General features: G+C 42.4%; 7 protein-coding genes and 1 long non-coding RNA gene across 14 annotated transcripts; 6 read left to right on the top strand and 2 right to left on the bottom strand.

Annotated features, from left to right (window-relative positions):
- Window positions 1–14,011: 14,011 nt before the first annotated feature.
- On the top strand, window positions 14,012–72,213 carry CFAP69 (cilia and flagella associated protein 69). Of its 4 annotated transcripts, XM_006114447.4 has the most exons (23): window positions 14,012–14,301; window positions 23,168–23,230; window positions 24,047–24,109; window positions 24,992–25,101; window positions 28,163–28,239; window positions 29,569–29,667; window positions 35,049–35,198; window positions 35,316–35,493; window positions 37,117–37,240; window positions 38,621–38,669; window positions 38,794–38,915; window positions 39,459–39,675; window positions 41,355–41,519; window positions 43,962–44,080; window positions 45,796–45,914; window positions 48,396–48,477; window positions 49,100–49,292; window positions 53,900–54,037; window positions 56,878–56,954; window positions 57,380–57,577; window positions 61,246–61,332; window positions 63,044–63,148; window positions 72,017–72,213. In XM_006114447.4, exons 1-23 carry the CDS (start codon window positions 14,158–14,160, stop codon window positions 72,191–72,193), a joined length of 2,856 nt encoding a protein of 951 aa, XP_006114509.3. In that variant the 5' UTR covers window positions 14,012–14,157; the 3' UTR covers window positions 72,194–72,213. The 4 variants fall into 4 exon arrangements, with proteins under 4 accessions (XP_006114509.3, XP_075778517.1, XP_075778519.1 ...); XM_075922402.1 differs by lacking the exon at window positions 24,047–24,109 and having other exon boundaries at window positions 14,227–14,301; window positions 25,041–25,101; XM_075922403.1 differs by lacking the exon at window positions 14,012–14,301 and having other exon boundaries at window positions 23,166–23,230; window positions 25,041–25,101.
- A 16,619-nt stretch (window positions 72,214–88,832) lies between these two features.
- On the bottom strand, window positions 88,833–90,377 carry FAM237B (family with sequence similarity 237 member B). The gene is made up of 2 exons (XM_075919814.1): window positions 90,008–90,377; window positions 88,833–88,861 (listed from the first exon to the last, which is right to left on the bottom strand). Exons 1-2 carry the CDS (start codon window positions 90,375–90,377, stop codon window positions 88,833–88,835), a joined length of 399 nt encoding a protein of 132 aa, XP_075775929.1.
- A 29,099-nt stretch (window positions 90,378–119,476) lies between these two features.
- Window positions 119,477–148,796, top strand: GTPBP10 (GTP binding protein 10). The gene is made up of 10 exons (XM_075922400.1): window positions 119,477–119,634; window positions 120,038–120,231; window positions 120,335–120,426; window positions 122,758–122,902; window positions 130,909–130,982; window positions 131,718–131,770; window positions 138,051–138,158; window positions 138,609–138,686; window positions 142,281–142,404; window positions 148,219–148,796. Exons 1-10 carry the CDS (start codon window positions 119,605–119,607, stop codon window positions 148,419–148,421), a joined length of 1,101 nt encoding a protein of 366 aa, XP_075778515.1. The 5' UTR covers window positions 119,477–119,604; the 3' UTR covers window positions 148,422–148,796.
- A 607-nt stretch (window positions 148,797–149,403) lies between these two features.
- On the top strand, window positions 149,404–166,719 carry CLDN12 (claudin 12). Its single transcript, XM_075922401.1, is given in 5 exon segments — window positions 149,404–152,062; window positions 152,064–152,120; window positions 159,299–159,343; window positions 159,345–159,356; window positions 162,745–166,719. Coding segments are annotated over 5 exon segments (1,029 nt in total). The 5' UTR covers window positions 149,404–151,907; the 3' UTR covers window positions 163,505–166,719.
- Window positions 166,720–177,564: 10,845 nt separating this feature from the next.
- Window positions 177,565–215,252, top strand: LOC102445284 (pituitary tumor-transforming gene 1 protein-interacting protein-like). 2 transcript variants are annotated; one of them, XM_075922399.1, is made up of 7 exons: window positions 177,565–177,764; window positions 185,706–185,758; window positions 189,487–189,595; window positions 190,868–190,976; window positions 193,241–193,306; window positions 204,892–204,938; window positions 214,792–215,252. In XM_075922399.1, exons 1-7 carry the CDS (start codon window positions 177,680–177,682, stop codon window positions 214,839–214,841), a joined length of 519 nt encoding a protein of 172 aa, XP_075778514.1. In that variant the 5' UTR covers window positions 177,565–177,679; the 3' UTR covers window positions 214,842–215,252. The 2 variants fall into 2 exon arrangements, with proteins under 2 accessions (XP_075778514.1, XP_075778513.1); XM_075922398.1 differs by having other exon boundaries at window positions 177,569–177,764; window positions 193,238–193,306.
- Window positions 215,253–246,950: 31,698 nt separating this feature from the next.
- CDK14 (cyclin dependent kinase 14) lies at window positions 246,951–774,145 on the top strand. 3 transcript variants are annotated; one of them, XM_075922397.1, is made up of 15 exons: window positions 246,951–247,405; window positions 272,593–272,624; window positions 394,324–394,569; window positions 415,159–415,253; window positions 445,750–445,829; window positions 486,061–486,155; window positions 512,624–512,686; window positions 535,704–535,827; window positions 565,894–566,014; window positions 577,369–577,462; window positions 617,667–617,730; window positions 645,341–645,389; window positions 677,492–677,631; window positions 681,848–681,996; window positions 749,342–750,144. In XM_075922397.1, exons 1-14 carry the CDS (start codon window positions 247,321–247,323, stop codon window positions 681,961–681,963), a joined length of 1,404 nt encoding a protein of 467 aa, XP_075778512.1. In that variant the 5' UTR covers window positions 246,951–247,320; the 3' UTR covers window positions 681,964–681,996; window positions 749,342–750,144. The 3 variants fall into 3 exon arrangements, with proteins under 3 accessions (XP_075778512.1, XP_075778511.1, XP_014424717.1); XM_075922396.1 differs by lacking the exon at window positions 749,342–750,144 and adding an exon at window positions 769,890–774,145 and having other exon boundaries at window positions 246,952–247,405; XM_014569231.2 differs by lacking the exons at window positions 246,951–247,405; window positions 272,593–272,624; window positions 749,342–750,144 and adding exons at window positions 369,634–369,734; window positions 769,890–774,145.
- Window positions 774,146–809,448: 35,303 nt separating this feature from the next.
- Window positions 809,449–815,288, top strand: FZD1 (frizzled class receptor 1). The gene has a single exon (XM_014569258.2). The coding sequence runs from the start codon at window positions 810,232–810,234 to the stop codon at window positions 811,996–811,998; it is 1,767 nt and encodes a 588-aa protein (XP_014424744.2). The 5' UTR covers window positions 809,449–810,231; the 3' UTR covers window positions 811,999–815,288.
- Window positions 815,289–926,020: 110,732 nt separating this feature from the next.
- On the bottom strand, window positions 926,021–973,041 carry LOC142826842 (uncharacterized). Its single transcript, XR_012901105.1, has 3 exons — window positions 972,919–973,041; window positions 951,332–951,577; window positions 926,021–926,194 (listed from the first exon to the last, which is right to left on the bottom strand). It is a non-coding gene; the product is annotated as an uncharacterized LOC142826842 (long non-coding RNA).
- Window positions 973,042–1,111,730: the final 138,689 nt, after the last annotated feature.

Below are 1,111,730 nucleotides of genomic sequence, written 5' to 3'. Positions count from 1 at the left end.
TTCTGTATTGGAATTACAGTTATGACACATGAATTTCCCTGACTCTGTCTCACAACCTTAAGATCTTTTAATATATTTTCTTATATTTATATTAAACTTTTGGTTTTTATGGCTAGCATCTGTGGGAAATATTTTACTGTGAATTTGTAAGAAACAAACACAAATATTCCTATACTTCCGTATTTTAAAATGAGTTGATGATCCCATGAAATGGAAATTTCCCTCTAAAACTTGTAATTTTGGTTTCTGAATGTTGTTTCAAATGACTACGTTAGCATATTTTGTTCTTCTTTAAAGAATAGTCCAAAATTTTCTCATTTACACTTGTGCTGCTCCTATAGAAATCAGTGGAAGTTGTTTCCATACATCAGAATACACAGAATTTGGCTCTACTGTATATACCTTTCTGAATTGTTTTGTTTTTCCCTATTTTTGTAGCATTTTTTTTCATTCCTCACATTTTTGCAGTACTTTGCCAACATTGTCATAAATATCTGCAATATGACTCTGATTGATATAGCGTGAACTTAAGTACATGAAAATTCCCATTTACTTTACTGCCTACATTTGTAATGAACCCTATATTCATGCAATATGTTCTTAGAGCCAAATTCTGTAATTACTTACACCAGCATAAATCCAAAATGCCAATTGTTTTTAGTTTCATTACAAACTCAAGAACCCCAAAACAAATTTTTCAAGATTCATTATAGCCTTCAAACCTTTCAAACTTACTCTAGCCCATTTATGGTTTTGTCAGAATCGCTAGTAATCTGCAGTTTTACATAGTTTCCATCCATGTTCTGCTTTAGATGTAAGGTGTGTTCAAACTCAAAACCCAGACTGAAATTCCAGGCAGAGGACCTTCTAAAAACGACATACCTTAAAGTGAGACAAAGCGGGTTAAGTAACATTTTTTGTCTTTTGAAAACTCTCTCTCTAACCAAGAGAAGTTGGTCCAATAAAAGATATTACTTCATCCACATTATTTTTCTAATGTCCTAAGACTGAGAGGACTACAACAATACTGCATACAAAATAAATTGTTTACATGAACAAGCTAAACAATAAATAGCTCTCTTTACTATTCAGTGAGGGTACATTTACACAGCAGAATTATTTCGGAATAACATCAGTTATTCCAAAATAACAAAGAGCTTGTCTGTACTACAAGCTATTATTTTGAAATAATGGTGAGCTGGAGGACTTCTGACTCCGACCCTTATTTTACGAGGAGTAAAGAAAGTTGAAGGAAGTATTTGCCAAAAGCTAAATTAAGCTATTTCAGTTTAAGCTATGCAATTGATGTAGCTCAAGTTGCATAGCTTAATACAATTTTTAGTCTACTGTGTAGATGTGTCCTGACAGCCCACCAAAAGAAAATGGGGGTAAACAAATGGGATATATGGTGGGTTATGGGGAAATTCAACCAATTTTCTTGACATATTTTGAAAGACATATCATATCAAAAAAATTGTGGCGACTGAAAATTTTCAAAAATTTTCATATTGAAATAGTGGGGAAATTTCTCCCTCACCCGACTTTTAAATACCTCCTACTGGAAGCAGAAAGAAGAAGAATTCACTTCTTCTCACTGTTTTTATTTGTCCCCCTTTAAAATTAAAAATTTAAATTTAAAGCTTCTCTTCTCTCTTTTTTTTGCATTTTTTCAATTAAAAAACCAAGATTTTAAAATGACAGAAAGCAGTCTGTTTCTCTTTACAAAAATCTGCCTTTTCATCATTTAAAAAGAGGCAGAGAGTAAAACGGAAAAAATATCCAAATTATTTTTTTTCAATGAAATTTTTAATTTTGTTTAGAATAAAAAAGGAGGAAAAGTGAAAAATTTCAGATAAATTGAAACCTTGATTTTCTTTCCATTTTTTTTACAAAAAGAACAACACTTCAACTAACTAATCTAAGTTCTTTTTTGTAAAATTCATGTGCTGTGGACAGTCAGACGATTCATGCTGTACTATATAAATAACTCTCAGTTATTTTATTAAATGAATTAGGTATTAGGACATAGATACTACCAATATGATGGAAAGAGGGTTACTGTATTTAAGGGGAATAAGGCTTTTAGGTAAATATGAATAAGTGACAAATAGAACTCACGTTTATTCTGTTTGTGTACAGTTCATTCCAGAACAGAAAGCTTTGTATACCCCTCCATACCACTTAAAGTAAAGAAGGAAGATATAGATGTCTCCACACTACATGGAGACTTTGCAGGATTAAACATAGAAGTGGCTTAAATTTTCTGCATCAGGGAAATCAACACCTATACACTTAGGCCCAGATCCTCAATGGTAGGTGCTTACCTCTCTCTGAAATCAAAGGTGTTAGGTACTTAAATACTGTTGGGGATCCTAAGCGCATGTCCCAGTGTATAAGTATCTTTCCACACATATGTAATTCCATTGACTTCAAAAGATCTATTTACTTTCTTAGATTTACTCATGTCAGAAATGGCCCTTAAACCCTATTTTGAAGGCTTGTGCTGTCACCCTACACAGCAATGAATTTACCCCATGTGTGCAGAGGGTCACCAGCCATTATACCAAGCTGTAAAGAGGGGTAGATGAATTTCATCTCTATCAACCTACTTAGGTGCAAATTGCATATCTTATTTCGAATCTATTGAAATTTGGCGTGTCTACACAGTGCCCAATTTTGAAATAACGCGCTATTATGAGCCATCCCTTAACCCTCGTGCAATGAGGTTTACTGGGATGGCAAAATAGTGTACCCGTTAGTTCGAAAAATATTTTGAAATAACAGGCGGCTGGTGTAGACGCAGGGTAGCTATTTTCCAGATACCTCTGGTATCCCAAAATAGCCATGCAGTGTAGACATACCCTTAGTTACCCATACAAAATCCAATTACTGTGTTAGGAAGGATGAATTCTGCCCTAAGAAAACAGTGTAAGAAAACTTATACAGGAATTCATGAAGTCCTGAGGGCTGAGAATGTGGTAAATGTCATAAGCAAATTCTGCTCTCAGTTCTACTCCAATAGCCCTATTGAAATCACTGAATTTGCATGGGTGCAAATGAGCTAAAATGATTATTGATTGTGACTGTTACTATTTTAGTATTTAACATATTTGTATTGGTTTTATTAAAATATATAGAAATTTTAACTAAAATTAATCTTCCCTAGAACTTTCCATGTCTTATTTGATGTAGGAATATTTCTGTAGAACTAATACAGTATTAATATTCTTGCATTATTAAAATACAGTAGCAGCTGTGCATTGCCACCTTAGTTCATCTGTTCTATGGTGTGTGATGAACTATATTCATCCTCATTTCTATGCAAAAAGAAATACTTAATTCTACTTAAATCATACAGTGTAACAGACTGCTTAACATATAAAAAGTCATTAGAACATATCATGAATAAGTTTTTTCAGGAATATTTAAACTCATAGTAAATGTGGGCCACAAGATGTTTCTTAAGAAAATATTGTCATGGATTGATTTTTTTTGTCAAACTGTATGTATGGGAAATAACAGATATGTGCTTTTTGTTTTAAAATTACTTGAAAGTTGAAATACTAAAGTATGAAGAAATAGCTTATATTTTTGGATCAGCTAAAAGAAAAATTTTATGAAATATTTGTGCTACAAAAAGAATAATATACCCAGCTAACCTGTGTATTCATTTCTAACTGGAGCAATTTGTTGACTTAATATTAAATCTTTTGTAATTTATTTTATTGTAAAGATTGAGTCTATTTAGCAAGAGAAATAAATTGATTCTGAAAGTAAAATGACAAGGGCTTGAATAGCACATGTTCTGGATCAGATCCTGCCAACTTTTATTCTTGTAAACAAATCTTTCTTCATGTGATTAATGTCATTGATTTCTGTAGAACTGTTTCTACAAGGACATCTGTGAGTTCAGATTTACAGGATCAAGACCTAAAGCCAAAATTTTCAATGTTGGTTGCCTAAACTTAGGCACCTAAATCCGTATTTAGATATCTCCATTATTTAGGCATCTAAATATAGATTTAGATGCATAACTTCAGCAATCTATATTGAAAATGATGTATTTTATGCAACATTGTATTTACCATTTATTGATTGTAGGTATGTCTGTATAGTGTGTCCTATGGAGTACAAAAATAACTTCATGCTCTTCCTTACTATATGCCATAACAAAATACCACATAACATATAGTGCAAGTCTGCACACGTTATATCAGTAAATGCACATTTCTATGCAGTAAATAAGTGGAATGACATTTTGGAACATGTTCTTTGTTTTCTGCAGATGATTAAAATATTTGTTTTCCACAATGTTTATTATATAGTGCCATAAACATATTTCATATTTGTGGTTAATTTCACAGTGTAATTCTGTTAAACCGCTATTATATACAAAGTTGACAAAATCACCTTGTTGAAATTTAAATTTTTAACAGGTAAATTATTTTGAGATTCTGTTGTATTTTAAATTCTTTACTTAGTTTGTGACAATGTTACATTTACAGTGTACTGGTGCCATGTATGACTTTTGTTTCAACATTGTGTAGCATGTGATGTGCCAACATGAGACTGTGCAGCTGATAAATCAATTATAAAATATCTTACATGTTCAATGTGTAATTAGCTATAAATGCAGCCCTAATAGAATCAATGGGAAATAACAATTAAGGCAGCTGTTATTTATTCTCAAATAGCTATGAATTTCACAAAGTATTAATAAAGTTAGGAACCGGAGTTCTTCTAAGTCTAATAAAATAAAAAATCAGATAAACATTAGATAGATTTCTTCAAGGTGTTATTTTCAGTAGTTCAGGTAAATACATGCAATGATAGTGGAGGCATATGAATAGTTCTTTTCAAACTGTACCAGAGTACAGAAGTTTTGCTTTTATTGGGTGTTCATCAATGCTTCATTACATTGGGTGTAATTCTTATAAGTATTTCCTATAAACTTAATTAACTTCACAGTCCTCATAGTCTATTACTATATAATACTAGATTTCTACCTTTAAAATAGGGTGATACATTGAACAAGTGTAAACAATGATGTCCATAGTATTTGTATACTGTTTCTCATGCCTTGCTGACAATGTTTGAGTGAACATATTAGGAATCTGTTTTGTGCAATACTTACTTCGTGGTTCTCTCTGTCATTGTATATTCCAGCTTTGTCAATTACAGTTTGTGTTGTCTATCTGAACAGGGCTATTATAAATGACTGGCAGTGCTTTCACATATTTTTCCATAGGATCTGTTTTACAGCAGGATCAATAAAAACTTAATATTAAATATTTTGACTTGTTCTTAATTTAAGTTATTTTATTTTGTTTTTCTTTAAAATGCATTTGTGCTTTGATTAATATGGTTCTCTGGTAGAAGGCTGTGGGGGGCCTTAAAAATGCTTCTGTAGAGCACATTTGTTTCTTCTAGAACAGTGTTTCTTAAACTTTTTAAGATGGAGGAATACCAAACAAGATTTTTTTTTTATGAGAAACACCAAAGATTTTTTGTTGAGCCAAAAAAAAAAACCAAGGCTGGTGAAAAGTTATTGAACAACAACAACAAAAAGAAAAATAGGATCGGGGGAAAGTTATTGAGAAAAAAAAGGTCGCCTGCCCCTTTAAGGGCAGCCATTTTTAACTCTGTTCTCCGTGGCTCACCTCTGACTGCCTCGCGACACCCCGGTGTGCCGCAGAACACAGTTTAAGAAACACTGCTCTAGAATGAGCTGGATGACCGTTATTTTTTTAAAAACACACTGAGGGAGGCTGCCCCATACCTTATTAGAGAATATTTATGCTTCTTCTCTTCAAATTCTACACATTAAAGTTAGTAACCTAACTGCCACTGACATCAACAGTCACAATTTCACCTGTACACAAATGATTGAAATTGGCAAGTTTATGTTGCCTTATATAACTTATAATACAAAATCATCTCTTACAAACAATGAAATAGATTGTTCCATGTACAAAATTAGATTTTTATACTTCTTTCTAATTATACCTGGACTGTCTCACTGATTAAAATGTCACAATTGGTGTCTGGTTTTGCCTAGTTTGTTCAACTCCTGCACCATTTTCCAATACAGGCAGTCCCCAAGTTACGCGGATCCGACTTATGTCGGATCCGCAGTTACAAACGGGGTTTGCTCCCCGTCTCCCTGGTCTGCTCGTCTCCAGTATACCAGCAGACCAGGGAGACGGGGAGCAAAGCCGCAGAGGACCTGGGCGGTGGGACTGCGGTGCGTCTCGTTCCGCTGCCGGCGTCTCCCTGGTCTGCTGGGGAGGGGGGCGCAGCTAGTATGCCCCCCCCCCCCAGCAGACCAGGCTTTTCTCCGGACTCCTGTGGCAGAGCAGCTGGGGCGCTGCCGGTTGGTCCCGCAGCGCCGCTCTGGGCGCTACTGGACCAACCCGGCAGCACCCCAGCTGCTCTGCCCCAGGCGTCCTGATTCAGCCGCTGCTGAAACTGACCAGCGCTGACTACAGGAAGCCCGAGGCAGAGTTGCTCTGCCCCGGGCTTCCTGGAATCAGCCGCTGATCAGTTTCAGCAGCAGCTGACTTGGGGACGCCTGGGGTTCTTAAGTTGAATCTGTATGTTAGTCGGAACTGGTGGTCAGTTTCAGCAGCGGCTGAATCTGGACGCCAGTTCCGACTTACATACAGATTCAACTTAAGAACAAACCTACAGTCCCTATCTTGTACGTAATCCGGGGACTGCCTGTACATAATAGTGATTGCTTTTACAGGTTGGACTTCCCTGGTCTGGCAATCTCTGATGGTTCCTGGATCAGGGATTTTGCCAGAGCAGAAGAGGTAATTTCTGGCCCCCCTGCTACCACTCTCCCTCCCATCCCATCCCCCCACCGGGCTTCCTGGCTCCCCCACGTAGCCCAGCCGAGCCATAGGCCCAGCTTCCCACCCCCTCCCTTCTGAAACCATCTGGGCCGTGTGCTGCCTCCCCATTCCCCCACATTGCACCAGGCTTCCAGCCTCCACACGCCTTTCAGCACACCAGGACAATCTGAACCCGGAACAAAGGGTTATGTTGCCACACCAGAGAGTTCTTGTTTATGGAAGTGCAACCTGTATTTGTTATTTGCTTCATAATAGTATCTAGGGACCCTAGCTAGGATCAATGCCCCCTTATGCTAGATGCTTCACAAATATATAATGTATGATTGTGTGTGCCATGAAAGGAGACAAAGGACAGGAAGGAAATAAAGGCACAGAGGGGTAAAATCACTTGCTTAGCAAGGTCAATAGTAGGTTAGTAGCAGTGCTGGGCATAGACCTCTGATGCCCTATCTATTAGACTATACTACTTCTTGTTGCATTAGGCAATTTAAATTGAGCTTAGAAATAAAATTTACTGAAATGTCTTCTCTCAGAAGTGATTTTATGTGCAGTGATAACAAAAATTTCTCAGGGTCCACCATTGTAAAGTACTCAGAGGCATGTGGTGGGGGTTATTTAATATTTAGGAAGTTAATTAAAAGTTTCTGATGGAAAACACTATACGAAGGATAAGGATTATCAGTTTGCAGTGAAAGAGATGACTCTACCATATAAGATGGTTGTTTGGGATAGCATACTGTTCATAAAATGTGTGGTTTGCAGGGGAGGATGTTTGCCTAGTGCAACAGAATCTGTAGAGTCAGCCCTATACAATGTTGCTTTCATCCCATTTAAAAAAGCTTGATTCATGAAGAAGATGTAGTGAGAGCAAATGAACCATGTGGCAGTATGATCTTTGGAACACTTGACCACTAATGTCACATGACATAAGCTTATAAATTACAGAAAACATTTCCGAGTTTACATATGGTCTCTATGCATTTGTCAGTCAAATAACACGCAGTTAAAGCTATAAAATACCAGTGCAGTTTTGGTCTATTTCTGAAATTCAGAAAATTTAGTTCAGCATGTGTAACATGCACACTGGCTAAATGTGGTGTACTGTTCCATCTAGTGGCACTTAGGCCACTTACAGAGAGAATAATAAGTCTGCTCTACAGCCTTAGCTAAGTTTTAGCTCATGTGGTAGAGGCTCTGTCACTAAGTTCCAGAAGTCCAGAATTAACTGCCTGGACAACAATCCAAAAAATATATATAATCAGATTTATCCAAGGTTAAATCAGTTGCAAACCTGAAAACATTATCAAAATAATCTATATAAGGAAAACACGGTCAACATTGTTCAATAAGAAAAAAAAACACGAGTTAAAAGCTCAAATCCCATATAACAGCTAAAGAATTCATAGTGCAGCTGAGGGGTGATGGGTGTAAAATTGGCCTTTGCACACCTACAACCAGGTCCACCATTTTCTAGGCCATTCTCCTAAAATAATTTAGAGCAACTGCCAAGCTATGACTGCTAAGGAGGATCCCTTTGCAGCCCTGACCCTAGCCTAGAGATTCCTACCCAATGGTGAACAACCTGCAGCTCCAGGGCCACAAGCGGCCCATTGAGGTTCTGCATGTGGCCCCCAAGACATTTTGTTTACCTTTGCCCATAAGCAAGGTTGCTAGATTCTGTTAGTTTCTTTGCACATAGTTTTTTTTCCTGCCCATATTACTAAAATGACATACACCTAAAGCAAGGGCACATGAAATGAGATGTATGCTGATTGTACACAACATTGAATATGAGAGCCATGTATGCCCTCTGCATCCAATCAAAATGATGTTAGGGGGGTTCAATCAGCACACTCCGAAAATACCAGGTATGAGTTAGAGATGTTAAATTGCGTTTAATCAGCTAATCACGCAGTCGATGGAATGTCCATTGACTATTCGATTAGTTGATGAGGGGGGAACTGTACAGCCGTACTGGGGTTAGCTCCTAAAGCCAGAATCTTAATACATTTAAAATGCAGAGACGCGGCATCTGGGACCAGGCGCGAACCAGGACAGCTGATTCCTGACCTGCACCCAGTCCTCCCACTGTGCCTCTGCCTCCCCTTTCCCCCTGCAGAGACAGTGCTGGGGGGAACTGGCTTTTAAGATAAGTGGCTTTTAAGATAAGAAGATCCTATGATGAAATCTAGGAATTCATCTTACCAATGTCAGAGGGGAAGTACTGAGATTTGGGGGATGTGGAGAATCCAGGCTGGGAATTAGGGTTCTGCCTGCTACCAGACTTATTCCAGCACCTCTGAGTCTTGATCTCTGCTTCCCAGGAAATCTTTCACTCTGCTTCTTTAGCCCTTCCAGCTCTTGCTCTCAATTCCACATTTCCCCCTACTCCTGGGTATGCACAAGTTTACATAGGGGCAGCCTTAACAATATTTTCATTGTAGAGGTACTGGTGCCCCATACCCCTGTTCTGCCTTGGGAACTCCTGCCTTTTTTAATTGTAACAAGGAGGATGGCCCCTTTAAGAAACTTGTGGCACTCCATCCTGTCCTGTTAGCCCTACCTGCAGGGGCAGCCCGTGAGCCTTGGCAGACTAGGCAGTTGCCTAGGGTGCCGCCGGCCCAGGTGCCCGATGATGACGTCACGGGGCGCTGGGGCACCCCATCATTACGTCACAGCCATTGATGGCCGAGCAGGCGGGGGCGCCAATCGCACCTTCCGCCTAGGGCGCCAGCTGCCGCAGCTGGCCTCAGGCTGCTCCTGCCTACCTGGCCACACCTTTGCAGGATTTGATTTAAAAAGAAACAACCCCATAAACAGGGGACTGGTGGGGGAAGCAGAGCAGACAAAGTGGTCTGTGGTGAGTGAGGGGTTGTCAAGAAGCAGAGCCTGCAGCAAAGCCAGCCTCTGGATAAATAAGGGTATGTCTACATTGCAAAGAAAAATCCATGGTTGCTCCATGCCTGCCAGCTCAGGGTCATAGGGCTCTGGCTGTAGGGCTGTTTCAGCACCGTATAGATGTCTAGGCTCAGGACACCCTCCCACTGCAGTTTCCTACAGCCCAAATCCAGAAGTCTACACAGCAATGAAATAGAGAAGAGAGCCAAAGTTACATAAGAACGGCCATACTGGGTCATACCAAAGGTCCATCTAGCCCAGTATCCTGTCTACTGACAGGGGCCAATGCCAGATGCCCCAGAGGGAGTGAGCAGAACAGGGATTCTTCAAGCAATCTCTCTCCCACCATGCATTCCCAGCCCCTGACAGAGGCTAGGGACACCATTCCTACCCATCCTGGCTAATAGCCATTGATGGACCTAACATCCATGAATTTACCTAGTTCTTGCCTGAATCCTGTTAAAGTCCTAATATTCACACCAGCCTCTGACAAGGAATTCCACAGGTTGACTGTGCGCTGCATGAAAAAAAACTTCCTTTTGTTTCTTTCTTTCTTTGTTTGTTTGTTTGTTTGTTTGTTTTAAACCTGCTACCTATTAATTTCATTTGGTGACCCCTAGTTTTTACATTGTGGGAATAAGTAAATAACTTTTCCTTATTCACTTTTTCCACACTAGTCATGATTTTATGGACCTCTATCTTGTCCCCCTTTAGTCTCCTCTTTTCTAAAATGAAAAATCCCAGTCTCTTTAATCTCTCTTCATATGAGACCCATTCCAAACCCCTAATCATTTTGTAGCCTTTTTCTGAACCTTTTCCAATGCCAAGATATCTTTTTTGAGGTGATGTAACCACACCCGTATGGAATATTCAGGATGTGAGCATATCATGGTTTTATATAGAGGCAATAAGATATTCTCTGACTTATTCTCTATCCCTTTTTTACTGATTCCTAACATTTTGTTTGCTTTTTTGACTGCTTCTGCAAGTTGAGTGGATGTTATCAGAGAACTATCCACAATAACTCCAAGATCTCTCTCTTAAGTAGTTGTAGCTAAATTAGTCCCCCATCATATTGTATGTATAGTTGGGATTATTTTTTTTCCAGTGTGGATTACTTTACATTTATCAACATTAAATTTCATTTGCCATTTTGTTGTCCAATCACTTAGTTTTGTAAGATCTTTTTGAAGCTCTTCACAGTCTGCTTTGGTCTTAACTATTTTGAGCAGTTAGTATCATTTGCAAATTTTGTCACCTCAGTGTTTACCCCTTTCTCCAGATCATTTATAAATAGGTTGAATAGGATTGGTCCCAGTATGGACCCTTGGGGAACACCACTAGTTACCTCTCTCCATTCCTAAAACTTACCATTTATTTCTACCCTTTGTTTCCTGTCTTTTAACCAATTATCAGTCCATGAGAGGACTTTCCCTCTTATCCCATGACAGCTTGCTTTACTTAAGAGCCTTTGGTGAGGGACCTTGTCAAATGCTTTCTGGAAATCAAAGTACATTATATCCACTGGATCCCTCTTGTCCACATGTTTGTTGACCTCCTCAAAGAACTCTAGTAGATTAGTAAAATATAATTTCCCTTTACAGAAACTATGTTGATTTTTCCCCTACAAATTATTTTAATCTATGTGTCTGACAATTTTATTCTTTACTATAGTTTCAACTAATTTGCCCAGAACTGACATTAGACTTACCAGTCTGTAATTGCCAGGATCATCTCTAGATCCCTTTTTAAATAGTGATGTCACATTAGCTATCTTTCTAGTCATTAGGTACAGAAGCTGATTTAAAGGATAGGTTACAAAGCACAGTTAATAATTTCTACAATTTCACATTTGAGTTCTTTCAGAACTTTTGGGTGAATACCATCTGGTCCCAGTGACTTTTTACTGTTAAGTTTATCAATTTGTTCCAAAATCTCCTCTAATGACACCTCAGTCAGGGACAATTGCTCAGATTTGTCATCTAAAAAGAATGGCTTGTTATTTAGAAATAACTCTTGCTTATGAAGAGGAATAAGCTTATTTTGAAATAGTTATTTCAAGAGTTATTATTTCAAAATAACTTATATCAAAATAACCTGGTTATGTAGACATAGCCTTAATGTCTGTGGTTTAAAGGTTTTGATAAAAGTGTGTTTAGTGTAGGAAATATACACAACAGAACAGGGGTGTATGTTGGGTATGGGGAGGCTATTTCAGAATCTATCAACGCTTGTCTGCACAGCACAGTCTAGTGACCTGCATTCTACTTTTGCTGCTGCCACTGGCCTAGTAGTGACCTTGTATAAGTCACTTCACCTCTGTGCCTCAGATTCCCCATTTGTAAAATGGAGATAATGATACTGGCCTCCTTTGCACAGATTTTTTAAATGATTTTTAAAAACATAATAAGATCTAAGTATTATTGCTTCACAGAAACAGCTCCACATACAGACACTTTTTCCAGATTAACTACAGTCTTTTAAACTCACATTTTAAATTAATCAATAATAACTGTCAATTGTAGACAAGCCTGCAGAGTGTGGGAGGAGGAGGTTGATGTGTATAGGAGGCAAAAAGACAGACTGTGTGAAGGGAATGATGGGGGGTGAGGTGGGGCAGAGGGACATGCTGTGAGAGTGTTTCCATAGAGGATCATGTACAGGAAGGTTTGAGGGACACACTGTATAGGGATTATAGAACCATAGAATCATAGAATACTAGGACTGGAAGGGACCTCGAGAGGTCATCGAGTCCAGTCCCCTGCCCTCATGGCAGGACCAAATACTGTCTAGACCATCCCTGATAGACATTTATCTAACCTACTCTTAAATATCTCCAGAGATGGAGATTCCACAACCTCCCTGGGGAATTTATTCCAGTGTTTGACTACCCTGACAGTTAGGAACTTTTTCTAATTTCTATGGCAGTGATTGAGGGACACATTGGGAAGGGATTGTTGAGGGGAAAGGCAGATATATAAGAGAGGCAGAGGGATGTACTGTGAAGGGGTTGCCACAAGTATGGTGTGGAGAGGGACAATGTGACGAGGTTGTAGGAGGTGGGGGTTGGTATGCTGTGAGGGCTGTATTATGTGACGGGATTGATGTGTAAGACAGGGTGAGAGGGATAATGTGTAGGGGAGACAGATGGTTGCTGTGACAGTCTGTGCTCTTATGCTCATTCTTTGTACAAAATTTATCATAGACTTATAAAAAGTATATCTTGTGAGGTATCATTTGAAAACTCATGATCTGCTGAACATTATTGTCCTCATTAAATGTGTGGCAACATTCTATGTGCTATTATTAAAATTCTAATGTATAAGGCAGACTTCTTCCCCGGAAAAAAAGGCTAACCATTCTCTCAGCCAGGTGTCAGCATAATCAAACAATCACCTAGTTAAGCTGTCATTCTTTGACAGGAAGCATGAGGTGAGCAAAAAATTTACATCTTGGCAAAGAAACAGACTTGCTTTTGTCTGAACCCCAGCTGATGATTGTAGGAGAAAGAAAGAGCCTGAAGCACGGGACTGGTGTTTGAACCAAAGTAAGCAAGGGTTATACTATAAATAATAGACGGGCCATGTCAAAAGCAGATGTTTGCCTGCAAGTCAGTGTCTCTTGGCACTAGAACTGTTAGCACTGACAAAAGCAGGTGAAGTATGTAAATACATTCCACCAGGACAGTAGGACACCCAGCTCAATATATGATAAAATAGTTTGAAACAATAAGGCTGTGTCTAACCTACACCCCTCTGTCGGCAGAGGGATGTAAATTAGACGTTTCAAAAGTGCAAATGAAGCGGGGATTTAAATATCCTGTGTTTTATTTGCATAATCGTGTCATGGCGCTACTTTGAACAAGCGCCATTTCGAAACTGAAACCGTGGTTTAGAGGCGTTTTTTTCAACCACAGGGATCTTTTTTGAAAGATCTTGTACTTTCAAAAGTGTGTGGGGGGGTGTTGAGGTGTAGGGGGAGGAGGAAGGGACTGCTGCGAGTGAGGGGCATTGTCGGGGAAAGGGCGGTGGAAGCGAGCCGCGGAAGGACGAGGGGGGGCTGTCAGGGAAGAGGCTGAGGTGGGGGGGGAGGATGTGGTGTGAGGGAGGAGGTTGGGGGAGGACAATGGGACATGCTGTGAGCTAGGGAAGGGGCTGAAGTGTAAGGGGAGGAGTCCTGCTGTCTGGGAAGGGGGCTGAACTGCGCCCCCCCCCCCGTGCTGGCCCCTGAAGGGCGGGGCTGTTCTTGCTCCGATTTCCCCCGCGCTGCAGCTGCTCTGACTCCCTGGGGCTTCCGTACGCGGCTTCCCCCGCTGCCATGGGAACGGAGCGCGGCTTGTGTTGGTGGCGGCGCCGGAGGCAACTGCCCGGGTCTCGCACCGAGCCCGGCGCTCGCCGCAGCCATGTCCTCGCTGGCCGAGTCCCAAGTCGCCCCAGCCCCGGCCCCGGCCCCGGCCCCGACCCCAGGGCCAGCGCCGGGCCCTCCGGCCGACGGGGAGAAGCGCAGGTCGCTGCGGGCCAGGGACAGTGATCCCGGGAGCAGCCAGGTGAGCGAGCCCGGGTGTGAACTGCCCCGACTGTCCGGGCCGGGGGCCAAGCCCGGTCACTGGGGGAGGGAGGAATGATCCGCCCCGCCCGTCACTCCACTCCCCACCTCTGCCAGGCGTCTGCTGACCGGGCGCCACACTGGGGAGGGGCCCTTTGCAGCTGCCGGTAGGAAGCCCTGGGGCGGGGCAGGGCAGGGCAGAGCTGGCCGGTCTCTGGGCCTCTCCCTGCTGCCCCCTCAGTTGTGAGTCCTCCCTCTGCTGCTCCTGCTCGACTTCCCGGTCCCCCCACCCCCAGCAGCAGCAGCAGCAGGAAACTGACCCAGCCCATCCGTTTCACAGGTTCTGGCCAGCGCCTGGGAGAACCCACCGTCCCCTCGTGTGAGCAAGGGCGGGCCGAGGGGGGGCTCTCGGTGGAGGAGGCGGTGTTGCCTCCCTCTCTTTACAGTTGGTTTGTGTTTGAGAACTTGGGTTTTGCACAGATTACAGGGACAAGGTGACGGAAGGTTCCTGCTCGTCCTAAATGGACTTTTCAACTTAAAAAATAATCTGGTTGATATGGTGGTTGAAGTTCACATAAATTGGGTCAGTTCTTGTGCATCTGAATGATGTCTCACCAAACTGATTTCCTGCCACTTTAGGGGCCTGTAGTGCATGCTAGTTTAGTGTCATACAGCTACTAACACTTCAGTTACATCCAGGGGTAACTGGGTAGGGTTTACCAGCCTGTGATGGGCAAGGGGTCATATTAGTTGTCTTTTTTTGGCCTGGGTTTTGTTTTTGTAGTCTCTTCTGGCCTCAGATTCAATCAATTGCACACATACAAAATGGGAAATGATTGCCTTGGAAGTAATAGTTCAGAAAGAGCTGGGGGAGGGGGGGGTTAGGGGATCACAAACTAAACATGAGACAGTGATGTCACATTGTTCCAAACCAAAAAGGATATTCTTGGATGTGTAGCAGGTGAGGATGTAAAAGCCCTGTTAATCAGTAAACTGGTTAAACCAACTAAGCAGGATCTCACCAGTCCAGCTCCTGCTCCTAGCCCCTGTATTGGCTGCTGCTGGCTCTGACAGTTCCCAGCCTCAGCTGCACAGGGATGGCTGAAGCAGCCCTCCATCCATGGCAGGCTACAGGCTGGGGACTGCTCCCAAGGAACTGGTTACCTGTTCACATCCCTACTAGCAGGAGTGTTATAAATAAAATGTAAGAAGTAATTATTTCAATCTACACCAATCTGATTAGGTCTCATCTAGGGATGTTAACATATAGTTGAGTTAATAATTAACCAATAAGACTGGGTTTGTCGGTTAACCCTATCTACTACACACACTTTCCCCTGCTCTGGATGCATCAGAGGCAGCAAGGGTGGGAGGTGGGAGCTAATGCCGTGGGGAGCTGGCTTTTAGGACGGCTCCCCACGAGCACCCAGTCCCATAGAGCTGTCTGCCCCCTATCATCCCCACGTTACTGCCTCTGATAGAGAGGCAGCAGCGCAGAGGGTGAGCGGGGCAGGCAGGAGCCAGTACATGCGGGAGACAGGGGTGGGGAGACAGGCAGGTATCGGTGCTCAGGGGAACCCAGCTTAAAAGCCAGCTCCTCACAAGCACTGATTTCACAGAGCCAACTCCTCTTCCTCCCTGCACTGTATCAAAGGCAGAAGTACAGGGTGGGGGTCAACAGGCAGGATGCTGGTGCAGCCCCTGTCTGCGAGGAGCTTGCTCCCCCCACAGACAGGGGCTGTTGCCACAGAGCAGCCTCTGCCCATGGCAGGCCTGGGCTCACCAGACACAGAGGCAGCAGCAGGTGGGAGCTGGTGTGTGGGGACCTGGTGTTTCAACTGGCTCCCCTTGAAGACTGTCTCCCACCTGCCATCCCACGTTACAGCCTCTGATACAGATAAACAAAAATAATAGTATTTTTCAATACCTCTCATACTAGTATTGCAGTGCAATCTCTTTATTATGAAAGTGCAACTTACAAATGTATTTTTTACATAACTGAACTAAAAAACAAAACAATGTAGATTCTAAAGTTTTACAAGTCCACTCAGTCCTACTTCATGTTCAGTCAATTGCTAAGACAAAAAGTTTGTTTATCTTTACACAAGGCAATGCTGCCCACTTCTTATTTATAATGTTATATGAAAGTGAGAACAGGCACTTGTATGGCACTTTTGTAGCTGGCATTGCAAGATAAATACATGGCAGATAATGCTAAAAATTCACATGTCCCTTCATGGTTTGGTCTCCATTCCAGAGGATATGTTTCTATGCTGATGATACTCCTTTAAAAATGTGTTAATTAAGTTTGTGACTGAATTCCTTGCAGGAGAATTAAATGCCTTCTCTTCTGTTTTATCCACATTCTGCCATATATTTCATGTTCTAGAAGTCTCAAATGACCCAGCATACGCTGTCCAATTTAAGGACATTTTCATTACAGATTTGACAAAACACAAAGAAGGTATCAATGTGAGATATCTAAAGATAGCTATAACACTCAATCCGAAGTTTAAGAATCTGAAGTGTGTTCCAAGAATGTGAAGTTGAAACATGCTTTCAGAAGTCTTAAAAGAGCAATTCTCCAGTTGTGGAAACTATAGAATTCAAACTACCAAAAAATAAAATCAACTTTCTGTTGGTATCATCTGATCTTAGATTATGAAAATGAACATGCATTGATACATACTGTTTTGGATCATTATTGAGCAAACTCATCATCAGCATGGGCGCATGTCCTCTGGAATGGTGGTTGAAGCATGAAGGGACATATGAATCTTTTACACATCTGACACATATATATCTTACATTGCCTGCTACAACAATGCCATGTGATCACCTATTCTCACTTTCAGACGACATTGTAAATAAAAAGTGGACAGCATTAAATACTGCAAATGTAAACAAACTTTTTTGTCTGAGTAATTAGCTGAACAAAGGGTAGGAATGAGTGGCTTGTAGGCTCTAAAGTTTTACATTGTTTTGTTTTCAAATTCAGTTATTTTTGTACCTAAATCTACATTTGTAAGTTCAACTTTCATGATAAAAAGATTGTGCAATTGTACTTGTATTAGATGAATTGAAAAATGCTGTGGGGGGAGTTTACAATGCAAATATTTGTAATAAAAAATACATAGGAAGTGAGCACTGTACACTTTACATTTCTGTGTTTTGTAATTGAAATAAAATATACAAAAATGTAGAAAACATCCAAAATATTTAAATAAATGGTATTTTATTGTTTAACTGTGATTTAATTGTATAATTAACTGTGATTTATTTCTTAATTGCTTGACAGACCTAGTTCAGAAGTCTCAAAAGTAGTCGTCACCTTTGGGCTAACAATAATCATGAGACCTTTTAGATGAAAATTGGGATTACAATAAATGTCATTAGTGCAATGTTAGCATTAGTCTATGGGAGAGCTGACAGCCCACTCTTTCCAATAGTTGCCAGAGACTAAAACTCTTGGAGATTAAAAGCATTTGAACTAATTACAGAAATGCTCACCAAGGAGCTGATCTAAAGCCCAATGACGTCAATGGAAAGATTCCCATTAATTTAAATGGATCGGACTCTAAAGACATGAAACTAATAAAAAATAGCTGTTCAGTGATGGAGAATAAGAATGAGGCAACAAGTTAATTGTTGAATGATAGCCGTGAAGTGCAGCAAGACAGGTTGAAGAAGTGTTATGGGTAGAGGTTATGCAAACAGGAGTCTGGAACTCTTATCTAGACATCTATATGAAATCAGAAGAAAAGTAAGTTTTGGGGTTTTTTTAATTGTAAGGCATATTAATGTCATTTCAAAACCACTAGAGACTCAGTGCTTGTCTTCACTGCAGCCTAAATCGATGCTGCTGCACTCAGTTGAGAAGTATTGATTTCATGATGTCTGGTGTAGACACGTTAAGTCAGTGGGAGAGGGCTCTCTTGTCAATTGCAGTACTTCACCTCAAAAAGAAGCAGAAGCAATGTTGATGTGAGAGTGTCTTCTGCCGATGTAGCTCAGTATCTAAACTGCACTAAATCAATACTGTGTTGACTTATGTTATGTAACAAGTTGCAAGCAGTCCTGTGGCACCTTTGAGTATGTCTACACTACGTGCTTATTTCAGAATAAACCATTTAAGAATTATAACTCCCAAAATAGCTATTTTGAAATAGCTCATCCACACTACAAATGCCCATCGAAATAGCGCAGATTTATGTTGAAATAGTGTGTCAACACAGATTGGAGGCTGAATTGAGTTTAAAGCCCCTGGAATCACTCTGGGCAGGGCATCAGGACAGCAGTCACTTCCTCAAGCTCCTGCCTGAGGCTATCTGAGACTCATGCTTAAAGGGGTTCCCCTCTACAGCCATGTCTCAGATGTCACTTTTGCCTACTTGAAGGAACAGCAAACTTTTTGCACTGCATGCTCTGATTGCCCTTGTGGACGCCACAGCACTTCTTCCATGGAGCCGGACATGCTGCAAGGCACTCAACAGTTCTTAGACCTCATGCTGCACCTCCTGGCGCAGTTACTGCAGGGTGCCCACATGGCACCACAGGACCAGGATCAGAAGCTCACTCTGGAACGCCACCTACTCTTCCCTGCACACTGTGCACTTCCGCTTCTGGTGCCAGGAAACCAGTTCTGAATGGTGGGACTAGATCATATGGAGGAGTGGGATAACCAGCCATGGCTCCAGAGGTTTCGCATGCAAAGGGACACCTTCCTGGAGCCTTGCTACTGTCCACATGTGACTTCCTATTACCCACCAGAAGTGTGTTGCCATCACCATTAGGAAGCTCACCACACTGATCAGCTACTGCTCCGCTGGGAACCAGTTCGCCGTGGGGAGATCATCCATCGGGGCAATACTCATGCACGTATGACTTTCTTACTATTGTCTCAGCAGAGTCCTGAAGCACTTGAATGGGATTCCCTAGGGAAGGGAAGTGGACTGTCCCTCTCTGGAGGTTTTTCAGTCCCGCCTTCACAGAGCCCTGTAGGGGATAGGATACTTGGGGTTGTTCTTGCTGTGGGAAGGAGTTTAAGCTCGGGGAATTCCCAAGGGCTCTGGCAACCCTGTGATTCTCTATTTGTATCCTTCTACAGGTGATGAAGGCCATCAGCACCATCTTGCTGTGCAGGGTCGTCATCCTGGGTGATGTTGACCCCATCATCACCGGCTTTGCCACTATGGGCTTCCCCAACTGCAGGGGGAGCATTAATGGTACTCACATCTTCACCTGGGCCCCCTGACAACTGGACTTCTGATTACATCAATTGGAGGGGATACTTTTCAATCATGCTGCAGGCCCTCATGGACCATTGAGGCTGCTTCACCGACATTAAGATCAGATGGTAAGGGAAAGTGCATGATACCCACATATTCTGCAACTCCAGCCTCTACCAGAAGATGCACGCTGGCACTTTTTTCCCCGACCGCACCATCAGGGTCGGGGATGTGGACATGGCTATGTGCATTGTGGCCAACACAGCCTACACCTTGCTCCTGTAGCTAATGAAGCTCTAAATAGGACACCTGGACCCCATCAAAAAACGATTCAAAGCCAGGCTCAGCAGGTCTCGCATCGTGGTGGAGGCCATTTGAAGGGGAAGTTCCACTGTCTCGTCACCTGCCTGGACTTTGGAGAATGGAATGTTCCTCTGTGGTGTCGACCTACTGTGACCTACACAACCTGTGTGAAAACAAAGGGGAGATGTTCCTTCCAGGGTGAGGAGCAGAGGCCGAGCAATTGGCCAGGGTTTTTGAGCAGCTGTGCAGGCCCATCATGGGTTGTGTGCATCTGGGAGGCCCTGAGGAAATGTTTCAGCCAAGGTCATCTGTGACACACTCCCTTGGGCCTCCCCACAAGAGGCCTCTGCATTGCCCCTGTGTGCCTTACTTCCCCCGCTCCTCCCTTACTGCCTTCTCTTCCCACCTTCCTCTCCCTCTCCTACAGATACAATAAACTAGACTTCTTCATTTTAAAAAAATCAACTGTTTTCTTTTATTTGTGATAATATAACTAGGGAAAGAACTTGAGAGAAGAGAGGAAGGGGTGGGAGAGGGAAGGGAGAGCTCAGGGATGGGGCTAGGACTGGCACCTGCCTCAGGTGGTCCCACTGCCTCGTGTGCAGGGCCCTCAGAGGCCATGGAGAGGTTAGGGGGAGAAGCCGCAGAGGCAAGGGCAGGGTCAGAAACGGGTGGGGGGGGACTTGGGAAAGAGTAGGTGTGGAGGGCAGCTGCAGGACTGCTCAGTCATGGCAAGCATGCAGTCGACAGTAGCAGTGTATGCCATGCACATGTTCTGGGTCTGGTGGGATAGCTCCTGCCGGATGATGTGGTGCAGCTTCAAGTTGGAATCCCACTGCTGCTCCTGCTGCTCAATACACTGCTGCAGGGCATGCAGGCAGGTAACGTGTTCCCACTCCAGGTTATCGCAGGGTCATCTGCGGTGGCAGCTCTCGTGGTGTTGGGGGGCTGGTGCAGGAGGTGATGGACACGCCTTACTCACAGCTGGTCCAGCTGTGAAGAACAAACAGAAGGGCAGTGATCCCAGCAGACACTATGCCTGAAGCCTAGCCCTTATCTCTGAACCAACACCGAAAGGTCTCAGTTCAGACGATGGAGATGTGCTTTGAGCAAGGCAATCTGTGGCCTGGACAGTGCGCACTGTCCTGCAGGGGCACAGATGTCCCAGGGAGCCTAATTAGCCCCATGCCCTGGGGACAAGCAGACATGGGAAGCTGCCAACCAGGGCAGGAGCCTGCAGGCAGGAGGGGAGCAATGGGGTAGTTAGCCTTCCCTCTGTGCTGCACACACACTGGTCTGGCAGTGGTGGCATCCCACAGATAGCGGACTTCTGTCCCTTCCTGCTGGAAGAGGCAGGGGGAAGATGCTGGGGAAGGTGTGTGAGAGTGGCAGATACCACTTGCTGGGGAGAGTGCTGCTGGAGTTCCCTCCATTTTCTCCCCCCGGCAAGTTCCCATGCAAGGGTCTCGGTGTCCTCCACCTCACTGCGCTTGCTCCCTGCAGGAGCATGCGCCCCACACTGCCCACCACCTCTCCCTGCATGGGTCAAGGGAAAGTAATGGAACTCACCTGACGGACTTTATCCAAACCCTGGGTGACATCCTGGGAGGGGGGTACTAACTCCAGGGACAGAATGACCTTCTGGGTGGAAGGCATCATGTTCTGGCTGGCCTCGTCTTCCTCTACCATCTCCTCCTCAGCCTCCTGGTGTGCAGTCCTGCCCTCTGGGAGGCTGATGACAAGCATCTCCAGGCTGGAGTCCATGACAAGGGGTGGGGGAAAGGACCAACCCCCCTCTCAGGATGAGGTGCAGCTGCTCAAAGTAGCAGCAGGTCTGGGGTGCTGACCTGATCAGGAACTGCATTCCCTGGCCTTGGTGTAGGCCTGTCTCAGTTCTTTGATCTTCATGTGGTCCTTCTGGCACAGGCTTGCAGCCATCCAGCCATACACATCAGTGTTCATGCATCTGGTGCGGAGATCCTGGAGGTTAGTCTCCTTTCCCCTGACCTCACTGAAACCCAGAATCTCCACACCAGACCAGGGAGGGGCCCTCTTCTCCTGCCCCTGGGCAGGGGCTTCGGAGCTGGCTGCCAGCTCACTAGCAGTCCTTGGGGAATCAGTGGGAGGACTGGGGTCAGGCATTGCTGCACACAAGGGTGGTGCTGTGTGGCACAGGGCTATCAGGGCCTTCTTAGTGCCACAGATTGTTTCCTCTGTGGTTGCACCTTTAAAGCCTGCAGGGGAAGGGAAACTATAGAGTTCTGAGAGTGTGGACAGAGTGGCCACCAGGGAAACTGAGAAGCCCTAGAGGCCAATTATTTCAAAATAACCACAGCTGTGCCATCCACACACATTCTATTTCGAAATAGCTATTTCAAAATAGGTGTTATTCCTTTTGAAATTAGGGTTTTTTATTCCAGAATAAGAAGCCTGTTATTTTGAAATTAATTATTTCAAAATAACACTGCAGCGTAGACGTACCCACAATGACTAACATTTATTTCGCCATAAGCTTTCGTGGGTCAAAACCTCTTCATCAGTTTCATGGAGTGGAAATCACAGAGGCAGGGATATCTGTATAGCTAAATCTATATAGCTATGTAATATCTATTCTAGCATATCAAATGGAAGGGGTTACTGTCAAGCATAAAACCAGTGTTAACAATGCCAATTCAGTTAGAATGAATATGGCTTATTCCCAGCAGGTGGGCCGGGGGGGGGGGCGAAGGTGGGGAGAGAAGGGGAATGAATAGCAAGAGAGGGAAAATTGCCTTTGTAGTGAGAACCTTTCTAAGTCCTTCTTCAAATTACTACTGAATAAGAACTTAGAATGGTTATCTCACTACAAAGGCAATCTTTCTTCTCTTGATATTCAGTCCTACCCATCTACTGCTAGCAGTGAGCCATATCCATCCTAATTGAATTGGCGCTGTTAACACTGGTCCTACGCTTGATAGGATATGCTTCTTGTGATATGCTTGTGTGGTTTTTATACCCTAGCTCTGTGATTTCCACTTCATGCATCTGATGAAGTGGTTTTGACCCATGAAAGCTTATGCCCAAATAAATCTGTTTTAGTCTTGGTGACACAGGACTTCTCCATGTTTTTATAGATACAGACTAACACAACTACGCCTCTGAGACAAAACAAGTTGTGTACGTTACATCAACTTACCCTGCAATATAGATAAAGCCTGAGTCTCATGATCTGTGATATGAGCATCCCTCACTAGAATTATAGCCTCAAAGTCTAGGTCCCTATTTGTTCAGATTTAAGATGGTACAACTTTAGCATTTTTAAATATTGAAAAAATTAAGAACAGTATTTGTTTATAGGGCATTCAGTTGAAGTTTGTGGATCTTAATCGTGTCATAAAACTACTTGAAGATTCCAATTCAGTAAGTATAACATGAGGAAAAAGGCCTGTGTCACATTTTATACAGGTTATAATAAAACATATGTTTTAAATACACAAATAAAACTAGAATAGCCAGATATTGAATCCTAGTATTCGGGACTACAAATTCCCAAAGTGGAATATTTATTTTGTTAAAATTATAGTATATGTCTCGAAGATATTCAGTGTAAAGAAACTATGAATAAGAATTTATGTTAAATATTAATTCATATGTCTAAATGTGGATTTTACCAAAAATTGATGCAAATGTGTAGATTATAGAATCAATGTGGGTAAATGACACTGAGTCATTGTGCAAGTGACTGTCCAAGATGACAGCTTTAGATTGTGAAATCTACCACTATGAATCGTTAGAACATCTAGAATTATTTAAAGTTGTCAGCATGTATGCAATTGCTCATGTTAACTGCTAACATTTTTCTAGGGGCTTGAATTGGTGGAGGGAGAATGCTTATAAAGCTCAGGAGTCACTCAAGAAACAGCTCCCACTGTCCCACTCTGCTCCTCCCTCAGAGGGCATGCGGCTCCCAGCCCCCTGGGGGGGGGGGAAGGCCACGTGGCTCCAGCCCACCAAGTGTCAGGGAGGGCGGGAGGAGATAGGGCAGCTGAGGGAGGGGCTGTGAGACGCAGACTGACGTGATGACCTCACTCTGTCGTCCAACAGGAAACTTTTTTTTATATATGGAGAGAGATTTTTTTCCTCTTGAATTAGAACTCAAAAGGAAATAGACCAAGATTATTTAAGACACATTGCAACTTAACTTAAGTTTTTGGGTTTTTTTTATTTCTTTTTAAGAATAATGAGGAAAGACAGCTAGAAATTCTCAAGACAGTGGTGAAGCGGTATGAGAATGGGCTTGTATCCTTTTTTTCCCCCTCCTCTATGGAAACTATAGTACAAAATGGATGTGGTGTTTTATATTTTTTTTAAATATTTTGACTTTTCACAAAGTTGCCTATCATCAGCTATATTTCACATAGACGTATAGCTTTCCCTGATAGCAGCAGGGATTCATTTATATTTTAATCACTGTCTTATAGAAGGCCTATTCACACTTATCATTGCTAGAGTTGCTTGGATAAGAAATATTATTTGTATGTTTGGGACTACCTGTTTCAAAATAGCATAGAAAAAAATCTTTGTATGCAGTAACAGAAAAATTTAGATAAAAACCTTTTTACAAATTTAAATGTAATTTCAGCTTTTACAGATCACAGATGTGGTTCTACATACTATAACTATTAATATCTAAGAAAAGCAGATGAGAATAACAATGACTAGTGGGGCATAAGGTGATATTGAAATAAAACCAAGCCCAGATTAAGTAGTTGGATACTTTACATATATATTAACAGTACTAGTCTTATGCGACAAATATGTAGAAATTACTGGTGAGAGTGGGAATAAAGATTAGCTCACAATTTGTGTTTGGTTCACTTTCAAACTTGAGTGCCTAAAGTTAGGCATATAAACCCATATTTAGCTGTGCTTGTCAGGTTGTTTAGTGCTCTCAACTCCTAGTGAGCTCAATGAGCTCTGCAGCTCAAGTGCTTCACACATATGAAAATCAGGCCACTTATAGTTGCTGTACCTAAATAGAGATTTATGTGCCTAATTTTAGTTAGCCAAATCTGAAAGTATTGGATGAGTGTATTTCTTTCAGAAAATATAGTACAAGAAATAAAGTTTTTTCCCTCGTTCTCAGGAATTCTAATTTCCTTAACTATTGAACATTAAAAGCCTCTTAAGGATTTAGCACACATATTTAAAATTCTTAACCTCTGTGCAGAAAAAATTCAAGACCAAGAGGCTTTCATAGAACCTACGTGTGATATTCTTAAATTATGTGGGTAAGTATGTCTATCTTTAATAATAAATAGCACAGAGGACTTTTAAGTGCTATACAAATGTTAAATGATTTTCACAACATCTCTGTGAGATAAGCAGACAAACACTGGTTCCCCTTCTTTCCCTTTTATAAACTGATTTTCTTTAGGTATGATTGCTGTAGGTACACAAAGATGGTTTTTAGTAGTTCAGGGCCTATGAAACTACCTATTGCCTGTATTATAATTAATCTCTGGATGCCAGAAACCAGTATTCCCACTTGCCTGCAGTGCGGCATTATGGGACAGTTGGTCCCCAAGAGGTTAAATAATAAAGTAAAGGTGTGTTTTGCAATTTCAAAATGTTCTCCAGGTGAGTTAAAAATCTAAGGTGAACTAAGGGATTTATGAAGTGAAAACCTTAGGTTAACTTATTTGGAATTATACAAAAACTATTTGAGAGTTTTGTTTTGGTTTTCTCCTTTAAAATCTACTTTAGAATTTAACATTTATTTGTGAGGGCTTTTTAACATCTTCATTTCCATACTGCTCTTTAACTCTGATTTGCAAATAATTTAAAGTGTCATTCATTTCATGTTTGTCAGTATTTTCCTTTTTGGCATGGGAATTGCTGACATCATAATGATTATCCAGAAGATGTCCCTCTAGCTTTTTTGATGACTCATTTTCAACTGATAAACATAGCAGTCATTCAACATAATTAATTGTGCTGCTTTACTGCCCCACAGTGGTTAATGAGTGGATACATCATGGTATTTTCAGTTTCTTCTCTGTATGGAAGCAAAATGACAAAACTTTCCATTGAAGGTCCAAAAAATATAGTAATATTGGTTCAAGTGAGAAGTAAATTTTCACCTATTGTAGAGTTCAGAAATAATACTAGTTTCTTCAGTGAATGTATGGATGTGGTATTGGACCCCATTTCTTTGCTTTAAATTTTGTCTACTGGGAATGTGTCCACACATCACTGCTTTTTCAGTGGAGTGAAGTCTGTATTTGGAGTAAATATTACTTGGAAGTTCCTTCTACAGCTGGCCCTTCTCTTTTCCAACTTTCCACTCTTCTACCACTACCTTTATTTGTTTCCTTATCTTGCTCACACTTTTTTCTTTCTCCCCTTTTCTGTCTCTTTCTCCCCATTTGCCCCATTAATTTCTCCCTTCCTTTTCTCTGGCTCTGCTGATCTCAACAGGGGAGAAATGCCCTTTCCTAAGAGCATACAGCAAAGCTGTGCATGCACAATATCCTGAACAGAGCATAACATCCTAATATTTAGTTGGATTAGAGGGCAATTTCTGAGTATTTATGTACTTACATAACCTCCGTCCTCCCAGTATCAGAGTGAATTTATCTGAAGAATACCCCAATTAAAAGAGGTAATCTGACTCCAAGCAGCCTAAATAAAACTAATACAGGCAGTCCCCGACTTACGCGGATCCGACTTAAGTCGGATCCGCACTTACGAACGGGGCGAGAAAAGCTTCTCCCAGTCCCCCTGGTCTGCTGGGGGGGTCCAGCAAAGCCGCTGGACCTCCCCAGCAGACCAGGGACACCCGAGCAAAGCCGCCCAGGCGGCGGGAGTCCCGCTGCCTGGGCGGCTTTGCTCGTTTGCCCCGGAGCAAAGCCGCCCAGGCAGCGGGACTCCCCCCCACCTGGGCGGCTTTGCTCCTGTCCCCCTGGTCTGCTGGGGGGAGTCCCTCCCCAGCACACCAGGGAAACCTGAGCAAAGCCGCACAGGCGGAGGGACCCCGCCGCCCGTGTGGCTTTGCTCCTTTGCCCCCGAGCAAAGCCGCACAGGCGGCGGGATGCCACCTGTGCGGCTTTGCTCCTGTCTCCCTGGTGTGCTGGGGGGGGGTCTAGTAAAGCCGCTGGAACCCCCCAGCAGACCAGGGACACCCGAACAAAGCTGCCCAGGCGGCGGGAGTCCCGCTGCCTGGTTGGCTTTGCTTGTTTGCCCCGGAGCAAAGCCGCCCAGGCAGCGGGACTCCCGCCGCCTGGGTGGCTTTGCTCGGATGTCCCTGGTCTGCTGGGGGGTTCCAGCGGCTTTGCTGGACCCCCCCCCCCCCAGCACCTCAGGGAGACAGGAGCAAAGCCGCACAGGCAGCGGGGTCCCTCCGCCTGTGCGGCTTTGCTCGGGTCTCCCTGGTCTGCTGGGGGGGACTCCCCCCAGCACCCCAGGGAGACAGGAGCAAAGCCGCACGGGCAGCGGGGTCCCTCTGCCTGTGCGGCTTTGCTCTGGTCTCCCTGGTCTGCTGGGGGGGAGGGGGCGCAGCTAGTGCGCCTTCCCTCCCCCCCCCCCCCAGCAGACCAGGCTTTTGTTGCGGGACGCCTTGGGTAGAGCAGCTAGGGTGCTGCCGGGTTGGTCCTGTGGGAACCTACCGGGCAGTGCCCCAACTGTTCTGTCCCAGGCTCCAGATTCAGCAGCTGTTGAAACTGATCAAGCTGATTCCAGGAAGCTGGGGGCAGAGCAACTCTGCCTCTGACTTCCTGTAGTCAGCCCCTGGTCAGTTTCAGTGGTAGCAGCTGAATCTGGAGCCAGTTCCGACTTACATATGAATTCAACTTAAGAACAAACCTATATTCCCTATCTTGTACATAACCCGGGGACTGCCTGTAGTTCTATTTTTCTATATTCCTAGGGACAGGTTCTTTTTTTCCATTTGAGGTGAACCTGTCTATTGATGGCCTGCCTCTGGCATATGACTGATATCACTCTAGTTACTAAAATTAATCTTCCATACTTACATTAAATTTATTTGATGAGATTATTTCCTGATATACTTAATATGAATTACTACAATGATATTTGCAGCCATTTACTTCTACCTGCCAAAAATTTAGGTATTAGATCATAAAAGTAAATATCTTATTCTGAGAGCAGTGACATCAAAATAATGTGCTTGTCCTGGAAAAACTATCCTCATATTTGTGAAATTTCACAGGATAGAACATGAGTTTAATTTTCTATCAAATGTTGGCATCAACATGAACAGATTTTGATTAATCTGTTTTTCAGCTGTGTTTTAAGGATAGTTATAATAATTTGTTTGTTCCATCTTTACAGATTACCATTTTTAAAGAAGAAATTATCTGATGAAGTAAACTATACCCCAATTACTTTAGAATCAATTGCACAACTGGGTAAGTTTACATTGCTGTACTACAATATCATCCAGGATAATAAAAAATGCTCAATTATATTCTCAATTGAAGTTTAGAATGTATATGATTTTGTTAATGTATTTTTAATTACAAGTTCTTGCTACAGCCTGAGTCAGTCAATGTTCTGAATTTCCCAGCATTCAGAAGCATTCCTATTTTGCTAAGAACCTCATCTGGGCAGCTTTCAAAATAGTGGAGAATTCTAATTGGCTCATTATCCAATAAGGTTTCTTTCTTCCCAATGAGAGAGGCTACCCACCACAGGAAAACTCAAGATATACTCCAGTATTATACTAGTAGCCTGATCCACTGGCTGATTTTGTTTTGCTTTGAGAATCTTAATTATTACACATGAGCTTTTAAAAGAACACCACCACCACATGCTCTGTAAGTCAAGAGAGCATGGAATTTTGAATATCCAACAGAGATGGGAATAAAAAGAAGCATAGCGGATCAGCAGGTGGGAAGAATTAAGCAGTAGACAGATGGAGTAAAAGGCAGTGTATGATGGGTCAAACAAAAAGGAATATCCTTGTAACCTGTGAATAGAAAGTTCTCCTGCCTATAGGTCTTTATTTTCATCTGTCCAAACCAAGGAGTTAACAAAATAGATCTTCAGTCTCTATTTCAGACTCTCTTGGATAGTGCCTGCCCCAAAACTCATTGCAAAGTAGAGGACTGCAAAATTAAAAGAGAAAGCAAGTCAGTCTCTCTTGAGGAACGTACGCAAACTATCTCCACAGCATGGCTTTCACTAGTCTGATCTCTCCTTATTTTGTCGAAAACATACTTTTTATATGCGCCTCTTAAATCCCATTGTACCTCATCAGAAGCTAGGATTACTAATATGCCAACATGGTATCAGTTGCATTATTAGTAATTCTGTTTTCTTTATTTGGAGAGACACTGAAACCATTGAGCTCCATTCAGGAGAGAGGGGAGGTCCATCCCACCTTGATCAGGGAACTGCAGGCTTTGCCTGTAAAACAAAGGTCAACAGAGTAGGCTTCCTTATAAACCCCAGGCCGCTTTCCCAAGACTACTTCCTCTTCCTCTGTGCCAGTGAATCCTTTCTCTCCAGTATTTTTATAATCAAAGCCAGAAAAAGGTAATACCAGCCCAAGATGGTTACCCTCATAAAGCATGAACACATAGATAGACAGGCAGACAGACAAGGTGTAAACAATAAGGAAAGATGCACATTACTCAGTGTAGTACAAGGGGATGTAAGCAGGAGGATTCTAATGATATTTTTAAACTATTCTATCTTGTAAAGATTACAAATTAGAATTTGTCTGTTTCTTACAGGTTATTTGATGAGAGTGCCAGCCTCTCAAGTGAGGATACATATCTGTAAGTGTATCATTAGCTTTTACAACATAAAGCCAGCAAACAAACAACTTCCAGGTAAAACAGACTATTTTAAAGTCTTGCAAAAATGAAACAGTCAATGTATGCGATCTGTCATCTGCTTTAAAATGAGTCTTTGCCTTTAGCTTTATTGCAGTTAAGAATTTTTATTTGAGTAGATAAATAAATACCATAATTACCTTAATTACTGGACAATGTGCAGTTAATATAATTTAAATATCAGGTATACATCTCTATTGAAAAATGCTTTATTAAAAATGAAATTATGTGTATGCATTGAATGCAGCTATCTAATCTGGTAATATGTGCAAGATTAATTTAGTTAGATATTGTTTATTATAACATAATAGGGGGTTAGGTTGAAATGGTACAAATTAGTGTGAAGCGAGCAATAAGTATTTTGAAACATGGAGGATACAAGATAAGGAGTAGAAGGCTTTGGGCTGGAAGAATGAAAAAATGTAGAATTCTTGATTTGGCCATATAGCCTCTAGAGAAGTAGCATTATCTCCTCTACCTGGGTTTTGTGATTTAGAAAGCTTACAGCAATTGGCCATTTCTCTGCCATGTGGGAACTTCAGACACCAGTACCCTTTAGTCTGTCTTATTCTCTGCCACTTGCACATAATATATTGATCTTGAGTGGGCTTTAATACTTTGATCTCTTTTTCAGTTGTTGGGATTAGTGCATGGATGTTGAGTGGTATTGGTAATCTGTAATATATAGGATGTTGCACTGAATGATCTGGTGGTTCTTCTTCGAGTGATCCCCCGTGGGTACTCTGCTCATGGTGTTGGGCTCATCCTGGCACCATGGATTGGAGACTTGCATAGCCGTGCTCCGCTCATGCCATTCGCGCCTTTGATCTGTTGTGCGTGGTCCGGCTCCTGCACTGTTCCTTCCAACCACCCTCAGTCGCGGACAGAGCTCCATCTCTCCCTCAGAGTTTCTCCTTACCTTTAGTCTGTAAATAGTTAGTAGCATACCAAGTTTCATTTAGTCTTAGCTGTATTCTTGTTCACCGTTCATCTAAAACAAAAAAAAATTTACTCAACGGAAAATAGACTCTCCGTGAGAAATGCCTGGTTCCCCAAGCTTTAAGAAACGTACACTCTGCTGGGAGCCCATGCCAGTGTCAGACGGGCATGAGGCATGTATATGGTGCTTAGGAGAAGCACATGTACCACAACGGAGTCAGCACTGCTGTAAGCTAACAGCCAGAGCCCGTAAAGACTGTGAAAGATGGTTGAAAATGCTTATGTAAGCGGGGGAATGGTCCCGCTCTTGTGGGGAACTTTCCTGGCTTCTATACACCCCGGTGAAATGAAGCAGCGAAAGGATCTGAGTCCCCGCTCCCACTTCCTTTACCCCACGGCTCCCTGATCCTGAGGGCTCCCCCTCCACTCTCCTGAGTAGCAGAGCCCTTGAAACCCCAACAAGGCTGGGCCCAGGTTTCCTGGGGCTTAATCCCTGACCTTGTAGTCACTAGGGGCAGGAGTTAGGGTGTCCCCACTCCGAGGTGCTCTCTTTACACTGCAGGCCTTCTTGGCCCAGTGATCACTTCATAAGGTTCAAAGCAAATACAATTTATTAAACATCAACTGATTAAAGAGAATAGAATAAGAAACAATGAGAATGGTTAAATGAGAACACACAGCCCTGCTCTGTAGCACAGGGACATCAACACAGCAGCCTGCAGAGTGTAAGGACAGTTCACAGTCTCTTCCTTAGAAGCCCTGGATGTGCTGCAAGGGGCTGCAGGCTGGATACGCTTGCACTGGCAGTGACCACACAGCCTCAGTCTCTAAGTGGCCAGACCCCTCTCCCAGTCCAGAGCCTTTCCCCACACTTTGCAGGTCCCAGTAGCTCACCACATCCAGCTGCAGGCTGTGCTGCTTGACCAGTTCCAGCTCCTTGTGTTGTTCCTCTGTTCCTTTTGGCTTTCTGAGCACTGCCAGTCTGCTGCTCAACACAGGGTCTGCACTGCTTGGCCTGTCTGTGTCTGGTTCTGTCGCTGCAGGACTTCTTCTTGTACTCCTCTTTCAGCTCTCTGTCTTTGCAGGACCTCTTCTGCACACAGCTTGTTTGTTCAGAGACAGAGCCAGAACAATCCCCACTTACAACCTGTCAGTCAGGCTGAGCTGGAGTGTTGACTGCTTTCCATTGTCTCTGGGGTCTGTCAGTCTCATGAACCCTTCCCCTTCTGAAGCTGATAAACCAAAAAACTCCCACAGAGTTTTAGTAAGGGGTAACAGACCCCTTACACTTACAATGGATAAGGCATTACAGCCTGCTTATTTGCCTACCCTTGCGTGGCACAAGCGCAGTATTACTAACACTGAGCTGTCCCCACCAAAAAAGTCTAAACCGTCTCCAACCCGGTCTCTCCCAGGGGCTTTTAGTATCAGACAGGACATGAAAGATGGTCCAGGTACGTCAGGGACAGCTGCTGCAGGGTCTCGGCGGATGCTGGCCCCCAACAGAATAAAACCGCCACCTGCGGCGCCAAGAGTGCAGTTGCACATCAGCACCGGCAGCAGGAACATTCTCGCTGCCTGTGGCACCGGTGTTGCCGGCACTGCCAACATTTAAGCCGCAGACCACAACTTTGCCAGCGCCAGAGCAAGCACGCTCGGCACCGCACTCCACGGCACCACTGCAGAGGAATATCACGGCGACACCAAAGGAAGCTCTTGCACACATGACCGTGTATCTAGGGCTCGTTTCTCCTTCCCCAACTTTCTCTCCGGGGCCATCCCTCTCCCCCCAGTTATGTCACCGGCACCACAATTGAGCATACAACCCAATGTCCCCTGATCATTACTCCTGCTATAGGGAACCAAGATACAGAGAGAGGAGGCTGTCTCCCTCAGTCCCCATCTCCATGGTGTTCATTGCATTATTCACGATCACCTATCTAGTCACGAAGGCATCATTACTATACAAGGCATAGTAGTGTGTTATCTTCTTGGCACTCATCTCCAACACACTCAGAACAATACTATGGTCATTACCATAGGACATATTATGACCCTACTCATCATGATCAGACCTCACGATACTACAGGAGACGCACATATTGCTGTTCATCTCCGCATTCTTGACCCTTACCTCCAGAGCCTCGACGCGATCATTCACTGCTTCCAAGGGAAAGTAAACAGTTTGCTGCATTCCTAACTCTGGCTGAGAAGCGCAGGGAACAGACGAATCTGTACCTGCCCTAGCTGGGGGACATATACTGCTGCAGTGGCCATTTAGAGGTGCTTCTCCCCTGATCCCAAGCTGCTGCAGTGACAGTGGGCTGGGATAGTCCTCTTTCCCTGGGATAGCCTGTATACTGAACCACTCATCCCCAGTCTCACCCCAGAACAACTATTTAAATAAAGAAAAATAAAAACTGAGTTACTGACTCAAGCAACAGGGATCATATTTTGTGAAGTGTACTTATATATTTGAGAGAGTAAAACACAAGTTATTTGAGTTAAGGACCCAAGCAACACCAGGTAAATCTTCTAGTACTAAACAAGGGGAATTTTAACAGAATCTTGTCTCTTTTTTTTTTAAAGGGCCTTTCCTCCAAAATGTCATTTCTTTTAAAAACTGCTTACACTTAATTTTCTGTTACTTGATAAGTTGGAACATAAGAATATGAACTGTTCATCTCTATAGTCCAGTCCCAATCTACAGTACAAAAAGAACCACAGGAGCGATTTCTGTATGCATGGGCAAAGGAAAAAACAAATGTTGGCGATTCAAATTTACAGTCAACGTGACCTTAAGGAGTCATGTTAATCAAAGGGATTTGGTTGTGATAACTGATGGATAGGCTGTTTCCCACTCTGACACTTTGAGTGCTGAAGGTGGGAGCCTGCCAGAGACTTTAAAACACCCTGCCACTAAAGACTTCTATTTAAAAACTCCCCAACATCACAGATTTCCTGACGTTGGATGGTATGCTCTCACCACCCAAATTCAAAAACCCCTTTGAGAGCCCAGCAAGATGCATTTGGGAATTTCTTCCTGTGGAGTACGCTCAAGCTCTTTAACCTTCCCTCTGAGAAATCTCTAAAAATAAAAACCTGTAATTTCTTAATAGTTGATCTTGCAGTCTTGGACATGAGCATACCAAATTGCCTGCCTTTTGGGACACAGGAATCAGATCATGGTCTTAGGTGATTTTTATTAACAGAACAAAGAAAACATACTTGGTAAAACTTAGTTGGTTGCTAGATATTATAGAGCAACTGAAAAAAATAGAGATTAAAAACACAGAAAATTGCTTCCCTGGGATTCAGTTGAAAGTAACAGTGTGTGAGGTGAAGGGAGGCACATAGGCTCACAAAGAGAAGTCCAACAAACCCCAAAATAAAAAAAATAGCTTGTTCCAAGATTTAGTTCTTCCCTAGCATGGATATCACTATTTCCTGGCTCAGCCCATGCATGTCTTCCAGCTCTGCTCTGGTCACACAAAAGCTGTGTCTAGACCGGCCAGTTTTTCCAGAAAATCAGCCACTTTTCCAGAAAAACTTGCCAGCTGTCTACACTGGCTGCTTGAATTTCCGCAAAAGCACTGACGATCTCATGTAAGATTGTCAGTGTTCTTCTGGAAATACTATGCTGCTTCCGTTCGGGCAAAAGGGCCAGTGTAGACAGCCCAGATTTGTTTTCCGAAAAAAAGCCCCAATCGCGAAAAAAATGGCGATCGGGGCTTTTTTGCGGAAAAGCGCGTCTAGATTGGCACGGACGCTTTTCCGCAAAAAGTGCTTTTGTGGAAAAGTGTCCGTGCCAATCTAGACTCTTTTTTCCGAAAATGCTTTTAACGGAAAACTTTTCCGTTAAAAGCATTTCTGGAAAATCATGCCAGTCTAGATGTAGCCAAAGACTACAGCAGGAAGGTTCTGCTTCCAGTTCAAAAACCCACATTCTGTTTTCATTTCATCTCCTGACTTCCTGCTTCCGTGACGTTTCTGGAGACACTCTAGGACCCACTGTCTCTGGGTTTTAACCCTTACAGGCAATTTAGGTAACTGAATGGCTTTGACACCCTATTCGTCACATATGCTCTTCATGAATGGCAGTATGGTCTTGAGGATAGGCACAGGACTGGGCTTCAGGCAACTTGGATTTTGTTCCATGTCTGCCACTGACTTGCTGTGTCACTTTTCTGTTCCTCTGTTTCCTCTCCCATCTTTTGTCTGTTAAACTGCTAACTCTTTAGGTTAGGAATCACCTCTTACTATGTGTTTGTATAGCACCTACTACAATGAGGTCTTGATCTTGGTTAGAAGTTTTGCTTTGGATAATTTTCACTAAAATTACTAAAATTCATATTTCAACTCTTTTTTGAAGAAGACTAAATACTACATGCGATTATACATGTCTAAATATTTATAACTTTCAACTATTGTACATTCAGGTTTCCATGCCACAAGTGCAAACTATAAGATACAGATGGCTGAATTAGGAGGTTTAGCAGAAACCCTGGTTTTATCACTGGCATTAGTTGAAAATCAACTTGCTGAGAAGTTATGGGTACTTAAAGCCCTACAGCATCTCTCTGCGTCTGGTTAGTATGGTATATTCTTTTAACAATCTCATGATCTCAGATATGCTCCTTTTTATATACACCTAAAACCACTAGCAACCTGCAGGGAGTTGATTATTCAGACTTGCCTAATTCCAGGGGTAAATTGTAAACTTATGATGAAAGCCCAAGCAGCCAGCAGAATCTGTTCTCATCTAAATGATGCCGATCCCTCTGGACAGCTACTGTTCCGTTCATCAGATATCCTATGGAACTTATTAGAAAACACGTCAAAGGAAGAAGTTGTTAATCAGCTCAGTAATTTGGAATGTATATAGTAAGTACAATTAAACATTATAAAATCTGGTATTGCAATTTTAGAGCAATCTATGTAGTACTAAGATAATATGTTGCTGGGATCTGGCATGTTGTTTGTTACATAATGAGAGAAGAGATGAGGAATTCAGGTTATGCAGTTTATCAGTAATAGTTATAGGCCTGACCCTGGAGATGGAAAGGACTGCAAAATCGAGCCTTAAATTTATGCAAAATATTACTGTAATGGTAAAAAAATGAAGTACTATATAATTAGTAGTAAATAATCTTACTATATATTTTAGAAATATGAGTCTGTTTGTTCAAAAACTCCTCCTAAATGGTAAGAGCTAAGACCACCAAATTTGATATGCAGCTTCCTTTTATCTTAACATAAGGTTGTGTCAGGATAATGAGATGTGCCTGGAATTCGATTGTTTCTCATAAAATAGAAAGGGAGGGATCTGGTATGAGAGAGTTATATTGAAGGATGTACAGGGTGACAGTAAGGGGCCAGAGATGGGTATGGGAATACAGTAAAACTCCGATAGTCCGGCATGCAACTGTTCGGCACTCCCGATACTCCAGCATCAAAATGTCAAGCGCTCCTGACCAGCTGATTAAAAAGCCTGCCGCTCAGCACATGTGTTGACTGTAACCAGACGGAGCACAAGGTTGGTGGGGGGGAAGAAGGGGGGAGTGGGATTGTGTTACAGTATGGAGAAGAACGTTTTGCTTTAGCGAAGGGGAAAGGGGAGGGGAGAGGGAGGGAGATTGTGTCCTGGCCAGCTGTTAAGCCGTGCAGCTGTACCGGACCTCCTGATTCTCCGGCAAATCTGATAATCCGGCACCACCTAGGTCCAAAAGGTGCCGGATTGTCGGAAGTCTACTGTAGCTATAAACCCTTTTGGGGCAAGGTGGAGAAATGCATAACTATCTATTATATATTAGCGTTTGTCTGTGTGCATCTGTACCCCAGCTGGGGGACATGCACTCCTCCCCTAGCTGTGCCCACTGCACAACTATGGACAGTCACTTCTCACCTGGTCCCATGCTGCTGCAATGAGAGAGGACTGGGGTTGTTCTCTCCCCAGGGCAGCCTGCATACTGAACCCCTCCTTCCTAGCCCCACCTCTGAACAGTGATTTACATGAAGAAAAAATACTTATTTGAATTAAGGACCTGAGCAACACTGGACAAATCTAGTATGTTATAAAATGCAAGGCTGAGAATCAGTTCCTCAGCAACATTGCTCCATTAGTCAATGGAGTTGTGCTGATTTTCACTGAGGACTTGCCCCTTTGTTTTTAAAGGAAGTGTTTTAATTAGGCAGCTAGATGCAGTCAAGCATACCTTTGCTTGAGTAAATAGACATCTCTTTATACATGGAATTTAACACCTGTAAAATAAAAATGTGGTCCAGTGTGCTTATTTTAGCAGTTGATGCTTAAATTAGACTCACAGTGGTACATATAAAATTATCAGTTTTGAGAAAATCTTGGGAAGTTGTGGTGCTTGCAACTAACTGCATGCTAATCTAGACACTGAAAAGTCTGACATTTCAGTGGAATTTGCCTATTCTGGAGCTGCACATAAATAGAATATGAAAAGGAATATAAAACTCTGACTTTGATTTTCTTCTCAGTGCTTTGAAGGAAGTATTTGTGAACTTACTGTTACATGGTTTCCGTCACTATGATCGCCAGCTAAGAAACGACCTCTTAGTAATAGCCACACTCATAGCAGAAAATCCTGGAGCACCAATGATTGTGAGTATTCATACTTCTGAGCCTTATAGGCTGGTAACATGTTAACTACCCTGCTCTGTATGCACTGAATATAGTCCAGAGTTACCACATTTTAGAGATTTGGTGTATTGTTAAATTCAGTCTACTCTTTCTCACATGCTTGGCTATTTCTAGAGTTTTCCTTCCAGGAAGACTGTTTCTTTCTGCGGTTCCCTCTGCCTCAGAAGCACTCAAAACTTTAATACTGTTAGTTCTTGCCCAATAGCATAAAGATGATTTTATAGTGAGAAAATGAAAATAACTGCAAGGTTTAACAGAAGAATCCTGTTACTGGGAGCCTTATGTTGAAAACTGTACTCATCTGGAAAATGTAAGGAATATGTTTATTACAGTAAGTTGCCTCCAAAGTGATGTAGGCAACTTACCCACATCTCTGGGAATATTTCATAGGTTTTAAGAAAGAGCTATACAGTTCCTTCTTTTACTCTCTGTTTTAGATTTGGCATCCTAAATAGTGAATAGAATTGCAAACTTCCTTAAAACAAATAAAAACAAGTACTCCTGTTGCACCTTAGAGATGAACAAATGTATAGGATCATGAGCTTTTATGTGTAAAACCCACTTCATCAGATAAGTTGGAGTGGAAATAACAGAATCTAATATGTGTGTCTATATATAACAGCAAAAGCTCACAGAATGTGGGTTGGCCACCCCTACTGTAGAGGTCTCTTGATCTTAGCTGTTACTGTGGTCTAGGTTCCAGTGCATGGGACAGTGAACCACACTAGAGCTACGTCCACACTGCAGAGTTTTTGTACAAAAACTCATGGAACATCCACACTACAAGCGCGTTTTTGTGCAAGAAAAAATACAGTAGCTCGTCAGAAGACAGGACTTTTTGCGCAAGAGTTTGTACAAGGAATAGGGTGTTTTGCGCAAGAATTATTCCTCTTTCTATGAGGAATAAGCCTTTTTGTGCAAGAGCTCTTGTGCAAAAAGGCGTGTGGACGAACAACAGGGGTTTCTTAAAAGGCACAGATGCTCTGATGGCCATTCTGTGAATCTTTGCCACATTGGACCAGTGAATGCCAGTCTTTTAGGAATACAGAATTGCACACATTTGTGCAGAATGAGATATACATTTTGATTAATTGAACTCTTAAATTACCAGTTATCTTGTCTCCTATTTCAGTAAAATGCTAAACATACTGACAAATGAGAGTTGACATTTTGGTATATTGTCAGGAAAATATTAAAGCCTACAATTAAATTCGGGTAGAAATGTAGCCATGTTAGTCTGGTGCAGCTGAAACAAAAAACACAAAACACTGTCCTGTTTTTTGTTACAATGAAATTGTGAGCTATGATTTAACTAAAACATTTATTTTGTATGTTTGTTAGGAAAGTGGATTTACTAAGCAGTTAATACTGCTAGCAACATTTAGTGAAGGTAAGATGTCTTATATTCCACATGTGTAATATTTATTGGTTAAAATAAGTGTTTTTACTAATTATCATCTTTTGAATTGTTTGTGTACCTTTTGGTTGTAATTTGTCTATAATTTCCTTCCCAGTTAAAAGTCCTAATCCTCTGGTTAAAGGTCTTAAACTTACCTGCAGTTATGGAGACTTTGAGCTGAAAAAATTGCTGTTTAACGTGGTCACGGTCTTAGCAAAAGATCTGTGTACAGTACCGGTAAGTGTATCCAAATTGGTTGTGTAAATAAATGAGAGGATTATATTGGTCATAGCAATATCCTTTATTATCCTTGTTACTATGCTCATCTATAGGTGAGTAATTCATAATCTCACACTAGGTCTTAGCCTCAGACCTCATTGTTTGGAAACCAAAATGTAGACACTGTGTAGATTGAAGCATGGAGGGTTTATTATGCTAAGCAATTGATTACAATAGATTATATGGGGAGCCAATGGGCAGAGAGAACTCTGTGCCTTATCAGGAGCCAGAGCTTTGGCCCAGCAGGACAAGATAGTGGGGTGCCCCAAAGGGCAGGTAGGTGGGCTCCGTGGCATGACCACCACACCAGGGAATAGCCTAAGCGGACTACTGTGATCCAACCTGTCACAGATATGTTTTAAAAGCTTTAAGAAGGAAATTGCAAAGAGTTGAGTTTAAAACTATTTTAAAAATTATTTGACTCATCTCTTAGTTTTGTTTCATATTGACATGTAACATTTTTAAGCTTTTTCTGCATCTATTTATCTTTTGAATCTGCAGCTGCTAAATGAGGGGAAAGTGGTGCTGGCTTTGTTTCATTATGTAAAACCAAATGAAAAACCTGGTGTACATGACTGGTCTGCTGCCCAATATGAAGAATTACAACTTCATGCAATTGCTACCTTAGCTTCAGTAGCTCCATTGTTACTGGATGATTATATGACCTGCCAAGGGAATACTCGCCTCCTTATGTTTCTAGAATGGTGTGCAGGCCAAGGTGAGTTGACTTCAGACATCCATCCCAATTATACATCCTGGCCTAGAAAATACCATTCAACTATAAGACAGAAAAACTGTAAAGCTGATGAACATGGAATACAATTTTCAAAAACAGTATGTAGAAAATTCATCCATTTTCTGATGAGTTTTTTAAAAACATAAATGGGGTGAACAGTTGTACTGAAGAAAGTAAGCAACTGGTAACACTAATTCCCCTCATTGCACTGTTAGGGCATGTCTACATAGCAGATTTAAAGCTGAAATGAGCTACACAACTTGAGCTACATCAATTGTGTATCAATTTTAAGTCGAAATATTTCGGCATTTGGCACTTTCTATATAGCAGGAAGTCTGAGGAAGAGCACTCTTCCTCTGAATTTCCTTACTCCTCATAAAATGAGAGTTACAGGAGTCAGAATAAGAAGTCCTCCACTTCAACATTATGTCAAAATGACTGCTTGTAGTTTAAACACAGACTATGTTATTTCAGAATAAGGTCAGTTATTCCAAAATAACACTGCTGCGTAGATGTACCTTTAGGTGGCAGTACAATTTTCTTCACAACTCATCTAGTGCACTTTATAACTGGCCGACATTACTTTTTTTTATTCAATTTGGGGCGTTTCAAGCACAGAAATAAAGAAATTTTGTCAGATGAATATTTTATGGATCAGATAAGTATTCATTTAGTCTGGCAGTCTGTCTTTCCTCTTTTAACTCTCCTAGTGGAGCACAAATCTCTTTTGAAAATAGCTAGTAAGTAACTTAGGGTAACATCTACACAGCAACATTGTTTTGAAATAACTGGCGTTATTTTGAAATAACTTAGTCCGCGTCTACATAGCGGGCAGTTATTTTGAAATAATGTTCAAATACTGTCAAGCTGGAGGACTTCTTACTCCAACTCCTGTAACCCTCTATGGCTACGTCTAGACCACACACATTTTTTGAAAAAGCCTCTTTTGAAAAAGAGCATCTTGACTGCAATCAGTACTTTCGAAAAAGCAAGCTACTTTTTCGAAAGAGAGCACGCGGGCAGTCTGGATGCTGTCTTTCGAAAAAACACAGTTTGAATTACATAGCACCTTTTTTCGAAAGTGGGCATTTTTCCTTGTAAAACGAGGTTTTCCGTGGTTGACTAACCCGCCGCATTCTTTCAATTTACGGTCGAAAGAACACGGCGGCAGTCTAGACGCAGGTAAAGATTTTTCGAAAAAAGGCCACTTTTTTTGAAAAATCCTTGTAGTATAGACACACCCGTTGTATGAGGAGTAAGGGAAGTTAGAACACTCTTCCTCCATTTCAAAATGAGTGCTGTGTAGACGCTCCCTATTTCGAAATAAACTATTTCAAAATAAGCTATGCAATTGACACAGCTCAATTTGAGTAGCTTATTTTGAGTTAAGCCCTGCTGTGTAGATGCACTCTTACTGAGCTAATTAAATAATTGAAATAGTTAAAATACTCATTAAAACACACATTTGTTATGATGATAAAAATATAGTATTTTAAGATTTTGTATTAGAAGATAATTTTAAGCAAAAAGCCATTGTATAAGAAGTGGTTAGTTTTTTTTGTTTTGGTTTGAAACTTGGAATAATAGCAGTTGAAAGCACAGCTTTATTTTGAATTTACACTGAATTCCAACAGCAGATGTTCATTGTGATTTATCCACAGATCCGTTCTTTGGTCAAGGTAACTGTTTCCATGGGGCAGGTGGTCGCGGCAACAAACTTGCACAGATGCGTTACAGTCTGAGAGTCTTGAGACCTGTGGTGTCCCTTTGTGACGAAGCTGTGAACCTTGATCTTTGTGATCAGGGAGCAATTAACCAACTATTGGGTAAAGCACAATTTAATGTTGTGATATTTATCCAATATATAGTGTGTTCTTCTGTTGAAAATAATGTGTTTGGAATGTTGCACGTTAAGTGTGCAAAATTGAGAAAATTGTTTTCTCTAACTTCCTATTTTTTACCTTCTAGCTCATAAAATAGATGTACTCGTTTTTATACGTTTCTAATATTGATGTACAGTCCACATTATGCCAAATGGTACAGATACTAATTCATAGATATTAATAATGGAGGGTCTTAATCAATTAATAGCTTTGACGTTTATCTGAGATACCTCCCTTTCTGTATTTAAAAAAGGAATCAATCTTGTTCATAAAACATTTCTGTCTAAACATCAATCTTGTTCATAAAACATTCCTGATCAGCAAGATCTATCCAGATCCATCCATGTTCTTGTGCTTTAGTTTTTAATCCGTGTCTCCGACTGCTGAAAGAATTCAATATATAAAGTCACAAGTAGGGAAAATTTATGAAAACAATCAATGTAAACATTAATTGATTTAATTTGTTGTGACTTAAGCAGAAAAACAGAATACAACTGAACCTCCATACTATGGGTGTCCCTAGTTTGGGAACACCAATGGTACGGAGGAGGAAGCTGCTCTGCGTGCTACTGTTCCCCCGCCCTCCCAGCTGGGGAAAAGGCAGTGCACAGAGCCGCTTCCCCTGAGGTTTTTCCCCCCCACTCCCATAGTGGCAGGGGGCCGGTGCCTGGAAGGCAGCACCAAGTGTGCCTGGGAGTGGGGCAGTAGGTAAGCGCCCCATCCTCTCCTGCCTAGACCGTGCAGTGCCCTCTTTGACCCAATAAAATCTTTATTCTGTTATACTCTTTTCACAGGGTTCAAATGGTACTTCTGTAAAGTCAAGGGACATAATTTCTAAAGTGTAAGCGTATGATTGTTATTGTGGGATCCCAGTTATGGACCCCAGTGCACGGTACTGTACAAACATGCCGAAACCTGTTCTAGTCCATCTTAATTCTTTATCTTTTTTGGTGAGAGTACTCACAAGGGTATGCAGACTCATTTCATATAAGTCACTGAACAAATGTCCTATGGTAACTTTTTTGGCCAGAATTGAATTAATTGATTTAATGAATAATAACATCTTGTTCTTATATAGCATTTTTATCAGTAAATCTCAGAGTGCTTCACGGTTTAGGATTGAAAGATTGTGGATCCCATTACTTTTTTGTATGATTCAAACTCCTATATAATTTACATGCACGATTGTGACCCTGATCCTTGCCTCCTGAAATCAATGGTATATCTCCTATTGACTTGGATAGGAGTAGGGTCAGAAATGTGAACTAGGGCCATTTTAAAGTACTCTGGCAGAGAAGAGGGACCTTAAGATAAACATAGATGTAACTCACACTCACTTTCACTCCACTTTCTCTGCCAGAGTGGTATAAAAGCACCTTAATAGAAAAACAGAAGCAGTCCTTATGCATAAATCTTTTATCTGATAAATGTCACAGGAGAAGAATAAGGAAGAGAAATGCAGAGTAAAGCTGCTCTGGTTCTGTCCTTTTCTACACCTCAGACCACTTTCTAATTCAATATGTCAGATCTACTATACTGTACTATTTTTTACTTTTAATTTTTGTCAGTTGTGAAACCAGGAATTATTTACAGAGTTCTTTTTGTTTTGTTCTACTGCACTCCTAGAAGTTTTACTTTAAAAACAAACCCAAAATTGGAGGAATTGAAAGATGGCATGTGGAAGATAGGCAATGTCTTATAACAAAATCTATTTTGGAGACAAAGAGTTTGATGTCTTGGAATGAAACTAATCACACGGAAGTCAGTGGAAAAACACCCATTGCAGTGGAGCCAGGATTTTCCCCTTATTTTGGATATCAAATTGTGGGGGTTTTATTTATCCTCGGCTGATACTTAAAGTGGGCTTGTCTGCATGACGAGTTATCTTGTAGGAAGTAAGGATGTGACTCTGCTGCATACCAGGTTGCTGCATTCTAACTGGCTATATGGATACTGGAATGCTGCTAAGTGTTCTGTTTATTGTACACTAAGCTGTACTCTGACACTTTCTCTGCTCTGTAGCCACATGACAAGTACTGCACAGCGAGCTGGTATACTGTAGATTCATGTCTGCTGTACTGCTCAGTAGCTTGCTTTGTTGACAAACCTGTAGGTCCACTGGCTTTAGTCCAGAAGGCTACATAGTCTACCCCTTAATTTTCAATGTTAGCATCTGATTTTCATTCAGGAGTTCTACAGGTTATGTGAGCTTTTGTAAAACTCAATGGATAAATCTTGTACAGCACAAAGAAATTCTGTTAGACAATAAAATACTTTCATTGGAAAGTTTTATTATAAAAATATCAGCAAAAAAGTAACTGGGTATGATTATGTTTTTCTGTGTAAAATGGAACACTCATATTTTTACTTTGTCTGCTATTCCAGATATCTTAAAGCATTTAGCAAACAATTCTAAAGACAAAGAAGATGCCATTGTACTGGAAATTCAGACTGATATATTACTTATACTGTCTACTCTCTGTGAAAATGATCTTCATAGAAAGGTAATCCTACTGCATTATTTTGAGAGAAATGTAAAAATATATTTTTATTTTAATTACACTGTCATTTCTCTTCAAAGGTCAGTATTGTTTGTAGTTCACCGCTCATGAATCAAAGGTTCTCTGACAACTAGTTTCAGTGATGATGTATTTTACTTCTGTTATCTTACTCCTAGATCTTTTGAGTAGTTGAGTGAACCCAGCCTTGACCGTTTTGCATCATCGTGTAAATAAAGGAGTGAAATTAGCTTTATGATAGTGAAGAAATAATGAGATCAGAAGGACATTTAGGATCAAAAACTGAAAATCTATTTAGTCACTGTCAGGACTAATTCAGGGTATGTCTACACTACCCCGCTAGTTCGAACTAGCGGGGTAATGTATGCATACCGCACTTGCTAATGAAGCCCGGGATTTGAATTTCCCGGGCTTCATTAGCATAAGCGGGGAGCCGCCATTTTTAAATCCCCGCTGCTTCGAACCCCGTGTAGCGCGGCTACACGGGGCTCGAACTAGGTAGTTCGGACTAGGGTCCTATTCCGAACTACCGTTACTCCTCGTTTTCTACCGGACAGCCAGGTATTTGCGTCCTCTGTCTGGTAGAAAAATTCAGAAAATACCAGACATGTGCAATGTCTGGTATTTTCTGAATTTTCAGCTGGGCACTGGATGGAAGCCTGGCGGGGGTAGGGGAGCGAATGGGAGGCAGGGCTGCGATTGGGGTTGGGTGCCCTGTGGTCTCGTGCAAGAGCCGGGCGGGGCAGGGCAAGGGCAATGGCTGGGACTCCCAGCCACTCCCCCCACCAAGCTTCTGCACACAACCAGAGGCTCCCAGTACCAATCGCGGCCCCGCCTCCCAGCTGGGAGCCTCTGGTTGCGTGCAGAAGCCGGGCGGGGGAAGTTTCTCCCAGCCACTCCCCGCACCCCTGCCTGGCTTCTACTAGCAACTAGAGGGAGCGCCTGCAGGGGGCACGGCCTGTTGGACTCCAGCTGCGGCCAGTGGCTGCATGCTTCCCCCCCCCTTCCTCCAATCCCCCCTCCTCCCATCCAGTCCCCCGGCCCCCGACCTCCTCTCCCCCCCCCCCCCCGCTCTGCTTCCTGGCCCCTCTTTCTCCCGGCCAGCCCCCACGGCCACCGATCCCCTCCCCCGCCAGCCCCGCCTCCCGCCCACCAGCCGGTCCGTCCCCCCCCCCCCACGATCAAGTGTGTCTGGTAGTTTGGGGGGGGTCTACCTGGTAACCCTATTTGGAGATGGGGGAGCACGCAAAGTCTTCACCCACCCTGCGAGGAACCACATGTTCCTAGCAGGGCGGAGGAAACTTCATGCACTTCCTCCATCCCCAGACCCTAATTGGCCTGAAGGTGGGGGAGTGGCAGAGTGTCTGCGAGCTGAATCAACCCGCTTGCCAGGCTGGATCCAGCTTGCAGAGGCCCTTTTGCCCAAACCTGGTCTAGCAGCATTACCAACATTTGTATTACTTGCTGGGCTCTTAGAAAATGTGTAGGGGTAAATTAGAGCTAAATAACAGCACAGAACACTGAGAGCCAGAGCTAGTAACTGTAAACAAACTTTATAGGACCACAGGAAACTTGGCCACACCTATGATAAGTAGACATGTGGCTAATCAACATCATACCAGACCACTGATGTTGCCAGACCAGAGAGTGCTAGACAAGAGACATTCAACCTGTATTTGCTTTGACTAATGTCTTAACAGGAACTGTTTGGCTGTGAAGGAGTGGATATACTTATTCCATTAATGAAGATGGATCCAAATAAGTTATATAGCGGATTAGGTCATAACCGACTCCTTTTTAGCACTTTAGACAGTTTGTGGTAAGTGTGGAAATATTTTAACAACAGTAACTGTTAAAAGGAAGTCTTGTATTTTATGTTTGCAAGGTTGTTACTCTTCTCCTGACCTTTTACTTAAGGTGTTTAAACATTCAATATGCATTTGACTAAATCATAAAAAAATATTTTTGTACACAATTCATGCTAGATCTGGGGCTCAATCCTTGGTCCTAGGCCACCCACTTCCCCCTCCAACTCGACACAGGTGTAGTGTTGGGAATAAGAAGGAGTCATACCAGCGTGGGAGGTGAAGCACCTTTTGAACTCATCCTGCCCTCAACTACAGGGTACAAGTAGTATAGATTGAACTGTAAGCTGTTTCTGCCCCTAATCAACCCAGGTTTGAGGAACTAGAAAGGTGGTGGTGAGCTGTACTGAATAAAGATTGCATCACTGGTATGCAGAGATGTCCTTTAGGCACTGGTTTCAATCTTTAAATGATGCTATGAACTTGAGGAAGTAAAAAGTGGCTCTGTTTCCCCTGTTTCTGAGACTGGCTGAGGTCCAAATTAAGTTGTTCTAACCTACAGCAGCTGAAATAATTTGTACAATGTTGGGTTTGTTTTTTTCTGAAATGTACTTAAAATTAGTGGCTTCTTCAATCAATCAATCAATCAATCAATTTTTAACACATTTTTTTGTTACATGCAATATAAAGTTGATATATTTAAATGCAGTGATAAAGTGATGGGCAGGGGCGGACTGGCAATCAAAATAGGCCCGGGAAATGGGTTGAGAACGGCCCACTTTCCAACATCAAAGAATTTTTTAAAAATTTACTCTTTGACCCCAATTAGCCACACCCCTGACCCCTGTTAACTACACTCTGGACCCCCATTAGCCACACCCCGTGATTCCCATTAGCCAGGCCTCTGGAGGTAACACTCTTGGGGCAAGATGGACACATGACCAGAAGTAAAAGCTGTCATGTGACCCCTCTAAGGACTTTTCCCACCATCCTCCTACCAATAGGGATTAGTTTGGCTCCCACCACCAAACTCCCCTCATGCAACTATCCTGCAATTGCATTAACCCAATGTGTGTGACATTAACTTGGGGCGGAGAGACTGGGGGAAGTGTTCCCTCTAAGAGTTTCCTCCCGTGATCAGAATGAATTTTGTGCTGTGCACCAGTACTGAATTCATGTAGCTTCTTTGGATGTGCTACTGTGGCACCCAAGTTATTAATAAATATATTATAAACCTTTACCTTTTTCCTCCTCTGCCATGTCTCCTCCCCTTGCACCATCAGCTCCCCTGATGCCTGCTGTCCCCTAACCCCTCACCCTCCTCTGCTGTCCTGACTTGGACTCCTGCCCTTCTCACTGCCCTCAGCCCTCCTAAGACCCGCCCCCTTCCACCAGCCCTTCTCTCCCTGCTGTGCCCACTCCTCCAATAGCCTCACTCCCCCTCCTCATCCCCTCTCCAACACCTTCCTCTATACACCTGCCCTGCCTCTCTCCTCTGGTGCTGGTCCCTCCCCTGCAGGTGTCTGCCCTTTTGCTTCACCCCCAGAATCCCCTGGCACCTGCACCTTCCCTTACTCCTGCACACTCCTGGTGCCTCCCCCTTCCCCACTGCCTCTGCCCCCTTTGCCCTCTTTTTCCCTGATGCCCACCCCTCACCACCCTCATGCCCCTGTGCTCTCATACATGACTTGCTCCATCCCCATCTTCCTCTTGCCCATTTCTTCTTTCAAGCCTTATCCCAGCACCTCCCCCTCTCCTCTCCCAGCATCACCCTGTTCCTCCTCCCACTGATACCTCCCCTCCTGCCCTTTTCCTCATTGTCTCCACTTGGCCCCCTGGCATTTGTCTCTCCTCCACCCTGCCCCTTGGTGCCTTCCCCTTTCTTCTCCTGACCTGCCCCCTTCCCCTCAGCACAAGCCCCTTCCTCTCCCAGCCCTTCCTCCTATTTTCCCTCCCTCCCCACCTACCATCTACCTTCCAGTTTGTGGGGCTACAGTCAGTGATCGGGCCCCAGCTGTTTCCAGGGCTCCAGACCACGTGCCAGGCCTTGAGCTGGGCCGCGCGGTGCAACTCTGGGCTGAGCGCTTTTAAAGTCCCTGGCCATGACGTCACGCCATTCCCAGGCATCTTCCCTTTCACCTGTTGCATGGTTTTTGAGAACGTAATGTATGCCCTTCCTTGGCCCCACCCTTACCTGTACGTGGCCAATGTGCGGCGCAGGGGAATTTAACGTGCGGGGCTGCGGTACCCCGTCACAATCCCCCTCCTCCTCCAGCAGCCTCCAGTCAGCCGTTCGGAGGACGGTCCACCAGGAAATTCCTGGGCCAGTCCGCCCTGGTGATGGGTACTGTACCACTTTTCTGTTTCCCAGTAACCTTTCTATGATATAACAAATTATATTTTTATGCAACACAGTAAATTATCTGAGTATTTCCTGGGTTGTTGTATGGTGTGAAAGGTGTTATTTTTACTCATGGAAATTATTTCCATTTAAGGTGCTGTGTCATGGGGTGTTACATCTCAGAGGATTATTTTCTCGAAAAAGAGGGCATTTGTCTCCTTCTGGATTTGTTGGCGGTAAGTAGTATTATTCAAGAATAATACTAATGAAGATTGCATCACTGGTATGCAAAGATTAACAGATAGACAAATACCAACTTCTCCTTTTTTGTTATCACTTCCCCTGAAAGTATCACATCAGTATGCAATAATATGTGAACCCTAGAGAAGTTAATTCATTCATTCTAAGTACTGTACCTACATACCAGGACACATGGACATATCATACGAGTTTCTAATTTTATATTGTTTTTTAAAAAATTGTCAGTGTTTATTTAATTCAAATTCAAATGTATATTTTAATGAATTCTGAGCTATATTAATTTTTACATATATATAAAAAATACAGAAATTAAACACATGATTAAGTCTCATTGAAATCAATAAGGATATACTTAAGCATGTCCTTAACTGCTTTTTAGGGCCTTAAAAGGTACTTTATAAACACATGGACAGCATTTTACTACTGGCAACCCAAAGTTATGGACTCTTCACATACAAGAGCTTATGCAAGATTTGTGAAAGTAATCTTGGTTTTTTGAATAGTTTGGGCCATAGAATTTCTCTGTTTTAGCAATGAAGATGAAATTTCTTTGTGTTCTAAACACCTTGCAAATTGTTTCTCTTTTCCTTGATGAAGTTAAAACAAAAGAACATATGCAACCTAATTCTTGGAATATTGGTTGAATTTTGTGACAATCCTAAAACTGCTGCTCACATCAACGCCTGGCGAGGGAAAAAAGATCAGACCACAGCTCGCCTTTTAATACATTTATGGAAACAAGAAGAGTTGGAGCTAGGAGTCAAACATGATCAAAATGGAAGAATTGTTGGTAAGAGTTAGCAGACTTTAAACAATCCATATGCAGTTTCATTGAATAAAGTAGAAAATAATTAATTCTTCTAACAACTGAGTTTTTTCAAATTTCTGTGTCATTGCTTCTTCATCTAACCAAGTGCAAAATGTCTACACACACAGTTTCAGAGAGGTAGCCATGTTAGTCTATTTCAGCAAGAACAGCAAGGAGTTTGTTGGCACATTAAAAACTAACACATTTATTAGCATATTAGAGCATAAGTGCTCACAAAAGCTTATGCTCTAATACCCTAATAAATTTATTGTTTTATTTTAAGTTTTTTCAGTTAGAGTACATCTACTCTATGCTCTTATTTTGAAATAAGCTATTTTGGAATAACTCCCAGAATACTATGTTGAAATAGCACATCCACACTATAAATGTCCATCGAAATAGCACATCCACACAGATTGGAGACTGAATCGCATTTAAGGCCCCCCCGGAAGCACTCTGGGCAGGGCATCAGGACAGCAGTCACTTCCTGGAGCTGCTGCCTGAGGCTATCTGAGACTTGTGCTTAAAGGGGCTCCCCTCTACAGCCATGTTTCAAGCTCTTCACCTTTGCCTGCCTCCTCAAGGGACAGCAAACTCATCTCACGGCGTGTTCTGGTTGCCCTTGCAGACACCGCAGCACTCCAGCCATGGAGCTGGACTTGTTGCAGAGCACTCACCGGTTCTTACACCTCATGCAGCACCTCCTGGTGCAGTTACTGCATGCTGCCCATGTGTTACTGCAGGAACAGGACTCACAGTTCACTTCAGGGCACCTCCTCACCTCTCTCCACATGCTGCTCATGCAGCACAACTCCTCTCATCTTCTCCTGCACTCCCTCCTTCTGGTGCTGGGATGTCAGTTCCAACTGGTGGGACCAGATCATCATAGAGCAGTGGGAAAACCAGCACTGGCTCCAGAACTTTTCCATGCAGAAGGACACCTTCCTGGAACTGTGCGAGTGACTCGCCCCTGCCCTCCGAGGAAGGGACACCCACATCAGACCCACCATCCCTCTCCAGAAGTGGGTTGCTGTCGCACTTTGGAAGCTTACCATGCCAGACAGCTACCGCTCCATCGGGAGCCAGTTCAGTGTGGGGAGATAGACCGTCAGGGCCATGCTCATGCAGGTATGATTCACTCTCTGTTGTCCTAGGAGGGTGATGAACTACTGGAATGGGGTTCCTCGAGGGGGGGGGGGGAAATCACCATCCCTAGAGCTTTTGCACTCCCACCTTCACAAAGCCCTGAAGGGATGGGGTATGTTGGGGTTGGGGTTGGGCCTGTTGTGGGAAGGGGCTTGGGCTTGGGGAATTCCCGAAGGCTCTGGCAACCCTGTTATTCTATGTTTGTATCCTTCTACAGGTAATGAGGGCCATCAGTGCCATCCTGCTGCACAAGGTCATCATCCTAGGTGACATGGACCCAGTCATAGCTGGCTATGCCACCCCGGGCTTCCCCAGCTGTGGGACGGGGGCCATTGACAGCACACACGTCCCCATCCAGGTCCCCGACCACCGGTCCTCCAATTATATCAACCAGAATAATTATATCAACTACTTTTCAATAGTTCTGAAGGCCCTCACGGACCTTTGAGGCTAGTTCATCAACATCAACATCGGGTGGTTGGGCAAGGCGCACAATGCCCACATATTTTGCAACTCCAGCCTCTTCCAGAGGATGCACATCAGCACTTTTTTCCCCAACTGCACCATAAAGGTCATGGATGTGGACATGCCCATCTGCATCGTGGGGGACACAGCCTACCCTTTGCTCCCCTGGCTAATGAAGTCTTACACAAGATACCTGGACCCTACGAAGGAACATTTCAATGAGGCCGAGCAGCTTGCAGGGGCCTTTAAGCAGCTGCACACCACTGCCATCCGGCAGGCCCATCAGAGTGATGTGTGCATCCGGAAGGCCCTGTGGGAGATTTCAGACAAGTACATCTGTGACATTCTCCCCTGGGCCTCCCCACGAGGGGCTTCTGCATTGCCCCTCTGTGTCTTTCCTCCTCCATCCCTCCCTTCCCCTGCCCTCCCTTCCTACTTTCTCTACCTCCCCTCCCCTGCAGGCACAATAAACCACACTTTCTTTTGAAAGAATAAACTGTTTCTTTTTATTTGAGGTAAATATAACTTGGGAGGAACTGGAGAAAGAACCTGGGAGGGCAGAGGACGCATGAGGAGAGATTCAGGGCTGGGGCTGGGATTGGCGCCCGCTTCAGATGATCCCACCAGCTTGTGTGCTGGGCCCTTGGCAGACATGGGAGCAGAGCTAGGGGGAGAATCCGGAGGGGCAGGAGTGAGGTAAGAGCAGGAGTGGCAATCGGAACAGCAGTAGGAGTGGGGAGGGTGGGGGGGGGAGGAGGAGCTGCTGCACCACTCAATGGCAGCCACCAGGCACTTGGCGGCAACAGTATATACCGTACACATGCTCCAAGCCTTCTGTGACAACTTCTGCGAGGTGGTGCAGCACAGCTCCAGGTTGCCATCCAACACGCAGAGCACACAGGCAGACGATGTGTTCCCTCTCTAGATTTTCCCAGGGTCACTGGTGCCACTGGGTCTCATGGGGTCATGAAGATGGCATGGGAGGTGGTGGACACGCCTCACTCACATCTGGTCCAGTTGTGAAGAACAAGGGCAGCCATCCCAGGACACAGGGTGCATGAATCATAGCCCTAATGTGTGAGGCAACACAGAAAGGTCTCAGTTCAGACAAAGGCAATGTGCTTTGAGCAAGACCATCTGTGACCTAGACAGTGGGCTCTTTCCTGCAGGGACACAAATGTCCCAGGGAAGCCTTTCTACCCCCATGCTCTGGAGACAAGCAGGCATGGGAAGATACTGGCCAGGCTGGGAGCCTGCAAGTGGGAGAGGGGCGACAGGGCAGTTCGCCTTTCCTCTGTGCCGCACACACGCTGGATCTGACAGTGGCGGTGTTCCACAGGGAGAGGACTTCTACCCTCTGGAGGAGAGGGGCGTTGGCTGTTGGGGGAGGTGTGTGTGAGCAGCAGATGCTGCTTGCTGGGGAGGGTGCTCCTGGAGTCCCCTCCTCTTCCTTCCCCCAGCAAGTTCCCATGGAGGGGCGCAGTGTCCTCCACCTCGCCATGCTTCGGGAATGGATGCTGCCCAAGAGTGCAGGCATGAGCCTGTGTCATGTGCGGCACTGCTGTGTTTCCCTGACCCCATCCTCCTTAATGGTGGCTTGTGCTGGGAAGGTGTCCCACCACGAGTCAGGAGTAAGACAGGCCTTTCCAGAAACTCTGTGAGCAGGAGCGCAAGCTTCCTTTGTGACAGTCTCATATAGCTGGTTGCTATAGACTGGCACTCTGTGTGTACCCACATGCACAGGCTGCTATGAAATCCCCAGGTCGAGAAGGCCAAGTGAGGAGCACGCAGCCCCTCACAGCCCACCGTCTCCCCACGTGTGTCTAGGGAAAGTAATAGAACTCACTTGATGGGCCTTCCCCAGCTTCATCCAATCCCTAGGTGACATCTAGCGGGGAGGAGTACCGGCTACAGAGACAGGCTAACCTCCTGGCTGGCAGGCATCATCTCCTGGCTGGCCTCGTCTTCCTCCTCCTCCTCCCCGCTTCCCCTCCAGCCCAGAGTGCAAAACAAGGAGGGAGGGGGAAGGAACTGACCCCTCCCTCCCAGGATGTGGTGTAGCTGCTCATAATAGGGGCATGATTGGGGAGCGCCTCTGAGCAGGAGCTCGGGAACTATAACATTTTGATGAATGTGGACAGAGTGGCCACCAGCACAGCTGTGAGAAGCCCTGGAGGCCACTTATTTTGAAATAATCACAGCTGCCCTGTCTACCCACACCCTATTTCAAAATACCTGTTTTGAAATAGGCTTTATTCCTCGTGAAACAGAATAAGAAACCTGTTGTTTCAAAATCATTTCAAAATAATAGGCTTGCTGTTTAGATGTTCACCTCGCTGCTGAGTAGACATGGCCTTACAGACTAACACAGCTACTCCTCTGAGACACATAAAGTGTTCATTGTGTTACACAAGTTTGCCACTAGGTGGCATTTGCTTCATTATCTGGTAAAAACAAATTACTAATATTCTCAACTGTCCATTCCTTTGTAATGATTGACAGTTGAAGAGCTTCATTCTGCAGCTGTATAACAGCTGTGACCTTAAGGAGAGTTTTATGTTGTATTTCCAAGTATACTTGGAAGTGGGTTTTAGCTAATGCTGAGAGTTTTCTGCAAATAAGGTATATAGATAGCAAATGTGAAATAGTAAGAAAGCGAGAGTTTTATCGTCACAAGTAGTTATCAGTATTAATCAGCATTTCCTGTCCCAAATTCTGCCCTATTGCACACCAGATCAATTTCAGTTTTGTGTGGGTATACACTAAGTAAGATACCACTACCCCAGTTTTGGAGGAGGTGAGCAAGGATAAATAGTGAAATATACTGGTACAGTATATCGTATAGTATATAATAGTTGGCTAACATGAAGCCATAAAACCTATTTTTAAGAAATTATAAACGTTCCTGTATGTTTAATAACATGTAATCTGACACTTGCTAACATTTTGTTTGTTTGTGTGTTTTGTGAAATTACTAGACACAAAGAAACCTTTAGTTGGCAGCTTCCAGGAACAGCAAGAAGTGATCCCAATGCCTGCCAACTGTCCTAGCGTTGCTATCATGGAAGTATCTGAAAACATGAGGGCAAAAATTTATTCTATATTATGCAAGTTAGGTAAGAAGTACACATTGCTCCCCAATTTTCAAATTTGTCATCAAACTGAACTTCTTCACCAGAAGCACAGGAAGACTAGGTATCAGGGAAAAATAAGATAAGTTCTGGTATAGGCTTTCAGTGGAAAGTGTGGAGTCCCCCATCATTAGAAGCTTTTAAAAACAAGTTGGACAAAATACTTATTAGGGATGGTCTAGGTCAGGGATGGGCAATAATTGTTGATAGAGGGGCTACTCCCAAGATTTGGAAAGTGGTCGAGGGCCGCAATCTTCTATAGTATTAATGGAGGAGCTGTGGGGTCTGGGATGGAGGTTGGGTACAGAAGGGAGCTTGGGGTAAAGGATTGGGGTGCAGGAGGGAGAATGAAGTCTGGAAGGGAGTTTGGGTGAAGGAGTTGGTTGTGACTTAGGGCAGGGAACATGGGTGCAGGGTTCTGGGATAGGAGGGGATTGTGATCTCAGGCAGGAGATGGGGTACCAGATTGAGAGGGGGTATGGGTGCATATGAAGTAGCAGGGCAGGAGTGTGGGGCAGAGGGTTGGGGAAGGGAGGGGCTAAGGTGCCAGAGGCAGGCTGGTAAGTCTCCTGGTGAGAACCTGCCTCTGCAAGCCACCACTAAGGAGGATGGGGTCAGGGAAACACACAGCAGTGCTGCACACAACCCAGGCTCATGCCCACACTCCTGGGCAGCATCTGTTCCCAGGCAAGCGCAGTAAGGTGGAAGACACTGAGCCCCTGCATGAGAACCTGCTGGGAGAAGGAAGAGGCGGGGACTTAGCACTCTTCCCGGCAAGCTAAAGGCTTGCAGAGCTTAAAATGTTTCTGCTTGTTTGGCCATGTTCTTGAGGGGGTTCGAACTAGGGTGGTTAATGTAGGCAACCGAAGTTGCAAATGAAGCCCGGGATTTAAATATCCCGGGCTTCATTTGCATATTGCCGGGCACTGCCATTTTTAAAGCCCCGCTAGTTCGGACTCCGTGCCCGCAGCTACACACGGCACGGAGTAGGTAGTTCGGATTAGGCTTCCTATTCTGAACTACCGGTACTCCTCGTGGAACTTTAAACTAGCGGGGCTTTAAAAATGGCGGTGCCCGGCAATATGCAAATGAAGCCCGGGATATTTAAATCCCGGGCTTCATTTGCAACTTTGGTTGCCTACATTAACCACCCTAGTTCAAACTAGGGTGGTAGTGTAGACATACCCTGAGTGAGCAGGAGGGTTGTGCTTTGTGGCTACCTGTTATTCAAACAGGCAGCTCTCATTGGCCAGTGTTTGTCCAGAAACCAGCCCATGGCATTGTGCTGGGGGTGGGAGCAGCAGCTGAATCTTTCCCCCTCCTCTCCAGACTCAAAGAGAGAGCACCTTGCAGCCGCATTTCTGAACACCCTCCGGGGCAAGCAGGGGAGCCTGCCTGGGGCTCCCCACTGCCTCCATGGGCCAGATCCAGTGGCTTGGAGGGCTGGATCAGGCCCATGAGCCATATTTTGCCCAGGCCTGGTCTAGGTTTATTTGGTCCTGCCACAGCACAGGGGGTTGGACTTGATGACTTCTCAAGATTCCTGTCAACCCTATGTAATTATGATTCACACACACATCTATGTACTGCTTATGTAGTTCACATCACATGTGAGAAACAAATAACATGGAAATGGATTATACATAAATGGAAAGGTTTTTTTTTTTTTTTTTTTTTTTTTTTAACAGATTTAAAGCTCTGTGGCATATCTCTCAATGAATCTGTCATATATTGACTTTTCTGTCTGATATGGCAGATCCAAAAAAATGTAGTGATTAAGCTTTTCCTTTCCTGCCATGCTATATGTCATAAAATGCTTTAAAACTGTAAATGAGGTAAGACATGCTCTAATAAATATATACTACAATGCTAGGCTACAAGGTTAAGTCCATTAATAACTATTAGCCAGTATGGATAAGGAATAGTGTCCCTAGCCTTTGTTTGTCAGAGGGTGGAGATAGATGGCAAGAGAGAGATCGCTTGATCATTACCTGTTTGATTAATTCTCTCTGAGACACCTGGCATTGGCCACTGTCGGCAGACAGGGTACTGGGCTGGATGGGCCTTTGATCTGACCCAGGATGGCCGTTCTTATGTTCTAATGTGAAACTTATAATGAGATTTGAGTAAATATAATATCTGAACTATTCAGAATTATATTAATTGGGTATCATCCATGAACAAAAATGAGTTCAAAGTCCTAGTAGCTGTACATTACCTCCACCCTCTCTGTTTACATTTATTCTTATTAACATTTTATAAAATACTGGAGTCCTTCTGTCTGCACAACTGAGTTCAAGCATTAGAAGAGGCTCTCAGTACAAATCCTTGAAAGGAAAGTACCAAAAGCCCTGTAGTGTGACTCTTCTGTTGGCTACTTCTCAGCTAAATAGCTCTGCTCCTTCACAGTTCATCACTTTACTAGAGACACAGTTTTGTGCTTCTCAATAAGGAAACAAGGAATGAGCTATGTCTATCCCTTATGGAATCTGACATAGTTTAAATAGAGGACATTTGATTGCCACACAAAAATAGCAAAGACATAACATCAGCCGTGGCAGTACAGGTGATATGAAGGTTTTGTGGACACCCAGAAGTAAAGTATTAAAACAGAATGATTTCATTAAGGAGAAGTAGTTAGCTTATCACCAGAAGCCAGCACAAATAACTGACAAAATTAGAAAAGTATTTGGTGAAGACAGTATACACATTTGTGACATCACTTTTGCATTTGATAACATTTGTCACACTTAACATGTATTATTTTATGTTTTAAAATAAATCTGTCATTCGTATCTAGATAATAATTAACAATTCTTTCTTAGGTTTTGAAAGTTTGCCTGGTTTGTCTGCCAAGGATTTTGTCACACTTGCTGTCATACAGCGATATCTTGACTTTAAAGTAAGTATTTTTTTTAAAATGTCACAAATTCGGTTGCACACACACACAAAACAAATACAAGATAAAAAATGTGTTACAGCTGAAGAAATCCTTGATAATTGCAAATCAGATTTAACACACAATTGTCTAAAGTTTGTTTTTCTGATTTATTCTTCTTGAGAACCTGTGCACGTACACATTATGGAAACTTGTTATGCACCTACATAAGACAGTTTCATACCACAAAAGAGGGTGTGGCTGCAGATTCACACCTTTATTCAACTTTCAATTCTCTGAAGACAAGGGCTATGTAAGCACGCTGAAGAATAAAACTTAACAACAAAGAGAACAGGAAAGGATATGTGGATTGTATTTTGAATCACTGGAACTTTCATAACTAAACATCAGCCTTTTAAAAAATAGTCTCTGTGTGTTTTAACACAAAGGTTGGAGAAGTCTGGAGTGAAATATGTGCAGAGATAAAAGAAGAAAAGTTCAGACCAGTCACTCCAGATGAGGAAGCATTGAAAGTTATTTCAGAGGCATCAGAAAATGTTGGAAAGATGGTTTCCAATCTCCAGTCTGAAATGCTTGGAAGTCAGCAGCACCAAGAACTCCAAGAGGAAGAAAAGGTTTACTCCAAAGTAAGACATGAAGTATTTACACAAGAAAAGTCCTTTATTTCAATATACCATTATTTTGCTGACTACTTATATTAGTAAGTTTCTTTTGTTTAACAGAGTTGAAAGTCACATCTATTTTCATTAAGGTAGTCTCTTTAGATTTCATAAGTACTTAAAGTGAACTATTTTTTTAAAACTTAATTTTATTTCTCAAGTATTATATAACTTTGTAATTAACTAGCATTTCTCAAGTATTGTATAATTTTGAAATTATTTAATTAATGAAAGCAACAGCACTATGGAAGAAACAACTGTGTAAGGTATCACCACTGGTAGAATCAAAATAATAGTCATGCTACTATGTTTAAGTCTGTCTCTCGTTTTATGCACAAGAGATAAGGTCAAGATTATAATAACTGTAAAACAACCATCACAAATAGATCTCTTTCTCATAGTGAAATTGTAAGGACTGTATTTATATTTGCGGAGGTACAGTCTTCCAAAATTGAGTTGAAACATGATTAGTAGTAAAACTAATAGGCTATGTCTACACTGTCATGATTTTCCGAAAATGCTTTTAACGGAAATTTTTTCCCGTTAAAAGCATTTTCAGAAAAGCACGTCTAGAATGGCAGGATGCTTTTCCGCAAAAGCACTTTTTGCGGAAAAGCGTCCGTGGCCAATCTAGATGCGCTTTTCCACAAAAAAGCCCCGATCGCCATTTTCGCGATCGGGGCTTTTTTGTGGAAAACACTACTGTGCTGTCTACACTGGCCCTTTTGTGCAAAAGTCTTTCGGAAAAAGACTCTTGCCCAAGCGGGAGCAGCATAGTATTTCCGGAAAAGCACTGACGATCTTACATGAGATCGTCAGTGCTTTTCCGGAAATTCAAGCGGCCAGTGTAGACAGCTGGCAAATTTTTCTGCAAAAGCAGATGATTTTGCAGAAAAACTTGCCAGTCTAGACACAGCCATACAGTTTGGGATGAATAATGGATTTTTTTATATTTATTGGCAATTTCTGAATGTTTCAGTAATGTAAAAACAAAACATTACATTTCAACCCCCAAAAATTAGGGGTTGCTTTTATCTGTTTGCTTTTATCAAAATGCATGAAAAGATTCACAAAATGGTGGGAGGAAGTAAAGACAGAGGTGGTGCTTCCCTTATAAGTTTTAATCCAGTGGCCAGAGCACGCAATTGAAATAAATAAGACTAGGATTGCCAACTTTGAAATTATACAGAACCAAAAACCCCTACCCCACCTCTTCTCCAAGGCTCTGCCCCCATTCTGTCACCCCTCCATTATCCACTCTCCCTCACCCTCACTCACTCATTTTTGTAGAGCTGGAGCAAATGGTTGAATGCAGGAACAGGTGAAAGCATCAGCTGGAAGTTCAGGCTCTGGGCTGGAGATGAGAATGAGGGCTTTGGGGTGCAGGAGGTGACTTTGAGCTAGGGCTAATGGATTCAAAGTGTGGGAGTGGGTTCCAAGCTGGAGGCGCAGAAGGAGGATCAGGTGATGGAAAAGAATTTGAGTGCAGGAAGGGGCTTAGGGCAGAGGACTGGAATGCGGGCTTTCGGTGGCACTTTCCTTGGGCAGCTCCCTGTAAGCGGAGACTAGGGTTGCCAGATGGTTTCAACAAAAATACCAGACACACTTGACATTACATAACAATCTATATTCCATCTTATTTAGAAAATACCGGATATTTATATTTTCTCAATTTGTTTCCTGAACAGAAAGCTCAAATACTGAACTGTCCAGTTCAAAACCAGACACCTGGCAACCCTAGCGGTGACATGTCCTTTGGCTCCTAGGCAGAGGCATGGCCAACCAGTTCTGCTCACTGCCTCTACCTGCAGGCACTACTCCTGAAGCCCTCATCGGCCACACTTCCCATTCAATAGGAGATGTGGAGCCAGAGTTTGGAGTGGGGAGGTAGGGCAGCACATGGAGTTTCCATAGCTGTCCCTCTGCCTAGGAGCTAAGGAGTCATGTGGAGCCAGGCAGGGAGCCTGCCAGTCCCAACAACCAGACGTTTAATGGTCCAGTCAGCAGTGCCATCAGGATCCCTTTTTGACTCGGCGTTCCATTCCAAAACCAGACAACTGGCAACCCTTTGGGAGACCTTAGTTCAGCTCCTTTCTCCCATCAGTCAGAGGCTAGAACTGAACGCAGGACTCCCACATCGCAGATGAGTGCTCTGCTTACTGGGATAAAGTTTATAAGGGAAGCATCAGCACCACTGTTCCTTTTCCTGTTTTGAGAATCTTTTTTGCTTGCTTCTGTCAAAAGGCCTAAACATGAAAATGAACTTTTTTCAGACCAAAACCAAACATTTCACTACTTCAATCAAAATATTTTGGCTTTTTCAGTTCAGTTTAAACCATTTGGTGAACCAGACACAAATTCACAAAAAGTTTCGGTCACTATAGAAACTGCATTTTCTGGTGAATAAACTGTTTTTACTTGGGGGAAGGGAAAATTGGCCTAGTTCTAGCTTAAAGGGCCATCTCAGATGTTCCAAAGTTCTGTTGGCACTTTTCTTAAAGAAAACAGTTCTAGCCTATGTAGGTAGGGAGTTGTCTGTTTACATTTCATCTATGAGCTATGGTAATGCAATGTTTAGGTTATAAATTGAAATAAATCAGGAAATTTAAAATTAAGATAATCACAGTAAAAATTAATTCCCCAAAACAGTGCATATAATGTAAAAATGTTGACTACTTTATTATTAAATTTAAATATGTATCTGGCTGTCAACATTCAAAAAAAGAAAGTCCTGGGCCAGATCTTCAAAGAAAATGAAGGTTTGGTGGCCATGAGAGCCCCGACCCATTGAGTTGTATGTCTATTCTGGCAGCTTTTAGAATGTTTTTAATATGAGTATCTTAATTCAGGGCTTCAAAGGAGTTGGAACTGGATAAATATCCAAAAGTTAGATTGCTTTTCTGAACTTATGATCTGCTTCTAAGATCTGTCCTCCACGCATCACCTTCTTCCCCAAAAGGTCCTCTCTACTTGCCATTATTTTCTTCAAGAGAAGCAGTTCTTTGATACCCGTCCAGTATGTTCAAAAAGAGGACAGTAGAGGACCTCCCTCACCATCAACACTTCGATAATCTCAATTTCTCTCTTCCTCTCTATTCCTGAAGTAGGACAGACCTCTTCTCCTTTTTTCCTTTCCACTAGGAGGGACATGCAGCATTTTTCTTTTTCCTGTCTCCAGAAGGTCTTTCTATTTCTCTCATAATTATAATTTTCCCCTCCCTTTCTTATGTTTCCTCCCACCACAACTGATTGCATCTCTGTTACCTCTTCCATCCAGCTTTAAAGTAGGTAGGGTTGAATGAAGGATTTCTTCTTCCTTAGTCACAGAGTTGTGAGTCCCTTCATCTTGAAGGGCAGTGAAGAGTTGGTTTAACACAACAGAAGTGATGCGCCTTACCTTTATTAGGAAGTGAAAGAAGTACAACTTTCTCTAGCATTCTCCTCCAGTCAGTACTAGAGCAGCACTGATCCCACTCATCTTCCAAGGAAAGGAAATGTGGGAATAGACAGAAAGGAGGCAGCAAAATGACTGTGAATAGGTGGAAGCACTGAACGAGCATCAGGAACAAGGAATTTAATGCAGTTAATGAAAATACAGTGTGTTACATCTCTTCAAATCTCTTCTCACATTGTAGATTCAAGCTATCCAAAAGCAGAGACAAATGGTAAATAAATCCTGGGAAGATTTCTTAACTCGGACATCAAATTATGAGGCTTTAAAGGTAAGATATTTTGGGGGAAATTTATATTAGCAATGTTGTTATGTTATTGAACAATTCCAAGCAAGTTTAGTCAGTATTGACTATGAGGATATTACTGTAGAAATAACAGCTGGACTTAGACCCAATTGTAATAATGCATAATAGTAGGAAAAACTCAGTGTTTAGTACCCTTTTCTAGTACTTGAGAGACCCAGGTTAGTTTCTCTGTTCCACCACAGATTTATTGGGTGACCATAGGCAAGTCACTTATTTTGTCTGCCTGAAGTTCCCCACTTGTAAAATGGTGAGAATACATCCTTATTTTACATGGGTGTTGTAAAGATGAATTCATTAAAGATTGTGAAGAACTTTGAGATCTACTGATGAGAAGTTGTATGTAAGAACTGGGGGGAGGTATTATTTTTGTGCATAAACCATAACAGAAATACAGTTCTTTACTGAAAAGGTTTCTTGGCAGAACTATGCAATCACTACTAACCCTACTCCTGTGTGTGTGTGTGTGTGTGTGTGTGTGTGTGTGTGTGTGTGTGAGAGAGAGAGAGAGAGAGAGAGAGAGAGAGAGAGAGAGAGAGAGAGAGAGAGAGAGAGAGAGAGAGACTGCCAATTTAGTCATCTTTTTTTTAATAATAATAATTCCTCCCTTGTTTTTCCCACAGCAAATATATGAAGATAATTTAGGCTTGCTAATATGTTCTGATACCATTGTTATTGTGTATAGTATTTGCCTTTACGGGTTGAATCTAGAGGAGGACAACCAGACTAATTTGGAGACTGAAGGAAATTATTGACAATAAAATGAGTATACAGCCAAATCTGTTCATTCTTGAAAAGAGACACCTAAGGGAAAACCTGGCTTTGCTATAGGAGTACCTAGCAGGCATGTAGTTGAGAGCTAGACTGTGATCTGCTTAGTCTATGTGGCAAGGTATAACCTGCAGTCATGAATTGAATTGAAACTTAGCGAAGTATAAAAGTTGACTATAAAGAGATTTTTTTCACCTCCAGGCTCATTATCTAGTGGAGCATTCTGTTCAGTCAGAAATTGGCTGTGCATCAAGCCAGTCTATTCTGGAGAATGTCAGCCCACCATGAAAATACAGAGCTCAAAATAAAAACTTGCATTTTGAGAAAGTATTGAGTAGGTTTTGGGAAAGCATGGCTCTCATGAGTTTCCTGCCTCTTCAGCCCCTCAACTACTAATTATAAGTCTATGTTATATCCTTTTGGATCCTTTTCTCGTCCTCTGCTAAGCATAACTTTTACAACACACTTCCTCTGAGGTAGTCTGTAATATCATTTTTCTTTTCAGAGATGTGTAAACTGAGGTATAGCGGAGATAAAGGATTTGTGAAAGAGTACAGGATGAGTTGCTGAGCTATAAATAAAGTTCCGGAGTCTTGACTCCCACTTCCTATTCTGCCTGCTAGATCACACTCCTAAGACAGAGTACTAATGCCACACTTAATCTGTTCTGACTTTTTTTTTTTATCTCCTGGCTGCAGTAGCAAATTGTTTCATTTTCCAAATGATTTTAATTAATCAGCTTATTACAAACTTTACATTCCCCTTATTCATATTTTTGTCAAAAGTAAATAGAAATGACCTTTCATGGTTTATTTTTGTAATACTAATTGCATATTCGCTGTCTGATTGCATGAGGTACAGTGCTGATTCTCATAAAAATAAATTTTCTTTTACTAAATATCTTCAGAAAGCAAAAAGACTTCAGGAAAAATCTATAGCAGCTTCTAGAACAAAGTCAAGACCACAAAATGCAACACTCCACTCAACTGAAATTAAAGGCCTAAATACAACAGTAAGTAAAGTTTCCAAACATTCACCTTAACTCACAGCAACGAGCTAGTGGAAATAAAATAGTGTATTTTAGGTTCAAGAGTGAGTTAGTTATTTAGTTAGTTTTGTTTGTTTGTTAATGTTAGGCTCTCTGTCAGTTACAAAAGTGTGTTGATCTTAGTCTAGTCAATCTTTTATCTAATCTCCTCTTTTCCCAAGTTGCTTTAAGAAATGTCCTTGATGACCAGACAGACCCTAGCATCTGAGGTTAAAGCACTGTGCCTTTTATAGCAGAAAGATTTCTATTATAAATGAACATGTTTTGATGCCTTTGATGCTTCCGAAAAGGGTTTTTATCACAAAGGCCTTTTCCAGCACTGTGGCTTTTACCCCTTGAGGCTGCAGAGACCATGAAAGAGTCCTGAAAGCATTCTTGATGGATGCTACATTCCAGTCTTTTAGGTAGATGACTGCACAGAGCCTTACCCAGCATAGTTGGTAAGTACCACTTCAACCGCTATAACACGCCACATCCACACGCATCAAGAAAGTGAAATTGGTCAGAGCAGGTCTCTGTGATCTGAAGAAATTCAAGCATGTAGGTCCTACCATTTATGGGTCTATCTTTTAAAGGGAGTGCAGCAGTTAGGGTCCAGATACCCCAAGGGGAGAACAGGGATTTTGAACCCCAAAGAATAAGCACTTGAATCAACTGATTGTATACAATGTGCTTAAAAATATGCCAGGTAAGATCTTTTATGAATCCTTGCAGCATTCTGAGCTTGACAAAAACAAGAAGGAGTCTGGTGGCACCTTAAAGACTAACAGGCTTATTGGAGCATAAGCTTTTGTGCATAAAAAACACTTTGTCAGATACATGATGAAGTAGTTTTTACCCACAAAAGCTTATGCCCCAATAAACCTGTTAGTCCTTAAAGTGCCACAGAACTCGTTGTTTTTGCAGCTACAGACTAACTCAGTTACCCCTCTGAGACTGTACGTAACAGATAAGTGTACAAACTGTGGTTATGGATCTATGTGTATAGATGTATATACAATACTATGTTCATGTCCAATACTACAATTTCAAGTACATGTTATAGCAAGGAGGAAGAGGAGATGGCAGCTCCTGCCAAGCCAGTTTTTTACACAAAACTAACTTCAAGTATCTATCCATTGTCCAGTTAGAAAAAAGACTTTGGGAAATGGGAAAATACTGAAACAACTTGAAACTGAAAAGAAAAACCCAGGTTTGGAAAACAGGACTTGTACACGCTGCCATTTATGTCAGTCTAACTTATGTCAAAATTTTAAAAACAATGAATAGTCTAGCAGCACCTTAAAGACTAACAAAACATATAGATAGTATCATGAGCTTTCGTGGGCACAATCCACTTCTTCACATGAATGGCATTAATAAAGGTCCAGTTCCAAATAAATATGGGAAGGGAGGGGGAGAAGGAAAAAGGGGGAAAGAAATACAGAAGGCCCCTGATTTGCGATGGCCTGATTTACAATCCCCCACACTTACAACCTTTTCTGTAAGTGCAGAAGGGACCAAAATCCCATGACTTATATCCTCGGCCCCACATTTATAACGGCGTACAACGCCTTTCGTAAATGTGGACTTGAGTTACGACACCCCCGACTTGTGACGCTAACTCCAGAACCAATCGCGTCGCAAGTTGGGGGCAGCCTGCAGTCAATTACAGTGTTCATTCTACATGAAACTGATAGAGAAGGTGCAAATTGTTCTTAAGTACCCATTGTTTAATGTTTTAAGTCATTACGATGTGGAATATAGTGTGCTAGCTCAGTAATATCTTTGTTCATACCTTAGTGATGGGTCCCAAACCTGTAAATGAAGTTAAGTTCCAGGCTTCTCTGTGTATTTGGCTTGTGGAATTGGCCTGACACAACACAATGACTTTGAGATCCGTTAATGAGTGCTCCAGCAAGTTAAAATGTTCTCCAACAGATTTCTGTGTGTTGCCTTTTTGGATATCTGATTTGTGTCCATTAATTCTTTCCTGTAGAGACTGTCCAATTTGGTCAATATACATGGCAGAGGGGCATTGCTGGCATTTGATGACATAGATCATACTAGTGGTGTCACTCAGGGATGTTAATAAGCCACCCCTCTTAACAACAGAAGTTACACTGACCTGAGCACAGATGTGGAAAGCACTTTATTGACAGAAAAGTTACTCCTGACAACACAACTACTGCCTCTTGCAGAGGAGTTTTTTATTATGCTGGCAGAAGAGTTCTCTCCATTCAGTATCGAGCCTTTTCACCAGATGCACTGCTGCAGCGCAGCTGCATCAGTGTGTCATTGCCCCTGTCATGGATCACCATAATCAAAGAAAAAGGGAAAAATGAAAACCCTTAAAAAAGAAAGAATTTGAAGTGAAGGACATCTGGAAGCTCAGGGCCAGCACATAGGCTGGCTGTGGTCCATGAAAGGCTAGATTCTTAGCATACGCTCTGTCACAGAGAGAAACTGTTCAAAGGCAATAGATAGCTTATTTTAGAAAATCAAGTTTAGCTAATATAGAAATGTAAATCCTGAAGTTGTCTTTATTTTCTGTGTAACTTGTATGTGTTTGCTTTTCCTTACTATTTCATCTATGAATCAGTGCTTTTCTATTAAGTAAACTTTTTAATGGGGTTGGAAGAGACCTCAGGCAGTTATCTAGTCCAACCCCTCTGCTCAAAATAGGACCAACTCCAACTAAATCATCCCAGCCAGAGCTTTGTCAAGCCTGGCCTTGAAACCTCTAAGGATGAAGATTTCACCATCTCCCTAGACAGCCAATTCCAGTGCTTCACCACTTTCCTAGTGAAGTAGTGTTCCCTAATATCCAACCTAGACCTTCCCCACTGCAACTTGAGACCATTGCTTCTTGTTCTGTCATCTACCATCCCTGAGAATAGCCTGGCTCTATCCTCTTTGGTATGTGGAGGCTGCTATTAAATACCCCCTCCCCGCCATTCTTCTCTTCTGAAGACTAAGCCCAGTTCCCTCAGGCTCTTCTCATAAGTCATATTCCCCAATCTCCTAATCATTTTTGTTGCCCTCTGCTGGACATTCCAGTTTGTCCACAACCTTTCTGTTGTGGTGGTAAGTTTCACTACTTCAGGGGTGAGGAACCAGGGGGACGAAATTCCAAGTACCTGATAGATAAAAACAGATGATAGACTATTTAGGGGAAACTTGGAACCAGGAAAACTTTTGGGATCATCCCACAAACAGTAACTTAGCTAGTGGAATCCACAGGGAGACTTCTATTTGTAGATGGCTACTGGTGTCAGGGTGTTGAGCTATAGCAGTATATCATTAAGATACCCTAGTTTACAGGTCAGGCAGTGACAGAACCCATAATGTTGTGTATAACCAGTTTATTCATTTGCTTAGTCTTTGGAGTTCAGGTCCCCTCTTATCCCCTTGTGGTGTTTGTACTTTGATTATCATTGAAGAAATAATGAAAAATTTGGAGAGATCCAGACCTCGTGTCTCTGTCACTGGGAAGACCGATGTAGCTCTTAATGACACTGGTAAAAACTTCCTTACCAGTTATCCATTCCTTCACAGTTGTCCCATCTGATGTAGCTGAAGATAAAGTCTTTGGAAAAAGAAGGTTCATATTTAATCCAAGTCTGTTCCCTTTTCTTTATTATCTTCTGTGAGTGTACGTACACCTACGTTTTCTCAGAAGATTTCAGATGTTTTCAGGATCTTCTTGGTACCATGACAGAGAGTCTCAGTATCTTTAATTCTTGATAGTGCAGGAGAAGACTTGCTATGTAACATTTTGAAGCTGAGATAAAAAGAAAGTCACCATTTGAATCATGAAGGCAGTGCAGGACGTCTAGCTTCTGCTTCTATGTCTGTGGGATCCTGTTAAGCAGACAAGATGTAGCAAGTCCTGTAATGTAACTCTGATTATGTTTTTTGGACAAGTTGCCCCTGAATTGTAGAAAATCAGGGAGAGATGAGTCCATATACAAAACAGCTATAAATAAACATCATATTCATCAGCAATACTCAACATGAAAATTCTAAATTACACACACAGCTCATATTTGTGGAACAAGCTTTCCCCCTTGCACTCACTAGAATGCCCTCCAAGGTGAGCAGAGAGAGGAATCTAAGGGCATGTCTACACTAGGAAATAATTTTGAAATAAGTAAAATCGAAATAATAACTCCTGAAATAACAAAATCAAAATAGCACGTCCCTACTCCATACTGAGTGGAGCCAGGCTCGGGCTAGAGCCCCGGAAGCACTCTGGGGAGAGCACGTGTGCTTTCAGGGGCTCCTCTCTACAGCCGTGTCTCACATGCCCCTCCTCCACTGCCTCCCCACTTGTGGGACACCAAACAGATCCAATGTTTCTCTGGTTGCTGTTGCGAACACCACAGTGCTTACAACATGGAGCTGGAGCTGCTGCAAAGCAGTGCCTGGCTCACAGGCTTCATGCTGCGCTTCATTGTGTAGTTCATCCAGACTGTCCTCATGCTGCGCCAGCAGGATGATGACCAGCCTGGACCAGAGGCCCTCTTCACCCAGGTCCTGGCACTTCGGCTGCTGCAAATGCCCCTCCATCCCCTTGGCACCATCAAATGCTCTTTCTGACGGTGGGAGACCAGTTCAGAAAGGTGGGACTGAATCATCCTGCAGCAATGGGACAATCAACAGTGGCTACAGAACTTCTGCATGTAGAAGGCCACCTTCCTACCCTCAGGTGACAGGACATCCAATTGCAACCTGCCATCCCCGTGCAGAAGCATGTTGCCATTGTGCTGTGCCTGTGGAAGCTTGCCATGCCGGACAGCTACCGCTGAGTCAGGAACCAGTTCCGTGTGGAGAAATCCAGAGGCAGGGCCATGCACCTACAAGTAGTCAAGGCCATAAACCACATGCTGCTACAGATGGTTGTCACTCTGGGGAATGTCAAACAGCATTGTCAACAGTTTTGCTGCCATGGACTTCCCCAACTGCGGGGAGGCCATATACATAGCATGCACATCCCAATCCTGGCCCCCAACCACTGTGCCTTGGACTACATCAACAGGAAGGGGTACTTCTCCGTGGTGCTGCAAGCCCTTATGAACCACAAGGGATGCTTCACCAGCATTAACGTTGGCTGGTTGGGGAAGGTGCACAATGCCTGCATCTTCTGGAACTCCTGCCTCATCCGAAAGATGCGCACCTGCATTTTTTTCCTCTAACACACCATCCAAGTCGGGGAAGTGAACATGCCCATCTGCATCCTGAGCAACGTAGCCTACTCCTGGATCCCTGACTCATGAAGCCCTATAAAGGCAGCCTGGACCACAGCAAGGAGCACTTCAACGCCAAGCTAAGCAGATGCTGCATGGTGGTGGAGTGTGTGTTCAGCCTTTCCAGAGTCTCCTCACCTGCCTGGACCTCAGGAAGCACAATATCCCCTTCATGATGGTGGCCTGCTGTGTGCTCCACAACCTATGTGAGACCAAGGGGGAGACTTTCCTGCCAGGGTGGGGGGCAGAAGCTGAACAGCTGACCAGGGCATACAAGCAGCTGGACACCGGTGCTATTCGGTGAGCACATCAAGGGGATGTGCTCATGAGGGAGGCCTTGAGGGAGAGTTTCAGCCAAGACCAGCTGCAAAACTCTCCCCTGTACCTCTGTACAAGGGGCCCCTACATTCCCCCTGTATGGCTTTCTTTCTCCACCCTTCCCTTCGCACAACCCTAACCCCCCCCCCCCCCCGAACAAATAAAAAAAAAGTCTGTTTGGGGATATACAACAGGGGAGGGATGGGGTAAAGAACTTGGAATGGGGGAGGAGGGAAGAGAGGGGTTCTAGGATGGGGCTGGGAGTGGCGCCTGCCTCAGTCAGCTCAAGAGACTTCAGCTGCTCGAGAGGTCCCACCACCCCCTGCTCCAGAGCTCCGGTGGCCCCTGGGGGCGGGGGAGGTAGGCAGCAAAGCCGCAAGGGTGGGCAGGTGGCTGCTGCCCCACCCTATGCGCAAGGCCATGTGCTCCATCATCATCATGAGGGAGGAGCATATGCTGCCATGCCAGCTGGTCCCAGGTAGCCTTCCGCTGCCCCCGGTCAACCTGTTGCTCCTCCTGGTCAGTGGCATGCTCCCCATCAAGCCCCCAGATGAGGGACTGCAGGCAGGCCATCTGCTCATGCATCACGTCTTCCTGGGTGTGTTTCCTCCTGCGGATCCCATGGAGTCAGGTAGATGGCATGGGAAGTGGTGGATGTGCCATGATTGCAGCTCACCCAGCTGTGAAGAAAAGTTACAAGGGCAGTCATCCCAGGAGACATGAATGTGCATGGAGCCTGGCCCTAATCTCAGAGCCAACACTAAAGATCTTGGTTCAGACAATAGTGATGCGCTTCGAGCAAGGCCATTGGTTACGTAGACATCGGGCACTCTTCGGGTCACAGATGTCCCAGAGGAGCATCGCAACACCCACAGCCGGGGGACAAACAGGAATGGGAAGGTGCCAGCCAGGCGAGGAGCCTGTGCGCCGGAGGCGGGGATGGGGTGGTTTTGCTTCCTTCCTTGTACCACATATGCTAGGTCTGGCAGTAGTGGTGTCCCGCAGAGAGAGCTTCTATCCCTGCCCGCTGGAAAGGTGGGGGGGGGGGTGTTGGGGAATATGTGTGGGAGCGGTGGATCCCATGCGTGTGATCAGATTCCTCCACCTCATGGCACTTAATTGGGAGCGGATGCTGCCTGAATGCAGGCATGACCCTGTGCCGTGTGCAGCACTGCTGTGTGCTTCCATGACCCCAGCCTCCTTAGTGGTGGCTTGTCATGGGAAGATGTACCAGCATGGAGTCTGGAGGAAGGCAGGGCTCTCCAGGAATCTTATGAGAAGGACCAAAGGGTTCCTGTGTGAGAGCGTCATGGGGCTGAGTGCGCCAGACTGGCGCTCCATGTGCACCCATGTGCACAGGCTGTTCTGCAACACCCAGGCTGAGGAGGCTGAGCAAGGAGCACACAAGCCTGCCGCCTGCCCCCATGTGTAGATAGGGAAAGTTATAGAACTCATCTGAAGTGCCTTCCCAGGTTCATCCGATGACTGGGAGATATCCTGGGAGTGGGGGACTGGCTCCAGGGTAAGGAGCATGTCCTGGCTGGAGGGCATGGTCACCTGGCTGGCCGCCTCCTCCTTCTCCTCCTCGTCATCCTCCACAACCCATCTCCCCCCGCCCCCCGCATGTCCTGGCCAGACTCAACAACGACGGGAGGGGGAGGTGATTTCTCCCCTCCGCCCCAGGATGGCATCAAGCTGGTCATAGTAGTGTCACATGTTTGGTGCCACCCCAGAGCATCTGCTCTGCTCCCTGGCCTTGTTGTAGGCCTGCCAAAGCTCCTTGACTTTCATCCGGACCTGGTCGAGGGGCTGGATGTAGCTTTTGTTGGACAGGCTGGCAGCCATCCAGCCATACACGTCTGCATTGCACTTTCTGGTGCGGAGATCCTAGAGGTTGGTCTCCTCACCCTAGGCCTTGATGAGGTCAGGATCTCCGCACTGTCCAGGCCAGTGCTCTCCTGCGTCCCTGACCAGTGGCAGCTGAGAGTGCTGCGGGAGTGCTGGCAACCGTTGGGCGCTCCTAGGGAGCGCTGGGGTCTGCCATGGCTCTGTCAGCTGAGACTGTATGGCACAGGGCTGGCAAAGCTCTCCATGTGCCACAGCCCTTCTCCAGCAGACTGCTATTTTAAGCTCCGCAGGAGAAGGGGGAGCAGTGGAGCTGGCAGATTTGGCCAGAGTGGCCACAAGTGCAACTGTGAGAGGTCTCTGGAGGCCAATTATTTTGAATTAGCAGCATCGGATAGTCCACACTAATGCTATTTCAAAATAACCAGTCCTTTATTTCGAAATCACAGGCTGGGTAGTGTGAACGCTTCTCTTGTTATTTTGAAATGGGGGGAGAGTTATTCTGAAATAGCTCCCTAGTGTAGACCAAGACTCAGGTCGTTGTTATAGAAGGTCCATGTGAAAACAAATAGGGTCTCATGGCTCCATATATTGTTGGTTTTTTTAGTGGAGACCAAAGTTAGAATCTGCCATTCATACCTCATAATTCTGAGCTTTTCCTTGAGGTCTCCAGTCTAGGATAAGACTTCTAAGACTTTAACCTGTTCAGATGTAAAGAGGGCTAGTATAATGGGAAAACTGTCAGTCTCTCTTGATCTTTAGGTCTTCTTCATATCTTCTCTAGAAATCACTCCATGTCAAACTCTTGTCCCATCCTTTTTTTTCCCCTTCCCGGAATCTCTCACAAACTATTGAGTGTCTAATTTTTCTGGAGGCAATAAATGAGAGCAGTAGAAGAGTATCTGGGAAAGAGGTTCCAGTATAATTATTACTTTATTTGTACTAGTATAATTAATACTATTATTATTCTTAAGCACAATCAAGCCTGCCAGAGAGAGGCTTGCAAGGTGTTATGATGATTCACTAACATATATATGTAGAGATTTAGGGAATCGGTTGCAGAAGTATCTTAAAGTATAAACAATGGAAAATACTGTTCTCATCCTCTTTTACGATGCAGCCTAAGGAAGCCAGCTGACTAGTACACTACAATCCACATGTTTACTTCTTCACTAAAATACTTGCAGTTTATTTTCCTACATGTTTAAGATCAGACATAAAGGCTGAGAAGCATAATACATAAAGACAAGAAGCTGTTCAATCTGCGTTATTGGTGGAATCATTTTATATTGTTTAAAGAGTATCTTGAGAGAGGCTAGGAAACTTTCATAATGCATCGCCAGCTCCCAAGTAGCATTTTGAAAAGACAGGGCCTGTGATTTAACTCTCATTTCATTTTAAAGACTAATATGAATTTCAAGCCATTTGTTTTGTTTTCTAGACTGCATCTGGTCGCTTGGTAACTGTCGAAAGTACACCTTCTGAATTAACTGGAGGGCCTCTGGCTGACACAGACCTTGCGCTTAGAAAGCTCTCTGTTCGTGGAGGAGCCTTAAAAAAGATCAAAGGAGTCAAAGTGTTGTCTTCATTCAAAAAAAATTCAGTATCTGTAAAGTAAACATTATCCTGTGCTTTGTATTTTTCTTTTAGTTAATGTATGTCCAAACACTATTTGTAAGATATACTCTATTTTTATTTCTTTGGTGAAATATATAGAACTTGTGAGATTAATAGTTATAGATGAAAATATATTTTTGCTTTACAAAAAATAATGTGAACAGCTGGCTGACATGACTAAAGAATCCCATGCAGTGTGTGTTCCAGAGGTCCGTTGATCCTAATAATTTCTGAGCCATCTATGTTAGGCTTAGTTTATTCACAACTAAACAGCTGCATGTCCACTTGGTACCATAAGGTATACGCACTCCATCTGATGCTATTAAGGATCCTCTTCCTTGAGAATGTGGAACATAATATAAATATATTCAATTCTTCACTCTTACAGTAGGGCTCCCGAGGTTGTTTTAGTTTTTCCCCATTACCCTTGTGATGGCTCCACCAATCCATTTGGTCTCTTTCCCAGAACTAACCCCATTTGGAGTTCTCTCTAATTAGGTATTAGGGCTTCAGAAACCAGTTGTCCGTTTCCATGTGTAACTTTACCCACCAACTCTCTCATTCAAGTGAAGATACTGTAGAATATCCTGCTCCCCCATGTCTCACCGGCCTCCACTGGCCTTAGCCCATCAGTTCCTTCTCTGATGATTGCCCAAACTCTCCCTTGACAGGGAACTGTGCCCGTCTGACCCCAGCCACTGTGTAGAGACGCCCTCTAGCATCACTGGTCCTCTCCATGAGCAACAGTCCCTTTTATCTGAGATGACTTGAGCAAAGGTCAGTGTTTGGGATTCACTGTGTCCCTGATTGACCTTGCAGTTTGTAGCCATCCCAACGCTGCAGCATAAATTACATTACTACGTACAGTGTCTGTCTTGTCCACCCACAAACAAAACGGTCTCAGGAGAAATACAAACATGCACTATATAAAGGGCTAACAGAAATTAGAAAAACTTGTTACTTCTGTAGAATTTAGCCACAAACTAGTCCTTTTTGTAATTCCCAAGAAGAGGGATTTCTCTGTGTTTTGAATGGAAATAATTGATAGGGTGCTGTAGGCAAAAAATGAAGGCAGGCATTTGCTGAAGTATCCTACTTTTTGTGCAAAGAAAACTGAAAAGGAAATAATGACATAAAATCATACACCTACACTATTAATTATAATTAACCCTCTCTAAGAGCTTTCTACCTTCCATTGAAGTCAGTCACAGTTTCTCATATGGAGGGGCAGTAAGCATGAGCCCAAACGGTTACTTGGTAAGGCATGGTAGTTGTCTATAATTTTAGTGAAGAAGATTTGAGTTAAACCATGTCAATTTACAGAACCTGCAGGTCTGGCTCATTGCTGGTTGTTGGTGTTTAACATACATCTAGCTGGTTTATGCTTAGAAGGTTTTTTTCAAAGTTCCCCTTGCAGAAAATTTAGCCATGAAGCATTTCTTTGCTTTCTATATGCAAGAGTGACTGTATTTTAATCTTTATTACTTTGTGGAATTTATAAAGGAACTGAATGTAAGCAGCTCTGACATCTCTGATATACTGTCCTTGAGAAGTCAATGGAGATTGCAGATATCAGTAGTAGGCAGGCCACAGGACCAATCCAGACCACCCAGTGCTTTTGAGAAACTGTAAAATCTATTTACTTTTATCAGCATTATTATTGCAGTGTGAAAAATGTTCCTTTGGAGTCTGGACCTTGACTATACCTTGCTCAAGAAATTTGGACCTTGATAATAAATCATTGATTCCCCCTTGTGTATATGGTGTTGATTTAATAGAGTGTGTACCCTTTCAATAGGCTATCTGTTTAACATCTTGCATGTCAGTAAATGCCTTGTTCAGTCAATTCATATTGCTTTAATTTCATGTCTTTTCATGCATGATGCTGACTCCCAGAATAGTATGATGTGCAAGTAGAAATCCAGCTGCTGGGCTAACAGAAAAGCGTGCTTCCTTTTTCTTTTAAATAAATACTAGGGGGCTGTGCCCCTTCTCAATATGCTTGCCAACTCCCTTCTCTTGGGTTAGGTGTCTGGCTGAGGGAAGTGGGCAAGAGCAGGGTGGGGGCAGGAGCAGGCTGAAGATAGGTGTGTGGCCAGAGGGAGGAGACAGGAGCAGGCTGGTGGTGCGGGTCTTGGTGGAAGGAATGAGTGAGGGGGTGGGATGGGGGTCTCAGCAGGCCAGGCCCCTGAAGACAGGAGGGCTGAGGCTACAGCATGGTATCTCTGGCTCTTCCCACCACAGCTGCTGGGGAGGGCCTGAGGACATTCCCCCCCCTACTCCTCCCATTGACAGGGAGGGACTGGTCCCAGCTCTTCCCCTCCACACCAACTCCAGCTGCTGGGGAGGGCCCAGCCCCGCCTCTTCACTTCCCCCCCCCCCCCACACACACACACACCAGCCCCAGCTCTTCCTCTGCCCCACAGCTGCTGGGGAGGGACTGACCCTGAGGCCACCCTAGCCCTTCCTCCCCCCAGCCAGATACATGTACTGTGCTCAACCTGCACTAGTTAGCTGGATAAAAATGAGTGCACACTTCTAGTTTGTTTTTTTAAAACATGAGCACCTCATGCCCTGATGTTTACCTGCCAATTGCACTTTCCATTGTGCCTTTAGTGCAAATGTTCCCCTGTGTCGTCACTTAGGAATTATCAACAGAAGCTTTTAGTAGTTGCTCTCTGTGAGTGACGGTGCATATTGATTGCAGCTGTACAATGTGTGTGTGTGCCCAAGAACTTTCCCAGCAATACCACTAGACAGCACATGCGGTCCCATTCTCAGTGGCACTGCAACAAGTTTTAAGACAGGAGTGCTGAGCTGTGCTGCCTCCCTTAGTCCTGTCCACACCCAGCACTGCTCTATCCAGGAGCCACAGCTGAGGGTGACTGCGGAGCATCAAGGATGGAGCCTGTGGCTGGGACTGGCATCAGCAGAGCACCTGGGGCTGGGATCCTGAGATCCTGGGGCCAGCAGCAGAACTCCCAGGCACTGGGCCGATTACCAAGACGGACGGCCAGGACCCAGGGGCACAGGCTAGTGGCTTGGACCCTGACATGGGTCTAGGAGTGGAGACATCATGCCCAAAACCTCGGGGTCTTGTGGCACCCCCTTCACTTCTATTTCCCACACTTATGCCCATGCTCCTCTTGCTCTTAGACAAGGCAATAAAAGAGGCGTGTCTGCTGCCTCCCTCTCAGTTGTTCTCCGATGCCTGTGATAAGAGTTGAAGCCCCCCATATTATCTGTTTCAGTTAGCCAGTGTTGCAAAATTCCTTTAGTCTACATAGTTATAGACAGCAGTATTTAGTGCAGTATAATTAGTTATAGTATTTAGTATAGGTACTTGGTGGATTTTTTATGAAAAAAATATCCCCAGGTTTCAAGCTATGTGCAATGTGTAGGACAGTTTTTCCTGTTAACTGATAGGCACAAGAGCAGCATGATTTGCTTCACTGAGGCTATGTGAGGGAGAAATGCCCAATTTGTACCTCCTGCCCTCAAGACAAAAATAAAGAAGACGGATTTCTGCCTCAACATAGGTCTGTCACTCCTGCCTCAGGAAACAGGCAGAAATTCCATGAGATGCTGGTGGCAATTTCATCTTCTGACCCACCAAAAGTATCTAACAGAGTAACAAGAGGAGGCAGACGGTGACAATACAGATGTGGAAGACTGAAAATGGCTGATGCTACTCATGATTCTTAGCATCGCTGCCAATGTCCCACCACTTACACTGGTGCTTCTAGAGCAGGGCCACAAGCACAAACAGGTGAGGTCACATCAACATGCAGACCTGGAGTGACCAGCACCGAGTCCAGAACTTTTGCACGAAGGAAACCACATTTCTGGATCTTCGTGAGCAGCTTGCCCCAGTCTTCCAGTATCATAGAGCATGCATGAGGATGGCCATATCAAGTCCAAAAAAAGGGTTGGTATAGCAGTTTGGAAGCTGGCTACACCAGGCTGCTATAGGTCTGTTGCTAACCAATTAGATGTTGGAAAATCAACTATGGGTAAAGCAGTGATGGAGGTTTCCTGGGCAATCAGGTGTGTGATTTACCCAACAGTGATGAGCATAAACAATATCCTAGAAATAACATCTGGTTTTAAGAGAATGTGCTTTCTAAACTCTGCCAGGACCATTGATGGGACTCATCTATAATTCGCCCCTCCCTGGCAGTAAATGAGTATGTGAACCACAAAGGGTACTGCTCCATTACTATGCAGGCCCTTGTGCATCACAGAGGCCTTGTCTGGGTCAATGGGAGAATAGTAGATGTAAGAATGTGTTTATACAGCAATGTTTAAATGAGAAACTGTCACATCACACAATGAAATGGAGGGGTACGGTCACTGTAGATCACTGATTGTCATGATTCACAAATGCTTCTTACAGATAACATGACTATTAACATATGGGTTGGTTGTGAGGGTACTTGTGCATTTATGGTTTGATATACCGGGAAACTGTGTAGCTAGCTACCACTTGCCTATTGTGCCTTTGTGTGTGTGTGTGTGTGTGTGTGTGTGTGTGTGTGTGTGTGTGTGGTCAAAATACGCATTGTACGATGTGATGTAGTAATGAAAATAAACTCCCTTAATAAAATAAAAGCCTTTATTTGTATTACAAAAATAACAGTAATAAACCATGGCTCTTGGATAGCACCCTAGCTAAAATGGATTACATTTGTACATGGGCTGCATTTCCATTACCCCAGACAGTTAACTGTTTCCCCTTGGAATTAATATTATTCCCATATTAATAAAAATAAGCTTGGAGCCAGAAAGTTAGCAGGGTGACGTCTGTCTCTTCATCTGACTCTGTGGTAGACAGTGCCAAGATGGGGGCTGCCTTCAGATATGCAGCCAGGATCTGCTGCAGTTGCCATGGGGGTAAAGCCTCCTGGGGACTTGTTTCTGCACAAGAGTCATTGTGCTAGCCTGATTCAGCACATTCAAGCTCCCTGCCAATCCTACACTGGATTCAGTGGTTAGAGGGCAGCCATCCTGGCTGACCAGGCCATCATGAAGCACTGTTGGCTCTGTGCTTGGCACTGTATCCAGCACCCAGTCAAACAAACTTCTTGTAAAGGAGGCAGGATGATGATGAGTTCCCAGAGGTTCGGTTCTCATCCCTGGTTTTCTGATAGATGGCCTTGAGCCACTTAATCTACCCTCTGCAGTGGTCACCAGTCCAGTCAATCCCCAATGCTGCCAATGTTCTCACTGTCTCCTGGCATGCAGAGTAATTCCTGGTACAGGTTGGACCTCCCTAATCCAGCACCCTTGGGACCTGACTGGTCCCAAATGAGGGAGTTTGCCAGACCAGGGGAGGTCAATTTCACCCCCGTCTGCTGACAGACTCTGGGCTCTCCCGGGGTCCATCGGCAGACCAGACAGGACTTCCCTGCCCTCCACTGCTGGACTCCCAGCTCCACGACCAGCCCTGTGACCGCCGGAGCTGCTGCGGCCCCTGAGCCACTGGGTTTTGGCCACTTCAGGGCTGCTGGGGCAAGTAAGACTGCTGGGGCTCTGCTGCCTCAGGGCCAGCAGGGCTTTGCTAGTCCAAGGGCTCTCTGGTTCTGGAGACCAGACCAGAGAGGTGCAACCTGTACTCTTACGAAATCCAAACTTTTTGTTGGACTCACAAAATCTGGCTGTTCTCTTATGACCAAGAAGCAGAGCCTTTGGCAAAGGACTTTTTCAGGCCGATGGTCGGTGCAGATGCAGAAGGTTCACTGTGCTTGCATACAATGAAAAATGCCAAGCTGCTGCAGTTGAAAGAGGTGTGTGTGGGGAGGAGGGGATTGCTTCCATATCCTGGGAATTGAGTAGGTATCCCTGGGACAAAGAGCACCACCCCATGGGATTGTGGGATAGCACTGATGGATTCTCAAAGCCAGAGTCCAAGCTGCATCCACACTGCAAAACAATGGACCTAGGCTCAAACCCGCCCATCCTGCAAGATCCTGGGGCCCAGGCCTACACTGAGTCAGATAGAACTGGAGCAGGCAGGATTGAGCTCAAGACTGAGTCTGAGCCTGGACTTAGACTACAGTGTAGACATAACACTAGACCATGAAACAATGTGTGATGGGGTGTACGTGGCCCCAGGGCCTCCTGCTGGAGGCCTCATGTTCCTACCACAACCTGCTCCAAAAAGGGAACAACAGAGGTGAGTCCTCCAAGCAGCCTAGAGAGGCTGCAGGGAAGCAAGCAATTGGGGCCTAGCAGGCACATATAAAAAAAGCTAGAGAAGTTCAGTTGTTACCTGTAGTCAGAGATGCAAGGTTAATAGTCCTGGCTGGCTGAAGGCACTGAAGTACCAGGGATAGAGTAGTTGCTGGAAAGAATTGGGAGAGCAAGGAGCACCTGGCTAAGCTGGAATACAGAGCCTTGAGGTAAGGGTGAAGATAAAGGGGACATTTGGGAAGTATCCCAGGGAACAGTAGCAACAACAGCTGCAGCAGGCTTAAAGAGAAGCAGCTGGCAGCTGCTTTACATAGGGTCCATGGGTTGCAGCCTGTGGGAGTGGGTGACCTTGGGTCCCTCAGCTCAGGCCTACACTGGCCACAGGCAGAGTGTCCTATCTCCGGAGAAAGAGATTCCCTGTCCTGGAGACAGAGGCTGAAGATCCTGATGAAGGTCAGCATTTGTAGATGCTGATACGCCTCTAGAAGGAGATAATGTGGTAATGACTGTGGGGTGCATTGAGCAGCAAACCGGTGGATTAGAAAGGAATCGAGAGCTCCTGTGGGGTGGTGCTGTAAACAGACACCCTGGCTAAGTCTAAACTGGCATGATTTTCCGCAAATGCTTTTAACGGAAAAGTTTTCCGTTAAAAGCATTTGCAGAAATGAGCATCTAGATTGGCACGGACGCTTTTCCGCAAAACCACCTTTTGCAGAAAAGCGTCCGTGCCAATCTAAACGCGCTTTTGCACAAAAAAGCCCCGATCACTATTTTCGCAATCAGGGCTTTTTTGCGCAAAACAAATCTGAGCTGTCTACACTGGCCCTTTTGCGCAAAAGCTTTGTGCAAAAGGACTTTTTCCCGAATGGGAGCAGCATAGTATTTCCGCAAGAAGCACTGATTTCAGACAGTAGGAAGTCAGTGTTCTTGCGGAAATTAAAATGGCCAGTGTAGACAGCTGGCAAGTTTTTCCGCAAAAGCACTTGCTTTTGCGGAAAACTAGCCAGTCTAGACACAGCCCCTATGTTCTCAGCCCCAGCACCCAGATCACAGTTCTGAATTTCTGCAGTCAGAATACTGTCCCTGACGAGACCCAATCTAAGCTTTAATCTCCCATAGATGTAACCAGGGGGCTGACAGATTTGCCTGGTCCCTGGGTAAGGGGGACAGTTCTGTGCTCCTGGAAGTGGTGAGGACACAGGCAGAAGAGGTAGGGATGGGGGCAGCCCTTCCTCAGAGCTGCCTGAAGCGCCCCACACTGTGCCGTGTCTCCCTCAACCCCAGACAGCGTGCCACAGAGGGTGCCACATGGCTCTCCAGGGGCAATTTAAAGGGCTCCGGGCTCCAGCCACCGGCACTCCCGAAGCAGCTGGGACTTCCAGGCTCTTTTGAATGACTGGGTCCCAGGGCCACCACCCCCTGTTGATGGGCCTGGACATAGCTCTACATCTTCCTCAAGACAAAACCCATTAGCTGTTTGTGTGTATCCACACCCTCCTAACAACCATCTAATATGTACTAGATGGGCTGAGAATTTAATGTATATTTCTATAAACCCAATATGTCTACTATCAAGAGAGTAAAGTTACCAGCACATCACTTTGGAGTGATACTTCACCATTCACGTTCCTCAAATACCCCTTCTCGAGGTAGGTTAGCAAGTCTCTGAGTCTTTCAGGACATTTAATCACCTCCTTTGATCTTCTCCGTGTCAGTCTTTTATTAGAGCCTCAGTTGTTCTCTTGTTCTTTTAACATTTTCTCCTTTGTCTGTGATGCTAAATGATCAGTTGGTTGGGAAATGCCAAAGGCCACAGTCTGTCAATATTTTGGTACTTTCTAGGATTAGTCTTAGATCCCTTTTGATTACATTGAAATATGTAGCCCAGACAGCCTGAGGGACACACAACCTTGGATGCAGCTGTTCTTCAATGGTATCCTTTTGGCCCTAAGCACTAGAGGGTTGTTCCTCAGGTTCACCAGGATTAAGAGATCAGTGGCCCTTCTGTCAAAATAATATTTCTGCTTCCACTTCTGATGTTTCTTGTATTTTCCATATGGTTTCATTGTTCTGAGATTTCAGCAAATTATCAGTTTTCTGTAAATTAAATCTGATCCTTCGTCCCATTAGCAGCTGAACTGAAGAAAAGCCATTCTGCAGAGGTGTACTTCAAAAAGATAATAAAGCTGTATACAAATAACCCCTGCGAACAAAATATTTTTCATACAGTTCCTTGCTGTGCAAATAGACCTTTCCACAAGCCATGTGATTGAAGGTAATTTTGCATTTGATGTTCAGTAATGAAAATCCCAAAATCTATGGTAAATTGCCTAAAATCTGTAATGGAAAATTCTGGCCCCCTATTGCTGAATAGTTCATCTGGCTGGAGAAGATTCCCTTCATGCGGTCTATCACTGATTTACTACTAGTACTGTGCAGTGTGCAAATTTCTGGATACAGAGAAGAATCCTTTGATTGCCAGGTAAATAGTGAGTGCCAACCTTCTCATACCTCCTTGTGGAACTGGATGAAGTCTCAGTGGCTCTGCCTTGTACTGTGGCTTGTATTTCAGTTATGAAAAGCCATTTCCTACCACATTAGTGATGTCATGATTGATCATGCACAATACAGCACCTCTCATGCTCTCTCATTTTTACTTCTCAGTTCCTAAGTAACCTTCATGGGTCTTCTGTAACATTTGTTTTTGGAGGCAGACTGGAGTGACTCTCCATCACAATAAATTCATGTCTGCAATTCTAATAGTCTCTTTTACTTGGATGGCAGCTGTTTAATTCTTCAGACCATCCTTTAATTATCACTTCTCTAAGGATCCCCATTGATTGATTTTCCTCCATTTCCTCTCCTATTCGCCGCAGTTTCCTATTAGCTATAGGACTTGACGTTACCATCAGAATATCTCTCTCTAAAGACTTCGGTTCCATAGGGGAAGTCACTGCTCTGGAAAATGCATCTGCAATGACCATTAATTTACTAGGCATGTTGGTTACAACCAAATCATACTTTCCCCACGTTTATAACAGTTTCCCAAAGACAACAGAATTTGGGGCCATGCTGTCACCCAAATCTTCATCACCAGCTATACATGGTCTTCCCCATAGCAATAGTTACCATAGCAAGTAGCTCCACTTTTTTATTTGACCTTACCAAAGTCACAAGTTGCACTCATTTTTCCCCTTAATTCTGTGTCCATATTGCTATACAATGTCATTAATTTTTTTGTATTCATGTAAAATTTTATGTTTCAGAAGTCTCATTCATTTGGCACGCAACGTTTCTCGATTTGAGTCAGTATTTTATTTTACATCATGCATTTACCTTCTTCAGACTTAAAGTTGTTAGAAATATTCAGTGCTTCCTCCCCTACAACATGCAAAAATTGATTTCACTTTATCACTTTTCTCCTCTGCCCCCAAGGCTGCTAAATACAATTCAAAATCTCTGTTGGAATTTTTCAGATATTCTGATTGTAACGTCAAGTGCTTTAGAGATAGATATTTTGATTGTAACATCAAGTGCTCTTCAACATTGCCTGACAATTGCAGACTGGAAGGAGGTTGCCATTTTGGGCTCAACCACCCCCGTCAAGCAACTGCTGTGCTCATAAAGTACATATAAAAGCCTTTGTTCTTCTCTGTTTGCTGTTCCACAGAATTCCCCTTGCTTCTGCTTTCAGCTACAAACCCCAGGATTTAACTTCAAATGACTATTGTTTCCTTCTTGTTCAGCACATCTGACACCCTATAATGATCTTGGGATTATTAAACAACAAACCAATGAATGAGGGATAACTTTTAATAAACCAAACCAGAGAGCTGAACTGCTGTACACAATAACTAAGTGGTGTTTTCAACCCTATCTTTTAGGGCAAGGCCAGCTTTAGGCTGATTCGCCCGATTTCCCCCGAATCAGGCCCCACGCCTAAGAGGACCCCACACCCTAAAGCCAGATGGCCCCGGGCCCTAAACCCGGAAGCATGCTGGCGTGCCGGGTGTGCTGCTGGAGGGGGTGTTGGCCCCGGAGGAGGAGCACGGGGGTTTCTGTGCGCCGCTGGATGGGGAGTCGGCCCCTGGGTTTGGCTGGAACCTAGCCAGTAGCTGGGAATTTAAAGGGGCTGTGAGTTGTTTCTTTGTGTGCTGCATTTTTTTTTTTTTTTTTTTTTTGTCAACAAAAAAATCCCGGCTGCCGGGGCCCCGTCAAAATGGTTCGAATTGAGCCCCACACCTGTTTTAGGGCACAGCTCAAAATTCTTATATCCCTTATGAGGGAGTATTTCTAAATTATACTCTTCCAAAAACATTATCTCTACACAGGGTGAAGGGTGATTCAGATGGAGAGCTGGGATGTGATGTATTGGATTTTAAGATGAACATACAGAACAATGTTGCACCCGCGGTTGTGTATTTGCCCCAAATTGTGTATGAAGTGGGCCAAGTGAGGTGTCTATTGAAAGGTGATGCTTTGCTGATTCTGCTTATACCATTCATGTCCCTGTATGATTTTTGTATTGGACGTTGTGAGTCTTGGCTATATACTTGTATTTCAAAAGCTTGCTTCTGGGAAATATTAACAGGCGTCGCCAACCTATTGTGCAAGGTTACTCAAGTGAACAGCTGTACTTCATTGACAATAGACCATAAGGGAGCAATTCACTTCGAAGGAATTTCCCTGTGAAACATGCAGCCCAGCGGGCAGGTCAAGGTGGTTTGACTAAAAAGAACATGGACAGGTGACTTGCTCATGTGACAAATTCCATTTTGGGAGGTACCTTCACACGGGGAGAACAATGGCATTCTGCCCACATAGGCAAGGCTATTAAAAAAAAAAAAACCCTAGAGGATTGGGCCAGATCTCACAGATCACTTTGGAAGTAGTCCAGACTGAAGCAAATTCAGGATGGGTGCACCCTGGGATCTAGATTGTAGTATTGCATGTTTGCAAGTGCCTCCAGTAAATCTCACCACTCGCTTATTGTAAAGGGTCTTTACAAACATGCATTAAGAATTGTCTCCACACCATCCTGCAGGTTACTCACCTGATGGCTATGTTGTATGTATGCTAGTTCCTTTGAAATTTCAGTGCCAGGGTGTGGGATAGTTACCAAAATATGGTAGCCATTCTAAAAGTTTGTCCTTTTCATCTGAGTAGAAGTTGACTTCAAACAGTCTGAAGGCTTAAGACAGGGGTGGGGAACCCATGGGCTCCAGCGGGGGTAGTAGCCCCTCCCCCTAGGTTTGAACCCCTGGATTTCTTACTTGAAGTCTGCTTAAAGCTGTATGCCCTGGCTCCAGAGGCAATTCTTAAATGCAAGGAGAGTTTGAGCTGCTTGCAGCTTTGCCTTTGGGGCAGGGAGTTTCTTTAAAGTAACACTGAAGGAGGCAGGTGATTAAGAAGGACAAAAGGCTGGTCTGTCAAATAATTGAAGGATCATTAGATCATCATGAAAACATTGCTAGGTACTTAGGAGGGGAAGGGCAGAATAGGAATGAGTGTTGTGCTGCTGGAATTTGTATTTGAATCACTGCTGTTAAATTTATATATAAAAAAAAAACAATGAGTGGTGTTGTTGCACCTGAGAGGCTAACAAAAAAACTGCTCTTACACTTGTGAATGTTCTTGAAAAAGGGGTGAACAGTGATTAATCTGAAGCTGACTGACTGCAAAGAGTTACAAAGGAATCTCACAAAACTGGGTGATTGGTCAACAAAAAGGCAGATGGAATTCAGTGTTGATAAGTGCAAAGTAATGCACATGGAAAAATATAATACCATATTGCCTCTGTACAAAGTCATTATATGCCCACATCTTGAATACTGCATGCAGATTTGGTCACCCCATCTAAAAAAGATATATTGGATTATTCCATCTGACGAAGTGGGTCTTTGCCCACGAAAGCTTATGCTCCTACACTTCAGTTAGTCTATAAGGTGCCACAGGACTCCTCGTCGCTTTTGCAGATTCAGACTACCCCTCTGATACTTGGATTTGGAAAAGATACAGAAAGGGCAACAGAAATTATTAGGGGTGAGGAACAGTTTCCCTATGAGGAGGGATTAACAAGACTGGGACTTTTCAGCTTGGAAAAGAAATGACTAATAGGTGCGAGGTGTTAGAGGTCTAGAAAATCAAGAATGGTGTGGAAAACTAGAACATGGCAATGTTATTCATTCCTTTGCCAACATAACACAAGAAGCTGACCCAATTACATTTATAGGCAGCGAATTTTAAAACAAACAAAACACACGTTTCTCCTTTTTTCACAGCCAATTTGCAGAACTCTTTGCCAGGAGATGGCGGAAAGGCTCAAATCATAACAGGGTTCCAACAAGAACAAAATAAATTCAAGAAGGTTAGGTCCATTAATGGCTACTAGCCAGAATGGGCAGGGATGGTATCCCTAGCTTCTGTTTGCCAGAAGCTGGGAATGGGCGACAGGGGATGGATCATGATGATTGCCTCTTTTGTTTGTTCCTTCTGAAGAACCTGGCAATGACCACTGTTGGAAGACAGGATACAGGACTAGAAGGACCTTTAGTCTGACCCAGTAGGGCCATTCTGACATTCTTATATAGAGATGAAATGTATCTGTAACCCACTAGACCCTCCCCCCCCCCCCCACACCCTTTCCAGAGCTGAGATAGAGCCCAGGAGTCCCGATGGGGTCTCTCTCTCCACAGAGCTAGTATCAAAGTTAAAACATAGCCTTAAAATTGTAATGTAACTACTAAGTTATCTACCAAAAAAGTAGAGTTTTCCAGTGCCTTAGTAGCCCCTCAATAGAGATGATGTGTGGGGGAGGACAGATGGAGTTGGCTTCTCTCCCCACATTTGATGCTTGGCTTGTATTGAGCATGCTCAGTAGCACTGCTGATGCCTCTGTCCTCGGTCCTCCCCCCCCCCCCCCCCCCCCCCCCCGTGCTCTCATTGTCTTCTCCCGACACACCACGGCATGCACAGGTTGCTTCCCCCCCCCCCCCCCCGCATCAAAATCGGAAATGCTGCCCCTGGGGGAGCCTCAGGCTCAGAGACTGGATGCAGCCACTGGCTTGCCTGGATCCAGTCCCGGAGGCTCAGCATTGGGGAGCCCGTGCTGGTGCTCCAGCCTCCCAGCCACCCACCCACAGGGCTGGAACGCACACAGTCTACTAGCCTGCCCCCTCCCCCCCAGGCTCTGGTGTGTGAGGGGAAGGTGGGATGTGCCTTTTTTTCTTCTTCTTAGTCAGGGGCTTCTCACTTTGCTTCTCATTTGTGTGTGGCCTCCAACTGATTTTTTTCTGTCAGCATCTTCCCAACCCAAAAAAGGCTCCCTACTCCTGGCTTACAATTTCACAAAAACATATCCTCCCTTGCATCTAGCACAGGCCTGGGCAAAATACCCTCCACGGGCCAGATTCAACCTGCCAAGCTGCCAGATCTAGGCCTCAGATGTAGCGGGGAGTCTCAGGCAGACTGCCTGCCTGCCTGCCCTCACCCACCCACACACACACACTGCTGAGGGAAGCTATTGCTGGGTTCTCTTTGAACAGCTGTGAGCCTTCACATGCTGCTCCCGCCCCCAGCACTATCCCATTGGCTAACCCTAAGTTTCAGCCAATGGAACAGGCAGCATGCAAAGCACTCTTATTCCTGTCCTCAGGTTTGTAGCTGTTCAAAAACCACATGGTCCCTCAGTGGGGATGGGGACAGGGACAGGGAAAGGCAGGCAGGGAGTCTGCTTGAGAAGGCTGCTGGCTAGGAGTCAAACAGGTAAGTCTCCCAGCCAGAGCCAGCCTCTGGCTCCCCAACCATTTGCCCTTCCACCCCACATAACCCAAACCCTCTGCCCCATATTCCTGCCAGATCTTGCACCCCAACCCCCTGCTGGAGGTCACAACCCAAACCCCTGCACCCCAGTTCCCTGCCCCAAGTCACAATCCCCTCCTGCCCTAGGTCACACCCCAAGCTCCTCGTGCACCCTAGTCCTCTGTCCGAGGTCACAATCCAAACTTCTACAGTCTAGTCTCTTAACCCAGATCACAACTGCCTCCTTCACCCAAACTCCCTTCCAGACCCCACACCCTCTCCTGCACCCCAGTGCCTTACTGCAAGCTCCCTTCTGCACCCAACCTCCATTCCAGACACCACATTTCCTCCATTAGAACAGAAGATCAGCCATATTGGGTCAGACCAAAGGTCCATCTAGCCCAGTATCCTGTCTTCCGACAGTGGCCAATGCCAGATGCCCCAGAGGGAGTTAACAGAACAGGTTATCATCAAGTGATCCCTCTCCTGTCATCCATTTCCAGCCTCTGACAAACAGAGACTAGGGACATCATTCCTACCCACCCTGGCTAATAGCCATTGATGGACCTAAGCTCTATGAATGTATCTAGCTCTTTTTTTTGGACCCTGTTAAAGTCCTGGTCTTCATAACATCCTCTGGCGAGGAGTTCCACAGGTTGACTGCACTTCATAAAGAAAAAATTCCTTTTGTTTGTTTTAAACCTGCTATCTATTAACTTCATTTGGTGACCCTTAAGTTATGGGAACAAGTAAATTACTTTTTCTTATTCACTTTTTCCACACCAGTCATAATTTTATAGACTTCTATCTTGTCCCCCTTTAGTCTCCTCTTTTGTAAGCTGAAAAATCCCAGTCTTTTTAATCTCTCTTTATATGCAACCTGTTCCAAACCCCTTATCATTTGTGTTGCCCTTTTCTGAACCTTTTCTAATGCCAAGATATCTTTTATTGAGATGAGGCAACCACACCTGTATGCAGTATTCAAGATGTGGGTGTACTATGGTTTTACATAGTGGCAATAAGATATTCTCTATCCCTTTTTAAACGATTCCTAACGTTCCATAACATTGATATGGAAGAATGGAGCCTTTGACCATTTTCCAAATTCTTGGAGTGGCAAAATAAAAATTGATTGCCCACCCCTAATCTACCATATGGACTGTTATCCTCTCCTAGCACAAGAAGGCCCTTTTAAGAAGACTGTAAATTTGAAACCAGTGTTAGAGGATTTGGGGAAGGCTTCTGGATATTTTCCCCTTCAGGCAGGGGAATCTTTGTCAAATTCCTATCCCAGTGAAATCCCACTTGTTTTCCTTATGCCCCATAGTATCTTTGGGGTTGTGCTGATACAAGTCTCAGCCTGCAGCAGTGCAGAAAGGTGGCAATGCTGTACCGTGCCGCCCTTATGTCTCCACTGCTGCTGGTGGCAGCTCTGCTTTATGAGCTGGATGCCTTGCCAGTAGCCACCACTCTCTCACCACCCAATTCTGAAGGCTTTGCCATTGTCTAAAGCAGCAGAGGAATAAAGGTGGCAATACCGTATCATGCCACTACTGCTTCTGCATAATATTTAACATTTGCTCGGGAGGGTTGGCTCCTAGGAAGGGGGGTTAAGGCACATTTTTGAGAGTCTATAGCCCCTACCAAGCCCCCTCTACCTCTCCTGAAAAGGGCTAGATCTTGATTTTAATATTCTCCCATGAATTGCACAGCTCCAGGTGCAGGCCAGAAAATTAGTGGTGACTAAGAATCACAGTTCATTACCAAGTTCCCATTGCTTGGGAAGAAAGCAGTAGTAGGTTATTGCTTCCTCTTTGCCAGCCCTCCTGTGGTGGTTGGTTTCTTGTAGTGGAGACAAGACTCTTTCCATTCTCCACTCATGCCTGTCTACCTGAGGCAGCTCTCCCACATAGCCCAAGAGTGGGGATATATTGCACCCTTTATACATCCGCATGGATGCATAGAGCACCTGCTAATATTACACAAAAATGTAACTGGCCCTTTTTATATTACATATGTACTGTATTTGTGACTAATCAAATACACAGATGTCCACGAGTGACTATTAATCAGTGCTTGTTGCATAGAAAAATATTTTAATTAAACTATAACCAAGACCAAGGCTGCGCAAGACACTACATCAAGCATAATCTCTCCCTTTGTGTTGATATTGGCATTTTTTGCAGCTCTTAACATGAAATCCATTTCATGTGCAAGCAACTGTATAAAATAATGCTTGTTGCCATTGCACTCTGTTTAATGTATAAAAATATATTGGGTTTCCATTGCAGTTAGCATTTTAAAAAAGAATCATTTAAAAGATGAGTGTCTACAAAAATATAAGACTAGTTTAAACAGGTTTACCTGAGAGAACACAGATATTGACTCAAAATACATAAAGCATTCACACTTGCAGTGGGGGAAAGGCAACATTGGCACATTTTAAAGAAACAGGAACATATTGGTAACACACATCTGAAGTACTTATCACATATCAAATGCTTGTACAGCATAAAGAAAAAAATCTCGAAGCCCATCAAAGGAACAGTGCTCAAGCATCTAAAGGTACAAGCTGTACTTTGACAGGCTACTTTCCTTCAGTTTGATGTCACCTTGCTGAGGTATCTTCATTTTTCTCCCATTTTGGCCTAAAACTGATGTTTTGAGAAATCTGATCCTGCAAGATTGAAAAAGAAAGTTTGTTGTTATCCATGCAATCTGTTTAGGAATGCTAGGGTTATGTGACTTTATTTTGTCCTATGTGTGCATCATGCTTAATCTCAACCTCCTCCTTCTTTTTTAAATCTACTGGGGTTAAGCTATGTTTGAACCCTTCTTCTCATAACCAGACCCTTACCTTGTTTTAAGTTATGCCAAGACAATGGGATGTGCTTGGAATTTGATTGTTTTTCATAAAATGGAAAGGGAGAGGTCTGGTAGGAGGGAGTTATACTGTAGAATGACTACAGAGAAGAAGCAAGTGGCCAGAGAAGGGGACCAGGACATCTATAGCCCCATTGGATCAGCAGAGGTGGAGAAAGGGACAGAGATCTACTATATATTTCAGAGAGTTTGTGTGTCTGTACCCCAGCCAGGGTACATGCGCCTCTCCCTTGGCTATGCCCACTGCAGCGACCATGCCCAAACACTTCTCACTTGGCCCCAAGCTACTGCGGTGAGAGAGGGCTGGGGTTGTCCTCTCTCCCAGCAGCAGCCTGTGTACTGAACCCCTGCTCCTCAACCCCACTTCAGAACAATGATTTAAATGAAGAAAAAATAAAACTTGTTTGAGTTAAGGACCCGAGACACACTGGCTACATCTTCTAGTTTGCACTATAAATGTAAAAACTTAAAAAACAACAAATAGTCCTGCAGCACATTAGAGACTAACAAAACATGTAGATGGTATCATGAGCTTTCCTGGGCAGAACCCACTTCTTCAGATGAATAGAGTTAAGGGGTCCAGCTATTTATTTTACAACCTGCACTCCTTAACGCCATTCATCTGAAGAAGTGCACTGTGCCCACAAAAAGCTCATGATACCATCTACATTTTTGTTAGTCTCTAAGATTCTGCAGGACTATTCGTTTAAGTTTTTTCAGTTCCAGACTAACATGGCTACCCCTCTGAAACTTTAAATGTAAAAAGAGACATATGTAAATTATCATGATCAAATCCTTTGCATCCTTTAGTTAATGTAAGATGAGCAGAAAACTAGAGATAGTTGTATTGAATTGTCTGAAAATAGACAATTGAAGAATGGAACAATATTATGGATTAAGGGCTAGCACCGAATAGGTTAGTATTGTACATTAAAGTTACCTTGAGGATATGTGGGAAAATAGTTGGGGGATAGTAATTGTCTTCGGCCCATTCCATGGGACCTTGAAAGCACACAGTCTACATACATATCCCAAAAGTTCTGGGCTAAGTCATTGAAGAGTTCATTATGCTTCGCCTTAGGTGATTCTTTTAGGAACATCATGAAATCCCAGAGAGCAATGATAGCATCAGCTATCTTGAGTTTCTTCATTTCCACCAGCCTGTGAGAGGAGATCTCCCAGCATTGATGGTCAATCTCATCCAGACTTGCAGGAGGTTCTTTCTGATATTCTGGATTGGCATAAACCAAATTCACTATCAATATACAGCCCAATTGAAGGTACCACCTTCTTCTACATACAGAGTCCATGCTTCACACTGGTACCTAAAAAGGGACATAAAAACAATGACTCTCCCCTTCTCTAATCCTTTCTCGGATGTCTTTAAAAATATCTGAGATGATTTATCAATTGTCAAATGCAGTTTTCATTTCCAAAGCACTAGTATATATATTAACCAATGAATCTTTGCAATATGTTTGTGAAGCAGCTGAGTAGTAACTCCATTCCAGATGGAAAAATTGAGATTTAAAAAAAAAAGTTAATTTACTTGCCACTAGTCCCAAACTATGCTGGCCTCGGCGCTGGTTTTAGAACCCAGGAGCTCTTACATTTAAGACTCCGGTGTTTAGGCCACCTTTCCACTCTGCTAGTATTCCCTGTAATCTGAGTGCTTGAGTGGCCAGTCAGGAGAGGTTCAAATCCTTAGGAGAATTCCCACAGCAGACCAAATGTGTTTGTACTGGTGGTGCACACCTGCACATGCCTTGGTGCATGTAACAAAATTTATTCTGCACATGGGTGAGAAAAAAATTAGAGGGAACATTGGTAGCAACCCTGTAGTCACGACAATTGCAACACTGCAGAGTATGCAGCTGTTATGAGCTCATCTACACTAGTAAAATTCTGACTCTGCTGGTGCAGATCTGCTCAGAATAACTACTCATGCTAAACCATCTGTTCCTCCTTGTCTTTAGATGTGACACTGAGTACATTTCCCAGACCTGAAGAAGAATTCTGTGTAGCTCAAGGTTTCTTTCTTTCACTAACAGAAGTTGGTCCAATAAAAGATATAATTCATTCACTTTGTCTCTCACAACAGCACAATAGCTAAAACACCTGAGCCCTTTCAACCACTTCCACTATGGGTACCATTGACTGAGCTACACTGATGGAAAATTACAAGGCTGAATGTTCTCACTATAGATATACCTAAGAAAGCAGCTGAGCTGGGAGACTGAAGACCTGGAGCCATGATGTACCTTGTAAATAGGAAGAACACTGTTGATGTGCTTCACTACATAATATATTGTTTTTGTGTCTTTAATTGCTGATTATTAGTATAGTCAAACCCAAATCAAGCACATTTTCACAATAAATCTGTTCTACTCTGATGCAACTTTTATTTTAATTCAATAATTATTCTCTCTACATATGTCCAGTGCATGAAAAGTGGTGCCCTAAAACAATTTGTGCAATCAGATTAATTATGTCTTATCGGCCTAATCCAAATCTCACTGAAGTCAATGAGAGCCTTTCTATTTTTTGGACAGGATATGTCATCTCTCCCTCAGGGGTTAGAGCTGTCTTCCCTATTTGAACCCAAGAGTCACAGACCTCAGAACTTTAACATGAAGTATTGGAAAACACCCATGTGTAAAAGTATTAAATAGCTATTGTTCTTTCAGGGATATGCAAAGTATCAGCTGCCTAACCATTTGGGGAACGATTAGCATTCAGTCAAGAGACCCATACTTACTATTCCTTTATTAATTGCTTGAAGAAGTCACTCTCTCAAATGCAGCTAGCTAGCCTACTCTCACAATACAAAGGCAGATCTGCAGGTTGGCATTAAGGTTGAGCTGTTCATGATGTCTCTGCAGACTAAACTTACATTCTCATTATTTGGATAGCACAGTAATTAAATATGTCTGTGAGAGCAGTGTCTTGAAAGAGCCTTTCATTGTAGTTCTCAAACAGCAGTGGCAAAACAGAGCATCTGCTTTCTATATCCAGCACTGCCACAGATTCACTATGGGACGTCTACACTGCAGCATTATTTTGAAATAATTAGCGCTATTCCGAAATAACTTAGTCTGTGTCTACACAGCAGGCAGCTATTTCAAAATAGTGTCAAAATACTGTCAAACTGGAGACTTCTTACTCGGACTCCTCTAACCCTCATTTAATGAGGAAGAGGGCTCTATTTTGAAATAAGTGCTGTGTAGAGGCTCCCTACTTCAAAATAAGCTATTTTGAAATAAGATACAATTGGTGTAGCTCAATTTGTGTAGCTATTTTCAAATTAAACCCTACAGTGTAGATGCACCCTTAGGGTACGTCTAGACTACAGGCTTTTGTTGACAGAAGTTTTGTTGACAGATACTGTCAACAAAGCTTCTGTCGACAAAGAGCGTCTAGACTACATCCAGTCCTGTCGACAAAGCCGCTTTATCAACATGACAGTGTAAACGCAAAGGACAGTGTAGATGCAATAATGCCTTCTGTCGACAGAACTCTGTCGACAAAAGGAGTTATTCCTTGTAGAATGAGGTTTACAGCCGTCGACAAAACTGCTGAGTTCTGTCAACGTTATGTCAACAGAACTCAGCAGCAGTGTAGATGCAGGTATAGTTTTGTTGACAAAAGTCCACTTTTGTCGACAAAGCCCTGTAGTCTAGACACACCCTTACTGACCTTTGAGGTCACAACCTAGCTGAGCCTATTTCTTTTTCTTTAACAATCTGTATATAATATGGTATAATAATATGAAGCTACTTTACAGGATTGTTAGAAGAATTAATGTTTTTAAAGCACTTTGCGAGCCTTGCAGAAAGGCATTACATACTGTTTTTATAAGGGTCAGAAAGCAACAGCAGCTTCTCTTGGAGAGTGTGTTGGCCCAGAATGCAACTTTGGCTACGTCTAAACTGCAGCAATGCTGCTTCCTAGGACAACATCCGCTTTTCCGGAAAAAAATTTTGGAAAAGTGGATGCACTCTTTCACCATCCCTGTAAACCTCATTCTATGAGACATAAGGGATGTGTCAAAAGAGCAGATTTTTCCAAAATTTGATGCCGTGTAGTTGCGCCACATTTTGGAAAAGCGTCTTTTGAAAGAAAAACAGAAAAAGATACACAAATTGTGATTCGCATTTTGCATATCTTTTTCTGATTTTTCTTTGTAGTGTAAACATAGCCTTTGTCACTGATTTCCAGCTTATGGGTAACAGTGTTAAGCATCTGATGAAGTGGGTCTTTGCCCATGAAAGTTTATACTCCAATAAATCTGTTAGTCTATAAGGTACCACAGGACTTCTCATTGTTTAAGCACCAGCTGGTTACACTTGGAATGCAGCAGCCTAGAATGGCTTCAGCTGTAATACCAAAATTAAAAACTTAAAAAGAAGCAAAAGACAGAGAACTGTTTCAAACCCAGCAGCGGCAATAAGACTGGCAAAACATCCTTTTGACACTTCAGTCCCAAGACCATTCTCAAACGTTTAGCTCTAACTCAGGGATCATTGACACTTCCCCTGTCATGATGCTTGCTGTTCTTTAGTGGATTGTATGTTTTTCTTAGCCACTCCTCCCACAATGCCAGGAGGCTGGAGACAATAGAGATACATAAATAAGATGAGGAAAAAGATGATAGTAAAGTTCAAAAACATTTTTCCCTCATTTTGGGGTGTCACCTAAATTCCACCCTGCATATTTATCTGTTGCAGCATTTATATCCACACTTTTCACCACAGTCAGATAGTCCTTTACCAATTCTTAAAGTAAAAACAGCAAAGAAATATGTGAGCTACCAACTTTGAGTAGTGTCCTCTAAATGCAAAATTAGGAATTTGGACCAAAAAGAGTTTTGCCCTGGGTCCCGGGAATTTGATGTCTCTCCCAACCAGTTTTCTTCCAACCAGAATGATTTTGTGGGCCAATAATAACAACAGCAACACATTTTTCAAAATGCTTGCAACTAATCCCTGATTCACTCTAACTACATATATATGAGCTGGGTAGCTACTAATATTGATTCTAATTCTGTTCTAAACCTTCCTTTTGGTACTGGTTAGAGGTCAGTTGATTATATTTTCTTCTGCAGATTTGTAAGCATGTGTTCAAGTTCCTCTGAATGTTTCTGTTCTTGCCTGTATTATTAGAAAGCAGTATTCAATAAAACAGCAAGGATGGAAGTATGTATCTTCCTCACTTTCCCTTCACTAGTACAGTAAGACATGTCAGTGCCATGGTTATAAAGTAGTAAATCAACAGCTTTAAAAGAAAACAGCTGCCAAAAACTGAAAACAAAAATTGCAAAAGTAAATTGCCATTTGAATCCCCAAACCAGGCACAAACTACTCATGACTGGGACTTGACAAGTCATATGCCAACAACTGCCACTATTTCAGCAGATTAGTTTTATGAAGGCAATACTTTAAGTAACAAAGTGAAATACTTACAGGGTTACTGTGGTGAGAATAATTACTCTGCGTCGTGAAACTGGAGTGACCAGCCACTTGTAGAAAAGGAAATAAAGTCCTGAACTGGTTGCTGGAGTCCAGGAGACTGAAGAGGCTGCTGCTCTAGGGAAGTTGAAATTGCACTGCACCAAACCTAGGAAGACACTGATGCTGATAAAACAGCAACAGCAGAAGCATTCTCTCCAGCCAGTGGAAAAGGAGAGGAGAGGGGGGTATTGATCTGAAAGTCCCGCCCCTATGTACATCACCTTCTCTGAATCAGTCTGGCCCAAATCCCTGTTCCCTTGTCCCATTCAGAATGTGTGTAAGGTGTGGGTGGAGTTGGACAGAGATGCAAACTAAAAATGTAACTGGTCACATCTCTCCAAATCATTAATGTGCAGGAAGGCTCTCCCCTGAATACTAACTTCAACCTGCCAAGATAGTTTCAATACTGCAATTCCCTCAGTCCTCTGGGTAGATTCTGTCCTGTTCTGTGTTCCCAGTGTGAGGACTTGACATTTTAAAGGGTCACACTTTCCTGTTATTTGAGATACTCAGAACATGTACTGCTTTCCCTATCCACTCTCCAGGTTAGTGCATTAAACTTATTATCCTTACTGGTAATTTAGCCCCAGTCAGATGGAAAACCACATCTTTAATAGTGACAAGGAGTCCTGTGGCACCTTATAGACTAACAGATGTATTGGAGCATAAGCTTTCGTGGGCAAAGACCCACTTCATCAGATGCATGTAGTGGAAATTCCGATGAAGTGGGTCTTTGCCCATGAAAGCTTATGCTCCAATACATCTGTTAGCCTATAAGGTGCCACAGGACTCCTTGTCACTTTTGCAGATCCAGACTAATACGGCTACCCCTCTGATACTTCACATCTTTAATGTACCTTCTACTATCCTGTATGTCCATGTGCGTGTGCACACACACACACACAAAACAAGACGAGACTTCAGATTTATGGAAAATGGGCTTTTCACCTGGGACACAGACCCCAGTAAAATTTGAGATTAATTATTAGAGAATTCCCCTGATTTGGGGTAATGTTATAGCACTTTTAAAAGTCTCTAGTTTCTCCCTCTGGTAATTTAAATTCTTTTCTGTATATGATTCAAAGGAATACTTACAATCTCATTCTCACTCATATGTTGCTACAGGCCCTGAATCCGCTCCAGAAAATTGGAACAGAAACCAGGGCTGCTGGCACAAAACAAGGCACAAGTTTATTGGGGAGGCAAACCAGCTACCCCAGTTTTTAATTAAGCCTTGTTGATGTTGCTTTTGCTTCTTTACTAGTGATATCTTATTGCTCAAAGATGGTTATTTTGTAATAGCTAGTACACATGTTTCACATTACATATTTTGTAAGGTGGTAAGGATTTGGTGCAATGGGTGTTTTAGTGTCTTCTATATTAGCTTCTGTTGCTATGCCCACTCTGGAATAAGTCAGAGTAGAAAAGCAGTTTGACTCACATGTGCACTGGAAAGCATTCCATTTCCATAGCAGGAGAGACTTCTGAAGCTTAAACTTTGTATTAGCTCTTCTGACATGAGTCAAAGCTCTTCACTCATATGACTACTACAGCATGCATGACAACATAGGCCACATTATAGTCATTGTCATAACAGGAATCAGCTGCATCACTCAAAACAGGCAGTGTCACTGCGCTGCCAATGAAGGGGACTACACACGTAGTAATCATCGAGGGAGGCAAATGCTCAATCCCCTCCCCCATACCAACATACTTAAAACTTTATGTACTTCCATGCCTCTTCCTTCCTAGTGGTAGGAAGGATTCTGTTGGATTCTTCCTGTTCAGTTCTTGGTGCTGTCCCAACTGATAGTCTTATAAAAGCACAAGACTGAGAGTCAGGAGATACAAATTCTATTTCCAGCTGTGGCTTTCCTGTGTGAGTATGTGCAAGTCAGTTAGCAACACTTCAGTCTGCACATTAGTAATGTGAGGCTAATAATATTATCTTAACTCACAAGAAGGTTGTAATTAATTAATGCCTGTAAGTGCTTTGAGCCCCTTAGATGGAAAATACATTGTTAAAGCAAGGACTATTGTTTCCAGTGTCCATAAGTCCATTCCTGAAGTCACTTTACTTTTTACAAGCTTATTAATCCTCTTCCTCCCCACAACATTTAACATTGCTGAGGCATTTTTAGCCTGCAAGTATTACGGTGGAGCAGCAGGACAAGAGCACTGATTGTTTATTCTTGGACACAGCCAGCCAGAATGAGCTGGACAACTTGCAAGAACAGTCAGCAGAAGCCCGAGCAGAGATGCCTCAGCTGCAGGAGTTGGTAGAGGAGTTGCTGTTCTATACCATGAGAACACTTTCAGAAGATGAGGGTGAGGACACTGCAGCAATGAGTATAATAAAGACAGGGCAGGAAGAAAAAGACAAAATGAGCAGAGAGGTAAGAAGGACTGAAGGGAGATTCATGACTGAGTCAATGTTTATAATAGGTAGAGCACCTGTGGGTTTTACACAGCACTATAGTGATGATAATATGTCTACACTTGCATCCTCTTTCGAGAGAGAGATGCAAATGAAGACATTCGAAATTGCAAATGAAGCCAGGATTTAAATATCCTGTGCTTCATTTGCATATTCATTTTATGGCGCTATTTTGAAATAGCGCTATTTCAAAATAACCTCGTCTTAACAATGTCTGTTATTTCGAGAGAAAACCCTTCTCTCAAAATAACCCTTATTCCTCATACAATAAGGTTTACCAGTTATTTCAAGAGAAGGGTTTTATCTTGAAATAACTTCATCTTAACAGCGTCTGTTATTTCGAAATAGCGCTATGTCAAAATAGCGCTATAACACGAATATGCAAATGAAGCACAGGATATTTAAATCCTGGCTTCATTTGCAATTTCGAATGTCTTCATTTCCATCCCTTTCTCGAAAGAGGGTACAAGTGTAGACATACCCAAAGTTTCTTCTACAAGATATGTGCAAGCCAAATCCTGGTCTAAATGAAGTCAATGGAAAACTGAGAGTGGCCTGGCTTCTGGAGTCCCATGTTCAAATCCTGTCACATCAATAAAAGTGAATTTTGTGGTGGCTTCTTCCAGCTCTGTCTTTTAAAAATTCCACTGCAAGAATTTCTTAAGAGAGCGCCTGAAGTAAAAATAGCTAAACTATTAGGATACATCTACACTGCGTAGCTATTTCGGGATACCAGAGGTATCCTGAAACAGCTACCCCGCATCTACACAAGCTGCCTGTTTTTTCAAAATATTTTTTGAAATAACAGGTGCACTATTTTGCCATCCCAGTAGACTTTGTTACACGAGGGTTAAGGGATAGCTCAAAATAGCGCATTATTTCAAAATTTGGTGCTGTGTAATGTGCCATTTTTCAAAATAAGCTATTTCGAAATAGATGCGAAATAAGATATGCAATTTCAGCTATGCAAAAATTGCATATCCTATTTCAAATTTAGGGTGCTGAGTAGACACATACTTAGACCTTCACTTTCATAGGCACTAAGTTTGCCCTCAAGTTTTTATAGTGAAACATTCAATAACAGCTTCCTATTTTGAGCCTAGTTACTCTAAAGCATTTTACACCTTAGATAATATTCACAGCTGTTAACTTAACAAAAACACAGGTATTCTGGATTTCACCTGGTTGAAAGCTATTCAGAGATAAGCAAATTACTAAAGAATCTGTTCTAGCAAGTGTAATACAAGGTAGCTGTTTGAGGTTCTGAATCTGCAAGGCCTATTCTGCCTTATAGCCATAGCCCCACTCTTGAGAAAAATGCCATAGAATTTTAAATTATTATTGGTGAATTGTTGGTATTATTAATATGATGTGTCATCTGAGATACAGCATTGCCCTCGCAGTTGACTCCAACACCATGCTAGCGCACTGGCTCAGTAAAGAATTAGAAAGAAAGGTCCACCTATGAAAAGTATATCTATGTAAAGTAATGCACATTGGAAAAATAATCCCAACTATCCATATGATGGGGACTAATTTAGCTATAACTACTCAAGAGAGAGATGCTGGAGTCACTGTGGATAGTTCTCTAAAAACATCCACTCAGTGTGCAGCAGCAGTCAAGAAATGTTAGGAATCAGTAAAAAAGGGATAGAGAATAAGACAGAGAATATCTTATTGCTTCTATATAAAACCATGGTATGTCCATATCTTGAATATTGCATAAAGATGTGGTCACCTCATCTCAAAAAGATATATTGGTATTGGAAAAGGTTCAGAAAAAGGCAACAAAAATGATTAGGGGATTGGAACAGGTTCCATATGAAGAGAGATTAAAAAGACTGTAACTTTTCATCTTATAAAGGAGAAGACTATGGATATGTCTACACTACATGACTCCGTCAACAGAGATGAGCTTTGTAGACATACCAAAATGAAGTGGGATGATCAGCTGTTTGTCGGCACAGCACGGCAGCCATTTTAATGTAAATGAATCGGTGATTATTTAAATTGCCGCTTCATTTTGCTATGTCTACAAAGCTTATCTACATGGCTCCGTCGACAGAGCCATGTAGTATAGACATACCCTAAGAGCGATATGATAGTGGGCTATAAAATCATGACTGGTATGGAAAAAGTGAATAAGGAAAAGTTATTTACTTGTTCCCACAATGTAAGAACTAGGGATCACCAAATGAAATTAATAGATAGCAGGTTTAAAACAAACAACAGGAAGATTTTCTTCATACAGAGCACTGTCAACCTGTGGAACTCCATGACAGACGATATTGATTACCTACTGAAACACAAACACCTCTTCTCACAACATGTACTTTTTTGTTCTCTTTTGTCTAAATATTATGCCAGTCAACCTTTGCATAGTTTGTGAGATTTGGCATATTCATGGCACAAAATTCTATGACTGCCCTGATCAATCTTGACACATGATATGTTCAGTCTTGGATTATGTGCTACATATAATTTATACTCCAATGCATCTGATGAAGTGGGTCTATGCCTACAAAAGCTTATGCCCAAATAAGTCTGTTTGGGTATGTCTACACTTGCTCCCTATCTCGAGATAGGGATGCAAATGTAGTGTACCGAAATTGCTAATGAAGCACGGGATTTAAATATCCCACGCTTAATTAGCATAATCGCGTCCGTCCGCCATTTTGAAAATGCATTATTGCAAAATAAAACTCCCCGTGTAGCAGCGTTATTTTGAGAGAAAACCTTTTTCTCGAAATAACTGTTACTCCTCATACAATGAGGTTTAATAGTTATTTCGAGAGAAGGGTTTTCTCTTGAAATAACACTGCTACACGGGGCGTTTTATTTCGCAATAATGCGATTTCAAAATGGCGGCCGGAAGCAATTATGCTAATTAAGCGTGGGATATTTAAATCCCGCGCTTCATTAGCAATTTCAGTACACTACATTTGCATCCCCATCTCGAGATAGGGAGCAAGTGTAGACATACCCTTAGTCTTTAAGTGTCACAGGACTCCTTGTTCTTTTTGCAGGTAAATATAACTTTTAAAATTATATCTATTCTCTTTTTGAATCTGAGGCTATGGCTACACTGCCCATTTTTTGTGGGAAAGCATATATGCAAATCACACTCGCATTTGCATATCTTCTCACAATTCTTTTTGTGGAAGAGGTTTTGCTGAGAAAAGGCCCCATGTAGACGGGGCCAAATGTCAGAAAAAAAAACCTTTTTCGCAAGACCCCTTATTCCTTATAAATCGAGGTTTACGGGGTTTTGCGAAAAGGTGTATTTTTTTTACATTTGGCCCTGTCTACACAGGGCCTTTTATCAGCAAAACCTCTTCCACAAAAAGAATCGGAAGAAGATATGCAAATGTGAGTGCGATTTGCATATTCTCTTCCGCAAAAAAAGGCAGTGTAGACATAGCCCCAGTCTCTGGCACAGCTATCACTCAACAGATTAAGATCATAATTACACTCATTCAATTTTTACAGATATTACTTTATATAGGCTTTTATATATTAATTATAATTTATAGAGCACCACAACATACACAGTCTTGATAGGTATAAAATAAATTAGATAATGAAGAGTCCCTGCCCCCAAAGAAGTTCCTGTCTCTAAGTGCATGGTTTGAAAAAAAAACCAAGATGAGTATATAGTAAGATTTGTTCTTAGAATTTCAGAATATACACTGGTGAAATATGACAGGAGACATGGTCTGTTTTTTCATGTGGAAATGTGATCAAACTGCTGTCATCCATACAAAATTTACAATACCAGAGACATAAATCCAAATATGCTTTGAAGCTGATGATACTCAAAACAACTCTATCTATCTATCTATCAACAGCCTTTAAAGCATTAGTAGATGGACAATTATTTCCTTTGCATCTAAAAAGTAAAAAGAACCTAATTGGGCCAGAACAGCTATATGAAGAAAAACAGCCAGAGGATGGGTACACAGAGACTTGATGTGAACCTATTGTGAGCTTTTTGAATACTCAGCTTTTTGAAGAATTAAAAGAAGCAAAATTCTCATGAGGTGCAATTACCTCTTGAAAGCATAAAACAGATCTTAGAGTATTAGAGAAATTGTCCATGCAACCCTACCAGCCATAATGATGAAACTCAAAACCATCTCTTTCCTAACAACAATAAAAGGAAAGGGGAATACACTGTATAAAAAGTCATCCCTAACAATGAGCTTAGATGTTCTTTCTAAATTTAGGATCAAACAGTATCTTTCTTGGATACATGCAGGCCTCACTTGAAAATGTCTGCAGATCTCTGCATTTCTAAAACAATTCATTCTGTTTACTTTTTTTACTATAAAATTATAAAATTATGTTGCCTCTGTGGAGTCAGTTTCCAGATCAGTACTTCTGCCCACGAAAGCTCATCATCTAATAAACCATCTTGTTAGTCTTTAAAGTGCTACATTGTCCTGCATTTTGCTTCTGCCATACACAGATGCTGTTTAGGCTAAAATATTGGCCATACCAAAGATATAGTTCTTTAAGAATAATTTTGCCTACCATATATTTAATCTACCTCACTGGGCTTCCTAGTTTTTCCTTGATGGAGACAATAGATGTGTATTAGGAGCTTATGTAATGCTAGCCAGAGGCAATTTTGTATCATAAATCACCTTTTAAATTTTACTCCATACTATTTTTGTTGTTGTTATGACTAGATTAGAAGTTACCAAACTGAGAGAGATAATCTATGCTATGTTTATTTATACAGGGGCGAGGATGCAGTTAGCTCTGGCAGGCTACCAGTGGATTTACTTACCTGAGTGTCCACAGGCATGGCAGCTTGCGGCACCCAGTGCCCACAGTTCACCATTGCCAGCCAATGGGAACTGCAGGAAGCAGTGTGGGCTGGGTCATCACTTCCCACAGCTCCCATTGGCCAGGAATGATGAACCGCAGACACTATGAGATGTGAGCAGCCATGCCAGCAGGCACGCAGGTAAACAGTGACGGCCTACCAGTGGCTAACCCTCGCAAGCCACGGCAGGCCCATGGGCCAGAAGTTCCCAACCCTAATTTATACAGTACTATTTTTAACCTATTTTAATTACTCTTGCTCAGAGTTCTTTGCATTAATATTTCCATGTGTATATAAAATGGTACCACCCAATCAGGCAGCATACAATTAGGCACAATAGGCTTAATGTTCACAGACGTATAGGCATCTAAAAATGCAGAGCCTTGTGGTACTTTCAAAAGCACTTAAGCAAGTTAGGTGCTTAACTTCTATTGAAATCAATGGGAGTTAAGTGCCTGTTTCATACAGGTGCTTTCATAAATTCCACGAAGTGACAATCTCATCTTCAGTTGCCTAAATACCTATGAAAAACTGGCTTAATGGACCAAATCCAATGGCCATTGAAGTTAACAGAAACTCTTCCATTTACTTCAATGGGCATTGACTTAGGCCATAAATCATTTTTTCATTATACATTTAATACATTCATTTTATTACCTATTCTCTACTTTTCTCTTGCCATATGAATTCTTACTATAGTATGATATGCTCTTGTTAATCCTAAATTCAGACCTTTCCAGAAAAGCATCTAAAGAAATTAGAGTGCTAGGGAATGAGCTTTTCCTTTGTAAACTAACTCTCCCAAATAGAGAGGAGTACACTTCTGCTATTTCTAAGATTCTGCTTCACCAATATCTTAATTCTTTTAGGTAATTATTTATGTAAAAATTCTTTAGTAAGAAAACAACCCTGAAAATATTGTTATTGTTTTTATATTAGAGACTCTTGCCTCTAAGGGTGTGTCTACACAGCAAAGTTATTTCGGAATAACAGCTGTTATTCCGAAATAACTATGCAAGTGTCTACATAGCAATTCTGTTATTTCAAAATAATTTCAAAATAATGGATGGCTTATTCCAACTTCTGTAAACCTCATTCTACGAAGAATAATGCCTATTCCAAAATAGCTATTTCAAAATAAGGCATGTGTAGACACTCCACTTCTATTTCGAAATAACCCCTCACCAGAGCCATTCAAAGTTATTCCTCCTGGGGCTCTAAATTGAAATAGCACGTCTACATTAGAGAAGCCTGCCTCGGACGAATTTTGAGGCTTCTCTTCAGTATAGATGTGCTATTTCAAAATAAGCCATTTCGGAATAACTCTTCCAGAATAGCTTATTCCGAAATAACTGTGCAGTGTAGACATAGCTTAATATAAGGATACCAAATATTCCCTCCACCATCAGTCTAATGCCATGTTTCTTGCTCTATTATTGTCTGTTTTCATAACAAAGGATATTTTTATCAAGTTTTCTTACATGTCATCTGTTGTCCTCCTTTCTGTCTTCTACCAGATAGTATGGTATCGAGGGCTTGTCTAGAAAATACACCTTATTGACACCTGTACAAAATGTCCAGACCACTTCAACCTTTTTCTTTAAATCATTATTTCTATAGGTCAATGGCCTATCCTTTCTACTTCATCCTGTCAGCAGAGACCAAGATTTTTTTTTTTTTTTGGTGTAATGCATTATTCTCTGTTAGAGGGTTCTTGAATTTGCCAAGTTTTCTGTTTGTTTGCTTGTTTGTTTTGGAGGGTCATGATTGGTTGGATCTGCATGGAGTGTTCCACATTAAATTCCATCTCATTTTGCATTCTCTGAGAATGCTAATATTGAACACAGTCATTTCTCTAACTCGGGGTGGGAACCTTTTTTGGGTCAAGGACTGCTGATCCACAGAAAAAATAGTCGGGGGCCACACACAAGTGAGAAGCAAAAAAACAAAAGCAAACCTTCACTGATGTGGCCCTCAACTGAAAAGGAGACACTCCCCACATTCCCTTCACACACCAGAGCCTTAGGGAGCCCAGCTGAGTAGATTGTGTGTGCTCCACTGTAGGATAGTGGGGGGCGGGTGCTGGAGGGCCAGTGTGGGCTCCCTAATGTTGGGGGGGCATGAGCCTCGGGGGCAAGATCAAGGCAAGCTGGGGGCTGCATCCAGCCCACAGTCCTGAGGTTCCCCACCCCTGCTCTAACTACTTCACTCAGTTTCCCAAAGTACCACGTGGTTCTTATGTTCCAGCACCTATGGCTAGTTTTAGTTTTAGCTGTTAGGAGTTCTTGTTTCAGGCGAGGAACTCCTCCACAGATATGGTGCCCACCCTTCATACCTCTATTGTGTCTCAACTCCAACACTTAACTGACAGAGAGGCTCTCTAATCGAGATAGACTATTTTACCAGTTGTTTTTATAACTGACTTTTTACAGAGATAGGTAGTTGGTCTGACTCAGAACCATAGATCCACAGCTCTTCATTCAATATATTCAGCTCTTCATTCAATATATACCGTAGTGTTTCCTCATCCACCAGCCCAAGGACACACCTACCGGTAGTAGCTTCAGATGCAAAAGATTTGAAAGGTTAATTTTGAACTCTAATTCCCCTTCACACAATTATCTGCATTTGACAATCAAGTCCTAAGGATTTATTAACTATGACAATTTGCCATCTGCAAATTAAGGCCCCTTCTTGCAATGGGCTCCACTCAGGTAGACCCCAGTACCTACACAAACCATCATTAGCTGAAGTGGAGATCTAAGCATGCACAGGGGTCTGCCTGCATCAGTGCTGGATTAAGACATAAGCTAACTAAGTTACAATTTGAGGCCTCTGAAAAAGAAAAAAAAACCTGACAATGTCAAATATTATCAAAATCAGTTGATAAAAAAGGAGATATGGGGAAAAGATTGTCTCTAAACACACACATTTTTGTTCAACTATAAGCATATACACATCTGGCTACACATAACCTTACCCTTCAGTAATTGTTCATTACTGACAGGCGAGAGGCCAGGGGTGATGAATTTAGTATTTCCATAGTATTTATAAGTCTGTTATCAGTCTCCAAAGGCAGAATTGTGTTGGTCAGCTGTTACTCACAACATTCTGACTGTGCCTTCATAAGTTACATAAGTAAATAGTCTTACTGATGACAAAAATTGGAAAAATGTAAGGTTGGAGATGGCAGTCTTGTGAAGAGATCCTGTCAAGTTTATATTTGTATGGGACTCATCCTAGGAGCGATGTCATGTATATATAGGGTCCCCCTTAGGGAGTAATACCCAGAAGGCCACCATTTTTTGTTTACGGTCTGGCACATTTAGTCATATATTGCCTTCACTCCTGTTTTTCTTCATTTTCTTAAGTGTTAGTTGTTCTTTCATCTTTTGAGCTATACATATGCACAAATGTGTACTTTAGTATACACTGTGTTTTTTCATGTGCTATCCATGCTTCACATGATTAAGTATGCAAGTGATCATATTATGGTTTTGGGTAAAGTAGATCTTGAGAGGATAAATTTGTGTTGATTTCCTTCTGTCAGTTTCAGGAACCCTTACTGTATTTTTATAGTATGGCAAAAGAAAAACACCAACAATTCATAGTTTCACAGCAAAAATTTAATCGGAATAAACATTGTAAATATATTTATCTATAATCTGGATAAACAGTCTATTTCCCTAACAAAATTAATCAAACATTTTTCATTTATTCAGATGAAAAGGATAATTTTTCTTACTCATAATGTAATATATATATATATATATATATATATATATATATACTCTGTTTTCCTGTGAGAACATGAAGCTTTCATATTTATATATTGTGTCCTTTCTGTGATAATAATAAATTCATTTTTTAAGGTCTGGGGCTTCTTACACTTGATGTAGCTTGGGGCCTCAGAATGTCGTATCTGCTGAAGGACAGAATTCTATAGTATTCTGCTCAGGGATCTCAAAGCTTGCATCAAAGATCAGAGCAAACGTGAATGCAGTTTCACATCTCTAAGGTATATATTATCAAATCAAATTTTATTCCACTTTTTTAGGGAGCATTTAAAGGTGAAATCCTTTGGGAAATTACAGAAAGTAGATGATGTCCCCCCTCCTCCCACCTGGACTTCAAATGCTATACAGTCTGGTGCCAGGATAGAAGTGGGGAGGGGGAGTGTTCCATACTGCTCTGTTTATGGAATCAGCCCTGAAATTAGGGGACAGATTCTTCCTCAGATTCTTTCAGTCAGCAGGAAGGCTTGAAATAGTTTTAACTTGATAATACTGTGCTCTCCAATCATGATATTGCTATTACGTATGTCAACCAGGAAGTGCTTCAAAAGATCAAAATGAGTTTTCCAGACTGGCCTGAAAGAAAGGAAAACATAACTCTTTTAAATGAATATAAGCCCCTTATATAACTGATCAGAATTAAGGCTAAATGAAACATTTTTCACTCAATTTTTTCCAATATTTGTAATTTTCTACTACATTAATTTGAACTGCTCCACTGATTATTTAATTGCCATACCAGTTAAAGTAGCTCCATCTAGTGAAGCCTTATCATACTGCAATGCACATGCTTCCCATCAGTTAATTCTATTTTTCTGTAAAATAAATACTTTACAAAAATAATTAAGGCAATAGATTAATCACAGTTAAATCACAAGATTAAATCAACAAATAATCACAATTTAAAAATCTATATTTTCAGATACATTGATTTAAATCACAGCACAAAGTACAAAGTGTACAGTGCTCACTTCATATAATTATTTTGATTACAAATATTTGCACAGCAATAATGTTAAAAAGAAATATTTTTAAATTCACCTCATACAAGTGCAATTTCTTTATTCTGAAAGTGCAACTTACAAATGTAATTTTTTGTTACATAACTGCACTCAAAAATAAAAGAATATATTACTTTAGAGCCCATAAATTCACTCAGTCCTCTTTCTTGTTTTGCCAGTCTCTAAGGGTACGTCTACACAGCAGCATTATTTCAGAATAACTGGTGTTATTCTGAAATAACATACTGACATTACTCTGAAATAACATAGTCCATGTCTAGACTCAAGGGCTACGTCTACACTGGCCCCTTTTCCGGAAGGGGCATGTAAATTTCACTAGTCGTCGTAGGGAAATCCGCGGGGGATTTAAATATCCCCCGCGGCATTTAAATAAAAATGTCCGCCGCTTTTTTCCGGCTTTTAAAAAAGCCGGAAAAGAGCGTCTAGACTGGCCCCGATCCTCCGGAAAAAGTGCCCTTTTCCGGAGGCTCTTATTCTTACTTTGAAGTAAGAATAAGAGCCTCCGGAAAAGGGCACTTTTTCCGGAGGATCGGGGCCAGTCTAGACGCTCTTTTCCGGCTTTTTTAAAAGCCGGAAAAAAGCGGCGGACATTTTTATTTAAATGCCGCGGGGGATATTTAAATCCCCCGCGGATTTCCCTACGACGACTAGTGAAATTTACATGCCCCTTCCGGAAAAGGGGCCAGTGTAGACGTAGCCAAGCAGTTATTTCAACATAACATCGACATAATGTCAAGCTGGGAAGACTTCTTACTCCAACTCCTGTAATCTTATGGTATGAGCATTAAGGGAAGTCGGAGGAAGAATGCTCTATTTTGAAATAAGTGATTTGTAGACATGCCCAAATACAAAATAATTGCAATTTAAGTTAGGCAATTAATATAGCTCAAGTTGCATAGCTTATTTCAAGTTTATCGCTGCTGTGTAGACAGACTCTAAAAGAAACAAGTTTGTTTACATGTATTATTTACATCATTAAAAAGTGAGAACAGACATTTGCATAGCACTTTTGTAGTTAGCATTGACAGATATGCTAAATATTTGTATGTCCCTTCATGTTTTGGCCACTATTTCAAATGACATGTTTCCATGCTGATGAAGCTCATTTTAAAAAATGTGTTAAATTTGTGACTGAACTCCTTGGCAGAGAATTGTAGATCTCTAGCTCTGTTTTACCCACATTCTGACATATATTTCATGCTATGGCAGTCTCAGACAATGAACTACCACATGCTGTTCATTTTAAAAACATATTAATTGCAGATTTGACAAAACGCAAAGAAGGTATCAATGTGAGATTTCTAAAGATAGCTACAGCATTCAACCCAAAATTTAAGAATCTGAAGTGTCTTCCAAAATCTGGGACAGTCAAAGTATGGACCATGCTTTCAGAAATCTTAAAAAGCAACATTCCAATGCAGAAACTACAGAACCTGGACCACTGAAAAAGAAAATCAGCCTTCTTCTGATAGGATCTGACTCAGATGATGACCATGAACATGCATCAGTCTGCACTACTTTGTATAGTTATCACATCAGTTTGAATTATTTTAAAACTCTAATAGCCATATGCGTGATTCCACAACTGAATTCTGTTGTATGATTACACATCTTACTATTTTAAATCTGTTATGTAAATAGGACTCACTGCAGATAAAAATTGAATCAATGGACTATCAATAACCAGTGCATCACAGATTAGCAGTGTGTGACATCAAGAAAAGAATGGTGGTGTTCTACAATCAAGTTTGACACTTAGCACACCCACTGTTTGGAAAATCCACTGTATAACTCAACACCCAAATCAAATTAAGAGAGGATGACAACTACACCATCAGTATGTTGCTAATGAAACAGGCTGTTTTTCTATTTTCTATTTCTGTTTTCAATGATAGATAGACAGACAGTAGAGGTTATGTCTACACTGCTGGTGGGAGGGTTGGAAAAAGGTATGCAAATTGCGAACCGCAATTTGTGAACCTTCTTCCGATTATTTTTTTGGAAGAGGCTTTTCTAACATTTGGCCCATCTACATTGGGCCAAATGTCAAAAAAACCTCCTCTTTCAGAAGGGCCCTTATTCCTCATAAAATGAGGAATATAGAGCTGCTGAAAGAGAAAAAATTTTTCGGAAGAGCAGATGCATCCCCTGTAGTGTAGACATAGCCAAATAGATGCTTTGAGATACATACCAGCAATCTTAATATCTCTTTATTATAAAGACTTCGGCAATGAAGACCCCAATCAATAGCTCTTTCCAAAGGCAATGGTTTAATAAGTAATCTAATTCATGTTCTTACAAATTTTCTCAATGCTGAACTAGTGCTAGAATCAATGGTATTGATTCTAATGAGCACCATCAAAACTCATTGACTTAAGCTGCACTGAAGATTCACATTATCCTGTTTCCCATCTTTCACCTTGATGTTATACAGCTTGAATGAATGTGGTATGTACCTCTCAACTGGTCTGTAGATGTATTTATCTTCCTGCTGGAAATCAATGGATATTGAGGGTAACCAGTGATAGAAATGTAGCCGTGTTAGTCTGGGGTAGCTGAAGCAAAATGCAGGACAATGTAGCACTTTAAAGATTAACAAGATGGTTTATTAGATGATGAGCTTTCGTGGGCCAGACCCACTTCCTCAGATCAAATAGTGGAAGAAAGTAGTCACAACCATATATACCAAAGGATACAATTAAAAAAATGAACAAATATGAAAAGGACAAATCACATTGCAGAACAGGAGGGGGATGCGGGGGGGGGGAGGAAGGAAGGTAAGTGTCTGTGAATTGGTGATATTAGAGGTAGGGAGAGTGGGATGTTTGTGAGTTAATGGTATTAGAGGTGATAATTGGGGAAACTATCTTGGTAATGGGTGAGATAGTTCAAGTGTTTGTTGAGTCCTTTTTGGAAAGTGTCGAATTTTAACATGAATGACAGTTCAGAGGATTCCCTTTCAAGTGCAGATGTAAAAGGTCTTTGTAGCAGAATGCAGGTGGTTAAGTCATTGAGAGAGTGTCCTTTCTGGTTAAAATGGCAAGAAACTGTTTTCTCTTTGTGATCTTGTCTGATATCTGTTTTGTGGGCATTAATCCTTTGGCGAAGTGTCTGAGATGTTTGTCCAATGTACATAGCAGACGGACACTTTCGGCACATGATAGCATAGATTATATTTCTGGATGCTCAGGAATATGTGTTCTTGATCTTATAACTCACTTGGTTAGGTCCAATAATGGTATCAGCAGAATGAATATGTGGACAAAGCTGGCAACGGGGTTTGTTGCAAGGGAAGGTACCAGGGTTGGTATTAGTGTGGTATGTCCTGTGGTGGTTGGTAAGAATCATCTTGAGGTTAGGTGGTTGTCTGTAGGAGACTATGGGTCTGTCTCCCAGAGCCTCTTTGAGTATGGTATCCTGTTCCAGTATAGGCTGTAGTTTATTGATAATGTGTTGGACAGGTTTAAGTTGGGGGTTGTAGGTGATGACAAGTGGTGTTCTATTGTTGGTTTTCTTGGGTCTGTCTTGAAGTAGATGGTTTCTAGGTATTCGTCTGGCTCTTTCAATTTGCTTTTTTATTTCTCTGGGTGGGTAGTTGAGGTTTATAAATGCTTGGTAGAGATCCTGAAGCTTCTGGTCTCTGTCAGTGGGATTAGAGCAGATGCGGTTGTATCGAAGGGCTTGGCTATAGACGATGGATTGTGTGGTGTGTTCTGGATGGGAGCTGGAAGCATGTAGGTAACTGTATGAGTCGGTGGGTTTTCTGTAGAGAGTGGTGTCTAATTTTCCATTGTTGATTTGTACTGTGGTGTCCAGGAAGTGGATCTCTCGTGTAGAATGGTCCAGGCTGAGGTTGATGGTGGGGTGTAGGTTGTTGAAATCTCTGTGGAATATCTCCAGTGTTTCTTGGCCATGCGTCCAGATCATAAAGATGTCATCGATGTACCGTAGGTAGAGGAGGGGTGAAAGGGGACGGGAGTTGAGGAAACGTTGTTCTAGGTCAGCCATAAAGATGTTAGCATACTGTGGGGCCATGCGTGTGCCCATGGCTGTGCCGCTGATCTGGAGGTATAAGTTGTTCTCAAACTGGAAATAATTGTGGGTGAGAACAAAGTTACATAGGTCTGCTATCAGGTTGGCAGTAGTGTCCTCTGGGATAGTGTTTCTAATTGCTTGTAATCCGTCTTCATGTGGGATGTTGGTATATAGAGCTTCTACATCCATGGTGGCAAGGATGGTATTATTGGGGAGGTTATCGATGTTTTGTAGTTTCCTTAGGAAGTAATGTCTCAGAGATAGCTGGGGGTATTGGTTACGAAGGGTTTGAGAAGAGTGTCTACATAGCTGGATAGACCAGTAGTGAGCGTGCCAATACCAGAGATGATGGGACGTCCGGGGTGCCCAGGTTTATGGATCTTGGGAAGTAGATAGAACAATCCTGGTCGGGGGTCAGAAGGTGATTCTGTGAGGATTTGTTCCCGAGTAGCTGTGGGGAGGCTTTTAAGGAGACAGTGTAGTTTCTTTTGGTAGTCCAAGGTGGGATCAGAGGGGAGAGGTTTGTAAAATGTGGTGTTTGAGAGTTGTCTGGTTGCCTCCTGGTTATAGTCGGCCTTATTCATAATGACCACAGCACCCCCTTTGTCAGCTGGTTTGATTACAATGTCCAGGTTGTTTTTGAGACTCTGGATGGCATGGTGTTCAGCGCGGCTAAGATTGTGTGTCGCTTGTTGTCGTTTGCGAATAATGTCAGTCTGTGCGTTGTTGCGGAAGCTGTGTATATAGAAATCCAGATTGTAATTCCGACCGTCAGGGGGAGTCCATATAGAATTATTTTTCCTTTGGTGTTGATAGGGGGGATCTGGTAGGTCAGACTGATGTTCAGTGGTGGTTTGGAAATATTCTCGGAGACGGAGGCGGCGAAAAAAAGCCTCAAGGTCACCACAAAATTGTATCCAGTTTGTGGGGGATGTGGGGCAGAAAGAGAGACCCCGGGACAAGACAGACTCTTCTGCTGGATTGAGTTTGTAGCTGGAGAGGTTAACAATATTATCCGGTGGGTTGAGGCAGTTGCTGTTGTAGCCAGTGGTATGGAGCAGGTTAGAAAATTTATTGTCTTTTCTTTGTTGTAGGGAATAGAAGTGTTTATAGTAGATTTCTTGTCTGGTGGAACAAAAGTCTTGCAAGGTGTCAGTTGGTGTGGATGTTTGTCTTGAGATGAGATGATCTAAGTTAGAAATGTCATTCTTGATGGTTTTCAGGATTTTACTTTATAAAGCCTGCTAGTAATTTAGGGTATCTCTACCCAAAATAGCTTATTTCAAAATAGCGTGTCTACACAGCTAATGCCCATCACAATAGCGCTGAGCTATTTCAAAACTGAGAGTCCACACGCTTTGGAGCCTGAATCGCATTTAAGCCCCCCGCCCCTCCGGAAGCACTTCAGGCTAGGGATGTAAGTGACTAATCAACTAGTTAAATATCCCGATCCGATTATCTGATAGTCAACACACTAGTCAACTACAGGACAATGTAGCACTTTAAAGACTAACAAGATGGTTTATTAGATGATGAGCTTTCGTGGGCCAGACCCACTTCCTCAGATCAAATAGTGGAAGAAAATAGTCACAACCATATATACCAAAGGATACAATTAAAAAAAATGAACAAATATGAAAAGGACAAATCACATTGCAGAACAGGAGGGGGATGAAAGGGGGGGGGGGAAGGAAGGAAGGTAAGTGTCTGTGAATTGATGATATTAGAGGTAGGGAGAGTGGGATGTTTGTGAGTTAATGGTATTAGAGGTGATAATTGGGGAAACTATCTTGGTAATGGGTGAGATAGTTCAAATGTTTGTTAAGTCCTTGTTGGAAAGTGTCAAATTTTAACATGAATGACAGTTCAGAGGATTCCCTTTCAAGTGCAGATGTAAAAGGTCTTTGTAGCAGAATGCAGGTGGTTAAGTCATTGAGGGTATGTCTACACTACCCCGCTAGTTCGAACTAGCGGGGTAATGTATGCATACCGCACTTGCTAATGAAGCCCGGGATTTGAATTTCCCGGGCTTCATTAGCATAAGCGGGGAGCCGCCATTTTTAAATCCCCGCTGCTTCGAACCCCGTGTAGCGCGGCTACACGGGGCTCGAACTAGGTAGTTCGGACTAGGGTCCTATTCCGAACTACCGGTACTCCTCGTGAAACGAGGTGTACCGGTAGTTCGGAATAGGCACCCTAGTCCGAACTACCTAGTTCGAGCCCCGTGTAGCCGCGCTACACGGGGTTCGAAGCAGCGGGGATTTAAAAATGGCGGCTCCCCGCTTATGCTAATGAAGCCCGGGAAATTCAAATCCCGGGCTTCATTAGCAAGTGCGGTATGCATACATTACCCTCCTAGTTCGAACTAGGAGGGTAGTGTAGACATACCCTGAGAGAGTGTCCTTTCTGGTTAAAATGGCAAGAAACTGTTTTCTCTTTGTGATCTTGTCTGATATCTGTTTTGTGGGCATTAATCCTTTGGCGAAGTGTCTGAGATGTTTGTCCAATGTACATAGCAGACGGACACTTTCGGCACATGATAGCATAGATTATATTTCTGGATGTGCAGGAATATGTGTTCTTGATCTTATAACTCACTTGGTTAGGTCCAATAATGATATCAGCAGAATGAATATGTGGACACAGCTGGCAACGGGGTTTGTCCTTTTCATATTTGTTCATTTTTTTTAATTGTATCCTTTGGTATATATGGTTGTGACTACTTTCTTCCACTATTTGATCTGAGGAAGTGGGTCTGGCCCACGAAAGCTCATCATCTAATAAACCATCTTGTTAGTCTTTAAAGTGCTACATTGTCCTGCATTTTGCTTCAACTACCCCAGACTAACACGGCTACATTTCTATCACTAGTCAACTAGTCCCTGACTCCAGGCTCCATGCGGCACTTCTGCTTTGAAATCACAAGAGCCCCCGTTGGGCACTCTTGTACATTTCAAAGGCGGAATGCAGAAGTCCTCATCAACTAATTGAATAGTTGATGGGAATCCTATCGACTATTTAATTAGTTAATTATTCAAAATTTAACTTCCCTACTTCAGGCAGGGCATCAGGACAGCAGTTACTTCCTGGAGCTGCTGACTAAGGCTATCTGAGGCTCATGCTTAAAGACCCCCCTCCCCGCCCTCTCCCCGTATAGCTTTATCTCAGGCTCCTTTCTTTTGCCCACCTACTTAAGGGACAGCAAACCCATTCCACTGTATGCTCTGTTTGGCCTCATGGACACTGCAACACTTCTGCCATGGAGCCAGATCTGCTGGAAAATAGTTACCAGCTCCTGGATCTCATGATGCACCTCCTGGTGCAGTTTTTTCAGGCTGCTCTTGTGGCACTGCAGAATCTGGATCTGCAACTCCCTGTGAGGTACCTCCTCCACTTCTTTCCACGTGCTGCTCATGCAGCACAGTCCTTCCCACCATCCCCTGCACACTATGCACCACAGCTTCTGGCAACTGGACACCAATTCCAGCTGGTGGGACTGGATCATCATGGAGCGGTGGAACAACCAGCAGTGGCTCCAGAATTTCCACATGTGGAAGGATACCTTCCTGGAGCTGGCCAAGAGGCTTGCCCCTCAGGTGATGGGACACCCACTTGCAGCTCGCCATCCCCCTTCAGAAGTGGGTTGCCATCACAGTGTGGAGGCTTGGCCGCTGGACAGTTACCATTTCATTGGGAACCAGTCTGATGCGGGGAGATCGACTGTCGGGGCCATGGTCATGCAGGTATGGCTCTTTTACTATGTTACTGGGAGGGAGGTGGGACTGCTGGAATGGGGTTCCTTGGGGGGAAGGGGTTGGTGGTGATGGAAACTCCCTCCCTGGGAGTTTCAGTCTTGCCTTCACAAAGCCCTGCCAGGGAATGGGCCAAGCTGGGGGTTGGTGTAAGGGGGTAGGATGGTTGGGCTCAGGGATCTCCCCAGGGCCCTGGCCACCCAGTGATTCTGTTTGTCTCCTTCCCCAGGCAGCGAGGGTCATCAACATCATCCTGCTGTGCCTGCTCAGCCTCCTGGGCAACGTGGACCCCACCATGGGCTTCCCCAACAGCAGAGGGGCCATTGATGGCATCCCATTCCCATCCGGACACCCAACCACTAGGCATCCAATTACATTAACCACAAAGGGTACTTTTCTATGATCCTACAGACCGTCATGGACCACCAGGGCCACTTCACGCACATTAATGTCAGGTGGTCAGGGAAGGTGCACAACACCTGCATCTTCCGCAACTCCAGCCTATTCCAGAAGCTGCACGCTGGCACATTTTTCCCTGACTGCACCATCAGGGTTGGGGACATGGACATGCCAACGTGCATAGCAGGGGATGAAGCCTACGCCTTGCTCCCCTGGCTTATGAAGCCCTACACTGGACACCTGGACCCCACAAAGGGACGTTTCAATGGCAGGCTCAGCAGGGCTTGCAGAAAGGAAGGTTCCGCTGATTCCTCACCTGGCTGGACCTCAGTGAGCAGAATGTCCCACAAGTGGTGTCAGCCTGCTGTGTCCTGCACATTATATGTGAAAATAAGGGGGAGACATACCTGTCAGTGTGGGGGGCAGAGGCCAAGCAGCTCACCAGGGCCTTTGAGCAACTGCGCACAGCTGCCATCCAGCAGGCCCATCAGGGGGCTGTGCATATCCAAGAGGCCCTGAGAGAGAGTTTCACATAAGGACAACTAAGAGACTCTCCCCTGGGCCTCTCCACAAGGGGCCTTTGCCGTGCCTCAGTCTGCTTTTCCTCTTTCACCCTCCCTTTCCTTCCTCTCCCCTTCCTCCCCTCTCCACCTCTGATAAAATAAACCATACCTTTTGTTTTCAAGAAATACACCTTTTTTTTTTAATTTGGGGTAAATGTAACTGGGGAAGGACTGGGAACAGAACCTGAGAGGTGGCAGGTGGAAGAGAGGGGAGGAGAAGCTCAGGGATGGAGCTGGGACTGGCGCCTGCCTCAGGCGGTTCCATCACCTCTTGTGCAGGGCCCTCAGCAGCCACATAGGAGCAGGGGGAAAAGCCAGAGGAGCAGGAGTGGGAGTGGAAGCGGGAGGGCGGCTGCTGAACCACTCTATGGCAGCAACCATGTGGTCCACAACAGCTGTGTATGCCACGCACATGCTGCGGGCCTCTTGGGCCAGCTCCCGCTAGGCGTTGTGGTGCAGCTCCTGGTCCGCTTCCCAGTGCTGGTTCTGCCGGTCCAGAGAGCACTGGAGGTTATGTAGGGAGGCCACGTGCTCCCGCTCCAGATCCTCACGGGTTCATCTGAGGAGGTGGCTCCCACAGTGTCGGGAGGCTGGTGTGGGAGGTGTTGCAGGCGCCTCTCCCACAGCTGGTCCAGCTGTGAAATACAAAGAGAAGGGCAGTCATCCCAAGAGATACTGTGCCATTTGCCAGAGAGGGTGTTACTGGGGTCCCCCTCCACTTCCTTTTCCTCCCAGCAGGTTCCCATAGCAGGGGATTGGTGTCCTCCACCTTGCCATGCTTGCCCAGGAGCAACTACTGCCACGAGAGTGCAGGCCTGACCATGTGCTGTGCATGGCACTAGTGTGTGTGTGTGTGTGTGTGTGTGTGTGTGTGTGTGTGTGTGTGTGTGTGTGTGTGTGTGTGTGTGTGTGTCCAGGACCCCAGCCTCCTTAGTGGTGGCTTATGGTGGGAGGGTGTCCCACCATGGAGTTGGGAGTAAGGCAGGCCTCTCCAGAAACCCTGCAAGCAGGAGAACAAGGATCCTTGAGGCAGTCTCATTGGGGCTGTGTGCTCCAGACTGGTGCTCCACGTGCGGAGGCTGCTGCACAATGCCCAGGCTGAGTGAAGAGCTCACAGCCCCTCACCACCTGCTGCCTCCCTCCATGTGTCTAGGAACAGTCATGGTGATCACCTGATGGGCCTTCCCCGGCTTCATCTGATTTCTGGGTGGTAACTAGGGATGTGAACAATTAGTGAACTATCCGATAAGTAAATGCTTATCAGATAGTCAACACAATAGTCGACTAGTCACTCTCCCCTCCACCCCCCATTCCCCGCTTGCTGCCTCTATCAGAAAGAGGCAGCAAGGCGGGGGAAAGTGGAGGGGGAGCTTCAAAGTGGCAGCACTGTGTGGAGTCCAGAGCCAGACCCTGGGCTCTACACAGTGTTGCTGCTTTGAAATGCTGTGTACAGCCGGGGGCCAGCTGGGGACTGCCCCGCTGACCCTGGGCTCCATGCGGCACTGCCACTTTGAAACACCATGTGAAGCCTGATGGCGTTCTCCCCATGGCATTTCAAAGCAGCAGCACCGCACGGAGCCTGGGGTCAGAGGGGGACTGCTTGAGTCCCCCAATGGCCCTGTGTTCCCTGCAGCACTTTCACCTTTGAAGCACTTTGGTATTTTACCTCCTTTGTATTTTAGCTCCTGGGTGCAGCTGTGGTCCAGGCTTTATGCCAGCCAGCTATAGACATCAGCGTTCCTGCACCTGGTGCAGAGACTCTGGAGGTTCACCTCATCTGCCCAGATCTCTATGAGATCCAGGATCTGCACACGAGTCCAGGATGGGACCTGCCTTCTCTACCCCCGGGCAGGGGCTTCAGAGCTGGCTGGAGCTGTGCTCACAGCCATAGGGGGCTCAGATTGAACACTGTGGTCTGCCATGGCAGCAGGGTAGACAGGGGCTGCCCTAGACTAGCTGCCAGCAACTGGCGCCCTAGGCGAACCATGCAATCGCCCCCCCCCTCCGCCTATCCCAAGGGCAGATATCGACTGAGGGTTTTGGTTCTGTGCTGGGGATGGAGTTCTGTGGCTGGGGGCTTGGGGGCTGGGGATGGAGTTCTGTGGCTGGGGTTTGGGGATGGAGTTCTGCGGCTGGTGACCGAGGGGCCAGGGGCTTGGGGATGGAGTTGGAGTTTTGGGGCTTGGGGCCGGGGCCCAGGGGGCTAGGGATGGAGTTCTGTGGCTGGGGGGATGGGAGCCAGGGGGTTGGGGATGGAGTTGGAGTTTGGGGCCTGGAGAAAGGGAACAGGGTGAGAGACTCCCCTGCACCCACCTCCTCCCAAGATCCCACCCCCCCAGAGAGAAGCCGGCATGCGCCTCTCCTGGGGCAACCCTCTCTCCTGCAGAGCAGGGGAAACCCCCCGCGTGTTCCTCCTCTCCCGGGGCTGACCCTCCTTCTCCTGTGGGGCAGAGGAAACCCGCCTGCATTCCTCCTCCCCTGGGGCCGACCCTGCGCGCTGCCTCTCCCAGGACTTACCTCCCTCCTGGCCGCAGGGAAGCCGTGCTCCAGGAAAGGCATGGGAAATGGAAGGGGCAGGGTTTGGAATTTGGCGCCCCATGCAACTTGGCACCCTATAGGCACGGGCCGCCCCTGAGGGTAGACAGAGCTGGGCACTGCTGTGTGGCACAGTGCAAGCTGGGCCTGCTGTATACCCCACTCTGTTTCCCCTGAGGCTACAACTTTAAAGCCTGCAGGGGAAGGTGAACTATAGAGTCCTAATGAGTGTAGTCAGAGTGGCCAGCAGGGCACCCTGGAGGCCACTTATTCTGAAATAACTATAACTGCCCCATCTACACACACCCTATTTTGAAATAACTATTTCCAAGTAGGCGTTATTCCTCATAAAATGAGGGTTACAGATTTTGGAAAAAGATGCATGTTATTTTGAAATTGTTTCAGAATAATGGGTTTTCTGTATAGACACCCACCTAGTTATTTCAAAATAACACAAGTTATTTCAAAATAATGCTGCTGGGTAGCCATGCCCCTAGCAAGCAACTTCAAGGATAAATATATCTATAGACTATGACATTGGTACTAGCAATTGCCATGCTGACTCAACATCCTGAAAATCAAACCTGAAAGAAGAGATGCCAGAGTAATGAGACTACTCATTAGAGTGTAATGACGTACAAGTAAAGAACATGGACTATAGTAAGTCATGCATTATCATTAACAAAGGTACTTCCCATTAGGAGAATGTGCCTTGTACAATGTGGTCTAACAATGTTCCCTCGCTGTTGTGTAAAGAACATTTGTAAGTTCTACAGAAGACTCCATTATACATTAAAGCACATACAGTATTTGTAGGAATTACAACTTTTAACTGAGCTGTACAGTTCTTGGGCAACAAACCGCAGTCAAATCAGGCAAATGCTTATCAGTATAATCAAGGGTTTTTCTCAGGTTTTTTCCATGTATATAGGTGAATGACACTAGATCAGAAAAATGAATGAATGAATGAACAAACAGAGGAATGAAGTTTCAGGCCTTCTAAAAATGCTGTTAAGTTCTTGGCTATGATGCTGAAGGGTGAAAAGCATTATATATTATGGGCATTACGGACTCTCATTCAGCCATTGTATTCATTCATCCTATCCATCAACAGAGAGCAAGGACAGTCCGTGAAGATTTCTCCTGTATCCTTAGAATAGTGATAGAAATGTAGCCGTGTTAGTCTGGTGCAGCTGAAACAAAAAAAAGGACTATGTAGCACTTTACAGACTAACAAGATGGTTTAATAGGTGATGAGCTTTCGTGGGCCAGACCCACTTCCTCAGATCAAATAGTGGATCTGAGGAAGTGGGTCTGGCCCACGAAAGCTCATCACCTATTAAACCATCTTGTTAGTCTGTAAAGTGCTACATAGTCCTGTGTTTTGTTCCATGTACCCTTGTCACTACAGCACTGAAGCTATAGCTACTTCCATAGACATCGCCGGGCAATTGCACCACCTGCAGGAGAAAGCCTCGGGGGCACTTTTACCACCGCATTGCTCCTCCCCCGCGCCCATACGACCCCGCCCTCGGGGGCGGGCTGCGCCGCACGTTGGCGCCTCTCTAGGCAGGGACAGCGCCGTGACGTCAGCACCTAAACTCGCGCACCGTACTCCTGTCTCTAGGTCCCGGCTGCGGTTGGGCCCCTGGCAGCGCGATGGGGGGGAGTCGCGCGCTGCTGCGGAAGGTTCGCGCGCCCGGTGGCGGCTGGGGGAGGGGGCAGCAGGTGCCCGTGTGAGCCCGGGGCCTGCTCCCGTTGCGAGCATGCGCCGCCTCTAGCGAGGGGGGGGGGCAGGGTCGGGTCGGGTCGGGTCGTGGCCGTTGCCCTGGGCTGAGAGGCCGCGCTCGTTGGGGCCCCGCTCCTCAGTCGCGCCGGGTGGCTCCCGTCGTGCTGCCCCGCCGGGCTCACAAACCCGCACGGCGCCTGCTCGCGGGCCGGGGCGAGCCGCAGCCTCTTCCCTCACCGCGTGTCCTGGGGCAGCCGGGCGGCGGTTCCCTGCCCCTGGGTGGGCGGGATGCTGGGGCTCGGGCGCTCGCCGGGGGGGGGGGGTTACCCACGAAGCCCCGTGTAACGCTCCTTGTGTTCTTAGTATGGCGGCTTCATGGATAGTCTCAGGATCTACGTGAAAGGAGGAACTGGTGGAATGGGGCATCCTCGCTTGGGTGGCGAAGGAGGGAGAGGCGGAGACGTCTGGCTTGTCGCCCAGGAAAAGACTACCTTAAAGAGAATTAAAGACCAATGTCCCCATAAGCGGTTTGTAGCCGGAGTAGGAGCCCCCAGTAGGTAAGGGTGTATTTTGTCCTGATTGTTCTTGTTGAGCACCTTTCACCTGGAAGGAAAAACAACGCCTGGTAGGAGTTTTTAAACAGTCTCTAACTTTTTCTAGTGTTCGTGCACTGAAAGGTGAAAAAGGAAGAGATTGTGAAGTTGCGGTGCCTCCGGGAATTTCAGTTCTTTCCTGTGATGGGGAAAAGATTGGTAAGGGATTGATTTGTTCAGACAAGTGTGCCGAGTCTTAATCACATGTGAGAATTCTGATGATGGAGGTTGCTTGATCATAACTTCTATCACTAGCTACAATGCTAGGATCATGTTCTCCCAATGAGATTTGAAACCGTGGTCCCCCAGCCTTTTTATGCGTGAGATCACTTTTAAAATTTAAGGGCAACCCAAGATCTACCCTGTCCCTTCCCCAAGATTCCACCTGGCTCACTACACACAAATCTCTGCTGTCACTCGCCTGCCCCCACCCTTACTCACTTTTACTGGGGTGAGGTGAAAGGGTGTAGGAGGTGGTATATGTGCTAGCTATGGGTGGGTGGGGGGTCAAAGATGGGTCAGGTGTTTGAGGTGCAGGAAGGGGTTTGGGGTGTTGTTTCTGAGAGGGGACTTAAGTTGGGGTGGGGATTTGAGGTTCTGGGAGGGTATGTCAGGCTGAGTCACAGGCTTGTGATGCAGGAGGGGATATGGGGTGCTGGTTGGAGAGTCAGAGTGGGGGTGCTGGCTCTGGAGGTTAGGTTAAGAAAGGGGTGCTTACCACCTGCATATCTAGGTCAGCAGAGGGTCTGAGGCAGGCTAGCTGCCTGCTCTGGCCCCATGCTAGAGCCCTGCACATGTACAAATGTCTACTTATGGACCTACATCAGTATCTGCTGATCCACAGGGCTTTTCTCCCAGGAGATGCTGTGGTCAAAGGAGAGAAGTGTGGTGCTGCCGCTCTCAAGAGCCAGAAACCGGTTCCAGCAGCTCCTCTCCCCAGCCTCACTGCTAGTGTGACTTTACGACCCCTGAACAAGAGATGCAGCTGGCAGTGAGGCTGGGGGACGGTACAGCTGTATGTCAGGGAGGAGCTGCCAACGCAGAGTACTGGCTCCTGGGAGCAGTGCAACATGTTTCTTGCCTTCAGCCACAGCATCTGCAGATCAGTGGATAGACATTTGTATCTGCATAGTGCTCTACATGCCACTCCTGGAGCCAACAAGCCCCTGTGGCCCTTGAGTTGGGGGTATGTGGCTCCATGTGCTGCCCCTCTCTGCTGGCACCATCTTTGACAGCTCCCGTTGGCTTCAGTTTCCTGCTCCTGGCCAATGAGAGAGCTATGGGGTATGATGTTTGCAAATAGGAGCAGTGCACTGAGACACCTTCTTCCTTCTCTGCCTTCCCACCTCCACTCTGCCCTACCATCTGTCTTCTTCTATACACTCTGGTCCAGACTGACTGCTCCTGGGAATGTAGTTGCAGTGTAGGACTGGGAGATTCCTCAGGAATAGTTAATAAATGTTAACTTGTCCACTTTGTAATTTAGTTATTTGAACAATAACACTGGCCAGATTTCAACATTTCAGGGTTTTACCCAAGATAATGATTTAAAAAAAATATGTTTAAGGTTTGTATCTAGATCTCACAAATTGTACAGATTATCAGGGTCATTGATGGAGTCTTACACTCTCTCAACCTGTAATCTTGAAATTACAGAGCACTCTTTCATAGTTTTCAGAATTTTTTTTTAATTAAAAAGTGATTTTTACTTTGGTTAAGTCTTAAGCAGGTTTAAAGCATGATACAGGTCAGGTGGTGTGTGCAAATTTTTTATACATTATATTTTTATGTTAATGTTTTTTAACTGCAGTTCTAAATTATAGTAATAATTGGTGGAGGCATCACAGCAGGGATCATATTGGAAGTACCTATAACATCTAATGAATTTGGTGATCATAACCAGGCTCGACAAATAATGCAATCTACTCGCATTGCAACCCACCCAGAAGAGCTGGGTTTGGGCGATCTGTGCATGCGCAGATCGCCGGACAGCGCAGCTGGCAAGCAGGGCTCACCGCGGTTTGGAGAGCCCTGATTATAACAGACTATGTGTTTTAATTAATAAGCTATTATAAGCTGTGACTAAAAATCTCCAACCAATTGATGTGCACAGCTTTTCTTGACTTAACCCACTTCCAGATAAAAAAAATCAATATGACCATGTTGAGCACTTAAAGTAATACTTTGGGAGATAAGTTATATTGAGCTTACATGTGATTAGTGTAACTAACAAATATGTGATTCCAAAAAGAAAGTGGGAACTACCATTTTGACCATAATGTGTTTTCCTTTTCCAGTAATAATAATTCCAAAGAGAAGCTCTGCCTAATGTAATTATTTGATTGTAGGAGTTGAAATTTTGTTGCAAGACATCTGATTCTCAACAAAGACACCTGTAACAGTCTAAGTTCATACAGAAGCTAGTGCAAATTCTCCACTTTTCACTGACAGAGTCTGTGGTGTTTGAGAATCTCTGATTTTATTTTTCAGGAGAACTTAATAAAGCAGGAGACAGAATACTGGTAGCTCGTGGAGGACTGGGTGGCTGTTTGGTTACAAATTTCTTGCCTTTGAAAGGCCAGATACAAACAGTTCATCTTGATTTCAAACTTATAGCAGATGTTGGCTTAGTTGGGTGAGTACTGAAGTCTTGGTATTTGTGAATTGAACATCTAGAAGTATAATTAAATTAGTGTATTACGAATGAAGGGAGAAGGGGAATACATGTGAATGAAATTCTGACTTTTTTTTTTTTTTTTTTAAATCAGGAGTGGTCCTTAAACTCTTGATTTTTGCTGATAAAGTGAATTTATAATCTAAATGGATTACTTGTAAGAAGCCTACCATTCATTCAACCACATCAGGCCATTGGTTTGAATTCAATTGAGCGTGACAATGACATCATAAGACTATTCAGTAGTATATGTGAAATGATTGGGAATCTCAAGCCAAGGCCTGATGATTGGTAGTTGTATTACAAACACTGCCATTATAAGCCAAGTACTGGCACAAGTGGGTCTCTTTAATGTTTGTTCTTTGGCACTGCTATCAAAACTGAGTATGAGTCTGTTCTTTCAGAGAAGCATCGTAACATATTATTAAGGGAATAGGGAAAAGCTTGAGCTATGGTCCTTCAATTTCACTTGAGTCTAGTACCTTTCACTATTACCAATAAAAAGAAAATAAATGTAATTGATTTAGGAAATCAAAAGAAAAGCATCTAATGCCCTAAATCAGGCAAACACACTTTATTAAGAACTCACTGGTTATTTGGTTTTTTTTTTGTTTTTTTTTACATATTTTGTGCCCAGTGAGTTGCTTTTAGTTTTTATGGGTGTGTATAATGAGCAAAAAGGTCTTAGAGGGTAACTTAAAAATAAATAAATGAGGGTCCTGTAGCACAGGGGATGGGGAACCTAATGCCCGGGGATAGCTTTTGGCTTGCCTGGATCTGGACTTCGGGGCTTACACTCAGCTTTGGGGAGCCCATGCTGGTACTCTAGCCGTTGTCTCCCTCCCCCTGCCATTTTCTGTGGGGTTGAAGCACACAAAATACACTTGCCTGGGCCCCCGTAGTCTCTGGTGGGTGAGGGGAATGTCATTCTCCTTCTCAGTCAGGGGCCAGTGACTGACATTTCTGTGGGTCAATTACTCTCCCCAAAAAAGGTTCCCCACACTTGCTGTTGCACCTTTCATACATTTTTTTTGTAGTTGAGTATCATTAGCTTTTGTGGGCACAACCCATTTCTTCAGATGAGTAATGAGCAAAATACTTCTAGATCAGAGGTCAGCAGCATACGGGACACATGCCGTAAGTGGCATGCAAGATGATTTTTTTGTGGCATGCACAGCATGGTGTAGGGCAGTGGTCCCCAAGCTTTCGTGGCTGCCGGCCGTCTGGGGGCAGGGCCACTCATGCGCCGCGCTTCCAGGGGTTGGGCCACGCATGTACCGTGCGCCTGGGGGTGGGAGCTACTCATGTGCCCTGAGCCCAGGGCCGGCACCGCGCATGTGCTGCACGCAGGGGGTAGGGGCCGCCCTGAGCCTGGGGCCGGCACTGCACATGTGCCACGCGCCAGGGGCGGGGCCAGCCCAGATGTTTCGGCGGGTGCACATAAATGCCCTGGCAGGCGCCATGGCAGGAACCACTGGTGTAGGGAATGGGTGGCATTACCCTGTGCTGGGCTCCACATCCTTGAGGCATGCAGCTCCCAGATGCTAAGAGATTAACACTCCACTCTCCCCGCCACAGGCTCTTGCTCCTGCTTGAGGAGGGGGCAGGGCTGGGGCTGCTCCGCAGATCAAGATGGTGCAGTTAGTCACACGCTGCTGCTGCCTCCGAGGGGTGCCAGGGCCCAGGCTAAGATCTGGCTTCTCCCTGTGGGTGGGAAGATCCTTCCCTAGTGCCCTGCTGCTCCCAGTCAGAGCCTGGAAAAAGCCCTGGGCAGCTCCAGACTCTGACTGCCCCAGCCCCGGAGCTGCAGTCTGCAGGTGAGGGGTAAGCCCCATGCAAAGGGCTGGGCCAAGCAGGAAAGTGACTACCCCCAACCCTCCTCACCCCAGAGTTGCTCCCAGGTGGCTGCGAGTCCCCGCACTACTTCCCTGCTGGTGTGTGTGCTGGGGGCACAGGGATATGGGCTTAGGAGGGGGGTGAAGGAGGATGTGGAGTCAGGATGGGAGAGGCAGGTGAAAGTTAAATCTTGGCATACCACTTCTGAAAGGTTGCCCACCCCTGTTGTAGATGGAAATGTGCCTGTCTGTTTACTTCCAAGTTGTCAAACATCCAGTGTAAAGTTGATATTTTGCTCCCATCTCAGGGGTTGTGATGTTACAAAACATGGTTGCTTAGCTCCAGTCCTATGCATATGAATAACTACACACACATGCAAGGAGTCACACTGAGCCTGTAAGATTCCTTATGTGCATAATTCTTTCCAGAGTGTTATGTGAGAAATTTAACTATTGGTTGGTTTGGGTTACCTCACATCTAATACCATTGGCTGCCAGTGCCACAATCTTTTAAAAATATTGTTCTCATTATTTATGTGAAGATAAAAAAACCACCAGATTCTTATAATATTTGGGACAGAAAAAATCTCTGACAAATTATATGTTGTAAATAATAGGAAGTGGCTATGTGTATCTGTCACTCTCCAGGCTGCAAAATATCAGGTGCCACAGTAACATATAAATTTATTTCACCCTTTGAGAGTACAATTTAAAAACTAAAAACAATTTTAAAAGCTTTTTTTCCTAATCTATTTTTTTCTTTTGTTCCTAGTTTGAACAATACAAATGCACTTGTTAGTTTAATTTCAGTTTGTAATCTGAGGTTAGTTTCAGGCTGTCATGTACTGACACAATGCTACAATGTGCTGTAATGGAATGTATGTTAAGATGCCAAAATAATTTTTTAAAGGTTTTAAGTTTTGTAAAAGCTTTTTCTTTTTATTTTTTTTTAACAAATCCTAAATTTCAGTTCATATTTGAGCTGCCAGGGTTTAAAAAAAAATAATAGAAAGAATCATTATTAATGAAGAAGATTGTTTCCTAGACCAGATTGAGTCAACCTCTGATATCCTGTTAGTGCGTGTACTTTGATGTTTTGAGTGTGTTGTTTTTACTTCAGTACATACACAAGTGCTTTGCTATTAGATCAGACCAAGAAATCTTATTGTCTTGAGAGAGGATCATCTGGACTAGATACAGATTGTGAGGCAAAAAAGAGGTTGAATTTGAGCTTCAAAGAGAAACATTGAGTCTTGATGGAAATAAAATACTTCCTTGAAGAAATAGAAATAACATTCTGAATTGACATCTTCCATCTTCAGAGAGCATTAAATTACCTCTAGTAACATTCCTATTATAAAAAAGTCATTGTTTCTTCAATTGTGAGGAATGAAACCTCTAAAATATCAGATTTTTATTAGTGTTTCTCCTACTGTTTAATAGTTTTATTTTTAATGATTTATGTTGAAATTTACATGGTGTTTTCTTCAACTAGTCACAAACAATAATGCATTAGTGCAGGGGTTCCCAAACTTTTTGTCACGGGGACCAGTAAATCCATTCACGAGCTTTGAGAGGACCGGTAACATTCGTTTGCATATTCATTAAGCAAATGATGAATATGCAAATAAGTTGTTTCTGGTCCTCCCAAAGCCTCCAGTGCCAGCTTTAGCAAAGCTTTTGATATGGCCACCCACAATATTCTTACCAGCAAGTTAAGAGAATATAGATTGGATAAATGGACTGTAAGATGGATAGAAAGCTGGCTACATCAGGGTTTCCCAAACTTTTACTTGAGTTGGAACCTGTTTTTTTTTTCTTTGTTTGTTTTTCTTCTAGTACTGTTTTTTGCAGCCCAAAAATATAAAAGCACTGCTTCCAGCCAGCAGAACCGGAGTAATCCAATAAAACCCTGCACCACCACATCGTGTACTGAAAAGGGGTTCATTTATTTTCAGAAAGCCGACACCATCTTTGGAATTTTTTTATCCATATTCTCATTCTGGATGGTGAATGCACCAGGTTCTCTCCATTCTGACACATTGTAGTGCCTTTAAACCTCATTGTCAGCAGTGGGGGTATTTAAAAGGCACTGTTTTTACATTTTTATTCAGGATCTGTGTGCGCCCTGATCAGTCCCGCTGACTGATGCTCCCCCCCCCCGGCCAGCCGATTCTCTCCCGATCTCCCCTGGCAAGCTCTGCTACCCCCACCAGCCCTGCTTCTGCCGGTCGGTCCTCCCCACCCCCACCCATTTTTCCTGGCTAGCCCCACTGCTCCCGCCCCCCCCAGCCAGCCCTGCTTCCGCCGGCTGGTTCCCCCCCTCTCCCTGGCAATCTGCTCCAGCCAGCCCCACTGCCCCCGCCAGCCATTTCTCCCTCCCCCCCGATCTCTCCTGGCCAACCCCACTGTCCCCAGCCCCCCAGCCAGCCCTGCTTCCCCGGCGGTTCGCCCCCCTCCCCCCGGCCAGCCCCACTGCCCCAACCCTGCTTCCCTGCAGCCCATATCCACCCCGCGGCCAGCAATAAGAACTCATCTGGTAACCCTCACTACGCCTCTGCTGGGAGCCTGAAACATCCAGCTGCATCCGCCCAGCCTAGCCGAGGGCTTGAGGGACCCGGTGCTGCACGGGCAGTCCAGGAGCCCAGAATGCCCTTGCAGCCACGCTGAGACCGGCCCATAGTTTGGGAAACACTGCATTACTGGATGATAAAGAAAAATGGCCCTCTGGATTAGTAGGCTGCAAGACAAAAGTTCAGTTTAATCCCAGGTCTAAACTACTCCCCACAGATACCTAACCTTTGTGCATTTTTATCAGGAGGTGTTTTTCTTTTTTTTTAATATGTAATTAGGTACTTATTCATCAGTTACTAGTGTAGTAAAATATAGTGCAGTGTGATGAACTGTAAATTTGTAAATGAACATCCCTTATCAGTTCCTTCTTCTGTTGAGTAACAGGGAACCAGAATTGTGTTCTGTTCCTGGCACCTTGCTTGAAGTTTTGATTTTGAGTAAGACACCTGTTTTGTGACTCCATTTAATCATCAGAAAAATGAGACAGTAATATTTTTTTAATTAAAGGCACTGTAAGTTCAAAATAGCTATTATGAGAAGGGTTATTTTTAACCCTTTAAATGTGGATCTATTCTGTAAAATATGTAAGTAAAAATGGTGTTAAAGAAAACTAACGTTTCCAGCCAAGATGACACTTAACGAAATTTGCAGATGATGATGGGAGGGAAAGGGTTGCAAGCATTTTAAAGGACAGGATTAGAATTAAAAATGATCTTGATATACTTGGAGAACTGGTCTGAAATCAACAAGATGAGTCAACTTGGAAGAGACAAGTGCAAAGTAGTATGTTTAGGAAGGAAAAACTATATGTACACATTCAAAATAGAATAACTGGCTAAGCAGTGTTTTGAATCTCAGACTGAATATAATCAACAATGTGATGCTGTTGGGACAATGGGATACAGTCGCGGGGAGTGTTTTATTCAAGACGTGGCGGTTAATTGTTTTTGTATACTCTTGCAAGGCCTCAGCTGGAGTACAGTGTCCCACTTTAATCAACACATCTTAAGAAAGATGTGTACCAATTGGAGAGAGTCCAGAGAAGAGCAGTAAAAATGCCAAGAGGCATAGAAAACATGAGGAAAGGTTGAAAGAATTGGGTCTGGTTAGCTTAGAAAAGAGAAGGCTGAGTCAACAGTCTTGGGACATGTAAAAGATTGTTATAAAGAGAGTGGTGATAAAATATTCTCCAAGTCCACCAGGAAATAATTGACTTAATTTACACCATTTGAGAGCTTTGTTCAGAAAATCTTTCTAAGGATTGCTAAGTGCCAGAGCAGGTAATTGCCTAGAGTAGTGTTTCTCAACCTTCTTTTATAAAGTACCCCTTTAAAAATATATATATATGTATATAAGTACCCCCCAGCCCTCCCCAACCCAATGCACTCACCCAAGCACCTGCAGCCCCCACCACTCTAACCCAATACCCTCCTCCTCCTGCAGAGCCTGACACCCCCAACCTCCCTGCTATAACCCAGTGCCGCTCCCCTCTCCCAGAGCGAGGCACTGGATGTATAGTAACCCTACCTTTGAAGTGCCTGTTCCCACCGCCTGGCCCTGCCTCAGCGGCTTGTCTGCAGGGAGAAAGTGGCCAGCCAGCGCTGGGCTCGCTGCTTGGGGCTGTGTGCTCCCACCTCAGCCCGGCGGCGGCCCCCTAGCCACGCCTGGGGGAAACTGCCTTCCCCCTCGCTATAAAACTGACACGGGGCAGTGTCCTTTGGAGCAAAGCTTATTGTGCCACCTCACCGCCTTTTAGCTCCTTTCCGCAGTGCCATGGGGAAGAGGCAATGGGAATGTGTTGTACTGATCTGCTGGTGGGGATGTGGGGGTTCAGCCGCCCTCCCCGCTGGCGAACTCCAAGTAGGCTGCTGGAGAGGAAACGAACTAGAAGAGGCAGCTGTGGAAGTGATTTTTTTTTCTCTCCCCCTCCCCCCAAACCTACCCCCCCACTTGGAACTGTCACCGGAGCTGCAGCCACATGCTTTTTCACACCAGTGTTGGGGCGCGTGCACAGAGCGGCTGTTAACATCCGGGCGTAGCACTGAACATTCACTTTGACAGGCACGTGCCGCCTCCCCCTCCCCGATCTCCTTTGCTAGGCAAAATCCCGGACGTTTTGTGCCAAATTTCACTTTTCTTGATGTACCCCAGACTTCTCTCGCGTACCCCTAAGGGTACGTGTACCACTGGTTGAGAAACACTGGCCTAGAGAATCCGCATCATTGGAGGAGTTTTAAGAGCAGGTTAGACCAATATCAGCAATGGTCTAGGAATCCTTAATACTATGGCAGATAAGAGGAATGGACTAGATCAGGCCTAGACAAAATACGGCCCACAGGCCGGATCTGGCCCACCAAGCCACCAGATCTGGCCCGCAGAGGCAGTGGGGAGCCCCAGGCAGGCTCCACAGCTTTCCCTGCAGCCCAGGGCTGCAGCGCTCTGTTTCTGTTTTAAAACTGGAGAGGTGGCCGGGGGGGGGGTGAGTTTTAGGAGCTGCTCCACCCCTAGCACATTCCCATTGACCGGTTTCTGGCAGAAACCACCCAATGGGAGCTGCTTGTTAGAATAATGCGCAGCTACGAAGAATCATGCCCCCTCTCCTGGGCTCAGTTATTCATGAAGCACATGGCCAGGCAGGCAGGTTGGCTGGCTGGAACATTTTAAGTCGGCAGGCAGGCAGGCTCGTTTAGCAGCTGGCAAGTAAATCTCTTGGCCACAGCCTGCTTCTGTCAGCCCAGCCCTTTCCTGCCCCAACTCTCTGCCCCCTCACTCAACACACCTAAACCCTCTGTCCCCCTCGTACACCTATACCCCCTTCCCGATCTGGCACCCAGTCTTCTGCCCTAGGTCACAACTGCCTGCTTCATCCCAGCTTCCTCCCAGACTCCAGTTTCCCTCCTGCATCCCAATCTCTTACCTCAAGCTCCCTTCTGTCCCAACCTCCATTCCAGACCCTGCATCTCCTCCATTAAAATCTTGGAGTGGCCCCCCATCAATTATTGCCCAGCTCTGGACTAGATCATGTCTAGAGGCCATTTGCAGCCCTATATCTGATTTCTAGGAGTAGGGCCCCATTGCATTAGGTGCTGTGTAAGAACATACAAAAAGTTCTTGCCCCAAAGGATTTAAGGGCTTGTATAAACTACAAAGGTCAACCCTCCAGAGGTATGTCTTCTTGCATTTGATTTAACGGTTCTAGTATAGACCCCCAAATCAAATACTGAGAGCAGCCCCTGCCAGTATCCTGTACTCCTCATTCTGTGAGGAGTACGGGATGCAAAGGGGAGTTTGTGCTCCCTTCAGCATCCTGCAATATAGATGCTATGGCAGCTCATTTTAAGGTAGGCTGAATCCAGCTATACATTTTGCATAGGTGGATGGCATATTTTAAGACCAGGCTAACAGTCTAAATGGTTTTGATTTTGGGTAACCAGAGGAAGATTCCCTTTCGATTGTCAGAAGCACAGAAAAAAATAGATGATATATTTACCAGCTTTGTTCAGTTAACAGTAACTGATAAGCAAGTGTGACGTGTGTAAATTCTAACTTTCCTTTCAGATTTCCAAATGCAGGAAAATCCTCATTGCTAAGCAAGATTTCTCATGCCAAACCTCAGATTGCAGATTACCCTTGTAAGTACAAACTGCGTTATTTTTTCACTGCTATAACATTACTTGAACATAAAGCCTCTCCTGTGGCTTGACTGAAAAACTTTTCTAAAAGAACTGAAGAATAGGAGCTGTCTACTGTTGCTGGGCTACAGATGTAATTACCTACAAAATGTCAGTCTCTTTGCCTTTATCTCAGTTCTTTCCCAACTCATAGAGATAGCAGTAAAGACATTGAGTTCCATTACTGTGGCTGTCTGTTCCTGTCACTTCTGTTTTCACATGAATATTCTGTGTTTTCACATGAAGTTCCGTGACCCTGTCATGCTTTAGACTTAGAAAGAGACCAGAACTACAGAGATTTGTTCTTGGTTGTTAGTTTTGAGAGCTCAGTATCCTAAGGGAAACGGTGGGGATGAAAAGCAAAAATGGAAGCAGTGACTGATGTATGCTCAACATGGTTGGGGGGGGGGGGGGTAAAAGCAATGAGGGAAAAATTGCTAGTATTGGCCTTATTTTCAACAGTAATCTTATTTTTCAAAAAAGGGATTGGTTGGTATTTATTAAGGTTCATATGTGTTACTGAGGATCAGAAAGAACTATAGTATAACTTCATGTCCTTATATAAACATAAAGGAAATGTTCTAAAGGAAGGCATGAGAGGAATTAGGTCCAATAGATAAGGAAATGCATGAAGATTTTAAAATTTTAAGCACTGTGTGTTGAAAGTGACTCTATTTTCTTCTGGTGTCTGTCCAGTCACAACAGTAAAACCTGAACTGGGAAAGATCATGTATCCAGATTACAAGCAGGTTGGTACTGAAAAGTAATTTAATTTGTTTGGATATTATGGCTAGTTACATTCATGTCACTACGGTCTTTCATCTTCTACATCTTAATCCTGAGTCATACTTTCAAACGTCTATTTTCTTAGCTTAAGGATATTACTGCAGTATTTTCTATGCCAATAATTATGGCATAAAAATGGTTCCTACTTCTGTTTTCCTTAACAGAAGGAACCAGGTTTCTGTGGTAGTAGATTAATTAATCACCTAAACGTTGTTTGCTTTCTTCTGTATCTTGTTTCACATTTAGCAAATGAGTTTCTCTAAATTATTTAATATAGTATTTAAAAAAAAAACGGAATTTGGCATGAAACAACACTGCAACTTTTTTTGTCATCAAAGCTAATTCAAAATGGTCATAGATTTCTAGAACTAAGAAAACTCTGGCTTGAGAATTGCTCTATTTTATCTCCAAAACTTGAGTTAGCTGTGCAGTAACTTGGCATATGATTTCTGTTTCGTGATTAGGGGAAGCAGAAAAGTGGGCACATGATTTGAATGAAAATCATTCTGAGAATAAACTGAATTCCTTAAACAGTAGAAGCATGTGAGTTTCATTTGTTTTTAATGCTGAAGTAATCATTTCACATGTTTCCAGCATTCATTCCCAGACAAAAACATTACTGATGTGACACAGATTTTGCACAGAGTTCACCTACAGTTAAAAAAAACACCTTTGAATTACATAAAATAATTCAACCTTTGAATAATTGTCCTGGAAATATGAAGACCCACAGTTCTAAAATACAAGGGAGAATTTTTGTAATGTGTAGATTTTTGTAACAATTTAATAGGCAACTTAGGAAAAATACCCTTTATAAACCAGTGAACTAAGAGTTTCAGAGCAAGGTCATCATCTGAGTAACGAAACACCTTTGTGTGTTTAGTTTTTTGTATGTTACAGAAAACTATTACATTACATTGATTTCATGTCATTATCCTGTCAGTGCAGGAGGAAAAAATTACTGTGTGCACCTACTTCATATTTCCATCTCTCCAGTCTCTTTCCCTGGTCTTTAATTCTGTATTCTGATCTCAAATGTGTTAACTTCGGTTTGATGTGAAGGTCCCATTGTGCAATCCCAATTACTTCAGGGTTCTGTGCCGCTTGATTCTAATGCAGGATCAGGCCCCATGTTCATGTAGAACATTGACAGATTTTGCTTTTGCAAGTGTGAATCTTTGGTGTAAAAATTATGGAGACAGTATTTATGCTTGTCCTTCCATTATTAAAGATGTTCATCAAAGATTTCTGATGACTTAACCACAACAGCAAATTTCTCAGGTGTGAAAAGAAAGAGCTTTTTTTTTCCCCTTTCAAAAACAGAAAAAACCAAGACTCAGCAGTAGCACTTTATTCTTTGTTTAAATTGAATGTTACTACCATGAATTGAATGAGAACTTAAATATGGTACTTCTGTATCAGCTGTTTCTCTCTGGCAGCTGACATCAACACGTCACTGTTAAAGGGTTGGAAAAATTAAAATACATATTTTTAGTAATTAATCACTTCATGCCTCTTCAAAAATGATCTTTGTTAATATGAGCAAATATATAGCATGTCTATTTTGTTTCCTACTTTCAAAGTAGTTGATACAAATAGAATTAACTGATAAATTGCCCTTGACATTTCAACATATGAGTTTTTGGTATGTTATTTTAGTGTCTAAGGTTCACAAGTAATGTGTCCTGTGAGGAGCAGAGAATTCCTGTGCACCCACCAACGCCTACTGACTTCATGAGGGTGAGGCGCACTATGCCAGGATCAAGAATTAAATGACACCCCAGTGCCATGTGTAATTTCTTGGGTTTTTATTAAATAGTAGAATACTAAAGATTTATCTACAGTTTATTGTTTTTGTTTGTTTTGTTTGTTTGTTTGAGGAAATACAGGAAAAGCAAAGAATTTTGATTTTTCAGGTCAAACTGTTGCATTACATGAAAAATAAATTAAGGTTTTTGCTCCATGGTTGCTTCAGTTTTAAACGAAATTTGTTTTAGGGATGTGTCCCAGTCCCTGGAAGCAGCTCCTCACCTGTAGCCTACCGGGTACCCGCTCTGCAGTTTTTAAGCCAGCGCCCCTCGTGGACCAGTTCCCACCCACCACCCCACACTGTTGCCTCTGATGTAGAAGCAGCAGCGCAGGATGACGGGGCTCATTGGGGCTGGGAGCTCATTGTCTGACCACCCACCCTTTGGGGGGGGGAGGGAGACGGGCACTGAATAATCATGTAAGAATTTTAGTGGTTATACAATTATTGAAATGATTTCTAACACTTCTAATGTTAATACTTTTTTTGTTTGTTCATGGAAATTGTTAATTTATATATAGCTGGGAGATGGCGATTTTAAATGGGCAACTAAATATAGTTAGTTTTTAGTCCCTAGCTGTCAGCCGACGGTCAGGGCAGTGAGTCCCTTATGACCAGCTGAAGTTCTTTTAAATTGTGCTTGGTTCTGTTACAGCAACTGAAGGAGTCAGGTTAAAGCTTAAACAGTTACTATTTTATTGTTACAGGGTAAACTTAGTTGTTAAATGCTACTACTGTGTTACAGATAACATAGCCACTACAAAGGACAGGACAGAAATTACACTAATAAGTCACTTATAGGTACCATGCAACCCTTTTGGTTCTCTGAGCTCTTATTAAATGCATGCAAAATAGACACCTAGCAGGTATATATTCTCACCCCTGCGTTCCAGACTTGGCGTGGCCAGCGTCTTTCTCTCAATCCCTCGGGAAGAAGTAGGGCGAGGTTGGGCGTCCCACAGACCTCGGGAGACAATCAATAAGATAAGATAAGATAACGAGCCTTGTGGATAAGGGAGAAGTGGTGGATGTCATATACCTAGACTTTAGTAAGGCATTTGATACGGTCTCGCATGATATTCTTATTGATAAACTAGGCAAATATAACTTAGATAGGGCCACGATAAGGTGGGTGCATAATTGGCTGGATAACCGTAGTCAGAGAGTTGTTGTTAACGGTTCTAAATCCTGCTGGAAAGGGATAGCAAGTGGAGTTCCTCAAGGGTCTGTTTTGGGACCCGTACTGTTCAATATCTTCATCAATGATGTAGATATTGGGATAGAGAGTACGCTTATTAAGTTTGCAGATGATACCAAACTGGGTGGGGTTGCAACTTCTTTGGAGGATAGGGACATAATTCAAAATGACCTTAGCAAGTTAGAGAAATGGTCAGAGGTAAACAGGATGAGGTTTAATAAAGAGAAATGCAAAGTGCTCCACTTAGGAAGGAACAATCAGTTCCATACATACAAGATGGGAAGCGACTGTCTAGGAAGGAGCATGGCGGAAAGGGATCTAGGGGTCATAGTGGACCACAAGTTGAATATGAGTCAACAGTGTGATGCTGTTGCAAAAAAAGCAAATATGATTTTAGGTTGTATCAACAGGTGTGTTGTAAGCAAAACTCGTGAAGTCATTCTGCCGCTCTACTCTGCACTAGTTAGGCCTCAGCTGGAGTACTGTGTCCAGTTCTGGGCGCCACATTTCAAGAAAGATGTGGAGAAATTGGAAAGGGTACAGAGAAGAGCGACAAGAATGATTAAAGGTTTAGAGAACATGACCTATGAAGCCAGGCTTCATGAACTGGGCTTGTTTAGTTTGGAAAAAAGAAGATTAAGGGGGGACATGATAGCGGTTTTCAAATATCTAAAAGGGTGTCACAAGGAGGAAGGAGAAAATTTGTTCCTCTTGGTTTCTGAGGACAGGACAAGGAGTAATGGGCTTAAAGTGCAGCAGGGGAGGTTTAGATTGGACAATAGGAAAAAATTCCTAACTGTCAGGGTGGTGAAATATTGGAATAAATTGCCAAGGGAGGTGGTGGAATCTCCCTCTCTGGAGATATTTAAGAACAGGTTAGATAGACATCTGTCAGGGATGGTGTAGACGGAGCGTGGTCCTGTCTTGAGGGCGGGGGGCTGGATTCGATGACCTCTCGAGGTCCCTTCCAGTCCTATTATTCTATGATTCTATGAATACCTGCCAGCAGGTATAGATGATTGGAGCTCAAATGGGGTGGGCTGCTGAACCTCTTTTATACCCCTTGGGTCATGTAGGCTTCTTCCTGGTCTCAAGTGGCCAATTAGGAAAAATGGCTTTGAACACCAAGTTTCCCACGAAGGGTGCAAAGCATAATTTACACCTGGGAAAAATGCAGACAATGGGCACCTCTGGTATGTGATGGGCGAAGATTCCTCTCCTGGGACAGTGCAGGCCTGTCAATTACTGGTACTAGCCATCAGGGCGACGGGAGGCCCCGGGTCGTCAGCTAGCCCATTTACTGTCTGGTTTCTGTTTATGGTAGAGTCAGGGACAGGCAGCACACCTGCGTTCCCAGGGCATCAAAGGCTGACTGCCTTTCTCTTGCTCTCTGGGGGCGGGGGGACAAGATGGGGTTCGTGGAAAACCAAGATGGGGTTTGTGTCTGGCTACACTAGCATATTGTTATTTTTTAAAATAGTTTATGAAATGAACATTATAAAGCAAATAAATCTGGCAGGCCCAGATTTTCAGGGTATACAGACATTCATTTTATCTGCATAAATTTGGACTACCCTATCCTGGTTACTGAAAATCCCATAGAATATCTGTACATAATATTGGGAGAGTCATAGGGATGAATAGAGAAGAGCAAAAATTTACCCTTCCATGGACATGCACAATCCTCAGTAGGAATTGTGGACGCATCTAAAGGCAAAACTTGAATTGGCACATTAAATTGGCAACTTTAATAATTTAGAGAAGAAATCAAAACAAGATAACCTTTTGCTGCAAATAACATATGTTTTTAATCCTGCAAAGGAGCTAATCTGCCAGGAATTAGTAACTTACTTTCAATGGCACATCCTCTATCAAATGGATAACACCACATTCCCAGGGGTGACTTTTTTTCCTACAATGTCAGTTATCAGTTGCCAGCAAGAGCTTCTTCTTTGCTTGTGTAAGTAACTTGGTTTAATTGATAGGGTGGAAACGTATAAAAGTAGGGTGCGGTAGTGCTATGCTAATAGCCCAAACTCCATCATACTGGAGAATAGCTTTTTCCTGTACAGTTACTTTCCATGGATTGTTTAGTGGATGTCGTTAACACTCTCTAGCCTTTGAATGTATTTCCATGTTTTTTTAGATGCAGAATCCTGAAGCGGGGTCTGGCATATTTAGCAAACACCTACTAGCCAGAGGCCAGTATAAAGGTGAATGTGGGTGGCAGTCCCCAGCAAGATATTGGGGCAACTTAATAGAAAACCTAGTCATCAGTTGCTGGGAAAGGTAAGAGTACAGGGATTCCTACCAGGTCCTGGCTCTGGACTCTTGTTAGATATTTGTCCTTTATATCAGCCTCTGGTTGGTAGGTGTCAGATATGTTTGAAGCCCTAGATTGCTGAGAATTAGTAAATGTATACAGCAGAACCCAGTTTGCCAGATCAGATCATCAAAAACCTGGGAAAACCAGAGAGTGGGAAAGTGCAGTGCTGCAACACCATCTAACAACCTCTGGAAAGATCACAGTAGGAATTGTGATGCATCTAAAGGCAAAATGTGAATTGGCACATTAAATTGGCAACTTTAATAATTTAGAGAAGAAATCAAAGCAAGATAGCTTTTTGTGGCAAATAACACGTTTTTAATCCTGAAAAGGAGCTAATCTGCCAGGAATTAGTAATTTATTTTCAATGGCACATCCTCTACCACATGGATAACACCACATTCCCAGGAATGACTTTTTTTTCTTGTACAATGTCAGTTATCAGATACCAGCAATCAAATTCTTATTTGCTTGTGTAAGTAACCTGGTTTAATTGATAGGGCGGAAACGTATAAAAGTAGAGTGCGGTAGTGCCATGCTAACAGCCCAAACTCCATCATACTGGAGAATAGTTGCTGGATCTGGTTAGCTGGTTGTCCCACGAACATGAAAAGCTGGGCAATGGAGGGTCAGATGAATGGGGTTCTATTGTAGATTGCTCAACCCCAGGAATGCTGCTTCAGGAGAACAGCCAAAATGTATATAGCCCTTTGCTAAGCAGACTCCTGATGACAGTGAGCTGGTTCTCCCCACTTGTGACAATTCTTAGGAATAAGTAGCTATAAAAGAAGATCCTAATAACATAGGCACTCCCAGAATACGTTTGTTTGTTCTTGTATGTGGTTATTTGAGGTGTTGATTTTTAAATTACTGTACCATTTTTCTCTGACAAATCTTCATTTAACTTCCTAGATCTCAGTAGCTGATCTCCCAGGTTTGATTGAAGGTGCACATGCAAACAGAGGAATGGGGCACAAATTCCTTAAGCACATCGAAAGAACCAAACAGCTTCTCTTTGTTGTAAGTAAATACTGTAATTTAAATAACCTGTTAATTTTAGTTTTTTATTCTATTTAGCTTTACATTTACTATCCTGTAAACATAAATTCCTAAGGTTTTATTGCAGCTGGCTTTCAGAGAGAATACTGTTCATAATTGTCATGTATTATTTTACTCTAGATTCTATTGTAAGCAGAATGTAAATATACCACTGATGGATGTTATGTTGATGAAGGCCATAGAGATACCTAAATAAATCAGCGGTTTTTATAAAGATTGCCTCTGACTCAATAGCAAGCAATGATTCCTAGCACAGCTCAGATGTTAGGTAGCCGTTGTGCAACAAGATCCCCTTAAAAGAGACCAAAAAGCCATTCTTAGACTTGAGATATTCTGAAAAATGGTAGTGTTTGAGTGGTGGGGTGTGGGTTTTTAAAATCATGCATTTTCTATAACACTAATTCATTTTAGGTTGATGTCTCTGGATTTCGGCTATCTTCAAAAACTCGATTCAGAACAGCTTTTGAAACTATATTGCTTCTAACACAGGTAACTTCCCTTTAAAAGTTGTCTCTAATACTGTGTAGATGTGAAGAAAGAAAAGTTAACATGTTTAAGATGACTTTAGTAGATTACAGGCAGTCCCCGGGTTACGTACAAGATAGGGACTGTAGGTCTGTTCTTAAGTTGAATTTGTATGTAAGTCGGAATTGGTGTCCAGATTCAGCCGCTGCTGAAACTAACCAGCGGCTGACTACAGGAAGCCCGAGGCAGAGTTTCTCTGCCTCAGGTGTCCTGGAATCAGCCGCTGATCAGTTTCAACAGCAGCTGAATCTGGACGCCTGGGACAGAGGAGCTGGGGCGCTGCCGGGTAGGTCCCCGCAGTGCCGCACCTCGGCGCTACTGGACCAACCCAGCAGCACCCCAGCTGCTCTGCCCCACGCGTCCTGATTCAGCCGCTGCTGAAACTGACCAGCAGCGGCTGAATCAGGACGCCTGGGGCAGAGCAGCTGGGGTGCTGCCAGGTTGGTCCAGTAGCGCCGAGGAGCGGCGCTGCGGGACCAACCGGCAGCGCCCCAGCTGCTCTACCACAGGCGTCCGCGAGAAAAGCCAGGTCTGCTGGGGGGGGAGGGTGCACTAGCTGTGCATCCCCCCTTCCCCCCCAGCAGACCAGGGAGACGCGGACGGCGGGACAGAGACGCGCCGCGGTTCCGCCACCCGCATCCTCCGCGGCTTTGCTCCGTGTCTCCCTGGTCTGCTGGGGAGGGGAGCTGGGGGAGGGAGACATGGAGCAAAGCCGCGGAGGACCCAGGCAGCGGGACCGCGGCGCATCTGGGCGGTCCCGCCGCCCGCATCCTCCGCGGCTTTGCTCTGCGTCTCCCTGGTCTGTTGGGGGGCAGCTGGGCCCCTCCTCCCCCCCAGAAGACGAGGGAGACGCGGAGCAGCTTTTCTCGCCCTGGAGGACGCGAGAAAAGCTTCATTCGTAAGTATGGATCCGATATAAGTCGGATCCGCGTAACCTGGGGACTGCCTGTAAATTATAGATAGAGGATCCAGTGTGGTTGATTGCTAGTAAAAAGAATTAATCTTAAAAGGCTTGGAACTTTCTAGATTTATTTAAGGCAGATGACAAAATTTTAGACAGTTGTTTCCTCATTAATTTTTGCTGCATTGGTAAGGAGATGCTCCTGAAGATCAAGCTATCTGCTAAATCCCTGGCTTGAGCTCTATCCAAACCATGAAGTAACTGAAGTAAATGTATGTGACCAATATAGTGCCATAGTGCAGATTCTTCCTACATCAACAGGAAGGAGGCTTTCCATTGACATAGTTAGTCCACCTTTCTAAGAGGTGGCATCTAGGTCAACAAAATAATTCTTTTGTTGACCAAGCTGCACCTACGCCATGGACTAGGTCAGCCTAACTATGATGCACTGGATGTGAAACCTTTTTTCACAGCCCTGAATGATGTAACTAGGTCGATCTCTAATTTTTAAGAGTAGACACAGCCTGAGACTCAGGAGTTTAATGAGATACCAGTCTTCAACTTTGCAAAATCCCATTGCCTTCTGGGAGCCATATGCAGAGTCTTAAGGCCTATCCTGCATTCTTCAATTATCCCCACTTTATTAAAATAGCCAGCAGCGGCTATATATATATTTTTTTAGATGGAGTTGAGTTTTCAATCACTTTCACTAACCCCTGTTTTCTGTGTCTTCTAATATTTTTTTTCTGTTTCATCTTATTCTAGTGTCCAATGATTCACTGTTGGGGATGATAGTTTGATATAAGAACTCCTGTGATTATATGTCATGACACTTAAGAGTCATAATCTGTCCAATTTCATATCCTAAAAATGTTGTTGCTTAAAGCTTTGTCTCAGAAGAGGTTGAGTCTTCATAGCACAATTGGCTTGAGTTATAACTAGAATGTTACCCCCTAACTCCACTCCTTTACTCACATACATCTAGCTCAAATTAAGTGGTGCTTAAGCTCAAAATAACTACTTTATCAGGGGGGTAGGTTGAAGCTCTACTGATGTTGGGAAAAGACTTAATTGGGCCTAAGCACCAGGATCAAAAGGGCCCTAAGCTCAGGATCTCCACCTATACCATGTCTTTATCACCAGCTATAAGTCAAATATGAAGGACACTACAGGGTACCTGGTCTAACAAATACCAGCTTTAGTCAATACTCTGCCAAAACTAATAGAACTGGCAAACAAAATAGAAAATCCAGTTGTCAAAAACAAAGCAGTGGCATGAAGCCAGAACCCAAAATACAGGTAACAAAACTGGGCCAGTACAATGAGGAAGGGATCATCCCACCATGCTCTTGATGGTCAGAGACAAGGTAGAAAGATGCCACAAGAACAGGAGGCATATTAAGAGGGAACTCAGGATAGCACGTCACTCGTAGCTCTCAGACAGGCAGTGGAGGGGGCAGTTGATTGTCTTCTCTTTTTGACTTGTCATGTGTAGAATGTGAACAAGGAAGGCAAATGACAAGCTTGTGAGTATGCCTCAAGAATCTGACTTCCTTAGCCCTAGACCTAGATAAAAATATACTCTGTGCCTGTTACCATTACTGGGTGTGGGAAACTGGGTAACTCCACCACTTGAGAGTCAGTCATTCAGTGTCTGTGTCTCTCTCTTGCTTTCTCTCTCTAATCCCTCCATAATAGGCAAGCAACCAGGCCCCTGCCTCTGGTGTCCTATTGAGCCGACAGCATTTCTTAACTGCCTGAAGGGGTCACAGTCAAGCTGCTGCTCCAGCCCTGCAGAATTGCAGAGAGCCCTTGCCCCTTATGCCCAGCGACAAGAGGGCTTATATTAGGCTCAGGAGATCCCACTTTTCTTGCCCTTTCTTTTCCCACCTTTCCTGAGTATAATGACAGAGGGGCTGACAACAGCCTCAGAGGAAAAATCAAAATGGTGGGCGCAAAAACTCTGATGCCCCTTCTCCAATAGTGATGCTTGAGCTAATAATGCAGGAGGGGATACAACCCATCAATTACAGCAATTCACCCAATTACTCTAACTCCAATGGGCTGTGTCTACATGGTGCAGCAGCAGCATACACTGTTGGATGTGCATTCTAATGTACACTCATGTGTTTCACACTTTCTGGCCTGTGTAGACCATGCTGGGCCAAAAAGCATGCAACATATTGGTGTGCATTAGAATTCATGCCTGAACAGTGTATACCACTATACCGCAAGGACAAGCCCAGTTTAGAAGGTAAGTAGGCTAGCTTGAGTGCAATAATTTAAGTATACCAAGTCAAGCTGTGAAGATAAGTCTTGAGAGGTTTCTGACCAGTAACTTCAGGAAATAAGTAGATGTGTCTATGTGATAATATAGATGTGACTAAAAAGAACAAATCTGTCATTCCCCCTTGCAAAAGAAAGAATTGCAGTTGTACAGGCTGCATATGTACAGTAAATGCATTTAAATGACATTCTCAATGATAAATACTACTTCTGTTAAGCAGAGTGAATTCATCAGCCTTGAGCACATTGGTAGATTTCAGTGCTGTAATAAATACTAATTCTTCAGACAGTTACACAAATGAAAGAGGAAAACATAAAACCAGAAAAAATGTTTTGAAGTTCAAACAAAAGCAAACTCACTTTGTTTTAAGGAGCTGGAGTTATATAAAGAAGAGCTTCGGACAAAGCCTGCACTTCTTGCTGTTAATAAAATGGATTTGCCTAATGCACAAAATAGCTTGAATGAACTTATGAAACAACTACAGAATCCTCAAGGTAAACTCATCTAATGCATAGTAGCCTCTTATTTATAATAAATAGATTATATTTTGTAAATATTTATAGACGTATATATTACTTGATGATATGCTGAACTACAGGCAGTCCCTGGGTTATATACAAGATAGGGACTGTAGGTTTGTTCTTAAGTTGAATTTTTATGCAAGTCGGAACTGGTGTCCAGATTCAGCCGCTGTTGAAACTGACCAGCGGCTGACTACAGGAAGCCCGAGCAGAGCTGCTCTGCCCCGGGCTTCCTGGAATCAGCCGCTGATCAGTTTCAACAGCGGCTGACTTGGGGATGCCTGGGGCAGAGCAGCTGGGGTGCTGCCGGGTTGGTCCAGTAGTGCCGAGGAGCGGCGCTGCTGGACCAACCCGGCAGCGCCCCAGCTACTCTACCCCAGGCATCAGCGAGAAAAGCCTGGTCTGCTGGGGGGGCGCAGGCATTCCTCGCCACGGAGGACGCGGGCGGTCCCGCCACCCCTGTCCTCTGCGGCAAGAAAAGCCGCTCCGCGTCTCCCTGGTTTGCTGAGGGTCCCCCGTCCCCCCCGCAGCAGACCCCAGAGACGCGGAGCTAAGCCACGGAGGATGCGGGCGGCGGGACTGGCCCCGACGCCCACGTTCTCCGTGGCTTTGCTCTGCGTCTCCCGGGTCTGCTAGGGGGCCCCGCCCAGCAGACCAGGGAGACGCGGAGCGGCTTTTCTTGCCATGGCTTTGATCCGCGTCTCCCTGGTCTGCTCGGGGGTTCCCTCAGCAGCCCGGGGAGATGCGGAGCGGCTTTTCTCGGCGCGGAGGACGCGGGCGGCGGGACCGCGGCACGTCTGGGCGGTCCTGCCGCCTGTGTCCTCCGCACCGAGAAAAGCCCCGTTTGTATGTAGGGATCCAACGTAAGTCAGATCCACGTAAGTCGGGGACTGCCTGTATACAATAAGCAGAGATGGTATTCATTTTTACCTGAAATTTATTTAGAAAGTTTGAGGCCTCCCGCTTTCCTCTTTTTTGGCTGATTGCTCTTTGCAGTACACATTTCTAAACTCTAGGATCCTGACTGACGTAAGTAAGAACTCTCAAGTTTCACAAAAGGGTGGGTATACACTACACAATTTATATGAAAACTTCATTTATAAAAGGTCAATAATTGTAAAGTGCGATTCTGGTGGCTGGAGGGGTTAGATTGGGATTGATCAATCAGGGCAAACAGCAGAGCAGATAATTCCTAAAATTGGTGCTTATTCTAATAATTAGATTCAACAAGCCAGCATCTTACCCAGAATCCAAAAACAATATTCAGTTAAAACAATCCAGCCATAGGCTGCCACCCAGACACCCAAGTCAGATATGGTGAGGATTACTGAAAATGTCAGCATAAATTTTTACCAGTACCAAAAGATCAGACACATTTCTCATTAGTCCAATTACTATTTCAAATCTTACCCAAGTACATGCTTTGAAAAAAGAGTGATTATGGTTAAAAGATCATTATGCATACAGATGTGAGTAAATTTCTTATGTAAACTTCATTATAAAGATGGTGAGCTGTTGAGTGGCCGAATATTCTTTCAAAATCAGTTCCATAGGTTATAATTCAATTAGCTATCCATGTAGAGTCTCTCTAAATTTTCATGAGAAATAGCAGGGTAATACAAACTGGTGTTAGAGAACTCAGTCTAGTGACTCAAGCTTAAGCAAGTCTGAGATGAAAACATCAGGCCCTAGAGTTCTTTCTAAAACAGCTTCTACAATACTTTGTTTACTCAGAAGCCAAAAACATAGTTCCCTTAAAGGAAGTCAGTCTTTGCTTCCACCTAGACAACCAAGTCAGTATGATGACTATTAAAATATTGTTCATCATATGAAAAGTTCTACCAATCCCAAAGGATTGAACATATTAGCTGTCAGATCAATGAATACCAGTTCTTGCCCAAATAAATGCTTACAGCCAATTCTTACTAACTGAACTAAGATTTATTAAAAAAGAAAAAGTATTGCTTAAGAGATTATTATACAGACATGGATAGAGTTCTGAGGTCAGTTTCAGAGTAAAGCTGGTGAGCTGCTGAGTTGCAAAGAGTACTTTCAGAATTAGTCCAAAGATTCAGTCTGATGTTCAATATCTGGGTGACCCAGAATAAAGCTGGAGACCTCAGTCTCATAGCTCTGGCTTCCCCCGATGAAGCATAAGCAGATTTGTGATGATGGGATCATGTCCCAAAAACCCTGAATACATTTTTTCAAACAGCTTCATAACTATGTGCAGTCCTTGGGTGAACAGTAGTGTCTTTGACGTAACCTCCTGTTTCTTAAACATCACTGATAATTAGCAACATTGATTAAAGTAAGGCAATTGCCTATTTCCCACCGTTTGTACATGGTTTGCTTCAAAGAGAAATCAAGGCAGAGATATCACTATATTTAAACGAGTTAGTCTGTATAGCATAAACTTAAAAAACAACAAATGGTCTGGTAGCACTTTATAGACTAACAGAACATGTAAATGGTGGTATTAGTTTTCGTGAGCACAGCCCACTTCTTCAAATGTGGGTAAACTCTGGTCATCTGAGGAAGTGGACTGTGCCCACGAAAGCTCATGATACCATCTACACTATATTTAGAGTTCATTAAAATGTTAGTATCTCCTTTTGATTGCTGAATTAACAGTATACAGTGATAGAGGTTAACGATGTAATCAAATAGTTCCTAACTATATATGTAAACACAAACATCTATTAATATATTTCTAAAGATTGACTCTGGACCTTTTAGCCTGCTAATTTTGTAGCCCTTTCTGGCTCTGTGTCACAATAGGCTATTAGTTGCTTTAATGAGCATGAGGCCATCCAAAGATACATCCAAAGTTTACTAAAAACTTCAAAGAGAAGTATGGACAAAGCTATTTCATCCAAGTTTCAGCTAAATGTTAATATTCCCGTTTGAATTGTGAATCATATAGAACATAGTAACTGATGGGACGTAAGGATGCTATATTATATTGATTACATGATTAGTTGATAAGGGCTGCTCTGCAGAGCCGCAGTGGGGGTTGCACCGGGAGCTGGCTCAAGTTGGGACTGAGCAGTGGGACCCACCCACGCTGCAGCTCTGCATTTGAAATGTAGTAAAAGCTGCTGAGCTCTTACTACACTTAAAATGCAGAGTCGCAGCATCCTGGACCAGCGCAAGTCGGGACTGTTCAGTCCCAGCTCGCACTTGGTCCAGCAGCCTATTCGCAGCAGCCAGCCCTGTCTGCCGGCAACAGGTACTGCTTGGCGGCAGCAGTCCCTGTCCCCAGGGTGCCAGCTCCCCGCTAATAGAGGCAGCAGGGATGGGGGCAGGCAACACCACAAAGACAGTGCTTGGGGGGAACTGTCTTTTAAGCCGGCTCTCACCAGCTCCTGTCCCCCTCCACCCTTGCTGCCTTTCATAGAGGCAGCGGGAGGGGGGAGAGAGCAAGTAGTCTATACTCCACTGTTTATGGGGTAGTGGACTACTTGATAACATCCCTAATAGGATGAAAAGCTTATCATCTGCAAACTAACCTGGCTATGCTGCCAACATCTAACAAAGATATAGGTAAACATACACGTATAGTTGCAGTCTTCTGACTCTTAAATTATAAAAGTTTACATTTCAGAGTTCTAGTGTCTCTAACAATGCTTTATTAGCTCACAATAAGGAATGGCCCTAATTACCACTTTCATGTTTTTCTAATGTCTTTAAAAGTTGAATTTGAATCTCACATCCTGCTAGTTGCTTAACACTTTCTTGCTCAGTATCACATACTGGCTCCACTGATGTCCATGGTGAAACTCCCATGGACCTCAGTTAGGCCAAGATTTCATCCTAAATCTTTTCAATATGAGATCATAAATTTGTCCAGTCAGCTGTTGTCTCAGTACTATAAAGCCCACTACACAAGTTAGCTCACTTGGGACATACGTAGTGGGCAAAAGTACTATAGGTTGAAACTCTCTTCACCAGGATGGTCTGGCAACATCCGTGGTCCAGCATGGACCATTGAATCCCAGTGGAGGGCCAGTGGCAAGAGTCCCTCAGCAAGCTGATAGTGGTGCCATCCAGCACGTGACAGCATGTCTGCCCAGTGGGGTTGGGAGAGACACGTGGTTGCCTGGCGGGTCCCGGAGCCACGGCAACGATGGCTGCCCAGTGGGTTCATCATAGCAGCAGGACCAGCAAAAGGTGGGGCATTGGCTAGGAGGCCTGCGGGTTGGGCCGTAGGGGGAGGCTGGGAGCAGGGGGTCCAGAAATTACCTTCCCTGGTCCAGCAAAATCTCTCATCCAGGACCAGTCAGGCCTGAGGGTGCCAGACGAGGGAGGTCCAACCTATAGTAAATTCACAATTGTGATAATTCTGAGTTGACAAGCAGATGTTGGAAATTGAATAAATCTTATTAGATCATCTAATTAATTATTTAAAGTAAAGATTAAAGCTAGTCTGTTCCTACATTTTAGGGATCATATTCTAGGGTTGAATAATAGTGTCCGATGGTTTTGGTGTTAGAATAGGCAAAAATCTCAGGACAACAAGACAAGCTGAGATCCTCATCCCATGTCCAGTCCTTTTAGGCTGGAGCAGAGTTGGGCAAGATACAGCCTGTGGACCAGATACAGCCTGCCAAGCTTTATAATCTGGCCTGCATTCTGCTCTTGTGGCAGGGAGCAGCACCACTTAAAGCGGTTGGCTGCTCCCTGTGGCTCTCTACACTGCAGGAAGTGGGGAGGCTTCACACACTGGCCCCATCACCAGTAAAATCTCTCAGCTCCCATTGGCTGGAAACTGGAAAGATTTTGCTAGGGGCAGAGGTAACACTTGAAGCCTCTCCCCCTTCCTCTTCCAATGCAAAGAGCCACATGAAACAGAGTAATCTAGGGCTGCTGGCAGGCAGGGAAGCCTGCCTGAGAATGCTGCTGGCTACTTAGGTAAGTGCCTCCCTGCCAGAGCCTGCTTCTGGCACCCCATTCCCTCCCAGGCCCTGCACTCCTCTTCCAGGCTAGACTCTTCTCAACCCTTAGCCAGCCTGGATCCCACACACTAATGCCTGCCCCATGTCACTCCCCCCTCCTTCACCTAACTCCCTCTCAGACCCCTGAGCCTCTCCTGCACCCCAACCCGTTAACCCAAGTGCCCTTCTATACCCAACCTCTATCCCGGATCCCACACCAACTCCATAGAAAAGTGCAGCCCTTGACCACTTTCCGATATCTTGGAGTGGTGTCCCTTCCATCAAAAATTAGTGTTCACCCTTAGACTGGAGGAACAGCCTGGAAAATGCCTTAAAGCCCTGGTTCCAGGTGGGGAAGAATTCCACAAGCATATTAGAAGAGAGTAAGGTTGTCTGAGGGCCACTTTCCAGACCCTGACATGGAGGAGTCATCAGGAATGGTGCTGAAGAGATTCTGGGCAACCTGAGGGAGGCTGTTGTATTTGCGGTAGACCCCCACAACTGTCTGAATTATAGAAGAATTGCTCTAGCATCAGAATTGAGGAAGGAACGCTCACACACAAGTTCTGTGCCTTCTCTGAGAGGTGCAGGCTGTAATCTCAATTTCTGAGTGCAAGAGAATTATAATACAAAAATAAAACTGCTATTGCAAATATTTCTGTTCTGAAACGGTCTCTTTGAAATCATTAAAATAAATTTTGAAAGACTGCAAATTTAGTCCCAGTATAAAAGGATATTATGGTATTTTATTTTCTAAAATACAACTAAAGTCCCAATTAGGCAAATTTTTATCAGCACCTTATGGTATTGTAAAATATTGTGTAGTAACTATAAATATGTTCCATTTCAGACTCTTTACATTTAGTGGAGAAAGAGATGCTTCCACAGAGTACCATAGACTTTAAAGATATTATCCCGGTGTCGGCACATACAGGAGAAGGAATAGAGGAGCTAAAAACCTGCATAAGAAAATCATTAGATGAAGAAGCAGAGAAGGAGAAAGAAGAATATCAGAAAGAGAAACTTCGTATTTTACAGACTTCAGAAGTATAACATAATTAAAGGAGATAATCAGTTTTTGGATATTTACTCACTGTTTGTGGACATCTGAGTGGATGCTAAATGTGTGGTTTTCTCAAGAACACAGTCCTCATGAGATTGAACTTGACTTCATAGTTCTGACTCTATTCTACTATCAATTGAACCTTCTTATTTCGAAAGCAAATCTGGAATCCTGTCTTTCACACATTACAAGAAATGGGACACAATAAGGAAATTGTTGTTTAGCTGTGTGAAATGAATAGTATTCTTCAGTTATTTAGTACGTTTTCTAAAACAAATATGTAATTTCTTCATATGGGGGGGGTAGGTATTGTTTATTACTTACCTACACGCACTAAAGCTATAAAGGAAAGTGCTTGAAATTGGGATTTTGCTTGGGAATATACTGTTTTACATGCTCAGTCTATTATCATAAGGAACACGGTAAATTGTGAAATGCTTTTTTCTTAACTTTTAGCTTTAAAAGACTAGTGTAGGACAAAGGTTCCCAGCCTGTTATCCGTGGACCCCTGGTGGAACTCCCTGCACCTGGAATGTTTAAAAATAAGGATTGTGGGCCCAATCTTCACTTCTTCTTTTTTTCTCTCCCCTCAGGGAGGTTTAATAGATCGAAAAGGGGTCCATATGCTCAAATAGGTTGGGAACCACTGGTGTAGGATAACAGCTATGCTTATGTGGCCATCAACAAACTGGCCAATTTGTGGTTTCCTGTTTTTAATCACTTAGACCATCTGTTTTGTTTAACCAATTTCAGCTGCCAAAAGTACTCTGTGATAGATGGATTTTATCTTTTTTGAAGGTTTTTCAACAAACATGAAATGAAGCTATAAGTATTTGGGTCTTTTATTTTTGCTCTAGGCTTCCCTTTTTTTCTCCTACTGCACAGATTCTCTGTGGCCTCTGGGTGTAGGAGAGTTAAGGAACTTTTTATACTTTGATTCTATGCTTTGACTACCACTCTAGTTGAGTGGGGAGCAGCTGTGGTGATGTTCTAAACTCAGCCACCTGGTAAAAATTGAAGGGCCTGACTGTTGTGTTTCTGTAGGAGCCTGTCAGTATATCAGTTGGAGATTCTGCACTAGGAAAAATTTTTTGAGTATGTAGTTGTGAAAACTTTCTAATGTTTGGGGGCTACGGTTTTGTGGAGCAGAGAATCTGTCCTGCACTTTGCAGTTATTCAGGAAGCAGTCAGGATTTACTGCTGAAGTGTCCTCACAGGTCTCTGGCTCCGTTGATGATGAAAACCAAAAGGCTGCTTGTGCTCAGTGACGTGTGCTGTGTCGACCTGTGCACTTAGTCTCCACAGCAGACCCCAAGAGAGCCCCCAAAGACCACAAACCAGATAAGGATCGAAGGTGCCCGGCCAGGTTTATTGTTAAGCAAAGTACAGTAATAGTTGTCAGTAGACTCTACTGAACCACTGCACATATGTACCCTGTAACAATGGACTGACTCAATCAGTGGGAAATTTCCCCTGCCCCCTTGGTCATACAAAGACTGTCCCCCCCAAAAACATCACTTTATATACTGGTACAAACAAATCACCCATCACTACTGATGTATCAGATTGCCATCCTCTGCCTTTGTCAGGTTACCACTCTCTGACACTACTTAGATACCACCCATGACCCTGTACCTCGTAGTCATGATTATCTCTGTCCATCATGCTATCGTTTTAGATCCTTTCCTGAACGTGGGTCTGTATCTGTGAGGAGTGGGTACCAAGGTCTTTTTTAATGTGTTAGTGATACCATGTGCTTTATGACCAGTACCAGTTATTGTTCTGCAGTCTGTACCTAGTACTAATTAGTGTTTTGTGCACTCAGCCCTTTCCTGCCAAGTTCTGTGAGTAGGGGCCTGCCTCTTGTTCACAGCTTAGCTTTACTCTGTTAGCCATGTTTTGTCCATTGTTAGCTGGACAGCAGAACAGGCCTCTGATACACGGACTTTTGTTTTATGGTTTCATCTTACTATATTGCCTGCTCACAGAAGTAGAGGAAAGCTTGGGACCTAGGATGATAATCTACTCCTCTGAAAAGGAAGATAAAGTAAAATGACCAAGATCACACAAGTACTTGCTCCACATTCCTGCACTTAATTGTGAAACATACTTTTTCTCCTTTTACTTAGATGTCCAGTCTGCCCACTTTTAAGCAGAGTGAGCATCCTGCTTGGAAAAAATACTGTGCATGTATGAGGGGAATTAGCTTAGTACTCAAAACCTGGAAAAATAACTTGTACTCCTTCATTGTACAATGTCATCCGTTTCAAATATCCATTACCATGTTTCCAAAGGCAAAATTAATACTTTATATTGATTTATAGAATATTTTACTAGTATATAAATGTAAACAATTACTGGGAAGAAAACCTTAATTCCTCACTGTTATAAAATTCTTTTATAGTCTGATAAACTTCATTAATTACATTTCTTCATTATTGGAGTAGGCTAATGTTTTCAACAGGAGCAGAACACAATGCAGCACAGACTCATTACACTTCACTGCAGGATACAGAATACTCTTTTTACAAGCCGACCTTACAAGCTTATTCAGACATGACAGTCTACTTGTGGAACTCCTTTCCAGAGGATGTTGTGAAGACCAGGACTTTAACAAGGTCAAAAAAATAATTAGATAAATTCATGGAGGCTAGCCACTGATGGACAATCAACCAGCATAGGCAGGAATAGTGTCCCTACCCTCTGTTTGTCAGAAGCTGAGAATATGCAATGGGATGGATCACATGATGATTCCCTGTTCTGTTCATTCCCTCTGGGGTACCTGGCATTGACCATTGTCAGAAGACAGGATCTTGGGCTAGATGGACCTTTGGTCTGTTCATATCTTCTTACTAGAAGATCTGCCTGATTCTTGGTTTTGTTTTTTCATTTAAATCATTGTTCTGGAGGAGGCTGAGGATGAAGGGATCAGTATGCAGGCTACTCTGGAAAGAGAAGACAACCCCAGCCCTCTTTCACCATAGCAGGATGGGGCCAAGTAAAAAGTGCCTCTCCATTGCCAATGCAGTTGCTGTGGGCACTGTTGGGGGTGGGGGGACATTTCCTCTGCCTAGGGCACAGACAGACACACAAAGAGACAAACTCTCTGAAATATATAGTAGATAGTGGTCCCTTTCTCCCCCCTGCCCCTTCCTGGCACAATGGAGTTCTAGCTATCCCAGTCCCCATCTCTGGCCCCTCGCTGTCCCTCTGATCATTCTACAGAATAACTGTTCCTCCTACAAGGTCCTTCCTTTTCTGTTTTATGAAATACATTCAAATTCCAGGCACATCCCATTATCCTCACACAACCAAATCCTTACCTTGCTTTGTTATGATAGGAGGAAGCTGCATATCAAATGTGGTCCTCACTGTTACTGTTTAGGAGTTCTTGAGCAGATGGACTTGGACAGATAGACAGATGCACATTTCTAAAACATTGTAAGATGACTGGGTACCATACAAGGGTGTGAACAATGGCCATTCAAAGCCATATTCTCATCAGCCATTTGGACCTTATTTATGTCATACAGTGGGATGTGGCTGAGACCTTTAACATACACCCACAAAATCCAGTTACTTATTTAGTCACTGAGGAGGGAGCTGAAAGGAGCACACACACATTGAGCATATGATCCATGTAATTCAACTAACTGTAGCATTTATAGGATCTCTCATTTTAAGTAAAGGTTAATAATGTAACATCCAGGGGCTACGTCTACACTGGCACGTTCTCACACAAACTCTTTTGCGGAAGACTTCTGCAAAAAGTCTTCCAAAAGAGAGCGTCTACACTGGCATGTGCTTTTGCGCAAGATCATCCATGCCAGTGTAGATGCTCTCTTGCGCAAGAAAGAGCTGATGGCCATTTTAACCATAAGGCTTTCTTGCACAAGAAATTCATGTTGCCTGTCTACACTGGCCTCTTGCGCAAGAACAGTTGCGCAAAAGGGCTTATTCCTGAGCAGGAGCATCAGAGTTCTGGCGCAAGAAGCCCTGATTTCATACATTAGAACATCAGTTTACTTGTGCAAGAACACGCGGCAGCCAGTGTAGACAGGCAGCAAGTTTTTGCACAAGAGCATCCGCTTTTGCACAAGATTGCGCCAGTGTAGAGACAGCCCCATTGTTTTATTGAACTCACTAAGGAAGGGGGAAAAGAATATATCTTCTCTGGGTTTTCATTAACATTTTCAAACAAAGAACTCACGAGTTTCCTGGTATCACTTCATCTCAATATTAGTTCAGTTGTTACTTATAAGTGCTGTATATAAGAAATTAAAGCAGAAGCTGTAATTCATTTCTCAATTTAAGTGCCTAAAGACTTTTTCCATCCTGGTGGCATGAGAAGTGGTAGTTTCCCCTGGAAGTGTGGTCAGCCCATCATTTTTCCTTTCATCTTAAAGAAGGGAAGAGACCCTTGGGATAGCAGGTTTAGGAAGGGGATACTTGAGGGAATGTCTGTGCTACTAGGGCTACACAGGTAGAGCTATGCTGCCAGAACCTGAACTGTAGAGGCAGTCAACAGTGACTGAAGGGGTTTTCTGTCAATGCAGGAATGAATACACCTCTACGAGCAATGGTCACCAGCTTGATGGAAGCATTTTTCCACTGATTAAGTTGTATCTGTATTGGGAGTTAGTTTGGTATGGTTATGTTACTCAATGTATTTTTCACACTCCTGAGCAAGGTAGCTATGTGGACCTGAATTGTAAGTGTAGACCAGGCCTGAGATATAGCAGACCAATACATTAGAAGATCAAGATTTTTTTAATCCATCCCTGTTGCAATTCTTGTTTCACATTTCAAAACTTTGGAAACAGTCCAACAGTAACCTTCCCTTGTTTTTTCTTTTATTCCCAAACTAGATTTACCTGGTGTTGCTCGGGTCCTTACCTCCATTTTTGTTTTTCTTCATTTAAGTCATTGCTCTGGGGTACAGTTGGGGATGAAAGGTTCAGAATGCAACCTGCCCCAGGAAGAGAGGACTATCCCAGCCCCTCCCAGCTGTCCCCATTCTGGCCCCTTGCTGCTCCCTTGTGGTCATCACACAGTATAATTGTCCCTGCTAGCAGTGCCCTTCCTTTCCATTTTATTAGAAACAGTCACATTCCAGGTAAACCCCATTGTCCTGGCACAATCAAACCCTTACCTTGCTTTATGCTATAAGAGGAAGCTGCATACCAAATTTGATGGTCCTAGCTGTTACAGTTTAGGGAGAAATTCTTGAACAGACTGAGAGACACACAAACTCTCTCAAATATATAGTAGATTTAGGTACAAGTGTGGGTGTGTGTATTCACTTGAAAAAATAAACTTCCCTTTCTTTGAAACCTGGAAGGGGTAAGGATTCTTCAGCCCATACAAGACACCACCTTGCTCCCTTGCTTCTGCATTTCTTCTCCCATCTCATCTCCAGCATGTAGACTTACTGAGCCTGCCCCATGCAAACATAAGTGGATTACAAATGACTCTGAGCCCTCGTTGGACCTATTCCAAAACCAAACAAAAAACCCACTATCCTGGATAACCGTGAGCAACTCACGTCAGCTCCTCATGCCTCAGTTTCTCCATCTCTAAAATTGGGATAACAGTTCCCAATACTGTTCTGTAAAATGCTTGAAATTCAGTGATGGTAGAAATTGGGTATTATGTATTAATATTATACAATGCTCAGAAAACAAACTACTGTAAACTTCTTGGGGGAAGCAATGCTGACAATTCCTATGATTCTAATGTGTTTGTGATTTTTGTTGTTGGTATGTTTTTAAGCACCCTTAATCCCAGGCCAGGTCCACACCACCGTCCTCCTCCCCTTGTCCCCAGCTCCAGGCCAGCCCACCCTCCAGAACCAGATCTTGGCAACACCAGGTAAATCTTCTAGTGGGACTATATGAGAATCTCAAGTTTTTTAAGTTTTCTTAAGTAAATGTCTAGCATTCTTCTGGTTCTAATGGAATGTATGAAAACTTGGCCCTTTGAAGATCACCATCAAGACAAATAAGAAAGTCCTCTCCACATTTATTATTATTTTATTTTACATCTGATTATTTTAAAACCAGTCTCATAATTTTGGGAGACATATTTCATTATTTTTTCATTTTGGAGGTTAATGATACTGACAAGGAACTCTGAGAAGCATTTATAGTTATATAATTAACATTTGCATAGGTTTGTGTTCCAATCAGTGTGTTTTGTCTGCCTGTTAGAGCCCTTGCCTGTTAGCAAAAGATGGTGATTGACTGCAGGGCTTGACTACATTAACACCACATTGGCATAGCAGAAATAAGCTGCAGGAGCCGATTTTGAAGGATGTTGCATAGGAAATATTTCCAAGAGGGAATCCTGGGAATTGTAGTCTTGGAAACCAAGATAAATGATATATCGGGGAGAAGGAGGACTACAATCCCAGAAGCCTTTGAGCACTTCTGGGAAAGGCCACGACTTCCTGAAAGACCGAGAAGGGAATAGCAGCAACACCAGCCACCACAGCGCAGTGTTTGCGAATTAAGAGCTGCGTGCCTAGGAAAGGGGTATGTGCTTAGGAATGTTGTTGTTGTACAGCCATTGCCCTGTACTGCTTTCTAGCCTTTTCCCTTCAGGATGGCGTGGATTTCAGTGTGGAGAGGTGATGAAAACCCACCATTGCATAGCTGCAGGGGGTAGAGAAGCAGCGCAGGACTGATGTATGTATATTTCTATAGCATGGAATGAGCGCTCAGTTTTCTAGAGCGCCTGAGAGAATCGAGCTCTTTCCTTAGTATTCGGTGTTCGTGTTCAAGTGTCATTAGAATGCGGGGGCTGGGGGTGGGGAGGGGGCTAAGAATCAGAGTGAAATGGTTTTGATGATAATTATGTCCTGATTCACATTCTAACCCACGCAGGGCTGCCATTTGTAGGGGTTGGTCGTAGGCTGTTTGACAACAGTTCCTTCGTCTTTTCATTAGTCACAAGAGGCACTTGCATTTGCTTTGGTATACTCCAAATATACTCAAGTTTAGCCTGGGCTCTCGGTAGAGCCATATTGCAAGATTCCAGGTTTCTTAATCTTGTTGACTTTTAGTTTGTAAAATAAATTGTTTTGGTAAATGAGATGGTAGGTACGGTTGTTAAATATCACTCTAATGTATTCTAGCATTAATGAAAGGTCTGTGGGCTAGTGAACTAGTGTGCTTGCTGTATTTTTAACCATAACTCAATGCAATTTTGGGTTCAACTAGTATAATAATTACACTTACCACAATCTTGAAAATGCTGTAAAGACTTTTCTTGAAATCTACTAATTTTAGGTCTCTCTCTCTCTCTAAATCTGTATTGTATTAAGCTTCTCTGAATGTGATTTGTTTATAAGCTTTTGCAAAAGTTGGGGCTGTGTAGTTTTATCTTTTCCTCTTTTAGCAATTCTGTGATGCATAGACATAATGTATCCTACTAAGAAAATGCAGACATCCTGGGTGAATAACTATGGAGATAGGACTTGGGAATTGAGCAGATTATATACTATTAATTGAATAATGCATCTGTAGAGCCCTGCAAATTTGTGGGTATCCACTTTATAGCCACAGGTTTCTGCTAGGGATGTGAAAGTGTAACTGTGTACATGGTTAACCAATGAGCCTGGTAGAATGTATTGGCTAGTCATGTGTAGGTATTATCTCTATCCTGAACTCCAGAGGTTCTCCAACTTTTTCATTCCACAGACCTCAATAGAAGAGAAAGATCCTCTCACGGACTTTCCTGCGGGAGGATGCTGGCGATGAGGTAAGGAAAGTCCATGGGAGGATCTTTCTCTTCTGTTGTGGTCTATGGAATGAAAAAGTTGGAGGACCTCTAGAGTTCAGGATAGAGATAATACCTACACATGACTAGCCAATATATTTTACCAGCTCTCCTAAAAATCAGTTCTCCTTCCTCTTCCCACTTCATTTATGCCCTTTCACCCAGAGAAATCCCATAGATTTGGAAGAGGGAGAAATCCCCAAAGATAGATAGGAAAATTTGTGCATATTCTTTTAGATTCTTGTTGTCCTCAGTGACTCTAAGCCCTGACGGGCTAAATTCAAACTAGGAACCAGCCGCTGAAACAGCATAGCAACTTAAAATTTATTGATCATTCAGTTTTCAGAATGGAGAGAGGTAACTAGTGGCATCCCCCAAGGGTCAGTACTGGGACTAGGGATTTAATATTGTAGTTGATAAACCAATAAGCAAAAGCTTATAGATTAATGCTATAGATGATACACTTCCCCTCCTCCCCCCACCAGTAAATTTTTTAGCAGGCTGGCCATCCCAGCTTGCAACGGGTCCAGGACTTACCCTGGCTGTGGTTCTGCGCTTAAAGTATTACAGGGTGTCCCTGCTATAAATCACCCCGATATACATCCATCTGCACTAAAGTCATTGACGCTTGTAGGAACTAATGCATTATAAGTCCTCCCATTCCCCACTTTTAAGTCACACAAAAAAAAACTGTACAAATGGAAGTCAGCCTCAGGAAAAAAATTCCCCACTTTAAGTTGTTTCGCCATAATTCCAAGGCAAGGATGGCCTGTATTAGAAGGTAGGCGGGCAGGCAGCCTGGCTCAGTTCCGGCTCACGCCTGATCCAAGAGATTGCCCCACCCCCAGGCGGACTGCTGTCACCCCTGTATCAGAAGCAGTAGCACAGGGTGACAGGCAGCCACTCTGCAAGGGGAGCTGATTTTTAAACTGGCTCCCCTCATGGACCAGCTCCTGCCTGGCATCCTGAGATTCAGAGGCAGCAGCGCAGTGTGGCAGGGTGCTCCTCAGAAGAGGGGCTGGATTGCACTGGATGCTAGCACCACCACAAGGGACTCTAGAATAATGGAGTAACCGATAAGAATTCATGAGGTTACTCAACTATTCTGTTAACCAATATTCAACATCCTTAACTGGGACCAATCCTATTCAACATATTTTATAAATTATCTGGGGAAAGGGATAAATGATGAGGTGGCAAAATTTGCAGATGATACTAAACTGCTCAAAACAGTTAAGACCAAAGTGGACTATGAAGAGCTTCAAAAGGCTCTCACAAAACTAGGTGATTGGGCAACAAAATGTCAAATTAATTTTAATGTTGATAAATGCAAAGTAATGCACATTGGGGAAAAAAATAATCCCAACTATACACACACAATGATTGGGACTAATTTAGCTATAACCACTCAAGAGAAAGATATTGGAGTCATTGTGGATAGTTCTCTGAAAACAACCACTGAATGTGCAGCAGCAGTGAAAAAAGCACAGAATTTTAGGAATCGTTTAAAAAGTGATACAGAATAAGACAGAGACTATCTTACTGCTTCTGTATAAATCCATGGTACGCCCACATCTTGAATACTGCGTGCAGATGTGGGTGCCTCATCTCCAAAAATATATACTGACATTTGAAAAAGATTCAGAAAAGGGCAACAAAAATTATTAGGGGTTTGGAACAGGTGCCATATAAAAAAGAGGAGACTTAAGGGGGATGATAAAGGCCTATAAAATCATGACAGGCATGGAGAAAGTCAATAAGAAAAAGTTATTTACTAGTTCCCATTGGGGATGTAAGTGACTAGTCGACTACCTGATTAGCATATGCTGATTCAGTAGTCAAGTAGTGACTGGACTAGTTGCTTCCCCACCCCTGCTACCTCTATCAGAGAAAGGCAGCAAGGGGGAGGGGAGCACGAGCCAGTGCTGTGGGAAGCTGGCTTAAAAGCCGGTTCTCCCCAGCACCATCTCTGCGGGGTGGGGGCAGGAGAGGCAGAGGACAGCGAGGGGACCGGGCGCGAGCTGGGAATCAGCTGTCCTGGCTCGTGCCCAGTCCCAGACACTGTGCCTCTACTTTTTAAATGTATTAAGAGCCACCAGCTGCAGCATCTAGGACCAGGCGCAAACTGAGACAGCTGATTGCCAGCTAGCGCCCGGTCCCAGACACTGCGCCTCTGCTCTTGTATTAAGAACCGTCTGTATTAATGTATTAAGAGTTGTCAGTTTGCCCTCTGCAGTTTCCCCCTTTATCAATTAATCAAGTAGTTGATGGAAATTGTATCGACTAATCAATTAGCTGATTAAACGCACTTTAACATCCCTAGTTCCGATAATATAAGAACTAGAGGTTACCAAATTAAATTAATAGGTAACAAATAATAAGAAATTTTTCTTCACGCAGCACACAGTCAACCTGTGGAACTCCTTGCCAGAGGATGTTGTGAAGACCAGGACTTTAACAGGGTTCAAAAAAGAACTAGGTAAATTCATTGAGATTTGGTCCATCAATACTTATTAGCCAGGATGGGTAGGAATGGTGTCCCTACCCTCTGTTTGTCAGAGGCTGGAAATGGGTGACAGGAGAGGGATCACTTGATTACCTATTGTGTTCATTCTCTCTCTGGAGCATCTGGGGCCACTGCCAGAAAACAAGATACTGAGCTAGATGGACCTTTGATCTCACCCAGTATGGCCATTCTTACGTTACAGAGATGTTCAGATTCTACGTTCCTTGTAACAGGGTCTGGGAACTTCCCCAGCAACACAGGTCTCTTCTGCTGAGACACTGTGAGGCCAGGCAGGGGATTAATTATCCTTGGCTCAAAGAAGGAAGGGGTAGAGACATGGGTGGTTCTGTAAGGGACCAGGAGAAATCTTAGGCCCTATGTTGTTTTATTTAAGTTAGCAATAAAGGCAAATCCCAAGAAGATAGTTTGCACTATATGCCAAGTACGTATTGGAGCAGGGTTGGCACTTCCCTGCTTGCAGCCATTTCAGAATTTCCGTATTAATGCTGCAGCTTGAATTCCATGAAAGAAAATGTGCAATTGGCTGTTTCCTCACATTGTTCTCTTTTCTAGATTGAACAGCACGTCTTTACTGCTCTCAAGAGCCGCCAGGGTTTCTCCATATTTGATACACTTTTTGGTAAGTATGTTTTAGCAGTTCTTGTGCAAGCAGCTCACCTCTGGACCGTATTAGTAATTGAAGCCACATTCTGCCGAGCAATATTTGTTACATAGGGTGAACTGCCATTGTCTGTGATTAGAGATGACTGCCGGACACCACAAAGTAAAGGAGAGAAGTGGTCTTTAGTAACCAGAGAAAGAACAGCATTACTTCCTTATCTGAGTGGTTTAACTGTACCTCCATAAAGAGAGGGAAAAAATCAGCCTCTTTCTACCATGAACACTGCTTTCCCTGCCATTATCTGCATAATGAAGTGCATATTATTGATATGACAGCCAGGATGGGAGTCCATGTACCTCAGTTTCTGCTCCTGTTCTAAACATAAGACCATATTTCTTCCCCTATTGTTGGAGAGCCAGAAGAAAGGCTGTGAGCAATCCAATTTGAGAAAGTTTGGGTAAGTCACTCTCAAGGGCATAGTTTCAGAACGGCATGGGGGCAGCAGCCATGCGCTCCCGGGTGCGGCTTGCTTTTCATCTCATTTCCCAGACTATCAGGGAGTGAGGGGAAAGTACTTGAAGTCCATGAATGCTTCTCACAGAATGCAGTACTTTCCCTTCAATCCCTAATAGTCCAGGAAATAGGATGTAAAGCAAGCTATATCCCAGAGTGCATGGTTGCTGCCTCCACTACCATCCCGAAACTCCGCCCTTGGTCACTCTGTGACAGTAAATTCTCTGTGTGCTGTCAATATTTGTCCTGCCTGAATATTCGATCATATGAAGAATAAAGTCATTTCCGTTCTGGATATTTTCCCCCATGGTAAGGTTTTTGAATAAATTGTGTAGCCTTCATGCAAAAGTGCAGATTGAGAATCCTGGAGACCTCTCCTCAGCTGCAGAACTATAGCAGGTGACAGAGCCTAGTCATGTTACTCATTGCAATGCAGCTAGTTCAGATACTGTTGTGAGAAATACAGTGTAATAATCTGAAGAACAGAAGTTTGAGCTTCTGCTGCACATAGTATAAGAGAGACCACCCACAGAGTTGAGAGGATGGCTGACAGTGCCTGTTTAGCAAAGAAAATTTGTATAGCAACGTGGATCCCAAAGCTCACATTCTGCCGTTCATAGCAACACCACAATTAAGGACAGGAAGGTGGGAGGGAAAGGACTGTGTTCAGTTGAAATCACAAGACACTAAAGTGTAGGTACCTCGATTGAAAAATTGGTACCATGTTTTAGCTAGCAACCTTCCAAATGTGAACAGGGATAGGGGAGCATGAATGACAACAAATGGTCCGACCCTCGGTCTTACATCTCACCCAAAAGACTGGCCAGTCTTTGTCCTTTCTGCTATAAAGGACAATGAGGAAAATGCTCAGTGCTCTCTGTTCTCAGATTTGGAGAGCCCCACACTCCATTAAGAGTCAAACTAAGCAGTGCTGGCTCTGGGTGAAGCTGGGCCCTGCATTAATCTATAAGGCCTGTCCCAGCTCCCACTGAAGTCAATAGAAATCTTTCCTCTGATTTCAGCAGGTCCTGGAGCAGCTCCTATGCAGGGAAGGTTTTATAGTGAGGCCCAAAGGACATATCAGTGGTTTGTTGTTGGGGACCTGGGAGAGAGTGTGCAGGTAATAAGGAGAAGAGTGCCTATAAAGTCAATTAGTCACTTGCCTCTAATGCCATGATACCGCATATTTCCAAACCTGTTCCCAATCACCCTGTCTTCAGATGCCAAAATCCTCTTATTCCCCTTTTCCACCACCTGCAGTACCAATAGGAAAGGTGTTTTGTAACTACATCAGAACTCGTTGCCCTGGGCATCTATCTAGTTTAGCTGATGGCTTTTCCTAAAGCTACTTTCCATAGTAGCTGAATGCTGTTTTGCAGGCACAGTAGACCCTTAGAGGGGCTCTAATGTGTATGTGTGTGTGGTGTTATTGTGGCCACAGCAGAGTTGGAAATAACTATTGTGTCACTGTTTCCTTTAACATCATCATTAGCATATGAATAGAAGTATGAATGGATAAGAGGTTGGGTGCATCTAGACTGGCAAGATTTTGTGCAAAAGCATTTGCTTTTGCGCAAAAACTTGCCAGCTGTCTATACTGTCCGCTTGAATTTGTTCAATAGCACTGACTTTGTAATGTATAAAATCAGTGCTTCTTGCGCAAATACTTTCACGCTCCCGCTCGGGGAAAAAGCCCTCTTGCGCAAGAATAGTTGCGCAAGAGGGCCGGTGTAGACAGAGAAGAATTGTTTTGCACAAAAAAACCCGGATGGCTAAAATGGCGATCGGGGTTTTCTTGCGCAAAATCGCGTCTAGACTGGCCACGGATGCTTTTGCGCAAAAGCATCCTTGCCAATCTAGACACTCTTTTGCGGAAATACTTTTAACGGAAAAACTTTTCCGTTAAAAGTATTTCTGCAAAATCATGCCAGTCTAGACACAGCCGTTGTGTTTACCCCAGAAAGTGTGTTCCCTGTAACATCCACAAGTAGCTGCAATTTGTATTAAGGTAGCATATGAGGCACATATCCAGCAAAGACGTTGTTAGCTGTTTCTCAAAACATATCTCAGGAATCTTGATATACAACTTAAAGTTGTTTCTAAAGTTACAGACTAATATGGCTACCCCTCTGAGAATCTTGATATAATTTGTCTATTCTAATTCTTGCACACCAGGAAGATGATGATAAAATTACTTCAGAATTAATTGCTTCATGTGAGAGAACTTGTATCCTGTTTACCATCTGCATTTCCACGAATTCCACTAAGCCCTGGGCTGTTGCTACACTTCAAAGGCAGAGGTGCCCTTATCATCTAATCGAATAGTCGATGCAAATTGCATCGACTATTCGATTAGCCAGTTAATCTAAATTTAACATGAGCATCCATAAGTCGAATTTAGTAAATTCAAAATAATTTCCTAGTGTAGACATGGCATTAGTCTATACACTAAAATCAGATTCCAAGCCCTAATAGGAAAGGGTTATCACTGTTTGGCAGCACAGCTCTCTGGAGTTATCTGTTTGGTGGAGTTCTTGTTGGTTTGGTTATTCAGGGGGCTAACATTGAGATATAGAAGAAGTGAGTTTTAAGGAAGGATTGTTAATAATTTAATTCTTGAAAAAAAATTTACTGCTAATATATCAAAGTCTCAGTCTCCATTGCCTTGCACTTCATGTCAACATTTGGGCCTGGGCAATGTGTATGTAAAAATCTACTGAATCAAAATAGTAGTCTTTTACACCAACTTTGCATTCCTTCTACACTAGTATAAATGATTCCACATAGTGAATGCATGGCTACAGAGCAGTAAGTCCTGGGGTTTTCTTTTCTGCTATGTTAAAATGTTCCTTCTAAGCTTCTTCCCTTCTGAATCCATCTCTTTTTATCACAGGGAGTGTTTTCTGTGGGCCAGGATGGGCTGCCGGGATGTTCATGCAGCGACAGTACTGGCCTTCCTCAGTGGAACAGCCTCAGTAGCAGGACTCTTTGCTGCGGTTTTACTGCCTAACTGGAGACTGATGAGACTGCACACCTTCAATAAAAATGAAAAGAATCTGACTGTTTACACTGGACTCTGGATTAAGTGTGCACGCTTTGATGGAAGCAAAGACTGTGTGATATATGACACAGAGTGGTACACAGCAGTCGATCAGCTGGATTTACGGGTGCTCCAGTTTGCGCTCCCCTGTAGCATGCTAACTGCTGTCTCGGCTCTGCTGCTGTGTTTGATCGGCATGTGTAATACCGCCTTTGTGTCAAGTGTACCGAACATCAAACTTGCTAAATGTCTTGTAAATAGTCCAGGCTGCCACCTTGTGGCTGGTCTGTTGTTTCTACTTGCATGTGCCATTTGTCTCACACCAGCAATCTGGGTAATTTTTTATAACAACTACCTAAACAAAAAATATGAGCCAGTTTTTACTTTTGATATTTCAGTGTATATTACCATTGCCAGTGCAGGAGGCCTGTTTTTCACTTCAGTTCTGTTATTTCTGTGGTATTGTGCATGCAAAACCTTACCGTCCCCATTCTGGCAGCCCCTCTATTCCCATTCTTCCAGTATGCACAGCTATTCCTCCCAGCCCTATTCTGCAAGATCTCGGCTCTCCGCCATTGAAATTGACATTCCTGTAGTAACACATGCTTCTTAAAAAAAACAAACCATGTTTCAAAAGTCAAATGTTTATTCTGGCTCAAACCTGGGAAATTGCAGGCCTGATTCTCTGCTGCTTTGCCCCACGTTTAATTGTTTATACCGCTGCAAAGTGGGTGTAATATATTCCCAAATCAGACTGTACAAGGTGGAAGACTGTAGAGAATTGGGTCCATAATATTTTAAGTCTGTTACTTTTTAAAGTATTTCTGACCAATCTCCTCTTCTTTGAATTTACTGCTGGAAAATATTGACTGCTGCTAATGCTGTAATGACATATCACTGGTCAAAAAATCATTTTACAGAGACTTTTTAGTACATCCACTCCTCCTGCTTATTCAAACCAAAGGCGTTTTCAACTTCTTTACTGATTTGATGAGCTATTCCTAGGTTCCCATCCTGCAATAAGAATAATATAAATAGACCCAATCCACCATGTATTAAGGACAATAGATCTTTTTGTGGGATGCAGTTTCCATTGCAGGATGGCAAACTCAAAAGAATATGATCTGCTCGTTGGAGCAGGAAGATGAGTAGGAAATGGGCTTCAAAACCTTGCATATAGTTTTGGATATGATCTGTGAAAACAGTATTTGACAAACTAAGTCAGTCTTGTTACAATGTTCTTTTTTTTGCACTATCCGTAAACAAAGCCCATCTGCTAATGTACTTGAAATGCAATTTTAGGGTCAAATTATCTTTACTCTCAAAGTAAAAATCAGAGATTATTTAAAAAATCAGTCCAACTAATGGTCCTTGCTCCTATTGCTAAATCTCAGAAATTGAAATTTTTCCCTGCTCTTCTTCACTGCATTTTCATTCCATTCAGTAGATTTTGGTCAATTATGAATCTCATTAGATTTTTCCATTTTATGTTTTATGTAAAAATATGACTTGTAATTTAAACACTTTTGTTTAAAATTTGAATACTGCATTATAAAGGCCGTCAAGTAGAACAGACCTAACAGGAAAATTGCATTAGCATTATTCTGTTCTGGAGAGGAATGTCCTCCAGTTTTCAAATGTATTCCATAAACCTTGAACAGTTTTACAGAAAATTCAACGCAGTTTGCTTATTATAAACAGGCCTCTTTGGGAATCAGATTGTAACCCTGTGGGGAAAGATTAATCGTTCTGGATGTCATGTTTATATATTAATGAAAACAAGCTTCTGTATTTTTAGAGACAATGTAAATGGGATTTTTTTTAAGCAAAGGTTATCGGACTTTTCAGGATATGTCTTATTTATTTACAAATTAGTATTTCATCTTTCTGGCCCTTGGTTTCAGTATCTCTTCCCTCTTCAACTATTTTTTTAAACTCAAGTTAGTTTCTATACTCCCTTTTGACGAGAAGTTACCATCCTCCTAAAATGAGATTCCCTAGTTGCCCAAAAGTAGACATGTAGCTTAAGATTTTTTTAAAGGACCCTAATTTGAGAAATGTTAAATGACTCTTCCTGTTCATGAAGTACTAGCACACACCCAATGAAAAATCAAGGTTTCTGTATTTGAAAATCACTAGTTGCATCTGAAAATCCTGGCCTCACACAGTGAAGTGCAATATTCTCCATACAGACATTTCTGACTGTGTATTTCTGATCGGTTTAAATCCTTTCATGTTTGAACTGTGGTTCCAGTCTGAAAAGTGACTTTGTATTAGTGAAACTGTGGCGTTTCCTGTATATTTGTGTGTCATTAACTCCAAAGCAAATTTGCTCCCTTTGCAGTTTATAAATTGGGGGAGGGGGAGTTGTTTCTAATTCCTTGCCTTGTAAACATAACCTGGGATTTGAGAGTCAAGTTGGGCTCATTTTTTCCTGTGTAGTAGCACTAGTAATAACTATTGCACAGGGCAACTGATACCCTCCCAGGAACTTTATTTCAAGCGGTAGTGCATTGAGGAGTACTACAACCTTTCCTCTTAGACCCCAGATTAAGTCTGCAAGCAGGGAGTTAGAATAGCTATCATTTTACTTTTAACTAGCAAACATTTTATATGGCATCACAATACACAAGAATTCCACTGAGCCATTCCTACACAGTTATTTTTGAGAGTGGAACTATGCCTTATGATCTTTCCAAAGATGACTGTAATTTTTGTTTTGGCTATTCATGCTGCCATCTGTTTAGTCTGAGTCACTATAGCAAGGGAAAAACTGGTTGGAAGCCTACCCTCTACCTTACTCCTGAGGCTACATCTATACTGCAACGCTATTCCGGGATACTGCAGTATCCCAAAATAGCTATCCCGTGTCTTAACAGCAAGCCTGTTATTTCAGGCTCGCTATTCCAACGTCCCTGTAAATCGCATTCCACAAGGAACAAAGGACATTTCAGAATAGTGCTCTATTTTGAAATTTGGTGCTGTGTAGACATAAGCATAATTATAACATAAGCTATTTTGAAATAAGATCAAAATAAGATACACAATTTGCGTAGGTCAAATTGCGTATCTTATTTCGAACTACAGTGCAGTGTAAATAAAGCCTGAATGATCTGAGTTTGCCAGTAAACATTCCTCAACCATGGCCAATGTCTTTTCTGCCTCTAGAGCCTGAACTTCAAGGTCCCACATGCTTTCTTATTACCTGCAACTCCTATTGACTTGACAAAGAATTGAGGGTGGACAGCTTCTGTAAGAGTTCAACACCATCTAATAAGGTTCTTATTCTGTAAAGAGGTTTTTCAATGGAAAGCAAATGCATCTGGTATTGTGTTCCATAGAGGTAAAACTGGTGGATTTTTTGGTTTTTGGCAGAAGTTTTGGATTTTGAATTAGATTTTCTGCATGAAAGGCCTTATTAGCATAAACTGCTAATGAAACCTTGTTTTGAAAATAGCATCTTTCTTAAACGCTGAGAGAGGCCTGAGCTGTGATGCTTGTGTATCCCAAAGTTTGTGTGTTTCAGATCGGGTTTCAATACAGGTCATCTCTGTTTAAAGATATTATGTTGCATCACGTTTAGTTCATAAGAGTACTGCACGATTATCTAATAAGGAATATTAACGTGAGTTGCAAAACATGTGCCAAGTTAAAATGATTGAGTGATGTGCTGTACTTCTCTTTGTTTATGAAAATCTTGTATTTTTCCAACTAGAATTCCAGTCTGACTTTCAGTAATGTTTAATTATGGTGGAGGTTATTTTATGTAAAACAAAAAATATGTATTTTTAATAAAAAGTGTTTACCCATAGATGTGGTTTATTTGATAAATTTTTATATAAAAAAATGAAAATTGCACCATACATTTAAAAAAAAAAAGCAATTTACATGATCTTCCATTGGTCTTTGACTTTGTCAGAAAACCTTTGAACTGTTTTAATCGACTCCAAATGTATCATCTGTTGCATTCCTTGGATCCACTAATTGTGTCCAAAAAAATTCCATCAGATTTCTTCTTCCTATTGTTGGCTCTGTCAACTTCCAAAACTTTGATATTTATTAATATTTCCTTTTATCAGAAAAATAAAAGAAATTATAGCAAGGATCATTCTTTCCTTTTCTAAGAAGGGAATGTATAGTTTGGATATAGATATACTGCCTCTTTCATAATTTCCTTTTGACTATGAAGATGGTTTTTCTCCCTCCATTTTGCTAATGGCCTCATTTCTACCTAGAGTGGAAAGAGAACACTCTTTGAAGAGCAACCAGCATAATGTCCCACTCCCCATGAAAGCATCCTGCCATATTTTGTCAGAGGTGCAAAGGGTTTGGGGCCTTATCTGATTCCTCTAAGCTTAGATGAGCAGGTGAGCGAGAATGTTGGAAACCTCTTCTTTCACTTCTAGCTCCCTCTGTTCCTTTGCCCCTTCCTCTTGGACAAGAACCAGATCACAGTGGTCCATGCACTTGTCACCTCTAGACTGGATTACTGGGACTCAGTGTATTTAAATCTGTATTAACTCTGTTTCAGATACCAGTTTATGACGTTGGTCCTACTCTATGAACAAACGGAATCAGATTCCAGCTGTTTTAAAAACCATGAGTGGGATTCATAAAAGGGCTGAGGCTGAGCATCTCCCTGCCTATCTTTTAGGCATCTAATATTCAAGAGCAAGACTGTGAGTCGCAAAACCAAGTTGGGTGCTTTGGTTCCCGGTACACTGAATGGGGAGTGAGATGCCTTAAAATGTGATTTAGGGTGTGTCTAGACTAACTAGTTTTGTCGACAAAAGTGGACTTTTGTCGACAAAACAATACCAGCATCTACACTACCGCGGAGTTCTGTTGACATAACGGCGACAGAACTCCGCGGTTTTGTCGACGCTGGTATACCTCATTTTACGAGGCATAACACTTTCTGTCGACAGAACTCTGTCGACAGAAGGTGTTATTGCCTGTAACACTGCGTCCAGACTACGGAGTTCTGTCGACAAAGCAGCTTGCTTTGTCGACAGAACTCCATGTGTCTGGACGCAAATTGTCGACGGAAGTTTTGTCGACAGTATCTGTCGACAAAACTTCCGTCGACAAAACGCGGTAGTCTAGACGTACCCATAGAAAGCTTGCATACAAGGCAGGGAGCCTACTCTAGGTGTTCTTTCATTAAAATTGAAAGAATTGAAGAATTAGAATTGAGTCTTATGATATCCCATATAAACAGCCCATGATTGTTTGCAATAAGGTAATATGTTATAGTCCCAGCTTTTCTAAATAGAAAAAGGAGTGTGGGTTCTACACCATAACACCAGAGACAAACAGCACCAAAAAATTACCGAGCTTCTATTGTGTCTCAGAAGCAGAATACAATGAAAGCCAGAAAATCTATTTCTGCTATTCATCTAAAGATTTTATACTGCTGCTAATCACCATAGTATTTGAGCATCTTCCACAAAAATCCACATAAGTGAACTCCTTATGTGACTTCTTATAATTTCTGGTTCTTCTCCCTTTTTGGGGTAAAACTTCTGATTTGGATGTTTGAGAATGGGGAGCAATGGTTGTTACGGTTGCTCAGGCAGGATTTGTTTGTTATGAGTTTATATTTATTTCATGGGTCTTCAGGGTGTCAGTATTGTGTCTTTCTTGCTATTGCTTGCTTGTATTCTCCCTTTTGAAGAGGGAAGTTTTGTAGCACTGCCAAGAAGTGGCAAGAACCTGGATTCACCTGATTTCTGGAACTCCATTCCACAGGCGGATTCCATTGACTGGAAATGCTTTGTTGTAAGTGTTGTGTTCTGCCTTGTTCCACAAGAGTGCACCTGTCCTGATGGCTCAGACTCAGATTTGGGAAGTCTCAACAGAAGTACATAGGTACTTCAACCCCAGATTTAGATGCATAAATTGCAGTTCTGGCTACACAAAACTCCCGCCAAACTTTATAGGCACTTAAATTCCTTTAGATGCTTATCTTTTCAGTGTAAAATTACTCTTGGCACCTAAGTTTTCGCCTCTGGGTATGCATACTGCTAATTCACTTTAAGCTTCTGGGTATCCATCTCCCTCCAAGCCCTAGTGTCATCCACAAATCAGAAGAAGACCAGCATTCAACTGCCTGGTGTATGTGGGGGCTCCTACTAGATCAGGTCCCATTCAAAATCAAGCTACAGCAGCAGGTGCCCCACCTTATAACTTTGAAGCCTGTGGTTGGAGCACTCCTCTGAGACTTAGGAAACCCACGTTCAGTCATCCCTCCTTGCTTGATAGGGAGAAAGGATTTTGAGAGGGGTCTCTCACCTGTCAAGAGCACGCTGCCATCACTGAGCTCTGATGTGGGGATATTAATGCGGGGCTCTCTGTCTCCTCTGTTGAAGCTGCACTACTGTGTACAAATAATGAAAGAACAGCTGGTGATGGGGCACTAGATGAGGGGGGCTCTAAGTTATGACAGATAATTATTTCCCAGGTGGCTGGGTCTTGCCCACAATCTCTAGAATTTTGTTCTGGGTCAGCCTGGCACAGATGTTGGGATTTTTCACCTTCCTCTGCGGCATGGGTCACTTCCAAGTTTAAACTAGTATAAATGGTAGATTATTTGTAACTTGAAGTCTTTAAATCATATTTGAGGACTCCAGTAACTCAGCCAGAGGTTAGGTGTCCATTACAGGAGTGGGTGGGTGAGGGTCTGTGGCCTGCAATGTGCAGGTCAGATTAGATGACTGTGATGGCCTCTTTGACCTTCAAGTCTAGAAAGTCTTACAACTGTAAGTTACATAACTACATTTTACTGATAGGCTACGTCTAGACTGGCATGAATTTCCGAAAATGCTTTTAACGGAAAAGTTTTCCGTTAAAAGCATTTTCGGAAAAGCACGTCTAGATTGGCAGAATGCTTTTCCGCAAGCACTTTTTGTGGAAAAGCGTCCGTGGCCAATCTAGATGCGGTTTTCCGCAAAAAAGCCCCAATCGCCATTTTCGCAATCGGGGCTTTTTTCAGAAAACAGTACTATGCTGTCTACACTGGCCCTTTTGCGCAAAAGTCTTTCGGAAAAAGACTTTGCCCGAACGGGAGCAGCATAGTATTTCCGGAAAAGCACTGATGATTTTACAGGAGATCGTCAGTGCTTTTCCGGAAATTCAAGCGGCCAGTGTAGACAGCTAGCAAGTTTTTCTGCAAAATCATTTGATTTTGTGGAAAAACTTGCCAATCTAGACACAGCCATATTGTCTGCCTGGCAAGGGCATCCAAACGGCATCTCTAAATTCCCAAAGCCCTATCATTGCAGAATCATCCTCCAAATACTGAATGGCAGTGTAGAATGCCATAGGAGCCGTTGCTTCTCAGGACAGTAGCTTTCTGTTTCAGGTAACTCTGTTAGGATTGTACTGCCAACATTGAGAGCTGTGATCATGATAATAGACAAAACGTTTCTTTCTCTTTTTTTAACGTCTGTAGAAATGTGTGATGTAGGCTATTGTCATGGTCAGGATGATAGAATACATGGTCCAGTGATGTGCTCTGTGATGATGAATCCAATGTTCCTATATAAAATTACAAATTTTGCTTTGCACACAAGAGAAAACAATGCTAATGATTTTTCTGCCGTGATCGGTGTATGTGTATGGAACTATGCTACATAAAATGGCAGATAACTACAAACAAATACTATTTATTGGCTGGATAAAAGTAATACAGCCAGGTTTCCTATTACAAAACTGTTGGACAAAAGCACAAACCTAACCTTTCATCCAGGGATCTGGAAGCTTTAAAATTGGCATTTAATAATTAGACACATTGTCTGGGCAAGTCAAAAAATGTCCAGCAAGAGTCACTGAGCCCCCTCTGGCATTTATTCATGCAGCATATTGCATATCAGAAAATCCATTATTGTTTTTTCTTTGAAATATTAGAGAGGACTAAATAGTAGCATCTATTTATATGCTGCCAATTTTAACTGAAACGTGAGTTTTAAAGCACTTGACTTGTCATTTTAAGCTACATTATCATAACCATAAATCTCACCATAATATACTGTAATGTAATTGAGAGGTGAAATTCAATACAATGAACCATTCTGCTGAACAATGCACTTGGCAGTTGTAACTGATAGGTACCTTTTATTTCACTACTAAACACTTTCTTTAGATCTTGTAGGAAATTCTTGCCATGACTTGTATGTGTTACAGGAGTTGTAACACTCCAAAAGTGTTCCCCAAGAGGTGGAGCACACCCTCTTGTTGATAAGGCAAAAAAATTTTTTTTTAATTTTGCCTAAATGGCTCTAAAAGCACTGTATAAATATTTACCTAGGTACATTTAAAAAGTCATATTTACTCAACAGATTCTAACTAACCTATTTGGAATACAATGGGGGAAAATTCATCTCTTTTTTAACATCAATGATTATACCAGGGATGAATTTATCCCAGTAAGTTTATAGTAAAATTATAAAACCTATAATAAAACTAATTATACTACTTCCTAATTATACTCCCATGTCCTGATGCTGTAAATATATGTTAAATTTCACTGCTCCCAGTTGTAAACCTTTGCAAGACTGGGGATTAGCTGTATTGTTCAGAATATCCAGATACCCCACTATGACAGAATGAATCTCTTTATTCACACGCTACACACTTACAATAATCTTTGTACAAAATATGCCTTGTGAGGTATCATTTGAAAACTACTAACTCACTGGTCAATAATATCATGATGAAATGCATGTAGCAGGTTTATGTGGAAAGTTATGAACATGAGCTGAAATCATGACTAACGTGTGCTTACTAGGCAAGTCTGGAGTGGGTAAACTGCCAGGGTTGATCGGCAATCATCATCAAGTAGCCATTCTTTGTTACAGAAACAGATCTGCAATCTAGGAAATGACAGCATGGAATCTTTTTCACCTCCAGACTTTGTCTCTAGGCTCACAGTTGGAATTAACACAGTCAACAGGTTATCTAGAAGTAACCCTCAAGAAAATGCTTTTCCAAAAGACGATATAAAGCAGTGATGGGCAGTCTGCAGCCCATGAACCTCACGCAGCCTATCATGGTACTATACAGGACATGATACATTTTGTTTACCATTGCTTGCATGCAAGGTTGCCAGATTCCGCTGGTTTCTGCCCACATACGTTTTTTTCCCACCGATATTATTAAAGAGACATGCTTGTAAAGCAAGTGAACATGAAGTAGGGTGTGTGCTGATTGCACATAACATTGGTTGTGAGCGCAGTGCATTCCCTCTGCATCTAATCAAAGTGCTGCTATGGTTCAATCGGCATACCCCACAAATTCTAAGTGCGCAAGCACAGTTAGCAAAACTAACCTATCCCGGGAGACCACCTTGGTTATGACAATCTTGCAGCCCACAGAGATGAAGGAGGGTCATTCATGAGGCCTACTCACTAGCCTAGGTTGCCTATTGCTGATCTAAAATTAAGGGCAAAAACACTCAAGGCATCCCCATCCATCCCTTGCCTTTTCATCTAAGATGACAAAGGAAACAGTTGTTGAACTTTGGGAACAGATTCTGGCCTGAGAGCTTGATCAGAAAAGTTATTTGAAACATGCAATAAGGGATTTCCCTTTCAATCAAGTCTAGTTTGTTAAGTTTTAATACTAAGATGTATTTTGTTTTTATTTCTCTTGTAATCTCTTCTGACTGTAATGCCCTATACTAGTCCTCACTTAAAACCTATCTTCCTGTAGCTAAATAAACTGGTTTTATTATTTAACTGCAACTAATCCAGTGCTGTGAATTGTCTGGGTAACTCAATGTAACATAACAGTTTGTTGTATGTTGATCCTTATAAGAACAATAGACCTTATATATCTGGCTTGTCCAGAGGCCTGGACAGTGCAGAACACATTTTTTTTAGGGGAAAGGAGGAAATTCAAGGCTAGGAGTGTGTTGGGATCATCCTGCAGATAGTAACCAAGGCTACTGGAAGCAAGAGTGTGGCTGATGTGCTGTTAACAAGCTGCTGGGGTCAGAGCTGCTGGACACTCAGCCCAAGTTGGAAGCTACTGGTGTAAAGCATTGTGAGGCACACCACCTTGCAGAGCATGAGTGATACCCCTCATTGGTCTGGTTTGCACCTTGGAGTATTATGTCCACCTCATATTATTTGGACCCCCAATAAAATCAAGAGCCCTTGTGGAAAGATGATTGCTTTCTTAAGACAGTAGAATAGGAACCAGGAGTTTTGGATTCTATTCTCTGTTCTGCCAGAGACCTTCTGAATAACCCTGGGAAATCACATAAACTCCATGCTGCAGTTTTCCTGTTTGTAAAATGAGGTTATTAGTACTTTTCAGCTGCCCAAGGGTATTGTAAGATCCATTGTTAAAAATTAGCAGGTTAGAATTGCACCTTCTTACTCAGCAGATAGGCTCCCTGTATATATGCAGTCTTATCTACTAACAAAAGGCCCCAACTCAGCAAGACACATGAGTATGTGAGTACACCATCTATTGACTTCAGTGAAGCAACTCATATACTTAAGTACCATGTTGAACAGACACTGTCAAAAAGGAGTATTTAACCAAAAAACAGTCCTGTGATCCCTGCAGAACCAGTACAACATAGACAAAGAAACAAAGAACAGTAACCTGGATTCTGTTCAGTTTAGTTTATTATTAACTGTGTTGTTTACTAAAGTTCCAATCAGATGTACCAGTGGAAACACACTGAAGGTGATGGTGTTACACACTATTATTGAAGGAATCAATTTGAAAATAATAAGGCTGCATAACAGATGACCTAACTTGACCTTTAGAACCTTACTACTGGTATTAATGCAGAAAAACGGGAATACTTACCCGTAACTGTCAGAGCACAGGCTGAGTTTACCTGGCTGACAATTATAAAATCATATCACTAGTATTTTACAAGGAAATTTTGAGAAAATACTAAACTAGACCTGGTTAAAAATCTGAATGTTTTCTGATGATTTTTTTTTTTTGAAGGAGAGGGTTGTTCGCTATTCATCTTATCATCTTCTTACATCTTTTATTGGTTCCAAATACTGTTTCTTGGGAAGGGATCATATCTTTCCAGTCCATTTTACCCAGGATTTATAATGATTGAGGGAGCAGTTACCCAATCAGAAAAAAAAAGAGTATTCATATTTATAGCTATGGCTATTGTAACAGAATTACAGCAATTGTTCATAAATCATATTTACATTTTGGCTCCCTAGTAGAATAGATCAGAAGAGCCAAATTATTACAATGTTTCCATATAACTTTCAAGCAATTCTCTTATTTCAAGTTTTCCACTTCAGCCATAACTTGTTGCACCATTTGAAAGCCATTTTCTTTAGGACTAATGTGATAAAAGCAATTCAGGGAAAAGACATAATTTCCAAATTGTAATTTGAGCTGTCTCATAGAAGGCATTCTTCACTGCATACATAAAGCTATCTGACATGCTGCATGTAAGAATTAGCTAGATGACTCCTGTTCTGCTTCAGACATATTTCAGTACATGTAATGGAAACTCAAGCTACTGGACGCAAGTTTTGAGACAAATCCAAGAACGTGTTCCAGGTATTCAAGCGATAATATCCTTTTGTACAGAATTTATAAAATTGTGTGCTTTACTTCTAACCAAAGCCATCTATAACACATAGAGGACTTTAGATTTTTTTAAAGCCTAATGATGATATTCCTGCCTATTTCCAGTCTCAGTGCCTGTTGCCTAACACTTCTGAGAATCTGGGCCTACGCCTTTCTCCTCCTTTCTCATATCCTGCTTCTTCCATTTCATTCCTCATACTAAGAAAGGTGAACTGTGCATCTTCTTTTTTTCCTCACCCATCCTTCCATGTGTCTGGAAAGTTTGGCAGTACAGACACAAAATCTCTTTTTGGTCTATGTTTGTACAGTGCCTACTAAATGGGGTCTATAATAATAATACTGTGCCAACCTGAGCATACAAAATTCATGAGTTTGGCCTCAAAATGATATATATATTTGAAAAAGTCTTGTGTCCTTTTTATTTGTCTTCTGTTTTCTGAGCCTTTGTGATGGACTCACTTCACGTTTTCAAGCTTTTCTCCACAACCATACAACTAGAATTTTTAATGTAAATGAAAGTAGGGATGTTAAATATAGGTGAATTGAATAGTTGAGTATCCTCATGAATTCTTATTGGTTAGTCAACTATTCTATAGTCCCTGGAGGCAGAGCCAGCAGCTAGTGTGCTCCGACCCCATTCCCAAGGAGCCTCCTGCCACCCTGTGCTGGTCTGTGAGCTCACGGACTGGCTGCTTTTTGCCTCATGCTGCTGCCTCTAATATGAGCCAGGCAGGCAGCCCAGCTCCTAATACACTTTAAATGCAGAGCTGCAGCAGGGGCAGGTCCCAGACCTGGCATGAGCCAGGACTTAGCTGAGCTGCTGGCCAGCCTGCTAAAAAATGTACTGGGGGAGGGGGCAAATGTGTGTAATTTATAGCATTAACCTATAAGCTTTTGCTTATCAGTTAATCAACTACACTATTACATGCCTAAATGAAAGCTGAGGTACTCATGAAATCACTTGATTCCAGTGGCTGGGGCTTTAAGAAAACTACCAAATATTACATATCAGAGGGGTAGCCGTGTTAGTCTGGATCTGCAAAAGTGACAAGGAGTCCTGTAGCACCTTATTTACTACCAGATGTATTGGAGCATAAGCTTTTGTGGGCAAAGACCCACTTCATCAGATGCATGTGACGGAATATTACAAGATTCACTATAAAATTACAAAAATTGGCAACACGTCTTCCTTAACCTTCTCTTCCCTATTGCCCCTCTGCCCTCCACCCTGCCATTATTGGTCTGAAAAGCCAGAAGGCCTAACTGCTGGCTGTTTTACTAGAGTTGACTAGTAAAAAGGACACTAATTTTTGCTCGGTCCGTGTTATTTGTAGGGCTGTCTTATAAAACATGGGGGCCACTTAGCTTCAGATTGCATACATCCAAAAAATGGCTGTTGATAAAATATTGGATCATCCTCTATGACCAATTAAATGGGGGCAAGCAGGGGAAAGAGGGGGGAGGGCTGCTCTAGCCACCACTGGTTAACTAAGGGTACATCTACACAACAGGACAAATGTCAAATTAAGATACTCAACTTCAGCTACATCAATTGTGTAGCTGAAGTCGAAATAGCTTAATTCAGCTTTTGGTGCAGTCTACATAGCAAGAAGTGAAAGGAAAAACACTCTTCCTTCGACTTCCCTTATTCCTTGTCAAAGGAGGGATACATGAGTCATAGTAAGAAGTCTGCCAGCTTGACATTATTTTGAAATAACTGCTGCTGTGTAGATATAGCCCATCATTGGTAAACATCATCCGATAAGGACTCTGGAATTACTCAGAAAAAATGGTTCAGCAAAGTAATCATATTAGCTGCTGTTTTGTTGTAACTGGAATTGATTGCATCCCACTACATTACTAACTCTAGCATCAGCATTACTCAAACTTCAACCTAATGTCCCATTAAGGGCCAACTAACTAGCATTTAAAGCACCACTTTACTTGAGCTAGAGATTTTTGTATATGGACTGAAGTTGAGTTAGAGGTAACACAAATTGTGCTGAAAGGAAATATATCCTTTGTTGCACCGTGAAGAAAGAGTCTCCTGCTACAAAAGGTTGGTTTGTGGGGCTCTCTACTTAGCAGTCCCTTTCCTACATTTCTCTACAGGAAGCCACTCCTAGTTCGCAGGCCAGCAGAGTACTGAAGACAGCTGAAAGGCAGCAGCTTGTCTCTAAAGATTCCCCTTTTATCAATCTGAAATCCCAGCTGCTCTTGGACACATGACCATAAACCAATAAGTGTGCTGGGATTTTTGTGGGTTTCTTTTTGTATGGGGGGGGGGGAGGCAAATATGGCTTGGTTGTTCAGGACAGGTTCATAAGAACATTGAGCATAAGGTTTAATTGGTTAAGTAATAAAACAGGATTTTACATCCCTAGCAATACCTTAAGGCTACGTCTATACTGCAGGCTTCTTGCGCAAGAACTGTTTTGCACAAGTGTTCTTGTACAAAAGCGCATACACACTGCCATGTGCTTTTGCATAAAGGATGTGCTTTTGTGCAACAGCGTCCATAGCAGTGTGGACGCTCTCTTGCGCAAGAAAGCTCTGATGGCTATTTTAGCCATAGGGGTTTCTTGCACAAGAAACATCTGTTGCCCGTCTGCACTACCTTCTTGCGCAAGAGGGCTTATTCCTTGTGGGGAAAGAAATAACTCTTGCGCAAAAAGCCCTCTTTTCTGATGTTTTACTGTAAATTTACTTGCGAAAAAAACACAGGTGCAGTGTAGTCGCTCTGCAAGTTTTTACTGCCGTGTAGTCATAGTCTTCCTCCAGCTAACTTGTTAAGCAAAGACAAGCCCAAAGGCGCGATGAGCGGACATGCCAGGAAGGGGTCGCAGAAGAGGGGGCCACAGGGCCTGGTGAGTGAGCCATTATGTGAGAAGGGGTAGCAGCATGGGGGAGGGCAGACACACCACAGGGCAGAAGAGGCTGGAACAGCCCCACAGCTGCCCGCCAGCCGCCATGCGTTTGGAGCCGGTGATGCAGGCGGGTACCGGCCCGAGGCAGTCTCCTGCCACTGCCGGCCGGGAGGAGGCAGCAGAGCCGCTGGCTGCCGCTAGTGGCCGCTGGTCCCGGCTCGGCAGCTCGCAGGGCGCCTGCTCGGGAGGCGGCGGGGGCTGCGGTTCCCGGCACGCCCTGCAAGGGGGCGGCGCTCGGACCGCGGCCCCTCAGTGAGCGCAGCGCCCGGGCCGGCGGGATGGAGACTGTGCGGCTCTGCGCGCTCTGGCTGCCCGGCCTGGCCCTCGTCCGCCCGGGGACGGGAGCGGGCCCGCGAGAGCCGGGTGAGGAAGGGCGGGGCCGTGGCGGGGTCGGGGCGGCGGGGCTCTGCGGGAGGGAAGGGGCGCGGCTGGGCTGTGGGGGGCGCAGAGGTTGCTGCCCCACGTGCTCTGGTGCACGTAGACCAGGCTGCGCTTCCTGCCCCCGGGCTGCGCGGCCCCGCCTGGCTGCGGGGCGCAGGGCGGAATAAGGAAACATCCGCCCGCGGGGGGTCAGTGCAGACCCGTCCGACACTCCCGCAGGCAGCGTGTCCCCCGCCCCCGAGGGTGCCGGGCGTGAGAGACCCGAAGGGGCGCGCCACAGAAAGAACAGGAACTGCGCTGGTCAGGGGGCTCCTTTGTGTTTCCCCCCGGGGGGAACTGCGGGGCCAGGATTTCGGGTTCTCCCGAGAGCCCGTCAACACTGCGAAGTTAAGTTGATCGAAGTTAGGGTTCAAAGCTTAAGTCCCCCCCCCCCCCATGCCCGAACTCCATAGCTGAAGAAGGGCCTTTCACCAGTCCGCCCTGGCTAGGGGGGAAAAGGAAGTGGAGATTGGCTCTCCAGCTGCACGCTCTGTTTGGGGCTGACAACCCAGCCCTTCGGTCCCAAATAGGGTGTTCCCTCTAATTTTATCCATCCATGTGTGGAATAAATCTGATGTGCACCCTGGCATGTGTCCAGATATACATGCTGCTGGTTGCTGCCAGCTGTGGGCACTCTCATAATCAGCTGGGAGGCATTTGAATTTGTTCCAAGTGCACAACTTACAGGGAACACTGGACTCCACCTGTCAGCAACCCACATGGTTAAGTTGATGGAAGCGCACCTAGTTAGAATTAGGGATGTAAGCAAGTAGTCAAGTGAGGTACTCTACTACTTCCCCCTCCCCCCCAACTCCCTTGCTGCCTCTGGATGGGGAGGGGAGGGAAGGCAGCTTAAAAGCTGGTTTCCCCGTCCATGGGGTTGCCACTCCTCCCCCACCTCCTCTATCAGAGGCAGTAGGATAGGGGAGATAGGGCAGGCTGCTGCGAAGCAGCCCCTGCCTGTGGTGGGCAGCCCCTGCCTGCAGTCAGCCCTGACCGCTGCTAACAGCGGTTGCTGGAATCGGGGTGAGCTGGGACGAAGCAATCCTGGCTTACTTTGGCCCAGGATGCTGCACCCTTGCATTTTAAATGTAGTCTGAGCCTGGCAGCTCATACTTCATTTAAAATGCAGAGCCATAGTGCGGGTGGCTCCTGGAGCTCTTGTGAGCCAGGACTGCTCACAAGCTAACTCTGGGAGCTACCCCCTCCACAACTCTGGAGAGTGACTATATAAATTGTATTGACTACACAGCCAGATAATCATAATTTAACATCCTTAGAATATGTACCACAGACAGGGAGTGTGATATGGACATGAACCACCACAGCAATTACTGTGACAGCTGTAGGTTGACCTAACTTAAGTCAACTTAAATTAGTAGGTCTTGTGTTGGCCTAACCTTGTAGTGTAAAACAAGCCTCAGCCTGCGGGACTTAGTACAGCGCTATTATTGTGGGATGGAGTTGTGCTTTGGGAAAGCTATGCTAGACAAATATAATGACTGCCCCCAAGAGATTAGTGGTAGAGTCACAGATGTCGGAGTCTTAACTAAAATCCTCCTGCCATTCATTCTTCTTGTAGTAAGTTTGGTGAAACAGCAGTGTTTACAAAAAAATTGTAAACATTATTTCTGTTTGGTCTCTATAGCTGAGGGATGGTTGAGATGTTTTGGATTGATGGACTGATGCCATACTAATTATCTTGTGGGCACTGCAACTGTTAGGCCACTAAAGGCTCTTGGTAAAAATATTTTCAACTTTAATAGCCATTAACATGTTAAGAAAATGTTTTATTATGGATAGTTTTTTTTTTAAGTACTGTAGATTGTAAGAAATACATTATAATTAATATTCAGGTTTCTGTCTGTGCAGGCCATCTCTCTTCCACAATGATTTCTCCATTAAAAGACTATTACATGTGCTCACTCCCCCCATCACCACCACCACTGCTCACATATTGTAACAAGAAACCTTTTTTTATTCTGCTACCAAAATATTTCAGATTACCCAACAGGAGCCAAAGCAGCTAACATCTCTGTAAAATAGTGTACTCTGAAAATGCAAATCTGACTCTAAACATTGATTACTTGCCCTGTAAGAATTATGTGCACTTGCTGTATTCAGCTCTTTATTTCCTTTTAGACCATGTCTATATGAGGGGTAAAGGTTTATTTTTAACACACAATAAAACCTTAGAGAGCTTTTCTGTGTACAAGAATTATACAGCTTTAACCTTGCTGGTATAGTTACAGTGGTACAACCCACTAGTGTGGATGCATTAGTAGTATAAGGATGCTTACTATCATGGCATCTTAATCCTGTATGAGATTCATAGTTTCCAAGACCAGACAGGAACACAGGCCATAGAACATCCCCAAAATAATTCCTAGAGCATATATTTTAGAAAACATCCAGCTAGGATTTAAAACTAGAGATGGAGAATCCACCATTACCCGTGGTAAATTGTCCCAATCGTTTATTACTCATTCTGTTAAAAGTGTGCACCTTATTTCCTTAGGGAAGTAAAAAAACATTTTAAAGTAACCATTAAAATTCTATGTGGTTACACACAATGCGGACTCTGTGGTCAAGCTTTATACTACAAAGCTTGCAATCTGGGGTGGCAGCCTGTTCCCAAGAGCGGGGCCGGTAGGTGGCGCATGCTGGAAGATGAGTTTAAGCAGAACCAATAAGTTGATGCGTATCAGTCAAATTCTTAAATGGCTAATTTCCTGTCTGAATTTGTCTAGTTGTAACTTCCTTTGTTGTTCCTTTCTCTTCTAGATTGAAGAGCCACTTATTAAATGAAACTTATAAGTTGTACATTGTAAATATTGGGTACATGTGGATACTCAGTGCTTCTTTTGTGACAGTACTGCCCAGTAGCAGTACCGGCACCTCCAGTCAGAGCTTACCTGGAAAGAATGGAGCATACCGGCACCTCTGTACGCATATGTCCAACAGTTGGCTGGGCTGCATGTCTTAAAGGGGCCATTGCTCTTAAAAAGGCAATGCTGGCCCCATCCCAGCATGCTTTTCTTTTTCTTAACTTTTCCCCTGGAGTACTGGCACTTTTTTTTTTTTAAACAACAAAAAAACCCACTGTGGGTACTTATTAGGGATGTAAACTCCCAGTTAATCAGTTAACCGGTTAAACCTTAGGTTTACTTAATGTTTAATCAGTTAACTGACTAAACGGGATCCCAGGCAGGGGCCTGCTCCAGCCCCACGCTGTGGATGGCCACGCCTGGGCCTGTGGTGGAGAGGCGCTGCGGTAGACAAGAGCATCACCTGTCTGTGGAGGGCCCTCTGTAGGGCTTGATTATACATTGTAATCAAGTCACTGCCTGACCTCAATAATATACTGGGCTAGATGGAACTTTGGTCTGACCCAGTAGGGCCATTCTGATGTTCTTTTTGTTAAGATAAATAAATTGAGCTCTTTGAGTCTTACTACAAGGCATTTTTTTCTAATACCTCAGTCATTCTCATGGCTCTTCTCTGAACCCTCTTCAGTTTATCAACATCCTTTCTAAGGATGTTACATTTAGATTAATCAACTAATCAAATAGTTGATGAAATTTGCATCGATTATTTGATAAGGGCGCTTCCACCTTTGAAATGTAGCAAGAGCCCTGCCAGCTCTTGCTACATTTCAAAGGTAGAAGCACTGTGGGGAGCACAGCTGGTGGGGGACTCAAGTAGTCCCCCCCCCCCCCAACCCTGCACTCCCCGCTTTTGAAATTTACAAGAGCCTTCCTGGCTATTGAACATTTCAAAACCAGGGAGTGTGGGGCCAGCAGGTGCTGCTTGAGTCCCCAGCTGCCCACAGGCTCCCCACAGCACTTCTGCTTATGAAATGGAGCAAGAGCCCTGTTCTGGCTACATTCCCAATGTGAAAGTGCCACCAGTTTGCCGCTGCACCCCTGCCCCTTCTCCCCATGGAGACTGCTGGGGGGAACCGGGTTTTAAGCTGGCTCCCTCCAGCACTGGATCCTGCTCCTCCCCACTGCTGCTTCTCTTTGGTAGAGGCAGCAGGGGAGGGGGAAGCCACTAGTCGCTTACATCCCTAATAGTTTTTGAACTGCGGGCACCATAACTGGACACAGTATCCAGCAGCAATTATACTGTGACAGATAGCCTCTCTACTGGGGTGTTAAAATGTGTGTATTCAGGTAAACTTGTAACTGCTGAAAAATTCAGTGGTTGCATGTGTACATTAGGGATATAATAGTGTAGTCGATTAACCAATAAGCAAAAGCTTATAGGTTAATGCTATTGACTACACGCGTTCTCCCTTCCCCCGCACACCCCTCAAATTGCCAGTAAATTTTTTAGCAAGCTGGCCAGCAGCCCGGCTCAGTCCTGGCTTGCACCAGGTCCAGGAGCAAACCCCGCTGCAGCTCTGTGTTAAGTTGTATTCTGAGCCAAGCGGGCAGGCAGCCTGGCTCAGTTCTGGTTTGTGCCAGGTATGAGAGCTCAGTGCCCGCCTCCCGCCCCGCCTCCCTCCCCGGTCAGGGGCTGCTATATCAGAGGCAGCAGCATGGAGTTACACGGGGCTCCTTGGGAGTGTGGCAGGAGTGCACTGGCTGCCAGCCCTGCCCCCGGGAACTATAGAATAGTCAAATAACTGATAAGAATTCATGAGGTTAATCAACTATTCAGTTAATCAATATTTAACATCCCTAGTGTACATGCAGGCTCCTGTGGAACCACCTATCCCACCCCCATGCTACTGCCTCTGGGGGCAGGCGGCTCGGCGGGGGGAGGCATGCACTCTGTGGGAGCTGTATGTGCAGGGAGCAGCCTTAACAGTCTGACCTGCCTCATGCTGCCTGCTTCACCCTGTATTAGAGGCAGCGGCGTGAGGGGGCAGGCAGTTCCTAAGGAGCTGGTGCTCATAGGGAGCCAATTTAACCCCTCCATCCCTTCTCCCCATTGCAGCCTTTGATAAAGGGTGGGGGATGCTGTGTATAACTGTGAAGGTTAACCGATGTGCCCAGGCTCATCGGTTAACCGTTTACACATATACGCAGTCACATGCCTACTCTTTACTCCTACCCAAGAGTCCCTGGTTCTTGCATTCCAGGATGACATTAGCTCACTTAGCCACAGTATGACATTGCACCTCATGTTCGGCTGATTATCCACCACACCCCCTGAATTTTTTCCACACACACCTCTTCCCAGGATAAAGTCCACCTTCATGTAAGTGTGGCCTGCCTTCTTTGTACATCAATATAGCTACATTTAACCATATTAAAACACATTCAATTGCATCCAATTTATCAAGTGATCCAGATCATTCTGATTCAAGGACTTGATGTTACCATTATTTACCACTAGCTATCAAGCACCTCTATACTGATACAGCTGTTCCCCAGTATTGATATAATCAGGGTTTGACAAATAATGGAAAACCCGACTTGCCCCCCCCACCCAAAAAGTGTTTTTTTAATGGCATAAATTCCTAATAAGAATAAGAACAGTAATTACTAATAAGTTAATAAATATCACCCAAGTTATTAATAAATATCTTATAAACCTCTACTTTTCCCCTCTGCTGCCATGTCTCCTCCCCTTGCTCCATCGGCTCGCCTGGTGCCTGCTGCCCCCCAGCCCCTCACCCTCCTCTGCTGTCCTGACTCCTGCCCTTCTCACTGCCCTCAGCCTTCCTGAGACCTGCCCCCTTCCACCAGCCCATCTCTCCCCCCTGTGCCCACTCCTCCAGTAGCCCCACTCTGATCATGTGAGCTACCCCTCCTCATCCCCTCTCCTAACACCTCTCTACACACCTGCTCTGCCTCTCTCCTCTGGTGCTGGTCCCTCCCCTGCAGGTGTCTGCCCCTCTGCTTCACCCCCAGAATTCCCTGGCACCTGCACCTTCCTTTACCCCTGCACCCTCCCGGTGCCTCCCCCTTCCCTCACTGCCCCTGCCCTCTTTGCCCTCTTTTTCCCTGATACCCACCCCTTCACCACCCTCATGCCCCGTGCCCTCACACATGCCTTGGTCCATCCTTGCCTTCCTCATGCCCACCCCTTCTTTCAAGCCTTCTCCCAGCACCTTGCCCTCCCCCCTCTAACCCTAATTCCCTTATCCTCTCCTCTCCCAGCATCACCCTGTCCCCCCTCCCACTGACACCTCCCCTCCTGCCCTTTTCCTCATTGTCTGCACTTAGCCCCCTGGCATTTGTCTCTCCTGCACCCCTGTCCCTTGGTGCCTTCCCCTTTCCTTTTCTTTTTCTCCTGACCTCTCCCCTCCCCTCAACACAAGCCCATTCTCCATATTTCTTCCCTTCCCTTCCTTTCCCTCCCCACAGCACAGCACCGCCCCAGCCTCTCCCCTACCTGGTTTCTACCTTCCACTTTGCGGGGCTGCCGGAGCCTTTTTTAATCCGATGGTCGCTGGCCGTGACGTCAGGATGCCATGTCACACCAGCGTCCTGGCGTCTGCCGGCGTCCCGCCCTCTGGCTCCCGCCGGAGCTGCATGCAGGGAGCCTGGCGCTGAGAATCGCCGCACTTCCCCCTCCCCGGCAGCGCTCTGCTCCTTCACCGGCCAGAAGTTCAGAGGGGGCCGCGCCGACTGTAGTGCGGGCTTTGGTCAGCCCGTCACAACGGCCCACCGGGCCAGTCCACCCCTGCACTCGCCAGCTGGTGAAATCTGCTCACTGCGGGCGAGTGTAGACCTACTTCAAAGTAGGAATAAGAGATCCTCCGGAAAAGGGCTTTTTTCCGGAGGATCGGGGCCAGTGTAGACGCTCTTTTCTGGCTTTTCTAAAAGCCGGAAAAAAGCGGCGGACATTTTTATTTAAATGCCGCGGGGGATATTTAAATCCCCCGCGGATTTCCCTATTACGACCTGTAAAATTAGCATGCCCCTTTCGGAAAAGGGGCCAATGTAGATGTAGCCAAGTTGAAAAGCAGCTGTCAATGCAGTAGAATGATCATGGAACAATGGAATTGGGAAACCTGTCTCATATGATGCTGCCTGCCCTGTGTGACATTGCAAACCCTTCCCAAAGCTCCCTGTAGCCAGTTGCATAGTGGGATAGCTACCACAGTGCACTGTTCTCTGCGCTATTGCAAGAGTTGCTAATGTGAATGCACTTCACCATCATAAAGGGCACAGTGTGGACACATTACAGTGGATTCCCTGCAGTGCTCTGTGAGCAGCACTGTACCTCTGCCAGTGTAGACATACAATGGTGGATGACCTAGGCTAATGAGTAGGCGTTGTGAGTGGTCGTCTTTCATTTCAGTGGGCTGCAAGATTTTCTTAACCAAGATGACCTCCCAGGATAGGATATTTTTGCTAGCTGCGCTTGTATACCCAGAATTTGTGGGCTGTGCCAATTGAACCAGAGCATCATATGATTAGGTGCAGAGGGAGTGCATGGCTCTCATGGTCGTTGTTGTGTGAAGTCAGCACATATCTCACTTCACATGCATGTCACTTTAGTAATACCAATAGGAAAAAACGATGTGGATGAAAACCAGTGGAATCTGGCAACTCTGCTTGTGGACAATAGTGAACAAAATATCTTGTGGGCCACACACAAGTCTAGTGGCCTGCATGCAGCCTACAGGTTACGCACCACTACCTTAGAGAGCACAGTCCTCTTTCACTGATCTTCCTTTTGCAGATTAGAGCCAGACATGGGTATAATTTTTCCTAAACAGAGTGGAGGTGAAATTGAGTTCAATGTTCTTTTACTTATTAAAATACTATTGGAAATGAAAGCTTTGATTTAAAATAATGAAGCAGACTTCTATGAATGTATTTTATAGACGAGCTTAATGTTTATGTAGACATGTAATTTTAAAATATTATTTGACGCTATTGATTAAAAATATATTTGTATATATATATTTTTATATTCTAGCATGCTCTGATTTCTCCTTGAAGTCCTGTGAAGAATGTCTAAAAAATGTTTCAGTAAGTTTTGGCATCTTTTTACTATTTTGGGGTCAGAATCTGGTGATGCTTATATGTAAGAAGATGGTGCTGAAATATCTTACCACAGCTAACTCTTTCACAGTACTGCATAGGCGGGAGAGTGGGGGGTGAGCCAGGGAAGGCGATAGCAAAACAGTGGAAGTCATTAGAAAGTGTAATGCTGCTTGGAGTAGCTCATGCCTGTACTTATACCTCAGAGCAGACTGTCAAAAACAGTACAGACATCCCAAATTGGTGATGCGTTCTGTAATTAGATTTCACCATCCCAGTAACAAATGTGAATTCCCGGATCATTATATCGATATAACTGTAGAGACACAAGCAGTCCCCTTAGGCTCTCCAATCTATCTTGCTATCCAGGTGAATTGAACTTGGTGATAAATGGTCACTTAAACCAAAAAAATCACAAAATGTTCAGGTCCAAAGAGACCTGTTACTTACTCTGGATTAATTGGTACCCTAGTTCTTACACCTAAGACACCACCTCTAGCCAAGCTTGTAATAAACTATGTGAAAATTCTAAATACAGAGACAGTAATACAAAGTGGCAGCCAGCTCCTGAGGAGCTGGATAAGAGGCTGTTTGTAACCATTTAAATGGTCATCCTGTTATATCCCTACATATTTTCTTATAAAAAGGAAAGCAGACATCAGTGAGATGAATGCATTCAGTAACTTACAAGCATTTATAGAGTCTAAACTTAAAATACTATATTATAAGACTTGTGCCTATTTTGAACAATACTAAGATACAGGTGAGCTGGTTTGGTTCACAGCCATGAGTTTGCCAGTTCTTAGCTGAAGCGACAGATTTGGCAGTTAGCACTTGCTCTGCCAGCATCATAGAAATCATTCCTTGTTTATACACCTAATGAAAAACAATAATTCCTACAATTTCTTCTAAAACTTCATTTCACTAGGAAAAAAAACCCCCTGTCTTATGTTCTCCCACATGTTACTTTGTTGTGATGGCTCATTTCTTTTAGTCCCAATTAGCCTTGTGACAGCAAATTTTAAAAAAGCATATTTCATCATCTTGATTTGCTCTGTACTGATACATAGTTGCTCACTTGTGCAAGTTTCTTCATGAGGTTGATAGATTTCCACTCCATATGGCTAAATGCAATGCCTTGCATGGTGTCAAGTATCTTGCATCTGAGGAAGTGGGTCTTTGCCCATGAAAACTTATGCTCCAACACTTTGGTTGGTTTATAAGGTACCATAGGACTCCTCACCGCTTTTGCAGATTCAGACTAACACAGCTACCCCTCTGATAGTTGCTCACTGTTTATATTGCTAGTCTTCCACTAGCTCAGGACGGGACTAGCAAAGCAATAAATACAGGTGCGCAGGAGAAGGGAAATGTGATTTATCTAGGATGAGCTTGTAACGATAGATGAATTCCCTTATTGCTGACTTGGCTATGTACAGGAAGCTTTTTTTAATGTTTTCTTTTGAATATATGCTGCTTGTAAATACTAACACATTAATAGGTATATTCCTCACATGTGTGCACACACTCTTTCCATTAACACGTGAAAACTACTCAAGTGCATTAAGAAGAAAAGAAACTCACAGGGGTGTGTACACCAGGAGAAATGTAGCTATGCTATATCTTCAAAATCTATCAAACTATTGATAGCGTACATACTTTCTTTGATGACAAAATAATGGATGATGCAGTGAGACTGTCTCAGTAACAACAGCTCTGACCTTGGTGAGATGAGTTTAGACTTGACTGAGCCAATTCATGTGTTCATAAAAAATAAAAGCAGGACTAAGCCTTTAGCATTTATGTATGCAACGTAAAGGTGTTAGATCACTGGAAATTATTTTTTTTTAATTGATGAGATAGAAAAATACCTAGTTAGTCATTTCAGTAGTAGATGTCAGCAGAAAATGAAAATAAACATTTGGGGAATATATGATAAAAAATTTCTACTAAATCTTATGGCTGGTTTACACTAGGCAATATTTATGTCATTTCTATACGACAGCCATCCTCCCACAGATGTAAGTGCTCTACTACACTGACATCAGAACTCCACCTCCACAAGAGGTATAAGGCTTATGTCTGTAGTTGGGTGATGCAGTGTCTACATAGACAGTTCATCGGCTGTCTTGTCAGTTTCACAACAGGAGCTGTGAAATTGTCAGGAAAGCCGGGCAGCTGCCCTCTGCTTCACTGGAGAGCTGAGTTGGGGTAAGAAGCCCAGCAGCTCCTGCAAAAGTGTTAACAATACATGGACTTTCTGAGAGTTTTAAGATGATGGTGGGATTGAGACAATTAACTGTGCTGAGTCCACTTCTCTTCATCTGAATAGTTAGTTAATTTAATAAGAGAACCAAGCTAACACACGCTGATGATCTGGCTTGTTTGTCTGACAGCAAAGAGGAATTGGTAAATAGTGTATCAGAGTGGGCATCTATGATTGAAAGTGTTAACAAAATTGAAGTTGTGCGTGTAGGAAAGATAGTGGAAGAGCTGTTGATTGAAGTTACAAGAGAGAAGCTAGTCATAAGAATGCGTAGCTTGGAAATATTTAGAGTCATTGGGGAAAAAAATGGATTTGAAAAGAACAATCCATTATGCATGGTTGACATTGGGAAAAGCTGCTAGGGATAGTGTAGGTAGAATCTTGCACAGGTAAAAAGTTTTTTATCTGTGGATGCAAATGTCCACAGATACATAAAGCAAATATCTGCAGAGGAGCAGGGCTCTAGTGACGACAAGCAAGACCACGGCCAGTGTCTGGGACAAGAACCACAGCAGCATATCAGGTTGTCGTTCACAGGAGCCAGCACCCAGCCTGAACTCTTCTGGCATGGCTATACTACCCCAGCCCTGCCCACTGTAGCAGGCACCAATCTTATTGGCAGCTATCCCTGGTCATGCTACTGTGTGTAAATGACTCCTGGAAAATAGACTATTTACCACAGTGTTGAAGTGATGCTGCCACCAGGGACAGTTGCAGGGTGTCTCTTACCTTAAATGCATGGCTATGGCATTTTGGCCTTTGAGAACCTGGATGCTGGCCAGGGCAGAAACTTAGAATGGGGTCAAGTTAAGACCACGTGGACAGCTGAAGGGAGCAGAAACGCTCCACTTGCAGTGGACAGGATGCCAATGGGGTCGGGGACACAGGACAGGGGCTGCTTTTGGCTCGTCTCCTTAGGGGAAGAGGGGAAATGGAGGTGGAATCAAGGAGTGGCCAGGACCTCTGTCCCATCCTCCACAACTTTAAGGAAGAGTTTGTATCCTGGTCTAGTCTCTATTTGGGTCTCATTTTGGGTTTAGTGTATAAGTGATGATGTTAATCTTTGATTTACAGCACATCAGGCAAGATGATCTAGTGGTAAGTTCTGGTGTTGAATTCTAAGAGTTTGATGTAAATATTAGATCATTCTGTACTTGAAGAGTAAGCGCTACAATTATGGGGAGGATATTATTTTTCACATGCAACTTCACTATTTGAAAGTTTGTTCTAAGTATGAAACTCAGTTTATCCCTAACTATAGAACTGTGACTGACCGGGGCTTCTGTAATTTATGTAGGATTTCATCCTTCAAGATCAGAGGACATAGCATTTATACTCACTTAATTTGAAATTCTGACCATGGAGGAGACTGTAGTATTGGGGCCCTTTACAGCAAATAGATGTCATCTGGTCAGTAGTTGTAATATGTCTTTGTTTCTTTCCTGTGCAGTGTCTTTGGTGTAATACAAACAACACTTGTATGGACTACCCTGTGAGAAGTATTCTTCCATCATCTTCACTATGTTCACTTTACAATGCTCGATGGGGTGTTTGCTGGAGTAAGTTCAAATTGTATTTTGAATACAACAGATGTGGTTAGTCATTCAGACTATACAATAATGTTGGATTTTATTCAAGAATTAAGTTGACTGCCATGTAGTATTTATTATGATTTAAGTATGTTCCACCTAAGGAACATCATCGTGGGTGAGATTCACTGCCTGAGATCCTTAGGAACAGCCTCCTGAAGTACAGAGTAGTGTTTTAGTAACCACATCAGCCCCTTGGACAGCTAGAGGGCTTTTTCTTCCAACTCTACAGTTGACATAGGATGACATACGTGCCCTTCTTCACCTTGGGTGAAGGGGTTAGCACAATAGAAACACGTTGCCTCTCTCATGACTGTCTCCTTAACATGCACAGAAGGCAGCCAAGGGTTGGTTCTATACCAGTACTTCCACTAGCACAAATGCATGCAGAAAGTTCAAGAGCGTATATGAATGATTCATGCTGAGGCTGGAGGTTTGTGGTCCTCTGGGTGCTGAAGAGATTCATTTGAGTTTCCTGTCTTAGAGGAGAGGATGGCTATTGAGTGGAATGACTTCCATTTATTCAGAATCTGAATGTTACCATTTTATATTATATTAGAAAATGGTGAATGATATATATTCCTTACTTATTAGAAAACTTTGTTTTTACCTGTGATTTGTGTCAAGCTCTATCTGGATGCACAAATACAGCATTAACATTTTTGTATTAAAATACTACGTTATGTGTGGTGAATATATAAGGAAACAGTTGATTTAAAAACTTAAATGTTTTCCTTTTAACTGAGTTACTAAAGAATTGAGGTATTATCTGTAGTCCATTTATTGATTTGGGGTTATAATGTTCTTCAGGTTTGCCCCTTCCCAAACAACACCTGAAATGGTGCCTCTAATCATAGTGTATGAAAAAAATTAGGAGCAAGCTTCCATTGCTGTGTGAACATCTGAGATAAGCGTGTGCTTTTATGTACAAGAGTAATATGGAGAATTAAAAAGAAGAGGTTAACAAAGGATTAGAAAAGAAACTTATCTTATCAATCTGGTGGATGGTAATTTTTGATTGTGTGTCAGTGGCGGAGTTCTCATGTGAAGCACTTCAAGGTGTTGCTTTAGCAGGTATTTTACTAAAACTACTTTAACAGTACTGCATAAAAAACCAAAGGTGAAACTGAGAATGGCCAAAACATTCATTAGGAGAAGTGGGGAGAAGACCAATCCAAATGATTGCTGCTCAAATCTTACAAGTTTAGTTTTATGTATATTCATGTTATATTTGTTTTACAGTGAATTTTGAGGTCTTCATCATTTCAATAGCTGTAATAGCAGGACTCATCCTGCTGTCCATTGCTGTCTGTTGCTGTTACTGTTGCTACTGCAGAAAGCGTTCAAGGGGGTAAATATATTTTTCTTCTTTCTTGGTCCTACCTAGTCCACCTAGAAATTTAATTTGGAAGTAAATCAAATTCAGTATTTATTGGTTAAGAGATGTAAACATTTATATACTCCAGTCTGGTAATTTTTAATCACATCTTCCTGGTGAGAAAGTAAATGAAGAAAAGAGCGTGTTCATAGTTATTTATACATGTTTAAAACGGGTGAGGAACCTCAGGCCTGGGGCTGAATGTGGCCCCTGGCTTGCCAGCATCTGGCCCCCGAGGCTCTGGGCTCCTCTCACCTCAGCATTGAGGAGCCTGCAGTGACACTTCAGCCCACCCCCACTGCCCCCCATTTCATGTGGGACTGGAGCACATGAAATCTACTAGCCTGGGCCCCCCTAGCTTCTGGTGCAAAGGGATTGTGGGGAGTGTCTCCTTCTCCACATCAATGGAGGTTGTCTATTTTGGGTTTTTTGTTTTTTCTTCTCAGTTATGTGTGGTCTCTGACTGATTTTTCTGTGGGTCAGTGATCCCCAATACAAAAAAAGGTTCCCCACCCCTGGTTTAAAAAAAAAATCACACACAGAGTACAGATGTGTTTTCAAACTTAACAGTCATCTTACCAGGAATTTTTTCCAAAAACTAGTCATAGAATCATAGAATATTAGAACTGGAATGGACCTTGAGAGGTCATGGAGTACAGTCCCCTGCCCTCACGGTCTGCCTACGCAGTGCCAAATTAAAAAAAATCTGTCGCAGCAAGTCTCAGAGCCTGGATCAACTAGCTTGGGCTTGAACTATATGGTGGAAAATAGCTGTGTAGACATATGGGCTTAAAGCCCAGGCTTCCACCTGATCTTTAATGTCTTTGTGGCTACATGGCTATTTTTACTTTATTTTTAACCCCATACTACAAGATTTGTGACCCAATTCAGTTGACCCACACTCTGAGACTGGCTACTCTGGCATGGGTTTTTTGGACAGTAAGATGTACCCAAAATGTCAATAGGATACGGGTGGTGTGGGACTGGCAGGCTACCTATCTGGCTCGGTGTGGCTCCCTGGAAGGGGCAGCATGTACTTGCTACTCCCCGGACCCCATATCCTCAACATGCTGAATAACAAAGCTTTTTCCAATATATATTTCCATTTTGTTCTCTTTTATTAAATATGAGACATGTAACAATAGTAGGTTTAAAAAAAAAAACCTGTGGAAACGTGACTTGACAGTTGATTGTGTCCTTTATCAAACTGCTGAGTTCAGACCGCCCCTTATGATCTATGTATGGCATGTCATATATACGTTTGTATCATGCGTATGTGTGGCACAGCTTATACTGCAGCATGCGGTGATTATCCTGTCCTAGCCACTGGATGTCACTATTGCTCTGCTTAAGTGCTGATGTAAATGCACAAGTGGTACTGTTTGTCTTCACATCTCAAACAACATGTATTAAGTAGGGATGTTAACCAGTTAACCAATAAGCTGATGTTACTTGTTAAAGGCTGCCCTCCTGGAGCTGGCAGGTAGGCTCAGTCCCAGCACGTACTGGGTTCCAGCAGCTGGCCCTGCTCTCAGGCTACCCCCACTGCGGCTCTGAGTTTGAGCTTAGCCGAGCATGCGTGCTGGGACTGAGTCTGCCTGCTGGCTCCAAATTTAAATGCAGTGCTGCTGCAGAGACATCCTGGGAGCAGGGCCAGTTGCCAGGATCCGGCGTATGTCAGGACTGAGTCTGCTGCCAGCTTCAAGTTCAAATGCAGAGCCGCAGTGGGCTGTAGTACATCCCTGGGCTAAATTAATGGTTAACTGTGTAACCAGTAGGCTATTTAACAGTTACATGGGTACCATTTTAAACTATTTTGAACATCCCTAGCGTTGAGGCCTGTGAATGTTTCTGATTAACATTAGTTTTGTGAGGTAATTATTGTGACAAAAGTATACATTTACTAATTCTTTGTGCCCCAAAGGAGTTGAGATAAATTAAGTCATAATGAGAACAAAAAGAGAAATAAAATATCGCTTGTCCTCCATTGGCTTTAAAAGTTTTGTTGTTCATATATGGTATTACAGGTTTAGTAGAAAAGTGTACAAGTACTGCAAAACCAAAATAATTTTAGGATAAAGGGAAAATGCTGCTAGCTTAACGTAATTGAGTCAAGTACAACTGTAAAGGCTGTAAATCAGGGACGATTAAAGCATTTTCTGAAAAATAATCAACGGCTTTTTCTTGAACAGAAAAACTCTCTTGATTGCTGTCTTCCCTCCCTATCTTTCTAGTAGACCAGATGAAGAGGAAGAAAGACTTTCCAGAGATCGAGAGGAGAAACGAATGCAGTCTCTTCAGCGGTGGGTTTTGGAAATACACTTTTTGATAGAATTTTTATTATGCAAAGTAGTAACCTTAGCTCCAAGGGCGGAGGTCGACAACCTATGGTTCACAAGCCTGATGTGGCTCTTTTGGAGCTTCAGCTCAGTTCTTCCTAGCTCACCTTGCAGCAGGGAGCCAGCACTACAACTGTACGGCACCTCAAGATTGGAATGCCAGCGTCCTCTTCCTGTAGTGAAGGGAGGGCAGTGGCGGGAGAACCCCAAGCCTCCCCGCTGGATCTGGCACCAGAGAACAAGTAGAGACAAAAATGGCTCTGTGTACTACTGTTTTCCTTCCCTGGCTAGGGTGGGGGAGGGGGCAGACGGGGACCAGCCTCGCAGGGATGCATTTCCTGGAGGCTTCCTCTTTGCTTCCGTTGGCCAGAATCTGGCAAATGGGAGCAGTGAGAGGCCATGTTATATGGTGCCTGTGTGAAAGCAAGCAGCTGGGCCCCAACGCCTCATGCCCAGACCCCGCTCCCGCACCTCCCTCATTCACCACCCCTCTGAATCCCCACACCTGCAGTCCAGGATGCAGGGTCTGGGAGGGGGCAGGAGTGCAGGAGGAGGTGCAGGGGGTTGGGTTGGGTTGTGCCAGGGAAACGCACACAGACGGGAAGGCTCCCGGCATAACTGGTACTAGGACCCAGGAAATGATGTTCAACTGCAGACTCTCTGCAGAGCACAGACACAGCCTCCTTCAACTGAGCAGCTCTGTGCTTGAAGAAATGAGAAGGAGTTGTGACCTGAGGGGGAATATAGGAGGGCTGCAGTGTCTGGGAAGGTGTATGGGGGCTGGAACAGGGGTGCAGAAGGTTTGGGTTACATGGGGTAGAGGGGCAGAGGGTTGGAGGAGGGAGGAAAGCTGAGGTGCCAGAGACAGGCTTTGGCTGGGAGAACTTACCTGGGTCCTAGCCAGCAGTCCATCAGGCTCCTTAGCCAGGGTCCCTGCCTTCCAGCCCCTGTACTGTTCAGGGGAGCTTCAGGAGCCATGTTTACTGCTCTGAACTGAATGCTGTCAGGAGGGAAGGGCATTTCACATGCTGCCTGGCCTGCAAACAGGCAGCTTCTATTGGCCAGAAACCAGCCAATGGAAGTTACTGGGGGCCAGGGCAGCATGAGAAGTCTCTCTTCCCTCACTTCAGGCTTTCAGCATTCAGAGAGACACATATGGCCCTGCAGCCGGCTTCACTGAGTGCCGAGCAGGGGCGAGGCAGGCAGGGAGCCATCTGGGGCTCTCATGGGCCAGATCTGGCAGGTTGGTGGGCCAGATCTGGCCCTCAGATGATATTTTGCCCAGCCCTGATCCTCAAAAGGAGAGCCCCGGCTCTCCCCATTCTCTGCTCTAGAACCTTAAAAGGTGTGCAGAAGTGTGACTTTCATTCAGTTTCTAAGAGCATAGGAAAATGGAAGGTGGAAGATATTGTCAGGATGCTTAAGGTTCAGCAGACCTGGGGGGAAAACTGGGCTGCCTTAATGGGGAAACTGTAGCTGCTGCTGAGTAGACACTGCTTGCTAGGTCTATGATTTCCCCATGATTCCTCAATCCCCTCCTCCATACCTCTCATTCCCATATTCCCTACACCTTCTCTATTGCACCCCCTTCCATCCCCATTGTCTTACATGCACGCATGCATGCACACGCGTGCGTCTTACACAGCAACACACAGAGACAGGAAGGCTCCCGGCATAACTGGTACTAGGACCCAGGAGATGATGTTCAACTGCAGACTCTCTGCAGAGCGCAGACACAGCCTCCTTCAGCTGAGCAGCTCTGTGCTTGAAGAAATGAATGGGCAATGGCAAGTTAACCCTGTGCGCCCCCCACATGCCTCATTTTTTTGAGGGGGCAACCTCCAAGAAACAGCACCCTTGGTTGTTCTGCCCTTTACTCCCACATGGCTTTCCTTGGGTTCCATGCCATTTTCTGTAGGGAAACACAGAAATTCTGCAGGGGAGGGAGGAAAGAGGGAGGAGGCATTTCGTGTGGGTGTGCAGGCATGCAGGTTTCCCCCCAGGAGTAAATAGGTGCAACCTTAGCTATGGAGTGATTGCTGTCACTCCATAATGTATCCTAGTGCCTCCTGCTATTCAAAGTACATGCAACTTTATTTTCTTAAAATGTGCGATTGAGTTCTTAATGGAAACTGAGGAAATAATGTGCTAAATCCCAGAATTGCTCAGTGCCAGGTCACAGTTCACTAATTGGTTTTGAAAACGAAGGGGAAAGGAGAGGAAAATTATAGAAAATGACATCGTGTATTTACTACAGAATCTGCTCACATAATTTCTATGCAGGAACTTTCAGGGTTGATGAACCCACATTTTACTGTGAAAGTGAAATAAATATACTGCTCTACAGAGCACTAGTATGATGTAGTTCTGTTAATGATAAAAGCGTGTGATCAAAGGGCATTGTGTGATTCTGGGACTTTTCAGTGAACTAAATGGAGGTATCTTCCAATTGACTTTGAAAACCAAGCAAATTAAATCTTTTGAACATTCTTCCCTTTACTATTCTATCCCATTGTTTCAAGAGCTCTTTGTGGGTTCTTTTGTTTTCTTTCGATCTAAATTCTGCATGTTTTTATTTATTTATATGTGCATTGCTATTTAATTGTTAGACTAAAAAGTACTGTAAGAATTCCTAACTTCAAGGATTCAGGAAAAAAAAAGGTGTAAAGACTTCTTTAAAATCTGATCATGCAGTAATGTTTCCACTGACCTTTCCCTGGGCAGCTGTGGGTTAAATCTGCCTTACTTTATGTTTCTATTAACTTCTGATAACATTTTCTAAAACTGTTATTCACCAACACATGTTGCAAAGGAAGAGAGATTTTCAGTATTCCCAAATAAGTAGACTCCTTATCTACTTATCGGGGAGGCTTCACTGCAGCATCTGCAATATAAAGCTTATTTAAGCTTTATACTGCAGAGCCTGTAACACATGTAACAGCCAGGATTTGTAGCGGTTACATGATTATATTTTTAAACAACTTTTTACATTCCTAGTTGTAACATGCATTGTCGAAGGGTGGGCAGAATATTTAGACCATCAACATGACTATATAACAAGCAGAGAAAGTTTTAGGATTTGATTTTTAGGATTTACAAGTGTGCTGTGTGTTTTGCGATAGAAATAAAAACCAAAAGGGCATTTTTGAAGAATATAACTGGGTTAATTATTAGTGGAAGAGAGAGAGAGACAGATCTGATGCTATTAATAGTAGTCGTTGGACAGCTGAGAACTTAGAGATAATGTCAGCTATGCTGTATTTTTAATACAGTACATGAATTTCCAAATTGGGCTCTGTAATGCTTCCTCAAACTGGTACGTATATCCTATAATTTTACTAGAAGCATATAATTTTAGATCTGACCTCTGTAAAATTAAGATGGCTGTGAATGCATGATGATTGTCAGAGAACAATGACTGACTCTGTCCTACCACCCTATCTGAATCTTTTCTTTTTCTTAAATTTCACTTTTGTGGTACTCAGCTTGACTCTCACCAGTCACATGAAAACATCTAGGTTGCACCCCTTTCCTAAAGCTAATTAAACGTTTAGTTATTCAGGTAACCTTCAATTAAAAACTTGTCTGTGGGGCTTATCCACTTGACGTGGCTTGGGGGGGAATCTGCAGAAATGCACCAGAAAAAATGGAGAGATCGTTTCTTCAGAGTTTGCTGGTTTCTCAGTCTGTTGAGATACAAGTGCAAAATGTACTAGAATTTTGTGCCACTGCACAAGGCATAATTTGTGCAGAATTTCATTTTCATAATTTAAATCACTTGTCAGGAAGACTTGATTTAATCATGGTTTTCTACGTAAGTGCATTCTTGTTGGTTATCATCACCTTAATACATATTCTTCACAAATCAGATATAGGTTTCATTTTTAAAATATACACACTTTATTTTTAAACAGTGATTTATTTTGAAAACTTTTCAGATTAGTTTTACAGCTATATCTAAAAATGAATGATTGTTTGGTTATTTCATATACCAAAGGTAATTGAAGCAAATATTTATGAAGTCATTGAGAGGTGAACTGTCTCCAGTTGAACAGGTTAATCATTAATATTTGGAGGATTTTCTTGCCATGCTGTATTAGAAGGAGAACATCACCAGACAGACAATTAAATTGTTTAATTTAATTAAAACAACATTATATACTCTGCATTTTTCTTTAACAGTAAATATAATATTTTAACAAAACAAGCATATCAATTTTCAAATTTAGTTAAACATTCAAGTTTTTTAAAATCAGGTTTATTTTTGTTAAAATTGTGGTTAACTAAAACAGTTAAATGAAATATTTTTTAAACAAATTAAATAGATTTCGTCAGCCAGGTCAACATGAAAAACTTAAAATATTGGCTAACTCAGTCATCTTACCTTCATTTTCCTGTTTGTTCACAATCTGGAAAAGAAAAACAGGCTTTGCTGCTTTTTTTCAGGTCCCAGACTATTTCAGTTTGGAATGATTTTAGTCCAAAAGAAGAAAATCTTCTGTTGGTATAGAAAGAGCTTACTGCTGTTAAGTGAGATTATCACTTCAAACTGTCTCTGAATCCAAGTTGCTTAAGTGACTTCCACCAGTTCACTGGAATGACTTTCTTTAAAACATCATCAGCAAAAAATATTTTTTTGAATAGTTCACCCTTAGCACTGAAATCTATTATACTGTAGTTGGCATTCTGGAGGGATGATTGCTGGATGCCTGTGTCATAGACAACTCCTCTTCTTTGGCAGTTTTTCACGATTTTGTTCATAAATTGTCTTCAGACTAGGTCACTTATTGGTATAGTACTCAAAATAGTCCACTACCAATTTCCATCACCCATCTTGTGGGAGAGTTAGCTTGGGTTCCTCCCACTCTTTTCAGAGCAGCTGCCTCAAAGTGATTCTTATGGAAGTATTTAGCAATTTCAGCAACATTAGTCTTCATTTCTGGAAGTCTTTGGCTAGGAGGTGCATCAAATTAGCACTGCAACTGTATGTCGTTAGCTTGGGACTCTCTCCTAAATTTCTTCTAATCTTGGATACATTTGCAGCATTGCCTGTGACCAAGCTATGTATTAGACATTTGAATTTTTCACAGCTTTTGCACTGTGTATTAGACATTTGAATTTGTATAGCTTTTACTGCTACTTCTTGTAAGTATTGTAGTGTGTGTGCATTTCCTGATGTATCAGTTGTTTCTATAAGAAAGACATTGCCTTCTTTCGTTGTCACACTAGCATAGATCGTTCTGGAGTTGGCTCCAACCATCAAGACTCAGGTTAACAATTTTACCCTCTATGGAGTTTTTGCACACTGCTCAATTTCTCTTTCTTACACTTTATCCAACAGTTTGCCTTCGACATCAGCTCTGTTGAATGGATGGTATCCCGGGTCTTAATGACTGAACCATGTTAATAAAGTGTGGGTTCTCAGTCCTATGGAAAGGAGAGTTTGTTGCATAAACAAACTGAAATATTTTTTCATCAATTACCTCTTTTTGTAATCTGCTGGTTCCTATCACAAACTTCTCTATGGCTGTTTCTGTATGATGGAGATTTTTTTGCTACAAGTAATATACTGTGGCAGTGTGACATACTGAAACACTATCATTGTCCGATAACTCTGAAACTATAGAAAATGATGATGATCTTGAAGGTGGATAGTCTTCAGAATCCTGTATGTTGAGGATGGATTCTCCTCAACAAAATAAGTCAATGCAGTTGTTATTACAGTACAGCTCATTTAGTATTATTCATTCCATTCATTGACACTCTACTACTTTAAAGGTGAAAATTGTAAAAGAAAGATCTGCCTATTTCAGCTATTTACAACTGCATAAAAATGATAGTACCATAGAGTAACAACTATATTTTTGTATCAAACATAAAAATTCAAGAATAGTCCTGAAGGAAGACAGGCAGTCCTTATGAAAGAAGTATGGAATAAAAAAATTTAACATCCTGAAGAACCTGCATGTTCATACATGTTGCTTTCATCCTCTTCAACACAGCTTCCTTCTTAGAAGGAACACTTCTCATGTTGTTGTTTCATTTATGCAACCAGGCCTTGCATTTCTTTGTTGCATTGTTTGCATTTTTCTCACATGCCTGTTTTACCCACAGATAGAGGGACTTAAAATATTCCCAAACTGGCTTTCTTTTATGGCATGTTGCCATTATAGGTTTTCTCTCCTAGTGAGAGACTGGTATGGTAGATCTCAAATCAGAGAAGGCTACACTCAGAAAGACCTCAAGACTTCTGGAACGTACTGCTCAGTTTCACTTTTGTTTCTACTGCCTGTCCTTCCCTTCTCAAATTTATCTCCAGACTTCTTCTCCATGTCCAGGTCTATTCTGTCCTCAATAATCTTCTGTTCATTGAACTTTTTTGAAACTTTGCAGTTTTAGAGGAAGATAAGGGATTATTGACTCTGTGTACACAATTTTGCAGAGAGACAATAGAGTTCTATATATTTATTTAAAAACACTTTTGCTGTTAACCAGCATGTTATCTCTGGAGACCTAAATCCAGCGTTTGAGAACTGCAAAACTAAGCATCTCTAGTATCTTCTAGATTGAGCACTGAATCCCAGTGGCTAGACAGAAGGATTAATCTAAATCTATACAGAAGCCTCTGAAACCCCATAAAATGGGGTCCCTAATCCATGAACTATTGGAAGTCACGTACAGAACTTTCCTTAAACATTCCGTGAGTATATTGTCTCATACTATAGAATTAGAATTTATAAACCCTATTCCATGATGAGCTATTTTTTGAGCTATAATGTATCTTAAGTAAAGCTATCTTTAGGTAGGCTTTTTCCTCTAAAAGAATTTTTATCAAAATCAGATTTAAATAAAAAATTATTATTTTTTTTAAAATCATTGATTTTTATTCACCCTAAAGCAGCCCAGCATGGAGGGGAGCGGGGGACTGTTTGGAGGTGGGCCTTGGCTGCCCCAGCCTGGCTGGGCTGCTGGTTAACTGCTCACCAGGTAGGCAACTCCCAGCAAGGGTCATGCTTACTGGGTGACTGGTTAAACCTTTATGTCCCTAGTTCACACCGTGACCCCCAGCAGGACAGTATTGAAGCTGCATGGAGCTGAGCCTGTGGCTGAACTCTTAGGGGAGAGGGTGTGGGTGTGTGTGGCCCCACTGCTAGGCTCTGGGGGATGCGTTGCCGAGGGCACTGAAAGCCAGAACTGGTGGCTATAAAAGTTTATGGGACTGCGGGAAACATGGCCACACCTATGATAAGTGGACATGTGGCTAACTAAAACTCATGCTGAACCACAGATGTTGCTGGACTACAGAGGTTCAACCTGTAGTAATTTATTTGTGGGCTTTTTAAAGACAGTGCTTCATACTGCCCTAATGCCCTTCTGAGGTAAGGTGATTATCTATTTTGCAGATGGGAAATGGGGACTCTTAGCACAGGGAGATTAAAGTCAAGTGTCTAGCAATATGGATGTTCAATTTGAGATGCCATGGGCCTTATTTTCTCTAGAGTATTCAGCATTTTATAATGCTTTATATGTTCAGAGCAGAGCGAAGTGCTCAGCATTTCTGTATATTGTGTCCCAAATGTCTAGAGGTGAACACTCAGAAAATTAAGAAGATACAATTTGTGACCACGGGTGAAAAGTTTAGTTTGTGACTTGCCAAGTATTACATAGAACTCTGGCAGAAGCAGATAAAATCCAGATTGCACGAGTAGTATTCAGCTGTTTTCATGTGATTGACCTTTCCTCTTCTTGCAATCCCTGGTCTCATTTGCTGCACAGCTTTAAGTATGCACAGCAAACGATGTAGAGTTCCAACATACAACAGTGTCATTCACTGTTTCATTCCCTGGGCACTGGCTGTCCTATGCAATGAATGAGGCAGGAATTTTGTAGAAAAAATTAGTATGCGATTATATAATTAAACCCTATAGCATAATGAATATTCATCAAGAGGAAGTAAGGTTGCCCAGGCAACCATTTTTAATGTGGCTTTTAAAGTAATTTATTACATTTTTTAAAAAGAGCAAACTGGAAAAAATATTCACACGGCACGATGGGGCGGAAGGAGTCAATCTAGGTCATTACCAGCTTTCTACAACTTGAATTAATGTTTTAGCTGGGAGCGGAAAGTGGCTGTCTGTCATCTATGTGGAGACTCAGAATTCCTGGTTTCACTTCCAGGTTCCGGAGCAATGTATGTTCTAGGGATTACAGATCCTGTTCCCCACCTCATCCCTCCTGGTTACTTCTATGCTTAAAGGTCTAGAGAACATGACCTATGAGGGAAGGCTGAACGAATTGGGTTTGTTTAGTTTAGAGAAGAGAAGATTGAGGGGGGGACATGATAGCACTTGTCAGATATCTAAAAGGGTGTCATAAGGAGGAGGGAGAAAACTTGTTCATCTTGGCCTCTGGGGATAGAACAAGAAGCAATGGTCTTAAACTGCAGCAAGAGAGGTTTAGGTTGGACATTAGGAAAAAGTTCCTAACTGTCAGGGTAATCAAACACTGGAATAAATTGCCCAGGGAGGTTGTGGAATCTTCGGGTACGTCTAGACTACATGCCTCTGTCGCCAGAGGCATGTAGATTAGGCTACCAGACATAGGAAAATGAAGCGGCGATTTAAATAATCGCCGCTTCATTTAAATTTACATGGCTGCTGCGCTGAGCCGACAAACAGCTGATCAGCTGTTTGTCGGCTCAGCGCGGTAGTCTGGACGCGCGGGTGTCGACATCAAAGGCATTTGTCGACCACCCAGGTATGCCTCCTGGGATGAGGTATACCTGGGTGGTCGACAAATGCCTTTGATGTCGACACCCGCGCGTCCAGACTACCGCGCTGAGCCGACAAACAGCTGATCAGCTGTTTGTCGGCTCAGCGCAGCAGCCATGTAAATTTAAATGAAGCGGCGATTATTTAAATCGCCGCTTCATTTTCCTATGTCTGGTAGCCTAATCTACATGCCTCTGGCGACAGAGACATGTAGTCTAGACGTACTCTTCATCTCTGGAGATATTTAAGAGTAGGTTAGATAAATGTCTATCAGGGATGGTCTAGACCCGTGGTCCCCAACACGGTGCCCACGGGCGCCATGGCGCCCGTGGGGGCATTTCAATGCGCCCGCCAGGTGCTCGGGGCTGGCCTGGCCCCGGGCACATGGCGCACGGGCGCTTGCGGGGGGAGCACGCTTGGCGGGGGGAGCGCCGGGCGCGCGGCACTCGGTGGGGGGGGGCAGGGGCGGGCGCCGGCCCCGGGCACGTGGCGGTGGGGAGCGCCAGCCCCGGGCGCGCGGCGGGGGGGAGCGCCGGCCCCGGGCGCGCGGCACTCGGTGGGAGGGGGGAGCGCCGGGCGCGCGGCACTCAGCGGGAGGGGGGGAGCGCCGGGCGCGGGCGCACGGCACTCGGCGGGGGGGTGGGGGGGGAGCGCCGGGCGCGCGGCACTCGGCGGGAGGGGGGGAGTGCGCGGCACTCGGCGGGAGGGGGAGAGCGCCGGCCCCAGGCGCGCGGCACTCGGTGGGGGGGGAGCACCGGCCCCGGGCGCGCGGCCCTTGGAGGGGGCCCTGCCCCCGGGCGCGTGGCTATGGGGGGGCCCCGCCCCCGGGCGCGCAGCTGGGGGGAGCGAGCGGCAAGGGGGGGCCGCCCTCGGGCATGTGTCAAGGGAGGGCCCGCCCCCGGGCGCGCTAGTGTCCCCGCCCGCTGGCGCCCGGCGGGCAAACGGCCAAGCCCCCTGGCGCCCGACAGCCTCAAAAGGTTGGGGACCACTGGTCTAGACAGTATTTGGTCCTGCCATGAGGGCAGGGGACTGGACTCGATGACCTCTCGAGGTCCCTTCCATTCCTAGTATTCTGTGATTCTTTTCCCTCTCCCCGACCTTCTCATGCTTCTGCATTCCTGTTATACTAACTACTTTTCCTTGTTGCCTGGGCCCCAGCAGTCAAATCAGTCAGTCTTTCTGTTTTGAGTTCCAGTGCTTGGTGCTTCTGGAAAGAGAAGTTGCAGGGAAAGTCTAGCTCAGCCCTGTGGTTCTGGGGGAGAGCTTATCGGGTTGCTCTTGGCAGTGGTACACATGCAGTCTGGTTGGCACAAAGGAACTTTATTGTAGAGTTTGCTCAGTGCTGATATACTCTTTGGGGGATTTGTCAAGCTACAATAAGCCTTACAGAGCATGTGTGAACAGTTTGGGTAGATTGTGGGAGGAATAGTAAAAAAAGTTCACACCTGGAGGTAGGACAGCTCCCCTTTACCAAATTTTTAGTCTCAGCTCCAAAGTGAGCTTTTTAGTAAAACAGTTGTTAGATTATTTTAAGAATGGCAAAATAATTTATATTTCCCCTAAATTTGTTCTTAGACATGGCAACATTATTTCCACCAAAACTCCTTCCTCCCCCAGTCTTTTTCCATTCCCCACCCCAGAAAAATCAGCCTGAGACAGACTGGTGGCATGCAAAATCTCAGCTTGAATTGTTAGAGTGCTAATGTTATTGACAGCTGAAAACAGGGTCTTATAATTGAAGCTGATAGGCAACATTAACTAGCGATTTTGCCACCAGTGCTACCTCTGATGATGTAATAGTTTTAGCAGGTCTCAGTTTTTTTTACACTCTCTATTGTTTTTTTTAACTAAGACATTATGTGAAGACATCTTAATGTGCCAAACAAACATTAATAAAGGTAGCCTCAAAACATTGCTGGGACACAAGCGGTAGAAGATAGGAGAGCTGATACGTTCTGTCTTGTATATGGGAAGATGAACAGAGGTTTGGCTTGTCATATAAGCAGGCATATATAGAGACCAGGAATAAACTCCTGATCTACTTATTCCCAGTTCATTTTTACCCACAGGCCAGCCTGCCTTGTCTTTTAGCTATATTTTCCTCTATGTAAATATCTCTCCTTGAAGCTTAAGAAATTATATATTGACTTAGTTCGAACTTTGAGGTAATGTCTGCAATTGCAGATTCCAGTGCTCAGCTCAGTAATGATACTGAGTACAAGAAACAGTTCTGGCAGCACACTTATCAACCCCATGTATGTGTGCGCACTGTTAATAAACCCTGCTCCCCTGTACAAATATTACTACAGGAGAAAGATTAGCAATAGTATGATGGTACCAGCATCAGATTCACAAGACTAGTAAAGACCTGCTAACGTAAAATTTCTTCTTGTTGATTTGTGATGTTGAATTGGCATTTTGTGGGATGTAGTATGATATGAATTTTGCAACTACATTCCCTGCTGGGCAGCATAGTGACATTTATGAGATGTTCCCTGGATGTAATTAAGGCAGTGTGTTTTCAGTTTCCTTGCTTGTCGGTATGATCCTAATTGGTGGCTTGATTTGTTAATGGGGAATGATAGTGAGTTTTAGAACTTTGGAGTTGTAAGCTTTAGAAATAAGAATATTCTAATGATTGCAGTGTTCTTAAAAACAAAACAAAAAATACTGGTCCTAATACTCAAATGTAATTGTTTGTTACATCTTGCTTATAAAATATCTTGAAACAATCTAAAATATAAACATTTTCCTGATATTTATTAATAATCTTTGCAGGAAACATGAAAGAAAAATGAAACATGATGAGATACGCAAGAAATATGGTATGTATGCTAATCTTACTAGAATATCTGAATAAATTCTCCTCTTCTCTCTGCTCACTCTCTAAATAGGTGTATTCCATCATATTGGTAATGGATATGGAGCCTTTCACCTCAGGATCTTTAGTGTAGGTTAATAGTGGTTGAAAAGTCGCTACCATTTGACTGTTCAGTGGCTTAAGTAAAATAGACTGGCTGGCCTTAGTCCAGTTTCATATGGAGTGATAATTAGAATCCTTATTAGCATTCACAGCAGGAAAACAAGGATTAAATGGAGATTTTGGAGCCTGAGGTATGTTCATTTCTGCAGTTGCTCTAAAATAGATTTGTGGCACAGTAGTGAAGTATGAGGGAGTTTTGCACTACCGTTGCCTGTGTTGTGCTTCTTATTAAAAGACTTCATTATTCAGAGCATTCAGTCTTAGCCCTTTTCACTTTTTATTTGTTCATCAGGCTGCTGGTGCAATGTATCCAAATATATACAATAAAAAGATTTACAAGTTGAACCTCTCTAGTTTGGCACTCTCTGATCTGGCAATATCCGAGATCCGGCATGATTTTAGTTAGCTGCATGTCCACTTACCATGGGTGTGGCCAAGGTCTTGAAGTCCCATCAAGTTTGTTCACAGCCACCAGTCCTGGCTCTCAGTGTTCTTTTCTGTTATTTAGCTCTAATTTACCCCTAAATGTCTTCTAAGAGCCCAGCAAGCTGTGGAAGTGTTGGTTATGCTGCTAGACAGTATTGACCTCCTGTGGTCTGGCACATTTTCTGGTTCAGCGCTGGTCAGGTCCCGAGGGTGCTGGATTAGAGAGGACCAACCTGTATTGTGTTTTTTATAATGTTAATTACACCAGTGTCAAAAATAATTATTTTGTATTTAGACCTCTGACCAGCCATTTTAATTTCCAAGTTTCTTGTTTAATTGATTGGCAAGGGATGGGAATGTCTTCATTATTCTGCAACAAGTCCACTGGCTGATGCAGGAGTGTTTTAGATGAGCACTAAAAGGAATTTCATGGAAATAAAGGAAGCTTGCAATAACTGGGCTGCTTAGAGAACCTCAAGAGTAGAAGGAGGGAAAATTGTTATAGAAGCTATGCAGATATTAAGTGGATGTAATGATGTATAACATGACTAATCTTGGCCTTCAAATTTCTGTTCAGTTTTAAAATATTTGTTTGAATTACATGGGGGAGGGGTATAAAAAGATTTATATCAGTGCATTTTGTTTGAAGATCAACTCCTCCCTTCTAACTTCTTGGTGCTTTATTTTGCACACTTGATGGGTTAAATCCTGTGGGGATACTTAGCTTCCTATTATAGCCAATAAAACACTCTGCACTGAAGTCAGTGGAACTACTCAAGTGCTTGAAGTTGAGCATTTGCTTAAATACTTTGCTAGGTCTTGTCAGAATGCTTAGTGCCTTGCAGGATTGAGCCTTATAATCATTTGTATTCTGGCTATAAATCTACCAAGCTCACTTGCATGTCAATGTGTCACCCTGCTCCCTCTGAAGTCAATAGCTCTGTCATTGACTTCGGTGGGAGCACATTTCAGCCCTCAGTGTGCAAGTGTAAACCTTGACTTCTAATAAAATCATTAGATATATGCTTTTTTTTGCATACTTTAACTATTGTCACACAATAGATTAACAATTCAATTTGGAAACTTCAAAATTAACCTTTTTGTAAAATTGATTTATTTGCAAAGTAAGTTTCATCTGTTCATCTTCAGACAACACTAACTTATGTTATCAAACCATATGCAATTTCTCATAATTAATGACTTGCTCAAAAGAGGCACCAACCTGGATTATGAAGATATGTGTGGTTAAAGAGGACGTGATTGAAAGGAGAAATGTTCTATTCAATTTCTTGAAATCCTTAAGTAACATGAAATGACTCCTACATGAAACTCTTTATTTTGAAATAAACAAATCCAGAATAGTTCAGTACAAATGCTACAGTAAAAGTACAAATGCTAATTCTCATCTTTGAATTACTAATTCTCATTTTAAAATGTGGTTATAAAAATAATTACACGCGACATAAGACAGGTCTTCAGCACAACCTTGAATCTTCTACATCTGTCTTCATTTTTAGCTGTCTAATAAATACAGTCCCATAAAAATTGCTGCAGAAAATTATGGCGACACTAGATTATTTTTGCTGCCTCTTACACATTACAGAGGGGATTCACTGTTAAGTAGGCTAAGATGAGTGGCAGAATGACAATGGCTTTGTTAACCTGACTCTGTAAATTAAGATGATCATGCCTGAAATGTCAGCCCTTGGTTGGCTTTAAGGGAATGCCTTTTTCCATTTTACCCACCAGCTTTTCTTACCCCATTTAAATGGTAATTACACATTTATAATGCATTGCAGGTGTCGTTCACTTCAGCCATAGTCCTTTGGGAGCACTGGAAGCAATAGAGCTTTAGTAATGGGGAATACTCATTTTGAATTGTTTTTGTTGCAAAATTTGTCACTCTTTTTAATTTGCTCACGTATACGAATGAAGTATGATTATTCAAATTATATGTTGATGGTTTAACAACCTTTAAAATAGAATGTAGAGTATTTCTCCGCTTGTATTGCATACAATGAAACTATGATTTAACAGCTAATATGGAGGCAATAATTACACATTTAATATAGCATTAGTAAGATGCTGCTTTACTGTCTGTACTTTTGGATTTTTGCTTGGTTATAATGGAAGGATCCTACCTCTCCAAGGTAATAAAGAATGTCCTTTGTCCTCAGTTACACACAGTAATTTCTCTTCATGATTTGGGTTCCCATGTTCCTTGTTTCCTCTTAAATTCTGCAAAGACATTTGATAGTCATTCTAATGCTCCATAATCCTACTTCTGTGCTTTGATTTTACATAAGGCATTTATGTTTTAAAAGTTTATTGCAGTAAATAGCTATACTGGCCTACATGGGTTTAGTGATCTGAATGCAAAACATTTGAATCACTTCTAAGTCCTCTGGTTTTATAAATGTTGTTATACTTACTTTATTAGCTTGTAATTCAGGAGTTGAGAGCCAATTGACTATTTTTTGTGTTGAATGAATGAGAAAAGTGTGCCTAGACTAAAAAAAGAAGATGGGGAACTATATAGCAAGCCCCACATCCAATCTAGTACAATTAGTTTTCAGTGTGTACACCAGGGGTGGACAAAAATTTTTGATGGGGTGGGGGGTACTTCAAGATTTTGAAAAGTGATTGAGGGCTGCACTCTTCCATGATATTAATGGAGGAGGTGCGGGGTCTGGGATGGAGGTTAGGTGCAGGAGGAAGTTTGGGTGAAGGAGGCCATTGTGACCTGGGGCACCGGACTGGGCTAGAGGGAGTTGAATTGTGACCTAGGGCAGGGAATTGAAGTACAGAAGGGGGTGCAGAGATTTGGGTTATGAGCTAGGGCAGGAGGGGACTGTGATCTGGGGCAGGAGATTGGGGTGCCGGATCTGGGAGAGGATATGGGTGCAGGAGGGGGGCAGAGGATTTGGGTATGTGGAGGTGGGGGGCAGAAGGGTAAGGAAGGGAGGGACAGGGGTGCCAGAGGTAGGCTCTGCCAGGAGACTTACCAGCCAACAGCCTCTCTGTCTGATCCGCCCCTGCACACGCTGTAGCCATGTGCTCTGGAGCCCCTTGTACTTCATGTCTGTTTGTTGTTGAAACAGGAAGCTCCCACTGGCTAGTTTCTGGCCAGAAACCGGGCAGTGGGATTGTGCTGGGGGCAGGAGCAGCTCCTAAAACTTCCTCCCCTCCCTTCTGGACTCTCAGTTTTTAAAGAAAAAAAACCCCAAAGCCACCTTTTCTGAGTGGTGCGCAGGTGGGGCGAGGCAAGCGGGGATCTTGCCTGGGGCTCCCCACAGCATCCGTGGGCCAGATCCAGTGGCTTGGCAGGCCAGATACGGCCTGCGGGCCATATTTTGCCCAGGTCTGGTGTACACACTATTTGAAGTATAAATCATTGCATTTGTGAAAGGTTAGGATCCATTCTGGCTGACTAGGATACCAATATAACACATTAACCCAACACATAACAGCAGTGAATACTAGTGAGACAGCTAAGCTAGTAGGACATTTACATTTGTCTTGCCAGTTTCCATATGTTGAGGCCTTGTATTTTCATCATGTTTGAAGAAAGATATTTAATTCTGACAACTTAAGATATCCAGGAACACTTAAGCAAAGTTGAGTAAACCAACTAACAAATTAAACTGATTGCAAAATATTAAGCCAGAATAAACTACAATAGACAGATGAGTCAATCTGCTTTTTTACAAGCCTGTTGTTCATGACCAAGTTTAGAAGTGACCTGAGTCAGCCTTTAAAATGAGTTTCAGGAGTCTTGTCTAACAGGTGTGTACTCGGAACTTCAAAGTCCAAAGCAAGAATTAGATTTTTCACATCTACCTCAGAAGGAAAATCACCAAAAGTAAAGAAGCCCCTTGTGCCTACCAAAGGACAGTGAGTGAGCTCTAGCTGAATTCAGCTATGTGATGACTTTTAGCTCTAGATCCTTCCACCTTTGAGCCACAACAGCCAAGACATGGCAGCTGACTGTGGCCTATCACCATCCCTACCGTTTTGGCCATCCTCTGGTGGTTCCCCAGATCTTTGTGTTCATCCATTACATATGTCAAGTCTCCTTTTCCGCTAAGAGCCAATACAAGCTACCTAATGCTGTCCCTTGGTCTCTTTTTCTAGTGATTTTTCAGTTTGCGTTCTCCGATAAGAAAAAGGAAGAAACCAAAATTGTTGGGGTGTGAGGTGTGGCACATAGGGGTGGGATGAATAGAAACAAAGGATGGGAGGTTGAGAACAAGGCATATACATATATCCATACTACATTCACTGATTATTTTGGTAAATTTTAGGAATGCATCATGGTAACTGTTTAAGCATGAGCTTATCGGTTATTGTAATGGTTACGTGCCTGCTCCTGGAGCAGGGAGCAAGGCCGGAAGCTGGCTTAAAAGCAGGCTCCCAGCACTCACTAGCTCCCTAAGAGCACGGTATCAGGTGGGAGCTGGCTGCTGCCTTGTGCTGCAGGCTCTGCAACATAAAGCTTATACTGCAGAGCCCGCAGCGCGCACACTGGCTGTCACCCCTGCTCCTGGGGAGCCAGCTGTGCTGCGAGCTCTGCAGAACCTGCAGCATGTAACCTGTAAGACTTGTAATGGTTACCTAATTAACTGCTTTTTAACATCCCTAGTAAATGTCATGCTCATAGGCTAAGTTCCCTATTAGCTGCACGACTGCATAGCTGTTTTCTGAACTCTGCTCAGAAGTTCAAAGCTCCCGTGCAGGCATGGTGAGGCATGGTCTTAGTGAGGCATGGTCGTCTCACTAAGCAAGCAGCTAAAGAGAGCTGCTTTGTGTTTAAACACATTTAAAAGGCAGAGCCGCATTGGGGTTAGCTCCCTGGGCTGGGAGCTAACCCTACTGTGGCTCCCCTGCTTATCAACTAGTCAATGGAAATTCTATCAACTAGTCAGTTAGTTGATTAAACTAAATATAACATCCCTACCATCTTGTGACACATTATTTCTCATTGGAAGGAAGGCATGCTGTTTCAGCTATGCATCCCTCCTCTCCAGGAGGTTAAGGTAAAGGGAAACTTCTTCACTCATTTCAGGAGCCTTTGTTCTTGGTGCTGTGAAATTAAAATTTCTGCCTGAAATCAGGCGGGCTTGTGACCTGTAATAGCCACACTTGACGGACCTGAAGGTTTATATCTGAAATATTTAGTTACCCCAAGATTTAGTATCCTTCTTGGATAAAAAGTATTGAAATGAAAACAAGTTAAAACTAGTTACAAAATATTAATAATTTGTGGAAATTACACTATGATATTAAGACTAATAATTTAGTAAAACTAAAACATATCACTAACAAGCATCTGCAGTAACAGTGGTAATTATAATTATTCTATGCTTCTTTTAAAATTGTCATGTAAATTATATATTTTAAATTAATCTTATGAAAGAAAGATGCTAAGATTTTGCCAGGCAAAGTTTAACACCGAGAGATATGCAAGATATAGGAAATAAAGAGATTCTATATTCCTTTCAGGAGAAAAATAAGAGCTCATATTTTTAGTTGCAGCAATTGTCACATCCAGTTTCCCACTGGCTAGGGCAACTAGTCAAGATGGGAACCCTTTTGATTAGCATAAGATTTTTTTTTTTTTATGAAGGCTTCAAAGGATTTTATTTCATCAGAAAGACCCTTTCATCCCAAAGTTCATTTTGTCACTGATTCTTTCTTCACTATAAGAAAGGGCTTTAGAACTTAGGTTCTCAAAATTCTATGTGGAATCTAATCAGTGAAGAGAATTTATAGTCTACTTGGTGAAAGGTGTAAAATAAATGGTCATGTCTAGGATTGTTACCTCTTTATATAGCCAAATATTGTATTAAGCTAGCTAATTTATTTATTAAATAGGTACTGCCTACAATAGGTATACATACAGAATGGTTTTTTTAAAAGCCAACCTCTCTACATTCAACATGTCATTAATTGAAGCCTTTTCACGTTTGCATCAGGGTATGATAATAGCTATAATTTACTCTTCTGCTTGTAATTGGAAAGGATATATAGCATTGCAGATTATTCTACTGATAGGTTTAGCATATAATAAATTTTCTGAATTAACTTCCAGAGGGATTACTGATGTAAAAAAAAGACGTACTCATTTTATAAAGATATGCACATTATTGTGTGCATGTATATGGCAATCTTAAATTTTACTGATTCATTGTCAGGCTGCCAAAATTGATGATGATTAACCCTGATGAATTAATGGAAAGTCTACTCCAGATTCTGAATATACATTATTGTATAATAAGATAAATCTGCCATTTGTTTATGGAAAATGTCTGTCAAATAAATTGATCTAAAATAGTAAGATAAGAACATAAGAACCCCCATACTGGGTCAGACCAAAGGTCCGTCTAGCCCAGTATCCTGTCTGCAGACAGTGGCCAATACCAGATGCCCCAAAGGGAGGGAGCCCAACATAATCACATAATCCTCATGTGATCACTCTCCTATCACCCAATTACAGACAAACAGAGGCTAGGGGCACCATTCCTACCCATCCTGGTTAATAGCCATTGATGGACCTAACCTCCATGAATCTATCTAGCTCTTTTTTTGAACCCTATTAAAGTCCTAGTCTTTACTACATCCTTTGGCAAGGAGTTCCACAGGTTGACTGTGCTCTGAGTGAAGAAAAACTTTATTTGTTTTAAACCTGCTGCCTATTGATTTTATTTGGTGACCCCTAGTTCTTATATTGTGGGAATAAGTAAATAACTTTACCTTATTCACTTTTTCCACACCAGTCATGATTTCATATCATATCCCCCCTTAAACTTCACTTTTCTAAGCTGAAAAGTCCAAGTCTTTTTAATCTCTCTTCATAAGGGACCCATTCCAAACCCATAATCATTTTTGTTGCCCTTTTCTGAACCTTTTCCAATGCCAGTATATCTTTTTTTGAGATGAGGTGACCACATCTATACTCCGTATTCAAGAAGTGAGCTATCAAGAAGTGGTTTTATATAGAGACAATAAGGTATTTTCTGTCTTCTTCTCTATCCCTTTTTTACTGATTCCTAACATTCTGTTTGCTTTTTTGACTGCCGCTGCACACTGAGTGGATGTTTTCAGAGAACTATCCACAAGGATTCCAAAATCTCTCTTGAATAGTTGTAGCTAAATTAGTCCCCATCATTGGGATTATTTTTTCCAATATGCATTACTTTACATTTATCAACATTAAATTTAATTTGCCATTTTGTTGCCCAATCACTTGCATTTTCATATATTGGTCTAAGGATAGAAAGCTATTAAATAAGTTATATACAACAAGTATACAAGATCTTTGTTTTATACAGGGTTTAACAGAGATTGGGGAAAAAATCTAGTTTTAATCCATTAATAACAGGGATATATATCAAATTCATTAGATCTCATACATTCCTACCATTTATAAGAGATTTTTTTGCATTGTACTGTTAGGTTTTAAAAGCTTTGAATGATCTTGCCAATGATTCTAGCAATTTTCATATTTATTGTATTGTTCTAACACCTATAAACAGGGATCGCCGAACCACGGCGAGCCCTGCTCGCCATCCGCACTGTCCCGCGATCTGCACATGCGCAGATCGCCCGAACCCAGCTCTTCCAGGTTGCAATCTACTCGCCACGAGCAAGTAGATTGCATTATTTGTCGAGCCCTGCCTATAAACCATATTATTACAATGTAAACATCTGTAAAGTGTAAATATTTGCATATCTGATTGTAGCTGAAAGGTTTTGTGGTCCAGGAAATAAATGAGGCTCCCTTCCTTGTAGGGATGTTGCCTCACTAATGTACATTAATTACCTTCATGCATTAGGGAACAAGTAGTCCGAAAGTGTTGTTTTGATCACATTTCAGCCTCCTGAAATACCAAACATTCTGTTGCCAGGGCTTGAAAATGTATTGGCTTTTAACCCAAGAAACTGACTAATACTGTCTTGCCTGGCAATTTGATACATTAGTCATTGGACTGTGCCTAAACTGTACTTGTGACTAGTACCCCATTTGCTTTTGTGCTTTAGCTAGAGAAGTGAAGGCTCAGAACCTACACCTTGAAACACGCATGCATACTCTCTCTGCCTAGAATCTGCTGGTGACAATGTGGAGGTTGGGCATGGTACAATCTTCTTTTTTTCCCCCTTCCGTGGCACGATCTGTTATGAAGAGGGGAATGTAGTGAAAACCCCATTTCCCTGACACTTGCCTAATATAAAGCAGCTAAGAAAGGCGGTGCTTCAGATTTTCCAGGCATCACTTGCCAAAGCCAGTATGAAAGATAGCAAAAGCCCTTTTGCTCCTTTACAGCAAGGTTCTGCCATTGGGCCCCTTTATCTTTAGTGTACTCTTCTGGCTAGTGAATATCTAGTAAGTTTCTCAAGGTCTTGTTGAATACCTCTGTATGGAATGAGGATTATTACTGAATTAAGCTTTATAGAAGATGTTCACAGGTACTAATTCAGTATAATTCAGTGTCTTTGCAGTACTTTGTGGCCATATTCTGGTTTTATGAAAAATCTTTGAATGCACACAGTGTGACCTGGGTTGGATGATACCTTCATTCCTGTCTCCAGAAGTTTCAGTGAGTTTGCAGCTGATCTGTATTTGTGCTGAGAGGACATTGGCTGGTATCACAGAGTTACTACATATCACTGATTGAACTTGACAGGTTTTTGCTCAAGAGTGAAACAGAATTAAGCCAGCATGATGACCTCCCACCTTTTTGAAAGGCTAGTCCTTTTACAGCAAAGTTGAATTTATTGGCAGAGCATTTTGAAACTGCATCTGCTTAGCCATCTCCACACTTAGTCTTTGATAAAGAATTGCCAAATTAGTACCATGTCCTTCAGAAATGCAAAATACTATTTCTCTTTGTTGACTTTTATAAAGAAATCCTTATCTCTTGTATGTTAAACTTAACTCTTCATGTGAAATTCATGACTTTTGGCTGAGAAATAAAATGGCTTAACACTTTTTCTTATTTCCTACTAGATATGAGTAGTTGTATTATATACTTTAAGATCATCATCGAATGAAGTGGGTTTTACCCACGAAAGCTCATGATACTGTATAGTTTTGTTAGTCTGTAAGGTGCCACAGGACTATTCATTGTTTTTTAAGACTAAGATTCTTTTTTTTTTTTTTTTAATTCTGCGTTTGTACAGCACCTAGCACAATTCCTGGTCTGTAACTAGGTCTCCTATGTGATATGGTAATATAAATAATACTAAATGCTGTCATTTTTTTTCTCCAGGTCTCCTTCAGGATTCTGATCATCCTTATAGTAGATTTGAGAATGAATGAAAACAGACAGTGCTGAGCCTCATCATCAAACGCTAAGATTTCAGGATAAATGAGCACTTTTATTTTGCTTTTCAGTGGTCTTCAGGCTTTTTTTTTTTTAAGTTTTCAGACAGTAAAATTAAGTGCACAGTTATTTACTAAAATATGTATTTTTAAAATCTGGCATATTTACCTTTTAGAACTAACTTTTTTATGAATACTTTGGTTTTTGAAATGTTTGCCAATTGGGCTCTCATTAACTGTAAAATATCACCATTCCTCTTTTATTAAGGTTTTTTTTTTGGAATCTGATTTAAATTGTTAGCTTCCTAATCATGTATTTGAACCTATTATCTTAGCTCACCTATCTCTCTCAAAAAATAAAATTTAATTCCTCTGTTCGCATGTTCCTGAATAAAGATTTTCTTTCTATATCTGTTGTATGCAAATGGGGGCAAGAGTAAAGGATGTGTCTGATACTAATGTGGTCTTGGTGTTACAATGAATAATAATTAGTGTACAAATTCTTTAATATCAAAATAATATGTAAAGTTTTTAAATATGCAAAATAGGATTTTTGAGTAGCATAGTCTGATGTAGAAATGTTAGTTTATTACCAGGATATGTCCTTGATTTGAAATGCATGCAAAATCTGAATATGTATAGAAAGTTTGAGAGGTAATATTAGGCTGTTTAAAATACTTTTTTCCCTGAACAGTTTCTAAATTAAAAATACTGTATAATGCCAAAATAGCATCCATTTAACAGGCATAATTTCATACTTTTCACCATTGAGCATTTTTGTGGGAAATTTTCATAATGCATTGAGCTCTGTCATTTTCCTGGGTTGGTGTGGATTTTCATTTTGTTTCTCTTCATACATAAATGCTTTCAGTGAGCATCTTAAATAATTTGCTGACATGATGCAGCATGCAAAGGTTCATTATTTTTTCCTCTTTCATATTTAATGTGAATTTCCAATTCTACATAGTTGGAATTTACTGTATCTACCTTCTGCAGAATACATTTACAGCACTGAAGGCCTTTATATGTTTTAATCAACCCTGCTAGAGGAGAACTCTAAACATCTTGAATTCAGCTATCTGTTGTTTTTGTTCCTAGAGAGGTCTTCTGAGATTTAAAAAAACATCTTAAGGAAATGATCAAATTCAAGGTTTGGTTAGGAAAAAGGAATTCAATTTTGCTTTTTCTGGTCCTCTGATTTAAAAGAAAATCTAACACGATGTGCATACAGTATAAAGTGGATATAGCTTTAGTATGGTCAGGTGAATTGTTATTCTGTGCTGTATCAAATTGCTTGCATACACTCTCGCTAGTAATTAGATTGTCACTCCTCTCACACTAGCTTCTGTTTTCATTCCTTGGTTTTCCTTTTGAGAATATTTTTCCTCATATTAGATATTTTATAAAAATGAGCAACTACCAGTTTTTTAATCCCTGGTATAATTGAAGACATTATGTAATTCTGGAATGGTATGTCTTTTATTTGCTTGGAACTCATGAAACTAGGCACAATGGAGTGAGCACTGCTTTTTCAGCTGTCTACTGTTCTCAAGTCCAACATACTATTCATATGTCTGAAGAATAATCTCATGTGCTAAGAGTGAGTTGCTAGTGTGGAAATAAAGCATGGTGATGGTTTTCCCAAGAGATGCCTTCTGTAAAGATGATGGAGGTCTGCCTGCCAACTCTCAGCCCAAATAGTGACATTTGTGACTTAATAGAAAGCATTTTTTACACCTGCTACGATGTGTGAAAAGCTGTCATGACCTCTAACAAAAGGGGGAAAGCTGTCAGTCTGACTTAAGGAATTTGTATTGGGTGAAGAAGCAAAATATTTTGAGCATATGGGAATAATATTTTTTGCTAACATGGTTTTAAATATAGAGTAGAATAGCTCTGTTATCTTTCCATTTAAACACTGGTTTTGTAGGTCTTTTGCCAGTATTACAGGCATTAAGAAAATACTGGAATCTGTATAATCAATTTCTTAGCATATATTGTATATGCACCTTTTTCAGTGTGAAACAGTAAATGAGGCATAAAAATATGTAAAGTGTTAACATTTGAGACTGAAGATTTAGCAAGATATAATCCTGCTTCCATTGAAATCAAAGGTAAACTTCTGCTGTCTTCAGTAAGAACAGTATTAGACTGTGGTATCTCAAAAACCTAATACAAAAAGAGCTTCTCAAAATACTTCCCTATTACTGTTTTGGGAAAGACTCTGTTATACAAAACAACTCAGTATTTTAGCAGTGTGTGCGCTATTTTTTATTTCGGTGTTCTATATTAAATGAAAAATGCTGGTTTTATCTTTAGACTGAAGGTTGACAGTCCTTGAATTTTAATTTCACTCCAAGTAATTGAGTGAAATAGCATTAGACAGATGTAATGTAACATCTTTCTTTGTCAGTGCTCAGGTGTGCGCTAGTCTGCTTTGTTCATTTTCAATAATGAGATTCCCTTCCCCCACATTCTGTGGACAAAGCAAACACAATGAAGGTAGCGTAAATAAACAAATTGAAAGGGAACAGAGTAACCACGCCTATGTCTGATAAACTGAGTTTACATTGTTGATGATTTTTACTACAGATTTGCACAATCTCTCTTTTCCCTTACTTCAACAGATACTGTCAAAATTAGGACGAAAGCTAGGGAGGTACTATTTAGTTTTATAAAAAACTAAAAAAAACTCATTTCTTTTAAAAATGCCTTGCAGCATTAAACTTCTAAAATAACCAGAATTAGAAATAATGGAGACTGAGCTAATTTAATTTCCTAAGAAAAATTAATGAACAGCCTAAATATAGAAAAGTAAAATAAACAGTTTTTAATTATATTTTAACACAGTTCTTATTAATTTATTGAATCATACTACCAGATTCTTTTAAAATTTACCCTCACAATAAGGTGAGGAAGGGGTACAGTTATTTACATACTATGTGCTGCTCTTTAAAAGTCAAAGACTGGGGGGTGACTGACCTCTAAAAGTTTAAATGATCAAACTGCAGTGCACATGTGTGTCTTCGCATATCTGAATGTTATGTGGTTGCATCTCCATGCTTGTTTTAAGCCTGCACAGTAGCTCTCTTGCACCAGTGATATCTGCACTCCGTTTTCATCCATTACTCTTTCAGCAGCTCTCCCACAAACTTTCAGTCCCTCCAGCAAACTGTCTGAATCCTTGACTTCTTACTCCAGCTTAACACTGAGGCTTTCCTCTTCACAGAGCAACTGCTCTACGGAGTCAAATGGGGTAGCATATATTGCATGTGTGTATGTTCCCATTATAACAAAATGCACTTAAGCGTTAAGCCGCCATCACCTTGCATTTTAGACACAGATCAATAGCACCAAATTAACCTTCCTAGATGAGGGAGTAGTGGGTGAGAGAGTGACTATAGCCTTCCTTTTCAGCGACTATTCTGAATGATTGGGTTTATTTCACCTCACTTCTTGTTATACAGCCGCTGTTGTAACTATCTGGCACTTGGTCATAAACCAAAGTGTTGTGTTGAATTACAATGTTCAGCAGAATTGTCTGTCTTCCATCTGGTCTTGTAGATAATTATACTAAATAGTGGTAGACTAAGAAATAAAAAATTATAATGGTAGTATATATTTCCAGCAAAACAGGCAAAGCTTTGAGGGAAAATACTATCAGAAATAATAAATGCGATTCATTGCTTTTAACTTTTTTTCCACTGTTAGTCTGCTTTCTGTCACTCCCATGGAATATTGTCAGTCTTAGAAAACAGAAAAGACAAACATGATGGGGAAACAAAGCTTGTGTGTAATAGCAATAAGGAATATGTTGAAAGAAAACAAATGTGAAAAGCGACCTGTATTTCTATAAGCAAAGTTTGTTTGAATTGCTTGGTTGGATAAAATGTTCAAGAACAGCTTACTTGAACTAGCTGTTTTGCTTCTTAAAATATGTAAGCTTTTCTGAAATGTACATGGACATCAGGGGCTGGGAATCTTTAGTATAATTTAACTTGAGATATATGAAAATCTAAGTCTTTAGAGTACTATTTCAGTAGAAGTGCTTGTCTCCTTCACAGGGACTTTCATAGCACACAGAATAAAACTAATAAAGCAAGAGAACACGAGACTAGCAGAAGCAAAATGTAATCATAAAACCATACTATCAATCCCTTCACCTAGCTGCCAGCTCCTTTCCACATCACCTTCCCTAAATGCCTGCAGAAGAAATAAAAGATGGATTGTGCAGCTTGCCCTAAAAGTTGTGATCCTAGCTGGGGAGGAGGCAAGAGAAATAGTTCCTCCATGAATATGTTGTCATGCCTCTGCCTGCATATTTAAAGAAAAGGACTGCACCTGTTTCAAAATTGGCTGGGGTTTGGATGGGGAGGGGGAAGGAAGAGCTTCAGGGAACTATCTCCCAAATCAGAGCTTTAAAAATTTAAAAACCTCACCTTAAATTCCATGTAATTGAAACTAAAAGTCTGAAATAAGATTTTGCATTAGCCAGTTACTTTCCTGTGCAGCCTCTGTGGAGAAGGAACCATGCTGATTTGAAAATGTCATAATGAGATGCAGTCACAGGGTAAGTGTTAAAACAAAACTTCACCCTGGGACAAAAAGCACTTATGCTGCTGGGTACACAAAGAGACAGACTTGGAATTCTGGATAGAAGTTCCACCCAGACTGCCTGTACAGAAATATGTGAGTACTCAGTTTTTGTAAGAGGGAACAGGATCTCAGCAGTTTGGAGAGCTAAACTCTAGTTCTGAGAAGAAGCATTGCCAGCCAGGCTCTTCTAAGATTAGGTTGTCCTTAATGGAGTAAGGTTACTGAATGCTAAGATCTTGTTGGTTTACTTGACTTAAATGAAAGTTTAATAGATTTTCAAACCCAGACATTGGCAGTATAGCCAATCCATAGGTTTTGAAGAGATCTGCAGGGCCTTTAAAGAAAAGCAGACACGATTACCTGATATTTAGAGTGAAGTGCTCTGAGAGGAAGAGTAGAGGGTTAAAAAGACTGAGTCACTCAGATAATGATGTTGACTACATTGTGTGTGTCCTTGAAGGGGCAAGTTATGAAACGATCTCTTTAAACTGTCGTGGCTGTGTCTAGACTGGCCACTTGAATTTCCACAAGAACACTGACGATCTCATGTAAGAAATCAGTGCTTCTTGCGGAAATACTATGCTGCTCCCGTTTGGGCAAAAGTCCTTTTGTGCAAAAGGGCTAGTGTAGACAGCTCAGATTTGTTTTGCGCAAAAAAGCCCCGATTGCAAAAATGGCAATCGGGGCTTTTTTGCACAAAAGCGCGTCTAGATTGGCACGGACGCTTTTCCACAAAAAGTGCTTTTGCGGAGAAGCATCCGTGCCAATCTAGACACTCTTTTCCGCAAATGCTTTTAACGGAAAACTTTTCCGTTAAGCATTTGCGGAAAATTATGCCAGTCTAGACGTAGCCTTGTGCATTTTGGACAAGATGTGATTAGCATCCTCTTCTCCCACCCAGAAACAGTACGGCACATTACTGCAATATCCACCGCAAAGCAAGACAATAGAAATCATTAACAGCTGACTCTTCTCCCCTCCCACCCACCTCGTTGGTTGTTCTTTTCTTCTTCTCCTTGAACCGTTGAATCCTGCTTTTACATTCTGGCTACGTCTACATTGGCAAGATTTTGCACAAATACTTTTAACTCAAGAGTTTTTGCGTTAAAGTATTTGTGGAAGAGAGCGTCTAAATTGGCATGTGCTTTTGCGCAAAAGCATCTGTGCCAGTGTAGACGCTCTCTTGCGCAAGAAATCTCCGATGGCCATTTTAACCATAGGGTTTTCTTGCACAAGAAATTCATGTTGCCTGTCTACACTGACAGGGAGCAGCCACAGGACTCTCAGAATGGCCCCCCTGCCCCGGGGTAGCAAGAGCCGCACACCAGCCTGGTCACCTGGAGAAATCGTGACCCTGCTTGAATTGTGGGGTGAGGAGTCACTGCTCCAGGAACCTCGGGCAGAGAGGTACAGTGCCATGTCCCTGAAAGAGTAAGGCCCCCAGTCCGGACCATGGAACAGGTCCGGGCAAAGGTGAAGGAGCTCTATCAGGAATATGTGATGGTGATGGAGTGGAGGGGATACTCGGGCAGGACCCAACACCAGCCCCTACTATAAGGAGCTCCACCACATCCGTGGGTTGGGGGAACCCTCTTCCCCCTCCATCATGGTCTGGAGAATGATCTCCATAAATGATCTGGAGAAAGGGGTAAGCAGTGAGGTGGTAAAGTTTGCAGATGATACAAAACTGTTCAGGATAGTCAAGACAGAAGCAGACTGTGAGGGACTCCAAGAAGATCTCACCAAATGGAGTGATGGGGCAACAAAATGGCAAATGAAATTTAATGTGAATAAGTGTAAAGTAATGCACATCGGGAAAAATAAACCCAACTATAGGTACAGTATGATGGGGGCTAATTTGGCTATGACAAAGACATCTCGGAGTTATTGTGGATCGTTCTCTGAAAATTTCCATACCGTGTGCAGTGTCGGTCAAAAAGACAAATAGGATGCTAGGAATTATTACGAAAGGGATAGAAAATAAGACATAGAATATCTTACTGCCCCTGTATAAAACTATGGTACACCCACATCTTGAACACCGTGTACAGATGAGATCTCTTTACCTCAAAAAAGATATTTTGGTCTTGGAAAGGGTTCAAAAAAGGGCAACTACAATGATTAGGGGGTTTGGAACGAGTCCCATATGAAGAGAGGCTAAAGCGACTAGGACTTTTCAGTTTAGAAAAGAGGAGACTGAGGGGGGATATGATAGAGGTCTATAAAATCATGAGTGGTGTGAAGAGGGCAGATAAAGAAAAGTTATTTATTAGTTCCCATAATAGAAGAACTAGAGGACACCAAATGAAATTAATGGGTAACAGGTTTAAAACTAATAAAAGAACATTCTTCTTCACCCAGCGTGTAGTCAACCTGTGGAACTCCTTGCCAGAGGAGGCTGTGAAGGCTAGGACTATAACAGTTTAAAGAGAAGCTAGATAATTTCATGGAGGTTAGGTCCATAAAAGGCTATTAACCAGAGGATAGAAATGGTGTCCCTGGCCTCTGTCAGTCAGAGGCTGGAGAGGGATGGCAGGAGACAAATCGTTTGATCATTGTCTTCGGTCCACCCTCTCTGGGGCACCTGGTGCTGGCCACTGTCAGCAGACAGGCTACTGGGCTAGATGGAACTTTGGTCTGACCCAGTACGGCCGTTCTTATGTTCTTATGTGGTCAACTCCAGCCTAGAGCAGCCAGTAGTCCAGTGCCAGGACACTGTCCCGAGGGTCAGGTCGGGCCCACAGTGGAGGTTGATGATGACTAGGACAGCAAGACCATCTCCTTGTCCCTGGAGCCAGTCCCTGCCAGCCTGGACATCTCCCAGGCCTCTGAGGAGGCTTGGGAGGGATCTTCAGGTACGTGCACGCTCGCTCGCACGCGCACGCACCCATACCCATACACACAGTGGGGGAGGTGGGTGCATGGTGGGCTGGAGGGCACAGTGTCATGCAGGCTGCTACACCAGCACATGCTGCTGCAGTCTGAGCATGTGCAATCACGTGCAGCAGAAAGGTGTGGGAACATGGCCACAGCAGCCAGCCCCTCCACATGCCCAGTAGCTTGCTGCCAGCCTCATGTGTGGCCACACTAGTTCCGCCCCCAGGGGGACGGGAGGGCGCACACAGCTGCAAGCAGGCTAGCCACAAGGCCCCAGCATGACACCACACACACCCGGAGTGCTGCACACAGCACACGGGCATGCCTGCACGTTTGAGGGAGCAGCTGTTCTCACACACTCACCAGAGCGAGCTGCAGCTGTGTGTGCACCCCCAGAGAGGGGCAGGCTGCACACGGCTCCTCTGCTGCTCATCAGGGGGTCCTACTCTGACCACACACTTCCTTTGCCTGCCTGGCCATGGTGTGTGTGCGGGGGGAGGGAGGGGCAGCACGGTCCTCTGGCCACCTGTGAGACAGGGCGTGCTGTGCAGGTCACACATGTCCTTGCACCCGGGACATCCCCCTCCTGTGGGCCACGGACTGATGCGGTCTCTGCTCCCACAGGAGGGCACAGCCACAGGGAATGTGTGTGCAGGGAGGACTGACCTCTTGTATCTTCTCCACAGCCAGACCAGCAGGGACAGAGGGCCATGCCATGCCACCAGAGCCACCTGCCAGAGCCCAGGGGAGCCTCAGATGAGCCAGGCTGGGGAGAAGCCGATGCACCAGCACATTGGGATGATGCACGACATCCATGCCACCCTGTCGCGCTCGCTGAACGCTGACCTTGAGTGGTGGCAGCAGGTCTGGAGTGATCTCATGGCGGGCTCTGTTCAGGCGGGCATTAAAAATGTCCTTGCTTGGATCCAGCTGGCCGGTGTAGGGGTGCATTAGCCAGGGCATGAGTGGGTAGGCCATGTCCTACACCAGAAACTCCTGGCGGGGGAAAAAGGTGCCTGCCTCCAGCTGGGCACACAGGCTGGAGTTCCTGAAAACGCGAGCATCATGAGCCCTGCCCGACCACCCCATGTAATGTTCGTGAAGTGGCCCCATGGTCCATCAAGGCCTGCAGGACTACAGAGAAGTATCAGTATCCCTTTCAGTTGACAAACTGGGCTGCTCGATGTTCCCGGACCTGGATGGGGATATGAGTGCAGTTGGTTGTTCCCGCACAGTTGGGGAACCCCAGGACAGCAAAGCCGCCCATGGTGGCCTCTAGGTCATGAAGCCAGATGACTCTGCACAGCAGCAGGGAGCTGATGGCTTGGATGACCTGCAGAAGGAGAGACAGAAACATAGAAAACAGAGATTGAGAGAGGGGTTGTGTGCTCCCAGTGGGATGTGGCCGGTCCCACCCTGAAGGAGCCCTCCACTGTGAACCTGTGACTGCCCCCTCCCCCCAAACAGGCCAGTGTGTGGGTGAGAAGGCACCAGGCCCTGGGGCCAGGGATTTTCCCCCACCCCCAGTCCACTGTGTACAGTCCCCAGCCCCCCTGTCCTGAGGGTCCCCCTTATGCAACACCTCCCCTCCTCCCATGCAGGGGCTGCATCTCCTTACCTGCATCAGGATGGCCCCAACAGTGGACCTCCTCACCCCAAACTGGTGTGCCACTAGTGTGTTTCCACAGCGCGATAGTGACCCGCTTCTGGAGTGGGATGGCGGGCCGCAGGTGGGTGTCACATCATTGGAGGGCAGGGGCAAGCCAGGCATAGAGATCCTGGAAGGTGGCCTTTCTCATGTGGAAGTTCTGCACCCATTGCTGATTGCCCCACTGCTCCATGACCAGCCGGTCCCACCGGTCTGAGCTTGTCTCCAGCCATCAGAATCTTCTGGGTATGGTGGGCTGGGGCAGCCGGAGCGGAGCACCTGCAGCCAGACAGGCGGATCAAGAAGATCTCGGGGTCCACCTCCAGCTGGATGAGGACCCCTGCTTGAAGCAGACACTGTGGGGAGTGCAGCATAGCCCTGGGGATCCCTCGCATGCCCGGGGGCAGCTCCAGCTCCATAGCACAGGGCAGAGTAGTGAAACGCTGTGTTGTCCCCAAAAAAGCAAAGGGCAAACACAGCAGGCACTGCTGAAGCTTAGCTTTGCCAAAGAGGCTAGCAAGCAGGCAGCAGAAACAGAGAAACAGCTATCCAGGAGGGTCCCTTTAAGCACGTGTCCCTGGAGGGCTCCGGCAACAGCACTCAAGAGCAACTGATGACCTCTAGCCCCGCTAGAACCAGTTCCGGGTGGCTTTATATGTGGGAGAGCATCCAATAGCGTGGATGCTCTCTTGCACAAAAGCGATGCATTTTGAGGTGTGGACACATTTTTGTGCAAAAAGTTTGTGCACAGAAACTGTTGTGAAAAAGCCTTCTTCCCCCAAAACCCTGCAATGTAGATGAAGCCTTATATGTGTAGGCAAAGCTTTAGTTCATTTTGAAAGCCTGTGGTTAAGGAAGCCTGCTCACTTTTCATTTCTTGTCATTTTCACCTTGGACTTAGCAGACCTTGTGCACTATCTCCAGCAAGTTGCAAAGCCATGTTCTGCCAAAGCTGGAAACTGTCACAGGGCTACAACCAGTTAACATGAGCTAGTCACAGGGAGAAGGGGGTGACTAAGAGGACTAAGCAGCGTTAAAAAGACTTCCTCCTGGAGGCTGAGAAATTAACTGAGAGTTAAAGGAAATGTCAGCCAAACCATAGATGTCTCAGGGCAGGGTGGTGTGGGTATGAGTGGGGTCTATAGGAAGTTGATATGCAGAAGTGAATGAATGTGTATAGTCCGGTTATTGGTTTCGAGCTGTTTTTCTGTGAAGTGTTTTTGTTCCAACAAATAATTTTAAAAGCCTGTCTGGTCACCGCATACCACTGCTGTTCCTCTGGCAGAATAAGGGCAGGATGGAGTTGCAAGGTCAGGACACATGTCAGGCCTGGTGATAGTTGACAAACAGGCTTCCAGCCAGAACCTGGTGTGAAAGTGGAACCACCGGATGATTCTATCCTGGGAGACAGCTGACTATTAGAAGACTGGGAGGGGAAGCTCTCAAAAAAGAAAGGGAGAGGTCACAGTTGCAGTTAGCCCAAGAATTGTGGCAAAATCTCTGTGAAGATGTACATTCACTAAGGGCTATCAGACTTTTCCTAACATTGTTTGCTGTGCTTCCAGCTAATAGGCAACCTCTTGTCTGAATGGGATGAAAAGGCAAACCAAGAATTTTTCTGTCCCTACGCGCTCCCCCCCCCCAGTGATTGACTTTGTCCGCTTTCTGTATCTTACTTTATTGTGTTAAAACATACACAGATTCAATGCTTACTTGGTTCTCAAAGTGACTTTGCTTTCTAATGCCTATTTATCTGCCAAGCAAGTACTTGACTTGGAATGACAGCTCAAAAGCTCTGCCCTCTGTTGCCTTTTCTGTTGAGAGATAATTTCCATATCAGCAAGAGAAAAAGTCAGCGCAACAATATATGCTGATGGTTCCAGCATTCAATCATGAGAATGAGAAACTTCCCAAACTGCTGTAATTCATCAGGTCTAGACTTGCCTTCAATCTTTGTTCTTATTCCCTTAGGCACTCAAGGGGAAATCAGTACTATTAACAGACCTTTTTTAAATTTTACAATGAGAAAAAGTGAAGTTTTCAATTGTAGCTCTTCTTTAAACCACAGTAATCAGATTTCCTGTTTATAGAGATCTGTCCAAAGAGCGAGCTGTTCAACCCACAGTGCATCTATTATAACAAACTACAAGGAAGTTGAAAGAGTAGATGACAATATGCCCTTGACATGGTAGGCCAAAAAAAAAAGTGCTTTGAACCTACAAAGTACTGCCCATTGGGACAATGAGAGTTAAAGGTGTGCCTTGCAGGATGAGGTGGCAATAATATTTTTTAAAAAAATACAGACTAACTCTTTATTATGCTTCTCCCTCACTCTTGCCCACCTGCCACAAGCCATCATTTGTCCCTTTCCATTTTCCCTCTAATGTACAACTGGCTCTTTGCCTGTATTTACCTAACCTAGACTTTACCTCTCCTCCAACCCTTAATTGTTCTTTCCTGCTCCAAGCTGATCCTGTATTCTTCGCTCAGACTCAACCACTCTGGGTATGTCAACACTACCCCGCTAGTTCGAACTAGCAGGGTAATGTAGGCATACCGCACTTGCAAATGAAGCCCGGGATTTGAATTTCTCAGGCTTCATTTGCATAAGCGGGGCGCCGCCATTTTTAAAACCCCGCTGGTTCGAACCCCGTGCAGCGCGGCTACACGGGGCACGAACTAGGTAGTTCGAACTAGGCTTCCTAGTTCGAACTACCGTTACTCCTCATTCCACGAGGAGTAACGGTAGTTCGAACTAGGAAGCCTAGTTTGAACTACCTAGCTCGTGCCCCGTGTAGCCGCGCTGCACGGGGTTCGAACCAGCGGGGTTTTAAAAATGGCGGCGCCCCGCTTATGCAAATGAAGCCCGGGAAATTCAAATCCCGGGTTTCATTTGCAAGTGCAGTATGCCTACATTACCCTCCTAGTTCGAACTAGGAGGGTAGTGTAGACATACCCTCTGATATTTCAGATCTATTCTAAAGTTGCAGTAGGTTTAGAAGCCGGCTAACTAGTTTATTCAAATTTCTCACATGTAGGGGGAATGTTCTTGGGTCAAAAGCACCCCGGAGTGACCTGGAGAAGCCCGAGAGCTTAGAAGAGAATAGAGTGCCTGTCCACAATTAAAATTTGCAAACTTCACCTTTCCTCATCTTGCTTCTCCTCTATCTAGTCTTTATCATTTCCAGTCCCCAGCCGACATTTACAACCTTCGGAGACTGAATTCTCTCCGCTCCCTGTTTAGTTGCTTTACCATGCTGTCCTGTGTTTCCTATCCCCATTGGTGAAACATTATTTGATTTTGTATGTGTTGTTTCTTCTTCTAGTAGTGTCCTTATGGATGCTTTATTTGAGTTTCCCACGAGATTCTCAAGCTTTGAATCAGAGACTTTCAGTTAGCACTTTCCATTTGGCCCTGTGTTGCTTCATACTGGATACATATGTAGCCCAAGGTCTAGTGTGTTTCAGCGGCAGCCCTGGGAACTACAAGTTGAGGACTAAAAACTGCAGCATGTTGGGAGAACTTCCTGGTTCCTGCCAGGATGTGCCCTCTGCCCCCTGCAGGGGCTGCTGAACTGTGATCCTGTTTTATGTTTTTTACAGAATAAAGCCTGTTCCTGGTGGTTTGTCTGAGTGGGTCTCGTCTGAGGTCATACACACACAATATACACAATGCAGAGCACACCAAGCAGCCTCAGGCCTAGCCTCCCACAAGGCTTCCCCTATGCTGAATAACCGCACACTGGGATAGCGAACAGGAGGGGTTACACATAGCTATAAAGAGATGGGGAGTGAACCGCCCCTCAGCTCCCTTTTTAACATCCTCAGCCTGAAATGGAGCCATAGTGTGTCCACCTTGAACATGCCTTGGCTTTTCTAATATTTCTATAATGGTTAAGAGTAATGAAGGAACTATTTTACTCATTGAGGAGACATATTCTCCATTCAAGGCATCACCTTTACTGACACATTCCCACTGGCTATTGCCAGCTTCATTAAGGGCAGTTGCTACTTAGAACAGATTAACACGTAGAATCACAGAACTGGAAGGGACCACTAGAGGTCATCAAGTCCAGTTCCATGCACTCATGATAGGACCAAGCTCCATCTAGATCATCCCCAACAGGTATTTGTCTAATCTCTTAAAACTCTCCAGTGACAGAGATTCCATAACCTCCTTAGTCAATTTATTCCAGTGATGAACCACCCCTGAAAAGATGTTTTTCCCTAATGTCCAACCTAAACCTTCCTTGCCACTATTTAAGCCCGTTGCTTCTTGTCCTATCATCCGAGGTTAGGAGAATAATTTTTCTCCCTCTTCATAACATTTTAGGTACTTGACAACTTGACATGATCACAGCTTTCAGATCTTCTTTTCCAGACTAAACAAACTCAGTTCTTTCTATCTTCCCTCATAGGTCATGTTTTCTTGACCTTTAATCACTTTTACTGCTGTTCTCTGAACTTTCTCCAATTTGTCCACATCTTTCTTGAAATGTAGCTCCCAGAACTGGACACAATACTCCAACTGAGGCCAAATCCATGCAGAGTAGAATAGAAGAACGACTTTCTCATGTTTTGCTTACAACGCTCCTGCTAATTCATCCCAGAATGTTTGTTTTTTATGCAACACTGTTAAACTGCAGTGTTGACTCATAGTTAGCTTGTGGTCCACATATATTATTGTATTTCTAGATTAAAGGGACTCCTGTTTGTGCTGTAATTAAACAGTTTGATACTTTAACACTTCCTTGGGCTGACCCTCTCATCTTGTTAGAGAATAAGGACTATTCAAACTTGGAATGACTGTTTAAAAACACCAGCAGGAGGTGGGGGAGGAGAGGACAGCATTGTAACTATGGGACGAAAGGAATACCCAACCCAAACTCTTTTCTCTGGTGGCTGGCATAAAAGCTTCTCTACTAATTCTATAGTAGTGAAGGATCCTTCTGAGACCAAGTATGTTGGCATTAGGACTGTTTTGTTCTGGGGCTGCAATGCAAAGGGACCACGTTGCAGAATCTGTTGCTTAATCCTTAATTGTGAATTTCATAGCTTTGTGGATTGCTCTGAAAATCTTAACTTTTTAACGCTGCTTTTGGTGTGCAATTTCCTTTAAGTAATTTTAGTTACCTACCATGAATGTATATAATTAGCATAAAAATCCTAATCACCTAATTAGAATGTGTAATGATATTCTAAAAATCATTATTAAACATTGTGAAGAAGTGTTTTAAAAAGCCCTCTCTGATAATCACAAGACATGGTAGAGAAGGAGGGGAGAAATGATGTAATAAATCTTTATGCATGGTACTTCTTAAACCAAACTTCAAAAATTACCGTCAATGCGTGAAGTTAATTGCTATATTTGGGAAATTATCAGAATATAATTTTTTAAAAATATCTATAGAGGAATGTTATCAATCTCATTTTTCAGATTGGAACTTTAAATGAATGCATGAAAAATAAAGAAAATTTAGGACTTTGCATATCACTTCCCCCACAAGACATACTTAAAATAAATTTAGATCCTTTATTGAATTCTATTAAGAGTAGACTTAATATAGTAGGTGTTATCTTTTACTTTCACATGGGGAAGAAGTCATAACATTAAATAATGTCTCCAGTATTTTATATGTCTCAAGATTTGAACTCTCAAATACTGGATTCCTATTACTGAAGAATGAATGCAGTGTTTAAAAACCTTACTGTATATAGGGGGAATGTACAAAATGAAATTTGACAGATAACTTGCCTATAAATTAAGGAGAGTTTTACGTCCATAACATTGAGGCAGTTTTTACCTTTCACCTTTTTGTGTACTGTTTTGTCTTGCATTGAGAGAAAATATGCAGCTGGGTCTCATTATTTAGTAGTGGTGTTTTTGTTCTAGTTACTTCTATAGAACATACACTGTACTAGAAGTTTGAACGACTGGTGCAAAGACAGTATCTGCCCCCAAAGGGTTTACAATTTATATAGTTACCATATGGAAAGTCAGTGACTACAATTCATTCTATGGAAAGTTCCATCTACAATTAAAATTACCGTATTTTCCGGCATATAGGGTGACTGGGCGTATAAGACGACCCCCTATCTTTTTAATTAAAAGATAGGGTTTCATCTTATACCCCAGCGCCCCTCCGCCTCCTTTGCTCCCAGTGTCCCTGGTCTGCTGGAGATGGTCCCCATCAGCTTTGAAAGCCTCGGGGGAAGCCGGCGGCGGGGCATCCCAGGCGCGCATGGGCTGCCCCCCCGCCGGAGCCCCTCTGCGGCTTTGAAAGCCTCGGGGGAAGCCGGCGGCGGGGCATCCCAGGCGCGCCTGGGATGCCCCGCCGCCGGCTTCCCCCGAGGCTTTCAAAGCCGCAGAGGGGCTCCGGCGGCGGGGCATCCCAGGCGCGCCTGGGATGTATACCGGCGTACAAGACGACCCCCGATTTTTGGGGGATGTTTTTTTAACATCAGACGTCGTCTTGTACGCCGGAATATACGGTATGGTCCCTGGACAGGAGCACAATTTCAGGACTACTCACTAAATCCTGCAGTGGATCTTTCCCTGAGGCTAATGGAAGGTAAGAACATAGGAACGGTTGTACTGGGTCAGACCAAAGGTCCATTTAGCCCAGTAGCCTGTCTGCCGACAGTGGCCAGCACCAGGTGCCCCAGAGGGGGTGGACTGAAGAGATTTGTCTCATGTCATCCATCTCCAGCCTCTGACAAACAGAGACCAGGGACACCATTTATATCCCCTGGTTAATAACCTTTTATGGACCTAACCTCCATGAAATTATCTAGTTCTCTTTAAACTTTGTTATAGTCCTAGCCTTCACAGCCTCCTCTGGCAAGGAGTTCCACAGGTTGACTACGCACTGTGTGAAGAAGAACTTTCTTTTATTAGTTTTAAACCTGCTACCCATTAATTTCATTTGGTGTCCTCTAGTTCTTCTATTTAGGGAACTAATAAATAACTTTTCTTTATTGGCCCTCTCCACACCACTCATGATTTTATATACCTCTATCATATCCCCCCTCAATCTCCTCTTTTCTAAACTGAAAAGTCTTAGTCGCTTTAGCCTCTCTTCATATGGGACTCGTTCCAAACCTCTAATCATTTTACTTGCCCTTTTCTGAACCCTTTCCAAGGCCAAAATATCTTTTTTGAGGTGAGGAGACCACATCTGTACACAGTATTCAAGATGTGGGCTTACCATAGTTTTATACAGGGGCAGTAAGATATTCTGCGTCTTATTTTCTATCCCTTTCTTAATAATTCCTAACTTCCTATTTGCCTTTTTGACCGCTGCTGCACACTGTGTGGAAGTTTTCAGAGAACTATCCACGATAACTCCAAGATCTCTTTCCTGATTTGTCGTAGCCAAATTAGCCCCCATCATACTGTACATATAGTTGGGTTTTTTTTTTCCCAATGTGCGTTACTTTACACTTATCCACATTAAATTTCATCTGCCATTTTGTTGCCCAATCACTTAGTTTGGTGAGATCTTTTTGAAGTTCTTCACAGTCTGCTTCTGTCTTGACTATCTTAAACAGTTTAGTATCATCCGCAAGCTTTACCACCTCACTGCTTACCCCTTTCTCCAGATCATTTATGAATAAGTTGAACAGGATTGGTCCCAGGACTGACCCTTGGAGGACACCACTAGTTACCCCTCTCCACTCTGAAAATTTACCATTTATTCTTACCCTTTGTTTCTTGTCTTTTAACCACTTCTCAGTACATGAAAGGACCTTCCCTCTTATCCCATGACAATGTAATTTACATAAGAGCCTTCGGTGAGAGACCTTGTCAAAGGCTTTCTGAAAATCTAAGTATACTATATCTACTAGAACCCCTTTGTCTTCATGTTTGTTAACACCTTCAAAGAACTCTAACAGATTAGTAAGACATGATTTCCCTTTACAGAAACCATGTTAACTTTTGCCTAACAAATTATGTTCTTCTACGTGCCTGACAATTTTCTTCTTTACTATTGTTTCGACAATAGTAAAGGTTGTACACGGATGCTGCTGTTTGTATTTTTCATCACTTAAGTGGCATGTTGTTGTGAGCACCTTCACTTTTATTGCCTCCCATTCCTCGCCTTTGTTTTCCATTGCCCTTCCCTGTCTTTGTTCGCCTTACTTCTTTTTACTTGCATCAACCCCCAGTTTCCACCACCACCTGCCTTTAGTCTTACCTTTTACTTATTGCCACTTGCTAAAATGAGGAGTCCTTTGGCATCTTAAAGACTAATTCATTTATTTGGACATAAGCTTCATGGGCTCACCTGCCACAGTGGGTTTTTACCCATGAAAGCTTATGCCCAGCTAAATCTGTTAATCTTTAATATACCACAGGATTCCTCCATTGTTTTTACAGACACTGCATTAACCTAACTACATCAGCTTAAAAAACAGTGAGTAGTCTAGCAGCACCTTAAAGACTAACAAAACATGTAGATGGTAACATGAGTTTTCGTGGGCACAACCCACTTCTTCAGATGACCCACGACAGCTCATGATACCATGTATGTGTTTTGTTAGTCTTTAAGGTGCTGCTAGACTATTTGTTGTTTTTTTAAGTTTTTCCAGTTACAAACTAACTCAGCTGCCCCTCTGAGCTTTTTGTACATCAACTTAAGCACTATACCTGTGGTGGAGGTGGAGCTGGTGGAGTGGGCAACTTATAGTGGTGAAAACAGCCTTAGTTGGAAATAAGCTACATTATGTTGACGTAACTCTGGAGCATAGGCTGGGCCTTCCCAGTTTTTTCTTTGAAAACCTCATTTGTCTTTAGCTGAAGCAAAACAGCAGACCTTAAATGTGAAGTCATCTTTGTTGTTACTACCTGAATCTACCTGAAGACATTTTATTCCTGTTAAACCTCAAGTGATGGCTATTTCATCACAAAGACTGCATATGTTAATAAAATAAGTCCTCCCGCTAACATTTGGACTCACTCCAGCAGGATACAAGTGCCATCAATAGAGTGTCTGAACTGGATGCCAATTTAAAGCCTACTTTGACTTCAGCTCATATTTTTATAAAACATTATTCATTAGCATTTGCTTCTGGCTCAGATTCCTGGTTTGGAAGGGCAGTTCTACTCAGGGCAATGCAATGTGGGCTGGGGTGGGGAAGAGCAGTGAAGGCCAGAAGCCCCTCAATGGAAATATTGGAGGGGAGGAAACATACATCAGCTCTCCCAATGTTTTCCTCCCCCATAATATCTAGCAGAGGTACGAGTGGTATGTGGCTGTGTTTCTGCTTGCACATGCATGTGTCGGGGCAGGAAACAGAGGCAAGAATGGGACCCAGTAGAAGCTGCCGGAGCCCCTGGGATTAGACCAGCCATTGGGGAGCAGCTTTCTCCAAATTTTCTCTCATCCAACTGACCATCGTGTCTGAATTGGCTGGAGCTGCTGCACAGCAGCGATACAGTGTATGACTATAGCAGCCTGGGAGAAATGGCTGTTCAGGTGACTCTTGAGTTACCAGACCAGTCAGGCTTACCCTTCAGCCAGTACAGGACCCAGCAGAGACGCAAAGCCTGGGGCACGTGCACCAACCACAGGGATGCAGTGGGTGGACTGGGCATTGGGACCCAATTGGCAGCCTGGGGTACGTCTGGCTAGCATTCACCCTGGTTATTGCGATTACTCATTCATGCCCAGCATTCTCAGACAGAGCGCAGAGAAAAAAACCCCTACACCATTAAACATGCAGAGGACCATAGGAAGGACACAACCACTCAAAACAATGCTGCAAACTTCTCACTTCTCTTTTTTACAAGTGCAATGGAGACTTTATAGAAAGAAAATCCTGTTGTGACTTTTAAGAGTAAAAATCATTTTTTTACAGTACTGGGAAACTGTCTGTAGTGAAAGCAATTATTTTAAGTGACTGAAAGTGTCTGAGTACAGGTTTTAAGAAAGAAACTGGTCTCAAGGGGTTTACAGGCTCAGTATCTTAATATGGTGCTTAATACATTTAGATTTTACCATGCACCTCAGTCATCCTCTTTCTTTGGCTCTACAATATCTTTTCAAATAATTCCTATCTCCCACCTGCTTCACAGATAACTTGTGGTTAATCACCATGAATGGGATCTACATGTGCAGGACTTGAAGAAGAATCAGTAACGGCAATTCTTCGAGATGTCTGCACACATAGTAGCCATGACCTGCCCTCCTTTACCCCAGCTTGGGATCTTATCATACAGATTCTAGGAAGTGAAGGAACTAAGTGGCGGTTAGAATTGACGGAGACCAGGGAGCGTGGACACGAAGAGTTCATGCATGACCCCTGCTAGATGCTGTTAGTGAAAATGTGTTTTATTGTTTGGGTTTTGTCATTTTGGGGACATTAAAACTTCAATGTGAAAATTTCCACATAATCAAAAATTCCTTTTTGTTGAAAAAAATTCCATTCATCCTTCACTCACTCAAGATTTAAAAGCCCCCAACTGTTTCTTGTGGTAAGCCACTTCTTTTTCACTCTTTCATTGTCTGTCCTCTGCCAGTATAAGTATATACCCATCCTTCTCCTCTGCTTGAGACCCCCTCTATTTATTCTGTTGTCATCACAGTAGGGATGGGATCATTTATGGGTATGTGTGACAGAAATCGGCTGCCTGTGGGCCTTCTCTATGTTCTAACAGGTGAGAAATTAAGAATGAAAAGTCCCTAAAATGTGAGGATGCTCCTTAGGACAGAGTAGCCTCCATGAGCAGATGTGCACAACATTATAAAGGATCTTGCTGAGTCTAATTGGAATGGAGTAACAAGTGGGCTTAGTTTCCCTCCTATGGGATCTTTGGGCTCTACATGCAATTAGAAAAGCTTGTTGTGAGCTCAGGGAGCTGCAGTGTTAGCAGGGGCCTTATTTAGAAGCATTTTGCTCAGAAACACTTTTCTGAAAGATATTTTACTTAGGGAAACATTCCTCAGAGCTTTTTCCTGAAGTAAAGGAACTTATTGATGGTCTACTATTTTTGATGAGTCTTAAATATATATTCCGGTTTTGGCTGATTGGGAGTGCATGGGGATTTGCACAAAATAAACACTTTAGCACATAACAATCTTATCCTTGGAACGGCCTAAATAATCTTCTTACTATGCTCCCACTATATTAAGTTGGCCACATTGCACATTCTAACTGTTATCATCTATGCAAAGAAAAAAGCTTTAAATATGAGGGGAACCTTGCATAGAAATGATAGGTGACTTCAATTGCCCCAGCTTAGGCTATTCATATGTGGTTGTTTTCTTCCCAATTTTAACAGTTTTAAAGTTTGGCATTTCCTGTCTTTTAAGCTTGATTTCATGAAAGTTATTTTTGTTTTCATTTAATTTCCTTGTTTTGGAGGGTCTTTTTAGGATGAAAAATAAAAAGCAAAAGGAAATCGGGGAGCTATTTAGTTTGGTGACGACTCCCTTTCTCGGTCTTTGCCAGGTAAGCTTATAAGTTCCTTAAACTGGAAGTATCTGGCTTGTGCCTCTACTAATGCACTTTAGCTAGATCAATTTATCCACGCACTTTACTGTTGACCTAAGTTAAAGGGCTTACTTAATGCAAGGCCTCATGTAATAGGAATAATAAAATGCTGATCTAGCTGAAGTATTTTGGTCTTTGTATCTTTACACTAAATAAACATTGTTCAATAAAAACCTTGTTTAGCTAATTTCCTCTACTACTATAAGTTTAGTATTTTAACAGTTATATTTTTAGTCTTAGTCATGTAATAATTGTTTGAAATGTAATTAATAAGACTTTTGAAGCACAGGTAAATTACTAGAAAAATTTTAGGAATATGCTATTTAAATATATTTTTAAGTTTTAAACAAAGTAAACTGAACCAACTGTGTATTTTTTAAGCCAAATACGCAGCTGATGGAAACAGGCATGTCTCCCTAGTAATCAATGACTATGTGCATCTTCAGGACCATGATGAATCTGATCCAATATTTAATTAAACTAAGCCTTTTGGGTAATTAAATTTGGTGAGAGTGTTTGGACTATGTGAGGCTGGTCGAAAGATGCTGATTGTGCTCCCCTTAAAGTTAATGGGAATTAGGTCCGGATTCTAGATGCCCCTGTCTGACAATCACTACATCATATAGATAGATTATACAGGGAATTTCAGAGCCAAGTTATAATGTCTTGTTAGTAGTTTTTATATGAATGAAGTAACATTTCATACTACGATCTCTAAATATTGGTTTAAATATGAGGAATCTCAACAACCATGAACGTAAGATGCATAATTTTAATTTGTCAAAGATTTGATTTTAGAATGATGGAATATGTCACTTGATATCATTCATTCGAATGTGAGTGCAATCTGCCCTGACTTGTTTCATGCTATTTTGTATGAATGACAATCTGCAAAGATAACTTGCATTGTGACCTGTATTTTGATAGCACCACTTTAGGGCAAATTTTCACAGCACTGAGCTGAAGTCACTTTTCACAAGTCCTTTAATTAACCCATGTGCCAAGATTCAGTCACGTATTTAGAACAAAATAGACTTAGGCTTTTTTTTCCATGAGTATTACAAGGGGCTCTTTCTTAATCATGCATTGAATTTATTATTTTAATCAAGGTAGGTAATTTGGTTAATGCCTGTTTTTATATATGTTCAGGTGATAATTATATTGTGCAGCTTCTTCCTGCCCAACTTCTCTAAGATACAGCTATTGCTCTCCTTCCTCAAAGATAAAACTGAGGTCTTTAGACCCTCTTCATCTTGATTGCTGCAACTTCCTTTGCTCTGGCCTTAACAAAAATGCCCTGCATATCATTAAAAATGCTGTTGTCAACATCATTTTCCTGCCTTGTCATGCTGACCCTTTCACCTTCCTCTTTGCCTCCCTCCACTAGCTCCCCATTCTCCATCGCCTCAAACACAAAACTACTTTTCCTTTTTAAGGCTTTTCACTGTTTAGATCAGTGTTTCTTAAACTGTGTTCCGCGGCACGAGATAGTCGGAGATGTGCCACAGAAAACAACAGAATTCAAAATGGCTGCCCTTAAAGGGGCAGGCGACTTTTTTTTTTTTTTTGCTCACCAAAAAATCCTTGGTATTCATCATTAAAAAAAATATTGTTTGGTGTTCCTCGGTCTGAAAAAGTTTAAGAAACACTGGTTTCGATCTATCATCTCTTAGAGTCCGTTGAGCCATCAGCCCCTGCTTATGGTCTGCCAAAAGTGATGTCAGCCTTTGGTACCCTCTGTTCAATTTTCTTTATAACACTTCTCCCTTTTCTCCCCTGGTGGTGTTGTTGCCTGGAACGAGCTCCCCATAAGAATTGTGTATTTCTTAAGCCAAATACCATTGCATTATCAGCCTTAAAATTCATCTCTGCTATGAGGCCTACAAAACACTTGGGTAGATAAGTTGGTGTGTTGTGCCTGCTGCTTATGACTCATCTCTCTGCTCATGTATGCTCACATGTCTGTTTTACAAATGTAATCTTTGTGGGATGAGGACCATCTTTTTGTTATCTGTTTATATGCTGTTTAGCACAATGAGGCCTTGATCACTAAGTGGAGCCTTTAGGTGTGACCACAATGCAAATAATAAATAACCTTAGTGAATCCTGTTACGGGGGGATTTTTCAGCACTGGTTTTTGCCGGATACTCTACATACAAGTTCAGAGCCTCATTTGGTCTTCAATGCCACATTTGAAATTTTTGTGCTGTTCAGTTTTTTATAGTGCTTTGTTACCACAGTGATCAGAGCTATATAAAACTCTTAAAGTGTCTTATCCAAGCCTTCCCCAAAGCAAAGATTGGCATGTGGGATGAATTATTTTAAAATAGTTTAAGTACTAATTTTTGTGATAGAGATAACTGTAAAGTGCAGTAACTTCAGCAGACCACAAAATATCCATCCTAAAGAGCTAAGTCCAGACTTCTGCGTGTGAAAGCTGAACAGTGCAGTTGCCCACTCTGTCCTACAAGCTGTGGTTCTCGTGACTGTAGCACCTAAACATCATGAAATTCAGCCCCTGTGTAGAGAGTGGGCATGAGACCTGTGCAACCGTGATGTCACACTTAAGCCCTGTCCAGTCAGCTTCACCTTATGGCCTCAATCGCAAGGTTCTGAGCACCTCTGATGGGAATTAAGGGTGCTTAATCGCTCAAAGGATCCAGCATTATATGCTGGTCTTCTAACATCCTTTCAGGAACACTTGCATGTGCATAACTACTTAGAATACACAAATTAAACTACACTTTTGATGGCTAAGTAGTCAAGTATAGATGACTAGTAACAACAATACAATAAGTACCCATCATTCAATATATATGAGAAGATGATATGATTCACAAATGCTTGTTAATGCATTGAAATGGATCATCTTCCATCTGCTTGCAATTTTATTTATCAAGTTCATTATCCAGGTATTTATTGAGCATTTCGGTGACCTTAGAACATTCTACCACAATGGTTGAGGTCATTTCAACCATGTAGTGCCTATCTATAAAAAAGGAAATAAGAACAACCCAGGAAACTACAGACCAGTCAGTTTTACTTCTGTGCCAGAAAAGATAATGGAGTAAGTAATTAAGGAATCCATCTGCAAACATCTGAAAGATAATAAGGTGATAGGTAACAGCCAGCATGGATTTGTAAAGAACAAATCATGTCAAACCAATCTGATAGCTTTCTTTGATGGGATAACAAGTCTTGTGGATAAAGGAGAAGCAGTGGACATGGTATACCTAGACTTTAGTAAGGTATTTGACATAGTCTTGCATGACCTTCCTATCAATAAACTCGGGAAATGCAACCTAGATGGGGCTACTATAACGTGGGTGTATAACTGGCTGGATAACCATTCTCAGAGAGTAGTTATTAATGGTTCACAATCATGCTGGAAGGGCATAACAAGTGGGGTTCTGTAAGGGTCTCTTTTGGGACTGGTTCTGTTAAATATCTTCAGTGATTTAGATGACGGCATAGATAGTATGATTATTAAGTTTGCAGATGATACTAAGATGGGAGGGCATTGCAAGTGTTTTGGAGATAAGGCCAAAATGATCTGGACAAACTAGATAAATGGTCTGAGGTAAACAGGATGGAGTTTAATAAAGACAAATGCAAAGTACTCAATTTAGGAAGGAACAATCAGTTTCGCACATACAGAATGGGAAGTGATTGTGTGGAAAGGAGTACTGCAGAGAGGAATCTAGGGGTCATAGTGGACCACAAGCTAAATATGAGTTAACAGCGTGACACTGTTGAAAAAGAAAGCAAACGTGATTCTGGGATGCATTAACAGGAGTGCTGTGAGCAAGACATGAGAAGTCAGTATTCCGGTCTACTCTGTGCTGGATTAGGCCTCAGTTGGAGTATTGTGTCCTTTCTGGGCACCACATTTCAAGAAAGATGTGGAGAAATTGGGGAAGATCCAGAGAAGAGCAACAAAAGTGATTAAAAGTCCAGAAAACATGACCTATGAGGGAAGACTGAAAGAATTGGGTTTGTTTAGTTTAGAGAAGAGAAGACTGAGGGGGGATGTGATAGCAGTTTTCAAGTATTTAAAAGGGTGTTACACGGAGGAGGGGAAAAAATTGTTCTCCTTGGCCTCTGAGGATAGGACAAGAAGCAATGGGATTAAATTGCATCAAGGGAAGTTTAAGTTGGCTATTAGGAAAAATGTCCTAATTGTCAGGGTGGTTAAACGCTTGAATAAATTGCATGGGGGAGTTGTGGAAACTCCATCACTGGAGATATTTAAGAGCAGGTTAGACAGACACCTGTCACAGATGATCTAGATAGTGGGTGGTCCTGCCATGAGGGCAGGAGGACTGGATTTGACGACCTCTTGAGGCCCCTTCCAGTTCTATGATTTTATGATTTCACAGCAATGCTAGTTTCTCTTTTACTGGTGCTTTATGAGGACAGCACAAGAAAATTAGCTGGTTAGATTTTTCACTTATTTCACAGGAACAACAATCAGCTTTAATGTGATGTTGCTAGGTAGCCAAATAACCTTAAATTGGAAAGTATCTCAGCACACAAATTCCTGCAAACCTAATATACTTATATTTCCTCAGCAGAGCCATTGAAATTACATAACTTTCACTGTAACATGTGATGTTAAAGCTTTGGGATTATACTTTAAATACTTCTGTTAATTCAGTAGTCTGAAGTAGGTAGATTTATGACATAGTCATTAATTTTCCTTTACTCGCTACAATTTTATTTCTTGTCAGGGGTGGATATAGGACAGGGCGAGTGGTGCGGCTGCCCCAGGCCCCGTGCTTCAAGAAGCCCTGCGCATGCGCGTGGCGCCACCGCGCATGCGCTGTGTCAAAGGGGGGCCCCGCGAAATTGTGCTGCCCTGGGCCCCGCAAAATCATCATCTGCCCCTGTTTCTTGTCATACTGGTTCCGAAGGCTGGGCTCTCCTTGCCTCTGTCTCAGCCAAAAAGGATAGAAACTACAGGTGCCTATGTAATGCCTGAGACCTCTGGAGCTTAGTAAACGACTTCCTATTGCTTGAGCTAAAAGCCAGCTGGCTCTCAGCTAAGGCTGTAGAGCAACCTTATTCTCTCTCACTGTAAGAGGTCTATGTGCCACCACATGGGACGGTGAACCCTAATCACTAGGTATGTGGATTATACCTAGGTATGAAAGGGACACCTGCCTATTCTAGGAAAACAACCTAAAGATATACAAATTATAACAGAGATAATAAGACTGCCTCTGAGGCTATTTAGGTTACAATGCTGAAGGATATGGTAAGCACAAGGTAAGATATAAGGGGTCTATATAAATTAGTTAGCAAAAGAACTGACCACTAGAGGGTACTGCAGAGAGACAAAAGTTCACAGATTGCTCAGATAGAGAGGTCACTTTAAAGGATGGTGTTTGCTAGCCAGGAAAGCCAAACAATACCATCTACATGTTTTGTTAGTCTATAAAGTGCTACCAGACCATTTGTTGTTTTTTTTCTGTAACAGACTAACTTGGCTACCCCCTGAAGCTTTCTTCCCTACGTGGTAGCCTTTTCTCATTAACACGTTGCCTACTAAGCCACAGCACAGGATCTAAATAAAGCTGTAATCAGGCTTGAGAGGATCTGCAATTAACTTCCTAGTTAGCTTTCTCGTCTGTGCTCCAATTATCAGCAGGGATGCACAATTCATAAATAAGATTCACCCTTTGTCCTGGGTTGTTAAATATCATTACTTCATAAGGAGGGCCAACAAATCTGAGTCTGATGGCTCTCCTCTGTTTTATGGGTACTTTCACAGGACCAGATGCACTCTCCTTCCACTTCTGCCAAAGTTTAATTTTTTGTCTATAATGTGTTTTGCTAACAGAGCTTAAAGGTCATATCCTGAAGGCTTTGGCTCAGTTTGTGCAGTCAGAGCCCAACCTCCTCTTCACAAAATGAGCAGTCGTCTTAGATTAAATCCTACAAAAGGACACAGGGAAAGTGAGACTCTTAATAAGGGCTAGTAGCATTTTCGCATCAATCCTAATCCAGGGAGGATCAGTCATGATTGCCAAGTACCAGCTCCTGGCATCTAGCCCTGCTCTCCCAGCAATGCAATCTTTCCAAGGTGAGCCAAGTGGCTTAAAAGAGAATTTCCTCAGCAGGGGAAAAAGGAGATTTGTGACATTACTCTGGACTGTCAGGTAGAGGCCCAGAGCCCATGACTTCTGCATCCATAAGCCTGTCCTTCTGGAGAGTGATTTCTTACTCTTCTTTACCCTCCCTTCATCCCCAGACAGCCTCCTGCTAACCTTGAATAACCACCCCAGAGCACAATGATTCATCCACACAACACTCAAAGGCATTGGATCAACTAGTTCTTGAGTGCCATGCTTTTTGCTTGGTTAAGCACAGTTTAAGTTTTGAAATTCAGCTGGTGTAAATTCAAATAACCTAAGCACATCTCTTTTCAGAGATCGCAAAGCAAAATCACTGTTGCTCTCTATAATGGGGTAGTAGTGACGATGGCACTGAGGCGCCAAAGCACATAAAACTAAATCCCACTGTACTTGGACATCTGGCAAATTCTCTTATCCCCAAGCCAGTGTAATTCTCTGCATTCCAGCTTGGAGATCAGGTTTTCCTCATTTCCCTATTCCCCAACGAGTAAGGAGTAGTGTCTGCATGCCCCTCAAATGTGGGATATTGACTCCTCCATGCCCATTACTGGCCTGGTGATGGTTTATATCAATCCCCATCAAACGGATGATACTAAAATAAATAAAAGGAAAACCGCACTCATATGCCCTCGTAAATAACACAACTGATTTCTTTCTTCAGCACACAGCATGTGTCTGGCACAAAAGTTGGAGTTTCCCAGTCTCCAGCCCTGAGTACAAATCCCAGAATGGTTTGGCCAAAGAACTGGTTTCTCACCACGCTGGATCATCCTTAAATTTGCAGAATGATGCAGATTCTCATGACTGCAGGGACAGAGTACAGGTGAATTCTTCCCTTGCTGGTCTAGGGATAAGGACTAGTTTTCTAATTGCTTTTTCCTTATGTTTTGATGTTAGGAGGTTAATACTGGGTGTTGTGTTTTAAACAAGCTGCCTGGCAAAAATTCTCATTGTCCAGAGTCCATTTTGTCAACAAGCTAAACCTCTGTAGACACTTTTGGATAAAGGGTTCAAAGATAAATGCTGGGATTTATTGAAAGTGTAAGAATGCTGATGTGCTTCATCATTTAGTGCACATTGGTAATCTCTTTGAGGCTGTACTGTATGTTGCAATGTTTAAATATGCAAAGCTGAGCCAACAGATCAGGTGCTACAAGAAAATAAAACTGTTACCATTGTAATAGCTGCATCACTGTGGCTTGTTAATTTCACACTTCCGCTTTTTGGCTTTCCTGAACCGAGGCAATAGAAATGGATGGGGGGAGGGAACTGACCTCATCAAAGTCAAGAAGGTGCTTGCAGATTTCAGAGCTCAATGGGTTTTCTTCAGCTTTGGTGCCCTTGGTAACAGGAAAGGGGTGGGGAGAAGGAGCACGTGGGAAGACATATGGACAAAGGTGCTAAATACTTATGCTTTCTTTTCCTTCCAGCAAAAACCACCAAGGGAAGTGACCTAACATATACAAATCTGTCTCCTAGTATTCAGGCAAAGCTCCCATTGATTTAAAACAATGGGGGTTTACCTGAATAAGGACTGCAAAATGTAAAACCCAGAGCAGTGGATACAAGATAAAAAGAACTGAACTATAAGCATTACAAAAACAACTAACGCCACGCTGTCTTTTTTTCCCCTTCTTTACCTGGAACTCAAAAGAGCAATTAGTCTTTTGTGTTGATTGTTTTGTCCAAAACTAAGTCTTTAAGCACAAGGCAATAGATCATACATGATCCCTCAAGTTTCAGGTGAACAAAGCATTACAGTCACATTCCTATGGGCTTTCTGTACAGCCAGCTGACTCAGGGCATGTCTATACTAGGAAATTATTTTGAAATAAATAATAACCCCTGAGATAACTATTTTGAAATAAGCTTATTCCTCTTCGCAAGCAGGAGTTAATATTTAAAAATAACAAGCCCATTATTTCAATCACAGGTGTGGTAGTGTGGATGCTTGCCTTGTTATTTCGAAATAAAGAAAGTTATATCAAAATAACACCCCAGTGTAGACATACCCTCAGAGGTTGATTTATAGCATCCTAAGCAGACACAATAAGTTGACGGCCAATAGAGCGATTGTTGCAACATCATATCGAAGATAAGCCCGTAGACTTAGAAACGCCTAGGCTCCCCTACTGCAATGTGCTCTACCCGGCTTTAATTATACAAGGGCACTTGAAGATATAGCTAGTGTAGAATGCAATTGCACATGGCCAATCAGCAAGTTTATATTTTGCCTGTACTCTTTCATCTGCACTGGTGCTCTTCCACCTCTGAGTGAAACTGAATCACTAGTTGTAATACACAAGACCATAAATAGCATAACATTAGCACCTATAGACCTCAATCAGGGATCAGAGCCCAAATTGTGCTAGGAGCTGTGTGCACCAGATGTCACATTCACTGTACTCGTATTACAGAACTACAAGTAAACTAGGGTGAAATTCTACTTTAAGTAATGATCCATGGATAACATCCAGAGCAAGAATGCCCACTGATATCAATGGGAAGTTGGAATAAAGATCAAGGGAATAATCTGGCCTTTATCTAGTAACTAAACTTGTGGTTATTATTAAGTACTTTACTGTCACATTCAGCATCAGAGGGAAGTTTGGCAACTTTTGCCCACTCCTATTGACACCCTTTCTCCCTCTTCCTACCTTATGCTTGTATCTCTGTTTCTCTCTTTTCCTTGCCTTTTTGTCTCTTCTTCTTTCTTCTCTTTGCATTTTCCAGTTTCCACCCCCATTCCATCTGCTAATGTGACCAACAATTAAATAACTGACATTGAAGTGCTATTTTAGTTGGCACTCCAAAGAAATTAAAAGGCAACAAGAGGATTCCTGCCTCTGAGTGATATTGTTTCAGGCTGTCTGCAGACTCTGGTTTGTCTGCTGAGAGAAATTGATCAGCATTACTAGTATACTTGATGCTGTAGTTATACTTGTGTAACTCCCGATTGAACGAGTCTGTTTTAGAATAACAACTGTTATTTTTTTGTTTAGTTAATGTCATTTCCATATTCTAAACAGAAAAGAAAAACCACTATTATAATAAATGGTATCATTATTGTTGTAGTAATGCTGATAAATATCCTTGCAGGGGCGGCCTGTCCATATATGCAAACTAGGCAGTTGCCTAGGGCGCCAAGTTAAATGGGGCACCAAATGGTGGCGCAATATCATTGAGGGGTTTGGAGGTGGGGGTGCCGATTGCATGGTTCACCTAGGGTGCCAGTTGCTGGCAGCTTGTCTAGGGCGCCCCTGTCCTTATGCAGACAAGCCTTCAGAAAGACAACGCTGTGCTGTTTACTCTTGGTTCACATGAGCACTAAAGTATGTCCTTTTAAAGTGAAAGCTAATATTCTGTACAATTTGTATATTTCCTAAGGACCACACAAATACATGATATATGTCGGCTCTTACTGATAGGCCATTTGCTTAACACCTTTGGTCTATGTGCATGTTGCAGAAGACTATTCCCATTCCCAAAACTTGGCAGTTGCAGACGGTCTATGCCCCAAGTGTCTTGTGCCTTTTAAATTGCATTAGCTAATGAGATATGAAACATTCCTTAATATCTGGATAATACCTGTAAAATTATGCTAGTTAGCCCTATTATAATAGTTAACCTTGATTAGACGATGTGTGTTACAATACAACTTGCTCTGTCTACACTGTTTAAAAAGTGTTAAACTATGTTAGCTAACATGACTGTTTCTTTTTATTCACCTTTGAGTCTAGCCAAGACCTTTTGATTGACCAAAAAAGATCATTATGTTAGCTCAACTGAGTTAACCTGACATAGTCAAGAAGCTCTCAACATTCATTGATGTTCAGGCTAACACATCTGAAGCTGTGTTATCTGTCTGTGTTTTAAAATCTGGGGGAGTGGAAAGGGAAGCTTATTTTTGGACTGAAGAGTCAGTGTGCCTTATCCATAGTACCTTTTAAACATTAGTTAATAGGTGTTAGGTAGCATTACACATTTAAAATGTAATCTAGACAAGGTCTAGAAGACTCTCAACTCCCTCCTCTGTTAGTCTAGAAGGTGCCACAGGACTCCTTGCTGCTAACTCCCTCTTTGACTCCTACACCAATTGTATTTCCAGAATGCCGAAGTTAACTGTCCTTAGTGTGCAGATAACAGGCATTGGACACAAAGCATACTGAGTGGTGAGCTCTTACTCTAAAATTGACTCCAATTAAGCTTCAACTCCCTTGCCTGTGTCAGCACTGCAAACCACTGCTGTTTGAACTCTTGATTACTTGGCATTCACCCTCTCCTGGCTTAATTCCCCTTTGTGTATGTGCTCTAGACCACAGTTCAGTAGGATGGTGCTGCTGTAGTAGTCCTAATGAGTAATATGTATTTGTTGCCAATTCAATCCTTACCAAATGCAACAGTGACATACTGATGGGCACCCCACAATAATTAGCAGCTGGAAATCTACAAATTGTTTTGTTTTGGATTTAATGTACAGTTCAGTGATGTTCTTCATCTTTGCCTACGGTGGTAAACTCAGTGGCTGTGTCTACACTGGGCCACTTATTCCAGAAAATCAGCCACTTTTCCGGAATAAGCTGCGAGCTGTCTACACTGGCCCTTGAATTTCCGGAAAAGCAACGATGCTCTACTGTACAAAATCAGCCGCTATTCCGGAAAAACTATTCTGCTCCCACTCGGGCATAAGTCCTTATTCTGGAACACTGTTCCGGAAAAGGGCCAGCGTAGACAGCCCAGTAGTCTTTTCTGGAAAAAAGCCCGGATCGCGAAAATGATGCTCGGGGCTCTTTTCCGGAAAAGCGCGTCTACATTGGCCACAGACGCTTTTCTGGAAAAGGGCTTTTCCGGAAAAGCAGCCTGCCAATGTAGACGCTCCTTTTCCGGAAAAAACTTAAAACGGAATAGTATTCCGTTTTAAGCAGTTCCGGAAATTCATGCCACTGTAGACGTAGCCAGTCTCTTACTTATGGTATGCCCTGTTAGAAGTCACTGGGAGGAAGGTCAACACAAACCCCCAGCAAGCCAGAGGGCCCCCTCCAGCCTCTACCAGCACCTTAGGAGGTGAGATGAACCACAGGCCCGTGTGAGGAAATCCAGGAGCCTCCTCTCCTCAGCAAGGCTCCTCGATGTAGTCACCCTCCTGTCCTCATCACCTCCCCCACCTGTGCCCATTATCCTGCCCCCCGTCCCGCGCCCATCAGCCTGACCCCAGGAACCTCCCCCCATTATCCTGCCCCTCCCCCCCATGTGCGGCCGCGCCCGCCCCAGCCGGCCAGCCCCCGCGCTCGCTATCCGGGCCGGGCTCCGTGGGCCAATCAGCGAGGCGGGCGCGGGCGCAGGCGGGGGCGGCGCGGCTCGGCGCGGGGTGGCCGGGCGGGGGAGGGCGGCGCGGCAGAGGCTGCTGGAGTTGCCGCTTGGCTGGGAGCTGGCGGGGACGCGGCTGCCGCTGCTGCGCTAACCCGGGCGGGTCCGAGCAGCCGGCGGCGCCCGGGCAGGGCTGCTCTTCCCCCGCAGCCGCTCCGTTGCTTCCCAGCCTGCGACCCGCCAGGGCTGGCTCCGCAGCCCCGGGGGAGGCGATGAGCCCGCCCCGGGCACCGCGCACCGCTCCCTGCCAGGCGGCGTGAGCAGCAGCAGCAGCGGCGGCGAAGGGGGTCCGGGAGCCGAGGGACGGACGCCAGGCGCTTGGGCGCCTCTGCCCCCGCGCGGGGCTCGCCGTGCCATGCTGGACGCGCAGTCCGCCGAGAAAAGCAGCGGCAGGATGAAAAAGTTGCGGAGAACTTTGTCGGAGAGTTTCAGCCGAATTGGTGAGTCGGGTCCGCGCACGGCGGCCTCCCCTGCGTCCCCCGCCGCCCTGGGGGCAGCCTGCTACCCACGGGCACGGGGCACCCGCCTGCTGCGAGGTGACACCTGGAGCGGGGCTGTGCTCGCCTCCCACGGAGTTGAGGCAAAGTGGGGGCCCTTCGTCCCTAAGGAGTCACAACTGAGAACTCCAGTCCTCCTTGTGCACTGAATCTGTGTGTGGGGGGGGGGGAGGCGGAAGGTATCCGAGGCAGGGGACCCCCTGGCTGAGGTAATCCCTTTATAGACTCAACTTCAGTTGGTGGACGAGACCAGTTTGGGAGCTACACAGAGCGTCTCAGTTGGTCCAATAAAAGATTCCCCGCCTTCTTTTTCTAACAGCCCTGATGGTGTGGAGAGGGCTGATAAAGAAAAGTTATTTATTAGTTCCCATAATAGAAGAACTAGAGGACACCAAATGAAATTAATGGGGAGCAGGTTTAAAACTAATAAAAGGAAGGTCGTCTTCACACAGCGTGTTGTCAACCTGTGGAACTCCTTGCCAGAGGAGGCGGTGAAGGCTAGGACTATAATAGAGTTTAAAGAGAAGCTGGATAAATTCATGGAGGTTAGGTCCATATTAGCCAGGGGATAAAATGGTGTCCTTGGCCTCTGTTTGTCAGAGGCTGGAGAGGGATGGTAGGAGACAAATCACTTGATCATTGTCTTCGGTCAACCCTCTCTGGGGTACCTGGTGCTGGCCACTGTCGGTAGACAGGATACTGGGCTAGATGGACCTTTGGTCTGACCCAGTACGGCCGTTCTTATGTTCTTATGTCCCAGGCTAAGACAACAATATCCATAAGGGAGAGATGTCTGACTAGTAAGTGAGCAGAGCTGGGAGGGGTTTGTGGGGTTAATCCTGGCATCACTTGTCTGTCTCCTTACAATATACTGAGGATGTCTTGTAACATAAGTGACAAAAGGAAGTGGTATGGACCTGGTAGCATTACTTTCTGATACCTAGAGGATCCTATTTAGTTATGAGTGTTAGCTTTCTTGTACCTCCTTGTCTCAGCCTGCCTCATGCCATCTTTCTTCACAGGCCTCATGTCTCCTAATTTCTCTTTCCTTCTGCTTTAATTTTATTAGCTCTGTAAATATATGATTTAGTTCTGCAAAGTAATTTGGGATGTAGTTTATCTGACACTAAACTGTACTTGTGCTTGGTAAGTAAATACTCTTTCTGCCTGTCTACCTATTATATTAGTGCAATTGTGCTTTACAAAACTGAAAAACTATAGCACTCTTACCATATTTAAAAACAAATCGTACAGATGTTTGTAAGCTAACAGAAGTTTCTCAGTAATATGTGAAACTCAGACGCTATAGCATGAACTTGCATTTGAATTGACTGAAAATTAATACAATTGAAATCGACAAGTCTGCTTTGAATGCCACACTCAGAGATCTAGCTAAAAATTACTTTTAACTTTTGTACAATAGGTAAAAATGTTTTTTAAAAATAAAACACCAGACAGCATCTCTTTCATGCTGAGGCATAAGTTTGGAAAGCAGATGATGATAGCTGAGCAGTGATAGTTATGACAGACAGACCTCTTTTGTCTAGCCTTCTCCTTGCTAAATCCTGTCAGTTCTCTTACTGATGTAAAACGTTTTGAGGTAGCATGTTACACTTTGTACTTGCTGACCTTAGGTGGGATTATCAAAATTTCTTTTTGGCATCAAGTTATTTTGCCTTAAAAATTTACTGATTTTCTTGGAACTCTTTTTCTTTGTTCTCTGTACTTTAAATTTTTTTTATTCACAACGTTTTATATTTTTTGCACAATGCATAAAAACAACACAGGCATGTTGGGACAAAATAGAAAGGCGAAGGGACAAAAGAAAACTAAACTAGCTTGATTTTAAGGACTAACAAGAAAATATTTTACCAATATATTAGAAGCCAGAGGAAGATGAAGGACAGGGGTAGGTCTCTTACTCAATAAGGAGAGAGACAGTGATCGAAAGGAATAAATAGCCAAGGGTTGAATGCCTTTTATCAATAACTGGATGACTGATACAGTGAACATCAGTTTACATTAAGTAGGATCTGTGACTACAACAGGATCTGTGACAACAGCGAAAGAATAAATGAAATATGTAGGCAAGTTGGATACCTTTAAATAAGTACTGGATGATAAAATACATTGAATTCTTAAGGAACTTTCTGAAGACCTCTCTAATACATTAAAGATTTATGTTTGAGAGCTCATGGAAGGCTAGGCGAGATCTGAGAAGACTGGAAAAGGGTACCATATTTACCCTTTTATTAAAAAGGGGAATAAGGACAACCTTGGGAATTCTAGACCTGTCTACTTAATATTGGTACCCAGAAAGACAGTTGAGTCAATAACGAACTTGTAAAAACCTACAAGATAATAGTGATAACTAACATGAACTTGTCAAGAACATATCTCATCAAACCAAGATAGCGTAATAAGCCTTGTTATGCAGAGTGGGGGAATCAGTAAATGTGCGATCTCGACTTTAGTAAGCTTTTGGATATTGGCCTGTATGATTGTGTTTCAAACTGGGGAAATATAGGCTAGACAAACCTACTATAAGGTGAGTGCACAACTGGTTGGAAAATTGTACTCCAAGAGCAGTTATCAATATTTGAATCAAGCTGGCAGGGCATATGAAGTGGGCGCTAAACCAGTGGTCATCAACCTTAGGTTGGGATCTACTGGTAGATCTTGGAGCCTCTGACAGCCTCCCAACCAAGCCTGTCAGGATCACCTATCAAGTGCCAGCACTTCAGCTTCCCCTCTCAGCACTGCTGTGCTGCTCCTGTCCTCTGACTGGGAGCTGCCCCCCACCCCCGGGAGGCTCCTGCTTGCTATGCATGGCATGGGAAGAAGAGGTGAAGGTGCTGATATAAGAGTGCCCTTCCTCCACCCTGTACCTCATCTCCACAGAGTGGAAGGGGGCAGGGATGGAGAGAGTTTGCCGGCTACTTTTAGGAGTATTGTGGGCCCAGAGCTGGGGTGAGTCTGCCTTAGCCACCTCATCACCACCCAGAAGCCACCTCTGATAGACTTTGCCCAGTTGGAGCCCGCATTCTTAACCCCAGCCATGAATCCCTCCTACACCCCAAATGCCTGCCCTATCCCTGAGACCCCCTGCACCCAAACTCCCTCTGAGCCTGCACCCTGAATTCCTTGCTGCAACTGAACTCCTTGCCCCAGGCTCAGCTCAGAGCCCCTCCCACGCTCCAAATCCTTTATCTCAGGACCATAGTCTGCATCCCTCTCCCTTGCACCCCAATTCTCTGCCCCAAGCCTCATAAAAGTGAGTGAGGATGGGGGAGGAGGATGGAGTGAGCCAGGGCAGGGCCCCAAAGAAGGAATGGGAAGGAGGTGGGGCAAGAGTGTTTTGGTTTGAGGTAGATCCTGGATCGCACTTATATTAAAAAAGTGATCTCACGTTTTAAAAGGTTGGAAACTGCTGCTCTAAACCTTTCCAGATTACTGTCCCCCTTTCAAAAGTCTGATCTGTCTTGCATACCTCAGTTTCACCTCACTTAAAAACCACTTGCTTACAAAATCAGACCTAGCATACAAAGTACCATAGAACACTGATACTGAAAATTTGCTTACTTTCTTATTTTTACCTTCTAATTATACAATTAATCAATTTGAATATAAATATTATACTTATTTCAGTGTATAGTATATAGAGACGGATAGACAAATCGTTACCTGTATGAAAATGTATTTTGTACTGACACTGCTCATGCTTTTTATGTAGCCTGTTGTAAAACCAGACAAAAAAATTAGATGAGTTGATAAGCTTCAGAGGGGTAGCCATGTTAGTCTATAATGGAAAAAACTTTAAAAAACAAAGAATAGTTCTGCAGCACTTTAGAGACTAACAAAAAAAGTAGATGGTATCATGAGCTTTCATGGGCACAACCATTTCTTCAGATGAATGGAGTTTAAGGGGTCCAAGTTCTAAATAAATATCTGAGGAAGAGAGGGGATGGGGTGGGAAAAGAAAGGAGGAAAAAAATGTGAAAAGAATAGTCAGAGTTTCCATGATAAATGAAGCTGCTAGAGAAGGTTCCAGAAGAACTCTTCAGTACCTGGTGTTTGGCCTTTTATGTCATTAGGATGTGGATTGTAGCGGGTAATCCAGTTATGGTGTTTGTTTAAACCTCTGTTGTAGGCATCAAACTTGTAAATGAGCTTAAACTCTGCAGCTTCTCTTTCAAGCTGTTTTTTGACATTAGCTTGTAATAATATGAAAACTTTGAGATCCATGAATGAGTACCTGGGCAAGTTAAAATGTTCTCCCACAGGTTTCTGTATTCCCTTTTTGAATATCTAATTTGTGTCCATTAATTCTTTGTCACAGAGAGACCATCCACTTTGGCCAATATACATGTCAGAGGCGCATTGCTGGCTCTTGATGGCATAGATCACATTGGTGGATATACAGTTATATAGCTTTTGATGTGGTGGTTTATGTGATTAGGTCCTGTGATAATGTTGCTTGTATAGATGTGTTGACAGAGTTGGTTCCAGAGTTTATGGCAGGCGTGGGTTCCTGGATGAGTAGGATGGAAGTGTGCTATGTGGTTGCTGGAAATAAATTGTTTGAGATTAGGGGTTATCTGTAGGCAAGAATTGGCCTGTCTCCAAAGCCGGTGAGAATGAGGGGTCGTTTCCAGGATAGGCTGTAGATGGTTGATAATGCATTGGAGAGGTTTAAGTTGGGGGCTGTAGGTGATGACAAGTGGAGTTCTGTTGTTTTCTTTGTAGGGCCTATCTTAAAGAAGTTGATGTCTGGGTACTTGTCTGGCTCTGTCAATCTGTGTTTTCGCTTCTCCACGTAGGTATTTTAGTTTTAAGAATGCTTGATATAGATCCTGTAAGTGTTTGTCTCTGTGGAATTGGAGCAAATCCGGTTGTATCTTAGGGGCTGGCTATAAAAAATTGGTTGGGAAATGTGTCTTAGATGTAAGCTAGAGGCATGTGGGTAAGTGTAACTGTCAGTAGGTTTCCGATTTAAGTGGTGGAAATGTGGCAGTCATGTAATTGTATTGTAGTATCAAGGAAGTGGGTCTCTTGTATGGACTGGTCCAGTCTTAGGTTGATGGTGGGGTGGACATTATTGAAATCCCTGTGGAATTCTTCCAGTGTCTCCTTCCCGTGGGTCCATATGATGTCCTCAATGTAGCATAAGTAGAGTTAGAGGACGAGAGCTGAGGAGGTGTTGTTTGAGGCTAGCCATAAAGATGTTGGCATATTGTGAGGCCATGCGGGTGCTTATAGCTGTGCCACTGTCTTGAATATATCAGTTGTCCCCAAATTGGAAACAGTTGTGTGTATGAGGACAAAGTTGCAGAGCTCTGTAACTAGGTGTGCAGTGGCATCATCAGGCATGGTGTTCCTGACAGCCAGTAATCCATCATCACGTGGAATGCTGGTGTAAAGAGCTTCGACGTCCATGGTGATCAGGATCTTTCAGGAAGATTACTGATGATCTGTAGCTTCCTCAGGAAGTCGGTAGATGAGTTGATGTACCCCCTTGAAGATCTGAGTGCTCCCAAGGGTACTCAGACCCCTGATTGACAGCCATTGCTGTAGGGATCCAGCCTAGGTCTGGCTCTATTCAATAGCTTCATAAATGATTTGTCAAATGGTGCATAGAGTACACTTATGGAGTTTGCAAATGATACCATGCTGGGAAATGTAGCAAGCACTTTGAAGGATAGAACTAGGATTCAAAATGGTCTTCACAAATTGGAGATATGATCTGAAATAAATGGATGAAAATCATTAAGAACAAATACAAAGTACTAATCAACTGCACAAATACAAAACAGGAAATCACTGCCTAGGATGGAATATTGCAGAAAAGGATCTGGAGTTAAAGTGGACCACAAACTAAATGTGTCAGCAATGTAATACTGTTACTAAAATGCAAATAGCATTCTAGGATGTGTTAGCAGGAGTGTTGCAAGCAAGGCAAAAGATGTAATTCTTCTGTTCAACTCAACACTGATAAGGCCTCAGCTTGAATATTATTTCTAGTTCTGGGAACCATACTTCAGTAAAAGGGGTAGACAAATGGGAGAAAGTCCAAAAGAAGCCACAAAAATGATTAAAGGCCTCAAACGTGACCTGTGAAGAAAACTTGGGAAAATTGGCTTTTTTATTTTTTGTGGAGGAGAGTTAGGGAGGACATGACAAGAGTCTTCAAGGTTCCTATAAAGAGGAGGTTGAAAAATTGTTCACTTAATAACTGAGGATAGAACAAGAAGCAGTGGACTGAAATTGCAGCAAGGCAAATTCAGGTTAGATGTTAGGAAAAACTTCCTCTGTTGGTTAAGCATTGGCACAAATTGCCTAGGGAGGTTGTGCAATCTCTGTTGAAGGTTTTTAAGAACTAGTTAGACAAACACCTGTCAGGCATGGTCTAGATCAGTTCTCAAAGTAAGGGATGAGCCTTCTAAGGAAGGCATGAGCTATATGCCCTTTTTGTTTTTGTTTTAAAAGCTCTGGCTGTCAGCCCTGGGTGGCTGGGGCTCATGCGAAAGGGCCATGTATAACCAGGTGGAAATAAAGGAAACAACTGGAGCCCAACTTCCCTGAGGCTGACAGCTGGATCCCTGCCACCAGGGCAGTTTTCTAACCCCCTCCCTTCTAACCCAATCCCTCACCTGGAGATATGGGGGTTCTGGCAGTCAGTCATGGGGTGGCAGCAGCAGCTCAGAAGCAAGGGTGGCAACGGAATGCAAGTCAACTATGGGAAGTGATTTTGACAAATCATTTTTGACATTGAATCCCTTACTACTTTGCTGCTGCTGGCACATCCGTGTTTTCAGAGTTAGGTAACTGGTCAGTGGCTGTTTGTTTCTGCTCTGCCTTGAGAGCCGAGCGGTTTCATATGTACTTAGGGGAGGGAGGTAAATGACGACAGACATGGAGACAATGATCTAGATCAGTGTTTCTGAACCAGTGGTGTGAGTACCCTTGGGGTACTCAAAGTCAATACAACTGAAATTTGGAAAAAACTGAATTTTTGTTTAGTTTTACAGCACTTTATTATTTTTGTACTTTTTACACCCAAAAATTTCATCGCCTGCCCAGCTACTATTAAGTTGTTTAAACAAATGTGTTGCAATGGTAGAAAAACATTTTGTGTGTCTGAAAACTGTAGGTACTGGGGGTACTTATAATTTTTTGAAAAAGGGGTACTTTATAAAAAAAAAGATTGAGAAACTCTGATCTAGATAATACTGGGGCTTTGTCTACACGTAACATTTTAAAGTGCAGCCATGGCTGCACTTTAAACTGAAAGTCTGGCCACAGTTTGAGTGCTGGAAGTCTCCCAATGCTTCATGTAAATGACCTCTGCAAGGGGAGTGTAACAGTGCTGTGAGCACGGCTCCTAGTGCTGTAGCCTGGCTCCTAGTGTTGTAACTTGCTGTGCTTGTGTGTGCGTATGTGTGTTTTCACACTCCTGAGCCAGAAAGTTAGTTTTGTAAAGTGCCAGTGTAGACTTGGCCTTAACCTTGCCTGAGTACAGGGAATTAGACTAGATTTCAGTCCTACATTTCTGTAAGTATTTTTTCTGTGGTGTCTGAATCAACTAGTATCTCATTTTTAATCCTACAAACAGCATAAAAGTAGTCACTGATTGCAGCCAAAGGGGGAGTAATGCAACTTTGGAGGCATGCAAAGGTGTGTGTATTCTCCCATAATTCAGAGCTGCTGAGTACCCAAGTGGCCTTGGTTGCTCTCAATTATGCTGTTGCCAATGGCACTGAATAGCAGCCTCGGATCCCTGGGTGCAGTCAGACCTAATTGCCTTCCTAATGCCTCTTACCGAGCTGTAAATATGGGAGTAGGGGCAGAGCCATTATGCTCTTCATTATGCACTGTCCCACCAGAGTATTCTCACAGTGATCTGATCCTGTTATGACTGTCTATGCCAGTTGTAAAGTTGCTTTGTGTCTGTAGTGTAATGTGAAGTGGCCTGAATGTAGAAGAAAATGTAGCATGTCATGTAGAGTCAAATCATGAGTACTACAATTATGTCAAGAGCACACTATACAGTATATTAGTGGTGTAATTTTTTTGTGTCATAACATACCCTAATTTTTAAGAGCTGTAGGCTTTTAAGTAGAAGAAAGCAACTGAATCCAGACAACTTTCCTTTGTCTTCCTATAACTTTCATATTTATAAAGGAGAAAATGCTGCCAGGATGACTGTTACGTTCCAAATCTGGAGCAGATATTTACATCCCTGTGTAAAAAAAAAAAAAAACAAAAAAAAAAACACCCACCTTGTATTCCTGCATGAAAATTGAGTTTAATCACTCATGTCCTGGGCTAGTAATGTGCTTTTTAAAAGCAGAATTATGTATTTGGTAGACCAGATCAATCAGGTAGACAGTTGTTAAAATATATAACATCGAAGATTTGTTTTTTAAGAAATCAAGACAAGTTTGTTTTTTTTCAAATGGATGTCTAAAGTAAAGCTCTTCAATAAGTATTTGCAGGATCAGAGATTTAAGCCTTGGTTTAACTTAGTCTATTGTGAGAAGTCCCATTGACTCAGGACTGGGTGCAAGGGGGATAATTTCCAAAGATTTTACTCCCACTGAAGTCTTCTGAATGTCAGGCAAACGTGCTGTGACTTGGGTCTAAGCCCTGTTACTTTACAGCAGTGGTCTCCAACCTTTTTAAGCATGAGATCTTTTTGAATTTAAGTGCAACTCAGGGTCTACCTCAAACCCTTGCCCTGCCTCCTTCCTGACCCTTCCCTGAGGCCCCACCTCTGCTCACTCCATCCTCACTCACTTTTATCAGGCTGGGGGCAGAGGATTGGGATGCGGGGGAGGGAGATGTGGACTCTGATCTTAGGCTAAATGATTTGGAGTGTGGGAGCCCAGGGCAGTTGAGGTGCAGAAGGGGTGCAAGGTGAAGGCTCTGGGAGGGAGTTTGGGTACAGAGGGACTCAGGGCTAGGGCAGGAGTTTGGGGTGCAGGAGGGGTTCAGGACTGGGTCCAGGGTCCAGAATGCAGGCTCCATGTAGGCCCTGTTTAGCACATGTGGCTTCTGGGTGGTGGTGCAGGGGACTACAGCAGGCTCACCCCTACTCTGGCCCTGCATCACTTCCAAAAGCAGCCAGCAAACTCTCTCCATCCCTGCCCCTCCCCCCGCTCTATGGAGATGGGGTATAGGGTGAGGGAGGGGCACTCTGAAATCAGCACCCTCCTCTTCTTCCTGTGTCCTGCACAGTAAGCAAGAGGCACCCAGCAGGAGTGGGAGGGTGGGGGAGAGAGCAGCTCCAAGGCAGAGGGCAGGAGCAGCCCGTCAGTGCTGAGAGGGGCAGATGAAGTACCTGCACTTGACAGCCTCTCAGTTAAACCTGTCAGGATCACTTGTCAAAGGCTCCAAGAGTCGTTCCCTATCTACTGGTTGGTGACCACTGCTTTACAGTGTGACACAGCTCAAGCTATACACCCCAGTCAGTCTGTTTGGTGTGGAATGGACATCTTAACACAACCGTTAGACCCCGGGTCCAGCAATTGTAAGCTCAGGTTAACAGTGGAATGCAGACAAACCCATTGAGCTGATCCAGAGCTCACTGAATTCAGTAGAAAGACCACACCTGAGTTCACTGGGGTTTGGATCAGGCCTTATGTAAGACATAAAATGTAGAATTTTTGAAAATCTTGGTCCAAGTAAATTAAATATAGAAAAACCCAAGTCTATTTATAAAATGCTTTGGCAACAGTAATGGGTATTATAAGGACAGTGACTACTTGTACGATGATGCACATATATTGATTCATCAGCATGAGGGGCAGTTTCATAACTTACTCTAAAACCCTGTCTTTTCTTCATGTAATGGAGACTTGGACTGCCACACAGAGGCTTGAATTACATCTGTTTTGGAGTTTGTACCTACTGCTTTTTCCATACTCTTAAGCATAAGATGTAATACAACTTTATTTCCATTTCTCTTTCGGTAATATCTAAAAGGATCCTTGGGTTCCCTAGGGTGGTGTGGCCTGAATATTGATGCAGAAGTTGCTATGTGTTGTTTAAAGTAGTACAGTGTATGCCACAGGGTAGAAGTACATTTCAGTAATTCAGTTAAAATCCAAACGTTGCTAGTGAAATTGTTCCACATGCAGCTGGTCTGAAATTTTGGCCTTCTGACCAATCGTAGCATTTACAGCAAAGACATTCTAATATCGCAGTGTGAGGTTTTGTCACTCCTGTATGATCCATAGCCATACAGGAAAAAAAAACCCTCTATGTATAAATAACTTTAATCGACATACCGGGAAATTCAAAGTTTAAGACTAATATTCTTAACTCATATTTTGAGGCTTGGAAGAGGAAAGCAAAACAGCTCTTGAAGAAGCCTTAACAGTTAGTTTTTTTTATGGCTTTTGTTGTTTGTGGGCTTTATACTTTTTTCAGGCAATATGGTATTTTCTGGTGATATAAAATTGGTAATATATTCATTTTTATCTAATCTGGGGGGTTCTTCATTGTCGAACTCGTCAGCTCCTGCAACATAGGCTGAATTCCTGATATGGCATATCTATTATAAAGGACACTTTTCCTCTCTCCCTCCCCCCCCCACCACCACTGTAGCTTCTTCATGGGCTCTGGATGTTGGTTTTGGGTAACAGGGTTATATGGGTAATAGCATGGTGGATGTAGCTGTGTGAAAAGTTATAAAACGTTTGAACCCAGGAGTTAATTACACATACCATAATCCCCTAAAGCTGTGAAAGCATAATACAGGGGTGGGCAATAACTTTTGCCTGGGGGCCACTTGAAAAATTTTTGAAGTAGCCCATGACCAGGAATGGGAAGGGCCTAAATGGGAAGGGGTGGGGGAGCCCCTTTGTTTCCCCTTCCCACTAGGCACCCATGCCCTGGAAGAGGCTTGGCACACTCCCCCACCTCCAAGCCAATCAAGGCCTGGGGGCAGGGGCGCATGGGAAGTCTCCTCCTGCACTGCAAGGAGCATGGGGCACTTGGAAGTGTTGCGGGCTCCTCACAGAGCCGGGGCGGGGTGAAGGAAGCTTCACACAGCTCCCCCGCCCCCAGGTCCTGATTGGTCTGGGGATGAGGGAGCATGCAAAGTCTCTTCCACCCTCCCCACTCCCTCCCCCCTGCCCTGTGAGCAGCACCTGGCGCTTCAAAGCGCCACGTGTTCCTGGCAGGGCGGGAGGAGGCTTTGCATGATCCCTCACCCCCAGGCCAATTAAGACCTCGGGGCGGGGGAGCGCACGAAACCACCTCTGCACTACCTCCGCCCTATGAGCACCCCGGCATAATGCATAGTTATTCTTAGAAAATTAGTATCCTACCGAAAGCTTTTTTCTTTAATAGACCTTATTAGTATAGGTCTAACTACTCTCCAGAAATTAGTCACCAGACAAAATGTTTCTATACTATAAAGCCGTAATTCAGTTATCAGAGAGAGTTTGTCATATCAAGCATCCCTGGTTGATAAGAGCTATGTATATAAATTTGAGGCCCTCATTTACTGATGTTAGTATGTGTAACAACACAACCAAGTCCCTCGAATCTTGGGGGGAGTGGCAGGTGAGGGTGTCTTTACGGCAGGGGTGGGCAATAATTTTTGCAGGGGGGCCACTTCACGAATTGGGGAAGTGGTTGCAGGCTGCCCCTAAAAGGGCAAGGTCTCAGGCGGAAAGGAGTTCTTCCCTCTAGCTGAGGCCTGCCCCAGCAGGGGGAGGAGACTTTGTGTGCTCCTCCACCCCCAGGCTCTGATTGGCGTGGGAAAGCATGTCAAGTCTTTGCCCCCTGCCCTGCCAGGACTGTGCAGAGCCTAGAGGGAACTGCTATCTCTTTTGAACAGCTGACAGTTGCCTCTGGTGCTGTGTGCCCCTGCTGCTGCGCGCCCCTGGCGGGGGAGGAGAATTCGTGCATTCCCTCCTCCCCCAGGTTTGGATTGGCCTGGGGGTGGGGAATAGGCAGGGTGGCCGTGGGCCAAATCAAACAGCTTGGTGGACCAGATTCGGGCTGTGGACACTCTTTTGCCCACCCCTGCTTTAAGGTATCTGTGTATTTTTTCCCAATTGTATTGTTGACGTAGTGCTTTGCAGTGTGCAAAAAATGCTAAGCAGGACTCAGTTGCTGCCCAGACAAAAAACTGTAAATTTATTCATACAACTGATTTCATTTTAAGTAAGAGACCCTGATCCTGGGGTGTGGCAGAGCTCTGCTTGGTGAACCTGATGAGGTATGGACCCTTAAAACTATCTTGATGGTCCCCTGAACACATCCAGGGACAGCTTCAGACCCTTCACAAGTCAGAGTCGTCTCAGAAGCTATTGTATGAGCTGGGATCTTTGCAACCTAGTGTACTGTACTTCAGTCACTGCCTCTGGGGATTAGCAAGAGTTGGCATAGATCTGGCTTTTCCCACCATCTGTAGCTATACTCTGGCCCATGGTCTCTAGCATACCTGGTCTTGACTAATTATTTCATTGTACTGAGAAACATCTAATGCCAAAGTATCCTTTTCTGAACTTTCATCCAACAAGAACTGTCATTTGTAGTGTACTAGAGTGAAACCTTTGTTTTCTGGCACTCTGTTAACCAGAAAACTTTAACTGGCATTGCCCCTAGCCACAATACTGTCACATCTTCAGGTGCACAGGCCTGGCTTGGTTTACCGTGATTGGCTTAGTACTTCTTAAAGAGATTAACAATTTTTTATTTAACTCAAAATAGAAATGAGCAGGGCTCAACAAATTCTGGAAAACCCTACTCACCAGACAAAAAAGGGACTCGCCACTCTCCCCCCCTAGGTGTTTTTTTAATGGCATAAATTCCTAATAAGAACTGTAATTACTAATACGTTCTTAATAAATATCACCCAAGTTATTAATAAATATTTTATAAATTTCTACCTTTGCCCTCTGCTGCCATGTCTCCTCCCCTTGCTCCATCAGCTCCCCTGGTGCCTGCTGCCCCCCAACCCCTCACCCTCCTCTGCTGTCCTGACTCCTGCCCTTCTCACTGCCCTCAGCCCTCCTGAGACCTGTCCCCCTCCACCAGCCCTTCTCTCCCCCCCGTGCCCACTCCTCCAGTAGCCCCACTCTGAGCTACCCCTCAATCCCCTCTCCTAACACCTCCCTCTACACACCTGCCCTGCCTCTCTCCTGTGAGGCTGGTCCCTCCCCTGCAGGTGTCTTCCCTTCTGCTTCACCCCCAGAATCTCCTGGCACCTGCATCCTCCTGGTTCCTCCCCCTTCCCTCACTGCCCCTGCCCCCTTTGCCCACTTTTCCCCTGATACCCACCCCCTTTGCCCTGTGCCCTCACACATGCCTTGCTTCATCCCCACCTTCCTCATGCCCACCCCTTCTTTCAAGCCTTCTCCCAGCACCTTCCCTTCCTCCCTCTAGCCCCCAGTGCTGTTACCCTCTCCTCTCGCAGCATCACCCTGTTCCCCCCTCCCACTGTCATCTCCCCTCCTTCCCTTTTCTTCATTATCTGCACTTGGCCCCCTGGGATTTGTCTCTCCTGCACCCTTGTCCGTTGGTGCCTTCCCCTTTCTTCTTCTTCTTCTCCTGACCTCCTCCCCTCCCCTCAGCACAAGCCCCTTCCCCATCTATTCCCCTCTCCTCCCCACAGCCCATCCCAGCCGCTTCCCCTCCCCCAGGGCCAAGCAACCCCCCCCCCCTTTTTGTTGTCTTTTACACATTTGCATTTTGCAATGTGTTTTTTGTTTTCATTTTTGTCCCAGCATTTTAGCCCTATAAGAACATAAGAACGGCCGTACTGGGTCACACCAAAGGTCCATCTAGCCCAGTATCCTGTCTACCGACAGTGGCCAGCACCAGGTGCCCCAGAGAGGGTGGACCGAAGACAATGATCAAGTGATTTGTCTCCTGCCATCCCTCTCCAGCCTCTGACAAACAGAGGCCAAGGACACCATTTTATCCCCTGGTTAATAGCCTTTTATGAACCTAACCTCCATGAAATTATCTAGCTTCTCTTTAAACTCTATTATAGTCCTAGGCTTCACAGCCTCTACTGGCAAGGAGTTCCACAGGTTGACTACACGCTGTGTGAAGAACTACTTTCTTTTATTAGTTTTAAACCTGCTACCCATTAATTTCATTTGGTGTCCTCTAGTTCTTCTATTTAGGGAACTAATAAATAACTTTTCTTTATCGGCCCTCTCCACACCACGCATGATTTTATAGATCTCTATCGTATCCCCCTTCAGTCTCCTCTTTTCTCAACTGAAAAGTCCCAGTCGCTTTAACCTCTCCAAACCCGTTTCAAACCCCTAATCATTTTAGTTGCCCTTTTCTGAACCCTTTCCAAGGCCAAAATATCTTTTTTGAGGTGAGGAGACCACATCTGTACACAGTATTCAAGATGTGGGTGTACCATAGTTTTATACAGGAGCAGTAAGATATTCTGGGTCTTATTTTCTATCCCTTTCTTAATAATTCCTAGTATCCTATTTGCCTTTTTGACTGCCGCTGCACACTGTGTGGAAGTTTTCAGAGAACTGTCCACGATAACTCCAAGATCTCTTTCCTGATTTGTCATAGCCAAATTAGCCCCCATCATAGTGTACGTATAGTTGGGGTTATTTTTCCCAATGTGCATTACTTTACACTTATCCACATTAAATTTCATTTGCCATTTTGTTGCTCAATCACTTAGTTTGGTGAGATCTTCTTGGAGTCCCTCACAGTCTGCTTCTGTCTTGACTATCCTAAACAGTTTTGTATCATCTGCAAACTTTACTACCTCACTGCTTGCCCCTTTCTCCAGATAATTTATGAATAAGTTGAAAAGGATTGGTCCCAGGACTGACCCTTGGGGTACACCACTAGTTACCCCTCTCCAATCTGAAAATTTGCCATTTATTCCTACCCTTTGTTTCCTGTCTTTTAACCAGTTCTCAATCCAAGAAAGGACCCTCCCTCTTATCCCATGGCCATGTAATTTACACAAGAGCCTTTGGTGAGGGACCTTGTCAAAGGCTTTCTGAAAATCCAAGTATACTATATCTACTGGATCCCCCCTTGTCCGCATGTTTGTTAACCCCTTCAAAGAACTCTAACAGATTAGTAAGACAGGATTTTCCTTTACAGAAACCATGTTGACTGTTGTCCAATAAATTATGTTCTTCTACATGCTTCACAATTTTATTCTTTACTATTGTTTCGACTAATTTGCCCGGTACTGAAGTTAGACTTACCGGTCTGTAATTGCCAGGATCGCCTCTAGAGCCCTTTTTAAATATTGGTGTCACGTTGGCTACCTTCCAGTCATTAGGTACGGAAGCCGATTTAAAGGATAGATTACAAACCACAGATAATAGCTCAGCAATTTCCCATTTGAGTTCTTTTAGAACCCTTGGGTGAATGCCATCCGGTCCCAGAGATTTGTTAACATTAAGTTTTTCTATTTGTTCCAAAACCTCCTCTAATGACACTTCAATCCAGGACAGTTCCTCAGATTCATCATCCACAAGGGACGGGGGCTTGGGCTGTGGCAGGACTATAAATAGCAAATAGCATTTTCATTTATTTTTTTCCATAAAGGCAAAGGTGCTTCAAGTGAACTCCCCCTTTCACTCGCTGCTGGGTCACAGCAGCCTTTGCCCTGTCCTGTCCAGCCCCTCCCTATGGACAAGCACCCCTCACTCCCAACCCACAGGGGAAACAGGGTGCAGGGACAGCACAGAGCCAGAGGGGTGCAGGGAACAGTGCGGGGGGGGGGGGGGGGACAGGTGTGGCGTGGGGAACAGGAGGCACAGAGGCGGAGGGATGCAGGGATTGGGGGGAGCAGTGTGCAGGGTGTGGTGGAGGCATGGGGAATGGGATGCGGGGAACGGGAGGGGCGGTGGGATCGGGGTCTAGGAGCAGTGCAGGAAACGGGCAGCACAGAGCTGGGGCGGGGGTGCAGGGTGCAAGGGCGACGCAGAGTCAGAGGGAGAGCAGGGGATCCAGGATGCAGGGGCGACGTGGGGAATGGGCGGCGGGAGCCAGATGGGGCACTGGGTGGGTGCAGCGAGCCAGGCGGTCGGCTGGTAGCGGGGGCTGGGGCTGTGGCAGGACTCAAGCTGGTGGGGCAGGCCCTGGGTCTGTTGCGCACCGCAGCCAGCTGCTGGGGACACGCAGCCAGAGCTGAGCTGCCACGGCCCTTTAAAATCAGCGTGGCCACGTCACGGCAGCATCCTGGCATTTGCTGGCGCCCTGCCTCCTCGTGCCACAGCTGCACGCAGGCAGCCCGGCGCTAAGAATCGCTGTGATTCCTTCTCCCCGGCAGCACTCTGCTCCTCCGCCGGATTGGATGGGGCCACGCCGCCTGTAGTGCGGGCTTTAGCCAGCCCATTACAATGGCGCACCAGGCCAGTCCGCCCCTGCACTCGCCAGCTGGCAAAATCTACTTGCCGCGGGCGAATGTATTTGTCGAGCCCTGAAATGAGACACTAACTGCCTCACACTACAAAATTATCAATATTAAAAACTTTAGTTTTACTATTATTGTCCATTGGTTTTTCCTAGGTTGATGGGATCTTCAGATAACTGGAATTTTTAGATAACCGGAACGCCCTAATCCCCAAGTGTGCTGGATAACACAGGTTTTACTGTAATAGATAGTGTAGATCAGTGGTATATTGAAAAGTGCATACTGTTTGTGTTGAACTCAGTATTCTTAAAATGGTAGCACAACTACTACTTGTTACTCAATGCAAAAGTTCTGAATTCGCTGCCTAGTCAGTCTGCAATATCAGAAACCTATCTGTAGAAAGGACATCCTGTTTATAAAATTTGTTATAAATACCAAAATGATTGTGATATTCTTCATGATAGTCTAAGAAATTTAAATAATTAAATAACACTTAGTTTCTTTAAAGCAGTGTTTCCCAATTTTATTTGGCTGAGGAACCCTTTTCAGCTTTTCAAGGAACCCCTAGGTTTGTCAAGCAAAAAAAAAAAAGGGGGGGGGGAGAGGGACCCACCAATTCATGAAAATCCCCACCAATGCATGAAAATCACATTCCTTCCCCAAGACCCCCCACCTCCCTTCTTTGAGGCCTCATTCGCTCTGTTCCCCATCTCTCCATCACTTGCTATTCCCAGCCCTTATATACTCTCACTAGGTTGAGACAGGAGGTGTGGTGTGGGAATGAGGGATTTGGGTGTGGGAAGGGGTGAGGAGTGCAAGCTCTGGGAGGGAATTTGGATGCAGGAGAAGGGGATGTTGGCTTGGGGAGGGGGCTCCAGGCTCGGGAGTGTTGGGCTCAGGTAGAAGGTTGGGATGTGAGGGTGCAGGAGTTTGGGCTGGATACGTGAGGGACTCAGGGCAAGGAGGCTGTGAGTATGATGGGCTCAGGACACAGATTTGTGATGTGTGGATGGTGCAGGAGAGTTGTGGCAGAAGACTGAGGATGTGGAGATGCAGGAGTTTGGGGATGTAAGAGGCTCAGGACAGGGGGTTCCAGTGTATGATAGGCTCAGATTTGGGGTCAGGTGGTGCAGGAGAGTTATGATGCTGCAGTGAGATGGGGGTTTGGCCCCAATTGGGGGCTTGTTGGTCTGGCTTCATTTTTAAATAAAATATTATGTCAAACTCAAAAGGTTTTAGCATGGTCTTTATTTATGAGAGGGGTGAGGAACCTGTTTTGAGTCAAGGGTCACTGACACACAGAAAAGTCAGTTGGGGCCACACAAGTGAGATGCAAAAAAAAAAAAAAAAAACAACCCTCCCAAAAACCCCAAGCCTCACTAATGTGGTCCCAAAGGTGCTGGTGGGGGCAGGGGACAGAGTGAAAGTGGGTGCTGGGGCTGGGGAGAGGATGCTGCTGGGTGGAAGGATGCTGGCTCAGGTGGTGGGGTGCTGGGGCAAGGTGCTGGGGTTGGCAAGTGGTGAGGTGCTGGGGTCAGGGACATGGTCCTGCTGGGCACTAGGGTGACTGGCAAGGTGCTGGGGCCAGGGCGGTGCTGAGTCCTGGGGTGTGAGGCAGGGTGCTGGGGCCAGGGACAGGGTAGTGCTAGGTGCTAGGGTGGATGGCAAGGCTGCCAAGGAGCGAGATAGGGATGGGGTGCAGGATCTGGGAGGGAGGTGGGGGTGGAAGGGAGCAAGGTCTGGGTGGTAGGTAGGGTGCAGAAGCAGGCTGGATGTAGGGTGTCTGGTCAGGGGAAGGGAGCAGGAGCATATTGGGGGTAGGGTGTCTGGCTACGAGGGAGGGTGCAAGGAGGGGAGTTGGGTAGGAGTTGGACTTCCCTGATCTGGCACCCTCTGGACCTGACTGGTTCCAGATGAGGTATTTTTGGACCAGGAGAGGTCATTTCAGGGTTCCTGGTTTCCTTGCTCCCCACTAGGCTTCTTTGCACCTCTATCTCCTGCAACCCAACTGAGCTGCCCACCCTCACTGGTTCCCTGCACCTCCCCCAAAACCATCCCCCACAATCCAAGGGAGTGCAGCACCAGTTCCCTGCAGCCCCTCACAGCCCAGCTGTGAGCTGCCCATCTGTTCTGTATGCCCTCCCCCATCCACCTCAGCCCAGCTGAGCCCTGCACTGGTTCCCTGCATGCCTCCCCCACAACACAGCTGAACCCCGTTTCCCTGCACTTCCCCCAAGCCCCACAAAACTGCTGAGCCAAGCGCTGATTCCCTGCCCCTTCCTCCCCTTGAGTCTAGCCCCGGTTCCCAGCACCTCCCTCCTCCTGCAGCCAAACTGAGCTCTGAGCTCCACACACACACCCCCACCCCACAGCCCAGCCCAGCTCCCCGGACCTCCCCACTCTGCAGCCCAGCTGAGCTCAATTTCCCTGCACCTTCCCCCAAACCATGCAGACATGCTGAGCCAGTGCTGATACCCTGCCCCCCTCCCTACCTCCCTCCCCTTGGCTGTGTCTACACTGGTGCGATTTTGCACCAAAGCGGCCACTCTTGCACAAAAACTGGCTTCCTGTCTACACTGGCCGTGTGTTCTTGCGCAGGCAACTGATGTTCTCACGTATGAAATCAGGGCTTCTTGCACAAGAACTATGATGCTCCCACTCAGGAATAAGCCCTTTTGCGCAACTGTTCTTGTGCAAGAGGCCACTGTGGACAGGCAACATGAATTTAGCCCTATGGCTAAAATGGCTATTGGCACTTTCTTGGGCAAGAGAGCATCCACACTGCCATAGATGCACTTGTGCAAAAGCACAGCTTGCACATGGCAGTGTGGATGTGTTCTTGCGCAAGATGTTCTTGCACAAGAAACCGCCAGTGTACACATAGCCTTTGAGTTTCCTCGTGTGAGCAAAATGAATTTTGTGTTGTGCACCAGTACTGAGTTCATGTGGATTGTTTGGATGTGCCACTGTGGCACCCAAGTTATTAATAAATATTTTTAAACCTTTACCTTTTCCCTCTGCTGCCATGTCTCCTCCCCTTGTTCCCTCAGCTCCCCTGGTGCCTGCTGCCCCCCAACTCAACACCCACCTCTGCTGTCCTGACTCCTGCCCTTCTCACTGCCCTCAGTCCTCCTGCAACCTGCCCTGCTCCACCAGCCCTTCTCTCCTCCCTGTGCCCACTCCTCCAGTAGCCCCACTCTGATCATGTGAGCTACCTCTCCTCATCCCCTCGCCTTACACCTCCCTCTACAAACCTGCCCTGCATCTCTCCTTTGGTGCTGGTCCCTCCCCTGCAGGTGTCTGCCCTTCTGCTTCACCCCCAGAATCCCCTGGCATTTGCACCTTCTCTTACTCCTGCACCCTCCTGTTGCCTCCCTCTTCCCTCACTGCCCCTATCCCCTTTGCCCTCTTTCTCCATGATGCCCACCCCCTCACCATCCTCTGTCCCCATTCCCCTCATGCTCCTGTGTCCTCACACATGACTTTCTCCATCCTGGCCTTCCTCATGCCCACTCCTTTCAAGCATTCTCCCAGTACCTCCTCCTCCCCACTTTAGTCACCAATGCCCTTACCCTCTTCCCTCCCAGCATCACCCTGTCTCCCTTCCACTGACACCTCCCCTCCTGCCTTTTTCCTCATTGTTTGCACTTGGTCCCCTGGCATTTGTCTCTCCTCTGCCCTGTCCTTTTGGTGCCTTCCCCTCTCTTCCCTCTCTCCCCTTCCCCTCCGCACAAGCCCCTTCCTCTCCCAGCCCTTCCCCTACCTTCTGCCTTCCCCTTTGCGGGGCTGGAGTCTGTGTGCTCCGTCCCTGGACTCTGAACCTGAAACTCAGCCACATGGCGCAATGCAGCGTCCAGCAGTTTTAAAATCCTGGGCTGTGACGTTATGTCACGCCCGGGCGTCTCCTGCCCATCGGTTTGAACAAGCCGCGCAGGACAACAGCAACCAGCAAGGGGGAACTCAGTGAAGGTTGCGCACAGCAGGGATGGAACAGGGATGGGGGAGAGATGCTCTGGGGCCGGGGTGGGAGGACGCGTCGGGGGGGCCGGGGCCCGCTTCAGCTCCAAATATTGGTGGAGCATGGGCACCATGAGCCCACACAACTCACCGCCCATGCCTCTGCTGGCTAGCTGGCTCTCTGAAAGATAGAGGGAGCAGGGGAGTGTTGGCTCCTCGCGGAACCCCTAGTTTTGCTTCGCGGAACCCCAGGGTTCCCTGGAGCACCAATTGGGAAACACTGCTTTAAAGAAATAGATTTCTACTGACATTTTTGTAGCTGTCTTTGGCTTGGCAATCTAATTTGACCCTCCGAAGAAAGTTGTAGTTCCTTGGTTTGATGAGGAAAACATGGAGTCTACTTAAATTTAATCACTAAACATTATGCTAATTAGTTGTTTAAAAGAATCAAGCCAAATCACTGTGCCATTAGTATTTTAACATACTATGAAGATTGATGATTGATTATGCATCAACATGAAATAACTGTAAGATGAATAAATTATTAATTAAAGGCAGCACTTAAAGTAAGGGGTTGATCCCAAGGCATTGAGCCAGCTTGCATAAAGGGGCAAACTCTGCATAGTCTTGTTAAAACTGTTATTCCCAGATTTAGACCACTCTAAGCACTGATTAAAGGTATATTTTTGAAGAAATTTGTCAGTTATACATATCAAGTTCTTTTAAAACAAATAATTTAAAGACATCTGCTAATGCTAGTGTATTTAGTCTAGCACCAAAACTTGTGTTTTAAGAGGATTGTTCAATTCATTCTATTTGATTTGTTTTCTTATGCTCCTATTCTGGTTTCCAGATGGAAGAAATGAAAGAAAACATTATATGTTTTCCGTAATAAAAATGTCCGTTGTAATTCTGAGCAGTTAGTGTATCTGATTATTAAATTCACATTACTATAAATCTTATCACTTCAGCTGATAAGAATTCACATAGCTCACATGCCTTAGATAGTGACAAGTGAATTTGTAAACTATTTGCATTTTTGTTTTTAGAACCATCTTATTGTTTTAAAAAAGTACCATAGTGATGAGGTAGTAACATAATTTGTAAGTACCATATATGGTTGTATGAAGTTTGCATTTTTAGTGGACCTTCAGATTGGCCATTTTATAATCTGGTCAGATTAGGGTTGCCAACTTTCTAATTGCACAAAACCAGACTCCCGTGTCCTGGTCCTGCCCTGCTCCTTCCCTGAGGCCTTGCCCCCAGTCCTACCTTTTTTCCAAGGCCCCACGCCTGTTTGTTCCATCTCCTTTCCCTTTTGTCACTTGCTCTGCCCCACACTCATGCACTCTCTTGGCTAGGGTGGGGGTTGAGGTGCGGGAGGGAGCTTGCAGTGAGGACTCTGGCCCAGTGACTTACTTCACGGGGGCACCTGGAAGTGGCCAGCATGTCCAACTCCTAGGTGAAAGGGCCAACGGGTTCTGGTGCTGCCTGTCCCCGTGCAATTTTAATTTGCTATGATTCCCAGCCTGTGGGAGCTGCAGGGGTGGCACCAGCAGGTGCAGGCAGTACATTGATCCCATCCTGTGCCTAGAAGCTGGACATGTCTGTCCTAGCTCCATGTGGCTCCCAGAAATGGCAAACAACCTGACGTTTAGTGGCCTTTTTAACTGGGTGTTCTGGTTGAAAATCAGATGGCAGGCAACCCTATTCCAGATAACTCTTTGCTCATTACAATTTCTCTCTCACACTGAGATTTGTCAGGAGTTTTAGTTTTGCTGGCTAGGAAAATTTTCATATGTTGATTTCTCTGTATAACAATTTTTAAATATCCATTTTAGCCAAAGTTAAAATATAATTAAAGGTACAACAATATAAAAAATACAGCATAACACATGCAACAGAATTATTGTCACTTACCAACCTGTGATTTGATTATGAGAATTGTAACATTTGGTATTGTTGTTCAAGCCCCAGCACCTGGAATCTCATAATTGCATGTGAGTTTGAATTCATTTTGTCAAGTTTTTTTTCCTTTCTTCAGTCCTTAACTTGATTTCAATAAAAATACATTTGATACACAATATTACTCAGCAAATAATTAGTTTAAATTCTAGATAAGGTCTTGTTAACAAGATCTACATTTAGATGGCTCTTTTCAGGCCAGAAGTAAAACCTGTCCCTGGGCAATGAACTTTCAGTGTAAAGGCAAACAAAACACAAGATCTCTGGGCTTTCTCCTCACTGGGAAAAATTGGATTGGTAATTCACTGCCAGTGAAGAAATGGTAAAAACTGTAGTAGAGGCAAAGCAGTGGTGGTGTATTGTCTGTCAATGTACAGTTTGGATCTCCCTGTATGGCACTGGATGAGGGATTTTGCTGGACCACAGAAGGTCATATCTAGGGATGTCATGTGTAGTCAAGTATATGGTTAACCGCTAAGCCTGGGTTTATTGGTTAATCTCGTTGACTACACTCATTCTCTTCCCCCTCCTCCACCCCTCCGCCCCCATAAGGAAGGGGAGCACTGGGAGCTGATGCCTGTGCCCATGAGATGGCTTTAAGCAGGCTCTCCACGAGCAGTGGATCTGCCTCTGTCCCCTCCCTCCCCCCCCGCCACCCTTGCACTGCTGCCTCTGATAGAGAGGCAGCAGGTGAGCAGGGTAGGCTGGAGCCGATACACATGGGGAGCTAGTTTTCAAGCCGGCTTTCTATGCCTGTCGGCTCTGCGGACCAGCCTGTCCCCCCGCTTGCTGCCTCCTACAGATAGGATTGCCAGGTGTCCAGTATTGGCCTGGACAGTCCGGTATCTGCAGCCTTCGTCCAGTTAAAAAAAAAAAAAAGCGAGGAGTGTGGAGCGCTGGGATTTAAGGGCGCAGTGACCCTTTTTTTCTCAACTTTGGTTCTCCCCCTTATTTTCTCAACCAGTTTTCCCTCCCTCATGTTCAGTATTTTTTTGGGAAAGTATCTGGCAACCCTACCTACAGAGGGTGGGGAAAGAGGCAGGAGCTAGTGGTAGGGGCAGCTAGCTTAAAAGGCAGCAGTGTAGGGGGCAGAGAAAGCGGCTGCGAAGCAGCCTGTGTCTGCGGAGGGTCCGAGCTCCCCAGGGACAGAGGCTACTCCCGTATCCTATGAAGCGGCCTCCATCTGTGGGGAGCTTGGACCCCAGCACAGAAAGGGGCTGCCTCGGTATAAGCGCCAGGACTGCAGGGCGGCAGGCAGCCGGACTGAGGGGAGCTGGCTTTTAAACTGGTTCCCCTCGTGGATCGGCTCCATCTGGGAGAGAGGCCGGAGAGTACTGGTTGCCTGCCCCACCCCTTGGAGACTACTGAATAGTTGTGTAACCACTAAGATTTAATTCAGGTATGCAACTATTCAATTACACAATAGCTAACCTCCCTTGTCATATCTGACCTTCCTGCTACCAGCCCCCCATCTTTGGACCGGACCAGCTGCAGGCCCTGCTGCTCTGCTGGTCTCTGCCCTTCCTTGTCTGCCCTGCTGCGGCACTCCCAAACTCCTGGCTGTGGGAGCTGGGCTCCTTGCCCTGCTGCCAGCTTGCTGCCCATAGCCCTGCCAGCCCACTGGGCTCCTAGGCACCAGCCTGCTATCAGGAATCTCTGGTTGCTAGACCAGAGAGTCTGAATTTATAGAGATTCAACATGTAGTAGTAAAATGCCTGAGCTCTATATAAGCTGAAACTTCCACTTTTAATATCTCCAATAGATAAGATTTGTGGGTCACATTTTCACCAGAGAAGCAAGACCTAAGAGGAGATGACCTGAGGGAATAACTTTGAGGAAAGTGAGCAATAAGTAGAGGAAGAGAGAGGATGATTATTCCAGGTGTGGGGGCAGCATAACCTCTACAATTCTTGCTTTTCAGCTGCTAACTGTAAATGTGTAAGCCAGTGTAAAAATAGTTCAATCAGCAGTCCTATGGCTTGGTTAGTTTTAACTGTTCAGGGCAGTCACAAAAGAGCAAACTCATGAGCGTGAAGTGGTTTTTTATTAATTACAGAACATAATTTCTTGATGAAGTGACCATAGTAGGTTCATACATTAAATATATCCTTTATCCTGCAGGCTGATGTAATGCCAGTAGTGAATTGAAGAAATTAACGTTGTTTACATTTCAGTGCAGGTATCCAGTACTCAATGAAGCACTTGAAATGGATTAGCCTCTGTCAGAGCTGCAAATCTGCTTGCAACACTTTTTCCGCTGTGCCTTACTGCTTCACACTCCAGATCTCTCTTCTATCTTGACTTTACCTTTAGCCAATAGGATGTTTGCATACAATAAGCATGAACGTATGTGAGGTCTATGCTGTCAACTTAAAATAAACCATAGAGTATAATGAGCACTGGTTACAATGCATGTTCTGTTGTACTGGAAATGTTGAGTTCTATATGAACTGAAGATATTGTGGTGTATGAGATCTGGTTTACTCAGGGACTTTTGCCGTTAACTCAGACTCTCCTTGAAGTGTTTTCATGCTCAATGGGAATTTAAAAGTAAAGAATTATAGACTCCTATTTTCTTTAACTTGAGAGGACAGTTTGATTTACATATTTATGAAACCTATTTCTCAGATACATGCTGTGCAATACTCCATTCGATTTACAGTTTCATATTTTTTATTGTAAAATTGTTATTCAGGCCAGTCTATTCCTTCCAGTTACTACAGGAAAAGGTTTCTCTATTTTTCTCTTTATTCTTGGGTTTAATTGTTTTATACTCATTGAAAGGCATGACATAATGATTGTCTCCTCCCCCCCCCCCCTTTTTTTTTTAAAGCCTTGAAGAAAGAAGATAGCAGCCTTGATGAGGTAGGCTAAATATCTTTGTACCTTAATGAAGATCTGTTTAATTGCTATAGAGTTCTTGCTAAAGTTAAAAGTAACTTTATCATATTAGTGTGTGTGTGTGTGTGTGTGTGTATACATTCATATAATCTGAGAATCTTTTCAGCTCTCTAGTGACTATCAGATGAGTTTTTTACAGAAGACCTTAACTGAATGTTTGTTTCTATAAACCCCTTTTATACTAAGTACTGCATTATGATATGTAGAGGGAAAATGCTTTAAAGAACTGAGCCTGCTTTTCATAATAAACAGTAAGTGTATATTTGTATGCAAGCTATAAATGGAATATTTTTGTGACCGATCATGTCATACAAGATGGTGCCCTTTTGGGGTCTCTTTACTGGTTAGATAAGTAGAGACCTGAAGCTATGATCAGTCTTGGTTTAGAAAATTATTCACAGATCAGTTTCTGCATCAGAGGAGCCAAAGTTAAATAGTATAGGGCACAAAACATATAATGTGTTTTAAGACTTTCTGAATTTGCAAGGCAAGTGCAGAACCATGGCAATTTGTGATGCCTGCTTGTGGTGAAAATGGGGTTTAGACCTTGCTATCCTGGACCATGGGACTTATCAACATGATAAATTGCTGGTAATGTAATCAATGATTAAGCAAATTGTTGTTTTACATTTCCTTTTAACCATGTAGGTGGAAATGAATAGCAACATCTCTTATTTTCCAGAAAATATTCTTACTGTTTGTATCTTCTTTTGTATTGTATTCAGAGCTATCCAAGCCTTTACTATCTTGTTATAGCAGAGGAAGCGGTTCTGTGTTTGATTTGAACTGAAGGTACTACACTCTTAATGGCCTGATCCTGAAATAAAAGAGGGAGCAGGAGGTGCTTGGCATTTCATGGGTTCAGACTTCATCTCCTCCTAAATCAGAGCCAAATGTAGGTGCTGGAACATGGGATGCAACTGGGGTGCTGCTGCTGCATTCCCTTTGAAGTGGTTTCCATGATATACAGAATTTACAATTTGGTTCACTATATCTTGGCACTCCCACTATACAAATTGTTCCAGCCAACCTAGTGCCAGATTTCTTTTATCCATTTTGCTCAGGTTTTGTGCCATAAATACGTGTAACTTAAATGGCGCCGAAGATGCAACAGTTTTAAAAACATAGTTCTGGCGCGGGCAGTCCCATCCGCAGCGGCTGTCCAGATAGTGCTAGAACCATGGTGTCCAACCAGTTCTGAAGCAGTAGCCACTATAGTGGCTGCTGCTATAGCGAACTAGCCACATTCAACTGGACAAATAGCTATCTCTGGCTAGTGGCTAGTGTGTTGGACACCATGGTGCTAGAACATGGATCACCTGTGCATTGCAGATAGTTTGCTGATAAGTATGGTGGCTAAACATGAGCTGTATCTATACAACAAGCTAGGGGTTTGATTCACACCTTGTGTAGACACATTCTCCCTAGCTATTATCTCAGCTAGCCAAGGTAAAAATAATAGTAGCTTAGCCAAGATAGGTTTGTGGCCAAGATAGTAAATACTACACTATCTGCACCCTGAGTTGCTAGCACATGTCCGGCTCCTGCAGCTCTCGGAATGTTCTTAGTATGCTAGCTCAGTTGAGAGCTATCACAAGAATGTCTGTACAAGCCGGGAACCACTTCCCTAGCTCATAGTATGGATGCCGGCGGAATTTTCCATTATACTGGAAATCTGGCACATTTTGCTGCTTTGCTTCTGGTCTCTGCAGGAGGTTGAATTGTTTGTAATAAAATTGACAGGATGTTTTTGTTTTTAAATGTAGTCCACATAATAAAGAAGAGAATGTTTTATAAATAACTTGTCTTAAACTAAGACTTGAGTTTGGAAGGAACAAAATCCACCTAACCGTGAAGCACTTTGAAATTTCACAGAAAGACAATTGCACATATCACCTGTGGAGGATACCTCATTTGCCACTCAGCAGTGTCTCTTGTGTCCTGGGTTTCCATTTGTACAAATGGGACAGTTTTTGCACATGAAACTCACACTGAATTTAACAGTAGCAAGAGTAATATTTTTTAAGAGGTCTTTATGGGCGCATGGCTGATTCAGTTCATGAATTGCTGCAGTATCAGCAAGACAAGACTCAGGGGGAGTAAAATAAATGAGAATCTGTCTTTGTCTCCAGTGTCTACAGAAGAGGCAGGCCTGATATAATTGTTAGTTCCTGTCCCTTCCTTATTTTGGGGTGATGTTTTTGCAGACGAAACAAGTCTATGCATCTAGTTAATCGTAGGGTTATAAGAGGTCATCTAGTCAAGTCCCCTGTACTCCTGTAGGGCTGTTATTTAGACCAGTGTTTCTCAACCTTTTTTTAATAAAGTACCCCTTTCTCCCCCCCAAAAAAGTTATAAGTATCCCCAGTACCTATAATTTTCAGGTACACAATTTTTTTCTACCATTGCAACACATTTGTTTAAACAGTTTAATTGTAGCTGGGCGGGCGATGAAATTTTTTGGTGTAAAAAGTACAAAAATAATAAAGCACTGTAAAAGTTATAACATTCAGTTTTCTCCAAATTTCAGTTGATGTACCCTCCCAGACGTCTCTTGAGTCCCCCCAAGGGTTGAGAAACACTGATCTAGACCAGTGTTTCTTAAACTGTTTAGGACCGTGGGACACCAAACAATCTTTTTTTTTTTTTTTTTTTTTTTTTTAAATGCAGAACACTGGGAGAAAATTACTGAGCAAAAGCAAAAAAATCCCAAAAACCATCGCAGCCCCTTTAATTGCCACTTGTTGTCCCAACTGAGCTTCTGTCTCCACGGGTGGGAGAGGGAGTTAAGAGGCCACAGTACATATCCGACTGTCTCGTGGCACATTGGTGTGCCGTGGCGCACACAGTTTAAGAAACACTGATCTAGGCTGTTCCCGATAGGTATTTGTCTCACCCAGTCTTAAAATCTCCAGTGATGATTTCACAACCTTCTTAACCCCCTGTTGTGATGTTTTTCCTAATGTCCAACCTAAACCTCCTTCGTAGCTATATAGGTTTATTGTTTTTTGCCCTATTTTCAGAGATTAAGAACAGTTTTTCTCCTTTCTCCTTGTGACAACCTATTATGTACTCAAGTTGTTATTAACTGTTAGCATGAAAGTAATTCTCTTTAGGCTAAACACCACAGCTTCTATCAGCGACCTACCCTAAAAATAAATAAAAAGAAGATACATGGCACAGCCTAATGTGAGGGAAGAGAGGAATTACAACTTTCACTAAGTTGTGTATAAAACCATGTTTAGCCACAACTGTATACCTTGTAACAATGACCTGTTTTTCTGAGAGAGCTAATACTTCAAGCAAGAGCATCAGCGCAATCAACAATCTTAAAAAGCTGCCCCAATAAAATCTCAAATACAGGTTTTGAAACGAGTCTTTTGATTTTTGTCAACACCACCATTCTCTGGCTAATGGGGACAGTACTGATACTGCCAAAGGGATATAACACAACATCTTCCAGTTCGTTCTCTGGAATGTGGGAGACAGAGCACTGAAACAGAAAATATAGTTAACATGAACCATTCTCTTAGCCTTGTGTGGGATCGAGATATTCCTTTCCAGCCTTCCATAATGTCCTCTAGCAAAATCAGGATAGTGAAGACCTTAAAATTTCAAGAGTAAAGTATCCACTTAAGTCTGTCTTTTCATATCCTCATGGAGAATTCCTTTTGCAGCTCACTTGAAAAATTGCTTGTTACAGGCTCACAGCCAAGTCAGTGGCCACATGTTGTACGTAGACTTGAGAGCTAGCTTGATCTTTTGTCTTTTGAGACTGAAGGGGAAAAATACTCAATAGATTCTCTGCTGTTCTACATTTGGATACAGTAGCTCAGCTCCATAGAATACTGTGGGAAACTTCTCTCCTTTGAAGAAAAAACTGCTAAAATTATATGAAATATAATTGCTTTCTGTGGGATAGGAAATACATTGCTCTAATGAATTAAGACCAAGGACAGCAAAGTCTATGAATGCCTTTTGTGTGTGTGTCTTGATGCATAGATTAAATTTCATATCTGGGAAACAGAAAATGTGTTCTAGTTTTTTTTGGAAGCCTTTTGGTACTGTTTCTAGTGCAGGTAGGTCTCTCCATAGGCACATATATTATAATGTAGGCCTGAAATAAAGTTACAGAAAAATTCTGCAGGATTTGTCATTTTTGTTTTGTAACTGAACTCTTCTTGTTACTGTTGAGACACAGTTTTTATTTTTTTAAATTTTCTGACCACGATAGGGCAGATGTTGCTCATGTTGGCATCAGTACATCAAAGCACGTAAACTCCTGTGTAACGTTAAATGTGGGCTCACAAGAAGTCTATGGACCTATCTTCTGGCTTTCTTGTGTGAGTGTTGGTATTGGCCCTATGTTTGTCATGGCTCAGTAATGCTCATAATACATCCAAGTATTGAATTGACCTTGCAATGAAAATACTGTAACTCAGTGTTTCTCAAACTGTGCTCTGCGGAGCCCTAGGGTTCTGCGAGACATCTCCAGGGGCTCCATGAGGCTGACAAACTGGAAACATTGATAGGTACAACACATGCAATCAGTGGACTGCTGGGGCGCCGCATAAGTTTTTACGCATGTAAAGGGCTACGGAGCCCAAAAAGTTTAAGAACCGCTGCTGTAACTTATTTTATATTGCCCTGTATCTCCGATTCCCCCCCAACAATAACTACCACGTATATATCATGTATAAACTAAACATTTCTGTTAAGCTTCTGCCAGTTCCTTTTGATATTCAGATCTCAAGTCCATTTAGAAGTTCTTTGGCTGTGGATTTAGAAATCTGTTCTTTCAGACACCTGATCCAAAGACTGTTGAAGTGCATGCAAAGACTCTATTGGTGCCATTGGGTTTGGATTAAGCACTTAGTCATTTTAAATTTCATTTGGATTATGTCAAGTATCAGAGGGGTAGCCGTGTTAGTCTGGATCTGCAAAAACCACCAAGGAGTCCTGTACCACCTTATAGACTAACAGATGTATTGGAGCATAAGCTTTCGTGGGCAAGTGGGTCTTTGCCCACGAAAGCTTATGCTCCAATACGTCTGTTAGTCTAAGGTGCTACAGGACTCCTTGTTGCATTTGGATTATGGTTATCTAGCTTTCTAGTTTTATTGGTGGACAAGGAGTCAGACATTTGATTTCATAGCATCATCTTGCTTCTCAAAATGCCATTTCTTCTTGCCCAGGCTCTCGCACACCCAGAAAGAGGGTGGCAAAGTAGTTGAAGGTACAGTGTCCTCTCTGTGAAATCCACCTGAAGTAAAGAAAGGGAATTGCTCTTCTGTTTTATCGCAGGTTTGGTATTGAGACTTCATTATTATCCTGCTGTTTGTCTGCTCCGTACTCTTGTTTACAAACTTCATTGCATATCTTACTATTTTATATTGTCATCTCAAAGCAGACAGACCCATCTGAGAGTGTCTTACGTGAAAAGAAGTGGTAGTCATGGCTATTTCTAGCCTGAACTTCAGTGGTTTTCTATTTACTAGTAAAGAAATCTTCTACATACTCTGTTTAACAAATTTTGGTCCTAAGTTTCTAGACAGAAAGGACCACTGTGATCTAGTTTGACTTCCTGTGAAGCATAGGCTGTAGAATTTCACTCAGGGCTCATTTAGACTACCCAGAAGATTTGAAAGAGGATATGCAAATTCCATAGGATATTCCGATCTCACTTTAGAAAGCGGAGCTCTTTTTCAGCGACCCCCCCTTTTTCGAAAAGCCATGTAAACCTTATTTTTTGAGAAAAAGTGGCTTTTCGAAAAGGGGGGTTGCCAAGAAACCTCGTCTTGATTACTTTAACTTTCGAAGATCCACTTTTGAAAGTGAGATCGGAAGAAGATATACACATTCCCGTGGAATTTGCATATTCTCTTTTGAATCTTCCACATAGTCTAGATGAGCCCTCACTTTCTGCAGCAGTGGGAATTTTCTTCCTTACCATAAAAGTGAATGCTGCCCTGAACAACATGTGTTCCAGAAAGGCAGCCAGTATTGCTTAAACACTCCTGCAATAGTGATGAATTCATCACATCTCTTGGTAACCTAGTTCCAGTGCTAAATTACTTTCATGACAGTACTTTATTCTAGTTTGAGTTTTTTCAAACTTAAACCCCCACTTACTGGATATTGTTGTTCCTCTATCTTCTGGATTAGAACCTCTTAATGAGACATGTTTTGTTTTTGTACAGAGTGTAAACTGGAAGGCTCTTCATTTTATTTGACAAGTTAGATAATCATAGAGAACGTAATGAGAGTAAATTAAGAGTCTTGTTTAATACATAAAAATATATTAGCCCAAAACATTTAGTGAAAAACTTTCTATGGCACTTCTGTATTCAGGGAATAAATCTACATGCTTCCCACATAACTGCATCTACTAAAGGAGCTAAGGAAGCCCAGAAACCTAAATATTTTAGAGAGAACCTGTTAAAGAGATTAGAGATATTAATTACCCTTGTTAGAGGCCAAACTTATAGGAAGTTTCCTTTTCTTAAAGGGCAAATAAAATATAATTAACTGATGGAAGGTGGTAAGCAAGCATGTTACAAACCTTTTTGGGAGGAAGAGGGTCATTTGAGTTGTTTGATTTGGTGGGAGTGGGCAATAGTGAATATTAAATGAGAGTCTCTATCTCAGAAAAGAAGTCCGGATAAAAGTTGATAAAATATGGGTAGTGGCTTATGAGAAAAAGTTGAAGTCCCATTTAATTACATCACATGAAAGCAGACAACTAAGTATTGACAAGTGCTTATATACAAAGGCAAGGAGTCTAAATACTAAGATGGGTGAACTTGAGTGCCTGGTACTAAATAAAGACATGAATGTAATAGGAATCGAAGAAACTTGGTGGAATGACAATAATTAATGGACAGTGTAGTACCACTGAAATATATAAGAATGATAGAGTAGCTCACACTGGTGGGGGAATGGCACTAGAAGTGAAAGAGGAGAGTCAAATATAGTTTAAAACAGAAAACAAAAAACCTAGAATCTGTGTGTCTAGAAATTCATGCTTGCATCAATAAGAGTACGTGGGTAGGAATATAGTATTGAACACCTGACCAGGAAGATGATGGTGAAATGCTCAGGGAGATCAGAGAGGCTACAAAAACAGAAAATCCAATAATAATGGGGGATTTTGAATACAGGTTGAACCCCTCTGTTTATTACAGGTTGAACCTCTCTACTATGGCAACATCTGTGGTCGGTCATGATTTTAGTTAGCCCGATGTCCACTTAACATGAGTGTGGCCAAGTTTCCCTGTGGTCCCATAAAGTTTGTTTATGGCCACCAGTCCTGGCTCTGTAGTGTATGTCGTTAACATCTAATTTACCCATACTGTCTTTTCAAAGCAGTGGAAGAGTGGTAATGCTGTTAGACAGTATTGACCTTCGGTGGTTCAGCAAATTCTCCGGTTCAGTACTGTTCAGGTCCAGAGGGTGCCGGACTAGAGAGGTTCAACCTTTATCTGTACGTTGATTAAGGCACATGTCTCCTCAGGATGGGATGCAGAGATAAAATTTCTTAACACCCATTAGCGACTACTTTTAGGAGCAGGTAGTCCTGGAAACCAAAAGGGAAGAGGGAGTTCCTGACTTAGAAATAAAGTGGAACATAGGATCTGGTCCAAAAGGTAAAAACATCTGAAGTGCTCTGTAAAAGCAATCATAATGAAATTAAATCAGACTTCCTGGTAAGAAAAAATATTAAAGAAACTTACCACAGTATTATTTAACTTCAAATAGGGGACATGTAGAAAAATGAGGAAACTAGTTAAATGGAACATAAAAGAAACAGTCACGTGGATAAAATGCTTGCAAGCTGTATGGAAACTATTTAAAAATACCATAAAAGAGGCTCAAATTAAATGTATACCTTCAAATAAAAAACAGACATAATAAAAGAACAAAAAAATGCCACCATGGGTAAACAGCAGAGTAAAAGAGGTGGTTAAAGACAACGGCATCTTTTTGAAAAAACTGGCAACAAAGGAGGATCTGTGATTTGAATGAAGGAGGTAAGGCAATCAACTGGCTATCTAAAGTGTTAGTACACAAATACGAGAAGTCTGGGAAACAAACAGGAAGAATTAGAAGCGCTGGCCCAGTCAAAGAACTGTGATTTGATTGGAATAACAGACTTGATGAGATGACTTGCATGACTGAAGCACTGTCATGAAAGGGTATAAACTGTTTAGGCAGAACAAGGCTTTCTTCAGACAACTGAGAAGCTTCCAGATCACAGGCCCTGGTTCTCATGGGGAACTTTAGTCACCCTGACATCTGTTGGGACACCAATACAGCAAGTGGTTGGGGATAACTTCTTGGTACAGGTGCTGAAGGAACCAACCAGGGGCCATGCAGCTTGATCTGCTTCTCACAAACAGGGAGGAACTAGAAGTAGAGGTCGGTGACAACCTAGGAAGCAGTGATCATGAGATGATAGATTTCAGGATCCTGAGGAAAGGAGAGTAGCAAAATACACACCCTGGACTTCAGAAAAGCAGACTTTGACTCCCTCAGAGAACTGATGGGCAGGATTCCCTGGGCATTTGCAGGATGGATCAACCTGCTTGGCAGGCCAAATCCGGCCCGCGGAGGCCCTTTTGCCCATCCCTGGTCTACATGGAGCAACTGTGGCCTTTCAGTGACTTATGGACCGGACATTACAACCTCACCATCAATACGTGGTAGCCCATATAGACAATGTAGTGAGAGAGAGCCAGACGTGGTCAGAACATCTTCAACATCTAGAGGCTGTGCTGTGGACTTTGGGGGGAAACTGGACTCCCAGCTAACCTCAGCAAATGCCATCTGGGGAGATGCGAACTGACGTACCTTTGCTACACTGTTGGACAAGAGACCCTATTCCTGCTGATCGACAAGATGCAGGCTTAAAGCCCTCACAACTAAGAAATAAGTCAATTTTTGGGATTGCCAGGTTACTATTGCAGCTTTGTGCCAGATTTTGTGACACTTGCTCACTTATCCGACCGGACTAAGAACTCAAGCCCAGAAAGGTTTAATGGTTGGCTGAGTGTGAGAGAACCTTTCAAGCCCTCAAAGACCATTTTAAACTAAGGCCTCAGTTTTTTTCACCTGGATTTTTCGAGGCTTTTCGTTTTACAGACTACTGCATATGAGTGGGACTAGGGGCCGTGCTGGCCTAGGAGGCAAAAGGAGAAGAACATTAGGTCCTCTGTATGAGCAGGAAATTATTTCCATGAGTGCAAAAGTAATCCACGGTGGAGAAGGAGCCCTAGCGGTAAAATCGGCAGTTGACGAATTGAGATTACCTGCTGTGTAACCCATTCCAACTGGTCACTGAGATGGCTGCATAGCATGAAGGATACCAGTGTGAGGATCATGAGGTGCCACTTATTGCTGCAGCTCTACAACTTGAGCATGGCTCATCAGCCAGATAGAGCACATGCTAATGTGGACAAGGGGGGAGGACCCAACACCGGAATCTTCACCAGATACGCTCCATCACACACCTTCCCCCTTAAGTGGGTATCAACCCTGTGCTGGGCTTGAAGGGGTTAACCTGGACCAGCTGGCTTAGAAGGCCCTACCCCCTATAGCACTGCTGGGCATGCTTTAATTGGAGGCTGACTATAAAAGCCTCTGGAGCTGCTCAGTTAGGGCTGATTGCCTCAGGGGGAAGAGGTGCTGCAGGAACTCCAGGGGAAGAAGCACAGCCAGTCCAATCGGTGGCAGCCAGGCCAAGAGGGGCTGCAGTGGATAAGATCTAGGTAGGAAGTAGCCCAGGGCAGGGAAATGCTCCCTGAGAGCTTGGTGTGTTGTAGTAGGATTCCCTGCTAAACTAGCAATGGGCTGCACGATTGATAACAGGGCCTTGGGTTGGGACCAGGTAAGAGGGAGAGCCTGGGTCGTCCTACCCACTTCGTCAGAAACCCACCGTGCGGGGGAGCATTGTCTACTATACATTGACTGTGGCCACTACCCTGATCCTGGACAGAGGGAGGCAGGGAGGAAATGGACTTGCGGCCATTGGGTCATACTACCCTGACCCCAGAGAGGTTGTATATTGACTGAGTTCATTGGACCATACTACCTTGAACACCAGGCATTGCATATTAACTCTGGCTACTAGGCCATACTACTGTAGACGCAGGTTGCACTGCATAAACTCTGTGGCTGTTTGGCGACTCTACCTGGAGAGGAAGTTCGAGGGTTTTCAGAGGGCCTGTCCCTATCCTTGCCAGCTGGCGGGCAAGGTGCCCCTCAACAAACCTCATCAGATTCCTTTTGGCCCAATCCTCCAATCAATCTAGCTCACACTGGGCCCTATCACTTTCCTCCAGCGTATCGACCTCCCTATCATCTTAGTGTTATCTGTGTACTTGCTGATGATGCAATCCATCCCATCATCCAGATCATTAACGAAGAGATTGAAGAAAATCAGCTCCAGGGCTGATCTCTGGAGCACTCTGCTTGACACTGGCTGTCAAGTAGATGTTGAGCCATTGATTGATAGCCATTGAGCCTGACCATCTAGGCAGCTCTTTAGCCCATTCATCCAATCCATACTACTTTAACTTTCTGGCAAGAATGCTTTGGGAGACTGTATCCAGCGGCTCTTTATTAAATTCAAGGCATATCAGTTTCCAACAGTTTCCCCAAATCCACTGAGCTAGTTACCTCATCATAGAAGGCAAGACAAATAAGTTTTCCAAAAGTTGCAGTTCAGCAGTATTTAAACAGATTAACTAACTACTGTTTGGTTTCTTACCTAGCTTCCCATGCATGCCGGTCTCCTTGCTTGTTTCTTAGTTTATGGCCACTCCAAGACAGCCATCTTGAAGTATGTCATCAAACATGGACCTTTATTTGTGTGTGACTGTTACATAATGTTTAAATATTTCCATGTGGATGGGTCTCTTGCTTTGTGTGCATTTTTGTGCAAGGCATTAAAATGGGTGGTAGTTCTTGTGTTAAACCACGATGAGTGAGAGAGGACTTCCAGGATTGAAATATTTCTTGAGCAGAGCACAGGTCCAGCTAGCCTGAGGACCCTTTGTAGAAGTGCTTTTTCATCTTTCCAGCTTCCTTTACTGAAAAGCAAACAATCAAACACCCAATGCTACATTTCCTTAGCATTGTCCTGCAAGGCTTTGGGGACTCCAGATGATTTATCCAGGAACCAATAATGTCTTCTGCCAAAAGCTGCAGAGAGAACCCAACTATGGATTGAACCTCTGTAGTCTGGCATCCTTGGGACCTGACTGGTTCTGAACTAGAGAATTTTCCAGACCATAAGAGGTCAATATTGTCTAGCAGCATTATCAACACTTCCCCTGCTTACTGGGTTGTTACAGGACATTTGGGTGTAAACTAGAGCTAAGTATCAGCACAGAACACAGAGAGCTAGGTTTGGTGGCTGTAAACAAACTTTATGGAACCATGGGAAACTTGGCCACACCCATGAAAATTCAGGATGACTGATGTTTCTGGGCCAGAGAGTTCTGGATTAGAGTTTCAACCTGTACTGGATTTTACAAACTGGCGAACATCCAGCTTCAATATTATGTTTTTAAAAAAGGCCCTGTTGAAGAGAGCTGCTTCAGTATTAGAGAGGAAGCTAACAGTTCTTTCCATCTTTGACTCCTAGATTTTGCCTGTAAGAGGTATTAACTTATACTTTCATTGTCCGCCTTCCCATTCTTTCTGAGGTGTTGAGCGAATCTGCCATCTTTCAAATTTATTTTCTTAGAGTTCCTGCCACAAGCCCTTTTTAGGGGTGGGTGGGTGTAAGCGCAAGTAGGAAGTTAGCTAAATGTTGGGATTTATATTGATTTATTCCAGCCTAAAGTCATTGCAGATACCTAGTTTAGACATGGGTGGGGCCTCATTTTTGGGAGACTGCTTTAGGGAGATAAATGGGTCAGCACGCTGGGGGAAACAAAATGTCTGTACTAGTTCATATTGGGGAACGCCAAGGGAACCATTTGCAATGGGTAAGATAACTATGGATAAGGTAAGTTGTGAATGTAAAGATTAGGTAAAGAGTAAGTTGTGCTTGAACAGCTTCTGTTGTACAGAGATTGGTTCTGACAAAGTAACCAAGCTAGTTCCAATATACAGAAAATGTGATGTGTAAAGTTACATAAAGGAGGAGGCTTCCTGTGTAACTTTGGGTACATGGTGTACTCTGTGCCCAACCCATACAGTTGAGCATGAGCAACTCAAATGTAATTTTGATTGTATGGTAATAAATGAAACTGAGTTATGAGACAGGAATCAAACTGAGTTCTCGTGTGGAGGAAAACTGAATGGAAGAGGTCTCAGGGGAACCTAAATACACTGATACAGTGACTCAGATCTGCATGTTCGGAGCAGATAATATTTGCACCTGGGGGTTGAAACACCCAAATTGAAAGGATTAAATACAGCATAAGGAAGTGAGTACTATGCTGGAAAACTGGGCTCACTCTAAGGATGGGCCTTAGATTCCCTAAAGAAGTATGAGAGGGAGTCTGACAGAGTAAAAAAGGAACTCCATAGAATGGTATTAAAAATGCTGGGAAAGGACAGCCAAGGTCTGTTAAATGCCAATAATATATTAAAAAATAGGACCTATTGGCAGCAATAAAAAAGTATCAATTTTTTTATCCTAAGGCAAAGAAAGCTCAAATCAAGGCAGCTGTTTCATGAGATTCCTGGCTAAAACTTGACAAACAAAATGTACCACCTTAAGGAATAAATAGAAAAGGCATAAAAAGGAAATTAAAGGTGGAAGGAGAAACAAAATAAATGGTGAAAAAATTCTGAAAGGTCAAGGAGAAAAGTTACCTATTTGCATAAATCCAAAGTAAAGAACAGACATCCTTCAAGAATAGTACTGAATGGGTACATTGCAGGCAAAATATACTAAATTAAAAGTATAAATCCTAAAACCTTTAAAAAATATAGAGCCACTGAAAAAGTTTGGCTAAATATTTCATTTAAAATACTTTTTTTAACTTAAAAAAAAAAGTAAGAAATTAAAGAAAAGCGTTTGTACACACAAACCTTGAAAAGCTTGGAAGGAATAAAACAGTTGGGAGGCTGTAAAATATTGAAGTGTAGAAAAAATACTTGGTTTAATAAAACCCAGTATGGTAGCGTAACTCCATTTGGTGCAGTAATGTCTGGTATACCCTTAGTTACAAAACCAATTATAAGTGCAGACCAAGTAATGACTACCACCAATATATACTTCCCCCACCCCTGCTTCCAAAACCAATACATCTTCTAGGAAGGAAATGGGTCCTTGATAAAAATGTCTGTAATAATCAATTGTGCTGGTTGCTGCAGGTTGAAAAACAGTTTAGTTGAAATTATTGGACTATGGACAACTTAGTCAAAACCAATAAAATAAAATAGGGATTTCTATATGGCTTGACTGCTTCCAAATGAATTAGTAAACACACAATAATTAAGAGCATTATAATAAATAATATTATCAAACAGATTGTAAGCAAAAGGTAAACACCTACTAACTTTAAGTGTGTGTACACACACACACACACACTTAAAGTTAGTTATATATATAAAGTTAGTTTTATTTATATATATATACACACACACACACACACACACACAATTTTTTGTTAATAAAAAGAATCCTAAACTAAAAACTGGTCCCAATTTAAAATTAAAACCTATTAAAATGTTATACAAAAATGTTCAGTTTGTCATTATATTTTACCAACTGGCTTTTATCTAAAAAACTGAACAGTAACAGTTTAATTACATTTTACTAAATTGTAAACAACTTTCTAAATAAAAACGTGTGCTTTAAAATACATAAAACTGCTGAAGTGAGTAAGAAATGATACTAAAAAGTTAATAGAATTGGCACAAATATGGAACTGTTAAAATTAGCATAGTTTTACAACATAGTAACACAGATATGCTGTGAGAACATAAACTAGGGTTGCCAGGTGTCCGGTATTGACCCGGACAGTCCGGTATTTTTGGCTCCTGTCTGGCTAAAATTTTTTTTAGAAAATACCGGACACTTAAAATGATGAGTATTTTCTGATTTCCTTCCCCCCCCTCCCCCCCTCCCGGTAAGGGGGTGAAAATACCAGACTGTCTGGGTAAATACCAGACACTTGGCAACCCTACACACAGTCAGCATTCAGGCCCAGCCCCCTCTCCTCGCCCCCTGCCACTTACCTGGTTCTGCAGGGGAGTTGTCTGGCCCGGAGCAGGGAGGGAGGCAAGATGGCCACTGGCTGCTGGCAGCTTGTTAGGAGTGGCAGAGCCTGGACCCTCCTGTTCTTAAAGGGGCCATGATGTTTTTTAATTTTTTTGCTTAACTCAGTCCTTCTCCCTCTCCTCTCCCCCCCCCCCCCCCCAACTTTGGTCCTTTCCCCTTTTTTTCAACAAATTTTTTTCCCTTTTTTTTGTGGGGTTTGGGGGGGGGGTGTTAAACCATCTGGCAACCCTAACATAAACAGGCATTTCAGCAAAAGGACTGCACCTGTTAAATAAGCAAAACTAAGAATTCATTAACAAAGCTTTGTTGACTGTGTATAATCTGCATAATATTCTCAATGATTGCCTCTTCTGTTCCTTCTGAAACACCTGGCATTGCCACTATCTGAAGATGACATAACTGGCCTAGATTAATGATTGATCTGACCAAGTATGGCCATGCTGACATTATGATGATTTTGCTTTTAAAAACATTTGGTATAAAAACATTGAGTTAAATAATGTTGTATGTAAACACATGCTGTACAAATAAAAGTAGCCTTAAACATAAAAAATAAAATTTGTCCTCTTATCACCGTAATTATTTTAAAATGTAATACAAAAAAGACACCAGTTGGTGCATAATAATAATGACGGTGATGATACTCCAAAACCAAATAACTAAATGTAAAACCACAGCAGCCTATACGGTGCACACTTTTGTTTTCCTTCTTAAATACTAAAGCAAGACAATTCAAGGTCTAAAAAAATTTCACAGACGTATAGTTGTTTGCTGGTGGACACTTACTTGTGTAGGTATATATCTTAGAGAGGATTGCCAACATGCAGGTTCATTCTGAGGAAATAGCTCCAAATTTCATTGTACAGTTCAGATGTTGGGAGCTGGCAAAGTAAAAACAGTCTATGCTAATAATGTTATGAGGTAGCTAAAAAAGATATTTTTAAATATTAAACCCAGACCTAAGCTCTCTTTCACACTTGAGTTTTCTGTGACAATAAATGAATAAAAATGATACAAAATATAATTTTGATTTTTCATGTTAAAGGCAAAACAAGCTTTTGGTATATATCACAAGGATGTAATTTTACATAGAGAGGTATGCTTGCACCCCATAATCTATACTGTAAGCATAATAGTAGTAGTAATTCTCAATGGACAAGGTAACTGTGAATAAGATAAGATGGGAGCGTAAATAAGGTGTGCATGGGTACTGTGTGCTGTACAGGGTTTGGTAACCAAGCCAATTCCAAAACGTGGTACAATCTCCAGTAAATACAGTGTGATGTATAAAGTTTGGTATAAGGGATGAAGTTTGCTGTGTAACTTTAGGATGTGTGGTATAGCCCTTACTCACCCACTACACTTGTGGCTGAACAACTCTGCATAGGAGCCGCGAACCACCCAGAAGAGATTGTGATATTGTTGCCTTAGTTTTTTATTTTGTGAAGATTAGAGTGCAAGCTTAGCTCGATCTACTCAGTTGCCCCCCTGACGTCAGAAGTCCTTCTGATTATGTAAAGTTAACACCAATGGGACCACTCAGTACAGAAAGTTAAGCATGATTGTAAATCTCTGTAAAATCAGGGATTTGTAGAATGATACTTAGTGCTTTTTTATCATTCATTGCTGTCCAGTTTAACTTTGTGTGGTGGTTGCTAAGAAAAAAAAAAAAAGAAATAGTCAGTTAGAGTCTGGATGGAAAAGCTGGCTAGTGATATGCCTGTTAATGTGCCAGTTAGGGATGTTAACCAGTAAGCACACTGGTAAGTATGAAGCGTACCAGTATGCTTTCCAGTTAATCAGCTTTTGCTAAGTTACTCCACCAGCGGCCAGGTCTGGCTATGGCAGGGCTGGCAGGCCAGGTGATGGGAACATGGCTGTAATGGATTTGGGCAACAAGGTTAAAATGGTTAACCAGTTTAAAACGGTTGTCATTAAATCAGTTAATCATTTTAACATACATAGTCATATTGTAATAAATATTTTTGTGTTATAAGAAATCCCTTACATAATTTTCTTTCAAATAGTCTTACTGTTTAGGAGGGGAAAGTTTTCTAGATATCCTTCTGCTCTGCGTTACTTTAAATAATGTTCAGACATTTTTTAAGTCACTCTATTTAAATGCTGCTTTCCCGTCAAAGTGATGTTACTTGTACCATTCAAGAGAAAGTATTACAAAGATCTGGAGAAGGACAGAGAAGTATGGATGTACTTTATTCTCTGTTTGTAGGTGGAGTAAAAACACATTTTTGCTAACACTCATCTTTTAGGCAACAGATAAATGGTAAATTTCTTTACTATTTATGGAGATTTGTTTATAAATGGATGTATACTTTTAAACATACTTAACAGTATTTCAAATATTTACAGCAATATTTAAAAGCATTTCCAGTGAAATAAATTTGTATAAAATACTTTCAAATCTGAGGGGATGGTGAAGTCCCAGCAACCGGGTGGCTGTGGAAACTGAACAGAAAAAGGGGGGGAAGGAGCTGGTGGAGGCCCCCTTAAGTAGCTGTTGAATAAACATGGGGTGTTAAGGCTGAATTCTCCAACCTGACATTGAGCGTGGGTAATGGGGGCCAACTAAAGAAGATAAAACTGTCAGTTCCCAGAGACAAAAAAAAAAAAGTTTCCTGATTTCAATTTCCCCTGAAATCCGTTGGTACTGCCACCACCAAGTGTACAAACGTCCTTTTCCAGGGAAGAAATCATTTGGAATCTCTTCCCTGAGGGCAAACCCCCAACCTCCTTTCTCCAAGGAGTTGGAAAAAGCAAACCATAACACCCTTGCAGAGAAAACGTGGGCTCTCTCTGGTAAGGTGTCTGCAGCCAGGCATGTAAGTTTAAGGAAACAAAAGATCAACCAGTGCCAATTAACACAACAAAAAAACCCCACTTTTTATTATTAAAACAAGACTGTCGTTGCAAGCATAGTAAATGGCTTGGTTTTAAAAAGCCATGAATTGAGACACAGGTCAGGGATTCTCCTGAGATTAATTCTTGGTTACAGGAGAGAGAGGAAAAAAAAGAACAATTAACCAGCTCAGACATAATTTTCCAACCCCCCCAACAACTAAAACAATAAACCTTATGAACTACCTAAACTTTTTCCCTAATCACACATTCTGATGAACCCAGGGAATCTCTTTTGGAAGAGCTCATTTCTGCCCTCTGCTCCTGGAGAAGATCTCTCTCTCTCTCTCTGGTGTGCAACAGTCTCCTTTGTTCTTCTTTACCAGCATTTCATTGGTTCAATGCCCAAAATGCCCTCTCTTCAGATGCAAAATACCTTAAGGTTAGCTTAAACCTTTCCTCGCTCTCCAGGTAAGTTTAGGCTTTCCTCTGCAGCTTCCATTCATGACATGGGGTACCTGCTCGGTACATTTCTATCTGCCAGGTAGTCCCAGACATCTAATAATATAAATATCAAGTGTCGCCTATCCTTTCCGTATAGCTGGACAACTGGGACACTGGGTGAGCTACTTCCTGCTGGCCCACCCACATGCACAGGAACAGAAGTAATGGTCCCATACAGTCTTTACACTCTCCTGTTCATGACATAGGTGGCAAATCAGAGGCTACCCATACTCCCCCACACTGGTGAGCAGCAAGAGGCACAATCTCTGGCTCTGACTGATCAGTGCATCTCTTCTAGTGTTGCATAGGCCAAGAGAAGCACTGGAGAGAAGAGAAGCATGAAGACAGGAAAGAGAGCATAGAGAAGGGGAAAAGTGGATGAAGATGCCCTCAGGGGAGGGGAAGTGACAGATTGCTAATTATTTATAGACGAGCCAAGAGATGATTTATAGATGCATAAATGCTGCTTTCCCCCAAAGAACTTAGAAGAAAACACACCAACAAAGGAGTAGAAGAGATGGTGGTTGGTGGTTTTTTCCCCCCAATCACTTGCATTATCTTCCTTTCCAGCTTTTTTAAATCCATAAATTAAATAGTATTTTATAATTACACTTCCCCTGTAACTCTTGTTGATTCATCCAATTTCTTTTGACTACTTCTTTGTTCTGGTTTTATTTAACCCTCTAATTAACCATTCCTTATAAGAATATCCCTTATTTACCAACTTAATTTTCTGTGCATTGCTTGCAAATGGGGCCATAGGGACAATTGCTTTAAGCTGTGTTTTGCTTTTGTGTTTTTTTTCTTGAAGCATGGTTCTGAAAGCACCTTTTTTGTCTGAATAATGAAATTCTGTTTCTTAGCAGATGAGTTCTTTGAGGGAAGAGTTCTTTGAAGGAAGAGACTGTATTGCTGTGTTTGAACAGTGCAGCTTACTTTAGGCAAATAAATGAATACATAGTATAAAATTGGAGCAAACAGCTATATTACTGTACTTTGCCACTGTTTTGGGGAGGAAGGGCTAATCAGATATTGCTACATTTTAGTTGTAATTTTTAACATGTTTGGTGCCTGCAGTTTACATGTTTTCACTGTTAATGTGTTATGCCTGAGTTAAATTACTAGAATATAGCTGCACAAAACATTTTATTACAGGCAATTGTGTGTTTGATACAAAAAAGTTGTGTAGCATGTACAGTACGCTTGATGCAGTGAAGTTGAGTTTAAGTTCCTATTTTTTGTGTGCATTGGTGGTATGAGTGTATTGTTGGTTTTTATCTGAAAAGTGAACAGATTTCTTTATTATGGAAAAACCATTTCTAGATGAAAGTATTATTGCTTTCCATGTATCATATTAAAATATTGATGGGGGGCTGCTGCGTTTGAATTACATACAGCAAAGATGTTTTTTAATATATTGGTGTTTCATGCACGGCTATTGTTAAGAATGTCAGCATATCCAGTATAAATCAACATTTGCCTGAGCTAATAACTCAGCTATGAAAATTAGCTTTGACTAGAAATATGGCACCGTTCAATTTGAAAGGAAATTTTATATTAGTTTAGAAAATATGGGGAGCAAGAGGCAATTTAGTTCTGCTATTTTGAATTTATAATATGTAGCCCCCACCCAGAAAATATTAAATGAATATTTGCAAAATGTGTTTGACTAAAGGGCTGACCCAATATCATCAGCTCAGCACATGAAACTAATGCATTTGAGTAACTTAACAGAAAAAATAATAGTTTGCGTTTTGTCATAAGAACAGTATGCACATACTTCTATAGACCATGCACCATTTTCTCTCACAAATGTAATAAGTCTGAGGGATACTGTGTTAGTATGTAATTTCAAAAGAAGTAGTCGCTGTGGCACCTTAGACTAACAAATATATAGGATCATGAGTTTTCATGAGTAAAACCCACTTCATCAATTCGTCTGAAATGGATTTTACTCTCGAAAGCTCGTGATCCTATATATTGGTTAGTCTCTTATGGTGTCACAGGACTACAAATGTAGTTTTCAGCATGTGGCTGCATTGCATACACAGTACCCAGCACTGGAGAGCTCTGCAATAGATGAAGTTAGTCACATTGCCAAGAGAGCCTAGAATAGCTCCTATAGAGCCATTGCCACTTATAGTGTAATTATTAATAGGGATTTTAATAGTTGCATACAATAGGTGCCAACCCCCCACAACTCCTGTCATTAAAATCAGCCAGTTGAAGGGCTTCTCAGCTCAGAGGATTGGCCCCTAACGTGGCGGGGAACACGAGGGAGGGGATTTGTCTATACGTGCACAATAACTCCAATATCAAGGTATTCCGTGAAGATATATTTCTCTATATCTTGTGTATAAAGATGACAGTGAGGCCCTAAAATACGTGGGCCACATCCTCAGTGCATGTAAATTAAGGTATGCTTCAATAAAACTATGATATTCATATACCACACTGTGCTTCCATATGAAATATATTTCTCTGGTTTTCAAACCTTGCATCAGGCAACACTAACAGTAGGAAATTCAGCTTTTGAAAGCAGTACATCAAAATAATGAGTAAGGATTAATCCTTCAAAGTACGCAACACTTATGATAGACCTCTCCTTTTGCTGTTTTCAGGATTCTAAAGTAGATTCCCAGAATTAGCTGACACAGCTTTTATGAATGAAAACTGTATTTTGCTATTAATGTCAAATGGAAAATAGTGTCAAATAATGTTTAACTGTTAGTTTCGTTTTAGTAAGCTATGCACAATTGCTCTTTAATATTGTATATGTATTTTAACAGGAACAGCATACATTTTTACTTATTTATGGTAAAAACTGCAACTGTTGCAAATTCATGTGTATATAGTTGTATTTGGAGATGATACGTGACTACAATGCTTGTCTTTCAAAAAGATTTTGTGTTTTTATATTTTGCGATTTACTGGTAAAATAATATGTATTTGGGTTAGAATTAAGGTTCTTGGATTGTGATTAAAATAGGAATTTATCTTGTAACATAATAGCAGACCAGAATCTGTGCAGTGGTCAGAGTGCTAACTTACTGAATGTCAGAAAAATTGTTTAAATCAGGAGCGGGGAAAAAATACAGTTCGTGGGCTGGATGTGGCCCGCCAACATCCTGCAGTCCAGTGGTAGTCTCAGGCAGGCAGGCTCCCTTTTTGCAGTCCCTCTGCATACCACTCAAAGCAGCCAGCCGTAGGAGCCACATGCTGTTTGCATGCCACGTGACTGGTGGTGGGGTGGGAGAGCTTTGCATGCTCCCAAATTCTTGCAGTTGCCCTTCACCAGAAATTGTCCATCCCTGGTTAAAATCACAGTAAATTGTAATAGTCCCAAAGTTCTGAACACCAGATTTACAAACTGACCAGTCCACTTAGCTTCAACTTACAAACTTCAGCTAAGAAATGTCTACACAGCAGGGCTAAAGACGAAATATACTATGCAACTTCAACTAGGTCAATCATGTATGTTAAATTGAAATAGCTTATTTCGGCTTTTGGTGTTGTCTACACTGCAGGAAGTCCGAGGAAGAGCACTCTTCCTTCGACTTCCCTTACTACTCATAAAATGGGAGTTACAGGAGCTGGAGTTAGAAGTTCTCTAGCTTGACATTATTTCAACATGGTTGAAATAACTGCTTATAGTGTAGATGCAGACAATGTTAATTTGGAATAATGTCAGTTATTCCAAAATAATACTGCTGAGTAGACATAGCCCAAGTGAGGATGTGATAGAGGTCTATAACATCATGACTGGTGTGAAAAAAGTGAATAAGGAAAAGTTATTTACTTGTACCCATAAGAACTAAGGGTCATCAAATGAAATTAATAGGTAGCAGGTTTAAAACAAACAAAAGGAAGAAGTTCTTCATGCAGCACACAGTCAGCTTGTGGAACTTCTTGCCAGAGGATGTTGTGAAGACCAGGACTTTAACAGGGTTTGAAAAAGCAGATTAGGTCCATCAATGGCTATTAGTCAGCGTGGGTAGGAATGGTGTCCCAAGCCTCTGTTTGTCAGAGGCTGGAAATGTATGACAAGAGGGATCAATTGATGATTACTGGTTCTGTTCACTCTCTCTGGGGCATCTGACGTTGGCCACTGTTGGAAGGAAGATACTAGGCCAGATGGACCTTTGGTCTGACCCAGTCTGGCCATTCTTATGTTCAATCACACACCTCATTTGGAACTGGGAGTATGTACTCAGGCAGTGGCAGAGATCCCCTCCTCCCAAAGAGCAAATTCAGTATAGTACTGTGTAAATGTAAACTACTAAAAAAAATTGAGGAGGCTCTATGGCAGAGAAACACAGGAGAATCCTTCAAGACCTTGCAAATAAGGAGGCTCCCTTGACTAAAGAGGTACTGATAGAGAGCTCTGTTGGTAAATTACTTGGTTAGGGTTGACTGGAGCTAAAAAGAGTCCATGATAAGTATCTGGATTACCCTCTCCCTATTGCAAAATGAAACTTCAAGATGCTATTTCTGAAGTATGTTAATCATGAATTTCACTTCATTCCATGTGATTCCAGTTGTAAAGTATCTTGATGGCTAATAATCATTCTTGCAACAAATCAGTTAGGGTAGTATTTTATCCTCATTTTGCAGATGGGAGTTGTGGCACAGAGTTATTTGAGACTTACATAAAGTCAAACAAAGTTTGTGACAGAGCTGGAAATTGAACTGAAATATCCTGAGTCTCTCCAGTGCATCAATCACAACATCACCCTTCCCATTTTGTTGAAATGTGAAGAAGTTTCAGACTTTGGTATCTGGTATGAGTGGTGGGGGGAGAGCTATGCAGCATTTAAAAGAAATACAAAATTGTGGTACATATAATGTGATTAAAAACACCAAAAATAACAGATTGTTCAAAGAATCGGGGACTCGGACATTAAATTCCCTGACAACATTAATGTTATGGCACAGTCCCAGGCTCGTAGGAGGATCAGTAATTTATTTTAACTTTGTCTATCATCCAAAGCTTGTATTTTCAAAGAGGTAATTCTCTGTTTAAGAATCTCAGTAGATCTTGAGGGATGAGTAGCAAGAATTCTCCTTTATCTACAGATAGCTCCTTACTTCACGTGCATGATTTAAATTCTTCCTTCTCTATTTCAATATTTCTTTCAATAATTTAATGAGAAAGATGATTAGGTTTGAAAGACCTTCCCTGGACTGTATTAATACAGTCATTGGTATATTATGTTGTCTGAATTCACTATTAAATAGTTACATGTCACATGGGTGATTACACATGAGAGTAACTTCCATGTCAATGGGAGTTACAAATATTGAGGGGGAGAAACACCTTTGGCAGGCAGGAAATTTCTTCTCATGCTTCCTTAAAATCTAAATAAAAGGAACTGGTTTCCATTTAAAAATCAATGGGAAAATAAGTGGATGTTCATTTGACTCCTCATTCTTTATTCTAAAAGACATGGAATATCACCACTTTGGCAACGTACACACTAAAACAAAACCTGCTGTCAAGTCTTGCCAGCTGTGAAAATATGGAAAGAGGGATTGGTGATAATGTGTTGGGAAGAACTACCTGGTCTTCCCACCTCATCAAAAATCAATAGATAAACCTGGACCAGAAATGGAGTCAAGCGCACAGTCCTAGTATCAATACTACTCCTGGCTTTTTCAAAGATAAATGGTGATAGATTCCCAGCTATCAGTAAAAGTAGATTTCATGTTGGGTTTTTTTTGGTAAGATTCATGCCCATGTCTGCTTTCTCATCTAATACCAGTTGCAGGTGTACAAACTACTTGTAGAGAGCCATCAGAGCAAAGGGGGTATATTTGGACTTTCAAGTGTCAGCATTTCCTAGTTCGAGGTGATTCAAGCATAAGGATTTGATTTCCTGCCATACAGTGTTTCCTCTGGGCAGAAAATAAATGTGAGGGAAGAAAACTAATTTGTTGTTAAAATGGGACATTTAAACTGATGATTTTGTCTTGACACATCTCTGTCTTTTGTTTTTCTCTCTCCCTCTGCTGGGAACAATCCTTTGAGAAGCTTTACCGTCTCCCATAACTTCATGTAAATGGAATCTAATTTTTTTTCTGCATGTATTCAAGGCTGATTGTGTCAGTTCTTGGAGCAAGTGCTTCCATAAAAATAAAATTTCAGATCCACAGGCCAGTGGGGTATTTGACAATTTGTACAAGCACAAGCCTCCTTTGTGTATGTTGTAGAGGTTATCGGAAAGTAGAATGTTAGTGAGCAACCCTGCGGGCATTTGTATTTTTTCAAAGTACAGTAGTTTGGAAAATCAAGAGGTGAATATGCTAGCATTTTAGATTTATTCCAATATGTGCGTATGAAGAGGAAAAGCACAGAATTGGGGGGGGGGGGGTCTAATAACACTTTTTTCCCCATTTAAATACAGATATTTTCTCCAAACAAAGAGAGGTTGTAGCAGTTGGCAAAATCGTATGACTTTATTTTATTCCTGTTAAGTGTGCCAAGTATATTGACAGTATAGCACTCTGTTCTTGTGTAATTTTGAAATGGGTCTGGGAATAGGTGCAGAGAGCTAACTGCATGTGGAGAGGGGAGGTCAGGGCTCTCCTCACTCTATCATTTTTGAGACTATTAGCTGTTGGGAGCAATCTTATATATTCCAAAAGGAAAAGATTTACAGGATTCCACTCTGGAAATGGACCACACCTTTGGATTTGGGAACCATCCCATTGTTCCTTTCAGTTTTGTGGCAGAATGTTAATAAGGGTCTCTTTCAAGTTCCCTTAAGCATGTGACTTGATACTTCACATTTCTGAATGTAAATTCTGCATATAGATGTGCAAAAGCCATGTTTTACTTTACCTGCTGTCTAGCGTGTTGTTTTTTCCTTTCAGTGTGTAACAGCTGTGGTAGGGATTGAACGGATGCGCTCTCAGCTGCTCGTTCAGCATGCAGGACAACATATTGGAAGGACCATTTCCATAAGTGGAGGGGACAGTGGAGAAATGCACAGAGATTGGAGTAAGAGGGTAGCCTGGCAACACTAGCAGAGTGAAGGGACCGGTGGAAAGGAATAAGAGATGTAGGCTATGGTGAGTAGCACAGGGTTGAATGGTAGTACTTTATAGAGAAAAGCAACATACATGCTGCAACAAAACCTGTTGCCAAGTCCTACCAGCTGTGAAAATAATGGAAAAAGGGGATAGTGACAGCTTGTTGGGAGAACTACCTGGTCTTCCCATCTCATCAAAGATCAGTATATGTCACATGCTTGAGGGAATTTGAAAGAACCCCTTATTAACATTCTGCCACAAAACTGAAAGGAACAGTGAGATGATTCCCAACTACAAAGATGTCAATTCCCAGAGTGGAATCCTGCAGACCTTTCCCTTTTGGCATAGATAAAGCAGTACACTCTTCCACTCTCATTCAAGTCATGGTGTGTGGCACAGTCTTACCTGGATTTTGGAAAGAAACCTGCTCTCTGCCTGCAAGTTTATTCCATATCGATAAACAGACTTGCAGGATCTGGGCCAGAGGTTGCTGTCTGTCACGAATGGGTCCCCAAGGGCATGGTCAGCCAGGGCTGGATTTAGGGATAGGTGACCGCATGGAGTTCTGTTCTTGGGAGGTGCCAGACTCGGTGGTGTTTTTTTTTTTTTTTTTTTTTTTTATGCAACACCTGAAACATTTTTCCTTTTTTGCTATGTGCATTTTTTCGCTAACCTTTCTAGAGTGTTCTGGACCTCTGTAGACTCTTATGACAGGGATAAAGTATGCATCAAAACTGTGAAATGGGCTACAAATGAAATAAAAAAATAGTTATTCAAAATCTTAACAAATGGGTGGTGGTGGTGGAGCTGAAAACTCTCCTTGCTTGTGATGTCATTTGGTATAGGGGTCCTGTGTACCAAAAAATTGCTGTGAGGAAAGTGCTTGGCTTATTATTCTTTTAATCCTTTTATGTAAGTTTGGATTCCTAACATATAATACATTGAGCTCATTGCCTTTATGAAGAAGAAAGGAAAAAATTGGGAACATTTGATATTTTTGTTCAAATCATGGAATTGTAAATCCTGTTTATCCCAATGCCGTTTGTACTGTCCTAATCTGAAAATATTTGAAATACAAAAATACTTTTCCATATATACTGTCAAGAAGACCGTTCAGTCCCATAACCACTTTGTGTGTATTAGAGGCTTCCTGAAACTCATAGTAGTCTTTCAAATCAAACTGATCAGTCTCTATTTTAGATTCAAAGTGTAATATATTAGGCAGCATTCTCAGATGAGATGCTTACAGACCTCAGAAGACCCTTTCAAAATACTGTAAGTACTTTTCTCCTAGCACTGACTGTAAATGTTGATGCTATATTCCTAGTCCCTGGCCTTGTGTGTTTAGACAACTAAGCAGAGCAGGCAAATGGTGGAATGAGATGACAAAAAGGAGAGAGCGAGAGCGCGCAGTTATGCATTTTAGATACTGAGGCGAATCCCAGTAAGTAATCCTGAATGAGCTGCTCTTTGCTGGAGCTGTGTCAATCCATAGCAGCTGCTTGCTTTGACCTCCGAAACATTTGTGCTTGATTGATTTGATGATAATATGGTTTTAGTGTTGAGGTTGGAATATGTATTGAGCACCTGATAGAAATACATTACAAATGTACACAGCTGCATTCTAGCATCTGATATGAGCAGAATTGAGATGAATGGGATATATTCCAAATGAGATTACAGGAGGCATCCTTTTGCTAATAAGAGAGCAGACAAGTCACATTTGTAGGAAGATGGTACACAAACCTTAATTCATTGGCAGGGTGATTACGGCTTTGCTTTATTAATGGTGGCTATGTTGGACTGACTAAATATCAATGCTGAAATGTATGGATCAGGTTTCTTTTACAAAGATGCATGTGTGTGCCCTTACAGTCCTAATTTATGTGGACTGTTGCTGTTGCACATGTAGTTGCTTTAATTTCACAGATATGACAAATTGTAACTGTCTAATGATCACTCAGGCAAATTCTCAACTGTGTAACCCACAACTTACTGAATTATATCCTTTCCAGGTGACAGGAGTCTGTTACAAGTATCTAAATAAATTACTACTTTAGATCAGGAGGAAAAGTGTGACCCTTAGAATCATAGGGTTTCAAGGAGCTGGAAGGGTCATTTAATTTAACCATTTGCTAATATGCAGGATGTATTGTGTCTAAATGTGCCAGACAGATAACTATTCTGCCTCCTTTTGGAAACCTCCAGTGAAGATGCTTCCATATCCTGCGACAGTCTACTGTTGTCCTACTCAGGGCCATCCCCAGGGGGACTTAAGGATGGCCCTGTCCTGCCTCTTTCCGCTCCTGCTCTGCCGCTTCCCCCCAATACCTTGCCCACTTGTAATGGAGGGAGCCCTGCTGAAATGCCCATGGCAACCGCCTTAAGCCATCTTACGGATGGCACAGCTCTATTCCTAAGGATGTTAACAAACATGTATTTTTGTAAATGTGTAACTGCTGAATTTTTCAGCAGTTACATGTTGATGCACAGAAGGCGAGAGAGCTCCTGGTGCATACTGGCTCCGGCCTGCCCCTTGTGCTGCTGCCTCAGAGAGGCAGTGGGGGAAAGGGGTGCAAGTGGCTCTGTGGAAGACAACATGCCCGGGAGCCAGCTTCGGAGCCAGCTGCCCATGGGCACCGCCCCCCCCCCTTGCCTGTAATGCAAAGGCAGAAAGGGGAGTTACGTGCAACCATTAGGACTAACTGGTGAGCCCAGGCTTATTGATTAATTGAGTCAATGGGTACACGCGAACATCCCTACTCTGTTCCTACTGTTCTTACAATTAGGAAGCCTTTCTTGAGACTTAATCTAAATCTACTATGATGTAGCTTGAACTATTGCCTGCCCTGTCGGACAAGATCTTTTCTTCATCTTTTTGTTGGGAGCTTTAAGTATTTGAAGACTGTTACCATACCCTACCCCCCCCCCCCCCCGCGCCCCCAAGTTCCTCTTTTCTAAACTACACACAGACAGTTCTTTCAGTTTTCGCTTGTATAGCTGTATTCCATCCCTTTGGTCACTGTTGCTTGCTTCTAAATTAGGAATGTGACTAGTTGCTTCCACTCCTTGTTACCTTTTTCATAGAGGCAGCAAGGCCGGGGGAGGAGGGAGCAGGAGTTAGTGCTGGGGGGAGCCAGCTTAAAATCTGTTTCTTCCCAGCACCATCTCCGCGGGGAACAGGGGAGGTAGAGGCACACTGGGAAACAGTGTGAGCAGGGACTGAAGCAGTCTCCGCTCACACTGCTTTTGCTGTGATTCTGCTTTTGAAATACACAAGAGCCCTGGGAGGCATCTTGTACATTTCAAAGGCTCAGGGTGGCAGGGCATGGCCAGTCCCTTGCTGGCCCCAGGCTCCCTGCAGTGCTTCCGCTTTTGAACTGTAGAAAAAGCCCAGAAGGGCTCTTGCTACAGTTCAAAGGTAGAGGCACTCTTCTAGACTAATCAAATAGTTAATGGAAATCCCATAAACTATTTGATGTAGTTAATCTAAATTTAACATCCCTACTCTTAACCCATTCCAGTTTTTCTACATTCCTTTTACATGTTGGAGACCAAAACTGGGCACGGTATTCAGCCTAGACAGGCCTCAGAATAGAGCAACTACTATTGCTTCCCGCTATGCTCTGTTAATGCAACCTAAAATTGCATTTGCTTTTTTTCCCCCAACAGTATTGCATTACTGACTCATGTTGAGGCTGTGATCATAGTTCCCACTAAGGTACGCGCCTGCATTGCTGCGCACAAAAAATTCTTCCCCTGCCCATCTCCTGTGGAGAGCTGCACAGCAGCACTTGTGCGGCAGGTGGCTGCTCTGGTGAGCGGGGCTGGCTGAGACGGAATGGTGAGGTTGCTACTGGGGGGCGGGGCTCAGACCTGCCATAGCCACGTGGCAGGGGGGCCAGGGCCTTTTCCGGTGGCTAGGGCCAGGAATGGGACCTGCTACATGGTGGAGGAGGGAGGAATTTCTGCTCTGGTGGCTGGGGGTGTGAGTGTGAGACAATAAATTGGGTGCCACTGGTGGCAGACATCCAAACCAGCGCACATGACCTCCGTATTGGTGCACAAGCCAAAACTCACTCTGCTCGTGGTTGGAAAATCTTAGAGGGAACACTGGCTGCGATCTACCACAACTCCTAAATCCTTTTCAGTAGTGCTGCTGCCAAGCCAGTTACAATCATTCTGGATTTGCACATTTGATTTTTCTTTGTCTCGGTTGAATTTCATTTTGTTGTTTATAACCCAACTCTCTCCAGTGTATTGAGATCTTCTGAATTTGAGCTCTATCCTCCAATGTATTGGCAGCCCTCCTTAGTTTTGTCTCGTTTGTAAACTTGATCATTATGCTCTCTATAAATGACATGCAAGTATCAAGAAGATAACACAGGATCCTGAACAGATCCCTGTGCAACCCCAGCTGAGAACTCTCTCAAATCTGATGACATTCCATTAATGGTTACTCTTTGTTTGCAGTTATTTAACCACTCGTGTATCTACTTAAAGCAGGCTTGTTGAGCCAGCATTTCTCCAGCATATTTATCAGCATGTCATTTGGAACAGTCAGAAACCTTGCTGCCATCAAGGTATATTATGTGCACTGCATTCTCCTTATTGACCAAATTAGTTACCCTGTCAAAGAATCTTGCATGGTGTGGAGTATCAGAGGGGTAGCCATGTTAGTCTGAATCTGCAAAAGCGGCGAGGAGTCCTGTGGCACTTTATGCATATGATGAAGTGGGTCTTTGCCCACGAAAGCTTATGCTCCAACACTTCGGTTAGTCTATAAGGTGCCACAGGACTCCTCGCCGCTGCTGTCAAAGAAGGGAATGATGTTGGTTTGGCACGATTTGTTCTTTGTAAATCAATGATGCCTGGTAGTGATTACACCCTCATCCTCCAGGTATTCCTTATTCAGGAGGTGTGTTATTTTTTATTTTGATTTTTGAAAATAAATTATCCTGATTTAATCTCATTTTAGTTGATATACATTAGGCATTTTAGATGGCATGTAATTGAATAGTCCTGTAACCACATGAAATTTTAGTGCTCTTTGACCCCACTCCTGGGAAGCCCCCTGCCGCTCCGTGTTGCTCTCTATCTGAGACTACAGCACAGGTTGGCAGCAGCTCTTGGTGGGGCGCGTGGTTCCGTGCTCCCCATGGACAGAGGCTGCTCTGTAGCAGCAACCCATATCTGGAGGATGGGGTCAAAGCTCCCCTCAGATGATGGCTGCTCCATGGGATCCTGGAGCTGCCTTTGTCCATGGCGAACCTGGGTTGACCTGGACAGAGGCTGCTTCATGACAGCCTTCTTTGCCTCCTCCATCATGCTGTTGTCTCTGGGGGTGGTGGTCAGGTGGCACTATGTGACTGGTGCTGGTGGGGAACGGGCTTTTAAACTGGCTTCCCCCCCAGCTCTGGCTCCCGCCTGCCCCGTTTCCCTACTGTCTCTGTAGGAGGCAGCAAGGGGAGGGAGCAGGCGGGTCCACAGAGCTGGCACATGTGGCGAATCTGCTTGAAAGCTGGCTCCCTGTGCGTATTAGCTCCCATCTACCCTTTCACCCTCTGCGCTGCTGCCTCTCTATTGTAGACAGCAGTGCAGTGGTGGGAGAGGGCAGATGGATTTGGTGCTCATGGAGAGCTGGCTTATAAACCAGCTCTTCATGGGCACCCCACTTTCCCCACCCCCTCGCTGCCTCTGATACAGAAGTAGCAAAGGGGTACTGTGTGTAATTGACAAAATTAGCTGTTAAGCCCAGGCTTATTGGTTAATTGTGTTGTCTACACATTGACATCCCTAATATAAATAGTAAATTCAGAGCACAAACATGGGTTGCAGTTACATAAATGGTGAGGGAAAATTACATATAGAACATAGGCCCATTGATGGCCAATTTGGTGTATTTTTTTTTTCTTGTCCAATATAATAAAATTGTACCTAATTATTCTATTTAATGACAGGTAACAGCATGGGGAACTATCTTTTCAGTAACAACTAGTTGGTAGCAATAAATGAGACAGTATGGAGGCTTTTCTGCCCTTAGCATTCGCCTGCCATTTCAACTATATTGAAGGTGGGGGTCTGTGCTACCTGGCAGTCTTAAACTAGCTTACTGTCATGTTTCATGGTGAAAGGCAGCACTTTATTGAAACTGTATAGTGGTATTAGAAATGTGTGAATTCTATTTGTGCTGTGTATTTGTGTGTGTCTGCATCTGTTTGCATACTAAATTAATAGAATTTTATATGCTAGAACTAAAAATAAAGTTGACTTTTCAAATTTCTCTCACCTTTTGCTTGTTTGTAATAGAAGGCATAGCAAATTGAATTAATGGAAGCTGTCTGTCAGGGCTGCCTTTGACACAGCCTACTTAAACAAATCTAAGTTAAGGATGCATTACTTACTTCTGAGCACTTGATAGATATGAAAGGCATTGGTTTCAGGGCAGAAGTAAGATGTAACATTTTCCTTCTAGAAATCATCTACTAAATGATGATTTAGTGTTTTGGATCTGCATGGGGAGGTTTGGCACATCAGTTGAACTTGATGGAATTAGTACATTATTCTGGACTTGACTTTTGAAAATAAATTGCCCTGATTCATCTAATTTTAGTTCATATAAATATTAAATTCAGAGCACAAACATGGGGTGTAGTTACATAAATGGTGAGGGAAAAGAATGAGGAAACTTGGTGTAATCTTCCAGTCTCTGATTTATCAGTTGACACACTGCTACTGAGTTATTTAAAAAAAATTATACCCTATTAAAGCAATTCATTTGGGTATTGAAGGGACCAGCATTACATTAATTGTGTTACAGTTGTTCTTAATTTTATTGAGTTTGCATAATACATTAGTTTGAACGTAAGAACTGTCATACTGGGTCAGACCAAAGGTCCATCTAGCTCTGTGTTTCAAAGATGGTCATTGCTAGATGCCCCAAAGGGAGTGAACAGAATGGGTAATCATCCATGTCCAGCCTTTGACAGACAGAGGCTAGGGAAACAATTCCTACCCATCCTGGCTAATAGCCATTGATGGACCTAACCTCTATGAATTTATCTAGTTCTTTTTTGAACCCTTCAGGCGTTCCACAGGTTGATGGTGAGCAGTGTGAAGAAAAACTTCTTTTTTTTTTTTTTAAATAAATATACTTGCTATCTATTCATTTTGTTTGGTGACCCCCTAGTTCTTATATTATGGGAACAAGTAAACAACTTTTCCTTATTTACTTTTTCCACATCAGTCATGATTTTGTAGGCCTCTGCCATATCTCCTCTTTGACTTTTCAGCTTAGAAAATAGGAGACTAAGTCTTTTTAATCTCTCTTCATATGGGATCTGTTCCACTCCCCTAATAATTTTTATTGCCCTTTTCTGAACCTTTTCCAGTGCCAGTATATCTTTTTTGAGATGTGGTGACCAGATCTGTACACAGTATTCAAGATGTGGGCATACCATAGTTTTATACAGAGGCAATAAGCTGTTCTCTATCTTATTCTCTCTCCCTTTTTTACTGATTCCTAACATTGCTTGCTTTTTTGACTGCTGCTGCACATTGAGTGGATGTTTTCAGAGAACTATCCACAAAGAGTTCAAGATTTCTCTTGAGTAGTTGTAGCTAAATTAGTCCCCGTCATATTGTATGTATAGCTGGGATTATTTTTTCCAATATGTATTACTTTACATTTACCAGCATTAAATTTCATTTCCCACTTTGTTGCCCAATCACTTAGGTTTGTGAGGTCTTTTTGAAGCTCTTCACAGTCTGCTTTGGTCTTAACTATTTGGAGTAGTTTAATATCATCTGCAAATTTTTCCACCTCACTGTTTACCCCTTTCTTCAGATAATTTATTAATAGGTTGAATAGGATTTGTCCAAATATGGACCCTTGGGACACTTGTTAATTCTCTCCATTCTGAAAACTTACTATTCATTTTCTTCCACTATTTGATCTGAGGAAGTGGGTCTGGCCCACAAAAGCTCATCTCCTAATAAACCATCTTGTTAGTCTTTATAGTGCTACATAGTCCTGTTTTTTGTTTCAGCTACGCCAGACTAACACGGCTACATTTCTATCACCATTCATTCTTTGTTTCCTGTCTTTGAACCAGTTATCAATCCATGAAAGGACCTTCCCTTTTATCCCATGACCCCTTACTTTACTTTACAAGCCTTTGTTGAAGGACCTTGTCAAAGGCTTTCTGGAAATCTAACAGATGTATTGCATGCATCTGACAAAGTGGGTCTTTGCCCACGAAAGCTCATACTCCAATATATCTGTTAGTCTATAAGGTGCCACAGGACTCCTTGTCGCTTTTGCAGATCTAGACTAACACGACTACCCCTCTGATACTGGAAATCTAAGTATACTACATCCATTGGATCCCCCTTGTCTACCTGATTGTTGACCCCTTCAAAGAACTCCAGAAGATTAGTAAGGCATGTTTTCCCTTTATAGAACCGTGTTGACTTTCCCTCAACAAATTATATTCATCTATGTGTCTGACAATTTTATTCTTCACTATAGTTTCAACTAATTTGCCTGGTGCTGATGTTAGACTTACGGGTCTGTAATTGTCAGGATCACCTCTAGAGCCCTCTTTAAATATTGGTGCCACATTAAACCTAATGACTAGAAGATAGCTAAACGTTGATTTAAAGCATAGGTTACAAACCGGAGGCAATAGTTCTACAATTTCATATTTGAGTTTTTTCAGAACTCTTGAGTGAATGCCATCTGGTCCCAGTGACTTGTTACTGTTAAGTTTATCAATTTATTCCAAAACCTCCTCTAATGACACTTTAATCTGGGACAATTCCTCAAATTTGTCACTGGGGGGGAGGGGGGGAAGCTCAAGTTTGGGAATCTCCCTGACACCCTCAGCTGTGAGAAGACTGGAGCAAAGAATTCATTTACTTGCTCTGAATTACTTCATTGTTTTTGAGTGCTCCTTTTGTATCTTGATCGTCCAGGGGCCCACTGGGTGTTTTGCAGGCTTTCTGCTTCTGGTGTACTTAAACATTTTGCTATTACTTTTTGGAGTTTCTGGCTAGCTGTTCTTCAAACTCCTTTTTGGCTTTTCTTATTATATCTTTACAGTTAGTTTGACAGAACTTACAAACCTTTCCATTTTCCTCACTAGGATTTAACTTCCCCTTTTTAAAATTCCTTTTTTTTTTTTCACTGCTTCTTTTACTTGGTTGTTACGCCACAGTGGCATTTCTTTGGTTCTTTTACTGTGTTTTTGTTTTTTTTTAAATTTGGGATATACTTTTAAGTTGGGCCTCTATAATGGTGTCTTTGAAAAGTTTCCATGTAGCATGAAGGGATTTTACTTTTGTTGCGGTACCTTTTAATTTTTGTTTAACCTCATCATTTTTGTGTAGTTTTGTGAAATTAAATGCATAGCTCTGTTCTAGAGATGTTAACAAATGTTTGTTTTTTTGGTCATCTGTTTTGAACTGGAAGTTTTTAGGATTGTACATATATCAAAAGATAATTAACTTATCACTTCAGGTTCTTATAATTAAAAGATTATTATAATATCTTTTGTGCTCCTATTATCTACTGTTGTGTTACAAGAAATGTACTTAGAACAAGAGCAGTACCTGAAGTATAAAAAGTGTTGATTTTTAAGGGCACAGTGGTGCACTAATTTTATAAACAATGGAAAGGAATGTAAATGCAAACAGTGGAATGTACAGATCTGGAAATGAAACACTTAATTTGCTTTGTTTTATAACTAAAGGATATTGCTTAACCTAGAAGCTATAAGAGATCTACCATAAAAGGATTGAAGAATGCTAGAGAACTGGTGAATTTTATATTGATCTTGTGTGTGATGTATGCAATTGGTTGATTTGTATGGGTTCATCCATTCTCCCCCTGCTCCCCCCCCCCAAAGTTTTATTTCATGTTGGTTTTGTATCTCTTGAGGTTTGCCTTTACTTCAGAAATAATTAAATTCAGAGTAGGTATGTAAAATCCCATTTAATTGGTTAACCGATTAAAGGGGAGGGTGGGAGAGTGGCCTAGTCCTAGTCAGTGGCCCCTGCCTGTGGGGTGCCCAAGCCCCATTGCAGGTAGGGGCTGCTCCAGCCCAGCTAAAGCAGCCCCTGTCTGTGGCTACCCTCAGCCCTGCCCTGCTGGGCTGCAGCAGCCTTAGTCCCCAGCAGGCAGTGAGCTGCTCCAGACACCACCCGTTAGCCTTAACCTGTAAGCCTCACCATGAGTAATGCTTACTGGCTTAACATTCACATTGCTAATTCACAGCACATCTTAGTCTAAGCTATGATATCTGTGAAACAGAATTAGGATGCTTGCCACCTACAACACAAAATTCATTCAGGCTTCATTCTGAAGTTTTTGATGAGGGTTCAGAGATTTCTTGATCAATTGAAGTTTGAGTTTTCAGGTTGCTGATGGATTCCGAGACCAATTAATTTTGGGCTGACTTTGCAACTTTCACAAAGCTCTAGCCATACACATCCCATTATCTCAAAGCATTATGGCCTCAGGTCTGGGCAATGTGTTTTGGAAGTGTAAATGTGTAATGTAATGTTCTGGAGTTGTCACATGCAGGTTAATTGAAGGTACTTTTGAAATCTGTTCAGTATATCTACTGAGTACATTTGTGTGCATGTTTATGTACAGATAGATGATGCTAATAGATACAAAATTAGAACTGAATAGTATGCTGGGATTCTGCTAGTTTATAGCAATATACTTAAGATGTTCATATATGGTGTATATTTCCTTGCAGATGGCGAGTTTAAATTACTTAGCATAACCTATTTTTTTTCCTGTTGTAATGGCTATTGGAATGTTAATTTTTCAGCATTGAAGTTGGAAGTATTTTTTGTGTGTGAGCACTTGAGTATCTAATAAAAATCTGTGTAAATGTCTTTCCAACTTAAGCATCCTTTACAAATGACTGTAAAAACAAGCATTCAACTCGTATCCTATATTCATTTTTACTCCCTTTAGTGCTTATAAACACGTGGAAAGTTTGGTGTTTGCCTGTAATAGCGTATGAAACTCTCCTTATGAAGGACAAGAATATAAATAGGACCCTTCATTGCTCTGAATGTGGTGCTAGTGGAAACTATGCCCACTGATCAGCATTTGAGGAATATTGTCTACCTCAGGGAAGAAATGAATTACCGTTGAATATATAGCTTTATCACCAGGTAGTAAATAGTTTTTATATGGTAGTAAAAGGATATAATGGTTAGCAAATGTACACTTTTTCCTTTTTATCAAGTGTATTGTAGGTTTATACTTTTGGCGACACATTGTTAATTACTTCAGTAAAAATTCAAACATGAAGGTGTGGATTATTTTCCCATAAATTTAAGGATTCAATATGTGCAAATGACCATAATATCCTACGGCAGTTTATTTAAAAGCAGAAGAATTGGCAACAAAATTCCTTGCTGCAAATGGGATATTCTGTTTGTGCTTTATAAGATGTTTGTGCTCTGAAGCTGGTCCCCACCCCTCTCTGGCTTTTCTTAAAGCCACCCATCTATGGCTTGTGATCACAATGGCAGTTCGGCTGAGTGGTTCTGTTTTCCCCAGTGCCCCCTTGCCTGTACATGAGATGACACTCAGCGGGGAGAGAGCTTGGCACCAGAGAATATATGAGTTTGTAAAACATAGTCTGGATCTAATTTAACGCACTTGACATCCTGTTTGATTGAGCTGTTTTTGTTAAGATTAGTGATTTTATGCCAGTCGATCAGATTATATTTTCCCATTCCTTGGTACTGCTGAAATGGTCAGGGAATTAGCAAAGCTTGTTTGAAGAAGTCAGCATCATGTGGCTATGGAATTTGTTTCCTGTATGCTGCATTGCAGTCATACCATCTCAGGTTAAAGATAGATCTTTTATGAAGCATAGTGAACTAGAGTGTTTGCTGTGCTAAAGATTTAGAAAGTCTTGTCTAATTTTAGTGTTAGACTATTACTGTATATTTTTAAATAGACAATTAATTCTCTGCTTAAATGCTTGGGTTTTCATCTCATTTTGTTGAATAGTTCTCCACTTAATTGAAATATTAAACTTTAGCAAAGGAAATGATGCAATAAAAAAGTGCAATCATTTTTACAAGAGGAAGTAAGTCAGAAATAAATTTGCTTATGCTTTTTTTATACCGATAAAGCTTTCTGATTGTTAATCTGATATTAAACAAATGCAAGCTGTCTTCTAAATTGTCTTCAGTATTTTTAAAAGTAGTGCTATAATAAGACATAAGGAATAAGTAATATATGGGAAGCGACATTTTTGTCAATTTGAAGAGTATTGTATAACTGTATATAGGCAGTCAACAGAGATCTGTGGTGTTTTTGCTTTGGTATTAGGATTGTGGCTTCTGGCCATATTCTGTGATGGAGTGAAAGAGACTCTTGTTTGCTTTACTTCTGTAAGAATGAACACTTGGCTAGTAAATGTAGTGTTTGCTTTAATCCTTTTTTACCCAAAAGATGGACAGCAGTTCAGTTTTTTTATTACATTGGTAAATAAAGACTGTTGCATTTTTGTTGCCTAATGGCAACAGGCCTGAGTTGCCCCTCACTAGCTTACACATTTGAAAATCCCACCCTTAAGCTAAAACTAGATCAATAGGACTACTTTCCAAGTGACCTTCGTCTTATTGGGGGAGGGGGGAGGAAGAAGGTTTGTCTCTTTTCATGAGCATGCTATTCTTTGTTTTGCTAACAAAGGAAATATGTAAGTTTAGTTTGAAAGCACCATTATCTGCAAAAACATTAACATTCTGGCATGCCTAGTGAAGTATCCTGAAGCTGCACCAAACCCACACTGGCACATTAAAGCATTGCCACAGCTGTACTTTAAACTGAGCAGTGAAGATAAAGTCTAAGTAATTTAGCAATATACCCTATTGTCATCAGTGGCATGTGTGCATCTAAGGGTATGCCTGCACTAGAAAACCATCCCTCCCCCACTCCCCGCAAATCTTGGAGCCAAGGTCGGTGGACTTGGGCTTCTTCTGTGGGGCCACAAAGGAGTGTCTGGGAACCCAGGCTCCAGCCCAAGCCCAAATGCTTGTACTGATGTTTTAGTCCTATAGTAGGAGTCCCACAAGTCTGAGTGAGTTGACCTGGGCTCTGAGAATCACTGCCTTCAGTCTTTATTTTAAGTATTGATGTGCCCTGAGACATGTAAGCATTTTTGAAGATTTCATCCTCAGACCCCAATCCCAAATTAGGTTCAGATCCATTGTGGCCTCAGTGTGGCTCTGTGCTGATGCGATGGTCCTGTTCTAGATTGGGAATCAGTCTTGTTCTAATTGCCCATCTCCTTTAATGTACGTGTTGTGTAACACATTTTGTGTAGCTGTTCTTCACAGTTCCTCTTCTTTTAAATAGCTAATATGAGAAAATAGTTGAGAATACAGTGACAAATGTTGTGTTATATATAATGGAAGATTTGTCACTATACTGTCAACTACTCTTTTTCATCTCTGCTCAGGTAATGCGACATTGTTTAACTGTTTCTACAAAGCATGTGTCTACTTTGCATAATGGAATGAATCCAGGCTGAGAGCCCATAGCAAACAGCTTGAGGTCTTTAAAATGGTATATTAGAGAACTGCGGGATGCATTACTTACTACCATACAAGGTAATTTAAAAAAAAAGTTGACTGCCCTAGTATCTCACAATCTTCTTGTTCTGTATTTTCATTTTGCTCCCTCCCACCCTAAGCGTTCATAACAATCTCACTTCCCTCTCAAATGCCTTTTGTTCTCCCCTCTCCTCACTACACATCTGGTCCTCCTGTTATTTTTCCCCTCAGCTTGATAGTTTCATTTTTTAAAGCTGTATTCCACAAAGTACATAATTAAGCAATAAGACACGACAGGGTATGAATAGTATTGGGTTAATTGACACAGAGAGAGAAACCAAAGGAAAACTGCAGAGAGAAAATAACCAGCTGGCACTCAATAGGTATATAATTTGCAAGCCATTTAAAGGGAAGCTAATCCAGGGGGTGGAATTTTACGTTTTAAAATGATGACAAAACCAGTGCTACAATTGGATGTTGCCACTTAGATCTCTCTTTTTACTTAGAACTGGGCAGCATTATTATTGCTGCTGCTCTTCACTACTAACAATACAGTCTAGAATGATTCTATCAGTTTGCTACCAGAATAGCTCTTACACTACAGCTTTGATTGCTGTGCGGCTGCAGATTCATTTCAAGGGAAGATGTATCTGTATGTACATCGCATGATCTGCTGACTAAAAATGTGTCAATAATAAAATTCTGTTGCAACCCTAAGATTATACAGCTATATAAGTCTCTCTTTTCCTTTAATCAAATTCTGTCAAAATTGAGTTTTGGCAATTGAAGGGAGTGGGCAAATATAAACTTTTCTTTTGTAAAAGAGCAGATGGGGAGCAGTATGGTTAGGTGTTCAGAGCAAATGTAAAGAGATTCCAGAGGAAGCAATTTGCAGAGAAAAACATGTTCTATTGCTCCTATTGAACCCAGGAAGTTCCTGTTGAACTTCCTGTTCTTGCGTGCCACCTATAGGTACTTTTATCTGGCAATTATTTACATATATATGGCTGTTGAACACTCTTTTAACAGGGAACAGTGATTAGTGTAGCTTGTTTATATAAAAATAAAAAGCCTCAGTTTTCCTGAATAGCAGTTGGATAAATCCCAGATATATCAGCTTCTCAACAAAGAAACCACTTTCTACTTAAAATTTCCTCTCCCCAGGGATCTCGAGAGAGAGATCTTGCTTGCTCACTCAAATTGCTTAATTGACAGGTTTCTTCTAGCCTTCTATGTTTGAAATGTGTAAAAATCCTCTGAGTTCCACACTCTGCTACTGGTTCACCTGGCATTGAGAGTCTGGGTTATTCATGTCATGTTATTTCTTAACTCCAGGTGGCTCCTTGTTCTGTGTATACACTTTCTTGGGAGATACTCAGCTTAATGGATAAGACCTCTTTCCCAACAGTATTTTATGTCAGGAGTGGTGCATTGGCTTCAGTATGACTTTTCTCCTCTTAGGCTAAGTCCTACTCACCTTTCTGATTCATAATAGAGAAGTAAAATTCTGCCCTCTTCCTTGGAGCTGGCCCTCAGGGAGCTTCTGTTTGATCAGGGTGGGGGAGGCAGAAGAGGGGCCACTGATGTTGGGGTGTTCCCTTCTCTCCACGTCTGTACCCCCATCTCCACAGAGAGCATGGTGGGGGCCTTGAATAAGCGGGTAGGGAAGGAGATGGGACAAGGGTATTTGGGTTTGCGGTAGATCCTGGCTTGACTTAAATTGGAAAAGTGATCTTGTGCTTAAAGTTGGAGACCGCTGCCTTAGACCTTGAGAGAAATCTAATATATAAAGGAGAATGTTTGTATGTTTGTGAGCTAATAACTTGGACACTATAAAAGCTACCGCGACCAAACTTTGCATGGGATAACCTGTTTTCCAGGAGAAGATTTTAAGGGACTGTGGGATGGAAGAGATGAAAGACCAACACCTCTCCCTGGGGCTGCACAGAGCTTGGCAGTGTGGGGAGAAGAGGCTTCCTGGGGAAGCGGGGGGGCCAGTCACTCACTAAGGCTGGCAGAGGGACAAGGAAGCGGAGGGCAGGCTCAGGTGCCAGCGGCAGGCACGTAGCTCCTTCACCCTCTCTCCCCTTAGGCTTTTCATCTGTTATATCAATTGTCAACTTCTAGTTCAACGATGTATACTGACAAAGTGAAAGGACAGTCACTTAAAGTAGCTGGAATTGATTTGGAGACATCTTGCTTTTCACATGGCCAACTCTGTTGCATGTTGAAGAGTTGGAAGTGGAAAAAATGTGTACATATTTGTTAAGAATAACAAAACAAAATACGGTTTACAATGAAATTTTTGATAACATGTAAAATTTGTGGTTTTATACTTTTTTAATATATTTTAATCACTATAGAACTCAGTGCAACTTTTCTACCATTCAAAAAATGATAATGGACTACTGTTTTTCTAAATTTTGTTCCTCCACTTTCCCAAGAAATGCTGGGTAACTACCGCTAGTTTATTTATAAAGATGAATGAATAAATAATGAAAAATTACTGAATCATCTTTTCAGGTAGGGCTAAAGTAGGATTATATTGTATTTCTTCAATAGCATTATAATGATCTCTTTGGAGTTTAAAATATAGGCCTCTGTAATAAACAAGCAATAATAATAAAAAATATTGACTTTTTTTCTTCTATAGCACCTGTTCTACCCAGTTATTGGCAATGATCCTTTTAAAAATGCTATTCTTCCTTCAGTTTCTTCCCTCTTCATTAACATTGAAGTGACTTTAATATAGACTGCTACAAAAGTGCCTCTCCTTTCCCCTTCTTGATCTATTAAAATCATAGATGTAGTGTCATATTTATGACTGGTGGTGGCTGTATGACATGAGTTGACATGACATGAACTTATCTTGCATATGCATAGTTACAAGACTTATTTACCCAATGTTTTGATTGAGCGTGCAAATGCTGGTACACAAACTCCACTGTAAATCCCTATTACAGCAATGTGCATATAGATTAGTCCATATGATAGTGACATGGTATTCATCATGGTGATTTGTAAGTTTTCTTCCTTTAATATTCCACTCTTCATTAGTTACCATTGTAAATTCTGATATAGTGGCTAGAGTAATTGATAGTAAGTCTGAGTTCCTGGCTACTAGGTATGTCAAAATGCTTGTAATTAAGAAACCGTGTAACTGCTGAAAATTGCAGTGCTTACCTGAATATATGTGGGGTGCTAGACAGCTCCCCAGGAGCTGGCTTTTAAGACCAGCTTCTCATGCACACCAGGAGCCTGTATTTAACCATGAATGTTAACCAATGAGCCCAAGTTCATCGGTTAACAGTGTACTTAATTACACTGTCACATCCCTACTGGATATCAGTCCTATCTCTGCCACTGACATATGTCACTAAGCAAATCACAGATCGGCTGTGTACTTAAAGAAGAGGAGAAATAAAGAGCTTTCTTAACAGTATTTTTGCCTTTGTACAGATGTAATCTTAATGGGCAACATCAGACTTAATTACAGTTTTTGTAAGATGACTGAGACGATCTATATAGAAGGACACCTTAGTCAGACAATTAGATATTCAATCCTACCACTTCAGGTAATTTTTTTACCTCCCTCTCCAAAAACCTCTTCCTCACTACAGAACACATGTAGCCTCTAGTTTGACTTTTCTTCAATAAATTCTTCCTGTTAAAGCTCACTTGCCAGTTCTGAATGTACTATGTATGTAACTTAACTGATTGTTTTATATTCGTTTTGCTAGCCTTAAGCTCTCTGGTAGGTTTACTGGTCTGTCAGTCTTAAATGTTTGTATGCTACTTCAGCTTTTAAGTTCATAAGGCTAATTTGTCTTTTTTCCTCCATCGTTTGTATTAGTGCACCTTTCAGTTTTAATTGGCTTTTACCAGTTTGCCCCAGCATTGTTCTGAAAAGATGCACATTTCTCACTTGTTTTTGCCCATCCCCTCAATTTTGCACTGGCCTGTGAACCCAGAAAAAGATTTGTTCTTTATTTCTCCCATTACTTAATAGCTCCTATTGCCACTAGCGTAATCTCAAGCTTTATTGAAATGGTTCTTCTTTTTTAGCCAGCGGTGGTGATGGGAGTTCTTTCTTCACTCTGTTCTCATGTGGTTCATTTTGTTTAGAATCACTTTCACCTTCTGGTTCCCATGCCTTTAACAATGTGTGCGGTGTTTTTGTTCATAGCACTGTAGGGGAAATATTTACATCTCAAAGAAATGTATTTTTTCACTGAATTCATTTAAAAAACCATAAAACTGTTTGCTCTCTTATTAGGTTTTGAGCTTGATATTGTAAAAAAGGAAAAGCGCATATGAGCCCTCTTTCAAGCCACTATGCATAGGTTAAATCCATTCGAGTGGCATAAAAGCTGACTACAAAAAAGGTGATTCCGGGGTCAGAGCAAATGATATTAAGGGAGCTACAGTCATTAGTAGCAAATGTAACAATCAAAATAAGTTTAACCTGAGCAAATACAAAGTTACATGTATAGGGTGCTAGAATCTGTATCACAGATATTCAATTAAATTAAAGCGGAGCCAACTGGGAAGCACTAAAGCTGAAAGTGAGCTAAGGAGATTGGATGGGCCACATATAATACAAATGTATGTGTTATGGCTATAATAAATAAATATTTGGGTTGTGTACACAGATGACATCACAAAACACTTGGTAAAAGAATCTCTACAATACATGATTCCACCTGGGAGCTCTTCTAATGGACAGATTTTGACAAACTGGAGAAAAATAATTTGAGCAGTAAAACTATTAAAATTCTGGAGGTAAATTATCCAAATGACTGATTTTTTTTTTCATTCTTTATTGACCATTCAAAAAAATTGAAAAAATGTTTTGGATCCATTCAAGTTTCAGTGAAGCAAAATATAAAACAAAGGGTTATTCTGGGTCATATATCTATTTCTAATCTGAGGGTAACCACATCTGTTAAAGTGGTTTTTACCCACAAAAGCTTATGCCCAAATAAATCTGTTAGTCTTTAAGGTGCTACAGGACTCCTTGTTGATTTTTACAGATATTTCAGTTGACCCAAAATGAAGGTTTGTTTTCTGTTTGGGTACTTCTGAATGTTTTCTAAATTTAATTTTTCAAACAAACTGAAGAAGGTTTTGAAATGGAAAATGTTAAGCTACTAACTATCTAGACCAGGGGTGGGCAATAATTTTTGATGGGGGGGCACTCCCAAGATTTTGGAAAGTGGTTGAGGGCTGCACTCTTCCATGGTATTAATGGAAGAGATGTAGGGTCTGTGGGTGCAGAAGGGAGCTTGGGGTAAAGGATTGGGGTGCAAGAGGGAGACTGGTGTCTGGGAGGGAATTTGGGTGAAGGAGGTGGTTGTGACCTAGGGCAGGGACCTGGGGTGCGGGTTCTGGGATGTGACTTAGGGTAAGAGGGAATTGTGATCTTGGGCAGATGGGGTGCCAGATCTGAGGAGGTATGGGTGCATGTGGAATAGCAGAGCAGGAGTGTGGGACATAAGGTTGGGGAAGGGAGGGGCTGAGGTGCCAGAGGCAGGTTCTCATCAGGAGACTTACCAGCTTGCCTGCCTGCAGAGCTAAAGGCATGCAGAGCTTAAAATGTTTCTGCCACCTCGGCCATGTGCTTGAGTGAGTGAGCAGGAGAGTTTTGCTTTGTGGCTGCCTGTTATTCAAACAGGCAGCTCTCATTGGCCAGTGTCTGTCCAGAAACTGGCCAATGGGCTTGTGCTGAGGATGGAAGTAGCGTCTCAATCTTCCCCCTCCCTCCAGACTCAGAGAGAGTGTGCTGCAGCCACGTTTCTGAGCAGCGTGTTGGACTGCGGAGTAATCAGGGGAGTTTGCCTAGGGCTCCCCTCTGCCTCCCTGGACCATATCTGGCCCGCGGGCCATATTTTGTCCAGGCCTGATCTATATTGCTTCAAAAATGGAATTTTCAAAAGCAATTTGTTAAAATAAATATAAATCCATGAAACATGTTGGTTACCTACTTTGAGCAATTTAAAATATAGTTGAAAAATTTCACTAAGCACTAGCTAGAAGGATGGACTTACAATGGTCTAACTACATCTCCCATGATGAACTACAGCTGCCTCTTTGTGAAGGAAGGCAATGCATCCTAGTAATACAATGAATGTGGGTGCCTTACAGGACATAAAATCCAGTTGAGAGGCCTGCCAATAGAAGAGAAATGGGGACATTGAAGACACTAAAATATACGAGGAACCATATTGGCATATCTATATCAAAATTTGTGTGTGTGTCAGGGGTGTTCTGGGGTTCTTTACCAAAACTAGAAAACCTGTGTTTCATACTTGGAGATGATTTTTCCATAGAAAAAGACCAACATTTTCCACTGAAAGCAAATACTTCCAGCAAAAGAAATAATTTTGTTGAAAGCCCAATTTTCTCAGAACAGCTTGGACAGATTTTTTTTTTAAACCAACCATAGTTAAGTGTGTCTCAGACTAGGTCTATAGTAGAAAGGAAAGTCTGAAAAAGATACACAAATTGTGAACTGCAATTTGTGTATCTTTTTCCGCTTTTCTTTCAAAAGAGGCTTTTCTGAAATTTGGTATGTCTACATGGTGCCAATTTTTGGGAAAAAAACCTTCTCTTTTGAGCCATCCCTTCTTCCTTGTGAAACAAGGTTTACAGGAATGGCGAAAGAACATGTTCATTTTTCTGAAATATTTTTGGGAAAAGTGGACACATTCCACAGACACAGCATAGCTTTTCCGTGATACCTCCAGTATCCCAGAAACGAGCTGCAGTCTAGACGTAGCCTCAGAGGGCTAGCCATGTCAGTCAGTAAATTTAAAAATGAGTAGTCCCGTGGCACCTTGGAGACTAACAATATAGCTATATCATCTAAAGAGCTTTTGTGGGCAAAATCCACTTCAGATGAGTTTATGTGGAGAACATTTTTTTTGCCACTCAAGCTCATCTGAAGAAGTGGGTTTTCTCCAAGGTGCCACAGGACTACGGGGCATATTTGCAGAAGCACCTAGGCATCTAACGTATTAGTGTGCTTTTAATAATCTCTTTAGGCACCTATCTGCACCTTACACCTTAAAACAGGGCTACTTAACATGCAGCCTGTGGGTGGGAGCCAAAATAAAAAGTAGTCAATATAATGGCCTTCTGTTGATATGAATTTTAGTAGGTAAATTCCTGGACTGTTATTACTCATTAAAAGTGCTGTCATATGGGTAGAAATCAGGTAAAATATTGCATTTTATCCATATCCGGAGAACTGACTTAAATGGGGCCTGTGTGTTGTGTAGTCTTGCCTTAATCTTTGTATTCATGCCCATCAGTGTGAAAGAAGCTATTTGCATATATTTGCATATATATTTGCATGTATATGCAACCTTTTATGTTGTGGCCCTCGGCATATCCTTTTAGTATCATTGTGGCCCCTGGGACTTCCAAAGTTGAGTAGCCCTGCCTTAAAAAATCAGCCTCTAAATCTGTAAGTGTGAATCAAAGGAGCAAGGTGAGTGAGGTAATATGTTTTATTGGACCAACTTCTGTTGAGAGGAAGTTAGGATGACAGAAGAAATAAGATCAAGTTAAAAAGAGGTAAATTTAGCCTGAATGTCAGGAAAAACATGCCAATGCTGTGATGTATTAGTCTGTGGAATATCTCCCAAGGGATATGTGCAAGTCTTGTAATGTGACATGTAAACCTATACTAGAGGAAAGCAGTAGAAAATACTCGCTTCTAATAAATTGCTGTATCCAATCTCTTTATTTTGGACCTAAAAAACTAATCAGCAGTTCTGCTTTAAAAAAATGTGATGGTTGCCTCATTCTTCAAAATGCCTCATTCTTCATTTTTATTCAAATGCAAGTAATCCAAGAAGATTATCTCCATAAGTAACATATTTATTTATTTTTGCTGGGTACTCTTTTCCCCTGCTAGACTTATAATAATTTCAGCTCAATAAGATTTTTACCAGAAAGCAAGAAGGGAGAGAACCCCCAAACGGGTTGGTCATTTAAAAAAATATTAACTGTATTATCATACAATTATAGTGTGTGTGTGTGTGTGTGTGTGTGTGTGTGTGTGTGTAATTTTTCTACCCTTTGTCTTTAGATGCAATTTTATATTGGGCCAAATGTTTACTTGAAATAATGTGATGAGGCCCAGTTTCCATTTAAAACAAATATTACTGTAGCACTTCATACAGTAATTTTCTGTTGCTACAAAAATATATTTATAGTGCACTTTTGAGATAAGTTGGGTGCTTTACTAAGTAAAACAGTGCTGTTGCTTTTTTCTCTTAGAATTGTAGATATATGCAAGACAAATTATTTTTTTCATTTTAATTTACTCTTAAAAAATCTAGTATACTCAGACACCATAACTTTTAACTTTGATCAGTGCATGTGTTTGCTAGTGGCGTTCAGTTTTGGTGGACATCTTGTCTAGATTTTTAACCATTTTTTGAGGATTACTCTGTCAATATTTTTAATATTCTTCATTGGTACTAGAGAGAGAGAGAATGAAATGGGCAGCAGGATCTTTTCCCACTCTAACAAAATCAATAAATAACAGCATTTTACTTTGAAAACTTTCTTTAGGTTCATTTAAATTTTTAGAAGTAAAGTGCAACAAACACTTTGTAATAAATCCTAGATGGAGTTAATTGTGTAGTCCCCTTACTAAAGGACCTCTGACTTTTACTGCGAGGATCCTTTGTGCTGCAATCTAGCCTTAGAGACTACAACTCCCATGAGCCCTTGGGGAAAAGGAGAGAAGGTGGCTCTTCCAGGCATGGAGAGAGAGAGTTAGTAGTTTTTCATTTGGAGAGAGGAGCCAGGCTACTAGTGGCATGCCTTTTCCAGGCCAGGAGCTATTATATCGCAGCTAGAGCCTGTTACTGAGAGCCTGCTGGGGCTTGGATCTAGGCTGATTCAGGGGCTGTTGATTGTCCCCAGAGGCAGAGACTCTGGCTGTGCCTGTGGCTGAGAAGGGCCTGCATAAACCTACATAGGAGGTAACTGTAAGAAACTGGGCTCTTTTGGGAAAGTGCTGCTTGGGATAGAGCACAGAAATTAGACTGACTCTGGGTCCAAAGAGAGAGAGAGAGAGTAACCAGCCCAGTGAACCAGAGTTGCTGGCATTTGGTGGGGCCATCTCTGGTGGTAGAGGGATATTGCAGCTGGCTGATCAGATTGGACACTCACACTCACACTCACACTCACACTCACACTCACACTCACACTCACACTCACACTCACACTCACAACCTGCACAGCGCTGTCTCCACTCCAGCTGCAGACCTTCAAGCACGCTCATGCAAGCGTTTGGGACTCTGAATCCAAAGGAGTGCATACTCTGGGGTGGGATAAATGATGGCAGTGTAAATGCCAGATAGATAAGTTTCCTTTCTTTCTATGTACTTTAATTTATTTTATTCACTTTTAATCTGTTAAACCCTGTTTCTTTAAATTAAGTAAAGGTGTGTTAATTCTGATGTAATAAATTAGCTATATATTATGTATAATTGTTGTCTTGGAGTTAGATCCGGATTATTGCTGGAATAATTTTATTCCTGGAAGCTCCCATGAGACACCATCAAGTGTGTACAAGGCCAGCCAGTTGGAGGCACTATCACTGAATATTCTTTAGAAACAAGTGACTACGCAAGGGGGTAGATAGGGAATTCCCAACTAAGCAACATCACCACTGGGATACTCAAGATCTCCTTGTATGTTAAATAAAAATATCTGGTGCCTGGGCGCACACATGAGTGTGACTTGCTCCTGAGTAACCCAGGGAGGAAAAAGGGGATTATAATTGCATTTACAGAGATGAAAATAAGAGCGATCTTTTTTCTCTGTATGTATAGGAAGAGAGCTTTATATAAAACGTTTAAAGCCTTGAAGCATTTTTCCATGGTATAACAAATATTTATGGGTATACAAATACTTCATGACTTGATATTAGGAGTCGTGTCCAATACCATTAAAGTCAATGGCAGAGACTTTTCTTGGCCTTGACCGTGACTTGACCCCCTTAAATGCAGTTTTTGTTGAATTCAGGTGTGCTACCACTGCATATATGTGATAGGTTTCTAGCCTGAATTTGCTTCACCAGGGAACAACCACGGAAAGTGATCTTGTCCTGGAATACCTAAGTAGCAAAAACTCCCCATTAACTGCAGTGGGAATCTTATGTCTGAAAGTACAAAAGGCATCACAGAGCGCTCAGCAAAGCCTCCTTGGATCAGATCAGATCATATGTCATATGATCTGAGGAAGTGGGTCTGGCCCACGAAAGTTCATCACGTATTAAACCATCTTGTTAATCTTTAAAGTGCTACATAGTTTTTTGTTTTGTTATAGGCCCATATGTTAGGGGAAACTGTTTCCTGAGCTCGCATATTAATTCCTCCTGAAAACCTATTATGTTGTGATGCTGAGATCATGTCTACATTGAGAGATGAGATCAAATTTATTAAGGTGTGTTTATAGCACCCAGTTTTGTAAAGTCGAAGTTGCATGTCCCCACTGTGCGCAAGAATTTGATGTAGTTTGAAGTAACGCGTCCCCAGTAGGGTGGCCACCATTGACTCTGATGCCTGCATCCCTTGATATTTTGGGTTATGCTCCCAGTGCAATCTGGAACCAAAACTGTGCAGCTGGTGGTTCTGGGTACATGTAGTCAGCATCCCATTATGCATTCATCTCCCCTGTCGTCCTCTGCTTGAGAGCAACTACAAATAGTCTATTTGTGACCTTTCTTCCCCTGGTTATCCACGCAGATGTCATGGAAGAATAAGCATGAAAACCATTGTGGATCCCAATGAGCATCAAAGTATTATGATAATGATATTTACTGTGGTGCGCCTACTGCTGGAGTATATCCAAAGGATATCCAAGGTCTGTCGGAATGAGTATGAATTTCAGGAGGCCATGAACATACTCTTCTGCGAAGCACTTGAGTTGAGTGGCAAACGCTGTGGGCATTTGATCCTATTAACACAATGGAACACTGGCTCTGATGTCATTAGCAAGCACAAAACTGGTGGGACCATATTGTGATACAAGTATGGGATGGTCAGCAGTGGCTGCAAAACGTCTGCATAGGTAAAGACACTTTTATGGAAGTTTGTGAATTGCTTTTCCCCATCCTGCAGCACGGGAGTGCCAGGATGAAACCACTTCGACAGCGAAGAAGTATACCGCAATTGCCCTCTGGAAGCTTGCAACAGCAGACAACTACTGGTCAGCTGCAAATCAGTTTGGAATGGGAAATCTACAGTGGGGGCTGTTGTGATCTAAGTAGCGAAGGCAATCAACACAATTCTGCTACTGATAGGGATGTGATAGTGTACATTAAGGATTTTAAATTGTGGTTAATTGACTAGTCGAGTAGTCGATAAAATTTCCATCGACTGCTGGACTAGTCGATAGGCACTTCTGCATTTCTACTGGGGCTCTTATACATTTCAAAGGAGGAATGCAGAACTCTGTGTGCAGCCTGGGGGCCCACGGGAAGTCCTGCTGACTCCAGGCTGCACACCATGATCCATAGTCCCCGCCCCCTCCCCCCCATTGCTAGTGTGTGGAGTGCTGGTGGTGGGGTTGCCTAGCCCAACGAGACCCACCGAGATAGCTGCCTGGTCCCTTCCCCTTCTTGTCCTCTCCCCATAGGCTTCTGTTCTCTGAGGGAAGGATGGTGAGGAGGAGTGGGGGAAGAAGCAGTGGGGAAGGAATGGGGAAGGGAGGAATTAGGGGAAAGGGATGGAGAAGAGAAGGGGATGAGGAATTGGGGGCAGGGAGCAGGAGTCTGGTGTCCCCTCAGCAGCAGCTGGGCCTCTCTGGTTAAGAAGGCCCATCTAACCCTCACCCTGACATGTCCAGCTGTAGGGAAGCAGGACTCATCCAATGAGCCCCCTACACCTAGACCCCTACTGCCGCAGCAAGCTGCACCTGGACCCCCTATCCTATGAAGTTCTACTTCTCCAGCACCCTGACCTCACACCAAACCTCATCTCCCCCTGACTCCTCCACTGAGCTCAACCAGAATCCCATTGCCCTTATACCAGAACCCCTCAACGAGCCCCTGTGTATCCAGATCTCCCACTGAGCCACCCATACCTAGACTGATTTTTAAAAAAGCAAATAAACTTAATTGTCCCATTCCTCAGTTTCTCCATCTGAAAAAAGGATAATAATAATACTTGCCTGCATCACAGGAGTTTGTGTAAATTCATTAGTTTTAGTTAGTTTTGATGTTATCAGATGAAAAGTGCTGAGAAGTGCAGTTTTGCAAAGTGGGTGTGTGGTTGTGGTGGTTTTTTTTACAATTTCAAAATCTTTCTGCTTTATTCATGCAGTAGCCACTGCTCCTGGGTTACAGGAGAATTTCAATGTGGGACTTTATGGGATGATGACAACTCCCCTTGTGTGATACTGGAGCAATTTGCCAGAAGAGGTAGAGGGTAGTGAGTTAGGGAGGTTTAAATAGCAGTTAGGAAGCTAATTGAGTAATTGATGGAATTTCCATTGACTGCATGATTAGTTGATAAGGGGCTTCACTGTAGCTCTGCTTTTTAAATGTAATAAGACCTGCCAGGCTCTTACTACATTTAAAAAGCAGAGCTGCAGTGGTCTGGGCCCTGGCTCACAACAGGTACTCAGCTGTCCCGGCTCATACCGGATCCCAGACATGGCGCCTCTGCTTGCTTACTTGGCAGCTTTTGCTATTTTTAAAAATGCTTTTTGCATTTAAAGATTTAAAGAATTTAAAATTGCCTTGGCCTGGCAGCTCTTAATTTGAAAATGCTGCGCCTCTGCTTTTTAAATGCAATAAGCTTGGTCCTTGCCCGTGCTGTTTCCCCTGCTGTGCCTCTCCCGTCCCTGGCCTCCTCTCAGAGACGGTTCTGGGGGGAACTGCCTCTGGCTCCTCCCCCCTCCCCCTTGCTGCCTTTGACAGAGGCAACAAGTGGGGAGGGAGGGAAGCAACTAGTCTAGTAGTGACTCAGCTAGGCTTATCAGACTAGGCACTTACATCCCTACTAGTGAAAGCAGGGCTCTACCTGGCTTCCCCATCATCACTTCCCAAAGGGCTAGACCTAGATTCAGGTAGGCCAACCAGCGTTATGCTGTGTGTGTGTGCTGCAGGGAGAGCTGGGTCATTTGTGGCAGCAGGTAACCTGTGCTGGCCTGCTTAGTGGGATTGGGGAGAACAATAAATGGCCAGGAGGAATGGATCCCCCCTCCACATGGGCCAGACGAGCCCTTCAGAGCTTTCCCACAGATAAGCAGTGGCCTGAGCTGGTGCATTTTTTAAATTTCAAATTCTGTGATTGTCAGGGCAGGAAGAGTGCTTGGTTGGGGAGGGCAGTGATCTTGAGTGGTGGGAGCTTGGAGAGAAGGGATGTGGAGTAAAGAAAGGGGCTGCACAGGGAGGAGGGAAGTCGTGGCAAGAAAGATAAGTTTTTGGTAGAATCAGTCTCAACTGTTTTCACTGGTTGGGAGATTACCTTTGCCTTCATCTCTGGGGATATTGGGTCTCCCAGTCTGATACATAAATACTGTCATGCTGCCTCGGGGGGACGTTTTACATTCTTGGTTCTGTGAGCCGCATGAGTGTGTTGTGCTTAAAGTAGCAGCCAGCCAATATTTTATTGGCATGTCCCTTGGCAATTCTTATTCATTGTTTCAACCGCAGAAGCAATCACCTCAGACAATCAACATAGGAAGCGCTCAACTTGTTTGTGTGAAAAAGTGAAAATTAGGTAGCAACTTTTGCAGTTTGATTCTAGTCATTTTCTTCTTGTCAGGTGACAATGCCAGCTGTGGGCGAGGTCTCACACCTTGTTTGATTGTGTGGAAAGGACAGAGATTTCTCACTTTACTTTAACTGGTGCTTGCCATTCTGTGTTCCTGAGGATCAGTGAGAGGAGTTTGGGGCATTTTGCAAGCTGCCTGCATGTCAGCTATGAGGGTATATAATAAACCTGACTGATGTCTTATTACCAAATGTAGTGCTGTTGATTAAATACCTTCTGCATGTCTGGCACATGGAACAAAACATGCTCTATTTTATTAAGAAATTACAGAACAGTGGAAGGTTTTTCAAAAATAATTTGCTTGGTTTCAGGGATTTGATAGGAAGGGGACAAGCATGTGGTGAGCAAGGACACAGGATGTGCAGGGAAGGGGGTGGGGCTTGGGCAGGGAAGCTGCCTCCCCAAATGGAAGCTTCACCAACCTGTCCGTGGTTAGACCTCAGAGAAAGCAACAATTCCCGTTATTGTGGCAGCCTCCTGTGTGCTCCATAATATCTGAGAGAATAAGGGGGAAAGTTTTATATAGCAGGGTAGGGGGCTGAGGCAGAGCACCTAGCCAGTAATGATGAGCAGTCAGACACTACGGTAATAAAGAGAGCACAGTGCGGGGCACTGCAAATTAGAGAGGCTTTGAAAGATAGCTTTTTGAATAGGCAGATTTGAGAGTCATACATGTTGCTTTTAATGAGATGCTCCTGCATTCAGTGTGCTTGCCTGAAAACCCTGTAAATCCCCTTCAACACAAGCAGTAGAGACTGATGTTCAGAAATTGTGTGTTTATTTAGGGAGTGCAGCAGTCCAAGGTGGGAGCTGTGGGAGTGATGGTGGTAGTTGCAGTTAGAACAGCCTTTTGCCTCCCGACACATCGCTGAGGGTTGAGTGTGAGGCTCTCCTTGACTTGTCCCCTCTGCCACCATCTGTGTTCCAGGGCCTCTGGGCGAGGAGCCTAGGGGACTTGGTGAGGAGGCAGTGTTGGTCTGCAAGGGCTGGAGGGAGTGTCTGTGCACGTAAGCATCCTGAAAAGCTGGTGTGATGTCAGCTAGGGGTGTAAAGGTTTAACTTGTTAACTGGTAAGGATTGCCTTACATGTTACTAGATTAACAGGTTAACCAGTGCCTGGCTGGAGCAGCCCTCCACCCACGGCATACCAAGGGTCGGGGGCTGGCTCTCTGCGCCACAGGAGGCACTCCAGTTTGGCAAGGTAGGAACAGCTGCTCACCCGCACCACTGTGTGGTAGGCATGGCCAGAGCAGACCAAAGGTGAAGGGATGCTCCAGCGCCCTCCCACTTGCAGCATAGCGGGCAGTTAACTGGTTAAACCTATAGCTTAACCGGGTAACAATTTACACGGGATTTTACATCTCTATGTTCCATCACACTTGCCATGGACAACAAGACTTTCTCCTGGTTCCTCGCTTCCAGTTCCCCGAACGCCCTCCTGTCCTCTCATGCATTTTCTCCAACAGTGTATTTTCTACTCACTTTAGCATACCTTGTCCAAGTGGGCAGATAGCGTTTGCTCCTTGAATAAGTCATCCCTATTTTGTGACTGCTTCCACAAAATTGCCAGAAAACTGCCCTGATTTTGAAAATAAACTACATTTTTATCTGACCAGGAGCATGGTAGGGGCTCTCATAAAGCCCAGCTGAACTGTGCACCTGAAATGCAAATATGCTGCATGAGCATCTAGCGTCCCTCATTTCACCATGTGAAAATGATCCATAGCAACCTTGATGACACTTCACAAGTCTTTGTGCCTGTGACACGAGGGACATCGTTTGCCTCATGATCTTTGAGCTGGAGCTCGCAAGTTGCAGAATGCTTATTGATACCTGGCAATCCAGTCTCAAACTAAAACATCTGTGGGCTGGTCAATGGAAACAATTCCCCTGAACCAAGCCATTGTGTGTGGATGGCTTCTGTACAAAATAGAATTTTGGTGCTGTAGGCACAAAATCTGAAAGGCAAAATGCTTTCCATGTGGAGTAAAAAGACATCACTATAATGGCTTATTTGTATGATTTATATTTACTATTTGTTTTATTATGTTCATAAAGCCATATCCAGTAATTTTGGCATTTTTATTCTGAATATACTGAGAACAGATGTTCAACTATAAATCATATTTATTCATATAGCCTATTTAATATTGCACCTTACTGTGGTACACAGACATACGGTATCCTTATAACTGCTAACAATTACTCTAATGAAAATTATGACGTGATATGATTTATATATTGACAGATATTCTAGTGTGCTCTGAATGTATAAGTGGGTCTTATACACAGATCCAGGACCTAATAAACTGAATTAATATCTTGTTTTTCTACTCACATTCAGACAATAGTACACTCAATGCTTTGATAGTTTTCAATGGCAATGATTTGCACTGAGATAAATGCTCCATTATGTAAGCACAGTTTGAAATTAGGCCACTTAACGAAACTGTGTGTTGGACTATCTGCTTAAAATATATTGTGCATGATATTGTTGATACAAAAAAGAAAAGTGGTATTCAGTGCCTAATGAATTATACAAAACCCGAGTTAAACTGTTTCAGGAAAGATGGTAAGGTGATACTTTCGTGCAGGAAAAACTAAGAAGTGTTTAAAATGTAACCTAACACTTCAGGAAAAAATATTTTGTTTATATGTTTTATGAAGTCCTATTAAATTATCATTAGCTTGTGGTTTCCTTAATATTAATCTTCCATCTCCTGAACTTCAGATCATATCACTTGAAATATTGTTCGGGAGAGTTTTTAATGTTCTTTGTATGGTAAAGATTTTTATTTAATCCAAAATTTCTTTCAGCTAAGTGTGCCATTTTAAGCAGGTTCTCAGTTTCCTATTTTCATTGTGTCCACTTTTGGTGAATAGTTTCAACTAGTAAAGCTCTGAATGGATAGGACTCTGCTCTCTGAGGGGCCATTTCTTCCTACATTCTGTTGCAGGGATTATGATCCTCTGGGTTATTCTTATGATCAATTCCTGGGAGTAAATTCTCTGGCTTGAGAGATGGCATCCTTGACAAAGGTCTCATGCCTGTTGAGCTTGGTTGGTCACTTGTCCATCAGAATTAAAGTTTGGTGAGCTACAGAGCATGGTGCAAGATCTATTCCTTTGATGAAGTTTCTTATTGTATTAGTAAGGAATGAGGCCTTTGTTACAGAGTATAAGTTTTTGTTATGTTTTTGCCAGGAAGAGACATGAAAAACAGATTGTGTGCACTAAACCTAACCTGAAGCTCAAACTCAAGTTGTCTAGACCAGGTGACTCTCTCTCCCTAACTAGCTAAAATAACTTCTAGATTATAACCATTAATACTGTCTGTCTATGGATTACCTGAGTAAATCCTTTTCAGAAGTGACCATGATAGCTGATGTACAAGTGTTAAAAGGTGTTGTTTTTTCAGTGTCCATTATTATACCCTTCTTTTGTATCTAGCCCTAATCTGGTTTGCTGATCATCTAGATGTAATAGCTAAATTTACTGATGGAGATGTTAGAGGGATTACATTTCTGACCTTTCACATAAAATTCAAAACTTCCACCTCCTTCTTAGGAACTCTTAACAGATCTTAATTCCCATCTATATCTCTCTTCCTTCCTTTCATTGCCTGAATATCATTTTATATATCGGCTTCTTCCATCTCTTTTTTCTGTTCTCATCTTTGTGTTTTTCTTGCTGCTGCCTCCTTTTATTGGAATATTGTTCTTATTAACAACATATGTCATGATCTCCTGTTTTCCCTCTCCAAAGATCCATACATACTTGTTGCCTATTTCATTGTAGCCAAAGTTATCTGTCACTCTTTTTATATTCTATCATATTTGTGCCCTTTTGGTTATCCTGTTGTATCACCTGGTGTTGACTTGTGGGACTTCATAAATAAGAAATATAATTAAAACATCCCTTTTGTGTTTGAGCAATAGCAATAGGTTAGGTAAGTGTCAAGTCTGTGAAGTTGATATCTGCTCTGTGCACAAGAACAAATTAATCCACTGGGATACTGGCCACTTCCACTGGGTAAAATTTAAACAGAAAAATCCTAGCTTGCCAGCTGTGCAACTGAAAAGCAGCTGGAGTGCTAGAGGAAAACATTTGGCAAGGCTGGAGGATGGCAAAGGGACCTGCGAATCAGCCATGAATGTAAACATTTGCCTAGTTTAAATGATTAAGAGCAGTACTTCTGTAGCTTGCTTATTAACGGATTAGGGAAGATGGGATCTAGCTTTTTAACCCTCATCGCTGGTATGGCAAGAAGAATATTTAGGCATATAGTACATTTGTGCCTTCTGTCAGGCTGTCTTCAGGGACTCAAAGTATGAGTACCAACCTCAGGGCAGACCATTCGGAAGCAGGGCACAATCTCCCAAATCTATATTTCACCAACCAACTGCCAACTATAAACTCCTCAGGCACTATCACAGCCTTAATATGGAGTCAGAGATAGTCCTCTTGGGTACTCCAGTCTGCCTTGCCTACCTTTGTGACAGATGGTCCCTTACACTGAAAATCACAGCATTATTCAGGTTACTCCAGCCACTTACCCCAAGTCATTTGTGCCTTAGATCTTTGCATTTTTGTATAGGCTACAAATGCTCAGATTAATTAAATAGGACAAGGAAATTAGTTATTGATAAGTTTAAAGCAGGTAAACATAGATAAACAAATGAATTAGTCTTCAGTTTCAAAAGGTAATATAAATGTCTGTAATAAGCAAGCTCTTTATGTCCATGAACCAAAGTGAAGCAGCTAGAGATCGCTTGTTTTATGCCTAAAAACCCTGTACTATGAAGCAGCATAGAGGCGTAATTGTAGGTGTTCTTCTCCCCCCCCCCCCCCCCCCCCCCCCCGTTTAGGGACTTCTGTTTCCCTCTTCAAATGTGCTCTGAGCTGCAGACTGAACTGATGAGAGGAATCCATCTCTTTTTGGGGAAAAGAGCAGAACAACATATTCTTTTGATCTTTGTTGTTCCCAAATAGTCCATTTGGTGTCAGCTTTTCTTGTTGGGCAGGACTTAACCCCTTTTGGCTGCAGATCTGTACTGCAAACTAGATAACGCCTCTCTCCTGTCTTATGGTAATAGTGCTCAAATTCAGGTTGACCCTCTCTAGTCCAGCACCCTTGGGAGCTGACCAATACCAAACTAGATAATTTGCCAGATCACGGGAAGTCAGTATTGTCTAGCAGCATTAGCAACACTTCCGCTGCTTACAGGGCTCTTAGAAGACATTTAATTAGAGCTAAGTAACAGCACAGAACACTGAGAGCCAGGACTGGTGGCTATAAACCAACTTTATGCGACTGTTGGAAACTTGGCCACACCCATTGTAAGTGGATATCTGACTAATTAAAATTATGCCACACCACACATGTTGCCAGATCAGACAGTGCCAAACTAGGTTCAACCTGTGTTACTTTACAGCATGGTATATGGATATGTGAGGTTAATGTGTGCAGCAGCTCTCAAGCATGCAATAAAGTCTTAATGCTAAATACAGTCTTATTACTGTAATACTCATGATAAACACACACACAGAGTTTCCAACTTGAGCAGTTCACAGCCTGCTGGCATGCATGTCACATTGAGTGTCTGGATGTAGCTGTAGCTGTGATCCCAGCAGCCTATCAGCAACACTCCATTCACACTCTGATTTCTACCAGCCTTCTTTACTACTTGCAGAGTGACGCAAGCACATCTCTAGTCCTGAATATTCCACAAAAATGTGTTCTGCACAGACTTTACCTTTCCTGGAGATTTTCGGTCAGGTGTGTCAAACTTGAAGCCTACTGAGGGCCGCACAAACGAAAACTGGCTGCTTTCCGAGTCACATGGTTTGACCAAAAAAGACATATTTATTGATATAAAATTAATATACATTTTGTGATTTTATTTGGGAATAAATAAAAGCCAAAATATTAACAAAATAACCCCTTCCTCTACCCCAGAGCCAGGCACTCCCATACCCCTGGTATAACCCAATCCTCCTCCACTCCCCCAGAGCCAGGCCCCCCAACCTAATGCCTCCCCTTTCTGCCCCCCCCCCCCGAGCCAGGTTGCCTCCTTTTGTGTGAAAAAACCCTGTTCCCTGTCCCCCCACACCTTTTTGTGCAAGAACCCTTGTGAAAAAAGGAGTTATTCCTTGTAGAAAGAGGAATACTTATTGTGCAAAAACCTCTGCTCTTTTGATTTTTTTTGCGCAAAAATGTACTTGAGGTGTGGACGCTCTTCGAGTTTTTGTGGAAAAATGGCCATTTTTCTGCAAAAACTCTGAAGTGTAGACATAACCTGAGGGTGGGAGGATGGAATATGGAGGAGCAGTGGGGCTGGGGGTCATGTGAAGGGGCAAAGCAGGATGAAGTTAGAGGGATAGCACTTGGTGGGCAGCAGAGGTTATAAATAACAGGCAGCCACCTAATACCTGCCTGCACTCACCAGCCATCACAGCTCCCAGTGTACAGCCAGTGCTACCTGAGAATGGGGTGTGGGTGTGGTCCCACTGGACAAGGGCTAGCATGTAGCGGGGCCTGTGCTGATGGACCAATAAGGGGCTCTGCCTCCTGCAGTTTTGCCCTGCCACCAGCCTTGTACACCTACCCCCAGCATGGGCCATAGGATTCCCCCTCTCACTGCTGGTGGGCAGACATATGGTGAGAAGGGATCGAGCCAGCACCAGCGCACCCCCCAGTACTAATGAGGTGGGAGATCTCTCTATGTGCCCGTTTTTAAGGAAGGACACCTCCCGGATGGCTTAAATACACGATAGTCCTTCATCTGTGGTGACCAGATGTCCCAATTTTAAAAGTTGATTTCAGCAGTGAAGGAGACTTGGAGCCTCGTGGTGACAGTGGCTCCATGTTGTTGTTGGCTAAAATGCAGATGGATCTGTTCCTACTCCCCTTTCCACTTAACAGGTGATTGCAAATCAACGCTGACAACTGGCTAGAGGAGTCAGCTTGTCCTTTGTCTTTGAGAAATGAGTTTACCCACTCCTCAGGCATCTTAGTAAACACATTGTCATGATTTCAGCTTAGGTTCATAGCCCTTATACGTTTAGTACATAATATTTTTGTAATGCATCAGTGTGTTTGTTTTTTAAATACCACCACATATTTTGCACACAAATTATATTAGTGTGTAGCATTTGAATATGGGTGCTTTTGGTCTGAGATGGAAATAAAAGGAGAAAAAGGATGGGGAAAAAGGAGAAAATAGGAATGGAAACAAAGGTGAGGGGGAAATAGAAGTCAAGACATGCAAAGGTGTCTGAGGTAATAAGTACTTTTATTTATATAACTTGCCTTCCATTCATTGTGTTTCTAGAGGGAGATTGCATAATTTCAAGCCGTGTATATAATTTAGCTGGGGAAACAAAGAATGCACAAACAAAATGACTGGAAAGTGAAAGGCATAGGGAAGATGCTGCATTTCTCTTTATTCTCCTGACCTTGACCTGCTTCATGTTCATAGTTAGATCAAACAAAATGATCAAAATATGGTCATGAATTTATATCTGAGTTTTCATTTTTCACATGGTTAATAGAAAACATGACTTTTAAAGAATATTATATAAAACAGGTAAATAAACTTTGAAGGATTTTTGCAGGGAAAACTTAGCTCTCTGGGTTATATGCTGCTGTGCAGGTGGTTTGAAGTCACACTACCTACTGCAATCTAAAACAACCACTTAAATAAATGGAAAGGAATGAATGCCTAGCTTCTTGTGTTCAACATACGTCGTGCATGTGAATTGTTGTGCTCCATTTTAACTAAATATCCTTGATAATCAATCCCCATACCAAAAGACCAAGTGACTAGGTGCTTGCCTTCAAAATGATACATTCTTTCGGGAAGCTTGGAGAAGAGTCCTATTCATAATTAGAGCTTGAAATTACCCATGGAAGGCGGGGGGCAGGGCATATTATATGTTGGGTGGTGGAAACACAGTTGCTTGTCAGACCCCTCAAATGTGCACGTGCTAGTTAATTCAACCTACTGTTGTCTTGGTTCACTGATTATCCTTTGGAGCCTCTAGCATCATAGAATAGCTAGGTGATTGTTGATCAGTGTCAGAGCTGTGTTTTTGTACAGCTAATTAAGTTGCAACAAAAGCTGTTTCATATTACAACCCAAAAAAGTCAAGTCTTTGTACTTTTAGCAATAGCTTGATCCTTTAATATAGTCAAAATAACTTAATTAAGATTATTCCACACAGAATCATAAAACACTCCAACTAATTTCTGTGTTTGACCAGGCTTCATAATGTCAAAAGTGTTAATATTATAAATGGAACCAAGTTGAGTAACACAGTAATTTCACTCTTTATTCTACTCCATTCTGTCTTGTGAAGATGATCCCTGTGAAATTATTCACTTCATTGTACTGGGCAGTCTTTAGAAAGAGTTCTCTTCATTTGGTAAGCATTTTCTGTATATGATGTATCAAACATCCTACTGTAGTTACTGTAGTAGTAAGCTTTAAAAAAACCTTTATGCCCCAGTTTGGAACCCTTTGTTTTGCTGGATATTAAAAAAAAAAAAATTCTAGAAGAATGTAGCTGCATCATCCACTTTGTACTGAATGAAGTTTCCTTCATCAAGAAAAGGATTAACACTTTGGCTTTGGAATATTTTTTCTTGTTAGGCTATAAATGATGTTTTGTTGGATGATAAAAGTGAAATTACAATACATTTTTCCATCAAAAGATGCTTCTAAATCTTGTATCCAGTTTTGGAGTTTTAGTTGGCATTGAGTGTTCTTAAATGAAAAATACATCAACAAAAAGTTAGATGAGTTGATAAATGGAAATTTCTTACAGGAAATATTTAAAACAAAATCTGTCCAAAAATTGTTTGGTTCCAAAATGAGAATTTTTCTGTGGAAAACCTTGAATTAAAATTTTAATTTTAAATTTGCGTAAGTCAAAATGCCTATATAACTAAAAATATTGCTACAAAAGATTGATTTTTATTTTATTTTTTTTGCTTTGCATTGACATCTCTCCATGAAAAAACTTGGATTAGAAAAATATTATTCAGTTGGAAAACTTTGGACTAGCTCTACATCCAGATGAGGTAGTTTGTCTGATTTTTTTTTTTTTTTTTTTTTTAAATTCACATTTTAAAACCAGTTGACTCTGGACCCGATTTTCAAAAAGGTCTCCAGTTCAGGCACCTTAGTTCCTGAGCCAATAACTCTTACAAGTAACTTTTGAATATTGTTGCTTGGCATTTACAGTAATTGTTGTCCCTAAGTGTTTGTGCATTTAAATTGTATGCCTTACTTATGTTAGAATGATAATGTCCAGAAATGTCAAGTATGAAGTCTTTTTTCAAACATAGGGCCTAGTTGTTTGGAAAACGTATAGGTCTGGGCACAGAAAGAAAATTCCATTTCATGGAGGATTTTTATATATTAAAAATAATTTTAAATTCCAATTTGGAACAAAACAGAAAAGTTCTCCATAGAAAGGTTTGAAGCCCCTGTTCCAGCTCAGCCCCCGCTTCTCAGTGGGTTGTTCTGGAGCCATTAACTTTGGAAGTCCAGGGAATCTGGGCTTCCAAAGAATGGGATCATGGGAAGGTCCAGAATCTTGGCTCCCCATCATCTCCTCAGGCTAGCCACCAAGGAGTAAGGAGGGCAAACTATTAAAACAGTAGGCAGAATTATGATGGAAATCTGCTTGGCAGACAGATTTCAAAATCTCTCAATATCCTGCCTGGGTTCCATTGGAACTTTGTTGAAATCAACCTGTCTTCTTAGGCTGTTTTGATTTTGACTAACTGGGAAACTCCATCAAAAATATGTTGTCAATTTTTTTCAAACAGTTGTAATTCAGAGTAAGAAGAATCCACAACCATTGATTTATATGTTCATTAAAACAGCTATTAACCCTTTATGTTAAAGGTACATTTATAAATACAGTAAAACTCCGATGGTCCGGCATCTGACGGTCCGGCACTCCTGATGGTCCGGCACCATCAGGAACCCAGAAGTGCTCCGGGCAGCCGGACCATTGGAGCTGCTCTGCCCCCAGCTTCCCCGATTCAGCCACTGCTAAAACTGACCAGAGCTGAATCAAGGAAGCAGGGGGCAGAACAGCTGGAGTGCTGCTGGGTAGGTCCAGTAGCGCTGCCCCTCAGGGCTGCGGGACCAACCTGGCAGCACCCCAGCTGTCCCGGATTCAGCTGCTGCTGAAATTGACCAGCGGCTGACTCCAGGAAGCCGGAGACAGAGCTGCTCTGCCCCGGGCTTCCTGGAATCAGCCGCTGGTCAGTTTCAGCAGCAGCTGACTTGGGTACACCTGGGCCAGAGCAGCTGGGGTGCTGCTGGATTGGTCCCCGCAGCGCCATGGTTTGGCGCTACCAGACCAACCCAGCAGTGCCCCAGCTGCTCTGGCCCAGGCGTCCCGATTCAGCCACTGCTGAAACTGACCAGGGCTGACTCCAGGAAGCCCGGGGCAGAGCAGCTCTGTCTCTGGCTTCCTGGAGTCAGCCCTGGTCAGTTTCTGCAGCGGCTGACTTGGGGGCACCTGGGGCAGAGAAGCTGGGGTGCTGCCGGGTTGGTCCAGTAGCGCCGAGGAGCAGTGCTGCGGGACCAACCCGTCAGTACCCCAGCTGCTCTGCCCCATGCGTCCCCAAGAGCAGCTGGGGTGCTGCCAGGTTGGTCTCGCAGCGCCAAGGGTCGGTGCTACCGGACCAACCCGGCAGCACTCCAGCTGCTCTGCTGCAGGCGTCCCCGATTCAGCAGCTGAAACTGACCAGCAGTGGCTGAATCAGGGACTCCTGGGGCAGAGCCGGACTATCAGAAGAGGGAGCTATGAGGGGGTCTGGGGTAGCATCTCCCCACCCCAGAGCCCTCATAGCTCCCCCTTCTGATAATCCGGCACCCCCGGGTCCTAAAGGTGCCGGATTATCGGAAGTTTACTGTAGTTTCTAACCTGTGATGCATTTCTGTTTTGAAACCTGGACACATCTGATGTAGTGTTTGATAGGAGCAAAATCTTCAGTACTTTTTGAATAGTGTCTGTGGGAGTGCCTCTTCAAGGGCACATGCCTTTGGTAAGAGATTTTCAGTAGTAGTGCCTATTTGGCATGCACAAATACTCTATATATCCTTGTGCCCTGCTGTATATGTGTGGTAAATCATCTGCAGTTCCTTCTGAACTGCTTTGGACTGAGAGCATTCAGCATACCTGCTTTAGTTAGCCAGGTTTTGCTTCTAGCCTGTTGTTTAGTTTGGTTGTGATTTATTTTCTATTAAAGGGTCTTCATGTATTTCCCTCATCTTCCCGCACCACTCTGTTCTGGAAAGGTTTTTCCTCCATTTGAGGAGGTATACTAGGATCACTGGGATTGAAGAATTGCCTCACATGCTTGGAAGTCTCTTCTAGTCAATGATGGACACAGTGCATCCATTTCCTGGGGGGGAGACTCATCAATCTGAATTTCTGCTCAGCCCTTAAGAGTAGGGCTAGGAAGAACCAAGAAATTAGACTGAAACATGATGTGATGATGAATATGTTGTCTTTACCCTGCTTCTGAACCCCTCCATATTCCACTCCACTACATCAGGTTCCAAGTGAGTATACAGCCCTATTTACCTCAGCACTGTGTTCACCAAGACTTCTGACTGAAAAGATGTCTTAAGGCTCTGGGAAGGTCTAAGAGAAAAGGAATTCTAGTTCTGTTCAGAGCCTTTTAAAATAATCTTCTCTGTCCTCTCACAAGTTGATTATGACTGAGCTCTGAGATCCTGGACTGGGTACCGTTAAGCCTCCAGACTCCTCTGGAATCAGTAGTGCTTCTAAGACACTTGAGTTTGTCTAACATGGTTAGAAGCATGCTTTGGTATGGTCAAAACATGACCAGGACAGCAGAAACATTAGTACCAACTATTTCTATCTTCCTCCAAAACCTTTGGTACCCAACATTGTGATTCCTTTGGTACTACAGAATTCGGAGCATCCCCTTCAGCCTATGCTCTCTTGCAGTCAACATTGTAGGTACTGATGCAAGAAATTTACCTGAGCTATATTCTACCTTGGTACCTGTTTGTGTCAGATAAACCAGAAACTGTCAGTATCAAGATTAACACGGTCCCCAGAATTATATTTCAATGTCACCTGATTCATTACTATTTCTATTGTCGCTCCCATTTTGGATGATAACCTTTCTTTTGATTTTCACATTTTGGTGCAAGATTTCCCTTCCAATCAGTATTGAGGCACTATGGTGGGTATTGCAAGCCTCACACTGGGACAGAAAAGGTTAAAAGACTATACCGGGCCCAACTTGCCTCACCCCTTCCACACTGCAGAGCATTCTCCAACTGGAGACTAAGTTGAAAAGGGAGCAACTCACCTTAGAAAGAAGAGACTGGGGAGCTGTGCAGACTTACCTTGCAGGCTTCCTGAGACACCAAAGACTATATGCTGGTATATTGGGACCCTGGGACCTCCTACCAGCAACAATCTTCACGAGCCCATAGACTTTCTTGAAGGGATTGTTGGGGTAGTCATTCTCTCCATCCTTCTGTTCCTCTTCTCTTCATCAGGAAGAAACCTTTGAGAAGCAAGAGGCCAGGACACAAAAGGAGGCCATCTTGCAGACAAATGTCTTCTAGTCTTCCCCAAATGATACCATGGTTCTGCCCCTGCATTTTCTGGTCAATTAAAACAGTTTCAGAAACCCATGAAATAGCAGATTCTTTGCAGGTATGCCTTGAGGTCAGTGTGTCATGGCACAAGCTCTTGGTTATTTTACCAATGGCATGTTCTGCTTGAATTCCCTTGCTCATTAAGACGACCCTCTGCATCCTGGCAAAATTATTTGGCAGACCCTGGGAATAGTACTACCATGCATGGTACTACCCGTGATAATGTGTTGTCTCAGTCAAGGGCTCCTAACCCTCACCTAACTCCTTAGTCTTTAAAGTTGTAAATTGTCACTAAGAATGGCAACGCACTAAACCTATCTTCTATAAAAAAAAGAACTACTGTGCCAAAGTTTTTGACATTTTTGGCCGTGAGTTACTCGTCTATGACCCTTCAGTTTAGGATTGCAAATTACTAAATTCTTGTTGCAAAATAGTCGTGCCAGTTGTTCCAAATTCATCTAGTTTATTCAGCATTTTCCAGCAGAACATTCTAGCAGACAGTAAGTTGCTGGCTAGAAGGCCTTTATAAGCCTCCCTAGATGCTTGTTCCATTTCCATAACAATAGTAGTAATTAATTATTGTATTCATTAATACAGTGATTTTTATTAGGTATAAGAAGTAGGATTTAAGTGATTGCAAGTAATAGCAGACAGATCAAAATAAGTTACAAAGCAAAATAAAACAAAACACACCAGCGAAGTTAGTGAATACTCTATGGGACCTGTTGTATACAGCTTTTTACCCTAATAGCAGGTCTCACAAGCCAGGCAGCCTCCCACCTTGGGCCAGGTCCCTCCCTCTATTCGTTCTTAAATGTTTCCAGCAGTCATTTTAGGTGGTAACAGAGGGTCTCTTGCATCTGGCAGCAGCCACTCCTATGTTTGGATCTATGCTTTTATATAGATTTTTACCTGATGTGGGAATCCTTTGTGTTCAGTTAAACGCGTCCCACCTTGAGTGGAAAAATACTGTCCAAAATGGTTTTCAGCATGAGGTGGACTTTGTAGGATCAACCATAGTCCAGGCTCACAGGAGAAGCAAGACTGTTCACAGCTCATTGTCCCAAATACTGGGCCATTAATGACTCTCACTTAGGCAGTCTAGATCCAGTGAAGAGGTAAATGTTCATATTTCTGACTTCAAATACGGGAATTCTCAGGGTGGATGTATTTTGTTATGAATCTGCTGATATACAACCTCCTCCTAGGGTGTTAGCTTATACCATAATGGATCTTTCAACTTCTGTGGCATTACTCAAACACAGTGGTGATGCTGAGATTTGCAAAACTGCATATTGAACTTAGACATGGGCCTTCTACAACATTATGTAGTCATCCATTCTTTTAGACCAGACACAATGCTTAGTCTTGTCTTCAGTCTTGTACTCTCGGAGAGAGGCTACTTTGAAGAAGTCAGAGAGCTTATTCACATTGTGCAATAACTGGAGTTTTGAGATCTGTCCGTAGAGATGCTTCATTATCTGCCCTCCTTTCTTCTGCTTCACTGCAAAGTCCCATAGAAGAAACTCTGAAGAAGAAACTTGAGGTTGCGGAAAATGAAAACATCTTTTTCTAATGGAAGTCACATGAGGCACATGCTCACTTCAAGTGGAGCATGCAGAGTGACTTACATCTCGAAGAATTCCAGTTACTCCTCTCCTTTGATTGTCCTTGCTCATTGTAAGAAGTTAGTATTTTTGGTAATCCCCAATCTCAGCACACCCCGTTCTAAGAGTCATTCCTTTGAAACGATAATCAAAGACAGTACTCTACTGTGCATCTATTCCAATAGCAATATTCCCATTGATATTTAGGAGCTTACTACTTTTTTCATCCTTCAAAGGGGGTGAGGAAGAGATGAAATGTAATGCACTCAACAGAAAACAAACCATCAAAATGTAGATGCACTCTTAAATGTTACTTTTCAGTAAATGGATCAGTAGCTAATCCTTTTAATAGATTCTTCCATAAACTACAGGGTGTGTATTGTCTTTAAATTGCACACAAGTGTGAACAAAAGGTAGAGAGCATTTCCCAAGTGTGAGGGTTTTGCCCAGTAGTAGCTAGAATAGAGCATAATAATGAGAAACCTTAAAAATGTGATAGGCTGTGAGTTGTTTTAAGCTATGATTTTTATGGGTATGTCTCAGGTTTTTTTTTTTAACTTTAATCAATGAAAGGGAGTAGAGTGATGAACAATGCGTTGTGGAAAGTATTTTGAGTATCTAGGAAATATATCTTTATACTTTTGTTCTTGGAATGCGGTAGCCACATATAAAGTAGCATGGAGCTGGGTGCTAAAATAGAACATTCTTTTATAATCTCCTCACTATCAGTGCTTACTCTTGAAGACTGCAGTCATTTACTTGACTAGTGGAACCCTGTATTGGTTTAAATTCTTACTGGTTTAAAATGAACACTATGCTATTTATGAAGATATCGATGATGGACCAAAATGCAGCAAAGAGGCTAACATCGGACATATCTCTTGCTTTAGTTCCTGCTATTCAAATGGTCTGTCTCTCTGAATTGCTCACCAAGGTTGTGCTAATACCCCCTCATTAAAAATGTCTTGTGGTAGTAGCCCTCCTCTCAGCTCAATATATCAATTTCTTGCACTTATTTTTCGGATGTTAAAAACATACGAAATGGGACTAGCTTGGTGGCGATATAAAGTGCTGCAATAAGAATAGGAGTGATGGTCTCAATTATAAGTCATATGAGACCCTGGAGTCATTTGAGATGAATTTCTATTTGTCTTACTCTCAGATACTATTACGCTTTGTAAATCAATTGGGTGTATTAATCGTCTCGCCTATTGCCAGTGTTTTGTGACTGAAGTCAGTATATTAAAAATTGCTTTTCTGGCTGGCATTACTAATCATGGAGATATAATATGTACATTCAAATTAGTCACTATATAGTTAAACTGCTACCTGCAGATGAAAAGCCCTATCAGGACTACACTAAATTTTTGACGTTTCACTGTTGGTGTTGGTGTTTCACTGGGTCACAGTGTTGAAAATTTTAGGCATGTATTGAGTTAATTTGTAACGCCTCTCTATAGACTTGAATGTATCTGTTCAGATGCAGGTGGCCATTACATTTTTCCATTTTCACTTGTTTTTTTACAATATAGTTTTAGATGCCTGCAGTGGTTGGTCACTCTTTTTGCCTGAGCAAATAGAGAAATCTCTGAAAAATATGTTGTATAGTGTGTCTGAATGCATGCATTCACCTACTAATATAAGAAATCAGACAAATTAAATTTCAATTAAGTATAATTCCCTTCTTCTAACATCCATATAAAAACAAATTTCACTAAGTTTTTTTTATTGCTAAGTTATTATCCGACTCTTCAAGAGGTTTATAACAGAAACACAGGCAGACCATTGGATAGCAGCTACTGGAAAAACGACTGAGCATTGACCTAAGATGATTATCTTTCTTTGAGAGCTCTGAGAATATTATGATACATTTGCTCTTAACAGTGTTCCAAAATTATAGCACAAATGAATTCTTAGAATTTAATGTACTGTAAATGTTTCTATAGCAATGGCTACTACTGGATCAGCAGCAATTCAGCATTCAGTAAAATGCAAGAATTTGAAGTATTTTAATGCAGTGAGGTCTCCTGTGCTCCCTTTTTACAAACAATCTTAAATAATAAGCAGTGGGTGAAAGAAAAGGAGAGAATGGGAGGAGGGAGGAGATGCTAGACGAATGATGGTATAAACGTGGCCTGAAATGTGTATTTACTAGAAATCTTTTAGTAATAATGATCTGAAACTGTTTAATCAAGAAAAATTCAGACTGTTTAGAAGAAAACTTCAAAACCCTAGGGCCGTTGATTCCATTGAGTGAAACACATTATGGAGTAAGTGAAGGAATTGCTGTTACTGGAACTCATCAAATTGAACGATTTAATATAGTTTGTGTAGAAGGACAGGGTTAAATAGAAATATGGTTTGGTTTTCTGTAGAAAGCACTGGAGTGGAACTCAGGAGTTCTGGCTTTTGTTTCTGCTCTGCTCCACACTTCCTGTTTTGGACCCTGCGTGAGCTGGGACTGAGCCAGCATGGCTCAGTCCCGGCTCATGCTCATGCCAGGTCCAGGAACTACCCTCACTGCAGCTCTGCAGTTTAAAGGTAGTAGGAGCTGGGCTGCCTGCCTGCCTGGCTCTTACTACATTTAAACTGCAGTGCCTCAGCAGAGGGTAGCTCCTGGACCTGGTGAGAGCCAGGACTGAGCCTTCCTCCCTTATTGACTAATTGTGTAGGCAATAGAAATTCTATCAACTACATAATTAGCTAATTACTCACTTCCTAGCATCCCTACTGCTAATACTATAGAGAATCTCTGCTAGTTGTTGCATTCTGAATTACTTTGTTACAAACTCTACTCAGAAAGACAGTTGATAATTATCTGGCAAAGCCATTTTCCACACAGTGAATGTTGCCAACACTTGCACTTATGCAACCCCCATATCTTCCTTCCAAGTCCTGGAGAAGGAGAGCAATAAAAATATTGTGTTTTAGTCCTCTGCTTTAACATGTAGTTCTCTTGTTCTTAAGCATGTTCATTGTCCGCACATTGGTTAAAATAGTGGTGTGCTTACACTTAGGTGAGGAGGGATAGCTCAGTGGTTTGAGCATTGGCCTGATAAACCTAGGGTTGTTAGTTCAATCCTTGAGGGGGCCATTTAGGGATCTGGGGCAAATCTGTCAGGCATGGTACTTGGTCCTGCCCTGAGGGTAGGGGACTGGGCTCAACAACCTCTCATGGTTCCTTCCAGTTCTATATAGAGGTACAGGCAGTCCCCAGGTTACATGGATCCGACTTACATCAGATCCCTACTTACAAACAGGGTGAGGCAACCCCGCACTAGCTGCTTCCCCCCAGCAGACTAGGGAGACGCGAAGCTAGCGTGCCCCCCCCCCTCCAGCAGACCAGGGAGGCTTTTCTCAGCAGACACCTCAGCTTGAGAATAAAGGACTGAGGGAAGTGAGGTGTGGGAGAATAAAACTGAGCTCTGGAGAAATGTTTGGCTAGAGTTTCCCCTACAATATGTACCAGTTCAGACTTACATACAAATTCAACTTAAGAACAAACCTACAGTCCCTATCTTGTACGTAACCCGGGGACTGCCTGTATATCTCCATGTATTAAATTGTTTTCCCCAGAAAAGCATTCTTCTCCACATGTGAATTAGGGATTTAAAATTCCAGTTAAAAAGTTAACTTGTTAAAGGTAATATTTAACCACTTAACTATGATTCCCTGGTAGGGGGCTGTTTAGTTCCTTTTTCTTTATTATATTAATACAGTTGGTAGTATTTCAGTATGATCATGTTAACTTTAAAAAGTTAAATAATTTGCCAAAAAATAAATGTCTGAATTTAGGGCTTGATCCAAGTTCACTGAAACTGATGATAGACTTTCTACTGATTTTTGTGGGCTATTAAATCATGCCTTATTGCTTCTGTAATATTAGATAAAAACTGAATATTCCACATTTGTGACATACTTACAGCTAAAAAATGAGAATTTGGTTTTACTTGTCAACATTGTACAGTACCTTTTATTGCTTTGGTTTTCTGTACCGCTGCTTATGCATCCATGATCCAGTTTACTGGTGCATACCTCTAGATATGGCTTCAAAAAGAGATTCTAGTTTATTTGCTTCGTTTACTTCTGTATGTTTATGCATCTGAGATTTTCCGCTTAATGTATATTTTACTGTGACTTAATGGTTTAAATACATTATGCATAAGATATGTCAATAAAATATTTAACCTGATGTTGGGTTTCCCTTTCTCATATTGTGTGTACAACATATTAGAGTATGTTATTGAAATGTGGAAATGTTCATTCCTTTAATTAGATTTTTTTTATATCGTGATGCAATGAGGGTCTGGTAAAAGAATATGGGTTTGATAAAGGGTATGCTTAATGTTGTTTATATTACCTGGGTGTGGAATGAAAAGCAGCAATTAAAAAATGTAAATGGAAAATGACCCTAGGGATGCATTTGATGGATGTTATTGTTAGGCTATATAGTGGAGGCGTATTACATAATTAAATATCTAATGGTAGTTTGCCCTCTGTGCTGTCAAAAGTTGAGCTTGAGTGGAATATAGTTAACAGAAATATGTGATGATACCAAATATAACACGTTCACTCTGACACGTATATTCTTACCCTTGGTATTACACATAGACTAATCAGTACCCTTTTTTCTAGTAATCTACCTCCACATACCTCAAAGCCTAGGTAACTCTTTAAATTTCGGTTGAGCTACTGTAGGAAATGGCAGTGTGCAGAGCTTGCATCACATTCTGCGTTGTGGTTTGGAAGTCTGCCTCATTCATTGTCTGATAGATACCTGCTAATAAGATGATATTCTGACTATAGTAGTGTAGGCCAAGAATGTATTTCAGATGTTTGTACAGGCTGCCCTCAACTTGACACAATCGGCTCCGGGGATAGCGTCACAAGTTGGGGGCATCGTAACTTGAGCCCACATTTGACAGGCATCGTACACTGTCATAAATGCGCGGCCGAGGACATAAGTTGGGGTATTTAGCCCCTTCCGCACTTACGGAAAAGGTCGTAAGTGTGGAGGTGTGTGTGTGTGTGTGTGTCATAAATTGGGCCGTCGTAAAGCAGGAGCCTTTCTAGTAACATGCTATAAAAAGGTTCTTAGTGAGGCAACGTTAAGCTACACTTCAGTTTTTAAAGATGGGTTTGAATGGGGTAACCTTCATTTGCCAGATTTTTAAATATATAGCCAGTATATAGGCCTGTCAAAAATTCATGATGGGATTATTTTAGTTTTTGCGCTGGTTCAGGGCAGAAACCTATCAAAAGGGAAATAGATATGGATCTTTATTGGAGCTGGTATTACATTATGTCCTGTGTAGTGAAATCCTAGACACCTCCTTCTTCCACTTGTTTGATATCCTATTTTTTCTGACACCCCTTTCTTCCTCATGTACATGGAAAGTCAGAAATTTGACAGGGCTGCTGTAGTTCTGCTGCATTGCAGGAGGGACCAGGCTCATGGACAGAACAGGGCAAAGGGGGCAATTAGCCCGAGGCCTGGATTTTCAAGGGGGCCCAGAGATCCTGATTGCTGCTGCTACCACTGGGACAGTGGTAATGGCTGGAGCCTCAGGCCCCTTTGAATTGCTGGGGAAGGGGCAGCTGTGGTCTGGGTGGCCCCTTGGCCATGTCCTTTCCACCTGAGGCCCCGCCCCTTCTGAGGCACAGAGCTAGCCTCTTCTCTCACCTTGCCCTGGGCACCACTGTTGGGGGGACTTGGTAGGAAGCAGAGGAGCCATGCAAAGAGACTTGTTAGCCTGTGTGGATTGCAACGTCAAGTTCTCTCTAGCAGGCTGTTCCCAGGATATATGGGGGTAGACCAGAGAAATTGAATCTGGAGTAACTGATGGATCTATCAATTGCTCAGATTGACTGCACTAAAAGGCCTCTCAGAGAGATGTAACTGCCTGTGTCCATAGGCCAGGGGTAGACAATAATTTTTTAAAGGGGGGGGGCACTTCAAAAATTTGTCGAAGCAACTGTGGGCCAACCCAGAAAGGGTGGGGCCTCAGGCAGAAGGGGAAGGACATTTGAATAGCAGGAGTTGAAAGGGCTCACGCCTCCCCTGTGGCTCCCAGGCAACGTGTTAGCGGGGAGCAGGAGCTGCGAGCCCTTTCAACTCCTGCTATTAAAAGTGCTCGCCTCTTAGCAGCGGCTGGAAGGCAGGAGCATTTTAAATAGAAGCAGCTGAAAGGGCTTGCAGCTCATGGTCCTGCCGCTAACGCGTTGTCTGGGAGCTGCCAGGGAGGTGCAACCTCTTTCAGCGCCTGTTATTTAAAGAGCTTGCCCCTGCCGGGTGACTGCTACTGGTAATTATGGTTGACTACCCCCTTAAAATGGTAAGAAGCTGTTCTCACTTGTCTTTCAGGATAGAGACTGTGAATGGCTAGCTAACTACAAAAGCAGCTTCTCTTCTCTTGGTATTCACACCTCCAGATCAGCTACTAGAAGTAGGCCTCATCCTCCCTGATTGGATCCACCTCGTCATCTCTAGCCTGATCCTGGCCTGCATATTTATACCTGCCTCTGGAAATTTCCACTACATGCATCTGACGAAGTGGGTCTTTGCCCACGAAAGCTTATGCTCCAACACTTCGGTTAGTCTCTAAGGTGCCACAGAACTCCTCGCTGTTATTAAAATGGTAAAGCTGTTTCTGAAAATGTTGCTTTCCCATGACAGCAGCCCCTGTCTGTGGGGGGTCCAGCTCCCCACTGGAACCCCTGTGGACAGGGGCTGCTTTGCAGCAGCCTCCCCTATCCACATCCCCCCCCCCGCCGCCTCTGATAGAGGCAGTGTGTGTGTGTGTGGGGAGGGGGGGAGAATCAGGTGGTACCCCAGAGATGGTGCTGGGGAGAACTAGCTTTTAAGCTGGCTTCCCCTAACACCGGGTCCTGTTCGCCCCCTCCCCTGCTGCTGCGGGGGGCAGGGGAGGCAGAGCAAGGAAAGTGGTGTGAGCGGGGACTGTTGCAGTCCCTGCTCGTGCTGTTTCCCTGCCGTGCCTCTGCCTTCCTGTTCCCTGTGAAGATGGTGCTGGGGAACGGACTTTTAAGCCAGCTCCCCCCAGCACCTGCTCCCTGCCCCCTTGCTACCTCTCTGATAGAGGCAGCAAGGGGAGGGGGAGCAGCTAATCAAGTCATTCAACTATCTGATAAGCTTATGCTTATTGGATAGTTGACTAGTCACTTACATCCCTTCTCCCAATGAGTCGGCTTCCATGGAGTCACCTTACCTCCCCCCTGCTGCTAATACAAAGGCAGCAGCACAGGGAGAGGAGCAGGCATCTCCACAGGAGCTAGTGCTTGTGTGGAACCTGGCTCCTGCCTGCCCTCTCCCCCAAGCAGCTGCTTCTGTATCAGAGGCAGCTGTGTGGGGGCAGGGCCGTGGCTCCCCAGGAGCTGGTGCTCACGGAGAGCCTGCTTAGAAGTCAGGTCCTCATGACACTGACTCCTGCCTACTCCCCCCTTCCGTTGCCAGGTGTCCGGTATTGACCCAGACAGTCTGGTATTTTTGCCGCCTCTGCGGTAAAAAATTTCACCTAAAATGTCTGGTATTTTCTGATTTTTTTTTTCCCCCCCTGCCAGGAGGCGAAAATACTGGACACCTGGAAACCCTACACACACTCAGCAACGGGGCCCAGCCCCCGAATCCTCCCCCTTCCCTCCCGACCCACCGAGCTCTCTTTTGGCTTGATCAAGAAAACAAGATGGCTGCTGGCAAAAAGCTTCAAAGGCTTTTCTTAAAGGGGCCATGCTGTTTTGTTTTGTTTTTATTTATTTATTTAGCTTAACTCTCGCAGTCTTTTTGCTCAACATCTTTGGTCTCCCCCCCCTTTTTTTTCTCAACAGATTTTTTTCCCTGGTGTTTTTTGGCGGGGGGCGGGAGGGCGGAAGGTGTTTGGTATTTTGGTATTTTTAGTTAAACCATCTAACAACCCTACCTGGCATTGGCCACTGTTGAAAGACAGGATACTGTGCTGGATGGACCTTTGATCTGACCCATTATGGCCATTATGTTCTTAAGTAATAAGACATTTGTAAGTGGTAATTTTGTTTTATGAGTGGCCTCACAGTATTGAGATGAACTTTTATTCTTGCCTAGAAATTCAGTGCCTCTATTTTTATTTATTTGGTAACCATTCATTCTTTTAAAATATTCCATCATTGTTCTTTATCTTATTATACATGCAAACCCTTAATGTAAAAAGCTATAAAAGGATTACAAATTTTTTATTGTCAGTCAGTATTTGTCAAAATAATGGTTGTTTCCATGCACATGCCAGGATAACTCTTGCATAAATTTTCCGACAAAGAAAGCCCGGGCTATGTGAGGATTGCATCTTAAGAGCTATCAAACTGCTTTTCAGCAGAACTTTTTTGGTGGCATTTGCCCTGTAGCATTTCAAAGGCACACTTCAGTTTTTTTTTAATTTTAATATGATTTTTAGATATTCCCATGCAATATCAGAATAAATGTAAAATGCTGTTTTAATCTTCATTGCTCAATAAACCAATATTTAATTTTGGCTGTAATTCTGAAAAGGGATCCTTACATGCAGACTTTTGCTACCCTAAAAGATAAGGGCCCTTGTTTGTGGATCCCTTTGCAAGCCTGCACTCTGTTGTTTTGGAGCCATCTAAGAATTTGGAAGGGAGATGCTAAAGTAAAGCCTACTCAGTGTTGTGTGGTGTGAGAGGCATTTTCTATGCTCTTTGACAGGATAAGTGGCTTGTTGCTAAACTGGTGGTTGACGACGATATACTATAATTTAACATTGGATTATATACTTAGTGTGAGAATAACAATATATTGAATGATATTCTACTTACTAAAATAACATTCTGTGGCACCATTCAGACTAACAGATTTATTAGGGCATAAACTTTCATGGGTAAATCCACTTTGTCAAGTGGATTGGGCTCACTCCCAGCAGCTAATGAATGTATGAATACTATGAGAGGGAAAACTGCCTTTGTAGTAAGAGAGCCATTCTAAATCCTCATTTAGTCCTAATTTGATTGTATTAAATTTGGAAATTTATTTAAAAATTGTCAGAGATGGAGAATACACCATGACCTTTGGTAAATTGTTCCAGTGGTTAATTGCACTCACCATTAACATATACCATGCATACTTTAATTCTAGTCTGAATTTGTGTAGCTTTCAACTTCCACTCTTTGGATTATCAGTATCCATCTTTGCCAGACTGTAGAACCCATTATTAAACATTAAATTACTAAATGGTATATTTTCAAATACTTAAATCCAGGGATAGTCTATTTTTTGTCAAACTCCAAATTTCTTGGTTAGGTATAGGTGAGATCCAGACTCCAGAGAAAATAATAAAAATAGTAGTAAGTAAAATGTCAGGGTCTATTCAAAAGCATCTGCCGGTCTGGGTTTGGCCCACAGTTCACCTGCTGACTACCATGGATGTTAAATGGTGGTTATCTGGATAATTGTGTAGTCGATACAATTTGTATTGACTACACGATTAGTCGATAACGGCCACTCTACAGAGCTGCAGTGAGGATATCTCCAGAAGCTGGCTTAGGCCAGCCCTGAGCAGCCCTGGCTTGTGTCGACTCCAAGAGCTGCCTGCACTGCAGCTCTGAATTTTAAAAGGCATTTTTAAAACAGAAGTGTTGCAGCAAGTAATCCTGGGTGAGCGGGGACTGCTTGAGTCCCTGCTCGTCATGGATTCCTGCTGCACTGCCTGTTCCTTTGGGACACTTGCTACATTTAAAACGCAGAGGCACAGCAGTTAGACTGGCGTGAGTAGGGACTCAAGCAGTCCCTGCTTGTGCCATTTCCTGCTGAGCCTCTGCCTCCTCTGCCCCGTGGCCTTTTAAGCCTGCTTCCGCCCTGCACTGGCTCCTGCTTCCTTCCCTTGCTGCTTGTAACAGAGGCAACAATGCAGGAGGAGTGACTAGTTGACTTGACTACCTGATAAGCCTATGCTCATTAGGTAGTTGACTAGTTGCTTACATCCCTATTGACTACCCCTGTTTAATCTGTCTCCGTTTTTTTGGAAACCTTCCCAGTATATCCACATTCTTCTTGAATTGGGTCCAGTTCTTGATGTCCACAGTATTCCAGCAGCGGTCATCAATGACTAAAACAGAGGTACAGTAACCTCTCTACTTCTCCTGGAGGTTTCCATTAAGTCATTGTGTCTACAAACCTTATTAGTAGCAATTTGTATTTCTTTCTAGGTCATTGATAAAATGCTCTCTAATGTAGGGACAAGAACTGATCCTTTCAGGACCTCCTAAGAAACACACCCGTTCTATGATTTGGCAGTGAGTCCTATTTTAACAAAGCCTGGCTCACGGGTGTACTGTGCTGAGCATAGGCAATTGGTGAAAATATTCCTGGGGGAGATTGGGTTTGCAGAGTGGGGGCAGGTCACCAGGCCTGTACAGCTGAAGCCCTGTTCTGGGATTGGTGTCAAGGCATGTATGTGTAGAACGGTGGGTTGCTGTCTTTATCCTGGCTGATACAGAATGATGGCTCAGCAGGGCTTGGAGAGCGAGCTCCTCCTGTAATCGTCACTTCTGCTAATGGGAGCTGGGCATGATTCCCCATGTCAGCCCATTGGCTCTCACAACTAAAAGGCTTGACCCTGTGAAACTCCTTATGAAGGGAAGAATCCCACTATCTTCAAAGGGGCCCTACCCTGTTAGGAAAATAGGGTCAAACGTGTTAATTAAAAAACCCTTGAAGATAAAGATCTAGTTCTTATTTTAAGCATCTGGATTATCAGTTCTACCTTCTGATGTTTTGGATAACACCACGAGGCCTGGAACATTTTTCTTTCATTCCTCCTAAAAAACTGAAATATTTAACACCAAGTGCTTCATACGTGAGGCTGCTCTTAACGTCATGAAGCTGAGATCAAACACAAGTCAGAGCAACTTGGCAGCAGTGTCCTTGTCATTTGTTTGCCACTCTGTGTGCTTTGACATTACATTAAAAACTAAAATGTGGGCTACCAAAGGAGTTAGGAGATAAAGCCGCTTTTTTCGGGGGGGGGGGAGGGAGAGTGTGGGGTGATCTTGTGGCATAGCAGAGCTACGGGAGGTGATGGGGGTAGGGTTGCCAGGACAGTCTGGTATTTGAGCTTTCTGTCCAGGAAACAAATTGAGAAAATACAGGACATAAATGTCTAGTATTTTCTAATTAAGTTTTTATTATCATCATGAGTATCAGTACGTAGTCGCGTATTGCCTGGCTGGTAGACATGCTCACACTGCGTGAGTGTGTCTACCAACCACAGTACGCAACTACACAGTGCGGGGCAGGGGCGAGGTTGGGGTGGGATGGAATCCCTGCGTCCGGGTCAGCCCTGCTCCCTGGCGGCCGCTTCCTGCCGGCCGGTCCCCCGATTTCTCCTGGCCAGCCTCACTCCCCTCAACCTCTTCCACCCCTCATCTGAGATCAGGTGTGTCCGATATTTTTTTTAACCATCTGGTAACCCTAGATGGAACCTTATTGGAGGTGTGAGAGCAGAGGTACTGATGCCGATGGGGCTGAGCCGATACCCTTGAAGATGCAGATGCCACCAGCCCAGCTTGCAACTTCCCCACAGCATAGCTCTGGCATCCTGCCAGCCCTTATGGGAGTTGTAATGCAGCCTGCCAGGAGGCTGGACTCCTTGACTCTGTGCAAGTCCTGCAGTGTGTATATGTGCATGGGGCAGCCCAGAGTGGAGCTGGCAAGCAGAGAGCATGCTGGGTTTATTTCCCGGTGCCAGAGCAATGCTCTGGAGTTCTCAAACTCTATCCTTCTGTGGCAGAGAAAGATTTGAGGCAGCTGAGCCACCCTGTGCTGGAGCTGTTCAGATTAGAGCTATGGTAAATACTTTCAAATCTGGGGAGCCCCAGTGCCCCTTTCCATGTTGATGAAACCTCAAGCCCTGGCACCTTCTCCATACCATGTGGTTGAAGCCCAGAATTCCGCTGCTCTGGAGGGCAGGAGCCCTGAGCCCCACCATTCTGCCACAAGGTAGAAGCTCCAAGCTCCCCACTCCAAGAAGATCTTTCCCTACCTCATGCTGGGCCTTTGAATGTTTACAGCACGTTCGTGGGTGCGTGGGAGGCTCCAGAAAATAACTGAAGAAATTAAGTCCAGGTTGAGACCACTTGCTGACCAATGCTGTCAAACTGTTTCTTTGCAGCTCCCTGCCTCACTGTATTCATCTGTCGTCTGTGTTCTTATGCTTGGATTGTAAGCTGTTTGAGTCTAGGAAAGTCATCTTGTTCTGGTTGTACAGCTGCTGGCACCACGATTTGTGATCCTGGGTACTGTATGTACCGCTACCCGCTATTACTAATACCTGGGTTAAATAAGTAGATATTTTAGCAAATGGTAAATTCAGGATTCTTAAGACACTATTTATGCATGCAACAATTGTAAGTTTATTTTTTATTTTTTTTACAAATGTGAAATAATTTAGTATTGGGTCTCAGTTTTGCACTGCCTTTGTGTTCATGGAAATTAAACCCTTCAATTTCTGCTCTCTACCCTTTGTGAAGTCACTGCCCCATTGTGGGAAGTGAGATAAAGTAGCTTTTCCTCTCAGTTCTTCTAAGACAAACTAAGAGCTGTATATAGTGTTGGATCAAGCTAAGGAAATAGACAGACTAATATATTCATTTTTATAGCAAGGGTGGAATCTATGGGAGGTTCATCATATGTTGTTGTTTATGTAACTTAAGGTCTTTTTGTGGTGTGTGAAAATAATCCTGCATCACACCAGTCTTTAATAAAAAGTGGCTCACTCTTTTGAAAGAATTTATAAAAGAGATTACTTTAGTGTGGATTCTGATGATCAAAGTTAGAGTGCTGTAAACAGTGTAAACACAAAGGCAGCCATACATCAGTATAGTGCTGTATTGCTGTATCATATTTTAGCTGCACAGCAATTTGATGCAATGCGTATTTTTAGATTTTATTTTGAGTTTGGGAATTCTGAAATATGCTGCTGAAAGATATTTGGTGTAGATATAATATGCATTTCCTATTATGCGATGCAGTTTGAAATATGTAGTCCTGCACAAAAGTTTCGAGAGGTCTTGGTAGGGCCATTAGGGTAGATATAATATGCATTTCCTATTATGCGATGCAGTTTGAAATATGTAGTCCTGCACAAAAGTTTCGAGAGGTCTTGGTAGGGCCATTAGGGTAACTGTTAAGGGCATCGATTTATTCTTTGGTCATTTACTTGCATCAGCATCTTATCTCTAACGCCTAACTCTTTCAGGCCTCAGCCTTGTGTTTTAGCTTTTTACTTAGATATCCAATGTACAATTATCCCTTTTAACTGCTGGTCAGTCTTAAACTATAGAAGTATAGAAATAACTCTTCTTAGCATACAATGATTGTATATGACACAACATGTTAGTTATTTATAATATCACTCAATAAATGAATAATAAACTAAAATAATTGGATCCCAAGTATTGACCTGGGAACTTTTTTCCAGCTTAGATGTTTGGAAATGAAAAATGAACAAAACAGCAACAAAATTGACATGGACATCATAGTTCTATAAATAGTTGCAAAATCCAGCTATTCAGGGTAGTGAAATCCTGACCCTTCTGAAGTTAATGGGATTTTTTGCTGTTAACTTAAGTGGAACTCTCTGCTCTATGGAAACTATTGAGAAAATTTTCCCATGATTTGTAGAATCTTCATTTCTTGCCAGTTCTCATATGACAGAAAATGCTTACCCGGGTGGAGGAGATATTGAGATTTTGCCAGGTTAATCGGTTGCCATTATTCCTAAATATGTACAAATTGCATGGAGAGAGATCATTCTGCTGGAGATCTGATTTTGTTATATTGTGAGCACAGGTTGTACTACAGTGTATAGTTTTAGTCTTTCTAGTGATTTCTTAAAAAATAAAGTGTCAGTGACTATACCTTGAAAAAGACTTGGGCATCGACTGGTTTTCCCTGTTGCATGAATATTGTTATGCAACAAGATGCCTATTTTTAATTATTAAAATCACACTAACAGAATCTTCTTTGAGTGATTGTTCCTGTGCATTCAAATGAGGTGTGCGCGCTTTGCATGCATGGTTTCCAGAGCGTTTTTTCCCCAGCGGTACCCATCGGGCTGGCAGGTCGTCCCCTCGACTGGCGCCGCTATACAGGAGCATAAGGACCCCTGCTGACGCTCCCCCTCCTCACTTCCTTCTTACCGCCTGTGACTGTTGTTGGAGCTTCTCTGTTCTTGTGACAGATCCCAGTGAGAGTTAATTGTTTGCCCGTTGGCAGTTTTCCAGTCATAGTTTTCCAAGTAGTTAGCTAGTTTTGCAGTTCGTTCTCTCTCCCCTCCAGGGCAGGGGGATGCCAGGCCCGCATGGCTTTAAACCCTGTCCCACGCTAAGCCAATGCCAAGAGGAGACCTCCATGACTCTTGTCTAAAGTGTCTGGGAGAGTCTCATCTCACTGACTCCTGTAAGATCTGCAGGAGTTTTAAGCCTATCACTAAGCGATGAGAGATTCCCGCTTCAAACTACTACTTATGGAGTTGGCTCTCCAACCGGCACCATCCCGCGAGGTTGAGGTGCACAGTGCACCGGTGTCAGTGTGGGACACTCAGCCAGGACTTTTCCGTACTGTGGCGCTGAGGACCTTGGTACCGAGGCACTGGTCTCAGTTGCTGGCACTTAAGAGGAGGAAAGAGGTTAGGGGCAGATCACCTGGCCGCAAGACCCATGGCAGCCGGCACCACCCTCAATCTCTGCACCCAGACTCCCCTGCGACAGCGGTGCGCAGAGCAGAAGAGAGGGCCCTTGGAGTGGTCAGAGCCTGGGGCCAATCCCTGTCCACCACCCATCCACCCCGGAGACCTTCGAGGCAGCACAGGAGCTCATTGAGCTAACTGCTTCGCCTCCGTCGCCTCCGCATCCTACAGAGTTTTTGCCTGCAGCACTGGGGGCTAGGGCAGCACTGATAGCGGCGACCATGTCAGTGGCCTGGTCAGCACCGTTTGCGATGGCACCACCCCAGATCCAGCAGGTTGTGGTGGCTGGCATGCACCGTCTGTTGCTGCCCCGTACCAGAGCTCCCGCCTTCCGCCGGCACCACCTGTTGTGGCAATACTGCCTAAATCGGCACTAGCACCGCCGATGATCTCTGCTCCCAGTCCGGTGCAGCAGGTTCCCAGTATTGGCGCTCTGACACCGTTGTTGATGTCGCTGCGAAGGCAATCCTATGCTGGGAAGTAGGAATCCACGGAGAGGTACAGGCCACGTCACCTCTCCAAGCTGCCGTCGATGGCGCCGCATCAGACTACTCTTCGGAGTCGGAGCCAGAGTCATTGTGTTCCGTGGCATCGCCCAGGGTTTCTTCCCGGCACCGTTCCCGTTCTCGGCACCGCCCCGGTACTGCTGAATTCCAGCAGACTTGGCCCCTGCAGGCTCAGCCACTCTGGTCTTTCTGGACACCATTGACCTATCACCAGTGGCAGGGGCTGATGCCACCATTGTGTGGGTCTAGCATCTCTTATCGAAGGAGCATTCCTTCTGCTTCGGTTTCAAGACCCCCTGATGTCTAGGGTGGGCAGCCCGCAGAGGCAGGAGATGCCCGAGAAAACAGCCCCAACAGTGAACCCACTGCCTGCCTGTGTAGAGCCGCCTCAAGCCATCCAGTCTCCAGAGGTGTTGGATGACCCTGAACTTGTTCGTGAGTCCCCTTCACCCTCTCCTGACGAAGCCCTGGCAGAACCGGCACCGTCCATGCCATCAATGGATGCCAGGGCACACCAGGAGCTGCTCCACAAACTGGCAGCAAATTTGGGGGTTCAAGCGGAGCCAGTGGCCGAGGACACCGACCCTATGGTGGACATCCTCAATGCAGATGCCCCTGCTAAGCTGGCTGTCTCTTGGAACAAGACTGTGGCTAAGATCAGAAATACCTTTTGGCAGACCCCGGCTTCTATAACTTTCACTCTCAAGGGGGTGGAGAAGAGGTGCTTCGTTCCTCAGTCTGGGCATGAGCACCTCTACTCCCACCCGGTTCCAGTTTCCTTGGTGGTGCAGGCGACCACTCAAAAGAAGAGGCAGGGGCAACCTGGGCCTACACTGAAATCCAGGGACCCCAAGCGCCTTTACCTTATGGGGCTTAAGGTCTATGCCACAGGCGGTGTCCAGTTGCTCATCGCTAATCAGCAAGCAATGCTGAGCCGCTACGCTTACAACATGTGGCAGGCAATGGCCAAGTTCCGGGACAGGTTGCCCCCAGATTCCAGACAGGAGTTTGCGGCTGTGACCACGGAGGGGAGAACCATAGCACGTACGGCCCTGCAAGCAGCACTGGACACTGGATTCTGCTGCCTGTACAATGGCCTCCAGTGTGGTCATGCATAGAGGCGCATGGCTCCAGGTTTCGGGGATTCCTCCGGACATGCCGACCACAATTCAGGACCTGCCGTTCCATGAGAAATCCCTCTTCTCCACATACTGACTCGAGGCTTCATAGCCTAAAGGACACGAGGGCCATGCTCAGATCACTGGGCATTCATACGCCAGCCCCCCAGAGGAGGCAGCTCCCTGCTAGGCAGTCGGGAAGGTCGCAGTTTCAGCCTTCCCAGCAGGACCAATGGAGGTGCCGGCCTCGAAACCTGAGTAGGGGGTGAGTAGTGTCGCAGGGGCTCCTTCATGCATTCGGCGTTGGTGCCCTCGGGGCGACTCAGACAGAGGCGCTGGCTCACCTTTCCCACCCAGCAAGTTAAGCAGCCATTTTGAAGGAGCGCCTGAGGATCCTTTACCAGCTCCCGGAAACATCCTTACCTTTGGGGACAGGCTGTCTCATTTTTCCTGGGCCTGGGCCCTCATCACTTCGAACAAGTGGGTGCTAGGCCTGCTAAGGATGGGTTACTCCATCCCTTTTCTGGATTTGCCCCCTTCCCTCCCTCCTTCCCAGTCCCTCTTAAGGGACCCCTTTCACGAGGTTCTCCTCCGTCAGGAGGTCCTCTCACTCATTGAAAAAGCAGTGGTAGAGAGAGTTGTGCCTCATTTGGAGGGCAGGAGTTTTTTTTTCTTATTATTTTATTATCCCCAAGCCGAAGGATAGGAAGGCCTATCTTAGATCTCAAAAACCTCAACTAGGTAATAAAGCAAACGAGGTTCAGGATGGTGACGCTGACCTCCATTATTCCAGCCTTAGAGATAGAGGACTGGTACGCAGCCCTCAATTTTAAAGGACGCTTATTTTCATGTGGCCATACGGCCAAGTCACCGAAGGTTCCTCTGGTTCTTGGTGGCTCAGAGCCACTTCCAGTTTACAGTGCTTCCCTTTGGGCTCTCCACCGCCCCCAGAGTGTTTACAAAATGTATGGCTGTGATGGCAGCATACCTCAGAAGTCATGGAGTCCCAAATTTTTCCGTACCTGGATGGACTGGCTCATCGGGGGCCGGTCCAGGGATCAGGTGCTAGCCCATATAACATTTACAAGATCCCTCTTCAGGGAACTGAGACTACTGATAAACAAGGAGAAATCTCTGTTAACTCCTTCTCAGGACACAGAATTTGTGGGAGCTTATATAGACGCCACAAGGGGAAGGGCGTACCTCCCCATGGCCAGATTCCAAACTATGGCGACCGTGGTGCACGAACCTATGCTGTCCCCGCTTACAACGGCTCGGACCTGCATGAAGCTTCTCGGACATATGGCGGCCTGCACATATGTCATTCGCCATGCCAGGTTGAAGCTCAGACCTCTACAAGCCTGGTTGGCAAGGTCTTTCAGCCAGGCCAGAGCTCATTGGGCCTCCGTCCTGTCATTGCCTCAGGAAGTGGTGGACTCCTTGCAGTGGTAGTCTCGAGAGGAGGAAGTGTGCAAAGGGGTTTCCTTCCTGGCCAAGGTTCCCTCAGTCAGACTGATAACCAGTGCTTCGGATGAGGGGTGGGGAATACATATGGCACACCATAGGACACAAGGGTTGTGGGTCCCTCACGAGAGGGACTTGCATATCAACGTCAGGGAATCGAGGGCTATCAGGAGGGCGTGCAAGGACATCCTAGCCCATCCCGCAGGGAAATCCGTGTCGGTGCTGCTGGACAACATGGTGGCTATGTTGTATATAAACAAACGGGGGCGCGGGGAAGGGCTCACTCATCTTCTTTGTCAGGAAGCTATTCTCCTTTGGGAGTTCAGCATAGCCCACAACATTCACCTCCAGGCAGTGTATATGCCAGGCCGCAAGAATATGCTGGCGGACACGCTAAGCCAATCCTTCAGGGCTCATGAACGGCGCCTGAAGGATGCTTCCAGAGGTGGGATCGTCCCCAGGTGGACCTGTTCGCCACAGAAGCAAACAAGAAGTGCCCCCATTATTTCTCATTCCTGGGCCTGGGGACGGAGTCCAGAGGGGACGCCCTGATCATAGATTGGCCTCGGGGCCTGCTGTGTGTATTCCCCCCATTTCCCATTGTTTCCAGGGTCCTAGCCAAGACACAGCAATGCAGGTCCCAGGTCATCCTGCTAGCTCCGGACTGGCCCAGGCAGTTCTGGTATCCCATCCTGCTGGAGATGGTGCAGGACAAGCCACGGCCTCTCCCTCCCACTCAGGATCTGGTCACTCAAGCCTGGAATGGAGGTCTCCAGTACCACCCAAACGTCAGACTCTTCCACCTTACAGCCTGGCTTATCCATGCTTGACAGAGCCAGAGCTGGCTTGTTCCGAGGTTGTGCAGGTGGTTCTGTTGGGGAGCAGAAATCTGGCTACCAGGTTGTCCTGTGTAGCCAAATGGAAGAGGTTTTTCCTATAGGCAGTCAGTAGGGAGCTAGACCCTTGTTCGTCCCCGGTACCGGTTATCCTCAACTACCTCTTTGATCTGCATCAAGTGGATCTGCATCTCTGCCTCTTCAGTTAGGCTCCATTTGTTGGCCATGTTGACCTTCCACCTTGGGGTTGGCAGCAGATCCCTTTTTTTATCAACCATGTTAAGAGGTTCCTCAAGGGTCTAGATAGGTTGTTTCTTCACGTGAGGGCACCTGTGCCTCAGTGGGACCTTAATCTGATGCTTACTTAGCTTGTGTCCCCCGTTTGAGCCCTTAGCCACGTGCTCGCTTAAATGCCTGTCGCTTAAGGTGGCCTTCATAGTAGCTATAATCTTGGCGTGGATGGTGTCTGAGCTCAGGGCTTTGCCGGTAGGACCCCTGTATTTGGTGTTCTCCACGGATAGGGTCAGGCTGCATCCGCACCCAGCCTTCCTCCTGAAGGTAGTCTTCTCGTTCTACATGTCCCAAGACATTTATTTACCTGTTTTCTTTCCAAAGCCCCGCCGCTCCCCTAAGGAGCAGGTCTTACATTCACTGTACACAAAAAGGGCGTTAGTGCCTCGTTCTGTCTATGTAAAAGGCTTTCACAAATCATCTCAGTTGTTTATTTCTTTTGTGGAAAGAATGAAGGGGTTGCCAGTATCAGCCCAAAGACTGCCCTTTTAGGTTTCTTCGTGTATCCGGGAGTGTTATATTCTGGCACATAGGGAGCCGCCCCATGTTAAGGCACACTCCACTAGAGCTCAGATTCCTTAACAGCCTTTGTGGCACGGGTTCCAATAGTTGAAATTTGTAGAGTGGCCACGTGGTCCTCTGTTCATATGTTTATGGTGCACTGTGCGATTACCCAGCAGGCCAGGAGTGGGGCTGCTTTGGGTTCCGCAGTTCTCAGTTCAGTTCTGTAAACCCAGGAAAAAAAAAGAAAGAGTGAGTTAATATATTTAGAGATGACATAAATACCTCAGATGAGTTGTTTTGTTGTGTTAAATAAAATGTATGATTAGTTTGGTTATAACCAGGGAGTTGTGTTTTCTTAGGAGCGTATCTCTGACCCTGCCTCTGTATGGTTTCAGCTCGGGAGTCACCTCATTCGAATGCACATGAGCAATCACTCAAAGAAAAGACAGTTACGTATCTGAAACTACTATTCTTCAAGATGTGTTGCTCATGTCCATTTGATTTCCCCCCCCCACCTGCCCTTCGCTGGAGTCTCCGTCAAGAAGGAACTGAGGACGGGGAGCTCTGGCAGGGGTACTTATGCTCTGCTATAGGGGCACCACTCCAGGGGATGACCTGCCGGCCCAATGGGAACAGCTGGGGGAAAAATGCTTCGGAAACCGTGAGCGCAGTGCGCATGCACCTCATTCAAATGGACATGAGCAACACATCTCGAAGAACAAGAGTTACAGGTAAGTAACCATTTTTTCTTGAATATATTTTTAATCGCTCAATGTATGTAATATTTAGGTAGGTCATATTGGAAACTTGATAAGTCATATAGTTTGAGGGGCGTTTTAACTGCTAAAAGGACAGATAAGTAAACATTCTTAAGCAGTAAAAGCTAACTCATTAAGGGGTAAAATCTTCCATAATATCTACAGCTGTTGATGGCTTGAGAGTGAGAATTTATGTAGTTTGATGGCATGGGAAGAAGTATAGCTGAATTCAAGGGGAACCATATGTGGAAAGCCTACCCCTCTTGGTGGAAGAAGTGGTGCAAATAGAGCTAATGTATCTATCCATGGGTCAGGGACACAAGCAAGGTGGAAGGATCTGCAGTCTGAAGACTACAGGGGCAGCAGTCAGTACTTTCCCTATGGAGTTCCCTTGCACTGAGGCACCATGCTAGTAGAGGGATAGGTTTATCCAATGGCTTTCTGTGGAGCTTTTGAAAATGGGGATGAAATTCACGCTAAGAGGAAAAACTAAGGCCTTAAATTCATCTCTTCCTGCCAAAGTATAGTAGAATCTCAGCATTACAAACACCAGAGTTGTGAACTGACTAGTCAACCGCACACCTCATTTGGAACCAGAAGTATGCAATCAGGCAGCAGGTAAGACTAGAATACTATGTTAAACATAAATTATTAAAAAAATAAAGTGAAAGTCTTAAAAGATTCGATCAAGTAAAGAATCTGTTTCTGTGCTTGTTTCATTTAAATGAAGATGGCTAAAAGCAGCATTTTTCTTCTGTATAACAATTTCAAATCTGCATGAAGTCAATAAGGAATTGAATGTTTTGTTCAGAGCACTTCAGAGTTGCAAACAACCTCCATTCTGAAGGTGTACATAACTGAGGTTCCATTGTAAGACCCATTTTTAACCTGATCGCCATCTCAATCACATCCCCTTCTCCATGATAGCCTGGGAACATAGGTATTTAGTACACATGCAAGCTGGATCAACTCCCAGAACCCAGTGCTCTTTGTTGAAAATGTGCTTCTGCCACCAGTGAATGCAACCGAAGATTGTCACTTTCTCTCAAAAGCTGTGATAAAACAGAAAGGAAAAAAATCTTTAAGGTACAAGGGACTCAGATCATACAGGGCTTTACAGATCAAAACTGATACTTGGAATTGAACCCTGGAATTGATCAGAAGCTAGTGCAATCTTTGTATTACAGCTGTGATATGTGCCTTGAGGGACCTACTGTTATATAATCAAGGGAGTGTATTTCACTGAAGTTTAAGTGGCTTTTTAATGTAGACTAAGTAGAGCACATTACACTAATCTATGGGTAATCTAATAGGGAGGTGACCAAACTATCACAAGGTCCTTATTCTAAAGAGAGCAACTTTCTGTGTGTGCGTGTGTGTGGGTGGGTGGCAGTATTGTGCCATGTTGTGTACTTATATCATCTATACTAATACATTGGGTCTCCTTCCGTGTGTGTGTGTGTATAGAGGGAGGAGAAGCACTTTCAGCTACTGCTGATATACGATCATACCAGAACAACCAAGGAACCTATAATTTTCCAAAATGGGGTGTTTTTTTAAAAGTGTGCTTTCTTAACTCAGAAATAGATATTCTGCCTTTTCTTCTCTTTCCCCTCTAGCATCAAATCTGTTTTAGCTGCCATCTTGCTCTCATCAGACTTACCAAAATGAGACCTATCTTGAGGCAGATGTCTTTGACAGATGTGGCATGCATTTTTAAAGAACTGACAAAATATTACACGTTTTTGAGAGAGTTTGTCCTCCCTCCACAAACTCCCTTTAACCTGGGGCAAATGGGATCCAAGCTGCAATCTGAAAGGTTACGAGGCCAGGTCCACACTACAGGGGAAGGTCTGCGTATGGTACAGATTTCCAGCTATGTGTAAACCATAAATGGGGAAGGCTCTGCCTTAAGCTGAGCTTTGATGCCATTCTCACAGTGAGAAGTTGATGGGAGAAATGCTTCCATTGACTTCTCTTACTCCTTGCGATGAGGGGGGCACTCTGTTTCATTAAGCAGGTCTTTACTGGACCTGCTACATGGAATGTTGAAAGATTGACCGCTGCAGCGTTAATCTTCTCGCAAGGTGAGATGTGGCCTTAGTTTTAGTCCCAAATCTTTCAATGAATGCTGTTGTTACTTCTGTTCACTTCACAACCCTTTTTATTGACCAGGGTCTTAATTGTCTCCCTAAAGTAGAGTTATTTCATTCACCCATTTTACAAATAAGGTAGTTTAGCAGGTAAACAAATCTATAAGTAAAACTGGGAATAGAACTCTTTTTTTCTAACACAACAGATCAAAGTGTAATTGTGTTTAGAAATGTGGATAGTGTGGAGATTGTTTTATTGTATATTAAGTGTTTTTATTTTGGTTAGTGGGTGAATAGAGGTAGCTGCTCCTTCATAAAATGTAGGAAGAGGACTGAGAGCAGTGTGTGGGTGACTTTGAAAACACCAGCAAACGGGAAAAGTTTGTGTAAGGTCCAAAAAGGCCAGTACTTAATGTAAAGTGTATCTTTGCTAAAAGCAAGCTTTGTTCTCTGAGGTGTAATATTCGCACTCAGGGAAGGCTGTGTGCTCCTTGCTGCTGCTAATGAGCGGTAGTGCCTGACACTTGGAGCTCTTGAGTTTGATGTTTAGTAGCTCGTGCATGGGATGATTTTATTGACTCATTTTCCAGGTTCTACATCACAAACTCATCATTTTTTAAAGAGCTACCAAGGGTATGGAATGAGTGAGATCTCTTAATTCAGGGATGGGGAATATTTTTTGGGTTGGGGACTGCCAACAAGTGAGAAGAATTTAAAAAAAAAAAAAACCTTACTGATGTGGCCCCTGATTGAAAAGGAGAATGACACTCCCTACATTCCCCTCACACACCAGAGCCTGGAGATTGGGGGGCAGGCTAGTAGATTCTGTGTGCTCCATCCCCATGGGGGATGGTAGGGGGACTGGAGCACCAGCACAGGCTCCCCAGTGCTGGGGGGGAACCCTGAACCTCAGGGGCTAGCTCTAGACAAGCTGGGAGCCCCATCTGGTTCCCAGCCTCAGGTTCCCTACCCCTGTCTAACTGGTTTATAGGCACAAATTTTGTATCAGATAAAATATCTATATAGTTCTTTAAACACTTGACCTGAAAATTTACTCCTTAGCTACATATTGAGGAGCTCAAAATGGTTAGTTATGCTATAGCTGTATCTCAGTAAATTTCTTCCAAAGCTGATCGTCTTGGACAGTGAAATAAAGATAATTGATTTGGTCTGTGAAAATGTTTTTGATTACACATAAATCCTCTTTTGGAGATTTATGGTGACCAATATGGAAGAGATTCCAAAGGCAAACACTTGTTCAAAGTTAGACTAGAAACAGATCAAATGGTTTTGCAATGTGGATCGGGTTAGCTCTATAATGTACAACCTGTTCCTAATTTGACATCTATCTCACAGAATTGTGAAGATAATGTAACTTTAATTTTGTAACCACAATAACTTACATTGATGCTTAGAATCTTTTTATTTTTAAAATCACAGTTCTGAGAGTCTCTTCCTATTACATTGAAATATGGAAAGAAAGCAGCTAGTGTGAACATCAGAGCTTTCATATGGATACCTTTAAAATGAGAACCAAGGGGGAAAATGAAATCTAGAACATGTCATTAAATAAGAGACTCTAATTTCAATGTACAACATATTTAAACTTTGCTAAGGTGCTGCACCTGAACCTTTATTACTGTGCCAAGGTCATTTGTAGCTGGACTTTCTTCTTTCATCCACTCAAATGGTATGGGCATTTTTGAAATGCAGCGTAACTGGGATTAGTCCCAGCTTGAGATCGACTGTAAGACTTGATGTACTTTGAACATAAAAATGTTCAGTGAGATGATCTTGCTTTGTTAGCGAGTATATCAGTTGATATATTGAGATATTGCTCATCCTAAAGAAGATGGGGTTTCTAATCTGGAGCTGTAGGTTTGACAAAATGGATGAAAATTAATTGGCTACATGATCTGATGCCTATTGCTTCTGTCTGCCTAAGAAGAGAAGATGCATTTAATTTTACTACTGTAAGGTATCTTTTTAGTATTTCAGAAAATAGTTTCTTTGACAGAGACATGATGCATAAATATCTTTTACCCAAGTATTTTAGACCATGTTGGTCTGCATTGAACTTTAATAATTGTCCTCATTCTAGTTCTATCACATTTCCTTTTACTTGTTGAAACTGTTTTTGGCTCTCCCTAAGGAGAATAGGCTAGTAACATCAAGGCTTGTCTGTCTGACATTCTTTCTACAATCCTGAATGAAAGATGTTAGGTGAGTATTAAAATGGGCTTCCTTTCTACTTTCCTAAGTGTGTTGGCCAGCTCTGCTAGCCAGACAGACCTTATGGTTAACAATCCACTCCCACTGAGACAGATACATCATGATAGTATCATACAGAAGTATTAATAATCACACAAGAGCATTCTGTTTTTGTCATGTGATCTTACTTAACATGCACATTTTTAAAAAATATTGTAATAAAATGATGTTGCTGTGTGTTCATTTTCCTGTGTATGCTTGTTTGTTTTGTGTGCTATATTTGTGTTGCTTTTTATTTATAAGCATATTTGGAAGAAGTGAGAATTTATGCAGGAATTTTCAGTCTTCAGTAACTCAGTATAACCATTTACAACTGACTTCTTAGAAATATGTGCAGTTGGGTTCATCTTGTATTCTTAAAGAATCATTGTTCTTTACATACATTAGTCCTGTATAAAGTCAAACCTTAAAATACGTTGTGGAGAGCTATAAAAACAGTATTTAGGTGTCTCTGGTACCATAGCCTAGGCATATAATTTCAAAAACATTTTGATTTGTCGTCTTACAAAACAAAATGTATTGGTCCATGCAGAATTGCTCCATAAACTGTAATACGTTTTAAAAAGTCTGTATTTAAGAGTTTAATAGGTATTTGAATTGAGTACTACAATGAGTTAGTTTACTTAAAAATGAAGTGCATCACACAGAGATGCAGGTGGTATGGTTTCGTTCAACTATTTGTTTGAGAGGTAAGCTTTACAGCATGGTGTATTCAGTTGGGATATTAACAAAAGTTTAGTTTTGTAAATGTGTAACTACTAAAATTTTCACTGGTTACATATTTGCATGTAGGGTAGAGGCAGCAGCACGCATGGAGGGGAGGGATAGGTGGCTCTGTGGGAGCTGGTTTATAATATTATATATGGAGATATACCATCTCATAGAGCTGGAAGGGACCTTGAGACGTCATTGAGACCAACCCCCTGCCCTCACAGCAGGACCAAATACCATCCCTAACAGATTTGCCCCAGATTCCTAAATGTGAGTTGAACTCACAACTCTGGGTTTAGGAGGCCAATACCCAAACCCCTGAGCTATCCCTCCCTCCTAAAAGTTCCTACCTTCTCCCCTCCCCGCACTGCTGCCTCTGTGGGAGTTAGTGGGGGGGCAGGGGGAGGTGTCTTTGTGGGAATGGGCATGCTTAAAAGCCAGCTACGCATGTGAACTTGCTCCCACCTGCCCCCTTTCCTGAGCTGCTGCCTCTGAGTCAGGCAGCAGCATGGTGGGGGCAGGAGGCTTTGTAGGAGTTGACAGATGCAGTGGGGGAGAGAGGCAGTTCCACGAGAGCCAGCATGTGCAGGGAGCCAGCTTAAGCAGGTTCCCCAAGCACACTAGCTCCCACCTCTCCCATCTGCTGCCTCAGATACAGAGACAGCCTGGTGGAGGGAGGTACATGTAACTGTGTGGGTTAACGGATGAGCCGAGGCTTATTGGTTGATGTGTACTTGTGTACGTAGTTAACAACCCTAGTATTCAGAATAACTTTTCACACAATCAGATGAAAAATATTCTCTCTTCATTTATCTCTCTGCTCCCAGATGGAGAAGAGCCTGATTTATCCTGACTTCTAACAATACACCTGACAATATATTGTTAGAAGCTAGGAGAAAGTAGGCTCTTACCTATATGGGTGCAGAGAGACCATAACTGATCCAGATTGAAGGAAAAAGCAATGGTACTCAGAACGATTTCAAATCCTGGGAGAGAATATGGTGAGAAGAGTAAAGACCAGTCTAGCCCATATGATACAGAACATTTATCACAAACTAAATCAGAGCTGTATATAGTATGAACTCACAGAAGCAGAATTGTGATATTTTCTTTCAGTCCCTTTCCTAATGACACCTTATATTCTATTACGTTTTTTTGTGCTGCCACTGCACATTGACGAAGTGTTTACAGAGAACTATCCACAATGACTCCCAGATCATTCTTGAGTGTTAACTAATTTAGATCTCATTATTTTGTATGTACAGTTAGGATTATGCTTTCCAATGTGCATTACTTTGCATTTATCACTATTTGAATTTTATCTTTCATTTTGTTCCTCAGTTTTTTGAGATTTCTTTGTAATTCTTTGCAGTGTGCTTTGGACTAGACTATTTAAAGCAATTTTGTACTGTTCACAAATGTTGTCACTGTCCACCCTTTCCATATACAGTACTTTACAAATATGTTGAACAGCACTGGTCCTAATACAGGTTTCTGGGGAACACTGCAATTTATCTCTCTCCATTCTGAAAATGAACTCTTCATTTCCACCCTTTGTTTTCTGTCTTTTAACCATGTAATGATCTGAGAGAACTTTCCTTCTTATCCCATGGCAGCTTACTTTGCTTGAGAGCCTTTGGTAAGGGAACTTGTCAAAAGTTTTCTGAAACTCCAAATAAATGATTATCCACTGAATTACCCTTGTCTCTGTGTGTTGTCCCCCTCAAATAATTCTAATAAAGTGGTGAAAAATTACTTCCTTTTTAAAACACCTGAATTAAATTGTGTTAATCTGTTTATCTGATTATTTTGTTCTTTACTGTAGTTTCAACAAGTTTTCCTGGTACTGAAGTAGGCTTACCAGCCTGTAATTGCAAGGGTGGCCTCTGAAGCCTTATTAAAAAAATTGGTATGACGTAAGCTATCTCCAGTCACTTGATACAGAAGCTGATTTAAATGATAGGGTATATACCACAGTTAGTACTTCTGCAGCTTCTTATTTGAGTTCCTTCAGAACTCTTGGTGTAAGTATCATGTGGTCCTGGTGACTTGTTGTTGTTTAATTTATCATGTAGTATTTATTAATTCATAACTGTTTACTCTGAGATAAAGCTGCCTGTAATATCTGCTGGGTTTGCCACTGGCAGACAAGTTACTTGCACCATTTCAACAAAACATGCTTTTCAAATGCTATTTATTCATAAAAACTATAAAAAATAAAAAAGCGGCTCTCAAAACAGTCCTTCCCTGTTTGCTACAATTCTTTCAAATTTCATTTTTGATTTCTCATTTTATATATCTGTCATGTATTTGACATTGTCCTTTTTTTCCTCTCTTGGTTCCCAACCTCCTTTCTCTTTTTCTTTGAAAATCTGTGCCTCTTTCTTTGTGTCTAATTCCTGCTCTCTTTGCACTCCCTCGAGTGCATTTCTCCTATTATATCACCCATATTGTGCTCTCCCCCCATACCATTCTCTCCTTTCATCTTGCCCTCTATACTTCTTCTGATCAACCATTTTCTGCCTAATATTCAAGCTAATATGCTTACTCTTGGTCCTCATCCATCTCTTTCCGTTCACCTGGCCAGAATTTTTGCAGTCTCCTCATTGCTCCTCCTTTTCCCCCTTATCTCCCTTTACACATTTTTTTGGGGGCATCTCTCTCTCTTTTTTTTTTTTTTTTTTTTTTTTTTTTTTTTTGGTCTCTGGAACAGTAAGTGTGTGATGTCACATGGGATTTCTGAGGCTGTTTTACTGAAAAGCTGGTCAACCCAACTGTCTGAAAGTTTTGTTTCCATGCTCAGAGAGCAAGGTGTAGAAATGACTGTGTCCACTGTCAGTGCTTTCTTCACATTATTTCTGGTCATTTCTTCAGTCTGGTGTTCCGTGAGACAAATTACTCATACTTTACTGGATCAAGACCTTTAAGATTAAAGAGGCTTGCAGTCTCTAACCTAGTGTTTTTATATTTATTTATTTATTTATTTATTTATTTGAGAGTGTTTCTGTCTGTCTGTTGAAGAGCTCCTCCTAAACAGTAAAAGCTTAGGACCACCAGATTTGGTATACAGATTCCTCTTATCATAACTTAAGGGTTTGATTGTGCCAGGAAAATGGGATGTGCCTAGAATGGCATTGCTTCTCCTAAAACCATACAGAAAAGAAACAATCACCAGGCAGGTGAAAGAGGCTAGTAGGGGCATGCCTCCGTCAACCCTTCCCCGTGTTGGACTGTCCTAGCCCCAAGCCTTCCCCTCTCTCCTGCTCTCTTTAGGGAGAGCAGAGGGGGGCTGAAGCCCCACCCCCAGATTTGCACAGCGACATTGCTGGTTGTTGGCCTTGGCCAGGGAGCAAGGGGAAGTGCACAGTTTGCTGCATTCCTCACTCTGGCTGGGCAGCACAGGGGAGAGATGAGTTGTGCAGTTTGCTCTTACTCCCTGACAAGGGCAGGAAGGGGAAAAGCAAGCTTCTCTGGTATGACTCTTGTGGAAGTGGGCAAGCTTTACCTTCCCTCTCTCTGCTATCCAGGGCCCCTCTTCATCCCTGCATCCATACGTCCCCTGACTTGAGAGCCCCTCCTTAAGAGCACGAGAAACACCTGGTGAGTGTGCTGGAACAAAGATAAATGTAATGCATTTTTCTTCCATAGACTTACAATTTCCAATTGCTGTACTAACCTAGTGTTTATTTTACCCCCTTCTCTTATAACTTCATCAATTGCTGGTCTCTGATTTCCTTTGTGTCTGGTCTGGTTGTTTAGGGGGAAACGTTTTTTGTGTTTCCTACCAGCTTTTCTTTCTTCACACACAATAGCCCTGAAAGATGATATGCTGTAAAGAAGACAAAGCTAACAAACTCAAAAGTGATACAGCATGGAATTGGTAACTGGGGTTAGGAAGTGGATGGAAAGAGCAGCGTATGATAATGGCATAACATCATTCACACTTTCTGATGGTCATTGCAGCTGCTAGTGCTGGACAAAATTATTTAGCTCAACACATCTAAGCATTTATTTAATAAGCAATTGGGCATATGTTTGTCTAATTGTACTCAGTGGGACTTGGGAACACGTAGGGAGTTTAAACATGTTCTTAAGCCTTTTCTTGAGAGTGGGGATGAACCTGGGACTCTGCACTAAGTACTTTGCTGAATTCAGTGGGACTGTGTGGAGTGTAAATCAGGGCTGAATTCAGACCATTAGTTGTCCTGCATGTTCTGGTGTCCTGTGATAATTTCTGCCCATACTTGAGTGAAGCAGATAAGTTATTTTGTGAATTCATCAAGCCACCTAGGGTGAGTTGCATTTTATCCTCTTCCTTTCTTTTGGCTTTCACCTATTAGTAATCCCTTTCCTCAGTCAATCCAGGATGCTATGTCTTATCTCCTGGCAGGGGAGATTTCCTTGAAGTCAGTACCAAGCACAGACCCATTGACCAGTAGGGGTTGCTACGAGAGCATTGCATACAGAGGAATTTGCTTCCTCCTTTTTGAGATACCGTGGTCGATGTGCCTTGCCCACGCTGACCTCTTTTCCCATGTACCACGCCCAGGCTCAGTAAGGCTCAGCAGTGAGTTGAGCATAGATGCTCTGCTGCTTAGTATTCTTTGAAGGTATTTTGTATGTTCTTTATTATTTAATAAGGCTGGTAATTGTAAAGCTGTAATCACTTGCTCATATTTGGGTAGTTGCATACTTTGGAAGTGTTTAGTTTGATATTTAATTTTACTATGGTACATGAGAAAAGAGGTCTGCATAGGCTAGGCACACCAGCTAAATATAAATACATTAAGTTGAGCCATAGTATCCCTAGGGTTCATTTCCAGATGCCCTTATATTACTGTTTTAATATCATTTGTCACTAGGATGCTTACTGGTTTCCTTCCGTACTGGGGAAATAATTGAATTGGGCATGACTAGTGGCATTCCTTGGATTAAATTTTTTTTGAGTGTATTCCCACAAAATCATCATTAGGTATTTTTGGCTCCAGTTCCGTTGAAAGAGCACTACATTGTAAATCAATATCTGTTCAAAAAGACACTGCTGTAAATTGCCTAGACAGCATATGCATGGTTACTTTGGCTGCAATGCTGCTGCAGAGCCTGGGTAGTCTGCTTGCCTGGGAACTCCACAGGCAAGTCCATCCTATTTTTTTTAAATATCTTTTCAGAAGGAGCATTGTATTGCTCACGAAAATTTGAACAGAGAATTATTCTGCTCTGTGTTGACTGTACTTTTTATATTGCGCTCTACTGGGATTTTCCTGCCTTTAGGGATTGCTTTGTTTTCTGCTTTAGATTTCCCCCTTTCTTAGCTGTAGTACATCCGTACCATTTCAGCTTGTTAACGCAGAAAGATGTGAATTCAGTTGCTGAATGAGCCCAGCCTGACTGCAAACACTAACATTGCTAGAGATATGCTTAAGAGTTGCAGGTGAATCTGACCTGAACCTGATAACAGCAAAACGGTAAGATGGTGTTTGTTTTGAAATACAGGATTAACTGAGTACTGGGCTCCCTTGTTAAACCTGAGTTCTAGTTATCACATGCTTTCAACTTGAGCAGGATTCATTCTGTGCATGTCAGTGGTGGGGTTTTTTGAATGCTGAAAATCTAGACAGATGAATGTAGTGGTTAGCTTGGAATGCCACATGAGGCTGCCCAGCATACAGCCTTGTGAGACTCCTTAAATATTGCTTTGTGGTTTCTAAATATCAGTAAAAAGGGGTGTGTGTGTGTGTGTGTGTGTGTGTGTGTGTGTGTGTGTGTGTGTGTGTGTGTGTGTGTAAAATATATATTTTGCTACTGCTCAATTTATCTTTCAAACAACCTTATTTATTATACTATAAAGAGGACACTAGAGACAATTTTGCTGGTATATGCTTGGCTGATTGCCCTCTGGGACAAGTGAGTGAAGGACGTGACCAGCCACTTCTCATTTTTGCAAACAAGTATCTGCCTCCTGATAGATCTGAATGGAATATGTCTTTAATAAATTAGAGATTTGCTTAATGTAGGAAAAGATAACATGTACCATCTTGAAATATGTGTTATGTGACGTACCTTCTGGACTTATTAGCCATTTGGTTGTTTTATTTTCATGTTTAGAAAGTAATTTAGTCATTGTCAGTGGTCATTCTTGAATAGCTGGTGTAGAAGTGTATTCGCAGCATTTTAGATCTCAGTAGACTATTGCAGCATGTATGGAAGCTTGGGGCAGCAGCATGTTCATTTAAAAAAAAAAACCCACTTGGTCATGAGCAGTATAAGACACAAGGATAACAACATAGCCATAACACGGCATAGCAATTTGAAATATTGTTGGTGATACTAATTGACAGGTAGTAATTTGAGTTCTGCATCAAACCAGAGACTTACTTTTAACTGAAATGTAATTCAATTAAAATGTTTTTCTGTTGTAGAGTATATTTTAGTCAGTGAATGAGGGCAGCTAGAAAAGCAATGATACAGTAAAGAAATATATTTATTACAATTAGATAATGTGACAAACTGAATTTCATTTTACCAGAAATGTGCCTGCCATTTGAATGTTGCGTAAAAGTAATGCGGTTAAAATTAGTAGAAATACAGTACATGGTTGCAAAATTAGTACTGTAATAATTTGATGGTAAAGCATAGTTTTAATATCTACTCGATCTTTAGGTTTGTAGCAATTATAATTAAGGGATATGTGTGTCTGGGGTTGAGTCAAGTTAGGCCTGTATGTTTATTTTATAAATGTTTAATTGCTTAACCTTATTTTCTGTGAGTGGCTGTTCTTAAAAATATTCTTTTAACATTCTCTTCTCAGTGCACTATGTTATTACACCTGTATTAAATGTGAGTGATGTAAACTACCTGTTACACACTGTGTATTCAAACTCCAATGTATATCTTACAGGGATCAGAAACAATTGTCTTTGGTCAGGTAGGATAAACTCATGCATTTCTAGTCAAAGAATTACTTCAGTTGCAAGCTGATGTTGACTGATATATTTTTTTCCCCTGGCTTGTTTACCATTCTAAGCATAAGAAATGCACCACAAGTTTCCTTTTGCCTGTGATAGATTGAATGTTCTGAGTGTGTGTGTGTTTCCTTTCAGTATGTTGGAGTGAAAGTCTGGAAAATCTAGAGAAGGGCTTAGATTTTTTTTTCTTTGAGCAAAGGGTAAAGGAGGTGTACCAACTCTCTGAAGAGTGGCTCTGTTTCTACAGTTCCTAAACTTATCTGTTGCACATAACGTTTAGAGGCACAAGGTGCATGAGAGAATACCTTTTATTGGACTGACTTCTGTTGATGAGACACAAGCTTTAGCGCTTACTTCACCCACCTTGTCTCTCTAAATAGCACTCACACAGTTTTTCAGATTTTCCTTTAAAAAACAAACAAACCTTGTTCATTATATTCTCAGATAAAAAATGTAACCAGCAATTCTGGTCAGTTACCATTTGTAAAAGTTTTCTCCTCTTGGACTCTGAAGAGTTTACTCTCGAGATTAAGAATGAAATCAAGGGCATTTTAGACCTTTTTTATATGAAATTATTTGTGGTAATTTTCTTAAATTGTTGGTTAATTAATGTAGATTCCAAATTAACACAAACACAGGAGAAATCTGGAGAAAGCAAGTTAGGAGACATATTAACATATTTGAGCAGGGTTGAAAGGAGAGAGAGCACCGAATGTTTCATAAAGATTATCCGCCCGTTCTCAGTGTGTGGCTCCATTACATAGCTACAACCCATTTGTCACACTGAGATGTATACATTGGAGGGTACCTCTTCAGGTTCCCTCGTTTCTAAGCTTCTTAGAAAAAACAGGACCCTGTGGATTATCAGAGGATAATGTTAATCTTCTAATTAGCTGAGGTAAGAATAGTAAAGAGAACTGTTTCCTCACCTTGATTTTTTTCTGGGTGGGTGGGGGGGGAAAAAGGGGGAAGAGCAGAAATTTTTTCAGATTTTTTTGATTCCTCAGAATCCAAATAGAGAGAACTTGAAAAAATTAGAACATAGATGATTTAAAGTTTCCTTAGAATACACCAGGAACCATTCAGAAGGCCTGAAACTCAACAAGGAAAATACTCAAGACAGCCATAATCCCAATTCACCCTTCTGGGTAAACCCTGATAAACTTTTACAAAAAACTCTTTAGAATACAATGTCTCTAATCTGTGGGCTGCCGAGATAAAAAGCAAAATATGTGTGAAGCTTCTTGGAAAGTGGACATGCAAGTTGCCTCCCATTCAAGTAAGTTTCCCACTATTAGAAGACAATTTTTGTTTCCATGAAGCCCTAATAGATGAGAACTGATAGTACTGTAAAAATGCTTTTGATTACTCTGCAATACAAATATCCAAAATCACACTCAGCCTTCTGTGGCTCAGACAACTGCTAGTATGAGTCACAAAGCTTTAGTGGAGTTCACTATTGCAGGTGTCATCAAGGAAAATCCTTGCTTGGACAGTGAGCCTCCTGCATAGTGTAGCATGTGACACATGTTTTGTCAGCAAGTGTGGCCAGCAGCAATTTGTCAAGCAGGCCCTGTGATGACAACATCCTAAATCGATTAGCTTTGCAAACTATAAGATAGTAACAGTCCCCATCTAAAAATTTAAACCTTCTTGAATGCCTTGAATTATACCCTAAAGAACCTGGCAGTCGTCCTCCCTCCTCCTCCCCCTCAAAAAAAAAATCCTTGAGTACTTCTCAGAGATCCTGACCAATATAGTCAGACCTTTCTTCATTCAAGAAAGTACTTGCAAGACAAGAAGAGATTGAGGTTGAGTTCCAGGCTATGCCATGTTGACTTAGTGTACTTGGTTTGATTAACAATTATTCTCCTAAAAATTTGAGTGCATACCATACCATAGTGGTTGGTATTTTATCCAGACTGAACAGTCCCTACAAGATTTCTGGAAAGAAAAATGAGAGCATTTGGTTTATCTGATGAAATCATTAGAACATGACAAAGTCTGTGATGCTTAGGAACTGCCCCCAAAGTCTATTACTGTACTTGAGGAAGATTTAACACTTGGTTTAAATTCTGAAGTCTCATGTGTCTTGTTTCGGGAATTAGACTTCCTTTAGGTGGGGTCTAGATTGTGTTAGAAAAATGCTGAAAGCCAGTATCTTTTTTCAGTTCAATTAAAAGGTTTTCTATTATAAAGTCAGTTTCATTATCTCCAGAGGGATGTTTTATTGATTAGATAGCTTGCTATCTTCCATTCCCCCTCCCCTCAATTTATATTTGAACAGTGACCCCCTTGTATGTTGTGAAAGGCTTCCTTTGAATATATAGTTTCTATTTCCTTTCTTTACATTGTGATAAATATTTGGCTTTTCATTCACAGTTTCTTGTGTGTGTATGTATTATGGCCTTGGGGGCAAGTTTATCAAAAAATTTCCAAGTTTTTCTGTTTCAATTCTAGATGACTAACAAGGAGAATGACAAAGTGCACATAGAATCATAGAACTGGAAGAGTCCTCAGAAGGTCATCAAGTCCAGCCCCCTGCTCTAGGCAGGACCAATTCCAACTAAATCAACCCGGCCAGGGCTTTGTCAAGCTAAGACTTAAACACCTCTAGGGCCGGAGACTCCACTACTTCCCTAGGTAACCCATTCCAGTGCTTCACCACCCTCCTAGTGAAATAGTTTTTCCTAATATCCAACTTGAGACCATTGCTCCTTGTTCTGCCATCTGTCACTACTGAGAACAGCCTCTCTCCATCCTCTTTGGAACCTCCCTTCAGGAAGTTGAAGGCTGCTATCAAATCCCCCCTCACTCTTCGCTTCTGCAGACTAAACAGACCCAAGTCCCTCAGCCTCTCCTCATAAGTCATATGCTCTAGCCCCCTAATCATTTTGGTTGCCCTCCGCTGGACCCTCTCCAATGCGTCCACATCCTTTTTTGTTGTGGGGGGCCCAGAACTGGACACAATACTCCAGATGTGGCCTCACCAAAGCCGAATAAAGGGGAATGATGACATCTCTGGATCTGCTGGCAATGCTCCTCTTAATGCAACCTAATATGCCATTAGCCTTCTTGGCTACAAGGGCACACTGTTGATTCATATTTCGCTTCTCATCCACTGTAATCCCCAGGTCCTTTTCTGCAGAACTACTTCTTATCTGGTTGATCCCCAGCTTGTAACTATGCTTGGGATTCTTCCGTCCCAAGTGCAGGACTCTACACTTGTCTTTGTTGAACCTCATCAGATTTCTTGTGGCCCAATCCTCCAATTTGTCTAAGTCATTCTGTACCCTATCTCTGCCCTTAAGCGTATCTACCTCTCCCACCAGCTTAGTGTCATCCGCAAACTTGCTGAAGGTGCAATCCATCCCCTCATCCAGATCATTAATAAAGATATTGAACAAAACCGATCCTAGACCCGAACCTTTGGGGCACTCCGCTAGAAACCAACCGCCATCCTGACATCGAGCCATTGATCACTACCCGCTGGGCCCGGCCTTCTAGCCATCTTTCTATCCATCTTACCGTCCATTTATCCATCCACAATCCCTTAACTTGCTGGCAAGAATATTGTGGGAGACTGTATCAAAAGCCTTGCTAAAGTCAAGGTATATAACATCCACTGACTTCCCCATGTCCACCGAGCCAGTTACCTCATCATAGAAGCTAATCAGATTGGTCAGGCACGACTTGCCCTTTGTGAATCCATGCTGACTATTCCTAATCACTTTCCTCTCATCCAAGTGCTTCAATATGGATTCCTTAAGGATCCCTTCCATGATTTTTCCAGGAACTGAGGTAAGACTGATCGGCCTATAGTTCCCTGGATCATCCTTCTTCCCTTTTTTGAAGATGGGCACTACGTTTGCCTTTTTCCAGTCATCCGGGATTTCTCCCGATCTCCACGACTTTTCAAAGATAATAGCCAAAGGCTCCACAATGACATTTGCCAACTCCCTCAGTACCCTCGGATGCACTAAGTCCAGACCCATGGATTTATGTATGTTTAGCTTTTCTAAATAGTTCCTAACCTGTTCTTTACCCACCACAGGCTGTCCATCTTCATCCTATCTTGCGTCACTTGGCGCAGAAGTCCAGGAGCCGACCTTGTCCGTGAATACAGAGGCAAAGAAAGCATTGAGTACTTCAGCTTTCCCCACATCATCTGTCACTAGGTTACCTCCTTCATTCATTAGGGGCCGCACACCCTCTCTGATCACCTTCTTCTTGTTAACATGCCTGTAGAAACCTTTCTTGTTATCCTTCACATCCTTAGCCAGTCGCAATTCCATTTGCGCTTTCGCCTTCCCGATAACCCCCCGGCATTCTCGAGCTATACCTTTAAATTCCTCCCTGGTCATTTGTCCAAGTTTCCACTCTTTGTAAGCTTCCTTTTTGTGCTTAAGTTCACCAAGGATTTCCCCTGTAAGCCAATCTGGTCTCCTACCATGTTTGCCTCTCTTGCTACGCGTCGGGATGGTTTCTTTCTGTGCCTTCAATTAGGCTTCTTTAAAATACTGCCAGCTGTCTTGGACTCCTTTCTCCTTCATGTTAACATCCCAGGGGATTCTGCCCATCAGGTCTCTGAGGGAGTCAAAATCTGCTTTTTTGAAGTCCAAGGTGTGTATTTTACTACTCTCTTTTCTTCCTTTGGTCAGGATCCTGAAATCTACCATCTCATGATCACTGCTTCCCAGGTTGTCACCCACCTATTAGTTCCTCCCTGTTTGTGAGCAGAAAGTCAAGCTGTCGGATCCTTCAGCACCTGTGTCAAGAAGTTATCCCCAACATTCTCCAAAAACTCCCTGGATTGCCTGTGTACTGCCGTATAGGTTTCCCAGCAGATATCAGGGCCTGCGATCTGGCAGCTTCGCTCAGTTGTCCGAAGAAAGCCTCATCTACCTCATCCACCTGATTCGGTGGCCTGTAGCAAACACCAACCACAACATCAATGCTGTTGTTTGCTCCTTTAAACTTAACCCATAGACTCTCAACAGGTTTTTCTCCCTCTTTCTACTGGAGTTCAGACCAATTGTAGTGCTCTTACATATAGTGCAACTCCTCCTTCTTTTCTCCCCTGCCTGTTGTTCCTGAACAGTCTCTACTCTTCCATGACAGCGCTCCAGTCATGTGGGTCATCCCACCAAGTCTCTGTTATCCCACTTAAATCATATTTCTTGGTCTGGGCCAGGGCATCCAGTTCTTCCTGTTTGTTGCCCGGGCTTCTCGCATTAGTGTACAAACACTTCAGGTAACCAGTTGATCGTCCTATCTTCTCCATTCGAAACATGGGTCCTCCTTTCTTGCCCCTTCCTCTTTGCATTTCTTCCCGGTATCCGACTTTCCCGACATGCATATCACATTGTCTTAAAATAATACATCAGGGAAACTAAAGACGACAGATTAGCTTTTTTCACAGAGATAATTTAAGCCACGATATTCATGTCTGCAAAACCACTGAATTTGTGGAAGGGGACTTGGGTAGCCCAACACTTGACAGGCAAGAAGCTCTGTCCATATAGGTGAAAATAATTCTAGAAGTGCAGTGATGATCTTTTGAATGGATAGAAAAAGTTTTCAGACTGTTGTGTTCAGTCCATGCTTTCTCATGTCCATATAAACAAAATATTTCTGCCTTAGTATATGCATCCTTTTGGTTCTGAGTTCTGGCACCAGTGGGCTGGAGTACAAGTTTGACCTCAACTTTTTAGGTCTTTTCATTTTTGGTATTGAATTGTGAGTTTCCTTTGAACATACTATCAGCTCTGCATTGACCTAGTAAATTTGCAGAAGCAGGATAAGTGCTAATTAGCTGTATTCATGGTGACACTTATCAGAAGAGAGCCTTGGTTATCTTGCTCTGTAGTTCAGCTTACTACTTCTAAGCACACGTAAAACCTGCTAACTCATTCTAATGACTGAGACCCCTTCTGGGAAAAAAAAATCTGTAATGTGTAATAGAGATGAAACCTGTAGGAATTTATAGAAATCTATAAGAATTATTTTAGCGATCTATAAAATATCATGCAAAATTAAACCCCTTCTATAAGCTTTGGAACCATTCTGTATAATTATTTGGTACATGTATATTTTTCTCTTATAATTCCGTAGGGTGATTTTTTTTTTTTTTTTTAATTCTGTGAATGTCTGTCCTTTTCCTATTAAATTCTAGAGGACTTTTCTTATATGGGATTCAACAAGTACCACAGTAATAAAAAGAAGCATAATGCACCACATTTTTTGTGAATTGTCCGTTTAATTTATTACAAAATTTACAATAACATAATGAATATTTAATTTGAAAATATGAATTGTATAATGAGGCCACACTATATTTCTCTCTACATTTTTTTTGTTTAAAAACTGGGAAGACTCAGCTAGTTTTTTTAGCAATATACAAAATGGGTATAAAGTATGGATTGGCTAAGTCTGGTTGTACAGTATTGCTCAATAGCACTTCTGAAAAACATTTACGAATAAGTGTTTTGGTGCTGGGTAATGGCTGCAGAAGATCATTTAGGGAGAGCAAAAAGAGAAATCCTGGACTGCCTCATGGCACACCGGTGTGCCACGGAACACAGTTTAAGAAACACTGGTGTAAGCAGATGAACAGCAACATAACTAACACACACAGCGGGGCACAGGCTATCCAATAAATTTCTGGAATGCATTGGAGACAACTTTCTGTTTCAGAAGGTTGAAAAAGCTACGAGAGGAGAAGCTGTTCTGGATTTGGTTTTAACAAATAGGGAGGAACTAATAGTTGAGAACTTGAAAGTGGAAGACAGTATAGGGGACAGTGATTATGAAATAATATAGTTCATGATCTTAAGGAAAGGTAGAAGGGAGACCAGCACAATTGAGGTAATGGATTTCAGGAAGGCAGATTTTGATAAGCTCAGAGAACTTGTAGGTAAGGTCCCATGGGAAGCAAGACTGAAGGGAAAAACAACTGAGGAGAGTTGGAAGTATTTCAAAGGGACGTTGTTAAGGGCCCAAAAGCAAACAATTCCGCTGTGTAGGAAAGATAGAAAATATGGCAAAAGACCAGCTTGGCTTAACAAGGAGATCTTGCATGATCTCAAAATAAAAAAGGAGTCCTATAAAAAATGGAAAGTAGGACAAATAACAAAGGATGAATATAGGCAAGCAACACGGGAATGCAGGGGCAAGATTAGAAAGGCAAAGGCACAAAATGAGATCAAACTAGCTACAGGCATAAAGGGAAACAAGAAGACCTTTTATAAATACATTAGAAGCAAGAGGAAGACCAAGGACAGGGTAGGCCCACTGCTTAGTGAGGAGGGAGAAGCAGTAACAGGAAACTTGGAAATGGCAGAGATGCTCAATGACTTCTTTGTTTCGGTCTTCACCGAGAAGTCTGGAGGTGTGCCTAACGTAGTGAATACAAGCAGAGAGAGGGTAAGTTTAGAAGAACAAGTTAAAAATCACTTAGGAAAGTTAGATGTCAGCAAGTCACCAGGTCCTGATGAAATGCATCCCAGGATACTCAAGGAGCTGATAGAGGAGGTATCTGAGCCTTTAGCTATGATCTTTGAAAAATCATGGAAGACAGGGGAGATACCAGAAGACTGGAAAAGGGCAAATATTGTGCCCATCTATAAAAAGGGGAATAAGAACAACCCAGGAAACTACAGACCGGTCAGTTTAACGTCTGTCCCAGGGAAGATAATGGAGCAGGTAATTAAGGAAATCATATGCAAACACTTGGAAGGTAATAAAGTGATAGGGAATAGCCAGCATGGGTTTGTGAAGAACAAGTCATGCCAAACTAATCTGATAGCTTTCTTTGATAGGATAACGAGCCTTGTGGATAAGGGAGAAGCAGTGGATGTCATATACCTAGACTTTAGTAAGGCATTTGATACAGTCTCGCATGATATTCTTATTGATAAACTAGGCAATTATAACTTAGATAGGGCCACGATAAGGTGGGTGCATAATTGGCTGGATAACCGTAGTCAGAGAGTTGTTGTTAACGGTTCTAAATCCTGCTGGAAAGGGATAACAAGTGGAGTTCCGCAAGGGTCTGTTTTGGGACCCGTACTGTTCAATATCTTCATCAATGATGTAGATATTGGGATAGAGAGTACGCTTATTAAGTTTGCAGATGATACCAAATTGGGTGGGGTTGCAACTTCTTTGGAGGATAGGGACATAATTCAAAATGACCTTAGCAAGTTAGAGAAATGGTCAGAGGTAAACAGGATGAGGTTTAATAAAGAGAAATGCAAAGTGCTCCACTTAGGAAGGAACAATGAGTTCCATACATACAAGATGAGAAGCGACTGTCTCGGAAGGAGCATGGCGGAAAGGGATCTAGGGGTCATAGTAGACCACAAGTTGAATATGAGTCAACAGTGTGATGCTGTTGCAAAAAAAGCAAATATGATTCTAGGTTGTATCAACAGGTGTGTTGTAAGCAAAACTTGTGAAGTCATTCTGCCGCTCTACTCTGCGCTAGTTAGGCCTCAGCTGGAGTACTGTGTCCAGTTCTGGGCGCCACATTTCAAGAAAGATGTGGAGAAATTGGAAAGGGTACAGAGAAGAGCGACAAGAATGATTAAAGGTCTAGAGAACATGACCTATGAATCCAGGCTTCATGAACTGGGCTTGTTTAGTTTGGAAAAAAGAAGATTAAGGGGGGACATGATAGCGGTTTTCAAATATCTAAAAGGGTGTCACAAGGAGGAAGGAGAAAATTTGTTCCTCTTGGTTTCTGAGGACAGGACAAGGAGTAATGGGCTTAAAGTGCAGCAAGGGAGGTTTAGATTGGACATTAGGAAAAAATTCCTAACTGTCAGGGTGGTCAAATATTGGAATAAATTGCCAAGGGAGGTGGTGGAATCTTCCTCTCTGGAGATATTTAAGAACAGGTTAGATAGACATCTGTCAGGGATGGTGTAGATGGAGCTTGGTCCTGCCTTGAGGGCGGGGGGCTGGACTCGATGACCTCTCGAGGTCCCTTCCAGTCCTATGATTCTGATTGTATAAGCATTGGGAATTAACCAAGCCCATATTTTTTACTATGTAATTGTGACACCTGAAGTAGCATGACTACATTGCACATGGCTAGGATAATGGACTCTAAGGAGAGCTGGGTAAAATATTTTCAGTGATCCCAGAGCTTCATTGAACACCCTCAGTTTTAGATTTTTAGATTTAAACTAGGTTCACTGACTTCGGCTGCCAGTTTGTTCACATTTTGCATGGAATTAGCATGAATCTATTCATTGAAAGCTGGTGACTTTGAAAGGTTTTTAGCTTGGAATTTTGAGGTTTGTTAGAAGGTAGAATACTCTTAGAGCAGACTCAGGAGTTTGGGATGTCAACTTGCATGTTAACTTCTGTAAAGAAAATCCCCTTGAGTTCCTTACAGCTGAAGTTCTAGATTTTTCTTTGGAATTAGCACAGTAATCCACCATAATAAGTATTTCCAAAGAAACAATTTAGGAGGCATCACTGTCTTCTAACTCTTCTTTTTCAAATAGATAATTTTATTGGAAATTAAAACTGCAAATATACCATTTTAAGCCATTTGCAGAGGTAACTTCATGTCATTACAAGCTATGCTTATTCATGGTGAGTTCTCCTGTTACAGCCACCATTTCAAATCTTTCCTTTTTTACATCTTTTGTATTAAAGATAAACTGCCAGTGTTGTCATACTCTGCATAATCTCAGATGCTATAGTTTCACTATGATGTCTAGCAGAATCCTTATTTATGGTGGGGTGTGTAAAGTAGTTGCAGGAAATTCTGCTTTTTAGTGTAGTAAATCAAACACTGATAAGGCAATTGTATGGTTTTTTTTTCCAGGCACCCCTTTTTGCTTTCACAATTAATGCAGAAACAGAAATCTGCAGAAGCTTCTGGAAAATTCTGTTTTTCTTTTCATTCCAAATATGAAGCATATTACATCCAGGTCACTAATTTGACACCCCAGATTAGAGAATGGTCATTTATTTAAAAAAATTGAACTATTTTATGCATGTATGAGACTCAACACATCCAGGGATACCTTTCCTTTAATTTTTTTGTGCAGCTACAGCTAAATTCTTAAACTCTGTGCTCATTTTCTGATCAGAAGATGAATTTCCTGGTATGAAAACCAACTGAAAAGGCAATGGTATATGATGCCGTTTCAAAGGAGCTAAGTTGGGTTAGAAAAGTTTCAGATCTTAGAATTGTATTCAAGCCTGAGAATAAATGACCTTTTTAGTCCTTTTTCCATCCTAGCTTTGATATAGTCTCTTTTAGCTATTTCAGGAAGCCTCATCAAAGTTCAATCACATCTTTTCCTAGCTCTTCAATGCGCATGCATGCTTTCTCTCTCTCTCTCTCTCTCTCTCTCTCCCTCTTTTTTTTTTTTTTTTTTAAGGTAATTTTCAGAATGTAGGCACCATCTTTTTCTTAGCAGAACATTCAAGGTTTCCTGATGGAATGCACTAATATAGTTGTAAACTTTCTCTAGGATCAGTCTTCTCCCCTGTCATCTTAAATATTTACTTGAAGTCATTTAGGAGAAAATGGTTGAGAAACTTTCATCTTATCTGTATGACCCAGTTAGCAACATTTCTTACCTGTCTTTCTGCTTGCCAAATCAGGGCTGGGATGAAAGGCAGTGACTAACGCCGAACCGTGACACAATGGAGGTGATGTCTGCGGGAGGAGGGAAACACATGGAAGATGTAACAAGTACTACAAGAGTCTGCCCCCAGGTTGTCAATCCTGCGCATCCATGGGTTGTCCTTGACACCTCATTCCTACTGAACATACAGATAGTGACAATCCTAAGAATGATTTCTTATGCTTGTGAAGCCAGAAGATTGGGTCCCATCTATTAAACAAAGACCTGGCCATAGTGGTCAGGCTAGACAACTGCACATCATTGCAGCAAAGAATGAGTACTCCAGCATTAAGAGCATCAGTTAACACAGAACAACACAGTTAACACAGGAAGCTGCCTCAGCAACAGCTGTTGACAGCTCTGATGCTCAGTTCTCCATAGAATATCTGGTCAAATCCAAGGTCTCAGTTTAATATTAAAGCCCTCCTCAAGGAACTGCTCCAACATAGCTTAGGGAACACTGCTTTCATTGTGTCATTGACCTCCCTTCAAAGCGATGCTCCTGAGGAATTGTAAAGATGCTGACCGCAGTGGGGAGAGGAGGAGAGATGGCTTTCTGGGCAACAGAGCTAATACTTTTGGAAACATTATCTGGACAAGATAAAAAAATTTACTATCTTTTTAGCTTGCACCAAAAAAATCAAAAAAGAGAGGAAGAGGACAAGAATAAAGCGAAGGCATGAAGGACGAGATAATAGTAGGAAAGGAAGCTGCATGTAGGAAAATATAATCTTTTGTTTGGGTTTACTGAATCACCAGTAATTATCTTGTTTGGTGAAATGTTCTGATGTTGTCAACACTAGGTTTTGGTATTGGGTAACTAATAAACCATAGGAGGGCTCTGACCTGTGGCCATGCTTTTATCTACATTTTCAATTGGGAGTTGCCATTGGCCATAAAGATAAGGATACAGGATTTTATAAATAAAGGATCCAGTTCAATGGGAGATTTTCCTGAGCAAATGGTTCAGGAATGGGCATTGAACTAATCAAGTTGAGTATGTTTTAATCTCTTTATGTTGCACCAGAGGGACCCAGGGCTGCTGGGGTGGGGTGGGAGGGGGGCGGCAACTGGCTTGGGCCTCAGCAATTTAAAAGCACCCAGAGTGCCCAGTTGCCACTGCTAGAAAGGCAGCAGATGCAGCCCCAAGCCCTTTAAATGGTTGCTGGGGCCCTAGACAGCACAAAGGGCTGGTTAGGGGAGGCTAGCTGCTGCCCTGCCCCTTCTGCCTGAAGTCCCATCACTTCTGGGAGCACGCAGGAAAGAGGGCCCTGAAAGTCTCTGTGTATCCCTGGAGGTATCGTATCACCTGATGGTGAATGTGAAGGAATGGAGCGGTATGTACAGTGACTGGGATTTTTGAAGGAACCTAAGGGATTTTGTCACTCAAATCTCACTGACAATAACTGTGTATCTAATTGCCATTGATGCCTTTTTAAAATCTCCTTACATTGTGGTTATTTTCAGAATTCCTGCAAAAATAAGCACTGTTCTGTTAACACCCTTAAATGAGAGCATAGCTTCTCCAGTACCAGATGCTGTGTATTTAATGTCTATTCCTTTTAACCGTTTCATGATCGTAAGGGAGGCTTGGAGGAGAGAATATAAAATCTTTAAACTCTGAAAGATTTATAATGAAATTAATAATTTAACTGCTATAAAAGCATTAATAATGCATTAATGGAAGAAAGCTGTAGAAATCTGAATCATATTTGCACATGTAGTCATCTGTTGGAGCAGGAGGTTGAGTAGACAACACTTTTTTTGTTGAGAAAGTGATTAAAAATACACTTTAAAACATTCTTTATTTTTAAATGCTGTTCATATGGTTACAGACAAGAGTACAGACTGCAGATTCTAATGGGTCACTCAGCAATGTGGGATAGATGCTCTTCTTTGTTTTCTGTTACACATTTGCAATGCTATTGTATACGCAGCATGTACACTGAACTGGCTTAATTCCAGCTATTGAAACTACACATACTTTGAAATGACAGTGAACTTGAGGTACTGAGATCTACCTAATTTTAATAATGCTTAGTGCTTGCAAAGTTTGGCACATTTTCAAAGTGCTCTCCAAATGTCATTTAAACCTTGCACCAACTTTGAGAGAGATACAGTATTATCTAACTTTATAAATGAGGATTCAAAATTTGTCCAAGGCCACAAGGCAAAAAGGAACCAATAATTCCTGGCTCCCTGTCCTGTGCTTTGATTCACTGAACAGCACTAATGTTTAGACACTGCATTAGAAGAATAAATGTATGCATGAAACTTATCTTGATGGCTCAGCCAAAAAAACCCTGAAATCAAGGGCTAAACACCTGCTGTTAACAGTACATGTAAAATCTCCAAATGTTATATACATGTACATGAAAAGCTGTTATAATCCAATATCATTTAACAATACATTAATATCACTTAGAAAATTCCTGAAAATGACTGTTTCATAAAGGAGTTACTGAAATAATTATAAAAAAAAATCTGTGGGAAGTAATCACTAAAATTCAAAGAGGAGGCTAAGAAATCTACTGTGTCAGCAGCAATGTAGTGATTATGAGCAGGTTCCTTTCTCAACCTATTCTACAACTGCAGTTCATGCACTAATGTGAAACGTACTCACTTTCTAGAAGGCTGATTTTATTAAGAAAAAGAACAATAACACAAATATCAGCACAAAACTGGTTCCTCAGTTTGGCTGATCCCAGGATTCCTACTTCAGGACTACTCAGCTGACTCACTGCATACTCTTGCCCACAGAGGCCACATCCCATCTTCATTACTGATAAGTAGGATAATGAGCAACCTGTCTCCGTGATGCAGTGGAGCCCACTTAATTTTTTCCCCCACTAGAATCAGCACTTTCTTGGAGGACTATTTCAGGTGAAAATTGAGTATTAATGTATGAGCTTCCAGCTCAAAAGTTTTTGTATTTGTAGTCTTTATGGCAATGACATTGGATGTTAAAAGCAGCCTTTATTCCAAAAAGAGGCCATTCATTACAAGAGTAAGCTTTTCATGTGCAGATAGAACAAACCAAAAGTAGCTTCTTTGTCAGTTACATCTGTGAAGCATATGCATAGTAAAGATTATATGATTAGTCAGATCCCTACTGCAAGTCTTCAAAATTTGTCTTTGGTTGTGTGTTTAACAGGTTGCTGCACCCTACTACTATCATTTTATTTAAATAGCACCTAGAATAAGATTTATCACTGTAATGAGCAGCTTACCATATGAATGTCCAACTTACAGACAAGGGAGTGAAGAAAGGAAGCAGCACAAAATTGTTTATTAGTTTCAAAATCAGAATTCTCCTTCTCACCTCCCACCCGCCCCTCTCCTCTCCCCCCGTAGCGACCTCATGTACCCTTTTCTGATAGAAATTCTGTTTTCTTCCCTTTGGTTTTTCGTTAATGGTAATTTTTGTCTTACAAAGTTTTCCACCCAAGTTAATTCTATCCCATGTTTCCCTTCATCTCTTATCCATGCACTTGCTGAATACTTCCAGCCACCCATACCCATAATTTTTCTTATTTTAGTGCCAATAGTAAAATATCTGCTTTACCCTTCAAGTGTAATCAACCTCTGTCAAACAACCCGATAATTTTTCCTGTCCTTTCTCTCCACACGGTGTCCCCGACTTGTTTCCATGCCTTCCTCCGAACAGTTAGTCCCTTTTCTCCACAAACAATCCACGGAGGCAGCTGCTGTTGCCAACAGAGACTCCTGGGCAAGTGACTATGTCCTCTTTTGCTGCCTTCCAGGGGAGCTGGAGAATTGAGAGCTGCCTTCAAGAGTTGCTAATAGGACTACTTCTGTTTGTGACCATATGTAGCTGCAGTTTTGCTGGTCTTGCAAAAACGAGTGGCTTAAGATCTATTTGAACAAAACTGATTTACAGTCCTTCAGAAACTATCCTAAACTGTATTCTATCAGAAAAGGTCCAAATCCAGTACTTACACTAAAGTGCATTAATTATTTTATTTTGCCTTTAATACTGGTTTTGAAATTTGTTAGTGCTATCCTTCTACCTAGCTATAAAAATGCCTATTGTGAGGATCCTAGGGCAATTCTTCAATCCTTCAGGATCTATATGCCTGTCCATGATAGAAAGTATAGCTCCTTGCCATTGTTCAAGCCCTGCTCATCACAATACATCTCAGTGCTTGTGACAGAGCTATTAACAAACCTCAAAGGAAGAAGCATAGGCTCCCTGGGCAAAAGCAGTTGGAATCTCAACCAACATCCTCGGAGTCCTCCACCTCAAAGTGAGTTTTGACTGGCTGGTTAAGGAGCCCACAGAACATTCTTCCTGCCATCTCATGCTGAAAAACCCTACCCATCCCTTAGTCTTACCTTTTCTGCAGCACCCAAAAATCAATAAACTTCCAATAGAAGGGATATCATCTAGGATGGATACGTCATCCATGTCTTCTGCTTCCCCATCCCTCTTGCAGGTCACTTCTCATGAGAGTCCATTATGCTAGGTAGTTAACCATCTTTGTGGTATAGACGCCATAGTGCCTATGCCTGTGCATATAAGAGGCAAAGGCTTCTACTCTTGCTACTTCCTAATGCCAAAGAAAAAGGGAGGCTGGAAACCCATACTGGACCAGCGTATCAAGGCATAGAAGTTCCAAGATGGCCACCCTCTAATGATGATTCCAGAGAAAGGAAATTTGGTTTTCATCCCACAACCTCTCAGGCATGTATTTCTACATTTGTTACCTCAGATTCATGCTAGGCCAAGACCATTACTTATACAAATACTCCTTTTTGGCCTCTTGTTGCGTCCCCCTTTTTATCCCTCCATGGTATTCTCCAATGTCCTCTTGGGCAGTGGTGGATCAGATACACTCTAAGGGTTTATCCTTACCTTGATGATTGCCTTCTCAGGGCAAGTTCTTTTGCCGAAGCTCAGCAAGTTACCCAGACTGCTGAATCCCTTCCAGAATCTGGGCCTACAAATCAATGTGCAAAAGTCAACAATAATATTACAAAGACTAGAATTCACAGGAGCTGACCTTGACTCCATCTGTTGAAGGCACTCTTCCATCACAGATTCCTTAGCCTCCCCATGCTGTTAGACAGTACGGTCCAGCCTACATATTTCAACCAGACACTGCTTCCAACCTCCTGTGTCATATGGTCCAGGGCACATCAGTGATGCCTTCCTACACAAGAGATGTCTGCAAGCTTGGTTCAGTTTGATTTACGGGCCAAACAGACATAATAAATTATTGATGCCCACCAAGGTCAAGTAATCTTTTAACTAGTAGAAAGACCTAGTGAATCTATGTCTGGAAATCCCATTTGTTTGGCCTCCCCCATCATTACTCCATTACCATTGCATTCAGAGCCAGATTAAGGGTGGAAGGTAGCTGGGCAGCTGCCCGGAGCGCCAACCTGTGGGGGGCGCCTGATGGAAGTGGTAAGGGGTGCCGTGTGCCTGGGGGCGTGGCTGCGCATGCGCCGTGTGCCTGCTGCCCGGGGTGCAACTATGACTCTGTCTGGCACTGATTGCATCCCTCATAGCTGAGATGGTAAGGCTGCTGATTTGTTAAAATCTTTCTGGAATGAATTTAAAAGGTTAGCATCTAATAGAATCCGTTCAAATTCATCCATAAGAATTCTATGGTAAACCTGGAGACCTTTAGTCTTATTACTTAGACCATCCCAGTCAAAGTTTAAGTAGACCTCATGTCAGGATCAGGCCTGGGTCCTTCCTTTGTAACTTCCCAGCAAGTTGACGAGTCCCTTGTCCCAGTATGACCTCCCCCAAGGAAGAATAGGCAGTGTGTATTGTTGCTTTGAAGCTACTCTATTTCTAGTGGTGTACCCAGGTAAGCTAGCTGCATTTATTCACATAAGACAATTAGCCGATAATCATTATAGCAGAGATAATTAAGTTGAAGACAATATAGTTATTAGTTTCCCATAGTATCTTACTTCTTTGATCTTAAGTTTAGCTGTCAGTCCTCAGTCATAATGGAAAACAATTAAGACATGCATAGTTGTTAAACTTCTAACAAGAAATAGATAACATGGACAAATACACTTAGAATCTACCCTTGATCTCCAGCTACAAATAAATGGGTTGATTGCTGTGTAGTACATCTCTTTGAAATTCCCATACAAGTAGATTGTCCTGATTACATTTCAATGCCTTTTGTTAAGTTGTTATGGGTCATACCAAAACAGACCAGTCTGTCAGTTTCATACTCATGCATGTAGATACTCTTGTAACAATGGAATGCATCTCCTTTACCAAGAACATAGATAGATAAATTATCAAAGGGACATTCAGAACCATGATGGTATTAACTGACTCCACGGATTTTAAGTGTATTAAAATAGTCCTAGATATGGAGCTAGTTGTTGAGTGAGCATTGTAGGCTGGATCCTCATTCTTTCTAAGCACTCAGTCCTCTACGGTGCTGAGTGCTTACGCATGTATTTACTTTTAAACTCATATATGATTCTGTTGACTTCAGTTGGATTTTTCACATGCTTAAAATTTAAGCACATGTCTAAGCACTTTGCTGAAAGACATCCAGTTTAGGGATGTGAATGACTAGTTGACTATCGAGTAGGCAAAAGCTTATTGAATAGTTGACACATTAATTGACTAGTCACTTCCCGCCCCCCCTTGCTACCTCTATCAAGAAAGGCAGCAAAGGGATGGGAAGAAGATGGGGTGCTTCAAAGTGGCAGTGCTGGAGACCCCAGACTCCATGCGGCACTGCAGTTTTGAAATGCCATATGGAGCCTGATGCTGGGCTACCTGTGGTGTTTAAAGCAGCAGTGCCACATAGAGCCTGGGGCAGCTTGAGTCTCCCCGGCTCCATGTGGTGCTGCTGCTTTGAAATGCCGCAGGGAACATGGAGCCAGCAAGGGACTGTTTGAGTCCCGCTGGCCCTGTGCTCCCCCACAGTGCTTTTGCCTTTGAAGTGTAGCAACAGCCCTGGGGCTGTTGCTGTACTTCAAAGGCGGAGGCGCCCTTATCGGCTAATCGACTAGTCGATGCAAATTTCATCAACTATTTGATTAGCCAATTAATCTAAATTTAACATCCCTAATCCAGATGCTGAGCACCTTCAAGGGTTAAGTTCTGAGTGGCATTTGCAGTATTTCAGCCTGTGGTAATCCCAAAGAGGTGGAAAGCTGGTTCCACACAAAAGCATAGTGTGTCCCATGCTTTGGCATGTGAAGAGATGTGTCCAGAATGAGTGTTCCAGGTACATTTGTGGGTGAAACAGCGAATTTGCAGGTCTGTAGAAACTTCCTAACTTCAGCTAGGACGGTTCTAACACTCCTCTAATTTTTGCAGGGTTGGGGGGTGGGGCATGACCGAGCTAGTCCCAGAAATAAGACAGAAGGGTGCTGAACAGCCGTGTTTGGGGGGCCCTGTTTTCATCCCCCCAGTCTTCTGGGTACTATTGTTGCACCTTAATATTCAGTTCAATATGTTTCTACAACATGGGTCAGCAAGTGTGCAAATCAGAGGGCTTAATCTGTTAGCTCTAAAATCTGGTGGACATTCAATATAATTGTCCATTTTTAAGCCCTTTTTTTTTCCTGACAGCCTGGCTCTGACTATAGTAATTCTTTAAATTTTATTGGAAAAAATAACAAATTTGGATACTAAAAGTATCATGAAGTTACTTTTTTAGTTTGTTTTAAATCTATGAAATATACTGAGTTTAAATGGGTGAATATTTTATTTCACTATGGAAATCTGCTCTCCTCCACTTTTTTTAAAAAGTAAAGAAAAATATGCCCATGCAGACAGGGTCTGGAGCAAGACTGATTCCTTTGCTAAGGATTTCAGGTTGCAGACCAGTCTTTTGCCCATCACTCTCTTCTCCCCTCTTTCTTTGGTTCTCTACTGTACAAATCTCTCAATAGAGAGCTGAAAGCAGGGAGAAGTGCCTGGCTGAGGAATGTACATCTTCTGATTCTTTTAATCCTTTTTTTCCACTTGTTTACCTTTTGGATGAATAAGCAATAAGGGCATGTCTACACAGCGGGGCAAAAGTCGAATTCAGATACGCAACTTCGGCTACGTCAATTGTGCAGCTGAAGTAAGAGAGCTTATTTTTGCTTTTGGCACTATCTACACAGCAGGAAGTCGAAGGAAGGGCACTCTTCCTTTGTCTTCCTGTACTCATAAAATGAAGGTACAGGAGTCGGAGTAAGAAGTCCTCCATCTTGACATTATTTTGAAATAATGGCTTGTTGCGTAGACGTTCATTTTGTTATTTCTAAATAATGCTGTTTTGTAGACGTATCCTAGGAGAGGTTTGGGAGCATTGTTTTGAATTACTTTAATCAGCTGCTGGCTACATGTCATCATTGGAAGTTTCCAGCAGGGGCCATCCCTCGTGGGACCTGCCAAAGGAGCTGCAATTAGCAGACAGGGAGACTGCCACACAGATTCAGTATAAGTATGATTGAAGGGATGAGAAGAGAGGTAAAGGGAGACAGTCCTGTAACCCCGTGTGGGCACTCACCCTAGCCTTGTTAAAGGCAACTAAATGGAAGAAATATTTTTTTAAAGTTGACACACAGTTGACTTACTGCTTGTATTTCAGTGATAAATTGAAGCAAAATATAACCATTCTGCTAATGCATTAGTCTGAATGCCGATTGTGTATTTAACAGTTTAATGCCTTACTAAGTACAGTTTGTAAGATCAAAATTTCTTAAGCTTTTTCATAGTGAGAACCACACTTAATACGACAAGAAGTCTTGTGGCACCTTATAGACTAACAGATTTATGAGAGCATAAGCTTTCGTGGGCAAAGACCCACTTTGTCAGATGCATCTGATCACACAGGAAATCTGTAACTGAGCTGAAACTGAGCCCTTATCTTCTAAGACCCCAGTTTGATATCTTAAATACAAGATCATAATTTTTCTGTAATGCAAATAAGCTCTTGGAAGTAAGGCAGAGACCACCACTGAAGGTCTGTTGACCTCAATCTGAGACTCTCTGAGTTGGATTACTTGGTCCAAAACCAAAGCATGTATTTGTGCCTGCTTTTTGAGCAACCAAAAATATAAGAAATATATAAAGAAATGAAACAAGTATTTCTTAATGCTATGTAAGAAAAAGACTACTACTATTTTCAAATCTGACTTTTGAGTTTGTCTCTCACTGTAGTGTGGTACAGTACCAGACATCATCTGCTTGCCTCTTAGATAAAATGAAGGCTTTTTCCACTGCAGGTGACACCTCTCCCAAAACAGTACATAATGCCATACAGAGATCTCATGTAGGCAATTGCTCAGTACAGACATTTCAAAATTTAGACTTTGAAAAGGGTAGATTTTAGTCCTAAATTGGCTTTTTCTGTCAGGAGATAGGGAAGAATGTATGTGTGTTGCTTGGTAGAAAGCATCCCTTTTTAGATTTCCATGAAGAAAACAGTTCAAGAAGAAGACCCACACCCTTTGGAAAATGAAGTATTCTGGCATATGAAAAGTTAGGAATAGAAAGTTCTCTGGGTCCCTCAAATGCTCTCAGATTTCAGAAAACTTCAGTATCCTGTAGCCAATAGTCACTTGATAGGCATGAATAACACTTATTAGTTAATTATATGTGCACAGAAAGGAGAAAATATACCTACTGTAATTAAATTTTCTAGATAAATATATTTGAAGAGTCTAGATGTTTGACAGAACTAGTGAGTGATGTACTCTGTTCAGCGTCTGAGTCCAAGGTTCTTCTACTGGAAAGGGGCACCTTTGAAAGAGATATTTGCTCTGAATTTCCATTCATTTCCTAAGCTGCAAATCCTTTAAGAAGGGGGCCACTTGGAGAAAATTTTGACGTTGGGTTTTGTAACATGGATATACTGCATAGACCACCAGATGGTAATCTCACTGGGTAAATTTTAACCTAGTCCAGATTCAAATTAGTGACCTAGAGATGGAGTGTCCCCTGAGACATCCAATTTGAAACTATTACCATTACTGCTTGACACACAATCGATGGCAGCAGATGTGCTGCCAGTGTATTTTCTGTAGGTAATATGTTTTTAACCCACATTAGAGCATGACACTGGGCAGTGGTTTCTTCAATGTAACATGCAAGCATAACTCCATGTAAGGCAGATGCTGTAATCACTGCATCATTACTTGCGTGATACTTGCTGAATTGTAAATATTTAAGTTGAATTGCTGATAGTGGATCTTTAACAATTTCATTCAGACACTGATATTTTAGAAGCTTTATTTTGTATTAATTAGTTTGTATTATCCCTTAGAAGCTGGGACTTTTTTCCCTTTATTGATTTTTATTTTTCTCCACATGGAGAAAGCAGGAATGGCATCAAAATTTAACATTTTTTATCTCAGCTTCAACTTGTGCATTCATTGTGTCAAATATCTTGGTCTGTGCACCAGCATCACTGATTTTGGTATGTGTCAAGAAAGAACAATGTTAGCTGGGGTGTGTGTGCGGTGGGCGGGGGGCACTGGCATGGTGGTAGGGGGAACAGAAATGCATTTTCAAAGGGATGGACACTTAACTTCTAAACAAACTAATGTATTAAGTGTTGAGGTAGTAACAATATACCAAAGTAGCTATTAAGACAAATCCTGGCCATAAATTTGTATGTAGCTTACGATGAATAGACACTGCTCCTATTCTTCAGTACCAGCAACAAGTTTTCAAAATGATCAAGTTTTAGTCTATTGTCTTTTTAAGTAAGAAATAAAATGTGGACTCTTGTAATCCCTATATTGGAATATCTATCATGTATCTTTAATTAGAGTTAAACCTGTCTCTGCTGGACAGTGTACCTAATATTTAATTATGAAGGCAGTCGTTTGAACCAGTGTTTGTTCTTGGTGATTATGGAGAAATGTTGTGATCTTCAAGGATATGATTTTTTTTGTTCTTTATTGTATCCTCTATTTTGGCATGAAGGCATTACTGTCAGTGAACAATCGAAGTAAATTGGATTTCAAGCAACCAAAGCATAAAGGGAACTGTGAAGAATGATTTGCCATTGGAAAATGTTTACTTGCATTGATAGCAGAGTTACAACTATGAGGGAGGCACCTCTCTCAACCATATCTAAAGCAGATGTTTGGTTTGATGCCCAATTTGTCATGCATCAGCAAGTTTTCAAAGTACCACCAGTAAGACTGCTGCAAGCACTTGCTTAACTGTGCATGTCTATAGTCCCATTGATACTAAATCAGTATTGCCATCCCAAACATTTAAAACATTTCACAAGATATTTCAAAAATACGTTTTGGTTTATTTTTCTGAGCTTTTGGGTTTTTAAGCTTTTAAAGTGTACTAGGATTCCATTTTCAAGATTTTATTTGCAACCGGAAGGGGTAGAAAATTGCCCTTTAAAAAAACAGCTGTGTTATGTATTTACATGAGTATAGGGTTGCCAGGTGTCCGGTTTTGAACCGGACAGTACAGTATTTGAGCTTTCTGTTCAGGAAACAAATTGAGAAAATATAAATTAGAAAATAGAAATGCCCAGTATTTTCTAAATAAGATGTAATGTAGATTGTGATGTAATATCAAGTGTGTCTGGCATTTTTGTTGAAACCATTTGGACACCCTACATGAGTACGAGAACTGGGCTTTGAGGAAAACCACAACATTTTGGGAGACTTGTTGTAAAATCATGAGAGTTGGCAACCTGGAATCACAGTAGTGCTCCAGGAGTGGGTAAAAAGATATGAATTTGCCTAAATATTTGCGGGATCTGGGCCTCCAGTCACAAACATAGGTAAAATAGTTCAACCCTGTGGCAAGAACAAATGAGAACTGTGATCTTTGTGCTTTAGCATGTCATCAAGCTGCGATTTCTCGTGTTTCAGTACTTGGGTATTGATTTACTAATTTGATTTTTCTGAGGCATATGGTGCTTATGATGACACTGCAGAGGCATTACTTTTAAAAATAAAACAATTATATACTGGTTTTGAATCTTTGTAGTACAGCATAAAAGTATGTATGTAAACTGGTATAATTTATTTAGGTTTGCTCTCATCCAGTTTTAAACAAACGGAAATTGATAGTGTTTGCAGGTATCAATGACTGCATTGTAGGATGAAGTGGATTGGCACTATTACAAAGAATAGTTTGCAGAATTTTAGATAAAATAAACTTTTTGAGATATTTATTCTGAATTTGTCATTTTATCATTCTACAAACCATATGTTACTTCCTCCTTCTTGTCCATCCCACCTTTTTCTGTACCATTTAAGTAGTACAAATACGTGCCTGTGTATTGGATACACTTATTTGTGTATCTGCCTGTGTGTTCGTGCATGCATGTGTGTGTAAAACTGCACATTTTATAAAACTTCAGTTTTTAAATTGTTTTTTACAGTTTAAATTGAATCTCTTCTAATTGCAGGCGTATAATTACATTCAGTGCATGTAATTTGTTTTCTTTCAGATATGTGTCACAAAGATGTCTACACGGAACTGCCAGGGAATGGACTCAGTGATCAAACCCCTAGATACAATTCCCGAGGACAAAAAAGTCAGAGTTCAGAGGACACAGAGCAGTTTTGATCCATTTGAGAAACCAACTAGTCAAGTGAAGAGGGTCCATTCAGAGAATAATGCTTGCATTAACTTCAAAACTTCATCAGCAGGGAAAGAATCTCCTAAAGTCAGACGACATTCTAGTCCTAGCTCTGTAAGTACATAAGGCTATATTATCCATGTGGTTACCAGTTTCTACACCAGATGCATAAATATGTTCTTTTGTTGTGTAAATGAATTTCAACACTTCTGAAAGTGTTCTTCTTAGATTAAAATTAATATATTTATTAAAAATGCCCTTTACTTTTGCTGTTAAAATCTAATTTATATTTCACTGTTATGCTATGTTTAATCTGACATTTCTCTCAGCTCTTGGGCAGTTAGTTTCACTCATTTATGGACAGTGTCTAATCAATTGCATTTTTAGGGTCTCAACTTCAAATATAATACTAGAAAAGTTATTTTCTGTGGAACTTCATACAGCCTCCAGAAGCAGTGTAGAAACGTATTTTGATCTTGGGTTTTATAAAGTTGTATTTCTCTTGAACAAGAATCTTGGACCAATTTTGCTGTTATTTCTGCTTTTGTAAAATCCTTTTATTTAAAACGGAATATAAGTGAAATTAAGTTTACAGTTTTCTGACACAGCCATACTGCATGTGGAAAAATGAAAGGACATTTATCAATACAGTATCATGTTTGTTTTCTCTGGCTAGTCTAATATTTTGAAAGTAGGTAGATAAATAAAATGTCATGTCTTTCATGAATAGTGCCCGAATAGATGTCCCACAAGAGACCTTAGCGAATTATTGAATGATTCTATCTTTTTACTGTAGCAGAATAAATCCATAAAAGTGTGACCTTTGAGATAATGATTACAGATTCAAGGAGAATGCAAAGAACCCTTCAAAAGTTAGTTGGCATGAAAGTGATTTTAAAGGTTGATTCTTTTCTCCTGTGCCTTCTGGATCAGAAAGAATTTTGAGAACATTCTGTTTCAATGAAGAAATGTCAAAATTCTTTTTTCTAGAGCTGAGCTTTGTTTAACCCATGTGAATTTAACCGATAAGAATTCGTCGTGAGGGGACTGTACTTTGTGGGAAAGGTTACATTTTAAAAAGAACTTTCAAGAGCAAAAATATTTTTGCTTTCCCAACTTGGTGTCATGTTATATAGCCTCTGTCACAGAAGTCTCCTGCATGTTCCAAATCAATCCATAACAAGGAGTTCTTCTTAGTGTCTGCTTATTGGCAATAATTGCTATCGCTATCGCATTGTTTAATGTTTTTAGCATAGAATGGAGCTACATAGTTATTCTTTACCCTTTTTGTAAATGTACAGTTTCTTTTTCTTGTAGGAGTCAGTTGAGGCTTTTTACATACTCTAATCAGAACTATGTAAAATAAAAGGTGGGTTTATTTGTACACAGTAGCATTGTTATTAAAGGATATTCAGGGGACACAAAACCAATATCAAGAGGCAAAGTTTAAGGTAATTATAACTGAAGGCCCTACCATTCCTGATTTGAACGCAATGGCATAATTCTTCTCTGGGAGCAGTACTGGGCCTTAAAACACTTCAGGATTAAATGAACTTTCTTCGCACTGTTTCTACATGGAAAAAAAAAAATTGTGTATATATATGTGTGTGTGTGTGTGTGTGTGTGTGTGTGTGTGTGTGTGTGTGTGTGTGTGTGAGTGAGAGAGATATTGATATTGATATTGATATTGATTTGACCCTTTTAATCTCTACCCTAGACTCACCATCTCTCTTCATAACTTCCTTGGTGTAAATGTCATTTGGCTCTTCTGAAGGATTTATGGACCCCCAGTTTCTCTCATATTCACAGAAATGAAAGATAAACTACACATTATCATCGTGCTCTTCTATCTCTCTGCTGCCGGATTGTTTCCTAAAATATATACTGGTATTCTGTGTATTGTTCTGCTAGTTTCAAAATTTGCTAGCAATGGGACTTCCTTAGGAGAGTTTCTAGTCTAATTTTATTCCTAGGAAGCTTTCATAGAATCATTGAATCCCAGGGTTGGAAGAGACCTCAGGAGAAAACTGAATCCAACATCCTGTCCAAAGCAGGACCAGTCCCAACTAAATCAACCCAGCCAGGGCTTTTTCAAGTCGGGACTTAAAAACCTCTAAGGACAGAGATTCCATCACCTCCCTAGGGTAACCCATTCCAGTCGTTCACCACCCTCCTAGTGAAATAGTTTTTCCCACTATCCAACCTAGACCTCCCCCACTGTAACTTGAGACCATTGCTCCTTGTTCTGCCATCCATCACAACTGAGTAGAGCCTCTCTCCATCCTGTTTGGAACCTCCCTTCAAGATATTGAAAGCTGCTATCAAATCCCCTCCCTCACTCTTGTGCAGGCTAAACAAGCCCAAATCCCTCAGCCTCTCCTTGTAGGTAACATGCTCCAGCCCCTAATCATTTTGATTGCCCTCCACTGGACCCTCTCTGATGCGTCCATATCCTTCCTGTAGTGGGGGACCCAGAACTGGACACAGTACTCCAGATGTGGTCTCACCAGTGCCAAATGAAGCAGAATAATAATTTCTCTAGATCTGCTGGTAATGCTCCGCCAAATAAACCCTAATATGCCATTAGCTTTCTTGGCTACAAGGGCACACTGTTAACTTATATCCAGCCTCTCATCCACTGTTATCCCCAGGTCCTTTTCTGTTGAACTGCTGCTTAGCCATTCTGTCCCCAGCCTGTAGCAGTGCTTAGGATTCTTCCATCCCAAGTGCAGGACTCTCACTTTTCCTCGTTGAACCTCATCAGATTTATTTTGGCCCAGTGCTCTAATTTGTCTAAGTCACTCTGGACCCTATCCCTACCCTCCAACATATCTACCTCTTCCCCCTGGCTTAGTGTCATCTGCAAACTTGCTAAGGGTTCAATCCATCCCCTCATCCAGGTCATTAAGATGTTGAACAAAACCAGCCCTAGAACTGATCTTTGGAGCGCACTGCTTGAAACCAACCGCCAACCAGACAGAGCTGTTGATCACTACCCGACAATCTAGCTAGTTTTATATCCACCTTACAGTCCATTTATCCAGTCCATACTTCCTTAAGTTGCTGGCAAGAATATTGTGGACGATCGTATCAAAAGCTTTGCTAAAGTCAAGGTATATCACATCCACTGACTTCCCCATGTCAAGAGAGCCAGTTATCTTATCATAAAAGCAATCGGGTTGATCAGGCATGACTTGCCCTTGGTGAATCCATGTTGACTATTCCTGATCACTTTCTCCTCTTGCAAGTGTCTCAAAATGGATTCCTTGAGGATCCCCTCCATGATTTTTCCAGGGACTGAGGTGAGGCTGACTGGTCTATAGTTTCCTGGATTGTCCTTCTTTGCTTTTTTTTTTTTTTTTTTTTTTTTTTTTAAAGATGGGCATTATATTTGCCTTTTTCCTTTGCCTAATATAAATCTAAATTTTCTGTTTTCACATTGCTTCTCTCACATTACATGTCTTGTAACTATCTAAATAATGCCTGTTTGTACTGAGTGTTTACTGCCTTCAGATATTTGTGGCTTTCTACCATATACAGGCCATCCTCACTATAAGTCCAAGATACTTAAGTTCCAAAAACTTGGACTTATGGCAAGAAAAACTTAAAGCGAGGAATTTTTTACATCCATTTGCACAAATTGGGCGCTTTTGCATGACTTAAGAGCAGGGAATAGGAGGACTTATAACTCATCAATTCATACAGGCATCTACAACATTCGAGTGGAACAGATGTATAGCGGGAATGCTCTGTTCTCACTATATTAGTTGTCTAAACTTGCGGGATATTATCTTTTTCAAGTATATCAAAGTTGTCTTCTCTCCTATTACATTGGAAATTTGCATTTAATTTGTTTGCCACATAAATTTTAAATATATTTCAGAATTATTGGTTTTCAGGTATTTCCTGCCTACTAAATTTGTTTGACTCATGTTTCTGCAACTATATTAAATGGCATTTTTCTAAGTTTCAGGTCATCTTGTCTAGATCCCTTTGTATTATTTCCACATGCATTTTGCCCCAACTGAGAGTAGTAGGTTTTTGTTTTCCAAGTACTCTGATATGATGTTTATGAATATTTACTTTGACAGGCTTGCAGGCTTGTATTTCCTACTTGTTCAAACTTTTGTTCTTTATTTTCTTGCTAAAGACACACAGAAAAGAAATTCCATTTTTTAAAAAGATGTTAAAGCTTAGTAACCCCACTGTATTGGTTTTACACATTTCCATTTATTAATGGCACCACTTCTCTCTAGTAAGTCCTTCCCTTTCCCCAGTTTTTATTTAGAAAGTCCCTTTCCTTACCTTTCATTGTCTCCTCCCATTGCCTTTATTCCCACTTGCTAACAGCTAATTCTGCTTATTGTTATTTGGCTGCCCCCCCTCCATTTTTCTATTTTCATATTTTTGATCAGACCTTACATATTACACTGGTGGCTACTTGTTCTTTTTTCAGAAGACCTATAACATACTGTGACTTGAAAGACAGTCTTTCAAGTACCCCAATCCCAAACTGTTTAGGGCTGTATAGTGTCGCGAGAATCACAGGTCCGATGATGCATATCCAAGGGGGGAAGGACAGAACCAGGTGGACAGTTTTATCAAATACAAAATATTTATTTATGACAGTGGTGAATTTATAGTATTTATTCTAAGATTTTTAATAGACTGTGTTAATAATGAATTTACAGTATTTATTATATTTATTCTATGATTTCTAGTTAAACATGTCAGATATAAGGATGGGAATGGCAAGGGGAATAGTCTCTAATCTTAAAATATCCAGCTACACTAATTAAATAACAGTGATAACTACAAACTCTCTGTACTACCCAAAAACAACTACAACACTAAGCTTATACAACAAGGAAAAATCAAATCATACATACCAACTTACACAGCACACGGAACATTTCACAGATATCGGTTCGGTTGCGAAGGCCTTGGTTACGCCCGAGAGTCAGGGGAGGTGGCTGGTCGGTTGATCAGGCCGGCAGCGCTTTGAAGTATACGGGAAGGCACATGCACGGTGGTACGTGTGTTGCGAAGACCTCCTAGAGCGAACTGTGCGATGGGTATTTATCCCCAAATCTGCACATTGCTTTCCCGCGCTTGCATATTACCATATATAGCCCAATGGTCACCAAGTAGGGGGGGTCTGTGTCCCAGGGGCTGGGCCGAAACTGTGCAGGTTTCATGCGACCAGGTATGCTCCGCAGTTCTCACGCCAAGGTGACAGGTGGGAGAGTCTGAGGCTATTTTCCCCTTTTCACACCTTCCCTTTTTCTAAAGGCAATGGTATGCAGGAAGGGTGCGGCCGGTTTCTCTCGAGGAGTACTGCAGCCCACTATAGCAAGAGCGGCCTGGCCAAACTTTTTTACTGGGGGGCAGTTTCTTTTCTCTAACATATAGGTCATAACCAGGACCTTGAATTTTGCCTGGAAATCTGGAAGCCAGTGCAGCTGTGGGAGCACTGGCATAATGTGCGCTATATAGTGAGTATTATTTAGGACTTGAGCAGTCACATTCTGGACTGGTTGAAGTTTCCAAAGACTCTTGAAAGGCAGCCCCACACAGAACACATTGCAGTAGTCCAATCAGGATGCGACAAAACCGTGAATCACTATGGTCAGGTCATTCTTACTCAAGAATGGTCATAGCTGGTGGATTAGTCAAAGCTGCCCAAAAGCACTTGTGGCTACCAAGGAAACCTGATTCTCAAATGATAAAGGATCCAGGAGGACTCCCAAGCTGTGCGCTTGTTCCTTCAGGGGGCGTGCAACCCCGTCCAGAATAGGGATATTAATTTTCATTTAATCAGCTAATCGAGTAGTTGATGGAATTTCTGTTGACTACTTCATTAGTTGATAAGGGGAGGAAATTGCAGAGCAGCGGTGGGATTAGTTCCTGGCCTCCGGAGCTAACCCTGCTGCATATCGCCTATCGCCTTTCAAATGTAACAGCCGCCACAGGCTCTTACTACATGTAACAGGGGACCGTGTGCGAGCTGGGAATCAGCTGCCCCAGCTCATGCCTGATCCCAGATGATGTGCCTCTGCTTTAAAAGCATTTAAAAGGAGCGGTGAAGCCTGGTCCCCCTCTGCACCTCAGCTTCCACTGCCCCCCCCCCTCGTGGAGACAGTGCTGGGGGGCACCAGCTCCTGTTCTCCCCCTCGCCTCCCGTTGCTGCCTCTGATAGAGGCAGCAAGGGGCGGGGGGAAACAACTAGTTGGGTATTTCTGTCCATTAGCTGGGAGCTTACTTTCCAGTGCAGGTAGACAGTACTAAAAATAGCAGTGTGGCCATGACGACTCAGACTAGCCATTTGCGTACATATCTAGAGCGCAGCTGATGTCTAGCCTGAGCTGTTGTCTGTTTGTTTCAGCCCCCCTGCTATTATTAGGATGCTACCTTGAGCAGAGCTAGCTAGCATGTCTGTCTCTGTTCCGAAAAGCACACTCTATCTCCTGTGTAGACATAGTGTTATCTAGATTAAATCTCCTTGCAGCTAGAAAATTTATTTATTCAGATAGATACTGAATCTTGTATTTGAGTAAGATTTCTAGCCGAGGAGACTGATTAATCAATGTTAATCAAAGAGCATCAGACAGACATCAGGTATTCTAGGCTTCCATTACTCCTTTGGACATGACAAATCTGTGTTAAAAGTATGCATGTAGCTAGCTAGTAAATTCATTGTCCAACAGTTGAGGACAACCCGAAACCTTAATATGGACCAAACATAAAGGGACACTGTCAACTTGTCCCTTTTATGTTTGGCCCGTATTAAGGTTTCGAGTTGTCCTGAACTGTTGAATGTAACTTGTTTTGGAAAATGAATTGAAAGTAATCCAGTAGTGCACGTACCTCAAGAGTTCCACTGCTAATTTCTCTAATTGTTCAGTTATAGTAATACTAAGTATATGGGTCAGGTACTTTATATGAAATAATTTTTGTATTTCTTCCTTTAAAACATTGCTCTGGAGATGAGCAGTTCAGTATGCAGGCTGCCCCAGGGAGAGAGGACAACCCTAGCCCTCTGTCAATGTAGCAGCTTGGGACCATATGACAAGTGCCCGTTTCATGGCAGCTGCAGCTGCATCCAGCACAGTTGGAGGAGAGGTGCATGTAGGGTTGCCAGATGGTTGAAACTAAAATACCGAACACCCCCCACCCCACAAAAAAAATCGTTGAAGGGGGAAAAAATTCTGTTGGGGGAGGGGAAGGGGTGGAGAGACCAAAGCTGTTGAGGGAAAAAAAATTAAAATAAAACAGCATGTCCCCTTTAAGAGTGAGTGCAGGGATGGGAACAGGGGAGAGGTTGAGCACTAAGACCCAGGGGAAGCATGCTTCCCCTTGGTCGGCAGTCATCTTGTGTTGGCAGCCTTGTGGAACCAGGTAACCATGGGGGCTGGGGGTGTTGGGAGTTGGGGAGCGGGGAGGCCGGGCGCTGAGTGTAGGGTTGCTAGGTACCCAGCATTTTCACCTCCTTGCTGGAGAAAAAAAAACAGAAAATACCGGACATTTTAGGTGTCTGGTATTCTCTGAATTTTTTTTACCAGACAGGAGGCGAAAATACCGGACTGTCCGGGTGAATACCGTAAACCTGGCAACTCTAGTTGCATTCTCCCCCCACCCCTGCTGAGACAGACAGACACACACAAACTCTCTCAAATAATATATATTTATCCATTTCTATATCCCGGCTGCCTCAATAGGGTAATACCTGTCTCAGTCCCCATCTCTGGCTTCTTGCTGCCTCCTTTTGGTCATTATACAATATAACTATTCTTCCTAGCAGACCCTTCCCTTTAGTTTTGAGAAACAGTTGCATTCTAGACACATGCCATCGTCTTGGCACAAACAAGACTCACAGATGGAGAGAAACACAATCACTCTCAAATACGAAACAATAATTGGAACAATATATAAAACATTTTCAAAGAGGGGTGTGACTTTTTTTTTCCAAGTTGGTGCCATTTCTTTAATTATTCCAGTAACCTGAACAAGCTGCTGAGTTGCCATAAAAACTTTGAATGCAGTGAGTGACAGGAGTATTACACTTGATGCTGAAAATGAGTCCTCTTCCTTCAAGGTATGTCTACACTAGCCCCTTAGTTCCAACTAGGGTGGCTGAGGGCGACCAAAATTGCTAATGAAGCGCAGGACTTAAATATCCCATGCTTGATTAGCATATTCTTGGCCGGTCGCCATTTTGGAAACTGACTAACCCAAAGTAACTGCCCGCGTCTATGCACAGCAGAGAAGCGGGATTCCGAGAGAAACCCCTTAGTTCGAATTAACTGTTAAAGGGGTTTATCTCGGAATCCCGCTTCTCTGCCATGTATAGATGCGGGCAGTTACTTCAGGCTACTCAGTTTCCAAAATGGCGACCGGCCGGGAATATGCTAATCAAGCGTGGGATATTTAAATCCCGCGCTTCATTAGCAATTTCGGTCGCTCTCATTAGCCTCCCTAGTTGGAACTAGGGGGCTAGTGTAGATGTACCCTCAGGTTTCTTATAGCCCCCATTGAATAGCAGAAAAAAGCAGACCAGTTAGGCAAGTTGTGGTATTTAACTAAATTTCTTTGCTGACTCTATTCAGCCTTGTTGCTTTCACATAGGGCATATCTAAACTACGCTAGTCTTTCGAAAGAGAATATGCAAATTCAGTGCGAATTTGCATATCTTCTTTCGAGGTCACTTTTGAAAGTGGCACTTTCGAAAATGAAATTAAGATGTGGGTCTGTCAGTGAACTTTCCCGTTTGTCAACAAGCCACTTTTCTTTAAAAAATGAGGTTTACGCGGCTTGTTGACAAACAGGAGGGTTTGCCAACAAAACTGCATCTTAATTACTTTCACTTTCGAAAGTGCTGCTTTTGAAAGTGAGCTCGAAAAAAGATATGCAAATTCCCATGGAATTTGCATATCCTCTTTCAAAAGTCTAGCATAGTCTAGATACGTCCATATTGTATATTGAAGCATAGGCATGCAACTGATTCTCAGAGTACAGCCTGCCCAATCTGGAGTATGGGATACAGCTGTCATCCACTGATACTTTGTTAGGACCTGAGACACAATTTCAAATTGTTCAAAATGGTCAGTAGAAGCATCCAAAATTGTAAAATGAAGGTCAGATCAGCAGTCTTGGGAACATACAATATAATGCAATGTTTAATTTATACAATCCTGCTTTGAAAAGAGATCTCAGTCCTGTTTTATTATTTGACAGCCAAATTTGAGATCCAGGCTGTTTAGACAAGTGCCCTTGATTATATTTTCCCCTTTCCTACCATGAAGTATTATTTACTTTGATAGATATTGAAGTATATTCATATTGAACTAGCTGGTGACTGTTTTTTGGTTTAGCTAATCACTTTCTGTGGACATCCTATAATGTTTGTGTCATTGATCTGTTAATTAGAATGCATTTGCAAAATTGTAGACATATCTATTTGTATGCAGGCCTGTTGTAGCAATGTTAATCTCAAATTATTAGTGAGACCAGATGAGTGAGGTAATGCATAAGAGCTTGAGGTCTATGTAAACTTCTCTCACCAACAGAAGCTGATCCAGTAAAAGATATTACATCAACCACCTTGTTACTGCATATTTAGTTCATCAATCAAATTTTTCAAAAAAGAAATGTATCAAAATACTAATTTTCTGGCACCTTGTCGTTAATGGAAAGTTTCTAATTGTAATAATTTCTTCATTTGTATCTAAATTGAATTTAAAAAAAAGTATAAGGAGCAGTAACATGCAGCTGCATGGGCCTCCAGTAATCCTGTTCCTTCTGGAATGCCTTGGCATCTGAGCTAGGGATGTGAACGGTTAACCAATAATGGTTAACTGGTGGGTGCTGGAATTGCTCCAGCCCCATGATAGGGGAGAGAGGTCATGGGCATGGGCATGCTGCAGACAGGGGCTGCTTTAGTGGTCCAGAGGTCCCCCCTCCCGCCCATTCCTGTCTTGCCTGCAGGCTGCTTTGTGGGACTGCAGCCAAGAAAGGCAAATCCCAGCACTTCTGTTCCTGTCTCCTGCCTCACAAATCTGCCCTCCACATGTTAGCAATTGCAGAATAAGAGCAACTTTTTGCTAGCAACCAAGTTGTTGCTAATAAGCAGAATCTACTGGATTTAAAATGTTTAAAGTTTTTTCTGAATGTAGAAATATCTGCTGCCTGGGCAGGTTTCCATTTCGTATTTCAATCTGTGTTATTTTGTTATAAAAATACATGCAGTTAAAGCTCATGAATGTAGACCTGTGGTTAGTAAGGGCTAAAGACTTTGATCAACTGTTTAGGGCAAGTAACCTTCAGTTGCTGTTGCTAAATGCAGCTTGAACCCTTAAATTCCTACCATTCAGATGCATGTGGAGCAGCACCCTTGCTGTGTCTCAATCCCATCAGGCCAGCCTTCCCGCTAGTCAGCTGTGGAGGCTGGGGAACTTGAGTTTTGTGTGTGAGGTGTCCCTTCCTAGCTGAATTGAGAGTTGGCCTGGATGGTAGTCCTGAAATGGGACAGGGTGAGATGGTTTTTGATCCAAAGATCTTCCTAAATACTTTGCAGTGTTTGGGAAAGGAGAGGAAAAGAAACACCTAAAAAGACTGCCCAGTTCCCTTGCAGGAGCCCGAGTAGTGAGTTGTCTTTGATCTCAACAGCCATGAATTTGTACACATGTATTGCAACATGGATGGAGATATTCATAGGATATCTTGGAGGTGGGGTGTGGGGATTTGAAGACCTCATCTGCAGCTGCAGTTTGGGCACAGGATTCTCCTTGCACCCCTCATGCCCTGAGTTCAACTGTCCTCAAGACTGGTCAGCACTGAGCATAAGAGGCTTATTGGTTTGGCCACACTTACGTTTCACTTTATGCCTTATAGCCAGCTGTGCTTCGGGTTTGATCCTAAGCTATTTTACTCTAGCAGGTAATAGGATCTGTTCTCTCCACAAACATGCAGCTCCCAAGAGTCTGTGTGCGGTTTGGTAATGAAAGCTTTGCCGGTATCTTATTGGAAGATATTCTCTCCTATGATAGAAAGTAGTCCCTGAGTTGTAGTAAAGGACTATCTCTTGACTTGTTTTTTTACTTTCAGATTTTTCTTACAATGGATTCAGTGTATAGCAAAACAGATCTTCGTTTTGGATTTTAAATAATTTACAATGGAACTGTGAACATAATATTTTCCCCTTGAGAATAATTTCATATTGAAGTTTAATATCCTGTTGTTAAAAAAATCTATTTAAAACTTAGGCTCAGGAGTGAGATGGTAAAGTGTGACATTCACAAGCTGTTTTGTGGTTATGAAAAATGCATGAGTACATAACCCACACAGCTTGCATAAGAACAGTCAGGTGCCTATGGATGTAATTTTCCATTAAAGCTGTCTTTACCAAATTCTTGAGAATTTCTCAATTCTTGAGAATTTCTAAAAACTGGTGTTCGTATGCGAGTGTAATGCCAACACATATCACAGGATTCCAGTTTATCTAAATGCTTTACAGTGTATGCAAATGAAGTGGTCATTTGAAATTAGGTCCAATGACCCTGCTAACACTCGTTTAAAACAGAGTCTCCTACCTCCCACAATTGTGGAGGGTTTTTTTTTTGCATTTCCATTTTTTATAATTCCCTCCTATGAGCCTGAAATGCCAATTTCTCCCATTGTCACTTCGTCAATTTGGCATACTCTTTCCTCTCCCCCTTATTAATAGGGTTCTTGCACTCTGCTGATCTTGAGAGAGACTCACCTCATGTTGTCTTAAATCCATTTAATCTAAATCAGGGCCATTGTCATTGAATGGTTTTACCATTTGGTCTCTCATTTATATCTTCTGCAGTCTCTAAGTGTAGGTTGAGTGTACTAGTATGCTTTGAATGGAAGAAGACCCTTATTTTTCACTAGTTGAGTTATTTATTAGGTGACTCTTCAGAATTATTAGCCTCCCCAAGCCTTGGGTTGAAGAGCCTATACAAGTATACCCATATAGCCCAAGGAAGCATCCTTTGTCCCTTTAAGTAATTGCTTTTGCACCCAAACTCTAAACCATGTCTTAAAATACAAAAAGGACTGAAGTCACATCATTTGCCAGTGAAGGGGAGAGAGGTCCATACTCAGGTTTAAGATGCTGAGGAGTCTGTCTATACAGCAACATAATTTAGGTATATAGGAAAACTATGCCAAAAGAAATTTAAACATTCAAGCAGACTAACTAAACCACCAGTCTTCGTTTCCTGAAAGAGGGAAATAAATCTTCATGTCCTCTGATCAGCTCATTTATTCTCCCAGGCAACATGATCTGTCATTATCCACAGTTAAGACTGTGTCAATAATAGGGATGTTAAAATGCGCTTGCGTCCCTAATCGAATAGTTGTTAGATTTTTGTCAACTATTAAATTAGTCCACAGTTGCAAGCAGTTGCTGCACTCAGTTTGGCTTCCGCTGATTGACCCCTCTTCCTTGGGTGTCTTTTTCATTTATGACACCACAGACATACATCTCATACACACACAGCTGTGGCTCTGCACTGTAAAGCCCATGGAAGCCAGTGCGCGAAGTCGCTAGCTTGGCCCCCATTCTGTGGGTCTCTTTTCATTCATGACAATGTGTGTGAGGTATGATGAATGAAGTCACCCGCGCAACAGGAGCCAAGCTAGCCACTTGGCGTGCTGGCTTCCCTGGCCTTTACAATGCAGAGCCGCAGCTGTGCGTGTATGAGGGGTGTATATGTGTGTGGTGTCATGAATGAAAAAGACACCCACGGAAGAGGGGCTGAGCTAGCAACTTTGTGCACCAGCTTCCTTGGGTTTTACAATGCAGAGCCTCCGCGGGGTGGGAGGGAGCAACTAGTTGATAGTATTAATTGATAAGCTCCTGTTCATCAATTAGTTGACTATTCTATTGGATACTAACATCCCTAATCAATACTTGGGAAATATAGTGGGATGTATGCCTTCATATTTTCTCTCTTCACCCACTGTGACTCCCTTCAGGGGAAATCTCTCCAGGGTCCTGATGCAGTGACCTCTGGCCCATCATTGGTTATCATTTTCCTGGCACTGCTTGGAGGTGGAAGCAGGTACTGCACTGCTGTAGTCTTCAAGGGAAGAATCCTTTTGGAGACTGAAGGAGAATATCTGTGCCCAGCCTATGTACCGGATTTCAGTACTGGCCGTTGGCTGGTGCATGGCCACTAGGCCACTGGTCAATGAAGCAGTAGTGTTGGAACCAGTGGGATTTTCCCCCAACACTTTTCTTTCATCTGCTTATACTTTGTGGTATCTGAGACACAAGCCTTTGTTTCTTCTTATCTGTTCCAGACCCTGACAGGTGTTGAATCAGGGACCGATGTCCCTGAAATGGCTCCAGTGGATGTGTGCAGGTTGAGAAAGAGAAGGCAGCCCTTCCTCCTGTGTAGGCTTCTTCCTCATCATCTCAGGATGAGGTTTTTGCAGACCGTAGTAGCCCCCCGACAGATGATTTCAGATACTGAAAAGGGCCACAACAAACTTGGGGCTGGAAATTAAGGAACTAGAGGAATCTGCACACAGTGTAGGTGACATCCTGGCTGAAGCGGCTTTCTCCAAAAATGAGATTTGTAATGGGTCAGCACCACTATCAATTCACCAAGTTCACAAACAAGCTGCTCGGCTTTGCCTCAAACTGTTGGGTCATATGGTGGCATGTGACTATGTGATTCAGTATGCAAGGATGTGCCTGAGACCCTCACCAACGTAGCATCATTCTACTCTTTTGACCACACACAACTTGTACACGATACTCATGAGTCCGCTGCCCATCCTCACTTTGCTGACTTGGTAGAGACACCCATCTTCCTTAATGAAAGGATTATCTTTTGTCATCTGTTAGTGACCTTAATTTTGGTCACATTAGACCTGGGTTAGGAGTTCACCTTGACAATCTCAGGGCCTAGAAGAACTTTTCTTGTGTACAAAAATAAATGAACTCAGAACAGTATGTTTAGCTTTCCAAGTGTCCCTCCCAGATCCTAGGCAGGGTGGTGCAGGTCTTGATGGCCAACACTGATAATGAAAGATCTTGTTTAAAACCTGCTTTCATTATCACATACCTAATTCATCTAAGCATTTGTTATTGATTAACTTCCATACACTGTTCGAAATTGTTAAAAATATATATTTTTTCTATTCAGATCATGCTACTTCTCTCTCCATACCTGTTACTGTTTCTTACTGCTTCTTATACCTGATGAGCGGATTCACTGTGATTAAGAATGAGATGGCTTTGCCTCTTAAGTACATTAAGTATTTTCCAGTTTCATAGAATAATTTTAGCTCTGAAAGTAGTCTTCTGGGACTTTTGGGCTCAGTAGTAGGTTTCTTGAAGAAACTTTCATTACACCGTAGTCAAGGGGTCTCCTCATACATTTAAAGTTAAATATGTATGCATCTTACCATGATGTAGGGCCCTAACTCTCATCCTTCATGCTAAAAAAGCAGCTTATCGATTTCTCTAGACCCCTTGTGAAAAATACTTCATACTAAGGATGTAAGCGAGTAGTTGACTAGTTGACTAACTGGTAAGCCTAGACAGCAGCCCCTGTCCACAGCAGCCAGGGTTTGCCATGGGCAGAGGCTGCTTCGGCAGCAGACGGGATGCTTTGGCCGGGCAGGCATCCCGGCTCAGTCTTCACTTGCGCCAGGTCCGCTGGAGGTCTGTAGTTTAAACGTAGTAAGAGCTGGGCGGGCGGGCCTGATTCCTACTATATTTAACCTGCAGAGCCACAGCAGGGGTAGGTCCCATGAGCTGGGACTCAGCACTTCTTCCTTTATTGACTAATTCTGTAGTTGATACAAATTCTATTGACTCTGCAATTAATGAATTACCCACCTCTTAACATCCTTACTTAAATGCATAGAAAATGTATGTACAAAGAAGGACCAGATAAGGCAGAGTGGTCCCATTTTTTATTCAGCGTGGATCATCCTGTCCATAAATGAGATGAAACAAGCAATTGTGATTTCAAGCAGCCAAGAGTATCTTTTTATACGCAAACTGCAGCTTCTGTACTTCATCATTCTTAAAATCCCTTCCAGTAAATATGCAAACAATGTCCTTGGCACCAGGCCTGAGGCATGATCAGAGTATTAGAGCAGTGCTGACTACTTGCCGTTTAATCTGCGTAGGTCAGAGATTGTTAGCACTCAACCCACTGGTGCTCAGTCTTTGCCATTGGCTCAGTCTGCTTCTGCATATAGTTCCCATATAAGATTTTCATACCAGTTTTGGTGTGGTGCCAACATGCACCCCTGATCCACCCCTCTTCTTGTGAATTTACTTTCTGATGGTTCCAATGCAACCTGGATTTGATTCCAATTGCTAATATTTTGTACAGCTTCTATTTGCTGCATGTGTGATTGTTCAAATTTAAAAATCCCTGTATCTGTTGTCAGCATGTATGGTCGGGTCTTTCTGTACTTCTCTCCTGTTGGTGTGGGAGAAAACAAAACTAGTATCATTCAAATACATTTTTCTTAGGAATTTCTTAGGGATATAGTACATAGTTTCTAAGCATTGTTAAGATGTAGGGGCATCTTCAGGTGACTTCTGTAAGGTGACTTTGGATGACTTCGGAGCTGCCGCTTCCTCCCATTGCATGCTGAAAAATGTTTCCTTTTATGTCCTATTCCTCATCTGCTCTCAAAGCTTTTATATAGATGGGAAAAGCTCTCTTGTTCCCATCTCCTTCAGTTTTCACTCGGATTCCCAAGTAAAACTGGAAGTATGCTTTTGTGTACTTTGTCTCAATACTTAGTACTTCTGGTTAGCAATCCACAGATGAGCAGGAAATAGTTTTCTAGCATTTTTCCCTGTTACTCTGCTGACAAAATGACCACATCTTACTTCATTCAAAATGTGGTCACTTCTGACATTGTGGTGGGTTTTCTAGCATGGTCAGGCAGCCAAGAGTATCTTCTTATGAGTAAGCTATAGCTTCTGTACTTCAGAAACTCAGCATGAGATCAGAGATGTACAGTTTAGACACAGCTCTCTTTATATATAACAATATGGCGTCCGAGTATGCCCTCAGTATGTGAGAAACCCCTCATAATGGCAGCCCTCTGGTGAATACTTTTAAAGAGACTATACCGCAATATACTTCTACATTAAGATAGAATAACAGGAAAAGAGAGAGAACGACGAGAGATCTTAGGGTAATGATGCTAGAAGTGTTTTTCTGAACAGAAAGTTTCCTCTAGTAGGAATGACTGAAGCTGTCTACATACAGAAGGGCTCAGGTCAGTGTCAGTGGAACTATTCACGTGTTTAAAGTTAGGCATGTTAATGGCTTCTGATTGGAAGATGCACTTGTTATGAAATTATGATTTTATAGATAAGACAGCACTGTCCTTTTAATAATTTTTCTAATTAGTTTTAAATGTGAACAGGAAAATGACTTCAGGCCAAATTCAGCCCTCATAGTAACATCACATGTTTTTTGTAGTACTGTAATTTATGCTTGAGAGGGATTGAAATCAGCCTCCACACATATGTTCAAAATCACTTATGTTCTGTCATCATCCAGAATGCCTGTGGTTTCTTATCTGCATGTTCTTTGTTCATGTCAAAACCATAATTTTGACGAAAAAAAATCATTTTTTGAGCATCTGAAAGCTGTGGATTGAACAAACTGTTTTAAGGTCTTTAGTTTTTTTGTATACAGTACTGTTAACTTTCATAATGGTTGTGTTTCACTGTAATAGTCAAAGGCTAATTTTAAATATGGGCATGAGTGGCCCTTTCAATAGTCTAGGTCCGTAGCTGTGGATTTTGCTTTTTAAAGTATTGTAGAAATATATATATATGAAATTGGATGCACTGAAAGGAGAGAACACCCCAATTTTGTGTATGCAGTACTGTACTTATATACAAATGTTTGGGATTTTAGATTTTACATGGCATTTCATATTTACACTCTATATAACGATGTTTTACAAAAAATTAATATCAAGAATTATTTTCATTCTTTAGAAGATCAATCTCTGTAGCAATTTCAGCCCAGATGTTGCAGTATTATGCTACTGAATAAGAACCAGAAAATTAAACTGATTGGTATACTGTACTTTCCCAGATGAGTGAAATACAAAAAGTTACCATGTGAAATAAATTAGCATTCATTTTATTTTCATGTATAATAACAACTGCTAGCATCAGCAATTGGTGGGTTTTTTTTAAACATTAATTGTGCATGCTGTATGTGTCAATATCACTTATCTGAGTTCTAAAGCAGAAGCAAGTTCTGGTGGTATTATAAAACAAAAAAATCCCAAAACAACACAAGTAAATCTCAACATGAAAATAGGAAAACTACATATAAGAATGCACAGTAAACCAGCTTCACTATATCTGAGCTAATAATGAAAATCTAATGATTGAGGAACGTTTTTTGAAGGTTTTGCAAATCTTCAACATTAGAGACTATTTTCTCCCTACTGTCAAACTCAGATTCATGCCTATTGGTAATGGCTTCCTGGTAAGTAACCTGATAGCAGATGAACCTTGTCTGATGAATGGATCTTCTTCCAGTGTTGTCAAAGGGTTGCCAGGTGTTGCTTAGGGTTTCCCTTTCCCCTTAGCTATATCAGGAAGCAGCACTGAATAGTTTACTGGTGCTTTAACACTGACAGAGCTTCCAGACTCCGTTGAAGGCTGGGGTTGCCAACCCTCCCTGTTTTGCCTGGAGTGTCTCAGAATTGGGCTTGATTTCTGAGAGACTCCAGATGCCAAACCGTAAGATTGGCTGCCAAAACTCTGGTGGTGTAGCAGGCCAGAGGCACATTCCCTCGTTGGCCCCCACGATGCTCCTGGAAATGAACTCCTTGTCATGTCCCTCGCTGTGGCCAAGGGGAGCTGTGGGGGTGGTGCCTGCAAGCAGGGGCAGGATGTGGGGGGGGCCTTTCCACCACTGTCTAGGGGCTGGAGGGGCATGCTGGCCACTTCTGGGAGTGGTGTGGGTTCAAGGCAGGCAGAGAGCCTACCTTATCCTGCTGCGGTGCCAACTGGATCTCAAGCTGAATTTCCCAGAGCCTACAGCTCCTCCTTCCTTAGCCCTAAACCCCTTCCCAGAGCCCGCAACCCACAGAGCCCTGATCCTCCACCCTCGCAACTTCCTCCCAGAACCTTTACCCCCTCCTGCATCTCACCCCAGGCCCAATCCAGAGCCAACTCCACAACCTCATGGTCCATACTAATGAAAGTGTGGGAGAGTAAGCGACAAAGGGAGGGAGGATGTAATAGTTGGGGCAGGGCCATGGAGAAGGAGTGGGGCAGGGCTATGGCCTTTCAGAAGGGCTGTGCAAGGGTTTTTGAGTTTGTGTAATTAGTTGGTGATCCTAAATTCAACTGTCTCAGTGAAAGCATACAGTGGTAGCCATTGCATTGCCTGCTAACCATTCCCCTCATCCCTCCCCCCAGTTAAAAAACATGGAAACTTTGTTTAAAGAAGAAAATTCCAAAAATGTTATGTTAATTCATATGAACTGATATATTTTGATGAAAACTCACTGCATTGAATACTTCAGCTACCTTTTCTAGTACCACTCAGTAGGGCCTGATCCTGCAAACACTACAGGCATGCATAAATGCCTGTGAATAGACTCATGTGCACAAGTGCTAGGAGTTCCAGAAAATGTGCTTACATACTAGAGCAGCAGTAGGATTGCATGGGAAGAACTTCAATAATTGAATAAAGCAGTATTCCACAATTCCTGGATAATGGCAGGCTAATTTAATATATTGATATAGTGTGTAGAAAGTACATCAGTTTCCTTTTTTCTTTATGTAGTTTCAGTTCTCTAAACAGAACCAGTTTGGGTTCATTAAAGTTTTATGTTCAGTTTTTCACTGGAAGCTGCTGGAAATGTCTTGGAAGAATGTTTTTGTTGTCTTTGATAGTATGAGAGGCAGACAGATACTTACTTATTTATTTACTACTTAGTACTGTGGTAGCAGCCAGGAAGTCCATCAAGGATCAAGATTTCATCATGCTAGGCACTGTACAGACAAGGTACAAAGGTGACAGTCCTTGCTCCAGAGCAGTTAATGGGATTCTACAGTACTGCACTCTTCTATCAAAACCAGCTAGTTAAGAAGCCCTCACTCCTTCCTCCTCCAAGATCATGACTAGAGAAGGAAAAAAGGAAGCAATCTAACAAGGGGCCAAAGGTTTTCTGTCCCTGCTGGCCCCAACATAGACTCCTCATTCTGACCTTGGCGGGGGGAGAAGAGAAATTTAGGGTGAATTTTAAAAAAAATCCTCTAAAAGATTCCTAATACTTTTTCATCATATGTGGAGTAATTGTAAAGAGACATCTGTCAAATTACTGCTGGTTGAGAATTTTTGCATATGTTTTCACCCCAGTGATGAAGGGAGCAGGAATAGTTTAATAATCTCACTTTCTCACTCATTCCAACCCCGTCCCCCTTTTTTGTATTGGAAAGATACAAGAGGAAGGGAGAGGATGGAACCCAGAATGAATCCCAGACTGAAAATCAAAAATAAATTGAAAATTTCTGCAAAAACAAAAAGTGGTTCCTTCAATCAGAAATGTTTATACCACACTGCAACCTCATTTATGCTGAAACATATACACATACATTGTTCCACCTATGTATCAGAGATGCATGTCTGCAAAGAGACACACAATACTATATACATGTATTTTTTCAAAGACTATTGTACTGAAGTAATGAAGATTGTGATAAACTATTGTTAGGAATTCTCCTGATGAGTAGACTCTGTCCAACAAAACGAAGATTAACAGTGCAAATTTACAAGATGGAGCCTTCTACATACTTTACCTTATTGTCAGCACTTCCAAATTAATCATTTTCAAGTATACTTTTAAAGGTGCAGTATGAAACCTACTCTTCACAGCTCTAGTTATTGTCAGTTTTGTTAGGTTTGTGTAAAAGCTTGGGGCAGATTCCCAGCCGTTGCTAAAGCCAATGAGGCTATGTCTGTTTGCACTAGCTGAAAATCTGACCCTTATTTTTTTCACGGAAAAAAGTACTGTAATTAGCTTAATTCAATTATAGAAACCCAAACAGCAATCACTAAGAATACAAATTATAAAAAAGCCATACTGCATGCATATGCCATTAACAGGTATACTTTAATTGTGTGTGCAAACCTGAGAAGTTAGGATGAATCAGAAGTGAAATTCATTCTGAGAGCATATTCCTTCAGATATTTAGATCTTCCTGGGGGTGCTCTGGGACTAAGTGCCACTTTTTTACACCTTTTCATGTAAGCAGGCATATGCAATCACCTTGCCTATTTTATAGAGCAGATTAAAATCTTGAATGACAGTTTTGTATGCCAAAAGGGGGAAACAAGCCTCCTTTTTGACTAAGAACAAAATATTTTTGATGACTCCACTGACACAATAATATGGTTGAAATAGGTAACTACCATCTGGAGTGCTGAATAAAATTTATTTGAGCAGCCTGTTAAACTACATTAGCTCTGCTAGATTCTTACACAGATTCTTACTGTTCTTAAAAAAAACAAAAACAAAAAAACAAAAAAAAAAACCCAAAACAAAACAGATATCACATCAGTTTCTGTAATATTGCTCAGTCTTACATGGTTGAAATCAAAGCAATTAATTTTGGTGTTAATACTGAAAGTTCCATCCTTTATTTTTGTTTAGCCTACAAGCCCCAAGTTTGGAAAAGCAGACTCTTATGAAAAACTGGAAAAACTAGGGGAAGGATCATATGCCACAGTGTACAAAGGGAAAAGCAAGTAAGTGGGTTTATTATTATTAAATATGGGGAAAGGGTTGGCAAATTTTTTCTATACCTGGGCCCTGATTCTGTAACTGGATGCACAGTCCATGCATTCATGTGCAATGCCATTGACTGGTCTAAGTGTCCTGATCTCAGTAAAGTTTTGAACATAAGATGCTATAGTACCTCTGTGCAGGTCATATTGATATAACTCTGCATTATTACTTTCTTAAATGGGATCTCAGAATCTTGTACACTTTGTTATACAGTATCAGTCAATGATTTACTCTTCAGTATTTTCTCAATATACACATGAAAAATCCATCCTTCCTCCCAAGTATTTCAGCTTGTTAGTTAAAATCATTTGGGAAAGCTTTCATCTGATTTGATGTCTTCTGAGTTGCTTATAATAATGGCAAACCTATAGTGTAGATTTATTTTTGTTTTACCTCTGTACTTCTTTTTGGGGGCTAAAAGAGTATACAGGCAGTCCCCGACTTACGCGGATCTGACTTCCGCACTTACGAACGGGGCTTTCTCGCCCCGGAGCTCACAAGCAGCGGTCCGCCACCTCGACCTCCGGGGTGAGAGAAGCTGCTCCCGGTGTCCCTGGTCTGCTGGAGACGGTCCCCAGCAGACCAGGGACACCAGGAGTAAAGCCGCAGCGGCGGCGGTCCCGCGCCAGAGCAAAGCCTCAGAGGCGCGGCACCCTGCCGCTGCGGCTTTGCTTCCCGTGTCCCTGGTCTGCTGGGGGGCGGGGGGGGGGGGGGGGGCGCAGCTAGTGTGGCCCCCCCCCCCCAGCAGACCAGGTTTTTGTTGTGGACCCTGGGGCAGAGCAGCTGGGGCGCTGCCGGTTGGTCCTGCAGCGCCGCTCTGGGCACTACTGGACCAACCCGGCAGCACCCCAGCTGCTCTGCCCCAGGCGTCCTGATTCAGCCGCTGCTGGTCAGTTTCAGCAACGGCTGAATCAGGATGCCTGGGGCAGAGCAGCTGGGGTGCTGCTGGGTTGGTCCAGTAGCGCTGAGGAGCGGTGCTACTGAAGCAACCCAGCAGCAACCCAGCAGCACCCCAGTTGCTCTGCCCTGGGCTTCCTGGAATCAGCTGCTGATCAGTTTCAGCAGCAGCTGACTTGGGGACTTGGGGTTCTTAAGTTGAATCTGTATGTAAGTCAGAACTGGCGGTCAGTTTCAGCAGCGGCTGAATCTGGACGCCATTTCCGACTTACATACAGATTCAACTTAAGAACAAACCTACAGTCCCTATCTTGTACGTAACCCGGGGACTGCCTGTAATGTGGACTGACATACTTTTGCGCTGTTGTCAGTTCATTCATAAAAGCAGCAGATTACTACAGTTGCTCAGACATACAATATACAAAGCCGTGTCCAAAACCCGAGGTTATATTCACCCAGATAATATTTACTCATCTCTCTATATATTAAAAAAAAGTTTTTCCTGACGCACGACTGAATTTCGCAGCCAGAGAGAGAGAGGGTTTGGCAAGCGTAGTGAGCACAGGGGCACAGCCCCCTAGTTTATTTAAATATAAACTATTACATGATATTTAAAGCTACAGATAGGAGAGAGAATGTCCTTGGGCAGGGAATTTTTACTTTGATTGTGAAATAGTCTGTAGCCAAATAATGCTCAAAGCCTTTGAATTCTCCCATTATAACCACTTTTTTATGAGTTGTTCCAGTCTATTTTTTGTCAGGGATCATGTCTTAGCCTGAAGTAGTGCATTAATTTACTCTAGTCTGTATAAATGAATTGTAATCCTACTACTAATAAAGCAGCTCTTTGAAGGGCCTGGTACACTTGGGCACCTCTGAGAAGAAGCTTGTTCCAATGTGTCATGGAGAAAGGACACTTTGGGCTTGTTTACGCAGAGCAGCACTGTGCTACAGAAGTATTATTTCTAAAGCATACCAACTTAAACCGCGCTAAATTGATGCAAACTAGGGAACTTTTAATTCACTCCAACAAGTCTAGGTGGATCATTTATTACACAACAGTCAGATGTGCGTTAGAAATCACCCCCTGCCTGTGAGCATTGCTACTCCCTGCAACCAAGCCCTTAGTGTTTCCCATCAGAGAAAAGCCTCAATTTTGTTCTATTGAGACCAAAAAAAGACTACCGAAAGGAAGAAGATATCATGTATGCTAACATCGTAATGCCTACTTTAATGGAATACGTAAGTACTGCAAAATTAATCTTGCAGTGAATAGAAACGTTTTTGTAGAGAATGAAATGAGGCTAATGTCATACCTCAGTAGCTAAACTAACAGGAACAAAACTTTATACTGGCATGAGTAGCAAAGTCCTTAGCATTATCTCTAAATATAAAGAAAGTGTGCACGTAGCAATTATGTCACAAAGGCTAGCCTCAGTAACACACACAGTTTTTTCTTCTGCATCAGGCTGTAGAAATTTTGCTTTATTCATTCAATCTTATTGCAGTCTAAAGACATAACAAAAGATCTAATTGTCATTCCAGGAAATGCAGTTACTCTATATTGCTGTTTAATTACATTTTGTAATCAGTACCAGACATGTTAGTAGTGGTTTCTCCATCATCACCAGCAAATTACTAATATGTTTGAATTCCAGAATCAGTAGCATGAATGTTAAATTGAACTTGTTAGTGATTATATCAAACTTAAAATAATTTTGTTTAGATTTGGCATTTCCCTACTTTCAAATGCTTGGCTTTGCAACCTAAAGTTGCCCTTTTAACCTTAAAACTGCCACCTTCTTCATTCAACTTGAGCACTGAATGAAGCTCGTGTTCTGTTGAAAAATCGTAAAAGGTCACATATATAAAGTCTATATAATAATGCACTGGACCAGGGCTATACTGGCATTTCCTAATTTGAGTGCTCAGCTTTGCAATCTGAAATCCATTCTTTAAGGTAATTTTTTAAAATGAGATTTCTTAGGTGTGTTTTCTAAAAGAGAAACATTAAAGTTGTATATAGTTGGAAAACCCTTGTGATGAGGAGTCTACTCCTCAAAAGGCTGAAAGGGGTTAAGATGGCCACATGGGCCAATGAACTTTACTGGCTGCACTTGGAGAAGGAGCCAGGACAAGGGAATTAATTGGGAGGAGGCTCAGCTAGATAGAAACAGGAAAGCCCAAGATCTCGCACCAGAAGGGGCCTGCAGGGAAGTAGGCTGCAGTCACTTCCTAGGAGGAAGGAGATGCATTGGGGCAAGAAGGTAGCCCACAGTCCCACTCTGAGAGGCGGCAGTTGTGAGGCTGGTGGATAGGGTTGCCAGGTGTCCAATATTGGCCCCAACAGTCTGGTATTTCCACCTTCTGTCTGGTAAAAACCAGAAAATACCGGACACCTAAAATGTCCAGTATTTTCTGATTTTCGCCGCCCCCTCCCCAGCCAGGAGGCGAAAATTACAGACACCTGGCAACCCTGTGACACACTCAGCAACTGGGCCCAGCTCCCGGCCTCCCTCTCCAGCCCCCTGACACTCCCAGCCCCCCGCACTCCTTGGTTACCTGGTTCTTCAAGGAAGCTAAGTTCTGGCTTGAACAAGAACACAAAATGGTCTCCAGCAAGAAGCCTGAAGACCAAGGGGAAGCAATGCCTTCCCTGGGTCTTAGTGCTCAACAGCTCCTCTGTTCCTATCCCTATTTTGACTCTTCACTCACTCTGAAAGGGACCATGCTGTTTTATTATTTATTTATTTATTTTTGCTTAAGTCTTGGTGTTCCTTTTTTTTTTCCTCAACAACTTTGGTTCCCCTCCCCCCTTTTTTCCCCCTCCTCTGAACTTTTTCCCTGTTTTTTTTGGGGGGGAGGGGTTTTGGTATTTTTGGTTCAACCATCTGGCAACCCTACTGGGGACCATAGGGGGAGGGGGAGAGGTAGGAAAGGACTCAGAGAAAAAGTAGTAAGGTAAGACAGTGCAGGCCGTGGGTGCAGCCCAGAGTAGAGGGAAGACCCAGGTTCCCCTACCAGCACTGGGGACAAAGCATAGGGGACAGCAGACTGCAAGGGAAAGACTGTTACATCAACCCTGAAAGAGGAATATATATGGTGACTCAGCTTGAGACTACAGTCCCTAGAGTGAGAGGGGCCACAAGGCAACACAGGATGGGTGAAGACACTGCCAGAGGAGGGTGCACTTTCCTTTTGCCCTATTTGTGCCATGTGATGTCCCCAGAGTGGGGTATGGATCTCTGGTGGCCTCCATTCCTTTGGCTGCCGCATAATGTCGGTTGCTGCTGTGTTGGATCTTCAGAAGTGTCATAAGGACAGTATGGCCGTTTTTATGAGTCAGACCAAAGGTTCATCTAGCCCAGTATCCTGCCTGCCAGCAGTGGCCAATACCAGATGCCCCAGCAGGAAGGAATAAAACAGGTCATTCTCACATGAACCCTGTCCTGTCAACCATTTCCAGACAAACATTTCTTTACAACGTCCTCTGGCAAGGAGTTCCAGAGGTTGCCTATGCGCTGAGTGAAGAAAAACTTCTTTTTGTTTCTTTTAAACCTGCTGCCTATTAATTTAATTTGGTGACCCCTAGTTCTTATATTGTGGGAATAAGTAAATAACTTTTCCTTATTCACTTTTTCCACCGCAGTCATGATTTCCACACCAGTCATCTCCCCCCTTAGATTCCTCTTTTGTAAGCTGAAAAGTCCCAGTTTTTTAAAATCTTTCTTCATATGAGACCCGTTCCAAACCCTTAATCATTTTGTTGCCCTTTTCTGGACCTTTTTCAATGCCAATATATCTTTTTTGAGATGAGGCGACCATATCTGTATGCAAGATGTGGGCGTACCATGGTTTTATACAGAGGCAATAAGAATATAGTGTGAGTAGAAATGGTTGAAAAACTGCAAGATTTTCCTATAGAAACCTTCATGTGGGAGTGGTGTTTGAAACATTTGGGAATTCAAAATTTAAGTGCTGGTGCCTATGTGTATTCCTTTGTGGGCATATATGTGCACCACACTCCTGAAGCCAGGGAATTCTCTGTTGGTCTTTGCATGTGCCTTTGGTTGGAAACATGAGAACAAAGATATAAAGTATGGACCAGACTGACCCCTCTCCTGTTCCTTCTTAGCCCCATATAGCCTGGGTCGGAACCTCCAGTTATCTGGAGCATCTGTTGCTTCATTCTTTGATCTGTCAACATTTCAGAGATTGCCTTTAATGCTTTTATGCACCATTTGTACTAGTTTAGGATGTTTTAAATTGTTTTTGTCAGATTCTTCCCCTGCTAGTTACTCAAGATTTCAAAAACTATATGTTTTGCCTCCATTCCTCTTCAGTCAATTGCAGTCATCAGTGCTGCTTGTGCTGCTTCAGGAAGGCATACATCATGGCAAGGTAGATATTTTCCTCTTTCCCTAGCCTTCCCCAGAGGTGCAACAACTCTGGTTTAAAGATACTTCATAGAGAAGGTGAGGAGGCTGCAGTTGGACCCAAGCTTTTAGATTTTCCCAAAGGTGAGCATGAATTGACAATGTGTGCCTCCCACCACCGTGATTGACAGTGGTGCAAGGAAACCTATACTCATAGCCCCACCACACTCCCCGTTGTGATCTTGCTGGCAAGGCAAAAAAGCCTTTGCAGGTATAAAAGCCAGTCACCCTCGAAGTCTGCTTTGAAGATCACCAACACTGCTCTGTCTAAATTGAGCAAAGCTACTTGTTCAGCTCCTACAGTCTTAGTATGTCCTAAGTCCCAGATGTCCATAAATGTTTTATTAGTTCCAGATCTTTTACTGGCATATTGGCATCAGCTGAGGCAAAACACCAGGATCTGTCAGTTATAGCAGAGGGTCCACCATGGATGGTACTGTTCTCTCATACACCATCAACACATGACATCTCTGCTCCTACTCAGCACAAGCAAATCAAACTCATCATACTCTAGGGAGGACAGAGACTTAAACTATGCCAGAGCATGTTTTTGCTTTTTTTTAAATCCTTAGTTTCTCACTTAATTTCTCACTAAGGAGATTTTGACTTCTCCAGAGGATGTTGCCCATGACAGAAGTGCTTTTCCTCAGTTGGTACTGCTGTTGGGTCTTGACTCAGTTTTCTCTTCCTTGGGAGAATATGAACTACTCAAAGACTAATAGTCTACTCCTCCAAGAAATTCTAAGCCCCTGGTACCCATTTCAATATCTTCCCTCAGTCCATGTGTTGGGACTTCCACAACTCCTTCCAGCTCTCTGGCCATACTGGGGAACATGGGACCCATAAGCTAGATATTCAAGGCTGATATATTCTGCTAAGGAGTCACTCCTCCATTCCCCTCTGAAGGAACAGACCCAGTTGAAGAGGAAGATTACAAACTAGTTCTGCTGGTACTGACAAAATTGTGGTTTTTTTTTTTGATGAAGCAGTCACTCTGATAGCTCTATCCCTTCAAAATGACCATAAACAGTTCCAAGAATTATTGCCCCATGTGGCAGATGAATTGCAGAGCTTTCAGGTTGGGGGGGGGGGGGGAGAGCGGGAGGGGAGAGGAGGAAGAACTAGGACCTCCAAGACACACACTTGGATATCCTGTGAACCAATGGAATAGATTGACTAACACGTCTAGTTAACAAAGCTATTGTAGTACCTGTTAGAGCAGACTAGCATACACCGGCCACATATGCTCTTACCTCACAGAGGGCAAAGAAACATGATGTAAATTTAATTCCATCCAAAGGACCAGAATTTCTCTTTACCCATCCTTCGCTAAGCTTTCAAGTCATCTAGGCTGCCAGTGAGAGGTCTAGAGGACATAATCTAAAATCCACTCCTCCTGACAAGGATGTCAAGTGCCTAGCCTTATTGGGAAGAAAGGTCTTCACATCTACAAGCCTTCAGTTTGGGAGGAGCCTGCAGCCTTTTCCTCCTCACCCCTGCATGGACTCAGGGTGAGGCTCCACTTGCCCCTTACACAGTGCAGTAGCCAGGCATGCCCCAGAAACACATCGGGGCCTGCCCCTTCATGCCTGGTGCCCCAAGAAAGTGAGAGGAACAAAGTCTCTCACATATGCCCATTTTGATCCAGGTGTGGAGTGAGCTCGCTTATGCCAATAGGATCCAAGCGTGAAGGGGCTTAATGTGCGGTTGTGTGGGTGGCTCAGGTTTCAGAGGGTTCTGGGAAGGGGAGAAGTGGAGGATTACTTAAGTTGCAAACATGTCACTTAGTTTTATGAGTAAAGCATCCATAAATGGAAGGAATAGTGAATATGGAATCTGTGGTACATTTTACAGCTGGTGCTGTCTCTTGACAATATGAAACTATGGAAACTCTTTTTAAAAGAGCCTATGGACAAATGAGGAACCCACAGCACTAGTTAATACTCACTGGGTTATAATTATTCCAAATCAAATGTTACAGAACTTCTCCAAAACCACCACGGACACACTCTTCTTCAGCTTTAATCACACAAGTTTTCTTTTACCGTATTTAATTTTTAATTAAATTGTATATTGTTTATATTCTATTACATGTTCTATGTTTGTCTAACATAGGATGTAAGCTTTTCAAGACAGGGACCATTTCTTTTTTTAATCTTTATGAAGTGTTATATGAAATGATGCCCTTTTAAATACTCCATTTTATCTTTGATTAATTCACAGCGAATCATTTTCTAATATGAGCTCCCTTGTCACCACGTTGGTACACTGTAGAATGGCACAGGGTTTTATTCCAAACCTATGTGCTTTTTTAAAATGTTCCAGTACACGTGTCTTGCTAGAGAACAATCTATAATGATTCCTGCGCCAGTAACTTAGTGCTTTATCCGTTGAACAAAAACTTGACTTAGTGATGTATGTGGTTCTCACTTACGCGTTCCTAATTCAAGTTTGTTCCATTCCCTGGTTTAAAAAAAGCAATGCTGTAGCTCATGGACCTTTTAAAATCTGTGAAGAATCATCTTCCCATCTGTTGTTTCATTTCAAAATCCAGTGTTTTTCCATTAGAAAAGAAGCCTGCTTGCTCTTTCATCTGTGTATCACATTGCACTGTTTCACACATTCACACACAAGTTGTTGGGGATCCTGTCTCAGTGCCAATTTAAATTACTGCATGGGTCATAAAGTGAATGTGTTCATGTCTGTTTGAGAGATGAACTTTTTAAACCTCCAGTTCAAGAAAAAGGGCTTTATAAATTCATGGATGATCGGTGCATTAAAGGCTATTACCCAAGATGGTCAGGAATACAACCCCAAGTTTTGGAAAAACACCATATCTCTGATCCTCAGAAATCTGGAGGGGAAGATGGGTGGATCATTTCAACTGCCTTGTTCTGTACACTCTCCCCCTCCCCCCCCCCGCCCTCCCCAAGCTCTGAAGTTAGCCACTGTTTGAGACAGGATGCTGGACTAGAGGGGCTATTAATCTGACCAGTTTGTCAGAGTTTTTTGGTTACCCAAAGATCAAAGGAGCACTTCAGGTTCAAGAGGCTGAAACTGGAGTGGCTGGTGTTGATGGAGGATATTGATATAATACAGGAGGCCTCGGACTTGCGATGCAATCTGTTCCAGGGAAGCATCTCAAGTCGGGGACGTCGTAACTCGAATCCTCATTTAAGATAAGTGCCGTCGTAAATGCGGGCCAAGGACGTAAGTCGGGGTTTTTTGGCCCCTTCTGCACATAAAAAAATGGTAGTAAGTACAGGGGTTGGAACTTGGATGGTCGCAAGTCAGGGGCCTCCTGTATGAATCACTGAAACGTGGTTGAATGATGATAATCAATGGAACACAGTAATACCAGGGCACAACATTTGTAGGAATGATAGAGGACATCATGCTGTAGGGGAGAGTGCCATTATATGTGAAATAAAGCATACAATCAAATCTAGGAAAAACCTTCAATCAATCCATCAATCTGTACCACGAGATCTCTATGCTTGAATCATTAGAGTATAATAGGAATATATTACCAGCCACCTGACAATGGTGACCATGATTCTGAAATGCTTAGGAAGATTAGAGAGGGTACAGAAACAAAAAACAGAACAGTAATGGGGATTTCAATTATACACAAATTGCCTGAGAACATTACCTCAGGTTGAGATGCAGAGACATAATTTCTAGACCCATTAGTGACTGCTTCTTGGAGTAGCTAGTCATGGAAACCACAAAGGGAGAGGAAATTCTTGATTTAGTCATAAGTGGAACCCAAGATCAAGTCCAAGAGGTGAATATGGCAGAACCACTCAGTAATAGTGAGCATAATGTAATGTAAATACAACATTCCTATAAGGGAGGGAAATACTAAAGAAAGCCACCATGCTAGCATTTAACTTCAAGGAGAATTACACAGAAAATGAGGCTAATTAAAAATTAAAAGAAACCTCGCAAGAATGAAATGACTACAAGCAGCATGGCAATTTTTAAAGAAACACCCCCCATAGAGGCTCAAACTTAAAATGCAGTAAGAGGACCAAAAACTTCACATGGCTAAACAAAGTAAAAGAGGCAATTGGGACAAAGACATTTTTTAAAAATTGGAAGTAAAATCCTAATGAGGAAGCTGAAAAGTCATAAACTCTGGCAGCTCAAGTACAAAAGTATAATGAGGATGGCCAAAAGAGCGTTTGAAGATCAACTAATAAGAGAATTAATTAAGAATTAATAGCAAAAAATATTTTTTAAATCCCTCAAAAGTAGAAAACTGCCTATAAGTAGGGGTACTGTAAGATCAAGGTGTTAAAGGAACATCCAAGAAAGGTAAAGTCATTGTGAAGAAGCTAAAGGAATTATTTGCATTTAGTTTCAAATGATGTAAGGGTAATCCCCACATCTAAGCCATTCTTTTGAGATGGCATATCTGAGGAACTGTTCTACACTGAGGTGTCAGTAGAGTAGATTTTGGAGCAAATTTATAAATTAAGCATTACTGGTCGCAAGGGTCAGATGGTTTTCACATAAGAATTTTGAAGGAACTTGGATATGAAATTTCAGAATACAAATTGCAATATGTAATACTCAATATAAATGAGTCTCTATGCCTAATGACTGGCGAATAACTAATGTGACGCTAATTTTTTAAAAATGGCTTGAGAGGTGATCCTGATACTATGGGCAAGTAATCTTAACTTCAGTACCACACAAAATGGTTGAAACTACAGCAAAGAAAATAATTATTAGATACATAGATGAACACAATATGTTGAGGAAAAGTCAGCATGGCTTTTGTAATGGGGAATCATGCTTTAGAAGTCTATTAGCATTCATTGAGTAGGTCAACAAACATGTAGAGAAGTGTGATCTAGTGGATATAGTAGATTCAGACTTTCAGAAGGCCTTTGACAAGGTCACTCATCATATATTCTTAAGCAAAATAGGCATTCATGGAATAAGAGGAAGGCCCTCTCATGGATCAATAACCTTTTTAATGGAAGGAAACCAAAATAGGTATAAATGGTTTAGCTTTCAAGGTGGAAAGAGATAAATTGCAGAGTCCTTCAAGAATCAGTTCTGGGACAGTGCTGTTCAACATATTCATAAGTGATCTGGAAGAAGGGGTGGCAGCCTATGGACAACATAAAATTACTCAAAATAAGTTGAGTAGAAGATCTCTCAAAACTGCAAAATAAATGCATAATAATGCACATTGTCCTGTATTTTAATCAATGATTTGGATAATGCTGTAGAATACACTTATGAAGTTTATGGATGATCCCAAGCTGGGAGACAGGTTGCAAGTGCTTTGGAGGATAGGATTAAAACTAAATATGATCTGGACAACCAAAAAATCGGAAGTAATGGGATGACATTCAATAAGGATAAATGTAATGTATTCCACTTAAGAAGGAATGATCGCTTGCACACTTACAAATGGGAAATGACCATCTAGGAAGGAGGAAAGGGAACAGGGATAACAAGCTAAATATGGATCAACAATGTAACACTTGCCAAAAAAATCATTCTGGGATGTATTAATAGGAGCAATGTAGGCATGACTAATAATTAATTCTTTCACACTATTCTGTGCTGATTAAGTCTCAACTGGAGTATTGTGTCCAGTTTTGGGTGCCACATTTTTTGAAAGAGCTGGACAAATTGGAGAAAGTCCAGAGAAGAGCAACACAAATGATGAAAGATCTAATAAAAGGTGCTTGAAGATGGAAAAATTTGGATTGATTTAGTTAGGAGAAGACTAAGAGGGGACAAGTTTCCAGATGTGTAAAGAATAGTTGCATGGAAGAGGCAGGCAAATTTTCATGTGAGGATAGGACAAGAAGCAATGGGTTTAAATTCCAGCAAGGACAGTTTAGGTTGGACGTGAGGAAAAACTTCCAAACTGTCGGGGTAGTCAAGCACTGGAATAAATTGCCTATGGAAGAGGTAGAACTTTGTCACTTAAGAGCAGATTAGAAAAATACCTGTCAGGGATGGTCTAGATAATTCTGCCATGAGTGTAGGAAATTGGGCTAGATCACACCTCAAGGTCTTTTCCAGTCCTACTATTAATTGAGTCTATACATATGAAATGTGGGGTCTAGATTAAGTGTTACACTCAAGAATGAGATCTTGAAGTCACTGTAGACAGTTCTTTGAAAACATCCACTCAATGTGCAGCAGCCATCAAAAAAGCTAACAATGTTAGGAACCATTAGGAAAAGGATAGATAATAAGAAAAAAATATAATAACTCTAAATAAATACATGGTACATCCACACCTTGAATACTGCATGCACCTTCTATGAAAACTCAAAAAAACCCCAAAAAACCCACCAACACTGAGATTTGGACAAAAAGCACAAAACACAGTAAGGATTAGGAGGGTGGTATACTTTCCAGATGAGGAGAGTATACAAAAACCCGAGCATTCAGCTTAGAAAAGAGAATGAAGAATATGCTAGAGGTCTGTAAAGTCATGAACGTTGTGGAGACAGTGAATTAAGGATATATTGTTTACCCTTCACATAACAAATGAACCAGGACTCACCCAAGGAAATTTGAGGCATCAGTTTTAAAACAAATATAAGGAAGTTCTTCTTCACACAATGTATAGTCAACCTGTTGAACTAATTGACAATGGATTTTGTGCATGCCAAAAGTATACTTATGTTCAAAAAAGTGTTAGATAAGTTCATGGAGGATAGGTCCATTAGTAGTCATTAGCTAAGATGGTTAGGAAGGCTTTGGGTGTCCCTAAATTTCCAACTTCTAGAAGCTGGGACTGAATGAGCAGGGGACGGGTCATACAGTGTTACACACATGAGCAGCCTCTGGATTACTCCCTATAAAACTTTTTCAAGATCAAGGCTTACATTTAGTGGTGTGGGTAATGCACATTAAGGGGTCTATGTGAAAAGGACAGGGGCATGTGAAAGATGACCCCCCAGATTATGGGGCCATGCCACAGAGGGAATAACAGTGTGGTCAATAATAACAGAAGATAGGCAAAGTTGAGAAGATGTAGGAGGAACATGGAATTATAGGTGCACTAACATTGGCCCTCCTTCCTACTCTACAGGTCATTAGTTTAGCTCAGTTAGTCATTACCTTACAAGCATGTTCAACTTTATGGAAAGTTAAAACATTCTTTAGAGATAGAGTAAAGTCAATTTTTGCTGTTTTCATATCTTACCTTGGCTGAGGACTGATTTTGGGTTAAAATGATAATGCTGAAAAAGATTTTCTCCATTTCTATGATGGTTAGTCTAGAGATTTAGTTGAAGACTAAGATCACTATTCAGTGAATTGGCAGATGCTCAGTGGATCCTTAAGTGAGCTATTTTGTAGTTAAATTTCAAAGCAAGTGATGTGCTAGGCTTCAGCCATGTGACTCCCTTAACTTTTATTAAAAGTTGAATGCCTAAATTGGCCAAACTCTTCAAAAACTTGCTTTCAAAATAAGCATTCAAGCTGCTTTTCTCTCAGTATTCCTCTGATAAGCACAGAATAGCAGGTGCAATAGCCATCACTTTGAATAATCATCTGACTGGTTATGTATAAAATACGTTGGTTGCTATCAAAAAGTTACTTAACTGCCATTATGTGGTGATTGTTGGTACATCATACCATGTCCTTTTAGAGCAGCTGTTAAAATGGATCTTCAGCAATAACAACAGGGGTGGGAGGGAACAGGGAGAGGAACAACATTTTTGAGGCTAGGAGGAAATTTGGGAAATGTATAGTATGTCATTTGACTCTTCAGGAAATTAGTGAAGATTATGCTTTACATCTGTCAGTAAGACCCAATCTAATATTGGAGTTGCATTTGTCTTCTGTTGTGCTCTCATACTGCTTCTGTTACAGTTGCACAGCATTTTCCAGCAAAGATGTCTATAGCAAGAGGCTCTGAAATGACAATTGTAATTAAAATGTGATCAAAGACTATAGGTGTGGCAGTATTCATGAATGTGGCTGCTTGTACTAAGTTTCAGATTGCTCTCTCGAGTAGAGTGAATGTTGCTTAACTATAACAAAAGAAGTCATGCCATTTGTTCCATCTCTACTCTCCATATTTTCATTTTATTTTTGCTGCTTCTTACTTGATCCTTCCCCTACCCATTCTTTCATATTTTTAAAACATAAAATTCTCCCCACTTTTCAAGTCCTCAGACCAATATTATCATTTTTATTTTTAACCCAATTCCTCCTTGTCTCCCCCACTACCTTTTGAAAAACCTCCCCAGGTATTTCCATGTACCTCTTTTGTCATCTTAAGGAAAGTCCCAGTCCTCTTTGCTTCTCTCCAAGCTAACTGCTGCAGTGATTCTCAGACTCTGGGTTAGGACCCCAAAATAAGTCATGACCCCATTTTAATGGGGTCACCAGGCTAGTTTAGACTTTGATATGGCTTGCAGCCAAAGCTGAAGCCTGAGCCCTACTACCAGAGGTCAAAACCCATGGGTTTCAGCTGTGGGTGGTGGGGCTTGGGTTATGTGCTCTGCCTGGAGCTGAAGCCTGGAAGCTTCGGCTATAACCCCCTGTCTGTCAGGAGCAGTGGGGCTCAGGTGGGCTTAGACTTCAGTCACCCCTCCTGGGGTTATGTAGTAATTTTTGTTAGAAGAGGGTCATTGTGCAGTAGAGTTTTGAGAAGACCTGACTTAGTCATCCCTGTGTATCTCTTGTCACAATAAAAATTCTCCAGTCCCAATCACTTTTCTTTCACTGAGCTACAGCTGCTTCTGGGATCCCCTTTCCTTGGATGAACCCCAGCCTTCAGGTTCTCAGCTGTTCATCAGACTTTTCGCAGGCTCCCCTCTGCACTCTGTCCTCTTTCTTTTCCCATTTTCCAGTGCAAATCATTCTAATATCCATCCTCTCTGTAGTCTCCATCTTGAACTCTGTGTGAGTGGATCCTGCGCCTATGAGGAGAACTACTGCTTTTAAGGCTCCTCTGATACTCACCTATAAACTTCAATGGGGGTTGCTGAAAACACAGCATAACTAAAAATCAGATCAGTTAGCTAGGGCTAATTTTAGGCACTATTTTTTTCCAAATTTTGACTGGAGTATTGTTCACTTTCCAAGTTTCCCCATGTTGCTTGTTAAAACAATTTCCTTTCACCTCCTCTCCCTTTTAAATTCTTACCCTGCTTCTAAAATGCTGAGGGGGAATTAAAGACTCACAATTTGCAAATCTACATACTGTATCAGAGTACAAAATTAACTCATACCATCCCTTCACTAAAATTTGTGGCAGCATGCATACTAAATTGGCAAGTAAATAAAGCTATGCTCATATTTGTAACATGGAATTTGCAGCAGGTTCAGTGAGGTCAGACCTGTACTTCCTGCTAAAACACATTACTTCAGTGCCCAGAAGGGGATAGTAACTCAGCAACATGAGATTTTGTGCTAGTTTGGATGACTGATTTCTCCTTCCCTAACTAGATACTGTTGGTCCAAGGTCACAAAGGATTGAGAGGCATCTGTAAGGAAGAGAATTAACAGACACATAAGCTAGCTTGCTGTTAAGCAGGTTGACATACCTACCTGCTTGGGAGGATAATTACTTTTTGCAGAAATGGCAGAACGGCCAGTTATTGCTCAATTAGCCTTATTATAAGTAGGTCAATATATTTGGCTGAGTTTATATCTTTGTCTTCACACTCAGAGCTGGAGATTCCTGTCCTTGAAATTCACTACTTACTTTTTGTCTCCACTAATTAACTTAGTGTTTTCTGTATAAAGTCCTGTCTGGAAGCCTGCTTACCCCGTGCTTTTGGTTGGAATCTAAATTAGGGATCATAGAATAATAGGACTGGAAGGGACCTCAAGAGGTCATCGAGTCCAGCCCCCCGCCTTCAAGGCAGGACCAAGCTCCGTCTACACCATCCCTGACAGATGTCTATCTAACCTGTTCTTAAATATCTCCAGAGAGGGAGATTCCACCACCTCCCTTGGCAATTTATTCCAATATTTGACCACCCTGACAGTTAGGAATTTTTTCCTAATGTCCAATCTAAGCCTCCCCTGCTGCACTTTAAGCCCATTACTCCTTGTCCTGTCCTCAGAAACCAAGAGGAACAAATGTTCTCCTTCCTCCTTGTGACACCCTTTTAGATATTTGAAAACCGCTATCATGTCACCCCTTAATCTTCTTTTTTCCAAACTAAACAAGCCCAGTTCATGAAGCCTGGCTTCATAGGTCATGTTCTCTAAACCTTTAATCATTCTTGGATGTAAGTGACTAATCGACTATCTGATAAGCATAAGCTTACGGAGTAGTCTAATAGACGTAAGCAAGAAGAGAGGGGAAGCAACTAGTTGAATCACTATCAGAGAGAAGCATCAAGAGGGGGAGCAGGAGCTGGTGCTGGGGGTAGCCATCTTAAAAGCTGGTTTCCTCCTGCACCGTGTGTCTGCAGGTGACAGGGGAGGCAGAGGCACAGGGGAAACGGCGTGAGTGGGGACTGAAGCAGTACCTGCTCGCTCCGGTTCCAACTACTGCATTTCTGTTTTTGAAATGTACAAGAGCCCTGTGGATTCAAGCAGTCCCCCAATGAGCCCATGCTCCTTGTGGCTTTTCATGGGGCTCCTGTACATTTCAAAGGCTGAAGCGGCTGCAGTGGGAACATGGAGGAGCAGGGGACTGCTTGAGTCCCCTGCTCACCCTGTGGTGCTTTTACTTTTAAAGCAGAAGCCCATGGGCTCTTGCTACATTTCAAAGGCTGAAGAGCTGTAGTTCCCCGCTGCTTTTCTGCCCTTTAAATGTAGTAAGGGCTGCAGGTGGCTCTTAGCCTTTTAAATGTAGTATCAACTACTCAATTAGCTGAACAACGAGAAGTCCTGTGGCACCTCATAGACTAACAGATTTATTGGAGCATAAGCTTTTGTGGACAAAGACCCACTTCGCCAGATGCATGATTCAGATTCATGCAGATTCAGATTAACATGGCTACCCTTCTGATACTCAATTAGCTGATTAATTGAAATTTAACATCTCTACTTTAAGTTGAACATTTCTAAAAATAGCCTGTCATATGTGGCTAATAGATCTGCTGATACAGGTTGAACTTCTCTAGTTCAGCACCCTTGGGACTTGACCAGTGCCAAACCAGAGAATTTGTCAGATCACAGAAGGTCAATATTGTCTAGCAGCATTACCAACACTTCCACTGCTCATTGGGCTCTTAGAAGACATTTAGGGGTAAATTAGAGCTAAATAACAGGACAGAACACTGAGAGCCAGGACTGGTGGGGGGACCACAGCAAACTTGGCCACATCTATGGTAAGTGGACATTTGGCTAACTAAAATCATGCCAGATAATGGATGTTGCTGGATCAGTGTGTGCCAGAGGTAGAGAGGTTCAACCTGTAATACCATAGAAGAATGATGCAGGTGTCATCCCCTCTGTGTGACTAATGCTGTGAACATTTGTCATTTTGGCTTCTAATCAGATAAGTTAAATTTACTGAAAACAACAAAGATATGTTGTGTTTTAGCTGAAGAAAGCAAGGACCAGTAAGATTAAACTAGCTTCTGTAAGCAAGTTCACTTTCACCATCTTGTCTATATCCTCATGTTTCCTTCCCTGAGTTCCCTTTAGCGTTCAAGTACACACTGCATTTTCTTCACGTCTTCTTTGTTCAGTTAGTATTAGACACAACATAAGTATAAATTTGTCACAGGCGCTTAAGGCCCGTTAGCTGTCATTTGGACTTCAGCCCCTGAAGAAACCTAAATAATGTTTTGAAAAGTATTAACTTGATTGTATTTAACAGGAAATAAACGTTAGCAAAGCATGTGCTTTTTCTGCTCTCTTCCTCTGCAATCTACATAAATGGAAATTTTAGAGGAGGCTATCTTACTTTTGAAAATATGGCTCTGTTCTTGCCAGTATTGACTCTTCTCTACTCTGGGGTAGATACATAATTTGTTGGGCTGGGTAAATAGTATCTTATTAGACCAATGACAGACATTTGCTATAAAGCTATAAATGACCCCGGATCAGTCAATATAAATGTGCCCTAGTCATGTCCCTTTAAAGGTAGAATGCTGCCCATTCTGCAGAAAATGCTTAAAGAAGACTTGGGGAGGAGTAGCCTTACTTTGCTCTCTGTTGACATATTTGTGACTGCTGTAGAATTTCCTCTTCTGTGCAGTCAACCTTCATTTACTGGCCGGGGGATTGAAAATCAAGTTTCTGCCTGAACAACATGATCTGTAGCTGCAGTTTGCTGTCCTGTCTCGCATCTTTAGATGTACATTTTGGAGAATCCCACTGGTATGCCCCTGGCTCCTGCATCTGTCCTGAACAAACAACCTAACCATGGATGCCTCTATCCAGATCCTGGTGTTGTTTTGCCTGTATTTCTAAGTCACAGAAAACCGGGCTGGGGGGAGGGGGATGACATCTAATGTGAAAGATGTCTGCTGGTAGAATCTCTCAAGAAGTAGTTGGAGAGCTACTGGAGGAGGTGGCTAGACTGAGGAGCATTCATGCCCACAAGGAATTCCTCACCAGTATTCCTGTGTAGACATTCAACGATGTGGAAGCTATCCCTCTACAAAGAACTATTGTCACATCACCAGGGGAGGAGGAGATGGCTCCATCACAGGGAAGACACTTGCCACTGGTTACTTCTGGCAGCAGGTAATGTCCTAACGGTAGTGGTGAACTGTTATGCTGCTTTGCTAACGAGTTGAGGAATCTCCCCCTAAGATGGAGAAGCAGAAGACATGTACCCCCAGGGCTAGGAGATCTGCAGACACCACTCTGAGGAATCACTGAGTAGCTGTGGTTAGAAACTCTTCTGAGGGGGATGGAGGCATCTGTCTGTCACTCTGATGTGGCAGGAGGTATGCTGCTTGCCAGAGGGCCATATCTGAACACGGAGGGATTGTCTAGGATCATCCAGCTCTCTGAGTACTACAACCCCATGCTACTCATTCAAGTGGGCTCTAATAATACTTCAAGGTATGACCCTCAGCAGATAAGAAGTAATTACAGAGCTCTGGGAGTATGGAGGAAGGAATATGGAGCAGGCAGTTTTCTCTTTGATCCTTCTGGTCAAGGGTAGAAGCCCAGGCAAGGACAGGTGCATCCTGGAGGTGTGAGTGCCTTGTTGTGAAAATGGTGTTGCCAGGAGGGCTTTGGCTTCCTTGACTGTGGGTTGCTGTTCCATGGAGAAGCACTGCTAAGCAGAGATGGGGTCCACTATTGAAGAACAACAACATATTTGGATACAGACTTGTAAAGAGAAGCTAGTGAGGAGGGCTTTAAACTAGGTTCAGCAGGGGCAGGTGACCAAAGCCCACAAGTAAGTAAAAAACACGGCGACTGTGAGAAATTGGGGGGAGCATGGGTTGTAATAGCAGGAAAAAAGACTGAATTGGTTGGGGAGAATTAAATTGGTATCTATCTTCTCACATTACTATACAGAGATCTATGGGTAATATGCAGGAAGGACTCATAATGCTAGTAAATAAACACAACTATGACATAGTTGGCACCACAGAGACTTAGTACACATTACTGGAATATTAGTATAGAAGGGTGCAGGTTGGGCAGGGAGAAAAGGGAGGAGGTATGTATTTAAAAAGTACACCCTTAGACTGAGCTTGAGATGGAAATAGATGAGTAAGGATAAAAGGGGTAAAAAACAAGGATTATATAATGATAGGGGTCCACTTCAGACTACCTAACCAGGGAGAAGTGGCGAATGCGGCTTTTTTTTTTTTTAAACAAACAAAAGCACAGGACTTAGTCGTGAAGAGGGACTTTAACTATCCAGACATCTGCTGGGAAAACAAAACAGCAGGGCACAGATTAGCCAAAAAGCTCTTGGAATGCATTGGAGACAATTTTGTTATTACTCCAGAAGTTGGAAAAAGCTTCTAGGGGACAGGCTGTTCCTAGTTGTCAAAAGTAAAATCTTGGAGGAATTGGCTGAGAATTGGTAAGTGGAAGACAGCTTGGGTGAATGTGACCATGAAATGATAAGTTCACAATTCTAAAGAATGGTGGGAGGGAGAACAGAAAAATAAGACAATAGACTTCAAGAAGGCAGATTTTAGCAAACTCAGGGAGTTGGTAGGTAAGATCCCATGGAAAGCAAGTCTAAAAATGGGGGAAAAACAACTGAAGACAGCAGTTTTTCAGAGACATTTTTAAGGGTAGAAGAGTAAACTATTCCACTGCACAGGAAAGATAGGAGTTGTGACCAGAGACCACCCTGGCTTACTGAGGATATCTTGAATGATCTAAAAAGTCCAAAAAGAGTCCTACAAATATAGAAACTAGGTCAAATTACAATGGATGAATATAAACAAGTAACACAAGTATATAGGGGCAAAATTAGAAAAATCAAGGCAGAAAATGAGCTCAAACTAGCTACTGTCATAAAGGGTAACAAGTAAATATTCTACTAATACATTAGAAGCAAGAAGGAGACAGACCGGGTAGGCCCATTACTAAACTAAGAGGGAAAAAATAATAACAGAAAATGTGAAAATGGCAGAGGTGCTTAATGACTTCGATTTTCACCAAGAAGGTTGGAGGAAATTTGGACACCTAATATGCTGAATGCCATTGAAAATGAGGTTTAAAAGTTAAAATAATAGAACAAGTTAAATATTACTTTCCCAAATTGCATGTCTTCGGGCCACCAAGGCTTAATGAAATGCATTATAGAATATTCAAGGAACTGACTGAGGAGATCTGAGCCATTAGCTATAATCTTTGAAAAGTCATAGAAGATGGGAGAGATTCCAGAAGAGTGGGAAAGGGTAAATATAGCACCCATCTGTAAAAAAGAAAATAAGGATCTTGATTGTGCACTAAATTACAGACAAGTCAGCTTAACTTCTTCTGTAGCAGGGAAGACAGTGGAGCAAATCATTAAGGAATCAATTTGCAAACATCTAGGAAAGAGTATGGTGATAGGTATGAGTAAGTATGGATTTTTCAAGAACAAATTGTGTCAAATCAACCTGATAGCTTTCTTTGGCAGGGTAACAAGCTTTGTAGATGGGAGAAGTGGTAGATGTGTATCTAGACTTCAGTAAGGCTTTCAATAGTCTCATATAACCTCATTAACAAACTAGGAAAATAAAACCTAAATGGAGCTAGGATAAGGTGGAGTCAAAAGTAGTTAGATAACTGTTCCCAGAGAATAGTTATCCGTGGTTTACAGTCATACTGGAAGGGCATAATAAGGTGTCAGGGGAGGTTATGAAGGGATCTGATCTGGGTGTGGTCTTGTTCAATGTTTTCATCAATGATTTAGAAAACCACCCTGCTTATGCAGTTGATAAAGTTTAACCGTTATCTATATTGTTTCACCATCTAGCTGCCTATGCTTATTTTTCGTATGTTGTGGGAGACTCTGGTACTCAAACAATACATCATCTTCCCCATGCACACTAATACTCAGTCTGCTTTTCAATTTTGTGGTGTTATCATTGAGGTTACTTGTTCTTGTTTTTGAACTCATATTTTTCCTTGTGTTCTACTGAATTCACATCATCCTTTTCCCTCCTAGTCAGCTTTCTTGGCGCGCACGTGTGTGTGTGTGAGAGTGAGTGAGTGAGAGAAAGAGACTGCAATTCCTGTGGGCTTTGGTTGCTGGATATACCATGTCTTCCCTGTCATACTTCCCACCCTCAGCTTTGATCTGTAGCTAGTCAAGGTAGAATTTTCACTTGTACCAACATGGTATTTTGTATCATTTTGCTCCTGAGTGTCCACTTTACCTGCAGCAGCTTAATTTACACATCTTAAGCTTATTTTTAATGGCTTTTTCCTTTTAGTTTTGTTTTCGAATTTAGAATGCTCACCGTGTTGATCAGGTACCTTTGTATTTTCCAAGAGGAGAACCTGGTTCAGTGTCTAGGGGTTCCTCTTAATAGTACCACATAGGCCAAGAGGCAATGTTTCCCCACACTCAAATACTGACATTCTGTATAGCAAATGAGAACTTGAATTAAAATTGAAAGGGGATCAAGCCTTTCTTTTGGAAAACACCACAATCAATTAAGCAGGTGCTCATAATCCAACCCAGTTCCATAATGCATTGAACAGTGTCCTTTGCAACAGTTTCCAATCTTGTGGTGGGGAAAGTTCAGCCATTGAATGTCCCTTCTGCAAATCACTCCTCTCTCTCCACTTTACCATATTGATGACTGACTGTCTTTAGTCGGCAAAGGTGCTTTAATTTGAGTTCGCCTCCCACTCTCTGGGGTCAAGGACTTGGGCAGAGCCTACACAACAAGTAAGAAAACCTGTTCCAATCCTTTTTTTCATTAGGGTTGCCAAATCCTATCCTTTACTTAGGAAGTACAGTTTAATTGAGGGTAAACTCTCAATCAGGGCATGCTAAGGATGGTTCTGCTACCCTTTTATTCACACAATAAAGGTAACAACATTTCACTGTCCCTTCACTTGACTCCAAAGCAGCTTGTAACCTCAAACCAGCCAAAATTTATCTTAGGCAGCACAGCTTGGTTGTCTGAATACGTAGGCAGAGTAGGTATGCTTGTTCAAATATGCTCTGGTCCTGAGTTTTTCCCTCCCCACCATCTCACCTTTAGATGTCAGACCCTGGTTACATCTTGATAATTCTTGCCAGTAGGGTAAGCTCTTTTGTGGTTTATGTTTTTGCAAAGCTCAGCTTTGTGTCTACAAAAATAATTAGTTTTGAACCATTCCCACTGTGATTTAAATATCTTCTGAGACATTTTTTTCCTGTACTTTGCACTAAACTAGTGTTCTGCTGTAAGTGAATCAGGAATCTATTTACATTATAAGGTAGTTGAGAAATTAATATAAAGGCCAGATGTTAGCATTACCAGTCATCTAGTCTGATCTCCTGCATAGTTTGTATGGGTGGGGGGTTATATTAAATTGTACTGCTGTTGTGATGTGTTTTTAAGTTACATCAAGGGCTCCTAGAACACATGGATAAATGCCTTTTTTTAAAAGCCTGTGTATTAATATAAATAAATATTTTATCAAACTCCATTGATTTCTAGTTGAACTAGAGCAAATTTTTTAAAAAGATTTTTATTTGATAGATAAGTGATGGAGAATTTGACACTTACAGTGCTAAGCATTGAAAGGCACTCCACATACTGTTTTCTTCTGCCTAAAAACTTAAAGAATTGTTCAGAATTGAGGATTCTAAGTAAAGGATATCAGAATTGTGTTGAATGTATGCAGCGTGTATACAGAATGGAAAGCGACTATTTTGGAAGGAGTACTGCAGAAAGGGATGTAGGGGTCATAGTAGACCACAAGCTAAATATGAGTCAACAGTGTGATGCTGTTGCAAAAAAATCAAACTTGATTCTGGGATGCATTAACAGGAATGTTGTGAGCAAGACATGAGAAGTCATTCTTCCGCTCTACTCTGCGGTGATTAGTCCTCAGTTGGAGTATTGTGTCTAGTTCTGGGCACCACATTTCAAGGAGGATGTGGAGAAATTGGAGAAGATCCAGAGAAGAGCAACAAGAATGATTAAAGAGCTAGAGTACATGACTTATGAAGGAAAACTGAAAAAAAACTGGGCTTGTTTAGTTTGGAAAGGAGAAAACAGAGGGGACATGATAGCGGTCTTCAGGTATCTTAAAAGGGTGTCACAATAAAGAGGGAGAAAAATTATTCTCCTTTGCCTCTGAGGATAGGACAGGAAGCAATGGGCTTAAACTGTAGCAAGGGAGGTTTAGGTTGGACATTAGGAAAAATTTCCTAACTGTCAGGATGATTAAACACTGGAATAAGTTGTGTAAGTAGGTTGTAGAATCTCCGTCTCTGGAGATATTTAAGAGCAGATTAGATAGATATCTCTCAGGGATGGTCTACATGGTACTGGGTCCTGCTGTGAGAGCAGTGGACTGGACTTGATGACCTCTCAGGATCCCTTCCAGTTCTAGTGTTCTATGATTCTAAGATAAGCTTCATTCCTTTAATGCATCTTTTTTTCCACACAGTGGTAAGCCACTGGCAGGCCCACACCACTTTGTTCAATTAACTTATTTGTAACTATGGATCCTCACAAATCCCATTGGCTGTAGTTCACCATTTCAAGCCAATGGGAACTGTGAGGCTGTGTAGCTACAGACACGTTAAGTAAACAGTGCAGCATGGGCTTATCCTGACGGCCCTGTGACCCAGGTTTGGAAAAGCACTGCTACAATCAGTTTCTCAAAATCCAAATTGCATTGCTGCAATAAATAGTGTGTAATTATGTGTCTATGTATGTATAAATGTAAATGACGTCGGGTAAATTTGAACCTGGGACCTCTGGAACTTAGTGTAAAGTCTCTACAGCTTGAGCTATAAAATTAACTGGCTCTCAGCTTAGGCTGTAGAGTTCACTCATTCTTATCTCTCACTGTAAGTGGTCTAAGTGCCACTACATGGGACAGTGAACCACGTGCACTAGGTTTGTGGGTTACATAAGCACTTAGACAAAACTGTTGTTGGCGCACTATATGTTGCATTTCTATGTATTAAAAATAATGAGCACTTTTCATCAATAACTCTTAGAGCACTTGGCAAAAGTGGATAAGCATTAATATCCCCATGATGTAACTGGCAAAGTGGGTTCCAGCCCACAAAAGCTTAGGTCCAAATAAATTTGTTGGTCTTTAAGGTGTCTCAGGACTCCTTATTGGTTTTGCTGATACACACTAACACGGCTATCCCCCTGAGACATATCCGCATTGTAAAGGTGAGGAAACTGAGGCACGGAATGACTATGACTTGCCCAAAATCATCCTGAGATGCAGTGGTAGAGCTAGAACAGAAACCAGGTGTTTTGTGTTGTAATTACAATAACAGTGATCATGGTAATAAGAAATATGTGCAGGTTTAGGGGAAAGAATAAACGCTAAGCCTCATCTACCCTTGTGGCAGCATGTATAATACAGGCAGTACACATGTAACTACATGCCATGTGAAAGGCTGGAAGCATTTGCTCGTCACTGTGGTGTGCAGCAGTGAAAGGCTGTGGCAAGGTAGAAGGGTGGAGGCTCCTGCAGCAGGAAGGCACTGCTTGGGCTTAAAAGAGAGACATATTAGGTGCACACCATAAGTTTGACATGTAGGGTGTTCCATTGTACTTCCCTAAGCTGTGCTTCACCAACTGCACTGCTGCTTATATCTGTGCTAGCTGAATGTGTAATGTCTATATTGTGTAGACATGCTGTATGGAGTCCCCAAACTAGATGCCATTGTACACCAATGTATTTTCCAGTTGAGTGACATAGCCCCATTTAATATATGAGAAGGTACTATGCCAGTCCAAAAAAGTGACACCCCCAGATCCACTCTGGAACCTTCATATCTACATAGTGTTTTTGCAGGCTCCTAAGGGACATAGACGCATGGCAAGGAACACTGCCTTCTGTTCTTTTCTGTGCTCCTTATCCCAGTTTCATGCTGCTTTTCTCCCCTCTGCTAACGCGTGGCCTTTACTTTCAGGGATAAATTCTTTCTTTATCTGTGTGCGTATTCCAAAATATATTAATAGAATATTTGCCATTTCTAGAACCATAGTTGTCCATATGACTTGTGACTTTTGTACCTATTTTGAGGAGGGGTTTTATTTAATCTTTACTTGTACATATTCTACATCCACTTTAAATAATCTGTTAATGTCTTCTGGACATCTTTATTTTAAACAGAATACTTAGTCAACACTTTGACACATCCATGTAATGCACTTTTCACTGGCACGACACATCAAACTGCAAACTTCTCTGTTTTCTTAATCTTAGAAACTGTTAGTAATTAATATTTTTTCAGTAATTAAGTATTAGAGAGCAGTTGAGTGCACACTAGGGATGTAAAATTCTGGTAATTGTGCAAACATGTAACTGCTGAAAAACTCAACAGTTACACGGTTACATGCACCCTTAGCCAGCTCCCTTGTTTTTATACATCATGTCTGATAGAGAAGCAGCAGCGCAGGGCGGCATCGGTTCCCCAGGAGCTGGTGTGTGCTGGGAGCTGGCTTTTAAGCAGCAGCACAGGGTGACAGGTGACTCCCCCGGAGTGGAGCGGGAACCTGTGTGAACATTAAAAAATAAGCCCAGGCTTATCAGTTAACCATTTACACTGTTATACTTTCACATCCCTATATGTGTTTGTGTTTATAAAATATTAGTTATGCTTAAAGTAAATGTCTTAACCGAAGGGTGTTGGCCTGGAGGTACATCATCTTTCACTCGGTTCATGAACCCAGGCGGTGGCTTTGCTCGGGTGTCCCTGGTCTGCTGGGGGGGGGGGGGGTCCAGCGGCTTTGCTGGACCCCCCCAGCAGACCAGGGAGACAGGAGCAAAGCCACATGGGCGGCGGGGTCCCTCCGCCTGTGCGGCTTTGCTCTGGTCTCCCTGGTGTGCTGGGGGGGACTCCCCCCAGAACCCCAGGGAGACAGGAGCAAAGCCGCATGGGCAGCGGGGTCCCTCCGCCTGTGCGGCTTTGCTCAGGTCTCCCTGGTCTGCTGGGGGGGTGAGGGGGCGCAGCCCCCCCCCCCAGCAGACCAGGCTAGTGCGCCCCCCCTCCCCCAGCAGACCAGGCTTTTGTTGCGGGACGCCTCAGGTAGAGCAGCTGGGGTGCTGCCGGGTTGGTCCGGGGGGGACCTACTCGGCAGCGCCCCAGCTGTTCTGTCCCAGGCTCCAGATTCAGCAGCTGTTGAAACTGATCAGGCTGATTCCCGGAAGCTGGGGGCAGAGCAACTCTGCCTCCGGCTTCCTGTAGTCAGCCCCTGGTCAGTTTCAGTGGCAGCAGCTGGATCTGGAGCCAGTTCCGACTTACATACAAATTCAACTTAAGAACCTATAGTCCCTATCTTGTATGTAACCCGGGGACAGCCTGTATTTTAGCTGTGCAAAAATGAATATTCTAAATGTATGATGTCTCATGGAAGCCTTAGGTATTTTATCAAGAGAATCATAATAAACAGCCACTCCAGAAAATAGTCCCAGATTTATTGAGGGACTTGATTTCTGATCTTTTAAACAAAGTAACTACAGGTAGATCTCTTTTTTTTTTTTTGAGAACTATAAGTAAAAATATTATAGAAGCTGAAAAGGGATATCGGCAGGTTCACATTGTGCTGTTGAATATTTAACAGGAAGAAATACATCATTAGTAGAAATGGCAAAGTTACAAGTAACTTTTTTTTTTTTTGGAGAAACTTGGTTGGGCTTTGGACATCTGTTTGTGAAACTGCTATTAACTACAGAATATGTTTTGTTGAATATGAGGGATTTATTTTGTCCTGGGAGTTATATATTTATGTAAATGAACTACTATGTATCTATTGTAATTCAAATTTGTATACAAATTCTCTGAGATATGAGAGTAGTATCAGAAATTAGAAAACTGTTCAGATGTCATCTGCTGACTTGTCTTTCAAAGTCTGTAGTTGCTCGAGCTTTAAACTGAGTTTCAACTCTAGCCAACAATAAAATTGTTCATAAAATAAACAGATTGAAATCCTAGTGGTGGCTTTTACATAAATTGAACCTATTGGTATATTTAGAACATTTTTTTACATTTAAATACAAAGAACTTGTGAAAATAAATAGTATTCCATTCTTACCTTTTGTTCCCTAGATATGCATTATCCATATTATACCAAAAAAAACCTAATTAGTCCTCAATTGCTTTGTATTCATTAGAATTAGGTTGGTAATTATGCATGCTTAGAGCATTAAATTGTTTCTAATCTCTGACATTTTCCCCATAAACAGTCATGTTTTCTCCATATAATTCATTTGGGTCTTTTTGGCATAACAGTCTGTTTGGAAACTGTTGTGTAATATATATATTTTATTAGGATTTTTTAAACATCTGGTTCAAATACTTTGAAGCTCACTTATATTTTTAGAATATGCCCAGTTTATTATGTGTCATATACATTTACATACGCACACAGCTCTTTTACACCTTTCATGCAAAGTGTGCTATAAACAGTTTACAATAAAAATCCAGAACTGGTAATTTTAAAACAGTAAATAAAAGTAGAAATTGAGTTTAGCCTCTTCAAAATTCTCCTGAGTCTAAATATTGTCTCCATCAGTTACTAGTGACAACCGGTGGGCCACAGTAAAGAAAGACCCTATATAAAAATTAATTCGGATGGTGATTAGAGATGGTAAGAAGATCTGCAGCTTATCTCAAGGAATTTTTGGAGATGGGGAAGAGGCGGCAGACACAAAACCTATTTAGAAAGGAAGGAATAAGATCATGCAGTGATTTTATAATCAATGTTTTCCTTAATAGGAACCCATGAAGCAATTAGCAATGTGGATGGGAGATGCTCAGATAAGTGAACTATCCTTAGCTTGATTGGGGAGAAAAGTGACCAGAGTTGTGGTATAAATAATCCTTTAGAAGATGCAGGGACACCATCTTCTTGTCAGATTGCCTAAAGATTCTCTGCATAGCATTATTTCCCACTTATCTTCAATAATGATGATGATAATAACAATTAATAGTAATTCAGTATTTAATGTAATAAACAGAAGAAGATACAATTGTGGAAGACAAAGATTAAGCCATTCATTCTGGTATTATTGTAAAGCATGATCTGACTGCCTTCTAAATAAATGCATGGGCAGATTTTAATAGGCTGGGGAGCTAATTTTCAGCATGACTGTTTTCTTCAGCATTGATTGCAAGGATTCTGGGACAGCCACATCTGCACTTCTGACAAGGCATGACAAGGCTGAGATTGCCTCAGTGGAAACAGCTGGAAAAAGAAAATATATCCAGTTATCACTGTTAACTGATGATAATTCACCTTCTATTGCCCCAAAATACGCATTTAAGGAAGAGAATGAATTAAAGTGTAAGAGCTTTTAGCAATCCAATAATTAATTGGAACAAGATCAGATGAAAATTGTTTTTTGAAAGGTAAGAGGCTGGTATCTTCAGAACAAAAGCTGGATATTGCAATCCTGAGCAACCAAGCATTCAGGATGAGTTGAATCATTTCAGTAGCATTAATAGTTGCCCAAAGGTCTACCAAAGCAAATGACACATCATACAAAATGCTAATAACTATGTTTCTCCCCTCAGATTGCCTCTTCGGTTGCAAATTAAGAACACTAAAAATTCATCAATGTTAATTATATCATTTTTTCTACTTCCATTGCTAGTCGGTGATAAAATTAATGGAATGGGTAGGGCTAAAAAAAGAACATAATTTATTTAATATACCCCCTTGCTAATGCTTTCTCTCCCTATTTACCAGTCTTTGTCTCTTGTTGCTTTTCCCCCACTGTCCCATCTCCTCCACTTTACTAGTAAAACCAGCCTCCATATCTCATTTGTCTGCTTCTCATACTGCCTTCCACATTGCTGTCTAGAAATGGAACACCTCTCCTGGCATAGGTGTGCAAAACTTTCACACTCTTCTCATTGAAACCCCTTCAGAAGAATCATTTTCCTGCACCAGCTAAATGAAAGTAATTAATTTAATAATCTACTGTTCTAATTTAATTTATGTAATTAAACTAGTAATTTGTTTGGAGGATGGCACGGTTTAAGGACAGTGAAAATGAAGGGAAAAAAAGACAAACCAGTATGAAACGCATAGGCCATGTGTCTGAGCTTGCCACTTCTACTTGTATCTCATGTTCCTCTGCCATGCCCTACTTCTGTCTTTGTCTCTTCAGATTTTAACCTCCTTTAGGGCAGAGACTGTTGTCTTCAAAAAAAGACACCGGGCACATTTCGTTACCACAATCTAAATACAAAGAAATGTCAGACATTAATAATTGGAACCCGCTACTGAACACTCCAATTAACTTAGTCCAACGAAAGTTTCCATTGATGACTAGGGACTGGGATGCGTGGGCTACCTTAAAAGGGGCCTGAGCCTTTTTAAGGTGCCTTGGGTTTTGTATGTTTGTACAATTCCTAGCACGTGGGGACCAAGGTAGTTGATGCCTTTAGGTGCACTCTCAATATACATGTTAAATTCAACTAATAAATAGAAGAACAAAAATACAGTAGTAATCACTGTCATTAAAGATTTTTAAAAAATAACACCTGCGGGCGGAGCTGAATTGATGGTTTAGATTAGATGTATGTGTCATCTTGCTGCAAAATTCAGAACAACATATTCTAAGGCTCAGTGCAATAAGTTGCCTCCTCAACTTCTAGAGCATGAAAGCTCTGTCACTCTCCTGTGTTCTTCAGCTGCAAAATTGAATTTTCTTGTAGAAAATTGTAACAATGATCCTGTTTACCAATGGCACAATCCCATTTTAGGTAAGCTGGCCACAACTATTCTTTTCAGACTCAGGGACTCTTAAAGTTTTAATGCAGGAGGATGCTTTTGAGGAGATGGGTGTCGAAGATGGTGTTGGTCATCCGACCAGACTTCATCTGGATAAACTGCCTGAGCAGACTGGGCAGTTTAGGCAGAAATTTCATTTAAATGTTAAATGCTGGAAACTTATTCAGTTTAATAGAGCTGAAAAGAAACAGACATCTGTTGTGAGACTCGATCCTGGGAGCACGTTATTTTAAACCCTATAAATGCCTTTATAATAAAAAAACTAGGCGGGGCAGTGTCCTCAAGAACATATTTTAGGGAACAGTCTTGCGTTAAGGGGAAATGGGCAGAATGATGTAACAGATATTTTCCACCTCAAATTTCCATGATTCTTGGAAAGTAATAATTGTGGGGCATCATTCAGGGAGAAGAGAACAATAAATAGAGAGATGGGCATACCATGTGTGGAATGATTGATTGAAGTTCTGTTTGGATTTAATGATCAAAGAAATAAACCATATTTTTACAATACGACGCTTTCTTTAAACAAAGCCTCCAGTCTAGTGCCGTGTTAGAAAGGAAACAGAGCCTGACTCATAGAAAGCTGAGATCACTTCTTGGATTACATGAATGTGAATATTTAAAGCTGAGGCTATGAAGTGTTTCTTACTGTGCTGTGAATGAATCACTGACACTGACAGGGAGAAACTAAATAATACATGATAGGAAATAAACCCTGTTATACGAATATTCATTATTTTACCTAATTTTGTGTTTCTCATTTTTGTCTTCCTTCCCCTTTACTCCTCCCTCTCCTTTCTCCCTCCCAGGGTAAATGGGAAGTTGGTGGCATTGAAGGTGATTAGGTTACAAGAGGAGGAAGGAACTCCATTTACAGCTATCAGGGAAGGTATGCATTCGTGTTTAATGATTATTCATGTTTTTTTAATTGCATTGCACTCATTCTCTTCAATGCCATACTATACTGAATAGCTTGAGATTTTAAACTATATGATTATTTCCCCTGTAGGTAGGAGACGGCTGTGATACTTTAAAAATCAAAACCTCCCTACAATGTGGGAGTTCATGTTTAATAAAACAAATCTGTGCCTCTGAGGTTTGGCTTGTCTGAGAACTGCTTTTGGGTACGAGTGACATACTAAGTAGAGTGTGTTTTTTGGGGGAGGGGTGGGGAGGTGCAGCTATTACTGGTACAGGTTGGACCTCTCAGAGCCAGGACTCCCTCATCTGGCAGCATCGGACAACAGGTATTCCTGGACCAGGGAGTCCTGGCTGGGAGCCCCAGTGGCAAGAGGGCTGGTGGCTCAGAGCCCTCTGGGGCTGGGACCATTGCTGGAGCCCTGGTAGCGCAGCAGAGGTTGCGGCAGCCCCAGTAGCAGGGCTGGGGACGTAGCAGCTGTAGCAGCTCCAACAGCTGGGCTGGGGCTGGAGACGAGGAAGCCCCAGTAGCCAGGTCTGGGGGGCCGGGCCATAGCAAAGTGGCAGCATAGTAGGGAGGGCGACTGGTGCTGGCAATAGGGAGGAATGGCAGTCTGGGGAGCCGGTATCAGGGGACCTCCTCTGGTCCAGCAAATTCCCTCCTTCAGACCCAACCTGTGTGATATGTTGGGGAAATTTTCTTGTTGTGAATCAGCACCTAAATAAGATGGAGTTCACTTTTTGCTTTGATGTGGCCATGCTCATATAGAACACATGTCTGCATTTGTTTTGTCTGCGAGAGATATGTAGGTTCAGGGACAAATATAGAAAGCTCCATAAAAACAAGATTCATTATTATCTTTTTAAAAGAACTGGCTGTTTATGCTTTTGGTTTGTCTGGCTCCCCACATATCTCTGGACTGCCTGGCTTAAGAATGACTCTCTTCTTCCTGAGAGTCAGAGGTCTGTCTCATGCTTTCTGCTTGGCTGCTACAAGTTCCTTTGCAGAAGTTGCTTTGCGTGCCTTTTTTAAATGGGCCTGCTCTGTCCGGGCTTCAGCTTTCTGCCCAGGGCCCCAAGGATTCTAATGTTGGCCCTGATATCTGGTTTATTTTGGCAAATCCCCTGAAATCTGTTTTTGGCCCCCTCCAGAACACCCCAGACCCCTAGCTGAGAACAGCTGATCTAAAGTAGTCTTGGAACTCGGGTCTGGGTCTGCACTGAGTTATAGTATATCAGTTAAGAGTGTGACTTTAACCAATATGAGTTGAAAGGTGCCTTTTACATGTGTAACTTGCTTTCCTTCACAAGACGGAATAAGTTATACTGATATGAGCATTTATACTGGTAAACTGTGAGGTGTGTTGCAACTTTAATTATATTCCTATATATATTTAAAGCAGGAAACCTTTCTGGGATAGAGGAGCCCCACTATCAGCCTGACTTGAAATACTTACTCTAAAGCCGCTATCTAACAATTCATGTACTCATGCATAAGGCTTGAAGAGTGAGCACTTGCCTGATTTTAATGGGACTTCCTACATGGTTCAAATTATGTGTGTTTTTGAAGTGCTCTTCTTTAAATGGCAGTCTTTACTGGGACCTCATCCAAAGCCCCTTTAAGTCAATAGGACTATTCCTATTTTCTATGCAGTAGAACAGTGGTCCCCAACCTTTAGAGGCTTCCGGGCGCCCGGGGGTGGGGCCACTCACATGCCGGACGCCCGGGGCGGGACCGCGCGTCCGGGGGCATGCCAGGGGACGGGGATGCCCTTGCACCCGATGCCGGTGCCAGCATGTGCCCCAGGGCTGGGGCTGGGGCTACCCGAGCACCTTGTGCCGTGGGCCTGGGGCTGGGGCCGCCCGAGTCCTGCGCACCCGGCACCGTTGCGTGTTGCGTGCCTGGGGCCGGCGCCTCCCATGCGTGGGGCCGGCCCAGGTTGTCGGCGGGCGCGCACAAATGCCCCAGCGGGCGCCATGGCGGGGACCATTGCAGTAGAACCTTATACAGGGTTGTGGAAGCCATTGGCACGTGATGGAAATCAATTTCTGTAGTTCTTGTGTGACGTGGAAGCTATGCATGGGAGGGGGCAGGGAGAAGGAATTCATTTTTTAATTTTGGGGTAAATGCAAACTTTAGCTAAGACCAAGAAAAGGATAGAAAAATACATTGAAAAATCTAACTGAAGATGATGTTTTCAGGATTGAGGCAGAACTATACTAGGCACATATAGTTTTAGTTATAGTAATACAAATGGAAGGTAGAATAAATACTTGATATTAAACTCTTGGAGAGGCCTGATATACTGAAGAGTAAAATGTGAAAAGGCTGGGAGGCTGAGCTACTTAAACCTTCTTAAAGAGGGGTTTTTTTTTTCTTCATCTCCATCTGCTGATTAAAGAGTGCAGCCCTACAATTCAGACTGGATTGCAGGAGGTAGAAAGCTACAATTTAGAGATGAGGTCAAATTCTAATTTCAGTTTTTATCCATATAGTAGTGTTGATCTAATCAAGCCAAAAATGTGTTTCATGAGCCAAAGGAATGCATGCAGGCATACAAGTTATACACACTGACTTTGTTCCAGAGCTTTTCATAATGTAGATACCGGTTGGTTTTTATTCTTGCCGACTCATGCTCTATTTTCTAATTTTACATCAGTGTATCAAATTCAGGCAAAAATCCAGCAATTTATAAATTAAAACTAGTATAAATTAATTGTTTAACATTTCTTATGACTCATCCTGCAGAGCTGTGGGGGAAAATAAAATTCCTGCATTGTGTTCTTTCTGTTGGAGATGTTGTGTGATGCTAATTAAGGGGAAGTCACAGACTGAAATCTTGAACAGTACTCATGCTGAGGAAATTTTGTAGTTGGCTTGTGTGTAGAGAAGCATATTGTTGCCATTGTGACAGCAACAGAATGAGACTCAAAGGAAAACAAGGGAACTGGGAAAAAAGATTGAATTAAGAAATACACCAAAATACAGCATTTGAAAAACAGGGACATATGATTGGGGAAGAAAAATAATTTAGACAAAAAGGGAAGAGAGCAGAGTAAAAAACAATAAATATAACAGAGAAACAAAAAAAAAAACATAAAAAAGCAGGGAGTGGTAATTATAATTTTTGTCATGTCCCTGAAAACTTCATTGAAAACAGGTTGCTGAGAGAGTAATTTTGTAGACAAAACACATTTCTATACGTCTCTTTCTCTTTCCCATTCTGACACAGAGGTACATTTGCATGAAAACAGGATCATGTCTGCAAGAGCTATCTGTTCTTGCTGTCTGGTTGCCTCTTGAAGTCATAATGCCAAATTCAGAAGTGACTCTAACTTGCACGTTCTGTTTTCCCTGCCCTGTCTTATGCTGCTTTACAATTGCAGACATGAAAATTGCTGGGTCCCTGTCACCTCTGAAATTAGCTCAAAACTGATTTAATTTGCTTCCCAGAAGCCTGAAGAGAGGATTTGAAGAAAAGCAGCTCCAAAAGGATGCAAGTAGTGAGGTCAAATAAGCTACCCCTTTAACCTGCATCATTTGCCTGAGTACATGGCATGTGAATTACATCAACTCACCTCTCTCATCCCCTCTGAATTTGGCCTACAGTATTCTGTTTCACACAAGTGCCCAGTGAATGATTTACTTATTTTCATATAAAAGCAGTGTTATCCAATGTATATTTCTCAGTGTTAAATGTGGCTCAGACTTTTTCAATATAGCAATTGCTGCATGGAAGTATTGATATCAATAGGCTCCTCAAAGAAGATCATATTAAAATCACTACAGCCAATGTTATAGTTTACCAGCTCAACCTTTATCTCCTATGGAAGAGCCATTTAATTTCCTGTAATATGCTTAACTGAACCTCCTGTCTCCTAGATTAGCTGTTGAATTGTGAAATGGAAACTGTTTCTAGAAATAATTTTTCTTGATCATTCCACAATTGTTACCTTACTGGGTATCTGCATAAGTGAAGTTCTTTATGATCAATATGAAAGCATTTTTGCAGATCTTTTTTCCTATGTAGTTGGGTAGACAAACCTTTCTAAGGCTAATGACCAGGTTACTTTGTGAAGTTAATTCATTTACTATAAAGTTCCTTTCTTTGGCATGCTTTTAAAATTATTTAATCTCCATGATGGCCATCTCTCATGGCATATGATATTGCTTGTCTTTTTTTCCCCCATAAATTACCCATCTCTATCTCTAGTGTCATCAACTTTGCTGTATTTAACTTAATTGATTATTCTTAATTAAGCACAATCTTGGTATTTCCTGAGCTATATCTTTCCAAACATCAAGAAAGCAGAGATAACACTTAAGCAATTCTTATGACACATCAGTTTTTATAGTTAAATCACTTCTGTTTAATCCTGAAAGATGCATTTATCTAATTTCCATCTAGCTTTGGTTACTCAATTTTTTTCTTTATTTTAATTTTTTGTATAATATATAATTTAGATAATTATATAGGGCAAGGGCTGTGTTTACCTAAATGTAGGTTGCATAGTATAATGGGTCCCCAGCCCAGAAGGGGATCCTCAGTTGCTACTGCATTACAAAACACTTCACCTAAGAAATGTTCTACCATTGACACTGCACTTCAAGATCACAGTGAACTTAGCATAAGTATAGTAAGTATCTGTTATGGGTTACAGGTATGAGTAATTATGTAAATTTGTATTTTTTTGATTTACATGAGTGAAAATATTCTACTGCAAATAGAAAGGAAAAATTTAAAACCGAATACACAGGTAGGAGTTCAAATATATGGTCTCATTTATGACTCCTTCCACTTTTTTCCTCAGAGGTGTAAATCAACCATTTGATCTACAGATGTGTTAAAAAAGCTAAAAATAGCAAAAATACAAAATGTATTTTTTTGTAAAGAATTTAAATATACATTTTATTGTCTTTTGTTTGACATATTAGCCCGTTTTTCAGTCAAGAAAGTTAGAGACAATGGCAAAAAATATTTCACTTTCATCCATAGTGTGAGTGTCCTCCAAAAAAGTAAAAGTTTAAAAGCTTAGAGATTGCCGGGAGAAATGTCCAAGTCCCATATCATGCCACAAACCACACACAATGCCTGTTCTTTGAACTTGGAAAGTTCAAGCATACAAAATAATTCTCCAGCAGACTTCTTTCTCTGGAGAATTGATGTCAGATAGCAACTAAACAGAAAACACACCATTTAATAGTGTTCTGGTTTTCTACAGAAATAATGTATTATTTCATTGTATGTTCAGTTATCGGATACACAGTTTTATAACAATGCTGGTAAAATAACAATCAGATTGTAAGCATCTAAACTAGAGGACAATATGTAACAGCCAGTATGAATTTGTCAATAAAAAAACATGTCAAACCACAATTTAATTTCCTCCTTTGGTAAGGTTATTGACCTAAGGGATGGGGGAGAGGATGCTATAGGCAAGATGTACCTTGATTTTAATAATGGTTTTGACACAGGTCTACATCTCATTCTCATAAGCAAATGAGAGAAATGGGTCTAAATGAAATTACTATAAGATGAGTGCAAAACTGGTTGAAAGAATAGTTATCAATAATTTGCTGTCAAACTGGGAGGGTTCTATAAGGATCTGCTCTGTATCCAGTACTATTCAATGTACAGATGGAACCTCTCTCCTCCAGCAATATCTGTGGTCTGGCATGATTTTAGTTAGCTGGATGTCCAATTATCATGGGAGTGACCTGGACAGATTAGAGGATTGGGCCAAAAGAAATCTGATGAGGTTCAACAAGGACAAGTGCAGAGTCCTGCACTTGGGATGGAAGAATCCCAAGCATTGTTACAGGCTGGGGACTGACTGGCTAAGTAGCAGTTCTGCAGAAAAGGACCTGGGGATAACAGTGGATTAGAAGCTGGATATGAGTCTACAGTGTGCCCTTGTAGCCAAGAAGGCTAATGGCATATTAGGGTGCATAAGGAGGAGCATTTCCACCAGATCTAGAGAAGTGATTATTCTCCTTTATTTGGCTCTGGTGAGGCCACATTTGGAGTATTGTGTCCAGTACTGGAGTGCAGGACCTACGAGGAGAGACTGAGGGATTTGGATTTATTTAGTCTGCAGAAGAGAAGAGTTGGGTGGGGAGAGGGGATTTGATAGCAGCCTTCAACTTCCTGAAGGGAGGTTCCAAAGAGGATGGAGAAAGGCTGTTCACAGTATTGATGGATGGCAGAACAAGGAGCAATGGTCTCAAGTTATTGGCAGAAGTCTATAGAACAACTATTTCACTAGGAGGGTGGTGAAGCACTGGAACGGGTTACTTAGGGAGGCGGTGGAATCTCCATTCCCAGAGGTTTTTTAAGTCTCGGCTTGACAAAGCCCTGGCTGGGTTCATTTAGTTGGGATTGGTCCTGCCTTGGGCAGGGGGCTGGACTTGATGAGGTCTCTTCCAGCTCTGATTCTATTATTCTAAGTTTCCCACAGTCCCATAAAGTTTGTTTACAGCTGCCAGTCCTGGCTCTGTGTTCTGTGCTATTAGTTAGCTCTAATTTACCCCTAAATGTCTTCTAAGAGCCCAGTATGCATTACCCTAAGTAATGACCTCCCGTGGTCTAGCAAATTTGCTGTCATTCTGAAGTCCATTAATAGAAGTTTTGTAGGTAAAACATAGGACTTATGGGGTCTTTTCTACTCAGTGCTGGCAAGGCCTGAGGTGTACTATGTCCGGTTTTGTACACCCCATCTTCTTTAAAGCAAGGGCACATTGAAGAGCTTCTGAAAGACAGACAGACGACGAACGATTTAGAAAACCTGACCATGAAACCAGGTTGTTAAAACTTGGGCTTGTTTACCACTTGAGCAAAGATGACTTGAGGTAGGGGAGGATAACCTGGTAAATGTTCATATTTTTGAAGGGCTGGTAGAGAGAGGATAGTGAATAATTGCTCTACTAAAGGTAGAACCAGAAATAATTGGTAGAATCTTTTAGCAAAGAAGATTTAGGTTAGATATCAGGAAAAACTTTTTAAGGGTATGTCTACACTACAGTGTTATTTCAAAATAGCTTATTTCAAAATAACGCGTCTACACAATATTGTAACACACTCCCAGTATTACAGATGTAATAGCATTTTGCTATTTCGAAATAGCACGTGCACACTGAGTGGACTCTGAATCGCATTTAAGGCTGGCTGGAACCAGTTCCAGCAGGGCACTACATCACGACTTACTGTGTGGTGCTGCTGTCTGAGGCTATCTGTGGTCTGTGCTTAAAGGGACACCCGCTCCCCTCCTCTCCCCCCAGACAGCCAGTTCTCAGGTTTCCCTGCTTGCTTGTCTACCACGATGAGGGAGAGCAAAGCGTTTTCTCTGTGCATGCTCTCACTTGGGACACCACAGTATTCTGCAGCATAGAGCCAGAGTGCCCCTCTGGTGCTTCTCTTGGACGTGTTGCTGTGAGCCTGGCTGCACTTTCTGTAGACTGCCATCCGGGAGGTCCATCGGGGGGCTTTCAGTATCCAGGAGGCTCTGCGGGAGAGCTTTCACCCTGAGGAGCACTAATAGCCTCCCTGATCTGCCCCACTGGGGTCTTGTGCCTCATTTCTCTCTCACGTTCTTCCACTTACCCCTCCCTAACGTCAAATAAAATACTTGTACTTTCATGAACACAAACTCTCTTTATTTAACAAAACTGGGAAGTGGGGAATGAAACTCTGGGGAGACTGGGGAAAAGATGCGGGAAAGGGGAGGGGAAACCTGGGAGGAGGGAGCTGGAAGGGGGAAAGAAGGGGAAGGGGAAGCTCAGGGTTGGGGGAGTCTTGCCAGACCAACTTGATTGTTATGCACACCTGCTTCTGGGTTCGCATGTGGCCTTTGGTGGCCAGGCTGGCAGCTATCCTGCCATAGAAGGTCACATTCCTCCATCTAGTGCGGAGATCATGGATGTTGACTCCCCCCCCCCCCCCCCCCCCCCAAAACCTGAATAAGGTCCATGATCTCCAGCCTGCACCAGGAAGGCGCCCGCCTTCTCTGGGCCCTGGTAGGCTCCTGGGAGCTGGCAGACTGCTCCTGGGGAGCGGTGGAGGGCTGGCTGCCAGTGGCTTGCTGGCTCATGTTTTGGGGCCTCTGGGTCGGGGCAGTGACTGGAGCTGGCATAGGCACTGTGGACAGAGTCTACCCCTTTAAGGGCTCTGGGTTGAGGCTGGAGTGGCCAACAGGGCACCCTGGGAAGGCTGGAGGCCCCCTATTTCGATATGTGTCTACACAGCACTTATTTTGAAATAGCTATTTTGAATTTGGCGTTATTCCTCATAGAATGAGGTTTACCAAATTTGAAATAAGCGCTCCGCTATTTCCATTTAATTTCGAAATAACAGTTTGGCTGTTTAGATGCTAGTAAAATTATTTCAAAATAACCGAGGTGTAGACATACCCTAACAGAACAGGTAAGTGCTGGAATAGGCTTCCAAGGAAAGTTGTGGAATCCCCATCTTTGGAGATTAAGAACAGGTTGGGCAAATACCATTGTGGGGTCTCCTAAATATACTTTGTAAAAAGCGACAAGGAGTCCTGTGGCACCTTATAGACTAACAGATGTATTGGAGCATAAGCTTTCATGGGCAAAGACCCACTTCATCAGATGCATGTGGTGGAAATTTCCAGAGGTAGGTATAAATATACAGGGCAGAACAAGGCTACAGACAATGATAGATGTGCAGGCAGATGCATAGGCAGCTAGTTATATGGGCTCGTGGTGCCTATGCTCCAGCAATATTCAGAGCTGGGGGCCCTGCTCCGCTAATATTTGGTCTCTCCCCCAGCCCTGGAGTGTCCCTGCCAGAATGAAAGCTGCTCGTGCTCGGTGTGCTGAAACACCGTGCAACAGCTGAGAGGGGAGATGCCAGGGCGTGGCGTGGCGTGACGTCACGGCCTGGGACTTTAAAACAACGCAGCCCAGCTCCAGGCCCAGCAAGTGGTCTGGAGCCCCGGAAGCAGCTGGGGCCCAATCACAGACTCCAGCGCTGCAAACTGGAAGGAAGAAGGTGGAGTGGGGTGGGAAGGGGGAAAATAGGAGGAAGGGGTGGGAGAGGAAGGGGCTTGTGCTGTGTGCAGGTCAGGAGAAGAAATGGGAAGGTACCAAGGGACAGGTTGGAGGAGATACAAATGCCAGGCACCCAAGTGGAGACTGAGAAAAAGGGCAGGAGGGGAGGTGTGAGTGGGGACAGGGTGATGTTAGGAGAGGATAAGGGCATTGAGGGCTGGAGGGGGAGGTGCTGGGAGAAGGCTTGAGAGAAGGGGTGGGCATGAGGAACGTGGGGATGGAGCAATCGTGTGAGGGCTCTAACTCAGGAACCAATCCATGCAACAAACCTCAGTGCCAACTGTATCGCTCATATCTACACCAGCGACACCATCACAGGACCTAACCGGATCAGCCATACCATCACTGGTTCATTCCCCTGCACATCTACCAATATAATATACGCCATCATGTGCCAGCAATGCCCCTCTGCTATATACATTGACCAAACTGGACAGTCTCTATGTAAAAGAATAAATGGACGCAAGTCAGATATTAGTAATAGCAATATACAAAAACCTGTAGGAGGACACTTCAGTCTCCCTGGACACACAGTAGCAGATTTAAAGGTAGCCATCCTGCAGCAAAAAAACCCTTCAAGACAAGACTTTAAAGAGAAACTGCTGAGCTACAGTTCATCTGCAAATTTGACACCATCAGTTTAGGATTAAACAGACTGTGAAGAACAAGTACAAAAGCAATTTCTCCTCTCTTGGTGTTCACACCTCCACATCAGCTGCTAGAAGTGGGCCTCACCCTCCCTGACTGAATTTAACTTCGTTATCTGTAGCCTTATTCTGGCCTGCATATTTATACCTCCCTCTGGAAATTTCTGACAAACGTAAGAACATAAGAATGACCGTACTTGGTCAGACCAAAGGTCCATCTAGCCTAATAGCCTGTCTGCCGACAGTGGCCAGCACCAGGTGCCCCGGAGGGGGTGGACCGAAGACAATGATCAAGCAGTTTCTCATACCATCCATCTCCAGCCTCTGACAAACAGAAGCGAGGGACACCATTTCTATCCTCTGGCTAATAGCCTTTTATGGACCTAATCTCCATGAAATTATCTAGCTTCTCTTTAAACTCTGTTATAGTCCTAGCCTTCACAACCTCCTCTGGCAAGGAGTTCCACAGGTTGACTACGCGTTGTGTGAAGAAGAACTTTCTTTTATTAGTTTTAAACCTGCTACCCATTAATTTAATTTGGTGTGTCCTAGTTCTTCTATTATGAGAACTAATAAATAACTTTTCTTTATTCACCCTCTCCACACCACTCATGATTTTACAGTACACTTCCGATAATCCGGAACCTATGGGATTTAGGTGGTGCCAGATTATCAAATATGCCGGACTATCAGGAGGTACTATAAGCAGGTTATATATATATATATATATATATATATATATATATATATATATATATATATATACTGTATACATTATACATTATATAAAATGTTCTTAACCCTTTATTGTACATACTGTATACAGTATATTGTAATGTTTATTTTTTTAAAGCCTTTTTTACCTTTTTTGCTCAGTTCAGCTGCTGCCGCTGTAACCTTGTGACTCTTTTTTTGCCGAAGCTCACTCACTAGGCTCTTGCCATTTTGATGCCGGACTATCAGGAGTGCCGGACTATTGGATGCTGGACTATTGGAGTTTTACTGTATATACCTCTATCATATTCCCCCCTCAGACTCCTCTTTTCTAAACTGAAAAGTCCCCATCGCTTTAGCCTCTCTTCATATGGGACCCGTTCCAAACCCCTAATCATTTTAGTTGCCCTTTTCTGAACCCTTTCCAAGGCCTAAATATCTTTTTTTGAGGTGAGGAGACCACATCTGTACACAGTATTCAAGATGTGGGCTTACCATAGTTTTATACAGGGGCAGTAAGATATTCTGGGTCTTATTTTCTATCCCTTAATAATTCCTAACATCCTATTTGCCTTTTTGACCACCGCTGCACACTGTGTGGAAGTTTTCAGAGAACTATCTACGATAACTCCAAGATCTCTTTCCTGATTTGTCGTAGCCAAATTAGTCCCCATCATACTGTACGTATAGTTGGGGTTATTTTTTCCAATGTACACTGATGCGCATTAAATTTCATTTGCCATTTTGTTGCCCAATCACTTAGTTTGGTGAGATCTTTTTGAAGTTCTTCAGTCTGCTTCTGTCTTGACTATCTTAAACAGGTTAGTATCATCCACAAACTTTACCTCACTGCTTACCCCTTTCTCCAGATCATTTATGAATAAGTTGAACAGGACTGACCCTTGGGGGACACCACTAGTTACCCCTCTCCATTCTGAAAATTTACCGTATTCCTACCCTTTGTTTCCTATCTTTTAACCAGTTTTCAATCCATGAAAGGACCTTCCCTCTTATCCCATGACCATGTAATTTACACATGAGCCTTTGGTGAGGGACCTTGTCAAAGGCTTTCTGAAAATCTAAGTATATCTACTGGATCCCCCTTGTCTGTGGGTCTTTGCCCACGAAAGCTTATGCTCCAATACAACTGTTAGTCTGTAAGGTGCCACATGACTCCTTGTCGCTTTTTGCAGATCCAGACTAACACGGCTACCCCTCTGATAGTAAATATACTTTGTTCTGCCTCAGCGAATCAGTGAAATTCACACACATTCAAAGTATTTAGATATTGCCAAACCTACATTTTTAACTGGGAAAAATATTTGGTAAAAAAATATTTTGCCCAACTTTCCCTTCATAATTTCTATTCTCCCTCCCTCCCCCCCCCTAATTTCTTCCATCTGTACTTCCTTCTGCACCACTGCAGGTTTTTGCAATATCTGTCCTTGATTTTTGTTCTGAAGTGTGTGACCAATGGACACTACTGAAGTGACTGGCTGAAACAGGCAGTTGCTAAGCCGAGTATTTTGTCTGGCTGAGGAAAATGGTTGCCTCTCTTGCCATCAGTTGGCCAGTTTATGTGTCTCCTCTCTGTCTATGCTTCCAATCCTTCTTGGATGCATTGCAGAGGACACTGTACCATCATGTAGCACGGCTTCCAGTTTTCCAAGCTATGCTGTGCTGTTTCCAGTGTGCTGATGAAATGGTACAGCCTCGCTTCAGTTTGCTAGAAGTCCTGGAGAGTGGTGCACAGAGAATTAGTTTAACACTCCATTCTAGGCTTCTTGCTGTTCATAGGCCCAGTGCAGCATTCGTGTTTGTCTCCAAGAGCATCTACGATGTTTTGAATCCTTTGGGCTGTGGATGCAAGATGATGATATTTCCCTTAAAAACTATAACCTGCATTTTAAACAAACTCAGCTGCGAACTGTTTAATCAGAGAAACTCAGATACGGCAAATGTCTGAACCTTGTTTTTCTCCAAATTCTCATACCTAAATCTACTTCTCTCAATATATATTTTTCTCCCCAGAATATCTTACCCACTGATTGACTAGAGAGTACATACCAATTTAATCTTTAATGCTTTTTAAAGTGAAAGCTGTGACCTTCCTTTGGCATGTGTTGGTGCAGCTCAGGAAAGACAAGAATGTGTTGAGATTTTTTTTAAGTGCTCTTTAACATCTTTTCAGTGTCAGGAATCTTCTCCTCATCCTCTCTCACTTTAAAATATGATAATCCTTTTGCAGACAGTCCTGCTTCCTTTGGAGGAGATATTCTGGTTTCTTTTATATGCATTTTGAATATAGGGTTGCCAGATACTTTCACAAAAAATCCCAAACATGGTGGGGAAAAAAATTGGTTGGAAAAAACCTCTAAAATTTGGGAGACCAAACTTGTTAAGCAAAAAAAAAAAAAAAACCAACCATCGGAGACCGAACTTGTTGAGGGGAAAAAAGAAGTCCCTGCGCCTTTAAATTTCCCCTTTTCCCCTGCTAGCTGCATCAGGGGAAGAATGTTCCCACCAGTCTTCCGTCCAGGAAAAACAGAAAACACCAGACATTTTACATTTTTTTTTTTTACCGGACAGAAGATGCGATTACCGGATTGTCCAGGTGAAAACTGGACACCTGGCAATACTATTTGAATATGCTGTATATGGAATCTTGTGCTCATTGCAATTGTAGCACATTACAGATTGGTTAACTCAGGACACCATTAACATCTGTCTCTCCTCCCTCTAGAATGCCAAATAACCTCATGATTTTGGCCCAAATTGGAATTCTAAGTGTTGCTAATTGATTTTTTTGTTTGTTTGTTTTCTGTTGTCTTACTGTAGCCATCTGTGTTAGACAAGTGTAGCGTTTTCTCTTATTTTCATTCAATATAAACATCTGAACTGTTCCTTCAACCTTGATTTTGTTGAAATAGCTTTCATCAGCCCTTTAATTTGGTATCTCTCACCCCTTGTGCTATACAGCATGGAGGGGAGAAAAAATTATGGAAAAGCTGCCGTTGAAGCACATGGACCAAAAAGACAGTTTATGTAGAGCGGTCCCTCCCTAGTGTCCTGGCCACAAACCTAAAAATGTGCGTGGTCCCTAATTGGTGTGTGTGTGTGTGTGTGTGTGTGTGTGTGTGTGTGTGTGTGTGTGTGTGTGTGTGAGAGGGGAAGAGGCATTCTAAGCAATGTTCAGATTTAGCCGCCTTATATACTGGCTAAAGCCTACATAAAATTAGAGGACATGTCCATTCTGCTGAGAATCAGCATTAGCTTTCCTCTCTGTGACCCAGCCTTCTTTTGAGGGACTATAGCAGCGTTTCTCAGTGAGAGTTGGGACCACTTTGGGGTCAGAATGGTCCCAACCCTGTTTTAATGGTGTCACCAGGGCTGGCTTAGACTTGCTGTGTCTTGGGGTCCAAGTCCCACTGCCTGGGGCCAAAGCCCTAGGTTTTAGCCTTGGATAGCATGGCTCAAGTTACAGGCTATTTGCCTGAGGCTGAAGTCCTTGGGCCTGGGTTTTTCTCCCGCTTCCAACCTGGGGTGGTGGGATTTGGGTGGCTCAGGCTTCAGTGTCTCTGCTGGGGGTCATGTAGTAACTTTTGTTGTCAGATGGGCATCGCAGTGCAATGAAGTTTGAGAACTCTTGGCCTAGAGGATGCAGGTGCTGGCGGGAAGTAGATTGTAACAGATGAAAGTCCAACCGTGCTCTTGTTGCTTGGACTGGAAGAGAATACTGAGGGGGAGACCACCTGATCAACCACTACAGGAATTCTTGTGCATCCAGCCATTATGCAGCAGGCTTAGGTCTTGACACCACCCAGCGTGCAAAGCTTTTAGTGGTATATAACAATGTCCCCTAATCTTAGGGGGGCCTCCAAGCTAGTGTTCCTTTGCTGTGTCTATTACGTGTGAAAATATTCTGAGCAACAGTACAGGCAGTCCCCGACTTACGCGGATCCGACTTATGTCGGATCCGCACTTACGAACGGGGCTTTTCTCGCCCCGGAGCTCGTGGGCGGCGGGACCGCCCAGAGCGCAGCGGTCCCGCCACCGCGTCCTCCGGGGCAAGAAAAGCTCCTCCGGGTCTCCCTGGTGTGCTGGGGGAAACTCCCCCAGCACAGCAGGGAGACAGGAGCAAAGCCGCAGAGGCACGGGACTCCGCCGCCTGTGCGGCTTTGCTCCGGCTCAACCTGGTCTGCTGGGGGAGGGGGCGCAGCTAGTGCGCCCTCCCCTCCCCCCCCCCCCCCAGCAGACCAGGCTTTTGTTGTGGACACCTGGGGTAGAGCAGCTGGGGTGCTGCCGGGTTGGTCCGGGGGGGGACCTACTCGGCAGCGCCCCAGCTGTTCTGTCCCAGGCTCCAGATTCAGCCGCTGTTGAAACTGATCAGTGGCTGATTCCAGGAAGCTGGGGGCAGAGCAACTCTGCCTCGGGCTTCCTGTAGTCAGCCGCTGGTCAGTTTCAGCAGCAGCGGCTGAATCTGGAGCCAGTTCCGAGTTACGTACAAATTCAACTTAAGAACAAACCTATAGTCCCTATCTCGTACATAACCTGGGGACTGCCTGTATAGCTAACTCTCTATTCAGAGCAGTGATTGTGCACTGACAGTATCAGAGGTAGTATTAATCTTTGTCACACTCTCTGAATGCTTTTTTTTGTTCTCTGTCTTGTACCCTGAGCTTCCATAGCATCTGAACAATATGGCAATTCAACTTTTGCACTAGTTGACTTAGCTTTTAGCTTTTTCATAATCCGTTTACGTATGTTAAAAGATAACAGGCAATAGTTGTGTGTCAACAGAACTTAGAATTTGTTAAAGACAGTCAAATGTCAAAATCTGAGCACAAAAGAAGGCTGCTTTCCGGGCACAAACTCTCTAACCCCTATTTTTTTTTTAAGTAATCTGTGGCGACTGAATACTAAGCACAGCTGGAATCCTGAGCTGCTGAAAAGAATGCAGTAAACACTGATTTGTATGTAAATTTAAAATATTGTCTAGGAGCCTTCTTTTTCATTACCACAATGCACAGTGCATGAAAGGCTGGCAAATGAGATATTTATAAGGCACGGTATTCCGAATGATTTAAAGAGATATGTTACTATTGGGCATCATACACATGTTTGTTTGTATTAAAAAATGTACATGGCCAAATCTTTCCTAAAGGTCACATACTAGCCTAATATTAACACAGAGAACATCTGATATTAAGGGGGGTTGAAGTATGTGGTTGCAAGGAAGTAAATGACACTTTCTATGCTGTATATGAGATTAAATTTATAGCCAAACTGAAGTGACAGCTGAAGACTCAGGTATCCAAAACCGAAAACCTTCCCTATGCTTAGTGTTTACTTTCTAACTACAGGCCTTATTCATAAAGAAGTAACTGGAGTATTTTCATACATATTTTGCATTCTTCATGGAAGCTCTGAAATAAGTCTCCCTCCTGCATATTTCATATGTGAGCTGTTCAACAATGGAGCATAACACACTGAGTTTGTCAGACATGGGTATAGCAATGAAGACAGGTTGTGTATATGTGTTGTTTGATGTCTCAAAGAAGCATGCATTCTTTTGTTGTAGTCCTTGCCTGTTGCTGCATTGTCATTTTTGCTTTTGCATTAATTACAAAGCATGCAAACTACATTATCCCTTTAAAAACTGCAAAAAGTGGAACTAGTTTCTTCATTATGAGCGCAGTCTAGAGTTAAGAGCACCACCATGTGCTGAGCACAGTCAATGATGATCCTGTTCTGAACCCGGGACACTGTTCTATCTTAATAACTACATTAAACACCTCTTATATAAAAGAATGAATCTGCTTCACAGAAAAAAGGGCTATGCTTTCCAGAATTAGGCTTTTGATTATCAGGAAGGCAGGAAACCCAGAAGCAGATAAGTCCATTCCTATTTCTGCTGTAGGTTTTGCAACCATTTTTTCTGTCTTCTAGTGGTAAAGAACCAGCTTTGTTTGCTTGTGTTATCTATTCTTTAATTTCAGTATTTTTGAGGAGATCAGTGTGTGTTCTGGTTCTCAAATGTAAATAAAATGATTTGGATGGTGTTTGTGGTAGTCTGCTGCTTTGTCCTGGTAATCATGGGATTTAGAGCAACATGACACCTTAGAAGTCACACCACTAGCTCATCTTATCAGAAGAAGCAGCCATTTGTAGTTCAAACAGTGAAAAGGCTATTGGAAACAGATCTTCCCTTAAAGTCAAGGCTAAACACTGTGGCTACGTCTACATTGGCAAGATTTTGCGCAAATACTCTTTAATGCAAGAGTTTTGGCGTTAGAGTATTTGCACTAGAGAACATCTACACTGGCTGAAGCAAAATGCAGGACAATGTAGCACTTTAAAGACTAACAAGATGGTTTATTAGATGATGAGCTTTCGTGGGCCAGACCCACTTCCTCAGATCAAATAGTGGAAGAAAGTAGTCACAACCATATATACCAAAGGATACAATTAAAAAAAATGAACAAATATGAAAAGGACAAATCACATTGCAGAACAGGAGCTACATTGTCCTGCATTTTGCTTCAGCTACCCCAGACTAACACGGCTACATCTCTATCACTAATCTACACTGGCATGTGCTTTTGCACAAGAGATGTGCTTTTGCGCAAAAGCATCCGTGCCAGTGTAGACGCTCTCTTACACAAGAAAGCTCCGATGGTCATTTTAATCATCGGGCTTTCTTGCGCAAGAAATTCATGTTGCCTGACTATACTGGCCTCTTGTGCAAGAACACTTGTGCAAGAGGGCTTATTCCTGAGTGGGAGTGTCATAGTTCTTGCGCAAAAAGCACTGATTTCATACATTAGAACGTCAGTTCTTGCACAAGAACTCGCAGCCAGTGTAGACAGGCGACTTTTAATAAAATTTCCCCTATAAATCAACATGCTGACAGAGTTTTATTTAACCATTTTTTTTAGAAAAAGCTGTTTTTTTTTAATGGAAAAATGTTAATTCAAAAATTTCACATAGTTTTGTTAAAGAAAATATGTGGATGATTGATTTTTGGTGGCAGACTGTATGAAATTAGTATTTAATGGATAAATTATAAAAATGCTTACAATTGATGCCCTTGTTGGCAATCAGTAGAGAGTCAGATGGACTGAAAGTTCATGCAGATTGACATATCTCCAAGTCTGAGAGAAAATCACCCTTAAAACTAAAACACATTGGCAAGGTGGTGTGAAGAACTTCTGATACTTCTCCAGATAATCTAGCCTTCATGTATTTATGATCTGGAAGACTTTTTTTTTCTTAGGCAATGAAATGTTTCTCAGGAAAATTTACTTTGGATTGTGAAACAGACATGTTTGAAATCCTGGCTTCACAGCAAGATTTCTGACAAGAATTAACAACTGAATCATTCACTTGAGGCTTTGTTCAGAAGAGAGGCCTATTTACATCATCAAAAATGCATGATTTCACAAGGCAACAGAAAGGCCGGAGTTTGTCATTTTGATTCACAAACAAAATTCAAGCCATCAGTATTGATGTATGCAGGCATGCTGCTGGCTCTTAGGTTTGCTGACAGAAAGAAGGATAAATATCTGAGATTTGAGGGCAATGCATGGTTTCCTTTCAAAGCCTGACCAAATCATAGGGATCATGGGGGCAGAATCCTCACTGCCCTAGAAGGTTGGATGTCTTCCTTAAAGATGTCTATTTCAGAAGTACGGAGTAAAAGTCTGTGGCAACAATATCTGCCACTGAAGTCCATGGGTTGCAGGTGCTTCATCAAGACTTTTTTTGTCTTTATAGTGAACTTAAAGAGCATAAGAGTGTATCCTTTAACATATGGCACCTTAAAGACTAATACATTTATTTAGGCATAAGCTTTTGTGGGCTGGAGCCCACTTCATCAGCTGCATCTGGCAAAGTGGGCCCTTTTCTAGAGAACCTGGCAAAATAAGAAATTAACAAGATCATGAGCTTCCCAAATATTGTGGGTGATACAATGAGAACACCATATTTCATGATTGATTAATGATGTTAGTCATGCTGAAGGGTGGTGATTTCAGGAGAAGCTATGACCATCTTGAAGTTCTTGAAAAAATTTCCAGGTGATGAGATTCAACACACTTATAAAACTATGTCAAGATACCATTGAAGGTTGCTTACCACATTCACAGTTTCTCCAGGTATGGTGAGGCCATCTTAATCTATGGGATAACCCTGCAAGACTATGATGCAGCTCTTAAAGCTGGTTGCTAGTGATGTGCTGCACATGAAATAATCCTGAATAAATCAAAGTATGACTTCAACAAAGCCACCGGATTTTATGCGCTTACTTTTTCTGCCACAGGAATATGACCCGATGAGAAAAAGGTCAAAGCAATTAAGACCACAACAAGGACTTTTGGATGCTAAGGAAGTTGTCCTCTGCCAGCATGTCTACATTCTGTGCATGCTACTTCAGAGATTTCTCAACAATAACTGTGCCTCTGCAGTAACTTATTAAACAAGGAATATCACATCCTTGTCTGGTACATGTCAGAGAACACTGGATAAAAATCAAAGAACTGATTAAATTCCAGATGAGTGGTGGATTTCAATCCAGATCTGCATATTGAAATAGTGCGTGGTACTAGCACCACAGAGCTTCTTGCTTAATGAACATGCATACAAGTCCATTAGGTTTTGTCATGAAAGCAGAAGCCTGGTACTTTAAAAGGAATTGTTAGCCATAGTATAGAGAAGACCTATGAATACTACTAGTTACATGTATGTGGGCTCATTCCTGCACTGTGATGATCAGGTACTTCAGAAGCCTTTATACCAGCTTCTGAGGATACTTAACAGTCTGATAACATTCAAAATAAACATGTTGAAAATCTTCACAAATAAACACCTCTCTGAAGTTTTTACCACATTTCCTAGGGGGGGAAAAGTACCCTGGTAGAAGATACAATATGTAAAATGTCAAGAATAACAGTTTCTTGTGGGAGAAGGTTAGGAAGAGATTGAACATTGGATTTACATTCACAGAATCATAGAATAATAGGGCTGGAAGTGACCTCAGGAGGTCATCGAGTCCAACCCCCTTGCCCAAAGCAGGACCAATGTTAACTAAATCATCACAGCCAGGGCTACTCCACATGTGGCCTCACCAGTGCCAAATAAAGGGGAATAATAACTTCTCTAGAACTGGTGGATATGCTCCTCCTTATGCACTCTAATATGCCATTAGCCTTCTTGGCAACAAGGACACACAGTTGATTCATATCCAGCTTCTCATCCACTGTAATCCCCAGGCCAGTTGGTCGCCAGCCTGTAACAGTGCTTGGGATTCTTCTGTTCCAAGAGCTAAACTGAATTGGGGATTTATAGGTGTGGGACGTGGTGACTGACAACAGTTGGTAGGGTGAGAGGAAAAGTAGAAGGAAAATATCGAGAAAGGAAACAGGGAGTAGAAGTGAGATGTTAATAGGAAGTTCAGGGTGGAAGTTCAGGGTGGGAGGAAACAAGTCAGAATGGAGATGGCAGAAAATGGGCAGCTAAAATCTAGCAGAATGACCGAGGTTGGGAGATAAACAGAGCTGAAAGCAAGAGGAATCCTGAAACTCACAGGACAGAAGACAGGGCATTCTAGAAACAATTTAGAGTGGGAAGAAAGAAGCCACAAGGGGATGAGAGTGCCAGTGTTTGGAAAGAAATGAGAGGTACTAGGGAGATAGGAGGGAAACAGCTGGTGGAGGTGGAACTGGCAAAAAGAAATTGTAACGGCCAGAAACTCATCCAAGAAGGGAGAAGAGGCGAGGGTTAACTAGTGGTGGATTAGAAGAAACTACAAGTCACTAAAGAAATTCTACTGTGCAAGTAGGCAAATGAGGCATTCTAAAGTTTTGCCAATTCTTGCAGTTCTATCTTGAATATCATTCTATTGAGCTTTCATGGTTACAGAAAGCATGACAGGTGCACCCTAGAGTGGTTGGAAAAAAAATATGAAAGTTTCCTGTTAGAAAATGAGATTTTGCTAAAAATGAAAATTTTCACTGAAATAGTAGCAATCTCTATGAAAATGTTTTGATTTTCTCCCCCCTCTTATATTGGAAAAAATAATTTTAAATGTGTATGATTGGTGCTAATCTGAACTGATTTTGAAATAATGTTTATGTAAAGAAATGCTACCATTAGGGAAACTTCAGCTTTACAAAGGTACTTTCCAAAATCTATAATAAATCCAAATGTATCTGAATTATCCAAAATGCAGGTTTTAGTTAGTATAGAAACAGACAATTTCTTAACTTCTTATAATTCTGTTCCTAAAAGTTTGTTGACATGTCTATGGAAGACATTTCTGAAATTACCAGTAATCTGAGTAGTCCAATGCTTCTGATCTCATTAGCAGTGAGCAATGAAATAAAGATTTAAGCACTTAAATGGAAGATTTAATGATACCTCTTTGTCGCCCTATGATTACTAGCAAAAATTAACAGCCAACCGTCTTACATTGTCAGCCTAGTGGAGTCCTTTAAATCAATTTGTGTGCTTCATTAGTGCACTGTAGATCAAACCCCAATATTTTGATTACAGTTCCAGAAAAGTAGAAATAGAAGCACATTATTTTCTTACAACAAAACAATAGGATATCTTAAAGCAGACCAATAAAAGCCATGGCATTTTGTAACCTAAAACCTGGGTTTAGAATCGATATTGTTCAAATGCAATTTTATTTCTTCTCTAGGGCTTCCAGAGGCCTTTATGAGAAACATTATTAGCCTTTTTTACCTCAGTAGGTGCAGTATAAAGTAGAGATGGACCATGGAAAACATGGGTTTTTCTACACTAAAAGGTTCAGTAATATATCCCCTTTTGAGGATTCTGTTTGTTATAAAGAATATTTTTAATTGTATTTCATTTCTAAAACTTTTGAGTAGCCCATTTAAAAATATTTATTTGAACCCTGTATGTCTGGCATCCCTATGACTTGCATTTAACAAACAACCAATTTTAAATTAATGAAGTATAGTAGGGATCTCTGCTTAACAACCCCCCCTTCAAAGAAACCTCCCATATCACAAGTCTGTCAAACCTTCCTTAAATGCACTGTGCCCTGAATTTTTAACAAATGTTGTATTTATCCACATTTGTGAAACTACATTAAGGGACCCAAAAGACTCACTCAGGATTGGGATCCCATTGTGCTAAGCACTGTAAAGACACATAATGAGACAGACTTGCTCTAAGGTGCTTCATCTGAGAATTGTCAGTCTGTGAATTCTTCCTCAGCTTGACTTTTATGTAAGAGCAATGCGACTGTGAAACTTTTACTTGGGATCATTGATTCATATATATGGAACAAACCCGGTAATCTCTCATTCACCAGAGTCTTTGAAATAGAAAGATGAAATTCTATAGAAGTATGTTGATTGAGGTGTACTGAAGCTCCCTTTTCACAAATGTCCCACCTTCTTGAGGCCTTTCTTCTGTTTCTAGGTCCTTTTGTCCTCCAAATCTCATTTATGCCCTTTCCTGCATACCCTGTTCTTCCTACAGACTGTTTATTTCCTCCCACTTGCTTCCTGTCTTCTGAATCCCCAACTACGAAACTGGTAATTCCGCACCAATGGTTATATGTGAATGTTGAATCCAAATGTTTCTTTAAAAATGCCTGCTTCCTGGAAATCTTGACAAAACTGAAAAAGTTTAAATTGGAAAATTTCTTCAAAAATGTTGTCGAACCATCCTGTCCAATAAAAAAATAAACTTTTTTGGGGGGAAGGGAAACAAATCTTCCATTTTGTCAAAAAGTCATTTTACATTCAATTGCAATGGAAATATTTTTCACCAGCTTTACTTTAGCTGCTATTTGCAGTCAGGATTCTAAATATTATGTTCATTTCACTGGTGTTCTTAATATTTCTCTTTTTTACTTTGTGATGTATATTTTCTTGACTTGAGTATTTTGATTCACTGAATTAAATAGAAAACCTAGCAAAGAGTTTTTCTTTTTATACAGTGAATATATTATGATATACTGTGTTTCCCATTATTAGATAGCCTTTTCAATTACTTATAACATTGCAAAACTTTAGGTTGAAATTGTCTATGCTGGGTGTCTGCATCAAGTGGACCTTTTTGTAAAATTTTGGCTAAAAACAGTTCATCTATTTTTGAGAATGAATTGTGGGAAAAATATGTTGAATGAGGCAGGGTCCTGGGGGGGAATACTATGTGATCCTGTATTTTAAAGACTGTCTGGTAATTAAAGTTGAGTGGATAATTGTTGTTGCTGCTGTTCAGTGACTGAACTGAACAATTGACAAAAAATTGTTTCACTTCATGTTGAGTGATACATTTTATTCAATGTGAAACATAGTTTCATTTCAAGTTTTTTAATCATTTATTATAAAATTGCAGTAAAATTCAAATCAAAGGCTTGTGTAATCAAAAAAAATTTAACTTAAACTATCAAAAAGGAACATTACAGATTTTTTTCAGATTTTTTTTGACTGAAGCAATTCAGCAGATTTGACCCACATTTACAATTTTTTTTGTCAAACCTAATCACGATTTCCTGGCAAAAGTACACAAAATATTTCATCTAGCTCTAATCATGCAGAAGGGTGCCAGTGCCAAATACAGATTACACGGGAAATCTTAATTTTGGCATTGCTTAACTTTTGAGTGCTTGACTTTGTTACTTCAATAATATTCTTTTGACTTAGTTTTTGTGTGTATACATTTATTACATGAATAGTAAAATAGTTGAATGTCATAATACAGGTATTGTAATCAGAATATAGCTACAGTACAGTTATAGTTTTCATACGTGTAATTACTACTGTTGGAAGCTTCACTTAATACCAGAATTATTTATTGTAGTTTTAAAATTCTGGTCATTAATTACATGGTAAGTATATTGTGATTACTCTGCAGTTATACTTTTAAATACATATTTATATCTAAATTGTATAACTAGAAGTTTAACATAATGGTTAGTGGTGCTGTAAGACAGGCTTGGGAAGCAGGCTGCGGATGGTGCTTTAGCACTCCGGTTTTGCACTCAGCTTTCTTGCACCCAGGTTTTGCACCCAGCCCTGCTGTCGACCACTTGCTGGTTTCACCAACCCCGAGTCCTAGGTGGGGTCCTACTAGGCCTCTCAGTTTCTATTGACCTCATCAGCTTCACCATTTCCAGGATTCTATTGGCTTCATGGGCGCCATCAGCCTTCATGGGCTCTCCCCAGGGTCTAGGCCACCAGTCCTGGAAGCTCTGCGACCCAGAGTCCCACTATTAACCCCAGGGCTTTGCTCCTGGCTTTGGCTTAGGCCTTAGCAGCTGTCCCTAGTTGTGGGCTCAGCCTGGGGTCAGCGAGGGGCTACTGTTGCCAACTCTCCCAGATTGGATGTCATTGCCATGAATAGCATGTGGCCAGTCCAGGAGAGTTGGCAACCATTAGAGGGGCATGAACAGTGTCCCCACCTTAAAAATAGTTCCAGCGCCATTGCGGTAAGAAAAACAAAATCTAATTTAGTACAGTGTAATGGATAGGAGACGTGTCTATTCTCCGCTTTTGCTCCGAGTTACTCTGTTGCCTTGACTAATTCACTTAATCTGAGATCCTCAGCATTGCAAGCCTACTTCCCCTCCCCCAGCACCCCAGCAGCCTTCTGCTGAGTGGAATCCTCAGGCCCATGCTGGGCACCTGTGTTCCCTATACAGTGCATGGAAACAGGCATTGAAGAAAAGCATGCTCAGAAACCAGGAAGCTGAGCAGGGAGCTTAATAGAGTAGCCAGTAGTGAAATGCTGGGGAGAGGTCTGGGAAGATGGGCTGGAAGATAAGAGGCTCAGTCCTCAAAGTAGCTGACCTGGTAAGTCTGGTTTGCAAGTAATAAATAAAGGTATGTCTACACTACAAAGTTAATTCGAACTAACAGACGTTAGTTCGAATTAACTTTCATAGGCGCTACACTAGCGCTCCGCTAGTTCGAACTTAATTCGAACTAGCGGAGCGCTTAGTTCGAACTAGGTAAACCTCATTCTACGAGGACTAAGCCTAGTTCGAACTTACTAGTTCGAATTAAGGGCTGTGTAGCCCCTTAATTCGAACTAGTGGGAGGCTAGCCCTCCCCAGCTTTCCCTGGTGGCCACTCTGGCCAACACCAGGGAAACTCTATTGCCCCCCTCCTGGCCCCGGATCCCTTAAAGGGGCACGGGCTGGCTACAATGCCTGTGCCAGATGCAAGCCTGCCAGCACCCAGCTAGCAGACCCTGCACCTGGCATGGCTCGAGCCAGCCACCCGATGCCTTCCAGCCCTCCCCCTCTTCCCGGGACCAGGCTGGCGGCTCCCGGGAGCTTGCCCAGGACCGCAAGAGGCGGGCACCCGCCTGGTCTAGTGCGGACATCTTGGACCTCATCCACGACCTCCGCACTAGGCACAGGAAAGTGGCCGTCTATGGCAGGAGAGCTGCCAGCCTGGCCACCCAGGAGCAGGTGTGCATGAAAATCAAGGTGGTCCACTGAGACCCCCGACCCTGAGCCCTGAGCTTACAATGGCCGTACTGGGTCAGACCAAACGTCCTTCTAGCCCAGTAGCCTGTCTGCTGACAGCGGCCAACCCTAGGGACCCTGGAGGGGATGGACCGACAACAATGACCAAGCCATTTGTCTCGTGCCATCCGTCTCCAGCCTTCCACAAACTTTGGGCAGGGACACCACTCCTACCCCCTGGCTAATAGCACTCCATGGACCCAACCTCCATGACTTTATCTCACTTCTCTTTAAACTCTGTTCTAGTTCTAGGCTTCACAGCCTCCTGCAGCAAGGAGTTCCACAGGTTGACTCTTTGCTTTGTGAAGAAGAACTTTCTGTTACTAGTTTGAAGCCTGCTACCCATTCCTTTCCTTTGGTGTCCTCTAGTCCTTCTATTATGGGAACTAATGAAGAACTTTTCTTGATGCACGCTCTCCACCCCACTCATGCTTTTATAGACCTCTATCCTATCCCTCCTCAGTCTCCTCTTTTCTAAACCGAAAAGTCCCAGTCTCTTTAGCCTCTCTTCATATGGGACCTGTTCCAAACCCCTGATCATTGTAGTTGCCCTCCCCTCTCCCACCCTTTCTCTTCCCCTCTCCCACCTCCTTTTCCCAGTCTTCCCCAGTTTTGTTCAATAAAGAGAGATTCTATATTTGACCACACGTTTTCTTTATTTTGTACATCAGGAAGGGGGGCTAGGGAAGGGTAAGTGGAAGGAGGTGAGGGAGGAAGGGGGTACGAGCCCCTGATGGGGAGGACTGGGCTGGCTCTGCGGGCTTCTGGGGGTGGAAGCTCTCCTGCAGCCCCCCAATTGCCTCCTCTCCCCAGATGGCAGCCTGCGGCAAGTGTAGCCAGTCTGATGGCCGAGTGCTGTGATGTGCCCAGTGTGGGCACTCAGGGCACTCCAAGACAGGACTGCTTTGCAAGCGGGGTACCCCTGAGAACTGTCTGTCCGGGGTGGGGGTCAGGTCCCTTTAAGCACAGCCCTCGGCTAGCCTGAGGCAGCAGCTCCACGCTCTAAGTCCTCATCTGATGCCCTGCCGGCACTGCTTCCGGCCATCCTTAAGCCTGGTTCAGGGTCCACTTAATGTGGACGTGCTAGTTCGAATTAGCTTAGTTCGAATCAACTAAGTTAGTTCGAATTAGCGCTGTAGTGTAGACATACCCTAAGACTCTCCCCCCTCTCACGATGCTCAGATGTGAACCGTGTCCTGGATTTAAGTGACTTTTCTGGCCTATGTGCCTAGGAAGCCTGGGCACTAACTGCTGAAGTTTTCACCAGCTTAATTAGGGTTAGCAGAAGATTTCAAAAAGATACTGGACACATTTGATCTCAGAAGAGGGGAGGGGAGCAGGGCTGGCCGGGGGGGGGGGGAGCAGGGCTGGCCAGAGGAGATTGGAGACGGGGGGGAACAGCTGGCGGGAAGTAGGGCTGGCCAGGAGAGGATTGGGGGGAGCGGGGCTGGCCAGAAGGGGCTCGGGGAGTGGGGCTGGCCTGGGCGCATGCAGATCCTGCGGTGCTGCCCGTCCCGTGCATGGTCCAGGTGGGGCACATGGGCGAGTCCAGCCCTGGGGATTCCATCCTGCCCTCACCCTCACCCCCACCCCATCTCCCTCCTCTCTACTGCATACTTGCATACTGCCTTGCTGCTAGACACTCTCATGCAGTATGAGCGTGTCTACCAGCCAGGCAGTTCACAACTACAGACTGATACTCATGATGATAATAAAACTTAATTAGAAAATACCCGACAGAAAGCTTAAATACCGGACTAATCAGTTCAAAACTGGACACCTGGCAACCCTAGGCTTAATACCTTTCTCACTCATCCTACTTTCCCCTGTGCCCATGGCTGCCTTTTGGGCATGGGCTGTGCTGTCACCCTGCCACATCCCCAGCTATCAATGCCTACGCCCCGTGGTGTTTAAAGCATGTTCAGGTTCAGGACTGGGCCCCATTTCCTCCCTCCCAGTTTGGATCTCACTTCAAGGCTTCTGGGGAATTTCAAGGGGAGCTCCAAGGAGGTTGATAGCTGTAGGGCAGCATTAGGGCTTTGTGACTGTGGACTGGTAGAAACTCAGGTGCCTGTGGGGATAGGCAGAAGATGAGCATCACTTCTGAAAATGTCATTGGTGCCTAAATGCTGGAGTTCAGACACCTAAGTACTATTGAAGGTCTGGGCCTTTATCTCTTTATGCCTCTGCCCCTCTCTCCATGTGTGATATTTGATGGCAGATTCTTTGGTGCAGGGACTCTCACTATGTGACTGTACAGTGCCTAATGTAATGAGGCCCTTGTAGTAATGAATCTGTAAAAATAATTTTATCTAATCTGGAATCACAGATGCAAAAAGGTAGTCATCATAAAGAAGTGATTGTTGCATGGCATCACTATGGGGTAAGATTAAGGTTGTTTGAAGGGGAAAAGGTAGGGTTTTTAATATTTCCATATAGCAAACAAGGCTTTGGTTATTATATTTTGCATGTAATCTATCATCTTATTTTTAACAAAATCTGAGGTATTTCTACAGTATACTGGCAGATCTGTTCGTTTTCACACATTGTTTGGACTTGTTTTAATTGTGTTATTGTTTAAGTTGACTTTTTATGAAGTTATATTAATTTGGTTGTGAACATGAGAGTAGGCACAGAATTAAGTATTAAGAATATGAGTTGAAGATGTTGAGTTTTTTACATGGTGGAGTAGGAGGATAGAGAATTTACTAGAACTAAATCTCTTCTAAGCATCACGTAAGTTTCTTATCACTTTGTCACTGTCAGCTGTGGGTGTCAACTCAGTGAAGCTGAGACATTCCTTCAGCATGTCTTTCCTATTCCAGGACCTCCTTATCTTCCTTGGAGGGCCAGCTGCTTTTAAAATAAACATAAACATTGTTTCTTTGCTTGGGGGAATATTGTTTTTTATATAGGGGCAAACTGTAACGTTAAACTAAATGGCTTACAAGGCGTAAACATGCATATGGCCATCTAGGCAAACATGGTTTTATATTGCTGTACTGTTGTCTTTACAAGATTTCAAAGTTCTGTTAACACAGTTTTTGTTGGGTGATTTTAATATGCCAGTGTTAGTGAAAGGTAATATACAGTGTATATATTGTATGACTCAATTTACTGTCTTTTCTTTTTTCTGCATAATTTCTACTAATGCTGATGATAGATGGTATGAACTACAATAATAATAAATGACAGGACGAGGACCCAGACAAGACCCAGAGATCATGCTGAGCAACAGAGTAGGCAAAAAAGCTGATGGATAGCACATGTGTTTCCCATGTGTTATGACAGATAAGCCTGACTGCTATGAAATGGTTTCCTTCTGTGTTGAAGGAACACTTGTGATATATTGAAATAATAGGGTTTGTGAGGAAGGAGGATAGTACTGGCAGAAATGTGGCAGTAGTTCTTGGTGCAGCATTGCCAGAGTCTGCCATGATAATCCACACCATGTCAAGAATTAGTGTGGATCATAATTAGAGGTTACTCGCAGCACATATGTACTATTAAATGGTAGCGTGTGTTAAAGACAACCCTATATTAATGCAGCATTAAGGCTTCACTGTTTAAATGCTGAAATCACAAGATGCAGAAGTTAAGGTATATAGAGATGCTTGGTCTTGCAGTGGAATATGTCTCTTTTTCTAGTTAAAAATTTGTCTTGATGAAGCATATCAAAAACTGCAGGGGGGAGACCTCAGAGTCTTCTCCTTGGCTTCTGCTGCAGTTCTTGTTCCTCAGTCACTTCTTCTCTTCCCTGTGATTGGTGGCAAACCCTGTGCTGCTCTATTCTGCTCTTTAGTCAGCCCTTCCTAGTTTTACCACCACCTTTTTCCCACTGGGCGTGGGGAAATTACAACAGAACTCAGTACAATTTTAAAACCTTTTTATAATGGCATCTTCAGTATTGCTTCCTAGCCCCTTCCTTATATAGCTCAATGTTTTCTTTTCTTTTTGATTGCTAGTGCACACAGAGCAGATGTTTACATCAGGCTGTCTACAATCACCAACAGGGCTTTCTTGAGCGGCTACAGTTAATTTTGAACTCAGTATGAGTAGCTGAAATGATCACTTCAGATGTGCATCACCACGTACTTAATTAGATTGTATTTCACCTACAGTTATGCTGCCCATTCATTCTAGTTTGGTTAGGTCCCTTTGGTGTCCCAAGTGCTCCCAAAATACCAACTTTTACAGTGACATGTACTAGACAATTTCTAGGTTAGGTTAGTAAATAGACAAAGGAAAACTTATTCCCAAATGCTGGGTACCAGCATTCGCTGAGTAATTGTTTAATCTTGTTGATGTCCTGGCTAGCCTTTCTCCAGCTCTTCTTTACTTTCCTCTTTGCCTCATTATGTCATCGCTGAAATTAGTTTGTAAGTTCTTTGAGACAGGGAACTTGTTTTGACTTTTGAGGCCCCTAGTACATGGACAGAAGATTTTTGTGGAGCTTGAGATTTCCTGGCTTTCTTCTTTTCCCCTGCTAAAGTAGCAAATGTTCTAGACCAGAGTTCTAGTACTTTGAAAATTAATTGTTAATTATTGAAAACTGTACCTGTCTTAAAGCCATTTGTTAGTGCATAGATCATTCATGCTGTAACTATATTTCATTTAAAACCTTAATATAAAATAAGTATGGCCATAGTGGGTCAGGTAAAAGGGCTATCGGCCCAGTATTCTGTCTTCTGATAGTGACCATTGTCAGGTGCCGCGGAGGAAATGCACAAGAGAGGTAATCGTGAAGTGGTCCACCCACCATTACCCATTCCCAGCTTCTGGCAAACAGCATCGGGACACCATCCCTGCCCATCCTGGCCAATAGCCATTGATAGACCTATCCCCCATTAACATTTAGCTCTTTTTTTGAACCCTGTTAAAGTCTTGGCCTTCACAAGATCGTCTGGCAAAATGTTCAAGAGGTTAACTCTGCATCATGTGAAAAATACTTCCTTTTCTTTGTTTTAAACCTGCTACCAATTAATTTCATTTGGTGACCCCCTAGTTCTTGTATTATGAGAATAAGCAAATGTTGTTTACTCTGTTTTTTCCACACCGGTCATGAGTTTAAAGATCTCTATCATATCCCCACTTAGTTTCTTTTTTGCGAGTTGAAAAGTCCCAGTTTTATTCATCTGTCCTCATATGGCAGCCATTCCATACTCCTAATCATTTTTGTTGGCCTTTTCTGAACAGTTTCCAATTTCAATATATCTCTTTTGAGATGAGGCGACCACATCTGCATGCAGTATTCAAGATTTTGGTGAACCGTGTATTTATATAGAGGTAATATGATATCTGCTGCTTTATTATCTATCCTTTTCTTAATAATTGCCAACATTCTGTTCACTTTTTTGACTGCTGCTGCCCATTGAGAGGATGTTTTCAAATAACCATCCACAATAACGCCAAGATTTTTGACTGGTAACATCTAATTTAGACCCCATAATTTATATGTATATTTGGGATTGTGTTTTCCAGTATGCATTACTTTGTTTTAATCAACTTTGATTTTCATCTGCCTTTTTGTTGTCCGGTCATCCAGTTCTGAGAGATCCATCTGAAGTTCTATTCTTTCTGTGTGGGATTTAACTATGGCCCAGTCTATATTGGAAAATTACTGCACAGTAAATCAGCCCTCAGCACTGTAATTTTCAAGGTGTCCATACTGGCAAAGCACTTAGTATGCACTAGCTCTGTAGTAGCTGTGCTCTAAGTAAACCACCTCAATGAGAAGTGTGAAGCTTGCTGCAGTGGACACCCACAGCGTCATACTGCGTCATAACTGGACACCGTACTGCGTCATAACTGGTCTCCCGCATCGTTCCTACAATGCCTGTTCTTGCGCCTCTGGTCATCTGAACTCTACTACCCTGCTCTTGGGTGACCAAACCCAGAACTGTCCTTTGCATTCTTCTGGAAACTTGAAAGTCCCTTTCCTGATTGCTCGGCAGCTCATGGTGTTTCTCAGCACCTCTTCCCAGCTGGCAATGCCTGCTCCATGCACTAGGAATTACCCTGTGTGGAGCCATGCTGAGGTGCTAGACCACATCAGCATTTGGGGAGAAGAGGCAGTCCAGTCCTAGCTGCGCTCTAGCTGTAGAAATTATGATACCTGTGGGAAGTTCTCAAGATGCATGTCTGAAGAGGGATATGACTGGGATACACTGTAATGCAGGGTCAAAGTGAAGGAGCTGTGAAATACCTACCAGAAGGTACAGGAAGCAAACCGCCAATCTGGTGCTTCATCCATGACTTGCATATTTTACAAAGAGCAGGATGATATACATGGAGGCTCCGAAGACCCCCGTGGATTTTCTGGGATTTCAAAGGCCATCTAACAGTGGACTGAGCCAGTAAGAGGAAGTCGTGTCCAAGTGCTCAGAGAAAGTGAGGGACCCAAAGCCAGAGGACTCGGACTCCACAGATGCAGTCAGGAGCTGTTTTGTACCCCTGACGAGGCGAGCCAGTCGCAGCCCTTAGAGGCTGCGGATGATGAGCCTGGGAAGTGGATTGGGTCTCAGGATGTGCTCAAGCAAGTTCCCGAAGTAGGTAGGCTACAGAAAGAAGGCTTGGTTCTGTTGCTGCTACCAGCACAGGGGCACTCAGATGCTGAAGAGGTCATTGATGCAATCTCTTGCATCTTGGTAATCTGCCTCTCCGATCTCATCAAGTGTCATGCAGCTGCTGTGCCACACGTCTTCACAGATTTGCTGGCAAAACAAACATGGTCTTTGTCCCTTGAAGACTGACATTTCTTCACCCACTGTGCTGTCAGCGGGAGAGGTACCATTACTGCATAAAACCAAGCCACATATGGTCCCTGATGGAACTTGTAATCGAGTAAAAGACCCTCCTTTGCTTCCCTGTTTACTCTAATCAGTGAAATGGGCATCTCCACTTCCCCCACAGTGATCTTCTAGTCCAGGAGGAGAGTCCCAGTTAGTAGCTTCCTGAACAGGCCAGTGTTCTGAAAGATGTGGGTGTCATGTACCTTTCCTGACTCGCCTGTGTAAATGTCCATGAAATGCCCATGGTGATCTACAAGTACCTGTAAAGCCATTTAGAAATACTCCTTGGGGTTAATATACTCAGCGGCTAGATGGTCTGAATTGGAATTGGAATATGTGGTGGAATATCTATTGTCCCACCACAGTTTAGAAAGCCCATTCCTGCAAAGCCATCTACATTTTCACAAACGATGCCCAGAACCACAGTCTTACAGAGAAGGATGTGATTGATAGTCCTCTATACTTCCATCAGCATGAGCCTAACAATTCACTTTCCTACTCTGGACTCCTTTTTAAAAAACTGGCGTCACATTAGCTACCCTCCAGTCATTTGGAATAGAAGCTGATTTAAATGAGCTGTTACAGACCACAGTCAGTAGATTTACAATTTCACATTTGAGTTCCTTCAGAAGAAATATTGGATCTTTTCATATGCCTAGTCTGTTATATTTTTTCAATAGGAAACTAAAACCTAGTTTGTCTAATTTTTACTTATTAAAAATAATTAGTTTTAGTAAATATTGTTGATGGAGTTCTTTTCTGGTTTGTTCTTCATCACAAATGCCTTTCTCTGAACTCTAAATCCACAAGAGACAAAATGATATCATACTTGTTGCAGCATTATTTTCCAGCTATAAACAAAAAGGTGCCTTGCAATTCCCACCCAGAAAAGTGAAATTGACATGATCCTCGAAAGGTTTCTTTTTCACTTCCTTCTTAAAAAATAGCTAAACATATGCATAAGCCTTTTCCCTGCAGCCTGGAGTGCATGCTGACACAAATAGTATCACAGTGCCTTTCACATACAGTACTTTTGGTGTTCAAGCTGGGCAGACCAGTGGTACGGGGGAATTGAAGGGGACGGCTTGTGGCTCCTGTGGATCAAGGGCTAGGGCAGCGCTGGGCCAAATGCAGTGCCGGGAGAAAGAGAGGGGTTTGGCAAAGGGGGACTACTTACCTGTGCTGGTGGCCGGCAAGATAGCGAACCCAGCCCTCAACTGGCCACTTTATTCCTAGAATCATAGAATTGTATACTGCCTCCAGTATTCACTCTGCAGTATAGCCTCCCTCCTCTCTGCCCCCTCCCTTTTCATGTTATAGAAAGCAATTGAATTACAGGCATTTCCCATTACCCTGGCACAACCAAACGCTGACATTGTTTTAAATTAAGATAAGAGGAAGCTGCATACCAAATTTGGTGGTCCTAGCTCTTACTGTTTAGGTAACAAATGTATTTGCAGACAGACTCGCAGACAAACATATACACAAATCTCTTACAAATCTATCTATCTATCTATATTTTAAGTAGGACAGTGAAATATGCTAGTAGTTAACTGGGTTATTGTGAATTTCAGTTATGCCCTTTCCTTTCATGCCAAGACCTCTCTGGATACCTACAGCAAATGCAAAATGTACTTTTCTACAAAAAGAAATCCATTAGAGAGAGAGTGAGTGTAGCTAAGTGATCTCTTGTCACAGTTTGATACATGAGGCACACAATCCTGACCTCATCGGATTTGATAACAAAACGCCCTTTGACTTCAGTGGAGCCAGATTTTTCTACAAGCGTTTAACCCCATTACTACTTTACTGTGTGTGTTTAACCCAATTACTATTTTACTTTGTGTGTATGTCAATACACATGCTACCTATGTATGTATATACACATATTCTCTGTATACTCTGTAAGATATTTATATATCATACAAAAACTACATTAAAACATTAGTAAGCTTGCAAAATTAAGGACTCAGAAGTTCAAATATGATAGAATTAAGTTGATCTGTGGAACTCCTCTTTCATATGTTGTCCTCCCTCCCCCATTTCCCATATCTGGCTCTTGTCTCTTCTGTACTTGAATCAGGCAGCTTCCTCCTCCATGAGGCCTGAAGGGGCAGGGGGGAGGAGGGGGAGGGAGAGACACGTGTCACTGACCAAACAGGAAGGACAGGTATTTGGATGAGATTGTTGCAGGGGTAAACCTTGCTCGGCCTTGTGCTGGAGTCTTGCATCCAGTTTTTGGGCCCCTAATACAGAAAGGATGCAAAGAAATTGGAGCAAGTCCAGTAGAGGGTAACAAAAATGATTAGGGGAACATAAGTATTTAGTATGCAGAAGAAGAGAAGAATGAGGGGGGATTTAATAACTTCAGCTTCCTGAAGGGGGGGCTCCAAAGAGGTTGGAGCCAGGCTAATTCTCAGTGGTGGCAGATGACAGAACAAGTCATAGTGGTATCAAGTGTGGGGGAGAGGTCTAGGTTGGCTATTAGGAAAAGCTATTCCACTTGAAGGGTGGGGAAGCACTGGAATGGGTCCTAGAGAATCTCCATCCGTAGAGATTAAGGTCAGGCTTAACAAAGCCCCGTCTGGAATGATTTAATTGGGGTTGGTCCTGCTTTGAGATACCTTCTGAGGTCTCTTCCAACCCTAATCATCTAAGTTTCTGTGTTCATTGCAAATAGAATCTTTTGGATATTTGGGCAGATTTTCATGTGTGGCAAAAGTACATCCATCAGAGGGGTGGCTGTGTTTGTCTGTATTTGCCAAAAATAAAAATAAAAATAAAAAAAAAAAAAATAATATAGAGGAGTCCTGTGGCACTTTAAAGACTAACAGATTAAAATCCAGGACAAATTAAAAAGTACAACCATGATTCAAAGGCCAGAATTTTGGCCTTCCCCTACAAGCCATGATGGTCCAAAAGGCATTCAGAGGAAAGATTGCCAGAGTATTTTTCCCTAGCACTGTTCTTGAAAATTAGCTGAAAGGTTTTGGCTGTGAAATTTCTTCAAAAAAATTTCACCAGGAGGCAGGTACCCATTGTGGATAACATTAGCCAAAACAGATGGACACAGTTATTAAACAACTGAAAACAGAGTTTTATAGTGGTAAGTCTTAAAATATATTAAATCGTGCTACCATCCCCACTTATATGTGAACATACAACACTGAAAGTACTGAAGGTAGCAAACATCTGATGTCAAAATATGACAAGAAATTGACATAGTTGCTTTCTGTACACAGTGAAATGTTTTTATTTTGCATCATTGATTTCTTCTTAAATACTGAAGTAGAAAACAAGGACACGCTTTGAATGTTTACAACTAGATGCAGCTGGCACATAAGATCTCTGTAATTTTGACTCTTTAATATGTGAATGACACGGCATTCTTTTTAACCTTCAGTTTGTACCTGTACATAATCTAACAGAACTGAAAATATGATACATCTTTAATACAGCTATATAAAAACTCAGCTAATGGCTGAACATAACTCATTCCAATTAACGTATCAGCTATTTTCCATTTTCCTTGCAATAAGGTAGTATTTTAGTGTTTTATAAACATCAACTGAGTAATGCCATCAACACATTATCTCAATGTTAGATGGGTAAACTGAAGTACCATGAGGTTATGACTTGCCTAGTGTCGTAGCACAACAGTGGTAAAGCCAGGAGGAAAACCCAAGATTCCTGACTCCTATTCCAATGCTTTACTCTTTAGTTATACTTTCTTTCCTGTAATACATAGTGCCTGTTTCAAGAATATACAGTCTTATCAGGTGGGCTCAGAACTTGGGACTCCACAAAAATGTGCATGGTAAAATATTAAATCACATCTTCATTTAGCAGATTGAGTCTAAACATTCCAGGCAGTTAATCACATCTCATGTGATTCTGTATTCCTTGAGCGAAATAACTTACTGTACCCATCAAAGAAGCACCAACAAATACTTTATTCAAAGGCAATTTTGGCCACCACCTGTCTTGTTTCTTGACTCTTTGCAGGATGATTTAAGTTGAGGGCCACTTTATACCTAGAAGAGAGGTCACTAGGATGAAATGGACCCTTTGAAGAAGTTAACCAAGCTAACCTAACATTTCCCAGCAGGAAATTTTCCCACAACTACTACACCTTGAAATTACAAATGCTCTGATATGTACCAACAAAATTCTATGTTGGTTTTGAAGAACCTTGTTACCTGTTTTTTTTTCCAAACTATAAACTCATTGTGGGTTCAGTCTACTTGAACCACTTGAGTTTGGTGTGTGGGTGAAGCTTCAGAGGAAATTTTGTTTTTGTTTTTTGGCCCATCACTGGTAAAACAGTTTGAAGTTCAGATGCAGCTATCTTGTCTTTCAACTTCATTCATTAAATGCTTTCATGTCTTTTCACTTTAGTTAAGGTGATATGGTATGAGAGAGACACTAATTAACACACACAATCAAAGCTCTCCAAACACTCTTGGCCATGTATGGTCTCCTTACTCATTTTGCATGAGAGGTGTAAAATATACAAGGGAGAGAGAGAGAGAGAGAGACTTTAGCCCTTTCCTGAGAGGTACTTAGTACCATTGGCTCAAGCATATGCATTATCAAACTCAGTGTAGGTTACATAGAGTGGTGGTCTGTGATAACTTTTACTACTGCTTTATCTCACTGCCCAACTCCCAAATGACTCTTTTAATTTCAGGATTTATCCTGCATGAGAATAAATAAAACCATTTAATAGAGAATAAGCACCTATGCACCCAAACAAATGTAGTAATATTTAGCCCAAATACTGTTTTTTAAAAGACTCTAACATTATGTGCTAGTATGCTACTCAAGACTCATTGGGGAAATGAATTTAAAAATGCTGCCATCTGTTTACCTCGTATTTGATGTGAGGATGAAAAAAAACTTAGTATCAAAGTCATATTACATCGTTAGTTTTTCAGCAAAAATGGTAAATGTACTGTCCATATTAATATGTTCATAGTTGTTGTGGTTTCTTGAAATGCTATTTCAACAGCATTTTAGTATTTTTTCCCCAAAAAAACATGCTTACTGTGACATTTGTCAACTAAATCCAGCGATCATCACTTCCAATCTGTAGGAGAATATTTTGCTCTAGTTGTAACAGCTGGAGCAGCAGCAGCACCTGACTCCCTGTTGAGCTCCAACAGCAACTGTATTCACAGCTTCAAAGTTGAATTCAGGTCTGTCACAGAGACATATGCTGTTGGATTCTCTAGTCTTCCTGCCTTTAGATATTAGTTACTTGATCTCATCTTTGAATTTAGTGGAGTTTATGCAGTTCTACCCACTTCTTTGCAAGAACTTACACAAAATGCCTTGTGAAATTGCAACAGCCATTATTTGTGACCATTTGTTTTGAAAGATGTTTCTGAATGTCTTTGTGCTCGAGATTTTGTATACCACTTCAAAACGGATTTTTTTGGAGAGTGGTAGAAAGGAGAAATGCAACCAATCATTAAATCATACATGTTTAGCCTATTGGTCAAAAATGTTTTGTTTTATCATTCGGTACAGTTTTCAAAAACATAAGAGAAAAAGGTATAATTTGGCTCCAGGATTGCTTTCATCAGTTACACTGATGTTAATGCAGAGCAACTCCATGGACTACATCTGTTACTCTGGATTTACCCCAACACAACTGATGGCAGAACTGATTCGTGGTTTCCACAATACAGATCTATTACATGTGTAATGACAATCAAGAAGAACTTTGCTTTCCATGTATATTAAACTGCTCTATTATTTACTTATTTCTGTGGGGCTAATAGGAGAGGCAAAGAACCGATAGCAGCCATTTTGTAATTCTTGTGGCCTGTGATAGATATTGAAGACCCAGAAAAAAGAGGCAGGAAAAAAATGAGAGGCAGGAGTAAAGGAGGTTAAGGAAGAGAGATTGTACAAAGACCTGAGGGTATGTTGCTTTAATGACCAATGTGGAGGTTTTAACAATGAAGGAATAACCATCTAGAGAAGATAGCCTGAACTGTGAAGTCTGAGAGGTCAGGCTATTTTTAATGCACCCCTCATTATGGGAGAGTTTGTGTTGGGAGATTGCAAAGGGGCAAGGACAGAAGTGAAAAAAGTCAATTATTGCATGTTAATTGTTCTCTGCATCTCTAGAAACCTAACTTTACTTTAGTTAGAGGCACAGGATTGTTTGTTTTATATACTTAAATTGCTTCAGTATCTCTTTAGGCAATAGCATGTCCTGTCTGCTATTCACTTCTGTCCATTAAACAAAGTGTGTGTATTTAGTTGGCTTTTACCCTGCAAATTGAACACAATTATAGACCTCCTCAAGGTTATTAGCTGAGATAATTATGTTATGATCTTCCTTGCTTCCTCTCTTCTTTCCAAAAGAGCCTCTCCCACTTATCCTGGACCCTTGTTAAGTGATGCTGTAACTAGACGTAAACTTTTTAGCAAACTTTCTATAACCGGTTTACCTTCTGTGAGCTCCATCTCAGCTCCTTTCTCCTTGGTACATTCCTCCATGTTCATTCCTTGATAGCATGTAGTGTTAGAAGTGCAAGCTAGGGAAAGGGGCAGGAAGAGGGATTCTGCTCATCTCAGAGAGAAATTTCAGTTTGGTTTTGGCTCTCAATGGTCAAAAAATTCTCCATCCAGGCACTATAGAATATCTAGTGATACACCAGTTACAGCATAATGAGCACCTCAGAATTAACTAATATCCTGCAGGATCAAGAAAGACTAGCATTTTTTAAAAATAATAATCCTATGTTAGTGTTAATTATCAGCTGTTCACTAATCAGGTTACTGCCTGAGTTATTTTCTTTAGGGGATCATTAGCTTATTATCATAAAGTGGCCCTGCCTAGAGAACTCTCCTGTGTCAGGCCAATGCATGAGAGATGTGCCTACCTCAGTTGCCTTTTGAGTTCAGAAACTTTTGGAATAGTCTTTCTGAATCAATAGGTGTATATAATATATACACACTCCTTGTGGGGCTAATCTATACTATTATAAAAGGAGAGGTGTCTGTCACATTGTCTGTCACGGAGAACATTTGAGAAGACTTGAGAAGTTTCTGGGGGAGGCAGCCTTGCAGCCCCATCTACAGCCCCTTCTGCTAAGGCCCTCCCCCTATCATGGGGAGGAGAGGAAGAGGAGGAGCACTCCGCTACGGGGTGGGAGGGAAGAGCGTGTCTTCCCAGCATCCCTGGAGCAGTAGGGAGGGAAGAGTCTGCACGGCCCGAGCCTCCCTGCCCTGGGAGCAGCAGGAAAGGAGGAGGGCTCGCGACCCAAGCCTCCCCAGTCCTGAGAGCAGCGGAGAGGAAGAGGATGCCAGGCAATATGTGCCTGCCTCCACTGAGAGCAAGGCTGTCAATTCCTGATATCCTGGGTGGGTCCCCAGCCTTTCAGAGTACATTCTAATCTGTGGCATGGAAGTGTCTGAGCCACCTCCTGTGCATGGTAGAGGGATACTCACATGAAGCTGATGTTGGCACACTCAGGTGCGTGTCTCTTTTTCAAAACAACAGGGAAGAGGCAAAATTCAAGTCTCAATAAATCACTACCGAAACTGACATTTATGTGGTGTTGTGTAGAATACACTCCATGATGGTCACTGGTATTAAGCCTTCTCAGATGCATGCATGACAAAGCATCAATGGCTTGTTGATACTGATAACACATGGTTTGTCACGTCCTATTGCTTAACCATGGCATATTTTGTGGAACATTAAATAAACTTGTTAATTATGCATTGCAGAGAAAGAATTAAATATGCATTGCATTGTGAAATAAATATTTTTGGAAGGGAATCTTCTGCAGAATCCATTCCTGTTACTGTACTGAAATCCTGATTGTTGATAACATTAAAAAAAAAATGAAAACTTCTTAATTTTTCTATTGTCACTGACTAATACAAATAGTTAACTTCCCTCCCATACACTTTTAGATTTGAAGTAATTATCAATGTGCTATGTACAGAATACATGTTTGCTTTTGATTAGAAAGCTGCTTTTGTGTTTTGCTTATGAAAGGGAAATGTTTTGAAAAATGTTCAGATCCTAGCAGAGAAGTATTTTACCTGAGATATAAAAAGAATTTTGATTATAAAATGGACACATTTGATAGACTAGCAGGTAATGGTTTGATTCACTCAGTAGAGACCACTTATGTGAAACTCCTGCTAGTTCTGTCTCAGAGCAGGGTTGAGCTGAACTCGCAAAATGGAGACGACTACACTGAGAAAAGGAGGGCTTCATTCTCATTAAAGTTGTGAAAATAAATAATATTTAGTTCACTAGAAGTACTGAATAGCTGTGTCATTTTGGGTAGACCTGGGGCAAAAAAAATCGATAGTGAATTATTACCATCCAAATACTTTTAAAAACAAATTTGTTAATCCTTCACTCTAAAATATTTATTTCATGCAAAAGTAACATGTTTTTATAGTGTGCACATTTTGCTTTACAGCTTCTCTTTTGAAAGGACTGAAACATGCTAACATTGTTCTGCTTCATGACATCATTCACACCAAGGAGACATTGACACTTGTGTTTGAATATGTGGTAAGTAAAATTAATTTAACATGATAGGTAAGCTTGGAAGAATGTAGTGTTTGTTGGTAAATATTGATTTTTATCATACACACGCAAGCCAACAAAAATTATTCCATCTATGATTTACCAATAGGCAGCCTAATTAAAATGCTGCTTGGAGAACTTTAGAATTTGATTGAAGGCCGTTTACTTTGAACATTTTGACATGAGCTTTCAAAAATGTGTGTATTAAATGATTATAAACTTTTAACATTTTGAATCTTAATATCTACTGTTAAACATTAATTGTCTGACCTCCCTTTCTTATAGCCAGCAACTGTGAAAATTTAAATTGATCAAAATGAGAAAAATAAGAAAAAACAATTTTGATATTGTCCATTGAATTTATGAAAAAATAAAAATTATTTCTGCCAAACCTAATTTTAGGGAATGATCCAAAGTCCATTGAAGTACATGGGAAAAAATCTTTAACATTAACTTTGTTACATGTACATATCAATGGGTGTTATCCATATGATTGAATAGGATTTGTTTTGTAATGGAATATATTGAAATAGAAAAGTAGTCCTGTGTCTGAGTCAGTTAAGTGTCTGTAAGAACACTTTGGGTTGCTGTAATGTTTAACTGACTTTTCATCTAGTTTATGTAGCCTGGGCCTGGCCTATTTGTTGGAATGTTTTTTTTTTAAAGTGTTATGATAGATGGTAATTAAAAAAAAGGAAAGGAGAGCAAATAGGATTAAAATGCTCCACAGGTAATCTGTACATCAAACCAATGTGACAAGTTAAAATGGCTTTTGTTGTGACAACCCAGTGCATGGTTTCAGAAAGGATCACCTTTAGTTAAGCAGTGTCTGCAAGGAAGCTCTGATGCCTATAATTTAGGCTTTGTAGATTTATTTTTTTCCCCCGAACGATATTTCAGCTATTAATTAAAACTTCAATTTGCATAGTACACAATGTAATGATCTAATTGTGTTCAGAGTATTACTTTCCCAAGTCTTGGGCTTGAACTCCTAATTAATCTTTCTACATTTTCCTAAGACAAACATATGGTACTGGTGTAGAACTACTTTAGCATTTAGCTGTGGAATCATGCAATGTACCATCATAATTAACCTCCCAATTTTCACAGATGGATCTAACAACATGTAATTTATATGAAACAAATGAGACTAGAGAAGGTTTGACTTCAATAGAATATCTCTCATTGTACTGTAGTCAGTAATAGAGATGTAGCCGTGTTAGTCTAGTCTAGCTGAACAAAAAACAGGACTATGTAGCACTTTAAAGACTAGCAAGATGGTTTATTAGGTATGAGCTTTCGTGGGCCAGACCCACTTCCTCAGATCAAATTGTGGAAGAAAATAGGCATGACCATATATACCAAAGGGACTGACAGAGACCAGAAACTTCAGGATCTCTATCAAGCATTTATAAACCTCAATTACCCAGCTGGAGAAATAAAAAAACAAATTGAAAGAGCCAGACGAATACCCAGAAACCATCTACTTCAAGATAGACCCAAGAAAACCAACAATAGAACACACTTGTCATCACCTATAGCCCCCAACTTAAACCCGTCCAACACATTATCAATAAACTACAACCTATACTAGAGCAGGATACTATACTCTGAGAGGCTCTGGGAGACCGACACATCTCCTACAGACAATCACCTAACCTCAAGATGATTCTTACCAACAACCACAGGACATATCACACTAATACCAACCCTGGAACTTACCCTTGCAACAAACCCCGTTGCCAGCTTTGTTCACATATTTACTCTGCTGACACCATTATTGGACCTAACCAATTCAGTTATAAGATCAAGAACATATATTCCTGCTCATCCAGAAATATAATTTGTCATCTTCGGCCAACAGTGTCAGTCTGCTATGTACGTTGGACAAACGTCTCAGACACTTCGCCAAAGAATCAATTCACACAAAACAGTATCACATAGAAAAAACAATTTCTTGCCATTTCAACCAGAAAGGGCATTGTCTCAACGACTTGATTACCTGCATAATGCTTCAAAGACATTTTAACACCAGATTTGAAAGAGAAACCTCTGAAATGTCATTCATGCTTAAATTTGACAAACTTTACGTCAGGGTCTTAACAAAGACACTAATTATCTTACCCTTTACAAAGATAGCTTCCCCAGTTATCACCTCTAACTCAGACACTTACCTTCCCCCCCCCCCCCCCCCCATTCCTCCTCTGTTCTGAAATTTGATTTGTCCTTTTTATATGTGTTCACTTTTTTTGATTGTATCCCTTTGGTGTATATGGTCATGCATATGTTCTTCCACAATTCGATCTGAGGAAGTGGGTCTGGCCCACGAAAGCTCATCACCTAATAAACCATCTTGTTAGTCTTTAAAGTGCTACATAGTCCTGTTTTTTGTTTGTACTGTAGTCAGTAAGCCTCAGCATTTATTGTGTAATGACTATTAGTTTAAAAAAACACTTACTGATTTACCATAACATTATGGACTGCATTAATACTTAAGACAGACACAGTAGTTTTTCTTTTCTTCTTCTCAGTAGCGTCCCTTAATTGTTACAAAGTGAAATGCAAGTTAAATCTCCCTGGTCTGGCATCCTTGGGACCAGATGGTCCTGAACAAGGGAATTTGTTGGACCAGGGTGGTCAGGTCTCTGGGCTCTCCTGGTGCTCCCCTCTTGGCTGCTGCCCTGGAAAACCCAAAGGCCTGATCTCCTCCATACCACCTGGCTGGCTCTACTGCCCCCAGACCGCTTGCGGGGCTCTGATCCTTGCCCCCAGGTCTCTTGAGGGGCGGTGGCAGCTGCTTCTGGGGCTACCCAGCACTGTGCTGGGCTGCAGCCACTCCTGAGACTCCCTGCCCCTATACCGATGGGGTGGCAGTCTCTCCTGGGGTTCTCTACTGTTGGCCCTGCAGGCTGCTGCTGACCAGACTGGCTCCACTCCCAGCCCCTCTCAATCTCTGAGGCCGGTGCTCTCTGGTCTAGCAACATCCGTTGTCCTTCTTCACCAGAGTGTTCCAGACGAGAGAGGTTCAATCATTAATTTCTTTGAACTGGGGCCTTAAGGCTAGAAACTGACATGCAGAGTACAGGCAGTCTCAGGGTTACGTACAAGATAGGGACTGTAGGTTTGTTCTTGAGTTGAATCTGTATGTAAGTCGGAACTGGCATCCAGATTCAGCCGCTGCTGAAACTGATCAGTTTCAACAGCGGCTGAATCTGGACACCAGTTCTGACTTGCATACAGATTCAGCTTAAGAACCCCAGGCGTCCCCAAGTCAGCTGCTGCTGAAACTGATCAGCAGCTGATTCCAGGAAGCCTGGGGCAGAGCAACTCTGCCTCAGGCTTCCTGTAGTCAGCCGTTGGTCAGTTTCAGCAGCGGCTAACTTGGGGCCGCCTGGGGCAGAGCAGCTCGGGTGCTGCTGGGTTGGTCCAGTAGCGCGGCCGCTCCTCGGCGCTATTGGACCAACCGAGCAGCACCCCAGCTGCTCTGCCCCAGGCGTCCTGATTCAGCCACTGCTGAAACTGATCAGCAGCGGCTGAATCAGGACTCCTGGGGCAGAGCAGCTGGGGTGCTGCCGGGTTGGTCCAGTAGCGCCAAGGAGCGGTGCTGCGGGACCAACCGGCAGCGCCCCACCTGCTCTACCACAGGCCCCGGGCTTTGCTCCATGTCTCCCTGGTCTGCTGGGGGGGGGGGGCACTAGCTGCGTCCCCCCCCCCCCAGCAGACCAGGGAGACGCGGAGCAAAGCGGCGGAGGACCCGGGCCGGACCGCGGCGCTTCCAGATCAGCGCCGCAGTCCGGCCCGAGTCCTCCACGGCTTTGCTCATTTTCTCCCCGGTCTGCAGACCAGGGAGACGCTGAGCAAAGCCATGGAGGACCCGGGCCGGACCCGCGGCCGCTTCCAGATCAGCTGGAAGCGCCGCGGGTCCGGCCGGGGTCCTCCGCCGCTTTGCTCAGCGTCTCCCTGGTCTGCAGACCAGGGAGACGCTGAGCAAAGCCATGGAGGACCCGGGGCCGGACCCGCGGCGCTTCCAGATCAGCTTCCAGATCAGACCCAGGCTCCACGTGGCACTGCTGCTTTGAAGTGCTCCCTTCTCTCCCCTCTGCTTGCTACCTCTTTCTGACAGAGGCAGTAAAGGTGGGGGGAAGTGATTAATCGACAACCCTGTCGACTATCCAACAAGCGCTTACTTATCAGATACTTGACTAGTCCTTTATATCCCTACTTTATACTACTCTATAGTAATCGGCAATGTTAAGAGGAGCTAAGTTCAAAAACAGCTATGGATCCTTTTGTAGCAATGAAATCCAACAATATTTGGGGTATCATGATGCAGGGACTCCCCCAAACAGAGGGTGGCATGCAGGAGATGACACCAAAGGGGGTCTCTCTCATTCCTTGAACCTAGAATATGGTACTGGAAGTTCATCCCCCTTCCCTCCATAACAGCCTTCTCCCTTTGTCCTTGAATGCAGTTAGACTTACATCTCAAGTAGTAGAATTTGTGCTGCAAGTTCAAAGTTCAGACTCTTGATGGTGCCTGATTTGGGGGTTGGGGGGAGAGGGGAGTTCCTGTTGTACATAATAAAATCTGATGTACCCTTTTAATAGTTAAATAATAAGAAATTATCCACAGAAATCTGTTATCTGTGTTATATAGATTGCAAAGTTTAGCACTAGTAAGTTGGGAAATGTCCATTTTAATATAACCCATGCAGCCATTATTCTGATTCCTTATTTGTATGCATTGTGAAATAATCTTCAATTAGGTGATCATGTGCTTTCATAAGAAGAGTGCAAAAAGGGGCAGATATTAATATTGCAAACTGTTAAATCTGACTTCTTGATTTTTTGTGTGTGTGTTAAGACTTTGCAACCTATGTTTTTAAATACATTATATAAAAGGTAGGTGTCTAAAATGCCCAATATATCACACACCTGCACCTAAGCTTAACTTGATGCATGTGAGTGATCCCACTAAAGGCAGTAGAATTACTTTACTCAAAAGTTAGACATTTGCATAAATGTTTGCAAGCCCATGGACTGAAGAACTTACAGGAGGTTCATATTTGCATTAGTTCCTATACACTGCTGCTCCAAAAGTGAAATCTTAGAACTCTTATTATTTTATTCTCACAATAACAATTTCAGACATCATAAAAATAGTTTAAGATGGAGTAGTTAAATGAGTAATGACCAGTTAGTAGTCTGAAAGAGTGCTTGGCAAATGGAACCAGGATGCCATCAGTTTGGCCATGATCCCATAAATAATCTAAAGCGTACTGTCACTATTAATTTATCAGGGCTGTCCAATGTCAGAGTTGACCATGAAAGAGTAGAATGGAGTGTCGTCAAACTCAAAGCACTGCAACATGTTTCACAGTAATGTTAGAAATGGATAGTATAGTGACCATCATGATGTGCTCAGCACTAGCTCAGCGTGGAAGTTTCTTTATTGGAATATTTATCTGTCCACATAGTCACTTGATTTTTTTAAATATATCAATAAAGTGACTTTGTGAACATAGACAAAATATTAGTTAGCCTCTCACCCAATATTTTTAACTTTAATTGATGGTCACCAGAATCAGGAAGAAGGGTCCTTGTTTGACAACTTATCTGACAGCAACACCTTTGGTATTATAGTGAAATGTCAGTTTTGCATATAAAACGAACTCCTGGTAGATATTTGATCCTACATCCTTCAGTCCCAGGAGAGAAGGGCACCATCTGAATGACTGAACTAATGTCCGTGTTGGAAAATATACATTGTAGTCTAATACTAGGGCATGATTCTTTGCATGCTTTGGTGATTATTATATTGACTAATTATTCAGGAATAATTGAGCATTATTCAAGCTCCGCTGAACAGAAGATTAAGGAGGAGAATTTCAATTTATAACTGACTGAAAGGCGCCTCCTTTTCCCTGAATAGTTAGGAATATTTGGACTCTCTGGAACCATTGTTTCAAATTTTGGTAGGATTGACTCAGTCTTTCATTTTCCTGTGGTAGATAAATTTGGTTCCATGTAGGTTGAAGTCTGTTATACAAGTCCATAAATATAAAAGTCCTTTGTACTCTGTGTGAATGTTGCACTTCATGTCACTTTAAGATTTGGAATTTCTCTGGGTCCTTGGTTAAATATTTCACCTTCCTGCAGTGCAGTATGCTGTGTGCTGGGTGGCTGATACCCTGACTCCCAAGGAATTGGTTGCTTTTCCCTTCAGGAGAGTATGTACTGGGTCTGGGTCTCTGTGTTTTTAATATATGTTATTAAGGCCATTTATGAATAACAGTTTCTCCAAAATCAAATAAAAAACATTTCAACTTATTTTTAATGGTAGAATAATCTTCTATTTTTGTCTTCACTATTCCTGAAAATAAAGTTGGTGGCTCTTGAGATGGTGGACAAAAGCATATTCACCAGCATGTTCCAGTGGAGGAGCATGACTGCTTGCTCCCCTCTGTAAAGGCCCTATTCAGAAGAAAGCATGACCTTGTGTGGTGTGCCAGCTACAGAAAGCTTCATAAATCACTTTCACACTGAGCCAGCTTAGCCAGAGGAAATGATGAGGGTTGTGGGTGAGAAATGAAGCAGAGCTCCTTGAAGAAGGTTTCATGTCTGCTTTTATTAAATTTGGCACTAGCTGGACTTACTAGTTCTTCATTTATCTTTTTTAGAAGGAATATAAATTTATGCAAAAACATTAAACCAATTTCAAAAATCTACAGTAAACATCAGTACAAGCTTCATAAAAAGCAATTTCTAAATAGTTATGAGATTTCTAACATTACACATAATTAGGCAAATATATTATCAATAACTGAACTAGTTATGTCCTTTTATACATGGCACATGAAAAGTGAATATGTAGTAATACTTTTAATTATGCTTTTATTATTTATGAACAAGAATTGAAATGAGAACAGTTATGTGATAATTGAAAGCATAATTCTTAATGAGGGAATAATTATATTTATGCCTCAACTATGCTATTAGGAGAAAAAGAGTAACATGACTCTGTAATTTAAACCCAAGGCTTTTCAATTTACCTTGCCTATTTTAATCTTTGTGCCTTTTTTAAAATTACTTTTTAAAATTACTTCCCTAATTTAAGAAAATATTGAGCACTCATCTGAAAATTAAGTGTGTCTAATATTTTTCAGGTCAGGCACCCTAAATAGTCATTTTTGATAACTTACATAAAAATAGTTACATTACTCTAATGGAAAATAAAGAAATCATTTAAAACACTGATATGTAATCAAATTTACATTGAGTCAAATTCTTGTACGTGTACCTGCGTCTTTTCCCCGTTAGTGAGCCCAGTATACAGTTTGCATAGTAGTCTGGGACACTATCTGCCTCTTGTCTCTGAAATCTGAGGAGGGAAAGGTGAGCTTCCTTCCCTTCTCCCTTCGGAAGGAATAGGGAATAAGTGGGGTGTGTCTCCATTTGTGGGAGATGGAATGTTAGTAGGAAAAGAGATCTTTTTGTACAGGAGTAAAAGAGACTCCTGCTTTGGACCCATTTTCCTCCCCTCGGTGTCTGTTCCTGTTTCACTCAGCAATAGAACAATGTTGGAGGAGCAGTGGGAGAGGAAATCCTATAGCCAGAGACGAGGTGATAAGGGAATACTGCTCTAGGGAGAGCATTGTTTTCAAATCCTTTTTAATGAACAGATGAGAGACTAGGTCCTGCTAAGGCTGAGGTACGGTTTGATGATGGAAACAATACTAGCTTGAGGAAGTGAGAAGTCTGCAGGGATTTCTGAAGGAGAAAAAGAAAGTCTGCTTGGCACACAGGGAGGAGAAGGGAGTTATAGACGAAGGAATCTGAAGAGAGGAAATGAAGAAATGAGTGACAAGTAGAGTTTCTGAGACAGGGAGAAGGTTAACTGAGCATATTGAAAGGATTCCATGGATTTAGAGGGAGGGATAATTATGACAGCCAGGAGGGCTTTCAACCTTTGTCCCTCCAGACAAACTTTGTGGAATTTAAATGGGCTTTTTGACTCCCTTCATTTTCCACACAACTGACCCAGGCTTTAATAAATAACTAAGAGATGTTTTAACAAATGGTTAATCAATAGTTAGAGTGCAACAGATCAATACATTTCTTGTAACTATGGATTATAACCATTTATAACACCTTCCACTGATACTCTTTATATCCTGCTTTACATTTATTAACTGTTTTAGAAACTCCTATAAATGCACTCCAATGTTAAATTTGAGTCAAACAGGTAAATGAAATCTATAGAAATGAGTGAGCTGCCCTATCTGGTGACAGATCTCACTGGACAGATTTTATTTTCTTAAACATTTTACTAATTTAGTCCCAATCAACCAAAATGATTAATTATGTTTAATTTTAAGCATATCAGTGGCCCCATTAACGAGAGTGGGATTGTTCTTATACCTAAGTGAAGTACATGCACAAGTACCATGCTAAATCCGGGCCTAAATGAGAAATTTATGCTTTTCATAGATAGCAGTTTGTTTAAATATGGAGTATTTTAAACTCACATTTTAAAAACTTATGTTTAACATTTCTAAAATATGATCCTGAAGTTTGCCATACAATTATTTTCTTGATAATTATGAATTGCAAATCTGCAATAAATGATGTGTCCCACATAGCATTCATCTTTTTAGTTTTTGAAATAAACCAGCATTGCCTAACTCCTTGTCTAAATTCAAAACTGACCTAATATTTCAACTGTTTTTAAAAGGTAATATTATCTGATCACATTTAAAATTTTCAGTGATTTATTTTTTTAATAATGTGGGTTGCTACTGTAATTTAGTCCAGAGGAGCCTTAAAATGAGAAGCTCTGTCTAATTTGGTACAGAATTAAAGTCCAAGTCAATTTATTTAATTGAATGGGCCTATTGGGAGCAAAAGAAAGGGGAAATAATTTCCCAACAAATGCTTATCATGTTTCTAAATGTCCCTAATTACATAGTTCTAAAACCAGCCCTCTCTCCAGATCATTACCTGTATTTTATCTTACTTGAATACCAGAAGCAGTTTGTTTTGATTAGGCTATATACAGTCTTTTAGAATCATAGAATAATAGGACTGGAAGGGACCTCAAGAGGTCATCGAGTCCAACCCCCCGCCCTCAAGGCAGGACCAAGCTACGTCTACACCATCCCTGACAGATGTCTATCTAACCTGTTCTTAAATATCTCCAGAGAGGGAGATTCCACCACCTCCCTTGGCAATTTATTCCAATATTTGACCACCCTGACAGTTAGGAATTTTTTCCTAATGTCCAATCTAAACCTCCCTTGCTGCACTTTAAGCCCATTACTCCTTGTCCTGTCCTCAGAAACCAAGAGGAACAAATTTTCTCCTTCCTCCTTGTGACACCCTTTTAGATATTTGAAAACCGCTATCATGTCCCCCCTTAATCTTCTTTTTTCCAAACTAAACAAGCCCAGTTCATGAAGCCTGGCTTCATAGGTCATGTTCTCTAAACCTTTAATCATTCTTGTCGCTCTTCTCTGGACCCTTTCCAATTTCTCCACATCTTTCTTGAAATGTGGCGCCCAGAACTGGACACAGTACTCCAGCTGAGGCCTAACTAGTGCAGAGTAGAGCGGCAGAATGACTTCACGAGTTTTGCTTACAACACACCTGTTGATACAACCTAGAATCATATTTGCTTTTTTTGCAGCAGCATCACACTGTTGACTCATATTCAACTTGTGGTCTACTATGACCCCTAGATCCCTTTCCGCCATGCTCCTTCCTAGACAGTCGCTTCCCATCTTGTGTGTATGGAACTGATTGTTCCTTCCTAAGTGGAGCACTTTGCATTTCTCTTTATTAAACCTCATCCTGTTTACCTCTGACCATTTCTCTAACTTGCTAAGGTCATTTTGAATTATGTCCCTATCCTCCAAAGAAGTTGCAACCCCACCCAGTTTGGTATCATCTGCAAACTTAATAAGCGTACTCTCTATCCCAATATCTACATCATTGATGAAGATATTGAACAGTACGGGTCCCAAAACAGACCCTTGCGGAACTCCACTTGTTATCCCTTTCCAGCAGGATTTAGAACCGTTAACAACAACTCTGACTATGGTTATCCAACCAATTATGCACCCACCTTATCGTGGCCCTATCTAAGTTATATTTGCCTAGTTTATCAATAAGAATATCATGCGAGACCGTATTGAATGCCTTACTAAAGTCTAGGTATATGACATCCACCGCTTCTCCCTTATCCACAAGGCTCGTTAGCCTATCAAAGAAAGCTATCAGATTAGTTTGGCATGACTTGTTCTTCACAAACCCATGCTGGCTATTCCCTATCACTTTATTACCTTCCAAGTGTTTGCATATGATTTCCTTAATTACCTGCTCTATTATCTTCCCTGGGACAGACGTTAAACTGACCGGTCTGTAGTTTCCTGGGTTGTTCTTATTCCCCTTTTTATAAATGGGCACAATATTATTTACATTGTGTTTAATCAGATTAACAGTAAACTTTGCTTTATGCCTCTGAAAGTAAGCATTTTTCAGTTTTAAAAAGTCATTACGAAGCCCAGCTTGGAATGACAAAATGTAAAATTTCAATAACAATTAGTACAGTTACTATTTAAAAGAAAACTTTGTTCTTTTCTTCTTTTAATGTTTTCTCATTTCTTTTACTTTGTGCAGAAAGGAAAGAGACTGCAAGTCTGTCCCTTTGGCTCCCTTGATGCCTAGGACTAAAAGCATGTGTTCTTGCAAACTTTGTATCAACCTTTGTGGGGAATCCACTGACTATCCAGTCCAAGTTGCCAGATGTCTGCTTGGCCAGTTCAGAGGGATCTCTAGAAATGTTCTCTAGGAATGTTCACTTTATGTATAGAAAGTATTAGTATGATTCTATCTCTTTCTGCTATGAAGAATCCAAGTGTTTCTGATGTTGACAGAGTCCAACTCATGTGGAGAAGAATCTGAAAGATCAAATGTGGTCAAAGTTTGATTATTATAGGGGTTACTGGTAGTGACTTGCATCGTCATGACTTCAGGAGTTTTATTATAACAGCATATTGGTTGAAACAGTCTCAGAAATTCTCCTTTTGGGGTTGAAGCTTCTCATACTTGCTACCTGCCCAAAGCTGCAGATCTTTTCCTTGCAACTTCTAAAGATTTGTGAAGCTATGAAGTTATAGGTTTTGGATTTGAAAAGGTTAATACTCTTTTTTTAGTATGCACAATTCACAAGCAGATGGATTTTTCAATATGACATTTTATAAGTCGCCAAACCTCATGGAGGGCTAATTACTTGAGTATAATATAAAATAAAACATATTAATATTATAATATATTTGTATTGTATTTATGAAACACATGAAAGATTCTCAATATGCGTTAATTGTTATAGGACCACTCACTTCTAAAGCCTAAGACAGTTTATATAAGCTGAGACTCTGCCTCTTGGTTCTGAGCATGTCTCAGGGAGAAAATCTTTCTAATATTTTACAATACGATGCTAACTGTCTAACTGAAATAACATAGTTGGTATCCAGAGGGGGAGGGATAGCTCAATGGTTTGAGCATTAGCCTGCTAAACCCAGGGTTGAGAGTTCAGTCCTTGTGGGGGCCATTTAGGGATCTGGGGCAAATCTGTCAGTGATGGTACTTGGCCCTGCTGTGAGGGTAGGGGACTGGACTCAGTTTACCTTAATTAATTATTTACCTTAGTTAATCTTCACAATAGCCCAGTAATGGCCTTTATCTGAGGATCTCAAAGGACTTCAGGAGTAGTAACTTTACTATCTCAGCATCTCTCAGGGGGTGTAATCTACTCACCAGGGAGAGTAGATTACACTATTTGTCGAGCCCTGCCTATGAGTATGTCTGCACTTGCATCCTCTTTTGATAGAGGGATACACATGAAGACCATTCGAAATTGCAAATGAAGCCAGGATTTAAATAACCCACACTTGATTTGCATAATCGCACTATTTTGAAATAGTGCTATTTTGAAATACAAAACACAGTGTAGATGTGGTTATTTCAGGGGGAACACCCTTCTTCTGAAATAACCGTTAAATCTCATTTTATGAGGAATAAGGATTATTTCGGAAGTAGTGTTCTCCTGAAATACAAAACACGGTGTAGATGTGGTTATTTCAAAATAGCGCCATAACATGATTGTGCAAATGAAGCGTGGGATATTTAAATCCCAGCTTCATTTGCAATTTCGAATGCCTTCATTTGCATTCTTCTATTGAAAGAGGGTGTAAGTGTAGACATACCCTATGAGATATATAATATAGTAGTAGTATTCACATTTTACAGATGGGAAAAATAAGGCAAAGAGGAATTAAGTGGTTGTCATGAGGGAGTAGAACAAGTCTGTGGTAGAACTAGAATTCTTAAGGGTCTAAGTTTTAGAGCTGCTGAGTAGTTTTGGTTAAAGGTGCTTCAGACCAATACAAAAGTGTGGGGGTGATAGCCAGCTTCTGTAGATGTACATTTGCTAAATTTACTCAAGCTTATCACTGTCATCTTTCTTGTTACTTCCCTATTTGGGGTTGGCAACTTAAAGCTCTTCTTGTGTTTGTACACCTGGCTGTCATGGAAATTGGTCTTCCTAAGGTCTGGTGATTGACTAAGCCCTTGACCTCTGCCTTCATCTTCTAGTCATGATCATTGTAAGGACCATTCTATAAATATAATTCCCAGGTATGTGCTGGATATGCCTATACCAATGTAGCCTAGCCTCCCTCAATTTATCTCTAACTGGGGGCAACCAGCAATTAGGCCTAATTTTGTTTCGTATCCAGTGTCCAACCATTTGACCATCTCAACAACTTCAGTTCTGGAGTGGAGAGCATGCTGACTTCTTTTCTTGTGGCTTCTGTTCCATATGTTGGGATGATTCACATTGTAATTTCATATTTTCTACCTTTTAACTTCATTGGTGGATTTTATCCCAGAGAACTGGGGTCAGCTCCTGCCATTTTCACCAAGCAGCTTTGGTACGATGCCAGGGATCATTTAGGAAGGCACCACCTGTCAGCAACCATTGATCCTCAGTGTTTAAATTCATTCACTCTTCTTAGCCCTCCTGTGCCTGTGCTTATATAGGGCAGGTCATCCTTCCTCAGTTATCGAAGCCTCAGTCTTATCATTATGCACTCTAAACCGCCCCCCAGCTCAGAACTGTTGCCACTGTTCAAAGTTGGTTTGCAGATCAACATCATATTCCAAGATGGCTCATTCATCTATTCTTATACAGAGAAAAAAGATCAGAGATCAGTGTTGAGCCAGTGTCTACTGGAAGTTTTCTGCTCTAGTCCTGTTATGTTTTGTGGGGGGGATAATCCAAATCCATTACGTGTTGTCACTACCTGCTGTGTAGCTCTAGGTGCCTTAAAGGCTTTGCTGCTGTGACTCAGTCTGGACCCCAAAAGACAGCCAACAAGCATGCAGCCTGTTGATTGTCTGTGTGCTTTGCAGCTCCGGTTCAGCACTGTGACCCAGCAGCCTGTCCATAGCACAACAGCCTATGTCTGTTTCACTCAGTCATCTCAGAGGAATAAGCTGTGTCTGCTTCTCTAAAGAGAAGCAGACTTATCACTCTAACTAGAGTTAGGAATCACTTAAATTCAAACACAGCACTGGGTTGGTTTAGATTAAAGTAAAACAAGTTTAACAACAAAAAGGAGACAGGATTTTAAGTGAGTTCAAGTGTAAGGCAAAAAGGATTGAAAGTCATACAATCAAAGTAAGAATACACTGCTAAGACTACTACTTAGTTTCAGATAGTTACAGCCTTTGGCTAAGTAGGTTTCTCACCATTTTCAGTGACTTCACCCACTTTGACTGGAAGACCCATATTTCTGTGATCTCAAGAGCACCAGCCCCTGTAGTCTCAAGTGATGTAGGTGAAGATGATGTCTTCTCTGTCCTTATGTTATCTTTGTAAACTCACTGTTTTATCCCCAGGCTCAGGATGACCTCATGTTCTCCTCTGCCTGTGGACTTCACCTTCCTTGCCAATTTGTATGTAAAGGGAACTTCCATTGTCCTCCGGTCACTCTTCGTTTAATTTGACTGTAGGAAGATACATGGCTACTTTCCATCCTGTGTACACTTACTTTTAGAGGAAGGATGATCATGTAATTAAAGCATAGAATTTAGAACCAGATCTGAGCACTATTCCTGGATCTATAGCACTCTTTTTGTGTATTTTTCCTCAATTGTGAAATGGGAATAATTAAAATTAACTTGCCTCAAAGAGTAATTGTGAAGTTTGATTAATCCATGTTTATAAAGTGTTTTGTGATCCTCAGGTGTAAATTACTATTAAAGCATAAAGTGGTAGGTGCCTTATGGCATCCTTTCACTTTGTATGCTTTTCCTGGGGGGAGGTGAAAGAAACAAAGAAATTAAAATGTTTGTTATTTAAAACACTTAGAAGTCAGTAAGTGAATAAGTTGCAATTCTCTTACCAATATAAACCCAGGAATATTGGACATATGTTTTCTATTCCTCTTTCTTTATACTTTTTTATTTAATGCTATTTATTACTATTTATATTTATAGGAAGTGGAGTTTGGCTGAGTGAATATTGTTATAAGCTTACATTTTTCCTCTCCTTCATATTTGCAGTGCATTTGACATTGCAGTGCTACAAGGTTACATATCTAATTTTAAAAAATTTGAATGTGGTGTTTATTTACACACATTAGCTACATATTTCCAAGCAAAAGTTTGAGCCCAGATATCTCTGGAGGAGATGGGAGTTGGGTGATGTACAGTGAAGAGAGGATTTATGTCTATTAGGAAGGTGCAAGAGTAAGCCATGGACTTTGCTGTTGTCCCCCACCCCTCTGAATTCTGTAGAACATGTGCAACATAGGAATGCCCTCAAAAAAAGATGGTTTAGGCTTCTCTGAAAGTAGTCTCTCTCCCTGTGGCACAAAGCCAGAGTTGGCCATGTACTTAAAGGAAACTTTTCATTAATGAATAGCCAAAAATGTTTTCCTACAAGAGCCCCCAAAATTGAGAAAAGTCATGTTAGTGGCATATGTCTTTGCTTTACAGGACACTTGGTTAGATTTGGTGCATAAAGTATGTTCTTTTTTTTTCCCTTGTTGTCACTCGTGCTTCTGTTTGTCTTTGTTGATAGTTTGTGGGAATTCCACAACACTAGAGGCATCTGTTAGCAATTTTTTTTCAAAGGTGCAGTGTTTCCTTTACATCAGCCCAGCTGCTCCTGTAGCCACCCCTTCTCTGTCTGAAGATTGTATGAGTGTCGCTTTGTGAAATATCTTTCAGGAGGATTCTTTCTTAGTAGTGTGGCCAACCCCTTCCCTTCCAATATAGGGAAAAGAGAACATCATTGTGCAAATCTTTCCATTGTGCTGAGTTCTATGAAATCTTCAGAAGTTTCAGAAATGTCAAATGTGATGACTAAAACTGTACGATAGCAATCAACAGACTTATTTTATTTGATAAATTCCACTTAAGTACAATTAACTTTCCTGTGATCTTTATGACCTCCATTTTAAATGTTATCACAGCTATCAATGTTTTTGGTAAACTGCCAGTTTTGTCAGTTTAAGAATTTGTTAGTGAAAATGGGAAACTGTTTTAGTCAGTAAAACTGGTAGGGCATAAATAATGTGTGCACTCTTTTTATAGAAAAGAATGGCTTGAAACAGTCTTGCTGCCTCAGTGAAACAATACAATCTGTCTGCTGCATGATGTCATTGCCAGAAGCCAAATAGTACAGTTTTTGTTTTAATGGAAGTGCTCTTTCACATTGCTGGTTTTACATGATGGGAATGTGGTTGGAAATGCTTCGTTTTCCATTCACAAGCCCCAGGCTGTCCATGCATTTCAGCTTCAGAAATGACAGCTGAAACCAATTAGACAGAATTATGGGACAGCTAAGTCACGTGTAGATTCATCATGGTTGAGAGAGAGGAGGGAGAGAAATTATATTGCATGAGAAATAGACATGATTAATCAAATTAGGGGAATACGATATTAGTACAATTATTATGGAAAGGCTTGTGTGTTATTGTCTCATAAAATGAGCTCTATCTTTAGTGAGATTTCCTCGCCTTTGTGTGAATTGCTGCATGTTTGATAGTATATTCTCTCATATCTCTAACCTGGCTAAAGTCAAAGGGCAAAATATGTGAAGTAAAAATAAACCATGAAAGCATGTCCTTGGACATCTGTACTTTGTGGTTTATTCATCTATTCATAATTTGAATCTTTATTGCTATGTGGTGGGGTGGAAAGCCCAAAACTTTAACTCTTGCTCCTAATTTTATTTATTTATATATTCCCTCTTCCCCAGAAGTAGATTACAGTTTACATAAACTTTGCTGTCTGAGTAGTTTTCCCCTTTACAACTGTTTGCATGCACACATCCATCCATCCATCCATCCATCCATCCATCCATCCATCATGGTTTTACTGGATAAGAATCACTTGTCATGGTCTGCAACATACTTTAGGCAAAAAAAATAATTACAATATGAAATATTGCCCCCTGGGTTATTTGCAAAAGTAATTTAAATTTGTCATGGCAGTTTACAGAGAAAAATAACAAAACAATGATAGTCCAAGTAAGGCTTTTTGATTCTATATCCTTATCCTTTAAACCTATAGTCCTTGTGCCAAATTCTGCTCTTTGTTAATCCCATGAAATTTTGCTGCCTTCAAGGCATTCTCAAAGACTCTAAGGTATTGTCTTGAGTAAGTCATTTAAAATGTCTCATTCTTTTCAGTTTTAAAAGGCGGGTGATGTTTTCCTTTGTTCTGGGTGTTGTGATCCTAATTTTGTAGTTTAAAATGTGTTTTGAGACACTGGGAGGGAATGCATCATAGAAAACTCATTATTTGGTGTGTGTAACTTAAGGTGAAATTTGATCCTTTGTGTCCATGGGATATTAGTTTAAAAAACAAAAAAGATTTATAGTGCATTGGATGTTAAGACTACAGGATAAAACAGTGTTGTAAAATATCTTGGGGCTTCATCTCAAATTGCTTTACAGAATTAGGTAATATAATAGAGCTAAATAATAGTATGCTCAAGCAGAAAATGGAAGGAGAAGTGATGAAGGGGAAAAATGTCTACATTATGAATTAACTTTTTCTTTACTTCCTGTGGGCATTCCCCAAAGACAGAGAACCAATAAGGGCCTATGACTGAGGCCTGTGCTCTTAAAGGTTCCTTGTGCACCATCATGCTGAATGGTTTGGACATGGATCAAATAGGGATAGAAGTGGGAATGGAGCAGCTGGACCCTGCACACACCATGAGGTGCAGGTGTTGTGGATGCAAGTTGCAGCCTCGCTAAGTAAGGCCAGAGTTTTATTAACTGTGCAGGGGAGGCACTATATACCCATCCCCTCTCACATACCAAGCATTGTGCCCATCTATAAAAAGGGGAATAAGAACAACCCAGGAAACTACAGACCGGTCAGTTTAACGTCTGTCCCAGGGAAGATAATGGAGCAGGTAATTAAGGAAATCATATGCAAACACTTGGAAGGTAATAAAGTGATAGGGAATAGCCAGCATTGGTTTGTGAAGAACAAGTCATGCCAAACTAATCTGATAGCTTTCTTTGATAGGATAACGAGTCTTGTGGATAAGGGAGAAGCGGTGGATGTCATATACCTAGACTTTAGTAAGGCATTTGATACGGTCTCGCATGATATTCTTATTGATAAACTAGGCAAATATAACTTAGATAGGGCCACGATAAGGTGGGTGCATAATTGGCTGGATAACCGTAGTCAGAGAGTTGTTAACGGTGCTAAATCCTGCTGGAAAGGGATAACAAGTGGAGTTCCGCAAGGGTCTGTTTTGGGACCCGTACTGTTCAATATCTTCATCAATGATGTAGATATTGGGATAGAGAGTACGCTTATTAAGTTTGCAGATGATACCAAACTGGGTGGGGTTGCAACTTCTTTGGAGGATAGGGACATAATTCAAAATGACCGTAGCAAGTTACAGAAATGGTCAGAGGTAAACAGGATGAAGTTTAATAAAGAGAAATGCAAAGTGCTCCACTTAGGAAGGAACAATCAGTTAAATACATACAAGATGGGAAGCGACTGTCTTGGAAGGAGCATGGCGGAAAGGGATCTAGGGGTCATAGTGGACCACAAGTTGAATATGAGTCAACAGTGTGATGCTGTTGCAAACAAAGCAAATATGATTCTAGGTTGTATCAACAGGTGTGTTGTAAGCAAAACTCGTGAAGTCATTCTGCCGCTCTACTCTGCACTAGTTAGGCCTCAGCTGGAGTACTGTGTCCAGTTCTGGGCGCCACATTTCAAGAAAGATGTGGAGAAATTGGAAAGGGTCCAGAGAAGAGCGACAAGAATGATTAAAGGTCTAGAGAACATGACCTATGAAGCCAGGCTTCATGAACTGGGCTTATTTAGTTTGGAAAAAAGAAGATTAAGGGGGGGACATGATAGCGGTTTTCAAATATCTAAAAGGGTGTCACAAGGAGGAAGGAGAAAATTTGTTCCTCTTGGTTTCTGAGGACAGGACAAGGAGTAATGGGCTTAAAGTGCAGCAAGGGAGGTTTAGATTGGACATTAGGAAAAAATTCCTAACTGTCAGGGTGGTCAAATATTGGAATAAATTGCCAAGGGAGGTGGTGGAATCTCCCTCTCTGGAGGTATTTAAGAACAGGTTAGATAGACATCTGTCAGGGATGGTGTAGACGGAGCTTGGTCCTGCCTTGAGGGTGGGGCGCTGGACTCGATGACCTCTTGAGGTCCCTTCCAGTCCTATGATTCTATGATTTGACTGGGACAACTGCAGCATTACAAGGATCTTGCTGTATAACCAACAACTTAGAGTAGATTCATCTCCCACAAAGGATGGTGCAGGTTTGGGAATCTCTCCAACATCCTCAGCGTCAGTGAAGACTGATGCAAAGAAATCATTTAGCTTCTCCGCAATGTCCTTGATTGCTCCTTTTGTATCTTGATTGTCTAGGGGACCCACTGGTTTTTTAGCAGGCTTCCTGCTTCTAATGTACAGGCAGTCCCCGGGTTACGTACAAGATAGGGACTGTAGGTTTGTTCTTAAGTTGAATCTGTATGTAAGTCGGAACTGGCGTCCAGATTCAGACACTGCTGAAACTGACCACCAGTTCTGACTTACATACAGAATCAACTTAAGAACCCCAGGCGTCCCCAAGTCAGCTGCTGCTGAAACTGATCAGCAGCTGATTCCAGGAAGCCCGGGGCAGAGCAACTCTGCCTGGGGCTTCCTGTAGTCAGTGCTGGTCAGTTTCAGCAGAAGCTGACTTGGGGACGCCTGGGGCAGAGCAGCTGGGGTGCTACTGGACCAACCCAGCAGCACCCCATCTGCTCTGCCCCAGACATCCTGATTCAGCCGCTGCTGAAACTGACCAGCAGCGGCTGAATCAGGACCTGGGGCAGAGCAGCTGGGGTGCTGCCGGGTTGGTCCAGTAGTGCCCACGGGCGCTGCAGGACCAATCGGCAGCGCCCCAGCTGCTCTGCCCCAGAGTCCAAAACAAAAGCCTGGTCTGCTGGGGGGGGGAGCACACTAGCTGCGCCCCCTCCCCAGCAGACCAGGGACACGGGGAGCAGAGCCGCAGCGGGGTGCCGCGCCTCTGAGGCTTTGCTCTGGCAAAGCCTCAGAGGCGAGGGACCCCGCCACGGCTGCGGCTTCAGTCTGGGTGCCTGTGGTCTGCTGGGGACGGTCCCCAGCAGACCACAGGCACCCGGACTGAAGCCGCAGCCGCGGGGGGGTCCCGCGCCTCTGAGGCTTTGCCAGAGCAAAGCCTCAGAGGCGCGGGGAACCGCCGCTGCTGCCGCTCCAGTCTGGGTGCCTGTGGTCTGATGGGGACGGTCCCCAGCAGACCACAGGCCCCCGGACTGAAGCCGCAGCCGCGGGGGGGTCCCGCGCCTCTGAGGCTTTGCCAGAGCAAAGCCTCAGAGGCGCGGGGAACCGCCGCTGCTGCCGCTTCAGTCAAAGCGGCAGCAGCGGCGGTTCCCCGCACCTCTGAGGCTTTGCTCTGGCAAAGCCTCAGAGGCGCGGGACCCCCCCGCGGCTGCGGCTTCAGTCCGGGTGCCTGTGGTCTGCTGGGGACCGTCCCCAGCAGACCACAGGCACCGGGTCTCAAGGGGCAGCAGCAGCGGTTCCCGCGCTTCTGAGGCTTTGCTCTGGCAAAGCCTCAGAAGCGCGGGAACCCGCCCGGTGCCCCTGGTCTGCTGGAGACGGTCTCCAGCAGACCAGGGGCACCGGAGCAGCTTACGAACGGGGCTTTCTCGCCCCGACTTCCAGGGCAAGAAAGCTCCGTTCATAAGTGCGGATCCGGCGTAAGTCGGGGACTGCCTGTACTTAAAAACATTTTGTTGTTGTTTTTTGAGTTTTTGGCTAGCCATTCTTAAATATTTTTTTGCTTTTCTTATTACATTTTTACACTTAATTTGATAGTGTTTGTTCGTTTCTATTTATCTCACTGGGATTGGACTTCATTTCTTGAAAGATGCCTTTTTGTCCCTCACTGCTTCTTTTACATGGAGGTTAAGCCACTGTGACTCTTTTTTAGGTCTCTTACTATGTTTTTTAATTTGGAGTATACATTTAAGTTGGGCCTCTATTATGGTGTCTTTAAAAAGTTTCCATGCAGCTTACAGGGATTTGGCTCTCATCACTGTGCCTTTTAATTTCTGTTTAACTAATTTCCTCAATTTTTGTGTAATTCCCCTTTTTGAAATTAAATGCAGAGTGCTGGACTGCCAGAGTGCAGATTAACCAAAATCTGTTTTGGTTTCTGCTTAATTAGTCTAATGATTTTGAGGGTTTTTTTTGTTTTGTTTAAAAAGCTTAAAATCCAGTTGACCCTCCCATCATTTGTGTGTGCAAGTGTTGAACAAATTGTTCTGAGTTTTCCAGCGCTTGTTTCATTACTGATTTGGATCAAGCTGCTAACTGGACAGTCCGGTGTTCCTAGTCCCAGAAGTAATAACGTGTTAAGGGTTCAGTTTGCCACATACAGAGCAGACCCGCTAATCAGCTGCTTAGCGGCTGCCCGAGCCTAGCTGAGGCCAAATCCTACTGACCTTCAATCCTACTGACCTACAGGCTCGTCATGCCCCAGACTAGGTGACCCGGAGGATCCTATGTCCTGGGGCCGCTCACCTTACGTAGGCGTTGGGCACAGGGCACCTCTTGCCAGGTGTCAGCACGATGGGCCCCCCGAAGTGCACCCAGGGCTGGTCTCACGTGGCAGCCATGTCTCCTGCCACCACACACACCTACTTGTCCTAATTGGCCTGGGGGTGGGGGACTGGCAGGGCCTTTTTGGGTCAGATCAAGCCTCTTGGTGGGCCAGATCCAGCTTGCAGAGGCCCTTTTGCTCACCCCTGAATTACTCTGATCTTCGTGGGCTGGCTACTGCCTTGTGATAACACCAGCCATGCTGTGACCATTAAGCTAGACAGCCTAAGCCCTAGTGTCTTATGTGATCTCTTTTGGCTGATTGCAAGTCAGATGCATAGAGTGGGGGGGATGGGAAGAGTGGAGAAATCCATAAGGGTGTCTGTTGAGCCGTGCTATTCTCACTGGGCTGCAGGGGAAATTCAGGTTGCCTGAATTGCAGACCTGTTGAGTAAATGAAAGAACCCACAGTGATGTGGGCAGGTGTGACAGGACTGCCAAACCACGTGCATGTGTAACCCACTTTGGCGGGCCCCTCCCGCCTACCCTCTTGAGGCCCGAGTCCACAATGCAGCTTTATAGCTGGCCTTTTAAGCAAGGCCAAGGCCCTCCAGCCTGAGTCCACAATGTAGTTCAGGGTTGTAGCGGGGACGCACCCCAGGTAGGGGGACCCGGGCCCACCCTACTCCACCGGGTCCCAGCCCTGTGAGCGACCGGTAACGGGTCACTCCCTCGGCGGGGCAATCCGGCCGAAACGCGCCGAGGTTCTCTGGGCAGGAGAGGCAGCTCCCGCTCCTGCCCTGGGCTGCTTCCTACCTGGTCCCCTGTGGTTCCTTCCCCTGTACTTGCCCAGCTTGCTGCAAGCTCCGTGCCGGCGTCCCCTCAGCAGGCAGTCCCTGGATTACTCCAACTCACCTCCACGTCCCTTCCAGCCTCTCCTGGCGTCCCCGGCAACAGCTGAGTGGGAGCTCCCTGCACCAGTCCTCCTCCTCCGGCTGTCTCCCCAGACTGAGTCCTTCCCCAGGCTTTTATAGCACAGCTATAGCCCGGGCATGCTCGGTAGGGCTGTGGAGGAGAGGCCTCTAAAGCCAGGTAACCATGGCTGGGCCCTGCAAGTTCAGTGCGGGGCTGCCTCGCCCCGTCACACCCACATATCTTCTGGGTGTGATTCACTGTCCCATCTAGTAGCATGCAGACCACTTAGAGAGAGAAGAATGAACGTGCTCTACCTTTGGGTTGCCATACGTCCGTTTTTTCCCAGACACGTCCTCCTTTTGGATCTTTAAATTTCCATCCAGCTGGGTTTTAAAAATGTCCGGGATTTTGCCCTGCTCATTCAGTGACAGGCCAGACGCTTCCCTGCTCCACTGAGTCCATCCCCACCCACACATGCTCCCTAGCCCTGCCTGCAGCCACCTTGAAGAAGTCTGGACTTTCCGTAGCCTGTAGATTCAGCAGCAGTTGCTTAGCAATGGGTGGGAGGAGTCACTGTGAGTCTCAGAGCTTGCAAATGCCACATGGAGAAGAGTTCTGGGATCCCAGCAGCCCCTGAGACCTGCCCCTCCACCATAGACCTGCTGACACCCCCATGAACTTGATCCCTGTGGCCCCCAGAGCCCCATAAATACCTCTCATGGACCCAAATCCTGTAGAGCCTCTTTAAACCTCCCTAGCACTGGACCTCTGCGCACCCCCCCCCCCCCCAGAGTCCTGCCAGCACCCTCCAGGCTTGAACTGCACGTCCTCGCCGAAGTCATGCAAACATCCACATAGGCCAAACCCCACGTTTCTCCTGAGCTCTGCGTGCTCCCCCATTGACATGCTGTCAGCTAATGGTCAGGGCAGTGTGTGTGTGTATGTTTCCGAGAAAAGGTTTAACGTCCGTGTCTTTATTGCTAGGACCGGGGTCCCGTCGCAGAGGGTGGCCAGCAGGCCAACAGACGCCCCTTTATAGGAAGAGCTTATTACACCTTAGATTTTAGGTGTAAAGGCTGAAAGGCTGAAAAGGTGCCCCAACGGATCTTGTCACCTGGGAGTGACACAGATCCAAACGCCCAAGCTCTCCCTATGTCTGTCCCTTCATGACCGGCTGAAGTTCTTTTAAATTGTGCTTGGTTCTATTACAGCAACTGAAGGAGTCAGGTTAAAGCTTAAACAGTTACAGGTTTATTAAAAGACTTATAAAAGCATATACTCACTATTACTTGTGTATGCTCACATTGTATTAATGTGTTATATATACTATACTATAGTATACTGATGTTTACACATGAATACAACATGAGTTGGTAGATACTGATACACTCTCTTTCAGGAGTGTCCTCTTTTTTGAAAGTTCGAATATGGTAAGCCTACTCTATAGTCTTAGGCTGTGTCTAGACCACAGGCTTCTTTTGGAGGAAACTTTTTTTGGAAGAGATCTTCAGAAAAACTTCTTCTGTAAAAGTGTGTCCACACGGCCCAAGCACATTGAAAAAATGACCTACTTTTTTGAAAGAGAGCATCCAGACTGAATGGACACTCTCTTGCATGTCAGCTCTGATCGCTATGAATGGAATGGCCACCAGAGCACCTGAGCTTTTTTTCTCTTTCCTCTTCTTGCGAAAGAACTCCCTCTTCTCTGTCCACACATGCCTTTTTCCGAAGGAGCTCTTTGGCAAAAAGGCTTCTTCCTCGTACAATGAGGATTACCAATGCTGGAAAAACCCCTCTGTTCTTTCGATTTTCTTGCGGAGAAACGCAATTGCAGTGTGGATGTTCCTCAAGCTTTGTCAGGAAAAATGGCTGTTTTTCTGACAAAACTCTGTAGTGTAGACATACCCTTAGTTGCGAAGAAACTGGCTTTTAGCTTAAGCTATGGAGACTCATGTTGTAAGCTCCAGAGGTCCCAGGTTCAGTTCCTCTGTGATATACATAATATAGGGCAATGCTTGTCTTTCATTGTGTGTTTTTAAAAAGCAAATTTCAGTGAGGTTTTCGTCAAAAATTTTAACTGGGACATATGAAAAACAATGGAATTTGTCTTCATTCGAAAGTTCACATTCAAGTTAAACGAGAAAATTTTGTTGCATTGAGGTTGCCATTTTACTGCTATAATAGGAGAGAAATTGAGAGGAGGAAACCTATTCTGGAAAAGAAAAGTTTACATCATTGCAGTAATGATGTTTCAGATGTTTTGCCAAAAGGCGCAATATATTTGTGCTAGAGTTGGTGCTCAAGAAGTATCAATCACTTCACACCTAGAAGGTGACAAAGGTGACTTTTTGTATCAACATAAAGGGAGCATAATAATCAATCAGTGAAACAATCTTGAGTGTGCAATGTAGTGATGAATTATCAAGAGTGATTGGCTAGTTCTTGCTATGGTCCCAGAAGATTTAGAAAGAAAGATTGGGGAACCAATGCTGAAGTGGCTTTTAGAGCTGTAAAAATTTGAATCTAAACCACATTTAAAGTATAAACCTTTGTTCAAAATACAATTTAACTAACTCACACTACCACTGATAGGTTAGGTTGCTTACCCTCCAGGATTGTCTTGGAGCCTCTAAGAATTAAAGATTAATTTTTAATTAAAGATCAAGTTATTCAGTGAAACCTCCAGGAATTCATCAAACCATATTTGGAAACCCTGCTGATGGGGGAAGTAAATGCATGAGCTAACATTTTATTTTCTTTGTTAGACGACTGCACTGATACGTTAAGTACAAATTGAACCATAAATGTTATTTTTTGTAGCCCGTGTTTGGAAGGAAATTGCTTCCTGTCCTTATATCTTCATGCTCTTTGAATATATTCCCCTTCCATCTGACAGACAGACAGACGTTTCCACTACACATAGAATATTTGCTATCTTTAAGCCACAGCGGAGTTTCTTTAATGCATAGCCAACTGAAATTATGCATCTTTTAGCATGCATTAAAGAAATAATGTTTTAAATAATATATTTATACTTGCATCAACTTTAAATTTATTTCATCAAATTGATTTAGTCCCACATGATTTTTCTAATACTAATATTGGCATATGGGAGAAGGGATGTGAGAATAAAGCTTGGGTATGGACACAAGAAGGCAACAAAGTGTTACTGATAATTTGAATCCTATCCAGAGGATAGTGTGTAGGTACATAGTAGGCTTCTGAATGAACATATAAAAGAAGGGATCCTGGAGTTGTTTGGGTAGCAAAATGAGGCCCAAGAAAGAAGTCTGGTTTGAAAAAGAAAATTTCAGTCCAAGACTCTCTCCTTGACCACTGTGTTTACACACAGTAAACAGAATGCTGCTTTAATCTTTCCCCTCCACATGCAGTTCCAAGTTTCTGAATAGAAAGATCAGCTCCAATTTGGTGATGGTTATGCCAATTAATATTTTTCTTTCAATTCTGATAAAATTTCAGAAATTAACTTGTGATTACAGAGCAGAGAATCAAAGTACCATCTTACTTGATAAAGGGTGCATACTGGGTGGAGCCAAAAAAAAAAAAATCCTGACAGAAGCGAGGGAGGAAGGGTGGAGGGATTTCAAATTTTAATAAATGTTTACTAAAAATGTATATGGAGAATTCAGTTGTCTTCTGAAGACTTATTGTAGTAAATTCAGAGACTGCATTAATTTAAAGTGAGAAACTAATTTTAATCCTGCTTTCAGTGGAAACCTCAAACTGCTTCTGACATCTCTAATAATTGTCCACTCATATGTATGCACATGCCTGTTGCCATGTTTCATCATATTTTTTTGGTACTGAGCAGTATTCGGCTATCTATTCTTCAGCTATTTTAAGCATTATTTTGATAAGTAATCCTGGGCCAGAATCTTGCTTGACTTACTCTTATGGAACGTTGACTCCAGAGGTGTTTTATTTAAATGATGTGGGCAGATTTTGTGATGTTTTTCTTGTAAGCTTCCCCCACCATGAGGTAACCTATAGGGCACTGATGGTAATACGGATCCATCTAATTTAAGAGATACCATATCATACGTGGTAGATTAAGATTTTAAATTAGTAAATTAACTATATGCAGGACCGATTAGAAGGAAACTAGATTCAATTTATTCTTAGAAATAGTTTTATGAGTCACATTAAAGAGATGCTTAATAAGAATGGAGCCTGGAGGTAAAGACAACATGGCATAACTGAGAAAATGTTTTTTACTTCCATTTGCTCTGTCCACAGAAAACAGTGACTTTGAAGTGTAAGAATATTGATCTATTGTAGTCATGGGGATATTAATACAATTTTCCCCTTTGACTTTTTCCAGCACACTGATTTATGTCAGTACATGGACAAACATCCTGGAGGACTTCATCCAGACAATGTCAAGGTAAGAATAGATAAAAGGACACTTTCAGTCAGAATATAGTAACAGTAAATTTGTGTAGAACATGGGGTGAAATATTTCACCGATGCTTTTCTTACAAGCTAAAGGAAAATTAATGTCCATCTGAGTAAATGTTATTGATGTTACATTTTTTCAAATGAAAAAAACGATACTAATTTAAACACTTGCACAACAGAAGAACAGCGTGAGCAGTATAAGTGAATGGTGAGCCATTGTTAATGTACAATATTATTTTAAGGTGATAGAGTACATTTTTTTTGCTTTCTTGGAAGATATGAAAATAGTGTCAACCCCTCTCCCCCAACCCTGCCTCCTCAAGAAGAACAAAACAAAAATCCACACCCTTGACTGAATTATTTTAAACTGAGAAACGTGCCTCAGCTAGTGTAAATCAGTATAGCTTCATTGATTAATCTATGCTACATTGATTTATAGCAGATGAATATTTTTCTTCAGTGCTTTTTAAAATGTAGTTTAGAACCTTTTATTTTCAATTAGTTTTAAGATATTGCTTCATTTTCTTTTTTTAATTTATATTCTTATATTAAGTATCACATAGTATGCACCCAAGGATTCTTTGTATTATTTGGGCTTAATAAAGAGGAAAGAAAAGAGATCTCTTCTGAGATTTTGATTCATAGCTACCTTCTAGGAAGTCAGCCAAATTATTTTAGCATAGAACAGAAGTCAATCAGACATGCCAAGTGTGTCTTTCATGTACTGACCACCCCGGTAATACTTGTTGAATTGGTCTTGTGCTTTGACACTGTTCCCATTGTTCTGCTGCTGCTGAAATGTTTAAATACCCACTTACAATGCTGAGAATTTTACTTCAGTGTTTTACTTTCTAAAAATGGAGGAATAAAAGAGCTCACGAGCAAAAGTAAAGATTTTTCCCATGGAAAATTCAAAAGGTGTGTTTAAAGGCATAAAATAAAATATTTTAAAAAAGAAAAGGAAAGAATTGGAGTATTTTAAATGTGATCACCATTGTACCTCAGATAGTTGGATAACGTTAATTTGGTTAGTTGTCCCTTGCTTCCACTAAAATTGTTATCTACAGTGCATAACTGTAGATAAATGTATGTGTCTATCATAAGTTTTTAAAGGACAAAAACTTCCTTTAGTGTGCTTTTAGTATTTTTATATAACAAATACAAAGTGACTCTCATTAGAGAGTGCTCAGAGCATGCTAGAGCAACAACCATGTTTTATGCACAGCTGTGTTACATTCTTGGGATCCAAATAAGTTGCCTGTGTGTACAGAGAAAAATATGTACCAGCCATGTTAAGGATTTATGTTGAATGTAGACTAATTACCAGAATCTGTTTTCTGTGGGTACTGTAGGCTTTGTGACACTTGCTGCATAACTGTGGGGTAAGGAAGGAGGACCTACTCCACATCCTAAAGACCATTCAGGGCTTTAGGAGCATAGTGGTTCTGCGTGGTGGCCTTATGAAGACACCAGAAAGGTTCTCCAAGACACGGGAGTGGGGCCTGCTCTGTGATAGCAAGAAAGCTGTTCTAAGTCAGTGGTGCTCAAAGTTTTCCATTTGTGTCCCCCACCCCATTACTGGTAACTGAATCTGTCAGTACCCTTCCTCCAGTAGTCCCTCCCATTACTTTCTCAGCAGTGGAGCTTGGGCTAAAGGTGGAGCTGGGGGCAGACCTGGTGATGAGGGAGGAGCTGGGGCTAGAGGTGGTGCAGATCTGAGTGGAGAGGGAGTGAGGATAGAGCTGGGCTGAGAGTGGCATGGGGGACAAATGGGCTGGGGACGTAGAGGGACTAAGGGTAGACCTGGACCTGGAGGCGAATCGGGCCTGGGTACTGAATGGGGTTGGAGGTGGCACTGATCCACACTACATGCTCCCCCCGAACATTCCTCTGAGAGTCCTTAGGGGGTTATGCCTCGTGTTCTAAGTAAAGGTGGAGGGTTTGTGTGGAACAGAGGACTCCTATCAGCCATAGTTTTGGTAAGTATTCAGATTGTGAAATGTTTGAGATTTCCCCCCCTTACTTCCCCATATGGCATTTTTGTTAAGGTGGTTAATATTGCTTTGGAATATACTTTTGTATTTAGTTTCCCTGTGTGGAAGCTGGCTTATATTATGCTCTCCAGTGGGGTTGGCAGAAACGGGGGTGTATGATTTAGTACAGATGCACATACTACTCCTGGAGATGGAACCAAAGGTTATACATTCTCTTCCTGTTCTGTCACCATCGGCCATTAGGTGTGTCTACGTCTGTCTCTGTTGCACTTTCTTTTCTGTTTTCTCCCAAAATTGACAGGGAGATGTTTGCCATAGCTTTTTGACAAATTCAAATATGTGGCATTTTGAAATCCTGAAATTTTGTGATACAATAGTTTCACAAACTATTGAGAGAATATTTTGGAACCTTCAAATCTCAGGCAATGTTGATGACTCTTACCAATTTGTTCCAGGATGTTTAAATGAAATTTTGCATTCTTCTCCCCCCGAATCCTACAATTTCTTAGAGAAACATTCTTCAGCTAGAATATAAGCCACAAAATTTTCTCCCAGAACTATAATTAATATTTAATATGTCTCTTACAAGTAGTACGGCTACAGTAACTTCATTCCCTGCAGATTGTTTCCCTGCTACTCACTCAGTATTAATTCTGTGGCTGTTTTCTTGAGATGTCTCAATCTTTTTTTAACAATGAATTAAAGAAAAAAAGTTTTCTGTTAAAAGCATTTTCGGAACAGAGCGTCTAGATTGGCATGGACGCTTTTCTGCAAAAGAACTTTTTGCGGAAAAGCGTCCATGCCAATCTAGACGTGCTTTTCTGCAAAAAAGCCCCGATTGCCATTTTTGCGATCGGGGCTTTTTTGCGGAAAACAAATCTGAGCTGTCTACACTGGCCCTTTTGCACAAAAGCTTTGCGCAAAAGGGACTTTTGCCTGAAGGGGAGCAGAATAGTATTTCCACAAGAAGCACTGATTTCTTACAGTAGGAAGTCAGTGCTTTTGTGGAAATTCAAGCGGCCAGTGTAGACAGCTGATTTTCCAGAAAAACTGGACAGTCTAGACACAGCCTCTTAGTTTACAGCCCAAACTCCCTTCTGTCTTCCTCCCTCAGCTTCCTTTTTTAAATTCCTCATCTTGGGTTCTTGTGAAGAAACTGAAGAGAAGTTCAGTCCAGTGTCCTGCCTGAGTAGTTGAGCTGGGGAAGGAGGGGGTGGCGGAGAGAAAGAAACAGGCATGTCCAGACATATGAACACATACTTGTGTGTGTGTGTGTGTGTGTGTGCATGTGTCTGTCTTTGTGTGTTATTAATCTCAAGACTGTGGAGGTCTTAGCATGAAACAGTCATTGCATTTATAACATATCTGGTTTGCTAGAGCATGATAATTCACAAAGCCACACCTGTCCCTCCTTCATATAAGTGCACAGGTGAGCTCATTACTGGGTAGAGTGTGCATGGCCTTTCTGTGCATTGCATGTCTGCTCCAATTCTCCTACTCAAGTTCTATTGCAAGGAGTCCCTAAGCAATAGCTGAGGCAGCATCAGAATTAGCCCACTCATATTGCTCTTTATTGACCTTCCAACTTGCAGGCATGTTTCAAGGCTGCTCAGCTGTTTCTCCAGATTTGCTGGATGCATTTGCTAGGAAGGGAGAAAAAGCAACAGCTTCTCTTTAAGTCCTGCTGCTAGTAGTGCTTCTGTTGCTGTACAACTTCAAAGGCAAACTGCTGCTTACTGTGTCAGGGATCAGGGCGTGGATGGTCATGCCTTGTGGCTGGAGCTGGAATTGGTATCCTGGAATAGAGCCTGGGGTCAGATGCCAGAGTCAAGGATCAGAGCTGAGGTCAGGAATCAGAGCCACGGGGCGGAACTGGATTACCTGGAGTGAGGCCAGGCAGGAACATGCCTGGGAACAAGCAGAAACAAGAAGTTACTTCAGCCAGGGGCCAAATGCTTTGAACAGCTAGCATCCTGTGGCTAGTGGTCTTAAGAGCAGGCCTTTGTTGATTCCCCTCAGCCACTTGTGCAATTTGGCCAATTAGGAGAATCAGCTGGAGCCCAGCAGTGCTCCTAAGACTGCCTGCAGGTAAGCTAGCAGGTAAGTAGGCTAACTGCAGGCCCTTACTCCTGACACTTTGTCAGCCTACTCACAGCATTCAGCAGTGCTGGAGAAGCAGCTGAGCTGCTTTGAAATGTGTCCTTGAGTAAGGAGTTAAACTAGGAGTTGCATTAAGACACTTTAGTTCAAAGTCTTGATGTAAGAACTTGAGTTCAAAGATTGTTTTAGGAGAAAGGAGAGCAGCAGGAAAAAAGAAAAGTGTAGGAGCAGTTTAAAACTGGACACCTTTCTCTCCCAGCTAAGCCCCTGATTCCAGCAGCCCCTCACTGGATATTTTAAATTCTCATTTCCATTTAACTCCCCTTCTTCCCCCAAATTCCTATTTTTGTGCATTTAATATTCCCAATTTAGTTCCCTAGTAAGAGGGAGCTGAAAATGGTCTAAAGGACACAAGTAGTGGAAAGAAAAACTAGGCTCATGGAAAGCAAGAGGAGGTTGTCCAAGCAGAGTAGATACCTGAATAAAGAAAAAGTTAACATGTGATTTCATAAGAAATTTAGTCCGACTTGCCTGAAGTAGGTGTTTATGGTAGTGCTTCCTTCCACTGTCCATGGCACAAGGAAATACCGCATAAATCCTTCCCCAGATCAGTTCTTAAAATATAATTTCAAATTAATCAAGCTGTCTGGACTGTACTGTGGTAATAAGCTACAGGTGGTTTAAGGCATTCTATTTTTATCTTCGTTCTTGAAGCATGCATCCATAGTCTACATTCCAGTGTATTTAGTATTAAGCCACTATAAATATGTAAATATTTTTTCTGCAGACTGCTATACAATTTAATTCCTATAAAACAACATTTATACTAACTGCAATGACTTCTGGTATCAGTAACTGCACTGAGTATGTAGAAACAAAAGCATCCTTAATTAATGTTTTGGTCTCCCTGGGACATCCCAGCCTAATTGTGAATCGGATTTATTCTTTATTTGCAATTGGAAGGCAGTGCAGTTGCCCAGGGTTTTATCTTTGGGACAGAATCGCAAGTGGCATAAAATCCAGATTCTGCCCTAGGTCTCTCTCGGGGCAGTTCTGGCTTTCTGTTCCTCAGACTTTCATTGTTTTCGCTCCACTGCAGCCAGCCCAGGTTACTGGGAGTTCTACTCAGATCTCTTTCCCCAGCTGTTACTGCCTGTGAAAGTTGCTTGCACTTCCTAGTCCCCAGCTGTGGATGTGATTGCTTCCAGCAGCATAAACTCAGATGGCCACAGCACCCTTTCCCCATATGACTTTTGCTAGCTGGCTCCCTGCTTATCTGCTCTTCTTTTCTTTTGTTCTCTGGCCATCTCATGGTCATTCCATATAGTTTTGGGGACTTTTTTGGTCCCCAGGTCTCCTGAGTGCTAGCAGTGGCCATCTGTAAAATTATTCCAATTTTGCAAACTTATAACCTATTAGGGTTCTTGCCACTTATCTGGCTTCTGTGTCCAGGTGCCAGATAGGGTTTCTAGGTACCTAGTTTTCCATCCAGAAAGTCCAGTCAAAAAGCAGACCTAGCAATCCTATTGACACCTGAACCAAAAGTCCAGTTACTGTGGAGTGGGGGAATTATCAGGTCATCAACCCATGACAGCCCCTGCTCGGCCAGGGCTGCCTCCTACCTATAGGCAGGCTCCTTGGGACGATCCACCAAACAACAAGGGGAGAGGAGGAAGTGGAGTGTGTGATGGGGCGGGGCTTGGGGGGAAATAGTGAAGAAGGGGCGGGGCCTTAGGGAGATGAGAATAGTGGAGAAGCAGTCTGATTATCAGCAATTCAAAAGTTGGAAACATTATAATCTAGTTCATTTTTGAATTTTTTTTCTTTATTTTCCCAAACTCTAATGGGAAGGTTTGTCCCTTTTAAATTGTTCTCAGATTTTCTACTTTCAGTTAGTACCTAAATATAATCAGAGGATCACATTTCCAAATATATCTTCATTTGTTCTGAAATCCAAATGCCCTTCCCTTCTTAATATATTGGTTATTTTATTGGTTGATATACTTTCCTATAAATCCTAGAGTTAATAGAACAGATGGAATTTGAGACCGTAATAATCATGCCTGGATTACTTTTGCATCCCTGTCTGAAGTAGAGAAAAAATATGGAGGCTAATTCTCTTTAGATTATATGAGTTGATATTGTATCGAAGTAGGCTGAAGGTACTGAAAAATTGCTGAGATTTAACATTTCAGGCAAGTTTTGGTTCTTTTGTATTTGTGTTCATAAGACAACTTAGATTGGAAAAAGGTTGTTTTATTATAGGTAAGATTGAACATTTTCTTCTAATATGGTGTGTCTCAACTAGTGGGGTAGAACCCTAAAGTGCATTGCTCAGGAGTTGAGACGGTCACATAAAATTAATACACTTTCTCATTCTCCCATGCAAAAAATATCCAGAATGACAAAACGAGGCTGCTAGGACCTACTGAGATTGAAAGGAGGTTGGAAGGAGCAGCTCACTCCACTGCCACCTAATACCACTGTTCTGATGGCCTCCTGCTGCCAGGCTCAGGGGAGGCCACACACGTCTGGCCATGAGGGGCCCCTTCCCAGCATCTGCCACAGCTGGAAGCAGGCTAGTCACAAGGGCGCAGGCATGACCCCAGACACACTTCCCCCTTCCAGGGACTGCAGCCCCAGAGTGCCTTACCTCCATGAGGAGGGCCCCGACGGTGGACTTCCCCACACCAAACTGGTTGCCCTCTGACGGGTAGCTGTCAGGGGTGGCAAGCTTCCAGATGTTGATTGCGACCTACTTTTCCAGGGGGATGGCGGGCCGTAGGTGGGTGTTGTGTGTCCGAATGGCAGGGGCGAGCCAGGAACACAGCTCCAAAAATGTGGCCTTCCACAAACTGAAGTTTTGGAGCCACTGCTGGTCATCCTGCCGCTCCATGACCAGCTGGTCCCACCAGTCAGAACTGGTGTCCAGCCTCCAGAAACGCCACTCCACAGTGAGTTGCGGTTGCAAGAGTGGAGCTCCCCGCTCCAGAGAGAGGATCTCCAGAATGAGCTCAGAGTTGAGCTCAATCAGGACCAGGAAGGCAGCTGGCACAAAGTGCTGCAGAAACTGCAGCATGGTTGTGTCGGACCTTTGCGTGCCTGGAGCAGCTTCAGCTTCAGCTCCAGCTCCAGCTCCATGGCACCAACAGAAAAGCTGTGGAGTTCAAAAAAGCTGAGCAACCACAGCAGGTACTACAAGAGCTTTGCTGTCCCTTGAATAGGTATGCAAGCATGCAGCAGAAGCAAGAAATGGCTGTGCAAGGGGGTCCATTGAGTCTGGACGCTCTCTTTCGAAAAAGCAGATAATTTTTTTCAATGCTCTTTTGTGTGTGGACACTCTCTTTTGGAAGAAGTTTTTTTTTTTTGGAAGATCTCTTCAGAAAAAAACTTCTTTCGAAAGAAGCCTGCAGTCTAGATGTAGCCTAAGATTGCATCTAGTAACTGCCCTGTCTGCTTCAGCAATACTATCTAAAACTAGCCACGGTTTACATACCTGTCTGTCATCACCATATTATAAGATACCCCACATTTTATTTTATTTTTACATCATCCCTGGGGGACTGAGGCACAAAGAGAGGGTAACTGAGTCTGTGACAAAGCAGAGAATGGAAGTTAAAGGTCTCCTGTTTCTCATGCCAGCAGCCTAAACTCTGAAAAGATTGCAGGATTCCGGTTTGAGCAGGAAAACGGACTCTGGTTTTATTTATAAAAAACAAAAATAGGTGAGCTGGAATGTGAGGGAGGGCTTTGAAGTCATAGGTATTAGTGAAACAGGTAGGCAAATCTCTGTGGGAGACTAATACTTGAGCGTGTGTGTGACTGTTTAGAGAGGACAGATTAGATTATAGAGATAACAGTTGAGAAATATAACAGACTGCACAGAACAGAATGAAATAAAAATTTGAGTGAGAGGACATGCAGTGTAATCTGTGTGAATACAAATCCCAAATAAGATTAGGAATATATTTTAAGTAGTCTTCTACTACTGGCTTCCAAAAATAGGAAGTACAGAATAATGCTGAGAATGTTGAAATATACATACATTAAATGATGTGTGCTCTTACTTAAAAAAAATCTCATCTTCTCATTGTCATTTAATCATCACTTGCAGAATTCATTTATTGCCTCTCATACTCCTTTGTCATGAACATTATCCCTTAACTAATGGTTATAGTTTTTAAAGTAATATCTATTCTTGACACTTGAATAATTTCAGAAGCTAATGACCAATCTGGAAATTAACAACCCAAGTCAAAGCCTGAGGGTATTTGTCCTATAAATATTTATGTTTGCAAAAGGCATAACTGAACTGATTTCTCTTTTTAGCATAATCTGGAGCATAAAACACAGAGAAGCATTTAGAACACAGGAGTAAGTTAAACTCTCCTGAATCAAATGTGGCTGCTTATCTTTGAAATATGACATCTGAAAATATGCTAATAAAGCAGCTTAACCTAGTGGCTGTTGTTAAACTGCCACTGGTTAATCATACTGAGTTAAAATATGTATTAATGACTAAAATTTACCAGGAAAAACTTAAAAAACAAATAGTCTAGTAGCCCCTTAAAGACTAACAAAACATGTAAATGGTATCTCGAGCTTTTGTGGGCACAACCCACTTCTTCAGATGACAGGAGTGTTGGAAGTGCAGATCCAAGAATAAATGAGGAAAGGAGGAAGGATGGGGGAGAAGGAAAAAAATGGAGGGGAGGAAGAAAAAATGATACCATGAGTAGATAAGCTTCAAAGGGGTAGCCGAGTTTGTAACAGGACAAACTTAAAAAACAACAAATAGTGTATTGGTACCTTATGGGACTAAATAGTTACAAGAGGCTGATAAGAATCATTAGTTTGCACTTGGAAAGGAAGATGACCAACACCAGATTCTACACAGACATCAAGAACCATTAGCATCTTCATTGTTTGTTTGGTTAAGTAATTAATCATAGAATAATGATTAATCATAGAATAATAGGACTGGAAGGGACCTCAAGAGGTCATCGAGTCCAGCCCCCCGTCCTCAAGGCAGGACCAAACTCCGTCTACACCATCCCTGACAGATGTCTATCTAACCTGTTCTTAAATATCTCCAGAGAGGGAGATTCCACCACCTCCCTTGGCAATTTATTCCAATATTTGACCACCCTGACAGTTAGGAATTTTTTCCTAATGTCCAATCTAAACCTCCCTTGCTGCACTTTAAGCCCACTACTCCTTGTCCTGTCCTCAGAAACCAAGTGGAACAAATTTTCTCCTTCCTCCTTGTGACACCCTTTTAGATATTTGAAAACCGCTATCATGTCGCCCCTTAATCTTCTTTTTTCCAAACTAAACAAGCCCAGTTCATGAAGCCTGGCTTCATAGGTCATGTTCTCTAGACCTTTAATCATTCTTGTCACTCTTCTCTGTACCCTTTCCAATTTCTCCACATCTTTCTTGAAATGTGGCGCCCAGAACTGGACACAGTACTCCAGCTGAGGCCTAACTAGTACAGAGTAGAGCGGCAGAATGACTTCACGAGTTTTGCTTACAACACACCTGTTGATACAACCTAGAATCATATTTACTTTTTTGGCAACAGCATCACACTGTTGACTCATATTCAACTTGTGGTCCACTATGACCCCTAGATCTCTTTCCGCCATGCTCCTTCCTAGACAGTCGCTTCCCATCTTGTATGTATTTAACTGATTGTTCCTTCCTAAGTGGAGCACTTTGCATTTCTCTTTATTAAACCTCATCCTGTTTACCTCTGACCATTTCGCTAACTTGCTAAGGTCATTTTGAATTATGTTCCTATCCTCCAAAGAAGTTGCAACCCCACCCAGTTTGGTATCATCTGCAAACTTAATAAGCGTACTCTCTATCCCAATATCTACATCATTGATGAAGATATTGAACAGTACGGGTCCCAAAACAGACCCTTGCGGAACTCCACTTGTTATCCCTTTCCAGCAGGATTTAGCACCGTTAACAACTCTCTGACTACGGTTATCCAGCCAATTATGCACCCACCTTATCGTGGCCCTATCTAAGTTATATTTGCCTAGTTTATCAATAAGAATATCATGCGAGACCGTATCAAATGCCTTACTAAAGTCTAGGTATATGACATCCACCGCTTCTCCCTTATCCACAAGGCTCGTTATCCTATCAAAGAAAGCTATCAGATTAGTTTGGCATGACTTGTTCTTCACAAACCCATGCTGGCTATTCCCTATCACTTTATTACCTTCCAAGTGTTTGCATATGATTTCCTTAATTACCTGCTCCATTATCTTCCCTGGGACAGATGTTAAACTGACCGGTCTGTAGTTTCCTGGGTTGTTCTTATTCCCCTTTTTATAGATGGGCACAATATTTGCCCTTTTCCAGTCTTCTGGAATCTCCCCTGTCTGCCATGATTTTTCAAAAATCATAGCTAAAGGCTCAGATACCTCCTCTATCAGCTCCTTGAGTATCCTGGGATGCATTTCATCAGGACCTGGTGACTTGCTGACATCTAACTTTCCTAAGTGATTTTTAACTTGTGTTTTGTGTATCCTATCTTCTAAACTTACCCTCTCTCTGCTTGTATTCACTACGTTAGGCACATCTCCAGACTTCTCGGTGAAGACCGAAACAAAGAAGTCATTAAGCACCTCTGCCATTTCCAAGTTTCCTGTTACTGCTTCTCCCTCCTCACTAAGCAGTGGGCCTACCCTGTCCTTGGTCTTCCTCTTGCTTCTAATGTATTTATAAAAGGTCTTCTTGTTCCCCTTTATGCCTGTAGCTAGTTTGATCTCATTTTGTGCCTTTGCCTTTCTAATCTTGCCCCTGCATTCCCGTGTTGCTTGCCTATATTCATCCTTTGTTAGTTGTCCTAGTTTCCATTTTTTATATGACTCCTTTTTTATTTTGAGATCATGCAAGATCTCCTTGTTAAGCCAAGCTGGTCTTTTGCCATATTTTCTATCTTTCCTACACAGCGGAATTGTTTGCTTTTGGGCCCTTAACAACGTCCCTTTGAAATACTTCCAACTCTCCTCAGTTGTTTTTCCCTTCAGTCTTGCTTCCCATGGGACCTTACCTACAAGTTCTCTGAGCTTATCAAAATCTGCCTTCCTGAAATCCATTACCTCAATTGTGCTGGTCTCCCTTCTACCTTTCCTTAAGATCATGAACTATATTATTTCATGATCACTGTCCCCTATACTGTCTTCCACTTTCAAGTTCTCAACTAGTTCCTCCCTATTTGTTAAAACCAAATCCATTACAGCTTCTCCTCTGGTAGCTTTTTCAACCTTCTGAAACAGAAAGTTGTCTCCAATGCAGTCCAGAAACTTATTGGATAGCCTGTGCCCCGCTGTGTTAGTTTCCCAACATATGTCTGGATAGTTGAAGTCCCCCATCACCACCAAATCTTGGGCTTTGGATAGTTTTGTTAATTGTTTAAAAAAGGCCTCATCCACCTCTTCCACCTGGCTAGGTGGCCTGTAGTAGACTCCTAGCATGATATCATCCTCGTTTTTTACCCCTTTTAGCTTAACCCAGAGACTCTCTACACAGCTATCTCCTACGTTCATCTCCACTTCAGTCCAAGTGTGTACATTTTTAATATACAAGGCAACCCCTCCTCCCTTTTTTCCCTGTCTGTCCTTCCTGAGCAAGCCGTACCCTTCCATACCAACATTCCAATCATGCGTCCCATCCCACCAGGTTTCTGTAATACCAATGATATCATAGTTGTATTTATTGGTTAGCAATTCCAGTTCTTCCTGCTTATTACCCATACTTCTTGCATTTGTATATAGGCATCTAAGATACTGATTTGATCTTGCCTCCCTGTTGTGCCCTGACCCTCCTTTCTCCTTGCCATTATAGGCCGTAGTCGCCCCCATTTCCAACCCATCTCCCAGTCCCGCACATTCAGCACTTACATGTGGGCTTTGCTCACCTGTCCCCGTCGAACCTAGTTTAAAGCCCTCCTCACAAGGTTAGCCAGTCTGTGTCCAAACAAGGCCTTCCTGCTCCTGGAAAGGTGAACTCCATCTCCGCCAAGCAGTCCTTCCTGGAAGAGCACCCCGTGATCAAGGAAGCCGAATCCCTCCTGGCGACACCATCTTCGCAGCCAGGCATTCACCTCCAGGAATTAAGATGTGGAAGATAATGTGCAAGCCATCAGATATCCCATTCATACCATTTGCATAAGAATTAAACTTGTGAATGAAGTTATGTTCCAACCCTTCTTTGTGTATTTGGCTTGTGGAATTGGTCTGAAACAGAAAGGCAACTTGGATATCCATTAATGAATGTCTGGGAAGATTCATGTGTTCTCCAACATATTTTTGTGTGTTGCCTTTTCAGATATCTGATTTGTCTATTAAGTCTTTCCCTTAGAGCAGTGTTTCCCAATTTTATTTGGCCACAGAATCTCTAGGGTTGCCTCACAATTTGTCGATCTTTTTTTTAAAAAAAAAAAGACCCACCGCTGCTTTTTGTTGAGATAAAAAAACACCCCGATGGCCGTAGAGATTATCCAGTTTGGCCAATATACATTGCAGTGGGGCATTGATGGCATAGATCGCATTAGTGAATGTGCAGTTAAATGAGCCTCTGATTTGGTGGCTGATGTGGCTGGGTCCAGTGATGAAATCGCTTGTGTAGATGTGTGGGCAGAGTTGCAATCAGCGGTGGGTTCCTGGATGATTATGATGGAGGTGAGTTGCCTGGTTACTGGAAAGAATTTGTTTGAGGTTTGGGGATTGTCTGTAAGCAAGAATTGGCCTTTCCCTCCAAAGGCTCTGAGAGTGAGGAGTCATTTTCCAGAATAAGTTGTAGATTGTTGATAATGCATTGGAGGGGTTTAGGTTGTAGACTGTAGGAAGTGTAGCAAGTGGAATTCAGTTGTTTTCTCTTTTGGATCTATTTTGAAGTAGTTCATGTCTCGGTACTTTTTTGGCTCTGTCGATCTGTTTTTTTTACTTCTCCCGGTGGGTATTTCAGTTTTAAGAATGCTCTATATAGAGCTTGTAGGTGTTTGTCTCTGGGATTGGAGCAAAACTGGGCACCTGATTACACACCTGATTAGAGCTCTGCTACTTTGTCCTCACCCACAACTACTTCTGATCCGGAGATAATTTGTATCTTCAAGTCAGCGTCACCACAATATGCCAACATCTTTATGGCTGACCTTGAACAACATTTCATGAGCTCTCGCCCCCAACACCCTTACTCTACTTACACTACTTCGATGACATCTTCATCATATGGACCCATGGGAAAGAGACCCCTGAAGAATTTCACAAGGATATGAGCAACTTCCACCCCTCCATCAACCTCAGATTAGACCAGTCAACACGAGAAATCCACTTCCTTGTCACTACAGTAAAATTAAATGATGGACACATTTCCACCTTATACTGGAAACTTACCAACCCCCTACACTTACCTTCATGCCTCTAACTTCCATCCCAGACAGATTTCTCAATCTATTGTATACAACCAAGCCCTAAGATACAACTGGATTTGCTCTAGGAGGTGGTGCAGGTCAGGGAGGGAGTTGTGACCTGGGTGAAGGGGGTGCAGAGGGTTTGGGTGATGGCTTGGGGCAGGGGAATAGGGTCAGGGAGGGGGTGTGGGTGTCGGAGAGGATTCTGGCCTGGGGAAAGGTTGAAGGAGGTGGTGTAGGGTCTGGGAGGGAGTTGTAACTTGGGGGAGAGGGATACGAAGAGTTTGGGTGGTGGCCTGGGGCAGGTAGTTGAAGTGGAGAGGGAAGAGAATGAGAGTGCCAGACAGTGCACTTACCTAGGCAGCTTCTAGTCAGCACCCCTGCACGAACCTGAAGGCTGCAGTCACAAGATGCTGCACATGACTCTGCTCTGGGCAGGGTGAAGGAGTGGTGGGGAAGGAGGAAGGAGGAGTCATTGGCTACCCCTGCTGCCAGCAAAATATCTCAGCTGCTCTTGGTCGGAAATTGGCCAATGGGAGCTGAGAGATTTTGCTGAGGGGCAGAGCAGAGCACAAAGCCTCCCTCCTTGCTCCCAGAATAGAGCAGCCACATTTAAAGCAGCTGCTTCTGCGCCATGCTTAAGGGTCCCAGTGAGGCAGCCGTGGGCCGAATCCATCCCACTGGCAGCCTCTTGCCCACCCTGAGCTAGATGCACAGGCATTTAGATGGCTAAACCATGAGAACGTGTAAGGCAATGATGGGTTTGCCTCATGCATCTAGATGAGAATGTGTTGTCTGTTTCATCCTATTGAGTCGTCATAGTTTAGCTGAAAAGTTTTTATATTTAAATATCTGTGTCGTTGCTTTTCTATAGCTTTTCCTCAGATCAGGTTTTGGAACAGTTAAAAACGAGTGCATTACTTCTGAAATATCTACCATATTCCATTAAATCTAGTGGTTGCTGTTGGTGTAAATTTTAAAAGTGTTAATAGATATGCTAAACAGGAAGATGTATAGTTTAATACGGTTGAAGTTGCTAGTGTTTCATTCCTCATTCAGAGAACAAGCAGGTGTACAACAGACAGACTAATGTCATGCCAAATTAAGGTAGTCTCTTACAAATGGCACTGAGAATTGATTTTTAAATGAGACTTTCTAGTGATCAGACATTAACTATGTCATCAGGATTTCACTCTTTCTATTAGCTTTGCCATTTACACAGTAATGATTTGATACCATGCACAAATGTGAACTTTAAATGCAAAACCTTTATTAATGTACTAAGAAATACAGTATGTTGTCAGATTGGAGAAATATACAGAAAATACTTCACTGATACATTTTTATACATTTATACTTCATTTAAAATAAAAAATACCATCAAAAAAGAACACAATACATCCTTAGACAAAGTAATCTTAGAACTGCTGTATTACAATATGAGTCACTCTTGAACTATTTTAGCATGCAAATGCATCAATGAGGTAGAAGGGAGAGTTTTTAATCTCAGTGGTTTTGGAAAAGGAAATGAAACGAATTTTTCACATATTGAACATCAGCTGCTAAGTCACCACATTATATTAACTTGATCGGAAAGGAGTTATCATCAAGCTCAATTTATTATGCACAATGTCCCTTATTAAAAAACGACTTTAGTGTGTACTGGGGAGATGCACTGATGAGGGGGGAAAAAAGCAAATCTAGAACTTTGCTAGTTAATACTTTCTGAGCTGTTTTCACTACAGTTCTGCTACAGAACTATACATTTCTATATATATTTTAGAATCTGAATGAGATTTTTATTCCAATGGCTGCTACATCATTGAATATTTCTGTGTGAAATTGACTTCAGTGGTACTTTTTTGGGTGTAAGGAATGCAAGAGCAGGCTCTAAGCCTCTAAGAATATGGTTTTGGTAAGTGTGTTTTTAAACCCTGCTTTTTAGACAAGTCTTTCCAATAAGTTCTTGGAAATTAAGACAGGATCAGCTTTTACAGGAATAAAGCTTATTATTATCGTAGAGATCATGCTAATTCAACTAGTTAATATTTTTAGTAAGATAAGATCCTTTGTTCTTTGGGATACAAGTTCATGTCAAGTCACTTCATTCTTAAAGTTTCTTCTCCTGACTGTTGAGATGAGAGAGCCTACAAAGCTTTGACCTAAAAAAGCACAATACATCTCCAGGATACTGTTAGAAATGAAATGGTACATTTTCTCTCATGGTTATCATCATAGTGGGGGAGAAAAAAGAATAACAAACCTTATAGTAATAAAAGAGATTGCATTTGATCAGCTTTGGACATGCTAGTACCAGAGGTCACACAAAGACATTTGTCATTATTGCTACAAGGCAGTGCACATGATCAAATAGATTTTTTTAAACATTAAGGCTTTATTTTTTATAAAAGGACTAATGTGTTCATGTTTATTTTACTAGCTATATGGCTGTATTGTGCATGTTGTTCACTCTCGCCTTTCCCCTCCTCCCCACACAATTAACCAAAAATCCATCTGAGGTTACAGAATCCTCAGAATGGTGGGAGAATAGGCTGTTTCAAATATGAGGTATCTTAGGTTTCATTACTGGTATTTTTAGATTTGATGGCCTATTAAGAAGAAATGTGGTATCGATTCATGTTGAATACTCAAAGGAGAATTCTAATGAGTAAGTAATACAACACAGTTATACTTTATGGTAGGCATCACATGAGTAGCATCTGTGTTCTAGTCTCAAGGACAATAAAGTAGCATGTGTGTGTTACATCAACTCTGCTAATGCTGCTATATGAATCAAGACAAGATGTTTTGCGAAGGATCTGCACAATAAGCCAGTTATACTCTAATCCTGGGATCATCTAATTTACTGACACTCCAAGCCAGAGTTCGAGGCTCCAGTTCTATAGCAGGATGGCAGGGCGTAGGGCAGTGGTTCTCAGACTTTCTGGCCTATGGACCACCTGGCTCAATTCAAACCTTTCTGTGAACCACCAGTTGCTAATGGAAACTTGCTGTTAATTACATAATTACGCTGGAGCCATTTTGCCTAGTGCTGCAGCTGGGGAGAAAGATTTAATTTAAATTATTAAACAGATTAAGCACTTTAACGTTCTCATGTTAGTTTAGCAAACTTCATTTTAAAAAAGTTAAAATATGAATTTATGCCCCCACTCAAAAGGTTTCAATGCTTTCTTCATGGATGGGCAACCTTTTTTGGGTTGGAGGCCACTGACTCATAGAAAAATCAGTTGGGGACCACACATGAGAAGCCAAAAAACTCCTCCTAAAGCCCCCAGCCCTCATTGATGTGGCCCCCAACTGAGACATTTCACTCCTATGGTGCTCCAGCCCTACAAGTTGGGGGTAAGGGACAGGGAAGACTGAGGTTCAGGGTGTTGCATAGTCCAGATTTACTTTTTTGGGGCTCTGCAGTTAGTGGATTTTATGGGACCCCCTCCCTTAAGCTCTGGAGTAGGGACAAAGATTGGAGGTTCACTAAGTGGGACAGGGCTGCCAGCAGGTGGGCTAGGGAGGGGGTGCAGGATCTGGGAGGGAGATGGAGTACAGAAAGGGGAGAGGATGCATAGTCTGGGTGGGAGGTAGGATGCAGAAGCAGGCTGGAAATAGGGTGACTGGCTGGGGGAGAGTGCAGGAGCAAGGGAGGGTAGAGTGTGTGGCCAGGAAGGGGGATGCAGGAGTAGTCTGGGAGTAGGTGTCTGGCAAGGGAGGAGGATTCAGGATCAGGCTGGGGGTAGGTTCTATGGCCAGGAGGAACGGAGCAGAAGCAAAGGAGGGTGTCTGAGGAAGCTGGTGGTGTGGAGTCTTGGCGTGGGGAGTAGGAATGTTAAATTTTGATTGATTAATAATCAATGGTATTTCCATCGACTATTTGATTAGTCGAGAAGAACTACTGCGTTCTGCCTTTGAAATGTACAAGAGCCTCAGCAGGGGCTCTTGTGCATTTCCAATATTGAAACACTGCATGGAGCCCGGGGCCAGCAGGGAGTCCCTCTCACCCCAGGCTCCAAGGGGGCGCTTCTGCTTTGAAATGTACAAGAGCCCCAGTGGAAGCGCCGCATGTCAGCGGGAGAGCTGGGGCATTTAAGCCGGCTCCCTCCAGCACCCCCTTCACTCTCCTCTGCCCCCCCCATCCCCCAGCTGTCACCTTGTGATAGAGGCAGCAAGGGGAAGGAAGCAACTAGTCGACTAGTCTATTAATTGCTTACATCCCTAGGGGGGAGGGGAGTGAGCGAGAGAGATTGGGGATGAAGGGGGATGCTTACCTGGCTGTGGACAGCCTCCAGATAACATGCTGCTGTTCTCCCAGCATGGTGGAGAAGGGGAGGGAACTCAGCCCCCACCACAGCAGGGAGGCTGCAGTACCAGCCCCGACTTCCCACTCGATGGGTATGTGGTAGTGGTGGGGAGGAGGTGAAGAAATCTACGACCTTCCCCACCAGACCTGGCCTGCAGAGAGGCAGAGCAAGTGGCTCCAAGTGCTGCCGTTCCCCCAGCGAGGTTGGGGGTGGGAGTGGGGGCGAGGGAAAAGAGAGCGGCAATGCGAAGAGCGTACCTGCTGAGCCCAGATGTGACCTGCAGCGTCCTAGCAGGGCATTGCACGGCCCCTGCTGGTGCTGAGGTGGCAGCTCCAAGGCTCCCAAGATCCAGGAGCAGCTCTACCAGGGTTTGCCTCAGACCCTCCCCCCCCCTTCCTCTGGCAGCAGCGGCGGTGTCCACTGTAAGAACAAGAGGCCTGCCATCTGTAGATGGAGAAGGAGGTCGCATGGCTGGACTGGGAGCCCCGCACGCCAGAGGCAGTCCCACAGGGAGAGGTGGGAGAAGGGGTTGCATGGTGGTAGGGCAGGAGGTAGTGGGGCTTGCCAGGAGGTGGCACGCACTACTCTGGAATTCTGGGAATGCTGCAGTGTGACCTCTAGCCAGTAACGAGGGGTGTTGGAGTGGTTGGGATTAGGGATGTGAACGATTATCCGATAAGCAAATGTTTATCGACTAGTTCCTCGCCCCTGCCCCCCCCCCCCCCCCGCTGCCTCTATCTGAAAGAGGCAGCAAGCCGGGGGGAGAGAAGAGGATGCTTCAAAGTGGCCTCGCCACGTGAAGCCTGGGGTCTGCCACTTTGAAACACTATGTGCAGCCAAGGGCCAGCTGGGGACTGGACTCCCAGATGATCCCGGGCTGCATGCAGTGCTGCCGCTTTGAAACACTGCACGGAGCAGGGGATCCGTGTGGGACTGCTTGAGTTCCCCGCTGGCCCCGTGCTCCCTGCAGCACTTCGAAGGTGGAGGTGTGCTTATCAACTAATCAAATAGTCCATGCAAATTGCATTGACTGTTCGATTAGCCAGTTAATCTAAATTGAACATCGCTAGGTTAGATGCTGTTGAGAGAACACTGCGTGTGCCCCAGGCTGGCAGGGAGAGCGAGCAGCCAGGCCCCGGCCCATGGGGTGGCGGTTAGAGCTATGCCATTTTGGGGCATCCTTCCCACGGACCACTTGTAAGATGGCAACAGACCACTAGTCATCTGCGGACTGTACTTTGAGAGCCACTAGCTCAGGGTTTTTGTTCCAGAGGCATGCTTGCCAGGAATCATGGTTTTAGCCCCTGCTCTCACTGAAACTGTAAGTGCTATCAGGCACCTGCCATGGTGCTGAAGCCCTGAAACTTCTCTTCCTTGTGGGCAGAAGCCCCTATCCCTCCTCTCTGGTACAGGGCAGAAGCTCAGAGGTCCCCCAAACAATTTGGCAGGCCGAGAATAGGAGTGTGGGGGGAGGGCTCTGTGAGCCATTGTTGAATTGTAAAAGAGCTCTGGTTTGGCCACCCTGGTGCTTATCTTTGTCCCTTTGAGTGTAGGATCCATCTTAGCTGCACAGCTCCATGTGAATGCCCATGCTGTGTATAAAGTGGAGCCAGGATTTGGATTACTCTGTGTGTTCTTTAGAACGAAAGCTTCTACATTGCTCTCCTTACATGCTTAAGGCCAAATCATCCCTCATGGAATAAAATACAAAAGGGGGCTTTGATGTGAGAAATCGTTCAGAAATTCCTCCATGTTATCTTCTCCGGAGGAAAGGCCTCTTGTTCCCACAGAAAGATTGCGAGGCTAGCTTGTAAATCTGCAAATCCATCTGCACAAGCTCTGGCATCTGGCAGTCTCTTAAGGCATTCCAAGGCCCTACTCTACTTAGGGGATCAACCTCCCAATAGATGGCCTGTGGAAAAAGTAATGAAGCCTCATGTTACACTACCTTGTCCGGCCTAGAGATGGATGATTTGCATTCCTGTCCCCTCCCCCCCCCCCGTACTTCTTCCCCGTCTGCCTGTCTAGCCTCTACCCTTTTCACAAGCATGTAACCTAGATCCAGTAAACTTCCTCTGTGGGTTCTGAAAGCTGGGCTGTGGTAGCTGGATGCAAACCATTGAAATCTATGAAAATCTTCCCATTGTCTTCTGTGATCATTGTTTCAGGCCTTGTGTGTCAGCACTGGGGAGAATGGTCCAGGTCTTAGATTGAGAGCAGAGATCTAGTTTTGTCTGTGTGTCTCCTTATAGTTTAAACATGGCTAATGCCTTTTAATATCCCTGAATTAATGCGACCGGCATGCAGCCCCCTCTTGGAAAACAACTACTCTGATTAAAGTCCAGACGGTGTAATTAGTATGGCAAAAATGTGCTTTTTCATGGCTGTATTAAATAAGGAAAGGTCTCAAGTGCCACTTTTCACACTTTGTAACTGGGTGGTTTTAAAGACTATCAATCATTGAGACATTAGACCTTTCCAAAGACTGGCATTGAAACCATAAAAATAAATTCAACTGAGCTTACTTCGGTTCTTCTCTCGCCACTTCTCTGTCTCTCCTTCACTCCACTACAGTGTTTCAAAATGACCAAAACCTTAGTTTGTGCTCATTATACACTGTATGCACAGCATGATGTCAGTGTCTCATAATCACAGGGTAGTTGACAGTCCTGTGGCTTGGTTTATTTTATACCATGTTTTGTTTTATTAACATGTCAGGACAAGTCCCACTCATTGTCTTTCTAAAATCCGCCCCTCCTCTTCCCCCTGTGCACAGCTTGATCCCTCTACCCATTGAAGTCAATAAGATATTTGCCACCGACAGCAGCAGGAATGTGAATAGCATCCACAGAGCTTGATTTGTTTACCTTTTTTGTAACAGCAGAACTGAAACACATAGATCTAGGGTCCCCTTCTGCTTCCATGGATGGAAGAATGTGAAAGCTCCTGGCAGAGCTAGGAGGAAACCCACTTTACCTCAGAGTGTCTCCCACAACACATCATGTTGAGACTCTATGACCATTAGAATTGGGAATATTACAAGTAGGAGAGGGTTAAACCAGTGGGATGACCCTTATAAGTGGTGCATAGCCCTGCCAACCTAGCTGATATCTGATCAGAAATGTAGGAGGGAGTTAATGGTCAGCCAAGTGACACTAACTCCATCTTAGGGCTTTGACTCCCCAGGGCAGGGATCTTGTACAGATGGGTTCAGAAGGAGGTGGAGAAGGCCTGTGGCATTAAGGCATGTGGTGAAGCTGTGCTGCCAGATTTCTGAGATACAACTGGTACATTCTGGTTTTGAGGGCTGAATAAAGCTAGAGTTTTTATTTTAACTCTGTCTTCAGAGAGTCTTTAATTTAGTTCATTGCGGAATTCTGTTGCTTTGTTTTCTTTCTTGGGTTTAGCACATAAGAGCATTTTAGTTCATTGCCTTGAAGACCGTTTTCCTAAGATATTATATATGAATTCTTGGTATTACAGTGTTCTAATAATCTGAAATGCTTGTGATTTCTTTGCGTACTTAAAATTCATCTTTGTGGTCAAATCTCTTGGATTATTGAGCAAACTAGCTTAATTTTATATTCTATTAAAATTATTGAGAAGCCATTTGATAATACATAATCTAAATTTTAAGGGCATAATACAAGTCAGTTTTATTTCCTGCCCTAAAAATTGTTTCCATGTACCATAAATTCCACGCTAACCATAATTCACAAAGGAATTTGTATGTTAGTTCTCACTTTAATCCTTTTTTTAGAGTATACTGCTCTTATGTTTCCTCAGCACATTGTTAAGCTGAACCTGGGCAAGAAACTGATTGATATGGCTCTTTGTGCCCTGACTAAATAGCAAAACATGCAGTATATTGTGTCTGTACTTGGAGAAAAAATGGAATGTAATTAAATCTCTTTCAGCTTGAGTAACGTGACATTTCTGTTCCTTTCATGTCAGACTTTATTCTCTTTTATAATCTGATTTCATAACCTCATTTATTATGTTTTCTCATTTGAATAGTCTTTAAATGTAAGGGCTGTGTTGCTAGCTAATTAGTGTGTATTAACGTGCCAATGTTGACTTTTTTCAAACCTTTTGGTTTGTGGTATGGATCCCTAAAGTTTGCAGGAGGGCATCTTTATTTGCCAGGTACTTGACTAATAGGTAAAGAATAATACTTCCATGACCTTGCCTTAACCTCGCACATCTAAAATACAGGGGAATGTGCTATTTCCTTGTGGGAACCAGAATATTTATTCTAATCATTATAGTATCAGGAAGGACCTGTGTACACTTAAAAAGTGCACGTATAAATAACCTCTGTGAAATCAATACTCTACAATACAAATGTTTGTTAATATAAGGGGTAAGATTTGTCATTCTTTAGTGGCAGATGCCTATTGGAATAGGCATGCAAATCTTGGGGAAAAAATCATCTAGCTGTTCCATAAGAGCAGATTGCACAATTGCACAAAAGAAAAGCTAAACACTCAGTCACTTGTAAAATCTGTATTATTCCCTTAAAATTTAGATTATGTATTTTAAAGGAAAATTGGTAGGTTGAATTTGACGCTACTTATCTTAAAGACCATTTGTTGTGTGTAAAATAGCCTCAGTTTCAATGAAGGGGAGGTGGGGAAATAAAAAACTGCAGCTGGCACCTATCAAACTTTTGGGAGGAAACCCTACCTGTGCAGATAGTTTTTGGACAAGCAGAAATTGTTTATATCCTTAATATTTTATTTTTAGATCCTCTCCCCCATTCACTAGCCCTGTTTTCCCATCACCACCCTCTATTAAAATTTCCTAGAAATAGGGCAGATACCCATCTGCTTTCAGGCTATTGCCTAATCACTAAGGCCATATGGATAAATGAAATATAATTGCAATTTGGTAGAAACTGAACCTTGTGCTTGTAATATTGTTCTTCTGTTTTTTAGAATCAGGTAAATTCAATTTGGGATGTGGTAGAGTTTGTGGATTAGCGATTGTTTCCTGCAAAATAGATTTCTCATTTTTACATTTGAAATCATGTTTTAAGAATTAGAGGGGAGGGTAATTGTATGATGATGGAGTCATGAGAAATGGTTACCACAAAATACAAATCCCATGTATTGCATACAAATATTAACAGAAGTAATTTTTTGTCCCCCTCTTTTTCAGTTATTTTTATTTCAGTTGCTGCGAGGATTGTCGTACATCCACCAGCGTTACATTTTGCACAGGGACCTGAAACCACAGAACCTTCTGATCAGTGACACGGGGGAATTAAAGCTGGCAGACTTTGGTAGGAAAGCAGTTCATTAAAAGTCTATTTCATAATGTTGTGGGAATGTCAGACAGATGGTTTTCATTGATTTCTCCTGTTTTAGACACACCTACTTTATTGCAGATAATTGTAATTTTTCCTCCAGAGCTAAGAAATTGATTATGGTCAGCATAATAGTTGATTAAAAGGAGAAAGTATAAATAAATAAATATAGTCCATATCCTACTAGAAAGGGTTGGTAACGCTGATAGTAACTCGGTTTGCATTATCTCCATAACTTAAGATTTAGAATTTAAAGAGAACTTTAGAAAAAGCCTGAGGGCACAGAGTCCATGTCTAATGGACAGTCATTTCTGTGTGTAGTTCTGGAGACATAAAGGTCTGGAAACAGGATTTAATTTTCATGAAATGACCACTGAATGAGGCTTGAGGAAATAAAAAATAAGAAATGATATTCTTCTTGATTATTAGATGAAACAATGCTTCTTCTGAAATAATAACTGATTTCAGTATCTATTATTGATCCCTTGTTGGGAGACTCTTTGTAAAAAGATCTAAGTATGAGACATTGTTCACCCCTTCTCTGGAAGGATGTACTTTCTCAACTCTTCCCGGAAAACCTTCCTATTTTAGCAGTTATTGTAGCAAGGCCTCTTCCTCTAAAGGATAGTGCTAACATGGAAGTGAAAAATGCCAATAGTTTTGTGTGGTTTGTCTATACTTAGGGTAAAGCAGATGCAGCCGTGTTGCTCCACCGCTGTAGTGCTTAGTAAAGATGGTGTCTACGCTAACAGGAGAACTTCTCCTGTCAGTGTAGGTACTTGGAAAAGAGGTAGCTATGTTGAAGGGTGAAGTCCATATGTAGACATAGTGCTGTCTACACCTGGGGCTAGGTTGGTATAACTATGTTGCTCAGGGGTATGCATTTTCTATACCCCAAGCAACTTAGTTATACCAATATAAGTTCCTCATGTTCACCAAATCTTTTAGTTGATAAACCAAAACTTTTTTTTTAAAGTGTAAACTTCCAAATGTTGACAAAGTGTTTGGGGACAGTGGAGCTGACAGCCTCCATGGGCCCCAGTGCAAGGTGGTGGTGGTGGTGGTTTTTTTCTTTTTTGGGGTGGGTGGGAGGAGAGCCTGGCTTCACATTCCTGGGGGGAACAGAGGCTTGGGCAGAAGGGGTGGAGCCAGGAACACCACCCAAACTGCAGCCCACTTCCTCTCTGCAGCCCTCAGAGCCACCCTGAGCATTTGGCCCAGCACTCGAGGCATGTGTTAAAGGACCTATGGCTCAGCCACTGCTGCTTCCCCAGTAGCAGCAACTGCAACCAGGAGCCCCAGGCTCCTTTGAATAGCTGGGCCGTGGGCTGTTCCCTCTAAGATTCCCCATCCGTGAGGAGAGTGAGTTTTGTCTTGTGCACCATCACTGACATCCAGCAGTTCCTTGCAGAGGGTGGGCCCAGGACTGGGCTGCCCAGCCCCCTCGGAAGCTGCTTGCTGGTGTGAAGGGAGGAATGCTGGGCTGCCCAACCCCTGGCCAGCCCACAGATTTTTATGGGAGGAAGAGCTGGGGCTGGGCTGCCGGCTCCTTCAGCCGGTGAGCAAGGGGGGAGCTGGGGCTGTGCTGCCCAACACTCTCAGCTGGCTGGCTGGCAGCTTCTGGGATGAGGGGGCTAGGGCTGCTGGCTAGCAGCTGCCCACCTGGCCGGTGCTGCAGCTGAGAGCTGGGAAATAAGTTTTGGGGTCATATGGCAGTTCCGGCTCTGGCAGCTGCTGCCACTTCCCGCCATGTAGCGGCTCCAGTCCTGGTTGCCAGAGCTGCTGCTGCTGCCTGCCACACTGCATCCCTGGCCCGGGCCAGAGCTGCTGCCGTTGCCCACCATACAATTCCAGCCTGGACCACCAAAGCAGCTGCTGCCTGCCATGCAGCCCCGCCACCCAGGCCACAGTGTCCCGTCCGCTGTAGTTGGAACTGGGGCCAGTGAGGCTACCCCAGCAGGGACAGCTGGAGCAAAGGGGGCAGAGCAGCTGCCTGCCACCACATGGCCCCACCAGAACCCACTAGGCTGCCACCACCACTGCTCACCTTCTGGAAAGCGAGTGGTGATGAGTGCTGCTGTGTGGCTCTGTGAGCAAGGTGGGAAGACATGCAATTTCTTGTGTACAGCCATGCAGCTTAGAGGGAATCCTGGTTTTGGGGAAATTACCCTCTTTGCCCCCTAACCCTCTGGTTGGCAACCCTGCTTGAGGAGTTCAGTACCTTACTGTGGGCCAGATTTTCAGCTAATGAAAATCAGTGTAACTCTATCCACTTCAATGATATTACATCAATTTATGCTAGATGAGAATGTGGCCCTTTAGCTTCTTGTGATGTGCTTTTTTTTAAAGCTCACCCTATACTCTGGGCTTCCCATTCTATTTATCAAATGTTGTGAGGGTGTCTTACATGCTAATTGACCATTTCATTAGTAATTTAGTGGTGATTTTGTCTGTAATTAACAGCTGTGTGTATGTTTTCTGTGGAGGGAAATAATAGAGCTTCATGTGTATATCACAATACACATAAATTTGATTAGTCTGTAGATTGTGACATAGTTTAAAGAAATTATATCAGAAACCAGTCATATAGCCTTACTTATCATTTTCTGTTGCTATTTTTTAAATACTTGCTACAAGATTTGAACAACAAAATGCTTTTTTAAATAAATATATCAGACTTTGCTTCCAGGATATTGCAGAATAAAATTCCATTTCTTAGAGAAGTTCATGGAACACAGGGGAATCATTAGGTATTTATGCTTGCAATGAAATATACATTAGCTTTCTGATGGAATATCTGTAGTTTGAAGTGACTTATTTTCTTGGTTGAAGTTGCTGGTTTTGCCATATCTGTTAGATGTATAGAGATTGAAGGATATTAGGAAAGTAACTTGGGTTATTGTTTTTCTTCACAAAATGAAAAAAAACTCCATAAATATATTGTTCTGGCTGAATGAAACTTTCTGACATTTCTGAATTTTTAAGAAGTGTGGGGTTTTTTTTTGGCCAAAACTGTTTACTGACTTTTACTACCTTAACTTTCCTTTTGTACTGATTCTGTGTGACCAAAAGAGACGGTTTGTAAACTGTGAGATTCCATTCTACCATTTTGAGTTCAACAAGAGTGAAACAGACTTTTCTCACTTGCAAAAATAATTAACTTCATATGTTAGACATTGCAATAGGAAACCTCAGCTGTAGTTTCAAACTTCAGGCTTTGTACTTATTAGGGTGATGGTGATCTCTATAGGGCAAGGATTACCTTTCACATTATCTTTGTACAGTGCTTAGTATAATAGTACCCTGGCCTATTACTAGAGCCCCTAGGCATGATTGTAATACAAATAAATCATATATAGTTCTCATTTGAGAAGAATTTTTGTTAGGTTGTAGGGAGGGGTTAAATAAAAAATTGTATTAGTTCATGTCCAATGGGAATCAGCTAAAATTCTTTCCCATTTACGAAGTCACTGCACGTTCTACTTGTTCATTTTGACAGGCAGAGATCTGCCAGAATAGTTGGCGTGAACTGACTGTATGTGTCACACTGTAACACACATAATCCTCCCAAAACCTTCCTAAACCTCAGGAACAGGAGAAAAATATGGAGATTTTTTTAAAAAAAGGAAGTGTCAGCAATGTTTGCTGAATTCTGCAATAGTGTGTTAGTTGCTTTACATACACTAGGCTGGTCTAGCCCACACCCTTTTCCATGGGGTAGGAAGCAAGCAAAAAGTTTATTTAAAAAAAAATTAGAAAATTCACAACTTCTGGCAAGTAGTTACTTGAACTGGAAACAGAATCACCAGAGATGCTTTTCACAGTGTCTGACAGATAACTTGACTTTCTAGGTCACATCTGATATTGTGGGTTGGGCAGAGTAGAAGAGTAAACGAGACATTTCCTATTTTTTTGGTTCCCAAGTTTCACCCCCCTCATGTAAGGAAATGCTCTAATTGCATATTTCTGGAAAGATCCTGGGCCTGGTGCAGTCCATGACAAAACTTCCATTCCCTTCAGTGGGACCAGCATTTCACTCTTTGTGTTGATAAGAATTCATGACTTGAATGTGAAGCTTGACATACAGTGTTACTTTGAAAGCACACAGTTGACAAATGAAGACTAGGAAGAGAGAAAACTTGCAAATGGAAAAGCCCTTACAATATTCAGCATCCATATTTCTGTTGCAGTAAGAGGTCTCTTATGTTTGTTTTGGTTAACAAAAATGATATAATTCTCTATAGGTGACATAATAAGAGAAGATTGTAAGTATGTGTTTTTCCAAGTTGTTTTTTCTCTCCTGGCTCACGACCTGGTGAAATGGAAAACCAGATGGGTTAAATTTCCCTCCAGAAAATCAAGATGAAAAATTAAAAACTGAGGTAGAGACATGTAGGGTCATGATCCCTTTCACTGATGGCATGGGAACCAAGACGACAAATATCCCTCTCTCTTTGTGCAATTATACAAAATAAATGACGTTCCACCACCAAAGACATAAAATGAAACCTTTTTGCAGTTGGAGCTCTCCCTCAGGCTGCTTCTCTAAAAGGTTCTTCCATGCCATCAGAAATTTGTGTAAATTATATTTTGGATTAATAACAGTACATTATGGTGCTGTTTTTTTAAAGACCGAAGAGAAGCCAAAGTGAAATGACCTTGTGTCAGGATTGACTTTTCCAGTGTAATAAATATGAAATCTTAGACTCACAGCCTTTCAGTCCCAGAAGAGAAGACCTTCAGAGTTTGGTTTCATAAGTTTACAAAAATCAACAGTGCAGCTCTAGTTTTTAATTCAGTGTCAGGTTTATTTTATTCCCTCTGTGTAAGATATCAAATACTCAGAAGTTGGCTTTGGTATATCCTTGTTCTTAGATAAACATGCTGAAGGAAAAGCACTCATGGTTGCTAGTGCATCACATTGCAGCTGAGAGGGAATCTTTGAGTAACTGAAGGCACAATCTTTTTTATTTTATTTTTTTTAAACAGTAGAGAGTTCCCAGATGTTGAAATGTTTGTGTGTGGGTGTGTCATTCTTCAGAGCAAGGAAGGAATCAAGAGAGATTTGTTTTCTTATTGTGGCTATTGAAAGAGTTTTATGAGAAGAGGCGTAGCAATCAAAGGAAAAGGGAGAACAGGCCAGAGACTATATCAAATTAAAAATAGATAAAGTATTAAAAAATTGCTTTCATGACATGGTATGAGATGGCAGAATATATCTAGAATAATTGGTACTACACAAAGTAGACAAGAAGAAAGCCTAACTTTTTTTTCTTTCCATTCTAAATCTAATTTAAATTCTAAGGGAATTAAAATGTGCTAGGAGTGGTTCCTGTGAAATGATTAAATAAGAACAAGAATTAATTTTGATCTCATGAATGAATTTGATTTAAAGATTTTTCTCAGAGTTTTGTCCTCTGTGTAGAAGTGAGATTCTAAACCTTTAATAGATCCATTTTCAGTTGCATATTGAAAAGAATACAACCATATGTTTTAAGCTACTCTCTACAAAGAAACCAAACTTCCTAGCTACTTTCCTTTGGCCCCAGTTCAGTTTTTTCACTCAGCTATTTGTATATCTTAAGCCTCCCGTGTTTGTAGATACGTTTGTTTAGCCTTTTGCTTTAGGTGTGTTGAAAAACTGATCAGCTTTGTTTGCTGATGTCATTTTGCAACAATTTTAAAAGCTGCGGTATTTCCAGAGTAAACATATTTATCAATATATGAAAACAGCATATACTAGGAGATATAACACCAAAATGGCATACTTTCAGCTTCAGAAGTACGTATGATCATGTTTTACCCATTTAGTAAATTCATGATCTGTATTATTTATTATGGACACTTTATGAAACCCTTCACTTTTGCTGTATATTAGAGCACCATAACATAAATTATATTTCAGTTTCTGGAAGATTCATGTTGTAGGAAAGTATCTCCTCATACAGACTTTCACAAGAAAAAAGTGCTTCAAAGACCATAGAAGAAACTATAGATTTGGTGTATCTTCAGTTTTCATGTAAAAGACATAGGGTAGGTGTTTCAAAAGTGGTCAAAATTGGGTAAATTCAGCTTCTGAATTCATTTAGGTGGGGGGAGAGTTAGGCAATTCTGAGCACTTTTAGCAATCTGATACTTAGATCTCACGTGCCTAATTTGGCTATTCTATCAAGGTTTTCTTACTGTGTCTATTATCATAATCGTATCTTCTGACTAAAGCTATACTGGTCCTGTTTGGTCAGCTAGGGAAGCAAAGATCCAGATGTGGGTTTGGGATATTACAGGAGAAATGAGTATTCCATTTCCATAAACCAAATCACACATGTACCAGTTACATTCTGACTTAAATTACAGTATTCAGAGCTCTCAATTTTAAAAACCTATTATCTAGTAATGTTTGTATTAGAGGTGTCGGTAATCCATATTATTCCTCTCCTGGTACTTGATGTAAATTGGAATTAACTTGGGAAGTCAATGGAATTACAAGTGTAAAAGTGGTTAAAGGAAAGAATCTGTACCACTGTCCCAAAATACATAGCAATGCAAAACTTCCAAATGAAAAATAAAAAGCATACACGTAGTCTTTAAGAACAGGCATGTTGCCCTCAGCTGTCAGTATACTGAAAATCTCACCCAGCTGGGATGTTGAAAATTGAAAGTTTAGCTTTAGCTTGAATCATGTAACTTCATGGGTTTGTGATTGTGGAAGAAATTAGCCAAAATATTAGTGGGGCTGTTATCCTACTATATCAATAGAGTGATCTGTGTCACCAGGAATTCAGTTTCGGGTGTCTGCTGGCTGATGAAGCTTCCCTGGGACCTACTTTCCTGGCTATCACAGCGATCACTTCTACTGTTAGGGTTCTGATGAAGAGATCTACAGATGAGAGAATCTGGAGACTGTTGGAGCCTGCACTATATTTTGGATTGTGCAATTATTGTAGAGTACAGATCCCTGCTGTGTAGTCACTGCTTGTAATTGGCACTTCATTCTCTTTAGTATGTACACTGACTTTACGAGTTATTTTAGGCCCTGGCTGCCAGCCTAAAAGCTGATTATTATTATTTTTGTGTCTATGATAGCGTGTGGCTATGAACATCTAAGCATTTGAGAAGAGAGGCTGTAAAAATACAAATGTAAAATACAATATTGAAATATGAAACCTAGATCAGAACAATAAAACATTGCAGGATTTATTGTAATTGTCAGGCAAATATCTAGTGCTGTGGATTTTTGAGCATAAGTAATAGTCAACATGGCTTTATCTAATCATCCCAAGCAAACTTAATTTTGCTCTGACAGGATTACTGCCCATTGCTTCCCACAGCTCCCATTGGTCGGAACCGTGACCCATAGCCAGTGGGAGCTGCAAGCAGCCTGCCTGCAAATGCTCAAGAAAATAATGTGTTTAGTGGCCCACCAGGGTCTAACTGTGGTGAACCATGTCTAGCCCACTGGCTGCTTATTGCCCACTGCTGATATAATCACTAGATGAACTGGTCAGATGGACTCAAGTGACAGCAATGTGCAAACTGACAATAGCTCTGGCTTTCCTTCAGCATATTCAGGTTGAACCTCTCTTGTGCAGTAGGACCACAGATGTAGCTAGATTAAAGAGTCCTAGCCGCAGAGGTTGAGAGCCACTGGCAGCAGTGCTGGTCTGTTTGATGGTAGCCTGCAGGGCCAGTGACGGGGACAAAGAGCCCCGAGAGAGGCTGTCACCCCACAGGGGATGGGCAGCAGGGGCAGGGAACCTGGGAAGCAGCTGCTGGCTTGTGCAGACCAGTGGCAGAGATCAGATCCTTGCCATCAGCTGCTGCTTTGTGCTGAGCCGGGTGCAGGGAGCCCTGCAAGCAGCTACTGCCTGGCACAGGCCTGGGGGCACGGAACGGAGCCAGGTAGGTGGTCTGGAGAAGGTCAGACCTCCATGTTCTCCCGGGGCAGCAGCCAGGAGGGAAGCCGTGGGAGAGCCCGGACATCTGATCTCCTCTGGTCTGGCAAATTCCCTTATTTGGAACCACTCCGGTCCTTAGGGTGACAGACCAGGGACATCCAACCTGTATAATCATACCACTGATGCTAAGATGTTCCAGGGTTTGTGTTCTTGTGGTTCTTAAAATCCAAAGCTCTTGGTAACTGTTGGTCTTGGAAATGTGATGATGGGAAATAAATCACTGGAAACAAAGGTATCCAACCAGTAGGTGGCTGACATAAACCCCATGATACAAGAGCGCTTTCACTTAAAGCGATAGAAATGTAGCCGTGTTAGTCTGGGGTAGCTGAAGCAAAATGCAGGACAATGTAGCACTTTAAAGACTAACAAGATGGTTTATTAGATGATGAGCTTTCGTGGGCCAGACCCACTTCCTCAGATCAAATAGTGGAAGAAAATAGTCACAACTATTTATTTGGTATATATGGTTGTGACTATTTTCTTCCACTATTTGATCTGAGGAAGTGGGTCTGGCCCACGAAAGCTCATCATCTAATAAACCATCTTGTTAGTCTTTAAAGTGCTACATTGTCCTGCATTTTGCTTCACTTAAAGCTACACTCTATTTTAATCTCAGGCACTTACATATCTGCAGCAGGTTAGTAAAGTCTTTCGGCTGCTAAGGAAGACTTTAAACTGTGCCTGAAAGAGGCATTTAAATTGCTCTGCTTATTTAATGGGCTAGTGTAACAATAATATATCAATAAAAGAACTTGTTAATCAAATAACTTCAAAGTTCAAGCGCAAGAGGTCTCCCTAAACCATCAATTAGACAGATGTGATTTTGCAGAGCCCTCATGTCCTGAGGGCCCTGGCAAACACATCCCAAAAGGCAGATATAGATAAGCTTCTTCTTTTTCCAAAACAAATACCTCAGCGATTTCAACAGAGATCTTATCAGGAAGGACACAGGGTCAGCCCCGCCACCCCAATCAATCTCCTTCCCTGCTTACTTCTTGTTTAGATGTGCAAAGGTTGTTTCAAAGCCCTCCAAAGACCTACTGATTGAACCGCTTTTGGCCACAAGCATAATAATCAATATTCCAATTATCAGTAGTGCTCCAGGCATTTTGGTGGTCCACCACAATCACCCCATGCATGTGGGTGAGAGCAAATTATGGATAAAGAACAGCTGACTGAAGAGAAACTGGAGCAGAAGTGATGCGGGGGTTGTTCAGAAGAAAGTAGTTTGAGGAGCTGCAGCCACAGTGTAGGCTGTGTCTAACGGTTCACATCCACAATTGGTCAATTCCATCATCTGTGCAAACTGTTGGATTCCTCATAGACTCTGAGCTCTCTCCCATGTCAATGGTGAGAGTAATGCTTTCTGCCATCCACTAGCTTGGAGACTCTGTCCCATCCTAGCGGGTGAAGATCTGGCCTCACTTATCATGCCTTTGCCACCACTTGGCTGGACTACAGCAAGGCTGTGTACCGCAGAATAAAACCTTCAGTACTTTGTAAATTCTACCTGGTACAAAATATTGCAGCACAACTCCTCAGCGACCCCTCCTGCCCCTTTAAAACGCTGCCTCCGCTCTATTCAAAGGGGCAGCTGTGGAGCCCGGGGCTAGCTGGTACTTTCACATTGAAGTACCCCTTCCCCCCTCCCTTTGATGCCTCTATTTCGTAGAGGCAGCAAGGGGAGGATTGTCTAGTCAACATTAATATCTGATAAGCAAATGTTTATCGGCAGGGCTCGCCAAACCACGGCGAGCCGCGCTGTCCGGTGATCTGTGCATGCACAGATCTCCCAAACCCGGCTCTTCCGGGTTGCAATCTACTCCCCACAGGCGAGTAGATTGCATTATTTGTCGAGCCCTGCTTATCGGATAGTTGACTAGTCGAGTAGTCTTTAACATTCTTACCCATAATCTAATTGGTGGGGAGGACAGTGGTGAGAGGGTGTGGATGCCATGGAGGAATTGTTGGTCCAATATTTTTGTCAATATCTCTGACTCTAATCAGTCTAGCTTATGTAGCTGCCATAGTAAACCTCAGTCTTAATATTTTTTTAGATCTGATAATATTGATTTTTCAGATGTGCTTAAGAAAACGGCCAGAGTGACACTATATGCTGAAAGAGTATCTACTGATAGACTTAAGTGGGGGCTCTTGTTAGTTCTGTGGCATGAAATGGGGAATTAGAATTGAAAATACTTTACCAACTAGATTCAAAGTCTGTTTGAAATGGTAGAGGCTGTATTTTGCTTAGCTAAGGCCATATCTGTTAATGCCTTTCACTTCAATAGAGTACAAGACAAAACTGCTAACGAAGTTAGCCATTGTTATATTTTTGTCACTTGGCAGTCTGCATTGACTGCTTTTGGAAGGCATCAAAATTAAAATTTTTCAGAAAATTCCATTCTGCTCATCTAACTAATTTACACTTCATAATGTACTCCACTTACTAGGAGTGGACTCAAGAGTCCTCCTTAGAATGAACAAGGTTAGTCACCTACAAATAAAATGTAACAACCTTAGTGGTGTACTGTGACAACCAAACTGTGCTAGTCAGTAGGTAGAGATGGGAATGACTCACCAATTATGTCTCCAATTAAAAGTACATGGCAGAAATTCAGGGCTCAATCCATCTCCCATTGATTTTCAGTTGGAGTAGTATTGAGCCTTTATGTAGGAGAAATGTATTTTAATTACCTAGATGAAATTTGTTCAGAATACCCTTTCACATACAAAAATTTCTTTTAAATACTTGTAGTTTGGATGAAACCTAAATACAGCACTTTTACCCCAGCTCAGCTGGAATTAACTACAGAATTACCACATTATTTTTTCAGAGCCTGATGTTGGCCCAGACCCAAGACCCTTCCTAATTTAAGAGCTACAGGAATTGCAGAGTGAAGCATACGACATTTCTTGTTACAAGACAAGGCTATCCTATCCATACTCTGAGAATATTTTTAATACTGCATCTTCTTTCCTAAGTTTGCATTTCTGAAAATTCAGCGTTCGGTATTTCTGGTATAGTTAGAGTGACAAAATACCACATACACCTAGTAAGACAGTAAAGGATTTAAGGAAGAGTGAAATGCTCAGACCACTGGTAGTGGCATTTTGGGGAAATTACAAGTGAGGCTTAGTAGTTAATAAAATTACACCCCAGACATAACTGAACAGCTTAAAAATCAAAAACAAAACAGAAATAGTTTAATGTACTTTCTTCCCATGCCTCTTGAAATGTTCTTCTGTTTTCAAACATTTAATACATAGCCTTATTTTTGAAAGGTGCTGAGCACCTGTATGCTCCATTATCTTCACTGAGAGCAGTGACTGATCATCTCCTTTGAAAAATGGGTCATTAATGTCAATCTTTTTAGTGATATAATTTGCCTTTGGCCTGAAAAATAGCAATCTGCTCCCACCAGTGAGCTTTTGTACTTTGTATCCTAGATGCCTGTCAATGAAGCATTTGACACCCATGGTTCTCTAAACTTCTTGCCATCCTGCTGTGATTAAGATTTTGTTTAATGAGCCTTTATTAAAAAAGAACACACTGAATTATAAAACAGAAAATGTGTGCAACTATTTAAAAATCATTATACAGTGATTGCAACACATTAATAGTTATGCAGACTTGTTATACAGAAAAGTACATATCCTTTAATTTCCATGTAGTTTATCTTAAAGGGAAAATAGTATGGATTAAAGAAAAAAGTTTAATATAAGAAAAACAAAGATGCTGATGTTCAGAGGGAAAAGATTAATAGGAAATGATTAAATGGACCCTAACAAAGGTATATTCTATTTAATCTGAAATGAAATAATTACGTATTTGAATTAAAAAAAAAGAATGAAATGAAATAAAATATAGTCAACCTTTTATATATTTCTTTAAAAGATTTAAAACAAAGCTTTTGTTTAAGTTAAGCAAATTGTCGCAACTTTACACAGGTTATTATTTAATCTATGTAGCATTTAGTGAGTTTTTTAAAATTGTCATTGTTACTGAAGGATATAATCTCTTGATGTCCTAGGGTTTATAGTACATGCACAGTTCTCCAATTAATGCAAATGGGAATAATTCATGAAAATCTACCTGCATTAAGATGAGAATATTCTGTTTCTTCTGCATCAGTTGACCTTTTGGGTACTCAAAAGAGGTCAGGGACCATTTATAATAGTAATACTTAGCACTTACCTAGTGATTCACTTTTTCAGTGCTAGATAAACATTAATCCCACATATGTTAGAAATAGGAAAATTGATACAAAGGTTAAGTGAAAAGTTATCCATATTCAGAGCTGAAATTAGAATTTAGCAGTTCTTGGTTACCCGAGACCTTAAACAGCACGTTTGGATATTAGCTAGTACTTACTTTCTGTATTGAGGGGAAAAAAACATTAAATTAATCTGTCTTGTTTTAGATTAGACAAAAAAAAATTGAAGCTGAAGGTTCTTGGGGAGATTTATGTATTTAAGGACATTTCCAGAGATTTAATAGGTTCTATAATAGCTGTGGCTTTATAACAGTACCCAGACATTGTGTTAATGAACATTTTCATTTACTATGTTTTTGATCCTCATCTGAAGTCCATGTATGTCTGTTTTATTTGTCCGTAGAGTTAGATGGTCTGTAATGAGGAAGAAGGGAAGTATGTTGTTGTTGTTGAGAGTGAAAGCTGCAAAAATGCAATATTATGCCTCTCAAAGCATAATAAAGTTTTAAATCAGTACTATACATAATCAATAGCACTTGCATTTTTAGCAGAGTTTTATTTTCACATGGATAACTGCATTACCCATGAGCCAGAGGACCTTTATGCTGAATTGAAGGTTTTCTGTATACATTGGGTCAGATTCTCAACTGTTTTAAATCAAAGTAGCTCCTTTGAAGTTGTTGTAAAACATCAGTTTACTCCAACTGGCACTGCGGCCACATCTATCCATTTGTCAGCTCCAATTACCACTTTTTTTTTCTGTGACCAGAAAATGCTTTCAATTTTGTGAAGAATTTTAGGACTAAAAATACCTTATTTTTTCCTTAGTCTCTAAATTTTATTACAATAAGATTAGATTAGACTTTGCTGGTGTGGATAGGTTTGGTTGTGGAAGCAAATACTGAACAACAAGTACTAGAATTGAGCTAGCATTTATAGTGACAATGCTGATGTAGTCATCTATTAAGGTAGCTGAAAATGTGCTGCAGCTGCTAAACTATCTGTAGTCCTCAAAGAAAAAGACAGTTGCCCACTCTAGTACAAGTGTGAGCTTTTACTTTTTATGACAGCTGTTTGAAACTATGGCAGTTCTAAGCCCATGCTGTCTTGTAATACTCTTGAACATTTCAAGTCCTGCCAAAAAAGCTGTCTATTCTAAATAACATACAAGGATAAATAAATTGTCAGTTTGTGACTTTAAGTTTGCACTATTAAAATCCAATCAGACCTGTAAATCTTCCTTGATACCATTTGTTGTTGCCTCTTCTATATACTTTTTAGGTTATTCTTTTTAACCAGCCTATTTAGGCATAACATTTTGACGTACAGTTATGCTGATTTGTTTTACAAAACTGCTTAAGTGTGCAGAGTTTTACGTGCTTAAATGAATCATAGTTTAGGTAACACTCTGTTCAGAATTTTATATTAAAGTAGCCTTCAATGTTTATTTTTGAGTGTTCAGCTGGCTATTATGAGTGTTTTGGTTATTACTACATTAAATTTACCAAAGGTAGTTTCTCCCAGTCACCTATGGGAGTTATTGCTTCAAGAAATGTCAGTTCAGTAAGGGTATGTCTACACTACAGCGTTATTTTGAAATATCTTATTTAGAAATAGTTATTTTGAAATAGCTTATTTCGAAATAACGTGTCTACACACAAAATGCATTTCTAAATAGCATTTTTCTATTTCGAAATAGCGCGTCCTCACTGAGTGGACTCTGAATCGCATTTAAGGCTGGCTGGAACCAGTTCCGGCAGGGCACCAGGTCAGGACTTACTATGTGGGGCTGCTGCCTGAGGCTAACTGAAGTCTGTGCTTAAAGGGCCCACCCGGACAGCTGGTTCTCAGGTTTCCCTGCTTGCTTGTCTACCTTAATGAGGGACAGCAAAGCATTTTTGTCTTGGCGTGCTCTGGTTGCCCTCACTTGGGACACCATAGCACTCTGCAACATGGAGCCAGAGCTGTCCCTGGGCGCTCTGGTGCTTCTCTTGGACGCGTTGCTGTGAGCCTGGCTGCACTTGTTGCAGGCTGCCATCCGGGAGATCCATCGGAGGTCTGTCAGTATCCAGGAGGCCCTGAGGTAGAGCTTCCACCCTGAGGAGCAATAAGAGCCTCCCTGGTCTGCCCCACTGGGGGCCTGTGCCTCACTCCTCCCTCACGTCCTTCCTCTTACCCCTCCCTAACCCCCCTTCCTGTGGTCAAATAAAATACATGTATTTTCTTGAAGACAAACTCTATTTAGCAAAACTGGGGGAGGAGGGAAATGAAACTATGGTGAGGCTGGGGAAAGGAGGCGGGAGAGGGGAGAAGAGAGAATGGGAGAGGGGAGGAGGAAACCTGGGAGGAGGGAGCTGGAAGGAGGAAGCAAAGGGAAGAAGGGGGAGGGGAAGCTCAGGGTTGGGGGTTTCACCAGACCAACTTGATTTTCATGCAAACCTGCTTCTAGGTTTGCATGTGGTCTTTGGTGGCCAGGTTGGCAGCTATCCTGCCATAGACGCCCGCGTTCCCCCATCTAGTGTGGAGATCATGGACCTCTCCCCCAACTCGAATAAGGTCCATGATCTCCTCCCTGGACCAGGAAGGCACCCGCCTTCTCCGGGCCCTGGCAGGCTCCTGGGAGCTGGCAGACCGCTCCTAGGGAGCGGTGGTGGGATGGCTGCCAGTGGCTTGCTGGCTCATATGTTTTGGGGCGACTGGGTCAGGGGCAGTGACTGCCGGATCTGGGCTGGCAGGCTTGGAGCTGGCACAGGCACTGTGGCCAGAGTCAACCCCTTTAAGGCTTCCGGGGAAGAGGGAGGGAGAGGAGTGTTTTTGGTTGAGGAAGGCTGGAGGAGGAAAGGCTGGAAGCCCCCTATTTTGATACAAGTGTCTACACAGCACTTAATTTGGAATAGCTATTTCGAATTTGGCGTTATTCCTCGTGGAATGAGGTTTACCAAATTTGAAATAAGTGCTCCTCTGTTTCGAATTAATTTCGAAATAGGAGTTTGGCTATGTAGTTGCTAGTAAAGTTATTTCGAAATAATGGCTGTTATTTCGAAATAACTTTGCTGTGTAGACATACCTAAGTGAAAGGAAGATGGCTTATTTTCAGTGGTAACAGATCTTCAATTCAGCATAGATGCCAGATTCATTTCTAATATAAGTGTATGCAACTCCATTGATTTCATTGGCGCTGCATCTACTTTTCAAAAGGCTACGGTTAGACCCGTGTCAATAATTGTTGCCCTAGAAGAGTCTACATTTGATTCATGAAGAATTTTGATATCACTTCACTGTACATAGGTATTGGATAGGAAGGTTTGATAACTGTTGATTTCTGGGTGTTTACTGGTATAAGGTGCAATCTTAATATTTTTCCAGTATAATTATTTCATATCAAAAGTTCTCCAAATTTATTTTCTATGCCAATAGTCGCATTTCTCAAATAGAATTGTATTATGATCTGATTTAATCCCCTGAAGTAACAGAAATACATGATTACTGGTGTAAAGTCAAATAATGTGGCCGGGATGGATATACTGGAATGTAAACTTCCACATAAAACTTTGCCTTCAAGAAGTGCGATTTAGCCAATTTAGAATGACATAAATTAAATAGATTTTGAAGAACAGTTCACATGAGCTGGTGGATATGAGGACTCAGGAGGGTCCTCTCACGTGTCATTCTCAAGAAGCAGTGTATCTGTATGTTTTTGCAGGCATTGTCATTTTTAGATGTGTTGGCAGGCTTGGAAAAGAAAGCAGGAACTTTTAGAATGAAATGCTGAATTTGAGCATGTTTTACGTTATACTATTCCATTCATTTTCACTGCAGCTAATCTCAATTCAAATGACTCTAAGAACAGAATCAAGCCCACTGACAGGGTGAGTGCTATTAGCATAGATACGAGTACGATAAATGTATACATTGTGCTGGAATGCCTAGGCGCCGTGAGTGAGATTCTGGGCTGTGCTTCTAAGAGGTGTAACTGCAGCGCATATAGACGTACCTGATCTCTCTTTAATCTAGCTAGCTTGAATAGCAATAATATGGAGCTTGGCAGTATGGTTTAGCCACTCAAATACTTGTCCAGGTGGGCTTGTGCAGGCTGTGTTGTCATTGATACTGCCATGACTTCATTGCTGCCACTATTCAAGCTAGCTAGATCAAAGCTAGATTAGCTGTGTTTACATGTGCTGCAGTCACACCTCTGATTGCAGTGACAACATACCCCTCAGTTACCTCTGGGACTTTTCTGGAGCAGCTCGGGATCAAGAAAGCACAAAGGAGACTTAAAGCTGCCTTTAGGTCCCCATCTCCTTGGACTGTGAGTTGTGTTAAATCTCTTAAAAGCGTAGCCCAGAATCTCCCCCATGCTCTCTGATTGCAGTGTAGACATAACTTAGAAAGGCTGCCAGGGATGTCTAAAGGTAAGTTAGTCTCCACCGGTGTCCCTGTGGGATGCAACATTGCCCATACACTTTCCAGCACTGTGTGCCATTCAGGCAGGCTTCTGCTGTCCCCAGGCACTTCACCCAGTGCAGTGCATCTCAGGGTCACTTTCTGTCATTCCCACCAATTTACATGTTGTAAAGAGGTGAGTGTGAAGATCTCACCCAACACGTTGAAGGGAAATGAATGCTAACGGCTAAGGTACTGGTGACAGCAGTGTTTTTCTCATGGAGGGCTTTAATATTTTTTTGACATCTTATTTTTAATCTTCAGAGACAGCAATATATCTGTATGTATCTGTGGCCACTTGTGCACTAAAATGCTTTTAAAAAACACCTGGACTGAGATTACTGAGGCTCTTTTCTTTTATCTTCCCCTCCAGAAATTGGCTTTGTTTTGTAGCCAGGAGTTACAGGGCTGTTTAAGAAGTGGAAAGCTGGTGAGAATGAGTTCTCCACCTGACACACTGTAGTTTCTATAGATTAGTTATTCCATGCAATGTAATTCTGCCTATAAACTGTGCGAACCCACAACTCACAGGCACGTGTTGAAATTTGTGTAAGAATGAATTTCAAAGATTATTAATAATCCAACTCTACACCAAACCACAAGTAAATAGCAATGTATCATGTGAAGAGAAAACTCCACTGTCGACATAGTCAAATTACAGATAAGCAGATACATTTATAAATAAATACTTGTACAGTATTTGGATATTAATGCCTCCCTCCACTTAAAAATGAATCTGAACACTGCTCTTGAGGTTACATGAATTCCTCAGTAAATGTAACTATCCTCTTTACTTAAATAGTTTCAATTTTCTTTCTTGCAAATGCCCCACTTTTTGTCTCTTATTTGGAAATGACTGAATATTTGAATATTAATATCTCCTGCAGTGAGTTGATCTTCAGGGTAATGGCCCAGTAGGGAACAAGTAGGGCATTTGATTGATGGGGACAACCAGCACAGTTACTTGGTAAGTCAAGGTGTTTCATAGCATGGTTACTGACTAGCACTAATGAATATGATGGGCTTTATGTGGCCTGTGTGGCAGTGCTGTGGCAGCAGCAGCTTTGCAGGGTACACGTGGAGATGAGGGTCGACTAATAAGAAAAAAACATGGTTATCAGTATTAAAGGGATGAAAACAGTGGTAAGGATATGAAACTTAATGTCTAACTGATCTTTTACATCTCACTTCTGATAGCTTTCCCATCACCAGGAGAGAGCTTCCTCACAATTGGTCCATGAACTAATGTAATTAAAAACTATGATGGAAGGATATAAAATATGAACTATTACTAACTCAATTGACCAGCTCAGTGTATTTAAAGGATTTAGACTAGTTTTTGTTCCAGCCTTTTTCAGAAGCGCAGAATAGCTGGAAAAAATTTAGATGACCCACATAGCTGAGAATTTCCAGCATAGGGGACCTCTTGTCTGGCCCAATGCTTTTGTACCTTGAACTGGCACGAGCAATAAGTCTGGTTATACACTCTGGCTATGCTCAGCTGGTTCATAAAGGATTGTAACCAACTGGTGGAAATTTAAGTTGATTTATGGTAGGACTAAGGGTGGTGCGGTCTGCTCTGAGACTTGAGGATCTGTAAGCGGCTGTGTCTCTGCTCCTGGGGCTCTTGTGCATTTCTAAGTGGAAGCACCTGTGTGGAGCCCAGAGTCAGCAGGTCTTCCCACTGGCTCTGGCTGCACATGGAGTTCTGCATTCCTCCTGTGGGGGCTCTTGTACATTTCAAAGGAGGAATGTGGAAGTGCTTATTGACTAGTTGAGTAGTTGATGGAAATTCCATTGATTACTCAACTAGTAAATTACTCGTTAGTTAACATCCTTACTACATTACACCATGACCCCCTTCAGACAACAAAAATTATTAGGATAGGAGGGGGGAACAAAACCTGAATCTGTGGGGAGACAAAGCCTGAGGCCTATTGTCTTGAGCAGAGGGGCCAAAGCTTAAGGGCTTCGGCCCCAGGGGGTCCGTAACCTGTACCTTGCTGCCCATGGCTGAAGCTGTTGGGCTTCTGCTTCAAGCAGTGGGGCTTGGGCTTTGGCCTGCAGCTCTAGTGACCCCATTAAAACAGGGTTGTGACCAATGTTCCATCTGTGTGTGAAATAATTTCTGCATGTGCAATGAGGCATGTGTGAATATGCACCATCCGGAAGAAAGAACAGACCTTGCTGTTGCGCTCTACTAATCGGCTTTTGGACAGTATTTGAATATCTCCTGAGCGGCTGCCTAAGTGCACAGCATTCAGGGAACACTGGTTGCAAGCCACAGTGGGCGTCCCAATCCACTGTTTGAGAAAAGCTGGACTTCTATTTTGTCCTCCAAATAGGCATTGCTTAGTCTTGCCACATAAGGTAATTCCTCTGGCACACCTAGATCTCTGTCTGGAACTTCTCTCCAATGTATCGGTCTTTCCAATAATGTGATTCTGAGCAATCAGGGAAATATTGCAAATGTGGCTGCTTCAGGGCTGCATCAGTACGCTCTGTTTACCTTTCTTCTCTTCATTGTGGTATGTTTATGTATGCACCTTAAAATTGCTCTGATCATTAAAATCTTCTCGCAGTCCAAACACATGCCTAACTTGTCTAGTATCACCCCTAATTCTCATTCATCATAGCTGCTTCCCAGGTTTCTCCATCTCATTGAGAATATTTTAGATTATTTTCCCTAAATTCATTTGCTTTCATTTTTCCAAGATGAATTATTTTCTGCCCATGTTTCTCTAGACCTTTTTGTAGTATTTTCCTCGCTGTTTGTAACGTCTCCCAATGTAGAATAATCTGTACAGTGAATATTGTTAACTCTTTGCATTTACCTTAATGGCATAGTAGTATAAATGAGCAATTCTGATATATTTTCACTTTTTGGACTTTCCATCAAAGTGGCATGTTCTTGCTGTGATGCTGTTAGCAACAGAGGTCATTATTTTCATATAGAATATCTGCATGACAATAAAGCGAGGCTCATTAAATAAGAAGCCAGAAACTGGAAAGAAAAATTTAAATCAGTCAGCTGTTAAAGTATTGTGTGCAGTACACATATACTGTATTCATCATTCCAATTTCTTCATTAATGAAGATATGATAGGATGTTATCATTCATGTGGAATTGCTTAGAAACACTAAGTACTGTGAGACTGTTTTTACATTCTTAGTGCAGATGTTAATTTTTTTTGCCTACACCATTATTTTCCGGTTTCCAGAATAAGACCAATTGATGACCATGTTAAGACTGATTCAGAAGACCATAAGATTTTCTCATTTATTGGAAAGTGCAACATTTTCACTTCCACATGTCAGAAGTTAAATTGAAATGGCAGTTGTTAGTAGTGCTTCCCTCTACTAATGGGGAATGAATGAATCTAGTAATTGTGGAACTCTTCTTCACCCCAGGAGGCTTTTTCTACAAATGACAAAAGAATTTTTAAACCGACAACCAAAAATAGTCTTAAAGATAAAATGGCTTTGCAGTTCCAGTGGGCTGATGGGATCTCCAGCATTTCGCCAACTGGTGTCTTCATGTGATCCCCTTTTTCGTTGTCTAGAATCATTTTCTTGCTAGATGTAGTTTGATTGATTAGGTATGGAGAAGTTGCTAGTATGGTTTTCAGAAGTCACCCATATGGTGTTCTGACTTGTATCTTGTTTTTTCCAATGGTGATAACTATTTGGCTGCGTGCTTGTGATCTTCCTGTAAGCTGTGTTGGCTTTGCACAAGTTGCCAATATAGCAGACTCTGAGAGAGCCTCAAACACCACAGAAACAAGTATGGTACTAACTTCTGCAGATCAGATGTCTACAGTTAGGCTACCACGTGTATGGTTATTAGAATGGACTCGGCTCAGTAGGTAGCATGGGATTCGCCATTGCTCCCTAGGCTGTACAAAAACAACTCCCTTGGGATACATTTTTATCCATAGGTACAAACAAGTAACACATCACTCCTAAAGTATCAGGTTGCCACCCTCTGCCATTGCCTAGATCAGCCGTGGCCAATGCAGCTGTTGCCTCCCAAAAGTGCGGCTCGCAAAGCTGTTCCTGTGCTCCCCCACAAATTGCCCCTGCTCCCTACCAATCCCCTCCAGCCCGCTGTGCTTACTGGGTTGGAGTTGATGGGTTTTAAAAATGGTGCCCAAGATGGTGGCTGTCTTAAAGGGGCAGCCTCCTTTAAAAAAATATTTTTTCCTTTGCTCAACCATTTTGTTCGGGGGGGGGTGGGGGGGGCTTTTTTTTTTTTTGCCTGACAATTCTGGTGCAGCTCTTTGCATTTTTTCCGCCACTGTTTTGGCTCTTTGTTAAATGGATTGGTCATCCCTGGCCTAGATACTACTCATTACCTTGTACATGGGGTTTGGTCACTTCAATGCTGTCAGTTTAGACCCCGTCCTAATGTTTGTTGTTTGTGGGGAGTGTGGTGGTACCAAGACGTATCTTCAGAGTGTTCTGTTATGACCCCTAAGAATGTGCTTCTAGCCCAGGGGTGGGCAATAATTTTTTGCTGGGGGCCACTTCAAAAATTTCTCAAGTTGGCCTCGGGCCTCTAGTGAAAGGGGCAGGGCCAGGATACTTCTGGGTTCCCCTCCCCAGACCATGATTGGTCTGGGAGTGGAGGAGTGCCTTTGCCCCCCCCCCCCCCCAGGTTCCCCTTAGGTGCCCATCCCCCTGGCTGGGAGGAGACTTCCCATGCCCCCCACCCCACCCCCAGGCCAATCAGGGCCTGGAGGCGGGGGAGTGGGCAAAGTCTCCTCCCGCCCTGCCAGGAGTGCACAGAACTTCTAAGTGCTGCGTGCTCCTCACAGGGTAGGGCCAGGGAAGAGGAAACTTCACATGCTCCCCCTGCCATCAGGCCCATTTTGGCCTGGGAACGGGGGAGTGGCAGAGGCTCCACAGACCAGATCCACCTGCTTGGCGGGCCAGATCAGGCCTGTGGGGGCCTTTTTGCCTACCCCATTCCAGCATGTAGCTAGTATTGTTTACTATTGTATACCATGATACCTGTTCACGCCAGGTTCTTTTTACAGAACCTGCCTCTGGTCAAGACTTTGCTAATATAAATCCAAGTTAAACTCTGAGCAATTGTGTCACAATTGGTCCATGAACTAATGTAATGAAAAGCCTCAGGCCTCACACCAGGCTTACTACAACTAGGATTTTTTAAGTAGTTGTGGAGGGTGACAGTGATTCCTTACTATCACTGCTGAGAGTGCTCAACTTTGCAGCTCACTGCTCACTAGCTATAGGTTGTATGTACCATGTAGGCAGTTGGGTTCCATCTTCAGACCAGCGTGCCACTGCCTTCTGCCTCTAAATAATTGATTCACACATACTAACTTGGATGCCCAGTCATAGTTTCAGTATGTTGGAAATACGGTAATTACTTGTTTAACACATGCCCGCTTAACAAGTTTTTGCAATAGCACGATTTTTTTTAGGGAACTTTTTCGAATAACACGACCATCTCTGAAATAACACTAAAGTAATCAAGTGGCAGACTACTTTGTGCAGCAATATAAGTTGGTGAAAACAGTGATAATACGTATGTGCGGATGAATACCTGTGGTCACAGTGCTTCTCCACTCACTCTTGTTTATCTTTGTGTTTTAACAAACCACAGCAACTTGTGTTGCTAGTTATCTTGTGTTGCTAGATATCTAATGTTGACGCTGATGACCCAGCACCAACAAAAAATTGACTTTACCACCACCACCTGAAATGCAACCCCCACCTTTTCCATGATTTTTAATGGGAAAATTGACCCTGCATAGCACGTTTTCGCTTAGCACGAGCATTTTCAGAAACGCATCTATAGTGTTAAACGCGTAATTACTGTAGTCACAAGAGGAACCTGCTTGATAAGTTGTTAGCTGACTCCAGTGGTGAGTAGTTCTTGCGGTAGAACAGTTTTGTGTCTGAAAGGGGGTTAGGCTGAAGGGAAACATTCAAACCTGTATCCCTGCATCTAGATCAGAACCATAACATTGGGCATTGTTGGTGATTATCTTTCTTGATGGGATGTAGTTCATAATATGTTAAATAGAATGACAGGTATGTATAGCTATGTCTTCAGTCATTCTAGAAGGTCAGAGGTAGCCCTAAGGTGTTGTCAGGTAGTGAAGAATCTAAGAGACAGAGTAAAGTTCAGAACTGTAATCACTGCTCCCTGGGATAGACATTCAGTACATGTTTTACTCAGGCAGTGATAATTTTTCTGCCCTTTTTTATTTGTATTGTGTTCTTGTCTCATACAGGCATTGCTTGGGAAAAAGTGCCAGTCAGATGAGTCGAAATAAAAGACAGGACTATGTAGCACTTTAAAGACTAAGAAGGTGGTTTATTAGGTGATGAGCTTTCGTGGGCCAGATGAGTGACCGAGAAGAGTGTGTCATTGGTTTGGTCAATTGAAATACAGTTATAGGCTACAATTTGCTCATGGTATTTATTTTAAAATTTGAAAAGAATTATGGCTTTACAAGCCAATTATGCCAAACCATAGATATCTCTTAAAGTATTAAACACTCAAGGCCGGCCCGAACCCTTTTGGCGCCCTGAGCCCGGGTGCGCAGCGCTGCCCCTGGGCGCACGGAGCATGCACGGCCCACCAAGGAAGCACGGGCCCGCCCCCCCCAGAGTGAGCGGGCCTGCCCCGGGACACATGACACATGCACACACCAGCCACGGCTGCTGGCGCGCAGCCCAGTGCTCGCCCCCGGGGCGCACGGCGCATGTGTTGCCCAGACCAGGCTGGTGGGTGCTGCTGGCGCGCGCGCCGGGCTGTGCAAGGCCCCGCGGCCGTGGGGGAAAGGGCGCTGCTGGCTGGCCCCACAGGGCCGGCGCTGTGGGAGCTGGGCGTGCGGCGCCTGATGGCAGCTGTAATGGACGCCGCGCGCCCCTTACAGCTGCCATCAGGCGCCCCTCATCGGTTGGTGCCCCGGGCAGCTGCCCAGCTCCCCCATGCCTCAGTCCGGCCCTGTAAACACATGACTAAAAAAGGGCTTTGAGGTGAGAGAAGACAACAATAAAAACCCCTTTGTTTCCTGTTTTCATCTCATGCTTCTATAATTCATCTCTATTAAGATGAGGTGCCTATTAACACTGAAATAAAAGAGAAAACTAACTGATGCTCTGTTTGTAGTAATTTAAACAGATAGTTATGTGGGGTTTAGTATGCATTTATTTATAAAGAGTTTTTTCCGCACTGACTGAGGCTAAGTTCATATTCATGCACCTGCTTATGTGGCCTAGTTTACCCACACTTGGCAGGTATGCATAAGTCCCTTCTGATTTAGACCCAGCCATGACTTGATAGCTATTGTATTGCTAGAAAGATGTCAGGGTATGGCTACACTACAAAGTTAATTTGAACTAACGGACGTTAGTTCGAATTAACTTTGATAGGCGCTACACAAGCGCTCCGCTAGTTCAAACTTAATTCGAACTAGTGGAGCGCTTAGTTCGAACTAGGTAAACCTCATTCTACGAGGACTAAGCCTAGTTCGAACTTACTAGTTCGAATTAAGGGCTGTGTAGCCCTTTAATTCGAACTAGTGGGAGGCTAGCCCTCCCCAGCTTTCCCTGGTGGCCACTCTGGGCACCACCAGAGAAACTCTATTGCCCTCCTCCCGGCCCCGGACCCCTTAAAGGGGCACGGGCTGGCTACGGTGCCCATGCCAGGTGCAAGCCTGCCAGCACCCAGCCAGCAGACCCTGCACCTGGCACGGCTCGAGCCAGCCACCCGATGCCCCCCAGTCCTCCCCCTCTTCCCGGGACCAGGCTGGCAGCTCCTGGGAGCTTGCCCGGGACCGCAAGAGGCGGGCACCCGCCTGGTCTAGTGCGGACATCGTGGACCTCGTCCCCGACCTCCGCACTAAGCACAGGAAAGTGGCTGTCTAGGGCAGGAGAGCTGCCAGCCTGGCCACCCAGGAGCAGGAGTGCATGAAAATCAAGGTGGTCCACTGAGACCCCCGACCCTGAGCCCTGAGCTTACAATGGCCGTACTGGGTCAGACCAAAGGTCCATCTAGCCCAGTAGCCTGTCTGCCGACAGCGGCCAACCCTAGGGACCCTGGAGGGGATGGACCGACAACAGTGACCAAGCCATTTGTCTCGTGCCATCCCTCTCCAGCCTTCCACAAACTTTGGGCAGGGACACCACTCCTACCCCCTGGCTAATAGCATTCCATGGACCCAACCTCCATGACTTGATCTCACTTCTCTTTAAACTCTGTTCTAGTTCTAGGCTTCACAGCCTCCTGCAGCAAGGAGTTCCACAGGTTGACTATTTGCTTTGTGAAGAAGAACTTTCTGTTACTAGTTTGAAGCCTGCTATCCATTCCTTTCCTTTGGTGTCCTCTAGTTCTTCTATTATGGGAACTAATGAAGAACATTTCTGGATGCACCCTCTCCACCCCACTCATGCTTTTATAGACCTCTATCATATCCCCCCCTCCATCTCCTCTTTTCTAAGCTGAAAAGTCCCAGTCTCTTTAGCCTCTCTTCATATGGGACCTGTTCCAAACCGCTCATCATTGTAGTTGCCCTCCCCTCTCCCACCCTCTCTCTTCCCCTCTCCCACCTCCTTTTCCCAGTCTCCCCCAGTTTTGTTCAATAAAGAGAGATTCTATTTTTGAACACACGTGTCCTTTATTTTGTACATCAGGAAGGGGGGCTAGGGAGGGATAAGTGGAAGGAGGTGAGGGAGGAAGGGGGTACGAGCTCCCGATGCGGAGGACTGGGGTGGCTCTGCGGGCTTCTGGAGGTGGAACCTCTCCTGCAGACCCCCCGATTGACCCCTCTCCCCAGATGGCAGCCTGCGGCAAGTGCAGCCGGGCTGATGGCCGAGTGCTGTGATGTGCCCAGTGTGGGTACTCCGGGCACTCCAAGCCAGGACTGCTTTGCAAGCGGGGAACCCTGAGAACTGTCTGTCCAGGGTGGGGGTCGGGTCCCTTTAAGCAGAGCCCTCTGCTAGCCTGAGACAGCAGCTCCACGCTCTTAAGTCCTCATCTGATGCCCTGCTGGCACTGCTTCCAGCCATCCTTAACACCGGTTCAGGGTCCACTCTGTGTGGACAAGCTAGTTCGAATTAGCAAAACGCTAATTCGAACTAGTTTTTTAGTCTGGATGCGTTAATTCGTACTAAGGTAATTCGAACTAAGTTAGTAGACATACCCTCAGATATTTGTGCCACCTAGCAGTAGGCTCACAAAATGGGAATAAGCTATTGTCTCCTTTAAGTTGTAAATATAAAATCAGAAGAAATATTAAGTAATAAGGCAATGTGAGGTTTTGCCTGTGAAAGAGATCAGGCAAACTCAAACACTATTTCCATGAGCCTAAGGTGCAAGATAAGGCCAGATAAAGGAATAGTTATATTTACCAAACAATGAAATATTTTCATCTATTTAAGACAATTTTTTACACAACATGTGGCAGTCTGAGTTTTTTGGATAGTAAAAGCTAAATTGTAAAATCCATGATCATTGTAAAATTTTCTTTAACCTGTAATTTACTAATAAAAGTTTAAAGAAAGTTTTGTATCTGTTCTCATGGTATTGATAAATTATATAATCTAAAATATTAAAATATAGCGTGTTGTTTTATTCAGTTTAAACTTAAAGTGCATATAAGTAACTGAGTAAAACTCAGAGTACTAGATAAACCTAATAACACAGCTCTTTGAACAATTATACAAAAGTTCCACAGTGGGTTTGATGCAACTTGATTTCTAATAACTGCCTTATGGTTGTCTCCTTCAAGAATAGGACAATAGCAGCAGGGTGCCTGTACTAGTGACCTTTTATCTGTCCAAAGGCACAGGAGCTGAAAGATACTTCACTGAACTGTCATGAAGTTATCACTGTGTATCTCCAGGTCAAAAGTACATAAGCAGCAGTATGTTAATATTGTGTATTCACCTGGTGATCTGTTCCATTTACCTTTTGGCTTTTTAGTCACACAAGCCATTAAGATTAGAAGTTTTGATCAACCTTAAGCTGTCTTTTTCAAAAGAGATTGTCTGTTCCTGTAGCGTAACCATGGAAACAGACAAGGAACCCTTAAAGAAAGTGATCGAACATGCTGTGCTAATTAATCCTATCCTACATTTTCCTTCAGCTGAAAGATGCAGTTAGATAAATTTTGCATGAGTAAGCATATTTGGATGCACAAATGGTATAAAATATGTAACAATTTCTTTACAGAAGAATATTTGGAAAACTGGTAACTGTCATTTTTCTTCATCTTTAGTGCATCAAAATAAGAAATACTGTCTTGTTAGTTTCCCATATTTTTGATAGTTTTGTATTTAAATAAATTGTAAATATTTCTAAAGGGCAAAGATATTCTTGCATGCCTTGAGATTATCCAGAGCGCATATACTGAGTTTGGACATAGGAATCTAAATGTGTATAATTTCATGTGCGTAAGTTACAGTCTCAGTTACTTCGATTGCACTTGCAGTTTGGCCAGTTAGTCGCCTAATTTGTCTACATACACAGCTAGAAAAATTAGGCCATCATTGCAAACACAAATTGATTCTTGAGCCCATCCAGTGCTATTTTGCTGCACCGAAGAGGCTAAACACTAGAACTAAAAATGCCCTCAACAATTTTAGGATACAGTTTTCTTACATGCTAAGGCTCTATTAATCATTTTTCCTTTCAGTAGTGAAACTGAACTTACACAGACAATTGTGTGCAATGTGCATTTCTGAAAAAACTGGTACTCCTGCCAACACAGAGTTCAGTGCAAGAGAAGATACTGGACCGATTTATGGCCAGGGAGACAGATGAGAAAATGTCAGAACATGTAAAATTGAACCCAGAATGATTATTAATGTCTGAAATGTTTTTATTTTCAAAATTCTGATGCTCTAGTTAGACTATCCTCCTACACATGTCTAATCTGTATAATCAGTAGATAACCCAATCTCTGCACAAAATTTTGCCAACGTTACTATGGTAATATATTCATTGGGATTAATTGTTCTTAAATCACTTCTCCAATGTATTAAGTATAAAAGTGCCAATGCATTTTGCTTCGACTTCAAGCACATAGTCCTTAATTTTCATTTTTTGTTTTAAAAATATTTAGTGCTGATCAATATTGTAGATACTTTTTACAATTTGTAACATTAAATGAAAGTGTTTTGGTTCTCCTTTAAATTGTTCAGTGAGGTACCAGAACTTATAGGGACCTTCTATTTTAGTAATTTAATTGTCTTTTGGAAGGAAGTTATCTTTCTTTCTCTTAGCAGGTTAAATTCTAACAGTGTGTACTCCTGGCTCCCATTATTTACATTTACTCGGTAACTCCCAACTTCAGGGATTGTTAGGACAGTATGCCTTGACTGTCCCTATTCTTGTCTAAAGAGACTTGCTAAGCTATGTACGGCAAATTACAAGGTTTAAGGATGGCCATTGTACCTACTGCTCTTTCGATAGACTGTAGTTTGGATGGTTTAATTACAGAGAAAAGAGTATTTCCTGCTCCCAAACCATCCAGGAGCTGAGCTCCCTTCCTCTATAATGCTTGTCTTCTAGGACAGTGGTTCCCAACCACTGCTCCACAGACTAGTGCTGGTCCGCGAACCACTGGCTGGCGAGTACTGGTGGCTCTGGGGGTTGGGGCTGAGGTACACTACCCAGTGACTCCCCTCCTGCCACGACTGTTGGTGGGGCAGGATGTGCCTCTCCCTCTCAGCCAACCAGGACCGGGCAGGAGCAGGGTCTCCTTCTGGACATGGAAGAACAATCCACTGCAAGGGAGGGCCGTGCAGATCCTGGCATGGCAGCCTTAGATCAGCCGTGACCCAGGCAACAGTGCTCAGATGGTGGCTTGGAGGCAGCGTAGGGCTAGGTGAGAGGGGTGGGGCAGGCACTGGGGAGGTCTAGGGGGTGGAGCTAATACTGAGGACTCTGGGGGCAGGGGCTAGAACTGGAGAGCTCTAAGGGGCGAGGGTCTCTAAGGGGCGGGGGGCGGACTCTGGGGGACACTGGAGTGTCGGGTAGGGAACTGACACTAGGAGGCTCTGGGAGCAGGAGCTAGTAGTGGGGAGGAGCTACGGGGACAGGGCTGGCACTGGGGGGTGGCTCTGGAGATGGGGCTAATCATGGGGACTGGAGGCTGACACTGGGAGTGGGGCTTCTGGGGGTTTGGGTACATGAGCTATGAGAGCTACAGAGCTGCTGTGAACAGCCAGCTTCAGCTCCAGCAGCCGCCCACCATGTGGCGGTTGCTGGGGCTGAAGCCAGCTCCTGTACGGTGGCTCAGGGATTTGGGGTATACCCCTGCCCCAATTCCCGGAGCCACTGCAAACAGCCAGCTTCAGCTGTGGCAGTCTCCCGCCACATGGAGATTGCTAGAGCTGAAGCTAGCTTTTCACAGAAGCTCTGGGGACCAGGGCTTTTGGTGGACTGGTAATATTTTATTTACATATTTGCATATTCATTATTAAAAATAATGAATATACAAATAAAATGTTACTGGTCCGCCAAAAGTTTGTGAATGGGTTTGCTGGTCCATGGTATAAAAAAGGTTGGGAACCACTGTTTTAAAAGTTAGGGAATAAAGCTTTTTGTACATGCAATTTCTTGATGTATAGAAACAATGTTAGTATTTATGGATGCAATTGTTGGGAGTATTCTTTGTAACTGTTTTTGAGTATTCTTTGTAAATGGATATGGACCTCTACTATTTTATCATCTGACTCTGAATGTGTAGACAAAGGGAGGTTAGGCTGCTCTGGAAAATTACCACTGTGGTACTGTTGTCCTTAGATTTTTTTTTTGCTTTTATTTTTTATATTAATAATAATTAATAATGAAAGATTATCCGTGCAGAAAAGTGATGAGTTGAAAGATGAATGGTGTGGGAAATAACTTTTTTGTTTGTGTTTTTTTTCCTTTTCTAGTGTAAGCTAAACCTTTCACAGGTGTCATTAATTCCATATAAAAATCCACCTATTGTCTAGAGTTGTTGTCATGCTGGGATTGTTCTTCCTTGCTTCCAATAATTGATTTTAAGGGATTTATCTGATTTACTTTTGAATACTCTGTTTTGAAATGCTAAATAAATTCTAAAGATAAATTCCAGATGATGAGATTATTTCCACCCCAGATTTTTTATATTTATAAAATATAAATAAAAATGTAAGACATTTCAGTGGTTTTAGTTATCAGAGACTTGTCTTATTGTTCTGTTAGAATAACAAATCTGTTTAGCTATGTACTAAATGATAGTGCTTCTTTTTCTTCACTAATTAATTTACTACTAGGCCAGACGAACCAGAAAGCAGTCTTGTATGCAATGCGCATTGAGATTCCTATGACATACACTGCCTTTTAAGATGTGAACTGTACACGTCTTAGTTCTCTTTATGCTTATTGCTTTTGTACTGTGTTTATCCTACAGGCCTTGCAAGAGCCAAATCAGTCCCCAGCCACACATACTCTAATGAAGTGGTTACCCTGTGGTACAGACCTCCAGATGTCCTTTTGGGCTCAACAGAATACTCCACCTGCCTTGACATGTGGTAAGAATAGCATCCTTATACAAGATAATCCATCTAGGTGCTTGGGCTTCGGCTTACTGTAGAAAATATCTAGTAAGATTAATAGTGTAGATAGACTGCCTGTGTGTGCTAATCCTTGTGGATTCTCCCAAATACTGCTTCCTGAGAACATCCCCCTGCCTGGGTATTCAGTACTTTACAGCTGTCCAGTAATGATACATTGACTAACATGAACAATAACAAAGAAGCAATTTAATCAGCATTGCATATCTTTTGTGGTCTTAATTTGAAATTCTGTTCTGCAGAAGGTAAATTTTCTCTCCTAATAAACAGGAAAAGGGGAAAGTGCAGCAATTCAACATACAAACAATGTAAGACAGTTTCACAGCTGTGTAACAGCAATAAACTATTGTTACAAATCCACAGCCCGTTCGGAGATTGCATTTGTCACTGTGCTGCTTGTCATGGTCATATCCACTCAGAACTTCAAAGCAATGGCAGGTATAAAAGCCAGAGTCTTCTGTTACAAAAAGCACAGCCCTGATATTTGGTCAACATCTACCTCAGCTATTAGTAGCATGTTGACTGTGTGGTGTCTTTGAAAGCCAAAGTAGTGGCTCTGAGGAGCCTTTCAGGAAAGTCTTCCATCCTAGGCCTTCTCAACATCTTCCAGAGTCTCATCTCTGCCCAGAGAGCAACCTGGGTTGATAGGAGAACAGTCAGAGTACAGCTGGTGATTCTGGGTGCATTAGAGAATAAAAATAGCCGATGGATCTGGGCATTTCTGTCAGCTAATCTTTGCATAGTTCATTTAGGTTTATCATGAAACAGGAAGAACTCCATGTATTTAATTTATTTAAATTTGTCCTAAATAGGGATGTAAAATTGGTTAACTGGTTAAACTTTATGCCTTCAACGGGCATGCCCAGGTCAGCCACAGACGGTGCTATTCTGGATGGTCAGAAAAGCCCCTGTCTGATGGGCCCCAGGGGACAGGAGCAGCTCCATGCCTGGGGGAGCTGCTCCAACACCCTCTGATTAATCAGAACCAGTAAGCCTTACCTATTAACGGTGAGGCTTACCAGTTACCCTTTCACATCTCAAGTTCTAAATAATCAGATGTTACCTCTGTGTGCATTGTATGTTTAAGCATGAAATTATGGGGCTCCTAAGTTTAGCTAGAGGAAGCCAAAGAACTTCAAGAAAAATGTCAACATTTCAAAAAAAGAAAGCATTTAAAAATATTTTCTGTTCAAAATTTGTAAATAGGTTTGTTAATATTTCTTTATTTTTTGACGAAAATAAAAAACTGCAAAATTTTCATTTTGGTTGAAAATTTTTAGCTATTTTGAGAAGACAAACATTCAGTAAAACTTTTTGGGGGTTTGATCAGTTTTCAGTTTTTGAAAACTTTTCTTTAGCCAGAAATGGTTTTTGAAGGCCAAAATGTGTTTGGCTCTTGATTTTTCATTGATAACTGAAATATTTTCATTTTGATTTTTTTAAAGCAAAACATTTTGGAGATTGTTGACAAAATAATGCACTGTTATCAAGTATTTTACTAAAAACGGCATGGAAAATTCATCTGAGTGGTACAGAGTTACTGTGCCAAAGAGAGAGGCCAAAGTAAACAAAAAATATGCAACAGAGATACTGTACACTTACTATAAATGCAACCTGGATGTTGAAAAACCTTTGGTATTTCACCCCTCCCTCCAAGAATGTTAAATTAAATTATATTATGGTTATCATCATCAAGTGGTTCAGGTGTATTTGTATGTTCCTTAGAACTAAAAGCAAGAATTGCGTCTGTGCTTGTGGGTTCCAGGGTGAGCTGCTCCAAGAACCCGTAATGGTGTCTAGAAATTTTATCTCTGCATCCTATCCCATATCAGAGAGAGTGGACTCTAATAAATAAATGCCAAACCCAGGAAGGACCCAACCAGTATAATCCTATTCCATGTCTGAATCTCAGAGGTGAGGCAAGGGTGTTTGCTAGAGGGCACAAAAAGAAAATATTGATATCCCCTGAAGGGAGGACCTTTAACACTGGCTCAGAAGAGATCCTGAGTGCCCATGGAGAATGCTTTATTCCAAATGAAAGATGAGGCAGTGCTAATTGTACCTGCAAAGCCATGAATCCAGAGCACCAGCAAATATATTTTTTTCTGATACTAAGCAATCATGGGATCAGAATATTATTCAGAGCACACATTTCACTTAGAAGACACATGAAAGGACTGAACAGTGATTTCCCGCCAGTCCCTCCCATGTTCTCCAGTTTATATGCAGGAAGGAAATGCAGGAGATATTGCATGTTGAAATAATTTTTATTGGTAATCTAACAGTAAGGCAAGTTGCAGAAGAGATAGTATGGGAATTCTTTTACAGCAGCAGCATATTGCTGGGCTACAATAACGTTAAGACTAAGTAATGATTTCCCAGAATGAAGAGATAGAATCTTTGCTTACATCAGATGCCAGCACGTGTGTTTGACATTAACATCCGTGTACAATTATTAGTGTTATATCCTTATGCCAAATATTGTATGCCATTCTGTGTCCTGGTTATCATATACATTTTCATTACAAAAACAGTCACTTTACAGAGATATTAAATTAGTATTGAGAAAAAATACACTTCTGTTTTTTCATTTATAAAAGAGATCATAGGGCATTGACTTTAGCCATGACAAATGACATTTAATCGAGTTTCCCAAGGAATTGAACATGGATCTGCTATATGAGACCAGCTGTATGAGAGAAGTGCAAATATTAACCACTGGTCAGTGGCTGGGAAGCAGGTGGCAGTGACTGCGGGCTATTTTTATGCTTCATTTGCCATAGTAGAGCATTAGGATAGTAACTAAAAGCTAATGATCCACATACAGTATTACATTTTTCCAGCTTTCTGTTTAAATAGCCGCTGGCAGTAAAAGAATATTAATGAAGACATACATACATTAATGATGTCAGTTAGTGATGGAAATCAATACAATGTGCGTTGTGATGTATTGCTGTCAGCATATGATACTGTGGTATTGTGTGAACATATTATGCCACCTGAGACTGCATTGAGGAGTTTTGATAGCCTTCGATGCGCTTTTTTTTTCCTGATGAGGACTTACTGGTAGGTAAAAGTACATTTCTCAGTGCCTCTGGTATAAATATTCTTAATCCATGGATTTTACAGTCCTCTGAAAATCAATGCAAGGGAAATAATTTTTAAGCTTCCATACCTAGAGGTTTTATAACATACTAAGAATCGTATATAGGTAATGTAAAAAAACTGGCATACTTCTCTGTTGTGCTCATTTCTTACAAACAAGGACTGAGCTTTAGTAGCCAAGATCCTTGATTTAAGCATGGTACCAATGGTTGTGATTCTCACAAACACTACTACATCCGTGTTTTTAAAAGCTGAAGTCATTGTGGATATTTTATTTTAACATGTAGCAGCTCTAATCTATATTTGCCTAACAGCTGGCAACTATCTTATTATATCTGATACATACTACAAACTGTTTTATTTTAAAAGATACAATGAATGCTTGACAGGCTATGAACTGCTAGTCATTATACAGGTAAAATAAACAATATGCCCATTTTTAAAATTTAATTTTATTAATTAACATAATCTGTGCTTATCACTGTGGAAGAAATTGCTTATAACTTTGCCTGTCAAATTCAATGCAATTGCATATTAGATCACTGTTCTCTTCATTACATCTCTGCCTTCAGAATTATATTTAACTTTGTGGTAACTGGGATGACAATGATTTCAGTGCTGATCTCAGTTTAAAGAAATGCTATCTCAAGGTTTATGTCTTGTGTATCCACAATCCATTGCAACATTCACTTCCCCACAATTAAGATTGTATATAAAAATGGTCTTCTATAGGATACAGGTGCATTAAATTTATATATTTATTTGCATGGGGGACATTGCAGAAACATCTTTATTCCACTTCCCCTCTAAACAGTTTTCTATGAAAAAGTCTGGTACTAGTTGTTTGTTGAGGTCCAAAAGAGAGAGCAAACACTAGGAGAAATTGGTTACTTTGCCCTGATGCTCCCTACCGTAACAAGTTTTAGCCCAGAAAAATGCTAATCCGTAAGAGGTCAGGATCCTGTGATAACCATCAAGATATTTTTAATTAAACTTCCAGAGAAGACACTGACAATGAGAAGTTTTATCAGATGAATTAATCTGTGATTGGAAAATTCTCCTGGGGTCAGCTGCATTTGAGAAGCCTCTTTTGTTCATAGCTGTTGGAAAGTCATTTAATTTTAGTTTCCTGTTCCTGAAGAATATTTTCTTTAGTTTGGGACTATGCATTTACCAGATCTATCAACAAAGGTGAATCAAAGGTGTATGTTTCATATGTGGTAGAGAATTCTGTTTTGAGATGTGCGTATTTCAAAATGGAAAACACAAACTCCCTGCGAATAGGAAACACATTAAATAGGAAAATTTTGCTGGACAAATGTTGCTCAATTTAAAATGAGACTCACTTCAAATATGCTCGAGCACTTCTGTGTTCTGTTTCTCAAAATCTGGACAATTGAGTTTGCTTACACACATTCACACACAAAGTAATCTTGCAAATGGAATGTGGAATGGAACATTGCAGCAGTGGAAGGGGAACCACAGAACTAAGCCTCAAAACTTTATATTTTAGGCAGTTAAACGAACCAGCAAAGAATTCTGCAGATGTTTTTTTTCCAGGTCCAACATCCCCTTCCATTGCATACCCTGCTGTGTGTCCCTTGCTCTCTGTCTGTGACTCAGGTTGCTTTGTCTACCTAGCTCGACTCTCTGAGGTCACTGTAGACCTTCCTTTTTAGGTTCTTAAAGTCCAGACCTAGCAAATGATCTTGGACAGTTGTCTCATTCACTGCTGTCATGATGCTATTTCCCCAGTGGCTGGTCACGGAACCCAGTTCCATGCTCTGCTCTGATTTCCAGCCTGGAGACTTGTTAAACAGCATCTGAGGTCTTCACCCAGAGCCGGCTCAAGCTATTCCTGCATCCCGGGCAGCGGGCATGCGACGTATGTGCGGCCCCGCCCCCCAGCGCGCTGCACACCTTACAGCTGCTATCGGGCGTGCGGTGCTTCCCCTCATTAGGAGCTTCCCCTCATTAGAAGTTTCTTCTTAGCCTAACTAGACCCTAGCTTGCCAGCCTAACTATACCCCAGTGTAAAAATTAATTGGTCCCTCTGGTCTACAAGTCCACAAGTTGTAATCTAGTCCAGTCCCTTATGCACAGGAAGGATGGAGTAAACCTAGACCATCCCTGATAGGTGTTTGTCTAACCTGTTCTTAAAAACTTCCAGTGGTGGGAATTCTACAATCTTCCTGAAAAACCAATCCCAGTGGTTAACTCTACCTTACAGTTTAAAAGCTTTTCATAACTAACCTACATCTCCCTTGCTTCAGATTAAGTTGATGACTTTGTATCCTACCTTCAGTGGGCATACAGAACAATTGAACATTATCTTGTAGCTTTCAATACATTTGAAGACTAGCTGTCCCTAGGGATGTTAAATTTAGTTTAATCAACTAATCGACTAGTTGATGTATTTTCCATCAACTAGTCAGTAAGCAGGAGACCTGCAGCAGGGGTAGCTCCCGGTCCAAGAGCTAACCCTGCTATGACTCTGCCTTTTAAATGTATTAAGGGTGGGTGGGCTCTTAATACATTTAAAAGGCTGATGTGCAGCAGGGGGGACTTGGTGCAAGCTGGGTATTCAGCTATACCCTTGGTCATTCCAATCTATCCAGTCAGGCAAGCTGGATTTAGTAATTTGTTGACTTAGTAATAGATGATTGTTATATGCCAGAGATCACAAAATATTCAGAATACTTCCAGTACCAAAGGACTAGGTACTTACCTTATGTCGTTTTGTACCTTAGATCTCTCACCAAAGACAACACTTGCAGACAATCCAAAAGTAAACTATCTAATGATTTATTAACTAAGAAAAGATATTAGAGTGATTACAAGGTTAAAGCAGGCAAGTTCATATACACAATGAGTTATAGTTTGTATTTTCAATGGTGACACGAGGGTAATAATTTATCAGCTCTAAATCGTTTTTAGGCTAACCCAGGTTGAGCCTGAGCTCTGTTTCATAGCTCTGGTCCCTTGAGAATCCAGATAAAGAGAGAGAAACATTTCCTTGTCAGGGATTTTAATTTCCTTCATCCAGAATTCAAGCCCGTGGGATTAGCCCTTTCACAAGTAGCCTTGTCATGGTAATAAGGCGTAATTAACAAAGTTTTTGTATTGTGATGTTCCACAATGGTTCTTAGTTTTGATAGGCCTTTTTGATGGGCAGGGAACAATCCCTCCTGACTGGGTACACAGTTTTAGAGCAAATATTTTTTACAGTCACAAAGCAGAATCTTAAATATTACCTTATAATATGTGATACAGGTGCTATAAGTGAGCTTAACGCGTGCAGCAACTTACAAGCATTTAATAAATTCTAAACACATTGTTACAGGTCAAATACCTATCCTATCCATACTATCACACAGGTGAGGCTGTTTTCCAGCAATGAATGTGTCAGTGCTTGGCTGAAGCCTAAAGTTTTGTGAGACCTAAAGTTTTGCAGGACCAACCCGGCAGCACCCCAGCTGCTCTACCACAGGGTCCACAACAAAAGCCTGGTCTGCTGGGGGGTGGGGGGGGGCATTAGCTGCGTGCCCCCCCCCCCCCAGCAGACCAGGGACATGGGGAGCAAAGCCGCAGCGGCGGCGGAGTACCGTGTCTCTGAGGCTTTGCCCTCGCAAAGCCTCAGAGGCGCAGGACCCCGCCGCCGCTGCGGCTTTGATCCGGGCATCCCTGGTCTGCTGGAGACGGTCCCCAGCAGACCAGGGGCACCCGGAGCAGCTTTTCCCGCCCCGGAGGTCGAGGTGGCGGGACCGCTGCGCTCTGGGCGGTCCCGCTGCCTGCGAGCTCCGGGGCGAGAGAGCCCCGTTCGTAAGTGCAGATCCAACGTAAGTCGGATCCGCGTAACTTGGGGACTGCCTGTATACACTTTCCAATTTAGTAGAGTAGCTGAAATACAATCTGTTAAATTGTCCTTATTTTACTGTAAATCCTGAGCATGTACGTTTTGAAGTGCAACCCATTATTCAGAGTTTTTGTAGTTTTTACCTTTGGTGTCAGTAAATCATTCAGTACTCTAATATTGCCTCTTGGTGGTGATGGAGAAAATACTAAGCAGATTTTTCTTTTGGTATTATACTAATAAGAAAGCACTGTCACTTTTCACATATCTTTTGTAATTTTTATAAATGTTCAGTAATTTTATCAGAAGTGCTGAAGTGATGATTTAGTGCTTGAAGAAAATGTCTTCTCCCAATGAGCCAAATCTTGCGATCTGAGCTCAGGCTTCATGGCCAAATGTGGGTCTTCAAAATATGAATATCTACTCTGAAGTGACATGATGCTGAATATAGTCTGTTAGCAAATGAATCGAACATAAAAGTTGTTCACTCAGTGAAGAATGTTGAACATTTGTAATAGTGAAGTTCCCCAGTTGTTGATGCAAATGTTTAAAGTCTGCATTTAAGTAAAACCATAAACAGTGTGAAAACAATTTGTTGTTAAAAAATAGTTCTGTAGATACTTTACATGGACCTCTTCAGAAGTAAAAACAAAACAAATGCCAGCCACCTCACTGGATATGAATAATCTTAATATGTTTTAGACATAGTATTAAGTAAAAGACAGTTACTGCAAAGGCTTTATAATTTCATATCCAGGTAGATTGTAATTTGTATTCGTGCATTTTATCAAATGTTATATAGAGTGCATTGTCAAACGCAGGATATTTAAAAAAAAAAACCCTAATTGTACAATGGTGACCAAACAAGTTATTTTTTACAAGCTGCAGCTCTTGTCCTGTAAACCACCTCAGATCCCCATTAGATATTCATTTATCTATATTCAAATTTCAGAGTAACCATTGAGCCACAGCATGAACTCTTACTTTATATTACTGTTGGTAGTATGGTGACCGATATAGTCTTAGGAAATTAGGTTGGACAGTATTAGATGGATGGCCACATATGGTATCATCAGTAGGCTTAGTCATGCTTATTGTTGAAATCTGTGACTTACCCTCAGTTAACATTAAATGGCTGTCATTTAAATTTCAGTCATGTTTGCTTTGCAAGAATATCCCTGAATCAAGTATCCAAAAGCCCAGAAATTCAGTTCACAAATTAGAATGCAGACCTCCTCCAAGGGATATAGGAAATGCTAAAACAAAATTATTGAACTATTGCCGAAGTTTTTCAATATATCACACGCACTTTCCCAAATACTTTGCCTGAAAATGTTACTCACATATGCACTAGAGGAGTGTATGTAAGTGTACAAATAACAAATAATGGAGTGGGTGTAGAGAGAGTGGGGAGACGAAACAACATTATTTCTTGAAATATGAAATGTGTTATGATTAATCACATATTGTAGAAGCTAGAGATGGGAGGAACCTGTGGGCTCATTTTATCTACCTTCCTAATACAAGATAAGAGTGTTCCCTGCAGAATATTCTTCAGGGTTTCTTCCAACAGGGCTTCCATTCCTTTGGGTGGCTATTGCCTATTATAATTGACCTCAATGACAGGCAGTTTTCCTCAGTCAGCCTACATTTTCTGTTTCTTAATTGTATTTCACTCTACTCCCTTGGGGGTGGGGGGTGTAATTCCGGGAACCAGTGAAATCCAGAGCAAATTCTTGTCCTCTTGTACTGTTCTCCTCTTATTCATTGTTTTATCCAAGAATGAGATATTGAGTTTTTATCTTTTTCTTACAGATCAGTTTTTCCAGTGATATCTTTGTTGCTCTGCTGAGAAATCATACTCCATTTATGGATACATTCCTGATTTGGGGTGCCTGACAAAAAATATACACATAATTATTGGCTTCACTGTGATTTGGCATCTGTACACCACACACACACACATTTGGTTTGGTTTTTTATTTAAAAATTTTTTATACCCACAACTCAGTTTCCTATTCACTAAGGTCATGATCTAAAGTCTGTTAAAGTAACTGGTTCTATTGATTTGCATGAACTCCATTACCCCAGTGTCCTTATTTGGCACTCTGGCTGGCTTTCCATGTACTTTTTCCTTCTATTGTACACCTATATTTCAGTTTATTTTTTCCTTAAGATGCACTTTCTTTCCTATTCCCAGAAGGAAACGTTTTTTTTCTCTCCATTTTTCCATCCTCTGTAAGGGTCAGTCCTTCAATGTGCTGGGTAAATGGGACTATTCTTGCGCTTAAAATAAAACATGTACTCAAGTGCTTTATTAGATTGTAGCCTGAGTGCTCAGCAATCTCCAGATTGAGCCCTGTAAGTCTTTATTTTTCATATCACTGATTTTTAACATCTCCTCCTGATATAGCATCATTTGTTAGGGGATTAAAAAGCACATTAGTGATTTTAATCAGGGAGGTTAATAAAATAGGATGCCAAACCATATCTAAAATAGTCCTTGTGACACTGAGGAGGACATTTACTCTCAAGTAGACTCATTGTACTATATTGATAGTTAATTTATAGTTTTTCATCCAATGTTCAGTCCATTCTTGAGTCAATTTTTCATTAATCGCACAAGTAAAATGTTGACAGGCAATGTATACAACTTTTTGCTAAAATCTTCATCTTCTATTGTATTTTGAATACAAAATATGTACTGAGTGCTTGTCTGTAGATACCTGTACATGCTCTTAACATTTCAAACGAATCTAATGTTTGTTGCCTGGTTGCAAAAACAGGGCTCCAATCATCTGTCCTCCAGACCAAATTCAATTTTATTTTCTTATCTTGAGTAAACAGCTCCTGTCCAAAATCTTGCATTCCTCCTTGCCTGAGATCTAAATACTGTTTATAAGTATTTGACGAAGATATATTGTGCCGATCTGTGCCTAATGAAGCATTAACCAAAGTAAATGATGAGTGGCAGTTTAATCAATCCAGTATGTTCAGTAACCAACAAGGGCATATGGACCATAATTTTTTAATCTCCTTCTTTTCAAATTTACTGAATGCAACTAGGAATGGCTCTGAACTGTGTATTTTTTTAAGGTAAAGGAAGGTTTTTGCATAAGATATTTAATCTTTCAGTAGTATAATCAGAAAATAATTATGTATTATAAAAGCTTTCTTTTTGAATAAGTCTGATCATCTCCTGTTGCGTTTAAAATACAATTATCTCAATTCATTCTGAATTTATTAATGAATGTGGTCTCTGCTGGTGATCTTTGCCGACTAGTCTCTGCAAATATTCAGTTAGACAGTCCCTCATGAAAACATGCAATCTGTTTCCATTAGGAGACTTTCTTCTAGACATACTTCTCACTATACACACAGTCACCTAAAATTAAATGCTGCTCTGTAAATAAACAAACATCATCATGCATGGGGTGAAGGGGAAATGTTTAATTATATATTCCAAACAGTCAGCTTCTGCAAACAAAGTTCAATTAAAGGTTAAGGTTGGGAATTTCAAAGATGACTATAGGCTACAACTTGGATTTGTAAGGAATTGTAGTAATTAAAGGCTAAACCCTTTTGTTGCTTTTGTGAAAGCTTAACCTATATTGTAAAAAATGTATAACAGCATAAAGCTGTTGGGTTGATGTATTTTTGTGTTGTTAAAACTATCTCTTGGGAGTACATGTGCACAAATGAGTACAAATGAGTATGTCCGGTTATAGTGTGTATTTGTACTGAGTGAGCATGGACAAGAATATGGATATTTAGAAAAAATGTAATTGAAACAAACACAATTAAAATGTTTTATCAAATCATGCATCCCACTAATGTTTAAATGAGTTATTAGCTCTTGAATGGCAAATCTTGGAGAAGATGCAAATCCCATTTGAAGAAGCAGTTAAGGGTCTGTAGCTTTCCCTGGGGATGCACACGTGTCTGAACCAACTGACATAGCCACAGCCCTGGGGAACTACAGAAGCTTGTCTTGAGTCTTTCAGAGAGATTTCCCCTGCTGCTGCCCTTCTTATTCTAGCAGCCAATCCACATCTTTCTCAAAGGTGCTGTGAGGCCTTATTTGAGATGCTGCCCAAGGTTTTGACTCTAGAGGAATAGATCTTTTTTATACATTATCCGTGTGACACCTAAGCAGAAAACTGTTCCTTGAAAATATGATTGAAAAGACATATTTAAAGATTGGTTTTCAACACATTCATCCTTTCTAGTTGTCACCCTGGCACCCTTGTACACAGTAGAATATGGTATTGTAATGCTGCTGATAATGACAAGTATTTAATGTATTAATTATTTAATCTCAAGCAAATCTAATGATGTATCCTTTTTTAAATAGGGGAGTGGGCTGTATCTTTGTAGAAATGATTCAAGGAGTTGCTGCTTTTCCTGGAATGAAAGATATTCAAGACCAACTTGAAAGGATATTTCTGGTGAGTTCTTTATTTCTAGATGAATATGTATATACATAATATGCTACCTTCCAAATGTGTGTAATAACATGTAGCTTTAAAAAGCCCCAAGGAGTTATTGTAGTGTTTACTTTTCTCGTTTGGCGCACAGGTGTCAAACACCCAGCCTCAAGCCAGATCTAGCCTGTCCTGTTACATTTTTTAGGCTAGCATGGCTTATTCAAATCTTGCAGAATCCAGGTCTTCATTTAAAAAAAAAAAAAAAGGATGTTTTGAGTAGTCATGGCTCTACAGAAGGCTTCCAAATGTGAGCCCAGTGAACAGAAATGCTAAGTTGCTATGCTGATTTTGCAAACAGTCTAAAATGACAACTCAGAGCTGCCCCCAAGAATGTTCTTGAGCTATTTTAATGTTAACATTAGCTCTTTTATTGATGATTATTTTATCTGATAAAATAGGTCATGGTGTGGGCAATGGTGAACATAAGCCAGTGCGCCCGGGCTGGTGTACTGGTAAGAGAATGGCTGGCTAGGGGTGCAGCTCTGGATGCTGCTAGCCACCGTACATGGGTAAAGTTTACATGCCTGTTCTGAGTGTGGGCAATCTGTCCCTCCCCTTCTGCTGCCCTTCTACATAGGAATCCATACCATCCACTCCCGGCCACAGGATGCCACTATTCCAGCTATGGCTCCTGTGCGGCTGTGGCTACGGATCCCCATCAGCCCTGGGGATCTGGAGGATGGGCAGTGCAGTGGCCACACTCCTAGCCTGAAGCTCCCCCCATCCCATCTAACCCCCTGCCCTGACTCCTATACCCCTGCTCTGAGCCCCCCCAACACTTCCAAATCCCCTTCCCTGACTCCTGCACTCCCACACATCACCACCTTCTTCCTGAGCCCCCTGCACTCCACCCCACACTCGCATTTCTATACTTTATTTGGCAAAAGTACTTAACAAATAACTGACAGCAGAGAGAACTGCGGTACTTAATTCTAGGGAGGTGAAGGACTAGTCGACTAGCTGATAATCAAATGCCTATTGGATAGTTGACTAGTCACTTCCCCCCACCTTGCTGCCTGTATCAAAAAGAGGCATGGGTGAGGGGAGAAAGAGGAGGGAGTACTTCAAAGTGGCAGTGCCACGTGGAGCCTGGGGCCAGACCTTGGGCTCTACGTGGAGCTGCTGCTTTGAAATAGCGTGTGCAGCCCAGGGCCAGCTGGGGTGTACCCAGGCTGCACGCAACATTTCAAAGCAGCAGTGTCACGTGGAGCCCTGGATGAGCTGGGGACTCTCCCACTTACCCTGGACTCCACGCAGCGCTGTTGCTTCGAAATGCTGCATGGAGCCTGACTCGGGGCTCCCCGCAGTGTTTCAAAGTGGCAGTGTTTCAAAGAGGTCCGCGGGGGAGTCCCCAGCTGATCAAGGGCTTGATGCAGTGCTGCCACTTTGAAACACTGCATGGAGCCTGATGCTGAGCTCCCCATGGCGTTTCAAAGCGGCAGCACCGCATGGAGCATGGGGTCAGCGGGAGTCCCCAGTTGACCCTGGGCTCCACGGAGTGCTTTGGCCTTTGAAGTTAGGGCGCCTCCTTGGCTGTTGCTATCGGCTAATGGAATAGTCAATGCAAAATGCACCAACTCTTTGATTAGTCAGTTATTTGCAGTTTAATATCCTTACTTAACTCCCAGTACTGCAGTTTGATTGGCCCATTCATGGGCTGCACTGACAGCTCATTGATCTAATGGCACCGCAACAGTTGGGAAGTCCAGTTCGTAGTGGTCTTCTGGATCTGTTGCCATTTGTGCCTGTTTTCTTTCCCCATCAGTCCTCACTCTTGTGTTGATTTGTTATTTTCCTGTTTCTAAAGCTAGATTTCCCATTTTGCTCTGGGTTTTGGCCAGTGTACTTTTTTAAGAGGCTAGGAAGTATGCCTTCATTTTATAAACCAGTGGTGAGCTACATGAGCTATTTCTTCCTCTTCAGAGCCCTGAGGAGCTTTGCAACTGGTTAGCAGGTGGCCAATGCAGATTATTGAGGTAGCCAATTTCCTCCAAAATGCTGGTCTGGCTGGCTTCTGATTGGACTATTCCTGTTTATTGTGTGGCAAACAGGGAAGGCTTCAGAAAGAAGCACTCACCTGAGCCCTGGTACAAAAAACGGGGAATCTGGAGCTTGCTTAGTCCCAATCCTTGGGTGGATTTAGCAGGACAGGTTTAGTGGTAGCTTTCTCTGAAAGTGCTCTGGCTTCACAGCCATTGTCTGTGAGCTGCACTAGATTTATCCTTCCAGGTTAATTTGTGTGGAAATGAGCAGGCTGGCAGTTCTTTTCCTCGTTCTGTTACAACATAGCTATTAAAAGTTGTGACCTTCTTTTGTAATGAAATCTCTGTGGTGTGCTATTCATTGTGATGCCTGGGCAATTAATATTTGATCCCTGCTGTTGAGATACACTTCAGCTATGAAAAACGGCTCTATGATTGTCATTGTAGAACTCCTTGTTTGCCCCTCAGTGATTTCTACATCACAGTGTTTCAGTCTTTGAGCAAAACATGTTTTTTGTAAATGTCAGTTCTGCAAACTCAGCATAGGATGTGAAAGTCACATTATGTTCTTTCTGCCTTTTGTCAAAACAGCTGTGCAGCTAGATCAGTGATGGGCAACCAAAAATAGTGGGTGGGCTGCATGAGTGGGCAACCAAAAATAGTGGGTGGGCTGCATGAGTGGACCACATGACCAGTGGTGGGCAACCTGCAGCAAGCAGCCCACCGCACATCCTCTCTGCCATCTTCCCTGGTGTGCCTCTCGCACACTGGAGTCCTGCAGTTCCTACTCCTCTCTTTCCCTCCCAGCACTTTCAAAGTGCCCCGAATCACCTGGTTTTTGCTCCATCCCCACTACTACCCCTCCCTCCCAGAGCTTGAACAGCTGTGAATCAGCTGTTCATGGCCTTCCAGCTCGGGGAGGGAAAGGAACAGGGACAGAGCACAAATCAGGAGATCTGTGGTGCTCGGAAATTGCTGAGAGAGAGGAGGAGGAAATGTGGGGCTCCAGTGTGCAAGGGAGGCAGACAAGGGTTTGTGGGCCACAGGTGGACCCCACTCGGTTGCATGCAGCCTGCAGGGGTTGCCCACCACTGAGCTAGACCCGCTATAATGTATGGCTATGTCTCCACTGCACACTTATTTTGAAATAAGTTATAGTGCATGTCTACATAGCAAGCCTGTTATTTCGAAATTACAGTCTTCTTACTCTGTCTCCTGTAACAGAGGAGTAAGAGAAGTCGAAGGAAGAATGTTCCTCCTTTGACTACCTGCTGTGTATACAGCGCCAAAAGCCAAATTAAGCTATTTCAACTTCAGCTATACAATTGATGTAGCTGGAGTTGCGTATCTTAACTCGACTTTAGCCCACAGTGTGGATGTACAGTAAAGGACTAAACTGGTTCAGTGGTGAATGAAAGCAGGGTATGAATGACCTCTCCTCTGACATCTAGTGATAAGCTAGGAGAAAAGACTTCAGGAAGAGACTAGATTGCCTAGGTGAGTAGTAGATGGAACTGCTTTGCCAAAATGATCATTTTTTTATTTGAGTGAAGAATAATTTCTGTTTACAGACTCTCTCTGTTCACATTACATGTCATTTAGTTATCCTAAATGTTATTCCTAAATTTTAATCAGTGCATTTCCTTCCAAAATACAAGAGTTTGTGAGAGAAGGAAATTCAATCATATTTCAAAACCTGGCATAGATTAATAAATCTTACTAATGGATTTTCTTTATATATTTCAAGAGGTATGTTTTAAAATACATGACCACAGAATACTGCAGAACTAAAGGATCAATGGAAAAGGCAGGTTGTACTATATATCTGCTTTCAGAACACTACAATATTGCATGAAGTCTTAAAAAAATGTGAACTAAAAAAATGTCTTACCAACAGACATTTATTAAGTAAAAGATACTACCTCACCATCTTGTCTCGGAGGAAAAGATGACTTTGGCTGGCTGATCTGTATTTCATAGCTGTTATAAGGACTCAGTATGTGGGAGTTAATTGTATTAGTTATCTTAAATAGCAACCTGATTAATTTTGCACTTCAAAGTTATTAACCACCTTAGTGTACACAATTCACCAGAGAATGAATGAATTTAATCCTATTCAGAAACAAAGGGAACAAGAATAATCCCTTGTTTTATAACTTTTAAGTAGATAACTTCTTAAATTCTTAATTATGAAAATGGTATATTAGAGAGGCACTTTAGTTAAGGATGGCTAGAAGGTTCTATTACAACTCCCTATTTTAAGGGGATTTTAATTAGGATTTAAGAATTAACTGTGGTTAAACACGTCATAAAAGTTTCAATCTAAAAGCTTCTTTTTTCTTCTTTTAATGTTTGTACAAGGTCATTCTGACCTAAAGAGATTAAGTAAAAAATGTATTCCTGGCTATTTGAAAGCCTGAGCTTGTTATTTACAGCTACAGTTTTAAAACTTTCTTCTAAATTAAAATTTGGAAGGTCCTTCATTTATATAATGAGTTGGTATATTTTGGTATTTTATCAAACAAAAAGCCCAGCTTGAGAGTGACCAAAATGTTTCAAAAATTCTTCAGATATATACATGCTTGTCTAAACAACTGTCAAATGTAGCAATAATTTGTTTTTAAGACTTTTTAAATTTCAACAAAATAGTTTCTTGTCCAATGTCAATAATACTTTCAAAAATATCTGAGAGTGTGTTTAACATGATCTTTTAAAAGTCCTCTCTGTTTGTTTAAAAAAAAAAAGAAAAAAAAAGGGAGAGGTGAGAAAAAAAGGATATGGAATTACATTCCACACTTTATAATGAGTAGTGCACAAATTGAATAAAGCAGAGCTTTTAAAATTACCCAATACATATCAATATTTTAATTACAAGTTGGTTGACAATATGTTATAATTATGTAACCCCTCTGCCATGTGGGGACAGCAGCAGCAGAGGCCAGGCTCAATATTTAGAAGTTCCTCCTAACAATATAAAACAGGACCAGTTTGAGCCCCCATCCAGTACTCTGGATCCCTTTAATACTTCGCTGTCCTCTCTGTTCACTGCTCCCCACTCAGTTAGTGTATACCCAGAGTTCAGAGTCTCATTCATGTGGATTTCACCTTCAACAGTGGGGAGGAAGAAGGGATGGGTTTGAGCAATGGCCCTGCTGCCTCTCTCTGCTGCTGCTCTTGCAATGACACATTCTAAGGTTCCTCCATTTCCACCTAGGGATGTAAGCGATTAGTCGACTACCTGATAAGCCTAGGGGGCTTATGGGGCTGTCAAATCACTACTTGACTACTTGCTCCCCCCCCTTGCTGCCTCTGATACAGAGGCAGCAAGGGGGGGAGCCGGTGCTGGGGGAAGCCGCCTTAAAAGCTGGTTCTCCCTAGCACCACCTCTGCTGGGGGAGGAGAGCAGGGAAGACATAGGCACAGCAGGGGACCTGGCGCAAGCCAGGGATTAGCAGTTCTGGCTCATGCTGGGCCCCAGACCACTGCACCCCTGCTTTTTAAATGTAGTAAGAGTTTTAAAAAGCAGAAGTGCAGCAGTCTGGGACCCAGTGCAAGTCAGGACCACTCAGTCCAGGCTCACGCCAGGTCCCTTGCTATACCTCTGCATTTTAAATGTAGCAAGAGTCTACTGACTCTTACTACATTTAAAAAGCAGAGCTCCTGGAGTCCATGCAAACTGGAACTACTCAGTCCTGTCTTGCACCACCCTGGAGCGAACCCCCTTATCTACTAATTGAGTAGTCGATGGAAATTTCCACTACTTAACATCCCTACTTCTACCCAGCTCTTAGTGATTTCAGCAGGGAGTCTCACAGTGCAATCTCTGTGCTATCTTTTACTGTCCTCTCTCAAAGTCTAAGGCTCAGCCCCTAAATCTGTTCTGCAATGATGTCAGCTCTCGGAATCACCAACCAGAAAACAAGGAAGACTCAATTGAATCCAGTCAGCTCTGCTATTAAACCCTGGAGAGTAATACGTCAAATGGCATCTAGGAATATTTAGGCAAAGTCCTAACCACTAAGTAGAAACATCTGTCCGCACCAGTTCTTCTCTCCACTGGCAGTTGACATCTTCTATCCCCTGCTCAGCAAGTGAGGATCATTTTAGGGTGTCCCATTCAATTAGTGCATTCAAAGCACAGTTCTCCTGCCTCTTTTTCATACGCTAAAGATACCATTTCATTCTGTATACTTCTCAAATAGTTGTCTAAATCTATCATCCATTATTTTGTAAGTGCAGTTAAAATATGTGGTGCATGATTTTCCCACAAATCAAGTACACATTAAAGAGCATATTCTCTAAGAGCTCTTGCATTTCTCCCTCTTATCAGGAGAATAGTATACTCCAAAACCTGTATTTCTGTTGACTTATGCTTATGTATTAGTTGTTTACATTTGTCAGGGGTTTAATTAAATTGCTGTATTTAATGCACTAAGAAAAAAGATTGATCTTTCTATTCTACTTCATGCATCATTCTGCTCACTGATTTTCCTCTTGGTTGTTTTTTAACAAGAACACTTCATTTGGACTTTTCTTACATATTATGCTTATGTTAAACTGCTCCAGGAACCAAAGTTAAGAGAAATACATTAGCAGGACTGAGCGCTATGGCAGGGATGCATAACCTGAATTTAATTTCAGAATTGAGGCCTGTTCTGTTCACTCCCTCTGGTCATCTGGCATTGGCCACTGTTGGCAGACAGGATACTGGGCTAGATGGACCTATGGTCTGACCCAGCATGGCCATTCTTATGTAATAGTCAATTCTGTGACCAGTTAGTTGCAAATTACTGTTTTAAAGAATTCATGATTTGTTCCTAGGTTATCAGTTTATGGGTAGATTTGTTTTTCTCATCCAGACACTAGACCGTATGGGGAATCTTCCTTAAAGAACTACATGCTTGTAAAGTAAAATGGAGGAATACTTGTCATGGAGCCAGAAGTTCAGAGCTGTCCCCAGCTAAGGAAGTCTCAGAAAAGACCCCTTCTTGTGCCAGACCCTCCTACGTATCTCCCTCTTCCCCATGCAGCTTCACTACCTCAGACTGAACGTGGGGGCCCTCTGCACTCCTTCACACAGTGAGCTCTGTTCAACAAGTCTCATTGAGACAAACCCCTGAGAGAAACTCATACATTCTTGGGGAACAATGCATCTCCGAAAGCATCCATAGCTAATGTTTAGTCAGCTGGAATATAGCATAGGAAGTCTGTGATTAGCATAGAGAAATGAAGGTTAAAGCATAGTCCATTCTGGGTAACCAGAACCCAGCCAAGCATAGTTCAAGCTCTGTCTCCATGTCCATCTGATCTCCTCTGTTAGACTCCCATTAGGGATGTTAAAATCAGTTTTAATCAAGTAACTGGTAACTGCTTATATGGGAGTAGGTGGAGAGAAGGGGAGGAGCGCTCCAGCTTGCGGTGGGCGCACTGCTTCGACCAGGCAGGGCTGGGGATGTAATAGTGTAGTCGATTAACCGGTAAGCAAAAGTGTATAGGTTAATCTATAGACTACACTCATTTCCCTCCTCTCCCTGCCAGTAATTTTTTTTAGCAGGCTGGCCAGTAGCCTGGCTCAGTCCTGGCTTGCGACGGGTCTGGGACCTATGCCTGCAGCAGCTCTGCATTTAAAGTGTATTGGGAGCTGGGCGAGCAGACAACCCAGCTCAGTCCTGGCTCATGCTGGATCTGGGACCTACCCCCATTTCAGCTCTGCATTTCAAGTATTCTGGCTTGCACCAGGTCCAGGAGCTCAGACCCCTCCTAGACAGGGACTGCTGCCACCCTGCACTGCTGCCTATTTCTCAGAAGCAGCAGCACAGAGTGACAGGCAGCCGGTCCGTGATGGAAGCCGGTTTTGAAACTGGCTCCCCTCACAAACCAGCTCCCACCTGGCACCCCACACTGCTGCCTTTGATACAGTGGCTGCTGGCCCTGCCCCCAGGGAGTAGAGAATAGTCGACTAACCGATAAAATGTCATGAGGTTACTTGTCTATTCAATTAACTGATATTTAACATCCCTAGGTGGGGACTAGTCTGGCTGGGCTGGAGTGCCCCACCCACAGAGCACTTCTCCAGCTCGTAAGAGGCATAAGAATCCAAAAGATGGTGCCAAAAATAATCCATTTCTGTATGTATTTGTAATGCAACACTTGTTCTGTGCTTGAAATTTCAGAGTGTTGTACATGAAAAATAGTGTTATCCTTTAAAATAGCATGAAGTTTGGGGACATGGGGGAGTCTGAGCATGTGTGTTTGGTTAGAAGTGGGTAAGATTGATTCTTTATGCAACTAATTGTGAGGAGTGTAATGTTGCATACTAGCATTTGCACTGAAATGTTAGCATTTTTCAAGGCATTGAGCTCTTTCTCTATAGTTCCACATTTAAAGAGGCTGCTTAATGTCAGTTACACCATCTGGAATAACTTTTTTCAGCAGATTTGGCATTCATTCAATCAAATGTGGAGCCAGAAATATCTGTCATCATAGCACATTAAGAACACCTCTCTGGGAACAATATTACTGAATCCAAAGAGTGATTGTTTTATGTATTATTTGTTTGAAGTTTACCTATAAAATGAATACTGTTGGCCCAGCTTCATCAAAGTTTCCTCTTTCATCATGTTAGCGGGGTCTGTCTGAATGAGCTCTCTCCTGACATCTAGCTGGAGGGAGGAAAAGACTTTAGGAGTAAACTCCCCTATTCTGCCTATATATCATCCGATAGAACTGTGTTGCCTAAAGTGATCAAATTTGGCTGATGATGGGTCACAAATCCCTTTAGTACTGAATGCAGGGATAGTGCAATGCTGTTATCAGTGTTGTTGACTTTACTGTATGAGTAAAGAGGAATGAACTGTGCTTAGCTTGTCTTGATTGAGGGGGTCATTCTCATCTGAAAGGAACTTGCTAAGCTGGGGCTTGAATGCCAGACCCCTCTGGAAAATAAGGGGGATGGGGACAGATATTCCTGCCAGGAAGTGCGAACTCTGCCTAAGGGTTCCCGGTCTGGGTTCATCTCCCTATTGTTCAAGGAACAAAACTAAGTAGACTTCATTAGGAGTCTGTTAAGTGCTTACAAGAGCTGAAATCACTTGTGGGGGGACAACATTTCTGCCAAGCCTGTTTCAGGTTCCTCACTAACAGCTGAAAATCACTAAGAGTTGGGTAGAACCTCAAGAGACTGAACCACAGAAGTTACAGCAGAGAGGCAGGTGGCAGCAGAAGTTACAGCAGAGAGGCAGGTGGCATCAGAAAGTACCAGATGAATGACTGGTGAGGGCAGCAAGTGGGCAGGCAGTCGGCAGAACAGGGGCTAGTGAGGCAGCTAGCAGAGAGAAAAGGCAGCTGATGAGGCAGCCAGCCAGAGGAAGTGCTCAGATGATGGAGCAAGCAAGGTGCTTTCTTCCTCAAGTGGGAGGCGAAATCACACAGATGCAGTTCTGAACCCTGGGTCCTCAGTAACCAAAGAAAACCACTGTGAGTAGGGTGTAGTGATTGAGCTCAGTAAGAGAACTTTTGGTTGTAGAACTTAACATGATGCAGAAAACCCTGCCCCCACACACTCTGGAGGAAGGGGGAAAATATCCTGTTCTGTTTTATCCTGCTTGTGGCATTTTCCCTGATTAATATTGGGTGACTTCCCTCCTTTTAATAAAACTTTCTTTTCCACACACAGACTTTCTGTGCTTGTGAATGAGGAAGTATTGTTTCTTAGAAGCACCCAGGAGTGGTCTGTAATTTTCACAGTTTGCTGGGTGGGAACTTGAGCTGGTTCTGTTGTTGAAAATGAACCCTCTATATATTGAACCTGGCTCTAGTAGCTGCCAGATCAACTAAGCTGGAGGGTTGCTGCCAGATGAACTTGGCACTCACTACTTTTTAATTCTTTTCTACTAGTCCTAAACATATTGGCTCCCAAATTCAGCCTGTTCGGATGAGATGGAACATATTTATCTGTGAGGCAGGGATTGGATTTAGGATTTACCCTTGTGTTCCTATGTGGGACACGGGGGAGAGAGTTTTTCTCCTCTTCGCCCTTCTACTTCTTGAGAATACAGTTCCTTGTAAAATCATTAGACACTTATTCTTTTAGCTACAAATATATCAAAAAATAAATAGTACAGAATGTGTTAGAGAAACTACTATGTAGTGGCAAGGACATGGACTAGATAATCTAAAAGAACATTCTTTTTCTAATGTATGTAATTATAGCATAGTTTTTTTTAAGAGGGTAAAAAGATGCAGTTTGAAAGTGATAATATGGGCAGTTGTCTTCTGTATGTGTCTTCTGAAAGTCTTCTCCTTCTTTCTTAGATCTAAATAGTAAAAATTTCAGGAACTGAAAAAGTAGACACCGGTGGTATTAGTTTCTTGTCCCTTGAATATGTTTCAGCTCCTATAAGATGCATTTGATAATTTTGCTTTTTGTACCTCTTTCTCTTTAAACTATTGACTATTTAGGAGAAGCGCGCGTGCGCGCACACGCGCACACACACCGCCCCCCCCCCTTCTCTGAAGGGCCATGTTCTTTCTTCTTCACTTCGCCAACCAGAAAATTGAGCTCTCCTCTCTATAGTACATAAGTAGAACGCATATTGTCTCCTGCCAATTTATCTATAGGATCCATTCAGCTATAGAGCATGCATAAAATATATCTGTAACCCCCTTTTTCCTCACCGGGTTACTTGGGAGCAGGTCACACTCACAGATATACCTGGGCCTCTGATGGTTTTAACCCAAAAGGAGATTCTGAGCACCCCAGTGGTGATGGTGTTTAGTTGGGGAAAGCCCTATCCTCCCCTTTGCTGCAGTCCCTTGCTCGTAATGAACATACAATGGCGATGCCTCCACCTGGCTGGCCCTGTAACACACTTACTGGTGTGCCTTGAGAACCTCCAGGGATAAATTTATTCCAACAATAAACTGGATCTAATTCCAGAACAACAATTACAATCATAAATAATATACATCTAATAAATTGCATTAGAATGAACAATCTTTACTTAACTTAAAGAAACAAGATTTAACAAATTAACAGTGAATAACCTCAATTAACAAAGTGCACAACAATAATTGGAACTTATGTATCTAGCATTTGCACTGCCAATACTGATCCCACCCCAGAGTGTGCGCACCCCTGGACTCAGTCCCAGACTCTTGCTTGCGTGGGCGCGCTTGAAGAACTGCAACTGTAGTGGAGATTATCTGCAGACAGTGTGTATGAGGGTCCAAGCCAGGCAGCAGCTCTGTCCCATGCAGCACTTTCCCAAAAAGGCCCAATTACTTAGTCTCATGCTGTGCCTATCAGAAGCAGCCTGCTAGATCCCAGCTCCAAAGGCCTCCGTTCCCAGTCTGTAGCTGCACTCTAACAGCCCCTGGACTGGATCAAATTCCTCCACAGCGGCCTGGCTCCCCTTCTGTTCCAAAATCCAAGGGCAGAGTCCCAGACTGCTAGGCCTCTCTTCTCATGCATGTGGAGAGACTCCGATCTCCCACACAAGAGTCACTTCCTTCCTGTTTTTCCCAAGAGCTCATGGGAATTGTAGTCTGCAAGGCTGGATTGCAGCACACAGGGTCTTCCCAGAAAATAGAGGTACCTTTAGTAAGGGGACTACAAATAGTTGCTCTTTCAGTTACTTTCTCTGATTGCAGAACTGCTGTTGAAGCAATCGCCAGCATCTTGAACCCGTGCATAACAAGTGATTTCGGTTGGAGTAGTTCACATGAAGATTATTATCACTGGGCTTTTAATTATCAATAGACCTTTTGTGTTCACTGTTGTTCTGTACACCTCCAGGGGTCCATGTTAGTGATGTCCTGGCCAAATCCTTCCTCTTTGGCGGTACTTTGCTTAACTTGAAGATTTCATTAGATTTCTGTACCTCTACAGTGGTAGCAGATCTTATACCAGACTTGTCCTCGGTGTGGGGGTGGGTGTTGCTGACTTGGCTGAGTGCAGGATTTCCAGATCAGCACTTCTGTCAAATGTAGTCATTGTTTACCTTATATGTCCCAAGGTGGTGATAAAACTGTGGACTTGCAATTTTAATAATTAAAGGATAGGCAGCATTATGCACATTCAAGGCCATGTGACACCATCAGATCCCCTCTTGGAATCCCAAAAATTATGGCTATTTTATTTATTTGGGCCTGACAAAGGCTGAGACTCCAAATTAGTCTTCAGTAATAGCAAAACACAGTTTGTTTACTATCTCCATGTCCACCATCCATCTTTACCCTGTCCTGTGCTGCATTTGAAAGAGAGAATTGCATGGTTTGGTTTGGTTGGTTTCTTATGGCAACCTCAAATGGGAGGTATTGCAAGCAGGTAGATATGGCCTGCAGAGGCCCTCCTGGTCCCCTAAGGGGGGACTTCATGCAAGAAGTCTCCTCTCGCTCTGCCCCCACTCTGCAAGGAGTGCACAGTACTTAGAAGCACTGCATACTTCTAGCAGGGCGGGAGAAGACTTCGCATGCTCTCCCACAAACCCTGATTGGCCTGGGGTTGGAGAGGAGCACGTGAAATCTCCTCCGGCCCTGAAAGGTGCGTGACATTTTTAAGCGCTGCACGCTCCTTGTAGGGTGGGAGCAGGGCAGGAGGAGACTGTGTGTTTCCTCCTTACCCCCAAGGTCAATCAGGGTTTGGGGTCAGGGGGACCGCACAAAGTCTCCTCCAACTGCCAGGGTCCTGAGCACCTAAAGGGAACTGACAGCTGTTCAGAACAGCTGGCAGTTCTCTCTGAGGAGGCAGGGGCAAAGACTTTGTGCACTTTACCTACCCCCAGACCAGTCAGGGTCTGTGGGTGGGGAAGCATGGAAGTGTTCTTGCCTTCCTCATGAGACCCTGCCCCTTCCAGCAATTTTTCTTATGGCAACCTCAAATGGGAGGTATTGCAAGTGGATAGATATGGCCTGCAGAGGCCCTCCTGGTCCCCTGTCCTCAGGCCAATCAGGGGAGAGAGAGACTTTTTTCCAGAAATTTTGGAAGTAACTCCCAGTCAAAAATTATTGTCCACCCTCGAGGTATTATATGACCCATTGTGAGAGATTAGCCAATATCAGTGAAACGGCAGATCTTCCATGTGTCTAATAAATGAGAGTTGACATTAAGAAGGAAGAATATCTTGTGCTTGGCATGTTTATATGTATAGCCACTGACAATTGTCTAGCTGCAACATAGTTTATAAAGAATCCAAATTTGTGAATGAGTGTTAGTTCCATACAGACATGCAAAAAAAACCCACCCCTATATTTAAAGATGAACTAATAGCTTGGTAAAAGTGAACTGATAATGTGTTAAAAGTAAATTAAAAAACAAATAAAAAACTGCTTGAGATTCCAGTTCTTTTGTAGATGAATGTCTACCACAAAAAAGCACCTGATCCATTCAAGGATCTAATTGAGTTCACTCAAGTGTTTACAAGAGTTGGGGTGCAAAACTGTGCCCAAATGTAATGAACCCAGAGGGATCCTAGTTTTTGCTTGACTTGAGTTCAGCCTTTTGATGTTTTAAGATGTTTTCCTTCAACTTTTGCAGTTATATTGCTAGAACTTCATACACTGCGGGAAGCTGAATTATTTCCAGGGCTCCCAGTGTTACTGATGTTCCTAAACCTGTAAGAAAAAGCACGGAATTATGAATGAGGCAGAGGGGGGAAAAAAACTGATTTGTTTTAATGAATTTTTATCATTTAACATTTTTTTACACTCCATTAAATGTTTTGAATATTCAACAGTATTAAGCATTAAAGCATTTCAGTTTGTCTTTGCCTCTGATGCTACATCATGATTTTTATCCACTATTGCCTAGAACACACTCATTTTTCCTTCAATAGGGAAAGATTTTGAATGGTATTAATTTGCATTTAATGTTAAAAAAAGATATGTCTGACCTCACCATCCCAGAATAACTGTCTCCGGTGTTGTCAGCACCATATATCGTTAAGTCTGTGATACTGGCCAACCAAGTTAGTAAGAGACTTAAAGGTAGTCATCCTATGAAAGTTAAGGAAAATTGCCCAGCCATGCTTCGAAAGGGGAATGAAATAAAAGCAGACAAGTCTGAGTATCTTTGATGCCTACAAGAAAGATATGAAGGAAACAGAAACTAAACCTGCACTACATTTACAACTTTGTCATAATGGGGGATAGCCAGCCAGCCTGCTACTAATTCCAAACCGTCTTCTGAATGAAAAATATGCCAAATAGTATATGATTAAAAATGACCAGAAAAGCCTATGGCAGGAAAATTAAAAATTAATTAATTTTAATCCTATTCTTGGTACTCAAGCAAGCCAATTTCTACAGCCTCATGTGCCACTGTTTTGGTGCCACCTCATACAAAGATACTGTTATGTTCTGGGAAGTCATTTTCATTGAGCTCCTGACTCTCAAAGAAGCCCAAATCATGGTTGTTACTTGTGAACCTTGTCTCATTGTCAGCATGATAGAGCAAAATATGAACCCTGTGAACGTGATTTTCTGTCAGCGAAAGAAAACAAATTTGATCATGTGTCAGTGGAAAATAATAGCCATTTAGCTACCATATTTTACCTACTGAAACACACCTATGCTGTAATTATATAAGTATGTAAGTAAAATTTAGTAGGGCAGTGGGAGAAGTCACTGTTCCAGGTCATCCTGATTGACACGGCAGGCAGACCAGTGAGAGAGTCGGGAGGCCAGTGGTCCTTCCACCATGTGAGCTGGATTTGCCTGAGCCCATAGAGGCCCATCTAAGGAGAGGGCAGGAGCCCATGCTGAGCTGAGGAGCAAAGGAGCACCAGCCACAGGGGCCAGAGAAGCAGCCCATAGAGCTGTGCTCAAGACAGAGCAATGGCATCACTGAAGCAAAGTAGAGCTGGAGCAATCCTGAGCCAACTGTGGTGTGCAGCTGGGGAGAGCAAGAGGGACCCCGGGCAGAGGAGTGAGAGCGTAGAAATGTACCCAGTCAAGATGACTTACAGGCCAGACTTGGAAGGGGGGATCATAACCCTGACTGGGGGCTGGCACTGGGACGAAGGGTCCTACCACTTAGAACCTGTGGCCGCTGCCAGAGAGCGTGTCTTGCCCACACAGGAGTCCTGGAACAGACCGTGAACTTCCCTTATATTCTAGAGACTGCAGTTTGTGATGTCCCCATGGCACAGAATACAGTTACATTACTTCCTTTAACCTTTACTATTTTTCTTTCTTTTGTAAATTGCTATTTAAATTGTATTTGCTTGAAGGGTCAGAGAAATATCCAGAGCAGAGAGACTACCCTGGAGAGGGGACATCCTAGCCCATGTCCTAAGTGACCATGATAAAGATTGGGATTGAGCCCTTCAGAATCCTGGGCCCATCCTCATCGATTCAGATCCTTTTGTTATCCACCAGGATAATGTGTAAGCAAGGCAAAGTCCTCACATTAGTGGGACCATTCCCCCACTTAGAATTGTTCAACTTCCAGGTTAGCCTGTTGCAGTTAAGCAAATGATTACAGATGAATGCCAAAATTGTTGTTTATCATTAGACAATTTTAGACAAGGATTTTGGAGACAAACTATGTGAATAAGAGAAAAATTTCACGTCTGTTTCCACAAGATTCCTGAAGTACTTCAAGATTAACAACTTAATTTCTCAACACTTCACACTTTCAGTGAAAGCACAAAGGACACAGTATCATCACATAGGTCCCAGTTCAGGAATGTATCACTTTCAATAAAATGAATAGGGGCTATGCATTAATCGCTTATGTGCTGTCTTGGATCGGGATGGACTTAAGTAAATGCTTAAGTGTTTCCTGAATCAGTACCATAGAGTTTATGAAGTTTAGGACTTAATTGTGCAAGGCGCTGAGCACTTTCTGTAAAATAGTTTCCCCAATCTCTTTGGCATTGATCTCAGCACCTTTCAAGATGAAATCATCAAATGATCTTAGAGAATTCTAGTATTTAAAAGCCAATATTTAATCCTGTTTGTTTAGGTCACCTTCATTTATGGTTCATTAAAGGAAAACAGTGACTGTGAGTTCATGAGAATTTGAAAGACGTCTTTTCACCAGAAGTGGGCCATTGAATATTTTGTGGATTATCAGTTGTGGGATTTATAATTGGAGAGGAATGAAACATACTGTGAGGGAGAAGAATACTCATAAATAATACACTTCTCTTTTTGTACAAACATTTTCTTATGTACACACATAATTATTAGCTGGTACTTTTTTTGTTTTTAGTTTTATCAAGTATTTCTGGAGGGATAGATTCTCGCTCTATAGAGATTTAGAGGCTTAACTTTGTGATGTATTTCAAAGTGCAGAAGCATGTCACACACATTTTTCCAGATTGGATTTTTAATTAAGTCTATATGCCAGGCCTATAAAGTTAAGGCTGGATTAATTCCCCTTTGATCCTCAGTTGGAAATTCCACTATGGTGAAGAGACTTCAATACCAAGATTGTGTACAAAAAGGCTCTCAGGTAGTAATTAAACTTGTAGCTAGTAAAGCTATTGTTGCATTTAGCATCACTCAGTGGGAAAAATTGTACAAGACACCTTTCAGATCATGGCAGTTTTTTCCCATGTTTTTTATGCCCTCCTGCCATCTTGGATCTTCTCCTTTCTTTTTCTCTCATGGTCCCTCATGTTCTGTTTCCTCTGTTCTCTCCGGGGCAGCCTTGACCTTAGTTTTGTGTGTCCACATTGCTTCAGTAGCTCCAATTTTTGTGTTTTGGCTTCATTCCTGTTATATCATTCATCCCACCATTACTTTCGTCCAGGCCCTATACAGTTCCCTTTAGGCAGTGGATCCTCTTCTGTCAATCTTCTCCAGATCCCCGCTGCTCCTCGCTTGAGCTACCTTTTGTGCCCAGCTCTCTGCTGCCTTACACTGTGTGGAGAAGTAACTGGGAAGAGAAGCAGTATGATATCCCCACTTTTTACTACCTGAACCCATTTGTAGCAGGGAAAGAGTGTAAGGTAGCCTAGCCATCAAGTAGGCCCTACTGTGCTGCATGCCACAGGCAGCTAGGGTTGCCAGGTGACCGGTTTTGAACCGGATAGTCCAGTATTTGAGCTTTCTGTTCGGGGAAACAAATTGAGAAAATCTAAATGTCTGGTATTTTCTAGATAAGATGTCATGTAGATTGTGATATAATGTCAAGTGTGTCCGGTATTTTTGTTGAAACCATCTGGCAACCCTACAGGCAGCATGCTGGCCAGGTCCCTCTGTGTGGCACGCTGCTTGCTGGGACCTGGCTCCTCTGGATGCTGCTTGGCGGTGGTTCCTCTGGATGCCGGTAACTGTCTCGGACTGGGTCCACAGGATGGACCCACAGGGCTCTACAGGAGGGAGGCAAAGTTGAGAAGCAGGGGACAGGGGCTCCATATGGTTGGACTGGAAGTTTCTCCTGGACCTTTCACTTTTGCAGTCCTTCAAGCACCTCTGAGCATGAGGGGAGAGAAAAGGAGATACTTCCCCTGAAGCTGCCTAGTGCCTGCTAATCAGCAGCCTGTAAGTACCTTTCCTTTTCTCTCCCCTCATGTTCACGGGTGCTAGAAGGACTGCAAAAGTGAGGGGTCCAGGGACAAACTCCTAGTCCAAACTCCACAGTCCCCCCTTCTGAGCAGCATGTAAGGAAAGGATGCTCAGAATCCTTTCTAAGCGTAAATGCCTCCATAGCCCTCAAAGAGCTTCTCTAATGGGCTGCAGGATGACCTAAATCCACAGATTTGTGTTAGTGGGGCTGACACAGACTAGATCTTGGATTCTCAAGCCAGAGCACGGGGAGATGAGTTTGTGTTAAAATTGGGGACACAGGGAGGGGGGATTTGGGGAGCCTGACTTTCAGTCTGATTCATTGTTTACACTGCAAGGAACACTTCCACTGCATGTACCTCTCCTTACAATGCAGATTACTGGCCCCTGCATGCCAGTCCTATGCTCTCTGCCTTTAACAGGGATTGTGTGCTTGGGAGAGTAAAGAGGGGAGCAGTTTTGGCTGTCTGCCAAGACCAAAGGCTATTGTTGTGTCTTGTCCATGCATCTGTCATGAATAGCAGTGGTTTTCCAGGAGGTACATCAGCTCACCTGGATGCTTGCCTAGTTTTACAACAGGCTATATAACAAGCACTAGCAAAGTCAGTACAGCTTAAAATTTCATACGACTTGTTACATACTATGCACTGACACGTAAGTATAATACTTATATTCCAATTGATTTATTTTTAGTTCTATTGTAAAAATGAGAAAGTAAGCAATTTTTCAGTCTTAGGTTATGTCTAGGCTACATCCCTCTTTCAAAAGAGGGATATAAATTAGACGGATCAAAATTGCAAATGAAGCTGGGATTTGAATTTCCCATGCCTCATTTGCATAATGGTGGCTGTGCGTTCTTTCAAAAACTGGTATTTCGAAAGTGAAACCACCATTTAGACGCGGTTCTTTCAGGGAAAAAAAACTTTCTCAAAAGATCCTGTACTCCTCAAAAAATGAGGTTTATAGGATCTTTCAAAAAAGGGTTTTTTTTCAAAAGAACCGCATGTAGACAGTGGTTTCACTTTTGAAATGCCTGTTTTTGAAAACGCGCAACCGCCATTATGCAAATGAAGTGCAGGAAATTCAAATCCCAGCTTCATTTGCAATTTTGATCTAATTTACATCCCTCTTTCAAAAGAGGGAAGTAGTTTAGACATGCCTTCTGTGTGCTATGACACATTTTTATGCATGACCTTATAAGCAAGTTTTTGTTGAAGTGAAGTGTAACTTGGGGGGGGACGCAAGACAAATCAGACTCCTGAAAGGGGAAGACCCTTCTGTAAAGGTTAATAACCACTGGGATGTAGGTTAGGGAAGGAAGAGGGCACGGTACCCCTAGTTCCTCTAGCCCAGAACACCTGAGAGCTCAGCATTCACAGATAAAGTTACTGACTATGCTAATGTCAGAGAAAACAAATCTGTTCATTGAAGCTGTCAGTGCAGTTGTTCTTCCAGTTGAACATCATCTGCAGTTTTGTCAGCTTTTACCCTGATTTAAGTGAAAGCAAAATGAAAATCTCTAATCACCTCCATGTTTGTTTTTGTTTCATATAATAAAATACAATTAAGAAACAAAGTGCTAGACAGATCTTTCTGAAAGCGACAAGAGCCAAATTGCTCAATACAGTGCTTTGACCTGGCCTGCTGGGGTGGGGGGGGGGGAGTAAAAAGGGAAATTTCCCTGGGGCCAGGTGATTCAGGGAGGTCTGGGGCTCCTGGATGCTGCTACTGCAGTGGCAGCCAGAGCCCTGGACCCTTTAAATCACTGCCACAGTGCTGCTCTGCAGGTTCAGTGCAAATCTGAGGGCTGGATGGGCCCCAGCGCCATGATCCAGGTGGCCCAAGTGCTGAATGCGTTAGCCCCGTCTTTTCCTCCAGAGAGAACACCGCCCCTCCCCCCTCACACACACACACACTTTGCCTGGGTGCCTGTCTCCCCACCCGCAGCTTTGATACACTGGACTAGCTCAAGTCATGGATACAATTTAAGGTACTGATGCAGTTCCTGACCTTGGGCAATTCACACAGGGCATGGTTTAGTTCCCCTGCTACTCATTGGGGATCTTTTCATTGGCTCTCATAGGCTTTTGAGAGAGGCTCAGAATTTCTCAGGTCTTTGGTCCCCTACCCAGAAAATGCTGATAAAGCTTTCTAGGATCTCATGAGGATACATTCAAAAATACCAACTTCTTTTTTTTTTAGAGCTTGCTCCTCAAATGCAGATGAGCTGAGCCAAATAATTTTTAAGAGCTGATCTTGACACAACCAGGAGTCTTTCCACTCTGCTGGTCTGCTGCATTCATAAAGGTGTTCAAGCTCACAAGTGTCTTGCTTTCTAAATAACATACTACAGCTGTTCTGCCTGAATTAGTTTTACAGTGAGCAGCACACTGAGACTCTGCTGCAGGAAGCACATATGAAGCAAAGTGAACTGAGATGACTACAGTTACAGAAGTTGGACTTCTAAAGCGTTGCTTGAATCAGGGATTCTGGTTAAGCCCATTGTAGGGATCAGCAGGATATCTATACATATAAGAATACTCAACAAATATCCACCCTCCTTCCCTATCCACACACAATTGGAGCTTTCTTATTGATGCATTGGCCATCTCAGAAATACTGTAGCACTGTTAAATCTTGGTCCACACATTCTTTAAATAGCAAAGGCTTCCTCAATCCATAGCACATTGAATAATTGACTCCTTTAAAAAAAATGGCCCTAAAGTTTCAGTGAGCTCCATGTGGGCACAGGGATCTGATCTTCTGGAACTTAATGCAAGTTTAAGATCTTAGTTGAAAAAATAACCAAAACATCTAACAATGGACCTGACACTAGTATTGTGCTGTTAGTATGAAAGTTGAGTACCAGGCTTAATATATTTTATTAAAAAATGAGAAAAGAATTAATCTTCATATCAGTCATTTTTTCATACCTGGAACTTAGTAGTTCAGTGAATCCATCTTTAGTAGGCAACAGACCACTATACTGTACCTCAGGATGGACTGATTTAAATCAAGGCATTTTAAATAATTGATTTAAATCAAGTTTGCCACTGATACTACTTCACATATTTCTTGAAACAATGGTGCAAATCTGATAACTAAAATGTGTTAATTTGGAGACCAAAACAGCATTTTACAACATCTAAGAGGGTATACTTTGTATATTTTTTAGATAACTGATTTTTATTAATTTAGGAAATAGTAAATAATACTCATTACCTGTGTCAAGCTGTGATACAGCCATTATATTAGGAGTGGTAAGAACTAAATTACATGCACAAACACAATAGCAGTTATATTTTATTAAACTAAATCTTAAATGTTACATAAATGTTTCACATGTGAAATAGCAGCAGTCTCCTGAGATGCCAACTGACAGATGTCCTTAAACTTTTTTTAATTTTCAAATTTTATTACGTCTAACAGAAAAATTCTCACAACACTAAACGTCCAGTGTCTGTAAAACTTCTACAACTAGTTTTCATCTTCCTTTTCCCACTGTCATTTTTATACAGCTCAAATTCCAAGTTACCAAAAAAGCTAAGACTGACTATGCTTAGAGTGCTGAAGTAAAATAGGGAATAAACCTATGGCATCACCATTACGGTCCGTGACCGTGATGTTCCAAAATAAGAGGCATGTGTTATGTAAAATAAAATAAGAAAATGACACTCACTGGCCACTGGCAACTGTAGATTTCTCTAGCTGCAGCTTTCTCTGCTGTGATAGATTCTAAACCTAGTTAACTAATTTAACAAGCCATAAGAATTAGAAAAATTAAACTTTTTTTCTCTAGCAATATCCAACATAGCAAACAACTTGAGAATTGCTTGTTAAATCACACTTATACTAACAGATAGAGAGAGTCTTGAAGGATGATGTATTGCAAAGTTGATCCATGTTGTTCTTCAGCCATATAAACATAATTTTCTCCCAATAAGTAGTTTTTGTTATAAATTATTCATTTTTGCTGCTAGACCCTGTATCTCCTTCTTGCACTGCTTACACTTGACATGTTTTCCTTTTTGACCCAGAGAATGAATTTCTTCAAAATATTCCCAGATAGCGTTCTCTTATACCCAGAAGCCATGACAGTTTTTCTCTTGCAAAAGGTAGCTGTATGTGCTGAATTTCTCCCTCAGGGCTGAAAGTAACAGCCAGCTTCTTGCCCTAGTGCCGCCTTGGGAGCACACCAGCTTAATTTCACCCCTGGTCTTTTTTCTTTCCAGTCCACCCACTGTTCCTTTCTGTGCTGCTTCCATCCTTACCTATATCTTGTCTACATATACAATGTCTTAACTAACTTTGAAACAAAAGACAGAACTATGTAGCACTTTAAAGAGTAACAAAATAGTTTATTAGGTGATGAGCTTTGGTGGGCCAGACCCACTTCCTCAGATCAATATGTGGAAGAAAATCGGCACAACCATATATACCAAAGTGATACAATAAAAAAAAAGTGAATGCATGTGAAATTGACAAATCAAATTTTAGAACAAAGTGGGGTGAGGCGGAGGTAAGTTTCTGTGAGGTAGTGACATAGGGGTGATAATTGGGGAAGCTATCTTTGTAATGGGTGAGATAATTAGAGTCTTTGTTTAAACCCATACATAAAGTGTCAAATTTAACCATGAATGACAATTCTGAAGCTTCTTGTTGAAGTCTGGAGTTAAAGTCTCTTTGAAGCAAGATGCATGTTTTAAGGTCGTTAAGTGAATGATCAGTCTGGCTGAAATGGGAGGCAACAGCTTTCTCTCTGTGAGAGAGTCTTATGTCTGTTTTGTGTGCATTGATTCTTTGGTGAAGTGTCTGAGATGTTTGTCCAATGTACATAGCAGATGGACACTTTAGGCACATGATAGCATAAATTATATTTCTGGAATATGTGTTCTTGATCTTGTAACTGGTATGGTTATGTCCAATAATGGTGTCAGCAGAGTAAATATGTGGATAATGCTGGCACCGGGGTTTGTTGCAAGGGAAAGTTCCAGGGTTGGTATTAGTGTGATATGTCCTGTGGTTGTTGGTAAGAATCATCCTGAGGTTAGGTGGTTGTCTGTAGAAGACTATGGGTCTGCCTCCCAGAGCCTCCGTCTGCGATGTACATTGGACAAATGTCTCAGACGCTTCGCCAAAGAATCAATGCACACAAAACAGACATAAGACTCTCTCTCAGAGAAAGCTGTTGCCTGCCATTTCAGCCAGACTGATCATTCACTTAACGACCTTAAAATATGCATATTGCTTCAAAGAGACTTTAACTCCAGACTTCAACAAGAAGCTTCAGAATTGTCATTCATGGTTAAATTTGACACTTTATGTATGGGTTTAAACAAAGACTCTAATTATCTCATCCATTACAAAGATAGCTTCCCCAATTATCACCCCTATGTCACTACCTCACAGAAACTTACCTTCCCCTCTCACCCCACTCTGTTCTAAAATTTGATTTGTCAATTTCACATGCGTTCACTTTTTTTTATTGTTATCACTTTGGTATATATGGTTGTGCCGATTTTCTTCCACATATCGATCTGAGGAAGTGGGTCTGGCCCACGAAAGCTCATCACCTAATAAACCATCTTGTTAGTCTTTAAAGTGCTACATAGTTCTGTCTTTTGTTTCAGCTACACCAGACTAACACGGCTGCATCTCTATCGCTTAACTAACTCTGGTGTGCTTGGCCCAGGTCTGCCACCAGAGCACAGAACATAAACAATCCTATTCAGCTTGTGTCTTTCTTTGCATATGTTATTCTGCTGAGAAACAGAAATTGAAGATGCAGAACTTATAAGAGCAAGAGCTGGTTGTTAGGCTGGACAGATTAGAGCCATTAATTCACTTTTATGAAACTGTAAGCGTAGGTGTAGGATCTTTGTGATAAGATTTAATTATAACTGTTGTTTTTAAATGAGAAATTTGTGTTTTATTGATTTTTAAAAAATCAAAATACAATTTAAATAAAAATCAGATTTTTTTAAAAAAAATCATTGATTTTTATCCACCTTGCTATGCCTCCTTCGTATTGGATTTCTGTCAAGTAATGAAGTTCTGTTGCGTAGTGCATATGTTGCTCCTTGCGCAGAAGGAATGACAAATTTGAATGCACTGTTTTAATGAGATACACTTAGTCCTTATGTGTATTTTTAACTAGGCATTGAGCCAAAAATAAAGTGTTTGCAGCATTCAGGAAGTAAAGTATATCTCACTACTTTGGACTGGAATTTTGCCATATCTCTAGCGCTAACTAGCAACTTAAAAACCCAGAGCTAGATCCTCGTGTGGCATAAATTGGCATAGCTCCCCTGAAATAGTACAGTGCAGATTTTATATCAGCCAAGGATCTGGATTTTTATTCTAATATTCTAATGGAGAAAAGTTATTTTATTTAATCTTAAAAAATATTTCCTTACTGGTTTTAGCATAGTAAGATAGGTAAACTTGGTCATGTTTATTACAAGGTTTGAGAAGTGATGGTAGCTTCAAATATCATGATGAAATGGTATCTTTCAGCTCATGCCAATGAGATTGGGCACTGACATTCAGCAGGAATTTGTATGTATGTGATCTGTGCCAACTTTGTGATCTACACAAATGGCTCTGCTGTTTTGATATAGCAGCATTTCCAGAAAGACCCACAGTGTGTATCCAACAGCAGCACCATGTTCAATGAGCTGGTTTCCTGTGCCAGCACAGCAGGGCTTGCAAAAGCCGTATATGAGTCTTTGGCTTTAACTTGTGTTCAATTGAATTAATGGAAAAACTGGTAACAAATCATAGAAGGCCCAGTCTTAGAGAGAGGTGTATCCCCTGTACCTGCCAGGACAATGGTATTTCATGCACCTCATTGGTCTTGCAGAGAGGGTGGCAGGCTCCAATTGCAAAGACATACTTTCCCCTCTCTACATTGTCAACCAGGACAGATACTAAAGGGCATGAGGGTCTGACAACAATCATGACTGTCAAGGAGAGGCCCATTGGGTGGAAGATGAGTTTTCGGTCCTCAGAGAGATAGAGAGTGAGACTGACCTTATCACTCTCCAATAAATACCAATCAAGAGCAGGGAGGCTTCCATCCACTCCGCTCCAGTAGCTGTGATTTTAAGAGTCTCTTCACTTACCTGTAAGGTTTGATTTTCTTTTTAATGAAATCCAGCCAGTCTCTCTAACTTGACAGCCTGGGGGGCAGCAATATACTGGCAACTCCAATGGCTGAGCCAGCCCAGCAAGGAAATGGGGAAGATAGACCTGTCCCGGACAGGGGAACTATCTCCTCAATGTGAGTTTTAACTTCTCCATTCTGTACTGTGTAGCTGGTAACTCTCTATTCTGTTCCAGCTATACAGCTCCCAAGTGGGCTTCTGGTTTATTTGTCATCAGGAACAGAAGGCTATCTTTTTTGTTCCAACCCATCATCCACCTGCTGTGGAGCCTCCTACAGCTTGAGCAGCTCAGAAAACCAGAGAGATGTTGGGATCTGGCTATGGCTCCCAGATTTTAGGTTATTGCCCTGTCCCAAGTCTTGACACTGAATTAGTTAACAGACATCTGGGAAAATCCCAAAGCTAATGAATTCTTTCTACTTACTTGACTGGATGCTTTTTTACACATTTCCCATTACAATTGGATTGTACAGGGTACCGTGTTCATAAATTACCTGAATAGATATGAAGAGAGATACTGGATGAGGAGAGGGGGTATTCGTGTAGGAGACTTTCTGCACAATGAAAAATCTACCATGGACTTCAAGATTAATGCCATTTAAATCTGAGCATTTGCTTCACAGCTCCTTTTTTGCTAGTGAAAATGATACAAAATATCAGGTTTTGATATCTTTTCAATTTTGATTGAATTATGGGCATATTAGTTTTAAAGATGACAGCTACTACTGCAAATAAATAAAGACATCCTAGACCTTGATTCTGTTACAACTCTATGCACATATCTTTCACCCAACTGAGTAGTTAGGGACCCAGAGGAATCTGTGCTATATATGACTCAGTATTTCATCTCCTGCTCTGGTGCAACCTATAGGTTGCTTTTCTTCCGTTTAGTCCAATAAAATATTTGCCAAGGGACATTCAGGACATAGGCTGAGTATCCAGATGGGCTAGCTACATGGAAGTGAATACCAACTTGAGATATTAATGTGCCGTATAAGTATTGCACCAAGAGAGATTGTCCCCTACAGACTACAAAGCAACCATGAGCAATTCCACAGTGGTTACTGAAGTAGCTCTGAATTCCAGACATAGAATCACCTGTTTCCATCATTTGATCATGCACTGCTGTGCAGGAAACAGTGGATTCCATATTTTAGGGAGTAATGTGTAGAGTTCTGTGAATATTTATATTCGCATCTGTATCCACAAAAATGATACTTGTAGATATAAAGTGGATATCCACAAACTTGCGGGATTCTAGATACAAAATTTGTCCACACCCATACCTGCAAAAATAAACTGCAGATATTTGCATCCACATCCATGCATGCAGGTATCTGCAGATATCTGCGGCTTTGCAGGGCTTTAGTAATGTGTTCTTTGGCAGCCTTCTTCCCTATCTTCTTATTTCTGCAGAACAGAATTGCTCCAAGCACTCTGGAAGTAATCCCTCCAAGTGGTGGTTTCAGTTGCCCATAAAAAAACCCTGAGGTTGGTTGTACTATCAAAGTGCTGCACTTAGTACAGAGTAGGGATGTGATAGTATATACATGTAAACAGTTAGCCAATGAGCTTGGACTCATCGGTTAAGCTTCATGGCTACATGAAGGGCCCCCACACTGCTGCCTCTGTATCAGAGACAGCTGCACATTACCACACAAGAAGTAAGAGTTACCAAATTAAATTAATAGGTAGCAGGTTTAAAACAAAAGGAAGTATTTTCTTCACACAACACAGAGTCAGCCTGTGGAACTCCTTGCCAGAGGATGTTGTGAAGATCTGGATTTTAACAGGGTTAAAAAAAAGAACTACAGTGAAAGCTGTATTACCTGGCACTCAGTTAACCAGAAAACTTTATTAACCAGCATTGTTCCCACTGCATCTTCAGGATCAAGTTCCTGACTCCTGCTGGTCCAGCAGATGGTTGCAGGGCTTCTGACAGCCGGCACTGCTGGCTGACAACATCTGCAGGTGCTTCCTTCCCCCTCAACCTTCATCAAGCTGCTGGGACCTGGATCTGCTGATAAGGGATGGGGGCAGAGCAATAAGCTTTGTTATCCGGCACATTCAATTAACTGGCAACCCCCATGCCTCATGAGTGTTGGATAACAAAACTTTCATTGTAAATGAATTTGTGGAAGTTAGGTCCACCAAAACTTATTAGCCAGGAAAGGTAGAAATGGTGTTCCTAGCCTCTGTTTGTAAGAGGCTGGAAATGGGTGACAGGAAAGGGATCACTTGATGATTACCTGTTCTGTTCATTCCCTCTGGGGCATCTGGCATTAGCCACTGCCAGAAGACAGGATACTAAACTAGGTGGACCTTTGGTCTGAACTAGTATGACTGTTCTTATGTTAACTAAATAATATAAATATTTAGCAAAAGACTAATATGAGTTTTTTAAAAATAAAGTTCAGCTTGTGTTTTGTTCAAGTTTTATGGGAAGGTCAATCAATACTAACTTTATCTGTCCAGCTTTTCTCATCCTTACTGGCTTATCACATTGATCTTATTAGAAATATACTTGCTGATAAAACATTCTTCGAGGATGAAAGTGGGCATTCTTCTCTGACATAATGGAATGTAAAAATACTTTGTAATGCCTGAAAGACTGTTTTTATTTTGCACACACTCGATTCTGCTTTTATTGATTTCCCCACACTACACAGAACAAAATGTACTCTAGCAACTAGTATATTTCATGCTACACTATCACGTACCTGTACAGCAGAAAAGAACTTTCTTAGTAGGGTGCAAGTTTATTTGTTGATAAATATGCTTTTCTCTTTCAGAGTCTCTGCATTGCTCTTGTGGGTGCTGCAGACTTTATTAATCTGTCACTTAAAGATATATTTTATTTTGGCCAAAGTGGGTTGAAAAATTTCCATTTTTTTGTGGAAGAGGCCATTTTTCATGAAAAACAAACAAAAATAGTGCAAAAATTCAGCCATTTTTAAGAAGCGCTTGTTTTCTCAATATAAATCTGTGGGTCTAAGTTAAACATATTTCTTGGTTTGGATTTGAATGAAGTTCTCACTCAAGTGTGTCTATTGTAAAACATTTACCTACTGCATTTGATGAAATGGTGACTTCAGGGCTTTTGTTTCTTCCATTTTTCTGAATCACTTTCAAATTGTTAAATTATCAGGACAGAATAATATAATAACATAAATCGAGCAATGACGGGAATCTGATTAACAAATATAATTAATTATAAAAGTCTTTTAAATTAGCTGTTTCCTATCTTTACCCAGCTCGTCGAAAAATAATTTTATTTTCATTAGCAGGATGAGGATATCAGATTCCAATGCAATGAATCTTTACTCTGTAGATTTCTAATATAAGGAATCTCTTCTCTCACCTTTCTTTCCTTTCTGGTTTTAAAAAAATATGAAAATTTTGGGGGAGGTGGTCAGTGGTTGGAAAAGAAGAGGAGGAAGCTGTTATTGTTTTATTGTATGTGCTACAGTAGCATCAGGAGGCCACAAAGGAGATCAGCACCTCACTGTGCCAGACACTATAAGTACACACAATTCCAGACAATTGCTGCCTCCAAAGAATTACACTGTAAACAAAGGACTATCTAAGGAGGAGAGAAAGGAAATATTATTATCCCAATGCCATGAGAGAGAAAAAGTGACATTAACCATCTTTGTACAGGATATTTGTGGCACAGCTGGGAATTGAGCCCAGATTTCCTCAGTTCTGTGCTTATCCTCTAAAAATGATCCTTTCTTTTTTCTTGTTTTAACTTTTCATTTGCTTAGCTTGCAGTTCAGTTAGAATGGAATGAGGCTTTTATAATTGTATTTTAAGTTACTTTATGGACATCTAGAACGAGTGGATGATTTATTTCATTGTGTATATGTTCAGATAAAAGAAATGGCTTTGTATATCCTTGAATACCTTAACTGATGGGCATTGCCATTTTGGTGAAGGAATTGATACAGTTTTCCAGTCTAGGTAGGAATCCCAGAACATTTAGTATCTTTCCAGAGCTAAAATTTGCTTCAAGGGGACTGTTAGCCCCTTACTAAAACTCATTGGGAGTTTTTGGTTGGCCAGCTCCTAGTACCAAAAGGGAAAGGGTCCATGAGAAATCAGGGCCCTGAGACTGACAGACCCCAGGAATAATGGGGAGAGGCCAACACTCCAGCTCAGCCTGATTGACAGGTTGCACAGATCAATGAGAGAATTAGAAGGCCAGGTCCCGTTGTCCGTGTGAGCTGGGATTTTCTGGGTCTGTGTGAGAAAAGGAGAGAGAGCTGAGAAGAGCAGCAGGAAAAGCAAGCTGTGTGAAGAGACAGACCTGCAGTGTCAGAGCCAGGCACACACAGCCCAAGGTGTGTAAGCTGCACTGAGGGGCAGACCTGCAGTGACCAGAGAGCCAAAGGGGTCAGAGAAGCAAGACAAGGAACAGGAGTCTGGCAAAGCAGCACAGTCTGCAGCTGGGACCAGCAAAGAGGGGAAAAGAGGTTCTGGGCAGGGACACGCCACCAGCCAAAAGGCCCTGCAGGCCAGACTTGGAGAGGGATTGTAACTCCAACTGGGAGAAAGGGGTCCTGCCACCTAGAACCTGAGGCCGTGTGGTCACTGCCAGAGCAAGCGTGTCCAATCTGCAGCCCCCCTGCAGCACAGCCAGGGCCTAAGAACGAACCCTGGGACCTATAAGGAACAGACTGTGAACTGTCCTTATTCTCTGCAGACTGCTGTTTGTGATGTCCCCATGCTACAGAGCAGGACTATGTGTTCTCATTTAATCTTTCTCGTTTCTCCTTATTCTTTTCTTTTTAATCAGTTGGTGTTTAATAAATTGTATTTGCTTTGAACTGTATGAGATGATCACTGGGTCAAGAAAGCATGCAGTGTGCAGAGAGCACCCCGGAGTGGGGACACCCTAGCTCCTGCCCCAAGTGACTACAGGGTTGGGGATTAAGTCCAGGAAAACCTGGGCCCAGCCTTTTTGGGATTTCGAGGACTCTGCTACTCAGAGTGGAAGGGGAACCCTCAGGGTCAGGGAGGCTTTGGGTAAAAGAAGTGGAAGCGAGGACTCATATCCTTTCGCTGGTCCATTTCACCGGGGTAGTATAGAAACCAGGAAAGTTCCCCACAATAGCGGGACCATTCACCCGCTTACACTTGCCCATTCTGATAGATATGGAAGTGTGTAATACAAAATCTGTAATGAAAAATGATAGATTTATTGCCCTCAAGGAAACTGAACTGCTTAGCTCCGGGTGTGAAGAAAATGACTGGTATCAAGACAATTCCATTTCTCTTTCTCTCTCTTGAGTATTAAGCCTGACACTTAACTGCCATACATCATGTCCTGCAGAATGTGACAAGGAAGCATAGATGCCAGTTGTCAGTCAGTTGACTTTGAGTCAATACGTGCAATATATCTGTCTCTTTTAACTCTTTCCACAAAGAAAAACTAAATGTGAAGATGAAGACAGCTGCTGCTGCTGGTCCACTATTGTATTCCTCTCCTGCTCATTGACACTGAAAGCCAGGCAGCACGATAAAATTGGCCTGCTATTGTGAAAATGGTGATTATTTTGCTCAGGATGAAGGCTCTTGAAGAAGGTTATAGTTTCTTGATCTGTAGAATAGTTTTTCCTTGACAGATTGTCCTTTCCTCCTTTGTTGATGGCTAACTTTGAAAGCTTCCCACCACCTTCCCTGTACATGGAAAAATATTTTGGCATGTGACTTCTCAGTACGGGGAAGAATGACAACAGGGTAGCAAATAAACTTTTCTTCAGCTGTCCAGAAAGAAATTTCATCAGCAAAAGAGGAGGGTTTTGCTGTAAGGCAGTCTGGTTTTGAGGGCCCCATACTTAGTAACCAATCTACAGACAAAATATCTTTTTTTGACTGAGAAAAAGATTTTCTGTAGACACAATGGTAAGCCTTCCTGGAGCTCATCAGACCTCTGAGCTTTAAAAGCCGGCACTGCTGCCCCTTCTCTTCCCGCTTTTAAATCTCTTCCCTCCTGCCCAGAAACCACACTGCTGCTTCACTCTCCCTTCCAGAAGTGAAGTTTCAGAAACTGGCTGACAATTGTCCAGTTTTCAGCTAAATTAACATTTTGTGAAATTTCTGAGTTCTGCAGAAAATGTCAACTTCTTATGTAAACAAGACCAACCAAAAAGCTTCAGATGAAAAGAAAATAGAAACATAATTTGGAAATGCCACTGTGATAGCTCATGGAAGCTGGGTTCAGGTGCCTCATGCCCCCATTCTCCTCTGTGGTTTGGTTCTCCCGATAGACATTGTCTCACATGGTGCACCACAGCCCAGGATTCTCATAATGTATTGTGGCATATCAGCAAGAGGAGACACCATATTTGAAATCATCTTGATGATTTAAGGGGGGGAAAGTGTGATTTCTATACGGTGCATTAATTTTTGACTGTTTTTCTACATAAACACATTTTTAAAGGTTTGGGGCGGGGACAAAAACAAAACCCTCCAAACACCTCAACTCAAAAAATGTTGGTCTGCTTTGCAGACTGCTTGACTGGATTTGCTTTATCCAATATGTGTACAGTCTAAAAGAAAAGTAAGTTAACAGCTGAAGTTCCTAGATCCTGTCTTAAAAGTGTAACTCATTGGCCTTCCAGTCTTGCTAACTTTCCTGCCTAGTCATTGCAAACTTCAAGATCTGCTTGTGGCTGGATGGCCTGCCATTGTTGTTAAGACCAACAATTGTTAAGAATACCAGGACTTCTTATGCCAACTATTAAGGAAATTGTGCATAACCAAATACTGAAGCATTGTACTGAGTCCTACTTTTACTAGGATGAAGCTTTGAGCATTCTGTAACTGTGGTGATTCTGTTGGCCCATGATTGGATTTCCAGAACTTCAGAAAGAGCTAGAGGGAAGGGACTGAGCCAAGGATCATCCCCCAAGGGACCCAGATCAACAGAGAAAACTTTGTCACTCAAGAGGCAGTATGCACCATTATGTAGTTGTTCTTGCTCTTTAAAGAAAGTAAAGGGCAGTATGACTAATTCTGTTGATGATGCTATACTGTTCAGAAGCAATGATGACATAAAATAAAAGTAGGCTTGGATGGCAGGGGAGTGTATTAGTGAGATCAATATTGAGTCTTTGAAAAATTAATTTTAAAAAACAAAGCAGCAGTTTCTTTTTCAACTGTCAGACCAGTTACAGTAAAAATCCTTTTTCCCAAGGTCCTCTAGCTATTTTAATTGTTTTGTGAGTCTGCCATTTAATATGACATTGGGCACCAGGAGGAGTTCTGTTTCCTCTTTCAAAATGGTGTATCAATCATGAGCATAAAGACCAGCTCTTCTTCTGGTAGATTATCACTGCAGTTAGCCTGGGTTACCAGCACCCCAGTTAGCTTGCCCAGGGTATGAGCAGCTACACTTTAAAGAACTACCCAAGTTGCTGGTTTCTCACTGATGTCACATACCATTGTGTAGCACTGGGTTTAGAACGGATTGGGAATTTTTTGGCAGAATCCTTTTTCATAAAAAAATGTGGAATTGTCAGAACCAAACTTTTCACAGAACTATATCAGGTTTGACACAATTTTAATTTGGAACGATTCTCAAGATGGTACTTCTGAGAGACAGATACACAAACACACTGTGCCCTCGCACCCTCCTCACTCCAGAATGGCCAACAGTCCATTGGATAAGGCGCTTATTTAAATGTTGGAGACCTAAGTTCAAGTCTTTGATATAAATCAGGCAGATCTGAGGTGAGTGTCCAAATCTCTGGGCTACTGGCTTTCCTGAGGTAAATCTGGTGTCGCTTGCTTGCTCATTTGTTTTTTTGCAGGGGACGAAAGGGGGAAGGGTAGAGAATATTTGAAAGGTCCATTTCAAATGCAGAAAGGGAAAAATTATTGAAATTTTCCATGGGCATGAAAACCATTTCCTGCCTGACTCAGACTTCTATGAGTACATTCCCTATTTCTTTGTGCTGCCATTAGATGAGCTATTTTATTATTCTTCCCAGTGAATTATGAGTGAATTCAGCTGTCCTTCACATAGTTTAATTATGAGAAGACATTGGAGGACTATCACCATTTGAGTGATTTTATCCTGGAATCTTGTTGCAGAGTGAGAATATGGATCACAGTCTGGAACCCATATTCCAGCTATGCCAGCTAGCCTGGGCAGAGAGAGCCACTGAAGTCAGATGTGAGGGGTTTGGGTGTGGGCGGGGGAAGGAGGAGGATTAGAATCAGTATTGTGGTCAGAGCCTGTTTTAACTCTGCAATGAAGACAGATCATTAGAGATAAAACTGCATTTCTCCTGCCTCACTCATATTCACCAGACTTACAACATCTTAGATATGTGGGGTGTGTCATTGGTAGGGACAACTTGTGGCCATCTTTCAGTAAATTGACTAAAATCAATACATCCATATCACTTCTTGCATTGCACTGGCTCTTCCTCAGAAATCCCTCTTTAAGCTACCTGTGACATGCTGCCTACAAAACTCTTGATCATGCCTAGGCAGTGGACAGGAAGTTTATTCCTCCTTATTATATCAAATTCGATTATTACATTGTTACTTTGTCCTCCTTGTTGGTCATTTATCTCAACCTGTTCTATATGTTTATACTGCAAGCTCTTTAGGACAAGGACTGTCTTTAGGATCCAGGCTGAAAAATCACATATGCATAACCCAGTGGGATTCTTATCCCTGGTTGTGCACAATAGGTGCTAGTACCCTATATAGAGAGTCCTGCGCAAATATAAAATTTGTATCCGCATCTATATCCACAAAAATAAGCTGCAGATATCTGCATCCACATTTGTGGATGTGCATATCTGCACATTTACAGGGTTCTAGATCCGTATCTGCAAGAATGAACCATGGATGTCAGTGGATTTGCAGGACTCTTACTATGTATAATGATCCAAGTGATGGAACACACCACTTGACTTTGGCAATAGAAAAAAATAATGTGAATAGTTTGGGACCTAGTATGTTCAGAACTTTTTTTGTAATGGTCTCCCACATGCTGTAGGTACATTAGAACGTATAGACAGAAAATAAACAGACAAGGGGAGTGGGAGGAATTGGTCACATTACAAAGGTTTAGTGTGAAAAATGATCAGGCAGCATTTGTTTTTGTCACTTTGGGAACCAAAGTTACTTCCTTGTTTCTTTTGTTCAGGCCCCTGTGTTATCCCTGCACTGTAAAACCATCTTAATTCTACAGAAGGTTTCAGATTTCGTAAACTGGCTTTGATTTCTACCAATAAAGTGCAGAAAAGATACTAGACCCTAGAACAGTGGCAAACTCACCAACCTTATTTTGCACCTTTTTCTTTTTATTATAGCTACTGACTGAAGTGTGTGTGTAATAGTATACGTGAATCTTATCTACAATACCGGACATTTAACAAAATAGTGATTATGAAAAAGGATCTTACTGAGTGGGCCTGAAATAACTTTTTTTTTTATTGATACAGTTACTTGTTCAGTGGGTTTGGAACAGTTTTTATGGTGGGTTTGCTGAGAGCCATTGAATGAAACTGTAAACTCTGTACATAATGGAAACCAAGTCAAGGGGTACAGCAGCACCTCCCTCCCTAATTCTAGTGCCTATAGGAGGAGGAGTTGAAGTGTGCTATAAAATACACAGTTTTCAAGCACACTTACTGCTTTACTTGGGAGACCTTGAAAAAAATCTTTCTTTTAATCCACTGGCTCCCTCTGCTGGTATGACATAATTACAGTGCATGTTGCTAGTTAGAAGAACTGATTTTGCAGAGCTAGAAACACCAGAAGAAAATAGCTTTACAAAGAGCTTTTATGAAATGTCAAACCCCTTGTTTGAGCATTACACACACACACACACACACACACACACACACACACACACACACACACACACACACACACTCTCTCTCTCTCTCTCTCTCTCTCTCTCTCTCTCTCTCTCTCTCTCCCTCCCCCCCCCCCCAGCTCATAATACAGATGAGAAGGAAGGGGAAGTTGGCCTGTGAATAAGCCACTGTTCTAAAGCACAGCACTTTTTACTCAAAAAGGAATTAAACATTTTTTTAAATATGGAAAACAATTTTTATAAACATTAATTACAAATAAAACTGTAATGCAATCACCATCACTGAGTAGCCGTATATTCTTATTTTTCCTGCCCATCACTCCCTGCTCCCCATTGTTTTTCATTACGTGTGTCGCATTGTAAGTGCTTTCATTGCTTACTGTCTTTGTTTGGATTACTATTCATATACCTAAAAGGATCCCCTTTTAGTTAGAAACCTCTTCAGCAAATAGGTGATAATTTTGCATTTTTGCTGTAAATAGCCAAAGAGTTAAAGCTTGCTGCATAGTTTGTAGGTGAATATTATTGTATCCATTTCAGAGATAGGAAAACGGAGGCTCAGAGAGGTTAAATGGCTTGCTGAAGATCAGAAAGCAAATCAATGTCAGAGCAAGAGCTCTAAAACCTCAGCTGTAAGCTAACATGCACAGATCTCTGCCAATGCTCTGGTTGACCTTACATAAAATTAATTTTCATAATAAATATCACAGATTGCTCAGGCCATTCCAACATTCAATACAGAGAGGTATATTGCATGTGACAGACACAATGAAAAAAAATTAAAAACATTTCTATGGCAGGTTTGAATGAAATCTCCTCTGCACACCCCATTCCCAAAGGCCTCAGAGAAAAGAGAGGCTTGCTGCCTGCATTGAAGCTAAACAAAAGTGATTCTGGTAAACCAAGGGAAGTGAGTGAATTCCAGAGCTGAAGACCCTTCGGAGGGACCCTTTGCCAGTAGCTCCCTCTTCTTTCATTGAGGGGGCTGTACTGTAAGTGCCTCTGCCTGGAAAGGAGGCAGTCTCTCAAGCAGCCAGGTCCAAATTATAAAGGGTTTTGTAGGCCAAAACAATCATTTTGGTTTCACACAGATACTTGAGAGTAGCCAGTGCGATTCTTTGAACACAGATGTAAAATGCCCTGAAAAGTGCAATGGCATTTAGTCAACAAGCATCTGTGTCCTGAGTTCCAGGTGGTGTCAGTGAGTGACCCCCCCCCACCCATATAGAGCACAATACAGTAATCCAGTTTTGAGGTGAGAAGGCATGGATAGTCTGGCAAGATGCACATTGTGAAGGAAAGGTCATATTCTTCTTGCAAGGTGCAGATGGGAAGGCATGCTCTTGGTCACAGCTTGTAAATATTCAGGTTCTGCTTGTAGTGATACACCTGACTTTTGTGCACTAAAAGAAATCATAACTGCTGCGTCAGATCTCTACAACAAGAAACCAGCATTCTTTTAAAGTTATTCGGAGGGATCTTTTTGCTCTAATTAGGTTTTTTTTGCTCAACAGAAGCACAATGACGTCACTGCCCGCCCATCTTTACTTTTTATTTTCTCTTTCAGTGGTGATTTTTTTTTATTTTTACCTCCTCCCTGCGCGATCAATAAAATAGAGGGGTGTTAGAATGTATCCTTAAATTTGTTTTTGCATTTAGTCTGAGACACGACTGCTTGTACTGGAACTGAGAAGAACTGGGAGAGTTAGATTTATAAATGAATTTTGTATATTGACTTTTCATAAATATAGAAAATTATAAGAACAGCCATACTACGTCAGACCAAAAAGTCCATCGAGCCCAGTATCCTGTCTTCTGACAATGGCTACTGCCAGGTGCCCCAGCATCAGCACAAACCACCATTCTTTTGGTTAATAACAATTAGAATACTCAGTTGTGTACATTTACCTGCTTTTAATGTTAATTCAAATTCCAATGATTAATTTTCAATAGTTTTAATAAATGTAGCCCTTAGAGATAACATTTATATTTTTACAAGTCAGATTTTAAACCATTGGTTGTGATGTTAATGTTACTGTATATAGAACAGAGTTACTGTGAACAACAAATACAAATCCCAATTATTTAAGATTGTACAAATTAAAATTTAAGCTACCTGCCTAACTATCTATTTCAATTTCAAGCTACTCTACAATAGGCTGCTGCAAATTCCCCTGGGTAAAGCATGTGCGTGAGAACAAACCGCATGTGATAGATGTTAATCACAACACTAAATACACTGGTGGAAGACACTCAGATATTATAAGGGCAGCATAAGAACCTGCACAGAAGAAAATAGAAGAAGAAGCTGTTTTGTGGATAGATGGAGAATTGCTATCTCCAGTCACAGTTTTTATGAGCACTAAATTAGTGTAAAATTAAGGCCATTCTTTTTAAGTTTGTTTCCTTTGGAATTTGTAGGACTTTGGTTCACAATCTGCATACATCTACTATGCTATATAACAGTTAGCAAACTCTTGGAGCTGAATATATATGTATATGGCCATTCAGTTTATTTAGGGTGATAAAGATCTAAAGTACCAGTGAGCTCAAAGGCCTAGTGTGGGCCATTTCTGCTTTCTGTGATGTACAGATAGGTTGACATTTGTCAGTGAAATGTCAGATTTAATATATGTGTCATCAGATGGACAATCCATCTTACTGACAAAGGGTAATGGCCTGGGAGTCAGGGTTCCTGTATCTGGTTTCTGACTTTGCTATGAGCTTCCTTAATTAATCTTAATTACAGTTTGAATTGTAAAGTGCTTTGAGGTCTGTGGAAGAATGGCTCTGTTATCAGTGGTTCTCAAAGTGCTGTCTGCTGACCACTACTTACAGGTGGTCCGTGGGAAAGTGTCCCCAAAATGGTGTCACTGTAACCGCCACTGTGTGGGCCTGGTCCTGGTCCTGGCTGCTCATTCTCCCCACTGGCCCGTGGCATGCGTGGTGTCTCCCAACGGCCCCTCATTACCGGCTACAGCTCACACTGCAGTTCCAGCGCAGTGCGCACTGCTGCCTGGCAAGTCCCCACCATGAGCACCTCCTTTCCTTCCCCTGCAGACCTGGGGCCCCCTGTCTGGCTGCACTGCCTCCTCCTCCCAGGTGGCAGGCTGCTTGTTATTTGTTACAGTGGCCTCCATTGCCACTGCCGGGGTGGTGAGGAATGGTCAGAAGCAAAACCCTGTGGGAGACGCTTCCAGACTGGTGCCTTGGATCTGTCATCTCAGTCCCGGCAGGGGTGCTGCAGGGTGGGGCACACTCAGGCTCGTCAGTTGCACTCCTTGTGCTGCCACTCTCTCTCTCTCTCTCTCTCCCTCCCCCCACCCACCCCTCTCCACCTTCCAGGGCAACAGCAGAGCATGGAGCTGCTCACTCTGCCACTTTCCATGAGCCTAATCTGGCGGGGAAGGTTGGGTCTGTCTTCACCTCCTCTCACCCCCATCCAGTGGGAAGCTGGAGCTAGTGCTACAGCCTTAGGGCTCCCTGCTGTGTTGGGAGGGGCTGAGCTCCCTCCCTCCCCCTCCTCACCCCACTGGGGGAACAGCTGCATGCTATCTGGAGTCAGATAAGCATCCGCACTCATGCCCAGAACACCACACCCTATTCCCTCTCACTTCCCTCCCCCCACCAAAACCCCTCACCCCCAGATTGCTCTGACACACCCTCGTTTGTTCCTGCACCCTCCCTTTTGGCCAGACACCCTACCCCCAGCCAGCTTCTGCACCCTACTTCCCACCCAGACCTAGCAATCTCTCCTCCTCCTTGTAGCCAGACAGGAACCCTCCTTGTAACATCCATTTTTGCTTGCCCGGATATGGCAGGCTGCTGTGACCGTGAATGGCTATACACAGAGATATGCCAATTGCTGACCAAGAGGCTGCCGAGGAGTGCCTTTGACTAAAATCCCATATTGATACGAACATGCAGCCGTTCGGGGGGGGGGGGGGGGGGGGAGGAATCTCTCGCCCAGTAAAAAAAAAAAGTCTAGTACACACAATTAATCTCTCGCAAGTGTAAATTAACTTGAAACTTGCTTGTAAGAACTGGCGCCACAAAACGAACCAGTACAATTTGGCATCTTAAGATAAGAAAGAAGAAACGGGCCCCCAGGGGTATAAAGATGGGTCCAGCAGCACATTTACTCTGAGCGTCAATCTACCATCTATCTGCTGGTTGGATTTGGTGTTTGATCTCCCGAGGTTCTATGGGGATGCCCACCTCGTATCCGTCTTTCCTAGGAATTGAGGGACCGGCCCTTGCCTGACATGCTGGAGTCGAGAGGCACAGAAGGGGGTAAAAATTGTACCTGGATGTGGTCCTTTGTCTTAAGTGTACACATAGACTTAGAGCTCTTTAAAGATTAAGCTGTCACTTGGTACCATTATTTCTATTTTCTATCTTTATTTTCTTTGTAACCATTTTTAAGATCTATATTTGCTAGCAGTTAAGAAATAGAGCAATAGCCATTGTAACCATATGAATTATAAGCTTTTTTTTTTTAATAAACCTGTAACTGTTTAAGTTTTAACCTGACTCCTTCAGTTGCTGTAAGAGAACCAAGCACAATTTAAAAGAACTTCAGCCGGTCATAAGGGACAGGTATAGGAAGAGCTTGGGCGTTTGGATCGTGTTACTCCCAGGTGACAGATCCGTTGGGGCATCTCTCAGTCTTCCCTAGACTGCCCGCTGCGAAGGGATCCTGTATCCTAGCAGCTAAAATCTGAGGTGTAATAAGCTCTTCCTGTAAACAGGGGCGTCTGTCAGCCTGTTGGCTGCCCTCTGCGACGGGACCCCGGTCCTAGCAGTAAAGTCACGGATGTTAAACCTTTTCTCAGCACACACACTGCCCTGACCGTCGGCTGACACTTCTGCACTTCACCTCCCTCCCAAATCTTGCACCCCATCCCTATCCCACTTGCTGGCAACCCTGTCCCGCATATTGAACCCCTAATTTTTGTCCCCACCCCAGAGTCTAAGGGGGGAGGTCCATAAAATCCACTACCTCCAGAACCCCAGAATAGTAAATCTGGCCTATGGGAAGCCCTGAACATCAGTCCTCCCTGTTCCTCCTCCTTGCCCCAGAGGGTTGGAGCGCCGCAAGAATGAGGTGTGTCAGTTGGGGGCCACATCAGTGAGGGTTGGTTTTTTTTGGGGGGGGGGAGAGTCTTTTTGCTGCTTACTTGTGTGGTCCCCAACTGATTTTTCTGTTGGTCAGTGGCCCCAACTCAAAAAAGATTAGAATCATAGAGCTGGAAGAGACCTCAAGTCCAGCCCTCTGCTCCAGGCAGGACCAATCCCAACAGGAGGTTCCCCACTTCTGCCATAAATAGAGAAAACATTGAAACCTTTTGTGTTGGATGTAACTTAATATTTTACTTTATTTAAAATGAAGTTTGATAAAATAACTATGGGAGAGTTATAATGCTTAGTCTGTTTAATAATTTAAATTAAACCGTTCTCCCTAGTTGCAGCATTAGCAAAATAGCTTGAGTATAATTATGTAATTAATGGTGAGTTTCCATTACCAACTGGTGGTCTGCGGAAAGGTTTACATTGAGCCAGGTGGTGCAGAGGTCAAAAAGTTTGAGAACCATTGCTCTATATAAGAACCAGGTACTGCCAGTGCTAAAATTACAGGAGTCTTTTTTTCCTAACAGGTACTTGGAACACCAAATGAAGATACGTGGCCCGGAGTCCATTCTTTACCCCATTTCAAGCCGGGTAAGTTTAAACAAGAGGTTATCAAGATTTCACTCCTTCCAAAAAAACAAATTTGAAAACCTTATGTTCTAGCTGACCGAAGGGTTTTGAGATGATGCTCATACTTTTGGGCAAGTTTACTTACTTGCTAATGGACTTCTGCAGCATTGTTCCAAAATAATCTGTACAGTGTTGGAAGACAGCAAATGCATTGTGATAATACAGCAGTGCATTCCTAGTATTTCACATGTCATTCTGTTAGTTGGTGTTTGACTTTTGACCAAAACTTCCCTTTGGAGCACATTAAAATGACATGTTGCACTAGGCATCTTACATTTCCTGTCAGGATCTTTCGAAAAAAGCTTCTATTTTCTAAAGAACCATGTCTAGACTGCAGTTTCACTTTCAAAATAGCGCTTTTTTGAAAGAGTGCCATGATGAAAATATGCAAATGAAGTGTTGGATATTCAAATCCCGGCTTCATTTGCTATTTCCAAGTGTCTAATTTACATCCACCTGTCGAAAGAGGGATATAGTCTAAACACACCCTGAGATATAATGTACTGATGAGAGGAACCAAAGTGATATCAAAAGGTATTCTGGAAGCAGAAAACAGAAACATTTTATTCCTCTGCCACTGTTTCTTTATTATCTAACAATTTCCACAGTCTGGTTTTAAATGGCCAAACTGATGGGCTACGTCTAGACTGGCATGATTTTCCGCAAATGATTTTAATGGAAAAGTTTTTCCGTTAAAAGCATTTGCGGAAAAGAGCGTCTAGATTGGCACGGACACTTTTCCGCAAACGCACTTTTTGCAGAAAAGCGTCTGTGCCAATCTAGACACGGTTTTGCGCAAGAAAGCCCATTGCCATTTTCGCCATCGGGGCTTTTTTGCACAAAACAGTTTTCAGCTGTCTACACTGGCCCTTTTGAGCAAAAGCATTTCCGGAAAAGGGCTTTTGCCCGAATGGGAACGTCAAAGCATTTGCGCAAGAAGCACTGATTTCGGACAGTAGAACGTCAGTGCTTTTGCACAAAGTCAAGCGGCCAGTGTAGACAGCTGGCAAGTTTTTCTGCAAAAGTGGCTGCTTTTGTGGAAAAACTTGCCAGTCTAGACGCAGCCATGGTGTTTCTGCTACTGCTTTTGGGAACCTGTTCAGCAGTCGAATAGATCTAACCATTAAGAAGTTTTCTTTGCTATTTAACAAACACAGTCTAGCAGGTAACTCTTACAAAGCAGTTTGCCACCAGAATACTGCTGTTTTATGTCTTCCACAATAGACTTCTGTTTTAAATATGATTTATAAAGTAGTTAGAGATATGCATCATTTAGGCTGGAAGAAGGTACCCAGCTTTAGTGAGCTGTAATAGAGTCCAGATTTTATTCAGGTGAGGTCATAATTAACATTGACCCCAGAAGTGTGTAAAGGTAAGCATGTTTGTAAGTGTTTGCAGGACTGGGGCTGAAGTCATCCAACAGATCTGGAAAGAAAGAAGATGACATAGCTACCTGTCATAGAATATTATAGGAATCCTTCAATAATAACAACTATTTAATACTGGAGGGGGTTTTATCCAAACACTTTCTAGATAAACTTAAAAAACAACAAATAGTCTTGCAGCACCTTAGAGACTAACAAAAAATGTAGATGGTTAGTCTCGAAGGTGCTGCAAGGATATTTGTTGTTTTTTAAGTTTTTCCAGTTATAGACTAACAGGGCTACCCCTCTGAAACTTTCTAGATAATTTTTTTCTTAAAATGCAAAATAGTTTTGTGTAAATTTAATTCTTATTAAAGAAAATGCTATTTTCAGAAAAATTCCAAAGACATTTGTTGTTTAATTCCCTGGGATATTAAAGGTGGAAACAATGCAAATGTTTTTGGCTTTGCTGGATCTTTATCACTAAAAAAGAAGTGATAAAATGGTTTGAACAGTAGGTGGCAGTCAAGAAACTTTCACTTTAGAAAAGGGCTTAGAAATGCATTGAGCAGTAAAGTTTGTTCTTCAGATTTTGCAAAGGGACACTGGGAAATAAATTGACAGCTGGCATTTAGTGAAATGTAACACAGGCATGTTATTTTAAAAATGGCCATTGTGTTGGATTTGTTTTTGTTTCCTCTGTTACAGAGCATGGCTTTTGCCAGCTCTGAGCACATACCAACCATAAAAATGTAGTAACAAGGGGAAAAATATAAATGGATAAATGGTAAATGGTCACTTAACACATTCCCCCTTTTCCATAAGGGTGCATAGAGTACTCTTTGTTTTTCAGTCTTTCTCTACCCCTGTAAAATGTGCAGATATTTTCAACCTAAAGTTATCCTGGCTAAGGACTGTTTTCTTCTGTATGGGACATAAATTAAATTAAAAGATAAATAATGGAGATTGCCTATCTCCTAGGATTGGAAGGGTCATTGAGTCCAATCCTCTGCCTTCACAGCAGGACCAAGTACCATCCCAGACAAATCTTTGCCCCAAATGGCCTCCACAAGGATTGAACTCTCAACCCTAGGTTTAGGGGACCAATGCTCAAACCACAGAGCTATCCCTCCTTTCTGTAAGGACTTGTTGCTGTAAGGGGCTGAGCACCCTTAATTCCCATGTACTCTTACATGGGGGTTGAAAAACAACTGCCCTTCCCCATAGGAAAAAAGCCTCTCTTTACTGCAAGTGTATGCTCAGAGATCCCTTTGCCTCTCCTTCCTCCTTAGTGCACTTGATATTCTTGGCAAAATGTTGGATGTCAAATAAGCCTTTCTAAACATTTCAAAAAAGCATAGGCTCTGTCGTATGCAACAGTAGGGGTGAAATTTACCTCACCTGCGTAAATCCCGAGTACCTGGGTTTTATGCTAATGAAATACAGGGTATCTGGGGAAGCAAAATCCAACACCTACAGCATAGGCGCCGGGCCTGAAGCAAGCCTTGCGTCATATCATGTATGGCATCCTATGGTCTGTGCTGAAAAAAGTCACTTGTTCAGACTGCTAGAGTCATTGGATCTGATTAGGAACATGGCCCTTTCACTATCCAGAAAGCTGTTTCTCATACTGATCTGAGCATGGCCATCGAGCACAAGGGTTGCATAGTCTTTTCCAGCTGCTCCAGCAGCCCCTTACCCTTCCTATAGTGCTTAGATGGATCCTCTGCACAAGGCTGAACTAGAATCCTAGAACTGGAAGAAATCTCAGGAGGTCATTGAGTCCACTCCCCTGCCCAAAGCAGGACCAATTCCAGCTAAATCAATCCAGCCAGGGCTTTGTCAAGCTGGGACTTAAAAACCTCTAGGGATGGAGATTCCACCACCTCCCAAGGTAACCCCTTCTAGTGGTTCACCACCTTCCTAGGAAAATAGTTTTTCATAATATCCAACCTTGATCTCTCCCACTGCAACTTGAGATCATTGCTCCTTGTTCTGCCATTTGTCACTACTGAGAGCAACTCCTCTCCATCCTCTTTGGAACTTCCCTTCAGGTAGTTAAGGGTTGCTATCAGATCCCTCCTCACTCTTTCTTCTGCAGATTAAACAAGCCCGAATCCCTCAGCCTCTCCTCACAGGGCATGTGCTCCAGCCCCCTCAGCATTTTGGTTGCCCTCTGCTGGACCCTCTCCAATGAGATCACATCCTTTCTGTACACCCTATAAAAGATTTTCCGAGTGAACTTGACTGAGTGACCTTGCTTTGCAGAAGTAGAGGAGCTAATGCTTTATTTTAACGCACCTCAGATTTATAATTTTGAAATGGCTTCATCTCTGTTTCCTTATTCCCAGAGTACAATACAGTGAACCTGAAATGATCTTGCCATATTTGAATTGATTCCATCTGTGTCCAAGATTTATGAGTTTCTTGTATTTAAAAATAGAAAACATAGAATATATTTTCTTTTTTCCAACAGTTTGTTCAGCACTCCTTAAGCAAAATTTCTGTGTGTTGAGCAGAGTCCTGAGAAAGTAACATTCGCATTTAAACATGAAAATATGAACACCCATTTAAGCCTACTAGTTGCAAAGAGTAAGGCAACAAATCATTTGAAAGGAAAGAAGTGCATGGAGAGTGCTGATGATTACAACATTAACATCCGCTCAAGGAAGACTTTGATGTTATAAGCTTAGCTGCTTAAAAACATAAAACAATGGAATTTGAGCAGAAGGTATCAGTAATAAATAGTGACTGTGGTAAAAAATTCTGGCAACTTAATTAAGTATCTGTGGAGTTGGGGGGCGGGGGAAGCAAAGTTTAAACAGAATTTCATTTTATTTGTTGTCTGCATTCAGATGTAGGAACCTAATTTTTAATTTAGTAAAACAAGGTCACTTCCTCAGGAAACTAATCACATTTTACTAAGGAGAGATGAGTAACATCTGAAAAACAGTGCTGCTTCTACATTCCTGTGTCCATAGGCCTAATTGCTATGTGTTGCAGTTATTCCAAAGCAATGATGTTCAGGATATTCTGTTGCAATTGGTCAGAAGAGAGAGAGAGAGAGAGAATATACTCAAATGTGAATTAACTTCTCTCAGGCTAGGTGGTGAATTCACTTCTTATACCAGCTATAGAGAATTAGTTCTATGATATCCGTCTGTTTCATTTCTGGGGCTTGCTTAGTCTGTAAATGGGAAATATTTTTTATCATTAATTTCACTCCAAAAGGCCATTCGGATTTCTCACCTGTTTTGATCAGCCTTCACTAAAAGGATATATCTCAGCCTTTTGTTCCTTTGAGATAGTGTTGTATACTCCAAATCATAAAAGCAGTTTGAAAGTTGTCTGCTGTGTCATCTCTCTCAGCCCTGCTCTCTACCAAAACCGTCCCATTTGTATTTGCAAGTGCTTTTATCCAATCTTGTAAATAGCCTGCTGGATTGATTTTCAACGGTGTTTTTCATCTAAGTACTTAATTTTAAAAGTGCAAAAAAGGCCAAATGTGAGACAGATGCCTTCCTATCTCAGTTCCAAAATGTTGTAATCCTGATGCCCTTACAGTGTCTCCCTGTGCTCAAGTATTAGCTTTCTCAGCCTGGTTTTTCAAGCAAACCTGGGACATGAGCACTGTTGTAAAGAAGTGATCCATATGCAAACAAACAAGCTGTTCAGAGAAGTTAAACAAAAATGAAAGTAAAAAACATCATTACTGTAGAGAGCATAGAGGGCTTGAGCTTTTGGGGGTCCCAGGGTGCCGACCGAGCATTTTACAAATATGTAGTAAATGATGACTGTGATCTGATGAAATCTGGGTGGGTGTATAAGTATTTATTATGAACTCATTTATGGCTTTGGCACAGTCCCTGAGTAAGGTACAAGGTGGGAACAGACCAATTACTTCCTCCTCCATGTTCAAAAGCTTCGGAGGGGTAGCTAAGTTAGTCTGTACAGGATAAACTTTAAAAAATGGTATATTCTATTATTATGAGGATGTGCTCATAGCTGGATATATGCTTTTCTATTGGCCCTATTGAGACCACTTCTCTCCTGGCACTAGTTGTCTCCGATATAGAAGGAAAACTAACAAGCTGCAGGCAACTTGTTTTGGGGCCACCTAGTGGCAACTGGTATCTAATATGTAGACATTCTGGGCATTTTTATCTATATCTGCTCTCTCCACCCCTCCACCCCCTCGCCCCCAATAGGTCAGTAATCAGGATAGGATCTTTCCTTCCTCGGATAAAAGAACATAAAAATGATCATATTTGAGTCAGAACAACGGTCCATGTAGCCCAATTTCCCCTGTCTTTTGACAGTGGCCAGTGTCAGATGCTTCAGAGGGAATGAACAGAAGAGGGCAATTAGTGAATGATCGATCCCCTGTCATCTAGTCCTAGCTTTGGCATCAGAGGCTTAGGGATACCCATGGCATGGGTTTCGTCCATGACCTATGCTCCATGAGCTCTTCTAGCTCTTGTTTGAACCTAGTTAAATTTTTGTTCCATAGCAGAGACTGCATGTTGTGGGAAGAAGTGCTTCTCTTCTCTGTTAGCTCTAAACTTGCTGCCTCTTAATTTCTTTGGATTATGCAAAGGGGTAAAAAATATTTCTACACCACTCTTGATTTTATAGACCCGGCTCATATGCCTCTTAGTCATCTCTTTTGTAAACTGACCAGTGTCAATCTTTTTAATCTCTCTTCATATGGAAGATTCTCTATATCCCGAATCATTTTTGTTGCCTTTCTCTGTACTTTCTCCAAATCTAAGAGATCTTTTTGAGTTGGAGTGACCGGAACTGCAAGCAGTATTCAAGCTTTGGGGGCAATATGAGTTTATATAGTGATGATATGATATTATCTACCCCATTCCTTATGGTTCCTAACATTGCTAACTTTTTTGACTATCACTGCACATTGAGAATTATCCACAGTGAACCAAAGATCTTCTCCTTGAGTAATAACAGCTAATTTAGACACCAGCATTTGGTGTGTATAGTTGGAATTATTTTCCAATGAGAATTAATTTGCATTTATCAGTAGTGAATTTAATATGCTGTTTCGTTTCCCATGTATCCTTCTGATGTGGTTTTATTTTATGGGCCAAATGCAGAAACAATCAGAGATATGTTTGGAGAACAAGGAATTGGGTATATACAATTATTTGTGGTACTCTGCTTTAACCACTTATTATTGTAAATCTAGTAAAAAATTGAGCAGCTGTCTAGGGTCTTGGCATTTCCCACTTGATCAGACCTTATCCCATCCTCACAGATGCAGTGAAAGAAATCCTCCATCTGATGCCAGATCAGAGAAGACTATCAGCATCTCAGGCAATATCAGTAATTGGGCCAATGTCTCTGGGCTAAGATGTCTGACCTTGAATTCTTCCTTTCACTCTAGCCCATCTCTACTGAATTAACAGGCCTAAGTACTGAGTAGAAGAATTTTGCTTGGAGACGTGCCTAGCTGGTTCTATTTTTTTTTTTATCCCATTTGTGAAATGGCTTCAGTCCTGCTGTGTGGGTTAATACCTCCTAATGAAGTTGCTGGCCAGTTACCAGATCAACAGTGTTGCCAAGCCAAGAAGTTCAAAATATCATGCATCAGATGACACAGCACCCCTTGAAAATCATGAGGCTTGTGGGGCGAGGGGTATAGACATTATATTGTGGCTTTGGTGAATGTAGGGTTTTTTTTTGTTTTTTTTAACTGCCCTTCCCCTCCTCTTCTTTGTCACTGCCATCATCCCCCCATATGTGTGCATTCTCTCAAATATATAGTAAAAGGTGGTATGGCCTCTGTAGGAGCTATCATTTACCCACACTTTTCTGCACCCTCACCCCACATCAGTTCTGCCCTGTCATCTGCTGATCCCTTGGACCCCAACACCAGTTATGCTCCACTCCTCTAACCTCTGCTCCTGCTGCAGCTATAGGGGCTCTTCACCCCCTTCTTGCCCCTTCCCAGGCTTGATATTTCAGAGAGGGAGGAAAAGATACCATGTTGTTCCCAAAAGGGGATAGGAGGCAGGGAGAATGGCATCCTCAGAGGCCACTCAAGACAATCTGCCTCCATAGGAAACACTTCAGTCTACTACCATCCTTCCACCTTCCCTAGAACAGTGGTACTCAACTGGGGAGCCATGCCCCCTGAAGGGTGGTGGGGGCGAACCAAGCCTGATGGTTCAGTAGTTGTGCCCACCCTCCACTTCCTCCAGAGTGGTTTGATGTAGCAGCTCCTGCCACTTAGGCAGGATATGCTGCCCGCTGCTGCTGCCTAGTTTGCCTATAGTGTGTGTGGCCCCTGCTACTCCTGATGGGAGTAGGACAGAGAGCTCTGTCTGTCTCCTACAGTAGCGTATGCCCTTCCCCAGAAGGCAAGAGTTTTGTAGCAGCCAGGGCTGAAATTCATGAGAGAACTGGAGATTCTAATGTCATTGTGATATTGGCTGAAATTCTCTTTCTCTTGGAAAAAACACACTGAACTGCAGACTTGATCCAGTTTGCAACACTGGATCAAGCTGCTGCAGTTCAGTCAACCACACTTCCTGCTGACATTGGTGAGAGACCAGCTGCCACTGGTGCAGATGGGTCCACAGAACCTATAATAAAATTCCTTGCATCTAATTCTGCTGTTCCTTGTTCAGAACATGGTAGCTTAGGCTGTGGCCTGCTGCTGTTTCAGGAGGCACAGAATCTTCTCCATGGGTGATTTTGTTTATACAGGATGCTCTGGTGGATACTAACATGATCCCATTTCTAGTTCCGCATTTGGATGTCTTGACTGATCCTCTTAACAAGTCTTTTCCCTTTAAGAAGGTGCACATGATCCTTTCTGGTTAAGATTCTTTTGGTTAACCTGGTCATCTACATCACCTCAATGCTCTTTATCCATGAGAATCCAAAGAGAAGATATCTCATGGCTACTGCAGCTCTATCCAAAATACATCCTTGTTTCAGCCAACCCTTGTTGATAACCTGCCTTTGGCCATTGGCTTGGGTATTTCCTGTGAGACATGTCAACCTTCTCTGACCAGACATTTGGATTTTTCCTTGCAGAGACCCGAGTCCTTCCCTGAAAGCTATCAGGAGTTTCCTTTGTCCATAGCCTGCCTTTCCCCCGAAGAGCTAAACCTTTTATAGCAGCCACATTTAAGCCCAGTTCCTGCCTTTCCTTCAATTTGTATTCCCCTTTTTGGTGCTTCATGGAATATGAACTCTGTAGCATCAGAGACCCTGTTGAAGTTTAAAGAGTAGGGATTTATAATTAGAAGCAATTGCAGTATTCAGGGTGGGAACTGATGCGATACTATAAAGATTTTTTTGAAGACACAAGGATCATCCTTGTGTCTGAGGAGAAATGGTTGTCCCAGGTACAAAGTGGTAGAGACCTTAAACCTCTTGTCTGGTAGGGTGATTAAATCAATCTTTGACAGCTGTGGGGCAAAGGAGAATCCACATGTAGCAAAATAACAAACTTTAGGAGATGTATGCTATATGTGAAAATGAGTGCTTACTTGTCACACTTTAACTGTGTTTGCGGTAAAATTTCACACAAGTCCAGTCAACTCTTTCTGTTAACACTGGGTTGTGCAATCAAATTGGTAGTAAGGTATTCTGAGCTAGTTGAAAAATTGGTGGTTAGTGAGGAGTTAACCTTTTTAAAGTAATTTCTCTCTTCCTCTTTTAATTTTGACCATATTGATTTTTTTTTAAAATTGAAATTTTGATGATCTCCAGTACCTGCAATATGAGAAAAAACAGGGTTGACAAAGGTTACAGAAATAGTGATATTATTTAAAAATAATAGAAAACCTAATGCAACTATTGCATATGGGGGAAGCCAGCATATGAACATCACAGAAGGAAAGCACCATCTTCTAAACAGAATACTGCGCTGGCTAACCACTTTACACATTGCATTTCTTATTTGTGATCACTAGAGGGACTAAAAAAAGTGTTCTGTTACACCATCTTTCACTTTCTTTTATAAGACAGTGAGGTTGCATTTCTGTATCTTTGAATATGATCAAACAATTTTCAGTGACAAGCAGGAGCTCAGCTTTACATTATTTTCATTCTGGGATACTAGGTTTCTATTCCACAAAACAATATAACCATCACTAAAGAATCCTAAGGTATTTTAAAATTGAATTGATGGTTTAGAAAACTGGATTAGAAGTTGAGACTTCTGATTTATAGATCTATAATATATTTTAGATGAAAGGATGTTAGACTTGCAAGGTACTTTTTTATAGCATTGTAATCTCCTGTACCAGCACTTCTATCCATGCTGCTATAGACTAGTTGCAAAAAAATCTTATCTAAGAGATGATTTAAACTTTCTCCTGCATACATAGCCAACATCACTAAGGGTTAGTATGAATGGAGGCTCAGATGTTTTCCTAGAGAGGGAAGAAGCAACCACATCTAGTAATTAAAAAAGCATGTCTTAAATATTGCTTAGACTGCTAGTCTCACAAAGTTATTGTAACACATAAGGAAGTATATGTAATGATTTTTGAAGGATTAATTGATATATTGAGCTACAGTATAAATGCTTTCTTTTTTTTTCTGCCCTCTAGAATGTTAGCAATTTAGAGTGCATTACTGAACAGTTATAGGTGGTAAGTCATCTTCTCTCTAACTTCAAATCTCGGGAGATCTAAGAATGAGGGTTCACATGATTAGAGAGTGCTCACATTCAGCAGTGCACGCTAGCTCTAGTATAGTTAAAGTTAAAACTAGTTTTCTTTTTAAGCCATGACTCTTTTTTAAAGTGATCTACAATCCACTCAGTTACTTGGAATGCCTTGAAATTTGGTGTGCTTTATGGGAGGCTTGGGATTTGGTCTGTGACCAAATTTGGGTTCATTTGACTAAGGGGTTTCTGAGGTACAGCCCTTCCCACCAGTGTCTCTTCTCCCCCGCCCCTGCTTTTCTTAAAGTTTACATATTTTAGTAGAGCTTTCTCCCAGACCTGGGAATCTAACCAGGGTTCCAATCCTTGCACACGGGCCTTGTTCGTGTGAAGGTTATCCCAGTGAATACATGGTGCCCTATAACCCTTTGGGGAACAAAATTAAGGATATTATTAGCAAGAAGGTTGTATTTTTTCCCCCTCCAGTTAGATTAACACCAAAGAATCTAGCAGAAATCACATTACACTGAGCATGGAGCGAGAGGGAGGGACAGGGGATTTCTAGTGGAAACCTTCTACTGTAGCAGGAGAGGGTGAGCAATAAGATTTTGAACTTCAACCAACCCAGCTCGTGTAAGTTCAAGATCCACCCAAGGCAGAAATCTGGAGAAGCTTTGAAGGCATGTTGCTAACATCATTCTGTAAAGTGTCTATAAATGGGGTGAAATATAATCAAAGTGTTGGTGAAAAATCATTAGACACACAAAAGCCTGCTGGGAGGGAAAGACATTAGGATTGCCTTAATAGAGGGAATTGTGGGGATAGGAGGGAGAAGATAACTGGAAAGAGACATGGGGATAAGTGGCAGGGGTACTGTAGGAGAATAAGGGGGCCTGTCAGACCCACATTTCCCCCTTCTGTGTGGGGGCCAATATGGGAGGGCCTGAGCCCTTTTTCTTTCCATCAGATGTTTGTGCCAGGATCTAAAGGTCTCTGTCCCTCTCGGAGGTGGTATAAGCACCTCTCTCTGCCTCCTGATCTGGGAGTGGAGTCTGAGTGCCAAAGACATGCTCCCTAGCCTAACATGTGAGCTAGTGCTGTGTCTAGACTGCAGGGTTTTTTCAAAAAAAGTAGCCTTTTTTCGAAAAAACTTCACCTGCGTCTAGACTACAGCTACGTTCTTTTGAAATTAAATCTAAAGAAAGCGGCTTTTCTTTCGACGGCGGTACTCCTCATTTCACGAGGAAGAACGCCTTTTTTCGAAAGTGCTATTTTGAAAAAAGGCGTTCTTGAATGCAAACTGTGCTTTTTCGAAAGAGAGCATCCAGACTGCCTGGGTGCCCTCTTTCGAAAAAGCGGCTTGCTTTTTCAAAAGTACTGCTTGCAGTCTAGACGCTCTTTTTCAAAAGAGACTTTTTCTAAAGTATCTTTTGAAAAAGCCTCTTTCGAAAGAGGCTTGCAGTCTAGACGTAGCCTAGGAGGTGGGGAAGCCCTGCCACTCTGGGAGGAGAGCTGAGAAGATGCATACTAGCAGCGTGAGCCAAGGACGCTATGCGGACACTGGAGTGAGGCATTGAGTGGGCATGTTTGATGTATATCAGGCTCTGCAGCACCGCATGGGGGATGGGCACAACTACTGACATGAATAGAGTAATTCACAAATCTCCGAGCTGTAGTTTCAGGCTGCTGCTGTCAAGTGCACACACAAACAAGGGGGAGCAGGATCTATCACTTTAGGCACAGAGGTGTTCAATTTCTGGAACTGTACTTTTGGGCTTGCTCAGCAGACATTTTGTGATCAACCACAAGTGAGAACTTCATAGCACAGTGGTACATTCCATCTTCACATGATGGGATACCCCAAGTAGGAACCTATTCTGCTTTCCAGATTAACAGGAAATGCACCCCACGCTGTTTCAGGGGAGCTTTTGGATACCACATTCAGGATGATACCCTTCTTCTCTCTCCTGGTCAGACCAAATCAGCTCTACCATTTTCCACTACTGCTCCTTCTGTGCGTAATGCAGAACAGTGAGACAGAACAATGATCATTCTAATTGCACCCTTCTGGCCCAGACAATCTGGTTTCCCAGCCTCCTGCACTTGTCATCTCACTCACCTGTTCTCGTCCAAGACTCCCCTCATCTTAGGGGAGGATCAGCCATCCCAATCTATATGAACTCCACCTCAGGGTGTGGTATTTGGATACTCATATATATTAGTAGAGGCATACTTGTCTGTACAGGACATTCTCTCTTGTAGCAGAAAGGACTCCACTAGGCAATACTGCTGAGCCAGTTGGAGACACCTTTCATCCTGAGCACAACAAAAAGGAGTTTTATCAGAAACAGCCACAATTCCTCTCATCCTAGACTGTCCCATCCTTAAAATCAATGAGTCTTGCCCACTGCCTGTTGAGAGTACACCTGGTAGCTAGCAGTGCATTCCACCATCCAGTGAAAAGTTCATTTGTCTACAAATTGCTTAATCACTAGGTTTTGGAAAGGCCTCCTCGGAACCTTCTCACCCCTCCTAATGTTCATGCCTCAATGGAACTTGAAGAGTTGTGCTCCATGTCCCTCCTTTCCATGAAAGTCGTCATCTTTGTTCTTTCTTCAGCGAGAATTTGGTGAATTTGGCGCTATGATGTTGGACTCACCATTCACACCATTCAACAAGAATAAAGTCTCATTATGTCTACATCCAAATTTCTTCTGAAGATGGTCTTCCAGGTTCTCATTAACCAATCCATTCACTTATCTGTTTTCTTCCTGAAACCTTATACAGCTGCAGAAAAATGTCCGCTCCATTCCCTTGACATTCTGGTATTCTACCTGCAAAGAATGAAACCAGTTAAGTTTCCTATATTGTGAGGCAGGGAAAAGATCTTCTCCCCCAGAGAATCTCCAAATGGATTTCTTGCTGCATTAAGCTATGCTACTGGATGTCAAGCTTACCTCCCCACACAGCGGTATGGGCTTCCTCCATGAGAGCTAAAGCTGTGACCATGTAGAACAGCCACACAGAGTTCTGTACTGCACACCTTGGGGACACACTGTGTATTAGTGCAAGTTGCTGCATCAGATTTCTCCTTTGGCACAGCAGTTTGCCACATGACCATTCTGCCCTTGTTCTTGCAGCCACCTCCAACTTAGATGCTGCTTGTTGATCACCTTCAGGAGAGTACAATGGAGACTACCACTTGAGGAAGAGGAGACTGTCAGCTACTTGTAACTGGAGGTTCTTTGATTCTGGTGTTCCCTATCTGTATTTCACTTTCCATCCTCCTTCCTCTCTGTGTTGAATCTATGGGATTGATGGTGGAGAAGGAACTAGAGAGGTAGTTCCTCTTCATCACCTGATGAAGAAAGCAATGACAGACGCACAAAGCAAACCAGGTGCTGACCTGTAACCTGCAGTGGAATACAAATAAGGAACACACATCTTGGAGAACAGGTCAGTAACTGCATCTTTGCAAGGGCCTGAAGTGCAAGTATAGTACCCAAAATTATTTTAAACTGAATAAATATCAAGCTGACCCTTTTCTTTTAACAACGTGGATGGAGTGGCTGCCAGTTATGACTGGCCCACGCAGTTACTGAATCACTACCTAATACTTAGCTCAGTGACTGACATTTTCAATCTTAGCAGCTAAATTTGCGCGCCCCATATTTAGTGATTGAATTGATGATTTCATGAACAACGAGAAGTCCTGTGTCACCTTATAGACCAACAGATTTATTGGAGCATAAGCTTTTGTGTTCAAAGACCCACTTCATCAGATGCATGTCAGGATTCATGCACTGGATTCATGCACATTCAAATAAAAAAGATACAGGCTGTAATTGGTGTATGTGAAGGAACTGATGAGCAAAAGTGAGGCTTTATCCCACCTTTCTGACTTTCTTTCCCCACTTTCCTGATTCCATCCCCAGTGCAGTTTAGAAAAGGTCGTATTAGGACTGGCAGAGAAGGCAGATTATTATATTGTGCTGGTGTACCATATTGGTAAGGCATTAGGGCAGGGCTACTCAACACGCAGCACGTGGCCCATTTGTTTGCAGCCCACAGTGAGGTTTGGATTTACATGGGGTTCAACATGCAGCCTGCAGGTAGGAACCAAAACAAAAAAGTAGTCAATATATAATGGTCTTCTGTTGATATGCGTTTTAGTAGTTTAGTAGTTTTAGCATTGGACTATCATTGCTCATTAAAAGTACTGTCGTATGGATGGAAATCGGGTAAATATTGCATTTTATTAATATCAGCAGAACTGACTTAAATGGGGCCTATGTGTTGTGTAGTCTTACCTTAATCTTTGTATTCATGCCTGTCAGTGTGAAAGAAGCTATTTGCATATATATTTGCATGTACAGGCAGTCCCCGGGTTACGTACAAGATAGGGACTATAGGTTTGTTCTTAAGTTGAATTTGTATGTAAGTCGGAACTGGCTCCAGATTCAGCCGCTGCTGAAACTGATCAGCGGCTGACTACAGGAAGCCCTAGGCAGACTTGCTCTGCCCCCGGCTTCTTGGAATCAGCCGCTGATCAGTTTCAACAGCGGCTGAATCTGGACTCCTGGGACAGAACAGCTGGGGCGCTGCCGGGTAGGTCCCCGCAGGACCAACCCGGCAGCACCCCAGCTGCTCTACCCCAGGCGTCCCGCAACAAAAGCCTGGCCTGCTGGAGGGGGGGGGCGCACTAGCTGTGCCCCCTCCCCCCCCAGCTGACCAGGGAGACCCGAGCAAAGCCGCGGAGGCACAGAGGTCCCGCCGCCTCTGCGGCTTTGCTCCTGTCTCCCTGCTGTGCTGGGGGGGAGTCCCACAGCACAGCAGGGAGACCCCGAGCAAAGCCGCACAGGCGGCGGGACTCCGCTGCCTGTGCGGCTTTGCTCCTTTGCCCCTTTTGCACAGCAGGAAGACAGGAGCAAAGCCGCAGAGGTGGGGGACCCCGCCGCCTGTGCGGCTTTGCTCCGGGGCAAAGGAGCAAAGCTGCACGGGCAGCGGGGTCCCGCCTCCTGTGCGGCTTTGCTCGGGTCTCCCTGCTGTGCTGGGGAGTCCCCCCCAGCACACCAGGGAGACCCGGAGCAGCTTTTCTCGCCCCGGAGGACGCGGTGGCGGGACTGGTGCGCTCTGGGCGGTCCCGCCGCCCGTGAGCTCCTGGGCAAGAAAAGCCCCATTCGTAAGTGCGGATCCGACATAAGTCGGGGACTGCCTGTATATGCAACCACATTTAAGTTGCAACCATCGGCATGTGCTGTGAGTATCATTGTGACCCCCAGAGCTTCCAAACTTGAGTAGCCCTGCATTAGGGGATCATATAGAAATGTGTTACTCATAACCTGCCTCTAAGTCCAAAAGTGCCCTCCTTACATAGGATTCACTTAATATGTCCTTATCTTTAAATATTGACTTCACTGGTGCTTTAGCATGGAAGTCCCTTCTTGAATCAGGGACAGTGTGTCTTCCTTGTCTCCATCAGCAAATCTTCACTGAGGAGATGAGCTTATTATTTTAAGTGAGAAAATCATCTCATTTTGGGGCAGGTCTGATTCTTAATAATATAGTTAAATCAGTTTGAGAACAAGAAGCCAGAGCTTGAATCACATGACTGTGGCACCACTCTGAGTACTACTGCTGGAGTTCAGTAAAAAGCCCAAGTGATGTATTCTTGCTTTCTATAGGACGTAAGGGTTTGGATAGATGGCATAATTCACTTGTCTTTTCTACCTTTAGATGACCTAGTAGCAATATACACGTTAAAATCGCTAAGAGTAAAAGGGTGTGCTATAGAACAGCCACAAATACAATATTTAAAATATATTTACTTTGAAAGTAAACAAAATACACTTTAAAGAAGCCTGCTTATTAATCTGTTCAAAATATTACTGTGAATGTTTAAATATTTTCACCAAAACTAATCACATTTGGTTTTAAGTAGAGAAGTAATCAAGAAACATTAAACTAGCAATGGTTTTATTAATAACATGAAAAATGCCTTGATGTCGAACTCCTTGCATTTTAAGTGGTAGAGTTTTGAGAAGCTGGTTATCAATACTGCTGAAAATAAAGCTAACAAAATAAAAATGTAGTTCACTTCAATTTTTTGCATCGCTTTTTTTTTTTGGTCCTATTCTACATTTTCTTCTAGGCAAATAAGTGGCATAGGTATAATAGCTCATGTGTTTTCTGACTGATGAAAGGGGGGCAAAACTCGTTTTATGTTACTTAAAATGCAAGTACTTATTTTTTCAATTCTCGCAGCAGACCAGTGGTTTCTTCAATGGTCTGCTAATAAGCTCACTAGTGAGTTCTGCTGAAATTCTCTTCTGTTTGAACCTGCCCTTGATGCAAGGCTGTCAGAAAGAGCCTGTTTATCAAGCATATCATGTTTGCAGTGGAGAGTGTTTAGGTGTTTGTGTGAGCACATGTGTGTGCCTATACAGGCACATAAAGCTGCCTACTCTCTCTTACTCTGTTTGTTAGCTTTTAAAATTCTAATAATAATCTACAGGCTGTAGCAGGATAAAATAGTTTATTTTTCTTTCTGGTGAGAAATATTGATATCATGTATCTGCTTTTACTAGCTAGATAGCTCTACAGTATAACTATACAGAACTCTGATCTGTTTAGATGGCACTTAGTTATGAATAGACCATTTTATTAGTGGAGAGTTTATTAGCTTGAACCTATGTTTTCAAAAGCAAATCTTAAACACATTTTAATCTCTGTGCTATTTACAGAAAATCTGAATTCACTCATTTGTTTCATATGGTAGAAAATCATATTCAACTAGAGAAATATAAAACTTGCATGAAAATCTATTGAGATCATGCCTCATGACGGTGACTATTGTATATTTAGCATAATAATTCACATGGGAAAAATCAAGTTTATTTTGATTAATTTAATTATAAAGATTTTTCAGATACATTGGTTCCCTTTTAAAATTTGCAATTTTCATATACATTACAAAACTATTATAGTTTTAAATTCCAGGCAAATTTAATATACTTGCCTACTCCTGTGTTCATACTCAAAATAAATGAATGCAGAGAAATTTTAAATGATATAAAAGGATTTGATTTTTTTAATAATTGTAAATTCTGTAGTTAGTGACTTCAGATAAGTTAAAATAAATATGCTCTTTCAGTGCCATTACTTAACAAGATTTCTTTTTAATTACATGTTGAGGGGGAAGTAAGCAAGTACAGGCAGTCCCCGACTTACGTGGATCTGACTTATGTCGGATCCGCACTTACGAACGGGGCTTTTCTCGCCCCGGAGCTCACGGGCGGCAGGTCGCCACCCGTGTCCTCCGGGGCGAGAAAAGCTTCTCCCGGTCTCCCTGGTCTGCTGGGGGGGTCCAGCAAAGCCACTGGACCCCCCCCCCCCAGCAGACCAGGGACACCCGAGCAAAGCCGCCCAGGCGGCGGGAGTCCCGCCGCCTGGGCGGCTTTGCTCCTGTCCCCCTGGTCTGCTGGGGGGGGTGGGGGGGGTGCAGCTAGTGCCCCCCCCCCAGCAGACCAAGCTTTTCTTGCCTACCCCTGGGGTAGAGCAGCTGGGGGCTGCCGGGTTGGTCCCGCAGTGCCGCTCCGGACCAACCCGGCAGCACCCCAGCTGCTCTGCCCCAGGCGTCCTGATTCAGCTGCTGCTGGTCAGTTTCAGCAGCGGCTGAATCAGGACGCCTGGGGTGGAGCAGCTGGGGTACTGCTGGGTTGCTCCAGTAGTGCCGAGGAGCCGCGCTACTGGAGCAACCCAGCAGCACCCCAGCTGCTCTGCCCCAGGCGTTCCCAAGTCAGCCGCTGCTGAAACTGACCAGCAGCTGACTACAGGAAGCCCGAGGCAGATTTGCTCTGCCCCAGGCTTCCTGGAATCAGCCGCTGATCAGTTTCAGCAGCAGCTGACTTGGGGACGCCTGGGTTTCTTAAGTTGAATCTGTATGTAAGTCAGAACTGGCATCCAGATTCAGCCGCGGTTGAAACTGATCAGTTTCAGCAGCGGCTGACGCCAGTTCCGACTTACATACAGATTCAACTTAAGAACAAACCTTCAGTCCCTATCTTGTTCATAACCTGGGGACTGCCTGTACCTTCATTCTATAGTTCATACAGCCTTCTTGACAATAGCTTGCATACTTTAGAGTATGGTTTCTCCAATATGATTTGTACACAGTAGCAACTAGTCCTGTCTGTCTTATAGTTCTGTGAGAGAAGTAGCACATAAATGGGTTTTGGCTAGAGAGATTTAGTTTCTTACATGCATTCTGGCTTTCTTATATCAAGTAGCAAATGTATGTTTTCTGTCAATATAGCCCTTCTCCATAGTAGGGATGTTAAATATCAGTTAATTGAATAGTCGACTAACCTCACAAATTCTTATCTGTTAGTCGACTATTCTATAGTCCCTGGGGGCAGGGCTGGTAGCCAGTGCACTCCAGCCCCACTCCAGAGAAGCCCCCTGTGCTGCTGCCTCCGTATCAGAGACAGCAGTCCAGGGTGACAGGTGGGAGCTGGTTTGCGAGGGGAGCCAGTTTAAAAACCAGCTCCCTTCACAGGACCCAGCATGAGCTGGAACTTTAAATGCAGAGCTGCAGCAGGCGTAGGTCCCAGAGCTGGCGTGAGCCAGGACTAAGCTGGGCTGCTGGCCAGCCTGCTAAAAATATGTAATGGCAAGGAAGGGAGCATTAAGTCTATAGGATTAACCTATAAGCTTTTGCTTATCGATTAGTTGGTTAATGGACTACACTATTACATCCCTACTCCATAGTGTAATGATGAACTTCTTGCTTATATCATTCCTTAGTAAAACAGGTGGTTCTTCAGGTCCTTGCTCGTGTTGTTTCATTTCAGTTTCATCCTAAATCATTGTTCCTTTACCAGGACTTCTCAACCTTTTATATACTGGAATTCCCCCTATGATGATCTTTCTCCTGTATCTACCTGAAATTCCCTTCCATTTAGCAATATGGCAAGAAAAGAGAAATTGTGATGATCTGGTCCACAGGTTGAGAACCCTGAGCTTATCCAATTCACATGCTTTCTCCATCAGTCATTTATTTTTCAACAGTTCCTTAATAAATATAGAGATGTTACCTCTTCAACATTCCTGCGTAGATTCTTGAGCTAACCTAAACATGTGTGGATTTTGTGATGGCAGGATGCAGAGGAATGGAGCTAGCCTCAGAACCGTTTGTTTCTTGAAGGACAGAGTTAAGAGAGAAATACCTGCTTCATACATATCACTTTTCATCTATAGATCTCAAAGTTATTTACAGAGGAACTAAATATCTGTTTTCATGTATCACTAAAGTATGGGTACTGATCCCAGGTTGAGGAGAGAGTCTCCCCACTCTCTTTCTTTACAACTAGATGGTGAGGGTAGTACAACATATGAAAGGTGACCCAGTGGCTTTTATATATTGTAATATATTGGCATAGGATGAAATTGTTGTCCTACTGAAGTCATGTAAACACTTCAATTGATTTTTCAGTGTAGTATGGAAAAAGTATAGCATGGTCATAACATGGAAAAAGTTGAGTAACTGGTTTGAAGTTATGAATTTGATGACTGATGGCACTGAGTCACTGGAAGCTTCTGAAGGAAAATTATATGTGGAATGTTATCTGAGGATTTAAATTTCACCCAATGATTTAGATAAATATTATTGGCAGGATTGAGGGGGCCTTTTTGTGGGGAGAAAATATTGGAAAGAGGAACTAACTTTCTGGGGCTAATCTTTGAAGCTGTCTGATGTGAACATTGGTATGGTTAGAGTAGGCATATCTAAGAGTTTAAAGATCTAGTTCTGTGTTTAAAAGAAATATAAGGTAGCATTTTGTTGTATGCTTTTCTTGTTTTCCTAGACATTTTATGAAATAATATATGGGGTGTCTTTGACGGGAAGGGAGAATGATAATAGACTGAGCCACTCAGAGAGATTTTGAATATCAATTAGGGGGAGCAGAAACATAATCATACTGCCTAGTAATAGTTAGAAAATCCTTCTTTTTCAAAGTGGAGAGTTAGTATTTCCCATTTCTTCCCATAGAGTTTGTTTTGCCAAGCAAATGTGGTGTATTCAGGATTTCTTTAAGGAGAAATTTAAAACTGAGCAGAAGGCTGCTTATATATAAGGGAAGCATGAATTAGGGATGTGAAGGACTAGTCGACTATCCGATAAGCAAATGTTTAGCGTTGCTAGTTGTAACTAGTAGACTATTTCCTCCCCCGCCCCTTGCTGCCTCTATCAGAAAGAGAGGCAAGAGGGGTACGAAGAGGAGGTACATCAAAACGGAAGCCTCGTGTGGTGCCTGGGTCCAGACCACGGGCTCCACATGGTGCTGCCACTTTGAAACACTATGTACAGCCTGGAGCCAGCTGGGGTGTCCCCAGGCTGCATGCTGAGTTTCAAAGCAGCAGTACCACATAGAGCCCGAGATCAGCTGGGGACCTCCCCCCCACCCCCACTGACCCCGTGCTCCACCTGGTGCTTTCACCTTTGAAGTGTAGCAACAGCCCTTGGGCTGTTGTTACATTTCAAAGGCAGAGGTGCCCTATTGACTAATTGAATAGTCAATGCAAAATGCATCGATTATTCAATTAGTCGATTACTCACAATTTAACATCCATAGCATGAATTTCAGTAATGTACTCTTTTTGGGTATAGTCCTTCTTAACATCAGGGGAAGACTTATTGATTTCTATGTACATTGGTATAACAGTGTTTTTTAATTGTATGGTGCAACCAAGTTAGATCTTCTATATAATAATGCTGAAATTTTCAAAGTGGCTTAGGAGAGTTAGGTGCCTGTCATTTGGATGTGTGCACCTAGCTTTGATGGCCCTTTTTGAATATCTCTTCTTAAAATATTTGGTGTTCTAAAGTTGTAGAATTAATTATAAGTGGGTGCTCAAATGGCAATATGTTTCCTTCTTAGTTTAAGGGTAGCCTTTCATTAACTTTCTGATGTGAAGTTTTGCTGAAATGTTTAATGATTCCTATATTTTTTTGTAGGATGGACATATAATACAGTGTTGCCTGGGTGGAGTGATATAAGATGTGTTCTGTTATTGACTTGAATTCTTTGGTTAGAGGGCATGAAGATTTTTTAACACTGTTTTATTACGCACTGTCAGTTGTATGTGCTCATACTAAGTAGGTTAAAACCAAGTATTGAATGCTAGTGCACAAAGTAGGGATGTTAAATTTAGATTAATTGGCTAATAGAATAGTCCAGGGGTGGCCAACCCATTTCAGGTGAAAAGCAGTGGAGACAGTGTGAAAAGCCAGGGCAAAGTTGTTGAGCCAAAAAAAAAAAAAAGGGCAGGGCTGCGAAGACCCGGGGGGCAAAGAGGGGAAATGCTGCACTGGAGGAAAATAGGTGCTGGTACACCATCCCACGGCTGCTTGCTTTTTTTTTCTGGGGGCGGTGGGGATGTTGTGTTTTTTTTGTTAATTTTTCCCCAGGTCTTCACGGTCCTGCCTTTTCTGTTTGTTTTGTTTTGTTTTGTTTGTTGGCTCAACAACTTTGCCCCGGTTCTTCACGCTGTCTCCACTGCTATTGTGGCTCACAAAAAGCAAGCTTTGGGAGGGAATTTGGGTGCAGGAGGAAGTAGAGAAGAGGATGCTGGCTCAGGGAGGGGTTGCAGGCTGGAGTGTGTTGGGTCAGGGGGAGGGTTGGGGTGCTGAGCAAGCCACAGGCTTGGGGCTGGGAGGGTGCAGGTGTTTGGGCTGGAGTGCATGACGGGCTCAGGGCAGGGAGGCTGGGTGTATGATGGGCTCAGGACACAAATTTGCAGTGTGTGGATGGTGCAGGAGTGTTGTGGCAGAATACTGGGGATATGGGGCTGCAGGAGTTTGGGGATGTGAGAGGCTCAGGACAGGGGGTTCCAGTGTATGACAGGCTCAGGTTTGGAGTCTGGGGGGGTGTCAGGAGTGTTATGATGCTGAGGCTAGATGGGGCCTTGTTGGCCAGGCTTCATTTTTGAATAAAATATTATGTCAAACACAAAATGTTTCAGCATTGTCTTTATTTATGAGTGGGGTGAGGAACCTGTTTTGAGTCAAGGGTCGCTGACCCACAGAAAAGTCAGTTGGGGCCACACAAGTGAGATGCAAAAAAACTGCCCCTCCAACCCCCCCCCCCCCCCCCCAAGCCTCACTAATGTGGCCTCAACTGTGCTGGTGGGGGTAGCGGACAGGGTGCTGGTGGGTGCTGGGGCAGGGTACTTGTGGGGAGGTGGTCTGGCCAGAGGGAGGGAACAGAGATAGCTGGGGACAGTACTCCCCTAAACAGCTGGTGCACTTCCTGAAATGCCCGGTCTGTTGCTCCTCCAGGGACTTCCTTCCCCCCTGCGTGTGGGGGGGGGGGGAGTCCTAGGACTGCATGCCAGCCCCAACTCTTCAGGAAGAGTGTGCTCTTCCTCTGCTCCCCACAACAGCCGCATGTTTCCTGAGAAGTTGGAGATAGCATGCAGTCCCAGGATTCCTACTCCCTCCTCCTTTCCCCCAGTGCAGGCAGGCAGCAATGGGAAAAGTCCCTGTTGGTGCGACAGACCTGGCATTTCAGGAAGTGTGCCAGCTGTTTAGGGGAGGGGAAGAGCAGCCTGCTCTAACCCAGTCCCCCTCCCCTTCCCCAAAGCCAGGCGTGCACAAACACCCCCAACCCAATCCCCTTCTCCTCCCCTTCCCCAAAGCCAGGCACACACCCTCCCCCAACCCAATCCTCTCCCCCCCCCAACCTAATTCTTGGGTCCCGGAGCCGCCACCGCTGCTACAGCCACGCGTCTCCCTCTAGGTGCTGGGGCACGTGCACTGAGTGGCCGGCTTTGAGCGTGAGCTGGCTGGGATGCTGTGCACAACCCAATCCCCCACCCCTTCCCAGAGCCAGACACTTCCCCTCCCTGCTGTAACCCAATCTTATGCTCGGGTCCTGGAGCCACTGCATAGCAACTGGGATGCCATGTGCACCACCACTCCCCCACCCGATCCCCTTCCCCTTCTCCAGAGCCAAGCATCTTCTCCCTGCAGCCTTATGCCCAGGTCCCGAAGCCGCTGCCTGCACTCAGCAGCCAGCTGCTAGTACGTGAATTCTGGGACGCTGTGTGTTATCAGGCCTGCACATGCAGGATATGATGCAGTGCTCTGGGGGCAATGAGCACGCATACAGCTCACAGTGGCCTGGCTGTGAGAGCAGCTGACCTGAGCAGTTCTGGATTCCATCCCGGTTCCGTCAGGAGCCGCAATTTTTTTCTTCCTCAGGACCCTTGGGTTGGCCACCCCTGGGAAGAATCGATGTAGTTTGCTACACTTTAAAGGCAAAAGCACTGTGGGGAGTGCAGGGCCACCAGGGGACTCAAGCAGTCCCCTGCTGGTCCTGTGCTCCCCATAGCATTTCAGAGTGGCAGTGCCGCATGGAGCCCAGGGTAAGCTGGGGACTCTGAGGGTATATCTAGACTACATGCCTTTGTCGGCTCAGCGCGCTAGTCTGGACACTCCACAGTCAACAACAAAGGCATTTGTCGACCTCCCCGGTGTGCCTTGTGGGATGAGGTTTACTAGGGAGGTCGACAAATGCCTTTGTTTTTGACCGCGGAGTGTCCAGACTAGCGCGCTGAGCCGACAAACAGCTGATCGGCACAGTGCAGCAGCCATTTAAATTTAAATGAAGTGGCGATTATTTAAATCACCGCTTCATTTCCGTATGCCCAGTAAACAAATCTACACGGCTCCATCGACGGAGCCATGTAGTGTAGACATATCCTGAGTCTCCGGGTGACCCCTGGCTCCATGCAGTGCTGCCACTTTGAAACCCTACAGGGAGGCCGGCATAAGGCTCCACGTAGCGTTTCAAAGAGGCAGCGCTGCATGGGAGCCTGGGGTCAGCAGGGGAGTCCCCAGCTGATCCCAACTCCACACAGCACTGCTGCTTTGAAGCACCCTCTCTTCTTTCCTCCCTCTTGCTGCTTCTTTCTGATTGAGGCAGCAAGGGGAGGGAAGCTACTAGTCAACTACTATGTCGACTATCCAATAAGCATTTGCTTATCAGATAGTCAACTAGTCGTTCACATCCCTAGCACAATATTGCACTAGTATCTCGTAAGGGCAGTATCAATAAAATATGTATCAGGATTGTGTACCCAGGAAGTCTGCACTGTGCTACCTGTTGGTCTAACTTGATCTATCTGGTTATTCAATCTGCACTCACTATCATGGTTATCAGTTTTCACAAAGCTGTGCAAAAGCTTTAAAAAAAAAACAGATTTGGGTGGGGTCCAGAAATGTGCACAGCTTTGCATGGGCTTCCGTAGTACTTAATGTCTTGTGTACGTGGAATTTGCACTTGATTACTGTTATAAACCAAACTATCTCAAATCCACTGCCTTGAAAGTAGCACAAATCCAATAGCACATGGGTAACACAGTTTGGATCCACCAACTTGGGAAAAGTATAGTTGTTCACAAGTAGAACTGACCAGAAGAGAACCGTCCCATTTCACAGCAGTTGTGAAGGTTTTTACTTTTTTTAAATTCTTCATTCAGAACAAAGTTTTTCATCACAGATGACACTGAATCAGAGGAAGGATTTTAGCCTGGGTCTCCTGCATCACAGACCAGTGTTTCTCTCATTTTTTTTCTCTTAAAAATTTTGCGATGGAAATGTTTTTGAAATGGATACATCTCTGCTAAATTTGCCTGCTTTGACAATCCAGCATATTTTGGTGAAATTTCATCAATGTTCTGACTAGTTCTATTCACAACCTCTTGTTTTGGAGCCTCCTCAAGGAATGGATGGGTGCCTCTTTAGCTGAAAGGAACACAGTTGCTACATTTCCATTTTTCTGTCACTTTTTTTCCTGACTCTTCTCAATTTCCTTTTCTTCCCTCCTGTCCTCATACTCCCCTCCCAGCTTATTTTTTCTATTTGTTTGAATGCTTTCCTGTTTTGTCATCCTCTCTGCCTTTTTCCACACTCACCCCAAGTCTACATGTTACACAGTTTGGGTGATTCACTGGTGACTTCATCAAGCTAAATGGGTGAAAATTACTGTTGACTTTAGTGGAGCAAAGATCTCATTCCACGACAACTGTGTTGATCTATTAAGCAATGGGCTTGGTTTAAGACAAATTCTAATACTTGTTTATTAATTTGTCTTCATGTTGCCATCGCTAAGATTATCAGTTCACTTAATACATAACACATAGTTCAGTCTTGGCTTTTTACAACTGTTCTGCCTATTTTAATATCAGATTACAGACAACTAGCTTCCACTACTTTCTTCACATCTCCATTATCTGGCATATTATGAGGTTTGGAGTACTTTGATTACTTAATTGAAAGGTCTAGCATTCTTTTTTGTAATGTTACAGTTATAATAGTTTGAGTGCATGTAGTGCAGTATGTAATGAAGATTTATGTTAAAGGATGAATTCAGAGTTTTCTACTGAGTTATTCTGTATGCCTCAGAAGAGCGTTAGTTTATTTATTTAATTATAGTATATGCATAGAGAACTGAAGTGGAAACTTGTAACTTGCTACTTTTTGCAATTATGTACTTATTTCTCACTTCTCCATTAGTCCTCTTTCTTTCCTTAACTCCTGCTGATGTGCATCCACTGCAGTATCAGAGCATGATAGAAATAGGTGAAAAATCACCCTGCAGGTTTAAATTAATTGCACTACTCTGTTATGCTTCAAGCTTTAGATAATGTGCTACAATTTTTTTTTAATTTAACTGTATTTGGAATGGGAAGTTTCTGTAATTACTAAAGTTCTTAGGAGTTTACTAAGCTTTTTATTAGACTAGAGGTGCATACATACACTTAGCCTTATAGTATTCTATATATTCACATATATCATCAGTAATTTTATGGTATGTTTTATGAGGGAATCATCTCAACAATAATTTTCACTATTTAATAACTTTCATAATAGTTTGTCAATCAAGCAATTCTATTTTGTGAGGTATGTTGTTGAAGGAACATACTTTTTTATTATTGGAGTATTCAAATCCTATTGTTTTTTTACCTCGAACAGGGAGTTTTTTCCAATATTCAGATAAAAAATAAAATAATATATCAAATAACATAACTATGGAGAGATGAATGGTTCTTATGTCTCCATCTTAAGAACTTTTTGTTAGTGAAGAAACTATGTGAAAAAGGTGCCAAAGAGATCTGTTCCTTGAATACTTAGAAGTCTCCTTTCTTTGCTGAATAAAAAACATTTTTCCTAGTTTTTAGTCCTCTACCCCTGCAGTCGTTGCTGTTCTACTAATGCCTCATCAACGGAATAATTAACTATAATTCAGTTGCAGCGTCTTTATTGTTGGTGATGCACAAACTAGAAAGAAGCCATCTTGACTTTATCTGTAGCCTGGCCTTGAAAAGCTTGATTGACATAACTGTTCGGAAAGTGTTTTTATTTTTTGTTTTTTGTTTTTTGTTTTGGTTGGTTTTTTTGGGCCAACATAACTATGCCACTAAAATCTTGAGTGTAGACATACGTATGCTTTTATAAAAGTGTATTTTACTGGTATAACTGCATCTAAACTAGCAGGGTTTCACTGCTTTAATTATGCTGTGAAAAAAGTCTGAAATCCTATGATTCCATTTTTACCAAGTTTCTTTGCTGAGTTGAGCTGCATTTTAATTCCAAACAACTGTTTTTATCGATTACATACAGATCAATCTGGTGGCATGTTTTGTTGTAACGTAAAAGAAAAATATCGACAGTGGGACTTTCCTTTTGTCGTCTGTAACCGTGCACAGTAGTTATGTGACCAAGGTTACTTATACAAATAAAGAACAATTCAACTCATTTTAAAAATGAGGAGTCCTGTGGCAGCTTAAAGACTAAGGGTATGTCTACACTACTACCCTAGTTCGAACTAGGGTGGTAATGTAGGCACCCGGAGTTACAAACGAAGCCCAGGATTTGAATTTTCCAGGCTTCATTTGCATCTTGCCGGCCGCCGCCATTTTTAAATGTCCGCTAGTGCGGACTCCGTGCAGCGCAGCTACACGCGGCACAGACTAGGTAGTTCAGACTAGGCTTCCTATTCCGAACTACCGTTACTCCTCGTAACCCTACTAGGGTGGTAGTGTAGACATACCCTCATAAATTATGTCACCACTATACTTTCAGTGCTTTGATTATTTTTTTGTATCTTTTTGCCATGTGGACTGTCATATCACCACAGGCTATATGAATCTGGGCTCATTTTAGCTAGTGTTCTAAATTTTTTACATCAGAAATGTGAAGTCATAACAGCAAAGTTACAGAGAATGTTATTTAGGATAAAGAAAAATAGGGCCTGATTCTTATTTACACTAAAACACTTTGCAACACTCTGGCAGTATAATGTGGCTTTAAAATGTATGTAAAGTGGCTTTCATGTACATGGAAAATCAGTCCCATGATGTCTCCATTATTTAAAGTATTCTGCATGGTTATTATCCCCTTCTCATTTTGTTCTTTTCCCTATATTTGGCATATATGAGGAATGATAACCACCATTAATCACCATTAATTAATTGAATGTCTTTCTTTTTGTTACAGAACGCTTTACACAGTACAGCTCTAAAAACCTTAGACAAGCATGGAATAAGTAAGTTTCTTTTTTAAATTTATTCTTTAACTTTCCATCCATACGGTCTGGCTCATGCTGAAGTTAACATAGCTAATTCACAGTGCCTTTTGCTTTTTTGCCAATACATAGCAACATAGAATCATCCACTCCTGCATTTATCTGTTCTAAATGTGCTTTGCTTACCAATGTTCAAGTGAAGGCCCAGCTTCAGCTCAAATACTATCTGATACTATTTAACCAAATAATTTTGTGTGGTATTAGGTTTAAAATTTGACTTCATCTTTATACTTTGGGTGTACTATGCACATTTCTATAACAGAAATTTTCATGTGGTTCTTTGGACCGTATTTTACTCGGGGCGGGGGAGGGGAGAATTCTTTGTCAAAAAATTAAAAATATTGCTTTACTATTTTAAAATTCTGCATATAATATTTGTCAAAATAACACAATATAATCATGATAGTTTCAATTATTTTAGTTATTTCAAAATATCTGCCAATAAGTATGTCTATAACAGTACAGTCAAAAAAGATTCAGGAAATGGTTTTAACAGATTCCCCACTAGACATATAGTAGTAATTAATTTGAACTACAATATAGAAACACATCTTAGAACTAACTTCTGATGGGAGAAACAAGGTTTCGAAATATTCAGAGCTCTTCCTCAGATCTGTGAAAAGTACTCAGTGTCACAGTTAAATACAAAGGTCGATCAGATATACAGATGGAACCTCTCTAGTCCGACACCCTCAGGACCTGACAGGTGCTGAACCAAGAATTTGCCAAACCACAGGAGGTCAGTATCGTCTAGCAGCATTACCAACATTCCACTGCCTACTGGGTTCTTGCAAGACATTTAGGGATAAACTGGAACTATATAACAGCACAGAACACTGAGAACCAGGACTGATGGCTAAAAACAAACTTTATTGAACTGTGGGAAACTTGGCCACACACGACAGGTGTACATGCTCTAAGGCAGTTTTTCTGAAAGTGTACTGAGAAAACACTTTCAGAAACACTTCAGCTGGCCGTCCTGGTTTGTTTATGTACCGGCGCCGCAGCCATGGAGCCTTGCTGCTCCCAATGGCTCTGTTTCATCCTTTGCATGCAAGGGGATCCGCGGGAAGTGGTGTGGGCCAGGCCACCGCTTCCTATGGCTCTCCTTGGCTGCAAAGGATGAAACAGAGCCAATGGGAGTCGTGAAGCTCCATGGTTGTGTGGCGCCGGTACATAAACAAATCGGGACGGCCAGTTGAAGTGTTTCCACAGTAAACTTTCAGAAACACTGCTCTAAGGGACCCAAGGTGAAGTGGTCCATTAACACCACTATAATCCTAAAACAAAACCACGGCCTAGTTCAGCGTTTCTTAAACTGTGTTCCATGGCACACTGGTGTGCCGCAAAGCAGTCGGAGGTGTGCCGTGGAGATATGGTGATCATACATCCCTTTTTTCCAGGACAGTCCTGGATTTAAAGACACCCAGCGCTAGCGGGGCGCAGCAGCAACTCCCCGCCTCCACCCAGCACCTAAGCGGCTCCCTTGGTGCTTTGCGCGGGCAGCCAGGGCTGCTGCCAGTGTCGCACAGTGTCCAGAGCTCCGAGCTCCCATGCAGCATGCGCTGCCATCTAGCAAGCCCCTCCCCCCACTGCGTGTCCCTTCCCTCCCACTACAGAACTGCCTCCACTGTGCACCACCAGCCCGGCCTCTTCTATCCACAGGGGGCTGCCACCACTGCTGGAGGAAGGGGGGCACTGCTTGGAGCTGGTGAGCCGCTCCTGGGAGCTGCCGCCAGAGTCCCGGCAGAGACCACGCAGAGCCTGGCTGGAGTGCTGCCCAACGGGATACGTTCGGGCTCTGCTGGTGTGCTCTGTGCACGGCCCTTTCTCTCCCCGCCCCTTCCCACTCCACTGGGGGAGCAGCAGTGCACAGACCCGCTCGCTCTGCAAGCCAGATCTGGGAGGGTGGGGGCTTTCTCCCCTCCTCTCGCCTGTGTTCCTCCTAATGGGAGCCAAAGTTGATGTGGGGACTGGAATGCAGCACTAATATTAGCACCTTGGGCGGCCCATCTCCAGGCCCGGAAAGCGGTCCTGCCTTGGAAGCAGCTGGAGCCAGGGATGCGGGGACTTCTGGGGCCCAACCACAGACTCCAGCACGCAAACTGGAAGGCAAAAGGTGGGGAAGGGGCTTGAAGAGAACTAGGGAGATGGATGTTGAGAGAAGAAGGGGCTTGTGCTGAGGGAGGGGGACAGGGCAGGAGAAGAAAGGGGAAGGCACCAAGGGACAAGATGTAGGAGAGACAAATGCCAGGGACCAAGTGGAGACAATGAGGAAAAGGGCAGAAGGGTGGAAGGGAGGTGTCAGTGGGGGTGGGAGGGTGGAGGGAACAGGGTGATGCTGGGAGAGGAGAGGGGAAGGGCAATGGGGGCAAGAGGAAGCAAGGGGAGAGGGAGGTGCTGGGAGAAGGATTGAAAGGAGAGGTGGGCATGAGGAAGGCGGGGATGGAACAAGTCATGTGTGAGGACACACAGAGGGACATGAGAGGGGATGGGCATCAGGGAGAAAGAGGGCAACGGGGCAGGAGCAGTGAGGGAAGGAAGAAGCACCAGGAGGGTGCAGGGGTAAGGGAAGGTGCAGGTGCCAGGGGATTCTGGGGGTGAAGCAGAAGGGCAGACACCTGTGGCGGAGAGACCAGCACCAGAGGAGAAGAGGGTTCGGTGGGGGCCAAACTCATCCCTTATGGGTAGGAGAATGGTGAGAAAAGTTCTTAGAGGGGGTTACTGTTACTTCTGGTCATGTGTCCATCTTGACCCCGAGAGTGAGGGGCATAGTAACCAGAGGTCAGGGGATTGCAGGTAATGTGTCCCTAATTTTGGTTCAGAAAATATGGTCAGAATTCAAATGGCCGTCCTTAAAAGGGGCAAGCTTCCTTTTTTGCGGGGGGAGGGGGAGATGGGGGGGTTACAAAACTCCTTGGTGTTCCCCGTAAAAAAACAATTATTGTTTGGTGTTCCTCTGTCTTAAAAAGCTTAAGAAATACTGGGCTAGTTGGTTACAAATTGTTGTCATCAACTGTTGTAATAAGCCATAAATCCAGTGTCTATTAAGAGCGTGATTTTTAGTGTCTAGAAAAGTTATGAATATAAGCTCCAATTGTTGTACAGGTTTCCTTTGCGGATGATAGGTCAAATATCACACATGCAGAATGGGAAGTGACTGTCTGGGAAGGAGTACTGCAGGTCTAGTGGGTCATAGTGGACCACAAGCTAAATAATGTCAATAATGTGGCACTGTTGCAAAAAAAGCAAACATGATTCTCGGATGTGTTAACAGGAGTGTTGAGCAAGAAGTGAGATGTAATTGTTCTTCTCTACTCTGTGCTTATTTGACCTCAATTGGAGTATAGTGTCCAGTTCTAGGCACCACATTTCAAGAAAGATAAGAAATTAGTGTGTGTCCGGAAAAATCAACAAAAATGGTTAAAGGTCTAGAGAATATGACCAATGCGGGAAAGCTGAAAGAAATGGGCTCATTTAGTTTGGAAAAGAGAAGACTGAGAGGGGAATGATAGCAGTTTTCAAGTTCCTAAAAAGGGTATTACAAGGAAGAGGGAGGAAAAATTTTTCTCCTTGACCCCTGATGATAGGACAAGAATCAATGGGCTTTAAGTGCAGCAAGGGGGGTTTAGGTTGGACTTTAGGAAAAACTTCCTGTCAGGGTAGTTGAACACTGGAATAAATTGCCTAGGGAAGTTGTGGAATCTCCATCCTTGGAGATATTTAAGAGCAGGTTAGCTAGACATCTATCAGGTATCATCTAGATGGTGCTTGGTCGTGCTGTAAGGGCAGGGGACTGGACTTGATGACCTCTTGAGGTCCCTTCCAGTTCTAGTGTTCTATGATACTATGATATAAAGTGATTGCTTTGTGAAAAGTGTTCATCCTTAAGTGATATGTGTCTCTTTCTCCGTTGCCATTTCCTGTGAGTTCATTCAAGATAATAATGACTATTTGGCTTCATCGATAGAATTGCTATTGGGGCTGTTAGTGCACTGGATGAGATGTACCACATGCTATAATAGGTGTCTGTAGGACTATTGGATATTGAAAGGTATGTTGGGGTGGAGAGGTTGATCATCATTACAGTGGAGCTGTGTCTGCAAGTTTTTCTTCGGTTGTTTTGCAAGTGTCTTTGAGCTGGTGTGTTCTGGTTTGCAGAGAACTTGCATCTGATTATGAGATTGGGGGGTTGTTGGAAAACCAGAATAGGGAGTTCGGTGTGCATGTATGTGTATAAAATAGCTGCTCCCAAGATCTTATTTTCACAGCAGTGAACAATCTTACAGTTGGTCCATGATTATTTACTGTGGTGGCATTCTAAGGGCTGTATGAAGAGAAGCACAACAAAATTATTAAAGGTCTAGAAAACTTGACCTATAAGAGAAAAACTAAACTACTAAGTTTGTTTAATTTGGAGAAGAGAGGGAAACATGCTAAGTCTTCAGGTACATAAAAGGTTGTTATAAAAAGCAAGGTAATAGTTCACATTCTTGTCTGAATATGCTACAAGAAGCTTAATGGGCTTAAATTGCAGAAAAGGAGATTTAGGTTAGACATTAGGAGTTTTTTTTTCATTTTCAGGATAGTAAGCACTAGACCCAATTGCCTAGGGAGGTTGTGAAATATCCATTACTGGAAGATTTTAAGAACAGGTAAGACCAGGGGTTCCCAAACTTTTTGACACTGGGACCAGTAAATCCATTCACGAGCTTTTGGAGGACCAGTAACATTCATTTGCATATTTGCATATTCATTAAGCAAATGATGAATATTCAAATAAGTTGGTTTTGGTCCTCCCAAAGCCCCCAGTGCCAGTGTTAGCAAAGCTTTTGATATGGTCACCCACAATATTCTTGCCAGCAAGTTAAGGGAATATGGATTGGATAAATGGACTGTAAGATGGATAGAAAGCTGGCTACATCCGGGTTTCCCAAACTTTTTACTTTAGTTGGAACCCGGTTTTTTTAGTACTGTTTTTTGCAGCCCAAAAATATAAACACATATTAAAAAAAAGAATGAAAATTGAATAAATTTTCAGTTTTCACCTAGCTGCATCCTCCATCCAGCCTGGGCCAGAGCTTGGGGGACCCGGCGCCGCATGAGCACTCCAGGAGGCGGGAGCAGGATCATATTGGGGGGTCTGGTATCTGGCTAGGAGGGAGGCTGCAAGGAGGGGTAGGGTTGCCAGGTGTCCAGTTTTGTACCGGGCAGTCCGGTATTTGAGGGTTTTGTCTGAGAAACAAATTGAGAAATTACCAGACATATAAAATGTCTGGTATTTTCTAATTAGGTAAGTTTTATTATAATTAGGTGTATCAGCCCTTAGCTGCGAACTGCCTGGATAGTAGATGTGCTCACGCTGCCTGAGTGTGTCTACCTGCCAGGCTGTTCGCAACTACTCGAGGGAGGGTCTGCGGGGGGGGGGGGGGGGCAAAATGGAATCCCCAGGCAGACTCACTCCTCTGCCAGGGTCTGTAGGGTCTGCATGTGCCCAGGTCAGTTCCTGCTCCCCGCCCCCTTCTCCTCCCAATCTCCCAGTCAAGCCCTGCTGCCCTTGCCCAACCCTGCTTCCGGCGGCCAGTTCCCCCCGCCTCCCACCAATCTCCCCCGGTCAGCCCTGCTCCCCCAATGACCCCCCCCCCCCCCCGACCAGCCCAGCTGCCCCCATCCAGCCCTGCTTCCCGCAGCTGGTTCTCCCGTCGTCTTCCTCCTGTACTCCCCTGGCCAGCCCTCCCGCCCCCGTCCAGCCCTGGTTCCTCCGCCTGCCCTCCCCGATTTCTGCTGGACAGCCCCACTACCCCCAACCTTGCTTCCGCCCCCCGCAACGCCTCCCCATCTCCGAAGGACAGTCCTGCTGCCCCCAACCCTGCTTCCGCTGCTCACTTGCCCCCTCCCCCCCATCTCTGCGGGACAGCCCCGTTGCCTCCAACCCTGCTTATGCCGCCCGCCTGCCTGGATCTCCGCGGGACAGCCCTGCTACCCCTAACCCTGCCTCCACCAGCCGCCCACCCACCTGCCCTGATCTTCACGGGACAGCCCCGCTGCCCCCAACCCTTCTTCCTGGTGGCTGGTTCTCCCTTCCCCCCGCTGCCACCTCCTCCGAGCCTGCCCCGCTCTGCTCCCCTACCGGCAGCCACGCTGAGGCCCGGTATATTTTTCCCGCAGCCCGGTAATGGGCCGCGTCCCATAGTTTGGGAAACACTGGGTTAGACATACACCTGTCATGAATGGTAGATAACCCTTAAGCCAGGACTACACTTCAGGAGAAATTCAGTTTAAAATGTGCAACTCCAGCTGTAAGACTTGTGGGGCTGGCATCGGCGTACTTAAACCACATTTCTGGTGCAGCTCCACATTAGGAGGTTGTCAGGAGAAACTTTTCTGTCAACTTCCCCCTACTCCTCGTGACTCCAAGGAGTACCGGGGTCAACAGGGGCACCTTCAGCATTTGATTTAGTAGGTCCTAACTAGGCCCACTAAACCAAACCCTGGAAGATAGATCTCTGGGTATCACTCTTCTGGTAAGTGTAGTCAAGGTCTTAGACCTCCCTCAGTGTAGGGGAATAGACTAGATGATCTACAAGGTATTTTCTATCATTTTGTTTCTCACTCCCTCTACTACCCTCCAGTGTGCAACACAATATGTGCTACTCCCTTGAACATAAGAACAGCCATACTGGGTCAGACAAAATGTTCATCTAGCCCAGTATCCTCTCTTCCGACAAGTGGTCAATGCTAGTTGCCCCAGAAGGAATGAAAGAACAGGTAATCATCAAATGATCCATCCTGTCACATATTCCCAGCTTCTGCAAAACAGAGGGTACACCATGCCTACCCATCCTAGCCAATAGCCCCTAGCTTCCATGAGTTTATCTATTCCTTGAACCCTGTCATAGTATTGGCCTCCTCAACATCCTATGGGAAAGTGTTCCACAAGTTGACTTTGCGTGTGTGGAAAAAATACTTCCTTTTGTTTCAGCCCTGCTACCTTTTGATTTAATTTGGTGTCCCTCTAGTTCTGTTGTATGCGAAAGGTAAACAACACTCCCTTATTTCTCCACACCCGTCATGATTTTATAGACCTCTATCGTGTCCCACCTTACTTGTCTCTTTTCCAAGATGAAAAGTTCCAATCTGTGCTCACATGGAAGCTGTTCCATAGCCCTAATTATTTTTGTTGCTCTTTTCTGAACCTTTTCCAATTCTAATACTACTTTGTTGAGAGGAGGCGACCACATATTCATGCAGTATTGAAGATGTGGGTGTATAATGGATTTATGTAGGGAAATACATTTTCTGTGTTATTATCAATCCCGTTTGTAATGATTCCCAACTTTCTGTTATCTTTTGGTGCAGCTGAACATTGAGTGGATGTTTTCAGAGACCTTTCCACAATAACACCAAGATCTGTCTCTTGAGTGGTAATAGCAAGTCTAGACCCTGTCATTTTATATGTATTGTTGGAGATTGTTTTCCAATGTGCATTACTTGCGTTTATCAGCATTGAATTTCATCTGCCATTTTGTTGCCCAGTTATTCCATTTTGAGCGATCCCATTGTAGCTCTTTGCATCTGTTTGGTATCCATCTGCCAACTTTGTCATTTCACTATTTACCCCTTTTTTCCGGTTAATTTATGCTTGGGGATTTTGAGGTAATACCATCATTTAGTCCACAAAAAGCTCACATCCGCTCCTGTCAAAAGTTCAGATTTAGCTGGGGCAAGCCTAGGTTTGTAGCTATGTATCAGACAGGCAATGGTACCCCCTATCCAGTAAGAATGGATGAATATATATATAAAAAAAAACTTGTTTGCACATTCTTTTGAGGCAAGACTCTGTTGTCTATCTGTTATAATTCTACCTTGCACAATGGGGCAATGATCAATTAATGTGGGTCTGAATCCTATCATGATGCAAATAATATGTTTGCATTTGAATTGGAAACATGACTCTGTGTGAACAATATATTTCTTCAAGCTTATTGTGTGTTGTTTTTGTTTTCTACAAAATATATTTTTCTTTAAAACAAAACAGCGGTCTGAGATATTGAATTGAGACAAACCATGATTCCATCACAGACTGTTACAAGTAAAATCAGAGTTTCCTCATTAATAAGGAAGCTCTGCAAAAATATGTACACATTGTTATTTTCTGTGTTTCATGAATAGAGGATTTGCAAATTTTTAGCATAAATGAAGGGATTGAAAGGCTGAAAGCAATGACAATGCGTGCAGTAGAATTCAGTGCTTTATATGTCGGGCTCTAATATAATAGAAAATATTTTGTTCTCAAAATTATGTATCATTTACATTTGAAATGTGTAATGGATTTTTCTTTTCTAGTGTAACTCTTTATCTGTGTGCAGTATTAGAATGATACTGGATAGCACGACTGTAGTTTAGGATGTATCAATATTTCCATTATAGACATCATAGTCTCAAGGACTTTTCAGCTATAAAATTACCATTAAAAACCTCAGAGTGACTCTGCCTGGAAAGTATACCTTTATTTATTAACCTGTTTTGAAAAAAGTTTTATAATCTAGGAAAGAATTTTTAAATAATTCTGATTTATTTTTTTCAGTATTTTTTGGATTTACGATAGAAAAAAGGGCTAGTTTATTTAAACCAAATTTGCAGGACAGTCAGAATTAGGATTAGACTTTACAGTGTTTAAAAACTATGAAGACAAAAATATGGTTATACTGGGTGGGAGTAAGGGAGGTTAAGAGAATTTTGAATATATAGATGTGATTTGTTAACACTTAACAGTGTCGATATCTGAATGGCTTTGGAAGATCAGTGTCAAAGAAAGTCTAAGGGCTCAATCCTGCACAGATTTATGCCATATATTTAGCTTGAAATAATGTAAGAAGTCCCATTAATTTCAATGGAACTACTCATGCTATTTAAATGTAATGACTCTAGTATTTGGGTGTTGGTGGTCTAGATGTTCTCTGGGGCCTTCTGACCTTAAATTCTAGGACTTGTAAGTTTTCACTGGATTACATGTTCAGAAGTTTTAGAGGGATAGCTGTGTTAGTCTATAATTGAAAAAAAACTTTAAAAACAATGAATAGTCCTGTAGCACCTCAGGGTGCATCTACACAGCAGGACTTAACTTGAAAAAAACTACACAAAGTGAGCTACACCAATTGTGTATTTTATTTCAAAATAGCTTCTTTTGAAATTGGGAGCACCTACACAGCAGTTATTTCAAAATAGAGCACACTTCCTCTTTTCCCTTACTCCTTGTACAATGCTGGTAACATGAGTTGGAGTAAGAAGTCCTTCAGCTTGACAGTATTTCAACAATAACTGCCTGCTGTGTAGATGCGGACTAAGTTATTTCAAAATAATGTTGCTGTGTAGACGTACCCTTAAAGGTCAACAAAAAATGTAGGTGGTCTCATGAGCTTTTGAGGGCACAACCCACTTCTTCAAATGAATGGCGTTTAAGGGGTCCAGGTTTCAAATAAATAGCAGGGAAAGAGAGGGGCTGGGGAGGGAAAGGAAAGGAGAAATAATGGGAAAATTGTCAATTAGAGTGTCCATGGTAAATGAAGCTGATAGAGTGGGTTCTAAGTACTTTTAAGTACCTGGTATTTAGCTTTTTATGTTGTTAGGATGTGGAATGTAGTGGATAATCCAGATAAGGTCTTTGCTTAAACCTCTATTGTAGGTATCAAACTTGTAAATTAAATTAAGTTCTACAGATTCCCTTTCAAGCTGATTTTTTGAAATAGGCTTGTAATAATATGGAAACTCTGAGATCCATTAATGAGTACCTGGACAAGTTAAAATGTTCCCCAACAGGTTTCTGTGTGTTACCTTTTTGAATATCTAATCTGTATCCATTAATCCTTTGTTGTAGAGACAATCCAGTTTGGCCAATATATGTGGCAGAGGGGCATTGCTGGCATTTGATGGCATAGGTCACATTAGTGGCTTATGTGGCTAAGTCCTGTGATGATGTCGCTTCTATAGATGTGTGGACAGAGTTGGCACTGGAGTTTATTTTAGGGGTGGGTTCCTGGATGAATATGATGGAGGTGTGCTGCATGGTTCCTGAAAGAATTTGTTTGAGGGTCGGGGGCTGTCTGTAGGTGAGAATTTTCCTGTTTCCCAAGGCCTGTGAGAGTGAGGAGTCATTTTCCAGGATAGGTTGTAGATGGTTGATAATGCATTGGAGGAGTTTAAGTTGGGGACTGTAGGTGATGACAAGTGGAGTTCTGTTGTTTTCTTTGTAGGACCTATCTTAAAGAAGTTGATGTCTGGGTACTCATCTGGCTCTGTCAGTCTGTGTTTTCACTCCTCTGGGTGGGTATTTTAGTTTTAATAATGCTTGATATAGATCCTGTAGGGGTTTGTCTCTGTCTGTGGGATTGGAGCAAGACCAGCTGTATCTTAGGGCCTGGTTGTAAACAACTGGTTGGGAAATGTGTCTTGGATAGAAGTTAGAGGCATGTAGGTAAGTGTAATGGTTGGTAGGTTTCCGATGTAAGGTGGTGGAAATGTGGCCATCATGTACCTTGCTATTTATTTGGCGCCTGAACCTCTTAAACTCCGTTCATCTGACGAAGTGGGTTGTGCCCACGAAAGCTCATGATACCATCTGCATGTTTTGTTAGTCTCTAAGGTGCTGCAGGACTATTAATTGTTTTTCAAGTCTTGCAGGATTGGGGCCTAAATGGGAAATATTTTTGAAAGCCTCTCAACTCTGACACTAGTGAAACCGGTATTAGGACAGCTTCTTATGCATGTATAATTGCAGATTAATTTAAAATATTTAGCTATATTTTTAAAATATTTTAAATGTGCTTTAAATACAGAATATAGGTCCTGCTCTCAATTTACAGCTTGTGCGGTCACACAAATATCTATGTTCACAAGCTGCAGTAATGGTGTCGGCCCTTCCTGGTCAGTGTCAGGGAGGAACAGGACCATAATGACCCATATTTAACTCCTTTCTTACTCACCTCATGAGTTTGCAAGTACAGACAGATACACTAGAGCCTATCTCACATAAATATTTATATGGCGTTTGTTTCTACACTGTCTGATCCCCTCATTGTCTTTAATGTAGTTAGCCTGATATCATCCCTGTGAGAGAGAGAGGTGATGCTATTCCTATTTTACCAATGCAGAAATGAGGCACAGAGAGATTAATTTGAGTTGTCTAGTCACCCAGGATGTCTGTGCCAAGAGCAGAAAATTGAACTCAGGTTTCACAGTCTTCAGGGTAACATCCCAACCAGTTCCTTGTAATCTGTGTATATCAGGAGCCCAAACCCTTAGAATGTACACAGCTCAAGAGAAAATTTCTCACCCACCACATTTTCAGACTACGCAGGACTAATCTTAACACAACCCCTTTCTTGTTTGTATATATACTGAACTGCCTGATGCACAAAAGTTTTAAAAAAAATGTTTTATTGATAACATATGCCACAAAACTTCTGTGATTACCATAATGTAAACACTGTGGCCTATAATCATTTGATATCACTCCAGTCACCATAGTGTATAGCTGATTGAGAGAATCTGTCAAGTTGCAAGACACATACTAAAGTGAGCACAGCAGACTTTACAGTAGGCCATTGAGCATGTGTTAATATTGATAGGTGAGCATGGCAGTATCACACTGAGTGAAAGGATTGTTCTTGCATATAAAGATGGCTAACAAAAAAACCAACTTTGGATCATGGGAAGCAGTACTCAATAAGAAACTTACTTGAGAAAGTGGTTAATTGTTCTGCTCATCTTACAGTGTGACTCTGAATTTGTTCAGAAAAAAAATGATCAATCAGTTTTGATGCTGAATCACATATTAAACAAAAAGCTTGTGCAGAGGTTAAGGTTAGAACAAAAAACGATGACAATGTCCACAGTGTTTGAAAGAACAACTGAAAATAGGTTAGCTGAAAGAGAAGTTACAGTGGAACTAGTAGAGGCCATCTCTGCTGCCAACATATCTTTAGGCAAAACAGATAATCTGAAACGAAGGGAATTCTTCAAAAAGCACATTCTCAAATGCTGGCAGTTTCCCCTATACAAAAAAAACTTGTACAACTTTCAATGTTTTATTTTATTATTTCACAAACTCCCTTATCCAAGGACAATTTACAAAAGTGACAGCAGTACTGTGCAACACTTGTTATATACATACTGTGTGAACACATCCACAAAATTTGCTGTTTTTTCTGTGACCAACCCAAGAGAAATGAGGATTTTCTTCATGATTTAAGCAGAGACCTACCAAAGATCCATCAATGAAGAAGTCTGCTTTTTCTACAGAAAACAGGCTAGAAAAGAGAAAACACTACAGATATTATAGTGATGGTATTATTAATAAAAAGTTATTTATTATATTATCCTGTTTAACTTCTTGATTGATAAATAGCTGTCCATAAGGAGCACTCCATAACGTGTACTGGTTGAAAGTGCATTATTACTACATCATATATTATTACCATGTAACACACATAATGATGATCATTTACTGTATGATAAAAAGGAGCAAATTGTATTTTTAAATAAATTCTGATGTCACTAATGTTTACTCTGTACAGTGCTACATTATTGAAGGTTTTACTGTTAACATTTCAATGTACAATGCTTATATGGCCTGTAGTAATGTTTAGGATATGACAGGAACATTAGAAAAAAGCTGTCAACACTAGGAGGAGCACTTGTGTCAACACAGCATAAATCACTTTTTTTTCTTTAAAAGAGAAGTAACCATCATTTTTGTCAAAAGTGCTCTTATATCATCATTTCGGAATTAAATGATTTTTGTCAGAGCATTATCTATTTTTGTCAATTCATACATTTTTCATAAATTAATTGATTGGCTCTTATTCTCATAAACTAAGGCCTCTTTAAATTGCTCTGCTAGTGTAAAAGGCACCCACATCAGGTCCTTTTTCATCATTCTGCCAGTGTAAAAGGGCGTGAGTGCAAGTGCAAATCGGATCCATTACATCTACAGCCCAACTCAGTGGCATCAAAAATGTACAGTTGAAAGTACTTACCATTTATTTTGATGGCTTCATTCATTCTAATTCTGAATGGCTCAAATGACGAGACATTTATTACTAGTTTGGGGATATAATTCAAAAATCTGACAGTGAGGTGTGTTAGAATATATATCTTGATATTCAACCACAATTTCATTTTGCTCTGTTATATTTTCTTCATTCTCATTAGATCCCCATACACTATCTTTAGCTAATTCCTTCTCGTGATGTTCATTCACTTAGATAATTAAAATAAGATATGATATACCTCTTTAGTCATCATTTAACCATAAATGTATTAGTCCCTCTCCTGAATTTCTCCATTTTTCAACAACTACTTTCTAGTACTAATAACTGCACATGATTTCTTTGATGCAATTTTATCAATACTATCTTCTACTTGTCTCATTTATGATGTCTCTGGAAGTACAATTATGATGTCTGTGGAAGTACAACCTAAAACCATTCTGGCTTTTCTCCCATGCCTTATAGCCTTGCATGCTTATATCCAGTTCACTCTGTTATTGGACTTAACTCTGTGGGTATTAGTATTTCTCTTACACTGAATATCTGGGTTTGGGATTATTTACCTAGGTATGTATTTGTCTGCAGTTTTCAGTGCTGAATCATGCACATATATTGTTTTCTGCCTGTATATTTCATTTGTTTAAATCCATTTGTATTCATTCTGTCTTCATTCGTATTTGCAACGCCCCCTAATTTAGTATCTGTGAACTGAATTAATGTGCTGTTTATCCCTTAGTCCAGATCATTAATAAAGATGTAAAATAAAACTAGGGCTAACACTAATCCCTGTGGCACACAGCTGGATGCTTCCTCTCCAGCTCTACATGGCCAATTATCATTATGGCCTGTCAGCCAGTTTTCAGTCCTTGTGACAGTGCATACATTCAAGAAAATGTTCATTTGTCTTTAGAGCAAGGTTCTGAGAGACACTGAATCAAATGCTTAAAGTCCAGATATATTATATCTACTGCATAATGCTCATCCACTGATATTTAAGTCCATTTTAAAAAGTAATCAAATTATCTACTGTATTTTCCTTTGTCATTTATTTATTGCTTTTTTCTTGTTATCCATTTAATTTTTTTTTCTCTTAAGGTAGATTCAATTTATTTTACTTATGTTAGAAATCAGAATTGCCAGATTAAAACTGCCAAGATTGTCCTCACTTTATTTGTTAATAATTGGCACTGAATTTTACTTTTCTACTAAAATTCTGTTGTGATCAAGTCATTACTTCCTGATTGACTCTGCTTTTCTTTACTTTTCAAATACGTTAATCTAAAGAGTCTCTTTTAAAGCTATGTCAGTTGCTCCTGCCTTCTTCTGTGCTTCCCCCCATATAGTATTATACTGATTCCCAGAAATGTTTCTTGTGGTGTATTATGTGAATATTATTGTTGTCTTAGAAGTTGCTTCCTCCTTTGAATTCTAGTTGTACCAAACTTTCCTACTACTCTATCCTCACAGTTTTAATTCATTAATTTCTCTTTCTTAAAGTCAAAATCCAAGATGTCTTCTGCACTGGCTGAAATCTCTCCTTTCTAAGTTATGACTTTGCCTACAAATTCTGTCTGCTCAAGCCATATTTAGAAGCCCTTCTTTAAGCAATTCATGTTGCCATATGAGCAAAGGTGGTGCCATGGTTTAGAAAGCTGTCATATTGTGAGTCTGATTTCTTTTTTTAATGGTCATCAAGACCAAGCTTTTCAAAAAGGACTTCCAAAAATTAGCAACCCTGAAAAAGTTAGGCTTATCTTCAAAAGTTCTGAGCACCCAGCAGCACCTATTGATGTTATTGGATGGGATTTATATTTTCAATTGACCACAACAGTATATCCTAGAAAAATATGAATAGAATAGTATATCCTAGAACACCCATGTTTCTCTGGTTTCTCATCTTTACTTATCACTTCATCAATGAATATCAACTTGGAAGGGACTAGTGTCAGTGAAGTGAGCTAATAAACAACCTTACAGATAACCTTTGTAACTAGCCTGAAGTCAGTCTGAGCAGACCCTTGATTTTACAGTTATGGTGGTCAAAAATTTGTGAGCTTTTGGAACTGGTGTCATGCACAATAGTGATCAAAGGCTTAGGGGTGCCTGCTTGGCCACATCAAAGTATGTCTTGGTCTTCAACAAATATTTATAAATAATTTTTATGATGATTTGATTCTTTGATATTCTTTTGACTACCAGTTTTCATACAATGACGTGAACCTTAAACTGCTACTTTTTTCCTCATTTAACCTCTATATTCCAGAAGCTCTTTTGACCTTATTCCAAAATCTTTTGTAATTCATGCCAAAAAAGAAAATGTAGCTTTCTTCTTCTGCCTCTACATTTTTGGCTGTTGTTCTTTCAAGCCTCAGCTTCATAGAGCTCTGAGTGCTGTGGCGTGGGACCTATGACAATATATTCCTGCCACTTAAAGCAAGGTAACAGCCATTTTTTCTCATGAAGTTCTTTCAAATTAGTGATATGTTAACAAATCGCTTTGTACATAATGAATGTAAAACTATGATCTGTTTCAAACCTTGAAAGATATTCATTACATTAATAGTTTTGCTAAATAGATTAAATTAAGCCTTCAGACAAATCATTCTTAGAAAGTACAAAGATATTGTTTGAAAGCTTAGAAGAGATGTTGCCTTTGGGTAGATTAGTTGCTTTAAACCCAGGTGTTTATGTTCAGTGTCCGCTTGGCCTGGTTGTCAAAATGGGCAGACATAAGGTAATTAATCTTGCCCCTGCACTAAAACTGGAGAGGATGGACTATATATCGTCAGCAATACACAGTGACTAAAGAGACTCAGTGCAGCATTGTTGCACCTGTTATTGCTGGAGGGCAGAGAGAGACAAGTGATTCCAAAGGGAACTGACCTTTTTCTTTTAGGCATTGAGTCAATTCCATATCCTAAGGCACAAATTCTGTGTTAAAATTATTATATCCCTCCTGGTATTGGTCTTAACAATAAACTTCACTTTGGCTCTGAATGGGAAGCCTCTAGAATTCTTTTAAAAAATAAGCCTTTGTAAGGGAAAAAATTGCCTAAGTTTGAAAAGAGTTACTAGCCAGTAAAGGTGTTCTATATGCACAATAAATTCTAATTGAAATGTCGAATAATATGCTTTAGCAGAATATGTGTTTAATGAGTTGCCAATCAAAGCACCAATACATAAATGGCATTATCACCAGTGAATGAAGAGAAGTGTTAATTCACAAAATTCTGTAGTTTCATATACTACAAAATGTTCACTATTACTATCTCAGCTTTGCTTGCTCCCACAAGACTTGATTTACAAACAGTGCCAAATAAGAACTTTCTTTTAAATTATTCACATTTTATAATAATTGATCTTTCAGAGTTCTAGCCCTGGAGAATACTTGATCATAAAGTCAAATTGACAACACTTCAGACAACTCTTTCACTTAGCTGGTGAAATCAGACACCATCTATGTGATGTTTGTCCAGCTAAATCCTTTAGTGAATAAACCAATAAAGTTGCCAGATGTGTTTGTTATATAATGGTTGCTGTTGTCAGAGCAGGTTTGAAAGAAAAATAAAGAACATTTCTAATTTTTCAGATTAGATGTGTGAAAACTTATTCCAACTGTAGACTTTTTAAATGAAAACAATGAACACACGCAAATGCAGCCTTAAAAATTATTCTTGAAAATCCAGTGCTTTTTTGTTGTTGTTGTTGTTGGCACCTAGAATCAAACTTGAACTATTGTTGAAGTCATGGCCCAAAATTTTCACAAGAGCTAGGCTGATCAGCATAAAAACTCACAACTCTAATGGCTTTTCTCTCATAATTATATAAATTTAGAAGGGTCACTTCAGTATTCCTTTTGAATCAGCTCTTTTAGTCATATTGTATAACAATCTTAAAGCTATGTTTTCTCTATCAATGGTTGTACTTCATAAAGGTGCCCTATTTAAATATAGTATTGCCAGCCCCAAGTACTCTAAGATCATGAGTTAGGCCCCAAAATACCATGAAGATGGACCTTTAAGAGTTTTTTTAAAAACAGTAATTTTTGGATTATTTTTATTTGCCATATTTTTGAGCCTCTAGGATGTTTTCAAGCTTTATTCTACAACTGTGAGGGATAGAAATTTTTTCAAAATGACAGTTGAGATTCTCATCTAATCACTTGCTTCTAAGAGCTGGGGCTTGAAGAAAAACCTCCAGGGTGAAAACCTGGCCCTCACTGAATTAAACTGCAAAACTCCCACGGTCTTTAGGGGGGCTAGAATTTCACCCCAAATATCATTAAACTCACTAAAAAATAGTGAGAATTGACAGCACTTCAGATGTCCTCTATTAATTTGCCCCATTTGCCTATGCTGCTTTATATTTTTTCTGATGAAGTACTGAGCACCACAGTTTTCATTCACTTCAGCTAGAGTTGTGAGTGCTCAACAGTTCTGAAAAGCTGGTCCCAGATGTTCAGTGAGCCATCTGCTTGGGGCTAGGCAGGGTTCTGGTGGGATCTGTTTTATCTAATATGTCAATCAATCTAGTACATAGATGCCAACTTCCACAGATGCAGCATAGTCTGGAAAAGGAAATAGGATTCCTGGATGTCTGTGTGTTTCTGTTATAAATGCAGATGTCGTTTCTATAGTAGAAATGTCCATCAAGACATATTTTCAGGTTTGCTTTGCAATTTAATGAATGTCATATAGGACTGCAGTGTAACACATTTTCAAATCCTGTGACAAGATCATGACTTCTCTCACATAGCTTTGAGTTTTATAGAAAAATGCTAGTCCAAAAAAATATCTGCAGTATCCTACTTAATGGATTCCACTAAGGACTTCTTATCTTGTTTAAATTCCAAATGACCCACAAAGAAGGCCCATGTTTTCAGCATACTGATGCAGAATGCTGTGAGTTTTTAATGCAAATCAGTGGAAATTTGCAGTAGGGAGTGTGAGATCACATAAGCAGGATCAAGCTTTTATTTGTGGTATCAATAACCTGGAAATATGGTTTTCCTGTTTAGTGACATTTGTTGTGGGAAGGTGGCCCTTTCACAGTTGGACAAGCACAGGAAGTCTTCCACAGCATCACAGCTCCTCTTAAAGCTATACCATTAAATTGCACCTGTGTTTTCCAAAGTGTCCTCACAACCTGCATGCCTACAAAGTGAGAGACCTGTAATACCATTATTTATATTCTAGTAGTGAGATGGAGGCCACATTGTGCGAGGCACTGAGAAAATACATGAGAGAGAATCTTTACTCCAAAGAGTTCAGAGTCTAGATCCGTGGCCAACCAATGAACAGGGGACCAGTGAGACTGAGACATCCCCAAAGTTGCATCTGCTTCTGATCTGTGACTTGCAAACGTGGCTCATGGATATGAAGTGTACAGGCAGTCCCCGACTTACGCGGATCCGACTTATGTTGGATCCGCACTTACAAACGGGGCTTTCTCGCCCCAGAGCTCGCAGGCAGCGGTCCCGCCACCTCGACCTCCGGGGCGAGAAAAGCTGCTCCCGGTGCCCCTGGTCTGCTGGGGACCGTCTCCAGCAGACCAGGGGCACCGGGAGCAAAGCCGCAGCCATGCAGGCTTTGCTCAGAGGCGCGGCACCCCGCTGCTGCTGCGGCTTTGCTCCCCGTGTCCCTGGTCTGCTGGGGGGGGGGGCGCAGCTAGTGTGCCCCCCCCCCCCCCGAGCAGACCAGGCTTTTGTTGTGGACCCTGGGGCAGAGCAGCTGGGGCGCTGCTGGTTAGTCCCGCAGAGCCGCTCTGGGCACTACTGGACTAACCCGGCAGCACCCCAGCTGCTCTGCCCCAGGCGTCCTGATTCAGCCGCTGCTGGTCAGTTTCAGCAGCGGCTGAATCAGGATGCCTGGGGCAGAGCAGCTGGGGTGCTGCTGGGTTGGTCCAGTAGCGCCGAAGAGCTGCGCTACTGGAGCAACCCAGCAGCACCCCAGCTGCTCTGCCCCAGGCGTCCCCAAGTCAGCCGCTGCTGAAACTGACCAGCGCTGACTACAGGAAGCCCGAGGCAGAGTTGCTCTGCCCCGGGCTTCCTGGAATCAGCCGCTGATCAGTTTCAACAGCAGCTGACTTGGGGACGCTTGGGGTTTTTAAGTTGAATCTGTATGTAAGTCAGAACTGGCGGTCAGTTTCAGCAACAGCTGAATCTGGACGCCAGTTCCGACTTAAATACAGATTCAACTTAAGAACAAACCTACAGTCCCTATCTTGTACGTAACCCGGGGACTGCCTGTATATCCGCAGATTTATTGGGCTCTACTCAGTCACACAGCAGGCCAGCAGTGGAGCTGGTTGTGGAAGCCACACTTCCTCATTGCCAGTTCAGTGCCCTGTCCCCTGGACCACACAGCCTCTCACTTCTTAGGTGGCAATGCGGAGAGTGCCACTGGGACAGCCATTTGCAATGGCTGGTTTTTATAAGCCTTTATGGGAACTGTGATGTAGCTTCACAACTGTTTAACATAGAGAGACCAGAACTTCTGTATGAAAGCAACAAGATACAAGTTGGTTGGAATAAAGCAGAACAAGCAGGGCACTGCTCATTGTGATTTCCCAGGAAAACCGACTGCCGGGAGCACAGTGCTACCAGTACTGCTATGCAGCTGGACGAGGGATTAGTGCCTCTGCCACATACTATAGTGGGCCCAGTTCTAGCCATGGTTTAATAATCATTCCTAACCATAGTGACCCTGCAAGCTGTACAAATGGGAATGATGTGGTAGCAACAGAGGTAGACAAACTTCATTTTCAGAGTAGTACACCCACCTAAATGCACTAGGTTGAGTGTCTTGTTGATAACTAATAGCTAATAGATATGGGCATTTACACTCCCTCTTTTTTCACTTCTATTTGGGATTCTCACAGAGGTTCCACAGTTTTCTTTCTTTTGTATCATTCTTAACATCGCTATTCAGGCCCATGGTCTTGGATTATTTTAAACTCTGCCTTCTTCTTGTCCCGCACATTCAGACTGTATTTAAATCCTGCAGCTTCTTTCTTCTCAGCAATCTTTCTTTTCTTTCCATCCCTACAGCCGTTTGATCCCTCATTAGATCTCATATTGATTCCTGCAGTATTTTCCTCTCTGGCCTCCAAGACATCCCTCTAGCCCATACAAAATGCAGTCACTGCGGTCATCCTTGTCTTTTTATCTGATTATGAAACTATCCTCACTAAGCTCCTAAGCTGTCCCTTCACTTGCTACTCCATCAAGCACTGTATCACCACATTCCAAGTTTGGTATAACTCTGCCCCTTCCTACTTAACTCCCATTATCAGGCTTTATATTACCCCTCACTGCTTCTGTTCTGCCCATGCTCTTGAGCTTGTCAGCTTCTCCCACGATCACCTCTGTTTCTTCTCCCATGTGTCCTCCAGTCCCTGAGACCTTTTCTGTGAACGAGGGATGTGAAAGGTTAACTGGTTAACCGGTCATCCTTAGTGGGTGATGCTTACTGGTTCTGGTTAACTGTTGGGCTCTGAAGCAGTTCCCTGCCCACTGTAGAGAGGAGAGTGCCCAGCCAGAGCAGCCCCTGTCAGAGGTGGGCCCTGGCACAACCCAACCAGGGGCTGCTCTGGTCAGGCAGAAGCAGCTTCTGTCTATGGAGTGGGAGGTCGCTCCAATCCAGCCAAAGCAGGGCCTCCCTGCTTATCTTTTATACTATGATTCAGCCAAAACTTTGTATGCTTCATTTATGCATGAGTTAGCAGACTCACATTCATAAAAGTTAGGCATGCACTTAAATCTTACAGGTTTGGGGTCTTTGTAAGCTTTCTAGAGTGAAGGTATTCAATTTCTCTACAAATCCCTATCTATATTTAAGAGGTTGTATACAGAGTACACACTGCATTGTTCTATGCCCATTAAACTTTTCTCAATAATTTGAAAAACATACAATAATAAAAAATCAGACCAGTCTGAAATTTGAGGGAAAAGAGGAGGGGACAAATAGCTATCTTCAAGTGTTTGAGAGATGTGAAGTCCCTGCAGGTTAGAGCTGTAGGTTAACTGTGATAAATGGTCTTTGGCTTCAGTGACTAAAGAGAGGTCACTCTTTTCAGGGCACTCCCTGCATTCTGCAATCTTTACAGCAAATTCCTATTAGAGTGCTGAATAAACAGACCCGTTCTTAATTTCACTACAATGTAAATAAGACTTTTCAAATCCAAGATGTTAAAATATGAGACAAGATGGTTGAGATTTATGGGAGAACATTAATGTTTCTTTACTAGGACTTGGATGATTTTAGTTTTCAAACGAGAGTAGGTCCAAAAAGACAGCTGTATTTTTCCTGTATAGACAGACGTTCAATAGGGTGAACTTTGTTTGCAATCACAGCAGCTGCACCCAGCGACAAACTCAAACCCCCAAGTTTCTCCATCTTGCATGCTCTCTCTGGGTATGTCTACACTACAGAGTTTTGTAGGAAAAACAGCCATTTTTCCAACAAAACCTGAGTTACAGCCACACTGCAGTCGTGTTCTTCTGAAAGTAAATCAAGAGAACAGAGGGGGTTTTCCAATGTTGGTAATACTCTTTCCCCTCAGTCCATTGTAATCACAGCTTAAATGCAAGATAGCATCCATTCAGTGTGGACGCTATCTGTCAAAAAAACAGATTGCCTTTTTGATGCGCTTTTGTGTGTGGACGCTCTCTTTTGGAAGAAGTTTTTTCGGAAAATCTCTTCCGAAAAAAGATTCTTCCGAAAGAAGCCTGCAGTCTACACATAGCCTGCCTCTCTCTCTCTCTGTCTCTCTCTCTCTCTGCTAGGATTCATTTGGAAAGTAACAATCCAAAGTACTAAGAGTGAGAAAACCACAGAGCCTTGCTTGGCTGCATGATATGCCAAAGGTTTATTTCAGCTAGTCCTGTGTTGTTTTTTATGTTTATTTTTTGTTACCTCTGGCATATGTCCAGTTAGTGAGGAAGTAAATATGTGAAGACAGATTGCTATGGAATGTTAACTGCTCTGGCGTATTTTTGTCCTTTTATCACGCCCCACGATTCAGTGAAGTTGATATAAATACACCGTGCCTTCTTTTAAAAAGCATAACAGAAAGGCATTCTTCCTGTAAGAGTCAGACTGTAAAAGGTGATTTTCTTTCACTCAGTTTGGTTTAAGCCTGTAAAAAGCATTAAGTGAAAAATCTGATATATTTGTTAGGGCATTTATTGCATTACTAACTTATATTTTCAATTCCCAGTGAAAGGTTTATAGAGAACATAAACCTTGAAGAGTTTTGGTTCAGGATTAAAGATATATTTTCCCCCTTTTCTGGTAAAATAAGATTCACAAAGACCACCTTTTAAAAACACTATCCTTATTAGACAATTTATGTCCTTTCAATATTTTCAAGGAAATATAAAGCTTCCGATTAAAATTAGCCACCAATTTGTAGTTTTTATTAATTACATTTACTGCGAGGAAACATCTTCCAATAAAGTATAAATCTAACATTCTGAAATCTTCTGTCATGGTGCAAATAATCTCTTCTATGTCTGCCATAATGAATATTTTTAATATTTGACTAACTGGCATGCAGATAACTGATTGATGGTAGCACACAAAATTGAAAAGAAGTAATTACTAAAATCTCTCTGGAGGGAAATTGTGGGATTGTAAGGGAAGCTATGATTAAAATGTATACAGGCAGTCCCTGGGTTACGTACAAGATAGAGACTGTAGGTTTGTTCTTAAGTTGAATCTGTATGTAAGTCGGAACTGGCGTCGAGATTCAGCTGCTGCTGAAACTGACCAGCAGCTGACTACAGGAAGCCCGAGGCAGAGTTGCTCTGCCCCGGGCTCCCTGGAATTAGCCACTGATCAGTTTCAACAGCGGCTGAATCTGGATGCCAGTTCTGACTTACATACAGATTCAACTTAAAAACCCCAGACGTCCCCAAGTCAGCTGCTGCTGAAACTGATCAGCGGCTGATTCCAGGAAGCCCGGGGCAGAGCAACTCTGCCTCGTGCTTCCTGTAGTCAGCCGCTGGTCAGTTTCAGCAGCGGCTGAATCAGGACGCCTGGGGCAGAGCAGCTTGGGTGCTGCTGGGTTGGTCCAGTAGCACCGAGGAGCGGCGCTGCGGGACCAACCGGCAGCACCCCAGCTGCTCTACCACAGGCATCCCGAGAAAAGCCTGGTCTGGGGGGTGGGGCGCACTAACTGCACCCCCCGCCCAGCAGACCAGGGAGACGTGAGCGGTTGGACCGAGACGCGCCGCAGTCCCGCCGCCCGGGTCCTCCGCGTCTCCCTGGTCTGCTGGGGGGGGGGGGGGGAGGCAGCAGACCAGGGACACGCGGAGCAAAGCTGCGGAGGACCCGGGCAGCGGGACTGCGCAGACGCGCCGCGGTCCCGCCGCCCGGGTCCTCCGCATCTCCCTGGTCTGCTGGGGGGGCCCCCCCAGCAGACCAGGGAGACGCAGAGCAAAGCCGCAGAGGATCCGCGTAACCTGGGGACTGCCTGTATTTAACAATACTTTTCTGGGGAAATATTTTTCACTCAGAGTAACTGATGAAGATTGCAAACAAGGAAATATGAAATGAATCTTAGAGGTGACCAATAAATACTTTTTAGTCTCTGTGATAAAACAGTTTGTCATAATTTTAAACAAACGGACATTCAAAATAATACCCTTGATAATTTTTTTAGATCAGCAGTTCTACAATAATGTGCCAAAATGTCCTAAATAGCACTGGGAGTAAGTGGGTCATCTGACACACACTTGCATTTAAAGCTACCTCCTTTTATTTCTTCCTAGATTCTAACACCAAATTCAAGAGCTCTCACTCCATGTGATGCTCCAGCATGAATTATGCTGGTAAGGTCATATGCAGCACACAGTACTGCATTGGGCTTTTTAACTTTTACATAGTCTCATTCCATAGAGCACATAATGTGATAACTTTTAATGTAGATATACTGTGCAATATTGTGAAATAAGAATGTAAGGCCTATAAGATGGCATTAGTTGCATTGGATTTCTATGGAAGGTGTAATAATCTAGAATAGTTTATTCTATGGCATCAAATAGAACAAGGGTTGTGTGTGGATGACTGGACCTAGAAGGAAGAAAAATAAGGTAAACTTAAGTCATTCATGTGCAGAATAGCTCCCTTTAAGCTCTGTGTTCAAAATTCAAATCAGCCAAGTTTATAATAAATGTCCTGCATGTCTATACAGGCAGTCCCCGGGTTACGTACAAGATAGGGACTGTAGGTTTGTTCTTAAGTTGAATTTGTATGTAAGTCGGAACTGGTACATATTGTAGGGGAAACTCTAGCCAAACATTTCTCCAGAGCTGTTTTATTCTCCCACACCTCACTTCCCTCAGTCCTTTATTCTCAAGCTGAGGTGTCTGCTGAGAAAAGCCGCTCCGCGTCTCCCTGGTCTGCCTGGGGAGGCGCTAGCTTCGCGTCTCCCATGTCTTCTGGGGGGAAGCAGCTAGTGCGGGGTTGCCTCACCCCGTTTGTAAGTAGGGATATGATGTAAGTCGGATCCATGTAACCCGGGGACTGCCTGTACTGCCATCCATCTGAAGACTTTACAATGCTATGTAAACTTGACAGGAATTAGCCCTTCAGTACATTATAAGTGGACATATTGTCTTGGGGGGTAGGGGGGGCTAAAGGAATTGATGCTCAAGGCCTCAGTCCAGCATAGCTCCTAGAAACATAACCAAGTTTAAGCGAGTAGAGCTACTGAATCTACTGGAAATACCTATATGTTTAATTGTGTTCCTGGATTGGGTCCTGTAGCAGAGCTGGGAAGGGAATGCAGATCTCCTCAAGCTAGGTCCATGTATTGAAGATTGTTCCTTGTTCTCAATCATAATGATTGTTAAATAGTGCTGTGGATGATCCAAGTGACAGCACACTAGGTGGGTCTGTAGCCTAAACTGTGTTGTAGCCAAGTTTTAAAAAATGATTTGGCTTAAGTAGACAGCCTGTTGCAGGGAGAAGCTATGATGTTTCTATTCCCATGGGAAAGTAAACAAGTAAATGACAATGATTCATTAAGAGCCAAGGTAGATCTCTCATGTTAATCACTGCAAGAAACTTTATGCATCTATACAGGGTACAAACCATGCTAAGCTATAGCTTATCCCTCGTGCAGACAGAGCCACACAGGATCTTCTTGATTAAAACATTACTGAGTATGTCTACACTTGCTCCCTAGTTTGAGCTAGGGATGCAAATGTAGGCAACTGAAATTGCTAATGAAACGGGGATTTAAATATCCCGCACTTCATTAGCATGATCTCGCCGGCACGTTACTCCACTCATCAGCTGTTTCTAAAGTGAAGGACCGTGCCAGGATGTGTTAGGTTGAACCAAACCCCTTGGTTCGAGCTAACGTTACTCCTCATTTTTTTTATTTTAACAAATCAACAGAAAATGAGGACATCACTGCCTCAACAATTTGTTTTACAGTTTATGCCTCCTTTAGGCGTTCATTTGGTCTTTGATTTATATTGTTTACTTTCCTTGTAACTCTTTATCAGAGGTGGTATGTCATTTTACACAGACAGCAGGCTAGGTCAGGGCAAACCGAATAGGAAATGTGAGTATTGTCCGTAGTTTTGGATGTTTGTCACAATGTTTAGATTTTATGCTTTTATCTGCATCAGAAAATAAAAGCATCCGATTTGGAAAACTGTCCTAATTTGGTCGTCTTCATGGTGATTTCATCACCGTAATGATATGGGCTAAATTCATCTCTGATGTAATTCAATTAACTCTAGGGGAGTTACAATAAGGATGAAGTTGGCCCAGCCTTTTATATTTATGTGCTAAAATTCTGTATTCTATAGCATATGGATGATTTCACTGGAATCAATGGGAGCCCTCACAATATGCATGAGCACATTTGGTAAATGCTGACATTACTCAATTTAGGCCTGCAAATATTGGCACACATGCTTAATGTAATGCCTGTGCATACTCCTAGTGATATGTCTCATGCTCAGAAATACAGTACTTCCGCTTGTGTCAGGATTCTAGAAAATTACATATTTCAGTTGGCTCTCATTCATACTCATTCCCTTCAAATTTATTTAGCATGTTTTACCCAGTAAAAAAATCCTATTCCTTGCAAAGGAAACCAAAGTATTACTAAGGACCCAGTCCTGCAAAGACAGATGCAGCTGCCTAGTTTTACCCTTATTAGACCCTTCAGCAAAGGCTTCACAACACTTCAAATAGATTTGAAGGAAATTGGTTTGAAAAATAACCATCTTAAATGCATTTTAAACTGCAACCTTGATGCAGGTTGAAATAGTTTTCTTGTGTATGAAGATGTCATTGTGACTGTGTACACTTCAGATCTGATAAATAAAAGCTCATACAGAAAGAGATCTACCTGCTATAGAATATTGTAATGTTTTATGTAGCCAAAAAAAAATTATTTCTTAGATGTACAAATATGCATATCTGTGACTAAAGACTGAATGGCTTGACAAAGAAAACATTACACCTGAAATTGGCACACTTTTATACCTGCAGATGAGAGTGGCCTAAAACTAGGAATTTTTATCTCTGATATTTACTATGTGGGAGTCTGTGAGTTAAAGCCACTAGTTGGATGGTGTGGCAAAAATCACAGTACATTTTTGGTTTTACAGTGTAATGTTGGACCTAGCACTGAGACATTTATCATTCGTATTCATTCTATTTATAACATTTTAACATTACACTCAATTAAATGATGTGTTTTTTCTGCTTATAACTTGTTTTGGCTAGCATATCCAATTCTTTACGTTAGAAGAGTTGTAGACTCTTGATCTTGTGGTTTAAGAAAGGGTCTCTAGAGAATTTGCTTTGATTTCAGCTCTGCTACAAACTTACTGTGTCACTGTGATTCACTTAGGAGATGTTTAAAGGCACCTCCAGTGGGCATTGACACTTAACTACTCTTCATGCTTTGAAAATATCACCATTAATATCTCTCTACCTCAATTCTCCAGTCTTAAAATGTTGGTAATACACCTTTACTCTCTTTCCTTGTCTGTTTAGATTGCTATAGCTGTCTCTTTCTGTATCTTCTATACAGGATCTCACACAAAGAAGCCTTGATAACAGTGGAGGCCTCTCAGCATTAGTGCAATATGAATAATGAAATAATAATGATAGTATTTTCTTGTATACTCAAAAGGACACAGATCTAGAATTTTCAAAGGGATTGTGGGAGTTAGTGCCTTAAGAGAAACACATTAGAAGTATGCCATGAGACTTGTACTGTCAAATTACAGTTTGATTTGGAAAATGTAAACACAAAATAAAATCTGTTTCCCTTGGGGAAGGATTCACTTCATTTTCTGACAAAAATGCATAGACGGGACTAATCTCTCTTTTAAATACCCATGTCTTAATTATTAATGTGAATTTAAACTCCACTCTTCATTTCATTTAACAAGCAAAGCACCCTGAGTTCAGAAGTTCATTGCACATGCTTGAATCTTTTGTTTTTCCCCTCAAAAGCTTAAACCAAACTTCAGTGATCCTAGTCATGTTCTGCTTGACCAAGTACTGACCTTCCTTTGCAACAGACAGAAATGTAAACCCATTTTCTGAAATTAAATCAAATTCTTATAATCCAGTGAGATTTACAGCTATTCAATTCTAGTCCAACTCATAACTTTAAAGTAAAATAACCTACAGTGGCACTTGTTTTATTGCGTTAAGGACATGTGTATGCTTAGGTCTTTTATTTTAAGGGAATAGGTATTTTTGTAAATATTGACAATTTAGCTCTTTCTAAAAACCATTCCCTTGCTGCTGGTACCAGCACTTTCTTATAGATTAAGGGGCAGCACTAAGGGCTTCTCTGCTGTATGCAGCATTTTCTATTGAAATTATGTATGCTGCCATGACCAGTAACCATTCCAAAGTGATTAGTGTGACAGTAAGTGAAGCATGAATATTGAGACTTGCCATATCTTGCATGCCAAGTTACTATATAGCCCAACTGCTGTGAGACAAAAAACATGCTATTATATTTTAGCTACCAAGCCATATTGTATGAAATTCCACCCTATCACCATACAGAAAGAGGTATATTTAGGAATCCAAATGTTTTTTTGTTTTTTTTTGGGGGGGGGGGGGGGGGGAGAGGAGAGGGTTCTTAAACTTTACTACACTATATAGCACATACAGGGCCCAATCAGAAAAATCAAACTCCCTCCATATTAAGGAATACCGACTGAAATGTATATCAGATAAATATTTAACTGATTTCTTGGGAACTTTAAAAAGACGATGTTTGTAAAAAGATATTAAAGTTGTGTATTAAATTAGTTGCACCAACAAGTTCTCATGTAGTGGATGTATTCACAGTCTCTGAACATACAGTATATTTTTCTTAATTTGGAGGATGAGTTGCTTTAAACAAGTTTCAAGATTTCACATGCATATTTCCTTTTGCAATGTCCAGCTAATCTCCATAAAAGACAGTTGCAAAAGACACATTTCCTGAAGAATTTCTGCACTGCTGAGCCAAAATACAAACAAAAAAACAAAAATAGAACTTTTTTTACATGTATTTAAAGGTATGTTCTAGCTCAAATAGAGGAAATGGGCTTGATGTGGAAATTAATGGGTGATCTTCAGTGATATAAAAAGCCAAATATAGGTTGTACCTCCTTAAACTGGGACTCTCTGGTCCGGCAACAATTGGGCCACAACAGCCCACCAGGGGAAGTCCAGACGGGGTCGTGGCAACCCACCTGGGATCGGGGTGGTCCTACAGACAGATCAGGGCTTTGTGCTGGCCCAACAGCGAGACTGGTACCACAGCAACAGGGCCGCGACTGCATGCATCCCAGCAGGCCAGGGTTTGTTTATAGCTGCTCCCTATAGCAATGAAACCACTGGCAGCGGGGCCAGGACAGCCATGTCACCCGGCCAGCAGCAGGGGCAAAAGAGCCAGCCGGAGGGGTGGGATGGTGGGCTGAGGGGAAGGTGGCAGGGGATCTTCCCTTATCTGGCATTCCCTTATCTGGCACCAGGAAGGTTCAACCTATAAAAATGGAACTTGGAATTAATCCTCTGGTAAAGCGTAGGCTGTGGTAAATGACTGGCACTGATTCCCATATTACATCACAAACTGAAAAAGGGAAAGGATATAGCAAAATGACACTGAAATTTACCTTTTACAGTTTGTGTACATTTACCCTGTCATAGCAATACAAAAATAAGCCTTCCGGGAACTTTTTGAAATAATGATTAACTGGGATTAATTGCCTGAGGTTGTCAACTCTTTCCAATTAATTGGAAAGGGTATCCTGCAGGTTGAACCTGTCTACTCTGGCACTCTCAAGTCTGGCAACATCTGTGATCAGGCATGATGTTAATTAACTGAATGTCCACTTATCATGAGTGTGGTCAAGTTTTCCACGGTTGCATGCAATTTGTTTACAGCCACTAGTGCTGACTCTGTGTTCGGTGCTGTTGTTTAGCTCTAATCACTCCTAAATGTCTTCTAAGGGCCCAATAAGCAGTGAAAGTGTTGGTAATACTGCTAGACAGTATTGACCTCCTGTGATTAAGCAAATTCTCTGGTTCGGCACCAGTCAGGTCCCAAGGGTGCTGTACTAGAGAGGTTAAACCTGTCATTGTTTGCAAGAATGAAGCAGAGAGGCTTATTAGAGGAAAATTCCTTTAGTGCTCACAGATCCAAAATGCAGTGAATATCACACTTTTATCACTATCAATATATGAGCCCGTAATTTAAATATATAAGTTACTTGTGTTTATTAGTGCGCAGAAGTCTTAAAGGGAAAGTATAAAGTCACCCCAGAGAGTAATACTTGAGCTTCGTCTTGTAATGAATGTTTCATTTTGGTTCGAGTAACTTTAAGTGATGTTTGTGGCTCTCATAAGCATAGTGGACACTGTACTGTAACTCTGGTAAGAGTGGACCTAAGTGGAGACTTTATGAAGTCTGCCACACAGATTTTTCTGTCTCATGTACCTCGAATTCATTGTAACCCGCATATGATTTTCAGCTATCTAGTCACTTCTAAATGTGGCCACTATAAACTATTGAACTTCAAGCCACTATTATAAGAGCCTGAGAATAAAGGGACTCTCTTATATGTCACCTTGCTTCTTGCATGATATTCCAGAAAATCAGCTTCAGACACACAAGAGGAAAGACTGACTGTCCTCATGTCATAGTTCTGTTAAGGCAGGGGTGGGGAACCGAAGGCCCAAGGGCCAAATGTGGCCCCCGGTTTGCCTGGATTGAGCCGCTGAGTCTCAGGGCTCCTCCCCAGTATTGGGGAGCCCATGCTGTTGCATCAGCCCCCCTGCCTCTCCACTGCAGGGCTGGAGCATACAAAATCTCCTAGCCTGGGTCCCCCAGCCTCTGGTGTGTGAGGAGAATGTGGGTAGTATCTTTCTCCTCAGTCCGGGGTCTCATCAGTGAGATTTTTTTTTTCGCTTCTCACTTGTGTGCCATCCCAGACTGAACCTTTATTTTAATAAGGTTTCCTGCCTTATTAAAATAAATCTGAATGAAAAGCTGTAGGTTTTGGCATTTATGGGCAGATAATAGGAGCTGTTTCAAACACTTTGAATATTTGGCCTGCTTATTCCTATTCATATCACTTCCCACACCTCCCATTGACCAGGAATGGCAGTCCACGGACAGTGGGAGCTGCACTTGCCCATATCTGCGGAGGTGCAGGTAAACAAAACGTCTCGCGGCCAGCTAGCAGCTTGCTTTTACAAGCCGCAACCCAGAGTTTGAAAAGCCCTGCTCTAATAAGTTAGAATGTCCCTGTTTGTCTTTACAGACATTTGGTTATTGGGGATGTGAGGTCACCGTGGGTTTTTGCAGCTTTTTGTATTACTATAGTCCATCAATAAACTAAGTAAAGATTTCTTATTTAAGGAAAAAGATGAGTTATTTACAAGATTAAAGGAGATAAGCATATGCTCACGTGAGAAACCATCTTAAATTCAAACATTAATAGAAGCTTCTATGACAAGCAAGTTTTTATACTCTTTGGGAATAATCCAAGCGAAAGTAGCTTGGGGATCTCTTGCTTTATCTAGGAATCATTGCCCTTCAGAGTTCAAACAGCATAAAGAGACCCAGTTTCTCCTTGTCCAAATCCAAGCTGATGAGATGAGCATTCCTGCACATAACCTCTTCATGAATGGGCTAGGGAAGCAATCGACAAAGCATAAGACCAATTTGGGTTGAATAGCCTTTCTGAGGGACAGGAGAGAACACCTTTTGGGGTTAACTTGGTTAAGCTTCTCACATGACTATGGGGAATTAACAATTTTAGCAAACATTTTTACAGTTGCAGAGCAAACATTTAAACATTACCTTATAACATGGCATACATATATGATAAGTAGGGATTAATACATGCAGCACCTTACAAGCATTTTCTGTAGTCTAAACACTAAATACATTTTTATAACTTGAATATCTATTTTGATACTGCTAACACACAGGTAAGCAAGATTGATTTCCAGCTATGCATTTGTCAGTATTTAAGTGAGACCTGGGGTCTTGGCATGAGCTGGCACCTGGTCTGCCTGCTTCTCGCTCTGCCCCAAAGAATTTACAATCTAAGTAAGATGATATACATATAGTATGACAAATATGATTTGGTTTTAATAGCTGCTGTCTCGCAAACTTCAGAGATATTTTTTGGCATTTAAAAGCTAGGATTTCATGTATTTAGATGGTATAAGTCATTGGTTTCTAGGTGTATCAGTTCTCAAGTTAACAGTGTGTTAAAATGAAATAGGGAAGGAAAAAGCAAAATGGTAATTGTAGTTGCGGGTATTTCCTCTAGTTAAAGTGGAAGGAAAGTCCAGTACCCCTGAAGAGAGAGGAGGAGACCCCTGGGGCCAATGGCTAGGCATTTGACCCCAGTCAGGTCCTGAGGATTCTGGATCAGGAAGGCTCAACCTGTAGTAGAGAGAGAAACTAGCTTGTATGTAGGTATGTTTGTTTTACATCTTTGTGCTTGTGTTTCAGGCTAAGCTATGTGAATCATGCAGAGGATCTGGCCTCCAAACTACTTCAGTGTTTCCCAAAGAACAGATTGTCAGCACAGGCAGCCCTGAGCCACGAATATTTCAGTGATCTGCCCCCACGGCTATGGGAGCTAACTGATAGTGAGTATGACACAACCTCTGAGTTGAATAAAAGCAATGAAATTGGTATGTGGTGTGTGGGTGTGTATATATATAATATGAGTGAAATTCTGTAGTTCAAATTACATAGTTTGCTTGACACAAGAAAAAATGGATTCTCCTTTGCTATCTCTACTCTGCAGTCTGCAGCTAGCTATCTTTGTATTTGATTATGTGTGCAGCCAAGAGAATTATCTGAATTGTCATAAAGCAAGAGGAAAAAATACAATTTACATATTTAGTGCTTTTCACATCATAACATACAGTACTTTTTAACTAGCTGCAGCACACAGTATAAAAATCCAGCAATGTTTGATTCTCATGCACTGTATCTGTTATAACAAAAGACACTTGGCATTCAGAAGACTCAGGAACACAAAGTAGACAATTGGTTAATTTGCTGAATTGAAATGTATGAGAAGAAAACTTGCACTTCATTTTATTAGCTGAGAATGATTTCAGTATTCAAACACAGCTCTTTTGTTTCTTCTGTTAAACAAAACACATTCCGGTTGTCTTGGCAAAAATGTTCCATCTAGCACAAATGCTGTCAACTCCTTTTTAAATATTTGTGAAGTACTTATATCACAGATTTCCTTGGTTTTTTTTTTTCCCCCAGAATGCTGAAAGTCACTACTACGAATACTGGCAAAACCGTGCTTATACCACATAGGGTTATTTTTGATCCAGAGACTGGTTTTTTAATCATAAATAGGTTTGACATGGGAACCTTATTTGTGATTTTTATTTAAATCAACATGGATAAAAGTGTTCTTGCAGTCTAACAATAGAAATTGTTTATGGTTTTCAAACACAAGTACCTTAATATGAGGTCCAAGTTGAATATCTATAGACTTAAATCATTACATTATCATGTAACACGGTGATCTGAGCAATAAAATGTGAGATTTGGACATTAATGTTGGAAAAACTGGCTTTAATCAACAGGAGTTTACTTCACTTTTTAGTAATTCAACTTTCCTTCAAAATTTTAGTTGTTCTAGTTTCTAACAGATAACTGCACTGGTCTCCATATTGAGCCAGCTCTGTAAACGAGTACTCAAGGTACCCTACTAATGCAGAGATAAAAATCCTCGTCACTAATTGGCTATATTCCCCAATTCACCTGCAATGCTCATATATTTTCCTTTCCTATATTAACACTAGATCCACGATTCTCACCCCTCTACCCAGACATCAGTCCTCCTTCCAGAGCACCCATTCTTAAGCTAATGAGACTGTAAGGAAGTCTGTCTTTGCTGAAAGTATGATGCAAAGAGATTCATTAGTTCATGGCTAATCAGACATGAGACATGCCACTTTAGTTATCCTTTTTCTACTAAATGGCAAACAAAAATCACTCTGCATTGGTGATATCTCAATCCTGTCTGACTGTACAATTTAGTCTAGCCAGGATTTTGTCAGTCTATGAATTCTGAATTCTGTAGTAGTAGTTTTCTGTTAATATGGACTTATTACCCACTTGCCACTTAGTTTATCAGTCAGTGGTTAAATCCAGTTCTATCAGTGAAGTAAATGCCTCCGCATTATCACTCTGCAGCAGGCTGCCAACAGAGACAGTCTTGTCCTAGTCATTAACAAGCACAATGTATGCAGAACACCAGAGGGGAATTAAAACCACAAAAAATACCTCAGGGTGGTATTTTTAATATGAGAATTTAATTTGTAATTTCACAGATTAAGAATTTTGGCTGCATTAATCCTTTTATCAGCTCACAGCAGGTTATTTGCAGAAGCATAACCATAAGGCGATATTCATTGGCAGAAACACGTCTTTGCATAACGTTAAACATCAGGAGCAGTGAAACCTTTTGAAGGGGGGAGAATAAAGATGAAAAATCATTATATTTTAAAGCAAGGTTCTGTTAAATGCCTCCAGTAAAATTTTTGAGTTACAGATATACTCTTTCTGTGTCTAGTAGATAATCATTATGAAGCATAAATCCAGATGCAAGGAAGGACAATCTCAGTATCAAGTACTACAATCATTTCTATTTAGTACAACTTGGATATACTTGTAAACATATTTACAAAACAAAGAAGTCATATACTTGGAGACTTTGGAAAATGTTTACTTTGTAGTGAAATGATTAGTTTTAGTGACTTCATTTGTCTGGTTTAATACTTTATCCGGGCATCTGGACAGATTTCCTATTTATATTTTATGTTAGTTAAATTTCTGGATAAATGCAGAAGTATTTAGCACACAATATAGACAACAGCCTTGCAATCAAAACACCCACTAGGCCATTTTAAGAGTCCATGTTATGGATGTTCCTCTTTATGGAGCATACATTATATTGTAAAGTCCATGTGAAATTGAAATATAATACTTCACATTTAAAAAAAACAAAACCTATGGAGAATCACAATTGTGTGAAAGGGGGAAGGAATCCCTAACGTTACAGGTTGAACCTCTCTAGTCTGGCACAGTCTGATCCGGCAATATCAGTGGTCCGGTATGATTTTAGTTAGCATGATGTCCACTTATCCTGGGTGTGTCCAAGTTTCCTATGGTCCCATAAAGTTTTATAGCCACCAGTCCTACCTCTTAATGTTCTATGCTGCCATTTAACTCTAATTACCTCTAAATGTCTTCTAAGAACACCGTAAACAGTGGAAGTGTTGGTAATGCTGCTAGACAATATTAACCTCCTGTGATCTGGAAAATTCTCTGGTTTGGCACTGGTAAGGTCCCAAGGGTGCCAGACTAGAGAGATTCAACCTGTAGAAAGAAGTTAGATGGAAACTCTTTTCATCTGAATAAAAACACTGTGGAAAAATGTAAATTGCATCGAACTTTTCATAGAAAAAAAGTCAACAAATTATATCAACATTTTTGCTTCTTTTCAACTTTTATGATATAATTTAAACATATAATTTATACTGTATTGTAACATTTTGTCATAAGTGAAACAAAACATTATAATGTTTTTTAAATGAAATGATTCAACATTATTGAAATGAAATATTTTGATATTCCATGAGAAATGTTGAAATTGTGACTTTTTGTTCTGATTGAGAATGGAAAAATTTTTTTTAAATGTTGGCATTTCAAATGAAATGAGAATTATATTTTCCAACTAGTTCTATAGACCTACCACCTGTTAGCTGCACTCGCATTTACTGGACAAAGAAAACTATGAAGGTCACAGTCTAACCTCTAAACGTGCATGTGTAATTATGTTCTCTGTCTGACAGGGGCACATAATAGATTATTTTTCTGCCTAATACATGTGTCTAATATGCAGGTGCTAATGTTTGCAAAAACGAAAATACTGGTTTCTCTTAACCAGTCTGAGGCACTCTAATTGGAGCCAGGTCTCTTGATCATCATTGTGAAGCCTTCCCCATTTAACATTCATCATTAATATTATCATGGCCATTAATAATGAGTTCCATGTAAGTTTCTGAGAGGTAGTTGTTAGTCTATTTCAACAAAAACAATGAGGCATCCTCTGGCATCTTAAAGACTCACAATTTATTAAGGCATAAGCTTTCATGGGCTGCAGCTCAGATGCATCTCACAAATAATACATTTGCAAGTCTTTAAGGTGCCATGGGACTCCTTGTAGTTCTATAAGCAAACTTTCCTGGCACTACCTTGCAATCTCGATACAAGTTTTTCCAGTGGCTCAGCTACAGATCTGGCCATACATGATGCAGATATATTGGTTTGCTTTTAAATATTCACTGGATATTTTTAAACCAATTTAATGTGTTTTTACACTGTGGTTCAGTTCTGTTCCTTTGCCATGAAGGGAAGGCAAATGTGAAGGCTCAGTTCCACAAGCAACAGAGTCGAAGCAGACGAGCAGACATGAAGTCGAATTATTGGTTGCCTTGTCTTATTTTTAGGCATTCTGGTAAAACAGGTTATATAGAAGAACTGCAAAAGTGATAGGGAAAAAATGAATCTCAGACAAAAATAGAATGAGCAAAACCAAACAATCTGAAAAAAAAGATGTCTAACAATGTTGTACACTCACATAATAAGCATCTCCTATAAACAACCCTACTTGCTTCTAAATTATTTTAAAAATTCTTCAGTAGGAAGAATCACAGAGCTTATTCCTTATTTGTACGTCTGCCATAGCATTTTGCTGAGTATTTTAAAGTAAATTATTTTCTTTTATGATAAATGTATTAAGGTTCTTAATTTTCACTTTTTGCACAGTGTCTTCTATTTTTACTGTACCGAATGTAAGATTACAAGCAGAAGTTGGAGAAAGCATGAGACTCTTTGGGAAAAACAATAGTTATGGCAAAGGTCTATCAAACAGCAAGCACTGAAGAGAACGCTTAGATTTACTATGGAGAATGCAGGTAAGAATGCTTATCAGAAATAATTTCTTTGAATAGAGCATTGGATTAAACTGTGCTTTGGACGTACAAAAAAAAAACCTTAAAAAAAGGAATTAAGTGCACATGTGTAAATCTGAGCTTGGATTTTGCATGAATAAGGTAGTTGTTAATCCCAGGCACAGTGAAGAGGAGGGTTTAAATATTGTGATTGATATGTTGGGAATATTACTGAAACCAATAGGAAACTCCTCAATGATAGAAATGGCAGCAGTTATTACAATCTGATACCTAGAGGGAGGAATTTACTCCTGGTGAGATACTGAAGAAAGAAGGCATTTCACCTCATTTTTTCTGTTAGATAGGTGTTGAAAGACTAGTGATGACTCCTATAAGAATAAGAGTCCTATCAGAGTTTACCACCATGAGAAATGGAGGGCCAATGCCCTAGATGGGGGGGATGGTTTTGGCTGGCTCCTATAAATAAATCTGTTTCTACCAGCATCGCATTGGTCTTGCTTGAATTTGGTTTGAGTCAACAAGTATATTTCAGTGTTGCAATGATGCTTGACATGGCATCAGACTTTCTAATAGCCTTCTGGAGACCTATATGTTGCCGGGCTGTGGGGATGTCTGTCATGTTACAAGTGTAAATTAAAATAGGTAGATGGCTGTTGTATATATTTTATACCAACCTACTAAATACATTTTCTGTTTGCATTATTATCACTATATGGGCTTAGCAAGGCTTTCCACGCTTTGACACACACACACTTTTAGATCAGAAACATCTCCACCTATTAGGATATCTTTTGTGCCTGTTATATCTAAATGGAGTTAGATACTTTTTTTCACAGCAACATCAGAGATGTATCAGCTGGAGTGATGTAAGCAAGATATGGAGAAGTAATTCTTCCACTCTTCTCTGCGCTGATTAGGCCTCAACTGGAGTAGCATGTCCAATTCTGGGTGCCATATTTCAGAAAGATGTGGAGAATGAATAAAGGGTTAGAAACTATGACCTGTGAGGAAAGACTGAAAACAATGGGTTTGTTAAGTCTGGAGAAGAGAAGCCTGAGATGGGACATAACAGTTTTCAAGTACAGGCAGTCCCCGAGTTATGCGGATCCGACTTATGTCGGATCCGCACTTACAAACGGGGCTTTCTCGCCCCGGAGCTCGCAGGCAGCGGGACCACCCAGAGCGCAGTGGTCCCGCCACCTCGACCTCCGGGGCGAGAAAAGCTGCTCCGGGTGCCCCTGGTCTGCTGGGGACTGTCTCCAGCAGACCAGGGACACCCGGAGCTGCGGCTTTGCTCCCGGTGTCCCTGGTCTGCTGGGGGGGGGGAGGAAGCGCAGCTAGTGCGCTCCCCGCCCCTCCCCCCCCAGCAGACCAGGCTTTTGTTGTGGACCCTGGGGTAGAGCAGCTGGGGTGCTGCCGGGTTGGTCCTGCAGGGACCTACCTGGCAGCCCAGCTGTTCTGTCCCAGGCTCGAGATTCAGCCGCTGTTGAAACTGATCAGTGGCTGATTCCAGGAAGCTGGGGGCAGAGCATTCTGCCTCCAGCTTCCTGTAGTCAGCCCCTGGTCAGTTTCAGCAGCAGTGGCTGAATCTGGAGCCAGTTCCGACTTACATACAAATTCAACTTAAGAACAAAGCTATAGTCCCTATCTTGTACGTAACCCGGGGACTGCCTGTATATAAAAGGTTTGGGAAAAAATTAATCTGGTTAGCTATCTGTATATGATACCTCATCGAATAGACTCTTACCCAATAAATTTTAACTACAGTCTCTGCCATTATAAAATTATGTTCAATCTTTTAATTTTTTTTTTAAACCTGTAATGTTAAGGGGATGGTTTCCAGGGTAAACAGTGCATTTTGAAAAATGAAGTGATCAGATTTCAGTCCTGGCAATCTGCCCAATTATTGCACATGCTCTTCTCCAGCAAAGCATTTAAGACTTTCTAATGTCAGAAATGCGGCAGTTTCAGAGCAGTCTGTTTACATCTTTATTGACAAGCTAATCCCTACTTTTTTTTTCCTGGAGCTATGTCCCCACAGACATATCTTCAACCTTGCCTGTTTCAACATGATATAGCATCCATTTAAAATAAATTTAGAATGGGCCCATCTGTGCTAAATATCTTTTGATTGGAAGTTTACGTACAAAATCTTGGTTCTGTTGCCTCCAAACAAGAATTTGTACAGAGTCTGTGATAGAAGTTCATAAGTGAAATTTTGTTCATTCTTCAGTACAGGGATGAGGAACCTTTTTGGGAGCTTGGGGGCCTGCTAACCCACAGAAAAATCAGTCAAGGCCCACACACAAGTGAGACGCACAAAACCCCAGAAAACAAATCCTCATTGACATGGTCCCCAACTGAGAAGGAGAAAGACACTCCCCACATTCCACTCACACACCAGAGCCTAGTGGAGCCCAGGCTATTAGATTTTGTGTGCTCCAGCCCCACAGGCTCCCCAGTGCAGAGGGGAGCCCTCAGCCTTGGGGGCCAGATTCAGACAAGCCAGGGGCCACATCCAGCCCCCAAGCCTTAGGTTCCCACCCGTTTCAGTATCTATGAACAGAATTAGGAGACAGAGACACCTTTGTAAGTTGTTGTTATTTACATTACTGTAGCACTTAGGTTTCCAGTCATGGATCAGACCCTGTTGTACCAAGTGCTAAACAAGCACAGAACAAAAGACTGGCCCCTCTCCTGAAGAGCTTACAGTCTAAGTACCCATTGTGATTCATTATTTTAAACACAACTGGCCAGAGAGTAAACAGTAATACAATATTGCTCTGATGTCTGAGCTATAGGATAGTATGGATGGGTATAAAAAAAAGTGAATCTCTGGACCAGGAATGCAGGCCACTTATTGCCCACCTCTGCTCTAGATCGATACTTTGGCCCTCAGTTGAGAGGACTGAGACTCAAGTTTATGGCCCTGCTCCAGTGGCTCTTTAATAGTATGCCTGATATGTGCGTGTGCATGATGGTTTTCGAGGGCCTGAGGTAGATTCATATAAAATGACATGTATACTTTTGAAAATCTGAGTGCAAGTTAATTTGCTGGTAGCGCTGTGTTCCCATCAAAGTTCAGATTCAGGTCCTCTGGCACTGTATTTCTCTCTCACCTGGGGAAACTCACTTAACTTGTCTGTGCCTTCTATCCTCCATTTGTAGAATGAAAATGATAATACTTGCCTACCTTACCATAAGGTGCTTGCGAAAATTGAGTAGGTTAGTGTCTCTGCAGAGGTCTAAAAATACAAAAGGACTATGTAAGTAGTAGTATTAAGAGCACAGAGGAGTGGAAAGCAGCACTGTGAAGGAATAGTGTCTCTACTCATCTTCAGCTGTACTTTCTTCCACACCTTGTGCAGAATTGGAGGTACTCAGGGTATATAAATTTGAGAAGGATTAAGATATTTGGGAGATTTTTCTGTCACTAATGAAGCAAAATAAAAAGTAATTCAGAGTGAAGTAGACATGAATACAAATGCTTTTATGCAAATGTGGATGTCTGTTTGTGTTTGTAGGGAGCCTGATACATTCTTGGAGGTTTCAGCTATGTCTTCCATTTCTGTGGATAGTACCTTGGAAGCTTAGTGATGATCCTTTACATGTACGATAGATAAAATATTTTACTACTCATCAACCATCTAAAAATAAATATTTCAAGTAGTTTGTTTCCCTAAAACTACTGAGCAATAAAAAGTGGGGTTGGTTCTGCCATTCTGCTTGATATTTACAGATGAATCATGGTTTGATTTCTTCTTCAAAGAGTGATAGCAAAGAAAAATAAGTAAAATTCCCTGGAAGGCACAAAAACCCCTCAAACCAGGGGCAGAAGCTTGATTGACTGGCTGGGGGGATGTTTGCTCCTTCTCCTCCTCAGTGATTCCTTCCCTTGGCTCCTCAGTGTACCCCTTTTCCCCAGTTTCTCTTCCTCAGATATCTCCTGCTGACCACACCTGAGAAATTAATGCAAGGAACAGAGTTGTTAGTAGGGGCTGGGAAGAGATTTGAAGCACCGCAAAAAAAAAAAAGTACAGCAGTGGTATTAATGCCTGCCTGATACATAGCTACCAACAATCCCAAAACAATGGTGAGACAGCAGTTACCTGGTTTTTGAAAACCTAGGCTATCCAATCAGATATGACCTCCTGACAGCCACACACATAATCTCTTTGTGAGCTAATTTATGGCATTGCCCTGTACCCTAAACAGGGAGTGGCACGTTGTGTTGCAGCTCCTGGGGCATACTGGGCAGTCAGTATACATCCCCTGACACCACCAGCACAGTAACTCATCAAAGACCAACTTGAAGATTGTTCACTGATGAGGGGGAAATGGTGAATATCAAATAATGAGCTCCATATCGGCACTCCTGGGGGAATTCTACACCAAAAAATTAAAAGTTATTTGCACAATATTTTAATTGTCAAACTGATACAATATAATGGCTACATTTTGCTCTGAAGCAGTGAAATTGCTGTGGAGAGTCAGGGTAATGACAGAGCTGATGGAGAAGGAAGTAATTGCTGGAAAGGCACCTGGGCATAAACTTGGAGGGTTGTTGGGTATAGGTGGAAAGAAATATAGAACGGGGAGGTTTGGAGGAGAGGGATTGTTAGGGAGATCAGTTGCCTCTTTCATGAAGACCCCGGCTGATTCCAAACCTCACACTTCTGTTAGGCACCTCTGTCCCTGCTGCATTCCCCTATCCCTGTGTATCCCTGCACTCTTTCCCCTTTCCCCATGTGTCCTGCATCCCTCTGCGCCTAACCCCATAGGTCACCGCACTCCCACTCAGCTCTTGGTTGTCAGTGCTGTCACCCCACTAGCTCCTATGCCACTGGCCCAGTCCATCTTCCACACTAGCCATTCTGAATCCCAGTCTGTGATCCTGCAGAGGCTCCATGTGCTCTGCTTTGTCCATTTCCCCCCATGTCTCATGCCTCCACACCTGACCCCACAGGCAAGATGCTGTGGACAAGGCAGCATCTTTCTCTCCTTTTCTAATGCTAGCTGAGGCAACTGCCCTCTCTTCTGGTGCCACAGCAGCCTTGGTGGATGAAAGATGTAATTGCAGTGCCTTCCTGGCAGAATGTATTTTCTGCAGGGAGAGAAAATCTTCAGGGGACATGAATTCTACAGTGGCACAGAATTGCAACATGAGTATCTCAGGTAAAAGTCTCTGTTGCCCCTAACTAGAACTCTGTGATAAAAGCTCTTAACTACAGCCAAAAATCGTGTTTTAGGAGGATTTGTGGTAAAGCAAAATATCTTTGTTTCATGTCTAATATTTTCCTTCCATTTTTTTAAAGGTACAATAAACATGTCAATACCTGTAAAACCTAAATTAGTGGTTGCATACAGCTCTGCCATTGCCAGCTTCTGTAGTAATCAGACTGGGTCACAAGAAACTCTGAAGCTATTTTTACCCTTTGGTCAGTAAAAATTGGTCAGTAAAAATTACGAGCAGAACTTGTTCCTCTAGTAAGGATAAATCAAGTGGTAATTGAAAAGGCAAGACATTATCTGTTATCAAGTAGTATGATATATTCTCACGTAGTGATTCATATCCTGAGTTCTGATTGGTTGGACAAAGACAAAGATGTGTTTCTGAACAATTATTGTGTGCCTCCCAGAGCCAGCAGGGACAATTTAATTCAGGATGGTAACACCATATGCTTTTAAAGTATTTAACCTGTATTACCATAATGAGATCCCCCTGGCTTTATACATCTCCTTAACAATTGACTGGAACAAAACAAAAAATGGTCTTTATTTGTATTGCTTCTCCGCAGGCACATGCATACAAGCAATCCTGAATTTCAATGGCAGGATGCTGAATTCTTTCTTCTATGTCTGTTTAAGCCAGCAAGTGACATCAGCCCAGCCAATCAGAAAGGCTGTATCCTTATTCAGGTCAGCTCAGCTGTGTGAAACAAAATAAAGCTTAATGGACAACAGTTCCTAGTATACTGACAAAAACTGCTAATTGCTAAAAAGCATACATCATGATGTCTAGAAATACAAAAATGTTTTGTGAAAGTGCTTCTCTTCAATCCAGTAGCTAGTTTTTATGTATGGTGAAAAGTGTATTACAGATTAAGCCAAATATTTTCATTTTCTTTTTTTCCCTTCTTAGCACTTACATATTGTGTAAGATACTCTCTTCAGCACTTTTGAATAGCAGCATAATTTTTGAAGCTTTTCTTTAATGCAGACTCTGTGGAAGCTACAGCCCAGTGTATGAGTCAGTCTGTTTTGAAAAATCTTTCTAATTCATCACCACCTTGCTCTTCTCTGCCCTCTGTGTCCCGTCACTGCTGAATCACCATGAAAAGCTATATATGGTGATTCTAACTCCTGTTCTGAGCAGCAGGAGATAAAACTATAATTATAATGAAGTAGGGTCTGCATGAAAGAGAATTCCTGGGCTGGGCTTCTGTATGAGCTAACTTGACTTTGATTCTGCAGTTGTTTGTCTAATCAAAAGCTGAAAGCCCCACATAGAAATACTGGGAAGGATAAAATTCTAAGTTCAATGTAAAATAAAGTCTTTGTAGAAAAAAATAGCTCAGAAGTGTAACATGACCACAATAGGTGGGACCATTTTAAAGATGCAGGGTTTTTTTTAAGAGTTGGATTTAAACTGATATAAAAACACACTTGTGTTGTACCAATTAAAAAGCTGGAAGCCTGTGTACTATAGATGGGGGTGTTTAAAGTCCTAATTTCTTTTGCATCTCTCAGTACCAAATGATGTCTATGCATCTATGTTGAGGGTCATTTTAATTATGTAACTAATAATACTGGATTTGAATAAATTGTTTTTATTGAAAAGGCTAATAAGGTGCAGTTGTGTTGGGCAGCTGAAAGCAATTTGAGTTTGAGTCCAGTAATAGTACTATCTGGAATTGAAATTGTGGCATTAATTTTGTAAACTGTTATATTAGTAGTGACTACACAAAGAGAATGGCAGGAGCCTAAAGGTTTTTGTGGCTTTTTACCATTTTTACTGCCATAATTTTAAAACATTAGTAACAGAATGGTTTTATGTGGCTGTTCCTACTGTGTTTTAGTTAGCATCAAAGGAGGTCTTCACACTGATGGAAAACACCCTAAATGATATGCACATAGCAATTTGTCTAAAAAGGCCACAGGCGTTGGGCTATATTCTCGTGTTGAAGCTGTTTTGTTCTAATTTGTATAAAACGGAAGTTGTATACCAAACTCTGCCTTCAAGTCCACTAGGCAAACACATTGAATCCAATGAGACAATATGTCCAGCTTGCATATGCCCTGAAAGTGAAATTCTTGTCCATCATGTAGCAGGTCAGCACTAGCCTATCTTTCAGCCTCACATAGAATTTGTGCTAGCCAGAAGGAGCTTAGGCTAAGGGGACCTATGTGCCATGGAAAAGCTCTCCATATCAGTCCTTTGTACTCAGTGGTACTTATGCATATGCGTAAGTGCTTTCCTGAATTGAGTCCATAGTGTATTCTACTTTAACATGGATTTTGTTATATTCCCGACAAGAAACCCAGGAGTACACAACTCCTTTGGATTTCGTGGATCAAATCCACGTTTGGAATTGAAAATCAACTGACATGAAATGATACAAAGTGAGTCAGAGCCATTCACTTAAAGAGCTCACTTAAAAATCCACACTTGGTGGGAGCCTATTACATGGTCTTATTGAGCCATTCAAACACCGGAGTCAATGGGCCAGTCAGATCCATTCATGGAAGGCCAGGAGAGCACATACTCCTCTGCACATAAGGAATAGACCCTGAGCAGAAGCAGAAAGTCTCATAAAATGGTCTAGAGGAGCAGCAAAGGTATTAGGTGTTCACACGGCATGCGGCCTCCACACAGGTTGCACAAAGAGGGCAAAAATGTGTGGTTTGTTTTTTTAAGTCATGAACTACAGTGAGACATGGCGATCACAGAGTAGATAAAATAACATGAAAAGGGCTTCCCAAACTGTGGGCAAGTTCTGAGGCAAGTGCTTAGTAGTAATCAAGATACTTCTTTGACAGGCCCACAGGATTGAGGATGAAGGAAAAGGAGCAGGGAGGCAGACAGAGACTTTGATTGCTTTGGCTTGTTATCTAGCACATTTGCCACCATGACCAGCTTTTGAAACATTGCAGGCTAGGGTCTATAAATTCTGTATTATTGTTTGTTTATTCTGTGTTGGACCTCGTAGTTGCATATTGTGTAGGTGTTTCAAAATCAGGTCAGTGACACAGACACCAGATGAGGAAGGAAGTATCATTAATATTAAAGTTGAACCTGAGTCAAGGGAAAATAGCTTTTTATAGTCTGGTGTTTATGTTTTAGGTCATGTCTGATCATTTGCCCTTAAGCATTTTTAGCTGTAGTTTTAAGTAATTTTCAGTATATAGAATTTTAATTTAACAATCACAGATAATGTAGTTAACCTAATAAGATATTGGTGGGGGGTTTTTTCAATAACACAAATGCTCGACTAACACTGTTTATCCATCTTTTCAATTCATGTTTGTTTGTTCTTGAATTTGGGAAAGAGAAGATGGAATCTTGTATGCCCCAAGTGCACTGTATTGTATTATTAATATTAGAATAGCAACCGATTCCCACTAGACAGTCTTTGTGGTCCGCTCATGCTCTAAGAAGTGTCTAGGCATAAAAGGCTGTTTGAGTTGAAGTGGGTTGATAGTCTGGGATGACATTTGAATGCATAGAGGACAATATATAAATGACAATGACGGGAAAAGAAGCAAAAGAAGCTCTAAACTATCCTATTCTCTCATGGACCGTCACCTCTCCTTTAGGATTATTTTGTCACATGAGTCCTCAGTTAGGCTTTGTCTGTGGGGGAAAACGTGGAACCACTGAAGGGGAGAAACATAGGTTCCCAGACAAAGAAGTAGTTTCTAGTGCTGACACATGGCCTGTAGCCTATAGAGACAGCAAATCTAATGAGCCATTGCCTCTCGGGTCATAATGTGCAGTGTGTTCAGACTTAATAAAACATTTCACTTTTAGCAATATGATAAAACAAAAATCAATTTTAGTAAACTCTTCTGAATAGTAAGCACCGAGATAGTTTTTGTGAATAAGTGGTTTCAAGAGCTTTGTATCAATATTTCAGTTGCATAGTTTATGGTGGTAGATTAAACCAACAGGGCCATATTCTGTCCTTGGAAAAGTACATGCCACACCCGCTGACATGAATGGAAACTGAGTGTGCTCAGCTGCAAGCAGAATTGGGTCCATAAATGCAGCAATATTTGTAAGAGTTGATCAAATTGCATGAGTTTACACTGCCCATTATTTACAGTTTAGTATGACTTTTGTTCCCATAGTTGCATGTCATTAGAGTAATCTTAAATACCTAAGGAGGAAAAGCAAATAAAATCAGAATAAAATATTAAAGTCTCCAACACCTAGCAACAGCAGAACAGTGTCATCTGATTCTTAAGAATTGGAAGTTTGACTTATATTTCCGTAATTTTATGGCGGTGTGTTATAAGCTGCTTACAATGTTTTAATATAATTTGGCTACATATTTGCATCTTGATTTATTAACTTGTGAATTATTATTTTTATGCAGTGATATAGCTAGTCTTTATTTACCATAATTGTTGCAATTATATCTGTTGACATAATCTCCTATACATTTTAGAGAGTTTATGCACCTGTCTGTGTGGCTCTCTGTCTGTTCATCCATCGGAGAGTCCATTTGTTCCAGAACTCCTCCTAAACATTAAGAACTAGGAGCACCAAAATTAGTGTGCAGTTTTCTCTTACCATAACTTAAAACAAGATCAGGGTTTGGTTGTGCCAGGACAAAGGGATGTGACTACATGTGATTGTTTCGCCTCAGACAAAAAGGGAAGGCTGAGAGAGCAGAGACAGCGATAGTCACCAGTGACAATAGGGGGCAGCAAGCACCCCAGCTCTGGGGAGCAGCTGCAGTCCTGCCCCCAGCCCTGGGCTGCCCCTGCCAACCCAGGTTGCCCCCAGAGAGCAGCAGTCGGCCAGGCTGCATGGTCACCACTGCCCTGGGGTAGGGATGTAAGTGACTAATTGACTACCTGATAAGCATATGCTTATTGGGTAATCGAGTAGTGACTCGACTAGTCACTCCCTCCCCCCTGCTGCCTCTGTCAGAGGGTATGTCTACACTACCCTCCTAGTTCAAACTAGGAGGGTAATGTAGGCATACCGCACTTGCAAATGAAGCCCGGGATTTGAATTTCCCGGGCTTCATTTGCATAAGCGGGGCTCCGCCATTTTTAAATCCCCGCTCGTTCGAACCCTGTGCCGCGCGGCTACACGCAGAACGAACTAGGTAGTTCGAACTAGGCTTCCTAGTTCGAACTACCGTTACGCCTCATTCCACGAGGAGTAACGGTAGTTCGAACTAGGAAGCCTAGTTTGAACTACCTAGTTCGTGCCGCGTGTAGCCGCGCGGCACAGGGTTCGAACTAGCGGGGATTTAAAAATGGCGGAGCCCCGCTTATGCAAATGAAGCCCGGGAAATTCAAATCCCGGGCTTCATTTGCAAGTGCGGTATGCCTACATTACCCCGCTAGTTCGAACTAGCGGGGTAGTGTAGACATACCCAGAGAGAGGCAGCAAGGAGAGGAGCAGGAGTCAGTGCTGGGGAAAAAGAGCTTAAAAGCTGGTTCCCCTAGCACCGTCTCCATGGAGGGGGGCAAGGGAAGCAGAGGCGCACCAGGAAAATAGCGCAAACAGGGACAGAAGCAGTCCCTGCTCGCATGGTTCTGACTGCTGAACCCCTCCCTTTGAAATGTACAAAAGCCCACGGCTCTTGTACATTTCACAGGCAGAGGTGCAGGGGGAAAATCAACATGAGCAGGGGCCTAAGCAGTCTCCTCTCTCATGGGTTCCCAGCTGCGCCTCTTCCTTTGAAATGTACAAGAGCCGTAGGTGACTGTTGTACATTTCAAAGGGAGAGGCACAGCAGTTGGAACCCTGCATGAGCAGGCACTGCTTCGGTTCCCCCTTATGCAGGTTCCTCACTGCCCTTCTTCCTTTGAATCGTACAAGAGCCATGGGCGGCTCTTGAACATTTCAAAGGAAGAGGTGCAGCAGGATAGTGAGTGTCCCCCCCTTATTGACTGACTGAGTAGTCGATGGACATTCCATTGACTACTCAGTTAATTGATTAACCATAATTTAACATCCCTACCTGGCGTGTGCCAATGGATGGGCTGCACAGAGGGAAGCCAGTGAACGACCTGCTCTCCCTTCCCCACTATTCCGGGCTGGCCCCAGGGAGAAGCCACTGGGTAGCAGAATCCGGTCCCGGGCAATGCCAGGTGAGTCTTCTAGTTGCTATAAATCTTAGGAATTACAATGTTTTATATATTATGTACGTAATGAAATAAAGCCGTGGTACAAGTAGAATCGATTTTGTTTCTATGTGACCTCCTCATGTGACTCCAGCCCAGGACCCCTAAGTTCTCCCTGTCCCCTCCACATGATCCATTGCACATTACCTGGAGAAGGGGTCTCTGTCATCCTCCTACTGCACTGGAAACTTTGGAATGGCAGCTGTGAAAGGAGCAGAACGTGGGCTGCTTAGCAGCCCCACACCAACAGCTCCTTCAGTGTGGCTCTATTGCCCCCAGAACCGCAGCTGCATCTGTCTGGGGTCTGTACAATGGCCATGCCAGAGGACAGAGCTGGGAGGGCGGGGGATGGGGGTACTAGAGCACAGAGCAACAGCTGGCATTGAGCTGTTCAGCGGCCTCACATTCTGCTCCTCCTGTGTCTTTCCGGTACAGAGTAGTGGCTATACATTTCTTTCTAGGGCTATGTCTAGACTTCAGGTTTCTTTCAGAAGAAGCGTTTCTGGAAGAGATCTTCCAAAAAAACTTCTTCCGAAAGAGAGCATCTACACAATAAAAGTGCAACAAAAAAGCGATCTGCTTTTTTGAAAGAGAGCATCCACACTGAACGGACACTATCTCACATTTAAGCTGTGATTACTATGGATGGAGTGGCCACCAGGGCACCTGTAAGTTTTCCTCATTCCTCTTCTTGTGAAAGAACTCCCTCTTCCCCGTCCATCCACACCTTTTTCCGAAAGAGTTCTTTCGGAAAAAGGCTTCTTCCTTGTAGAAAGAGGTTTATCAATGTTGGAAAACTCCTCAGTTCTTTCTGGTTTTTTTTTCCCCAAAAGAATGCAATTGCAGTGTGGAAGCAAGTTAACTTTTTTTCAGAAAAACGGCCATTTTTTCGAAAAAACTCTGCTGTGTAGACATACCCTGGTATGTCCTACTGGACCAAACCGCAATACTTGCACTGCTAATATAAGGACAACTTACAAAGTTGCTGTATAATCCCTTAGAAAAAGCTCCTGCGTTCATTACTACATGAAATATGTACTGCATTTCTCAGTTCAACACTGTAGCTGTTTAGTTTATGATTTTTTAAAAAAATCTCCTAGTTCACTGTCTGAACAATCCACCTACTGAATTTGATTTGGAACAAAGTTGTGTTTAAAGTTATATAAGAGCAAAAAAAATCTTATAATTAAACAGGTCTCCTTGTACACTTGAATAATTCATCAGTAATTTATCATATTATAAAATGAATTAAAGGAAAACAAATCACTTGTGTCATAACTGCTGTGCTCAGCTTCAACCCACAAAACTTCATATAGACAATGTTCGAATTCTATTTGTTTGTACAGATGTTTGTGCCTATATTTGTTTAAAAAAAAAGGTAAATAATGGCAGCATTTAAATTAGGTTTTAAAATGCTATTTATCATAGTTCCTAGATACAAATATTCATTCAACAAGTTCCTAATTAAATTTTTATATAATGACATTTGACAGAGCAAAATTATGAGGGTTGTATATTGGTGGTGGCAGAAAAAAATAAATGTATTTTCTATTTATATGAGAAAATTTACTTGTGTTCTTTAGAAAATGGCACATCTCAGAGGTGTTGCTCTCAAAATGATCTCAGGGTGGAAAGAAATCAGTAATTACAGAGCTAGGCATTCATTTCTGCCCTAATTTTCCCACCAGTTTTTCAGTGTTTCAGCTGCCTCAGAGACTTAAAGTATTCTCATTAGGTAGCTGCAGAGGCAGCTCGCTTGCCTACTCCCTCATTCTCTCGCTAGCTTTTTCTTTCTTTCTTTTTTTCCCTGCCTTGGGAGTGACTGTGAAGATCATTTGTTGGAATGATTGGCAGGTTAGAGGATTCGATCAGATGAGTTCCTCTTAGTGCAGGTCAAAAAGGCTAGTTAGCAGGAGCTGTCGAAAAATGCCAGCAGCATTCGAAATGGGAAATGTCATGACTTCGAGGCAGGGGGTGCCACCTGGAACAGAGAGCCCCCAGCTCATTAGCAAGTTACAGGATGCAAGCTTAACTGGAGGGAGCAGAGGAGGAAAGATAATACCCAATAGGGAAAATTATTGTGAAGTGGAATTGATTTCATGTATAATTTGTTTATCACTAGAGGGGACAAATGCTGTCCTCCTGACATGTGCGGAGGAGTGTGGACTATGAATGAAGCAATTTAGCATAATCTCCAGGTTGAGCTCTGGATTTAAAGAATGTGAACTTCTTTCTTCCTTGCTGTGGAAATGATCAGGTCATGTTGTATTAATTAAACCTGACATACTCTCAAATGGTTTATCTGGGCAATTGCAGCAGTTCAGCAGAACCTGATAGATATTGAGTACATGTATGATAAACATGGTATGGTACAGTTTGGGGTTTTTGGATGCAAAGATTTATCTTTTTTTAAGATACTATTGTGAACAATATGTCTCAATTGCAGATTGAATTATAACACAGTTTATGTTTGTCATTGATTAGTCAGATTGGATAACATCAGAATATAATTCCAGCTTCACAATACAATTTCATTTCCAGAAAAGACTAAATGCCCTTAGAAAGTAAAAATATGTTTTAAAATATGGGTTTAAATATTTATTTATTTAAAATTAAATCTAAATGAAAAACTGCCAGGTCTGCTGGCTATATTTGACTTAGACATGCTTGTATTACGTCTCAGCCATGAAAAATGCTCAGTGTTGTTTGAGACATTCTGTGTCTGGAAATTGCAGGCAGAACCTTCCTCATAGGGAATTTAGCTGAAACTTGGTGATTAATGCTGCTAGCCATTCATTGTTTCATCATTCGATAGCCGAGTGTACCAGGTCTATTTCATGACAGGGAAAATTTACTTTTATCGGTAACATTTTTGAAAAATGATGGTACAGTGAACTATGAGAAAATAATATTGCTCACATCATTGCCTACACTTCGGTTCAATCCTACACCTATTTACTTAAATGGGAGTGGAATTGGATCCTTTATCAAAAACATCTTGGACACACTAATATCATTTTAGACTGAGCAAACGTGGTTTAAAGCAGCCATCTGTCTTTGAATAACTTACACTGCAAGGTATAAGATCTTCTCTTGACAAGGAATGTTATCTCATTTATCTTAAATACACTTGTATTTAGCAAGTTTGCATGTTGTTGCAAGTCATTAAGAACTGCTTAATTTTTTTTTTTATTCTGAGGTATGTTTTCTTACTATTCAGAATCTGCTGGTGTGTCTTTTCAACATTTCTCTGCCTTGAGCTTTAGAAAGCTTTTCCTGAGTCTGTAATAAAACAGAGGTGGCTTGTTTTATAAACTAACCACAAGCTGTTGGATTTCCCTTCCTACAACTAATGTGAATCAGAATGTATTTCTTTAAAATAGGGATGTTAGATAGTGGTAATAGAATGGTTGACTAACCACATAAATACTTAGTTGTTAGTGAGGGACAGATAGGGACAGCAACCAATATGCTTTGGCTTCACCCCCTTAGTGCCCCCTGCCACCCCACGCTGCAGCCTCTGATACAGCAAGGTGCCAAGCAGGAGCCGGTCCACTAGGGAAGGCAGTTTAAAAACCTGTTCCCTCACGGATCGACTGCCTGCCGCTCCATGCTGCTGCCTCTGATACAGAGGCAGAGTTCGGACCCTCGTGAACAAGGGATGCTTTGCAGCAGCCTCCTCTGCTGCCCCGCCCCCATGCTGCTGCCTCTAATAGAGGTAGCAGTGTTGGGGAGGCAGGCGGTTTTGTGGAGCTGGTGCTGGGAGGAACCAGCTTTTAAGCCGGCTACCTCCAGCACCGGCTCCCGCCTTTCTCTCCCTCTCCCCACCCCACCCCACCCTCCCATAGGTCACACAAGGAGCTAGCTTAAAAGTTGGCTCCCCACACATATTGGCTCCAGCATGCCCCCTTCACCTTCCACGCTGCTGCCTCTCTATCAGAGACAGCAACGCAGCAGCGTGGGGGCTCTGGTGCTCATGGGGAGCTGGCTTTTAAGAAGGCTCCCTACGGGCACTGGCTCCTATTCCTTCCCCCCTCCCTTGCTGCCTCTGATACAGGGGCAGCAAGGGGAGGAAATGTGTGTCGTCAACAAGATTAACCTATAAACCCAGGCTTGTCGTTTACATGATGACATCCCTGACTGGTTGGTATTATATCAGTAGATACGTGATGCCCAAAGAACAGAGAATTCTCTCTCATACCTGTAGTTTTCATCTGCAAGAAAAGGCATGTCTGCTAATCTTTTGGGCAGAGATGTGTTTAGAAGAATACTCTTTGATTCTGTATGCTTTCTGGCATATAATAAATATTAGTTGATCCTAATCTGTCAGCCTCTCTGACTGGGGATATTTCTATGTATACACTGTAATGAAAACATTTAGTCCTTTCACTAGTGAATTTTATTACAGCCCATATCACAATGGATTTCAGAGTGAATTGTATTATGACCATTGACACTCAAACAGGAGGTTGCAGGCCAATCTCCTTCTAAGTTCATCAAGATGTACAGTTTCAGTGGCCTTTGTCCAATCAGCAGAAGTAACCCGTCACATACAAAAGTGACAAGGATCCAGACTAACACGGCTACCCCTCTGATACTTGACATCACATACAAAGTAACAGCAGACTTGATTCTTCTTAGCCCTGGTCTACACTACAAAGTTATGGTGAGGTAAGGCAGCTTATGTCAACCTAAGTATGCCAGTACAGATCTTGGAGCCTTTGACAGGTGATCCTGACTGATTTGGCTGGGAGGCTATCTATTGCCAGTACTTCATCTGCCCCTCTCAGCATTGCCATGCTGCTCCTGCTCTCTGCCTTGGAGCTTTCCTCCACTTCCAGGAGCCTCTTGCTTGCTATATAGGGCACAGGAAGAAGAAGAGGGGTGCTGATGTCAGTGTGCTCCTTCACCCTGTAGCCCATCTCCACAGAGCAAGGGGGGGCAGGGATTGAGGGAGTTTGCTGGCTGCTTTTGGAAGTGGTGCAAGGTGAGGGCAGCGGTGAGCCTGCCTTAGCCCCCTGCACTACCATCCAGAAGCCACCTGTGGTAAGCAGTGCCCAGCTGGAGCCAACTGTCTGAACCCCAGCCCCATTCTTGAACCCCCCATATCCCAAACCCCTGCCCTAGCTCTGATCCCCCCTGCACCCAAACTCCCTTCCAGAGCCTGCACCCCAATCCCCTCCTGTCCCGCAACTCTCTGGCCCAGGCTCAGTTGAGAATCCCTCCCACACTCCAAATCCTTTAGCCTAAGATCAGAGTCTGCATCCCCCTCCCCCGCACCTCAGCCCTCTGCCCCCAGTCTGATAAAAAGTGTGAGAGGATGGGGGAGGGAACGAGGATGGAATGAGCAGGGGCAGGACATCGGAGAAGGGGCAGTAAGGAGGTGGGGCCAGGGTGTTTGGGTTTTCAAGTAGATCCTGGATTGCACCTAAGTTCAAAAAGTGATCTCATGCTTAAAAAGGTTGGGGACCACTGGTGTACACCCTGCAGCCTTGCTCCCACCTATGTAAGGCTACATTTAGACTACATGCCTCTGGCGACAGAGGCATGTAGATGAGGCTACCAGACATAGGAAAATGAAGCGGCGATTTAAATAATCACTGCTTCATTTAAATTTACATAGCTGCCGCGCTGAGCCGATCAGCTGTTTGTTGGCTCAGCGCGGTAGTCTGGACGCATGGGTGTGGACATCAAAGGCATTTGTCGACCACCCAGGTAAACCTCATTCCAGGAGGCATACCTGGGTGGTCGACAAATACCTTTGATGTCGACACCCATGCGTCCAGACTACAGTGCTGAGCCGACAATCAGCTGATCGGCTCAGCGCGGCAGCCATGTAAATTTAAATGAAGCGGCGATTATTTAAATCGCCGCTTCATTTTCCTATGCCTGGTAGCCTCATCTACATGCCTCTGTCGCCAGAGGCATGTAGTCTAGACGTAGCCCAAGTGCCCTACTACACCAATGTAGTAATTCCACCTGCAGGAGAGATGTATGGCTTATGCCAGTGTGGTTAGAGTGAACATTGGCTGCTGGCTGTCATTCTTGTCAATTTCACACTTCTGTCCTGAAGCTGAGACATTGTCAGGGAAGTCTCACAGCTCAGGCTGTCATCCTGGTGATTCTCCAGTGGGGCTCCAGTTAAAACCCAGCTGCCCCATGGCTCCCAGCTCCCCTGCTCCCAGCTGCGCTGCTTCCAAGGCTCCCCATGTCAAGCGTCCCGCTGGGAGCATAGCTGTACAAAGGCTTCTTGCTCCTCACTGGGAGCCCAGCAGGCACCTTGGCTCCAGCCACAAAGCTCCCAGCTGGAAGCTCAGGAGGCTGCCACGCTCCTAGTACAAAGCTAAGAGCCTCATTGGCTGCTGAGCTCCTGGCAGGGAGCCTGGACCATAGAGGGCTGCCAAGCTTCCAGCAGGTAGCCCCGCATTGCCCCTCTTAAGTCAGTGGAAGTGTTCCTGGTGAGGGCATGCTCCATTGACAGGAGGGTAATGAAGAAGCGAACTATTGCAGCAATTACTGCAGTGGCTGTAAGTCAATCTGATATAGGTCAACTTGAGTTTTTAGTGTAGACAAGCCCTTAGAGAAGTGAAGGTGACAGAAAAAACATTTTTCCCTATGACCAAGCTTTCTTATCAAGTATATTACAGGAAACCTACAGATAGAAACGATCTATTCCCTCATTTGTGAAAGAACAGATTTTTTTATGACATTATCTTCACCAGACTATCTTTAGGAAGAGCCACATTTGTTTATTCCTGTTTAAATATAATGGAAATTTGATCTTTATCAGATATACAGCAATGTGTGTGGGTGAAAAAGGTTAGCAGCTGGTGATAATTATGCCCATCTGGCTACAGAATCTAATTCTTACTTACTATGACTATTTCCAGCAAGAAGATGACAATTTTTTAAAAACGAGGTAACATTCATTGCATGAAATACAAACGTTCTATGCTGTAGGTATAAGGGTGAGATGGAGGACACTTGAAACACATTTAGTTAGCCAGTTCCCTCACTTCCCTCATATTTAGTTAGCCGCCTCATCCTCAATTGCTTCAGGTATTCTTACTTAATCGAAAACAACAACCAGATAAGTGCAGACCCGATGGCCAGATTTTGCCTTTTAAGGTAAATAATCCATGTCAGCTCTCCAAAATGTTCCACTTTAGCAGTGACACATCCATTCTGCATTTAGAACCAAATTTGTCTTGTCTTACTCTTTTGAGTAACTCCACTGAAGTCAATGGAACTTATTTGCATGTGTAAACCAAGCAAAATTTGTTCCCTAACTTGTATGTTGTTAGGGAGAGAGGGGTTTTGTTTTTGTTGTGTTGTGTTGTGTTTTGTTTGTCAGGGTGGGGACTAGAAAGTGTATATTGCAGACAGGGGAAGCACAGGATTTACAATTATGCAGATTTAAAATACACTCGATTTGCCTTACTTTGGAATATTGTCAGTTTATACATACTTGACCAACTTACAAAGGGGACATGTTTATGAAAACAGAGATTCAATTATCATTATATCTAAGGATGTGTATCCATTATTCTCCTGTTGTCCAAATAGATAGGTCTAGCTATTTTGTATTAATCATGCTAGCTTCAGTCTACTCATTTAATTTTTCTTTGTTTATCCAATTGAATAGCTCAGTCCTGCCATTGAATCTGGTACCGTATAGCAATCTTTGCCTTTTGAACTGTTTACATCACAGTTTTTTCAGCAGCTCCCTATCTCCACCTTCATTCCTTCTCTTCACTCTGAATGTTACCAAGGAGGAGACAAAAAAGAAAACTGCTGAGGAGAAAAAAAAAAGGTTTAAAAGAAAACCTGAATGAATGCTTCACTTGTTGGCTTTTAGCACAATTACCATACCTTAGGAAATATGCAGGGAATAGTTAATTATGACTAAATGAGCTCCTTTTAGAGTCCATGGCAGGCCCCAGGATCCAACTGTCACTGTTGTGAAAGATATTGAATTGGAAGGCTGGTCTCCCTGTCAGCCAGTAGGATGGTCTGCCTGAGTAAAATAGACAGTGAAAAGATAGCTGGTTTAGAGTAGCCTCAGACAAGGGAACCACGTACAACATTTGCATACTTTTCCTGCAAAGGGGGTTTAATCCAAAGAAAGAAGGAGATTTCTGTATTGTCAGCTAAGGCTTTGTTCAGAGTGAAGAGTAGAAGGAAATCTGATGAAGGGGCCTTTCTGAAAGCCTCAGTCTCAGCCTTGAGGTTGTTCTGGTAAAGTTATGTACTTGTGGATTGTTTACACACTATTGTCTGTTGAAGATCTTCTAAACTGAAAGGGCTCAAAGTATTCCCCTTTACTACCACAAAAGCAGGGAATTTGGTAAAAATGACTTGCTGTGCAAAACTGAACAAGTTCCTTTGATTATGTGCACAAAGTTCCTTTTTTTGGTTCAAAAATCCTTCAGTTTCTTCAGCCAAACTCGTATGCCACAAAATGTTTGCAGGCTAAAAAACAGCCACACACATTTGAGATTAAAAAAGAAACAGAAATGTTTAAAATCTCAGTGAATCTGTGTTCACCTCCCTTCCTCCTAACACAAGATGCAATTTCCTACCATCTCAAAATTACATTTTAAAATAAACTACTATAGAAACTGCACAACCTCAGGGATGGGCTTAATGCTGAGATAAGGAATAGTCAATACAATAATAATAGCATCTGAAAATATTTCTAAGACTATGGCTAGACCTTAGAAAGTGTCATTTATATCCAGTATTATGTTTTGTAACAAACTATGTTACCTAATGTAGATTATGCTAGTTCAGAAATATTTTAAGAGTATGGTGCAGTTTTAAGAGTATGGTGCATATCTGTATTCAGATATGAAATCAGTGAACTTCTTCAGCTTAAAAACAAACCTTGAATTTTCTGTAATATACAAGTAAAGAGTGTTGTCTCTTAGTGCTTAATCTAATTCCAGGGATCGAGGGAAGAATCCTCCTCTAATAGTAGTTTCCATTGTAGCACAGAATATATACCGTAGTTGCTCTGAGTATTTTTGTATTTGTTATGCAACTGTCCTAAGTGATTCTATTATTATTACTGAGTAGTCCTATGGTATCTTAGAGACTAGCAAATATATAGGCTCAGGAGCTTTCGTGGGTAAAACCCACTTCATCAGATAAGATGAAGTAAGATTTTACCCCCCTGAAAACTCATGATTCTGCATATTTGTTAGTCTCTAAGGTGCCATAAGACTATTCGTTGTTTTTAAAGTTACGGACTAATATGGCTACCACTATCAGACTTAATTATTATTGTTATAACAAAGGGGGGAAAGATTGAAACTTTTTAAGGTGATACAAAATATACATTTATGGACATATCCTGCCCTCAGGTATGTGTTGTGGCTGCTTGGTTTTGAATAAGAGCTTTTTTGTGCTTATCCAAGGATAGAATTTGGCCCTGGCACGCAGCTCTTGTATAGACAATAAATGCATAGAATTTGGCCCAGCTCACTCCTATGTCTATGCTGATATGTATTTAACAAGTCTAACAGAGATGGTGTGTACAGCATCAGAAAGCTTCCTGTCTATGGAGTGACAAAGCAACCCTAAAAAAGGTGATGCAGGTCACTGTGCACACTTTGGGTAGCCAGAAAACGTGCTGAATGTAACTTAGTATTGCTTTCTCCTCCTTCCTGCAGAAACCCAAAAGGAGAGGGCAAACACTGGCAAAAGCACTTGCTACTCTGGGGTGGTTTAATGTGACGTCTGGCACAAGCTGGTGCAGTTTACACCTGCATCAGCTTTGCTGAACGTAGTTAATACATGCCTCTAGGTGCTTACATTGTTCTTATCTATGCATCTAGTGCAAATTAGGTATCTAAAATACTACTTTGGTAGTTTCTGGCAGGGAATGTTCTATGGGAAATAACAGAATAACTCAGTCTGTAAAATATTTGTTGAAAATGTATGAAGATCTATAGATGAACTTGAAGCCAGCCAGTCTAAAGCACAATGTTCAATTTAAGCATCACGTGATCTCCCCCATCCCCACCCTTTTTCACTGCATAGTTGGAAATGAAAACATCATTAGGTAGTCAAAGAAATAAATGTCTATTTCTCATATGTGGGAGATCGTGTATATAACTGGTTCCAAAAGAAAAAAAGAGAGAGAAATAGAATACTTAGTATAAAGTTGGGGAAACAAAGAAATGTAGTAATACATAATATAACATATAGAAATGTTTTAGTCTTCATAGAAGGTTATTTATTAATCCAGTGTAAATGTATTAAAGAATAATAATATGGTCTTTCAGTGATGAAAAGTGCTGCACAATTTAATGGGTGCTACTCTCATTTACATCATCGGGAGCCACATGAACATAACTGGGCTCTATGTGCCCCAAAATTAGCTCTAATGTTAAGATGCATAGTTTGTAAAAAATAAAAAAGCGGTGAAATCCTGCATTTAACACCAGTATGCTGATTGACTTGGATGTTTCTTCTTCTCGTTAGTTATTTTTGTTTTCAGAGAGATGTGAAATCTCAGATTATAAATCGTGCTTTGCTAGAAGTAGTAAACTCATCCCCTTTTGATTTTTTTTTTCCTGTGAGAAGCGTGTCAGAATTTGGGGAAACTAAATATACCTCTTTGTTGCTGAGCTTGTCAAGCACAGCACTGTGTTCTCTTTCCCACCAGGAAGGTCAGACCGCTGGGGGGCCATTCTATTTTCTGAAATGATCCCTACTGTCTGTCCATGCTGTCTGACAGATTGAAACAGTTGTCTGTGTCACTGTGCTTTCAATGCTTTTTTAAATGCCTCACTTTCCATGAAAGAGAGGAAATATGTAAGCAGTGAGAAAAAACATAAAAGAACCACATTTTTCCTATATTGAAGTTTTTAAAAAGCATAGATTTCCTCTTTAAAACATAAACTTTAATTTTGTACTAAGATATTTAACAACTGATTTTAGTTGCTCTTAAAAAAACGGAGACGCCACTGTCAACATATTTTACTTCTAAAGACCTGTTTTTAAGTTAGGGCACTGAGATTATTAAATATACACTCTTTCAATAAGAGTAGTGAAATAGTAGGTTTCCTTTGTTCACGTATATTTCAGTTTAATGTATTTTGATCTGAGGCATGTATAAAGCCTGAAGAAATGAGTGCTGTTCTGAGCCTTCAATACTCTCTAGATAATTGAACTAATTAAATCTTTACCAACATTAACACAACTCCAGCATTCCTTGGACAGTGGTTAATTATTGCATGAACATGGCAAGCTTAAACTAAACAGATGAAAATAGAGTCCTGTGGAATGGGTATTGAGTTTATTCTTTATTCATCTTTTGATAAGGTTTAATTAAAACTGCCTCTCTCCATTGTGGTGAGAATGAATGTGCTTGTTTTCTTAGTGAAAGCCAAATTATTCACTTCAGCCATGGTTCAATAATCAAAGCCTTTGCAAAGTTTTGGGTTATATTGTCGCTGTGGCAATATAATTGCTGCAATTCTCTATGAAGGCTTTATCTTTTTATTACTTTCTTTTATTTACTTTTTAATTTCTTTAGAAAGAACACTATAGCATCCATTTTGTGATGCAGTGTTTTAATGTTTTCCAAGCACTGGTATAAGTTGAAAACAACGGATTGGATGTTATAAAACACACTTACAATAAAAGTACTTTGTCATAGGATTTTATGACAAAATATAAAAACCTTTCTTAAGATTTTAAACTAAATCAGTAATCTTGAGTGCATTGTATTTAGTATAATTTAAATACATAGCAAACTCTATTCCAAGCTACAATTCAGGGAGAATATTAATAAAGGATTAGTGACATCTATTTATGAGAGAGATGTAGGACTGGTATGATGACTCATCACACTAGCATACCAGCTGGTTATTCATTTTAAAGGCAAAATTGTTGAAAGAACCAATGTTAGCTCATAAGGTTAGGAGACACAGTCTCTCTCCAACTTTATAAAGTATTTGTCATCTCCAGCTACCTGACTCTGATAACAAATTGCAGATTTTAGGATCAGTGCATTACTAATCCAAACTTTTAAAATCTTTGGGACACCATCATGAAAAAAAATTGAATTTTGGAGTACAACCATATATTCAGTTGTTGAAAATTAAAAGCATAAAGTGTTTGCACAGATATTCAAAATCCAATACTGTGCAAGCAGACAAATTGGCTACTCACTGGTAAAACGGGTGATTGTATTTTAAATTGGGAAGGCTTCAGAATACTTAGATGCATAGTTTATGAGGTATGGAAATGGGCTTCAACTTTTAAAATATGCTGCTCATAATGCAAACCCAAATTCATTTATTCTAAACTGATATTGCATGTCGGAGATGGATAAATAAGCATTCACAACTGTCTCTCATTATCATTTCATGCAAGTAAATAAACTTGTTAAATTAAAATTGGTTAATTCAAAGGGAGGCAGTGTCATTCATTTACTATTTTTAATTTCTGACTGGCAGACTTTTAGTAATAACTTTTTTTTCCATTTGGAAAACATTAATTATTCTCTCTCTGATGGGTTAGAAGTCATATGACTTTGTGATGTCTTGCATCCATGTTATGATGATCGTATTCAAAATTGGCACAAATATTTTAATGCAATTGAGGAAAGAAGGCTTCTTTCATTTTCCTTTGAGTTTTCCTCCAGGTTTTTGGGTTTTTTGAGGGTTATTTAGTTGATGAAACTGAAGTATGAGAATCACTGGAGCATTGGCTAAAGGTTGTTTAAAGAGAGGTCTTAAATGTAGGAGAGAACAGTCTGCACAGAGTTTCTCCGCAAGTGCCAATTTCAGAGTAATGCTAAGAGTAGGCTTTCTCCTCTACAACGTGGGAGATACTTCAGGAGACAGGGTATAGGTGGATGGATGACATATGGCCGTGAAGGAATACTTCTGCTATTGCTACAGATGATGGACTGTAGTAGCATCTGCAGAACAGTAGTGCAGATATTCTTTGCCCTGGAGGAAAGGAGTCCATTTCCCACAGGTCTGTTAATGCACCTAGGTCCTGCTGAGGTGGGAGCAGACTATTAATTAACTTTTGCACTCTGCTGGATGGCTGTGCAGTGCACATATGATTATGTATATTTTAATTGTCTTTTTTTTAATTTATTGCCAACAGATGAGCAGAATTTTGTTTAGAAACCCACAGACTGTTGTAAGATTGCTGAGTCAGGTCATATTTGAGACCAAAAGCTCCCTGCCAGATTCTTCAAAATAGAGTTTTCCTTTTTTATTCACTATGTTTTATCTGGCACAAAGAAAACATTTAACAGAACTATGGTTTTATCTGATCAACTTTCCATTGCATTTTGCCTTTCAAAGCATTGGAAATTAATTATTCTAACAAATTAATATAATTACTAATTAATTATTTGAAGGGCTTTGTGATATTTTTGCATGAGTTCCATTACACTAAATTTCTGTGTCTTCATTGCAAATAGACATTTTCCAACTTTTAGAACAATAAGTCATTCCAGGTCTTTCTGTCATAGTCTCCTCTGTTCATTTAACACTTTCTTATTTGAATAGTCAACCTTGCTTATTCAGTTATGTTAAACTTATTTTATAGGGTAAATATATTTTTAAACTGTGATTATAAGCTTGACTCAGTTATGAAAAATAAAGTATCCAGAAAACATACTGGGCTACATCTAGACTGGTATGATTTTCCGCAAATGCTTTTAACAGAAAAATTTTCCGTTAAAAGCATTTTCGGAAAAGAGCATCTAGATTGGCACAGACGCTTTTCCGCAAAAGCACTTTGAAGTTGATCTGTAAATAAAGTAAATCTGAGCTGTCTACGCTGGCCCTTTTGCGCAAAAGTTTTGCACAAAAGGGACTTTTGCCCGAACAGGAGCAGCATAGTATTTCCGCAAAAAGCACTGACTTCTTACAGTAGGAAGTCAGTGCTTTTGCGGAAATTCAAGCGGCCAGTGTAGACAGCTGGCAAGTTTTTCCGGAAAAGCAGCTGATTGGTGTTTCTAACTGGAGATACTGAAAGAATATTGCAAAAGCGGTGAGGAGTCCTGTGGCACCTTATATAGACTGACTGAAGTGTTGGAGCATAAGCTTTCATGGGCAAAGACCCACTTCGTCAGATGCATGTAGTGGAAATTTCCAGAGGCAGGTGTAGATATGCAGGTCAGAATCAGGCTGGAGTTGATGAGGTGGATCCAATCAGGGAGGATGAGGCCCACTTCTAGTAGCTGATCTGGAGGTGTGACTTCCAAGAGAGGAGAATATTGCTTACTCAAAGATCATAATTGAATTGGAGTGAATAGAAAGATTTGAAAATACCACTTTTAAAAGCGAGGAGAAGATTGTGGGAAGTTTGTGTTGTGGCTAATACTGTTTGGGTTTTCAAACGATAGGCTATACTGTACTCTGACACAACTCTGTACATGGTTCCTATCTAGGTCTCAATTCAATACACTACTTAAAAGCATGCCTAAAGTTAAGAGTATGAGAAATCCCAATGAAACATTTTCCATATTTATTATGCCTTTTTAAGTTGTTGCATTTATTTTTTTGAATTGTAACTCACTAACGTATCGATGGACAAATTTGACCAACTACATTTTTGCCTCTCACATTAATGTAAGTTTAAAGTAATAAATACCATTACCAGTTTTAAAGATTTCCAGCTGATTTGATTGTTTCATGATTGCTTGAATATGTAAGCAAGGTATAATTAGTCGTCTTGCTTCTTGTTTTGGCATGAGTTGTGTTGATGTGCAGAAGCAGTATTCTCTATTCAGTTCTTCATGTCCATAACAGCAGACCTATGTAAAATTTACAGAGCCATTGCAAAAGTCTCTTACTGGTCTGTGTAAACTTGAAAGTGTCAACTTGCCTTTAGCCATAATCCTTACTTTGCTGTAAGTAGACACTCTTTATAGTGTCAGCTACAGTTCGATCCATTTTACCTATATCTGATGGGATTTCCCTTCCTACTGGTAATTGTTCAAGTTTTCCTAGCCATCAGTCATTGTATTTGTTGTATATATGTCATTCTCATTATTTAATTTTCCTGTGAAGTTCTTCATCTTCAACTCTAGAGATACATGATAAATCATTCTATTGTTTAAAGCTGCTCTAGGGATTTGTTTAAGGTATTTGTCATAAGCTTTACCACATTTTTTTTAATTTGGGAGTTGTCATTAGTTTTGTTTTCTTTAAAAGGTGTTCTATATAATGTACACATCCAACCTCTGTACTATTATTTATTTAACATAAATATTGCAGTAGTAGCTGAAGCAGGTTGAGGCCTATTGTGTATTGTAGAGTCTCTTATTAATTCCTGCTACAAAGAGTTTACAATTTCTCAATCCCTACTTCCACCTTTGCAGATTGTCATATTTGTGCACATGGAATTTCACACAAGTCATGAGATTCTTTCAAGTGATTCTGTGATATTCAGATTTTCCAGTCACATTGTCATTTATAGGCATAGGTCTTGAACAATTATTGAATTGCTGTATCATGTTGAGACATTGCAGTTACTTCAAGCAGATAAAAATGTAAAAATAGGAAGTATATTAAAACATAATGTTTTTGGGAAAAGATATGGATATATTGTATTGGGTAGCCCTGTGAAAGTTTACTTTTAATGTACAGTGAAAAGTTTGTTATCCAGCACTCTGTTAACTAGAAAACTTTAACTGGCATTTCCCCTGATACAATATCGCTGTATCTTCAGGTGCCCTTGCCTGACTTCTGCCTGTGTAGCTGGCTGTTGTGGGGCTTCTGACAGCCAATGCTGCCAACTGACCTCATCATATGCACCTTGTACCCCTTCAAGTCTTCCTCGAGCTATTGGGAACCAGATCTGCCAATGTTGGTAGTCCGTTGTGTCCTCCGATGACATCTTGAGCTTGCACACGCTCATTGGTTGTAGACTCGCATATGGCTGAGGAGTCCAAGCCTTGAACGGCATGGGCGTTCACAGTGAGGGCAGAGGAATTGTCCTGGCTCTGTTGGTGTGGCTGCTACTGTTGCTTTTCTCCTCTCACAAAGCATCACTGCTCTTTGAAGTTGTCATACACAGGGCTCGACAAATCAGTGTATCTACTTGCCCGTGGCGAGTAGATTTCAGCCAGTCGCCCCGTTCGCCAGCAGCATGCACATGCGCAATGCGGATCTGGCGAGTGGATTTCACTGCGGTTTGTTAAGCCCTGGTCATACGCATGTCGTACGAGAGCACGCCATCCTGTTCGGTATTCTGCATGCTGCTCTAGCTGCTTTGGCTTTAATCCAGCATGAGCACTGTTGGCCTTTATGCAGTCTTTATACCTCTTGCGAGGCTTACTTTGATTCCTTTTGCCCTGGGAGAGTTCACCATAGACTCATAGACTTTAAGGTCAGAAGGGACCATTATGATCATCTAGTCTGACCCCCTGCACAATGCAGGCCACAGAATCTCACCCACCCACTACTCACCTATATCTCAGATATTGAAGTCCTCAAACGATGGTTTAAAGACCCCAAGATGCAGAGAATCTTCCCGCAAGTGACCCGTGCCCCATGCTACAGAGGAAGGCAAAAAACCTCCAGGGCCTCTGCCAATCTACCCTGGAGGAAAATTCCTTCCCAACCCCAAATATGGCGATCAGCTGAACCCTGAGCATGTGGGCAACACTCACCAACCAGACACCCAGAAAAATCTCTATAGTAACACCTATCTTCCCACCATTGGCCTATTTACCACTGATATTGAAAGGTCAATTAATTGCCAAGATCATGTTATCTCATCAAACCATCCCCTTCATAAACCCATCGAGCTTAATCTTGAAGCCAGATAGTGGGGGAAAACAACCTACTTCCCTTAGAAAGCTGTTCCAGAACTTCATTCCTCTGATGGTTAGAAACCTTTGCCTAATTTCGAGTCTAAACTTCCTAATAGCCAGCTTATATCCATTTGTTCTTGTGTCCACATTGGTATTGAGCTTAAATAATTCTTCTCCCTCCCTGGTATTTATCTCTCTAATATATTTAAAGAGAGAAATCATGTCCCCCCTCAGCCTTCTTTTGGTTAAGGTAAACAAGCCAAGTTCCTTGAGTCTCCTTTCATAAGACAGGCTTTCCATTCCTTGAATCATGCTAGTGGCCCTTCTTTGTACCTGTTCCAGTTTGAATGCATCCTTCTTAAACGTGGGAGACCAGAACTGCACACAGTATTCCAAATGAGGTCTCACCAATGCCTTATATATCGGCACTAACACCTCCTTATGTCTACTGTAAATACCCCGCCTAATGCATCCCAAACCGTATTAGCCTTTTTCACGGCTGTACACGAGTAGCCTTGTACCCGAGTCTTTACTGCCCGCTTATTCTGCCAAAGACCCCCTCAAGTCCTGATAGTCTTAATAGGTTTATTACAATTTTGTTGAACACTCGGCACACCGAGGATAGTTATCCCCTGACCGCCCTACTACAGAATGGTGTAAGGACCAGCTGGGGGAAGAGGGTTCGGGCCCACCCTCGCTCCCAACCCCGACCCAGGGCCCTAAGGTATGGACTCACGTCCGGCCTAGCGGAGGGGGTCGAAACCCCTAAACTCCCCCGCCCTGGGCCACTTCTTCCCCCCGTGTTTTCCCCGGCTAGTCAGAGGACCCCGGGTTATGCCTCACCCAAGGTCTCCACAAACTGGGCTCTGCTTCCCGCTGGCTCCGTTCCCCGCTCACCGGGGAGGCTCCCCCCCCCCCCCCCCCAGCTGGCCCAGAGCCTCCATTTAAACTACCCGCCTTGGTGACGTCTTCCCTGACGTCATCTCCCCCGTGTCACTTCCAGGTCGCGCAGGGGTGACGTCACCACCGCTGGCACTCGGCCGTCCCAGTGTTGTCTCCCCGACCTGCCGCTTGTTGCGGGTGCCGCCGATCCCTGCCCGGGGCTTTCTGCGGCGTTATGCCCCCGTGCCACCTCGTCTCCATCTTCCGGGCTCAGTGGAGACCCAGGGGCTTCCGGAGGGGGCGGGTCCACCCCGCCACAACGGCCATGTCACATTGGCGGCTCATAATCATCCTGTGATCCACCAGGACTCCGAGGTTGTTCTCCTCTTCCGTTACTTCCAACTGATGTGTCCCTATAACTTTATAATTTTTATAACTAAAATTTTTGTTATTAATCCCTAAATGCATAGCCTTACACTTCTCACTATTAAATTTCATCCTATTACTATTACTCCAATTTACAAGATCATCCAGATCTTCCTGTATGATATCCCGATCCTTTTCTGAATTGGCAACACCTCCCAACTTTGTGTCATCTGCAAATTTTATTAGCACACTCCCACTTTTAGTGCTGAGGTCAGTCAAAAAGATTAAATAATAATGGTCTCAGAACTGATCCCTGAGGAACTCTGCTAGTAACCTCTCTCCAGCCTGACAGTTCACCTTTCAGTATGACTCGCTGTAATCTCCCCTTTAACCAGTTCCTTATCCACCTCTCAATTTTCATATTGATCCCCATCTTTTCCAATTTAATGAATAATTCCCCATGTGGTACTGTATCAAATGCCTTACTGAAATTGAGGTAGATTAGATCCACTGCATTTCCTTTATCTAAAAAGTCTGTTACTTTCTCAAAGAAGGAGATCAGGTTGGTTTGGCACGATCTACCTTTTGTAAAACCATGTTGTAATTTGTCCCAATTGCCATTAACCTCAATGTCCCTAACTACTTTCTCCTTCAAAAATTTTTCCAAGACCTTGCATACTACAGATGTCAAACTTAACAGGCCTGTAGTTACCCAGGTCACTTTTTTTCCCTTTCTTAAATATAGGAACTATATTAGCAATTCTCCAGTCAAATGGTACAACCCCCGAGTTTAGAGATACATTAAAAAAATTGCTAATGGACTTGCAATTTCATGTGCCAGTTCCTTTAATATTCTTGGATGAAGATTATCTGGGGCCCCAAATTTACTCCCATGAAGATGTTCGAGTTTGGCGTCTACCTCGGATTTGGTAATATGTACCTCCATATCCTTATTCCCATTTGTTATGTTGCCATTATCCCTAAGCCTTTCAGCATCAGCAGCGGCGTCAAGCAAGGCTGCGTTCTTGCCCCCACATTGTTTGGGATCTTCTTTGCCCTGCTCCTCAAGCATGCCTTCGGCTCAGCAACGGAAGGAATCTACCTCCGCACCAGATCGGACGGCAAGCTATTCAATCTCTCTCGCCTCAAAGCCAAGACGAAGATACGCGAGACGCTGATCAGGGACATGATATTTGCCGACGACGCAGCAGTCGTCACACACACCCAGGAAGAACTACAGTCGCTGATGAGCCGTTTTTCCATGGCCTGCAAAGACTTTGGGCTGACTATCAGTTTGAAAAAAACAAACGTCCTAAGCCAGGACACTGTCACTCCACCAGCCATCACAGTAGACGACTACCAGCTTGACGTCGTCCACCAGTTCACGTACTTGGGCTCCACCATCACCGATAATCTCTCCCTTGACGCTGAGCTCGACAAGAGGATCGGGAAGGCAGCCTCTACTTTAGCCCGCCTGACAACCCGAGTGTGGACCAACCCCAGGCTGACAACCGCAACAAAGATGGCAGTGTACAACGCCTGCGTCATCAGCACCCTGCTGTACGGGAGCAAGACATGGACCACATACGCGAGACAAGAGCGGAGACTGAACGCCTTCCATCTACGAGGTCTGCGCCGCATCCTGGGTATTACCTGGCAAGACAAAGTCTCCAACCTCGAAGTTCTGACTCGAGCCGGCCTCCCCAGCATGTACACCATGCTCCGACAACGTCGCCTGCGTTGGCTTGGCCATGTACGCCGCATGGAGGATGGGAGGATCCCAAAGGACATCCTCTACGGGGAACTGGCATCTGGGAAGAGAACCACAGGGCGCCCGAACCTGCGATTTAAAGATGTCGTGAAGAGGGACATGAAAGCCATCGACATAAACACGCAGTCCTGGGAAGACCTCGCAGCAGACCGCCCAAAGTGGAGGGGCACCCTGACCACACAGCTCAAGTCAGGCGAAACGAACATGATGCGTGCATCAGAAGAAAAGCGAGCCCGCAGGAAGTTACACAACAACAACAGCCAGGGAACCACCTATAGCTGCGACTTCTGCGGCAAAGAATGCCTGTCCCGGATTGGCCTTTTCAGCCACCAACGACGCTGTCCCCGACGCTGTCCCAGACAATTCGACACGAACCAAGACGAGAACTAGGATACGTCATCCATGGTCAACTGACCGACGGAGGCCAACAACAATCCCTAAGCTCTTCATTAGCCTCATTAAAGACTGAAGCAAAGTATTTGTTTAGATATTGGGCCATGCCTAGATTATCCTTAACCTCCACTCCATCCTCAGTGATTAACGGTCCCACTTCCTCTTTTTTTGTTTTCTTCCTATTTATATGACTATAAAACCTTTTACCTATTGGTTTTAATTCCCTTTGCAAGGTCCAACTCTACATGACTTTTAGCCTTTCTCACTTTGTCCCTACATGCTCTAACCTCAATAAGGTAGCTTTCTTTGCTGATCCCTCCCATAGAGGAGTTGCTTAGGAATTCTTGACTCCTCCATTCAAATGATGTGCCGTGTCCAACGAAGCTGGGTTTTCAGAATCATGGCTTCAATGCTTGTGGTTCCTGCTCTGTCAAGGACTTCCAAGTTCGTGACTCTGTCCTGCCATCGAATGTGCAGTAATGACCTCAGGCTGTGTATGTGGTAACATTCCAGTAGTTTCACATGTTTTCTGTACAAGATCCAGGCTTCACATCCATACAGGAGGCTGGTCAAGACTACTGCCCTCTACACTTTCAGTTTAGTGAACTGTCGAATATTGTGCTGATTAAACACTCGTGCTCTCAGACGTCCTAATGCCTTTGCAGATCCTGGCATTGATTTCTTTGTCATCATTGGCTATCTCACTGCCGAGGTACTTAAACTCGTCCACTGTTTTTAAGTCTGTTCCTTCAATAGAGATTGAAGGGGGGAAAGCAGCAGATCCTGGAGCAGGCTGAAACAGTACCTTGGTCTTTCCTAGGCTAATGGTCAAACCAAGAGGCAAGTGGCTTCAGCAAACTTGTTGACCACATGCTGGAGATCAGATTCCTCATGTGCCATGAGTGCACAGTCATCAGCAAAAAGGGCTTCAAGAATGAGCCTCTCAAGCGTCTTGGTTCTGGCATTCAAATGAAAGTCGAAAAGTGACCCAACAAGCCTGTACTTTATATAGACTACATGGTCCAGGTCCCAGACTGCGTGGCTGAGGACGCACGTAAAGGTTGAATAGCACTGGAGGCAGCACGCACACTTGCTTCATGCCATTGGATATCTCAAATGGATCTGAAAACTTGCCATTCGAAAAAACAAAGCCAGTCATGTCATCATGGAACGGGTGTATGAGGTTGACAGATCTTCTTGGGCAGCCGAATTTTAACAGGGTAATCCATAGGGCTTCTCTGTTGACAGTGTCAAATGCCTTGGTCAGGTTATAAAGACGGTGTATAGATCCAAGTTCTGCTCTATGCACTTTGCCTGGACTTGTTGAACAGCAAAGATCATGTCAATGGTACTGCAGCCTGGACAGAAACCACACTGTACCTCTGTTAGGTTCTCCTCTGAGATGCTGGTGATCAGACGGTTAAGGATGACTCCAGTCAAGATCTTCCCAGCAGTAGAGAGAAGGGAGATGCCCTGGTAATTTCCATAGTCAGCTTTATTGCCCTTGTTCTTCAAGAGTGAGATGATTGTGGCATCCCTAAAGTCTTTGGGCATGTCGTCATCTTCCCAGATGCTGGTCAAAATGCTGTGAAAGGATTCGAGTGACACTGGTCCTGCTGCCTTGAAAATTTCAGCAGGAACACTGTCCATCCCAGGGGCTTTGCCAGAGCTAGTCTGGCTGATTGCCTTTTTGACCTCATCCATTGTAGGGGACAGGTCAAGACTGTCTATCATGGGTTTCTGAGGGATCTGATCTAGGGCCGTAGGGTCGACAATGGAGGGCCTATTAAGAAGGTTGCTGAACTGCTCCCTCCACCTATCATTGATGTTGCTCTTCTCCCTCAGGAGGGTCATGCCATCTGCAGACAGGAGTAGCACAGTACTTGGCTTTGAAGGTCCATATACAGTTTTGATAGCACTGAAAGACATCTTGGATTTCTTGGTATCAGCATAATGTTGGACTTCATCGGCTTTTCTCTTCCACGACTCATCTTGCATTTTGCGAAGTGCAGTCTGCACCTGACTCTGAAGATGCTTGAAATGGTAATGCTTGGAGATTGAGGACTGGTCGTTTTGCCATATCATAAATGCTTTCTGTTTTTCCTCTAAGATCTTCATGATGGTCTCATTTTCGTCAAACCAGTCTTGGTGAACTCTCTCTTTTTAGTCCTAGTGTCGACTTAACTGATTCCATCTCCAGGGTTTTGAACTGGTCTCATTTTTGTGTTGGGTCTCCAGTCAAGGGTTCATGGGATGTCAGCACATCATCAAGGTAGGCTGCGAATTGTTCATGATGACCAATATGCTGCAGTTTCCCGATGTTGAAGGAAGGTCTGACAACCTTGGGCTTCTTGTGGTATAGTGGGGTGATGTGCAGCATAAGGACAGATCTGACAAGTCTATGATCATTCCAGCGCTCAGCTCCCCGCGTGGCCCTACTGATCTTAACATCACGCATGTCCCGCCTGTGACTGATGACGTAATCAATCAGGTGCCACTGTTTTGATCTCGGGTGCATCCATGTGGTCTTGTATTTATCGGCCTGCCTGAAGAGAGTGTTGGTAATTGTCAGGTCATTTTCTGCACACAAGCAAAAGGAGACCATTGGCATTCATGTTACCAATGCCGTGATGCCCCAGCACCCCTTTCCTACAGTCCTTGCCAACTCTGGCATTGAAGTCGCCCAACAGGAGAAGCTTGTCACTAGGAGGAGTTGCTTTCACAAGACAATCAGGGTCCTCGTAGAAACTCACTTTTGCTTCATCGCTGCTGGTCAGAGTGAGGTTGTAAGTGCTGATGACTGTGACATGATGAAAGCGGGGAGCAGAACTTGATCAGACGCTCACTGATGCAAGTTGGTAAGTCAGGAAGCTGGAGCAGAAGTGATGTCTTAATGGCAAGTCCCACTCCATGGATTCTGTCTTCGTTTTCTGGCCTGCCTTTCCAGAAGAAGGTGTAACCTCCTTTCGGTTCACAGATGGATCCTTCCTCTGCAAGTTTGGTCTCGCTCAATGCGGCTATGTCAATGTTATAGCGTGCCAGTTCTCTTGCTATGAGGTTCGTTCTTCTCTCAGGACTGATAGTATTCTCCCTGTCCAAGAGGGTGCGAACATTCCATGCTCTAAATATCTTTCTTTTCACTGTTTTTGACCACTGTGAGGGTAAAACTGCCAGCTGTGGCTTGCTAGCCAGTTTGGTTGGTACAAGCAATTTTTGGACACGTTTTCTAGTCCCCTCTTTCATTTGAGGGTGAGCAGTGCTACTCCTAAAAAGGCCTGCTCAGTCCCCTGAGATGTTGCCGAACTCCTCTGTTGTCCCGGGCTCAGAGTTGAGCGACCAAAGTCCACAGGCTGCTTATGTGTAGGTTTGGGACTGACTCCCAGTGGTCACCTCCACCTATCGCTTTGCCCCTACCCCATCGCCGCTGGACTTTTAAAGTAATTTATTGTAAACTGAAAGAGATAAGTATGTGCAAAGAATCTGTGCGGGAAAGTGTTCAAAGTGGAAAAGCCGTTGTACATGGGGCGGTTTCACTCTCTTGGCCTAAGAAGCCTGGTTCCAGTGGTACGAAAAGTCTGCAGTGGATGGTCGTTGCATTTTCAGTGCCTTGTTATGTCCTTTGCTCTCCACAAAGCATTGCAGAACCACCTTCCTGGTCATTGGATCTCTCTGTTGATCTCATCTGCACAGTCCACCAGAACCGACTTCGCATGCTAGGGTAGGCAAGTCCCTATCTCACCAAAGGTCTCAGACCTGTCGGCTACCCTCACCTGGTTTAGCTCACCTGTTGAATCAGTTTATCTGGGTGTGGCCGCTGCGCACGCTACAGCTTCTTGGAGCCACATGTGAGAGCTGAATGCCAGATGGGGACCAAAGGTGCATAAAACTGCCTCCAAAGAGACACGACAAGTCCGTACACCAGAGGTGCTACCCCTCCCTGGGCACCACATATCTGCCAGTAGGGTGCGGGTAAAGAGCAATAAGCTTTATCTGGAACATTCAATTAACCAGCAACCCCCATTCTCCATGAGTGCCGGTTAACACAGCTTTCATTGTAATTTTTGCATTTTTGTAATGCTGGAAATATTTTTATATACAGAAAAAGCTAATAAAAATGTATTGAACCTCCTTTAGCTGTAATTATTTTGAAAATTTGAAGTTTTCAAAGCTTTTTTTCGTGGTAGGACAGCATTACATTTGAGTCCTCAATCCAGGTGTTTTTTCCCCCAATAAACTTATTTTATTATAATCTACAGATTTCATAATGTGGTGAAGGTATCTATCTCTACTTTATTTTTTTTCTTACAGTGGTAAGCAGTAGAAAGTGAGAAGGCAGCACTGTTTTCATTTGCACTTTGTATGTTTTAATTCCCACCTACCTGATGTTGAGCATTCTCCAGGCAGAGCAAGTGTTAGCTTATCAAGTTACCAATATTCAAATAAAAATAATTTATGTGCCAGTTATTTATGTAGTGTTTGAGTAAGAGTTCAGGAGTGCATTATTGAGAGTTCAAAGGGTAAGGGTGAGTTTACAGTGTTGAGCAAATGCAGCTAACTTAATATGTTGCATATCTGAAACATGCTGTTCCCCCCTCTTCCCTACTTAGCCCATAATGCCAGTCTCAACATATCAGCTGCCCACTTCTCTCATAAACTGTATCCACTCTTGTTTCCCTGCTGTGTCTTATGCATAAAATATCCTTCCGCAGCTGGTCTGTTATTTTTAGAAGTTTTGGAGTCAGTTAAAATGAAACCTCTCACAAAATTTTGTCTTTTACTCTTTTCTTGGTAGACACATACTTTGGAGGCCTTTTGAGGCTTAATTTAATTGACTTTGCTAACATAGTGCTCAATCCTTTACTTCCCTGTTGGGTAGCCGCTCATAATGGAGTCAAAGGTCAAGCATACCTGACCAAAGTCAAAATACCATCTCTGCCAAAAGAGAAGCCAAAAAAATGAAGCTAAAGGAGGAACACCATTTGGAGCAAGCAGCTGGGATCCCCATCTGTGCAGACAAATGATAGCTGCCAGGACTTTTTGCTTTTTGCCCATTAGCACAAACATCCCAAGCAGGCAATGTATTTACTCATTCAGACCATGACAAGCAAGGTCCTTTCTCTCATCTAGGGGAACACTGGCTGTGGTGATCAGAGGCAACAGGTATGATAGAAAGGCCAGGGTTCTGTTTCCTTGAGAATGTCAGAGGTAAGCAGGCAAAGTCCTTGCACCTGCAGATGACAATAATGTCCCAGAGAAAGTACTTCAGCTGTAATAGACTTGAACTCCATGATCAGCAAAGTGACTGACTCAATTTCTAACATGAAAATATTTCCAGGTTTAACTAAATTCTTGCAGTGGAGACCATCAGATAGTGACGGACAGGTATTGAATAGAAATGCTGTATGCAGAATTTAATATTAATAGAGCAAAGCCAGCCAGTAAGACTAAGCAGAAACTCATAGCACTTCAAACCCAAGAATAGCCCACATGCCTCAGACAGGCTTAAGCCTATCAGAACTTGTAATCAGCGTACTTGATCCTTCAGGTAACCATTGGAGAAATTACCTATGGGTGGTATTTCTTTTGGAAATTTACAATACTCGGTTGTGACTGCTACTGAAGGAGAAATAAGAAATAAAACGGAAACATTCCAAGGATGAATGAACATCTTCCGTCCTCAGCAGTGAGAGAGAAACATCCTCCTTTGAACAAAAAAGTGGATTCTATAATAGAGGAAGGAAGATCGTAAAGATGTGGAGTCAAATCCTTCCTCTGGTCTAAATCCCACTAGCTTCATGAGGATTTATTAATTTGCCCCAGGGCTTTTTGAAAATGAATTAGATGGGTCCCTGGACCATATTTAGTAGTGCCCTAACGCCCTGTGAACATAAGCTGTAGATTGGCCTCAGCTAAATTGCTTATTTATTTACTACCAAAAGTTTGTCAGTATTTAAGGGTTCCCCAGTTAGACTTTAAAGGTAACATATCACAGAGTGAGATTGATGTTTAATGCTCTATTGTTTGGCCATAAACAGTATCATGCAAGGATCAGTTATCAGGCAACAGAACCTTATGAATGGAGAAGGCTCTCTTCCCCATAAAAGAGATCCATTTAACCATTTTGGATTTTGTAGAAATTTGCTATAATTGTGGAGTCCAGATTTGGCTAAACATACTGGTGTTGGGTTGTGGGGTGGGGCTTTTTGCTCTCTTTCTTTCGTTCGTTCTGTCTTTCGTTTTTTTGTTTGGTTTTGTGCCAGATAATATGTATCTGATGTCTAGCTGCATAGAGGACATGAAGTGGGTATGTGAATTTTATCAGAAATTAAGACGGACATACTGAGCATCTGTCAGTAGTGGGTCTCATGTTATGGCCAGTGCTACCATTACAAACATACTGGATTAAAGCAGGCCTAGTAAAAACTCAGTTCTTATCTACAATGAAGTTGGCTAATAACTGTGTTACTGCACTATGACAAAGCTTTACATATGTCTAAGGTTCAGGAGCTAGGAGACTGTGCTGGGGGCAGGGATAGCATGCTAAACCCTCTCTCCCCTGGCGCCTGGAGCAGAGAGCTAGAGCGATCAGCCAGCCATTTTGAGCAGCCAGGGACTGCAGCAAACAGGAAGCCTGTGTTGTGGTCCCGCAGGGCTACTGGCCAGGAGCCGCCCAGGTAAGCACTTCCTGGCCAGAGCCTGCCTCTGGCATCTCACCCCAACTCCCAGCTCCAGGTCACCACTCCTTGCTGCCAAGCCCTACGCACCCTTTTGCACCTCTCCCTCAGGCCAGAATCCTCTCCTGCGCCCATACCCCATTCCCTGTACCCCCTGTACCCCATTCCCAGATCCCCTCCTTCAGCCAAACTCCTTCTCCGACCCCACACTGTCTCCTGAACCCCAGTTCGTTGCCCCGAGGTCCCTTCTGTACCCAACCTCCATCCCAGACCCCACACCACCTCCATGGAAAAGTGTGGCCCTTGACCACTTACCAAAATCTTGGAGTGTCCTCCCACCCCCATCAAAAGTTATTGCCAACCTCTGCGCTAAGCCTTTAACGTGATTCAGGACTGGAGCTGAAATACAGTGTATCATATTGTACAAAACAAAAACATTGTTTTAAACTGGGCCAAGCTTACTGGACAACTACAGTAAACTTGCGATAATCTGGCACCTTCCGATAATCTAGGACCCAGGGGGTGCCGGATTATCAGATATGACGGACTATCAGAAAGGAGGGTTATGAGGGGTCTAGGGTGGTGTGGGGGGGACATAGCCTCCCCCCTTCCGATAGTCTGGCTCTGCCCCAGGCATCCCCGAGTCAGCCGCTGCTGGTCAGTTTCAGCAGCAGCTGAATCGGGACACCAGCAGAGCAGCTGAGGTGCTGCCGGGTTGGTCCGGTAGTGCTGCCCCTTGGTGCTGCAAGACCAACCCGGCAGCACCCCAATTGCTCTTGGGGAAGCCTGGGGCAGAGCAGCTGGGGTGCTGCCGGGTTGGTCCCGCAGCACCGAGGGGCAGCGCTACCCGACCAACCTGGCAGCACTCCAGCTGCTCTGCCCCAGGCATCCCCAAGTCAGCTGCTGCTGAACTGATCAGCGGCTGATTCCAGGAAGCCTGGGGCAGAGCAGTTCTGACTTGGGCTTCTCGGAGTCAGCTGCTGGTCAGTTTCAGCAATGGCTGAATCTGGGACAGCTGGGGTGCTGCCGGGTTGGTCCCGCAACGCCGAGGGGCAGTACTACTGGACCAACCTGGCAGCACTCCAGCTGCTCTGCCCCCAGCTTACCCGATTCAGCCGCTGGTCAGTTTCAACAGCGGCTGAATGGGGAAGCTGCGGGTAGAGCAGCTCCAATGGTCCAGCTGCCCGGAACACTTTCGGGTTCCTGATGGTGCCGGACCATCAGGAGTGCCAGACCATCAGATGCTGGACCAGTGGAGTTTTACTATATATTGCAAACAAGTTTCCTGACATGGTTGTATTTTATAGAGCAAACTCTTACACTAAAATTTTCAGTTTAGACAGCAAATCCTTCTTCCCGCTAATTCATTCTTCTCAACTATTGATACAATAAAAATATCCAGGAAAATTATCAATTTAAACCCTATCACTTACATTTACCAACCACTTAATGTTAAAATCTGTTCTTTTTAAAGTATTATTAAAATTGTAGGCTGCTAAACACAGTATTATCAGTGTGTGGTGATTTAGGGCCTGTTATAAACACTTCAGTGTAGCATATCGTACACAGCATTCCAAGAACAATGTAAATCAATAAGAGTATTCACTTCTGTAAACTACATCAAAAGTATTTTTCTAATCCACTAATAATATCTTACAATAGAAATAAATTTACAGCATGGATGATGAGGTCCTCTGCCCCTGTTGTTCTGTGTATTTTGTTCCATACATTTTTTTTCTTCTTGTTGACCCTAGCGTACAAATCTGTAATGAAAAAAATTGATTGACTCGTGGAGTAGGGGATTGCAATGTCGTGATTTCACGCTCAGTTGTTGGCTAACAAGGCACCATAGTTTTTATTTAGTGAGGCCCAGTTGGAAAAGATGAAGAATTGTGTTAGGCCCAGCTGCCAAGGTTACAGAGCAAGCAGCTTAAAGGGCTTCAGGGTTCCAAGTGTGAAGGGAATTGTCTCTGCCCAGCAGGTAAGGAATAGATCTAGACAGAATCTGTTGTGCACAAGATGCTGACTGACCTAAGCAATTCATAAATCCAAAAAATTACAACATTCTTCTCTCAGCAGTAAATGAAGCAGACACTCAGCTGTGTAATTAACCCTTTGAGTGTCATGTATGCAGCACAATCTGCCTCAGAGTCTGTTTAAGAAAAATAAGTGCCTTTTTCTAAAATAATTCCCTATAATGTTCTGGGGAAAACTTTTATACACATGGAATGTAGATACTGTTAAGAATCTCTTTTTAAAAATGGCAGTTATAGGTTACGTATGCATTTTAAGGAGTGATCTTCCTTGTTTTTATATTTCATGTTCTGCTTCTAATGTCCCATAAGTCCTGCATACTTTCATTACATGTCATCTAAAATATGTGTGGTAAAGGTGGCATTAAGCCCTCAGTCCTCACCCAATTCAAAGCCAGGATGATTTCCTATTGCAGATTACAGTTGACTAGAGAGCCCAGAGTTTTGACTGCTACCACAGGTCTCCATCAATCATTCCAAAAGCCAGGTATTAGCTAAGGCACAGGAATGCCTCTAACATGCCTCTTTTTACCTAGACATACCCCGTACCCTGGGGTTAGGAATCAAAATATTCATAATGAAGATAAATCAAATATGGAGCATCAGCCTGGTGAAAGAATAATGGATGTGTAAAGTTATCAAGTGCAGTCACATCAACAGATGTTAAGTACCTTTTTTTGGTTAGTGTTTGCCATAATAATTATTATTTACACTTTTTGTATTATTGTGCTTTTTTTAAAAAAAAAACCACTTTGTAATAAATCAATATGAAAATTGTCAAAAAACAGTGAAGGCCATGATAGGCCACCAAACTCTGCTTCTGCTTGCATCCACAAAGCCACTTTTGATGGGAAAAAGAGGAGAGCGGACCTCAGCAGCATGGCCTTGTATTTATTGTCTGCCATTGATTGATCCTATCATATGTCATGGCAGCTGTGATGGTTTGGGTCACAGAGATCCCCTTGAGACTGTCACCCGATGGGCTGATCATACTATTGAGCCTGACTTCTGAGGTACCACCTTGTGCTACTGGACCATAAGCTCTGGTCTCCCCCAGCGAAAGCACAGATTTGAAGGTATTAGTCCCCCTAGCAGGGTAACACAGACACAGCTCTGGGAAGGCTCAGTTACAGGGGCTTGCAGCAACCAGTAGTACAGCCCCTCATAGGGACCAAACCTCCAAATAAATCAATCTTACTCTATATAAAAGTTTTACACAGAGAAAGCTCACTAAGTTTGCTCTCTTTAACAATAAAGAGAGAGATGCAGGGCTGTTGTCTCCTTTCTCTCCCTTCCCCTGGTAACAGTTATTTACAATGAGTTTGACAATGAACAAAAGTGATTTTATTAAGTGTAAAAAGAAAGATTTAAGTGGTTGCAAGTGATGACAGACAGATTAAAGTAAGTTACTAAATTAAAACAGAACACATCTGCTAAGCCTAAGACACTAAGGCTACGTCTAGACTGGCATGAATTTCCGCGAATGTTTTTAACGGAAAAGTTTTCCGTTAAAAGCATTTGCAAAAAAGAGCGTCTAGATTGGCACGGACGCTTTTCTGCAAAAGCACTTTTTACGGAAAAGCTTCCGTGCCAATCTAGACGCGGTTTTGCGCAAGAAAGCCCTGATCGCCATTTTCACAATTGGGGCTTTTTTGCGCAAAACAATACCGCGTTGTCTACACTGGCCCTCTTGCACAAAAGCATTTGAGCAAGAGGGCTTTTGCCTGAACGGGAGCAGCATAGTATTTCCGCAAGAAGCACTGGTTTTAGACAGAAGGAAGTCAGTGTTCTTGCGGAAATTCAAGCGGCCAGTGTAGACAGCTGGCAAGTTTTTCCACAAAAGCACTACTTTTGTGGAAAATTTTCCAGTCTAGACACAGCCTAAGAGAAAAATTGTTACCAATTATAATTTCTCAGCCTAGTTCTTATTTCAGGTAATGTCCTTCAGGCCAGAGGTAATATTTTTTTCTGATCTAGGCTGAGCTGCTTCTCTCCTCCCTGCATGTTAGAGTTCTTTGTTTCCAGGTCTCTTCATGTGTCCCCTTGTGATGGGGAGCAGTCTGTGAAACTGGCTGAAGACTCCCATTGTTTGCCACCCATCCCTTAAATATAATTTCCCCAGGGTGGGAAGTGTTTATTTCATCCTCCCCATCCCAATGGAAAAGTATCAAATTCAAGATGGATCCCAGCACCAAGTAGCATGGTCACCTGTTTTTGTAGGACCAGCCACAGTTTCAGCTTATATAGGAAAAACGAAGCCATTCACAGATCATTGCCTTGAGCACTAGGCCATTAAGTTCCTTAATTACTACTAATGATTTTCACTAGAAGATCTAGATTAATAAGCAAGTTTACAATTTATATTTCTAACATAAACAAGAAAGATACATGCACACAATCAAAATATACATATTCAGGGGGTCATAAGCTCTTAAATGTTTGGTTACTTCTCTCGTTTTATGTGAAGCATAATCAAGTCATGCATGTTCATATTCAAAAGCATATTGCCATACAAATATGGGGGTACAGTGTCACAGCAGCTCTTTGCATATTGTATAGTTTATTTCCAATAAACTAGAACTATTCTGTAAAAAGTGCCCCAGTTTCTCATGGGATTGGGTGCACATGTTTAATATTCCTTTTTAAAGACACTCTCAATATTATTTATTGAATGGGCAGGCAGGTTAGAGGCAAGAATAACTGAGATGAAGAGAAATCTGTGTTTGTCTAGCCATTCACTGCCATTTGAAGAGTAAATCAGAGAAGTCTGGCCTGGGTATTATAAGAAGCCTTTGGGTGAAATCCTGATACCTAATTTTCCTCCTCATTATAATTCATGTCCACAAATTTTACTAAGTGAATTCCCTATTTGATGTGCTCCTTTATGTATTTGTACAGTACCACAAATCTCTCAAGCATGTCTTTTTGTAAACTACCTTAATCCATTCCCAAGAGGGAATGATTTCAGAGATACCATGTGTGTTTCGTGAGCACCCTTTGGACTTTTTCTTAGACTTGGAAATGTTTGGTAAACTTGATAATCCCTAGTATTTCATTTGAGAACTGGTGTTTGTGAAATGGAAGTATTATCTCCTCTTGTCTTGCATATAATTCTTTTGTTTATAAATATCATTTTCTCTCATTGCTGTGAATGTACATTCTGCCTTCACACCATCCTGGTATTATTCACTGTTGCCCAAGATCCCTTTCTTCATGCATATTTTCTTTTATTATTAAGTCTATTAGGTATAGCTTTAACTTTCAACAAATGCATTTAATGTGACGTTCTTCCCACACACACTTCCTCTCCCCATCTCCCGAAGGCCCCAGTCTATCATGTGCATTTACTTTCTTGCATTTCATTATCACCTACTGTTCACATTTGTATTCATACATAAAGTGTGAAACTTACTTGCAATTCAGCACCCTCTTTTTTGTTACACTGACCTGGCTTTGTATCTTAAAAGGAAATTATATCTCACCCAAATAATATCAAACTTACATCTTTCTTACATGTTGAGATGACTGTGCAAATATTTTAAAAATGTGTATTCAAGCTGTTCCGAAAAGCCTAAAAATCTGGCAGTATATTATTATACTGAGTGCTTGCCAAATATTTCATTTGAAACTTCAGCCACTTTTAAAAAATCATGTACACACCAGATGCTTCCGTAGCCAGTGAAATTTGAATTTGTTTTGTACAGCTATCGCTTAAAACCAGCTGAGGGAATTTCTCAGATATTTGTTTGGAAAGGTTTGCATCATGGCTGAGATTTTGCAAGCCAAGTTTCTTTTCCAGTGTTAGAGATGGTGTTTTTTCCTTAATTAAGTTGTTCCATATTTTCTTCCTTTAAGGTTATGTGTTTGCATTTCATTATCACTTGTGATTCAACTTTGCATCTCATTTGAAACTTGCCTCTTTCTATCTTGAATATAAACTAGCACTTAATTTCCCAAATCATCTGTTAGTGTTTAGCCTATTTTTAATACTTCATGCAGTGTTTATCCAGGTCTGCATTAAATCTACATGCACCTTACTTTTCCCACAAATCTTGTTAGATCACAATGACCTTGTTGCTTTTGTTTGATTTATTTTCCTCATTCAACTTCCATCCTGATTTGCTGTTTTACTTCTGCTACCATAGTTCAGTTTCGCTAAGAATGCCTCCCAGTTTGGTGAAGAATAACTGGAAAGGAAGGAAGTAATATGAGATTTATGGAGTGAAAAGTACATTGCTTCATTTTTTTTAAAAAAAAGTGAAGCTGGTTTCTTTCAGCAAAAAAAGAAGCTTCTAGCACACAGTAAATTAATATACACTCTAAGGAAGCCTGGGGAAAAAAAGCAGGCTGTAACCAAACAATGCACAATATGCATAGCTTCCTAATAAATTATTATTTGCATACATTATCAGACCCTACTATTCAGTAATATTGTGAGTTGTTCTTATGCTTGGTAAGGTTTTAGGAGTGTTGTTTCCTTTTCCTGATATACTCCCCACTTCTGCCTTCCACATCCCCTACCCTGCATGGTTTTATAGTAGATTTGAATAATACACTACAGACTTAAAACAAATATCTTGTACTAAACTTGAGGAATTTTTAGAAGTGGTATGAATCCCAGATCCTTCCACTAAGTAATTTCTATCTTTATAATTGGCCAAACAAACCAAAATCCCAAATCCAAAATAAACTCTGACTTTGTGGTGCTTGAAATAGAGCTCTGAATTGCGCTACTTGAGTGTATCCCTACTTGCACATAACTTAAAATAATCCATGAAGCAGACTCATGTTTAATTCACTACAATATGTTAACACAAACCCCGGCATAGGTCCCAGTGGCATAAGACCTCTAGAGGAGGTTGCTGCATTTGCTGGGAAGTGATCAACTGCTGATTTTGTTAATTCAGTAGTTTTCCCCATGCTACTCCTGATAGCTGAGATCCTATGAAGTCCCCACCAGAATGGAAAGCTTTCTTCCAATCATTCTTCAAAATAGAGAACTCAAGGGAGGAGACAGTGGCAGAATCACTGTGTATTCTCCACTAAGGTGAAAGTGTAATTTCACACCTCTCATGGATTCATAGATTCTAAGTCTAAAAGGAACTCTTGTGATCATGTTGTCTAATCTCCTGTATAATACAAGCCATAGAATGCCCCCAAAATAATTCCAGTGGAAATGAGGGTGCAATCCATCTTCTTAGCCAGATCATTTATGAAGATGTTGAACAAAACTGAGCCCAGGACTAACCCCAGGGGCACTCCACTTAATATTTGCTGCCAACTAGACACTGAGCTATTGATCACTACCCATTGAACCTGACAGTCTAGCCCTGAGGTTTTCAAACTATGGGTTGTAAGTCCTGCACTGGGTCACAGAATGTCAGGCACAGGGTCTCGATGTTGTAGGGTGATCAGTGGGTGTGCTAAGGCAGGCTTCCTGCCAGTCCTGGCACTGCAGATTGCATTGTGACCCAGAAGCATCCAGCAACAGGCCCTGGGGCCCAGGTGGGGAGTGGGAAAAGCACACAGGGCTCTGTGCACTGCCTCTTCCCTAAGCACAAGCTCTCATTGGCTGAGAACCTGCTTCTTCCTGTTTCTGGAGTGCAGCAAGGTCTGTGTTGCCAGGAGAGGCAGGAAACATGCCTTAGAACCCCCGCCACACTGCTGGTGAGGAGCTGCTCAAGTTAAGCCTCCTACCCTAGCCCTGACCCCAACCCCAAAGCTGACTCAGCCCCACCATGGAGCCCACACTTTAGGCAAGTTATGTTGAGTCATGGGAATCAGCAATATTCTTCAACTGACTCAGGAGGAAAAAAAGTTTGAAAATCACTGATCTAGCCAGCAGGTGAAGAGAAGCATAATCCCTACTTGGTTTCTCCAACACTTTCACCAGGAAATTTCCCTCAATACCCTTCAACGCCATTGGATTGTCTGTGAATAAGGCTTTGTCTGTACTGCACCTATCTTGCGCAAAAGCCTATGAAAATGAAGTGCGAAAGAACAGCTCTTGCACAAGAGGGGGGTTTTCTGCGAAAAGTAGCCTTTTTGCTCTTTTTTAACACAGCTCCTTTTTGCACAAAAGCCTCTTGTGCAAAAACGTCCCCTAATTAATTATGCAAATGAAGCATGCAATATCCTAATCTGTGCTTCATTTGCATAGGCTTTTGCGTAAGAGAGGTGCAGCATAGATGTAGCCCCATTGTACTGCTCTCCCAGAAGATGTCACGTTCCCCATGAGAATCAGAGCCTGTGATCTGGAAACTTCTATTAGTTCTCCAAAGAAAGTCTTGTCTACCTCGTCTTCTTTGTCTGATGCTCTATAGCAGATACCACGATGACATCACACTTTTTGTTCTCACCTCTAATCTTAATCCAAAGATTCTCAACAGGCTTTTATCCAGTTTTATATGGGAGCTCTGAGCAATCTCTGACAGAGTTAGACTCCTCCACCTTTTCTCCTCTTCCTGTCTTTCCTGAACAGTTTATACCTGTGAAGTGCTCCAGTCATGCAAGATATCTCACCAAGTGTCTGTTGTTCCAATCATAATAAAGTTCTCTGATTCTGCCAAGACTTCCAGTTCTTCCTGTTTGTTTCCAAGGCTTGTTGCATTTCTGTCAGGGATGACTTCTAGAGCCTGCTTTTCTGACTATATATGCAGATCTGCAATCAATCAATCAATGGATTTACAAAAAATATATAAAGGGAGTTATCTTTCTCCTACTGAAGTCATAAAAGAGCAAGCCCAAAATGTAATAGCCCATACCAAGTGTCCTAATCCTAAATGCCAGTGAGCTGCACTCCATGGAGGATCATTCCACAACAGATATAGGAGCGAGAAAATGGGTAGGAAGCAAGCAGTGATGGATTTGCAGCTACACAGATCTACCAACCATTTTTCTACCCCTTTTCTATAGAGAATATCAGCCATAGAAGAAGCCTTTATCCTCCTACATCCTACCTCACCTGCACATGTTTATATCTTCAGGCTTGGTACATGGATATTACACATTTTGCTGTTATAGTATATTTCTCCTGACAGTCTGTCTGGCAAAATCAGAATATACATGCAATTATGTCTGTATATTAAATTAAATGAGTGAGGAAATTGAGAAAAGTGAGGCCTAGTAAATTATCATCTTTCTGAAGGCAGGTTACCTTTTTAACCCTGTTAAGAATAAAGATGCAAGTTGAAATATTTGCTGTATCAAATGTAGATAGAGCAAAAACCAAGCAGGTGTATGAGATCTGTGCTGTCTAGAACCATCTTGTAAAGATTAAGTATTTAAACTATACACTTCAGGGCTGCCATAAAGAATGGACAGTCATGTTGAATTTCAGCAATATTACCCATAAAATCTTTTATCTGGACTTTTTTAATATCTGTGAACATTTTATTTAATATTCAGCTAACATATGTTGGCAGCAGGAACAGTATGTTCAGTAAATTTGTGCTTTGCTTTAAGATTGTAATGCAAGATTGATCTCACAGTCATTTGGCTATGGAAGTGGCACTTGTAAATAGAAAACATCACTGTTTTAACAAATATTTTCTGGCACCTTCACATTGCTGTTAACTAAAAACAGATAAAATGCTGGTTTAGTGTCATGCCTGCTGAAAACTAACCTATAACTAATGACTAACATTAGGGTTGATTTCACGGTTGGGGGTACAGACAGGAACTAAGAAATTTCTCTTTATTTCTCAAGTATTTTTCTGTCTCAAGGCACCAAAGTTAGATAGGGATCTCTCCCTCACCAGTTAATCTTTGCCACTGTATCCAGGCTGAGCCTCCCTAAAAAGGATAGAGTATTGAAAATGTCATTTTGAGTCATCTTTAAATCAAAATTTCCTCCTGGTATACCACCATTGTCACCACCACTGGGCTGCTTTCACAAGTAGCAAGTTCTGACTTGGGAGAAGAAGGCTTTGAGGCGAGAAGAGGGCTTTGAGGCGATAATACAACAACCTAATCCACCACCACACTCTCTTCACACAGAACGACTGCCTTCTTAATACACTTTTACCCAATTTTTTAAAATTCTCAACTTCACCTCCCATTCCCCCCCCACCTCCCTTCAGTTTTGCAAATGAAGATAATTGTAGGTGCATGTTTGTGGGATATCCATTAGAGACTGACTTTTAAATTCTGACCTTTTGTGCACCTGCTATTTGCAAGCTCAGCCTAGTGCACATAACATGGCCACTTAAGATATGACTACACAGCAGCTGGGAGGTGTGATTTCTCCATACACATTCAAGCAGGTATGCTAAAAATATCAGTATTGCTTTAGCAGCATAGGCAGAGGCTCAGGTTAGCCATCCAAGAAAAATCCTGCCCAACTCCCTGGCTAAATACTCTAATGGCTAGTCCAAGCCACAGACATACTGACTTCGTGCATGTGTCTGCCTCACTGAGAATCAGAATCTTACATCCTAGCTGGTGGGGGGGGGGGGCGGGAAATGAGTCACAGACCCTTTAAATACCCCCGCTCTCCCCGCCTCCACCTGATGCGCCAGGGGAATAATGTTCCAAGCAGCCTTCTGTCTGAGAAAAAAAACAGAAAATACCGGACATTTTACATGTCCGGTATTTTTTTTAACCAGACAGAAGCCGCAAATACCAAACTGTCCAGGCCCATACCAGACACATGGCAACCCTAGTAGACATACCCTTAGATGTCTGAGCTCTTGATTAGCACAGCCAGTCAGTTAAATGTATAACTGATGTAAATTGCAATGGGCAGTTATTTGCACATTTAGTAGTAATAACTGGACATCTAAATATCTAATTTGTGAGCACAAACACACAATGCTTAGTTGTTACTAATGTCACTGGCAAAATTAGGAGCTATCACAGGTAAGGAAAGCGTAGTGTACATAGAACATTCTAACTGTATGAACATTTCCTAGTTTCTACAAAGTAGCAAACACATGTTTTTTTAATTAAAAGATTATTGTGTGTTACTGCCCAAAACCAAAAATCGTCAGGAAACATAGTGAAAATAAATTATATCCTGTAATTAGACATTTCCCAGTCATTATTACTGCAGAATAAATGTGAGTAATCATGGCTGCAGTTCATAAAGAATAACAATTAAAGATCAGTAGCAAAATGATTACAGCTAGAACCCAGGAAGTTTAGTAAACATAAGTACACTCAAACTAGCTTCAGATGATTACACTATAGCTTGCAAATTAATCTATTCTGTCTTGAGTTTAAAATAGCCTTTTGATTAATGTGTTTCTGATCATGTAACTACATAAACCGTATATGAAGTAATCTATCCACAGAAACTTCCTCAGAGTCTCGAGATTTATAGCATTGTTCATTAAACAGGCATTTTTGTGGCTCTTCCAGCATATCATGTTCCCAATACCAAACCCTGTTTCCAAGCCCTGTGTTTCTAGAACCTACAGTACTCTTTATTCTCCACCCCCAACACTCAACTTCAGCCTTCCCTCAATCCATCCAAAATGCTGCCACCAAAATCATCTTCCTATCCCTTCAAACTACATCCATTCGCTCCTTCATTTCTTACATTGGCTTCTCCTGGCTTCCTGCAGCACATTCAAGATCTTTGTTCTCTCTTTCAAGGCCCTGCATATTAGGCCAGGTCTGACCTAGCAACTCAGTTTAAGGTATGCAACTCCAGTTACGTAGAAATGCTCCAGTCATCTTCCCTGAGTCCTTGCAAGAGCAGGAGTACTGGATGTAACTGGACTCACTAAATTGAACTCCAGAAGATCGAGTGTGGCAGCACTGATCTTTCATATAATACTATCCCCAATATGGCTACGTCTAGACTGGCATGATTTTCCGCAAATGCTTTTAACTGAAAAGTTTTTCCGTTAAAAGCATTTGCGGAAAAGAGCGTCTAGATTGGCACGGACACTTTTCCGCAAAAGCACTTTTTGCAGAAAAGTGTCCATGCAAATCTAGATGTGCTTTTGCGCAAAAAAGCCCCGATCACCATTTTCGCGATCGGGGCTTTTTTGCACAAAACAAATCTGAGCTGTCTACACTGGCCCTTTGCACAAAAGCTTTGCGCAAAAGGGACTTTTGTCCGAACGGGAGCAGCATAGTATTTCCGCAAGAAGCACTAATTTCAGACAGTAGGGAGTGAGTGTTCTTGCGAAAATTCAAGCGGCCAGTGTAGACAGCTGGCAAGTTTTTCCACAAAAGCAACTGCTTTTGCGGAAAAACTTGCCAGTCTAGACACAACCTATAGGTGTACATATCTTTAAGCATTAGAATAGCAGTGTTATAGCTCAAGTTGGTCTGTACCTTTTGTTATAATCCTGTATGCCTATGTACAATTATCATGTGATAAATGGCTGAAACAGCGGAGAACTAGATGGAATTAGTTTTTAAATAAATGGACCGCTTGATTCTCCCCTTCCTTAACCTAGTGGAAATGGGGCATGTCTCCACTGAAACCATGGGTGGTACACTGATATAAAACAAGTGGTAGTACATGGGGATTCATGCCCATAAACCTGGACCTGCCCAAGCTGCGGGATGTGCATCCCCTCCCCCCCACTGTGCCCGCTAGAGCTGTCGTGGTCGTGGAGAGGTGCTTCTCCCCTGACCCCACGCTAATGCCATGAGAGCGGGTTGGGGCTGTTCTCTCTCCTGGAGGCAGCCTGCATACTCAACTCCTCAGCCCCACCCCACAGCAACAATTTAAATGAAGAACAACAAAAATAATTGATTTAATAATTGAACAAAACCGGGTAAATCTTCAAGTAGTCTATATAATAATGGTATTTCTGTTTGTTATTAGATAATGATTCATTCCTATCACCTCTATTTACGACCCATTATCTGCATCATTCTTTGATGCCTTTGTTTCTTAAACAGAAGAAGAAAGTCATCCTGAACCCACATTCTTACATACCTAAAAAATCTGAGTCAGGTTTGTAAAACATGTCAGACCTTTTATAGTCGCAGTACCCCCGGTGATCCAAGGTTGGGGGTCTTAAAAGCAAAACGGTAGAGAGGAAATAGACACCAACCTGCCACAGACACATATACAGTGAGGAATATATTTTTATTTGAGCGAGAGACAGCTGAGAAACAGTTATTTGATCCCTGCTGCTTGAAGGACAGTAGAGAAAGAAAGGTATTTTTGTGATCACTCTTCAGTGATCCCTGTGAGGCTTGGTTCCAACAGTCACAACAAAACCCAAGATTGTTATAATAACATTGCAGTCGGCCAGAGTTATGTTGCAAGTATTATGCACAGTTGTACCTAGCATGCACGCTCTATTTGATTGCTTACAGATCAATGACTCTCAGTTTGTTAAAAACGCTTTATCTAACTGAAAAAAATGCACAGAATAAATAGGACACGTTTAATAGCTATTGATTACAGTCTGGCATCCTTACTCATGTTCAATAGTACCTTGCTTTGCAAGCATTATTTATTATTACCATCAACAACATTGTTGAATTATAATGAGAAACAGTATTCTCCCTAGTAATTGAGCATTCATTCTGTAGTACATACCTTGCTTTGTGCACAGAAAACAGTGAACAGCTTTTAGAAGAGCATACAGGTACACCAAAGCATGTGCAGAAATTTCTCTGATTAAACTGTATGGGTGCATCTAGACTGGCAAGATTTTGCGCAAAAGCAGCTGCTTTTGTGCAAAAACTTGCCAGCGGTCTACACTGGCCGCTTGAATTTGCGCAAGAGCGCTGATTTTGTAATGTACAAAATCAGTGCTTCTTGCGCAAATGCTTTCACGTTCCTGCTTGGGAAAAAGCCCTCTTGAACAAGAATAGTTGCGCAAGAGGGCCAGTGTAGACAGGGAAGAACTGTTTTGCGCAAAAAAGCTCCGATGGCTAAATTGGCGATCGAGGCTTTCTTGCAGAAAATCGCGTCTAGACTGGCCACAGATGCTTTTGCGCCAAAGCACTTTTTGCTCAAAAGCATCCGTGTCAATCTAGACGCGCTTTTGCGGAAATACTTTTAACGGAAAAACTTTTCTGTTAAAAGTATTTCCGCAAAATCATGCCAGTCTAGATGCAGCCTATGTGTATAGATGAGATTACATGTTTTTGTGCATGTTCTTATGAAATTTTACTGCCATATATGGAATGCATATTGGTGTGGCTTCCTCAGCAATTATTTTGGATGACCTATATAATTTGTGGTTTTGACAGTTGTGAATAATAGTCATTCCAAATTAATGATCCTAAAACTTTAATCTCTTATTACACTATCATATATTCTATATATTATAAATATTTTAATAAAAACTATTTTAGAAATGTTTTAGAGATTTTTACAAGCAAATGTTGTGACTTTTTCTTGTATTTTTCCACCTTATGGTCAGGTGATGTGAATCTAATTGTGTCAGGAAGAGAGGGGGAAAAAACCCTAATAAAGGTGAAATACCTCTAACATGCTTTTCAGCACTTAAAAATGTCAGTTTTATCATTCAATCTCATGCATTCTGTGACTAGATGTAAGTATTGGCACTATTTTGAAGTGAGGAATCTTTTCTTACCACATGCATGAAAAGGTCCCTGTTTCTAGTCCTTCAGGAATGTGATATATCTGGTTTTAAAGCCATGGTGTTTTTACACATAAAAATGCTATTTGTCCTTCAGGACTAGATTTTTTTTTTTTTTTTTTAAAGGAGTCATCTCCCACTTTTACAGCCTGCAGGGAAACTGTCACTACATGACCTCCTTGCAGCCTTAATTTTCTTACTGACCCTTTGTTTCTGTCAAAACAGATGATAGAAAATGGGGAGAGAATGGCACTATAGAGGACTGAAAGCAGGAGGAAAATTGAATAGTGGATTTTTTAGTTATGTTTAAGGCCTGTCCTGGAAAGTTCCTGTTGTTTATTTGTATGTTCTTTTGAAAGTTGTTAATAAAAGTACATTCACGTACTTTTTGTCTTCATTAAACTTCTATACCTGGATTATGAGGCAAATCCAAATCACTGTCATGATAAATAGAGAGGGGATAGTTTATTATATAGATATAATGAAAACAGACTTTACCAGGAGTATTTAAAGCTACTTTTTCTAAATTTAATTATATTCATGGCTATTGTATAATATTATTACTGGATCACTGTACCGATATTTTTTTGCATGAATAAATTACCATAAATGGTGCACAGAAAAGTCATTTAGCAGCTTGTGATTACTCTTGTTAGAAGGTATGTGTCTGTGGGTATGGCTAGATTGTGAGGGGTTTTCGGGATACCAGAGGTATCCCGAAAAAACTCGTCCGCATCCAGGGAACGCGTTTGCTTTTCTGGTTTTTTTGTGAAAGTGCTCTTTCGGAAACCCCTGTATTCCTTGTTCCACGAGGAAGAAGGGGGCTTTCAAAACAGGGGTTTTTCCAAAATTTGGCCCAATCTAGATGGGCCAAATTTTGGAAAAGCCTTTTCCAACAAATTTCTAGATAAATGGAAATCATCTGAAGGTTATAGTGGATCACAAATTTACCATGAGCCAGCAATGTGATGCCATTGTGGGGAAAAAAAGTGAATATCTTTCTGGGGTATATTAGCAAGTATTGTGTGTAAGATATAGGAGGTAATTGTATCATTTTGTTCAGCACTGGTGAGGTCTCTCCTGGAATATAGCATCTAGTTTTGGGAAAGATGTGGACAAACTAGAGAGAGTTCAGAGAAGAGCAACAGAAATTATGAAAACTTGGGAAAATCTGAACTAAATCTTGGGCATATCCAGTTTTCAGAGAAGATTCAGGGGGACTCTAGTAAAACTTCAAATAAATTAAATGGTGTTATAAAATGGATGGTGATCAGTTGATCCCCAAATATAGTGTTGGTAGGACAAGATTTAGGTTAGATATTTGGGAAACCTTTCTGAGTATGAAGATAATTAAATACTGGAATAGACCTCCAATGAAAGTTGTGAAATCCTCATCCCTAGAGGTTTTTTAAGAACAGATTAAACAAATTTTGTTAGGGATGGTCTAGCTATACTTGGTCTTGCCTCAGTGCATTGGGCTAGACCAGTGTTTCTTAAACTTTTTAAGACTGAGGAACACCAACCAATATTTTTTTTGTAATGAGGAACACCAAGAATTTTTTGTTGAGCAAAAAAAAAGGGGGGGGGAGTTATTGACCAAAAAAAAGGGGCATCGGGGGAAAGTTATTGAGGGGGGGGAAATAAGGTCCCCTTTAAGGGTGGCCATTTTGAACTCTGTTGTTCAACACAGTTTAAGAAACACTGGGCTAGACTCTCAATATCCCTTTCAGCCCTGTATTATTGAGGTTAGTCAATGATGGAAGGAAGAATGGAACTTAGGACTTAGTGTACCACTGGGCCTGTGTGTATTTCTATAGTTCAGCCTTGCAAAAATCCGGCTTTCCCAGAGTGAGAAGATCCTGAAGAAAGCTTCCTAAAGTTTTAATCGATGGTGGGGAGGAGAGAAAACAACCCTTCACCTCCCTTTTTCTGGCTCTTATGACAGAAGAAAACCCTCTATCCATGAACCACTGGCAGCTGCTTGTCAGTGATGGAGGGATGACCATGCTGGAACATTGGAGGATGAATGGGAGTGAATTGGGATGTGCGTTCAAGCTGTGGAGCTTGATGCAGTGGCACACGATCGTTATCTGCTGAGCAACACATGTGGAGGGCATGTGTATGACAAAGGGTGTCTCACATGTAACCTGTGTGTGTGCAAGAGATAAGAATTGGGGTGTGAAAGAGAACATCTAAAGGGTGTGATTGCATCTAGCCATTCAAATGTGAAAGTGTTTATAAATCAGGAGCTTGTGGGTGGGAGTGAATGTAGGTGGCGCTGTAGGGATTGGTAGCATGTGCAGATGTTTTTGGTAAGGCTTGCCCTAGTAGATTATTTTTCACTGGGGCTGGTAATTTTTCTTGAGGAATTTGCAAAGTTCCTGTTGATCACGTGGTCTGGAGCTGCTTCAGCTTTGCGTTATTTTTTCCAGCTATCCAGACTGGAATAAATGTTGCTATCAGAAAATACTGAAATTTCATAAAGCTACTCAAATATCACCACTTTTATCTTAAAAATAGACACATTTAGTGAGCCAAAACCCATTCCCAATGCCTAACCTTTTGCCTAACACTACTCCTGTCCATGGTAAACAAAGGTGTGAGTTTGTTTCCATGTTGCCCATTAGGGAGAAAGCAAAAACATTGTCACAGTCATTCCAGAATTAGCCCAAGGAAAATCCTTTGCTGTGCTGTCCATTTAATTCCTTCATATCAAATACCCAATCTATTTTGTCTTGCCAAGGGACATGTTTTTGCTCAGTCAGCTTTACATTAGATGCCCAGATACTGTTGTGATGAGGGATACATTCATTTAGATGAGGGCTTGATTCCAAAGAGCGCTGAGGCAAGAAAAACCTTGCGATCCCATCCCTAGGAGAGAGAAGGCTTGTACAAAGTTTTATCTAAGTAGGATTTACTCTCTTCAGATAATGAACACCCTGAGCAGCTCCATATCCTAGGACATTCATGGCCAGCAGTCACAAAGGCAGTTTTAAGGTGAGACAGATCCATAAAATGATCCAGCCATTGATTTCATACACTTGCGGATGGTATAGAAGATACTAAATTGCATTATGGGAAATCATTGAAATACATATATTAGAACTAATTTGTCTAAATGTATGTCCACAGAATTCAGTAAAAGGTAAACATCTGGTTCCTATCCTTAATATTTATCTTCTGCAATCTAATTGAAAGCAATTGCTTGTACAACTGCTTGATATTTTCAGTGTCTGACATAAATAATATACTAAACATGATTCTTAGTCAACACATTTATGAGATGGTATACAGTCAACATGTCTTTGCAAACAGTAAATCCATCTGTTTAAAAGACAATGTGAAATTTTATGTTCAACTATGGTCTGCTACACACATGTCCGTTTTCCTGTTACTTTCTTTGAACACAGAGCACAGTGAAATGTATTGTACAGCTTACCAGTTTGATTTCACTTTGATAGACATGAAGTGACCTTATATACACACTCCAGTGTACTCTAATCTGTGGTCTCCCAGCTCCCACTCTGCAGGAATCCTGAGATGTTGATGGAACCCTGTGATTTAACAGAGCAGCTGCACTGACCCTTCACCCTTCACACTGGTTCTGACAGCTGCCTGCCATGTGTAGAGGAAACCTCACAGACTCAAATCTCTGTCATAAAGTAAAGATCTTTAGATAAACATGCAGGTCTGATCATGCTACCACTTGAAAGTTAAATATTTTAAAACTAGAACTTTCTATGTCAGCGAAAAATGGCACCTAAATATACAAGATGTACTGTAAAGCAAAAACAATGGATACACAAAGGAATGTTCCTATTTCCTTTAAAAGACAGTTATGCTAAACAATTCAAGTTTTTATAAATCTAAATAAACTTTCATATTAAATGTGATTAATCTGTCTCCCATAACTGGTTCAGCAAGTTAAACAAGGCTCATCAAGTTTTGCTAGTTTATTAAAATGTAATATAATAAAGTTAGGTAAGAAATAGCTTAAGCCTTCCAACATTTCCTACATCAAGTGGCAGATGGTGTTTGTATTCAAGCACTAGAAGTAGTAACTTTTATCTACACAGTAGATTTTTTTATTGGGCTTTTTTCTTGGAAGAGAAAAATGAAAAGTGTTTAAAATACAAGTATAAAACAAAACCGAAAGTTGCTTTAAAAATCCCTGTTATAAGCTAAAATACCAGGCTGCATTGTACTTCTGATTCATTCTGTACACATACAGTACCCAGAGTTATATCATTGCTAATGTTTTCCTGCTGAGCTATCGTCATCTTTTGTCTAGCTGTCATAGTATTAAATTGATATACTTTCCACATTTGGGTAGAGGTCATTATCCTGTTGCCTGGTTGCATTACCTCTGCTGAGCAGGTTAACTGCTTGAAGTCTTTTATCTAGATAAATGTTTCACCAGCACTTTTGCTCCATGATGACACAAACTATTCCTCAGAGGTCAAATACAGTTGAATTAGTGATGCTCTGATAACTTGGTTCCTGTATTTCAGACAGATGCATACCCAGGGGAATAATAGGAATAAAACTAATGATAAAAGGGTAACTTTTCAAGAACGGCTTCCACCAACTATTTGGTTTCTCCTTTATAAGAAAATATCATTTTCGAACATTTCAAACTGCTTTACTAAAAGAAAGGAACTTGCAAAGAGATATGACATCTACATAGTAGACTTATGCAGTAGCCACTTCTACAGATAATATGTTAGCACTATGTTTGTAATTTAGAGTTTTGTTTTAAAGATGTTAGCTAACGTTATAAATACCTTTTTAAGTGATAACTAAATTGGTTAGCAATGTGTTGAGATTTTCACCCATTTCCTGGAAGTATCTTAGTTTTTCTAAGCATGGATTATACTTAGAGATAGAAGTAACAAATGAAAAAATGACTTAAACTGCGTATTCCCGTGATACTCAGATAGTGGCTCTCGAACTGCATGTGGTTCTTAATGTGTCTCCTGCAGTTCTTTGAACGCATATCACAATGCTGTTAATTAAATAATAAATAATCTGTATGCTTTTTAGTGTGTTGTTCATCAATTAAGTTATTGCTGGGAGAATAATGTGTGTGTATTAACTAAATATTCACACTACTGGTAGTTCTGCTGCCCACATTTTTCTAGAAAAAAAACATAGCGAGTGAAGTCCGATGAAGAAATTTTGCATAGATGGAGACTTTGGTATGAAATAGGAAATGTAATTTGAAGGTTATGTGGTCTCATTCACTGCTGGCATAAGTAGACGCAACTGACACTGAGGACAATGGATTTGTTTGCATTATTGAATTTCACAGTGTGCCCCCACCAAAAAAAAAAAAAAAAAAAGAGAGAGAGAGAGAGAGGAACTGAAAAGAATTGGGAGATGGGATGATAAAGCCAGACGAAGATTTTAATTCTTCCGGTTAATTGTGGTTCAGAGTGGAGACAAATTTTGAGGTATACAGGGGCTGATCCAATTATCGCTGAAATTAATGGATATGTCCTCTAGCTCTCCGTGTACTTCATTTGGAATTGGACAGGGCCCAGCAGGAGGGATTAGGGGGTTCTTCAGAGCTATTGTGATTTGACAATGTAGCTAGGGCACAGACTGGCACTTTTATTTTCCAGTATGAGCAATTATATTAGCTTTGTCATGTCTGTGTAGCTTGCTTCTCATAGAAGAGGATCTAATGCTTTGGTACCAAACAGAAATTATGATTCAAGGCTGCCACTAGAATGAATTTTCTGTATGGTGTGTGAATTTAGAATATACTATATGCCACTGGCTGGATCAGCCTAAAGAAATATTTGTTGTATGTCTATTTAGCAGCTTCAGTTTTTCACCAGTCTCCATGCAACCTTTTTCTCTACGTTTGTCTTGATTTTTCACACTTTATATTGTTTAGCCCCTCACTGCAGATATATTGTGTTAAATGCTTTGAAATCCCAATTTACTGTCTCAAAGGATTACATAGAATTCTGATATTTTCAGTGTATTAACAGTCATTTGTCCAGACCATTTATATCTAACGAAGACATTGCCTAGATCATATTTCTCTCAAAACTCTTAACTCCTGAAAATAACTTTATGCATAGAAATCCATTGTATTTTGCTCTTATTCTTGCTTTAAATATTAACTTTCCAGGCAACGTGGGTGTATATTCTCCAAGTAAACATAATCTTTGAGGTTCAAGCTGTAAAGCTCTACTTTTTAGTTGACTTATAAGGAGATTTAATCCAACTACAGGATATATGATGCAAAGCAAAAAAAATGTAATTAAGAAAAATCCTTTTTCAGTAGGCAGAGAGCAGCTTGTTTTCATTAATTTTATGAAAAAAATGTTTTCTTTGGCAGAAAACTTAAACCAGTAAGAGAAGAGAAGATTTATGGGGCAGTCCATGGGTTTTGTATTGCAAAGTTACTAGAGCAGTTGCTGCTAGAATCCGTATAGCCAAAAGTTTATTTTATAAACTCCTGTTTTCAAATCAGGTTTTCACTCAGAAATTAGCTCCGAGATAAATACTGTGATACAAAATATTAGGCTTGGGAAACATGTATACACTAGCCAATTAGCCTGTCATAAGACTGGATTTTCAGGTCTCTCCTCCACGTCGGTCTTCTCTCCTGAACCTCTGGTCTGTTGCTCCATCTCTCTCTCTCCTCCTCCTACTGCCTCCTCTCCCTTCCCCCCACCCGTCTCTCCCAGTTCTCCTCCACCTCCTCTCTCTCTGTGTCTTTCTTTCTCTTCTCCTCCCACTCCTGCCTCTCACTCGGGGGATCGTGGAGCCCAATTGGCCATTTGGGCTCTGCGCTCCCTGTGCAGCATCGGGAGGCCGGAGCCCAAACGGTCACTTGCTCCCACATGGTGGCCTGGCTGAGAGGTGCACAAGTCAGCTGGGCACCATTGTGGGAGGTGAAGGGGGACGGGGTGGAGATGTTCACAGCCAGGGGGTGGGGCCTGGAGCCGCTATCACACTGCACGTCACCGCCGCACCCTCCTTCGCCTCCCGCCATGGTGCTCAACTGACTTCTGCGCCACTCCACCAGGCTGCCGCGGGGGAGCAAGCAGCTGTTTCGACTCCTCTGCGGCGGCCTGGCTGAGTGGCACAGAAGTCAGCCAAGCACCACGGTGGGAGGTGAAGTGGGGCGGGGTGGTGACATGCAGCATGACAGCGACTCCAGGCCCCGCCCCCTGGCCATATACATCACCGCCACCCTTCCCCTCCTGCCATGGCACTCGGCTGATTTCTGTGCCGCTCAGCTGGGCTGCCACAGAGGAGGAAGCGGCCGTTTGGGCCCCGCACTTGCCATGCAGCACGGGCTGCCTAGAGGGAACAGCCAGCATTTCAGCGTTACAGACTCACAGACATTGGGCTACTATTTTATGTATACATAATACAGAGAATTTGTATATGCATATGTGTACATATTTAACTTCTGTAATTTCCAACAAAATAGTTTAGATAATTTAGGTTATAGAAGTAAAATTGAGTGAATTAATGATGGCACATTAGCCTTCTATTTATATATGTCATATGTTTTATTGTCATTGTGCTTTATCTAGGCATATGACAAGCTATCAAGAATTCCCAGAAGAGAAAGTAAGGGGGGGGGCGGAGGCAGAGTCTTTGTAATATAATTCTGAAGGTGTGGAGCAACCCCTATAGAGTATTGTCTGCTTAAATTCTGAGTTGTGAACTGGACATGCTTAGATTCCCACACTTGTGGTTAAAATGGATATAAGTAGACCTAGGGAGAATAAGGGGATTTATTGCAAAGAGGTTTAACTTTCATCATCTTACACATCGCTTTTGAATTTGTGGGCCACAATCAGTTTTAACTTTGCTTTCTTTAATCTGTGTTTAAATGCTGTATTAACTTAGTTTACTGAATCAAATTGCATACAGTTCATAGTAGGTTTGTGGTTTGGAAGAACGGTAGTTTCTGAACACTAGTGAAACAAATACTTTAAAATAATGTCTGCTTTCCGTAATGTCAGAGAGCATGTGTATTCATGGTAAACAGAAAAGTTCATGGTTCAGTGACTAACGCCACTGAACTATCTCCCCAGGGCTGCCAAACATTTTACTTATTCCAACAAAAAACTAACTAGTACAGTACAAAGAACAGGACACTGTGCAATGCCTTTATATTTTAGAAGGCACTTGTAAATACAATTTAAAGTTCTCAAAATGGAATATATTTCATACTGTATCAGCAAAAAGTGCTTATCTTACTTTGTCAAATTAAATAATGACATAAATGCTGGAATGTTTTCTTTTTAGCCTTGTAATATAAAAATACTTGTTACTTTAATCTGAAATTTTGCAAGTTGTTAATCTATATAAGTTTTGAGCCCAGTATTCCATTTTTTTCATATTATTCATGATGATTGTGACTAAAGGGAAAAATAATTAATCAACTGTCTTTTTAGTGTTGTAAATCAAAAAACTATATTAAAAGATCACTATTAAGGTGCAAAGTCAAGTGCTCATAAATTAGGCAATGTCAGAATTAAGGTTGCATGTACAACTTTATTTTGGACCCCTTCTGCATTAAGGATGTTAAGTGTCAGGTAATTGACTGATCAAATAGTCGATTCATTTTGCATCGACTGTTCGATTAGTCGATACAGTGCCTCCACCTTTGAAGTGTAGCAATAGCCCTAATGCTGTTGCTACACTTCAAAGGCCAGAGCACTGCTTGGAGCCCGGGGTCAGCTGGAGACTCCCCTGCTGACCCTGGGCTCCGTGCGGCGCTGCCACTTTGAAACACTGCGACGGCATTTCAAAACGGCAGCACTGCAGGAGCCTGGGGTCAGCTGGTGGGGGAAGTCCCCAGCTGATCCCGGGCTCCATGCGGCACTGCCTCTTAGAAATGCTTCGAGGAGCCTGACGCTGGACTTCCCATGGCATTTCAAAGCGACAGCGCTGCACAGAGCTCGGGGTCAGCTGGGAGTCCCTAGCTGATCCCAGGCTCCACATGGCACTGCCGGTTTGAAATGCCGTGTTCAGCCTGGGGACACCCCAGCTGGTCCCGGGCTGCACGCAGCTTTTCAAAATGGCAGCACTGCATGGAGCCTGGGGTCTGGCCCTAGGCTTCAAGTGGCACTGCTGCTTTGAAGTACCCCCTCTTCGCCCCCCTCTCCCCACTGCCTCTATTTGATGGAGACAGATGGTGTGGGGAGGAGTGACTAGTTGACAAGTCCTTCACATCCTTTTTGTGCATATTGTATTAGAATAAAATATTTTAATTGCATGATCACTTGCTGTGTCTTCCACAGCACCCTGCATCATACAGTGCACAAGTTGGACAATGCTCACGGAAAGAGTAACTGTTCAACATTTATTTTTATCTTCATCATTCAATATCTGACCCCACACATTATTTACCACACACTGTCCAAACCATGCCTTAAATACAAGATTATTAATTTTCTCATGGTCCTTTTTTTGTGGTGCTCATATCTTTTATCTCAGTTCTTAACAAACATTAATTAATCTTCACAAGCTGAATTGATATTAATATTCTGTTTTCTCATGGGGAACTGAGGTGCCTAGATTAAAATAAAATTAATTTTGGATGCCTTATTTGAGAATCATGCAGTGTGATTTTGAAAAATACTTAACATCTAGCAGTACGACATGTATTCAGTGTATTCTTCGATTACAGCTGTTTAGTGTTCACCTTTTCTGCAAATCAGCCAGCAGAAGAATCACAGAATGATAGGTTATTTAGAAGGGACCACAATATTTCTTGTACTCTATTCCCCTGCTAACCTGCATGATTTATTATGTCTAAACCATCCAACACACGCAGCTATCCTGCCTCTTTCAGGAAACCTCCAGCAAAGGACTTTCCTAGGTAGTTTGTTCCATTGTCCTACAGTTCTTACAGTTAGGAAGTTTTTCTTGAGATTTAATCTAAGTCTGTTATCATGTACTTTGAACCTATTCCCTCTTGGCCTGCCCTCTATGGCAAGAGAGAACAACTTTTCTCCATCTTTATGGCAGTATTTCAGTTATCAGAAAATATGTCCCCTTTCAGTCTCCTCTTTTGCAAACTAAGCTTATCGAGTTCCTTCAGCCTTTACTCACATGGCTTGGATTTCATCCCATTGATCATCTTTGTCACTTGCATCTGAATCCTTTCCAGTTTCTCCACATCTTTTACATACATTTGTGACCAAAATTTGACACAGCACTCCAACTGAGTCAGCACCAAGTAGAAAAGTACTATCACCTCTGCTAATACAACCTAACATTGCATTTGTTATTTTTGCAACAGCATGACGTTGCTGACTCATGTTGAGGTTGTGATCCACCTATGACTTCCAGATTCTTCTTAGCAGTGTTGCTGCCAAGCCAGTTATCCCCACGTCTGTATTTGTGCATTTGGTTTTTCTTCCCTAAGTGTAGCACCTTACATCTGTGTTTGTTGAGTTTAATTTTGTTGTCTCTAACCCAGTTCTCCAGTTTATCAAGATCCCTCTGAATTTTAGCTGTATCCTCCAAAGCGTTGGTGACCTTCCCTATCTTTGTGTCATCTGTAAGTTTGATCAAAAGGTGTTGAACAACACTGGACCCAGAACAGATCCCCTTGGAATCCCAGTTGAGATCTAGTTCCAATCAAACTATCATTCCATTAATAGTTACTCTTGGTTTGTGTTCCCTCTAATTTTTCCACCTATGAGAAACAAAAACATTGCATCTGCCCCGAGGCATGTACGGATGTATGCCACCTTAAGAGAAACATGCTACTGGCTATGGGTATTATGCTAATCAGCTGGATAGTACCTGAATCTCTCTTGGGTAGATGCACAAGCAGTCAGTTTGCAGGGAACACCAGTTTATAGTTGTTTAATCAATTATGTATCCACTTAATGGTACTGACACAGTCATAATGAATTCTTCCAGAATCTGGAGAGAGGTGTGCTGTATTGGCTATAGATTTAGAATACAAGGACAGAAGAGTCTACGTTCTTCTTCTCCATCCCCACCAGTTCCCTGGCTCCTCATTCTGCCACCCTTGCCTGTAAATCCTCTTCAGAGTTAGGCTGAATCCTAAGAAGGTTAAAAGGACCAATCTCGAATGTTGGTTATTTGGCATGGAGTCCATTTTTAATCTTGCAGTGGATCTAAATGGGGTGTGTGTGTGTGTGTGCGCGCGATCTGCCTCCCACTCCCAGTAAAATTAAAAGTTGATAAAGTTTCAACTTTGTATTTCAAAATATATCTTTAGATCTGTGTTTCCTTCTCCTACATGTCTTGATCAAAGATCATATGACTCAGAACATAGCACATTCCAGATCTTCTAGTTTAACAATTATTTATCACTTATTGCATTTAGAGCTAGTTTGCACAAGACGTGAGCAAAGCACAGAACCTCACTCGTAGTATGGTGGCTTCACTGCCCGGAATTTCCTCTCCTTGCCTCTTCACTCATTAATATTTAATAACATGTCAGGAGGGGCAGAGTTGGATTAGAGTGGGTGGCACCTTAATTACTGCTGTTCTGCTGAGTTTATGCAATCTTGCTTCCCCTGATAGGTAGCTTCAGCTAGTTCAGTGTGATGACATATGAGCCCTGGAGGTAGGAATTAATTTTCATATTGCAGCAGTTTCTGCTGTGAGCAGTAGTATTTCTGTGCTGCCAAGAATGTCTAACTAGCTGCTCCTGCTCCCATTCACCTCATTGGTGCCTCACTATGCCTCTTTTCCGTGTTTCCTGCTTACTTTGTTATGGTCCCCCTCCTGCTGCCTTATCCACCTGTTGACTGCACATTTTGCCCTGAAATACTCTGCTAACCTGTAGCTCCCAACACAGAAGTACATTGAGGATCAAGAGTCAGAACATCTCAGTGAATTTCAGAAACTTCATGGGGACTCCAGAATCAGCAAAATCAAAAAAGAGAAAGCCAGCCCTCGCTTTCCCTTCTCAGGATCAGCAATTTCTCAGAAGATCGCCTATATAATTGCCTATGTTTAAAAATAAATAGCTTGTATTTTAATTGGAAGTTTAACAATCTCACTGATAGATTTTTGTAAAGGTCAAATGAGATTAGTTAAAATGTCACTGATTTTGAAATTTCCCAGGATAGAATATCAGTCTCTTCCTTGCCAGTGGCGACTGTTTTATTTCTTCATAAATAGGAGCTCTGGTGCCCTAGGTTAAAAGAAACATGCCCAATTTGACATCTTAGTCAATTTTGTGAGCTGAATGAAAGTTGTTTAAGATACTGCATTGTCCTGTGTCCCTCTGCTATTTTTAGTGGGTTTACAATAATAATTCCTATTTTAAGTCTTTTACACACACACACACTCTCTCGCTCTCTCTCGCTCTCTCTCTCTCTCTCTCTCTCTCTCTCCCTCCCCCCAAAGTCCTGACATGCACGAAGTCGGGGGCGGATGAGAATTTTGCGGGGCCCGGGGCAGCACAGTTTCGCGGGGCATCTCTCACCTGTGTTGCGCGGCGTTTCAGCACGCCACACATGCGCTCCTCCACCATGCGGCACATGGCGCTGGGGAATTTAAAGTGCGGTATCCTGCTGGCCAGTCCACCCCTGAGCGCGGGGCCCGGGGCAGCTGCCCCGCTCGCCCTGCCCTATATCCGCCGCTGCACGAAGTTACAGATCAGGAAAAAACACTTTTCTCTAATCTCTTTGAGCTACTGTAACTTTACTGTAGGAGATGTTTGTATCCGTAGTAGGTAAAAATGTTCTCACAAGCAGAATTTGTAGGCAGTTGATATCCCTTTTAAACTGTTTGTTTTACTTTTCAGTCTTTAACTTTGAAAGAGTCCTTGTCATCATTTTTCAAGGTACACTGCACATTGGAGCTTTGCTGGGAGGAGCAATGAACCAGGGCAGGATTATTTGTTGTTGTTGTTACATATTGTTCAGAACAAACACCCCCTTTACCTCTCCTGGTAAATGAGAAAAAGTAGCTTATGTTCACATTAATTCCTGTTATCACACTGTATACAAAACCACAAACCAGGTGCGAGATACCGTAGCAAGGACAGGCAGATAATACCGCATTCCTGGAGCAATGATGCTTGGCACCAGGAAATACAGCACTTGTAATGTATGAAGAAGTGAATAAAAGTAGAACCCTGTAGCGGGTTTGAGATCCTGCAACTCCTGCTGCCATAATAGCAGGAAGCAGGTAATAAGTGCTTTGTTGCAGGTGAGATTGGGTGGGAAAAAAATGAGTCTCTGGTAGTTTGCTGGAAGATACCAACCCCCCCCCCCCCAATCTCTCATCATTTTGTCATAAATAGAATTTCAGAAATGTAGAACAAGTTTTACTCTCTTTTTCAAATATTTTAATCCTTAAGTGAGGGATGGAAAGAGATTTAATGTGTACTATAACGGGAATTAAAGTAGTTTTTATATTATGCAAAGTGTGTGTGTGTGTGTGTGTGTGTGTGTGTGTGTGTGTGTGTGTGTCAGTCTCAGCTGCTTACTATAGCCATCCTGGATGCCATTCCCTCCGGGCATGGGCTACTTCAGCTTCATGCCCCAGGGGGCTGCGCTGCCAAAAAGGAGCTGCTGGGGTCAGGTCCCCTCCACCATCTGAGCCTGCCCCCCACCCCTCTCGGCCCGCCCGTCTGTCTCCTCCACCATCCGAGCCCACCCCCAGTTCCCCACTCCTTCCACCAAAATCCCGCACCCCAGACACCTATCCCCAGCCTGTTTCTCTACCCTCCCCCCAGCCAGACACCTATACCCAGAGAGAGGGCTGTTGGTGAGCATAGCAAGCAGCCCCCTAGTATTCTTTTAATAAAAATGTGCCTGTGTCTCTGTTAATACATGTATTTACTGACCATTTGGGGTTTTTCTTGGGTGGAATTATTAGCATGGGGGAATCTTGCAGGATTTGTGGGATCTAAGGTTTTTGCAGGTGGGAGCAGGATAAAAATGCAAGAAATAATAAAGGAGGGAATGAGAGTGTGTATTGCAGAATGGGGTGGGAGTGAGATTAAAAAATAATCCAGCGCAGGGTCCTAGTGGGTAGTTCCTCAAGTGACTATCAAAGCAAAGCTACATCACTACTTTTAAGTAAATCAGTCTGCAAACTGGAAAGGGAATTATATTACAGATGATACATTTCTCTTACTTTTTTTCACTAACCTATAATTTACTGTGGGATTGTTGCTCATCAGTGTCTGGTTCTGAAAAGTGTCATGGTGCCATCTATCAACAAATTAGCACTGTAGAACATATGTTCTATCACCTTGTGGGCTGAGAATTACTGTCGTGCATCTGTTAGCATCACTATTTGTTCAGCAATCGATGGTGTTGGCAGTATTTGGTTCTAAAATATGCAGAGCATTATATCGTCTATACTTTATATGTAAAGTTCCTGCAGTGGAATAGACTGGATCAGTTCCCCAGCTCCATTGGCAAATTCTTTGCCACTGCAGATTCTAGGCCTAGGGAAAAAACTCTGGTAAATTACAAAGAGGTGGCTTTACTTGTCTTTCTGTGATTAATTGGTGAGACAGCAAGCTAGTTAGTCTCTTTTTTTTCTCTCTGCAGAAACTGTTACTGTAATCCTTCAAATCCAGAATTTACTTGATTTTCTGGTGAAGTTAAAGAAGAGGCCACATATTTTAAGGGGACAATAGATATACCCACAGAAGTCTGCATTTCCAGTTGCAGGCCTATGCTCAGAGAAGCACAATCGGTGATTGAGTGCAAAAGGACATACATGCACATTTACCTGTGTTTGTAAACACACGTCTATATTTTTGCACTTGTTTTCCCTGCCTTTGAAAATCTGACTCAGGAAAGACTAATGTCTATAGAAATCACAACAAATAATCCCAATTTTATTTTTATTTTTATTCTCTCCTTTCTCCCTTGCCCCTCCCCCTTTTATTTTCATTCCTTTCAATGTCTTTTAGAGACCAGATACACTTTATAAGACATAAAACAAGTGCAAGTTAATCAAGTAGATTGAATAGCAGTTGCCATAAACAAATGGGTAATTATAAGACTACAGCACTGTTCTGTAATAATGCTAGAGCAGTTTCAGTTAGAGAAAATCCATCATAAGTGAATGTATACGCCCACCCAGATATTTTTAATTAAAATCATCCATGAGTCCTTGCTATGGCTTTGACTGCTAAGTACTTACAAATAGCCTTATTAGACATGTTTGTTTCTTTCACAGCTGTAAAAATACATATTCTGCCACATGATTGCTTTTTATTTGATTTATTTAAATAAGACTTAGGTAAAGATACAGTTTATATGGAAGGTTAAATGGTCGAAATCCTATTTAATTAACTTATACTCACTTGGGAAACAGCCAAAATAAAGGAACACAGTGAAAGTAAGCTTCAAATAATATTAAATCTTTGAAAAAGAACTAACCAGCTTTCGTGAAAGACTTTTCTGTTCTTAACCTTGTGTCATTTAAACTATTTAAATAAGCCTTGCAAAACCTTACATTTAATATATAATAGGGCTTCAAAAGAAATATATGTTTTTCTTGGCAGTTTAAAGAAAACGGACACAATGCCACTGAAAGAAAAGGTTGCCTTTGACCATTGTTTCCACTCTTATGTACCAACCATAGGCCTAGATAATGCCTGATCTGACATCTATTATTTTTGTCTTACATGAGGAACATATAGGCTGCGACTAGACTGGCAAGTTTTTCCACAAAAGCAGCTGCTTTTGCGGAAAAACTTGCCAGCTGTCTACACTGGCCACTTGAATTTCCGCAAGAACACTGACGATCTCATGTAAGATTGTCAATGTTCTTGCGGAAATGCTATGCTGCTCCCGTTCAGGCAAAAGCCCTTTTCCGGAAATGCTTTTGCGCAAAAGGGCCAGTGTAGACAGCTAAAAACCGTTTTGCGCAAAAAAGCCCCTATGGCGAAAATGGCGATCAGGGCATTCTTGCACAAAACCGCATCTAGATTGGCACAGACGCTTTTCCTTAAAAAGTGCTTTTGCGGAAAAGCGTCTGTGCCAATCTAGACGCTCTTTTCCGCAAATGCTTTTAACGGAAAAACCTTTCCATTAAAAGCATTTGTGGAAAATCATGCCAGTCTAGACGTAGCCATAGAGTGTATTACAGAACTGGACAAAAATATGGACCAAGATTGTCAGAAGTGATTAGTGAGTTTGAGTGCTTTGCTTGAATCACCTTTAGAGAAAAAAAAAGCATAGTTTTCAGTGCGGCTGCAGCACATTTTCTGAAAATAAGGCTTCTATAAAGTTTATCAAACTGGGCCCCAAAATATCTGGCCCCAGGCATGAAAAAGAGTTCCTACCTTAGACCAAGGGTTTTCAAACTCTGTGTTGTGGCTTATAAGAGCAAGCTGCTACCTGTCTGCGAGACACTTTATTTACCTGCACCTCCATGGGTATAGACGATTTCAGCTCCCATTAGTGCGGATTGGCATTCCCGGACATTGGGATCCGTGGATAGGAGTGTCCTGGTCCGCACTGCTTCCCATGGCTCCCATTCGTAAAGAACAGCGATCCACAGCCATTAGGAGCTGCAATTGCCCATACCTTGGAGGTGCTGGTAGGGGTTTGCCCCTACAAGCTGTGACCCAGGGTTTGACAACCCCTGCCTTGGACAGAACATTTACTTCTCATAGAAAATCAAACTTTCAGGTTCGTTCTTTCCTCTCCACGTGTACAAGTTGGGGGGGTCCCCAATTAAAGATGCAGTTCTGCAGTATTGTCCCCATAACACTACAGACACTGCTACAGGTGAATAGTGTCGGGTCCTCATGACATTGGACAACAGACCAGTGCCAGAAGGGATAGAACAGGCAACCAGTTGCTCTTTGTGGCATCCCACAGAATTGGTCAGAAACCCAAATGGGCATTAATACTACTTCAGGCAGCATTACTTTCCTCAGGTGTTACAACTGCACAGACATTTGGGGACTCAGCTAAGGAAAGCACAGTGAGGAGGGGAAAGTAGCATAGAGGAGACAAACTGCTATGAAGAACTGGGGCTTCCTTTTGTCATAGATTCTTAGCCTCTGCTGGGTTGAGAGAGAATATAACTGCAGCTTTAGAAAGTCAGCTTCAAATCTTCCTGATCCCTGTGTCCCTCTTCTCTGGTATTCTCTATAGGACTGGATAGTATATGTAGTGTAATGGTACTGGAAAACACATTCTAAAATGGAAAGTTTATCTGTTATTTAAAACTGCTGTTTAATCTCGTGTACCTTGTGAGGTTTCCATTTCGTTAATTTGATTTATACTTATTCATTTGCAGTGCTGCTCTAAGGAATTTATTTTAATTTGTGTGACAACTTTGGCATGATGTTCAGTCTCTGAAAAGCCAGACCAGCAAACAAAGTTGTATAACCAGATGGATCTTACAAAATAGTAGCTTACAACTGGAAGTGTTTTTTGCTATCCAGGATGCAACTGTAATAATGTCCCTTCTATTAAGCTAAAACAAAGCATTCCAGATTAATAAGAATTCCTTACTGGTTTCAAAATATTCTCTCTTTTGGAGAGAAACTCTAGAGAAAACATTTATCATGGATGAAAAATAGATTTTTGTTTGGCTTCTACTTTTCCTCGCTAATTTCTCCTTCCTCCATCCAAACACGCATTCTCCATGACACAATATTTACAAAGCTCACTAAAAACCAAAACTAATTACAGATGCTGATAAATTATTTTGAAGATCCTGGTAATGGTAGATAAACAAAATAAAAAAGGCCTATTCAGGACTTAGACAGTGCCATAAAGTATTGAAAATATTTTTGTCAATATTGACAAAATGACATTCGAATACTATACATTAGAAAAATTGAAGCACTATGAGTTTAAGTGAGCTGCAAAGAGCTGCAGGAGACACATTAACGAGCCATTTGTGGTTTTCAGGTCACAGTCCTAGTATCACTGCCTACAGTTTCTCTCCACCAATTGCATCTGGATTTAGACACAAGCTCCCCTTGATTGTTTGGCACAAAAAGGCTTAAGTTTGTTCTAAGAACATTGATTAACTATATAGCAAATTTGACTATATTGACGATTGTATGTATATAAAATGCCGTATATTAAATACCTATAAAATACCATAGCTTCATATAATATGGCCCCTAAACTTCTTTTGGAAAGAAGTGTATGCTAACTGCTCATCTAGCATGCAGCCAAGATATGTTTCATTTTACTCAGCAGACTGCGAACCCTTGCACGCACTGCATGCTGTACTGGCAACTTCCCTGGAACCAAAAGTCATGCTAATTTGCATATAAATTTGCAGAGGATTTTAATCAGAAATAAATGTGCAGTCATGTTTTAGGAAAGTGCTGTATATATATACATTTAACTTCACAGAAGACACAGACAAAATATGCTTGAGGGCAGCAAAGAAAAAGTAGCAAAGGGAAAAACCAAAACTTTTTCTCTGTACTGATGTCTTTTATCTGAACAGTGACTACATATATTACTGCATGTAGCTTTGAGTCTCTTAGCTGGTTGTGGAGTTTCAGTTCAGAAGCAGACAGTATGTTCACAAATGTAATTACTTCCAAAGACACTTACACAATTCCAGTGTTATATAACGCTGGATATCAGTCAGCTGACAGACATTTATAGACATTCAGTAAGTTTCATTCATGAAATTTGGATTGAAACACGATTACTCAATCTGGTCACTTTGAACTTTGGCCTTACACTATTCCTGTGCTGTTAGAAATCAGATTGAAGATAATTTAAATATTTTTTTCAGGACCTTTGAAAGTCTTTGAATTATTGTTGATTAATTTAATATTGAAGTTTCTCAGTCCCTTAAATACACAACTGTTATACTCCTACTTCTTGAGTAATTGTTGGTAAGTCAGGAAAAAGAGAGAAGTTATCCCACTGAATCAGTCAGTAAACAAAACAAAATGTCCATCTACTACAGGGGTCTCCAACCTTTTTAAGCACAATATCACTTTTTGAATTTAAGTGCAATGTAAGATCTGCCTCAGGCCCAAATACCCTTGCCCTGCCTCTTTTGTGCCCCTTCTCTCAGGCCCTGCCCTTGCTCATTCTGTCCTCCCTTCCCTATTCTCCCTCTCTTTCACCGGCAGGGACAGAGGGTTGGGGCACAGGCTGCGGTCTTGGGCTAAGGTATTTGGAATGTGAAGGGCTCTGAACTGAGCCTGAGGCAGGGGGTTAGGATTAGGGAGGGGGTTCAGGCTCTGTTAGGGAGTTTGGGTCCAGGGGGCTTGGAGTGCAGGAGGGGATTCATGACTGGGGGAGGGGTTCAGAGCTGGGTCCAGCTGGACATTGCTTACCTCAGGTGGCTCCTGTGTGGCCCTGGCTCTGGCTCTGTACCACTCTCAAAAGCAGCCATCAACCTCCTCCATCCCAAGCCCTGTTGTGCTCTCTCCCTTCCCCTCCCCCCTCGTTCCCCGCCCTCTGTGGAGATAGAACACAGAGTGGAAGAGGGGGCACCCTGACATCAGCACCCCCTCCTCTCCCTTCCCTAATCTGTACCACAAGTAGGAGGCTCCTGGGTGGGGGGGAAGGAGCAGCTCCAAGGCAAAAGGCAGGAGGTGTGCAGCAGTGTAGGGAGGGGCAGCTGAAATGCTGGCACTTGATAGACTGTTCGCTAAACCAGTCAGGATCACCTCTCAGAGGCTCCAAGATCTACTGGTAGATCCCGATCTACTGGTTGGTGACCACTGCTCTACCGCCGTCAGTCTCCTCTTGTTGTCTGCTCTCCTGAAATACGTAGGATCTCTATCAGACATTCTTAGAACTTAAATATCCACCTGGGGAAGTGAAAGAAACAGATTGACAGAGCCAGACAAGTACCCAGGCATCAGCTGCAAGTTAAGCCCAACAAGGAAAATAACAGAACATCACTAGTCATTACCTACAGCCCCCCTCCAGCACATCATTAACAATCTGCAACCTGTCCTGGAAAATAATCCCTCACTCTTACAGGCCTTGTGGGACAAATCCTTGCCTACAGACAACTCCCTAATGTGAAACAAATTATTTCCAGCAACTATGCAGAACACCTCAAACATGCTCACCCAGGAACCCATCCCTGCAATGTGGTGCCAACTCTGTCCACACATCTACACAAGCGACATCATCCCAGGCCCTAACCACATAAACTACCACATCAGAGGATTTGTAAAAGGGAACATCCACTAATGTGATATATGTCATCAAGTGCCAGCAATGCCCCTCTGCTGTTTATATTGGACAGTCTCTACAACGAAGGATTAATGGACTCAAATCAGATGTTTGAAATGGTAACACACAGAAACCTGTTGGGGAACATTTTAACTTGCCCGGGCTCTCACTAAAGGATCTAAGAGTGACTATACTATTACAAAACAATTTTAAAAAAACAGCTGAAGAGAGAGAAACTGCAGAACTTGCCTTCATTTGCAAATTTGACACCTTTATTCCAGGGTTGAACAAAGACCTGAACTGGATAGGCCACTACATTCAACACCCTAATGACAATAAAAACTTACAGCCCACTCTATTAGCCTCATTTAGCACAGACAAGCTAATTGACAAGATTTTTTTTCTTCTCTTTCGCTACACATCCCCTCTTTTTCTGCTATTTATTTGTATATCTGGACCCCTTGCTCTATTCATCTGAAGAAGTGGGTTGTGCCCACGAAAGCTCATGATACCATCTACATGTTTTGTTAGTCTCTGGGGGTGTGTCTACACTAGCCACCCTAGTTCGAACTAGGGTGGCTACTGTAGTCATTCAAACTTGCAAATGAAGCCCGGGATTTAAATATGCAAGGAAGAGTAACAATAGTTTGAATTAGGAGCTTAATTCGAACTACCTAGCCCGTGCCGTGTGTAGCCGCGGGCAGGTAGTTTGAACTACCGGGCATTTAAAAATGGCGGTGCCCGGAAACATGCAAATAAAGCCCGGGGTATTTAAATCCCGGACTTCATTTGCAAGTTCGAATGACTACATTAACCACCCTAGTTCGAACTAGGGTGGCTTAGTGTAGACATACCCTAAGGTACTGCAAGACCATTCACTGTTTAAGTGTTTTCAGTTACAGACTAGCACGGCTACCCCTCTGAGGCTTTTATTAGGCAATGTTCTTTCGTCAAAGAACGTGCCAATGCTTTTCAGTTCAGTTCTACTCTAATAGCCCTTTTCCATTATGCAACCAATTTTTGCCCTTAAGGAAAAACAAACTGCACTCTATTTCTGTATATCTGAAAATAATTAGTTGCTGGTGATTTGGGAAGTCAAATTTGTAGAAAGTGGAGGCCTGCAGTGAGTGGTGAACTATGAAGAATTATTTTACTTGAAGAATGAGTCTGTTAAAGTTCCCCCAAGCAGTTGTTCCTTGTTGTTTTGTTTGGGCTATCTAGTGCACCTAAGAATTTTCCCATCTCTTCTCTGATATTCCATACCTCCAAAGTTCAACCAAGTAGCAGCCAAAGCATTGTAGGCAGTGTGCCGCTGAACTACTAGATCAGCAGTGGGCAACCTAGTCTACTGAGTGGGCCACATGAGTGGTCCTCCTTCAACTCAGTGGGCCACAAGGTGGTTGTAAGTGAGATGGTCTCCAGGGATAGGGTGGTTTTGCTAACTGCTCTTGTGTACCTAGAATTTGTGGTGCTCATTGAACTATAGCAGCACTTTGGTTTGATGCAGAGGGAGCACATGACTCTCACAGTCACTGCTGTGTGCAATCAGTATGCACCTCACCAAGGACAATACACAATATATTCAGTTTTAAGGATATGAACATACATGTACTAATTTCTATTAATCACACACAGTTCCACTGTTAGCAAACTCACAATTGTCGGACAGAAGGTCGTGGCCTCTTTTTTTTTCCCACGTGCAGAGGCGTTCACAATGCATTTGCCTGTAGGAACACATTCAACTTCTAATTGCAGCGAGTAACATAGTGGGGACACCTTATCCACTCCCTTTCACTGATTGTTTTCTACACCTATATTTATACTTGGTCGTTCTATTAATATCTACCAATAGATTACATATAGTGTAAGATATCAATTATGCCCAAATTTAGGGTACATCCACTTTCTCAGGATGTTGCAAAACTATGTGCTTGGTTGACAATATCTGGATTTTTTTGCCTATCAAAGATAGAATGTACCAATACCAGGTTGCTCCTGATCATTTTGGCATGGTGTCACTGTACTATACTGAATATGCATGATTGTGCAAAACATTCCTGCCTCTCAAAGCTTCCCCCCAGCCTTGCCTGCGTGCTACGTGCACCAGAATTGAGATACGTCTGGGTTCTGCTTTGTTAGAGATCCATACTTTGGACAGGGCAGACTTTTTTTGGTCAAGGCAAGGCTGTCCTGGCTCCCTTCCACCTATGTGGATGGAAACCAGTGGAAACTGGCAAACCTTTGTTTGGCCAACAGTAAACAAAGTGTCTTGTGGGCCACACATAAAACTCTGATGCGCTGCGGAGCCACAGGTTGTCCGCCACTAAACTAGATCTTTCGTCTTTGTATTCTATTATATACAACCCATTTCTGAATAGCATGCTCTACAGGAAAGACTTTCATAAAAAATTCCACCTTGGTTTTTAAGTTGTTCTAGTTAAGCATCAGTATTAATATCACATTGGTATACATGTGGGCAGGTTCCATCTTTTATGATTATGTATTTGTTTTACAGCAATACATAGGTGCCCCACTGAAATCACAGCCCCATTGAGTTAGGCACTATGTACAAACACATCTTAGAGAAATGGGTTGTGGTTTCTGATCACAGATTCTGGAAGACAATCTTGCATTAGTTTATATGTAGATGGTTCCCTTTGGCAGGTTTTCTTTGCAAATATAAGGCTTAGCCATCTAATTACTGCAGTCCTGAGGAGACTGCCTCCAAGCTTGGCAAGCTCTTTGGAAGCTATGGGTTCTGTTCCATAGTTTTACTACGCAACTGTCGGGATACATGCCTGAGAGTGAGTTTTTTACCACTGGTTTTATTGGGCCCAAACTCAGAGGCGACAAGCCAACAAATCATTGTAAGTGTCATGCCTGGGGAGAGAGGGGGGTTGACAGTCAGAGCTGAAATAGGAAAAACAAACTGGAGGGTATAAGAATTTGTAAGAATGTGGCCCTTTATTGTCTGGTTTGAAAAGCTCATTTCTGTAGTTTTGACATGTTTCAAAATCTTGGTGTCTGAGCTATTAAGCTTCTTTCTTTTTTAAAATACAGTTCATATGGTTTCGCTTGCAAACTATTTTGAACTCACTAAGACTACTATTTTTGTAGTTCTTCTGTCTAAGGTATTAACTTTTCCCGAGCTTGCTTGTAGAGGACTCTATTTTATTCTCAAAGACTGGAAGAGGTATAGTAGATTCCTTCCTGGCCATTTTTCATGTGAAGCCTTATTCAAATGGTAATTGAAAAAGGCTTTGTGGACTTTGTTCTCTTCTCAAAGAAAAAAATACAGCTGTGGCCAGTTTGGGATAGTAGAGAATTTTTTCTCAAAAGCTCACAGAAAAACTAGTTTGGAAGTTACCACAGCCACCCAAAGGTTAAAAGGTCAACTACAAACTATGTTGCCAAATATTAGTAGAAACAAAAATAGTGAATAAAATGCTACAGTAAAAAGCAAGTAATTTACTGTTTTTTTGTTTTGTCCAGTAACAAATGTACAAGAGTTGGTTAAAATATTTTTGAAAGATCTGTGTACAAGGTATTCTATCGAGTGCAAAAATCCCCTGAATTTGTTGTTCTAAGAGAATAGTTATGTTACTGTAGCACCTAGATGTCCCAGGTAGATATCAAGCCTCCATTGTAATAAGTACTATACAGAATCAAGCTACAGCTTCTGGATTCAGATTTCTGACAACCTAAAAGTTAAAGGACGTCAAGGACTTTAATCTGGACCATTATAATGCAGTTTCAAAATTTGTAGTCTGATGTGGGTTAGAATGTCAAACACTTCTTCCAAAGTTTGCTATTCAGAGCGAGGATTTGTCTCATTATTATTGTTATAAAATGTGAGCACCTGGAATTCACAGGATATCATCAAGACTCCATTGTTTTAGGTACTGTATTCCGCACAGTAAGAGGCAGATTCCTACCCAGTGAGTTCATAACCTAAACAAACAAAACTGACATACACAGAAGTTATCTTGCCCAAGATCATGCATCTATTCAGGGCCTGAGTCAAGAATAGAATTCAGGTCTTTTGACTCGCAATTTAATGGCCTATCCACTGCAGCATTCTCGTAGGCCCCTCATCCTTGGTGGCTATGGTTGCCAAGTGTCTGCTTTTCACCTGGAATGCCCAGTCAAAGAGGGCACTGCAGACTCAAGTCAGTACTACAGACTGAGCCACTAAAAGTCCAGACGGTGGTGCAGTAGGGCTAAAGCAGGCTCACTGCCTGCCCTGGTTCTACACAGCTCCTGTAACTGGCTAGCATGTCCAGCTCCTAGGTGCAGGAGCAGCCTGGGGGCTCTGTGCGCTGCCTCTGCCCTGACACCAGCTCCCTGGCTCCCATTGGCTGCAGATCCCTGCCAATCAGAAATGTATGTACAGCACCTGTGAGTGTGGGCAGCATCTTGGAGAGTCCCCTGTCCTCTCCACCTAGGAGCTGGGCATATCGGGTGCTTCCAGAAGCTGCCTGAAGTAAATGTCACATGTCCAGAGCCCACACTCCTCACCATTTCCTGTGCCTCAACCCAATACCCCAGACCTGAGCCCTCTGTTGCATGCTGAACCTCTTCAGCCCCATCCCGCATCAATAGCCAGAGCCCACTCCCCCTTTTGGTCTACAGCTACCATCCCCAGACTGGTGAAAGCGAGTGTGGCTTGAGGAGAGCAAGCCACAGTAGGAGGGGAATGGAGTGACCAGAGGTGGGGCCTCAAGAAAGGGAAAGACCAGGGTGTTCTGGTTTTTGCAGATAGAAAGTCAGCAACCCTATTGGTGGCTATTGCCTGTTTTCTTAAATGCATTGATATTTGTATACCGATATTTATCTCCATCTTCATACTCTTGGAGGTTTTTTCTAGTTGAGTTTATTTGTTCATTTCTGGCAACTCAGCTTTTTTAGTTGTTGGTACAGGTTAAAAAAAAATCTTGACCCTGAAATGATCTCCATTCAGGTGCTTGAAGTCATAAGGCTCCATGTAGGAGCACGAAGAATCCCAGGCAAAATTATTTGCAGGATCAGGAATTATGAAAAATAGGCACTGCCTACATTTATATCAATGACTAACCCGAACGATATGAAAGACAGGTTCTGTGAAGAACTGGATTCCTTACTATCAGCTGTGAGTAGCACCAACAAGCTGATCCTGCTCGGTGACTTCAATGCAAGAAGTCAATAGCCTGGCATGGAGTCGTTGGCAGACATGGAGTGGGCAAATGTAACAGCAACAGCCTACTCCTACTGAAGACTTGTGCAGCACACGACCTTCTTATCACCAACACAGCGTTCCGCCTGCCTACCCGGAACAAGACCTCTTGGATGCACCCCCGCTCTAAGCATTGGCATCTTATCAACTATGTCATTGTCAGGAGAAAAGACAGGCAAGATGTCAGAGTGACCAAGGCCATGTGTGGTGCTGATTGTTGGACAGATCACAGGCTCATTGTCTCCAAATGCATCTCCGAATTAGAATGAAGAGGCGGCCACAAGGTAGAAGCCCATAAAAAGAGTTAATGTGGCCAGGCTAAAGAACCCAAGCATAGCCTCAGCATTGACTAAGGATCTAGAAAGCAGGCTTTCCGACCTGCACCTAGCAGGCAGCGCTGCAGACGACTAAGAACTTTTCCAGAATGCTATCCACTCATCTGCACTGAATATTTTGGCACCCTTTTTGCGCAAGCAGCCCGATTCGTTCGATGAGAATGATGGGGAGATATTGTCTCTACTTGCTGAAAAGCACTGCCTTCATCGTGCACATCAGAACGATCCATCATCAGCTGCCAAGAAGAACGCCTTTGCAACTGCTCGCAGGACAGTCCAGAACAAACTGCGTAAAATGCAGTGATCAGGCAGCTGAAATTCAGGGGCATACTGACAGGAATGACCTGAAATGGTTCTATGCAGCCCTCAACACTCTCTTGGGAGCCCCCCCCTTATTAGTACAGATGGTACAACTCTGATTACAGAGAAGGCTCAGATCCTGCAGAGATGGGCTGAACATTTTGAAGACATCCTCAATCGACCGTCATTTATCAACGATGAGGCGATTGAGAGGATTCCCCAGGTTGACATCAACGGCGCCATGGATGATCCACCGGTAGTAGCCGAAGTTTCACAAGTTGCTGGCCAGCTATCCAGCGGCAAAGCTCCAGGGGCAGACGCTATACCTGCAGAGGTCTATAAAGCCGGTGGTCACGTACTCACAGAGAAGCTCACCGAGTTGTTCCAGTCTTTTTGGGAGCAAGGATCCATTCCTCAGGAACTCAAGGATGCATCCATTGTACACCTCTGTAAGAGGAAGGGCAATCGACAGGTATGTGACAATCATCGGGGAATTTTGCTGTTTTCCATCGCAGGTAAAATCCTTGCAAGAGTGATGTTAAATCGTCTGGTCACTTATCTGGAGTGTGGCCTCCTGCCAGAGTCACAATGTGGCTTTCATAAGGGCCGCGGGACTATTGACATGATCTTTGCCGCGCGCCAACTTCAGGAGAAGTATCAGGAGCAGAATCGTGAACTTTACACAACCTTTGTTGACATCACGAAAGCCTTCGACACTGTCAGCCGACAAGGTCTGTGGAGGATCATGTCAAAGTTTGGCTGCCCCCCCCCAAATTCATTCAGATGGTACGCCAGTTTCATGATGGCATGATGGCCAGAGTGCTAGACGGTGGAGAATCTTCTAAGGCATTCCCAGTCACCAATGGCGTCAAACAGGGCTGTGTACTCGCACCTACACTGTTCAGAATCATGTTTACTGCTATGCTGAATGATGCCTTCCAGGACAGCGTTGCTGGAATCAGCCTTAAGTACAGAGTGGACGGGAATCTTTTCAACCTGAGGAGACTTCCGGCTATCACCAAAGTGAAAGAGACTGTTCTGAGAGACTTCTTGTTTGTCGATGATTGCGCCTTGTATGCTGGCTCTGAAGCAGAGATGCAAGTTAGTGTGGACAAGTTCTGCACAGCTTGTGACAACTTTGGACTCACCATCAACAGCAGAAAGACCGAAGTCATGTATCAGCCTGTCCCTTATGCACTGTATACAGAACCCACAATCAGTCACAGGGCGGATACTACAGGCAGTGGACCAGTTCACTTACCTCTGCAGCACTCTTTCCCATGCAGCTAACATTGACATAGAAGTCACATGCAGAATAGCGAAGACAAGTTCTGCTTTTGGTAGACTGCGCCCCACAGTATGGGAACGTTGAGGAATCAGCCAAGCAACACAACTGAAGGTCTACAGAGCCGTGGTACTCACCATCCTCCTGTATGCCTGTGAAACGTGGACTGTGTATCAGAGGCACGCAAGACAGCTTAATCACTTCCACATGCCTTGTCTTCGCAGAATATTATGCATCAGATGGCAAGACAAAATACCAGACACTGAGGTTCTCTCTAGAGCAAGTTTACCGTCAGTCCACACTCTGCTGATAAGTGCACAGACTAGATGGGCAGGTCATGTCATTCGTATGCCGGACGAACGTATACCTAAGCAGCTCCTTTTTGGGGAACTCTCTACTGGTAAACGCTCGCATGGTGGACAGAGGAAACGTTACAAAGACACACTCAAGGCCTCCCTGAAGTCGTTCAGAATTGATACAACCACCTGGGAATCGCTGGCACACAACCGCCCTGCCTGGTGCAATCTCATCCACAAGGGATGCCAAGCTCTTGAAACAAGGTGCATCTCTGAAGCACAATACAAGTGCATGCTGCGCAAGTCCAAAGCTACCAGCACAATGATTGCAATGCCTACAAATGTCTGCCCGACATGTTCCAGGACATTTGGTGCCCGAATTGGCCTGATAAGTCATCTTCGGACACACTGTATTCAGTCTCAAAGCACTTAGTGGTGTTGAGGTCTTCATCGACCACGATGGACGAACAACCCCCAATTAATAGTCCTGATTTAGGATTTTTGGATGTGGTTTTAGAATATGCAGCAATATTTTCTATTTGAGACTGAAATCAGAGAGACTCATTATGAATTAGCAAGCGAACACAATAAATAAGACTCCGAAGGGTAAATAAAATGCATCAGAAATGTGTAATTTATTTGACCAGTATAGTAGACTTCCGATAATCCAGAACCTATGGGACCTAGGTGGTGCTGGATTATCAGATATGCCGGACTATCAGGAGGTACTATAAGATGGTTTTATATATATACTGTATACATTATATACTGTATATAAAGTGTTCTTAGCCGTTTTTATTGTACATACTGTGTACAGTATACTGTAATGTTTTAGTTTTTTAAGCCTTTTTTACCCTTTTTGTTCAGTTCAGCTGCTGCTGCTGTTACTTTGTGACTCATTTTTTGCTGAAGCTCACTCACTAGGCTCTTGCCATTTTGATGCCGGACTATTGGATGCTGGACTATTGGAGTTTTACTGTATTATTCTGGCTATATTTAATAAATATTCTGTATAACACTGGCTGTCATATAAAGCTAGCTCCTCTTAGTTTCCAGTGTGATAAGCTGCAACTAAAGACAGCATAAAATAAATATAAGTAGATCTAGAAGGTTATGTAGCCTGTGACAGAATGGGAGGAGAGACCGTCTGTATTAAGGCATGGTCCATCTTGTGAAAAAGGCTGTGTTACTGCCCTAGTATATCTGGTAAAGGTATTAAATATTACACTTGAATATTCACATAACTTGCAACAAAAATTAGCTAAAATTGCTTTTAAAACCAATTTAGTTCAGCTGGTGCAAATTCCTGCATAGACACTCTTAAACCAACTTAGGAATGTCCCACTCGGGAGTTGGCACCAGTTTAATTAAGTTCAAGGCACAGCTTTAAACTGGTGCAAGTTTGTGTATAGGCTAAGTCTGGAAAGTAAGAGCCCTCATTTCTGCACAGTTCTAATACATCTAGCCTAGAGGTGGTGAGAGACTGCCATATTTTGTCTGAATTATGGGGTGTATGTACTAGACAATTGCACAATAACATCTGCTGTAAAATAGTCCCTACCATCATTGCCAGTTTGGAAAAATCATAGTTTATTTCTAGAATCAAATAATCTATTTTAAAATAAATTTTTAATCCAGGCCTGAAGACTTGGCTCTCCGGTGCATTTCAGAAGGATGGAATAACTGGATAAAACTAAAGCCCAAGAGAAATCAATTTTGAGTAGCCTTATACTTAGCCCCAGTAAACAGTAAGCCTCAACAAACCAGCTGTATGATTTAGCCTATGAAAAAGAAACCTACAAATGAGCTGTAATGGTTACTGAAATAATCACTTATTTCACCTCTGAGCTAATGCCACCAAAGATATGAAAAGAAATTAAACAGGCAGCTCTCTGTACTGACCCTGGCGTGTGGAGAAATAGAAAGCAATACTGCAAATATTTTTTCATATAATACAACAATAGCATTTCTAAAAACTTGCTGTACTGTCAATGTGCTTGAAAAACAAGTACTTTATAATATATAAATTTTATAGATATGTATTTGTATATATGTTTTATACACATTTATGCAAACACATTCATGCATATGCATGGTGTGTGTGTGTGTGTGTGTGTGTGTGTGTGTGTGTGTGTGTGTGTGTGTGTGTGTGTGTGTGTGTGTGTGTGTGCGCGCGCGCGCATCTGGACAGAGAGCTGAAATATATGTGTATGTGCCTGTATTTGAGAGGGGCAAAGCATGTATAAATGGCTGGCCTGGTTTAATTTGTCTGTTTGCTTGCATTCAGCACTTAAGGGCTTATACATTCAGTTTGCTCAAAAGAGTGATGAAGTACTTCTTGCTTATGCCTCAAATCAGAAATGCATGAAGTGCAGCTGCAGAGATAATACATTCTCCCCAAAGGCTTTGGCTGAGCAAATTAGGTGTCAATGGGGTGCCTGCGCAGGCAGTACTCTCTCTAATTAGTCTCTTGAGCCTAGTTGGTGGCCGGGATGCGATGATCTAATCAATTGGTCTGTGTCTGATGGTACGTGTAAAAATCCTACCAGGCAGAGCTGTCTCCCACAGGTCACTCACCTGCACAGCAGGAATGCTCATTTTCATTTTTCATCTCTTCCATCACATGATGCTGACAGTTGGTTTTAAGAAAACCGAATAAAAAAAAATCTAGTTCATAGGGCATGTGGGTCAAAATAAAGTTGCATTATGGGTATTTGGGGATCCAATTAATTAACATTTATAGCAAAGAGCTGTATGTAGATATACCAGCATACAAATGTTATCGATAATATATTTGCTTTAATGCCTTCATTGGTTAAGAGATGAATAAAAGATAAGCATGAAAGAAATGCATTATCTGTTAATATATAATTTTACGGCATGATAGCTGGGTATATGTATATGAACATGGAGAGGGGGCTATTTTTAATGGTCTTAAATTGCCAGTATATTTCACCTTCCAGGAAATGCTGTATCCCTCAATTATTTGGTTGCATTTGTGTTTGCAACTGTATTTCTTAAGAATGAACTGTTTAAAGTGGTGCTAACAGTCAGCAGTGTAAATAGAACTGCACCCTGAGAGGGCTTTGCATGTTAAGGAGCTCCACCCAATTTTACAATTTACTCCCATAGTAACAGCACCTTGAGAAGGATGCTGAGGCTGCCAAAAGTAGCTTGTAAGGGAACCAGAGACAAATATTTTAAGGGGAAGAACTATCCTTTTATAAATTAAAAAAAAAAGAAAATCTTCAGGAAGTGTTGGCCTCTTAGTCACCCCTCCCCTTTCTATGTCTTGAGACTTAGAATTAATAGTTAAAATACAAAGCTTTTGTGTCTAGTAATAGTGTTACTGTTAATCAACAGCTGCAATGGTATACAGTTATCCATCGCTTATTTTTGTGTTGGATTAATAAATTGAAGACGAAACAGAGTGTAAGCAGTAGAGAATTTCCTACAGTTACAATTACATACAATTAAATTGCTTGATATGCATCATTAAATATTTCAGATGCATCATTGACTTGCTTATAATCTTTTATTATTTTAATAGCGACATTATGAATACCGAAACTGCCTCATCCTGCCGTGCAAAACTAAAAGTTCATTTTTAAGGCAGTCTTACATGTGAGAAGACATTTTAAGGAGATCTGAAAGAGCCCTTGTTTGCTCTTGGGAAATCATAAGTTGTAAATATTCCATTTTACAGCATATGCTTTTATAAGTAAAGCTGTGACCAGGGGCCATAAACATGATCTGCAAAATCACCAAGCGAAACTTCAATTTGTATGATGAGAAATACATAGGAAACTTTAGGGAGGTTTTTTCCTAAAATAGATGTTTTCTAATATGCAAAGGCAGAATTGCTTAGAAGCTTGTTTACTGTGCTTGGCTATCGCCTGCAAAATCCGTGTTCAGGACCAACCTCGGATGGTAGACGTTTGGTGCTTGGAGGGTGGGGGCAGCATGGATCACAATACTCTTTAGTAACACTGTTGAAATGACAGGAAACTGCATTCCAACCTGAATGCTGAAGGAAAGGTGTCTCAAAAGCACTCAGCACTAGGGATGGGAGAACTAGACTATTACAGTTGGGGGGTTTGTTGTTCAGTGCTGCAGCAGAAAAAACAAAGGAGCCTCTGTTGAGAACTTTGAACATCTACTCCACATGTTAATCACCACTGTCCATCCTTATTCCATCTGGTAACCAAAATGATGCTGTCAGTGTTTCCTGGCATCTAAATGGCAGCTTCTGCTGTTTATTATCATAAATCATTTGTACTAGCATAAGAATGGCCATTCTGGGTCAGATCAATGGTTCATCTAGCCCATTATCCTGTTTGTCAATGGTGGGTGATCCCAGATGCTTCAGAGGGAATTAACAGGGCATTGGCAAGAGATCAGTTCCCTGTCTCCCAATCCCAAGTTCTGGCAGTCACAGGCTTAGGGACACCCGGAGTATGGGGTTGCATCCCTGACCATCTTGGCTAGTAGCCATTGATGGACCAATTATTCAAGAACTTATCTAATTCTTTTTTGAACTCAATTGTTTTTTTGGCCCTGAAAACATCCTCAGGCAACAAGTTCCACCTGGTGACACTGCATTGTGTGAAGAAGTACTTCCTTATGTTTGTTTTAAACCTACCACTTATTTATGCCATTGGGTGATCCCTGGTTCTTGTCTTCTCCGCAACTGCTGTTTGTATAGGCCTGAGGAAGTTAGGATGTTCAGGCCATATTCTGTGACGTGCTGGACATCTGTTTGAGATACTGAGCACCCTCAGCTCCCATTAATGTCACTGGGAACAGGTGGGTGTTTGTCATGGCACAGGAGGAATGTGGTATCTCACAGATTTGTGCTGTTCATTAGAGAGCTGGCTGTGTCTAATCAGGTTTCTCTAAGCTTTGGTGCGCTGTGAATTTAGGTGCTTTGCAATTGGAAAGATTCAGTGTCACTGGGGAAAAAATACTGGTTCACTGTGGCAAAGAGCAGTTTGTACCCTTAGTGGAAACTTCCTTCCCTGTACTTCTGTGGAAAAATGCCACTGGACCATACTTGGTTATCCCAGATCTTGAGCATTTGAAAAGTTGCATCTGGAAAGGGGTCTTGTCTTGTGTCCCAGTCATTTTGTCACTGGTATTGGATGATGCCTGCTTTCCTTGTTGTACCAACACTTGGGCCTTCAGCATTATGTGCTTACCTCTGTAGCCTGGCCTGCTGCTCTCTGCCTGCAGTGACATTTTTAAGCAGCACAGGACCACAGCTGTCACCCACTAGGAATCAATCAGACCAAAGTTTAGGGTGCAGAATATAAACTCGAGGACCCAAGAGGCCCATCTCTCCCCACTGAATGTTGAATGGGATCTGTAAAGCTACCTGCTTTCTTAGAGGATGGTGGTGCTCTCTACTTTAGGAAAACTTGGAATTTGGGGAATATTTCCAAATGTCATCACTGAGCATTCATGGAAATTTGCACCTTCAAAATACTGTGGGGTGGGGTTTTTGGCTAATCTTATATAGGTTTAACTAGAGAGGTCTACGTCAATATGTTCTTTAAAAGGAGTTCCTGAGTTGTCAACAATAATCAGAGGCCAAGGAAAAAGGGGGATTTTCATGCGGATACTGGGAGTAAAGTGTTGGTAGGCATCCAACTAAGGTATGAGCAACAAAGGCAGTTGGAAAACAACCCACATAGGACTCAAGAAATGGTTGAACAAACTTCAGTAGTCCATAAGACACAGCCACACAGCACTCATAATACATCCTTGTTGATCTAGCTCAGGTGTGTTGTACTTTTAATGGGGAGGAAGAGGAAGACTAAGGAATGGTGGTAATGAGCCTGGCATGGATGGAGAGAGAGAAAAGTTCTAAAAGGTGGAAATTGTTTAAGCTGCTACTTAAATTGATTTTTTGAAAAATCAGACTTGTGCTTGAAGCTGCAGTTTTAATTAGTTTTTAACAAGTTTGTTTCTTTCTTGGTGATGAAGTGAGGTCCTTATCAACTGAAGTAAGTGGCATCTGCAGTTTGTTTTGTTTTGTGTTTTATGAGATTCTCATACCATCACAGCTGTACATCTGGTAAACATTTTTACTGAACTGCTGTTTTAGGTGCTGTTTTCTTCTATATCGGACTCTAGCCTCCAATTGCACTTAGAAATGTAACAAGTGCCCATAGTTCAAATCTCATCAGTTAGGAAAACATGTTTGAAAATTAATATTTATTTCAACCCTGTCTTTAATTACAGAAACCCCTATCTTCTTCAGCAAAGGGCTTATACAGAAATGCATGTGAACATTTTTAAAGGTTAAAACCGCTAGTGACAAAACTTATTTCCTTCTAGTGTATCCTGTCCTTGCAGCTCTTACTCAATTAGAGCATCTCTTACAGTCAAAGGGATTTCTGATTAAGTACTTTAAGATCATGCATGCTCTACGAACGTCAATCTATTGGCTGGCCCCAAATAAATAGCAGAATAGTCATAAGCTATCTTTTCTGAAACAGTAATTGGGAGTGAGTTTGATAAAATGGAAATCATTGGCATGATTCAAAGAGAAAACTAGGGAAATGATTATAACATACATTGCTAGAAAAGCTTCAGAATAAAATTGAGTCTCTCTTGTGTTCTTGGGTATTTACCATTACCAGGTAGAGTTTACCGAGCTCTTAACTATGTCTACATATAAGAAAATTCCTTTTTTGGGCAAAGTCTGATGGTCTCTATTTATTAGGTAGACCAGCCTCAACTGCCAGCCCTTGGTTAGGAGAAGGAAATGGTCATGAATGCAACTTTTGGGTGCAGTGCAGAAGGAGCAGCAAAGGAAGTGAGCAGACATAGCTTATAAGCTCCAAAAGCTATACCAATAAGCAGCAGGTTCCTCTTTACCTGCTTAGGGCTTGAGCATCTGCTGCAGAGACAGCTTTCTGGTGCCATGTATACCTGGATATACATTGCAATAGGATGAGTGTGTACTCGTGGCCTCTCTGAAGATTAGGCCACTTTTATGTACATTCCTTAACAAGGATGCAGGTACCTCCGTTTAGGCACCCAATTAGAAAATTGTGGCTTTAGAGCAGTGGTCCCCAAACTGTAGGGCGCACCCTCTTAGGGAGATGAAGAGAAACATTCGGTGGGGAGGGAATTGAGCACATGGCAGGGCCCAGGCCAGCTTTTATGGGAGGAAGGTTGGGAGCACCACCCAACCTTGCTCAGCTCCAGTTTTGGCCCCAACCCCAGGTCTCAACGCTAGCAGTGGCTTCGCTCCCAGCTCCAGCTCCTGATAGTGGCTCTCACTGGAGCATGGCCAGTTCTATTGGTAGGTAAGGTGACAAAAGAAGTTTAGGGACCACTGTTTTAGGGTTGCTGTTTTGCTTGGGCACCTCATCTAAATATGTTTTGGGTTTGCAGTATTTTGGGCAGATCAGAGTAATAAAGTAATGAGGGCTGGCTTAAGGCAAAAATGTTTTCTAGGTTCAAAAATCATAAAATGATGTAGATCAAAAGACTTATTATAATTTCTGTTGTTTCCTTACAGGATTACGCTCACCACTTTTCAGGAGGGAAACAAAACGTAATGAGGGAAACAGTGATTTGAAGGAACCATGGCCCTGTCTCCTATTTTCTCTCTGGTGGAGTTCATTCAAAAGGAAATTGAAGCTGGCCAGACCCAGTTTTCCCCTACAATTTACTTACAACCTTGCACGCGTTTGGATCCCTTGTGATTTCAGAGAACTATGTGAAGATTTAGCTTTTGCTTACTGATACATGGGATGTACTCTTTTCAGCCTTTTGTGTTTGATTTTCCACTGCAGCACAGCATCTTTGTAAAGATTTTTATGCTTTCACCAGCAAGGTCTTAAATACATTAAGACAACACATTTGGTGTTCACACCTGTTCAGTAATGTCTGTACATAAAAGCCAACAGTGGCATAAAAATGTGTGGTTTCTTTGAGAGTTGAGCATAATTTTCAACCAGTAGTGAAGCTATGTCTAGCTAGAGCAAGTCCAAGTCTTCAGATTGATTGACAAGTTCATTACCTTGCCATTTTTCCTGAAGTGTTTTTTTTTTACCTATTCAGAATGTTCATATCAATTTTTTTTAAACCTGAAAATAATTTCATGTTTATTTAGAAACTCAAAATGTGGCTATTCTGAGTAGGCTGCATAGCATGCCACTTTTCAAAATAGGCCTGCAATGAAGAAATAATGACACGACATCCTATACTAACAGATACAGTGAGGAATTCTATCCCCTTTGCTAATATAGATTTTTAAATACGTTTTATAGGTCTTGGCTCCATCTTTACTTACTCTTTCCACACCCTCTTTAACTTCTGGAATATTTTCTGAAAAGGAAAAACCAAAAGTGTATGAAACAGAATTGAGTTTATTTTGACATATTCTAGGGTGCAGAAATAGTATTTGCTGAATGAGCCACTAAAACAACCTTTGTTTTCCTTGTTAGAAAATAAAATGAAAAACCACCCTGATCTAAAATGTTTGCTGTTCCACACCAAAGCACTTTCAGTTATTTCTGTAGACTTTTAATCTGATTAGAGGATGCCACTATCTACCATATTTAAGTTGTTTTTGACTGTATCACTCAAATGCACAGTTGATAAATGGTGCAATTATATAATTTTAAACAAGGAGACCTCTCCTTCCTTGATTGGGAAGGCAAAGCTTGAGCAGAGCTTGTGGAATATGATCGCCCTAATGTATAAGGTATAACATTTTTTAATTCAGAGAGACTGGGAATGGTGGAAATCCTGCTGTTGAGTTACAATGGTGCTTGAACAGAAGGGCTTGTTAAGCTATTTTATTCGAAGTGTAAAGTTCCTCTGCTTCCTGGATGCATCAGCTGCCAGAAAAACACTTTGGTTTAGCATTTAGTGTTTTGTTTGGAGGGAAGGGGGAACAGAGTTGGGTTTCTGCCTCTTTATAAACTCTAGCCATGTTTCTGTTGGGAACTAGGAAAGAACACCCAACAAGGCAAATCCTGGTCTGTTCAAAAGCTACCAACAGAAGTTTCCTCTTACAAACTACAGTAAATATTGTTCTGTACTTTCAAACACAGTTAAGCTGTGAAAATATCTATAATAGTTGCATAGTCATTAAAACCATATGTCCCCTGTGGCATCTCTGCTGTTTAGAAACTTGTAAAAATTACATGAAAGCTACATAAATCACAATCCTATTTTAAAACTTATTTCAAATTCACTCCCGTACTTACAAGGACAGGATGGGGGGAAATAAGCAGCAGGCCCACTGGATTTTTCAAACTTATCACAATCTAAAATTGCCTTATGTCATTAGATTTGAATTACATATTTTGTTTTATTTTAGGAGAAAAATCTTTGTACATTATCTTTGCTACTTAAATCATATGCAATTTGATGTTTAAAATTAGCTATTTTTAAAAAAATGTTTTACATTAATGCAAAACTGAAGAATTTTTCAAAACTTAAAGGTTTCAATTAGGAAAATAAGGGTAGTTTCTTAGGCATATATCTTTTATGCTGACATCTTAAGTAGGGAGTGTGAGCTATTATAGTGCTCAACAAAACATCTGGTGGTTCGCTATAGAGAATAATACCCTAAATGGTTTCCTTCAAAGGGACATAAGTGTAGCACCTTACTTATCCATGGTAAATCAAGCCTAGCATTTGCTTAAGACATGTGTATGTCACTTTCTTCTCCCATCCCTCCTTCCCCACTTTAAAATAACCATTGAAATAGTTAATGGTTATGACCAAAATGTTCAAATGTTGAGTGACTGAAATTGAATATGTGGATTTAGATTTAGGTGCCTACATGGAAAATAACTCAGGAGCTAAGTACCCCTGAAATCCCAATGGAATTTTGGACACCCAGTATTCCTGAAAATCAGGTCACTGTCTTACACACCTAACTTCAAACATGCAAGTTTGAACACGGTGGCCTGTGCTCATTAGCAGATTTCTTATTCTCTTGAGGAAGTTCTGAAATGTGAGAGTTTGTATCTACATGGAGGGGTTAACTTGTATTCAGACAGCTGAGGAAGGTTAGTAAAGGCTTTGTAAAGATCCACAAAGATCCTCAAACCCACTCAACAGCAGGAAGGGCTCAGAGTTATAGTGCAACCTCAAACATCAGTCCAAGTGCCAAAAATCTCCCTACTGCTCACTCTCCTTCCAGAGAATACTCTTCTTATCAATTTGTCACCCTACAAAACACTGGATCTGTCTTTGGAAAGCAAAACAGTCCCGCTACAGCATCCTGAAACTGGGTGTTTCCTCCATTGCTTCCTTAGGAAGGGCTGGCTGGCTGGCCAGTATCCCTCCAAACACTCTGCAGGGGCCACTGCACATGCCCACTGCTGAATTCCAAGTCTAGAAGGGTTTTCAGGGAAGCTAGAGGAGGCAAATTGGCTCTTGATGAGATGAACAGGAGCCAGGAAAGAATCCTGCCTCCTTTCAGCCGCTGTATTACATTAGGTAGCACTTCACACTCCCATGTACCAGGTTAGCTGCTGAATATTGGTCGAAACAGCCATTAATCCCTACAGCACAGACCTTTGGGAAGCTATGGGACACTATCTGCCCCTAGTCAATAAAATCATGGCTGACAGCAGCAGTGGGATACTTTCCCTTCTACCACCTTGCTGGCCCTTTGAAGATGCTTTCTGATACCAAGGGAAGGTGGTGAGTTTGCCTGAAGGAAGGGGGGCGATAACCCAGGGGAGTGGAATAGGGCCTATAAAAATGCAAAGGTATAGCCTAGCTCCATAAAGCCATTAATAGTAGGTGGAGGGATAGGGAGGATTTCTTGGAGTTCAGGTTCGCAGAACTTAGCAATACATGTTACCACTTCCTGCTGGCTTTGATCTTCAGTCCTGCTGGGTTCAGTTCATCTGTCCCACGTGAACTATACCCAACAGGCAGCTGCATGGTAGGGCCCCTTACATCAGTGCCCAGCTTTGGAAGGTGGGGCTTTTTGTTTTTTGTGGTTCTTTTTTTTCTTCGGAAATATTGTTTAGGATAGCAAATCTATTCATGCAGCACATGAAGACTTTAACTGCAATGTGTAGACATTGGGGTCTAGTCTTACCTTTGGTGTGAGGGAGAGCTTTACACAGGGAATTCCTGATAATGATAAAGAAGTTATAATAATCAATTCCCCACTGATTGGCGGGAGAAATACACCTCAGTGTGTTCTTGATAAGTGCACACATGACTAAACATGTTGTCAATGCTCTGTGTCATGCTTCTATACAAAATACTCATCTGTGAATATTATTGGTTTTGTAACCTTTGTTTATATAAAATGATGCTTAGGCTGTACATACTTGGGAGCAAAATACTGACATCCCATATAAATAGAAACATGTTGTATTGGCCACCTATAACAATAATCTCCTCTTCCAACATATAGGTGGACGTAACTGTATGTTACTGCCTTGCATTTTTTTCACATACACAAAAATAAAAGGATGCACTAAAAATATCCAACCCAAAAAATGCATTTTGACCGTGCTACATACAAAATCCCTACTCCCCAACTTCAGTTGGGCTTTTTGTATGATGCACTAAGAGGCATTCTTTTTAACGGGGGTTTTTGGTACATGAGAACAATGTTAATATAATTAAATATATATATACTTCAGAACAGCAGCATAGTACTCAGTACAGTAAAATGAATGTGACATTTGTTACAATTTGTAATTTGTCTGTATTATGAAAGATGTAATGGTTTGTCAGCTGTAACTGTTTTCTTGTAACATGATACTGAATAAAGTGTAGCAGAATCTCTCTATTCTCTTTGGTGTTTGCTGTGTAGAACTATTATATGGTACAAAATTTCAGGATCACGTTAATATTCAAAGAACATGACTAAAGATTGACTCATTGGCGCAGGAGCCCTGGGGATTATGCTAGAAAGGATGGCCAAATGTCTAAATATTTGTGCTGGTTTTGATGCGTCTCTGGAATATGTACTTGCTGTGGAGACTTTTCTGTTACCAGGACAATGCATATTATGCTATGCTACAATTCCAGAGGAGAAGGGTCCCACATTTCTAGTAATGTGCAATCCTGAGTCTAGCTGCTAACAAAAATTTGATATGAATGTATCCATTCTGTTTAAAATGTAGATCCTTTAGTGGAGCATTATGTAAGCAGGTCAGGGGATCCCTGGGAAGCTGGCACTTTGTGATAAGATGGAGTCTTTTTAATAATCACTACATGTGCAGATGTTTCCCTTTCTCTGCAAACCGTCCAATAGAGCCCCTCTCTAGTAGCAAAAATATGATGGATCTCAACTGGATTCAGAGGTCACCTATAGAAATGTTCTTTGAGTTATAAAACTGAAAATAATGATATTTTAGAGAAAGGAAACTACAGCAAAAAGGAGTCTAAATGATGAGTTGAAGAGTCTTTAGACTCTGATTCAGCCAAGCACTTAAGCACACACTTAGCTTTAAGCACATAATTAAACCTTTGAAATCAATGGGATGTAATCACATGCTTAATTTTAAAATTAAGCATGTGCTTAAATGTTTTGCTGAATGTTGGCATTAATGAAGTAAATTTTAAACATTTTATTTTACTTTTAATTTCCTGTTCTACAATACTCTGCTGACTTCTGGATGGGGTAATAGTGTACAAAAAACATTTTTTTAAGTCAATTACAAGGTGATACTATCTATAAAGGGCAAACAAAATGCAATAAAGACAGTTAAAATTAGATTAATTTATACTTTATATTGTGTTAATGGCCTGGGTAGGTGATGATTTGTGTTGGGGTTTTTGTTATGAATATGACAATAAACCTATTCATGGAATGCTTCCCTTTAAAAATGACCCATTTTAAGTGGCAATAGGCTGTTTCCTAGAAAAAGAAATATGAGCAAAAATGGTCCCATTTTTAGAGCTGGTGTTTATATTAAAAATACACCCAAAATATAGTTTTGCATGTAATGTGAAAATTAGTATTTCATCAAACATGAAACATAAAGGCTGTGTCTACATTGGCAAGATTTTGCGCAAAATCTTGCCGCCTGTCTACACTGGTTACGAGTATTTGCGCAAGAACAATGACGTTGTAATGTACAAAATCAGTGCTTCTTGCGCAAATACTCTGAAGCTCCTGCTCAGGGATAAGTCCTCTTGCACAGGTGTTCTTGCACAAGAGGCCAGTGTAGACAGGTAACATCAATTTCTTGCTCAAGAAAGCCCAATGGCTAAAATGGCCATCGGAGCTTTCTTGCGCAAGAGAGCGTCTACACTGGCACAGATGCTTTTGCGCAAAAGCAAATCTTTTGCGCAAAGGCACATGCCAGTATAGATGTCTTGGGCAAATACTTTTAACGGAAAAACTCTTCCGTTAAAGGTATTTGCGCAAAATCATGCCAGTGTAGACGCAGCCAAAGTGAACTTCAGGATGCTACAAACTCCCATGAAATGTGTGTGACAATTCTTTGCAAAATTATTCATAACGAAAACTGAATTTTTCCTAACTTTATTAAGACACTTGGTCTGATTTATCACTGCATTATGCCAGTTTTACAATTATTGAACTTCATGCTTATACTTTGTTCCATAACCAAGTCATCCAAGCTTTCAAATGATGATGCGCTTTAGCATGCAATATGCAAAAATTTATGGCCCATAGAGACACACCTCAACACTGTACCATGGTGTTCCTTTATTAATAATAATAATAATAATTCACTGGAGGGTTATAACTGAAGTTTTTCTAGTTTTCTGCAGCCATCATCTTTCTACACTCCACTTCAAGCCAAAGAATGCTAAATAGATGAACATACTTTCACAAACATCAATGCCTGAAAGAAAAGATGGTCAGAACTTTTTTGACAATGAAAATTTGCCAAAATATGCTGTTTTGATCAAGTTTTCATCTAGAGAGTAAGGGGGAAACTTCATAAAAATCTTTTAATAAAATCAGTACAGAAACACAGTAAACCCAAGAAAATAAATTACAAATTCAAAAATAATTGCTTATCCTAAACAGTATAAAGTGCATTTTCTGTAGTCACCACTGAATATATTGATCCAAAACACTTATGAGAGTATAATACCTAAACAACAATGAAGGCATACACAATTAAAAATGTAAAAGAACTGAAGAATATAGCCAATTCTAGTACCAAATACCTTATGCAACCAATTTTTTTAATGGCCATCTTTGCTTGACCCAAAATAAAGTTTGCAAGACTCTATTTGTGAACCTATACTTAAAAGTAAAAATAAATACAGGAGAAAAATCAAGGGACAATAACCATAAAATAACCTTCAGTGAAACAAATTATGGTAGTAACCTGAACCACATAAAAAAAAAAGTCTCCTACATGTTACAAAAAAGTCCATGACACAGATGCCTTCGGAGTAAAATGATGCACAGATACATTTATGGCAAAGCCCTGGGAATAATTCTCCATTAGAGATCACCCATCCTCTTCACAATTGGAGCTTGTTTACAGTTCACCAGGCTGGATGGATGGAGTCATCACCTGAAGCTGTTGCCTTGATAACATATTGGGATAATGAACAAGTATTTGAAATGACAAAGCTTTAGTAGAAGCATATATAGCAGGCATGTCCAAAGTCCGGCCCGCGGGCCAATTGCGGCCCGTGTTCCGATTTAATACGGCTCCCACTTCCTCCCCCTCTCCTGGCTCCCCGGTGCTCTTTTGAACTGGCGCGCCTAGCGCGCCGCTTCCGGCCGCGCCGCCACCGCCGCCACCCATGGCCTCCGCAGTCCTAGAGCCTGCCCTGTAGGGGACGTCTGCAGCCCCGCTCCCCCGCTCGGCTGCGGGTTCGCCCTGCCCCCGGGCCGTCGTGAGGCCGGCGTGCCCTGCGCTCTCCGCCCGCCTCCGACCCTGCGGGCCCTCCGCCTTGGGGCTGAGAGTGCGGGGACGGCCCTCACGCATGTTCACTTCTTCAAATCTGGCCCTCTTTGAAAAAAGTTTGGACACCCCTGATATATAGTGATGAGTGGCCTAAGGTATGAAATGTACATTCAGAAGACACACTGAAGGTAAGCAAGCTGCCAGGCTTGTAAACACAACCACCAAGAAAACAGAAACATGAGTATTAATGGGAATGGCTAACTTAAGGAGATGTCTGTCTAGCTGGGCAATATTGCCCGTAGGATGAGCTGATTCCATTGAGGATTTAAAAAAAGGGATCCAGGAAACAGAATGAAAATCAAGATACCTGCTGTGATCTGCCAAGATATTAGCTGTGATCGCGCATAAAAATCAATTCAATGAACCATTTTTGTTGTACTTGCTGCAATAAGGGAAGAAACAAGACTCCTAGAAATAAAACTAGGAATTCTCATAACTGGACTGTAAACAGAGGTTCAGCATGCAGTCATCGGAACATCTGGTACCTAGTCTGTGGCCTCATCTTAAAAAAAATCTCGCGTTAAAAAGGCTTTGATAGAAAATCTAGTAACACCTCAACATTGAAGCATCTATAACCCCTCCCCCCACAAAAAAAATCTTGATCAAAACACACATCTCTCCCCACAGCCAAGTACAGAATACGCTGCCTCAGCCAATGATGGCCAAAGGAACCTTCATAACTTTTTCTATAAAAAGAGTGGAGAGGGATTCAAAACCATCCATTTATGCCACACGCAGATGCAATTGCATGTTTAATTACTAACATCTGCCTTCGGAATGACACTTGAGACACCCATCCCTTCCACCTTTGCACCCTTTCCTCTAATTTTTCCATAACTCCCTTCCAAGTCCAACCCAAAGTATCATCTGGTCTCAGCACAGTACCCAGTGCCTTAAAGTCAGTTCAGCTCCACAATAGCCTCTTGGCAAGCAGGGGTGGAGGAGGAGTGGGAAATCACTCAAACCCAGCGGGAGGGTGTCAGTCTTCCTTCAGATTATGCATGCTAAGGAAGCCTGCTCAAAAGAGTGCTGACATTCAGTGAATATTTGGACATCACAATCATGATTAAAAAACACACACGTATGTGGCAACTTTCAGAGTACAAGCTGGAAAAGGGGGGGGGCAAAAGTTGCTTTGGCAACATGCATAACTGTGGCTTGATAGAAAAAGTATATAATTACCCCAAAAGGGAACAACCTTTTCTACTGCCTCTACTGACAGGAAAGGGACTCAAAACACCATACACCTTAAGCACAGAGAGTACAAAACATAAAGCCATGATCTTCACAATCAAAAGCCGCCTTGCCTCAATCAAGGGAGATCAACCCAACATGCAAATCAAACACTTTAAGGTTGAAATTACATCCCAAAGTGTGAAAATGTTATCAAATTGGGCCTATTACAGCACACTTGACCTGCCCAGAATTTTCAATTTTCATTTCCAAAGGCTTTTCAAAAAAGTTTTTAGTCTCAGCAAAGCAGGGCCACACGTCTCCAATCTGTCACCTCTCCAAGGTCTCCCTTCTTAGGCAATAAAGTAAAAAGCTGCTTTCTGAGGCAGTCCTGAAAAACTTGGGAGCAGGTCTGGCCCAAGGGCCTTGCAAGACTCAACAAGCAAACCATCAATACCAGGTGCCTTTCTGGGAGCACAGCCTTGTAAGTCAGAAGTCAAATTTTGAGAGCACCAGATCTTGCAAGTCTGACCACATCCAATGTTTCTAACACAATTCCTCTGCAGAAGCCACATTAGGGCTAGGGCTAGACTGCAACGTTTTTGTGGAAAAAGCTATGCAAAATGTGCTCTGCATTTTGCGTAGCTTTTTCAAAAATTTTTTTTTTCAGAAAAGGCTTTTCTGCCATTTGGCCCTGTCTAGACAAGGCCAAATGGTGGAAAAGCCTCCTCTTCTGGCGGAGCCTTTATGCCTCGTGAAACAAGGTATACAGGGCTTCCTGAAAGAGTGTGTTTGCTCTTCTATGAAAAAAAAACGGAAGAGCAAACACATTCCTTGGATGCGGCAGGGAGGTATCCCGCAAAAACCCTGAAGTCTAGACATAGCCTTGGAGGCAAAAGCTGTAACCAAAAGCTGCTCTTAGAATCCATAACAAACGGAGGTTGCTGTCCCTCAGAGCTGAAAGAAATCCTGACCTTACACTGACAACTAGTACACAACTAAACAAACATGGAGAAAAAAAACCCTACATGTCCCCAAAAGAGTGACCAGCAAAGCAAACCTACTCAGATTCACACACAAACACGTGTGGGGAGCAGGAAGTTAACCTAGCTCTTCCTACATCTCAGGCCTGTCCCCTAACCACCAAAGCTCAGGCTTTGACCCAAAAACTGGCATTTTGGCACAATTCGATTATTTTGTGAAAATAATCTAAAAGTCCTGGTTTTATCCCAATGCAGAATGAAAAGACATTGCAATGGTTCAAAAGTTGCCGCAACATGGAATTCTCATTCTCCAGTCAGCTCTACACGGAGGGAGCAGCACAAAAACACACACGGACCCCAAGGTTGCTGTATTTCCATTGAAGTCATTAGCCCAGGGCAAGTTTGGGGCGACATTACCATTTTAATCCCTTGCTTCACCACACTATTCATTAGTTGTTGTTCATGGTTTACTACTCACTTTGCTGTTGTAAAGTATAATATCTCTTGGCACCTGGTATTATCTGGTTATTCATTACTTTGTGTTCATGGCTTACTAGTTACTTGGCAGTTGTAATGTGCCATCATAGCAAATACGAATTGAAACCAAGTAGTAGTATGTTATTTTAAAAAGTATGTTAAAATAACCAATACCCATGATCAGACAAAGCCCTTAATTGTAAAATATGTTCCTCGCAATGTTTGCATTTTTAATTTTGAAAACCTTTGGCTCAGGTCCATTGTGGCCACAGTATTTTCTTCTCAAACTAGCCTGCTGCTGCAGCAAAGGCAGAGATGCCCTGCCTGTAATAGCTGATGCCCCCCCAGAGAAAAGAAAAACCAGAGGGAAGGTGTTTGAGCAACCTTGTGCCACTAGGTTAACACATACCGTTTCTGAATAATGGCTGTCATTGTAAATCTTTGCAGTGAGAACCCTACAGTGGCAGATCAGCCTGCTGCTACCAGTGGGGGGTGGTGTTATGGACATTAACTCTGAGAAGCTTATATAGCACAAGGGCTTGGATAAAGGATACAAATCAGGGAAAAACTGACAAGATTAAAAAAAAATCCAGGGCCAAGTATTTACTGTTCATTCCTCTTGTGAGAGGTGTTATATATTGTCTGCAGTGAGTCATGCTGAGAGCGAGCCAAGCACAATAATAGCTGAGATCAGCCTCACAGTCATTCCCTGCCAATGGTACTTACTGAGTTAGTAGAATGTGATTCCAAAGTTGTCTCCTTTTTTCCCTCCTTCCCAGAGAGACCACCAATAATTGTTGGGGCCAGCCTGCATGGCTGTGTGGCTGGGCTAAGACCAAGCATATATTTTTTAAATCAATTTTCAAAGGATCAATACAGTAATTCATATAAACAATAGACTATATCAAAGCATTTTAGGCCGTAAAAAGAATTCCATTAAAATATGCTATTGACACCTAAAAGACACATCAGTATACTAGAACCTCAGGATCATGTGAAATTGTGGGTGCTCAATGTGAAGATGCGATGGTGCTCAGGTAACCCAGGATTGTGCCCCGCCTTGTTACAGCCTCTAGTGAGATAGAGTTTTGCCTGTGATATTTTGCCCTATCACTGCCAGCCTTTCAAGCACTCAACCCCATCTTTGTCTTGCAGGTTCACAATAGATGGGTCCCAAGTCCCTATGAGCCATTCCCCTGTGATAGAGCGCCCCTGATACTCGTAGCATGCCAAAATTCTCTGCCCCCAAAAAGTGTAAAGCACCCCCGTTTTCACTTTAAATCTCCACTCCTGTGTAACACACAGCACTTGTGGGCACTGAAATAACCCTTTTTTATTACAAAAAAGAATAGAGCTTCCATTATAAACAAGAGAGAGTAATGAAAAAAATGTTTATGATACCAACAAAAAAAAAAAAAGAATTAAGGCCTACACATATTAATGGTTATCATTCCCATCTAATAAAGTAAATCTTCTCTCCCCTCTCCCCCTCCCCCATCACTCACAGTCCAATCTTTTGAAGAGCTGGCTGGCTTCATAGGAGCCAGGAGCCAGTCTTGCACCTAACACCTCTGTTCAATAACCTGTTGCTTCAGTGCAAGGATGCAGAGCATCTGGCTCCAGCCTGTGATGTACTGAATCTGGCTAAGGTTATATGAGAGAGCTTACAGCGGTGGAGCTGCACCACTGTAAACTTTCTAGTGTACCTACTCTAAGCCAATGGGAGACAGCTATTCTGTCAACTTCCCCCTCCCCCAAGAGGGTGGTACCTATATCAGTGGGAGAGCATCTCCCACTGACATATGGCTATCCACACAAACACTTAGATCAGTTTTGTCATCTGCAGAAGTGGGTTGAGCCCACAAAAGCTCATGATACTGTTTATATATTTTGTTAGTCTCTAAGGTGCTACAGGACCATTGTTTTAAAGCTTTTTTAGTTACAGACTAACACAGCTACCCCTCTGAGACTTAGAGCAGTGTAACTTACATTGCTGGTGGGGAGCGAGGGAGGCCTTATTCACATCCATGAGCAAAGTAAGCAATATCGACATAAGTGGTATTGTGGACACAACCTTTCATCTTTGTTCACAGACAGGGCAGTCCCTAGTCTGTTTCAATGTACCATTTCACTTCTAAATGGGTTTGATTGTTTGCTGATGAATTTCCATTCACTGTTCTAGGGTAGGGCTAGAATAGACAATATAACTTTGCATTACATCACAGGCTGACCAAGGAGGAGTAACGACACCCTCTTACTTGCAGAGGCCATCACTGAGTTATTGACACGTTGGTGACTCACTTTGACATCAAGACCATAAAGTTTTCAATGTAGTTACAGTATTCCTTATATAACATCCATACACCCATCTCACAATGATTGTGAAAACTGATAAATCACAACCTTCTAATGAGCCCTTACAAGCTACCTTTAAGGATAAATACCATTAAGGTAATGCAGTGAGTCAATCAGGTTTAAGATAGGAGTTGCTTGTAAAAAAGCATTACCCCTTTGCCACTGGGCTTTCATGGGTCGTTGTGTCACAGAAGTGCTGAAGAGTGAGTGCATATCTCAACACTTACCTCTCTCTAATAGTTTGTACTCACCATTCACCTGAGGCTGTTATGAGTTTGTTAGTATTAATGAAGTAGGTTTCACAACATCCCCGAGACATACTCGGTAGGGCTTAAGATTCCCGTTGTACAGAAAGAAAAACTAAGGCACAGATAGATTAATTCCAACGTTTTCAAAGGCTTGCAGGAGCAGATGTGGCCTGATACACTCTGAATCCAAGCAGAAATGTTTATTTGGGCATTTTAACCATTTTCAGAACAGCTTGTTAGTTACAAACAAGTTGCCTGAGGCTATGTCTACACTACAGGGGTTTTGCGCAAAACCCCTCCGTTTTTGAGCAAAAACCCACGGAGCGTCCACACCTCAAGCGCATTTTTGTGCAAGAAAATGTACAGTAGAATGGCAGAACAGAGGGCTTTTTGTGGTGTAGGTATACCTCTTTCTACGAGGCATAACTCCTTTTTGTACTACAGCTCTTGCACAAAAAGGCATGTGTGGACACTCCGCAGGGGTTTCTTGTGCAAAAAGAGCCTATCAGAAAAAGCACAGGTGCTCTGATGGCCATTCGGTGAATAGCAATCAGAACTTTCTTGCGCAAGATTGCCCTCGCAGTGTGGATGCTCTCTTGTGCAGAAGCCCATCGCTTTTGCAATGAGCTTGGAGGTGTGGACACGCTTTTACGCAAGAAGTTTTTGTGGAAGATCTCTTCTGCAAAAAGCTTCTTGCGCAAAAACCCTGAAGTGTAGACAAAACCTGACTGTTTAAATGTGTTTGGTTGCATTAGAACATCATACATATCCAAACATGCCAGGGAACAGTTGCTAGTTGACCAGTTGTTTGTAGTAAGTATCAGGTCAGAACAGAGTTGAATAAATTGCACTCACCATCATGTTCGCTCTGTTGCAAAATTTAACAAACAGTCTTAGTGAGCTCTCTAGGAACTTAGTTCCAACTCCTGAACTTGTCTGAAAATCCCTCAAGTTCCCTCAACATGCACTGACCCTGAGTTAGAATGCAGACCAAATAAACAAACATAGAATAATAAAACAAAAGATTTTTTTCTGAGTAATGATATATTAGTGCATGGAAACAATCCTTTTCTATAGAAGAGTCTACTTTTCCCAGAATGTCTTTCTGGCCCTTTAACTTTGGCAGCCAATGCCTGTAGTCCTAAAGTAGCTATTTTGGAGGTAGCTGAGGTTTGCTCACTTCTAGATGATAAGTATTCTAAATTCTTGTTCTTTTTACTGTCTTGTTCCTGACAGATAGTGTGTTCAACCAGAAAAATGGACAGAATAGTTGTGCCAGAGTTGCACTTTTGTTATGGAGGAGGGAATATATTGAGTCAAGACGTTGTGAGCTCTGTCTGTTTCTTTCCTATGTCTGTGTACCCTGCCCCCACTTGGTTCCTTTCAGAAATCTGCCCGGTCAAGACATTACCAGATACACAAGCAATGTAGGTGGTTAAAATGCACAAGTTAGAGGCACTTCTGTGGTTTGTATAGAGCATGTAACCTGGCTGATAGCGATCTCCAGCTTGGGAACAGCCCCTCAAACAGTTATGCCCACGTCTTTCACTTTCCCCTGAGCACAAATAAAGTCAGTACGCAAGCACTGGTTTTTGAACACAAGCATGCTCTGACTTCGCCTTAGACCCAGCTGGCTGGTTTAGCACTGTGTGCTGTCTGTCCTATGTTCCCTGCTGAGATCTTTGGAGTGAGACACTAGCTGAAGGAAAGTGCGGATATTGGATGGCTGAGTGCCTGTATTGTGGTGAAAGGGAGGTGGTCTGACTGCTCTCCAGTCTGGCAGTGTTACCTGTTGGCTATTTTAATTGCTTCAGAAACCAACCAACAGGCTACTGCCCGTGAATAGTACTGTTATAGTCTTAGTGCTCCGTGGCTGCTTACATCCTGTCCTGACTTCTAAATTCCCCTCTTCTCCCCTCTGTGCCAACCCCTGGGCGCACACACTTTCAGTTATAAGGATGAGTGGGGGAAGAAACAGAATGATTACTTTGAAAGTGAGGTTGTCTTAGCAGATGGGCCTGCAGGGCTCTCTCAGGGTATGTCTACACTACCCCGCTAGTTCGAACTAGCGGGGGTAATGTAGTCATCCGCAATTGCAAATGAAGCCCGGGATTTGAATTTCCCGGGCTTCATTTGCATGAAGCCGGCCGGCGCCATTTTTAAATCCCGGCTAGTTCGAACCCCGTGCCGTGCGTAGCCTAATCCGAACTAGCTACTCCATGCCGCGTGTAGCCGCGCGGCACTGGGTTCGAACTAGCCGGCATTTAAAAATGGCGCCGCCGGCTTCATGCAAATGAAGCCCGGGAAATTCAAATCCGGGGCTTCATTTGCAATTGCGGATGACTACATTACCCCCGCTAGTTCGAACTAGCGGGGTCGTGTAGACATACCCTGAATGTGTTTGGACCAGGTCTTCCAAGGCCCCTGATATGAGGGACCACATAAGTGGTATGCCAGTATGAAGCACGTCAGAGAGATAACAACACAGGGGGCTTTGAGCAATGTGGGATGCATTTATCCAGCATTAGTAACACTATCTGGAGCCTCAGTTTCATGTGCCAAGATTTCTGCGGTAAGCTGCAGTAAAAAATGAAAGAATACTAGGTTTGTGTGGGATGGAGGTAGATTTGTGACTAAAACAAACCCCAGTGCAGACGAGTGTTGGAAGGAGACTCATGCTGGGTAGAGGAAAGTGGAAACGGTCCTCCTTACTCTTTAAAAAAAAATTGTTTACTGGAGAATGAATGAAGGGCTGGCATTAAATCTGGCTGTGCAGCATGCCATCAGCTCTCTCAGCCAGTTATTAACTGTGTTTCAGTTCTTATGTATAAATCAAAATACATCTTTTGCTAAACAAAACCTCCATATTCTTTTAGTATTTTCTTATCCAGTCTGTCTGATGTGCCTGTCCCATATAAAAAGTCGTTTTCTTAACAGAAACCTACAGTGCCCTTCACACTGAGAGATCAGTTAGCTATTGCTTTTGTAAATCTGGCTGCTGAGCTAACTTCACACTAAAATATGTTGACTACAAGAATACTTCATTAGAATGTGCCAGTAACAGAGAATGGGCACATTTATGTTCACTGGGCTTACTTACTGTTGCTTTAGATAGCATGTTTTGAGCAAACATGAATTTAGTAGAAACTTTGTCAGGCTCAGAAGATTTAACAGAGTATTTGCCACTTCAGACCCCAATGGTTCAATGTTTAGTGTCACTTTGGAAAGGCTGCAGCAATTTTGTTTCACAAGATGTATGCAAAAGATAACCAGAAAGAATCTAAAATTGAAGTAATGCAAGAGAGATCTGTAGTCCCAAGAAATTTAGAAAACCACCTAAGAATAGAAAAGTGAAAAGGAGTAGGAAAGGACATTTCTTTCAGGTTTTTCCCCACTTTTCTTTCCATATTTTTTCTTCCTTTCCATTATGAGGGAAGGAAAAGACAGAAAAAGGGACCAGGAAGGAAGAACACCTTAAAAAAAGTAAAAACAATATGTTTGATTTTCAAAAACCAGAATAAAATTCAATTTAAAATTGAATGAAATGAACATTTTTATGTCATTGTTTTGATTTCCAATATTTAAATATCATGTTTCCAGAACTTTTTGAACAAAGTGAAAAATTCTCATGTCTTTTACAAATTTTCACAGAGAATAATTTGGATTTTTCATAGAATGGCACACGTTTACCAATCATCTCCCCCAGTTTCACTTCTTAGTCATGACTCCAAACTGTCAACTAAATACACTGCAGCTATCTTCATATTTTAGAAATGTGCATCTGTCTGTCCATCTGTGAGTCCATTTGTTCATAAACTTCTCCTAAATGGTAAGAGCTAGGACCACCAAATTTGGTAATGAGTTTCCTCTCATAACTTAAAGCAAGGTCAGGGATGTGCATGGAATGCAATCATTTTATATCAAACTGAAAAGGAGGGGTGTGACAGCAAGGAAATGTATACTCTCCAATGAGCACAGCAAGCAACCATAGGAAAAAGAATGACCATCGGAGGCAGCAAGCACCCCCACAAGCAGCTACTGGCCAGCAGTATCTGTCACCCTGGACTGCACTCTGAGAGCAGCTGCCAGCCGCAGGATGGCCCTCACCCCAGGCTGACCCTGGGGAGTGCTGGTGGGTGGCCTGCAAGGTCCCCATTGTCCCAGGCCAGGCCTGGGGATCACCTCCCTCCTGCCCCTGGGCCAGCCGTAGAGTGAAGCCAGTGGCCAGGATGCGCAGCCCCCACCATCCTGGGCCACCCCAGGGAGAAGCCAGTGGCCACTACCCTTAGCTCTCCATCCCCTCCCTGGAGCTCCCCTCTGACTCCTGAACTCCCACCTGCTGCCCTGACCCCCTCACCACCCCAGTGCTCTGACTCCTGCACGTCCTGTCCTGAGCCCCTCCTCATAACCCGCCCTGACTTCCAACCCCCACACTTCCTCAGCTACCTGCGCTAAGCCCCTCCACAATGCCCAACCCTGATTCCTGCGCCTCCCACACTCTTGTCCTCCTGCCCTGAGCCCCTCACATCTCCAAGTCCCTGCCATGACCCCTGCGCCCCTCCACACCACTAACCTCCTGTCCTGAAGGATCCGAGCAAAGCCGAGTAAGTCTTCTAGTAGTAAGTGAAAAAGGAAATGTTATATTTAAATCACTCGGGTAAAAACAGCCTTTTTGCTACACTGGAGTCCCACTCTGCCCTCAGATACATCGGTGGAATTTCCATTGCAGTCAGTGGGAATAGTACATGTATATGTAAAAATAGAATTGGGTCCAAAGTATTGAATTAATACTAATGGCTGGGTAGTGGAATAAAAAATACAATCCCAATTCTCCTTACAGTGTTGATAGAGTAACAGATTCAACTATCATCTAGTACAACATGAGACTGTAAGGTGGATAGATCATCAGGCTCAATGGGTAGTGATCAACAGCTTGGCAACTAGTATCAAGCGGAGTGTTTCAAGGGTCAGTTCTGCAGATGGTTTTGTTCAAAATCTTTATTAATGACCTGGATGAGGAGATGGATTGCAAGTTCACAGCTGACACTGAGCTACAGGGAGAGGTAGATACGCTGGAGGGTAGTGATAGGGTCCAGAGTGACCTAGACAAATTGGAAGATTGGTCAAAAAAGATGAGGTTCAACAAGAAGTAGTGCAGAGTCCTGCCCTGGGGGTGGAAGAATCCCAAGCACTACTATAGGCTGGGGACTGACTGGCTAAGCAGCAGTTCAGCAGAAAAGAACTGGGAATTACAGTGAATGAGAAGTTGGATATGAGTCAACAGTGTGTCCTGGTAGACAAAAATGTTAACAGCTTATTGAGGTGCATTAATAGGAGTACTGCCAGCAGATCTAGGGAAGCGTGAGAATCATTTGATGAACGTCTATAGCTTGTTCTATACAGGAGGTCACAATAGATGATCACACTTTTGGCCTTCAAAACTATTAATCTGTTTAATGGTCCCATTTGTAGTTAAGATTTATTTCTTTATAGAGAATATACAGATGGGATGGGATGGAGGTTTTATGGATATGAATTTTGATTGCCCGCATCATTCACAAGTGGTGTCATTTTGACACATCCTACAGCAAAACTTTTTTAGAAATATTTTGAAAGTATTTTTGAGTGTTATTGGTACCATTTCTCATATCTATTCACCTACAAATCCCTCAGATGCCTTATGATACTGTTAGTCCAAATATGCCATCATTTTCACACACACACACACACAAAGGAATTCTGAATGATAACCTAAAAACTCCCCTAGTTTCTGATGACCTTTTAAAGCTAGAAATAGCACCCTGCTGGAACAATGGGAATCTCATCTTTTCAGTAGTATAAATCTCTCAAATATAGTTCAGAAAAGAAGAGACATTGAACATTAAACCCTATAACTGGACAACACTCAGTACTGTGTATCCTAGACATTGGGCCTATGCAATTTTGAAAGGAAAATTCCACATATGGCGGGAAAGGGAGAATTATGTCAGTTTGATTTTTCTTGTTTATTCTGCAACTATTTGCAACGCCTTAGAGGCTTGGGAGGTTTAGAAGTAATCCTTGTGGAGATGGTAGGTGGGCAGAAGGCAAGTTAGTCTTAGTCAAAATTTTATCTGAATGTTGGTTGTGAACGCTACCTTAATTTATTATTTCTTTGCTTCCAATCAGTGATTGCATTGTTGTGAGGGAGTACATCTGGATCCTTGAATTCTAAATTGCTATTTTAAAATTATACAAATAGATCTACAGCTCTTATCTTGTGAGGGTCTCGCTTTCAAAATGATGATCATTACCGTCTCAGATGGGTAGCTGTGTTAATCTGTATCTGCAAAAACAACGAAGAATCCTGTGGAACCTGAAAGACTATGGGTATGTCTACACTGCCACCCTAGTTTGAACAGGGTGGCTAATATAGGCATTCGAACTTGCAAATGAAGCCCGGGATTTAAATATCCCAGGCTTTATTTGCATGTTCCCAGGCACTGCCATTTTTAAATGCCCCGTAGTTCGAACTACCTGCCCGCGGCTACACACGACACGGACTAGGTAGTTTGAGTTAAAGCTCCTCATTCGAACTACCATTACTCCTCATTGCAGGAGTGGCAAAGTAGACATACCCTAACAGATTTATTAGGGCATAAGCTTTTGGGGTAAAAAACACTTCATCATATGCATTAGAGTGGAAATTCTAGAGGCATGGAAATATACATACTAGTATATCCAAAGCAGGGAGTTACTTATCAAGAGTAGGGCCAGTCTTAACTAAACCAATTAAATCAGGGTAGATGTGAGTCACTCCCAGCAGCTGATGGGTGGTGTCCTCTATCTAATAAGTTAGGTCCTATTTATTACACTATTAATGGTGCATCCATACCCTAGAAAACAAGAGAAGTTCTACATGGATAGCCTTTTACTAAGGCACAATTGCTGTCTATTGCTGTTTCTTTTACTCTTGATAATGGTGCTGGTCAGCCATAGGTAAAGAAAGAAGAGTTGTGTTCTTGTCTGCCATAATACAAAATCCATAGTGGTTCTCCTTTAATTATAGTTTGGGGGGATGGGATGCATATGCCCATGTATTTTCATATGTTTTTATATTCCCCACATAATTTACATTTCAGTAAATTATGCCAAAAATTGAAGCATTTTTAGATGCTCCAAAGTTACTTTCTCTGTTAGTAATGTGATGGTTTTTGAACATTCAATGGCAGGCTTTCTGTTTGTTGCTGGTGATCTCAACCACTTTTGTTTTCTCCTACAAGGAAGATCCATCAGTTTATTTATGTTTCCGTACCACTCTTATCATCATGGTTTCAAATTACAAAAGCAAGCCAATCTGGTTATGTGCTCTCATTCTGATTTAGAAATGTATGTGCTGTATATTTTGCATCCATGAAGCACCAACCTAGTTGTGAATATAGTCCTTGGTTTTGTTAACTTGCACATCCATGTGCCTCTCTCAGCTCTTTAGATGTTCACAATGCTATTCTCTTTCTCAAAGAGCTAATGAAATTTACTTTAACATTGCAGCTACTTCCTCATCCTCTCTGTGCTTTACTAAGATATTGCCTTGGTTCTGAATGATGCTGTCTTCTGAGGGAGGGGGAGATTTGGAAGGGAGAGCTGACTTCATAATCTCCTTGCATTTAGCAGCAAAGTATTTTCTATGATAAATGTCTAAATGCCATGAAAACCTGGCTTTAATTGTCCCCTTTCAAAATGTTTATCGAACAATGTTACCAGCATATAGTCTTCTCTGTCAAACATTTCATTTACTCTGTAATGTGAGCAAAAGTTAAGAATGTTTTTCTAAAAGCTGCCATGATTTTCCTTTGATTTCACTATGGAATATAAAGGTGTTTACTGGAAGATTTTTGGCCCAGAAAGCTATCAGCGGCATCAACTTCCCTCATGGTCCACAAGCAAATCATTCAGTGATCATATCTGGATTCTCAGCCTTCTTCAAAAAGTGGCATTGTTCAGGTACAGGGGTTTGGCTTTGGCCCATTCCTGATCATAACTCATTGAAACCTGCCCCATCACTCACACCATTAGACCCACTAGCCCCACTGAGCTGTTGCTTCTTGCAGTAGAATTTTTGCATGCAAATTAGGGTTGTGCCATGGCCTATTCCTCAGAACAGACTGGCTGATCTCCTGCAGACTGGGCTTCTTGTTACAGCTTCTGCTGGAAGTGCAAACTCAGCTGGTGGGATCCGTCTCCCTTTCTAACTTGCTTCTGACTGCACATCTCAAAGCACAGCAGAAGCAGGTGACTTGGCTCCTGCTTTCTTCAGACAACTGCAGCTTCAGAGAACCACAGGAGGTGTTTCCTGCAGCTCCAGCTCTCTGCCACTAGCTCGTCTCATCCCACAAACAGTGGAACTGCCTGTCTCTTGCTCCCAAGGCTGCTTTTTGTCCTAATGGCTCTTGCTGCTGTTAATTTTGTTAGCTATTCATCCAAGCCACAGATTCTCTGAAAGATAGGTAGCAGCTTCCTAATCAGATGTAGCAGTACCATGTACAAAGCTGAAACAGGAATTGCCTTAATCTTAGTACCCCCAAAAAGTGTGCTGGTGGAATCTGGTCCCAGTTTTAATGACTATGCAGGACTCATCACTGGATCTAAGGAACTTTCTTCCTTACCCTTAGTACAAATTATTGTATTGCTTGCCCCTCAAAATTATTTTATCTCTGTCCTTTACGGCCAGGAGCCTGAAAAGTTGTGTTGCTGTGCTGTCACTTGAAAGAACTACAATAAACGGTATTCAAATTAATCGGATCATCCTAAATTCAGGGCATCAGTAAGCAGTTTCTTTCTTTAGTGTATCAGTTCCCTTTGCCTCTGGTGCTTTCCATCACACTTTGTGATCTCTCTTAGTTCTCTGCATTTTTCAGTCAATAATACAGCAATTTATCTCCTTTATTTCATGCATCAGTGCATTAACACATGAATTTCTTCACTGATGATTTGGGCTGGAAAGTTCTATCTTGCACAGTCTGTGCTAAGTGTTCTCTGATTTTTTCCCTAACTTAAGTCAATCAGTAGATTAGATTGTCTATCATAGAATCCAACGTGCTGTTTGAAGAATATATTGTGTACTGTTCTCCATTACTGGTACTTGAGTTGTGATCCTGTGTCTTGTCTTGATTTTTCTGGTCTATTTTTCTAGGGCAGGGAATATCTCTGAATGCCATGGATTTGCTTTTTTTCTCATTGGTGTAATGCAGAAATAACTTCTTATAGCTAATGAAGTTACACTGGTGTAAAACTATTGTGAAAAAAGAGTAGAACCAAGCTCTATGTTTGTAAAGTCCCATGTGATTTCACATTACTAAAAGCTTGTAGTTTACAACATAAAAATTATTATTTGTCAAATAATTAGGAAAAAAAACAAATTAAAAAATTGTTTGTGAGGCTATGCTTCTGTGGACAGTTTCTCCATCCAGTGTCTTGGTTCTCTCCATCCTCTCATCATTAATCTATCACATTTCAAGTTACTGGGGCTGTGTCCAGACTCAAGGGTTTTTTCGGGAAAAGTAGCCTTTTTCCGAAAAAACTTCACCTGCGTCTAGACTGCAGCCGTGTTCTTTCAAAATTAAATCGAAAGAACGCGGCTTTTCTTTCGACGGCGGTAAACCTCATTTCACGAGGAAGAACGCCTTCTTTCGAAAGTGCTTCTTTCGAAAGAAGGCGTTCTTGAATGTAAATAGGGCTTCTTCGAAAGAGAGCATCCAGACTCACTGGGTGCTTTCTTTCGAAAAAGCGGCTTGCTCTTTCGAAAGTTCCGCGTGCAGTCTAGACGCTCTCTTTCGAAAGAGGCTTGCAGTCTAGACATAGCCACTATGTTTAAGTCTCCTGCTTCAGCAAGGCTTACTTAATTCAGCAAGTTGCTGCTGATTGTCTAGACTTTACTGCAAGTTCAATATGTTACTTCTTGGACAAACAACTTATTCCCTCTGTTCCTTTTTCCTCTCTTTCATTAGACAGCCAGACACAGACACTCTTTCTGTACCTATTCTCTGTAACTCTTTCCCTTAGCCTCACTCTTTCCTTCTCACCCACCTCTGTCCCACTCTGAAATGTCAGCTTAGAAATATCTTTCACCAACAGCAAGTGAACAAAACCCCTGGGTCATTCTATGGACAATACCTGCACATTGCTGCTTTTTTTATTATTCTGATGGTGTGAACCTTGTAATTTGTATTTAGGACACAGGTTTGACTGTCAGCAGAGCGAGAGAGAGAGAGAGAGAGAAGGGAGCATTTTACTTTTAACAGCAATTTTCAGAGTGGTTAATTTGCTAACTGCATCCACAGGATTTTTTATATACAGGAAAACTTTTTTTGTGATTAGAGGTCAATGGGGGGGGGGGGGGGGGGAGCGTAAATCAAAAGCATCAACAGCATAATCTTCACATATTTAGCTAGCACTTAAATTGACAGTCTGGGGCTATAAGAGCTCAGCTAGGGGATCTGCAACCCTGTTTGCTTGCTTGTTCTTTCCTTCATCTGAGTATTCAGTAAAATACAGCAGAAGGAAAACAAATGCATCAGCAGCGGGGTCCTTGCTGATAAGTAAACACATTTTTACCTTAGTGAGGGTGGAGTGAGGAGCAAAGGGGGGAGGGGTGCTGCTATCTGTGGTACCTCTCACCTGCATTTCTGGAGCCTGAGCCTGGAGTTCTGGCCCATCAATACTGAAAATGTTCATTTCCCTCCTCCCGCCACCCCCAGCACTTAAGCTGTGGCTGAGATACAGGCAGAGCATGCAAGACCTAACAAAAGAGAGCTCCTCACCCCTCACATCAGGAGCATCCTCAGCACTATTACAAAAACAACACTGAGAAAAGGCATATTGCTGGTCTGAGCTGATTTACTTACATAAGGTTTTTTTCTAGTAGGTTTTGACACTTGTATATTGTGCTGGGTAGGGTCTGTATTTTTCCTGGTTCTGCTCACTTCATGATGTTGCCTGAGACAGACACAGGCAGACAGATCTGCTGAACACATGAATACTAAGGAAGTGGTTTCCTTAGTAACAATAACCATGTAACAGCTCTCAGAACTTCCTGCCCTTCCTTATGGGATTTTTTTGTTTGTTTGTTTTCACTGGGGCAGATAGACACCAAAATTGGAGTTGACTAAAAAGCACCCAGTATCAGCTTACTTAAAAGCAAAATAAATGGAAAAATGTCTGTTGCATTTACAAATGGTGCCATGAATGAGATTGCTATCTTTAAACAAATCATATCAAATCCTGCTGCTTTATACTGTATTTAGTGCTACTAAGTGTTATCTGACTAGACTACATTTCTCTTGTTAGAGCCTCCTTTTTTGTTTTAGAATCTTTTTGCCCCTTCACAGCTGGAAGATGGCAATGGTAACTCTGACACAGTAATCTGCACCATAGGGAGAAGAATATGGTCACTAAGGGCACGTTTACCCTGCAGGGCAAAACTAAACTGCTACACAACTTCAGCTACGTCAATTGTATAGCTGAAGTCGAAATGGCTTAATTTGGCTTTTGGCGCTGCCTACACTGCAAGAAGTCGAAGGAGGAACACTCTTCTTTGGACTTCCCTTACTCCTTGTGAAATGAGGGTTACAGGAGTCAGAGTAAGAAGTCCTCCAGCTCAACATTATTTCAGAATAATAGCTTGCTGTATAGACAGGCATTTTGCTGTTTTGAAATAACTTTAGTTATTCCGAAATAATGCTGCTATGTAGACATGCCCATAGTGTGCTCAATTAGTGCAGGAGCTATTGCTAGCTTCAAGACATGATGCTAAGCAGCATATTGTGACAGTGGTGTGCTTCTGTTACACACACATATGCACACAAACACACACAGACCCAAAGAATCCTGCCTGACGTACACTTGCTGTGGAAGAGGGAACTCTCTAGCTGATTCACCGAGCAATAATCCTCTAAGGAAGTTGCAATATAGTATTTCAACAGAGGGACTCTGGTACTCACAGAAGGCACAACACACTGAATCAAGCCAACTTTTCAGTCCATTTATCAAAATACTTATAACTCACTTCAAACCAGATGGAATGATTTGAAATTCTAATCACAGAAATTAAATCTGCATTCCAGCTACTTCATTAAAAAAATTAATCACTGCATTTTAGCATGTGTTTATGTATTGTATAATTATTGCAGCTACAGTTATGTCATTTAAAAAACTGTAAAGATACTTTTCGGAGGGGATGAAGGACCAAAAATTGCTGTATCTGCTACCTGTCTGGTACCCTATTTACCATTTAGCTTGAGATTTGTGACTGAATGCACTGAAATTCTTTCATCTGCGACTAGAAGAAAAAACGTGTGCATGATAAACTGAATGAGATTGAGCAATGCTTTTGAAATAATAAAAATGCGAGAAGATATTGCACAATGTAAGCCTAGTAGAGATCATTAGAACTTTATTTTTCAAGATCTCTGACAAAAGCAAAATCACATAATTATCCCCATATTGACTGATGTAGCATTAGTCACAAATATTTACTCCTCATATTGATTCACAGATCTTAAGAGAGTCTGAGCACTACCATCTCCATTGATTTTAATGGTAGCTACCGTAGCTCAGCACAGCCAGAGAAGGCCAAGAATATCTCACTAAACTGCAGGCTCTCAGGAACATTGAGAGGATAGCTGTGAGAGAAGTCAAGATAAGCCCCACACACTGAGATGAACTGGCTCAATACAGCAAACTCACTTATTTTTACTTCCACACAGCTGCAAAATTAACCATTTTAGATGCTAAACGATCGGTACTTTCTAATGATCACCTGTGTGATCCTGTGAGCCTATGATGGTTATAAGATCATCCTGCTATCAGAAATGCTAAATCTAAGCTACATATATTTTATGAAGGCCCTGTTATGGAAGCTAACTGTGCAAGTGTGAGACTTTAATGTCAGACCCATGCACAGAGGGCTTGCAGAATCAGGCTCTTTTTTCAAATCTTCAGCTGATTGGAGAATATGCATGTAACATACAGATTAATTTATTGTTGCACAATAATTTTGAGTTATACAAAGAGAATAACACAACAAATCTAAAGGACCCACAAACACACACACATACCAGCCAGAATCTTGACATTTTTACATGCATCAGATCAACTGGGGCTTCCTGCATGTGTCAGTGTTTGCAAGAACATGGCTGTACTCTGTAAAATGTATACCATTTATCTGCATAATTGGCCAGATTCTAAAGAATTACAGATCAGTCCTCAGCTGATGTAAAGAGGCTGAGGATCTAGCTCAATATATTTATTCTCAGTTCTGAGAGAGAGTTCCATAGCCAGAGACTAACTGACCCAATGACTATACATCATCAGTGCTGAATATTTTTTAGTATTATACAGTTCTGAAATATTGCAGTATATGGTTTCACATTATTCTATGTAAGGATTCAGTTCAATGAGAAATATTGGGTGGCCCATTATTGGTACAGAATAATACTTAGTTTCTCAAGATGAGTGGTTCTTTTGAATAATCTGAGAACATCTCTTATGAGATTAAGGAACATCTCACCACAGAAGAGATGTTTGTACCATTTTCCCCTTGATTTTAGCTTATAAATGGACTATAAACAGTTTAGAGTAAATAGATGAGCTCTTCTTCTGCCTGTATCTATTCCCTAGTGTACTGAATATGGAGTCAATTCTTTTGCCTTTGATGCTTTTAAAACCAGATTTTTCCTCTGCAGAAGAACCCTGTATGGCAGCCATAGTAAATACCAATTTCATTTCCATCCCATTATTTTTCTAATGAAGGGTTTGACATGCAAAATAAGATCTGAGGTGACTATGATTTCCATTATGTAGTGTATTCAGTTATGATAATGGCACTTTCATAAAGGTACTATGGAAAGAAATCACAAGTGCAATGAAATAGTAGACAAATCCCTCATATTTTTGCCCTCTCATTTAAAATTCAGGGCACAGAGGTCACCCTAATTTGCCACACATATTTTCTCTGACAGTCCCAATCTGTGCATGTAGTAAATATAACAATTGGCAGCTTTCACTGAATAGACTTCTGTTAAGTGCTTTTCAAAAGAAAAAAAGACGAAAAAGGGTCTGTAAAATGCAGTCACATTTAGTACACACTTAGCTTTCTCGTCTAAACTCATACTTATTAAAATCTACAGTCAATAGAATTTACCTTTGGAGCTCAAGTTGTTTCCATTCAGAACAAAGAAAAAATATGCCAGCAAAGACAACCTGATATTTCTTAGAAATTCTCTTTACTTTTTATGCCAATTCCCAAGAGAAAGAGCTCTCCAGAAAGAGAGTTTATTTTCTAAACCCTTTGAACAGAAAGCTTTTGCATTTTTAGGGCAAGATATTTTCTTAGACCGTCTCAATTTTATTGCTGTATTAATACTTTTGTCAGAGGTGAATACACACATACACTCACACTCGCTTGATATTTGTTAGCTATTTCAATTATACCAATGTATTGGTTTACATACAGAAAATGCTGAGGAGCTAGGGTCTTGGAACGTACTAAGTATCTTTGGAGTTACTGGAGTCGGGCTTTTTTCTCCTCTCCTTTCTGTGGCCAGAAAACTTTCTTGACTGAAGAAACATAGCCATTTCATAACACTTCATGCAGCGCTGGTTCAGAAATGTTTTTTGTTCTCACAAAAATATCCCCTCCATTGAAAATATTTTGGTTTTGTATAAATTCCTCTTCAAAATCATTTTCTATATTAACTGGTAATTCAAAAGGGCAAAAATAAATAATGAATTAACTATATCAAAATGAATTGTGTGTTGTTACCAAGTTTGATATATGCTTAAACATCTATAGACAACGATATGGAACAGATGCACAGAAAAAGGCTATATGCATGTCTACACATGGAGACACCCAGCCCAAGTGAGCCAGGCTTGTGCCAGCAGTCTAAAAATATAGGTATAGACAGCACTTGGAAATTCCAGGTCATGTTACTCCCCTACCTAGGCATCAAAGGTCAAGCTCCAGTCCAAATCAAGATTTAAAGTTGATTCTATATAAAGCTATTTTTTAGAACACTAACATGAGCCTGACTAGCTTGAGTCTGTTGACCCAGGGTGGTTAGCTCCATCCTGGTTGGACTAGTACGTGGCATAGATATGCCCACAGTCTTTCTCTGTGCCTCCATTCCACATCTGTAAAATGGGATAAAAGCAATGCCCTACCCCACAGAAGTTTTTTGAAGTAAATCCTTTAAAGACTGTGAAGTACTCAAATACTGTGGTAATTGATGTCATATTTATGAATAATTTTAAACTGAGATTTATATTTCTGTCTGAATCTTTCTTTTATTAAATCTATAGGGGTATGTCTACACTAATCCCCTAGTTCGAACTAGGGAGGCTAATGTAGGCATTCGAAGTTGAAAATAAAGCCCGGGATTTAAATATCCCGGGCTTCATTTGCATCTTCCCGGGCGCCGCCATTTTTAAATGTCCCTTAGTCCGAACTCCGTGCCCACGGCTACATGCGGCACGGAGTAGGTAGTTCGAATTAGGATCTCTAATTTGAACTACAGTACAGTTACTCCTCGTGGAACGAGGTGTACCAGTAGTTCGAATTAGAGATCCTAATTCGAACTACCTACTCCGTGCCGCGTGTAGCCGCAGGCACGGAGTTCGGACTAAGGGACATTTAAAAATGACAGCGCCCGGGAAGATGCAAATGAAGCCCGGGATATTTAAATCCTGGGCTTCCTTTGCAACTTCGAATGCCTACATTAGCCTCCCTAGTTTGAACTAGGGAGCTAGTATAGACATACCCTATTATATTTGTTTGGCAGATTTATATTTTGTTTAAAGAGCTATAAACACCGGGTAAACTCCCTTACTCAAGTTTTTAGTGAATCTATGTAGTAACTGACTTCCACGTGATATAATTTTACATATGAAAATTAGGAGTTCAGCAATATAGGCCTATTTTTCAAAAGAATGTTTTAATGGGTGTGCAAATGTATAACAAATTACAGTAGCACAGAAATATTTTTGTGGCAATAGAATTTGGAGTACATATGGGCTGTGTCTACATTGGCAAGATTTTGCACAAAAGCAAATGCTTTTGCGCAAAATCTCACTACACTGGCTACAAGTATTTGCGCAAGAACACTGATGTTGTAATGTACAAAATCAGTGCTTCTTGTGCAAATACTCTGATGCTCCCGCTCAGGGATAAGCCCTTGTGTGCAAGTATTCTTGTGCAAGAGGCCAGTGTAGACGGACAAAGTAAATTTCTTGCGCAAGAAAGCCCGATGGCTAAAGTGGCCATCGGAGCTTTCTTGTGCAAGAGAGCATCTACACTGGCACGGATGCTTTTGTGCAAAAGCACATGCCAGTGTAGACGCTCTCTTGCACAAATACTTTTAATGGAAAAACTTTTCTGTTAAAGGTATTTGCGCAAAATCATGCCAGTGTAGACGCAGCCCTCAAGTATAAAAGACTGACCATTCAGGATTTTAAGTCACTATTGTACAAGTAGTCATACCATAACATTACTCACTCCCACGAAAAAAAGAATGTAAGCCTGATCTGGAAATCTCAGTCTTGACTTGTCAGAACTGGCTTGTCCTGTGATGATCATTAGCTGATAGTTGAGGTAATGTGTGAGATACGAGCTTGCAGTTACTATCAAATCTATTAAATTTAGAAGAGATGGGACAACAGTTTGAACTATAACTGACTGGCTAAAAGTCTATGGATAGTGTTGTATCCATACATTCACATTGTCCCAGAATGCTAATCTAAAACCCATTATAGGTTGAACCTCTCTAGTCTGGTGCCCTCGAGACCTGACCGGTGTTGAACCAGAGAATTTGCTGAACCACATGAGATCAATGTTGTCTAGCAGCATTACCAACACTTCCACAGGTTACTGGGCTCTTAGAAGACGTTTAGGGGTAAATTAGAGCTAAATAACAGCAGTGAGAACCAGGGCTGGTGGCTGTAAATAAACTTTATGGGACAGCGGGATACTTGGCTACTCCCATGATAAGTGGACATCCAGATAACTAAAATAATGCCAGACCATAGATGCTGTCGGATTAGAGAGGTTCAATCTGTATTTATATGAACAATTTTAATGTTAGAAAGTAGTGTCTATATTACAAACGTAGTTGAAATAATGATGGTTGTGGGTACACGAGTTGTTGCCTCAAAATTGAAATCAGAGCTTCTATATTTCTAAATAAATAAAACTGTTCACCAACATTAAATTACAGTGACAGATTTCTTACTAATTTTTCCTAAGAGCAGTGTTATATTAGCAAGCATATAACTTCCTTTAAAGGAATTAATGCATAGGACTGCAAGTCAAGAGACCTAGACTAGGATTTTTCAAAGAGACTAGTGATTTTGAATTCCTCAGTTTTGGTGAACCCAACTTGCGATGCATTACAAAGCCTGAATTTCAAAAAGTGAATGCTCATCTCTTTTTAAAATACGCAGCCCCTTTTAAAGGCTCCTAAAATAGAGATACCCCAAAATGACTAATCTATTCCTGAACATATTATCCTTAGATTCCACTGGCTCTGCTAAAGACTTTTTGAGCAACTAACTTAATTTCTCTATGTCTGCTAAATTCGAGGATGATAACACTGCTGTGAGGCAACTAAAACTTTATTAATATTCATGGAATGCTTCAAGAGCTGTAATGGAAGGTACTATACAAGTGCAAAGTATTATTTCCTCATTAAAGTTACTAATTTTCCTGTTGATCAAAATGTTGTGCTGCAAATCTTTGACAAATAAGGCCTTATCTGTATGAGACCTGTACTGTTGTAACAATCAGTGCCATGCCTTTTATGTGATGTCTTATTTCAGCTTGAGTGCTTTTTTATTGATTATGCTTAAATCAGCAAGGAATCAACTAAGCCTAATCTATAAAAGGAACTCTGAAAGTGAAATCTGTGTCTAGAGTGGCACCAATCTAAGTTGAAGCTTGGTACAATTTTCTCATCTAGATAAGGCCTAAGTCCCTAAAACCTAGAGGGGTACATTTCAATAGATAAAGATAGAATGGAAGCAGTCAAAAGGAAATGACAAAAGTTTTAGGATTTAGGCATACATCCCATCTCATTGTATGAACATTAGGCTTTCTATGATCTATTTCTTTAAGGCTACGTCTAGACTGGCAAGATTTAGCGCAAATACTCTAAACGCAAGAGTTTTTGCATTAGAGTATTTGAGTAAGAGAGTGTCTATACTGGCATGTGCCTTTGCGCAAAAGATTTGCTTTTGCGCAAAAGCATCCGTGCCAGTGCAGACGCTCTCTTGAACAAGAAAGCTCCGATGGCCATTTTAGCCATCGGCCTTTCTTGCGCAAGAAATTGATGTTACCTCTCTTACACTTGCGCAAGAACACTTGCACAAGAGGACTTATCCCTGAGCAGGAGCGTCAAAGTATTTGTGCAAGAAGCACTGATTTCATACAGTAGAACGTCAGTGTTCTTGTGCAAATACTCGCAGCCAGTGTAGACAGGCGACAAGATTTTGCACAAAAGTGGTTACTTTTGTGTTAAATCTTGCCAATGTAGACACAGCCTAAGTGTGTAGGGGTTAAGAGGTTTGCATGAGAACCCAGTTTCCTGGGAATTTTTAATGAATGATATGAGAAAGAGGCATGAGGTCTGTGGATTCATGACTAGCCAAGGAATTTCCATTATGAATTGAGTGTAGTTGTGCAATTCTGCATTATGCAGTCTGATGGCAGAAGGCTTACCCCTTGTAGGAAGGAGGTAAAAGTGCCTCATGAAGCAATTCAGCAATGTGCAGCTACCCTTCCTTGACAACAGGAAAATGTTGTCCCTTTTAATTCTGGCTTTTAATTCTGAGTCACACTTCCAGGCAAATATAAAGCACAGTGGAGATCCTAAAGGGTGCATAGTGCTTCTTAAGAATCCCTTACTACCTACGAGGTATTTTATTTTATTACTAGATTTAAAACTATAATGTATCTTAATAGCTTGTCACAATCTACATTTTAAAAAGGTAAAATGCATTTAAATAAGCGGCATTGTGAACAGTGTGTATATATATGCACTTTGTGTGTATATATGATTTTGCAGAAAGCCTTCTTTTCCACATTATTTATTAGCCAGAGGGCCTTAAGAGAAGATGCCATTTTCAGCTTCTCTGTCCCACAGTGTAAAAAGTGCAAGAGTCTCAGAGCAGTGAACAGCTTGCAATATTCTACACAAACTAAGAGCAAATGTGCTTCCAAAATTTTAACAAGAGGCTCAAAAAACCTTCCACATTAGTTTGCACTGCATGTAGCATATTTTTCACTCTGTCTTCCCAGCTGTCATCTAGGTTCAGATGTAGTGCCCATCATGATATCAGAGAGCCTCCAAAAAATTAAAGAATGAGCAAAAAGACCTCTCTCTCCCACCCTCTCTCTTTTTCTATAGTCAGCCAGGATGGGACTCTAATTATATTATTGTGGGGGTGACAACTGTAAATGTGCTTTGTATTTTACTCTAAAAGTGCAGAGATTCATGGTCACCCTGATATATTCGTGGGAGTTGCTGATTTGGGGGCTCCATCTTCTGCACAAGACTTGCCTCCTGCACAATCATCTTGAGGTTGACACTTCTCTATAGAATACAACTGTCACAGGAGATCACAACTGCTCAAGAGGAGACAGTTCCTCAGGTCACTTGGGTCAGTCCCATGTAATGCTTTGAAAGTGAGAAGCAGAATCTTGAATTGGACTCAACCTTCAACAGGACGCCCCTGACAAGAGCAGAGCCCTGGGATGAAGGGATCTCAGTGGCTTGCACTGCTGAGTAGATATCTTCTGGGCTGTGACCCGAACTATAGCTTGGTTAACATCAGTCATTTTGTACCTCCCCCAACTACAGAGACATACAACAATCAAGCCTGCAAGGTAATGAATGAATAGATCACCATGGCTCTGTCTGAATCCAATAGAGAATGATGCAGTATCTTTACAATTTACAGATGGAAAAAAGGAATGTTTCATGTTTGTAGTTACTGGGATATCCATAGGCAGATGAACACTGAGGCTATGGAATATCTTTGTGATCTGAAGGCAAACACCCTCATGCAGAATGGTGATCCAGAGATGGTGAGTTTTTTTAAGTGCCCCCTTTCTCTTCCTCACACGCCACTGCTGTGTATATAAGAACCATGTGGTGCATCACCATGTACTCTCAGAGGTGGTGGGGAGATGGACATGTCCCCTCCCAGGGAGCTGCTGCTTTTGCTCAGGGATAAGTGCCCCATGCACAAGTCCTGAACCCTGGCTGGGTGGGGCTCATTGAGCAGCTGCGACTGTGCTGCCACGCAGTTTAGAGGAAACACTGCTTGGCACACACAGGCCTCAGCTCCTCCTGGCCAGCACCCTGGTTTGGAGGGTGTTAGACTTTCCCAGGGTACCTGCTCAGCCAGGGGCAGTTGGGGAAGGAAGGAGCCTGCCAGACAGGTTGTTGGTGAGCTCAGCACTCTAACCAGGGGTGGGTCTCCACACACGGCTAGGAGAGGGGCACCCCACACTTGTTGGGATATGGAGCACCAGTAGGGTTGGCGGGACAAAGCAGAGGGAGGACAGAAAAAGTGGAGCATGTAAAGAAGCAACACATAACTGGCTGCCTCCAGGTGCCTGTCCATACTCACTAAGTACTGCTGCGTGCAGTGCACAGCCAGTGCTGGCTACAAACAGGACAGGGGATGGCAGGCCCTGCTGACAGAGAGGCTGCACTGATAGACCAGCACAGGGAGGGGCCAGCCCTGTGTGCTGCATCTTTACCCCACCACCAGCCTTGCACACCCACTGTGATAGTCAACTACTGGACTCCCCCATTCATCACTGGTGGGCAGGCAGCTGGCAAGTAGGGATCTGGCCAGCAGCAGGACTCACCAGTACTGAGTGGTGGAGGGTGACAGAAAATAAGGGACAATAGGCCTGTTTTTAAGAAAAAAAATTGGGACTCCTGCAGGAGCGATTAAATATAGAACTGTCCCTTTGAAAACAGGGTGTCTGGTCACCCTAATAATACTGGTCAGTTTACATCCATGTATACTGGATTATACTTTCAAGGCTATCTTTGTCAGGAAAAGGAGCAAAGATTTATTTCTAAACTGAAAACTGAGATTCTCCTTTGAAAGGATTAAGGCCATTAAAAAGGTCATTTGCAAAACTCTGAAGTATCCCGTCAAGGACATCAGTGATCTCACACTGGTCTCACACTCTCTTATCAAACTACATAGATAACACTCACTAATATTAATGGAAAATGCATGCATAAAAAGAAGACATACAACTTCTCATACCCTGTCATGTATGTTCGGAACAACATTCAGCCATGATTCTGATCTCATTTACATGGATGTAAATCACAGTACACCTACTGAAATCAGTGGATTTACACCAGTGCCAAAAACAGTGCCAAAAACTCAAGAGCAGAGTATCAGCCTGAAATGTTAATGTCTGGGTTTGTGTCACAACCTTACAAAGCTTTACTCTCTTTCTTACCGTCAAAGAAATCAATAGAACTACTCTTGAGGGTAAGTATTGCAGATCAGGCCCTAAATCCAGCAAGTGTGTGTATGGGGGGGGGGGGGGACGGGACATAAGAAGCTGTGTAGTTTTGAAGTACTGTATATAATTTTGATGCACTGTATATTATTTGAGAATAATTAATTTAAGATGGGAAAATAAAAAGGAGAGAGAAAAATATGCAGGTTTTCCTTAAAACAAAATGAATAATGAGCTACAATTGCCCTTTTAAGGGTGGTGAGTTTTTCTTGTTCTCCAAAAAACTTGTTCCAGCACCAGAGTGATTACAGTCCCAGCCTCTCTCTCCTCCAATCACAGAATAGATCAAGAAGCACATGTAACACAGGGCTTTACTTTACAAGGGATCATCTACATTTCTTCCAGAAAAAAATACACCCAAATAATACGCCTGTATACTTGATATACATTGCTTAGTTCAAACTACTCTATAAACAGTATTAACCAGAAAAATTGTTGGAGTACTGTGATGAACATATTTTCTATAGTTTGCTTGGAATATGCTTGTGCCTCTTTAAAGTATGAGATTGAAAAAAACACTGTAACAAGGGTCTGATTTCCAGGGAAGCTCCTACCAGACTGATTTTTATTCATGGCCCAAGTTACAGGATATGAAACAGGGTTACAAAAGACATCACATAGTATCTCCCCTCTAAATTACATATAAATAAAACATAATTTCCACCTAAACTGATCACCACAAACTAATAACAAAATACACAAATAGAGGTATCTATAGATAGATTTTGGGACTAGATAACCTAATCCCTCTGACAGAAAAGAGGATTGTTCTACATCTTTGATAACTACTGCCTCTGAACCTAAATGACTTTCCGATGACATGGCTTTACATTCTTAGAACAACTCTTTATGCAGTTTTATTTTATCACAAATTTTATTTTATCACAGTTTTGCTAGTTGTACTGACTCTTGTCTTAACCTATGTGACTGTAAATAGTAAGTGCTTGACATGATGTGCCAAAACTAATATATGAAGGAGAATTGCCAAAATAAGACACTTTTCAACTGTGAGCCACAATCAGTTATTAAGTCACTTAGAATCCCATGGTGTGCCAACTGTAGGTTTAGAGTCGATAAGTTCCTATGTGTTGCAGATTTCATTCTTGAACACTTTATTTTCAATGAACATGTTTATGCTGATCCAAAGTAGGACATCTCAGGATCTATCGTTACTACAAGATGGACACTGAAGGTTTGTCTACACTGTAATAAAAACTCATGGTGCCAAGTCTCAGGGCATGGGTCCACTATCTTGGACTTGGACTACAGAGCTAAAAACACTCAGGCTAGTACCTGGGCTTTGAGATCTTCCTGCCTTGTAGGAATTTTCAATCCCTTTCCTGGGTCCATAGAAAAGTACTGTAGTTCTTCAGTGCCCTCTGGCCTGTCGCATGCAGAAGAGTGGTAGGTTTAACCCTTCACTGTTTCTCTGTAATGTCACTTTCTTCCAGGAACATGTTACAGCAATGCAATCACTTCCTCCAGTTCTCTACATTACATTAAGGAGTGCAAGGTGCTCAGATACTATTGTGATAGGGACCATCAAAGTAAATGCAAATGCCGTGGGGGATATTTAAATCCCCCACGGATTTGCAATTCCGAAGTGTCTCATTAGCATCCCTTTTCCGGAAAGGGATGCCAATGTAGACACATTAGTGTCTAACATAGACCCAGGAACGTGGGTAGGAAACTGATCTTCATTTGTTGGGTTTAGTCACTTTAAATTGTTCATTACAAGAGTTCAATATCCACTCCAGTGGATACTTTATCAAACAGCAAAATTATGTATTTCAAAGATTTAGAAATAAGATCTGAAATTCCTTTTAAAATAATGCTTCACTATGTTTACAATAGTGGCATTTATGTTGGCTTTGTTTACTAAGGATTAAGTAAACACATTTATTTCCATTGTAAATAAAAAAGTTTGTTAAAAGAAAAAAAATATTTTTTCAATTATGATTTGTTTATATCTTCCAAATAAATTCCTGTAAGTTCAAATGCAAAAATCAATTAAATAGGTGCCCTTTGAAACATTACTGATTTATATTTTTTCTTTGCATTTCTGGGATAATAAAACACATTATTTCTTCATATCTAAAGTTTCAAATCAATTATGCACTTCAGCACATAACTGAATAAGACAACATTGAGAAGAAAGTTCTTGAGAGATTTTAATAGGCCTGGATGAACTATTCTAGATATGGACACAGGTAACTGCTGTGTGATATTCTGCTATTTCTAAACATGCCTCTGCTCTTCTGACAGTCATTCTATAGTGTGCACTGCTATAACTTTGAATGTGAGAAAGGAAGGAAGTGGCCTACAATTTAAGTCCAAGATTTATCTATAACTAGAAGATTTACCCAGTGTTGCCTGGGTTCTTAATGGTAATAGCTTTTGTTTTTCTTCATTTAAATCATTGTTCTGTGGTGGGCTTCTGAGTGAAAGGTTCAGTATGCAAGCTGCTCCAGGGAGAGAGAACAACCCCAGCCCTCTCTCACTGTAGCAACTCAGGGACAAGTGAGAAGCACCTCTCCATCCCCATCTCTGGTCCTTTGCTATGATCATTATTCAACATAACTCTCTCCTACCAGTCTCCTCCCTTTTCATTTGATGAGAAATAATCAAATTCCAGTCACGTCCCATTGTTCTGGCACAACAAAATCCTGATCTTGCTTTAAAGTTATGACAAGAGGATGCTGAATACCAAATTTGGTGGTTCTAGCTCTTACTGTTTAGGATAAATTCTTGAACAAACAAACTCAAAGGCAGACAAGCTGACAGATGCACATTTCTAAAAATATACAGTAAAATTATTGCAGGTAAATGGGATAAATACGCCATACTATTAACTCCACATGACACACAGATTGAAGAGTTTATTTGCCTAATAAAGACTTATTTTAACACTTGCCACCTGAGACAGTGCAAACAAAGCCAAAAGTGGAACTCTGTCACCTTCCAAATGCCTCAAAATACAAATTGAAGATGGCACATTATACAGCAATTCCTCATTTAACACTATAGATGCGTTTCTGAAAATGTTCGTGCTAAGCGAAAATGTGCTATGCGGGGTCAATTTTCCCACTAAAAATACTGGAAAAGGTGGGGGTTGCGTTTCAGGTGGTGGTGTCAAAGTCAATTTTTTGTTGGTGCTGGGTCGTCTGCGACAACATTAGATATCTAGCTACATAAGATAACTAGCACCACAAGTTGCTGCGGTTTATTAAAACACAAAGATAAACGTGAGTGAGCGGAGGTGTGCTGTGACCATGTGTATTCATCCGCTCATGCATACCACTGTTTTCACCAACTTATACCACTGCGCGAAGTAGTCTGCCACTTGGTTATTTTCGTGTTATTTTGGGGACAGTTGTGGTATTCAAAAAACGTTCCCTAAAAAAAATCGTGCTATTGCAAAAAACGTGTTAAGCGGGCACATGTTAAACGAATAATTACTGTTCTACAGAGCCTTAAAAAATGAGGGCAAGAAAAATGGCAGTCTAACATGTCAGCGCACTGCACTTGAAATCAGGACAACATGGCTTCTGTTCCTGACTCTCACATGGATTCACCATGTGACTTGGGCACACAGTAGCAATGGTTTAAAAAAAAAAAATTTCTTTACAGCTTGTGTGACATCAGGATAGTTGGTCAAACAGGGGAATTTGAATGTCCATAGTGCAGAAGTATCCTTAGGATGCAGGTATTCCGTGTTTGTAAATTCCTTTGAGATTACAGGAATCTAGTTTATTATTATTATTATTATTTATATTGAATTTCAGTGAGTAAAGTACCTTTTCCCATCCAGCTTTTACCATTTTTTTCTCTTAATAAATTGAGTAAGCATTTTGAAAACTAACAGGAGTTCCAGTGGCTGTGAGCACATGTGGCTTATTCATATAGGAGGAAATGGCTGTCCCTGGTAATTACTGAATGTACATTCACTCAACAAAATTCACAATCTACAGAAGTAGTATATATTTTTGAAAAAAGAGGCCCCAAATTTATTTGTAAGTAAAATGGATTTAATCTTGCACTGATGTAAAATAAGAAAAAATGTTGTAATTATTACTTTTATATTTTACGTTATTAAAGTTTATATATTTATCTTTCAATGTAAAAGCAACTCAAAGTTGATATGATAATGTCCTTAGATTCATATTTTTATTTTGCAGTCTTCAGAACATCACCAGCATATACAGGGACCCTTATTTCAAAAGGTTGTTCCTCATTTTTGTGCCAAAATAACCCGTTCTGCTAAACAAATTAAGGTGACACAAGTCTTACAAAGAGGGTCAGTTATCAGCTTCAGTTTTTAATTTACTTTACTTTCCATTTTCTGCAATTGCCTTTTAGAAGCCTGACAATTATTATATTGCTTTCGTGTCCCGTCCCCCCCCATTCTTCCCCACCCCTATGATTGTGCCCCTTTCCATTTATTTGGCCATTGATTCCCACTCTCCAAAGTCCCTGCTGTATTTTGAATGGAGTTGGAAGTAACAGAGCTGCCTTTCTTTAAAGGGACACTGTCCAGACTGATGGACCCAAAACGTAACCTATTAATCAATTCAATTTTTGTACTGTCTTGATTATGGGGAATAGATCACTTACTTCCAAAAAACAATTTGTAACATTCCAATAATCCTAACTTGTCAAGAAGGTCTCAATGTCAGTCTTAGGGGTGTGTATGTGTGTGTGTGTGTGTGTGTGTGTGTGTGTGTGTGTGTGTGTGTGTGTGTGTGTGTGTGTGTGTGTTCCATTCCTTTCAGGGTATCACAATATGCACAAATTTTCACAAGGAGAGAACAGGCAAGCAGAGCAGAAGGAGAACACAATTGTCCATTGTAACAAAACTTGGAAGGTCTAGTCTTCCTCTTTGACAGATCTGTCAGACAACAAATGGATAGTTTGAAAGCATATTGCAAAGTTTCTGTGTTGCATGTCGATGTTTTTCTCTTCGATTTCTGAAGACGGTGCTCAAATTAATCTCTAATGACCTAATCAATTTGTTAGTCTCTAAAGTGTCACAGGACTGCTCATTGTTTTTACAGTTACAAACTAACATGGCTACCCCTGTGAGAAATTAATCTCTGACATCCATGAAGTCACACCAGAGATGAAATTGAGCCTTTTTTAATTTTTGACATCCCCACACAAAATGGCTGGATTGTGGTTTTATGTTTGTGTGGTGTTTGCGTGTGCTAGGAAGAGTTATTTCCTTATTTGTTTTACAAATAGACAGAGTTTTACATATGTACTTCACCAGCATAATGTGCCAGTTTAAAGTTTGAACAGCATATTAAGACTTTAAATGTGAATATAGCACTGTTATATTTGAATCCAAAGAATCTCTTGCATCAGCTTACAATCTTTAAAGTTTTAGGGAAACACATTTGTTCCATAGTTTACAATAAACTGCAGACACCAAACTTCTAACTTAGAAACATCTGTTCTGATCCTAGCCTTGACTCGCCCTCTTTCATTAGCGTGAACTACAGAATTTTTAAACGTAAAAACGAAAAGCAATTGTCTGCCCTGCTCTATTCATTATCCTCTCACAGCATATGGGGCTATTCTCCTCCAAGGCCTTCCTCTTTTTTCTTTTAAAGCAAAACCCATCAAGCCTGGCCTCCTTCACAGCACTCCCCCCCCTCTCGCCCCCGCCTCCGCTCCCTTTGTGCCTCGGCCAGGCTGAAAAGAGACGCTTGGGAGACCCAACCTCCTTCTGCGCCTGGAAGCAGTGTGAGATGTTGAGAGACGCTCCCTTCCGCAGGCCACTCAGGCGTCGGTTTCAAGGCTCCTCCCTCCTGGCGAACGGCAGACAGCGGGGCGCCTGGAAACCGGTCGGAGGGAGAGAGGCGAGGGGGAGCGCACTTGAGGGATTGACACAAATGGTCAGGCGGCGGCGGCGGCGGAGGCTGGAGCTGCCGCGGGGAGCCGCGCGCTGCCTCTCGCCAGTCGGCTCTGCGGGGCAGTGAGGAGCGCTGGTGGGGCCGGGAGCGGGGCCGTTTCGGGGTGTCCCCTCCCGCCGCCCTGCCCCCCTTCATGAGTCTCAAGTTTGAGGCGGGCGCAGCAGAGGCAGCAGGCGGCGGCGGGAGCCCGGCTGGGGCGGCAGCAGCGCCGAGGCAGGGGCCGGCGAAGTATGGCTGAGCCGCGGGCAGCCCCGGGCGCGCCCGGGCACCGCCGGGAAGTTCGCGGCGGGCAGACGGCGGCGGGCGGCGGGAGCTGGTGCCTCCGGCTTCTGCTGCTGCTGTGGGCGGAGGCGCCGGTGCTGCCCGCCCGGGGCCAGCCCCAGCAGTACAACGGCGAGCGGGGCATCTCCATCCCGGACCACGGCTACTGCCAGCCCATCTCCATCCCGCTGTGCACGGACATCGCCTACAACCAGACCATCATGCCCAACCTGCTGGGCCACACCAACCAGGAGGACGCGGGGCTGGAGGTGCACCAGTTCTACCCGCTGGTCAAGGTGCAGTGCTCGGCCGAGCTCAAGTTCTTCCTGTGCTCCATGTACGCGCCGGTGTGCACGGTGCTGGAGCAGGCGCTGCCGCCCTGCCGCTCCCTGTGCGAGCGGGCGCGCCTGGGCTGCGAGGCGCTGATGAACAAGTTCGGCTTCCAGTGGCCCGACACGCTGCGCTGCGAGAAGTTCCCGGTGCACGGCGCGGGCGAGCTGTGCGTGGGGCAGAACACCTCGGAGCGCGGCACCCCCACGCCCTCGCTGCTGCCCGAGCTCTGGACCAGCAACCCGCAGCAGCGGGGCGGGGGCGCGGCGGGCGGCGAGCGGGGCGGCCGCTTCGCCTGCCCGCGGGCGCTCAAGGTGCCCTCCTACCTGAACTACCGCTTCCTCGGCGAGAAGGACTGCGGCGCCCCCTGCGAGCCCAGCCGCCTCTACGGCCTCATGTACTTCGGGCCCGAGGAGCTGCGCTTCTCCCGCACCTGGATCGGCATCTGGTCGGTGCTGTGCTGCGCCTCCACCCTCTTCACCGTGCTCACCTACCTGGTGGACATGAAGCGCTTCAGCTACCCAGAGCGGCCCATCATCTTCCTGTCGGGCTGCTACACGGCGGTGGCCGTGGCCTACATCGCTGGCTTCCTGCTGGAGGAGCGGGTGGTCTGCAACGAGCGCTTCGCCGAGGACGGTGCCCGCACGGTGGCGCAGGGCACCAAGCGGGAGGGCTGCACCATCCTCTTCATGATGCTCTACTTCTTTGGCATGGCCAGCTCCATCTGGTGGGTCATCCTCTCTCTCACCTGGTTTCTGGCTGCCGGCATGAAGTGGGGCCACGAGGCCATCGAGGCCAACTCGCAGTACTTCCACTTGGCCGCCTGGGCTGTGCCTGCCATCAAGACCATCACCATCCTGGCCCTGGGGCAGGTGGACGGTGACGTGCTCAGCGGCGTCTGCTTCGTGGGCATCAACAATGTGGACGCCCTGCGTGGCTTCGTGCTGGCCCCGTTGTTTGTGTACCTGTTCATCGGCACCTCCTTCCTGCTGGCTGGCTTTGTCTCCCTCTTCAGGATCAGGACCATCATGAAGCACGATGGCACCAAGACCGAGAAGCTGGAGAAGCTGATGGTGAGGATAGGAGTCTTCAGTGTCCTCTACACCGTGCCTGCCACTATAGTCATCGCCTGCTATTTTTATGAGCAAGCTTTTAGGGAACAGTGGGAAAGGAGCTGGGTTGCCCAGAGCTGTAAGAGCTATGCCATCCCTTGCCCTAATAACCACAGCAGCCACCACCATCCACCCATGAGCCCTGACTTCACTGTCTTCATGATCAAATATCTCATGACCTTAATTGTGGGCATCACCTCTGGCTTCTGGATCTGGTCGGGGAAAACACTCAATTCCTGGAGGAAGTTCTATACCAGGCTTACCAACAGCAAGCAAGGGGAAACCACAGTGTAAAATCCCACCAGACTGAGAGACACCCACCATCCCAGCCAGAGAATGTGGAGGAGTGGGGGAGGGGGTCAAGGAGGTGGGGAGAGAGGCTGTCAGACATCCACTCCTGGCAAACTTTCCAGACTGCTAACCATTACTCTAGCCTGCGGAGAAGTGAGAAAAATGACGCAGGTAGAGAAACTCCTGAGATTGAACAGTCTTTGCTTCCTGTCAGGACTGAACATTGTGTGTAGTTGGGGAAAGGGTTGTAAATAGCCTCTGTAAGATTTTGTAAGTATATTTGTATTTGTAAATTACAAAGAACTCTCGCTTTTTTTATTTTTAGGACATTTTAACTCATTTGCAGATTTTCCCCACTCTTTTTAACTGACATTGGATTTTATTTTTTATTTTAGTACATGATTGAAAAATAAAAGCAACCAAAACAAACCCCTCCTCTCATCCCAGCACAGGTTTTGTAAGGATTTTGCTTGGAATTCAGTTGCATTAACAGAATGGTCTCCATTGAGACTGCTGTAACTCTTTAAGGTTCCTCCTGACACAGGCTGGACCCTGATTCCAGCCAGCCTAAAAGATGGGTGGGAATGGGGAGGGACATAGACACATGACTTGATCCCTGCCCATGCACCATGTACCTGGTGCATAAAAGGGGGGGATCTTACTGACTGTATCCTGAGGGGATGGAGGAGCAAGTAGTTCAACCTCACTTCTGGTGGTGGAGGAAGATGGTCTGAGCCCTGTTGCCCAAAACCAGAGGAGTATAGTCCTTGTCATCTATACCCAAGGAGATATTATTCCAGTCACCTAACCATGGAAGGAACAATCTCCTCAAATCAGCCCAAAGGTGACTGAGCTCAGGCAGAGCAGCACACTAAACATTTCTTAGTGTTAAGTTTAGGGACTGGCAGCTTTCTGCTTTTTAAAATAATTAACTATACCATGTGTTTTAAAAAGAAATGTGTTCTGTTAGTGGTCAGGAGCGGAAGTCTAATACCAGCTGCACCTGTAATATGTCTGATGGCTTAAGAGAGATAAGGGTATAGATCACAACCTTCCTTTTTAATTAACTGAATTATTTTTTTAATGGCCAGCCCAAGAGATGATTGATCTGGCTAACCTTTTCTCACAAATGGGATTATTAGTTTCACAGTGTGTGGAGGGAAGGAAGACTGAGACTAGTTATAAATCTTAATTGGTGTGTGTTCAGTTCCTTGGCTATATGCTTCTTTGATGGGTCAGCTAGTGTGTGGCATGACATTGGTTCTTCTGTCAATGGAACTGTTGAGGGAGAACTACCTGGAAGGTTTTGTTGAGGTACTGATATTTACTTAGATTAACACATTGCTCAGTATAATCAGGTTTGGGAAATATAAGATCAGTATAAAGAGATTAATTATAATTACATGCTTTTTAATTAAATCTATAAATTGACTTTTTAGTTTGGAAATATTTAAAATGTAAAAATGCCCCTGTATTGTAATGCTTCATTATCTACACATTGTGAGGGAGGAATGAAAAATAACAAGGACCAAAAAAAAAAAAAAGAAAAAAAAAAGAGGCAAAAAATACTTAACCTAATGGAATATGAGACATTAAGGAAACTCTGATGTCCTTTATAGTACCATAATTATATTGCTTACTGTGAAACATGTGTGCAGTATGTCTACTATCTTTAAACAGATGTATTTTCCTGGGTGTTTAAGAGGTTTAAACAAGGCACAGCAAATGTTACGCTTCACAGATGCATTTTAATATTTAGTACTCTGTATGAAAAACAGCAGAATGCTTCTCTCTCCTGATTGTATTTTTTAAAAGTTTTATATAACAAGCGTCTGTATTTAGGTTCACAAATGTTATCTCTGGCTTCCATACCCTGAAATGCAAGGTATGTGAATTTGATATTCATTTCTTTCTTTCATTATCACAAGATCATCTATATTTATAGAGGAATAGAAATTTATATATATTAAATACCATATTTTTAATTTCTCTTAAATAAATTGAGGTTTTGTACAAAATTATTCTGTCCTTTTACATATATACTGTATTAATTATTTTTATATATTACCAGGTATGGGATTGTGTAGTTTTTGTTTGTTTTTTTAACTACATTCACAACACAAGCTAGAATTCAGTGTAGGAATGCATTATGCAGCTTGTTTTATATGTCTAGGCCATTCCAGATTAATCCTTCAAAAGAACTCATGTATACTCTTCAAGATTCTTGATAGGATATGGTTGATGGTGTGAAATCCAAGAAGAGATCTGCTATGTGGCAGGAGAAGAAAGAAGCTTGCAGATTTCTTTCTTTTGGCAAAGGAGAGGTTAAGTTGGAAAACCCTTTCTTCTATATTTGCTATTATAAAAATTAGCCAGTTTCTTACTGCCAGAACAACATTCAAGCTATGTTTATCAAATATAAACAATTGTCTTTCTCAGAATATTTTAGTGTGCAGTCCTTTTAGTTTTCTTGGAAACTTGACTGTTTAGTTAAACCAGAGCTGTAAAATATGTACATGAAAATAGTTCCATTAGATTTTTTAAAAATTACATGCATTCTAAGCTATTTTTATCCCAAACATTTTTTATATTGTCCAATGTGCCTCTTTATAGGTTTGTATTTAGTAGGCATACTTGAATAACAGATTTTTGTTTCTGATGCTTTCCACTATTACGATGTGACATTGTGTTTTATTATACAGAATTGTAGGGGATACAAATTGTTTATTAGAAAATCAAGCACAAATTAACATGTAGTATGAAGAAAACAGAAGCAAAAAGCTGCCCTTATAGACATGACAGCAGAATTTAACAATAGGGCTTTTAATTTTAGCAAAAACGTAATGTTCATGTTCTTAAATATTGTCTTTTCTAAAAAATTCTTGATTCTACCAATTTAAGTTGTACTACTTAGTGTTCAGATCTAATGGTATAAACCACAAACCATTCAGCTTCATTTGAAATGCAAACCCTTTATGGTCAGATGAATAATTGCAGCATTAGAGACATTTTAACTGGTTATCTTGAAACTGAATACTTGTTTATTCATTTATGCACTACAAAAAGAACATTAGGGTTATAATAATTTTTGTATTTAATAAAGGAATTGTAGTTTCTCTACAAAGTAAAATTTTGCTAGTCTACACATTTCCAGTCTGCACACTTTATAATATTTACTTCCAAGTTTTAAATTTAGGGTGTTTTATTTTGCTCAGTTTTCATTATCTTTACAAAGTATACTACATTATATCATAAAATTAAATCGTTGGAGCAAACTCCATCTTATTAATGCATCACTTTTGTTTTTGTTGTTTGTTCATTTGCATACTAATTTGCAAAATTCAGTAATTTTCCAATAGATTACATAGTCATTAGTGGGTGTTGTCATAGTGCACAGCGTTCTTGCATTTTTATTTTATATATTTTTATTTGTCTACATTTTTCAAATTCACCTATCGTGGGTTTTAGGCCTTTTTTTGCAAAAGTCAAGACTAAGTAGAAAAAAGAACTATGAAGGTGCCTTCTTTTCGGCATATTAAAATAGTTTATGCTTCACCATAGTAAGAAGTTCCAAACGTATTCAGTGTTCCATAGCTCAAGGGAATAGAGGTAGACATAAGATCACTGACAGTGCTATGTATACTTGGCGTACCATATTTATGAGCAGGCTGTATTATAGTATAAAAACAATGTTGCAAAATTCTACGTTGTGTCTTACACAGAAGAAAATATAAGAAAAGCTTTGATATGACAACACTTGACTGACAGACTAAAAATATTTGTAAAAGGTATTCTTAAATCAAACGCTATGTTCTTTCATTTAGAATGCTGTTGATCTGAAATGAGCAGGCATATATAAATAAACCTGTTCCTCTAGCTAGACTCTATAGAGGGCAATATCATGATAGCCTGGAGAACTGTGGATGCTGAGCTAGAGTTCATTCCTCTATAACAGTAGCACTGTTTGTAAAGTAGCACATTTGCCTTGTAGTTAAATAATTTGCAGTTTCCCTAAAAATCTTATTTTTCAGGCTTTTAACTTGCTCACTTTATCTCCAAAACTGTCAATTTATGAGAATACTTTAAATGGCTAATTTCTAAAAAGTGAAATTCTGCATTCTAATATACCTAACTTAATATGGGTGGTACACTTCCAGGCATCCCCAGCTCAATAGCTGCTATCACGTACACATGCAATTAAAGATTATTTCCATGTAAATGATGGAAGGAACCCCCCAAACTTATTTTATAGTATGGCCTTTTGACTTGGAAACTGAGGTAAGGCTGTTAGTTCATCCTGCACTCACCCTCTAGTGCCCAGACAATATAATTACAGTATTCTTGGTGGCTAACACCACATGCTAAGATCTTTGCACTACCTAAACAGGACAATGTAACAATACAATCCAGCCTCAGCTGTTAATATCTCATTTTTTAAATAGTACAAACCTAACTGAATCTTTATTATTTGTACCATAACGGAACCCAGCACCTCCAATGTGGATTTGAAGGCCCTTTTGTGGTGAGTGTTCTGCAAACATAGACAGGTATGGGCTCTGTTACTAGAAGTTCATGGTCTAAAGCATCTCTCCTGCAAATGCTTTTTTACATTAGATTCTGTGACTTCTTCTATCTTCTACTCTTTTAGTACTGATATACAATATCCCTAATCTTCAGTCTATCTGAAATACAGTTCACCAGATCAGTTTGCAGGAAATGAAATAATCCACATAAGAGAGGGAAGGACAGAGTTCTTTCTGTCTCAAAGACTGAAACCTCTGATACCCTAAAAATATTTACAGTGCAGAGGAGTGACAAGAGTAACATGTTTTCTAAAGTTCAGCAGTTTTAGTATGTCAACGTTGTTTTAAAAATGAGCAAAGAGATAAAGAAAACAAAATCTGATGACTTAATGGGTGGAGGCATTGTTTTTAAAGACATCTTATTAACATGGTGCTAGCAAATTACAAAGTCAGTGGGAGTTTAGGGGGGTTAGCACTTCAAGAGACTGGGGCCTTGATATTTATCTTGGGCACAAAATGTCTTGGAGTAAGCTCAATCACTGCCAGATCAGACCAAATAATAATGACAAGAGTGTCTTGTAAGTAAACAAAGAATAATATCACTTAATTTCATGCAACTGTAAATTGAAATTTACACTGCTTACTTAAAGCTGTGTCAGTTGACAAGGTAATGTTAAATCATCATTAAAAGCTATCAAGTTACAAGTTAAGTGGCAACATAGTTGTATGATTATTAGTAAGCAAGATTACAAGTAAAGATCTCAATAAACTAGTAAACAACTAGGTCTCAAAAAATATAATAAGGCAATAAATCACAGATAAAAAGAAAAAGTAACATTTTGATAATTTCATTGTAGCCAATATTTTTAATTCTATAATAGAAAACATTATTATTTTGTAATCCAGGCCTCAACATAATATTGAAATTAATTTTCCAGTGCTACCACAGTATGGCTTTACCCTCAGACCACGGCTTGCCCCTGTATTTCATTCAAATCAACAGTATGAGTAAATAAACTGTGGTCTCGTACCCTGATCAGACAGCCCTTCATGAAGCTCCATATACACTCACCAACATCACATATAGAGAATTAATGCAATTTTATAATAGTTCTGTCATCATCATTATAAAATTTGCACTCAGAAAACCCATAATATGTGCATTTAGTTTCTATCCGCTAATCAGATGTGGGGGGTTTCCAAAATACTTTAAGGTTTGGTTGCAATAAGAAGTGAACAGCATAATAGTCTAACTGTTACTGTAATTTCCTTTTGTGTATCTTTGTCATAATCATTACAATATCATTTAGAATTTGTCTTTTCATTTTAATAGAATTAATGTTAAAGAACTCCCATTGCCAGCTAGCAAGAAAGATATTTCATCGTGGAAGACCTTTTATGGTAATTTGACCAATCTGATTGCCCTAAGCAGTTGAACTAAAATTAGCTGTCTGCAGTAAATAGTTACATTGATGATGATGATGATGATTAACAGCAATGACAAATAAGCCTGTAAAACTCCTTCATACTTTGATAGTATTACAAATCATGTGAACTTTGCTCATGCTACCATGTCAGGTTCTCTTGGTATGACTGAGTACAGCCTGAGTTTTCTTTCCAACGCTATTATAGTTTTATTAAAACAAACCATACATATACAAAGAAAATTAGAAAAGGATATCATTTTATTGAAGGGGCTGCTGATGAACACGTCACAAGATGAACTCAAGTAGTCAAAAATCCTAAGCCTGGTAGACCTTATATTTTGTTATTACATATTTCTTGCTTTTAAAATAGAACATACAGTTAGGACATTGAACTCTATAACTATTTACATTCTAAATTGCATGCCTGTATGTTAGTCACAATACCATCTTAAATAGACTAATATATTAGTGATGCTAATATAACAAGTGGTAACAACACCCCTTTGATATTTTCCATCAGTTTGTTCATATGAGTTAACATTTTGTTACAAGTTATTACTTACTCACCTCTACCAATGTTCACAGTGCTGTACAAACCTAAATATCCTAGAGTTTAGTCTACTTTAAACAGACAAGACCAGAGCTATCTTTCCTGACACAGTACACATAACTAATTCATTGAGTGTTGCTGCATTCTGGGGAATGAAAGACTGACACCTTCTCTCAGAGAGCTCCACAAATCTTCGTCTGGTAGAAACTATACAGAATATACACTACATTAGCATTTTTCCTTGGCTGCCCTAGTTACACACTTCCACCCTCCCCCGCCCCCACCTATGTTAGAGGGCTCTCTTAACTTCTTGTAAGCACTGCATTTCATAGAGGGCATTTGCAAGACATTTGTCCCACCACAACAGCCCTGACAGATTGTCTGTTGCCCAGAGACTAAATTCTTCTATTTCATATACCTGGGAAACCCCAACTTTGACTGCAATGGAGGTTGAACTTGCGTAGCTAATGGCAGAAAATGGCCTTTGTAAGCTACCAGGAGGTGGAGTAATTTTGCAGTATCCATTAAAAATCATGGAGGGAAAGTAAGTTGAGGAGAAGGGAAGTTGTTTGGCACTTCGGCTACGTCTAGACTGCAGGCTTCTTTTGGAAGAAGCTTTTCTGGAAGAGATCTTCCAAAAAAACTTCCGAAAGAGAGCGACTACACTTCGAAAGCACAATGAAAAAACTACCTGCTTTTTTGACAGATAGCATTCACACTGAATAGATGCTATCTCACATATAAGCTGTGATTACTAGGGGTGGAATGGCCACCAGGGCACCTGTGCTTTTTCCTCTTTCCTCTTCTTGCGAAAGAACTCCCTCTTCCCTGTCCACACAAACCTTTTTCTGAAAGAGCTATTTTTCTAAGGGAAGAAGCCTTTTTTCAAGAGGTTTACCAATGTCGGAAAAACCCCCTCGGTTCTTTCAATTTTTTTTCAAAAAGAATGCAATTGCAGTGTGGACATAATTTAAGTTTTTCAGAAAAACCGCCATTTTTCAGAAAAAAACTCTGTAGTGTAGACATATCCTTCTAGCTGAACTAGTATGGAAGATAAGTGACTTCTGCTCTAAAAATTAAATTGTTTGACAGCTCCTGTCACTCATGACACCTGATTTTTAAAAACAAATACCTTCCAGAAAGAGCTTGTGTTAATACTAATCAGAGTAGTATGAGCAAATAGGATTAGCCACTTGCTCAGACACAAATAGGACTAGATATTATTGATAAAGCAGCTCTCTGATTAAAGATTAAGAGGAAAGAAAAGTGAACATAACTATAAAATTGTGTCCTTGGGAAACATGGGAGTGTTTTGTCTATAATCTAAAACAGCAAAAGCCTGGGAACTCTAAGGTATTCAGGAGCCTAACTCCAATTAGAATCAATGGGCCTGCCACACTTCATTGAAATCAGTGAGGAGTAGACTTCTAAATATATTTGAGAATCTGGATCAAAATGACTGTGGATTGACCTTTCAAAAGTGCTTAAGTGATTTATGAACACAACTCCCATTGAAACTCACTGGGACTTGTAATCTTAAACTGCTGAGGTAGTTTGAAAATCCTACTCTATTTTTCTTTCAAGATAAACTGAGCTGCATTTCTACTAACTACAGTGAACTGTTAAAGATACGACATATCTTGGTAGATGTACAATTTTCACATAAATACAACATAAAAATATTGAAAATAATCCCTCTTTGACTTAATTGTAAGGATTTGTAATTCTCCTACTGGAGCAGATGGTATCAACTGTCTAAGCCCTCTGAGAAATACAGCTCCTATTTCTGGGGTTGGTGACTCCATAGACTGTTGCAGAAGCAACAAGTAGGCACAATTTTGTGACAGGCCCTTAGTTTACTTGTAAATACATCTATCTGTATTTTTAGAGCAACACATTTATTTGAGCCCAATTCTGAGAGGTGGTGAAGGTCCTCAAATCCAGTTGGAGATTATGCCCTTACTTAATTAAGATCTTAAGCAGTGTTTTGGGTTAAAAAACATTAATTATCGAAGCAAAGTTTGTTTCAGGCTATTGAAATTCAGAGATAGGAAGCGTGCATAGCACCTAAAGCGAAGTGTGAGATCCTCACAAACTTGAAGGTTCAGGCTTTGACATTTACGGAGATTAGTTTCTGTTTAAAACTCCCGTTCTTCTTCTCATCTGCTCTGCTTGCACTGCTAAAAAGAGCAAATGCCACCAGACTTGGGAAGAGGGGATCCGCAGCTCCCCGGTTTGCTTGTCTTCACAGCAGAAGCCCCTCACAGGAACTCATGCCTCATGATAGGTCTCCCATGCCTGGCAAAAGGAGGAGTCAGAGGAGCAGGTATTTGAGGTATTTTTGTTTCCAAGCACAGCAGAGGAGAAATCTTGGTAGCGAATACCAGCTCATGCCACTAACTCTTACTTCAAGCCTCCTGGTCTTCCAGTGAAGGGGACAAGTTAATGATCAGCAAAAGAGCTCTGTTAGCAGGTGGGAGAGGGGAATATGAGGAGTACTGGGGAAAAACAGCTCTCGTGTGTTACAACCCCAAGATATGTAGGAGTTCAGCCTGTTTTCCCCTAGGGATGCAAAAATTTTAAAAAACACAAAGCGTGTAACTGATTGAAATTCAATCAGTCATATGGTTAAATGTTCTGCGGGATGCTAGCACTGTGGGCTCTGGGCAGCGCCAGACCCATGGGCTCCCGGCCACTGTCAGATCCATGGTCTCCTGATGGAGGCCAGGAGTTTAACTGGTAAGTTTAACTGATAAGCTAAAGCTTATGGAGTAATTGGTTAACCAGTTAAACTCTTACATCCCTATTTCCCACAGAGCACAGTGCTTTGAGGTCCCCATGTCACATTCTCTATCTTGAGATTAGAAATCCATGCCTCTCAAGAGAAAATGGTAAGGAAACTGTGAGGTGAGCTTGGCGAGTTTCTAGCTAGTATTTCCATAGGAGTGGGCAATTGGCCCCCTTGTTGTAAGTATCTCTTGCATTGGGGTGAAATCTAGACTATATTGCAGTTAATAATAAAGCACCAGTTGTCTTCAGTAGGGTCAGGATTCACCCTACAACTTTTTAAAATGCTTCAAAATGAATTTTGAAGTTTAAAAAGTATGGGTAAAGTCAAAGGTAACTTACTTCTCTTGAGAAAACAGAGCCCAGTGACAGTTTATTTCATTAAGCCCTAAAAGCATTTCTAATGTTACTCAGGTCCAATTTATTGAGAGTACATCATGGGTGCCTTCCAGTGGCAGATAATTTATCTAAGAATCTGGCAGTGTTCAGTATGTCTCTCATCCCACTCTCCTACAAAAAATGTTCAGAGATTAGTTCCTCTGAAATTTTGTCTGTGATAATAAATGTTAAATAGTACCAAGTAGTAGTAACAATTTAGTTATTTCCGGTTCATAGTTTTCTAAAGCAAAGCTGTCCAACATATTTAAAGTGAGGCTACTTTTGTCCTTTACTACATACTGTTGATCATAAAGTACAGAAAGTCTCAGTTTGTCATTGTGTATTTTTTTCCAGTTCTGTGTTTTCAAAAAAGTGTATTTTATACACTTTCAAAGCTGATTTTTCCTCTCCACCAACCTCCTTCCAGTTCTGCAAACAGCCTTGCTTTGCAGTCAGTAACAAGACATGTTGATTTCATGAAGTCAGTTTGGAAACTGGGATAAAGTCAACATGACTTGTGAAATCAGTTCCTTATGGTGACGCCCATTTAAAACATTCACAGGAATTGATTCAGCCTCCAGGTGTTGCCCAAATGTTATGCTAGAATCCTTAGTGTAAATTCAGTGTGAAGACCCAATATAATTAAACTAAAAAAGGGGATTGCTGGTGACTTCAAGAGGAGCTACATCAGCCACAGCATGACTGGAAATATACACAAGTCTTTTTTATTAAGCATAATTAAAATACAAAAAAACAAAAAATAGCCAAAATTAACTAAAAATATTACTCTTCAATTTGAGTAATAGCATTGTATGCTGGCTGTGTTGATGTGACATTCTTAAATGCAGCCAAGTTGTAGAGAGCAAGAATAGGGCCAGATTCTATGTGTTGCTGAGTGCCCTCAATTCCCATTGACTTCAACAGGACTCACAGGAGCTTTGCAATTCATCTTACCAATATTGGCAACCCCAAATGTTCAAAAATCTAGAGTAAGGTTCACCAAAAATCACAAGTTTGTCTTGAAAATCATGAGATGTGGGTTTCTTTTAATTTGCCTTCTGCTTTTTGAGTCTTTAGGGCAGTGGTGGGCAATCTGGCCCATGGGCCACACGCAGTACCCATCAGGGTAAACCACTGGTGGGCCACAAGACAATTTGTTTACACTGAGCATATGCAGGCACAGCCCTTATCAGGCCCAATGGCTGCAGTTCACTGCTCCCAACTAATGGGAGCTGCAGAAAGGACCGTCCAATATGGCCCTGCAGCCCTCCTCTTCCTGCAGCTCCCATTGGCTGGGAATGGTGAGCCACAACCAATGGGAGCTGTGGGGGTGGGGGGGGGGGAGGAGGGGAGCAGCCTGCAGACACTCAATATAAACACAGAGGCTATGTATAGACTGGCATGATTTTCCGCAAATGCTTTTAACGGAAAAGTTTTTCCGTTAAAAGCATTTGCGGCAAACAACATCTAGATTGGTACGGACACTTTTCCACAAAAGCACTTTTTGCGGAAAAGCGTCCGTGCCAATCTAGTCGCAGTTTTGCACAAGAAAGCCCCACAACCCTAATTCCTTGCCTCTGATAAAAGTGGCTCGCTATTGAATGGCAGGTAAAATAACTTTAACAGAAGGATGCCTTTGAAGTCCACTTGGTTCCCATCATTGTGTTTTACCTAACATATGTCTAATGAATGTGCTTGCTATCATAACTGACAGCAATGTCCTGCTCCTCATGGCATTCCCAGACCTTTGGCTCACTTTTAAAGCCAACAACAACAAAAAATCATTGCTAAGTTTCCTTATGGCTCAACTAGAATGTGAAGAGTTTCCAAACTGAAACACCACATCCCTGTTTGCAACACACCTGGAGTATGATCACAATTGGATTGAAATTGAAGACTGTTTTGCCAATGACTTCAAAGTGAGCTGAGAAAGGCCTACTGTAGCAAACCTCCATTTTCTGTTTACATGCTGGTACCTCCTCCTACTCTGATCAGCTTTTTAGGCACAAAAAAGTAAGCTGCCAAAATTTTATTTTTCTTAGGTGCATATTTTTCCATACTAGTGACCTTGATCCTAAGGCTTACTACTCACCCCTTTGGTATAACAACTGTCTTCTTAATCTTCTTATAGCTCATCCCTTTTGGTATCTCTGGCTGACTGTGAGACTTCCCTTCTTTTTGACCCCAACTGATGATCTGCTCAATTTGACAATTAATAGTACTGTGGTTCCGTACCTTTTTCATACCATGACCAGCTAACCCATTCACAAACTTTTGGCAGAGTGGTAACATTTGCATATTTGTATATTCATGGTGCAAATAGTGAATTTGCAAATATGCAGATAAAATGTTGCCTGGCCATCTAGCTCCAACCCAGCTCCTTGATCCCACTTAATCCTCCTTGATCCCCAGTGCCTAACAGCTTTTGACCTGCATCCCTATGCTTCATGCCCTTTGACCCTTTAACCTCTGATCCTCCCATCCTGGGCTAACACCCTCTTGCCCCGTGACCCCATCACGCCCTCACTCAACACCCCTTTGCCCCCACCTCACCTCTACACTCCCCAGAAAGAGGCTACCCCCCTAGGGAGTGCAGCCATTACTGCCACATGGGCAGAGGGGGCAGCTGTAGGCAGTCCATGCGCTCTCACCTCCTTCACACCCCCTCCTTCCTCATGCATTCACCCCATGGGTAGAGAGAACATTGAGTCCCAGCCTGGCTGTCATTAACTGAGGGGGAGGAGGGAGGAGCGTGCCTCCTACTCCACCTCTTCCTGCAGCTGCCTCAGCCCCAGCACCGCCACTGGCAAATTCAGTCATGCTGGTGGTGGGGAGAGCAGGAAGCCATGGCTGCCAGAGCTGAGCCACCATCAGCAACCAGCTTGAGCTCTGGCAGCCACTGCTGCCCAGTAGCCAGCGGTTTACGTACCGGTGGTTGGGAACCACTGTAATAGTACATCAGCCATGAATGCTTGGCCAATTCAGAGGGGTTTTTGTTTTGTTTCCTAAGTCTTCAGGAAATAGGAAGGTGGGCAGAGGGAAAGAGAGGGTATGTCTACACTACCCTCCTATTTCGAAATAGGAGGGTAATGTAGGCATACCGCAATTGCAAATGAAGCCCGGGATTTGAATTTCCCGGGCTTCATTTGCATAAGCGGGGCGCCGCCATTTTTAAATCCCTGCTGGTTCGAACCCTGTGCCGCGCGGCTACAAGCGGCACGAACTAGGTAGTTCGAACTAGGGTCCTAGTTCGAACTACCGTTACTCCTCATTCCACGAGGAGTAATGGTAGTTCGAACTAGGAAGTCTAGTTCGAACTACCTAGTTTGTGCCGCTTGTAGCCACGCGGCACGGGGTTCCAACCAGCGGGGATTTAAAAATGGCGGCGCCCCGCTTATGCAAATGAAGCCCGGGAAATTCAAATCCCGGGCTTCATTTGCAATTGCGGTATGCCTACATTACCCCGCTAGTTCGAACTAGCGGGGTAGTGTAGATATACCCAGAGTGAGTTCACAGACCTGAGAGATGGGTCAGAAATTGGGGGAAGAAGGGGAGCATGGGCTGTAATAGCAGGATTAAAGGAGAAAAAAAGGCAGAATGTGGGGGAGGGGCAGAAATCAAATCAGTATCTTAGTTGGCTACAAATGCAAGAAGTATGGTGAATAAGCAGGAAGAACGTGAAATGCTAGTAAATAAACACAACTATGACAGTTGGTATCACAGAGACTTGGAGGGATAATACACATGATTAGAATATAGGTACAGAAGGGTACAGCTTGCAAAAGAAGGATTGGCAGGGGAAAAAAGAGATAAGTTATTGCCTTATATATTAAAATGTATATCCTTGGACTGAGGTTGAGAGGGACATAGGAGACAGACTTGTTGAGAGTGTCTGGGTTAGGTTAAAGGGGGGTAAAACAAGGGTGATGTCATGCTACTACAGATTACCACCCAAGCAGAAGAGGTGGATGAAGCAGTTTTTAAACAACAAAATCATCCAACACTTAGGATTTGGTGGTGATGTGGGATTTTAACTATCCAGACATCTTTTGGGATAATTACACAGCAGGGCACAGTTCTGGAAATGTATTGGAGACAATTTTTTTATGTGGCGAATGCAACTAGGGGAGATGCTCTTCTAGATTTGATTTTAATAAATAGGGAAGAACTGGTTGAGAATATGAAATTGGAAGGCAGCTTGCTTGAAAGTGATCATGAAATGATAAGAGTTCATGAATCTAAGAAATGGTAGAAGGAAGAACAGCAAAATAAATACAGTGGATCTGAAATAGGCAGACGTGAGCAAACTCAAGGAGCTGGTAGGAAGGTCTCATGGGAAGCAATACAAAGAGGTGAAACAACTGAAGACGGTTGGCATTTTTTCAAAGGAATATTATTAAGGGCGCAAGAGCATATTGTTCCACTGCATAGGGTATAATGGGAGTATTTCATTAGATAGGAAGTATGGCAAGAGGCCACCAAGAGATCATAACTAGATCTTAAATGAGCTAAAAATGAAAAAAGTTGTCCTATAAAAAATGGAAATTAGATCAAGATGCAAAATTAGAAGGATGAAGGCACAAACAAGCTCAATCTAGCTAGAGACATAAAGGGTAACAAGAAAACATTCTACATATATTAGAAGTAAGAGGATGACCAAGGACAAGGTAAGCCCATTTCGCCATGAAGTGGGAAAACAGAAAACATAAAAGGTGGAAATGGCATAGGTGATTAACTTTTTCATTTCAGTTTTCACCAAGAAAGTTGGGGGCCATTGGATGCCTACAATCGTACTGGAGAAAAGGAGGTAGGCTCAGAAGTTAAAACAGAAAAAGAACAAGTTAAAAATTACTTTGAAAAGTTAGATGTCTTCAGGTCACTAGGGCCTGATGGAATGCATCCTAAAATACTCAAGGAGCAGATTGAGGAGATATTTGAGCCATTAGCAATCATCTTTGAAAAGTCATGGAATATGGGAGAGATCCCAGAAGACTGGAAAAGGACATATATAATGCCCATCTATAAAAAGGGAAATAAGAATAACCTAGGAAACTACACATCAGTCAGCTTAACTACTGTGGCAGGAAACATAATGAAGCAAATAATTAAGGATCCACCTACAAATATATGGATGATAATAAGTTGATAAGTAACAGCCATCATGGATTTGTAAAGAACAAATCATGTCAAACCAACCTGATAGCTTTCCTTGATAGGATAACAAGCCTTGTGGATACAAGGGAAGCAGTAAATGTGGTATACCTACACTTTAGTAAAGCATTTGATAAAGTCTTGCATTAACATCAATAAACTCGGGAAATACACCATAGATGAGGCTACTATAAGGCTGTTGCGTAACTGGTTGGATAACTGTTCTCAGAGTCATTCTACTCTACTCTGTGCTGGTTAGGCCTCAACTGGAGTAGTGTGTCTAATTCTGGGCACCACATTTCAGGAAAGATTTGGAGAAATTGGAAAAGGTCAAGAAAAGAACAACAAAAATTATTTAAGGTTTAGAAAACATGACCTATGAGGGTAGACTGAAAGAAATTGGTTTGTTTAGTTTGGAAAAGAGAAGACTGAGAGGGGACATGATAACAGCTTTCAAATATTAAAAAGAGTGTTACAAGGAGGCGGGAGAAAAATTGTTCTCCTTGGCCTCTGATGGGCTTAAAATGCAGGAACGGAGGTTTAGTTTGGACATTGGAAAGAAATTCCTAACTGTCAGGGTGGTTAAGCACTGCAATAAATCGCCTAGGGATATTGTGGAATTTCCATCATTGGAGATATTATAAGGAGGTTAGATAAACATCTGTCAGGGATTATCTAGATCAGGGTGGGCAATAAGATGGTGGTGGTTTGCCACGGTTAGTCTCTGACAGGCTGCTGCAGCTATATTTACCTCTGCCTCCATAGGTTTGAGTGCTTGCAGCTCTCATTGGCTGCAGATCACCATTTCCCACCAACAGGAGCTGCAAGAAGTGGCGTAGACCAGGACACTGCTTCCAGCAACTCCCATTGGACGGGAACAGTGATCCACAGCCAATGTGAGCTGCAATTGCCCATTCCTGCAGAGCCTCAGGTAAATACCATAGCAGTGGCTTGTCGGGGTAACCCTGGTGAACCAGATCTGGCCCATGGGCTGGTATTTGCCCATTGCTGGTCTATATGGTGCTTAGTCCTGCCGAGAGTGCGGGGGACTGGACATGATGAAGTTCCTTCCATTTCTAGTATTCTATGATTCTATGAATTTACTCTTTTTTTTTCATGAGTACCTAGCCTGGAATATTTAGTCTTGGCTGCAGTCTACTCAATCATTTCTTTAAGTGCCTCCAACTCTAGCAATGAGAGTCACAGGTTGTGCCTAAATGTGGCCCCTCAAAGTAGCAACACAATGAGCTACCAGAATGTATTGTTTCTGCTTCTGTTACTAGTCCAAGTATACTTTCCAAACCCATAGCTGGGCAAAATTGTCAAACTTTTGTGATATACTGCAAAACCAAGGCTGTATAAGGCCGTATCTATAGTAAGAAACACTGGAGATTAGAAATCACTGCTTGTAATGCATAGAGCTTATAGTATTAGTACAATGTCAGAGATGTTCCAGGTCTTTTTAAAGTGTTAGGCTATGTCTAGACTGCAGGCTTCTTTCGAAAGAGCGGATCCGCTTTTTCGAAAGAGAGCACCCAGCGAGTCTGGATGCTCTCTTTTGAGGAAGCCCTATTTACATTGAAGAACGCCTTCTTTCGAAAGAGGAACTTTCGAAAGAAGGCGTTCTTCCTCGTGAAACGAGGTTTACCGCCATCGAAAGAAAAGCCGCGTTCTTTCGAAATAATTTCGAAAGAACGCGGCTTGAGTCTGGATGCAGGGGAAGTTTTTTCGGGAAAAGGCTACTTTTCCCGAAAAAACCCCTGAGTCTGGACACAGCCTTAGTGATAAGTTTGGTTGCAACAATGGGAGTGCGATCTTTAATTCTGATCTAGCTGAACCGGTACAGCCAATAATGGTTTCTTCCCAGCGAGCCATAGGCATTTGTGGATGCTTGATATAAACACATATTTGTAACAATAAACCATTGAAAGAACATACCAATGGATTTGGTTAATTCTCCAACTCTTCAGTACATGGAGTCTTGAAATTGAAACTGGCAGACTTTCCAAAAGACATTCTGTATTTCAACCATTAATTATTGGATTTGATTCAGGAATTACTGGGTGAGCTAGACCCGATAATCATAACTATGTCTTCCACCTTAAAAATGTATCTATATATTGAAGTTTCACTGATTCATCTGATGCTTCTAATTCCATCCTGTAATGTGTTGCCTTATATTTGGGAATCATCCCAAAGATTCTGCTCCTAGGAACAGTATGGACATTAGGAATTAAATATACCAGGAGTTGCAGAATTAACTGGTGTGGACCCACCAACGTGATTGTCAAAAATAGTGTTACTGCATAGATACTTTGCTTATCCTTGTAACCAAACATTTCACACTATCAAGAGTCCTCTCTTGATTTCTTCACTTGGTATAGAAAGGCGCGAAGAGGTAACTGTGTCTAACACATAAATACAGTGCCAAATCATTGATAAGAAAGAAATGACATTCTTCTAACATGTTGCTGTTTCTTGTAGAGACTTATTTTGAATGGCCATTAAAATGTATTGGCATATATTGCAACATAAAATGAGTTTTCACCTCATCCGTGAGTCTGTTTCCCAGATCACTTTTTATTGCAAATATCTTAATAGCCACTGAAATGGCCAAAACAAGTTAACAATCTAGTCAGTAAGTTATAGGCTGCAATTTTTTTAATTCATTGAGAAACATTGGCAAAACCGCAAACATATGTTTCTGCTGCTAAAGGTTAGTCTTATCACAGTTTAAAAATGTGGAAAATCAATTATATGCTTTGAATTATACTCCCTTTTCTACTATAAAATAATTTCTTAATTCTTTCAGAGTAGTGTATACTTTTGTAACATCTACCACTAACTGGCTGTTAGGACTTTCTGCTAAATTAATACACTACAAGTAAACTAAACAGAAGGCCTGTGGAATGCTAAACATTCACTTTCTCTTCTGTTGTGGGTGTACTGCAGCTTGGGAACTGTCAGCCTTGTTCCTACAACATCTGGACAACATTTGGGGTTGTCTCTCAAGTACACGGGTGTGCACCTCTGGTGAATTTTAACTTTCAACATCTTTCTGCCTCTAATCTATATTTAATGTTTCATGACTAGTAGTCAAAGAAATTTCAACTAAATATCAGGTTGGAATGAAAATGATCCTTGGGAAAACATTCATTTTCAGCCTTCAACAGCCAAGTATCTGTGACAGAGATGATCCCTAGAGATTTGTAGCCCATTCTCTTGCAGTAATAATAATTAAAACTCATGATTACTATGCCCACATAATCAAAGATTGCTTCATAAAATGTACTCCCTAAAGGGAAAAATTCTCTGTTCCTAACTGGATGTCAGTCATAGGGATCAGCACCCCCAGGGATGTCAAGTCTTTTGCTTGCCCTTTTTATTACAGTGTTGTTAGCATTGTGTTACTTCATATTCTTCTCAGTGCAAATGAGTAGGTAATCATGTGTAAATCATGCCCTCCAGAAGGCACATGTGGTGAGGGTTTTTTTCCTCTTCTCCAAATCTACCACGGGGATTTCTCACATGGAACATAATTACATCTCTGCCATATGGACTCATTTATATTCTATTACAGGTTAAGCTAATATGACTTAGAACTATTCTAAAAATACCTCAAAGTGTTATGAGCACTGTCAAAACACTTGTCATTTCTTACTTGCCTGTTTGATTGCTAGCGACTTTATATTTATTTAGAAATCTGCAGAGCCAAGAAACTCTAGTAAAACAAAAAAAGGTCAGTTTTATGGTAGCCAGTCTGCAATGAAGATTGTCATTCTCTGCAATATTTTGCTCTTTTGATTTGAGGCAAATGGATCAGATGTGATAAAACTGAAAAAACTCTGAGACACATTTACCTGCATGGTCTCCCTCCTAGGTTTTAAATTTCCCAGGAGGTACTGAATACAGATTTCAGATGTGTAGTTTTGGCATGAAGAGAATGTGTCAGGTCTGTGTTTCATGTAATTGTCTTCTAGTGAATGGCTTCTGATGGTTCAAACAATGAATTAGATGTTGGTAAGTTGACATTCTATCACAACAGCATTGTCTAGAGACATCCATCCATCATCTACGTGATAAAGAGGGCAGTCCATAACTAGATGGCAGATTGTTCTTGAGCTTCACAGGGGCAGGAGAGGAAGCTAAAGACGCCCCAGTGGTAATGATGTAAGTTAAACTGCCCATGAACATAACTTATCTTGATGTAATGAAGAAGGATCTTTCAGTTTGTTTGATAAACCTATGAGGCATGCGAGAGCTAATCCCATGACACTAGGGAATACAGATATGAGTTGTCTATCTGCCAGGAAATGTACCAATGATCCAAATTATAGACCTGTACTACGTGCTGCCATTGTTCTTTAGGAAGCTTGTGTCTGATGCATTATCTGAGAGGCTCAGCTATGCCACAAAAGAAGAATCTTGACTTTAGCCACTGGTCTTTGATGTAGCTTTAAGAAGTAAGCTGCCTTGACAGATGGCTGCATGCAGTAATGCATCCAGGCACTTGCCAACATACCCAATTGCTGGGGGAGCAATGGTGGCAAGGCCTGTGAAGTTAGGACTGGAGTATCCCAGTTGCACCAACAATGATACAAAGGGCAGAGTTGATAGTTGAGTCTCATTTTCTACAGTAAGGATTGGAGCCCCATACTGCCAAACAGTATTCAACAATTGCAATAATAAGGGCACTGGTAGATGTCCATAAGGTTGCCTCACTAGTGTCCCATGAGTTGCTACCAACCCTGAGGAGGAGTGTGACTCTCAACTAGATTTTATCACGTTTCTCCTTAATGTATTGTCAAAAGGACAGAGTGGTCAAGCTTTGATCCCAAATAAGTAGCATACTAGTCAGAAACAATTGGCTGATCATTCAGAAGGGTCTGCAGCTATTCATGAGCTTACCCGTTCACAAGCTGGACTTGATGTCATTACTTGGTTTTGATAGAGAAATATGCACAATTTAGAAACAATAAAAATAAATTTAGCCTCTTTGTGCACATAAGAAAAATATTGTGCAAGTAATAATAGCAGCCCTTGAAAAGTACAACATTAATGTAGGGTAATAATCACTTCTCTAGATCTGCTGGCAATGCTCTTCCTAATGCACCATAATATGCTGTTAGCCTTCTTGGCTACAAGGGCACACTGATGACTCATATCCAGCTTCTCATCCACTGTAATCCCCAGGTTTTTTTCTGCAGAACTGTTGCTTAGCCAGTCTGTCCCCAGCCTGTAATAATTCTTGGGATTCTTCCATTCCAAGTGCAGGACTCTGTACTTGTCCTTGTTGAACCTCATCAGATTTCTTTTGGCTCAATCCTCCAATCTGTCTAGGTCACTCTGGACCATATCCCTACACTCCAACCTATCTACCTCTCCCCCTAGCTTAGTGTCATCTGTGAACTTGCTGAAGGTGCAATCCATCCCCTCATCCAGGTCATTAATAAAGATGTTGAATAAAATCAGCCGTAGAAGCAACCCTTGGGGCACTCTGCTCGATACCAACTGCCAACCGGACATTGAGCTGTTGATCACTATCCATTGAACCTGACAATCTTTTTATGTCACATTGTCAGACAATCTATTAGAAGCCTTTGTTTGCATCCGTGGTGCAGCCATATATATTTGCATTTATCTACCTGTCTGAAATGGTATTTGTAATTGTCAGGCTATGTTCTGCACACTTGCCTGGGAGCAGGAGACCATTTTCATTCATTTTTTCATCCACTTTTTCCAATGACACATTGCCAGTTGTATCTTTACCTGCTCTTGCATGGAAATCAGCAAACTGATTTGTCACAAGTTTGTGTCTGCACGGTGTTGACTTGATGAAACAGTCAAGATGAGAGCAGAGTCATTCTTTGGCATCCTCAGAGCTTGTCAAGGTGGGTGTATGTGCATTGATGATGGTAGCAAATTGTGACTTATTTAGTGGTAACTGGAGTTTCACAAATCTTTTGCTGACGCCTATTGGATAGTCTTCAAGACACTTCAGGAATTTGATCTTGATGGCAATTCTCATTCCATGGATTCTATCTTTGTGTGATTCTTTCCCCTCTAAAGGAAGTTGTAACCTCCAGCTGGTTCTGCATTAAAGCCTGTCTGCCGATCAAGTTTCACTGAGCGCTGCAATGTCCGTGTCATACCGGGCGTGCTCTTTTGGAAGGAGAGCTCTTCTTTCAAATTGAGAAGTATTGTCTTAGTCTGTCAGAGCCCTGATGTTCCAAGCAGCGATCGTTAGCATTTTTTAAATGATCTTTGGTTTTTGATTGTGTTGAGGATGTTCTGCCAACTGTGGTAAATGGTCTGGGTTTAAGCAGGAAATACTTAAGGCACCTTTTCTAGCCCCTTCCCTTATAAAGGGAGAGCAGTGCAATGCTTTAAAAGGGCTGTTCTGTCTCTTGGGGTTGTGTCAAGCTTCCCTGCTGCCCGTGGGTCAGGGATGAGCATCCAAAATCCCATGCTGCCGATGTGCAGGCTTGTGGCTACGATTTCTGGTAATCACCTTAATCAGTCACTTTGCCACTCCCCATTGCCACAGGACTTTTGAAGAGTTGTGCAGGAATGACATGTGCCTAAGGTTGATTAAAATGGGAGAGCTGTTGCGCTGGGACAATCCCATTCTCTTGGCTGCAGAAGCTTGGTTCAGTGGCAAAAAATCTGTTACACTTGGAGGTTTCTTTAGCTGTGGCGGATAGCCATGAATTCTCCAGTGTCCAATCATGCCTTTCACCTTCCACAATACATTGCTGCACTCCCTTTCAAACCAGTGGACCAAAATATGGTCTCTTCCATCTTGGCTGCCAGAACCATCTATGTATACTTGGGAGGGCAATCCCCAAATCACTCTCCGTTTCCAAACTGGAAGTTGGTCAATATTTTTCCTATTTATTGATAGTTGTAGTATCATCTTTCACATTATAAGGTGGGCTTGACCTATTGCCATTTCTAGGGCCACAATTTTGAATTTTGAACCTCGTGATCTTTTTGAATAATGAACCTAGGAAGCAGCTTTTGCTAGTAGGATACTATCCTCTCTATTTCCTGCAGCAATTTTATGCAAGTTTTTCACCAGATTGGCGTCACAACGTATATCACGGGCTGTTTATGACAAACATAGAATCAACATCATCTCAGCATGACAACCAAGCTCAGGTGGATGAGGTAGATGAGGCTTTCATTGGAAAACTGAGCGAAGCTTCCAGATCGCAGGCCCTGGTTCTCGTCGGGGACTTTAATCACCCTGACATCTGCTGGGAAACCTATACGGCAGTACACAGGCAATCCAGGAAGTTTTTGGAGAATGTTGGGGATAACTTCTTGACACAAGTGCTGAAGGATCCAACCAGGGGCCGTGCACAGCTTGACCTTCTGCTCACAAACAGGGAGGAACTAATAGGGGAAGTGGAGGTGGGTGACAACCTGGGAAGCAGTGATCATGAGATGGTAGATTTCAGGATCCTGACCAAAGGAAGAAAAGAGAGTAGTAAAATACACACCTTGGACTTCAAAAAAGCAGATTTTGACTCCCTCCGAGATCTGATGGGCAGAATCCCCTGGGATGTTAACATGAAGGCGAAAGGAGTCCAGGACAGCTGGCAGTATTTTAAAGAAGCCTTATTGAAGGCACAGAAAGAAACCATCCCGACGCATAGCAAGAGAGGCAAACATGGTAGGAGACCGGATTGGCTTACAGGGGAAATCCTTGGTGAACTTAAGCACAAAAAGGAAGCTTACAAAGAGTGGAAACTTGGACAAATGACCAGGGAGGAGTTTAAAGGTATAGCTTGAGAATGCCGGGGGGTTATCGGGAAGGCGAAAGCGCAAATGGAATTGCGACTGGCTAAGGATGTGAAGGATAACAAGAAAGGTTTCTACAGGCATGTTAACAAGAAGAAGTTGATCAGAGAGGGTGTGCAGCCCCTAATGGATGAAGGAGGTAACCTAGTGACAGATGATGAGGGGAAAGCTGAAGTACTCAATGCTTTCTTTGCCTCTGTATTCACGGACAAGATCGGCTCCTGGACTTCTGCGCCAAGTGACGCAAGATGGGATGAAGATGGACAGCCCGTGGTGGGTAAAGAACAGGTTAGGAACTACTTAGAAAAGCTAAACGTACATAAATCCATGGGTCTGGACTTAGTGCATCCGAGGGTACTGAGGGAGTTGGCAAATGTCATTGTGGAGCCTTTGGCCATTATCTTTGAAAAGTCGTGGAGATCGGGAGAAATCCCGGATGACTGGAAAAAGACAAATGTAGTGCCCATCTTCAAAAAAGGGAAGAAGGACGATCCAGGGAACTATAGGCCGGTGAGTCTTACCTCAGTTCCTGGAAAAATCATGGAAGGGATCCTTAAGGAATCCATTTTGAGACACTTGGATAAGAGGAAAGTGATTAGGAATAGTCAGCATGGATTCACAAAGCGCAAGTCGTGCCTGACCAATCTGATTAGCTTCTATGATGAGGTAACTGGGTCGGTGGACATGGGAAGGTCAGTGGATGTTATATACCTTGACTTTAGCAAGGCTTTTGATACGGTCTCCCACAATATTCTTGCCAGCAAGTTAAGGGAATATGGATTGGATAAATGGACGGTAAGATGGGTAGAAAGATGGCTAGAAGGCCGGGCGCAGCGGGTAGTGATCAACGGCTCGATGTCAGGATGGTGGTCGGTTTCTAGCGGAGTGCCCCAAGATTCGGTTCTAGGACCGGTTTTGTTCAATATCTTTATTAATGACCTGGATGAGGGAATGGATTGCACCCTCAGCAAGTTTGAAGATGACACTAAGCTAGGGGGAGAAGTAGATACGCTGGAGGGCAGAGATAGGGTCCAGAGTGACTTAGACAAATTGGAGGATTGGGCCACAAGTAATCTGATGAGGTTCAACAAGGACAAGTGCAGAGTCCTGCACTTGGGACGGAAGAATCCCAAGCATAGTTACAAGCTGGGGACCAACCAGCTAAATAGTAGTTCTGCAGAAAAGGACCTGGGGGTTACAGTGGATGAGAAGCTGGATATGAGTCAACAGTGTGCCCTTGTAGCCAAGAAGGCTAATGGCATATTAGGTTGCATTAAGAGGAGCATTGCCAGCAGATCCAGAGATGTCATCATTCCCCTTTATTCGGCATTGGTGAGGCCACATCTGGAGTATTGTGTCCAGTTCTGGGCCCCCCACTACAAAAAGGATGTGGACGCATTGGAGAGGGTCCAGCGGAGGGCAACCAAAATGATTAGGGGGCTGGAGAATATGACCTATGAGGAGAGGCTGAGGGAGTTGGGTCTGTTTAGTCTGGAAAAGCGAAGAGTGAGGGGGGATATGGTAGCAGCCTTCAACTTCCTGAAGGGAGGTTCCAAAGAGGATGGAGAAAGGCTGTTCTCAGTAGTGACAGATGGCAGAACAAGGAGCAATGGTCTCAAGTTATGGTGGGAGAGGTCCAGGTTGGATATTAGGAAAAACTATTTCACTAGGAGGGTAGTGAAGCACTGGAATGGGTTACCTAGGGAAGTAGTGGAGTCTCCATCCCTAGAGGTGTTTGAGTCTCGGCTTGACAAAGCCCTGGCCGGGTTGATTTAGTTGGAATTGGTCCTGCCGAGAGCAGGGGTCTGGACTTGATGACCTTCTGAGGTCTCTTCCTGTTCTATGATTCTATGATCTTTTTGAGCTGTATTCTGCTGTATTCCTGTATGGTTGTGATTCACAGCCACAATGTCACTCAGAGTGGACAAAGTTGGAGGGTTTCCACACCAAAAAAATCTGTGTTGTACATTGGACAGAAAGTGGAACACCTTCATTCATAATGCAGGCATTTATGGTTGGTCCAATCTACAGACTACTGAGGCCATTATCTGCAGCTGGCATCTTACAGTTTTTGGATATGTCTCCAGAATGCCACAACATTTTCCAGCGAACTCTAGATGTTGGACTTTTGACATGTGAAGTCCTTGTGGTCACAAAGGAATGGACCAAATGGTGAACAATTACTATGGCCAACAGTTATGCTAAGCAATGAAGAATACATTTTTATTGAAACAGTATGGGCAAGTTCATTTGTGTATGCAGTAAGGTATTTGCATATTCACAACTGGCAACTGGGAGATCAAATTCTGGCTTAGGTATACAAATTCAGGTGTGGCAAATATTAGTTTTGCAGATATAACTTAGGTGCTCTGTGTGAAAATTAATATCCAAACTGACATTGAGTGAGTCATCTCCAAGATATACATTTGAGCTCAGGATTGAGTTGGATCTCTCCTTATTTATTGCACTGCTGTCATGTTAGCTATTATTTCTAGACAAATCTGAGAACCTTTGCTGCATAATGTGATCTGTTCACTGCTAATAACCAGCTCTGTGAAATGCCTTGCAAATAACTACTGTCATCAGTCTGGCTAACATGAAACAGCATCTGTACTGCAAATTGGAATGGATGATCTCTGTTTTAGAACTGGGGCAAAAGAATTCAGAATCTCATGTGTACTATTTGTTAGATGCCAAATGGGATAATAAAAATAATACTTAGCAGTACTATGCAATTTTTCATATATAAAATTGACAACAACCATGCTGTACGAGGGGAGAAATGTTAGCGTTTCATTTCCTTGTCCTACAGATTGTTTATTGATGAAAATTGATGTTTATTGATGAAAATATTTTCTTAAAATAAAGAAAAATATCAGTTGGGGCCTGACTGTGGAGCTCTTTCTCATGTTTGTAAGCACTTACTGACAGCAGCAGTCCCACTGAAGCTAATAATCCTGCTGCCCTTCTGGAAGAGAAGGTCTGACAGCCTCCTTTTGGGAGAGAGAGAGAGAGAGAGAGGCAGAGGCAGACAGACACTCTGTCTGCATATTCAGTCAGCTGAAACCCTGCCTCCTGCCTCTTTCTTGTAAAGTGTGTGTGTGGGGGGGGAGTGGGGAAGAGTAGCAAAAAAAAATGTGTCTATGTTGGTGCCTCTGCAGCAGCCTCTGTGAGCAAGTGGGTAGAGCTGCACATCAATGGGGCAGAGAGCTAATGGGCAGAAGGAGAATGCAGGGCATGTGTGTAAAGAGAGAGTAATAGCATGCTGAAGAATGAGAGGCCTACTACAACATTTCACTTGGCTCCATCCATCAATCACTATGACAGGATGATGGATTTTTGCTCAGAACTGGGAATCTGACCATAAACAACAGAACTTATGGAAATGAAACTATGTGCCATTGACCCTAAGACATTTAAAACTGATTCGGAAGCAGCTTAGTAAACTTATACACTGCACAGGTCCAGCTCTCATATCTCCTCTGATTGCTTATTTTTGCTCAGGGTGTCATTGCATTGAGAATGCAAGTAGTTACTGGGTGACAAATGGATCAGGTTCAATACACCTAGCTTCCCTTGTGAGAAATAATTAAGCTGACTTGAGACTCTGCCTAGGGAACCTAAATACACCTCCTTGGACACCCTTAATAGGCAGAACGTCCCTATTTAAAACACTTCAAGAACGGGTACAGACTAGGAAATCTTTGTTAGGGGAAAGCGAGCATAGTCAAAAAACTGGGCAAACCCAGCAACAGAATATATATGCAAATAGAGTAACCCTCCCTCCCATCCTCTCCCACTAACTTTGGTAGTAATCCATTTAACTCCCTTCCCACCTACTGGTAAGAATGTCGGTCAGGTAATAGTGTCTTGACCACACCACCTTATGCATCTCTAAACCTACCTATGGTTGAGATCAGCAAGTAGCAATAGCCCAAATATCCCTTTGCATGTGTGTCCCCAGTGCCAAGGGAATGGCTTTGTGTTCCTGATTCAGCTTTTTGAAGATGCTGAGTAGGAAGGGTCTCACCAGAGGCCACTCAGTTCTGCTGCTGCCCTTTACCTCATCTCTCTTCCATCTCTTGCTGTGAAGTCTCCTGTGGTGAGTGCTACAGCAAAAACCTGGATCTGCACCATCACTTGTAGCAAAGTACACAATGTACGTTTTACTGCCTGCAGCAAACTCCCCAAAGGATGGAAAACTAAGAGAATGTAATACCCTTTAGCAGAGTTCTGTCTGCTTGCATATTTAGTATTTGCCAGAAGAGCTCTTTTCCCTTTGGAGCTTCTCTGGGAGCCACTGCTTCCCGAAAATCCAAGTGTATGGTTATGGTGGCCTACCAAGTATCACAAGCTAGAGGCATTTGTGAGTAGGTGGCCAATGCAAATGAAACAGTGTATGCCAGCATTTCCCCTTTTCACCAAAAGAGGGAGCTGAGAATTCTTTTTCCCTCTTGAGTTTCTAGCCGTTAGGGCAGGGGTGGGCAATATTTTTTGATGGAGTGGTGGGAGCATTCTAAGAATTTGGAACGTGGGCAAGAGCCACACTCTTCCATATGAATGAAAGAGGTGTGGGGTCTGGGATGGAAATTGGGTGCAGAAGGGAGCTTGCAGTAAGGGATTGGGGTGGAGGAGAAGGTGAGGAGTCTGGGAGGGAGTTTGAGTGAGAGGCAGTTGTGACCTTGGTTAGGGGACTAGAGAACCAGAGGTTTGGGTTGTGACCTGGAGAAGGGGACTAGGCTGCAGGAGGGGGTTGAGGGGTTTGAACTATGCCCTAGGGCAGGAGGAGGTTGTGACTTGGGCAGGAGACCAGGGTGCAGAGGATGGTGTTGTGACCTGGGGCAGGGAATTGAGGTGCAGGATCTGGGAGGGGAAATGGGGGCAGGAAGGGGACAGAGGGTTTGGTTTATGTGGGATAGGAGGGCCAAAGGGTTGGGGTCCCAGAGGCAGGCTCTGGCTGGGAGACTTACCTGCTTGACTCCCAGCCAGCAGCCTTCTGATGCAGACTCCCTGCCCTGCCCCTGCACTGGCTGCAGGGACTATGTGAGTTTTGAACAGCTACGAGCCTGAGGGGTGGGGAAAGGATGCTTTGTAAACTCCCGTTTGACAACAGGCAGCTCCCATTGCCCAGAAATGGGCCAATGGGATTATGTTGGGGGATGGGAGCAGTTTGTGAAAGCTCATAGCTGTTCAAACAAAACCCAGAAGCAGCTTCTCTCGGCAATGTGCGGGGGACAAGCAGGCAGGCTGCTTGAGGCTCTCTGCTGCATCCACAGGCTGGATCTGGTGACTTAGCGGGCTGGATCTGGCCCGCAAAGGGTATTTTGCCCAGGCCTGCATTAGGGTTTACATCTAGAGCTGGGCAAACGTTTTTTGTTTTTGTTTTGTTTTGATTTTGGTAAGTCTAAAATACAGATTCAAATTGACCAAAAGCTTTGGTGAATTTGTGTCAAATTCACTAAATTATTTTGGCCAAAAAATCCAAACTATTCATTTTGATATTTAAATGTTTTGATTGTTTTCATTTTGAAATGACTTTGTTTTGATTTTTATTTCAATTTTATTTTCAAAAGATTAAAAGAACAACCCTCAAATTCAATGACATTTGTTTTCAGACAAATGAAATGTATCCTTCAATCCAAAATTATATCTTTTTTACTTTTTTGTTTGGCCATTCATTTTTTGTTTCTTTCATGTCAACCTAAAATTATTTTTTTCAGTTTATTTCCTGTTTGGCCAGTCAATTGAAATCAGTTATTTTCACAGCTTTACTTACATTGTGATGCCTAATAAATTATTTATTCACAAGCTTAACTTAGCATGTTTTGTCTTCAAAAACCAAGTGTGAACAGTGGACTCACCACTAGAGTGCCTCCTTGAGGCCAGGCATGGAGTAGCATCTTCTTTTCCTGTTCGGCACCTTCTGCGAGTAGGTAGGGTTGCCAGGTGTCCGGTAATTGAACCGGACAGTCTGGTATTTGCACCTTCTGTCCAGTAAAGAAATTGAGGAGCGTCCCAGCAATTAAAGGGGCCGCGACTACATTTCAACAAAATTTTCCCAGAGCTTTTTTTTTGGGGGGGGGGGGGGAGGAATCCAGTATTTTTGAAGAAATATCTGGCAATCCTATCAGCAGGCACTCCTGGGTCTTCTCTTTTGGTGCTCACGTTTAAGTCTTTTTTGGATAACAAAGCCCATACTCAAAGGAACAAAACACTTCCATCCTTCCCAGAATCAACCCTCTGCATGCTCTTTGCCTCTCTCCCAGGCATCTCAGTGTTCCTCCTTACTCTGTCACAGAGAACTGCAGGCCAAGGCTTTCATCCTGGAGCCCCAGCTGCTCCCAAGCCACTGACCCTCAGGGCTTTTCCCCTGGAGTATTGCTTCTCCCTGGCTTCTTTTAGAAGTCCTCTTCTGCACAGCCGGCACTCTCCCTTGACAAGCAGTTGCAGGCTATGAGGACCTATACCCAAACTCCCTCCCAGAGCTCACATACCCTCCCACACTCCAATCCCCTACCCCAGCTCTAAGCTCCCTCCTGCACCTCAAATTCCTCAACTCCAGCCCCATCCCACAGTCCACACCTCCAGCTGGAGCCTGCACTGTCTCCTGCACCCCAACCCCTCTGCCCCAGCCCTGAACCTGCTCCCACACTCTGAATCCCTCAGCCCTAGCCCCTTCTTGTACCCAGAACCCCTCATTCCCAGCCCCAGCCCAGAACCCGCACCTCCAGCCAGGTCCCTCACTGCAACCTCCTGCCCCAGCCCAGTGAAAGTGAGTGAGTGAGTGTCGGGTAAGTGAGCTACAAAAGGAGAGGGATGGAATGAGTGTGGGGGGGTGGGTCCTTGGAGCAGTATTGGGACAGGGGTGGGACTGCAGGGAAGGGACTGAGCAAGGGTGTTAGGTTTTATATGATTAGAAAGTTGGCAACCCTGTTGGTCATCCATGCTGCTGGGAGTGTGATGGAGAAATGCCCCAATATTTCCCTATGTGGGATTTTGACCATGTGAGCTCTTGGCCATTCCCTTGATTGTGGGTGATACACCTGCTCTTGCCCTGTTGATAGCTGTGATGGCCATCACACCAAAATATGCAGAGAGACATGGGGTCCCTGTTAGGGTATTTTGCAGCTTTCCGCACCACAGTATGGAGGATTTTCAAACCTGCCAAGGGGATTTGGCCGCCCAATTCCCATTAAAATCTCGGAAATGGTTTCTGAGCTCTGTTATAGTGATGTCAAACAGGAGCATGTACATTCATTGTAATTGCCCCCATGTAAAACTGATGTGAGGTCAGAATTGGGCCCAGAGATTCCATTGCATTTGACTCTTAGATGAGCATGTAAAAGCGCTCAGGATTTGGCCCTATGTTTTTACATAAATTTCCCCTTGAGCTGCATGAATCCTACATATTGCAAACATTGCCTTCATTAAAACAGCATTTAAAAACTATTATTCATGGTTATTGCCTCTAGAACCCTTTGGACAGGCTAATAAATATTTTGTGACATGTCATAGGCATGTTTCTGAATTTACCCTTGTAGCTGCACTATCCATATTTAGAGATGGTAGGTAATGAAACACTTTATTATACTATTCCTGATTTAAGTCTGTAACTAACCACTAGTGCAGATAGATTTAGGAATAAGCTATTTAACACATTTCAAAATGTTGTTATAATGATGAAATCCTATGACATGGAAACTCCCATTAGGCAATGTGAATGTCAAATATACATTGCTTAAAATTATGTAGCATAAAACATATATTTCTGGCAAAGATCACTGTCAGAGAAAGGATGGGAAATCTATAAATCAAACCCAGCGTTATCACAGTATCAGAGCCTTAATTTTGAGCATGCAACTACTTGAGGGCATTTATGTGTTTGGAGACTGAATTCTTGTTTCCCTTTGGCTTTCAGTGTGTGAGAGGTAGGTTTTTTTTTCCCATCCTTCTGGCCATATATAGAAATAGAGTTTAAAATATGCCATGCTATGAACTTCCTTTGAGCGTACAGAATACCAGGCAATATTAGAAACATATCTTAAAGGAATTCCTGTCAGAAAGGGGTGTATGTTCTGGTTTTGTAAGACAGGCTGGATCTTCTAGTAAATACACAGGAATGGGAGTTGGAAATTCTGAATTATTTTCTTGATTGTAATATGGGCTTCTTATATGACCTTTGATATGTCACTTACCCTCTCTTGCTTCATATTCCCTATATGTAGAACAATAGCAGCAATGCTTAGCTAACTGTGTACCACCCCCATACTTTATGAAAATTGGCTTATGAATATGAATATGCATAACTCAAAGCTGTTTTATGCAAAGCAAGTCATGTAACATTACTTTTAAAGTTACAATCTTGCCGAAGCTGTATATCCTATTTTTGTGCATGTATCATTCTTGTATGTAAAGTTAAAAATATGAAGTGTGAATCTGTTTTTAATTCTAAATGTGCTAATGAGGGCCGTTAGTGATACTTTAATGGCTCAGTACTCACACCAACAACCCTCAAATGGTTTTATTTTTTCTATGAGCCCAAAGTGTGGTTGGTCCTAGAAAGACATGTGCTCATGCCACCTGGTACTGGAATCCATCTTGAATCTGGTACTTTTCCCTGTGGATGGGGCTACTGAACAAAGGGTTCCCACCATAAGGGAAAGTCTATTTAAGGAATGGGAAGCAATCAGGACTTTGTCTTCAGCTGGCCTTTGAAGCTTCCTCCAAACTTTAAGACAGAGGTGTGGGACTCTTTTTTGGGATGGGGCACTGATTCACAAAAAAAATCAGTCAGGGGCCTCACAGGTGAGAAGCAACAACAACAACAACAAAAAACCTCCAAGCAAACCAAACGAAAACCACCCCTAAATCCTCACTAACATGGCCCCCGCCCGAGAGGAAGACACTCTCTACATTTCCCTCACACACCAGAACCAAGTGGAGTCCCAACTAGTTGATTTTGTGTGCTCTAGCTCCCAGGAGGGGGTGGAGTGGGGCTGGAGTGCCAGCATGGGCTCCCCAATACTGGGGGTGGGGAAGCCCTGAGCCTCAGGGGTCAGCTCCATGTATCCAGCCCCTCGGCCTCAAGTTTCCCATCCCTGCTTTAAGAGAGTACACATGAAGGGTATGTCTAGACTACATCCCTCTGTCGCTAGAGGGATGTAAATTAGACATACCAAAATTGCTAATGAAGCGGGGATTTAAGTCTCCCGCGCTTCATTAGCATAAAAATGGCCATGGCTTTTTGCTGCCATGGAGCTTTGGCGATGAAAAGCGGCAGTCTAGCCGCGGTTCTACTGCTCACTAAAGCCATAGGATTTCCTTGACACAGGTTTCAGCGGGGTAGCTGTATTAGTCTGTTTTAGCAAAAACAACGAGTCCTGTGGCACCTTAAAGACTAACAGAATAAATTAGTCTTTAAGGTGCCACCGGACTCTTTATTGTTCTTGAGAGAGGTCAATCCCTGGATGAGAAAGACTTGGCATAACCAATTCTATATTACTATCTCTCAGCCCCATCCCAGCATGGGGCGACAGCTAGACACGGAGGGGCATAACCAGCATTGGCCCTGGCTGCTAGAATGATCTCTGGCTGCCAGAATGGTCTCAAAGTCTATTGCAGCTGGCACCAGTTAGAGCAGCCTCGGGAGGAAGGGAGGAGGATAAAAGAGGTATTTGGTCATTTTAGTCTCTCTTCTTCCTCCTCAGCCCTTTCCTGGTTTCTGCACCAACCAGAGCTGAACTACACTCAAGGCTCTAGCTTAGCATGTGCAAATAGAACCATAGAAGTGTAGATTAGAAGTATCTCAGCAGGACATCTCATCCACTGCCCTGCAGTCACTCCTCCCCATACTGTGCTGCCTAGTGAAGCTGTCCTGGAGCTGACCTTGTCTAAGAAGACTGAGGCAAAAAAATCCCATTGAGTACTTTAGCTTTTTCCACATCATCTATCATCAGGTTGCCTTTCTTGTTCAGTAAAGGTATGTCTACACTGCCACCCTAGTTCAAACTAATGTAGGCATTCGAACTTGTAAATGAAGTTCATTTGCATGTTCCTAGGAAGGTGCCATTTTTAAATGCCCGTAGTTTGAACTACCTGCCTGCAGCTACACGCGGCACGGTCTAGGTAGTTCGACTTAAAGCTCCTAATTCGAATTAAAGCTCCTAATTCCTTGCAGGAGGAATAACAGTAGTTTGAATTAGGAGCTTTAATTCGAACTACCTAGTCCGTGCTGCGTATAGCCACGGGCAGGTAGTTCGAACTATGGGCATTTAAAAATGGCACCCGCCCGGGAACATGCAAATGAAGCCCGGGATATGTAAATCCCGGGCTTCATTTGCAAGTTCGAATGCCTACATTAGCCACCCTAGTTCGAACTAGGGTGGCAGTGTAGACATACCCTAATATCCAGGAGTCTCCTAGTACTTATTATTCACTTAGGATGGGACAGTAAACAAGTTGTGTGGGGGATAAAACGACATCATGTTTTCCAGAGGTACCAACACTTGGTTTCACAGTAGAGTTGAAGTAAGGCCTGGGGAGACTTTAAAAAAAATATCAGCGAGCCTAATACTGTTTATGAACAACACAATACCACTGCTTGAGTGCAACTCAATTAGCATCACATAGATCAGTGCTTAATTTGTGCGAGTGCTTACCAGGGCTGTGCCCTGTATTCCTAGGGTTAGCAGTTCATAGTTGCAACGTCTCTGGGCTTGCTGCATCAGTTATGAATATTAAAAAATTGCTTAAGCCCTGGCATCTCTTTCATTACAAATTAAGACCCAGACTATAGTGATGGCTGGTTATTGGAGGTCATATGCATAATGAATCAACTAACTCACGTCTTATCTCTTGCCACCCAAGTGTAATTTCTGGCTCAGGTTACAATTGAAAATGAGTTTTTAGTTGAGCCATCTGCTTTCCCATTCCCAAGCGCCTGCTTGATTGGCAATGTGCACTCATCTTAAACAAATGGCTTTGCCTTTTTCTAGACCATACATGGGTTGCCAGGCTACTTGTCCAAAGTATAAATACTATTTCAACTCTTCATCTTCCACTTTCTGAGAAATTATAAATGCCCTGGAGCCATCTCACTATTGCCCAGCCTTGGTGTGTCTGACACTGATACATTCTGCAGGGAGAAATCTAAGCTGATTTACTTTTTGAGAATCTCAGTTACCTTTCCTGCACTTTAGAGTTGCAAATAATTTCACTAGCCAGGGAGGCCATTGCACGCTTAAAGCGAGGGCTTTAAAAATCTCATAAAAAGTTGAAGCTCTGCAAAGCCTTTTGTAACTGAAAATGTATTATGGCTTTTTCAAGGCACTATAGGAAACCATTTCAGATATCTTTTTAGATACGCAGACAAAATTACCATGTAACATGCCGGTTTCAAAATGAGAAAATTCTGAGAACTGTGTGACTAGCCCCGTGAAATGCATAAGCAGCACTTATGTTAGTTCTAGGGGTGTAAAAGGTTAACCCTTAACTGGTAGGGGCTAGAGCAATTCCCCACCCACCATGGGCAGCGGCCCACCACAGTTCACGTGTGATGTTGCCCTGTAATGATTATCCCACAGAAATGTTATAGGATCTACTAGTACTAGTACTACTAGTAGTACTATTAGCAGCTTAAGTTCTTCCTTAGCTCAAGTGACAGGGACTCTAAGAAGACAGATCCCAGTCCTGGACTGGACTACTTATATATACATTATTGATTTAAATTTTGTGTCTGTGGCCCATAGATATGAATTTCTTCACTGTTACATGAGGTAATTTCCTGCAAAAGAATTTAGCAAGTACAAATGTGAAGCTAGAATGGACTGTTTTAGTAACATAGCAACAGTAACCTTCTTGGTATGGTGGAGGTTACATAAGAACAGCCATACTGAGTCAGACCAATTGTCCATCCAGCCCAGTATCCTGTCTGCTGACAGTGGCCAATACCAGATGCCCCAGAGGGAGGGAACACAACAGGTAATCCTCACGTGATCCCTCCCCTGTCACCCACCTCCAGAGAAACAGAGGCTAGGGACACCATTCCTACCCATCCTGGCTCATAGACATTGATGGACCATTCAGGTTGACTGAAACCTCATCACCTCATATTGACGATTCTTCCTTAGTGACCCAGGACAAAATCAGCATTCACTGGGGAATTTCTTCTTCTGCTATATACAGGATTTCTAGACTTCTCCCGCCCTTTAATCCAGCATTATCGTAACAGGGGATCTAAATCTAAGGATCTACCACTGACCTGCCATGTAACTTTGATCAAGTCTATCTTCTCCCCCACATTTCCCCTCTCATCCTTTGTCTGTCTTGGCCAGTTGAGCACTACAAGGGGGACAAGGACTGACTCTCATATCAGTGACAAGCACAATGGGACCCCAGTCTTGACTGAGGCCTCTGAGAGTTACTGTAATGAAAATAATTTCGCTTTTTCTCCCTTTAACAACATAGCCGATGATGTCACTATATAGAACACAAACAGTCCCTCCTAGAAATAAAGCAGCTGTGCAGACTGTTACACAGAAAGGGAGGAAAAGTAATCCACCCACACAAAAATGTTTACAAATGTTGAGTGACAAGTTGAAAGAGAATGAAAACAGAAAACTTTCAGTGGTTTGGTTTATTTTGCTTTTCAAAACTGTGAACTTTCACCTTACTGTGCCAGATTCCCCGCAGTCTGCATTCCAGAGCAAGTTCCATACCTAATTATGTGTGAACTTATTTGCAGGACTGTTACTTTTCCTGTTTCTGGGAGGCTATGCTGTTAAAAGTATATTTTTAATGGCTGAAATTTAATATTTCCTAATTATGTCACTTGCTAGCTCTTCAGTACTCCTGCCTATATGTCTGGTTTTATTTTTCTCCTACTGAAAAAAAACAATCCTTTGCTTTCAGTGAAGTTTTGCCCAAGGAAGAAGGCCTACAACTCTGGTCTCTTTGTTGTGCTTTGAGCAGAGCTAGTCATTGTGACAACAGCTGGTCAAAATTTGTCCTTTTATGGGAATGAATTTTTGTGTGTGAAAAAAAATTTTGTTTTTTGAAAAATATCAAATTAAAAATATTTTAAAAGCCCTTTGGGTTGTTTTGCAAAAAATGCATTTGTGATTTTTGTTTCAGTTTTCTTGAGAGAAGGTTGTATTTCTGGTTTTGCTTATTGTCAACTCAATCCCATGTTAACTCAATGTTTTTCAATACACAATACTAAAATATTTTAAATAGTAAATACCAAAAAGAATGGCTCAAAAATTTGATGGAGAATTTTAAAAATTAAAAATCAAACAATTATGTAAAATAATAGAACAGAAATTATATTGGCCAAAATTTATGTGATGAATTTTTCAAACAGCTCGGATTGTGGTATAACCTAAGTCTGCCTCTTGAATTGCCTTCCTTCCACTTTTTTAGAAGAAGTTTGCCTAAAGGAAATGAAATAAACAGAATAGGCTACATGCTTTTTGCATTATTTTTATTTTTATTTTTATTTATATTCTATGGTGGAAATAGAAATATAACTAAATCTTGCTAATCTTCTTAATTTCTTAGGCTCAGATCCTTAAAGGCAGTTGACTTGTTAGAGGCACATAATGTCTACAGATTTCAATGTCAGTGAGGTGTCTATCTCTGAGGAGCCAGACCTTAGATTTTAAGCTTTTTGGGGGTATTATCTTTTTTATCTGTTTTTGTACAATGCCGAGCATAATGGAATTCTGACCCTGAGGCTCCAAGTGGGACCATAGTACAAATAATACTACATAACAAAGTTGTCAAATTGTTGCCATGATCCTAGAATCTGTAACTTTGTCTCCTTTCCTTTTCTTAAATTGTCAGAAGATCTACTTCCTCTGTCTTCCTCCCATGAAATAATTGGTTGAGAACGTATTAGGGATGTCAACATGTAGATGACCACATGATTAACCAATAAGACTGGGCTTATCGTTAATCTTGTTGACTACACACATTTCCTCCCTCCCCGCCCGCTGCCTCTATGTCAGAGGCAGCAAGGGGGGAAAGGTGGGAGCTGGTTCCCCCTCACCTCTATGCTGCTGTCGCTGATAGAGTGGCATCAGCACGGAGGGTGAGGGGGGCAAGCAGGAGCTGATACACATGGGAAGACAGCTTTTAAGCCAGCTCTCCGTGGATCCACCTTCCTCCACTTGCTGCATCCTACGGAGGCAGCAGAAGGGGTAGGAGGCAGGTGGGAGCCAGCGCTGGGGAGAGCTGGCTTAAAAGTTGCTTGCCCCCACCTGAAAGAGGTAGCAGTGCAGGGGGTAGGCGGGGGCGGCTGCTATGAAGCACCCTCTGAAGCGAGCCTGGACCCACCATGGACAGAGACTGCTCTGCAGCAACAGACACTGTCCATGGGGACCTCACCTCTCCCCCCATGGACAGGAGCTGTAGCTGCCCCACTCTGCTGCCTTTGTATAAGAGTTAGCAGCAGGGTGTGGCAGGCAGGAGTCTGTGCAGGAAGCCAGTTTTTAAACTGGCACCCCTTGTGGACTGGCTCCTGCTTGCCACCTCATGCTGCTGCCTCTGAGGGTGTGTCTAGACTACTGAGTTTTGTCGACAAAAGTGGACTTTTGTCGACAAAACTATACCAGCGTCTACATAACGTCGACAGAACTCAGCAGTTTTGTTGATGCTGGTATACTTCATTTTACGAGGCATAACACCCTCTGTCGACAGAGTTCTGTCAACAGAAGGTGTTATTGCCTGTAGGGTTGTGTCTAGACTACAGGGTTCTGTCGACAAAACAGCTTGCTTTGTCGACAGAACTCAATATGTCTGGACGCTCTTTGTTGACAGAAGTTTTGTCGACAGATACTGTCGACAAAACTTCTGTCGACAAAACCCGGTAGTCTAGACGTACCCTGAAAGAGGCAGCAGCATAGCGTGGTAGGGGGCTCCCCAGGAGTGGGGCTGAGAGCACACTGGCTACCGGCCCCACCTCCGGGGACTGTTGATTAGTCATGTAATCGCTAAAATTTGATGTGGTCACACGACTATTCAATTACACACTATCTAATATCCCTAGGATGTTCTCTGCCTTTGTTTATGAAGGGAAGGAGGCTAATTAAATGACTGGCAGCTTCAGGTCATGGGATGAGGGGTAAAAGTAGGACTCAGTCTGCTCTAACTTCCTATTTTGCTACCTTGATAGCTGTGTGTGTGTCATAAGTCTTCTCGGTCTCCAAAGAATTCATTTCTTGTTTGAGGACCACAATCTAGTTTGCAACAAGCCTCTTTATGTCACTGTCTGACTCCCTAAAGAGAAATTCTTTGCGGGGGGGGGGGGGGGGCGAGGGGAAAGGGGGGGGGGAATCTCTGTCTTGTGAGTTATTTGAAGATGGATCTGCTATGTCACTTTTATTTGATTTTCCTGCAGCTGGTGTCCTAGGTGACAGCTATACGCACACTTGAAACTCCAGTGCATGCCCCACCCTTTCTTCATATACCCTGCATTTCCTTATTCATGTGCCTCACCACTCTCCTAACCAGAGGGGAACATTCTATGGAAAGAAAGATAATTCAGCCCATTCAGTTTGCTGAAACTATCAACAAGGCAAATGGCAATAACAATGACTTGGCAACAGTTTCATCTGTCTGCATAGACTGTGCAGACTGCTTTGTACTGACCCTGCCATCCTGCTACTTGCGTTTGTAAAAATAACCTTGTTGTGCTACTAATCCAGAAAGGGAGCTGGAATTTCAGCTGTATCTTATTACGGGGGTGTCTAAACTACACCCCTCTGCTGACAGAGGGATGTAGTTTAGGCACATCGCTATTGCAAATGAAGCGGGAATTTAAATATCCCACACTTCATTTGAATAAAAATGGTCACCGCTTTTTGCCGACACGGCACTTTGCCAGCAAAAAGCAGCAGTCTGGATGGGGACTGGTCGACAAGGAAAGCCAACAAGTCAAGCAACGAGATTTACAGGATCAGTCGGAAAAGGCTTTCCTTGTCAACCAATCCCTGTCTAAGCTGCCACTTTTTGCCAGCAAAGTGCCGCATCGACAAAAAGCGGTGGCCATTTTTATTCAAATGAAGCGTGGGATATTTAAATCCCCGCTTCATTTGTAATAGTGATGTGCCTAATCTACATCCCTCTGTCGGCAGAGGGGTGTAGTTTAGACACACCCTAAGTGTCATGTTATGATCATATTGTGTGATATATTAATTTTAGGGTAAATCTTTGAATAAGATATTTAAAACATACTGTCACAAATAAATGCAGAGCAATTTCTGAATATCAGACAAGAAGCCAGTACAGATCTTTTACCACCCACTTTGCTGGAGGAACAGTAGGTTCCAATGGTCCAGCAAATTGACACTGACAGTTTTGCACAGTTATTTAATCACACAGGATACATCTACACAGCAGTGTTATTTTTGAATAACTGATGTTATTTAAAAATAACGAAATGTGCATCTATGCAGCAACCCATTATTTCAAAATAATGTCGAGCTAGCAGACTTCTTACTCTGAATCCTGTAGCCCTCATTTCATGAGGAGTATGAGAATTTGAAGGAAGAGTGTTCTTCCTTGGATTTCCTGCTGTGTAGACAGTGCCAAAAGCCAAGTTAAGTTATTTCGATGTACGCAATTTCAGCTACGTCAATTGTGTAGCTTATCTTAATTCAACTTTTACCCTTCTGTGTATATGTGCCCACAGATTTAAACCTTAGTGGGAAAGAATTAAACCTATTAAATTCACTTGACTTTTTGTCTTAACACTAAAGTTGAGCATGGAAGAGACTTGCTACTTCAGGACTAATATCCAGGGCATATTTTCCATTGAACATCATTCACCTTTGACTATCTGTTTTTTCTTCAAATACATTTTTCAGTTTTAATAGTTATTGGCAGACATTTCTTAATGGTACCTACCTGGCTAAATGATGTAGGAAACAATCATCTAAGACATTATCAAGAGGCTGATTTAATTGGAGAGAGGGCCCATTTGAGCACTGCATTGTGTGTGCCCAACATTTGTGTGTTGCAGGCCTGATCAAGGGATATGCAGCCAACAGGATCAGGGCTTCTATGTTTATTACCTAATGTTCAGACTAACTTCTCTCAGTATCATGTTGTAAATGCAAACAGCTTCCTGTGATCAGCTTTATCACCTATTTTTTGTTATCTACATTTAGGTATAAAGGTGGCAACACTCTCGGGCCGAGCTTCTCTTGTAGCTGCTGAGCCAGTTCTGAGACTGCAAAGAAGGTTGTGAGACACTCTTGTACACATAAAAGTCATGAGATTAATGTGCTTCTACAGCCTTTATAATGCACCAGAGACCAGCTTATTCCTACTAGTTAACATATCACTCCTAGCCACACATGAAGAAAACTATTCTAATTTTTTTTAATAATTGTCCTAAAAATGTATGTTACAATCTTTATCTTTTATGGTCCCATGTGTAAGCTACCCTCAGCAAAGTACAAACTGCCATGTGCAATCTGTAGGAATCATATGGAGGTCTAGAGCGGACCTTGAGAAGTCAAAGCATTTTCAGAGCATATTATTGTTATGTTCACAGCAACCACATAGAGAAGTTAGAAAAAATCATGGCCTTGCTGATTGGCTGTGCTGAAGAAAGTGTTGTAAAATTTTTTAAAAAATCAGACTTATTTTTAACAAACATTCATTCTATTTAGTCAGTTTCAATTGCTGTAGCGTGCTGGGTCATTAGTAAGATTACTGTATGTACTTCAAAACCCTTTCCTTGGACAGATCTTACAAGATACACAAAATGATACTTAATTTGGATTGCTTCTTCAGTCACTGTTAATGACGGAAGAAGGATTCTAATGATATGCCCACTTAGAGAGCTTTTTATTCAGCATAAACACGGAGTTCACGGTTATGTCATAGGTGCTAGAACTATGGGATCTGGGATGCTGACACAGTCCGTGGCTTGAAGTAGTAATAACAACCCAAATGCATAGTTTCCACCTTCGGCACCCTGCTGTAAAAATTGTTCGTTCCATTGAAATACTGGTTCCAAATGCCTGTGGTCTACTCACCTACTTCAGTCTGTTCATTATTTAGTTCAAATAATCTAGCCATAAACTTCTCTCAGCACAGAACATATATTAGAGATCTATTTCACAGTATTCAGAACTAAGAGCCAACAGACAAAGGTGATCAATTGCACTTACTCTGTAACATTATAACACTAAGATTGTGGGCTGTCAGCCATGATGTTGATGCTATTTAAATAGATATTCAATTACTTTTTTTTCTTCTGCGTGTGTCCTCTCTACCTCACTCCCTTTCATAGACACACAGAGTCTTCGTAGCTGAGCTGACTATTAATACTAAATCAAAAGTGAACCCAAGAGATTTTCATACAAAAAATCCAAAAACAAACAAGCACAAAAATCCCCAACAACTCTGGGTACCTTTAAAAATATTTTGAATTTTTCAGGTGGTGGCCAGTGCTGGGATACTGTTAAAAAAAAAGAAGGAAAAAAAAAAGCTCTTGGCATGGTGTTATCGATGTGGCTAGAACAAGAAGTACTAATTATTTCATTAGATGCTTAGGTTTTGCATCCAGATAAGATTTTAATATTTCTAGTAGGGTTTGGATAAGCATTTACCTATTGTAATCTGAACCAAGCCTCCATTCTCACCAATCCTATGTATGGTGGAGAGGGAAGAATAAGGGTGGGAATTAAGTAGAAACAAGTAAAAGAAACAGAACAATTGTTTTACAATTATTTGTACTGTGTAATGGGAGACACAAAACCTGTATTTCCTTCTTCTTGGTGTCCAGTAACTCTAAAGGCCTTGGATCTGACCCTTAAATTACTGCAACCTGACACTGATGGGCATTCATTTTTTATTTCCCAACAGCTTTTCCTTTTGGTTTTATTTATTAATAAGACTATGATTTAGTCCCAGGTATTTTTTGTAATGGCTATGGGCAGTAAACAAAAATTCATAGCGTAACCTGTCCATGACTTATACTGAGGGTACACTTCTTCTGAAATAACCCTTATTCCTCCTACAACAAGGTTTACCAGTTATTTCGGAAGAAGTGTTTTCTTTCAAAATAACCGCGTCTAGACAGCATTTCTTTTATCGAAATAGCGCTATTTCGAAATAGCACCATAACACAAATATGCAAATGAAACATGGGATATTTAAATCCCGGCTTCATTTGCAATTTTGAATGTCTACATTTGTATCCCTCTCTTGAAAGAAGGTGCAAGTGTAGACATACCCTTAGTGATTAAAGCCGGGGGTAGGGTGGGGCGGAGAATGGCACTGGGTTGTGATGGGGCTGCTGTTGGGGGGGAAGGCATAGGTAACTGCTGTTGGGTGAACATCTGGGGAAGGCTGCGGCAAGTGGGGGGTGCCCGAGGCCAGTGTGTTGCTCTGGCCACAGACTGCAGCTGCTCTGGAGAGCTGGCTGGCGATTGCTGCCCAGCCTGCAAACTGTGACTGGTCTGGCCAGCCACACAGGGCCTACAGATTGAAGCAGCTCCAGCCAGCCACCTTGGGACTGCTGCTGGGCACCAGCAGAGCAGCAGCTGGTGTGGCTGTCTCTTGTCCTACTCTAGCAGCAGTGGGTTTGGCTGTCCCTGGGGTCACCTGAGCAACTGGGTCTGGAGCCAGTTGCTTGGCGTCCCTGGCGTCAGCCATGTTGACCACTGCAGAAGTCACAGAGGTTGCAGAAAGTCACAGAATCTGTGACTTCTGCGACCTCTGTGACAGACATGGAGCCCTAATCTTTAACATTTGTGTCTTTAAGATCCAAATATGCAGGTCTACTTACTATTGCTGTTCTGACTGAAAGAGAATGAATCTTAGGGTATGTCTACACTAGTCTCCTATTTCGGACTAGGGAGGCTAATGTAGGCATTCAAACTTGCAAATGAAGGCTGTGATTTAAATATCCCAGGCTTTATTTGCATGTTCCTTTCCGGTCGCCATTTTGAAATGCCACTAGTCCGGACAAACTACCCATGGCTACCTCATTCCAGGAGGAGTAACAGGTAATTCGAACTAAGGACTTAATTCAAATTACTGTTTAACTGCTGCATGTAGCTGCGGGCAGTTAGTCCGGACTAGTGGCATTTAAAAATGGCGACTGCATGGGAACATGCAAATAAAGCCCGGGATATTTAAATCCTGGGCTTCATTTGCAAGTTCGAATGCCTACATTAGCCTCCCTAGTTCGAACTAGGGGGCTAGTGTAGACATACCCTTTGTTGATTCTATGTAGCTGAGCTCTGCTGGTTAATTTGTATGAATTTTGTTCCCAATGATTATTATTTGTCCTTATTTTTGTCATGAAAAAGTTGCTATTTAGTCAGTCAAAGATTTCACCAAGGCTGTGTTTAGACTGGCCAGTTTTTCCGGAAAATCAGCCGCTTTTCCGGAAAAACTTGCCAGCTGTCTACACTGGCTGCTTGAATTTCTGCAAAAACACTGACTTCCTACTGTAAGAAATCAGTGCTTTTTGCAGAAATACTATGCTGCTCCCATTTGGGCAAAAGTCCCTTTTGCGCAAAAGGGCCAGTGTAGACAGCTGAGATTTGTTTTCCGTAAAAAAAGCCCCGATCGCGAAAATGGTGATCGGGGCTTTTTTGCGGAAAAGCGCGTCTAGATTGGCCATGGACGCTTTTCTTTAAAAAGTGCTTTTGCGGAAAAGCGTCCATGCCAATCTAGACGCTCTTTTCCAAAAATGCTTTTAATGGAAAATTTTTCCGTTAAAAGCATTTCCGTAAAATCATGCCAGTCTAGACGTAGCCCAAGGCTTTTTGATCCCATTCAATGTAATAAACTTCAGAACCAGAGTAGGAAACAATGACAGAAGATACATAAATCCCTGGAAAATGAAAATATCGTAGCTGAGTTAGTTGCTGCTTTTGCTAAGGTTAGTAGCTTGTTTTGTTCTGTATCTGAATTGCTTTGGGATAAAATATTTTCTACTTGCTTATCCATTTTTCATCAGAAAATCAGGCAAAAAAGGGTATATTAAACTGATCTGTTATGGTCGTGGCTCTTCTGTCTTTGTAGCTGCGAGGGAAAGAAGCGATGCATTTTTATACTTGAAAAAAGGGGTCATAGTTAAAGGGGAAAACTGAAAGAAAATTAAAAACCTTGAATATAAACAGCTCCCTCCCAGACAAGTGGCAAGAACACTGACAACTAGTGCATTCTGTGCAAAGCCAAGGAAGGGATGCAAGTGAGAAGTGACAGTGGCTAGGATTACGGCAACGGAATGAGTCATTGTTATAAAAATGTGTAGTGGAGTGTCCTTTCACGGCTGCCAACACAGACTGACTCTGAATGCAGTTCTGACCAGGATGACAAAATTCATGTTGAATAACTAGCAGTGCATACTTTTAAATGAAATGCGCAGGGCGCTATCAGCACGGTTCCTTGTTGAGGCTGGCTACATCACAGTCCTGCTGTGGTTTGGCAGCATTGAAAGCACCTGGTAGTTTTGACAATTGAGATCCACATTTGAATGGAACTAGTTTAATATTTAATAATTTTGTCCTATTGTGGGTCTGATATCCATTATTATTTTGATTTATAAAAGTGTTAAACAAAGTAGTACCTATCGTACAACCCTAGGCTTTTTAGACATAAAATTACAATGACAAATGAGACAAAGCAGATAAAAATTAACAAGCCCCCAACCAAAAGGTCAGTTTGGAACAAATTCTTCTATTAGTTCCTTCCTCATATAAGCCCCATCCCCTATCAAGTTCTTTTCTATTCAGAACTCTTGACATACCAAAATGCTTTGCAGGCCTGAAAGTCAATTAGGTTCATTGGCTGAGAAATCTGCAAGTAGTTTCCCCAAGATCTTACCAAATATGTTTTAAATATTTTGTCCTGATGAACTTCCATTGCAGTCATACTGGCGCATTTAAAGGACTTTGTCCATATAATAAATAGAATTTCCTGTTATGTACATCTTGGCCTAACTTATTAAAGTCAGTGGATGATATAAAGTGACCTATTATCTTGTGAAGACAAATACCTTGGTTCTGTGGGATACTGAGAGGTGGACAAAGATGGGAAGGATTTGTTGTGCAAGATCCATAACCTCATCTAAAAGAGTCTGCTGAGCAATTAGGAGAGGGATGGAGAAGTATGGGCCAGGTGCTGGATCTGGCCCATTGCTTAATTTCATCCAGCCCACAGCAATTCTAGGTGTCCCCACTCCACTCTGGGGAGAGGAGCCATGACTGCTGGCTCATCCTGCTGAGGCCGGGAAGCCCCAAGCCTCTGAGCCTCCCTGGGAGGTTGAGTTGAACATTTTCTATATTGTTCTCTATAAACTCTCCCCTGCCCCAATTTATGTTGCTTTTTAACTTGTGTGTGTCCTGCAATTGATTTTTTTCTGTGGGCCAATGGTCCATGATAGAAAAAACAGTTCTCCAGCACTGAGTTAAGGGATGGTTTCAAAGCATACTTCTTAACTGGTAGATTTTGGAATATTGTTTATGTGTTGCTGGGAGGTTGCAGAATAATGTGAATGACTCAGGGCTTCTGTTCTTTCACTTGTTTGGAGTATTGCTCCAGGCCTCGTTCATATAGTTCCTCAACATAAAATTGATTATACACATGTGGCTCTGGCTCCACCTCAGAAGTGCATGTGGGTTTACCCAGATCCATTTCTTCCAGCCCCAGGGCCCAACCCATCAGAAAACTGCAGCTGTAGTATGTTTTCAGAAAGTAGAAATAGGAATAAGCAGCGAATCCAACGTAGAGGAATAGATGGGAAGGATTTATAGAACTATGTTGAGTTGTTTTCCCTTCAGTAATTCTGAGCATTTCCTTTGTAAGTACGACAAACTATCCCTCCAGATCTGCTCATGCTCTAGTCTCCAGAGCTTGGGCAGTAGACTGCTGGGTACTCCAATACCTCACCTGGATGGAGCAAACAGGCGGAGGGGTGGGACTACATAAGATGTGCATACCCTGTTCAAACTCACAAAAATCCCAACTACACTTCCAGTGTTGCCTAGCAGAGTAAATAATTTTAATACTACAGCCATCTTTCTGGAGAATAGAGAGATATAGAGGGATCAGAAGGGTGGTGAGATTTTAAGGCGCATTTTATCTGTGCAGCCCTCCTCTGGCTCGCCCCTCTCCAGGCTTTAGAGCCAGCTCCAGTTAAAGTTCCACTTTCAAAGTGCTGTCTATATTGCTATTTGCAAGAGGTATCAAACTCTCTAGACCCAGGCTTGGAGGCTAGGTCCCTTGGGCTCCAAAGTGCTATGTAGACATATTCTTTAAGACATCTAATGTCTGCTCTGGATGTTTTCACTAAGGGTACATCTAGACAGCGGGGCTATTTCGGGATACCAGTATCCCGAAATCACTACCCTGCGTCTTTTAAGGGCACCTATTATTTCAAAAAAAATTTTAAATAACGGGTACGCTATTTTGGCATCCCTGTAATGCTCGTTCTACAATGGTTAAGGGATGTGTCAAAATAGAGTGTTATTTCAAAATTTGGCGCTGTGTAGCTGTGCCAAATTTTGAAATAAATAACTTTTAAAGTCCTATGCAGGAAAACATTTAGTTAAATTTTCTGATGCTTTTTGTTCATTGAGGAAAATTCTGGTAAGTCTTTTCAAATTAATTATAATTTTGTGCATGTGTGGTTCTCTGAGCTTGGACTGCCTTCCTGCTTCTCTTTTGATTGGACATTGCCGCAATATGATTATTTTGTGGTTTCCTAGTTAGCTGCTTTGCACGGGTGTGGTGGCCTTTTGGTAGTAAAACATTTTGATTATTGCATTGCCAAGGGTAAACAAATATGTCATATTTATTTTTCAATTTATTTTGCACAGCAGTCTAGATTAAACTGAGATCTGGGTGCAGGAAAACATGACAAGATGGTCCTCTCTTCTAGCTGATCAACCTGACTGATGTATTTCTAAAGCAAAACTGTATGTTTATAGAGAGTGTAGCCATAGCCAATACCTCATCAGCAAGTCACTAAATATTTTGGAAATAAGTATTCCCTGTTTCAGTGCTCACTCATCCATGATGGTGTATTTTATTGTTTTTTTTTTTTTTTTTTTGTAGGTTCCCTTTGAAGGGTGTTGAATTAGGATAGGAGACTTTTGTCAGAAAATCCAGAAGTGTTATTGGAAAAAAAATGCTAGTGTTGGCAGAGGGGTTTTTTTCCCCCTGAAATAAACACTCGCCTGTTACTAATTTCCTTTTGTTTTTTTCTTGATTTCCAAACAAAAATCTTTAAGCAATGTAGCTGTACAATGTTGTGCAAACCTAACCAGACCACTGAAATCACGGTGTAGGCTTTAATAAGTGGGGGTGGGGAAGGGAAGAATTCATGAGATCTACAATAAAGGGAATTATTAATCTGTAGAAATGTGACTATGTTACTACAAGGTCTGGGAAAAATTGATTTCACATGTTATGTGTCTTTTTAAACTTAAAATATAACATGTTTGCAATAGGAATGGGTGTGGAAACTTACATTTGTACAGCATATGAACTCTTTGATCTCTTAAGAAGATGGATGTCAAAAAAATTATGCTAGATTTGGGAAAAAATGCAAACTCATAAGAGAATCAAAATTAAAGACTTATACTCATGTCTTCTGATTTAATGGTGAGAGTTGGCAGTAGCATCTCTGGGCACTTTTGAACGGAGCACTCTGATGATTGACTCAATATGAAGCACTGAGAAAACTTTCAGTATAAATTTTATCTTAGTGTTTCCAGTACATTTTGAAAGCCAGACCCCAAAATTGCCTGAGAGAACATTAATATTTCTCTGCGGTGATGTTTTGAATCAATATTTGATCCCATAAGCAAGGAAAATCATTGTGACAAAGTTATTTTCTCAAGAAAAACAAGTGAAATCAGAGGACATGCTGTGCTAACACACGCTATTTCCTGAGTTGTTGTGGAATTGCATGCAAGGCTTCTGCCAAATTTAAATTACATGGTAACTCCATTAAAACAACGCTGCTACTAGGGCCGGTTCAAAATTCAAGGATTTTGTTTTGTGAAAATTTTGAAGTTTCAACATTCCTAGTTGCTTTACACGGGAGAGAAAATGAAACCTTTCAACATTTTTCACGGGGGAACTCCTATCCTTAATCCTCTTCCCTCCACCCCAAGAGAGAGCCCACGGATTAGACAATAACTTGGTTGCCAAAAACACTCATGTGGGTGACCTTTGTACAAGTTCCTGATCTGCCTGATTTGGTGCATATAAAACCAGCTCTCTCTTTTTCTGTGGCCCAATTCATACAAAGTGGAATCACTCCGACAGGGGAGACTGGTATATCTATATTACCAACAAGCAAACAAACCCCACAGCAGTGAGGCTCAATTTGTTATCGGTCTCAGGCTCATGCTGTGGGGCTAACCATAGCAGTGTAGACATTCCTTCTTGGGCTGCAGCCTGAGACCCAGCAATGGGGATGCATTTCGAAGTCTGGGCTCCAGCCCACGTAAACACTTCTATTTGAGCGTATATTGTGAGACCTACAGAGCAGAGTCAGGCTCAGAGGCTAGCTGCAGCAGTTTGTAGTTCTTTTTGCAATGTAGATGTACCCATTGACTTGACTGTGTTGCCTGATGGTTGTGGCACTCACTGGGATGTGTGTGTAAGACACTCTTCAGGCAGAACAGAGACTTGAGCCTGTCTCTCCAACAGGCAGGGAGCCAAAAGCCACTGTGGGCCCTTGGGCAAGGTTGAGAGGGACCAGGCTCTGCATTCCTGGAGGGTGCAGGGCCAAAGGCAGAAGGAGAAGGCTGAGGTCAGCTCTCAGCACTGGCTAGGGTGCAATGCATTCCCCCCTGCCCCGTCCTTAGCACTGCCTAGAGTGCACAGCGCAGTGCTCCAGCAGCAATTTAAAGGGCCAGGGACTTGGGCCATTGTTGCTGCTACTGCTACCCAGTATTGGGTACTTTGGAGTGGAATGAATGAACATAAACGCACACACTATCGATGAATCAAGATTCTCAAATAGAAAACCATTTTGTCAAGAGCTCTGACCTGCTCTGCTAAGGATATGGAAAATTCAGGTTTTTGATCTAGAGCTACAATGCATCATTTGGACCTCTCTAGAAATGGAATTTTATACTGTTCGGTGTCAAAAGTACAGCTGGGAAAGCAGAAGTTTTCAGTGATTGGGGCAGGTTAAGCTGGTACAGGAAAAACACGGGAACTCTTAAGTGGCAAAGGAGGTGGATAATGGAGACAAAGGGGGAGACCCATAGGAGTGTGGAGGCAAAATAGGTCAATGAAGAAATAGACGAGTCAAGAGTTGTAGAGGTCTGGAGGAGAAATTAAAGAGAAAAATTGGTGCCCCTATATAATGTGTGCATGTCGCCAAAAATTGTAAGAGCCACCTTTTTTTGGGTGATTTGGGTAGTGTGGGTTTGGCCAAACAGAAATGGAGAAAGCATCGGCGTGTTTTTAGACTTATTATTAAATATGGAGATAATGGTGACCCAAAAGCACTAGTGGGATATTTGTCTCTCTGATAGGAAGCATCCTGACCTTAGCACAGTTAATGGCAAAACTCCCAATGGGGTCAGAATTTTACATAACTCAAGAATAGAGAAACACAAATCTAGGAATGGAACCTCCCCAAGTTCTTCAGAAGTTCAGATGTGGATTCAAATGTGTAGTGTACTCACTCTCTATAGCAGTCAGATTCCAAACTCGAGTGCCAAACACCAAGGAAAGTTCAGATCCAGACCTGAATTTTGCAGTTGGCCCCAATCTCTGTGAAGGAGCTAACTCAAAATATTGGGTGAACAAACATCCTGCAAAGTCTGAGGAAATTCATATATAGAGCTGAATATCACATGCATCTGATGAAGAGGATCTTTGCCCATGAAAGCTTATGCTCCAATAAATCTGTTAGGGTATGTCTACACTACAGCATTATTTCAAAATATCTTATTTCAAAATAGTTATTTTGAAATAACGCATCTAGACACAAAATGCATTTGAAATAGTGTTTTGCTATTTCAAAATAGTGCGTCCACACTGATAGGATGCTGAATTGCATTTAAGGCTGGCCGGAACCGGTTCTGGCAGGGCATCAGGTCAGGAGTTACCTTGTGTGGCTGCTGCCTGAGGCTATCTGAGACCTGTGCTTAAAGGGACCCCCTTGGACAGCCGGTTCTAAGGTTTCCCTGCTTGCTTGCCTACCTCACTGAGGGACAGCATTTTTTTTCTCTGCGTGCTCCGGTCACCCTAACTCAGAACATCACAGCACTCTGCAGCATGGAGCTGGAGCTGCCCCTGAGTACTCTGGTGCTTCTCCTGGACGTGTTGCTGCGATCCTGGCAGCACGTTCTGCAGGTAGTAACAGTTTCTCTGGTGTGCCCCACTGGGGGCTTGTGCCTCATTCCTCCCTCATGTCCTTCCACTTACCCCTCCCTAACCTTCCTTCCTGCTGTACAATAAAAGACACTTGTTCATTACAATAAAGCCTCTTTATTGAACAAAACTGGGGTGGGGGGGAATGAAACTGAGGTGAGACTGGGGAAAGAAGGTGGGAGAGAGGAGGAGGGAGGGTGAGAGAGGGGAGGGGGAAACCTGGGATGAGGGAGCTGGCAGGGGGAGGCAAGGGGAGGAAGGGGGAGGAGAAGTTCAGGGCTCAGGGTTGGGGGTCTCGCAGGCCCAACTGTCTCCCCGCACCATGGATGCGGGGGCCTCGGTGTCCCTGGGTGTGTGGGGAGGGTGGAGAGGAAGAAGCAGGAGAGTGAGAAGGAGTGGGAGGAGGAGCGGTAGCTGGGGAGGCAGCAGGGGCTGGAGCAGCAGGAGGCAGCAAGCTTTGCCCCAGGGTCGATGACCACCTGGGGGGCACAGACCGTCCTGCTCCCCAGGATGTGGTCCACTGCATCAAAATAGGGGCCGGGGTCTAGGTCTGGGTCTGCCCCTGGTTGGGAGCTGCCCCCTGTGGCCCTGGCATACTGTTACGATTGAAAGTTGTCTGGTTAAACAAAGCACAACAATATGTTTGCCGCAGCTCCTTTATTTTCATGCGAACCTGCTCCTGGGTTCGCATGTGGCCTTTGGTGGCCAGGCTGGCAGCCATCCACCTGTAGACAGCTGCATTCCTCCGTTTATTGCAGCAATCATGGACATTGGAGGCATCACCCCAAACCTGAATTAGGTCCCTGATCTCCATACTGGACCAGGAAGGTGACCGCATTCTCTGGACCCTGGCAGGCTCCTGGGAGCTGGGAGACTGGTCCTGGGGAGCAGTGGAGGGCTGGCTGGCACTGGCTGCCTGGCTCATGCTGAGGCCATTGGGTCAGGTGTAGCGACTGCTGGCTCTGGGCTGGCAGGCTTGGAGCTGGTTCAGGGACTGTGGCCAGAGTCTACCCCTTTAAGGGCTCCGGGGAGATGGGGAGGGAGAGGAGTTTTCTTGGTTGTACCCAGAGTGGCCACCAGGGCACCCTGGGAAGGACTGGAGGCCCCCTACTTTGAAATAAGCATTTACACAATGCTTATTTCAAAATAGCAATTTGAAAATTGGTGCTATTCCTCATGGAATGAGGTTTACCAATTTTGAAATAGGCCCTCTACTATTTCGATTTAATTTCGAAATAGCAGTTTGGCTGTGTAGACGCTGGTAAAGTTATTTCGAAATAACTTGCTGTGTAGACATTCCCTTAGTCTATAAGGTGCCACAGGACTTCTCGTTGTTAGAGCTGAATATTGTAGCTCAGTCCCATTTCTGATGATATAGAGGAAACAAAAGACAAACAAGAGCAGCATACTGGATGTTTGGTAGTGGAAGCGTTGCCTGTAGCATAGCATGTGCCTATCTTCCCTATCTTTCTTTTTTTCTTCCACGTCCCTCTTTCTCCATTTCAGAAGGACTTGGAGGGGTTGGATAGGATGGTCACTATGACATAAATTTATTATGAGAACAGACTTTTTTTGCCATTTTCCTTCCATTTATTTTTGGTGAGCTATACCTACACAAAGCTCTTTGTTTGAGATTTCTTTTGAAGCCTGATAGTTGACTTCAAAAGGGAAAAAGTCACTTCAGCTCCTTAGTACAGTTCTCAGCTGACAAAAAATAAGAAAAACGAAACTTAATATAGCTGTCCATAACAGGACACTAGGTAGGCCTCACATTTTCTACAAGATCATTGCAGATACAATGTAGATGCTGCAATGACTGAACAAATCATTCTTTATTATGCAGAATACATTGGAAATCTAGATAAGGCTCATAAGGAATGAAATACGCACCACGCAGTATGCCATGTGATACACTGAAAGAATAACAACGTGGTGGGTTTGTGGCAAAGGGCTGCCACTAGAGACAAGATTATAAACAACGTTAGAACAATGATTTATCAAACTAATCCTGAAACCAGATAGAAGTCAATTGTTGCTGATGAAGTGCTGCATTGAAATTCAATAGCTGCTCAGGGCAGTTTGAATGCTAAACAGATACTTAGTTTATTTCCTATTAAATTAGTACATTTTGGTTGAGAGTGCCTGGTAAAACCACAATGTGGTCTGCTTTCCTGTTCCAAAGAATAGCATTATCATCCCCACAAGTTACATATCGATCCTGAGCCTGCTAGCACAGAAATCAGTCAAAGTTTTGCAGTTGACTTTCATCTTAGCAAGTTTACCCATAGAATGTTGCAGCAGTCTTGTTGTCTGTTAAAAAAAAAGTGGCTCTATTTCTCTTTTTAGGTATGCGTACTGTGCCCAACCTTAAGGTGTCTGTATATTGTAGAATAAGATATCAGTTATTATGTTTGTCTGTCAGAAAACAAACATTTAAACATCCCATAATAATTCCCCATTTACTCTAATATATTACTGTAGCCCACAAAGAAAAGTCTTCAAAGACCTCAGCGTCCCAAATATAGTAAGTTTATATAGTGATGGTGTTTGAAAATATGCACTCTATTCAAATTAATTCTTTTTAGGTTTATTCCTAAGAGATAGTCTGCATTAAATATACACAAAGCTTTAGCTGTAACCTTTTCCCAAGACCAGTTATAACAGGTCTATTTATGCATTTTTGTATGGGTTCTGATTCCTCTTACTCACAAGTAACTGGCAGACTGTCATACTAATAGTCATGATTCCCAGATTAATTCTGAATCCTTTGTGGTACTGCATGTTTTGCATTTGGATTATTCTAGGTGAACTCTGAAGATGGCAGCTGCAGGATATTTGTACATGTTCAGAGAAACATATGGAGGGATATTTTTTTATTGCTACTGTAGGACTGCTCATCTTCATTGCTCAGGTCCATAATATGTTTTCCTTAATGGTAAAGTGTTTGTCACTGAATGGGATTTTTAAAATGCATTTCTATCTGTCAGATCTGACAGGTCTCACAGCAGCATGCATTAATTTATCATGCTTGAGAGCACAAAAAGATTACACTGTGCTGAAATGTTAACAAGGTCACATCATATATACAGTAGCTCCCTGCACTTTTCTTCCTTTTATTGCTCCTGGTAGGCTTTATTCCATGTCATGCATAAATAATATTACTCAGGAGAGAGAGAGTCAGTGTACTTTATATTACTGAAGCTAATATACTATGGAGCCAGGCTGAACTTCTGGAGAGAGCATCTGTTCATGTCACTTACCAAATTATGGTACCTAGCCCTCAGACAGACCCATACAATAGCTGAATGCATGTATTCAGGAATATACAATTCTTTTGTTTTGGACCATTGTTGCAGTACCCTAATTGAGATAGCTTTCATATAAATGGCAAATGAGTGTCTGGCATCATGCAGCTGATTATTGTAAGTCTATTTGCAAGTGTCTGCTGAACAGTATAGGACAAAGTGTGAGACGGTCACAAAAGAGCCACACTGAGGACTTCTTGCATACCATGGAAATATTCATGTCCTCAAGTTTCAACTGGTGGAAATCCTGGGAGAAATTCAGAAATAGACCATTATCACTTAGCACAATTCTACGTTTATAGTTAGCATGCACTATGTTGACTGAAAGGGTACCCTGGAACCCTGTGTGGAACTCCTGCTGTCATCTTCTCCCCAGGCTCGACTCCTTCTAAGGCTTCCAGTTCAGTGCTGCTCATGCTATGTTCTCTTTGCCCCGAGCCCATGATTTCTCTGCTGAAACAGTCCAGCTGCAAAGCCAGCTTCCTTCAGATGAAAAAGTGTGGGTTTTATCCTTAGTGTTCTTGATAGATGTTATGGTGAGGGACCAGCTATAGCCCATCTCCAGGACAGATCATCATCCCCTCCCTGATTTCAAAGCTAAATGTAAGTAAACCAAAATCCTTTACTTAGGAGCCCATAGGCGTTTGTTTGGGGACCTGTGCCACATGGTTTATTGATTTGGCATTTTCATTAACCTTTACATTTATTTTGCCAAGGTGGGTAATAATAATAAAATAATTATAATAAAATCACAAACTGCTTAAAACCCCAGTAAAGCTACTAGAATACAGCATGATACATATTGCACTTCCACAGTGTAATGAACAGCACTACTGGACAGTTAATTATAAGTGGATTGGGAAGAGGTAAGATTCCATTTTTCTCCATTAGCCATGGAGAAAAAAAAGACAAGTTGTGTTTTATCGTGGTTTCTAGTCATGAAATTGCTGTTTGCTTTGTCCATCTTTTTAATGCATGGTCTTTGCATAGATAGGCAGTTACTCATAATCCTGAGGGAAAGAAGGAATCTAAAACTGAGCAATGCTTCAAAATGAACATGTTTTATTTTGCTGAGATAAAGAGTTGGTCTTGTTTGGGGTTTCTTGGTTTTTGGTTAAAAAATCATTTCCAAGTAATATGTCTCTGTCTAAAGTTCCTTGTGTGGTTATCCTGACCGCAGAGTGCATCATTAGAAAAAGAGTATGCTAAAACTGTGCTCTGCCCTTCCTCTATCATGCCTCGGTACCCACCTTGGCATTTCTGGTAAGAGAAAGATGGATTTAAAAAGTCTTTCCCTCCTGGATGGGTGGACCCATTTGGTGATGTAAATATTATAAAGTTTTGCTCACTAGAGGTGAAACTATATAGCACAGTAACTCAAAATAAGATACACAATTTGTGTAGCTCAAATTGTGTATTTTATTTCGATGCTATTTCAAAATAGCTCATTAATCATTTGGCGCTGTCTACACAGCGCCAAATTTCGAAATAAAGTGCTATTCCGAAACGTCCCTTACTCCTCGTAGAATGAGGTTTACAGAGACATCAGAATAGTGAGCCCATGATAATGGGCTTGCTGTGAAGACAAGGGATAGCTATTTTGGGGTACTCCGGTATCCCAAAATAGCATTGCAGTGTAGACATAGCCTGGGTAGGGAGGGGCCTTCAACAGGACTTCATGTTCTATCCATGACACACTGAATTATCTGGACTGCATGAAAGAAGGAGGATGGGTCAGGACTCTCACAATAAAAAGCAAACTAGTCAATTTTATTTATAGATTAATTTCTGTGGAATGTGAAATGCTGATATTTCAATGTTTGTTTTTACCCTGAAAATAAGACAAAATATTGAAACATCTATGGAATGAAATTTCAGAAAAAAATGAATTATCAGCTAAACTATCTAGTTTTACACTGCCAATATTTTCAACCTTTATAAAGGCTGCTATTTCCAATAATCCCAAATCTCAGTGTTGCTTTGAAACTACGCCTCACTTCAAATTTTCCTATAAAAACTGGAAATGATCGTTGAAATTGATATTTCCCTCTGATATTTTTGTATTTCAAATTTTATTCTAGTTTTGTTGGGAAAACTTTCAGCTGAAAAATTTGAACCAGCTCTGGTTTCTCAGCTGGTTCCCCATCTGCCTCTCACATATTACTAGGATGATACTTTTTTGAACGTCAAACAATGTCTTTAAAATAAACTGCCTTCATTAAAATGGCAAAATTCATGGAAAATCTTTTTACTGATGTTGTTTCATGAACACTTGTTTTATAAGATCTCGTGTTTGGCATAATTTGTCCCTTGAACGTGTAATAACAATACCATTCTGTTTTCTTCTGGATAGTAGTACAGGAGATTGCAAAAGAGGTTAAAATGGGGGGAAATGTGTGGGCCTCACACTTACCAGTGAATCCCAGCAAACTAATTACAATGTGCTTTGGGGACTGTGCAACAAAGATATCTGAATTTGAACTGTAAGCACAAGCCATAATTCGGGTACCTATGCACATGAATGGATAGCAAAGTATGCTAATCACCAGCATATACGTATTAGCTGCAGCCAAACCATTGAGATCCTCAGTCTTTCTTACTTACTTTGGGCTTTTGCTTGTGTGTTTTGCTACACAATGGCATTTTAATAGCTCAGTCAAATAATCACACACTAAGGCCATGTCTACACTCCGAGGAAGATCGGCACTGCCACTAAATTGAACTCAAAGGGACGTCCCTGTCAGTGGCCGGTACTGCTGGTCCTGCGAGGAGTAAGGGAAGCTGACAGGAGTGTTTGCTCCTGTGGAATGGTGGGGAAACTCGAATAAAGGTAAGGTTGCACCTCTGAAAACTGGTACTCTCTGGTCGGGCAACATACGTGGTCCTGCTGGACCATGGATGCTCTTGGACCAGACAGCTCCTGGAGCCAGCAGCTCAGTTGGCACCAGGGACAGCAGGGCTGGAGGAGCCCCACAACTGTGCTGGGGCAAGGACGGGAGAAACTTGGCAGTCCATGGCAGCGTGGAACCCGGGGCTAGGGAACCCCAGGCACCCGTAGCAGCATGGGGCTGCCAGCCATAGAAGCCTGAATACCTGAGGCAATATAGGGTCAGGGATTGGAGAAGCCTGGGTGCCCACAGCAGTGTGGGGTTGGGAGCTGGGGAAGCCCAGCCACCCATGGCAGCGCAGGGCTGGGGGAATCTGGCTGCACGCAGAAGCGTGGGCCAGGGAGGTTCAACCTGAACTTCAGCTTCGCCATGTAATTGATGTACCTTGATTCAACCTTCCCCTTTAGTGTAGACCCAGCCTAAACAGTCTGTCATTTTGTCTGAGAAATGAAGCTAAATACAAACAGTGCATGTCACATCTATTGTTTGACAACTGCCATTAGACTTTTAGATACACTCTTATTTGTGTGAGTCCTCTGAAATTCCATGTGTAGCTTTTGTATGAATTGTTGTGGCTATATCAGCCCAAGGATAATAGAAAGATCAGGTGGGTGAGGTAATGAGAAAAGCATCCAAATTTGCTCAACAGTGCCCTGAAGGAGAGCTCAATGTAAGCTCAAAAGCTTGTCTCTCTCACCTGCAGTCATTGATCCAATAAAAGTTATTACATCACCATATTGTCTCATTCACTCCCTTTGGCACATATAAACTCCCATCTGCAAGGCAATTTTGCAATCTCAAATTGCAGAGCTAAGCCTCATGTTTGAACAAATAAATACAGATTCGCGCACATGCAATTTAGGGGCTTAGCTGAAGATATGGGCTAAAATCCCAAAACTACTTATTTGAAGTAATTAGGTAGCAGCTGATGGGTTCTAACATTGTTCACTCTCAGAAAAGGCAGCTCCTAGCGGGAGGCAGACTATGCTAGGAGCTAAGCAGCCATGGGAAAGTTACAAAATTGTCCTTCAGGATTTCAACTTACAAAGCTATTGTATCATCAGAATCAACTCTGGCAGATTGATCATATCCTGGAGACATGATGATAATTGCAGCCGCTTAACCTTGACACTGTGGTTACATGCACAGTCACACCCAATAGCATAGAGATACGGTGACGTGAACAGACCCCCAAAAAATAAATGCGAATGAAAATAACAAAATGCCATTTGTTGAGGGGCCGTACTCACCTGTATGCCCCTGCTGCTTTGTACCATAAATTTAGATCTGTTAAGTTGGCATTTCAGCTGCCATGTATCATGGGAGTGACACAAAGTAGCTGGTATGCACCATGAATCTGAGTATTTATTTTCTATAGGAATATAGACAGCTTCAAATATGTATTGACAAATATTTTTACTTAATATAAAAATAAAGCATCTCTGTGTGCTAGGTACAACTTGTTAAATATTAAATGTTAAAATACTAGACTATAGCTCTCAGGTTAAATAATGTTTTCTCTCTTACTCAGAACATTTACAGAAAATTTACAATTGCATTATGCAAAAAAGCGACGCGAAGAGAAAAGGGTTTCTCTCTCATCCTGGCTGGTCTTAGAATGAACAATGTCATGCTTGCCAAATTCCAGCAATAGAGTTCAAGGCCAAACAAAAATTCTCAAGCAAGGGTGGGACTTTGCAATGTTAACATACTGAAGAAAATTCTTTCTCTAGTTGGACTCCTATACACCATTAAATATTTAGACACAAAAAGTCCTGCCCCCAGCTATGTAGCAACCCTATAGCTTTAAATATTAAACACAATAGCACTTCGAGTATTCTAAGCAAGTACAATAGTTCATTGGCACCAGATAATACACGTCTTCACTTGCTGAAGTGGTAGAAAAAATACTATTATTGCAAAAACAGACTACTGAGGAATGCACACTCCCTGGATTCTTTCCTAGCATAGTATGGAGAAGAGTAATATCATGCTGATTTCTCTGTCTTTTCATGGTAGAATCCAAATGCACAGATAAAGCGATGCAAAGGGTCATATGCTGATTATGGGAAACATTTGTGGATACTGGCATAGGCATATGTTGTTAGGATATTTAATGCCAGATCCTCGGCTGGGGTAAGTCACCATAGTGGGCGTAAACAACATGGATGGTAATTTCCCAAAACACAGTAAGAAAGGAAAAGTGCCCAGGTAGAACTGCTTTTAAAGATTTAAAGCACAAGCGTAGGCAAAAAAAACCCAACCAACCAAACAAACAAAAAAGTCCCCCCCCAAAAAACAAAAAAACCCAACAAAAAAAAACAAAAAAACCCCACCACAACAAAAAAACAAAAATGTGCAAAGTGTTGTGAATTCAAGCAAGGAAATTCAAAGCTATGTGGGTGAGTCTCTTGTCTTGACAGAATTTGTTTGGCAATCTTACCAGCATAGGATCATAGGACTGAAAGGGACTTTGAGATGTCATGTTCAGTCCCCTGCACACATGGGAGTACAAAGCACCATCCACACCTTCCGTGATAGTTGTTTGTCTAACCTGCTCTAAAAATCTCCAATGATGGAGATTTCACAACCTCTCTAGGCAATTTATTCCAGTGCTTAACGTCCCTGACAGTTAGGAAGTTTTTCTTACTGTCCAACCTAAAGTCTATTGCAGAGCAGAGGAATTATTTCTCGTTTCTTACTTACAAAAATCCTGCTAATATGTCCCAGAGTGATGTTTGCGTTTTTTGCAACAGTATCACACCGTTGACCCCTATTTAACTTGTGGTCCACTATGCCCCTAGATCCCTTTCTGCAGTACTCCCTCCTAGATCATCACTTCCCATTTTGTATGGTGAAACTGATTGTTCCTTAGTGATAGAAATGTAGCCGTGTTAGTCTGGTGTAGCTGAAACAAAATACAGGACTATGTAGCACTTTAAAGACTAACAAGATGGTTTAATAGGTGATGAGCTTTCGTGGGCCAGACCCACTTCCTCAGATCTGAGGAAGTGGGTCTGGCCCACGAAAGCTCATCATCTAACAAACCATCTTGTTAGTCTTTAAAGTGCTACATAGTCCTGTATTTTGATTGTTCCTTGACCTTCTTATTAACAAACAATGGAAATACAACCTAGATAGGGCTACTATAAGGTGAGTAAATAGCTGGTTGGAAAACCATTCCGAGAGAGTAGTTATCAATGGTTCACAGTGATGTTGGAAGGGCTTAATGAGTGGGATTCTGAAAGAAGGTCATGTGAGATTGTATCAAAAGTCTTACTAAAGTCTCACTTTTCCCAGAACCGCAAGGCTTATTACCCTGGCAAAGAAAACTATCAGGTTGGTGTGACATGATTTGTTCTTCACAAATCCATGCTGACTATCACCATATTAAGTTTGCAAATTGATTCCTTAATTATTCACTCCATTATCTTTCCTGATAGAGAAGTTAACTTGATGACTAGATGATGGTCCTGGTTTATAAGGTAACATCTTACCTGTTTTTTGCAGGAGGTTGGATCCAATGAGCTTCTGAGATCATTCCAACCTTATAATTCTATGATTCTAACTCTCTCCTGAATAAAATGATGCAGTTATTTGCTGAAAGTGAACTCTGAAGCCAACAGACAAAGGCTAATAGCCTAGGATATGGTTAGCACTGAGTTCAAAGGAAGAACCTTCAAAAGAAAGAACCAAAAGCAGCAGCATAATCTTACCACATATCCCACATCCTTTGCAACTGGCCTACTATCCAACCTAATCACCAGACTTTATTCTTCCTGAATAGCTGTTTGTTCTGATTACCTCTTGGCCCTGTGTAACTCCTCAATGCTACTCTCCTCCCTTCCTATTTGCTCTTCCATCTCTTCTGCTCTCTCCCATTTCACAATCTCCTTTCACTTTTTATTTCTCTCATTCTTTGTTCCTACTGACTCCTATTATGGGATCCATGAAAACCTCAATTATTTGTTATAGACTGCAGTTCTATTGTGAAAAGTGACTACATACAAGTTGCAGCTCCTTCTCAACTGATGGGATTCTTGTGTATGTTTAGTGCCAAATTTGCTGATTTATTGACAAAAACCCAACCTGTTATTGCTTGTTACCCACTAGCCCTGGGCAGTCAACACAGCTAAAACATGATGAGGTGGATTCTGTGCCTCCTAGAAAACAATTCTGCCAATAAATGATGATCTAAGCAGTGACACTTCTGCAAACCCACTGAAAGCAGTGTGCTTGTAAAGCAAATAGATTGTGTACACAACACTGAAAGCAAAATTTGAAAAATGAAGAATATCATGGTGTACCTGAGGGTGCATTTACACAGAACCCTAAACTCGAAATAAGACACGCAATTTGCATTAAGCAAATGGCATATCTTATTTTGATTGAATTTTGAAACAGGCTATTTTGAAATTTGGCACATCTACATAGCTCCACATTTTGAAATAATGTGCTATTTCTAGACAGCCCTTAACCATTATGGAATGAGGGTTATCAGAATGTCAAAATAGCATGTCCGTTATTTTGAAAAATATTTCAAAATAACATGAGGCTTCTGAAGACGCGGGGTAGCTAGTTCAGGTTACCTCTGGTATCCCAAAATAGTGTGCAGTGTAGAAGTACCCTGAGAGACTAATCTATCTTCCACAGCCTTTATTAATGATAATGATACATGAGAAGGAAAGGAGCCCATTTTGACTGTAGAAATACAGGTTGGTCAGGTGTTGGTAGTTGGAACTGCCCCATACAAGTCAAAAGGAATGTATGTGCAGAACATCTAGAAAGCACTGAGAAAACAGAGCAGAGACACCATGTGATGGAGATGATAAAATACAAAACCATCTCTGCCCTTCAGGGCTTAAGTAGCAAAGCCAGGCAAAGATGAAAAAACCAGCACAGGGAGGTCAGATGATTTATCCCAGCAACACAGATTAGTGATTAAACCAGCATTAGTGTCCAGGTCACCCAAGTTCCCCCAGGCTAGTGCCCTGTCTACTAGATCACGCGGCCTCTCAAATGTTGTCCCTGTGTAAGATGGGTAGAAGAGTATCTAGTCTCAGTAATACTGTGGAAGTAATTTGCTGTAATGTTTATGAAATACTTTAGGATAAGAGATGCTTATATATTGAAAATATAGGAAAAAAACCTTTTCAGCTAAAAAACAATAAGCCATATTTGAGCACCAACTAACTATTTTCTTCCTGGCTTGCATATAAAACATCTCATGTGGTGACAATATGACATTCCGGATACTGCAAGGGTAACATCACTGAAGCAGCCACCCTTTCCTGATTTAGGAATGATAGGTGACATTTGCACAATGCGCTGAAAGATATGAGTGCATAACCAGCTTGGAAATATTGTTAGCTAAGCTTCATTAATAAAATAAGGGTTAATGATTTATTCATATCCAGGACAAGGAGACACCAATGTAGGGCAGTAACATTAGTGAGGAGTAGATTCTTTGGAAAAAAAAGCAATAGTAACACAAATTGTTTCTGGCTGTTTTGGTACTTTATATGAAGCAGCATGGGAGATTTTTCCTCATCAAATCAGTACATTAAAGGACACACAATTTCATTTTCTATATAGTAAGAGGAGGAACTGGGAACTTTGTTAACTTAATATTGAAATACATTATCACCCAAGTGCTTGAATAACTCTTTCAAACACTTCACTCTCATTTTTCCAGATGCCTGGAACTTGCCACAGTAGCTATGAACCCAGATATTATTTCTGTGAAAATGTTATAAAGCAGAACTGAAAATGACTATTTGAAATGATTTCCATTTAAGTCCTCTTAACTTTACGCATGGCATGGCATGGACTACCATATAAATTGTTTTCCTTCAGAACTAAGTAGGAACCTTTTCAAATATAGTTTGCATAATTCTGAAGAGAATGAATGGGCCCTATTCTTCCACCTCAAGAAAGCTAGATGTGCTTGGAATAAAACAAAACAGCCCACAAGATATATGTTTTAAAATGACTTTGTTTGGTAAGAAAGCAGCTGAGGCCCTGCATCCCATATTCTTTACAGTGATATTTCAATATGATTATGACGTAGTTAGAATGTATTTTATGTTAGATAAGTCATGTGATATGTCATTAGGAAGGTTGTCATTTGCTGAATATGGTTATCCTATTTGTATGCACACATCATTTTTATAGCTGAATTTAGGAATATTGACTGGGGGACACTCACTGGACAAGATGCTTGCAGCCTACATAGTTAGTTGAATGGGCCAGTAGGGAAAAAATAGACCTTAGGAGAAGCTTATCTTCCATCTGGTGAGCCTTCCTCTGAACACTTTGAACAGCTTGTGAGTAATGGCTGCTATGACTCTACAGCGACATGTGATGAGGTTGCATGAGACACCATCTTAGAATGTCAGTATCTTTCGACAGACTAGTCTGGAAACCAAACTTTGAAACAAAGTGTGCCTGTCGTGAAAAAAGGTATATAAGGCAGGGAGTGAGATCATCAGCTATTCGTCCCTCCCTACCTAAGATGACGCTAGGTGGAAACACATGAGGAACAAAGACTAACCTGGGGGAAGTGCTGGACCCAGGCTAAAGGAATTTTTAGCCTGTGAATGAAAGCCCTGGCAACTCCAAGCTATAAAGCAAGTGCAGCTTGCCTCTTAAAAATCTGCAGCCTGCTTGTATCATCTCTTAGGGTGGGAATCTGCTGTTCATATCCTATCTATTTAGTATATTAAGTTTAGTTTGCATTTTTTGCTAGGTAATCTTCTTTAATCTGTTGCTGTCACTTACAATCACCTACAATCTATCTTTTGTAGTTAGTAAACCAGTTTCTGCTTTATCGAAATCAGTGTGTGGGAATCATAATGCAGGGGGGAAAGGCTGTTGCATATTCCTTTACAATTTGAGAGAGGGGCAAATTTTGTGAGCTTACACTATACAGTTTCCCGTGTAGCGCAAGATGGTATAATTCTGAGTTTGCACTCCAAAGGAGGTGCATGCCTGGGGAGCTAGGAGGTACCCTTGCTGTAACCTTCCTATGCAGGGGCTGGTCATGTATCCCTGCTTGTCTGTATGCTGGTGAAAGTGCAGGCTGGAGGCCTTGGCAGCTTGTTACAACAGTACAGTGTGATTTTTTTAGTCAGACAATAGCAGACACATTTATAAAACAAACAGGGAATTACATTAAAATATTGGAAGGGGAGAAGATAATGCCAGGCATTTCCCAATGAATATATAAAAAACTGGAAATATAGCATAACAACAGGCAATATGGTGCATCCTCTGACTACATTTTGGAAGCTTTGTGAATTGCAAGTCTATGCTGCTAGGTCTAACACATTTTGGCTGTGATTTTAAGGCAGCCTCAGCTTTTCTTCCAATATTACACCTGCAAAAGTTTATAGGCACAATTAGCAACACTTAATAGCTTTCCAAGCATTGGGATTTACAGGCCATTAATGTCTGTGTTGTGTAAATGCATACTTCATTATCTGCAACCACAAAGTTGCTTTGCAATTTCTTTGGAAGCAAATATCAGAGACTTCATCACTCTGATTGTTGTTTAAAAAAGTTTAATTAGTTGAATTATGTTTTCTAATTGTCTCGTTCATCATGATTTTTAATATATTCAAAATATATTCATCATGGAAGATATTGGTCTCATTTAGCCAACTCATCTTATTTGTAAGACACGTACCCAATTTGTACATGCAGTAACATATCTGCAAAGTGAAATTATACCAAGTATTAGCAAAGCAGAATTTATTAATGTAATTGTTTCATAATGTTAATTAAGAAATGTTCAAATTTGCATATAATCAGCACAGGGCTTTTAGGGACATCCTGAGCACTAGCATACAAAGCTGTGCTCTGTCATTAGAATGCCACTCCATCCTATCAGCAGCTTTTGATTTTAGACACATTTTGTGGGTACATACAGAGGCAAAAGGGTAAATTCACTTTTGCTGACTAAGAGAGGGGCGTGTTATGCATAGAATCATAGAATACTAGAACTGGAAGAGACTTCGAGAGATCATCAAGTCCAGTCCTCTGCCCTCACCGCAGGACCAAGCACCGTCTAGACCATCCCAGATAGATGTCTATCCAACCTGCTCTTAAATACCTCCAATGATGGAGTTTTTCCTAATATCCAACCTAAACTTCTTTTGCTGTAATTTAAGCCCATTGCTTCTGTCACTAGATGTTAAGAAGAATCTTTTTTTCCCCTCCTCCTTGTAACACCATTTTAGGTGCTGTTAACTGCAGTACTTGCCCCCCAGGAAGAAGAGATGGAAACTCAGACACTGCAGCCTTTTTGCAGTGTACTTTCCACCAACACAGAGAACTCTGCCCAGTGCCTATAAAAGCTCACTATTTATGTTTTGGGTGCTTGTTTTATTTAAATAACTGCCATAGTAGGTTAATTTTATTTACATGAGATTAAACACGAATCTACCATTAGGCTGAGACTTGACAAGTTTCAGTCCTAACCCCGTTCTTACCACTGAGTTATATAAGTGCTGAGAGTTCATAACAGAAATGCTAATAGACATTCTACTTCTATAAAATGGGGCTACCTGCTATGCTAAAGGAAAGAATAAACATCACAAGAATAAAGAATGCTGCCTCATTGGTGCAAATAAGCTAGCTACAAAACAATGCAAGAAGAATCCAGACAGAAGACTGAATCTAGGAGACATCTTTTTTTAGACTTTCAGCTCATAAGGAGAGTAAAGGAACCTAGGGGGGAAACAGTGTCAATAGTTCACACAGTCTCTTTTTATGTTTGGGAAAAGCCAAGCTAGACTGAAACTATGACGGGATTTAAGAGTAGACACAAAGGCAGCCACAATCTATACCAGTTACACGGAAGGTCACTCGTAGGAGGTTTTGATGTAGTGAAAGTTGAAAAATATGTTCATTTTTGCCCAAAGGCAGAGGCTGGCATGGTAGCATGGGGACCATAATGGTAACTGTTCCTAAGAAAGAAGAGAAAATATTCTATAAATCCCTATTTCATTTAAAGGGGCAGAACATCTGAAGTACTATTCAGTGCTGTTCGACGTTCACCTGAATTAACCCTTTTTCAAGGTGCTACTCTCATCAGCAAGTGAAGTCACAATCAGTAGCAATTTTTGCAGAGGGGAATGACGTGGGGGTGGCAGGCAAACCAAAACTGGTATAAGCCAAAATAATAATAATTAAAACACCAAATATAATGCCACCAATATCCAGCTCTTTTGTAAAATCATATACAGAAGAGTGAATGATGGGCGAAAAAAAGGGCCAGAGATTTTTCCATGAGGCTGGCCTGTAGGAGTAAGTTGCTGCATTGATAATTAATGTAACTGAAGAGTGTAGAAAGTGTGTGTGTGTGTGTATTATATAAAATAAAATCAGAAAGAGGAAAAGAAATAAGACTTCTTCAGGGACCCATTAATTTCTTAAGGATAAAGGGTTTGAAGGTTCAAAGGCTTTGTTGAAGCTTATTTTAAATTTAAAATTTCTATTGCCAAGGGATTGATTATGATTCCTGCTCTAGCTTTATCAAACAATAAGTTGATCCCCATCCTTTCAAAATGTTATGGTACTGTACTTACTATATTCAGCTACTTTTATAGTGAGGATGGTCTTATAAATCCTTTCAAGGACAGTAATTTCACAAGGAAGTCTAGACTGAATGTCCATAACCCTAGCTCCATCAGTACTGTACCCATTATTGCAAATTCCCGTATCTTTAGGATAGTGTAATAATTTCTGTATGCTTCTACTCTGCCTTTGGAAAATTACACAACAGCAATGTTAAAGTTTACACAATACATCTAATACGTAATATGAGATACTCATCCTGTCATGGCAAGCTAAGACTTCTACTTTCCTGTTAAATTCTTGTTTTGTTGCCACATCATCCATAACTCATTTCTGATGTCCAGGAGACTCTGAAACTGTAAATGCACCGTGGCTGGATCAGTCCTCCTCTCTTTTGGTGACTAGCACATTGGAACTATTGGTTAGTGATTCCCAGGCACTACTGTACTGTAAATAAATGTATTCCTTAATTGTATTGTGTATAATATGTTATGTTGGGTTTTCTTAAACTAACATGGTCAGTTGTGAAAAACTGGCAGTTTGAGAGTTGTGAATTTCCACTATATGCATCTGACGAAGTGGGTCTTTGCCCACGAAAGCTTATGCTCCAATACATCTGTTAGTCTATAAGGTGCCGCAGAACTTCTTGTTGTTATAGTAGATGAGGACATATACAAACATATCCTACCAAAATCCATTGTCAGAGTCTTTATCTCATTTAATTACAGAAGTACCAAAATCTGACCACAACCTTCTCAAATTAGATAATGTAGATATTACATGTCAATGTGACATGAGACATCTGCCTTTCCCTGCAAAATGCTCCCCACAGCCTTGCACAATGAGGATTATAAACCCTCAATGATTTGTTCAGGCATATGTGTTTATAAGATGTACATCAGAACAGAAGGATAAAATGCCATACTTGGCTGTGTAGGAGAGGTTTAGTACTGAGGGTGTTCTCAAGCCATTTGTGTTTTATAAGATTGCTGAAACAGCACAGCCACAGAGCAACCCCCTAAACAGCCCCTCATAGCCAGAGGTCACTGCAGAACCCAACCACCAATTCCACCCCTTTTCAGCAGTCCACAGGTCCTTATGCACTGGCCTGCCAAACCTCAACCCCAGTTCAGTCACTTTACAAAGGGAATCCCTAGCCCCTTTTCCCAGAGTGAGTTCCCAGTTCAAAGTTCCACAAGCTTTACTTGGCTGCAGCTCTATCAGCCTTCTTCAGTTCTCTGTTTTTTAGACCCCCAAACCCTTCTCCCAATTAATATGTAGAAAGAGCTAGGCGTAGGACTCACAGGCCTCATCTGGCTAGAGCTCAGTCTTCCTTGGCCTTCTGGTTCTGGCTTCAATGTCCAAACCCTTCTCTCAGTGAGGGACTCTACTAGGAGCTTCCTTCCTACTGCAACTCTTTCCGTTTCAGGCTCTTTTCTACAGAAATCTTTCATTTTGCCTCCCTATCCTGCCCCCTGCCTCTTTGCACCCTGTTTCTGGTCTTTATAGGTTCATCACCAGGATCTCTTCCAGATGAGGTGATTCAGGGCATATCTTCAGTCACCACACTCAATATCAACGTTCTGGCATTTGATTTAGCGGGTCTACTATAGACCCATAAATCGAATGCTGAAGACATATGGGCTGTGTCTACACTGGCATGAATTTCCGGAAATGCTTAAAACGGAATACTATTCCGTTTTCAGTTTTTCTGGAAAAGGAGCGTCTACATTGGCAGGCTGCTTTTCCGGAAAAGCCCTTTTTCCGGAAAAGCGTCTGTGGCCAATGTAGACGCGCTTTTCTGGAAAAGAGCCCCGATCGCCATTTTCGCGATTGGGGCTTTTTTCCGGAAAAGACTACTGGGCTGTCTACACTGGCCCTTTTCCGGAACAGTGTTCTGGAATAAGGACTTATGCCCGAGCGGGAGCAGAATAGTTTTTCCGGAATAGCGGCTGATTTTGTACAGTAGAGCATCGTTGCTTTTCCGGAAATTCAAGGGCCAGTGTAGACAGCTCGCAGCTTATTCTGGAAAAACGGCTGATTTTCCGGAATAAGTGGCCCAGTGTAGACACAGCTATGTAGTCCTTGCAGTTGTGAGAAGTAAGAGAAGTCGATAGGAGTGTTTGCTCCCCCACGCCTCACACAGTGGGGATGGTGCCAAGCTTGGCTAAGGTAAGATGATAGCTGGAATTGTGTACCTTAAGTCGACCTTCCAAGTCTAGCATAGACCTGGCCTCAGTGTGATATCAGGGATGGCTAGTTGCAGTCCTTAAGGGGCAAGCCACTGTGATCTCTGCCAGTCTAAATATTTTAATGACTTTTGGATAAATCTCTATAGTTAAATAGTTAAATTGCCAAATGCTCCATAAAACAAATATGCAAACAATTTCCTAGTTAATCATCTATCATGAACAGAAATACACAGCTGCAGAGATATGTAATTGCTGTTTCATGAGGGCTGGCTATTTTATTTACATAATTCCCTTACTGATCTTAATGTAAGATTTTTTTGTGGGGAGAGAGAGAGACACTAACATATGTCTCATTAAATGCAGCAAGTTAAAGAGGCAGTTCCTGCCACAGCTGCTGAATAACAGAAGTGGTTTCCTTTGATGTAGTTAAAAAAATTCTGAAAGATTTCTCTGAATATAACTATACATTTATGCATATTTGTGCATATGCAATTATATTTAATTTGTATATGTAGCATAGGTATATGAATATATATGTGTTAAGATATTAAAATTAAGAGCTTTTACAAGTGCAGAAAATAGCTTTACATGGGCAAGAAAGATAAAACATGACCAATAAAATATAAATCAGCATTTTTTCTTTGATTCTGTACACTATTTATGATTAAAGAGAATATCAGCTGCAGATAGAATTAAAACTATAGGAATTAATATGCTTTTCCAGAAAAGCATATTAATTGCTTCTTAAAAATTCCAATTAAAAACTGAATAATTCTCCTTGTTAATATTTTGTCAGTTAAAGAATTAGAAAAATTATTGATAAGTTTCTGATTTTATTATTTGTTTACTTAATCTCCAGTGCTAATACAATTACAAAAATGTAATCTTCAGTGAAAGCTATTATAACTCCCTAGCAAAGAAAATAACCACAATACCCCTGGTCACCTTTGTCCTTTTTTTAAAACTAGATTGGGACTCCATGTATTTATTCTATTGTTTTACATCAACAAGATAAAAAAAGAGCAAGAAATTTCAGTATGTGCATTGTGGGTTTCTCCTCCAGATTCAGGAATGAAAAGAGGGAATGATTTCTACAAAAATGTGTGGCATATTCTGACGTTTTGGAGACTTCACAATCTGCCTTAATCATAGATTGTAGCTCAGACATGTTTCCAATGTCAAGAAGTGGCCCGGTGGAAAGCATTTATCAGGTTGTTGTAGGAATGCTTCTGCCTGGCCTGGGGCTCTGTTCCAAGGGAGCTACAAAAAACCCTGAACTCCAGGGTTGTTGACTAACCTAGAAAGATGTTTTCTTAGAACATAAGAACATAAGAATTGCTGTACTGGGACAGACCAAAGGTCCAGCTAGCCCAGTAGCCTGTCTGCCAACGGTGGCCAGCACCAGGTGCCCCACTGCATCAACTGGGGAGACCTGGTGGCATTCAAGCCAGACTTTGGTGTTCTCAGAAAGGCCCTGTAGGAATTGTTCTAAGACAAGTGTGTCCATTATTTCCCCTACCACTCGCATCTCGGCCTCAGGCAACAGGTGGCCCAGTTCACTAGTTTTTGGGCAAATGCCCAGGGTCACACAGCCACCATCCATTGGGCTGACTGGAACTTTTGGCAATATTTCTCCACCAATGGGCCCACCTGTTCTAGAATGGCTGCCCTCACCATCTCATAGTTCCAGGCCTGCTCCTCACTCAAGACTATATGTGCCACTTGAGCTTCTTCTGCTAGGTATGGACCCAGATGTCTGGCCGACATTGCCCTCTCCCATCTGGCACCCATGGCTACCCACTCTAGCGTGCCAAAGTAGACATCCAGATCATCTGCTGGGCCCATTTTACTGAGTCCCAAGCCAAGCAACTGGGTGGCATCTCTTCCCATGGGACTTACCACTAGTTGCAGAAATTGCTGCTGCATGCTGGTCTGCTCCCTTATAAAGTCTCACTGACTTTGTTGCTGTTCTGCTTGCCAGTTTAAAAGGACTAGTGTCTCAGCATGGTAGAACTGCTAGAGTTTTGCAGGGCTGGGTGAATCTGCTCCTGTTGCTTGATGAGCCATTGCATGGTCTTTTCCCCTTCTGGGCTGCCCATCATGGCCACTAGCCCTGGATCTCAGACAAGCCCCCTTGTGTAACAAGTCACAGGCGGGCCCCAGACCTTCTGCCACTTCCATGCCCACAAACCAGCTCTGCTTTGCTGCAAAGACCCGTGGTTTTATTGATAGTGGCAGTTCCCATCGCCATATATTTACAGACCACTTCAGACTTGCAGCTAACTGTAGAACACAACCCTTCTACCCTCCTTCCTACTTCTTTCCTGCCAGTCTGATATAGCCCTCTGACTAATGTGGCCAGAAGCTGCTCCCAATTTGCCAGTTAGGCTTGGGCTTACTCAGTCAGCTCCAAGTAACCTTTCTTAAGTGGAGCCGGTGTGACGGAAGTCTTGCTTAGGGCTTCCCAGCCAGCAGCCTGTCACAATCGGATATACCTGAATGGTCTTGTCCTTTCTCTTTTTTGATCATGTGGCCAAATTCTATTCTTAAATACATCCACAGAGCCTCAGTGAAGTCAGCTTTGAGGCACATAATATCCTTTAACACATTGTCATTTAGACCCAGCTGCCACTCAGTCATAGAAAGCTTCTCCCCTCCCACAAAAAGGTTTAGACATCTTCTCAGCATGCTCTTTAGACCACAGGTTTTAGTAGGTAAATTCTAACAGTTTTTTTTATGAGGTATAAAGTTGGGGGAGCAGGGTGTGGTGTAGAGTGAAGATGAGTACCTAGCTATAGTGTGGATGAAATATGTAATGTTTAAAAAGCTTTCTTAGGTGAGAAAATCAGCTAAAAATATGTATTTTGTATGACAAGGGAAACACTCGCCTACCTTAATAATCTCAGTCATCTAATACAAGGTATTCCTGCATTCTAAACACTTATTTAAACCAAAGAATGATTATATATTTAGTCAGAATTATATAGTGTGTCGCGATGTATTTTCATACATCTTGCAGTTTCTACATATACTTCAGCTATTCTTTGTGGGTTTATTAGTTACCTCATTCCTTTAAGATGAATTAAATACTTTCCTTTGTCTTATTCAAATTAATGATTATAATCACCCAAAAGCAAAAGCAGGGGCTACCATTGCTTAGCAACAAAGCCACATATAGCAGTGGATAACCATAAAAAAAATCATTTTCCATTGAGAGGTCTATTCCAAAGTTTCTTTATGGTTCACTTTCAGCATAAATGTAATACATTGGGACAGGACATTTAAACAAATTGGTTATGTCTCTTTTGTCTGGTTCAATTGTTCTCACGATCTTAAAACTGTCTAGACTAATACTAACTGACTGCTGATAGAGCAGATCTGCTGTAGATTTCCCTGCTGCTGGATTCAGCCAGCAAGCTACTCGCAACTTCAGCAAATGCTTGTGTTCTTTTGAGCTAATGGTAACTTCATTGACTGGTATGTCAGCTACACAGTGTTGTAACATGCCATGTTACAAACTTAATATCCCATCACGGTTTTTAATAGTGTTATGCCTTGTATGAAAAAAGCTTCCAATTCTACACAGAATGGTTTATATCTCACACAGTATTTGCTTCATCTTGCTCAATCACATTAGTTTCGGTGGAGGGGAAGAAAATACTAGAATCCCTTCAGAACACATGTACAACAGCAGCAGACTAGCTCCATTGGATTCAATAGACTTTTACCCATTTCACCAGCAGAAAATGTGGCTCCACTATTGTAAGTTTATAGGGAAGACACAGTTGTTGTGTGATGACAGTGCCAGATATAATAACTAAGTGTCGTCACATACTCTTCCAGTACACTGTGTCAGTCCATTGATTAAAACAGTCATGCAAGGTTTCACAGTACCTCTTGTAAGAGTTCCTGTGCTATTTCCCATATGACACAGTGATACTTCTGAAATACATCCAATCCTGACCTGGTGTAAATCAGAGTAACTCCATTCAGTCCAGTGGAGGTATGCTACATTTCCCAGCTGAGGATATGACCCTAAATGTTGACAATGTTGTATCATGTCAAATCTCATGAACAATAACACATTTTGTATCACTTCAGTGTGACTTTGGCTCTCTCAGGCTATGGCTACACTGCTGCTTTTTTACACTCGCATTTGCATATCTTCTTCTGATTCTTTTTGCGGAAGAAGTTTTTCTGATAACCATTTGTCAAAAAAAAAAACCTCTTTCACAAGATCCCATAAACCATGATTTACGAGGAATAAGGGGTCTTGTGAAAGAGGGTTTTTTTTCTTACAAATGGCCCCATCTACATGAGGCTTTTTACTGGAAAAACCTCCTCGGCAAAAAGAATTGGAAGAAGATATGCAAATGCGAGCATGATTTGCATATCTTCTTCCACAAAAAAGTGTCAGTATATCCTTAGCCTTTGTGTCTTGGGGGTGGAGCATCAAGTCTAGGATAGGAAAGAGGTTTTGTGACACTTCTGTTATAGGGGACACAGAATCCTGGCTGAGCCTTTATCACCATGCCTCAGTGGGTCACAGCTGAAGATATCAAATTTATGATGAACTGCTGAGAAATATAAAAAACAATGAATAAAGTCTAGCAGCACCTTAAAGGCTAGCAAAACACGTAGATGGTATCATGAGCTTTCGTGGCACTACCCACTTCTTCAGACGACTGGAGTATGTTGAGAAATAGGGCAGATTCATCCCCAAACTGGTAATTATTATAGTATTAGATACTAGAAGATTTAGCCAACATTGATTGGGTCCTGAACTCAATTATTATTATTATTATTATTATCTGAGGCAGAGCTGGGGATACGGGGTTCAGTATGCAGGCTTCTCTGGGTAGAGAGGACCACTCCAGCTCTCTCTCATCACAGCAGCTTGGAGCCAGGTGAGAAGTACCTCTCCAAGACCGCTGCAACTGCAGCTGGCATAGCCCGGGAAGGGTGAATGTCCCTCAGGTAGGGTAGGTCCAGAGTCATCTGCTTCTTGCAGTCCCCAGCCAAAGCAGGAATGCAGCAAACTGTGCACTTTCCCCTCACTTCCTGATGAAGGGGAACAGCCAACAATGTCCACATATGAATCATAATATGTTATGTTACTGCTGCCCCTCTTCTCAGTCCTGGGCTCTATTTACAAAGGCTAGATCACCCAATATGGGTAAGAAATTGTCTCAACCTAATTTAATGTCCTCTTTCAGTCACCTACCAGTCTGCTGTGAGTCAAACAACCACTGGATATTGCTTGCTTTAAGCCTCTGGTGACTAAACAGAGTCCAGGACCAGGCACAGTCCCTATCTTAGGGTCTCTAGTCACACTCTAACTAGCATCCCCTCCTAAGAATTTAGACCCATGGACACTAATGCTGACCCCCTCAGAAACCTCTGGAACCGTGGGTCCACAGGAAAACTCTTCAAGGACCCATGCCACACATAACATATAATACACACACAGGATTTGCTCACCATTTCTTAATTGCATGAATACAAATAGCTATATGAAAACTAATAATTCTACATGCATCTGCCTGCTTCATTTTCCTTACAACTCCAGAACTTCTTTTGGATTGGGATCAGAGTCCTCAGGGGTCATTGAGGATCCTTTTCCTGTGCAAATATATGGCTTATCTTCTCAGTCATGGAGCCTCTCTTTCTCTCTAGGTCAGCTTACTTTGAACTGAGTTGGTCCCACAGCTAAACCAGACCTCACTGCTGTGAAAGAATGTCTGTGCCTTTCCCTCTTTTGCTCAAAACTCCATGTGGTCTCTGGATCTTCTCTTAATCCACACAACTATTGTGCTTTTTTAAGGCTAGCACGAACACCTGGGTTTCTTTATTCTGATAATCTTCTACTCTCCAAAACCCAGCTTTTTGTTATAGGGTTGGGGAAAACTGGTTTGCCTGATTTTGTCCAACCAACCTCCTTAGCATCGCCATTGTGAGGTAAAAATACAGCTGTTCTCTGTTCTCCATTTTCCCTGGTCAGGTGGATATGTCCTACTAGCCCTGCTAGCTCATGGTGGAGTCCACATTTACATAGAGGTAGTCAATGATACAATTGTTTTCATAGTAACAATTTCATAATATTAGCCAGAATTCCCAACTTGCACATCTTCCCCAAATCATCACAGAAGCCAGACAAGTGACAGTCGCACAGCTCAAGAATTATTTTCAAATCATTAGAAAAATGATTGTGCAATGTATAAACAACAAATAGATTGAAATATTTTTGCACAAAGCACCAAACAATTTTGAATAATGGAAACACCTGTAAAAATGGTCTCTCAGTGGCACACCCATTGTGAACACAAAAACAGGGCTACTGTGTGCAGGGGCAGAAGATGAACTGTGGGGCAGTGAGGTATGTGTATGGGGTCCTCCACTCTCCTTCCCAGTGGAGAGATGTTGACCATCCAGGATCTCTCCCACATTGTCTGTCTGCAGCCAAGGAGGAATGAGGTGGGCCCCTTGGCCCACCCCCAATTTTTTTTGCCCCTGGAAGCAGATCATGTTAGGGTTCATCCCAATACTTGGGACTCCTCCAGACTCCGCCGCTGTAGGTGGGCTCGGGAGGAGAGGAGCCTACACTCCCAGGGTGGGCCAGAGCTTCACAAGAGAGGTCGCATTTCTTTGTCAATTGGCCCTGGCTTTGCCTACAGGTCTTCTGACAAAGGAGGGATGAGCATTGCAGAACAAGTCTTTGAAACGCCTGCAGGTTGTGGTAGGTGTTGGTCAAGCTGCTGTTGGTCCAGGACATCAGTGCTGGCTGCAGTTTGATTTGGGGCACTGAATTCACTGCCAAAGCCACAGATTATGGTGATGATACAGCACTCTTAACTGCTCCAAACAGACCCCAAAGGCCTGCTCTAAAAGGTACCCCGAGAACAGGTCACCTGAGTCTACATGGAACAATTAGAACATTGTACAGTCCCCACAGCCTGTGACTTGAGAAGTGAAACCAGTGCCACTCAAAATTGCTGCAGTTTGCTTCCTACCAGACCCTCACTGTGCAGTCTGTGCATGTTCCATGCCAGCAGTGGAAAAGAATGCCCTGAGGCATGCAAAACATGAACACAGCAAACCTATAAACAGCCTGTTATAGACTGCTGTGTTCATGATTTGTATTTAGTCTCTCACATACAAATACACCTAGACCCACAAGTTCTTTTTGCATACTTTGTGTGGGAAGAGGAGGAAGAGGGGTGTCTCTATGCCCTGTATGCACAAAGTGCCAATGATATGTATATGACAAATAAATTGTTTATGACAAATAAGTAATAATCCCCAAATCAGAAAGCATTGTGGTCTGGAATAAAGTTTGTCTTTATTTAATAATTCTAGTAGAAAGTTACAGTTTTAACATATTTTGAAGTCTAATCAAAATACATTTTTAATTTTTTTATTCTTTATCATTTTACAGCTGCCACATTGAGCTTTGTTGAGCAACGGGTACGATTACTATTATTCTAACTTATTAAGGCCCAAAAGAGCTATTTAATACCTACTCATTTGAATGACTTAGCCAACAACTCATTTGAATGACTGCAGCATTGGACATGCACTGTACATTCTTCCATCTATTTTTGGTGGCGGTGCCTAAAACGAAAAGGAAATGAATGCCTTTCCCATGTTGCTCTGGAGGGCAAAAAAGTAGTAAAAAGTTGAACTCATTAATTTACTTAGAAAACATGAAATGGAAGTTTTAAAAGGGGCCACTAGCATTATGTCACTGAGGAGAGAAATAAGTCAGCTAGTGAATATTGAAACTTAGCTCTTATTAGGGGAAATTCAGTCAATTGGCATGAAGATCATATAACTAGACTCTGTGAGGTACAGTTCCTCCTTCTCACAGTTTAGAGTTCAGGGCTGCTACTCAACTCTCCCACAGCTTCTCCCCTAGTCTATGGATGGAATAGGAGCTTCAGAACCTCTGTGCTGGCTGTACAGGGCTTTGGGACTACATCAATGGATGATTTCACTGCTCCTTCCCTGGACAACCCTTCTAGACCAAGTGACCTGTGCCAGATCCCTGTAAAGACTGGTTCTGAATCCTGTAGCACATACACAGGTAGCTCCATGGAGTCCTTCAGCTGGCTGACCCCTAAGTGGGCCTAAGTGTAATGGAGCCTTGCCTTGTCTTGCCTGCCCAAACTAAAGTTGAAATTCACTCATAGAGCATTCTTCATCCAAAGCTCTCAAAGCACTTTGCAAAGAATATTTCATGATTTCCCCCTTTCTCCACCTTTACACATGAGAAAATGGAGACACAGAGATGGTGGAATCTGTTCTAGGAATCAGATCTGGGAAGAAAATCCAGATCTTCTAACTACCAGAGCATTGTCTTATCCACTGGATCATGCTGCCTGACACATGGGTCATTTAATGACCATAAACACAGTGCAGAGATGGGAGGTATTGCATCAGCATTGGCCACTAGTTGTGGTGGGGTTCACAGCTTTGGATGGACTTATAAAAGAGCTAAGAGATATGAATAAGTGGTGAAAACACTCCGGGAATTACTCATCTGTCAGTGCAGTCTTAACCTGAGTTGAAATGTTTCAAATATACATAGTTTACAATAAATAATAAAAATAATAAAAATAAAAGGGAGAGCAGTGCAGGGTGATGCACAAAAACGATTAATGAATTATTCACCTCCATTCCATAGCTCTGTGCATTAATACAGGGAGCCTCTGACCCCCACCTCCAGCCAAACCCTAGTAGGGTTTTAGTGCTTAACAAGTCATTCTGGCATAAATAGGTCAAACACAGAACTCTGAATCTGTGATGGGAGACTCTCTTTTCTTAATTATAAAAAATCTCAGAAATTGTGGGAACCACAGAGGTGCTTGAAATCCAAAAAATACCTAGCTATCATGGGGTTTCCCAGGTGTTGTAATGTTCTGAACTCTGCAGACAGAATCCATCATACATTAATAATCAAAGGGGGGATATTAAAGTAGAGAAAATATGGAATAGAACAAGAGCTAAGGAAAAGAATAATGAATGCAAACATCCTTCACATGACATTGTGCCTGATACCACAGTCCCTGTGAAAATAAAACTCCCATTTTGGGCTTATGAATCAGGTGTAAGGTGGTTACAGGGAGCTTCACGTCAAGACAGTTGAAAGGTGGAGTAGCATAATTGCTACACGATCAGACCTGTTGGGATGAGGACATTTGTGATCTGAAAAAAAAAAAAAAAAAAAAAAAAGCAACACCTTTTGCTGTGTTGTTTCTGTGAATAAAGAATTTTCCAAAACTGCTTTTATTCTGTTGCCAGCTTCCCAAACAAGAGATGCCAGATATCAAAATAATCCAAACTGCATCACCTAAAGCCCATTCACTTGTTTTTCCCTCAGGTGGAGAAACTGAGTACCCTATAGATCTCCCTTGTTTTCCTGTTTTTCTCCTGTTCACATTCATATAATCACTCAACTTCAGAAACATTTCAGCTAATACTTATGTGAGGAAATGCCCTGCTTGTGATCAAAACTGCAGGACAATTTGTATATTTCTGTTTTATTTATTTATTTTAATTAATGACAGGAATGATGAAAGAGACATTTGAGTGCAGACTAGACATGTTCCCTATCATCATATGGCATACCATGTTAAATCAGGTATGAATGAAATCAGAATGAAAGAATAACTGTGTCGCAAGATGGCTTTAGGAATATAATGGGAAGAGAGTCAGCAACAGTCATGAGTTCATTAGCTTTCAACTGCTCTTCAAGCCAAATCAAAATAAGACAACCAAAGGATTTTTTGTTGTGAACAAAGGGCTTAAAAGCTGAGCTCTGAAAACAAGGCATGTCTGGATGACACTGTTAATAAGTGACTTTTCATACCATTCTAGACTTTAGTCCTCAGGACCAAAAGAATAGCATGAGCCACTGTTCCAATCATTTCTGTGATAGGATCTGTCAATAATTTATATTTCATACCTAGAGAAAATGATAAAGAGGGATTAAAAAGAAGCAAATCCATCCAGCATGAGGATGTCATCAATGTCATCTAACATCAATAACAAAGAACAACAGATATACAGATTAAATATCAATTACTTTTACTTGTGAAAAGTGTCTAAGGAAATGGGGCTACAGTTAGAGATAGGGAACCTCCTAGAACTAATGAAAGACCATAACATAATCATTGAATAGGAAAAGATTTTAGCATTTCCTCTAGACCGTACCATCAGTTCAACACTCCTTGTGGAAATGTAAATGGAATTCATGCCAACACCATTCATATGGTAATTAATGCTAACACTTGGAACTTGGTAAGTCGGTCACATGAGGGATTGAGAACAGCTTTCTTGGACCCTGCAAAGGAAGGATGTGTCTGGGTTCAGTGCTGCAGCCAGACCTGAGGCCTGAGTTGAACTTCCCATATATATAAAAAAAGCCGGAATTCTCCTTCAAATTTTTGCTTTAAAGTCTCCTTTGCTGTGATGCATGCATGCAAAAAAATTTTTTTTAAATGATTAGGCAGCTTCTGTGCTGAGTCTATTGCCTATCATGTGACCCAACATTAGTTTATAGTTTCCTCTGCTCCCACCAGCATTCTAGTGAGCAAGTATTACAAAGCACACCACCACAATGTCCACAAATGGAGGAAGAAGGCCTTTAATCAACATGGGCTTATCTAGACTTCGCTAGAGTGTCGAAAGAGGATATGAAAATTCTATGGAATTTGCTTATCCTCTTTCAATACTCTAGCGTAGTCTAGATAAGTCCTAAGACATTCCATGCCCATTTAGGGCACGTCTACACTAGGAAATAATTTCAAAATTACTAAAATCAACTTAATAACTCCTGATTTAACAAAATCGAAATAGCATGTCCCCACTACGGGGAAGCATTTAAACTAGTTAGAATTATTTCAGAATAGTGCGCCCACATTGATTGGAGCCTGCCTCGGACTTAGAGCCCGTGGAAGCTCTCTAGGGAGGGCACCTGTGGCTGCTTAGTCAGGCAAGCTGTGACACATGCTTTCAGGGGCTCCTCACTACAGCCACGTCTCACATGCTCCTCCACTGCCTCCCCCTCATGGGACATAAAAGGGACCCAGTGGGCACGTGCCTTCTTGTGCTCTGGTTGCCTTGCAGACAGCACAGCACTCACAATATGGAGCCAGAGCCCCTGCAAAACAGTTCTAGGCTCACAGGCCTCGTGCTGCACCTCATAGTGCAGTACTTCCAAACTGACTGTATGTTGCATGAGCAGGGCAAGAATGAGGACCAGAAGGATGGAGCTCTGTGTGGCCTGCAGGCCCTGCTCACCCAGATCCTGGCGCTCCTGGTGCTGCACATTCCCCATAATCCTCAGGACACCACAGAACGCTGTTCTGGCAGAGAGAGATGAGCTCGGACTGGTGGGGCCACATCATCATGCAGGGATGGAATGATCAGCAGTGGCTGCAGAACTTCCGTATGCTGAAGGCCACCTTCCTGGGCTCTGCAAGTGGCTCGCCCCTGCCCTCAGGTGACAGGACACCTGACTAAGACCCACGATCCCAGTGCAGAAGCATGTTGCCATCATAGAAGCTTGCCATGCTGGACAGCTACTGCTCCTTCTGGAGCCAGTTTGGCATGGGGAAACCCACAACCAGGGCCGTGTCCATACAAGTAGTGAAGGCCATCAACCAGGTGCTGGGGAATGTGGACAGCATCATGGATGGCTTTGCCACCATCGACTTCCCCAACTGCAGCAGGGGGAGGGAGGAATAGACAGCCCCCAACCACCATGCCTTGTACTTTATTAACAAGAAGGGGTACTTCTCCATGGTGCTGCAGGCCCTCATGGGATGCTTCACTGACATCAATGTCAGGTGATTGGGAATGGCGCACAATGCCCATATCTTCCAGAACTCCTACCTGTTCTGAAAGATACCCACTGGCACTTTTTTCCCTGACCTCACCATCAGAGTTGGGGAGGTGGACAAGTCCATAGTGATTCTGGGTGATGTAGCCTAACCCTTGCCCCTCTGGGTCATGAAGCCCTACATGGGCAGCTGTACCCCAGCAAGGAGCACTTCAATGCCAGGCTGAGCAAGTGCAGCATGGTCATCGAATATGCATTCAGCCATTTAAAGGGGAGGTTCAGGAGTCTCCTCTCCTGTCTGGACCTCAGTGAGCACCTCCCCTTTGTGGTGGCGGCCTGTTGTGTGCTCCACAACATATGTGAGAGCAAGGGGAAGACTTTCCTGCCAGGGTGGGAGACTGAGTCTGAAGGGCTAGCCAGGGAATTTGAGCTGCCAGACACCAGTGCCATTTGGAGAGCACATCAAGGGGCTGTGCTCATCAGAGAGAGAGAATTTTGTTCAAGGCCTATTGTGAGACTCTCCCTCATGCCTCTGCCCAAAAGGCCCCAGCATTCCCTCTGTTTTCCTTTCCTCCCCATTCCTCCCTTCCCCTGGTCTCCCTCCCCACCTTTCCCCCTCCCCTGCAGAGCACATAATAAGGACATGTTTGTTGCAAAAACAGGACTGTTTATTGGGGGGACATAGAACAGGGAAGGACCGGAGAAAGAATCTGGAACTGAGAGTGGCTCCTGTTTCTAGGTGATCGTGGGGCTTCAGCTGCCGGAGAGGTCCCACCACCCCATGTTCTGGGGCCCAGCAGCCCCTGGGGAGATTAGGAAGGGAAGCCATGGTGGGGTAGGAAGGTAGCTGGTGGCCTGCTCCATGCACGATGGTGAAGCAGGAGCACATGGTGTCGTGCTGGCATGCCAGCTGGTCCCAGCTGGCCTTCCTCTGCTCCTGCTTGGCCTGGCGCTCTTCCCAGTTGGTTCAGTGCTCCTCCCACTTGGCGGCCCACTGCTGGCACTCATCCTCAAAGCCCCTGGATGAGGGACTGCAGGCAGACCATCTGCTCATGCATCAGTTCCTCCCTGGGTGCATTTCCACCTGTGGATCCCGCGGAGTCGGGTAAATGCCATGTTCGGCACTGCTATGTGGTTTCATGACCCCAGAATCCTTAGTGGTGGCTTGTCATGGGAAGATGCACCAGCATGGGGTCTGGAGTAAGGCAGAGCTCTCCAGAAACCTTGTGGGAAGGACTGAGCTGTTCCTGTATAAGAGCATCATGGGGCTGAGTGCTCCAGACTGGTGCACACGTGCACAGGCTGTTGTGAGACCTCCAGACTGAGTAGGCCAAAAGAGGAGCATGAAGCCTCTCGCAGCCCATCACCTGCCCCTGCGTGTAGACAGGGAAAGTTACAGGACTCACCTGAAATGTCCTCCCTGTGTTTCTCCAAAGCCTGGGTGACATCCTGGGGGGTGGGGGTGGGGGAAGAGACTGGGTCCAGGGTGAGAAGCAGGTTCTGGCTAGTGGGCATAGTTGCCTGGCTGGCCTCCTCCTCCTTCTCCTCATTGTTGTCATCGTCCTCCACAACGCCACCCTCCTGGAGGCTGACATCAGGCATGTCCTGGCTGGAATCAATGAGAATGGTGGGGATCATCACCAGCCCCCCTCATAGGATGGCATCCAGCTGGTCATAGTACCGACAGCTGTACAGTATCACCTGGGAGCATCTGCTTTGTTCCCTGGCCTTGTGGTAGGCCTGCCAGAGCTCTTTGATTTTCATCCGGCACTAGCTGAGGTCTGGGTGTGCCCTTTGTTGACCGATCTGGCCGTACACTTTGGAATTCCTTTCCTGGTGTGAAGATTCTGGTGTGGTCTCCTCCCCACAGATCTCAATGAGGTCCAAGTTCTCTATGCCAGTCCAGGCCAGAGCTCTCTTGCATCCATGGTCAGTGGCTGAGGGAGCAGCCATGGGAGGCTCTGAGGGAACATTGGGGTCAGTCATGGCTCCCTCGCTGGCTGCTGTCTCACACAAGGCTTTCACAGCTCGCCACATGGGACAAGCCCTTCTCCTTCTGCTGGGATTTTTAAGCTCCACTGCAGAAGGGGAGCAGTAGAGATGCCATATGTGGCCATAGCAGTCAGAGCTGCAGCTACGAGAGGTGGAGCATCCACTCTAATGCTATTTCAAAATAACTATTTTGAAATTAGTGTCATTCGCTGAGAAAAACAGGAGTACAGATTTCAAAACAAGCAGTCCCTTATTTTGAAATAATGGGCTTGGTAGTGTGGACGCTCTGCTTATACAGTCAACCTAATGGAGATTATTTTGAAATGACGCCCTACTGTAGATCAGGGCTGGGTGTCTAATTTCCCCTCAGAAACAAACATCCATTTTGTTTGTATTCATTCGCTTGCTGTATTATTTCTCAGTATAAAGAATTTTCCAAAACTCCTTTTATTCTGTTGTTGGCTTCCCAAAAAAGATACGCCAGTCATCCAACCTACATATCACTTAGGGCCCATTCACTTGTTTTGCCCTCAGGTGCGGAAACTGAGAACCCTAAAGATCCTCCTCATTTTCCTGTTTTATTCCTGTTCCTATTCATATGATAACTCTACTTTAGAAATATCTGAGCTAATACTTATGTGCAGAAACAACTTGCTTGTGACCAAACTTCAGGACAATTTTCATATTTCTGTTTTATTTCTTTATTTTAATGGATGACAGAAATGATGAAGGGACATTTGAGTGCAAAATAGAGCTTTCCTATGCCAGACTTCAAGAGTTGAAAATGGCTGGACAGCTATTTTTTCTGTTCAGACTTAGAGTTCTTTACACTGACTAAATAGAGACCCTGATTTTATTATTTAAATCCCTTTTTTCTTACTGTAAGTAGTTCAAGAACTCCAAATGGCCAAATCTCATTGATCATATCAATTATCTGTGAAATAGAATACATCTTAACAAAACTAATTTAGGGCTTTGAGATTATATTAGATTATATTACACTTTATGGATTTACATCATACCCTAAGTGATAGCTAAGGGTTACATAAGAAACACATAGGCAAACCCAGAGTAACAAATGGCAAAGCTACAGTATATAAAAATGGGAACAGAATAAAGATTCCCCAAGATTCTCCAAGTCTTAATTAAAGTACTAAAATTGATTCATATCAGCACTTTGTAAGGAAATTCTCTATAGTGATTGAAACTTGGCACATCCTTTTGATTTGGTTTTAGCAACTGCTTGTATTTGGTTAAAACACTAGTGATTAAATCTTATAAAAAGAGACATTTTTTTAGTCACCATGAGACATTAATCTCGGAAGAGGGTATGAATGGTGCCAAAGGAAAGAACAAAGACATGTTGCATTATAAAACAGATCTTCTGCTTGATCCAATACAACCACAATCTCTACTGGGAGTGACCTTCTCGGAAAACTACACCACTTTTACTTAGAAATGCATCTGAGCTGCTAAGTTTGAATCCAGATTTTGAACACCGCTGATATTTGGCAGAGTACAGATCTGGGGTTTTGGCTTAACCCACTACAAAAATAGTGTCCAGTGAGGCGTATCCATTTTCATACAAAATATGTATTTGCACAAGTAAAAGACAAATTATGTGAGCCCATTCAAGTTGATTAAGCAGGCAGAAAGCAGCATTTGCATATTTTGCAGGTAAGTTTTTGAACACCAGCTGAAATGTCCCTCCATTCCCTCAGTGGTTTACCTATCAGTAAAATGTATATTGCCTTGAAACAAGTACTCTGTCCATTAGATCACATTACCTCTCAAAATGACGAAAGGTGTAGTGTGTGTCAAGATACCCTGCAGATCTTTGAAATTTGCACATAGTCACCAGACAAAGAACATAGGTTCTTAATTTTGCATTGGTAACAGAGTCATAAACAAAGTACGGTTAGTGCATTTTGAGGTGTTTGGTCTTTAGATGTTATTAAAATAGATTCCATATAAAATTTGGGGATGGAACCATTTCCTTGTCATGTATTGTCATTGTACTGTTGAAGGGAAAGGACTGGGCAGGGATCGTCGAATTGAGGACGTAAATGCGTGGTTGCGCAGGTGGTGTCGCAGAGATGGCTTTGGTTTCTTCGACCATGGGACTCTGTTCCGGGCACAAGGATTGTTAGGAAGAGATGGGATCCACCTAACGAAGAGAGGAAGGAGCATATTCGCGGGAAGGCTTGCAAACCTAGTGAGGAGGGCTTTAAACTAGGTTTGTCGGGGGACGGTGACCAAAACCCTGAGGGGAGAGGGAAAGTCGGATACCGGGAAGAAATGCAGAGTGGAAGGAGCAAGAAAAGAGGACCCCTGTCTCGAATGGAGAAGATAGGGCAATCAACTGGTTACTTGAAGTGTTTGTACACTAATGCGAGAAGCCTGAGCAACAAACAGGAAGAACTGGAGGCCCTGGCCCAGTCCAAGATATATGACTTAATTGGGATAACAGAGACTTGGTGGGATGACTCGCATGACTGGAGCGCTGTCATGGAAGGATATAGATTGTTCAGGAAGAACAGGCAGGGGAGAAAAGGAGGAGGAGTTGCGCTATATGTAAGAGAGCACTACGATTGCTCTGAACTCCAGCATAAAGAGGGAGAAAAACCTGTTGAGAGTCTATGGGTTAAGTTTAAAGCAGCAAACAACAGCAGTGATGTTGTGGTTGGTGTCTGCTACAAGCTACCGAATCAGGTGGATGAGGTAGATGAGGTTTTCTTTGAACAACTGAGCGAAGCTGCCAGACTGCAGGCCCTCGTTCTCGTGGGGGACTTTAATCACCCTGACATCTGTTAGGAAACCAATATGGCAGTACACAGGAAATCCAGGAAGTTTTTGGAGAATGTTGGGGATAACTTCTTGACACAAGTGCTGAAGGATCTGACCAGGGACCGTGCGTAGCTTGACCTTCTGCTCACAAACAGGGAGGAACTAATAGGGGAAGTAGAGGTGGGTGACAACCTGGGAAGCAGTGATCATGAGATAGTAGATTTCAGGATCCTGACCAAAGGAAGAAAAGAGAGTAGTAAAATACACACCTTGGACTTCAGAAAAGCAGATTTTGACTCCCTCAGAGATCTGATCGGCAGAATCCCATGGGATGCTAACATGAAGGGGAAAGGAGTCCAGGACAGCTGGCAGTATTTTAAAGAAGCCTTATTGAAGGCACAGAAAGAAACCATCCCGACGCGTAGCAAGAGAGGCAAACATGGTAGGAGACCGGATTGGCTTACAGGGGAAATCCTTGGTGAACTTAAGCACAAAAAGGAAGCTTACAAAAAGTGGAAACTTGGACAAATGACCAGGGAGGAGTTTAAATGCATAGCTCAAAAATGCCGGGGGGTTATCAGGAAGGCAAAAGGGCAAATGGAATTGCGACTGGCTAAGAATGTAAAGGATAACAAGAAAGGTTTCTACAGACATGTTAACAAGAAGAAGGTGATCAGAGAGGATGTGCAGCCCCTAATAGATGAAGGAGGTAACCTAGTGACAGATGATGTGGGGAAAGCTGAAGTACTCAATGCGTTCTTTGCCTCTGTATTCACGGACAAGGTCGGCTCCTGGACTTCTGCGCCAACTGATGCAAGATGGGATGAAGATGGACAGCCCGTGGTGAGTAAAGAACAGGTTAGGAACTACTTAGAAAAGCTAAACGTACACAAATCCATGGGTCCGGACTTAATGCATCCGAGGGTACTGAGGGAGTTGGCAACTGTCATTGAGGAGCCTTTGGCCATTATCTTCTAAAAGACGTGGAGATCGGGAGAAATCCCGGATGACTGGAAAAAGGCAAATGTAGTGCCCATCTGTGACCAGACAGACTAACCCCTATATTATCCATCTTATTTGCCTCTCTGAAGCACAGGGCAGAGAAGGAGCAATAATATCAGCATAGTCTATGCTGGCTCATCTGATCCTGAGAAGCTAAAACACAGATATGTGGATAGAGAGCAGCTAAGTCAATAAGCTGGCCTCGAGGCTGCGGCTGGCACCTATGTTGATTCGAACACACACAGTCCCAGGAAGAGGAATTTCCCACTGAGAAAACAATGTCCTGTACTTCAAAATTTAATCATCTCAAATCTCTCTTACAAGTGTAAATTAAGTTCTCAACTTCCTTGTAAGAACTGGTCTCACAGAAGACAGACCAGCATCAATTGGCATTACAGATAAGAAAGAGAAATACGTGACCCCATGATTATAAAAGATGGCCCCAGCACACACTCACTTTGAGTGTCATTCTACCCTCTACCTGCTGGTCAGGTTAGGTGTTTGACCTCCCGAGGTTCTATGGGGACGCCCACCTCGTATTTTCGTCTTTCCTAGGAATTGAGGGACCGGCCCTGGCCTGACATGCTGGAGTCGAGAGGCACAGAAGGGGGTAAAAATGGTACCTGGATGTGGTCCTCTGTCTTAAGTGTACACATAGCAAGAGTAAGCTGTTACTTGGTACCATTATTTCTATTTTTCTATCTTTATCTTCTTTGTAACCATTTTAAGACCTATATTTTGCTAATAGTTAAGAAATAGAACAATAGCCATTGCAACCATATGATTTATAAGCTTCTTTAATAAACCTGTAACTGTTTAAGTTTTAACCTGACTCCTTCAGTTGCTGTAACAGAACCAAGCACAATTTAAAAGAACTTCAGCCGGTCTAAAGGGACAGTTATAGGAAGAGCTTGGGCGTTTGGATCTGTGTCACTCCCAGGTGACAGGACCCACTGGGGCATCTTTCAGTCTTTCCTCAAGGCTGCCCGCTGCAAAGGAATTATGAAATTCTAGCAGCTGAAATCTAAGATGTAATAAGCTCTTCCTATATAACGGGGCATCTGTTGGCCTGCTGGCCACCCTCTGCGATGGGACCCCGGTCCTAGCAGTAAAGGCACGGACGTTAAACCTTTTCTCGGAAACATACACACACACACTGCCCTGACCGTCGGCTGACACCATCTTCAAAAAAGGGAAGAAGGACAATCCAGGGAACTATAGGCCGGTGAGTCTTACCTCAGTTCCTGAAAAAATCATGGAAGAGATCCTTAAGGAATCCATTTTGAGACACTTGGATAAGAGGAAAGTGATTAGGAATAGTCAGCATGGATTCACAAAGTGCAAGTCGTGCCTGACCAATCTGATTAGCTTCTATGATGAGGTAACTGGGTCGGTGGACATGGGAAGGTCGGTGGATGTTATATACCTTGACTTTAGCAAGGCTTTTGATACGGTCTCCCACAATATTCTTGCCAGCAAGTTAAGGGAATATGGATTGGATAAATGGACGGTAAGATGGGTAGAAAGATGGCTAGAAGGCCGGGCGCAGCGGGTAGTGATCAACGGCTCGATGTCAGGATGGCGGTCGGTTTCTACCGGAGTGCCCCAAGATTCGGTTCTAGGACCGGTTTTGTTCAATATCTTTATTAATGACCTGGATGAGGGAATGGATTGCACCCTCAGCAAGTTTGAAGATGACACTAAGCTAGAGGGAGAAGTAGATACGCTGGAGGGCAGAGATAGGGTCCAGAGTGACTTAGACAAATTGGAGGATTGGGCCACAAGTAATCTGATGAGGTTCAACAAGGACAAGTGCAGAGTCCTGCACTTGGGACGGAAGAATCCCAAGCATAGTTACAAGCTGGGGACCAACCAGCTAAGTAGTAGTTCTGCAGAAAAGGACCTGGGGGTTACAGTGGATGAGAAGCTGGATATGAGTCAACAGTGTGCATTTGTAGCCAAGAAGGCTAATGGCATATTAGGTTGCATTAAGAGGAGCATTGCCAGCAGATCCAGAGATGTCATTATTCCCCTTTATTCGGCATTGGTGAGGCCACATCTGGAGTATTGTGTCCAGTTCTGGGCCCCCCACTACAAAAAGGATGTGGACGCATTGGAGAGGGTCCAGCGGAGGGCAACCAAAATGATTAGGGGGCTGGAGAATATGACCTATGAGGAGAGGCTGAGGGAGTTGGGTCTGTTTAGTCTGGAAAAGCGAAGAGTGAGGGGGGATATGGTAGCAGCCTTCAACTTCCTGAAGGGAGGTTCCAAAGAGGATGGAGAAAGGCTGTTCTCAGTAGTGACAGATGGCAGAACAAGGAGCAATGGTCTCAAGTTATGGTAGGAGAGGTCCATGTTGGATATTAGGAAAAACTATTTCACTAGGAGGGTAGTGAAGCACTGGAATGGGTTACCTAGGGAAGTAGTGGAGTCTCCATCCCTAGAGGTGTTTAAGTCCCGGCTTGACAAAGCCCTGGCCGGGTTGATTTAGATGGGATTGGTCCTGCCTAGAACAGGGGGCTGGACTTGATGACCTTCTGATGTCTCTTCAAGTTCTTTGATTCTATGATAAGGGGATGGTTTGAGAACATGATCTTGGTAACTAATTGACCATTCATTAACAGTGGGAAATAGGTCAATGGAGGGATGATAGGAGTTACTATAGAGAACTTTCTGAGTGTCTGGCTGGTGAGTCTTGCCCACATCCTCAGGGTTTAGCTGATCGCCATATTTGGGGTCGGGAAGGAATTTTCCTCCAGGGTAGATTGGCAGAGACTCTGGAGGTTTTTCGCCTTCCTCTGTAGCATGGGGCACAGATCACAGCTGGAGGATTCTCTGCATCTAAGTATTTGAAGGCTTCAATATCTGAGGGTATGTCTACACTACCCTGCTAGTTCGAACTAGTGGGGTAATGTAGGCATACCGCACTTGCAAATGAAGCCCGGGATTTGAATTTCCCGGGCTTCATTTGCATAAGCCGGGCGCCGCCATTTTTAAATCCCGGCTAGTTCAAACCCCGTGCCGCGCGGCTACACGCGGCACGGAGTAGCTAGTTTGGATTAGGCTTCCTAATCCGAACTATCTGTACTCCTCATTCCACGAGGAGTACAGCTAGTTCGGATTAGAAGCCTAATCCGAACTAGCTACTCCGTGGCCGCGTGTAGCCGCGCGGCACGGGGTTCGAACTAGCCGGGATTTAAAAATGGCGGCGCCCGTCTTATGCAAATGAAGCCCGGAAAATTCAAATCCCGGGCTTCATTTGCAAGTGCGGGATGCCTACATTACCCTCCTAGTTCGAATTAGGAGGGTAGTGTAGACATACCCTGAGACATAGGTGAGAGGATTATTCTAAGAGGGGTGGGTGAGATTCTGTGGCCTGCACTGTGCAGGGGGTAAGACTAGATGATCATAATGGTCCCTTCTGACCCTAAAGTCTATGAGTCTATTTTAGCTTTTCATGCTCTCTGCAGATTCAGTGCTCATTTATGAAAGTATCATCTTCCCCAAAATTGTTCCAAAAAATCTTGATGCCATTATTGCTTCTTTTTCTTCATGGTAGATTTAGTTTGAGAGGTAGATCCATTACAGTTTTTATTCTTCTGTATATTAACACGGTGTGACACTAGCCCTTGAATTAATGAGAACACGTGCCTTTATGTCATTCTCCGCTCCTGTTTACTTTTTAGCAGCCCTACCCCACTTCTTTCTTTGAGCAGAGATCTGCTATTTCTTTGTTCACAAATATTGTGATACTTTCCAGCTCATTTAGTTCATAGCATCAAGAGATTTGTGAGGTGTTGTGTATTGTCAAGTTACTTGAAGCGACATTACTCGGTAAAAATACTTGCATATACTATACTATAGCTTATATATTTCATAACTGGTCAACAGATACAGTAAGGCTGTGTCTAGACTGGGAAGTTTTTCCACAAAAGCAGCTGCTTTTGTGGAAAAACTTGCCAGCTGTCTACACTGGCCGCTTGAATTTCTGCAAGAACACTGACGATCTCATGTAAGATTGTCAGTGTTCTTGCGGAAATGCTATGCTGCTCCCGTTTGGGCAAAAGCCCTCTTGCGCAAATGCTTTTGCGCAAAAGGGCCAGTGTAGACAGCTGAAAACTGTTTTGCGCAAAAAAGCCCAGATTGCGAAAATGGCGATCGGGGCTTTCTTGTGCAAAACCGCGTCTAGATTGGCACGAACGCTTTTCCGCAAAAAGTGCTTTTGTGGAAAAACGTCTGTGGCAATCTACACACTCTTTTCCGCAAATGCTTTTAACGGAAAAACTTTTCCATTAAAAGCATTTGCGGAAAATAATGCCAGTCTAGACATAGCCTAAGTGTAGAATTCAAACCATAAGTGAGCATAATTAATGATATTTTGTAGATTGAGTATAAATCTGTGAAAGATAACTTTGAAAGGACATTTATGGTCCAAACAGAACAAACAGCATACATTTAATAGTGTCTTAGATATTTCTTAGCTTTAAGTCTCTTTTCTGTCAAACAGGAGTTATCTGAGGATGGGTATGTATTCATGTTACTGGGGATCTAGATAAGACATAGAAAAAATAAGGAGCTACAGTCTTGTAAGTGTTGCTTCATTAGAGTGGGAAGCACTGGATCAGCAACAAAGCAATAAAAAGCTTAAAAAGAGACAGCTTATGACAAAGTGTAAATCAGTGAAAAGGAGTTCACACCTACAACAGGGTAATGTGGACATAATTTAGTTAGATTTCAAAAATGATTTTATATGGTACGATCATTCATGGAAGACTAAACTGCATAGTCAATAAGTATGGTATAAGAGGGTGAACTACTTGAGCAGCTAAAGAAGTATCTTGGGTACGTCTACACAGCAGGACTGAAGGGCTATGTCTAGACTGGCCAATTTTTCCGGAAAATCAGCCGCTTTTCCAGAAAAACTTGCCAGCTGTCTACACTGGCCGCTTGAATTTCTGCAAAAGCACTGACCTCCTACTGTAAGAAATCAGTGCTTCTTGCAGAAATACTATTCTGCTCTCGTTCAGACAAAGTCCCTTTTGCACAAAGCTTCTGAGCAAAAGGGCAAGTGTAGAGAGCTGAGATTTGTTTTCCGCAATAAAGCCCAGATCGCGAAAATGGCGATCGGGGCTTTTTTTGCGGAAAAGCACGTCTAGATTGGCACGGACGCTTTTCCGCAAAAAGTGCTTTTGCGGAAAAACGTCCGTGCCAATCTATACGCTCTGTTCCGAAAATGCTTTTAACGGAAAACTTTTATGTTAAAAGCATTTCCGGAAAATCATGCCAATCTAGACGCAGCCAAGTTGAATTAAGAAACACAACTTCAGCTACATCAATTGTGTAGCTTAAGTCAAAATAGCTTAAATTCGGCTTTTGGTGCTGTCTACACAGCAGGAAATTGAAGGAAGAACACTCTTCCTTCGACTTCCCTAATTCCTTGTGAAATGAGGGTTACAGAAATTGGAGTAAGAAATCCTCTATCTTGACATTATTTTGAAATAAAGGCTTGAGTGTAGACAGGCACTATGTTATTTCAGAATAACATCAGTTATTCTGAAATAAAGCTGCTGTGTAGACGTACACTTAGGGTACGTCTAAACTACATGGCTCCGTCGACGGAGCCATGTAGATTTGTTGTTTTGGCAAAGTCAAATGAAGCCGCGATTTAAATGATCGCGGCTTCATTTAAATTTACATGGCTGCCGCGCTGAGCCGACAAAAAGCTGATTAGCTGTTTGTCCGCTCAGCGCGCTAGTCTGGACGCTCCCCTGCCGACATCAAAGCCCTTTGTCGGCAGCCCCAGTAAACCTCATCCCACGAGGAATAACGGGGCTGCTGACAAAGGGCTTTGATGTAGGCAGGGGAGCGTCCAGACTAGCGCGCTGAGCGGACAAACAGCTAATCAGCTGTTTGTCGGCTCAGCGCGGCAGCCATGTAAATTTAAATGAAGCCGCGATCATTTAAATCGCGGCTTCATTTGCTTTTGCCTATGTGTCTAAGAGGCATGTAGTCTAGACACAGCCTTGGAGACTGAAAAATATAGCATTAATGAATGGAAACACCTCTGCACAGGTAGAGATAGCAAATTCTGGGCCACAATAAAATATATTAGTCACAGTTTAGTTTGTTTTATACACAGTAGTTTGTTGCATACACAGTGATCACCATTAAAAAGTAATCACTTCTCAACTATTACCTCACAGTGAGAGCTTTATTGCCAGAATTGCCCCTTACACTTAGGCTGTGTCCAGACTAAGGGGTTTTTTCAAAAAAAGTAGCCTTTTTTCGAAAAAACTTCACCTGCGTCCAGACTCAAGCCGTGTTCTTTCGAAATTAAATCGAAAGAACGCGGCTTTTCTTTCGATGGCGGTAAACCTAATTCTAGGAGGAAGAACGCCTTCTTTCGAAAGAAGGCGTTCTTGAATGTAAATAGGGCTTCCTCGAAAGAGAGCATCCAGACTCGCTGGGTGCTTTCTTTCAAAAAAGCAAACCGCTTTTTCGAAAGTTCCGCGTGTAGTCTCTTTCGAAAGAGGCTTGCAGTCTAGACATAGCCTTAGAGTGGGAAACAATGTGGCTATGTCTAGACTGCAGGCTTCTTTCGAAAGAGGCTCTTTCGACAGCATCTTTCGAAAGAGCCTCTTTCGAAAGATCGCGTCTAGACTGCAGGCGGATCTTTCGAAAGAAAAATCCGCTTTTTCGAAAGAGAGCACCCAGAGAGTCTGGATGCTCTCTTTCGAAGACGGCCTCTTTACATTGAAGAACACCTTCTTTCGAAAGAGGAACTTTCGAAAGAAGGCGTTCTTCCTCGTGAAATGAGGTTTACCGCCATCGAAAGAAAAGCCGCGTTCTTTCGAAATAATTTCGAAAGAACGCGGCTTGAGTCTGGACGCAGGGGAAGTTTTTTCGGGAAAAGGCTACTTTTCCCGAAAAAACCCCTGAGTCTGGACACGGCCTGTAGAAACCTAGAGGCCATTAAGTATTCATTGTCAAATGTTATCTTTTAACAATGACCACTATTTCCTACAGTGATTGCAATTTTGACCTTACTATAATTCTTTTTTGATATTTTTCTATTCCTAGAGTTGAACTGATGCCAATGTAATAATAATAATAAGATAAAAGCTTCTTTTTTAATTTAAAGCATTTACTGGTCATCGGGAAGGAGAAATATTCAGTCAAGTAACAAACTGTAGGCATAAAATTGGGGAGAGAGCAAAAAAATTAAAGTGAATTAAAAATCCATACTTTAAAAGTCAATGGGAAGTGGCAACTTTAATACGGGCCAGAGCCCTGTGTGGTGAATTACATCTTCTAGGCATCCTGTTCCCGCTCCCTTGTACCCAGTTTCCCCTGTAATGGGGCAAACTCACTCCCACAGAGCCTCCTGCCAGCCATTATGGGAATTAGCTCAGTCCTTCCTCGGGGCACTCTGCCCTAGTGGTGATTCACTGCCACAACTTCTGCTCCGGACCCACGTCACCTCAATGATAACAGTGTCCTCATCAGGACACAGGCCCTCCAGCCATGCCTTACTTTGTTTCCCCGCCACTTCCAGGGGGGACAGCAGTCCTCTGTCCAACCACTTGTCTCAGTAGCCGACTGTTATCCAAGGGTTCTAGCCACTTGTGTCAGTGGCAAACTGCAGCTCACCACTGGCCACTCCCCTCAATAGTAAATGGGGGCATGAGGGACTCTGGTTCTCAACCAACGGACCCTATAGCCAGCAGCCACATACTGACCCTCCTCTACCTGCTCAGTCTCCTCTGCCCTTTTGTCAAGGTTTCAAGCTGTCAGTCATCAGCTTGGAGCTTCCTTTTACTCCACCTAATCCTGCCCAATGCTACTCTGTCCAGAGTGTTCACAGTTCCCTCAGCCCTTCGGGAACCCAGTCCTTTGGACCTGAGATCCCAAAAGGGAAATGGCTCCTCCCCTGAAGATCTCCTTATATGGATATTTTCTGTCTTGATTGACTGCTCATTGTCCCTCTCTGATTGGCTGTCTGCTGTGCAATCTCTCCAGGGCTGCTTCTAGCCCTTTCTCCACTGGTGTCTGGGCACACGTCCCATCCTACCCTCTTCATTCTCTCCATCTTTTTACCAACACCTTTGGTTGAATTATCTGGAATGAACTGGACCCATTAACATTTCAGTGTTGGCCACTATATATTCACTGTACAGTAGCACATGCCCAATCAAAAACAAACATTTTAAACAAACACTTAACTTGGCCTTGTTTACTTTATAAAATGTCACTTCCTCTGAAACATCCAGATAATAAAATTCAAATATTATACATAAGATAAAGATTTCATCATGCGGTCAATTGAATTTATCCTGAGTAAGGACTTCAGGGTTTAGCAACATGATTATCTCATTTTGAAGTTGTAAGAAATGGAGAAGTGGGGGTCACTGGCCCTCAGGAGGCACTGACCTCATCTAGAACCCATTGATTTGCAACAACATGCATGACTCTAGAAAGTGGGGTGTGATCAGCACCAACCAATGAAGCATCTTTTTTTTTCCTTTCTAAGCAAGGCAAATCAATTCCAATTGAATAAGCTGTGGAAAAAGCTGGTCAATGTCTCCCTTTGAATCCAATTGATCCCCTTTGATCAATGCTGTTTTAACACCACAGTCACTGAAGCACAGAATAGTAAACACATACACCTCACATTTGTGAGTGAAAAAAACTACACGTCGTGAAATGAAAACACAACATGGGATGAATAGCTTCAGAAGGCAGATGAAATGTTTTGCTTCCTGTCCTTTTAAAATATGTCATTTCGCAGGCTGGCATCAGAAGCACCACTACAGAGTTTCCAGGTAGCTAACACTAGCACTGAGATTCAGACACAGAAGAATGGACTTCCTCACAGTAATCCCTTGCTTGGATTCTGAAGGGTCTCATCCTCATTCCCATCCTTCTGCCCAATGCCACACAGCCAGCAGCAGCAGATGATCCAGAAGAGCCTACCAAAATGAATGGCCACTGGGGGCACTCAACACCTCACATGAGGCCTCAGAAGTTTGCATGATTGGGTTAGGATCATACCAGTGTCAAGTCACCTACTGTCTTTCAAAACTTTCTGTATCTTCAGATACCATTAAAAGCACGACAATCCCATTGGCATACATGGTATTTCATATAATTCATACAGTTCCACATTCTGTAAACATACCTTAGATTGTGCAGAGTGGCCTTATTGAGTAAAAGAGTTTAACAAACCTTCCTGGTTTTTCTGGTGCTTAAGGAAATGCAAAGGCTACATCCTGTGGGGCAGTTGGTGTTGTAACTGCTCCCCAGTGCACCTGGCCAGTGGAAGCCAGAGGACAGGACAGGGCCATGTTGCTTCCCACCCACTTTGAAGTGATGTGTGCCCCAGGGATTCATGGAGGGAGCAGCCCTTGCACTTGTCCCTGACACTTGTGCAGGGCATGAACACAAGAAAGGCAGCTTGCCCCCTCCCAGTGCAGCCATGCAAGAACCGGATAATCTGGCCCTACATGCAGGGAAGTCACAAAGACTCCACTTAAGTTAATTTTGCCTACACACTGCCACTGCTATTTTGTTATGGTTCGTTCCTGTAGTTATTTGGAATTCATTTGTAACATATCTCCTGTAAAAATGACAGCATTGAAGAATGTGCTGGTGTTTTTAATAGTGTTATGAAAATGGGGGAGATATTCAAAGGCACCAAGAGCAGTTAGTCTCCCACTTCCCATGGAAAGTCACTGGGAGTTAGGCTTTCAGCTCCCTTGAGTGCCTTTGAAAATGTCTCCCATATAGTATTCAGATATCATTGCTCAAATGCCTGGGCTAGAGAAGGTTAATTTGTAAATGGATTTGGATGCTCAGGCATTGCTCAGTTAGTGACAGTTTAAAATAAGCAATGTATGTTGCAGATGTCAAATAAAATCCCTTCACATCACTTATGCTATAAATATTAGTAGCTATGATATAAATTACATTTAACATCCAATTACACTCAACTAAGTGCCTGCTCTAATAGCAGAGAATTGAATGCATCATGCAGAGATTAAGCAGGCACATTTAGACTTTGTACTAATCCTTCTTGAATTTGCTCATGTTTTTAGAACTTTTGCTAGCTTTATGAGCTATATTAAGACAAAAAGATCCATTTATTTGCATTAGCTGATATGTGGAATTTTGTTTAATTATTTGTAGCTTCAATTAATTGTATTTTACTTATTTACTATTAAAATCTTCACTGTGGAAGATCTTAAAATATTATATAGAATGTAATTGTTAGAAATTGTGATATAATTTGAACCTTTCTGGTCTGGCACACTCTGATTTGGCAACATCTGTGGTTTGGCATGATTTTCATTAGTTGGATGTCTGTTTATCATGGGTGTGGCCAAGTTTCCATGGTCCTATAAAGTTTGTTTATAGCCACCAATCCTGGTTCTCAGTGTTCTGTGCAGGACGGTGTTGACGGCCCTCACCACCTGTAGAAGGAAACAAACAAACAGAGAATCACAGGGTTTCAGGGCCCTCGGGAGGTCCCCAACCCCTCTCTCCACGCACACCAGGAGCAACCCCGACTTGCCCCATGTCCCTGCAGGGCTTTGCACATCGTGCACCACTACTTCTGGCGACTGGACAACAGCTCTGAATGGTGGGACCAGATTGTCCTGGAGTGGTGGGCCACCCGCAGTGGCTCCAGAATTTCTGCATGCGAAAGGACACCTTTCTGGAGCTGTGTGAGTAGATTACCCCTGCCCTCCAGCAATGTGAGACCCTCATGAGACCCTTCTGTGGAAGGGGCCAGGGAGCAGAGTGTAGGATATCCATGTGCTGTGCACGTGTGTGTGTGTGTGTGTATGTGTGTGTGTGTAACTGTATCTCCATGTCCCCAGCCTCCTTCCAGGTGGTGTCTTGTGGTGGGAGGGTGTCTCACTCTGGTGTTGGGAGTGAGGCAGATCTCTCCAGATACACTGTGAGCCAGAGCACAAGGGTCCTCTGTTGCTGCCTCCTGGTGCTGTGCGCCCCCGCCTGGCACTCCACATGCACAGGCTGCTGTGCTATCCCCAGGCCAAAAATGCTAAGTGAGGAGCACACAGCTGCCTCTCTCATCCACCACCTCCACCCATGTGTGTCTAGGGAAAGTAATGACACTCACCTGAGGGGACTTCCCTAGCCTTGGATGATGCCCAGGAGACATCCTGAGAAGGGGGTACAAGCTGCAGGGTGAGTACAAATCCTGGCTGGCAGGCATGGAGCTAGTGCTGCCCTTGTCCAGCTCCAGCTCCAGCTCCAGCTCCAGCTCCAGCTCCTCCTCCTCCTCCTCCTCCTCCTCCTCCTCCTCACTAGCTCTGCCCCCTGGGAGGGTGACAATGGATGTCTCCAGCCTTAGTCCACAATGGGGGGAGAGGGGAAAGGACTGACCTGCCCTTCAGGATGTGGTGGAGTTGTGTATAATATAGGTAGGCTTGTAGTGCTGCCCTGAAGTGGGAGCTGTGTTCCCTGGCTTTGGCGTAGACCTGCCTGAGTTCTTTTACTTTCATGCGCACCTTGGTGGCCAGACTCTCAGCCATTCAGCCATAGACGTCCTGTGACGGAGCTGGCCTGCCCCGCACTGAACAGGGAGGTGGAGCCCGCCTATTGGGTGGAATATGCCCCTCCCCCGCAGCCCTGCTGGGCATGCTCGCAGTGCAGCCCTGGTATAAAAGGCTGCCGGGCTGCTCAGTTGGGGCTGGCCTCTGGGGAGGAGGGAGCTCCTGCCCAATCTCCAGAGCCACAGCCGGACCTGTTGCTGGAGCAAGAGCTGCCGGGACCACCGCCCTTGCTGCTACTGTCCCCAGGTTGAGTGCGCCCACAACATCGACCCCGGGGGGGGCCGCCCGCCCCGCCGCAGTGGACAACCCCTTTGCTGCTGCCCCATATGTTGGACCTGCCAACATCACGGCCACCGCTAGCCCAGTGCCTGCAGGTGGGGTCTCCATCGGCCACAGGGCTGGGGTAGGAAGCAACCCAGGGCAAGGGGCAGGGAACCCCCCCAGTGGGCTGTGCGCGTTTCAGGGAGAACTCCCCGCCAAGCCAGTGGTGGGAACCACCCACAACTAATAGGGGCCTGGGTTGGGATCTGGTGGAGAGGGAGGGCCCAGACCCCCCTACCCCATCCACCCAGAGCATGGACTAGGCCTCAGGGCCTGCTTTGACTGTGGACTAGGCCGCTGGGCCTGTGTTTGAAAGGACTAGGCTGCGGGCCTGCATTTTAAAGACTAAGCCACTAGGCCTGCATTGAAATGGACCAGACCTAGGGGGGAAGAGGGCAGGGCTGGGGAGCCCGCCACACGTCCACATTGCTGAGTCCAGTGCAGAGATCCTGGAGGTTTGCCTCCTCTCCCCAGACTTCAATGAGATCCAAGATCTCCACACCAAACCAGGAAGGCACACATCTCTTCCATCCCAGGGCAGGGTCCTGGGAGCTGCCTGAGACAGTGCTAGCTGCTGTGGGGGGGGGGGGGGGGGAGGGCTCGGCTGGAGCGGTGGGCTCAGCTATGACAGCAGAGAAGGCTGTGCAGGGTCCTACTGTGTGACACGATGCGAGCAGGGCCTGATTCATGCCACAAGCTCTCTCCCTTATACCTGCTTTAAGGGCTGCAAGGGAAAGGAAGCTATAGAATTCTGATGAGTGTGGACAGAGCAGCCAGCAGGGCACATGTGGGATTTCCTGGGGGCCCCTTATTTTGAAATAACTCTGGCTGCCCTTTCTTCATATGCCCTATTCCAAAGAGCTATTTCGGAATAGGTGTTATTCCTTGTAAAATGAGGGCTACAGATTTTGAAATGAGATGCCCGTTATTTTGAAATTATTTTGAAATAACGGGCTTGCTGTGTAGATGCTCACTTTGTTCTTTCGGAATAACACTAGCTACTTTGAAATAACACTGCTGTGTAGACATGCCCTAAAAGTGTTTCTTCAATAGCCAGACAATAAATGTCCTTTCCATATGGTTTTAAGCTGCATGCAAATACTGGTAGGAAATGGGCAGTTGTTTTAATTTATTGCTCTGTTTACAGTTGTAGACAAGCCCACAGGATATTCAGAATATATATACAACAACTCAATTAAGACTGAGTAAAATAAATGACTCACTGCAATTGAATATAAATCTGCAATAGTTACTATTAGATGCAGTTATTTCTATATATTAATAACAGAACTTTTGAACCTGGGAGTTTAAAGTGAGGCACCTAAACCATATTTAGACATCTATATTTTGTCTAGGTGCCTGAATTGAGGCATTTGAAAATCATGGCCTAACAATTTAATAACATTGCTGTGCACGGTGTTTTACAAATAACTGAAGAAGATCAGGTCCCCATCACTAGGCATATATAAATTAAGTAGAAACCACATCACCTGAGATGTTTAAAGCTAGACTGAAAAAGCACAAGGAAATATACCACCAGGAAGGATTCTGCTCTGTCAGGAAGAAAGGACAAGATGAACTAGAGAGGCTTTTTCATCTTTAATTGATGTGGTTCTCCACATCATAGTAAAGCAATTGAAATGGATTATTTTTTTCATTTGTTTTTATACTCTGAGCTCTGCCTTCCACATGGTTCATTTAAGAATGTTTTCTCCAATGTGGCTACTTCAATATAACTGAGCCAAAAATGAAATATATTTCTCCAGTAAATTAATTTCTACCTACTGCTGTGCTGTAATATATAATTAACATAAAATGAGATTTAATTGTTTAATAACTACCCATAAAAGCAGAGAAGAATTATGTGGCAAAAATAAATAAAAGCTTGCACTTTTCTGTATCCTGTTTAGCTGTCAAGAATGACCTAATTCATACAAGTCTGATATATACAGAGAGAAGAGTAAATATGTACTACACAAAGGCGACAACAGGGAAAAAGAAAAATGGTTTGGCTGGACTATAAAGATGAGATCCCATGAAACAAAGCTGTTTTTATAATGATTCATATTTATGTGTGGTGACTAAAGAATACCTTGAATCCAAGCATTCTCCAATTTCAAACAATTTCCAGTATTCTCTTTTTTCCCTCTTTCCAATCTACTGTTTTGAGACATTTGTAACTCATTCTCTCTGGGTGAACTGTGACATATAAGAATAAATATATAAAAAATAGATGCTTATATCAAACAAGCAAAGAGGGTGCTAGGGGTGCAAACAGCTTATTACAGATAATTATTATTTATGGCCAAGACCACCAATTTACCCATTTGTGCTGGTTACTCTACAGCGCTGAAGCTAAGACCTTCCCTTCCCCCGCTTATAATCTAAGGCCGCAGTCACACAAACTACTTCATGAGGATAACTTGTGCCAGGACTCTGGGGTGTGAGATGTAATTTACAGGAAAGGGCCAAAACAGGGACATATGGGACAGGAGGGTGTGAAATATAACAGAGAGGAAAGGAAGACAAGAGTAACAGGAATGGTAACACAATGGGAGCTACGACTATACTAAGACTTTTGCTGCAAAAGGCAATGCAAATGAAGCATGGATTAGCGTTTTCCTGCACTTCATTTGCATACTCTCTTTCGTTCCATTTTTCCACTAGGGGTTTTTGTGCAAAAACAGGCAGAGTGTGCCACGTGTGACATATATTTGTTATCTGTACATTGATTATGCCGGAGAGGCATAAAGACCTTGCAGAAAAAGGGGTTTTGAGCAAAACGGCCACAGCCACACTACCTGTTTTTGCACAAAATGGAACGAAAGAGAGTATGCAAATGAAGCATGGGAAAATGCTAATCTGCACTTCATTTGCATTGCCTCTTGTGGCAAAAGTCATAGTGTAGCCGTAGCCACATGTGACACACATTAGTTAGCTGTACACTGATTAATAGTCAGTTGCATGGTATCATATCTTTTGTTGTCTCCAAAAAAAAAAGGTGCCCTGTTTTTCCAGTGAAAGGGAGTACAATGATTTAATAGTCATAATGTGTCATAGTCTACTCTGATTTACACTCTGCACAACCCCAGTGGTATCAATGGGTTATCTGTGATGTATCTATACTGAATCCAGTATAAGAAATAAATGGCAACAAGTCAATAGCCTCTTTGTTTGGGGGGGAAGGTGCTCTAAAGATTGTCCAGATTTCTTTACAGTCACGCACAGTGATGATTCATTTTCCACGTGCACCGAGCAAAGCTTTCTTCTAATGACAAATTTTAATTGTACTGAATTTTATCTGGGGTCAGGTTTAGCAGAGGCACTGACATGTGTACTGGTTGCTGGAGACTGTGCCGAGTCAACAAAATTCATTGCATCCAAAGTATATTGGTATGTTGTTGTTTCAACCAAAGAGCCAAAAGGTGAAAAGTTAGTCCTTTTATCCAGCAAACCATCCAGTCATCTGAGCAATTACTTGGTTAAAGCAAATGTTGTGCAGATACTGTAGGATGATAAAGTTAAAAGTCAATTCATTAAAAAATACTATTCTCCTTCAAGAAATAATTTGGTTTTTGAAGTAAATTGAACATAAAGAGCAGAAAGAAAGAAGAAAAATGTGAAATTTTATCATATCATTTCAAGTTTGATTATGTCACAGAAAAAATAAATGGCAATAGAGTATAAAGGAACTTAATCTATAAAGGAAGTGAAAAAGGTTAAAGAAGTCAACAGTAATTAAATGGTGATTGAAGCTGAAAGAAAATTGATCTGTGTTAGCTGAAGGCCATTCTTGCCTTTTGGGATGTTATGCATCGGTGAAGAGGGGAAAGAAAGGTTTGTACTGTTTTGATATGGAAATATGTGTCACATCTTCTTAGCCTATGGCACTGTGACTCAAGACTGCAGTGAATTTCTGGTACACTGATTCTAGTGTCCTATACATGCTTGTGGGTATTGTGTAAAGATAAGATGCTCTAACAAAGCTTGGTGAGGTCAAAAGCCATGGGAGCGTCAACAGTTTGTATGCAGCTTTGTCTCAGGCAGTAAAGAAAACCACACCGAAGCAACAGAATGTATAGTGGTAAACACTGACATATCCATCTATAAGCTATGAGTGATACAAAGATGCAGCTAGTCATTCAAATCTGGAAATATGGTTGGTAGTTTGCTAATTGCTTAGATGTGGTGAGTTGTATCAATATGATTTATATAGCTACATACATTTAGTTGCAAAAGAAAGATGAAAAAAATACCACTGCTCGTTTCTTAAAAGTTTAGAGATTTAGGGTATCCCATGCTAAAATCTCAGAAAAGAGGAACATGAGGGTTAATTAAGTGAAACCAATCAGCCAAATGAAGTTTAACACTCTCCATATCCACAATGTGGCAAATGCCACTGAGAGTGTTACTTTTCAATCCATGTAAAAATAATCACATTTCCTAGAATTCTAATAATTTTGCAAAGACTTGTGCCTCCTCTAGATATATCCATTTAGGGCTTGATGCCACTAGGTGTCCAGTATTTTTTGTGAGATTTGAAGTACCCTCCACTCCCTCATAAACTCATCAAAGGTGGTGGCTCAGAATCCTGGAGAATCAGGCCAAGTTTAGAAAGTTTAAACTGGATGACTGTCTATAGGTGATATCTGTTGCTGAAGGAAAACAGAACAATGCCTCTGATTTAAGTAAATTTTAGCAACATGTATTGACTAGGATCCAAATCTTGTAGTCTTTCCTCAATCATAATATCAATTGAAATCAGTGGGAGTTTTGAATGAGGAGGGTCTCAAAAAAGCCATACTGCAGGGCTTGACCCTAGCTATGTTGTTTTGTGAAGAAAAACAAATTAAAATGAGAAAAATCAAGCATTTTGCATAATTTAAAGAATAATAGACTAGTAAATACTCTTAGTTACAGATTTTATGAGCTTTTTGTCGTGAGAGAAAACTGTAGATACATACAATTAATAATATTTATGTTAAAAAGTATTATTTCCTTCCTTGAAGAATTAGAACAAATAACAAAGCCTGCCAACCTTGTCTCTCTCAAAAATCTTGCGGGAATATTTTTCATTCCGTAGTCTGTGGCACTAAAAGCCTGCCATTGTCTAATTCAAGCTTGTCAACTGTGACAAAGATAAGAAGCAGCTGAAAGGGGCAATTCAACAAACAACTCTAAAAGAAAAGCTAATTTATTATAAAAAGGCATTTTAAATCTATATGTCTTGCAACTAGCTTCTGAATGTAGCAAAATTGAGACATTTAAATTTGAATGAAGACCTTCCTCAATATTAGCATTCAGTTTTTCACCAGTCAAGCTGGCATGTGTCCCAGAGAATTCCTTGTCAGTCCTGGAGGTACTGATGTCTTAGTTGTAATTCTGGTCCATTCAGTCAAACGTAGAATAGCATCTGCTCAATCAGTGACTTAGTAAGTGATATGGCTTTGGGCTTATTCTAGTCAGAAGGTCATATACACTTCCAGTAGTGGTTACATAAATACCAGATCAACATAACTGCTGAAGACTGATATAAATGGTGATATCAATGTGTCATTATGATATGGAATATTGAATTTCATTCAAGTATTCTGATCATGCAACACCGGTTCTTGTTAGTGATCACTTATTCACATGAATCATGTCATAGATTTCAATGTGTTCACATAAGTCTGTAAGAGTTGCACAGTTAGGCCCTAAATCCATATCTAAATAAGTATGCTATAAGAAGACTCAATCCAACTCCCACTGACTTCGATGAGAGTTGAACTGGACCCTTCATGCCTGACTAGGCATGCAGACTTAAGTAAATGTGTAGACATGCTGTTGTGTAGACATTCACCCAGGTTTTTTCACCCAATGGAAAAGGTGCTTTCCCTCATGTAACTTGGTATGTAATGAAGGATGATGAAACCATTTGGCTCAATTTAGAAATTAGTATCCTTTCACCTCTAGTTTGTTGGTTAAATCTAAGTCAGACAGTTACCAATTAAAGGTAGAGGAACTTTTTAGAGGCAGCAATTTATTCAATGAACTTAGTTCCTTTTGTGTTTGCAAATTGCCTCCGCTGACAGTTTCGCAAGAGAAAAGCCAGGGACTGAATGGACATCTCAGGGCAAGATCATTGCAGGTTAGAGTACAGATAGAATTGTGGTAACCCTTGTTCTGCAACTGTCTAAGATTTACATGTTCTCCAAAAATATTTATTTGGCATGTGTATCATTGTCTAGCCAAGTGATGGCATCTTAAGTGGTGAGATGGAGTTCTCCTACCCCCCCACTTCCACTGAACCTAGTCAGCAGGCATTCATCGACATATAAATAGAAACAATATAAGCTGAATATAATGGCTATTTGTGCAGTATTTGGATTTGCTCATGAAAACTTTGCCCTGAAAAGCAGGTTGTGTGTGCTTTGGTCATTAAAGATGTATCTTGATGTATTTCCAACCAGCTTGGGCTATGTTAGCCCATCATATTTCCAATTAGCCTAAACACAAAGCCTTTCTTTTTCCCTGGCCAGGAGACCTCTTTAGTACTGGTAAGTTGACCTCCCTGAAAGACTAGCCTTCCAACATTTAGAAATATGATTCTGAATGAATTGTTTTTGTAATAGAGTCTCGTGCTTAGCACCTCTCTTCTCTGTGGCATTTCCCAATATCTGCACAATGGTGCCTTTGAAGCCAAAAAGGGAAATGATTTATTTTGTACAAAAAAATAAATGTTTTGCCGTCATCTTATTAGGACTGCCATTGAACTGCAAACCAGCAAACTCCAACTCCTCTTCAGACACTGGTGATGGTTCCTCGTATCCTGAGGTACATGCTTAACTTTAAGCACATATGTAATCCCATTGACTCTAAGGCAGTGAAACTACTCATGCTTAAAATTAAGCTCATGCCTCAGTGTTTTTCTGGACTGGAATCCTGGTGACCTTGAATCTTAATTTTGCATCATTCAGAAAATATACACTCTGACTCATTAGTCTGATTTGCTGCTAATGTAGGACAGACTATATCACTCTCACTTATGCTGAGTAGTACTTTACTCTGCAATAGTCCTGCTGAAATCAATAGATCTGCTCGTGTATGAAGATATTATTCACCATATTTATGTTTGCTAAACTCTAACTGGGAACCATAATTAATTAAATGAATACTTGTCAGACAAACAATGAGGAAGACATTTTAGTAATGAAGCACAATCCTGGTTAAGCAGTGTAAATATATTATTCACAAATAAATTATTTGCTGACTAACAGAAACAAATAATGAATTATTTATTTGACAAATGTTTTCAGTCATCCTTAAAGCTGGTCAAATAGCAGGGGGAATTTGTTCATTCATAATTTACTCAGCAATCGAAAGGCGGGGCAAGTGTCACATAAACTATTTACCGTTATTATATGCTCATCTTGTCAGGAATGTGTGCATTTTTTCCTCTTCTATTGTGGTAAGAAACAATAAAGCCTGGAGAAGAGTTCATCGTTATGAAGCAATAGACAATCTTGAGAGACAACAACTAAAGCTCATCCTAAGCATAGAAATGATGGTTCTGCCCTACTTTTATTAGTAGGCCACCTCCATAAAAAGCCAGTTTTTGTCAGTTTCTGGAATGTTCTGTTTAGACATCTCTTACTGTATATCATATCTGCAACATTGTTATAGCAGAGCAATCCACCATTAATGGTTAACACTAATGTATTAACAATAAAGGGGTTTAGTGCTTGTCACTCCCCATGCACCACCCTGAAAGTGCACTCCTACTGTAAGTGCCTTTGGAGAGCAATTGTGATCTGAAGAAATTCCTCATTCTTGAAATAACTCTTTTTATTCTCAGTGGAACACTCCGGAATTTTACAGATCATCACAGAAAAAAGTTTTTTTTTTTTTTTTGTTAATAGTTGGTGAAATAAGCCTAAGGAAAATGTGTACCTAATCCTATTAGCTGAGTTAATATAGAATTATTAAAAGCCTTGATACACAGGATTTAACACAATCTTTCTGGCCAGGGTGTGATGTAATCTATTTTTGTTCCTCAGCTAGCAGATGGCTTACCTTTAAGTAATTTCCAATATGTTAGGAGATCAAAAGCCATCCTCACGCCACCGAGGCAGTAATCGTTCCTCTCTGCTGGGGGTTGCTTGGTACTGTGGTGGGGATATGCAAAGGCTGCTGGCATTTCCACACATAGAAGGCCGACATTTCTTCAGACTTTGAAGTTAATAATCCTTCAGAAGTTGAAAAACTGAGGGATTTTCAAAATGCTTTTAATGTTTTATATGCCATGTGCTAAAGTAAATATCTTTAAGTAATCACTGAAGGCTGATGGTAGGAAATATTTTACGACACCAAGTACTGTAGCCAAGTGCACCCTATTGTAGGGTGTAAAAGTACACTTTTTTGCTGTGGTAATTGTATTCTTAGAAAGAAGAAAACTCCAATTATGCTGTATGATCCACTGTCAAGAATGTTCTAATAAGCCTAATGCACACAGAAAAGCTTGACTGCAGCTGTATCAGAAATACTATAAAATAACCCTAAATTTGGCCTCAAAGTGTTCTACTTTTACATGCTTTTTATGGTTGAAGCTGATTTATTGCACTAATATGACTTTATTAAGAATTCTATTTGATCATTTTCTCACCGCAGCAACAATGTTTTGTTTTCCTACAGCTAGGAGACATGTCTAAAATGTGTATAATGGAGTTGTTTAAGACAATAAAGTGAACGTGGTTAGGGATTGGTAGTGACACCCTCATTGATAGAATACTTATAAGTTTCCAATGCAGACATACCTAGAGGGTCTTGTATCTATATCCACATCTCCTCTAGCACATCATTTCAATGAAGTCTGTTTTCATCCCCCTTGTTGGATCAATTATTCTTCAGTTAATATTTGGAGGAGGAGGGGTGTAGGAGGATTGTGGGGAGGGGGAAAACATGTAATGCAAAAAACTACAGTAATTAATAACATGATGAAGCACAGTAAATCTGATATGGGTCTTTCATATAAACCAGGGATTCTCAAACTTTTTTCACAGTAATGAACTACATCTTAACCGAGAAATGATCTTACGGGTACCAGGCTTCCATATGTGACTGAATATAACTATTCTATGGGGCTATATCCAGACTGCACACCTTTTCGATAGAGGCTTTTTTGAAAGTATCTTTCAAAAAAGCCTCTGTCAAAAAAGAGCATCTAGATTGCATTAAGTGGATCGAAAAATCAATCCACTTTTTTCGAAAAAGAGCGTCCAGACTGCTGGATGCTCTTTCAAAAAAAAAGGCACCCGGAAATGCTTCTGGCAGGGCGTGGAGGTAGCCTTTATTTCCAGGTGCTGCTGCATGCCCTTTGCAGAGATGCGTACTTAAAGGGATCCCCCTGGACAGCTGTTGCTCTGCTCCTGCTTCTGGCTTGCCTACCTTCTAGAGGGAAAGCAAAGTTGCTGCAATTCATGCTCTGGTTGTCCTGCTTCCTCGGACACCACAGCAGTGTATTTGCAGGTGTTTTTTCTGCTTTTCACCATGTTTTTGGCCATGGATCCTGAGCTGTCCCTGGGCAGGCAATGGCCCCATGCTGCCATATTGCAGCTTCTGCTGTATCTACATGACTCTGTCACGAATCTCCTCCCCCATATGGACCTGAACTGCACTGAGGAGACCTTCCTCCGTGATGCAGGAGCTCTGTTCTTGCCCCCAAACTTTTTTGGAGACAGGCAGATTTGGAAGCACGAGATGAGTTCGGACTGGTGGGACCGGCTCGTAATGCAGCTCTGGGATGATGACCACTGGCTCCACAACTTCCGGATGTGGAAGGCCACATTCCTGGAGCTGTGTGCCTGGCTCGCCCCTGCTCTGGCAACCAGGACACCCACCTGCGGCCCGCCATCCACCTGCAGAAGCGGGTCACAATCGCCCTGTGAAAGTCGGCCACCCCCGACAGCTACCATTCTCTGGGACACCAGTTTAGCGTGGGGAGGTCTACCATCGGGGCTGTTTTGATGGAGGTCAGTCACTTTCGGGGGGACAGGCCCTGCTGAGTGGGAGGGTTGAGAAAGGGGGACTGCCAGGCAAGGGCAAGAGGGAGTGGGGGATGGAGTGGCACTTAGAGGCCGCTCCTCGGCCACCCCTGCACTGATGCGGGGGAGGAGGGGGCGTCCTGACAAGTGGAGGGCTGGGTTGGGAGGGGGGGAGGGTTCTCCCCCCCAAGCTCTTAGGTAAGCTGTCCTTGGTTTCTGTCTATTTGTCTCATGCTTCAGGTGGTGAGGGCCATCAATTTGGAGCTGCTGAAGAGGCTCATCTGTCTCGGGGACCTGGACAACATCATTGCTGGGTTTGCCGCCCTTGGCCTCCCAAACTCTGGAAGAGCCCTCGATGGGACACACATCCCAATCCATGCACCACCCCATTGAGCAACCCAGTTTATAAACAGGAAGGGCTACTATTCCATGGTGCTGCAAGCCCTGGTTGACCACCGGGGACATTTGGTCAGGGCGGGCACATGATGCCCGCATATTCCGCAACTCCTACCTGTACTGCAGGTTGCAGGCAGGACCATTTTTTCCCCCAGTGGCACCTCGCACTCGGGGGTGTGCAGTTGCCAGTGTGCACAATGGCCGTGGCTCATGAAGCCCTACACTGGCCACCTGGATGCGAGCAAGGAGCTTTTCAACACGCATCTTAGCCAGGCTCACATCCAGGTGGAATGTGCCTTTGGCCGGCTGAAAAGGAGGTTCTGTTGCCTTCTCGCACGCCTGGAGATGGGCGAATGCCACATCCCGGAGGTGGTGGCCGCATGTTGTGCCCTCCATAACCTGGTGGAGAGGAAAGGGGAGGCCTTCCTGCCGGGGTGGGGGACAGGTGCTGATGGCGAGGAGAGGCAATTTCAGCAGCCCCGGACAGCTGCCATCTGCCAGGCTCACCAGACTGGTGTCCAAATCCGAGAGGCCCTGAGGGAGAGATTCTCAGAAGGAGCCCACTAACTCTCCCCCGTGGGGTGTTTGGCCTGGCCCACCCCTACCTTTTCCTCCTCACCCTCTTCCCATTAAGAAGACAGACAGACCCAGTTTTCTTTAATAAAAACAAATTTCTGTTTACAGAAACGCTAGCAGTACAGAACAAGTGCTAACTGTGTATAAAACACCTTTCTTTTGTTACTGTTCAACTGTTTATAAACAAAGTAAATCTGTCACTCAAAAATAAAGATTTTGTAACATAACTGAAATGTCCTTTAACTGGAGTGGTAGGAGACTGAAAACCTGGAGTGGGGAGGGAGCTCAATTAGGCCGCTGCTTCCCTGATCACAGGGTCCTGCCACCTTCCTGCATCCTGGCACCGCTACGGCCTTGGGATCAGGTGGAGCGAAAGCCAGTCCTGGTCTGGGCGGGGGAGGACGGGGGACAGCTGTTGGGCCTGTGAGGGCTCAGGAGGAGCTGGGGGGAAGGAGGGGCTGGAGGAGCAGGACGGGCTGACGTGGAAGGGAGGCTGGAGGAGCAAGAGGAGTGGTGCCTGTGACGGGAGCAGGCAAGGTGAGGACCTCCCACATTGTGGCACAGATGACAGTGTGTTGCTGGACCAGCTCATCCAGTAGACTGTTGCGCCACTCAGCCTCTGCCTCTGTCTTCTGCTGGAGGGTCCTGTTGAGGTCCTGCAGGGCCACTATGTGCTCCCTCAGCAGGTCCGTGTAGACACGCCAGTGCCTGAGGGTGTCATGGGTCCGGGATGGTGGTGGGGTGGGTGTGGTGCTCCCCTGTTGGGTAGAAGGTCCGGCTGTGGAGGAAAAGAAGAGGAGACAATAAATTTCTGTGTGCACCCCCGCTGTTCCCAAGGGCATGCTGTGGCTGTCAGGGGCTCTTCTTTGGACAGGAGACTCAGAGGTGTTACATGTGACACCGCGTGTGAGTTGGGCAGCGGTTTGAAAGCCTCACAGGGGCCGCACAGTGGCAATGGGACTAACTGGCCCCCCACACTGCCAACCCGCCCATGTGCGGTGACCCCTCAAAGCACTCACCTGATGTTCCCTCCCCGATGTCCATGGATGCCTGGGAGGCATCTGGGGTCTGGAGGACCGGCTCCTGGGAGAAGGTCCCTGCTGCCTCTTCTTCCTCCTCCTCCTCCTCCTTCAGGTGCATCTCTCCCGCTTAGTCGTCCTCCCTCAGGGGTTGGTCCATGACGTGGTGGGGTAACCCAGACTCCACCGCACACAGTGGAGTCTGGGCTTCCCCACCGCCCAGGATTTGCTCCAATTCCTGGTAGTAAGGGCAGCTCTGTGGGGCTGCCCCAGAGTGGGAGCTCTGGTCCCAAGCCTTGGCATATCCCTGCCACAGCTCTTTTACCTTGGCCCTCACTTGATCCATGGTGCAGGGGTGATGCCCTTTCTTGGCCAGTCCCTGGGCCATGCACGGATAGATTTGCGCATTCCAGCAGGTTTTTAATTTCTGGCCCTGACCAGGCTGGTGCCCGACTTTTGGTGCCCCTGGGTGGGTCCTCCTCTCTGTCCCAAGAAGGGCCAGGGGGGCCTTGAGGCTGGGACATGGCTAGCACAGCTGGCTCGGGTGCTCTGGGTCGCTTCCTGACAGCAAGGCCTGTCTGGGTGCCTGTGCCTTTAAGAGGCCACGGTCAGGAACCACAGAGGTGCTCTATATGTGAAGGCTAGACTGTCCACCAGGGCTTCTTTCTGGAGGCCTTTTTTTTTTTTCGACAGAACTGGCTCCCTGCGTCCACACACACCTTTTTTCAACAGATCTGTCGAAAAAGGTGTTCTTCCTCATAAAACGATTTATTGTCGACAGAACGTGGCGGCAGTCTTCTAGACGCAGGTATAGTTTTTTTTGAAAAAAGGCCACTTATTTTCAAAAAACCCTGTAGTCTAGACACCCTGGTAACTACATCTATTGTTTATAATTTGTGTATCTTTTTAAATGATTCAGCATTTGGAAACAGACTTAAGCAACATTGTCTGACCAACAACTCTCTGGAAATCACAGTATGGGAACTTAGGCTGTGCAATGCAAAGCCGTTTAAAAAAAACACCTTGTTACAAATGCAGCCCAGCTCTTTACCTGTTTCATAATACCTTGAATTTATATAGGATCACTCTTCCAAACATCCCTAGAACTTTGTACATGGATATGAATGTCATAACATCCCTGTGAAGTAGCTAAGTATTATTATTATTTAGCAGAAGGGAAACTGAGGCACATAACATTTTGTGGCAGAACCAGGAAAAAAAGGACTATCCTTGTCTCTCATGACTTAAAGCAGCTAGTAAGCACTGAGAACTGGAACATTAGCTAGTAGTCCTTGGTAGGTGGACATCTGTTGACAGGAAAGAGACTATGATTTAATCCAATGTTTCTGAAATTGGCCGCCTTGGCTGCATGTGACCACAACTGGCTTTTAGTACTGCCACAACAGCCACCCGTGGCAAAGAAGTGGCAAAGCATTGGTCGTCCCCCTGCCTTCTTATTGCTCCTGGATACACCGCCTTGCACCACCTCTGAGGAGAGGTGGGGCACAACCCACAGGAGCAAGAGTTCTTGACCCAAACTAGGGGGAAAGGGAGCTTGGTCAGCAGTCTCCAGTCATGGGAGTTCAAGAACCTGTCCACACAGCCCCACAGGCTCTGACCACAGGGCAGCAGGTACTGACCCCCCACCAGCTCCAGACATGTAGCCCTGGCCTCCAGCTGCAGGACTTCAGCATCCAGCCCCTGTGTGGTGTCAGGTACTGGCCCCTGGCTCCAGTCCTGCTCTGGCTGTGCAGTGGCACCAACCCAGACCTAGCCGCATGGCAGAGAGCTCCAACTGCCAGACTTCAGGTGCCAACCCATAGTTTTGGCAAGGGGCAGCAGGTGCTGCTACAGCCACAGAGCTTCAGTGGGTCTCTGGCCCCTAGTTCTGGACATGTGATGGCAAGTGCTGGCCCCAGGCTCCAGCTGTGTGGCACCAGCCCCTGGTGCTGATCTGCTGTCCCACAGCTCTGTTCCTGGGCTTTAGCCATGCATTGGCAGGCACTGGCTTCAGGTACTATGCCTTGGCCCTGGAGCAGTGAGGGCTGGCTCCAGTCACGCAGCGACAGACTCTGACTCCTGACTTCAGCCATTCAGCCGTGGGCTCCAGCACCCAGCTTCACACTGTGGCCATGCAGCAGCAGGCACTGCCCTGGGTGCAGCTCCAAGAGCTGATCCATAGCACTGGCTGTGCAGCAGCAGGCTCTGACTCCTGGCTCCAGCCACACAGTTCCCATCCTCAGTTCCCGTCTCCTGTGCACTGAGCCTGTCTTGGCTGCATGGCAGCTGACACCAGTCCCTAGCTCTGGCCATGTGGCAATAGGCTCATCACCCACCCACATCACCTCTGACCCCTACTGTCTCCTATGGCCCTGTATCCAGGTTCCGTCCCCTCCCCATAACTCCTGGATTCTGCTGCCTCCCCTAGACCTGGATCTATCCCACCACCAGTTTTGGCCACTGCTCCCCCCTTCAGCACGTAAGGGGTTCTGGGAATTACTGAGAAAAGTTTCACTTTTCATAGCAGACTTACTAGTTATCTGTGAAAAGTGCTATGTGTATGTTTGTTAAGATCCCTTATCACTTTTCATAGCCTCCCAGGTAGCTACTAGGTGTGCTGTGTTATTAACAAACTAGCCAGGATTTTCAGGTCTCTCCTCCACGTCGATCTTCTCTCCTGAGCCTCAGGTCTCTCTCTCTCTCTCTCTCTCTCTCTCTCCTCCTCTCCTACTTCCTCCCCAGCTCTCCTCTGCCTCCTGCCTCTCTCTCTGTCTCTCTCTTTCTCTTCTCCTTTCCCTCCTGCCTCTCACTCGGGGGACCGCAGAGCCCAAAGAGCTGTTTGGGCTCCGCACTCCCCGTGCTGTATGGAGACTGTGGAGGCCAAATGGTCGCTTGCGCCACTTGCTCCCATGCAGCGGCCCGGCTGAGTGGTGCAGAAGTCAGCCAAGCACCACTGAAGGGGGGCAGGGCGGTGACGTTCATGGCCAGGGGGCGGGGCTTGGAGCCGCTGCCATGCCTCACGTCACCGCCTCGCTCCCCTTCGCTTCCCACCGTGGCACTCGGCTGACTTCTGCGCCGCACTCCCCATGCACAATGGACCGTCCAGAGGGAAGAGCCAGCATTTCGGCATTACAGACTCTCAGACACTGGGCTACTATATATATGATATACAAATAGCACTCTTCACAGCAAGCCCTAGGACACGTTGGGTATGTCTAGACTACATGGCTCCGTCGACGGAGCCATGTAGATGAGTTTACTAGACATAGGAAAATAAAGCGGTGATTTAAATAATCGCTGCTTCACTTACATCAAAATGGCCGCTGCACTGTGCCGATCAGCTGTTTGGCGGCACAGCAGGGCAGCCTGGACACGCCGCGGTCGACAAGGGAAGCTTTTGTCGACCACTCCGTTATGCCTCATGAAATGAGGTTTACCGGAGCAGTCGACAAAGGCTTCCTTTGTCGACTGCGGCGCGTCCAGACTGCCCTGCTGTGCCGCCAAACAGCTGATCAGCACAGTGCAGCGGCCATTTTTATGTAAGTGAAGCAGCGATTATTTAAATCACCACTTCATTTTCCTATGTCTAGTAAACTCATCTACATGGCTTCGTCAACAGAGCCACGTAGTCTAGACATACCCGTTAAGTCCTGGATAGCGGGAGGGGGCAAAGAAATAGGCAGCATTATTTTTATTACTGAGTCTGCCAAAAACCCCTGCAAATACAAATTACAATGATTTGCATGTGTGTCTGTGCATATTTAATTGTTTTTCCTAAAGTTAATTGAGCATTCTAGGAAAAAATGTCAGGGCGGCCACCAGTGAGAGTTGGTTGCAATCTGAGGCCACCCCCAAAGTTTGTTGTGAGAACCCCTGAGCTAACTTATGAAAGCAGAGCAAAGGTGGCTCTTGCAGTGGTTGGCTGTGCTTATGCAACAGATAGGACCATGGCTGTGAGAAGATAAATATGGGATGCTTTCATATAGCAGTGCAAACAGAACTGTCTCTGTGCCACAAATAGTTCTCAGGTCTCTGTTAGGGGTACAGGATATGGGCAGAAACAAGATGCTAATGAAGATGGGTTGCCCAATGACCTTGCCCAGGAAGGAAAACTTGGACAGCATGAAGCAGCTGGCAAGATAAGGGATGCCTGGTAGGTAGGTAGGTGGGTTAGGTTCCAGATTGGCCTAGGGGATAGGGCAACATCAATAGATGGTTAATCAAATGCAGTCTCCCATATTGTTCACTTTTCATGTTAAACTAGATCAGATAACATAGAAGACACAGGTTTGCACCCTCCCTCCTATATCTACCATTGGTCTGACTTCTAGAAAACCAACACACAGGTAAGTGCAAACACAATTAGTTTTTCTTGGAAAACAAGGATCCCTAAACTAGTAAACATATAAAAACAAACCACTCGTCATTAAACTAATAGAAGTTAAACCTTCTCTTAATCTTAAGATTCAGAACCCAAAACTTATGCACACAGTGGGGAAAAAGTATAACAAAAGGCTTAACACCTCACCATGTTCTCAGGTGTGAATCACACAGACACAGGCATGGAGACAGGAACACAGGATACCACAGACAGCAATCAGCTAGGACACCAGGATACACCGGGATGGATCTTCAGATGGAACACAGGTAAGCTGATCTTCAAGTAGGCTGATCCTCTCCTTCCAAGTCTTTCTATACTTGTGTCATCCTAAATGGAAGTATATGGATGCTAATCTGATACTCGATGGAATGTGAGGTGAGTGCTTGCAGTGCTGATTGACAATGGGCACTCGAATGGACAGCACAGCAAGAAGGGCGAGACATTCTTTTATAGTCTCCTGTCTCTAGGCAGAATAGCCTATCACATGGCCTTACCTCTTCCCTTATTTGGCAAATCTGGCAACAAGAAGGAGGGTATGTCTACACTACAGCACTAATTCGAACTAACTTAATTTGAATTAGTTAATTCGAACTAAGCTAATTCGAACTAACGCATCTAGACCTAAAAACTAGTTCGAATTAGCATTTTGCTAATTTGAACTAGCATGTCTACATTGAGTGGACCCTTAACCAAGGTTAAGGATGGCCGGAAGCAGTGCTGGCAGGGCATCAGGTTAGGACTTAGAGCGTGGAGCTGCTGTCTCAGGCTAGCCGAGGGCTGTGCTTAAAGAGACCCGACCCCCATCCCGGACAGACAGTTCTCAGGGGTTCGCCGCTTGCAAAGCAGTCCTGTCTTGGAGTGCCCTGAGTGCCCACACTTGGCACATCACAGCACTCGGCCATCAGCCCGGCTACACTTGCCGCAGGCTGCCATCCGGGGGGCGGCACTCGGGGGGCTGCAGGAGAGCTTCCACCCCGAGGAGCCTGCAGAGCCAGCCCAGTCCTCCCCATCAGGGGCTCGTACCCCATTCCTCCCTCACTTCCTTCCACTTACCCCTCCCTAGCCTCCCTTCCTGATGTACAAAATAAAGGACACGTGTGTTCAAAAATAGAAACTCTTTTTATTGAACAAAACTCGGGGAGACTGGGAAAAGGAGGTGGGAGAGGGGAAGAGAGAAGGTGGGAGAAGGGAGGGCAACTAAAATGATCAGGGGTTTGGAACAGGTCACATATGAAGAGAGGCAAAAGAGACTGGGACTCTTCAGCTTAGAAAAGAGGAGACTGAGGGGGGATATGATAGAGGTCTATAAAAGCATGAGTGGTGTGGAGAGGGTGCATAAAGAAAAGTTCTTCATTAGTTCTCATAATAGAAGGATTAGAGGACACCAACTGTAATGAATGGGTAGCAGGCTTCAAACTAACAACAGAAAGTTCTTCAGAAAGCAAATAGTCAACCTGTGGAACTCCTTGCTGCAGGAGGCTCTGAAGGCTAGAACTAGAACAGAGTTTAAAGAGAAGTGAGACAAAGTCATGGAGGTTGGGTCCATGGAGAGGTATTAGCCAGGGGGTGGAAATGGTGTCCCTGGCCTCTGTTTGTGGAAGGCTGGAGATGGATGGCACGAGACAAATGGCTTGGTCATTGTCTTCGGTCCATCCCCTCCAGGGTAACTAGTGTGGGCAGACAGACTACCGGGCTAGATGGACCTTTGGTCTGACCCAGTACGGCCATTCTTCAGTTTTTATTTTCTAAGCTCAGAGCTCAGGGTCAGGGTCTCACTCGACCACCTTGATTTTCATGCAAACCTGCTCCTGGGTGGCCAGGCTGGCAGCTCTCCTGCCCTAGATGGCCACTTTCCTGTGCCTAGTGCGGAGGTCGTGGACGTTGGAGGCTTCTCCCCAAACCTCGATGAGGTCCACGATGTCTGCACTAGACCAGGTGGGCGCCCACATCTTGCGGCCCTGGGCAGGCTCCCGGGAGCCGCCAGCCTGGTCCCGGGAAGAGGCGGAGGGCTGGGTGGCAGTGGGTGGCTGGCTCGTGCTGTGCCAGGTGCAGGGTATGCTGGCTGGGTGCTGGCAGGCTTGCACCTGGCACGGGCACTGTAGCCAGACCGTGCCCCTTTAAGGGCTCTGGAGCCGGGAGGGGGGCAGAAGAGTTTCCCTGGTGGTGCCCAGAGTTGCCACCAGGGAAAGCTGGGGAGGGCTAGCCTCCCACTAGATCGAATTAAGTGGCTACACAGCCCTTAATTCAAACTACTTAATTCGAACTAGGTGTTAGTCCTCGTAGAATGAGGTTTACCTAGTTCAAATTAAGCGCTCCGCTAGTTCGAATTAAGTTCAAACTAGTGTTTTGCATGTGTAGCGCCTATCAAAGTTAATTCGAACTAACGTCTGTTAGTTCGAATTAACTTTGTAGTGTAGACATACCCGGATACTAAAAATGGAGGGCCAGCAACAACTTTTAAATCCAAGATGGATATGTAAGGGTGGAAAAAGAAGATTCCCTGTGAAATAATTGCTTTGCAAGTCCTTTGCTGCAATGTGCTTCCCGAGGGGTGTACTAATGACACCACTGAGGGACAGGCCCGGATATTGTTCTTATGTGGTGGGCACAGAATTCTCTCAACACCCTTTTAGCCTCCTTCTGTGAGGCTGATCATATTTTAAATGGGAACAAAGGCATGAGTACTTTGACAGCATTTCACAGTGTATAGATCATCACAGATTTCTTAAGGTTTTTTGGGAAAAAATCTACTCTCTTGCTGCACTCATAAAATGACCTTTATTTGGCCCCTTTGCCCCAAGGTCACTTGTACACATGCCACCATTAGTAGAGCCTCCTGCAGCATCAGCTTTGTAAGCCTCCTTATATCTGCCTTCGCTTTTCTTCCTTTCTTAACTCATCCTGTTGTTATCAGCTGCCACCTACCACCATGATGTCTGGACCATCTGACCACAATTGCTGACTCATTTTTCACATCTCTTTATATACCCCCTGCTTTCCAGGCAGGAGCCAGTCCAACACCAAGCTAAAGCCGTTACCTAAGAGAAGGCGAGACGTTCTATTTAGGACACACATTCTGTTACACACATTCTGTTACCAGCAAGAAACTACTACATTTGCTAGCCTCAGAAAGACAGCGTATACATCAGCCTCTTAGGTAAGCAGAAGACTCAGGGCTTGTCTCCACTGACAGCACCACACCGGTGCAACTGCGCCACTGTAGCACTTAGTGAAGACATTACCTACAGCAACGGGAGAGATTCTCCCATCAGTATAGACACTCCACCTTCCTGAGAAGCAATACGGATGCTGACAGGACAAGCCCTCACCACTGACATAGTGCTGTCTGCTCCATGGGTTCGGTTGGTATAACTACATCACTGAGAGGTGTGGATTTTCCACACTCCTGAGCAATGCAGTTTTGATACCAACATCACACACGGTTATGTCTACACTGCCACCCTAGTTCAAACTAGGGTAGCTAATGTTGTAATTCGAACTTGCAAATGAAGCCCGGGATTAAAATATCCCGGGCTTTATTTGCATGTTCCCAGGCGCCGTCATTTTTAAGTGCCCGGTAGTTCGAACCCCCTGCCCGCAGCTACACGTGGCACGGCCTAGGTAGTTTGAATTAAAGCTCTTAATTTGAACTACCGTTACTTCTCATTGTAGAAGGAGTAACGGTAGTTCAAATTAGGAGCTTTAATTCAAACTACCTAGCCCGTGTCACATGTAGCCGCGGGTAGGGGGTTCGAACTACCGGGCACTTAAAAATGGCGGCGCCCGGGAACATGCAAATAAAGCCCGGGATATTTTAATCCCGGGCTTCAATTGCAAGATTGAATGACTACATTAGCCACCCTAGTTCGAACTAGGGTGGCTAGTGTAGACATACCTACAGACTCAAAGAAATATTGGGGCAGGGCAGTGGTCAGCCTCCCCAGTTAAAACAAAAATTATACTAAAGCATGTCCAGAAAGATAGCTCGGGTCAGCTTAATCAAACTGAAGTTGCAATAAACTGATCTATTTTTACAATATGTTTATAGTTTCTGGAATCAACTTCATTTGCCCACACATGAGTAGAGAGATATATTGATTATTACATGCTGTGTGCCAGGTTCAAGAACTGAGTACCGAGGATAGAAAGGAAAGTGTGACAATAACATTACTCATCCACCATCAGAATAAATGTACAATTCTGAGCTTACAGTATGCAATCTCTTCAGAGACTCATTATCAAACAGTAGCAAGTCCAATCTATTAATAATATTCTATGGAAACATACGGGAAGGAAGAGAGTCTTCAATTCAACTATAGGAGGACCTCTCAGAATAATTGGTGGATATCAAATAAGAGTTCCTTTAGTGGCACTTGTCTTGAAGAAATATTTGAGCACAGGGGAGTCCCTTTCAGATACAGTGCATAGGAAATCAAAAGTCTAAAGCCTCTGCAAGTTAACAATAGGTATCTCAGAAGGAACATGAATGTTGTAGTTATTAAAATTCTTCTCTCCAGTCTGCTCTTGGATTTCTATTTCACATCCTGTGCTTCTTCCATACATAGACAGCATGAGTTTTTGCTGCACTGGATAAAAAAATCATTCAAAGGTCCATGCCCAATGGAAAAAGAAAGGACTGAGTCCATTAAAGGAGACAGAGGTGGTAAACAGGGAATATCAAGTATTCACCACCGTTAAGGAAGAGCTTGTCCACATGTTCAAAACAAGTAACTCAGTGTCCCGGGTTCAAGTCCCTGTGGCCATGTCAGATAAGATTGAAGCAGTCTCAGTTGATATTCTGGGGTTCGAATTAGCAGGTCTAGAGAAGACATGCTAGTTTGAACGGAGAGGATGCTCCCATTGATGCCAGTAGTCCTGCTTCCATGAGGAGTAAGGGATGTCCAAGGGAGAGTGTGGTCCCTTCGACTTCCCACAGTGTGGATAGCGCCAAAATTTGAGTTAACATACTTTGACTTAAGCTACGCAATTAATGTAACTGATGTTGCGTATCTTAATTTGAACTTATTCCCTACTGTAGACCAGAGGTATCTGAAAAACAGCTTGTAACAAACAGAAACCCTAGAGATGATCCAAATATATACATGCTGTATTGAATTTAAACTCAATACCTTCAGCTTTAAAAAGGCTGGCATATTAGCTAGAGCTAAAAGAAACAGCTCTCATACCTTCACCGGTACACAGAACAATTACACCCAGTAATCATTCCAATATATATTCCAGGACAGGACAGTGGTAGGCTTACACACAAGTCACTCTGTCCCCAAGATGCTGGACTTGAAGGACTTGTCAAAATGAATATGAGATGAACACTGTATATCTGTATATACAGAAAAAGTATAGCACAGCAGAGATTGCACAGCACTTTTGTATTCCTACTGTGTACCAGGCAAAGATGTTTCAGTTCATACATCATTCACAACTTGCTACAGGGATTCCACAAAGCCAGTACATACCCTTTACACAAAGGAAGGTGGAAAAAAGAGAAAAGAATAGATTCAGGAAAGAAAAGATTCTGAAAGAATGTCTGCTGCATGAGTAGCAGTCAGTGTCAGGGCACTAACAATACACAAAGCCTACCAAGAAGCAAAATAAATAAGTCAACAACAGTACCATTTCCACAGTCTCAAGTCACTCTGAAATGTCCAGAGCCTTTCAGTCTAAATTGTTGTGAGGGGATACCTTTCCCTCACCAAGCAAAGGTGCCATGAGGAGAGGAGCCAAAGGAGACAGCAGCAGAAATTAAAGTTTTCTCCCCTCCTCCCGCCTTGTTCCAAGAAAATATATGTGGAACCATCTGCATTATTTGGCATGTGAAGTACCAGTGAATGAAGGAAGGCTGGATTCCTAGGGATGTGTATAGGTGGTGAAATGTCACAGAACTGCCTCAAGGAAATGTGCTGATTGCCATCTTGGCCACAGAACATCATGCAAGCCTATTTTATAACTAAGGTAAACACATTACAGGGAAATTATAATAAAAACAATAAAAGAACACAGATGTGTGATAATAAGCTTACCAGAATTAAACCCAACCTTCACGTAGGTTCTGGCAGGCACAGTCCTTCCAACCCACATGTAAGGGCAGATTAAGGGTTGGAATAAGTATTGTGGTTACCGGTTACCTCAGTACAGGCAGTCCCCGGGTTACGTACAAGATAGGGACTGTAGGTTTGTTCTTAAGTTGAATCTGTATGTAAGTCGGAACTGGCGTCCAGATTCAGCCGCTGCTGAAACTGATCAGTTTCAACAGCGGCTGAATCTGGACACCAGTTCTGACTTACATACAGATTCAACTTAAGAACCCCAGGAATCCCCAAGTCAGCTGCTGCTGAAACTGATCAGCGGCTGATTCCAGGAAGCCTGGGGCAGGGGCTTCCTGTAGTCAGCCACTGGTCAGTTTCAGCAGCGGCTGACTTGCAGATGCCTGGGGCAGAGCAGCTGGGGTGCTGCCGGGTTGGTCCAGTAGCACCCAGAGCGGCGCTACGGGACCAACTGGCAGCGCCCCAGCTGCTGTACCACAGGCGTCCGGAGCAAAGCCGCGGAGCACGGGTGCAGCGGGACAGGCTGTCCGCGTGCTCCGCAGCTTTGCTCTGCTTTGCTCTCCGTCTCCCTGGTCTGCAGACCAGGGGGACGGGGAGCAAAGCCACGGAACATGCGGGCAGCGGACAGCCCAGACGCGTCTGGGCTGTCCCACTGCCCCCGTGCTCTGCGGCTTTGCTCCGGACGCCTGTGGTACAGCAGCTGGGGCGCTGCCGGTTGGTCTCGTAGCGCCGCTCTGGGCGCTACTGGACCAACCCGGCAGCACCCCAGCTGCTCTGCCCCAGGCATCCTGATTCAGCCACTGCTGGTCAGTTTCAGCAGCGGCTGAATCAGGACTCCTGGGGCAGAGCAGCTTGGGTGCTGCTGGGTTGGTCCAGTAGTGCCGAGGAGCTGTCCGGTAGCGCCGAGTAGCGCCGAGGAGCGCGTCTGGGCTGTCTGCTGCCCCCGTGTTCCGCCGCTTTGCTCCCCGTCCCCCTGGTCTGCAGACCAGGGAGATGGGGAGCAAAGCAGAGCAAAGCCGCGGAGCACGCGGGAAGCGGACAGCCCAGACGCATCTGGGCTGTCCACTGCCCGCGTGCTCCGCCACTTTGCTTCCTCTCCCTGGTCTGCTGGAGACCAGGGAGACGGGCCCTGTTCGTAACTGCGGATCCGACGTAAGTTGGATCTGCGTAACTCGGGGACTGTCTGTACAAGCAACCACTAATCATAAATCTACTTTAAGAATTGGGACCCTCCATAATCTAGGAGTGCTATTTGTTCGCTGGCTCATGAAGAAGGCCCTGAGCCAATTTAATACCAGGTTATTCATTCAAAACCCTTTCTTTGTCTGTTGTTCCCTGGAGAGTGCAGTTTGAACTAGTATACGGATTGCTCTCCAGGGGGATGTCTTCAAAGGAATGGCAACAGAGGAAGTATATTAGCATCTCCCTGCTCCAAGAAGAGGCACATATCGTGCACCAACAATGGTATTAACTCTAATTTGATAAAGATTTGATCAGGATGTTGCAGGATAAAGCTCTCCGATTGGGGTTCTTCTAACTGACTCATGTTCTCTGTGAATCAGGCTTTGAGGAGGAACCACCCACATGCATGTGAGCGCACACGCATGCACACGCACGCGCACACGCACACACAGGTGATTGTTATGGCCATGCCTTATTAGGAAGACACCATCGGAAGCCAATGAGCACCAGAAGCTAAAAAGTTAAAGAGCAGGAGCAAAATGTCTCAGGCATAGCCTAGACCTGGATGATTTTCTAAGTCTAGCTGTTGGTTAGAGGCAGAGAACAGCAAAATAAGTCTTCGGCTGCACAAATGACTGGTCTGAAGCATGTGGGAGTCTGCATGTAAGGTACATATCCAGGAAATGAGTAACCTCCCTACACACACTTAAAAGCATTGATGATGTTGCTATTAATATAACTGATGGCTGCTGCAAATCTCCTTTGCCATATTTCTTCTTGCATAATCTTTCCTAAAGATTTTGAATCCAAATCTTAAAGAAACTGTGTACAGAAGAAGGCTATAGAAGGGCATCATGATTCGCTTAGTCTTTATGGCATGATATGGTATTTACATCACCACGGATACTGCATGTTGATCAGTGGTCAAAGACTAAGTTATGTGTAATCCACAGCAGCCTAGAAAACGCCGTTACAAATTCCCAGGTCCAGTCCAGATGTGATCTGGAAACACATAGCATGGTGGGTTAAATGCTTTGGAAAAGGCTATACCGCCATTTACCAACTGGTGCAGTGCTACAGCTGTCTTATCTCTCTTTATAGATTGTATATAAACCCCACCATACTCTTTGCAGAAAAAAGTATTGGTTACACATATACCATGCTTGATCCATTGTTTAAATTTACTCTTCCACGGGTATGCTAGAAATCTGTTGACACAGAAAAATGCAGACTTTGCATTTTACAGATAATCTGTAGTTCTTACATTTTGCGAAAAAATAAAATCACGTATTAACTATTAAATAAATATCAGAGGGGTAGCCATGTTAGTCTGAATCTGCAAGAACAAGGAGTAGCAGATTTAAAAGTAGCAATTCTGCAACAAAAAACTTCAAGAACAGACTTCAAAGAGAAACTGCAGAGCTATGATTCATCTACAAATTTGATACTATCATTTTAGGATTAAACAAAGACTGTGAATGGCTAGCTAACTACAAAAGCAGTTTCTCCTCTCTTGGTGTTCATACCTCCACACCAGATGCTAGAAGTGAGCCTCATCCTCCCTGACTGAATTGACCTCGTTATCTCTAGCCTTACTCTTGACTGGAACTCTTTTCTTATGCCTGTATATTTATACCTGCCTCTGGAATTTCCACTACATGCATCTGACGAAGTAGGTCTTTGCCCATGAAAGCTTATGCTCCAATAAATCTGTTAGTCTATAAGGTGCCACAGAACTTCTCATTGTTCCATTAAATATATGTTACTGAAAGAATATAGAGATTACTCAATGGCAAATAGGCATTTTGTATACGTAAGAAGTATTAATTGCAGTTCTAGTAATTATATTTTATTTAGGACTGTTGATTAATCGCAGTTAACTTACATGATTAACTCAAAAATTAATTAAAAATTAATCATGATTAACCACAATGTTAAACAGTAAAATTACAATTGAAGTTTATTAAATATTTTTGAAGTTTTTCTACATTTTCAAATATGCTGATGTCTATTAGTAGTTAAGTTGTTCATTTCATACTATTAATTGTAAAATATTACTAAATCTTACAACCTGAGATAAAGCAGTCATTTAATTTCATGGCTTTAGATTATCCCAAAACTACTATCAGGCCCATTAGACATCAGTTTATTGTCAAGCCTATCTTGGTTATTATACCATTTCTTATATTTCCCTACTCTCACGTCTTGTATTATAGTTTTAAAATCATCTATTTAACTATCTTAAAGCATTTTAATGTGCTCTAGCATAATATATAATGTAATCTTTCCCCTTAAAATCAGGTGAGGAGTTCTGAGTCAACCCTTGGAACTACTTGAATTCACCCTTTTAAAAAACTGACTGGATTTCCAGTTGATGGTGTGGCATCAAGACTAGAATTTTTTATTCAGTCAGGCTCCTAACAACCTAAAGATATACCTTGGATCTGACCCTTACTATACAATAAACTAAAATGAGCTATTTGTTTTCAAAGGTTCACCCCAGTCTCTATTGGACAGTCATATCAGGAAAGGAGAAGGCTGCTAAGAGAACGTTCAGCATATCCACACCAGACCAGAGCAGGACATGCTTCTTCTGTTTCTACTTGGTGTACTAAGAAGAAATTTTAGCTACTATGACCTGTGGTGTACCATGGCTCAAAGGGGAGCGGATTTGTTTATCTGGGGACAGGACCAGGCATCGCACTGAACCCTGTAGCAGATATAAGGTCTTTGTGTGTGTGTCTGTGTCCGTGTGTAGTCTTCTCCCCTTTGGCATAATAAAAAGCATGGCTTCCCAACCCCTGAACCAGCAGGATAGCAAAGGAACCATCTGAAAAGCTGGTTTCATGCTGCTCCTTCTCCATATGCCTGCTTACAGCAAGAGTAGAGTTTTGCCCTAAGGGACAGAAGCCTGTTTTAGACCTGGTGAGAAAGAATGTGTTATTGATTGGATACACTGAACATGTCACTTTCTTGTTTTCACTTACTAACATGATACTTTGCAGCTCTTTTATTTCTGCATTTGAAATCATATGGTTGCTACAACACCAATAAAAGTTTCAGCCAAAATAAAGCCAACTCTGAAGGTTTACAACCAAGTTCTCTTCTTCCAAAACCAGAAGCTAAATCAATTTTATGGCCATTATAAGCTGTCTCTTTAGTTTCAAATTACTTTCACAGGAGGTACTGATATCTAACAATCAAAGTACAATATTGCAGAAGGACATGTCCAGTAAGTGTGTAAATAATTGGAACCACTGGACACATTTTTATATATAGGAAAAATCATGACTTCTATTCCAAATGTCATGCATCTATACTTAATGTTCTCTGTCACTGTTATTTAAAAAATAAGGCTTACACTGTTTATTGGTTTTGTAATCCACATAAATTTTGTATTATTTGCTTGGGGCTAAATCTTGCTCTGCCCTGTGACTCAGCTTCATGACTGTTAGATCAAATCAAAACTTGGGAAGCCTTGGGAGATGACATTAAGTAGCATTGCCTATGTTTGTTTAGTGCCTGATCCAGAATAATCTGAGCCAAATGGAAACTTTGTTATTGACTTCAGTGAGCACAGGACTAAGACCTCAGAGAAGAACCAAGAGAGCCAAAGAGAGGATCAGGGAGATCCTTGCTTTGCCTTGCCTTGCCTTGCCTTGCCTTGCCTTGTCTGCATCAGTCACTTCAGTAAAAATCCTCTTTGTATTCATTATTGTTGAGTACAGTACTGTATTTTCTCTAGTGAGAACACCACAACATCTGGTAGAGCTAGGAGAAACACAGATGTTGCCCAGTGCATGATTTCTACAAGAGAGCTACAAAGGCTAGATCCCAACACTTTAATGGGTATATCACATGGTGGAGTAAAGCTCCTCTTCTCAGGAACACAAAATCCTTTTTTGCATTTAAGGGGTTTCAAAGTGAAATATCAAAATAATTGTTGTTGAATATTATTTTTACACTATATAACAATTGTAGCTGGGATAGTCCTCTGATAATCACAGTTTGCTCTATCAGTCCAGGGAGCATTTGAAACTCTTCTTTCCCCCAGGGTATCAGCTGCTTCCTTGCAGCTTAACTCTCCATCTCCACTCTTCCTCTCCCAGTAGATTTACGCATGGATAGAAGTCATTTGAGCAGCTGAACCTTCTGGGACAATAGATCAGGGTATTATAGGAGTTCAGTTGAGTAAATACAAATATAACAGATTTATTTATTTTCAGCAGTGTGAGTTCAAGAAATAAAACTAATATGAAGTATTAGATTCTTTCATGTGATGTTAACTGTTAAAAAGAAGATGGCCCAGAAGAAAGCTGGTGCTTACAGTGGGGAGATGGCACTCCCTGCGAAAGAGAAGAAAAGGGATTGTGCTTTCAGCATGAAAGGAAGAAAGGGATTTTGTCGAGTCATGGTAGGGACTAATATAATTGGTTGTGCTACTCCTATTCTTAATAAAATACATGGACCAATGAAAACTGACACTGTCTGCCTGCCTAGTACTGTTATTTTCCTGGACTCCACTTCTTAAGAGCTCAAATTTTTCCTCTGAAGGAACCTTATGACCAGATAACCAGAAAATGCAGCGATGCGTAAGTTAATAAGCAAATGACCTCTGGGTGCAAGTATGCCTTGTTTTTCTGCGCCTCTTGTTAGTGTAACAGTGCAACTGCAATAGCTTCCTGTACCATTCATTCCATGAGATAGCTGTTCACAGCACAGACTTAGAGGGTCATATGGGAAAATCCATTTGTCTGACAAAGAAACTTTGAAAGAGTTAAAGCTGCAAGTGTGTGTCAAAGATGACAAGTCTTCCTCTTTTTGTCCCTAAGAAAGGAGCAAAATAATGAAGAAAAATGGGAATTTTACAGAGAGGTAATCGTATGATAACAGATCTGTTATTTAACACCACCAAAGCTACTTCCAATAGTGTTAGGACTTTTCTGTGCTCACCAGTATCAGGTTCTGGTAATCAGTGATCTGTAAATGTGCACGGTTCATTAGGGCTCTGAGAACAGCTGTCAGTGTCCACTTGGGATCCGATTACAGGATATCATTAGCTAGGATTCCATGTCTCCTTTGAGGCTTTGTTCAGGCTAAGTCATATTTTTTCCCCAACTCTCTTGGAACCAGGAGAGCCAAAGACTAAAGGTTTTGTTTTACCTGCTTCTGTTGAATATCATTTTCATGTGTAGTCAAAGGAAAAGCTGTAAATATAATGTTCATTGTAAATAGTACTATAAAACACAGAGGAGTTTCATGGCTCTTACAGATACCTCTGTTCTAAGCTTTACAGCTGAATTATTTTAGTGACACAGCTTAAACCAACTTTAAACTCCTACAGCTTGTAAAATATGTAGACATATGTATTAAAATGTTTTATCAATTTCATATGAAAGTCTTTAGTTTTCTTTGTGACTCTTATCTGATGAAGCAGTAAACTGGCTTGGCCATTATTGCATGCCTGGGGTACAGTTTTTGAGGTCTCATTCTTCACGACTGAGCATATTCATTCTAGCAAAGCACACCTGGAGATTTTACTATAGTACAAATAAGTTTTTTTAGAATCATAGAATGATAGGCTTAGAAAGGATAACACATTCCTTTCACTACAATACATAGTTTACTATATAAACATAGGAAGAAACAGTGGCATTACTTTTTCTGCTATTTATAATGTTTTCCTCTTTATTCTCCCTTTTCTTGTAATAAATAAAAGAAAGCTAGAGCTGACTGAATAAAGAAAAGCTGATAAGTTATTTGCTAATTTGATGACTGACAGCAATGCAAAAATCTGACAATGGGTGGAAGTGAAAATCATCCAATAAATTACTTCCTGAAAATTATTATAGTAACTATTTGAGGAATATTATGTGATCAAGCCAATGAATACTGGGACTAAATTATCCACGAATCATTTATTCAGAAAAAAAATACTCATATTCATCATACCAAATTGTTCTGAGTGAATAATTATCTCAGTTCTAAAGACATTGTAGAACAGTCCAATCCAACAGACAATGACAATACACATGCTCTAAGATAATACAGACTATAATTGATGTTCAGCTATCAGACAAATACAGTGATAATATTCAATAAAGGGCATAAAAGATATTAACAGATAGGACCTTGTCCTTCAGCATTTACTCATGTGAATATTCCCCACAGTGGCTAGCTCCAGGAGCAGATCCCTAATGTAGACTACAAGATATAACCAAGATACTAATGCAGATTGTAGACATTACGGTAAAATACAGGTTCCACCTGTCTTGACGTTATTAGCAACCACAGGTAACACTTCTAATTATTTTTTAAATCTCTCTAAATCCTGCATATGATGCATCATGTAACAGGTATAGCTGCAGCTCCAACCACATTATATCCTCAGTTTTTGTGGCTAAAATTTTCAAACAAGGACAGTTAGGCTGTGTCTAGACTATATCCCTCTTTCGACAGAGGGATGTAAATTATACATGTTGAAATTACAAATGAAGTGGGGATTTAAACATCCCGCGCTTCATTTGCATAATCACGTCATGGCGCTCTTTCAAAAAAGCACCACTTCAAAAGTAAAACCGTGGTCTAGATGCGGTTCTTTCAAAAACAGCAGGCTTTTTTGAAAGATCCTATATGTTTACATATATATTTAGGCACCCAATACAACTCAAGAATTCAATGAAAAAACCTTCAAACAGAGATGGATTGGGCTCTTTTTAGTAATCTCAGAAGGAACTGAGTGTGCTTAGCACCTATGGAAACAAACACCATTTGTCCAAGAGCCTAAATATGCCCTTATGGACAAGTCCTTTAGAATTTAACAGAAAATCATAGACTTTTGATAGGTTTGTAGAGCTATCCTGCAGTACTGAACAAAGAATTATATGCCTGATATTAAGATAGGGTTGTTGAAAAGAAAACACAAAAATTATAATTCACTGCAAGTTCTATAGTGTTTAGGGCAGCTTTTACTGAATCCTATTAAATGTCTGGGTTTAGACGGCCACCAGTTTCTTCTGGGTAATAGACATTTCCATAAGGCTGGATTTAGATTCCTTTTATTAAGTATCCAAAGTTTGAAAATTTTGGCAATTGTATTTAGCTTTCCATAAGCTAACTCCAAAAGTTTTAATGTTCCTGATCTGGTGTGAATGCTAAATAATGAAAGCTAACAGAGTTAAACACAGTTGTGTATGCTGTGCTGCCCTAGAAACCTATGGCTGGGAGTACAGTTTCATTTTTGGATACAAAATATCACCACCGATTGCTTCTCCAAACAAATGATGTGCTTGCTGTGTATTCTTCATGTCATTTTTGGTGAAAGACAAGCAAAACAAAAGTAATATTTTAGATAATTTCAGATGATACTTCGTTGCTATTTTCAAAAAACCCAACAACACGAATCCTAAAGAATTAGAAAGTACAAGGGACTCTATTCAGCAGAAACAGCAGCAAAGAAAGTAGCAGAAACTTGTACTGTGTTCCACAGCTACAGGCCATGAAAATGAAAAGCTCATTTCCCCTCCCTATCCTAACCCTCAAGTTCCATTGTGGGATGGTAAATGAGAGTCACCTAATATACAACTCCCTTCTTCAGAACAGCAGATAGGCTCCCAGAAACCCCCTAGAGCCCTGTACAGCTTCAAAGAGTGCTTCTGAGGGGTCTGGCCTCCCTTTACGATTCCCCTCTGGGGCTGCTAATTGCAGCATACACTTAATCAGTGGATGCTTCTGATTGTGCCATGGAGTGCATCTCTCTGTTTAATGAAGAGACCCAGAATGGGCTAAAGAATGAAGGTGAGATCACACCCTAGCCTGAAGAGCCATTGATAAAGACTGCTTCAGCTTTATCTGTGAATTTGTTTGCTTTTTGTGGATTTACATCAGCTCCATAATGATATTTTAATGCCAAATTTTCTTCAATTCTGTCTGTGTGGTGCAAATCATAAGCTGCCAGGCTGGGTGACAGTTTAAAAAGAGCAGAAAATCAGTTTGAAACCAATTCATTGGTGAAGTATTATATCTTTGAAAAAAAAAGAGGGGGGCAAATTGGTTTAGCTGCTTTGGCTCACGCATGCGGCTGAGCCAAGTGATTGTGGCTCAGGTTCTAGTGGAATTCTGTGAGCTGGAAATGTTGCCACAACAATAAGAAGCAGATTCTAGGTCATAATGGGCAATGTGAAACTTCCATTCCATTTGGAACAGTTCAGCACAATTAGTAGTAAAAGGAAATGCTCAGGACTGAACAGCAGGGTGTTGCAAGGCAGGATTGGGTACATTTGCAGAGCTATATGGAGACACTAGCACAGCTGTATGCCTGGAACAAGCTAATAGTGTCAGACTTTCAAGAGCACTTAAAAAACTGACTACAAATACAAAACACTGTGAAAAAACGTGTCCTGGATTTTCCAAGTAGTATATCTCATCTGTTTGGCTCTTATGAATACATTTGACCCATTTGCATGCTAACTTTACATAAAAGAATAATGAGAATTGTACTGGTGACTCATTAGAATTTAAATGCCAAAGCAAAGAATTTGTGGTAGCCTGGGTGCATGGCAGAAAAAAAAAATCTGTGAATATTTAATTTAATAATATTCCTGAAAAATCTTGCATGTTTATCAATGGTTAGCCAGCTCTAAAATCTGAATTAATAACGACAAAGGTCATAAAATAATGTATTGAGAAAAACTAACACTCAAACGAAAAATGCACTTTTACTATTCATTATTATTAAATAAAAGACAACAGAGGAGACACCCATAATATTTCACAAAAGACTCATAATTTAGATCCAGAGAGTGACTGCTATTGAAATTCTGGACAGACCTCTGTTGCTACTGTGGTAGGATTAGTACTGGTATTCACTAGCAGGACAAGTTACAGAAATGTGCTTGATGTATTTTTCAAAAGCATTCATTTTAATATAGAAATCTTTCTATCTGACATAGCATGGTGAGCAAATGGTAATTAAAGGTAATAATTCAAGTCATTTAGAGCACGTTTTTCTTATTTTTTCCTAGCTGAATAACAAGCCTATTGTAAAGAAAATGGTTTTGTGGCAAAAAGAAGGGACTTAACAAAATGCTGTGATGAAAACAAAGTCACAGTATAGAGCCTTTTCTTGGAACTGTGGCCCAAATTGTAGGAGATTTCCACACACTTGGCTCCAGCTCTAATTTACAGTAAGGAGGCTTACTATGGGCATCTGGAAATAAGTGATTGTTTTTCTTTCATCATATTGATTTACATGACTGTAATGACAATGGTGGTCTTTGGGGAAAGGCTAGTTCTCTTCTTACCAGTTTGGACTTGCTATTTTGTGCAGCTCATGTTGGGAGCTTCCTAAGCAACACATCTGCAGGATGGCTCCCCCTCCCCTCCCCTTTTTTTTTCTTCCTGATTGCTCATGAGTCACATTTCAAAGGGGACATGTGTCAGCAAGGAGGCATATTTGCCATTGAAAGGGGGCAACAAACAACAGTAAGCAAGAACTTGGGTTGAAAGTTTAATAGGATGAATACAAAAATGTACCAGAACTAAAACCTAGAATCCTGCTCCCACAGACTTTGAGAAGGAGAACGGAATTGGACACTAAGCCTAGATGACACAAAAAAAAAAAAAAAAAAAAAAAAAAAAGCAAATCACCTCAAAATAGTATTAAATTGGTATCTCATGGGTGGACGTGTGAATATGTATGTACACATATGTGTGTGCATACCCATAGATTTACTGTCTACAAAACACCATAGCCCCTTAATGTCTTGGACCAAAAACCCAACTGACTCCTCTCAAGACTTTTTAGGCTTTGAATTTTAGATCTACATTTTGCAGCGTGGGCCCATATCTGGATAAGTGAAAACTATATGACACCAGTGATCCAACATTCATAGCAATAGTAAAAAGGACTGATAAAAGACAGAAGAGGAAACACCCCAGTGCTATTAAAGTCCTGTAGAAGAGACTCAAGCTGCTACCTTGGAAGAAGCTAAGGAAGACTTTCAAGATGTCCCAATCTTTTGCATCAGCTTACCAGTCAGTTCTTTTTCATCATCAAACTCAGCAAGGATCATTAACACAGTAACTGCTTCACCTTCACCCTTATAAAAATGTCCTATAAAAATCCTATTGAATTCTATAAAGATTCAGATCTGGAACAACCCCTCATAGTGTGAGTCTATAGTCTTTATTGTCTTTAAATCAAGCAAGACCATTCTGAGGGAAAGTAATAGAGGAAAGACTGTTCTGGGGTTATTTGGTGAAGCTATTTCAGATATATGGGTAAGCATACAATCTTAGTCACTTACGGCAAGTCTCTAGCTACAGTATTTTCTGCTGCATTAGCCAACCATTAAAATGACTTATTTTAGTTCACATTTGTAAGGTAGTGTGAATGTGAAAGCGGTATAGCTCCCTTTAAATTATTCTCAAGACTCAGGGTCTAATTCTCCCTGTGTTACTCTAGTTTTATGTCATTGTAATTCCATTGGCTTCAATAGAATCACTCTGATGTAAAACTGGTGTAAGATAGAAGAGAAACAAATAGCAAGTGTGGGAGTCATGGGGTATGAGGAACACAATGAACAATGAGAGGGTTTGCAGGGCAATGTAAAACTCACCATGGAGTCTTTCCTACTGTGTCAGCTAATGGTAGCTATTAGCCTCAAAATCAGCAGGAACAGGTGTGCTACTCAGCAATCTCACCTTGGCATTATTGTAGGTAAGAAATAAGGGGGTCTGCAGAAAGGTTTCATGAGGAGGTTCAGTGTCTATGGCTAAAGTGCACAATCCTATTTCCACCTTGGATGGTGGTCTGGGGCATGCATGAGACTAGCTTATCACAATTGAGCGCAATGCATCTGTCTTACCCCCACCAAAGACACATGATCTGGGCTCTCACCAGACAGAAGACTAAATATTTTGGCCCAAGTAAGGCACCCAAAGGTGAATACAGGTGAAGTCGACCTGAACCATGATATGGTCACCTCCAAAAACTTCCAGGACAGTCCTGATTTTTTAATGCATCCCTCCATTCTCTACATTTGCAAATACATTAAGTACATGAGAAACTGATGTTTAAACTTGCTAAAGTGTATGCTTTGTGAAGTATATTTACAGCAAATCCAAGATTGTTGCTGGGACTTCAACAGTATTCTGTGCTAAAATATTTATTTCTTGAGAGATTAGTGGAAGGGGCGTTGTAAAAAGACTAAGGGTATGTCTACACTACCCTCCTATTTCGAAATCAGAGGGGTAGCCGTGTTAGTCTGAATCTGCAAAAGCGACGAGGACTCCTCGTCGCGTAGGCATACCGCAATTGCAAATGAAGCCCGGGATTTGAATTTCCCGGGCTTCATTTGCATAAGCGGGACGCCGCCATTTTTAAATCCCTGCTGGTTCGAACCCCGTGCCGCGTGGCTACACTAAGTAGTTCGAACTAGGCTTCCTAGTTCGAACTACCGTTACTCCTCATTCCACGAGGAGTAACGGTAGTTCGAACTAGGAAGCCTAGTTCGAACTACCTTGTTCGTGCCGGGTGTAGCCGCGCGGCACGGGGTTCGAACCAGCGGGGATTTAAAAATGGTGGCGCCCCGCTTATGCAAATGAAGCCCGGGAAATTCAAATCCCGGGCTTCATTTGCAATTGCGGTATGCCTACATTACCCCGCTAGTTCGAACTAGCGGGGTAGTGTAGACATACCCTGAATAAATTTATTTCCAAGACAGTAAAAGAGAAAAAAATGTTCTTTACAACTCTTACAACTCAGATACCTATAATTTTAAAGGTTTTACAACCCCAAATTCCTGGCCACTTATAAATATGTATAAGTCACTATCATTGTATTGGCGTCCAGATTTGAAAAGATGCCAACTCTAGGACACATGACAACTGCTCTGAGTGAAAAATATTGATGCCCATAATGTAGGGTACCAACTTCCTATTATTACTGAGGAATTATGCCAATTTGGGGCACTTAGGGATGATCCTCATTGGATCTGAACTCCTATAAGATAAATATCAATAAACATTAAACATTAATAAATTTTAAATTGGAGAGGATTATCCATTTGACTGTTCTTCTACCATGGGGGCAGGAGCATATGTTATGCCCAATGGGAAAGCTTTGGAATGGTTTGAGTATTTAAGAGAAATGTTGTTCTATTTACTTTTTATTGTGTAAAGAAAGCTATAGGCTTTTGCCTTTTACTCCTCTGTTTATCATCGAGCTCTGCACATAATCACATTAACATTCACATGTAGGGTATATATTCGTTCATCACCTGGTTCTGCAGTTTCTCAGAGGATTCCACAATTCATTATATGAATATTACCTCCATGTAGATAGATATAGATACAGTACCAGCAGCAGAGTATCTTCATTTTGTATTTTAAATACATCATATTAAAAACTTTTAAGATTATTACTGTTACATGTATTATTTCTATTATTGTGTCATCCAAATATGCCTGTCAAAGCTAAAAGCCCCACTGTCTGAAGTTTGATTAGTTCCTGGCCCCAAAGACCCATTTGCTGCATCATTCCTTTCTTAAACAGGAGATGTTTTTCAATAACTTAATGATTTAAAGTTGTGAACACACATTTAGCAGAAAGGTATCTTATGGTATGAATGGAGTGAACCTTTTGGTAATATAAAACAGTTGTTAAAATATACAAGTCAGGCTAGTTGTTATTGCTGGCAGTCCCAATGACAGATGAGAGATAAATGCTTGACCGAACATGCCTTTGGTCGAACAACTGACTTTGCATAACTACTCTGCAGTAGCCTTGTTTTCACTGGGATTGGGCCCAAGTTGCCTAGAAGTCTGCTTCACTCTCTAGGACCTACATTATTCTCATACTGTGCTCCTCTAGAATAGTGGAACTGTCTTCCTCGGGGGAGATGCCCATGTATTCAGGAAATAGAACTTTCTCAGTGGCTCACCAAATATAATGGAATTCTTTACTGAAGACAGTAAGGGTGCATGTACACTGCACCCATGGCTCAAAATAAGCTACGCAATTTGAACTATGCAAATAGTGTAGCTTATTTTGAGTCAATTTCAAAATCGCTTATTTTGTAATTTGGCACTGTCTGTACAGTGCCAAATTCTGAAATAACCCGCAATTCCGAAACGTTCCTTATTCCTCGTGGAATGAGGTTTACAGGGATGTTGGACTAGTGAGCCCATTATATTTAGAAATGACAGCTGTTAAGATGTGGGATAGCTATTTCAGGATACCTCCGGTCTCCCGAAATAGTGCAGCAGTGTAGATGTAGCCTAAGTGATCACAAACCTCACCACTCTCAGGTTCAAATGCAAAAGGAACGTCTTTGTCCATGCTTTCCCACAAAGCTGCTCCTAACCTCTTAGCACTTGCCTGTCAATTAAAAGGCTTGCTTATATTTCCACTCTTGTGAAAAGTGAAGAGGAAACTTAATTTTACTATAAGCCTTATTGTGTGTTTCCACTCTGAAAGGTGCTCATATGCCATTATAATGGACACTATAGAATAACCTGTATAGAATAGAATATGTCCCCGGCTCTGTTTGAAATTCCTTTTTTCCCAGTACGGGAACCGCTTGTGCGTGCCATTCTGTAGTAGGACATTATCTTTCATTTATTACCACATAAAGTGGGAAGACAAGAGTTTTTGTCTCTGTGTGGGGGATTCCTCTAATGCTGTAGCTCATTTTTGAGTTGGTGAGAAAACAAGAAGGGTTATAGAATAAAATACTAGTGAACAACATAGGACAAGCCTGATGAGGTCCTCATATGTGAGGTTCTCTTTTCAAATCTCTTTCAAGAAAAAAAAGGAAAGCATAAGACTAAAAAAAGGTAAGTTTTATCAGTGAGTGTAATTAACCATTGGAACAACTTTCCATGGATTCTCTCCCACTTGAAGCCTTTAAATCAAGATTGAATGTCTATCTACAATACATGCTGTAGCTCAAAGAGAAACTATGGGCTTGGTAAAAGAATTCCATGGTTATTCTATGCAGCTGTGTCTAGAATGGCAAGTTTTTCCACAAAATCAGCTGCTTTTGCGGAAAAACTTGCCAGCTGTCTACACTGGCCACTTGAATTTCCGCAAGAACACTGACTTCCTACTGTAAGAAATCAGTGCTTCTTGCGGAAATACTATACTGCTCCCGTTCGGGCAAAAGCCCTCTTGCGCAAATCATTGAAGATTGAAAGAATTGGGCTTGTTTAGTTTGGAAAGGAGAAGACTGAGAGGGGACATGATAGCAGTTTTTAAGTATCTAAAAGGGTGTCACTAGGAGGAGGGAGAAAAATTGTTCTCCTTGGCCTCTGATGATAAGACTAGCAGCAATGGGCTTAAACTGCAGTAAGGGAGGTTTAGGTTAGACATTAAGAACAACTTCCTAAGTGTGAGGGTGGTTAAACACTCAATTGCCTAGGGAAGTTGTGGAGATATTTAAGAGCAGGTTAGATAGACATCTATCAGGGATGGTCTAGATGGTGCTGGATCCTGCTGTGAGGGCAGGGGAATGGACTCGATGACCTCTTGAGGTCCCTTCCAGTTCTAGTATTCTATGATTATATGATTCTCTATGCAGCACTAACAGGAAACTTCAGTTCACATAGACTCCTGCTACATAAGCTAATGGAGTGGCTGACTGCAACACCAAGTTGTCATCTTCTTTGTGGACTAGCGCCAGAAGGGAATGCGACACTTTTCCTGTGGGCTTCCCAGGTATTTGCTGGCAGCAGAGCAATGATGAGACTCAGGAATCTAGGGCTCTATTCCTGGCTTTGGAGGGAAGTGTGCTCTAGTCGGCAGACCCTTCTATCCATTCCCCACAAGCATGAGCCCTTCTGCTACAACCTGCTCCATTCCTGTCTCTTTCTTACTCCTGATTCCTTGTTCTGTCCTACTGTTCTGATCTAGCCAGTCCCAGTCATCATTCCTCAGTCTTTTCACAGTATTTCGGGGGATATGACAGATTTGCTGGTTGCTTGGGCTATGTGTGTGTGGTGGGAAGCTCCATGCTCCAAGAAGGGGCGGTGCCTCAGATGGAAGGAGCAGCGATGCTATACCCCCTCCCCAGCTAGCTCTTAGAGCCTCTAGACTGCAACACCCAGTGCTCTGGCAACAATTTAAACAGCTCAGGGCCCCAGCCACTCTCAGTGAACACTTGGTGAACATTCCATGGTGTCAAATATGCTTGTAGAAAATAACAAATGGTGTTTCTAGACAACTTGTATGCAGAAAATAAGGGTAAGCTAACTAATTGTTTACTACAAATAATTTGCCTCCCTCTACTCTGCACTAATTTGTTCTAAAATGTTCAGTATTACTGTTGTGCCATTTTACTATTTGCCAACTTTAAGTTTCACACTGTTATAACATTTACTGTGGAATTCTAGCTACAGTAATATTTGAAACAGGTCCCATATGCTATGCTCATTCTGCTGATTAACGATGTTAAGGATTAACGATGTTAAGGATTAAGAGCATTTTCTTTATTATAGAGATGGACCCAAAGCACAAGATTTAGAACTAGAAATCAATTTCAAATAAGCCCAGTCAGTGATCAGGAATGTTTGGACCAGGATTTCATTTCAACCTACAAAGAAAGGGGCTATTTACAAAACTCAAATATAGATCTGGGTTTGGATTTCAAATACCTGAAACATATAGGGACACTTGAATGCAGGATTTTGGTATGGGACTATTTCTACTTTTCTGGATGTCTATAAACAAAACTGTATTTCATTGACCTGTTTCGTATGCTACACAAAACGTAAAAGTGATGATGAATGGATTACTAATCAGAATTAAAACAAATCCCAGCACCCAGGGCATTATTCTACTCAATCTCCTAGCACAATCGGAGTTGAAAATGGAAGCACAAACATCACCGCCTTGTTGTGTCTGCTGTACAGGACACACCAAACAGTTCTAGTTCCTCAAAGGGGGAAATATTTTCCATCCTGACAGAGAAACAGCTTGAAATATTGATGAAATGTTAACTACAAATCCGGTTACCTCAAATAATCTGTCACCTGGAACAGATCTTTTAATGGATGAGTATGTTTACTTTCCATCTAGCAGGATAGTTATCCAGGCATATCTACCCACATCAAAGAGACCAAAATAGCAATTAAAGTGTCATAGAGAGCCTTGATTGTATTATAATTCTCTTGAAATCAGTTTCCTGTAGTAGCTGTAGCTCAAGTGACTAAATTTCACAGACACTCAGACTGAGTAAATCAATATTAACCATGCAGAAGACACTGGAACTATGTCAGTTTATACTATTGGGGCACCTGCGCTTTTTCTTAAAACACTATATATTATTAATTATAATTAGCTTTCATTTGCTTTGTGTGAAGTGTACCAATGGTTTTAGGGTCAAGTTGAGAAGACAATGAATAGCAATAGGCTCCATGCAAAGTCACGTTATCTGATCAGTAGAGATGGGATAAAGTCTTTGTTCTTGCCATTACCTGTTACAGTGGCTTTGGAAAGGCAGAGTTATCCCCTGGGCATTGCCCCTGAATCTCTGTTAAGACCAGTATTCCATGTAAGCTGTGCACTTGTGCGCTCACCCAAGAGAGATTCAAATGTCACCCAGCTGATTAGCAGAGCGCCCATAGACAGGTTTTTGTTTCTGCTGGTTGTACACATTCACACATGCCTTGGTGCACATAAAAATGTATTCTGCACATTGATGGAAATATCTACACATGGATGGAAAATATCAGTGGGAATATTGGTTGGGACCTCCCACATTTATGTCTATTTCTTAGTACTAGCAGATGTCTGGGTTCTTTTTTTTTTCCAGACTCCAATGCCACTCATGTGGAGTAGTGCCTTCGATACCTGGTGTTCCAAGGGAGCCAGCTTTAGTCACGAGGCCTTGAGGCATAATGATATTGTTCAAGCCATAATGTCTGCTTCAAAGACATTTTAACACAAGACTTGAAAGCGAATCCTCTGAACTGTCATTCATGCTTAAATTTGAAACTTTACACTGAGGTCTCAACAAAGATGCTAATTATCTTACCCATTACAAAGATAGCTTCCCCAATTATCACCTCTAATATCATTAGCTCACAGACATTTACCTTCCCCTCTCATTCCCCCTCTGTTCTGAAATTTGATTTGTCCTTTTCATATGTGTTCACCTTTTTTGATTGTATCCTTTGGTATATATGGTCGTGCCAATTTTCTTCCACAATTTGATCTGAGGAAGTGGGACTGGCCCACGAAAGCTCATCACCTAATAAACCATCTTGTTAGTCTTTAAAGTGCTACATAGTCCTGTTTTTCCTTTCGAAGAAAGACGTTCTTAAACGTAAACAGGGGTTTTTTGAAACCTGGGTGATCTCTTCCGAAAAAGCAGATTGCTTTTTCGAAACTCTTCTGGCAATCTAGACGATCTCTTTTGAAAGCGGCTTGTAGTCTAGACATACCCTTAGAGTGCGCCTTCACTGCAGGGCTTAACTCAAAATAAGCTGCGTAATTCGAGCTACATCAGTTGCGTAGCTTATTTCAAAATTGGGAGCGTCTATCCAGCACTTATTTTGAAATAGAGCACTCTTCCTCTGACTTGCCTTACTCCTCGTTCAATGAGGATTACAGGAGTTGGAGTAAGAAATATTCTAGCTTGACAGTATTTTAACACTATTTTGAAATAACTGCCTGATGTGTAGACACAGACTAAGTTATTTCGGAATAGCACTAGTTATTTTGAAATAGTGATGCAGTGCAGACATGCCCAGAATCTAAATAAGTAAATATTCAGCATCTAGCTAACCAGGTGATAGGAGTCATAGAAATATACCGCCACAGATTAAATAGATTACAATGAGAAATGAGATTCTCTCAAACAGAAATTCATACAGAAAAATTGCACTTTTCACCCAGCTGTAATACAGAATACAAATCCACACAAAATACAGGAGGACTATGGAAAGCCAAAAAGTAATTATGTAACTTAGAATTTGGTCTGGACAGCTTTAGTTAATATCTTTCTCTTATAAAAATTGTCATTATTTTGGACCCTGAATTAAAGACCACTGAGCTTAATGGGAATTTTTCCATTGTCTGCAATGGATTTTGTACTAGATTCTTAATGACTACAAGTTAGTTCTTATATGTTTCATTTAAAAAACAGCACAGTGTCCTCTAACACTGGCTGTTGGTTCACTGGATATTCAGAGGCAACACTCTTTCCATTGCACCTACCTCATCTCCGGAGTCTCCTCCCCAAGTGTTCACCTGACTCTGCTTAGCAGATGAGTGCCTGTAGGATCACAGCTTCAGATGATGTGCAAAGGGACCATGAGAAACAGTGAGTGGCACTCTGCAGTTCTCAGCTAACGTTCTTTGAAGTAGAGATAGTTCATAAAAAGTCCTCTTGTATCTGTGTAAGGGTAAGGCATGTTCTGTGCTTTTCTCTTGATGGAGAAGCAGGCGCTTCGTCCCATTATTCTGAAAGGATAAAACATATAACTTAATGTATTGTCCTGATATATTATTGTAGGCATCTGTGCTTGTTTGCTCACTCTTTCTTGAGTTCTCTCTCTCTCAGATACACACTATTTGTTCTCTAAATTACTGGATGTGTTAGAGGGTTTCCATAACTACTGGAGGCTAAAGATGCATCTACAAATGTGTCTGTATGATGTGTGCACAGGCATATTACCTTGGAGAATTACTCAATTAAATTTGATAATGAGGGCACGTTGACATAGTTAAACACTCAGGTGAACAAAAGCATTTACTTTGAAATGCAGAAATATTTGGAGTACCGTGTGTATGAACAAGGGATATTTCTCACTCCAGGCTTCTGGGAATGAGAGGGTCATTGCTCAAAAATAAATACATTAATTAAATAATCCCTTCACAAAGCTGTTTTGCTGCTTCTGATTAAAGTGAAGTGAGAGATTAGTTGGGGGTCTCCATATTACAAAGAACGAATTGCAGGTCAGTCTGAGGAATTAGAGAAAACAACATGGAAGTCTAGGAACATCCATCTTCCAAATGAAGGATAAATATGGCAAAACATATTGTCACTTATATTTGGGAAGATTCCATTACATTAAAGCAGGGATCTGGAGGCCGCACTTGTTACAGAATGTAGGCAGCAGTTTGGCCTCAGTTGCCATAAATTGTATAATCAGGAAGCATTATTAGTAGCAGTATAGCCATGCCTAGAGCCCCCAAATAGGACAGTTGACCCACTGTGTGCACATACACACAGTATAAGACAATCCCTGCACATAGAGTTTGTAATTTAAACAGACCAGACAGGCAATGGATGGGAGAAACAGAGAAGTATTATCCCCAATTTACATATGGTAAAGTGAAGCACAGCGAGATTAAGGATGTTTAGCTGCATAAAGATACACATAGGTACCTTGGTGTTATGGTAATTAGGCACCTAGGTGCTTTTAAAAATTCCAGCAGTGCCTAGCTAAATCTTTAGCTGCCTAAATTCCTTTTAAAATCTGGCCCTAAGTCTCTTAAATAAGATTAGGGGATTCAAAGCAGAGCTGGTAACTGAACCTAGCACTCAGTTCCTAGTCTAATACCTTAACCACAGGACCATCCTTCCTGGGCTTCTTAATTACCTCCTGACTCTTATCTGATATCCTTACAAATAAATACAGCTATCTTAACTCTAAAGAGAACACTTTTTCCTCAGTTGAATAAGCTGCTTTGCCTCCCCTTTGCAGCTTCCATCTTTGGTGCTAGTGTAGACTTTGGTTTCTTTAAACAGAAATAAATGACATGGTTACAGAATGCCTCATGCATCCCGGGATGCCTCTGTTCCTATTCCTAATTGTCTAGACTCTTGTGGTCTAGCGGAAGCAATGATCTTTCCAAATTTGGAATTGCCCCGGCATCACTGAGGAGTATGGAAGGTATAATTATACTTCATTGCCACAAAAGCTGTATGTCTAGTTTTCCTGCCATACTTGTTCCATATCTTATATGCTAAACAGATATAGTAATTACAGTTTTATGAATTAGAGATAAACCACACAGGACATGGAATTCTTTCAATACATAGAGATTAATGTAGTTTAAATATCACAAAAAGGAAGCAGCTTTGCTTGAGAAAAAGTGATGATAAAATGTAATATAATAATAATAATAATACTTTATAAAATATCTATATGTGGGTTCATCTGCATGTTGATGGTCACATTATTGCTGTTTGAGATGGAAGGTATTGAGGTTCAGGACCTACAATATATTGTTGGTAATTTATATTGCAATGTGTCGTTCAAAAAGATTTGCAAATGCCACTCCCCATCCTACATCTACTGATGTCTTTGGGAGGTTTGAACAAGATTGAGCTGATTATCACGCAAATGATTATCATTCATCTTTTTGGAAATCAAACCCAGCAGAACCTCACTTGGAGGGGGAATAACTCCTGAGGGCTGGTTCTCTCCAGCGCCACACTGGTACCCATGATATGGAAAACAAGAACAAGTACAGATGTTATTCACAGCCCTTTGCTCCCCTGCCTGAGCTCTGAGGGACTGATCCTGCCTATCTGCATGCCCAAAACACCGGGGCTGTGTCTAGACTGGCCAGTTTTTCCAGAAAATCAGCCGCTTTTCCAGAAAAACTTGCCAGCTGTCTACACTGGCCGCTTGAATTTCCGCAAAAGCACTGATGATCTCCTGTAAGATTGTCAGTGCTCTTGCAGAAATACTATGCTGCTCCCGTTCGGGCAAAAGTCCTTTTGCGCAAAACTTTTGCACAAAAGGGCCAGTGAAGACAGCTCAGATTTGTTTTCTACAAAAAAGCCCCGATGGCTAAAATGGCGATCGGGGCTTTTTTGCGCAAAAGCGCATCTAGATTGGCACAGACGCTTTTCCGCAAAAAGTGCTTTTGTGGAAAAGCATCCGTGCCAATCTAGACGCTCTGTTCTGAAAATGCTTTTAACGGAAAACTTTTCCGTTAAAAGCATTTCCGGAAAATCATGCCAGTCTAGACATAGCCCCATAGTTTTGGGTGCAGAAGGAATGCTGAACTGTGCCCCACAGTACTCACATGTCATGGCTAGGGCACACAGGTGGCAACATTTTTAATTATAAAATAAGAATTCATTTTCCATAAAGTCCTTCAGTTTCTGCTCCCACAGCCCCAAAATCACAGAGCCATATTTATTTTAACCTCTCCAAAATGAAATTCAATTCCACAGTATGATAAGGAAGAAGAGACACTAGCATCTAAATTGCACTGTAATAAATACCCATTTAAATTTGAGGGCTTTTTGCAGGCTACTGAGATAGAGTTCAATCAAAGAAGCTGGATAGCAGAACCAGAAACTATTTAAAGTGTAAAAGAAAAAGAAACAATTGATCTTGTTGATACTGGTTTGCTTTAGCAATTTTCTACACTAGGGCTTTAATAACCCCCCTTAGTTTGAAGTTATAAGCGTCCACACCACCAAGCCCATTATTTTGCGATAACAGGCCACTTATTTCAAAATATGTACTCCCCCTTTTCTCGGGGAATAAAACTAATTTCAAAATAGTTATTTTGAAATAGCGTTAGTGTGGACACTTCAGTGATACTATTTTGAAATTACTACTTCCCGGGGTAATTCAAACTAATTACTTCCCTGTGCTTCCTGGGGCTTTAAGTCAAGGTAGCACATCTACATTAAGGGAGCCTGCTTCAGACTAATTTTGAGGCTTCCCCGTAGTGGGGGGCGCGTTATTTTGATTTTGTAAAATCAGTAGTTATTGTCGAATTTATTTTGAAATAGTTTCCTCGTGTAGACATGGCCTTAGATACATACCTCCTCTTTAGTTCCTCACTTCTAGTCAGCTTCCCATAATACTGATACTGCTGCTAGAGTGGGAAGAACTGCTAGGACAACAAGACAAACAAGTATTGGACCATTAGGCCCGAAAGTTGTATCTTCACTGACAGAACAGGTGTGCTTGTCATAGCAGGATAACTAATGTGCAGTAGCTATCTCACTGTAAAAATATAGTGAGCACAAGACTCTGTAGCTTTACCATAAAGGAAATTAAGAAAGCCAGCCTTGGGGATGGTGAGACAGTGCTGAGCCAGCCTAGGTGCCTTACCTAAAACACAGGATTGCCTTATGTCAGCACAGGGCAAGAGCTGTCATGCATTAGTTCTCTCACTGTAAAAAGACCCATTTGAGTCAGGAAAGGCAGTGACTTGGATTGTTAACTCTTCAGTTGAGGGATTTGTCTTGTTTGTGTGGATAGAGCCCAGCAGTCTGTAGGTGTTAGCAGAAAACGAGTGATGCATAATTAGATTGTAAGCTTTTTCAAGGCATAAATAGTGTCTTCCTATGTGGCAGATCAGGGGTGAAAAGAAGAATAAGACTTCCCCCCTCCCTTCTGAGTGTCCATATCAGAATTACCCTCATGTATTCAGTCCTACAAGCCAGGATCATGGGGGAGGAGGGAGAAGGAATGCAGGGCAAAGAGTAGATGACTTTGCCTTCATGCAACATGCCAGGCTGGGAACAGAGCTGAACAAGCATAAGCAAGGGAAGTAATCTGCACCCAGCATAGGGCTACAACAAGTTTCTTTTCCTGGAAACAAGGTTGGGAGGGCAGAGAGGAACTGTGACTCCAAGTCACACTTCCTACCCTAGGCTCTTCTTGGGATTGCACAGTTTCACACCATATAGCTAGTGTTAAAGACTAAATCTGACCATACTTGCTCATACCTAGCAAAATCAGTTTTTCAAATGAAATTCTATGCTAATTATTCTTCAATGACCAGAATAATTGTGAGTGATAATACTCCACAATTCTATAGCCCTTTTCTTGTAAGGATCATAATGGGTATGTCTACACAGCAAAGTTATTTCGAAATAACAGCCCTTATTTCAAAATAACTTTCCCAGCATCTACTCAGCCAAATTGCTATTTTAAAATATATTTGAAATAGCAGAGCGCTTATTTCGAATTTAATAAACCTCATTCTATGAGGAATAATGCCAAATTCGAAATAGCTGTGTAAACACTTATTTCGAAATAGGGGGCCTCCAGCCTTCCCAGGGTGCCCTGGTGACCACTCCAGTGTCAACCAGGAACACTTCTCTCCCTCTCTCCCTCCCCAGAGCCCTTAAAGGGGCAGACTCTGGACACAGTGCCTGTGCCAGCACCAAGCCTGTCAGCCCAGAGCCAGCACCCACTGCCCCTGACTCAGTGGCCCCAAAACACGAACCAGCAAGCCACTGGCAGCCAGCCCTCCACCGCTCCCCAGGAGCAGTCTGCCAGCTCCCAGGGTCTGCCAGGGCCCGGAGAAGGCAGGCACCTTCCTGGTCCAGGCTGGAGATCATGGACCTTATTCGGGTTTGGAGGGAATGCCCCCAATGTCCATGATCTCCGCACTAGACAAAGGAACGTGGCCATCTATGGCAGAATAGCTGCCAGCCTGGCCACCAAAGGCCACATCTGAACCCAGGATCAGGTTTGCATGAAAATCAAGTTGGTCTAGTGAGACCCCCCCAACCCTGAACCCTGAGCTTCCCCTCTCCCTTCTTCCCCTTGCTTTCTCCTTCCAGCTCCCTCCTCCCAGGTTTCCCCCTCCCTTCTCCCATCCTCTCTTCTCCCCTCTCCTGCCTCCTTTCTCCAGTCTCACCAGAGTTTCATTCTCTCCCCCCCCCCCAGTTTTGTTAAATAAAGAGAGTTTGTGTTCATGAAAATACATATATTTTATTTGACATCAGGAAGAGGGCTTTGGGAGGGGTAAGTGGAAGGACATGAGGGAGGAATGAGGCACAAGCCCCCAGTGAGGCAGACCAGGGAGGCTCTTAGTGCTCCTCAGGGTGGAAGCTTTCCCACAGGGCCTCCTGGATACTGACAGCCCCCAGATTGGACCTCCCGGATGGCAGCCTGCAGAAAGTGCAGCCAGGCTTGCAAAACACATCCAAGAGAAGCACCAGAGTGCCCAGGGGCAGCTCTGGCTCCATGTTGCAGTGCTGTGGTGTCCCGAGTGAGGGCAACCAGAGCATACAGAGACAAAATGCTTTGCTGTCCCTCATCAAGGTAGACAAGCAAGCAGGGAAACCTGAGAACTGGCTGTCCAGGGGGTCCCTTTAAGCACAGACCTCAGATAGCTTCAGGCAGCAGCCCCACACAGTAAGTCCTGACCTGGTGCCCTGCTGGAACTGGTTCCGGCCGGCCTTAAATGCGATTCAGAGTCCACTCAGTGTGGACGTGCTATTTCAAAATAGCAAAATGCTATTTCAAAATGTATTTTGTATGTAGACACGTTATTTCAAAATAATTATTTTGAAATAAGATATTTCGAAATAACACTGTAGTGTAGACATACCCATAAAGTCCTGTATATTTATCAATTAAGCCTTCCAGCATCTCTGTGATGTGTGTGAATTTATTATACCCATTTTACAGAAGAAGAAAATGGAGCACAAAGATATTAAAGGCCCAGTTGGGTGCCAAAAAAAATCAAACTTTAATTTCCCACCTTTGAAAATTTTGCGCTAAGAGACAAATTCATAGATGTAAGTTAGAGGCAACACTGGGTCTAGAACATAGGATTCCTTCCTTCCACTTCTGGGCTCAGTTTGAAACCCACTCTCCCAGCTGTGTCACATAAATTATATTACTAATCAAAACTGGTAAGGACATGTTGTCAATGTGATGACTGCCCTAGATACTATGTATTTTTCACTTTTATTTTGGAAAGTTTCTTTAAAGGTAAAAACTTCTGGTGTGGGGAGCTTATTTCTTCCATTTTTTTGGCATGACAGGATTTCTAGCTTGAGCAACACAATCTACAGAGAGTGGTTTCAGGGTTTAGTGAATCCTAAGAAAAGGAATGCATTCATTTAGACAGATACATCATTTTGGCACTGGTGTTCCCTGGCCCTTCAGTATGGAAAGCCTATGAGTGCAATTTAATGAACAGGGCTTCCTAAACGTGGGTGTAGGAGGGAGAACTTAAAACTGAACAAATTTAGTCTGTCCTCAAAAGTTTCATTTCTAAATCAGATTGCCTGTTGCAAAAGCATCATGAAAAACCAGTTTCTTGCTGTGGGGTTTGTTTTGGGGTTTTCTTTGCCTTTGATTATGAAGATTTAATCCCACGACTCGTGAATCTGTGTCAGATTGTGTAACAACAGACTCTCTGTCATAGTCTTGTAAGTTTTACAACAGTGCCTATTGGATTTATTTTTAACCTAAGCCATTCCTTTTATAATCATTAGAAACAAGCATGTGATACTGCCTGTTACTCAAATGTAAAGAAGTGTCTTTGTTTTATACATTAACAATTGCCATCCATAAAACAGTGCCTGTGGTACAGATCCTCCTCGAACAATCAACCCTGGGGGAAGGAGTCATAATTTGGAGTTAAGGAAAACCAAGCCTTTTCAAAACGATTTTCATGTAGGGACCTAGGCCCCAAGGATGACATGCATCAGTGCATCTGAAGTGTCCTCAGTGTGAGTCTGCCAATCAGGCTTTGGGCTGACCTGAGAGGACTGATGCTGAAATAGGCAAAGTGATACAACAGTCATTAAGATCAGAAAGACTGAGAACTGAACTGAAATTAGAACTGCTTGTGGTATATTGATACAGAGGAAGGGCACCCAACTGAGACCACATTAGCAACTTGTCAGTCCAAAAGCCATGGCTAACTATGTGTGTAATGGGACTACCCTTATCTTCAATATGGATGTGTGGCATTGTTCCAGTTGAAGTATTGCAGGCAGGAACAAGTAATGTACTGTAGCCACCCCTCTGTATTAATGATTATACCAGTGGCTAGTCATGTTACATAATTGTGTGACTTCGCTTGCTTCCACACACCCACTTTAGAGTCAAGGACCCAAATAAAAGAAGTGATCAGCATAAGAGGTAGGGTTAAAAATGCATGGATTGCCACCAGGACACATGGGATACTCAAAAAGGGGTTTATGGAAGAGCATAAAAAGGTTTCACTGGAATTCCTTTATCACACTAGCAAGTAAAGAGAGAATGAATAGTGAAATTAATACTGTAGCAATGACAGGAACATTGTCTAGTATTCATTGCAGGGCCTGGCTCTTTTAAGTCCTAGGCTGTATTGTGGGCTCTGCTGATGACTTTCTCTGTGGCCTTGGCAATTCAGTTTATATCTCTGTGTAAGTTTCAGGTTATCCAGCTGTAAAATTGGGCCAATACTATCTCTCTATCGCACAGAGGTGCAGTCAGGCTTAATTCACCCATGTTTATAAAGTGTTTTTCAAACCTCATATAAACTTTTCCATGATAGTATGAAGTACTACATCCAGAGGTAAAAGTACGTGGGTGCACCCCAGTGTATACCTCTGGCAAGAGCTGGCTAAGCTGTGGCAAAAACTAGCAGAGATCTATTTAAAGAGCTGGCAGGGACCCAGGTTGCAATAGGACAGTACCTGTCACCCATGACTATATCACCATTATATAACCCCTTTAAAGGTAAAGACTTTATAAACACATGCGACAAAAAAAAAATGCTGGATTTGAAACAAAATGTAACATTTTTCTAGTATCTTCGGAAGATTTGTTTTCATTATGTCTAAAATCTAATTCATAAAATAACAGACAAATATTTCTTGTTTGAAAAACCTTCAAGGGAATTCCTAATTGCCCTTCTGATTACCAAATTTCTTCATTCATGAAAAAACTGTACTTCGTTTATATTTAATTTTCCTGTTACGTTATCTACGTATTGTTTTTCCTGGTTTTTTAGGACTATATAAATTAAGTAATTAACACAAGAGAAATAGAAATGTCAGTTATTCATTAAAATGCAACAAACAAACAAAATACACTTTTTTATTTCTTGGGTTCAGCCTCTTGCAACATATTTGTATCACAGTATAATCCATATATTTGGACATTATTACAGTGATGTGCAATTAAGCACCTATCTATTTTAGTATTTAAATCTCTGTTACAAGTCCTATTTAAGCATTTAAAGATTCCAAAGGAAAAAAGCAGGCAAATATTTTAAAGATCCAAAATTAAAAGCAAAGTGAATTAGTGGCAGGGGAAGAAATGTGGGTAGGGTAATTAATGCAGAAATGTTACAAATCTTTCTTGGTGATTTTCAAGTCAATAGAGAGGCTGGATGGAAAACAATGAGAATTCCATATAGTATGGTCTGTACTGTGACTTGCAAATGGTTGAGAAAAAGTTCGTGATCTAGTTCCAACTATAATTCTGTACTCTATGACAATGAGCAATTCAGACTGGTACTGACAATGGTGCTATACGTCCAAATGAGATCGGGACAGTAAAGGGAACTAGAGGCAAGATAACTGACATTTTCTTGGACATTGTGATCCACCAGGCAACTACCAGTGAATATGATTTGTATTTGGAGATCCACATTTCTCTGTGTGGGTCAGCAGAACTGAGACATCAAGGAGACTGGAAAAGTGCACACTGTCCCTTCTACTATGCTCCCATCTCCCTGGACCTTACACACAGGGAGAACTATTCAAATTGTTCTCATTTTTCCATTTCATTACCAGGTTGAGTCTCTTTAGTACAGCTAGCAAATGGCCTGGTAGCACTTTAAAGACTAACAAAACATGTAGATGGTATCATGAGCTTTTGTGGGCACAACCCACTTCTTCAGATGACCAGAGTTATGATTAGAGGATAATGAAACTCAAAATAAATAGGAGAAGGGAAGTGGGGGGGGGAGATGTTCTGTCGCCTCCCCGCTACCCCCTGAAGCTTTTAGGATAGCTGTCTTTGATCTGGCAACATCCATAGTTTGGCATTATGTTAGTTAGCTGGATGTCCACTTTTCAAGGGTGTGGCCAAGTTTCCCATGGTCCCATAAAATTTGTTTACAGCCACCACTCCTGGCTCAGTGTTCTGTGCTGTTATTTAGCTCTAATTTGCTCCTAAATGTTTTCTTAGGGTACGTCTACACAGCAACATTATTTCAAAATAACTAGTGTTATTTTGAAATATCTTAGGGTGTGTCTAGACTATATTCCTCTTTCGAAACAAGAATTCAAATGAGGGAAATTGAAAAAGCAAATGAAGCGCTGATTTACAAATCTCATGCTTCATTTGCATAATCTCTTCTGATCGCTTTTTCGGAAGAGATTTTTTGGGGAAAAAAAGCAGTCTAGACGGGGTTCTTTAAAAAAAACCCTTTTTTGAAAGAACCCTTATTTCTGAAAAAATGAGGTTTACAGGGTTCTTTCAAAAACCTGGGGGATTTTTTTTTTTTTTTTTAGAAAGAACCCTGTCTAGACTGCTTTTTTTTTTCTGAAAAAAAAATCTCTTCTGAAAAAGCGATCGGAAGAGATTATGCAAATGAAGCATGAGATTTGCAAATCAGCACTTCATTTGTATTTTTTATTTCCCTCATTTGCATTCCTCTTTCGAAAGAGGAATATAATCTAAACACACCCTTAGTGTCTGTACAGCAGGCAGTCATTTTGAAATAATGTCAAAATATTGTCAAGCTGGAGGACTTCTTACTCTGATTCCTGTAACCTCATTATACGAGGAATAAGGGAAGTTGGAGGAAAAGTGCTCTATTTCAAAATAACAGCTGTGTAGATGCTCCCAATTTTGAAATAAAATAATTTGAAATAAGCTATGCAATTGACGCTTATATCAAGTTAAGCCCTACTGTGCGGATGCACCCTTAGAGTCCAGTAAGCAGTGGAAGCTAGACAATACTGATGTCCCATAGTTTGGCAAATTCTCTGGTTCGGCACAAGTCAGATCCTGAGGGTGCCAGACCAGAGAGGTTCCACCTGTACTGACTTTTTGTCAACTTCGCACATGCCTGTGTGAGATCTGTGAACCTGCAGCCGGGGAATAAAACTTTTCTTTTTCCTATCAGACAGAGCAGGCAATTGCCCTTTGCTGAGTGTTGTTTGTATCAGCAGAACACAGCAAATAGCTCTTTTGTTGAAGGTAAATTCTAAAAGCCTGAAGTGGTTAACTGAGCAGCTGAGGTACTAGCTCAGCCTTCATCAGCCTGAGGCATGGGATTACAATGCTTTTTGTGGCCCTGTTCTTCTCTGCATTCGCAGGGACTCTTTCCATTTAATGAATGACCTAATGTTAGACATTCTAATCTGCCCAATAGGAGCTGTCATGTCTAACTCACCTGGTGCAGCCTAACTCCGTAAGCAGATTAGGCAGCTGTCGTGCACCAACAAAACCGTGCTTAACACAAGTTGGAATAACTCAATAACAATGTTCATATATTGCTTAACAAGATATAGATCTTCAGATTGTTCTGATAAAATATTAATGAGAATGTTCAGCGAAGACTGACATTAGCTGGATACTATCTTTATTTTTCGCAGGAAAAAAAGAATAAATTCAATAATTCTTTACATATGTTCCATTCATTCAAACACCATCGCTGCACACCAAATTCTTTTCTCAGCATTTCCCTAGCAAGCCAATGGAAATCAATGAATGTATATATGATTTGTAAACCATGAAAATACAGATATTTGACATTTTAAAAAAATCTTAGCAAAGGACTTTGGAGTTGCCTGACGATGTCTGAGCAGAATTTGGCCTGCAAGATGTTGACTTTTAGAAGGGATTTTAGCAATGGATCCACATCAGCTTGCTGCATGTTTTTCACTGTGAACATCTGCTTCCAGTGGGATCTCATGGTGGGATATTTTGTAATGCAAAAAATGTGTTAACTTTTATTCATAGAGATTTGGTCATGGTTATTCATACCCAATATTACACATGCACTTAAACTCTGGGCTGCACATGTATAACAGGGGACAATTAAATGTCTACAGACAAACATCATGCGACAATTTTAGGAAAATGAAATGTCACAAGACAAATTGTAGGCAGAATGCTATGTGATGTAAGTTCCTGGGAAGATGAAGCAACTTTATGAAGAATCCATGGGAGAGAACAAAACTCAAAACATCAACTGATATTGTGGTATCATGAAAGCATGTTCATGCTAACTACTGTAAAAGATTTTTTATCCAGCATATTGGAGGTATGGGGTGCTAGTAAGTGAAAAATTCCACTTAGCTAAAAGGACTGTTCTGAATTTGGGACTAAGGCTTTGTCTACACCACAGAGCTTTTAGCGACACAGCTGTGTCACTAAAAGATGGGCAGTGCAAATGCTATTTGTCGGTGCCGACAAAAAACTTTCATTCCCAAGAGTGGCATTTGCTTTGTTGGCAGGAGAGCACTCCTGCCACCAAAGCACTGTTTACACTAGCGCTCATGGCAGCAAAGCTTTTGTCATTCAGGGACTGGGGGGTGGGTGGGGGGGGGGGGGGGGGTTAAGCACCAGTGAACCACAAAAGCTTTGTCTCTCAATTGCCAATGTAGACAAAACCTTAGTTCATCCTGTAAAATGCATACAATAATATCATTTTCACAGATAAGCTCTTGGTTTTGACTTTAAAGCTCATTACTGATTTGGAACCAGGTTGTCTGAGTAACCATCTTTTGCAATGTGATTGGTGTGGGCGCTCAAGCCGGAACCCCCTTGAAATAAAACAGAGAAAGAGGTAGTGGTAGAGTGTCATCCGTGGATGTTATCTGACATTGGAATTCATTTCTTAGCTCTGTTAACCTTCCAAACACATTGCCATAACCAGCTTTTATCTAAAGCATTTGAGGCAGGAGTAGTTCACTGTGGGTTGGAAAGATAATAATACATTTCAAATCTCTGATTCAGGATTGACTCAGAAGCCCAATGATGGTCATTTAAAAATAAACATTGTGAAATATTTCACTTCTAGAACAAAGCATGCAAGAAAGATTATGAAAATACGCACAAACTATTAAGAGCAACATCTTATTTTTGTGTCTTATGTGCAGCAGCACTTGAGTTGTGGGTGGAATTTAGGAGAATATAAATTGAACCTCTCTAAACCGGGTCTCTCTGGTCCTGCAACATCCATGGTCTGGCAGAACCACAGATGTTCCTGGACCACAGAACCCAGGGACTGGAAGGTCTGATAGCAGGGCTCAGAGCATGGCAGGGGGAGGGGGCAGAGATTTGGGAGCCCTGTGGCAGGGTATGTATGTGAAGCTCTGGCACCAGTGGTTGGGGAGCTCTGGCCCAATGGCAGCAGGGATGGCAGCAGCCTTGGAGCTCTAGCCCCGGTGGCAGCAGTGCCCATGATGGCCAGCAGTAGGGCGGCAGCAGCCGGAGCTCTCTGGCCAGAGGCAAGGGGGCTGAGGCCGGAGCCCGAGCCAGAGGGCAGTGGGTCTGGGAACGAACCAGAAGCAGCTGGCACCTGGGAGGGCAAAGGCAGGGAACCTTCCCTGGTCCGGCAAATCCCCTCATTTGGGATCAGTGCCAAGGGTGCCAGACCAGGGAGGTCCAACCTGCACCTCCATTTTCTTTGTTGATGCCTGATAAAGTCAGGACCAACTTTTTGTTGTATAGCAACTAGCACAATGCGGGTATGTCTACACTACAAAGTTAATTCGAACTAACAGCCGTTAGTTTGAATTAACTTTAATAGGGGCTACACATACAAACCGCTAGTTCGAATTTAAATCAACCTAGCGGTGCGCTTAATTCAAACTAGATAAACCTCATTCTACGAGGACTAACTCCTAGTTCGAATTAACTAGTTCGAATTAAGGGCTGTGTTGCCACTTAATTCGAACTAGTGGGAGGCTAGCCCTCCCCAGCTTGCTCTGGTGGCCACTCTGGGCGCCACCAGGGAAACTCGTCTGCCCCCTCCTGGCCTGGAGCCCTTAAAGGGACATGGTCTGGCTACAGTGCTTGTGCCAGGTGCAAGCCTGCCAGCACCCAGCCAGCAGACCCTGCACCTGGCACGGCATGAGCCAGCCACCCTCTGCCACCCAGCCCTCCACCTCTTCCCAGGACCAGGCTGGTGACTCCCAGGAGCCTGGCCGGGGCCGCAAGAGACGGGTGCCCTCCTGGTCTAGGGCGGAGATCGTGGACCTCATCCAGGTTTGGGGGGAGGCCTTTAAGGTCCACAATCTTTGCACTAGGCACAGGAATGTGGCTGTCTAGGGCAGGATAGCTGCCAGCCTGGCCACCAAAGGCCACATGCAAACCCAGGAGCAGGTTTGTATGAAAATCAAGTTGGTCCAGTGAGACCTCCGACCCTGAGCCCTGAGCTTTAGAACATAAGAATGGCCATACTGAGTCAGACCAAAGGTCCATCTAGCCCAGTAGTCTGTCTGCCGACAGCGGCCAACACCAGGTACCCCGGAGGGGATGGACCGAAGAAAATGACCAAGTGATTTGTCTCGTGCCATCCATCTCCAGCCTTCCACAAACAGAGGCCAGGTACACCATTCCTACCCCCTGACTAATAGCATTCCATGGACCCAACCTCCATGAATTTATCTAACTTCTCTTTAAACTCTGTTCTAGTTCTAGCCTTCACAGCCTGCTGTGGCAAGGGGTTCCACAGGTTGTCTATGTGCTGTGTGAAGAAGAACTTTCTTTTATTAGTTTGAAGCCTGCTACCCATTCATTTCATTTGGTGTCCTCTAGTCCTTCTTTTATGGGAACTAATGAAGAACTTTTCTTTATTCACCCCTCTCCACACTACTCATGATTTTATAGACCTTTATCATATCCCCCTTCAGTCTCCTCTTTTCTAAGCTGAAAAGTCCCAGTTTCTTTAGCCTCTCTTCATATGGGACCTGTTCCAAACCCCTAATCATTATAGTTGCCCTTTTCTGAACCCCTTCCAAGGCCAAAATATCTTTTTTGAGGTGAGGAGACCAAATCTGTACACCGTACTGAAGCTATAGCGTACCATAGTTTTATACTTCCCCTCCTCCTTCTTCCTCTGGCTTCCCCTTCCAGCTCCCTCCTCCCAGGTTTCCCCCACCCCTCTTCCACCCTCTCTCTTCCCCTCTCCCACCTCCTTTTCTCAGTCTCCCCAGAGGTTAATCTCCCCCCCCCCCCAGTTTTGTTAAATAAAGAGAGTTTCTATTTTTGAACACGTGTCCTTTATTTTTTACATCAGGAAGGGGAGCTAGGGAGGGGTAAGTGGAAGGAGGTGAGGGAGGAATGAGGCACGAGCCCCCGATGGGGAGAACTGGGATGGCTCTGTGGGCTCCTCGGGGTGGAAGCTCTCCTGCAGGGCCTCCTGGATCCTGAAAGCCCCCTGATTGACACCCCCCCCCCGGATGGCAGTCTGTGGGCTGACGGCCGAGTGCTGTGATGTGCTGAGTGTGGGCACTCAGGGCACTCCAAGTCAGGACTGCTTTGCTGTCCCTCAACGAGGTAGACAAGGAAGCGGGGAACCCTGAGAACTGTCTGTCCGGGATGGGGGTCGGGTCCCTTTAAGCACAGCCCTCGGCTAGCCTGAGGCAGCAGCTCCAGACTCTAAGTCCTATCCTGATGCCCTGCGGGCACTGATTCCGGCCAGCCTAAACTTCGGTCCAGGGTCCACTCAATGTGGACATGCTATTCTGAATTAGCAAAACGCTAATTCGAATTAGTTTTTAGGTCTAGATGCACTAATTTGAATTAGCTTAGTTCGAATTAACTAATTCGAATTAAGTTAGTTCGAATTAGTGCTGTAGTGTAGACATACTCTGGGGGTCCTAGTCTATAACTGCACTACTGCAATACAAATAATAATATGAATTATTACTAGTAGTAATAATAATTAGTAGTAATAATAATAGTAGTAATAAATAATTGTCATAAGAGGAGCCTATATATCAGGAGGTATATTAATACTAGATGCTCTTTGGATAGATATTTTCCTGACACATTTGGGGAACATTTTGAAAGGCACAAATGACAATTAGGTTCCTAATGATTGCAATATGTGCCTTTGAAAAAATTCCCCTGTATTTACAGTGATATATAATTTTGCTGCATCCCGTAGGTTGATTAACTGGCATAGTCATGCAGAGAGAAAAGCACAATAGCTTTTATCAAAATCTGAGATGATTTCTGTTTTCTGAGTTATTATAGCGTTATTACTTTACATATTGATCTGTCAGCTTAAAATACTGAGTGACTAACCCTAGCTAAAGAACATAAAAACTCTTGCAATATTTTAATGTGTTTAACACATTTTAGCATTTAAAATATTCTGATTATCCTAGACTCAGTCTGACAGAATTGAAAAAAAAGTCTGGAGCACTGTAACTTGATTCTAGACATTAAACTGTATAAATTATAAGGATTCTGAACTAGGGGATTATAATATGATTTCAAATTGTTAAAGCACTCCAATACTTGAGAAAATTTTCAGCCTTTGGCACTGAGAAGGTAAACTGTTTCAATGATGTTTAATGATTTTGTTTTCTTTGATTGTGTAACATTTATTTCTGTCCTCATAGCCATTAAAGGTTATTTTACAGCATAAGAGCAGGCTGCTTATACAAGCAGAACATTAACACAAAGGACATTGGCTTGATATAGCATAATGGCATAGATTCTCAGCAGCTGAAATGTAAGCTATGTCCCCCACTAGTTACAGTTCTGGTTCAGGAAAGTAGTGATTAGGGACCAGTCCCAAAGGGCACCTTTGCCCCTGGGTCAAGTTACTGAAAGAGTACGCATTCAGATTTTGAGGTGCTCAGCCCCCAGAACTGAAGCCAGATGAGCATATGAATTATTTACCATTTAGGGGACAAGTGCTCAATTTTCCATAAATCTCAGCATCTATCAGCTCCTAAAGTGGCACATGTTGCACTCTTTTTAAAGATCTGGCCTCTTGGTTTTGGTGCCTAAATACGTGTTGAAGCCTTTAAAACAAGGCTCTCCATCTGCAGCTTCCTACATCTTTCCTCAAAGATATCCAGGTAAAGATCAAAGATGATTCCCTTAGGGCACGTCTACATAGCAACATTATTTCGAAATACCTAGCATTATTTCAAAACAACTTAGTCCGCGTCTTCACTGCAGGCAGTTATTTCAAAATAGTGTTAAAATACTGTCAAGCTGGAGGACTTCTTACTGATTCCTGTAACCCTCATTGTATGAGGAATAAGGGAAGTCAGAGGAAGAGTGCTCTATTTCCAAATAAGTGCTGTATACATGCTCTATTTTGAAATAAGCTACACAATTGACGTAGCTCAATTTGCGTACCTTATTTTGAGTTAAGCCCTGCTGTGTAAGTACACTCTTAGAGGTTCCTCTTATTTATGTTCCCTGTGATAGAACAGCTATTCTAGCCACCAAGACATTTATAGGATCTAGTCTTCCACTCTATCATGGGAATATTTTTCACAACTAAAGCTAACTAATGTGTAGACCACCTCCTGAGTACTTATATATACCCTAGTATGGCAAACCCTGCCTCACAGTGCAAGAAACAGCTTGATTTTACAGCTCACTAAGGTGCTCCAGAATAAATAATCAATAACTATCTAGAGTTTCCAAAGCTTCTGTAGGGAGGTTTGATTATTCCCATTTTGCAGTGGGGTACAATTAGACATTTAGGCTGTGTCTAGACTACATGGCTCCATCGATGGAGCTATGTAGATTAGGGTTGTCGGCAAAGGCAAATGAAGCTGCGATTTAAATGATCGTGGCTTCATTTAAATTTACATGGCTGCCGTGCTGAGCCGACAAACAGCTGATCAGCTGTTTGTCCGCTCAGCGTGCTAGTCTGGACGCTCCCGCGCCAACATCAAAGCCCTTTGTTGGCAGCCCCATTATTCCTCGTGGGATGAGGTTTACCGGGGCTGCCGACAAGGGGCTTTGATGTCGGCAGGGGAGCGTCCAGACTAGCGCGCTGAGCGGACAAACAGCTGATCAGCTGTTCGTCGGCTCAGCGCGGCAGCCATGTAAATGTAAATGAAGCCGCGATCATTTAAATCGCGGCTTCATTTGCCTTTGCCAAAACAACAAATCTACATGGCTCCGTCGACGGAGCCATGTAGTCTAGACATACCCAGAGAGACAGATTTCTAAGGGTATTTAGGTGTCCAAAGGTAAGAAAAGTAGCTTGTGGGATTTACAGAATAACCTAAGGAAGTTAGGAATCTAATTTCCATTGAAATCAATAATTTGTCTCAAATAAAAAGTATCTGATAATAATGCTATTAGAAGAACACTGATTATGGGTAAAATAAGCCTCTCCCAACAAAGTAATTTAAGCCCTACTACAGTCTTATGTGTCCCTTTGGCTTTAAAAGAGGGCTTGTTCAGATATCTGCGCAGGAATGAATGTCATCCCTCATTGCTTAGGAGGACTTGTCAGGCTGCAGCCTTTGATTAATGAAGGCTGTTTGCCCTGTATGTCATCCCTCTGTGTCTGTGTGCTTGTTTGGGTGATGGGGCACTTGTGTGTGGGGAGAGAGGTACATATAGGAAGCAGGCTTATCTTGCATGAGCTGTGGAAGGGGGTGAGAGAGGAGACTCCATGCAAGCTGTCACCATGCACGCCCATACAAAGACCAACCATTAGCCACCCCTCGATTAAAGACTATTTTTAAGGCTTGTCTTTCATAAGGGGATCAGTCATTTGGAATGCCTCCACTTTTTAGGTACCCAACGTGAGACACCTTACAGGGAGAAAGGATGTCCCGGGGGTCAGGGAACCAGCCAGAGATTTGGGATATCACTTCTTCCATTCCCTGCTTCACACAAAAATTTCCTGTGAGACCTGTGTGAATCACTCACCCTCAGTTCCCTCTCTGCCTAATGGGATAGTACCTGATTACTTCCCAAAGGGAAGGTTCTGAGGGTAAATGCATTAGAGAGTTTTTGGCAATGGGCTATATAAGTCCCTTTTTAGAGCCAGCCTATGCTACTGGTTAACTTATATTTCTCAGGGGTTTGAAAAAGCCTCCCTCTCTGAGAAATGAAAGTTTTAGGCTGTCCACACTGGTGCTGTATTGGCCTGGAGATACTCTCCCACCAACATAGATTCTTGCTGAGTTAGCATAATTATGCCAATGGGAGATGCTCTTCCATCAGCATAGCACATCTCCACCGGATGCACTACAGCATCGCAGCTGCACTGATGCAGCTGTGCCGATGTAGCATAAAGACTATCGTGTAGGTTTGTCCATAGATAAATAAAGGAGCCAGATTTTTAGAGGTGCGCCCTCCCCGGACACTTTTGAAAATATAGAAAATGTTATTAGTTCTTTTGTCGGTTGACAAGTAACGTGCAGCAAGTGAGTATTTCAGTTTAAAGATCTTGCAGAATTACGATTTTCTCATTGAAGCAGCCAGTGAGTCTAGACAGCTATGTGGCTGTCTTTTTTTTTTTCTGTTTGCGACAGAGGGTTTGTTGCCTCAAGGGCCTGTATTGCTGGCACAGCTAAGTATATTCCAAACCTTTTGGGCCACTGTGTTTGTGCTATAATCCTAAACAGAGATACTTAATTACAGAAAAGCACAGTCTGTGAGTGGGAAGTGAAAACAACAGTTGAAAAACAGCCTACAGCAAAATGCATTATCTGTGGATTCAGTACTAATGTTTCAGGGAGTATATGCTATTTAATATTTTATCTCCAGCTGCAGTAGATATGAATATGAGCTCCAAAGAAAACATCTCACTTCACTATTGATTCCTAACAGTCTGCATTTGGAGAAGAAGAATGAAGAGGAATTTATTTAGAAACAATATTTTCTTGCTTTGACATTTGGAGTAGCTAACACAGAGAGCAAGTACAGTAAGAGTTAATACTCTTCACAGTATGCACAGCAACTGCCCAAGTTAGATAAACATTAGGCCCAGAGCATGGTTCTTTCAGTAGTGCACAATCACTCCTATATAGAAAGAGTCATCAGCTGGCAAGTCATGTTCTTTTGTTTGATCACTCTCTAATTTAAAGGAAATTTGGAGCATTGAGAATTTTGTTTATAAAAATAAGCAAATAAATGGCATTATATATTTTATAAGTGTTAAAAGGACACTGTCCAGTTAAAAATCATATATTGAAAACATAATTATTTGTGTTAATATTTTAGATGATTGAATCAGGAAGAGGTTTACAAAACAATTTAATTTTATCTGTTTGTGCTGTTGGTTCACTTTTTTGAAATTCCTTCAAGTTGGGCAATAAAAACAGGCTGATTCGGTTTCTCTTTTGTTTCTGTTAATTTTTATTCTTTTCCATTTTCTGAATCTCATGGAGTAGGCCAGTGAGGAAATGGGGATTGAAAATATTCCAGGAGGGATTATTTATACTTTAAAATATTTTATTTATGTATTTAAGGAATACAATTCCATTCCTACTCATTCGTTCATTCTCCTACTTGTGGAGTACAGCATGCACACTTCAGATCACCTGAGCCCCATCTATTATTAGTGTTGTAGCCTGTCCAAAATTAAGGCTGAAGAGGACAAAGTCAGAAGCAACAACATCCTTCCTGCATGTCTGAGACTGTCCACAAGGTCTTCACCTGGCTTTTGTTGATCGAATGAATGAAGCTGACAAGCTGGTATGGACCCTGACTTACGGAGCAGATGGCCAAGCCACCTGAGCCAGCACTGAATCACTTGGGAAGATATTGGAGTCTAGTTGGTCGGATGCTGGATGTCTTCATTCATAGTGTGGTGAAATCACCATATGCCTTCAATATGTTGTTGCTGTTTCTTGTTGAAAATGTCCAGCTGGCTCATTAACTCCTATTCAGCTCTCTATAATTCATATCCATTTAGTTACACTCTCTCTCTTCTCTTTCGTTCTCTCTCTCTCACACACACACACGCTACAAAAATATAGACTGTTGCATTCTATACCTTGGGGAAGCAACTGTAATTCCCATATACCACACCTGTATGTAATTGTGGCATTACATATAAAGCAAGCCTTGTAATGTATCTGGGGAGAGGTTATTATCTGCTTAAAGTCATTTCTCTATCTAAATATGTGTATCCTTAATGCATATGAAGCTACAAAGTTATAAGAATGTATTGTATGGTTGTCACTAAAATATGCTGTGGATTTGGGAGGCACCCAGATACTAGCTTTCCAGAGACAACAACAAGGGAGGTAACCAACACCAGGGTGGGTGCTGTTCAACAGACATTACTAGCATTGTCCAGCAGGGGAGCTACAATGCAATGACTTACCTGCATGAAATCACATATGGGGAATTGCTCAGCAATGCCCACCAAACATACTTCAACTTGTACCTTTGGACAAAGGGTATAAAAACTAAACACAGTGACCCATGCTTTGCCTTTCTTCTTCACCTACTTAAGCTGCCAGCACCTGGGACACTGAGGGCATGTCTACACTGGGGAGTTATTTTGAAATAACAAGCGGAGTGTCTATACTCCCAAGCCTGTTGTTTAGAAATAATGAGCTTGTTATTTCAAAATAACAACACCTGCTCGTGAAGAGGAATAAGCTTATTTTGAAATAGTTCTTTTTGGAGTTACTATTTCAGAATAACTTATTTCAAAATAACCTGGAAGTGCAGACGTAGCCTGAGAAGACTAAAGATTTGAACTGAGGGGACTGGTCCAGATTTCCAGGGTGAAATCTGTGTACAATGGACTGCAACATCCAGGAGCATGAGGAAAACTGCTTGATATAGTCATTGCCTGGTCTCATTGAGTTGAACACTTAGACTGCATGTTTACATCTTACTAGAAGATTTACCTGTTATTGTTCATGTCCTTAACTCAAATAAGTTTTGCTTTTCTTCATTTAAATCATCGTTCTCTCTGGGGTGGGCCTGGGGATGAGGGGTTCAGTGTGCAGCTTGCCCTGGGGAGAGAGGACAACCAAGGGGCAGACATCTATTATATCTTTCAGAAACATAGTCTGTGTGTCTGTTTGTCCCCCAGCCTCAGAACATGCGCCTTTCCCCTGACTGTGCCCCCTGCAACTACAGTGGCCATAAACAGGCACTTCTCACCTGGCCCCAATTGGCTACGGTGAGAGAGGGTTGTTCTTACTGTGAGTCAGTTGATTAATTTTTCAGCATCTCCCACTGTGAAGCTTGGAGCAGCAAGAGGGTGTGTGAGCTCCATCTAATTCCTCTGACCCTCTGTCCGGTGAATTCCAAACACTGTGGACAAGAGAATGAAAGGCTGTGTTAAGGCTGTTCCTCACTCTGGCACTCTGAGGCTGTGTCTAGACTACATGGCTCCATCGACGGAGCCATGTAGATTAGGGTTGTAGGCAAAGGGAAATGAAGCTGCGATTTAAATAATCGCCGCTTCATTTAAATGTAAATGTCTGCTGCGCTGAGCCGACAAACAGCTATTTGTCGGCTCAGTGTGCTAGTCTGGATGCTCCGCGGTCGACATCAAAGCCCTTTGTAGACCACCCCTGATTAGCTGTTTGTCGGCTCAGCATGGCAGCCATTTAAATTTTTTAAATTATTTAAATTGCCGCTTCATTTCCCTTTGCCCAATAAGCAAATCTACATGGCTCCGTTGACGGAGACATGTAGTCTAGACATACCCTGAGTGAAGAAGGTTGGGGGCTGCAAGAGATCTTCAATACTTTGCCTCTATAGGCTTCTGCTTAAAAAAACTCCCCAAGGTTACAGATTCCCTGGCCTTGGGAGATAGGCTGCCATCATCATGTGAATTAAGTAAAACCCTGAAAACCAGAAAGAAACATTGGAACTTCTTCCCAAGGGCTACTCCCACGCTCTTTTTCCACAAGAGAGCTTGAAAAAAGAAACAAAAAACACAGAAAACAAACTGTCTCTGATAGCTGACCTCTCAGGCTAGGCAGGCACACACAGAGACCTCCTATTATCTTCCAGGACACAAGAATCAAATCGCTGCCTTAAAAAAGGTGATTTTATTAACAAAACAAAAAGGTTTACTTGCTAATGCATACTTGGTTGCTAGGTGTTACAGAGAAAATAAGAAAAAAACAGGTCAAAACACAAAGAAACACAGTCTCTTTGGGCTGTAGTTTAGATATGGTGAATGTAAGACACATGGATTTCACACAGAGAAATTTAACCAAACAGTAAAATAAAGAAAACTACCCTGATACTGATTAAACATACATTTCCCTTTCTACTCACAATCCATATTGATCCCTACTTCAAGGCCCAGTCCATTCCCATATCCACTTTTTCTTGTAGGTATGGTAATTCCGTTTGATTACTTCATCTTGCTTCCTCCAGCTGCTAACTTAGAACTTACACAAAGGAACAGCAGCCAGGCATCTATATTCAATTTAAATTTCAACAGTCTTTCTCATTGGCTTTCCTGGCTCTCTGCCAATACACCTTAACTACCTAAGTTTAACCCTTTAGTCACCACGTGCTGGCTAGTACTTCTATCCATCACAGGCTGTTAGTCACACTGGGTAATATTCTACCAAGCTTCGTCATGATCATGGCTGGCCCAGTGGGGATGTAGCTATTCTGGTCCCCATCTCTGGCCTGTTGCTGCCCCACTGCAGTCATTCTACAGTATAAACTGTTCCAACTACCAGACTCCTCCCTTTCCATTTTCAAATTCCAAGCACATCCCATTGTCTTGGCACAATCAATTTGTTGGTCCTAGCTCTTACCGTTCAGGAGGAGTTCTTGAATAAAAGGATTCACAGACAGATGGATGGACACACAAACAGACAGACAAAGTTTTTAAAATATATTTGCTTTTGGTAACTGTCATGTAGCAGGTCCTTTTGACCACAGCCTTGCGTCTATTGCCCATGCTGCCACACAAAAGCCCCTCACAAGAAAAACACAGGCTGCTGAGGCGGATCCAGAGACCGAGCTTGAATTCCCTCAGGTGCTCAGCACAGTTCTCAGTGAATGGAACTGAACTTGGCAAACACCCGGGCCAGGAAGATAAGAGTAGGGAAAAAAGTTAGGTTAACGAGCACTAAAAACAGGACAAGATAGGAATAAGGGAAATGAGCTGTCATAATACACCAGTTAACAAGCACCTGGAACAGGGAAAGAAAAAACATAGCTAGCTTTCACGTGTGCTAGTCATGTCTGCATCAGGCACTGACCACAATGCCTTGAGGCAGACGTCATATCAAACAGGAAGGAACCCTAATATGGTACTGGATATCAAATCATAGTATCAACTAAAGCTGAACCCTAATATGGCACCAGATGTCAAAATTATAGTATAAAGTACCCTGAGCCCTAAGCTCGGGGAGGTTCCGTATCAAAAAATAGAAGGCACGTATCGTCCAGCCTGGCTGAGGGGTTGATCACCCAAGGCCACCTCCCACCCACCGAATCACGAAAGGGTGTACGAATATGGAGCATACATGTTGTTTTGTGTCTGTGCATCGTGATTGTTACTGGGCTTGTTAGTATTGCTTAATATATTATTTGTCAGCTTAGCAATAGTTAGTTGTATTGTTAGTTCCATCTTTTATAGTCAATACATTTGTTTTACTGTTTATCTTTACCACGTCAGGTTATGTGATACGTGTGGTAAATCTGATCAGACTTTGGAAGTACTTGTATATTCACTCTCCACTGATGAAATAGTGAACCAATTAATAAATTAGATGGTATATTTCTGAGGTATAGTGTTGGGGACCGGGGGATTTGGCTTTAGTGCCTTTCTCTGTATGATTTATGAGTGGCTCTGGGAGAATTCACTCAATCGAGCAGGGTGTAGGGTTTCCAGGTGTGATTGTGCTGAGTGATAACAACACCTGGAGGGGTTGCTGCTGTTCACTAGCAAGGCATGGTGAGAGGTAGCCCACATTGGAGAGAGCTCAGGGGGGCTCAGCTATTCCACACTGCACCCTGGGGATCCTGTCACGCAGACCACTTGCCTTTGGGCACTACCTGACTCTGACCTCAATCCATGACAGTTTCTATCTTCAAGTAGGATTTAATAATAATTTTCTCAGAATAAGTACAAGGAAGCAAAACAAATTATTAGAATGCTCCAAGTTTACTTCTGCTTTTTAACTATGAAGCTGATAAGTGGCACAAGGCAAATTATAAAATCTTTTCACAACTATTAAAGGGTCAAATAAAGAAAGGCACTCAGTCTTCTCAACTTAAAAGTAGAGCATGAGGAACCAATCTTCTCTGAGGTACAATATAGGTGAAAACTATAAATAAGAAAGGGAATGTAAAATCTTCTGTATTCATGCTGCTTATAGCAAAAAAAAAAAAAAGTGTTCCTGCTTTAGTTCCAATGAAAATGGCTGAACCTGCTTTTGATTTGATGACAGTAAAAGGTTCTAAGTGATATAAATTGGGTGATTTCATCTTCCAAGCATAGAGTCATCGCAAGTCTGGCTCTGTTTGATATGGTAGAAGCCTAAAAAGAGGCCCATGAATTAATCACTCTTGAAACTGATTCCTTCTCCTATCTGCCCCCACCTCCCTCCTCTTTGCCTCCAACTCAATGAAATTGTTGCTCATCAGGCCACTCTGTGATCGGCTCCCAATCAGTGAGGAGCTTATATATAAGGATCTTCACCAACTCTGTGTATTAAAGATTCCATGGGCTTGCCCCAGGCAGTAGATTATATAATTTTCCTGATGAACAGTGCATGCTTCTCACAAGCACAGCACTCCCTGCTATCCGCAGCTGATGGCTGCAAATCTATCCCAGCATCATCAGAGTCTTCAGGTGGACTTCATCAGTTGTAGTCATCTTATCAGCTCGGCACAGCCTCTCCTAATGGGTTGATAAATATTCTGGCATCCCAGTATCACTATCCAGAGATTTAAATCATACCCAGTACTTATTGCTGCTATTACTACAGAGTTAATGCCAATGACTCTTTTACTTATCTCTGTAACCAGAGACACTGAATAGCTCTTTTTATGTCTCCACTCCTGGTCTCTAAGAGCCGAATTCATACAGAAATATCCTATGAACAAGCGATGCAGTCAGTGTGAGAAATGTGTTCTCACAATCACGTACCTTTTCCCCTTAGGTTGCCATTTAACCCACTTGCACCTATTTCCTGACAAAGGTATAACTTGGCCCCAGTTCTGTGGTCTGGCCAAGTTGTGCTTGCCCCAAGGTGAAGAAGGGGGGTCATTTTGTCACTTTGGTGCACCATGAATCTTAGACTACCCAGATTGGGGCCATTTCAGCCCCTGGCCTAAGTCAGAGTCCTCTGAGTGCTCTGTCAGTGGTTTTCCACAGTTCCCATACTAGGACTTCCTCTGGAACCCTCCACCCACCCAACCAGGATGCAGCTGGGAACCCCTTCCCATTCAGCCACATGGAAACAGCAGGGTGATCATGGCCTATGATGCCTGTTTGGAGTCTCCTAGGTGAGAAGCCAGGTTCTCATGGCCCCAGCAGGGAGAACTCCCAGGTAGCTAATTAAGCTGCCTTGTGTGATGCAAAGCTGTCATACTGTAACAAGGAGTTAGACCCTTGAGGTGAAACCAACTCAACACAAAACTCACATTATTACTACTTACTTTTGCCTCATTAGTGGTTATGGTAGTTTTGGAGAAGGCTCATGGCCAGTTACAGATCTTTTTTTTTTTTTTTTTTTGCAAATTGGCTCTCAAACAGTACTGAAAATCTGAGCCCCCTCCTCTAAGAAGGTAGTGGTGCAATGGAAGAGACAGAAGAAATGTGGTTTTTGCCCTTCCCTCTTCACTCCACTTGAGCATGATAACAGGAAGACATGGACTGGCTGAAGAGAACAAGACTGGTGTAGAGAGAGAGAGAAATGAAAGAAGAAAAGACTGATTTAGTAAACTAGAAGGGAAATTGAGCTGAGGAAGAGAAAGAGGAGAAAGCTCAAGACATGGAGGGGAAACAAGAAAACAAGGATTATGCAAGAATGAGGAAAGAGAAATGAACAAAACCAGCAAAAATAAGGATTATTTTAAAAACTATTACTGCAAAATATAATACTAAAATACCACAATAAACCATGGAATCATTTCAGGTGCCATGCAGGGATGACTGACAGACTAATCAACTGCCATCTCAACAGGCAGGCACACAGAGTGACATGATATGTAGACTGGCAGGTTAATTAATGTCATCATCTCTGACGCAGCACTCAGCAGGACCCCTGAATCTGAAATCTGACTCCCAGACAAAAAGATAGTGAGAAATATTGCCCTTTACTGAGGAATGTGTTGCTATGTTTTGATGCTATGCTGCACTCTTGCTATGTGAAAGCCATAAGGATAGAATGTAGCTGAGTAGCTTCAGACTGGCCCAGGTGAGACCCTTTCATCTGGATCCAACCTGAGACTTCTTCACACCCAGCTCAGCATCCTCCAGCACCTCCTCTATACAATAATTTGCTAGGAAGAGCAGAGGTGCTACGCATTCTGTACACTCTTGATGCAGTTGGTTGGTCTTTCCAGGAGACGTTGCATGCTGGCCAAGAGAAAAACAAAACCTCATGGGACAGGGCATTGTTGCAGTTAGGGAGAACCTACAGAACAGTAGCTATATTACAGTTACCTCTTTTGAACATTACGTATAGACACATGCACACTAATTACATGGTCAGGTCCCTGCTACACCCTGCCTCCCCTGTCCCCCATGGAGATGGCGCTGGGGGAAACCAGCTCCTGCTCCCCCTCTTCCTGCCTCTGGTAGTAACAGCAAAGGGCGGGGAAGCAACTAGTTGAGGAACTAGTCAACTATGCAATAAGCTTTGCTTATCGGATAGTTGACTAGTCACTTATATTGCTACAGGCAGTTCCCGACTTACGCGGATCCGACTTATGTCGGATCCGCACTTACAAATGGGGCTTTCTCGCCCCAGAGGTCGAGGTGGCGGATTGCTACCTGCGAGCTCCGGGGCGAGAAAGCCCCGTTCGTAAGCTGCTCCGGTGCCCCTGGTCTGCTGGGGACCGTCCCCAGCAGACCACAGGCACCGGGACTGAAGCTGCAGCCGCGGCGGGGTCCCGCGCCTCTGAGGCTTTGCCAGAGCAAAGCCTCAGAGGCGCGGCACCCCGCTGCTGCTGTGGCTCTGCTCCCCGTGTCCCTGGTCTGCTGGGGGGGGACGCAGCTAGTGTGCCCCCCCCCCAGCAGACCAGGCTTTTGTTTTGGACCCTGGGGCAGAGCAGCTGGGGCGCTGCCGATTGGTCCTGCAGCGCCGCTCTGGGCACTACTGAACCAACCCGGCAGCACCCCATCTGCTCTGCCCCAGGTCCTGATTCAGCCGCTGCTGGTCAGTTTCAGCAGCGGCTGAATCGGGACGCCTGGGGCAGAGCAGATGGGGTGCTGCTGGGTTGGTCCAGTAGCACCGAGGAGCGGCGCTACTGGAGCAACCCAGCAGCACCCCAGCTGCTCTGCCCCAGGCGTCCCCAAGTCAGCTTCTGCTGAAACTGACCAGCGCTGACTACAGGAAGCCCGAGGCAGAGTTGCTCTGCCCCGGGCTTCCTGGAATCAGCTGCTGATCAGTTTCAGCAGCAGCTGACTTGGGGACGCCTGGGGTTCTTAAGTTGATTCTGTATGTAAGTCAGAACTGGCAGTCAGTTTCAGCAGCGGCTGAATCTGGACGCCAGTTCCGACTTACATACAGATTCAACTTAAGAACAAACCTACAGTCCCTATCTTGTACGTAACCCGGGGACTGCCTGTACTTTGCATCTCTCTGGGACACTTTATTTCAGGAAAATACCATTTCAGAAGGATTATGAACTTAAGTTTTTTAAAATGGATGCCTAAATTCCATGCACGGGACCACAAGAAAAGTGGCTTTTCAATGTAGCAGCTCATGTTGATCCCCTTTAAACCTAGCCTGAAATCAACCTTTTCTATGTCCATCATAGTCAACTTAAGCTGTGCTTGTAATTTCATGCAGAAGGTTAGTTTGAAGTGGGGAGAAAGCCGGAAGGATCTTGTAAGAACGTAAGAATGGCCTTACGGGGTCACAAGCAGCCCAATATCCTCTCTTCTGACAGTGCGCAGTGCCAGATGCCTTGGAGAGAAGGAATAGAACAGGGTAATTTTTCAGTCACCAATCCCCTCTTGTTCACTTCCAGCTTCTGACACTCAAACACTTCACATAACATGAGTTTGGGGTATATCCCAGAGAATCTGTACCAAATGTTTAGATCGGCCATATCTATAGCAAAAGTCAGATTCATTTGAAGTTGGGGATGGGGTGGAGGAAGAGTGGAGACTTTACACCCTCAGCCTAAAATACTGTGGTTAGCACTGAACTCTCCATAGCAGCAACTGTGGCGCCTTTTTACACAGTCAACGTGTTCCCACACTGGCCCAGTGCTATTTGGTCAAGTAAATGGCCCAATATTTGCACTTTCTTGCCCACCTGCTCAAGGGGTTCTGTCATTATTTTTGGTGCTACAATTCTTACTTCTTTTTTACCATTAGTTTTAGCCCTCACATTTCAATGTGGCTGTGTCTAGACTGGCCAGTTTTTCAAGAAAATTAGCCGCTCTTCTGGAAGAACTTGCCAGCTGTCTACACTGGCCGCTTGAATTTCCACAAAAGCACTGACTTCCTACTGTAAGAAATCAGTGCTTTTTGCGGAAATACTATGCTGCTCCCATTCAGGCAAAAGTCCCTTTTGTGCAAAACTTTTGCACAAAAGTGCCAGTGTAAACAGTTGAGATTTGTTTTGTGCAAAAAAGCCCCGATCGCGAAAATGGCGATCGGGGCTTTTTTTGCGCAAAAGCGCGTCTAGATTGGCCACGGACGCTTTTCTGCAAAAAGTGCTTTTGCGGAAAAGTGTCCGTGACAATCTAGACGCTCTGTTCCGAAAATGCTTTTAACGGAAAACTTTTCCATTAAAAACATTTCCGGAAAATCATGCCAGTCTAGACGTAGCCTGTGTGTTTGGGTTGGTTTCTTACTTTTCCCTCTTTGGTCAGTAAACTTTCTTTTAGACGGCTATGGTAAGCCTCTTTCTGTCTGTATATTATTTAATAATCATACCGGCTTTGTCTATATTTATGGCATGACACGTTCCCATTAGATTTTTGTCTAACATGAAAAATTGTCTTTCCACCACACTAGCATTCCCTATGTTGCCCAACCGGGATTTATTATCCCCTGATTTGCCAACTGACTTGGAACTATGATTGCAATAAAGAATTCAAACCCTGTGGTATATGGCCTGATTCTTTCCAGACCAGTCTTAGTTTCTTAAAGATGTCTTATAAAGAAACTATGCTCTTGTATTGATAGCACCTTTAAGACCCCCTCCTCCATTTTCTGAGGGAAGTCTTTACAATTCTTCTCTGGGCATGTACTGCCAGAATTGAGATTAAGATAGAAGCATCATATCAGCTCAGAGTAATTTTTGTTTGATTTTTGAATGTGATCCTTATTTTAGGCTCTCTCTCCAATGTAAACTTCTTTAATTCTTAGATTGTAAGAATTTAAAAACAGGGTCCATTTCTTCATCTGTGATTTTACAACACACAGCACCTCTGTGATATATATATATCAAATAATAATAATGATTCTTAGGATGTAGCTGTTTAAATTTGATTTGTCTTTTCTTTAACTGTCACCACTGTCTTTTCTCTCTTGTGCTAATGTTCACTGACAGGTGAATGTTGCATTTTGGAGGCATGAAACAAAGCAATATTTCCATTTTATAAAGACAATTTTCAGTGAGAGGAAAGCAATGAAGTGCAGCAGCAAAAACCAATCAGAATTTCTTTTACAATAGTAAACTACTGCAATTTACTAGGGGGAATTTTACTTCTCCAAACATATTTATATTTTTGCAGTTACAAGGGTTTTTTTAGGGACTCCACCATCCTTTTAATTTCTTAGCTACAATTTTTCAACATTTATGCCGGATGTACATTAAAGGGGAAAGTCAACTGAAGATACACAACTCCGGCTATGTTAATTACAAAGCTAGAGTCGAAGTACAGGTTGCACCAGCAAGGACCATGGATGTTGCTGGCCAGAGAGTCCCAGTAGCTGGTAATGGGATTCGCTGGGACCCCAGCAGTAGGAGGGCTGTCAGGAGGAGAGGCTGCCAGTAGCTGTGAATCCCCGGGCTAGATTGGCTATAGAAAGATGGCCATGGGCTGGACTGGCTGAGCCAGGAAGCGCTTGGCCAGATCGATCTTCTCCGTAGTGTAGACAAACCCTAAGATATCAAAACACATAGTCTGGCAAGGTGGTCACTGGGTGAAATAATACTGTGCATACTGTGTTTGTGTGAATATTTTCTTCTGGATGCTTTTGCAGCTCAAAGCATTCCTTACATTATTAGCATCTCAACAACTTTAACATCACAATGTAAAATCATTATTGGTCCTGTTTTCTTTTTCCCAGCAGTGTCAGACTTTTGCTATATCCCATTGTTTTGTTCTCCAGACATTCCACGGTCATAAATAATAGTCATGTTGATACTATACTGAGGGCACATGAATTGAACTGTAAGCAACCATTGTATGAGTGCATTAGGTTCTTTTTTTCTTCCCTGCTGTATGCTTCGGTTTGCATGTATTCCATCTGACTGACTAATGATAGGATTCTTTCCTTCACCTCATGAACAAATTGAATTTTCAGATGGCAGGTTATTTATTTATAGTTTAGAAATTCTCTCACTAGTCCCTGTTTCTTTTCACTAAAGATAATCTGCAAAATGTGAGATGTTCTAAAACAAAAGAGCTCCAAGAAGCCAACTAAAAAAATTCCAAATTCTAAAGTTACCCTTTATCTCAGCTACTCTGTGAGCTTGATTCTGATCTCACACTGGTATAACTTGATACTATATACACTATATATATTTTTGTTCGTCTCTAAGGTACCACAGAACTACTCATTTTTAAAGTTACAGACTAACACAGCTACCCCTCTGAGAATGGTATAACTTGAGTACAGGCAATCCCCGACTTACGCGGATCAGACTTATGTCGGATCCGCAGTTACGAACAGGGCTTTTCTCGCCCCCGAGAACACGGACTGTGGGACCTCGCGGTCCCGCCGCCCATGTACTCCGGGGCGAGAAAAGCTGTTCCGCGTCTCCCTGGTCTGCAGAAGAGGAAGACGTGGAGCAAAGCCGCGGAGGGGCTCGGGCAGCGGGGCAGCCCAGGCGCGCCTGGGCTGTCCCGCTGCCGGCTTCCCCCGAGGCTTTGCAAAGCCGCGGAGGGGCTGGGGCTGCGGGACAGCCCAGGCGTGCCTGGGCTGCCTGGCTGCCTGAGCCCCTCCGCGGCTTTGCAAAGCCTCGGGGAAAGCCGGCAGCGGGACAGCCCAGGCGTGCCTGGGCTGCCCGGCTGCCCGAGCCCCTCCGCGGCTTTGCAAAGCCTCGGGGGAAGCCGGCAGCGGGACAGCCCATGCGCGCCTCGGCTGCCCGGCTCCCCGAGCTCCTCCGCGGCTTTGCAAAGCCTCAGGGGAAGCCGGCAGCGGGACAGCCCAGAAGCGCCTGGGCTGCCCCGCTGCCCGAGCCCCTCCGCGGCTTTGCTCCTCGTCTTCCTGGAGACCCCCCAGCAGACCAGGGAGACACGGAGCAAAGCTGGGGAGGATGCAGGCGGGACCGTGGCGCATCTCCGCAGTCCCGCCGTCCGGGATTCCCTGGTCTGCTGGGGGGTGCAGCTAGTGAGCCCCCCAGCAGACCAGGCTTTTCTCGCCTGGGGTAGAGCAGCTGGGGCTGCTGGGTTGGTCCTGCAGCGCCGCTCCTCGGCGCTGCAGGGACCAACCGGGCAGCACCCCAGCTGCTCTGCCCCAGGTGTCCCCAAGTCAGCTGCTGCTGAAACTGATCAGCAGCTGATTCCAGGAAACCCAGGGCAGAGCAACTCTGCCTCGGGCTTCCTGTAGTCAGCCACTGATCAGTTTAAGCAGTGGCTGACTTGGGGACACCTGGGGCAGAGCAGCTGGGGTGCTGCCCGGTTGGTCCCCGCAGCGCCGCCCCTGCGGGGACCTACCCAGCAGCACCCCAGCTGCTCTGTCCTAGGCGTCCAGATTCAGCTGCTGTTGAAACTGATCAGCGGCTGATTCCAGGCAGCCCAGGGTAGAGCAACTCTGCCTCAGGCTTCCTGTAGTCAGCCGCTGGTCAGTTTCAGCAGCGACTGAATCTGGAAGCCAGTTCCGACTTACATACAAATTCAACTTAAGAACAAACCTACAGGCCCTATTTTGTACGTAACCCGGGGACTGCCTGTAATTCCATTGAAGTCAATGGTATTGTACCACCATGTGAAACAACTGTGAGATCTGAATCAAACCCTATATCTCTCAGTGCATCAATGAAGATGTATATGATAGATACAGCATTTTGATATGATTTCATGAACTGGAAGATTTTTAAGTAGATATGTAAATGATTCATATATTGTATTATACACCTATTCCCAACAGGGTTTAATAACTTTAAATCTCACAGTTGAGGAAGGGAATTGTTCATATCTTAAGACTAACACAAAATGTTGTATAGAATTGTAATCAGAGATATTAGGCAGTGCTAGCATGCATCTCTCCTATCTTAAATGTGGTTTCAAGGTTATGCAGCAATTGAAGATATCTACATTTCATTATCCAACCTTACAAAGAAATGAGTTATGCTGAAAGAGACACAACTTCCTTAGAATTCTTTTTTAAAGCCTTTTCTTCATGTAGCTCTGTTACCAACATCTTAGACATTTTATTTTAATTGAAAATGTCTTCTGTGTTGCAACTATTTTTGTAATACTATTAATGAAAATGGAGACAGACCCACTGACATTGTAGCATTTGCTGATCCATAAACACTAGCACATTATTCTGACAAAGTCATATACTGTGCACAGATGTCACTGCTAACCTGCTTGTTTTTCCTTTCCTTCCCTAAAGAAACAGTATTTGATACAGCTGAACATATAACAGTGTCTCCAGAGATATGACTGTTCATTTTAATGTATCATTTATTGCAATTATACATTCTTAGTATACGATGTCTGGCCTGATATAGCTATTATTGCAAGTGTGCATGCTTCCCATTGGCTTTATTGTTTCAGTTTATGCTCAGTAAAGTTAGGGGTGAAGCAAAACTCCTAAGAAGAATATGACTGTGTGGAGCATTCCAGATGCCCTGGTTAAGAGTACCACTAACTATTCCTGTTTAAACCCACTGCCCAGAGTCCTTCTGACCTTTGCCCTGCTCCTGCAAACCAGGATTACCCACTCTTTTGTGGTCTCCTGGGTTTCCATTCCGACCAGTAGTAGAAGAGTTCAAGTGAAAGCTCTGTGACTAGACATTATATAATGTGGCTCAGTGCTTACTCTCCCATTGGACCTGCCAGACCTATGGGGGGAATATCACATGAAGCTACTTTCCACCCCCTACATTGGATGACCAGCATCTATGCCTCCTTGGTCCATCAGGCATACCCAAATACAAGGCATTAGAACATTGACTCGCACACTAAATGCAGAGAGACCCTTTGTGAGCCTATTGAGTAACACATGCCAACATATCCCTTTCCTTCAAAGCAAGGACTTTATATATGCACAGCCACAGATGACCAGTTAACAGGAAAGTTACTGGATGGCTTACCCAAAGTCCAAACAACTATTCCTAATGTTCATTATATTGGAGCACTTTCTGACTATTTTAATTGGTTTTAGAGGGTATTAAACCGTCAGGCTAAAATAAGCTGCAGTTTTGTTCATTCATCTAGAAAAAATGTATTGCCAAAGAAAAGAAAACAAAAGAGCACCAGATAATTATTCTCATTTTACTGAACGATGAAAAAATAGTTATCATGAAATACTGTCAGGTTCGGTAATATTGTGACATTAAGAACATAAGAACGGCCATACTGGGTCAAACCAAAGGCCCATCTAGCCTAGTATCCTGTCTTCTAAAAGTGGCCAATGCCAGGTGCCCCAGAGGGAATGAACAGAACAGATAATCATCAAGTAATCCCTCCCCTGCTTCTCCCGCTTCTGATAAATAGAGGCTAGGGATACCATTCCTACCCATCCTGGCTAATAGCCATTGATGGACCTAACCTCCATGAATGTATTTAGTTATTTTTTTAACCCAGATAGGCTATGTCTACACAGCAGCATTATTTTGGAATAACATAGTCCGTGTCTACACTACAAGCAGTTATTTTGACATATTGTTAAAATAATGGCAAGCTGGAGGACTTCTTACTCTGACTCCTGTAATTCTCATTGTACAAGAGCAAGGGAAGTTGGAGGAAGAGTGCTCTTTCTTGGATTGCCTGTGTGTAGACAGCACCAAAAGCCAAAAATACGTTTTTTTGATTTAAGATACGCAATTGACATAGCTCAAGTTGTGTAGTTTATTTCGGCTTTAGCCCTGCTATGTAGACATGCCTTTAAAGTCCTGGTTTTCACCACATCCTCTGGGAAGGAGTTCCACGGGCTGACTCTGTCTTGTGTGAAGAAATACTTCCTTTTGTTTGTTTTAAATCTGCTACCTATTAATTTCATTTTGTGTTCCTGAGTTTTTGGAACAAGTAAATAACTTTTCTTTATTTACTTTTTCCATACCAGTCATGATTTTATAGATCTCTATCATATTTCTCCTTAGTCTCCTCTTTCTAAGATGAAAAATCCCAACCTTATTAATCTTTCCTCGTGACAGCTGTTCAAACCCTTAATCATTTTGTTGTCTTTTAAAAAAAATTTCCAATGCCAAGATATCTTTTTTTTAGATGAGTCAACCACATTTGCACCCAGTATTCAAAATGTGGCTATGCTATAGATTTATATATAAGGGTATGTCTACACTGCCACCCTAGTTCAAACTAGGGTGGCTAATGTAGGGTATGTCTACACTACCACCCTAGTTCGAACTAGGGTGGTAATGTAGGCAACCGGAGTTGCAAATGAAGCCCGGGATTTGAATTTCCCGGGCTTCATTTGCATCTTGCCTTTCACGAGGAGTAACGGTAGTTCAGAATAGGAAGCCTAGTCCGAACTATCTAGTCCGTGCCGCATGTAGCCGCGTGGCACGGAGTCCGCACTAGTGGACATTTAAAAATGGCGGCGCCCAGCAAGATGCAAATGAAACCCGGGAAATTCAAATCCCAGGCTTCATTTGCAACTCTGGTTGCCTACATTACCACCCTAGTTCGAACTAGGGTGGTAGTGTAGACATACCCGTAGTCATTTGAACTTGCAAATGAAGCCCGGGATTAAAATATCCCAGGCTTATGTGCATGTTCCCGGGCGCCGCCATTTTTAAATGCTCAGTAGTTCGAACAACCTGCTCGCGGCTACACGCGGCATGGGCTAGGTAGTTCGAATTAAAGCTCCTAATTCAAACTACCGTTACTCCTCATTGCAGGAGCTTTAATTCGAACTACCTACCCCGTGCCGCGTGTAGCCGTGGGCAGGTAGTTCGAACTACCGGGCATTTAAAAATGGCGCCTGCCCGGGAACATACAAATAAAGCCCGGGATATTTTAATCCCAGGCTTCATTTGCAAGTTTGAATGACTACATTAGCCACCCTAGTTCAAACTAGGGTGGCTAGTGTAGACATACCCTAAATTAGTCCCCATCATTTTATACATATAATTGGGATTATGTTTGCAATATGCATTACTTTGCATTTATCAATATTAAAATTCATCTGTAATTTTGTTGCTAGTCACCTAATTTTGTGAGATCCTATTGAAGCTTTGCTTTGGACTTCACTATCTTGAGCAGTTTAGAATCATCTGGAAATTTTGCCACCTTACTGTTTACTCCATTCTCCAGATCAATATGCTGAATAGAATTGGTCCCAGTACAGAGTCCTGTGGGACTATACTAGTTACCTCTCTCACAAATTGTGATAGCACCTGACAGTACAACATATGTACTCAGTATAATCATTTGTTTAAATCTAGTCCACAAATCGTCACAAGTGTTTCCTAACAAAACACAATTTAATGAAGCATGACAGATTGCTGTCATTACACATACTCATGCACACACATTATTGGTTCTCATTCTCAAAATGTTGTCTCAAAGCCACCTTAATTTGAATTTCCTCCATTGTGACCCTCTAATAGCTTTGGTGTCAGGCTGCTCAAAATGAGCAGCCAACCAATCTGCCACACCACTCAGTCCCTCAACAAACCTTTCATCTTCGATTCACAAATATTATGCAATATACAACAGATGGCTATTACCATGGGAATATGTTCCTCACTGAGGTCTAACCTGCCATAAAGGCAACACCAGCTCACCAGCTTTAGTCTATCAAAAACACATTTGCCAGTCATCATGCACCTACTCAGCCTATTGTTGAAGCACTCCCTTACTGCTGTCCAGGTTTCCTGGGTAAGACTTCATGAGCCATGAGAATAAAGAATACACTGGGTCTCCAAAGATCACTATGGGAATTTCAACATATGCACCCCCTGAAATTTTCTGGTCTGGAAGGAAAGTCCATGCTTATGGTTGGCTCTACATGCCTGTGTTCCTGAAGAAGCATGCAACATGCATCATCCCAGACCAGCATGATTTAATGTCAGTGAGATGGTGATCCGTAACCACCTGCAACACCATCCAGAAGTATTCCTTATTGAGATAATCTGTGGTAGGGTGGTCTGGTGCCAAAATGGGCATGTGTGTGCAATCTATTGCCCCTCCATTGTTAAGGAAACCCATTTCTGCAAAGTTATCACCATTTCATGCACGTTGCCAAGAGTCACAGTCCTTTGCAGCAGGATGTGATCAATGACCCTGCACACTTGTATTAACACAGCTCCAATGGTCAAATTTCCAGATCTGGCCTGATTCGCCACCACAAGTCACCAGCTTCCACAATGTGATAATCATAAGTTTTTCCATTAAGGATACATCTAGATTGCAGAGTTTTTCTGGGATACCAGAAAAGGAAGGAACGCGTCTGCTTTTTTGAAGAAAAAAAAATTCAGAAAAGTGGCCCCTTTTTTTCGGCATCCCTGTAAACCTTGTTCTACAAGGAAGAGGGGATATTCTGAAAGAGGCTTTCAGTTCACAATTTGCATATCTTTTTCTGACTTTTCTTTGTAGGCTAGACACAGCCTAAGAGAGCAGCACTCACTTTGGTGTCCATGGGCTGCAGTGCTGCAGCAAGCTCAGCACACAGTTTTTGTAATAGCTTCTCACAATGCACTGCTTCTACTGTCAACACAAGAGCACCAAAAGTGTGGAAAAGCTCTGCTGACAGTGGGAGTGAAGTGTGAATATGCAATAGTGAGATTATTGTAGCACGTTTTGGTCATCATGAAAGAGCAAGATTCTCTTTGTCTATCAACTGTTACTTTGTTCTAACAAGGATCTAAAAGTATGTTTACAATGATATTTAAACAACAGGCAGATAAGGCTCAAAATGAGGAACAAGTAAAGAAAATGGTGCTGGTTACTAAAATAGCTGACTTAAAGAAGGAGTCAAATATATTGAGGGGAGGGCCAAAGGGAAAGAGAATTTCCTTGTTAAATTATTACCACTCGAGCCCTGAGACCAAGTGTTCTATATTCATTGAGCTATGGTTTCTAACACAATCCTGAGCATTACTTTCACAGCTGTAGTCATATGCCAGAAGCCCCTAGATTAACTGTTGGAGTACTCTGACCTTCTCCCATTTTTAGGAAGTGACTGTGTGTTATTATCTCTTGCGCCACACACACTCTTGTGGAAGGTACAGTAAAACTCCGGTAGTCCGGCATCCAGTGGTCCGGTACGCCTGATGGTCCGGCACCAACTGCAACCCGGAAGTGCTCCGGCAGCTGCTTCAAGTTGTTAGTGTAATTGATTATCTGCGGCTGGATCCACAGCCGACAGGCTGTCAATCTACCTTTCCTCTCTACTGCCTGGAGGGGGTTAAAGATGATCTCTTGTGAGTTTCAGCAGCAGCCATTCACCTGCGGATCTACCCATTCCCACCGCCTCTCCCCCTCCCCCCGCCAGACAGTAGAGAGGAAAGGTAGATTGACAGCCTGTCGGCTGTGGATCCAGCTGGAGTAAGTGTAACTGATTAGAATGTCCTGAATGCGGCTGCCTGCCTCTCGCCGCCTCTCCCCTTCCGCCACTCGCAGGCTTTGCCTCCCTGCAGCAGGAGGGAGGGTTTGGCACACCTCCGCCCCCTCCCCCGCTTCCCCTCCGACGAGACCCGCCCCTGCCAGAGTACCTCCTGATAGTCTGGCATTTCTGATAATCCGGCACCACCTGGGTCCCAAGGGTGCCAGATTATCAGAAGTCTACTGTCTTTGACTTCTGGGCATTTCATGGCAATTTTCCTGGGTTTTTGTTTATTTGTTTTGTTTTGTAAAATGAAAATAACTCCTTTTTATGTAGCTTCTTATATCATGTTCTTTTGCTTGAAGAAAATATATCAGAATCATCCTGGGCTGGAATCTTCATGAAAATGGAAGCCATCATTTTGAGATGGCTTAATATTAGGCACAGAGTGTTTTGATAAATGGATATTCCACTACTCAACCCTATATTAATTCTTTAATATGTTGCATAGGCTCTCATTGAAAGTATATGTATCATCATTCTGTAGGAGCCACAAGATCCTGTCTGTATGCACATGCATGTGGATGCTTATCCTCCCCCATCTTGCCCAGGAGCATATATTTCAGGACATCTGACTTGACAGAGAATTTTCATATTCTCACCATAGACATGGGCTGGGTGTTCACATCATTGCCATTTGTTTTCTGTGTTGTTTTTCTTCTATACTCATCCTGACTCCTCTTTACCCTGGCACTGGTACAGATTTCAATTGAAGCCACTAGTGGATGAAGCCAAATTTCATCAATGAATACCTTCTAAAACCAATCTGTGGTTCTGCCAGTAAGGAAAATGGAACAGCAACAGCTGGAATGCCTGTCCAATTTCTTCTCCACCCCTTCTCACCCTTTACCAAAAAGCTTCACTTCAACTACTGCCAAACCCTGACAAGTCTGGAAGCAAAAGCCCCTTCATTTGGACTCCAGCACAGGTCTTCTATGCAAAACATTGCTGCCAAGCCACTAGGCCAGCTTTAGGAATGTGTTTTTAATATTCATTGTTCACTCTGTCTGTTACTGATGTGCGCAGCATAATTATTTTAATGTTTTGCACATGTGGTGTTATGAAATCTGTGCCTTTAAAGCTATGCCAGTTTTTTTCTCTGTAACCAAAATACAATATTTCTACCTATGATCCAGTTTGCCACACATTTTAAAAATATGTTATGACAAAGATTAGACTAGCAACTATGCAAGCAATGCAACCAAAGCAAGACTAACCTATTTTCTTCACAGAACAGAATTTGTGAGGAATTTCTTTCTTTCTTTCTTTCTTTCTTTCTTTCTTTCTTTCTTTCTTTCTTTCTTTCTTTCTTTCTTTCTTAGAAAGAAACAAATATTAACACACATACACAGGGAAAAATATAGCACACATATAGTGGAAAAATCATTCACTTCCATTGGCTGCTGGCTAGGAAACTGTGCTCTATCCTATAGGACTCAAATCTGGTGATGGTGACCCCTGCCACATGACCTCTGCTCTTGATTACAGCAATTTATAATATTGAGGGATGAAGTAATGCATCCTGAAAATCTTCAGCTGTCATAGAATGCAGCACAGGCCATCACAAGCCCATCATCCCATTGCTCTGCATTCTGCCTTGCATCCTCAGTGAGCACTGAGTCCAAATAAAGGTCTCCATTCAGATTCAAAGACCTTCACAAGATTAGATTTTTTCATTCTTAATAGTAACCTCCCATAACTCCCAGCAATGCTCTACCAGAACAATTGACTCTGACAGGTTTTACAGGTAAGCGTTAGGAAAGAATATATAGCTGCCCTTCCCAAACCGATTGTGAGAGGATGGAACAAGCCCAGGTTAAAGTAACCCATCCACTCTTGCCGGGTTTCATGGACAAATTATCAAGTCCTAATGATGAACAATATCAAAGGCAACCAGAAGCCCAACAGATTTGGCATGGACATCCAGCCTCTCTCCAGACACATAAAGAGTTCATCTATAATAATTGTCTTTGAGCTGTGCTGAAGCCTAACTGGAGGGGATGCAAAAAAGTCACACCAGAAAGAAAAAGTCAGATGACGCAGGCGGTGGCCACCCCCAAAGTCTCATTAATAAGATCATTAGCTTTTGTGATGGCAAACAGCTTCTTGAACATGGGGAGGCCACCATAGGCATAAGGTTATAAAGTATAAGAACCCACTTACACCCCTAGAATAAATATTAGAACTAAACAATACAGGTGGGTGAACCTAGGTGCTGTGGTTTGAGTCGGACAATTGCCTAACGCTTCACTTATTTATCTGTAACATATCCAGACCTCTTTGCTCTGGAAATCTCAGACGATCAATTTCCCCCATGAGATTTTCAGTGTGTCCTCATTCACATTGGGCAGGCTGGTCTTTCATGTTGTATTTTGATATTTCCTTATCCTCTCCTCTCTGAACGCAAGATGTGGGAAGGCTGCTCAGAAGTTAATTTAAAAGCTAAAACTGAACTCTTTTGAATTAAAAAAAAAGCATCAGAGTGGTTCTTTTATCAGAACTAGCTTATCCATCCCTAATTCACAAAGAGAGGTGGGACCAGACAAAAAAGTTTTGATCTGAATTTGAATGTTCCCAAAGTTCAGAGGTGTTAGGATCTAAGGTTTTGGCTCCAGCCCACCTGTGTCCACCACTAGCCTGTCCTCATCTCCTTCCCCCATTATCCTACATTTTAATTTCTGTCTAGCTCCCTTTTCACCTTCATCTTTCTTCCAAGATTAAAGCTTTTATATTATAAACATAATTCCTATAAGAGATAAGACAGTCCCCAGTATATCTTTATTAATCCTAGTTAAGATAACATTTTGAAAGCAGAGACGGAAAGAGATTTATAAAGAGCAAGAGAAGACAGTTGTAGATCAGCACAGCAGGGATGGAGACTGATACACTGTGTGAAATTGTTAACAAAGAAATGAAAGTTAAAAATGGCCTTATGAGTGAAATCCCAAACATAATGTACATGTAAGTGATTTGCTGAATTGGGGCCTAAATTATTTCTCTCTCTGGGTTTCCCAGCATGCCCATCTTTTTTTGTCCATTGGATTATAAACTCTTTGGGTCTGAGATTGCCTTCCTATTACAACTTATATAGTTTTGACTCGATCCACACAGATCTGCTTGCAGTATCAGGACTTTATTTAGTACTGAAAGTTTGTGGGTTTGATTCAAAATAAGGAAGGGATCTTTTGTGGGGGGCAGGTAGTTCATCGGTAGGCAGTGGGAAGCTTGAATGTTTTTTCAAGTGAGTGTGTGTGTGTGTGTGTGTGTAAGTGCCAATATGAATTTATAATACATTTAAAAAATGTATATAGTCGTGTGAAACAAGACATCCATGAATCACCGCACTATCTTCACAGATCCAGTAACCATGCTAAACATACCAAGAAATCTATTACTGTATATACGGATGCCATGGAGTATGTTCCAAGGAGAAACATACTTGATGGGAAACCCAACCTGAAAGGAATCCATCTTGAACCTACTATTCTGGCTTTCAAACAAACCCCACCCCCCAATCTCTCCAAGCTCACCACTTGCAAAGGCACACCAGCAGAGTGCCACCCAACCCTGCCAGAAAACCAGATGCAAAACCTGTAGACATATAATGATAGCAGCAGAGATCGATACCACTCACAACACACCTTTCATGATCTGGAGGTCCCACACATGCCTATCATAACAAATGTCCCAGTAGCAATTATGTGGATGAAACCAATCACTGCTCTTGAATGAATCCACACAGAAAAACAATAAAGACAAAAACCAACATCTGCCCTATGTGTGACCACTTTTCACATAGTGATCTCTCTATATCTGACCTCTCCATCAGCTAAGTAGGGCATCATAAGAACATAAGAATGGCCATACTGTGTCAGACCAAAGGCCCATCCAGCCCGGTATCCTGTCTGCTGACAGTGGCTAATGCCAGGTGTCCCAGAGGCAGTGAACCAAATAGGTAATGATCAAGCGATCTCTCTCCTGCCATCCATCTCCACCCTCTGACAAACAGAAGACACCATTCCTTACCCAGACTGGCTAATAGCCATTAATTGACCTAACTTCCATGAATGTATCTAGTTCTCTTATAAACCCTGATATAGTCCTGGCCTTCACAACCTCCTCCAGGACTGTCAAACTACTAAAAAGAAACTTTGCAATTCATAATTGTTTTTAAAAATTGGATGTTCAGTGAAGATACTTTTGCTCAGGTGTTAGTTTATGTTTGTCAGTTTTGAAATTTGATGTAAAATGCAGTTTTAGAGGCAGAACATATATACACCCCAGCCTGACTGTGAAGCGGTAAAATGCAACCCCAGTGCTCGGGCTACAGTGTGCTCCAGTAGCTGCCTGGGAAACCCTTATGCCAATGCCACACCCTGGGACACAGGACCAAGAGACCTACTGGAGGCTGTGCGGGAGCTTTGGGGATGGCTCCTACGAATTCTCCTCACGGTGCACACAGTCCAGGCACTTCTGCACATGCAGCCCCAAGGCAAGGCAAGGAGTGGCCTGGGAGCAAAAACCAGAGAGTGAAATGGGGACCATGCATTGCCCTGCAGAAAGGGGAGGCATCAGAGCTCCTGGCTCAGCACAGTCTGGGGAGGGATAACTCCCAACATCCTGGCAGCCTCCTGCCTGTCAGCGTAGCTCCCTGCTTTGGAGAAGTTCTGTACAGGAGCAACAGGGAACTGGAACCAACCCCATAGGAGGGACATTTGGGGGCTGGCTGCCTCTTGCTGCCTGGACAGTGCAGGATGCATGGGTGCCCCGGACACAACCCCAGGGAGGATGCGGGGGGGTCAGAAAGTGGAGCCCTGGGGTTGCATTTTACCATACAGCTGCCCTGCAGTGTGGGAGCATCCAGGGTGCTTAGAGTCTTCCTCCCTTAGCTGTGGGCTGAGCGGGGAGCTGTGCCATTCCCTTCCTTTGTAGGGCGGCTGCTGGGTTACTGACTAAGGCGCTGCAAAGGGAGGTGTGCTTTGCATTTGCAACAGAGTGCAATAGACTGCACCACAGATTGTCAGCACAGAAAGGCCTAAGAAAGTTACCCAGGGAATTCTGGGATACCTTGAGAGGACTTCTGGGACCCAAATCCTGCTGAGGCCACAAGCACTTAGGAAAGCAATATGGCTCATACCTCAGGTCCCAGCTTAATATGAGCTCACACCATTCAGGATCCTAGTACCCTCGGGCTGAGCCCCAGTTCAGGGCCATCCTTAGGCATACACGGCCTATGTAGCTATATAGGGTGCACATTTCTAGGGTCACCACTGGGATAAGACAGCAAGGCATGGGCAGTGCCGGTGCTGGCTCCGGGAGCCAGCTTCATCCCATCCTGATATACTCATAGGCTGTGTTCAGCTGCCACTCACTAGCTGTTTCCTTTCCACCAGAAAGGAAAACTACCACCCACTTCCAACTGGATATATAGCCATCCCCTGCTCCACCTCTGGCCCAAAGCTCACTCTGCTCCCCACTTGGCTCCTCCCACATTTTCCTCTGCTACCTCCCTGCTCCCTTCCCCCACTGGGCCCACTTTCCCCTATTCCTGCCCCAATGGCCACACAGCCCTGAGCACAGCACCCTCCCCTGCAGACGGCGACACACACATGAATGGGGTGCAGGTGCTCAGCAGTGTTCCCTGTAAGATGTAGGCTTATGCTCGAGCTGCATAGAACACCAGGAATGATAAGATTAGCCCTGCCCCAGGTTAACACAACTGGTGTGTGAATGCAAGGGGGCGGGGGGTAAACTTAAGCCCATGCAGGAACCCCAGCTTATATTGCTGTGTAGACAGACACGCCAAGTACATTTCCCATACCTGGAAAAAATGCTCTGTGTAAGCCTAGAAACTCGTCTCTCTCGCCACTAGACATTAGTCCAGTAAAAGAGTTTGTCTCACCCACCAGGTCTTGCTAATATCCTGAGACCAATACAGCCAGTGCTTTTTTTTTATGATGGTACTGCCTGGTACGCAGTACCAGTACCTCCAGACATAGTACCAGCACCTCCAGTCAGAGCTCAACAACTTTTCCCCTGGAGTACCGGCACCTTCCGCTCCCCCCTCCCCCAAAAGCACTGAAATACAGCTATGACAATCTTGCATCCACTGAACATTGAAGTCAGTTGTATTCACAAAGGACTAGATTATCTCCCTAGATTCACAGCTATAGATGCTTCTCTCTGGGCCTAACTGGGAATGAAGGGGTGTGGCTAGGACAATATTTGGCTCTCCATATCCATTAGGCACTCTCTTGCTCTGATCTGCTGGTCAGTCGCATGGAGAAAAAGGAAAGAAGAAGGGATTACTATACCCAGTGGAAGATTAGTCAATGGGCCATGCCTAGGGGCCTCCACCTTTTGGAGAGCATCAGAAAAATGGGCACCCCTCTTCTCAATCCTGCTCTCCCTGGCTCTCCTGCGGGAGAATGGGGGAAGCTCCCACACTCCAACCCAGCTCCCTGGAAGGAATGCTGGAGGCAAGAGGGGGGAACCTCAGGTGGAAGGGATCCCCACTTGCTCTGTCCCAGGGCCCTACAAACCCCTAATCCACCTCTGGCTAACCATGAAAATAAGTATCATAAATTACTCCTATTAATACTCCAGTGAGTCCTGGAATGTGCTGTTGCTCTTCCTGAGACACCACTGCCTTAACAACTCCCATTTTACTCTGGGCTATGCTTATTTGTTACATTTTACCTCTAGACTTGCCTTCGATTCCTGGTTGTGACTTTAGTCACTTCACCTCTGTGAAACAGTTCCTACAAATATAAAGCCAGACTACTTACCTCATGTGTAAAGCACTTGGAATACTAGAGGTGTAAAGTGGTTTATGAGAGCTAGTTACCAGTGTTTATTATAGCAAGACCCACTGGATTAATAAACTCAAACAAGTGAAATCAACTCCAAGGAGTGAAATGCCTCTGAAAGAGGTTTAGTGGTCTGCTCCAAAGAGGAAAAGGACAGACTGATCTAAACTCTTTTGACAGTCTGGAGAATGGGGGGGGGGGGGGGGGGGGGAAAGTCAATTACCCAGTTATTAGCCAACTTTCAGAAATGTGGAATGCTGAAGCTTGTAAAGTGTCCTAAAGAATCTGTATCATTTTGATGGCTTGATTGCTAACTCCAAATTTCCCAAAATGGGTAAAATAGCATCCATTTGAGAAAGTTGATCACTGGTAGCTGGTCAACAAAGTAGCAGATGAAATTCAATGTTCATAAATGCAAAGTAATGCATATTGGAAAACACAATTCCAAAAATATCTATCAAATGAGAACTAAATTAGCTGTTCGCACTCAAGAAATCTTGAAGTCATTGGTGACAGTTCTCTGAAAACCAACACTCAATGGGCAGCAGCAGTCAAAAAAAGCAAACGGAATGTTGGGAATCATTAAGAAAGCGATAGAGTACAAGACAGATAATTTCTTATTGTGCCTCTATAAATCCATGGGACACCCACATGTTGAATACTAGGTACAAATGTGGTGGTCTCATCTAAAAAAAGATAGCTTGGTATTGGAAAAGGTTCAGAAAGAGGCAACAAAAATTATTAGGGGTATGGAACTAGCGCCATAGGAGGAGAGATTAATAAAACTGGGACTTTGGAGATTAGGAAAAAGAACTAAAGGGGGATATGATAGAGGTCTATAAAATCATGACTGGTGTTAAGAAAGTGAGTAAAGAAAAGTTATTTACACCTTCCCACAACACAAGAACTAGGGGTCAACAAATGAAATTTATAGATAGCAGGTTTAAAACAAACAAAAGGAAGAATTACACACAACTCATGGTCAGCCTGTGGAACTGCTTACCTGAGGACATTGAGAAGGCCAAAACTATAACAGGCTTACAAAAAAAAGAGCTAGATAAATTCATGGAGGAAAGGTCCATCAATGGTTATTAGCCAGGATGGCTAGGGATGGTGTCTCTAGCCTCTGTTTGTCTTTAGCTGGGAATAGGTGACCAGGGATGGGTCACACTGTGATTACCTATTCTGTGCATTCCCTCTGGGACACGTGGCATTGGCCACCTTAAAGAAGACAGAATAGTGAATTAGCTGGACCTTTGTCTTACCCGGTATCTCTGTTCTTATATATGCTTCTTTGGCAGGAGTAGAAAAATAAAATAATAAAATCATTCACTTCATGGTGAAAACACTGAAAAGATTAAATAATTCTCAGAGGGTGAAAATTAACTTGATCTAAGTTAATTTTGTGTGGACAAAACAAATGGCACAGATTGTAGATGCTGTAATATGTTAAAATCCAAATGAATCCTATTTATTGGGTGATAATGTGCACTGTTTCTAGGGAATTTGCCTCATTTATTACTTTAAAATAATGTTGGCTCTTCTAAGAGAGAGTGATAGGAGTGGAGGAACTATCCATTTACCCCTCCTCACTCCCCCGTCTGCAACCTCAGTGGAATGGAGTCATTATATACAAACTGGGATTATTTTATCTGTTCATTTCATTTCATGGTATTGGACCTTTGTTAATTTTCTCTCCATGTACCAACAGGTGTCTTGTGCTAAATTTTTTACTCATCTGTGGTTATAAGAAGAAAGGTTTTCTTGCTCCATATCACTTAAGGCTGCTTTTTTACTTTGTATAGCAGGTATCCCCACCATATGACACATAACATTATTATTAAAACATATTGACTTTATGCCATAATTGTATTACAAAGTTATGCATAATGAATCCTTGGTTTTGCTCATTCAGTATCATTTTGTTGCTATCCTCTGTTTAGATACTTTGTGATGTTCACACAGTATTGCTGCCCATTTCACAAAATAAACAACCCACAAATATAGAAAAATACTTTTCTCTAATTTCTTGCAATTATAGTGACCTCGGGTATCACTTGCAGCAGGAGCATATTTGCACTATTACCCTGGGAGCACCTAGAACTCTGCAGTGGAGAGGGACTAGGGTCCCCGCATGTTAGATACATACGTCACACATAATAAAAAAAGACAGTTCTGGCCTCAAAGCACTAAAACATTTGTATTAGGAAGTGTTATTTTTAATCTGACACCATCCCTTTAGCAACCCCTTTCTCTTTAGCCACCCTTCAGAGAATACTAGATAGATAGGAAAGACACTATGTATTCTAAATAGCATTAGTTATTACCTTCCATCTGCATTATGCAAACTCCTTAGGCATTTCCACCAATGATTCACCCTGTGTTCTTGGTACAGTTATGCTCCACCTCTATTAGATGATCATCACTGCTCAACACATTTTGTATTGGCCCCTTAAGAGGCCATTTGAGACAGATTTCACTGTATCTCTGCTCTTTCATAAGATGATCATGACTATTTGTCTTCACTAGCAAGTTTACAGTGGCACCGCTATACCAATACAGCTGTGCCACTGCAACATTGTACATGTAGCCACTTTCTCAGGCTATGTCTACACTGTCATTTTTTTCAGCAGAAGATATGCAAATCATGCTCTAATTGGCATATCTTCTGTGGATCCTTTTTGTGGAAGAGGTTTTGCCGCTAAAAAGCCCTGTGTAGACGGGGCCATTTGTGGGAAAAAAAACCCCTTTTCACAAGATCCCTTATTCCTCAAAAAAATTAGATGTACAGGATCTTGCAAAAAAAAGAGGGTTTTTTCCGACAAAGGGCCCCATCTACACAAGAGTTTTGAGCAGCAAAACCTCTTCTGCAAAAAGAATCAACAAAAGATATGCAAATCAGAGAGCAATTTGCATATCTTCTACCAGAAAAAAATGGCAGTGTAGACATAGCCTCAGGTAGAGAGCTCTTCCATCAACATAATTAAACAATTTCCAAGAAGAGGTGGTAGCTAGTTTCTGTTGATGTAACTTACGTTGCTAAGAAGCATGTTTTTCCACACTCCTAAACAACATAAGTTACACAGACAAAAGGGCTAAAACATCTCTTTATTAGTCGTCAATGTTGCTGAAAAAAGAACAGAGAAACCTGAGTCAATCAGCTTATCTTTGGCTATATCACTAAGATCTGGCTGGAAAACTGTTGTTAGCCCAATCATTTTATAGTAGGCACTTGTTTCAGTAAGAGCAGAGGGATGCTCAGGGAAGTAATATATCTGTATTGGTCGTATCCGACCTGAACTGTAGGAAGTCTCCCACTGCACTCATAAATCCATTGAGCATGTCCATCTTGCATGAGAGTCCCAGGGTAGTACCCATGCTGGCCTATGAGATCCCTGTTTTGCTCTTTGAAGTTTTAATTGAGGTTTTGTCTATGATTGAAGCGGTTGCTGGTATCGCTAGTAAGTGGTAAATTATACTTGCAAAATAGCTGGTTTACCGCTACAGCTTAAGTCAGTTTCCTGAATGGAATAAGCTATACCAGCCAAATAATTCCTATATCATTGCCAGGTCATAGCCATCTTTCAAATAAAGGTCAGGGTGCCCTTCTGCCTCTTTTGGAATAGAGTACCAATTGTATGGATCCAGTTGGTTTCAGAATTCTCAAAGGTACATAATACCCAATTACTGGAACACACCTGCTGAATTAGTAGAATTGTCTACTTTGATCCTTGACTCCAGAGATGATGCCTCCTAAATAAATAATATGACCTTTCCTTTCTGCCAAATCACTTGTGTATAATATGGAAGGCCAATAAGAGATGTTAAAATGGTCATGGTGTAAGAACTTCTGAGGCCCCATCTCATGTCTGTGGTGGAAGTAAAGTTGCTTGTTTTGGTTTGTTTGTTTTAATGTGTCAGCCTAGCTATTGATATATCTGATGTAAGCATTTTAGTATACATTTCTGGACATTATCTATTGCAGTAAGTTAAGACCAGGTAAGGATGAAATCTTTAAATCAAATCTATATTAATTAAATTTATCTCAAAAAGCCAAGAACGTTTTTTGTGAAACCTCACTGAATTAATTTTCATTCGGTAAAATCAGGGGTAATTCAAATCCAGTGTCCATTTTAATTGAAGCACCAAAGGTCAGGAGAGGTTGGGTGTTTCATAAAAGATTTCAGTATAGTCCCATCTCTTTATGGGGGAAGAAAAAGTGATTTTGCGTCTGCAATATCTTACCAATTACACTTTGGGGTTTCAAAACCAAATCTATGGCTGCTTCAGATTCTGGCTCCATATTTCTGAACTATAAGAAAATTCAAGAGAAAAGATTCTGGCTTTGGCTCATTTCAAAAAATGATTCTACTATATATTTTCATGAACATAATAGCTGACATCTATTGCCTTCCACTTACCTTCACAAAGAATTTGAGTGCACCATTTTTGAGGATTCATAAAGTAATTATGATGCTAAGACATCATAACGTAATTATATTTATTACTGCTGCTTGAGGTTTGGAGACAGGATTCTCTGTCTTGTTCTGGAAACTGATCTGCACAGCACTTACAGATCATAAACCAGTGTTTAAGGTTAACTGCTCTAATTAAATCAACATCTTGAAATTGCCTTTTGAGGCTGCTTCTCCCCCCCATTAGCAGCAACAAGGCTGTAGGATGAGTATCATTAATTTTTTTTTTAACTAAAATTCCTGGGTTTAGTACTTGTTGGGAAAATGTGGTTAGGTTGCCATTTTTAATTGTGTGGATTTTCATCCCACTTTATTGACAGTATTACCAACAAAACAGAAGCTGTGCAAATACTTTTCTCACCAGTACTTCTATGGGTCTGGTTCATGGAATCTCAGTGTTCAGTTCTAATTCTGCAGTGTTACAGTTCTTAACAACTCAATGAACAATTTCAAGTTTTTTCCCAGGGACTACAACACTTAGAGGCTCATTATTGATTGGGGGACCTGCATTATAGAGTTCATCAGAAAATATAATATCCCTAGCAGGAGAATTGTTTTGGAACAGCCTTGCAAAAAGAGCAGTCTTTAAACCATGATTTGAGGACGTCAGTAAGGGTACGTCTGGGGTGTATGGGGTGTTCAGGGAGGGGTAGCACCTCTGGTGTAGGGGCATGTTGTGCCTTTTCAGGGCAACTCGTCCAGCTCTCACCTGTGGCTCCTAGTAGCTGTAGCATGCGCAGCGGCCACATCCCGGGCAACAGCTTCAACAGGCTGGCCAAACCAGGTTGAGAGTAGCCGTCAGGTCATTGACCTTCGGTGAGATAGGGACTTGTCTATCCTGTGCATGTGAAGACAGACTCCGGTGGATTGAGCGGATGAGATCTAGAATAGATCTAGAATAGATCTAGAATAGGACCAACGGTCATGAAGGTGGTTTCTGTAAGCGATGTGGTACACTAAGAGCACAACAAGACACAAAACATGCCCTGGTCAACCACTGTGCCCAGCCCATCTCCAACCATCTTGACTTTAGTCCTGCCATTGGAGCAAGATGGAATCTGGGAAGAGAGAGTGAGGCTGATTATGCGCACCTCTCCCTCACTTTAATCCAATTCACGCGCAAGTCTTGACATCTGACATCCCCTAACATCCGTAAACCTCAAAGTCCTGTGGCGACGGGCGAGCGACGAAGCAGCAGGTATGGATACACTGGGAGCTGTAGCCGCGGACCTGCACACAGGCGGCTCAGGTCTAATGGTCGTCTTCTTGCTGGCCGAAGCAACAGCTGGATTCGGCATCTACCTGAGTGACTGAGCAGCCCTCTTTAGGATCGCACTGCTCACCTCCGTAGCAAGAGGAAGGGGGTAGAAAAGGTGCCCTAAACATTATTTGCTTCACAGAACCCTGGCCAGCTTACCGCGGCTGGAGGGGATTCCAGTCGAACAATAAAACTTCAAACAAAACGCAAGGTGACACCACTCACTATTGGCACATAGAATGTACGCACGCTTCAAGACAACCCCTCAGCAGATCGACCAGAAAGAAGAACAGCCCTGGTCGCTAGAGAGCTCACAAGATTTAACATTGATATTGCGGCCCTGTGTGAAACTCGTCTAGCCAACGAAGGTCAGCTCACAGAAATAGGAGGCGGTTAAACATTCTTCTGGTGTGGACGCAGCAGTGACGAACGTCGTGAATCTGGAGTTGGCTTTGCGGTTAAGAATCATCTTGTCCGCAAACTTGCCAGTCTTCCCAAGGGCGTGAACGATCGACTCATGACACTGCATCTTCCACTACCGAGAGGAAAGTGGATCACTGATCAGCGCCTACGCACCCACAATGACGAATCCAGATGAAGTAAAGGACAAGTTTTATGAAGATCTCGATGCCCTACTCTTATCCGTGAAGCACACCAACAGGCTGATTCTACTTGGCGATTTCAATGCGAGAATAGGATCTGATCACTCTGCCTGGGATGGCGTCATTGGAAAAATGGAATCGGTAAATGTAACAGCAATGGCCTACTACTACTGAAGACATGTGCGGCTCATGATTTGATCATCACTAATACCATCTTCCGCCTGCCCACTCGCAAAAAGACATCCTGGATGCACCCACGCTCTAAGCACTGGCACCTCATTGATTATGTCATTGTGCGGAGGAAAGACAGACAGGATGTAAGGGTGACCAAGGCCATGCCGAGTGCTGACTGTTGGACTGACCACAGACTTATCATCTCCAAATTAAGCCTTCATATCAAGCTAAAGAGACGTCCGCAGGGAAACAAAGCTGTGATGAAAAAGATCAACGTCAGTAAACTGAAGAACCCCAACACAGCAGCTTCACTGGAAGAAGATCTTGACAACCAACTTTCAGAGCTGCAATTAGAGGAAAATGCTGAGAAGGACTGGGAACGCTTCCGGGATATTGTGCACTCTTCTGCAATAAAGGTTCTTGGACCCTTACACAGGAAACAGCAGGACTGGCTTGATGAGAACGATGAAGAGATTAAGGTCCTACTTGCTGAAAAGTATCGCCTTCACCGTGCTCATCAGAATGACCCGTCGTCAACAGCTAAGAAAAATGCCTTTTCATTCGCAGGATCGTACAGAGCAAGCTTCGCAAGATGCAGGACTCCTGGTTGAGTGCTAAAGCAGATGAAATCCAGAAGTTTGCTGACAGAAACAATGCCAAACGGTTCTGTGAAGCCCTTTGGGACTTCAGCCCTCAGGGAGCTCCCCTCTACTGGACTCAGATGGTGTAACTCTCATTACTGAGAAGACTCTGATTCTACAGCGTTGGGCTGAGCACTTCCAATCCGTACTGAACCGTCCATCCTCCATCAATAACGAGGCGATTGATAGAATGCCCCAGGCGGATATCAACCACAGCCTGGATGTCTCACCATCAGAGACTGAAACCTTACAGGCCATCAGCCAGTTGTCCAGCGGTAAGGCCCCAGGATCTGACGCGATCCCAGTGGAAGTCTATAAGGGTGGTGGTGCAGTGCTTGTCGACAAACTCACTCAGCTGTTCCAGTCCTTCTGGAATCAAGGATCTATTCCTCTGGAACTGAAAGACATGTCCATTGTACACCTCTACAAGAGGAAAGGAAATCAACAAGTCTGCGATAATCCTAGAGGAATATCACTGCTCTCCATCGCAGGCAAGATCCTTGCACAAGTGTTGTTGAATCGCCTGATTGACCACCTGGAACAGGGTCTATTATCCGAGACACAGTGCGGCTTCCGCAAAGAGCGTGGCACTGTGGATATGATCTTCGCAGCCCGACAGCTCCAAGAGAAGTGCCAAGAGCAGAATCGTGAACTGTACACCATCTTTGTGGATCTCACCAAGGCTTTTGACACTGTCAGTCGCGAAGGTCTGTGTCGCATCATGTCAAAGTTTGGGTGCCCTGATAGATTCATCCTGATGGTACGTCAGTTCCACGATGGCATGACGGCTCGTGTTCTGGACGACAGAGAAGCTTCAGAGGCCTTTCCCGTCACAAACGGCGTCAAGCAAGGGTGCGTGCTGGCACCAACCCTGTTCAGCATAATGTTTTCAGCCATGCTGTCAGACACCTTTCAGAACAGTTCCTTGGGAGTCAGCCTGAGATACAGGACTGATGGGAAACTGTTCCACCTGCGAAGACTCCAGGCTGTCACCAAGATAAAGGAGACTGTGTTACGAGACTTCCTTTTTGCTGACGACTGCACCCTGAATGCTGGATCAGAGCAGGAAATGCAAGCCAGCATGGACAAATTCGCAGGAGCATGCGACAACTTCGGACTTCTCATCAACATAAAGAAAACTGAAGTGATGCACCAGTCAGCTCTGAAAGCCCAACATCAAGAGCCCACTATCACAGTGAAGGGACAAAAGCTGCAAGCAGTGGACCAATTTACATACCTTGGCAGCACCCTCTCCCACGCAGTGACAATTGACATCAAGGTCAACTGCAGAATCGCCAAGGCAAGCTCTGCATTCGGCAGACTGCTGACCAAAGTGTGGGACCGCCATGGAATAAGCCTTGTTACAAAGCTTAAAGTCTATCGAGCAGTAGTGTTAACTACCCTGATGTATGCCAGTGAGACTTGGACTGTATACAGGAGGCACTCTAGACAACTGAACCACTTCCACACGATTTGCCTCCGCAGACTTCTGAGGATCCGGTGGCAGGACAAGGTGCCAGACACAGAAGTCCTTTTTAGAGCAGGCCTGCCGTCAGTTCACACCCTGCTGATGAAAGCCCAGACACGCTGGGCTGGCCATGTTGCAAGGATGCCAGACCATCGCATCCCTAAACAGCTCTTCTATGGTGAGCTGTCTCAAGGAAAGCGATCGCATGGGGGACAAAAGAAGCGATACAAAGACACGCTTAAAGCCTCTCTCAAGTCCCTGGATATCGACACCACCTCCTGGGAGACCCTGGCACAAGATCGATCGACATGGCGCATGCTGATCCACCAAGGCTGTCCAACATCTGAAGCCAGAAGGACAACCATAGCACAAGAGAAGCAAGCACTCCGTAAAGCCAGAGTTGCAAACGCTGCAACAGTGGTGCCTACACATGTCTGCCCGACATGTGGCAGAACATTTCGTGCCCGTATTGGCCTTATCAGCCATCTGCGGACACACCGTGGACAGCCCACAACTCGTTAGATGTCAAGGTCCTCTTCGAACACGATGGACGAACATCATCAAGGGTACGTCTAGACTACAAGCCTCTTTTGAAAGAGATCATCTAGACAGCCACAAGACTTTTGAAAGAGAGCACCCAGGCAATCTGGATGCTCTCTTTCAAAAAAGCCCTGTTTGCATTCAAGAACACCTTTTTTCAAAAGAGCTCTTTAGAAAAAAGGCGTTCTTCCTCATAAAAGCAGGTTTACCACTGTCAAAAAAAAGGCCATGTTCTTTCAATTTAATTTCGAAAGAACGCAACAGCAGTCTAGACGCAAGTGAAGTTTTTTCGAAAAAAAGCCACTTTTGATCAAAAAAACCCTGTAGTCTAGACATAGTCTAACTGAGGCAAAGGTTAGGGTCTATTGCCATAATGGTCTATTGGTGGCTGAGGTTCTTTGGCCTGCAATATATAGGAGGTCAAACTAGATGATCATAATAGCCTCTTCTAATCTTTAATGTCCATGAGGAGGAAAGTTTTCATTTCCAGAGTAACCTAACTGTTCCACTTCCTGTCTTGAGCAAAGAGCCATGCCCAAAGATACTTTCATTAGCTATAATGACATAAAATTGATATGATTTGATTTAACACTTCAGTAAGAGGCTTTCATATCTCATTTTAGCAGAGAGATATTGAAACATTAGTCATCTCTGAGCCTGAAAGCATTAACAATCCTCTTCTCTATGGCCTATTTGCAAGTCCATTAGAGTCAATTATTTTCTCTTAGACCTTCATTCAGAAAATCACCCCTACTGAAGAAAGTACTTGAGCACATGATGAACTTTAAACATGTGCTTAAGTTTCACTGCAGTCAGTGCTGAAAGTAAAGCATGGGCTTAAATTCTTTCCTGAATCCAGGTCTTAGATTTTTACCTCTAGATGAAATGGGCTGTTGCTTTCTGATCACTGTTAAAGAGAAGGGGTGGGGGAGGCTGATTCTGGTATAAATCAGTAACTTAATTAACTTAATTGAAGTAATGTAATTGAAATTAACAAGCTCTATTCACCATTGCCTCCTATAGTGATTTACTCTGATGCAAAATGAGTGTAAACATTATGGCTACGTCTACACTGGCCCCTTCTTCAGAATAGCCATGCTAATTTAGAACTTTGGAATAGGGAAATGTGCGGGGGGTTTAAATATCCCCCGCGGGATTTAAATAAACATGGCTGCTGCTTTTTTTCCAGCTTGGGGAAAAGCCGGAAAAGAGCGTCCAGACTGGCGCAATCCTCCGGAATAAAGTAGGAATAAGAGATCCTCCAGAATAGGGCTTTATTCCGGAGGATCGTGCCAGTCTGGACGCTCTTTTCCGGCTTTTCCCCAAGCCGGAAAAAAAGCGGCAGCCATGTTTATTTAAATCCCGCGGGGGATATTGTATCAGTCATGACTGTGAAATCTGTATTTCTTTACTGTTTTGCATTATGGGCCCTACTTGTCTGTTGTTTATCTGTATGGTCTGTCTGGTTCTTTGCTTGTTTCTGCCTGTTGCATAACTAGTTTTGCAAGATTTAATTCAGCTATGATTCAGGTATGATTAGTTAAAGAACTGGTTTGTACTTGGCTAGGTCTGGTAAAAAAAATAGTGTTTTGTAGTTAAATAATTGGTTACGGTATAGCTAAGCAGGACTCAAGTTTAAATGTAGAAACTGTGGTCCAAAGTAAGTTCTTTGGAACCTGACTCTAGGATACAGCCCCAGAGCTGCCGGACCTCAGTATCCGGTCAGATATATCATGCAGAACCTGGAGGAGTCCTGGATAATCTTATCCTGACTGGCCAGGAAAAGTTTATCTGACTTACTGTGAGTGGTGAACATTGTTGGTTTGGCCTGGATGCTCTTTTTTGGAAACTGTAAACAAATATAGGTTGAGAATATTACTGTGTAAGGTTCTTTCACTGGTAAAAGATCCCAAAAGCTACAGAAGGTTATGCCCTGAGCCTTAGGAACTGGGAAAGGATGGCCCTGAGTCCAGAGGCAGTGAGCTGTATGGGCCAGTGGTGTCCAGATTCTGGGTCTCTCCCCTGTCTCATCTGGCATTTCCACATACCTCCCCGAGCATCTCCTGGCCCCTCCTGACATCACCATCACCAGGTGGCTTCCCTCTGCAGCTCTGCACTGTGCTCCCTCGCTGGCCACTGCTGTGGCCAGCTACATGGGAGCAGCAGAGAGGGAAGGCTGGGGCAGTTGCTGCACCTGTGGAGGGAAGTGGGGAGGAGGTGCACAGTAGCTCTCTCTTGACAGGTGACTCCAAGTGGAAGGGGCTTATCCTGGCTGGATCTCCTGAGCCGCAGCCCTGCAAGGGACTTGAAGTGTTGTGCCAGGAGTGGGTGAAGAGGGGACTTCTTCCCCAGAGCTCAGTCTGGTTAGAGGGGAGAGGGCTGGGGGGAAATCCTCCCTCCTCTCTGGTCCCCAAAACTTGAGACAGCCTGCCTGAAGCACCCCAAACTCCCCGGCGTGGCCCCCACCTCTCCCCGCACTCCAAAACTCTACCCCAATGCAGAGACCATGTCCCAAACCTCCTCCCACACCCAAATTTCCTCTCAGAGCCTGCATTCACCGTGCACCCAAACTCCCTGCCACAGCCTTAGCCAGGAGACAGGACTTGGACCCATTCTGGGCACCACCAAAAATTATATAAACCTGCTGCCCCTGCCTGAACCCTAGAAACTGGGTATGGGTAGGTGCCTTTTTTCTGGACCCTTAGGAACTAGGAAAATGTGTGTGCCTAAATTAACTGGGCTTCACCTTGAGTTCACTGAAGGTTAAAAGTGGGATGCCCTTCAGTGTTTGGATAACACTACCAACCCCCTGGAGTGTCCTAAGAAATTAGGAAGTTTCCAAACCCACCTGGACATCAGAACCAGTTGACCTGCTAGAAGTACAGAGAAAACCCATACACCCCAGCAAAACTTGGGCAAGAGGGACTGACTGGTCACGCCACCAGTCCAGGTGAACTCTAATGCAATGCTCTGTCTTGCCAGAGGGGAAAATGTAGCAGTGACACACGAGCCCTCACTGTCTCTTTCATGAGCCTCTCATAGAGCATCAGGCTCCTTATTCTTGTCCCCAAGAGTACACCCACATAAATGCCTGGCAAACAATGGCTCTGTATCTCTTTCCTAAAATCTGTTCTGAGCAGACATAGGAAGGCATCCAGACATCCTTGTGTACGTGGATTAGAATTCATCCTTTAAACTGGGACAGTGTCCCAGCTGGTTTTACTGAAAAGGAGATTTCAGCTGGGTTTCAGTAAAACCCCAGGGACATTTTCTCACCCTGCAGTGCTTTCTGGCACCCATCTGTGCCCTGCATCCTCTGGCTGTTGTTTGTGATCAGCTGACAGGCACTAAATCAGCTCTGCAGCAGTGGCAGGCTTGCCAGTGCTGATGGAGAACAGACCTTCAGATACCATGGAGATGAATATGTTATAAAACATAGACAGACGGATTAGCCTATCAGTCTTGAGTTACCCTGGTCTCAACAGGAAAATAGCTCTTCAGCTTTACCACCCAAGCCAGCCTCAATCCTGGAAAAGGGAGAGGATGAGAGCACCTTGTGGGGACAGAGGAGAGGATACCTGAGGGAGGGGAGGAAAATTTGTGGAGAGAGAAGCTGTGGAGAGGAGGAGAATAAAACTGGAAGAAAGAAGGTGGCTTAAATGGTGTAGAAATGAAGGCTGTGGAGACAGCTAAATGAAATGAGGAAAAAAGATCTGTGGGAGAGGATTCAGGGGAAGAAATCTGGATGGGGTCAAGGGGGAAGAGATCTTTTGCGTGGGAGTGCAGGAGGAAGTTTTTAAAACAAAAAGCTATTAAAATCTCACTATCTGCACACAGTACATACATCTTCTACAGCTAAAAATAGTTAACAGACATGGAGTGAACACATGCAGTGCTGGCAGATATGCCCAATTGAGTGAATCACTTTATATATTATAATCCTTATTAAACAGGTTTATCCAGCAAAGAGTTGCTCACTTCATCTCTTCAACAATTTAGCAACCAGGGATCTGAAGACCCACTGTGCTTAGAAGGGGGCTCCAATTTTTATTTCTAACAAGGTTTCCAGCAGATTTTGACTGTTATCCAACTATTCTATTTGCACATTACCCCCTTTTACACTGAATACATCCCAGGGCTAAATTACGATTCCTGCGAGCTAGGAAACAAAACAGGAAACAATTTTGAGCTCCTATACTGTGGAGGGAAGCATGGCATTCCAGACAGCTGCACACACTACACTATTAAAATATGTAGTGACTGTGCAAAAGTGAGGGACCTGTGAATACATCTTTATCTTGCCAGACTGTATGGGAGACTTCACTGCTTGCTGCACCCTATCCCAGGAAACTGTTTTCTATGGAGAAAAGAGCAGCCATTTTGGAGGTCCTGAAATTTGGGACCAACTACTGCTATACCTGTTGTTTGCTGTATGAGAAGTGCAGCAAGCTTCAATGTGTTTTTCTCCTTCTGAGTCATTACATGGAATTCTCCATTTGTGGACAGAAACATGTAAAGAACATCCTTTCTTCTCTGAAAACATACTGCAATATATTATGCAGAACTGTGAATGACTAGACAGCATGTCATGGTTTGCTCAAAAGAATCTGGAATGGGCTCAACAAATTTGGATCCTATATTTTAATTAAAAGGCTTCTGAAACAGTTTTTCCACCAAGGAGGCCAGGTCTTACTATTACTGCTCAGCACTGAGAAAAAGCTTATGAGGTCTTACAAAGGATTGAGGAAGTGGACTATGTTGCCCCAACAAGAAAAAGAAAAAAACAAATTTACCATGTGAACCTACTGAAGCTCTGGAGATCTCAGGAAGGCCAATCCCTAGACCCTTCATATTTACCTGACTAGTTGAGGCCTGAATTGCTGTCTCCCATAGGCCCTACAGATATACCTATATAGATAAACTTTTCCACATGTCTGCAAAGGCTGGCCAAAAACCTACAGGAATATTTCAGCACTGTTTTTCTCACTCCTGAATCAGACTCACTTTTTGTTTCACCAGATGCAAACCAAGCAAAGCCCAACATTATCCAAAATGATTATGTATTCTGTATATGCTGTCTGAGTCACATAAAAGAGAACCAAAACTTTCAGAGTGTTTTTTTTTTTAGAAAATGTGTAATAATTTTATAGAAAATTGCCCTTCCTGGATATCACCAAGTATGAGTCTTTTTGGGAAGCTAGAAAACCTCATTTACCATCATATAAATCTCCCATTTCTACTCCAGCAGGGCTATGAAATAATATAAGTTAAATGTATAATGCTTTCAGGTATAGCAAAACTGTCAAGAGTGTACCTTCCCCATTATCTACCTTTACTAGGTGTAATTTTGGGATGGGAATGAGGACTGCTACATAAAGGATTGATTTTTAAATTAAGTTTCAAGAGGCTCAGAGACTAAGAATATTAGACTAAATCCTGAGATATGGATTTGCATTCAGATATTATTTCTCCTATTTGTTTAAAGTAACTTAGTCCAAAATAAGTAGCAAAGAAAGGAGATACGGTAGGAGCCAATAGTAAATTTACTACCTAACTTTTGTCTGAAAATAATGACTCAGGACGAGGAGGATTAGGTGGTGTGCAAGCAAGTTGGTTTCTACCAAAAACTGAAAGATCTGTGTCTGGATCTAGACAAGGCCACAGAGGTTAGTGGAAGCACAGCTTTTAATGGACACAAAGTATTCAGCTACTAAGGATGAAGAGAGGAGGCCTGGCCATATGTGTAACATTCCCCTACTGCTTCCACAGCACAGAACTGGCAGAAGTTCCAAAGTTCTTCCCATCTCTAGCTGCGGGAGGTGTGTGTGGAGGAGAGTTGTTTGATGGAAAAGAGTAGCAAGAGGGAGACTGAAATTGAGGACAGGGAGATCTTTTCACAAAGTGTACTTTCAGAGCACAAAAGTTAGCTCTCTATGTTGGTACAGTATAGTTACAGTTGGGTGAATTAACTAGTCTTGAAGAGCATGTGGGGAAAGGAAAATATGTGAAATGGCAGGCTTCATGTCTGCTATTCCAATCTTTAGTTTCGAGAGTTTTCAAGTGAGAAATGGGTATTTCTTTTTTATGTTTGTTCTAACATCTGTCACTGTAACTGAAATAGACTGTATTTCTATTCTGTTGTAAGCCTTTTGTGGAACATCAGGGCTACGTCTACACTGTAGCCTTCTTATGGAAAAGCATATGCAAATGAAACTCAGCATGGAATATTGCTCTGCTTCATTTGCTTAATCAATGAGCAGCCGTTTTTGCACAAGAGGCTTTTGCGCAAAAAAGAGCCATGTAGATGGCTCAAAAAAGAGCCATTTTGTGCAAAAAAAACCCCTCTTGCACAAGAGCCATTCTTCCTCAAAAAATGAGGAAGTATCCATGGTGTACAACCAGTTCTGAAGCAGTAGCCACTTTATTATCTACTGCTATAGCGAACTAGCCACACTGTTCAAACCAACTAGCCACACACCATTGGCCAAATAGTCACATATAGTTAGTGGGGCTAACATGTTAGACACCACGGCTGGTGTCTGTAAGAGGTCTCGGTGCCACTAGATGGGACAGTACATCACACTCAGAAGGAGCGTGGGTTACAGTAGCACAAGGGATGTAGTCCTAAGCAGGAGAAGCCCAGCTGTATGGATGATTTCCTGTTCCTCTGTTTAGCTTACTTAGAAGCAGGAATTGTGGGTCTCAAATCCAGGCCCACAGGTAGTATTCAGACCCATGGCCACCACCCAGCAGCGCACCTGCACCAACGAAGAAGGAGGCTAGTAAAGCTCTAGTTCAGGGGTGGCCAACCCATTTAACAAAGAGAGCCGAAACAGCGGCAGAAAAAATGCGATGAGCCGCACCAGAATTGTCAAGGGGAAAAAAAGGAGGCTGCCCCTTTAAGGAGCAAGCAAGCTTACGCTTTTGGCCATATCAGGCTCCCGTCGACGGCTGCAATCTTGGGCGCCATTTTGAATCACTGACCCACTGAGCAAAGGGGAGCTGGGGCCGGAGGAGCCGAGGGCTGTTTGGGGGGCGGGGTGCACATTTGGGGGGGGGGGAAGCCGCATGGCTGATACTACAAACATTGCCTATTTGCTTCACTCTTAAACTGTGCCTCCCAGCCAGTTCCTGTCCTGTCTCCTGATTTCCTGTCCCCACTCCTATGTCCTACCCCATCACTAATTCCAGCTTCAAATCCTTGGTTTAACTCCTGACTCTGGCTTTGATCCCAACTCCAGTTCCAGCTGCCAGATTGTAACAATTAGGCATGGCCACCCCTGCTGTGATTCCTTCACATGGAACCAGTAAGGACCCCTGGAGTACCACCAGTCAGATCCCAGGACTGGAGGCCTTTGTTAGAGTTGAACTTTGAGTTCTGGTGATTGCTAACAGGTCACTGAATAAGGGCTTGAACATGTTGGCTTCAAAGATCTCTGTGGACTGGGGTTTAAGACCCATGGACCCTGACACGCAGTAAACTGAATCTCCAGAGTCTGCTTAGAAGTTGCTGCAAACCAATTAAGAGAGACTCATAGAAGTGTAGGAATGGAAGAACCTCAATAGTTCATCTATTTCAGTCCCCTGAACTCACAAGGATGGACTAAGTAGACCATCCCTATCTAATCTGCTTTTTAAAGCTTCCAAATGACTGAGATTCTACAATATCCCTAAGCAATTTATTTCAATGCCTAAGTACCCTAACACTTAAGAAGGTTTTTTTGTAATGTCCAATCTAATCCACCCTTCCTACAATTTATGGCCATTACTTCTTGTCCTACCCTCAGGCTAGGTCTAGACTGCAAGCTGCTTTCCGAAGAAGCTTTTCTGGAAAAGATCTTCCCGAATTTTTTTTGAAAGAGCGTCCACACAGCAAAAGTGCAACGAGAAAGTGATGAGCTTTTCCAAAAGATAGTGTCCATGTTGAATGGATACTATCTCGCATTTAAGTTGTGATTAGTATGGACTGAGTGACTACCAGGGCACCTGTGTTATTTCCTGGAGGCCTCTTCTTTTGAAAGAAAACCTTCTTCTGCATCCACACATGCCTTTTTCCAAAAAAGCTTTTTGGAAAAAGACTTCTTCCTTGTAGAAAGAGGTTTACCACAGTCAGAAAAACCCCTTCATTCTTTTGACTTTCTGTCAAAAGAATGCAATAGCAGTGTGGACTCAAGTATAGTTTTTCTGGAAAAATGGCCATTTTTCCAGAACAACATTGCAGTGTAGACATGCCCCCAGAGATTAACAAAAACATTGTTTTCTCTCCATCCTCCTTGTAACAACTTTAATTACTTGAAAACAATTATCATGACCTCTCTGTCTTTTTTTCTCCAAGCCAAACAAACCCTATTTTTTTCACTCTTCCCTTATAGGTCATATTTTCTAAACCTTTAATCATTTTTGTTACTCTACTCGGGACTTTTTTCAGTTTGTCCACGTGTTCTGAAATGTGGCACCCAGAACTGGATATAATACTCTAGCTGAGACCTTATCAAAGCAGAGTAGAGAAGAATTACTTTTTATGTCATGCTTACAACACTCCAGTTGATGAACCCCAGAATGATTCACTTTTTTTTTGCAATAGTGTTACACTCATTACTCACATTTAACTAATGATCTACTATAACCCTCACATCCCTTTTCACATTACACCTTCCTAGGCAGTCATTTTGCATTTTATGTGCATATAATTGATTGTTCCTTCCTCAGTGAAATATTTTGTATTTGCCCTTATTTCATTCTGTGTACTTCAGATTATTTCTACAATGTATCCAGACCATTTTGAATTTTAAACCCATCCTCCAAAGCCAGGAGTGGGCAAAAGGGCCTCTGTGGGCTAGATCTAATTAGGGCCTTGCGGCAGGGGGAAGTGCACAAAGTTTCCTCCGCCCTGCCACCACCCTGCGAGGAGCATGTGGCACTTAGAAGTGCCTTGCACTCCTGTCAGAGTGGGAAGAGGCTTCATGTGTTCCCCCACCTTCAGGCCCTGATTGGCTTGTGGGTGGGAGAGCACAGGAAGTCTCTTCCCAACACCAGGGGCATGGGTGTTTAGTGGGAAAGGGGAGGGGAAAGAGGGCAAAGGGGCTCCCCCAACCCCAGACTAATCATGGTCTATGGGTGGGTAAGCCCAAAGCATCCTGGCCCCACCCCTTCCTTTTGAGGCCCCGCTCCTTCTAGTGTGGCCCAGGGCCACTTCAAAAAAATTTTAAATGGCCCCCTGCAAAAAATTATTGCCCACCCCACCCATAGCATTTGCAACAACTCCTGACTTGGTATCTTGGCAAACTTTATAAATGTACTTTCTATGGGTATGTCTACACTACCCCGCTAGTTCGAACTAGCGGGGAAATGTAGGCATACCGCACTTGCAAATGAAGCCCGGGATTTGAATTTCCCGGGCTTCATTTGCATAAGCGGGGAGCTGCCATTTTTAAATCCCCGCTGGTTCGAACCCCGTGCAGTGCGGCTACACGGGGCTCGAACTAGGTAGTTCGGACTAGGGTGCCTATTCCGAACTACCGGTACACCTCATTTCACAAGGAGTAACGGTAGTTCGGAATAGGAACCTAGTCCGAACTACCTAGTTTGAGCCCCGTGTAGCCGCGCTGCACGGGGTTCGAACCAGCGGGGATTTAAAAATGGCGGCTCCCCGTTTATGCAAATGAAGCCCGGGAAATTCAAATCCCGGGCTTCATTTGCAAGTGCGGTATGCCTACATTACCCTCCTAGTTCGAACTAGGAGGGTAGTGTAGACATACCCTATGTTATTTTATAAATCACCAATGAAGATATTGAACAGAACTGGACCTAGAATTAGACTCTTTATGACCCTCTTCCCAATGTATCCTTCTAACTTGATTGTGCACCTATGATAATTGCTGTCTGGAAATGGTTTCCCAACCAGTTGTGCACCCATCATATAGTAACTCAATCTTAGTTGTATTAGTTCCCTAGTTTGTTTATGAAACGTTTATGCGAGACAAAATCAAAAGCCTTACCAAAGGCAAGTTATACCACAACTACCACTTCTCCCTATCCATTATGCTTGTTAATTTGTCCAAAAAATAAGCAGTTAAATTGGTTTGACAAGAATTGTTTTTGACAATCCATGCTCACTGTTACTTATCACCTTATTAACTTTCAAGTAAATGTATTGATTATTTGCTTCATTTCTTTTCCAGGTACTGAAGTTAAACTGACTGGTCTGTAATTCCCTGAGTTGTCCTTATTCCCCTTTTTATAGATCAGCACTATATTTGCCCTCTTCCAGTCCTCTGGATTCTCTCCTGTCTTCCCTGAGTTTTCAAAAATATTCACCAATGGCTCAGGTATCTCCTCAGTCAGCTCCTTCAGTATTCTAGGACATACTTAATCACATCCAGTCAACTTGAAGACATCTAAACTTGTCTAAGTAATTTTTACAGTCATCTTTGTTGTGTATTAAGGTTACAATATGAGTATTTTTTGGTTAAACTAAGACATGCCACTGGAATGTTAGTGTTCACTGTTTCAGGATAAAGATTCATGTGGTGACCTATGTTATCTTTCTTACTGGTCTGATAAAACTGTGGAAGATAGAAGCCACTGGCAACCAAAAGAATTAATGTCTGGAATGCACAGGGAATCCAATTTCATGTCACAACTGCTGGGGAAAATACCTAGTGTCACCAATGTAGTTGCTTTCTTTCCTCTGTGAATTCAAGTACTTCATTAAATACAGGCATCATTTATATGTAGCATAGGCTCTGTGTTCTAATCTCTATGTATTAGTAAAGTTAACTACAGCTTACTCAGTACTGCTGTTTGCACAGCTGGAAATGTCAGATAGAATGAGCTCATCCTTTCTAAGACGAATTTAAATCTCCTGCCTAGTAGCGTCTTTCTTGTTTACACCTACCACCATTTCATATTGTTCACGTAACCATGGTTAATTTTAATGAAGTCATGCTTTAGGTGTAACCCTACAGGTGCATAAAATGCTGATAAAACCTCCTCAAATCATTGTCAAAACAGAGTGTTTATCTTCAAGCCACAGATTATATTTAATTGTAAGTAAAGAAAAAGTCCTTGAGATTTGTATTATAAGTCTGCTAGCTAAGGACTTATCAGATACACTATGGCTGTGTCTAGACTGGCAAGTTTTTCTGGAAAATCAGCAGCTTTTCCGGAAAAACTTGCCAGCTGTCTACACTGGCCACTTGAATTTCCGGAAAAGCACTGACGATCTCATGTAAAATCATCAGTGCTTTTCCGGAAAAACTATGCTGCTCCCGTTCGGGCAAAAGTCTTTTTCCAAAAGACTTTTGCCCAAAAGGGCCAGTGTAGACAGCATAGTACTGTTTTCCGCAAAAAAGCCCCGATCGCAAAAATGGTGATCGGGGCTTTTTTGCGGAAAACCGCGTCTAGATTGGCCACAGACGCTTTTCTGCAAAAAGTGCTTTTGCGGAAAAGCATCTTGCCAATCTAGACGCGCTTTTCCGAAAATGCTTGTAACAGAAAACTTTTCCATTAAAAGCATTTTCGGAAATTCATGCCAGTGTAGACGTAGCCTATGTGTGTTCCCATGGCCAAAACGATTAGAGCTTTTGATTAGACAAGGAATGAGTTTATTGTAATGAATAATAGGTGTCTGGACAAGAGCAGGCTGCCATTTGCTTGCAAGAAAAACCCAAGCAAGGCTCAGAAAGTTCTTAATGCTTACAGCAACAAAACATTAGGCTGCATTATAAGAGTTGTTCCACCAGATTGTTCTCTCTGTCCAGCATAAAACAATGTCAGTTATAAAGAGTAAACCTGCATCTCAGTTGAAAGCAACCTTGAAGATATCAAGTACACATTAACCACTGCACTGTATGCTACAGGCATGCTTAGAGAGACAATGTGAGAGAGACATAACTCCTCTATGGGGGTACGTCTAGACTACAGGGTTTTGTCAACAGAAGCTTTGTCAACAGATACTGTCGACAAAGCTTCTGTCGACAAAGAGCATCTAGACTACATTCAGTTCTGTCGACAAAGCAAGCTGCTTTGTCGACATAACAGTGTGGATGCAAAGGATGGTGTAGATGCAATAATGCCTTCTGTCGACAGAACTCTGTCGACAAAAGGCATTATTCCTCGTAAAATGAGATTTACCAGCGTCGACAAACTGCTGACATTATGTCGACAGAACTCAGTGGTAGTGTAGACGCAGGTTTAGTTTTGTCGACAAAAGTCCACTTTTGTCGACAAAACCCTGTAGTCTAGACACACCCTAGCAGAGACTGAAGGTCAGTTTCCCTCTGCCTGCCACCCTGCTATGCTGAAGAGGCTTCTTTTTAAGCCTCTTCTCCAACTGCAGAATGTCCAGCTGGCCTGCTTTGATGGGGCTTCTCAGAGTTGTTTATGCAGTAAGTGTTTATCCACCCCATCACACTTCATAACATTTACAATATTCTATTTTTGGCAGGATTTTTTAACCAATTTAGTCTAGCTCTCTGAGGTCTACAGGGGCTACAATGTTCAGGATCAAATCAAGTTTTCAGCTAGGTGGATAAGCAAGGTTGGGGGGGCAGGGAAGACTTTTTGTATCTTAGATTTGAGCCCCAATCAAGTTAAAATGTGAAGTACCTTAATATTCTTTACAACATTACTTAAGGAGAAACATACAAAATACTGGTCAATGCTATTTAGACTTGAGCACAGTTTTACATTTCCTGTAACCTGAGGAAGAATAATTCCCCTACTCTGTCTGAAAGCAATTTGCTGACAGATTAGTGATCAATCAGCAAATCAATACACCATCCTCTTCACCTCCAGTTTAAGAGGAATATTTGACAGCCCTTAAATAAACAATGCTACACTTTATCCTTCAAGTATTCAGAAAGGGAACATACTTTACTTGGGAATCATTGATTTGAAAAAGTCTGTTAGTGTCTCAAAGGAAACTTGAGAAAGTCCAAAAGTGTATGATCAGCATAGATAGCGGTGCAAGAGAACTGAGCTTCCAGCACCATGGAGCAAAATTATTAACCACCTCCTGGTATTTGTGGAACTGATGAGAACGAAGAAAGAAGATCAAGAAATATGGTGCAATGAATAATGTATGTGGGCACACATGTATTAGTGTTCTCCCTCAGAAAGTGACATCACTGCTTTTTTATTTAAATAAAATAAAGCAAGTAGATAAAAGATGGAAACTGTTAAATATTTGGATTTGATTAAGCATCTCACACTCTTATTTACACAATGAAAACATTGGTTTGGGTAGAAACACTGCCATGTGGACTGAAAAGTGGCTGAAGGACCACATAGGATGTACTTCAGAAACCATTAAGCCAGCAGTTTATTATGTCTCTGCTAAAAGCCTGCATCAAGAACTTAGTGATTGATGTATGTAATGTGCTTTCTTTAACAATCTTACTCTCAACCTTTTCTTTCTTTGTATTAATAAACCTTCATATTTTAGGATTGCCACAGCATGCTCATTTGGGTAAGATCCAAGGGTATGTCTAGATTGGATCCTTCTGTCGGCAGAGGGATGCATTTTAGGCCGGTCAACATTGCAAATGAGGCAGGGATTTAAATATCCCGTGCTTAATTTGCATAAAAATGGACACCACATTTTGACAACTCAGCACTTTGTCCTCAAAAAGTGGTAGTCTAGAGGGGGAATCTGTTGAGAAAGAAAGCCTTTTTCTCTGAAACCCTGAAAGGAGGTTTACAGGATCTGTCGAAAAAGGCTTTCTTTCTCAACAGTTCCCCCTCTAGACTGCCATTTTTTGCCAACAAAGTGCTGAGTCGGCAAAACGCAGCAGCTATTTTTATGCAAATTAGGCATGGGATATTTAAATCCCTGCCTCATTTGCAATGTTGACCTGGCTAATCTGCATCCCTCTGCTGACAGAGGGGTGAAGTCTAGACATACCCTAAGGAGTAATCTGACCTGGGAATGTGGCTGGTCCTTTGGACTGGGAGAACCTGTTTGGAGTTGATGAGATTGGTTTTTAATAACCTCTCACCTGTGGAGTTGGATGTCACACAGGTAAAGCTAGGTGTCAAAGGGGATTGTTTATGAGACTTCTTGCTGGCTAGAGTGGCAGTTGAAGTGCTCGATGTGACTGGTTTGGTGCCTTATTGAGGGGGATTCCAGTCTTGGGCTGTAAATAGCCCTGGTGCCCCAGAACACCTGTTATATTACAGGGGGCAGCTCTGTGCACTCAGAAGGAGCCAACCTGGGGCAGTGAGCGTGCATGTCAGATTCCCAACAGCCCTCAGTGATGCTCAGAATGCACCATGCCCCCCACAGCCCTCAGATATTTAAAGGTTCCAGGGCTCTGGCTGCTGCTTTGTAGTTGCAGCTGGGAACCCCAGGTCCTTTAGACTCACCAGATCCTGGGGCAACCATCTGCTTTGCCATACCCTATTCTAAGGGGATTTCAGCCAGACCATAGACTAGTCTGTACTCTGACAAAGTGAAAAACACTTATTGGAAAAGGAGTTTAGCGAAACACAAAATAACCAATACGTTTTTGAAAGGGATTGAGAATAAACTTTGTTTCAGAAGATGGAGAAAATAACTAGGGAACAGTGAGCCATTTCAGACTTGATTTGGACTAAGAAGGAGGCATTGGTCATGAATCTGAAAGTTGAAGGCAACATGAGTGAAAATGATCATAAAGTGATACATTTCATTATTCTAAAGAAAGAAAGGAGTGAGAGCAGCAGCAGCAGGACCACAGACTTCAAAAAAGTACATTAACAAACTCAGAGAATTGGTAGGTAAGATCCCATGGGGAAAAAATCTAAAAGTTCTGGAGAGGCACAGTAGTTCCCTAAAGAGACAGTATTGAAGTGCAAAAGCAAATTAGCCCAATGCACTGGAAAGCTTGGCAAAATAGTGAGAGGTCAATATGGATCCATCAGAAGTACTTTAATTACAAGTTGACCTTCTGTAGTCTGGCACCCTCAGGACCAGTGCTGAACCAGAAAATTTGCCAAACCACAGGACATCAGTAAGTGTCTAACAGCATTATCAACACTTCCACAGCTTACTGGGCTCTTAGAAGACATTTGGGGTAAATTTAGATGTAAATAACACAGAAGACTGAGAGTCAGGACTGATGGTTGTAAACAAACTTTATGGGACTTCAGGAAACGTAGCCACACCCATGATTAGTGGACATCCAGCTAACTAAAATCATACCAAACCATGGATGTTGCTGGACCGAGAGTGTTAGATTAGACAGCTTCAATCTATACTAGAAAATCAAAAAGGAATCCTACAAAGCATAGAATATGGACAAACTGCTAAGGATGAATACAAAAGAATAGCACAAGTCCATAAGGACAAAAAAAAATCACAAAGGCTAATGAGTTACACCTAATGAAGGACATAAAAAACAAAAAGAAGAGGTTTCACAAATAGATAAGAAGCAACAGAAAGATGAAGGAAAGTCTAGGTCTCCTGCTTAATAGAGTAGGAGAGCTAAAAATGGATGACATCAAGAAAGCTGCTTTGGTCATCATTAAAAAGGTAAATTGTGAACAGATGCTTAATACACTTGATATGAACAACCAGGAAAAGGAACATAAGTAATATAGGGAAAGACTACATTGAAGAATATTTATATAAGTTAGACATATTCAAATTGGAAGGGTCTGATGACATTCACCTTAGGGTACTTAAGGAACTACTGGAGTTTTCTCTGAGAGCTCACAGAAGATAGGGAAGGTCCCAGAGGATGAGAGAATGGTAAACATACTAGTCATCTTTAAAAGGGGGAACAAAAAGGACCTGGAGAATTGTAGATCAGTCAAGCTAACTTTATTCCCTGGAAAGATACTGGAACAAATTATATTAAACAATGAATTTGTAAGCACCTTGAGAATAATAGGATTCTAAGATCTGTCAAAAACAAACATGTCAAACCAACTAGATTTCCTTCTTTGGCTTAGTGGATGGGATAGAAGCTATAGACATGAAATATCTTGATTTCAGTAAGGCTTCTTAAATAGTCCTAACATGACATTCTGATAGGCAAACTACAAGTATATTGTCTGATTAATTACTGTAAAATGGGTGCAAAAATAGCTGAAAATCCCCACTCAAAGAAGGGTTATCAATGGTTCACTGTCAAAAAGAGAGAGCCTGGGATCCCAAAGTGGATCTGTTCTAGATGTGGTACTGTTCAATGTTTTCTTTAATGACTTAGTTAATGGAGAGGAGGCTATTATTATAAAATTTGCAGATGACACCAAGCTGAGGTTGGGGGCTGGGTGGGGTTGCAAACACATTAAAGGACTGGATTTGAGTTCAAAACTACCTTGACAGAAAATTGGTATGAAATCAATAAGATGAAAGTGCTATACTTAACCAGGAAAATTTAAAAAGCACAACTACAAAATGAGCAACAGGCTAGGTGGCAAGGATTTGGAGGTTATAGTGGATCATAGATTGAATACAAGTCAGCATATTTACATCTATATAAAGGAAAACAAAGATAAAATAATAGGCTTCTAAAACCAAGCGAATATCATTTTAGTAGGCCAAAATAAAGCAGATAACGGTTAGTAGGGTACAGTCCTAAGTGGCCAAAGAGCTGATAATTATTTGGGTTTTTCGAGAAAAGTGGTTAAGGCACATGACAACAGTCTTGAAGGGTGAACGTTCAAGTCTTGCCCAATTTCACGATGAAAGGCCACCTGCAGTTCATCCAACTTCAACTCGGGTACCTCATCCATTAGGGCACTCAAAGGCAGTCAGAGATGAGGCTGGCTTCATGAAACTGAAATGCCGCAATCAAATCAGCCCAATGAACCATTCACTTTGAGGAGCTTTGACACATAGTGTTCCCATCCTGCTCACAGAAAAGAGGAGACACTGTCCCTGCCTTTAAGGAACTTATAGTCCAGGATATACTAGAGTTCACCATTCTAGGGCAGCAGTTAGAGACATGAAGTTTCCTTTTCACCCTGCCTACATGGTATCTGTCAGAAGAGGGGAGGGAAGGATATTTAGGCTTTGATTATAATGTGGTTTCTCCCTATTTTTCTCTCTCTTTTTTGTATTTTTGCAGAGACAAGTTCTGATCTGTGCCCAGGCCCAAGAAGGAAAAATCCATTATTCTGCATTATATTGTTATAAATGCATGGGGAGTATGTCATATGGTTTTTCAGCCTGCATGGAAAGAAGTGAAAAGAGTTTTCAATCTTTTAATGCTGTGTGCTTGTGGAAGAGGCATTAAAAATGGTCCATGGGGATCCTATATTATTTGAGGGATTTTTATTTTTCAGGCCTGGTCAGGTTTTATGATTTGTGCATTTCCAAGAATGCGCTGCTCAAGCACTGAGGTTTTTAATGATTTCTCCTTATGCTATTTATCTCCCTTTTCCAGTTGCAGCGCATTTATCCTCACACAGACAAACGCATGACAGGAGAGGAGAGGAGACGTCAAAGAGATTCTGCCAAACAGGGGAATAAGGATTTTTTTTCTGAATGACATTTTCAAGAAAGTGCAAGGTTTTACTATGCACAAAAATATTAGCATTCCAAGGTAAATTGAAAAGTATGTGGCATTTGATGAAGTTCCACTAAACTACTTCACTTTGTGAGGAGGATTTGTGAAAATGAATGTTTGCCCTCAGAAAGCTTATATATTTTTTCCTTTTCTTTACCATTCCTTCTATTTTTCTGGTCACTGTCTTGCCCCACAGAAAATAATTTGCTCTTATTTGAAAGAAGCAAATGGAATACATTTTACCTTTTTTTTTTTTTTTTTTTTTTTTTTTTTTGCAAAATGCATATCTTTTTGTATTAGTTCTCACCAACTTCCAGGCTACCTGCAGTGCTCTATATCCATTTGCATCATCTCTCCATTGGAATAATCAAGTGTTCTCTAGAGATGGACAAAGACTAGAAATAATATTTGTGAACATATCTGCTGATTTGGAATACTTTCCCACAAACATTAAAACAGCTTTTTCCCAAGTGATTGGAGAGCTTTAATTTCTGCAAATACATCTACTTGTGCTCAAATAAGCATATTCACATATGATCATAATTTTCATCTACAACTACAACAGGAGCTTTGCTCCTACTGAAATCAGTGGCAGAAACTGACCTCTAGGCTACATCTACACTGGCAGCTTCTTGTGCAAGAACTCTTTTGCGGAAGAGTTCTTGTGCAAAAACTCTTCCACAAGAGAGTGTCTACACTACCTGTCCAACACATTATCAATAAACTACAGCCTATATTGGAACAGGATACCATACTCAAAGAGGCTCTGGGAGACAGACTCATAGTCTCCTATAGACAACCACCTAACCTCAAGATGATTCTTACCAACCACCACAGGACATACCACACTAATACCAACCCTGGTACCTTCCCTTGCAACAAACCCCGTTGCCAGCTTTGTACACATATTCATTCTGCTGATACCATTATTGGACCTAACCAAGAAGACATTCAAATCTGCACTTGAAAGGGAATCCTCTGAACTGGCATTCATGCTAAAATTCGACACCCTCCGCACCGGACTTAATAAAGACCCCAACTATCTTACACATTACAAAGATAGCTTCCCCAATTATCACCTCTAATACTATTAACTCACAGACATTTCCCCTTCCCCACCTCTAATATCATTAACTCACTGGCATTCACCTTCCTTCCCCCCCCCCCCCCCCCCACACATCCCCCTTCTGTTCTGTAATGGGATTTGTCCTTTTCATGTGTGTTCATTTTTTTTAAATTGTATCCTTTGGTATATATGGTTGTGACTGTTTTCTTCCATTATTTGATCTGAGGAAGTGGGTCTGGCCCACGAAAGCTCATCATCTAATAAACCATCTTGTTAGTCTTTAAAGTGCTACATTGTCCTGCATTTTGCTTACACTGCCATGTGCTTTTGCACAAGAGATGTGCTTTTGCGCAGGAGCATCCATGTCAGTGTAGACACTCTCTTCCGCAAGAAAGCTCTGATGGCCATTTTAACCATAGGGGCTTCTTGCGCAAGAAATTCATGTTGCCTGTCTACCCTGTCCTCTTGTGGAAGAGCTCTTGCGCAATAGGGCTTGTTCCTCGTGGGGAGAAGAATAACTCTTCCAGAAGAAGCCCTGTTTTACAACACTATACAGTAGAGTCCGGATTATACCTTCGGTAATCCAACATTCCGCTTTATCTGACATAGCCACAGACCATTGTCAGCCGAGCGCAGCGCGAGTATGCGGCCCCCAAGGCCAGCCGCCCTGTGCTGCTATGCCGCATGCAGCCTCCCCAGCTGAAGAGGCTCCAGCAGCCTCCCGCGGGTCAGAGCCTCCTGCCAGCATCGCTTGGTCCCCATCACTGCCTGGCTCCTTCCCTCCCTGCAGCTCCTGGGCACAGAGCCATTCTCCCGGCCCACGCCCGGGAGCTGCAGGGTGGGAAGGGGCCAGGCAGGGATGGGGACCAAGCAGCGCCAGCAGCTACCCCTTCCTCCCTGTACTCCCTATTATCTGACATTTTCGGTAATCCGACCACCTGTCGGTCCCATTTAGGTCGGATAATTGGGACTCTACTGTACTGTAAATTTACTTCTGAAAAAATGCTCATGCAGTGTAGACAGCCAGCAAGTTTTTGTGGAAGAACGGTTGTTCTTCCACAAGAAGCTGCCAGTGTAGACATAGCCTACCTAGAGTATAGTACTTTCACACATGCTAAAGTCCATCCCACATGTTTAACTGTTAAAGCCATAGGGACTTGAACACATGTGTTTTGTTACACATGTGCTATGTGCTTTGCTAAATAAAGATATGACAGAGGGTAGCCACCCTGCATCAGGCAAGAAGAGGTTAGAAGATAGCTTTAGCACTGAATCTATGAGTTATCCCAGTCTTGGGGAAGATGTTTTTAAAAGGGAAAGGGCAGGTCAGAGGGCTCAGCCTGGGGCAGTGGACAAGCTTCTCTTTCTCAGCAACCAGAAAAAAACAGCATAGAGCACCAGGCTAGCTTTGTAATCACAGAGTAGAGGACAGAGATGCTGGTGCAGCTCTTTATTTCTGACAGGTATGTCTACACTACAGTGATATTTCAAAATAGTTATTTTGAAATCGCTTATTTCGAAATAACGCATCTACATACAAAAAGCTATTTTGAAATAGCACATCCACTCTGAGTGGACTCTGAATTGCATTTAAGGCTGGCCAGAACCAGTTCCAGAAGGGCACCAGGTCAGGACTTACTGTGTGGGGCTGCTGCCTGAGGCTATCTGAGGTCTGTGCTTAAAGGGACCCCCCGGACAGCCGGTTCTCAGGTTTCCCTGCTTGCTTGTCTGCCTCGATGAGGGACAGCAAAGCATTTTATCTCTGCATGCTCTGGTTGCCCCACTCAGGACACCACAGCACTCTGCAACATGGAGTCAGAGCTGCCTCGGGGAACTCTGGTGCTTCTCATGGATGCGTTGTTCCTACTTTCTGCAGGCTGCCATCCGGGAGGTCCATCCAGGGGCTATCAGTATCCAGGAGGCTCTGTGGGAGAGCTTCTACCCTGAGGAGCATTAAGAGCCTCCCTGGTCTGCCCCACTGGGGGCTTGTGCCTCATTCCTCCGTCACGTCCTTCCACTTACGCCTCCCTAGCCCCCTTTCCTGATGTCAAATAAAATACACCTATTTTCAAAAATATAAACTCTGTTTATTTAACAAAACTGTGGGGGTATGAAACTCTGGGGAGACTGGGGAAAGGAGGTGGGAGAGGGGAGAAGAGAGGACAGAAGAGGGGAGGGGGAAACCTGGGAGGAGGGAGCTGGAAGGGGGAAGCAAGGGGAAGAAGGGGGAGGGGAAGCTCAGGGCTCAGGGTGGGAGTCTCGCCATTTAGGTCGGAAGGTTGGCCAGGCCAACCTTCTCCCAGCATGGTAGGTGTGGGGACCTCAGCTTCCTCAGGAGGATGGGGAGAATGGAGGTTGAGGTGGGGGTGTAGAGATTGAGGAGGAGGATTGTAGAGATTGAGGAGGGAGAGGGGAGAGGGAAGAGAGGGAGAAGGAGTGGGTGGAGGAGCGGGAGCTGGGGAGGCTGCAGGAGCTGGAGCGGCACGAGGCAGCATGCTCTGCACCAGGGTCTGCAGATGGGCATAGATGGAACAACCCTGGGCAAGCTTTGGGCTGTAATAGCCATGCCGCACTGAATCAGGTGCTGGTCTCGGTACCCCTGCAGTGTTGCGGTGGACCTGCTGAGCCCTCGGGTGTGGGAGGATGTCCTGGGCAGGGTGGTGCACCCTGCATGCGCAGCTGGTGCAGCTGTGGAGAAAGAAGAGAAGTGGTCACTTCTCCCTGGCGACACAGTGGGTGAAGCCCAGCCCCCCTCTATGAGGTGAGGATGACCGTGCCCTGCACCATCAGAGCCGATGTGCTTGCACAGAGGTCATGGTCGGAATGTCCAGCTAACCCCGGGAGTGAGAGCTGCCCCGAGACCACACCCATGCCCCTGTGCTATGTATAGTGCGGCCAAGGTGGGGGGGGAAGATGTCCTCTGCCTCTGTGCAGAGGGGGTTTGTGAAGGGAGGGCATCCTGCTGTGCCCCGCCCTGGGGTCAGGAGCATGTCAGGTCTCTTCACACACGCATGTGGCTATCAGGCCATGGCCCCTGTGTGGCACCCAGCTGGAGCCACCTGCCCAGGGGTGGCATGGCACATGCTCGCACATACAGAGGTTGCTGTGTGATCTATGGTAAGCAAGGCCCACGCATGCGGTCCCTGGTCTCCCTCCCTATGCCCACTCCCCCCGGGAAGGGAACAGTGATGGCACTTACATGGTGTGGCCTCCCCAGATGACCCTGGTGACTACACCGCTGGGACAGCAGTTCATCCACAGGGATGTAAACCCTATCTTAGTTGGCAGGTTGAGCTGACAGGAGGGCCTAAGGCCATTGTAAAATGTGTGTCCAATTGTATGCCTAATTTGAGTATCAAATTCCCATAATTGTTTGCACATATTCTTATTCTTAATACCTCATGACTAGATAAATGTCTGGTTGGCCATCGGATGCAGATTGTGAAAATTACACATGCAAATTAGACACACAATTGCAGACTCATTCAATGTGCAAACCTGGGTTTCCTTTCCTTTTAAAAATTGCCCAAGATGTACAAGTTATTTAAAAATTACAAATAGAAAGATATATATGAAAAATCGAAGATAAAAATATGTAACTAGACTAAAACTTAAGTTATAGAAAACATTCAAGTACTTATCTCCGCAGTACAAAGAACAAGCAGACATAGCAATAGGAAGTCCTAAGGAATCTCCTGGAATCAGAGCCCTCGGCTGACTACACATCCATGTGGTGAAAAAACTCTCTCACCTCTCACTACACTGTTAAGGAAGATGTATTGATCTCCTACTTCTATTTAGAGGTTCTTACTGGATGCATTGAAATCTCAGCTCAAGTTTGCTTCAAACACAGCAGCTCTCCTGAGTGATTTCCCCAGCTGTTATGAAATAATGTGTTTAAATGTTCACTTCAGGGAGACTCCAGACAATGGCAGTACGCCTCCCAGAATACAAATTCTATCTGGCTTTGATGTGGATCCCGAGAGCCTCCTTGAAACTTTCCTATGTCTGTTGTCATTGTGCTAAACTGTTAGTTGTCCTAATGTGCTACATAGACTGCTTTAGTCGTTACGATCCATCTCTCTCTTTGACACATTTTCCTCTCTAATTATTCCGTTTGTTTAAAATAGCAATTTGTGGCTTGACTTTTTTTCAGAGGTTCTGAGAAACCACAAATCCCATGGAAATTTACCATTCTCTCCAATGGGACCAGGAATTAGACATTAAATAGGATATGAAGGAGGAGTTTTGGGATAAGAAAATAAAATTACGATATACAAAACACTTTAAAACAGGAAGAATTGTGCTCATTTTACTGGCACAATAAAGCAAGGTGAGCTTGTTTCTGTTCTAATATGCCTTGATGTTTTTTCCTATTCTATTCTATATGCAGGTTGGCTTATGAGCTTACATGCGGCTCTTTTACAGTTAAAAATTACAAGTTGTGGGGGCTCACATGGGGCCTCACCTCCACTCCGTTCTCCACCTACCAGGAGGTAGCTCAGGACCTCTGCCTTGCGGCAGGATAGTGGGATGGGGTCTCTGCCAAGCAGGGAGAGGGGTCTTAGGACTTCAAACCAATGAGGTGTGGGCCTCCCACAGGGCTTAAATCCTGAGCCCTAGCAGTTGTGCCCCAGCACCCGAACTTTGGAAGATTGTCATATGTGGCTTGGATGGTAAGTTTGGTTACCCCTATTCTATAGTGCTATATTTTTAATAGATTGGAGCAGTGTGACAGTATGCACTCGCCTCACCTGAGCACCTCCTCTTGGCAGGGTGCAATCCTGCACTCTTTCCTTTCTCTGCTCCCCGTAGTCCCTGTTGGCTGTTCCCTGTATCAAGAGGTTCTTTAGTGGCTTAATCATTCAATTAATAGAGGGATAACCCCTTTTGCAGAGGTGGAGAGTTCTACCAGGGCCCTTGTTAATATCTGTAGTCCTATCTCTGGGCTCAGATGTTAGCCTCTTCTTGTCTAGCTTTAAGTCCATGCCTGCCCTGATACAGAGCACTGCCCCCAGGACTTTCTCCTTTGAGACTTTTTGACTTGCTTTAGTTGTTCTTTGTTGTCCGAGCTCTTCATCCAGGTCATTTTCTGGACCTGTTAAAATTCTCAACCCTTTTCTTGGCTTTTAATACAGAGTATTATCTCTTTCTACTCTATTTCCCAATCCAGGGACCCTATAGACAGCACCCACATGTTGCTCTTCCTTAATGGTTACTCCTGTTTCCCTGGGCTACTTTCCTCTCAGGTAGCTTGAAGTAGGTTCTCAAACTGTTTCCTGTTTGAGCGGGGTCTCTCCACAGACCTCTTTAAGTGTAAAGTTTCACAGCCTTCCAGCCCTTTTGACCTCTTCTGGTCCCAGCCAGCTCAGGCCCTGCACCTCCTTATAACTGAGCCTGTTGCACTCTGATTAGTTGCTTCCTTGCAGCCTTTCTAGGCAGGTCTGAAGGACTCAACTTCACTGCTCCTTTTCTAGGGTCATATGTGGTAGGAGTGCAAGACCTCCATCAGAGGATGTCAAAGGGCCTGTACATCCCATCACAAGCAGGCATAAGAGCTCTTTGAATTGATGTGACCATTCTACATAGTACAATTACTTTGTGTTCTCAGATACATCTAGCTCTTTTATATGCAATTTTGCAACCAAAAAAATTGCCATCACAACAAATTTTGGGCCAGATTCAATTTTCAATTAAAGATGTCCCAAATTTACACTGCTATATCAACTGAGGTCATGCTGTGACCCTAAGCTAAAGGGGGAGAGGGAAGTCTGTTAATAATCTTACTGTTTTCCTGAACTGGTACACAAATGTAGAAATACTTCAACAGACATAACATTTCTTTTACTGCTGCAAGAAGAAATTAATAGAATTTACTTCCTACAATATCTCAAAAGGCTCAGAGCCATGGTTTGTAAAAGCAATTCATGCCATCTTGAAAGATGAAATCCTGAAACATTTTACTGCTGTGAATAGGACCAAATCAGCCATTCATTGCACCAAGTAAAGATACGATATTGTAAACAGAATGATAAGCTTGGACACTGTTAGTATCGGGACAAAAGCTACAGACTATGACTCGGTTAATCTCTGTCATTAACAGTGATTAACTCACCTTATTAATATTAATATGATGTCTGAGATTTGTTTTATAAAAGGCTTAAAAAGTCATAGTGTAAGTTCACCCACATGCTGCTGATGCTTCTGTATCTTTGCCTGTTTTGCATCTGGTAGAGCAGGATGTTTTAGAGACCAAAGTGAAATTAAAGCATCTCAGATGCAGACATGGGAAACCTCTATGATACAGTGTATTTCCTTGCAGTTTTACTATTCTGCTCAAGACTTGTTCTGACACCTTCATCACAACCTATGGGACCCATGTTTAAGAAATTGGATATGCTCTCTAATCGCTTTATAATATGGTGCAACTCACCACCATGGCACTCTTGCTGGTCACTCAGGAATTAGCTTCGCTCAGCACAGGAACACACCCCTCCCCTTCCAGCTGGTGTCTCACCTATTATTACCTGTTTATGTATTAATGGTTCTGCCACCTTACATTAGGACCCAGCTCCCTACCAGATCCACCTCCCTCCCAGACTGTGGTGCCCTGCCACAGTGCCCCCATGCTCTGGGGTCCTCCCACTCAGGGAACCCTCTATACCCACCTTGACTCAGCGATCCTATTGCCAACCATCATCTAGCCCCTTATCTCAGGGGCAAACTGCAGTCTTAAATGGCACTCATCATAGGAAAGGGGGTATGGACCTGCTGCCTTCTCCTGCTCTGGCTGCCTCCTTGCAGCCTTAGTACCCTCAGGCCCTGCAGCTTGGGAATGAGGTTAGGACAGAGCTACCCAGCTCTGCCTGCCTTTCCCCAGCACTACTCCATCTCAGGAAGCTTTTGCAGCTTCCTTGGAAACCAGGTCCCTCCTGTTCTACAGCTAAAGAAAGAGTGAGAACTTTCCTCTACTCCAGGAGCCCTTATTTATACAGCCCCCGCTGGCCCTTAATTCTCTGCAGCCTCACCTGTGGCTGCCTACCACTCAGCCTCCCTAGACTGGTTTTAACCCTTGGAGGGTCAGTGAGGGGCAGATTCCCCATCACTCTCTCTCACTGGCTTTTGTTTCTCTGTCATATAAAAGTAAAAATTCCCAACATTATGATTTCCTTCTAGACCATGTATTTACGGTGAATGTGCTTGGAAATTACTGCTTCAAATGCTGAATGTGCTTGGAATGTAATCAAACATTTCAAAAGGGAAGATAAATTCTCCCTGGGTTCTGAAAAAAATCACTCAAAATACACAATGGGATGTCAGCTCTGACTAAGCATGTTATGCGGAAAGTTAGGTGTTATCGGTGATCTTAAATGGCTGACCTACTGATATGCATCAGGTTAAAAAGGCTGCCTACAGGATACAGATCCAAAGCCAACTTTAACAACCATCAGTTCTTACTGGATTGCAAACATGTCATTTATTTTAATACCGATTTTGATACATCTCAAAATACAAAATGTTAGATCTGAGCAGACATAGCCTAAGAAATCCTCTATTTAATGAATGTAGCATCTGTCAAGTCAGAAATTCTCTACCATCAGGTTTTTTAAAATATATTCATTATTAAAAATGATTCACCAAATAATTTATGCAAATAATTCCTAGCTTTCAGATTGTTTACAAGCCATTCATTGCAAGTATTGGATATGTGAGCTGTATCAGCTGGGCACATAAATCAATGAAAAAAGCGGCAGCCATGTTAATGCAAATACCGCGGGGGATATTTAAATCCCCCGCGGATTTGCCTATTCAAAAGTGCTACATTAGCATCCCTTTTCCGGAAGGGATGCCAGTGTAGACACAGCCGGGGAGCTGTGATCACTACAAGAGACTATGGAAGAAGTGAGCACAGTCTATTATAGCTGTTACCCCATCTCCCTCACTGCAGCACACCACACACCGGCTTGCTTGTTTGTCTCATCCAGCCATCACATGTTTTTTAAACAATAAGCTCGTAAGGGCGGGCACTCTCATTTACTATATGTTTATACAGAGTGTAGCAAAATAGGATCCCAATCTGGTTGTGGCTCTCAGGCATTGCTACAATGTAAATCTTAAAAAATAACAGTTCACAATTTTCAGGCACATTTCTTTACAGTAAAGCAATTGGCTAGAATATCTGTGAACAGTGAACACAAAAAGAAGCATGAATACAGATGAGATTAATTCTATTTTCACATGAGTAAATATTCATAGGAAAAATAATTTAGTATATGCCCAGTTTATATGCTTGACTCACAGAAAACAAAGCTAGCACTCTAGAGCCAAGAAATGACACACATACCCCAACCAGTTTTCCATTTTCTAAGCTGCTTCCATTCTTTGTGTATGTTTATATTAAGCTCCCAGTATGGTGTTTTTAACTATCCTATTGTTTTCTCTTTCTATCAGTGGTTGTCTGGGAATCCAAGAGTCTTTCATTTCTTGACTGACATTGTTGACAGTGGCAACAATCCCAGAAACATTGATGTGGCACATGACTTACAAGGAGAGGCTGAGGGAATTGGACTTATTTAATCTGCAGAAGAGAAGATTTAATAGCACTCTTCCACTACCTGTAGGTGGATTCCAAAGAGAGAGGTCTCAGTGGTGGCAGATGACAGAACAAACAAGCTGGTTTCAAGCTGCAGTAGGGAAGATCTAGGTTGGATAGTAGGAAAAGCTGTTTCACTAGGAGGGTGGTGAAGCACTAGAATGGGTTACCTAGCAAGGTGATAGAATCTCTATTCTTAGAGTTTCTAAGGCCAAGCTTGACATACCCTGGCTTGCATGATTTAGTTGGAGTTGGTCCTGTTTGAGCAGGGGGTTGGACTAGATCAGCGGTTCCCAATTCCAGTCTGTGGACCTGTGCCAGTCTGCAAAATGCTGGCTACTGGGCCGCAGCAGCTCTGGGGGCCGGGGTTAGGGTACACCACCCAGCACCTTCCCTCCCATCACAGCTGTTGGGAGAGGTGTGTCCTGCCCCACCTCTCAGCAAACCAGCACCGGGAAGGGACAGGGTCTCCTCCTGGATGCAGAAGAGTGGTTCGCTGCACAGCAGGAGGGCTACATGGAGCCACAACCCGGACAGAAGCACTCAGCTGATGGCTGGAAGGCAGATCAGGGCTAAGTGAGGGGAGTGGAGCAGGCACTAGTCTTCTGGGGGCAGCACTAGTGCTGGGGGGCTCTGAGGGTGAGAGGTGCTAAGAGTCAGGAGGCGGGCACTGGGAGGTTCTGAGCATGAAGCTAATACTGGGGGCCTCTGGGGTCAAGGCTAGAACTGGGGAGCTCTAAGAAGTGGTGGGCTAATACTGGGGAGTGCTGGGGTGTTTGGGGTGGGGAGCTAGCACTGGGGGGTTGTGGGGGTGGTGCAAGTAGTGGGGATGATACATGGGGTAAGGCTGGCACTGGGGAGCAGGGGGAGGTGGGTGAATGATCTGTGAGAGCTACAGGGCTGCTGCAAACAGCCAGCTTCAGCTCCAGTGCCCACCACGTGGAGACTGCCAGAGCTGAAGCAGGCTGTTCGCGGTGGCTGTGGGGGCAGAGGCTTTTGGCAGACTGGTAACATTTTATCTGCATATTTGTATAATGAATATACACATATGTATATGAAATGTTACTACTCCACCAAAAGTGTGTGAATGGGTTTGCCAGTCTGCAGTACAAAAAAGGTTGGGAACCACTCGACTATATGACATCCTGAGGTCTCTTCCAACCCTAATATTCTATGATTCTATGAAGGCTACAAGATGAGCCAGTGGCTAATAGCTATGCTATGATTACGCAAGTCACAAAACATAGCTTCTTGCTGCATTTTTAAACAAATTGTTCTAATACACTTTTTTTCTTTATCCTATAGCTTATGGATATCAGGCAGACACTGAAAGGTGGGAAGGGTTGCCTATGCTAATCTATCCTAGTTATGCCAATAATTTATCTGTAATGAAATCATTTATTGGGAGATCAGGAGAAATTTCAAGATTGGAAACATTAAAATCCATGGTGGGTGAAGGGAATTGGAACTGCTCCATGCTTCATTTGAGTGAATCTTTGCACCCTCCCCAATCTTTGGTTCTGGTTTTTACCTCCTGTTAGCTGCAAATTACTGCAAATTAGTGGTAAAATATTTATAAGCTACTCCCAGTATCAAAGATGCATGGGAATTTTATGAGAAAGTTTGGGTGCTGTCATCACCATAAGTTACACTGTTTACTTGACCTTCTCAGCATGATTCAGTATGTATCATGGACACAGTACAAAGAGTATTCACCATAACAGAAGGTCATGCAGTATCTCTGGGTGAGTCACAGACAGAACCATTTCCTATAGAACGTGTGTGCAAAAATGTGGATGAAAAGTATTAACAAAAAAAATTGATGGTTGAGGTTGTTGCTGAGGACTAACTGAAACAATTGTTTTAAGCTATAAGACAAAAAACCCTTCCTTTTGTTTTTCTGCTGGCTGTTCCTTGACTTTTAGAACTGAAAAAGGACTGAAGGCATTGGGGCACCAAGGGTAGAAAAGCAACAGTGAGAACTAGTTTCATAAAGTCATCTGTGCAGCAAAGACAGACTAGCAATGCTGGAAAATAAAGCTCTATAGAGACTATACCACCCTGCTGAGCCGTGAGAGAGGTTGTTGCTTTCTGTGGAGAATGAAGGAGTTATGTTTATCTAGCTATACATTTTAGAAATGTTTGTCTAGCCATCTGTGAGTCTGTTTATTCAAGAACTCCTCCGTAAGAGTTAGGCCCACCAAATTTTGGTATTCAACTTCCTCTTATCTTAACTCAAATGAAAGTTAGGGTTTGTGCCAGGAAAACAGGAAATCCTTGAAATGGGACTGTTTTCCATTACATGGAAAGGAGGGGGAAGAGAGAGCAGGGATGTGAAAAGCAGGGATACAGAGAGGAGGGACATGATACTAACAGTGGCCAATGGGGACAGTGAGCACAGGGGAGAGATATACTGCAAAGAAACCAGTAGAGGCAGTTGCACCACCAAGAGAGTGACCAGCAGGACTGGGGCTCCACCATCTTGCCTTCCACCAAACCAGGTAAGTAACCCTCCTGCCCCAAACCCTTTCCTCCTGCCCCCCAGCCCCCCAGCCCCGGCCTTTGGAGGGAGGAAGGCCCCTGGCAAATGGGGAGGGGACACAGAAGGTGTGGGGAGGATGCAGAAGACCCCTGGTGACTGGAGGAGGCAGAAGGTCCCTGCTGGCCAGGAGAAGCAGCCTTGGGGGGAAACAGAAGGCCCCTAGCAGCTAGGGAGGCTGAGGGGCAGGACAGAAGGCCCTGGGCAGCTGGGAGGGGAAGCAGAAGGCCCCTGGGGGCTGAGAGGGGAGGCAGAAAGCCCCTGGCAGTTGTGGGGGCTGGGGGAGTCAGAAGGCCCCTAGAGGCTGAAGAAGAGACAGAAGGCCCCTGGTGGCTTGGGAGGGGGGAAAAGGCCCTGCCAGCCAGGGAAGAGAGAAATACATGAGTCCCTCCTTACCCCTCCCTACTCCTGGTCTCCTGCCCTGTCCCCCACGCCCCACATACCCAATTCCCTGCCCTGATTCCTGTATCCACTATACCACTAGCTCCCTGCTCTGAAGGAACCAGACAATGCCAGGCATGTCTTCTAGTTTTTTTTATAAATATTACATGCCCCTCAGTTGATGTTTGCTATTAACGTCTTGCAATCAGACTGGGTATGTAAAAGGAGGTTATCGGCCTTGATTCCTAGTAGACTAGCAAGATTTACTTTTCCCAGACCTAAATTCAGGATCAGAGGGCAAATTAAAAAACCTTGGAGTAGGGATCTGCCTTCCAAGACCTCTTTTCCAAATCCTGTTATAGGGATGAGCCGGGGGGAGGCTGGGGATCAACAAGGGCCTATCAGTGATTGAAGCCACAGTACACAATGCAGAATCCCACAGGGCATCTGAAAACAGGCTGCTATAACTCACACAGAACTGGGGAACACAGAACAATGCAGAATTGGGCAGGCACAAAGGTAGCTTATAGCTGCCATAGTTCCCGGCACAGCTGGACTGTAAATTCTGTACTGCACTTAAGCGATGCAGCACGAGCTCTCAACCATTGTCTCTAGATCAATTCAGGCCACTGACTCATTTATTGTTCCCACTGCTGTACAGTCTGTCCCCAAGTTGCAAACGGTCGAGTTACGACCGTTCACATTTACGACCAAAGCTCCCATGGAGTGGTCGTAAAAGCAGTCCCCGAGTTATGAACGCGACCCGTGCTTATAAACAGCGCGGTCGCTATGTAACTCAGTGGGGTCCAAGTTACGAACAGATCGAGTTACAGCCAAGGGTTTGATCCGTAACTCGTTCATAACTCGAGAGGCTGTATTTCCCCTTTGCTTCTTGCCCTTAATCCTGCTATACTGAGTGGACAAGTGTGCTGAAGCACGACTTGCCGTCACAGACTGCACGCCCTCCAGCAAGTTCCAGCTAAGTATGAATACTGGTTAAAAGACAAGCAATAGCAGTAAGACAGGCGACAGGAACACTTAAATTCAACAGTAGCCTTCTGTTGAAGAAAGAGGGGAATAAAGCTAAGGAAATATAATGGAAACCTAGAAGGAGGAAAGATGAGGAGGGAGAGTAAAAGGAAGGGTTTTAAGAAAGGAAGATGGATCAAAGGGGCAAGGACAGGAATGAGAGATGATGTGAGGGAGAAGAAAGGGGAAAGGAAAAAGAAAACAAAATGAGAGAGACTCTCATATGTGCTCTCTTTTCATCTAGTTCTGCAATTCTTTCCTACATCTTATTTCCCTTTCTTTTCAAAAGTGGAAAATTTAGATCTCTTTAATTGCCAAACAAACAATGGCCTATATCCCTTGCCCCACACGGAGTGGCTTTTCTTTCTTCCAAAGAATGCTAGCAAATACTGTATAATGTTCAGTTTCTGGGACAAAAAGTTATTGTACTAATTACCCAAGACTTGAATAAGAGCTTATATAGAACTGTGCAATAATTTTTTTAAACCCATTACAGGAAGGATGTGGACCCATTGGAGAGGGTTCAGCGGAGGGTAACCAAAATTATTAGGGGGCTGGAGCACATGATCTATGAGTAGAGGCTGAGGGATTTGAGCTTATTTAGTCTGCAGAAGAGAAGAGTGAGGGGGATTTGATAGCAGCCTTTAACTACCTGAAGTGGGGTTCCAAAGAGGTTGGAGAGAGGCTATTCTCAGTAGTAACGGATGGCAGAACAAGGAGCAATGGTCTCAAGTTACAGTGGGGGAGGTCTAGGTTGGATATTAGAAAAACCTATTTCAGTAGGAGGATTGTGAAGTACTGGAATGGATTACCTAGAGAGGTGGTAACATCTCCATTCCTAGAGGTTTTTAAGTTCCAGCTTGACAAAGTCCTTTCTGAGATGATTTAGTTAGGGTTGATCCAGCTTTGGACGGGGGTCTGGGCATGATGGCCTCCTGAAGTCTCTTCCAGCTCTAGGATTCTAGGATTCTATGATTGGCGAGATAACATCTTTTATTGGGCCAGCTTGTCTCTCTCATCCACAGAAGTTGGCCCAATAAAAGATATTGCCTCACCCACCTTGTTTCTCTGGATGTAGACATACTGGTGGTTAACAAAAAACTAAGGGAAAACTGGATGACTTCATTCCTCGTATTTCTTCCACCCTCAAGATGTTACAAGATATGACTAAGTGCACTGCATGATGCTTAATCTTATTTGCATATTTTTCATCATTTTCTGCAAGGCACTGGAAAAAGTTTCACATGCAAGCCAGCAAATACTGCTTTCCTTTGAATGGATAACACATGTAAACTATTTAAGGTGTGTTCAAGGGCAGTTCTCTTCATTTTAGTCTTTCCGTTTGATTCTGGCTTTGAAGCTTCTGCAACCAAAATTGTAATGTAGGACATGAGAAGCTGCTGAAAATTTCATGACATTTGTGCTTGACAAGCATAAGAGGGTAGCTGAGTATGTTTGCTTACCTTGGATTAAACCCTATTAATGCTACAGTGTTATTATTATTTTATTTTTTTTGTCTGTGTGATTCATTTCTGGTTTACTTGTGGTGACTTGCAGAGTGGTTAATTACTGCATGGAGGTAAAAAATGATGACACACGGGTCATTTTAACAAAAAGATTTAGAGAGTGCAAAAAAGCCAGTTGTTAGATCTGGTTCAATTTTTCCAGAAGGGATACATTTTAATAGCATTCATAAAGTAGGAATATTTATCTTGAATTTAAAACATATCATTTTAATTTCTATTTTTAACCCAGACATGTAGTACTGGAGATTCTGACTAATTTCTATTTTGGTTACAATACTTTTTCTCCCATTGAATTTGGAAACAATTACGTTATTTTGTATGTTAATATACTATTTCTCAGATGTCGCTAATGAAATATGACAGTCTTATTGGCTATTCATGGTTTCATTGAATATTTTTTTTTATCATTTATCCCTTAGGATTTAAAAGATCCAAAAGGAACATATAGATGGTTCTATCAGGAAGAAGCAAGAAAAAGGTCTACAGTACATTGTTTTGCTCTGTTTCAATTGTACAGGCAGTCCCCGACTTACGCGGATCTGACTTACGTCGGATCCGCACTTACGAACGGGGCTTTTCTCGCCCCGGAGCTCGCGAGCGGCGGGACCGCCCAGAGCGCAGCGGTCCAACCACCGCGTCCTCCGGGGCGAGAAAAGCTGCTCCGGGTCTCCCTGGTGTGCTGGGGGGGACTCCCGCCGCCTGTGCGGCTTTGCTCCCGGGCAAAGGAGCAAAGCCGCACGGGCAGCGGGGTCCCGCCGCCTGTGCGGCTTTGCTCGGGTCTCCCTGCTGTGCTGGGGGGGACTCCCCCAGCACAGCAGGGAGACAGGAGCAAAGCCGCAGAGGCGGTGGGGCCTCTGCGCCTCCGTGGCTTTGCTTGGGTCTCCCTGGTCTGCTAGAGGGGGAGGGGGCGCAGCTAGTGCGCCCCCCCCCCCAGCAGACCAGGCTTTTGTTGCGGGACGCCTGGGGTAGAGCAGCTGGGGTGCTGCCGGGTTGGTCCTGCGTGGACCTACCTGGCAGCGCCCAGCTGTTCTGTCCCAGGAGTCCAGATTCAGCCGCTGCTGAAACTGATCAGCGGCTGATTCCAGGAAGCCGGGGGCAGAGCAACTCTGCCTAGGGCTTCCTGTAGTCAGCCGCTGATCAGTTTCAGCAGCGGCTGAATCTGGAGCCAGTTCCGACTTACATACAAATTCAACTTAAGAACAAATCTATAGTCCCTATCTTGTATGTAACCCGGGGACTGCCTGTATTACAGATTACAATGCTTGCAAGGCTACAGTAGCCTTAAAACTGACACATTGCCCATTAATTAAGGTTGAATCCTCATTATCTCTTCATGGTCACATAATGCCCAATGCTGAATACCTCCTGCAAAGTGCTGAGCACTACTATTTTCCATAGATTTATTTCATTGGGAATTTAGGCCACTCAGTATCTTGCAGTATCTGGCTTATGCGAGGCAGGTCACTGTAAGAACACTTCAATCTAATAAAAAATGGATTATATGCAAGAACTGATTGGAAGTAAGATTTCACTTCTCCAATATATGAAGCTTAGATGCTTGCATGCCTGAAAGCCAGTAAAACCCAGTGGGCCAAGAAAGAGGTTGAGTTACGAGTGCTGGGCAATGGTAACTAAGGGAAGGGGATTGTCTAAAATGTCTGAGACCCTGAACAGCTTATTTTTTTAATGGGAAACATAAATACTTGGGTTTGTGGGAGTAACATGGAGGTGTTGAATTTTCAGAATTTGACAAGAAAAATGTGTTCCTTGTTTAAGTGCTCAGACTCTTACACAGAAAAAGAAATGTCCAGTGAGTATATATCACTCTGTCCAGCTTGCATGCAATTAGCGAGGCCGGTGCACTTTGCTGCTGTGGACAAAGAAGCACTTTTATCCATCTTTTTCTGTTTAATCAAAAGCTTAAATCATGAATCTTGTTAACTGCAAAGACCCCTGACTTTTCATCAGGGTCTATTTTCATTTCCAAGATTTGACAAGTCACCATTGTGAGTTTTGGCCAGATCCTTAGCTGGGATAAACAGGCATGAAAATGAAGTCACTGAAGCTATTCCACTTCATGACAGCTGTGAATCTGACCCATATGCATCTGAAACTGACATCCTTTTATGAATTTGGGAAAGGTAAGGCTTGGGATTAGCAAAAACCTCAGTTTCAATAAGGTTTGGACTGGGTTTTGCTTATTTTATATATACAGCTCTTTCCCATTTCTCCTCCCCCACAACCACCACCACCCCACACTCATCTCTACCTTCTTTCCTGCATTAGGAAAATTGCCCAGTGCTGACACCTGTCCTCAGCAAGGTTGAACTGCCAGTTTTACAGGTTCATTTATATTCAATGCTTTTTATCTGACCAGTTTTATCTTCTTATACAGACATTTGTTCTCATCTCTAATTCAGCTTTGCTACTTGTCCATTGTAGACATTGAGTACTACTTATAAACTGTATATGGGTGTGTGCACACAGACACATACAGGGCTTTTATTTTTCATAAGCCATGCTGTTTTACTTCCTATGTGCCCCAGACCTAAAGGGCTTAAAAGAAAAAGAATCTCTCTCTGATCTTCTGATAAGAGAAAGGGGGACAAGTTAACTACTGCAGGCAGTTTCATTTATGTACATTATAATTTTGTCCCATTGCAGTTTGCTTGGTTTGTGTTGATTTTGGAAGTTATATGAATTGGTGCATATAATGTATTTATGAAAGTGGTATCAAGTATCAGAGGGGTAGCCGTGTTAGTCTGAATCTGCAAAAGCGGCAAGGAGTCTGTGGCACCTTATAGACTAACTTCGGTTAGTCTATAAGGTGCCAAGGGACTCCTCGCCGCTTATGAAAGTGGGTCACCCTAATCTGAGAGGTATATAGTAGACTGTGCAGATAATGAGCACAAATTCAAGAAAAGAAGTGAGGACTCTATAGAAGAAAACATAGACTCAACCAAGAACCCTGTCTGGAGCTGACTTCATGAGACCAGACCTCATAGGAGCAAAGTTGACTTTGTAGAATCATACCATGCTGCAGGTGGAGTTCAGTTTCCAGGACCTGGCAGTAGCAATCCTGGTAACACTAAATTCATTAAACCAGGATCAACAGTAGAAGACCTAGTGTAACTGGCTTTGCATAATCACCAAACCTTATAGCCAGGGATCAAAGATGGTTTAGATTTTGCTAAAATTTAGCAGATTGGCTGAGGAAAGTCACCTCCTGACACTCATTTCACCACATCTGAGACAATTTGCACTCATAAATGAAACTTACTGAGTGGTGACTGTGTGACAGGAGCTTCGGGTGCCCAAAGATTAGACAACACATAACTGGGACTGTAGGGTTGACCATATCTCTTATACACCATATCTCTCTTGGGTTTTGGTCATTTCATTTTATAAATTTGAATATAGTTTATCTTGGTTTTGTAGATAAAACTTATGGTTCCATGTTCCCAAGGATTCCTGTGTACTTGGGAAGAAACACCTGAAAAGATGACCAGAAAGATTTTAAATTTTAAGTTCCTAAAATTGGGGAGTAGATAAGGTTTTAGGTGGAGACTTGAGATGGTCATATTATAGAGCTCTTTTCGCCGTCTGAGGCAGGCCTTGCTGCTCCTGCCAATTACCTCTGTCAGAAATGTTAAATTCATTTCCTTTTTTAGATTTTGTTTTATTTCCCCTGTTTCCCACTCGATATGCCATATTTCTGCTTTTCTTGTATTTTGGCCCTATTTGTGTGCTTTTAGCTCTAGGACTGCTTGCGTAGCTGTCACTCATTTGACTAATGCTATTCCAAGGTTCTGGGCAATTCAACCTGTTATATTCAGGTGGTCCAACCAGTCCTCCATCATGATAGAGGGGCAACTGGGTCAGATCTGAGTGAATTGTGACCTTTGCACTAGGTCACGATGTGTAGCATTGGGAGGCAGGTCCAACCTCATAGGATAGGAGTAACTGTTGCTCAGGGAGTGAAGGGTGACCTCATTCTCCAGCTCTGTGTGAAAATTCATGTTGGACACTTTTTGTCAACTGGATAGCATGCTGAAAAGGTGCCACACAGATGCCAAATGGCTTCTGGAAGTGGCAGTCCCCTACACTCCCACCTATTAGTTCTGCCATTGACAGGAAGTAGAACCTGGGTTCTCTGACTATCAGATCAGTCCCTATCCACTGTGGGACAATACTTGATATATGTGAAAATTAGCACAGCTGTTACCTAGATACTGAGGCCCAAACTCACAAAGGTAATTAGTCTCCCTAACATCTATTGAAAGTAGGGAGCCTACATGTCTTTGAGAATTTGGACGTAGTGCTCTACTTTTCTGTAGCAAGAAACATAATATCATTTTATCAGTGTATTAATATTATTCATCTGTGATATTTAATCTGCTGCTGACAAAATATATTTTTAAAAAGCAAATAAGAGGTTTGGAAAAGTGAAATTAAGTAAATAAAATATGGGGTTTTATTATTCATTGGGTTTATCAGTTGTTAGTATGTAAAGTCATGGTTTCAAGGAGATTCTGATAATGAAAAGTGAAAAGGGAAAAGGACATTTTTGGTAGTTACACGGGAACAAAGAGAACATCAAAATAGCAATTATCTAGTAGATAGCATGGGTCAAATTTACCCTAATGGTTCAGGAAGTGCAAGCTGCATACCTTGGCAATAGCCTGACCCCTTGCATTTCAGTAATACTCACTCCCAGGGAGAGCGGTGATGTTTTCGCTACCACCAGGCCCACAGGTTCTGCCGGTTAATGGCTGTACAAAAGCCGTGCTAATGAAGGCCACTAATGGAATTTGCTGAATAACATCTGTCCTCATTACTCCTCTCATGAATCGGCAATAGTCACTTTTTAAATTGTTCTCACCATCTAAAAGTGCCCCGGTGGAACTAACATTGTAGGTACCTAATGCCACAATCCTCTTCCAAATCTAGCAGACTTTCCATGCCTAAAGGCTCTTGGACAGGAGCAGGAGGCTTAAAAACATTAATAATTACACAATCAAAGCACTGTACAGGTTGAACCTCTAAAATTCGGCAGGACCGTGGATACTGCTGGACCATAGAGCCCTGTCTGTACAGGTTCTGGGGCTGGTTTGGTAGAGGGTAGGAATGTAATAGTGTAGTCAATTTAATGATTAACTGATAAGCGGATGCTTATTGGTTAACACAATCAACTACAAACAACCTCTTACCCCACCACACTCCATCCCCTGCTCTGATGCCTTATCCTCCCTACCTGATGCACTTCTAATGCAGCTTCTAATGGTCTCCTAATGGTCTTCTAATGCAGAGCCACAGAGGAGGTATTTGTTGGGACCCGGCACAAGCCAGAACTGAGGCTGTCTGCCTGTGTGTGGCTCTTAAAGGCCTTCTAATGCAGAGCTGCAGAGGGAGTAGTTGCTGGGACCTGCTCAAGCCAGGACTGAGTGCTTGCAATGCAAACTCTTAGGGTATGTCTACACTACCCCCCTAGGGGGGTTAATGTAGTCATACGGAGTTGCAAATGAAGCCTGGGATTTGAATTTCCCGGGCTTCATTTGCATAATCCCGGCCGGCGCCATTTTTAAATGCCAGCTAGTTCGGACTGCGTGCCGCACGGCTACACGCGGCACGAACTAGCTAGTTCGGATTAGGCTTCCTAATCCGAACTAGCTGTACCTCGTTCCATGAGGCATACAGCTAGTTCGGATTAGGAAGCCTAATCTGAACTAGCTAGTTCGTGCCGCGTGTAGCCGTGCGGCACGCAGTCCGAACTAGCCGGCATTTAAAAATGGCGCCGGCCGGGATCATGCAAATGAAGCCCAGGAAATTCAAATCCCGGGCTTCATTTGCAACTCCGTATGACTACATTAACCCCCCTAGTTCGAACTAAGGGGGTAGTGTAGACATACCCCTATTGATTAATCGTGTAGCCAATACATTTTTTTGTTGACTAAACAATTAACAAATTACAAGCTTCTTAACATCCCTAGTGGTGGGGAGTGCAGCCCCAGCGGCAGTGGAGCCAGCGCAATGGGAGCACAGCTCAAATTGGCATTTCGAGCACCAGACAGCAAGGAGCAAGAGCACAGCCCCGACCTGGGCCAGCGCAACCAGAAGAGCAGCCCTGGCCAGGGCAAGCACAGTCTGGGAGCACAGCCCCACCAGGGCTGTAGGGCCAGCTGTGGGTAGGGGAGTCTTGACCTCCCCTGGTCCAGGAAACTCTGTAACTCTGAACCGGAAGTACAGGACCAGGGAGGATCCACCTGTACAAAAATGGACTATACCAAACGAACATTATCATTTCCTATGTTGCTAATAGGGAAACTGAGGCAGGAAGCTAACATGACTTACCCAAGGCCATGCAGAAAATCAATGGCAGAACTAGGATTAGAACACAGGACTTCTAGAATCCCTATCCTGGACTTAGTGCTCCCAAAATCCCACAGATATTGTTTGAAATAATCATTTAAAACGAAGTATTTCCTGTTAGTGGTGGTCCTTGATGCTGCCTAATAGGCTACAGTCAAATTCAGACCTGTGAAAAGTATATGGCCACTGACGGTGCCAGGTGTCTCCAAACTACAATTGGCAATGAATGGAGTTACTTTATCTGGGAATTGTAATTAATGAACCTGAAAAACTTTGGCAGCTCAGTTGTTTTCAGACAAGCATCCTAAAACCTGGACATTTACCCAATGATCATAGAAACTTTGCCAAAAGTTTCTAGAAATTAGGTGGAAATCTCATAACAAAAAGTTCTCCCAGGACTTCCAGTGTTTCCTGACTTTCTTCAGGGTACTAAGACCACATAAACACCTGTAGAAATTTGGTAGTTCTTTTAGTCCCAGAGAACTGCAAGCAGTATTAAAGTGTAAGAAAATATTAAACAAAGCAGTGTTTAAACCTGAAAAAAAGCTTCAGGCTTGATTCATTTGTGATTTGGGTGACAGTGCATGCTGAATGATATTATATGTGAACTGTTTAGGCTAGTCCTAATTATGTCTCCCTCGGGATGCTGTAGCAATCTGAATCCATTTTAAACAAGCTCAAGTCCTGGCATCAGCATTCAGCACCATTTACTTGGACCCCACAAAGGTTCTGAAATTCATCAGCAGGCTAGAATTTTGAATATGACAAGCTCCAGCTTCATAGGCAGTAGGGCTATTTCTACACAGCAGCTTTATTTTTGGAATAACTCACATATTCCAAAATAACATAGTCCGCATCTACACATAAGCAGTTATTTCGACATAATGTCAAAATAATGTCAAGCTGGAGGATTTCTTACTGCTACTCCTGTAACCCTCATTGTATGAGGAGTTAGGGAAGTTGGGAGAAGAGTGCTCTATCTTGAAATAACTGTTGTGTAGACAATGCCAAAAGTCAAAATAAGCTTTTTTGACTTAAGCTATGCAATTAGCGTAGCTCAAGTTGCGTAGTTTATTTCGAGTTTAGTCCTCCTATGTAGACATGCTTTAGGTGAACAGTACATTGCAGTCTTGGTCTAGCGCCCAATTGATGGGATCTATGTTCCAAACACTGCTATTAGAAAGGGTTGGATAGCTCAAAAATTTAGCAATAAACCCTGGATCATTTCATATTTAAGGTACTGCCTGAAATCCACCCCATATCAGAGCCGAGTAGAAGTCATTCCCATATGCTTGTTGCAGTTTTGTGAAATGAGTTTGTGGTTCAAGTACATTTTCTAATGGACAAATGGCCTTGAGTCAAACACCAACAAAATTAGCACTCAGGTAGCATTACTGAGCAGCCTCAGAAGAGAGGCCAAGAGTCTGAGTATGTGTGGAGCAATCTAGAGACCTTCCTGCTATTGAAGGTGGTACACCCAGGACAGGGCTGATGTTCACAGGCAGTGTTGGAAAGGGATCACTGCCCATGCTACACCTATTCAGCCACTAGAGAACTTTGTAGCCTGTTAATCTGACGCTATTCACTGAATTTATTTTATAAATGAAGACAATTTTAGGAATGCAAAGAGAATAAAGTGTAACTGTAATCTATTTGACACTGACACACAAATATAAATTGAAATAAAAATATAACCCCAGCTGTGAAATACTACTCAGACAAGCGCTTTAGAACACTAACACAACTAGGACTACTTAGATAGGAAAAGTAAGGGGAAATACAATAGATGTATGTAGCATAATGCATTGTATAGACAAGAAAAGATGGGCTCTCTTATTTACCTGTTCCCATAATTTATCTTAGGCCACAACGCAAGAACAAAAAAGCAGTTGGGGGATTTTAAAAGGTAAAATAATGAAAACAGATAAAAGCAAATACTTATTAAAAGTATTATTATTAAAATAATACTTTTGCACTTCTATAGCACCTTACATCAGACAATCTCAAAGCATTTTACAAACACTGATGAATGAAGTCTCTATTTTGTAGATGGGGAGACTGAAAAACAGGGAAGTGAAATGATTCAACAAGATAATTCATCAAGTATGTGCTACAGCTGAGAATAGAATCTGCGTTTCCTAATTCTCATTCTGAAATCTAAATAAAGGTCCAGAATTCCTTTTTAGATTGTTTATAGTTGAACCATGGAACTCACTGCAACATAACATTGTTCGAGCAAATAATTTAGAACATATTACCAAGGATTAGATGCTTATATGGATAAGATATAGTCTCAGGTCGCTGCTGTAAATCTCAATATACTGCTATATGTTAGTATGTGTACTATATCTATGAATATAGGAACAGCCATCTGATCCAGTATCCTAGCTAGAAACAGGCTGTGTCTACACTGGCATGAATTTCCAGAACTGCTTAAAACGGAATACTATTCTGTTTTCAGTTTTTCCGGAAAAGGAGCATCTACATTGGCAGGCTGCTTTTCCGGAAAAGCCCTTTTTCCGGAAAAGCGTCTGTGGCCAATGTAGACGCGCTTTTCCGGAAAAGAGCCCCGATCGCCATTTCCGCGATCGGGGCTTTTTTCCGGAAAAGACTACCGGGCTGTCTACACTGGCCCTTTTCCAGAACAGTGTTCCAGAATAAGGACTTATGTCCGAGCAGGAGCAGAATAGTTTTTCCGGAATAGCGGCTGATTTTGTACAGTAGAGCATCGTTGCTTTTCCGGAAATTCAAGGGCCAGTGTAGACAGCTCACAGCTTATTCTGGAAAAGCGGCTGCTTTTCCGGAATAAGTGGCCCAGTGTAGACGCTGCCCCAATGTTTCATGATTCATTTGCAGTAGGTATATGTGGAATAATTAATACCATGTATGCCACACATATAAGTATTATAAAATTGTTGGAGTTGGAAAGAGATCCATCATTATTCCTCTGAGTTAAAGACGACAGCCCTCAGTTACCTCCCTGCTTCCAAATTCCACAGAAAAAGAAGTGTTGTTTTCATCCCAACAACAATTCAATCCAAAAACAAGTTAAGCATTAGTGAAATGTACAATATGTTCCAAAGCAAATTTTAGCACTTGTATGGTATTTACTAGTAAAGAAGCAACAGAGAAAAAAATTAAAGTGTGTAATTAATGTTACAGTGTTACATTAACACAAATAATTTATTTGGCAGGTCATACAATTCACATACATATTTTATTAAAGTGTAAGAAATAATTTTTCAATCTGACCATGATCGCTCTGCATGCTTTGAAGTTTGAAAGCTGGCAGTATAGCCTATAAGTTTAAAGAATTTTAGAAAGAATTGTGAAGTTAAAAGGTACTTTTGATGTTTGGTCTTTCTTTTCTATCACAAGGGCATTCAATACAGCAGAAGAAAAGTAAGTAGAAAACATTAATGCCTAATACATTTTCATGGCAATCATGCTTATTTAACCCTTCCTAATCACTTACTATAAAGGGCTGAGGTAGAACTATTAATTTAGGGGTGGCACAAAGGTGACACTAAGAATTTCTGATTTTATTGCCAGAATATTCTTTCCTTAGGCACTTGTGCACTTTAATTGGGGTTATACCCATGTGCTAAGAATAGATCCCTTCAGCTGTTAATGAACACAGCAAAGTTTCTCTTAGGCTGTGTCTACACTGGGCCACTTATTCCGGAAAAGCAGCCGCTTTTCCAGAATAAGCTGCGAGCTGTCTACACTGGCCCTTGAATTTCCGGAAAAGCAACGATGCTCTACTGTACAAAATCAGCCGCTATTCCGGAAAAACTATTCTGCTCCTGCTCGGACATAAGTCCTTATTCCGGAACACCGTTCCGGAAAAGGGCCAGTGTAGACAGCCCGGTAGTCTTTTCCGGAAAAAAGCCCCTATCGCGGAAATGGCGATCGGGGCTCTTTTCCGGAAAAGCGCGTCTACATTGGCCACAGATGCTTTTCTGGAAAAAGGGCTTTTCCGGAAAAGCAGCCTGCCAATGTAGACGCTCCTTTTCTGGAAAAACTGAAAACGGAATAGTATTCCATTTTAAGCAGTCCCGGAAATTCATGCCAGTGTAGACACAGCCTTAGTGTTCCTGATTCTGGAATCAGACAATGCTATTTTTCTCTAGCAGCATTACTAGTATTTCTGACCAAAGGGGAACCATTTAAGATTGGCAAACACCAGACCCACCAACAGGGGGAGGGGGCAAAAAAGGGAGAAAGGGGTGTGTCACCAGTAGCACCCTTCCTGAAGACATACACACTCTCCCGATAACACAAGGAGGGAGAGTGAGCCAACCAACACCAGAGCAGAGCAAACACTGCCTGATCACTCTTCACCTCTGATACTACCTGGGGACAGAATCCACTCCAGTCAACAAATGGTCTGGTAGCACTTTATAGACCTGTCATCTGAAGAAGTGGGCTGTGCCCACAAAAGCTCATGATAAAATCTACATGTTTTGTTGTCTTTAAGGTGCTACCAGACTATTTGTTGTTTTTTAAGTTTTGTTTCATCACAGGGAGGGTCCTCAAGCTGCGGGACATGGGAGGGATTCCCTAATCTTCCATTTCCCTACCTGAGTCCCATCCTGGGGAGAAGGAACTCACCGGTATCACAGTCAGCACACCACTTCTTGTTACTTACCTTTAGTTGTGGGGATCCTTATTATCTCTATGTTCTTAATCCTTTGGTTTATCTTTCATTTACCTTGTTTGGAACTGTTGAATTAATACCCTGTTTATTTGCACCCATACTCTAGTTGGTTTTATATCTCCTAAAGGGGCTGACACAAACCCTGATAATAGAAGCAGGTATGGGTATGTCCCTGTAGACTGGTTCCCTTTCAGCCAAGTATACCAATCAACAGCTCCACTGCTTCTGGGGGCCCTCAGCCTGACCCCCCTCCCCCCACATTGCCCAAGGGCCCAGGAATTCTGTTGCCCTCTCTGCAAACCACGACCACTTTTGTCCAAAAAAAACATTTTAAAGATTCATTCCTTACCACCACCAAAAATATCGTACTAGACAACACATGTTACTGAAATGGAACACGCCTGTATGGAACAATGTGACAGGTAGTGGCCAGTGACATTTTCTTTTTCAGTGCTAATGGCAAGGTGAATGTGGTGCTCATAAAAGGAGCAAGACTGACAATGTTAAAAATACAAGCTCTTCCTTTGTCTTACTGTTTCATACTTGCTTGTAAAGTCTTCAAAGTACTTGGGTCTGTTTTCTGGCATGTACCTAAAGCAAAAGTGTTTTATTGTTTTAAAAAAATCAGCCGAGATTGCATTCCCTGTGTGTTGAAATGCCTATAGGGGTTTTCAAAGCCTACTGAACTTAATGGGAGTCTCCCATAGGACAGACATTCATTTTGTGACTAGAAATTAGTGCTCAGTCAGAATGTTCTTGACTGGCAACCATAGTAGGTGCTATTAAGCCAATTCCTTTGTGAACACATTTCATTTTTGACATAGGCAACTACAAGCCATGTAATTCTACACCTGACCTTTTCTGTGCTTTTTCCTGGAAAAGTCTGAACCTTGAGTAATGTAAAGAAGGGTAAGTGGCTAGAAAAGATGTTTCAAAGGGGTTTAAATAGAATGAAAAGAAGAAACTGAAAATGTATCAGCAGATGTCAGAGGCCCACTTTTTCCATCCTGCTTTACTGTGAGTATTGTTCACTTGAGCTCTCCCAGAAGCATCACAGATTCATGCCCTAAGTGTATGTTCCTTTCTATGCCGAATTCTGCCTAGTACTTAGTACGTCTATATTGAAGCACTATTTCAGGATACTTCCGATATCCTGAAATAGCATTTTCCACATCTTGACAGCACGCCCATTATTTCTAAATGTAATCGAAATAACAGGCTCACTATTCCAATGTCCTGGTAAACCTCATTCTATAAGGATTTAGGGACTTGTCGGAATAGTAGTCTATTTTGAAATTTGGTACTCTGTAGACAGTGTCAAATTTCAAAATAGACTATCTCGAAATAAACTTGAAATAAGGCACATAGCTTATTTCAAGCTAGCACCACTGTATAGGCACACCCTAACAGAGTGTAAGACTCACACATAAAAACATTTGACTTGATCCCTAAACGGCTGTAGTATATAACCCTGTTAAATATTTTGAGACTTGCAAAAAGCATATATAAAATCAATTACTCACAATAATAATTTCATAAAAGAGATTTTTCAGACGTATTGATTAAAATGTCTTCAAAACAGTTCAAATTGTCTGACCACCAAAGATGGGGTTTCAACTGTCCCAGCTGGTGTAGTGGTCTCTATTTGGCAGCTGTATTGTAATAACAGAGACGTTAACATCTGTAGCTTTATAATTATTTGAATTTTAATGAACAAGATGAATTAAATCTTTCAGCTTATACAGTGAACCAGCCTGAGCTCCTGAAAGATAAGAAATAAATTGTGCTTATTCAACAGCTTTTCCCTGTTTGGAGAGAGACAGAGAGGAAAAAGCCAGGTTTCAGTGGAATTTAAACCCTTTTGCTGTTTAAAAAATATGATAACGGTAATTACTGAATATGAGTTGTAGAATTAATTAGTGAGTTTGAGAACCGCTCAGAAATTAGGACACTGAGCATTTCCCAACTGCAGAAAGAGTGAGTTTAGTTAGAGGGTAGCCTGCTTTTGTAAAATCTTTTTACAGCATACACATATTTATAAGCAAATAATTTGTTTGCAATCATGATGATCCAAACAATAGAGTTGAGAGAACGCTTACTTTCTGCCAGCATGTATTTGTTTAGTTTAGTTGTTGTTGGAGCTTTTATCATTCTGCCTGCTATCTAAATTTCACACAAAAGATATTCAGATATTTTAAGTTTTCAAATACCCTTGAGAATGAAGGGATGGGGGTACGCTGGAACCATTTGCTAATAACACTGAGCAAACTAAACAAAATATGATAATAAATAGTAAAGTTGGGCCAATGTCCACTGTTGTCAACATTTCAGATATTCAAACTAGAGATGTTAAATACTTATCGGTCACTCAACTATTCTATAGTCCGCAGGGTGGGACCAGCAATCGATGCACCCACTCCCATGGAGCCCCCTGCCACTCCATGCTACTGCTTCTGTATCAGAGGCAACACCATGGGGTGCAAGGCAGGAGCTGGTCCGTGAGAGGAGCCAGTTTAAAAAACAGCACCCCTCATGAACCAGCTGCCTGTTGCCTGTATCAGAGGCAGCAGTGTGCAGTGCCATCAGCCCTTGTCCGGGAGGGTCTAAGCTCCCAGACCCAGTGTGAGCCAGAACAGAGATGGGATGCCTCCTCGCTTAGCTCCTAATACACTTTAAATGCAGTGACACAGAGGGGGTAGATCCCCGACCCAGCACAATCCAGAACTGAGCCAGGCTGCCTGCCTGCCCAACTCTTAATACACTTTAAATGCAGAGCTGCAGGAGGGATAGGTCCCAGACCTTGACCCAGCGCAAGCTGGGACTGAGCTGGGCTGCGGGCCAGCCTGCTAAAAAATTTACTTATGTGTGAGAGGGGGGAATGCTTGTAGTCTATAGCAGTGTTTCTCAAACTGTGCTCTGTGGAGCCCCAGTGTCCGCAAGCCATCTCCAGGGGCTCCATGAGGTTGACAAACTGGAAACATCGATAGAGACAACACATACAATCAGTGGACCGCTGGGGCTCTGCATAAATTTTTACGTATGTAAAGGGCTTTGGAGCCCAAAACGTTTGAGAACCGCTGATCTATAGCATTAACCGATAAACTTTTGCTTATCGGTTAATTGGTTAATCAGCTACACTATTACATCCCTAATTCAAACCAAAAGAATCACATCCTCTGCAGATTGCAAAACAGTGCGCAGTGTGTATATTCCTAAGAACCTAATTTTTTATTTTCACTTTGCATGTTTCTATACATACACATGTGTCCTGACATTTCTCTCCCACACACACACACACACATCAACATGGAAATCTATAGCGCTAATGCATAACTTTAGGAAATAGAAACTGCATTTGTATGTAGAAATTCCAAAAAAGTTTCAATAGAGTTATGAATAATGATTAAATGTGAAGAGTTCCACCCACTGTTGTTTTACTCCTGCTTTTTCAGAATGACTTAAATAGTATGTAATCAAAATATGTTCAGTTATGTTTCTTTAAACTACATGCACTTATTTTCTGTATTGGAGTTTTCAATAGAAATTACTCTCTCTCTCTCTCTCTCTCTCTCTTCCCTCCCCTCCCTTCCCCCCCCCCCCCCCCCTCATATTTTGGCTTTTTTTCCCTACCATATATTTTTCTTTCTCTGGAATTTTTAATGTGTTATACACAGCTGCAAAACTCTTTCATTCCTCTGATTTATAAAATGCTCTTGGAAGAGTGAAAGAGACTCTCTGTCACATACCTTTAAGTTTGAATATTTTGATTTCCTGTGTAATTTCAATTTAGCTGTGAATCAAAACCATCTACAGTAAACAGAAGGCGGAACTGGAGTTTGCTGATATTATGGTGTGCCAGGAACAGGAGCTGTTATTGCATGTCTGAAGAATTTTATATCCCTCTGATAGCTTGTATGCCATCTGAATCTTATTTAATTGTCTGTGACCTACCTGAAGCCAGAATCAATTTATATATGCAGAGAATCTTAATGCTAATAGCAAAATAGCCTTTAATGAAGCATAGCTTCAAAATGAAATAATTTCATGGAAACTGGAATGACGTTTTGGCCAAGTTTTTATTATCAGCATTGACTGACAATATAAATAAAATGCCAGCTAAAAAATTGTAGTCTTTAACATCTATATGTTTCAGCCTATATGTTGGCCGACTGACCTGTGCCAGAGTATTCATCAATGCAAAGCCTCAGTGTGGCATCCCCCTGCACCATGCCACAACTCTAAGCCAAAATTAACATCCTGGTTCAACTTGCTGTGCAAAACACAGTAGGAGGTCAGCATTAGAGCCGCATGATAAATTTGACCTAACATATAAAGTGAAACTAACAAGAATTTGCTGTTGGATGGTTTTATTCAATGGTGAATCGATTACTACAAATTAGAGACACAATAAAACAGGTCATTTGCGACCATCTCCTGCATATTCAGGATTTTCCCCCTGGAGACACTTTGGCTGCTCCACAGTTAAGGTTAAACAGTTTCCTTTATAAAGCCCTATTTTACATTCTTATAGATCTGTAGCTTAGGATACTAATTTTGCCTGCAAAATGGCTTACTTTCAAGACAATTAACCCAAGTTATTAACAGTTTTAAATTCTGGATTATTTTAGGCCCAACCCCAATTTTGTTGTTGCTAACTGGCATTTTTGCAAATCAAATTAGTGAAATCATGATTGGCCACTATAAGCCTGATAAAACTTCCACAGAAATCAGAGTTCCATCAGTGTGTGTGTATGTGTGTTTAGAGATATAAAACTTCCACGGGGGCAGGCATGCAAGCAAGACTGCATGCACACAGGCACATTGGGTTCTATTGTCTGGTTGTAGATTAGAAAGAACTGACCCCTGAGTCCTTCTATAGCTGACAAGTAACTCAAAAGTTCCTTGAACTCAAATGGTGTAACCCAGATAATTCTAAAGTAAAATTTTAAAAATGACAGTTGTAGGAAGGCGAGAGTGGACCCACTCTAATTACACATTCTGCGCTCTCTTTTACTATAGTTTAGCACCGAGATACTACAGTGCTTGGCACTCTTTCAATACCTTACATAAGAACATAAGAACCTTAGGCAAGCAAACTAAATTAAATAGAACTAAACACAACAACATTCTTTGTTGGCAGTAATAATGAAAAATTCTGTCACCAGAAAAATCAAGCATTGCTCAGCAGTAGAGAGGAAGGCAGAATTGGATTTCTAACTTTCTCATATTTACATCCTGGAACTTTGCAACTTGCTGTATCCTTTAAAAATCTAGTAAAATACTGTATCCAATATATAAGCAGCATCTTATAACTCTTTATAACTTTTCATTATATGAAAATATTTTTCAATATGCCAAATCATCTTTAAAAATGAAAGGCCAAACTCAGACTTGGAGTAAAACAACCTACTTAGTGGAAATATGTCTGCATGCCAAAAGCTGGGTGAGACCCAATTCATGCCAACTATGATGTTTTCCTAAGAAGTCATTTTTAGTAAGCTGGACACAAATAAAGCATCTGAACATGTTCTAAAGTAGTGATAAAACACAGGTCTTATTGCTATCTTCTCTCTCCATGAGCACTCAGTAACAGCACTCAGCAGAGAGTGCCAGCTTCATAGCATACTCTCATATTCTCCATTTCTTTAGAGACTGACATCTGCAGTTTTGATGCAGGTTGGAAATGTCAGGTCTGGAGGGACAGCTGAGCTAAGCTAGCTCTCAACCATAAATACACAAAGAAAACTAGCGTAAGTTGGTATTCTCACTTTGCACTCCCCTCACATCCCTCCAACCCTCTAAAACACACAGAGCAGAAAGGGACTTGAGCTATAGGACCGAGTTGAGTAGCATCTGACTAAGTTCTTGGCAGTTAGTTCTAGCGGGGGTGCTGCCTGGAGCCAGGGACATTGGCAAACGATGGAGATGTTAATGGCTGTGTGGAGGTGCTGAGGATTTAAGGAACGCCATGTTTCGAGAAGAATCCTGGGACTTCAGCAACTGATCTCACTGCCACTTCCACAGATAAACTCTGTATCTCACCCATAGGAAGAAAAAGGAGGAAATGGAATGAAAACTTGGGACATAATACATCTTCAACCTTACATAGGGACTATTGGACTCAGTTGTTAATGCTCAGATATCTCCAAATCGCTAACTCAAATTTAGTGAGAATTAGAGATGGGAAAAATATCATCTTTGGGTTGAGCATTTTGTCATCCCAGTGAGTATTTTATATATAACTTATGGGTAGCCATATGTTATTGAAAATAAAGAACTTTAATTTACAATGCTGCTAGCATGACAATATAATAATACTGTAGCATGGAACTGATTTCAAATAATTGTGCTGCTCTGCCTTTATTTAATGATTTAAAGTGCAGTTATTAGTGACTCTGTAACAATGCCATTTCATGGCAATTCTGATTATTTTTTCAGTGACTTCTGAATCAAATCTACTCAGTTTACTAGGCAAAAGATTATTGTTATTGCTCCCAGTGGTGCAAACTCTCACTTGTATCTGAAAAACAAATAAGTCTGCCTCTTGCATCATAACTAGTTGGGGGTAGTTAAGGTAAGCCTTCTCAGGGTCCAGCATTTGTCATCAGAGGGAGTCCAAATGCAGCAGTGAGTCAGAGAAGCAGGTGAATAGTGCTAGCCAGCCACCTGGTAGGCTGGGATCAGCTGTCTAACTTGGCTGAAAGATGAAGGAGGCAAGAGAGAGAGGAAGACAAGAATCCATTTTGCCAGGCAGGGAAGGAAGAAAGTAAGTATCCATTGTGGAGATGGGCTGATAAGGATACGAGAGAACAAAGGGCCCTACCCTTTTGGTTAACGTAGCCACAGTTTTTAGTTTGAGTCCACATCTGACTATCATCGGTAAGCACTGAGACCTGGAAATGGGCATTAGAGAAAAACCCTGAAAAAGTGATGTTTTGATTGGATAATAAAGACCTGGCAATCAGAACATAACTGACAATGCTGTTTAAGATAAAATCCAGTTAGCGTTCTGTAGCTTTGTTGACTCTGCTGGCTTCCAACACTGAAAACACGTTTTTCTCAGCTTCGGGGGGTAGCCGAGTTAGTGTGTACAGGATAAACTTAAAAAACAACCAATAGTCTGGTAGCACTTTAAAGACTAACAAAACATGTAGATGGTATCATGAGCTTTCGTGGGCACAGCCCACTTCTTCAGATGACCAGAGTATTGGATGTCCAGAACTAAAATAAATAGGGGAAAAGGAGGGGGGGAGAAGGAAAAAATGGGGAGGGGGCCAAGAGGCAGTGAATATAAAGATATCAAGGGCAAAGCCGAGCTGGAATGGAGCAAGAAAAACAAATAGTCTACACACACTTAAAGACTGGATAGTCAAAAGAGACAGATAAGAACCATTAGTACACAAGAAGATATAGCATGGATGCCCAAGGATCATCTCCACTGAGTAAGAAGGTGTCATTTTTATACAGTCACTTTTTTATACATTAGCACATATCAGTGGTAAATACTGATTATCTGACTATTTTGGGGACAATTTATACCTTTGGATAATCAAAGTTTTAGATAAACAACATTTTCTTTTTGTATGACTTTCCAAACCAAAGAGGTAGATATAAATATTGGGTAGACTAACAATTGGCAAACAGTGATTTAGATTATTCTGAATACAGGTTTAGCTGTATTATTGGTCATATATTGAGACTTACAGAAAACAACTGCTTTTCCATTACCAGAAATATATAAAATTATTATGACTAAAGTATTACCTTGCCTTTATGATTTTCCAGCTTTGGACTTCATTCCTAGTTGAAATGGGGGTTAGCAGCATTGGCTAGCAGGACCACTATAATCCAGATTTACCTGCTATTTGTTTTGTTTAATATTGTTTTACATATGATTCTCTCAGGAATGTTGAGCATTTCTGTGCCAATTTTACCTTCTAGCAATTAGATTTTACTTGAAGGGTGCCACAGAGAATTGTAAGATTGTATGTAGTTGTATAGAGTCAGTCTGATGCAGCCGGTGCCATTTATGTGTATTTTCAGTATTGCCCAGCTCATCAATTGAACAGTGAAATGTTTTTGAACAAGAAAAAGCACCTTTTTCTGCTACATACCATTTAATTTAGATTTCCTGTGTAATTACAATGTAGATGTGAATTAAAACCAACATCAGAAAAGAGATCTGGGGTTTCTGGCTTATTATGTTGTGCCAAAAATGGGAACTGTTCTTGCATTCCCAAAGAGAACTGTATATTCTATGACTATTTGTGCAGCACCATCTGAATCTTATTAAGCTGCTTGTGACCAAGTGGAGTGCCAACACAGCTTTGCATGCAAAGACTCTCAATGCAAGCAATAAAAAACCACTCCTACAACACACTTAGTGGTGACATTGTGGCATTTACTAGCATGGCTATCATTAATGGCTTGACAAAATTTTCTTCACATTTTTTAGCAACTGAACAGTTACTGTGAAAATTAACTTTGGCTAAAACTCACCATAGCAGGACTCAGCCCAGGAACCATCAATTCTCGCAGCAGTTAATCAGCACAGCCGGTAACCATTGTTTCACTTAGCACTTTCTCCCTGGAATGTTTAGCCTAGAGGCCACCATGGCACAGCCACTCCTACTTTTTATGGCACTAACACAGAAGTGAAGCCTGGCCTAGTCTTCTGCTTTGCTCATGAGGCAATTTATAAACAAAATCCTTCCAGCTCCCATAGGCAAAAAACAACAGAAGGATAAAAGTTTTCTTACCCTCTGCAAACATGGACTGGCACCATAGAGGTGTAGAAATGACAAAGTGCACAATCTGATCTTGTGGTTACCTGGAGCCCAAGAATCTCTGGGAAAATTTGATTCCATCTTTATTGATCACAGATATCTACAGCAAAGTGAGTTTTGCCTAATTGTTCCCCACCTCCTTTACTAGTATTGCTCATAATACCCTCAGCTTCCCATCATGACTACTAACTACCTCAAAGCATTGGGATCAATAGCACCATCACTCTTTATGATTATGGTATATGCACGTGTAGAGCAACAGGGAGATTAGAACCTATGATTTCTAGGGGTAAAGTCACGTATCTTTACAACATGAACTAAACACCAACTGGGTCTTAGGTAAGGCTGAAAAGCCAATTTCATTCTCTCTGTCAGTGGTCTCAGTGTCTTGGGGATACATACTGATGTTGTTTGATAGCTGCCAAGTTTGTTACATGAGTAACAGTCCTGTCTACAGGTAGGGCACATCCACACACTGGTAATGTTCTGAATTTGAGCAGCAAATCCCTTTGGAGAGGTATGCTAATCCACCAACTGCTAGTGGAGAAGGTTATGCAATGCAGAGTGAGTCCCCTCTAACAGTGTTCCACACATTTTTAGAGCTCTTCAAATCCTCAGATATCTGCTTTATATCACAGTGCAGATATCCACAGTTCATTTATGCATATGCAGATGCGGATGCAGATACACATTTTCCCTTAAAAGCCTTCAGAATTCCATATGCACACCTATCACATGGGAAAGTGTTTATGGACTCCAGGAGAGGGAAGGAATATGAACAGCTCCAATTCCACTTCTGCAAGTTACTGGCTTTTTACTCCTTGAAACAGGGTGTCCAGGAGCAGGGCCTGTGGAAGGAAGTCCTAAATCCCAAACATGTTCCTACTCCTTACCACTTTCTTCTGTGCAATTTGAGCCAAGTCACTTCACTTCTCTACCTTGGAGTGCATCTACGCAGCACAGTTATTTTGAAATAACCATGCGAGCATATGCACAGCAATTCCACTATTTTGAAATAATTTTGAAATAACAGAGAGCTTATTTCAAAATCTGTAAACCTCATGCCACAAGGAATGACGCCCATTTCGAAATAGGGTGTGTGTGGATCCAGGCAGCTGGAGTTATTTCGAAATAAGGGACCTGCAGGAAATCCCCCAACTGCTCTGCTGGCCACTCTGGCCACACTCATCAGGACTCTATAGTTCCTCTTCCTCTGCAGCCTTTAAAGCTGCAGGAGAACAGGCATGTGGCAGGAAGCTGGCCCTGACAGTTTCCAGCCACTCTGCTGCTGCCACAACCACTCCAAGGGCCAGCATGAGTGACCCTCAAGCCCCCGCAAGACCCATCCCCCACTCCTAGGGAGCAGTCTGATGGCTCCCAGGAGCCTGCCAGGTGCTGCAAGAGGCGCATGCTGTCCTGGTCTGGGGCAGAGATCCTAGCCTCACTGAGGCGTGGGGCAAGGAAGAAAACCTCCAGGATCTCCATACCAGATGACACAATGATGATATCTACTGCTGCATGGCCGATAGCCTGGCCACAAAGGGCCACATCTGGACCCAGGGGCAGGGCCGGATGAAAGTGAAGGAGCTACACCAGGCCTATTCCAAGGTGAGGAAGCACAGCTCCTGCCCCTGGGCAGAACCCCACTCCTGCCCCTATTTATCTGGAGCTGCACCACACCTTGCGGGTGTCATCACCCACCCAGGGGGCAGAGCCAGTCGTACAGAGGAGGAGGAAGAGGAAAACCCCGATGTGGCCAGCACCATGACCTCAGTGACACTGGAGCTGGTTCCTCACTGCCTGGATGTGTCCCAGTCATCCTCCAAGGCTGGGGAAGGATCATCAGGTGAGTAATCTCAAGCACCTGACACAGGCAGCAAAGGGCTGGGTGTGCTCCTCTTGTGGCCTTCTTGGCCTAGGAATCATGCTGCAGTCTGTGCACATGGATGCACGTAGGATCACCAGGTGTCTGGTTTTCTACAATTTTTGGGCCCTCTGTCGGGTAAAAAAATCCAGAAAATACCAGACATGTGCAATGTCCAGTATTTCCTGGATTTCTGGCTGGGCGCCATACGGAAGCCTAGCGGGGACTGGGGGAGTGGCTGGGAGGCAGGGCGCGATTGGCACTGGGAGCCCTGGCTGCGTCTGATGCCTCGGGGAAGAGGAGATGCCCTGTCCCTGCTCCTGAGCGTGTGGTGGAGCCGCAGCCGGACTCACTCACGCTTCTCCGGACTGTGTGTGGGACTGACAGCGCCTCGGGATCTGCACGTGGCCAGGTTAGTCCCGCCTTCATGTACTCCGACCCTTCCCGACCAGCTCAGCTGCTCCCAACCCCCTCCTGGTCACCCCTGCTTCCTGCCGGCTGGTTCTCCTCCTCCCGATCTCCCCGGGCCAGCCACGCTGCCCCCAACCCTTCCCCATCTTCCCGGGCCAGCCGCGCTGCCCCAACCCACCAGCCTCGCCCCCCAGCCCCACCCATCTCCCGCAGCCAGCCGCGCTGTCCCTTCCCTATCAAGTGTGTCCGGTATTTTTTCTAAACCTACCTGGTAACCCTAAATGCACGTGCAGCCCCAGGAGGTTGCACCACAGCACCCCTGGGCTGTTGCTCACAGGGCCTGGGGAGGCCAGCTATGCTTCAGACACCCAGGTGGGAGACCCTCCCTCCAGAAGCCACCATTAAAAGGAGGCCGGGGACATAACCACACACACATACACACACACACACACACAGAGGAGTGCTGCACACCACACACAGGCATGCCTGTACGTTCAAGGCAGAACCCACTCCCCGGAATAGTGCTGCCAGCTGCAGGTGCGACTGCTGCTCACACACCGTCTCTCCCTCTATTTCAATGTATTTTTTTGTGTACAGACGCGCTATTTCGAAATAAGCTATTTTGGATAAAAATTCTGAAATACCTTATTTTAAAATAAGCATGCTGTGTAGGGTACTCTCAGAGTCTGTATATACTGGAGGGGGATTTGGTGAGATGGTTATTTGGAAGGGGTAATTTGTTTTTTGCACAGGTCTAGTTAAACTGATGCAGCTGCAGTAGGCAACTTTGTTAGTGCAGCTCTGTTAGTTTAAAAAAATAACAAGTGCGTGGGGACAAGTTCTCAGCATCCACATCCTTAAATTGGGGAAGATAATAAGGGATTATGAGAATACATTTGTTTGAACAGCAAATTTAGCAAGTATTCTATCTCTCTAGCTATTCCTACCACACTTGAATTATCCTTTGTTCCCCTCCTCCCTGCACAGTGAATTGGAGCATCTGGCCCATATTACTGAACTGTTAATTGTATTTCTTGGCATGATAAGGTGCCAACATGTCTTGGTCTGAACATAAACTTTCAGAGGGAAAGCTTTAAAAATGAGTAGTCCTGTGGCACCTTAGAGACTAACAAAAAAAGGAAATCTGTCAATTGTAGTGCTGGAGCTAATGAGCCTCATTAGCACCGGCACTACAATTGACAGACTTTTTTTCTCTCTTCCCCTTCTTTTTCTGTTATAAATTCTGGGTTCCCATTTTTTCCACTCCAGCTCATCTGAGAAAATGGGTTTTGCTATATCAGGACCACTCATTATTGGTATAAACATAAGTAATGTTCATAGAACTTTTCATAGAGAATTGTTTCCAAATACATCAGGCTACACCAGAGCACACACGTAAAAAAACAAATTAGTCAGTCTGAGATTTTTTTGCATGAATGCAATGCAAGATAATATATGAAACTGTATTATCAGAATAACACACCCATTCCCACCAGCATTTCTTATTCCATGTACTCAGCTACAGAGCGGACAAGAACTCGTACCATGGATTGCTACAAGAATTATTATGTCAAAGATTAACAGCTCAGCCGTACAGAAAGTCTTAACAAAATCACAACTACACCCACAGTTTTCTATTTAAAATATCATCTACCAACAGTGACCATTGAGGGGTATCAGAGATGCTACAGCTTTCTCCTATATTTACAGCAGAAAATAACTCCAGTAACTGTGTGGCATGTCTTGACAAATACTCCACATTTTTGTGGGAGCCACCATACAGGTCAGGAAGAATGTGGCCAGATCAGAAATTTAGAACATGTTATTTGTTCCTATCTAATTATCAGTAATTTTTGGTCTAAGATTCAGGATGTTGTGTGCAATAAATTTGGTAAAGAATACATTCTTAAAAACATAGACACAGTTCTTGGCTTGGCCTCTCTTTCTGTCTGGATCTGACTAACACTCTAGAACCAAATAGATTAGTTATTTTAATGAAGTGGAAGAAACTTTTCTTTTGCATGAAGTTAAAACGATGTCCCAAATCTGAACAATGTCCGAAATGGAACCTTTGGCTTGAAAATGGGACTTTGTGTAATGTTGGTCACAGCTTGTGTTTTCAGACATATTACACAGCACTGAACTACCAGTATGATATGGAAAAGGATTATCCAGACCTATTTCCACTAAAAATGAAAACAGTACATATCTAGTGTCTTGAAAATATTGCTAGTGGGTTTTGGCCCAAATCTCATCATTAGTGTGATGCCTGTGCTTGTTAGAGTTGCAAAGAGTTACAGGCATTTGTATCTTATTGCATGAGTCTTTCTGTTTTAACATCTACCTATATGTGTATGTGTATTATCAGATAATGCGCATAGGGTTGACAAAAAATGTTCACATAACAGTGCCCCAAAAATTGCTACATATCAAATCGAACCCCCACTTTTCTACAAAATACCCCAATGTTCATTTATTAGACCATACTGACTCCCACTGAGTAGAAATAGCAAGGATTTTAAACATTACCTGATAATTTCCACTAATTAACCAAAAAATTGTTATTCTAAAAGTCCATGTTACATAAATGTTAAAAGAACATAAACAAAGGATTGGCTCAGATGAAATTCTTTTTAAACTGACCTGCACGCATGATGGGCTTCTTTCCTCTTTTAATTTTTTTAATACGAATCTGATAAAAAGATTTGTAGGGAATGAAATCATTAAAAAGTGTTCCAATAATATGGGGGGCTAGATTGAAATAAGAGTTAATGATGCACTTAACTCAGCCGGTGGTGCCTCTGTACTGCAGAGATCTCAGAACAGGATGAGTAAGCAGTGTTGCCGAACACAAAGAGCAAGTTGAGGATGGTGTTTCAGTATTACCTTTGAATTTACTTGCAACTGGGGTTCATAGGATCACAGAAATTAAGGATGGAAAAAAACTATTAGATCATCTTGTCCACCCTGCTGCCAATGCGGGATTGTCCCCTAATCCCTACACTATATTTTCAAGAGCTTTGTCCAGTATGTCAGACTCAATGGAATTTGAGAATTGTTGCTTGTGGTTTCAGACGTCCGCAAATTTTCCAAAAGCTCAATCCATTTTTTTAAATTTGAGGCTTGTATGAGTTCAGCATCAATTGGCATTGTTTCTCCTTGCTTAGAGACTCCTGGCCCCCATCAGTTAGAATAATGAACTACACACCATGCTGATTTGATGACAAGAACAGAATTCTCAGGTTAACTTTTAATACAGGAATGGTCTTAGGTTTGTGCCAAGCATGCATCTGCACAAGGCCTCTGCATGTTGGAGGACTCCCCTGTGTTGGCTCTCTTTCTCATTATGCATTTGTCACCTTCCTTCCTCATTGATCTGTCAGCATGACCCCAGTCTTGAAAGGAGAATGTATAATTCCAAACCTCACTGACATTAATGCATTGATTCCCCTCTCAGATGTTATCTCAAGGGTTCAACACAGACACACACTCCAGGTCTAAAGCTGCCAAACTTTTTTTTCCCATATACATAATAGGAATAGGATTGTCATGACAGATCAGACCAGTGGTTCACGTCACCGAGTATCCTGTCTCTGACAGTTACCAATACCAGATGCAAAGTGCAAAAATCTTTAGGGGGAGGTTTGCAAAGCAGAACAACTCCCATTGCTAATCCACAGGAGCTGCATGCCTAATTCCCTTACATTCCTTCCAAAATCATAGCTGTAATGGACAATGATGAATAACCTGGACATAGAGGAAGTTACTTACTAAACACCATCTGCTAATAGCTGGCTTATGCCATAAAGCATAAGAATTTATAAACCTAATTGACTTTTAATCACAAGTAATGTAATTGTGAATATTCACATTAGGCACAGAAATGTCTTTTACTTTTAAAAATTATTCTGTTTTCTTATCGTCAATTATATCTAGTGGCAGAAAGTTTTGCAGGTGTGTTTTGTTGGTATAGAAGTATTTCCTTTAAATGTTTTCAATTTGCTAGCTTTCAGTTTTATTGAATGCCCCATTATTATTGTGGTTTGAATGCCTGGTATGCCATCTTTTTATCATTCATTTTTGTGTGCATCTATCTGTTTCCTGGCTAAACAGTCCAGGCTATCCGAGACTGGGGCATAGGCAGTTAGGCCTACTAGTTACTACAGGGCTAGTGCTATGGAGTCAATGGGTGGTCATGGGGCAATGGTCAACAAGCAATGGCTGGAGACTAGGTCCACAGCAATGGCAAGCCAAAACTCTGCACAATTGACCAAACAACTTTCTGAAGCAGTCTCCTAGATTAATTAGTGGGCATGAGCCAATCAGAGACCCACAGGGTGTTTTCACTCTGGTCTCTGTAGCATTCTTTGAATATGGCTCTTCATAGCCTTCTAAGAAGTAATATGGGATAGGTAAATTCTGAACTGCCCTAGGTGCTCTAAACATGGGTTCTAGTCATACAGAATCCTACTTAGTCCTACTGCTTCCTCTCTAAATAGTCCTGGTTTTTTCACTCTCTGTTTAAATGAAGATATTGCCCAGCTGCTAATAATTGTGATCTCTTGCCTCTGACCCCCTTCTATTTATGCTATGACTTTTTTGAGTCAGGGTGACCAGAATTGAACACATGAGGATCTATCATTAATGTATATGAGGGGGTTAGGATTTTTTTCACTGTTCTTTTCTTTCCAGATATTGACATAACTTAATATTTTGGGGTTATTTGACCACTATTACACACTCAGCAGAGGTTTTAATAATCTCTCCTCAATGACAATGAGGATTTTGTGCTTTGTCTACACTTAAAATGCTGCAATGACACAGTTTGTGTAGACACTACCCACACCGATAGGAAGGATTGTCCTACTGATGCAAGCAATCCATCTCCCCAAGCGGCAGGAAGTAGGTCAAAGGAAGAATTCTTCCACTGACCTAGCACTGTCTACACTAGGGTTAGGGGTTGTCACAGCTACATCTGTCAGGGCGGTGGATTTTTTTACGACCCTAAAAGACATAACTATATTAATCTCCACTTGACAATTTGTGCCATTACATATAGAGCCCTGTGCAAACAAAAATTTCTATGTGTGGATGCAGATATCTGCAGAAAGAAATCAATACCTGCTAATCTGCTAATCTCTCAGTGTGCACCCAGTATGCAACCTCTCCTGCAGCCAAAGGAGAGGAACATGGTGCCACTCCTCCCAGGAGCCAGCTCCCTGCACCACAAGTTCCTCTCAGCCGTGTGGCTCTACCACCACCAGCCCTGCCCCCAGCCACATATCCTGGGGGTCATACAACCCCACTGGTGCCTGGGCTGGGGTCAGTACAGCCACATGGCTCAGAAGAGCTGCTGGTATGGGGCACTGACTCTAGGAAGCCTTTCCTTTGGCTGTGGTATGTCCTGGGAGTAGAGCCCTACAGATTAGTGGATACCAATTTCTGTCCATGTATCTGCAGGTAGATGTTTGTATCTACACATGGCTCTCATCATGTATGCTCTTTTCCATTGGACTGCCTTGGACCAGATTTCCATTTTCTGAAGGATAGTTTCTTAAATTATGAAGTTTGCAGCTGATACCAAGCTGGGAGGGGTTTCAAGTGCTTTGAAGGGTAGAATTATAATTCAAAATGATCTGGACAAACTGGAGAAATAGTCTGAGGTAAATAAGATGAAATTCAATAAGGACAAATGCTAAGTTCTCAACTTGGGAAGCAATAATCAGTTGCACACATACAAAATGGGAAATGACTGTGTAGGAAGGACTGCAGAAAGGTTCTAGGGGTCATAATGGACAACAAACTAATATGAGTCAACAATGTGACACTTGGAAAAAAAGGAAACATAATTTGGGGATGTATTAACAGGAGCATTGTAAGCAAGACACAAGAAGTAATTCTTCCAATCTACTCTGCACTGATTAGGCCTTAGCTGGAGTATTGTGTCCAGCTCTGTGTGCCACATTTCAGGAAAGATGTAGACAAACTAGAGAAGGACCAGAGAAGAGCAACAAAAATGATTAAAGGTCTAGCAACATGATATATGAGGGAAAAGTGGAAGAATTGGGTATGTTTAGTCTGGAAAAGAGATAATTGAAAGAATCGGATATGTTTAGTCTGGAAAAGTGAAGGGATATGATATTAGTTTTCAAGTACCTAAAAGGTTATTACAAGGAGGATGGAGTAAAAATATTTTCTTCAGCCTCCGATGATACAACAGGAAGCAATTGGCTTAAATTGCAGCAAGGGAGAGTGGACATTAAGAAAAACTTTGTCAGGGTGGTTAAGCACTCTAATAAATTGTCTAAGGAAGTTGTGAGAATCTCCATCAGTGGAGATTTTTAAGAGCGGGTTAGACAAACACCTGTCAGGGATGATCTAGATGGTGCTTCTTCCTGCCATGAAAGCTTCTTAAGATTCCTTCCAGTTCTATGATTCTTTGACTTGAGTAACCTCTTGGGTCTTGCCCATTTCATTGTACTGATTTTTTCTTGTCTTCATGCTTCCTTCTTTGTTTAGGGGTACAAATACCTGTAGTGACTCTGAGATAGTCTGCTTAAAAAGTATCCAGATTGGATAGGGAGGTGGGGGGAGACATTGACTTCTTTATTTTTTTCAAGTTTCCTCATTAATTTAATTACCTGTATGCTATTTGTAAAAAATCCCACATTCAGCTATTTTTGTAGAGGGACAAACTTATATTTGTAACATAAAATGCCATTATAATCTAGTTACTGCATACTATATCTTAAAATGGAGAGAAATCCATCTCCATGCTGGAGAGGGAGCTGCAGATATTGTTTACATGCAACCTGCTATAAAGGAGACGCACATACTCTACACTTTCTTGTGGATACCTTACTTTTGTTCCTTCTTGTTTTGTCGCTCTCTTAATATCATTCTTGAGTATTGAAAGGAACAAGAAGTGTAAATAACATGGATTTGCTAATGGAGACCATCACAGGCCACAAAATTCTGATTCAGATCTGAAGTTCTCTTAAAATCTTGGATATGTGGATCGATGGCTTTGATATGGTCCGCTGTGGAGGAAAGGACTCATTACAAGTTAGGCTTATTGGTAGTATCTGTTTGTATCTGATGTTTTAGTTCTGGTTGATCTCTCTTCAAAGCAACAGAGTCACCCAAATAGAGCTATGCAAACAATTCACGGATAATGTAGGCCTCTCATTACAGATTGCTCATGACTCTTTAGAATGTATTCATTAGCTGCAGTTATTCAACAAATAATTTTTACAAATCTATTTTTGGGTGGCCTAACCTAATTTATAAATTACTTCTACTTCTGCCAAAATTAGCTTGTTTCATCCCAACATGAATTATGTTTTGTTACTGGATTACTTTCAACTACATACCCCATAATTATGTTCCTCAAACATATTTTTCCAATATCAGTTTGACTAAAACTTCACTCAACAAACATTCACAGTGAATTAAAATGAGTTGTAAACACAATTAAAGCAAAAAATGTTTAGAATCCATGTAATGTTCACAAATAAGTTTCCTCACTACTCAACCAGCTTTACTATCAAATACAGGCAGTCCCCGGGTTACGTACAAGATAGGGACTGTAGGTTTGTTCTTAAGTTGAATTTGTATGTAAGTCGGAACTGGTACATATTGTAGGGGAAACTCTAGCCAAACATTTCTCCAGAGCTCAGTTTTATTCTCCCACACCTCACTTCCCTCAGTCCTTTATTCTCAAACTGAGGTGTCTGCTGTGAAAAGCCGCTCTGCGTCTCCCTGGCCTGCTGGGGGAGGGGGCGCTAGCTTCGTGTCTCCCTGGTCTGCTGGGGGGAAGCAGCTAGTGCGGGGTTGCCTCAACCCGTTTGTAAGTAGGGATCCGATGTAAGTCGGATCCATGTAACCCGGGGACTGCCTGTACAGCAAACTACTGGATTTTTATAAGACCTCTAATGTGAAATATATTTTATTTCCTCCCTTTGATTTAGCCACTCATATGACACTGGGTCATTAAAAAAACAGCACTGAAGATTACAATTTTTAGAAAAACATATCAGTGAACAAAAAATGTGTTCTGAGATAAAACTAAGTAAGGAAAAAAGTTCTTTTGCCAGGTGTAAATATTCATAAAAGCCCTTGAAAATGTGTAAAATTAGAGAAGAAGCAAGACAGTTCTCAGAGAGCAATAGTACAGTTTCCACAAATTGTTTACATTAATTCGTTGAGTCCTGTGTGGCAATGATGAAAACTCCCTGTGTTTCCTAATTGATGGTGTCTGAACAAAGGAAAAGACATCATCTGTCAAAATGAAATTTATCATGTCTTTTTTTCTATATTTCCTAACTGGCTCTAATTCAACAAATAACACAAAACATGCATACACAGTCTGGGAGCCAATGTCATGCAATATAAAACACTTTCAAGAAACGCATTTTACTACCATTTTCTGTTATACCAGCATAACTACATATCAATGATTGATCATCCATTATCATCTGCAATGCCTAATGATAAGCATGATGAGCTGACATGGAATTTCATGCTATCTGCAGGTTGCTTTGTTTGTGTTGTCACCCAGAAACACTTCTGCTTATTGTAATGTAGCACAGTAATTCATCTGCAGCACACAGTACAAGCCAAAAAGCAGACATTCCATACAATTATTCTTTTTAGTGATAAGTACTGTAGAGATTATTTTATTTCATCCCCCCCAAAAAAGAATTCTCTCTCTCTCTCTCTCTCTCTCATACACACACACACACACACACACACAAATGTCCATGCATTTATATGGTATGAATTACTTCCATGTTAAGGTTAAAACAAAAAAGATATGAAATGTTTAGGCTTCTATTCCTTAGTTTAACATGTTGTACCCAAAAATTAGTGCAACCTCAAATCACACTTATATGTTTGATACATTCACAAAGGGCCTTTCATTTCATTTTTCAAATAAGCACAGGATGTGACAAAGAATACATGTTAAACCATCTGTTTCGACCTGCATGATTATGCTACTATATTTACATCTATCCTGAAAAATTAATGATAATTAATTAATGCTAAATAAAATTAATGATATTTGAGCAATAAAGCATTTCTTAGCCAGCAGAAAAATGCATAAAAGGAACCAATGGCTGGAGCTTAAAGCCAGACAAATTAAAATTTCAAACAAGGCACAATTATTTTAAGAATGCATGATTAGCAAGTGGAACAAATTCCAAGGAAAGTGATGCTTTTTTCATCTCTTTAAGTCTTGAAATCATGATTTGGTGCCTTTCTGGAAGATATGCTCTAGTCAAACACAAGTTACTGGTCTCAATACTGGAATAACTGAGTAAAATTCTTCATGCTGTGTCATACTGGACATCAGACTAAGGATGTTAAGGACAAGTCAACTAGTCGACTAGTTGATTTCCCCACCACCAGCACCACCTTGCTGCCTCTATCAGGGGTCCTTCTTGTAGGCAAAGGGTAAAAAGCAGAGCAAATTAAAATGCCCACAATTCAAAAATTAAATGATTATTTCTTCTAGGAAAAGTCCTTTGGCTATGCTGAAATTCAGTAAATTGCTCAGAAACAAACAGTAACATAAATATCTGAGGACCCTAGAACCTTAATGATACCCTTTGTCCAAAATGTCCAGAAAGAGCATATTCAACCATCACTGTCTCAGCCCCCTGCCCTGGCTAGACCATCACTGAGGCCCTAAATACAGTGCTTTCTTTTCATTTAAAGGAATTTCTTGTCCATCAGAATGCCAACTTGTAAATTCTTAAGAATCTCTGGAATTCATTTTCATAGACTCATAGGACTGGAAGGTATTTTAAGAGGTCTTCTAGTTTATTTTCCTGCACTCATGGCAGGTCTAGGTATTATCTAGGCCACCACTGACAGATGTTGCCTAACCTCTCTTAGGCCGTGTCCAGACTCAGGGGTTTTTTCGGGAAAAGTAGCCTTTTCCCGAAAAAACTTCCCCTGCGTCCAGACTCAAGCCGTGTTCTTTCGAAATTATTTCGAAAGAACGCGGCTTTTCTTTCGATGGCGGTAAACCTCATTTCACGAGGAAGAACGCCTTCTTTCGAAAGTTCCTCTTTCGAAAGAAGGCGTTCTTCAATGTAAAGAGGCCGTCTTCGAAAGAGAGCATCCAGACTCGCTGGGTGCTCTCTTTCGAAAAAGCGGATTTCTCTTTCGAAAGATCCGCCTGCAGTCTAGACGCGATCTTTCGAAAGAGGCTCTTTCGAAAGATGCTTTCGAAAGAGCCTCTTTCGAAAGAAGCCTGCAGTCTAGACATAGCCTTAAAAACCTCCAATGATAGAGATTCCACAACCTCCCTAAGCCATTTATTCCAGTGCTTAACCACCCTGTCAGGAAGTTTTCCTAAAGTACATCCTAAACCACCCTTGCTGCAATTTAAGCCCGTTGCTTCTTGTCCTATCATCAGAGGTAAAGGAGAATATTTTCCTTCCTCATAAAAATCTTTTACAGAAAATTATTACATCCCTCTCAGACTTCTCTTCTCCAGGCTAAATAAATCCAGTTTTTTGCAATCTTCCCTCACAGGTCATGTTTTCTAGACCTTTAATTATTTTTGTTGCACTTCTCTGGACATTCTCCAATTTATCCACATCTTTCTTGAAATATGGCCCCCTGAACTGGACAAAATACTCCAACTAATACCCAATCAGCAAGGAGTAGAGTATAACAATTATTATGTCTTGCTTACAATACTTGTCCTGCTCCCAAAATAATGTTTGCTTTATTTTTGCAACAATGTTACACTGTTGACTCATATTTCACTTTTAATCCACTATGAGCCATCATATTTCAGCTTAAACACACACAATTCATAGGATTCGTTCGTTTTTGTTTTGATCAATAATTGGATCTGACATTTCCATGGCACGGTATGTTTCAAACTTTGGTTGTGGGGCCACTTTTTTTACTGAACGTGTCCGTAACCAGGGAGCCTTACAGCTCCTATTGGCTGCAGGTTTGCCATTTCCAGCACAGGGGAGCTGTGAGGCTCTGTGGCTGTGGACACATTAAGAAAACAAAATAGTGAGGGCCCACCAACAGCTTACTCTGGAGGCTCCATGACCCATGTTTGAAAAATTCCGCTATAGTAAACCTTTATACTACCAACTAACCTCATCCAGGCAAGAGTCTTTACCAGAAAAAAAAACTGTAGTATCCCAAAATTACAGGTTTCTGAGCAGCAATCCACATTCCATTTCTCCCCACATGTCAAACATAAAGTGGAGAGTGCAACAGGAATACGAACTTCCCCAGCACTAGGGTGGCAGTATCCATTACCGCTGAGGAGGCTTCCTCTAAAAGTTTGTATTTTTCTTTCTCTGCCCCAACAAATATTTTCAGTACAAGGCCCAGTGATTGCTGTGGAGCTGTGGGATCATTTCTTCTGAAAATCAGGCCAGTTGATCCCAAAAGTAGTAAATGGCAACAGCTGGGAAGAAATCAATGCCTTCGAATTCCCAGCTACCAGATTAAATTAATCCCTGGTATTCTACCATTAACTGATCTTTAATGGAAAAAATCTACCCAGCACACAAAAAATGGAATGAACTGCAGTATTTGTAGAAGGAGCATACATGATGAGTTTGAAAAATGAAATGTTTGCATAACTTTAAAGCAGTGGTCACCAACCAGTAAATCGGGATCTACTGGTAGATCTTGGAGCCACTGACAAATGATCCTGACTGTTTTGGGCAAGAGGCAATCAAATGCAGCACTTCAACTGCCCCTCCCCCCACAGTGAGGTGTACAGATAGTTCGGATTAGGAAGCCTAATCCGAACTATCTAGTCCGTGCCGTGTGTAGCCGCGCGGCACGGGGTTCGCACTAGCCGGCTTTTAAAAATGGCGGCGCCGGCTTTATGCTAATGAAGCCTGGGAAATTCAAATCCCGGGCTTCATTAGCAAGTTCGGTATGCATACATTACCCCCCTAGTTCGAACTAGGGGGGTAGTGTAGACATACCCACAGTGTGTAGCAAGCTCTTACAGAAGTTTGTGGGATGACATCCATAGGGTTGCCAGGTATCCGGTTTTGAACTGGATAGTCTGGTATTTAAGCTTTCTGTCCAGGAAAAAAATTGAGAAAATACCGGACATATAAATGTCCGGTATTTTCTAATTAAGTTTTATTATCGTCATGAGTATCAGTACGTAGTTGCATACCGCCTGGCTAACAGACACGCTCACACTGCGTGAGCGTGTCTACCAGCCAGGTGGTATGCAACTACGCAGTAGAGAGGAGAGGGGCAGGGACTGGGATGGGATGGAATCCCCTGTACACCTCGCTGGGACAGTGAATGGGATGGGCAGCACCCGGGATCTGTATGCGCCCTTGCCAGCCCCGCTCCCCCCAACCCCCTCCCGGCCAGCCCTGCTTCTCTCCAACTGGTTCCTTCCCCCGATCTCCCCCGGCCAGCCCTGCTCCCCCCGACCCCCTCCCAGCAAGCCCTGCCCTCCGCCGGTCGGTTCCCCCCAACCAGCCCTGCTCCCCCAATCCCCTCCCGGATAGCCCTGCTTCCCGCCAGCCGTTCCCCCCCCACACACACGTCTCCCCAGACCTCCTCCCGGCCGGCCCCCAGCCGCCCCCACATCTGAGATCAAGTGTGTCCGATATTTTTTTGAAATCATCTAGTAACCCTAGACACCCAAAGGACATCGACCAGCTATAACAGCTCAATCACCATGCTGTCTGTCTTTGCACTCTCTGTGCCATCTCTCTAGTGCACATCCTTGGGGCACACAACTAGCAATCTTTTGCCAAAGTGAAAACATATCATTCATTTCTACTCTTTCATTTCTCTCTCTTAGCCAGATTCATATCCATAACAATAGTTTACCTCTCATCCAATGACTATTTAGTTTCCCTAATGGACTCCTGGGGGGACTTTGTTAAAGGTTTTTTGAAATTCCAAATAATTATATCAGACATTTTTCATTAATCCATTCCTATGTTAACATGCTCAAAAAAGTCTTCTAGATTAGAATGGGAAACTGGTATCTGAACATAAGTTAGCAGTATCACAGAACAACACCTTTCAGACTGCTTACGTTATGCACTATTTTGTATTTAATTAATCACTAATAAAACAATCTTTTGTACCTTTTCCAATTTGGTGTATTATGGAAAGAAGAATAATGGTAATATTGTTTGCATTTTCTTGAAATGAGTCCGATATGAAGGACTTTTTAGAATGAAAAATTGTGAAATGTACATTTAAAAAAATCAAAGGTGAAGAACAATTTTAATTTTGTCCCGTAAAAATCTTCATCTAACCAATGTCATCTTTATTAATTTTTTTTTCTTCCATTCCATTCTTCCCCACTTTTTATTTTTATTTTTTTGGGACAGAGCCCAGGGCCTTTGAATGCAGAAAAGATAATGGTTTAAAATCAATGTTCACAGACCAGACAGCTAATCTGAACTTAACCAAAAAGTCAATATTTAGCTGTACTTTATCAGTGAACAAATGTCAAGTACAGAGGTAGACATGGACAAATTTCCAACTGATTTCTCTTTTTTATGCTTTGGTGTTCAAAACTATATGGAAGAGTTTCAACATCAGATAAGACAAAACTGCCTTTGGAAAAAATAACATAAATGACATACTTAGTGCAGCACAGACTAGAGTTTATTTAATGAAAACACACGTTAAAAATCATTCTAATCTCTTCTCACACATTCCAGTGGTCACCTTCCAGGCTGTGTGATGCCAGCAGTTGATATTGAATGCTGCAGGCAGGCTTTAAGAGATAGTAACAGGAAATGTCTTCTTGCTGAGTGAAGTTGTAATTTGTTGCCACCCAAAACAATTGACATAAATCATTTGAATTCTAAAATTGCTAAGGGTTTTAATACACAAGAGAGGTGCTGACTTGGAACAGCATGGTTGTGCAGAGTGAGTTCCCAAAATAAATTTGGGTTTTGGGATTAAACTCTAGCCTTTAAAGCAGTAGTCTCCAACCTTTTTAAGCACAAGATCACTTTTTGAATTTAAGTGCAATCCAGGATCTACCTCAAGACAAATACCCTAGCCCCGCCTCCTTTGTGCCCCTTCTCTGAGGCCCCACCCCTGCTCACTCCATCTTCCTTCCCTCTCTCCCCACATCCTCCATTCCTTTCACCAGACGGGGCAGAGGGTTGGGGCACAGCCTCTGGTCTTGGGCTAAGGGATTTAGAGGGTGAGAGGGGCTCTGAGCTGAGCCTGGGGCAGGGGATTGGGATGCTGGAGGGGGTTCAAGGTACAGGATCTGTGAGGGAGTTTGGGTCCAGGGGGCTCAGGGCTAGGGCAGAGACTTAGGATGCAAAAGGGGATTCATGACTGGGGCAGGGATTCGGAGCTGGCTCCAGCTGGGCACTGCTTACCCCAGGTGGCTCCTGGGTGGTGGTGCAGCCCTGTTATTGTGCCCCCCGCTCCATTTTGTAGAGACAGAATACAGAGTGGGAGAGGGGCACCCTGACATCAATGCCCCCTCCTCTCCCTACCCTGCTCTGCACAGCAAGCGGGAGGCTCCTGGGGGAGGGGAGGCAAGCTGTAAGAAGGGCAGGAGATGCACAGCTGTGGGGGGAGGGGCAGTTGAAGTGCAGTACTTGATAGCCTCTTGCCCAAACCAGTTAGGATCACTTGTCAGTGGCTCCAAGATCTACCAGTAGATCCCGATATACTGGTTGGTGACCACTTGTTTAATCCATGTGTGAGAAGCTATACTGCAAAATGTCATACCTGTGTTACTGTGTCTTATTAGTGCTGCGCGCGTGTATGTGTGTGTGTGCGCGCACACGCTAATTCAAACCCTGGAAGATTGACTGTGGCTGCTTCGATCTTATCTGTACTGTAGACATAGCCTGAGGGAGCCCCCAAAGACCACAAAACCAGATAAGGATCGAAGGTGCCTGGCCAGGTTTATTGTCAAATGAAGCACGGTAATAGTTGTCAGTAGATTCTACAAAACCACTATACATATGTACCCCCTGACAGTGGACATAGCTCAGTCAGTGCCACTGTCTCCTCAGCTGGACAAGGTCAACTCTTTGGGTTACACTTTTATACAAACAAACAAGTTATACATCATTCCTGATATATTAGGTTGCCACCCCATGTACATTGCCTGGTACATGGGGGTTCAGTCACTATCTAACATGATGTCAGTTTCGATCTTGTCCTGAACCTGGGTTGGTATGTTCTTATTACCTGTGGGGTGTGTGTTGGTACTAAGCTGTTTCTTCATGAGGTGTTTTGTTATGACCCATCTGGAATATATTTATGGTCTGTGCCTAGTACCTTTTAGGTGTGAGTGTTTCTGTAATATCAACCGTGTTCTTGCCAACTTCCGTGAGCAGGACTTGCCTGTTGCTCACAGCTTAACTCTGTTTGGGTATGTCTACACTACAGCGCTAATTCGAACTAACTGAGTGGACCCTGAACAGGGCTTAAGGATGGCCGGAAGCAATGCCGGCAGGGCATCAGAGGAGGACTTAGAGCGTGGAGATGCTGTCTCAGGCTAGCCGAGGGCTGCGCTTAAAGGGTCCCGACCCCCACCCCAGACAGACAGTTCTAAGGGGTGCCCCGCTTGCAAAGCAGTACTGGCTTGGATTGCCCAGAGTACCCACACTGGGCACATCACACCACTCGGCCATCAGCCCGGCTGCACTTGCCGCAGGCTGCCATCTGGGGAGAGGGGGCAATCGGGGGGCTGCAGGAGAGCTTCCACCCCCAGAAGCCCACAGAGCCAGCCCAGTCCTCCCCATCGGGGACTCGTACCCCATTCCTCCCTCACCTCCTTCCACTTACCCTTCCCTATCCCCCCTTCTTATTGATGTACAAAATAAAGATAACGTTTCTTCCAACATTGACTCTGTCTTTATTGAACAAAACTGGGGGAGACTGGGAAAAGGAGGTGGGAGAGAGGAAGAGAAAGGCTGGGAGAGGGGAGGGCAACTAACATGATCAGGGGTTGGGAACAGGTCCCAGATGAAGAGAGGCTACAGAGACTGGGACTGTTCAGCTTAGAAAAGAGGAGATGGAGCGGGGACTAGTAAGAGAAAGTTGTTCTTGACAAAGCAAATAGTTAACCTGTGGAACTCCTTGCTGCAGGAGGCTCTGAAGGCTACAACTAGAACAGAGTTTAAAGGGAAGTGAGATCAAGTCATGGAGGTTGGGTCCATGGAGTAGTCTTAGCCAGGGGGTAGGAGTGGTGTCCCTGCCCAAAGTTTGTGGAAGGCTGGAGAGGGATGGCACGAGACAAATGGCTTGGTCACTGTCTTCGGTCCATCCCCTCCAGGGTCCCTAGGGTTGGCCGCTGTCGGCAGACAGGCTACTGGGCTAGATGGACCTTTGGTCTGACCCAGGACGGCCATTGTAAGCTCAGGGCTCAGGGTCGGGGGTCTCGGTGGACCCCCTTGATTTTCATGCCAACCTGCTCCTGGGTGGCCAGGCTGGCAGCTCTCCTGCCGTAGACGGCCACTTTCCTGTGCCTAGTGCGGAGATCGTGGACGAGGTCCACGATGTCCGCACTAGCCCAGGAAGCTGCCCGCCTCTTGCGGTCCCGGGCAAGCTCCCGGTAGCCGCCAGCCTGGTCCCGGGAAGAGGGGGTGGGCTGGGGGACATCGGGTGGGTGGCTCTGTGCCGTGCCAGGTGCAGGGTCTGCTGGCTGGGTGCTGGCAGGCTTGCACCTGGCACGGGCACCGTAGCCAGCCCGTGCCCCTTTAAGGGGTCTGGGGCCGGGAGGGGGGGCATAGAGTTTCCCTGGTGTAGGCCAGAGTGGCCACCAGGGAAACCTGGGGAGGGCTAGCCTCCCACTAGTTCGAATTAAGAGGCTACACACCCCTTAATTTGAACTAGCTAGTTCGAACTAGGCTTAATCCTCGTAAAATGAGGTTTTCCTAGTTCGAACTAAGCGCTCCGCTAGTTCAATTCAAATTCGAACTAGCGGAGCGCTAGTGTGGCGGCTATGAATGTTAGTTCGAACTAACGTCCCTTAGTTTGAACTAACATTGTAGTGTAGACATACCCTTTTATATTAGCAAAGTCTTGACCATTGCTGTCTGGGCCTCAGGCCTCAGACCCAGCGTGTGATACATAGGTTTATGTTTCAGTCCTTATCTTACTACAACCCTATCTATACTTCTTTGTCACTCTGACTCAGGAATATTTTTGTTCAAACTTTTCAGAGGCCTCCTCCTAATTTGTGCCCAACATTTTGTAGGGTTCCCTACATTTGCTTGTTCAAAAATCTGTATTTTCTTTCAAAAATCTGTATTTTCTGTTACCTATTTTGTGCACATAATAGCTGGTCCATGCTTTTAAGTCATATGCATTAATAACCAGTTCAGTTTAAGAGGCCCTTTGAAAACTACTACCCTTTATCAGATAAAATGCACAAGCTATTGTGACATTAATTTCTGTTCTAGGACTAATTTTAAACAAAAAGAAGGACATTGCTGAGTGTAACAGGCTGGGGACTCACCACCATGGGCGCCTCCTTTAGGTCACTTGGGGGAATTAGCTTTTCAGGCCTGGTGCAGCCCCTTCTGGCTGGTGTCATGTCTGCCGTTACCTGTTTTCCTCTACCTCTCTGTATTAGCACCTAGAGCTCTCCCAGACTGTGGCATTCCCCCCACCTGGGTACTGCCCTATCACAGGGCCCCCACACTCTGGGGTCCTCCTTGACTGGTTACCCCAAACTCCCTATACCCACCTTGCCTCAGTGACCCACTGCCAGTCTTCATCTAGCCCCTTACCTCAGGGGCAAACTGCAATCTGAAATGGCCACTCTTCATTGGCAAGGGGGGGTGAACCTCCTGCCTTTGCCTACCCTAGCTGCCACCTCTGCAGCCCTAGTATTCTCAGACCTTACTTTAGGCCCTGCAGCCTGGGAGCTTGCCTGGCCAGAACTTCCCCAGCTCTCCCTGCCTTTCCCCAGCCCTGCTCTAAGTCAGGAAGCCTCTAGCTTCCCTGGCAACTAGGTCCCTCCTGCTCCCCAGGTAGAGCAAAAATTAGTCTCTCTCTGCCCCTCTAGGAGCCTTTATTTATACTGTCCTCAAGTAAATGGGCCCTAATTGGCTCATTCCTGCTTCCGTTGCTGGCTTCACAGCTCCACTACTCCACCTCTTAAAGGGCCACCTCCACACCTCTGAAAGGGCCAGTGCTAGGCAAATGCCCTCTCACACTGAGCTCCAAATCTCCATTCTTCTGACATGAAACCATAAGTAAAAACCCCAGCTTTATCACTTGAATGGGCAGATCCCGATTGTTTTGGAAAACTAAGAATAACTTTTGAAAAAAAAATTCTCTGGAGCTCCATTGTATAATTCATGTATTCTCAATTGTTTTTGCGGAGTGCCCTTTTCCTCACGGCATTTGTGTTTAGTAACAATTTCATAGCACTCAATGATAAAGCCATCTGGTACACAAATTCGTTCAGCACTTTCAAGAGTGAAAATTTTCCTTTCCTTTTTAACTTGTAATTAACAGCCTAAGCAGTTGTTTTGTAATTTGCAGCATAAAACTAAATCCATTATAATGTTGTCTTTTCATTATTAATTAGGAATTTAAATGTTTTTATAACACCAATGCTTTTTACAACAAATTCTGATGAAACCACCCTGGCACTTGTGAAAGAAATTAAATGGATTCCAATGGTCCTTGGAAAAGTTACTAGGGCAAATTTGTTCTTAGAGAAAGCCTACTGAAGTCAGTGATGTTATACGAGAATTGAGTTTGACACTCTATTTTTAGGGCTTGTCTCCCCTTACTGGGAGATTAATGATACAGAGATTGATCTCTTGGGGTTCAATTTAGTAGGTCTAGTAAAGTCTCACTAAATCCAGTACTCCACTGGGTCACGAGCAGTAAGTGAAATTTGACCTAAGGTACATTGACTCCAACTACGCTATTTTCGTAGTTGGTTTTGCATATCTTAGGTTGACATTCTCCCCTAGTGTAGACCTGGCCTTTGTTTCTTGCTATCACATATTTCCTTTTGGAAGCTTGCCATTTTACATCCATGACTATATTATGTCCTTGCAAGATGTTCCTAGAGGATTAGGTAAGCATTTGGCAACTAAACTTTAATAATGTTAAGTAAAGAACCACTTTTATACAGTTGCCCATGTGCTATGCCATGGTTAAGATATCAAAACAATCCTTTTTATAAACACGCTGTTCACAGACTTACATTTAATCGCCATTTAAGTTGACTTTCTCCATGGTTAGGCCCTTCCTGTACTTAGTATTTATTTAAAGTTTGAGAAAAATCTCTATATTCATTTTGGGGTTACATATGAGTGAAAATATTATATACTTTTCCCCTTTGTATAAAAACTAATATCTATTTTAAAGAAACCTTCAGCAAAAAGAGCTGAAGCCTGAAACTGGACTTCATTATAGTGAAGCATGCATGTTACTCCGTTTGAAAACAACTGGTTTTGATTTTACAAATGACATACAGGGTGGAGTTGAGAGGTGTGCACAACTTATCCTTATCCACTTATAATCCTGACCCCCTGTTTACCAAAGGATGGAGAATGAGAAAAGGAATGAGAATTACACCGAAAAAGGAAAGGGCATGAGCTAATTGGGAAGCCTTGGGAGAGTAAGAGACGAAGAGAGGTGTCGGCAGCAGAAGGATGAAGGAAGGAAAAGGAAGAGATGCTAATTTAGGGTAAGTTACTTGGAAAAGGGAGCAAAATGCAGGACAATGTAGCACTTTAAAGACTAACAAGATGGTTTATTAGATGATGAGCTTTCGTGGGCCAGACCCACTGCCTCAGATCAAATAGTGGAAGAAAATAGTCACAACCATATATACCAAAGGATACAATTAAAAAAAATGAACACATATGAAAAGGACAAATCACATTTCAGAACAGGAGGGGGATGCAGGGGTGGGGAAAAGGAAGGTAAGTGTCTGTGAATTGATGATATTAGAGGTGGGGAGAGTGGGATGTTTGTGAGCTAATGGTATTAGAGGTGATAATTGGGGAAGCTATCTTGGTAATGGGTAAGATAGTTTGAGTGTTTGTTCATTCCTTCTCGGAGAGTGTCGAATTTTAACATGAATGACAGCTCAGAGGATTCCCTTTCAAGTGCAGATGTAAAAGGTCTTTGTAGCAGAATGCAGGTGGTTAAGTCATTGAGAGAGTGTCCTTTCTGGTTAAAATGGCAAGAAACTGTTTTTTCTTTGTGATCTTGTCTGATATCTGTTTTGTGGGCATTAATCCTTTGGCGAAGTGTCTGAGATGTTTGTCCAATGTACATAGCCGACGGACACTTTCGGCACATGATAGCATAAATTATATTTCTGGATGCACAGGAATATGTGTTCTTGATCTTATAACTCACTAGGGGTATGTCTACACTACCCTCCTAATTCGAACTAGGAGGGTAATGTAGGCATACCGCACTTGCAAATGAAGCCCGGGATTTGAATTTCCCGGGCTTCATTTGCATAAGCCGGGCGCCGCCATTTTTAGATCCCGGCTAGTTCGAACCCCGTGCCGCGCGGCTACACGCGGCACAGAGTAGCTAGTTCAGATTAGGCTTCTAATCCGAACTAGCTGTACTCCTCGTGGAATGAGGAGTACAGCTAGTTCAGATTAGGAAACCTAATCCGAACTAGCTACTCCATGCCGCATGTAACCGCGCGGCACGGGGTTCGAACTAGCCGGGATTTAAAAATCGCGGCGCCTGGCTTATGTAAATGAAGCCCGGGAAATTCAAATCCCGGGCTTCATTTGCAAGTGCAGTATGCCTACATTACCCCGCTAGTTCGAACTAGCGGGGTAGAGTAGACATACCCTTGGTTAGGTCCAATAATGGTATCAGCAGAATGAATATGTGGACAAAGCTGGCAACGGGGTTTGTTGCAAGGGAAGGTACCAGGGTTGGTATTAGTGTGGTATGTCCTGTGGTGGTTGGTAAGAATCATCTTGAGGTTAGGTGGTTGTCTATAGGAGACTATGGGTCTGTCTCCCAGAGCCTCTTGGAGTATGGTATACTGTTCCAGTATAGGCTGTAGTTTATTGGTAATGTGTTGGACAGGTTTAAATTGGGGGTTGTAGGTGATGACAAGTGGTGTTCTATTGTTGGCTTTCTTGGGTCTGTCTTGAAGTAGATGGTTTCTAGGTATTCGTCTGGCTCTTTCAATTTGCTTTTTTATTTCTCTGGGTGGGTAGTTGAGGTTTATAAATGCTTGGTAGAGATCCTGAAGCTTCTGGTCTCTGTCAGTGGGATTAGAGCAGATGCGGTTGTATCGAAGGGCTAGGCTATAGACGATGGATCGTGTGGTGTGTTCTGGATGGGAGTTGGAAACATGTAGGTAACTGTATGAGTCGGTGGGTTTTCTGTAGAGAGTGGTGTCTAATTTTCCATTGTTGATTTGTACTGGGGTGTCCAGGAAGTGGATCTCTCGTGTAGAATGGTCCAGGCTGAGGTTGATGGTGGGGTGTAGGTTGTTGAAATCTCTGTGGAATATCTCCAGTGGGAGAAGAGGGGATGAAAGGGAAGTGTAGGTCTCACTGCAACATACATTGAGTGCAGGTGGTAGTAACAGCACCTGCCTGCTGCACCCAATCCTTCCCTCAGGTGAGAAAGAGGAGATCCTGGAAGTGATTTTTCCCATGCCGAACCTCATTAGGTGCAGCTTGTAGCTAATCATTAGTGTTAATGATGGAGCTGCTTTCAGCTCTGAAGTATACTTCAGCAGGCCTTGAGCCTCCGCATGTCTTGCTTCATACCTCATACTTTTTAGGCTATTTGCTTGATCCACTGCTCCAATTGTTTTCTCTTACATCTTCTGGCTCAGGGCCCATATCCCTCTCTAGTAAGGTTCCTACCTCTGAGGTCCAAAAAAACAACAACCCAGGACATCCACGCTCTTGTGGTACAAAGGCCTCCCCCCACTCCACCACATACACCACTGATACCACCACTAGGCCACTGTCGTCCCATCCTACCTCAGGCAAGGGCACCAGTATGCACAGGCTCCTTCTCCAGGACTTCTCAGTCACCAGCCTCACCAAACAGGATGCAGCACCAGCTGGATCCACCCAGCTTCCACCCGACAGAAACCCCCAGAATCAGTACCTGTGCAATGGTGATTGGGCACTGCTGGCCCCGAGTTCTCTGTCCTGCTCATTGCTCCTGAGCCACCCTATTCCTAGCGCTCCTGGACATTCCAAAGCCAGTGTTGCCTCTGTGGAGACACCGCTGCTCCACTACTGCTACTAGGGACTGGGGAGCCAGCAGGGGTGTGACTGACCAACGGGGATTTTGAATGTGCTAGCAAGACTTCCAGATTTCCAGGTACAGCTGCGCTGCCTTAAAAAGCAATAATCTGGAAAACTCAGGACATGAAGCAAGCTTAATCCTAACCACTCCCTTATTTCATTTCTTACATATCACTCTGCAATTTTTTCCTAAGCTTCTGAGTCTGTCTCCCATTCCATTCTACAAATACTTAACTCCTGGTTCGTTCCAGAGGAAAACACTGTCAATAGTGAAATGTAGATGGCACCAATGCCAACACCAATTGGTATCTAATAGGGACCGCACCATTTTACAGCCATCCTGCTGGATTTTAATGAAAAAATCCAGAAGAAACATTAGGCCATGCATGCTCCCAGAAGGAGCTTCTCAAGTCCCTAAGGGTATGTCTACACTACGGGACAAAGTTGAATTAAGATACACAACTTCAGCTATGTTAACTGAGTAGCTGAAGTCAAAGTAGCTTAACTCGATTTTTGGCGCTGTCTACACTGCAGGGAGTTGAAGGAAGAACACTCTTCCTTCGACTTCCCTTACTCCTCGTGAAATGAGAATTACAGAAGTCGGAATAAGAAGCCCATTATTTTGAAATAAATAACTAGCTTGCTGGGTAGATGCACATTCTGTTATTTTGAAATATAGAACTACTGTTAATACAGACAGCCTCCCTTAGAATCTGATTAATTCATGTTCTAGTGCAGGTCACAGCACAGGGACCAAAGGGAGATAGCTTCTACATCCTTTGACTGGGGCATAAAGAGCAGATTAGGGTGTCCCTCAGAGTTGCCCTAGTTTGCACCTCAGCTCTCATGGCCCCTGCAGGCCCTGTAACATCTGGCCAATAGCTAGAGCACAGGAATTCCCCAGCCACATACTCCTTCCCCTCATTCACTGCCTGCACAGGGGGCTCCTGCTGGTGAGAGAGGGGTCATAGCATTGGGAAAGCCGGCTCTCCATTTACCATAGAGTTACTTACTCCTGGAGCCTTCTCTGGTAGGCATGAAGATGCCATATTGCCCCTCTGAACTAACCACAGGGAACCTATGGAATAGGCCATGAAAACACAATGAGATTGCTAAATCAGGAATTCAATGCTTCCCCATCTAATTAGGGTAGCTCAATGGTTTGAGCCCTAACCTGAGCTATTGGGGCCTGGTTTTCTGCATTGTTGAATGAATACCTGTAGTACACAGTGACTGGGTACTCAACGCTTCTGGAAATCAGGCTCTTTGTAACTAAAGTTGGAAACCCAAAATTAGAGGCCACTTTTGAACATTTGAGCCATTGTGCAAAGGCAGTATATTTATGTGCTAGTAATAGTACTTTAAAGAAACTATCGGCAGTATGTGTTTCATTAGCTAGATAGCTCATCAAGAATTGCATTGTATTTTGAAAAAATTAAAAAACAACAAATAGTCTAGCAGCAGCTTAAAGCCAAACAAACATGTAGAGAGTATCATGAGCTTTCGTGGGCACAACCCAAGAAGTTCAACCCAGCCAACTTCCTGGGTTGTGCCCGTGAAAGCTCATGATACCATCTACAAGTTTGTTTGTCTTTAAGGTGTCGCTAGACTATTCGTTGTTTTTTAATTGTTTCCAGTTACAGACTAACTTGGCTACCCTTCTGAAGCTCTTGTATTTTTATTAATTCATTATGGTTGCTCTATTTATATAAACAGGAACTGGCAAGAGATTAGTTCCTGGGGAATGCTTTATATAGGATTATTGGTAATGCTAGAATTCATGTCAAACTCAACTTTTATAATACTGATAATACAGAACATATACTGTGCAGTTTTTCCAACAGTTAAGCAATATATTCCCAGCAAAATACTAAAATCCCTAATAAGCAAGATTGCATTTACAGAGGCTTAATTTGTATGTGATTACTCTCTTCAATGATAAGGGCAATTATTTAATATTCACCAACAAGCGATCCCAATAATTTGCATAGGATGTCAGGACATTAGTGTGGGCTGGCTGACCACAGGAAGAGAGGAAGTTTTCTGTCATCTATAAATAAATAATCAGCTCCTAAATCAGACTATAAATTGTAAAATACTACATCTAAAATCATTCATCTGTACTCCCATAACCCTGAGATACCCTCACTAACTTCCTGTTTTATTTTTCATCAAGTTTAAGTTCTTCATTCTGAGGTTCTGGGTTCTCAGTAGTACTGTTTGCCAGCCCATATTCCATCTGGTACCCCTGATTAGGCACTATACACTCTGCTAATGGCTTCTGCCTCCATTAATCCTTTATCTTATTCACCATCTCTTGTCTCCATGTCTTTTCTCACACTGCCCTATGCCCAACACAGCCTCCTTCACATTACAGATTAGTAAATCAGGAAATCAGCATTTAATTAGGAGTTGAATGATATAATAAATTTCAAATTGTGATTTAATATTATTGGAATTCAAACCATTTCAGTTGCTGGGAAGTACAGAGAGCCTTTTGAGAATGACATATTTGAAGTCTCAGTTGCAAGCAAATGGAGAATATAGAAAAAATAAAATCTGTACAATATCTGTATCTGATTAAGTGGATTCCAGTTCACAAAAGCTTATGTCCAAATAAATTTGCTAGTCTTTAAAGTGCCCATAGGAGGACTCATTGTTTTTGCTGAAACAAACTTACATGGCTACCCCTCTGAAACTGATAATACCTTGGTTGTTCAAAGACATCCCAGACATAGGATAAAAAAATAGGCCTACAGAGCTTATTTAGACTATGTGATCCCAATGTTTTAAAATAGCTGTGGAGTAATTTAGCTCTAAATTTCTGTAGCGCACACATCATGTCATCTGAGTGTCCCATGTGTCATCACAGTACACTTGAAAGGTGGGAAGTAGTATCATTCCTGTTTTAGAGATAGGAAACTGATGCACAGAGAAACTAATATGTAGAATTTTCAAGTGGTCATCTGGGCATGCAGCAGAGATTTAACTTTTTCTAGGACATTTTGGAATGTACCATTAATCTGGTGCAGGCATTCTGAAGGTGTCAAACGTCTGCACTATTGATCATTCATGGAGACCTGAGGGTACTCTTATACCTTTTCCATCAAAAGTATCTAATTCCTATGGGGGGGGGATAATTTTTCATTTTAAAAATAAACAAAATTCAGTCAAAAACAGAAATACTTTGGTTTGGAAATGCTAACAAGGTACCTAGTGGAAGTAATAATTCAGATATCTTTTGCCCTCATTCTCCTTCATAGGTCCGCTTCCCCAGCAAATTCTCTCATAGTACACAGTGGTGTGGTGCATTATGGAACATACAGTCTAACAAGAAAGCCCAGCCCAAAGAGACGAGAACATGATGGTATCAAACATTTCTGCAGTATCTCACCAGCATTATCCTAATCAACATTTATCATTTTTCAGCTGAAAGATTTCAGTCAACAATTTTGGGGGTTGGCCCAAAAACTTTTGGTTTTCAGTTTTTCATCTACAAATCAAAAATTTTTCACCATGGAAAAAAACATTTCTCAAAAAGTTCTAGTTCCCATATTTAATTATCTCACTTCTTACAAGTGCCTCCTCTGGACTGCATGGTTTTTTACTATGATTTTCAAATTCCAGTGCAATCTTTCTTTCAGAAATTGTTTTTAATCGTTCAGAACATACCAAACAAACTGCATTAGCACATCTTTTCAATATTCAATCATTTGACTGGCTTACAGTCCTTTTACGTCCCTATTTACAGCTTGGGCAACCTGTGACAAAAAGGAAGAACCAATCAATCATTCAAAACACAGTATTTTAAAGAGTTTAGGGAAGTGTATTATAGTGCTATTTTTCTCGGTTACAGAAGGCAGGGAAAACATGAACCAAGGATGCCACGTCATTTAGTAGTTATATGAACGAGCCAGGAGCCAGAAAGACCTTGGTTCTTGTTCTGGTTGAGCCAAAGAGTATAAAACACCCAAATACGGTATCACCCAAAATAGATTAGCCTGCTGGATCAGAGGACAAGAAAAGAGAGAAAAAAATCAACTTGAAATTCAGAGTTCTGTTTGAGACAAGAGAGAAGGAGCAGGGGTATTACAGGAGAGTGTCAGGGAGAGAAAAAAAAGGATCTTCTTGGCTTAGGGACTGGCAGGGCAAGAGACATAAGCTGGCAATGCATTAAAAAAGGGAGACCTGAAAAGGTTTAGTTCAGTAATTCTCAAACTTCAGCTGCTGAAAAGCCACATCAGCATCAAACAGGAGCCTATTGTAAAAGTAACATATTAAGTACAAAAACTAAGATACTTTCACTTAGTATCCTCCATCTTCTCTGCGAAGGCAGATGCACACTTCCAGTAACAGGAGCAAACTTTGAGGAAGAGATTGTTCCCTACCCTGCAGAAGTAGCCTCTTAGCTCTGGTCTACACTAGGACTTTATTTCAAAATAACCTCCCAAGGTAGAATTTATAAGTGGAGGGTCCACAGTACCAAGGACATTATTTCAAAATAACAGGCCGCGGAACTCGAAATCTGTACTCCTGCTTTTCATCAGGTGTACAGCTAATTCTGAAATAGTTATTTTGAAATAATGGTAGTGTGGATGGGCCAGTGCCGCTACTTCAAAATAATTACTCCTCAGAGTAATTTGAACTAATTACTCCCCAGAGCTTTCTGGGGCTCTAGGTCTGAGGTAGTGATCCACAGTAATGGAGCCTGCCTTGGACTAATTTCAAGGCTTCCCCGTAGTGTGGATATGCTGGCTTGATTTTGTTAAATCAGGAGTTATTACATCAAATTTGGTAGTTTTGAAATACTTTTCTAGTGTAGATGTGGCCTATAGTGGGTAGGAGCCCAGGCCCTGGAGTTTTCCCTCCCTCCCCATGCTACTGCTTGGCCTTCAAGATTGAGGAGAGAAGTCACTGAATCAGAAGTCGCCCTATTGTTATTGGCACTAGTCTGTGGTGGAAGGGAAACTGTCATGTCAAGCCCCAGAAGTCAATCCAAACTGCAAGTTCCTCTGCTAACTGTTTTATTACTCTAATAGAAAGCTGTCATGTTTCTCATCTTGAGTCTGGTAGGCAGGGAAAAAAAACTACTTCTGTCAGAGTCACTCTGTATCCCAAAAGTGAATTACTTCTGTGTGATTGCTGCAAAGCCAAGAATGCTTTAACTAAAACAACTACCTGCACATCAGGAGTTTATCTAAAGAAAAATAAGACTTTGTCCTCAGAGTTGAGTTCAGAGCCCTAAAATGCATTTCTCTCTGTACTGGAATCAATCATTTTTTATCCGACAAAAGAACTGCAGATTCACGGGATATTGCCTGAAGAGTCTGGAATGGTTTGTGATACTTACAGTAGTTACCATTTACCAACAGCTACTGTACTGTAATAGGTGAGATAATGATAGGGACTGATCTAGAGATGTGCTGATCAACTACAAGCCTCCTGTAGCTCAGTTCTTCTAAGAAGTTTGCCATTTCTGTATTTCCTAGTCTAAATGTAAGGAAATACTACTGATCTCAAATAGCACAGGGTGGTTGCCATTAAAAAGCCAGCATTGGCTAACAGATATTCATTATACGAAGAGCTGCCACTGAACCCATTTGAAGACAGTACCGTAAAATACAGTAATGCAAACAACATTTATTGTTTCTTACATTACTGTCCTTTCCAAATACAGCATGAACAAATACAAAATGACATCTGCAAGCAAGGGAGAAATTCACTTACTCCAGAGAAGACTACTCTGAGGGCAGGGACTATAATAGTAGAGATTTAATCCTTTCTCGTGACAGTTTTATGACTGTAATTTTGTTGTTGGAATCTAATGTTGTCTTGGTTATTATTAGATTTTCTCCAGAGTCCAGGCAGAATTAAATGTGTTCAGTAGATATGTTATCCCAAGTTTTAAATGGACTGCTCTTTAGGGTTGTTGACACTTTTTCTTAAACTAAATGTAATCGGTCTACAAAAAGTCACATTCAATGTGTAGATAAGTTTTGTATGGAAAGAAGTGCTCTCTTCATTCCATTGTAACAAGCAACCCTCTCACCTTTCAAATCCCTCCTCTGAACATACTACATACCAGTGGTAATCTTCCACCTGCTGATGTGCTAGTTAATACATTTAAAAGGGGGCCACATGGTGCTTCTTGTGTCTGAGCTGTGGTCTTTCAACCCATGGGAGGAGCATTTGGTAGGAGAGCCCAGGCCTTCCCACTTCACCGGGCTCTGGCCCACGGCTGTAAGAGCACTATCAAAGGTCTGACACACAGGAGTACTGTAAGGCTGTCCTCCCTGGGCCACTTCCTACCACCTCACTGTTGACCAAAGTTTGCAGTCAGTGGCAAGGAGATGGGAAGGGGATAAGCTCACCACTGGGTACCTCCTTATAGGCATGCTTGGCCTGGCAGCTCTCTCTGGGCAGCAGCTATGTCTTCCTGTGACTGGGCCTTCTGGCCAGGTCAGTCCAAAGTCTCTCCCTTGAAACAAGGGGAATTAACATAAACTGAGTTAAGATGAGAGAGAGGAGGAAATACCTCCTTCTGAGAGTAGATCTGAAGCAGGTCCTACCTTCCCTCAGAAAGAATCATTGGATAGATGTAGCGGGGAGAGATCCTATCTTTCCTGGGGAGCAATGAGTTGCTGGACTGCCACCAAATGAACTTTTCTACTCCCTTTTAACTCCTTCCCCAGTCTGTGCATCTCTTTCAAGTGTGGCAGGATTGGGGAGAAGGCTGGCTGAACTCCTTAAACCTTTGTTGCCCTATGTGGCTGTAATTGCCTTATGTCGGTAGTGATCACTAGCGTTTCCAGCTGTCTAGCCAGCAGCAAACAGGTCAAAACCCAAAAGCAGTTCTGGTCACCTAAGCACCAGAAAAAAAGTGGCAGTGGTTGAACCTAGCCCCAGTGCCCAGCAGGCAGAGCAAAGCAGAGTGAGAACAGAGAACAGCAAAACGGCAGTTGGATTTACCCACAGGCCACAGCTTCCAGCAGATGAGCAGCAGAGTGAGAGCAGAGGAAATCATCTGTGTGAAAGCAGTGACTCCCTGTGCTAGCTGCTGAAATCACTATAGCAGGACTGCTGGTCGAGCCCCAGAGCTACTTACAAAACAGAGATCCTAATTTTCTTGGGTTCCTGAAAGTACAAGCCGTGAGAGAGGAAGTTGGGGACCCACAAACTGAGAGCAAGAGGTAACAAATTACATCAGCCATTCAGGGTTCACTTTGTCTGGCACTGTGACTTATGCATCACGAGGTAAACGGTAATAGAATGTGTAAAATTTTAAATTGTCCTAGTTCAGCCTTTTCTTTCCCTTATCTCGCCTACCCCCAATGTTCATTTATTTATATCTCTGTGCTTGAGTAGGTACAAATTTGCCTAGTAAATGATCCCAGAGGGTTATAGGTTCCCAGATTACTGGGTAGGGGCTTGAGCCAAAACTGAAGAGAATCCAATTAAATAAGGACCAAGCCCTTGTCTCTGCCACCATATTGCCAGAAGAGTTACAGGAGAAAGACTGGGGGCTTAGGAAATTAAATGTTAGGTCCATGTCTGTGTTCCATAAAGTACCATACAAAATATCAGCAGCAAATATTAAACATTAATTAGAAATATGGAAACAGCTTAGAAAATGTTGCATGTTTTACTGAGGGCTACTGATAATACAATAACAGGTTACAGTGCTTTTAAGGCACAGTATTGAACATAATCATCCCAGTGAGCTATTGTATCAGGAAGATACAATGTGTCCCAGAGCTCCATAAAATGCATGGAGAGCACATCCACTACACCCCTTTATGGAGTACCTTCTGCCCTGTATTACATACCAGTTACCTCCTCCCTCCCTCCCCCCCCGCACTGGTTGGTATGTAGGGACTGAAGCCATGGTCCTGACTCCTGCCAACTTATCTCCTCCCCATATGGGGCAACAGATTTCCCTCCGGAAATAAGAATAAAACAATTTTGTACACCCTGAGCACAGGCTTGCAATTGCACCTGGCCCCTATATGGACTACCCACGAAGGGTGGAAAGGCACTGTACCAGTTCAAGGGCCACAGAAAATCTAACCCAGCCAGGGCAATAATTTTTAAAGGGGGCCCATTTTTAAAAGGGGTGTGGGAAAGGGTGGGACTTTGGAAGGGACATGTCCAGGAGACTTCTTGTGGTCTCCCCCACCTTGATTGGCCTGGGGTGGGGGAGCACAAAAAGTCTTCCCCCTTCCTCCCTAGCCCTCCCCTCCCTAGAGGGAAATGCCAGCAGTTTTAAAACAGCAGAAGGAGACCTCGTGCACTCTCAGGGTATGTCTACACTACAGCACAAATTTGAACTAATTTAGTTCGAATTACTTAATTCGAACTAAGCTCATTCAAATTAGCGCATCTAGACTTAAAAAACTAGTTCGAATTAGCGTTTTGCTAATTCGAACTAGCATGTCCACATAGAGTGGACCCTGAACCGAGGTTAAGGATGGCCGGAAGCAGTGCCGGCAGGGCATCAGATTAGGACTTAGAGCGTGGAGATGCTGTCTCAGGCTAGTTGAGGGCTGTGCTTAAAGGGACCCGACCCCCACCCCAGACAGACAGTTCTCAGGGGTTCCCTGCTTGCAAAGCAGTCCTGGCTTGGAGTGCCCTGAGTGCCCACACTTGGCACATCACAGCACTCGGCCATCAGCCCGGCTGCACTTGCCGCAGGCTGCCATCTGCAGGGGGGGTCAATCAAGGGGCTTCAGGAGAGTTTCCACCCCGAGGAGCCCGCAGAGCCAGCCCAGTCCTCCCCATCGGGGGCTCGTACCCCATTCCTCCCCCACCTCCTTCCACTTACCCCTCCCTATCCCCCCTTCCTGATGTGCAAAATAAAGGACACGTGTGTTCAAAAATAGAAACTCTCTTTATTGAACAAAACTCGGGAAGATTGGGAAAAGAAGGTGGGAGAGGGGAAGAGAGAGGGTGAGAGAGGGGAGGGCAACTAAAATTATCAGGGGTTTGGAACAGGTCCCATATGAAGAGAGGCTAAAGAGACTGGGACTTCTCAGCTTAGAAAAGAGGAGACTGAGGGGGGATATGATAAAGGTCTATAAAAGCACGAGTGGTGTGGAGAGGGTGCATAAAGAAAAGTTCTTCATTAGTTCCCATAAAAGAAGGACTAAAGGACACCAGAGGAAAGGAATGGGTAGCAGGCTTCAAACTAACAACAGAAAGTTCTTCTTCACAAAGCAAATAGTCAACCTGTGGAACTCCTTGCTGCAGGAGGCTGTGAAGGCTACAACTAGAACAGAGTTTAAAGAGTAGTGAGATAAAGTAATGGAGGTTGGGACCATGGAGTGCTATTAGCCAGGGGGTAAGAATGGTGTCCCTGGCCTCTGTTTGTGGAAGGCTGGAGATGGATGGCACGAGACAAATGGCTTGGTCATTGTCTTCGGTCCATCCCCTCCAGGGTACCTAGTGTTGGCTGCTGTCGGCAGACAGGCTACTGGGCTAGATGGTCCTTTGGTCTGACCCAGTACGGCCATTCTAAGCTCAGGGCTCAGGGTCGGGGGTCTCAGTGGACCACCTTGATTTTCATGCCAACCTGCTCCTGGGTGGCCAGGCTGGCAGCTCTCCTGCCCTAGATGGCCACTTTCCTGTGCCTAGTGCAGAGGTTGTGGATGAGGTCCACGATGTCCGCACTAGACCAGGCGGGCACCTGCCTCTTGCGGACCTGGGCAGGCTCCCGGGAGCTGCCAGCCTGGTCCCGGGAAGAGGGGGCGGGTTGGGTGGCAACGGGTGGCCGGCTCGAGCCGTGCCAGGTGCAGGGTCTGCTGGGCTGGGTGCTGGCAGGCTTGCGCCTTGGCTCGGGCACCATAGCCAGCCCGTGCCCCTTTAAGGGCTCCGGGGCTGGGAGGAGGGCAGAACAGTTTCCCTGGTGTTGGCCAGAGTGGCCACCAGGGAAAGCAAGGGAGGGCTAGCCTCCCACTAGTTCGAATTAAGGGGCTACACAGCCCTTAATTTGAACTAGTTAATTCGAACTTGGCGTTAGTCCTCGTAGAATGAGGTTTACCTAGTTCGAATTAAGCGCTCTGCTAGTTCGAATTAAGTTTGAAACGAGCGGTTTGCATGTGTAGCGCCTATGAAAGTTAATTCGAACTAACGTCTGTTAGTTCGAATTAACTTTGTAGTGTAGACATACCCTCACTGACCACAGGCCAGTCAGGTCCTGGGGATGGGGGAGTTCGCAAAGTCTCCTAACCTTCACAAGAGCACATGCCTCTGGAAGGGCAGGGACAGCACACAGGGGAGATTGGCCTTGGGGCGGGCAGCACACAAAGCTCACACCCACCCACCAAAGGCCCACGGCATCTTGAAATCAATATTGGCTGTTTTAAAACAGATGGTGTGTCTCTCCAGCCACCATGTACGCTTGATTGGCCTGGGGCTGGGACAGTGGCAGGACGGCCATGGACCAGATCCACTGGCTTGGCAGGCTGGATCTGGCTCATAGAGGGCCCTTTGCCCACCCTGATCTAACCCCATAATAGCCTGTGTCGTGGTGGGTGTTTAGGTTTACTTTGGGTTTTTTTGTTCGTTTTATTACAAGGTAGTGGCAGATGGCTCACTGGTCTGACTTGACTCCATAGACAGTATGGGGTAGGTGGAGAGCTCTCTGATGCATAATTGACATAGCTATTGAAGACCACAAACTGAGATACTGAAAACACTAGATTATTACATGTCTAGCCTTCTTTCTATCCAAGGTTTTCTTCTCTATTCAATTCCCTTGTAAGCTATGAACCATTCAGACAACACTTTTTATATCGCTGAAAGCAGATTTGATTAATATGACTTCTTTGTGAAAATCTGAGAAGATTAAGGTGTGTTGATGTAAAGAACATATGCCCTTTCACAACATGACATTCCCTAACATTATACAGAAGTCTGCAGATCCTTCCAGTCATTATATTGTTCCCACTAGCTGCATCTAATAGGGGGAAAAAATCTATCTTCTGGGAATTACATTTCTCACAGTCTAGTTTCATTCTTATGTGTAGGTCAACAAATCTGCAGCTGTGTATCAATGTCACTTGGTTACCAGAAGAAAGACCACATTGCAAGGAAGCTTTTGCAGATTGTTTTTTTTTCTTTGTGTTACACGGGTTTTTTTTCTGATGTCACCTTACAAAAAAAAATGTAACATTGGACAGATGTCTTCTATGTTCAATGAAGCAAAATTCCAAATAAATGTTTACAGGCATTTCCATTAACTGTTTTCTTTCTATACATCCCAGAATGTTATTAGCTGAGCAAACATCCTTCCAAAAAATCAGTGGGGAAAAGTCCAATTTGGTATTGGTTCAACATGGTTTCTCTATCTTCTGTATCTTCTTCTTACTATGTATTTATGAAATATCTGTCTCTCTGTCTATCCATCCATCTGTGAGTCCATTTCTTCAAGAACTTCTCTTAAATGGTAAGAGCTAGGACCACCAAATTTGGTATACAGCTTTCTCTTATACTAATGTAAAGCAAAGCCAGGGTTTGGTTGTGCCAGGACAATGGGATGTGCCTGGAATCTGATTGTTTCTCATAAAATGGAAAGGTGGGGGGTCTGACAGGAGGGACAAATATAGTGCAGAATGACCACAAGGTGGCAGCAAAGGCCAGGAATGGAGAAAAGGACAGCTATTCTCTTATATATTGCAGAGAGTTTGTCTGTTTGTGTGATTTGTCTGTTTGTGAGGTTTGGCTCAGTCCTGGTATACATCAGTGGCAGAAAAATCACAAACCGATGTGCCTGCATACCCAGAGCTAGCCAATGAAGCCCCAAGGTGGGTGATACTGATGATGCAGGAGGAGCAAGACTCTTAGGGGGTGGGTTGAGACAAAACAATCACAGGAAGCCTCATCTGACATAGCTTTATGAAGTCTCATCTTCTATTTAAAGTTACTCACCTGAAGGGGAATCCTCATTTAGATGCAAAATCTCTTTCTAACACAGGAGGTGCATTTTGCAGCCTCCTGTACCAGAGAAGAGGATTGAGTTTATGCATTATAGACTCTAAGGGTATGTCTACACTACAAAGTTAGTTCGAACTAACGGACGTTAGTTCGAACTAACTTTCATAGGCACTACACTAGCACTCCGTTAGTTCGAATTTAATTCGAACTAACGGAGCACTTAGTTCGAACTAGGTAATCCTCATTCCACGAGGATTAAGCCTAGTTCGAACTTACTAGTTCGAATTAAGGGCTGTGTAGCCCCTTAATTCGAACTAGTGGGAGGCTAGCCCTCCCCAGGTTTCCCTGGTGGCCACTCTGGCCAACACCAGGGAAACTCGTCTGCCCCCTCCCGGCCCCGGACCCCTTAAAGAGGCACGGGCTGGCTACAGTGCCCATGCCAGGTGCAAGCCTGCCAGCACCCAGCTAGCAGACCCTGCACCTGGCACGGCTCGAGCCACCCACCCGATGCCCCCCAGCCTTCCCCCTCTTCCCGGGACCAGGCTGGTGGCTCCCGGGAGCTTGCCCGGTACCGCAAGAGGCGGGCACCCGCCTGGGCTAGTGCGGACATCGTGGACCTCGTCCACGACCTCCACACTAGGCACAGGAAGGTGGCCAGCTAGGGCAGGAGAGCTGCCAGCCTGGCCACCCAGGAGCAGGTGTGCATGAAAATGAAGGGGGTCCAGTGAGACCCCCGACCCTGAGCCCTGAGCTTACAATGGCCGTCCTGGGTCAGACCAAAGGTCCATCTAGCCCAGTAGCCTGTCTGCCGACAGCGGCCAACCCTAGGGACCCTGGAGGGGATGGACCGAAGACAGTGACCAAGCCATTTGTCTCGTGCCATCCCTCTCCAGCCTTCCACAAACCTTGGGCAGGGACACCACTCCTACCCCCTGGCTAATACCACTCCATGGACCCAACCTCCATGACTTGATCTCACTTCCCTTTAAACTCTGTTCTAGTTGTAGCCTTCACAGCCTCCTGCAGCAAGGAGTTCCACAGGTTGACTCTTTGCTTTGTGAAGTACAACTTTCTGTTATTAGTTTGAAGCCTGCTACCCATTCCTTTCCTTTGGTGTCCTCTAGTCCTTCTTTATGGGAACTAATGAAGAACTTTTCTTTATGCACCCTCTCCACCGAACTCCTGCTTTTAGAGACCTCTATCCTGTCCCCCCTTGTCTCCTCTTTTCTAAGCTGAGAAGTCCCAGTCTCTTTAGCCTCTCTTCACATGGGACCTGTTTCCAACCCCTGATCATTGTAGTTGCCCTCCCCTATCCCAGCCTCTCTCTTCTCCTCTCCCACCTCCTTTTCCCAGTCTCCCCCAGTTTTGTTCAATAAAGACAGATTCCATTTTTGAACACAATTGTCCTTTATTTTGTACATCAAGAAAAGGGGCTAGGGAAGGATAAGTGGAAGGAGGTGAGGGAGGAATGGGGTACACGCCCCCGATGGGGAGGACTGGGCTGACTCTGCGGGCTTTTGGGGTGGAACCTCTCCTGCAGCCCCCCGATAGCCCCCTCTCCCCAGATGGTAGCCTGCGGCAAGTGCAGCCGGTCTGATGGCTGAGTGCTGTGATGTGCCCAGTGTGGGTACTCCGGGCACTCCAAGCCAGGACTGCTTTGCAAGCGGGGCACCCCTGAGAACTGTCTGTCCGGGGTGGGGGTCGGGACCCTTTAAGCGCAGCCCTCGGCTAGCCTGAGACAGCATCTCCACGCTCTAAGTCCTCCTCTGATGCCCTGCTGGCACTGTTTCCGGCCATCCTTAAGCGTGGTTCAGGGTCCACTCTGTGTGGACATGCTAGTTCGAATTAGCAAAACGCTAATTCGAACTAGTTTTTTAGTCTAGATCCGTTAGTTCGAATTAACGTTGTAGTGTAGACGTACCCATAGGCTTTAAGGTCAGAAGGTACCATTATGATCATATAGTCTGATCCCCTGCACAATGCAGGCCACAGAATCTCACCCACCCACTCCTGGAATAATCCTCTCACCTATATCTCAGATATTGAAGTCCTCAAATGATGGTTTAAAGACCCCAAGATGCAGAGAATCCTCCAGCAAGTGATCCGTCTCCCATGCTACAGAGGAAGGCAAAAAACATCCAGGGCCTCAGCCAATCTACCCTGGAGGAAAATTCCTTCCTGACCCCAAATATGGTTATCAGCTGAACCCTGAGCATGTGGGCAAGACTCACCAGCCAGACACCCAGGAAAAAGTTCTCTGTAGTAACTCCTATCATCCCACCATTGGCCTATTTACCACCAATAGTGAAAGGTCAATTAGTTGCCAAGATCATGTTATCCCATCAAACCATCCCCTTCATAAACCCATCTAGCTTAATCTTAAAGCCAAATAGGTCTTTTGCCCCCACTACTTCTCTTGGAAGGCTGTTCCAGAACTTTACTCCTCTAATGGTTAGAAACCTTCATCTAACTTCAAGTCTAAACTTCCTGATAGCCAGTTTATATCCATTTGTTCTTGTGTCCACATTGATATTGAGCTTAAATAATTCCTCTCCCGCCTTTAAAATATATTTAAAGAGAGCAATCATGTCTCCCCTCAGCCTTCTTTTGGTTAAGGTATGAAATGCCCTTTGCTAGTGGTATGCTTCAGTGTCAACTGGCTAACAATGTCTAAAATAGCAGACTAGAAAAATAAATTATTATGCATCAGAAGATATTAATCTTAAAAAAGTGTAGGTCAAATTGTTACTTATGAAAGTCTAATAGCTCTGACTAGAATCAGTCATACTGAAAACAGGCACGTGCAAGTGCCCATTATACAGCTCTTTTATATACTACGTCTACACTGTAGCCTTCTTCCGCAAAAACATATGCAAATGAAATGCAGAGTGAAATATCGCCACAGTTCATTCGCATAATTAATTAGCAGCCACTTTTGCGCAAAAGGGAGCTGTGTAGACAGCTCCTTTTTGCGCAAAAAACCCCTCTTGCGCAAGAGCCGTTCTTCCTAATTTTTTCAGGAGGAATGGCTCTTGTGCAAGAGGGGGTTTTTGCGCAAAAAGAAGCAGTCTACACAGCTCCTTTTTGCACAAAAGCCTCTTGCACAAAAGCGGCTGCTAATTAATTATGCAAATAAAGTATGGCAATATTCCACTCTGCACTTCACTTGCATAAGCTTTTGCGGAAGAAGGCACAGTGTAGACGTAGCCTCACAGTGCTCCCATTCCTCATCTACAATCTCTAACCCGCAAACTATCCCATGCCCAGGGCTCTCCTGACCAGAAGCTTCACATAAAATCCTGTTTATAAGACCAGTTTATAGAACTTTACTCACGTTTCACATCCCCATATTGATTAAATCTACTCACAAACAGTCTGTCTGATACTAGCTTACATACCTTTACTTGCTGAAGAGTTAGTGCTTCACATTGCAGTATAAATGACCATGTACTAGAATGTTGCCTTCGATAGTATTCTCTATCGAGTGAAATCATTTATAAATCACACCTTTAAACACAGATTTACAAATCAGACTATGGGTTATATGCAATGGGTTTGCATGATTACTGCTAGCGAAAGTTGGCCTTACATGTGTACACTAGCCATCACGCCACATGGACACTTGTTTGCTCACCAACTTAAACTAAGCTGCATTTTTTATGCAATGCAAATGTAGTGATACTTGTGTGACCAGGATAAAACTGCTTAACTCATTTCTTTTTCAGATATAATTCTCAAACAGGTTTCTATTCAAAACAAACAATGCTATACATGATTTCATCACAAATAGTTCTTATCACCTGAAGGATCTGCATTGATGAAAATCAATGTTTTGGGACTGCAGACTGTTTTTTTCACTAGGAAGTAACCCTGTGTGCTCAGCAAAACATATTGCAAGTCCTTAGGTTTATAGGCCTTGTAGGTCTATGGCTGAAGGGAATTGATTGTTTTAAGTGTAAGAGACTGGTGTAGGAAGTTATAAAGCCAGCAGGGACCATTGTGATTCAGAAATTCAGACTAGATAATAACACAGGCGATAGGACTTCCCTGAATTAATTCCTGGCCTAATTCCTATACTGTATTATGTGTACCACTCCTGGTACATGAGCTCGATGTGACTAGTTTACATCACAACTATTTTCTTAAGAATGTGATACATGAATCAAGCTTGAGAGCTGTTGGAGTACAGGATTTTTTTTTATCATAGACCTTTCATGCGCAGGGTGGTTCTGATGAAATCCAGCACACGACAGTAGTGATTGGAATTTATTACCCTGTTTGATGGTCTCAGTGCAGTTCATAGTGGACAAATGTCCACATCACATAAAGCACCACTGTAACTGACCCTAATTGGGTCAGTTACAAATTATGAATGGACAAAAACGTGATTTTTTTGTTGACACAGTCCTCTTCATCAGAGTTAAGTGTACTGCAGGGAAGTTTGCAGCACAGCCTATGATGAACTTGGTATGTGCATTATTGGAGAATTTCAGTATCTAAGGGCACATCTACACAGCAGGGCAAAAGTAGAATTAAGATACCCAATTTCATCAATTGAGTAGCTAAAGTTGAAATAGCTTAATTTGGCTTTTCTCACTGTCTACACAACAGGAAGTCAAGGAAGAGCACTCTTCCTTCGACTTCCTTTACTCCTTGTGAAATGAGAGTTACAGGAATCAGAGTAAGAAGTCCTCCAGCTGGACATTGCTTTGAAATAATGGCTTGCTGTGTAGATGTGCTCTTTTTTTCCAGAAGAACACTGCTGTGTAGATGTAGCCTAAGTCTGCTAAACCACTACCCTTCTACATACGAAGTACTAAAAATTTATTTAAAAAAAATAACTAAAGTTCCTACCTGGTTTGTTAAGTAAGTCCCTGAGCTCTTTAGGTTAATGAAATGTCTTGCAATAGTCTTCTTGCTAGGTGTCAGAATTTCAGTGCAAAATTTCACCAGGTATATGAAATATAAAAATTCTACTCTCATTCAGCTGGGCCCATAGTACTGAATAAATATGGATATTTTGATTTGCTTGTAATTCTAAAATTACAAGGGAGGAATTGTTTTGGTTCAAAGCAAAAATTAACTTTTTCAAACTTTTTAGCAAATGAAAAAGTTTAAAAAAATGTTTGGGTCAAACAAAACATTTAGTTCAACCCAAAATGAAGTGTTTTGATTTTGAGCATTTGTACATCAGTTTTGTAAAATAAAAGTAAAAGACATTTCAAAAGGAAAAGTTGTTTCAAATCAAAATTAATTTCACTTCAAAATGTCAAAATGAATCATGTTTATTTTATTAGTTTGAGAGTATGGAAGGAATTAGGTTTCTTCCAAATAAAAAAAATTAGCAAAATTGACATAAATTCACATAATGTTTTGGTATCACCAAAATCTTTATTTTGTTGTTGTTGTTGTCAAAAAGTTTCAGTTAAAATATTTCTCCAATCTCTATTGGCTTCAGTAAGACTGCAAAAGTGTAAAATAAATAAAATGTGGCCTTTGGAATTTGACGTCAGTGTTCCGCTGGGAGAGGTTTGAGCACTACCCTATGCAGTCCCATCTGGCTGCAACCAATCATTGTAAAAGAAAATAATTTTGCCTCTTTATTAAATATAGTCCCTGAAAGGCATAATATTTGAGAACTGAAAGAGCATTTTATAATAGTAAATGTTTTGGTAGGAGGCTAGATAAAGTTCATATTATTTTGATTAAAGACCCCAATCAATGAAAGAATTGTGTGTATCCAATATGTCAGCAAGTAAGAGCAGCTAGAGAAAAACACTCTCTCAATATTTGAACATATTTCATTAATAATGATTCACTGCATCTATCACACTCAGAAAGCCTACCTTTGTATTTTGTAAGACATCAATCTTTTCCATGGAAGGGGGACAGTAATGGTATTCTTGCAAATGATATGATATGATGCCACCTTATGGTTGAAATGTGTACAAAACTAGGAGGCTGCTTAGCTGATTAAAACTTCTGTTAGGGTAAGAAATTACCTGTAACAATTTTTTTAGAATATTAAGCTTAGCTGGAAGGTTCTGTTTTATTTTGCTTAGTAACTTACTTTGATCTGTCTGTTATCACTTGCTTATCCTACTTCTTATATTTAATACAATCACTTTTGTTTATTAATAAACTCAGTGTACATACATGTAATGGGGGGATAACAACTACACATATTTCTCTTTTATTGATGAAGGAGTGAACAACATATGAGTTTGCTCTGTGTAAAATTTTGATGCAGAGTAAGATAGATTTGTGGGGTTCTGGACTCATTGGGACTGTGCTCCTGTGTATGGTGTCAAGTCCTTGTGACTGAGCCTTCCCAGAGCTGAGATGCTCTCTGTGTCTATGTTGCTTTGCTGTGACTGTGATTCTAACTCTGTGCCTTTGCTGGGGGAGATCAGAACTTCTGGCCCAGAAAGACAGGGTGGTGGGGTACCCCAAAGGGAAGGGAGACAGGCTCAGACATATTTCAGCACATTAAGTGACAGTCTTGAGGGGATCTCTGTGACTCAGCCTTTCACACAGTTCTTTTGCATCTGTACCAGCTCAGTGCCCTCGCTACTTGTTCCATGGCTTCACAGTTCGATAACCCTGGTTATGATTTTTCCTTCCAGAACTCCTCCCCCTAGAGGAGGATGCCCTCCACAAAAGGGGCTAGGGGCTGTATTGTTTTACCAGGGAACCTCTATGGGGCATAAGGGAGATGACGTGTCCCAACTCATTGACCACCTGGTGACTCCCAAAAAATTCCATATTCCCACCCTAGCCAGTTTCCATCCGTTCTTACACAGAGGTCCCAACTGCCTTCTGAAGCATCCTCTGTGGGGTTTGGCAAAAGAGGAATGGGGCTGTGGAGGGGGTGCATGCATTCCCACACTGTCCCAAAGATATGAAAGCAGGGGAACTCCCTCAGTGTGCAAAACCCTGGGACATGATCTAGCCCATAGTTAGTATGATGTACTTTTAACACTTTAGTGTAACAAATATTAAAATTGCCCCTAGAAGGATATAAATTTCTGAATAAGCATCTGAGATTTTTATTTGCTATGAGAGTAAAACAGAGCAATGATAAGAATTACTATGCCACATAGCTACAGCATTGGAGGCACTGTAACAATTACTGGTATTTATGCAATTGATTTTCCTCAGTGAATTTTTATGAGTATTTCACTTCATAACCACATGCTTTAGACTCTGTCAGTAAAAATGCCAAAGCCTTCTGTCAAAGTAACGTGACACTGTTTTGCTGCATTTTTACTTGAAGTGGAACGGTACTTTAGCAAGTCTGAGAGGATGACTATTTTTTAGGTAGCCTGGGAATGGTTTCAATTATTTGAGGCTGTGGTTTAATCCATCAGTATGCTATTGAACCCAACAGGGCTGGCAGAGCCAGCAAATTAGAGGAATGTTTCTGAGGGATGCTTCAGATGCTGGCTTAAGTTTGAATAAGCTCTCCATGTAGTGGACACTCATGCTGTGTGTAATGGATGGAAACTCAAATGGTTATTGTGGAACTTAAGGTACCAAAACCATAAATTTTAAACAAAAAGGTGTAAGGTTAGATTAAGGTATTTAAAATAATATTCCATAGATGGTCTTATTGTTCCAGATGTATAAAAGTTAAGCTTTGGAAGCCCTTTACTGACATGAATAAGGCAGGCAGCTTGTAAGGTGGTGAGGTACTGGACTGTGAGGGCATGTCTACACTACTCACATTATTTTGAAATAACAAGGTAAGTGTCTACATAGCAATCCCGTTATTTCAAAATTATTTCAAAATAAAGGGTTTCTTATTCTGGAATAATAAACCCTCATTTCACGAGGAACAGCGCCTATTTCAAAATAGTTATTTAGAAATAGGGTGTGTGTAGACAGCGCAGCCCCAGCCCGCCTTTGTCTCTGCACCGCCTGTTCCACACGCCGCCTCTGCTCTTTGAAGCAGGATGCAGGTAATTAAGTCGTTGAGACGACGTCCTTTCTGGTTGAAATGGCAAGAAACTGTTTTTTCTTTGTGATCCTGTCTAATATCTGTTTTGTGGGCATTGATCCTTTGGCGAAGTGTCTGAGACGTTTGTCCAATGTACATAACAGACGGACACTTCGCCAAAGGATCAATGCTCACAAAGAAAAAACAGTTTCTTGCCATTTCAACCAGAAAGGACATTGTCTCAACGACTTAATTACCTGCATCCTGCTTCAAAAGCCTTTTAAGACTGCACTTGAAAGAGAATCCTCTGAACTGTTATTCATGCTTAAATACGACACTTTACGCCTGAGTCTGAATAAGGAATCTAATTACCTTACCCATTACAAAGATAGCTTCTCCAATTATCACCTCTAATATCATTAGCTCACAGACATTTACCTTCCCCCCGCCCCATCCCCCTTCTGTTCTGAAATTTGATTTGTCCTTTTCATATGTGTTCATTTTTTTTAATTGTATCCTTTGGTATATATGGTTGTGACTATTTTCTTCCACTATTTGATCTGAGGAAGTGGGTCTGGCCCACGAAAGCTCATCACCTAATAAACCATCTCGTTAGTCTTTAAAGTGCTACATAGTCCTGTATTTTGTTTCAGCTACACCAGACTAACACGGCTACATTCTATCACTATTCCTATAGCTTATTCTGAAATAAGTGCATAGTGTAGACGTATCCAAAGTGAACGAACCTGCTTTCTGGCCTTGGCTTAGTCATTAACATGCTGTGTAACCTTAAGTCACATCATCTCTTTGCCTATTTCTCCTTCCACTCTTTGTCTCCCTTGGCTATATAGATTAAAATAACTTCTTCAGGATGAATTTTCCCTTGCCATGTGTTTGTATCATGTCTAACATAATATGGCCCTAATCTTGGCAGGGGCCTCTAGGCTTTACTGTGATAGTAATAACATGAATAACTGTTCCACACAGGAAAATGCATCCACTGAATGAGCGTTGTAGGGTCATGTACTGTAATAGCTTTTCTAAAGTACTATCCCGAGTGTACTGTGATTGCTCACAGAATTTCGCTCCCAAGCTTGCAGACAACATAGCAGTGTTTAAAATGCAAATGTGCATATATGTATATGAGGTGATCTGCACTAAATCACTTTGGGTTTGCTCATTACTATGCTTATTTATGCATTTCCAAGTGCGGTATATGGCATGGCTTGCTTCTTCTGCTTAGAGGTTTTAAAATAAATAGTCACAGAAAAGTTAGTAGAGCAATGAATACCCCTTGAATACAACAATATACATTTAGTTTAAAATAATTAGTCTTTTCATATTTGCTTAAGTGAGACCACAGCAATTTACAACTCAGTGGAATGAAACTGGAACCTCAAAACAGTGCCCCAAATTCATTGCTGGTGTTAGTAAATATTGGCTTCCATGAAGTTACACCAGAAAATAATTTAGTCTAGTAACTTCATATGACTATCAACCATTTAGTCTTTGGAAATGTGTTCAAAAAAGAAAATGCCTTTCATATTGAAAGCTGAAGTGTATTTTGTCTTTCAATCTTCGTAACCCAGGTTTTGATTCCATAAACTCATGGAATCAAGAAGTACAATGTAAGTCAATAGGATGACTGTCTATGAATAACTCATCGGACTAAGGCTAACAGGATCAGGCCCCCACAGAGTTAGGACACCCTTAATTTTATTTATTGTTATTAATTTTTGTTTGTATGTTTTGTTTTACCTTTAAAAATAGAAAATTGTAAAGGGTCCGGAACTTCGTAATAATGATGGGGAAAATACTGAACTTTGAATAAAGGTTAGAAATGAACCAGAAATGAAAGGACAAATGGCCATGGGAGAAGTAACTAAAAAGCAAAGACTAATAAAAACAATGTAAGCAAAAATAGGCAATGCCAAAGTGACACAATTATTTTTTAAAAAAATCTATAAACACCCAAAAGAATAAAAAGAAATATTCTTGCTGTGCTTGACCTCACACTATATGCATCTTCAGTGCTACCTACGGTGTGAAAAACAGAGCTGGTGCATAATTGCAGGAATAAGGACTTTTAGAATATAAATTCTTTAAGGCAAGGAGGAATTATGTTGTCTTATGTATTTGTGAAGCACCTGGCACATTTTAGGGCACAATCAAACATTAATTAGGAACAACATCATAACATTAATATGCCCGAGTACAGGATCTTGCCTATTGCAGTGACCTTTGCTTGCCAGTCCAAAGTGGCGTGTAAACAAATAAATAAAAAAACTCTATGTATGGGGGAAATAAATTCTCTTCTAACCCCTATGGTGATCAGTGTATTCTTCAAGCTTGTCTCCTGGCCTGTGCCTGTCAGTTTGTCTGGCTAATAAATAAGGCGGAGGTGGAGGGATAGGAGTCAAGTCTCCTCCTATTCCTCATTTTCCCTTTGCTACTTCCTGAACTCACTTGCACACACAAGAGAGTACAGGTTGAACCTCTCTAGTCTGGCACTCTCTGGTCTGGCAACATCTGTGGTACAGCATGATTATAGTTAGCCAGATGTCCCAGGGTGTGGACAAGTTTCCCAGAATTCCATAAAGTTTGTTCACAGCTACCAGTCCTGGCTCTCATTTTTCTGTGTCGCTATCTAGCTCTAATTTACCCCTAAATGTCTTCTAAGAGCACAGTAAGCAGTGGAAGTGTTGGTAATGCTACTAGACAATATTGATCTCCTGTGGTTCAGCAAATTCTCTGGTTTGGCACCAGTCAGGTCCTGAGGGTGCCGGATTAGAGAGGTTCCACCTGTGTACAGTATTGCATGAATCATCCCTGCTATCTTCTCCTGCAGCTTCAGCCTCAGCAGCCCTTCCTCAAATGATCATAGGGCAGTAAATGTGTCAGGGAATAACTACCCCTATTCCTCTGTTGGGCCAAGTAAGATGAGGGACAACATGATTTGCTCTCAGTCCTTATGGCAAGCTCCCAGTTAAATCAATGTTACACATACAGTTAGGTATTCGTCTGTTTTAAATATGGCTTCTCTTTATGGGGGGCGGGGCAGGGGGGAGAGAGTAAAATCAACAAAGCAAATTTTCAGACACAAAAGTCATTAAATAATTTTTGTTGAAAAGAAGTTATCAGCATGAAAGGACTCAAAAGAGACTGGAATTAGTGAGTTCATTAAGAAGTCATACACACAAACAAAGACTGATTTTCTCAGAATGTTTTTCTTAAACTGGTGAAGTCAAAATAATCATAAAGAAGAAAGGGAATATATGGCATCTGAATTAATAGGCATTAAGCACTTAAAACAGGAAGCTGCAGTAAATGTGCAAGTTTATATTTTTGAACTTTTCCTTTGTATCCTTCCTCATTTTTATTCATAGGGCAGTCATCATTATTTGCAAACAAAGATAAACAATATTTCCTGATGCTGGAAAATCCAGCTGTAATTTGCTGATGCATAAGCCTTCTTTTTAATATGAACCACTTGACATTTTGTTAAACTGGCAAAGTAAAATGTTAAACCAAGAGAAACTTGCTTTGTCTTGGGTTTTGTTCCAAACCTAAAACTGAGACCAGAGTCTGAGAATGTTTTAGCCAATCCATGCGGGGAGTGGAAGTAGATCAACTTTCAAAAGAATCTGGAACAAGTTGTTTGGTTGGAAACTATAGAATACAGGTGAAACTCAACCATTTCAGATGTTTCATTCTGGGTTTTGAAGTTCAAAATTCAAAACCCCCCAAACTAAACCAAGATTCATACAATCATATTGGTGCATCCAGTTACCGGGCGTGTGTGAAGAATAATCTAATGAAACATTACCAAAATATCATAATGTTCATTTCTAAAAGTGAACATATAAAAATTAGTCAATGCAATCATGGGATTTAAGTCTGGATTAAGTTAAATTATGTTTTAAGGTACAGTTCTACTGATTCTTTTACTGAATCAAGTTAGGATGCAGGTGTGGATTCCATTGCACTGGAATCTCCCAAACTATTTTTTCTAAAAATCTTACCCCAAATGGTAGAAATCACTGAGATTAATTATTTATACAGGATTCCACTGCATTTGGTATATATATATATATCTCTCAAGAGCAAACTTTTGTTTTGAAATACTGGTCATATCTGAATCAAGAAAATGTCGTGACCAAATTTGGGTCTGACTCAGATCCAAAATGATGTGAGGGTGGGCTAAAACCAGAAAAAGGTTTGAGAAGTGTGTGTTAACGTCTCAGTGAATGAAAACACATAGTTTATCTATGTCATATCAGCCTCATACAAATTAAAACTTTTCAGTTAAGCATTCTATAATCATTTATTTTCTTGCTCAGCAGAATCATCAGTGAAATAGAACAACAGATAAATCTATTGTCACTATTTGCCAATACATGCTTGATGTATGTGAGCCTGTCTTCCCCTTACCCCCATACACCTGACTTCTGAGTTTGTAACACATCAGGGTATGTCTACACTACCCAGCTAGTTCGAACTAGCGGGGTAATGTAGGCATACCGCACTTGCAAATGAAGCCCGGGATTTGAATTTCCCGGGCTTCATTTGCATAAGCGGGGCGCCGCCATTTTTAAAACCCCACTCGTTCGAACCCCGTGCAGCGCGGCTACACGGGGCACGAACTAGGTAGTTCGAACTAGGCTTCCTAGTTCGAACTACCTAGTTCGTGCCCCGTGTAGCCGCGCTGCACGGGGTTCGAACGAGCGGGGTTTTAAAAATGGCGGCGCCCCGCTTATGCAAATGAAGCCCGGGAAATTCAAATCCCGGGCTTCATTTGCAAGTGCGGTATGCCTACATTACCCTCCTAGTTCGAACTAGGAGGGTAGTGTAGACATACCCTTAGTTACTATCTTTATACTACAGGCAGTTCCCGGGTTACGTACAAGATAGGGACTATAGGTTTGTTCTTAAGTTGAATTTGTATGTAAGTCGGAACTGGCTCCAGATTCAGCCGCTGCTGCTGAAACTGACCAGGGGCTGACTACAGGAAGCTGGAGGCAGAATTGCTCTGCCCCCAGCTTCCTGGAATCAGCCACTGATCAGTTTCAACAGCGGCTGAATCTCGAGCCTGGGACAGAACAGCTGGGCTGCCAGGTAGGTCCCTGCAGGACCAACCCGGCAGCACCCCAGCTGCTCTACCCCAGGGTCCACAACAAAAGCCTGGTCTGCTGGGGGGGGGCGCGCTAGCTGCGCCCCCCCAGCAGACCAGGGACACAGGGAGCAAAGCCGCAGCGGCGGCGGGGTGCCGTGCCTCTGAGGCTTTGCTCTGGCAAAGCCTCAGAGGCACGGGACCCCGCCGCCGCTGTGGCTTTGCTCCGGGTGTCCCTAGTCTGCTGGAGACGGTCCCCAGCAGACCAGGGACACCCGGAGCAAAGCCGGGGAGGCGGAGGAGTCCCGCGCCTCTGAGGCTTTGCTGTGGCAGACCAGGGGCACCCGGAGCAGCTTTTCTCGCCCGGGAGGTCGAGGTGGCAGGACCACTGCACTCTGGGCGGTCCCGCTGCCTGCGAGCTCCGGGGCGAGAAAGCCCCGTTCGTAAGTGCGGATCCGACATAAGTCAGATCCGTGTAAGTCGGGGACTACCTGTACTAACATAGCACAGCAGTACTTTACCTCTCACCCTATGTTTTTGTTTTCTTATTTCTGGTTTGGGACAGCATAAAAGGCATCTAAAAATCCAAATAAATCGTATCACTTCTTTCTCTTTCAGACACTATTTTGTTGACATTTTCAAAGAATTCTGATAGATTTGAGGGGCATGATTATCTTTTTCTGAAGCTGTGATGGTTTGACTCTCTCAGGTCCTTATAGGTCAGGGGTGGGTGAATGAGCCTCTGTGGGCTGGATCTGGCCCACCAAGTGGGTTGATCCGGTCCACGGAAGCCCTGCTGCTCCCACTTCGCCAGGTCAGTGAGGGCCTAGGGACCAGGGAGTGCATGGTGCTTAGAGTCAACCCTGGGAGCTGATTCTAAGTGCTATGTGCCAGAGGGCAGGGAGCGAGAGACTTTTCACAATCTCCCGCCCCCAGGATCTGATTGGCCTGGGGTGGGGCGAGTGCACAAAGTCTCCTTCCACCCTGCAACAGGCGAGGCACTTCTAAGCACTGTGCACTCTTTGCAGGACAGGGGCAGGGCAGGAGGAGACTTAGCCTGATTGGCCTGGAGAAGGGGGACAGAGGAAGTATGCGAAGTCTGCTCCCATGGCCATCGGTAGGGGCACCAAGAGGGAACTGCCAGCTGTTCAGAGCAGCTGGTGGTTCTCTCTGGAGGGGCAGAGGGGCAAAGACCACATGCACTCCCCCACCCTCAGAGCAATTAGGGGGCTGTGAGCAGGGAAGCACTGAAATGTCCTGGCCCTGCCAGGGTGCCAAGATTCAAAAGGAGCCAGCATTCACAGGGAGCAGGGGGCCAGACCAGAGGAGGGGTGGAGGCACCGTGGGGTCGCACCTCCCGGAGGACTCCCCGAGGCACCCCCAGCGAGACCCAGAAGGGACGGGGCAAGGCAGGCCTCCTAGCATGGTCCGGTCAATGGACCAGGCAAAGAGGGAGGAAGCAGCCCAGAGCAGGGCATTATAGCCCATGGGCTGGCGCGTTTCGGCGGGAAGCCCCACCAGCCTGACTGGACCTAAACAGGTCTGCATCCTTAGGGCCCTGGGCTGGGGTCCATGAGTGAGGGTGGGCCTGGACCCCCCTCTCCCCGCTGCCGGAGGTGGTGTGAGAAACCCTGGGCACATTTGGGTCAGGCTGGCCCACAAAAGAGGAGGACTAAGACGAGGAGACTTGGCATGGGTCGGACTCTTGTACCCGCTTGGGGAAAGGGTGGCGGAAAGTAAATAAAGGCACAAGTGGGCTAACCAGGGTCTGCACTTGTACACTGGGGAAATGTGGTATTATGTATGTAATGCAAAACAAAATTAAAATAGCACATATGTATAAACTATGTATTGTTTTGTAAGGTGAAACCCTGGCCACTACTGAAGCCAATGGCAAAATTCAGATTGACTCCAGTGGGGCCAGGATTTCATTCTTAGTGTTCGCTTAGGCAGCCATTCTTACTTCTATTTGGAATCACCTATCAGAATGGTTCTCATATTCAGACTGACCTGAGCATGCTACCATTTTATAAATATTAAATAATAACAATAATCTAAAATGTGGCTGTCAAGGCTGTTCCCCACTCTGGCATTCCAAGTGCAGAAGATGAAGGCTCACAAGAGACTTTAAAATACTCTGCCACTAAAGGCTTCTGCTTAAAAACTCCCTGAGATCACAGATTCCCTGAGCTTGGGTGGTACACTGCCACCATTCAAATGCAAAAACCACTTTGACAATCCAGGAAGACATACTTGGGAATTTATTTCTGTGGGGTACCCCAAAGCTCTTTAACCCTCCTCCAGGAGAGAGTTTGAAAACAAACTGTAATTCCTAATAGCTGACCTTTTAGTCTCAGGTATGCGCACATAGAACCTCCTGTCTTCTAGGACATATAACTCAGATCAGAGCCTTAAAAAAAGGTGAATTTACTAACAAAACAAAAAATACCTACTTGGTAAAGCATACTTGGTTGCTAGGTGTTACAGAGCAACAAAAAAGAGTATATTAAAAGCACAGAGAATTACTTCCCTGGGATTCAGTTTAAAAATTACAGTGTATGGGGAGAGATACCTTGTGCTGCACAAGGGACCAAAAAAATAAAGGAAATAAACTGATTGTATCTAACTAAACATTTCCTGTTTACTCAGATATCTGTGCGCCAAGGTTTAGCCTTTCCTTAGACATGGATATCACTGGAAATTCTATGCCTTGCCCCTGACTTAAATCATCTCTTTGCTATCACCATGATCTGTCTCTTGTAAGTCTACTGTTGAATCCACTGGGGTTATAAAAGAATACTGTTCAGGTATCTGCTACTACACCAGTAGATCTTTGTCTAGCAAGCGAACGTACATTTGGATCAATCAGAAGAATATACATTGAAAATATATTGGAAGAAGCAAAGACTTAATTCCAGAAGCTGACGAATGAAGGCACTTACATTGAACCGCTAAGTGAAGGGGACAAAAATACCATGTGTCTGTTAAGCTAGCTCAAAAAGTATACAGACTTGATTCTTACAAAGCTACAACTTCTGGATTCTACTCAACCTCTGAATAGCTTTTACAGACGTCCATCTTATAAAACAGTCATGGTTGAATAGAGTGAGGTACTAGCTACCTGAAGAGCTCTGTCCCTGAGGTGTGCACAAGACTTGACTCCATGTTCTTGTGCTGTGTGTCTCTGGTCATTCGATGTGCCATACACATCACAACTCCCCACCCTGATCTGAGTGCTGTGTATGTGTTTTCTCTTTCATTCCCCCTGCGAGCTGTCAGCTCCCTGCTATGGTCACAATACTGTGTGTCTGCATGCAATACCCAGAACCTGCCAGTTTTCAGTCAAACTCTCTCACTGCTGCATGCCATTGCAATAACCAGAGTCTTGTTGCAGATAAACAGCATCCACAACTGAAAAAAAGATGAATAGTTGTACAAATAGTGAAAGTTGGATAAATTATATCGGTTTCATATAGTCTGATATCAATGATAAAACTAATGCCATTAAGGAAAAAAAATTTAATTAAATCTGAGAGACGCTCCTGAATCCTACGTATATATCATTATAAAAAGCATATGCTGGCATTCAAGTATTTAAATGATAGGTCTAAGTTGTGTTTTACATCAACAGGCAACCTATTGCATTGATGGACTCAATTGCTTACTCTGAATATGATTAATTCCAGAGATGTATCATCTTTGCTTCTAGTGCTAATGTGCATTTTAATACTGTCCTATCATAAAAACTGTCAGAAATTGTATTAATACATTCACTTATTTAGCAGTTACAATATGAACCTGCTAAAAACTATCAAGAAAAATTGCATTTATATTTTATATCCCTCCAATGATAGACCTATTTTTATATACATTCGTTTTATTCTGGTAGTTGTTTTGTGATTGTGGAATGGGGATATAGAAAAG

This window comes from Pelodiscus sinensis, chromosome 2 (genome assembly GCF_049634645.1).
Source record: "Pelodiscus sinensis isolate JC-2024 chromosome 2, ASM4963464v1, whole genome shotgun sequence".
Lineage (NCBI taxonomy): Eukaryota > Metazoa > Chordata > Testudines > Trionychidae > Pelodiscus > Pelodiscus sinensis.
The sequence above is the reverse complement of the archived record's forward strand: the minus strand, read 5'-3'. Positions and strand labels throughout refer to the sequence as shown.

Coding starts and splice junctions, on each gene's coding strand:
- LOC102445284 (XM_075922398.1), top strand. CDS start 177,680: ATGGAGACTGTGCGGCTCTGCGCGCTCTGGCTGCCCGGCCTGGCCCTC. Junction 190,977..193,237: donor TGCAGAAAGCGTTCAAGGGG/GTAAATATATTT, acceptor CTATCTTTCTAG/TAGACCAGATGAAGAGGAAG. Junction 204,939..214,791: donor TGAGATACGCAAGAAATATG/GTATGTATGCTA, acceptor TTTTTTCTCCAG/GTCTCCTTCAGGATTCTGAT.
- CFAP69 (XM_006114447.4), top strand. CDS start 14,158: ATGTCCTCGCTGGCCGAGTCCCAAGTCGCCCCAGCCCCGGCCCCGGCC. Junction 24,110..24,991: donor AGCGGTATGAGAATGGGCTT/GTATCCTTTTTT, acceptor GAACATTAAAAG/CCTCTTAAGGATTTAGCACA. Junction 56,955..57,379: donor AGCGATATCTTGACTTTAAA/GTAAGTATTTTT, acceptor TTTAACACAAAG/GTTGGAGAAGTCTGGAGTGA.
- FAM237B (XM_075919814.1), bottom strand. CDS start 90,377: ATGGACTCTGTATGTAGAAGAAGGTGGTACCTTCAATTGGGCTGTATA. Junction 88,862..90,007: donor TTTTCCCACATATCCTCAAG/GTAACTTTAATG, acceptor TCAATCTTGCAG/GATCAGATTTCTCAAAACAT.
- FZD1 (XM_014569258.2), top strand. CDS start 810,232: ATGGCTGAGCCGCGGGCAGCCCCGGGCGCGCCCGGGCACCGCCGGGAA.
- CDK14 (XM_075922396.1), top strand. CDS start 247,321: ATGCTGGACGCGCAGTCCGCCGAGAAAAGCAGCGGCAGGATGAAAAAG. Junction 272,625..394,323: donor AAGATAGCAGCCTTGATGAG/GTAGGCTAAATA, acceptor GTTTTCTTTCAG/ATATGTGTCACAAAGATGTC. Junction 486,156..512,623: donor CACTTGTGTTTGAATATGTG/GTAAGTAAAATT, acceptor GACTTTTTCCAG/CACACTGATTTATGTCAGTA.
- GTPBP10 (XM_075922400.1), top strand. CDS start 119,605: ATGGGGGGGAGTCGCGCGCTGCTGCGGAAG. Junction 131,771..138,050: donor TGTATCCAGATTACAAGCAG/GTTGGTACTGAA, acceptor TTAACTTCCTAG/ATCTCAGTAGCTGATCTCCC. Junction 142,405..148,218: donor ACAACTACAGAATCCTCAAG/GTAAACTCATCT, acceptor GTTCCATTTCAG/ACTCTTTACATTTAGTGGAG.